At 44.2% G+C, this 1,153,433-nt stretch overlaps 1 protein-coding gene and 1 pseudogene across 1 annotated transcript; one reads left to right on the top strand and one right to left on the bottom strand.

Annotated features, from left to right (window-relative positions):
• The first annotated feature begins 149,594 nt into the window (after positions 1-149,594).
• On the top strand, positions 149,595-926,424 carry PTPRT (protein tyrosine phosphatase receptor type T). The gene is made up of 32 exons (XM_032606064.1): positions 149,595-149,679; positions 150,747-150,917; positions 237,131-237,402; positions 249,764-249,845; positions 259,098-259,213; positions 272,349-272,523; positions 345,168-345,461; positions 517,963-518,259; positions 541,528-541,637; positions 647,699-647,900; positions 649,231-649,333; positions 685,826-686,099; positions 720,738-720,774; positions 735,802-735,858; positions 771,355-771,490; positions 783,477-783,506; positions 805,811-805,959; positions 837,190-837,380; positions 857,419-857,506; positions 873,402-873,478; positions 882,531-882,567; positions 883,881-883,978; positions 887,036-887,152; positions 891,143-891,297; positions 894,696-894,831; positions 896,969-897,118; positions 898,603-898,776; positions 902,299-902,430; positions 921,798-921,923; positions 922,819-922,982; positions 924,509-924,644; positions 925,621-926,424. Exons 1-32 carry the CDS (start codon positions 149,595-149,597, stop codon positions 925,672-925,674), a joined length of 4,425 nt encoding a protein of 1,474 aa, XP_032461955.1. The 3' UTR covers positions 925,675-926,424.
• A 145,429-nt stretch (positions 926,425-1,071,853) lies between these two features.
• LOC116740538 lies at positions 1,071,854-1,072,412 on the bottom strand (annotated as a pseudogene).
• Between the last annotated feature and the right edge of the window lie 81,021 nt (positions 1,072,413-1,153,433).

Raw genomic sequence — 1,153,433 nt, forward strand, 5'->3', positions numbered from 1 at the left:
TTTTATACCTAATAGTTTTGTACCTTCTTAGTCCCCTCCCCCTTTATTGCCCCTTCCCCTTCCCTCTCCCCACTGGTAACCACTAGTTTGTTCTCTGATTGTGAGTCTGCTTCTTTTTGTTATATTCACGAGTTTTGTTGTATTTTTTTAGATGCCACATACAGGTGATATCAATACAGTATTGTCTTTGTCTGACTTATATCAGGTCCATCCATATTGCTGCAAATGGCAAGATTTCATTCCTTTTTTATGCCTGAGTAGTATTCCTGTGTGTGTGTGTGTGTGTGTGTGTGTGTGTGTGTACACTACATCTTCTTTATCCATTCGTCTGTTGGTGGACACTTAGGTTGCTTCCATATCTTGACAATTGTAAATAATGCTGCTGTGAACATTGGGATATATGTATCTTTTCAAATTAGTGTTTTTGTTTCTTCTGGATACATACCCAGGAGTGGAATTGCTGGATCATGTGATAGTTCTATTTTTAGTGTTTTGAGAAACCTCCATACTGTTTTCCACAGCGGCTGCACCTTTCACATGAGATGTATTTCCTGCTTTCAGGGAGACAGGATGGTCAGAGTGTCCCTCTTGCACTGGCTGTTGCTTAAGTAACTTTAATTCAAAATAATCAATATGTCACTGTGGCATATTTTGGGGCAGCCCGCCCTGAGCCCCAGCGGGAGATTGGTATGAAAGCTGTCTTTCCTTTCCCTGGCCTTCTGCAGGTCCAGAGAGAGGTTAGTCCTTCACACAAACAAGGTACTCTGAATCCTCCCTGCTAGTTCACAGGGAGGGTTGTCCTGCTCAGGTGGCAGGGCGTGGGTGAGGCAGGGGTTGGGTGGCAAGTCTGAGGGGTACCTTGGGATCCTGCCCAGGGATCAGCAGATGAAATGGTACCCTCTGTGTATTTGTTCCAACACCTGGCTCTGAACCACTAGGGAAAACTACTGGAGACCAGGAGGGGAATGCAGACGCTCTCCCTCAGCCTTGCCTTCCATGAGCTGCATCTGCTGAGCTCTTTGTAGATTTTGGGGTAAAATTACCTTATTAATCTTTGTTTTGTAAATACCACTGTGAAAGAAGGGGATTTTGCGTTCACTCATCTTTCCATTATTATGGTAATAGCTTTCAATTTATAACTAATTAATGCTCTTCCTTCCTAACCTGCCCTTTAGTAGGAGAAGCCAGGAGTGGATTCCAGCAGGTGGGAGTCAGGGTGTGGGTGGTGGAGCAGTTCCCTGAGGCAGCTTCTGAGGGTGTGACCCAGATGCCTTTGTTTATGGGTCCTGGTGGCATGGGGGTCTGTTCCCATCCACCTGCAGGCTGGGGTTCAGGCTTGGCTGTCCGTCTCTCAGGAGGAGATTGGCACAGGGCTAGAAGACAGCCAGGGCAGGGGAGCAGGGAAACACCCAGAAGCCACCCTTGAGAGGACCAGGAGAGAGATCCGGAGACATTGCAAAGGGGAAAAGGAAGGCTCAAGGGGACACAACTCATGTCTTCAAAATAACTGCCATGTGAATCTGGACACGTTCTCTGGGTCCCCAAGGAGAGACCCAAGAGAAATGGGCAGTGGTTACAAGGAGGCAGGCTTGGATATGGTGTAAGAAGCGTGCCCATGTTGTGACATTCATAGGTATCTGAAAATAGAGCTGTCTTCTTTGGGAGGTCTCGGGTGGCCCTCTCCACACACCCAAACATGCACTACTAGAGACATTCCATTTAGTTCAAGTTTAAAGACAGTCGCTTGGCATGAATTTTATAGATGCACAGTTGGATCAAGGCCTCTGTGATTCTGCACCACATCAAGAATTTGTGTTTGGGGGAAGGTGACTGGAAAGGGAGTTGGATATCTAGCTGTAGCTGTTTTGCTTTGATTTATTGGTATCATTGTTGAATGAAAGCCTCACTCTTTCCTGGCAGGCTAATGTAGGCCAGTCTTCCGCAACGAGAAGACTTGAAAACACAAGAGGAAAGGGGAGGAAATTTGGTAATGACATGCACGGATCCTCTTTGATCTCAGGCGTGGTTCAGAGCACAGCCCCTCCTGCTCTGCAGAGGAACCTCAGATAAGAGATTCCAATTTCCCTGTGGACTTTTCTGGAACTACAGTCATTAGCTTTTCCCTGTTTATCAAGCGAACATAAATAGGTACAAAAAAGGTTTCCCTTCTCCCTTATGGATTAATTATATACATTCCCCACCCCCTTCAGATTCATTAGATTCTTTGCTACTGTTTTTTCCATGAAAAGATTCGGGACAGTGTGTGGGTGAGGGGCGTGGAGAACATTTGGATCATCACTGAGGCCGTGTCGCGTCAAAGCAGCCACCTTTCAACACTGTCCAATGGGGTGTTCCGCAATGATGGAAATACTCGACATCTGACCTACCCAATATGGTAGGCACCATAGCCACTAGCCCTGTGTTAGTGGATGGGGTGGGGGGGGTGGGGAAGTAAAGCTGTACCAGGAAGTGCTTTGAACAATAATAAAAAATGCCACAGAATGAAAAGGGAAACACAAGTTAACTGCCAAGGGTCTTGTGGAGTCAGTTAGTGGAATACATGGCCACTGAAGGTAGGAGAATGAAGGCCTACGTGGTGCATCTCATTTGTTTCTGGAAGCTGCCGTTCTTGGGTGTGATGCCAAAACCTCCTCTGCTGACGCTAGTGATGACAGCCAAGGCACTTCTAATTACGGCTTCCCGTTGGGGGCCTGTATGCGCGACTTAACTCTATCTCACAAGCAGTCAGTGGACCATGGAGACACTTGATGGATGGCTGCTCCATGTAATTTCTGGGCCTGTAACTTGTTGGGAGCTGTCGGGGCCAAGACAGCATGACTACTGGACCATCGTGACTTTGAAATATGCCCTTTTGAAGACTTGTTCTAATCAGCCACAGGATGCGATAAGGAGTGGCGGGAGCTGAGAATCCTGGCAAGGTAGACCTCACGGTGTGGAGATAGAATTCAAAGCTTGCACCTCTGTGTAGGCTGCTGAGAGGAGGAACTTGATGGATGACTACCCCACTCTCATCCATTGCTTCTCTGACCCGAAGATGCACAGCTTTGTTGGCTGGGGGAATCGAAGGCATGGTGCATAGAGAAATGGCCATGAGAAGCCTGATTCTATGTCTTCCTGTCTCTCTGCACCCTCTCACACCATCCATTGCCCCCCTCTTGTTCCATTTCACCTATTCCTTCTACCCTGGCCCCTACTTCTCTTCTTGCTCTCAGATTTGGCATTTGCTAGAGGTTTTCTCGGGCTTAGCCCTTGCTGCTTCTAAGGCATTTTGACAAGATGTGATTCCCTCTGCTTTCAGCCCCTAGGGATCTGTACCTTTCCTTCGGCTGTAGGATGCTGTAGCCAAAGGAAGTAGCACTCAGCATCTCCTTTGGTGGTCCAGGGCCTTTTACTGGCACTTCATCCTTAAGGACACTTCATGACCCCAGCTTGGCTCCCCTGAAATATCAGACCTCTGGAGGGTAAGACCGTGGTGTGAAAGTTATTTTAAAAAGGGATCGATTTTATAGCACTGAATTCCTTCTTTCAGGGCTAGGATAAACCATGAGTGATGCCAGTGTGTTTTGTTTGTGACAATTTAGGGGAGCTTGGGTGTGAGATTTGTTTCTAGGGAACTATTACCGTGCATCAAGTTCAAAGGGCAAAGCAAGGGCAAAAGAGAAAATCTAAGAAGGGATGCTTGTGTCCTACGGCATCTGAAAGAGCGTGAGGTGGGCTATGTGAGGAAGGACAGCAGCTCCTAACTTAAGTCCATGTGTGTTGACTATGGGGCATGACCTCTGTTCTCTATTAGACTTACTTGGCACTGCAGGAACAGGGATGATAGCTTAAAGCACAGAAACAGTGACTCCTGTTGCTTCAGGGTTTGCTCTTCTTGCTTCCCTTTCGTGTTTCTTTAAGAACAAAGATCTTCATTCGGAAAATTTGGGCCCAGATCACCTAAGGGACTTTCACTTGTCGTTTTAACAGAGAAATCACTGTTTCTTAAAGAGATGGACAAGATTGGAATGGAAACGGTGATGGGGCTGTGTGCCATTCTTGGGAAGTTCAGAAAACGAGCAGACCTGGCTCTGAGATTTATTCCGGAACGCGTCTTGTCACTCATGTCTTGACTAGAGAAACTGGCAACTTAACATGCTTTGGGGGGTGTGTAGACAATATAACTGAGTTCTGTATGTAGTTACTGTATGAATTTGCTAGGCCTGCCAAAATAAGATACCCCAGACTGGGTGGCTTAGACAACAGAAATTTATTTTCTCACCATTCTGGAGGGTAGAACTCTACAATCAAGGTATGGGGAGGTTTGGTGTCTACTGAGGCCTCTCTCCTTGGCTTGCAGATGGCCACCTCTTCGCCCTGTGTCCTCACATGGCTCTCTGCTCTGTGTGAACGCACCCCTGGTGTCTTCCTTTGTGTCCAAATGTCCTCCTCTTATAAGGACACCAGTCAGATTGGATTACGTCCCACCATAACGGCCTTATATTTAACTCAGTCCTCTCTTAAAGGCCGTGTCTCCAAATACAGTCACATTCTGAGGTTCTGGGAGTTTGGGCCTCAATATATGAATTTGGGGGGACACAGTTCAGCCCCTAACAGTTAGGCAGTACAGAACTGTACCCTGGAGGACTGAAATACCTGCTGGAATGACACCTGTTCTCCTGGACAGGCTCCTACTGTATACAGTCTCCTCGACATGGCTGGCATTCCCCCTAGGAGGGCAGCAGGGAGTCCTCCCAAGGGGAGGGTGCCAGAGTGGTGAGAGGACTGGTTCCCAGACAGAGGAGAGGATACTGACGTGCTGGGTTGGGTCACGTCAAGGAGAGAAGGCTGGACAGGACATTGTCACTGTCAGTAGAATTTTTTTTTTTTTTTTTGCGGTACGTGGGCCTCTCACTGTTGTGGCCTCTCCCACTGCGGAGCACAGGCTCTGGACGCGCAGGGCCAGCGGCCATGGCTCATGGGCCCAGCCACTCCGCGGCACGTGGGATCTTCCCGGACCGGGGCACGAACCCTTGTCCCCTGCATCGGCAGGCGGACTCTCAACCACTGCGCCACCAGGGAAGCCCTGTCAGTAGAATTTTGACAGGCTGCCACTAGAAACCTTCATGTGTTCCCGATAGGTGAGGGTCCTGGGTAAAATCGCCTTCTTGAGAAGCAAATTTTAACTCAGCCTAAGAAGGGAATGTTTGACTGGGCAGAGATCGCTAGAAATAGTACAGACAGAAGATAGGAAGTTTTGGGGCACAGGATGTATTCAGCCAAGGGGCTGAAGGACCCTGAGGTGGGGATTTTGCACAAGAGATTCCTGTCTCACCTGGAGAATTAGGCCAGGTGTTGCGAAGGTGTCTCCCCACCCTGGGAGTCTCTCTGTTTCCAGGTGCTTTGTAAACTAAGTACCACACAAGCCCAAGTGTTGCTAGGATTTTCACCATCAGTGTAAAAGGATGGGCTACTTTCTGCAAAATTAGGTTCTCTTTCTAGTTTGCCATTGCTTTCAGATAGTCATTCAGAGGCCGTGTGCAGGTATGCGCGTGTATGTACGTGAGAATGAGATTTCTCTCTAATACCTCTTGCTTTCACTCAGCAAACCTCTGTAAAGTCTGAGAAGTGTCAGGCGTGGTGAGCTGAGGATATAGCTCACTCGAGCCCCACTGCCTGACAGGAGAGCAGGTCACCTGTAATTGAGGTATCTGTGGATCTAGGTGCCAACAAAGGCTCTGGGAACACAGAAGGTTCTGGCTGTGTTGGTAGCAGTCAGGGAAGGCAGTGGAGAGGTAGTAGTGTTTGGATGATCTTTTAAAAAGTTTTAAAATGTTTAGGGTGGCAGAGAAGGACAAGAGAACAGCATGCACAAAAGGTCAGAGACAAGAATGTCTGTGTGAGGTTCTAGGTATGCAGAGCAGCCCTGTGAGGCTGCAGAATCGCTTCTGCTGGGAGTGGGCTGGGGACTGAAGCTGGAGCAGTTGGCAGGTGCGAAGCTGTGACGAGCCTTGTGCCAGTTTGAGAAATGGCCATGCAGACGTTCTGAGAGGAACCTCGTTCCCAGCTCTTGGGATCTGACACTGGTGACCCTGGACACTGGGCAGGTCCGGTGGCACAGAGGCCAAGCCAGCATTTCTGTTAAGGTCTATAATTTTATTATGAATACAGATTTACTTATGCATTTTCAGTTGCGTATTTGATTCACATGGGAATGCTTTGGGGGTGTTGTTTATTACCTACAGTAGTACTAATACTAATTCTAGTTACTCCTACGAGCAGTAATGGTGCTGAGATCGTGTGCCAAGCACCGCGATGGATAATATCTACACATTAGCTCATTTAATCTTCATGATAACCCTATAAGGTTGCCCACCATACAGAGGCAGCCATCTTCAGAGAGGTTAATTAATTTGTCCACATTCTCACAGCCAGCCGTTGGCAGAGCTGGGCTTTGTAACCAGGCATTGGGGTCGTGACCATGCTACTTACTCTCCGACTCCCTGCACCTTGTTGCTGCAAAGACTGTGGCTTGAGGAGCTTGCTGGCCCCCGGGGCCGTGTCCACTGACCGGCAGCAGAGTTGAGATGCCAAGTGATCCAGGGGCGTTAAGCATTCCTGAGAACAAAATGTCAGGAAAAAACGGTACTTAGCAGAATACTCGTCTCTGGGGGGAAGCTCTGTGGGGTTGGAAGGGGGCACTTTGATAAGACATCTGGGGTAGAGGGTGAGGCTGAGAGATGATCTCAAGTAAGAAGGAGTAGCCTCTGAAGTTGCCTTTTAAGGAGAGGGGTTGGAGGAATTGCAGGGCTTGCTGTAGAGGGAGGGATGGGGGTTTGCGCTGGAGCCAAAGTGCTCTCGGGGGCGGGGGAGAGGGAGGGGAGGAGCCTGTGGCCACCAGCTCCTTGCTCAGGTGGCTCTCTGCCTCGTCACTAAGTTAACTTAGACAGATATTTATAGAACATCAGTAAGAAGAGGTGCCAGGTGGCCAGTCGGCCTGGTGCCCACGTGTCTCTGTTCCACTCAGGAAGGCAGGGGATGCACTTGGGAAGTCACACTGGCTTTCTGGGGCTGGCATGAGCAGGAAGGCAGGCAGTGCGGCAGCCCGTTTGTCCCCCAGAGAAGCGTCCCTCTGGTGGGTTTGTCAGAATGGGACGGGCACTTGGTTTTCTTCCATGCGGCTCAGTCGTGGATCTGGCACCTCTTCCCAGCGTACAGACGTGCCCAGAGCAGCGCGAGCTGTGTGCTACAGCCTCCCCGGTGTGGGCCATTGCAGCTCTCCATCTGGAGCATGCGACCAGCAAGCACTGGGGAGGACGCTTCAGGTTGCGTCAAAGTCGCGATGCAAAGTAGGTCAAAGTTATTCAAGCAACAGACGCTGAGCCGTCGACCCTGTTTGGGAAGCTGGTTCCCGGCAGAGGTGTAGGGCAGTGTTCCCACAGGGCGGGCACTGGTCCTGCAGACTCAGAGTGGTGGAGATCTCGGTAATCGTCAGGCACAGAAGTGGTTCTCTGTGTGAGGTTGTTGATGTCAGGGTCAAAGTATCATTTCTCCTCCTTTCAGAAGGGACAGGCTGCGAGGTTGCAGGGACCCACCCTTTGCCGTGAGGGGCTATGCCTCTGTGGCATCTTGCTGTGTCTGGGCATCTTTAGTGCCCTTGGGCAACAGAGTTCAGTTACATCCTGGTGGTACCTTTAAGTAACCCCCGCCTGGGTCCTGTGATGCCATGTTGCCGACTCTTCTGAAACAGCCCTAGCCAGGCAGAAGTCAAACCCTGGAATTTCTTACCTCCTGGCATCTTTTCTCCCAACAGCTGGCCTCTCCTTCCCCTTCTAACCTGCCCTGCTACCTACCCCAGTAGAGGCTTGATGCCACATAACTCTGTTTATGCTCCTTGCTTCCGGACTGCTTCTTGATAGGATGGGACAACCCCTGCTTCTCTGGCAGGGCAGCATGCAGCCTGTCCTCCCTGCCATGCCTCTACTGTGGCCAGCCAGTGAGACGCCCTGGCACAGACTCCCCTCTTTCCATTGGACTCTGCTCTAGGCAATGACCCCCACTTCAGGCATAGGATAAGCCATCTGACCTACTCAGTCCTTTGTAGGTTGCTGCTGTAGCCTCAAGTGATCTTTGAACTTCAGCTGAAGGAAATGTACTCAGTATTGTCCTTCCTCAGTTCCTGCTCAGTGTCCAGCCTTCAGGAGGACAAAGACAGACTGTTTGGGGAGACCACAGAAGCCAGAGCACAAGGTTTCCTTGCTCTCCTTGTGTTGGAGGACTCTCATGAGATTTTCCTCCAGTGCAGATATTGAGCCCACGGCCCCCAGCTCTGAAACTTGCCGTGCTACGTGCCACCGATTCCATCATTTGCGCACTGAGGAATTCACAAAGTTTATTTCCCTAAGTTATCTGATAAAGTAGACTCTGCTGGTTGCTTCCCCAATATCCATTCCTCTCTTGCTCCTCACTAAAAAGTCCTAATGTGTTTAGCTTAAAAACTACATTTCCCAGCCTTCTTTGCAGGGGAGTGACCACGGGACCCAGCTCTGGCCAATGAGGTGGAAGGAGAAGCTGTTGGGAGAGGCTTCCAAGAGAGACCACTAAAAGGGAGGCCGGCTCAGCCAGCTCATGCAGCTTTTGTCCTGTGTCTGTTCCTTCTTCCTGAGTGGAACAGGAGCGCCATGCTGGAGGTAGAGTGGTGCCTAGGGACAGTGAAGAAACCACAGGGATAAGAGAATTGCAGACATCTCAGCCTGACGACCTTAAACCTTTGACTCAAAGGCAGCAGAAATTTTTTTCTATACTTTTCAGTATGGGAGAAAAATCAAACCCTGTTTAACAGGCCACATTATTTTGGTTTGTGTTAAAACCTGAGTGCAGTTGTTGAGATTTATATCTAGTGACACTGCTTCTCTTATCTGGATCTCTTAACTGTGCATGTCTCCTCTGTTAGGCATAGATTTGAAAGGGCCCTGGCCAGGATGAGTTAGGACACCCCCCGCACCCCACCCCCACCCCTGAGATGTGCCCCTGCACCCGGCACAGCCTTCTCACATCCATCCAGAAGGACCCAAGTAGAACCTACTCACCTGGTCCTGGTCCCCTGCCCTTCTGGGAGTATGACTGACTTCATTCAGCTGAATTCAAATCTGTTCTTGGGTCACATGTGCTGGGTGGGCTCCAAGGTGGGTTTTAGGCAAAAGTGAGCAGGTTTTTGCCTTTGAGAGAAAAGTGTGGAATTTTCTATAGACACTGGCTCGGCACTTACAGCCATGTTTTGTTTTGTTTTTTTTTCTCTCAGCAAACTGAGCTAAAGTATTTTTAGTGAGGGTCCTCCTTAGGACCTCTTTCCTCAGCCTCTTGGATCTGAACTTGGCAAAGCCATGGTGTGTGTGAGAGGAGTGTTTTCTCTCTGTTGGCTTACTTTGTCAGGATCTTACAGTTTCCTCTGAGTAGATATTTACTGTGTGTTCTTGATTTCAATAGTACTCTGCGTAAGTGGTTTTTGCAAAATATCCTTGAATCTGGTTCCGTCAGTGGCATATTTGGTCATCTTTAGGGCTCCCCAACAGACCTGGGTTCAACTCCCAGCTGTGTCACTTAATCCTGAGCGGGTGCCTAAGATTCTTCAGTAAAGTAGACATCATCATCCTTTACAGGACTGTTGCGAGGACAGGAGCGGTAGAGGCTTAAAAGCGCAAAAATGAAGTAGGCGTTCAGTACATAAATAGCAGACCCATCTAACTTTCGTTCAAAATGGGTCGTGGTTTCTTGAAAATCTCAAAACATAATTAAGCTTAATTTAATTATAAATAACTGTGTGCCACGTGGGAATCTGCCTGCCTCAGACAGGCTACTCTCCTTGATCAGAGCCGGGGGTGGAGCACAGCAGGGTTGAGGTGCGAAAGAGTACTTTCCGTGTTCAAAACTGTCCTATTTCAAATCGTGGTTGCTGAATACTTTTTTGGGGGTTGTTGTTGTTATGGAAATATCTTTTTCTTCTATGAAAATAGAAGTAGGAGGTACTCACTGTTTGCAAGTGGTAGGAAAATGCCCCAAGGGAAAAGTGAGTCTTCTGTAATCTCTCCCTCTCCTAGTGCAATCGCTGTGGCCTGTTCATATCTGTACTTTCCACCATAGTTCATATAGATCTGTTTCATTCTTTTTATTGGCTGTCGTCTTCCTTTGCTTGGAGGTGCTGTAATTTACTCAGTACCCAGTTGTCGGACATTTGGAATATTTCCTTTTTTTTTTGCTCCTTCAAACAATGTGGTGACGAATAACCTTGTATTCATGTCTGTGTGCAGGTGTGCCTGCATTTCTGTAGGATAAGTTCCTAATAGTGGAATTCATGGGTCAAAAGTAATGTGCATTTGCAATTTTGATAAGTATTCACAAATTTGTCAATAGGGGATTGTAGCCACGTCCACTCATATCAGTTCTGTAGGGAATTCTCAGCTCTTTAAACTCTTAATGACGATGGGTGTTTAATCTTTGCTAATCTAACAGTTGATAAATGATGTTTCATAGCTCTAATTAAAATTTTGAAGAGTTGAGGGTATTTTTTGGCCTCTTTTCTTGTTTATTTGTCCCGTGTAAGTGCTTTTCCGTTAATTGCTTGTTCAAGTTCTTTGTTCGTATTTTCTTTTAGGTTAGGATGTTTTGTTGGTCGACAGGCATTCTTCACATTTTAAGAACATTAACGTTTTGTCATATAGCTTGCAGATGTTTTCCCCATTTTTCATTTGTCTTTAAATTGTGTTTTGCAATATACAAAACCTCTTTTTTTCCAAAGTGTGAAAACAAGCAAGCTTTGCCCGTGCGAGTTTCATGTCGTACTCAGAATAGTCTCCCCATCCTTCAGATCAAAGGGACACTTGTGGTTTCCTCCAGGAGTTTCATGGTTTTCTTTTTGGCATTTAATTTTTTAATCCATTTGTAATTTATTCTGAGTGTGGTGTGCTCTGGGGATTGAACTTGATTTTTATCCAAATCATTTAGCCAATTGTGAATGTTTTCTGAAGAAGAATGGCCATGGGACCATGGGTCTGCCTTTATTTCTTAGTCTTTGGTGTATGTGAGAGGAAGTCAGCTCTTTAAATAGGTAAAGTGGTAGGAGGAAGGGACTCTGGACCAGGAGCTCAATGTTCTAAATTTGGATCAGGCTGTGAGCCCTTGGGCTAATCACTCAGCCTCTCTGAGCTGCAGTTGCTTCAGTTGCAGAAGTAATCATACCTAAGGTGGAGTGTAGGATGAAATTCAGTACAGAACGTGATAGTCCCTGGCACATCCAGAGATGTTAGGCAAATCCTTTCTGCTTCACTTTTTCTAGCTGCTGTCCTGAGAAGGCCATGTGGAGAGTGAATTGCCCTGTCCTGGGGAATCTGCGTCCTCCCCAGCCTCAGGGTCTCCAGTTCTGCCAGTAGGCTTCCTCTGCTGGGGTTTTGCCCCTCACTGTGCTTCTGTCTCCATCCTCGGTTTGAGACTCTAGCATCAGCCAGCTGCCTACTCACCTATGTCTGGGACACAGGGCATTCATTGCTCAAGACGGGTTTGACAGGAGTGCTGGCAGATGGCGGCAGATCTGGAGGTCTGAGTTCAGAGCTCTTTGAGTCCTGCTTTCCTGCCAGGAGGAATCTTGTCTGTCCTTCCTTTGCACTCTTGGCAGTGTTTGGGCTTGATGGGTTGGCCACAGGTGCAGGCAAGATGAGGAGAGACAGAGTGGTAAGGGAAGAAGGGAGAGAAACTCAGAGAGACACAGGGTGAGATAAAGACAGAGATCCACGAAAGAAAGAGATGTGTGCAAACACATGTCAGAGGAGGGGCAGGAGTGGGACAGAGACAGATACAGACAGAGAGACAGAGGGCAAAACTGGGGTGGGCAGAAAGGGGGAGAGAGAGACAGTTCTACAGAAATAGAGAAAGGAAGAGGAGGGGAGAAGGATAAACACAGGGAAAAAGAGAGAGGAAGAGACAGAAAGGGAAATGCATAGAAGGGAGCAGGGAGGACCCCAACAGAAACATTCCCAATCCAGGGAAACAGCATTTAAAGGGATGCACAAACCTTGATAATCAAATAAATAATATTTTAATGCAGTGTTTAAAAAAAAATCAAATTGGCAAATTCCAGCCCTCAGGTTGGCCACCTGTTCTTGTCGATCAAGTTTTAGAGCAGAGGTGGGTAAGGGTGAGGCAAGGGAAGGGGCGGCCAAAGTGCAGGGTCAGATCCTACCTTTACACAATTTTTAAAATTCTTTCTTCAACATGGATACTTCCGGCATTCATTTGGATTTTTAATAATATTACGTTAAGATAATATTTATTTTGATGACTGAGTTGTTTTCTGCTTGTTTGTTTGTTTTTGGTACCTGCTTAAATTCGTGCCCTTTATGCTGGTCCCTGCCTTGAAAGAGAAAGGGAAATACATGGGGAGAACGGGAGAAAGTGAGAAAGCGTGTGAGAGCCTGGTGGGAAGGGAGGAAAAGAAAGAACTATAAGAGGGGATATTGTAGGGGGAGCAATGGAGTGATGAGAGAGACATAGGAGAGAGAGAGTGAGAGGGGAGGAGGTGGAGGGAGCCCGCGTTAAAGCAGTTGTGGAAATGAGCAGACAGAGAAGCCAAGCACGGCAGGGCTGGCGTGGGGGAGGGGAGGGCAGGCTGACCTGGGCAGAGGGAAGGGAAAGGAAAGACTGATGTCAGGCGAGAAAGGACAGAGACAGGGGAGGTGGAAGGAGAGAGAGGCAGGGGAAGGAGAGGGAGCACGGGTCCAGGAACACGTGGAGAAAAGGCTCGTGGTGGGCAGTGAGAAGAGGCTGAGGCTGGTGGCAGGGTAAGGGATGGTTCTCCTGGGCAGCGAAGCCAGCCAGCCTCTGGTTCAGCAGTGCCCCAGGCTTTAGAGGAGATGCTGGGTAGGAGAAGGGGAGGCCATGAGGGCAGCTGACCCAATGTGGCCCTTACCTCCCTCTCCCCCGAGCCCTGGACACTTAGCTGATCTGCAGAGCCCCTTGGACAGGAACTGGGAGAGAAGGGGACAGGGGACTGTCAGGTCTGACAATCCTCAGGAGGGAACAGGGTGCACTCTCAGCTGGAGGATGGGCTAGATTCTGGCAGAAGGGACATCTCTCAGTGCTGGTGTGCAATGACTTCTTTTCCTTCTGGGGGAATGTGTAGTGTGCATGTATCTATTCTGTGCATCTTTCTGATTTGGGTGTCATTCCCCAGGCTTGTTCCCCCATCATATATTTATGTCCCCAAGGGAATCTAGTGACAAGTAGCTTATAGGAGCTGCAAAGCTGGGAAGGTTGGTACAGTGGTTGTCCCCAGTTACAGGTGAGAAAACCAACGCCCTGGAAGTCACTTACGACTGGCAGAGCCTGGAGTCCAGCCCAGGAGGTCTGATTCCACAGCCCCACACCCAATTTTTACTTAGTGCTGGAGGTCTGCCAGCGTCGCGTATGCCTTATGCCAAGGGGAACAAGCCAGAGAGCACCGCAGTTCAGGACACTCATGCTTATGTCTATTCCCATCCCAATATCTCTCCCTGTCCTTAAACACCCGCTGTGGGGTCTTTTTGATTTGTGTCTTTTCCTGCAGACCTAGACCACAGAAAATTGGGTGTTAGGTTATTCATTGAGTTATAGCATCCATGAAGTATTGCTTGGCCTTCCTTGATTTATTACTGCTCCCACGAAAAGCAAAGAGAATGGAGGTAACACTTTGGAATACCTACTATGTTCTGATACATAAGTTTGACCTAAGAGATAGGAATTATCACTCTGTTTTGCGGATGCAGGAAGTGAGGCTAGGAGAATTGGAGTAATTTGCAGTCAGTGAGAGGCAGGGCTGGGATTTGAACTCGGATCTATCAGATTTTGCATCCAGTGTTGGCTCCCTCTACCTCTCTGTTTCCTAAGAACCAAACACTCCTGAGTCTTTGTGTACAAGTTCCAAGACCATGACCCTTATGGCACCCAGTGTTCTTGTGATGGTGTTACAGTGGGACCAGGCAAGGAAAGGTTATGTGGGTTATAAAAGAGAAAAATTATATGGTCATAGTGGAGACCCATCGTCGTTCCCTCACTGAGTAGGACACAGGTGACTGTAGAGGGATGTGTACTGTCAAAGTCTTGGAAATGGAAAGTGGTCCCTTCCCTTTCAAAGATCTTAGGCCCTGTGACCTGTGTGCACATGCTTTAAAATGCCTCTCTAGGCCCCCATTTCCACATCCCTTGTACTGTTTGACATGCAGAGTGTCATATTCAAAAGCAAATTAGTCTGAAATGAACCCTCTTTTACCCTTTTTATTTCCAAAATCCAGATTTAGAATTTAGGTTCATTAATATGCACAAACACTGCTTGGTTGAGCCTGATTTAATTTCTCTCTGTGCTTTGTAAACAAGGATTACAAAGACGTTTGAATTTTCATGGCAGATTTTGGAGTAGTGTATACATTTGGGCCATTATCACATAATAAATAAATAACCCCCTGAAACTCAGTGTTGATGATGCCATTCCTGGAATGTTGATTTTTTTATTCTCCTCATCGGGTCCTGTGAATATGTGGCTTTGGCTTTAGAAGTCATGGGGTGGGGTGGGGTCTGAATGGGGCTGAAAAAATACTGCTTTGCCCCTTGGTGTCCATTTGGCCGGCACAGGCCAGCGTTAACACCGAGGGGAATGAAACCTCAGCTTGTCTCATGAGGCTGGACTTGGAAAAACTCCCCGTTTATGAAATCTTTCACTAAACGGTGACAGTTGTAGGCATTAGTTACTCATGGTGTCTGCCAGATGAGCTTATCTTGTTCTGTGCAGATAACAGAGCCTTGTAGAGGGAGGTTCCAACCGTCAGAGTGAGTGGCCAGGAGTCAGGACAGGGTAGTGTCGCACAGAAACTGGGTCCTCCAAGAGAGCTCCTTGTCCAAAACTGAGAGGGACAAGGTGCACTTTCCCGTGATGCAGCATGGCACTAGGCTTTAATCATTCTCTCTGCACCGGGTTCTTGAGGGAAGGAAATGTGTCCGGTTGGTAACAAAAGAAGCAATAACTAGTATCTGTATGGAGCATTTTCTGTTAGACAGAGCTATTGCCTTATCTTCGTTATCTTACTTAATCCTCGAGAAACAGCCCTTGAGATATTTGCTGTTACTCTCCTCACGTCACTGATAAGGACCATAAGGGCTTAAGGAACTTGCCCAAGATCACAGAGCCATGGAGAACTCAAACCCAGCCGCTCTGCCCGGAGCCCATTCTTCTAGCCCTCTCTCTTCCTGCGTTTGTGTTGTATCTCCAGGGTTGATGTGGTGGTAAGTGATGGGAAATTGTTGCTGAGCGAACGAATGACTGAACAAATCAAAAAAAGCAGTAGATCCCCTTCTTTTTTTCCAGCCATGCTTACCCTGTGATATCTCACTGAATTGATGTGTGTCTCCCTAGAGGGTCTATAGGCTCCAGAAAGGGTAGGGTCTCTGGGCAGGGTGACCCACTCCCAGGTAGGTACCTTCACCTGCTTTATCTTAGCTCCTGCGGCACCTGCTTGTTTAACTCTTAGCCCACACACGAGCAGACTCAATATTCTAACTTATTCGTGCTTTTTATCTATCTCCAGGGTCTAGCGTAGCTCCTGGGCACATAGGAGGCGGAAGATTGTATATTTTCTTGCGCTAGCTGGTTTGCGGTTGCTTGTTGTGAATAAAAGCCATTAATGGTAGCAGAAATCATTTCAAAGCACTCCATGCTTTGGGGGAGAATTTCCTATCCCACACATCAGTCACTTAGGTGTATCCACACTGTGTTAGGTCAGGTTTTCTAGAACATGCATTTTCAACAGGGGAGATCATGCCTCCGAGAGGGTGAAATGAGGTATTAGTGAAAAGTTCTTATTCTTTTTACGTAAAAGGCACGGATATACATACAGTACCTGTACCTCACAGGTGCACAGTGTATCTGTGTTTTTAAAGTATCGTGGGGGTGATTAGGAAAAACAAATATTGAAAAAGGCTCCTTAGTGGGCACTGTCATGCAAAAGAGTTTGAGAAGCTTTGTTCTACATGCAGAGCCTGAGATGGGTTCATGTGAAAGTGATTTATTGAGGGATGGCCCTCAGGAGAAGAATGAGGGAAATAGGATGGGGCAGGAAAGAAAGTTAAGCAAGGAGGTGTTCTTAGCTGGAGATCAGCCTCAGCCGATCCCACAGGGAGCCCCGGAGTATGAATTGTACCATGGAGTTGGTTCCACCTTGAGGCAATTGGCCTTTTGTACCCCACATCACTCAGCCATTGACTGCTGGCTGTCTACATGGAGGTGGGTGGGTGAAGGAGGAATCTCTCAGCTACCCCTGCAGCCAAGGAAAGTTCTCTAGAGAAGGCAGCAGCGGTGGGCCTTTAGCTGCCAACCCATAGAGGCCGGGGGTGGAGTACCCCAGCCCCGTAGAGGGGATGTGGGCAGATGCCACCAACATCCTCTACAGCACAAAACCTTCCCCCGCCTGGCACTGGAGAAGTCCTCTGATTTCTTCCTCTGATTTTTAAAGTAATCATTTTTAAAATAAACAGAAAATTTACCATTTTAACCATTAAGTGCACAATTCCGTGGCATTAAGTACCTTCCCATTGTTGTGCAACCATCACCACTCTCTCTCCGTTTCCAGAGCTTTTCTCATCCTCTCAGACTGAAACTCTGTCCATTAAACGATTCCTGATTTCTCCCGCTGCCGAGCCCCTGGCCACCATCATTCTTCTGTCCATCTCCATGAATCTGACTACTCTAGGTAACTCATAAGAATGGAGTCATGTAGTATTTGTCCCTCTGTGTCTGGCTTACCTTGCTTAGCATAATATCTTTAACGTTCGTTCATGTCACAGTGTGTATCAGAACCTTCTTCCTTTTTAAGGCTGAATGATATTCCCTTTTGTTTATCCATTTATCCATTGATAGACGCTTGAGTTGCTTCCACCATTTGGCTATTACGAATAAAGCTGTGAACATGGATGTACAAGTATCTGTTTGCTTCCTCTCATTTTATGCTCAGATGCATTTTTGTCTTGGGGGAGGGGCGGTACCGTTGGAGGCTCTGATTCATCATTGCATCCTCACCCCAGGCATACATCTCCACCTGTCATTGATGTCTTTGATTTTGGAGCATGATGACTTTGGCAGGGGTGGGTGGGGCCTTGCATTTAGATAGGAAAAGACTCCTGTTTGGGGGGGGGGGGATTAGCATTTTGGAAGTATTTATAGTAATTGAGTTGAATTTTTTATTCCATTTTGTAAACAACTACAAGAGGAGAAAATTAACATTGGTAAGGTTTTAGAAGCATTCTGTCTTCGTATTCAGCACTGAGGACAGATCCTGGCCATTTATTGCCTGGGGTATTTTCTTAGGAGGCTATACTTGACTCTCTGGCCCCTCTTATTCTCCAGAACCTGCTTGGTGTTTGTAGGGTGTGTGGGAACATAGGCTTAGCAGAAGGTTTTGAATGAATGAGTTAGTGAATGAATGAGTCTGAGAGTATGCGGAAGGTGACTGTACCCTGGAGGGACAGCTGCCTTGCTTCTTGTATGTGTCCTCACACAACCTAAGGACAATGGAAAAGAGATGCTTACCTGTTGCCTCTCTCTCAGGGAACTTGTGAAGCCAGGTGGAATGAGATCTTCTCAGCTCTTTAGTCTCTTAGGAAGAAAGGAATTTTATGAGGATAATAATATGCTATCCTTGATACGTGAAAGACCGGCTCAGTACTCGTGGTTAGTGGGGGCATTAATTTTGGAGAGGTTTTTTTTTTTTTGGCTGTTTCTTTTTTTTTTTCCCTCCCTTGCAAGCGATGACTTATTCAACTCTGTGTTCCTAGCTGATGCAGTGCATTTGAAAATAAAGTTTGATGATGCTCATAATTGCTGATGATGATACTGTCCACCAGTATACAGTGGGTGTAGCTAAAGTTGAGTCTCTATGCTAAATGCTTTACCTGCATGATCTCATTTAACCCTCACGACACTATATGGTCCATGCTATAGTTATACCAATTGTATAAATGGAGAAACTGAAGTCCAAAGAGGTGAAGGATTTGCTCAAGGTCAGGTGGCTGGTAAGGTGCAGAGTTTTACGTACATGGTTACAACCACGCTCATGATAAGAATACCGTAATGTAGACGTAAGCTGAGCTCTAACCAATCATACAGGAAGGGAGTAGATTTCCAGTGGCTTGTGACAAAGAAAGACCTTTTGGAAAGGGTGTCATTCAGGTCAGCCTTGAAGGGCTAAAGGATTTTAGGGGATGGAAAGATAGAGAAGGGCAAACCTGCGTGGGTGTTGAGGTGGGAGGTGCAGGGTTTAGGTGGGATTCAGATGTGGCTGGATATTCAGATTCGTTAGGATGGTACAGTGGGTGGTGTGAGGATCATAAATGTAGAAAGGGAGGTTGGGGTAAAACGGTGGAGAGCTGGGATGCTGTGTATCTGTCTTCACTGGTGACTGCAGGTATTTGGGAAGTGGTGACTGACGTTAGGAGGGAAGCTTGTGGACATAAAATAAAGCAATGATTAGCTTTGAAGAAGATTAACCAAACGCCTCCACTGACCCTCATTTGCAAGGGAAACACATCAGGAAGCTCATCAGTTAGTAATTCAAAGGTGATCAAACTTGTGGCCTTTGGAATGTACGGCCCCCAGAAACCCAGGACTGATGAGACATGGCAGAGTTTTTATCAGAGGAATGGGAGAGCTCCACGGCTGCCTGCAGGAGCATGAGGGTTTTGAGCTGGGCCTTTGGGGCAGGTCTCACTGGGTAGGTAAATGCACAAACACTGACAATTCTAGGTGGTGGCCCAGGGCACTGTGTATCCGTTTCCTAGGGCTGCCATGACAATGCACCAGTTTCTGCACAGAACAATAGAAGTGTGTTCTCTCACGGTTCTGGAGACCGGGCCTGCGATCAAGATGTTGCCAGAGCAGGTTCCTTTTGCAAGCTCTGAGGGACAGTCTGTTTTATGACTTTCTCCCGGCTTCTGGTGGTTGCCAGCCAGCCTTGGCAATCTTTGACATTCACGTGCATCCTTGCCTTTTAGACACATGGCTCCTCTCTGCACCTCCGTTGTCACACAGCCATCTTCTTTTTCTTTGTGTGTCTTTGTCTCTATTTGCTCTTCCTGTAAGGCCAGCTGTCATTAGATGAGGACCCACCTTCATCCAGTGGGACCTCACCCGCATTGGTTACATCTGCAAAGACTATGTTTCCGAATAAGGTCACATCCTGAGGTTTGAGGGACACTAGTTGACCCAGTCCACACCGAGCAGAAGGCAGAGTAGGAAGTGCCAGGTGGGTTGGGTGGTTTATTCAACAGGAGGACTCGGCAAGGTGAGTGTGAGGAAGGAGTCCGTGCTGGAAAGCATCGCTGGGGCCCAGCTACCTTGGCCCTGAAGGTCTTACCAACGATGGTCAGTCCCACACGGCTGGGAATTTGGAGTCGGGAGTGAGTTGGCAGGGAGTGAATTGGTAATGGGAGATGGGCTGACAAGAGGCACGACTGGTGGCAGAGCGCCCAGCTGGGTCAGGGCGGTGAGAGATCATGGGTGAGGTCACTGTGGTCTCTAGGGTAGGGGCCGTGGGGCTGGGTGGGAAGTGAGGAGGTGGGGACATTTCTGAAGGAAGACACAGGACGTCTTGGTGGGAGATCGGATGTATTGAGGAGCGAAAAGGATTTACGGAACCTGGCTGACCAGAATGCTAAGAAGGAAGAGCCAGCTTTGTGGGAAAGATGATGCTTTTGGTCTCAGATGTGTTGCGTGGAGCTGCCTCTGGGAGGTGGATGGGAGATGGGTATCAGCAGCTGGAAATGTGGTCTGCAGCTGGGAGATAAATTCTCCTCTCTACTCGTGTAAACCTGGGGTAAAGGGGACTGAAGCGTAAGGAGCCCCTGTGCTCTGAGGGGGTTGGGTGATCAGAATTTACGTAAACGGAGCCACAGTCACAGATGCCCAGTGAATGGGATGAGTCAGGAGCGCACAAGAGGCAAAGATGGCTGGATGACCTTTCTAAAACACAAGCCTGAGCATGTCACTCTCTTGCCTGCCCTCCAGGGGAGGGTCCCAATTGCCCTCAGGGTGACGTCCAGCTCCTTAGCTTGTGCACGAGGTCCCTTGAGGCCCGGATGGCATCTTACACCGTTCTCCCATCTCCTCCGCACCACAGCCCCTCTGGACCTTGTACAATTGGAAGGATGCACGGTGCCCCCCTCCCTCTGCCATTCTGTACCTGCTGCTCCCCTTTCCTGGAGCCTCCTCTTCATCCCCCTCTCTCCTGTCCTTCAACACCCCAGTCAGCATCTCATGGCCTGTAACACTCTGGGCTAAACGTGTCTCTTGACAGACCAGTCCTCCAATCACTTGTCGGTTCCCCAAGGACAAGGGATACCTCCTGGGCACTTCTGTGTCTTCATCTGCTCTTGCAAGGCTGGGCGTGGGGTCTGCAGATATCAGTGAATGAGTGACGAATGAATGGATAGGTAAAGAGATGAACTGCCCTCTGGGTTTAGTCTTTGTTTCACGACAGCTCTTCTCAAGTTCTAACTTTTTTTTTTTGAAGAAATATTGGCGCTGCAGGAGATGAAAACTTTCAGGGACCTTGAGGCGGTCTCTGCCCTCTCCCTGGCCTCTTGTTCTGCCTTGCCATCAGCTGTCCAAGGTATCAGGGTCACTAGCTGAATCACAAGATGCTCATGGGTCACCTGATAGGTTCCTGAGTGACTGGAGTAGCTTCCTGTACCCTCTGACCATCACAGAGCACAGGAAATGAGCAAGGTGTGACGGCGGCAGGTGTGGTCAAGAGAGACGTCAGCCTTTGCTTCTTTGTTTGAATGTAGCCACGTGTTGACCTCATGACCTCACCAAGAGACCGTATGGCCACCTCTCTGTCTTTAAGAAAAGTAATTCCTTAAGTCTTAAGAACATGACAAAGCTGTCACTGCGGCATTCTGCCTAAGGAAGTATAATCGACTAACATTTATTGAGTACTTACGTGCCAGGCACGGGGCTAAGTCAGCCCATCTACTTGGATTATTGTATTCCGTACTCGTGACAGGTTCTGTGTCTTCACCCATTTTACAGTTAAGGAAACCCAGGCAAAGAGAGGTTACAACTTGGCCAAGGTCACACAGCTGCTAAGTGCAGATAAATCCTGAAGTGTCAACCACTCTACTTAATACTTTTTGAGCCTAAAGACTCAGAACTTTGCAGATTGGGTTGAGGAATGATTCTTCCTGTATTTTATACAGAACATTTGATGCTAGTATTAAAGTTACTAGACAGTGTGCCATGATGACAAACTGAGAAGCATTTATGATAAAAAAAAAAAATCTTCGGTTGGTGCGTTTGGATGGTAAGCGGTTTTAAAGGTCTACAAAGTTCTGCCCAGATATTGTCCCTACCTGGTTCAAATTGGGCAATTCTGTTGGGTTCAGTTGCATAAGCAAAAATCCATCATGAAAAATATTAGTGTTTCTAGATCTTTATTGAAATCATAACATTTGGTACAGTGGCTTTAATTTACATATCAAAGTCGTTGGAAGTGAAATGATAAATAACTCCTGAAGGCAAAAATGGCTAAAGATAGAAGAATAATAAGATCTGATGCTGCATGTATTTAAAGTCCAGAAGCCAATATTTCCATTCTGAGAACGGTTAAAATTAGTGTTTCTATTTCCAAGTAAAAGACCAGTTCACCGCCCGCCCCCAACCAAATACTTTTTCTTTTTGAGATGTTGTTGTTCCCTCCGAACCCTTTAAATTGTCCAAGGGAAGAGCAGAAGTGCTTAGCTAACAGACGTCTTTCACTTTTCCTCTGCTGGATGCTTTATTTTCTACTTAAGTGATAATGTTTCAAATCTTGTTTAACCATTAGATTGACTGCATGACCTCATGAGCTGTAATCTGCTCTCTTTCTGGACTTCTCTTGCTGCTGCTCTTGATGTCAGACTGTTCCAATTGCTATGATCCTCTGAGGAAGACTCATCTGGGTTCAATTCATGTTGGTGTGCAAAGGATTTGTTCCCCTGAATTAGAATAAGATACTATTTTTGAGGCCTCCCAGGAGCTTCACACTTAACTGTGGTCTACAGATTTCTGGGCAGACTCTGAATTGCCAAACCACGCCTTACCTCACAGCTTTTTTCTTAAGATAAGTTTTAATCAGCTTATCATCAATGTCTGCTTATGTGCCGAAGTGCTAGACTTCTCAGCAAGGGCGAGTCTCACTTCCCGGGGGGCTCTCTTGAGGGGTGCCGATGGGCTACTGAAAGTCAGTGACCTCCCGAAACAAAAATAATTTGATTTAGTTCTTTTTGAGGGAGATGTAAACAGATGATTTTGCTCCTCTGATTTTATTTTAATGGGAGGAAACCATGAGAGTTTAGTAAATGCTTCTCATATATTTTCATATTGTGGCCAATAAAGGAAAAAAAAGCAAGGGTAGCCCTGGGGAGAATCAGGGTGACAAGAATGTCAAGTTCAAAGGGAAGTTGAGGGGAGCTGAGCATGAAACATACAAGCAAAGAGAGATGTAGATGGAGAAACCAGAGCATGGTGAAGGGATATTCTGAGCAGACAGTAAAAGGGGGATGGAGAGACGCAGGAATGAGAATTTCAGGATGTGGTGCGTTTCTGTAGATTTTGAGGTGGAAGAGTCCATATTAATGATTTTTTTTTTCCTTGGGTTTTAGGAATCAGAATAAATTATTTTACGCTGTTACCATGCTTTGCATGCTGATAGAATCTCACACAATTTTAACTGGAGCAATCTTCCTTGATTGGGCATAGCCGTTCTGCTGTCTCTTCGAACGTATTTGACAATAAAAGTTTTTCTTTTTTTCTTTTGGTGGTGGTTGCTGTTTTCAGTTTTTTTTTTTTCTGAATAGGTATTATGTTTACAAATACATCGTGATACCAGTACAAAACTGAAAAGATACAGAAGGACTTAGAGTGAAAAATACTCTCCCCCTCCTCCTACCTGCCAGGGCAGTAGATGTTGTGTGGTGGGCTTCACTCCACCCCCTTCCCCTGGCAGGACTGAGACTTTCCTTCTCAGAGCTGCTGGCAGTCTTGGCTGTTGACAGTTTCCTTTCCCATGAAACCTAAAGTTATACTCAGAGAGGAACAACCTGTTTAAAAAAAATTTTTTTTAAATGATGTTTACTTTGCATTTCTGTTTTAAAAAATGTATCCTGTTGCTCAAAGTCAAAAATTAGAAAATATGTAGAATTAGAAAATGTAGGAAATAAATGGAAGGAAAACAGTCATGCCTCACATTTTGGGCTGTTTCCTCCATTTTACATATGGAACTGCGTGCTCTGTTTTTATAAATTTAGGGTTCAACTGGATATTGTTTCGTACTCTTTTTTAAAAATTGACCACATTATCGTATACTCTATAATTGACTATCTCATTCCATATATTAACTTATTTAAATATTTCCCTCTTGCTGGGCATGTGGGTTGTTTCCAATTTTTGCTATTAGAAGAATGTTGTAATGAAAATCTTTGTGTACTTCTCTGATTATTTCCTAAGGATCGAGTCCCAGAAATAGAAAGAAGAGAATCAAAAACATTCCTTTTAAACATGTTTAAGGTTCCTGATGCACTGTTCAAAGCGGTGTTCACATTCATTTATTCATTTAACAACATTTGAATGCTCTCAGAATGGTAGCTACTGAGCTAGACTGCTGGGGATTCACTGAAGAGCAAAATAGGCATAACGTCTGCTTTCTGGAACATGCATTCCAATGGAGGAGACAGATAGTGAATAAGTAAACCAATAATTAATTAAAAAATTAGTCAGTTTCTTTCTCCCCACCCCCCACCCCCAACTGTATTAAGTGTAGTGAAGGAGACAGGCAGAATAAGAGGGCAGGTTAGTGGATGCTACTTGAAGGATGACAAAACCTGCTCTGGAAAGGAGGAGGGAGGAACATTCCAGGCAGTGGAGAACATCATGTACCAAGGCTGTGAGGCGGGACAGAGCCTGGAAAGTTCTGGGAGTGATTAGAAGGCCTGCGTGGCCAGAGCACAAGACGTGAAAGGAAAGATGGAACGAGATAGGGTTGGAGAATGGGCAGCGGCCTGTCACCATTATGCAGGGCTTGGTGGGCCATTTTTGTTGCGAGTTTGTATTTTTGTGTTAAGAGCCACTGAGAAGCCAATTGGATTTAAGACACATTTTTACAAAAGAGCCCTCTGGCTGCTGTGTGAATGGGGACTTAGGAGGATGTAAGTATTAGGAGGAACAGTGATAAAGGCACCTGGACGACCACCTGTGTATTTGAGTGTTGTCCTGAGGACTTTTGTACTAAAGCTGTTAGAGGCACCTAGGCAGCCTCGGACCTCACTTTCAGAAAGCTTCGAGGGATATTTACATCCCTAAATCTATGTGTATTTTACATACAGGACTGAATCCTCACGTAAATTATTCCATTATCATCATTTAAAATGTGTTAGGGTTCCTGTTGCCCCTATATGTCTTGCCTTTATGCTGCAAAATAAATGAAATATTTCAAAATTACACTTTATTCTGCTATTGATATGATAAAAATAATACATGCCTAATACATGAACAAATAATACATGAACAAATAATAACAAGCTATGTTACTTGACATTATCATGCCATTCTTCTGTTGATGGACATTTAGGTGTTTTCACTATTGTAAATAATGCTGTGATGAGGTCTTCGTACGTATTTGTCCGCTTCTTGTGGGTATATTCTGTTTAAAAGTATGCCTGTAAAAAAAAATTTGGCAAATTAAATGCCAGCAGAATTGTGTACTAGTTTAAACTCCGTCCTTGATATATGAGGGTATCCATTTCCTGACATCCTTGTCAACCCAAGATATTAACCTGCCTTTTTAATGCTTTCCTGTTATTTAGGTGAATATATGTCATTTGGCATTTCTTTGAGTTTTTATTTGTTAAGATCATCTTGTAGGAAGTTACTTTGTTTCATTTGCTAGAACAGAACTTTGAACGCAGTGTGCAAAGAGTAGTATATGCTCATTTAAAGATTGTTGGTTGAGCAAATGAAGGCATAGACCTATTGTTTTGCCGTTTGCTTTTCTTTTGTGAACTGGTTAATATCCTTCATCCATTGTTTGTTGGAGTGGTTGTCTTTTTCTTGGTTTTAGTAGCTCTTTATACATTGTAGATAATAACCCCTTGTCAGAGCTTCAGATATATTTTCTGAGTTAGTCATTTCTCTTTAAACCTTGTTGGTGATTTTAGTGATTTTTGCAATAAAGAATAAAAAAAACAAAACAACTTTCATGCCATTGTCTTGATGGTTTCTGGCTTGGAAATCATATTCAGAAAAGCCTTCCCCAGCCTAACATTATTTTTTAAATGTAAGTTCACCCATGTTTTTCTTTTCTGTTAATAGATTTAATAATAAACTATTGTCATATTCCTGGAATGAACTCCACTTCTTTGTTGTATGGTATTTATTTAACAAAATGTGGATTCTTTTTGTTAAAAATTTTATTTTAGAATTTTGAATCTGTATAAATAAAATAATCTGTAGATTTTTTGTGTATTATCTTGAAGAATTGTACTGGTTTTCTAAACATATCTCTGATCTCTTTTCTCTAGATCTAAAATCATGATGCTCAAGCTTTAACTTGCCTATGAATCACCTGAGGAGCTGGTTCAAATGTAGATTTAGTACATTTGGGGTCATCCTTTCCAATAAGCTTCCAGGTGGTGCTATAAAAATCCATTGAGCTGTACCCTTAGGATGTGTTTATCATTATATACATTATGCTTCAAAGAAAGTGTACTTACAGAACAATAATAAGCAACATATAGAAATATTTAATGTGTGTCTGGAGTTATGCTAAGGGCTTTCATTTAAGCCTCTAACCTACTTCATGGAGTAAGAGGGTCTGTCATTACTCAAAGTGGACTACACTTTGAGTAGCAAGACCCTAAGGGATTTAAAATACCAATGTTTGGATCCTGTGCTCTTTTGAGAGGTATATATATGCATGTTGTATATATTTAATTTTATTCAAGTTCTCAAATGTGTTGGCAGATGAATGAGTCTCTAAATTTTTTTTCTGTAACTATATCTCCTCATTTCTATTTTTTCTCATTTTTACTTTTTCTTTGATTACACTATTTCATGGTTTATCTGGTTTATTGTCTTTTTCTCAAAGGAGCAGCTCTTGAATTTATTTATTAATTTTGGTGTTTTACTATTTTTTAAAATGAATTGATTTCTACTTTCATCTTTACGAAGCCCACCTTGCTGTTTGACTCAACTTTTTATTTTCTAGCTTCTTGAGTTGATTTCTTAAATAATTGATTTATTTCTTGCTCAGTTATTAAAGTATTTATGGCTTTGAAATTTACTTTTAGAGCACTGGCCACTTTCCATGTATTTTGATATGAGTTGGTTTCATTATTGCTATTCTCTAAAATTCTGTAATTGCTATTTTGGTTTTATTTTTGACCCAAGAATTATTTCCAAGCTGTTGGCATAATTATTTTGTTCTATTTGTGAGATTAATTTCCCATTTATTATAGTCTGAGTAGAGAATATAATCTATATTATTAATTTCTTTTTGGGGCATTTAATGGGATTTTCTTGGTTGTTTAATATTGGTTGATTTTATAACTGCTTAATGGCCATTAGAAAAGGAACTAAGTTCTTTATTTGTAGTGCACAAAGTATGAATAAAGCTTTTACATTGACTTTAATAATATTAACCAAAGCCCCTACTTTCGTACTAATAATGAGCCCCTACTTATTATCTTCCTGAATTAGTTGCTATTATTTTCTTTAATCTCCAGCAGTTTTTAAAAAATAATGTTTGATGCTGTGTTATTCAGACCATGGATGTTTTGACAGTTATAGTCAGCTCTCTGTATTCATGGGTTCTACATCTACAGATTCAACCAACTGTGGATTGAAAATATTCGAAAGAAATTCCAGAAAGTTACAAAAAGCAAAACTTGAATTTGCCAAGTGCAAGCAACTATTTACATAGCATTTATTAGGTATTATAAGTCATCTAGAGATGATTTAAAGTATACAGGATTTTCAGATATGCCATTTTATGTAAGGGACTTGAACATCCATGGATTTCGGTATCCATGGGGGTCCTGGATCCATCCCCCAGAACCAATAAAGCCAAAATTTAGTGTGGATTGTGCCATTTGTCAATTTAAAAAGTGAGTTTTCTGTATAAACTTTAATACTATTCCTTTCAGTGAATTCAACCCAGTCATCTATAAATAGAGTAATCTCTGCTTTCATTTTCTTTGAATTTGCTTCTGCTATATTTTTGTCTTTCTATATATTTTTATCTTTATATTTTTGCCTGGTATATTTTCTGTCTTTGAGTTACAGCTTTAGTCTTCTTCCTGATAAACATCATATACTTGTTTTTATTGGTTTTGGATTCATTTTTGAGACTCTCTTACTGCTGAGTTCATCCTTTCTGTGCTATTAGTTTTAATTGATGTCTTTGCCTTTAAATCTCTTCCATTTGTTGTGAGTATTCATCTTTGCTACAGGGAAGAGCTATAATCTACTTTCATTTTCAACTACTTATTTTTTATATTTTAAAAATAATAAAGTTTTATGATTTAAAATGTGATAACTATATTTACCACAACTATTTAGACTTAATTCTATTTTTGTATTTCATCAAGAATTTAAAATACTTTCATATCACTACTTACTTATTTTTGAAATCTATATTTTGATCAAGGTTTGGTTGTTTAGAGCACGTCTTTGAGTTGTTCTTTTCCGCAATGGTGCATTAGTATGAGCCTTCTCGAGTCCTTGTGTGTTTGAGAATATCATGATTTTCCTCTTCGTCTCTGCATTTTCTTCTTTCCTCTCTCCTTCCTCGTTCTACATGATCATCTTTTTCCCTTTTGCTCCTCCTCCTCTTTCTCCCTTTACACATGAGTAACTGGTTGGCTGGGTGTAGAAGAATACGTTCTTCCTTGCATCTCTGTGGACATTGCTCCGTTGTCTCCTGGAATCTATGATGCTAAGGAAAAGCCGTCCCCTTTTTTCCTTTGTATGTCACTGACTGGCCTGCATGCTTGTGCAATTCTCTTTTCATCCTTGATATGCAAGAATTTCACTAAGATATTTCTCCATGCTGGTCATTTTTCAGTAATTTTTTTTCTAATGCTTGTGAGTCCTGTCAGTAGTTGGGTTTTCTTTGAGATCATGAACTTTTTCTTCTGTCATATCACTGAATATAATTTCTATTTTGCTTCCTCAATTCTCTTTTGAGCCCACTCATCTAGATCCCTAGTGTTTGTCTTTCACATCTAACATTTTCTCCCTGATTGCTTTTATCAGTTTACCATGTACTTCTGTAGTGTGCATCCTTAATGATCTCAAGTGTATGTTTTTCCTTGTTGACTTGGTTCATTATGCTGCTTTTAATGCTATGGTGAACTTGTTTCTATAACTTGTTTTCTTAGCTCCATCATGTTATTTCATTGTCTTATGATTTCATATTTTAGATTTATTGTTTTTATATTTTTTTCAGTTTCTTTGAGAGTTCAAACCATTGCTGTCACAACATTTTTTTCTATTTCCTGGAGTAAATCTTCATAAGAAATTACTCTTAGAGATGCATACTTATAATTCATTTAAAATTTTTATTTACTTCTTTTTTGGGGTGCAGAAGTGTTGCATAAGTCTCTTCCCCACCTTTTGTTGCCTTTTAAACCCATTTTGAATCAGTATTTTCAGGTCTCCTACTTACCCTCAAATAGTCTGATTGATTTTCCATTGATATGCAACTTGTTTTCCTCCGTACCATCAAATTCTCCTGTAGAACCAGGGAGGAGGGCTCTGTCTGAGGTTTATATTCTGTTTTGAGTTGTTTAGCCCTTTACGAGATTGGGCAAGTAGAAGGAGTTGGGTCTGCAGTATATTGCCACTAGTGGGTTTTGCCTTTGCTGGCTCTAAAAACTTTTTTATTTTCCCCCCTCTTCTCTAATCGTCTCTTCTCAAGTATTTCATCAAGTCTCAAGTCACTGATTTGAGGGCATATCCTCACTCACCGTGGGATGAGATTCCAAATTGCTCCCCATCCCACATCTCCTCAGAGTTTACCTATACTGTTAAATAATTCCCTTAAAAAACAAACAAACAAACAAACCCACTGTACTATTTATGGCTTCTGTTAGATGTGGACTCAGAAGCATTTTTATTCCCCACCTCCCTACTACAGTTTGCTCTAGTTATACAAATGAGACTTTCAGTTACAAAAATAATACATTCTCATTGTATACATCTCTGAAAGTCTTTAAAAATGCTGAGCGAGGAAAACAAAAACTCCTTAAAACCCACCGTATGGAAAAAACCAGTGTTAACTTTTTGACACATACTTTTAGCCTTCTTGTCTGTGTGGGTACATGTGTGTATATTAATATAGTGTGGATACTATACATGCTGCATGGAAAACTTCTCTTTGCTTAGCAATATATTGGGGATATTTTCTCATGTAGCTAAGTATTCTTCTTCTTCATTAATTTTAATGGCTGTGTGATGCTTTTATTTTCCCCAGGCTTACCTGTGTTTCTTAGTTGTCTATGAAGAGATGCTATGTATAGTAACTAAACAAAAGGCAAAATGACAGGAGGTACAAACTCTACTCAGGTATAAATTTGAAAGGCGTCTAGAATTGATTTATTATAGGAAATGGTTGAGGATGTAGTGGGTGGTTGTAGCACTTCTCCTACAAATGCAGTCTTGTAGACACAGATATTCCCATCAGTGGGGTGCAGAGGGTGGGTGATACACCAGATGTCAGGAGTCCCAAGATGAGTCTTCCTCATCCCAGCCCTGTGACTAGGGGCAAGTCATTTGGCCTCTTACCTTTATTTTCCTCATGTGTAAAATGGGGGATGGTAATACCTGCTTTTGCCTACTTCACAGACCTATTCTATTCCTAAATAAGATGGAAGTGAGAAAATGTCTGTGCAGTTGCTTATTGAATGAATAATTCCCTCTGTGGCAGAAGGACATTCTTGGTGGCAAAAATTCATTTAATTCCACTAACATTTATTGAGCACCTGCTCCGTTCAGAGGCCAATACAAGTAATCCATATAAGAGATACCGTCCTATGCTGAAATGGCCTTGTTATGAATGTTTCATTTTTCTCAAATCAGTGATCTTCTGGGTGACAGTGCTGGCTTCTCATCACTTCGATGCGAATAATTCATTCATCGCGTTAGACTGATTTAATTATTTATTATGTCGTGTTGTTTATTTAAGTTGCATATCAATTACCAGGGTGCTGCGTATCTCAGCTCACTGCAGAATCATACAAGGTTTTTTTGAGGATGCAGCTTGCAGTGGTCTCCCCAGGGGTAAAAACTTTTCTGGAATTGAATACTTCGGTGCTGGGATGCAACAGCTAGATTTTTTTTTTTTGACCTGAAGTTCAACCTACTTCTTCCTACTTCTGTCCAGGGAGACAGTTAGTTGTGAATTCTGCATTCTCATTTACCCTGTGGTCAGTGTTTGCGTATTTTACTTTTCCATAGAGGGGACAGCTTTTCCCTCGAGAAACAAGTATTTCTAACTCTTGGTACTTGGCTTAAAGGAAAAGAAAGAAGGCTAGTCATTGTTCCCTTTCCCATTGTCTCCTGATTCTCTTTTTCAACCCAGACCCTAGTGTGGAGGCCCCAAAGAGGTATTACCTGCTGTGTTCTCATGATTTTATTACTTCAGAAGAGGCATTTGAATCCTTGCACTGGATTTGTTTCCCTTTCTGATCATCCGGGTGATATAAATTGAGACTGAAGGCTGGGATTGAATCCTGGTCATGATCCTTATTAGCTGTGTGACTTCGGGAAGTTACTGAACAATACCAACAGTGACATGTCTCATTTGCCCTACTGCCAAGTGGGTGCTGGTAGCTCAGCTGGGCTGGGGGCTGGGGGACTCGATTTCTCTCCACCTGTGCCTCCTCTGGCACTGCTTGGGGTTCCTCGCAGCATGGAGCCTGGGTCCCATAGTGAGCATCCCAAGTAACCTGGGAAGAAGCTGTATGGCTTTTCCTAACCCATTCTCAGAAGTCACACAGCATCACTTCTGCTATGTCCTGTTTGTGGGAAGCTTCACAGACCCACGCAGATTCGAGGGGAGGTGACTTAGTTTCCGTGTGTTGGTGGAGCTGTTGCAAAGTCAGTGTAAGAAGACCACGTGGCTGGGAAATACGGTTGCGTCCGTCTTTGGAAAATGCAATCTGCCACCACTCCTCTGAGATGAAAGTTTCTCCCTCCTTTTTCAGAAGGGTTATGTAGGTTCTCTATGGTCACAAGCCTGTGGAATCGTCGAGTGGGTTTTGGATTCTGTCAGTCTGGCTCCAGAGCACACACTCTTCACCACTAATGAACATAATAGCAAACATTTATTGGGCTGTTACTGTATGCTAGCTAGTCTTTTAAGCACTTTCAATATACTGACTCATTTAACCCTTCTAACAAACTTTTGTGATGGATGCTATCATTATCTCCATTTTATAGATGGTGACACTGAGGCACGTAGCTGTAATGAGCCCTGCTCAAGGTCATACAGGTAAGTGTCAGAGCTGAGATTGAAACTCAGCCCCCGAAGTCACCATGCTTAACAGTATTCTCTTCTGGTTCTCAAATAACCATGCAAATTGGTTTTAATGAGCATTTTGCGCCCACCCCCCTCTCTTTCTGCAGCAAAGATAGATGAGATTTTTTTTCCAATAGCCTCACCACCCCCACACACACCCTTAATTGGAGCCATCGACTGTCTTTAGTAGCAGGAGGAGCTTGTGTAGCAAAGTGTACCCAACCTTGTGTACCATCAACACATCCCATGAAGAAGAGCTAAGTCCTCCTTTTAGTGCCATCCTTGGAGGAAACACTCATGCATACAGCTTCCTTGTGTTACTCCCTCCTTCCTTCTTTCCTTCTTTCCCTCTTTCCCTCAGCTGGGATTTGAGGTACTGGGTTCACATATGCCATTTAAATCCCACCTCTCACCTCCACTTGCTGGTGGGTATTGGCCAAGGTAGCTGCCCAGAGTGAGTTTCGCTGTTCTCACCTGTAACATGCGGTACTAATAGCACCTATTCCATAGGATTCTTATAAGGACATAAAAACTGCACATCCAAGAAGCCAGACATATCGAAGTTGCTCACGTATGTGCTGGCTTTCCTCCTTCCTCCCTCCCTTCCTGATATTTCTTGGAGCACATTTCCTGCTGGAAGCTGTCCTCTTGCCCTTTTCACCAGGCTGTCGGGTTGTTGCTCTTCCTAGGCTCACCCATGGCAAGCAAGAGGGGTTGAACTGCGTTAAGTGGGTGGCAGTGAGTTGAGTTGGACCGGAGTCACAACAGAAATAGATCCCCTTCCAAAAAAGTGGAAGTAGGAAAAGAAATAAGCAAATGAGAGGCTCTGGCTTTGAGGAATGGGATTTCTGCTCTGTGCGGAAATGCAGTGCATGAGATGCCTGATTCTGACTCGTGGGTGTGTGTGGGAAGAAGACAGTCCTTCCCGCAGAGTCTCAGTAGGCCTGCTGTCTGTTCCCCATGCAGGAGACTCTTGTGCCTCCAGTTATCACACCCAGCATCCTGGGATGGCCATTTGGGCCCCAGGACCCCCAAGTTTCAGAGCTGGGAAGGGGTTTAAGGATGATATGAGTCTTCAAAGTGGGCACCCAGATTGGGTGAGCGCTCGGGCTGAGGGTCACACAAGGTTGTAAAGGTAGAGACCAGACTACAATGGGGTCTCCTGCTCCCCCCAGCTCTGATTCTCTTCCTTTTTCTGCAGTGCTTTAAATATACGTTCTGACTTAGAATCAGTGGGTTTAGTTCTTCATTAGTCTTGACTGCATCCTCATGAAGGACGCTACAGTACAACCACCCATCTAAGCTGCTCCTGAATTCCTGATCAGAAGAAACTATGAGATAATGATTGTTTGTTGCGTTAAGCCCCTGAGATTTGAGATGATTTGTTATGCAGCAGGAGCTAACTAATACAGCAGGGAATTCACATAGGCCGGAACCCTTTCTAGGCTCTGTCCTCTTACCATGTCACTGTGTCCCCTTTCTCAGCCCTTTTTGTCCATTTGTTCTTTTTAAGGACCCTTCTCAAGAGATTGCTGGGCACTGCCAAATTCCTGTTATTTATCCCAATGAACAATTTTACCTCTTTTAAAAAAAATTTAAGTTTCTCTCTCATCCTGGCTGTGTCTAGGTAGGCCTCATCTTTTGTAAACACATTCAGGTGCTTCCCTAAACAAAGGGCTGTTGCTTTTCTATGACGAATTTTGCTGTTCTTCTAGGCCAGCTGGCTCAAATGGTAACCAACTGACCCAGTAACAATGGTTTCCCCTGTCACATAATCTGAGGCTCAGAGAAGGGGAGTGAGTTGCTCAGTGATTCAGTTAGGAAGTAATAGAACTGGGTTTCATCTGACTGCAGAGGCTGTCTCTGCCAAGTGCTTTAAGAAACATCAGATATTTCCATTGACGTTTTCCTAATAGCAGAAGTAAATGTGTGTATGGTCCCTGGGGGTCTGGGGCATAGTCAGAGTAGCCTGCCTCAAGCAGGATATTTCTTTAAAGTTTCATGTTTTAACTTTAAAAATTCATGTGAATTTTTTTTTTTTTTTTTGGCGGTATGTGGGCCTCTCACTGTCGTGGCCTCTCCCGTCGCGGAGCACAGGCTCCGGACGCGCAGGCTCAGCGACCATGGCTCACAGGTCCAGCCGCTCCGCGGCATGTGGGATCTTCCCGGACCGGGGCATGAACCCGTGTCCCCTGCATCAGCAGGCGGACTCTCAACCACTGTGCCACCAGGGAAGCCCTCATGTGAATTTTTAATTCTGCTTATTAATATATTCATGTTGGTTTCAACATAATATTACATGAGTCAGGCTTGCCTCAGTTATACTGCAATAACAGACTCCAAAAATCTCAGTGGCTTCCTTGACTGGGGAATGTGCCTGGCATCTAGTAGCTTTTCAGAGATGACCTCCGTACCAAAAAGTTGTATTACTCCAAATTCCAGTAGCACCCCAGTTTTGGATTTCTTAATTTGGCTCTTACCTTTGGGGCAGGAAAGAAAAAAAGATCTCAGTGGCTTAACACATACACACAAAGGTGGTTTCGGATTCAAATCACGTTTCATTGAGGGTTCTGTGGCTCCTCCAAGTGGTCCTTTTATGTGGCCTCTGAGGTTAGCTTGGAATGAGGGAGCAGTTGTAGAGCATATACAGGGTTTTTCGTTTTTGTTTTTTCTTTTTAATTTGTATTGGAGTATAGTTGCTTTACAATGTTGTGTTAGTTTCTGCTGTACAGCAAAGTGAATCAGCTGTACGTATACATATATCCCCTCTTTTTTGGATTTCCTTTCTATTTAGGTCACCACAGAGCATTGAGTAGAGTTCACTGTGCTAAACAGTAGGTTCTCATTAGTTATCTATTTTATACATAGTATCAGTAGTGTATATATGCCAATCCCAATCTCCCAATTCATCCCACCCCTTCCTCCCCGCCTTGGTATCCATACGTTTGTTCTCTAAGTCTGTGTCTCTATTTCTGCTTTACAAGTAAGTTCATCCGTATCATTTTTCTAGATTCCACATGTAAGAGATATTCTATGATATTTGTTTTTCTGACTTATTTCACTCTGTATGACAGTCTCTAGGGGTTTTATGGTCAGGCTCGGAAGTGGTTTACAACTCATCCAGGTGACTGGAACCCCATCACATGGTCCTGATGGACCTGTAAGAGAAGATGGGAATGAGGTGGTCTGGGATGCCTAGGAAGAGATCGTTTAAACAAGATTTGATAAATACATAGCATTACGTCTGCCACAAATATTTTAAATTACTGTCAAAAGAATAACATTGGGAAAGTTTTCTGCTATTCCCATTATTTGGTCGTGTTGCTCTGAGACTGTCACTTGGAAGATTATGTTGAGCAAGAGAGCTGACAGTGTTTTGGGTTCTACGTCCAGGCAATTTCTCTTCTATTTGTGTCCCAGTATCTCAACAGGCCTTACTCACATAAATTGGTTATTTCACTGTGTTACAAGCCATGTCAAGGCAATCACCAAGCAGACAGGTTCTGAGTACTGCCAGACAGGTGGCATGATGTAATATTTTGAGCTAACATTGGTGGGTTCTGGTGATAAGTCTGGTTGTTTATGTCATATCGTTCACCATCCCTGGGAAATGCTGGTGAAAGGAGTTTGTGAACAAAGAAAGAGAATCAAGAATATTTTTTATCACTCATACTTTAATTTTATTCATAGGTAAATAAACTAACAATCTCACATAAACTTTAGTTCCTGTGGCAAATTACATATTAAAAAAAATGGCTGCAACAGTATTTCCTGTCCCATGTGCTTTTCCAGAACCTAGACGTCCCCTCACCACATCAAGTGGTCAATCTGCGTCCCCTCCCCTTGATTAATAGAAGGAGGTGGGAGTGATGCTGTGTGGCTTCTGAGGCTGGGTAGAAAAGGGCACACTCTTGCCCTTTTACCTCCTGGACACTCACCTTTGGCCTCCATGTAACACACTCGAGGCAGCCATACAGGGGGGAAGCCCAAGCTAACCCACTTGGAAAGACCACACAAAGAGACCTGAGACTACGTGGTGAGTGAGGGATGCCTGTCAACCCTTAGCCGCCCAGTCCCTGTGTGACTACAGTCACACTAGTGACCCCAAGCCAGAACTGCCCAGCCAAGCTGTTCCCAAATTCCTTATCCACAGAGACCATGAGCGATAATAAATGATTATTATTGTTTTAGAGCACTAATTTTGGAGTGATTTGTTACATGGCAACAGATAACTGGAACAGTTCCCCCTAATCAACTCTAACCATCCAATCCTCCAACGTCCTCTTTTGGCTCAGTTATCATGACATTTGTTATTAAAACACAGCGTTTTGCTTTGATTGCTGGACAAACACTGAGAGGTTTGCTTTTCTGCTCCCTATCCTCCTGGGTGACAGGGAGAGAAGGATATATAGGGCAGCTCGATTCCTCAGGTCCCAGGCCTGTTTACACAGAGCACCAAAGATGGGTTGCCTCCTTTCCCCCATCTTTCCAGGAGGGAACAGGTAGGGCATCGTGGACTTGGGTTTATACCATTTAAGACCTACAGCAGCGTGTCTAGAATCAGTAGGAGAGGTGCTCTGAATGTCCAGACTCAATTTAAGAATTTTATCCAAGCCTCGAATTCTTTCCCACATGACCTCATTCCTGATGTGCCACACAAATGTCCCTAGACTTTCCTCCTAAGATTAACTCCTGCAGGGGATGGACACCTAGGACCAAATGGGACAGCCTTTTTAAAAATCATTGATTTTTATTTATCTCTTAAGTACTAAAGGTAAATATTCAATATAATTTCAAGAGAAATTGTGTCACAAGTTATTTTAAGTAAATAGAAAACCAAGAAAGAATAACTTTTGTTGTTATTCTCATGCCAACATGAAGAAAACTTTACTAGGGTGAAAAGTTTGTTGGCCGTATTTGGAAGCATCTTTAACCTGCTAGCAATCCTAAGGACTTTTCCTGGGCTGAGGTTGTTTGAGCCTGGTTGTAAAGCTATCCCCATGGTACTTTTTATTCCATTAGGTGGAAGATATCACTGGGATCACAATGGTGAGACATAGATATTTGTAATAAGGCATCAGATGTGCGCACATGTGCACGCGTGTGTGTGTACATGTATATTTTAATGTGTTTAAAGTTTTTTTTATTGTAAAATATACATAACATAAAATTTATTATTTTAACCTTTTTTATAGTTCTATCTTTTAGGTCTTACACATTCCTCAGTTACTCCTATATCTTTGTTTCTTTTATATATGGGATAAATGTTTCTAATATTTTTTAATTGGCTATTGCTGGTAAAAAAAAAAAAAAGATGTGTTTTTTAGGCATACATTGATATTTTGTATCTGGCTTCCATACCAAAACTCTCCTATCAGTTCTAATGGTTTTCAGTTATGGCCCTGGGTTTTAACCAGACAATAATATCATCTACAAATAATGGTACTTCTGTCATCTCCCTTTTAGTACTTAATTGCTCTGAGTTTTAGTTTTTTAACCATTTTAAAATATGCAATTTTGTGGCATTAAGTACATTTGCAGTGGTACAACCATCATCACTGTCAACTTCTGGAACTTTTTCATCATTCCCCAAAACACTCTATACCCATTAAACAATGACTCCTCATTTCCCGTCATCTCTAGCTCCTGGCACCTCCATTCTCCTTTCTGTCGCTGTGACTTTGCCTGTTTTTAGGTGCCTTATGTAAGTGGATTCATCCCGTATTTCAGATAGCCTTTTTTTTTTTTAATAGATTTTCCAGCCCATTGATGGTGGATTTTTACAGTATGAAGTAACTAAGACCTTTAACTCTGCTTGGTCAAATTCCTACTCTGTTTTCAGTCTCCCTCATTTCTGTAGTTAAAAAATGCAAATCATTTCAGAGTTCTGCCTGCCTTCTCTCCTGGATTTGTTTCTGTCCACAAGATTTAACTGACCTGTAAAAGCTCTTCTTCAACCTTGAATTTAGCAATTTAATGCCCTTTGTTTCTGCTTGATAATCTTTCTCCTTTTCCTTCTGTATTACGAGAAACCCCTCTGATCAATACTGCCCACTTCACACAGTTGTTTTGGCAGTTGTGAAATAATCTCTGCTAAATAATCTAACTTTGCAGGCTCTCCTTTTCATTTAGGTGAGTAATGAGTTAGTTCTCCTTATGTAGATTTTGACCTTTGTGTTATCATTTTATCCCATGCATGAAGAAGAATCAGACTTGGACTTGGAGTTCTACTACCGTGACAAAACCTGTGTTTTCAAAGTCATTTCTCACTTTACTAGGCGTTTGTTGACAAAGACAATTCAGATGGCCATTTTCCTTTATTTTTCCAAGGTTTAGCATGTTAGCCATGCTCTTTGATGGGGAGCGATGTCTATCAATGACACAGAAGTTTCTAGGGCCTCAGGTTTACTGACTATGGCCTTGAGTCACGCTACAGCTCTAGGCAGTTTTGTCCATTATTGACTTGGGCACGTTGGTGTATAAGTTCACACGTGAAAAAAAAATCAATTATTTTGCTCTGCTCAGACAACCCCAGATCCCACGTACCAGATGGTTTTGCCATCAGGCACTTGCTGCTTAACATCTTCATAAAGATCAACATTTCGCCCCCCGCCCCCGCCCAAGGACTCACGTTGTTTTGAGAAGTCCATGTGACGGCATGGTTGTTGTGTGACCTGTGATTGGAAGGTTTTCTGTGCTGCTCTCCTCGACTTTCAAATTCTCGGTGGTTTCAAGATCGCATCTTCCGATTTCAGTTTTTAATCACCAATTTTTCCCAGTTGAAAAGACACTTAAGGAAGGTACATAGAGCAAAAATCACAAAATGCAGAGATCTGTCTACTCTCCTGCTGTTCAGGAATTCGTTGAGGGAGGGAGGAGGGTGTGGCTGGGGAAGTAAAACTGAGCGTCTGTGAATAATAAAAGCAAGCGGGAAGAATTGGCGTTGATTTGTGGCAGCCTGTGGGGTTTTGTGTAATAAGAAACAGGCACTTGTTTCTAGGGAGGCACCCCCCCCCCCCCCCCCAGTTCCATCTGGATGCTCGCTGTCAGCCTCACTGGGACAGCCAGCCTCCCAGCTCACCTGCTTGGACTCAGAAGGGCACTGGCCAAAGGCCGAGGTGTGTGCTGAGGACTCTGGCAAGTGACTAAGTTGATACCCCTGGGTCATCCTCCCAAACTACAATATTGTCAAGTTTTCTCATCTCTTACTGCCCACAGATGTTTTCTGGTCTCTGTATCTTCATGAAGATTCGTGTCATATAGCATGCACGTTGGAGGAAATCTACTGATTGTGCTTGCACCCGTGTGCAAACCATTTAAAGGTGTGGTGTAATGTGAAAAGTGTCTTGGAATCAGACAGTTGAAGGTTCAAACCGAGCTCTACTCAGTATAGCCCACGTGACTTTGAGCAACTCTATAGACCTAAGTTTTCTATTCTGTGAAATAGGCGTAATGATATCCATCTCATGGTATTCACCCACTCACTAATTCATTTACACAGTGGTTCCAGAGGACCTACTGGATGCCAGACACTGGGGGATGATGTCCTGAGACCTTAGGGCGCATGACAGATGTGGACTTACTGTCTAGTAGATGTTGCAGGGATTCGGGATATAAAGTGCCCGAAAGCATTAGGTTCTTCATACATGGTAGCTTGTTACTATTCCATTGGGAGTGTGCTCACTGGTGTTGGCAATCCCAGGTCACAGGGGACACGGTTGCCTTGTTAGAGGGCTGCCCTCATTCCTAACACGTCCTGCCAGTTGACCCTATTACCTTTTACCCGCTCCAGTGATTGACCCAATCACAGGTTCTGACCAGGGGCTCCTGTTTCCCTGCAGCCACTGTCTCTCCGGTTTATTGCCTGGGAGAAGCATTTAATAAAGAGTCAGTGGCTCTGCTGGTCTTTTGTGAGTGTGTGCTTCCCTGCTGCATGGGACATATAATTTCACTGACCGTCATGAACCTTTCTGTCCCTGTGTGATGTAAGGCAGGGCTGGGAACCCTGGACTAGACTGGACTAGACCTGGGCGCTGGGAACCCTGGACTAGACTGAAGTCAGAGGGAGGGAAGCCTCGTATGTTCCTCCCACCCCAGACCCTGTGCCTGAGAGAGCAGCCCTGTGGACCACAGATCCACACCTCTTCACCTTCATGTCACCAGTGTAACTGAGAGCAACACAGGCTCAGGGACTGTGCCGTCAAAATGGATGTTGTAGAAGGGAAGGAACATGAAACTTTTTTCAGGCCTGATTACTTGGTTTTGTAGATGAGGTAAGAGAAGGGCACTCAAGTCGTTCTTTTCTTCATATTTACGGAGCACTTAGTCTGATACCCAGCACTCTGGGGACACGGTGACAAGCAACACACACAGCCTATGGTAGCCACTCTCCAAGATGGCTCCCAAGGACGGTAGCCTTCTGGTCTTCGTATCCTCGTGTGGTCTCTTCCCACGCTGTTCCAGGCCTGGTGTGCGTAACTGATGGAATTTGGTACAAGTGATGAGATGCCACTTCCAAGATTCAATTGTAGTAAAAGATTCTGCAGCTTGCATCTTGGCCTCCCTCTCTGTCAGATCCCTTGCTCCGAGGGAAGCCAGCTGCCATGTTACGAACCGTCCCATGAAGAAGCCCACGTGACTTGCAGCCAACAGTCACGTACGTGCTCTTGGAAGACAGGCCCCAGCACTAGTCAGGCTTTCAGATGGCTGCTGCCTTCCGATGTGACAAACGTAGCAAGTGCCATGAAAGGAGAGACAGGCAAGAAGAAGAGATTAGAATAACTGCTGTGATTATGTGTGTGTGCATATATATGTATATATGCAAATTTAGGGTTGGTGGGGTGTCAGGAATGATGCCTTGGAGGAGGCGAAGTTCGAAGCAGCTCCTGCAGGATATAAAGCAGTTAGCCTAAGGAGACATTACAGGGAGGGGCAGACCCCAAGGTGGGCAAGCGTGTGGTATGTTTAAGGAACTGGAGAAAGGACAGGTGGCTGGAGTGTGACAAATGGGACAAATGTTCCATCAGAGGAAGTTGGAGGGGCATGCGCCTTGTAGGCCTTGGTGAGGAGGTGGGATTTTACTGTGTAATCCAGCTCTGCCTGGTGGAACGTTCTGTGCTGATGGCCATATTCTGCCTCTGCACCGGCCAGTAGGGTAGCCACTAACCATAGGTGGCTCTTTTGCACTTGAAATGTGGCCAGTGCAACCGAGGCACTGAATTTTTAATTTTATTTAATATCATTGGACTTAAGGTCAGACACATGTGGCAGGTGGATATAGTGGAGAAAGTGCAAAGAAAGGGGCGGTTTCCAGCGGGGCAGTGATGTGATTTGAGAGGAGCCTGTAGGATGAGCTCGCTGGCTGTCCTGGGGCAGAATGGATGGAAAGTGGGTACAGGGAGGAGTGAGGAGGCAGATGCAGGGTCCAGGTGGCAGGTGGTGGCTGCCTCACCTGTCCCCCTAGGTTCTGTGGCCTTCCGTGTCCTCTTGTAGCCTCAGGACTACGGGGGGGTTGGAGACAACCGAAGCTGGGGTGTCAGCGTGGGATCTTTCCCACCTCATCTAGTCTGATGCAGGGGCATGGCCTTCAAGACACCTGTGTCTTAGCTGCTACCGAGCACAGACAGGTTCCTCTCGTAGAGGGGGGTCTGTCCGCAGGCCCTGCCTCCTGCAGAAGTCCCTGTTGTACAGCTCTCTTTCCAAGGCTCAAGCATCTTTAGGTGTCTGCATAGTCCTCCACTGCAGGCTACTTATTTTCTGTGCTTTATTTCTTCATCTGCAAAATGGGATAGTAATACCGTCTGTCTTTAGGCATGTCAGCAGCCTCAAATGAGATGAAATCCATGTAAAGCACTTACCTCCATGCGTGGTACATGGTAGAATTGATAGTTCCATGTGCTAATCTCATCTGACCCTCATGTGAGCCCTAAGGCTAGACAGGGTCTGATTCAGAAATTGCCTCTTGAGCTGTTATTAAGGGGGCTTCTGGGATTGGATTCAAGGGTCCTGCTGCAGAGGGGAACAGATGACCCAGGATGAGCTCAGGTGGTGAATGTTCCGGTCCGTTTTCATCAGATGCCGGCCACTGTCCTGAAATGGACAGGTGGAAGTCCCAGGAAGCTGGCTGGCTCCGGGGACAATGGATGCTCTTTAGTGAACCACACAGGAGCTGGGAACCCCCAGGTCTGTGCCCTCACAGGTTCATGCCTGTGATGCTTTCAGGACTCCAAGTATAAACAAGAGGGCAAGCCCCAAGCACAGGTACTTTTAAAAGCCTCTGTTTGCAGAGTGTTTGCTGGTGTCTTACTGGCCAAGCAATTCACATGGCCAAGCCCACAGTCATTGTGGAAGGGAATGACCCAAGAGTGTGGTTACAGGGAGGTAGATCTTGCAAACAGTTCACCACTCCGGTTTATGGCAGGTAGTTGCATGCGCGATTCGATTGGTTTCTTGAAGATCTCATTCACTTCTTAAAATAAGGAGTTTCATTGTTGTTTGTCCTTTCAGGGATAGAGTCCTCTGAGGTTCAGGGAAGTTGAAGGAGGTGCATTCACAACAGTTGGAACTAAGTATAAATTGCAGCTAAGTATAATCGCACTGGACAAAGTTAAACAGTCAAGGAAGACATTATTCAAGACTGTTGCAGTCAGGGAGAGAGACTGAACTCAACGCTGAAGGGCTGGAGAATTTTTATGAGCTGAAATGGGGGAATTGTTAGGCTCTCTGTGTTTGCTAATTGGTCTTACCAACTGAAAAGTAAGCTTTCTTGTATCTTCACAACAGGAGATAGTTTTATGAATTGGAGAAAGGTGCCCGCTGAAGTTAGGCTCCTACGTTCCCTCAGAGACTGGGAGAGAGGGGCTTATCTCCTTTGCTGCTTACATTTCGAGAAGATGGTTCCCATGTCCTTGAGAAAGACGTTTTGTTTCTTGGGTTGTAATACTGGTAAGGACCCTGGGAGGAAATTCCCATGCATTTCAAAGAGGAAGAGAAAGAATTTAAAATTACAAGTTTTCTAAAGCAAATGCCCTAGGGAAAGGGAGATGGGAGGCATATAGTCAGTAAGAAACTTGTATAAAATTCAGTCAAATCCAGGATAACGTTAAGACCATCTGGGTCACAACTGACGTTTGAACCCTGGTCCATGTGATTCCCGCACTTAGGCTCTTTCCCCATGATTCACGGTGACCACACACAATACAGACTGTAGTTTAAGAGGTAAACTTGTCACCGTTTAGAGGCAGCTTGGCAGCTTCTGAAGAATTTGAATAAGAGAATGTATTAACACATCGATGGCTCCTATAAAATTGCAGGTGCAACATATAGAACAAGGCGAACTTAAAATAGCTGTACAATTCAGACCTACAGTGTCAGGGCCCAGAGGGCTCAGGAATACAAGGTAATCCATTCTCCTGGCAGCACAGGTGGGAGAAGAGGTCTTGCCCAAGGTCACAGAGTGAGCAGGGGTCAGAACCTGAGACTGTGTGTCCAGATCTCCTGACTCCCCAGTCCCCGGCTCCGAGTTCTTTTGGCCCCATCCTCCAAGGCTTTGCACCAGTGGCTTTCCGGGTTTTTCTTTTTTTTTTTTTCTTTCATTTCTTTTTAAAAGCTCACTGGCAGCTACTGCTCTAAGGCAGAACATGTATTCATTTAAATGACTTGGTGTGGAAATAGAAGCTTGAATAATGATGTTACCATTTATAATTGCTCTGATTAACCACACCACGTTTTGCAGTTCAGAATAAAAAAAGCCTCCTTCCTTTTGTGATGTGAATTTTAATTGCTTTCTCTCAGGAAGACCCCTCCAGGCTTACCTGCCGGTTCCCCAGCTCTAAGAACCTCAGAAGGACCCCTCTAGGCTCCCTGGGTTCTCTGGTGGAGATTTGGGGCTGGGCACAGAGCAGATATTCTGGGAATACCTGGTTGATTTGAGATTTGGGGACAGAAACTACCTGCTTCCACACTGGAATGAAGTTCTGTCCTCCCTTGGGGGATCACAGCATTAGGGACCTCCCCAAGGCCCAGATTGAAGATCAGGGATAAGGGAGCTTCTCTAGGGTGTTTGACTGCTCCCTGTGGTTGTCATTCCTGAGATCACAAAGGGGAGAGAATCATCCATAATTTATCTGCCAGTGAATGTGTCTTTTCAGATGGATTTACTTTTTTTTTTTTTTTTAACCTTAAGGATATTTTCACTTATTTTTCTATTCTTATTTGAGATTTCACCCATATGAAATGAGAACCAGCACAGCGCAGTGGAAAAGGCAAGAGTTTAAGAAAATATAGGTGAATATTTATTTGATCTTAGGAGGAACAAGGGCTTTCCAAGTGTCAGAGCCAAGAAATGAACTATAAGGGGAAAGAATGATCGATTGGGTTACATAAAAGTCATAAACATTTTTAAGTAAAAATAAAATGACAAAAAAGTTAAAAGACAAACAGCCTGGGGAAAATATTTACAACATATACAATTCACAGCGGTCAACTATCTTTAATATATAAAGAACACTAATAATCAACAACAAAAAAATGGTTTCTTGGTAGAAAAAGAACAAAAGGATGTGACTAGACAATTAATGTAAGAAAAATTGCCACAGTCATTAAAAATCTGAAAAATGAGCTTCACTTGTAGTTACTGAAATATAAATCAATACAGAATAAAGGTACCATTTTTCTCTATTTACATTGACAACAATTTAAACAGGGACATTGGTGAGGATGAGATGATATAGTTGTCAAAAGAGTATACATTTCTGCAGTCTTTCTGGAGAGTGGTTTGAAATGTGGTTTGAGAATCTTAGATAGGCATACCCTTTGGACTTGTAATTCCATTCCCAGGAATTTATTACTTCAGAGAAATAATTAGAGATGTACATAAAAGATAAGAGGATTTTTATCAGAATATTATTTGGGATGGAGAAGAATGAGGAAAACAAATTTAAATGCCCAGTAATAGAAAGTAGCTAAAATAATTATGTGACTTCTATGTAACGGAATTATCTGCAGACATAAAAGAAAGGATAGTATCAAGTACTCCTGAATGCCATGTGAAAAGTCTTACGCTAATGGTAGTCCTAGATTACCTTTGGTTGATTTAATAAACAACCAAAACCCACAGAAAAATAGTAAAATATAAAAAATTAATGTTTTATAGACCCTGGGAAAAAGAATTTTCAACAAAGTACAAAAATTTAAATCATTCCTTTAAAATGTTAAAGCATAACTAACCTTCATATGCACTTTATTAATGATTTTATTTAAATGATATATTAGTCCTACATAAATGAATGGAAGAAAATGAACCCAAGTGTAGGCAGTTCTTGTGTTTGAGTGACAGACTGTGGGCAATTCTTAATTTCTTCTTTAAAAGAACTTCCAAACTCTTTTTAAAAGTTACTATAGTAAACAAGTGTTTCTTTTAAAATCCGAGAACCCAATAAATGATATGAAAATCACTAAAATAACAACAGAATGAGAAAGAGTCAAGACATTTAGGGTAGATGAATTTGGGCTTAAATCTGAACTTTGGATTGAGCAGCTGGTTGGCCTTGTGCGTTTATGAACTTTTCCCTGTCTATAGTATGAGGATAAATGAAGCTCCGTAAAAGTTGGTTCTAAGGGCTAATTCAGAATGTAAGTAAAGAACGTGGCACTGCATAGACTCTTAGTAAATGTTACCCAGGGTCCTCCATTCTGTCTGTTGGTCTGTTTGGTATTTTGGATTTGATCTAGGGTCTGCGTTGGTCTTTGAACTCTCCTCTAATTTTGGGTTTCCGAATTTAACCACAGGCACTTTTTTCCTTTTCCCAAAAGAGGACTAAATTGGGCTGGCTGTCTCGCCTTGACATTGCTGTGGCTGAAAATTTGAATGGGCACGTTTAGATTCTATCATGCTGGGATACGGACCCTGACATTTCTTCCCTCTTTCTCTTGTTAGTTTGACAGAGTATTCTAAAATTGTAATTCCCAGTGGTGGCAAAGATGTGACTAAATAAATGGCTGTTTGTATACCATGTTCATAGCCGTGTAAACTCATAAACCGTTTTAAAGGAATTTTTGGGAATATATATCAAGAGCCCTTAAGCAGCTTCATATCTTTTGATTTATTATTTCCATGTTTAGGAAATATTGTTTTAAGATAATAAACAGATACACAGAGCATAATTTATAATTCATTCCAACGCTGTGTCCTTTTTAGAATCTGAGGGGATAAGACATAGATCTGGTTGCTTGTGTTCATGAAACCCATAGAGTTTGGGTCCCTTTGGCAGGAGGCACCATTCAGGTGGTGTGCAGGGTTCCATGTATCAGACACAGTTCTTTTAATCATTTCAGTCTCGATAAAAGAAGCCATGTGGGGTAGTGCAAAGGGTCTGATCATTGGCATCAGCAAACATGGATTTGCATCCAGACATTGATAGATGCCTGACTTGGGACCTTGAGCAAGGTGCCTTCCGTTTCTGTGTTCATTTTCCTCACCTGTAAAATGGGTATGATAATGTTAGCCTTTCAGGGATTTTGTGTGTAGGGGAGAAGAGAATGCATGCAGTGCGGGGCAGGAAAGACCAAGTGCTTTATGATCATATCTGAGTCAGTCCCCAACCCTTTTTTGGTGAATTAGACTGATAACTGTGGGTACTGTCACTTTCTGTGTTGATTCCCTTGTGCTCCCTGGGGAACAGCCAGGCTGCGAGACTCCCCAGTCATCTGTAGCCCCCATGAAGCAGTAGCTGGATCCTTAGCCAGCTCTCCTAGAAATTGGGGGTGAGTATTAGCCTGGGGGCAATTCTGTCTTCTTTCCTCAAACATCATAATGTCACAAGGCCACTTTAAGACAGAAGCTTTTGTAGAAAATGTTTTCACAAAATCAGAGGAGTTTACACATTTTAGATAAACTGTGTTTTAAAATAAATATTTGCTGGATGAAAACATTTTGTTAAAAAATCATATGTACCTACTACACAAAGTTTGGAAAATACGGAAAAGTAGAAGGATTAGGAAAACAAGGATGCATGTATTTTCTAACTACCCAAAGATAACCATTGTTAGTATTTTCATGTATCTCCCGTTGGGTTGTCTGTGCATTTTCACATAATTGAAATCATGCTGTATGTATTGTCATGCATCTTCCTTTCTTTTTTCATTTGACCCTATAATAAGCACTTTTCCTCACGTTATTAAAAAACTCTTTGTAAAAATAGCTTTGAATAGCTCCATCTTATTCAGTGGATATTAGATAGAACAATTATTCATTTCAGTTATTTTCAAATCAGTGGCAAACAATATTGTTTCCCATATCTGATGTTTTCTGTCTCTTATCCTTTATTCTGTATCAGATATTCCTCAAATCATTTCCTTGTTCGAAATGTCTGTATATCAGGCTCAGGGCTGGCAGAATTACACCTCCTTTCAATGTGTGTAATGACTCACCATTAAATCTTTAATACATTCTAGCTGTTTCTTTAATGTTGTCTGTAATTTCCATTGGAACTCGAGATGTCGCAGCTGCTCTGAGGAGGAATAATGCTTCGAAAAGTGAAGAGAATGGTGCCTTCCTGATTTGGAGTCATTGCTGATGGCAGATAGAAAGTGACCATTTGTGCCAGGAATAGCTTTTGTTTTAATTTTTGTGAAGAATTGGAATTAGTGAGAAAAATGAGAGGAGTGTTCCATTTTGTGGGTAATGTGAATACAGTTGAAATTGAACAGATTTTTCTCCTCTCTGTCTCCAGCCTTAGTGGAACTTGTTCTAATTTTCTGGAGTTGTTCACCCGGTGCTTAGGATTGCTTTTAGGAGAAACGATCTCATTTCGGGAGCCTGTGAAGAGGAAAAGGAAATGTGTTCTCACGACTGTGAGTCAGTATAGAGTGAAAGAAGCTGCAGAGAGCTCTGCATGTGTCTGTGGGTGTGGAATTGTGTGTGAGTGTGTGTGTTGGGTTGCAGAGAGAATGAAGTCTGTGAGGAAAGGAGAACGTGGGAAACAATGACCAAGTTGTGTGCAACTCCTGCTTGCTGTCCTGCAGTGGGAAAATGTGAAGATCTACTCCTGTGTTCAAAAGTTTTGGGGTGATATGGCTTACCTGGTGTTGGTGAGAAAATATCTAGAGGTCTTGGTTGACAAGGAGTGCAGGGTCACCTGGCGTAGGCAGGGCAGGGGGGGTTGGGGAGTGAAGACCAGAGAGGCTACTTGACTTTGTCAGGATTGCACAGCGCAGTTCAAATCAATATCTGCTTAATTTCAGTACTCCCCCCGCCCTCACCCCCCAGCACTGCACCCTGCCAGGTAGCACCTGTTCAGCCAGGGTACAATCTGCCGCTGGTTGGCGGGATGTAGGTGGGCAATGATGATGGATCCTGCCCCTAAGGACACTCTGAACTTAAAAAAACGGCAGCCCGGATTTACCCTGTTTTCATTTTCCACACCCTCTGCCCTCTCCCCAATAACTCTTGACGAGAAACAAGACTACAGAACTGGGAATCATGTCCAGATAAGCTTCTCACTTTTGCACCTGTCAGAGGAGGTGGATCGTTACCTGGAAATTATACTCAGTTTTCTGTATGAAAGGACTACCGGTAAATAACCCCAAACAGAATTTATCTGGTTATACCTGGGGCAGGTGTGTGAGTACACGTTGTTTTCTACTATTTGATGTTGTATAAATTCACACTGGAAATGTACCTTTTTGTGTTTTCCGCCCTGTTTTTTGTTTTTTGCAAGATAAAGATATTTGTCTCAAATTAATTTAACACATATTGAAGTACCTGCTGTTTGCCAGGTGCCATTCCAGGCAAGTGTGTGGGATGAGGACCCATGTGAAGAGAGTTTACAGTTTAGAGAAGAGGGAGGCAATGCTTCGATCAAATGGTCCAATAATTGTAGATACTAAGTGCAGAGAAGAAGGCGCCAGGACCGTGTGAGAGAGAGAGTGATGTGGTGAAGGGGTGGGGTGGGTGTTGTGCGCAGCCTCTGAGGAGGTGACATTGGAGCTGACATTTGAGACCCAAGTGTCAAGAATAACCTGCTGCGTGAAGAGTTGGGGGGGGGGGGCAGTTTTTGCTGTTGTTGAGTTTTTGTTTCCTCCCCTAAACTTGCTTCTTCCTCAGCCTTCCCCATATCAAAACGGTGCTACTATCCACTCAGTTGCTCAAACCAAAAATCTAGGATGATCTCTGATTCCTCACTTTCCCTTTCTTGCTCTCACCCTTCTAGCTCCACCCCGGAAAGATATTCTCAGCTTGCCACTTCCTTCCATCTCTACCTCCAGCTGTCAATCATCATCTCCCCCCACCCCACCCCCGCCTCCCGGACCACTGTAAAAGCCTCCTGATAAATCTTCCTGCTTCCCCTCGTCCTCCTGTAATTACAGTTGACCCTTGAACAACATGGGTTTGAATGCAAGGATCCACTTACATGCAGATTTTTTTCCAATACTGAATACACAGGTAGTACTACATGGTCATGGTTGGATCCGTTGATGCAGAACTGTGGACACGGAGGAACTGTGGATACAAAGGAACCAAGGATACAGAGGGCCAACTATAGGTTACATGCGGATTTACAACTGTACGGAGGGTCGCAGGATCCTATCCCCTAACCCCTGTGTTGTTTATGAGGTAACTGTATTCTCCACCCAGTACTTAAGGTATGTGGACCAGTGCAGTAGCTACCAGCTCTGTGCAGGTATTTAAATTTCCGTTAATTAAAATAGAATAAAATAAATTATTTAGTTTCTCGGTCACACTGTCCACCTTTCAGGTGCTCAGAGCCACATGTGGCCAGTGGCTCTTGCATTTGATGGTACAGATATAGGACATGCCCCTCATGGCAAGAAGTTCTTTTGGATAACTCTGAATTACAGGATGGTCTTTCCACAATACACACCAGATCACGACACTTCCTGCTTGAGACCTCAGATGGTTTCACAACTCACTGGGAATAAAATCCAAACTCTTTATGCTGACTCTGTACAGTTTCCCACCTGACCTGGCCCCTTCCCACCTGTCCAACCTCATCTCATCCCTCTCCGCTCTTTGATCACTGCTTTCTAGCCATACCCCGACTTCCTGTTTCTAGAGCACAAAGAACTTGTTCATTCCTTGGGGTATTTTATAAGAGTTCACACCTTGGATTCCCTCTGAATGGAATGCCCTTCCTTCCCTCCCTAACCCAAACACATGCTTTGTGTTGATGGCTCCGTGTTGCCATTTAGATCTCAAAATGAACACCAGCACCTCCAGAGGCCTTCCTTGACTACCCGGTCTAAGGTAGTCATCCAGTCACTATCACAGAACCAAGTCCAGTTGTCTTGGCACTCTGGTTACTATTGGGTGTTTTCCCTAATCATTCTTGCTGAATTATGTATATTAGCCCGCTAGTATATAGGCTCCCAAATGGCAGAAAGCTTGTCTATCTGATTCAAGGCTATAATCCCAGTGCCTAGGACAGTGCCTGCCTTATAGTAGGCGCTCAATGAATGTTTGTTTTAGGAATGAATGAGTCATCACAGGGAGACAGGATGGCTGATAGCTCATATGGCTCCTTTGTATGAATTAGAAAACGGCACCCTTTGCTCTGGCTGACCTTGTGTAGTGAACATGCTGGTAGCTGGGGAGGGGGTGATCTTCCCAGGCAGGAGGAATAGCAAATGCAGAGAACCTGGGGCAGGAATGTTCTTGATGTGTTTGAGAAAAAGAAAGAAAGAAAAAAAGATTGGTATGTTTCAAATATAGTCTGTAAAGGGGAGAACAGAATGAAAAACACTGGGAGAGTTGGGTAGGGGACAGGTCGCCTGGGGCCCAGAAAGCTGTGGTAAGGAAATTATATTTTATTCCAAGTAGAGTAGGAAGTCACTGGAGGATTTTAAGCAGGGGAGAGGCATCGGATTTACTATTTATTTATTCTTATGGTTTTATTTCTTTGCCTCTATGGATAAATCTGTTTTAACATTTTTCTAAGATATGTGATTTAGGGAAACTTTGAGTTTTGAGACTAGTTTTCCCAAGGGGTGGGGACTTGCTTCTCGGAAGACTGGAAAATCCTCAGACAGTGCTTTCAGGTACTACAGTTAGATTCCAGACACACGTTGACTCTTCTTTGAAATACTTTCTGGCATGCACGGCTGCTAGTTTTGAAGGTTAAAATCTTCAGCTTTCTCCGATAGGTGACAGAGGCACAGAGTAAAACTAATTAGGAAAAATCCCAAGTAGTTGATTGAGGCCATTTGTCAGAGTTTTGAAATGCAAATAAAAATTTGCTCAGCTCTTTCTTTGGAACGCAGACACTTGTTCACCCTGGTGTTTGGTTTTAGAATTCATCTGCCTGTGAACGGAAAAGTGTGACCTCTCTGCGGAGACACCGTGAGCACAGCTTGAATCCATTCCTGCTCTTGTCACAGGTCTTTCTCATAAGAACAAAGGAAAAATGCATTCAGTTCTTCCAATAATATTATTCACCATATTCTCTCAATTCTAAAATGCGGTAAAGAAAAAAGAGGCACCACTGGTTAGATTGCTGCTTTCTGGGAACAACAACAACATAAACATTGTACTAAAATTACACATCAGTGGTAAGAAGTATTCTAATTTCAGAGAAGTTAAAATGTGAAGCAAAGTATCTTTCTCTCTCATCTGTTTATGAATGAAAGGCTAATATCGGACTTGCTGTTTTCTAAGTGCTTTAAATGCAGACTCATTTAATCCTCATGGCAACTCTTGAGATAGGTATTATTATTACTCCATGTTCTGGTTGAGGAAACTGTAGAACAGAGAGGTTAAGTAACTTGGCCAACCTCACACCGCCATTGAGTGGCTAAGCCAGGATTGGAACATAGGCTGTCTGGCTCCAGGGACTGACTTGACCTCTGTAGTATGAGAACATGTGATAATTTGGTGTCGGGTGGCCATCAGCAAAATGATAGATGTCTTTCTTTGCTTCTCAGCATAAAAATTTAAGTATGGATCCTGATCGTTGACAGGTAGTTACCTAGTTATGACTGATGCTGTGATTGCATTTGACTCTAGATTCGAAACACAGGTCTTTATCCCAGGATTTGCTTTTTTAAAAATTATAATTATTTTTTATATACATTTATTTATTTTATTTATTTTTGGCTATGTTGGGTCTTTGTTGGGTGCGTGCAGGCTTTCTCTAGTTGTGGTGAGTGGGGCCTACTCTTCGTTGTGGTGTGCGGGCTTCTCATTGCAGTGGCTTCTCTTGTTGCGAAGCACGGGCTCTAGGGCGCAGGCTCAGTAGTTGTGGCGCACGGGCTTAGTTGCTCAGCAGCATGTGGGATCTTCCCGGACCAGGGCTCGAACCCGTGTCCCCTGCATTGGCAGGCGGATTCTTAACCACTGCGCCATGAGGGAAGTCCCGGGATTTGCTTGGATAAACCATTTTAATGATGGTCCTATTGCTCTGGGAATCATCTTGCAGCTCAACTAAGACAGGAAATCCTGCCTTCTTGCCCAAGAGCAAGCAGGGGCTGGACTTCCGGGCTGAGAGGGTGGGGAAGGGCATCTGTCAGAGGTAGCAGAGCACAGTGGTTAACACACTAGCTCTCGGGGAAGACTGTTGATTCCAAACCCACATCTACTGTTTTTGAGCTGTGTAACCTCATGCAAGTTCTTTATCCTCTTTGAGCCTGTTTCCTCATCCATGAACTGGGTTGAATACGTTCTCAACCCTTTATCTGCAGCCTTTGGGGCCAAATGTGTTTCTGAATTTAGATTTACTTTAGGAAGGCATTATAGTCCATATACTGTTGAATAAATAACACCCCCAGCCGGGTCTGGGATTGCATCCCCAAATCAAGCATGTTGATATTTTTTGCAGCAAAAAGTATAGATATGACCACTAAGAAGGAGAGGGAAAAACTACAAACAAGTCTACATCCGTTTAACCTAAGTCTTAGCACCAAATACGTTTGCACCAAACTTAGCAAAAAATCTTTTGGTTTTCAAAGCTTTGGAGAATTCAGAATTCTCAGATCAGAGTTGGTGGATCTGTCCTTCCCTCATACAGTGATTATCAGGCTTACAGGAAGGTAAAGTGTTTACTCGACACATTCCATTGTCCAGAGTGAAGCGCTCACTAGTATTATCTGTTATTTGTATTTGCAGTCATCATTCTTGAGCAGAGGTGAGCCTAGCTCAGCCGAGAGCCTGGTGGTCCTGGTTGAACTCTGAACACCTTCTAGCTGTGGCTGTTGGATTCTCAAGCTCTGATCTAGAGCCCAGAGTGCTTGGCTACTCTCAGAACCCAGGTCCATCCTCTGACTTCCACCAGCATTTTGACCGGCTGTGGGTTGTTCCAGTCAAGAAAGAAGGAAATAAATCAGAAGGATGCCTTCCCTTTCTACCCCTAGGTAGCATCATCCTTTCTGCTGAATATTTTCTTTTTTTATGGCTATAAAATGAGGGGAAAATTGAGAACAACAACAACCAAAAGAACCTTTTCCTTTAGGCAAGCACACGTTGACACTCCATTAACGATAAGTGACATCTGCTCCCATCTAGCGGGAATCAACACAGCATTCACGTTAACCAGTCGTCAGCAGTGCCAGAAGTGGATGATGACTTGTCAGTTTGCATCCTATCAGTCATTTTCAGGCAAAAAGTGTGTATCTCTGGCTTCCACATGGACACAGTCGAGTATTCACTCCTCCCCTTATTTCTCTACAAGGGCTTGATGGACAGTCTGCGACTTAAAGCAGAGAGCAGGTGGGCCGCTCACAGAAAGAACATAGACTGAAGAGCTGCACAGACCTAGGTCCTGGGGTCCTGACACATCCCTCACTGACTAGGTGACCTGGGCTAATGTCCACAAGCTCTGGGGGCTTTGGCTCCCTTTTTGTGAATAGAGATAATAGTAATTCCTTACCTCGCCAGGTCACTGAGAGGAGTAAATGGCTTGAAGCATATGAAAGGGATTTATAAACTGAGAAGCTCCAGGAAATGCCAGTCTTGTTATAATGTATTTGTCTTAAGTCAACTTTTTTTTTTTTTTTTTTTTTTTTTTTGTGGTACGCGGGCCTGTCACTGTTGTGGCCTCTCCCGCTGCGGAGCACAGGCTCTGGACGCGCAGGCTCAGCGGCCGTGGCTCACGGGCCCAGCTGCTCCGCGACATGTGGGATCTTCCCGGACTGGGGCACGAACCCGTGTCCCCTGCATCGGCAGGAGGACTCTCAACCACTGTGCCACCAGGGAAGCCCTTCAGTCAACTTTTGATTTGCCACCTAGGGTTCATCTGTGTAACTCCCAGCTATTCCTCTTGAGCTCTGGCACCCTTCGCATTTAACTCCTCTTTCAACAAGTTGTCCATATATTGATTCATTTGGTACTTTGCTAGTTGGTACATTCATCCACATACCCATGTCTCCACCCACCCACCCATTTCTCTGTTGGATCCCTGTTGTGTGCAGGTACCAGGCTAGGTTCTGGGATACGAAGACAAATCAGATAAGGATGGACCCGGCCCTAAAGGTGCTCATAGGCTAATAGGGAAATGGACAAGTCCACAGAGGAGTATTAATTGGCTGCAGTTGATGCTATAACTCAGGAGTGGGCTGCAGACAATGGGGACACGAGGTGTGGGAGCTCAGTTCTTTTGTGTTGGCAGCAGAGGTAGAAGGAAGGACTGAATGAAGTTCTCGAATATGAGATGACACTTGAGCAGTCTTGACAGACAGACAAAAGAGAAGGGTATACCTGGAATAGCAAGCGACAGCCTTGCAGTCCTGGTGGAGTAGAGGGTGTTCAGGGAGTTGGTCTTGGCAGATATAAGGTGCAAGAGACAAGCTGGGGCCGGACGGTGGTAATCCTCATACAGCATACTGAGCATCTTGAGTTATTTCGATGTCCATGACTGGGTTGCCAGCCATTGATTGAAGGTAGGAGAGTATCAGTCTTTGGTTTAAATTTATGGAAGCTCTTCCTGACATCTTGTGGAGGTGGGGGGTTGGCTTGGAGGGGGCAAGGCTGGAGTCCGGGGGACCACGAGGAGGCTGCTGCAGTGGTCTGAATGGCAGTCTAGGCGCCAAGGAAGAAGCTGGGGGATTGTGGAGTATAATAGATGCCACAAAAGTATTCAGGCACCAACGAACAAGACTGGCCACTGTATAGATTGCCAGGGCTGCTGTAACAAATGACCATGAGCTTGGGTGCTCAAAACAATAACAATTTATTCTCACACAGTTCTGAAGGTCAGAGTCTGAAATCAATATGTCATTGGGGCTGCACTCCCTCTGAAGTCTCTAGAGGACACTCTGTTCCTTGTCTGGTGCTGCTGGTAGCTCTTGGCATCCTTAGTGGCTGCATCACTCTTCACACATAACTCAAGACGCTCTTATCTCAAGATCCTTAAATTATCAATAATTACATCAGTAAAGACCTATTTTCCAAGTAAGGTCACATTTACACTTTTTTACTATATATTTTTTACTATTTTTATTTATTATTTATTTATTTTGGCTGCACTGGGTCTTAGTTGAGGCACGTGGGATCTTTAGTTGCGGCACGCGGACGTCTTAGTTGCGGCATGCGGACTTCTTAGATGTGGCATGTGGACTCCTAGTTGCGGCATGCATGTGGGATCTATTTCCCCGACCAGGGATCGAACCCAGGCCTGCATTGGGAGTGCAGAGTCTTACCCGCTAGACCAGGGAAGTCCCACATTTATACTTTTGAGGGATTAAGACATACACGTATATTTTGGTGGAGGGGAACCATTCCATCCACTACAGATACTGAGTGGGTTAAGCAGCTCCTGTTCTCAGGGTCCCCTTAAGTAGCTGTAGAAGGAAGGGCTGGGCTCTTATACACATGTCCCAGCAAACCTGTATAAACTCATCGTCTGCTGAAGTGTCCTATCATCTCCCCATGGTGCCTTCCCAGTGTCTGGTGAGTAGATAATGCCAGACCAACCGCCTTTCTGAAAGGAGGTGCTGTAAAGACACAACAAATGGAAGTTAAAGAACTCTAGAACTCTAGAAATAAAGTAGAAATTCAAGTGACTGTTACTTGTGGAGAATCTAATTTTCTCTGACAGTTCCGCAGGTACCCTGGGACAGTCTCTTAAGCAAAACGTATTTTCTGAAGACAATTCTCCTTGAATCTTACAGACTTTTCCCTGCCTGATGATCACACACAATGGGATGAACTACAGCCTTGCTGCTTTTGTTTTTCTCCTTGTTTGTGCCCGGTTGCTGTTAATAATGTTGGCAGAACTGTCTCTGGGAAAGCAGCACCATTTTTCTGTGGTTCCGATATGACCGCTGCTGACACCCCAGTGAAGTACCAAGGGCTCCGGAACCTGCTGTCTTGTTCATTTGGCACATGATGTCAGAGCATCAGTGCTTTGTGCTGCAGATACAGGGATAAAATAGACTCTACTCCTGACTTGAAGTCTTGTGGGGAAGATGGACATACACATGACCATGACACAGTGTATAAGATACACTGTGGGGTGTAAGATACACTTGGGAGTTATAAGATAGCACGAGGGTGTGAGAGAGCATGGAGGAGAGACGGATTTCCACAAAAGTAGGACTAGAAACACCCTATGAGTGTATGAAATATTGCCAGCCTCATTAGACATCAGGCATGCTAATTAAGATAAGGTACCATTTCCACCTGCCAAACTAGGCAAGCTAAAATAAAAAAGACATAATACCCAGTGTTGGCAAGCATGTTAGAAAATGGGCAGTCTTGGGCTTCCCTGGTGGCGCGGTGGTTGGGCGTCTGCCTGCCGATGCAGGGGACGCGGGTTCGTGCCCCGGTCTGGGAGGATCCCGCGTGCCGCAGAGCAGCTGGGCCCGTGAGCCATAGCCGCTGGGCCTGCGCGTCCGGAGCCTGTGCTCCGCAGCGGGAGAGGCCGCAGCGGTGAGAGGCCTGCGTACTGCCAAAAAAAAAAAAAAAAGAAAATAGGCAGTCTTACGCACTTGAATTGGTACAAAATTTCTGGAAAGCAGTTTGATGAAAGATTCAAAGGATGTGAAAAGGCAAATCTATATAGATGTCACTTCTTTTCTCTGACATTCCCAGGCACCTCAGTTCCCCGAAGTCCTCTTGGCTACCGTCTTGGCACTTGCCACATGGGAGTGGAATTACCTGTTTGGGCATCTTTCTACCCCACTGGACTGACACCGGTGCTTCTGTTTCTTCAGTGCTTGGTCCCATGCTTTTCTGAACATTCTAGCCTAGTAATAGCTTTAAGATCAAGGGCCTGCTGAATGTTATCGTCTTTGTAAAATTTTCCTAGGTATTTTTCTTCTTTCACTTTTGAATATATATTTTATTATAAAATATTATAAAGTAGAAAAGAGGTTATAGAATATATATGTGCAGTTTAAACAACAATGATAAAATAAGTACCCACAAACTACTACCCAGCTTAAGAAATAGGGCAATGCCAATATATTTATTTATTATCATTATTCTTTTAATTTACTTTTTTATACAGCAGGTTCTTATTAGTATCCATTTTATGAACATCAGTGTATACATGTCAATCCCAATTGCCCAGTTCATTACACCACCACCACCACCCCCGCTGCTTTCCCTCTTGGTGTCCATATGTTTGTTCTCTACATCTGTGTCTCAGTTCCTGCCCTGCAAACCAGTTCATCTGTACCATTTTTCTAGGTTCCACATATATGTGTTAATACACGATATTTGTTTTTCTCTTTCTGACTTACTTCACTCTGTATGACACTCTCTAGATCCATCCACGTCTCAACAAATGACCCAATTTCGTTCCTTTTTGTGGCTGAGTAATATTCCATTGTATATGTGTACCACATATTCTTTATCCATTCATCTGTCTATGGGCATTTAGGTTGCTTCCATGACCTGGCTATTGTAAATAGTGCTGCAGTGAACACTGGAGTGCATGTGTCTTTTTGAGTTATGGTTTTCTCTGGGTGTATGCCCAGTAGTGGGATTGCTGGATCACATGGTAGTTCTATTTGTAGTTTTTTAAGGAACCTCCATACTGTTCTCCATAGTGGCTGTATCAATTTACATTCCCACCAACAGTGCAAGAGGGTTCCCTCTTCTCCACACCCTCTCCAGCATTTGTTGTTTGTGGATTTTCTGATGATGCCCATTCTAACTTGTGTGAGGTGATACCTCATTGTAGTTTTGATTTGCATTTCTCTAATAATTAGTGATGTTGAGCAGCTTTTCATGTGCTTCTTGGCCATCTGTGTGTCTTCTTTGGAGAAATGTCTATTTAGATCTTCTGCTCATTTTGGGATTGGGTTGTTTGTTTCTTTAGTATTGAGCTGCATGAGCTGTTTATATATTTTAGAGATTAATCCTGTGTCTGTTGATTCGTTTACAGATATTTCCTCCCATTCTGAGGGATGTCTTTTTGTCTTGTTTATGGTTTCTTTTGCTGTGCAAAAGCTTTGAAGTTTCATTAGGTCCCATTTGTTTATTTTTGTTTTTATTTCCATTACTCTAGGAGGTGGATCAAAACAGATCTTGCTGTGATTTATGTCAAAGAGTGTTCTTCCTATGTTTTCCTCTAAGAGTTTTATACTGTCTGGTCTTACATTTAGGTCTTGAATCCATTTTGAGTTTATTTTTGTGTATGGTGTTAGGGAGTGTTCTAATTTCATTCTTTTCAATGTAGTTCTCCAGTTTTCCCAGCACCACTTATTGAAGAGACTGTCTTTTCTCCATTGTATATCTTTGCCTCCTTTGTCATAGATTAGTTGACCGTAGGTGCGTGGGTTTATCTCTGGGCTTTCTATCCTGTTCCATTGATCTATGTTTCTGTTTTTGTGCCAGTACCATATTGTCTTGATTACTGTAGCTTTGTAGTATAGTGTGAAGTCAGGGAGTCTGATTCCTCCAGCTCTTTTTTTTCCCCTCAGACTGCCTTGGCTATTCGGGGTCTTTTGTGTCTCCACACAAATTTTAAGATTTTTTGTTCTAGTTCCGTAAAAAATGCTATTGGTAATTTGGTAGGGATGGCATTGAATCTGTAGATTGCTCTGGGTAGTATAGTCATTTTCACAGTATTGATTCTTCCAATCCAAGAACATGGTATATCTCTCCATCTGTTGGTATCATCTTTAATTTCTTTCATCAGTGTCTTATAGTTTTCTGCATAAAGGTCTTTTGTCTCCTTAGGTAGGTTTATTCCTAGGTATTTTATTCTTTTTGTTGCAATGGTAAATGGGAGTGTTTCCATAATTTCTCTTTCAGAGTTTTCATCATTAGTGTATAGGAATGCAAGAGATTTTCATGCGTTAGTTTTGTAGCCTGCAACATTACCAAATTCATTGATTAGCTCTAGTAGCTTTCTGATGGCATCTTCAGGACTCTCTATGCATAGTATCATGTCATCTGCAAAGAGTGACAGTTTTACTTCTTCTTTTCCAATTTGTATTCCTTTTATTTCTTTTTCTTCTCTGATTGCCGTGGCTAGGACTTCCAAAACTATGTTGAATAATAGCAGTGAGAGTGGACGTCCTTGTCTTGTTCCTGATCTTAGAGCAAATGCTTTCATTTTTTCGCCATTGAGATTTATGTTTGCTGTGGGTTTGTCGTATATGGCCTTTCTATGTTGAGGTAGGTTCCCTCTATGCCCACTTTCTGGAGAGTTTTTTTCATAAATGGGTGTGGAATTTTGTCAAAAGCTTTTTCTGCATCTATTGAGAAGATCATATGGTTTTTATTCTTCAATTTGTTAATATGGTGTATCACATTGATTGATTTGCATATATTGAAGAATCCTTGCATCCCTGGGATAAATCCCACATCATCATGGTGTATTATCCTTTTATTGTGTTGTTGGATTCTGTTTGCTAGTATTTTTTGAGGATTTTTACATCTATATCCATCAGTAATATTGGTCTGTAATTTTCTTTTTCAGTACTCTCTTTGTCTGGTTTTTGTATCAGGGTGATGGTGGCCTCATAGAATGAGTTTGGGAATGTTCCTTCCTCTGCAATTTTTTGGAAGCATTTTAGAAGGATGGGTGTTAGCTCTTCTCTAAATGTTTGATAGAATTCACCTGTGAAGCCATCTGGTCCTGGACTTTTGTTTGTTGGAAGGTTTTTAATCACAGTTTCAATTTCATTTCTTGTGACTGGTCTGTTCATATTTTCTATTTCTTCCTGGTTCAGTCTTGGAAGGTTATACCTTTCTAAGAATTTGTCCATTTCTTCCAGGTTGTCCATTTTATCGGCATAGAGTTGCTTGTAGTAGTCTCTTAGGTTGGTTTTTATTTCTGCAGTGTCAGTTATAACTTTTCCTTTTTCATTTCTAATTTTATTGATTTGAGTCCTCTCCCTCTTTTTCTTGGTGAGTCTGGCTAATGGTTTATCAATTTTGTTTATCTTCTCAAAGAAGCAGCTTTTAGTTTTATTGATCTTTGCTATTGTTTTCTTTGTTTCTGTTTCATTTATTTCTGCTCTCATCTTTATGATTTCTTTCCTTCTGCTAACTTTGGGTTTTGTTTGTTCTTCTTTCCCTAGTTCCTTTAGTGTAAAGTTAGGTTGTTTATTTGAGATTTTTCTTGTTTCTTGAGGTAGCCTTGTATAGCTATAAAATTCCCACTTAGAACTGCTTTTGCTGCATCCCATAGGTCTTGGATTGTCGTGTTTTCATTGTCATTTGTCTCTAGGTATTTTTTGATTTCCTCTTTGATTTCTTCAGTGATGTCTTGGTTATTTAGTAACGTATTGTTTAGCCTCCATGTGTTTTTTTTTTTTACATTTTTTTCCCTGTAATTGATTTCTAATCTCATAGCGTTGTGGTCAGAAGCGATGCTTGAAATGATTTCAGTTTTCTTCAGTTTACTGAGGCTTCATTTGTGACCTAAGATGTGATCTATCCTGGAGAATGTTCTGTGCGTACTTGAGAAGAAAGTGTAATCTGCTGTTTTTGGATGGAATGTCCTATAAATATTAATTAAATCTGTCGGGTCTATTGTGTCATTTAACGCTTCTGTTTCCTTTTAATTTTCTGTTTGGATGATCTGTCCATTGGTGAAAGTGAGGTGTTAAAGTCCCTTACTATTATTTTGTTACTGTCTATTTCCTCTTTTATAGCTTTAAGCAGTTGCCTTATGTATTGAGGTGCTCCCGTGTTGGGTCCATATGTATTTATAATTGTTATATCTTCTTCTTGGATTGATCCCTTGATCATTATGTAGTGTCCTTCCTTATCTCTTGTAACATTCTTTATTTTAAAGTCTCTTTTATCTGATATGAGTATACCTACTCCAGCTTTCTTTTGATTTCCATTTGCATGGAATATCTTTTTCCATCCACTCACTCTCGGTCTGTATTTGTCTGTAGGTCTGAAGTGGGTTTCTTGTAGACAGCGTATGTACAGGTCTTGTTTTTGTATCCATTCAGCAAGCCTGTGTCCTTTGGTTGGAGCATTTCATCCATTGACGTTTAAGGTAATTACCGATGTGTGTGTTCCTATGACCATTTTCTTAATTATTTTGGGTTTGTTTATGTAGGTCCTGTTCTTCTCTTGTGTGTCCCACTTAGACAAGTTCCTTTAACATTTGTTGTAGAGCTGGTTTGGTGGTGCTAAATTCTCTTAGCTTTTGCTTGTCTGTAAAGCTTTTGATTTCTCCATCGAATCTGAATGAGATCCTTGCCGGGTAGAGTAATCTTGGTTGTAGGTTCTTCCCGTTCATCACTTTAAGTATATCATGCCACTCCCTTCTGGCTTGTAGAGTTTCTGCTGAGAAATCAGCTGTTAACCTTATGGGAGTTCCCTTGTATGTTGTCATTTTTCGCTTGCTGCCTTCAATAATTTTTCTTTGTCTTTAATGTTTGCCAATTTGATTACTATGTGTCTTGGCGTGTTTCTCCTTGGGTTTATCCTGTATGGGACTCTCTGCACTTCCTGGACTTGGGTGGCTATTTCATTTCCCATGTTAGGGAAGTTTTTGACCATAATCTCTTCAATTTTATTGGGTCCTTTCTCTGTCTCTTCTCTTTCTGGGACCCCTGTAATGTAAATGTTGTTGTGTTTAATGTTGTCGCAGAGGTCTCTTAGGCTGTCTTCATTTCTTTTCATTCTTTTTTCTTTATTCTGTTCCACAGCAGTGAATGCCAGCATTCTGTCTTCCAGGTCACTTATCCGTTCTTCTGCCTCAGTTATTCTGCTATTGATTCCTTCTAGTGTAGTTTTCATTTCTGTTATTGTATTGCTCATCTCTGTTTGTTTGTTCTTTAATTCTAGGTGTGTGTTCTTTAATTCTTCTAGATCTTTGTTAAACATTTCTTGCCTCTTCTCGATCTTTGCCTCCATTCTTTTTCCGAGCTCCTGGATCATCTTCACTATCATTATTCTGAATTCTTTTTCTGGAAGGTTGCCTCTCTCCACTTCATTTAGTTGTTTTTCTGAGGTTTTGTCTTCTTCCTTCATCTGGTACATAGCCCTCTGCCTTTTCATCTTGTCTGTCTTTCTGTGAATCTACCTAGGTATTCTTGCATGTTTATTTTTACAGATCAAATTTAAGATTGCTTTGTCAGCCCCTCTCCCCTCCCCCAAGCCATTGCCCCCAAAGAAAATTAAATCGGGATATTGTTTGTGATTTCTTAAATACATAGATGAATCTAAAGAGAATTAGTATTTTGAGCATATTAAGTCTTCCCATCTACAATCATGATATGTTTCTGTTGTTTTATTTTATGGCTCTCAGTGAAAGTTAATATTTTTTACAAGTACTGAGTCTTTCTGGTTGAGATTATTGGTTTTTTAAAGCAGTGATGTGCTAGAGCCAGTATATACCTGCTTTTAAGTGTTGATTATTAAAATTTCAGAACTTTGATAAGATGGTTGTTAAACACAGTCATTCTTAAAACTTAAATGGTATAAAATTACAATCATATAAATTATATTAGAAAACAAACGTAATAAATACTCAAAACTCATGACTTATTTATTATTATCTATGTTCTCAGAATTGTTTTTTTATTGTATATCAGTAAGGTAGAAATACTGTATAATGGTATCCCATTATACTTCTCTTCCGAGCTCTACGTTCACTGGCACCATGTTGGTCTTTTTTTTTTTTTTTTTTTTTTTTTTTTGCGGTACGCGGGCCTCTCACTGTTGTGGCTTCTCCTGTTGCGGAGCACAGGCTCCAGACACGCAGGCTCAGCGGCCATGGCTCACGGGCGCAGCCGCTCCGCGGCATGTGGGATCTTCCTGGACCGGGCATGAACCCGTGTACCCTGCATCGGCAGGCGGACTCTCAACCACTGTGCCACCAAGGAAGCCCCATGTTGGTCATTTTTAATCCATTGTGGTGGGAATATTTAAAACACAGAAATCTATAGCGAATGTGATAAGCCAGGACTTTTTCCCCATGAGAGTCAGTTGTTAAACCTTTACAAGCACACTGTGTATGTCATTGTGTGTGTATGTGTTCACATTCACGTGTGTATTTATACATGGATGTATGACAAATGGGATGTCTTCTTCCCCAGCTTTGTATTTTCTTATTGGTTGATCATGTTACATGATAAAGCTGTTAGTTTGTTTACTTTTATGCTGGTTATCTTGTTGAATTTGTGTGTAAGTTATAATGATTTTCCTATTGATTACCTTGGCTTTCCGAGGTAGATAATGACTTTCAAATAATGATAATGCAACTCTTTTACTATGAATTTAAATCAAGAATGGATATTTATTCTAATTAGATATCTTTTGGCATCTATTGATTCACTTGTATGATTTTTAATTTAAAATTTATTTCTCCTTGGATTAAATATATCAGTTGATTTATTAATGTTGAAATATCCTTGTATTTCTGGAAGTAATAGTCATGTTACATTATTGTTTTTGTATATGATAGGACTTGGTTTCTTAATACTTTTAAACATTTTTATTCATACACATGATATTGGTTTATAATCTTATACTTTTTGCAATTTTGGTCAGATTTTGTGTCATGATTATTATAGAAATTTTTGTGAAATGAATAGTGGTGTGTTCCATCTTCTCTGCTCTTTTAAAATTTATCAGTTAAGTGTTACTTAATCTTTGGCCTTGTGATCAGGTAATACAGCTTATAAAGCACTTAAAATTATCTGCTGAGGTTCTTTTGGGGCATTATTATCATTATTTTAAAATCATCATTTGAAAATACTCAAAGCACAGTAAAAAGAATTCTCTGTAGAAAAAAAGGTTTTGTTTATGTCTTTTATATCAATGTTAATAATTTTACTGGTTGCATTTCCTTATCCTTATTTAAATTTTGCCTTTTGGTTTGGGCAAAGTCAGAGAGGTATATTAAATTGCCTTACTCATAGTATATTTCTGTTGATTTCTTGATTTCTAACAGTTTGCTTCATATATTTCAGTGCAGTGTTACTTCAGAAAATGTCATGATAGGATTTCTTTGTGAATTACATCTTTTATCAGTGTAAAATGACTTCTTTTGTATTATTTAAGGCCTTGTCTTTGAATTCTACTTTGATATGTATATTGGTACACCTGCATTTTTTCCGCTGATGGTTGCCTATTAAACCTGCCCATTCGTTCACATTTAACCTTTTTTGAATCTAATTGCTTAAGATTATGTCTCATGGAAAATATTTAGTTATACTCGATGTTTGGACTCAGTCTGGGAGTCATTGTCTTTTACTAGGGAAATTGAGGCCATTTATACTGAATGTCACATCTACTCTATTTTGTCTAACTTTGATCATCTCTATTTGATGCTTTCTGTTTCTTCTGCTTGTTTTTAGATTTTTCTTTCTTCCTACCTCCTTCCTTTTTAACCCTAGTGCAGGGCTTGCCAGCCTACAGCCTATTTTTGTACATCACGCAGGCTGTGAATGCTTTTTCATTTTTAAATGGTTGCAAAACAAAACTAAATAAAGAATATACAGACAATAACTGTATGTATCTCAGAAGCCTAAAATATTTACCAGCTGGCCTTTATAGAACGAGATCACTGATTCCTGGTTTTATCAATTCAGTGTTCCTGTTATATCCTTCTTTTAGTCTCACTATTGGATACATTTAGCTGTGTTTAAAACAAACCTAAATTTAACTTTTCCTAAAACTTATGTCTAATTGCCTTCTAAATACAAAATGTTTTGCTGGCTTTCCCTGTGCAGGACAGGGCAGGTAGTGTAGTGTTCTATATTCTTAGCTAATCCTTATTCATTTCCTCAGTTGCTGAGGATTTGGGATGCCATGTGGGATTTTTATCCATGTTTCTAATTTAATCATTATTATTTTAAGTTATATGTCTGTATATCTTTTTGAAAAGAATTAGTAATAGCATTTATATTGTTTATAACTGTATTTACATCATTTTAAAAGAAAATTCCCTATTTAGCTTGTTTTGGTACTCGCTACCAGGCTTTTAAAAATATAACTACCCATTCTCATTAAAAAAAAAAAAATTACCCCTATTTGGTTAGGGTATTTTAGTACTTTCCTGAGGAAATTTAATTGGCAGAGGGAATGGGTGGATGGTGGTGATGGTGTTTCTGCATGTGCTTTTTGAGTCCTTTTACATTTGTAAATATATTTTTGCTCCTGATATATATGAACAAAGAGTGCTTCAAACCCTGTGAATATTTAATCATTAGCTTTTGCAGCCTAGTATTGTAGAGGAGAAGTCTGACATTATCATTTAATTATATAAATGTTTACCCATATAGATACCTTGTTTTTTCTTCTTTGATGCTTGAAAAATTATTATTTAGGATATTTAGGACATTCTGTGTAGCTTATTTTTAAAATCTGATCTATGTTTTAGGAATTCTCATTATCCATATAGCTCTCTTGTTTTTCATATTCCTCATTTTCTTTCTGGTAATTTTATTATGGGAGCTTTCCATCTGCACTGGTACCTGTAGTGACAGGCTTACCCAATATGCCAAAGACTCAGTCCTCTTTGAACTCTCTTTATGGAAATTCTACATTTAATATCATAGTCAATGTTAGTTCTTCAACTGATGATAGGAAAGAATCGAGCCTGTAAGTTAGGTATAAGATATAGAGGCTGGAGTTAATTCTGCCCTCTATTCCTCTTTTCAGTAAAGCACCTGTATTAGTTTCCTTGGGCTGCTGTAACAAATTACCACAAGTTTAGTGACTTATTATCTTACATCTCTGGGGGTCAGAAGCCTAAAATCAAGGTGACAGCAGGGCTGTGTTCCTTCTGGGGGCTCTAGGGGGGATCTGTTTCCTTGCCCTTTCAGGCAAGGTGGCTCCTCTAGGCCTTGGTGCATGGTGCCACCTTATTCAGACCTTGGCGTCTGTCATCACGTCTCCTCTGACTCTCCTGCTTCTCTCTTTTACTTATAAGGATCCTTGTGATTACATGGGGCCCATCAGATTACCCAGGAGAATTTCCCTATCTCAAGATCCTTAACTTGATTAGAGCTACAAAGTCTCTTTTGCCATGTAAATAACATATTCACAAGTTCTAGGCATTAGGATATGGACATTTTTTTGAGGGGGGCATTATTCAGTCACCACAGTACCCTTCCCTGATGCATGCAGGGCCCCCTTCACCCATACTCCCCTGGAGAAGGCAGTTGAGTTGGTCTGTTTTCCTCTCTGTCTCCTTTACCCTCTCCCCCCTTGCACATCTTTTCTGATTTCTCTCAAGTGTCTTCTGTGTGGATACATGTTGTGCTAACCCTTTCTTCTACCCAGGACACCCATTCTACTCCCTTCCAAGCAGCACCCTATTGTATAAAATAACTAAAACATCCAGTATTTCTGAGCAAGGATACTGTAACATATGGACATTTGCTTTTTTTTTTTTTTTTTTTTTTTGCAGTATGGTACGCGGGCCTCTCACTGTTGTGGCCTCTCCCATTGTGGAGCACAGGCTCCGGACGCGCAGGCCCAGTGGCCATGGCTCACGGGCCTAGCCGCTCCGCAGCATGTGGGATCTTCCCGGACCGGGGCACATACCCACGTCCCCTGCATCGGCAGGCGGACTCTCAACCCCTGTGCCACCAGGGAAGCCCTGGAGATTTGCTTTTAATGGGGGATAAAATAAGGTTTTATGTTCCTCGAGAATAAGAAACACTATAAGGATCTTCATCGACTTCTTTTTTTCTTCATTTGTGGAAAGTTTTATTCTACGTATCACTGCTTCAGGATTCCACAGCCTCAGTTCTGCGACTTATAACTTTTAAATACATTAAAGTTCCCTGATCAACTTTTGAATTTCAGAACACTCTTTATTTTTAATTACCTGTATTTAAATTTTTTCTAGCCTTTTATTTATTTTTTAAAATATTTTATTTATTTATTTATTTATTTATTTGGCTGCACTGGGTCTTAGTTGCGGCAGGCGGGCTCCTTAGTTGTGGCAGGCGGGCTTCTTAGTTGTGGCTCGCCGGCTCTTTAATTGCAGCCCGTGTGCTCCTTAGTTGTGGCATGCAAACTCTTAGTTGCAGTATGCACGTGGGATCTAGTTCTCTGACCAGGGATCGAACCCAGACCCCCTGCATTGGGAGTGTGGAGTCTTAACCACTGTGCCACCAGGGAAGTTCCTCTCGCATTTTAACTAGGTCCCTTTTTATCTCTGTTTATCTCAGTTTTTTAAATTTCTTTTTTTTTTGTCATAGAAACCAGGTTTTCTTGAATTTATGGAGAACACAAAGCAGTTAGTCTGAAATTTAATGGCATTTCACGCAACAAATCATTTTAGAAAAGTCTGTTTTCCCTGCATACTTTATTTTTTCTTGTTTAATTTACAAAATATCTTTCTAGGCACCATATTGGTTATATTTTTCTTTTGTAGTCATTTATAAATGGGGGCCAGTTCTCCCTGTCCTGGTATGTTCTCCAAAAATAGGGAAGTGAGTTATTTGAGATGCTGTTTGAGACATTCTATTACCCAGGCAGTGGCTGCTTGTGTCACTGTATTACCTGCTGCTTTTTCAAGCCAGTTGTTTAAGAGATGTGTATGCGTGTGTGTGTGTGTGTGTGTGTACGTGTGTGTACATGTGCATGCACATTAGTGTGTGAGGGAGGGGGAAGGGTGGCAGGTGTTGTCTGATGAATACACCTACCTAGAGAGGGGACACTTCTATTGGTTTGACTAAATGCAGTATTTTACTAACATTATCAAAATATACATGAATATACATTAAATGTACATGTGACCTGGTCAGTGACTGTACCTGCATCACCTCCTGGTAGGCAGTAAGTGGATTGGGTGGCCAAGGTTCAGAGGTGCTCTTAGTTACCTGGGGACTGGAGCTTTTTATTAGTGGAGGGGGATAGACCAGGTGCCAGGAAGTGGGCCAGCCCATGGAGGTGAAAGCCACACTATCCCAGCAATGGGGTAGGCCGGTGTGGTCCAGGAGTGAGCTCCCCGTGGAGGACTGAGCACTGTTCAGTGGCAGTGGTACCAGTTCTCTGCTTTCTGTGCTTGATCCCTTTAGATTCCTCCTTGGGGCTCAGGACGTCTTTCTGAAAGTTCTAGCCAGTGTCAGCTCTTCACAGAGCCAAGGAAAGGCTTATCCAGGGGTCCTGGCTTTAAAGGGACAAAGCAGGGCCCTCTGGGTATAGGTGTTAATAGATGCTAGAAACAAGGAGAGTGCAAGCAGGTGGAAGTCAGCCTGATACTGAGGTTGGTTTTGCTTTTTCGTTTTTTAGGGTTTTTTTTTTTTTTCTAGTTGTCCTGTCTGGGCTCAATTCTTGGGGGCTTTGGTTTTGTGGTATGGTGGAGGCCAGTCACTGCATCTGTCTGAGCCCCTTTTTCCTCATCTGTAAAATGAGGATAATAACAACTCCTACCTTCCAGGGCTTTTGTGTGGATTAAATAAGATGATGCATTTAAAGTACTTACCTTAGTCCTTGGCACCAGAAGCTGTGCTTAACCAAATCTGGTTTGCTTTTCCTTTGTTCTCCTTGAATAAGAGATACTCTGCTTGGTTTAGGGCTAGAATTTAGTTTAGGGTTATTTCTTTTGGTCATCACTGCTTCTTTAGCTTTTTATTACAATTTTAAATTTAGCAAGTATGTATGTAGCACTTTCTATGAGCCACATGTTGGGTTTATTTATTTATTTATTTATTTATATTTTTGGCTGCCTCCGGTCTTAGTTGTGGCACACGTGATCTTCTTTGAGGCATGTGGGATCTTTCGTTGCAGTGCGCGGCCTTCTCTCTAGTTGCGGCGCCCAGGCTTCTCTCTACTTGTGGCGTGCGGGTTTTCTCTTCTGTAGTTGTGGCGTGAGCTCCAGGGCGCGTGGGCTCTGTAGTTTGTGGTACACGGGCTCTAGCTGAGGCACGTGAGCTCAGTAGTTGTGGTGCCTGGGCTTAGTTGCCCTGCGGCATGTGGGATCTTAGTTCCCTGACCAGGGATCGAACCTGAGTCCCCTGTGTTGTAAGGTGGATTCTTTACCACTGGGCCACCAGGGAAGTTCTCAGCCACATGTTCTTTTAAGCACTTTGTGTGTATTAACTCATCGAACCTGAGTCCCCTGTGTTGTAAGGTGGATTCTTTACCACTGGACCACCAGGGAAGTTCTCAGCCGCATGTTCTTTTAAGCACTTTGTGTGTATTAACTCATAGAATCTTTGTAAGAATCCTTGGAGGTAGGTGCTATTTTATCTCCATTTTACAGATGAGAAAATTGTGACACAGAGAGCTTAAGAAAACCTGCTCAAAGATACCTCACTAGTAAGTTCAAATCCAGGTGTTTTACTTCAATTCACTTTTAACCATTAGGTTAATCATTAGGGGAAGAAGTTTGGTGCAATTCAGTAACATTTTATAAAATAATCGTTGGAAATGGTAAAATATACCATGAAAAAAAGATACTTGGTGAACCAAAAAGTCTGAGACAGAAAGTGGGAATGCTTTGCATTTCCCTGATTATTGGTGAAATTAAACATCTTTTCGTGGACTTCTTGCAAATTTGTATATGTCTTCTTTGGAGAAATGTCTGTTCAAGTCCTTTGCCCATTTTTTTAAAACATTTTTATTGGAGTATAATTGCTTTACAATGGTGTGTTAGTTTCTGCTTTATAACAAAGTGAATCAGTCATACGTATACATATATCCTCATATCTCTTCCCTCTTGCATCTCCCTCCCTCCCACCCTCCCTATCTCACCCTTCTAGCTGGTCACAAAGCACCGAGCTGATCTCCCTGTGCTATGCGACTGCTTCCCACTAGCTAGCTATTTTACATTTTGTAGTGTATATATGTCCATATATACACTACCACTCTCTCACTTTGTCCCAGCTTACCCGTCCCCCTCCCTGTGTCTTCAAGTCCATTCTCTAGTAGGTCTGGGTCTTTATTCCCGTCTTGCCCCTGGGTTCTTCATTTTTAAATTTTTTTTTTTTTTTTTTTTTTTTTTTTTTTTTTTTTTTGCTATTGAGTTGTAGGAGTCCCTTATGTGTTTTGGGTATTAATTCCTTATCAGACATATGTTTTCCACACATTTTCTCCCATCCTGTAAGTTGCCTTTTCACTCTGTAATTGTTCCTTTTGCTGTGCAGAAGCTTTCTAGTTTGACGTAGTCCCACCGGTCTAATTTTGCTTTCGTTACTTGTGCTTTTGGTGCCATATCTGAGATATTGCCAAGTCCAGTGTCATGAAGCTTTCTCCCTATGTTTTCTTCTAGGAGTTTTACATTCTAGTTCTTATGTTTAAATCTTTAATCCATTTTGAATTGAGTTTTGTGTATGATGCAAGATAAAGTTCAGTGTCATTCTTCTGCATCTAGGTGTCCTGTTTTCCCAATATCATTTGTTGAAGAGACTGTCCTTTCTCCATTGAGATATCTCCTCACGTCCATTAGGATGGCTATTATCAAAAAATCAAAAGATAAGTTGGCAAGGATGTGAAGAAATGGGAACACTTGTACATTGTTGGTGGGAATGTAAAATGCTGCAGCTGCTAGGGAAACGAGTGTGGTGGTTCCTTAAAAAATTAAAAACAGAATTACCGTAGGATCCAGCAATCCCACCTCTGGATTTATATCCAGGAGAATTGAAATCAGGATCTCGAAGAGACATGTGTGCTCTCACGTTCATTGCAGCATTATCCACAATAGCTAAGATATGGAAACAACCTAAAGGTACATTGAAAGCTGAATGGATAAAGAAAAAGTGCTATGCACATACAATGGAATGTTCTTCGTCCTTAAAAAAGAAGGAAATCCTGCCGTATGTGACAGCACGGTTGTATGGAAAGGACACTATGCTCAGTGAAATAAGCCAGTCAGAAAAACAAATGCTGCATGATTCCAATTACTGAGGTATCTAAAATAGACTCATAGAAACAGAGATTAGAATGGTGGCTGCTAGGGGTTATGGGGAGGGGATCCTGGGGGGTTGCTCTACAATAGATATAAAGTTTCAGTTATACAACATGAATAAAGTCTAGAGATCTGCTGTACAACGTTGTGGCTGTAGTTAACAATACTGTATTGTACACTTTTATTTTGTTTCTCCTGTTAAGTGTTACTAACACACACACAAATGGTAGAATGTACAGTTTTGTTTCTCACGTTAAGTGTTATTAACACGCACACACAGATGACAGAAAGGGGGAAGAGTAAGACGTCAGAAGTTACAGATGTATCATATTATTATCATGAATCGATGAGTGTTGGTGTTTCAGGCAAATATGGGCTCTATTAAGGCAGCAAAGGCAGAGCTCCCACCTTGAAGAAATGGTTCTCTCTCAGGAGATTTACAGGCTAACAGCCAGGGGAAGAGCGAGCTGGCATGGAGGTGATGGGTTGGGTGACAGTATGTCCCGGTGTGCTGAGAACAGTCCTGGTTTGTGTCTATTGTTGCCCAGCATAATAACAATTATTATTTTTTTGTCTTATAGAGCTGGTTATTTATTTAGTCCAGGGCCCAATCAAGGTTTACACGTTACATTTTTTTTAAACATCTTTATTGGAACATAATTGCTTTACAACGTTGTGTTAGTTTCTGCTGTATAACAAAGTGAATCAGCTCTATGTATACATATATCGACATAGCCCCTCCCTCTTGTGTCTCCCTCCCACCCTCCCTATCCCACCCCTCTAGGTGGTCACAAAGCACCAAGCTGATCTCCCTGTGCTATGTGGCTGCTTCCCACTAGCTATCTATTTAAATAGTGTATATATGTATTGTATATATGTCCATGCCACTCTCTCACTTCGTCCCAGCTTACCCTTCCCCCTCACCGTGTCCTCAAGTCCATTCTCTACATCTGCGTCTTTATTCCTGTCCTGCCCCTAGGTTCTTCAGAACCTTTATTTTTAAGAGTCCATATATATGTGTTAGCATATGGTATTTGTTTTTCTGACTGACTTCACTCTGTGTGACAGATTCTAGGTCCACCCACCTCACTACAAATAACATAGTATCGTTTCTTTTTATGACTGAGTAATATTCCATTGTATATATGTGCCACATCTTCTTTATCCATTCATCTATTGATGGATACTTAGGTTGCTTCCATGTCCTGGCTATTGTAAATGGTGCCACAATGAACATTGTGGTACATGACTCTTTGAATTATGGTTTTCTCTGGGTATATGCCCAGTAGTGGGATTGCTGGGTCATATGGTAATTCTGTTTTTAGTTTTTTAAGGAACCTCCATACCGTTCTCCATAGTGGCTGTATCAATCTACATTCCCACCGAGAGTGCAAGAGGGTTCCCTTTTCTCCACACCCTCTCCAGCATTTATTGTTTGTAGATTTTTTGATCCTGGCCATTCTGACCCATGTGAGGTGATACCTCATTGTAGTTTTGACTTTTATTTCTCTAATGATTAGTGATGTGGAGCATCCTTTCATGTGTTTGTTGGCCATCTGTATGTCTTCCTTTGGAGAAATGTCTATTTAGGTCTTCTGCCCATTTTTGGATTGGATTGTTTGTTTTTTTGATATTGAGCTGCTTGTATATTTTGGAGATTAATCCTTTGTCAGTTGCTTTGTTTGCAAGTATTTTCTCCTATTATGAGGGTTGTCTTTTTGTCTTGTTTATGGTTTCCTTTGCTGTGCAAAAGCTTTTAAGTTTCATTAGGTCCCATTTGTTTATTTTTGTTTTTATTTCCATTACTCTAGGAGGTGGGTCATAAAGGATCTTGCTGTGATTTATGTCATTTAGTGTTCTGCCTATGTTTTCCTCTAAGAGTTTTATAGTGTCTGGCCTTACATTTAGGTCTTTAATCCATTTTGAGTTTATTTTTGTGTATGGCGTTAGGGAGTGTTCTAATTTCATTCTTTTACATGTAGCTGTCCAGTTTTCCCAGCACCACTTATTGAAGAGGCTGTCTTTTCTCCACCTTATATTCTTGCCTCCTTTATCAAAGATAAGGTGACCATATGTATGTGGATTTATCTCTGGGCTTTTATCCTGTTCCATTGATCTATATTTCTGTTTTATGCCAGTACCATACTACTTGATTACTCTAGCTTTGTAGTATAGTCTGAAGTCAGGGAGCCTGATACCTCCAGCTCCATTTTTCTTTCTCAAGATTTCTTTGGCTTTTCAGGGTCTTTTGTGTCTCCATACAAACTGTTAGTTTTTTTTTCTAGTTCTGTGAAAAATGCCATTGGTAGTTTGATAGGGATTGCGTTGAATCTGGAGATTGCTTTGGGTAGTAGAGTCATTTTCACATTATTGATTCTTCTAATCCAAGAACATGGTATATCTCTCGATCTGTTTGTATCATCTTTAATTTCTTTCATCAGTGTCTTACAGTTTCTGCATACAGGTCTTTTGTCTCCTTAGGTAGGTTTATTCCTAGGTATTTTATTCTTTTTGTTGCAGTGGTAAATGGGAGTGTTTCCATAATTTCTCTTTCAGATTTTTCATCATTAGTGTATAGGAATGCAAGAGATTTCTGTATATTAATTTTTTATCCTGATACTTTACCAAATTCATTAATTAGCTCTAGTAGTTTTCTGGTAGCATCTTTAGGATGATATATGTGTAGTATCATGTCATCTGCAGACAGTGACGGCTTTACTTCTTCTTTTCTGATTTGGATTCCTTTTATTTCTTTTACTTCTCTGATTGCTGTGGCTAAAACTTCCAAAACTATGTTGAATAAGAGTGGTGAGAGTGGGCAGCCTTGTCTTGTTCCTGATCTTAGTGGGAATGGTTTCCGTTTTTCACCATTGAGAACCATGTTGGCTGTGGGTTTGTCTTTTATGGCCTTTATTATGTTGAGGTAAGTTTCCTCTATGCCTACTTTCTGGAGGTTTTTTTTTTTTTTATCATAAATGGGTGTTGAACTTTGTCAAAAGCGTTTTCTGCATCTATTGAGATGATCATGTGGTTTTTATCCTTCAATTTGTTAGTATGGTGTATCACATTGATTGATTTGCATATATTGAAGAATCCTTGCGTTCCTGGGATAAACCCCACTTGATCATGGTGTATGATCCTTTTAATATGCTGTTGGATTCTGTTTGCTAGTATTTTGTTGAGGATTTTTGCATCTCTGTTCATCAGTGATATTGGCCTGTAGTTTTCTTTATTTTGTGACATCTTTGTCTGGTTTTGGTATCAGGGTGATGGTGGTGACTTGTAGAATGAGTTTGGGAGTGTTCCTCACTCTGCTATATTTTGGAAGAGTTTGAGAAGGATGGGTGTTAGCTCTTCTCTGAATGTTTGATAGAATTCACCAGTGAAGCCATCTGGTCCTGAGCTTTTGTTTGTTGGAAGATTTTTAATCACACTTTGAATTTCAGTGTTTGTGATTGGTCTGTTTATATTTTCTACTTCTTCCTGGTTCAGTCTCACAAGGTTATGTTTTTCTAAGAATTTGTCCATTTCTTCCAGGTTGTCCATTTTATTGGCATACAGTTGCTTGTAGTAATCTCTCATGATCCTTTGTATTTCTGCAATGTCAGTTGTTACTTCTCCTTTTTCATTTCTAATTCTGTTGATTTTAGTCTTCTCCGTTTCTCTCATGATGAGTCTGGCTAATGGTTTATCAATTTTGTTTATTTTCTCAAAGAACCAGTTTTTAGTTTTATTGATCTTTGCTATTGTTTCCTTCATTTCTTTTTCATTTATTTCTGATCTGATTTTTATGATTTCTTTCCTTCTACTAACTTTGGGTTTTTTTGGTTATTATTTCTGTAATTTCTTTAGATGTAAGGTTAGGTTGTTTATTTGAGATGTTTCTTGTTTCTTGAGGTAGGCTTGTATTGCTATAAACTTCCCACTTAGAACTGCTTTTGCTGCATCCCATAGGTTTTGGGTCAACGTGTTTTCATTGTCATTTGTTTCTAGGTATTTTTTGATTTCATCTTTGATTTCTTCAGTGATCTCTTGCTTATTTAGTAGTGTATTGTTTAGCCTCCATGTGTTTGTATTTTTATAGTTTTTTTACTGTAATTGATTTCTAGTCTCATTGCATTGTGGTTGGAAAAGATACTTGATATGATTTCAGTTTTCTTAAATTTATGAAGGCTTGATTTGTGACCCAAGGTATGATCTATCCTGAAGAATATTCCATGAGAACTTGAGAAGAAAGTGTATTCTGTTATTTTTGGATGGAATGTCCTATAAATATCAATTAAGTCCATCTGTTTAATGTGTCATATAAAGCTTGTGTTTCGTTATTTATTTTCATTTTGGATGATCTGTCCATTGGTGAAAGTGGAGAGTTAAAGTCCCCGGCTATGATTGTGTTACTGTCGATTTCCCCTTTTATGGCTGTTAGCCTTTGCCTTATGTATTGAGGTGCTCCTGTGTTGGGTGCATAAATATTTACAATTGTTATATCTTCTTCTTGGATCGATCCCTTGATCATTATGTAGTGTCCTTCTTTGTCTCTTCTAATAGTCTTTATTTTAAAGGCTATTTTGTCTGATATGAGAATTGCTACTCCAGCTTTCTTTTGATTTCCATTTGCATGGAATATCTTTTTCCATCCCCTCACTTTCAGTCTGTATGTATCCCTAGGTCTGAAGTGGGTGTCTTGTAGACAGCATATATACGGGTCTTGTTTTTGTATCCGTTCAGCCAGACTATGTCTTTTGGTTGGAGCATTCAATCCATTTACATTTAAGGTAATTATTGATATGTATGTTCCTATTACCATTTTCCTAATTTTTTTGGGTTTGTTATTGTAGGTCTTTTCCTTCTCTTGTGTTTCCTGCCTAGAGAAGTTCCTTTAGCATTTGTTGTAAAGCTGGTTTGGTGGTGCTGAATTCTCTTAGCTTTTGCTTGTCTGGAAAGTTTTAATATCTCTGTTGAATCTGAATGAGATAATTGCTGGGTAGAGTAATCTTGATTGTAGGTTTTTCCCTTTCATCACTTTAAATATGTCCTGCCACTCCCTTCTGGCTTGCAGAGTTTCTGCTGAAAGATCAGCTGTTAACCTTATGGGGATTCCCCTATATGTTATTTGTTGCTTTTCCCTTGCTGCTTTTAATATTTTTTCTTTGTAGTTAGTATTCGTTAGTTTGAATAAAGTGTGTTGATTTATCTTGTATGGGACTCTCTGTGCTTCCTGGACTTGACTGACTGTTTTCTTCCCCTATTAGGGAAGTTTTCAACTCTAATCTCTTCAAATATTTTCTCAGTCCCTTTTTCTCTTCTTCTTCTGGGACCCCTGTAATTCGAATGTTGGTGCATTTAATGTTGTCCCAGAGGTCTCTGAGACTGTCCTCATTTCTTTTCATCCTTTTTTTTCTGTTCTGTGGTAGTTATTTCCACTATTTTATCTTCCAGGTCACTTATCCATTCTTCTGCCTCAATTATTCTGCTATTGGTTCCTTCTAGAGAATTTAATTTCATTTATTGTATTGTTCATCATTGTTTGTTTGCTCTTTAGTTCTTCTGTGTCCTTGTTAAACGTTTCTTGTATTTTCTCTATTCTATTTCCAAGATTTTGGATCATCTTTACTATCATTACTCTGAATTCTTTTTCAGGTAAACTGCCTGTGTCCTCTTTATTTGTTAGGTCTGGTGGGTTTTTAGTTTGCTCCATCATCTGCCGTGTATTCCTGTCTTCTCATTTTGCTTCACTTACTATGTTTGGGGTCTCCTTTTTGCAGGCTGCAGGTGTGTAGTTCCCGTTGTTTTTGGCGTCTGCTCCCAGTGGGAAGGTTGGTTCAGTGGGTTCAGTAGGCTTCCTGGTGGAAGAGACTAGTGCCTGTGTTCTGGTGGATGAGGCTGGATCTTGTCTTTCTGGTGGATGAGGCTGGATCTTTTCTTTCTGGTGGGCGGGACCGCATCTGGTGGCGTGTTTTGGGGTGTCTGTGAACTTATTATGATTTTAGTCAGTCTCTCTTTTAATGGGTGGGGTTGTGTTCCTGTCTTGCTATTGTTTGGTATGGGGTGTCCAGCACTGGAACTTGCTGGTTGCTGAGTGGAGCTGGGTCTTAGCGTTGAGATGGAGATGTCAGGGAGAATGTTCGCTGATTGATGTTACATGCGGCCGGGAGGTCTCTGGTAGACCAATGTACTGAACTTGGCTCTCCCACCTCAGAACCACAGGCCTGACACCTGGCCGGAGCACCAAGACCCTGTCAGCCACACGGCTTATGTGTAAATGGGTTAAATTCTCCAATCAAAGGCACAGGGTGGCCGGCCTTCTTCTCTCTGCTTGGTTCTCCAGCAGGGCGTTGTCTTCCGGGCCTGGTCGATATGGAGAGCCTGCTTTGGTTCCAGGTCCAGCTGCATTCCATAGCCTCTAGAAGAAGCAGCCGACACCCCCATCCTCCCTTATCCCTGCTGCAACTCATTACAATCCTGGAGCGCCCCTATAATTATTAATAACAGTTCTTTTCTCTCTCAAAAGTGTTCTGTTAAATGTGATAAATTATATATTCACCTTAGTAATGAGCTTGGGGGAGATGCAGGAAACAGGTGAAGGTGAGACAAATATTCTAGACGGATGTTCTGAGAGGTTGGTGAGGCCGCTTTCCTCTCTGGGCATCAGATCGCTATCTGCAGGTGAGCTGGTTGGACCAGCTATCACCCTGGCTTCTTTCTTTTTATTCACAGCTTGCCTAAACTTCCATATTTTGGGGTGAAACACACCCAAAGGGTGACTGATTGCTTGACTGATTACAGTAAATGATGTGTCATTTAAGACTGAGTGATGTGGAGATTGCACGTCTTGGGCTGAAAGAACAAAATATTAATTGATTAAAAAAGTAATTAATGAAAACCTAATTAAAGCAGACATTCTGAGCAGGGAATCCTGGGATGGTCTCAATTACCAGCATTCCTCTGAGCTTATAATGCGTAATTGGGAGGTATTAGGTGCTAATGAATGAGATTAATACAAAAATTAATTAATGAAAAAGGAAATTAGATGTGAGCTTGTTAAAAATGTCCAGAGGAGGGTATATTCCAGAGGAACAGTAGCTGGTAGAAAGTTTATTAATGAAAGTCTTCACAAGTGACAGAGTCTCGCACATGGGACTGACATTGGAGGCCCCCTTTCCATGACAACCACACCCTGTGTCATTTGTCTCCATTAAGTGGCATTTGATGTCAGCTAGGGCTGTGAGCACCAAAGGACGGTCTTACTGGAGAAGAATCAGAAGTTTGTCATTATCCCCGAGGAGAGAAAGTTCACTCTGGCCTTTCTTGGCTACAGCATCACTCATACAGGAAAAGGTAAATAGAGACGGAGTCTTCTGGTTGCTCAAAAAAGAAATAGAATATCAAATCGATGTAGAGTATGATATTAAAAAACAAATTTAGTTTTCCTACAGCTATATGAAAAATTAACTTCGTTTCATATCCAGGAGACCTGTTTTTATAAATATTTATGGGCAAGTGACGTTTGCGAGGGCCCCTAATTACGTTGGCTTGCCTCGCGGACCGTCCTCTCCTGCGTGCTTCTGTGCACCATGGAATTGACCTTCTGTGTGGTTATTGCTCTTTTTTGTTGATCTGTAGTTAATCCCTCTGTGTTTCGATTTTTCTCCCTCGAAACGAGTCGGGGAGTTGAGGCATGCTCAGGGCAGTTCATGGTGCTGTTCTAGCTGCTTCTGGAATTTCGTGTGCACAGAAGTCTCTCGGGGAGCTTGTTAAAAGTACATGGATGCCATGGTCTCATCCCTAAATGAAGCTGCTCCTTTAGTTCCAGGGTGTGGCCGGGGGAATCTGCATTTTCAACGGGTGGTTTAGATACAGGTGCCGGGGTCACTGGGATCTTGGACGTGTCGAATGTTTTTTGCCACTGAATGAGGGAGCGCTTGCTCTTAATTCAAAGACCTGGGTGCTGTGGTCTGAATGTTTTCCCCCAAATACATGTGTTGAATCCTGCTGTCCAGCGTGATGGTGTTTGGAGGTGAGGCCTTTGGCAGGTGATTAGTTCACCCTCCTGCGGCGCTATATAAAAGAGGCCCCAGAGAAGTCCCACACCCCCTCCTGCTGTGTGAAGTTGCAGTGGGTTCTCACCATACACAGAATCTGTCGATGTTCTGATCTTAGACTTCCCAGCCTCCAACACTGTGAGAAGTAGATTTCTGTTGTTTATAGTTCATCCAGTCTGTGGTATTTTGTTATGGCAGCCTGAATGGGCTAAGACAGTGGGTGTCCTGGACTCAGTTTATGTGCCTACCACGTTCTCTTGGGCCTGTCTGGCCCCCCAGCCTTGACACACACCATGGTGGAAGGTGCAGCATCTTTGGTGCCCAAGTTTGAGCAGACAGGGCTTGGATGAGCCCTCTACGGTGAAGTGTGATCCTCTTTTTCCAAGGGCTGCCTGGAGGGACTTGGGTATCACAGCCTGTGCATCCAGGAGTCAGAGCTCTCTGCAGGACAGACTTCAATGAGAGAGCCCGGGAACAGGGAAGCAGATCAATTCCTCTCCCTTCCTTTCTTGGAAGGAACTTTCCAAGGCAGAGTGGCTCCTCACAGCTGCACCCACGCTTCTGGCTACATTATCTTGTGAGGCTGTGGCCGGCTTAGGGACGCACCGTTCTGTGTTGGTTTTCCCTCCTTCCCTGCTTCACTTCTCCTTTTCTCTCACTTTTGCTGCCCTGGCATTGAATCCAATCTTAGTGAGAGTGTGTTACCTCAGCCTTCGTTCTTGGGCCGGCCCTATAGTTTGCTGTCTGGGATCCTGAGCAGGTCAGTTAATCTTAGGGACCCTTCACCTCTCCATCTGGTAATTGGGTACAGCAATCTTCGTACTTTCCTTATGGGGACATTTCATAGCTCAATAATATTTATATGTATTAATTTATATTTTAACTTACTATAATATAAATTAGTTATAATATTTAAAATATATAATTTAAAATTGTATAATGTGTAAAAGTAAATAGAATATAAATTACATTTTATTTTAATATAAATATAATGTATTTTAATATAACTATTTTCATATGATTTATAATTATTTGTAATTATAAACTTATAGTTTATATTTATCAATACAGATTTATGATTTGTAAATACAAATTTACGAAATTTAAATGGAGAATTTAAATACAAATAGGATGATGATATAATAACAAAATGTTAATAATCATACGAATTAGAGTTATGCCTTTAAGTTACGACAGTTTAGGCTCATTTTATGAAGGCATCAGATATGCAGGTAGCAGGGTGAACCAAAACCTCCATTGTTCTAGAGCATGGTTTCTAGAGTGTTCTACAGCCTGTTAAACGGTATTGCTTGCAAAAACAAGAACTGCAACAACAACCAAACAAACACAAAAAAGCAAGGGCGGGAAGTCCTGGGACTGTGGGCTTCTGATGCAGGACTTCTCAGGGCCTGTGAATTGCCTTGTTTCCCTGCTCTGCACCTTGACTAACTGGCTAGCCACCTAGAGTAACCGAGTTATTTAATGTCTCTGTGTCTCATAGAGTCATCGGTAAGGATTAACGGTGTTGATACAGATAAGTGTGGAGAATAATGTGTGGAACACAGTAAAAGCTCAGTAAATGTTAATGGCGATCATTCACATGATTTGTGCTGAAATGGCCACGTGCGTTGTGACCCGTTAAGAGGGGGACAGAGTATGCAGCGTGTCTTAGGCTCCTGTTGTCCATAGAGAATGAGCTTGTGTGTAGAGGCCCTCTTTCCTGTCCTTCCTTATCCTCCACTCTCTCTCTCTCTCTCTCACATCCTACCTTTATCCCCTTCCACTCTCCTCTCCTCCCTCCTCCATTCCCTTCCTCTCGTCTCTTCCTCCATCTTCTTCTCCTAGTACAGTGTACACCTTTGGACAAAGGTGATCCAGAAAGAAGTGGGTACCTAGTATCATTTGAAGCCTGGATCCCTTGCGCAGCTCAGGCCGGATTCGAGGGAGATATTGCAGCCTCTCTAGAGCCTACTCTGTTTTCCTTCTGTAGCGGGAAGTCTCTTTTGCCTCCTTTCTTCCCCCGCCGACCCCTTTCTTTGAAGAAGGAGACTGCAAATGGTAAAGGAAGCAAACACACATGGACCGCATCTTCTGAAGACATGTATAACATGCTGCCCTCCCCTTCCTGGAACCCCCAGGCCGTCAGACCTGTCTGATCGGCAAACTGTTGCCTGTACCACTAGGTTATCATTTAACAATGGGAGATACAGAAATGAATATGGCATGCCAGGATGCTTGCTCCCATCCCCAACCAGGGGAGGGAGCTTCTGCCTAGAAAGACTCCCACATGTCTTCCAACAATCCCTCCTTCAAATTCTTCTCACCAAACAGTGGCCTCACCATGGTTCTGTTTCCCCATAGTTTTCTCTAGGAAAGAACGTGCTGATCAGTTAGTATGAAAATATGGTGTGCTTGAAAGGTCTGTTTCTCCTGGAAAAGTAGTACCCTGGAATCTAAGTTATACATCAGCCTCTTGTGAGTTGGATCCATTAAGTTAGTCCTGCTGAGACCCACCAACTCTGACAGGCTTGGGTTCACAGTCTGCTAGTGCAGAAGGCCTAGCGTCAGTCTGCGTGACCATACCACGGTGTAGCCATCCTATCCTACGTGAGAGGTCTTGGAGGCCCCATGGCCCCTGTGTTATTTCTCTGGCACAAGTGTGATCTCTCAGGGTGTGATACCTCCACCCAGGGCAGTGGTTCTCAACTGGGGGCAATTTTGTCTCAGGGGACATTTGGCAACGTCTGGAGAGATTTTTGGTTGCCACAACTGGGAGAAGTACCCATAGCATCTGGTGGGTACAGGACAGGTGTGCTGCTTAAGATTCTACGAAGCACAGGACAGGTCTCCATAACAGGGAATTATCCAGTCCAAAATGCCAGCAATGCAAGATTGAGAAACCCCGGTCTAGACAGGCTCAGTCATCTGGGGTCTGCCTTGGAGGGACAGTAAAAAGTCACTAAGGGGGAATTCTGCTGTCTTTGCAGAAGCCAGAAGATTTAGCTTCTCCATGGGCTGGGAAGCCTCAGATTGATGACTCCTCTGAATCCTGGGGCCAGAGCATCTTTTAGGAGTCTGCTAGATTCTATTCGACAGTGGCTCACTGCACGTGGAGGTGAGAGACCACTTGCCCCACAGAAGCAGAGGTCGTTCAAATTCTCCTTCAAACAAGCAGTAAACTGTGGTTTAACTGCTGACTCACCGATGCTTTTATCCTGCATGATTTAACTGGGGACGGCAGTGCGTGTGGACTCAGATAAACCTGCTTTCGAATCCTGGCTTCACCTCTTACTGAGCTGTGTGACTGTGGGTAAGTTTCTTAACATCTCTGAGCCTAAGTCTTCTCATCTACACACTGGAGGTGGCCATGCCTGCCTTGCCGTGGGCTTGCTAATGGAGAGCTTGGCACTGGAGGAGAGGACGTCTCTGTCTACCCTTCCCCACCTTCATGCAGCCTCCCAAATAAGGGAACTGCCATTTGGTTTGGATTTTCTTTTTTTCCCTCTACTTCATACTCTCTTTTGGGTTGGCTCCGTCCAACTATATTTGTAGGTTCTGCAGAGGAAGGAGTGATGCTGAAAAGAATAAAGCTGGTGGAAGAGGGACCTATTTCAGTCGTGAGTTGGAAGGCCATGAAAGTGTCTACCAAGGCACTATTTATCCAGCCCAAGATTTTTAAAAATTGAATTTTTTAAAACTTAAAGAAAACCCACCCTCTCTTTAGGTGCCTGCAATTTGTGCTTTTGTATCCATTTGAAAGGTAAGAAAGGAGATCCTCAGAGAGGTTCGGTCTACCCAAGGTCACACAGTAAGGTACTGGCAGATCTATTTCCAAACCCCTTGTTCTGTAACCCACTCTCTGGTTTGTCCTGTGGACCAAGTGGAGTAGTACATCTAAGATCTTAGTGAGGCAGCTGGGGTGTGTTTTGGTTCCCTGTTTGCTTTGTGGCTACATAAAAAGACACAGGAAGGTTCTGATGGAACAGGTCACGAACTACCTAATTTGGTCTGTGCAGCCCTCATGATTCTGGCTCCATGGACGTTCTGGTTTGGTGATTGCCCCAAGTGGGATGGATGGGTCCCAGCGTCCTGGAAAGGATTCACTGGTTAAGGAGGGTGGTGTGATGTGTGTAGAGCGGGCTTGTGGCAGCAGCTGGTTGAAGCCTTGGGGGAGGAGAGGGACAGGGCTGGACACTGCATGGCCAGTGACCCTGCTTGCTCTGCCTTTGTGTCCTCTCTCTTGACCTTCTGCCTCCTTGTTACCCCTGAGAGCTTCTAGTGTTCCTCGTGGCTCATAGTCTGGGGGCTAGAACCCGGTGTCTGAATGTCTTTCCCTAAAATGAAAGTTTGGGGTCTTAAAAATTTTTTCTTGGCCAGGCCCTGCCTCTGGCTCTTTCATCTCACCTATTCCTCATAGAAACTTTAGGAGGTTGGAGTGATTATCTGCCATCTACAGCTGAGGAAATTGAGGCTCCTACAGCCTGTAAGTGGGTGAACTGAGATTTAGACTCAGGGCTGTGTGACTCAGTCAGTCATCAAGGCCTGCTGATAACTCTTTTTTTTAATCAATGCAGTATATTCTTTTTTTAAAAATTTATTTATTTATTTATGGCTGTGTTGAGTCTTCATTTCTATGCGAGGGCTTTCTCTAGTTGCGGCGAGCGGGGGCCACTCTTCATCGCGGTGTGTGGGCCTCTCACTGTCGCGGCCTCTCCCGTTGCAGAGCACAGGCTCCAGACGCGCAGGCTCAGTAGTTGTGGCTCACGGGCTTAGTTGCTCCGCGGCATGTGGGATCTTCCCAGACCAGGGCTCGAACCCGTGTTCCCTGCATTGGCAGGCGGATTCCCAACCACTGCGCCACCAGGGAAGCCGCTGTTGATAACTCTTGAATCTACTTCTGCCTCCCTGTATCCACTGCTGTCATCCTGGGCCAAGCTACCGTCAGCTGTCACTGGGACCATTGTGAGAGACACTGCATGACTGTCCCGGCACTCACTTGAGTTTCCTTCAGCCCATTTCCTACTCCAAAGAGATTGAAATCAAGGATTGGGACCTTATCTCAAATATCCACTGCTGAACATCATGCCTGGCACATAGTAGGTACTCAGAAATGTTGTGAGTGAATAAATGGTTGATTATATGTACATTTCAGAAAAATTATCCTGGTCAACGTGATTTGCTTATCCATCCATCCATTCCCCATCTCTCCATCCATCACCCATCGCCCCATTCATCCATCCATCTGTCCATCCATTCATCCTTTATCTCCCTCATTCATCTGTCTCCTTATTCTTATCCATCTAATTGATCGCTTATCAGAGCAGGAAAAAAGCAAAACACATTTAGTGCTATTAGGTCAGACTCAAATAAGTAATGTAAAAGGGCTCTTTGATGCAGAAAACATCATATGATTTCTTTTTCTAAGAGTGAATCAAGATAAAAGTAGGCACTTTTCATGAGTTAACATGTGTCTCAAAATTCGGACCTTCATCATACAACCTGTGCTTTTTCTAATTTTCTTCACAGATGATCAGAGACAGCATGAGTAATTCAAATACAAGCTAAGTTCTAATCCCTTGCCTGTTAGAAAGCTACGTGCACTTTGGGGTGCAAAACAGAGATTGCAGACATATTAATATTTAAGAGCTTGGAGACTGTCTAAGCTAAGGTGTACGCATGTAAAACAAGTACCCGATTACAGAGCAATTTTCATAAGGTCCAGTTGGGGGGCTGTAGAGCCTCACCTGGGGTCTCTGTCCGCCATCACGGATGCTACCCAGCACACCAATCAGCCTGGCTCTGCCTCTGAGCTTGGGGTTTGGAGCTATAGGTACCCCGAAGGGTTGCTGGGGATTCCACACTGCTTCCACAGACTTTTCTGCCTGTGGTCATAGTTAACAAAGCAGCTAGGCGAGGAGGGACGAGATTACCAGCTCAGGAGCCTCATAAATATGAGATGAAACGGCTGGGATGGAAATGAAAGTTGAGATGCTCAAAAATAAAGCGTGAAAGAGTCCTGGCCCCGTATAGGAACAGGACTGATCTCTGTACGCTGACAGAATGTATGATTTTCCCTTTGCTTTACTACAGTGCTCCTGTTTCTATAGAAACCACCAATTTTATAGACAGAGAGGCTGTGTGAGAAGGCGTGGGGAGTTCAGTTTGAAGCCAAGTGCCATCAGGGCACCAGCACTCCCAGCCCCGGGGAGGGGCCTTTCTTCTTTGCTAGCTAACTAGCTCTCCTGGGGATAGTTAATGATTACCAGGCTTGGAACCTGTCGCTATTATTATAATAACACTTGCAGTCCTTCTTCCTTCCGTGGAGCCCCTGAAGACTTGGCTAGTTCTAGGGTTCTTAGAGCATTCCTGCGGAGGGCAGTGGCACACAGCCCTCCTGGCTTTCATTCATTCATTTCTTCATCTGATACACACTGATATCTTAGCACCAGACACTGTGCCGAGCCCCGGAGAAGTACATGCCATGGTAAGTAAGGGAGTCAGACAGGCAACGTGACAACTTCATTTCGGTTCTACGAGAGAGGTTTTTCTGGCCGGGGCTCCCTTAGAGAGAAGAGGCTGGAGTTAGTTAGATCTCAGGGATGGCCTGGCAAAGGTAAGCAGTATCTAAGTGGTTCGGTTAGTTTTTGCTGCATAACAAGCTACCCCAATCTAGTAGCATCAACCAACAACTGCTCTATATGTTTGTGATTCTGTGGGTTGGAAATTAGGGCAGGGCACGGTGGAAAAGGTGTCACCTTTCCATAATGTTTGGGGCCTCAGCTGGGGTGGCTCAAAGGTTAAAGATGGCTGGGCCCATATATTTTGAATGTTGGTTCTTCTCCATTTGTTATGTGTGGGGGCTGGAATTTCCAAGAATGGCTTTTCTACCCAGCTGTCTAGCACCTGGCTGGGATGGCTAGAACAGCTGGGGGCTAGTTGGCATCACACCTTCTCTTCATTAGCTTGGGCTTCCTTACGTCATGGCCTTCTCAGGATAGTTGGACCTCTTCCATGGCAGTGGATGCTGCGAGGCTTATGATGACCTAGCCTCAGAAGTCCTAGAGCATCACGACTCCTGCATTCTATTGGGAAAACTAATCACTAAAGCTAGAGCAGATTTAAGGGGAGGGGAGGAATAGGCCCCACCTTTCAGCAGGGGAATGGCATGCATGTCTGGGGAGGGAAGGAATTGATGGCAGACACCTTGGACATGAGCTTCCCCACCGAAGCTTCCTGAATTTCTGTTTTCAGGAATCAGGTGGAACCCTAATGGAGAGGAAGTCAGGGATATAATGTTACAACAGTGTGGCTGTTAGACAATGGGTCTAACAGGTGGGATGAAAGCAGTGTGTGGGAGGGGTTGGCTGGTCACGCACATGGTGAGGGGCTCTCGGCTCAGGTTTCGATTCAGGGGGTGTGTTCCAGCAGCATGTCCATGTGGTAGAGGTCATAAAAAATGTCCATAGACCATTGTGGGTCTGATGCTGACAGTGGAGCTAGGCCTGGTGACATAGGCCTGGCAGTGATTATTCTAGCTGGGGCTGCTGGTTATACACAACAGACTCCAACACAGACTGGCATAAGAAAAAATGGAAGTTATTGGGTCGTTTACTTAAAACCTCCTGGGGTGGGTTCTTCAAGCATAGCTGTACCGAAGCTCTCACATGAGTCATTAGTTCCTGGTCTCCCTCATCTTTTTACTTTGCTTTCTTATGACCTAGCAGAGCTCCTAGGCATGCTTTCCTCCTAGGGAAGGAAGAGGGCCACGTCCTTAGAACTCTGAGTTCAGTGGAAGAGGGAGAACTGCTCATGGCCAACCATTTAAAGCCTGGGCCAGACTTCTACTGGCTTGTATTGGGTCCAGGACCATCCCTGAACCATTTACTCTGGCTAGGGGCATGTGGGGTTCTGATTGGCTGACCCTGGGGCGGGGTAGGGTGGGGAAGGGCAGCTCTCCAGAGGATGATCCAGATGTTCTTAGAGACAAATGAGAAGTGGATATAGGGCAGCCTGAGCAGTACTGCCCTCTCCAAGGGGTAGCTGAGGCTTCGGGAATAAATGAGATGGTCCAGGAAAAGAGTGTTATGAATGAGAATGGGGCCCAGGACAGGGCCCTGAGGAGCATCGGATGGACGGGCTAAGAAAGTAGATACCATAAAGAAGGTGGAGATAGAGTCCCCAGGAGGGGTAAGGAGTGGGAGCAGAACCAGTGGTACATAGCTTTCTAGAAACCAAGAGAGGGATGCATTTCAAGAGGGAGGGAGTGGTCAGTAGTGAAAATGCCTTGTGGAAATCAAGTGAGATTCACTCACTCATCCATCCATTCAGCAGATATATACTGAGTACCTACTATGTGCCAGGAACTGTTCTAGTAATGGGGATGCAAAAGCAAAAAAATAGACAAAATCCCCCTGCCTCGGGGATCTTACATCCTTGATGAGGATGAAGGGTGGTCATTAGATTCAGTGACAGGGCAGACGAGTGTTGGGGACCTTGGTGAGAACAGTCTCAGTGGAGCTCTGGGGTAACGTGAATGATTGCACCATGTTGGAGAGTGAGAAGAAGGTGAGATGATGGAAAAGGTAAGTGAGGGCAACTCTTTTTTTTCCCTTCTGTATCTATTTTTTCTAAACAGCAGGTTCTTATTATTTATCTATTTTATACATATTAGTGTGTATATATCAATCCCAATCTCCCAATTCATCCCACCCCCACCCCACCCCCTGCATATCCCCCTCGGTGTCCATACATTCTCTACATCTATGTCTCTGTTTTTGCCTTGCAAACCTGTTCATCTGTACCATTTTCCTAGATTCCACATATATGCATTAATATACAATATTTGTTTTTCTGACTTACTTCACTCTGTATGACAGTCTCCAGGTCCATCCATGTCTCCACAAATGACCCAATTTCGTTCCTTTTTATGGCTGAGTTATATTCCATGGTATATATGTACCACATATTCTTTATCCATTTGTCTGTCGATGGGCATTTAGGTTGCTTCCATGACCTGGCTATTGTCAATAGTGCTGCAGTGAACATTGGGGTGCATGTGTCTTTTTGAATTATGGTTTTCTCAGGGTATATGCCTAGTAGTGGGATTGCTGGGTCATATGGTAGTTCTATTTTTAGTTTTTTAAGGAACCTCCATACTGTTCCCCATAGTGGCTGTATCAATTTACATTCCCACCAACAGTGCAAGAGGGTTCCCTTTTCTCCACACCCTCTCCAGCATTTGTTGTTTGTAGATTTTCTGATGAGGCCCATTCTAACTGGTGTGAGGTGATACCTCATTGTAGCTTTGATTTGCATTTCTCTAATAATTAGTGATGTTGAGCAGCTTTTCATGTGCTTCTTGGCCATCTGTATGTTTTCTTTGGAGAAATGTCTATTTAGGTCTTCTGCCCATTTTTGGATTGGGTTGTTTGTTTTTTTAAATTTTGAGCTGCATGAGCTGTTTATGTATTTTGGAGATTAATCCTTTGTCCGTTGATTCATTTGAAAATATTTTCTCCCATTCTGAGGGTTGTCTTTTCGTCTTGTTTATAGTTTCCTTTGCTGTGCCAAAGCTTTGAAGTTTCATTAGGTCCCATTTGTTTATTTTTGTTTTTATTTCCATTACTCTGGGAGGTGGGTCAAAAAAGATCTTGCTGTGATTTATGTCAAGGAGTGTTCCGCCTATGTTTTCTCCTAAGGGTTTTATAGTATCTGGTTTTACATTTAAGTCTCTAATCCATTTTGAGTTAATTTTTGTGTATGGTGTTAAAGAGTGTTTTAATTTCCTTCTTTTACATGTAGCTGGCCAGTTTTCCCAGCACCACTTATTGGAGAGACTGTCTTTTCTCCATTGTATATCCTTGCCTCCTTTGTCATAGATTAGTTGACCATAGGTGAGTGGGTTTATCTCTGGGCTTTCTATCCTGTTCCATTGACCTATATTTCTGTTTTTTTGCCAGTACCATATTGTCTTGATTACTGTAGCTTTGTAGTATAGTGTGAAGTCAGGGAGTCTGATTCCTCCAGCTCCATTTTTTTCCCTCAAGACTGCTTTGGCTATTCAGGGTCTTTTGTGTCTCCATACAAATTTTAAGATTTTTTGTTCTAGTTCTGTGAAAAATATCGTTGGTAATTTGATAGGGATTGCATTGAATCTCTAGATTGCTTTGGGTAGTATAGTTATTTTCACAATATTGATTCTTCCAATCCAAGAGCATGGTATATCTCTCCATCTGTTTGTGTCATCTTTGATTGTTTTCATCAGTGTCTTATAGTTTTCTGAGTATAGATCTTTTATCTCCTTAGGTAAGTTTATTCCTAGGTATTTTATTCTTTTTGTTGCAATGATGAATGGGATTGTTTCCTTAATTTCTCATTCTTATCTTTTGTTATTAGTGTATAGGAATGAAAGAGATTTCTGTGCCTTAATTTTATACCCTGCAACTTTACCAAGCTCCATGATTAGCTCTAGTAGTTTTCTGGTGGCATCTTTAGGATTCTCTATGTATAGTATCATGTCATCTGCAAACAGTGAGTTTTACTTCTTGTTTTCCAATTTGTATTCCTTGTATTTCTTTTTCTTCTCTGATTGCTGTGGCTAGGACTTCCAAAACTATGTTGAATAATAGTGGCAAGAGTGGACATCCCGTCTTCTTCCTGATCTTACAGGAAATGCTTTCAGTTTTTCGCCATTGAGAATGATGTTTGCTGTGGGTTTGTTGTATGTGGCCTTTATTATGTTGAGGTAGGTTCCCTCTATGCCCACTTTCTGGAGCGTTTTTATCATAAATGGGTGTTGAATTTTGTCAAAAGCTTTTTCTGCATCTCTTGAGGTGATCATATGGTTCTTATTCATTTTGTCAATATGGGGTATCACATTGATTGATTAGCATATACTGAACAATCCTTGCATTCCTGGGATAAATCCCACTTGATCATGGTGTATGATCCTTTTAATGTGTGGTTGGATTCTGTTTGCTAGTGTTTTGTTGAGGATTTTTGCATCTGTATTCATCAGTGATTTGTTCTGTAATTTTCTTTTTTTGTAGTATCTTTGTCTGGTTTTGGTACCAGGGTGGTGGTGGCCTTGTAGAATGAGTTTGGTAGTGTTCATTCCTCTGCAATTATTTTGGAAGAGTTTGAGAAGGATGGGTGTTAGGTCTTCTCTAAATGTTTGATGGAATTCACCTATGAAGCTATCTGGTCCTGGATTTTTGTTTGCTGGAAGATTTTTAATCCCAGTTTCAATTTCATTACTTGTGATTGGTCTGTTTATATTTTCTATTTCTTCCAGGTTCAGTCTTGAAGGTTATACCTTTCTACAAATTTGTCCATTTCTTCCAGGTTGTCTGTTTTATTGGCATACAGTTGCTTTCAGTAGTCTCTTAGGACGCTTTGTATTTCTGTGATGTCTGTTGTAACTTCTCCTTTTTCCTTCTGATTTTTTTGATTTGAGTCCTCTTCCTTTTTTTCTTGATGAGTCTGGCTAAAGATTTGTCAATTTTCTTTATCTTCTCAAAGAAACAGCTTTTAGTTTTCTTGATCTTTTCTATTTTTTTTTCTTGTTTCTATTTCATTTATTTCTGCTCTGATCTTTATGATTTCTTTCCTTCTGCTCACTTTGGGTTTTGTTTGTTCTTCTTTCCCTAGTTCCTTTAGGTGTAAGGTTAGATTGTTTATTTGAAATTTGTCTTGTTTCTTGAGGTAGGATTTTATTGCTATAAACTTCCCTCATAGAACTGCTTTTGCTGCATCTCATAAGTTTTGGATCATCGTGTTTTCATTGTCATTTGTCTCTAGATATTTTTTGATTTCCTCTTTGATTTCTTCAGTGATCTCTTGGTTGTTTAGTAACGTAGTGTTTAACCTCCATGTGTTTGTGTTTTTTACGTTTTTTTCCCTGTAATTGATTTCTAATCTCATAGCGTTGTGGTCAGAAAAGATGCTTGATATGATTTCAATTTTCTTAAATTTACTGAGGCTTGATTTGTGACCCAAGATGTGATCTATCCTGGAGAATGTTCCATGTGCACTTGAGAAGAAAGTATAATCTGCCGTTTTTGGATGGAATGTCTTATAAATATCAATTAATTCTATCTGGTCTATTGTGTCATTTAAAGCTTGTGTTTCCTTATTAATTTTCTGTCTGGATGATCTGTCCACTGGTGTAAGTGAGGTGTTAAAGTCCCCTACTATTATTGCGTTACTGTCGATTTCCCCTTTTATAGCTGTTAGCAGTTGACTTATGTATTGAGGTGCTCCCGTGTTGGGTGCATATATATTTGTAATTGTTTTATCTTCTTCTTGGATTGATCCCTTGATCATTATGTAGTGTCCTTCCTTGTCTCTTGTAACATTCTTTATCTTAAAGTCTATTTTATCTGGTATGAGTATTGCTACTCCAGCTTTCTGTTGATTTCCATTTGCATGGAATATCTTTTTCCATCTCCTCACTTTCAGTCTGTATGTTTCCCTAGATCTGAAGTGGGTCTCTTGTAGACAGCATATATGTGAGTCTTGTTTTTGTATCCATTCAGTGAGCCTGTGTCTTTTGGTTGGAGCATTTAATCCATTCATATTTAAGGTAATTTTCAATATGTATGTTCCTATGACCATTTTCTTAATTGTTTTGGGTTTGTTTTTGTAGGTCATTTTTTTCTCTTGTGTGTCCCACTTAGAGAAGTTCTTTTAGCATTTGTTGTAGAGCTGGTTTGGTGGTGCTGAATTCTCTTAGCTTTTGCTTGTCTGTAAAGGTTTTGAGTTCTTCCATAAAATCTGAATGAGATCCTTGCTGGGTAGAGTAACCTTGGTTGTAGGTTCTTCCCTTTCATCACTTTAAATATATTGTGCCATTCCCTTCTGGCTTGTAGAGTTTCTGCTGAGAAATCAGCTGTTAACCTTATGGGAGTTCCCTTTTATGTTATTTGTTGTTTTCCCCTTGTTGCTTTTAATAATTTTTCTTTTTTAGTTTTTGTCAATTTGATTACTATGTGTTTCGGCGTGTTTCTCCTTGGGTTTATCCTGCCTGGGACTCTCTGTGCTTCCTGGACTTGGGTGGCTATTTCCTTTCCAATTTTAGGAAAGTTTTCGACTGTAATCTCTTCAGATATTTTCTCGTGTCCTTTCTCTCTCTCTTTTCCTTCTGGGACCCCTCAAATACGAATGTTGGTGCATTTAATGTTGTCCCAGACGTCTCTCAGGCTGTCTTCATTTCTTTTCATTCTTTTTTCTTTATTCTGTTCCGCAGCAGTGAATTCTACCATTCTGTCTTACAGGTCACTTATCGTTCTTCTGCTTGAATCATTCTGCTCTTGATTCCTTCTAGTGTATTTTTGTTGTCTGTTATTGTATTGTTCATCTCTATGTTTGTTTGCTCTTTAATTCTAGGTGTTTGTTCTTTAATTCTTCTAGATTTGGTTAAACATTTCTTGCATCTTCTCGATCTTTGCCTCCATTCTTTTTCCGAGGTCCTGGATTATCTTCATTATCATTATTCTGAATTCTTTTTCTGGAAGGTTGCCTATTTCCACTTCATTTAGTTGTTTTCCTGTGGTTTCATCTGGTTCCTTCATCTGGTACATATCCTCTGCCTTTTAATTTTGTCAGTCTTTCTGTGAATGTGGTTTTCATTCCACAGGCTGCAGGATTGTAGTTCTTCTTGCTTCTGCTGTCTGCCCTCTGGTGGATGAGGCTATGTAAGAGGCTTGTGCAAGCTTCCTGATGGGTGCAAGTGGTGGTGGGTAGAGCTGGGTGTTGCTCTGTTGGGCAGAGCTCAGTAGAACTTTAATCTGCTTGTCTGCTGATATGTGGGGCTGAGTTCCCTCCCTGTTGGTTGCTTGGCCTGGGGCGACCCAGCACTGGAGCCCAAAAGCTTTTTGGTGGGGCTAATGGTGGACTCTGGGAGAGCTCTCGCCAAGGAGTACTTCCCAGAACTTCTGCTGCTGGTGTCCTTGTCCCCACCTTGAGCCATAGCTGCTCCCTGCCTCTGCAGGGTACCCTCTAACAGTAGCAGGTAGGTCTGGTTCAGTCTCCTATGGGTTCACTGCTTCTTCTCCTGGGCTCTGATGTGCACACTGCTTTGTGTGTGCCCTCCAAGAGTGGAGTCTCTGTTTCCCCGAGTCCTGTCAAAATCCTGCAGTCAAATCCCACTAGCCTTCAAAGTCTGATTTTCTGGGAATTCCTCCTCCCGTTGCCGGACCCCCAGGTTGGGAAGCCTGTTGTGGGGCTCAGAACCTTCATTCCAGTGGCTGAACTTCTGTGGTGTAATTGTTCTCCAGTTTATGAGTCACCCACCCAGCGGTTATGGGGTTTGATTTTATTGTGATTGCGCCCCTCCTACTGTCTCATTGCGGCTTCTCTGTCTTTGGATGTGGGGTGTCTTTTCTGGTGAGTTCCAGTGTCTTTTTGTTGATGATTATTCAGCAGTTAGCTGTGATTCTGGTGAAGAGGGAGTGAGTGCACTCCTTCTACTCCGCCGTCTTGAACCCGAGGGCAACTCTTATAAGAAGTTCGGCTGCCAAGGGGAGGAGAGAAAAGGACCAATGGCTAGAGTGGATGAGACATCGAATGAAATTTTAGTTTAGTTTTTTGTTTTTTTTTTTTTAATGAGAGTGGGGCTCTCCCTTTCTGTGCGTATGTTAATCTTCTATTGCCTCAAATATTGTGATACTGTGTATGGGCTAGTCAACCACGAGAAGACCTCTCTACCTGTTTATTTGCCTGAAGGAGATACAGGTAGACACTTGGAGGGAGATTGGTAATATTCAAATTTTCCCTGCCTCGTGGAGAAGGGCAGGGTTGTCCTGCCATCCAGACAGGACAGGAAGAGACCCATTCTCACCTCCCTTTAGTGCCTCTGCTGCCAGGGGATGGTTTAATGGGCAGCAGTAAAGCACCCACAAGATGCAGGGAAGATGCATTTTAACATGCTCAAGCCTCTGCTTCCTAAACAAAACAAAATAAATTATCCAACTTCCCCGTGAGTCTGCATTCTTGATTTTTAAATTCCTTCTTCTTCCCCATAGTGCCAGCTGCTTGTGTTGCTGAATTGGCCAGACTGCAGGTAGTGTGGGGACAGGGGCAAGGGTAAGGTGGATAATTGGCCCCTGGGTAATTGAGAGTTGTTTGTAATTAACCTGTTTTGTAAGCACGGCACAAGATCCCATACCTACCATTCTCAGACAACCCGGTCAGAGCCCTGTTTGTTGCTGCACGTGGGCTTTGTCTAGTTGCGGTGAGCGGAGGCTACTCTTTGTTGCGGTGCTCGGGCTTCTCATTGCTGTGGCTTCTCTTGTTGCAGAGCACAGGCTCTCAGCACACGGGCTTCAGTAGTTGTGGCATGTGGGCTCAGTAGTTGTGGCTCGCGGGCTGTAGAGCGCAGGCTCAGTAGTTGTGGCACACGGGCTTAGTTGCTGCACGGCATGTGGGATCCTCCCGCACCAGGGCTCGTACCCGCATTGGCAGGTGGATTCTTAACCACTGTGCCACCAGGGAAGCCGTCACCTGACTTTAAATCAGTGGTTCTCAGCTGAGGTTTGTTTTACCTCCCAGGTAACATTTGGCAAAGTCTGGAGACATTTTTTGGCTGTCATTACCAGGGAGGGGTGCTGCTGGCATCCAGTGGGTAGAAGCCAGGATGCTACTAAACATCCTACAATGCACAGGGCAGCCCCTCCCACCCCGCTCAGGACAAGGAATAACCTGCTCAAAATGTCAGCAGTGCTGAGGTTGAGAAACCTTGCTGGGTTTGTTTTTCGGCAGAAGGGAGTGGCCTTGATGTTGGGGGAAGAAAGAAAGGAAAACTTGGAGCAAGAACTCGATAAGTATGTACCGCAAATGATGCTGAGGCTCCCGCTAGAAGATAATGGATGTTCAGCAATGGGACTGATTTTTTTGCCCGAGAATTCAGCGGTCACATTTATAGCCACAGCTCGAGGCTCTTGTCTAAGGAACTGATAACATTCTGACCGTGTGTCACGTTCTCTGCTGACGGCACAGTGGGATCAGGCCACAGTATGTTATACTAGCAGCTAAAATACAGCAAAATTTAAACTCTTGGGGTTAGTTAGTTCTTGGGATTGCCAGGTTTTGTTTTGTTTAGCAAAAGCGTACAGGCACATACATTTTTTCTTCTTTTTTCTTTTTTTTAAAACAGCTTTATTGGAGTATAATTGCTTTACAATGGTGTGTTAGTTTCTGCTTTATAACAGAGTGAATCAGCTATACATATACATATGTTCCCGTATCTCTTCCCTCTTGCATCTCCCTCCCTCCCACCCTCCCTACCCCACCCCTCTAAGTGGTCACAAAGCACAGAGCTGATCTCCCTGTGCTATGTGCAGGCACATAAATATTAATGTTCCCCTTCCTCTTTATGATTGCTGGACCTTCCAGGGCTGGGCAAGCCTGGACTCTGGTGTCCCTAACTGCTCTAGCCCTGCCACCTGCCACCTGTGGCACTCCCCAGGGTGATGCATGGAGGTGGGATGCATTTCCCCCCTCTGGGCTTTTGCAGATGGAGAAAGTTTCCAGGTGAATATGACTCTGATTCTCCCACTTCTCAGCGGGTCAGGGGAGACTTCTCAGCGGGCCAGGGAAGAGGAGACAGGCTATCTCCTGTGTGGTATCTGTACCCCTCACCAGACACTTTGACATCTCCAACTGGCAAGTGGTCCAAACCCCGATGGACATACCGATCCATGCTACAACATGGGTGAACCTCTAGAACGTGATGCTAAGCGAAAGAAACCAGACACAAAGGTCACACATGATATGATTCCATCTATGTAAAATGTCCAGAATGGGAGAATCCATAGAGACGAAAAGCAGATTCATTGTTGCCAGGGGCTAGGAGGAGGGGGATGGGGAGTGACTGCTTAATGGTGGTGGGGGTTCTTCTTTGAAAGTGATAAAATGTTTTGGAACTAGATCAAGGTGGTGGTTGCACAACGTTGGGAAGGTACTAAAAATGCCACAAATTGTACATTTGTAAATGATTAATTTTATGCTATGTGAATTTCACCTCAATTGAATGAGAACAATAACCCGATGGACCGAGAGGCGCGGTGGCCCATCTCTAGAGTGCAGAGCTCTGGACCCACTGCAGGGTGTGTGGGCACTGGGGTGGGTGGGGAGGGGGAGGGGAGGGGGGGAGGGGGAGGGGGGAGGGGGGAGGGGGGAACCCCGCCCTCCCACAGGGGAGCCAGCCCCTCAGAGGCCCTGGTGGGAGAGGCCCTGCCCTGTCGGACACAGGAAGCAGGAAGCGTCTGCTGGAGTCTTGTCTCTTTCATGTTGCATTGGAAGTGATATGAAGCTTTGCATCTGCTTCGTGGCCGATTAGCCCCAGGAGAGGCAGCAGACGCTCTGGCAGACAAGTTTAAATCCTCCCTGGTAGCCGGCTTCCTGCAGGATATAAAACAGAGCTGGGGACAGGGAGAAATTTGCCAGCGGCCATCACAGGGGCAGGGTGGCCAGCACACCTTCTCCCTGGGCTCTGACACCCGCGTGGCCTAGCAGATGCAGGGGTGCAGAAAACAGGCCTTTTCACTTACCACATGGCCCTGTGCTCCACCTTGGGGGACGTGCTGAGTTCCAGATCTGAGATCTGGAACTATCCACCAGAGGTGATTACTGATCACGAAAGTCAAATTGTTGTCATTTATTAGCTATGTGACTTTGGGCAAATTATTTAACCTCTCTGTGCTCCTGCTTCCTTATCTGTAAAATGGTGATGATAATGCCTGTCCCACAGGAACCAGTGAGGCTTAGATGAGCATATATAAACGTATGTACTTGTATGCATATATACACACACACATATGTATCAATATATGGTATGTAAATATCATATAAAACAATATATAAATACATTTAACGGTACATTTATGTTATAATTATTATAATATATAAAACCAGAAATATTTATAACATATAAGTACTATATATAATATGTATTATATGTAATATGATACACACGTATATGCATAGCTCCTTCTACAATGCCTGGCTCACAAATGATGCTAGTGAATATTCATTTTATCTGCGAAATGGTGGGTGAGCTCATTCATTTATTCTTTCATTCAGCTAGTTTATTGAACTCGTACTGTGTGCCAGACACAGGAACTAAACAGTGAGTGAGATGAGAGATTTTCTGCCTTCATGAAAACTTATATGCCAGTGGAGAGAGAAATACTAAAACATCAAAGGCAAACAAATTGCAAATTATAGTGAATACCGTGACTAAAAACAAGCAAGCACTCAAGGTAAAAACAGCCGCGTGTGCACTTTATATATGGTGGGTGGGAAAGGGTTCTCCAAGGAGATGCTGTTGGGACTTGACCAAAGAGAAGGTGCTCACCAGTGAAAAGTGGGGGGCTTCCTGGGTAGAGGGCACAGCAGGTGCAAAGGCTCTGAGGTGAGAGGGAGCCTGGTCTGTTCAGGGAACAGAATGAAGACCAGTGAGGTGGGGCTGGGGGTGGACAGCACACGAGGAATGTGGCTCCGGAGAAGCTGGAGGAGTAGAAGGGGTGCTCTCCACGTAGGGTCTTGTGGGCCCTCTCCAGGGATATGGCTTCTCTTCTAAGTTTCAGGTGAAGCCAGTGCAGGGCAGCGGTGGGGCTGGATTTGTGTTTTAGGAAGGTCGTGTTGCTCTTGTTGGGGAGGATGGTTTGGAGAGCTCGGTGACAGAATAGGAAGAGCAGCTCGCAAGTTCTTGCATTTGTCCCCAGGAGGGAAGAATCCACTCTTGCTTTTATTGTCTGCTTGGGAAGACAGACATTCCAGCAGAAGCCCTTTTGGGTCCTCCAGCTCTGAGATTCTAAACTGGAATCTTCTCTGTACTCTCATGTTTGCTTTTTAGAAATCTTCTTGACTCAGTGGGGAGGTAGTGGGCATAGAGGTGTGGAAGGTGTTTTTCGAGGTGGACAGGACCCAGATCCTCCCATATATATATATATATATATATATATATATATATTTTTTTTTTTTTTTTTTTTTTTTTTTTTTTTTTTTTTCAGTACGCGGCCTCTCACTGTTGCAGCCTCTCCCGTTGCGGAGCACAGGCTCCGGTCGCGCAGGCTCAGCGGCCATGGCTCACGGACCCAGCCGCTCTGCGGCATGTGGGATCTTCCCGGACTGGGGCACGAACCCGTGTCCCCTGCATTGGCAGGTGGACTCCCAACCACTGCGCCACCAGGGAAGCCCTCTCCCGTATTTTGACTGCTGTTTTCACCTGTGGGTTAATCCTGATGAATGAGGTTCAACTCATGACCAGAATCCCCTGGAGTGAAGGGGGCTTAAATAATGGCAGTGAGGTTTCTTGTTTTGAGCTCTATGGTGAGAGAGATTAATTGGGCGCCTTCAGGTCTTTTAGAAAAAGGGAATGCAGGGGCTGTAGCAGCAGGGAAAGTGGGAGATTCTGGCCAGGGTGGAGGTTGTGCTTCCTGTTTCCTCTGCCGGATTTGCCTCATTCCAGAGGACTGAAGCCAGCCGGTGGTGGTGGTGCTCTCCAGCACCTGGGGGGGGGGGGAGGAGTAAGCTGCCGACTCTTCAGTGGGCAGCACTGTTCATTAGGTTGGGCTTTCTCGTACCAGCTCAGATCCAGGCATTGGGCAAAAGTTGCTAACCTGAAGGCTCTGCATACCCAGCCACAAGCCAGTCCCCCAGAAGGTTGGCTTTAGAGTGGTTGGTTCAGTTCCAGCAGCTGGTGAGCTCTGATCTTACTATGGGGCCGATAACCTCTGGGTGTCTGGGGACTTCTTGGTACCCCTTCTACAATGTGACATTTTTCCTAACCTCAGCCTGTTTGGCAGCCAGGCGTCTGGGCTTCTGCCTGTATGTCCTTAACACGAGAGTTTTGGCTGAGCCGGGAAGCCCTGTTTAAAGACCTCTTTCCCCTTCAAATCGTGTCTGGGTTTTGGTCTAAATGGATGATTGAAATGGATGCTGCAGAAAAACGTCACATGATGCCAAGCCATGAGCCCTTCTCATGAAGAGTGGAAGTGCTAAAGTTTAACCACTGTTGTTACCAAGGCTCTGTTGCAGGGCTCAATATGCAATTAACGTAAGCGTTTCTCCATTTATGCAACAAGCCTTTATGGACCCCGGACCAAAGCAGGCAAGTAATGATAGACATTCATTGAACGCTTCTTATAGGCCAGTGAGGACCAAAATATTCTATGCATTTTATCTCTTGGAGTCCTCTGTCAAATTTGAGGATGGTACTTACAATATCTTTTTTGGGCATAAAATAACTGAAACTCAGAAGAGGTGGACCCTGAATAAAGGTCACTGAGCCACAGCTAGTGGCGGTACTGAGTACTGGGGATGTGAGAGAAAATCAGAGAAGGCCCCTGGTTTTCTTTCACCCTTAGACTAGTGCAAAGAGGCACACTTTAGACAAACACTTAGACAACTACAAAAATGATAAAGGCATTGAAAGCAAAGTACAGTAAGAGGGTGAGTTGAGGACCTAGCCTGTTCTTTTTTGGATGGGGTTTGGTCAAGGAAGCCTTCCACAGGGAAAAGTCATTGTAGCCTAAGAACATTCCCCATCTAGAAATACATACTTAGGCTCTGCTATTGGTTTGTACGTGTTCTTCTCTGGGAGCTGTGACTGGGGTGGGTGGATAGGGACCTGTCTTTTTCTTGCTTGCTGACTGCCCCATCCTCCCCTTGTCCCACTTCGCCTCTAGTTCCTCTTGTTCCTCACCAACCAGTGTGGACATGCCATGCCCATTTCTCTTTGCAGAATGTCTTTGGTCTGGGCATCTGCAAATCCTCTGTGGTACCTTTGGAATGAGGTCCCTATCAGCTGATGTCTCAGCACAGTGGCTCCCCCTGGTGGCCTGCATTTCGCTCCAGTCACAGCCACAGTGTTTCTGCAGCTTGAGTGTTCTCCTGGGCTCAGCTCCTGCCTCCGTCCCTTGAAGAGAGTTGTATTTTGCTGTTTTTGGTGAGAATAATGCCTTATCAGATGAAATGTGCTAAGGAAGGGCCACTTTGGCGTGACCTCTTTCATGTCGCTCCTTGGATTGTGCCTTTTAATGTTCCAACTACAGGGGCCACTGAGGGCAAGGCTGTTTGGGTGTGTCATGTCCGATATCATGTAGCCTCTCCTTCACGATAGGTATATGGACTTTTCTGATTTCAGCATAATTTTCTTCTTGGAGGATATTCCCATTTTACTAACACTTCCTTCCCTTGCCTCAAGGAGTTCAGGGCCAAGTACGGCATGTGAGAGTGGCCCATGACGTTAAAGTCCCATCTCTTTATTTCTGGGATCTCAGGGAGTGACATCCCTGAGATGTGTTTTAGGAAGAGTGATCTGGGGCTCAGAAGGACTGGAGGGTACAAACATGAGGCCTGGAGACTGGTTAAGAAGCCATCACATCCATGTTACTGCACATGGCACTATTTCATTCTTTTTTATGGCTGAGTAATATTCCATTTTGTGTGTGTGTGTGTGTGTGTGTGTGTGTGTGTGTGTGTGTGTGTGTGTACATACACATGCATACTACATCTTCTTTATCCATTCGTCTCTTGATGGACACTTAGATTGCTTCCATATCTTGGCTATTGTAAATAGTGCTGCTATGAAGATTGGAGTGCATGTATCTTTTCAAATTAGAGTTTTCATCTTTTCCAGATATATGCCCAGGAGTGGGATTGCTGGATCATATGGTAACTCTGTTTTTAGTTTTTTAAGGAACCTCAGTACTGTTCTCCATAGTGGCTGCACCAATTTACATTCCCACCAGCAGTGTAGAGGGGTTCCCTTTACAGAGAAAGAAAAATATCATATGATACCGTTTATTTGTAGAATCTAAAAAAATGATACAATGAACTTATTTACAAAACAGAAACAGACTCACAGACATGGAAAACAAACTTATGGTTACCCAAGGGGAAGGTGGGGGGAGGGATAAATTAGGAATTTGGGAGTAACATACACAACAACAAATAAACAGCAAGGACCTGCAGTATAGCACAGGGAACTATGTATATAACTGAGTCGCTTTGCTGTACACCTGAAACTAACACAGTGTTGTAAATTAATATACTTCAATGAAAATATTAAAAACGAAGCCATCATAGTCCAACTAGGTTGGAAGTTGTGGGAATAAAAGGAAGAACTGGATGTGAGAGACACTGTGAACAGGAGAATTGGCAGGACTTGATGACCCATTGGATATATGTATTGAAAACAGTATAGGAAGAAGCAGGATGGTTGCAGGGCTTCTTGACTACCATATACCTTTTATAGAAAAAGAGAGACAAGGGAGGCAGGTTGAAGCTGCTATTTACTGAGCATCTGGCATGGGCCAGGCACTATGCCAAGTCCTTTGCAGGATGACATCTTTCAATCTTTTTTTTTTTTTTTTTTTTTTTTTTGCGGCATGCGGGCCTCTCACTGCTGTGGCCTCTCCCGTTGCGGAGCACAGGCTCCGGACACGCAGGCTCAGCGGCCATGGCTCAAGGGCCCAGCCGCTCCGTGGCATGTGGGATCTTCCTGGACCGGGGCACGAACCTTTGTCCCCTGTATCGGCAGGCAGACTCTCAACCACTGCGCCACCAGGGAAGCCCATCTTTCAGTCTTAACAATGACTTTTGAATTCTTTGAGTCATCATCTTATTTTACTGATGAGGAAGCCAAGGCTTTGAGAGGTTAGGCTGTTCCCATCTGAGTGGGCTTTGGAGCTCTTTTCTGAACTTTTATTTTGCTGAAGGCCAGGCTTACCTAGAAATACAGATAACGTTTGTGGTACTCAGTGAAGCCAAGGTAGAAACCCACTATAGAAATCCTATTTTTGTGGTGAAATGTACCCAGCTTCAAGAGAAGAGAAAACCATAGAGTGGAGTCTTCATTTTCTGAGCACCCTTATGGCTCTCTGGGCTCTACCCAAGGGGGATGCACATCAGGTTCTGGTCCTCTGGCGTCTGAGCTAGAAGTGAGCTTGTCCTTCAACCCAAGGGCAGGTGTTACATATGTTTTTGCATCTCCTATATGCCTAACGCATTGTGGATGCTCAATGGAGTAAATAGTCTCCCTTCCCTCATTCAACTTCATCTCTAATTTGTAGATCTCTTCTGCCTTTATGAACCCATTTTAACCTTTCATGTTGCTTCCTGGGTCATTCCAACTCATCCCTTTTTCTTGTTCTTCACATACATGTCCTCTTTGCCTTAGTTGTGGCTATGTGAATATAACCCGTCTCTCCGGTGGCTTGTGATCTCTTTGACAAGGTCAAAGGCTGCTGTCTGACCATTTTACGTCTCCCATAGTATCTGGCATGATGCCTCAGGTCCGGAGCTGTTACAGTGTGACACACAAAGCATGTATTTTAGAGGTAGAGGAATCTAGACTCAAATCTTGGCTCTACATTCTGTAGGTGGGTGATCTTGGGCAAGGTACTTGAATGACTTTTAGCCTCTGTATCCTCCATGGTGGACCTCAAGTGATAAGGACTGTCTCCTGGGAAGATTATATTTTAAGGATTAAATCAGATAACTGTGTATAAAAGGTCTGACACCATATATGACATGCTGACATACAGTAGACACTCAATAAATGCTAGCATATTCTTGTCCATTGCCCATCAAAGACTGGCAGATTGGTGTTGTTGAGAGGGGAGATAATTTGTTTTGCCTTTATCTCTTTGTCCAACAAGTCCTCCCTGAGTGGATAAGAAAATGCTCAGTGTGAGTTTTTGTTAGATAGTTGGATGGATGGATAAACGGTAAAGTGAATTATCTCCCCTCTCAGCACTCTGTCACTCTCTGTGAGTCTACCCTGCCTTTTTTTTTTTCAGAGTCCTTATTTCTGCATGAAACTTAACGATTCATTAATGACATCATGTGTCCACGTATTTGTTTATTACCTTTCTCTCTCACTAATAAGCCTTTTGAAAGCCAGAACCTTATCTGATTCACCGGGATGGCCCCAGATCTTTGTGGAGAACATAGCTCATAACGGGTAGCAAGTGATTATTTGATGAGTGGATGAAAATTGAACCAGTGGATCGACTTCCCTTTGATTTAGTGAACACTGTCTCAGCACCAGCTTTGAGCCAGGTACTGATATAGATGCTGGATACAGAGATGAACAAGACAGACCCAGCTCTCAAGAAGGAAGGGAGAAGAGGAGAAAAGAAAAGGGGAAAATAGACAAGCTCCATTCCCCAATCAAACAGAGAAGCTGTGTCCAGCTTTTTCCAATTTCTGAGCTAGTGCTGGTGGAAACACAGGCTGAATGGAAGGAGTAGGAATAAGCAACATCTGGAATGAAAGCTGTAGGTTTTCAGAGTCACATTCTACTCTGGAATTGGCTCCCCTCCCTGACCCCGCAGGAGCCTAGAAGGCCACCTTACCTGGCCGGAGAAATTGTCCTCACATTTAAATTGGTGAGATATTTAAGCATTTGCCATCAGAGTAGGCTAAGCATTGCCATTTGGGAAAAACGCACTTAATAAGAGGCCCTGACCCATGCACATGTGTGAGAGCTGGGTGGTGTGTCTCCTCTTTCCATGGATTATACAGAAACCAGCGCCGGTTAAGGGGGCAGGTGAGTTGATAAAAGCATCTCTGGAGAACAAGTACTAAAATGGCTGCTTTATTGCTCACCTCTCAAGGAACCTTCTGTTTAAACTGCCGGCAGGAAGTGCAGGTTAGACCTGTGAGGTTATTATAAATGCCGTTCTTAAGCCTTAGAACTTTATTTTTTTTTTCAAAGTACTGATGCAATAGGAAGAATGAAATTTTGTAATTTCTTAAGACATAGGAACTATTGAGAGAGAGAACAAAGAGGCTATTGAAACACTATAGACTTTCCCTAAAACCCAAACCCAGGCAGAACCCCTTACCTCCTTTTACTGTACAATGGAGCCCTCTCTAAGGAGCATGCGGGAGGGGACTCAGGCTGGAAATACCCAGCACAACATGTTATTGAATAAGAAACAGGCTGCTGGAAAGAGGAAGGGAAAGGCTATTCCTGACATGGAAAAATGAGGACAGTCAGAGATGTAATGTTGTTACTGAACTCATTCTTTTTCAGAGCCTTTTTCTGCGTCTTCTCTCCTATGCAGCCAGCAATTTAAAGTCTAACCATTTTATGATTGAGGCTTAAAAAAAGTCAGTGAATGTTTTAAACAGCTTTTCGTAGAGGACACTGTGATGAAGTGGAAAGAGTCGTAAAGAACCAAGTTCAGATCCCAGCTGTGCAAGGGCAAGGAGGAAACTTGTGCTTCAGTGGAAAGCTATGGTTGTCTAGACCCTCCATTCTAGAGGACACCCCTCTGGGTTACCCGATTTTGATTTTATGAAACCTATTTTATAGGTTGTAGACACCTGATAGATACATTCTGAACCATCAGGAAGAGGTTCTGGTGACCCATGCACCCTCCCCCAAATAATCTTACCTCCATTTGTACGTTTATTTGCATATTTCTTGTCTATGGATGTGGTTGTTCTTTGGGTTTTCTTTTGAACCAGTTATAGTATCTTCCTAATCTTCGTTGATTAATGATAGAATAAAATAAATTACTGATAGAATAAAGCAAGTCAGCATGTTCATTTTATGTCTGTATGATTTTACATTTTTGGATTATCTTTTAACACTAGTTTACTCAGATATTCTAAGTGGCTTAACTTCTGGGTCTGGATGTCTCATCTAAAGAATTGGAATAATCACATGGAGTAACAACATCAGAAATTTTATCAAGGGTTTTGCCATTCATTGTCCCATTTGGTACTGAGAGCTGAATGATATTTAGCAATTAATTTTTAGCTATTATGGATGGCGAATGGGATAATGTCTGTGAAAATACTTTTGTCAAGTGTGATTCATAAAGTATGATTCAGATGTTAGCTAGTGCTATTATCTTTGGCATCAAATGAAGATTTAAGGGTTGCTTTTAACTCTCTGAAAACTTGTGATTTGGAAAGGAGAGGAAATTTTCCTGGTGGCTCCAGAAGTTGAATGGGGGCTACTGGAGAGAAACTGTAGGATCTGATTTGGGTGAAGGCTTCCTACCACCAGCTGGAGTGATGGCATAGGCTGCCCCATGGGGTAGGGAGGTTCCCATCACTGAAAGTACACAGGCAGAGACTAGGTTGCTCATGGTAACTGTTGTACTACAGAGAGTCCCAGACTTGGCCTCCACTTCTGAGAAGCCTAATGTAGAGAAGGGACATACGGGACAATAACCTCAGCACACAGCCAGGGAACCCAACAGCCTCACAGTCCCTAGAGACCCCATGGGCCCCATGCCTGTGTGTATGTGTGGATAACATAGGAGCAGTGCCTGGAATAGTGCCTGGAACACAATAGACGTGCCTGCCTTGAATGTTGGCTTTCGGTAATCTGTCCTCTTGGGATAGTTTGCATCATCTACCTGCACAGTCAGACACGGTGTTTTTCTAAAGCATCGTGATACACACAGATGACCTGTAGAGCAGGAATTCCCACTTCACAGGTTTGGGCTGTTGGCTGAGTCTGTGCTTTCTGAAGGGCTGGGCATTGGCAGGTAAAGGGAGAAACCAAGGCCAAGGGTACTGGGTGAAGCACGCTGGGCCACCCAGGTCAAGCTGATGCTCAGTCTCAGGGGCTCTGACTCCGAGTCTGAAGGTCTCCCTTGTTTTCTGCCACATCCCAGACAGCTGCTGACCTTCACTTCTAACTCGCCCTTCCCTCAACCTTTAATCCCATTCTTCTAGTTGCTGGGCCCAAAGCCTTGAGTTGTCACTGATTCCTTTTCTATCGCACTCTCCATTTAACACATCAGATCCTTGGCTGCATCTCCAAATATATATATATATGTATGTATATCCATGCAGAATCTAACCTCATCTCTGCTGCCATCACCCTGGGTTAATCCATCATCAGCTCTCATCTGAATTAGAGCAGCACCTCCCTAACTATCTCCCTCTTTCTGCCCGTGTCACCCTACTAAAATTTGTTTTCTCCCCACTATTCAGAGGAAGCCTGTTAAGCTGTAAGATATTTTCTGTCACTCCTCTGTCCCAGGTCTCCAGGAATTCCTCAGCTCATTCAAAGGAAAAGCCCGAATTCTTACAAATGCCTCCAAGGCTCTATGTGGTCTGCCTCTCACACCCCTCTTGTCTCATTCTTACTCTCTCGTTCTCTTTCACTTAGGCCACCCCATCCCCACTGGCTTATACTCCTGCCTCAGGACCTTTGTACCTACAGCTTCTGGAGTGCTCTTCTCTCAGATAGCCAGGTGGCTTGTTCCCTGGTCTCTTTCATGATTTTTCTCAAATATCACCTTCTCCTGGAGGCCCTTCCTACGCGCTGTATATCTCAGCCCATACCCCTCACCCCTTCCCTGCTTCGTTTTCTCCATAGCAGTTAGCTCTGTCCAGCATATTACGTATCTTGTTTTCTGTCTTTCTCTTTCCGTTCGATTATAAGCTCTCTGAGGACAGGGACTTTTGTTTTGTTTACTTCTGCATTTGTTCACCTACCATGTAGAACAGTGCTTTTTCCATAGTGGACACTCATTAAACGCTTGTTGAAAAATGAATGAATTTCCCAAATACTCTTATGTGCCAGGCCTTAGGCAAGTGGCTCTGGTACTTTCTGGGGTTTATTGGGAATTTCTGTGGAAGGCAGTTTTTGACATGGTTCCCAATCATTCCCATCTCCCAGTATTTGTGCCCTTGTGTACTCCCTTCCCTTCAGTTGTGGGCTGGACCTAGAGACTTGCTTCCAAAGAATAAAATATACCAAATGTCATGGGATGTCATTTCCTTAATTAGGTTACAAAAGACAATCTTGTATCCTCCTAGCACTCTTTCTTGGCTGGTATTTTCTCTTGCCCATCACAGTGAGTAAACAAGCTGGCATGTTGTGAGATACTCTGTAGGAAGGCTCAGGAGTTACGGATCTGAGGGAGACCTCCAGCTAATGGCTCTTAAAGAACTAAGATCTCAGACTAACAGCCCACATAGACTGAATCCTGCCAACCACCACCTAAGTGACCTTAGAAACAGGTCCTTCCCCACCCAAGCCTTCAGATGAGACCACAGCTCTCGCCAACATCTTGACTGCAGCCTGACGAGATGCTGAAGCAGAGGACCCAGTTAAGCTGTGCCTGGATTTCTGATCCACAGAAACTGTGAGACAAGAGAAGTGTATTACTTAAAACTGCTAAGCTTTGGGGGTAATCCGTTAGGCATCAGTAAATCACTAACACGCTTCTGTTTTTTGCCCACGCATTGGAAACTATGTTCCTTTATTAGAGTTGAATTCTTCTTCCTGTTTCTTTCCTTGGCTAACACACACACACACACACACACACACACTTTAGCTTGAAGCATTCCTGATAGTGATATTTGGCACAATTTCAGGCCCAGCAAACTGCGTTAGCACACCATAGTAAGGTGGGCGAATTCTCAGTACCTTCAGACACTGCTCAAGGCAGAGGCATAAGTGATGCTTGTTTGATAATGCAGAGTTGCGTCTCTGCCTCGAAGGCTGTCTGGTATTTATAGGAAGCTGAAAATTAGGCACAGGGGAAAAATGAGTTCCAGACTGTTGCACTCCTTTTCAGATAGCATCACAGTCTCTGAAAAATTGCATAGGATGTTGAGCTGATAGGGAATGCACCATGATTGTATGGCTCATTGGGCTCGTATTGTGGTGAAGAAAAATCATCGTGTCGGGTTGGAGAGATGACAGTCACATCTACTCAACTGGCAGGTGATTGATGTCTGGGGACAGGCTGAAGATGTGGCCGCATCCTCCTCACTTGAAGCCACTGAGTTGCGTTTTAAAGTAAATCAGTAGAACGAAGGGTGCTTCGACAGAACCACGGTGAGACTTACCCCATTGACGGCACAAACTGGTAGGCACAAACAGAAAGCTTTGTGATAAGCACTTGGAAATTTTTTTTTAAATAAATTTATTTATTTTATTTTTGGCTGAGTTGGATCTTTGTTGCTGTGCACGGGCTTTCTTTAGTTGTGGCGAGTGGGGGCTACTTGTCGTTGTGGTGCGTGGGCTTCTCATTGCAGTAGCTTCTCTTGTTGCGGAGCACGGGCTCTAGGCATGCGGGCTCAGTAGTTGTGGCATGCAGGCTCAGTAGTTGTGGCTCGCGGACTCTAGAGCGCAGGCTCAGTAGTTGTGGCGCATGGGCTTAGTTGCTCCGCGGCATGTGGGATCTTCCTGGACCAGGGCTCGAACCCGTGTCGCCTGCGTGTTAACCCCCGCGCCACCAGGGAAGCCCAGCACTTGGAAATTTAAAGAGGCACGTTGTCTGTCATTAGTAATGACTAAAAACTTGGAGGGAAATACAGTGTCACATGGAAGAGTTTGGGGGAGGTAAGCTTAGTCAGTCAGTCAGTCAGTCAACTAGCAAACACCTACTATATGCCTGTTTTGTGCCCAGAACCATGCTTAGAGATGGGAAAATGTAGTTCAAAAAGACTCAATCCCTGTTACCAAGTTCATGGAATCATGATGGGCAAGATGCATGTAAACATAAAAATATTACAGTATAGTGAAATGAGGGCTCAGGCTCTGTGGGAGGCCAAAGAGAGAGGAGCAAATGGATGACTAATAAGAACCTACTGTATTAAAAAAAATAAATAGATAAAATAAAATAAAGAGAGAGAGAGGAGCAGTTGGTCCTATACCCAGGGAACAGGGAAGGAAGAGTGAAGGTTTTTTTCTGAGCAGGCAAATAAACCCAGTTGGTAAGTGGCAGGATGAGGATCTAGGGAAGCAGAGGGAATTCTACATTGAAGGGCCAGCCTGTACAAAGGCCTGCAGGTATGGGTTAGCTTGGCTGAGTTCAGGAATTGAAAAGTTCATCCAGGCAGACGTGTGCAAGGCAGGAAAGAGGCCAGAGGGATGGGTGAGGCTGGTCTAGGATGGCCTTGTGGGCCAGGCCAAAGCTTCGATTCTCTTCTAAGGGCAACAGGGAGCCCAAGTATGGTCTCCAAAGGGGTGGCCTCATCAGATTTGGAGTCTGGAAGGGTTACTCTGAGGTTGCACGTGGAGGAGAGGTTGGGAGAGCAGCGGGCAGATAGACCAACGAGAGCAGAGATGAGGACATTGGTTTCTGTGCCTCTCTGAAACACACTTATCATTTGCCTTTCTGTTTTTTCCTCCTTTTGGATCAACTGCGGCCGTCTCCAAGGGGCAGTAGATACCTGTTCAGGAGGTAACTCAGGTGTAGGTAGTCATTTCAGAACTAACCGAAGTGTCTAGGGCAGACACAAGCTTTTCAGGGTCCTTCTCAAAGAACACGGTGAGGCCCCAGCTCGAGGGCAGGCTGGCAGTGGGGTGACTGACTGTCCCGGTTTGCCAGGATGCAGGACTTTCAGTGCTAAAGTCAGGAACGTCCCGGGCAAACCAGGACGCGTTGGTTACACGAGTCGGCAAGGTGCCGCTGACCAGGCTGCCTGGAGTGGGAAATACAGTCCCTCCACTTTTGCCCCTACCTCCCTTCTCGGCCAGACCTTCAGATACCACCCTCTTCTAAACTTTTGAGCTTCCTTGTCTGCATCCCATCTCAGTGCCCTGACCTTCTGGTCACAGATGTGCGCTGGACACTTCTAAAGACCCGTGTCTTCACCTGTTACCTCAGCTGCAGCTGGGCCCTGATCTCTTTGCCCAGACCAGGCATGGGCCCCACTGGGAGGTACGGCTGCTTTATTGGCGCTGCCTCTCATCCAAGACCCTCTTGTGGGGAGCCCACATCTCCCTGACTCAGTTCTAGCCCTGGGCCTGGCTTCCAGCCTCCATCTTCTGCCCCCTAGGGAGTGAGCCCTGCCTTCACTCAGCCCCACGCTTATCAGAGGCCCTGTGTTCCCAGAGTCCCCCATCCCTGGTTTGCCTCTCTGCCCCCGGTTTCTTTCTCTCTGAGAAGATGGACTCAGTAGGACCGGTGCCCAAACCAGGCCTGCGTGTGGCATCCAGGGGACCAGGAGGCTGCAGTGACCTCAGACAGTGGTTCCCGAGCTGCATGTGAAAACTGGGAGGAATACCATCAGGAACAGCGTGGACGGGACGAGTGTTCAGTGCTGTGTAGCCAAGATGGAAGCCACCGGATGTGACCTTCACCCTGTGCATTCCAAGGCCTTGGCTCACTCGTACCAGCATTTCCAATTAGAAGGAAAAAATATTCCACAAATATTTACTGAGTGCCTGTGCAGTGTTCTGTCAGCTAATTCCCACCCAGTGCGGAGGTTTGTTTCATGGTAGAGAAGGCCAGTCCTAGGAATTGTCTATGAGAGTGGAGGAATTGCGGCGGTTACATAGGACGTTACTGGTACCCATCACGTTGTCGGGGTTCTCGGGGGAGTTTTGTCGAATGAATGATATGGGGCCAAAGGCCCAGGGACACCTGGCAGCAGAAGCAGATCCTTGGTAGATGGGCAGACTTCTGGCTCCTTGGAGGACGGCTTCATAAAATGACAGAAGGATTTGGCCCATGTCTTCCACAATGTAGACCTGGAATAGTGATGATTGGCCCCCTCAGGTGATGTTGTTGTTGGCCCCAGGAGAAACCTGGGAGGGCGCCTTGGTGGTTTTCCATTGCACTGATGCTGGAAGCCTGGTGTCTGTGGTCGTGGGTGTTCTCAAGCAGGGCTCATCTTTCTCACCATCAACAAGCATCACCAAGGCTTTGTCCTGATTTATCAGAAACAAGTGCAGGGAGATGATGCTTAAACTTTTCCCACGTGACTGCTTCCTTGAATGGGTACCAAGCATGCTGATGGCAGGAGCCTAGAGCCAGGCTCCCTAGTTTGGGGACCATTTGTAGTCAGATTAGGCATTGATGGGACACACAGCTGGCAGTGATGACTTACAGGACCATTCCAGTACCCGATTACTAATCAGTAGTGGAGGAGAAATTCCAAGTACTTAACAAATTGTTTGCTAGCAGGTTGTCATGACAACTGCTAATCCTTGAGAGTCCATTCAGGAATGGGTTCTTAAGGGATTTTCTCTGACATATGCTGTCTAGGGCTGAGAACACTTGTATTCCTGTGAACATCAGGTCAAATATTATCTGGTAGAATTGATTTAAGGGGAAAAGAATGTCCCCATCATTTGGCTCTGGGGGCTGTGAGAGAAAGGAAAGGTTTGCCCGAAGTAGGATTTGGGCTGTGTTAAGTCCAAGCATTCTCTCTCCTAACTTCTCTATTCTTTTTTTACTAGTTTTTAAACTTTTTTATTGAAAACAATTTTTTTAAGTTTTTAGTAATGCATATTTTCTATAGAAAATGTAGAAAAAAAAGAAAAGTATACAGAAAAAATAATCCATAAGAAGAGGGGTGATTAATGTTCTGTTCGGTACACTTCCTTCCTGTCTTTTTTTATTTTTATTTTTTTTGCGGTACGCGGGCCTCTCACTGTTGTGGCCTCTCCCACTGTGGAGCACAGGCTCCAGACGCGCAGGCTCAGCGGCCATGGCTCACGGGCCCAGCCGCTCCGCGGCATGTGGGATTTTCTCAGACCGGGGCACGAACCCATGTCCCCTGCATCGGCAGGCGGACTCTCAACTACTGCGCCACCAGGGAAGCCCCTTCCTGTCTTTTTTTAATACTCACATTTATTCATTTGTATATCTTAAACGCAGTTGGAATAATTATGTATGTGACAGTCTGTTTCACGTCCTGCTTTATTACTTAATGTTTTATCACGTGTCCCCCCTCTTTGGGTTACCTGGTACTCGAAATTGTTGAATTGTTGAACGGCATGCCCTTCAGCTGCTTGAGTTGACCATGCATATTCAACTAGTGTCCTATTTTTGAACACTTCTGAATTCCTTTGCATTGGTATGAATAACCCTTTCCTGAGTATCCTTGCGTTCAAGTCATAAGATTCTTTCCTAGGAGAGAACTGCTTTGTCCAGCCTGCGTCCCAGACTTCTTTCCTGGAATGTGGTAGCAGCTTAGACGCCCGATGGCAGTAACTCTTCCACTGCCATCTTGCCAAATTGATGGGCAAAGCAAAAAACAGCACAGTAATGTATTCTGTTCTCCTGGTCATCTTGTTATTCTAGTATTTCCAGCTTAGAGTTATCCAAAGTCACTTATGTGAAAGATGTTAGATATGAAAAGAATCAAAAGATACGACAAGGTCAGTCCTTGGAGAGGAAATGTATTTCTCTTCAGTATTGAGGCAGACGGGGAGAGGCTTTTGCATTGAGTGGCAATACCTGGAATGGTTGTGGAATAGGGGATGTTTCTCACCTGGAGAAGAGAAGGTGCTAGGGATGGGTGGAGGCCCTGTTACCTGATACCTAGGAGTTAATGCCACAGCGGAAGCCTTGAAGCCACTGGCACATGCTGTCTCTTAGCTGGCTGGAGGCCATTGCTCTGACACCTGCTTCCTGCCCCACTGGCCCCCTGGGCAGCCGTGCCCACGCTCCTGCCCTACCCACCAGACACACCACACCACCGCAGGACATCCCCACAGTCCTTGCTTTCATCCCTCCACCTTGTCACTTTCACAACACGTACACCAGATGCACAGCTTCTATGGCACAAGGACACGTGCACCCCAGAGTTTCCCTCCTCCTCCTGCCTGATCCCTGTCCGTTTCATCCACCCCACAGCTCACAGCTGCAGGTGCTGGGGCTCCCCAGACAGCTGCAGTTATCTGCGTCCTGTCTGGACTGTGTTCTCCCTTCCCCGCCCTCTGTCCCTCTCTGGGCATCTCTGAGGGCCGCCTTGCCGGGAGCAGCTGTTGATTCAGATTTTCATCCGGACTTTGATAATTAAAACTTGAAGCTCTTCAGTCATTTGTGTTCCATTACATTGAAGGAGAAGCTGTTTAAATTTGGGGCAGGGAATCAGAGCCTAGTGCGATGGGCTTGGGTTTAGGTTAATCAAGTCTGTAGATTCACTCCCCTTCTCATCACCCAGGTAGAGGCTTTGGGAAAGCAAACCCCTGCCCTCTGCCCCTGCCCCCGTTTATATGAACAACTGCCGTGTTCTAGGCTGCGTGCTGGGATGCTTATGGCTAACAGCAGGTGGCTTGGAGGCAGACTGCGTGGGTTCAGATCCTAGCTCTGACCTTGACTGGCTGTGTGACCCTGAGCAGGTTACTTAACCTCTCTGTCAGATGAGAGAACTCTAGTGACGGTTTGAGGACGGAGTGAAATGCACAGAGGCCTAAGCACAGCATAAACGCCTAACTGGTGTTTTAGACTCTTAGGTGCCTATTAGAATTTTATTTAATGCCCCTGACAGCTCAGTTCACCATATCATACTGGTTTCCACAAGAGGAAACAGAACCCCTTGGGGGTGAAGTCGCGCATGTGAGCACTTGCAGGCGGTGAGTGGGGCGTGACTTTGAGCCTTGGTCTGCTGGACGGCGGGCCGGGTCCATCATGCCGCATGCCTGACTCCCACGCCTTCTGCTTCCCCTGCCATCTCTGTGCCTTTTGCTCCTTTGCTCGACTTACGTGGCAGTGGCTTCAGCTCTGGGACTTGCCATACCCTGCCCTGTTTCTGTGGACAAGAAGTCCTGGATGAGTGGAGTTTCTTCTTCCTGCCTTCTTATTGCAGGCCTTCAATCGTTTCAAGAGCAATGTGAAAACACCACCCGTGGATCACAACCCATGTTGTTTTAGCTTCCACGGCTGTTGGGACCTTGAATGAGCATGTGCGCGTGCATGTGTGTGTGTGTATGTATGTGTTCGTGAGCATGCAGACACACATGCACACACACGTGTGCATGCACCAGCAGGAAGACATCCCTTCCCTGGTGTTAACAGTCTCTGGGTGGCCCGGTGCGGGAGTTGAGATAACCCCACCCGGAGTGGTTGTTCCATCAGTAACAATAGTGCTGGTGTTGGCTGCGGCTACCGTCTTTTCCCGGGAACACTCTCTAAGCCTGGCTGCCACCCTGCCGGGGTTTGACATACATTATTTAATTCCATTCCCACAACAATCCTGTAGGTAAATATGAGTTCCTTTGTGTTGAAGAGGAAGAAATGAGACACGTGGAGATTCATAGACCCCGGGACACACAGGGAATAAGTGTGAGGCTGTGCCGACCTGGGAGCCCTTGTTCATTGCATGGGTTCTGACACACCTGGTGAATTCTTTCCTCGGGGATGTGGTCCCATTGGGGTGCATGGCCAGAGTCCAGGCCCAAGGTTTCCTGGGAAGTGCTTCCAGTGGGACATTTCTATCCCCCTCGAAACTGTTTTTCTTGATCCCTTAGTTGATTTTATAAGCTCCTTAAAAGCACCAGGTGCAGGGGAGTGAATTGCAGTAAGAGTTGTTTTGAAACAATATTTGTTCTTTGCTACCTGAACCTAACAGTTAGTGGAGAGGAGCCCGGAGTGGGGTCCAGGCTAACACAGCTCATTGCCGGGGTCTGTGACCTGGGGAAGAGTTGCGCCGGGGGTCCAGGCAGGTCCAGGAAGTGAGGAGAAGAGGGCTGGGGAGGGACCCGGGGCGGGTGAGTCATGTGGGCATCAGCTCAGGCTTGATCGGAGAGGGAGGGCAGACCAGAAATGGTCCCTCAGGCAGGTGCAAAAGCCACATCATGGAGACAACAGGGTCTGAAGCAGGCACGTGGCCTGCTGGAGGTCAGGTTCGCAGGCTGGCCCGATCTGCTGTTGTAGCCGCAGGGGTCAGCGGGCATCACGCTAGCCAGACTTCCTGTCCCCCACCCATCAGGAGTTACATGAGTGGAGATTGCCCATCTGAAAGATGTAGCTGGTGGAGTCTAGTTTCCCCTGAGAGGAGGCTTCTGGAAGAATATTGGAGTCAAGTAATTAAAAGCTTTGGGATAACAGGTTGTCTGACGTTGGGAATCTACAAAGAGACTATAGAGATTACAAGTACCTGGTACTCACATGCAGGTGACAGCCCTCATCAGTGTTTGGGAGAACCGGGAATTAAGCCTTCCTTTCCTCAACCGCTCTGCTCTCCTTAAAGTGGGGTCCCTAGAGCAGGGGCAGCAGCATCACCTGGGAACTTACCAGAAATTCAAGTTATCAGGCCCCACCCCCAAACCTACTGAATCAGAAACCAAAGCGCGTTGTGATTCTCCAGGGGATTCTGATTTACCCTCAGATCTGAAAACCACTACCTTAGGCCAGTTACAACCAAATTATGGCACGTGGTGGTTAGTGAAATTTTAGGTGGTGTGTGGAACGGGCATCCCAGAGCACTGAATTACATAGAGACAACTCTTTTCATTTCTTTCTCTATCCCTCCTCTGCAAGGAGAACGTCTCAGGTTAGGGGTGTCTGTAACGCCCTGCCCTACTAACACTTACTAATGCCCATTTTTTATCTAGAAGAAAGCAGCTCTCAGAATCAGAAACCTAGGTAAGCAACAGTATCTAGCCAATATTTACTGACTGTTTTAGGGTTTCTGTTAACTTTGCTTTTAGCCTCATTGTGTGTTCATGGCAGATGAGAATGGGTTTCTATTTTTGGTAGTGCTACGGGGTTTCTTTTTAAAGTAAGTTAAGAAAAAGTGAGTCATTAAAAAATATTAACTGAATATTAGTACAGGTGGTGCTAGGATTTATCAGAGCTTGTGCTGGAGGCATGGAAGAGTTTAGGAGGCTTGCTTAGAAGCCAGCACTGCTGCAGAGACTGGGCTTATGGACCTGGCAATGAGCTCGTGGGTGGATTCTCATCCTTTATTGTATTGTCTTCATCTTGGAGGGTACTTTTCTCTTCCGAAAGGCAGCACGATATGGCCACAGTAATTCTTGTATTATGGACAGGGAACCACCTGTATTGGATTCACCTGGGAGGCTCTTTAAAAGTAAGGATGCTTCAGTCTCGCCCTTGAACTATTGAATGAGGATTCTGGAGCACAACCTTGAGAATCACGGGCGAGGTTGGAAGAACAGATTTGTGAATTCAGCAACCCGTGTTCACATCTCCACTCAGCCCCGTCAACTCACCTAACCTCCGAGAACACTATTTCCTTATCTGTAAAGCGAGGTGAGCAGCAATTGTTTTTCAGGATTGGGGTGAGGCTCAGGCAGTTTGCCAGCTATGATATTCTCTGCCCATATTAGCTATTTCGTGTGAGCTCAGTTTTCTTCACCTTGAGGGTGTAATTCAAAGCTATTTCATTTACACTTAAACCATCCCGGCAAAGACACTGCGATGTTTGTGTGGGATTTGGGACAAGTTTGTTCCTCTTGCCAGGTTTTTGCTCCTGTAGATGTGCTTTTGCACATCAAAAAAACATTTTTTTCCCCCAAATTGTGGCTTCAGATGCTAACGAACACTGCATACCCTGTGTATCAGACCATGGCTGCTTCTGTTACCACAGTGGAAGGTGTCTTTCATGCAAATGCCACGGCCTTCCTCAGCTAGCTGTGTTGTTTTAACGCCAGAGATCTTCCAGGGCTTTGCAGCACAAGCTGTAATTAAAAAAAAAAAAAAAAAAAATTGGAGGGTTAAAAAGGCAGGTTTAAAGTGGTGTTAATGAGAATTCTTTCACAGGTCCAAAGCTTGTATCTGACTGTACCAACCATTTTGAAATGGGTGGGGTATTGCAACACTGGACACTGCTGGCCCAAGGGAACCCTGAGTGTCCCTCAGCCTGTGAAGTGTCTTCTGGCCCAGCAGTGCACTCGGGGACCAGAGATTGGTACCAGGGTTTCAGGATCTTTCAAGTCCTCGTTGTGTGACCTTGTTAAATCATCTACCCTCTCCAGGCTTCAGTTTTCTCAAAAGCAAAATGGGGATAATAAGAACTTGCCTCCCGGGGCTATGAGAGGATGGACTGCGAAGAGATTTGTGAAAAGTGTGTTGTCACCTAGATGGTGATGTTCGGGCCTTGTCTGCCCATCTGTCACCTGAAAAGTTATGTGCAGGTATTCTCTGTCTGTCAGGAAGCCGTCATTCAGTATTAATCCCCATGGTCTTGCACATTTAGGGACTTCAGATGTCGTTTGGTTTGGAGATAGCAAATTCATGGACCATAAGCCCAGCTCATTGCACAGGGCTGAATTCTTCTGAGTACGCGGTGTTCTTTAAAAATTGCTTCAGGGGCTTCCCTGGTGGCACAGTGGTTGAGAGCCCGCCTGCCGATGCAGGGGACACGGGTTCGCGCCCTGGAGTAGGAAGATCCCACGTGCCGCGGAGCGGCTGGGCCCGCGAGCCACGGCCGCTGAGCCTGCGCATCCGGAGCCTGTGCTCCGCAACGGGAGAGGCCACAACAGTGAGAGGCCCGCGTACCGCAAAGATAAATAAATAAATAAATAAATAAATAAAAAAAAATAAAAATTGCTTCAGAATGCCTTTAGATAGGCACTGTGTTCTTTGGCTTGCTGAACATCCCACATCTCTCTATCGCTCCACTGGTGGCTTTGTGCGTTTATGTTACCTGCGGACCCAGAAATCCCTGGAAGTGACCTCTAAATTCTCGATGCCCAGGTGGAGTTGCCAGGTGTAGGGGATGCCACAGATATGACTGGTCCTCCTGCAGCTATGATTTGGCATCAGCTATGATTTGGCATCCCCAAATAGCCCTGAGTGAGGTGTAGGGAACCACAGGGTGAGATGCCAACCCAGCGTAGGGTGGGAGGGGTGGTCAGAGAAGGCTGCCCTGGGGAAGCCTGGATGCTGGAAGGACATCTCCAGGGTGAGGAAACAGTGGGGGAAAAGGTGGCCTAGGCTTCACTTGCCTACGAAGATAAGGACACCAAGGCATCAAATGCTACTGTGTGTTTGGATGACCCTCAGGTAAGGTGGGCTGAGATGAGGATCATTAAGTGGGTGGTGGCAAGGGAGGGGACTCTCCTCTCCAGGGATGTCGTGACATCCTAGTCGGTGTTCCCGCAGGAAAACGAAATTCTACTCAAAAGTGTGTAACTGGAGAGAATTTCATGAAGCAACTCCTGGCTGTGTAGATAAGACTAAGGAAGTCTACAAGAGGTGCTGAGGCACCAGGGGAGCCTCGAGGAATAAGTTTGGAGGAGCGTGGAGAATATTCGCTTTGGACACGTAGGCTTGACATATCTGTTGGACATCCATGTGCGTATGTCAGGCAGTTAGAGACACAAGTCTAAGAGTCCAGGGGACACGTCTACAGTAGACATGTAAAATTGGGAGTAGTCAGTGTATAGATGATATTTAAAGTCACGGGCCTGGATTGAGATTCTTGAGGAAATAGGAAGAAGAGAAGAAATTCAAGGACGGACCCTGAGCGCTGCAACATCTAGAGATCGAGAAGAGGGAAAGAGTCCAGCCTGGAGGCTGAGAAGAGAGAGGTGGAAGGGCAAGAGACAAGAGTGTCTGGAATCGGGAGAGGGGAGGAGGGATCATTCAACTGTGTTAGTACTGCTCCTAGGGCCAATGAGTTCTGAGAAGCGACCTTTGGATTCAGCAGCATGGAGGTCATGGGTGACCTTGGGGAGTGTGGTTTCACTGTCCTGGGGGCAGCAAGACCCTGAATGGGGTGGGTGCCAGATACAATGCCATGAGATCGGACACAGCAACTAGAGAGGACTCATTCCAGTTTTGTCTTGTTCTAAGTGGGAGCAAAGAGGTAGTGAACCTGGGTGCCTTTACATGCCTGCAATAGTTTTTTATTTTTAAATATTTATTTATTTATCATCATTTTGTGGAATATCTTTTTCAGTGATCTCTTTATTCATAGATCCATAGATGTATAGACAACATGCATAATGTTACATAAACCTGACTGTATTTTTTATTTAACTTACTTTAATTAACTCAGTATTTCATAAGCTTCTTTCCATGGGAATAAATTTGAATCTACTAATTTGAATCTACTAAGCAATTTCTTTCTTTCTTTCTTTCTTTCTTTTCAGTGTTTTTATTTTGAAAGGAAAAAAATTACTAAAGAAATGTTGGGAAGCGGAGAAGATGAAAATAATACTCTAGATCCACCTTCCTTGTACCTACATCACTAGTAGAATATATTTTATCTTGAGCCCCCACATCCCCCCACCTCCACCAGGCTTATAATTTTTTTTAACCACTTGTTAGTGCAGAATCATTTTTATACCTTGATTTTCTCACTTAACCTTTCATCATGAGTGTTTTTCCGTGCTGTCTCTTTGCCACTGTAACCTCGGTAGTTAAAATTTGCATGATCTCATTAGGACCTGTTCCCAACCTCCATATTTCCTGCGGAGTCTGAAACTAATGAAGGGGATGAAGAAAATGTCTGTAAATATTTTGTTGTTTCACAAACACAAGCACTCTTAAATCCAGTTTAATGATTGCTCGGTTTAATTAAACACTTGGTATAACTTGTTACCCACTTCTCTGCACTGATTACCGCCCTGATATAAAAAGAAAGATTCAAATGCACCTCTCGCGTTTTCTTTTTCCTTTCTTTCTCCTTCCAAAAATGAGAGAGGAGAAATCTGAAGGGAAGAATCTGATTCTGCTTTATGCAATCTTCTGACCCTTACTGCTTAATCGTTTTGTTTGGGATAAGGTTCTCTAATCTTTTTGTGGGGGAATCGTGAGCTTTTCCCCTCCCCTTTTAAAAAATGCAGGGCTTCCCTGGTGGCGCAGTGGTTGAGGGTCCGCCTGCCGATGCAGGGGACACAGGTTCGTGCCCCGGTCCGGGAAGATCCCACATGCCGCGGAGTGGCTTGGCCCGTGTGCCATGACTGCTGAGCCTGCACGTCCGGAGCCTGTGCTCTGCAACGGGAGAGGCCACGACAGTGAGAGGCCCGCGTACCGCAAAAAAAAAAAAAAAAAAAAAAAAAAAAAAAAAAAAGCATTAAGATACAGTATTTCCAGACTATAAAATTTTTAGTGTACAGCACAGTGAATTTTGATCACTGTGTACAATCATCTAGCCACCATCCCATCAAGATACAGAATCATTTTTCACCCCAAGAAGCCCTCCTTCTGATGCCAAAAGCTCAGCTTCTCTGTACACCGGTGCCAAATAGAATCTCGGAGACAGACTTCTGGGTGAAGTAGAAAATAATAGCTTTACACATAGTTTTTTGAGGCAGGAGCCCGCTGTGTCCCTCTTTGCCTGACAAAGTAGTAAAGCTATCCTTTTCTACTTCACCCCAAACTCTGTCTCCGAGATTCGATGGGGCACCGGTGTCCAGAGAAGCTGACCTTTTGGCATCACTTCCTCTCTCTCCCCCTCTTTGCCTCCTGTCATGTTCCCCCAACTCCTTGCCCCAGGAAACCGCTTATCTGCTTTTTGCTACTCCAGTGTGTCCGTTTCTGCAATTTTATATGAAAGGAATAACACGGTATATAGTCTTTTGCGCTTGACTCTTTCACTTAAGTCTGCTGTTGGTGTGTGTCATCCATCTCGCTGTGTGTATTAATATTTCATGCTGAGTACTCTTCCATGGCAAGGATCTACCACAAGTTGTTAATCCATCCACTTTCATTTTGGTCCCTGTCTCTGACTCAACTCACTCGCTTTATTCATCCTTAAATTGCGAGTGACAGAGACAGCTCAAGAGCTTCCGTTTGTATGTTTTTATCACCTAGGACATTCCGAATGCTGACGCTCTGCCTGTACCTGTGCCCCCCGCTGCAGCTTCCCCTTCTGTGATGATCGTAAATTGTAACTCAGCGGACTGGAACCCTAGGTGGGGATTGGGTTCTGAAGTCAACAGATAAATTGGGTCTTGCTATCAAGGTTACCCTTGGAAAATCCCTTCAGGTGCTCGTGATAAAGTATGTTTGGTTGAGTAATTCTTATGCACACTGCAGTTTAAGATCCCTTGAACTAGACTCAAGGAAAGAACAAAAAGAAAGTAACTATGCAGATGAGTAGACAAGGAAGGCATTCTACATATCCTGGTGGAAATCTAAGGTCTATCTGTTCTATTTTAGTATGAAGTCTCTGTGACTTTAAATCAAATGCTTTTATTTATTTGTTTGTTTGTTTGTTTGGTGGAGGGGGATTTAATGAGATAACATTGGTAAAAACAGCCCAGGGATTGGCACAGTGTGTACTGCAAAATGTTTCAAGGATTTGTTAAAGAAGTTCAGCGCTTGGCCCCCTGGTCTTGGTCTTTTGTAGCTGCCAACCTCTGCTGCAGTCCCACAGATCAGCCTTAACACTCATGCCTTTGAGCACTGGTCTCATAATCCCGTGGTCATATGTTCAGTCCTCAAAGGGATCTCAGGTGGTGGGGGCACAGCCACCCTTGGTCACAGAGCTTTCCTGCTGCCCAACGCCCCCAGCAGTTGAGTTTCTTAAGTGTTAATGAAACTGAGTTATTTGTAGCGAGGTGGATGGACCTAGAATCTGTCATGCAGAGTGAAGTAAGTCAGAAAGAGAAAAACAAATACCGTATGCTAACGCACACATATGGACTTTTAAAAAGCGGTACTGATGAACCTAGTGGCAGGGCAGGAATAAAGACGCAGACGTAGAGAATGGACTTGAGGGCACAGAGCGGGAAGGGCAAGCTGGGATGAAGTGAGAGAGTAGCATGGACATATAGACACTACCAAATGTAAAATGGATGGCTAGTGGGAAGCAGCCGCATAGCACAGGGAGATCAGCTCAGTGCTTTGTGACCACCTAGAGGCGTGGGATAGGGAGGGTGGGAGAGAGATGCAGAGGGAGGGGATATGGGGATATATGTATACGTATAGCTGGTTCACTGTGTTGTACAGCAGAAACTAACACAACGTTGTAAAGCATTTATACTCCAATAAAGATGTGGACGAAAAAAAGAGACATGTGCTGTTCATATTCTCAGCTGCTTGGCCAAATCAGAGGGTGTCCCCTGATGTCTCCCTGGGGGGACCCTAGCATTGAAGGGGCTGGAGAGATGATGGGTACCCCTGAAGCCTACAGAGGAGAACACTTCTCCAGAAGTGTTTTATTTTGAATTTATATATGTTTTTTAGTAAATTTATTTATTTAATTTTGGCTTGGGTCTTCGCTGCCGCACGTGGGCTTTCTCTGGTTTCAGTGAGCGGAAGCTCCTCCTCATTGCGGTGCACGGGCTTCTCACTGCGGCGGCTTCGCTTTGTTGCAGAGCATGGGCTCCAGGCACGCGGGCTTAGTAGCTGTGTCTCGCGGACTCTAGAGCGCAGGCTCAGCAGTTGCAGCGCACGGGCCCAGTTGCTCCGCGGCATGTGGGATCCTCCTGGGCCAGGGCTCGAACCCGTGTCCCCTGCATTGGCAGGCGGATTCTTAACCACTGCACCACCAGGGAAGCCCTCTTTTTTAGATTCTCTTCCCATATAGGCCATTACAGAGTATTGTATAGAGTTCCCTGTGCTATACAGTGGGTCCTTATTAGTTATCTCTTTTATATGTAGTCGTGTGTACATGTCAATCCCAATCTCCCAATTTATCCCTCCCCGCCCCTTCCCCCCGGTAACCATAAGTTTGTTTTCTACATCTGTAACTCTGTTTCTGTTTTGTAGATAAGTTCATTTGTACCCTTTTTAAAGCAAGTTTTAATTCAAGCACACAGAGTTCCCTAGAAATGGGACCTTCAAAGTGGCCAAAGCAGGCAACTTTTATGCTCTTCAGGCAAAGAAGCAATCAATTTGGGAGGAAAGGACAGGACCAAGAAATGTAGGTTGTGGGTGCTCAATCGGTGAAGAATCTAAGCAGCGTTTGGGCTTGGGGTAGTAAATTAAAGAAGTAACAAGGTGTGTTTATGTAGGCTTCTAGGGCCGAATTCTGTCTTTGGCCATAAGGGTGTCCTTCTACCTCCAGACGTGGGGAGGGCACCTTTCATGTGAGAGATTTATTTCCTGCTTTCTGGGAGACGGAGAGGAGGGTCAGAGGGTTCCTCTTGCGTTGGCCATCTCTTAAGTAACTTTAATTCAAAATAACCAATAGGCCATTGAGATACATTTTGGGGCAGCCGACCCAGGGCCCCAACAGAGTACAAGCACAGAGAGCTGGAAGCAGGTACCAGTGCCTTTAATCCAAGCCCATGCTCTCTAACCCCTCGCTGCAGAATGTCTGATAAACTGTTTAAGTTTCAAGTGGGAGTTAGGTTTCATCTTTCATCCTTCTGAAGACAGTGTCAAAGGAAAAAATACAAGTTGGACAGTAGTGAAGAGTTTACCGAGGGGGTCATTTGCAGTCCGGGGAGAAGGACTATTGCGATGGAGAGAAGTGGCCATGGTGGGTGGGGTGAGCAGGTAGCCTGGTCAGTTACAGGAGCAGGAAATGGCTTGTTTTGTTTTGTTTTGCCGACAGGTGATCCTCTCATGGGCCCTGTTGGGAGGAAAGAAGCAAGTTAGTGGGTATTTTGTCCAGATTGGTCAGTGGAGATAAACAGTTCGGCTGATTATTTCTGAGACAAAGAAGGGGAATTTGCAGGGGATCTATGTCTGGCTTTGTCATAGGTGTACAGAGGGGACATCCCAAGTCTTATCTAAGCCGTGTGGGGAAGGGGTGCGTCTTTGTACTACGCAGGTGCCTGAACACAGAAGGGAGGGGGTGGATTTCTTACCCCTCACTGCTTTCCAGAGCACAGGGCTCAGGTAAAGCTCACCATTGTCACCTGAGCTCTGTCCTGACTCACCGCTTACCCTGCTGCGTGAATGGATAGCACTGGCTTAATTCTCACTGCTGGTCCCCAGGAAAGAGAGAGCATGATGGTGTTGGATCTTGCCCAGGTGGGCTTACTGCACGTGGATTGGGAGGAGGAATGAACTGGGAAGTGGGAGATGAAAGCAGGCGGACGACTTGGCACCTGAGCTCAGGTGGGCAGAGGCTGTAGAAGCAGAGAGATGCACCTCTGAGACACGTGACTGCCCCTAGTGAAATGTTAGCCCAAGGAGTGGCCAGCTTACCAATCAAATGAGCAGTTTCCCCCCACTCTGGGAGGATGAAGGAGCAGAGAGAACCATTCCCACGTCAGCTTCGTTCCGTATTAGCTGGATGGCTTCTGGAGGCGGTTTCCTTATCAGTAAAGTGTGGAGAGTGGTACCTGCCTTCCCTGGTGAGCTCCCACGTGCATGAGAATTCTCCTCCATTCTGGATTGATGGGCAGCCAGGAAGCGATGTGATTCCACTGGCTAATTGTTTAACTTTTCTGAGGTTTTCCTTTGGTAACAAGACGCTCCTAGTGAGGGAAGTGGCTTTCAAAAACAACAGCAATTTATCCGTCTCCTGCAGTAAAGCTGCAGACGCTTTGGGAGGGGTGCTCTTCACGGAGCTGCCTCCTACTAAAACATCACGGTGATCCAGGGACACAGCATTGCGGCACTGCCCTGAGCAGAGCGCAAGGGGGAATCTGGCTCCCATCCTGAGGATGCGCCCTCATCCTGGGGGAGAGCCAGGTCTCGGCTACGAACCTGGAAGTGGGAGGTGAAAGAGCAAATCCGGAAGGCAGCTTGCGGAGGGCCTTTAAGCTCAGAGATCTGTGGTCAGCGAAGAGACCCACGGGCCTTACCTGTAGCTGGGCCAGGTCTGAGACGTGCTATGTGCCTCCTACCGGGGAGGACAGGCGGTGCTCTTAGCCTTGCCATAAACTTTTTCATAGAAGCTCAGATTTTGAAGCACGTTGAACATTGCAGTTGAACTCCTCAGGGAGGTCCTAAAATGGCAAAGGCTGTCATTCTGGGAGTGGTTTTCTCTTGGCTCTGACCTCAAGACATTAACAAAAGCATCAGCATAGCCGTTTCGCTTGGATGGGCCAAAGTTTGGGCTGCCTCTGTTTCCTTAATTGCTATTCTCTGTTCCTCCGTCTCTTGGCTTATTAAGTCATTGGATAGCACACTCATGAAGTAGGCCGTTTAGGGAGGGCTAAGGCCTCAGATGATTGGAGTTGGAAAGGGTGCCCTAAGGCCATGTTTCCCAAGCCCCTGCTGCACATGCATTTGGCCTGTGTGTTTGTTTTTTTTTAAGTGTATGTCTGGTAAGACCTCAAACATGCACCACAGAATAATGTAATGAATCCTCGTCACTGGCTTCCATAATTATCACCCGTGGCCAATTTTGTTTAACTCATACCCCTATCTGCTTACCCCTTATGTAGTATTGATATATTTTCCTATTATTGCCCAGATTTTCTCATGCTGCCCCTTTGTGGTCAAACACTTCCCTCACCCTCACCCTCCACTCCTAGTAACTGCTGATATGTTTGCACTTCCTATATATATATATATTTTTTTTTTATAAATTTGTTTATATTTTTGGCTGCGTTGGGTCTCCGTTGCTGTGCGCGGGCTTTCTCTAGTTGCGGCAAGCGGGGGCCACTCTTCATTGTGGTGCGTGGGCTTCTGATTGCGGTGGCTTCTCTTATTGTGGAGCACGGGCTCTAGGCACACAGGCTTCAGTAGTTGTGACTCAGTAGTGGGCTCAGTAGTTGTGGCGCACGGGCTTAATTGCTCCACGGCCTGTGGGACCTTCCCGGACCAGAGCTCGAACCCGTGTCCCCTGCATTGGCAGGCGGATTCTTAACCACTGCGCCCCCAGGGAGGTCCCCTTCCTATAGTTTTGACTGTCGTGGAGGAAGATAAATCCTCTACCCTTGTAGGTTCTTCTGGCTGGTCTAAGAATTAAATTGACATGAGACAGATTAACAGGAAAAATCAAACAAAAGTTTAATAACATGTATATGGAGGGAGACTCAGGAAAATTGAGTAACTCACCAAAATGGCTGAGGCCCTCACCTTAAATGCTGTCCTCAGCCAAAGACAAAGGAGGATGTTGGTGGGAGTGGTTTGAGTCAAAGGAGAGGACGACAATTCCCAAGGAGCTGGAAAAGCGTAAGTTTGGTAGACAAATGTTTGCAGGGCCCCACAGAGACAATGGGATACAGAGAGGGCTCTGATCTCTAGGTCCTGTCGAGTTCCTCCCACCCGTACGCGGCCCAGATCCTCGCAGACATCTCTGGCGATAGGCCTATTCCAGATACAAGCCCTTTATGTAAATTCTTTAGGTAGCTAAGGGGGAGGTAAAATGAAAGACTTCCTGAGTCACCTGTTTCTTTCTTTCTTTTTTAAATTTATTTATCTATTTAATTGAAGTACAGCTGATTTACCGTGTTGCGTTAGCTTCTGGTGTACGGCAAAGTGATTCAGTTATTCATATGTATTCTTCTTCGTATTCTTTTCCATTACGGTTTGTTACAGGATATTGAATATAGTCCCCTGCGTCTTCTGTTTCTTGAAAATAATCAGCCTAAATTAATCCTCATGCCAAAGACACACACGTTGGGGTGACAGATTTTGCTGCTCTACGTGACTTTTCTAGAATGTCAGATACGTGGAAACGCGCCTTATTTAGCTTTACGAATCTAGCTTCTTTCAATTCACATATAGCGTCTGATACTTGTCCATGTTGTTGTGTGTATCAAGAATTGATTCCTTTTTATTGTTAAGTAGTAGTCCATATTTGGCTTTTGAACTGGACTCTACGGATCTCAGGATCCTTGGAGACCAGTGACATCACCTTTATGGGTTATTCATACAAATATGTGCAACGGGCCAGGCTTCAGAGGAAGAAGGGGTTTTGAGCACAGGTAGCTTAATCACCCTGCCTTCCTTAAAATAAATTGACATGACTAAAGATTGTACCAGGCTGGGAACAGGAAAAGGTGCCGTCCTTCTGCCTCGCACTTGGAGTAGTTCCTAGGAGATACAGTGATGGGATGAGATTGAAGAGGTTCACCTAGGGTTGATCCACAAATCTCTTTTCTGAAAAAGTAGAAACAATCCTGGTTGTGAAATTTGTCAAGGGAATATATAGGACAGTGTCACAAATGAAGATGTATGTATCCATCAAAATGAACACCAAAACAAAAACTCTCAAATTCACTTCAATAGAATGTTTAACAAATAATATAGCACTAATGCAACAGGATTTATCCTAGAAATATAGTGAAAATTCAGCATTAGGAACTGCAGTGATATATGTCACATTGATACATCACCACGGAATAATCATATGATTAGTTCAATAGTCTCAAAAAGACTTTTGATAAAATACAGCATCCATTCTGGTTTAGCAAGCAACCCAATATGCTAAATGCTTTGGTCAGCTAGAAGTTGAGAGAGGAGTCCTTGTAATACAAAACTCAAAACAAAAACAAAAACAAAAAAACCCAAAGCTTTTCTAAACCTAAAGCTAATGTCATCACTTGCTATGAAAAATTAGAAACATTAGAAACAACATTAAAATATTGACATTAAAGTCAATATTAAGACTAAGCTGTCAGATACTGGCGTCATTCAACATTACAAAGGCTGTTATGGATTGCATTGTGTTCTCCAGAAGACTGTATCTTGACGTCCTAACTTCAGTACCTCAAAATGTTACCTTATTTGGAAATAGGGTCTTTGAAGATTTAACAAAGAGAAGATGAGGTCATTAGGGTGAACCCTAATCCATTATGAGTGGTGTCCTTCTAAAGATTATGACAGAGACAAACCTGCACAGAGAGAAGACAGTGTGAAGAGACACAGGGAGAGCGCCATGTGAAGACAGAAACAGAGATTGGAGTAATGCCATCTGTATGCCAAGGAAAACCAAAGATTTCTGGTAAACCACCAGAAGTTGGAGAGAGGCTGGAACAGATTCTTCCTCAGCTGTCAGAAGGAGGCAGCCCTATCAACACATTGATTTTTTTCCTTTTTTAAGGACAAATTTCTTTTTTCAGGATTTTATTTTATTTTACAAACTTATTTATTGTATTTATTTATTTTTGGCTGCATTGGGTCTTTGTTGCTGTGTGCAGGCTTTCTCTAGTCGGCAGCGAGCTGGGGCTACTCTTCCTTGCGGTGCGTGGGCTTCTCACTGCGGCGGCTTCTCTTATTGCGGAGCACGGGCTCTAGGGGCATGGGCTTCAGTAGTTGTGTCATGCGGGCTCAGTAGTTGCGGCGCACGGGCTTAGTTGCTCCGCGGCATGTGGGGTCCTCCCAGACCAGGGCTCGAACCCATGTCCCCTGCATTGGCATGTGGATTCTTAACCACTGCGCCACCAGGGAAGTCCCCAGGATTTTGTTTTATTTTCTTCTAGTCTTATTGAGATATAGACACACAGCACTGTATAAATGTAAGGTGTATAGCATAACGATTTGACTTCCAATCATCATGAAGGAATTACCACAATAAGCTTAGTGAGCACGCATCATCTCAGACAGATACAAAATAAAAGAAAATTAAAAATTTGCATTTCTCCTTGTGCTGAGAACTCTTAGGATTTACTCTTGTAACAGCGTTCATATATAACATCCAGCAGTATTCATTATATTTATCATGTTGTACATGACATCCTAGTATGTATTTATCTTAAAACTGGAAGTTTGTACTTTTTTGACCACCTTCATCCAATTCCCCCCTCCCACCACCCCCTGCCTCTTGTAACTATAAATCTGGTGTCTTTTTCTATGAGTTTGGTTGTTTGTTTTTCAAAGTATAATTGACCTTCAACACGATGTTAGTTCCTGGTACACAGCATAGTGATATTTCTATACATTTCAAAATGATCATCACAGTAAGTCTATTTACCGTCTGTCACCATCCAAAAATATTAAATTCTTATTGACCATATTCCCCACTCTGTACATTTCATTCCCATGACTCATTTATTATCATTTATTTGTGGTTCCTCAAAAAATTAAAAATAGAGCTACCATATGACCCAGCAATTCCACTTTAGGGTATTTATCCAAATAAGACAAAAACACTAATTCAAAAAGATGTATGCACCCTAGTGTTCATAGCAGCATTATTTACAGTAGCCAAGATATGGAAGCAATCTACGTGCCCACTGACAGATGAACAGATTTAAAAAGATGTGAGATATAGATATAGATATAGATATGTATGTATATCTATATAGAGATATATATATATATGTGTATCTGTTACTCTGCTATAAAAAAAGAATGAAATCTTGCCTTTGTGACAACATGGATGGACCTTATGCTTAGTGAAATAAGTCAGAGAAAGACAAATATTTTATTTCTGTGGGGAATCAAAAAAACAAAACAAATAAACAAACAACAAGACAGCAGTAAACTCATGAATACAGAGAACAAACAGGTAGTTGTCAGAGGAAAGGGTCGTATGGGGATGCCAGAAATAGGTGAGGGAGATAAGAGGAACACATTGATTTCTGACTTCCAGCCTCCAGGACTGTGAGACGATACATTTCTGTTGTTTAAGCCACCTAGTGTGTGATACTTTGTTAACACAGCCGTAGGGAACAGATACCATGGAGAACCTTTATTAGGTGCCCACTATGTGTCTGGCATTGTTCTGAGCACTTTATATCCATAAACTCATTTTAATTTCCTCAATAATTCTACGAAGAAGAGATGATTATTATTGATGTTATGTCGATGAAGAAACTAAGACACAGAGACGTTAGCAAACTTTCCCAAAGCCATCTAGCTGGTAAGAGATAGGACAGTGATTTACACACAGGCAGTCTGTTTTCCTGAACGGATCCCTAACATTACCACTAATTATGCCATATTCAGATGGTAGTGATATCTTTAGACACATAGATCAATGGAACAGATAGAAAGCTCTGAAATAGACCCATGTGTATGTAAGCGTGTAATACGTAATAAGTTATCAAGGAGTAGGTGGATTACTCAATGGTGCTAGAAAAATAATGAGAAGTATTTTAAAAAGTAAAATAAAGTTAGATTCATAGGCCGTATCATACATTAAAATTATTTCTAGGTGAATTAAAGATTTAAATATATTTCTAATTTGATGAGAAAATCACCAATGCAGTTGAATATTTATTCTTCGGCAGTATCAAATACCAGAGTAGCAGATATTCTATGTAGGCAGTTCTGCCAGAGGGGGAAGTGATTTACAGATCTTACTTTATACTCAACAGTGGTCATCTGGCAAAAATAATTCAGAGGTGAAAAGAGATGAGAGGACTGTTTATTACTAAAACTATAGAAAATGGGTTAATGTTTTTAACCTATGAAGAGCATTTTAAGTTAGGATGGATACACAGCCCAATCATAAAATGAGTGAAGGGCATGAACAGGCAGCTTGCCAATGAAGAAATGCCAATGGCCAGTTGAACTTATGAAAAACATTCAACTTTCTGCAGTATTCAAACAACTGAAAATGAGAACAGTGGGCCTCTGCCTTTCACTAATTAGATTGACAAAGATGAAAAACAATGATACCGAGTACTGGTGGGATGAAAAGGAAGTGAGCAGTCTCACACACTGCACATAGCAGTGTTTCTTGGAGCAGCTGTCTTGGAAGGCTCTTTGCCTGTGTGTATAAAATTATGTGTGTCCTTTGATTCTGGAAATTCAACTTTCAGAAAATTATCCTAAGGAAGTTAATGTGGATGTGTCTTAAGGGTTATCTCTTTACTTTATAAATAGCAAATTATGAAAACAACGAAAATAAGAAAATTTGGTGTAGTAAATTATAGGTGTATAGGATGGCAACCGTTAAAATTAGGTTTTAGGAGAATGTTTAGTGAAATATAGCCCTGATATGGTAATGCACTTTAAAAGCAGGTTGCAAACCTAAGTGTCCATCAACAGATGAATGGATAAAGAAGATGTGGCACATATATATGATGGAATATTACTCAGCCATAAAAAAGTGAAATTGAGTTACTTGTAGTGAAGTGAATGGACCTAGAGTCTGTCATACAGAGTGAAGTTAAGTCAGAAAGAGAAAGACAAATATCGTATGCTAACACATATATATAGAATCTAAAAAAAAAAGATAAAAGAAAAAAATGTGGTCATGAAGACACTAGGGGCAAGACGGGAATAAAGATGCAGACCTAGTAGAGAATGGACTTGAGGATATGGGGAGGGGGAAGGGTAAGCTGGGACAAAGTGAGAGAGTGGCATGGACATATATACACTACCAAACGTAAAATAGATAGCTAGTGGGAAGCAGCCGCATGGCACAGGGAGATAAACTCGGTGCTCTGTGACCACCTAGAGGGGTGGGATAGGGAGGGTGGGAGGGAGGGAGACGCAAGAAGGAAGAGATATGGGGATATATGTATATGTATAACTGATTTACTTTGTTATAAAGCAGAAACTAACACACCATTGTAAAGCAATTATACCCCAATAAAGATGTTAAAAAGAAGGTTGCAAAACTTACGTTTACTCTGGTTCTATTTTTTTTTTTTTTTTTAGAAAATAAAATTTATATATCGATGGGAAAAAAACTCAAAATCCATAGATCGCAAATAAATACCAGTGACTCTTCGAGAGAGAAGTTTAGAGGCAATTGTATTCTTAATTTTTCTGCGTGATTTGCCTTAAAAATGTATTAGTTCTGCAGTTAGAATAAAACTAATAAGCCTGACATATACATGCATATATATAGATTTGTGTATAAATAGATGTAGGGTCCCCCTATGTAATGTACACACCTCTCAGATGTTAATTAAACTGAAAGGTGCCGTATTGTGAAATGCGTTGGTGCTAGTGGGAATTTTGAATATTTGTGACATTAGGGTAACCAGCATAGTTGCTAGTTAATATCTATCAACAGTTATAACTTGTTAAAATGTGGATTGTTAAATTATAAATGAATTTTATAGGCATTCCTAATAAGAACAGTAACAGCTAATATATATTTAGCTCTTAAAATGTACCAGAATTTTTCTAGGTTCTGCACGCTTATTGTCTCTTTTAATTCCCCTAAGAAATCTAGGAGGGTGGGGTGTGTGTGTGTGTGTGTGTCTGTGTCTGTGTGTACCCACCAAGATTCACAAAGTACATAAGATAAATATGGTTTTTTTTGGAGGGGGCACCATGATTTAAGAATATGTGCTTTTGTGAGTAATTTCAAAGAAGATTTTGTGTTCTGTAGTCCCCTCCACTTCAATTTCATCCTTATTTTGTGTGGCGGCTTCTTAATGACGCTCTTGTGGATACCAAGGCCCCGCCGAGTGAAGGGAGGTCTCATCGGGGCTCCGAGCAGTGTACAGACTGTAGGCTCCCCGGGGAGCAGATGGAATGAATTTCCTTTAAGCCCACCCACCATCAACATCATTTCTCCTAAGTTTTCAGTAAGACCACAGTTTTTCCTATCTTAATAACCTTTATTATTTCTAAAATAACCAGAGAATGATAAAGGAGAATATGAAAATTGCCATTGATTCTACCATCGAATGCATTGCTGCTTCCCAACAAATTCCTGGTGTACATATGTTGCCAACCATAGGGCCATAGCTCTATTTCTTAAGGCTTGCCTTGAGGAGCCTCCCAGGGCCATTGGGAAGCCGCTGAGAGAAATCTGTATAAAAGCTTATGGGAGATCAGGGTAATTCTGGTGAATGGGAATCAAAACAGTCTCAAACTCCCAAGTGTGCAGCAGGGTTCCTAGGTGATCCCTGGGGACTGTGGTCTGGGGATGTGTCTTGTGATGTGCTTCTCATGAAAAATATCGTCATCTGAGCAACCTGCAGGGATTGAAGGGGATAAGGTAATGAGCTTTATGATATCCGCTTAAAGGTTCAAAGGTGTGACTGAGGCGTGGAGGGAGCTGCAAGGGAGAAGAAGCAGGGAGTGGGAAAATTAACAAGAGTCTAAAATACCGATTGGTCTCAGCATGTTTTAGCAAACCGAGCAAAAATATGAATTACAGTATTTTGCTGGAGCTGTGGCCCATAACAATAGCGACGTTTGCTAGCACAGGTGTTGAATGTTTTTCTCACCAAGATAAAATCTGAACCGTGTGCGTGAAAGTAACTCAATGTTGGTGGCTGTTACAGATCTTGCCCCCCAGGGCCCACCCCATCTCCTGCCTGAGGTCTGATGTTAAGTTAGAAGGGTGAGATGTGCAGCTTTGCAGGGAGAGGTTCATCAAGGCTGGACAGGTCTCAGGTGCCTCCACCAGAAATGTGGCACGGCTGACCAGAGAGATATTGATCACTTCTGGAGCCAAACACCGTGTCACGCTTCTTTTATGCCTCCTGGGAGGATGTTTCAGGGCCTTCCACCTGTGAATCTGCTGTGGTTCTCTCACTGTCACATTACTCCTCCAAGGTCCTGGGAGAGGCCCTGGAAACATGTTCAGATAGTCATATATTTTATACAGTTATCAAAAGAAAGGTAATTTTAACCACGGTTGGTTAGGACTGCTGTGGGATTCCTGTCCAGCTGTTCCTTTATCATACTTTTCTTTGGGAGGTGAGGAGTTGGATGTGGGGCTTTTGGAGTAGTCAGGGGCATTTTAGGGCTCTAGGTAAGTGGAAGTTGAAATTTAGTTTGAGTTAATGGGAGATATAAACATATATATATATATATATATATATATATATATATATGTACACACACACATACAGATACATATGTATTTCAAATATATAGTGTATATAGTATATATAATACACATGTAAATATATATGTACTATATGTATATATGTATTATATAGTACATATACACATATGCAATATAGTATATATATGCGTATACACATATGTTTCATATATATTTTTCCTGTGTATAGTTAAACCATTACTAACTGCCCTGGTGTGGAACTGAGTGACAGGAACACAGATAATACCACCAAATCAAAGATTATTTATGATTACCCAGTACACAAGCACACTTGTAATACCCTGAAGTATTACGGAATATACATGAACGAAATTTGATAGCGATTTCCCCCAATTTGACTACAATCCTAAACTTTACACTATAGAAATAATAACTGGTGGACTTGAAGGAAACTTTAAGCAATTATTAATAATAATAAACAAATTTCAATCAACCTGCTAGAGGGGATTTTGAAGTTTCTACTCTCTTCATAAAAAATGATATTGTAAAATTATTGTCAGGAAGAGGGAATGTAGCCAGGAAGGTAAGGGAATATATTGTCAGGAGGATAATTAATAAAAATGTTATTTTTCTGGACTGCACAATGTTTGTGGTACCTGTAGGCTGTTAGAAGTTTATTATTTGTCGTGACTTCTTTTCTCATTTCAAATAAATAGTCCCTTTTCTAAGTTTGTAGTCTTTTCCCTAAAGAACGTCCCCTCCTCAAATTGTTTAAGCTTCAGGCTCACAACACTCAGACCTACTCCTGGGGTGGAGGGTAATGTTACTATCTTCTTACAGATGAGGAAGTTGAAACTCAGAGAGGTTAAGTGGCTTGTCCAAGGTCACGTGGTCATAGCCTGGGCTCCAAGATGCTCATCACCCATGTGCTGTGCCGTCCTCCCAGTGGGGTGTGGTCAGGATGTGGTTTTGCTTCTCTCTGCATTAGTGGAGTTGCAGCTGCTATGGCCAGAGCCCTGGGAAACATGGAAGGGCTCTCTGCCATCAGTTCTTTGCAGGCTTGTAGGTAGTTGCCCCTCGGGGAAGTGTTCATGCACTTGCCGGTGGTACCCGAGCCAGGTGCCCTTTCCCCTGGCTTCAGGGTGTCAGCCGTGGGGGACAGGTGTATGATCCTCGTGACTTCTGTTAGCTTGGCGGTTGCTCTTGGTCCTCGTCTGAAAAACCGTTTTGCCATTTCTCACCCCTTTCCTTCTACCCCCAGCTCTTAGCCTTTCAGTCTGTGGGCTCTCCCTGATGAGAGTAGGCCCCAGGGCCCCAGGGAGAATGGGTTAGGGGGAAAAAGCCAGAAGCAGTCTAATGAGGTCTTAAAATGCTGTTGATGCAAGAGGGGCAAAAGGCATCCAAATTGGGCATCCTTTCTCTCTTCGACAGCTTCTCCCTCTCACAGCCCCTGGCATCCCATCTGGCAAATACCACTGGATTTTCCGGAATTCCATCCGTCAGACTGTGCAGGTCTCTCAAGAATGAGTTGCATGGTGAATAGATGGCTGGCATTTTGGGTGGGCCCAAACTGTCTTGAATCTTCTAAGTCCATGAGAAAAAAATACAACACTGTAAGCTTCAACATTTATGGTTTCTTTGCTACTTTTGTGTGAAATTTTTTCTTCATTTCAGTCAGTGTTGAGGTCGGAGGGTTTGAGAAATTTACTCTTATGCCACCATCTTTCTCGCTAAAGTTGGTTTTGATTCTGCTTTTTGCGTTTTAACTTTTCCTGAAATTCTTTATTAACCCACCGGTCACCCAATCCCATTGTCTTTGCGTCTTAACGTTAGTTTCCCTTTGTAGCTTTTTTCTCTTCTTGTTTCACAAAGTCCTGGGTCTCTTTGCATCCTATGAGGATGCTGAATGTTTTTTTACAGCATTCATCAGGCTCCTGTAGTAAATCATCTTTAGCGATCTTCTCTTAAGTTTTCATGATGATTTATTTTGCCTTTTCCTCTGTATTCCTTTTTCGTAATCATGATCATTTTTATTATTTTTCCTAAAGATTTTCTTTTCTTTCATTTTCTATTGGAGTATAATTGCTTTACAATGTTGTGTTAATTTCTGCTGTACCAGTGAAGTGAATCAAGGGAACCCTCTTGCACTGTTGGGGGGAATGTGAATTGATACAGCCACTGTGGAGAACAGTATGGAGGTTCCTTAAAAAAACTAAAAATTAGAACTACCATATGACCCAGCAAACCCACTACTGGGCGTATACCCTGAGAAAACCATAATTCAAAAAGACACATGCACCCCAGTGTTCGTTGCAGCACTATTTACAGTAGCCAGGACATGGAAGATTTTATTTTCTGAATGCAGGAAGGAGACGGTAAGGAAGAGAGACTGCAAGTGCTTGGAGCAAGTCTTCTTCATTAGAGGGCCAGTGACTGTGGTTTCCTAGCTGTTAAGAACTATGCATTTCCGAACTTGGGGGTTAACGGTGTGGAAGGAACACATGGTCTGCCTAGTGAATTCCAGGCAGATGAGGTTTAACTTTTCTTCTTCCAGATTATAACAAGGGTGTCATGAGTGGTCTGCTGCTTGAATGTTTAAATCCATTTCTGTTTCTTCCGGATGCTAATGATAGTTTTATTGTTTTCAGTTCTTTTGGAAGTTTTCACCTTTTCCAGTGTTTTCTTAGGCAGGGCGTTGAGGTTCTAGGAGAGGCTGTTAGGAGCTTCCTGCCAGGTTGCATTTCAAAGGGAATGTGACTCGGCCAAGTTCATGCAACCAGCTGGTGGCAGAGGCAAACCTGTAATGCAGGCTCCTTTCTTCCAGGCAAATCCTCCATCTTCAAGACCACCTGCTGCTCTTGACCTGTCAGGACCTGAGCTATGATGTGGTTTAGCAAGTAGTGGCTTTGTTAGAAGCTCATTTCTGTTCCGAGGGGTTTTAGCCCGAGGTGGAGTCATGCTGGCAGGGGCTGCACTCATAGGATCCTGTGCATTGGGACTTTTCAGATTTAAAAAAATGTGCATAGAGCTAGAAGTGGCTGAGTGCTTGTTCCAAAGATGAGAAACATGCTTATGTGTCCTGGACGTGAGCTCCTTGGTGTTAGAGAGGTGGAGACGGGGCAGCTTTGAGATACTGGCTGTGTTTTTTGTGCTTAGGAACCTTAGTGACAGCCCTGCTATCTTTTTTGTTTGTTTTTGTTTCTTGAGGAGGGCGACAAAATGTTTATTATTAATCACAAATCTTCATTAGACCTAAGATTCAGCTAGTAGCAGCATAAAGACCCACTAGCGGCTAGCCTGTTACCATGCACTTTTTTTTTTTCCACAAGAAATGTTTAACAAGGACCTAGAAGAACTAAAGAACAAACAGAGATGAACAATGCTGTCCTTTTTTGAAAGGTTCATCAAAGGCCACTTCCTTAATTACTAGCAGAGTGCCTGCTTCCTATCTGTGGGTGCCTCTGTCTTAGTGAGGTTTACCTCTCCAGGGAACCGAAGTATCAACATTTGAGAAAAAGAGTGCAGAATTTTAATGATTTAACAGGCTGACATGCTAGCACAGCTGAAACTGCAGTTATACCTAAGGCACCGTCAGCATCCCTAAGACCTCAGAACACAGTCTTAGTGGACTGACCCAATCGTGGCATCCAGGTAATATGAACTTTAGACTCATTGAGGCTCCTTTAACCTCTGTCCTTAATGGAATCTTTCATTCCACATTTAATGCACATTTAACGGCCCTGGTAGATGGAGCCCAGCTGGCCACCACAGGCAGATTTGCCAAAGCTTAACTGTTTTGAGAGAGCTCACAGCGACTATACTTACGATAATATTCAGACCTCAATAAATATTTTATCTACACAATGATCAGTTGGGTGATTTATATAATGCTATTATTGAGTTTAATTGACTGTGTGCAAACCTAATTTTTACTTTATGTAATTAAGTGTTAATATACATATAAAAACTGAGTACATAAACCAATATCGTCAACCAGTCCTAAATGTTTCTGAAGCTTTTGTAGGCATGGCATTGTGTAGCAGAGAAATGCTGGCCTTTGGGGAAAGGAAAGAGGAAATCCACCAATGTAGGGAACTTAGATTTGGGTTCTTATCTCATTGGAATCTCAGTTTCTTCATCTTTAAAATGAGAATGAGTAATTCCTGGATCATAAAATGAGTTAGGATTAAATGGTATTATGTTGCCATTTAATTTATTATTATTTATTATTATTATGAATGGCTGGCCTGTTGCCTGGCAAGGAATAGCAGGGATCACTTTCTCTATCCACCTTATGGATATGTTTATTGAATGCCTATCATGTTCAAAGTATGATTGTACGTGACAAACCAAGGTGGGTACCTTACCTGCTTTATTTCTCTCCATGTTTTCCTTGTTTGGCTCCCACTAGAACATGAGCTTTGTGAAAGAGGGACACACAGCTCTTAATCCCTGCTCTGTCTCTGGTGCCTAGAATAAGGTCTGGCGCACAGTAGTTACCCGATCTAGGATTACTGAATGTCATTCAAGCATGGGCTGTTAATTCAGAGAGATAATAAGGAGGCATGAGAATCGCCCAACTGGAGGAGTTTACTGGTTTTGCATGCAGGAGACATTATCATAGCGTTGAGAAGGCTTGTGCTTTGGGGTCAGATTGTAAGTAATTTGATTCCTGACTCTGCCCTTTACACGCTGTGTACCCTTGAGGAAGTTACTTAACCTTTCTGAGCCCCAGATTCCAACTTTGCAAAATTGTACATTGAATCCCAAAGAGCAACTCACAGGGCTGCTGTAAGAGAAATAAGGTAGTGCTTGTAAAGAGCCCGCCACTTAATTATTTAAAGCTATACAGAGTAGGCACAGAAGGCTGATTTTTCCCAAGGTGAAACTTGGGAAAGCTTTGAATGACCTGAAGATGTTCTCTCCCAGGGATTCTTGATGTGATTATTACAAGAGTCCGCTCCTTGCTGGGCCAGGTAGGAGCACTCGGCTGTCGTCTCTCCTGAGGTTCTCTAGGGCATGTCACTAATGGAGCTGAGGTTTACAGTGAGGTCAAAGGGAGCACCAGAGACCCAGAGAGAGCCATGTGTGGACCATGTGACTCCTTATGACCTTGAACCTTCAGGACAGTGAGTGGAGACCCAGGAGCCTGACCTTGTTGGTCTTGCTGGACCAGGGCTCAGGATGTGTGGCTGCTTCTCTTTCTTTCTTCTTTTGAAAAAATTATATGTTAAAAATAAGTCAGGGGCTTCCCTGGTGGTGCAGTGGTTAAGAATTTGCCTGCCAATGCAGGGGACATGGGTTCGAGCTCTGGTCCGGGAAGATCCCACAGGCTGCGGAGCAACTAAGTCTGTGCGCCACAACTACTGAGCCTGCGCTCTAGAGCCCGAGAGCCACAACTACTGAAGCCCACACTCCTAGAGCCTGTGCTCCGCAACAAGAGAAGCCACCGCAAATGAGAAGCCTGCGCGTCGCAACAGAGAGTAGCCCCCGCTCACCGCAACTAGAGAAAGCCCGCGCGCAGCAGTGAAGACCAAACACAGCCAAAAATAAATAAATAAAATAAATTTATTGAAAAAATAATAAGTCAGTTTCAGAAGAAGAGGCGTTTAGCAAGCCAGATATTCCTGTAGAGGTAGCAATGTTAGTGGTCACTTAGGGTTATGACCTAGTGACTAAGACTGTGGTGTTTGGAATAGGACTGCCTGGGTTCAAACCCCAATCCAGCCATTTCCTAGCTGTGAGATTTGGGGCAGGTTATGTAGCTGGTTCTTCGTTTCATCATGCATAAAGCATGGGTAGTAATAGTACCAATATCGTGGGGCTCCTTGAGGATTAAATGAGAATATTTAATCACTTTGTACAGTACACAGTAAGCACTCGATAAGCACCAGCGGCTGTAATTATTGTTCCCACTTCACAGATGAAGAAGTGGAGGCTCGAGATCTTCTTTGACCCATCAGAGGTCATAAAGAAAGTGCCAGAACCAAGCTGGGCGCCAACCTCTGTTGCCGTCTTGCACTCCTGACACTTCATCACAATCCATTCATTCATTCATTCTGAGGCATGCATTGAGTTTCCCTTAAGCTCTCAAGCGTCAAAGTGCCAGGCTCTTTGATATGTCCTGAGGATTCAGTGGCAAAGAACATGGACGTATGCTTCCTGCTCCAGTGGACTTAAACGGGTGGTGGGAAGACAGAAAATAAACAAATGAGTAAATGAGTAATTGCAGAGTTACTCAGGGGGTATGAATAACACCATCGAACAGAAGCAAGACGGTATGTTAGAGGAGAATTGGGGAAGAGAGGAAGTTGATTCCCGTGGAATGTTCAGAGAGGCTTCTCTGAGAAGGTGGCGTTTGATGTGGCCAGCCACGTGATGCCACGTGAAGCGCTAGGGTGAGAGTGTTCCAGGCAGGGGGAACAGCAGTGCAAAGACTCTGAGGCCATCCGGCTGACTTAGGCTTCTGAGGTCTTCAGAAGTTGACACGACTCCTGCCATAAAGCAGTGTCAGCCCTTTCTTCTGTGTAGAGGAAACCTTTACTCACCTTTCCCAGCCGATCTAAAGTTTCCCTGAAATGGGTTATGACCCTCGGCCATCTCTTTCTTTCACTGCTCCCTCAAAAATAAAAATGAAAAAAAGACATCACCACGGTGTGAGAAAAGATGAAAGATGCTATTCCGGCTTCTGAGTGGGCAGAGCGCTGGCCCGGGGCCAGGGGAGCTGGCTTCCATCCCAGCTCTGCACCCCTCTCTTTGCAGCCTTGTCCTCTTGATGCCTGTCTGCCCACCTGTAAATTTAGGAGCTGGGCCAGGTGACCCCTTGCCTCTTGAAACGTGGGAGAGCAGCGGAATCCCTGAATCTGCTCCCGGGTTGTTTGGGGGAAACAGAAACAGACTTGCTGGGTTGGGTGGGGCCGCTGTTCAGGCTGGTGGACTCTCCAGCTGGTCTCCAAATTGAGCCATCTTCACTTTAACCGGAGGTGACCACTGTCCCTCGCCCACCACCATCCTCTTGGCAGGGTGAAGCTGAGTGCTGACCCCACACATGCGCGCCTCCTTCGTTCTTTCCTCCTGGTCACAATGCAGAACAGCATGTGCTGAGACATTGCCTGCGGCAGAGCAGACGGCCCTCTTCCCTGCTGTCTCCGGGAGCCTGGGAGGGCTGGCACGTATGAGGAGATGGAAATCTGCCTACCACATTCCACTGTGCTCTCTTCTTGTAGGACATTAAGATGCACCAGACTGAGGCCCACGGCAGACACCGCAGGGAAACTGGTCTGAACAGAGGCTTTTATTTCCAGGGGACACCTGGCCCTCCTGTATCCCACCAGCATCCCAGCAAATGTAGCTGGGTGATGTGGGGATGCACAGTCGCCATCTCCCAGGGTGTCAGAAATCGAAGTGCCCTTTGAGAGAGTTTAATTTATTCCTTTGTTACCTGAGAAGAATCTCTGACCTGCGAGGTTAGGTGAGTTGCCTGAGGTCACACAGCAGTAAGTGGCGAATGAAGCTGGGAGTGACAGCGCATGTCAATAGCTTATCACCATGGGCACTGCTGATTCATACAGGATGTGATGGACCAGCTCAGATAGTTTCTTTAAAATGTTTTATTTGTTTTAAGATTATGCAGTGTGGACACAGACAACATAGCTATCTTTCCCATTTCTAATGCATACATTGGGATTAAATATTAATTTAACAAATACTTACTTAGAACCTACTATGTGCCAGGCACCGTTCCAAGTCTTTACATTTACCGAATCTTCATCACAACCCCCAAGGGATGGGCACTATGATTATCCTCGTTTTACAGATGAGGAATTGAAGCACATAGAGGTTAAATAACCTGGTCAAGGTCACACAGTTTAAAAAAAAAAAAAAAAAAGCTGGGATGCTGGCTCCAGAGTCCATACATTTAAACCCTACGGATGCTCAGTTTCACTGGTCAGAAACCATCATCCACCACGCAAGGCGGGCACGCCCGAGGGACGCTAATCTCCTTGAACTCTTTAGTTCTCTCAAAGAGAGAAAACACTGGAGTCTGGAGCGGGTGTGAGGGTGCTGGAACAGGTTCTAGAAGGTTGCTGTTTCTGTTAGCCTTGTCTTTTCCTGCTCCACTGTGCTGCCTTGGAAGTCAGAACCCATCTCTGGTCTAGAAGACACCCAGCAGCAAGGTCATTATTCTCCGTTGAAGTCCCTTTGCTTGCTTCCACCTTTGTTGTTTTCCTGGGTTTATTATAATGGGCCAAATTAACCTGAGTTGCCTCCCAGAGTCTCTGGGAGAAAGAACCAAATGAACAGATCAGACCCTGTTTCCCTGGTCCTTGGGGAATGCCTGAGCCATCAGAGAGACATCATCTTATTTATAATAAATTCACTGTTCAAAGAGCTTTAAAACATTCTTTTTCCTATTAGGAGTATTGTTTCTATCTGTTGAGTCCATGAGTATTTGACATTAGATGACTTTATAAAACATGCTACTAATTGGATTTGTTAAAGCAAATAAATCACACACTAATTGGAACGTGCCCTGCCTTTATTTTTGCTTACTGAATTAGATATCATGGTGTGAAGGCCTTCTTATCATATTTGTGCACTTTTTTAAACACTCCCCTTGGCATAGACTTCTGCAAATTCAATTAGATATTCCCAAAAGGAATTCAACTTATGCCAGGCTGGTTTACATTCATTCCGGGGGCAAGACTCGCCTACCCACGATAGCCTGCCCACGATTAATAAGCCACTTAGATACTGCCCTGCCTTCAAAGTCTTTGTTGGAACAAGGGCAGCAACTTGATGACGTGGAGGCTGGCGAGCTTTATCATTAGAATGTGTGTGTCCACAGAGTAGGGCTGGCTTCATGGGTGTATGGCTTGTGTAGTCACCCAGGGCCTGGCACTTGGAAGGACCCCATGCTTAGTTTAATGTTCTGCTATGGCCACGTTGAAATTCTTAATAGTTTTTAAGCAAAAGGCTTTGCATTTTGGGTTTGCACTGGTCTCCCGTGAATGTAGTAGCTGAGGTCTGCCATGGTTGTCAGACTTTCTGGCTAAGAAAGGAGTCCTTGATTTGAGTCTTAGCTGTGCCTCTGATTGACTGGGTGGTGTTGAGAATGTCACCTGCTCTGGCCTTGGTTTCCTCGTCTGTGAAGTTCGAGCATTACTCCTCACCCATGGAGAACACATGCTGTGATGTCCGTGAAGTGTTTATTTAAATCCAGCTACCTTTTGTGCTTCTCTCAAAAGAAGCTGGCAGTGTAGCTACAGGCCGGGAGTGTAGCTTTGGAAGGCGGTGGATAACATGTCCCCCCTTGCACTTCTGGGAGGAAGGAAGAGACGTTCTACAACTGAGAAATGGGAAGGAGGTATCAAAAGCACATGACATCAAACACTCAAATGATGAAACACGGTACTTTTCTGTGACCATGTTAAAATTGGAAACTTTTATGGCATCAAAGCAAAGGTTCGCAAACTACAGCCTGCAGGCCATTTCTGGACCTTCACTGATTTTGTACTCTACCCACAAAAGAGGATTGGTGTTTACATTTTTAAATGTTTAGACAACTCAAATGAAGAATACTGTTTTGTGACGTGAAAAATCATAGGAAATTCAAAGTGCAGTGTCAGTAAATCAAGTTTTATTTGAACATAACTCTGCCCATCTTTCTTTGTGGCTTCTAGCTGCTTCTGCTCCAATGGCATTGCTGAGTCATAGTGACAGAGACCCAGTGGCCTTCTGTGGTGGGCAGAATTCCAAATTGGTCCCCAAGATTACTGGCCCCCGGTATTCATGTCTTGTATAATCCCCATCCTTTGGGAGGGACTCTGAATTGGATAGATTTCACTGTTATGATTAGGTTATGTTAGTGACCAAGGTGAAGGAATTTCACAGATGTAATAAAGTTCCCAAGTTGGTTGACTTTAGTTAACCAAAAAGGAGAAGATCTTGGTTGGGTGGGCCTGACTGAATCAGATGAGCCCTTAAAAAGGATGGAGTCTTACCTAGAAAGAGATGTGAGACATGAGAGGGTTTATGGCAGGAACTGTGGGTAGTTTCTAGGGGCTGAGAGTGGTTCCTAGATGATGGCCAGCCAGAGAGGAGGGACCTTGATCCTATAATTACAAGGAACTGAATTCTGTGAAACACCATGCGAAAGATGACCCGGGCTCCAGAAAGTAAAGCAGGTCGCCTGATACTTTGACCTCAGCCTTGTGAGGCCCTGATAAGGTGCAGCCTTGTCTGTACCTCTTACTTGCGGAAACCAGAAGATAATAAATAGGTGTTGTTTTGAGTTTGTGGTAACTTGTTGGGTAGCAAGAGAAAACCAGTACACCTGCAAGGTGAACGTCTTTAATATCTGGCCCTCTACAGAAAATGTCGCTTGACCCCTGTCTTAGGCAGTGGGGGTAGTTAGACTTAACCTCCATTCATAGACATACATATATAAATATATACTTACATAGCTCAAGTACAGTGCCTGGGAAAGAGCAGAAGCCCAGAAAACCGTTCGTTTCTCTTCCGAACTCAATTCTGTTCAAGAATACACAGGATCACATCTGAGAAATGCAGAAGCAGACACATTTATATTTTTATTGAATTCTATTCCGCTCTCATTTTCAAAAGAGGAGCTCATGTTTAAAAAAATTCTGATTGGAACTATAAACTTTATTTATGCTTTAATGTATCTTAAAGTATGTATCCTGCACTATTTTTACTTCCCTTACAGATGCTGATATGCTATACATTACCAAACCCAAATGGATTTTCAAAATCCAATTTCCTTGCTACCGTTTTCCATTTCTCTGTTGACTTTATATGCTTGACTCACATCAGAGCATCTGGGGCCTTTGCTACCTTTTGACCTCAACCTGTCCAGGAAAATAGCTTCTCTGTCCCTGTGTAGAGAGATAGTGCTGGGTCCTCCCTCGGTCTGTGGCTGCACTGCTCTGTCCTCCCTCAATTATTTGGGTCTTCTCCAAACCAGGACATGTGCTTTGGAGGCTGAGCCCAATTCTGGGGGTGCGGGTCGTTTTAGGAGATTTTTGTTTTCTTCCAAAATGATAGTGATGGAGTTGGTATCAGTTGAATGGGACCAGTTCAAAACAGAATGAGGCGAGCGTCCGAATGAGTGTCTTTGGAGGATCTCTCCAGTGATAAGTCTTCCCCAAGTAGCCTGCCACAGACACCTGCAGAGATGGTCTGGACCCTTTTTTAGCAGGTGTTATGTGCCAAGGGATTCCACCAAGAGAGAGAGAAACAATTTTTTTTTTTTTTTTTTTTTTGCGGTACGCGGGCCTCTCACTGTTGTGGCCTCTCCTGTTGCGGAGCACAGGCTCAGCGGCCATGGCTCACAGGCCCAGCCGCTCTGCGGCATGTGGGATCTTCCCGGACCGGGGCATGAACCCGTGTCCCCTGCATCGGCAGGCGGACTCTCAACCACTGCGCCACCAGGAAAGCCCGAGAAACATAATTTTTTTTTTTTTCATTTTCACCAAGAACTTTATTGAACAACGTATTCACCCTTTTGTTCCACGACCTTCTGCCAATTTCCAGGCAATTTCACAATTCCATCTTCCCAAAACTTTTTTTATCTTTTTGAACAAAGAACTGTTCCAGGTGCCTTTTACAGTCTTCCCGGGAATTGAAATTTTTTCCATTAAGAGAATTTTTTAAAGACCGAAATAAATGGAAATCCGAAGGCTCAATGTCTGGTGAATACAGCGGATGAATCAGAACTTCCCAGCCAAGCTGTAACAGTTTTTGCCTGGTCATCAAACAAACATATGGTCTTGCATTATCCTGATGGAAGATTATGCGTTTTCTGTTGACTACTCTGGACGCTTTTTGTTGAGTGCCGCTTTCAGTTGATCTAATTGAGAGCAGTACTTGTTGGAATTAATTGTTTGGTTTTCCAGAAGGAGCTCATAATAGAAGACTCCCTTCCAATCCCACCACATACACAACATCACCTTCTTTGAATGAAGATCAGCCTTTGGTGTGGTTGGCGGTGCTTCATTTCGCTTGCCCCATGATCTCTTCCGTTCCACATTGTTATACAGTAGCCACTTTACATCACCCATCACAATTTGTTTTAAAAACGGAAAGTTTTCATGACGAGAAACATAATTTTTGAAAGAGCAAGAGGAGCCGCGAGGAGACTCAGGATCGTGCGTTTGAGTATTTCATGCTGTGAGTGCACGGGAAGCCAGTCTCTCTTTCCTTCTCCTCCCTTTGGTGGCTCTCAGTAGCTCGTCCTTGGGCTGGTGGCATGGCGCTGCCTCTCTGGGGCTCCTGAGAGTTCCCAGGCCTTTCTGAGCCTCTGGAATCCTTAACCTTGACCACTGGAAGGTTCCTTCGTGATCCATCTTGCACCCCAGAAAATGAAGGCCCAGAAAGGAGGAAGGAAGGTGAGCTAGAGGGGCTGCACCCTCTGGCAGTGTAGATCATTGCCAGAGTGTATAATCTTGAGCTCATAACCATTCTATTTCTCAGTCTGTTGGCTGAGAGGAAGAAAACTCAGGGAGGCTTGCTAAAAAAATATTTATCAAGTATATTTTCTCTCCTGAATAGCTTTCAAAACTTATCCCTGGGTCAAGTCAGATCGACAGGGAGCAGGTGTCTAGACTGTATCATATTGGGCTCCAGTGAGTTGCTTTTCCTAAATTGTATGTTTGGGTGATGCTATCAATTTATATTGAGAATGATTATGAGAAATAGTCTCATGAAATTGGCCATGCGCCCCATGTGTGGATGCTGTCTTAGATACTGTTCATTATGGGATATGGGATTTCTGTTACCAGTACCCCTTTGGAGAAGGGGTGTGATCTAAGCGCCTGGAATGGTTGTAATTTACCTGAGCAATTTGGCTTTTATTGTATGAACACAGAGTGTCCAGTATCTGGACAGATTGTCCTTTTTCTCTTGGCCTCCGGAAGCTCAGAGTCCAATAGGTAACTCCCTTTCAGCAGGTGGACATTTGGGAAATTGCAGGGTGGACTTGTAACTCTCTCCTTCTGTCCTGCTTGTCTTTCTTCTCCTGTCCTCAGTTTGCCTTTTGCCATCATGCTGTACTTCCTTCTTCTGTGTTTGTCCATCCACAGTGGCTGGACTCGAGTTGATAGAGGGTAGATTGGTAACCAGTTACCACATGGTCTATGGGTTTTTTTTTTTGGTCTATGTTCTTGATCTATACAAAGCACAGGGATACTTCAGATGATCACTTGGCCATGCATCCTGCTTTGCTGGGAGCCCAGGAGCTGCACAGAAAAGTCATGAACCATGTGTACCCCTGGAGTTTGGACATACATGTGTGATAAAGTGCAGGACAGGGGCCTGTTCCTAGAAACTCTTCTGTATTGAGAGACACTGAGGTCCACATAATAGATGACAAATTCTGGCAGCATGGAATAGAACTGACAGGGGGGCCTGGCTGTCCCGAAGAAACAGTGGCTCAAAATAGAATGTAAGGCTGCTTTCGGCTCTACTTTAAGCCAGCCCCTCTTCAAGGGAAACAGAGGGCTGTGGTCTGAAAATAAGAACCAGGTCACTGGGGCCACAGGCCTGCTGCTGTGGGACCCCAGTATCAAAGAACAGACTGTTGGAAAGACATTGGTTCAGTGGCTGCAAGTTGAAGTGGTCACCAGAGCTTCGCAGGTGGAGGCAGCGAGGTGCCCGGGGGTGGCTGTGAAGAGGAGAGGGGTCCCTACCCCGTAGAGGGCCAGGACCTGCCAGCACTCAGCTTGGGGGCAGCTGAGCAGGCCATCTACTGTTGGGTGGAGGAAGGGAGGTGAGGGGTGGACGACTGACCTGATCCAGGAGACTAGGGGCAAATGATTGATATGACCTTGCTTGGGATCTGTAAGCTGGGATGCCCAGAGGTATAACTGTGAGCCCTCCTAAATCTTGTCTAGAACACAGCTGAGAATTGGATTAATTAGACCATTAAGTAAAATTTATTAATAATTTTTCCTTTGAGCTTCGACATATCTCTGTAAAAGTGTGTTTTGCATCACACCCTCAAGTGTATGTTTGTGTGGTTATCTTTCCCTGTCCTCTGCAAACCTTGTGAGGGTAAGAATCATATCTGTCAATCCTGTGCCCCTGCATAGACCTATAAAAATAAAAACAAAAAACAAAAAATGTCATTAAATGTTTCTAGGATAATAAGCAGCGTAATGAATTCAAATGGGAAAGACACAACCACCCTGGAAGCACTTTATCTTCCTAACCCCCTCTCATCACCTTGTAAGTGAAAGGCTTGGTCCTTGGTTTCTGGGGAATACATTCTTTCTCTGGTCTATTAGAAAGAGCATGGGTTCTGTGGTTAGGTCACCATAGATTTACACTTGCCTCTGACACTTTCCTTCCGTGTTACCTGAGCAGGTCGTTTAAACCTTTAATGCATCAATTACCTTATACTTAAGTAGGGATAAAAATCTACTTCACAAAGTTGCGAGGATTAAGTGAAAGCAAAGGTGACAGTGTCTGTAATCAGTGCCTAGTTTATTGCCTGACATGGAGCAAATGCTCAAGAGAGCACGCTTCTTATATTAGTCAGGACGTGCAAGGCTCTGCTATGGTAATAACTAAGCCCTAAGATGTCAGTGGCGTATTAAGACTAGAAAAGTCGGCATTTTGCTCCTGTTATGTTCAATGGCAGTATTACTGGTCAGGCGACTGTCTGGGTGACACTCCTCCAATGAATGTCTCAGGGATCTAGACATCTTTCTTCCTTTGATGGCATTGCCTTCAAGTACACCTTTGAAGGTCTTCACAGTGGGGTGAGAAGGATTGCTAGTAAGAGATTATTTTGGAGGGGCTAGTCTTGCACATGGTATCACTTTATTACACATTTCCAAGGTTTACCACATGGTTTTCCCCGGATGCAAGGTGGCCTGAAAATACAGAGTTCTTGTGTGCCCAAGAGAGAAGACCTCAACAGTTCGCCATGCACCTAGCGTCATCTTGGCCATGCTTTCTTTCTGTAGCCCTGGATGCTATCTCAGTTTAGGACGATTTGTCAGTTCTGCCCGTGAACACTTGAGATGCTGCAGGCTCCCCTCGCTTGCCAATTCCAGCACATCGGGATCTGGGTGTTGTCAGTGGCATTGACGTGGTTGGTTTGTCTTCCACAGGCTGGGAGACAGGCTCCAGTGAGGCAGCGGTTGTGTAAGGATGGGAGGGTGGCCCTCTGAGCAATTGGAACTGTGGCTGCTGCTACTATTTTCTAAATTTTAAATGGAGTGTGTTGTGTTTTCGTCTCTGTGGCATTCACTGTGCTGTTCTGATCAGAGAAGGTCTATAGAGGAAGTGATTTGGGGGAGGATATAGTTTGGAATTTTCAGGCAGGCAATATGGGGAAGAAGCTTTCTAGGTATTAGAAGTGATAAGTAAGTATGAGAATGGAAAGAGCAGGTGGAGCTTGGGGACCGCTGTGGGCTCACTGTTACTGGAACGTAGTTTGGTCTCTGTCTGGCATCCCATTCACATTTATGGGTTCATTCAATCAATGGATATTTCTTAAGCCCATCCTCTGTGCCAGTGCCATTCCCAGCCATTCTGAAGCTTACTGTCTAGTGGAAGCTGGTTGATTGCCTCTGTCCTTGCCTTTCAGAGGTCTCCCTTGTCCACTCTATCTGGAATGAAGTCTCCTCTGCTTTCTTCCCCTGACCTTTCCTCTTGTCTCTTGGGACTTCCATCCTTGTCTGTTGACCCTTGTCCATCCACACTGGGCATTGCCCTTCTTCCCTTTGTTTCCCGAAGCACCAGTGATACAGGGCTGTTGTATGTCGCCAGCTCTCAGTGTGGAGTTGGATGTAGTGGACGGATCACAGGACAGGGAACTGTCTCCAATTCATGGTCAGAAAGGCTTCCTGGACCACATCAGCCTAGGGGTCCTCTCAGTCACCCCAACCGCATCCTTCGTAGCACCTACAGAAATGCAGAGTTACTTACTAGTTTGCCTGTTTACTGTCTGTCTGCCTCACTCATGCTAGAGATAGCATGCCTCTTTTGTAAACCACTGTGTAGATAGCACCTTGTACTCTTCTGGATCCACCCTAAGAGCTCAATTAAATACTTGTGAATGAAAGAATGAATCAATGAAAGTAAACAGAAATTTTAGTTTCTACCAGTTCATCAGCCATTTCCCATCACAGGAGATTTCTCATCGGCTTTCACCTTCTGTAGGTGTCTGCTTTACAATGTGTTTCTTGGATCTCTCTCTCTCCCTCTCCTTCCCTCTCTCTTTAGGTGTCTATACTGCAAATTCCTGTTGCTTTTTAGTGCAAAGCTATTTAATTCTCTCAACTCAAGCCCCAACCCTTGCACTACCAAAACAGGTCCGGCTCTCCTTTGCCCAGCCCAACTCTTCTGGGTTTCCATACTCTGCAAGAAAGGAAGCGGAGAGAGCTTTGCCACCGTAGGTTTACTTTAGCAGTGTGTATCAGATCTGTCAACAGGCCTTCCACCAGCACTAAGCAGAGGAAATCCCAGGTCTGGGGGTAGAGAAGGGATTTGGTCCTTTGTTGCTAATGGAGACAATGGTGCGATATTACATGAGGCTGCAGACACAGGAAGGGGCTAGCAAGGGATGGTTTCTGTACGTGGAGCAGAACCATGGATGTGGTTTGGATGTGTGATAGTGGAACCAATGGTTGTTTAGGGGAGGGAGATTGTGATGTGATGGTCTGAGCAGTAAGGAGACAAAAAAGCGCAGGGCGACTGTGGACCCGAGTGTGAAACTCGGTCCTGGTGCTTTCTCTGTTCCTCTGTGCGTCCTGCCAGCTCGCCCCAGAGTACTCTGCCTCTTGCTCTGTGCTCATGGAGATGCTCCTGAACTTTAAAGCCCTGATTAGTTCTCCTCTTCCTCTTCCCCTTCTCCTTCCAGCATATAGTCACCTCCTGCTTCTCTGGACAGACCAGCATTTCCTAGTTAGAGCCCCAATTCCATACCACACATCTCCCTTAATGTCACCTGGAGGGGACTTAGAGCCCATAGCATATGCCCAGAAATATCCAACTTACACAACTCATTGCAAAGCGGTGGGTGATGGATGGCTTGGACTTTTAGGGAGAAGCTTTAAATACTGTCAGCCTTGACAGTATTATCTTCCAGGTGCACGATTGTCTAATTCTCTACACATTTGATTTTTACTCCACGAAAACGTCTTTTATAGGGAAGGAGGTGGGTGTTGAGAATTTATTCTGTGCCAGTTTTCGTATGTTTTTCCATTTAATCCTCCTGATATTTCTGTCAAGTGGATCTTTCCCTCCATGTTCCAGGTGAGGAAACTGAGACACAGATGGCGGAGCATCTGGTCCAAGCTGACCCAGCTTTGCAAAGCTGAGATTCGTGTCTAGTTTTTCAAGACTCTGAAAGCTAGTGCTTGCTCTGCTGCCTTGCAGCATCTCTCCATGTTGGAGGAAGCAATTACAGAGGCATGCCCTGGCATTCATTTTTCCTGCTTAGAATGAGACATTGCTGTTTACTTTCTCAGGAAGGAAGATTGAAATCAATGTAACTAGCCTTATTAACTTTTTTAAATAGGGGGCCTGCAGATGCCAATGTCTTTCTTGAGAGCGCCAAAGCAAATATAAAAATCCAATTTGCTTGCCTGAAAAAGAATCTCCTCCAGAGTTTAAAATTCAAAGCTGTAAATGAAGAGCTGATGAGACGGGGGTAACGAACCAAGCCCCAGACACAAGGGTATATTTACTCACGTCTCTTTTGTCTGCAGGTGGCTGTTCCTTTGATGACCACTACAGCAACTGTGGTTACAGCGTGGCCCTGGGGACCAATGGGTTTACCTGGGAGCAGATTAACACGTGGGAGAAACCAATGTTGGACCCAGCGGTGCCTACAGGTACGTGACCAACTGTGTTTGAGGCTCTGTTGGGGGTGGTAGCTTTTATGATGACTCATGGGGAAGAACTTTCTTCTGGATCAAGCTGTTGGGGAGGGCAGTAGATAATTTTGTTGGTAATAAGTTCCCCATCCCCAGAGGTATGCAGACCAAGGCTGGGTGAATTCTTAAGCATATGGGCGAAGTCATATGTCATCTGGATTCAGGAAATTTTAGGATTTCTTTTAGCTTTGAGATTCTAAGCTTTAGCTACCAGTGGGACATCACTGAGTTTTGTCTGGGAGCCTGATAGTCGTGGGATTTGCGGGGAAGAAAGCTTCTCAAGAATTTGAGGTCATTGTTTTCCTTCTGGGCCACACAGACATAGCTTGTATATATGCAGGGGAACCGCTACAGTCCAAATATAGCTCATAAAGTTGTTGTCCCGGCATCCTGAATGCCAAGTTTATCCTTCACCAGTGGGACTGAAGGCCTAATATACATTCCTGATGAATACCTGCGTGATGTAGGCCTACGAGAGTCATAGCCGATGTATTCTAGGGGAGATACACCTGGAGGAGGTGCCTTTCTGTTCTGTTTGGCCTTTCAGAGGATTGGATGACGCCCACCCACATTGGGGAGTACTGTTTGCTTTATTCAATTCTCCAGTTCAAATGCTAATCAAGTCTGGAAGCACCCTCATAGACACACCCAGAAATAATGCCAGCTGTAAATACCAGCTATTTGGGCATCCCTTAGCCCAGTCAAGTTGGCACACAAAATTAACCATCACACCACGGATGGCCTCAACTCTCCCCATGACTTCAGTTGCCGTCAGACATCTCTTATGAACTCGTGTACACAGCCCACTGCCCAGCTGCCTTGTCCTCCCAGCTGCTCTGAGACACAGCTTTGCCAGGATGTCGTTAAGCCGGAGAGAGATGCTCAGAGATGTCTAGGTGAGGGTGTGGCTTGTGTGACCTTATTGACTCTGAGTTTGACCCCAAGCAGGAGGCTACTGGATGGCTCTATCTAGTTCCTATTAAGGGCATCTGTTGTTTGTGTACGTTTCTCCCAAGTATAGACACAAGCCCCAGGTACGGTAAAGCTGTGACATGGTACGAAATTGAGCTTTTCGGATCTGGTAGGATCTTGCTTGACGTGGGTGAGCAGAGTCATCAACCGCTACAGGTGCCCATTAGTAAGGTGACCATGGGACAACCTCTATGCCTGTTGTCCCATGGTAGTTTTTTGAAAATGCTGACTTTACTTTCAAAAGCGTCTTGGTTTACGTGATAGAATCACTTTTTCCATTGGAAACCCCAGGCGTGCACTGCACCTCTGCGGAAGGCTACCTACCGCATCTGCTGTTCTCTGTGTGGCCAGCTTTCATGTTGGCCAAATAAATTCAGATCTTATAGTGCCTGTGTGTGCGTGGTGTGTGTGTGTGTGTTGTGTGTGTGTATCTGCACGCACACATAGGCTCTTTCGGCTCATCTTTAGCCCACTGGATGCCCTGTGGGGTCATGCAGACTCTCCAAACTCAACATCTCCCAAACTGAAGTCCTGATTCATCTCCGTCTACTCAAGCTCTAATGCTCCTTGTCTCAAAAGGCCACTTCCTCACTCTGGTGCTGATTCAGAAACCCAGGGGTCACACTTCTCTCTGACCTTTCTCCTCTCCCCTCTCCTCGTCAATCACTCCGTCCTGCCCCTTTACCTCCTGAGCCCATCACAGGTCTGCTCACGTCTCTCTATCTCTGCCGCCGCTTCCCTGGTGCCATGCACCATCTCCTCTCGCCTGGATCACTGGAAGACTTTCACACAGACTTCTCGGCTTCCTCTTCTGACTTTTACCCACTCTCTGCACAGAAGCCAGAGATTGTTCTAGAACGTAGGCCTGTTCACGTTATCTGTCCCTTTCATTGCCCCCACCCAGCTTCTGCCTAGAATCTTTTGGAGGCTTTCCTCTTGCTCTGAGAGAGGAGAGCAATGCCCTCCTGTAGCCGTCGAGGGGTCCAGCCCCCCACATCCCAGTTCCCCCCATGTTCACTTCACACTGGCTCTTCTCAGTTGCCAGAATGCTCCAGACCCTTTCCTGCCTCAGGAACTCACATGAGACCGGCACTCTCGTAGAACTTTCGCCTCCACCCCGTTCTCTCGTACTTCCCCTTCGTATCTCAGCTCTCGCACCTCTTCCTTAGGCCGGTGCTCCCCAGATGCTCCAGTCTGGGTCTGCTCTCTCTGTAAGTGTTCCCCATTGCACCCTGCTCTTTTCCTCAGGAACACGCATCGCTGATGTTACTTGTTCAGTGTACACTGTATCGCCAGATGAGAAGTTCCATGGGAACAAGGACCACGACAGTCTTGTTCCTGGACTATCTTTAGTGCCTCATTCAGTGCGTCACGCACAGTATGTACGAATACCATTTCGTTGGATGGATGCATGGATGAATGGGCAAATAGTCTTTATCAAGTGTTTCTTTAATGAAGAAATGTCTGATAAATGTTATTAAATGCCTTTGGGCCCTTTATTAGAGCACATTTTAAATCTTTGCTACCATCCTTCCATTTTACAGATCAGAAAACCAAGGTTCCCGGCAGCCACGTGACATGGCTACTTTTCCCACCATGCCACTTTCGCTCTTGGAAGGAGCAACCCTTGCTCCTAATCTTAATTTTCTCAGACCCTTATTATGGCACCGTGGCATTTCATAAATATTGGCGTGTACTAATACAGTCTTCTGAGCTTTTCTAAATAGAGGCATTTGACGATGATTACTGAAATTATTCTGTTGTGATGCACCTGTGGTTTGCAGCAGCTCCATGTGCTTCTTAGGCAGAGAGCCATGAAAGTGAATTTGGATTAGGTGAAACTGTTTGTTCTTCTCATGGGCAAAGGCTGAACTCCTCCTCTTCCTTCTGTAAAGCCAGCAGTTTCCATCCTTTTGGAAATCTAGTGTGGCTCTACGTATTCATGTGTCCCACAACCTTTTACTGAGCCCCTCCCATGTGTCAGGCTCCGTGCTAGGCTCTGGGTCAGTCAGCCTCTGGCCTTTGGGCACTTCCCCTGGTCTAAAGGATGAACCCTAAACTCCTCACCACGGCCTGCAAGGTCCTGCATGATCTGGTGTCTTCTCTGAGCCCCTTTTCTTCTCTCTCAAAATGTTCCAGACACACTGGTCATGTTTCAGTTCCCTGGGCATGTCTGAGTCTTTCCTGGCTCAGGACCTTTGCACGTGCCATACCCTCTTGCTGCAGTCGTTTTCTCTACTCTTCAGTTGCCTGGTTTTGTCAGGTCTCAGCATCACTCCTTCTCAGGGCGATGTGCCTCACTGTTCCGTCTAATGAGAGACTCCCTCGATGTTCTCACTCATGGCGTCCTGTTCTTCGCTTTCAAAGTCCTCATCATCGACTTGTTACAGGCCAGCTTATTCCAATCCTGCACCTAGCTGACTGACCCTGGGCCTTAATCCCTCTGCCTCAGTTTCTTCATCGTTAATGTGGGAACCACTGTGAGAGTTAAATGGGCTGATGCCTGTGTGGGTGTGACGTGTCTGCACATAGTAGGGCTTCATCAGTGCTGGTTGTCTTAAGTTCTTTCCTGGTTCTTACAGTCTCTGGGACTGTAAGTCTAAGTCCACCTTGGAACCTTGCCCCTTTTTCATACCCAGGATACATTGCTACCCTGAGGGAGAACACCTCTTCCATCTTGAGTCTGTTAATTCAGTGCTAGACACAGCCCCTCATCCCACTCTTTTTCCTCATCCCTCTCCATGAGAAAAGCCCTCAGTCTAACATTCCAGGCTTCAGCCCTGGTTTTGCCCCCACCTCATCTTTACTGGGGCTGTTGCAGAGGATGGGGGTTACTGCACCCACAGACGCTCTCCCTAAGCCTCCATCTCGCCCAGGGAACTAACTGGAGCTGCCACTGGTTCTCAGCTCTGCCTTCTCCAACCTTGGCATGAGTGTCCACATGTCCTCCCTGAGGTCCAGCCCAGGGCCCAGCAGGAGGGTCGCTGGGGGTGCTGAGGGGAGACGGAAGTGCTGTCAGTGTCCTTTTAGAGGGATTGAAGCCAGAGGAAGTGGGGCTGGGACGTTTTCTTCTCTTTTTCCTTCTGATGCTTGTAGGACATTAAGTGTCAGACCGAACCTCAAGCTGCAAACCCAGGTGCACAAGAACTGAGGTGTTTACATCAACGCTGAGCCTCCAAGGCGTGAGCCATTGCATCGTAGCCTTTATTGGGCCTCCCCTTTCCCTAGGACTTTACCGACATCCTGGGACTTAAGCGGGTCATTGTGGTTTCCTCTGAGAAGCCCGCTGTCACATTCCTTGTGGTCCCTTTGGGGCTAATAATTCTGCTTCTTCTTCCCAAGGCTTGGAGCCCTTCTCGTGAGTTGAGCCAGCCCAGGTGCATCACCCAGCATCCCTTTTGGGGTCTGTTCCCTCCACGAGTACTGTCATCCAGCAGTTTGGGTCAAACAAATCCATTCCTTTCCTCTTCCCAGTGTAGGAACTTCTCCCCTCTCCTTCCTAGCCTTCAAAACCACACCCACGTTAGGCCAGCCCTTCTTGGACTCACAGTATCATCTGTTTAGTAAGTTTAGACCTTAAAAAAAAAAAAAAAAAAAAAAAAAAAGAAAGGAAGAAGGAACCCTTGACTTCAAGCAGCTTCTTCTCTCCATCCTGTACAAATCTCTAGAGCAGAGAAATACAAAGAACCCAGTTAGTCACCTGATTGGAAAGGGCAGGTGTTGGGGAAAATCCAGAGTAAACATATACACGTACAGACGGGAGTATTTCCTCCAATCAGCCTGCCATGGAAGCAGGCACAGATCCAGAACGGTACTGGCTTTTCCTTCATGCCACTGGCCCCTTGGCAGCGTGTTTTTGCTTTGCTCTAACTGCTGATATGTATAGCGAGAAGGTTGGGGTCTGTTATGGGTTGAAATTTGTCCTGCAAAGAGATAAGTGAAGGTCCTGGTCTTGGCACCTGTGAATATGATTGTATTTGGAAATAGGGTCTTTGCTGATATAATCGGGCAAAGATGAGGTCAGGCTGGTTATCTTGAGCCCTCATAGGGTGTTACTGGTGGCGGAGAAGCGACACACAGACACACAGGGGAAAAGAACCATGTGAAGCCAGAGGCAGAGGTTGGAGCGATGCATTTACATGCCAAGAAAAACCAAGGATTGCCAGCAGACACCAGAAACCAGAAGAGGCAAGGAAGGATCCTTCCTAGAGCCTTTGGGGGGGGGGGGCTGTAATTCCCTGCCAACACTTTGGTTTCAGACTCCTGGACTCCAGAACTGTGAAAGAACAAGTTTCTGTCGTCTTAAGCCACCCAGTTTGTGGTAATTTGTTACGGCAGCCCTGGGAAACGATTCCTGGGTCAATTACCCATCAGTACCCTGATCCCGTCACCTTTTCTACATTAGAACTCACACCAGTGTGCTGTCAGTATTGGAGCTTTTGCTTTCTTTTAAGAGAACTGGCATTTACTGTGTGATCACTCTAACCAAGAATGGGGTTAGGCATTTTCCTACACATTTCATCTAATGTGCCACCATCCCGTAAGTTCAGAGATATTGTCTCCTCTTTATTTTTGAGGAAACCAAGCCCCAGAGAGAGAGAAATTACATATAAAAGGAGCCAGGCTTCAACCCCCAGGATAGAGAAATATATATTGTATACGTGGTGCTGCTGTCAACTAAACATCTTTTAAAGTTATTTCTTACAGTCATGATTTACGATGGCAAAAATAATGCATATTCATTGTAGAGAATATGCACGTAGGGATTGCTATAAAGAACAAAAGTCATATGTGCACACGAACTTACATAAATATCTATTTTTCTATTTAGTGCTATTTTTAAGAATTTTCCCATGGCATTATGTATTCCTCAAAAGCATGCTTTGTAAAGGCTTCATAGTTTTCCATTCCAGTGACTGTTCTATGGTTTGTTTAACCACCACGTTGTTGCATGTTTAAGTTCCTTCCACTGAGTCCTCGGTCACATTGCAGTGACTGTTCTTTTACATAGATCTCTGTGCTCCTCTCCAACAGAAGTTACCAAATTTGCTTTACATATTTTTCTGTAGTTCTGTACTCCCTTGTGTACCGAACACAGGGTGGTTATGTTTATTTTTGAGATCTGGAAGAAGAATATCATTCACATGTCAAACATGGAATCCTGGAAATTTGCCCGTGAGTCAGTATTGGGAAAACGCTTTGTGAATTCTGAAGCCCTAAACACAAGTCAGGAACTGGTGATGGTCCCCTGAGTGCACTGCGTTATGGCTCTTAGCACAGTGGACGGAGACCTTCTGGGGATGAGCAGGAGTTATGTTCTAAATAGTAATCAATCAGAGCAGTCCAAGCACTGACCAGGCAAGGTGGACGTCAGCTGTACAAAGCAGGATGGGCTCTCCAGTGCCAACTAGAAGAGAAGCCAGCCTCTTCATAGTCTGTGTGCTGAGCTACTTCAGTTCTTATAGGCTGGGGCCCCATCTTACCTGCACATAACTCCAGTGCCTGGGATGTAAGAGGTAGCGGTGAATGCTTGTTAAATGACCTGCTCTTATTAATAATTGAACATTCTCCTGATACGACGCCAGCATCTATCTCCAGCCTCAGCCCCCTCTCCTGCCCTCTCCTCTTACCTTTCCCCTTCTATATAATCACAGGAGAGAAGCCTTCATGCTTTTGTTTTGGGAGTCCTGCCTCCAACCCTGCTTCTTGATTTGGGGACTCTCTCATTGTGTGGGATCTTGGTGGAGTGTGGAGCTTGCCACCATGTGAAATTGCCGGATACTTACCACCCCCAGCAGCCTGGGCGTGGCTGGACATGTGACCTGGACTCAGCCAGTTAGACCCTCCTGCCCAGGACTTATCATCTGGGGGTGGGGGGTGAGTCAGCAGCCAGAGGCTTGTGTAGCAGGTGTGTCCAGTGGAGGGGTGGCATCTGTACCACAAGAGGTTGTCCTAAAAGAGGTCACTCAACTGCCTGTTTCTTGGTCCCCCAGAACTGCCTTAGTTTCTGTTCTTTTTCAAGCTGTCCTCCAGCTCTCTCTTCATGATGAGTTTCCCAATATTCTTCCAGAACATTCCTATTTTTGAGACAGATCATCATAGTTTTTTCTTGTTTTCAACCACAAACCCCGAAGGCCACCCCATCATGCCTCTGGCTCGAGGGTACCTCCTGTTCCCCTTCTTTTTATTGATAGAGGATGTCACCTCCTCCAGGGGGCTTTCCCTGACTGCTCTGTGCTTCTGTGGCTGAGTTTATGACACGTTTTCTCTGATTCATCACTGAGGCTGTGAGCCACTTGAGGACATGGGCCGCCTCTCATTGCTGAATTCCTTGGGCCCTGCATGGGGCTTAGAACAGGGCAGTTGGTCCGTATATGAACTAAATTGCCATTAGGATTATTAGTATTAGGAAAGTCAAGAGAGAAATGATGTCTGGAAACGGGGGAGAACCCGGAGAGGCGGCTTCTTTCTTTGGCATTTTCACGGGACACGGGGCATCTGTGGCTTTCACATCCTGAGTGCCTCCCTTCAGCTTGATGAGGCTGGGGACTGGCTGGTCAGGGCTTTTCTGATCTAGAGTTGATTCTTGGCGAAAATAAAGGGACCCTAGGGATTACCTCTTCTTCACTCTGGGGCCTGATCTACTCTCACAGATGTGTAGATTGACTTGCAACCCATGTAAGAGGCTCTCCAGTGGAAAAATGTGACTCGTCCAAAATCTGACCTACTGTTTCTTTAATGTTGTGCTTACATTGAAATGATCTGGAAGCATAGGCCCCAAAGTGTCCTTAATCACTCCTGATGGTATTGATTGGCTTAAAGCTATAAGCTCTTATGTTCCCATTTAGTCACTGTGGGGTCAATACATTTTTTTCCCCCTTTAGTGATAAAATATTATATATTCATTCTTAAAGAAATGCTGAGTTTGCACATATAAATTCTCTCCACCCCCATCTTTTTTTTTTTTTTTTGCGGTACGCGGGCCTCTCACTGTTGTGGCCTCTCCCGTTGCGGAGCACAGGCTCCGGACGTGCAGGCTCAGAGGCCATGGCTCACGGGCCCAGCCGCTCCGCGGTATGTGGGATCTTCCCGGACCGGCGCACGAACCCATGTCGCCTGCATCGGCAGGCGGACTCTCAACCACTGCGCCATCAGGGAAGCCCTCCACCCCCATCTTTGTTCTCTCAGAATATCACTATGGACAAATTGAAGTATATTGGGGTGGGGGAGGGAGAGAGAGAGAGAAAGGGAGAGGGAGCCAGGGAGAGGGAGGGGAAGGAGAAAAGAAAGGAGGGAGGGAGGGAGTCAGAGAGCATATATGTATGCGGTAATAGTAACAATAATGGTAGGAAAGAGATATTTATATAGTACTTACTGTGTGGCAGGTACTCTCCTAAACACTTTAAATATAGTAGCTTATTTAATCCTTGTCATACTCCTCCGATGTAGATATTATGATCTGCATTTTACAAATTAGGGAACTGGAGGCACACAAAGCTTGAAGGACTTGCCCAAGTTCATAGTTAGCTTGTGATGGAGCCGGGGTTTGCCTGTAGGCAGCGTGGCTTCCAGCTCTGTGGCTCCTGCAGTCACCTTACTCTGGTGCCTCCTTAGGATGCAGGTCACGCGGAGGATCGTGGTTCCCGGACAGCTGGGTCATCGGTCACTTTTCAGACCACTGTGTTCAGATCTAGCTTTCACCTTCCAGGGCTGCATGGTATCCCATTGGATGGATGCACCATGGTTTATGGAACTGACACCCAAGAAATGGCAATGGGAGAACAAAACATAAAAGCCAAAGTATACCCCAGATGCTCAAGTAAAAGGAAAGATCTCTGCCTCCAAACGGTTCTCAGTAAAGTTCTTCTAGAGCATCTCAACATCAGCCTGCAGTGACCCCAGTCAGTGCTAGTTTGGGATGCTTACAGGGATGAGCAGAATTGGTAGGAAAAAAAGGCAAGAGAATTGAAGACAAGCATAGTGTTATTCTTGAGGAGATGGCCAGATTATGATGGGTGCTAAGGATGGCTTGGAGAAGCCACAAGGGGTCTTTGCAGTGGTCAGATAAATGGGAAAACACATCTGTTCTATACCCACATAGATGCTTGCCTTGACATTCAGTTTTCTGTGACATCACCCCTGGATTCAAAAAGTATTGAATCCAAATGGTGTAAATGAATTAACGTGATATAGACCCACGCCATTCAACTTAAAATATGCTTCCTCCCATCCAAGTACTAACCAGGCCTGACCCTGCTTAGCTTCCGAGATCAGATGAGATCGGGCGTGTTCAGGAAGGGAAGCTGGGACAAAGTGAGAGAGTGGCACTGACATATATACACTACCAAATGTAAAATAGATAGCTAGTGGGAAGCAGCCTCATAGCACAGGGAGATCAGCTTGGTGCTTTGTGGCCACCTAGAGGGGTGGGATAGGGAGGGTGGGAGGGAGATGCAAGAGGAAGGGGATATGGGGATATATATATATACATATAGCTGATTCACTTTGTTATACAGCGGAAACGAACACACCATTGTAAAGCAATTATACTCCAATAAAGATGTTAAAAAAAAAAGTGCTTCCCCTGATGACAAACCCAGATGTCAATGGCACATGTGACGAGTTTGAATAGAAGTTTCTATAATATATGGGAATGGATAAGAAACCACTACTTTTTGGAGGAAAATTTTGTGTTGTTTCGGTTCTTTTAGTTTACCAGGTACAGAGGAACACGTACTTTTTAAAAAATTGAAGTATAGTTGATTTACAATATTGTGTCAGTTTCTGGCGTAGAGCAAAGTGATTCAGTTATACATGTATATTATTTCAGATCCTGTTGCATTATAGGTGATTACAAGATATTGAACATAGTTCCCGGTGCTATACATTAACTCGTTGTTTATGAAACACACGTACTTTTAGATAACAGGTGTCAAATTAACAAATGTCTCCAGGCTTATGTAAGGAGAAACTTTATTTGAAAGGATTATCGCAAGGGGGTGGGGGTGGGGGTGGAGAGCCTGCGGCAGTAGGGGGAGGCCGCTGTGGCAATGTGGAGGATACCCCCCCAACCATGAGATCTGCAGGGGTCTCGGAGGTCAGGCAGAAAAGGGCGTTTTGTAATGGAGAAGGGAATGAGGCTAGCAAGAACCATGTGTGGAGAAGTGGGATGAGCTGGTGACAAACCGCTGTTTTTTAACGAACCCATGTATTCCACTAAGTGGATGATGTTCTAAGGGCTTTACGTGTTTTTAACTCATTTCATACTTCAGCGGCACTGCGAGCTGGGTACTGTACTTACCCATGTTTTACACATGAAGAAACTGAGGCCCACAATGTTGAGGAAATACCCAAAACCTAGTAGTAAAAAGTGGAGCTGAGATTTCCCCCCTCTTTTTTTTGCGGTACGTGGGCCTCTCACTGTCGTGGCCTCTCCCGTTGCGGAGCACAGCCTCCAGACGCGCAGGCTCAGCGGCCATGGCTCACGGGCCCAGCTGCTCCGCGGCACGTGGGATCTTCTCGGACCGGGGCACGAACCCATGTCCCCTACATCGGCAGGCGGACTCTCAACCACCACGCCACCAGGGAAGCCCAGGAGCTGAGATTTGGATCCAGGCAGTTGGTTTGAGTCTGGGCTCTGAACCACGACCTATTTGTAAGGTAATACGTTATCTTATGAAACGTGATTTTAAATACGGAGGTGTAATGAAATCATGTCTTAGATCTCATAGTACTAATTTAGATACCATTTGACTAATTCATTTACATGTGGGAAATTGTGTATATGGAAGTTGCCTGAAAACTTTTTTGTGGGGTCTTCTCGCTGGGAGAGTGAGGGGGTGCCCTATGTCTAGTCACTGAGGGTTGACTGTCCTACTGGCTGGTTGAGTCGACTGAACCCATCAGGGTCCACCTAAACGCAGACACGACAAGCCTGCGTGTGGTTCTGCGTGGTTTGTCACAAGGGAACATCACGGATGCCTCGGGCATCAGAGACATCTCACTGGACCACAAAGCTGACTCCCCTGGTGCATCCTCAGTCTCCTGTTGCTTCTACCTCAGCCACTCCTGGGCCAGCCTGAGAGGAAGGTCATGGTGATGCCAGCCTGGAGCAGTGCCTGATGTTTTCTTGGTTTGTTTATGTGATTTGCGCAGCTGCTCCAGGGGCTGGGGCTCCTTTAAGTGAACACCTTGTTTTGGAATATATGGATTGCCTTGTCTTTAATGAGGAAACAGGCTTTCTTTTTGCTTGGAATATGATAGTATATAATTTGAATTGTAGTTATATATTATGAGAGATTTGATAAGAAGAGGAAATTATAGTTTAATAGAAACACAGTGGTTTTGGGGGGTAATTTGGTGAAATAAGATGGCTGTGTGACTCCGTGAAATAAGGTCCAATAATCTGGAAAACCCAATAATACATCAGAGTCCTATTTGGGAGTGTCCTAGACCTGCAGTGTCCAGTACAGCAGCCACCAGCCACACGTGGCTGTTGAGCACTTGAAAGGAGCACTTGGTCCTTTATGTGTCAAATACACACCATATTTCGAAAGCTTAGTATGGGGCTTCCCTGGTGGCGCAGTGGTTGCGAGTCCACCTGCCGACGCAGGGGACATGGGTTCGTGCCCCGGTCCAGGAAGATCCCACATGCGGCGGAGCGGCTGGGCCCGTGAGCCATGGCCGCTGAGCCTGCGCATCCGGAGCCTGTGCTCTGCAACGGGAGAGGCCACAGCAGTGAGAGGCCCGCGTGCCGCAAAAAAAACAAAACAAAAAAACTTAGTATGAAAAAAAATTTTAAATCTCAATTATAATTTTTATATTGACTGCATGTTGAAACGGTATATTTTAGATATGCTGGGTTAGATAAAATAAATTATTAAAATTAATTTAATCCATTTCCTTTACTTTTTTAACGTGGCTACTCAAAAGTTTAAAATTACATACGTGGTTCACATTGTATTTCTGTTGTCCAGTGCTGCCCTAGATTATCAGGTTTTTATTGGGCCTACTGTACTCCACAGGGATGTCTCTTTTGATAATAATAACAGCTAGCATTTATCAAGCACTTATTACGTGCTTGATAAAGCATGTAATAAACGTGCATTTATCGTCTTTTAAATGTCTTTTAAACGTCTTTTAAACGTGCATTTATCGTCTTTTAAACGTCTTTTAAACGTCTTTTCTCCATCATCGTTTATGTCAACCCTATGTAGTATAGCTACAGTTTTTGTTTTGCTTTTATTTGACTTTATTTTTCTAAAAATTTTTAAATTAAAAAAATTTTTTTTGGAGTAGAGTTGATTTACAATGTTGTGTTAGTTTCAGGTGTACAGCAAAGTGAATCAGTTATACATATTCATATATCCACTCTTTTTTTTTTTTTTAAGACTCTTTTCCCATACAGGCCACTACAGAGTATTGAGTGAAGCTCCCTGTGCTATACAGTAGGCTCTTATTAGTTATCTATTCTATATATAGTAGTGTGTATATGTCAGTCCCAATCTCCCAATTTATTCCTCCCCCCCATCCCCTGGTAACCATAAGTTTGTATTCTACATCCGTGACTCTACTTCTGTTTTGTAAGTAAGTTCATTTGTACTCTTTTTTTTTTAGATTCCACATATAAGTGGTATCATATGATATTTGTCTTTCTGTGTCTGACTTACTTCATTCAGTATGACAGTCTCTAGCTCCATCCATGTTGCTGCAAATGGTATTATTTTGTTCCTTTACGGCTGAGTACTATTCCATTGTATATGTGTACCACATCTTTTTTTTTAAAACATCTTTATTGGAGTATAATTGCTTTACAATGGTGTGTTAGTTTCTGCTTTATAACCAAGTGAATCAGTTATACATATACATGTATCCCCATATCCCCTCCCTCTTGCGTATACCTCCCACCCTCCCTATCCACCCTCCCTATCCTACCCCTCTAGGTGGTCACAAAGCACCAAGCTGATCTCCCTGTGCTATGCGGCTGCTTCCCATTAGCTATCTATTTTACATTTGGTAGTATATATAACTCCATGCCACTCTCTCACTTCGTCCCAGTTTACCCTTCCCCCTCCCCGTGTCCTCAAATCCATTCTCTACGTCTGCGTCTTTATTCCTGTCTTGCCCCTAGGTTCCTCAGAACCATTTTTATTTTTATTTTTTTAGATTCCATATATATGTGTTAGCATATGGTTGTTTTTCTCTTTCTGATTTACTTCACTCTGTGTGATAGACTCTAGGTCCATCCACCTCACTACAAATAAATCATTTTGTTTCTTTTTATGGCTGAGTAATATTCCATTGTATATATGTACCACATCTTCTTTATCCATTCCTCTGCTGATAGACATTTAGGTTGCTTCCATGTCCTGGCTATTGTAAATAGAGCTGCAATGAACATCTTGGTACATGACTCTTTTTGAATTATGGTTTTCTCAGGGTATATGCCCAGGAGTGGGATTGCTGGGTCATATGGTAGTTCTATTTTTAGTTTTTTAAGGAACCTCTTTACTGTTCTCCATAGTGGCTGTATCAGTTTACATTCCCACCAACAGTGTAGGAGGGATCCCTTTTCTCCACACCCTCTCCAGCATTTACTGTTTGTAGATTTTCTGATGATGCCTCTTCTAACTGGTGTGAGGTGATTCCTCATTGTAGTTTTGATTTGCATTTCTCTAATAATTAGTGATGTCGAGCGTCTTTTCATGTGCTTCTTAGCCATCTGTATGTCTTCTTTGGAGAAATGTGTATTAAGATCTTCTACCCGTTTTTGGGTTGGGTTATTTGTTTCTTTTTAACATTGAGCTGCATGAGCTATTTGTTTATTTCGGAGATTAATCCCTTGTCGGTTGCTCTGTTTGCAAATACATCCTCCCATTCTGAGGGTTGTCTTTTTGTTTTCTGTATGGTTTCCTTTGCTGTGCAAAAGCTTTTAAGTTTAATTAGATCCCATTTGTTTATTTTTGCTTTTATTTTCATTACTCTAGAACTTAGATCAAAAAAGATCTTGCTGTGATTTATGTCAAAGAGTGTTTTGCATATGTTTTCCTCTAGGAGTTTTATAGTGTCCGGCCTTACATTTAGGTCTTTAATCCATTTTGAGTTTATCTTTGTGTATGGTAGGTACAGTTTTGTTTCATATTTTGTAGATGGGGAAACCGAGAGATGAAGTAACTTGACCTTAGTCACAGAGGTAGTAAATGACAGAGAGGGAATTGAACAGAGCAGCTCACTGGTGGCTCACACTGATGTCTCCCAGACTGGCCACCTTTTGTCAAACTGACATGGGACTTTTGTCCCTGCCTTGCTGTGCTGACTTGACCCTCTGAACCTAGGTTTCCTGACTGAGGGGTAGGCTGGAGCGTCCCTCAGGCCCCTGTGGTGCTGTTCTCCCTTTGTTTTCTTTGCATTTCCCTACCAGGAAATGGTGGGGCTGGGAATAGGCCTTTTGGTTAGCCTGGCCCTCTGTGCATGGGGAGGGGGGTGTCTCTGAGCCCCTGTTCCAGGTCTGCACTAACCTGAGACTTTGAGGAGGCCAGTGTCTTTGTGCCCCCTGCATCCTTTTCTGTGACATAGGTCTAAAAGTAAGGAATCCTGAGTTTTGGTTCTAGCTTTACCATTAACATGCTCTGTGACCTCAGGCTAAACACTATCCCTTCCTGGACCTTATTTACCTTATCTCTAAAATGAGGAGTGATTTCCCCTGACTCTAGCATTCTTTGATTTGTAATTTACGACTCAAGAAGAAAAGGAGACATTTTTTAAATGTGGGAATTAAGTGATGCATTTACAAAACAGAACATCTGTGAAAAATCCTGTGGTCCTCGCTCCCCCCCCCCCCAACCCAACCCCACCCCCAGTCTGCCTATCTGTCAGTCATGGAAGCTGCTTCTGATTCCTGGACAGGGAATTTGTCTTCATGAGTGTGTGGAGATGGGGCTCAGGAAGATGAATCTCCCAGATGACCTGACGGTGCTTTGTTCTCAGACAGCCCCACGGAGCTGTAGTGATTGACTCCATGCCCCCTTAATATCATGGGTACATCTTCAGATTTAATTTTCCTACAGTTGCTGATTAGTGAGACATTGGTCATTGACAGAAATTTCCCTTTTTTTTTCCTAAAAAAGACCTCCTATTCCTCCCACACTCCCTTCTTAATCCATCTAGTCTTCCCCTTGCTCTGTGCTGTCACATTGCACTTCAGCTTTGGAAAGCAACAGTTATTCCAACAAAGTGTTTTTAAAACCTTCCTCGAACTTTCCAATTCTTTTAAAATTGCTTTCTTACCTAAGTGTTCATCATTAAGAAACTCAAGTTGCACTTTCTCAGAATTTAGATCATTACTTGTTATCAGTAAAGCAACTTGTAAAAGTTAACAGACAAGCCAAAGTATCCTATGTCCTTTGTTAAGACTCTTGAGAGTTTCCAAGGTTAAAACAGATTTATAGGTGGAAAGAGGCTTCTAAACTATAGCTGCTAAAACATACAAGCATGGTGAGTCTATTAGTTGGGGTTTAAGTGGGAAAACAGAAACCACCATAGGTATTTCAATCAGGAAGGTGTTTAATATTGGGTATTATAAGACCTCCAGATAGTCTCATAAAACCTTGGGAAACCCTCACATATATGGTCAAATGATCTTCAACAAGAAGGTGCCAAGGCCACACAATTGAGAAAGGACAGTATTGTCAACAGATTGTGCTGGGAAAACTAGATATCGGCATGCCAGAGAATGAAGTTGGTCTCTTATCTTATACCATACCATACTCAAAAATTAACTTGAAGTGGATTAAATACCTAAATGTAAGACTGAAACAATGAAACTCCTAGAAGAAAACATAAGAGGAAAGCTTCATAACATTGGGCTTGGCAATGAGTTTTGGATATAACACCAAAAGCAGAGATAACAAAAGGAAAAATAGACAAACGGGACTACATCAAACTTAAAAACATCTGTAAATCAAAGGAAACAGGCAGCAGAGTGAAAAGATGACCTATGGATGGGAGAAGATATTTACAAATCTTATGTGTACTGAAAGGCTAATATCCAGAATAGATGCAGAACTCTTACAACCCAACAGTAAAAAAGAAACACAAATAACGATTGAAAAATGGGCAAAGGGCTTGAATAGACACTTCTGCAAAGAAGGTATAGATGGCCGACAGACATATGAAAAGATGTCCAGCATCACTAATCATTAGAGAAATGCCAATGAAAACCACAATGAGATATCACCTCACATGCATTAGGATGGCCAAATTAGTAATAAGATTGACAATTATATTTAAAAAAAACAAAAAATAACAAGTGTTGGTGAGGATTTGGAGAAATTAGAACCCTTGTGCACTGTGATATAGGACAGTATGAAGTTTCCATTAAAAATTCAAAATATATTACTACATGATTCTGCAATCCCGCCTCTGAGTATATATCCAAAAGAACAGAAAGCAGGATCTTGCTTTGGTGTTTGCACATTTATGCGCCCTGCAGCATTATTCCTAGTAGCCAAGAAGTGGAAGCAACTCAGATGTCCATCACTGGATGAATGGATAAGGAAAACATCCTCTCTACATACAGGGGAATACTATTCAGCCTTAAAAGAAGAAGGAAATCTTGCTACATGCTACAACATAGGTGAACCTTGAGGACATTCTCCTAAGTGAACTAAGCCAGGGAAGGGGAAGTGGGGAGTTTTGTTCCATGGGTACAGAGTTTCAGGCTTGCCAGATGAAAAAGTTCTGGAGGTCTGTTGTACCACGATGTGAATGTAGTTAACGTTCCTGAACTGTACACTTAAAAATGATTAAGAAGCTGAAATTGAAATGTTTTTACCACAATTAACAGGAAGATGTAGTTTCTAGGCTTCCAGCCCCAGTGATGCATGAACGTGTTACTGACCCTTTTGAGTTGGGCCCCAACAAGGGTCCTTCTCCCTGGTGTCATTGGAGCCAGTAGAACGAGACTGAGTTCATTCGGAAGCAGGGGAAAGTTTTTTTCTTTGATCAAAGAACGGAGAAGTGTTGAACTCATGCTCTAGGGCACATGTTCTCCCCAGAAGGCCAGTGGTGGCGCTGCTTTATAGGGTTCTTATCAGTGGGGACGGCGTGGAGTTCTAGAGGCTCAGGTGCAGCTGTGCTGGTCATGGCTTGAGATCCGGCTGCAGCTCACGGCATGCCGCTGCCATCTTGAATTGAGGTGCCGTGTGCGGCATCTCTGCACACGGCCCACTGCCGCCATCTTGAACTGAAGTGTCGTGCACGGCGCTTCTGCACGCAGGCCGCCGTCACCCTCTTGAACTGCAGTGGTGTGCGTGCGCAGTGCTTCTGCACGCACCGCCCACCGAGGTGGTGTTCTGGGTGCAGCCTTTTCGCCGTGGGGACTCTTGTCTGAAGTGCCTGGTGCGAGGCCTCTGCAGGCACCCGCCTGTGCGCAAGTGAAACTAGACTGAGCGCAAAGGAAAAGAAACCGAAAAAGGTTAGACTTTATTTTATTACGCAGATTCTATTTTTAGTTCCGGGGAATTGCTAATGGGCTTTGCTGGTGACAGGAGAGCTTAGAAGGGTGGGAATGATGCAAAACACCAAGACACAGTTTCCAGTACAGTAAGTCCTAAGTGAGGAAGGACCTTTGCGCTCTTTTTACGTGGAGGAGGTGAATGGAACGTAAACTTAGAAATCAGGCTGACCCGAGTTGGAGTGCTAATTCCACCAGTGACCAGCAGTCTGATCAGGGGCTGGCTTGGTAACCTCTGGACTGGGGTTAGGATTCCCTAGGGCTGAGAGGACTGGAAGGAAGACTGCAGACTGTCTCAGGCTTGGGGCCCCAGGGCTGCCCCTTCTTTCCAGGTGCTATGGTTTCCCTTCGTGCAGCCTCCAGCTTTACCTGCTTTATTCTTCTGTCCTTTGCATCATTCCCATATTCTTTCCTTTGCCTGGGGCACCACCCAGGTCTCAGAATTCTCTTTGCACCTCCAGAAGCGGCCCCAGGCAATGCACCAGAGAGCTTAAAGCACAGGAGCTATATGTCATTTTGCATTTAACACCCCTCTTCCTCAAGTGTAAGCTCCATCAGGGCAGGACTCAACTTTCCTGTTCATAGCTTTGTGTCCTCAGGCCCTAGAACTGGCCCAGTATGTCCTCAGTTAATATTGAGTCAGTGAGTTTGCAGACGATTGAAATGTTAAGCTACTTGGAAACAGGATTAAAAGAAACAGAAAATTAGGGATGGCTGAAACACAGGCTTTTGGTTCAGAGCACTGTGCCGTGTGGTTTCAGGAGGCCTGGGTTCTGGGCCTGCTGTGTTGCTGAGCAGCTCTGTCGCCTGGAGCAAGTTGCTTACCCTCTCTGGGCCCCAGTAGCCTTACGCATACAGTGAAGGGCCCTGATTAAGTTTCACCCCCCCCCCCCCCCCCTCCCGTGGTTCTAACTCAGCACAAAGGTTCCATGAGGCAGTTCTGTGGCTGCACAATTTGTTCTTTTACTGCAACCAGGGACCTCAAGAGACAAGAACAAGGAAAATCTACAGCGTACGTGGGAGTGAGGTGGGACTGGGTTAAGGGAGGCTGGCGGGGGCAAATGGAGCATGGCAAGCCCATGGGCCACTCCTGAAAGTGGTGCTTTCAAAGTGTAGTTCCAACCTTTGAAAAATTAACCTCATTTTCTTTTTTGCTGGGTATTGGCAGCAATTAGAAGAGAAAGTACATTCAACACTCATGACGAATGAAACAATTATCTAATTTTGACCATTTCAAGCAAAATGTTGTCTTTACAAGCCTGAATTTTAAGACTTCGTACTAAACGTTTAGGCTTTGCAATATGGAAAATAACAGAAAGGTTATTTGCTTGAATTGAAAGACTGCTTTCCTGCATTGGAAATGAAACTTCAATAACCTCTTTCCTTGATTCTCTGAGTAGTTGATGTTTGGAAAGGCTACTAGAAACGTACGCAAAGTTCATAGGCAGTATGGCCAGAGGGACATTCGGGGAGGACCTTAAGCAAAGCTGTTTAGTTTCTTTATGGCTCTGGGTTTTCTTTAACCTATAAAATGAAGGTAATGTGATTGGAGGATATGGAGATGAAGCGAGGTAGTGTGACAATACGGAACAAATGCTTCTGCATGGGCACGTGGTAAGTCCTCTCTGTGGCCCCCCGTGCCTCCTTCCTGCCCTGTCTCAGCTGGGGCTTCCCATGGGGGTGTGTTAACCTGTCTCTACTGAAGGAACAGCTGAGACCTTATCAGGCCTGAGCTCTGTGTGTGCGTGTGTGCTGTGACACTGGTCTTTGAAATCCTTAGGCCCTTTATACTAAGGGTGGCTGTCAGAGGTCCCTCGTCCAATGTGCTTTCCTGGTCCTTGAATGGCTAGGCCTGGTCATTTTACCCTGGCCTGAGATGGGAGAGCCCACACGAAGGGTCTCATTTGCCAGTGTCAAGAGAGCCAGACCCCTTGGGAAGGTGGCCTGACCCTGTAGGAAAGGGGCAGGCACAGGGCTGAGGGGAGGCATCCCCTGCAGACTAGATAGAGCACCTTGGGCAGGTGGCTGGACCCACTTCCTGAATCCACTTCAGCTCCCGATTCTTCTGACTCTGCAGTTCCTCCCTAGCCCTTCTTCCCTGCCTCACAGGGAGCTGGGGAGGTGGACTGAACCCCAGGAGATGCCACGCCATGCCAAAGCAATCACCTGTGACCGTGATCTAGGTTTTACATCGTTCCCCTAAGCCACTCAGACACCTTAGGGCATAACCAGCTCTTCTCACTTCTCTTTCCTAGTTTGTTATAATTAACAGACTAGGAAAGAGAAGTGAGAAGAGCTGAGCCTGGAAGACAAGATGAGGGTCTTGCCATCACTGACCCATCTACTACTTTCATCTTAGTTAGGAAACGAATTTAACAAATCTGTAAGCTTTTAGGGCTGGGTTCTGTTGATCAGTTATAAAATTACTCATTAATTCATGAGCATTTGTACCTGAAATCTGAACATCACTGTGGGCTCAGCTTCTGTTTTCAAGGGGAAGAAAACATCCACAGAGAGTGATCCTCAGACACAAGGCTAGACTGTGCTTTCCCACTCTCATGTCTGGATAATCACAAACTGTGGCATACTGCGGTGGACCCTTCAGCAGGCGTGAGAACCCTGAAAGTCAGCATTCTGCAAGGTAGACTCAAGGAAGTAGCTCTCTTTGGTGGTCACAGCTGCTGTGGGCACGTCAGGTTTGCACAGCTTTAAGATCATGCCTACTTCATTTCTGCCAACATAACTAGGGTTTCAGGCTTTGCCAGAGCTCAGGCACTGTTACGTGGCACCGTGGGTGTCCTATCCCATGCATCCAGGTTTGAGCCTCACTTCTTCTCTTCACCAACCTGTCACCATGTATGACTGAGAACCTCTCTGAATCTCAGTCTCTCCTTCTCTGAAATGGGAATGGGAGTACATGTCTGCCTCACCCTGTTACTGTACAAAGCAGTCCAGATAGTCGAAGTGAACATGCTTTGCGAGCTCAGCGTCTCTGTATGGGTTGGTTGTTGCCACTATTATTGTGACCTTGATGCAGCTGGGCCCAAGCTTCCTGTTGCAAAGAAATGGAGCTTTCTCAGATCAAAAGGCCACCCCCTGATTACCCAACCCAGCCCATCTGAGGGCGGATTAGAACTGTTGTGGCTGTAAACCCCCCAGCCGATATGGGCTGTAATACAGTAAATTATCACTTGTTTTGCAGCCTTGACAAGAAAAATAAATGCAATTACACTCATGAATGTTGAAAAATGAAGCAAAGCAATGTGGATCGGCGCATTTGAGGTGCTTTTCCAAATGAAAAGCTGTGTACAATGAATGCTAATGGGCTCCCTCCCTCCCACTCTTGGCATGTGGTGCAGTGTGATCTTTCTGAATTAAGGGAGCAGCTGTGCCAAGTGCCCTAGCCACAGGTCTCCACTGAGGTGGCCCCGGGTGGCCTCCTCAGTAGGAGACCCAGTAGGCAGACTCCAGTGTCCAGACCCGAAATAGACCCGGTGTCCTGAAGCAGGTACCTGCGTGGTCTCAGTGGTGCTTCTGTACTTAGAGAACCTGGCATCTCTCTGCAGTTCTTCTGTCGTTCTGGGCAGCAAACATTCACCGAGCGTGTACTGTGTGCCAGGCTTGATGCTGGTAGCAGTAGAGATGAATCTCACATGTCCTGCCCCTCCCCACCAGCCTCCACTGTCATCAGGCCTGACGGGCATGAGCTAGCTCTGTGCCGGCCAACATGGTAGCCACACGGGGCTATTGAGTACTTGAAATGTGGCCAGTCCAAACTGAGATGTGCTCTAGATGTAAAATGCAGACCACATCTCAGAATTGTAGGGTGTATATATATGTGTGTGTGTGTGTGTGTGTATGCATACATATATAGTCTTATTAATATTTTATATTGTTCATATGTTGAGAAGATACTATCTTAGGTGTTTTGGGTTACATAAAATACATCGAAAATAAAACTAATCTATTTATTTTTAACTATTTTGCTACGGCTACTAGAAAACTTAAAACTACAAAAATGTGGCTTGCCCTCTATTTCTATAGGACATCAGTGATCTGGCCCCTGCCTACCTGTTTCTTCATATCCTCCACCACACTCCTTTTGCTGGTGGCCATCCTGTCAGTTCATGAACCATAGCAGGCTCTTTCATGTCTCAGGACCTTTGCACTTGCTGTTCTTGCTTTCTCACTGGTAGGTTCTTCCCCAGTGCTTTCTCAAATGTCACCTTTTGGGACAAATGTTCTCTGACTATCCTTTCTAAATACACCCCCCGCCCCTGTTACTCTTCATCAAAACATTCTTTCCTAGTCACTATTGTAATATTAAGTATTTTATTATTGAATAATTGTATATGTATTTTTTTCCCAAGGAGAACTTCAAGGGGTGGGGCAGGGAGCTCAACTATCTTTTTTTCCCCCCCTGTTCTAATCTCAGTGCCTACCACAGCAATTAACACATAGTAGGTACTCAATTTTTTTAAATGAATGAATGATTAAATGTCACATTAATGTCACAAGAAAAATATTTTGATCATTTTGAGATGTTGCAAAGACATCTGAGAATACTTCATAGTGGGTCCTAAATTATCAGTCCATTAAGGAAGGTCTGGGTGAGAAGCACATGGCATACGAAGGGTTTGATGAAGAGCTTGATGAAATAGAGGTGAGATCAGGATTAAGGAAATTAACAAGGCATGATGAAGCACCCAGGGGCTGGCAGCAGTAGGGAGCTGTTCCTACCCCTAGGTCTGAAGGGCAATGGTAGGGAATGGTGCTACAAGACTGCCTGACAGGCTATAGAAGAACACAGCCACCACCAAAATTCATTCCTCCCACCCTCTGGTCTTCTGTCAGTACTTGCTGTTGGTCAACTCAGCCAGAGCAGAGGGTGAGGGAAGCTGGAAGATGCAGATCACAGGAGTCAGGCTCCCAGAGAACAGAGTAGGGTGGGGACAGGTCTGGATTGGGGGTGGAGTGCACAGAGAATGACTGTCATCCTGCAAAGGCATGGAAAGCTGTTTTCTTAATGTGCTAGAGCATGTTTATTCAAAACCAACAACCCGTATCCTAAAAGTGTAAGGATGCGTGTGAACACTATAACATTCATTCAGGGATCTCTAGTAGCAGAATTGGAAATATAATTATGGGGAAAAAAGAGATAAAGTTTCCATATATGTGTGTTAGCACACGGCATTTGTTTTTCTTTTTCTGACTTCACTCTGTATGACAGACTCTAGGTCCATTCACCTCACTACAAATAACTCAATTTTGTTTCTTTTTATGGCTGAGTAATATTCCATTGTATATATGTATACAAATAGCTGATTCACTTTGTTATACAGCAGAAACTAACACAATGTTGTAAAACAATTATACTCCAATAAAGATGTTAAAAAAAAGAAATTAAGTTATTATCTGCAGAGGATATTATTAACTACCAAAAACCCAAGAGAAATAAGTGGAAAACTGTTAGAACCCATTAAAAGTCCAGTAAGGTGACTAGGTAGGAAATAAATATACAAAATCAACAATTTCCTAAATATTAACCGTGACTGGTTTGAAACATATGAAAGGATTAACTCTGTCAAAAAGACCAAAATACAAAAGGCAGAGGAAATATGAAGGATCTTTAGAAGGAAGCTATAAAGCAAAACTGAGAAAATAGATAGATAGATAGATAGATATCATTCCTAGATGGGAAGCTCGCGGTCTCCAGAGCACAGGACCTACAATATGTCAGGCATTGTGGGTACCACTGTGGGCAAGATACTCCAGCTCCTGCCTTCATGAAGCCTACAGTCTGATAAGATGGAGAGATGATAAACATAAAGGGAAAAAGTACAGAGAAGGGACAGGTTTCTGGTTCCTGGGGTTCTGGAGGAAGAGGGGGCAGCCCAGGTGAACAGGAAAAGCTTCCTGCAGCAGATGGCATCTGAGCCGGTCTCCAGTGAGTTTAACCTTTGCTTGTGGGATACAGGTGTCCACAGATTCAGAGCCCTGTAACCACATTTGTGAATAAGTATGATGTTGGGTGGCTCAGGAGCTAGCCTACAACGTGCAGGCTGTGGGATGGAAGATGGCTGAGGTTTCCAGAGGCAGCCCAGCTGAGAGGAGACACGGACAGGGAGAGATTATCCTAATAGGATTTCACAGAGACCACTTAGCATTCGCTGAGCTCGAGGGAAAAATAGTTATGAGCTGAGGGTGGAGAAATAGCCAAGAATCTGGCAACTCTGCGAAAGCTTGGAGAGAAAAGCTGACAGCCAACAGACAGAACAAGATGTTGCTTGCAAAAAGGTTAAAAGACAAGAGAAAGAAAAATACACCGAGAGATATGGATGGAAATTGAAGTGCATTATTATAACTTGGGAACGTTCGTTAAGATAATTCCAGCTCTAAGAAGGAGCAGAGCTGTATCACCCCGTCAGGGAGTTCTTGGAATGAGGTGTGGGCAGTGGAAAGTCAGAATTGGTTAAAAGAAAGCAGGTGTGAATGTAAAACACCATAGGCAGAAATGGGATCCCTGCTCTTTGGAGATGTTAATTGAGACCCAGAGAAAGGACATGAATTATCCAGTTACTCTGTATAGAAAGTGGGAGAGCTGGGAAGCTGGAACCCTGTTCATAGCTGATGGAAATGCAAGCGGGTGCAGCTGCTGTAGCAGAGAGGGTGGCAGTTCCTCAAGAAGTTAAATGTAGAGTTACTCATATGACGCAGGGATTCCAAGTCTAGGCACATACCCCAAAGAACTGAAAACAGGAACTCAGATTTGATCCACTGTGGGTGTTCTGTCTACTAGTTCAGTGCTCATTCCATGACACCCCAGCTGCTCCTTCGATCTTCCATTCTCTCTCCCTCTCTTCTCCCCTCCTTCTCTCCCTCTCTTCTATCCTGTTTATATGGGGATAGTTGGGTTCTGAGTTGCTCTGACACTTACTAAATACAAGACCTTTGTTTCACTGTCCTGTCATTGCCTGGGACCACATGAGTGTCCTTCCAGCCCTGGTAGTGTGTACATTTTTCATACACTTTGCCAGCACATGTTCAGCACCTGCAGATCTGGTGCCGAAGGGGGGCAATCCCCTCCCAAACGTGCAGACCTGGGAGGCTGTGCAGAGCTGATGCAGTCCCGGTCTTGACACAACTGTCATGTCCTCTCACCTTTTAATTGCTTGTCTCAGAGAGTTCATAGTCTCTTTAATTTTCCTGGAATTCTGAAGCAGTTGTCTATGTTTCCTGGAGTACCTCGTCTTCTAGAGTCAGCCTTTTTTTTTTTTAAATTATCTTTGTATGTCTAACCCACCTTTGGGCGGGGGACAGAATGTTTGTTGAGGTCTTATGCTGGTTTTTTAAAAATTAATTTATTTTTTATTTATTTATTTATGGCTGTGTTGGGTATTCGTTGCTGTGCACGGGCTTTCTCTAGTTGTGGAGAGCGGGCCCTACTCTTCGTTGCGGTGCGCAGGCTTCTCACTGTAGTGGCTTCTCTTGTTGCGGAGCACGGGCTCTAGGCGCGCGGGCTTCGGTAGTTGTGGTGCGAGGGCTTCAGTAGTTGTAGCTCACGGTCTCTAGAGCACAGGTTCAGTAGTTGTGGTGCACGGGGCTTAGTTGCTCCGTGGCATGTGGGATCCTCCAGGACTAGGGCTCGAACCTGTGTCCCCTACATTGGCAGGCGGACTCTTAACTACTGTGCCACCAGGGAAGTCCCTTTTGCTGTGATTTTTCCCCCCCTCTACTTGACTATATATTGAAATGGGGCCAGTTACATGACGGTGTTATTTGATCCACACTGGGAATGCTGCATTTTTTTTTTTTCCTACTTCCCCTGTTTATTTGGGCACAGTTTGACTCCACCCCTTATGGGAAAGGAAAGTAATGGGGACTTGGAAAAGCCATTGGGAGCCTTGTCTCTAGTCTTTGTCCCTTAGTTTATGCAAAGTCTTACATGAGGTCCAACTCTGCTGAGTCAGCAATAGGTCCTGTTCCTGGAGGTGGAGGGGTGTCCCTAAAAGCTTCTATTTGATTTTGAGTCAACTGCTTTCATGAGAGGTCTTTCTATTTCATGAACTTTTGTGGGGTTTTTTCTAGGTCTTTTTTTTTTTTTTTTTTTTTGGCCCATTTGAGCCCTTGTATGAGGTAACTGCTTTCTGCCTGACATGTAGTTCTCAGGTGGGATTTGAGGAAGGATGTAAATCCATAGTGGGGAAAATAAACTCCAATAGGGATGGTTTATATCTATCCCATGGTTTGGCAATACTTTCCAATGCATTCCCTTCAGATTGGGAGCGGTCATTGAGGTTTTCTGTATCCAACACTTTTCCCCTCCAACAACACTGTTCCATTAGGAAGGGGAAGATGGGCATGAATCCTTCTCCTTTCATTTTGGACACAGATGACACTTAAAATCTATGGCATGAAGTTAGAACTCCTTCTGTGTGTCAGCATTCATAGTATATTCTTTGTTCTTTTCACTTCTTTCTGGTTCATTTCAGTCAACTTTGGACACGGAAGTTCTGTGAAATGGTATTCAAGACACCATATTTACTGGAAGACCTGGCATTCTTTCTACTCTGCCATGCTGTGTGATTATGAATACACACTTGCACAGCCAGTATGACATACTCTTATTGGAAAGGGTTTTCAATGACCGTATTCACTGAAATGGCCTATTTATGTGTCACGTACATTATCAGATATGTGTTTCCATAAGAGTAGAAGAGCACCAAACAAAAGACCCAGTCCAGAAGAGACAGCAGGGCTTCTGCTAGCCCTCTACCCCAAGTGTTTTTATCAGGTTGCCACATGTGGTCTCAGTGGTGAGTGCCTTTTTAGCTGGGCAGTGGGATTCATTTTTTCAGAAGATAATTTCCTTGTTTTCATTTCAAGATCGTAATTCTTTTTTTTTTTTTTTTTTTGCGGTACGTGGGCCTCTCACCGCTGCGGCCTCTCCTATCGCGGAGCACAGGCTCCGGACGCGCAGGCTCAGCGGCCATGGCTCACGGGCCCAGCCGCTCCGCGGCATGTGGGATTCTCCCGGACCGGGGCACGAACCCGCGTCCCCTGCATCGGCAGGCGGACTCTCAACCACTGCGCCACCAGGGAAGCCCGTCAAGATCGTAATTCTTTTAATGGTGCTCTTGCTGTTGTTGGTACTGGTATAAATGATCTAATTTAATTTGCTTCCTTGTAAAGAAGGTGATCCCTCGCACAGCTGCTGCTCTGGGCAGAGAGGGAGCAGGCAGGTCTGGAGGTGAGCTCTGAACTTTATCAGACCTCTCCAAGGTTTCTGCTAATGAGCAGTGCTTAGAGATTTCAGAAACTTTCCCCCAGTGATTGTTTTAACTACCAGGTTGCTTCCTAAGCAGCAAGGTATCCTCATGAGTCTCTATCTGTGGGGCTGTGAGCAAGGGGAGAGGTGAAGCAAAGGTGGGATCATCTCTTCTGGCGGGTCTGTTCCATTGATTCAAGGTGCCATGTGATGGGTGCAAGGCACATGTCAGATGGTAGTGTTAGGAAGAGTTTTCTCTATCCCTTCTATCACTTTGTGCCTAGGCAAGCTTCATGGTATGAATTCTGAGGGGTAGCAGGTGCAGAAAGGTTAGGTAGTCCTTGATTCAACCCTGGTTGTACCTGCCTCGTTTGTTATCTTTGTCCAGCTGTTCAAGGTTGCTGAGTCTTGGCTTTCTTCAACCGTGTGTGAATAGACTAAGTGCCTCCAGGATCAGTCTGTCTCATTCCTGTCTGTATTCTCACTACCTAGCAAGGTACCTGAGAGAGTAGGATTGATAAGTATTTGCCAGATGGATGAATGAATGTGTGAATGAAGGAAAGGAAACAGATAGATATACTTACAGAAGGGAAGATGGAATGTCATCATTGCATCTCCAGACAAACACTATTTAGGTATAAGGGATTCAAACTTATGCTGTGCCAAAGGAATTGTGAACAGTGATGGAACAGCCTCCCCAGTTCTGCTCCCTGTGGTTTGATTTGACTGCAGAGGATTTGTTTTCACTTATCTAGACATGTACATGATTGAGAATAGGAGGTATAGAATCATCCTATTTTTCTGCCTAGTCCTGTCTAGATTTACTGTCACAGGTCCAGTCTTCTGGGGTATATGACTCACCTTAGTTGTATTTTAGGAGCCCATTCCTCAAGATGGTGGGGGCTGCTGCTGGCCCATTCCTGGCAGGCACCCATTCTTGGGTTAACTTGAACTGCAGTCTCCCTTAGTGCAAAACTCTTTTCTTCCAGGTCTTTTTATGAGGCTTCTGCCTCACTTTCCTTGGCTAAAACTTTGGTTCCTGGATCCGACCAAAAAACTCAGGGCTGAGCCACATGAGGCAGGAGGCATTGTTAATGTTGAATTCATCTTGGTATTTCAGACCAAAGGATGCTTGAGACTTAAATTCCTTTGTGGTTATCCTGAAGCGCACAAACCTGTGGCTGGTTCCTCCATCATCCAGGATCTAGTTCTCAGCATCCCTGTCTCCTGATCCTTGACTTGAACCTCTGCTGTCCAGCTCTACCACCAGATTTGACTCCTAAAGTATCCTGGCAGGCTGGGTGGAATCTGCATTTGTCATATTCTCCTGGTCACTTAGTTTGGACTTGTGTCCACTCCCTGGGAGATCCAGTCTTTCCAGTGGGCTTCTTCAGTGCCACCAAATTCCCAGTCTTCTTCTCCATCTAACCATGTTGAGCTAGTATGAATCCCATCTACACCTCATGAACCAGAAGACTATAGATGCTAGAACACATGTTGACAGGTCAGATGAGGGGTTATGTGAAGTAGAGGAGGCATGTAGGCAGGCCATGGTGGGGATGGAATCCATGGGCGAAGGACAGACCTCCAGAATAAGCCAATGGAGAAAAATCCTGAAACCAATGAAACAATGCTGTGGCTCTGAAAATCAAAGGACATGGCCCTCTGAACAGGTGTGATTAGTGTTCTAAACGACGTATGCAGGAGCATCAGAGAAAAACCCATTGGCGTTAGCAAGAGGTTTTGAGGACCAGATGCAAAATACATTTTTTAAAAAACGAAGATTTTTAGATGAGCATTTTTTGAGTTGTACTATATAGTACAAAGAAAATCCTAATCATAATAGGACAGAATATTTTTAAAAGCCTAGGACTTGCAATGAAGATAATTAAAAAACGCAGGACCTACATGAAGACTTTAAAACGTGGAGGCACATCAAAGAAGACTTGAATACTTGGAAAAATACCGTGTTTCTGAATGGAGATGTTTAGTCATGTAAATATGTCAGTTCTCCTTCAAACTGATTACACATTTATGTTATTTCAATCAAAATCCTTAAGGAATTCCTGTTTAGAACTTGACAAAAATTATTCTCATTTCGATATAGAAGCTGAAACGCATTAGACTAGCTAAACATAATGTTTTAAAAACAAAAGGGAGATTTACACAGTAAAAAGTTACAAAGGGTTATAAAAATAATTTAACACCACAACAACTTAGTTTAGTGGCTGGTGAAATGAGATATAATTGGAACAGAGCAGAAAATAATAAAAAGATTTGAATGTATGTAAATATTTATTATGTGATGATGGTGGATTTCAGACCAGCAGGGGAAAGAGTAGATTATGTAATTAATGCTGCTAGGAGAATTTGGCTATTTAGGGGGAAAGTTAGATCATTAGCTCAAGTCCCCATATGAAAATAGATTGCTTATGTGTTAAATGTAGAAAACATAATACATTTGAAGGTTACGTGATATTAGAGTGAGAATGTTTCAAAGGACAAAATCAAAACTAGAAATTGCAATGGCTGATTGATAGTACATGTGAAAATGAATGTTAAAAATTCCAGAAACAAAAATAAAACACCCCATTTTTCTATTCCCCTTTTTGGCAGTCCTCCTTCAGAGAACTCTTATCCTTACCACCTCCTTTGTGTCTCTGCTTGGTCTCTGCCTAAGTCACTCGAGGTTACAGAAGTTCACTCCATTTCTGCTGCCACCACCCCACCAGAACCATTGTCCTCAAGGTGGTCTCCAGTGATCTTCATATTGCTAAATACTGTGTCTCTCATGGTACTTGACCTGTGAGCGGTGTTTAGTCTGTTGCCGAAATCCGGCCTCTGTACACCGGTGCTGGATTAAGTCTCGGAGCCAGAGTTTTGGGTGAAGTAGAAAGAGATAGCTTTACTGCTTTGCCAGGCAAAGGGGGCCACGGCAGGCTAATGCCCTCAGCACCGTGCGTCCCACCCTGGAGGGGGTAGTGAGGAGTGTTAACGGTGTTCAAGGAGCAGGGTGCGATCAGCTCGTGGACATTCTTCTGATTGGTTGGTGGTGAGGTGATCGGGAGTCAGCACCATCAGCCTTCTGGTTCCAACAGGTCTGGGGTCTCCGTGCTTGTGGGCAGCATACGATTAACTTCTTCCACCTGGTGTGGGTTTCAGTATCTGCAAAACAGCTCAAAGGACACGGCTCCGAATATTATCTGTAGCCCTTGAAGAACTGAAGGTCCCTGACTTCGTTTAATGGCTGAAGTATTTTTGTCTTGCTTGACTGTTTGCCTTTCTTTCTGCATGTTTTTCACTTCTCTGATTAAATTTATTCTTTGACTAAAGTTTTTCTACAGACAAAAGGCAGGCGGAGGACTTGGGTGGGATCTCTCCTGGGAAGGCCTCATAACGTCCTGCTCGGTTACAAGTCCAGTTGGTCCCTCTCTTCTTGAAACTCGTTCATTGTTTGGCTTCTCAATCACCACACTCTCTTAGTCGTCCTCCCACCATGTTGATTTTGCTTATTCTCCTTTGCTGCTTCCAGGTCCTCTTAGAGCGATGTTCTCTTTTCTCTAGCTACATAGACTTATTTCAGTGATCTTACCCAGGTCCGTGGCTTAAAGACCATCTGAAGGCTGATGACTCCCAGTTTTTTATCTCCAGCAAAGGCCTTTCTCAAACTCTAGCTTGGTATATCCAGCTGCCACCATGACACGTTCATTTGGTTATCTGATTGGTTTCTCCAGTGTAACAAGTGCACCACCAAACTCATCATCTTCCCACAATCCTGCCCCAACCTGTACCTCCCACGGTCTTCATAGAGTGGGGGAAAATAGCGATCTCACTATCAAATAATACAAATTAAATACCATTTTCTTCTGTCACAGCAGTTGGCAAATGAAAGCCCACAGGGCAAGTCTGATTGTAGAAATAAAACCTGTTTTTGTAGACGGTCTACTGAGACAGCCATATCCGTTCATTTACGTATGGTTTATGGCGGCTTTTGCGATGGGCAGTTGCAGCGACAGTGTGGTCTACAAAACCGGAAGCATTTTCAGTCTGGCTCTTTATGGAAAAGATTTGCTGACCCCTGCTTTGCCACATGGACAGCAGGAACTTGAGTGGAAGCAATGGCAGATCAACAGAAAGCATGTGTTCTCTCTGGTTGGGCGACGATATATATTGTTGTCCTAACAGGGACACTTTTGAGAATGAAAGGGATTCCCCAGGCAGGCAGGGAGTTATTACAAGTATAGGTACCTCTACATCATGGATCTTTGAGAATTAGATTAGAAAGGGAGAAATGCAAGGCAGTGCTAATTAGAGTAAGATAAGTTAATATAGTTAGGTCAGAATAATAGAAATCAGATATTGGTAAAAGCACAAAGTCTTCTAACAGCAGAGGGGAACTTTATGACTCTTGATGTAGCTTTAGATACTGTCAGTAGAAAATAGTGAATCACGCAGTTATTCGCAACCCCACACTGGCCAGAATGCTGTTTGTTATGCAACATAACAGGCAGGGGACAACAACTCAAGTACTTCTTAAGCTGTGCAGGCAACAGAAGGTGTAAGACAAGAACAAAATGTTCAAGTCTAATGAGTGGATAAGGGCATTAGAAGACTAGTAACTGGGATGCTTGCAATCGTGGAGAATGGCCGACAAGAAGGAACAGCTGTAATTAAGTGCACATCTAAGGAAGTGGCAGGAAAAACAGTGCTTTCCAAGTTTGACTTAGCGATGAGCCAGCTACTGAGGGCTCTAATGAGGACCAAAGACTGGAGGCACTTATGAGTAATGAGACCTGAATAATAGTCAGCTGGTTCTTTCCCATCTGTGAGCTTTCCATGTGATGAAAAGAAAGGGAGCTGGGAGGTAGACTGGACCCAGGGCTGCTCTGTAAGGACATCTGATCCCATATCACTGCATAGTCAGGAGGGGATGCTTGGAGGTGAGCTCCCGGAGCACAACTTTGCAGATGCAGACTCTGAGCGTCCTCCCTGCCACACGGGAATAAGGACCAGGCCATAGGCTGTGGGATAAACCTACAGCCCATGGCCTCACGACGGAATATGTAAGTTTGGGTGCCTTTGGGGTGACACCACCACAAGGCAGTGGGTATGTAGCAATTGAACATAAAGGACTTTGACTTCCTACTGTCAGGGGGGTGCCAAAAGGTTTGCCTCGGGAAGATGAATTCACAGCAGTGGACAGAAGCACTCAGCCTCCTAACAGAAACACCATCCTTCCATCCACGTGGGTCCAGCCTCTGCCAAATGAGCCACAAGCTGTTCCATGTTAGCAAATGCCTTTTCAGGTGGGGCCGATCTTCCTTCCTTACTCCAACTAGGATCTTACAGTGATAGAGTTCTTAGGAATTGACTAGTCCGGAGTTCTTCAACTTGAGGACCTGGGGATCTGGGAAGGAGAAGTGGTGGTCCTTGAACCACTTGTAATGTTTCAAGATGCTTGTGTGATAATGCACTTAAGCTACACCGGTTCAAAGAAATCTCAAGTTCCTTGGGTTAGGGTTCCAGTGGAATTAACCCATCGAACAAAGCTAGTGATCTCACACTGCTCAGGATTTCTGAGGAGGCAGTTATGTGTTTCTTTGATTAAGAGACAATGGAAGCCAAATCCCCTGGTGGTCCCATGGTTAAGACTCTGCACTTCCACTGCAGGGGGCACGGGTTTGATCCCCTGTAGGGGAACTAAGATCCTGCATGCCCCGCAGCATGGCCAGAAAAGAATAGAAAAGGGAAAATGGAGGAAGAGGTAATTTTTACTTCAGAAATTTCGTTTATGTAGCAGACACATCTTTCTAAGCATGTGGTCCAGAGAGACATGTACCCGTAGGGAAGGCTGAGAACCACTTGTCTAGTCCATTGAATAACCCGCATCCCTCCAGCTTTGTAGATGATGAAACTTAGACCCAGAAAGAAGTGAGACAAGGTGAAAACAGCCCAAGTTGCAGGAAACAAAAACAGGATTCACCAGCTCTGAGTCTGAGATTTCAAGGGAAGACACGGGAAACACGAGCCCGGGCACCTGGAGACCTGGACCTACGTGTAGGGCTGAGGATTTAACATTGCTTGAGGACCTACTGTGGGCTCCGTGCTGTTCTAGCAGATTCACACATCACACGTCTTCTCATTGAATCCTCAGAGTGATCCCGTGTGTTAGGGATTGTTCCCCGAGAAAGTCAGACGAGGAAAACACGGTTCCGGGAGGCCGAGAGACTTGCCTAAGGTTATATGAAGAGTAAGTAATGGAGCTGGGGTTCAGATCAAGGGTATTGTGGCCCCACGGTTGATGCTCTGCCCACTACTCCATCCAACCTTGGAGAATGTACCTCTCCCGGTTTGGACTCACCTAGGGACAGGTGGGGAAAGGGTTCCAAGATGGTCTTCTTGGAAAAGAGGAACCATTGACCGTGCCTGCAGATGTGTCTGATCTGTTTCATGGCTCCCCAGAAGCAGGACCTGCCTGACTGTCTGTAAATGTTGGATTAATTGATTTGATTTATTCTCTTGTCACTCCAAGGAGCTCTTTTATAGAAGAGAGAGTTTCACTGTTTTGCAGAGCTCCGAATTCAGACCTAGAGCAAGTGGGGAAGACTTAGAAGGGAGCTGGTTGTGATTTAAGAGAAGGTGAGACTCTTGGGAGAATGGACTTCTTTTATTTGCAAGTTCCACGGACTCAGTGAAAGGCTGGAGCTGTCTTGGCTGTCAGAAGAACAGCCAAATATGAGGATGGAAATATCCCCTGCTGCTGCCCCGAGTCACTGTCTCCAAAGCCTCGTCATCCTTAAGGTGACCTTGGTAGGTCAAATTGGTAGGTCCAGGGAGGAGGAGCTGGAGGGGCAGTTCACCCAGCAGCAGTGGCTGTGGGCCTGCGAGAGATGTTGAGGACTAGGGCATTGGGCTCTAAATTCCCGTCTAGTTTTCTGATGACCAGGGCTGGACCCTTGTAACCCCAGCGATGGTAATGGGTAGGACAACATCTCATGGGTGTTGAGTGCTTATTTCTTGAGCACACCGTGTGCTGTGCTGGCGTCCTCCTTGTGACTCTCTTATCCATTCTCTTCCTTTCTCCACCCTGCTCAGTGCCCTGCAAGGCTGACCTGTGGGGACCCCACCGATGTCCTCTGGCTTCCTCTGTATGGCCAGAGATTGGGAAGAAGGAGAGAGGAGAGTATGGTCTGGGTATTTATTCTCTGGACACCTCCCTGTAAAATTACCTGAGGCCAGCCATGGCTCTTGACTGAAGGTCACTGCTCCACTCAAATGACCTTTTCTTTCTTTCCGTCCCTCTTGCTGGATTCCCTTCCCTAATCCCTCCTGTTCCGAGGGGTGATGACAGCTCTGCTGCACTTGGCACTTGTTCCTGCCCTGCTCGTACCTTTGTAAATAGTGCCTTTATTAACTCTTGTGAATTCTCCCCATTTGAACGTGCCAAGTGTGACCCTGATTGATACCTATGCATTATCTAATTTGATCTTCCCCAAAGCTGAAGGAGATAGAGATCATTATTACCATTGTCCTCATTTTTAAAGTGAGAAAACTCAGGTGTAGAATGGTCTGGTCATTTTTCCTAGAGTCACATGGTTTGTAAGGAGTAGGGACAAAGCTTACGTCCAGGCTGTTCGTATTTGTCACTTCTACACGAGAGTACTTAGTTCCATTGTCAGTTTTCCAAGCAAGCCTAAGACACAGGAGAAAAAAAAGAAAAAAAGAAATAAAGGAAAAAGCAGGCAGTGTAGCCTTTCTGGAACTTGTCCCCAGATCCATATCCTTATCTTGACTCTCCAGGGCTCACCACTGCAGAGGGTAGGATCGATCTAGCCACATGGGGCCTCAGAGCTCCTAAGGGACAGGCCAGGGGAGCCCTAAAGAGGTCATTGCCCAGAGGCCTTAACTTTTAACCCCTTTAGCTAAGCTCAAACTTTATCCCTTCTTCATTTGAGCATCTGAGGCTCAACAAATGTCAGTAGCCTTAGCGCCAACTTCATATTAAGCAACAGTGATGCCTCTTGCGCCCCTAGAGGCCAAGAGATTTGCGGCAGTTACTGTGGTTTTCTTGACTGTGAAGAGGGGAGAGGAGTACCACAGACCAGGGGAACACCTGGTGAGGATGACGCCCGCCCCAGTGCCTCCCTGCATGACTTTTGTGCTTTGGAAGCAGTTGCCTCAAGCCTGGCATCTGCTTCTGTGATGCATTTTGCTGATCTGTCCTCGGAGGGGGCAGCCACCACAAGGTGTTTCATTAGGTGTCTTAATAAGCCTTGTAGCTGCAGCCTGGCCCTCCTCTCCCCTGCGGAGCTACTTTCTGCATAAGGCAGGGAAGGGTGGACGGTTCAGACATAATTTGCATTGGCAGCAGGAATGTTATTTTTGCATTATGAAGCACGGTAGGTGACCTTATCAGAAGTGGGAGAAACAAGTGGGCGTCCAGGGTTCCGGGTGACACATGCAGGCTTGGCGTGCCTGGGGGTGATGGGAAGGTGTTAACTCCTTCAGAGGTCAGGCTCCATCCCTGGGCGCTGCAGGCTGGTCGGCTCCCCTGCAGACCCCCAGAGAAGTCTGTCTTTCTCTGGACACCCTCTGGACTCAGCAGGCATGGCTGTCTCATGACTGAGGGCAGGGATTTTGTGTTCTTTTTGGGGGCACCCTGAGGTCCGGTCCAGCTGGAGGTTTGATTCTTCTTCGGCCCCGTTCTTCTCAGTCCTCGTTTCCCAGTGGCTTGCGGATATCTCTGATTTCCCGAGATGTTCTGGGATAATCTGGCCTGCCCTTGAGCATGTGCTCAATACTTCTTCGTTTCCCCAGACCAGACTGCAGAGCTCTGTCAGCACTTGCCTTGGATTCCTGCATCCAGGCCGTTACCTGATAGCATCCTGACGTGCCCTTCGCCCAGGTACATTCCCATGTAGCACATGGGTTGTGTGGTCTGTGAAGGTGCACCTCCCTTCACACTCACTGCAGAGACCGTTTGTTCTCTACAAGGAGAGTCTGGGATTACTTTTTTTTCCTTTTTTTTTTTTTTTTTTGCGGTACGCGGGCCTCTCACTGTTGTGGCCTCTCCCGCTGCGGAGCACAGGCTCCGGACGCGCAGCTCAGCAGCCATGGCTCACGGGTCCAGCCACTCCGCGGCATGTGGGATCTTCCCGGACCGGGGCACGAACCCGCGTCCCCTGCATCGGCAAGCGGACTCTCAACCACTGAGCCACCAGGGAAGCCCTGGGATTACTTGTTAAGGTGATCTAGTAAGTATTCAGCAGGAACCCAGAGTCAGATTTTTCACAGGCCACATGGACACACACACAGGCACATTTGCTCTTCGATTTATCATAAGATAGTAAACAGATTTAAATAAAAGTATTAAGCCCCTCAGACATGGAAAGGATGACCTTGGAAAATCAACCAGTACCATCATCCCATGTTACAGATGAAGTAACTCCCATCCGGAAGGGGAGGTGACTTGGTCAGCGCCACACAGCAGGTTAACCCTTCGCACGCTCTGCAAGCTGGACCTCTTTCCACTCTAGCGGTTGGCGGGGTGGAGGCAGGGACAGACCAAATAGAAATTACATGCATCTTAGAATAAGGCACTTGTTAGACTGCTGTGATGATCTGGAGAACGTTCACGTCCTCAGGCAAGGGAGAGGTGGGTTCCTTGCTGAGCAGTGTCCGGGCCCTTTGTCATTAGGCAGCACCTCTCCCTCATGGGATATCTCTATCCTCACCTGCGTATTAACAGGGGATGGGAGCTTAATGTGATGGTCCATGGTCAAGCAAAGCATCAACCTATTCCCAGAAGGCTGGATGTCAGAGACTCCAAACTCAACACTAGCAGGAAGTACTGAGAGAAAGTGCCTGGATAGGGAGGCTGACTGGAGAGTCATGGATGGAAGCAGAGACCAAGGGATCCCTCCAAAGCAGACAGCTTTTCAGATCCCAGAATCCCATCTCTTAAAATGCGGTCTGACCCAAAGTAAGCGTTCACAATGATGGATGGATGGATGGATGAATGAGTGAACGAAGGAATGAATGTCAGAGCAGTATTAAGCTAGCTCTGGTTCTGTTGGAGGTACCCAAGGACAGAGTGTTTTGGTGAATTGGGAGAGAGCAGAGAGGGTAGGAAGGGAAGTGTAGCAGCCCTTACATGATTGTTGTCATAGAAGTAAATGGTCAGCATGAATGCCCTTGAGAGGTTCCAACCAGGGGACCTTCTGCCACTGTAGGTAACCAAGTTGGTTTTCTGACAAAGAATGTTCCGGACCACCAGGAATAAAAATGAACCCGTGGCGTTTCTGAAATCACTAGTCCTGGGGACATTCTATACACCTAGAAATCGTCTTGTAGAAAGGACTTCCCAATTCAAATGGGAAAATGAGACACTCTGGTGGTTGGGGCGCTGGCTCATCTGTGAAGATGAGTTTATGAGTTCTCATTTTCTTCTTCATGCTTTTTGAATTTTAGAGACTTCCTACCACGAACCTGTGTTATTTTTTCATCGCAAAAAATGTTTAAAAATACTATTCCTACTAGTGTGTTCCCTATTATAACTGCTACTATAACTGCCAAAGCTTCATCCCATGTTTTTTTAAGAGAGTGAAGTGAAATAATGAATTTAAGGTACCCAGCACTGTGTGCCTTGTACATAGTTGGCACTCAAAGGCTGTCCCCTCTCTTACCCTCATCTGCATAAATGTTGTCCCCAATATGTATATTTAACTTGACTGTTTCGTTTTCAAGTTCTTCATTATCTTCTGTATTGTTCTGACTTTTATTCACGTGATCAATCTTATAGTCTTCTTGGCTGAGTTTCTAAGATTTTTATACTCACATACAACTCACACATGTTTTTCTTTTTCTTTTTTTTTTTTTTTTTCCTGGCCAGTTACAGCATTTTCTGCCTAAGAAAAGAGATGAACTCTCTGAGGTCACCGTAACGTGATGGGGTGTGGCCTAGTCCTCCCCCCTTACTTCATTCTGATAAGAATGTGACATCCCGGGCTTCCCTGGTGGCGCAGTGGTTGAGAGTCCGCCTGCCGATGCAGGGGACGCGGGTTCGTGCCCCGGTCCGGGAGGATCCCACATGCCGCGGAGCTGCTGGGCCCGTGAGCCATGGCCGCTGAGCCCGCGCGTCCGGAGCCTGTGCTCCGCAACGGGAGAGGCCACAACAGTGCGAGGCCCGCGTACCGCAAAAAAAAAAAAAAAAAAAAAAAAAAAGGAAAAAAGAATGTGCTGTCCAGAATAATCCAGAGATACCTTTAGTCCAATTCAGGAGCCCCACATGCTCACTCCCCTTGTAGAAACCAAAGCTGCCACCATGGGCATGGCTCCCTTTCTCTGTACATCTCCTCCCGTCAATCCATCTGCTCCCGCTAATACGTACCCGTTCCACCTGTTGCATCCTCTGTATTCCTCATCTTTGGATTGAGGCCACCAGAGGTTGTCACCCTTGCCAGCTTTCTTTGCAGAAATGACAACTTGAGATGCTACCATCTGCCACATTTGTCTGAATTACCTCCAGTTCTGGAGTTTCTGCTTCCAGAAAGAAGTAATTCCTTGGGTTGATTTCTGACAGGTCCCTGCTCGTGGCAGCTGCTCCAGCAGAGGCCATGTGGGAGTGGCCAGTCTCGGGGAAGGGGGAGGTCCGAAAAGCAGAGTCCCCCAGGTGACTGCAGAGCCACGCTGGTCTCGTGATTCCGTCAGCACACGGAAGCAGTGTGGGGTGTGCAGTGTGCGCTGTGTAAATGCTTATTTACCTCCTGCCCGTGATCGCTTGTTGGAAGCTATCAATAGCGGCAGTTTATTTTCCAAATCTCTTTAGGGAACCAAAGTTCATGTCACACAGGAAGAATCCTTTAATCGTGGAGTTTTTAAGCCGGAAACTCCTTTGGAGGGAATGTAATCCACATGCTTATTTGGTAGGTGGAGAATTTGAGGTCCAGGAAGTGAATTCCATTCTCCACTGTCACGTGAGGCTGGGCTAGTTGGGCTTTCCTAACCTTGGCCTCACAGGACTTAGCTGCTCAGCTCTCTGATAGGGGCAGCTTGTGTTTCGCAGACACTGGGTCCTTTTCCTATCTGCTTGTCTTCTGGAGTTTTGGAAATATTCTCAGTGCAGCCTCCGTGGAAACTGCTTCCGACATGAGGAGGGAGACCTTTGAGTCCATGTCTGGCTGCCTTTCCTGAGACCAGGCTGCTGTTGGAGAATAGGGGAATTTTCTGATTCTGAGGATTTTTCTTAAGAGTTGCTCTTGTAACAGTGATTTGTGCCAAATCTTAGGAGATGGGGAATTGAACTAGAATTAAAAAAAAAAAATTACGATGATGATTAGAATGGATGTGGTTTCTGTAGCATGCTGAGGTTCCTCCTCTGAGCTACGATGTTCCTCAACAGGAAGCAGGTGCCAGGTCCCCACACGAGGGGATCTCTGCTTTGGTGTTAGGCCCTGGCAAGCAGTAGGATGGGGGGTGGGCAGGGTACAGTATACCTCTCATGGAGAGTGGGCCTGGGGAGCTTAGCAGCTGTTAATAGCTTGCTGAGCAGCCTGGGGTTGAGGACTCAGAAGCCATGGGCAAACTGACCCAGGGCAAAGACTTTGACCAAGTAGCACAGACACCTCCATGGCCATTAAAGAGAAAGACAGAAGCTCGATGAATAGGAAAGCCACTGGGAATCCCCCAGATACGTGAGGGGACTGGGGCTCTAATCATCAACCTGCTGTGAGCATGGAGTTCAGACAATGGGCAGGCAGAGTCCACAAGCCAGAGGTGAGGGGGCTACAGGAGCTGGGACCTATACCCATCATTGTGGGTTGAGTTGTGCCCCCCCCACAAAAAAACCCCAGATATGTTAAATTCCTGGCCCCCGGTACTCAGAATGTGACTTTATTTGGAAATAGGATCCTTGCAGGTGTAATTGAGTCATACTGGTGTAGGTGGGCCCTAATCCAGTATGACTCGTGTCCTAATTAGAAGGTGACCACGAGAAGACACAGACACACAGGGAGACCACCGTGCGACGAGGAGGCAGAGGTGGGCTTACACGGCTCTAAGCCAGGGAACGCCAAGGAGAGCCCGCAAAGCAACCAGCAGTTAGGAAGAGGCAAGCAAGGCTTCTCCCACAGGTTTCAGCGGGGGCACAGCTCTGCCCACGCCTTGATTTTAGACTTCTACCCCGCCCCCCCAGAACTATAAGCCGGTACATTTCTGTCATTGTCAGTTTCCCAGTTGGCGGTGCTTTCTTACGGCAGCCCTAGGAAGCCAACAAACCCATGTACATCACCAGGCAATGGTTTTCAACATTGGCTGACATTCGGACCTTTGGTACTCTTTTAAAAAGCCCTCATGCCCAAGCTGCACCCCAGTCCAATTTCATTAGAATCTCTGGGGCTGAGACCAGGCCTAAGGGCTTTTAGAGCTCCGCCGGTGATTCAACGCGAAACTATGTCTGATAACCACAGCCTAGAGTTCTTGCTCTTCCAGGACCTGGGGCAAGGTGTCCAGTGCCCTGTAGTCACTGAGTGCAGGGCAGTCTGAGCTTGGCTCCCACCTGACCCTTGAGATACCTTGGCACACCTGTCACAGGATGCCTGGGGTCATTCTTCTTAACCCTGACTTCCTCTTCTCTCTCCTCAGCTTTCAGCCACCAGGGTAAACAGCTACTCTCCATCTTCTGTAATGCGTGTAGAACTGTGCCTGGCTCACAGGAAGCGCTTTCTAAGTCCGCTGCTATGATTTCTCCAGCCACCTTTATAAAAGCCCTTTTTTCTTAATCGTCGCTTTCTGGAGGGTGATCCGAGCGTGGTGGGATTTTATCCTGGCTTAAAGGGCCATGTTTCTCTGTGTGCTTGAAATGTGTACTTTACTTTCTTTTAATTAAAGGCTTTTTCCCCTCCAGTTTGCCTGAGAGCCAGATCACATGAAGGGTGGTTTTTTGGTTGTTGGTGGTGGTGGTTTGTTTTTTTAAGAGAATGAACGCAGAGTCAGTAGTTGAGCTTCACAGTGACAATGAGCTGGCCTTTCACTCCGGAATTAAAGAGAGCCAGGGATTAGAATCCTGCCTGAGGTGGGGAGGGCCGATGGGACTGGGGAGGCTGTGTGAAGCATATGCATCCAGCAGGCAGGCAGGAGGGACCACCTCCTGGTGCCCAGGCCTCCTCCTGCCGGACAGATCCCTCCTGTGTTCTGGGCCTGGGAGAGCACAGGAGGAATCAAGCCTGGCTCTGGTCTCAGAGGGGCCCACAGTTCAGGTGGGGGACGCAGACACTTAGAGGAGCCTGTGCTGTGCAGTGGGACACAGGATACACAGGCCCATGTCCTGGACCCATCCCAGGGGGCCAGAGGTGTGAGAGCCACAAGTACCTTCAGTCCAGCCCAAGGCCCAGGCTCCCCTCTCCCCCAAAACAGGGTCTCCCAAAGCTGCCACTAGGAAGGGTGAGGAGGAGAATGGATGCTGCCACCACATCAGTGAGGAAGTGGGAGAGGAAGGCTGGCATCCGTCCACGCTGGACCTGGAGTTCCCTGCCAGGGAGGTCCATGCCCTCCAGAGCAAAGGGCAGAATCACAGATCAGAGAAGGGGCATGATTAGCTTTGAATTTCATCCCTTCTCATTTTCTCCTCCATGAGTGGTCACTGGTCAAAGCCACTGGCCCATTGGTTTGAGCCCAACTTTCCCATGAGAATGGAGCATCAAGGTCATGGTGACCTTATAGCACAGGGATCTCATCTTCATTGGGTTTCCCTGATCTCAGAGAAGACATCGCCTCTTCTGTCTCCAGCTTCACAGACTCCAGTCCCAGCCTGGCTAGATCAGCCTGGGCTCCCTGATTAAAAGTGCACAGAAAGGGGCAAGGACTCAATATGACGGGCCCTTGTCAACAGACTAGCTTCTTATCTGTGCTCTCATTTCATCATCTAACAGTTTAAATGGGAGCTGAGTACCCGCAAGCTGGCATCCCTATTGGAAAATGTATTCAGTTACCCCTCCCACTTCCCTGGGAGGATAGAACGTACCATCCATCCAAGTAACAAATGAGACCAAGAGTCACCGTTGACTCCTCCTTCCCCTCGGCCCCCAATCCTGTCCACTTTTCCTCCTAGATACCCCTTAGATCTGTTCTCTCTTTTGCCACCAGGATGCCATCATCTCTCTTTTTGGCCTTTTTACTGCATTCTGCACATAGCAACTGGAGAGAACTGAAAACCAAACTCTGATCATGTCACTTCTGTGCCTAACAGCCTTCATGACTTTCAGTTGTTCCGGCATAAAAATCCAGATTCTTCAACAAGCTTCAGAGCCCTGGATCACCTGGACCCTGCCCCCGTCTCCATCCTTAACTGGGCATATTCACCCTGCAACTCCAGGGACTTCTTTCAGTCCCCTGAATATGTGGTATGGTGGGTTCTGTTCTGCCGCAGGACATTTGCACGTGCCGTTTTCTTGGCTGCAAATACTTTCTTTTTCTGCCTGGCATTCCCACCCTGTCTCACTGTTTAACTCTCAACTTAAATGTCACCTCCTTGGGGTCAGGCCCTGTCAAGTGATCTTACCGTCCTTTTCCTTCATGGCACATGCCACAATTTGTAACTATATATTTCTTGGAATGCTTATTGGTGAATGTTTATCTCCTGCCCCCTCCCCTGGCCAAACCATTTTCCTGACTCTCATATAGTCCAGTGCCTTGCACACATGAGGCACTGAATAAATATTTGTTGAATGAATTAATGATTGGTGAATGAATGTGTGGGGATAAAACGAGGCTCTGTGATATTAAATAATTTGCCCAAGCTCACGCAGCTTGCCTGTGATAAAGCTGGGACTGATATCCAGGCCTATACATCCCAAGCCCCTTGTGTTTTCTGGTGGTAACTTCTGAGGGTCTTCTGTCCCACGCCCTGGCCTTGACAGAAGGGATGTAATGTCACCTTCTCCAGAAACCTGGGGGCTGCTCCAGTCATAACGACTCTTGCATGGATGGTGACCTGGAGGCTTCTCCATGGGACATCCTGATTCTGCTCTATCCTAACCTTTCAGTTGCTGGAGACTGTCTTGGAGGATTTGCTGATTTATAGGCAAGACTGTCAGTGTAAAGAGGCACATTACTCCACCTCCTTTGGAAAGTGATTTTTAAAGTGATACCTGGACCATTCAGGGGGAAAAAAAAAAGCGCTCTTCCAGTAAAGACAGTTACTCTGCTGTGTTCTGACCTGGGTTTGTCTTCTTGTGGCAACATCCCAGAGAGTCAGGGGACACAAGAGGGAATCGTCAATCTCTCCAGATTAAGTGTGAAGATGGGGATGAAGGGTGTAGCCTCACAGTTTATTCTGTCACTTAACAAATATTAATCGAACTCCTCTTTGTTGCCAGGCACTGTCATAGGCTGTGAGGACCCAGCTGTGGATGACTTCATGGTCCCTGAATAAATGAATCATGTACATTTAGTTAGTGTAAGGCTAGGAGGGAGATGAATCCCTTGCCGTTGGAACAGTCTGTAGGCAGTCTAGACTCCCGCAGGCCTGGTGGAGCCGGGGCCCTGGGATTTGTCTGTCCCCCACCCTTGGTGGCAGGCATGGGTGGAGCTCTTTGTCAGCATGGAGAAGGGAGTTGAGATCTTTAGAGGGGTGGGCAAGGGCAGGTGTGACGATAGGTTGGCAAGCCCGTGAGTTGCGGCCCGGACCCTTGCTTTCCCTTCCGAAGACGATGAGCACATCACAACCGGGGTGGGGGTGGGGGGGTGGGGGGGGGGCTGTGAGGGTCAGAAATTGTGGGCAGGCGGGGTCAGCAAGGGGCCGAGAGCGCTCACAGTGGGGACCTAGGGGTCCTCTGGATGTGTCTTTGTGGGCTCCACTCTGTGACAGCATGAAGAATTAGCTGGAGCCAGATCCTGGCTCTCGCCTCTTGCCCCTGTATGTGGACCACCCATATCCTTGCTTCAGGCCTTGGTCTCCCCATCTGTATTATGGGCGTGGGAGAAAGGAGTGGTGAGCATTCATCTCAGGAAGTGCCTGTCATTAGGGAAGGTGTTGGGCACTCTAGGTAAGTCTGACCTCACACTGCCTGGGTTCAGAGCCCACCTCTAGTACTTCTTTGCTGAGTGACACAGGACAAGTTACTTAGTCTTTCTGTGCCTCGCTGTCTATTTTTAATATGGGGAGGGTAATACCTAATTCTTCATCGTGAATTTGTGAGGATTAAATGAAACAATGAATATAAAATGCCTGGCACCATGAGACAGACATAGCTAGTGCTCAATAAGCACTAACTATTCTATAATTCTTTGCTAGTCATTTTACATAGAGAGTAGACCTTTTAAAAATGAGGGGGCTTCCGTGGTGGCGCAGTGGTTAAGAATCCGCCTGCCAATGCAGGGGACGCGGGTTTGAGCCCTGGTCCGGGAAGATCCCACATGCGGTGGAGCAACTAAGCCCGTGCACCACAACTACTGAGCCTGCGCTCTAGAACCCGTGAGCCACAAGTACTGAGCCCGCATGCCACAACTACTGAAGCGCGTGTGCCTAGAGCCCGTGGTCCGCAACAAGAGAAGCCACCACAATGAGAAGCCCGCACACCGTAGCGAAGAGTAGCCCCCGCTTGCTGCAACTAGAGAAAGCCCGCGCACAGCAACGAAGACCCAACACAGCCAAAAATAAAAAATAAAATTTTAAATTAAATTGACAGTAAAATTTTCCCATTTTTATGCATGAGATGTCTGCCAAAAGGTGTCTGAGTTAGTTCCAGGAAGTAAGGGGCCAATTGGGGATTCAAATCTGGGCTGTTTTGTTCCAAAGTGTGCCTCATCGCGTTACGTTTTGGTGTGTTTTCTGGCTCACGAGCTCTAGAAACTGGATGTTGGCCCTTGTTCAGATCTTGCAACTCAAGGACTTGAGTTTTACTAAAGATGTGGTCTTGTCTTTTCATGCTTAAATGCTCTGCTTGGCTCTGCATGGCTCTGCATTGCCAAGCTTGTGAGGAATCATGAGAATCAGCCTTGAATGTGGGAGGGCTTTACAGAGAATAGGAACGTCCAAGGGGTTTCTATTTATTCAGCAACTGGGCGCACACACATGCCGGCAGAGACACCCAAGTCCCAGCAGCCATTTGTGATTGGTTTGGGGAACCTCTTTCCTGGGAGGTGGGCAACTGAGAGAAGACACAATTGCCAGTAACCTTGCAGTGGATGGACCGTCTGGTGTGGGACCAAGCCTGGTTCTGCATAGACAGTGGGCAGAGGAGGGCTCCTTGCCTCCAGCCTGGGCAGCAGGAGGCTGGGTGACCTGGTCCCGGCAGCTTCCTTGCTTAGAGCTTCTAGGATCAAATTCTAGAGCTAGAGAGAGCTGGCTGACCCCAAGCCCTCATCTTATGGTACAAATGGGAAAACGAGCCCAGGGGGGGAAGTGGAGAGGGTCATACTGGCAGAACCCCGGTTGTGTGCCTGCCCATCGTTCCCATCAGGCTGTCTGAAAAACCTTTACTCTGCATCCTGAAAACCCCACTTGCTAAAATGCAGAATTCCATCTTGAAAAGACATGGGTAGTCATTGTGTTTTGCCTGATTAAGGAGAAGGAGAAGTGTTGTCTACTTTTGATCTCTCTCTCTCTCTCTCTCTCTTTCTTTCTCCTTCTCTGTTTGTCTGTCCCTCTCTGTGCCTCTTTCTCTCTTTCTTCCCTCCTTTTGATTATTAAGATAGAAAGTTTGGAAGGTTCAGGAAATTGTGAAGAAGAAAATGATAATTGTGAACCCAATAATCAGAGATAATCATTGTTAATAATTTGGTATCTGTCCTAGTTATCTGTTCTCTTCTTATCTTTTTTTTTAAATCAAAAATTATATTCTTGTTTAGAACAGTTTAAAAAGCAATAGATTCTACAAGATTCGCAGTGAAAAACAGCCTCCTCCCTGTGATTCTCTCTCCCTCAGGGCAACCAGTTTCACCTCTTATTAGCTGTTCTTTTCTCCTCTTGTTTAACACCGCATTTCTAAGTAACATACGAATTCTGCTATTCCTGTTTACTTCATTTTCATATTATCTACTGCCTTCTCTGGAAGCCTTCTTAAAGTTCCCCGCTATGACACACGTTCACACACCCCAGCATGCTTCCCTCCTCCATCTTCCCAGTTTGGTTGGTTTATCATAATCTGGAGGGAAGCCAGTTTTCCGAGTTGGTATCATTTTCGATTTATTAACATTAGTTACATCTGGGCAATGTGGTATATTGTGATTACATTCATTTTCCCATTACTCCTGTCATAGAGTTAGTAACTCCCTTTTAAAACTGATTACTTAGTTTTCTTTTAACTGATCACTAAGTTTTTCCAACTTTTCCCTCAGAAGTGTCATCTCATTATGTCCAAACTCATCAGGTCACTTATTGGTTTCATTCTTTTAGTCATATGCCTGTAACCCTCTAACTTCTTAGTTTAATCTGGACTGTGAACTCTGTGGGCCCTAGGCAAAGCAGTTGTCCTGGGATTTCCTGTTCTCTCTCTCCTTTTTCCAGGTGCCATGAGTTCTTCTTTCTGTGGTTTACCGCCTCGTTCTATTAGAGCACAGTATCTAGGAGCTTCCTGAGAAAGACTTCGTGGAAAGTAAAAGTGTTTTAAATGTCTTGTGTGGCTGACAATCATTTTATTCTGTCTTTACATTTGATTGATAGTTTGGCTGGGTATAGAATTCTAGTAGATATAATTTTCCCTCAGAAATATATTTTTATGGACATACAGTAAAATTCATTCTTTGGTTTATAGTTCTATGAGTTTTGACAAATGCGTAGAATTTGGCATACATCACCCTAGTACATACAGAACAGACCAGTCCCTTCAAAAAAATATCTTATATTGACCCTTTGCAGTCAACCTCTTCCTTCCCTACTCCCTGCCCTTGGCAATTGCTGGTATGCTTTCTATTCCAGTTGTTTTGCCTTGTTCAGAATGCTATATCAATGGAATCATAGAGGACATAGCCTTTTGGGTCTGACTTCTTTTACTTGGCATAATGTGTTTGAGAGTCATTCATATTATATTAACTAGTTCATTCTTTTATTGCTGAACAGTATTCTATTGCATGAATTTACCATAATTGCTTTGTCCTTTCACCATTAGCATATTTGCATTGTTTCTAGTTTTTGGTAATTATGAAGAAAACTGTTATAAACATTAGTGCACAAGATTTTTGTAATGTACGTGTTTATTTCTTTTCGATAAATACTGAGTGTGATTGCTGCTTATATGATAAATGTGGATTTAACTTTATAAGAAACTGTCCATCTGTTTTCAAAAATGGCTATACCATTCTGCATACTCATGAGCAAAGTGTGAGGGTTCAGTTTGCCCCACAACTTCGTCAGCGCTTGGTATTATCTTTTTTTTTTTTAAGTTCATTTTAGCCGTTCTAGTAAGTGTGTAGTGGTATCTCGTTGTGGTTTTAATTTGCATTCCCCTAATAAGTAATGATGTTGAGTATCTTTTCATATGCTTATTTTCTTTCTAAATATCATCTCTTGTGTTGTGTTTGTGCAAATCTTTTGCCCACTAGAAAAAATTGATTGTTTGATTTCTTATTACTTGAGCTTTGAGAGTTTTTTTTTTTATATATATATATTCTGTACACAAGCATTTTGTCACACAAGTGATTTTAAACTGTTTTCTTCTGGTCACTGGCTTGTCTTTTCATTCTCTTACCAGTATCTTTTACAGAGAAAAGGTTTAAATTTTGATGAAGTCCAACTAATCAATTTTTTATTTTATGGATGGTATTTGGGTGTTACATCTAAAAATTCTTAGCCTAACCCAAGGTTATAAAGGTTTTCTCTTATTTTATGGTTTTAGATTTTACATTTAGGCTCATGCTACATTTAGAGTTAACTTTTGTATCTGGGAAGAGGTATGGGTCAAGGTTTGTTTGTTTATTTATGCATATGAATGGTCAAGTATTCCATCACCATTTGTGGGAAAGACTCCTTTCTCATTGAACATTGAATTATCCGTATATTATCAATCCTTCAGAATTATTTTCTCTCTGTAAACCTTTAGAATCTTTTTTTTTAATCTCAGTGATTTGAGGATTTCATAGTGTCTTGGAGTAGCTATTTTTTATTCATACCACAGGGCTCTTTGGTTACCATTTCCATCTATAACTTCATTATTTTCTAGTTTAGGATCTTTTTTTGACATTATTTCTTTGATAATGTACTCTTAATCCTTTTTTTTTAACCCTATTAGTTGACTTTTGGACCTTGTGGACTAATCTAATTTTCTTATCCTTTTCCGTCTCTCTCTGTCTTCTTTTTCCCTTTTCTTCTATTTTCTGGACAGTTTTCTCAAATTTATCTTCTAAGCTATCTTCTGTAACTTCTATTTCAGCTTTCATATTTTTAACATCTGAGAGTTCTCTTTTGGTTCTCTGAATGCTCCTTTTTTATGGCATTCTATTCTTGGATGAAATGTCTTCTCTTTAAGTTTCTTAAAAATGCTCTTTGAATTGAATTTTGTTTTCTATCTGTCCTTTCATCCCCTCTGTTTTGGTCTCTTTTCCTCATGTTAGAGGTTTCCTCAAATGCTGGTGATCACTGGCTGTCCATTCATCTTTAAGAGAGGGGGACTAAAATGTATATATTAGGTAAGAGGGGGTTTGTTCCCTGAATGGCTTAACTGTGCAGAGAAAAGCCAGTAAACTGGCTTTTCATTGTTGACCATTGGAACGTCCATACCTAAGATGTTTTCCTATTCATCTGTTCAGCTTCCCCGAAGATAAACCCTCTGCTCTTTGGAAGGGATGGGCAGTATATGTAAATCCTGGCTTCCATTGTTCTCAGAGCTGAGTGGGGGATGCTCTCTCCCCTCAATGTGTTGGTTTCCCTGGATTATCCCGGTTTTGTGTGACACATTACCCATCCTCAGCAGGTCATGAAATCCTATAAGCCAGATCTTTTCTGCTGGATCAGTTATCATTTGTCTGTTTTTCTTCTTCAGAAATGTTATTGACATCCCTCATTTGCTATCATTTCCTTTCCCATTCTCTTGGTACTTGTGGGTTTATGTCTTCTTAATTCCTACACTGTCATTTTAGTGAGAGTTGGGGAGAAAATGGAGGTTAATGCATGTGTTTGTTATGTTAAACCAAGTTTTTCTCAAGTCCTTTTTTTCTATAGATATAGATTACTATCTACACACATGTGCACACACACACACACAAGCTCCTATTTGCTAACAATATACGTTTTATTTTACAAAATTAGAAACAAGCTATAAGTACTGTTAGATAGCTTTTTTTCTCATTTAAAGTGATATCATTAGCATGTTTCTGTCATTGAATATTCTCTAATAACTGAACTTTTCCATCAATTAAATTATCATATTGCTGTGTTATTTTTTATTTAATCATGTTCTTACTCTTCAGCATGGAAATTGCTTCCAATTTTTCACTATTGTAAATGATATGGTTGTAAGATTTTTCCATGTAAATCTTAGTTAAAATTTCTAATGAGTTCTTTTAGATTGAAATTGTCCATTTGATGGTGTGGGCATTTGAATGTGATCTGTAATTCATATTTTTATACGTAATGCCTAACGTGATACATATTGTCAGATTGCCCTTCGCAAAATCTTTGTGCCAACTTTAGTCCAGGCGCCAAGTGATTACTCACTAAACCTTTGCTAATGTGAGGAGTCATCACTGTTTTAAAATCTTTGTTAATTTGTTAAAAGGAAATAACACTACACGTATTGATTTGGATTTTCTTTATTACTTGCACAGCCAAACATATTTTATGTGTTTTGTTCTCTGTGAATTATCTGTTCATGAACATTTTTACATTTGTCATATATGTTTATAGGATCATTTATAGAATAAGTTTACCTGCTACTTATATTAAAATATATTTTCTCAGTTTTTACATTCTTTCAGAATTTTTGATATTCTGATGAACAGTTTTAATTTTTAAATCGTCAGTTATATAAAACAATATATCTTCTTTGGCTTTTGGGATTCAAAACTTATTTTCCCATCCCCAAATTAGATAAATATTCTCCTATATTTTTTCCTAGATCTTTAATGGTTTGATTTTTTTCCATGTTTCTCATGTTCAACTCTTCATTCTTTATATTTATATACTAATTAATTAACAGGTTCATTAATTTTTGGTTCATCATGTGGCTAGGACTCTAAGTCTGTTGTTTTCCAAACAGTTAACCAGTATCTCAGGACCACAAATTAAGAGTCCGAAATTTCTCCACTCATTTGAAGTGGGAACTTTCTTATCAGACACATTCTCTTATTGGGTCTGTTGATGTTCTTTCTACTTGGTGTTATTAGTTTACCTGTTTTTATGTCAGTACAACACTCTTAATTATTATAGGTTTATCAGGTATTTAATACTTGAAACGACGTTCCATTCTCTTTACACTTTAGTGAAAAAGAACTGTGACTCTTTGTTTCCTTTTAGGTGACCTTGAGAATTATTTGACCAAATTCCAAAAAACTCTTGCGTTTTGTTAGAATTGCAAATATTGTACAAATTATTTTTTTGTGAGTATTTCCATCTTGACTTTATTGAGTCTCTGCATTTGGAATCATTACATGTATTTCATTTTTTCAAGGATTCTTTTATATCCCTCGGTAAAGTTTTATGTGTCTCTTCATCTGGCTGTCACACATTTCTGTTTAAATTGAGTTCTAGGTATTTGCTACTATTGTGATTTAATTCATTCCCTGTTAGAGCTCCCAAGTGGTTATTGCTGCTCTGGAAGAAAGCTGTTGTGTTTTATCTATTTATTTTTTAACTTCTCACCTTACTCTGAACCCTTTCACTGGTCCTATAGATTTTTGAGTTGATATTTGGGGTTTTCTAGGTATTTAATCATATCATCAGGCAAATAATGGTAATTTTCTCTTTCACTTTTTATCACACATTCCTTTCTTCCTTCCTCGCTACCTCCTTCCCTCCCTTCCTTTTTAATTTCAATGCTTAGAAATTTCAAATCAATATTGAATAATATTGGTATAACCATGTTTCATTCTTGAATTTAGTAGAAATGACTTCAGTGTTAGACTCTTACACGTGATGTTGTCTTTTAGTTTCAGATGGGCACTCTGTTATTCTAAGGAAGTATTCATCCATGTCTAGAATACTGACTTTTAAAGCCATGAATGTTGAAAAGATTTTATCCAGAGCCTGTTCAGCAACAATAGATGGAAGATTGTTTTTCTCACCTTCATTCTGCTAAAACGATAACATATTAATACATTTCACATTTTCAAACAATATTTCCATTCCTAAAATAAGCATATTATCTCCGAATATGCATACATTTAAAATAAATAATGATTAATTATGATTGATTCTGGGACTTTTGTGTGTGTGTAAGTTTTTATAGGTGAGACTGTTGTGTAGTGTTAAATTTAATTTTCAAAAGAATGTTAAAAGTTTTGTTGAAACCAAAAAATAAACATGGTTAACACCTCAAATAGCTCAGAAGGGCTCGTATTGAAAAGCCACCATATGCTGCTCGCTCCTCAGCCTCCCAGATCCCATTTCTATTTTTGTGTCTTGGTGGTTATGTCTACACGTGTAGATACTTCGCTTAAAGTGCTTTTCTTGACTTACTAACTTCAGGTATTATCTACTGGCTTTCTGTGGAGAGGAATAAGGACTTGCCTTCTAAGGCACCCCTACCTCCCATTACAGTAAGATTTTATTTTTCATGCCTCCCACAGGTAACCTCTGCCAATTCAGACAACATGTGTAAACCTCCACTTCTTGTTCCAGAGGCTCCATCAGAGTCTCCTCGGTAAGAAGAGGAGGCCACTGGTGCTCTCCCCTTGCCCCCACTCACCTCTCCCTTTTCCATCTCTCAGCTTTGTCTTCACTCTTTTGTGTCCAAGCTTGGTAATTTGTAAACTTTTCTCTGTAACTGATGCTGAAAACTCGGCCTCTGTGCACTGGTGCCGAATCGAATCTCAGAGACAGAGTTTTGGGGGAAGTAGAAAAAAATAGCTTTGCGGGGCAAAGGGGGCCACAGCGGGCTCCTGCCCTTGAAAACTGTGTGTCCCAACATGGGAGGATTCGGTGAGGAGTTTTATAGCACTCAGTTCAAGGGTGGGGTTGCTGATAAGGTTAGGGTGTGTGCAGGGCCTGCACTCCTTTAATCTGGTCTCAGGTAATCCGATGAGTTTCTGTGGTTCCTTTCATCTGGCCTCACGTGGTCTTCTTGAAGAGCCTCTCTGGTTCCCTTCATCTGGAATGAAGAATGCTGATATCTTCCATTTGTTGGGGGTTTTAGTTCTATAAAGAGTTTAAAGATACTGTTCCATGTATCCCTTGGGTGAACCAGGACCTGTCCCAGGGCTGCACTGTTGTTTCTTGGCTGCTCCTGCCTTGTCTCTGCATCCCCTCCCTTCCCTGATTAGCAACTGTTCGAATCTTCCCTTTGGAGCTCGGGGAAGGTCGTGGAGGCTGGACCTTGTTCCCTACAAACAAGAAGTGGGGGACATGGAAAGGCTTCTGTGCCCAGGAGGCCCACAGGGTCCTCCTTGGTTTCATAACTATTCTTGCCTTTCATGACCGATCAGTCGCGTGATGCTAAAAGTTGAAAATCCATAAATAGAACTCCTATTACTGTGATTGCAAGTTGTGTCACTGCAAAGCCAGGCAGTTGTGCTAGGATCCTGTCTTGTCTTCCGCTGGACTCCTGCACATCTTCTGTACCTTTCAACGGAGAATGCTCCTAGCTTCAAGGTTGAATGAGTTTTCTCTTTTGTTTATAGTCCACTCTCTACTTTTATCGTACAGCTAAACTAGCAACTCTTCCTGTTCTATGAGAGACCTCATTCACATCCAGAGCCACTGGTCCTACCGTTCAGATCATTGCTTGACCCTTCCTGGGCATCATCTGAGGTGTCCTTTTACAGTTAGTATCTTTGGTTTCAGCCCAGCAAGGAAGGATTTCATTTTCTGCCAGTCCCAAGCCTGGATGTTTATTTGATTCCAAACACATTTTAGGGGTTCACATAACCCTGGTATTAAAATAAAATGCAAGAGAGCACAAAAAATTAAATAAATATTTTCAGTCCAAACAGGATTACATTCTCGCGTAATTTCCTAAGGAAGTATGCGGGAAGTAAAATTTTTGAGACCTTATGTAACTCAAAATGTCTGGGTCAGATTTAATTGATAGTTTTCAGCCAAAACTTATATACCCAGAAAAACTATTTTCCCTTAAAAATTTGGAGCTATGGTGACTTTTCTTTCTAAGACAAAGAAGTCCTAGATAAGAAAGTTGATAAGAAGTCCTATGAACTGAGGTTCCTTCTTGTCCTTGTTTTTAAGCTCAAATACTACTTACAACAATCCAGTTATCGTTTCAAAGAGACCCTAGGAGATAACTATCAATGGTTTGTTTGCTATTTTGGACTGAAAATATTTAAGTTTTGTCACCTCTTTCATTTGGTCTTACTATCAGACTTGTGCAAAACTTCTAGAATGTGCTGGGAAGCAGACAACAGCTTCTAGGTTTGGGACTGGTGGAAAAATTCTTCCTTGTTGGGCTGAAACAAATGGTACAGACTTAATTTGCTCCCTGCTTCCTTTTGCCGGAAATCAGTCTCTGGTTTCCCTCGTGGTTTGGGCTTTGCTTCCTCCGTAGATGCTGGCAGTCTCTTTAGGTTCAGGTTAAAACTCATCTCTCCACTTAGTCACCTGGCAAGCCCTAAACCCCTCCAGGCTGGCCCTCTATCCCACCCCGTCCCCTGCCCTGGGTATGTTTGAACCCAGGGAGGCACAACTGACCAACATATATTATTCAGTGGGTCCCACATTTTTAGTTTCTGTAAATGAATGTGTTCTGCTTGTTCTTTACTCAGATCTAAATGCATTCATGGGTGCTCCTTTCAAAGAACCTACTACAAAAACAACATCATTGAGTAGGTAGGCTTCACTAAATATTCCTTCTGTGAGAAGGAGAAAGTAAACACTTCAGAGCAAACAACTGAAGATTAATATCAAACTTTTATTTTTCAGTGCTGACTCTCATCTCCGCCGATTTTATTTAACTCTTCCTTTGTTCTTCCTCAGCATTTGGCCTAGTTTGCTCTATTTCTTTTCTTTATTCCATTATATTTTTTCTCCCCTTAATTATGGAAAGCAGTTAAGCTTTGTTTCCAGCTTCTATCCACAAGCTTGCATACCTACATCCAGCATGGTATTAGGTAAGACAAGGGGGCTTGTGAATGATGGGCATTTGCTTCTAAGAAATAAATAAAAAATATTTTCCTCAAACATAAAGGTTATTCTCAAGAAGAATTCTTGTGAATGACATGGTTTCCGTCAGATTACAGATCGTAGAATTCTTGGGTTGCCTACCTCTTGATGAAACGTGGTACTAAAGATGATGGCAAGGCATTTGTTTTCTTACATATAAAATAAATGGGATGGGCTGCATGATTTCTGGGATTCCTTTAAGTGCTAACATTTTATAATCCTGTGAAATTAGATAACTAAGTTCATTTCCATAGAGTAATAACAGCTCATTCATTCACAAATACATTATTGAAACCTTACTTTCATATAAAAATTGAAAACTTGCAAGCAATTTACATATATTATCTAATTTAGTACTCCTAAAAAAATCCGTGAGTTCAGTATGATAATTATTATTATCTCAACTTACATATGGAAATGGTGACTCAGATGTTTAGGTTAAGATCACTGACGGAAATTATATTACAGAATTCCTTTTACCCAATACGTATTGAATTGAGCAAACAAAAATACAAGCAAATAAAAACAGATAAAATTCACCACAACGTCTAAACAAGGTAAAGGGAATAATTAAATGCAGTAAACTCTTCAAACTGGTAAATAAGGAAAGAAGCAGAAAATACTGTTGGGATGTAGAGGGATATAGCTGGACTTCTCTTTCCCCATCCACAGAAAGCATAGCCTGAAATTATTCACTAATACCCAAACAACTGGAAGAAAACAAATTGAATGAGTAACTGTTATCCTTTCCTTTGTCTGACCATGGGCTAAGAAAAGGGCCCTGGGCCAGGGGTGGGGGTAGAGAGGAATGAAAGGAGAAGGGTTATGGCGATGATTAACCTTTTCTGATGGTAGCAAAGGCTTCAGGACTACATGCTGGGCTGGAGAAACAATACAAAAATAGAGTCTGTCCCCTCATAGGAAGAGTCAGTGCCTGCAAATGGATGGAGTGAATCTGATTATAAGGCTATTTCACAGACTCCAGGAAGAAGGAATAGATCTCCAGTATTCTAACCATGCCTAAATATCACTCTAGCTGAGCTCTCGCCTTCCTGTCACTGTTCCATTAGGTTACAGAAATTTGGCAGAACAAAGAATACTCACTTTTCAAGCTTCAGCTTCAAGGGGAAAACAAAATGTTCCCTGCTTTGGTGGGAAGGGAGTCAGGTGTCACTTATGCTGTATATCACAGAAAATAAAATGTCAGGACAGAGCCACCCAAGCAGAGCAAGAAGGAAAGAAATGGCGAGGCAACATTAGAGCATACTGCAAAACAAGACAAAACAAAACAAGCAGCCACAAACAAGCAGGAGGCTACAGCATGCAAGAGCAGTACTTCCAACCTAGATGGAAGTATAAATTAAGGAGCAGAACTGAATTATTCACAGTTGCTTTACTCTGTAGAATGATATCCATAGTAAGGGAAGAGTTCAAGGAGGAGGTGATAAATTCACAGAATGAGATTAATGGGGACAAAAGGAAACGAGTTGAGGCCCCAAAATAGCTTTTGTAGGATTAAAGAGCCCATAGATAAATTAGGAACAGCAAAAAATGAAGCACAACAGAGGCAAAATAGAATTACACTGCTGGAATAAAGTATGAAGGAACGTCTTGACAGGCACATGAATGCAGATGAAAGAGTGATGAAAGTCGTCAGGGGAAGATTAAAGATAGCGAAAGGGAAAAGAAGGTTTATTCAAAGATAGATATAGATATATGTATTTATATAAACGTGGTTTATTTAAATACATAGCATAATATAGCTTAATTTAACATAATAAGAACAAATCCTTTTTGAATTGACTATACATGAGACACCTTTTTTTTTTTTTTTTTTTTTTTTTTTTGAGTTCGCAGGCCTGTCACCGTTGTGGCCTCTCCCGTTGTGGAGCACAGGCTCCGGACGCGCAGGCCCAGTGGCCATGGCTCACGGGCCCAGCCACTCCGCCACATGTGGGATCTTCCCAGACCGGGGCACGAACCCGCGTCCCCTGCATCGGCAGGCGGACTCTCAACCACTGCGCCACCAGGGAAGCCCCACTTTTTCTTTTTAGAGGTTTACGTGTGTTGACTAATTTTTCACAACAGGAGTATGAGATCAGTCATTTTTAGTATTCCTGACTTTTAGGTGAGGAGATTAAGACAGTTAAGTGACTTACCGAAGGTCACAGGGTTAGTATATAGAGCAGAACTGTGATTCAAAAGAGCAGAATTATGCTATTCTGCCTCTAAATAGAAGAAATTTCCTGAAGTGGATACATAATTAAATTTGCAGTTCAAAAGACATTGTGTTGCAAGCAATGGCATCGTTTTACCTTCCCAGCAACAATGTATGAAGGTTCCCATTTCTCCTCATCTCCCCAACACTATTGTCTGTTCTTTTTTTTTTGATGATAGGGTTCCACTTATAAAATCAGTCTGTCTATCTATCTGTCACGTATACCTCTATATAGCTATGTCTGTCTAGAATAGGTAAATTCATAGACACAGAAAGTAGATTAGAGGTTACCAGGTTGGGGCAGGAGGTTATTGCTTAGTGGTCACAGAATTTCTCTTTAGGATGATGAAAAAGTTTTAGAAACGGGTAGTGGTGATGGTTGCAAAATATTGTGGATGTAATTGATGCCACTGAACTGTATGATTAAAAATCATTAAAACAGCAATTTTATTTTAGACATTTTACCACATATAAAAAAATAATAAAAAGGATGTGTTCTGGGAACATTTGGTACAAAATGCTGAATGCTAAGACATACCCTAGTTAAGCGATTAAATCTTAGGATGAAGAGAGAAATCACCCAGTTTTCCAGACACTAGAATATCCTTCACAAGGAGAAGGAAAAAAATATCTGGCTGGCCTCCAGCTATTCTACAGCAACATTGGGTTTGGGGAGACAGTGGAATGTCTAATAGATTTAATGGAAAGAAAGCATAGCCCAAGAATATCGTGGGCTATAAATCTAACAAACAGTTGTCCTCAAGAATACATGTACTCAGAATAAATATAACTTCCATGAGATCTTGAAAAAACACTGAGTCACAAAATCCAGCTAATTAAGAGTGAATAAAAATAAAAGATTCATGAATGCCAAACTCATGGTATAAGGTTTGATGATGGCTAGTGACTCTATTTAAATATAGAACTAACAGTGCAATTACAGTTATAGATTAGGGTGTGAAGGTTATAAACCCAGGCAGCCACCAACAATTAAAGCTGAGAAATCGAGAGATGGGGAGAGGGAATTTGAGAGGAAGTGTGTGCGTACTAATGCAGTCTTTCACAGCATGGAGTCATTAAATGGTGTCTAAAATTACAATAAATAGTTAAAAAACAACATAATCACTCCAGACTCTTAACGTTTTCTTCGCAATCTGTATTCCTAACTTCAAAGGGATCTTTTGGCAAATATCTCATGGTGAAGAAACATTTGACGGTCTAGATTTCCTTCCATTTTGTTTTAATTACCTTTTTCTTCTGTTAGATACAAGTAAAAAATTTTTAAATAGTACATGATATTTTATCCCATACTCGATAGTATTTATTCCTCCGCGTTCTTCTGCTTATCCACCCGTTCGAGATCCATCCTTTTGTCTCTGCATATATCATACGATATTTACAGTGATGTTGGCCATATGTTAATGATAGCTATTTCTGGGTGGTGAGACTTGGGATTTTTTTTTAACATGGATCTTTGTATTTTTTGGCATTTCTCGAATTCTTCAAAGTGAATTATGTATCATTTTCATAGTAGCAATGAAGTGATCTTTCTTTAAAAATAAAAAGGCAAGCAGATATGTCAGGATGTTAACAGTGGTTATCTTGGGTAGTGGAACAATGGATGTTTATTACAGGTTTCCCCACTACCCCAAAGTAGAGCGTTCCTATGAGACCTTTGGTAAGTCAAAATGGTGTAAAGCAAAGAAGCAAGTTTCCTTAGGACACATCTTGCTGATAGATACGCAGAATAAATGGAGATAAAGCACAGATGCTCACAGACACAGTTCAAAGCTATGGCTGGGGGGACCTTGAAGATGGCGGAAGAGTAAGACGCGGAGATCGCCTTCCTCCCCACGGATACACCAGAAATACATCCACACGTGGAACAACTCCTACAGAACTCCTACTGAAGGCTGGCAGAAGACCTCAGACCTCCCAAAAGGCAAGAAACTCCCCACGTAACTGGGTAGGGCAAAAGAAAAAACAGAGACAAAAGAATAAGGACGGCACCTGCACCAGTGGGAGGGAGCTGTGAAGGAGGAAAAGTTTCCACACACTAGGAAGCCCCTCCGCGGGCGGAGACTGCGGGAGGCGGAGGGGGGAGTTTCGGGACCGCGGAGTAGTGCACAGCGACGGGTGCGGAGGGCAAAGCGGGGAGATTCCTGCACAGACGATCGGTGCTGACCGGCACTCACCAGCCCGAGTGGCTTGTCTGCTCACCCGCCGGGGCGGGCGGGGCTGCGAGCTGAGGCTCGGGTTTTGGTTTTGGACGGAGCTCAGGGAGAGGACTGGGGTTGGCGGCTTGAACATAGCCTGAAGGGGTTAGTGCACCACGACTAGCCGGGAGGGAATTCAGGGAAAAGCCTGCACCGGCCGAAGAGGCAAGAGACTTTTTCTTCCCTCTTTGTTTCCTGGTGCGCGAGGAGAGGGGTTTAAGAGCGCTGCTTAAAGGAACTCCAGAGACGGGCGCGAGCCGCGGCTAAAAGCGCGAACCCCCGAGACGGGCGCGAGCCGCGGCTGAGGGCGCGAGCCCCCGAGACGGGCGCGAGCCGCGGCTGAAAGCGCAAACCCCAGAGACGGGCGCGAGCCGCGGCTAAAACCGCGGACCCCAGAGACGGGCGGGAGACGCTAAGGCTGCTGCTGCCGCCACCAAGGGGCCTGTGTGCGAGCACAGGTCACTCTCCACACCCCTCTTCCGCGGAGCCTGTGCAGCCCGCCACTGCCAGGTTCCCGGGATCCAGGGACAACTTCCCCGGGAGTACGCACGGCGGGTCTCAGGCTGGTGCAACATCACGCCGGCCTCTGCCGCAACGTCACGCTGCCTCTGCAGCCGCAGGCCCGCCCCGCACGTAGTGCCCCTCCTACCCCCATCCCCCAACCCCCGGCCTGAGTGAGCCGGAGGCCCCGAATCAGCGGCTCCTTTAACCCCGTCCTGTCTGAGCGAAAAAACAGACGCCCTCCAGCGACCTACACGCAGAGGCAGGGCCGAATCCAAAGCTGAGCTCCTGTGAGCTGTGAGAACAAAGAAGAGAAAGGGAAATCTCTCCCAGCAGCCACAGAAGCAGCGGATTAAAGCTCCACAATCAACTTGATATACCCTGCATCTGTGGAATACCTGAATAGACAAGGAATGATCCCAAATTGAAGAGGTGGAATTTAGGAGCGAGATCTATGATTTTTTTTCCCTTTTCCTCTTTTTGTGAATGTGTACGTGTATGCTTCTGTGTGAGATCCTGTCTGTATACTCTTGCTTCCACCATTTGTCCTAGGGCTCTATCCGTCCATGACTTCTTTTTTAAAATTCTTTTTCTTAATAATTAAGTTTAATTGTAATAACTTTATTATACTTTACCTTCGTTCTTTCTTTCTTTCCTTCCTTCCTTCCCTCCTTTAGACAACGAATCACCCCAAATTGAGGAGGTGGTCTCAGGGAGCAGGATTTATGATTTTTCCCCCTTTACCTCTTTTTGTGAAGGTGTATGTGTATGCTTCTGTGTAAGATTTTCTCTGTATAGCTTTGCTTCTAACATTTGTCCTAAGGTTCTATCCGTCCCTTTTTTTTTTTTTCTAAATATTTTTTAATTCAATAACTATATTATACTTTATTTTATTTTTACTGTATCATCTTTCTTTCTGTCTTTTTTCCTTCTTTCCCTCCTTCCTTCCTTCCTCCCTCCCTCCCTCCCTCCCTCCTTTCTTTCCTTCTTTGCTTCTTTCTTCCTTCCTTCCTTTCCTCCTTTCCTTCTTTCTTTACTCATACTTCTACTAATTCTCCCTACTTTTTCTCCCTTTTATTCTGAGCTGTGTGGATGAAAGGCTCTTGGTGCTCCAGCCAGGAGTCAGGGCTCTGCCTCTGAGGTAGGAGAGCCAACTTCAGGACACTGGTCAACAAGAGACCTCCCAGCTCCACGTAATATTAAACGGTGGAAATATCCCAGAGACCTCCATCTTAACACCAGCACCCAGCTTCACTCAACGACCAGCAAGCCACAGTGCTGGACAACCTATGCCAAACAACTAGCAAAACAGGAACACAACCCCACCCTTTAGCAGAGAGGCTGCCTAAAATCATAATAAGGCCACAGACACCCCAAAACACACCACCAGACGTGAACCTGCCCACTAGAGAGACAAGATCCAGCCTCATCCAGCACAACACAGGCACTAGTCCCCTCCACCAGGAAGCCTACACAACCCACTGAAACAACCTTAGCCACTGGAGACAGACATCAAAAACAACGGGAACTACGAAAGTGCAGCCTGCAAAAAGGAGACCCCAAACACAGTAAGATAAGCAAAATGAGAAGACAGAAAAACACACAGCAGATGAAGGAGCAAGATAAAAACCCACCAGACCTAACAAATGAAGAGGAAATAGGCAATCTACCTGAAAAAGAATTCAGAATAATGATAGTAAGGATGATCCGAAATCTTGGAAGTAGAATGGACAAAATGCAAGAAACAGTTAACAAGGACCTACAAGAACTAAAGATGAAACAAGCAACGATGAACAATGCAATAAATGAAATTAAAATCACTCTAGATAGGATCAATAGCAGAATAACTGAGGCAGAAGAACGGATAAGTGACCTGGAAGATAAAGTAGTGGAAATAACTACTGCAGAGCAGAATAAAGAAAAAAGAATGAAAAGAACTGAGGACAGTCTCAGAGACCTCTGGGACAACATGAAACGCACCAACATTCGAATTATAGGGGTTCCAGAAGAAGAAGAAAGAAAGAAAGGGACTGAGAAAATATTTGAAGAGATTATAGTTGAAAACTTCCCTAATATGGGAAAGGAAATAGTTAATCAAGTCCAGGAAGCACAGAGGGTCCCATACAGGATAAATACAAGGAGAAACACGCCAAGACACATATTAATCAAACTGTCAAAAATTAAATACAAAGAAAGCATATTAAAAGCAGCAAGGGAAAAACAACAAATAACACACAAGGGAATCCCCATAAGGTTAACAGCTGATCTCTCAGCAGAAACCCTACAAGCCAGAAGGGAGTGGCAGGACATACTGAAAGTGATGAAGGAGAATAGCCTGCAACCAAGACTACTCTACCCAGCAAGGATCTCATTCACATTTGATGGAGAAATTAAAACCTTTACAGACAAGCAAAAGCTGAGAGAGTTCAGCACCACCAAACCAGCTTTACAACAAATGCTAAAGGAACTTCTCTAGACACGAAACACAAGAGAAGGAAATGACCTATAGTAGCGAACCCAAAACAATATATAAAATGGAAATAGGAACATACATATCGATAATTACCTTAAATGTAAATGGACTAAATGCTCCCACCAAAAGACACAGATTGGCTGAATGGATACAAAAACAAGACCCTTATATATGCTGTCTACAAGAGACCCACTTCAGAACTAGAGACACATACAGACTGAAAGTAAGGGGATGGAAAAAGATATTCCATGCAAATGGAAACCAAAAGAAAGCTGGAGTAGCAATTCTCATATCAGACAAAATAGACTTTAAAATAAGGACTATTAAAAGGGACAAAGAAGGACACTACATAATGATCAAGGGATCGATCCAAGAAGAAGATATAACAATTGTAAATATTTATGCACCCAACATAGGAGCACCTCAATACATAAGGCAAATACTAACAACCATAAAAGGGGAGATCAACAGTAACACATTCATAGTAGGGGACTTTAACACCCCACTTTCACCCATGGACAGATCATCCAAAATGAAAATAAATAAGGAAACACAAGCTTTACATGATACATTAAACAAGATGGACTTAATTGATATTTATAGGACACTCCATCCAAAAACAACAGAATACACATTTTTCTCAAGTGCTCATGGAACATTCTCCAGGATAGATCATATCTTGGGTCACAAATCAAGCCTTGGTAAATTTAAGAAAACTGAAATTGTATCAAGTATCTTTTCCGACCACAACGCCATGAGACTAGATATCAATTACAGGAAAAGATCTGTAAAAAATACAAACACATGGAGGCTAAACAATACACTACTTAATAATGAAGTGATCACTGAAGAAATCAAAGAGGAAATAAAAAAATACCTAGAAACAAATGACAATGGAGACACAACGACCCAAAACCTATGGGATGCAGCAAAAGCAGTTCTAAGGGGGAAGTTTATAGCAATACAAGCCCACCTTAAGAAGCAGGAAACATCTCGAATAAACAACCTAAGCTTGCACCTCAAGCAATTAGAGAAAGAAGAACAAAAAAACCCCAAAGCTAGCAGAAGGAAAGAAATCATAAAAATCAGATCAGAAATAAATGAAAAAGAAATGAAGGAAACAATAGCAAAGATCAATAAAACTAAAAGCTGGTTCTTTGAGAAGATAAACAAAATAGATAAACCACTAGCCAGACTCATCAAGAAAAAAAGGGAGAAGACTCAAATCAATAGAATTAGAAATGAAAAAGGAGAAGTAACAACTGACACTGCAGAAATAAAAAAAATCATGAGAGATTACTACAAGCAACTCTATGCCAATAAAATGGACAATCCGGAAGAAATGGACAAATTCTTAGAAATGCACAACCTGCCAAGACTGAATCAGGAAGAAATAGAAAATATGAACAGACCAATCACAAGCACTGAAATTGAAACTGTGATTAAAAACCTTCCAACAAACAAAAGCCCAGGACCAGATGGCTTCACAGGTGAATTCTATCAAACGTTTAGAGAAGAGCTAACACCTATCCTTCTCAAACTCTTCCAAAATATAGCAGAGGGAGGAACACTCCCAAATTCCTTCTACGAAGCCACCATCACCTTGATACCAAAACCAGACAAGGATGTCACAAAGAAAGAAAACTACAGGCCAATATCACTGATGAACATAGATGCAAGAATCCTCAACAAAATACTAGCAAACAGAATCCAACAGCACATTAAAAGGATCATACACCATGATCAAGTGGGGTTTATTCCAGGAATGCAAGGATTCTTCAATATACGCAAATCTATCAATGTGATAAACCATATTAACAAATTGAAGGAGAAAAACCATATGATCATCTCAAGAGATGCAGAGAAAGCTTTCGACAAAATTCAACACCCATTTATGATAAAAACCCTCCAGAAAGTAGGCATAGAGGGAGCTTTCCTAAACATAATAAAAGCCATATATGACAAGCCCACAGCAAACATCATCCTCAATGGTGAAAATCTGAAAGCATTTCCACTAAGATCAGGAACAAGACAAGGTTGCCCCCCTCACCACTCTTATTCAACATAGTTTTGGAAGTTTTAGCCACAGCAATCAGAGAAGAAAAGGAAATAAAAGGAATCCAAATCGGAAAAGAAGAAGTAAAGCTGTCACTGTTTGCAGATGACATGATACTATACATAGAGAATCCTAAAGATGCTACCAGAAAACTACTAGAGCTAATCAATGAATTTGGTAAAGTAGCAGGATACAAAATTAATGCACAGAAATCTCTGGCATTCCTATATACTAATGATGAAAAATCTGAAAGTGAAATCAAGAAAACACTCCCATTTACCATTGCAACAAAAAGAATAAAATATCTAGGAATAAACCTACCTAAGGAGACGAAAGACCTGTATGCAGAAAATTATAAGACACTGATGAAAGAAATTAAAGATGATACAAATAGATGGAGAGATATACCATGTTCTTGGATGGGAAGAATCAACATTGTGAAAATGACTCTACTACCCAAAGCAATCTACAGATTCAATGCAATCCCTATCAAACTACCACTGGCATTTTTCACAGAACTAGAACAAAAAATTTCGCAATTTGTATGGAAACACAAAAGACCCCGAATAGCCAAAGCAATCTTGAGAACGAAAAAAGGAGCTGGAGGAATAAGGCTCCCTGACTTCAGACTATATTACAAAGCAACAGTAATCAAGACAGTATGGTACTGGCACAAAAACAGAAAGATAGATCAGTGGAACAGGATAGAAAGCCCAGAGATAAACCCACGCACATATGGACACCTTATCTTTGATAAAGGAGGCAGGAATGTACAGTGGAGAAAGGACAGCCTCTTCAATAAATGGTGCTGGGAAAACTGGACAGGTACATGTAAAAGTATGAGATTAGATCACTCCCTAACACCATACACAAAAATAAGCTCAAAATGGATTAAAGACCTAAATGTAAGGCCAGAAACTATCAAACTCTTAGAAGAAAACATAGGAAGAACACTCTATGACATAAATCACAGCAAGATCCTTTCTGACCCACCTCCTAGAGTAATGGAAATAAAAACAAAAATAAACAAATGGGACCTAATGAAACTTCAAAGCTTTTGCACAGCAAAGGAAACCATAACCAAGACCAAAAGACAACCCTCAGAATGGGAGAAAACATTTGCAAATGAAGCAACTGACAAAGGATTAATCTCCAAAATTTACAAGCAGCTCGTGCAGCTCAATAACAAAAAAACAAACAACCCCATCCAAAAATGGGCAGAAGACCTAAATAGACATTTCTCCAAAGAAGATATACAGAATGCCAACAAACACATGAAAGAATGCTCAACATCATTAATCATTAGAGAAATGCAAATCAAAACTACAATGAGATATCATCTCACACCAGTCAGAATGGCCATCATCAAAAAATCTAGAAACAATAAATGCTGGAGAGGGTGTGGAGAAAAGGGGACACTCTTGCACTGCTGGTGGGAATGTGAATTGGTTCAGCCACTGTGGAGAACAGTATGGAGGTTCCTTAAAAAACTACAAATAGAATTACCATATGACCCAGCAATCCCACTACTTGGCATATACCCTGAGAAAACCAAAATTCAAAAAGAGTCATGTACCAAAATGTTCATTGCAGCTCTATTTACAATAGCCAGGACATGGAAACAACCTAAGCGCCCATCATCGGATGAATGGATAAAGAAGATGTGGCACATATACACAATGGAATATTACTCAGCCTTAAAAAGAAATGAAATTGAGCTATTTGTAATGAGATGGATAGACCTAGAGTCTGTCATACAGAGTGAAGTAAGTCAGAAAGAAAAAGACAAATACCGTATGCTAACACATATATATGGAATTTAAGGGAAAAACATGTCATGAAGAACCTAGGGGTAAGATAGGAATAAAGACGCAGACCTACTGGAGAACGGACTTGAGGGTATGGGGAGGGGGAGGGGTGAGTTTTGACAGGGCGAGAGAGAGTCATGGACATATACACACTAACAAACGTAGTAAGGTAGATAGCTGGGGGGAAGCAGCCGCAAGGCACAGGGATATTAGCTCGGTGCTTTGTGACAGCCTGGAAGGGTGGGATGGGGAGAGTGGGAGGGAGGGAGACGCAAGAGGGAAGACATATGGGAACATATGTATATGTATAGCTGATTCACTTTGTTATAAAGCAGAAACTAACACACCATTGTAAAGCAATTATACCCCAATAAAGATGTTTAAAAAAAAAAAAAAAAAAAAAAAGCTATGGCTGCCTGATGCTGAGATACTGCATATAGTTCCCAGGGAAGGAGTTGGAGGTGCCTTTCCTGCTGCTCAGGGTGTGTTCTGCCTCTCTAACACTCCCCGCAAAACAAACGCTGAACCTTATTTTCGCTTTTCGCCTTTTTTTGCAAGAGTGAAGATCCTCTTTGGATTTCTTTCCGTTGGCTTTTACGAAAGACCTACTTACGTAGGTCTTTCGTAAAAGCAAAGTGGCATGAAGCAAACTTTGGAAAAGTGGGGGAGACCCGTATTTTATTCTTTGTAGGTTTCTCTATTTTCTGACATTTTAATTTATTGAAATTTTAAAAACATTAAAAAAATGAGGTACTTGTCCTAAGTTAGATAGAAAGTGGTGGAGCCATGATTCAAGCCTTGTTGCTGGAGGACGGGAAGATATGAGACAGGATGGGCCACGTCCTGAGCAAAAACAGGCAGCAGCACTGAGAAACTGCTGTCAAGTCTGATTTTCGCCTTATGGGTGGGGGACCGTATTTCAGTCGAGTTGCTTCCTTGTCATGAATCTTAATGCCTAAACTTTTATAGAAATCCTGAAACCATAGGCTGTGAGAACTGGAAGGAATCTGGGAATCATCCCATCCACCCTGCATGTTTAACAGATGAGGGGCTGCAGACACCAGCGTCTGTTTCATCAGTCATGGGTTAGAACTGCAAAATGTTTTTGAGGCAGTCGTGTGCAATCCTGAAGGTGAACTGGGCTTAGCGCCATGTGTTGGCTCTGCATGAAATAGGTCAGTCTCCAAGTTCTAACCAGTCCTGGGAGGAGGCCATTCTGTGGCCAGGGGGTGGGCGCCTGATGCAGATTCAACAGATGTGTAGTTCACGCTTTTCCTGTGCCTGGAACTGTGCCAAGTAGGTCTTCTCCCACTCTCTGTTTTGTTGGTATAGAAGTTGGGTCTCAGCCTGAGGGCAGGTGAACTGCAAGGGGGTCACTCAGTGTAGTTGTAAGGGGTTGAATAATGACCCATTATGTCCAAGTTCTAACTCCCAGAACCTGTGAATGTGACCTGATTTGGAAAACAAAGGTCTTTGCAGATGTAATCAAGTTAAGGATCTCAGGGTGAGCTCCTCCTGGATTTAGGACCTACATCCAGTGATAGGTGTTTTTGCAAGAGAAAGACTGAGGGAGATTTGGAACACAGAGACACAAGAGGAGAGAGCCCCATGAGGATGGAGGCAGACACCCAGAAGCTAGACGGGGCAAGGAAAGATTCTCCCCTAGAGCCTTAGGAGAGAACCCAGCCCTGCTGACACACCTCGACTTCAGACATCTGCCCTCCAGAACTGCCAGAGAAGAAATTTCTGTCATCTTAAACCACGAAGTTCATGGTAATTTGTTACGACAGCCCTAGGAAACTCATATATCTGGTAGGAAAGAACCAGTCTTGGCCCAACTCTGTTGTCTGTGATTTTGGCTCTGGGGTCCTAATAGATCATTTTTGATCAAGATGCAAAAAGCAGGGTATAGCTTACTTGGTGTAGATGGTGAAGGAAAAGCTCAGAAAATCCTGAGAAGTGGATGAAGAATTGGAGCCACATGTTTGGAGTGAGACAGAGGGCACCTCGAGATCACAGGACCCAACATCTCTACTCTGGTTGCTCAGAGGCCAGGGAAATAAACCTTACGATTCTTTGGGAATCCAGCCTCTTGCAACTTCCCATAAAAATCCCCATGAGGATGGCCAAGGCAGAGATCTTAGCCACTAAGACAGGTAATCCTTGGACAGAATCTGGGAGAAATGTCCCTCAACACTGAGGCTAATTGGTCAAGATAAATGTTAAATCAGCCACCCCTCCAACAAAAATGAGACGTGGCTTTAATTCTTCCCTGTTCCTCTAGTAGAAGTCTGAGGTCTGTACCCACCTGAAATGGGACAGACATCCTTTAGAGCATGAACACGACTCTCTGAAGCAGTCCAAGTTGTATTGTTTTCCTCCCACCCTTTCTTTTTACATCTTGCTGGAGGCTGAAACTCACAAATACAACAAGGCAAAAATTAGCAGGGAAATTGTGACAGCACATTGTATCTTGGAAGGTGTAGTTTTCGCAAGCAGAGAGTGCTATAGGTGGGCTGGGAGGAAAACTTCTGTGCATGGTGGTTTTTCATGTACACCATCTGTTCATAGTGTCAGAGAACCAGACAGTAAGCATAGGAGATGATCCAAACGCCATCCTTCTGAATCGAATCGTAATTAATAAGAATAATATCTAACGTCTATTGAGAGCTTAGTATTTGCTGGATACTCTTCTAAGTCAGGGGTCCACAAACTGCAGCCCGTGGGCTGCCTCTGCTGCTTGTTTTTGTGAAGTTTTATTGGTACCCTGCCTCATTTATTTGCTTATCTATTCTTTATGGCTGCTGTCACGCTCCCACAGTAGAGTTGAGTATTTGTGGCAAAGATCGTATGGCCTGCAAAGCCTAAAATACTGATTATCTGGCCCTTTATGAGAAAAGTTTGTCAGCCTCTTTTCTGAGCCATTACGTATATTAACTCAGTTAATCCTCATTGTGATTTTAGGAGGCTGGGATTTTTATTATACCCATTTTGCAGATTGGGAAACAAAAGCATGGAGAGTCTAAGTAATTTGTCCAACAGTACACTTCAGGAAATGGCAGAGCTGGGATTTGACTGCAGGCAGTCTTCCTCCTGCATCTGGATCGCCGTGCTGTGCTCCCAAGTATAAACCCACAGAATGAAAGAATCTTCTGTATCTTAGGATTTAGGGTGCGAGATGTGCCTGTGTACCTGCTTCCCAGGTGTGCATACAAGAAGAGGATCTGACAGATGAGAGATCAGCTTGCTCTCTTTGTTCTGTTAGCAAAGTGTGGGAGGCCTGGGTCTGTGGTGTTTAGAAGCGAATGGGTTGAGACTCAAGACGTTTAGTCTCAGCCTCATGATCTATGCTATACGAATGATACAGTATCAGAAATGCATGGGCTCAGAAAATATGCTATTCAGAGAGCCTTCCTGGGGAAATAACCCCTGAACAGATACTTCAGAGCATCAAAAGATGAACCAGAAATCAAGAACTCAAAACAAAGGAATCAGGGGATAAAAAGGCCGGTGAGCATCCTTTGGGGCATCGACAGAAGCCCTATTCAACTTGTCCCAAAGCTCCAGAGGAGAATTTCCATCTCAGCAAACTGTCTCTGTGAAGTACTTTGGCTGCCTTGTTCACAGCTGTATTCCCAGGGCCTACAACAGTGCCCAGCACATAACAGGTGCTCAGTATACATTTGTCATAGAACAAACTGGTGACATCAGTGAACTGGCAGCCCTGTGGATGGGATGTTTGTGCCTTTTCCAGTGGCATCTGGATGTTGCTTCAGTGCAGGTAAGTCCACTATAAACTGTAATCCCTCATTAAGCCTCTTCTTCGGCAAGGTCTTACAAACCACAGTCACAAGCCCAATTAAATGCCACAACTCAGCAGAAAGCACTAACCCATGCCAGGAAATGTGGCTGCTAGGAAATACGGCAAGATGTTTGTGTTGTTGTCTTTCTGTGGTGGGCGATTTTCTCCCCTACATTCTACTTTTCTGGGTTTTTTTCCCCCCTGGGTTTCACTTTAAAATGAAAAGCAATGAATACTACACCACATCTCCAAATTTGGTGTTTGGGCATCTCTACAGGAATTCTCCTATGTGATGTCTAGGCACCTCTTTGGGTGTTGAGCATCGTAGGGATCTAGGAAGCTTGTTATGGGTTGAAATTTACCTCCCTCCAATTCATACATTGAAGTTCTAGCCCCCCCGTACCTCAGAATGTGACCTTATTTGGAAATCGGGTTATTGCCAATATAATTAGTTAAGATGAGGTCATACTGGAGGTCGGTGGGCCCAGACTTCAGCGCGGCTGGCGTCTTTAGGAAAAAGGGAAATTGGAAGACAAACACGTGGAGAGAATGCCACGTGAATTTGAGGGCAGAGATCGGGGTGATGCTTCTCCAAGCCAGGGAATGCCAGAGATTGCCGGCAGCCCACCAGAAGAAGGGAGAGAGAACAGATGATCCCACACGGCCCTCAGAAGGAGCCAAGCCTGCTGACACCCTGACCTCAGACTTCTAGCTTTCAGGACTGTGAGATCAAGCATTTCTACTGTTTCAGCCACTCGGTGTGTGGTCCTTGGTTACAGCTGCCACAGAAAAGTAACAGAGCTCTTCGCCTGCCTGGCGGCTTTCAGCCCTAGGGCTTCTGCACTTCATCTTGTCCCGCTCTGTCTTTCCGTCTGTGTCTGGGTGGAGCTGACGGGGTCTTTGGTGGCTAGGAGTGTAGACTCCCCTGGACTGGATGGGGGAGAAAGCAGCAAGAGGGAGGATAACCAAGGGGTAGGGAGGCCTTTGCCTCGTGGTCAAGGAGTCTAAAGTCCAAAGTGGATTTTGGTAGAAAAAGTGAGACAAGGGAAGGAGACTGGGGCTGGATATTAGGGGAGATGTAAGTTGGAAGTGGGAAATCAGATTTGCAGTTGACAGGATTGGAAACAGGTGGAGAAGTGAAGGGTGAGAGGGGAGGAGGGAGCAGTTTGGGGTGAAGGCCATGAAGAATGTCAGGTGCTTCAGGGACCTGATTTCAAAGCTCCAGTCGATAGCCAAGGGGACATCCTGGTGGCTTCAAGGACACAGGTAGGACTGGGAGACCCTCTGTGTCCATTTCTGTGAGTCGGCATTTCCCTCCAGGTATCCTCTTTCTGCCCTCAGACGTGCAGAGCCAACTGTGGTTGCCTCCCATGGCAATGAAGCACCACAGGAGTGATGCTTGGAGGCCTTCCTGGAAGTGGGAGTTGGGAAGGCAGTTTCATGCAGGGCGGTGTAGGGCGATGGTCAAGAGCCCAGGCTCTGGCCCTGTGTTACAGTGTTGTGACCCCAGGAGACCTGTGCCTTCGTGGGAAATGCAGGGACCATGCAGTGGACAGGAGCTGGCCTGATACCCTGGGTTAGCATGGCCCACCCAATTAGGCTGAGTCCCTGGGAGTCTGTTTGCACAAAAAAGTGGTTCTCAAACTTGAGCATGTATCCGCATCACCTGGGGTGCTTGTGAAAGCACAGGTAACTGGGTCACACCCCAGAATTTCTGACGCAGTAGGACAAGAATTTGTTTGTTTGTTTTTTTTATCAAGTTCCCAGGCGATGCTGATGCAGCCAGGTTGGGGACCACATTTGGAGAACCACTGACAAAGAAAAATGTTCCTTGGGGTAAACTGGGGAGAGCCGTGGCTTCCTGGTGCCTCCTGGGGACATTGCATGCATGGGAAGTGAGACTGGGACCTACCTGATCCTGCTGGTTGGTAGGACCAACTATCTCACTCTCTGTTGTAGTCAGAGATCCACAGGAGGGCTCAGGGATGCTGCTGCCGCCAGTGACCATGATAGCTAACATTACATAGATCTTACGATGTACCAGCCAGTATTCTAAGGACTTAACCTATATAAACACATTGAGTTCTCATAACAAACCTTTGAGGCAGGTACTCCTATTACTGTCATCATTTTCACTTTACAGATGAGGACACTATGGCACAGAGAGGTTCAGTAACTTGCCCAAGGTCACACAGACTGTAGTTGACAGAGCTGGGATTTGATCTGGCAGTCTGAATCCAGAGTCCATGTTCTTCTCCTACATTAATCCCCTGACCTCTCAGGAGAGACGGGGCAAGAAATGACCCTAGTGACATTGGCCATTTCATTTGGCCTCTCTTTGCCCTCATTCTCACCTCAAAAAAGGAAATAGCATTTCCCATCTTAGATGAGAGAAATACCTTTACATTTTAAAAACAAAAGCTGTCAGGATTAATTGGATAACAGCTGTCAAATTCTTGCTGCTCCTTAGAGGCTGGTAAGAGAGGAGGAATAATTATGGTGCTATTTTCTATGCAGACCCTAGTACATTTGGGGGAGTAAATAAGTATCTAATGATATTCTTGGTGATTACCAATGATTGAAGGGGGACTGCTCACGTCAGCAGAGAGGCCTCACTGAGGTTGGGCCGTAGAGAGAGACTTCACCTTTGATGGTGGGTGGCCAGAGCCCTGTTGTCCCTAAGAGAGGTACACAGGGTGTGGCCCAGGGTAGGAGGGAGCCTCCTCCAGCAGGCTAGCATACTTGCCAGCCCTGGATGGAGAGACGGGGCAGCACCGCTGGTCCACCTGCCCAAGTTTATGGACCCCTGGCTCATCAGGGCTGGCAAATAGAGACCAGCTAGGCTGGTGGTTCTCAAAGTGTGGCCCGTGGATCTGCTGCATCAGCTTCACTTAGAAACTTGTTAGAATTCTCAGGCCCCACCCCAAACCTACTGGGGGTGGGACCCAGCCATCTCTCAACAAACTTTCCAAGTGATTCTGATGCATGCTTCACTTGGGGAGCCACTGTTTTAGAGAAAAATAGCACTGACTTTGGAGCCAGACACACCTAAGTGTGAATCCTGGCACTGCTGCCTTCTGGCTGTGTGACTTTGGACAAGTCACTGCACCTCTCTGAATGTCAAGTTCCTCATCTACACAGTGAGGCTGGGAGGTTAGAGAGGTGGTTTGTAGGGTACTTGTTCTGTACTTCCAATTCCTTCTAGTCCCACCACAGTTTAGAGACTGTCTTGTTTCTTGACTTTGAAAGAGTCTTAATTCATCTGCTGGGAACATGCTTTCTGCACCCTCTTCACCTGTCTGACACCTATATAACCATAGGCCTCAGCGTGGGGTTTATTTGCTCCAGCAAGTTGTTGCTTTCTTTCTTTGTACACCTCCTCCCCCAGATCAAGTCCGGGCTAGATCTCTCTCCGTGTACACGAGGTATCACGGGACTCCCCGCATCCTCACAACTGCCTTTTACCTGGCATCATCTCCGCGGGGGCAAAAACAGTCCTGCTGACTGGTGTTTCTCTAGAGTGTCAGACACATGGCAAGTCTGCAGGTAATATTTGATGTTAGAACAGATTTCACTCAATTTATAAAACGCTTGGTTCAGGGGGGTTTGGGGGAGGAAGCTGGTGAAGAGGTTAGCCTTCATGAGCGGAGGAAACCAAGGCATGGAGGTGCTAGCTGACGCAGGGAGGCAGTGGCAGGGGAGACAGATGGAGAAGGTGAGCCCTAGTGGCTGAGGATTTGAGGGGAGGCTGCTGTGGAATCAGGGTGCAGACAACCTGTAGCACATCTCTACAGGGCAGAGAGCCCATCTGATATCAGCATTAGACAGTGTAATGCCCTCACCTCAACCAACCACCATCTGGTCTGCTGATGAAGGACAAAATGATGTGAGGGCATCTAGCCAGCCCTCACAGTAAGTCCATCCTGGCGTCTCCAGGGCAGGCATTTTGCAAAGCTCAGGGTACCTCTTAACCTAATTTATGTATGTATTTATTTGTTTATTATGGATAGGGTCATGGACCTCTTTGAGAAATAGATGGGCCCTCTCCCCAGAAAAAAGCACAAAAACACAAACCTTCCCCAGTGTTGACCTTGCCACTCTGTGGGAACGTGATGAGGTTGCTTTCAGAATCACACCCAGATGTTGGGCGATAAAAGCGTCAGGTGAGGCCAAGTAGACTTTAACACTTTACATCTCTTCAAGCCTTGGTATTTTAAAACTTGGGAGATAATAGCAATGACCCAATTTAGTAACGTGAAGGCAAGACGGCACTATTTTAACAGGCTTAGTCATTTCTTCATTTTGCATTTTTTCCCTCTTTTCCATTTGTGGCTTTTCCCATTGCACGTACACGAAGTAATAACCTAGTATATTCCATAGAGCATGGCAAACATGCTCTATATAAAACACTGTTGAACATTCTCTGAGTGTAATTGGAGCATAAATGTAACTAATCAAAATATTATCATGCCAACGGATGTGTGAAGAGTTTGGAGATTTAAAAAGTATATATATTTTAGTTCCATGTCATTTCAGTTTAGAGATTTAGAGCTGCAGAAGCAAAGGACTCAGCCCAATGAATGTCAAGAACAATTTGGGGTCTGACAATGTTTCTGGCAGCCCTGTTGTTCTCTTTACTCCTTTTTTTTTTTAAAAATAAATTTATATATTTTATTTATTTATTTTGGCTGCATTGGGTCTTCATTGCTGCACGCGGGCTTTCTCTAGTTGCGGAGAGTGGGGGCTGCTCTTCATTGCGGTGCGTGGGCTTCTCATTGCGGTGGCTTCTCTTGGTGCGGAGCACGGACACTAGGCACACGGGCTTCAGTAGTTGTGGCTCGCGGGCTCTAGAGCGCAGGCTCAGTAGTTGTGGCGCCCAGGCTTAGTTGTTCCGCGGCATGTGGGATCTTCCCAGACCAGGACTCAAACCCGTGTCCCCTGCATCGGCAGGCTGATTCTTAACCACTACGCCACCAGGGAAGCTCTCTCTTTACTCTTAATATGACAGCAGCTTGACAACTGATTTCAGTTTTGTTCTTTCCTCCCACTCATTGCCCTTCTTTCTACCTGCTCCAGCTCCCCAGAGCAAGGCCAGCCAATCCCAGGGAATGTGTGATGACCCCTTGCTAGCAAATACAACACGCCCACTTGTGGTGTGGAGCCTAAGAGCTAAATGATGATTAGAATTTCCTGGGTTTGAATCTTGGCTCTGCTGCTAGCTGTGTGGCCTGGGGAAGGTTACCTAACCTCTGTGTGCCTCAGTTTTCTCATTTGTAAGAGAAGGTTGATATTAGAATTAAATGAATGAATAGAAGTAAAATGTGATAGTATGTGTTTGCTGTTGTTGTTATTAATGAGCAGATGTGACTGATATGGGAAAGGAATTCTTGTGGGAAGATAAAAATGACTGTTTCTCCAGGAACCAGATCCAGGGAAAAGGGTCTCTCCTCCTTCACCCCTTTCCATAGGAGTCTAGTTAGAAAATCCAAGCCAGTCCTGGCTCCTTACTCTCCACTCGCTTAGTCATGTGACTTCAACTCCTTGGAACCGTAGACTTCTCCAGCTGGAGGGAACTTCAGAAGCTCTAGCTGCACACCTGTTCTCCAGGTGAAGAAATGGAGAGAGAATTGCTCACAGAGGCACCATGTGTCTAAGATGGATGCACAGGAAGGGGTCGGAGTCTGAAGGGAGAGTGACATTGTCTGCCCGATAGTTCTGTCTTGACCTGGCCATAGAGTTCTGCGATTTCCCGTGTCAAAGAGCCACTCAGACAAACCCTTAGATTTCACCATTTGTGTGGCTGAGTTCTCATTCTGTCCTGTGTTGGGTTCCATTGCTTTTCCTACAGTAATGCTTATTTTTCCTCCTGGGATGTTGAGATACTACACTGAGATGTTGGGGGAGGCGAGTTATGTAGTTATACATGTGGAGAACCCGGTGTGCTGCGTGGCGTTTAGCTGGGTCTGGTTTCATCATAAGATTATTAGAAGGTCCAAAGGTGTGAACACTTTTGTTTGGGTTTTGGTTTGGGGAGTGAAGGGGAGGAGAAGGTGTTAAAGCGTTCAGATTTGGCTTTTATTCTGCTTTGTCTCCATCATGGTCCTCCTCTCTCCTCCCTCTCTGCTCAGCCTTCTTTTCCTCGCCTGAACTCCATTTCCCTGGTGTCACCACTGCCCTTTCCCCTTCCTTCTTCCTCTGCGCCTCCTCTCCTCCTCTTCCTTCCTGTCTGCTCCTCTGATTTCTCCCCCTTTCCTTATTTCCCCCACTCTCCCTCCCTCCCTCCCTCCCTTTTCTTTTCTCTCTCCCTCTTTTCTTTGCCTTTCATCTTTTTCTGAGTGATGGGGAAGGAATGCAGAGCCCCAGGTACCTGGTCTTTGGGGGAAGGGTCCACGTTGAGAGCCCCCTTCCAGCAGCACCTTCAGATCCAACCACCTGAGTTCAATTCCGTTTTTCAACTGCATTATCCACACCTACATGGATTATCAGATACCTGTTTGTTGGAGGATTGTCTTAACACATTTGCATATGAAATGCTTAAACCCCAACTTATTGGTCTGAATGAATGATTACAGAAATAGTTATTACTTGTTCACACAAACTGACTCTGACAAAAATGTTCACAAGTGTTCGGTGCCTTTGAAACTTCGGGATGTATTTTCTTTGTTCTAAATAGATACTATGTATCCATTAAGCCGTAATTAATCCCTCCCCCCATTTTCTGGTATATTAGAAAGGAAGCACATTTCTTTCCTTTTTTTTGACACATGGTAATTAGAAGGCTTTCATTGATGGTATGAATAATGTCAAATGATATGTTTGTTACCCTGGCTATTGGTAAGTTGTTATGTTTATGATTGACTTAACGATTATTAGTTTTCATGATATTACTGGTAGAACTCTGTTTCTCTTCTACATATATTCTCTTACTTTATGATGCATTGTATCTTTTGACATTTTTGTGCCCCCTGCCCTTTTATTGTGATCAGACAGCTAAACTTCTTCATTCTGGACTTTTAAATTAGGCCATGTGCAGGAGAGCTATAACAGAGGTATGTATAGGGTCAGCAGTGCAGGAATAACTGTTCTCTAGGCGTTAGTGAAAGCCACAGAGAGAATTGCATTTAAGTAATGTAGTGAAGGACCGTGGCTGGGCCAGGCAGTGTGGATTTCAGGAACAGCATCACCTGAGCGAAAACCCAGAAGCAGGGAAGTCTGGAGTGTGTATTAGTTTCCTATTACTGCTGTAACAGCAATTTCTGGAGGTCGGAAGTCCTAAATGGGTTTCACTGGTATACAGTCAAGGTGCCCACAGGGCTGTGTGCCTTTCTGGAGGCTCTAGGGGAGAATCTTTTCTTGCCTTTTCTAGTTTCTGGAGGACACTTGCATTTCTTGGTCCATGGCTTGTTCTTCTGTCTTCAAAGCCAGCAGCATAGCACCATCAAATCCCTCTCTGATTCTGCCTCCTCTGCCTCTCTCATCCAGAATAATCCTTCCATTGCAAGGTCCTCTGATTAGCAGTTGTACTTCCATCTGCAGCCTTAATTCCACTTTGCCACATAAGGTAGCATATTCACAGGTTCTGGGAGATTAGAGCGTGGACATCTTTGGGAAGCTGTTATTATACTTACCATAGAGTGGATGAGGGCTGTGTAGGGGGAGAGTATTCATATACAAGGCAGGAGATAGAGGCAGGATACAGAGGCCTCCAAACATCCCCATGAAAGACTCTGGACTTTATAGGAAACAGGGAGTCCTCCTTTCCTATAAAGGAGGACTTTCTAGGAAGTTTAGGACACATCATGGTTGGTTTTGCATCTCAGGAAGATGGTACTACTTGCTGTTGCATCGGTGAAAGAATTAAGGACTAGACTGATCAGGAAGTTGTTGCAGACATCCGTGAAACAGGCAGAAAGTCCATGACACAGATGTGATGGATGTGAGCTAGGCCAGCGGCTGTGGGAGTGGAGAGGAAGAGGACGAAAGGAGAAACAAAAGGAGGAAGCATCCCCAGAATTTGATGACCGATCAATTGCAAGGGGTGGGAATGGGGCAGCAGATTTTATTCTGTTTCTCAGTAGTCTTTGCCATTTTCTTCTTCAGTCTATCGAGGTCTCCCCACTACATTGAAAACTTTGGGGAATGGGAAGGACGGAAAGGAGCTAGTTTTTGAGGACCTACAATGCAGCAATCATTATCTAGATACGTTATAAACTATTTCATTTAATCTTCATGACCACAGTATAAGATGTATTTTTGTGGCCGTTTTGCCAGAAAAGGAAACTGAGGTTCACAGAGTTTAGGAGATCTATCTGAGGTCATCCAGGCAAAAGAGGAGTAGCTGGGATTCCAATCCAGACCAGGTAACTCTAGGGCTTCCTTGTGTCCTGCATCATCCCCACACACCAGGACTAGGGGGCTCAACAAATAGCTGTTAAATTGCATTTCAGAACTGAGGCTGTGTGTGCAGAGTACCCCTAAAAGGCATCGGGCATTTGGAATGCTTAAGAACTCTCTACCTCCTGGAGGTAACATGAGTTTTTTTTCCCCTCTTAAATAGCTCTTTGAGGAACCACTGCTGTGACCATACAGCTCAGGCACAGTGGGCCGGATTGTCCATGCTGCAAACTGAAACAGGAGTCAGGTAAACCTGACCCTGAATCTTCATTGTGTTTTGTGACTTTGGGCAAGTCCCTTCCCCTTACTGGGATTTCTGAAGTGAGTTGGTTAGAGCAGTTAAGCTCTTATGTCTCACCTGGCTATAGTTTGTTATGCTTTGATGAATAATGTACAGTTTCTAGACCAGCATTACTCAATAGAACTGTCTAGGATGATGGAAATTTTCTCTGTCGTCACTGTACAATACGGTGTCTACTGAGTCCTTGGACTATGGCTAGTGTGTCAGAGTAAATTAATTTTTAATTTAATTAATTTAAATTTAAATAGGCACATGTTGCTATTAGCTACTAAATCGGAGAGGGCATTTATAGACCCTAAAGTCCCTGATTATTGAACAAGCGTAATTGGTGTGTTTATGACTTTCTACCCCTGTAGCTTTGGGCAAAAAGACTTTACCTCTCTCTTCCTCACTGTTCCTTGCTTTAAAACAGGGATAGCATGACACCGTCTCACTGGGATGTGGAAAGATGCTTAGACCAATGCCTGGCATGTACTGAGTTCTCAGTAAACATTATTGACGTCAAACATGTTATAAATTGCATTGGACCCATTATCACCTGCTGCTGACCATTTGTTATGAAATTAACATTTATTGAGTCAAGTCCAGTATTATACGTAACATACACTGAAAACAGATCAACCACAAAACTTGGACGTGTAGCTTTCATTATCCCGTTTTATAGATGAGGACGGTGAGGCCCAGGGAGGTTTATTGACTTGTTCAAAGTGAGGCAACTAAGAAATGACAGAAGTGGGACTGAAACCCAGTTTTCTTGACTATAAATCCAGGACTTGTTACATGCCACCACAGCTGCCTTGGCTGCGGGCAGCATTTGGGTCCCTGCCGCCATCCGCTCCCTTCACGTAGGTGCTGGCGCTGGGAGCTGGCAGGGCCACCGGTCTGCAGGGACAGCTCTGAGCTCTCAGAGCTCCGGGCCCTCAGCTGCCAGTTGCGAGCACACTCATGTAATCTTAATGAACAATGTACAAAGCCATTAAAAACTCAATTAGGGTTTTCTTTTTACTGCTGACGTGAGGAATGCAATCCTGAGGTGCTCATGTGTAAACAATAGCCACCATCTGCTAAGGAGAAGCGTTTTGCCTCCAAAAAGGGGATCTGTGTTGCAGACACATCAATAATAGGGCTCTTATCAAGGCATTATTATGCACGAAGGGGGGAAAAATGCAAAATTTATGGCCAGCCAGAGTACTTCCTGGTTTAATTCCACAGTTTTTGGTACTGTGTATAATAACTGAGGAAACTAATGCTGTTTCATGTTCCTGATCACGCCAGTGCATTTTTTTTGCTGGGGGGGGGGGGGGAAGAAGAAGAAGAAGGGAAGAAAATGTACTTACAGTCTTTCTCTTTCTTGTTTCTGGCTGATCTTGGCATAGTGACAGGCTCATTTTTGATCTCCAGGAAACTGACAGCCCTGGGATGATATTAATTAAGCCTACCTGTTGATCAAAGAGGGCCCCACTGAGCTGCTGATATATGAGGGCTTTCAGTCCCGAACAGTCTCTAAAACGGCAGGCCTGTGCTCAATTCAGAGATCTGGCTTCCTTTCTGGAGGATGTGGCCAGACCTCTGTAAGGTAGACTAGATGCGCATGAGGTCTGTAGATGGCGGGATCCCACCCTTCCCTGAGATACTATGCTTGCCTTGCTGGATGCTGTGGTTTCCTGCCTCTGTGCCTTTGCACATGCTGTTTGCTCTACTTGAAATGCCCTCCCAAATTACCACCAGGCCCACTTCCATGGAAGGTATCCCGACTGGGAAAGAGGAGAGGCTCTCGTATTCTAATGTGTGGAGTTCAGCTCTGTACCACCAGTATCTCTTTACATCGGCTGATCTACACTAACCTGATGGGGCTGACAGTATTCCTGGGAAAGGGATATCAGGAGAGAAAAGAAATTGAGCCCTGTGCAGTTAGGGTATGAGAGTACTGGAGGGAGCCTGTCGCAGGGAGTGACTGCAGGGCCACGGATGGAGGAGGAACTCCATCGTGAAGGATGACGGCAAGTGGAATTAAGAGCTGACCTGTAGGGGCAGAGGTGTTGAGTGAGCATAGACCCTGATGGAGGAGGGAAAAGCCATGTGAGTTTGCGGAAAGAGCTGCCTCTTGAACCTTGTGGACTCTCGAGCCAAAGCAGTTCTATTGTGTGTCCCCTGAGTCCGTCCCAGGGCAGAGAGACAGTACCAAGGACCCACCCATTCGTGGAGACATCACAAATGATGACAAAGGCACATGAGGGATCTGCACCTGGAAGTGCCATGAGGACAAGGGGACTGGTGTCATTAATTGGGGTGCCTTGGGGACTTCTGGAAATACAGAGGGAGTGTTGCTTGGAGCTGGAGTTTAAAGCTGGTCAGGTTCCATTGTCAGGGTTCGTAATGTGCTCAATGATGGGTGAGGTTTCACTTCTATTCATTCTTCAAATTCCAGCTCAGCTTAGTCCATTCCTGGAAGATGTCCTGACCACCCCCCGGCTGAGTTAGTCGCCACTGCCTCTGTGTGTACTCACGGCTGTGCTGCACTCCAGCGAGGCTAGATTTGCTGCATGGTCCACTGATTGCGGCCTCTGCGACTCGGGAGCACCTTCTTGCACGGCTGCTGCCCCCTCTTCACAGTCGAGCTCTGGTTCATCTCATCACTAGTGTCTGGTTCAGAAATTGGGGTTGGGTGTGCCTGTTCGGTGGAACTCAGATCCTCTGCCTGAGTCTTAGCTACAGAGGAGGCTGGAAAAGAGGACATCTTTTTCATTTCCATAGAGGAAATGGGCTCTGCTTAAAAATTTGAGGGGTTCCCCCAGACATAGGAAGGGAGTTCAGATATTGAGTGGCATGTTTCTACTCCAGGTCATCAGTCTACTGAGCTTGGAGGGTGGCCTGAGAACAGCCGCCCGTGGGGGGTGGTACCTGATGAGCCACGGGTGACACGAGGGTTACATTGGCCAGCTGCCCTGATGCGTTTCCACTGCTTAAAGGTGGATCTTGCCTGCCCTGTCCCCAAAACTTACTTTTTTCTGTCCAGATTGGGCGCCAAATGATTCGACCCTACCATTTGCTTTTTATACCGTACTCCCCTTCGAAGACATTCGTGATGGGTTCTGATACCGCAAGGAACCTTCTACCCTCACGTAGGAACGCTCAGATTCCCTAGGGCACCTGCAGTTTAGACAGTGTATAGCTGCTGGCTTCTGATTCGGTCGGTAGCTTGGGAGCGTGTGTGTGTGGTTGTATCAACACAAATATCTGGCAAGGTGCATATGTTACCTTACATGACAAAAGTTGTGATTGACTGAAGGATCTTGCCCTGGGGAGATGGTCCTGGGTTGTCTGGGCGGACCCGATGTACAGGGTCCTTATAAGAAGCAGGCCGAAGAATCAAAGTTGGAAAAAGATGTGTCTGTGGAACTACAGGTTGGAGTGATGCCCTTCGAAGATGGAGGAAGGAACCATGAGCCAGGGAATGCAGGCAGACACTGAAAGCAAGGAAACAGTTTATCTCCTGAGGGCTCCAAAAGGAAAGCAGCCCTGTAACACCCTGATTTTAGACTTCTGACCACCGGAACAGTAAGAGAATAAGTTTGTGTTGTATTAATCCACCGAGTTTTGGTGTTTTAGTTATAGCAGTAATTGGACACTAATCCGGGGTTTAAATCTCGTGTCCCCAAGCCTCCACCTGCTTGGCTGCCGGGCCTCTTTCTGCCCTCCTAAGGCTCTCCCCAGTCACTCGTAAGAATCCTTGGGCATGTTGTGAGTGCATCAGTATAAATAAGATCATTTGCCCGTGTTGCCCCTTTCTGGACTCCTCACGGAAGCTCACTGCCTGCGTGGCGCAGGAGACCCTCACCATGGCTGCTGCTGTGGGTGTCACAGTGTCACAGTACCCCTCCCCTCTTGCGGGGCGGGCGAGATACCGATGCCGCTGACCTCCCGCACCCCGCCACATCCCCAGAGGTTCCTCTCTCACACTCTGTCACTTGGACTCCAGGGCAGCACTGCGCATTCCCCCAGCCTCACCAGGACATTCCTGAGCAGGACTTCTCCTACTCTTCCCACCTGGCCTGACCTTTTCCTCCTTTGCGGGTAGTCTAGGTGGGGTGGGGTGGGATGGGCGGTCATCGTTTTCTTTATTATATATTTTTTTCAGTTTTCTTGTTTATCTCCCTGAGACTTGCACCCAAACACATACCTTTCTGTCTGGTTTACAGGCCAGAGGATGCATATCAGGTCACACAGATCGCCATTAGGGGGTCAGGGTGGTGGTGATGGGCAACATGATTTGTTACCCTAACCCAACCCAACTCTGGCCCCCCGAGACACAAAGTATCTTAATGAAGGTCCAGGATGTTTCTTTCCTTCTCAAGGATTTATTTTTGGAGTCCATTATTTTCATTCTCTTCTTTCTTTCTGCTGCTTTTTACCCAAGGACACTGCTCTTAATGATGTCCCTATATGGAACATCCGGCAGCCTTGCTTAGTAACTGTTATCATTTCTCATGTTATCTCCTTAAATAAAGGGACTTGTAGGAAGTAGGGGCTCTACAGGGATGGCAAGATAATAAGGATAATGCTAGTTGCAGAAATAAACGTCAAATGTTCAACGGCTCAATGACCCAATAATAGTTTATTCCTTGCTTACTTGAAGTCCAAAATGAATGTTCCTAATTGTGGGTGGCCTTCCTCATGGTCATGGTCATGGTCATTCAGGGAACTAGGCTCCTTTAATTGTGGCTCTGCTGTCACTTAGGCTCGTGGAATCCTGTACTTTCAGCTGGTGGATGGGGAAAAGAATGCAGCAGTGATTTTGGAACCTTAATGTGCATACAAGGCACCTTGTGATCTTGATAAAATGCTAATTCAAATGCAATAGGCCTGGGCTGGGGCCTGAGAATCTTCATTCCTTACCAGCTCCCAGGTGATGCTGAGACTCCTGGTCCAAGAATCATCCTTTGAAGGATGAGATAAAAGAGAATGGAGCAGTGGGAGTTGGGGGAGGGAGGGTGGAGGCTGTCTGCTTCTAAGCACCAAGCCTAGAAGTGGTAGATTTTGCACTCAGGCCCCATTGGCCGGAACCTAGTTGCATGTCCTCCCCAAACTCTGAAAGGAAGCTGGGGAATATAATCCAGCTACGTGCCCAGAACAAAGAGGACAGGTTTGCTAATCAACCAGCAATTTCTGCTACATGAAGACTTGGTGGAGGGCCAAGCACTTCCACCAGCTCTGCCTTCAGGGAAATGGCAGCATCCTTTATTAACAATCATGGAGGCAGCAGATGGAGAGAATCGCTAGACTTGCTGGAGTGGATGGATGTTACATGGCTCCATCTCCTCAGTGAGCCTGCTTCGCCACTGGAGCTAGGATGCAAAGAGGGGGAACCTGAGCTGGTGGACGGGAAACCTTCCCGACTCTCGCTGCTGTGGACGCTAAGACCCCTGGTGTGAACTGGCAGGAGGATAGGAGCTTAAATGTCCATGGGGCATCCCAGGATTCTGAGTGGAGAGAGCCAGACACCACTTGTTTCTCAGGCTGTCTTCCCTACCAGTAGCTGTGCCCCACCCTCCCTCTGTGGCCAGAGGCTTGTGGGTCTTGTGGGTCATCACTCATCTGTCCCAGGGGAACCTTCTGGAACCCTGTGGGATGTAGGTCAGCAAACAGACATGGGCATGGATGCCAACCTCCCTCTGTGCCTCAGTTTCCCCCCTGCAGTGGTTCCTTCCTTGCTGCCTCAATTGGGAGTTGGTGATGATTAGAGACAACATCTGACAAGGGACAGCTCTACATGTACCCTGTGTTACTGCCTGGCTCTAAACTAGGAAACTTAACTCTCTTGGAAACATGGGGAAGATACCACTTTCGCTCCACTTTCAGTGGCTCCTACCCCAGGGGGTGGGTGAGTTTTCTGATTGGTGGGATGTTGAAGGTCTGTTAGCCATTGGTTCAAGTTTCTGTCTTTATCACCTTGCTTCTTGTTGGCTCATTTTTGGGATGAGCCCTAGGGATCTGGGTTGAGTTGGAAGGAAGGAGTCCTTGATCATGCAGCTGCTTTTGCATGCTGGTTCAGGGAAGAAAATGCAGGAAGCCTAATTTGTCCTCAAGTCCAAGTTCCTTCCTCTGATCCAGCTTTGTGAACAATAAAGCGGAGATTTTGAACTCTCTCTGTCTCTCCTGTGTCTATTTTTAAATTTGTTCTGAGCCCAGAGGAGACAGGCTACAAGTGACCAGTACCCTCTAGAGCCCCGACAAGATACGGATTGCCCAGCATTTATTATCTGCAGCGATTAGTCTTTTGGGAATTAGGGTGAGAGAATGAGGCTACTTATAGCTACTGAAGTGGCTCATCTTGGTTGAGGATGAGTGGTCTTAAGGTTTCATGCCAACTGAAGATTTTAGTGGCTAAAATAAGATTTCAAAACAGCAGTGGTTTTCTAGGTGGGAATATTCATTCCAGAATCACTTGAGTTTATCTACTGTGTGTTTTTTTAATATAAGTTTATTTATTTTTATTTTTGGCCGTGTTGGGTCTCTGTTGCTGCGCGGGCTTTCTCTAGCGGCGGCGAGCGGGGGCTGCTCTTCGTTGCGGTACGCAGGCTTCTCATTGCGGTGGCTTCTCTTGTTGTGGAGCACGGGCTTCAGTGGTTGTGGCATGCGGGCTTAGTTGCTCCACAGCGTGTGGCATCTTCCCGGGCCAGGCATCTAACCCGTGTCCCCTGCATTGGCAGGCAGATTCCCAACCACTGCGCTACCAGGGAAGCTCTACTGTGTTTTATGATGCAGTTTATTTCATGGAATCATAAGACTCTAAGTCACGGAGTTTAGCCCTCCCAGTTGATTGTGAAATTTCCTTAGAAGGCTCCTCAGTTTGTCCAGGCTCTGTTTAGCCACCTGCGGTGGTGAGGAACTCACTTTGTCTCCCAGGCAGTCCATCCCGTTTTGCATCCATTTGACTTGTTAAAAGGTCCTTTGAACTGAAATGTGCCTCCCTGTGGTTTCTTTCATAAGTCTGGTCTCTCTGGTGACCTTCATCAGTGAGCCATTGCCCCAGTAATGCGCGTAACAAACCGAGAGGAAACTCAGTGGCAAACAGCGGTGTGTGTTTATTCTCACATTTCTGGGTCTGAGCCCCCGTGGTGGATCTGCTGAGCCAGGTTGGGCTCCTTAGCTATGTGGCTGTGCTTTCAGCCGTGTGGGTGGCTTGGCTTGGTTCTTTACTATCCATTGAGTTTAGTTCTCTCCCACACGTGTCTGTCCTTGATCCCAAGCTGAAGGCGGCAGCAGCTACTTGGGGCACATTCTTCTCATGGAAGGTGGCAATAGTGCAAGAGGGCAAGCCCAGCTAGGCAAGCACGTTTCAAGCCTCATTCTGTTAGTCGCCTGTTGATCAAAGCAAGTGGAGCCCAAAGTCGTGGGACGGGGACGGGGACATGCTCTCTGCCTCTGTTGGGAGGGACTGCAAGGTCGAAGGTCAAGGGCATGGAGCCAGGGAGGGGTGAAGAACTAGAAACAACCATTTAATGGTCAGAGCAACTCCAAAGAGGCTCACTTCCTTTCTAGGAGATAGGCTTTTCCAGTGTTTGAAAATAATAGTCATGTTTTCTGCAAATAGTAAAAATAACATAAACTTTGAGGTTGAAGAAAATCTGGGTCTCATGCCTCTCTGTCTGAGGGGTCCAGGGCGAGTCACTCAGTCTTTAAATAAAATGAAAACTCGCCTTCTCCCAGGGTCATTCTGAAGATTAAATTGAACAATATATAAATAAGACAGTAAGCATCACACTGGTACCCCTTAAGTGCTTAGCAAGTATTACTTACCCTCCATTCCATCTTTCAGTTGGTTCTCAAATTTTTTCAAGGTCTTCTTCACTTAGTTGAATATACTGTACTTTTTATATGTCCTCCTCTGATATATTCCTTGTACTAATGCAAGGCTCCAGGTGGAATATGTTAAAACAATACCTGGGTGCTGTAGAGTTTCTGCTTCCGTTGAGACAACCCAAGCTCAAATGAGGTTATATTTCACTTCATTTCACCCACGGAGGTTGCAGTTAACTAAATTCCTGAGTTTTTATTCCACGCTTCCTGTTGGAGCTACTGTTTTTAATATTTGCTGTTTTTTTTTTTTTTCCTGTACGTGTTTATAGACTGTTTACTTTGTAGAATACTTCGTGTATGTTACCATCTCTTAATTCTTAAAACCACCTTGGTGAGTAGGATTTTTTATTCCCAGTTACAGAAGAGAGAGGAAATACTCCAGAGAGGAAATGTAGGTTTCTGGGGATCAACCATATCCTCCTAGAGGGAGTGGATTTCTGGCCACTGTGTTTACAGGTGTGACTGATTTTCAGAAGGATTTTCTTTCTCTCTCCTTGTCTCTACGTCCCTCCCCCTTGGTGGGTCTCCAGGATCCTTCATGATGGTGAACAGCTCTGGGAGGGCCTCTGGCCAGAAGGCGCACCTTCTCCTGCCGACCCTGAAGGAGAATGACACCCACTGCATCGATTTCCATTACTACTTCTCCAGCCGCGACAGGTCCAGCCCGGGGGCCTTGAATGTCTATGTGAAGGTGAACGGTGGGCCCCAGGGGAACCCTGTCTGGAACGTGTCTGGGGTCGTCACTGAGGGCTGGGTGAAGACAGAGCTTGCCATCAGCACCTTCTGGCCACATTTCTACCAGGTATGCTGTTTTACCGTAGTTTGATTTTTTTTTTAAATTAATAATCTATCTATATACCTCTTGCCCTCTTTAGAGTTTAGGTCTAGAAAGGACTTCATTTACTCACTTGTTCAACTCGTGTTTACCAAGCTGCTTCTCCTAACCAGGCTCGGAGGATACAGAAGAGATCCTCTACAGCCCCTGCCACCCTAGAGATCGCAGTCTGGAGGAGGAAACTGATTGATAAATAAATAAACACTTAGAATATAGTGGGATGCATGTGGATTCCACAGGATGCTGGAGGAAGCTAGCTATTGAAGCCTTCTATACAATAATTTCTTATAACAATCTGATGAGGGAGATACTATTATCATGCCTGTTTTATAGATGAAAAAATTAAGGTTCAGAAAGATGAGATAACTAGTCACATATTGCCCCTGAGGAAGACGATGTCTGGGGGCAAGACAGTTAGGATGGCTTCTAAGAGGACCAGGCAGCTTAGGCTGAGTCTTGAAGATGAATAACTAATTATTGAAAAAGGAAGGGAAAGACATTTGAGTTGACAGGGGTAGTGCACGCCATGGGCTGGAGGAGTGAATGAGAGATTTTGGCAGAGTTTGGAAACTAGGTTGTTTATAGGTCGAAAAGGAGATCTACTGGGAGCTAAGCCTGCAGGGATGGGTAGGTCATGGGGTCTTTGAACGCCAGGCTGAGGAGAGTAAATTTATTCTCTAGGCTAGAGCAGCACTACTCAAACCATCTGTGGTGGAGGACCAGGTTTCTTCTCCTCAGCTTGTGGACCAGTACTTTTATAAACTGCAATCAAAGTGTCACAGTCATGCCAAATTGCTGGGATACTCTCTAAATGCCTCTTATCTCGTTGAGGAGCCTCTTATCCCATTGAGGACTGATGACACACACTCTGCAGGGTGTCACCAGCCCACAGAGCTCACTTAGAGGAACACAGCTCCATGTTGTGGCCTGGGGCTGTTGAAAGTTTTTTTTTTTTTTTTTTTTTTTTTTTTTTTTAGCGTTATGCGGGCCTCTCACTGCTGTGCCCGCCCCCCGCCCCCCGCCCGTTGCGGGGCACAAGCTCCGGACGCACAGGCCCAGTGGCCACGGCTCACGGGACCACCTGCTCCGTGGCATGTGGGATCCTCCTGGACCGGGCACGAACCCACGTACCCTGCATCGGCAGGCGGACTCCCAACTACTGTGCCACCAGGGAAGCCCCCGAAAGTTTTTTTTTAAACTACGCTATTAAGGTACAACTTACGTATCATAGAATCCACTTATTTTAAGTATGCAATCCAGTGATTTTTAGTAAATCTATTGACTTGCACAACCGTCACCATAAACCAGCTCTAGAACATTTTCATCAACCCCATAAGATCCCCTGTGCCTGTTTAAAGTTAATCCCCATGCCCACTGATGGAAGGTTTTAAGTAAGAAAGTGACGTAGATCTACTTTTGGAGAAATTTCTCTGGAGTCGGAAGCAGAACAGGGACCTGAGGGTGGCAAGGTGAGTGGCTGGGAGATTTGTAGGCATCCTTCAGTTCAAAACCCATGGTATAGTTCTTTCAGATGTACCGTGCAAGCAGTTATAGACAATATGTAAATGGATGGGCGTGGCTGTTTTCCAAGAAAACTTTATTGTACAGAAACAGGTGATGGACCAGATTTGGCTTCCAGGCCATAGTTTGAACCCGGATGTAGGTGATAAAGCTGAGGTCTAGAGATGGACAGTGAAGTCCAAGAGCACAGAGCGAATCATTGGCAAAGCTGGGGCCAGAATCCTAGTGCCCTGGTTCCAAAACTCCCCCCGTTTCACTGAGTATAAACTTGAAGTGTCTCCATAAGTCTATGGATCCCATCAAGGAGGCCTGAGGGTTCTAATCTGAAAACCCCCTACCTAGGGTCTGATGCAAATGGATACAGGATGGGGCCACAGGTGCAAGTGGAAAGAGCAGGAAAAGTGACCCCAGAGAGAGACAGACCTATGGTTGGCTATGCTCTTTGATGGGGTATAGAGGGAAAAAAGGACATTTCTTAGGCATCTCTTATGTCCCAGCTCTGTGGTAAGCATATTGCCACTCATTTATCTGACAGTAACTCCTGTATTGGGTAGCAACATGTCCTGTGTTCCAGAGAAGGGGATATTATTGGTCAATTGAGGTCCCCGTAATCCTGCCTAGGGTCCTCTGCTCCAAGCTGAGTTTCCTGCTTTTAGGGAAAAAAGCATGCCCCTTCTGAGAATCTTCCATTCACTAGCTGTGTGATGTTGGGTCTATCCCATCATCATTCTGAATCACAGTTCTCTGGTTTGTAAAATAGAGATGTCAGTGGGTCCAATGAAGGGTTCTTATGTGGATTAAATGAGATAGTATATATATAACATCATATCAGGCTTGCAGTGGGCCTCAGCAGTTATTGGAAGGAAGGGAGGAGGAAGAGAGAAGAACAGACAAAGAGGATGGAGGAGGGAGGCCTTCTTTAAAGAAATACTACTGTGGTTGAGCTCTGAGCCATCCCCGTCCTAAGCAGCCTCATCGGGTAGAATGTTCTGATTTCCAGTCCGTTGGGCATTGCAGCATCATTCCATTCCATTCCATTCCATTTTCTCTGCTCTTAGCTTTGTGGTGAAAAAGCCACTAATGCACTGAGAGCAGCGGTTTAGAAAAGACACGTGTGTCTTTCAGACACACACACAGCCAGTAACGGATAGTCCCTCGGCCATACACACGGGAGCACACACGAGTGCACACGTACCGGCCTGTTCCCAAACCCGCCACAGACGCAGGGGCACCACCCACACATATATCAGGGGAGAGAAAAAGGGGCCCATCAGGAGAGTCAAAGACACTTGCCAAATGCATTTTAAAATTCACCAGACCCCAGGCTCTGGCTCTGCGTGCATGATTCTGTGGACTAAATGCCATTTCGGTTCTCAGCACTGCTGGGCTTCAGACCCTGATGGCTTATGTATTCATTTATTAAAGTCATATTTCACAGTCCTAAAATTGACTTGTAGCTCTGTAATAAGCAGGGACATTTCATCTTTCTTATTAGTGGGCTCTCTGGCCCCAGGCCGTCAGCAGGGCCTGGGATGAGAATGTTCCCCCCACTGTCCACCCCTCGCCTGCCTCTTCTCAGGAGAGCAAGGGCTCATCCAGTGCCCCTGAAGCCGTACTGCAGGTGGCTACCCCTTTCCAGGTGATATTAATTCTATTTCATGTTTTTTAATGATTCCAAACTTTTCTGTCCCAATATTTAAAAAAATAAAAGAACTTTAGTTGTGCAGCCGCTTGTTCTCTCTGTTCTCCATCACCTGCCTCGGTGAAATTACCTTTTATTCAGCTATGTAGACCTCTGAAATTTAAGACTCACCTGACTTGGACTTAACCGGACTCGAAGCCCAGTCCCTTTCTCAGGAGTTCCTCTGGCATCGGGCGCTCTGTGGGTTTGGTAACTTGTTGCACAGTTCAGGAGGGGGCGTCACAGGGAGGGGGGCCACTTTACCTCCTTCAGACTCCACCCCATCTCCTCTTTCATTCACCCACCACCCCTGCCCGCTAAGCAGCAAGCACTCCTTGTCTTAGGCAGGCCTCCTTGGGCTGGTGTGGGAAAGAGCATCTCTCTCGATTTCACCCCAAGCAGTCCCTCCCCCACCGTCACCATGAAAATATATGTGGTCCTTTTCCGAAGAGGAGTGCTGGTGAGCCAGCATTTTTCTCCCTCTTATCTTTTGAGAAGGTGTTTGCAGCCCCTTGAAACTTTTGCTCTACAAATTCTCTGCTTGAGGACTTCAGTGGTGAGCATAAGATGCCAGGCCCCTTAAACCGTGTCCCGACATATCCACACCCTCCCCCGAACAGGCACGCAGCCTGCCTTTTGTGGAGGGGATGAGGGTGACTCATCTCTGAGCCTCTCTGGGGACGTGACTTCCTGGCTTTGCCCAGCAGCTCCTGTGCTGGGAGAGGTTTGCGCCTTTCCATGCAAGCTCCACTTCCCCAAACCAGGAGGTCTCTAAAGGTCTAGGGGTTGGGGGATGTGCAGTTGACAGTAGGGACACATGGCAATCTTGGGGTTGAAGGCTGTCCTGCAGGGAAGTTGGGGTTCCCAGCCCAGGCCTTCTGCTCCAGTCCTGGCACCCCAGTGTCCCTGCCTCCATACCCTGACATGGAGCATCACGGGGTGGCCTTCTTCTGGCCCCCTCCACCCCGCCCTCGCTACTCCCTGTCAGCTAGAGCTCCCTTCCTTCTCACAGTTCTTCACTCACTCCTCTGGCTCATCTCCCATTCCTGGCTCTCATTCCTCAAGGGCCTTGGTTTCCTTACGAGTGTGCTTTGCTTGGAGATGACCATTCTCCTTCACCTCAGAACACCTGGGCAGGTCTTTCTACCACTGAGGGTCTTGACATCACCCTGTCCCTTTGTGGTGTCTGTCCCCAGGAACTGGAGCTGGTAGGTCTTCCTAACCAGGACCAGAAGCACATTGATGGGATAACCGTCTCCACCCAAAGCTGCAGATGTCTCCTGGGGTGCTTTCTGACCGGAAGGGAAGAGAGGACTCCAGTGGTCCACATTCCCCAGAACTTGGTCGGCTGGGAACCTGGCCCTGGGGGCTGAGGTGTACCTGTAACAGCTGCTTTTCCTGAACCACACAAGACAATGCTGTGTTCTGCTCTTGCGTTTGTTTGAGTGGGCTTCTTCCTTTTCGATCAGCAGTGAGAATCCAGGGGGGCCCTCACATCTCTCCTGAATGTCCCTGGTTGTGCTGCTTCCCTGTGAGCTGCCCCTGCAGCCTCTTGCCGCAGCCAAACCTGATTTCTCTAACAGTGTTCCGTAGTTCCCTGCCCCGTGGCTTCATATAGAAGCTCCTCGTGGTCAGAAACTCGAACCATGAATCCTAGCAGTCACTTGCATTGCCAGATTCCCATTCAGAACCCCAGCAATAATGGACATTACCAGGATCTCATTCAGAACTATAAAGCATGCAGCATGGATAGGGGGGTGTTTAGGGTTGGGGCTATATGTAATTGCTAGAGGCTGACCCTGCCAACTTAACCCCACTACCCATTGCTTCTTCGTGGCTAAGGCCCACCGTCCCATAATCTTTCGGTGGCACGTTCTAGCCACCATTTGAGATCTCCCTCTCTGCTGCCTGGCATTGTGCTCCCCAGGGTTGGCCCTTGTTTCTGCAAGCAAGCAGCTTGCCCAGGAGGTTGCATGTGGGCCTCGGAGTCAGCCCCATTGTGAGTGTTCAGGGGACGGGCCTCAGCAGGTGAGTCCAGGTGGGCCCTTGAAGATCCAAGCCCATCCATCGTGGGCCTTCCTTCCTTTTCTTTCTGGGGAAGAATGGTGGACTCCCTGGCACTGTTCCTGATACCCGCAGCCTTGTGACCTTCTACTCTCATGCCATTGAGGGCTCTATCTCATGGCAGTTTGCATGACTTTAAAAAAAAAAAACTCTGTCTCTGGAGTTGCATGCCAAGAACAGGACCCTCTTGGCTCCTGTAGGTTTTGAGCACTCTGCTCTGAGCAGTCTGGCAGTGATGGGGAGGATATTCCCCATCTGTTCCGGGAGGTGCTTTATTCTCAGCTGCATCCAGGACCTGCCTTTTGTTGTAAACATACCGTGGACCCTAATTCTAATGTCTTGTGAGTCCGGAGCCTTCATCAAGGATTCTGTGGGTTGTCACCGTCTCCTTTCCCATGCTTCTGCGCTCTCTCCCCTCCACCTCCCCAACTGCCGTGGCACCTGCAACCACCTGTGCCTCTTAATTTCCATGTACCTCCACGTGGACCCAAAGCCCAGCCCCTACCAGCTCCCACCTGTCATCACTCACATCAGCGTCTGTGGAGTGTAGGAATTTTAGTGGAAACTTGGGATGAGGGCACAAGGAGTAGTCTCATTGGGAAGCCCATTACTTTCTTCCTCTCCCACCATTCCCTTGAATTTTCCTTCTCATCTCCCATCACTCTGCCCAGAGAAAGGGCGGTAATAGTAACACTCATCAGTATGTTACTATACATATTGTAAGCAGTTTACAATTATTCATTCATTTCATGAAAAAAAACAGTACCTTCTTCCCCTTGTTTCTTACAGAATATTACTCATATTTGAGAAACCCAAGACTCACCTACCCCAGTGCGTTACAGAAAAAAATTCCCCGGAGGAATTCTGATAAATAAAAGACTCTGTCTCATTATAGAATCCTTATTTCTGCAACAGGAAGGAGAGAGAGCGGTGAACAAATGTATGTTTCACTATCATACATCCATTCTCTCATGACCAGCCTTGGGTTCGTTCATGGAATATTTGTTAATAATTATGATCTAGGTTAGATACTGAGTAATGATGTGAGAAACAGAGTGTCAGAAGAGTTTAATAGAGTTGGACTTTGATTAACTGGGAAAAAGTCAGAACTCTGCTTAACCAAGTGTTTTGGTTAAATGAGAGTAGGGCTGCTTTTCATTGAAGTCCAGTGATGGACATGGCTGCAAGCCAGGAGACCGGGGCCTCAGTCCTCGATCCACCTCTGGCTTCCTTTCTGAGCTTTGGTAGCTTAGTTTGCCCCACTTCTCAGGGTTGTTGAGAGGCTAGACTGAGACTACCTACTAATAAAAGGTTAATGTGGTTGACCTTTATTCTTGTAGTTTTATTTCTCTATTTTTATTATTATTCAGTCTTAGTTGATGATGTGCCCCTCTGTTCAATACCGATACCTCCACCAGTATCCTGACCCCAATTGACTTCTGTCCCTTCTCGAATCTTATTTCATCAGTCCCTCATTCCCTTGTATTTTACGCTATTTCCCTGACACATTCCTCTCTACCTAAAAGCATGTTCCAATCTCTACCATCCTAAGAAATCCACTATTGGGCTTTCTGTGCTTGGCCTTAGGCCCTGGTCCTTTCTCTGAACTGTCTACTCTGTCTTCCAAGGTGACCTCATCTAGTTCTATAGCCTTAAATGACATTTAGATGCCAAAGCTATCACATTTGTAGCCCTGGTCCCAGATCATCCATGAGCTTCAGAATATAATGCCAGCTTCCTACTCAGTATATCCATTAAGATGTTTAATTGGCATCTCGAACTTAACATGACCAAAAGAGATCGTGAGGTAGCCCTGCCCGTGTGCCCAGACACACACGTTCATCTTCCTCGTGTCAATAAGTGACACCAGAATCAGCCTAGAAGCTCAAGCCTTAAATTGAAGAGTGTTCATTACATTTTTTCTTTTCTTCACTCTTCCCATCTTAATCTAACAGCAGTTATTTTCATCTCTACCTTGAAAATATCTCTCAAACCATCAGCATCTCTATTCTTCATGGCCAACACCATTGTCCAGCCATACTCATCGTTTGATTGGGTCACTACTATAGCCAACTGTTAGGTCTGTTTGTTTCATTTTTGCTCAAGCGCCCCCTACCCCCAAGTCAATTTCCACAGAACAGCCAGAATGATCTTTTCAGAATGTAAATTAGATTATGTCACTTTCCTGCTTTAAATGGTTCACTAACAGCAGAAAATTCAAGCTCCACACTAGGTCTTGTAGGACTCATGTCATCTGACCCTCAGCTAACATTGCAGCCGTGCCTTGTGCTTCTCTAGCTTATTCACTATATCCCAGCCACACCAGGGTCTCATTCTCATGTTCCCAGATCATCCCGGAGTTCTTTCCTGCCTCATGGCCTTTGCATGTCCTACCACCGCTTCCTGGACTTGCCAATTTCATCCTTCCGGTCTACTCTTAATAATTACCTCCTTAGAGTTCTCTCCTGACCACTCTAAGTAAAGTAGACCCTCTGCCGCTTAGTTACTCTTAATCACAACATTTTGTTTATTTCCTTCATAATACCAATCACAAAATCAATTTAATTTTCCATATTTTTCTTTCTAATTTCCATTTCCATTCATAAAATGTAAAGTTTATCAGGGCTTGGCCCCTAACCTTCTTGTTCACTTTTATAGCCCCAGCATGTGCCTCAATGCTTGGTACAGAAGACGGTCTCTATAAATATGAATGAATGAGACACTCTTCCTGTTCCCAGTAGGTTTAGAGTTTAGAATGAAATAATTCATGGGCAAGCAATTACAATCTGGTGTGATAGGTGCTATAGTAGAGTTAATTGTACTGTGGTACATACCTGACACAGGGATAGTATAACGTGCAGAGAGATATGAAAATGTAATGCACCTCAAAGCACTTACCTTTTACTGTAAATATAAAGGAGCTCATTTTTATTGCAGAAAATTTGGAAAATCTAGAAAAGTGTAAAGAAGAAAACTTTCAACTGCTGTAATCTCTCTAATGTCATTAAAAAGATTACATTCATAAATCATTGCCAATCCTACTTCATCTTTTGTGAATTACATGCTGAACTCACTTGCTGATTTTTCTTTTGGAGAGTTTGTTTTGTTGATTCTCAAGAATTGTTTACACAAAACATGATATTTACCTTTTAGCTGGCATATATATTGATATTACAGATATTGTTCTCAACTTGCCATTTGACTTTTAATTTTGTTTTATTCAGACTTTTGTTAATATATAAAACATACTTTGATATTATACTTATGTATTTAAGAAATATACAATATTTCAACTTCAAGAAATTGATTTTTAAGCTTTTGTCATTAATTTATTGCTTCAGGACATTCAGTTAGGAAATGTATAGACCCAAACCTGTATGGTTTCCTCTTTGAAGGATTTATTGAAGTTATACATTAGTCTATTATATGACCTTTGTGTAAATAATCCATGAGCATTTGAACAGAAATTTTATTCTCTCTTTATATTTGTTTAGTAAATGCATTATTACTCATATTAGATACATACTTGATATTTTTTCCTGTTTGGTCAGAGTCTAAGACAAGTGTTAAAATCTTCAGATGCTGGGGGGGTTTTCCCATCATTTTCTCCTTTTAAATCTGTTGACTCACACATTTTTTTTTTAATGACCATTTTAGTCCACTTAATGATTTTTGTATTTCTTTTTGGTTTAAATTCTACTTTGATGCTTTTGCATTATGTTTACAACAACTATTTTCTGTTTATTTGCATTTTCCTATTATGTCTTTGTTCAACTTGTTATTTTTAAGGTTACTGAGTCATTCTATATTAGGTGTTTATCTTATAGCATGCGATTAGGCATGGTTTATTTAGACAGTCTGAGAGCTTTTCTCTATTTTAACCTATTTATATTTATTGTCACAATAGAAATTTTTTCTTTTATCATTTTTACTATGCCATTTGAATGCTTTTATGCTATTTCTTTTAAATGTTTTTCTGTGTTTGGTGTGTTTTCCTTTTATTTTTTCCTATGGACTTTGCTTTTGGATTCCTTTGAATTATTAAAAATATAATTAGATACGTAATTCTTTATCGGAAGGTCTTCTGTTGACTTCCTTCTGCAGGATGAGGCAACTGTCACACTTTTATTTCTACAAACTTTCCCCCTACCCTCTGCACAATTTTGTTTGTTCAGTCTCTCATAAGGACCCTGCTATCTTAGTAAACCCCTCTTCTGGAGTGACTGTCATGCTGGCGCCAGCTGCTCTGTGTTTGAGGTGACTGTCAGCCCCAAGTCACTGTACATAATTCCCAGGCAGCAGTGCGTTGCCTTAGTGATAGATCTTACCACCCACGGAGGCTGCCTCTTCACAGCCATCACCACCCTTTCCACCATTTCCCTGCTCACTTGTTATAGCTGTAGAGCTCTGGACCTCACTGACACCCCTGGCCTCTGAATCCACTAACCTGAAGTGACCACGTGGACCACAAAAAGATTCCACATGGGGGTTTTTCTGTTGATCTTATCACCCACCTTACATTCCATCCACAGCTTGGACTGAGGAGTAGAAGACAGGAGAGAGAGGGTCTATTTGATTGGCTGCTGAGATGATAGAGGTGAAAAGTGATGAAGATTTGAACCAGAGCAATGGCATTAATATCCAACTGGTTTCGATCTACAGGATGGTTGCTTCATATGGTTCAACTTAACAGCAGAGATGGAAAGACATGGACAGATAGGAGAAATACTAAGACAGAGTCAAAAGAAAAAAAAAAAAGGATGTGAGGAGTGGGGCAGACGGAGAAGCCCAGGCAGATGTCTGCATCTCAGTTTTCAATGACTGGATGGGGCAACCCACTGAGGTCCATAGTTCAGGAAGGATGGCCCATTGGGCAGTGAGGGAGACAGCTCAACTCTGTTGTATACAGATTGTGTTGGAGGATCTATGTGATATCTAGGTGGAAATACAGATCTGTGAGCTGGATAAGTGAGGCCCACATTCAGGTGAAAGGTCTAGAATGGAGATCTGGGCTTGGGAATTATCAGTGGGTTGATAGCCATTGAAGGAAGAGTGTTTTCAGTTTACAAAAATGAATAGAGGAAGCCCACATTTGAAGAGTGGATATAGGAGAAGTGCTTACAAAGAAACCAGTGGTAGAATAGACACAGATTGATGAGAAGAACCATGAGAGTAAAGTATCGCCTGACCCTAAATAGAAGAGAGACCCAGAGAGGGAGAAGCTATGAACATCAGTAATTGTAGGAAAACGGTCAAGTATGAAGAATGAGTATAGCGATCATTTGCTGAGAACCTGCCATGTGCCATATATAGTTCTAAGTGGCGTATTAACTCCTTTCACCTGAATCATTACCCAGTGAGGTAGGCACTGTAATTAAAGATGAGGAAACTGAGGCACAGAGCAGTAAGGTAACTTGCTCAAGGTGTACACATACAAGGTGGAACAACCAGGACTAGAGCCCAGGCATTCTGACCCAGATCCCAAGCCCTATACTGTTTTCCTTCTTAAAGTAAGATAAAGATTGAAATATGTGTATTGGATTTAAGCAGTAAGAGCACTAGTAAGATGACTGGTGTCTGCCATGCAATCAGTGTTGGGGGAACTGCTGAGGACAAAGTCCAGGTGACAGGGGTTGAAGTTTTGCACTGGGAAGTAGGGGAGTGTAGAGCGAGTGTAATTAAAACTATTGAGAATTTTAAATGTGATTGAACCACAATTGGACTGTAAATACAACTGCTGCCAAAGGGTAGCTTTTAAAGAGTAAGAGAAATCCAAGCGTTTATGTTTGTCAGAGTCAGGAATAAAAGGGAGGATTCGGAGATATGTTAGAGAGAGAGAGAACCAAGAAGCTGGAAAATACAGCAAAGGTAGAGGTCAAGGGCGCTGGGGTGTGCCTTGCAGAGAGGGGGCAGTGGTTGGTGTGTAGTCATCTAACCCATGAAGATTAGGTTGATGGGTAGGAAGTTAGAAGTCAGCCCCTCTGTAGTCCTCTTGCCTCTTAAAGATGTGATGTGGGTATCTTGCAGGGATTGGGTAGGTGATGTTGAAAGGGGAACATTTGTGTGGGGTATAGGAGTGGAGAAGGCACATTTGCAGTAGATTTGCCAACACTGAAATGAGGAACTGGGGCTTTTGGCGAGAATGGTATGGGTGATCAGTCAACAGAGTGGGGGAACCCTGGGTTTGTTGAGAATACAGGGAGGTCCATGCAGCATACAGTCTCTGGAAGAGTTGAGATCCAGGGTACCATATGCACTGCCGAAGCAGGTTTAAGAGGGGTGAGTTGGGAGAGGAGTGCGTGGTAGCGGTCTGTGCCAAAATACGCTGAAAATCCCAGTTTGTGGAGTGGACAAGTGTGAGCACGTGACTGAAGCTGACTGGAAGACGGGGCCACTGGGATTAGGGAGCTCAAGGGCATTGGCCCTGCTGTCCACACAGATAGTCACATCTCCTTTGTGAAGGCGGATGGTGGGTGACAAGGAAGGCTGTTCACTGAAATCAGCAGCTTGAGTGGGAGTCAGAATGGAGGATTCAAAGAACTTGTTGCCCTTGGATTCCCAGATACCAGCAGTGGTGCCTGGGGCTTATTTTCAAGAGGTATTATTAGGTAATTCAGATGGACTGTATTCCTTGGAGATGTGGAATTAAATTAAGGTAAACCCTCTTTGGCTTATGGTGGCTTCTCCCCCATCCTTCGTAAGAAAGTTGAGATATTCGGAAGTCATTCTTCTCTGTGCGTCCCCTGAAACAACAATGAAAAAGGTGCAGATCGGGGTCTCCAGGCCACATTTGGGTTGTTTTCGCTGCATCCCAGTGTTAGTTCTGAAAACCATTAGAAATATTCCATGTGGCTGGTTATTCTTTTGCTAGTCACCGGAATGTGGCCTTTTTACCTTATTTTGAAAATCCACGTCAATTGCTGGGGTAGCATCCTAGCCTAATATAAGACCTCTTTTGGTAGTTCTAGTGGGAAGCTGAAACATAAATTGTTTGGGGGCTGGGCAGCTGATGAATTCCTACAACCCCTTTTGCGAAATTGACTCCTGCCTTGTGTGTTGCAGGTGATATTTGAATCCGTCTCTCTGAAGGGTCATCCTGGCTACATCGCTGTGGACGAGGTCCGGGTCCTTGCCCATCCATGCAGTAAGTCTCTCCCCTCATCCTAACACAGCCTGGCTCCATGCCAGACTGGGTAGCTTGGAGGCTGCAGTCCCCCCCCCCCCCTATTCATTCAGCTCACAAACATCTCTCACTCTCTTACATACTCAATGCAATCAGTCCTGAATAAATCCATAATTTTGCTGCCTGTAGGCGGCACCTCCAGGACTTTGCAGAGAGCGGCAAAACATCTTTGTTTGAATCTGTCTATTAAGGGAGTCTATAAAGTCCTGATTGTTTGTTAGCGGGATTCAGACCACTGAAGTGGAAGAATTCGAGGGCTTTGGATAGAATCCTGTGCAATTGTCTCAGAAAAAGAACACCACCAAAACATTGAACAAATTAGCACACTGTTCACTCCCAGGGAAAAGTACCCCGAAGCTATTAATTCTCTAAAAGTAATTTTAAATACCCTCATCAACTCCGTGTAGGCGTAGGGAGAGATTTCTCACAGTGGTTAGTACTTATGGTACAGTGTCGAGAGTTCTCAAAGGCATTCCACTCCTCCAAGCCCAGCCAATTTCCCCTGGAAGTTTTCTCTCTTTGTGCATTTGGTCTAAGATATTTGAATGTGTCTGAGCAAGGAGATGTGCTTCCCAGGTTCACTAAATCTCCGAGGGGACAAGTCCTGGGTGCAGGTAGTTGAGATGGCATCATATCCAGTGACATTTGGTGGGGGGATTGTAATCAAAGGGATATGCCTGGGGATTATGGCAGCCCCATAGGAGGGCTGGTTAAGTTGCCAGCCCCATTAGTTTGTTAGTGTCTGCAGATTGGAAGTTCCTATTAGTTTCTTGGCAGCCATTGGGTAACTAACTCGTAGCAGGGTTGTCTCCACTTCTTCATTATAGCCATGAGTCATGCTATGGGCTCTGGTGCAGTTTGCTGTTCCCTCAGGAGATATAATATGTCCTGTGCTTTTATGCCTTTCATGCCTCCCATTTTGAGGCTCTTCTCATTTCTGCCCCATCTGTGTTGCTTTAATTGGAATGATTCTTTCAACTTCTGCTACAGTGAATTCATCAGAGCCCCAGACATCACTTCCCTCCCCTGGCACTACAGTGACATTGTTTGACCCATTGTCTTAGAGCGCCTTCTCTGGAGGAATTTGGGAGGAGTTCCAAGGGGTTCTGGCAAGACAGTATTTTGGATAACTGTGTTTGGTGTCTGTGTGAGGGAAGCCTCCTCCCAGGAATCAACCAGCATCTCAGAGATGCTGAGATCCTATTAGATTCTCCACTACTCTGGCCTAAGGTTCCTACCCTCTGGGTTACTTCCTGCGTCTTTGGGATTTTCTCAGATGGATCTGTCCATTCAGTTATGCCCAGCAAATGTCTCTGCTGAAACAGACTTTATGTGAAGAGGGTCCCAGAAACCCCCCAGCTATGCAGGGTTTATGTACTGGGTATACACATGAGCCCCTCTTACCAGGATCAAGTCTTCCCCTCCCTTGACTCCTGGGAATCAGCATTTGCTGCCCCTTGGAGAATGATTGTTGACCTCAGCCCGTGTCGGGAGATGTCTGGTCTACTTGTGATCCACCTAACCTCACACACTCAGCCTTGCACAGCCATCAGTTTTGAGGCAGTCTCTCTGAAACAGGATTTCAGCAGTCCCCAGGTCCTGCACCCATTGCATCCTCAGAGCCGCATCCAGCTGCATGCGTGCTGCTTACCCTGTGCTGGATGCTTGCGCTAGGGCTTTCTTCCTAAAAGAGTCTGGCCTGGTTCTCTCTCCTGGGATCCCAGAATCCTGTCCTCTACTGGGAATTTTTACCTCCACCATGACACCCAACCTGACACCTGTCTCTTGTCTCAGCCTCAACTCTGCCTTAACTCTACACACTGTCTGTGGTTCGCCATTGCAGCCCCAGGCTTCCTTCTCTCAGAGAAGTCTGCGTGGGCGAGGGTTCTCTGGAGGGCGTTTGAATGCCTTTCCGTGCCTGAAGTCTCATGGCTCCTCTTGGAATCCTCCTCCCGTTGAGGCTGCTTCTGAATTTTGGATGCTTCTGAGAGCTTCATACTCGTCCTGCTGAGGAGTATGCATTATGCGGTCATGGAACTGCTGAGAGCAAGTTACCCAGCCGGTGGGCCGTGGGACATAACTCAGGAAGACGTGACCCTGGCTGTGTTCTTGTGCTTCATCTGAGTTCAACTCAGATGCTTAGAGGCTTCAGCTTAAAACTTCCTAGAAATCAAAACGTGCGACTCGGTGAAAGGGGCTGGAATTCGAAAATTCCATTTAACTCTCTGTGCGAATATTGGTGGTGCCTGTAGTCCCCTGAGTTCTATCCATGGCTCGTGAGTCATGTGGGGTTGACCAGGGCCTAGCAAAGGCCCCTTCCCGAGGCCCCACGCTCGGTCCATATCCAGCCAGGGTTTTTATTCATTCTGTCTTTCAACGAGTCAATTATTGAGCGTCAGTTATGTGTCGGGAACTTCTGCTGGACACAGAGGATACTTAAGTGACCAAGATAGGTAGGTCTTTGTTCCCATGTTGTATACTTAGCAGAAGGACAGAGGGAGGAAGGACATTAAGTAAGTAACTAATATTAAGTAAGTCACTAATATAATTTCAGGTAGTGATGTGTTGTGAATATAGTAAATGTGAGGGACGGATGTGGAGGGGCTTCTTAGATAAAGTGGTCAGGGAGGTATCTTTTTTTTTTTTGGGGGGGGGGGGGGGGAGTTGCGCGGGCCTCTCACTGTTGTGGCCTCTCCCGTTGCGGAGCACAGGCTCCGGACGCGCAGGCTCAGCGGCCACGGCTCACGGGCCCAGCCGCTCCGCGGCATGTGGGATCTTCCCGGACCGGGGCACGAGCCCGCGTCCCCTGCATCGGCAGGCAGACTCTCAACCACTGCGCCACCAGGAGAGCCCTCAGGGAGATATCTTTGAAGATGTGGTCTGAGCTGAGATCCGAGTCGTAGAAGGAGTTCACTGTGTGAAGGGTTGGGGAGGGGGCATTCTAGGCAGAGGAAAGGGCAAGTGCAGAGGCCCTGCAGTGGGATCTGCTTGATGCTGCCGGAGTATCCCGAGCATGGGGAGCGTGGGGGAAAGTGTTTCTGAGTGAGAGGGAAGCAGGGCCCTGGACATCATTGTGCGTGGTTAGATTTTTTTTTTTAACTTATCAAACTGTGTAATTTATTATTTTTAATTGAAGTATAGTTGATTTACAATGTTGTGTTAATTTCTGCTGTGCAGCAAACTGATTCATTTTTTTAATATATATATATATTCTTTTCCATTACGGTTTATCACTGGATATTGAATATGGTTCCCTGTGCTATATACTAGGACCTTGTTGTTTATACATTCTGTATATAATAGTTCGCATCTGCTAACCCCAGACTCCCATCCATCCCTCCCCATGCCCCACCCCTTGGCAACCACAAGTCTGTTCTCTATGTCTGTGAGTCTCTTTCTGTTTTGTAGATAAGTTCATTTGCGTCATATTTTAGATTGTGAGTGGTTAGATTTTTTTAAATTAATTTTATTTTTTCCTGCATTGGGTCTTCGTTGCTGTGTACGGGCTTTCTCTAGTTGTGGCGAGCAGGGTCTACTCTTTGTTGCGGTGCACGGGCTTCTCTTGTCATGGAGCATGGGCGCTACGTACGTGGGCTTCAGTAGTTGTGGCACACGGGCTCAGTAGTTGTGGCTTGCGGGCTCTAGAGCACAGGCTCAGTACTTGCGGTGCACGGGCTTAGTTGCTCCGCAGGATGTGGGATCTTCCTGGACCAGGGCTCGAACCGGTGTCCCACGCATTGACAGGCAGATTCTCAACCACTGCGCCACCAGGGAAGCCCCGTGACTGGTTAGATTTTAATCTAAGTGTAGGGAGGCACCACTGGAGGGGTTTATGCTGGGGATTGATATGATCTCATTTAATTGTTAAAAGATTACTTTGGCTGTTCTGTGGAAGAGGGGTTGAAGGGAGAATAGAGAAGAAGTCAGGAGACCTATGAGAAAGAAAGTTCTAGAGTCATGTAAGAGATGGTGATGTCCTGGACCAGGTAGTGGAGAGACATTCATTCACCATCCAGCGTGTTTACTGAGCATATGCTCCATGCCGGACGCTAGTCTGGGTTCATGGAAGTGAGTAAGGACAGATTCATTCTTTGCCCTCATGGGCTTCCAGTAATGTGAAAGAGACTGAAAATAAAGCAATCAGGTCATTATCTGGTCTATGACAGACGGTGTATTAGTCAGCTAAGGCTGCCATAACAAAATACACAGACTGGGTGGCTTAAGCGGAATTTTACTTTCTCACAGTCCTGGAGGCCCCAAGTCCAAGATGAAGGTGGCAGGTTTGGTTTTGTCCGTGGGCTCCCTCCTTTGCTTGCAGACGGCCCCCTTCTCACTTTGTCCTCACATGGTCTTCCCTCTGTGCACATGTGCCCCTGATGTGTCTTTGTGTGTCCAAATTTTCTTATAAGGACACCAGTCAGACTGGGTTAGAGCCCGCCCTAACAGCCTCATTTTAACATAATCACCCCTTTAAAGTTTCAGTCATCAAACACAGTCACAATCTGAGCTGTTGAGCATTAGGGCTGCAACCTGTGAATTTTGGGGGGATACAGTTCAGCCCATAACAGATGGTAAGCAGACTATGAAGAAACATAGAGCTTAGAGATGGAGAGAGGTAGTGGACAGATTAGAGGTGAATTTAGGAGGTAGAGCCCACTGGTCCTAAGTGATGGGGTTAGAGTAGGAGCCAGAGGCATCAGAAATGGAGCCCTGCTAGGTTTCTGGCTTCATCACCTGGGTGGTGTGATTCTGGGGAGGAGGTGTGCGTGACCTTTCATGGTTCCCACTATGCATGGGTCCTGGAGGCTGCTCATGGGATCGCGAGTCATGCAGCCTGCTAGTAGCTTCTGAACTGTCCTTTGGCCTGACAGTGCTTTCCCCCCAAGCCCAGCCTTAATGCATTTATGACTTCACTGATAACTTGTTAAAAACTTAACACTATTAAAAGAATGCATCCTCTTTAGGTCCTCAGGCTTGTAATTCTCCACTCCAGTTCCCTAAAACATTTTTTAAAAATTAAGGTATGGTCAGAGTTTATCAATAAGCGATTCCACTAAGTATTCCAAGAGTTCCAGGGGGCTTAGTGCATGATTTGCAATTGTATTCTCGATCGATTTGAGCTGAAGTTATGACTTTAAACAGTTGCCTGCCAGCTTCTAAAACAGTGACCGGAAGATAAGTGTGATACTCAACGGAAATTATTTTCTCCTACAAACTGAGACCTCTCATCTGTATTTTGTGGCCCATTTAACATTTTTGTGTTATTCTGCAAATATTTTAGCCGTAGTTAGCGTCTGCTGCTGTGTCTCCGGGTCAGCCATTAGCAGGGCCACTGCGGTTATAACTGTGGACGATAAATGTCAGCACGATTTTCCACTCAGTTTCAAAGTTTCTAGCTCCTAGGTTGACTTTTAGAATTGTTTAAACTTTTTTTTTCCCATCACAACCTTGCGGGGCCGTGTCACTGAGCCCACGGTCTGCAGCACGTTTATAATGTATGTAGTGCACTTTCTCCGCAATTGTGTGGCTTCCTACTGAGCACTGTCAGGTTTAAAGAGCGAGGTAAAGGGCACAATAATACGTCTTCAGATGCTGTACTGACATCTGCAGGAGTGTAAATGTCACCAACATCAAGGCTTTTTGCCCCAAACGCGCAGCCAGTTTTCTGTTAACCCCATTCTGCAGGGTCCCATTTTGGGGGCGCTGGGTCTCAGTGGGGAGTGAGTGTGGGATGCTTAAAACCCCGAGCTGGTGGCTGGTCTGGGCCCCAAGGTCGTCTGTGCTTGGCCGAAGGTTGGTGAGTCGAAGCAGGTGGGATGATTGCTTTCCTGGAGCTGTAGATGCTGGGTGCAAATCGCAGCTGGGAGAGGACTGGGGTGGGGGTGGGGGGATGGGAGGAGGATTGGGGAGGCCAGGAGCTCAGAGAAGTGTACCAAACAGGTCCCCAACCTAAGGAGGGTCCCCCAGAGAGAGAGAAAGAGATCTGTCGTGAGCTGGCGATGAAGCCAGGGCTCAAAGAGTAAGGGCATGTGGAGAGGGTGCTAAGCAGGAGGGCGGCGGCCCGGAAAGGTCACCGTGTTGAGGACAGCGATCTAGGCCTAGTGTGCACGTGATACAACAGCATGACGCCTAGAGGGGTGGGGACATCCCTGGTTTTATGGGTTCAGACCAGGCAAGACTGGCCAGCGGAAATTCTTCATAAGAGCTATGTGACGGAGACAGCCAACTAGAAGAGCATGCCTGCAGTCGTGTTTTGTTAAGTCTACATAATGTTTTAATAAATTCAGTCAAGATTTTAGAATGAGGGCTTTCACCTAAGGCTGGATTTCTTACTTGCCTTGAGAAATCGGATGATCGGCTACCCTGAGCGCAACACTGTCGCATGGCCTCTGTCTGCTGGATTTAGGGAACTGCTAGCTGCCCCCTGCGTACGGGGCATGGGGTCTTTATCCAGTGGCCCTGAGTCCCCACCACTCCTTATTGCCTCCTCACTGCTGAGGCTGGTGTCGGATACCAGTTATAAGTGTGCTTGTGATGTTGCCTTTCTGATACAGAGAAATCTTTATTTTACCCTAGTCTCTATGAAAGGTAGGAAAGTGAATAAGGGGGCAAGGAGGTGGCAGTTTTGTTTTTGTTTGTTTTACAGCTGAACCACTTTATTCCTTTACATAACTGTCTGGCTCCTGAAGGCGCGTGCTTTCAACATCTCTGCTCTCTGTAAACCCTCAGTGTTTCACCAGAATTATTAATCCCAGGGGCCATTAAACCTCTGAATTCTCTACCACTGTACCTAGAAGGGAGGGAGGAAGAGGGATTGCAGATGAAAGAATCAAGGCAAGAGGTCTGCTACAAAGGTGTCAGAAGCAAGCAGGAAAGGGAATTCCCTGGTGGTCCAGTGGTTAGGGCTCCCTGCTCTCACTGCTGAGGGCCTGGGTTCAATCCCCGCTTGGAGAACTAAGATCTCACAAGCTGTGCATGGTGTGGTCAAAAAAAAAAAAAAAAAAAAAAAAAGAGAGAAGCAAGCAGGGGACATTGATCTAGAGACAATTCATTTCTAGTTGCATAAGTCCCAGAGGTTGAACCATTTGCCCAGGGTCCCCAAGGGTGAGGGGCGATATCCTTTTGTAAAAACCCAACACAAAGCCTCCCAACGTTGGAACTAAGATTCTGTACCCCCTCCTTACCAGGGAGTAGATGTTCCTTCCTGCTTCAAACAGGTAGCATAAAGGGGCTTACAAGGTTTACTCTATTCCCACTTAAAAATGGACTTGAACTGCTAGTTCCAAAACTAACTTTACAGAATTATACAGGAGAGCAAAAAGGAAAAAAATTTCAGACAGTCAGAGCAGCATGACATTTGTCAGGTTGACTAGATGCACGTATCTTCAACTCTGAGAAGCCCACAGTGAGAGGACCTCCCTGGGCCTTGGACTCTTGACGCCATCTAGTTGTGGGGCCCTGGAGGTGGCATGAGGGGGACTCTGAGCTGTTGTCACTTTGTTTAAAAACCTGAGCAGAAGCTGTATGTTTTTGCACAGCAAGTCTGCCTGATCATGCCAAGGTCCTTGGCTTTTGCTGAGCATTGCAGGTGGTGACACAGTTTGGTAGAGCAGACAGTTCAAAGTGTGAAGGCCATGGGGATGAATGCCAAGGAAAGGAACCTCTTGTGGTAAGATATTCCAGAGCAATGACAAGAGTCTGGAGGGTCAGCACAGCCTTGCCTGTGAGCCCTTTCTTTGGACCCTGGGCTCCAGGTGACACCGTTGACCTCCCCGTTGTCCGTGAGGCAAGAGAATGTGCTGGTTAAATGCTGAGTTTGGGGCTAAAATGGACCTGGACTGAATTCTGTTCCCGTCATTAATGCTTTGTAGTGTTGGACAAATTAAGCTTGGTGAGCCTTGGTTTCTGCTTCTCTAAAAGAGAAATAACACTAGTGTCTGCTTTAGGGAATATTATGAAGTTAACTTCACTAAAACATGTAAAGCATTTTTCACAGTGCCTGGCATTGGAGGAGCTTTCAGTAAATGATGCTATTATGATTACTTGTCTGTCTGGATATTTGACTCCCTCTGAAAAGATGGCCAGAGGCCCTCGTTGAACCTCCTGATCCTTTTAACAACTGTCGGTTTGATCGCATCCCAGGGGTATTTGATGCCTGGTTCATCACCGATTTGGTTGATGTGATAGGGATCGTTGGCACTTTTGTACCTTGATGAAGAAACGCATTCTTCTAGACATAGATTATCAATCCACTCGTCTTTGGAGAGCTCACATAGGCAAGGGCCTCTCTCCACAAACAAGAAAGGAGATGAACCCAAGTTACCCAACATAAAACATATGTTTAATTCTAAAACTGATTACCCACGGACAGCATGAGTTTCATTTGAAAGCCCTTTCTCCTGTTACGCCAGGTCCCCGGAGTAAATGTCCCACCTCCATCCCATCCCTAGATGTCATAGCTTAGAGTGAAGAGTGCAGACTCTGAATGTGTCTTGAATTCTCGGTGCCTTGCGTCACTCACTGTAAAATAGAGATAATACCACCGCCGACTGCGCCGGGTTAAGTGAGTTACTATGTGTAGACACTGCCATGACACCAATCACGTAACCTTCATTCACTCAGTGCTCACTGCTAGTGTTCTCCTCCACCTGTTCTCCGTCCTCCCCTCTTTGCCCGCTTCATGACCCGCATCATCACCAAGGCCAGGTGTGCAAGTCTCAGGCCCAGAGGTGCTTCACTTCAGTTTTCTTTCTGCTCACCCAGGTCTACAGGGAGATATCTTCTGGGGTGACCCCCACCCCCACCCCTCCAACTTCCTTTTGCAAACATGGCAGTATCACCCAGCAGCTAATAATATGGATTTTGAGGCTCTCAGAGACATGGATTCGTGTCTTGCCTTCCCCAGTTTCTGGCTGTCTGACCATGACAAACTGTGTAACCCTTCAGAGCATTAATTTTCTGATTGGTGAAATGGAGTTACTGCCCACCTTGTGGATTTTTGTGAGGTTTAAGTGAGATGATGCATGTAAATGTCTTAGAACAGTAACTGGATCATAGGAAGTGATCAATCAACAGTAGCTTTTCACCGAGCCAGACCATCTCCTAAGCACAGATTCCCCCTGCCCAGTGCCCATCCTGAGCTCCCACCCGCCGACAGGGCCATGGTCAGGCTGTTGAATTCTGTCCTCATGTGCTTTTTGGCTTCTCTCTTAGGAAAAGCACCTCATTTTCTGCGGCTCCAAAATGTCGAGGTGAACGTGGGGCAGAATGCCACCTTTCAGTGCATTGCTGGTGGAAAGTGGTCTCAGCATGACAAACTTTGGCTCCAGGTAAGGATGGGAGGGGCCTCCTGCTCATACCTGCCCACCCCTTGGGAAGGGAAGAAAGTGTGTGCCGTGATAAAGGGCTTGGTGGGGGAAGGGGAAGAGGTATTTTTTATGTACCTCTGCTCCTTGGGTGATACTCTGCATCCATGATCTTGTTAAATCTTAACTCTGTTATGTAGGCATCAGTATTCCCCATTTTACAGATGGAGAAACTGAGGTCAGAAACATAAAAGTGCCAGAACTAGAATTTGCAACTCTGAGCTTTCCCAACTTCTTTCTAACAAACTTCGTCCTTTAAGCCCAGAATCCCAGGACGAAGGCAAACTGGGTATTTTAGATTCTGGGTACATTTGCATTTCCATATGACTTTTTTGTCAATTTCTAATACAAAAAAAAAAAAAAAAAAAAAAGGCCTGTTGGATTTTGATGGGGGTTGATTGCATTGAATCTGTAGATCCCTTTGGGGAAAACTGACAGCTTAACAACAATGAGTTTTCTCATCGTGAACGTGGTATATTTCTTTGCTTATTAAGATCTGTAGTAATTCCACTCAGCAGGGTTTTATAATTTTCATTGTTCAGGTCTTGTATATCTTTAGTCAGTCTTATCTCTAAGTGTCTCCTATTTTTGATGCTACTCTAAAATACATTGAAAAAAACCCCTCAATTTCTGATTTTTCATTACTAGTATACAGAAATACAATCGACTTTCCTGTGTTGATCCTGTACCCTGTAACATTGTTAAACCTAGTGTGACAATTTAAATTTAAATTAGTTAAAATACATACAATTCGGCACTCAGATACCCAGTTGCACTAGCCACATTTCAAATACACAATAGCCACGTGTATCTTGGGGCTACCACGTTGGACAAATGCAGATAGAGAACATTTCTGCCATTGCAGAGAGTCTTACTGGAGAGCACAGCTCTAGAGAGACGTCACCTCCAGTTCAAGGAATCAGGAATATTGCTTGAAAGAAGCTGACTCCCGTTACCTCCAACTTCATACACTTAGAGTTCTCTATCATCTCTTCTGACTCACAGCGTTTGGATGTTGGTCCTTAACCCATGCCCAGCACACTTCGATGGGGGTTCATAGTATCACTTCTCTTCTTGCATTTGAGCTCATTTCCTGCAATTGGAAAGTCCCTGGGCCGAGAGAGCACCTCTAGGAGCTTCTTTTCTTGCTTCTTAGCAGAGCAGTAGAATGAAGATAGCAGTAAATAATAATGCCTGCAGACCACAAGAGAGCACAGGAAACTTCCACATGTCACTCAAGTACTACGTAATGCTATTTATTCATTATAATTACTATTAAAGTACATCAGGATCCCGAGAAGCTTTGTCGTGTCAATGGCGTTGCCTCAGTTGGGTCACAAGAATGAGAAGAGACAGTCACAGTCCATTCAGCATCTTTACTTGGGTTTCCCAATGATCTTCTGACCGTTATTGCTACAGTTCTGAGTTGCGTGCTCTAAACCTTGAGTCTGTCAGTGGAAGGCTGTTAAAGCAGAATGTAATTGAAGTTTTGAAGGAAATAGAAACACATGGTTTAGAACTCTTCCACATCTTATTTATTTATCTACTTTTCGGTGTAAACCAAATCTTATTTCCAGAACGTTTTTCAGGTGGCTTACAGTGGGACATACAGCATGCCAGGATAGCATAAATTAAGTGAGGCAACACAAAATAGGAGGAAAATAACACGTCGGAGCTGGTCACGTGCTAAAAACTGCATTTCTGTACAGCTGCTGCTTCCTGGTGGGTCACGGGCAGAGCCCACAGCACCATGGCCACAGACAGAATAAGGAAAGCTTGTCAGATACACAGTTCACAGTGATGTCCCTGAGATGAACACAAACCAGTGGCTCCAGAAAATTCTGTCGTTCACACAGAGGCCAGACAGGAATTGTTCCCAGGAGTCCTCATAAAGAAAACAGTCTGTGGTGTAGGGAACAGCATTTTCCATCACAGTCTTACTGAGGGCACACAAGTGAGTTTCATAGGCTTGTTTCCCATAGTGATGCTCTGGGTAAAAGCAAGTTGGCGGCGGGGGTGGGTGGGTGGGAGGGAGGTGGGGTGGGCAGTGTGATATGGCAGAGGTCCCCAGCTCTCTACCATCGCCATCCTGGGATACCTCACATGTATCTGGAGAGTGAATAGATTCAATAACTATATTTCTTCAAGGAAACCACCAGAAATGTTATCTCCCTCATCTATATTTCAGGAAACATTGGGAGGTAGATGGCTTACGCTATGCTCTCTGGCAAAATGCCCGCTTGGCCAGTTAAGTCCACGCTTATATTCAACAGTGTAGTTGGAAGTAGGTCAGCATCTTTCTATAAGATATGAGACGCCAGTCATGATACCTGCCACCCAAGAGACAATTGCAGCCCTGATCTGAGATGGACGGGCTACGGCAGTGGCGGATTTCTCATGAGATATTGCTTTGGATTTATTCCAGCGCCTAGAGGAACTGCCTGCAGACTTGCCAAAGTTGTGTTCCATGTAACAGGCTGGGGCGCCTCAGCCTGAGAATTTCCAAAGTCAGTGAAACAGACACATTGTGGCCAAGAGTCCCCAGGACACCTACAGCAGGTGTGCCTTTCAACAATGCTATTTCTTGCTGTCGCTTCCAAGATAAGCTGACTATTCCCTAAGTCACCAAATGTGGAAACTTTTTTATCCAGCAGTTTTAAGTCAGGGAAATAAAGGCGGTGACTTTAGTCTCAGAATAGTATGTCAGTGGCCCTTCTCCCTGGCAGTGGTTAGGGAAAAGTTGGTGGACGCGTAGTTGGGGATAAATCCCTGTTGCCTGTTGTAGAGAATGCTTACCTTCTTTTTATAGAGCAGGGATCTACAGTCTGCTTGTCCTTAAGTGCTTTCAGATCATAAATTAATAAGTTAAAAAGGAAGACTACCCATACCCCTGTTTTGCACCCTCCTGAAGACTTAATGTGCTCTCTAGAAGACTCTGTCTGCTAGTGCCAGCTGTCATGGAATTGTAGTGCAAGTTTTGCATAAAAATCAACAGACAGGACCTATGCAGAAATGCGTACACCTAAGCCTAGAACAATTGTAGTCTTTTAGGGAAACGGCGGATAAAGGCCAGTAAAAGTTATAAACAAGCCCATCTCGTTCTGGGATGATTTCTTCTTGAGGTGAAGCATGTAGTGCCGTGGCCTCCGGTGGAAGGGCCTCGTTCGTAACTTGCTGATTGCTTATGTGATGCGTTGTCCTGAGGAATCCGGACTTGTGATTCTTCAAGCATTTTGTTCAAGCGAGTAGTTGGGTACATCCTGACTGGAATAACTAGGAAGAAAAGCAGCCTGCAGCCTGGGGAGCCCTTTTGGAAAAAGGAAAAAAAAAAAGCAATATTCAGGGTACAAGTAGGTGGAACTGTAGTGACAAATTATCGGCGTAGCACTGTGAAAATGTACGTGGTACATCTTTTCCGGAAGGTAATTTGGCAGTAGTTAGCTAACACTTTTAAATGTACATATTCTTCCGGCAAGTGATTTTACTTTTGGGAATACACCTAAGGAAATAACCAGAGACAGGGAAAAAATGTATATGCAAGTGTGTTCAACAGGATGAAAAACTGAAAACAACCTAAATGTCCAGCAAGAGGGGACTGATTAAGTGAATGGGGCCATTAAATATCAGGTTATAGAAGTCTATTTAATGCCATTTTCACAGTATATATTGAAGTGAAAATAGCAAGTTATAAAACGATATGCCCAATATATTAATTTTATATCAAAACCCAACCATATGTATACACACATATTTACACAAATATATACATACCTCTATAAACATACACATATAACACTATAAAACACATATCAAGACACTTAATAATTGATTGCGATGGTAGATTATGTATGCTTTTTTTAAATCTTTACTCTTTTCTGTTTCATCCAAATATGCTAAAATGAATATAGGTAACTAATATTAACAGAAAAAATGCTGTTAAAAGGAGAAAAGTGATCACTTTTTCCTAGGCACAGAATATTCTAAGGATGGTAGGAGCCTTCATAGGGCATAGAATTAGGGATAGCTATTCTGACAGAAGCGGCAGCATTGGCCCCTGTTGAGAATACGGGTAAAGTTACCCTCAGACTGCCCCACCTCATCACCACCAAGAGATACTGTTCATTAAGGTGGAGGTTTAGAAATATTTTTGTGTGTCACCTGGTCTTTATGCTGCGGGATCCATGCACTCCTCAGGGGCTCCGGGGCAGGCCCTGTCAGCCCCAGCCCAAGGCTGACTTCCAGGTCTCCCTACAAAGGATTCACTCCATCGGAAGTCTGTACAATGAATAGCATTCGAAGAGTCTCAGAAATGAGGCCATGTGTCCAAAGCCTCTGCACAGATCTCGGTAGGGCAGCATATGTGTTTAGACAAATCACGGGCGTTGTTACAGGGAGCACACCCGAACTTGGCAGCTCCTGCCCTGGGAAGCCATCAGCACAGCAGCGGCCACACCAGGGCTGATGAGATAAGCAGACGTGTTGGTCCGCTGTGGCAGAGTATTCCGGTAAACCTGTTTTCCCACTCCCCGCAGGGCTACTGCTGGCTCACAGGGCTGTGAGCGTCCTGGAAGCAGCTCCCCCTCCTGCCTGCATCTCTACCAGGTGTCCCTTCCATGCGGGGCTTTTGCTGAAAACCCAGTGGGCCCCCTACAACTACATACTAAGGAGAAATTCACGCCGATACTCAACACAGCGGGCATGTATTGAGTGGTTACACATATGGTGTATTTAATTCTCACAACCAGTCTTTCAGGTAGATGCTATTTGTAGCCCTGCTTTATAGATGAGGAGACTGAACCTTAAGGGTACGTGAGTCAGAGTTACCCAGGTCGTGAGCAGTAGAGGCAGGATTTGAATGCAGGTCTGTGTCTACGTCCTGGGTGGGCTCATCCTTCCATGCTCACCTCATAGTCCTGCCCACCTGTATCTCCACTCCAGCCTTTCCTTCCATACAGATGGCTTCCTATTAAAATAAAATTCACATATTTATCACATAGTTACCCACCTCTGATTTTCACTGTACTGGGTACTTAAAGAGATTTGAGGGCTTCCCTGGTGGCGCAGTGGTTGAGGGTCTGCCAGCCGATGCAGGGGACACGGGTTCGTGCCCCGGTCTGGGAAGATCCCACATGCCGCGGAGCCTGCACGTCCGGAGCCTGTGCTCCGCAACGGGAGAGGCCCCAACAGTGAGAGGCCCGCGTACCACACACACACACACAAAAGAGATTTGAGTCTCTCAAATCTACAAACCAAATTCCAACACCCTTGGGCTTTTTTTCAAATTTCTGCCTTCTAGTTGCCTTCTTACAGCTCTTTTCCCCTTCTTGGCCACATTGCGTAAATGTGATGTCTACACTTGCAATGTGCCTTTCTTTAACTCCTGCCTCTTCCCAGAGTGGCTCTTGTGAAGGTCACCAGTGCTCTCCTTGTGGCTAAAGCCAGGGGGCAGCGTGGTGGCGGTGGTACTCCTCCCCCTCCCCCCATCCTCCTTCATCATTATTATTATTCCTTATAGTTGGCTCTTCTTTCAGCATTTGATGATGCTGACTGCTCCCTCCTTGAAAATCTTCCTGCCCTCTTGGTTCCATGGCACATCTGTCAGCAGCTATGAAGGGTCTGAGAGTTTGCCTTATTTGCAAGCAAAGGGGTTAGGCTGCCCGTTGCATGGTTGCATGGATGCTGGCAGGAGACACGAGACTCTTGGGTCAGAGACAAAGGACTTTATTCCTCATTGCCCCGCAGGCACCACAAGCTTCATGTCTGCAACAGTTTCCCTTGTGCCCCCAAGTCCTGTGAAGATGATGTGAAGGTGGATCCAGGTGGGGTTTACACACTGTGTCATAGCTGGGGAACCCCACGCCTAGGATACCCCAATCTTTTATTATTACCTTTGAGATATAATTTACAAACCATAAAGTTCAATAAGTCTACCATTTAGTGGGTTTTAGTGTATTTACAGAGTCATGGCACCATTGCTACATGCTCTGTCTTTCCTTCTTTTCACCTGTAGGGACCCCAGATTAAAACACAGCCCCTGTAGGGCAACCCAGGGGAGGGAAATCTAGCTGGGCTTTGGATTTGCACAGGGTTGGGTTCCCTCAGGTTCGTCTGAAGCTGATGCATGGACCTCATCCTGCTCCACCCTGTGCACCTCCTCTCTGAGGACCGTAGGCAACTCTGACCTGGAGCTGTCCCCTCACACACGTATTCTTTCCTCCTTTACTTTCTGATATTTTTTCTCCCTGTCTTCCCTCAGCCCATCCCACATTTATGTGCTTCAGGACTGATCCAGCTCATTCCTGCCCCAGCACATGGGAGCTGGGAGAAAGCGTGGCGCGCAAGGCAACCCTGCTTCTTGCCCTCGTGGAACTTAACCTTTCGGCAGCAGAGACAGACATTTAGCAACTAATCACAGAGTTACATGTTTTATCACACGTGTGACCAGGCTCCCAGGGGGGAAAAGGGTCTGCTGAGGAGGTAGGGAGTAGGGAGAGTGGGGAGGAATTAGGAGTCTCAGAGAAGTGCCCGCGGAAGAAGTGGCCTGTGAGTAGAGTTCAGAGAGGTGAACTGGAAATAGTCAAAGGGCCATCAGGCTGCACAGGGCGATGGCATGTGTGCAGGCCCTTCACCACCTGCTCATCCTCTTTGCTCAGGGCTGACGGCTCCCTGTAGGGCTTATGCCAGGACCCTCCTGACGCTGCAGGAACTCTGAACCCAGAAATCAACCGTAAATGGGCAGTCAGCCATGGGCGTAGTGGGCCCTTGGGAGGTCTTTAGCATAGCGAATCAAAAATGATTTATGTCCACTTCTATTTCTTTCAACTTTTAATAAAGAATAATCAAAAGCTCTTCTTTAGAGATTGCCAAAGAGGTGCAAATATAGTCTTAAGAGAATCAATGGGCCAGCTTTTAGCAAGTTTCCAAATGTCATGCCATTGACACAGTATGACTAGAAATGAAAAGAATATTTCGAATGAACTGTGGGAAGTTCACTGAAATATTTTCTAGCCAGGAGATTTCTGGAGCAATTAGAATAATTTTCAACTGGAAACGGCCTCATTTTACTTGTGTGCGTGTGCGTGCGTGTGCGTGCACGCGCACGTGCGCTAGGAGCTCAGATCAGCACACGGGAGGTTTCTAGGACCCATGTGTTAGAATATCTCCTGTAAAACAGTCATAATGTCAGTTGCACACAGTTTCCTTTTATTAAAGACAGTAATGTTTCCACTTCTGCCGATTATAAATCAGTTGCAAGCCGGCATGCACTCTGGCATGTCCGGAAATAATGACAGCCATTTTTGCAGGCTGTGTCTTATCTCTTTGTGAAGGGAATAATGTCCTGACACAGGAGCAGAGAGGATGGGGAATTGCAAAATGGTGAGGCTATTATAGATAACTTGATAGTCAGTCAGGTAATACTAAAACAGCAGGCTTTCCATGGCATCAGGTGCTTCTCTTGTCTTCCTTTCTAGATAGTTCCTGAAGATAGAGAGGTTTTTGCCTGGGTGGTGGAAGGATGCACATATGCCAGGGTCAGAAATATTAAAGTGTGGGCATTTGCAGTCCATACTCCTGTAAAGAGTGTGTGCTCTCAAACCAAGCCGGCTTATTCCACATAACATAAAACAAGCTAAGGGAAGGTGGAATTTGAGTTGTTTTAAAAGAGAGAGATAAGCAGATGAAAAAGAAAGAAAAAAAGAGAGGTTTCAAAGGGAACTGTTACCATGATGAATGAGAGAGAAATGGGTATAAAATGGGATTAAGCAGGACCACCGATAAGGCTATAAAATGCCTTTGTTCAGCTTAGAACACATGTGCCCCCCTGGGTGGATGAATTGGAAAAAGGTTCGCCCTGTGGGCACATGCAGGTCCAAGGCATATAGCCTGGCACGAAGACAGAGCCTTTGGGCAAAGAAAATAGGTAGCCTTCCTCCAAGTGGGTTCGGTCAGCCTGTGGTCAGGACTCCTGCTTTGCCAGCAGAACAGGGGCTGGATTTGGGTGCCACACCCTTGGCTCATGGCTGGGCATCTTTGGTGCGGTGACCAATTGCTCAGCCTCAGGGAGTGGCCTGGATTTAAGGAATGTGTCCATTCATGTGTTTCATGATATTATTTGGCCCGTTCTTTCCAGTGAGGGACTTAAGGTGACATTAGCCTTCAGATCTTGGAGACAGAGGACAGGGCCAGCAGCATCAGTGTCACTCTGGAACTTGTCAGAAATGCAGATTATCTAGCCTCACCCCTGACCTACTGAGTCACTCTGGAGGTGATCATTATGCATGCTAAGGTTTGAGAGCCGCTGCTTTAGACGGATGGAGCTGGGGTAAGAAAACCTCACCCAAGCCTAATAGCACATTGGATATGACACCCCTTAATAATATATTCAGAAAGTCTGTTAGCCAGGAATGCAGGAAGATGCTTTGCCCCTCCTTACATAGATACTTCTGACTTTGAGACCGCTGAGGTTTCTAGAAAGCTAGGCATAGATCACGTCAGTTCCCAAACTGTTTTCTGTGGAGCAGTCATTTCCTGCAAGATGGCGTTTGATGTTCTTTGAACAAGCAGAGTGAGTTTCTGGAACACTGCACACTCTACCCTCCTCACACAGAGTCACAGGGTAACTGTGCACTTTCGTGCACTGGCTGGCAGCTGGGCAATGTGATTAAGGCCTCAGTGTCTGGAGTCACATCACCTGGGTCCACATCCTAACTCCATCCCTCAGCAAAGTCATGTTAAGGTTTTGCTTCTCTTGCTATGGTTCATGGACCGGCATCAGCGACAAGACTTGGGAGCTAGCTGGAAATGAAGGATGTCAGGTCCCCCCACAGACTCAGGGAATCGGAGTCTGCATTTTTAACAAGATTCCCCAGGAGGTTTGTATGCACATTAATTTGAAAAGTACTATTCTAAACCATGTTGCTTGACCTGTCTGCCTCAGTTTCCTTATCTGGAGAACAGGAATATTCTTAGGACCTGTCTCATGCCTTATCATCCCATGAGAATCACCTGGAGGGTCTGTGAAAGCAAAAATGGCCTGGCTCCCCCTATAACAGCTCCTGATTTATTAGGTCCAGAGAGGGGCCAGAAAATTTGCATTTCTAACAGGTTCCCAGGGGGTGCTAATGCAGTAGATCTGGGGACCACACTTTGAGAACCACTGCTTTAGATTATTCTAAAAGCATTGCTCATCCTCTGCTGACCGTGTTTTCCTCCTTGAAGGATGCTATTTCAATACTTGACTTTGTGTTTATGTTTTGCCCTTTTTGCTGTTTTGTTGGAATCTTAACGCCAGCCTGTAAATTCTTCTGGGAAGAAATTATAGCTTCCACATTCCACACACTCTCATTTTCTGTTTTGTTAAATAATGAGGACATTTCCAGTGCAATTAATAATAGAATAAGGAAAGGGGAAAAGACAACTCAGACTACCAACCCCAATAAACAGCCTCCATAAATGGATATCAGCCCTGGAAATCTCATTAAAATTAACATTTCTCACAGGTTCCCAGGCGATGTCGATGCTGGGTCTGGGACCCACCCTTTGAGAAGTACTTTCCTAGGGATTTGAGAAGGATTAAGTGGATTCTATCATGTAAGCCAGGTAACACCGTGCGTAGCACAGACTGAGCACTCGGACATGTTCGTTAATGTGACTTTTACTTAATAAATGCTCAGACAGATCCCATTACTTTGAACAAAATATTTATCAAGCTCAGTTATGGAACTTTATTCGCTGGGGGATAGATCGGCTTTTCAGAGGAAGCAGTGCGTTATTGCAGGGGTACTTGAGCTTCCCACATTGTCAGTGATCTATGGAGATCAGTTCCCAGCCCCCTGCCCCCCCCCCCCTTTTTTTTTAACATAGATTCAGGAGCAGACAACCAGCAAATCTCAGGGCAGTGGCTCATGGGCTTTCAGGAGACCCTATGTATAATATACTGGAGGAGGAGATAGAGATAGGAAGGTTCTGGGTAGAATGGATCAAAGTGTCCTTTATGAGCCAGTGCCCCAGACTGCAGGGTACTGTGCATGTTGGCTGCTAAAGGCTCACAAATCCTCCTTCCCCAGAGAACTGTGCCCTTGGTCAAAGGGGAACCATTTTTTCCTCCCCCACCTGACCATGACCTGTGACTGATGGGCGTGGAGTGCAGAAGCTGGCCCCTTGCCTCCTGATGAGATTAGCTCTGGTACACTTCATGCTCTGGAGCTCCGTGGAGTCAGGCTGAAGCCAGACCCCAGTTTCCACCACATTGTTGCTCAGCTTCTTTTCTCACCCTTTCCTTCATCCCCGTTCTCCTGAGAGCACTCAGTAAATCACCAGGTCTCAGACTCTGCTTCCTTCTGGGGAGCCCAACCTAAGACACCCTTCTGAGTGCCCAGTGGGAAACTTACTCAATTGATTCATTGACTCAGAGGGGCTAGAAGATGATTCACTTTAGAACCACAGACATAGCTCTGAAAAACTTGCCACAAGAAGAAAGGAAGTGTGCCTGGAACTTTCAGAGGAAGGATATACTTACGGATGAAAAATATTACAGGAACCAAAAGAAAATTTCCAACAGGCCAAAGGGGTGACATGGGCCTGAGGGTTTGATAGAATTTTCCACAGGCTTCTATGTGCATCATCTGTGTCATGCTCCTCTCTGGCTTTTCCTAGGACTTTGACTTCCCTTCACTGTCGTGCTCCTCTTTCCTAGCACCCTAACATCTGCATCCCTGTGCACTTAACGTGGCACCTGGTATGATGGCTGGGAAGCTTTACTCTCCCACTTTGCCTCCAGGTTGTGGTCCACTTCAGGCTCCTGGCATCTCCCCTGTACCACCCCTCCCTGTGCCCACTCGAACCTGCTCATCGCCTGTGGGCTTAGGTTTCTGAGTCTGTTCCTGCGTCATGAAACCTCCCCTTGTTTGCTTCCCTTGCATCTTCTCTCCTGCCTCTGTCTGGGTCTGAGACAGTGGCTGGCACCTGTGCTTCTTACTCATTCTCTCTGCTTAAATCCCTTCTCCATGTTGCCACAGCATTCTGGCATCTGAGCCTCTCACCATTCCTGGTATTCTAGAATCCCTCCCGATCTCTGCTCCTGGGCTCCTGGGTGACTGCGCAGTTGCTTGCCCTTCCATCTGGGCTCATCTCTCTGAACTTAACCTCCATTTCTCCTTGCCCTGGTCCATCACAGCCCTGTTTCCTATTTTGGCTCTGGGCCCTCCTGCTCGACCCTGTCCTGCTGTTGCCTGCTCCCAGTATGACAGGTGTGATTATCAAAAGGCCTATTTTCTAGAGATTTTATTAGACAACCTGCAATTTCCTATCCTTCCATGGGAGAAAGCCTGGTGGTTCGGGAGCTAAACAGAAAAATCTAAATTGTTCAAGGGGATGCACTGAATCCTCTCTGGTCCTGCTGGAATCTGACATCTTTAAGAAGAAAAGTTAAATAATACTGGAGGAGACACCAAAATAAAATTTAAACATGAAAAATTAATATTTTGCGCTTAATCAGTCCTTTGCCGTTTGTGTTAATTCCTTATTGCTGATGTAAAAAGTTCTGCAAACTTAGTGGCTTAAAACAATGCAGATTTATTACTTTACAGTTGTGGAGATCAGAAGTCAGAAATTGGGTCTTACTGGGCTAAAATCAAGGTGTTGGCTGGGCTGGGCTCCTCTGGAGAAGGAGAGGGGAGAATCTCTTCCCTTAACCTTTCCAACTTCTCGAGGCTGCCCTGCATTCCTTAGCTCATGGTTCCTTCCCGCATCTTCAAGCCATCAGTCACGTCACTCTGACCTCTGCTTCTGTCACCACATCTCCTTCTCTGACTCTGGCCATCCGGCCTTATTCCTCTTCTGCATATAAATCCTCCTGGATAATTCAGGATCTCTCGCCATCTGAAAATCCTTAATCACATCTTCAGAGTCCCTTTTGCCATGTAAGGTGATATATTTACAGGTTTCTGGGATTAGGATGTAGACATTTTTGAGGGGCTGTTATCCAGTTTACTCCACTTCACCTGGCTAATTTCATGGTTAATTTAGAGAGCTCCACTAACACCAGGATATACCTTCATGTGTTAAATGTTTTACATGCCTTCTCATTTATTCGTCGCAATAACTCCATAGAGCAAACACCAGTGTCAGATCCATTGTTTTAATGAGGAAACTGAAGCCCAGAGAAATGCAAGTGCCTGCACAAGTGGTTTTGGCTTGCATTTGTTTTCCTATCAGTTATTGTAACTTGCTGCTGTGAGAAAGGGCCTTATTCAAACTCAGAGTATCACATCTAAGATTCAGGATGGTAAAGACAAAAATGCCTTGCTAGAAATGTTGATTCTAGAAATGTTTAGCAAGTCAGGAGGCTTCAGGGCACGGTGCTAGAAATGAAAATAGAAAAATCCTGCCCTCGGGGAGCTTACAGTCTACAGTGGGAAACACTTGTAGGAAAAAATGTGTGGGAAGTTTGCACCATACATGAGAGAGTGAGGAACTTCCAGAAGGTGTTGTGACAGTCAGGGGCACTTAGTGGAGATGCTAACGAGCTGAACCTGTGTGTTTAAGGGAGAGGGAGTACCTCCAGGGAGACAGGAGGCACCAGGCAGAGGAAGAAGCATATGCCAAGGAGGAGAGGTGTTGAAAAGCCCCCATCCTCACTCTACCTGGAGGGACAGATTGGTCCCTGTGGAGGAGACTCAGAGCCTGTGGGTGGTGTACCAGGACACCAGCTGTTTATTATCACTTTGTGGGCTGTGTCTTCACTAACTTACCTGAGTCTACATTTACGGAAACCCTGTGGGTTTTGCTTAAGAGATGAAGGAAAACAGGAGGAAGGTTAAGGGGCCAAGTGCCAACCCCAAATGCAGATGAGAAAGGAGCCAAGGTGTTTAGAAGCGGCTGTGCTCTCTCTTCCTATGGCCAGGCATCCACCCTCTTGAATCAGCTCACTAGCAAAGTTTATTCTTGAATCACATCACTTGCAGAAACCAGCAATGGAGAGTCCTTATTATGGAAAGTCATGGGCCCCAGGGGTGTGGGGACGGGTGGAACTTCCATGCTGGGGTCACTCAGGAGTGTGTGATAATATGACTTCTCCTTCCCTTCCTCTGTCCTGTAGCAATGGAATGGCAGGGACACGGCCCTCATGGTCACCCGCGTGGTCAACCACCGGCGCTTCTCGGCGACAGTCAGTGTGGCGGACACTACCCAGCGGAGTGTGAGCAAGTACCGCTGTGTGATCCGCTCTGACGGTGGCTCTGGTGTGTCCAACTACGCTGAGCTGATTGTGAAAGGTGAGTGCCACCACCCGTGCCTCTTCCCAGGTGGTTGATTTCACGGGGATCCCTTGGCCCCATCCTTGCATGGTGGGAGGAGTTAAGACTCCCCCGCTTTCTCATCTGGTGTTCCTACACCCATTCCGTAGACTGAAACACAATTTCCAATTCTTCCCATCAACGCACATCAAAAAAAAAAACAGAGGAAGTTATTGTGAAATCATGCAATATTACATTGTCATTCAAAGTTGAGTCTTACAGGTAGGATCTGTATATGAAAGCTTATGGGATATATAACACAGACGACATCTCCAAATTAGGCTTTATTCTGCATTTAAAGTTAGAGTGAGCCAATGTCCTTGTGTTTTGGTGGCGTCCTATTACAGTGATCAGAGTACAATTGTTTCTGAGGGATTTTTTATTGAAAACTCGATATAATGACAATATTTTAGAAGGACTTTTTTTTTTTTTTTTTGCGGTACGCGGGCCTCTCACTGTTGTGGCCTCTCCCGTTGCTGAGCACAGGCTCCGGACGCGCAGGCTCAGCGGCCATGGCTCACGGGCCCAGCCGCTCCGCGGCATGTGGGATCTTCCCGGACCGGGGCACGAACCCGTGTACCCCGCATCGGCAGGCAGACTCTCAACCACTGCGCCACCAGGGAAGCCCTAGAAGGACTTTTGAAATAAATAACCTCCCACCCCACTGGCTTTGATTCCATTTTTTTTCAATTTTCTTTTTCACCTTGAGGTATCGCTGACATGTTTTCCATTAAAATACGCACATTGTTCCTTTTCTGCTTCTCTCGAGGAGCTCGACAGTCCGTTCAGTTTTGAAAGACTGTATAATCTTTGTTACAGTGCTTAATGGTTGTATGCTATTTCATCAAGTGAATCACCCTAATTTTAAAAATCTCCGTCATCCTTTAGGTAATTCCAGGTATACTTGTTTTTCTTTTATCTTTCCTTTGTGCGTGCAGCGATTAACGCCTCAATTGAGTTCTTCTGAAGAGAATACTTTTATTCTACTAAACCAGATTATTTCCTTGGATAAATTCCCTAGGGGTAGAGTTGGTAGGCCAAAGAATCTTTACGGAGTTTTCTTTGTGTTGCGATACTGCTTTTGAAAAAAAAAAAAAAAAAAAGAAGAAAAAAGAGGTTTGACAGCTTACACCGGAAAATAGCAGCGTATGGATGTTCTCATTTTCCAGTGTTATGTTCGCCGATTAAAATTTTAATCTAACATAATTTAGTGAATGAAATAAGCTGTTTGTCTTAATGCTAGCTGTAGAATGATACCCAGTGTTTTGAAGGTAGAAGCATCGCTCCACCCTCCAGAGGATCCTGAGTTGGTTCCCTTGGTCAAAGGATCGGTTGATGTGAAACCTTGACCTCTCTTTGCTTCCGCATGTCATGGTAGCCTTGTCTGGACTAGTATGAGTCTAGGATCTCTAATCCTAGAGAGTGTGGGATTCTCTCTCCTGTGCTGTCCTGACTCCAGATGGATATTCACATGGCTGCCCATTTGTCATTAATCAGATCTCAACTTGACTGTCATCATGCCATCTTCTCTGAGAGAACTACCCTCCCCTGACCCGCCCCCCCCCATTCTGGTGGTCACATTCTATTATATCACCTTGTCTCTTTTTAACTCATCACATTTCCAAATTATGTATTTTTCTTTATTTGTTTACTTGGCAGCGTCCGTCCCCCCCTTTAGGATATAAGCTCTGTGGGATTTGGGGCATCTTCCATTTGGTTCATGGTTCACAATCAGTCCCCCGAGCTTAGCTGAGTGCCTGGCGTGAGTGCTGAGCACATCGAACCATCTGAGACAGCCAGCATTTGATGGTTCTGACCTGCACAGTCGGTCATTTTGTAAGGCTCAACCTTAAAATACTTGTTGAATGGTGGATAAGTGATGGAGTTATTGGCCTCAGCAGGAATGCATTTCATCACTATAATTCTATGAACACTTAAGCTGAAGATCAACACATTGGGTACTTAAGAACAGAACAACTAACAGGAAAAAAAAATCATCTTTAAAGTAGTTTACATTGAGTGCCATTATATATAAAAGAAACCATCATTTTGATCCCATTTGGCTTGTATCTTAGCTTTTCGGTGCCATAAGATTGATTTGTGTGATAAAGTGGCCTTTGCAGGTCTTTCAGATGGTGAATATGTAACTCCTGAGCTGTGCCCTCTGGAATGCTCACTACACATACTCCTTTATGGTGACCTCCCACACTGGAAAGGAAGCCCACCCTCCCCACCCGGAGAATGGATAGTGTTTTCTCGTGTTGTCCCCGGTCTCACCAGCACCTTGCCCATGCCTGGCACAGCATTGGTAATGATTGCATAGGGTGAAGGACTAGGGGGCTACTGTAGGGCTCTGAACTTTTCACCCGCAGACAAGTGGAACCAGAAAATGCTTCATTTAGTCTTATGTCCCCAGGTGTGGAGAAGGAGGTGTGGGAAACCAAATCCAGAGGGCTCTGGGACAGAGGATGAGATTTTCATGGTGAAGCATCATGGCCTTTATTTGGAGGGGTGGCCAGTGTGTCCTAGGACTGTGGTTTATCCTTTGTTGGCTGTGTGTCCTGGGCCAGAGTTCAGCTTGGACTGAGCGGTGTCCTGACCAGGTTTGTCAATACAATCCAGGAGCTAACACTGCTCTATCCCCTCCCCACCCCAGCCCTTGCTGCTCCATTTTAAGGGATGTGCTGGATGGCCTCCTTCAGAGGTCTCCTTCAGGGTGGGCGATGGTGGGTTTGTGCTCCTGGTGACCGGGTCCCGTTTTGTTATGCCTTACTGAAATCCTTTATGGAATATCACATTTATTTTAGTGCCCATTTTTCTTCCTGCTTGCATTTTTTCCCCTTTTTATATTCAATTGGTGGTAAGCTCGAAGCTGGACCCCTTGAATGTAGAAGTCCCTTCACATCCGAGACCTCATGTAGTCCAGATTTTGGCTCTGCACCTTGGTTTTATTTTAGTTCATTTTACGGCTGTGAGAACAGTCACAGCCAGGTTGAGAAAGAGAGACAGGTCTTAGGGGCAGAGCTAGGACTGGACCAGGAGCTAGATCATGCTGTTTTGGCAACACCTGGAGCGCCTGAGGATTGTGGCCTTGTCAGCACATGGTAGCATGATGTCATGAACAGTGTCGAAAGCGTCCAGATAGCAGACAGGGTTCATGACAGGGGTCCCCCCACCTGTTGCTAACTTGCCTTTGTAACTCATACATCACCTTCCCACTACTCCCCACCTTTCTGGAGTGGGGTACTAACTGACAGATTCGTGGAGAAATGGATTTAACCCTTCCCGACACACACACACACACACACACACACACACACACACACACACACACACACACAGAGTCTCTCTCTCTCTCTCTCTCTCTCTCTCTCTCTCTCTCTCTCTCTCTCTCTCTCTCTCTCTCTCACACACACACACACACACTCTCTCTCTCTCATAAAAAGCTAATGGTACCCAAGCCAAACAAGACAGTGAAAGATAGGGGACACCCAGAGGCAGCAGCAACCAGAGGAAGCCTGTCACCCTGGAGTGTGTGGCCAGGAACCCACTTGAAGGCAGCAAACCAGAGCACTGGGGGGAAAGCGCTTTATGAAGAATGACTCATGCACATCTTAGAGCCCCTTTCTGTGGCTGAGCCAGAATGCTTAAATACTTTAATACTGAAGTATTTGCACTTGTTAAAAACAAACAACAAAAAAAAACGGAAAAAATAGAAATCTACCTTCTTTCAGGGAAGGGAGAAAATCTGAGAAAGAAGACTATTCTCAAAGGCCAAGCGCTCTCCCAGGGGATGGGGCTGCTCCCCAAATTGAATTTCCTGTTCCTGGTTTACACATCACACTGATCGTGGGGGCCGAGTGGCAGGGAGCTGACAGACACTGGGGCGTCACAGGAATAAGACCATCCCTGGGCAGCATTTTTTCCAGGTTTCCTCTGTTTAGTTCCAGTTCAGAGACAGGAAAGGACCCTGGAGCTGAGATGCCCGGGTTTGAATCCTGGCCCCTTCTCATCCCAGCTCAGTGACCTTGAACATCAACCTCTCCCAGCTTCAGCTGGTTTATCTGGGGGTGGAGGTATAGCATTACCTCCCTCAGAGGTGTGTGTCCTGAGGATTACATAAGACAGTGGCTGTAAGAGTTCTTAGAAGAGTGCCTGGCCCACTGAGCTATAAGTGTTTGTTAAATAAAATAAATGACTTGAGGTGGGTGGGGTTTCCCCCGTAAGGAAGTAAAAGGTGGTGACGGCCTGAGTGGGTGGTGGGGCAGGACACCTGGCCCAGGTGCGGATTTGATTGCGATCTGTGTGGCCCTGGAGAGATCCCTTAAGGCCTCCTCTGCAAAGAGGGGACTGGTGCTTTCCCCCATGTGCTGAGCATACGGAAAGGGAGGGAGGAATATCAAAGAGGGGGGCCAACACGTGGACTTGGGAACATTTGGGTCGTTAGACTCCCTGGGTGCCCTTCTGTATCTACCACCGGTGAGTCAGGTTTCTGGACCAAAAGAAAAGTAGCTGGTCCCGCTTGTGCTCAGCCACCTGACCACATGGGCCCCGTCCGCCTGGCGTCGCTCCTTCAGAACTCGGGCCATGCAGGGATTAGGAGGTTACAGGACCCCTCAGCGCCCAAGGGTGCCAGGAGCTGGAGGCCCCTCTGGTGGCATGCGTGGCAGGTGCTTGCGCTGGGCCAAGCCGTGGAAGGTGGAGACTCGGGCCGGGTCTCTGTCTTTCCCTAAGCAGGTGTGTTCGTGGCTGGCTGGCCTGTGGCTCATGTATTATCCTGGGATGGTGAGCCTTAGTGCCTCAGAAGATGCCGCCTCACCTGAGTGTAGGTAATACCAGCTTCTCAGGGCCACACACTGATCAAAATGAAAGCAAATTGGAATAACTTAATTCCAAAGAACTGTTTATTGAGTTGTGGTAATGTACCTGGGTATACATTAGATTACTCTGTAATCGAGGTTTTGCTCATTTGACAATCTGGCCTCTCAACCTACCTGTTCCAGACCAGTGCTCATAAATGCACCAATTCTCTCCCTGTTTCTGGGTTTCTTAACATCTTCGATTTCAAGGTGTTTTATTTTATCCCAAAGGCAGGTGTCTTCAAAAATGCAGATGTGGTCTTGATGAAAATTTTCTAACTCATCAAAAATGTGTTGTTGGTGGTGATTTTTAAATTTGCCTTCTAACTCCATTTAACAGCCTACCAGGGCTTCTGAGCCCTCTTATCAATATGCAGATTGGTGCCTAGAAGAAATCCAGTACTGGTGCTGAGAGTCAGATGTTCTGATTTAAGTACTGATATGACTTCCTATCAAGGCAGCTGGGTAGGGTCAAGAGCATGGATTTGGGATGTAAACATCCCAAGTTTCAGTCTCGGCCCTGGCCCCAGCTATCTGTGTCTTCAGGCAAATTATATATTCACTCCAAGCCTCACTTTCCTCATCTGTTCAGTGAGGGTAAATATAGCTAACTGGATCCTTATTAGAAGGAGACAATATATGTATAGATCCCAGTAAAAGTAGACACCCACCCACTTATATCTGTAACTATCAATAATCACATTTTACTGTTATTAAGGGGATAGCGACCAGATACAGTGTCCATTTGTCCTTGTTCTGCTTCTTGTACTGTGGAAATTTAAACTTAGTCATCTGAAGGTCTCTTTCCTCTGGAATGGGCTCGGGGTCATCAAATGCAGCCCCCCAGTCCGAATTGGTTGCAGAAATGCTTTCCTTAGGTCGCACTCTCTTTTTTACTTTTAACACTTGTTCCAATACTTACATGCCTCTTGAAGTTGTATTGATTTGGCCACATCGAGCCTGCATTCTGGGGTGGCAGCAGCGGGCTGGTATGGCTGCCCTGTTCTGGGGCATGTGCTCCGCAGCCCACCCCTGTCCTCACCCGGCCCATTTTGCTCACATCACTAGTCTGGTTCCTGTAGGCCTTTGAGTTTACAGCCTCTGGTTTAAAGATGACATGGCTGGAGTAGTTGACTTGTTCTTATATTCGTTTGTTTAATAGTTTATTGAGCCCCAACTATGTGTCAAGTAGTGTGATAAGCTCACGGTCTAGCAGGAAGAATTGTGCAGGCCTGTAACGCACGGTCATCTAGCTGTGTTGGGCGCCTACTATACTGTCTTACTAGAGTCCTATCCATAATCCTACGATACAGGTGCTGTAGCATCCCTCTTTTACAAATCAGGGCATGGAGGATCAGAGAGGTTAGGCAGTCATCCCAAGGTCACACCCCTTATACATGGCAGAGCTGGGATTCCAGCCCATGCCTGCTTGTGTCTCACTCATGCTCTTCCTTCTATACCACGTTTCTTAACCAAATCCAGTATGGTAGGCCCTGTAATCAGGTGTGAGCTGAGGACATACAAAGGGTGGAACAACTGATGCAGTTTGGGAAAGCATCTGCAGCCTTCGGAGATGACCAAGGCTGCTGGTTGCTGCCCCATCAGTGAGAGCAGCCTAGGAGGACAGCTGCATGCCGGGGGAAGAGGCAAAGCCAGTGACCACCCTGAGCATTTCAGCTTGGACAGTCACTGGAGCACTGCAGAGGTGCCGTCAGAATCGTTTCTGTTCCCTGCCCGCCTTCAGAGGCAGGGAAGAGCTGGGGGCTGTATGGCCCAGTGGTCAGAGAGCCTGGGCTGGAATCCGGCCTCTGCCCTGTAACCTCCACTTCCTAAGCCTGCCTGGAGCCCCGTCATCCCCACCACCTCTCCTGTCCACACCCTAGACCAGGAGGTGGCCAACCACTCCTGCACAGGGCATGGTAGTAAACGTTTTTAGCTTTGTGGGTCATCCAGGCTCTGTTTTAACTACTCACCTCTGCTGTTGTAGCAGAAGTAGCCCTAGAAAAGATGTCAGTGAGTGAGTAAGGCTGTGTGGCAATAAAACTTTATTTACTCAAACAGGCACGGAGCAGGATTTGGCTCCCAGGACACAGTTTGTCCATCACTGCACGGGACCAACCCCCATCTCTTTGCAGTTGGATGACTCTGCCAGCCTCCTGCGTGCTCCACTGCTGCACCACCGAGGTCTGTTCTCTATGCAGCAGCCTCAGTGATACTTTGAAAACAAGTTGAATCATGGCCCACCCTTGCCTAAAACCCTCCACTAGCTCCTCTCTTATCCTCAGAGTAAAGTCCAAACTTCTTAATGCAGTCTCTAGATGTGGCCTCTGTCTCTGATTTCTGACCACCCCCCCCCCAGCCCCATATTTTTCCTCTCATTCTCTTCTCTGGCCACACCGGTCCACTTCCTCTTCCTTGAACCCCAGCACGTTAAGTCTGACCTTAGGCCCTTTTCACTTGCTCCTCTCTCTTTGCCCGAAATACTTCTCTTCCAGACGATTGTGTGGCTCATTTGCTTTGTCCACTGTGGTCTCTGCTCAGCTCCTCAGAGAGCCTCCGCGTGACCACACTCCCTCCTGTGACTCTGCACCATTGTACTAGGCTGTGGTTTTCCTCCCCGCTCTCATCACTGCCTGCCATGGTCATTCACATCTCTGAGTTACGCACGCTCTTGAAGGAAGAAACTCTGTAGGTCTTGCTTCCTGCTGGATCCATGGCACCTAATACAGTACCTGGAGTGTAGAAGGTGCTCAGACATTTGCTGTATCCAGCGGTGAGTTCTCAGACCCTTACTTCAGAAGCAGGCAGTAGCATTGCAGACTCCTCACCGTTCCTTCCTTTCTCAAGCTTCTCAGTATTGTTTGAACTGTAGGTTCTTCTCCTACTTCTGAGGAAGTTCCATGTCCTTTCTGGGTGCTTCTTTTTTTATCTTTTCCTATAGTGTTTTTTTCCCTTATTCGTTTCTTCCTAATTATGGAAGCTGTGAGCTTTTTGATTCCATGTGTCCCTCCTATGGCCTCCCTTTGTCCTGCTTTGGTTGCAATTTCGGGGTCTCAGTTGACCTGCCAGCATCACACCACTTATCCAGTCTACCGTGTGGCCATTATAACGGTCATTTTAGAAGCTTCTGGGCCTTCCTCAGTGGCTGTCAAGGGAAGGCTTGCCTTGAGGTGAGCCCTCTGTATTCCTCCCGAGTCCTGCCGACTGGCGTATACCTGCTTCAACCTGTGTCTACACGTTTAACACCTCTTTACATCACACGTACCTACTTCCTCCCTCCACCGCATGTCTGACCTCGGCTTTCCTGGAAGATGCTGTTGCAGAGAAGCCTCAGCATCGACGTCGTCTGTGTAGCCTTCCTTCCCTGTAGGAAAAACATCCTGATGGTCTTAGTTTTTGTCTTTCTTAGTCTTAACTTTTCTCAATGGGTTGCATCCTATTTTTTTTTTTTATACCACAACTGCTATTGGCAAGCACAGGTAGATTCCAGATCGTGTAGGTCTTGGGTTCAAATCCTGATCTGCCTTGTGTTAGCTATGTGAATTCGGAACTTCATTCCATGGCTCCTTAATTATAAAATGAGATAAGAGCACAGCTTCTCTAGATTTGGGGGAGGCTCATGGCTCTGTTCATCCTTTGTGAACTAACTGCTCCCGTGTTTATGCTTGTCTTCATCATTCTCCGTCCTCCCCGTCTGCCAGCTGCCCAGTCTTAGCCCCGGACTCCCTCACTCTTGGATGATGTCACTGTTAGTTTTCCAGGGGAAGAGAAAAATGACAGACAGGAGGAAAGTGGGAAACTTACTTGAACATATGTGTGTGTGTGGGGGGGGGTGGCGAACTGAGAGATATCTAGGTATATTGTATTCTATATGGGCACAAAGAACAGCTTATTTAAAAAAACAAACAAACGTAAATGTGGATAAAGAAAACCTGACAAGTATTGGTTTCCGTGAATTACTTTGACTTCTTCATCAGCTGCATGCTGATGGGTTGCATTAATGCTTTTGGAAATTAAATCAAATGGCAACTGCATTAAACCCTCATTCACTTGGAACATTAACCTCCTGTGTTCAAATGGGAGAATTATCTGGGACATGGGATGAGCTGTAAGGTCTGTCGTGAGCTAACATTCGTGGACCATTTATTGCACGCCAGACACTGCCCTGAATATTTCACGTGAGGTTCTCTTTAACCCTCACCTGCTCCCATGTTTCAGATGAGGACGCTGAAGCCTGATCACCCAGCCCACTTAGAGTCTCAGAGCCCAATGTCTGTCCTATTCCTATTATAATTAAGACATTTTTTTTCTGACCCTCCTAATGCTAATTTTCTATCATGTTCTATTCTGTGACAAATAGACATGGAAAATTGTTTTTGAGGACCTAAGATTCAGGCTCAGTTGGACTCATTTAAACCGTGGGCTCCGGATTTGGAAAGGATGCTCTAGATCATTGTCTCTGTCCTCTCACTGGTGCCTGATTTGCCTCTGAAATGTTACAACCTCTGCCTAGACCAGTGGTTCTTCACTGAGGGTGATTTCATCTACCAGGGGACTTGTGGCAATGTCCCGAGACATTTTTAATTGTCACACCTGGGAAGGGAGCGCCTGCATCCAGCGGGTGGAGGCCAGAGATGCTGCTTAATTTCTACAATGCACAGGACAGCCTCCGTAACAAAGAACTGCTCAGCCCTAAAGGCCAGTTGTGCCAAGGTTGAGAAACTCTGACCCAAACCCCTCCCCATCCCTGATGCTGTGGTATTCATCTGCAATTTTGTGGACTTCGGGCCAGGTGGGGCATGAGATGTAGGAGAAAGAAGGGAGCGCTGGTGACATTAGCTGTGAAGAAATGATTCAGCTTCTCTGATCCCCGGTCTCTTAGTCTAAAAACTCTGACATTTGACTTCTGGTTTATTCTGGTGAGTGAGCTAGGGTGTCCCAGTGAACAGTACACACCAGCCCAGCTTGCCATGGGAGCTGTCACTGTGCCTAGACTCCCCCAGCTTGCTGCCTCTTCAACCCAAGTCAGTCTACCTACCGGTAGAGCCCAGTGATCCCAAACGGGGATGGGTGAGGTGGGGAGAGGGAGTGGAGTAAAGCATTGTGCACTTCAAAAGCAAGTATCACCAGTCATTTAGAAATGATCCTCATGAAGGGACTTCCCTGGCGGTCCGGCCGTTAAGACTCCGTGATCCCAATGCAGGGGGTCTGGGTTCAATCCCTGGTCAGGGAACTAGATCCTGCATGCTGCAACTGAAGATCCCACGTGCCGCAACTAAGACCCGGCGCAGCCAAATAAATAAATAATTTTTTCTTTTTTAAAAAAGAAACGATCCTCATGAAAAAATGGTGGCAACATGTTTAAACATTTAAAAAGCAAAGGTGGAACAGGTAGCGGGAGGCAGATGCCAAAAAAGCAGTATCTCAGCAATTGGCGGGACGTGGACAGTGGGCTTCCGATGTAATCAGTGGGGTTCCTTATGCCCACATTGCATTGTTTTTAAACTCCATGTTCACGCCCCATCTAAGATGTGCTGCTATCCTAATCCAGGGAGCTCAGAGCCAGGGCTTAGGTGAGGTTTATCTTAGAAGGAAGGGAGCCTCCATTTTGCTGCTAATGAGATTTGAATGACCATTTCTCTGGGCCTCAACTTCCCTATTTGTCAAAAGAGAAGGTGTATTCTACAGGTGGGTTTCAGACTTATTCCCCCTCAAACAATAGAATGCCTTCCTAAAATAGTATGAAAAACAAATGACACAGCTCTACAGAACCATGGGGTTCCTGCAATGGTGTAAAATTTTAGTTTTCCCACCACCTAGGCAGGTGGACTTCTTTGCTTCTTTAAAGGTGGTAGTTGATGTTTTTAAGTGTATATGATCCTCCTTTTTTATGCTTTCCTGGACCCTGGTAGAGAATGGAGCTAGGATTTGGCCCCTTCTCTTTTAAATGAAATGTGTTTGCTCCAACTTTCCATTACTAATCAGAGTAGCAGGCCTGTTGCTTTAGATGTGTATCCAGAGGCAGATGTGACTCGCTTACCGCTGAATAAATGGAACTCTTCCTCTCTGATGGAACTCGGCCTGGCGGTATGGAGCAGACACTTTTTGGCAGAGGCGCTGATCATCTGTTCTCGGTGAGAGAAAGCCTCCTGTTTGAGTTAATCAGCGGCAAAATGTGCTCCGTGGTTTGCTCTTCTCATCTCTCACACACGTGAGTGGGGAACTGCTGGACGCCCCCGTGAGACAGGACTGGCATTTGCTGTGTCTTTGCAAGCAGTTGAAAATGGTCTTCCTAAGGAGAGGCGGTGAGGCTGCACTTTAGAGGCAGGTGGGGCTGGGGCAGACTTCTCGCTCTGTTTGCTGTTGGATTAAACTCTGCACGTGACCGAGCCTCAGTTTCTCCATCTATAAAAGGGAACGAATGAACTTGCTTGCCTTACATTTTCTGAGGCTCAGTGAAATCAAGTGTGGAAATCACAGAGTGGGACGTACTTCGTACTAGCTGGGGAAGTTCAAAGTCATGTGACAATGTGATTTGTTCTCCGTACCATTTATCCTTCCTTCTGGGTGGGCAGGAAAGTTACACTTCCTAGACTCCCGCCTCCAGATGGGGTAGAGGAATGTGTGCCAAAGCGATTATGTGCCCCTTCCAGGCCAGACCTATACAGAATCTCCCATGTGTGAACCCCATCTTTCCCCTCCTGTTGTGACATTGGAGACCATGCACTGAGGCAGACAGCACCTCCAGACAGAAGCTGGGTCCCTGAATGATATGTGGAACCCAGCACCACCCCTGCCCACCCCATGACCTCATTGGGCTGTGACATGAATGAACGGTATTTGAACCAGCCACGGCTAATCCAGCATATGTGGGGGGGGGAGTTGCTGTCCATTATCCTGGCCCTTCCTGCCTGATGGCTCTGAGACCTCATTCTCAAGTGTCCACCTGTGTGGTGGACAGACACCCACAGCATCAGGACTGTGCCATAGTTCCCACCCGGCATTTCGTGGGAGCCCAACGGTGATGGAATCAGGCCTCACAGCAAGCAGAGTTAGCTGATTCTTTCTGCCCGGTGTCATCGGGACTGACTCGTCAGAAGGCTGTTCCTTCTCTCTGAGCATTGCAGCCCCAAGCACATCTGTACTGACACCTGTGACTTTTCTTTTAGGAGTACTGAGCTGACCACCCCTTTGCCCTTCACCTTTCTTCCCCTCGCTAGGCTAATATAGTCCATTAAGTGACCAATAGGGACAAGGGTGACTCTTCCAGGCATCTTCTCTTGTCTCTGCTGAATCCTAGGCTCTGTTGATTTCCTTCCTCGACTTCTGCAATAAGCAGAGATGCAGGAAACTGCAGGATACCCACCTTCAGGCCCTGACCCATACGGGGAAGTTTGCTGAGTGTGGACTTGGTCCTACTGCCTGTGCCTGGGGACTCCACCTTTGTGGCCTAAGCCCCAAGCTACCACCTTTCCCCCCGCCCCCTTATGCAGCCAGGACTGTAGGACTCTTCATTGGCTCCTGGGCCCCAATGTCATCAGTGGGCTACCCTGTCATTTCCAGAAGCCCCAAAGAAGCAACTCATAGATATACCTGTAGTCATTTGTCTTTGCACAGAGGGCCCATGCCAGGTATTCCTGGGGCTGGACCTGAGAAGAGCTCCCCTAACCCCAAGTTTATCTGCAGCCTGCGTGCCCATAGAAGTCCTGCCCTTTGGGATTTGGGTAGAGTGAGCTCTCTTTCTAAGTTTTGCATGTTCCTAAGGACTCATATTGTGGTAACTTCTAACTATTTGGTTTCCATTCCCACTGGCTTTCTATGTCAATTACCCCTCGCTTCTTACACCTTCTGTCTGCTCTGCACCGTCCAAATTTGGAACTTAGTCCCCTTCCTTAATTTTTCTCCATCTTTTTCCCAACACACACACACACACACACACACACACACACACACACACACACACACGTGCTTGGTGGTGTAGCACTTCCGAGGATTTAGGGCAAGAGAAGGGGGTTACAACACAGAAATGCATATGCCCCCAAATGGAATATGAGGTGCACGTGCTCTGGCCACCCCATCCGAAGTTCTCGATGTCCGTGACCTTCTCTGAAGGCTCTGGCCTCCTGCTGGGTTGCCCTGGCCCCGCCCTTCTCTTGCTTCCTCAGAAGCTCTGGCCCCGCCCTTCTCTAGCTTCCGCAGAAGCTCTGGCCCCGCCCTTCTCTTGCTTCCTCAGAAGCTCTGGCCCCGCCCTTCTCTTGCTTCCTCAGAAGCTCAGAGGCACAGCAGCCTGGCAGCAGACAGTTCCCGGGGACCTGTTTGCACAGCTCGTTTCTGCCAGTCCTACTCGCCAGCTATTCCCCCACTGGCTTTGGATTAGTTCCCTCTGGCAGGTGCATGACTCTCCCCTGGCCTTTCTTTTGCATCTCGGAAGCAGGGCCCGTTTCACTGCCAGCGAGGATCGCATCCTCGCCTTGGGTCTGGAGGTCTCCGCGGGTCACAGCCCTGCCCACGCCCTCACTCTTGGCCTGCCTTACTGACATGATCAACAGCCGGAGGGCTCAGCAGAGGCTGCTCTGAGCTTGAGGATGGAGATAGAGGACCATCCTCAGTCTGGACCCTCTTAGTGGTAAGGGGCAGCAACCCAACTCTTAACTGGGTACAGACTCAGAGGGAGATGATTGGCTCATGTCCCTGGGACGCCCAGGCACGGAGCTGCCTATGTGTAGAGCCAGGTCTCACGGCTCGAATGGTGGACCCAGGGCTCCATCTCCTCTGCACTTCCTGTTCTGCTTGTTCGTCCTTGACGTTATTCTGGTACATGCTTAGGGGGAGTGCTGGGGGCAAGTCCAGGGCTGACAGCTCCAGATCCATGCCTTCTAGTTTAACAGACTCCAGAGTAAGGGAGTGTACTTCTCTCCATTTGTGAACATCCTGGGAAAGGACCGTGATCGTCCTTGCCTGGGGTGAGTGGCCAACGCTGGACCAGCTGTTCCACCCAGTGGCAGGTGGAAGGGTCATGTGCCCAACTGTCAGAGCCAGGTGCCCAGCTCTGTGCCCAGCGGGGTAGGATGTGAGGAGTTCAGGCTGTGCAGGAAGACGCAGGGTGGGGCAGGAGCCCTGCCCCTAAAGAGGGGTTCTGGGCAGACAGGAATCAGAAGGGCACAGGCAGGGCTCCCATCGTGTGTGCCCCACTCCGGTGTGCTTTCTACAGATTTCTGAAGATTTAGGGCTGTTGGTAGGTTGTGGTCTACAATCTGGGCCCCCTGGTTTCCAGCTTAAATAACCGTGATGTAATTTGATTCTTCTGTTTTAATGAATTTCACACAGCTGCAAGGCCATTTGAGGACCAGATGTGCTCAGAACCAAGCTATTTATCTATGTCTTGTCCATCCCAGAGTGCAGTCCCTCTCGGTGGCTCTAGGCTTTTCCTCTGTGCCTCTGCTTCCGCATCCTTTCTCCACTCCCCCATCATCCTTTCTCCTCCCATCAGTGTCTGCCCAGCCCTGCCTGTCACCCTCTCTTGCAGAAGGTCACAGATGGGTAACTCGGCTCCCCTCCGCCCTGCTGGTCAGTGTCCTTGGTAGGATGTTTCCTCCTGGAAAACACAGCCCTTCTCTCCGCTCCCCACCCTCCTGTCTCCCACTCTGTCCTCCCTTCTCATTCCCTCTGACTCCTGCACTCTCTGTCTCTCCCTTTTGTTACTTCTTAATACCTTGTTATACGCCAGCCTTGCCCACACCAATGGAGTTGTCGGCGATGGCTGCGCGATTCTGATACCTGGGGTACAGGGTGAGGCCACACCGATGTGTGGCATTCGCATCTCCCTACAAGCACTCTCTGATCAGGGACAAGTAGCACCGTTTGCTGTTTGGCTAAATCACTATTCAAAGATAGACCTGCGCAGTGCTGTCTCCAGTCGCTGTGCTAATTGATTGATCAATGAGGCAGATATTCATTCAACACCTACTATGTCCCAGGAATCTTCTAGACACGAGGGATACACCAAAGAGCTATATGGGGACAGGGCTTCTGTGATCCAAAAACGTACGTTCTAGTGGAAGAGAAAAGAGGTTAGGGGTCTCCAGATCTCTATCCACCGAACAGGAACCCCTGCTAGACTGTAATGTCTCTGAAGTCAAGGACTGTGTCCAGTTCATCTCTTTATTCCCAAGTTCACTGTGTCGAGGAAGAATTCTGTTCGTGGTTGCTTGCATGAAATCAAGTAGTTCTTTAACATGTACAAAAATGAAGATGGCCCAAATAACCCCTAATTATTACAATTTCCATTTTCTAGGTGAGGAATCAGAGACTCAGAGAGGTTCAGTGACCTGGCTGAGAACATACAGCTAGGGTGGAGTTGGTGGGCTGAGTGGCCCCCAGTTCTCTTGGGGGAGGCACATACTCAGGCACACAGGAGAGGCAGATGCTGGGGTGTGGGTGGCCCACCTGGAGATCCAGGAATCTCTGGGGGAGGCCTGGCTCCTGGCCACGCCCTGTGGAGGTGTGAACACCAGGACCTGCAGCCGCAGGCCTCCTTGTGATTCTCAGGAGACTTCTGTTCTAATTGCTCTTTTCAAGTGTCATTCTTGCAGTTCAGCGCATGGGGGACCTAGTATTTGTAGCAACTGCTAATGACAGGGCTACTGAAAAGGACTATTTTTGGAGTTAAGCTTCAGCCTAAAAGAAATAAAAATAAACATGAAGAGGTTTTTTGGTTTTCTGTTTCTTAAATATGTAAAAAAAAGAAAAAGTTAATACCATCTTAACCTGCTCTCCTTCCTAGTGTGGGCAGAGCAGGGATTCAGTCTAGGAGGTCAGGGGGCCTGGGTGTAAGTCCTGGCCCTGCCATGAGCTTACGTTTCCATGAGATGCCACCTTCTCCAATTCCTCCTGGTCCCGAGGACAGCTGCAGGGTCAGTCCTGGCCTGGCTGCAGCCTCTTCCCTCTCGTCCAGTCACAGCTGGCTCCATCCCAGTTCTTAGGGCCAGTCGGGCCCAGGCAAGAGGTGTTAAGCTTTCCCAGGGCCACTGCCAAGTAGCAGCTCCCAAATTCTGCCTTATCTGCCTCAACCTTATTAGAGCACCAGTGAGCCATCAGCAAAATGTCACTACTTAGCATGATAATGGTGCTAACTGCTCAGCATATCTAACACGTCCTAAGAGATGCCCAGCCTTTGCTAACAAACACCTCCGGAAGTTTGTATTGTTCTGCACATGTTTACTTTTCCTGGGGCATAAGGAACAGATCTGAACCCAACTTGGAGCCAAGCCACATTGGCCCACAGACCTAAGAGCAAGAAACAAGCATCTGTGAACTTCTTTAAGATTTATGGATGTTAGTATGCCGTGTGGCGCAGCCAAAAAAAAAATAAAAAGTCGGTATATGGGACTTCCCTGGTGGTCAAGTGGTTAAGATTCCACGCTTCCACTGCAGAGGGCATGGGTTTGATCCCTGTCAGGGAACCAAGATCCTACATGCTGTGCAGCGTGGCCAAAAAAAAAAAAAATAGTATGGATGTTTGTTACTGCAGCAAAAGCTCACTCATACAGCACTTTAAAAGGATGAGATGATCTTGGATAACTCTCACAGCACATCTTCCAGCGTAGGTGCATTATTACTTCATTTTACACATGTGGTTGGACTAGGTCTTTTTCTTCTAGAATCCTCCCCAGCTCTGATCTTCTATAATCCTAAGGCTTGGGGTCTGGCAGCATCAGGTCTTTATTCAGATTGTGGTCAGTTGGCCTTGAAAAGCAGCATCGCTATACTGGGTATGGCTGTTAAGGGTATCCTGAGAGACATTCTGAAAGTAAGACGTGGCCTTTGGAAGGGCTGAGAGGGGTCCTTTACATCCCAGCGAGGAGCTGGCTTCTGGAAGGCGGCCCTGCAGAATCGGGGTCAACAGTGCTCCACAGGACTTACTACTGTCCAGCGGTCCACAAAAATCCCAGTTCCAGAGTCCTGTGGCTCAGCTGGAGTGATGGCCTGCCAGAAACATGGGGCCTGCTGGGCCATATGTAGAGCTAAGACTCTCCTGGGCCCTGGTGGCCATATGCAGGGCAGCTGAAAGCTGGTCAAGGTAGCAAAGGGATCGTCAAGGGAAATATATCTCAGACACAGTGTTCCTGAGACCTTACGTGTGAGTGGGAGCCTCGGCTTCAGGGTCTCCAGCCAGGACTCCTGAGCCATCTCTGGAACTGCATGAAGGACCTCCCCATGCAACACCTATTATCACTGTGGCCTTCTGCTTACGTTGTCCCAACCCCCAGCCGATGCCTGGACCTCCGCACCCAGCACATTGCTGGAAGTGCTTCTCTCCAGCTCTGGGTCTCACTATGTTGGGAGCCCAGAGGATCAATGTGCAAAGGGTGGAATGCCATTTCCTATGAAGTTAAGGCGTACGTGTTGATCAGCCCAAAGTTTCTCCTTAAAAGCCTATAGTCTCCAGTGGCTGCAAGGGCAGTGGATGGAGTGACTGCGGAAGCATTGTATCGATTGCGGGAAGTAACTGAAGTGAGAGTTCACAACACCTTCTGGAAGGCAGGCAGTGCTTGGCTCTGGTGAGGTGCTAATGAGCTCCCCAGCCAGCTACAGCTTGACCTGCATCTTCCCAGCCAAAGACCGAGGGCTGGCGTCAAAGAGGGCACCAGCGGGTGTGGGTGAGGAGGTGATTAATGCAGAGCAGCTTCGTGGGCTCATACCGGCTTCTCTCCCTAAATCTTTTGTTTCTTTTGCCTTTTATCTCCACAAGGCAAAGCAAAGAGCCAGGCTTGCACTGGGAATTCCTCGCTGCTTGTAGAAATGAGCCAGTCTTTCAGAAGAGAGCGAACCCTCCTATTCTAAGGGGACATTAAGCCCAAGGATTTGCCTCCTTCCCCCGCTCTGTGATCCTCACCACCCTCCTGGCTTCCCAAAGCTGAGTCATCTGTGCAGGTGTCAGGATGTGCACATCATCTGGAGGGCAGGTGGCTAAACTGTGTGTCTGGGGAAGTAGCTGTTTGAAAGCAGGCGTGGACCAACATGCTGAACGGGCACCTTTACCTCTGCATGAGGTTGCATCGTCGTGCGTTCATGCCGAGAAGCCTTCTCAAGAGGGCAGCTCCTCTATTTATCCATCCTCAGATAGGGTACCTTGTCTCCTGTGCTATCTGCATGTGTTAAAGTTCAGTACAGAAGCAACAAAATGCAGAGCGGAGAAGGACACAGCTTACTAAAATATGAACATCTGCATTCCTTTTTTTCCTCCTTGGATTTTTTTAAAAAAAATCTCTCTCCTTTTCTTGCTTTTGAATGATACGCTTCACTAGCACGCATTTAAATTCTGGACCCTGAATCGAATATCTCAGCCACGAGGCCCTGAGCATCAGACTTTCAAGGAAAGGAAACCTGAGTCCTAATCTCAACTCTGCCACCAACAGCACCACCACTGAGAAACTTGCCCAGTCCCCGAACATTAAACCACATGGTCTTTCATTCTTCAGGACCTTTTCCTCTGCCATTCTTTTCGCTCTCTCTGGCTCTTCACTTTTTTCTCATGCTGTCATCTTTCAAAGCTCAGTTTAAACGTCACTTTCTCTATAAAGACTTTCTCAACTTTCGTAGACAGATGTGAACATTCTTTTTTCTTAGCTCTTTTGAACATACCTCTGTTGGAAATATTTGCTGTTGGTTTGTTAATTTTTTTTTTTCAAACACTTTTGGGTGGCTACAATATGCCCAGGCACTATTGCAAACACCAGGGGTACAGGGGTGATCCAAGTGACAAAGTGTGTATTGTAGGCTAGTATTGTCCAATAGAACTTTCTGTGATGATGGAGCTATTCTGTATCTTTGCTGTCTGCTATCTGTGACTCGATAGTCACGTGAGGCTACGAGCCCTTGAAATGTGGCTACTGAGACTGAGGACTTTTAAATTTTATTGAATTTAAATTTAAATAACCACACAGGGTAGGGGCTACCATATTGGACAGTACCATTTGGCAGGACCAGATGGACTTTGAAAGAGTTAATAGAGAATATATATTATTATAAGGAGCATGTTAGAATCAAACAGAATATAGTGGCAGAGAATTAGTCGGGAGACCTATTTTGGTAAGTGAACGAGAGAGACTTCTTGGAGGAAGTGACATTTGATCTAAGACCTGGAGGATGAGAAGATGTCAGCCATTTAAAGGGTAGGAATACTTTTCTAGGGAAAGGAGACAGTGGGTAAGAAAATACTAGTGGTAGGAAAAGCGTGGCACGTTGGAGGAATTGAGGGTGGTTAATGTGATTGGAATGGAATGGATGAGTGGTGGGAGTGGAGGCTGGAGAGCTGGTCAGGGGTCAGATCATTCAAGGTATTAGAGGGGGAGGGGAAAGGGCTTGTTGGAAGTCGTCACATGGGGGAAGAAAGAGCAGGGCATTGAACCCAGATCTCCTGGCTGTCTGCTCAGTACTTCTGCCGTGCTGTGCTTCCCCAGAAACTTGGGCTCCCAACTTACTCACGCAGTGCTAGCCTTTGGCAGGCCTCATCTGCATTCTGTTTCCATCCCTGTCCCCAGCCTGACTTATTTAGGCCTAATTTATGTAGCTACTGAACATGGGTAGTACATGTTGGGCTCAGGGACCTGCCCGTGTTTGTCCCTGTGAAAGAGAAATACTGCTTTCTCCACTGGAGCCATCTTTTCCGATCATGCCTGCTTGGTAGTTAAGATTCTGGGAGCATTTAGCACAAGGAGGAATTGCTGTAATGACAAGTGGATCCTTCTGTAACCTCCACTTAATTGGATGAAGTGACAGCCCCAGCAAAGACTCAATAAAATTTGGTGCGGTTAGGCTGTGCTGAACGGCTGATTCCAGAACCAGCGTGGAAATCTTGCAGCTGGTTCATGGAACCAGAGAGAAATCTGGTTGGGCAGGAGGAACCTGTGCTGGGGACCAGGTGGAGGTGTTCACTTCACCTGCTCTTCCTCCCATCCTTCCTGTGAATTCTGCAGAGCTCTCTAGAAGTTTCCTTGAAGGAAGTGGTGAGAAGTGCTGAGGCAAAGGAAGTGTCTTAGATTGGATTCCCTGGGAACAAAATCCGAGACAGAGAGTTGGATGCAGAAGGTTTATTCAGGCAAGTTCTTCGGAGGAACACCTGTCAAGGAGTGAGGGAGGCGGGACTGGGCAGAGGGAGAAGTTGACTTGTGATGTGGGTGCAGCTGAAAGAATAGGGCTCAGGTGACCCTATGGGCGAACCCTGGAGCTTGGATGTCACTTCAGAGTTGTCCCGAATTGAGGCTAGAGGACTGGGCCTTTGTATTCCCACATCAACCGGTCATTGGCCATGTCCCCTTACCCTCAGCAAACATAGCCTTGAGGCAGTTCCCAGAGATGGATGAAGCTGTGAGCAGTAAGCAGTTGACACTTCCAATAGCTGCGGGAGGGGCGCAGCTGCCTCCTTGTCAGCAGGTCACTACAGTATCCACTACAAGGTCAGCTGGAACCGAAGACCCATGGTTCCCTGGGCGTTCTTGATCATCCTCAGATGTAACTCCAAGGCACTGCACACATGTTGAACTCCTCTGCTCCTCTCTTCCAGTTCTCTCGCCTCTGTCCTCTGCCTGATCTGGGTGAAAAGGAACAAGTTCCTTGACTACCCGGACTCTAGTTTCCTCTCTCGCCTCTGTTCTACTTGCTTCTGACCCCTTCACTGGCCTCCAGGGCTCCTTTCTTACTACTTCTGCTCTTCCCCATGGCTGATCAACTCTGTGTGAAGCAGCTTCTCACTGCACTTCCCACTTCCACTGTGATTCTGCTCTTTGGGTGGTCACATCCCAGCAGTGAGTCTAGAAGCCCAACTCCACCATCTCTCAGAGCTCCCTGGTGTGGTGGTGAAATGTGTGGGCTCCAGGTCACATACCGGAATGACGATCCCTGCTCTGCCACTTTCCAAAGAAGTGATCCTGGGAAGGGCAGGCTTTCTCTTTGTTGACATTAGGGACCTAGACATGGAGTCATGTGTTTTGTGTCATACTTTGGTCATTTTGAACCTTTCACATTTATACAGTTGGGGTACATCTACCTCCATCATAGAGCATTGGTAAGAACTAGATACTGCATGACAGGCCCACAGCACAGCATCTGGCATATGGTAGGGCTTGTCATTCTTCTGTCGTCATTGAAAGCCATGGTCAACTCAGCCTGGCCAAGGGCAGTCCAGGCCAAATCTCAGAACCCAGATGCTGAAATGCAGTTCTGAGTGTAGTATAGAGTCTTGAGATGAGAGGAGGTAGCCATGGTGAAACAGGTCATCCACAATCTGGTTGTAGGGCCTCCAGCCAAGTCTAAGCCCACTCCTCAAGAGATCTGAATGAATGGGTTCCTTGCAGGCTACATCTAGGTGCAAACCCACATCTCACAGCCAAGGGCAGAGCAGTATTCATTCCTGATTCACTCCTTCTCTCCACCTCCTCGCACCCAGATCTCTCCTTAGAGAGATCAAACACAGCCACAGCGTCGACTTCTGCGTGGGAGAAGGAGGCTGTGAGAGTCGTGTCTCCCCAGTCCCATAACTGTGGCTCAGTGGAGGCATTTTTCTGTCCTCACATGCGATGGGAGCCGATGTGGACCTTCACATCCCAACCTTGTTCTTCTTCCATCGTTAGACACACAGCAGGACCCCACAGGCAAATGGAAAAGAAAAGACTTGATCACTGTTTATTTTCCTTAATTTTCACTGTGCCTCTTTTATTTTTACCCTTGATTACAAGCAACAGAAAAGTTCCTCTCTGGTTTTTTTCCCCCTTTTGCAGCTGTTAGTTTGAATAGCATCCTCTAGACTGACCCCCCTGGAAGGCTCAGAAAGGAGAGAAATTAGCTAAAAGGGAAACAAGAGAAGCATTTTTAGTTTGGGGTGCGAGCCTCATTTTGCCAAACCTGCAGTCTTTTTTGCCTGGCCTTTGAGCCTTCTTGGAATGCCAGCCCACAGCTTCTGGGGACAGAGTGTTTTTGTTGTTGTCATTGTTGTTTTGCTTGGTGGTTTTTCTTTATTTGGAGACAAATGGGCCTCCGCGAAGCCCCTCTATGGATTGTTCTGTGGATCCTGTTTTATCATTTATAGGCAGGGGTAATCTTCTTGTCAAGGGGTTAAGATTTTGGTTGTTTTCACATCCCATATCTACTTCTTAAGTCTTGTATATTTATTCATTCATCAAACAGTTATTTATCTGCAGATTGCTTCCATTTTGCCAGTGGCTAGGATGCAAAAGGAAATTAGACAATCTCCCTGACCTCAAAGATACAGTCTGGCTGGGGAGACTTACATGTAAACCAACACTTGCAATTAAAAATGAGAAACATCACATTTAGAAAACGGTCATTGTCCCTTGGCCCAGTTCTCCATTTTAACATATACCGCCTTGTGACCTTGGGCAAGTTACCCCTTCTGTGCCTGTTTCCTCATCGGTTATAATGCGGGAGTGATAGAATTCCCCTCAGAAGGTGGTGAGGATTAAATGAGATAATGTATGTGTCGTCTTGGTGGAATGCTTTGTGTGGCGTAAACTCGTAGTGAATGTCAGCTCCTCTCTCTACTTGTTGAGTAAGGAAGCTCAGGATGTGGTTCCAGAGACTGGGGTTCAAAATTTGGCCTCATCACTGACTAATTTATCCCATGGCAAGTCACCTAACTTCTCCTCCCTTATAAAAATGGTAATAGAATTTTACTCATAAGTGGGCAGGTCTATTCAAAGCGGGGTCATGGACCAACACCATCAGCATTGCTAGAAGCTTGTTAGAAATGTAAATTCTCAGGCCCCATCCCAGACCTTTTGAGTCAGAATTTGGAGTGGGGTATAGGAATTTATGTTTTAAAACTCCTCCAGGGATTACGACACATGCTAAACATTTGAGAAGTACCGTGTTACAGATGAGGTGTGAAAGTTGTCCAGTCTACCCAAACATTCATGATTAGTAAAGGTATTCACAGCCGTTATTGCACCAAAGTAAAACTAACAGGTGGTGAGCAAGGGTGCAGCGTGCTTCGCTGGAAGGTTTAATTTGCGTCATCTCTAGAAAGGGGGTTGGAGTTTTGATCAGATCACTTCTGGAGGGAGGTATAGTGTGACTGAAGGCACAGTGATGTTCGGAGGATGGTGCGAAGTTGGGTGCTGCTCAGGCACAAAATTCAAGGAAAGGGGTGGCTGAAGACACAGCAGTAGAGATGCAGCCTGGCAGAGCCAGATCACAAGGATCTGTTTTAACCAGGTCACGGACTTTGAGCTCGGTCCCAGGGACTATTAAGATGTTTTAAACACAGAAGTGACAAGATCACATTTGTTGTGAATAAGATGAGTCGTGGAGGCCACAGTATGGCAGCAGGGAGACCCAGTTGATCAGGGCAAACAGTGGTACCTAGAGTCTCCAGGAGAAACTTTCTCCTGAAATTGAACATTGACGGGTATACCAGTTGTCTCTTTTTTTTTTTTTTTTTCTTTTAAATTTGTTTTTCCATCTGGCTTCCTGCAGACATTTATCGAGTGCCTGCAATGGTCCAGGCATTCAGGGATACACACGTTAAGGTAAGTGAAGGACCATTCTTACCCATCCATGGTCCACAGCCTCCTGAGAAACATGATGCGATTACTAGACACTGTGAAAAGGGAAGGGAGCCAACTCTGCTGAACACATGGCACACTGGAGATGCTGTTGTTATTATCTCCTGACAGTGTTCTTGGGGTGTCCCACGTGTAGTCTCATTTAGTCCTCAGAATGACCCATTTTACAGCTGAAGAAGCTTCTCAGAAGTGTCACGTGTATCAGGACTTGAAAAGGAATGTATATCAAAGAGGATATCAGGTTTGGGGAAATTTTTTTTTTTTTTGCACGGGAGCATGCAGGTTGCAGGACGAAGCTGGACGGGCAGTCAGGAGACAGGCACAAGTCCATATGAGGTTCCAGACAAGGAGGCCTCATTTTGTCCTGTCAGCGCCAGGATAGTCTTTAAAAGATGTTAAAAAGGCGGGGGACATGATCAGAGCTGCTTCAGAGAGACGCTCTGACATCTGAGTATTTGCTGGCAAAAAAGTGAGGTCTTGGGAGGGAACATCTTCTGAGGGGCGCTGACATTTATTCACAGCGTTTCTACTTCTTTGCTAATTCTCTTAAGATCTGTGTCTGTGTCAAAATCTCAGCAGGTTGAGTGAGGAGCTGAAGCTCTTCTAGGTACCCCCATTCACCCCCACGCTGAAAAATCCCATTAGTAAGAGCCCATCAGTCCCCGGAGCACAGTGACATCAGCCACTGAGGGATGGCACGTGGGCTGCACGTCTGTGTCCTGAGAACGGAAGGCAGAGGAGGGCCCAAGAGGAGAGGTGGAGGCTGGGATGCCCTACTCTGTGCTGGGGTCTTGATGCACACCACCTCATGTCTGTCCTCTTGACACAAGGAGCAGACAGTGTTCCTGTTTTACAAACAACGAAGTAATGTTCAGAAAGGTTAAGTGTCTTGCTTAGGGTCACACAGCTGCCAGTTAGCCGGATCAGCCCCTTTTGCCAAAGGGCCTCAGAATCCTGGTTCTGTGTGTCGCTCTATGTAGGTGACATTGCTGCTAGTAATAACCTCAGCAGTAGAGTCTGTCTGTGTGATGGGCAAGTTTCCAGCCACTCCAAGACCATAGGGCCCTGGGGTAGGCAGAGTAATGACTCTCCACGATGCCCATATCCTAACCTCAGAACCCGTGAATCTGTTACCTTACATGGTGAAAGAGACTTTGCAGGTGTGATTGAGGATTTTGAGATGAGGAAATTCTACTGAACTATCTGGGATAGTTTGTGTGATCTTAAGGGTCCCTATGGGAGGCAGCGGGGTCAGAGCCAGAGGAGAAGATGTGACAATGGAGGGAAAAAGAGAGAGAGAGGGGGGTGGGGGGAGAGAGAGGGAGAGAGGGAGGGAGGGAGAAAGGAAGGAAGGAAGGAAGGAAGGAAGGAAGGAAGGAAGGAAGGAAGGAAGGAAGGAAGGAAGGAAGGAAAGAAGGAAGGAAGGAAGGAAGGAAGGAAATGAAAGAAGGAAGAAAGGAAGTGAGAGGAAGAGAGAGAGAGAGAGAGAGAGAAAGGAAGGAAGGGAGGGATGGAGGGAGGGAGTGCTTGATGATGGAGGGAGGGACCACAGGTGGCTTCTAGAATCTGATTAAAAGCAAGGGAGCAGATTCTCCCCCCCAGAGCCTCCAGAAGAAATGCATGCTGCTAACACCTTGATTTTTGGACTTCCGCATCCAGAACTGTAAGGTAATACATTCGTTTCGTTTTAAGCCACCAGATTTGTGGTCATTTGTTACAGCAGCAGCAGGAAAGTAGTATAGGTTCCCATGACATACAAGACAGACATCACCCTGCCCTGCTTTGCATACACAGACAAGACTGAATTTGTATAACCTCATCCACCCATCCCTTCTCTGAGGCTCATTTTTCTCATCGGTAAAATGGGAGAGGTGGCTAATCCTCATGGTGCAAGTCTGTGGTTACCTCGCTCCTTCTTCCCATCCCAACTGGGATTTGATTTTCTCAGGGCAAACCTCCCTCCCTCCCTAGGTGATGTATTATACCTTCTCCTGCATTATACCTTCTCCAGGTACCCTACACTTTCCCTTCTGTGTTTGTTTCCTGTCAGAGTTTAATGAAAAGGTCACTTACAGAGATGTGCTCAGAGATAAGGAAACAAAGAATTGTGAGGCACCTGGGGACATGGCATAGCAGGAAACTGTTATTCCCTGGGGCTGAAGGGGCGGGGAAAGGGAGAGGTGTTCCTGGAGCCCAGTGGGAGCTGGGGTGGGGGTGGGTGTTGGGGAGCTGAAGTCCCAGAGGAAGCAGCTGTCACCAAAGAGAAGACACTGAGGCAGGGAAGAAGCAAGAAGGACATACCCTGAGTGTGCTTCCTCTTTACCCTCTGATCTCCTGCTGTAGCCTCTGGTTGGCTAGGACCAGAGCCACATTTGGAAGCCAGACCCCCACTGGGAGCCAGAAAACAAGCGAGCTGAGAGATGCAGTTGGTAAGGGTGGATCTCCAGGTGCGTGGGCCAGAACAAAGACTGGATTCGGGGGCAAACAGAGTAATCAGCACGAACATGCCGCTGATGTTACTTCATTTTCACTGCTCTGTAATATTCCTTCATAAGATTTATCTCAGTGGTAATATTACACTTATCACGAGATGATCAGACAAAAAATGAGCTTTCTGAAGGTAGGAATGTTATTGCTTTGCCCACCATTTTCTCCCCAGGGTCAGAACACACAGTTGGTGCCCCATGAATGTTTGTTGAATGACTAAGTGAATGTTCAACTGTGAAAACACTTTGAAAGTCGCAGATTGCTCTGTGCAAGTTCATTTTAATTAATGGAGACCAACTCCAGAGAAGTCAAGTAATTTGCCTGGGGTCAAACAGGTAGTAAGTACCAGAGTCAGGATTTGAATCCTAGACTCCTGTCCCAGGCCAGGGCTATTCCCATCCCAGTCCAGCTGCCTGGGCCTTCTGGTCTGCTCATCCCTTGCAGGCTCCTTGGGTGGCTGGCTCCCTGTGACAAGTTCTCCCTCTGAGTTACTGCTACCTTTGTTGGGGTGCCTTCTTCAGGAAGCACAAGGAGCACATCTCAAGAGAAGCAGGTGGCATCCTGCGGGGGACCACTCTGGATTTAGAAGCACATGGCTAGGCTGTATTGAGTGGAAAGGGAAATGTGTCTCTGTACGGTAGAGCTGAGGAAGGGGTTACCCTGAGCCTTGAGGATCTAGCAAGTGGGGGAGGGGCAAGCCCTTGTCAGCCCCCGGGGGGCGGGTAGGGCACAGGTCACAACTGCAACAAATTGGCGACCCCTCCATTGCTGCATGTGGATCACCCACCGCTTCTAAGGGTGTGGACTTAGTGAGCTCTCAGAGAACTGTCCCCAGCACTCAGCCTCGCTGCCTTCCAGTTTCTGCGGTCACCATAGTTCACCGCGGAGGCTGCCCTGTGGGTGGGCACTGCAGCTCTGGCATGCATCCCACCCGCTGCTGGCTGCTGGCTGCTTTGGAACTGGGCAGTTCCAGGTTCAAATCCCAGCTTGCTTTGCGTTCCCGGGGTGACCCCATTTCCATTCTTTACCTCGGTGTCCTCATGTAAAACAAGGAAAGTAAGACAATAAAACTCTTCTTTGTAAGACTAGTGTGAGGATACACTAATAAAAATAGTAACAACAAGAAGATAGCATTGATTGATCACTTACATGCGAGCATTGACCTAAATGCTTTGTATGTTTTTACTTATTTAATGCTCACAGCAATTCTATGGGATAAGGAATACTATTAACCTTTGTTGTACATATGAAGACACTGAGACTCGGCGAGACTGTGACTTGCTCAAGTCACTCACTTAGCATATGTCCGAGGCGGGATTTGAACTCAGGCTATCTGAGTCTGAGAGGCCTGCTTTCCATTCACTAATGTTTACTGCCTTCTGCGATGGCTTTGCAAAATTATTAGTTTGTCATAGGCCCAAGAACCATCTGGTGTGTGATGAGACTGTCTCAACACTGTCTCCTATAGAGCTGTGCTGTCCAATATGGCAGCCATCGGCCATATGCGGCTCTTTAAATTCAAATTTAAATTAATTAAAATGAAATAAAAACTAAAATTTTAGTTGCTTAGTCACATGAGCTGCATGTGCCTGGTGGAAACACCATATGGGACACTGTGGATATAGGACATTTCTGTCATTCCAGAAAGTTTTATCCAGCAGCACTACAGTGGATAATGGCAGAACCTTGAGTTTGGCCAGACAGTGGACAGGCTGACCCAGAGTATCCTGAGACTCTGAGAAGGGACAGAGAGGAAGATTCTGGCTCCCAGCGAGGATGGAGAAGATGGAATTCACCAGCATTCTTTTTGGGAGGGAGTTCCTGACTAACCGGTTTAGTGTAGAAGCAGAAGACTTGAGTGACTTAATGTCATGTCGAAGGCAAGGGAAAAGACTGTTTGAAGGAGTGGGAGGTTAAACTGTTAACACTCAGTGCCCTCAGCAACCTGGAGGCTGTTAGTGAACTAAGCACGTGGTTCTGGTGGTATGGTGGGCGGTGGAAGCCACATTGGGTGGGATGTGAGCAGTGGAGACAGCAGGTCTAGACGACTCTTGTTCGGCATCACCTGGAAGCTTGTTTGAAATACAGAATTTCAGGCTCCCCCCTCGGACCTACTGAATTGGAATCTGTGTTTTGACAAGTCCGTCAGGTGATTCATGGACCCACTGACCTTTGAGAAGCGCTGCTCTAGTGGAGGTTTGGGTCTTTCCAGATAGGTGACAAAGACAAAGGGAAGTACGGATTGGCGAGGGAAGCTGGAACAGAGGACCAGGGATTCTGAGTTAGATGAGGAAAGAATGTGCAGAGAGGAAGGGGTGATGACTTGGAGGAAAGAAAGTGGTCAGTAGGCAGGGGGCCCTGATGGGGCTGAACAATTGTCAGATGCTATAAGCAAGGGAAGGGAATAGATAAGGAGGGGAACTTCTGGCAACATGGGGACATTGACGTCCTTCCAGAAAGCTGCCCCAGTAGAGCACCAAGACAGAAGCAAGATCATTGCCCCCAGGGGGAAGTGGCAGGAGCCACTCAAGGGTCAGGGACTGGGTGGGTGCTCACCAAATGGCTTTTAATTGACTGATTGAAATGGGTTGGCCTGATGGATGGATGGAGGGAACGTGTCTGTAAAATCAGGAGATAGAGGTGAGGGATGCATCTGTGTTTGGAAGAAGGGGTGTGTGTGTGTGTGTGTGTGTGTGTGTGTGTGTGTGTGTGTGTGTATGTGTGTGTGTGTGTGTGTTAGGCATGCACATGGGTGCACAGAGCAGAGGAGTCTCCTAGGAACAGGCCAAGTCCCTGTCTATGCAACTGGCTCATGATAGGAATGAGAGGGGACCCCACTGCTCTGATATCAGTCCCAGGACCCCACAGAGCCTACAGGCCCCATGGGCCTTCCACCCCCCCTCACTCCAAACTGAACCAGCTGACCCTTTTTCCCAACCTGCTTCTTTGTCTGCGTCCTTTTCTGAACATTGCTGTCCACCCACTCGTTCAGCCAGAAACCCAAGGAACAGCCCAGCTGTCCCCTCTGCACACCCATGCCCGGTGAGTCACCTGATCACACCAGTACTGTTTCCCCAGTGTTCCCGCACCACCTCCACACTTCCATCTGCCGCCCCGCTGAGGCCTGAGCTATGTCAGTGTCTTCCCATCATCTCAGTCAGCCTCTCGCCCTGCCTCCTGCTGATCCACCTCGGCTCCAGGCCCCCATCACACACTTCTCTGGACATTCCCTAGGTCCTTGCCTTTCTGGAGCTCCCTGCTGCCTTTAACAGCAAACTCCTGAGCCTGGCTTCAACCATCCATTGTCAACTCATTTTCAAGCACTCCATCCCTGTCCAGGCCCAGATACGTTTTGTCCTTGAAATTGCCCTGAAGATGCAGACGCCCCATCTTTGTTGTGCCGCTGCAGCCCTGTCTGTATCTCCTTGGAGCAGTGCTGCCCATTTAGAGGTAACACTTAGTTCTGTCCCCACGGTCCATTTCACACTCTTCTCATTTGACACTTGTCACAGTTCGTCAGCTGTGTGTTACCTGAATGTCCTCTCTCGTAGTCAGACTGTGAGCTCAGAGCGGCCGGGACAGTATGCAGATACCATGGAGGCCTCTCCAGTTTACTGAGTTTATTAGGATTACCCAACCCCAGCTACAGTAGGCCAGGGGTGTACGTGTGTTAGTTAGAGACAGTCATTCTCAAAGTGGTCTGTGGACCAGCAGTGTGAGTATCGCCTGGGAACTTGTTAGGAACTCAATTGTTTTTTTTTTTTTTTGCGGTACACGGGCCTCTCACTGTTGTGGCCTCTCCTGTTGCGGAGCACAGGCTCCGGACACGCAGGCTCAGCGGCCATGGGTCACGGGCCCAGCCACTCTGCGGCACGAGGGATCTTCCCGGACTGGGGCACAAACCCGTGTCCCCTGCATCGGCAGGCGGACTCTCAACCACTGTGCCACCAGGGAAGCCCAGGAACTCAAATTTTTGACTCCAGCCCTAGACGTACTGAATCAGAAAGGTTGAGGTTGGGCTTAGGACTCTGTAGGAAATTCTGATGCACACGTTGGAGACTCATTGACTGAGGGTAGGTGTCATAACAAATCCAAAAAAGTCTAATGATTAACATGGGACAGGAGTTTACTCTTTACTCATGAAATATCTAAAATGGATGGCTCTCCTCCAAACGGTGACTCAGGGACCCAGGATCTTTCTATCATCTGTCATCCGTCTTCACCATGTGGCTTCTAAAGTCACCCTGCTCTTCTGCATCAGGTGTTTGAAGGGCCAGCTTGTTTTGTGTTATTGTTGTTTTTGTTTGTTTGCTTTAATGGACCAAGCCTTTCCACGGGCTGGAACTCAGCTGCAGGGCCACACCTCACTGCAAGGGGAAGCCAGGGGTGTCGGCCACTTTGTGCCGCAGGAAGAAACGGGCGCAGGCTTGTGAACAGTGAGACGGTCTCTGCCAAGTGAGATGGTCTTTATTCATTTATCAAAGGACAGCTGAGCCCCGGCCTGGCGCCAGGCGCGGTGCTCATCTGTGGCAGTGTGCCAGCGGAGGTACCTCAGTCACTGCGTTCCGTCACTTCCTGTGGGTAATATATATAGATAGCACGGTTAAGAGAGGCGCCTATAAAGCGTGAGTAGGAACCAGGCGGTGAACAGAATCACAGTACTCATTTGAACTATTTGCAACTTAGGGGCCATACGTGGGTAGGGTCAGGGCGAGGAAGGGTCCTCATTGTCGGTTCTTTTGTGCCAGACACCGTCTCATGGTACTTTTAACATTAAATAAGGAAGACTTACGCATGAGGGAAGCAATGCTCAGGGAGGTTAAGTGGTTTGTCCAGAAGGGAGTTGAGTTTAAGGCTGATGACCCTACAGGCCTTGGGTTTCCATCTGTACCTTGATATCCATGTCAGAGTGCACCCTTCTAGAGGCTTCTCCTCCATGTCAGTTCTGAGGATCATAGAATTCAGAGCCGGAAGGAAGCCCTGAGGCCATTTTGCTGAAGGCTCCATCACAAGCTTTGGGCATTCTACTTGCGAATTTCTACTTTACAGAAGGAATCATGGACATGGTTGCCTCTGCAGGATCCAGATGGCAGCCTCCATCCAGGGTCTCTTTTTGTCCAGGTTGATGCTCTCAGCTTTCCCCAGGGTACCTGGTGTCCTTTGTCTACCTCACAAGCTCCAAGACCGCTTCTCCCACTATGCTTTGAGCACATGGAGGTGGAGCAGCATCTCATCAAATCTACACAGATGCTCATCGGACTCCAGATGTGCCCCATTCGTTGGTCAGTTGCAGTGGATCCACGCAGTCCCCTTAGAACCAGACTAAATCACCCACAGATGTTCTTCTCCTACTAACATACATCTGAGATCGCTCTGAGTGCTAAATCAATCCTGATCAAAGTCACGTCGGGAGGAGCGCTTCATTTTGGTCAAAATTAGATTAAAGGGATTTCTTAAAAGTTAGGCTGGATTTTTTGAAGAGGTCCTTTTCCATGGAAAGCGGTTTCCTCCTGAATGGAGAAAAAATTAAATGAAATCTTTTCTTGATCATTTTTGTTAAAAAAAAAAATCGGAGTCCTATATTTCTGCCATCTGTTCCCTATTATTTCTGAAACTTTCTGTTGAGTATCTGGGGTGTGGGAGAGACTCAAATGGCCATCAAAATTGTTTTAAGTAATTAAACCTGATAACATTTGTTAAGTTTTTACCTAATCTCTGGACGGTTTGATTGGAGTCAACCAGATGTAAAAATGCCTGTGACAAATTATCCTGTGCCTATATGACATGAAATTTTGTCAAAATATCTGGAAGACAGCTGCTAAGTGTGTGAGCTGGGGATTTGACAGTGCAGAAGGACAATTCTGTGTACTCAGGAAAGCGTGGAGAAAATCCAGTATAACTTTGGTCATAAGAATGAGTTGTGCTTATTCAAGGAGGAGCTATATTTTGATAATGAGGAGGCATGCAAGATCTACAGATGAGTTCTCCCTAACTGGGAGGACTGGGCTTTGGGGCGCATATGTTCCGGTAACGTTTGCACATTAGTAAACCTGTTCTTTCTTCTAGCTCGCGTTTCTTTCGGGAAAGCTCGTATTTCAAGACCTGACTTACATGTCAGTTTCTTCATTGACCCTTCTATAATTCCCATGTCAGTTTGCCTGTCTGTGACACCCATTTCACCAGACCGCACTGTCATTACTCACTTAGATACTTATCTTTTCACCCACCCGTAACTTTAACACTCACAACCCTGTGACCTTGGATTAATCACCTAGGTTTTCAAGCATCGGCATTCACATGTAAAACGGGGATAGTAAGTTTTACCTCCCACACATTTGTCACACATGTAAAGCCCACAGTTTGGTACATAGGAAATGTTCCCAATATCTTAACTCCCCTTTCCTTCCTTATTGGACATCCTAGAAGAATGTAATCTCGTGAAGGGTAAGAACTGTTTCTTATTCCCGTAAGTCACATAGTAGGCATTTGCTAAGTGTCGGTCAAATGTGAGTGACCATTTGAATGGTAAGTGAATAAGTGGAGCTTGTTGTTTCCTTGCAGTATCTCTAATGCCTGCACGGATTGTCCCAAAGATGGGGGTCCTGCTCAAAGGCACGTGAGTTCGCTGTGGAATTCTTGGTAGGAATGACCCCTTTCATTGTAGCACTTGCCACTTCTTCATCAGGTGTGTCTATCTCCACCTGTGGTGCTGGGGCCTGTCCCTCCTGCTTCCTCTCTGGGGACTCCAGTGACATAGCCCTGCTGGCTCTTTCTGCTTGGCCTGTAAACGTGTTCGTGTTGCCCCATCCTGGGCAATAACACCTTGCTTGATTTGCACATGCAAGGATCATGGTGATTACAGGTAATGACCTCTCACTATTTACCAAACACTGCATATGTATTATCTCATTTATTTCTCACAATACCCTTTAATGCAAGTACTGTAAGTATTCCCTTCCTAAGAGTTGAAGAAACTGGGGCTCAGACAGGAGAAGTAAATTGCAAGGACCACAGCTCCAGAGCTAAATCCTTGCCTTTCAGCCAAGCTTTTGGAGAGGACCGTCTATCTTCACTGGCTGCACTTCTTTGCATCTCTTTAGGACTGGATTTCCATGACTGATATGTCTTGGTTTCCTTCCTGTTTCTGCAGCTGAACCTTTTCTGTCTGGTCTGAGTTCCTGTTTCAATGCCTCTCCCTTCAGTGTGATGTTCCCCAGAGTACTGCTCACATAGCCCTTCATGTTCCATGTTCTCCCTGTGAGTGATTCCATCCAGTCTCATTATTTTCATTACGACCGGGGATGCTGATGTGTCCCACACTCTATCTCTTGCTGGGACAGTTCCACTGAACTCCCAGCTAATTAGCTGCCGGAGCTATTCCTGTGGATTGCCACAGGCACTCAAGCTCAAGATGTCCTTCCTGAATTTTTGATCTCCATCAGTGGTCCCACCATTCGTTTCATCACCAACACCAGAAAGAAACCTGTGGTTTATCTTAGATTTTTACCTCTCCCTCAATCCTTGCTCCACCCCATCCCCCCATCTAGTCAATCAAAGTGGACCTGCTGATTTATTGCCTGAATATTCTTGGACTGTATTTCTTCTCTCCTGTCATTATTATTACTACAGCAACTCTCATCAATTCCCAGCTGGACTCTTGCAGTGCCTTTTTGGGAGGAGGGGATGAACATTTATTTTAGAGTATGATGTAAATGCAGAAAAGGGCATGAATAATAACTAAACATGCTAATATAAACACCACCCTGATCAAGATATAGAATATAACCAGTACCACAGAAATCTTCCTTGTATGCTTTCCAAGGCATTCCCCTCCATCTCAAAGGTGTTCTAAGTACTAGAGTAGTTTTTTCCTATTTTTGAATTTTATATAAATAGAATCATAAAGTACGTATTCTTTGTCTTGTTTCTTCCATTCAGAATTGTGTTTCTGAGTCTCATCCGTGTTGTATGTAGCAATAGTTCAGTTTTTGGTTCTTGAATGGCATTTCTTTTTTTTTTTTTTTTTTTTTTTCCGGTACACGGGCCTCTCACTGTTGTGGCCTCTCCCGTTGCGGAGCACAGGCTCCAGACGCGCAGGCTCAGCAGCCATGCGTCACGGGCCCAGCCGCTCCGCGGCACGTGGGATCCTCCCAGACCGGGGCACGAACCCGCGTCCCCTGCATCGGCAGGCGGACTCTCAACCACTGCGCCACCAGGGAAGCCCTTGAATGGCATTTCTTATGTGACTATACCAAAATGTATCCATTCTACTGCTGACAGACATCTGGGTTGTTTCTTGTTTAAGCCATAATGAACCATGCTACTCTGGGCGTTCTGTATGTGTTTTTGGTAATCTTGGGTTCCATTTCTCTTGCGGGTATAACTAGGAGTGGAATTTTTTTGGTTAAATACATGCTGCCAAACAATATTCTAATGTGACAAATTGGTGTTGTCGGTCTTTTAATATTAGCCATTCTGGCAGTTATATGGTGAGAGCTCATTGTGGTTTTAACCTGCATTTTCCTGATGACTAGTGAGGTTGAGCACCTTTACACATATAATTTTTGGCAACTTAGATAACCTCTTTTGTGAATTGTCTGTTCAAGTATTTTGTCTTTTTTGAAAAATTAAGTTGTGTCTTACTGACTTGTAGAAGCTCTTTATATTTGCTGGCTATGAATCCATGTGTAATATATATATCATAAATATCCTATTCCATTCTGTGGTTGCCTTTTCACTTAATTCTGGTGTGTTGATGAATAAAAAGTATTAATTTTGGGCTTCTCTGGTGGTGCAGTGGTTGAGAGTCCGCCTGCTGATGCAGGGGACACAGGTGCGTGCCCCGGTCCGGGAAGATCCCACATGCCGCGGAGCGGCTGGGCCCGTGAGCCATGGCCGCTGAGCCTGTGCGTCCGGAGCCTGTGCTCCGCAACGGGAGAGGCCACAACAGTGAGAGGCCCATGTACTGCAATAAAAGAAAAAAAAAAAAAGTATTAATTTTGATGAAGTCCAGTTATCGATCTTCTCATCTGTTTTTTTTTTTGTTGTTTTTCTACCATGTTTAAGAAATACTTGTGTTTCACAACGTCAAAAAATTACTGTCCCTAGGTTATCTTTTAGAAGCTATATTATTCTACATTTCACATGTAGGTCTATGTAATCCATCTAAAACTGATTTTGTATAATGTGTTATGTAGAGATCAGGGTTCATTTTATCCACATGGATATCAGTTGACCCAGTAACGTTATTAAAAATATTGTCTTTCCCCAATACATTGCTGTTGAAATTTTGTAATATGTCACATGTCCATAAAGGTATGGGTCCATTTCTGGATTCTCTGTCCTTTTCTATCACTCTGTTTGTCTATCATTATTTTGATATCTCATTGTCTTGATTACTATAGCTTTATCATAAGACTTGACACCAGTCCTACAACTCTGCTTTTTATAAAACAAAACAACAAACAGCAGTTATTTATTTGCTCACTTGTCTGTGGTTTAGCTAGAGGTCAGCCGACCTGGTTGGATTCATCATAACTGCTCTATACAAGCTGTGGGTCTAAACAGTTCAGATCTCTGCTCTGTTTTCATTCTGGGGCCCAGAATGAAGAAGCAGCTACCTGAGTGGAAGATTCGTACGGCAACGAGAGTGCAAGAATCCAAACCCCAAACCCCAAAGTGCACAAGAACTTTATGGGAAGGACTTTAGTTTTAGAGCAGTTTTAGGTTCACAGAGAAATTGAGTGGGTCATAGAGTTCTCATATAATTCACACACATGCTCTTATTTATCAAGATTTTTTTAACTATTCTATGTTCTTTGTATTTACATATTAATTTTAGCATCAATTTTTAAAAAAGGATTTTGACCAAAATTTACATCGAGCCTGTAGAGCAATTTCAGGAGAATTTACCACTTAGTAAATTGAATCTTGCAGTCCATGAGTATGGACTATCTCTTGATTCATTAAGTTAATTTTTTTTTTCCTCTGCAATGTTTTTAAGGCATTTTTTCTTTACTTTTAACTTTCATTTTTTTGTGAAATTATTCTTTTAGATACTGTTTCTGCCCATCCTCTTAGCTCTATCGCTCTGAGATGCCAAACACGCATGTTAGCCCACTTGATATTATCTCATAGGTTACCGAGGTTCTTTATTTTTAAATCATTTTTTCTATGTTGTTCATATTTCTGTTTATCTGTTTTCGTGTTTAATAACCCTTTCTTCTGCAGTGTCTGAACTGTTGCTAAGCCCAGAGTTAACTTTTCATTTCAGACATGGTACTTTATAGTCAGAGAATTTACAAATTTCATTTTTACTTTCCGTTCTTCTACTGTGATTCCCTATCTGTCCTTTCATTCTGTCCAAATTTCCTTTAAAACCTTTAGTACATTTATCATAGTTATTCTGAAGTTCCCATCTGTGGATTCCAACATCTGAATCATCTTGAGGTCTGTTTTTTTTGACTGTGTGTGTGTGTGTGTGTGTGTGTGTGTGTGTGTGTGTGTGTTCCTTTTTCTTAACATAAGAATAGTGGCTACTCACTATGGAGAGCAGTATGGAGGTTCCTTAAAAAACGAAAAATAGAATTACCATATGACCCTGCAATCCCACTACTGGGCATATACCCAGAGAAAACCATAATTCAGAAAGACACATGCACTCCAGTGTTCATTGCAGCACTATTTATAATAGCCAGGTCATGGAAGCCACCTAAATGCCCATCGACAGACGAATGGATAAAGAAGTTGTGGTACATATATGCAATGGAATATTACTCAGCTATAAAAAGGAACAAAATTGGGTCATTTGTTGAGATGTGGGTGGATCTAGAGACTGTCATACAGAAAGAGAAAAACAAATATCGTATATGAACGCATGTATGTAGAACCTAGAAAAATGGTACAGATGAACCAGTTTGCCAGGCAGAAATTGAGACACAGATATAGAGAACAAACGTATGGACACCAAGGGGGGAAAGCCGCGGGGGGGTGGGCATGGTGGTGTGATGAAATGGGTGATTGGGATGGACATGTATGCACTGATGTGTATAAAATGGATGACTAATAATAACCTGCTATATAAAAAAATAAATAAAATTCAAAAACTAAAAAAAAAAAAAAGAATAGTGGCTGCTGTGCTGCAGGTAGTCTGGCTTAGTCATTTTATCTTAAATGGTATTGAATTTTATCTCGGCAGGAAGTTAAATTACTGGCATGGCCTCCTGAAACTGTCCGGGTTGTTTATTCTTTGTTAGGATGGATCTCCTTCAATTTTGTCAGTCAACTTATAGTGTGGTCCTTACTTTCAGATGTGATACCTACTACTGTGACTTGTTCTTTCTGGGGTCTCAAATGAATTGCCACTGCAGCTGGACCAGGATTCCAATGTTTCCTATCCCTGTACAACCTCTGGTATTTTTGTTTAGCTCTCAGCCCTGTGTCAACTACTTTTTTCTAGACCTTTTACAGAGTTTTGCCTTGCATATATGCAGGCCAGCGGTCACCCAAAGATTGGCATAAAATCCCCACAGGTACTCTCTGGTATCCTGTCTTACAAATTCCAGCCGCTTCAGCAGCCCCAAAAGTCCAGTTCTTCCTCCTTAACTCAGCAAGACTGCCATGCTCTGCTTAGGCTCCACCTCCCTCTACTGGGGTGTAGAAACCACCGCCTCCCTGCCCCCAGGACACTCATTGGTCCATCTAGAATGTTGCCAAATTGCAGTGAGTAGAGTGGGAATATACATGTGAAATAACAGGTCCAAAGCTCTCTCCAGGATGTGGTCTTGCCTTTGCTCTATCCCATGTGATTCTTAGAACTCTTGAAAGATAAAGCTGGGAGGAAGGTGACCTGAGGCATCACCTGTTCCACAGACCTTGTTGAACCAGTGGAGAGACTGAGGCCCTGAGAGGGAAGGGACTTGTCCAACAGCCTCATGGGGAATTGGCACTCTATCTAGACCCTAATTCTGCTTGCTTATTTCCATGACTCCTTTTTCTTATATGTAAAGTCGTTTCATCAAAACTGAAAAGAAAATGTTAAAGGAATCTAAGAGTCCCATTATAGGTAAATGGTGACATTTCTGAAGAACAGGAGTGATAAGAAGGCAGAGAGTATAGTGGATATTGGGAAGAGAGAAGAGAGAGATTTTTGTCCGTGAGAAGCCTTTGGGTGCTGGGCTCCAGGAGGAACATACTTGAGACTTTTCAGAATCTTCACAATGTGCTCTCAAGAATTTTCTCGATTCTTATTCAACTCTCAGCCAGCAGCAGTTAAAAAACATTGTAGGGGGGCTTCCCTGGTGGCGCAGTGGTTGAGAGTCCTCCTGCCGATGCGGGGGACGCGGGTTCGTGCCCCGGTCCGGGAGGATCCCACGTGCCGCGGAGCGGCTGGGCCCGTGAGCCATGACCGCTGAGCCTGCGCGTCCGGAGCCTGTGCTCTGCAACGGGAGAGGCCACAACAGTGAGAGGCCCGCGTACCGCAAAAAACCAAACCAAAACAGAACAAAAAACATTGTAATGTTATTACTTCTCTTTTTTTTTTTTTTTTTTTTTTTTTTTTGAGGTAATATATTTAGGTGGTTTGAAAATCAAAAGACACAAATGAATGTGCACTGAAAGTTTATCCTTCCATTCCTTATCCCAGCCACGCACTTGTCTTCCCTGGAGAGTGTTATGTTTTCTTGTGTACCCTTCCAGAGGTATTTTATGTGTAGATTAATCAAATTCCCATGCTCTTGTCTTCTTTTTCTTGTATAGACTGCTGCATATCACACAAGCCCTTTTGAGTCTTACTTTTTCCCGCATTTAATGTACCTTGGGTATCTTTCTGTATTTGGACATAAAGAGTTCCTTCTACTTTCCAAAAGTTCCAGGGTGTTCCACTGTGGATGTACCATCATTTATTTAACTGGTTCCTATGAATGAGCATTTGGATTAGTTCCAGTCTTTTGCTATCAAACAGTACTGCAATGGATGACCTTTTGCAAACGTCATTTCATCGTGCAAGCGTATCTTTAGTACAGTTTCCTAGGTCCGGGGTTACTGAACATTTTTAACGTTGATAGATATTGTCAATTTATTCACCATAGGGATTGTGCAGTTTACATGCCTCCTGGCAATAGGTGAGAGTTGGCATCCATTTTGACCGTTGTATTTTCAAGTTGGAAATCACCATACGTTTCAGCTTTTCCATTTCCCTTGTGTTATGGATAGAGAATCTGAGGCCTAGAGCTATAACCAAGGTCATGCTGATGGTCAGTTGCAGAGGTGGGCCTGAATCCCAGTATCCTAACTGCTCAGCCTGAGCGGTCTGCAGAACCCGAAGATGCTTCGATGTGGACTGTCCCTGGCCAAGCATGTCATCTCAGTGTACATCCTCAACTCATTAGAGAAGTACATGGAGCTTGACTCTTAGTACCCAAAGCTCTCAGGACCTCTTTTCTGGGATGCTGTGTGATGTTCTCTTCTCTTAAAATAAGTGTTAATCTACCCACTGGCAAGCCAGCTATGGCCTAAGAAAAACTAAGCCAGTGACCAGGCTGGGCAGAACTCACAATTAGATCGTGCAGGGCTTGATGAAAGGGGCTACCTTGGCACCTGGGCAACAAGAGCCTCTTTAGGGGAGAAAAGAGATGCCATTCAGGATCCTTTACCTAATGACGTCCCTACTGCAGTCAAAATGCCCTTGCACTTGGGGGCTCCCACATCGCCTCTGACTCATTAGTCCAGGTAAAGAGAGGCACGTTATGCCCCTCATTTTGAAGTGGGACTCTTGTCAGCATCCCTGCTTCCACTTGGACACGATGTCGGATTATTCAAGCATCAAGGTGCAGAGGAAGGTTTGCACAACGGATAGTAGTCATGGGCTGTAGAGTCAGGCCACCTGGACTTGCATCTCAGTCCTGTCATTAGGACTTAGCATCTGTGTGAACTTGAGCCAATTATTTTCTTTCTCAGCATCATTTCCCCTATTAGATGGGATGGGCTAGATAATGTTGCAATAATAAACAACCCCAAATGTGAGAGAATCTGAAAACAGGATGTGTTTTGTTCACGTCACTTGGCCACTGTAGGTTGGATAGGGTTTTTACACTATGCTTGTCCTTTTTTTTCTGGGACCCAGGATGGTAGAGCAGCCACCATCGGGAAATTTGGTGGTGACTGTTGCAAAGACAAAAAGAGGATGTGGGGAAGTGTGCACTGGCTCTTAAAGTTTCTATCCAGAAGGACATAAGTGCCTTTTCACTCACATTTTAATAACCCAAGCAAGCCTGGTGTGTTTCTGAGTTTATATGGGCCACCTGGTCTTAGGGCTGTCAGTTACCAAGGCAGCTGCCACTCTCCACACCTCCCTGGTCATCTCAGTCTGCATTCGCTGCCCATTCTCTCCACTGCTCCGTGTGGAATGGGATGTCTCCCTGGAGTCCTCTCCCTGGACTTGACCTATGTCAGTGCAAGGCTCTTTGTTAATGCCAATGCTGATGTCATTCTTGTGGAGGTAGATGTGGGTAGTTACAACCCATTTTCCAGGTTATAAAACTGAGACTCTCAGAGACTAAGTACCTTCCCCAAGGTCACACGGCAAATAAATAGGAAAACAGAGAAGTATAATCTGTTGAGCAATTATCCTCCTGACCTTTATTCTGGTAAGGAGCTGAGGCCATGGGACATTAAGCAACTGACTCAAGGACACTCAGAAAGGCGGCAATGGGGAGATTTTAGGGTCAAACAGATAAAGAGAGAGCCAGAGCCCTAAGGGAAATGGGCTTTGTAAGTGTGGAAACGGTAGAGCACACCAACCACCTTTGGCCATTTGCACAGACTACGATTTTAGACACAAGGGTGGATGTCTGTGTTTTTTTCTCTTGAGCAGGGAGGTGAATGGCGTCAGGGAGGACTTGTGTGGAACTTCCAGAGGAAAGTCATTTGTGATGCGATGACATATTCATCTAACTAAGGCATTCCCTCTCTCTAGTGGAATTTTATGAAACCCCAGCTCTCGTGTGGCCCTCTCTTTCAAGAAGCGTGAACCCTTGGGAGAGTGCACTCACTCACACCCTGCACTGGTCTGTTCAGCGCGGGCTGCAGGCAAGGGCAATCTTGTTGTATAATTTTTAAAAATTCTTAAAATGATATCAGAAAACTAAAGAGAACTTTGAACCTACAGTCTTGTCACCCTTGCACATCCGAAGTCCCTTTGATTTTCCTTTTAAAAAATTTTTATATCCACCTCTGTGTGTTTGGCAGAGATGCTAACAGAAGAAAGTACCATTTTAATTTCATGCATTTTTAAGTTAACATTACATTACACATATTTTGTGTGTTCCTTTATGGCCTTTGGCATATTTATATTTAACAGTTTTACTCAGTAAATATACCTACATGTGTTGGTTTTCTTTGGCTTCAAGACAAATTACCACAAACTCAGCAGCTTAAGAGAATGCGTGATTGTCTGAGTCCTGCAGGTCCTGAGCGCAGGCACGGTGTAGCTGGGCTCTCCATTCAGGAGAGGCTGAAATAACGGTGTCAGCGGGGCTGAATTCTCACTGGAAGATGCTGGGAAGAGTCTGCTTCCCTGCTCACTCTTGTTGTTGTGGCTGAATTGTGTTCCTTGTGATTGTAGGTCCGAAGCCCCCATTTCTTTGCTGGCTCTCAGCCAGGGGCCACTCTCATCTTCTAGAGGCCACCCACAATCTTTGTCACATGGCCTCTTGCATCTTCAAAGCCAGCAATGGAGAATCTCCCTTGCATCAAAAACCCTCCTCGGGGCTTCCCTGGTAGCACAGTGGTTAAGAATCGGCCTGCCAGTGCAGGGGACATGGGTTCGAGCCCTGGTCTGGTAGGATCCCACGTGCCGCGGAGCAACGAAGCCTGTGTGCCGCAACTACTGAGCCCGAGTGCCACAACTACTGAAACTCACGTGCCTAGAGCCCATGCTCCACAATAAGAGAAGCCGCCGCAATGAGAAGGCTGCTCACCACAACAAAGAGTAGCCCCCGCTTGACACAACTAGAGAATGCCTGTACACAGCAACAGAGACCAAACACAGCCAAAAATAAATAAATAAATAAATTTATTAAAAACAAAAACAAAAAACCTTCCTGCACTTCAAATCCCTTTCACCAGGAAGAGCCCCATCTCTTTTAAGGGCGCCTGACTAGGTCAGGTTTACTCAGGATCATCTCCCTTTCTTAGAATCCACTGTGCCACATACCATAACCTACCCACGGTCCCAAGGATTATACAGGGCATGAGTACTGGGGAATGTGAATGCAGAGAGAGATCTCAGATATCTACTGTATTTTTATTAAAATTGCATTCACCTCCTAGGGCTATGGCAATGAAGTACCGAAGTCTGGATGTGGTAAAACAACAGAAATGTATTCCCTCACAGTTCTGGAGGCTGGAAGTCTTATGTTAAGGTGTTGTCAGGGCCATGCTCTCTCTCTGAAACCTGTAGGGAAATCCTTCCTTGCCTCTTCCTAGCATCTAGTGGTTTGCCAGAGATCTTAGTTTTTTGGGTTTTTTAAAATCAATTAATTTTTAAAATTTTTATTGGAGTATAGTTGATTTAAAATGTGTTAGTTTCTGCTGTACAGCAAAGTAAATCAGTTATACACATACCCACTCTTTTTTAGATTCTTTTCCCATATAGGCCATTACAGAGAATTGAGTAGAGTTCCCTGTGCTAAACAGTAGGTTCTTATTAGTTATCTGTTTTATATATAGTAGTGTGTATATGTCAGTCCCGATCTGCCAATTTATCCCTCCTCTCCCCTTACCCCCTGTTTACCAGAAGTTTGTTTTCTACATCTGTAACTCTGTTTCTGTTTTGTAGATAAGTTCATTTATACCCTATTTTTAGATTCCACATATGATGCCGGAGACCTTTGTAATTCCTTGGCTTGTAGGTGTGTGACTCCAGTCCTCCATCTTCAAATGGTGTTCTCCCTGTGTCACTCACTGTGTCTTCACAGGGCTGTCTTCTTAGAAGGACACCAGTCAGATTGGTTTAGGGTACACTCTATTCCAGTGTGACCTCCTCTTAACTCATTATATTTGCAACCACCCTATTTCCTAATAAGGCAAAATTCAGAGGTACTGGGGGTTAGGACTTCAAAATATCCTTTCACAGGGACAGAATCCAACCCATGACAGCAATAATCCTTCATTGTTTCAAGATTCTGTATAGTAGATAATCTAGTAATGATCATTGTTGACTATGACGTAGCCTCAGTCTTCATTATTTCTTTATTGTAGAGTTCTTGGGATGACAGCTCTGCACAGAAATTCTTTGCAATAGAGGAAGAAGGAACCCAGTTTCTGAAAATTACTACTATGGGCCAGGTGCTGAGGGGATATGTGTCCATATATTTTATATTGTATCTTTATTACAAACTTTTTAGATATTAGTAACATTTCATAAATGAAGAAACTCTAGTGCAGAAAGAAACTTGCTCAAATGTATATATCTAGTGTAACTGTCAATCAAGACCCAGAGAGGAAAAAACAAACTCTAGATATTTCAAACAGAAGGAATTTAATGTAGGGAATTGGTTACAAGGATGAGCCAATTCAGAGATTGACAGAGACCAGAAGCTACTACCACCCCTAGGCTGGCTGGTCAAAAGATACAGTATTATTGGGGTTCAGAGCTTTGGGTTACTGTAAGGAAGATGGAACTATGGTGGAAATTCCAGGAGAAGCTGGAGGTGCCATAGGAGCCCCCTCCCTGAGTCAGAGATAGAGATAGAGAGGAAGAAAGGAAGAAAGAAAAAGAAAGAAAGGAAAGAAAAGATAGGAAGGAAGGAAGAAAGGAAGGCAGGCAGGCATATATGCCTACCTGGGTTACGTATATATACACATCCCTTCTGCCTACCCTCCAGTCTCCTCTAAGTGCACCTAACTGGTCAAATCAGAAGCCAGCTGACAACAGGAGCTTGGTAAACCTGTTTCTACCACCCCCCACCGCCCCTCCCACCTACCTCTCCCCTGTTATACAGAGCAAGGTCAAGGAATCTATCTGATGGTAAATGGCCTAAGGTCATCCTGCTTAATAACAGTAAGAATAATGTCAGTAACATATTAATAGCTAAAATTTACTACATGCTTATTATTACTGTGTGCCAGGTGCTATAAAAATTCTCAACTTATATTTTCTCCTTTAATCCTTGTAACAACTCCATGAAGTAGGTACTGTTACAACTCCTGTCCTACAGTTGGGTAAACCAAGGCTCAGAGAGGTTAAATACTTTGCCCAGAGTCACACAGTTGATGAGTGGAGTCTGGACTCATCCAGTTCTATGTGACTTCTCAACCATTGTTCAAACACTAGTGACGTTGACATAACTATTTATATATTTATTCTAATGTATAACTAAAAAGGCAGGACAGATAGAACATGAGATTGTAAATATCAGATGTGGTTCCCAGAAGACCCTTTGGCCGTGAACTTGTGAGTTGTTGGGGCCTCCAGTGAACTTGGAGCAACACCCGCCTGTCACCAGTTTATTCCCTGGTTGTGTCCCAGCCTTGAGTCCTCCAAGCGTGTAAGCAGCTTGGAAGAGTGAGCAGACATGACAGAAGCCAGGGCTGCCATGTGGATTGCATTAAGTGAGACAAGGTAACGAGGAAGTGCTTTGCAAGTCAGAGAGCACCCAGCAGATGACAAGTGACACTATTACAACAGACCAAAGCCTGCATTTTCAGATGGGCTTTGATTTGCACATTATTATTTTGACTGTTCTTTGGAATATGAATTGAATAGGAAAGGCATTTGATTCAGCTCAGGAAAAAAACTGAACAGCCAAGTGTATCGAGTTTCTATTCTGTGTCAGCCCCTGTCCTGGACATTGCACATCTCTTTATTTCAAAGAGCTTTGCAGTCTGGTGGGGGAGGGTCACTGACAAGCAAACATAATTATAATTTGATGTGACCTGTGCTGTAATCATTGTATGCGAAGCTTAGGGAAGTGATAGGAAAGACGATTTATTTTCTCTAGCTGGGGTCAGAGAAGCCTTCCCAAACTAGTTCTCCTGGGGGGAAGGAGGGGAGGGGCTTTCCAGGTGACAGGGTTTGCATTTGCCTGGACTGGTCCTTAGGGAGTGGAGGTGGACACAGCCGGGGGGCCGGGTCATGGATCAGTCTGGGTCAGGCCAAGGAAGTGGAGCATTTTTTTGAGGTACCAGTGACCTCCAGCTAAAGACCGCCAGGAACAGACCTGTAGTTGGACAAGTTGGGTTTATGAATCATTGCTGTGAAGGAGAATGCAGACCATGGAGAACCACGGTGTGTCTTCGTAAAAAGGTGTCAGAAAGGACTTATTATAGGATTTGGACTATGGCTGGATGATTTGGGAGAAGGTCCAAGGAAGTGGGGATTTGCCCTAGATTGAGAGCTGTCAGGAAGTGGGGACCATTCTCTGATTTGCTATTTGGATGAATTTAATCTAGGTGGAGGAAATACTAGAGCAGGACTACGGCTATAATTGGTAGAGATGTATCAGCCATGCATAAGAGCCAGGAGAGGGAGGTGTATATCGTATGGTCTGTGCAAGTGATCTTGTCTTTGTCTTCCTTAGAAAAAATTATTAAGTGATCTTTTTCTCTCCCTTCATAATGATCACAGAGTGACGTGGTTTGATCTTGGTCTTCTGTGAGATTAAGTCCAACAGGAGAAAAACGTGCCCTAACAGGGGGTGCCATACACCTTCCAGCAACCTCACATCCTAGCTGATGGTACCAGGACAGCTCCTGGGTCTCAGGGGATGCTCTTCTCTTTCTCAGGGGTAGTCGGGAGCCACTGAGAGCTAACGGGCAGGGGAAAGTCAAGAGCTCATCTGCTTTTGCAAAGCTCCCTCGAGCACACGTGTTGTCTCTAGGGCCGGCTCCTCCTCTAAATGGCCTTGAAAGAGGGCCTTCCCTCTTTGAGATCGACTTCTCTCCCTAGTAAATAGAAGGAGTGAGGCTGCGTGGTCTCTAAGCTTCCTCCCCCAAGAGCTGAGGTCTCACGATTCTCTGGGGAATGAATGAAGCCTGGGTTGCAGTGAGAAGCGCAGAGCCAGGAGCGTCCGTTGGACCCCGAGAGCTCTGTGTTGCTGGCCCGCTGCACACAGCTCCGTCTCCCACAGATCGCTGCCAGGCTGGGGTGTAGGGAGGGGTGTGGTGAACGAGGGTCATTTTGCCCCTCAACCTCCAGTCACCACACTCCTGGTAATGTTTTTTTCTTCCTCCCTCCCTCTGTTCCTTCTTTCCTTTCTTTCTCTCTCTCTCTTTTTTTTTTCTTTCTATTTTTTGGCTTAATCAACAAGGGAATGCATTGGTTTATGAAAATAAATAACCCAAGATTAGTTCTCACAGGCTCCTAACGGGGGCTAATCAAAGGCTCAGTGGATCCCACACTCCACCTTCTTGCGCTTTCTCCCGCTCGTCCTTTTCTCGTCGGCTTACTTCTGTCATGTTCTCCTTGTCTGGTCCCACGTGGTTAGAGATGAAGGCTGCAGTGGTGCTAATCACCTTCTCTTTCTTTCTTTTTTTTTTTTTTTTTGTGGTACACGGGCCTCTCACTGTTGTGGCCTCTCCCGTTGCGGAGCACAGGCTCTGGATGCGCAGGCTCAGCGGCCATGGCTCACGGGCCCAGCCGCTCCACGGCACGTGAGATCCTCCCGGACCGGGGCACGAACCCGTGTCCCCTGCATCGGCAGGAGGACTCTCAACCACTGCGCCACCAGGGAAGCCCCTCACCTTCTCTTTTAATGGTTGAACAGACTACTTCTGCCTGCCACTGGGCAGATTTGGGTCCTGTGTCCATCCGTGCACTGGGTAGGGGTGCGTTGGGAGGGATGCTGATTCTTTTTAAAGGGCACGGAAAGATTCATTCAGCTAAGCCGAATCAGAACCCGTTCCTGAAGTTGATGGCAGGGTCAAATCTTAAGCCGTAGGGGCTGGCTGTGGAAAAGAGGTCTCCAAGAGAAATCTGGAACAGTGCTTAATCAGAAGAATTGTGAATTGGAATGAGAGGCTGAAACAAAACTAGGGTTGCCCTCCTCAGGTGTGCTCAGGGAAGTGGCAGTTGTGGTGAGCAGTGCTTTAGGGTCCAGGAGGTCTGTGATCTAGCCCAGGACTGCCACTGTCTTTCTAAGGGATCCTGGGTAAACGTCCTCTTGCTGTCTCTTGCCTGCCAGTTCCCACTAGGTCGATGGGGCTAGAATGGTGCTCTCCCAGTTCTGTAGGGCTGTGGGTCCTTATCCTACTGTCCAAGGGCCTTGCGTTCACTACAGGACACAGGACAGCTATCCCAAGGGGGCTAGAAGCCCTTTGTTCACTCAGATGCAGCAAACTGGATCTGTGGACGGTTCAGTATGTCAGGGAAGCTCTCGTCAGGTGCAGAGCAGAGAACCCGTTCAGGATTCTGGAATCAGATGTTTTCACACCAGCCTCTTTCAGCTCCATCAGCCAGCTGACCCGCACCTGGTGTCGCCTTCCTTGTAGCCCTGGGCTCTCTGCTTGTTCTTCACTATTTGTGTTGAGCCCTGGGGATGTTACTGAGAATGACACACTGAGACGATGGGGCAAACAAACACCTTCTGGGTCCAGCGACATGAAGCCTCTCAGAACAGCTCAAAGACTGGCTGTCAGAGCAAGCCTGTCATTATAAAGTCGCCAGTCGTGGAGGGCAGAGAAGAGTCTGTTCAAAGTCAAGCAGGCCTCCAGGAGAGGGTGGGAGTGGCAGGTGTGGGTAGAAGGGGCTGTGGTCGGCAGGTGCGGACTGTGTGGGCAGGTGTGGGAGGTTGGTGACGAGTGTGGGAGTGTGAGGTGGGGAAGCAGAACGTTTGGGGACGAGAGGAGGTAGGGCTGGGGTTATCCTCAGTGATGTAAGGCTGCACACACTCTCTTTCTATTCTGTCTTTGACATGTAGCAGCTCAGTGGCCTTGGGCGTATCTCTCAGAATCTCAGTGTCCCCATCTGTGACCTGGGGAGAAAAAGAATTCTGGTTCTAGCTGTCCCGTGGGGCCTCTGGACACTCATATATCTCCGAGCCAAGGAGATGCCTTGAGCCCTGTGACAGGCTACCGAGTGGTGAGGGCTATGGGTATGGTGATGGCCGAGCTTGTGATCCTAATGTCTCCGGCCAGGGCCCCTCAAAGTCCTTCTGAGTGGACACCACCTTCTCTGGTCCCTGGGCATCCAGTCTCTGCAGGACTCTCCATATCTTGCTCTGCCTTGGTCTCTGTGTTTGAAACTTCAGAGCCCGAATCCACCTGGCCATCCCTAGATGTGGCTGTGAGACATGTCATTCTCTACCCAAACCCTAGATCCACTTATTTCTCCTGGGGAGACTCTTTTTCTCACCAGCTTCATTTACTGAGCTCAGTGAAGGTGAGTGTGTTCTAAAGACTCAGTGAAGGGTGGTCTCTGAGCCTGAAATCTGGACTGAAAAGGGGTCCTGCAGTTACATGCCCCATGGCGTTTTCTGAGTAACATCATTGAACATTCTACAGTAACTTGCATCATTACTGACTAATCCAACATTGCGTGGGTTACGAATGCCCACCGTTACCGCAGTAACCTTTCCTGCCTCTCTCCACTTCTGGTTTGGATAATTTAACTTGCCGCTCCAAGATTTTCTCTGGAATGAGCAGGGATGACTCATGTTATTGCCCTAAAACCCCACGGAAATGTATCGCCACTTTCTTCCTTCCCAGTGTGATGAATCTGATTATAACCTGCGGATGGTCACTTGTGGCTATGCAGTGGTTTAAAATGCACTGAAAGATTCATTCAGCTAAACCAAAATTGTCAGGTGGATTGCCAGAGGGAATTCTCGTTGCAGACACAAGTTGTGTTATGTCTGCTGTAGCCTTGTGGCGGCTTTCAAATTGCTATTAGGAAATAAATCCATTAATCAGTATGGACCGCCCCACTCGCTCTGCTAGGCTCCGGGCTCCTTGGAGGTGCAGTGTATGTCCTAGCCCTGTCTCACAGTGTCTGGCAAGATATGCCCTTGATAATTGTTTTTAATTTTTTTTTAACATTAAATTCTTTAAAAAAATTGAATCACCAGCTATCACAGCTGGAAATGACCTCAGAGAACACCTCCTCCAGCCCCTAGATGCAGGTGCTGAGAACCAGAGAGGGACAGTGATAGCTCCCAGGTCACACAGCGAGAGCCAGTGAGAGCTGGACATAGCCCTGAGTCCTGACTCCCAGCCCAGGACTCCGACTCTCCTTTATGCTTTTCTTGGCAGCTCCTGTCAAGGAAGGATGCGAGGAATTCCAGTTGGGCTTTATTCTACTGATTTACAGTCTCTTCTAAGTAATAAGTTCAGCTTGTTTAGTAAGTTCAGCTTCAAAGTAGGTCAGGGATTTTATTTCTGTGCATGGACCATTAGCATCCTTAAGTGAGAACACATTCTTTTTAACTGAGAAAATATCCTCTGTGTCGATGAGGCGCTCGGTGTCTGCCTGTTTTCTAAGCTGTGTCAGATCCTTTTACACCACAAAGCCCCTGTGAGGGGGGCCTCCCAGCCTCTGGGCTTCTCAGTGGGGGCTGAGGCTGGGTGGGAGGGACAGAGAGGGGACCACGTGCTCTGGAGGAACCCCAGGAGATGCAGCCCATGGAGCGTGAGCCAGAAGGGCAAGGTGACTTCCGTGGGCTTCTCAGGCTGGTGGTCAGTTGAAATGAGGTTTGTGTTTTGTTTTGTCAGAGCCAGTTCTCTGAAAAACCCCAAACGTGAGTTTAGAGAGGGTCCAACGGTATGTCAAGAAATCTCTCAAATCTCTTGTGACTTAAGTGCCTTGCCGAATCCTGTCACCCAGTGGCCAAGCTCACAGAGAAGGAGTCTGGGATGCAGATCTTGTGCTGTTTGTCAGGGAGAAGGCTCAGAACCTGCCGGGTGGGGAGTTGGGGGCAGAGGGGGAGGAGGGTGACATGACACCTCATCCCTTTAGGGCTGCTCTGAGGATAATATTAGTTTTATATTTTTAGCCATGACCTGAATTGTTTTGTGGGCTCACTCCTTTGTCAATTGCCTTTAACCTAAGTGGGGCTGGTAACGTAATAATAGAAAAATGGATTCTATTCAGAATTCCTGTGTAAGGCACTGTGCTTGGCATGGTGAGGACTGTAAAAGCAGGACTGGCCGCTTTCCCCACCTTGCAGTGACTCTGTGGTCAGGGAGAAAGGCACAGACACAAACAACCGATACCACGTAGAGTGTAATAGGGCAGTCGTGGGTTCCGAGGCCTCTGGCAGACTTTCTCACACATCAGTCTTCCCTGTGCCCCCATCACAATTCCTTTTCCTTATCTATTCTCTCATTTGTTTGGCACTTTTGCTTTTAAAAAAAAAAGATATACTTCCCTTGTTTTTTCAGATGAGAATTCACATCACCATAATTGCTCTATCACTGTAATGAACGAAGTCTGATAGGTTTCTATTACAAGCAAAAGTACATCTTCAGCTATTAAACTAGTTCATAGATAAATGCCCATTGGTGTGCACCTGGCTTCATCACAGGTACCACACTTTGGGACATGTCAGGGAGGCTTTCTGAAGCAGGTGAAATGTTAGCAGGGCCTTGAAGGGTGGAGCTCTTTTAGCAAAAGCATGATGACCGTGAGTATTTCATACATGATTCAGTGTAAGTATGTAGGTTATCTCAGTGCACAAGGATTTCATGGTGGGTGTAGAATAAGGGGTGACATATTGGCCCCTTAGGACTGCTTTTTACTGCTCTTAGGTTGTTGGCAAAGGAAATATCATGAGATTGGATTTCTCCACCATCACTCACCTTCCCTGCCTAGTTTTTCATGCATTTCGCTACATGTTGGGTTAATCAATTCAGGGCCATCTGTGAGCGTTACAACTCCTCTCTGGATCCTGAGCCAGGAGGGGGCAGATAGAATTCATTCATTCATTTATGTGTTCATCCACTGCTAACCCTAGTGCTGGAATTACAGACATAGACATACATGCATTATTACTAACTAAAGAACAGGGTGGTTGAGGGATCACCCAGGGGCCATGCCTATAATGAGTGTTCAGGAGATTTTTTTAATTAATATTTATTTTTGGCTGTGTCAGGTCTTAGTTGTGGCACACGGGATCTTTCGTTGCGGCATTCAGGCTCTTTGTTGTGTCACACGGGCTTCTCGTTGTGGCATGCAGGTTTTTTTCTCTTCTCGAGTTGTGGCACGTGGGGTCCAGAGTGCGTGGGCTCTGTAGTTTGCAGCACGCGGGCTCTCTAGTTGAGGTGTGCAAGCTCAGTAGCTGTGGTGTGCAGGTTTAGTTGCCCCGCGGCACGTGGGGTCTTAGTTCCCTCACCAGGGATCAAACTCATGTCCCCTGCATTGGAAGGTGGATTCTTTACCACTGGACCACCAAGGAAGTCCTTCAGGAAGTATTTTGATGAATGAGTGAATGAATGGTGCAGCCCAGTGGTTCTCAAACTTGGCCGCATGTTGGGGAAAAATGGGGAGTTAAAAAGAAACAAACGACACTGTTGCCTAGGCCTCACTCCAGAGATTTTGATTTCATTGGTAAAGGGTTGAGACCTAAACGGCAGGGGCTTCAAAACCTTTCCAGTTGATTCTAAGGTGCAGCTACGTTGAGAGCCACTGGTACAACTGCTAAAGATCATTTTTAAAGAGTGGGATAGCTTAATGCATAGGTCCTTTAGTAAAAATGGTGCTGGGACTGTGTGGGGAATGGACTTGGAGGGACCCAGGCCGTTGGCCACTTGGGGTGAGCAGAGTTTAGCCTTCTCAAAGGACTCCTGTGAGTATGAGGCCCTGCAGAGCTTTAATAGCAATCTTCCCATTTCTTCGAGGGGCTCCATTTATGCTTCTCTCCTGCAAAGGAACTGGTTACTTTAGTTTTTGAATTGGCCTTGAGACTCCCAGATGTTCCCACATCAGCCTTCTGCACAGAACGTCGACAGTTTGGGGGTCAATCGTGAGTACATCCTAGCTGTTGGGAAACCTCATTGGGGTTTCTGACTACGAACGTGTAATCAAAGTTACATTTCCTTTCCTTTAGGGGAATCAAAGGTAGGAGAGGAAATTCATGGGGCAATTAAAAGAGGCCACAAAGGCCTTCAAGCTGTGAAGAGCTCGGTAGCAATGATGCCACCAGATATCAATTCTTTAAAAACAAAATTAATACCTTGGGAAAATTGCTACGTTAAACCTGTCTGTCCTTTGATATATGTGGCCTTAATCAGGTTGCTTTCCTGAGTAAGATCTAGATGAGGTTTTTGGCAAGACTTTTTTAACACTCTGTGATTACTTGTGTTTTTCCTCAATGAAGAATGGCAGCAATATCACTGAGGCCATCAATTTGCCCCATTGAATAGGCCACGATATATCTCTGAAGGAGGGCAAGCTTTCAGATTCACTTCTCATTTCATTACAACCGTGACTACAAAGGTGTGTTTTAAACATGTCCTCCGTTTTATATCACCCCATTAAGAAATAAAGAGGCAGACTTTAGGGCTAGCTTTTATTAGTAAATGATATTCTGCCTGCTAGAACATTTGAATTCATAGTACCTAGGTCTACACCCCTCTGTTCCGCCCCATGGTTTTGTCCATTTTCCATTCAGTTCCATCCATGCAAACATCCATCCGTATCTTGCTGACAATTCCTTCTTTATTTGAAGTAATTTGAAAATTCATACTTTCATAGGTATCACTGTCATATAGTATATGGAAGAAATATCTAGAATGGCCAGATGGTAATTCCCTCATTTGCTTACCACTGCAAAATAAAACACTGGGCTTACCAAGTTCAAGTACATTTTAAAGTGCATTAAAATGTCTCCTTTGAGGGCGTCCTTCAATTAAGTAGGCGTCCTTCTTTTATTTTCATCTCAAATAGATATAGCTGTGTCTTCCCCAGTCTTTTGCCTAGTTTGTGAGCTTCAACTTCAAAGGTAATTCTGAAGCTGATCTTAAAGAAGCTTCAAGCATTTCTCTGTGTGTGTGTGTGTGTATGTGTGTGTGTGCGCGTGTGTGTGTACACACGTTTGATTGTGCCTCTTTATCATACTAACTTCTAGCCAAGACTTTTCCCTTTTCAGTTACAAAAAAGTCTGGTGATAGTCCTCCGAATTATTAGTTATCTGTGGAATATGTATGGTGTATCAGTCACCTGTGACTACATAAAAAATAACCCCCAAATGTAGTGGTTTAAAACAACACGTTTTTATTACCTCACGGGCATGGGTCAGGAATCCTGATACAGCTTGACGGGGTGATTCTGGCTTGGGGTCTCGCACACGATGCAGTCCTCTTAGAGCTCGACTAAGGGAGGATCTGATCCCAAGTGCACTCACGTGGCTGTTGGCAGTCCTCAGAAGATCCTGTTAAAAGATCGCTTACATGGCTGTTGGCCTCAGAGCCTCATTAGCTGTTGGCTGAAGATATTATTTCTTTGTGACGTGTGAGTCAACATGTAAGATAACTCACAACATGGCAGAGAGAGAGGGGAAGGGAGAGGGAAGAAGAGAAAGAAGAAGAGGAAGAGAGAGAAAAAGGGAGGAGGGAGAGATAGATAACGGGAGAGGGGAGAAGAGAGGGGAGAGGGGAGAAGAGAGGGGAGAGGGAGAAAGAGTGGAAGGAGAGAGAGGGGGAGAGAGGGAGGGGGTAGAGGAGGGAAGGAAGGGCAGGAGAGAAGGAGAGAGGGAGTAGGGAGAGAGGAGGAGAGGGAAAGGGCATGCAAGATGGTAGTCTTTTTATTACCTAATCCCCGAGGTACCATCAGTGTGTCACTTTTGCTACACTGTTTGAAGTGAGCCAGGAGGTGTCGCCCACTCTCAGAGGGGCAGGGTTGCACAGAGGTGTAGATTCCAGGAGTAAATCACTGGGGTCATTTTAGAGACTGCCCACAACCATTGGGGTGGTCCTTAAACGTAGCCACAATAGTGGTGATCTGTGGCAAATGTTCAGGATTTTCTCGTGCAAGAAATATTGAGTTTTAGCCCTTTGCAGCTCTACAGTAATAACAGTCACACGTTAAATAAGTATCTCAGGATATCTTACACTGTCCAGATTGACAGCTGCTTAATACTGGTCACTAATTGAATTTGGGGTGGTGTTCCCATCTTCTTCCTAGTCAGGTTCAATGAGGGGATTCTGAAGGGCAATGCCGTGTTGGATCTGTGCCTCCCAGGTTGTTCTGAATTTTTCTATCTTACATCTTTTTGATAGTTCTGAGCATATGCTTCCTGTTTCCCATTTTTAAGCAACTATCCATCATCCTGATTGAAAACATAATTTTAAAAATATTGTACTTCTAAAAAATAAATGAAGAGTGTCACTAAAACTTTCAAAGCAAAACAGACATATTTTTTCAACATTTCTGTGTTGAAATGAGAAACCCGCTACTACGGCAGGATATACAGCCAAGTATAGTTGTATGTTTGTCAACTGTATATTTGAGCACAGTCAGGAATCTGAACTGATTTGTGAACACTGATGAATTTGAGTATAATAAAAAGCAAAAAAATTAACACAGACTTGACATCAAAAGCATTATTTATAGCTGAAAAAACTGATAAATTGAACCTCATCAAAATTAAAGTTTTTGCTTTGGGAAAGCTCATGTGAAGAAATTGAAAAGACACACTATAGAGTGGGAGAAAATATCTGCAAACCACCCATATGACAAAGGACTAGTATCTAGAGTATATAAAGAATTCTTAAAACTCAACAGCAAAAAATCCAAACAATCAGTGACAACAGTCCAATTAGAAAATGGGCAAAAGTTATGACTAGACATTTTACTGAAGAAGATGTACTAATGGAAAATAAGCACATGAGAAGATAGCAGCCATTAGGGTAGTATAAATTAAAACCACAATGAGATAACACTGCACACATATCAGAATGGCTAAAAAAAAATGATAACACCAAGTACTGGTGAAGATGCAGAAAAACTGGATCGCTCATACATTGATGGTGGGAGTATAAAACGTTATAGCCACTCTGGAAAGCAGTTTGACAGTTTCAAATTCCATATGACCCAGGAACTGTACTCCTTGACATTTATCCAGAGAAAGGAAAACTTCCAGAAATCTGTACAGTTACAATTGTTTATAGCAGCTTTATTTGTAAGAGCTAAAAACTGGAAACGGGGGGCTTCCCAGGTGGCGCAGTGGTTGAGAGTCCGCCTGCCGATGCAGGGGACGCGGGTTCGTGCCCCGGTCCAGGAAGACCCCACATGCCACGGAGCGGCTGGGCCCGTGAGCCATGGCCGCTGAGCCTGTATGTCCGGAGCCTGTGCTCCGCAACGGGAGAGGCCACAACAGTGAGAGGCCCACGTACCGCAAAAAAAAAAAAAAAAAAAAAACTGGAAACGGCCCAGATGTCCTTCAACAGGTGACTGGCTAAACAAACTCTAGTATATCCACACCGTAGAACACTTAGCAATGATCAGGCATGAACTATGGATGTAGACAACCTGGATGAGTCTTCAGGGAATTATGCCAAGTGAAAAAAGCCAATTCCCAAAGATTGAGGTATTGTCATTTTTGAAATGTCAAACTTTTAGAATGGATTAGTGGTTCCCAGGGGTTCACGGTGGAGTGGAGGAGTGAGGATCTAGTATTCATTTTATATTTCCCTGCATTTTGTTTGCTAATATTTGTGTAGGACTTTTGTCTCTGTGTTTATGAGAGGGATTGGCCCGAAAGTTTCTGTTTTCGTGATATCCTTGTAACCTCTTCGTGTGGCGGTTATCTTGGGCTTGTAGAGTGAGTTTGGAAGTACTTCTTTTTGTATTCTATGAAAGAATGTGTCTCCAGGCAGTAATTCCTTGAAAGCTTCCCATGTGTGTAAAAGTTCAAGCTTATTTCGCTCTGTATCTACCAGTAGAATTTTGTCCTATGAAGATCTTCTGTCTAAAAACTGTCACTTTGTGGATCCCTTGGAAGTTGCTCTCTGTTTCTTTGGATTCCCTGTGCCTGTATTTGAGAAGTACATGATTAAGATGTTAGAAGTATCTAGAACAGTGCCTGAAATTTGCCTTCTGCTCCTTGTCTCCCCTCTTCCCTGCCCTTATATGCTTTACCTGGCACAGAAGTACCCAGCTGCAGGGACCCTCAGTGGACACCAACATGAAGCCCTTAATCCTGTTCTCAGAGCCCAGCACCCTCCTGGCTGAGTCAGAATTGTGACCTTTGGGGATGGGGACAGTGGCCCATGGTTGGTGGGGCCTTGCATTATTGTGTTGTTTCAAAGTTCTTTCCCCAAGAGAAAGTTCTGCTACGTCTCTCTTTAGGCTGGTTGTGGCAGAATGCAGAGGCAGCCCTAGGGGAGCCAGGGGGGATTTGGAAGAGGCTAATTTTTCAGTTCCTTTACATAAAGGGGCCAATCATCTCTTAAACTCTCCCCACAAACTGAACAAGCTGTTGTGGATAAGCCTGTGAATCCATCTGGAGACCCTTTCCTGACACTTCAGAGCAGTCAATACTTCTAGTCACTTCCAGCCATTTCAGCAGCTTAGAGACTAACTATGCCTCTGCCCCCTGCACATAGGGATATGCCAAAGAGAGAAATTTGCAAAATAACAATATCGCTCAGCCCCAGCCCTTTCGTTTACTCACTGTGGCTGGCAGTGTAATAACTGATGAAGCTGTCCTGAATCTCACATTTCTTTCCTCCCTCCCATCATCCCCTCTTCGTCTCTTCCAGCTTTCCTCATACATGTTCTGTTAAGACAGCTGCCATGTTTCCACCCCTGGTGCTTGTTGAATGTGAGTTGCCCGTCCTGGTGGGAGATGAATGGCTTCCTCATGCGTGAAGCTGCGGATGATTTCGTTTGTGCTGCCTGAGCCCAAGATGCCCCAAGCGCTCACATGCTCCGAGTGGAGATCATAGGAGGCTTGAGAAGCTGCGTCCGATGGCCCGTTAATGGAGAGGGCTATGGGGTGGGGAGAGGACCAGCAGAGGAGGCCACGTGGGATGGGAGTAACTCACATTTATTTAGGGCCGGTCTTCTTTCAGGCATTTACTTACATTTGATCTTCACGAGGACCCAGTGAGATATGATCCATTACCCTGGTTTTACACATGAAGAAACTGAGGCTCAGAGGAATTATGCAACCTGCCCACAGTCATACAATTATAGAGGTTGTAAGCCAGCCTCTATCTGTTGGACCCAACGATCTTGCGATTTCAATACACCATACTGTCCTTTGTAAGTAAAAATGAATATGAAAATGCGAAGGGATGGAATGAAGAGTATTGGGCTTATTGTGAAGAAGTCGATGTAGTGCACTGGGATGCTGGGCAGGGAAAGTGAAATGGACCCCCGCTTATATGGACCGGGGGAGCTTTGTGGAGGCTGACGGGAGACTGTGGCTCCACAGGCGTGCACGTGCCCAGTAGTGACCCAGCCTGCTGAATCCAAGCCTTATACTGGTCCCATCGTCCCTTTCACCTTACATCCATTCAATGACCAAGTCCTTTCCAATCTCCTAGTCCCTCTGACTCTGCCTTCCAACCCCATGGTCCTTATCTCGGTCCAGACCTCCATCATCTCTCCCCTCGGTAATGGACATGACTTCCCCCCGACTCTGGTCTCTCTCCTTCAGAGGAGGACTCAGAGGAGGTGTCCCAAGAGACCATGTGTCTGTGTCACACCACTGCTTACAAAGCCTCAGGCTCCTCAGGAGGCCCTTCCTGATCTGGTCCCTGTTGACCTTTCAGATCACCTTGCTGCTGTCTCCCTGGCTTTCATCTCTGTTGCAGAGGATGTGCCATTCCTGAGTGGCCCAGTGTCTTCTCACCTCTGGGAAGGCTCCCTTCTCCCCAGGTGCCTGTTAGACCCTCTCATCCTTTCATGATTTCATTATTGGATTTCCCCAGGAAGCCTTCCCTCACCTCCTCCAACTGATCTCCCCCTTGTGTTAGTTTCCTAGGGATGCCATAACTAACGACCACAAACTTGGCAGCTTAAAACAACACGCGTGTATTGTCTTCAAGCTAAGGAGGTCAGAAGGCTAAAATGCGTCAGCAGGGCTGCATTTCTTGTGGCTCTAAGGGAGACTTGTTCCGTTGCCTTTGTAGTTTCTGGAGGCCGCCTGCATTCTTTGCCTTGTGGTCCTTCTCCATGTTCAGCTGTGCAGCCTCTTTCAATCTGTCTCTGACTCTGATTCTTCTGCCTTCCTCTTTCACGTGTAAAAATCCTTGGGATTACATCAGGCCCACCTGGCCATTCCAGGATCCTCTCCCTGCTCACCAACCTCCTCAAAGGCACTTCCACCATGTAAAATTCTGGGGATGAGGGCGTGGGCATCTTTTGGTGGCCATCATTCTCTGCACCCCAGTCCTCTGTGTGTCCACAAGGGCCTGCCATTGTTCAGCCTTTACCACTTTACTCTGCATCTCATTGATCTGTGCATCTTCTTCACTCTCCGGTCTCTTTGGTGCCTCCAGGGTAGAGAGAGCTACTTGTTTTGACTCACTGTCCTCAGAAAGTAGCAGCATCAGACCTTACTACATTTTTTGTTGAACAAAAGACCTTTTCTCGGGCTTCGCTGGTGGCGCAGTGGTTGAGAGTCCGCCTGCCGATGCAGGGGACACGGGTTCGTGCCCCGGTCCGGGAGGATCCCACATGCCACGGAGCGGCTGGGCCCGTGAGCCATGGCCGCTGAGCCTGCGCGTCCGGAGCCTGTGCTCCGCAGTGGGAGAGGCCACAACAGTGAGAGGCCCACGTACCGTAAAAAAAAAAAAGAGAAAAAGACCTTTTGTCCTTGGCTCCCATCTAGCTGCCTCACTCTGGATGACTGGGGTGTTGAGGACACTGGGGCACTTCCGTACATCAGTTAGGATCACAGACTGGAGCAGGGCAGCTGGGTATCCCAGTGACAGCACATCCTAGCTGCATGACCTAGCATCCTAGCTGCTTGGGCAAGTTACTTAACTTCTGTGCCTTCATTTCCTCATATGCAAAATGAAGGTAACTATAATATCTACCTGTATCATTCAGGGTCCAGGAAGGAAACCCCAAACTATGCTAGATATTTCAGAGAGTTTTTAAAAATAAATTAATTAATTAATTTGGCTGTGCTGGGTCTTAGTTGCGGCACATGGGCTCTTCGTGGCAGCATGCGGGCTTCTGAGTTGTAGCATGTAGGAACTTTAGATGCAGCATGCAAACTCTTAGTTGTGGCATGTGGGATCTAGTTCCCTGACCAGGGATTGAACCCGGGCCCCGTGCATTGGGAGCGTGGAGCCAGGCCACTGGATCACCAGGAAAGTCCCTCAGACGGTTTTTATTGAAGGGAATTACACAAGTGTTGGAAGATTGCTGGAGCAAATGTGGGACACAAAAATAACCAGGAGATAAAGGAAGCAGCTAGGGTCAGGGTAACAGAAGCGAATAGGTGGGGCTGTGGGACCTAGGAGTCTGGAGGAGGGGCCTTGCCGGGCTGATGCTAGGACCTCTGAGGGGGGAGGCTCCACAGATGGTACCACATTTGTAAGGGGGCCCAGCCAGCTTCCTCTAGTACCTCCAAAAAGGTTCTGTGCTACAGGGGCATCTGATTCTGAAGATGTGGAACCCAGGCTCTCCTAGGCCCCTCTCTGGGGGAGACAGACTCTTGATTCATACTTTCTTAGGACTCTTGATTAGCAGGTGAGGCAAGAAAGGCCCTTCTAGAGTGATGACTCCGCTCTTAATTGTGGGAAGTGGCCCAGCAACGAGTCATCTCAAAAATGTCAAGGCTGTGGGGGAGAAAGAGGAGCCAGGAGCAGACAGAGTGTTGCAGATCACAGACTTTCTCCTGGTGCTAAGTCACTGCCGAATTATGCATTTTTAAATGACTTCATTGGTTGCAGCACGACGGCGTGAAGTAGACCGAGGCCGAGCTCGTAAATGTATTTGCTTGTGGAAGAGCTGGCAGGAGTACACACTGACAGGACTGTGGCCCCTTTTCATTCTGACACAGCGAGGGAAATGCCTATAATGTGATCTTTGTGTCTCTCTATGGGGAGCACAAAATGGGGGCACCAGCTGTTTCCCACCCATTGCTGATTAGCTCCACCGACTGCTGGTTGGGATGAGGGAGATAACAGTAGCTAACACAGTGCACTTGTTATGTACTGGGACTTTTCCAAGGGTATTGACTGCAATACCTTACGTAATCCTCATGGCACCCTCCATGGGGGAGGTATTATCGTTGCCCCCATTTTACAGATGAGGAAACTGAGGCACAGAGAGGTTAAGTAAGTTGTCCTAGCCTTCAAAATATCTTAATTTGAATTTCTCCAAACTGAGAACAACACCCTGAGACAAGGGTTTGCAAATAGTTTATTTGGAAGTTGAAGGGAACACTGGTTGAGTGGATGGGAAGTGAGGCAGGAAAAGGAAGGAAGGCACTAATGCAGTATGTCCAGAGTCCTTATAAGAAAAGGGAAATTTGAACATAGAGACACAGACACACAGGGAAGAAGTCCATGTAAAGACAGAGGCAGAGATTGCAGTAATGCATCTCCAAGCCAAGGAAAATCAAGATCGGGATCAAACATCGGTAGCCAGGTGCCAGAAGAAGCAAGGAAAGATTCTTCCCTGGAGCCTTTGGAGGGAGCATGTCCCCTCTGACACCTTGGTTTCAGACTTCTCACTTCTAGAACTGCGCGGCAATACGTGTCTGTTGCTTTAAGCCACCCAGTTTGTGGTACCTAGTTACAGAAGTCCTAGGAAATCAGGACACTTGTCTTTGGCCACGGGGGAGCTGCTTGGCTGAGGGGCAATGCCTGCACCCCTAGAGCAGCCCATGTCCAATTAATAACACAGGGGTACAAAAGGCTGCCCCCCTTGCCTCAATGAGGGGCCATGAAGTGGTGCATTTGGTGCTGCAGAATGCCCATGGAATCAGGATGACCTAGTCTGCAGCCAAAATCGCATCCTTGCTTCCATAGTCTGCCTTCTTCTGAGAACTCTCCTCCAGTCAATCACTGCATAGAATCTTCGTCTCAAGCTCTGCTTCTTAGGACCCTGGGCTAAGACACGCTGGAGCACAGAGAACACAGCTAGGAGGGCATCCCAGAGGAGAGCTCACGCTTTTTTTTTTTTTACCCCAGAGAAGTCAACTTATTTTTTTTAACTTTAGAACCAGCATGTTTTTTAATTTTGTTTTTTATTAAAGTATAGTTGATTTACAATGGTGTGTTAGTTTCAGGTGTACAGCAAAGTGATTCAGATATCTGTCTCTCTATATCTATATATATATATTTTTTTCTTTTTCAGATTCTTCTCCCTTATAGGTGGTTACAAAATATTGAGTATAGTTCCCTGTGCATAGGTCCTTGTTGGTTATCTATTTTATATATAGTAGTGTGTATGTGTTAATCCCAAAGTCTTAATGTTTCCCCCCTCCCCTTTTCTGCTTCGGTAACTCTTAAGTTCATTTTCTATGTCTGTGGGTCTATTTCTGTGTTGTATATAAGTTCATTAAAAAAAAAAAAATGAGAGCTCACTCTTGACAGACAAGAAAAGGTGAGTCACCTGAAGAAGGGGAAGAGTGTTCCAGCAGAGAGACCAGCACAAAAGCACCTCCTGCTACCTCTGAGTCACTTGTGCTTAAAGCTGTGGGTTGAGGGGAGCTTAGTAACCATGGAACCTGGAAAGGTAGGGAGAGGCCCACTCTTGGAGGCCTGTATGACACCCTGGTGGACAGCAGATGGAGGAAGACCTCTGGTATGTGTTTCAAACTACTATCTAAAACTCTTCACCAATTGTGTGGACAACTAGTCATAGCTAATGTTAGGGACTTCTGCATCCGGCGGGGAGCGCTCGATGACTTCTCATATATCTTCCACATCTGTGGTTCCCTGACGGTTGACTCATGCGGCTGCTGGGTTAACAGAATACTGGCTAGTTACCGGCTCTGGCTTCTCCTTCTCACCAAACCCACTTCTCTGTGACCTTGAAAGGTAAATCACTTCATCCTCCTCAACTGTGGGGATCCTAGTAGCAGGAGATGGTATAATGTAGTGATTATGAGCGCTGCTCTGGGATCTTCCTAAGTTTGAATCCTGGTTCCTTTTCTTACTAGCCTTGTAATTCTGAGCCATTAGCCTCCTTAAGCTTCAGGATTTTTACAATTAATTTTTTAAAATGGGATTGATAATAACCCCTGCCAGAAGATTGAATGAGATGATGCAGGTAGAGTCCTTAGTGGAGTGCCTGGCACGCAGCTGGTCCTTAGTGAGCACTTTCATTCTGTTGAATTGACAGGCTGGGGAGCTGACATAGAAGCACGCTTTTCGTATCAGTACTTGCAGCACAAAGAGCGTCTGTGCAGCATTGAGGAAAGAGTGCAGACTTTGAGAAGGCCTGGGTTTGAACGCAGTTCTGCTCACTCACTGTGTGAGATTAGGCAGGCTGCCTAAAGTAGCTGAGCCTTGTGGTCTCCTCACCTGTAAAGTGTCTGCTTTGTGGGGTCACCGGAGGAAGAAAGATGATGAGGAAGCAGGTAAAGTACTATAAAATAATAGTTGCTGTGATGAGAGGACCGTTCAGAAATCAAGTCTCAACTTATGGTGGAGACCTCTGAGCAGTGCCAGAAGCGGCCAGGATCTCTCCTTGTTAGGAGCAATGGGTGGGGAATTGGCTTGGCAGATGGACACGGTTCTGGTTCTTGATTTCTGGTACCTGGTACCTGCTACCTGGGCAGATGAGAGGGGAGGTTGACTGTTAAATACTCCTAGTGGTGGAGGGCGTAGAACCCCGACAGTGGTCCCACCTGGTTAGAAAAGCTCAACATATACGAACACTTTACTTATTTAAAATGCTTGTCTTGGAGAAAAGACAGCCTCTTCAATAAGTGGTACTGGGAAAACCAGACAGCTACATGTAAAAGAATGAAATTAGAACACTCCCTAACACCATACACAAAAATAAACTCCAAATGGATTAAAGACCTAAATGTAAGATCAGACACTATCAAACTCTTAGAGAAAACATAGGATAAACACACTTAGGTATAAACCATAGCAAGATCTTTTTTGACCCACCTCCTAGAGTAACGGAAATAAAAACAAAAATAAACAAATAAGACTTAATTAAACTTAAAAGCTTTTGCACAGCAAAGGAAACCATAAACAAGACAAAAAGAATGGGAGAGTGGGAGAAAATATTTGCAAATGAAACAACAGACAAAAGATTAATCTCCAAAATATACAAACAGCTCATGGATCTCAATATCAAAATAACAATGTAGTTAAAAAATGGGTGGAAGACCTAAATAGGCATTTCACCAAGGAAAGACATACAGATGCCCAAGAGGCACATGAAAAGATGCTCAACATCACTAATCATTAGAGAAATGCAAATCAAAACTACAATGAGGTGTCACCTCACACCAGTCAGAATGGCCATCATCAAAAAAACTACAAACAATAAATGCTGGAGAGGGTGTGGAGAAAAGGGAGCACTCTTGCACTGTTGGTGGGAATGTAAATTGATACAGCCACTATGGAGAACAGTATGGAGGTTCCTTAAAAAACTAAAAATATAACTACCGTGTGACCCAGTAATCCCACTACTGGGCATATACCCTGAGAAAACTGTAATTCAAAAAGAGTCATGTACCACAATGTCCATTGCAGCTCTATTTACAATAGCCAGGACATGGAAGCAACCTAAGTGTCCATCGACAGATGAATGGATAAAGAAGGTGTGGCACATATATACAATGGAATATTACTCAGCCATAAAAAGGAACAAAATTGAGTTATTTATAGTGAGGTGGATGGACCTAGAGACTGTCATACAGAGTGAAGTAAGTCAGAAAAAGAAAAACAAATACCATATGCTAACACATACATATGAAATCTAAAAAAAAAAAAAGATCTGAAGAACCTAGGGGCAGGACAGGAATAAAGAGGTACACATAGAAAATAGACTTGAGGACAAGGGGTGGGAGGGTGAAGCTGGGGCAAAGTGAGAGTAGCATCGACATATATACACTACCGAGTGTAAAACGGTTGGCTGGTGGGAAGCAGCCGCGTAGCACAGGGAGATCAGCTCGGTGCTTTGCGATGACCTAGAGGGGTGGGATAGGAAGGATGGGAGTGGGGCTCAAGAGGGAGGGGATATGGGGATGTATATATGCATGTGGCTGATTTGCTTTGTTGTGCAGCAGAAACTAACACAGTATTGTGAAGCAATTATACTCCAATAAAGATCTATTAAAAAAAAAACAGGTACGTGTACACCTTCCCTATGCCCCAGCACTTCACTTCTAGAGAAAGAAAAACATATGACCACAAAAAGAAAAGAAAAAAAAAGTCAATTTGACTCCCGTGTTCATTGTACCATTATTCTCAGTAGCCAAAATGTAGAAACAACTCAAGTGTGTATCAACAAATGAATGCATAAATAAAATGTCATCTATACATACAATGGGATATTATTCACCCATGAAAAGGAATACATTTGTGATATATGCTCCAATATGGATGAACTTGAAAATATGCTATGTGAAATAAGGCAGTGACGAAAAGACAAATTTTGTATGATTCTATTTATATGAAATATCTAGGTAGGCAAATTCATAGAGACAGAAAGTAGAGTAGAGGTTCCCAGTGGCTGGGAGAAGAGGGGGATGGGAGATATTGTCTTATGTTTATAGTTTCTTTTTGGGGTGATGGAAAGGATTTGGAAACACAGAGCAGTGATGGTTGCACAACAGTGCAAATATAATTAATAAACTGAATTGTACACTGAAAATGATTAAAATGACATATTTTATGTCATATATATTTTATCATAATAAACATTTTTAACCACCCCTACCCCCCCCAAAAAGTAAAATGCTTGTCTTTGGAATAAACACCCAGTTCAGGTTTATTAGAGGACATTTGTAGAAACACACAAAAAAGAAAACAGTACTCATTTCCTCACAACCCTAAGGAAAACACCAATATTTGGTCTGTTTATGGCTAGGCATTTTAAGAGGCATAGGTAGGTGGGATTTTTTGGGTTCATTTTAATTCAGTTAATATTGGACTTCCGTACCTTTGGAGAGTCTTGTCTAAGGGAGAAATTATCCAGAGAAATTTTTTGTGTCCATTTTCAGAATTATTGCCAAAGCAAGGGTTAACCATTCATAGTGAAGTTGCTTGCTTTGAAGCACAATCTAAATGCCATTGGGATTTCTGTCTTTTTTTTTTTAAGTTTGGGTTTTGTCTCCCATTTGGTCTGGAATGGGGCAGTGATTCTCTTCTAGACTCTCTTCTGAGAAAGAAGAATCCTGTGGTAGTAATTATCCCACAGGACCTGTCCTTTTGCTATCCCAGTTCCCCCGTCCTAGAGGTGATGATTTCGACTCACCCCAGTGTGGACTAGGGTCTATTTTCAAGTAATTTTTCTCCAAGGAAGGGCGTGTAGATAATATGTCTTCTGCATTTTTCAGAATCTGAAATTGTCTATCTACTGGCTTTCCTAATGCACCACAATTTAGCTGGCTATAAAATTCTTGGGACATGAAACATCCTCTTAGAACCTTGTGTGTGTGTTATACTATTGTGGTTGGGAATGCAGACCCCCCAGTAAGGTTTCCTTGGCCTTAAGCCTGGTTCTTTAAATTACTAGTCCTCTGGCATGGGGCAGATTACTTAGTCTGCATCTCTTTCTTCTGTTCAGAAAAACGTGAATCATAGTATTGGCTACCCATAGAGTTGCTGTGAAGGTTAAATGAGTTAATATTTTAAGGCACTAAGAACAGTGACAGGTTCATCAAAAATGCGCAGAGCTCGTTAACTGCTGCTGCTGTCATTTGTGATGGTTATCACTGTTATCACCTTCACTGTTACATCCCAGTGTTTCAAATTGAAATGATGAACTCTGGACACTGATTTTTTAGTCTTTTTGTTTTGTTTTGCTGGAGATCTGTTTTTGTCTAGATGCTTGTGGGAATTTTTCTTTAGTCTGGTATTTCAAAGTATTGCCAGTATGTGCTTAAGTTTGAGTCTTATTGATTTTTCCTGCAACCCACTGTGGTCTTCCTCGTCCACCAACTCAGACCTTCATTTAGTTCAAATAATTTTTTTTTAGCTGTGTCTTTGATTATTGTCCTGTTCCAGTTGTTTGATGCCTTCTCCCAAATACATCCAGTTCCCAGCTTGGATGTCCATCCGCTATTCTCTCTGCCACTCTCCTTTCTCTTTTTCACCCCTTCCTTGCCACCTCGACCTCTTATTTTGGGAAAACTTGTCCAGTATTTTCTCTGTCCAATAAAATGAGACATTACATATTTCTTGAACCTTGGCCATATGTCAGGCTAGGACACAAAGACTAATTCTAGTTGGCACAGACTGCTGGATTGGATGCGGTTATCTACTTATTATGTCCTCTGCTCGGGGACCTCATGGACCAGAGATGACTGAGACAGTGGAGCCTCCTACTGACAGCACAGCCAGGGTAGAGTCAGTCAGTAAACATATCCACGTAGAATCCCTATGGGCCTTGGCAGACAATTCAGATACTTTTATAATTTGAACCATCTTTAATTCTAAAGATGAAAATACTGAGAACCACTAAGACTGGGTGGTATGTCCAGGGTCACACAGCTGACTAGTGGTGAAAGACAAAGAAAGGCAGACCCCGGCCCCAAGCTAGATTCCCTTCTCCTCTTTGATCGTCAGTGCCTTATTTTATGAAAGTATTGCCTGCCAGTGGGTAGAAAAATCTAACCATCGTGGTGCTTTTGAAATACCTGCTCTGTGCCTAGCCTTGTGATCTGTGCAGCAGAATTGAAAAGAAAAATGGGCATGGTTTGGTTCAAAGCAAAAGAAACGATGTTCCAGTTGGGAAAAAATGTGTGCAAACGTGTGGATGTGGGAATGATAAAATAGCCTGTGGGTGTGTGTGGTATGTTGGCGGGTGGGGTAGGGTGGAGTATTCGCGTGGACTCTGATGGGTCAGTAAGTGCAATGCGGTTGGAAAGGTGATCAAGTGGGAGGCACAGGGTGATAGACAATGTCAGAGGCCAGGCCGTATTCACCTTAAACGTGTCTCAGGGCTCACTTCACATCTTACCAACATTCAGTTTTTCTCAAAATATTTGATTTCTGTCTGGAGCAGACAATACATAATCGCAAAGCTTGCTCTCCAGCTATTTGAAGCCCTGTTGCTCTCTGTAGGAATTTCCGGGGAGTCAAACTGTTATAAGTGCTCACAGCAGGAAAGAGAAAGGCAGAATTGGTCTGGAGATTGCTGAGGATGAAGCAGAATTGCACTAAGGGGTCACTTCGCCACCTACATGTTGAAGGAGAGGCTTGACTGTTCGGGGTCAGTTGCCGCCCAGGCCTCAGGGATGATGGTCCGTGGGGTTCTTGTCCTCAAAGTGCTTTTATTCCCGGCTAGAGGGGGCCAGAGCCATCTCCCAACTCAGATCTCATCTCCCTGAAAACCAGGCTCCCTCCCTCTTGATTTGGTTCAAACCTTTGTCAGCAGAGAGGGCCATCGGATGTCAAACACTTCCTCCTGGCTCCGCACAGCTGATGGTGTGGGACCAGGTAAAGAGAGGGCTTGGTAGCTTCGTATGTGAAAAGACTCATGAATGAGAACTGATGTGTACCTGAACAACCTCTTGTTAAGAAAGCTCACGGGAATCAAGCATCTGATGATGCTGATGGAATTGTGTGGACAGAAATGATACGGGATTAAAGGCTCGTTCCCTCCAAATATTCTGGGGTTCAGTTCCAAGTAAGATTTTGTGGCATTCTTCTTAATTCAAACCCACCTGCTGGGTTACAGGCACGCCATGTTTTTGTTTGTTTTTCTTAGACTTTTTTTTAGGTATCATTTGCATACAGCGGAATACCTATATTTTAAGTGTGCAGTTTGACGCGTCTTACACAGTTATAGTCAAGATAAGGACATTTTTATCACCCCAGAAAGTTTTCTTATGCCTCCTTCCAGGAAATCACCCCACCAGCGTTAACATGGTTCTGGTTGTTACTATTTAATCACGCAGATCAATGTGTAGTACATTTTAACATCCCCAGAAATTCTCTTATGCCTCGTCCAAGTCAGTACCTGTTCCCACAGGTAACTGTAATTCTGGCTTTTATCGCCGTAGATCAGTTTTGCCTGTTCTTGAACTTTTCATATACATGGAATCATTGTGCATTCTTTTTTGTCTTCTTTTGCACAACATAATTTTCTTTTGAGATTTGTCCATGGTGAGTATCAGTTGTTTGTTCCCTTTCCCTTGCTGTGTAGTATTCTGTTGGATGTATGTGTATCAGTTGATTGATCCATAAGCATCGCCCTAGGCCTGGCTTGTCCTATGATTTTCTCCTCTTCAGCAGCTTCTGAATTAACTTCTTTCACTCCTTATTCCTCTTTCTCTCAGTCCTTGAGCGAAAGCTGGAATGTGAGCTCCTGGCAACCAGGACTGTGTCTGTTTTGTCTATTGCTGTATCCTCAGTGGCTAGGACTGAGTGTGACATGAAGCAGATACTCGATGTTTATATAATGAGTGAATGAATAGGTGTGCAGAGTACATAGTTTTAAAAAATTGTTCACCAGTCTGGCTCTGGGTGGTACCTTACCAAGCAACTCAAACTACAGGATTCCTAGGACAGTCTCTTTGCTCACAGACTTAATGTGAATTTCTGGCCCCATAGATCATGCCCAGGTGTTCTCTGCAAGAGCTTCCCTAAGCTCTCGACTAGATTAGGCCCCTTCACAGGCCTCATAACTGTTCCTGTCACCCCATCATGACTCTCATTCCACATTATTGTCAGTGCCTCTTCAATTGGCTGCCTTACCCTGTGAGTCCGTGCGTACAGACAACCTGTATTTCTTTTCACCACTGAATTACACACACTCAGCACTCCATCTGGCACGTGAGAGGCACAGAGTACACACCAGTTGGGGTTTCTTTCACAGGGAGTTTCTCTCTGCCAGGTTGTTCATCTCAAGACCCCACAATTAGCCAAAGCCCTTCATGCACAGAAAGATGGATTTGAAAACATGGCCTGTGCCCATTCATATGTGGAAGCCCTAATCCCAGTGTGATGGTATTAGGAGCTGGGCCTTTGGGAGCTGATTAGGTTTAGATGTGGTCGTGTGTGCAGAGTCCCCATTATGGAATTAATCCCCTTGTAAGAAGAGGAAGAGACCAGCACCATGTGAGGACACAGCAGGAAGGCAGCTGTCTGCAAACCAAGAAGAGGGTCCTCACCAGACACTGAATCTGTTGGAACCTTGATCTTGGACTTCTCAGCCTCCAGAACTGTGAGAAATACATGTCTGTTGTGTAAGCCACCCAGTCTATGGTATTTTGTTATAGCAACCCAAGCTACTAAGACAGCCTCTGTGGAAGATTTCTACCTAAGTTATAACATTAGATGGGTAGAATCATGTTTTTTTCCTTCACATGTTGTAGCCCAGATGTTGAATCTGTGAATGTGCCGGGTGGGTCATAGTCATGGGAACCTAGACATTTACTTGGCGTTGTCCTGGGGAAATCTTAGCATGTTTATTTTCACCCGAACGCTTGAGAACCTGGAGCCTGGAAGTACTAGGTCTATGACCCCTACATCAAGTTCCATTTCCTTACATGATTGTGCTCCCAGCCTTTAGCCCCTGAAACAAAGGGTCAGGGTCCCAGAGAAGTGTCAGCTATTAGGGGCATGTGGGCTGTCCTTAGAATCTCTGTGGATTTCCTTTATTTTCAGCATAGACCCTTCAAGGGTTCATGAAGGGGCTTCAGAAGGGTTTGTGAATTCCTGAAATGATGTACAGAACTCTAGGTAGCAGGCTTATGTGCATTTTCCTGGGGAAAGTCTGGAACTTCTCACCACATTTTCATAAGGTCCTTTGTATCAACCAGAGTTAAAGACTACTGTTACAGACTTCCTTCAATGATCTTTCTGGTTAATTGCTTAAACATCTCAAGTACAAGAGGAGAAAACGATGGGCGGGAATGCTACCTGGGCCCTGAGTTCCAAAGCTGCCTACACCTCCTTCTAGCTTCATGGGCTCTCCCTGGTCCTTGGTCTCCTGTCTGATGACTCTGGTGGTTGGATTAGATGTCTTCATAGAGTTCTTGCACTGTCCGTCTGAACAGTTTATCTCAGAGAGGACGACTGATACAGATAAACACGGTCTTTCTGTGCATTATTTAAAAAGGTGGTACCTACCAAAAAAATCATTCTGTGTCTCATTCCTGCTTTTTTCTCTTTGAACACTAGTACATGTGGCTTCTAAAGAATGCCATTTATAAACCTGTAAGCTACTAAAAACAGAAAAAACAAGAATAATCTGATGGCCTCTTGGTGCCAAGTACAGGAAACACTAGGATGTACTTCATGACAATTCTTGAGGGGTCAGAGGGAAGGATAGTCTGCACATGGACATGTAAACTAGTTTGTCATTTGAGATGGAGACATTTATATCCTCGAGGGAATGTTGGCTACTATACTTGCAACCTACCTTCAGAAATACATGAAAAGGGACTAAACATTTGGAAAGATTGATGCTTTATTTTCTTTCTGGTGGTCAGCGGTTTACTGCTAATGCCTGAAATGGGAGAGCGGAAACCATTGTGGAAAGTCAGTGGAAGAGAGTTTAATGTAGCCCTTGCTCAAGCCTTAAAAGTATTAAAGCCTGCTGATCTTAATTCTGTCCAGAGCTGGTCTGTGAATAATTATACTAAGGAATTGGACAGAGTCATCACAGAGCTATAAATATCACCCGTGGGGCCTCATTGGAGACTGATGGGAACTCTGGAGAGTTGATAATGGTGATCAAGGGTCTATATATTTAAAATGCACAGAGAATGAGCCCAGAAATTACCTGCCTGCCAACTTCTCTACCTGGAACAAATTATCCAAAAATCAATCTGCAAACACCTTTGAGATAACAAGGCCTTGAGTAATAACCTCCATGGCTTTGTAAAGAAAAGCATCTAGCTTGACTAATCTGCTTAATTTCCTTCTCTGACCAAATGGCAGGCTATAATAGAGGCAATCTGAACTTGTCCCTGAAGATTTGCTTCAAGTCACACTGAGAAAATACTGTCCACCTCTGCTTCATAATGATTATTCTCTTTCAGGAGCATCTTTGTTGCTAGATAATTAATTAGAAAGAAAACACTGAATGAGCCCTATCTATCCCAGGGCTCTCACCTGAGTTCCAAACTGAAACTCGTACCTGCCTTAGCCACCTGAATAGCTCAGAGGCTCTCCAAAAGTTCTTGAGCACAGCTAAGTGGTACTCCACCCCCAGATGCCTTCCCCACCCTTCACTTCCTAGTTCTACTCCAAGAATCAATAACTTGTTCATACCCTTTGATAGATAATCCCTTCCTGGAAGTTGGTCCTAAGAAAATATGAGACGAGATGGACCGGAATCATTTGTACAGAGATGTTCATTGCAGCAAACAACTCAGGTGCGATCGGAGAATAACTAGTGTGATTACCTGATGGATTGTTCTGTCACTATTAAAGACAGCCATGGTAAAAGCCACATAGTATATAAACAAAGTCCTTTGGATCTAATAAGTGAGGGAAGGAAAGAAAATCTACATTGGGTCTGTGTGTTACTGTAGCCACAAAAAAAAATGGTTTAAGTATACGCATAGTAATTGGAATGGAACATGGAGAAATAAAAATGGTGATTATATTGGGTAGTAGGGAACAGGGCCTATCTTTTCTTTCTTCTCACTTCTTTATTGTTGTCCCACTGCCATTTTTTGCTACAAATAAAAATAAATATATCCACATTGATCTGTAGAAAATGGGTATCGAGAGGCAAACAGCTTTCCAAAGGGAGAGCTGGTCTTGAAAGGCATCAGATGTGGGTTCCATCCTGCCTTACCTGCTCCACTATCTTGGTTAGGTGATCTGATCCCTTGGGTTCTCAGTTTTTTAATTCATTAAAACGGAGGTGATAATGTCCGAAGAATTACACAAAGTGATGCAACTGAGATTTTCTGGTAAATAAGGATAAAGTAAATGATAATCTGCCAGTGAGCTAAAAATTGCCGGAAAGAGGCCACCATTCATGCTTTGCTGAAATTCTGGTCTGTTTAGCTGAAGTTACAGAACTTAATGGAAGAGAGATGGCAACACATAGGAGATCCAAGATTACTCAGCATGACTTTTCCCTTGACCCTTGATTCCCACTGGGGTCACTGTGGCCAGTGCCCCTCTCTCTGCTGGAGGAGATTGCTAGGGTTGAGGAAGAAGCTGAATTCCTGCTATGCCATCATCCCTTTGCTACTTAGTCTCCTATCACTATTTGGAAGAAGATCCACTAACAATCTACGTGTCCCTATAAAAGAAATGTTTGTAAACTCCTGACTCTCCTGGGTTTTGAACCAAACTCCGCTTTAGTAAAGGCAGGTTCTCATTTGAGGACAGAAAAGAGACTATTGCCCCAGGCATCTTTGCCGTGTTCAAGAAAAATCTTTTCCTCACAATGGCCGTCATTCTTTCCTTTCTTTAAATGAAGGAGGTACAGTTAGGTGTTGAATATAGTTACTTAAGAAATACTGATTCAGGTATTTACATACAATGATTTAATTAAAGTAGGACGTGAATGGGTTGAGAAAGGGATTTGGGCTGTTTTCTATGGCTGTCCGGAATTCTGTCCTTTGTCCTCACATGTTTGGAGTCTGCTCTATAAACCATTTGGGTCTGACATCCTTTGCTGATTCCTGTCTTTCAGAGCCTCCCACACCCATCGCCCCCCCAGAGCTGCTGGCCGTGGGGGCCACATACCTGTGGATCAAGCCGAATGCCAACTCCATCATTGGAGACGGCCCCATCATCCTGAAGGAGGTGGAGTACCGCACCACCACCGGCACCTGGGCAGAGACACACATCGTCGACTCCCCCAACTATAAGCTGTGGCACCTGGACCCCGACGTGGAGTATGAGATCCGGGTGCTGCTTACGCGACCAGGGGAAGGGGGCACGGGACCGCCAGGGCCTCCCCTCACCACCAGAACCAAGTGTGCAGGTAGGACTCTTCTTCCTGACTCGGTTTTGAGAGGTTGGGCAGTCGCTGGGCGTGACTGCTCCTGTGACAGTCGTTCCTCCACTTTGGTATGAGTGTGCTTTCCGTTGTGATAAAAAAAACACCAGAGTTTTGGTCTTGCCTTAGAGGCTCCAGAGGCATCTCTGGGGACCTCCTGGCTTTGACCGGGAGTCTAAGAAGCACCTGACTCTAGCTGTGTCATGGAGAGGTTCCTGGTCCTGACGGTGTTTCCCGGGACACTGGTTCCCTCTCTCTCTCCAAGGGCTTCTGGTGCCACTGGTGTGTCTGAGCCTTCCTAGTGCTGACAGTGTCTCTGAGGGCTCCTGGCCTTGTTTCTCTGAGGGCTCCTGGGCCTGCTTCTCTGAGAGCTCCTGGCTGTGTCTCTGAAGGTTCCAGGCTCTGGTTGTATCTCTGGGGGCTCGTGGCTCTGACCATGTGACCTGAGGCTTCATTTGGTCTATGTCTCTGAGTGGTTCTGATTCTTGTTGTGTACGTCAGGTGTTCCTGATTTTATTTTTGGCCCTGAGGATCTCTGGGCTGGGCCTGTGACCCTAATGAGCTCTTAGTTTTGACAGTGTCCCCGAGGGCTCCTGGTTCTGGTTCTGTCTCTGAGGGGCTCCTGGTGACAGCTGCATCTTGAGTGCCTCCTGGCTCTGAAAGTGTCTCTCAGTGGATTCTGGAAATGCCTTAGTTCCTGAGAGCCTCCCACCTCTGTGTCCCTTGGGGGTTTCTGGCACCTACTTAGGAGTCTGGGCTGAGACTCTCTGTCCAAGGGTCCTTTGGATTCTACATCCCTACAGGCTCCTGGTCAGTGTTCCCTCCAGCCAGGCTCCAGCGGTTTCTCTGAGGTTTCCGGATGCTGCTAAAGAGTTTGCTGACTAGGGCTGTGTATGGGAGTGTTCTTTGTATCTATCCCCAAGAGCTCTAGGCTTCTGTGGTGTTTCTAACAAGGGGTGTTGTCTGGGATTGTACCCCTGACTGTACCCCTGAGATGTTCTGGCTTCAAATGCAACTCAAGAAATTAAAAGGACTCAGTGTTTTATGGGTTTGTTTGTTTTTTGCTGCAAATCACATTATTTATTTTATCTCATTTTTCCTAAGTAACCATTTGATGTAAGTACTTTTATCTCATATATAAATGAAAGAATAGAGCCTCAGTATTTTTTAAAGTTTTATCCAAAGTCATAGAATTGGCCAACAGCACACTCAGGATTTGCCCTCAGGTTCCCTGACTCGAATGCCCTTGATCATGTGGTGTACAGAGCTGGGGGTGCTCCAGTGGGGAACCAGGGAGGTGGCTACATGAGCCATTGACTTCTGAGGGAAAAGGAATCCTTGATGGCTTCTGGGTGGGGAGAGAAGGACCCATCAGCACAGTGACTTCCATGGAACAAAAAAGTAAAACACAGTCAGTTCTGCTATCATGCAACATACATGTGCCTAAAAATCATTGCACTATTCCAAGTTATGCAGTAAAAACCACTGGGCTTATGGGAGAAAATGGGGCTGGGGCACAGCACTCATCGGTGACACACCAAAAAGAGAGGAACCTAGTAAAAATGGCAGCACAATTGTACATGTGTTAATGGCTAAGATATGCGTAAATACTGTAGTACAAATGGGGTGTTACCGTGAAACGTCCTGGAGTTTGCCTGTGGAAGTGGTTATCAGAAAGGCTGCAGCCCATGAGCTACTGTGCAGTGGTGGAGGAGGGCTGTCTGAAAGTGGCAGTAAGTTGTGACACCATGTGTGGATCAGTGTGGCTTGTAACACACACAGTGAACGAAGGAAGCAGGTAGATGTTTGAGGTGGGTGCGTCTTGTGTGTTCCTATGTGACTCAGTCCAGCTGGGTGCGGTTTTCTGCTTCACTAGTGTTTCTGTGTACAAAATCTCACATAGCAAATGTGAAATTCACGCTCTCCTCACATTGTTTCCTAATATATCAATCGTGTCGGAAGACATTTGCATTTTCAAAGTAAGCGTTATAGCAGAATTGAGTGTAACCATTCTTAAATATCTCAGTAGTGTGTCTTGGTAGCGCGTAACCCAGAGTTAGTATTTCCTTTGCTTGGGAATATTCCTTTGAATGTTATTGAACCACCACGCTGAACGGAGATGCCATTTTCTTGATTAGTTTCAAAAACAGGCCTTTGGTAAAATTCCTCATTGAAACTTGATTACAAAACTTACTACTTTAACAAGACATAAGGATATGTTATTAAACCAGGTAATACCTTATCTCAGCTTTGCAATTCAGTATTCATCCATAAAAATAATTGATTTGATCCTGCCGATGAGACTTTTCTCTTTCTCCAGGGTTTCCAGGGTTTTTGATCTTTATAAATGATATTCAGAGCGCTTTAGCAGCCCCCGTGGACTTATTTCCTGATGATCATATAACGCATTTTGAAATTCAGTCGCAAGGTGATCATCTCAATAAAAATTTACAATCTATTACACACTGTTGCCGCGGCTGTGTAATGGATTTTACATGTTGAAAACACGATTGTCTGACTCTCAGTATAAAAATTATGTAGTTGAAAATGCTGTTTGTGGTTTTATATTTCAAAAAATATTGATGTTTAAGTAAGTTATGCCTAAAATCTTGAATAACCCACATTTTACAAAATGTGTCATCAAAGAGGTAATCATCTTTTCCACACTGCTACTGATAGTAGAATGTTCTTTGCCTCATAATTAATGTTTAAGAGAATCCCGGGGCTGATATCCACTTGTGGAGGCTGTTTATTGGGGTTGGTAGTCCGAGTTTTTTCCCCCTTTCTCTATTCTATTATTAATCATACTGAAAATGTCCTCATTATTTTACAAAACAGAAAATGAGAGAGTGTGGAGTGTGGAAGGTATAATTTCTGCCCAGAGGAATTTACAGACTGGGTTAAGATTCCGACAAAACAGCAGAGAGAGTAAAGCACAAAGTCAAGTATCGAAATAGCACACTTTGTGGAGAAAAACAAGTTGGGCGTGGAAAGAGCAATGCTGTTAAAATGATCTCGAGCAGTGGATTTCAAAGTTTTGTCCTGAACGAAAAGCATCGGCATCACCAGGGGACTCGTTAGAAATGCAAATTCTCAGGCCCTGTTCCCTGACCTAGTGAATCGTAAGTTCTGGGGATGGAGGCCAGAGATCTGTGCTGTAAGGAGCTCTCTGAGGGACGCTGATGCACACCCACATTTAAGAACCACTGATACAGTGTCATACCCAGATGCCACTTTGGTAGTATGCCCATTGTACTGCTTGATCCTTGAGGCAGTTCTGAGAGGCAGATGGGAAAAAACGGAGGCACAGAATCATCAGATGAAGCTCACAAGTCAATTACCTCCTAACAACTAAATCTCTTGGCCTAAGGAACTCTCCATCACATGGTTTGATGGAGTTTCCTCCGCAAATGTTCTCTTGAGGGTGGGACTGAGTGATAAAGAGACTGGTAACTATGGAGACAAGCTGAGCATGAATAGCCTCCATGCACTGCAGCTATAGTCCTGTTCATCAAACGTCTGCTGAGTCCCTTCCACGTGCCCAGCTCTGTGCTAGGTATTGGTGGCAGAGGCATGCAACTGGAAGCTACAAGCTCAGGTATCAAGAAGATGCCAGGAGGCCCAATTCAGCGAGGGCAGGTGGCAATGATTCTGGTTCTGCCAGGTCTGCCAGGTCACTAGGTAGATTCTTGGGGCACTGGGAGCAGGTTCTAACCCTTAAGGGGAGAGATTGTCAAGAGTTTAGTTACAGTGCAGTGTCCCAGGCCAATAGTCTAGAGTTCACAGCAAGACCCTTAGCCAGTTAAGCCAGAGCCTGGACAGATTTACCAGATAGGAGCCTAGTAATGTGAGGATAAGAGAAGAGAGCCATAGATGACACTCCCAGGCTTCTGGTTTGGGTGCCTGGGAGATGAGTGATGGAGCTGTCTTCTGAGATGGAAAACACAGAAGACGCTTTAGGGGCGAGAAAGCCAGCCCAGGTTTGAATATGTTGTGTTTGAGGTGCAGCTGTACAGCAGGTGATGGTATAGGTCAACCTGGAGCTCAGGAGAGACCAGAACGTTCTCTCTTCTTCTTCCAGGAGAACTACCAGGTTGCACCTGGATTTGAAAATCAAAAGGACATCTTTGTACCAATGAAAGCAGTTTAATTCTCTTTCTTCATGCTATTCTCTTGAGATGCCCCATTCATATTTTTTTTTTTTTTCTATTCATCATTTTGTTCCTTTTGGTCAGTTGAGCCATTCGCCATCTTTCCTGAGATATAAGCCTGGGGAGCAAACATGATCATGTACATCAAAGTGCTTTGAAAACGCTCTTTAGATACCTGTAATGAAACAAATCCTTATTTGTTGCTATTATTGTTATGGATGTTATGATTATGAGTAATGATATCAGAACAGGAAGCCTTACTTGTCCACTTCTCTGGACTGACTGGCATTTGGAAGGGCGGGCCGTATTCTTTTGTCGTGTTTCATCATCCCGCGGGAAATCCCATTTCAGAACACAATGATCATACTGTAGTCTGGACTCTCAGAGATTTTCTGGTCTAGAGCAACAGGTGGTTTTCTCTGGCACAAACGCAATAACGGATGTCCAGTCATAGGAGCTGGGTCCTAGAGGGGCACTCTGGTGCCCACCCAGTCTCACCTTGAATGCCACCTCTGATGGGGGTGCTCATGTTCTCCCATGGAAGAGCAGGTCACTGCTGGGAATCCTGGGTGGTTATTATTATTCACTACCCAGTGTTAGCCTAGTTATCATAAAACTCTGGATGGGGTCCTAGTTAGGAGCAGAGAGTATCCATTAGGTTGAAAGAGTAGGGGCAGTAGGCGGGCTCTTTGCATCGACTGTCTGGAGTCCACAAGGAGAACCAAGGCCAATGGCGTTGACGATAGAGCCCGAGGTCAGTAAGCGGGGAGGGCAGGTGAGAAGAAAAGAGGTGCAGACACCATACTGGTCCAACCTGGCCCTGCATCTTTTCTGCAGGTACCGCTTTTAATGGCCCGAGCACCTGCTTGTTGATGTCTTAAAATGATCACTCAGAAACTCTCCCTCATTTTTACCCATATCTGCCTCCATGCAACACTCACTTATGGATTCTGGTTTTACTTTCGGGTGACCTGTTCCTCCATATCTCAAAAACAGGTCTATAGCAACTAAAGTTTTCTCTCTTATGCTCCAGAAATCTCTTTCCCCAAAAGCTGTGTTTCAGCCAGACCCTGGGCAGCTCTCTTCACATCACAGCTATGGAATCACAACTCAACAATCCAGCAAGCCAAGTGATCATACATCCCCCTGTGATTGCTTACTCTTGTAAATCAAAGGGCCCTTGCCTGGGAGTCCACTTGATCGTGGTCTCACAGGGTTCAGGCTCTCTAAGTGAAAAGCGACTTGATACAGCCAGACACGCGACACGCACTGCTGATTTGGAGAGCTCTCTTCCTATTGCCTCCACCTGAGGGTTGATTGCACATTATATTTTATTTACATATTTATGGATTTCTACTTGAAGTGATATGCGTCTGCCCTGCTCTTTTCTCCAAGGGGATAAAAAAGAGAAATTCCAATTGCTGGGCTCAGTGAAGTGAGGGTAGTCATTAGAATTTAGTGAAAAGAAGAGGGACTTCAGAGCTAAAAAGATTCTGATTTTTATTTCAAGCTGGCACTTGTGAGCTGGATGACCATGGGTGAATTCCTTCTCCTGTCGGTGCCTCAGTTTCTTTTCTTCCATTTGTGAGAGATTACAGTATACCACTGTGTTGTGAGGCTTCAGTGAGACAAGTTACCTTCCTAGCAGAGAACCCAGGACACAGAAGCCCCTTTTAATGAACGGTTTTTAGAAATAATCTCAGGCCTGGGAAGATTCCCTTCACTGTAGCATCATGGACCCTGCGGTAGAGGATTTCTCCAGTTGCTATTCTCTTCACCTTCTCAGCGGTGGATTCACGCAGAAGCTCTGATGAGTGGCTCTGCAGGTGTTCCGGAGTCTTTGACGTGTGGCTGCAGGACCTAGAGGAGGCTGCGGTGGTTCTTGATAATGTGGGAGGGGGAGATGGGAATTGTCCTTTGATAATTCTGTCTCCAGTCTTAAGTAAGAGAGAGAAGCATGCTTTCCAGACCCTTCTGTCTTCTGGGAGGCCAAGGCTAGTGGGGACGAGGCCTTGGCAGACAGGGAGTGGAGGTGAGTCCTGACCCTCTGCAGTGAGCATCCCCAGATTGGTGTGTTTTTAGTCTAGCTTGCAGTTCTAGGGCAGAGTGGAGGGATAGAGAGAGGGAAAGAGGGATGTAGGGTCTAGAAAATAGAACAGAGCTACGTAACTAGCATTGTGAGGCTTTTATTTTGATTTTTCTCATTTCTGTAAGCATCAGTTTCACTCTGTAAGGTGGGGGTAGCATAACCTGGCTTAACTCGTAGGGCTCTGAATTAGAAGTAAATGGAAACTTCCTTCTGGGCAGGATGGTGGTATGAGCACAGACATCTAACTCATCTGCTATGATCTTGGTGGGATGGTCCATAAATCTTAGGGAAACACAGCAAGGTTAGCCAGTAGAAGTAGAATCACCATTCCACCCAGAATCAAAGCAAAATTTAAAGATTCACGGAGAACTCATTAACACTGTGAGAAACTAGGGGAGGAGAGGTCTCCCATGCAGGCCATACCATGCTCAAAGGGACATTATCACCCGAGCAGTGCACTTGATCCCAGACTGAAGGCAGCCACAGAAGAGGGACTGTGGCCACGTCTTCCTCTAAATGACTTGGAGACGGGGTGCTGACTGTTCCTTCACTTCCCCTCCCTCCCCCATGCCAGTGTCTCTGCTGCTTTGACGCTTCCTTTCTTCCCTGGAGGGTAGGACCTTGGAGAGAGTTACCTCCAAGGGGCTGAGGAGGAGGGAAGGCCTCTTCTCATCACACCTGGTTCAGGAGCTGCTGCATGAGACAAGAAGCGTCTGCAGAGGAGCAAAGCATCTGCTAGGGCACGAGATGTCCATCTCCTCTTCCTGTGGACCCTCTCCCCTCCCTCCCACTGCACACATAGTACCTACAAGTGGTTACCTTAGACCCCGCTCCCACTTGGCTTAGGGAAGAGGAGGAGAAAAGAAAGTTTTCTCACTTTACACCTGCAATTCACAACCTCAGGGACTTTCATCCCAGCCTGTACCGTCTCCTTACTGGATGGGCTGAGCGTGGTATCAGAGCAAAGAGTGAGGGTCCAGTTGGACACCTCTTAGCAGTCTCTGGAAGGGACATCTGGAAGTGTCTTAGCTGTTCTCTGTAGAACGGGCCTGCGCTTACTCCTTACTCTTCTTGGTTTTGTAGCCTTGGGTAAAATTCCAAAGTGACGAGAAAAGCCCTATTAAACATCCTGTTACGTTTAGATTTTTCTGCGACCCTCTGCTCCCCAGAGAACTAGGGCCACCTGGGAGATGAAGTACAATAAGTCAGCAAACGCACCCTGGTGAACACTCCCCCGTCCTTCCTAACTTTGAAGGTTGAGTTTAAAGAAAAAGTGAGCCACAGAGAGGCATCAATGAGAATAAAAGCTAACAGTGTTTGTTTATCGAGCTAGCTGGACTCAAGACATGGCCCCCAAATATATTACAATTGGAGGTCAGTCATTCCTGTACTGATGGAAATCTTGAAATAACAGCACAAAAGAAAATGGATGATTATAGTAATGAAAACAGCAGCTACCCTTGAGTATGGTAGCTTGAGTATCTTCCGCGCACTGAGGGCCATTGTATTGAGCTTGTTACAAGTAACTATTTTATTTGTAATTCTTGCACTAGGAGGGTGGGTACAATTTCCTCCACTGACTGGAAGGTAAGTGACTGACCCAAGGCCATATACCTGCCGAAGTGGCCCAGCTGGGAATTGAACTTCTAATTACATAGCTGCAAAGCTCCAGCTCTTCCTCATATGACCCGTGAAATCCAGCATCATAATGAAAGCATAAGGCACCGTGATCAGAAATGCACCGATGAAAAAAGTTGGATATTAGAAAAACTATTGGTCTGATGCTTCATATCAGTGGGTCAAAAGATGAAACCATCTGACCTTCTCCAAGGAGACTGAAAAGTAATTTGAAAAAATTCAGCCTTCATTACAGATTAGAATTCTGGGTAAGCTAGGAATGGAAAGGCACTTTATTATTTCTAGCAGAAAATGTTCTTATAACCTCAAAGCCTAAGAGAATAAACTAAACCAAAAAAAAAAAAAAGAGCTATTAGAACTACTAAGAGATTTCAGTACTATGGTCGGACACAAAGCAAATAAACAAAAATCAATAGCTATATGCCAGTAATCACCATTATAAAAAAAAACAAAATGTATCCTATTCTCAAATGCAATTAAAATATAAATACTTAGGAGAAAACCAAGAAATGTGCAGAAACTATATGAGAACACACACCCAAAACTTTATCGAGGATGATAAAACAAGAACTGAATAAATGGAGAGATACATCATGTTGTTGGATTAGCAAGTTTAATATTGTGAAGATATCAGTTCTCCCCAAATTAATTTATGGGTTTAACACAATTGCAATCAAAGCCCTAATGAGATTCTTTTTGGAACTTGACAGAGTGATTTCAACATTGATCTGAAAGAGTATATAGGAGAGTGTAGTGAAGAACACTTTTAAAAGTGGTGGTTTGGCGAGGGGGGTGGATTTCACTGTGAAATACCTGTGTTTATTATAGCTATAATAATTAAAGACCAGGGCTTCCCTGGTGATGCAGTGGTTGAGAGTCCACCTACCGATGCAGGGGACACGGGTTCATGCCCCGGTCCGGGAAGATCCCACATGCCGCGGAGCGGCTGGGCCCGTGAGCCATGGCCACCGAGCCTGTGCGTCTGGAGCCTGTGCTCCGCAACGGGAGAGGGCACAACAGTGAGAGGCCCGGGTACCGCAAAAAAGAAAAAAAAATTAAAGCCCAGAAAATAATCCAGCATAGAGTGAAACTGGCTTTCAAAGTTTATTTGCATGGAGAATTCATATAAGCATAGTATATCTGTAATTGGTTAATAATTTGGAATTGAAATAGAATGCATTGCATAGATATCACGGTATGCTAATAAATAAATTCTGGATCGATTAAGAAGTTAAAAGCAGAAAAAAGCAAGAACTAGAAGAAAATAAAGAAAATATTGTTCTGTATGAGGAAGAAATTGCAGTTCATTAAAAGGAAATGCATCCACCATTGAGTCATGGCTTACAAATTTATTATGAAAAAAGGAAGAAGAAGAAAAATCTCCTATGCTATACTAACAAAATTCAGAAAGCAAATAGGTAAACTGAGTGTGGAAAACTATGTGACAAAATAGAGAAAAAAGGGATAATATTCTTACACATAAAGAGCTCTAATAAGTCAATAAAAATGTCATCACACTGATTTTTGTTTAGAAAGGCCTAAAAGGTATAAATAGGTAACCGCCAAACAATATATGAATGGTGAAAAACAAGTGTAAAATGTCCAGTGTCACAGATAATCAAATAAATGAATTTTAACCTGTAAGATTACCAAAATATATCTACTTTTAAGTGATAATAACCAGCGCTGTCAAGGACAAAGGAAGCAGGCATTTCTGCAGGTGGGTTAGCTGGCACAGTGTATCTAGAGGACAATTTGCTCATTTTTTTTTTCTAACAAACTAATCAGAGCTGCTGAAAAAGAATTGTGTACGTGGAGGTCATCACTGTATTATTTATAAAGGCAAAGACTTGGAAATCACCTAACTGCCCCAATAGGAACATAGTTAAGTAAAGTTTTATGCATGCATACGGTGGAATTCTATGCCGATATTACAAACCATGTTTTCAGGGAATATCTAATGGCGTGGGTTCATACTATGGTAAGTTTAAAAAAAAAAAAAAAAAGCTTACAAAACCACATGTGTAATTACTGTCCCAATTTTTTGAAATATAAATACACAGGCCATTTCTCAGCTGGTGCCCATTTGTCAGTGAGAGCTACGAAGTATTGAGCAGAATCCCCCATTCCAGATCCTGCGCTTGGTTGGATCCTGCCCCGAAGACATCTGGAGACTCCCAGGGGAGCACCTGTGGCCCCTGTTCACTGCCTGCTCTGAGTTCCAGAGCATCACTCTGTTTTTCCGGGCTGTCCTAATGGGGTCAGATGTGAAACTGGCCCCTCTCTACTGCTGTCCCAAAGCTGCATGAGCACCAGGCTGTTTTCTGCAGCAGCAGTACCTCTCTTGATGCTTGGGAGGAGGGGAGGGGCACAGGCAAGAGATGACATTGCAGGGCTGACCAGCAGACAACTCAAAATCCTTTCACAGCCTTAAAAGTCCTTTCGGTGGGCAGGGATTTTTCCCGTTTTTCTCTCCTCTCTCTCCCAGATCACCTACAGGTGATACAAAGACTTCTTCTCATTTCCGGAGAGGTCCCCAACTTCAGGTCCAGTCCTGTGTTTGCACATCTTTTGCATTGAGGTGAACATTAAAGGGGGAGTGTAGGGAGAGCAGCTAAGAGATCTTAGCTGAGACCAAAGGCTTTCTTTTAATGGGACCAACCCTCCCTTAAAAAATGTATTTTAGTCTATGGGCTCTCATGCACACATACAGACAACACATACCCTATATATGGTATATATTTACATTTATAATAGGGATATATGTGTATGTATGTGTGTATATATAATATATATATACATAAGTGAGATTATGGGTCACTGTAAATGTTTTCTTTGTTTTGCTATGTTATATAAAATTTATACAACTTGAAAGCAGGTTTCCCCCTTAAAGTCAAATGTGAACGTGAAAGATTATTATAAGTGTTAAAGCACTCTGTATAAATGTGAGAGATTATTTTTATCATAGTTAGTAAATCATTGACATTCTTGGAAGGTGCAAGAACAGTTGCACATTTGCTGAGCCCTGGGATGCAAACCAAGCTTTACTCCCTGCTCAGATAAGAAAGGGGTAGTCGGCTCCATCTGAATTGGAATCCAGGTTCTGCCCTTAGGATGCTAGACAGCTTTGGGCAGTTTGCTTAACCTCTCTGATCCCGTTTACCCATCTGTTAAATGGGGATTATACTGCTTATCTCACTGGATAGAAATAAGGGTCATTAATATTAATGATGGCTAATATTGCAGTGACTCTGCTTGCAGCCCCAAAAAGGAAGGTACGGGCCATCAGCACCGTCACTACCAAAGCTTAGAGAGGTTAAGTACTTTGTTGCGAGTCATGAAGCTTACTAGGAAGTGACTGAGGTTAGAGCCTATCAAGTCTGACTCTAATCCCTGCTCTTACCCCACCTGGCTATATAACTGTAAGTGCCTGGTACAACGCCTGGAACTTAGTAGGTGCTTAGTAGATTGGAGCTTCAGGCAATTTAACAGCCTGGAGGCTCTCTCTCTCTCTCCCTGCCCAGGCCCTCCTCACCAGTAAACCCTAAGATCTTCACTGCAGTGGGTCCAAGGGACAAAGGGTAGCCACTTGCCGCTTCCCAAAGGGATCTGGGAGGGCCGACAATTTCGAGAGCTTGGCGTGCGCCCTCAGCCAAAATTATGTCAGGGCCAGGGAGATCCCAGGGTGCCTTGCCCATCACTGGCCTTCTGGAATGCAGAGACCTCATTACACTAAGAGTGGAATGGCCTGTGCATCAGGGAGCACAAACCTGGCTGGATGCGGAGGGATTGGCTGCGCGTGCCAGAAAGCAGGGAAACCAGAGCATCAGTCAGTGGTGGTTTCTAAATCATACGCACCACTGGCTTGACCCTCAGTCATTTTGAGCGTCTTAAGTGGAGCTGTGGCGGGAAGGTCTGTGGGGACCCAGCAACGAGTGGATGTCCATCCACCCTATAGACTTCCCTAGCAGGGGATGTCTTGAATCATTAGAAGTGTGTAACTCTTCCCACCAATCCTTTTCCAGCTGGGCTCAGGGCTAAAAGCAGGTACAGTTGCTGCAGCTACTATGGTATCTGCTGCTGTTCTTCCTTCTTTGTCCTCCTCATCCTTGTACTTGAAAAGAATAATGTAGTATCTACAGCAAAGCAAGTAGAAAATATATCTCATATACCAATTGATTTCTTCGTAAGTGCATATTCCTTTTCAATCATTGACCCCATTCTTATGTAATTATGCCTCATGTCCTATGTCTCCGCCTGTCACTCAACACCATAAAATGAATATTTTACGTGTTCTTAAGGAATCTTCAACATTGTTTTAATGGCTTCTTAGTGTCCCATAGAGTCTTAATTGCCAAAATTTGCTTAACAATTCCTGTATTGTTGGATATTTGGGTGTTTCCAAAATGTCACCATCTTCCTGCCCTGTAACCTTCTGTTTGAATGATATTCTAGGCTGAATTTCAAGGAGTAAGGTATTAAAAGGTAGAGACGTCCTTATGGCTTTTGCTGCATTTCACAGATTGCTGTCAATGAAATAATTATGCTATTTTTTTTAATGATATGAGCACTTTTAGTGTAACCCTTGACAAAATTATATACTGTCATCTTTTAAAAATTTGACCATTTCATAGGCATGAAGTGATATTTCAAGTCTGCTTTAATTCATGTCTATTCATAACCTCCACTTCTGCATTGCCTCTGCCTCGCTCACGTGTGCCAGCTGCCACGCTAGTCTTTTTTCTGTTCTTCAAAAACACCATGGCCACCCTCTTCCGTGCCTCAGGGCCTTTTCCCAAGCTGTTCCCTCTCCCTGGAACTCTCTCCCCACTCACACTCTTCACCAGCTCATTCATCCTTCTCCTTTGCATGTCGCTTTAAAGGTCACTTCACAGAGAGACCCTACTTGACACCCTAATATAAGTTAGTCTCCTTCCCACTCCCGCTTCGAACAATTTATGCCACTGTTCACAGAACTTATCCCAGTTTGTGATTATCTAATTATTTGTGTCTGTTTGTTTATTGCATGCCTGTCCATTAGACTTTGTGCTTCCCCAAGGACACTCTAGCTTCATCCGTTCTGGTTACTAGTGCCTGGAATCGTGACTGACACATAGTAGGCACTCAGTAAATTGGTGTTGAATGCATGGATGTTGTGGAGATATACGTGCTACACTGCAGAAAATTTGGAAAAGCAGAAAAACACAGAGACAAAAATTTAAGTGACCCAACAAGGCATCTATCAGAGATAAAAACTATGACCAAGTTGGTGTTTCTAATAGTTTCATGTGTTACATTGAACTCATTAATTAATATGGGGTTTATGTTGGTGTTTGGGATGCAGTTAGGTTTCAACTTGCTTTATAACCGTTTGACCTGTTGTCTCAGCCCCATTGGTGGAATAAGCTTACAGTGTCCCAAGCAATGAGGAACTGGGGAAGGGAGGAGGGAATTCTTTATGGAGAAGGGAAGGAAGCTGGGAGCCTGACCCAAAGAAGGTTTGCAAAAGAAAGCCTGTCAGAGAAAGGAGGACCCTAACTGTGCATCTCCTGACCTGGCGTAATAGCCGGGCAGACATCCAGACCACAGTTCGGGAAACTCATTTTGGGAGGAAAACCCCAGGCCCTGTCCAAGTGGCCAGTACCACCTGTGTTTGTAAATCCTTTACAATACTATCTTTCTAGAGCCTTTTATAAACGTTACTGATCCTCATCGTGACTCTGAGACTAACTGGGATAATCACCACCATTTTACTCTAGGGAACGTGGAAGCCCTCAGGAGTTAACGAGACCTTCCCTATATCTCAGACCTTGGGATAGCTGTGAAATAACATCCTGACCCCAGACTCTTATGACTCCTGCCCTCCGGCTACTGTCGAAGGTTTCAGTGAGCTGTGAATCCTGGATTAACCTGATAGCTTGGGGGAAAGGTGGGGGGGACAGGAGGAGGCAGGGGTTCTGATTAATTGATTCCTTTTTTGGATTTGAGGGTTAAGCAGAAAGTGCATTTAAAGTTGGCCCAGGCTATTTTATATAGGATGGTATATGAACTAAGTACAATAAAATTGAGCCCAGAGGAGTATCCCAAGAGAGAAGTCAATAATGGACCCATAATTGCCTTTTACAGTAGGGATGGTGTGTGCCCTTGGCCCCTGCACCCACCCCAAAGCATTTAATCAAAGCCATGGTAGTTTAGGCATCTAAAGGCCTCTGGCAGGCAGTTCACGGCCATCCCGCTGTCTTGAGCTGTCCTGGACTCTGAACTCCCTGAGGACAGAGCCTTGTGCATTTCACTTCCGTGTCTGGCTGGTACATCCAGAAGTTTGAAGCAAGGATGGGCATGCATCCTCAATTAGGTGTGGCTAACAAGATGAATGATATTCTGTATTGCGGGGAGTTTAGGATTCAGAATGATTGGGCAACGGAATGCCTGTAATATGCCAAGAGCATTAAACTTCATTCTGGCCACATTTTTTCAAAGATACCAGATAAAAGATATTATTACCTAGGAGAGTTCTGGTCCTCTGGGGGTGAGCTGTAAACCCCATCATATGAACAGCCTGGAGGGATGCTGATCAATTATTTGCTTGCAAGTTAGAGAGACTCTGATACCTGGAATTGTTCAGACTTCTGTACGTGTTGGGAAGGTTAGGGCAGCTCTTCACATTTTCATGGCGTTTTGTAGTGATGGTGAAAGAAATATGTTTCTATTATTTTTGTTTTGGAAGACACAGAAAAACATCAAAAGAATATAAAAATCACCCATAACCCCACCACTTGGGGATAACTACTCCAAATTTTGGTGTAACTCTTCCAGTGGTTTGTTTTTGTTTTTTCTAATGCAGAAATGTACATCTCTTTACACAAAATTAAGCCAAAGTGTACATGTTCTATAACTGATTATTTAGCAGTATATAATGAACATTTTCCCATGCACTTATTATTTTTACTTCAATAAATACAAATAGGTATTAAATAGGTAGGATGATGAATAAAATAGAGATGGTCTTGGTTTTTATGGATCCTGAAACCAAGGGGGAGATGTATATTACATTGAATGTGGATACAGAAATACAGTCTGTCCTTAATATCTGCAGACTCCATGATTGCAAATTCATCTACTTGCTAAAATGTAATTGTGATACCAAAAGCAGTACTCACAGTGCTTTCACGGTCACTCACAGACATGCGCAGAGAGATGAAAACTTTGAGTTGCCAAATGCACACGTTCCCAGGTTGAACAAGGAGACGCCCTGCCTTCTGGTTTCAGGTCTCCTCCTGTAAATAATATCCTTTTCACGGTCTGTTTAGTGCCATGTTTTCCCCATTTGGGTGCTTTTTGTTGCTGATTTTTCTGTTGAAAATAGCCCCCAAGCATAGTGCCGAAGTGCTGCCTAGTGTCCCTGAGCGCAAGAAGGCTGTGATGTGCCTTCCAGAGAAAATGCATGTGTTAGGTAAGCTTTGCTCTGCGTGAGTTACAGCTCTTGGCTGTGGGCTCAGTGTTAATGAATTAACAGTGTATATTAAACAAGGTATCTTTAAACAAAAACAGACATAAAACAAGGTTATGTATTGACCGGTTGACAAAAACATTGTATCTGAGGCTCTCAGGAGCCTAGGAGCAATGGTTCGGTATTTGCTCATTCAGTGCAACTTTATAGAACGTAACTGTTGCAAATAGAGACAGCCAACTCTCTGTATATACAAATCAGTGAGGTGGGGGGGTGGTCAGGAATGGAGACATACATTTGGCTCTAGACAGCTCTTAAAACTGTTGAAAAGTAATTTTCAAGACAAGGTAACATCACAACTCTCATACAGAAGTAAAATCAACATGATTTTATTTGATTCATTTACGAGGAAGCCGGTGAGGTGTCGCAACCAGTGCAGCGGAAAATCCAAAAACCAGAGACATTCATAGATGAGGAATGTTGACATGAATATGCAAACAGAGGCAAAACTGGCTTTCTTTTTTCCTTTGGGAGGGGAGAAGATTGTCCTTCCCTGAGACAGAACCATTTCCACGTCTGTAGACAAAAAATTATTCTGCATTGCTCTCAGTAATCTACAACTTGCAGGGTTTTAAAGTAGGTCCCATAGAATCGTAATCTGATAACAGGGAAACTTGTGCCCTAGACAATGCATAGTTGTCCACGAAAGCAGGTGTCCCCCGCGCCCCCAAGGCATGGTGATGTGACCCATCTAGATAACGTGCGGAGGTAAGAGAAGGGAACCCTGAGCAACGCCCCTACCGTGAGACTAGAGGTTGGGTTGCTAATTCAGAGTCAGCAAAGCAAACTGTGAAGAAACAGCTAGAGAGGCAGAAGGGAAATGTGGTGCCTTTGGGCCAACAGCAAGACAGAGGATGGAGAAAGGTTGAGTAAGACGCACTCTAAGAGGGTCCCCTTGGATTTGGCACCTTGGTGGCCACTGGTGAGTTACCATGAGCAGCTACTGAGGGGTACAAACCAGCAGAAGCCAAAGTAGCATAGGATAGGTGAAACAGGAGTGAGAAAGCAGAAATTTTGATTCAAGTCTATGCGTTTTTTTGTTTTTGTTTATTCAAGTCTTTGTTTTGATTCAAGTCTTGTTATGCTCTTAATATGGATGTGCCATTGATTTTATCCTAACTTGTATTTCTGGACATTTCTTTTCTAATTTTTCAAAAATTGTCATTAATATCCTTATAGATACAAATCAGTGAGCACATATTTAATATCTTTCCTAGAATCAATTTCTGGAAGTGTCATTGTCGCTGGGTCAGCGAGCGCTTCCAAGACTTTGAGACAGCTCCTCCACAACTGGGTCAATTTACACCCTGCCCTTAACAGCGGATGAGCCACTTTGTTTCTTTGGACATCTCATCTATAACTGTTATAAGTCTGCATTCTCTCTATTCTTCTCCATTTCCCTGAGACTGTAACTCTGCAAATAAGTCCTTTGGTGTTTGGAGCTGATAATCAGTGGCTTTTATTACTTTTTTTTTTTTTTTTTTGTGGTACGCGGGCCTCTCACTGTTGTGGCCTCTCCCGCTGCGGAGCACAGGCTCCGGATGCGCAGGCTCAGCGGCCATGGCTCACCGGCCCAGCCGCTCCACGGCATGTGGGATCTTCCCGGACCGGGGCACGAACCCGTGTCCCCTGCATCGGCAGGCGGACTCTCAACCACTGCGCCTCCAGGGAAGCCCAGTGGCTTTTATTTCTTATCATCACTTACAAGTGGCAGCCCCCTATTTGGAGCAGAATCAGTTCTTTCCCTTGTTGGCATTAACACACGTCAGATATTTGCAGGTTCTTATCTTTCTTTAGGCTTGGCTTGGGCAGGCTCTGAATTTTTAGCCCCTGACATTTTCCCTCCCGGATCCATTCCTCTGTTTTCCTGAGGGCATTCCTGTCTTGCCTCAGCTTTTCATCCACTTAAGCATGGCCATGCTTCTGCATCTCAAGAAAAGCCCATCTTACCTGGGCCGGTAGAGAGGATTTGCACCCTTACCTCCCTGAGGGCTGCATTGTCAGCTGTTTTTTAAATGAAATCTCTATCCAGCTTTTCGGATTGTATGCCCCCTGTTTCTCATCTCTCATTTCTATGCTTGTTGGTGTTTCTTAGGACTGTGTCCTCTGCCCAGTTCTCTCTTCATTACACAGTACCCTCCCTGGGTATGTCTTACCTGTTCCCATGGCTTCAGCAAGAGGTGGACACATTCCCATCTCTCTTCTGAGCTCCAGGTCTACACACCTAACTGCTTTTTCTATCTGCCTTATACCCCTCTCACCCCTACAGCCTGCCTACCCAGTTCAGAAACCTGAACTCATCTGGGATCCTTCCCTCTTTTTCTCTCTCCTCTCACACCAGATCAGCCATAAAACTGTGCATTCTCCCTGCTTCTGCCCCTTCTTCTCCAATTTTATTCTCCTGTCCACATACGTCACTTGAAGATTCTTTGCCACCAGGATTCACTGAAGTCTCACATTGGATTTTACACCTGTTACCAATCTTGTCTTAACAGGTTTATGAGACCTGGTAAATTTCTAAGGTGGATTATTATTTTCATTTCTTTTCCAGTAAACTATGTTGTATTTTTAAATGTAATTTCATTTTGCTACTTCTGTATCTTTCCATTTTTGGTCCATTTCAATGAGCCCTTTCAGGGTGGGAGGTATTGATACATCTACAGACCCCATCGCCACTAGGATCAAATAGAAAATGACGTTATCGGATCCATTGGGTTGCCATGCTGAGGCAACAGTCTCATGATGACTAAATGAATTTAAATGCATAAGACAGTAAGTAGTACAGTAAGATGTTGCCTGTACCATCGTTCTTCAATGCCAGCAGTAGTAACCTTCCTGCCCTGATGTCAGTGAGCTTTGGAAGCAACAGGATATTGTGGGAAGGGTGTGATTTTCCAGATTCAAACTCTCATCTCACTAGTTAGCAGTGGTAGGACCTTGGGCAAGTCACTAAACCTCTCTGGGCTTTCATTTCCTCATCTATAAATTCAGAATAACACTGTCCATCTCCTTGGGCTGTCACGAGGCTTGAACGAATAGATACGTATAAAGAGGGAAAAGATGGTGATTTGGGGGTGGGAGTCTGGGTGTCTTGAGCCGAGTGTGGTGAAGATACACTCTTTTGCTTCCCATCCCCATCTCCATAGAAACCCTCTGGCCTGAAGAACTTCACACCCTCAGTGAGCATATCCTAAGGGGGAGAGCAGCCCTGGGTGTCCGCTATGGAATGTTCTCATTTGTGGCCAGTGCCTCTTCCTTGTTCCACTGGAGCGTCCAGAGATGCTCTCCCTAAGTCCCCTCCCTGCCTGCCTGCCTGTCTGGATTGGGTTTGTCTTCTCCATCCTACACTCTGTGCTGGGAGGGGCTTATCATGTCTCCCCTGGACCCATTCACCAGCCTTCTTCCTGTTCCCACTTACAGTCCTGCCTCTCCCCACTGCGTGTCCTCACCACCATCCACCCTCCACGGGACAACCATGGTGACTGTTCCAACGCAAACCTGGCCTTATTTTTTCCCTGGTTTACATCATTCCCATGTCCCCTACAGCCCTTAGAGTGTCCTCTGTACCCTCCCTGCCATTCACGGCCCTTCACGAGCTCTCCCAGCCTTCCCTCTCCTGTCCTTTCCTTTCCAGGCTTCTTTTCATCATTAGACACTGTGGCCAGGAGATTTCAAGGCTTCTAAAATGTTTGAAGACTGGAAAAGCAATTTATTGGCTCAAAAATGTGTAGGAAAACTGCATTGAAGCTAATCAGCATTTAATTCTATATCTGTGAAATATATGTGCATGCCTATGTGTGTATACACATATGTATATATATACAGTCAATTTACTGTTCAAAAATTTTATTACATTTAGCAACAAACTATAGGTTAGCTTTCCTCACAGATCAAGAACTCCCCAAGGAACAAAGTGGTCGAAGAAACCAGAGACGACGGTAAGTTATTGTTACTGGGAGCCACGTAATATTGAAGGCAAAACTATTTTTAAAATATTTCAAAATTTTATGACAAAAAAATTATACATCGTGTTGGAGGTAGACTGTACGTGCACCTTAATATGATACGAAGGTGGCCTCCAAAGCTAGACTGGCCCTGGAAGATCATACACGGCCTTGGGTTTCCCGTTTACCTTGAGCTGCAGCCTCTCGCCATGCGTTTGTACCCGCTGATTATAGGACCATCTCCCATGTTTGTTCTACCACTCAATCCTGTGATATTTGTAAGAAGGTGTTGGCCCTACTCCATGCCGGTCCTCAGCACAGAGCGCAGAGCTTTGCCTACAATGCAGGCTCTCAGTGCTGTTAGTTGGAGGAGCATCACTGGTTGGTCCCGGGGAGTCATTATGGAGAAAGGGAATGTGGAGGAGTTTGCCTTTTATGGGGTGCTCAGGGCTAGGCCTGAACGTTGCCAGACCCATGTAGGTCATTCCATCACGTGTACGCCATGTGAATAAAAGGACACACTTCTCAGGAACTCTGCACTAAGCGATGTGACACAAAGATGGGGAAGGTGACGCAAAGGTGGGGCAGCATCCTTGGTCACGAGATCAAGCCCTTGACTTTGCCTGACCTCAGAGGCTCCATGGGTATCAAAGTCCTCTGTGACCTTCACTGCAGAGAAGAAAGGGATGTGGCAGGTGGGATGGGTGCTGAGAGCACTGAGTGTAGCTTCTTAGAGGCCCTGGGAATCACGAGCAGAGGGCGAGGCTTCTGTTCCAAGAGGGAAGCAGGACATCGGCCCCGATGGCAGGTGTAGGCAAGAACAGTCCTGTGAGCTGCAGTGGCCGTCACCAGACACAGGCCGGGGATCAGTGACCACAGCTGCTCTGTGCACTGCCCCTCAGCAGATTCCTCAAGGGCAGGGACCACAGTGTGTTTGAGGCTCTGGTGCCCTAGTGCCCAGCACAGCCTGGCACTGAGCAAGTGCTCAGGGAGGATTTGCTGGACTAATGAGGCAAACAACAGTGCAGCTCAGAGCAGACCATTCCCCCAAAGGAGTTTCTCCAAGTATCCTGATTTCATAATGAATGTTTCGTGGGCCATTTTTGTCATTAGAGTAGAATAGAAATAGAATATATGGCAGACACTGTACCTCATTCTCTAATTAAATATTAATAGCACTTGGAGAGGTATTAACAGGCCATTTTTATAAAATGAGGAAAAAGCTCAGAGAAGGAGTCATTTGTCCACGAATGAGCCAGTGAGTGCGGACCTGAACTCTGAACCCTGGATGAAGCCTCTCGTCTGTCCCTGATCTACAGTATCACCTCACTTGAGTATTGTCGGTAATCTTCTAGAAAGGGAGCCTGCTCTTTGGAGCAGAGAGACCTCACTGGACTTGCAGTCACAACCAGTGGGTTCCAGACCTGCCCTTGCCTTTGTCCCTTAATGAGTGTTGCTAATCTCTTTGAGCCTCAGCTTTCTCATCTGTACAATGGGAATAAAATGTGACTACCTCATAGGCTTGGAACAAGGACTAAATGGGCACCATTTGTGAACACACCTGGCACAGCTGTTGGCACATAGAAGATAAACAACTGCTAATTGACTCTGATGTTAGAAATCAATTTTATAGTATGCCTGTATTTTCTTATATATGACGTTGGCAAGCAATGAGGTTTGGACATGTTCCTTCATTCCTGTATGACCCAGTTTAATATTTTTCTGTTGTCATATGCAATGTCATCCCTCTTGGACTTTGTCTCTTTAAAGGCATTTATCCTATTCTTTCACAAGGATATGTATAGAATCCACTTTCCTTATGAAATGCTTTTTGCATATAGAACCCTTTATAATCTAACACCATCCAGATGTAAGAGCCATCTAGTTGCACATGTAAAAGGACCCATTTGAAAAGTAAGGGAAGAAAGTAGCCTTTATTTTCTCGCAGGCCTTTCTAGGGAGCTTCACCAGAAAAATGGAAGTACACACACTTCCTCAAGAATTTGGGTGTCGCTGGGGTCTTTTAATTGTGTTATTTTCTCACTGCACGTGAGGCCCCATTGCATTTGCTTTGTATCCTAGTCATTCTTTGCCACAGTGGCAGAGATGAATATTTTCTCCACTGTAGTTGTTTTCCTAAGAAGCTAAAAATATTGGAAGGAAATTGTTTTTTTCTCTTCTGCCTTATCTTTGCATAACTATTCTCAGGGATCTCAGAGCAGCGTAGGAGACGACCTCTTTTTTATTGTCGCTGTAGAGCCAAGAGAGAAACACAAGCAGCAGAGAATAAAAGCAACCCTGGCTTCTGTGGCTGTCTCCTGGAACTGTCAAGGTGATGGTTGGAATGAATCCACTGGTCATTTCCAATTTAGTCCAGTCCCTGATTTGACACGACTTCACCCCTGCAGACGAGTGACGGATTGTTTTTCGTGATCGATGGGGGTGACAGATTTATTTTCAAAACTGAGGCTGATTTTTCCTGACCCTGAGGAGCCTGTGTGTGTGGAGGGGGGGAGGGTTGGAGGGGGAGAGAGGATAATCCTTTGCTAATGGCCTCTGGCAGTGACTTCTGTGGAAGTCTCAACAGTTCAGAAAGCACGCTGTTGGGGAAGCAATGGGCAGGGAATAGGATATTGGGTAGGAAAACCTGGATTCCCAGTCCTGGTTCTGCTGTTTCCTTGGGCAAGTTTCTTAACTCCTCTGTGCTTTTGATCACCTGTAAAAAACATGAGCCAGGTGGAGGAGACCGCTAGTTGCCTATTCAATATTTGTTCTCACCTTCTTCCTTACTGAGATCAGATTTTATTCTGGCTGCAGTGTGACCAGATAAAAGACTGCATTTCCCAGCCCCACTTGCAGCTGGGTGTGGCCACGTGACCAAGTTCTGACCTGTGAGGTGTAAGCAGAGTGGCGGGCAGGACCTCTGGGAGAGCTCTTTCCAAGGGGGCCCCTGACTGCCCTCCTTCTCTTCCCCGTGCCTCGGGTGAACTAGACTTGAGGCGATGAAGTATTACAGGTATCCAGTAGCTGGGGCAGGCTCTCTGATCGTGTCTTGGCTGTGGACTCTTGAGTTCTGTGCAAACAGAGAGGCTCTCATGCTATGGCAGCTGGATTGTGTCTCCAGACTTCAGGGGGAAGGTGAAGGGTGTGTCTGACCTCAAGGAGCAAATACTTTTTTGCAGCAAATGAAACTTGAACCCATGGGCTCTTCAGGGGCCTTCACATACTCCCAGAGGACTAGAAAGTTATTGCCTTAACCAGTAATTGCATCTTTTTGACTCCTAAGAACCTGTGGCTACTTCTATAGAGATGGACTTCAATCGGTGCATCAGAGAACTCACTTGTAGGTGCTGTGGTTTGAATGTTTCTCCTCCTCGCCCTAGCAACACCTTCCTATCGCTGTTGTAACAATTAACAAACGCTTTAATACTAGACAAAAGATTGCTGAGGCTGACTTGTCCTGTGAGGGCTTCTCCCTCTGCCAGGCTTCGTCTGCTGGGAGGACAAAAGGGGTCTTGGGGAGCTGGAAGGGTGGTGTAGGAGCAGGGAAGACCCCAAAACCTCCTTCTCTATTAATGAAGCACATTTATGAAGGACACCATGGCTGGAGTGACAGGGGTGTCTGCTCTTACTGGGCCGTTATGTCCCTTGATGGCTCTGTCTTCAGTGTAGCTGCTGACAACCCAGCCAATTAAACTACAGGCCCCAGACCTGTGGGTCAGGCTCGGGGCTTTGGAAGAGCGTCATAAAAACCCCAGGCACCTTCAGGGTCAGCCCTTTCCCCAGAGCATCAGGGGAGAGTGTTCTCAGCTGGACTCTGAGGAAGGAAAGCAGCACTGAAGGGTCACATCTAAGCCACTGCCCCCAGGGGTCCCTGGATGCCATGATGAGTGGGGCCAGCAGTTTCCTGGGAAGCTTATCCCAGAGGAGAAAATCCTCCTTTTGTTCTTACCTAATGATTTCTTTTCACTCTGACCACCTCAGATGTGATTTGCAGCATCTTTGATGAAAGCAGAGATCTGGAGTCAGTCTTCTTTCCTGATCCTCAAATCCGAGAGGAACTGGCCACAAGAGCCTTGGTTTTAATGAGCATCGGCTGGTATCGCAGACACTGTCCTTGCTAGTGGATTCACGAAGGTGCAGACACATCCTCCATTCTCATGTCTCCTGTTCCTGCCTCTCAGAGGCACCGAGGGTGGAATGTCTGCAGAGGTGGGGTCATGGGTCTGAGGGCTAAGATCCAAGTGTGAAACGTCCTGGGGATCTGGCCTCTTCTACAGCCCAGACTCAGGGGAACTTGCAAATTGAATGATTTTATCCATTAGCCGTCACAGCTGGACTTCTGGACAAGGCTGAATGGCTGAGAAATCAAGCCTGAATTCTGCAGTGGGACCAGGTCAAGAGGAGCTCTGGGCTGTGGGCTGGGCACCAGGAGTACAGCATGTGAGGGAGCCATTTATCTACCTGATTTATTCATTCTGTATTTGTTGAATGACTGCTCTGTGCCGGAGATGAGAGATTTAGTGGGGAAGCTGACGTTCTGCCCAGTGACTTAGTAGCTCACAGCCTCTGTCACACGAGAGGCAGAGATGGGGATCTGTGGATGCAAGGATATAAATGTCATGAGTCAGGTTCCCTAGAAGCAGAGCTTGAAATCAGGGTGCAGATACATGTGATTTATTGAAGGAGGAACCTGTAAGGTAGGGAGGGAAGAGGACATGGAAGGGGAAGAGGTAGGGTAAGAACGTGATCAGGGAACATCTGGCCTTGACCTGACCTGCGAACTAAGGGCTCTGGAGTAGCCCTGTCCAGCAGAACTTCCTGTGACGCTGGGGATGTTCTGCGTCTGTGCTGTCCAACAGCGGAGCCACCAGCCACACGTGATTGCTGAGCCCCTGAAATGTGGTCGGTGTGGCCGAGGGACTGAAATAGTCATTTCATTTCATTTTAATTCAGTGTAAATACGGTGCTCACAAATGATGCCATACTGGATACTGCACCTCTGGAGCCGATGTGGGCCACCTTCTGCGAAGGACCAGTAAGTGAATACCTTAGGTTTTGTGGACCAGACAGCCTGGGTTGCAATGACTGAACTGCTGTTGTAGCAGAAAATCAGCTGTGGACAACACCTGAAGGAATGGCTGCGGCTGTGTGCCAGTAACTACCAACACAAGTGGCCCACGAACCGTGAAGGAGACTGCAGAGTTGCCCCCCTCCACGACACCCAGCAAAGGGCCAGCCTTGCAGAGCCGGTATCAGACTGCTGTCGGTGTACGTCACCTGGGGGAAGGATGGTACTTCCTGGGCAAGGCAACTCTGCCAGCTGAGGACATTTCCCAGAGTAGAGTGAGCGTGGCGGTGGGGCGTTGTGATCCCTTAGGCACATGCCATCGTGGCCGTTACAGGTGGTGCGGTGGCCAGGTCAGGAGAGTCTAGGAGATGCTCTACAGTGTCTGCTGCAGTAATGAACAGTTATCACGTGTCCACTACGTGCCAGGTACAGTGTTAGCGCCTCACGTGGATTCTTTTCATTCAGGTCTCAGAATACCCTTAGGAAGAATGGAATGCAAGCATTTGTAATGCATTCCTGTAAGATTCACTGATGTTCATCACTACAATTTTGTTGGCTTTGTTACTGGTTACCCGCAAGATATTCTCCCTCTCTCTCTCTCTCTCTGTCTCTCTCTCTGTCTCTCTCTGTCTCTCTCTCTCTCTCTCACACACACACACACACACACACACACACACACACACACACACGCACGCACACACACATGCACACACACACTTCATCTGAAATATAGGTATGATGCCACCAAGTGGCAGTCATGTACTTTTTTCTGTCAGGTAGCTTTGCTGTACCTTCAGAGACCCCAGTGACCTGACCTTTTTTCCACTAGTTGCCTCCACTCACTTCGCCTCTCTGGGGTGTTTTTCAGCCAAGTTTTCCTACTTGATAGGAAGACCATTTCTCCATATCTTATTTAGACTTCTCATAAAAACAGATCTTGATTTGGGTTCAAGTGGTTTCCTTGGGAGGTGATTTCAGAAAGCCCAGTGAAGAAGTAGAAAAGGAGACAGGGAGGGAATAAAGGCATTAAAGGGTATGTTAACATGTGGGTAACTGGATGGATTACCACTGTGGCCAACTGAGGCCTATCCCCACTGGGGGCCCTGCTGGACACATACAGGTTAGAGTTTATCCCCCCGTTGCCATCCCACACTGGACGAGGATTGCTCCTGGAGTTCTAACTTCCTGACACGTCTACACAGCCTGGGGTCAAGCATATTCCCTCAGAGTGCACCCCTCCCCCTCAGGCAGAAAGACCCATGAAACAGGCTGCCTGTGATCTCCAGGTGATGGGTAGGGTCTTGGAGCGTCTGTCATACTCCCCTTTCCCGACTTACTAGTAGTTCTCCAGTTACGGGCTTTTTCAGTTTAAGAGATTTGTTGCCAATGTCTACAGTGCGATAGACTCTGCTTGACAGTTTGCATGGCGTGGAAGAAGTTATAGACTTATTACCTTGGGGTAACAAAATGAGGGAAGAACCACGTGAGCCTTGGGTCTTACTTCTGATTGACCTAGCAAGGTTCTGAACTTCCCTAGGTCTCAGTTTCCTCCTCTGTGTAATGGGAATGATGGCAAGGCTTTTGCTGTACCGCAGATGAGGTAATGGACAGGCACATACTTAGTGATCTGTGAAGCACATGGGGATGCAAGTTTTTGATTAAGGAGTAAGCACTGTGATTAAGGCAGCATAATCAACTAGTTGTCTTTATCCTAGGTCTTTCATGTGTGTGGAGCTGGGCTCCCTATTTAGCCTGCATCCCAGACACCCCTGCTTGCTCTCAGGGCCAGGTTCTCACGGTACACTGAAGACCACTTTGCTGCGTCTCTGGACTCGGGGGCTCATGGCCAGAGGGGAGACATATCCCAGACCATGGCTTTCCGTGCAAGACAGCTTATTCTCCACTCCATCCCACAGCCCCTGTTCCCGCACCTGTACACAGATGCACGCTGCGTAGGTAAGAGTCTGGTGTGGTCATGAAAAGAACATTTAAACCAGAGGGAGAAGCATGAACACGGGTGAAGGGAAAATCTACCCTCCTCTGGGAACAAGCAGATCAGCGGCCTAGGCCTGGGAGCATCCTCCCAGGATGCCAAATCAGGAGGGGACTTGAGTGCTGGATTCACCTCAGGGACACACTGCATGTACACAAGTAGAGAGTGACATATTTTGTGTGCATTTGGGGAAGATTCTCTGGTCTGAGGTGTAGGGTAGATTAGAAAGGCTGCAGGAGCCAAGAGGCTCTTACAAAAGGTCTAGAAGACAGAGATGATGAGCTCTGGGTGAAAACAGGGCTGTCAGTATTTCTAAGCTGCTCAGCCAGTGGAAGATTAAGTAGCGGATTCTTGGAGTTTTACTGGAAAGGGGTGGGAGTGCAGAATCAGGACCTCAGCTGGTTTCCCGTGCGCCCCCTCACGCACCTCACAGAGCTAGGGTTTTACACACGCTGCATCATGAAGAACACTTACTGCTCTCCACCACTGCACCCCTTAATCTTTGGATCTTGTGTCAATGGAAAGCTTCCTTTCCTGAGCGTGTTCCCTCATCCCAGAGTAGCTTCTCACAAAGAGTGAGATGGAGCCATAAGCTCAAAGAAGATAGCCAGCCCTTGATTCACAGTCCCTGGCCTGGTGAAAGAGGGAAGTCAGAAGTGTATTGCGTCAGGTAAGGGGAGGCTGCACCTCCTTCTACAGAGCAGCATGGTTTGAGGAGCAGTCTTGCAGCGTACACGAGGCAGTGGTTGGATGTGAGGGCTCTTAAGCCAAACTGCCCAGCTTCAAAACTTGTCTCCATGACTTACTAGCTGTTTGAGCTTGGGCAAGGTATTTAAATTCTTTTTGCCTTATTTTTTCATCCTACAGTGGAAGTAATAATAGCATGTCCCCCATGGGTTTTCGTGTGAAGAATAAATGATACAGTCCATGTAAGTTGTTTGAGAAATGTTTCTTTACTAGGTGTGATTATCATATATGCAGGAAAAAGTGTGAGGTAAGAGAATTGGTTGCATCAGTCAGCTGCTGCCATAATAATGCTGCATAACAAAAACATTAAAACTCAGTGACACACAACAAACATTTAGTTTTGCTTATGGGGCTGTCTGGAAGGTTCTACTGACCTAGGCCAGCCCTGGCTGATGTGCATTTTGAATCAGCTGGCAGGTGTGCTGGAGCTGGATGGTGTAGGGTAGTCTCAGCTGGGGTGACGCCATTTTGCTCCACCTGGCCTGAAATCCTCCAACAAGCTAGCTTGTTCTCATGGCGGAAGCAGGAGAAAACTTTTTCAAGCCTTCATATGTATAAAGCTTGCTCTTGTCCCATTGGCCAAAATAAGTCACATGACCAAGCTCAGCATCAGAGTGGAAAGAAGTGCACAGTTGCAGGTCTAATAGCTTAGATACAGGGGGACCACTAGATATAGTCATGGACGTAATCAATACCACTTCAGTATTTTAAATGAACCTCCTAGGGGAGGGCCAATCCTTGAGGCAACACTCATTTCAACAGTCCTGCTCGCCCACTAATTGGGCTATTTCTTTTTGGGAATTATTAGTATTAAAGATCATAATACTAGTTATCATTCACCAGGCACCTCATCGATGCCACGTACTAAAAGTTCCTACTTCAGGAGGCTGTTTTAAGGATTAAATGAGATAATGTATGAAAGCCCTTAGTTTATCTCCGTGCAACAAGCATTTACCATGATTATTTTTGTTGTCATCCTCGTGACTATTACCATTATCTTACTCCTATAAAAGCCTCCAATGTAGGCATTTTTACTCCCATTTAACATGAATAACCGAGACTCGCGGGGAGGGGGTTAATAATTCTGCCAAGGTCATACAACTGATAAGGGTCAGAGCTTCTCTAAGCATTGATCTAATTTGGAAAATGGTCTGAAATCATCGTATAGTGTGGTGTGAAAGGAAGAGCACTGACCTGGGTAGAAAGTTCTAATTCTGAGCCCAAACTGGAAGCCCTCCAACTTTGGCCCTGTGACCTTAGTCCTGCTTCGTAGGGCCTCAAGGAGTACGTGCAACCTCTCCTGAGTGGCAGGCTTGTAGAGATACAGGTCATTTAACACTCTCTTGTATCTACAAGCCAAACTCCCAGACATTTAGACAGGGTCTTGGCCGGAGCACTGATGGAGGACAGACTGTCTGGTGTCATGCTATTTGTAGATCCTTGGGTCTTCCGAGGCATGCTCAGCTGTTCAGCCCTCTAAGCCCCACAGCAGCTATGAGGCAGATGTCTGTGTCGCCTTGGATAAGAGGGAGCTCAAAGAAGGTGAGGAGTCAGTATGAGGCCACATGGTTAGTAAAAGTGAGACTAGGACTGGCATTGCTTCCTTTGTGGATACCACATCTTCCCAGATGTGCATCCCGCCATGCCTCCCTATCCTTTGCTTGATTCTCCTTATCACTTCCGGTCTCTGTGGCTTCTTGATCGAACTTCTTTGGGTTCTTCTCAGGGGACCGTCAGTCATGAATGACTCACTCGAGCAATTTGCAAATTCTCTCTTTCCACTGGAAAGAGTTGCCTTCAGCCTTTATCTGGCTCCCCCGGAGGGAGAAGTACTTTCACATTGCTCGTGCTGGGGCTTTGGGTTATAGGAAAGCTGATTCCCCACCTGCAGTAGAGACCCCCCATTAGTGGCTCTCTAAATGACATTCTAGCAGGAGCTGGTGAGGGAGGGAGAGGGGGGCAGGGGAAGATGTGTAAATTCTCCATCAAAGAGAACTCTTACAGACTTTTAATCCATCAAACTATCCTATACTCTCAGCTCTCACTGCTGCTTGTTCATCCAGGATTCCACACTGTTCAGAGCACACAGTTTATCAGTTCTCATGGGGAGGTTAGAAAGCACCACCACCCCCACACACATGCATTGCTGGCGCAGTAAAGATAGATATTCCTTTTGGAAGGAATTGGAAACGTGTACCAGGGACCTTAAAAATAGTTCATACTCTTTCACCCACTAATCTAATGTGGGAGAAATTATCATAAGGAATTAATCCAAACCTAGGAAAAAGCTATATGCAGGGCAATTCATGGTAGCAAAAATTGGAAGCAACGTAAATGTCTGACAGTATGATAATAGTTCAGTAAATCATGACTTATCCAGTTAGTGGAATATTATGCAGCCATTAAAATGGTCATTAGAGATGATATTAGGCAACCTGGGAAACGCTTATGATATAATGTTAAATAAACAAGCCACCAAGAGACAGCATGGAACACACACAACAATGAAAACCATGTAGAAGTGTGTGTTTGCATTGATATAAATGGTGTGGCCACAGCAGCAATCCATGTTCCAAATTCCCAGCTGCAGAGAGGGCAGTTCCCAGCTAGAAAGCAAGGCAGGATTGGCACAGGTGGCTGGAGCAAGCCGAGTGGAGAACCACAATGTTGATTTAAGACCCCACACTAATTTTAAACCATTATTTCGCGCTACACGTTTCAAAACTTGTATTGAAGAAAATGAAGGACACTCTATACTTGAAGATTCCTCCAAATCTCTCATATTCTAGCATGTGTTATGATTCACACTGCACATTGATTCAAGTAACAAAATATGCAGCATGCCCATTGATTTAGAATTTGTTGGCCTTGGCGAGAGCAGGTGCAGTGGAGTGGTGTGGACAGAAACCAGGGTGCGGTGGGCCCAGCAGGTGTTGGCCAGTGTGTTTTGACAACTCTCTCATGAAGTTTGGCTGTAGAAAGAAGCCATCCTGTAGGTTCATAGCGGGATATCAAGTTAAAGTTCCAAGGTTCCTTTCTTTTTTTTTTTTTGAGATTTTTCTGGTTATTTGTAAAGCAGAAGAAGGATAGGCCTTTTGAAATGCAGACAGGCTGTGGCCAGGCTAAAAAGATGGGCTAAATGCCTGCAAAGAATGGAGAAAGATCACCAAATAAGTCAAAAGCAGCTCATATCTAAATATCATACGGGCATTCCATTGACAGGCCCTCAAAGAGCGCGTAGAATCTCTTGATTGGTTTGTGTCTGTTAGTGTCCTGATATATAGGAGCAACAGGCCAGGGACAGGGGCATCAGGAAGTGAGGTGATGGGGAAGCTTGGAAGGGCTCAAAGGACTGTGGCCTAAGGGGGGGACCTTGGGAAGGGTCCTCTGGGCACTTTTCAGTGAAATTCTAGGTTGTGCTAGGTGAACCCACTCTTCCGAGTCCTCTGCAAAAAGGTTAGTCAAATGCAGGTTCTTCATTAGAGCTGAGACCTACAGACTACTTTGGGGAATACAGAGAGGGCTGGTGGAGGGCGGGAACAGGGCCGAATGTAAAAGCTGTCAGCAGGCGGGGTTTTGGAAGCCCAGGGGTCTTGATGCAGATTTTAATTCCCTCTTTTACCATAAGGAAAACTGGGAATGAAAGAAGCGCATACTTTAGCCAAAACTGGTGGAAAAATAAACAGAGGCCTAAACTTATATTTTAACCAGTGACTACCGGCGCTCCTCGTTCTATTATTTCTTGGTTTGTTTCAAAAAGTGTAAATTCCATCGTCAGGCTCGCACAGAGTACCTATAAGAGGATAAAGTTATATTTTATCTAAAAACTGGCTCTTTGCAATAAGAACTCAAATGAGAATTCGGGCATTTTCCTCAACTGGTTCAAACTTAAAGGTCATCATGTCCCCCTGTTGAAGACATTAACGGTTAAGAGAAACAATTGGGAAGGTAATTTAAAATTTCCATGTTTGAGTTATAAAAATCTACCTGAAACCTTACAATTGCTATGGCAATCATTGTTATAAGAGGTTTTTTCCCCTGCCCTTTCTTTAAATATGTGGTATTTAAATCAGCTCTACCATTTTAATTCCCTATTAATTTGGGGGTATTTCGTATATATCTTCTTTCTCGTATATGAGAAAACAGTTTAAAAACCGAGTAGAAAACTTACATCTAACCTATGTATTATGGGTATTTTTAATTGAAAAGACAGTACGACTAAAATTTAAGCAAAAATGTTTAGACAAAGGATAAGGTCTATAACCACCAACCGTAAAATAACCTTTAACGGTGCTTATGCCATTCTGTCACTTGTAGCCTTGAGCACGTACTTTATTTACTTGTTCTCATGCTTGGGCTTGTACTACTTTGTCTCCTGCCTTTAGAAAATATATAGTTGTAAGTAAGAGAGAGGAAGATTTATTGACTCATTTAACTGAAAGTCCATTGGTGGAGGGAAGTGTGGGTATCACACACAGAAAGCACGTGTCCCAGTGTGCACCTGTGTTAGGGTTAGACTTCTCATGCAGGGCAGGGTAGATGTTCAGCCCCACTGGATGGACATCCCAGAGCAGGATTTGGATGAATTCTCTCAGTCTACCCCACTTTATTCTACTGATATGTCCCATTTTCTCTCCTTCAGTTGGTAACCAGCTCATCCAATGACAGGTCGATTGGGCTTGGCTCTCAAACTGAGTACTAGAACGTGTGTCTCTATGGGTAGGACCAGTGGTGTGCTAATAAACAGGCTCTCTGACAAAAATAAGCCCTATTTTGTAGTGATTGCCAATTCCTATGCTTTAAATATTCCCACCATGGCTAATTTCAAGCTATCAGTGTAAAGTCACGGAAGGTGGGATTGAGAAGAGACGTGCACAATCAACTCTCGTGAGTTAATACACTTCATCCTACCTCCTGCCTAACAAGTTCTCTTATGCCCGTAATGCGCATTCAGCTTTATGGGTTGTTTTCGTAGACCCAGATTTGGTTTTAAAACCTTATACCTTTACCCCGTTGGCTTTGTCCTCTTGGAGGCAGGTTAATGGCAGTTGCTCTTTCTTCGGTTCATTTATTCAATCAATCATTCATCCTTTCACTTCACAAAGAGGCATTGAAAGCCAACTATGTATCAGCTACTTTCCTAGGTACCCAGAATATAGCAGTGAACCAAAGTCCATGTTCTAAGGAGGAGACGGACGATTAGAAAATAAGTATTCTTTTTCCAGGTGAAAGTGATGTGAAAAAAATTAAGCCAGAGAAGGGGATAGAAAGTGGAAAGGTGGGGGGGGCGAGGATTGTGGAGAAAGGGGAGCTTTTGAATAGAATGGTTCCCGGAGGCCTCTCTGAGTAGAGAACTGAATGAAATGAGATAGCAAGCCGTTTGAAGATTTGTTGGAAGAACATTTTGAGTTAAGGGGACAGCAGTTGCAAAGGACGTGAGGTGGGAACAAGCTTGGCATGTTGAAGGAACAGCAGGGGGACCACAAGCCTGGAGAAGAGCCAGCAACAGGGAGAGTTGCAGGAGATGATGCCAGAAAGGTAGTGGGACCCAGATCATGGAGAGCCTTGCAGGCCACTGTTAGGACTTTGGATTTTAAGGCCATAGAGAGGGAGTATGAGTGGACCACTCTGGCTTCTGGGTGGAGCACCTAGACCAGTGGTTCCCAACGTGTAGACCTCTGGCCAGCAGCATCAGCATCACCTGAGAACTTCTTAGAAATGCAGAATTTAGGCCCCACCTAAACATACTGAATCAGAAACTCTGGGGGTGGGATGCAGCAATCTGTGCTTTTAACAAACCCTCCAGGTGGTGCTGATTAATGCTAGAGTTCGAGACCTAGACTACAGACAGCATGGTGCTCTCACTTTGTTTTATCCCTCCCAGATCAGGGCCACCATCTTCCCTGAAGGTTAAAGCATTACTTTTCATCATGCATGTCAATAACTGTTAGGTTTCTGAAAGAATACAAGAGAGTCTGATGACATTTTCACAGGCCATCAGATCTGTTCCTGCTGGCATGGGTACTGGGACTCATATACCTGACACAATTCCCATCATTAATCTCCATTTTAAAATCCTACCTGTGCATTCTTTTTTTTTCCTACCTGCGCATTCTTAAAGTGAATGGCAATCTCTAGGTCCATCCATGTCACTGCAAATGGCGTTATTTCATTCTTTTTTATGGCTGAGGATTTCTTGATGGCATGTTTAAAAGTAACCAAGTATGGGCTTAATATATCCTAATATTACTCAAACCATCGCTCGACTCTATTAATTTCACAAGTACCAATTTTTAGAGACATATTCAAAATTAACTCAAGGACTTTCCTTAAAAGCCAGAGGAAGAATCCTCACAGTCTAGTAATTAATAATTTATTTTTATGAAATATATATAAATGCATTGCATGCAAATCCTTAAGAGTCAGTCTGTGGGGGCCCTCAGCTTACAGAATTCTTCGTAATGCTCTCAAACTGAAAATTCACATGTATTATTCAACAGGTGTTTTGAACTCTGTTTGGATCTTGTTCTAGTAACTTAACTCTAGAATTCAGAATCCATTGTCTGGAATTCTGTTGGATTTTTATCTGGTCTTAATCGAAACGAAAAACAAAACCAAACCCAAGATTTCTAGATAGAGAAGTGACTAATTAGATGTGTAATTCCAGAATCCTAGCATTTCTAAAAATAAGAACGATTACTGTGATGTTTATTCAAATATAATCGTCCAGGCACATTTCTATATGTATCTGTTATTCTTATTATAAGCTATACTAGCAATAAAAATAATAACAATTTTTCAAGGATTATAAATTTGTAAAATTGCGCTTCAGAGGAAAATATGGATATCAAAGCCTCTTAAGTGTTGAGATGTGGCACTTCATTGCCTATAATGTTTTTCAATTTCTTGTTCATGAATTTCAGTTTAAAATGTACTTTTTCATAATTATGCCCTTTTGTTCATAGATTTCAGGAATAAAATGAACCATGACATGGAATTTAAAGCATTTCTTGTTATTGAAATTCTCTACACTATAAAGTGATGATTTCAAATTTTATTTACATAGTTATCATCTCTCATCTGAGGATACATTTGTCTGTTTTCAATATACTTCTAAGTGTAACTTTCCAAAGTTTATTATCATTTATTCATTCCTACTGAGGATTTTTCTTGTTCTGTAATGGTTCCTTGGGTGAGATTCTCATTACTCCATCATGACTAAGTTCAGGAGGCCCAAGGGACAAGGTCACTTCCATGGTACCACTCTCCATGGTTGGCAAAACCTTAGTTACTTAGTATCTGTGGTGCTGAACTCCACGTGTGGTTGGTTCTACGGTCCTGAGGTCATTGACGCTGATCATGAATGACGCTCCAGATAGACAGGCACCACATACGTCATGTCATGTAGTCACTGTGGTTCACTCAGACCTGCATTCCCATCTCTAATACTCTTTTGTTTTCATGCCACTTGCTTAACGAGTATTTCTGTCTTTTTCCTTGTATGCACACATTTACATAAAGATTTGTGGATAGATAACGTAGGTTTTCAAATTGAAGTTCATTGAATAAATTACGTTTTGAACACTAAGGAATTTTTCAAATTGGCTTTACACTCTGAAGCAACACCAGAGCTGAGAATTAGTTAAGTGAATGATTAGCATGCTGGCCTGGTAACCATTTAGCTGCCTGATGGGTACCTGAAGTGATGCTTAATTCCAATGTTTCCCCCCATGGTGAGAGGGCGGTGTGTGGCTCTTTCCCCTCTCCTGCCCCTAGTCTTGGGGGATGTATTAGTTTCTTATTGCTGCTGTAACAAAGTACCACAAACTTAGTGGCTTAAAACCACATAAATGTAATATCTAACAGTTATAAATTGATTATCTTCTGACCTTCTGGAGGTCAGAAATCTGAAGTGTGTTGCACTGGGCTAAAATCAAGATGTTGACCAGGCTGTGCTCCTTCTAGAGAGTCTGGGGAGAATCCATTTTCTTGCCTTTTCCAGCTTCTAAAGGCCACCTGCACTCCTTGGCTTGACTCCCTCCATCTTCAAAGCCAGCAGTAGAGTGTCTTCAGATCTCTCTCAGACTCTGTCTTCTTCCTCCCTCTTTCAATATAAGGACCCCATGATTACATGAGCCCACCCAACTAATCCAGGATAATATCTCCTTTTCAACATCCTAATCACATCTGCAAAATCCCTCTTGCCTTGTAATATATTCACAGGTTCTTGGTATTAGGATGTGGACATCTTTGTGGGGGGTGCATTATTATGCCTGTCACAGCTGGGGCTCTGTATGAGCTGTGGAATCCAATGCCAAGCAGCATCATTTTTTTCTCCAGTAGTACAGGTGCTCAGCAGTGCCTGTTTTGAATCATGCCTGTTTCCCCCAATCATGTCCTTTGGATCCTTGGTCTATGGCCAGGCCAGTTCCCTTATCACTACTCCCACCTAGTTCTAAATTCTAGCCTCTCCTTGTTCTTTAGAGTTCACGTGTCAGTCTCAAGTCACTGCTTACTTCTTAGGCTCTTTGCTTTGTGCAGGGGGTATCTTTGCCCTGAGAGCATCAAGTGAAATATCTTAGAGCCTCAGAAAAATTGAACTCTACAAGTATTGGAGGAATACCAAGAACACATCCTTTATACCTGGCAACATTAGAAAACAATTAAAATAAAGCAATTGTTAGGGCACCAGGATAGCAAATGCTGTTTGAAGCTAGATTTCATTGGGTGGAAATTTCCATTTCCGTTCAGTCTCATCTTGCCCCTATTTTCTCCTGCCTCACAAGGTGCTAAGTAGCACTCGCCTACCTGGGTGTGTGCAAGATACACTGTAGTATCTCTCCTTGCCATGTCATAATTGCTTTAACTTCTCTTCTACCGAGTACACCATAAATGCAGTCAACTGATCTATGCATTCTTTGACAACTATAGTTCCATTTGCTTTATTTAGAAACAAATGTAATTACTTAAACTGGAGAAGACAGAACTACTTTTGTAGCAAAGTCAAAACATGCATCAACACTCACCTCTGTAATTATTTCACCAGGAAAAAAGAAGAAAAGTCCTCACTGGCTTTTCTCACTAGTGAAGAGGGCCCTCAACAGTGGTTGGCTACGTTACTAAGTAATGTATGTCAGTTCTGCTCTCATGACCGTAAACCTGGCCTGACCAGCTCACCCTAAGTTTCCAGGAGTCATGCAGTTGAAGCTCAAGTATTTCTATTGTATGGCTTGTGGTTGAAGAATATAGCCTTTTGAGGCAGATGGATCTGAGTTTGTATCTTTGACTCTGCTGCCTTCTTGCTAAATGTTATTGGGCAAGATTAGGGGTGACAACGTTTTCTGTAAAGAGCAAGCTAGTAAATATTTTAGGCTTTGTAGACTACATGGTCTCTTGTAACTATTCATCTCTGCCAGAACTGTAGCATAAGTAAAAAATGGGCATAATTGTATCCATTTAAACTTTACTTATAAAAATAGGTTGGACTTGGCTCATGGGCAATATTTTGCTGAGTCTTGGGCAAGATACTCAACCTCTTAAACTTCAGTGGTATTAATAATGAATATTAAGAGCTGACTTTTGGGGTATTATTAAAATTTAATGAGATGCAGGGTATTAAATGCTTTAAACAGTACCTGCCACAAAGTGGATGGTCAGCGTACCTTTGGATGGATAGAGGAATGAATGGATGAATGGATGAATTGATGGATGGATGGGTGGGTGAGTGGGTGAGTGAATGGGAAGGATGGAGAGAGAGATAGGAAGGAAGGAAGAAAAAGAAGGAGGGGGCAGCCATTTTGAAGCTAAATATATTGAATAATAATTTGCCAATTTCTGGGAGACAGTTCTCCCTAGTTACAGGGATATTGGACCAAATGTAGCTAACTGATCACGTGGCTCATGTCTTGTCACATGGAGCAGAGCAAAAGTGCTCACCAGGTAAGCTGCAGGGGCTCGTCACCACAGTCAGAAGTGTTCCGTTCCTTTTCTACTGTCCTCTTCCCTATCCCACCGGGAACGATTTTGTGTGAGACTTAGAGCCATCCCATCTTCTTTTAGCTCCTGCATAGCTTCCCCCAGTGAATCCAGGAAGATGATTAAAATTCCAGATGAGGATGCCCCAGGAGTTGCCTGCGTTTTGGCCCCATTGCATTCCCATCTGCCTTTCTTCTCCAGGCAGGGTATCTTGCTGATGTCCAGGTGGTTTGGGAGCTGCGATGGCTCCTGGGTCTTAGGGTTTTCAGATCTGCTTCTGAAGATGACTGAGCTATTCTCCTGTGGTCCCCTCAAGCAGTCTGGGTAGATGAAACCTTGCTCATGCAGTGTACTAGTGCCCAAGAAAAGACAACCCTTCACAATATTTGAGCAAATACAACGATGTCCCCCATTCATTATTAATCACCCTTGAAAACACATTGAAGAAACTCAGACGGGAACTTCTGGCTTTAAATTTTTATCTCTGACACAGACTGTTCCGTCTTGCAACTGACATGTTAGTGAAGACATCAGAAAAAAAAAAAAAGACAAAAGATGGAAAACAAGTAAATAAAACTGCCCCATAACACTGAAAACTAAGCCTGAAAATTGGCTCTTTTTTCCAACAATAGGCAGTGAAATTATTTTGTTGAAGCCTGAACAGATATGGATCCAAATATAGGTAAGAAGACCCTCTGCCTTACCCTACTGTCTGATTCTTAATTCAGATACATGTGGTCTATTCAGATGAGAAAACTGAGTCTGTCTACCACATGAGCGCTGCTTTTGAAGATGAACATGTGATTAAACACTATAAAAATGGATCCAGAGCTTCGTAAGAATTTGAGCATGAAGAAAAATAAAACTACATTAAAGATTTGAGGCTTAACGTCACACAGTCTCACAGATTTGCCCAGTCATCCAGGGCTTTGGTTCAAACAGTATGTTCATCATTCAGATGGAGCAAAAAAAAAAGATACGGAGGTTGGTGCGTACTAGGATGGAGGAGTATGCAAGTTCAAAGGGAACACAGAGCAGGGGCTTCTCACTCAAGCCTGAAGGTAAGGAGAATCATTTGAAAAATGAGGATACCTGCCTGTGAAGTTGCTTCATGCGGTGACCACATGACCCAGAATTTCTAAGACAGCTCCAGCTGTCCATAAGGGTAAAAGTAATTTAATTTCTAGACCATTGTGAATTTTGCTTTTGATGTTTGGCTTAGAAAATATGGTCACTGGGAACACGAAGGCCCAGTAGTTAGACCCATGCTGTTAGCTGAAGTCTGAAAGTATTTGGCTCTAAGAGAGCCAATATTGCACTTCCTACAAAATAGAACTTTTCTTCAAGATCAGAATGGAGTAGGTAGTGAATAATGCGTGCTCAAGGTAGAAATGTCTACCATAAATCACGTTTCAGTACAAGACAGTTCTTCCTCCTAAGCTTTCGATGATTATCTGTCAGTACCTCGCTCATTTCCAAGTTGATACTCTCTTTCTCCGGCACCGTGCTGGTTGGTCTGGTGCCCATCACCATTTGCATCTTCTCATAGTGCTCTGACATTTGCAGACGGACTCATCCACTTGGGTTTCTGTACTCCTCTTCACTCGAGCATTCTGAGATTGAGGCTACTGCTGCCTGTGGAGGTTGAGGGGGAAGAGAGAACGGGAGGGGCAGAGGGTAACAAGAGTGAAGAGAGAGATTGAAACAGCCACCAGATGACAAAGCAGGCCGCCATGCTCTTACTGCCAGATTTGATTTCACAGGAAGAATGAAAGAAAAGAAAAATTCTGGGAAAGGATCTAGCATATTTCAGGTTCCAGGAACTGGATGCTTTATATGTTTTGTTTCATTCGTATTCACCTTTCTTATTATTCCTCTGTTCATTCTCTCTCTCTCTCTCTCATACATGACTTAGCAAATTAGATATTTTAAAATCTCCAGTAAGAATGTGTCTCAGAGGAATTAAGGATCTTCTCCAAGGCCACCGAGTATTAACAGTTAAGCTAGCCCTTCTTGGAAGGACTTGCAGCTCCAGGACTTACATTCTTTCTCCTGCTCTCTCTTCCCTTCCATCTTATTACAGTTTAATGGGCCTCCCACCAGTGTTCATCTTTTTACCCTGCTTTGAAAAAAAAATGCTTTACTAGTCCTTGTTGAAGAGAATTCCGTAACTGACTCTGTCTCCTTTTCACTCTGGCCACCAGGAAGCTTCAAGTCACATTTGAAACCTGACGGTGGTATGTGTGAAGACGTCATGGTCAGCACACGGGTGTCCTTCTTGCCATGGTGCTCACAGCTGTCTTCATGCTGGTCCCGATTCTTTACTCTTATTTACATTTTGCCGTTGTCCTATCATGTTCTTTCTGTAAGCTGTCTCAAATTCTTTGTGGAATATGGTGGTGAATAAATGAATGAAAATTAAGAATACCAAGGAGTTATGCACGTACCACTAATGATTGTTAATTAGCTCTGGTTTGTAGCTCCTGGCACATTTTCTCTTGTCTCCGATCTGAGCTTCTGCACATCCATTGCTTTTCTCTTTTGTGTACTTTTTCCAGAACATTCAGGACTAAGAGAGCTGGGGATGAAGATTTCTAGCCCCCATTCTCATCTCAGCTTAAGCAGTTCTGAAAAATTTTGCTTTTTGCACAGTTCTCTCAAAGTGCTGTTTGGCCCTAGCCTTTTCCTAGATCTGGCTTTTAAAAACCATTTGTTTCTTTCAACAGTTTGAGCACTTCAATGAATGCATTGGGCTACTTGCAATATTAATAACTCATGTCATTCTAACCTTATGTTCCTGATAAAGGAATTCTCTGCTGTTTAAGGCTCTGGGATGAATAATGGCTGAGTGTTTCTATTGTCCTCTTAAAATGGAGATTACTATATGTTGAATCACAACAGAACTACTTTTTTATAGGCTGTGAATAGCATAAAGGCCCATCATATCATTCCAGACAGTGCCAAGTGAATAGATTATGGGGAGCCAATTATTATGAATAATGCCTGGTTTCCTTTTGGCCCCTGTGCAAATTTCACAGAGCAGGGTTCTGTTAAAGGCTGGGAGATTAAAGGAGACAGTGTTAACGTCTGCACCTAGCACAGTGCCTGGCCCACTCATAATGTGAGCCCAGCAGGGGTGCTTTGGTGTTGCTTTGACTTTTCCTTCACTCTTCTTTTGCTGGGATAAGGGTTGCAAACATCCATCATTTCTCATTCAGGTCCATTCACAGGGCTGGGTCAGGCTGGTGGGGGCATGGGCTCAGGGCACTTTGCAGAGCTTCCGGGGGCCCAGGTTGGTGGGCAGAATGCTGCTTGGTGAATCTGGTTGCAGTAGAAGCAAAGCAGGAAGCAAACGGGAAGGAACATTCCAGCAGAGTAGATGAGATTGGATTGGGAGAAGAGGCAAAGCTGGTTGGGGAAATGTGACTCTAGCATTCAGAACCCAGGAGGATCAGGGTATGGAGTATGCAGTGTGGTGTGGGGTTGACTAGGATGAGGGCTTCCGGAAGAAGCACATGGGTGAGGTGAGTGTGCCAGAGGTCCTGCTGGCTAGTATGGTGGCGCCCTCTGCAAAAATGCTGATACTGACAGGCTCTAGCCAAATGAGGCCATGTTTTTCCAAGCCTCTCATGTGCTGATGGAATAAACACCAAATTCTTCCATCACCGCCTCCCATTCCACAGAGTTTAACCTTGAGGAAATTGAACGATTTTCCTCTCTGGGCCTCAGTATCCTTGTTTGCCGAAGGAGGGTGTTGGACTACATGTTCTCTAGGAGCCATGTCTTTGGGTTGGTTTGTTTGTTTTTATTTTATTAGTAATGACACGAGGCAGTCTCATGTGAAAGCAATTTGTTTTTTTCTAGGCTAACATATGTCTTGAAGCCATGAAATTTTATATTCCTAACCTTGTTTTTTATTTTGACATCTGTTGGTCTATACTGACCTCTTTTTAATTCCTGGCTGCTAGCAGTCGTAATTCCATCCAGCAGCGGAGTCAAGGACCAAGCTGAGTGGGCAGCGGGAAGCATAATTTAATATGGATGCTTCACTTAAAATTTCTATACATATGTATAGAAAAAGCAATACCTACTCCAAAGCTGGCATTCTGCAATTTGATGACATATCTATGATTTTCAGTGGACAGTCTCCATATGCCAGAGCGTTGGTGGAGGAAAAATATATTTTCTAGGTTAGAAGCATATTCAAATTTAATTCATGTCAGGAGTGCCGTGTCCTTTAAGATACAGGTGTTCAGAAAGAGTAGCAAGGGATCAAGAATATTTGGATTTGAGAGCACTTTTTGAAGAAGTATCAAGTCAATTCACCTAACTGTCCCTTAGCTCTCATTTCATTGCTGCTTCTCTTTACCCTGCCAAGAGGATCTTTGCCCCTCCTGAGTCCATATCAACCCATTACTCTGTCTGCTGCCTATTGGCTGTCCTCCTTCATAACTATCATTGGTTGTGGATCATTGCAGGGGGAATATAATGGTAGGAAGGAATATGGACATCTTTAATTCGGGAGAAAGAAGTAGAGTTGGAAATAGAGACTTGAGAGTCACCAGGATATAGATAGTAGCTTAATTCATGGTAATGGATGAGATCAGAAGGGGAGGAGAAAGATCTAGTACACAATACCGATATAAAAATTGAACATATGAGCAGGGGATAAGGGTCCAGCGAGATAAACCAAGAAGGAGGATTTAGAAACCTTTAGGATCACTCAGAAGCCAAGGAATTAAATATTTAAAGGAGAGACTGGTCAATTCCATGCTTGCTGAGTGGTCCCTTAAGAAAAGGACCAATAGAAACCTTTAGTTTAGCAACAAGGGGTCCATAGCAGGAGAAATTCCAAAATATAGGTGAGGACAGAAGTCACCTAGAATGAGTTTAGCACAACAGAAGTAGAGATCACTTTATTTCACTCTTTCAGTAAGTGTGCCTGTGAGGTGGGCCTGAGTGTTTGGACAATAATCTGAGAGAAAAATGGAGCTAAGAGGTTTTGCTCTTTATGGGAAAAATTTGGGCTTGTTTAAATGCTGATAGGAAGAGACCCATGGTGAGGAAGGTTGAAGATAGAAGGAGGAGGGGTAATTGGCAAGCACGGGGCCCCTGAGGAGGCAGAGGATCCAGAGCCCAGGAGGAGGAATGTACCTCGCTTTATTACAGGACAGAGTGGGGAAAGAAGGGGCACAAGTAAAGGCTTCATGGCAGGGAGGTCAGACCATCCCTTTGCAATGGCCTCTCTTTGCTTCTTTGAAATAAGATCACCCGCTAAAGTTCGGGGGAATAGAGAAAGGTCCAGGAGCACGGAGAAAGTTTGTAAAAGCAACAGTGGGAAATAGGAGGGGATGGGTAACCAGGGAGCTGGGGAAGAAATGGTTCAACTGACATCGGAAACCATCTGTCAGTCTGGGGGTGTTGTTTTCTGCTGGAGCAGAGCTCAGCAGCCTAGTTGGGACATGGTTTGTGACATAGATACAAGGTGTCATGGGTTGAATCGTGTCTCCAAAATTCATATGTTGAAGTCCTACCTCCCAGGATATCAGAATGTGACTTATTTGGAAATAGGGTCCTTGTGGATGTAATTAAGATGAGGTCATGAGGGCTCTAATCCAATGTGACCAGTGTCCTTATAAAAACATGGAATTTAGACACAGACACATGCACACAGGGAAAATGCCATGCTAAGGTGAAGGCAGGGGTTGGGGTGATGCTTCTACAGGCCAAGGAACAATTGTCAGCAATCCACCAGAAGCTAAGGGAGAGTCATGGAATGGATTCTCACTCACAGGACCTTGGAGGAACCAACTCTGCAAATACCTTGGTCTCGCGCTTCTGACCTCCAGACTGTGAGGCAATACATTTCTGTTGTTTGAGACACCCAGTCTGTAGTGCTTTGTTCTGACAGCCCTAACACCCAAATACACAAGGAATAGTGTTGTTTATTTTTCTTTTCCTTTTTTTTTGCACCTTCAATTTGGGTGTAAAGGACTTTAGACAAACATTTTAAGAGCATGCTCTAAAAGCGTTATTACAGAGAAAGCTCAAGGAGTCCAAGATGGGTTGGGAAAGAAGGCAAAAAAATAGGAGAGAGAAAACACAGAAAGAAAAAGAAAAGACAAAGGGATTTGGAGTTGACATGTTCTTTCAGCTCCTCCGGTTGTAACCGCCAGTAGTTCCTAGGATCTTAGTTTCCGAGAAAATCTCAACGCACCTCAGAATTTCCAGGTAGAGGTTAATCTTAGCCTCCAGGTTCTTGCTTAAGCGATCAGTATGTTACTCCTCAAATTAGAGCTCAGCTTAGATCATAGCGAAGGCATTTGAAAATAATCGTATCTTGTTAGGCATTGGCTTCCATTTACATATGATAACCGTGTATCGAATATATCCTCAGAGGGACCTTGAAGTTATCTGAGCTGTGCGAGTCTTCAAAGGGCTGCGTGACTTCGTGTGGATTTAATAGGCTCTTTGCCCCGAGTGTGATTCAGCATTTCCTAGGTTCCATCACTCAGGGAATTTGCTCATTAGCTTCAAGAGACAGTTTTTAATGGAACAAAATAAAGGGGAAAGTGGGTTGTGGTTTCAGAAGCTGCTGTGATTGCAGTCATACGGACAGCTGCTGTTCAGTACGGTGTCACCCAGTGTGGATAAAGAAGTGCTCACTGTCAGAAAGCCACTGGGCTGTACATTCTGTTTACTGTACAAGTGGCCGCTTTCCGCAGAGTTTAAAGTTTGAGGAAGAGTGCGTGAACAGACCACGTTGAGCAAAACCAAGGTTTTTTTTTTTTTTTAATCTTATTTGAAAAAATAACTTTTTTATTCATTGAAGAAAATTTGGAAAGTACATGAAAATAAATATCTTTGTAAAAAGCAGATAGTCTCTTGAGTTGAATGTCTATCCATTTGGTCTTTCTCGATGCGTCCATATACAGGCATATTTTTACGAACTGGGAATCATATTGCAATACAGTTTTGAAACTTGCGTTAGTTAACATTATATCCTTACCACATTCCCACGCCATGGAAACATTATTTCAGTGGTGTTCCGTGTCCCATTACTATAATTTATTTAACTAAGCCCTTCTCTTTGGAAATTTAGATTCATTCTAGATTTTTGCTATGTTAGAGGATCAGTGTACATTTTTCAGTGTATATTTTTTAAAAGCGTGAGGCTTCTGGGGATTGCATTAGAATCTGTTGCAGGTCATCCAGCAGTGCAGAGGGCTTTTGAATCCCGAGTCCCTTGAGCTGACTCCTTCGAGCTCTAAACGTGAGGTCTGTTAGCAGGAGGGCGCTGCCCGATTTTCACTTCGACAGCATAGGGAGGGATTTGATACAAACAGAAAAGCACTTGAAGGTGGCTGCCCATAAACTGGGCTTAGGTGCAAAGTGTGATTCTGTGTAGTAAGATGGGGACCTCAGAAGCTGCATCGCTTCCTCTCTAATGAATGAAGGCTGTGACTCAGGAGAAGCAGGTTGTGGTGGGGTGGGGTTTTTTCTCCTATCCTCTCCATTTCCTCCTGATGGAAAATTCATAAAACCGTTCTCGGTGGCAGTTGTGCAAAATGAAAAGCTCTGTGAATGTGTGGAGAATAGATTATCCTGACTGCTGTTAAGCGTTTGACAAATCGGGAGTTTTGTCATACATCAGAGAACAATGGAGGGAGAATAAGGAACGAGGGGCTTCATATAAAAACAACACACCTGACGGCCCCCGGCAACATTTATCTCCCTGTGTGAAGGGGAGCGTGAGGGGAGATGGCTGGACGGTGGGGCAGGCCACTGGCCCCCGTGAGGCTGTATGATGCATCCCACCATCGAGGTCCCCTTTCACTGTGAGTGTTAGGAGGTGTCAGCTTGTTTAGGGTCGTGCTCGTTATAGCTTCTTGAACTAAAGAAATATTTCCCAGGAGCCTGATGTGAAATTTTTCCCAGGAGTCACCAATGGGCTGGACAGAGTCTCACGTGCTCCAGTAAGTGGAGGAAAATGCCACGAGCTGCCTGCAGCCCAGCAGAGCTGGACCTGGAAATCCACCCACACGGGGGTGGACCGAGCACAGGGGTGGGCAGGGGCAGAGAGGTGTGTCGGCTTCTTTCCTGACCTCCTGGGCGCCCACCCACCCTCAACAGAAGGGATGCAGACAGTCAGACGGGGATGCTCTCAAGTGAGCAAGGTTGGTTTGGGTAAAGTGCTGAGTCGCTTCTGTTCCTGAGTATCTCAGCAATGAGTCACAGGTGGAACACAAAGAGAACCTGCGGAGATGGCTCTGGGGGCAGAACTGGCCTGAGAGGATGGGTGGGGCTACAGGGAAGTGGGAGGAGCATCTGGCAGACCTGACAGCAGTCTTCACTCTCCCTTCCCAGCGGTGTGACTTTTGGCAGGCAAGTGACTTGCCCTCTTTGAGCCTCAGTCTTGTGATCCATAAAACGGGATGGTGGTAGTAGTAGATGGCTCCTGTAGTAATGCTGTGAAGATGAAATGAGGTAATACGAGGAAAGCGCCTACATGCCTACTAAGATGGCTCTGCGCAAAAAGGCAATAATAAATGTTGGTAAGGATGTGGAGAAACTGGAACCCTCATACACTGCCGGTACCTATTTAAAATGGAGCAGCTACTATGGAAAAGTTTGAGTGTTCCTCAAAAAGTTGTATAGAGTTACCATATGACCCAGCAGTCCCACTCCTAAGTATATACCCAAGAGAAATAACAATGTACATCCACAGAGAAAAATGTACATGGATGTTCAAAGCACCACCATGCACAATAGTCCAAAAGTGGAAACAACCCGTATGTCCATCAGCTGATGAATGAGTAAATAAAATGTGGTGTGTCTGTACAAGGGACTATTATTTGGCAGTAGAAAGGAATGGGATTCTGATACATGCTACAACATGGATGAACCTTGAAAACATGCCAAGTGAAAAGAGTGAGTCACAAAAGACCATCTAGGGTATGATTCCATTTATATGAAATGTCCAGAATAGGCAAATCTGTAGAGACAGAAAGTAGATCAGTGGTTACCTAGGGCGGGAGGATTAAGGGACAGTCGGGAAGGTGATTGATAGAGTGTATGGGGTTTCTTTTTGAGGTGATGAAATGTTCTAAAACTGCTTTAATGATGGTTGTGCAACTCTATGCATGTACTAAAATTCACTGAATTGAACACTTTCGATGAATTACGGAGTATATTAGTTATATCTTAATAAAGGTTTTATTCCACATACCCTCCACCGCCCCCGCCCCCCGCCCCAGAAAAGAAGCAGCAGAAGTGCCTGGTGCACAGCAGGGACTTATTTAAACAATAGTAAGCCCTTTCCTATCTTACAGATTCATTTGGAAAAGGTTGGCAGGGCCTCGGTTCTCAGATTTTCAAGTTCAAGTCTTCCTATTCATCTCTTTAAAATATCTGCTCAGGACTTCCCTGGCGATGCAGTGGTTAAGAATCTGCCTGTCAGTGCAGGGGACACGGGTTCAAGCCCTGGTCTAGGAAAATCCCACATGCCGTGGAGCAACTAAGCCCGTGGGCCACAACTACTGAGCCTGCGTGCCACAACTACTGAAGCCCGCGCGCCTTGAGCCTGTGCTCTGCAGCAAGAGCAGCCACCGCAATGAGAGCCGCGCGCACCGCAACGAAGAGTAGCCCCCGCTCGCTGCAGCTAGAGACAGCCCGCACGCAGCATCGAAGACCCAGTGCAGCCAAAACTAAATAAATAAATGAATAAATAAAAAATTTAAAATATATGTCTGCTCGAAAAAGAGACACCGAGCCTTCATTTAAATCAAAAGTGCTCACCAAGGGCCGTACCCTTTGTGGAGTCTTTGTGTTCCATAAAATCTGGGGTATGAACTAAAATCCAGTTTCGATCGACTGGATTCCTTCCTCACACCTCCAGGGAGCACTCTTATTTGTCTGGGTGTGTATTGAGTCTACAGTGCCACATTGCCGAAGAATCAGGAGAACCAAGCTGCTGTTCCGGAGACAGTTCTTCCCACTGTCTAACTTGGGTCTTCCTGCCGTAATTGGAGTCAGCTTCCCACTGCCTGTCTGAATCCTGGCCTCTGTTGAGGCTTGGATGCCTGGAGTCAAGTGAAAGAAGTGCTTCTTTGGAGAACAACTCCTGGAGGCCACTGCACATTTGTCTCATGCCAGTGGGGTCTGCATATGGATGTGAAATGTATATTTAAAATGTGCACACGCATTCTGCTCTAAATGTGTTTATCCAGTTTCACATCACAGACCCGCCCTGGGGGGCTGGGCCGACCCGCTCACCTTTGCCTGCCAGCCCAGAGCCCCCGCACCTGTAAACACCCCCTGACCACCTTGCTCCTTTCCCCTCTCCTTAGAGGGAGGGCGACTAGCAGGTTCTGTTTGCAGTGGGTTTCCCAGCTGTAAAGACAGAGGTCTCACCTTGATAGAAAGGAACCGGCAGCTCCAACTCTCCACGACGGCAGCTGAGGAGCGGACTGAGCGCTGGATTTGGAGTCAGTGAATCCTGGCTGCTTCACTTAGCGGCCATGTGACACTGGGTAAAGGAAGTGACCTCTCTTATTCTTGGTTTCCTCAATGTTAAAATAAAGGCATGGACCTAGGTCCCCAAAGGACCCTAACATTTGGAGAATTCCTTACTCTTACGCCCTAAAGGAGTACAAAATGACATCATCCAGAGTATTAGGATATTCTGAATCACCTTCCCGGTGGGACTACGGGTGGTGTCTGGGACCAGGATATGCAAAGTCCTATACCAAACGCTGACTCTGTCCTATACAAAGCCATATGGTGGTTTTTAAACATGGCCCCAAATTCTTTGGTATTCCTCCCACGAAGAAGTAGTCTCTGCTCCCTTCCCTGGAATCTGGGCAGGCCTGGTGACTGCTCCTTCCCTTTGAGAAAAGCAGCAGTGATGTGACTTCCGAAGGTGGTCTCTTGGGATCCTTGTTTCTTCTGGAGATGCTGTTTCTCAGAGCTCTTTAAGCAGTGAGAAGCCCAGATCACGTGGAAAGGCCACATATTAGTGCTCCAGGTGACAGTCCCAGCTGAACTGACCTTCAGCCAGCCCAACCCAGGCACCAGGCATATGATTGAAGTCTTGTTGGAAATGCATTCCTCCAGCCCCACCTGCTCCAACCCTGGGCCATCCAAATCACCCATGGCTGTTTCAGTCTTCCTAGTTAATGTCCTAGACATTGTAGAGCAGAGCAAGCCATCTCTACTGGGTCCTGACCAAATTTCTGATGCACAGAATCCATGACCACAATAAGATGCTTGTTGTTTTATGCCACCATGTTTTGGAATGTTTGCTATTGTTATGAATGTTTGTGTTCCCCCCCACCACTTATATGTTAAAGTCCTAACCCCAAATGTGCTTGTATTTGGAGGTGGGGCCTTTAGGAGATAGATAGGTTTTGATGAAGTCATGAGGGTGGGGCCACCATGATGGGATTAGTGCCCTTATAAGAAGATGAAGAAACATAGGAGCACCTGCATTCTACCCACATCCCCCCTGCCCTTTACATGTGTTTACTGAGGAAAGGCCATGTGAGCACACAGTGAGCAGGCAGCCTTCTGAAAGCCAGGAAGAGAGTCCTCACCAGAACCCACCCTGATCTCAGACTTCCAGCCTCTAGAACTATAGGAAAGTAAATGTCTATTATTTAAGCAACCTGACCTATGATATCTTGTTATAGCAGCCCAAGCTAAGACAGCTGTGCAGCAGTAGAAAACTGGAATATATCCAGTCTGAGCCCTGTCTGCCACCTGACCTTTTGGTCACCATGGGTGTGGTCTACAGAGTATGAAATGATCACTAAAAATACACCTCCAGGAAGGAAATCGTAGGTTCACTACACTTGTGATATGAGTTATCTTTGCTCTCTTCACAAGAGGCTGCTATGAGGTGTCCTTTCTAGGGCAAGAGTTGGACTAAGTGTGTGTGTGTGTGTGTGTGTGTGTGTGTGTGTGTGTGTGTTGTGTGTGTCTGTGTCTGTCTGTCTGTCCGTCTGTCCAGCAGAGGTGGTGTGGGGAGAAGTTCAGGAGCACAGACACAGAGCTGTCTGGGAAGACTGAAGCCCCAGCCCCCTTCTCCCTTCCCTGGCCTGTGCTGTGCGAACAACTCAGCATTGTTTATCCCCAGACAGTCTTCTTCCTCCCTCCTCCCTGCACCAAATCGAAGCTATTACCTAAGGACAGTGGGGGGTTTGGTCCTTTTCATTCTGCACCAGAGAGGCAAAGCTGACAACACAAGTATTTATATCACACTGTGGCTTTCCAGAGACCTCATATTCATTACTGGATTAATCCTTCGTAACAACAGTCCCTTTATCAGGGTGATATCGTGACTCATGCTCATCAGACAAGGAGACTGGGGCAGCATCTAAGGCTGCTGGTGATACATGGGACTCCGCAGCTGGAGCCATTGAGGTCTCACTTATTCTAGGGGCAGCTGAGGCCATGAGATGCCACACACAGTTTGGAACTTAGAAGTGGGGGTCCGGATGGGAGTCTACCTTCCAGGTATTCCTTGGACAGACAGCTTTACTGCCCCAAGTCTCAGTTGCTTCATCTGTAAAATGCGTGCAGGTAAGAATCCCACCAGGGCATAGAGTTTTCATGATGAGTGAGTCATGGGAAGATGCTCTAAAGCTGTGACACATCACATGCATTCATGTTCATTGTCATTGCTTCTGGGTCTGAGTGAAGATGCTGTAAATAGCTGTAGTTGTAGGAGGGATCAGCAGCTACACTGAGGGTGAGGGTCAGCAGGGCAGAGTGAGGACCCTCCCCCTGATCCCCCAGGGCCACGAAGGTGATGAAGACCCCGCAGCAAAGCAAGCACCCATGGATCCCTCTCCCCCGCCCTCCCCTCCCCTCCCCCTGCACTCCCAGCCCCTACGTTAATCTGCCCCTCCCCCATGCCTCCAGCACCCTCACGCTCTCATCACCTTCACATGCTGGCAGTCTCAATCATTCAGGTTTTTAAATTTTATTTCTGTGTGTTCAGGAAGCGTTTTGTTGATCCAAGTGTAAGAATTGTCATTGATGAGTGTTAAAAAGGCCACACTTAGGACAACCTCCTGCATAGCCCTGCTCAGCTTCTGAATCATGGTTTTGGCAGACATAACAGTATACTTCTGTCCAGTGTGGACAGTCATCCCACCCGTGGTTGGTGGCTCAGTCGTAACCTCCAATTTCCAAGATCTGGCCTTGACATAAACGTCACTCAGAATTGCTTTTTTTTCCTTCCATTTTTAAAAATTATGGTAAAACACATATAACATAAAATTTATTATATTAACCATTTTTCAGTGTTCAGCTCAAGAAAGTTAAGTACATGTACATTGTCTTGCATCCAATCTCCAAAATTCCCTTCGTCTTGCAAAACCGAAACTCTGTACCCATTAAACAACAGCTCCCCATCCCCTCCTCCCCCAACCCTTGGCAACCACCCTTCTACTCTGTGTCTCTGTGGACCACTCTAAGTATCTCGTATAAGTGGAATCACACAGCATTTGTCCTTTTGTGATTGGCTCGTTTCACTTAGCAAAATGTCCTCGAGGTTCATCCATGTTGTAGCAGGTGTCAGCATTGCCTTCCTTTGCAAGGGTGAATAGTGTTACAGTGTATGGATAGACCACATTTGTTTATCTGTTCGTTAACCCATGGGCACTTGGGTTTCACCCTCTGGCTGTTGTGTATAATGCTGCTATGAACACGGGTGTGCTCAGGACCACTTCTAATTCAGAACGAGTGGTGCCATCCAGTGGGCACGCCATGGCAACTGAATATGGTGCTTCTCCATGATGGACACGCTCCGTGGTAGACACTCACGGTGGTAGAAAAAGGCAGAGGCAATTCGACGGTAATGTTCAGAGGGCCCCGTACCGCAAACAAGCTGATCACGTTGGGTGTTAGAGCAGAAATCCTCTTTGTGTGGTGCTTTACTTGGCTTTTCACTTTAACAGCGTTTTCAGTCTTTTAAAAAGTATTGACCACCCCCGACTCCCCCAGGAACCTCATTCTCCTGACTTCCATGAACATGTATGTACTGTGCTTTATATGTACATAGAAAGAGTAAGATTCTTTTCACCCCCAAGAACCAACCCTTTGCTCTTGTTCCCCTTGAGAACACAGGCTTCAGCAGCCTGCTTTCCACTGAGCTTCTGAAGAGAAGCAGCCACTTTGGGGTCCTTCAGAAGTTCCACTACTGCCAACAGTGCTTTTTCTGCTTGTTCCAGTGTGTTCTGTTCAGATGCAGTAGAACAAAGAGTGATGGCCTCGTGACCTTCTATCCAGTGCTGTTCACTATGGGTGGCCACTGGCCACATGTGGCCACTCAAATTAATTAGTTAATTTATTTTCAAGAAGCTGATGAACTTCTCATAACCATATCTGTTTCAATGAACGTTGACAAATATTTGCTAAGAATGTCACATCTGTCTTGTGGCTTGGAATTCTCTTTATTCCAGTGGTACCTTCATTGGTAAGGTCATTGGTGTAGAGACTCCATTATTTTTTTAAGCCAAGTTTTTATTCACATACCTGTAGAAAAGTGTACAAGTCAGATATGTGCAGCCTGATGAATTTTCACAAAGTGAGCATACCCATATAACAAGCACCAAGATTGAGGAATAGCAGTTCCAGAACCCCAGAAGCCACTCTTGTATCCCCTTCCAGTCACTGTCCTTACCTCAAGGATATCCACGATCCTACCTTTTACCACCTTAGATGAGTTTTGCCAGTTGTTGAACTCAATATAAATGACACTGTATAGTGAATATTCATAGGGTTTTAAAAACATGAAAATTCATTGCCGATATTTACAGAGTGGGTTGTTTCACCAAAAATCCAGATTTTCTGTGTCTTTTAAAAGACGACTTGACAGCATCCTTGTGGTGATGGAGACGTTCTGTATTTTTACTGAATCAATGTCAGTATCCTTTTGTGATATTGCACTAGAGTCTGACAAGATGTTGCCACTGGAGGAAACTAAGTAAAAGGCCTATATCTCTGTATTATTTCTTACAACTGCATGGAACCTCCACGTATCTCAAAATAAAAAGCTTAATTAGAAATAAAAGATAATATTTTCAAGAAAGATGGGTTAGTACCAGGCCTGCCTTTATCAAGGAGGCAACTGGCTGGAGCTGAGGAGCAGAGGCACCCGTGGGCAGGGACATGGTCTCTCTTGTTTGTGTGGCTACAAGATGTAAATTAAAGTTAAATAAAGCTAAACAGTTCTTGGTGGCGCTAGGCGTGTTCCAAGGGCACATTTCAGTAGCATCACATGACTGGTGGCTAGAGGATGGGACCACACAGGTCTAGAAGATGCCCATCATCATAGGCTGTTCTCCCGGACAACATCTGAACAGATGGCTCATAAACTTGGCGAACAGAATGACCACAGATTCGCTGACATCATATGTGTTGGACCAACCCAGTCACCACTGGGGGATCATCCTCTCCTGAGCTGCTTTAACCTTCTCTATAACAGAATCAACACCAGCCTGTGAATGTTGCTATTGTCCCCTTTAACTGCCTTCCCCTTTCTCTTCGCTGCATTGACCAGCATCTGAACTCAGACGGACCTGGTGGGGATCCCAGCTTTAATGCTATCTCTTAATCTGGGGCAAGTTACTTAGCCTCTTGGCACCTCATTTTCAGCACTCGTAAAATGCGGATCACGCTTTCTGTATCCCAGCCTTGTCACGTCTCTGTTGCAGGCGCAGTTAAATGAGAGAATGGATGTGAATGTACTTTATCAACCAAAAGGCATTATATGAATGGCGTCCGTCATTCCCCCAGGGCCTGGCACATAGCAGGTGCTCAACAAATGTGGGTTGCATGAGCGATTGTTGTTTCCTTTGCTCAAGTCTGTGAGCAGTCTCTCTTGTTTGTGTGGCTACAAGATGTAAATTAAAGTTAAATGAAGCTAAACAGTTCTTGGTGGCACTAGGCGTGTTCCAAGGGCACATTTCAGTAGCTGCAGCCTCCATATTGCCCTCAGTCTCTTGCCCTCAGATTGGCTGTGCCAAGGTCCCCGCTTTACAGGGGCATCCCTGCCACGTCAGTCCTGGTAGTTAGATGTGTGCATGTCTCACTGTGAGAATAGGTACGGGACAACAGTTGTATTTATCCCTGGATGGATGGAGTCCCTCAGGGAGGTAGAGGTATGGGGAGTGGGGTCACAGAGTCAGGGGAAGTCAAGCGCCAGAGAAGAGCTAAGGGGGCTCAGAGTGCGATATGAGTTAGCACTTCTCACACTGCAACATGCACGAGCATCACTGCAGCGCCTGTGAAATGCAGACTGATTCTGTAGGTCTGGGGTGGAGCCTGAAATTCCGCATTTCTACCAAGCTCTTTGACGATGCCTTTGCTAACAGTCCACCGGTCACACTTTGGACAGCAAAGGACCCACCTCCGTTAGGCTCACTGGCGATCTTGGTCACGTGCAGATTCTTGGGTCTTCGATCACATCTATAGAATCAGACTCTCTGGGGCCCGGGCCCCAGACCCTGCATGATGAACACGTTTTCGATTTATTCTGATGCATCCTAGAACCTGAGAACCACTGAGTTGTGGACTGAGGTGGGAGGTTCTGAGCTCCCATAGTGGGGACTGAGACCCCCTTTCCTGGTATCCACATGTCACCCCGGAGCAGTGCCCCAGTGGCTGGTTCCTGTACCAGGTCAGTCTTTGTTCACACCGTTCTTTATGCCGATTTCTGAAAACCTCAGTCCTTTTAAGTCAGTCTTTCACAGACTTTGCCAAGAACATCCTTTGCTCCAAGGTCAGAAGCATATTTGAATAGGATAGTGAGACGTTTGCGAAAATTGAGGGTGAGAACCGATGGCTGGCTTGAGGCATTAGCTCATCCATGATTACTTATCCAGCCCTTGACCTTTCTGCGAAGATGTCTGAGAATTGAGTAAATTAACACCAGCGGGAAGTGACAAGGGCCTGCAGACCCACAGCTCCTCTCACTCAGGGGCTGATGAGCACAGCTGGGCCTGGGAGGTCAGTGTCACTAGGTCCCACCTGGCTTTTGGATCTCTTTGCCTGCCCCCCAAGCAAGGGCCAAGAGCCCCCCACTGCAGGCTTTGTCCTGAGGGTCAGTCCTGGCCTGAGGCAGAAATGATTGAGCCCAACTGTGGGGCATGGATTCAGCCGTAACGCCTGGCTCTGACTATGTAACCCATCTTCATAGGCTCCAGGGCAGGTGTAAATGCATTCTTTTTTTTTTCTTTTTTTCCACCCTTCTTAAGGTATAATTGACAAATAAAATTGTAATGCATTTAAAACGTACAATGTGATGATTTGATATACGTATACATTGTGAAAGGATTTCCTCTGTCGACTTAACACATCTGTCACCTCACCTATTTACCTTTTTTGCGTGTGTGAGACCGCTTAAGTTCTTCTCTTAGCAAACTCCAGTTATATAATACAGTGTTACAACTATATCACCATGTTATACGTGAGATCCTCGGACCTATTTCGTTTTATATCTGAAAGTCTGTACCCTTTTACCAACCTCTCCCTATTTTCCCCAGTTCCCCAGCTCCTGCAACCACCGTTCTACTCTGTTTCTATAAGTCTGACTTTTTTTTAGATTCCACATATGAATGAGTTCATGCAGTATTTCTCTTTCTCTGTCTATAGCTTCTTTCACTTAGCATAATGCCCTCCTGGGAGAGGAAAAAAAAAAAGGTGGGGCATTCTTGTCCCTTCCCTCCTCTTCCTCACTCCCTTTTCCTTCCAACAAGCATATCTTGAGGATCTGCTGTGTTCTGGAGGGCGGACATCCCCAGGCATCGTCAGGGAGACTGGACTTGGTGACCTTTAAGTGTTCTCATGACCCTGAGTGCATAGGATTCTTTATACTGTGTGTGGTGCAGGGACAAGACATTTCACCAACCCAGTGGCTGGAGGGGGGCCACAGGCAGAGCAGAACATGTAGGTGGAAAATGGGAGAAGGTCCGGGAAGAAAGTGGTCTTACGTGGTGAGATCAGCTAAGGAAGAGCATATAGGCAGAGGGGCAGCAGAGTTAAGGGGCTGTTTTTGTTTTGTTTTGTTTTTCACTCAGTGTGTCTTAATTTTTCTGCAGCGACTTTGGTGTAAGGGGACTCTTGTGCTCTTTTTGGCAGCCATGAAGCTTTGGTGTTCATGAGTCACGTAGGGGACAGAGGGGCCTGGCCTTCAGGGCCTTAGGGAGGTTTATTGACCCCAGTGGGTGCCTGGACCAAGGGAAGTTGGGGTTCAAGCATCTCCACCTAGCTCCTTGGTGGATGGGTGCACAAGACAAAAATGAGAAGGAGAGGACTTCCTTCCAGTGTGTTCTGTCGAGTCCTCCCCTTCCACCACCATAGCCACGCACATTGGTGCTGGGTTGGAAAGATCATTAGCAGGGGGACAAAGAGAAAGAAGTCTGCTTCTGAGGCATTGTCCTAGGATACTTACTACTCATTCTCTTTTCCTTACGAGCTAAAACCACAGTGTTCCCAAGCTCCTGAGGGTTTAGACAAAGCACACTCCGTGTCTCCGGCAGGGCTGCTTGGCCCTCCAACTCAGACCCCACATCACTGATTCAGATGAGTCTCAAAATGTGGCAGGTCCTGCGTATCAACAGAGAGAAAGGGGGAGGCAAAATATTGTAAAATCCGTAGGTTCTCACCAGATGACTGTTTAAAAGGCCAGGAAATGCAGAGGTGGGGAAAACACGGGGGAGATACATTAAGTAGAGCATTGTTGACTCATGGCTGTCCAACTTCAGCCGGAAGTCCTGATTCGGCCCCATGACTGCCTGAAGCCACCTGCATTGGGCATCACTGGTATTGCAAAGCTCAGAACTGCTGACCCGCCCTTGGGTCTGCTTCTCAGTTTTCTTACTTTGGGCTTATTTACATGCCAGTCCCTTGTATTTCATTTGTTTGTACAGATGTTTTTACAATAAGGCAAAGGAAAAAGGGAGGAGATGGTTCGTTCTGTGGCAGCTGTTGAGGCTGGAGTTTCTAAGGGAGCCCCGGGTCAAAAAGAGCTGGGTACACACGGAGGAAGGGAGTCTAGTCAGAAAGGTGGCTGGAGATTGATTACTCACGGTTGGCTCCAATTTCCTCTCTCCTAGGTGTACTGGGAAACTCACCTAGGGGAAGGAAGCAGAAATGCCATTCTTGTCCATCTACCGAGTGAAGTTTTGAAATCTAACATTCATCTCAGTCGCCCAGTTCTACCTCTCAGTGTATTCCACCCGTGTTCTCTTTTATTCGTTCTGCTCTTCTTATCCAGAATGAGCTCCGAAAACATAGGTCATGTCACTCCCCTGCTTAAAATCCCAGAAAAATGCCTGTTGCCCTTAGGGTAAAATCCAAACCCCATATTTATTGTGGCCTGAGAGGCCCAGTGTGATCTAGCCCCTCCTCCCTCTCAAAATTCATCTCCTTCTCTTTTCCCTGCCATGCACTGTGCGTCAGCTGCACTGGCCTCACTTCTTTTCCTGGAACTCTTTAGGGTTTCTCTGCCTGTTTGCATTTGTTGTTTTTCTCTGTCTGGAATGTTCTCCCCGCCCCAGATCTTCCCTCGCCTGGCTCCTGCTTCTCATTTTGGTCTCAGCTCAGATGTCATTTCTCAGGCTAGTCTAAAGTATCCCCTTTCCCCCTGTTATTCTCTCTCATCACTAGACAGTAAGCTCCATGACAATAAGAGTTTCTCTAGCACCCCATGCAATGCATGGCAGATGGTCGGTTCTCAATAAACGGTGGGTAAATGAATAACTGAGTGAAGGGGTGCTCTATCCCCCAGCTCTGCCTTGGGACTTTTCCAAATTTGGAGCATGTAGGACATTTATTGTCTCTTATGTCCTAAATGTTTGCCGGGGTACCTGGAACTATGTACCATTTCCATTTTATACATGAAGAAGTTAAGGCTTAAAGAGGTTATTCGAGGGAATTCCCTGGCGGACCGGTGGTTAGGATTCCACGCTTCCGCTGCAGGGGGCACGGGTTCGATAGCTGGTCAGGGAACTAAGATCCTGCAGGCCACGTGGCTTGGCCAAAAAAAAAAAATTAAAAAAAATAAAAGAGGTTATTCAGTCTGCCCACAATTATACCAGTAATCTTGGGACAGCCAGGAATGGAGATAAGTTCTAACTGGTTTTAAAGCTCCTTGCTCTATCGCTAATATTTGGTGTTGTGTAGGGGGTGGCCAGAAACGCTGCTTGGAAGAGGGGCATACGTAATTTTAGGAGAGAAGAGTAGCACAGTCGTAAAAACATGTGGGACCACACTGCCTGGGGTCCAAGCCTGGCCCTACCCTTTTCTAACTAGTGTGACCTGCCAAATTTCTTAACTTCTCTGTGCCTTGGTTCTTCCATCTATACAATGGACATGTTAATGTCACCTCCCTCACAGAGTTGTCATGAGAATTAAATGAAAGAGTATATGAAAGCCCTTGGGCCAGTGTCTGGCACAGATAAGCATTGCATAATAAGTGTTTACTACTCTTGTTACTACTGCCATCATCCTGCAGCTCACCATGCACGTGGCTGAATCTCCCTCGGGATCATTAAGGACATCTAGTAGCAGGTCTCTTTGGAACCCACGCCCCGCCCCCTGGTGTCTCTCTCTCTCTCTCTCTCTCTCTCTCTCTCTCTCTCTCTCTCTCTCTCTCTTCCCCCCCCCCGCAGGAGGTTTTAGGAGCTTCTCTGGTGAGTGTGGCTTTGGAGGAAGTGGTAATGTGCAGCCTATTGTGCGGCAAAGGAACATCAACTTTAAAAGCAGAGAAGGAAATGGATGTGTTAGTGACACGGAGTTGTGGGAAAAGCCACCCACTAAACTACATTTCTGCACAAGAAAAGAACTGCTAGCAAAGTGGGGATGAATGACATTGGGGTGGCAAAGACATCAAGAAGTAGAGGCAGTAACGAGGCATGGAGCCCTCTATTGTTTCTAGCATCATGGAAAGTGGGGTTTTATTATTTCTTCCCCAAGTGGTCTAAATTCTCTTTTGTTGTTGTTGCTGTTGCTTCTTTTTCACAATCAGTACGGCTGATGTTCTCCGTACTTGCGATCTACCCAGGCCAGGCCTTGGCCCGACAGCTGGTCTGCTGGCTGGAAATCCGTAGTTACAGGAAAGGGAGGTCCTGAGGGGTCCTTGGGAACCATTGCACCTAAACATGCTCATTTTCAGATGAGCAAAGTAAAGCCGTGATGGAAAAGGACACTTATTTATTCATTAATTCAAGCAATGATGTATTGAGCAAGTTTGCAAGGCCCCAAGCTAGATGCTGGAGAAAGTCGAGAGGTTTTCTCTTTCTGAGCAGAGTGTACACAGGGAACTCTTATCAAAGACTATGTAATAGAGGTAACACAGAGAGCTCAGGCCTGCGAATTGCAAGTCTTGTATTCCAATCTAAACCTCCACTTCTTATCTGAACTGGAGTAACTGCCTGGGCTTTGGTTCCTCATCAGTAAAATGGGGAAGTTGGTGTCTGGCCTGTGAATTGCACTAGGATTTTACAAGCACCCAGGTAATCATGACACGTGCTGATGGCCTACGAAGCAGTTTGTAGATGATGCTTTTGTTATGGGTAGCGTGATGGCTTGCAAGCAGGGAATTGAAGCCACTGGAATAATAGTAACATGAAAGGGGCTGTTGTGGAGGGTGGAGGGCAGATTGCATGTTGGGGAACGAGTAGAGTACAGCCAGAGGTGGCCCCCAAGCCTTTATTCTAAGGGGCGGTCCTTTGTGCTGTTTGGAATAAATAGGAGCTGATTCCACAACGGGGAGCAGCTCATTCAGCCAGGCGGCAGCTGCCCCTTGTTAGCATCTAACCCTGTGATCAGTGATGGAAGATGCTGAGACCAGGCACGGCCCTCTGAATTCAGTTCAGAGTTTATCAGGAGATACCAAATCATAAACAGATGGATACGGTACAGTGCCTTGACAGGGCTCAGGACAGAGGCACTCCAGACCCACATTGTTCAAGATGGGCTGAAGAATACCCAGACGATGACCCAGCGGGGTTTTGAAGGCTACAGAGGGTTTGACCACTTGGGTTACTCCAAGAAGGGCAGTCAAGGCTTAGAGAACAGTACAGAGATAGGGTGATGAGGGAAGTTTAGGAAACTAGCTGTGGCTCCAAGGAGAGGCCTGGCATGCAGGTGGGCAAGGTGGTAGGAACTGTTTTGCAATTTGAGTGCCAGGCAGAACCTAAGCGGCCAAGGGAATGGTGTTCATGGGAGGCCATCCTGCTATGATACCTTGGTGGGATTTGATTAAGGTCCGTTAATTACAGATGTAATTTACTCAGAGTCAGTCTTCTCATTGTAGTCTTTTTAAAAAATATTAATTTTTTTAATATTAATTAATTTATTTATTTTGACTGTGATGGGTCTTAGTTGCGGCACGCAGGATCTTTAGTTGTGGCATGCGAACTTCTTAGTTGCGGCACGCATGCGGGATCTAGTTCCCTGACCAGGGATTGAACCCGGGCCCCAGCATTGGGAGTGTGGAGTCTTACCCACTGGACCAGCAGGGAAGTCCCTCCTCACTGTAGTCTTAGAAGTCACCTACAGCTTTGTGAAATGTGCAGCCAATTCTGCATGAAGGGTTTTCAGGCTGGCGATGTGGGCAGCACACATTACCCCAAGAAGGCAGATGATGGAGAACGTGCTTACTGCAGAGGGGAGCCAGGCAGATGAGCGCCTTCCCAGGGAGCACAATAGCAAGGTCTCAGTTGGACAGGAAGTTATCCAGCTCATGCAGTGCCCGAGATGCTATGAGCACCATTGTACCATCCTCCCTCCAGGCTGCAAGAAGTAGTGGAACCTTAAGGCAAAGCGGCATTTTATCCCTGAGGAGGGGTAGATGGATTTTACTCATAAGTCATGCATCTATTAAGCTCCTGTGGTTTGCAGAATCAGCCGTGTGTATGTGACAGCCAGGAGGGTGATGAACGAGGCCCCTGGTGGCTCCACCTGGCTGTCACTCATGGACTCCAAACCTAGTATGTCCAAACTTGGGTTTGTCATTTCTTCTCTCTAAAAAAGGTTAGCCCCTTATTCAAGCAAATATTACCACCCAGTTGTCTAAGTCAGACCTTGGGAGTTGCCTTCAATGCTTCCCTTCCCTGAAGCCTCAACCTCATCTTCCCCCAGATCTGCCCATTCTACTTCCTGTGTATGTGCCTTGCTGTTGCCCTAGTGCTAGGTCCTCAGTGCCCCACACCTTACAAACTGGGCAGCCTGGTCTCCCTGCTTCCTGTTTGCTCCCGAGACTCCGTCCTCCACCACTGCTAGTAAAATGATTGCTGTAACACCTGGCTTCACTTTATAAGCTTGGATGGCCCCCATGGCCTGCCAGTATCTTCTTCCTTCATTGATTTGGCAACCCTGGAGTACCCTCTGTGTGGCAGGCCCTGCGATGAGCACCGGAGGTAGAGAGATGAATGAGACAGGACAGAGCCATCAGTGCATTCCGCCTGATGAGGGAGACAGGGTCAAACCACTGAAGGAATTCTGTGTTCTGTGCTGAGGCGCTTGGGACCGGAGCAGATGTGAGAGGGCCTTTAGACTTACTCTTCTCTCTGCCTGCAGTTTCTTTCCTACATTAAAAAAAAATACCAGGGATTGATTTGAAAAAAAAAACTATGAAAATAATGTTTGTGTTATATTGAAAATGCAGAAAAGCAGAGCTGAAATAGAAGCTGAAGACGTCCCTCATCTCAATCTCTAGCTACTATTAAAATGTTGTATCTTTCCTAACAAGTTTTCTTCTTCACATTTATATTTTACAGAACTTGAAATGCCCTTGGGTATACTGTTTTGTACACAGCTCTTTTTGCTAACAGATACCATAGCATTTAAAAAACAGCTATAGGGCTTCCCTGGTGGTGCAGTGGTTAAAAATCCACCTGCCAATGGAGGGGATACAGGTTCGAGCCCTGGTCCAGGAAGATCCCACATGCTGCGGAGCAACTAAGCCCGTGCACCACAGCTACTGAGCCTGCACTCTAGAGCCCGCGAGCTCACAACTACTGAAGCCCGCGCACCCAGAGCCCACGCTCCACAACAAGAGAAGCCACCCAAATGAGAAGCCTGCGCACCGCAATGTAGAGTAGACCCTGCTCACCGCAACTAGGGAAAGTCTGCACGCAGCAACAAAGAACCAACTCAGCCAAAAATAAGTGAATAAGTTAATTAATTAATTAAAAAAATTTTAAAAAGCTCTATTGTTCTTTTTTGTTATATGAGGAATACATAGCTATCTCAAACAATTTTATGACATGAAAACCACATGTAAAACAAAGATCACCTACTACTTCCATACCTGGAGATACCTTCTAGCCACACCTGTGTGTATGTTCTTTCAGAATTTTATGTTCATGTACACAGTTAGGTATAAATATAAATATACCTATAGGTGTAGACAGACTTGATCTTTAGCCTACCTTTTCCTCTTAATACGTTATAGCTCTCTTTTTTATTTAAATATATTTGATCACTTGTGTTCTCTATGTGATAGATGATATCCCATATAGGTATATCATAAATCATATAACTAATCCCATATTTACGGACATATAGCTTGCTTCTGTATTTTCATGTCTTCAGACAGAAAAATGCTGAAAAAGCTTGTGTGAGTATAATGTAGCCCATTTATTTCCTTGGGATAAAGTCCTAGAAGTGAAATTGCTATGACAGAAATTGTGAACATTTTACATTTGGGTCCATATATGTGGTTGGCAGAATTATCAGATGATCTCTGCTGACCTGTCTTTGTATAATTATCTCCCCATGAGTGTAGGCAGGACTTCTGATTGCTTCTAACCAGCAGACTGTGGCAAAGGTGATGGGGTATCACTTCTGTGATTATGTTGCATTAGATGGCAAAAGTGAGGGGATTTTGCAGATATAATTAACATCCCTAATTTATTAACTTTAAGTTAATCCAAAAGGAGATTACCTTGAGTGTGCCTGACCTAATCAGGTGAGCTCTTTAACAGAAGGAGGGTCTAGAAGTCAGAGGATCTCTCCTGCTGGCCTTGAAGAAGCAAACCACAGTGAGTCTACAGCTGCAAGGAAATGAATTCTGCCAGTAATTACATGAGCTTGGAAGGGGACCCCAAGCCTCAGATGAGATTCCAGCCCTGGTTGACACCACTGGCAGCCTTGTGAGACACTAAGCAGAGAACCCAGCTAAGTCATGCCTACACTCCTGACCCGCTGAAACTGTGAGATGATAAATGTGTGTGGTTTTAAGCCACTACAGTTTTGATGATTTTGTTATATAGGAATAGAAAACTAATATATCAATAATATAGGAAAACTGCTTCAGATAAATTACACACCAAATCATTTTCCCAACCAGTATAGTAACTCCCATTTCCATGAGCTTTTGCCAACACTGAGTGTTGCCAAACTTGTAAATCTGTGCCAATCTAAAAGGTTAAAAATATACTTGTTTAATTTGTGGCCCTCAATTACAAGTAAATTTGCACATTTTCCATATTCTTATTTTCCATTTTAAAACTCATTTTTAGTATATTACCTAATCATATCCTTTGCCTGTTTCTGAATTTTGCTTATTGGTTTGTGAGAGCTCTTTACATATGTGGAGGACAATAGAGAGGCAGAAATTTACATATTGTTTTATCTGTTACAAATGTTGCAAGTATGTGCTTTCTGTTTCCCCAGTTTGACCGCTTCTCTTTTATTTCAAACGCTGTTTATGGTGTTTGGTGAGGAGGGATGTGGATGTTTTCTCATTCTGTTGGGTTTTAGAAAGGCCCCTCTGTATGGAAGGTTGATTGATGCTAAGACAGCAGTGAAGAGGCAGTTACATTAGTCCAGGTGAGCTAATGAAGCTGAAGCTTGAGCTATATCAGGTATGGTAGGGATGGAAAAGAAGGTTCTGAGCCCAGAGGCATTTTAGAAGTAAAATCAGCAAAGTTTGTTATTCTCGGAACTGACTTCTTTTTTTTAACATCTTTATTGGAGTATAATTGCTTTACAATGGTGTGTTAGTTTCTGCTTTATAACAAAGTGAATCAGCTATACATATACATATATCCCCATATCTCCTCCCTCTTGCATCTCCCTCCCACCCTCCCTATCCCACTCCTCTAGGTGGTCACAAAGCACTGAGCCGATCTCCCTGTGCTGTGTGCCTGCTTCCCACTAGCTATCTGTTTTACATTTGGTAGTGTATATATGTCCATACTACTCTCTCACTTTGTCCCAGCTTACCCTTACCCCTCCCCGTGTCCTCAAGTCCATTGTCTACCTCTGAGTCTTTATTCCTGTCCTGCCCCTAGTTTCTTCAGAACCATTTCTTTTTTTAGATTCTATATATATGTGGTAGCATACGGTATTTGTTTTTCTTTCTGACTTATTTCACTCTGTATGACAGACTCTAGGTCCACCCACCTCACTACAAATAACTCAATTTCATTTCTTTTTATGGGTGAGTAATATTCCATTGTATATATGTGCCACATCTTCTTTATCCATTCATCTGTTGATGGACACCTAGGTTGCTTCCATGTCCTGGCTATTGTAAATAGAGCTGCAATGAACATTTTCGTACATGACTCTTTTTGAATTATGGTTTTCTCAGGGTATATGCCCGGTAGTGGGATTGCTGGATCGTATGGTAATTCTATTTTTAGTATTTTAAGGAACCTCCATACTGTTCTCCATAGTGCCTGTATCAATTTACATTCCCACCAACAGTGCAAGAGGGTCCCCTTTTCTCCACACCCTCTCCAGCATTTATTGTTTGTAGATTTTTTTTTTTTTTTTTTTGAGGTACGCAGGCCTCTCACTGTTGTGGCCTCTCCCGTTGCGGAGCACAGGCTCCAGACGCGCAGGCTCAGTGGCCCTGGCTCACGGGCCCAGCCACTCCACCGCATGTGGGGTCTTCCAGGACCAGGGCACGAACCCGCGTCCCCTGCATCGGCAGGCGGACTCTCAACCACTGCGCCACAGGGAAGCCCTGTTTGTAGATTTTTTGATGATGGCCATTCTGACTGGTGTGAGGTGATACCTCATTGTAGTTTTGATTTGCATTTCTCTAATGATTAGTGATGTTGAGCATCCTTTCATGTGTTTGTTGGCAATCTGTATATTTTCTTTGGAGAAATGTCTATTTAGGGCTTCTGCCCATTTTTGGATTGGGTTGTTTGTTTTTTTGATATTGAGTTGCATGAGCTGCTTGTAAATTTTGGAGATTAATCCTTTGTCAGTTGCTTCACTTGCAAATATTTTCTCCCATTCTGAGGGTTGTCTTTTCATCTTGTTTATGGTTTCCTTTGCTGTGCAAAAGCTTTTACGTTTCATTAGGTCCCATTTGTTTATTTTTTTTTTATTTCCATTTCTCTAGGAGGTGGGACATAAATCACATAAATTGCTGTGATTTATGTCATAGAGTAGAGCTGACTTTTTACTGGATGAGAAGTAGAGACTCAGAGGTGAAGTAAGTGGTGTGTAGTCCTGCCTGCATCAGTAGGTGCTAAGTTCACTAAGGAAGCTTCTTCTTCGTGGAGCTGTACCATGAGAGGCTTTGAGCCTCGCAGATCCCCTGAGGTGAGGCATCGTGTACCTCCTGTGATCACAGCTCTGCCTTTATTTCCACTGGATGGGTAAAGAAATCAGTCCTGGAGGCTCTTCCTCCCTACCTACTAAGTCATGGAGGCCACACTCTCTGCTGTGTTTCCCTTGAATCCCTCTGCACAGACAGACCTGTGGTTTTGAAGCTGAGTAGATGGGCAGGGGTGTTTGCTCAAACAAGGATCCAGTGGGCATGCCTGGCACTGGATAGATTTCTCCTTAAACACGCAGGGCAGCCTTGTCTTCAGTCAGGGGTGGGGGTGGGTGAGAGGAAAAGTGTTGAGCCTTGCAGCGATCCAGTGAGATGTTAGGCATCACATGAAAATTGTTGGCAAGGGCCGAGAAGGTAGCCTGTTCTAGTTCTAGACTCTAGGAGATCCTTCAGACCATCTGAAATGAGGAAATGCTGCCCACAGTCTGCAATGGCAGAAATTAAGATCTTTTGGCTAGAGAGTTGAAACATGCTTGGGCTCTTCCACTGGTGGGAGTCGGGGGAGACACCAGGGTAACAAAACAGATTCTGAAAGCTTTCTGGCACTAACTGAGTTCAGGCGTGAGTTATTCGGAGCCTCATTTGCTCCCTTGGTTCATTTCGCACAGTGGCTCTCAACCAGGGCTCATTTTGCCCCTACCCAGAGGATATTTGACAATATCTAGAGACATTTTGGGTTGTTACAACTGGGAGAGTGCTGCTGGCATTGTAGGGATACTTCTACATGTCCTCTATAGGTCATTTAGGGAAGTCCTCTACACAAAGAATTATCTGGCCCCAAATGTCAATAGGGCTGAGGTTCAGAAACCCAGGTCGAGTAGGAAAAAGAAGGATGGTGTGAATTAATGATATGTCCAAGTTAGAGATGTGTGCCGTATCTCCTGAGCACTGCACCCGGCTCTGTGAATAGCCTGCCTCCCTGAAACCTTTCCTCTTTCCCTGTGGTCTCTTCCAAGTACTGCTTGGGGAGGGGGTGGGAGTGAGGACTCAACCCTCTAAGTTCACCCCCATAGTTCTGGCCACAAGCAACACTGCTCATCCCAGATCTGAACAGGAGAGATTAAAAAGCAGATCCGTGTGTGAAGTACAGCACAATCTCTTTTCTCTCGAGCTCCAAGTCTAACATTCATCAACCTTCACCCCTGTTTGGCAAGGTTTCCATATCTTGTCCCAGTACACAAAGGTACTGACATCAGCTTTGATTCTGATGATTCATTCCCTTTGCCCAGATTGGAGCACAGTGTCAGCCAGATGATGTCAGGAATAGGAGAAGGGAGGAGGCTGGAGTTTTGAAATTCTGGAGGTGGATAAATGTTTGATGTATCTTAGCTTGAGCTGGACATTCTATACGTGAGAGTCAGAACAGATGATTTGAATTCTCAGCTCCTGGGACAGTGCTCTTTTAAAGCAGTCTGGAGAAAGGTAAAACTGAAATAAATTAGCTTTACATGCAGTCTACATCTCTCAAGCGTAATCTGATTTCTCTGTGTGTACATATAGGCATATGTATACTATATATAGACATTAAGAATTTTTTTAAAGATTGACTCCAGGTAGAATAAGGCTTCTTTTTTTTTTTTTTTAAACTAAATTTATGTATTTATTTTTGGCTGTGTTGGGTCTTCGTTGCTGCACGCTGGCTTTTCTCTAGTTGCGTCGAGCGGGGGCTACTCTTCGTTCCGGTGCATGGGCTTCTCGTTGCAGTGGCTTCTCTCGTTGCGGAGCATGGGCTCTAGGTGCGTGGGCTTCGGTAATTGTGGCACGTGGGCTCAGTTGTGGCTTACGGGCTCTAGAGTCAGGCTCAGTAGTTGTGGCGCACGGGTTTAATTGCTCCGCGGCATGTGGGATCTTCCCGGACCAGGGCTCGAACCCGTGTCCCCTGCGTTGGCAGGCAGATTCTTAACCACTGTGCCACCAGGGGAGTCCCTTATTTTTTATTATTATTTTTAAATGTTTGTTGATGTTGGCAGCATGTTTTCCTGACCCAAGAAATAGAAAACAGACATTACAAAGAATAAATATTGGCCCTAAATTGTCCCCCGTAAAAGAAACCAATGCCCGTGTTCTGTTTCCACGAACCAATTTTACAGAAAGAAATGCTTTTTTGTGTCTTGAGTCTGTTTCTCAGAAATGGTCTCCGTGGTACAGGATCTAAATTGGCAGAGGCAAATGGGATTTACAGGTAGGCAGTGTCTCCAGTCAGGAATCCCAAGAGGGTTCTCATCCTCCTCATTCTTTTTTTTTTTTTAATTTATTTTATTTTTTTGCGGTACGCCGGCCTCTCACTGTTGTGGCCTCTCCCGTTGCGGAGCACAGGCTCCGGACGCGCAGGCTCAGCGGCCATGGCTCACGGGCCCAGCCGCTCCACGGCATGTGGGATCCTCCCGGACCGGAGCACGAACCCGCGTCCCCTGCATCGGCAAGTGGACTCTCAACCACTGCGCCCCCTCCTCATTCTTAATCCCCCTTGGCAGGAGCTACCTCATGTCTCTCACTCCCCTCCCTTAACATTGGTCTCCCAGTCTTCCTGCTTTGACTGTTTTGACTGTTTCTACTTTGGCTTGTTCTCTGGGGCTCCTCCCCTGCTCCATTCACCTCCTGTCTCTCTGTTATGGCCATTTCCTTAATTTCCAAGACCTCGACCGATTGACTGTACAGATAACTCCTAAATCCATGTCTTCAGCTTCAGTCTCTCCCTGAGCCATAGACCTGCCAGCCAGTGAGATGAAAACACATTTATAAGACTCAATTCATCTCCTCCCAAAACGGTGAAAAAGTCAAAGCGATATTGGCTTATCTTTCCCCATAGGTTAGGAAGCGACCTTAAGGTAGCTTAAAATGTCTCCCTTCTTCTTACTGCTGAGGAGGTTACTGAGTCCTTCATGCAATCAGTGCTACCATTATGAGGAGTAGAGTTGCCATCTTTGTAGTTGCATCTCTGTTGTCATTGTCAATTCATGGGATTCTAAGCAGCAACTTTCCACTCCTCTATGAGAGTTTAAGGTTGTCAACAAATGTGGAAGTAGCGAAGTTCTCACCTTCCTCCAAGCCCAGTTTTCACAGATTAAACAAGCTCTCCAGCTCTGCCTACGTGGCAATAAGCAAGCTACGTGACATCACACTTGTGTAACCCCAGTGTGGATTACAGCACCTTATGTAACTATTAAGAAGACAGAGTGGGATAACGTATTAGACAGTGACCTGGAAGGTGGATTGGGAGGTGACACAGAAGTTGGTGTCTGAATGATGAACACAACCTCCCTTCCTGATACTTTGAGTAGAGTTTCAGGCCTGGCGGCTGTCAGAGCCTGGTGGCCACTAGGTGAGGGAGGTATGCAGGGGATTTCAGCCTTCAGTAGTGACCAGGTAGGAACCTTTTTAGGATCTCCTCCTCCAGTGATTCTGAGATTACATGATCACGCCAATGCCTTCGCCGAGACCCGAGTCACGCAAAGGTTCGTGAATTAGATGCTGCCATTCAGTTTTTGCCCCCGTCTTTCCATGCATTCACTGCCCTGTTACTTAACCGAAGACTCCCCAGCTCTTTGCTTTGATCCATCAATGGCCTAGTTGACCTCATACTATTCCAGTGGCTGAATTTTTCACACGCGGGAAATTCACCAACCATTTCTTTACACTGGAAATGGGAGAAACATCTGAGGTCTTCCTCAGTGTCATTTTCATTCCCAAAGACACAGAAAACTTCCAGAAGCTACCTTTCAGATCCTTCATTTAAAGTGGCGGGGACTGAAGGCTTGGTTAGGCAGAGTCCTTGGAGGCCGCATGATGGAACCAGGAGCCAGAGATGACTGGCAGGCACTCCACATGCGAGCTTTGTTAGGGCAAAGCTGCAGGGGGCCGGACGGCACCTTCAGAGTGGGCAGCGTTATGTCTTCTGAGCGTGACTCACCCCCGCGTGTTTCTTTCTCCACCTTGTTCTAAAAACGCCTGATCCACGTAATGCCTCCCCAGCTTTGCTGGATTAAGGGAGGAGTGAGACCTGAAAGCCCAGGACTTCAGGGGCTCCTTGTCTTTCAGCCTGAAATCCAGCTGTGACGGAGCAGCCCAGAGCGCCCCAGGGTCCACGTGCACTGTGTTCCCACGCGTCTCTGGTGACACGTTCTTTTCACCTACGCGACGTGGCTTCAAGGCAGGAAACAAAGAATGGGAAGAAACGGGCTCTTCTCTGGGCAGAGATGTGCAAGTGGAGATTGCTTACTGGCCTGCACGTTTGTCATGATGTTACCGGCAAAGTAACCACACGACAATCGTGGCGGCTGCCGAGACCACACACGCAGCTTGTGTTGTGTCCTGCGTGCTGCTGGGCGTGGCTTTCTGTATGCACTTCTCCCATGTAAGCTCTCAAATGTTCTCTGAAGTAGTTGTCATTGTCCCCGTTTTACAGATGAGGAAATCATGGTTCAGCCAGTTGTAGCCAGGTTCTAAATTTTAGGGAAGTGAGACTAGGGTTAGTGGCACAAGATATAAACCATGAAACAATGCGACCTTTCTGCTGTTTTTCCTGATTCTTGGGCTTGCTTGAATGCTGCTTCCCGGGCTTTGCTTAGCAATCTCGATGACAGTAGCATCAACCCATTACCTTGAAAACAGTGACGGGGTTTTTCCAGGATGAGGTGGTAGGGCAGTGGGGAAGCAGTGGACCGCCCTGCTTCCCCAGCACGTCGAACACACACACACCTCTTAGTTTACGTCATAGGTCACAGAACTAGTCAGGACTGAACCAGAACTTACATCTTTATCTAGACTTCCATAAACCGCAGCATCCAATATGTCCTACTAAACACCTGCTCTGTGTCAGGCCCTGAGTTGGGTACAGGAAGCTGCAGGTATCTTAGGATTGCTCAGGGGAAGCTGCAGTTTTCAGCTTGACATTGTACCTACCTTCCAGCTTAGTGGAAGTCTTTAAACTTAAGCTTTTAGACTTAGCTTAATATTCACACTTGCTCACTCTCTGTGTCTTTGTTTCTCTCTCTCGCCCTTTTGGAATTACATAATTTTTTCTTACGTAGTTGGATTTATCTATCTTTCTCTTAGTGTTTCTGGATTTCGAGTAAAAAAATAGAAATTCTTTAGGTACCCTGAGGTTTTAAAGGAATGCATGTGTATTTTCTTCCAGGATTTCAGTGGATTGAGTTTTTGCATTCCAATTTTGATTGATTCGATCTCGTGTATAGTGTGCAATATGATGCATTTCTAGAAAAGTTCATCTTTGGAATGTCATTTTTTTAACAAATACAAAATCCCTGTGGCATTTGGGTCTCTTTCTGGACTTTCTGATCTTCCATTGGTCAGTTAGTCTGTTGGTATGGCAATCAGTTATTGAGGTTTTAATTATTAAGGTATAAATTTTGAGGTTCTGTAATGTATTTTTAAAGGTGAGAAGGCTTTCTCATAGTTTTTTCCCTATCTAGTCTTGCTGGTCTATTTCCCTTAAACTCTTTAGAATGCATTAAAACTCTGTCTCCTTCATCTAATTGACACTGATTCATTCTCAAGACTCAGTTTAAAAATCCTCTCCTCCAGGGAGGCTTCCCTGATGTCCTCAGGCTTTGTTAGCTTCCTCAGCTCTGGTTTGTTCCCAGAGACCCCCACGTGATCCTCTTCACCTTCTCATATGGTATAGGCTTGTGATTGGCAACTTTTCTCTCTCCCCCTTGGGCTGTTCCCTCCTTGAGGACAGCACAGAGTCAACTTCACTGCTGAATTTTTTTAGCAGAGAGCAGAGTGCCTGGCACATCGTAAGTACTTGCTCCAGTTACCTATTGCTGCCTAATAAACCACCTGAAACTTAAGGGCATAAGACAACAGTGCTTTATTTTCTACTATTTCTCATTGTTTTGATGAGCTGTGACTGGGCTCAGCTAGGTGGCTCCATTTTTGAGTTTCTTCCACTTCTGGGGTGCCTCACGTGATTGCTCCAGACAGTGGCTGGAGCTGGAGCCATGTCTAAGACTACCTCACTCACAAGTCTGGTAGTTCATGCTGGCTGCCCCCTGGGGGCCTCCGCTGGGGCTATTGACTGGAACACCTGTCTACAGCCTCTTCACAATGGCTTGGGCTTCCTCACAGCATTTTGGCCGGACTCCAAGAGCAAGAGAGCCTGGCGGAAGCTGTATAGCCTTCTATGACTTAGTCTCAGAAGTCACATCAAAGCACATCCGCCATACTTTATTGATTGAGCCAGTCCCTGAAGTCCACCCAGTTTCAAGGGAAGGGGACATAAACCCGAACTACTGATAAGGAGTGGCAAGGTCACCTTGTAGAACATGTGGGATAAGTGGCATGGTAATGGCCATCTTTGGAAAATGTAATCTGCCCCGGTGCTCAAGAGATACTTGTCAAATATTTGTAAATGCATCATTCAGGATCACTGAGATGGTTCCATTCTGGGCCCAGACTTGAACCAGGACTTCTGACTGAACAGCAAAGGTGCCTGGGGGTGAACGTGCTCCCTGTGCAGCCAAGTTGCTGGGCTCCTGGGAAAGGTTTCCTGTCTAGGGAGCAGTCGTAGGAGCTGCTCGAGGATGTGTGCAGTCATGTTGGTAAAGCATTTTGAGTTCTTGATCATAAACTTCCTCTCTCTCATTCAGAGGACCAGGTTATTAGGGCTTGTTTTCCCTTCTCTACTTTCCTAAGTGCTTTGAAGAAGATGGGTGTAGGAGAAATGACACATTAAGTGTTTCTGCCGAAATGTGGGGTTTCTGCTCACATGGACGCTGCTGTGTTTATGACTGGCACACAAAGTGAAGAACTCGCGTTTTGAACAGTCGAGTGTATCATCTTTGCTCTCAGAGGCGCCTTTCACTCATGGAGGAAGCTGAATGGGTTTGAGGACTGTCCCCTTTGATTCTGCCAGGTAAAGATGACCTGGGCAATGCATGCGAGATGCAAGTGATTAAATGAGAGAGCTCCCCGCCCGCAATGCGGAGCCTGCTGGGTCCTGACCAGTCTGAGGGAATGTGAGATGCCTGGTATGGTGGGGAGGGGGTGGTGGGTATCGCTGCTGCTTGTGTTTCAATAACAGCATTTAACTGTCCAGTACAAGCTTCTGCCCTGGAAGGTGACCCGTTTGGAGGAAGACAGCCTGCATTAGGCTGAGACCACGTTTAGCGAAAGTGTCAGTTATCTGAGAATGTAGGTTCTGGATCCAGGTCTTCTGGACTCAAATTCTAGTCCTGCCACTTGCTAGGGCTACAGCCTGGAGCGTGTCACTTCACTTCGTGGTGCCTTAGCTGTTCCATCTCAGTAATAGGGACAATAGGAGTACCTATTTCTAGATATTGTTGTGAGGTTTTAAGTAAGTGTCTGACACATAATAAGCACTTAGTAAATGTTACCTATTATTTTCACTGTTGCTGTTACAGCTGTTTTCATTGTCATTATCACTCATAACCTGCTGTCCCTAGACCTCTAGACCTGTAAACCATATATGCAATTTAAAATTTTCTAGTAGCCACATTAAGAGAAAGGAAACTAGGGGACAGTAGTTTTTTGGTTTTGTTTTTTTAAATAAATTTATTTATTTATTTATGGCTGCATTGGGTCTTCGTTGCTGTGCGCGAACTTTCTCTAGTTGAGGCAAACGGGGGCTCCTCTTCGTTGCGGTGCGCGGGCTTCTCATTGCAGTGGCTTCTCTTGTTGCAGAGCATGGGCTCTAAGTGTGCGGGCTTCAGTAGTTGTGGCTCGTAGGCTCAGTAGTTGTGGCTCGTGGGCTCTAGAGCGCAGGCTCAGTAGTTGTGGCGCACGGGCTTAGTTGCTCCGCGGCACGTGGGATCTTCCCGGGCCAGGGCTCGAACCTGTGTTGCATGTGTTGGCAGGTGGATTCTTAACCACTGCGCCACCAGTGAAGTCCCTAGTTTTTCTTTTGTTTTTTTTTTTCTTTTTTTGAAGTCCCTAGTTTTAGTAATATATTTTATTTAACCTAATATATATAAACTATTATCACTTCAATGTGTAATCAATAATTTTAATGATTGATAAAGTTTACATTCTTTTTTTCATACTAGGTCTTTCGTCTTTGACATGTGGTATGTTCCTTACAGCACATCTCGATTTGGACTGGCCACACTTAGTGTTCAATAACCCCAAGTGGCTGGTGACCATGCCCACATTACACAGCACAGCCTGGAGGGGCTACACCAGAAGCCCCTCCTGCAGCTGATGAGATGCCTACAAGGGCAAAGAGGTGAATTTTTATTGAGTATCTACCATGTGTCAGGTACTCTACGTGGCCCATGTAATTTAATCCTTGCAGCCATCTTGCCAGAAGGTGTTTTGTCCCCATTTTACAGATGGCTTCCTCCAAGTAAAAGAATGAATTCAACCAAAGTCCCCCAGCTAGACAGAGGCAGAATTTGCAATGAAGTCTGTAAGACTGAGGCCCCTTCCCCGTGGCAAGGCAGTAACTAGAGGCTCGCTTTTAATGTTCGTGGGGCATGAACGCTGTCCAGAGCTGAGGCAGGGCTCACACACAGCCTTCTGCACATGAGTCTCAAGCCTCCTTTGTGACGCTATTTGAAGAGAGCTGGCTGGGCTCGGTCACGAGCAGGCCAAGCGCTGAGTCTGGACCCGGGATCTGTGTTCAGGATAAATCTAGGGCTTGGAGCTGAGTCGTGACTCTGTGTGAGCCTGGGATCTGGGTCCAGTCTGTGCCGGGGTCAGAGTTGAGTCTGTGCCCAGAGTCAGAACTCAGTCCGCAGTCGGGTCAAAGTTTGATCTGAGGTTGAGGTCAGGGATCTGCTGTGAGTCAAGGTCTAAGCTCACTTTAGGTCCAGGGGGCAGGGTGGTGTGTGCCGCAAACTCACAAGGGTTCACACCTTGAAGGGTGATCCTGTCGGCCAAACTGCATGCTTGCCAGTGCCTTTGGAAATGCCAGGACGGTGTTCTTCCTCTCCCTCGTCGTGGGAACAAGCGACCAGGGCCACCTGAGGAACATTGCAAATGCTTGTTTGGAGGCACAGCTACAGTGAGGGTGATGGTTTTAGTAGCAGTGGTAACTTCCCTGGGGGATGTTAGGAACAGAACACCCACCCTGGATGGGACCAGGATCTATGAAATTGATGCTAACAGCCATGTGGCATGGCTGTCACGGTGAGGCGGAGGGCAGGAAGGGAAGCAGAGCTTACTGGGACTCAGCCAGTGTGGCTAGACCGTGCGGTGGGTCAGAGCATTCGGGGGGCCCAGGATTTGGCATGCCACTCGCTCCTGAGCACTGAACGGAGTGAGGGCACCACCAGCAGGAGCCTGGAAGGTTCTGTTTGTTAGAACAAGTCAGGTGCCAGGCAGTGGGCCACAAGGAGTCACCTCTGGCACACGTTATACGAATGATGGTATAGCCATCCAGTGAAATGTTATTCAGCTGTAGGAATAAATGAAGAACAATTTTCAAATAAATCATTAGGAGAAAAGCAAGTTGGGAACAGGATGTATAGTATGCTGTTTTTTGTGTAAGCAAACGTGGAAATAAAAATATAAACATGAATGTTAAAGGATGTAGGAGATACTAAAAATAAAGAAGTTATCATTACCTAGAGTTTGTCAAGGAGGGTCATCTTAGCAAGGAGCAGAGCTCAGTCCAGGGACCAAGCTATGGGGTCTTGGGTAGCTTCTAGCCAAAGAAGCTAGAACTGGTACTTCTCCTCAGACTGGGGGTCTGTGGTTCTTCTTCCTGCCACCCACATCTTGAGGTCCACATCCTTGTCTGAGTATGGTGGGGACTCAGGGAGGAAGAGTCAAGTGGAGGAGCCCCACCTTTGGAGTCAGGTGAGTCCTGACCCACTAGAAGCCATTTCCTTGTAGTCTCTTCCCCACAGCAGGATAGAAACGTGCTCCGTGAGCCTGACCATAAACGGCTTGCTTATTAGCTTGAACTGAACTCAGAACGATTTTGCAAGAAACCAAAAGCAGTAAAAAGTGATAAAGCTAAACCTCCATACGCTGTAGGTATTTCCTCTGGGGTAGAAGAGATTCCTGCATGTTGCTATAGCTGCCAAAGGTCTGAAAGCAAACTGTTTCCAAAAATTATTGTGCGTTTATAATTCACTTTAGGGGCACTTATGTTTTTATTTGACAGATACATATTTCGTGAAGAACGTATTTAGTCAGGATTTGTAAGAAATCTCTGGTAATCCTTTTCTGTGTCTTCTTTATATTATAAATTTGCTTCACCGCACACACCACAAAATTATTCAACAACTTCAAGATTGACAGTGCCATTGAACTATCAGCAAACACTGTGTTTGTGTATGTACACGTGTATTGTGTGTGTGTATTGCAGTACGTTACAGATATATTAAACGTAGAATTTTAATTTAGTGGCAGAGGCATAAATTATTCAATAAACCGTTGATATGTTGGAGCGCTTGGCAACTATTTGGGGAAAAATAATTGTATCCTCACCTCAAAGAAAAGCTCCATGGATTACCATTATTAAACAGTAATCACAAATATTAAAACAAATCATTTTTACAATGTAATCACAATTTGCAGTTGTAATTTACAGTTGCAAAATTCTAATTTACAATTGCAATTTTTACAGTGTATAGATAAATGTATATATAATCATATAGGAAATTATTTATTTCATAGTGCCCCGCCTGGGGTTCTTCATCTGTATAATGAGATAGTAGTAGTGTCTGTCTCCTAGGATTGCTGTGGAGGTTAAATGAGTAATATATGTAAAGTCTTTAGAAAAGTGCCTGGCATGGCATGGGATAAGTACCAAATAAGAGTTAACTATTATGACTGTTTCTAAACATGATAACAAATAGAGGAACTAAAAACATTAGATGTGAGTACACAAAATTTTAGAATTTCTGAATGTCAAGAAATAGCATACACAAAATAGAATGCAAACGACAGCTTAAAATTCAACTTAGATAATAATAGAAAAAGTATAAGTATTCTGTATGTGTAGTTATTTCAAGTCAGAAAGAGAAAAGAGATAGACTTCTCAAAGGAAATATAAAACAAAGACTCAATAGGCCAGTCATAAAGAAGACGTTCATGTTAATTCATTCTTTCAACACATAGTTACCATGTGCCTGTTATACACTGGATTCTCCAGGATGCTGGGGTACAGCAGTGAGCAGAAAGAAGCCCTGTGCTCGCAAGGAACTTACATTCTAGTGGCCAGTAAGCATATGAGCAAGGGACCCAGCTCACAAAGAGTCAAAGAAACGCAAAGGTGAATAAAGAGTTAACCTTTTTCTTTTTAGGTATCCAGATAGCAAATATTTTTGAGTGACTTTATCATATATCAGTAGTGATGCAAGGAAATTAGCATTCTTACATCTTCCCAATACGAGCAAAGAACAAAACGCAGTTCAGTTCAGTCTGTAGGGAATTTTGTCAGTACGTGCTGAAAGGCTCTTAAATGTGTCATTCCTGCAACTCAACAATTAACTTATAGGAATTTATTTCGAGGGATAATCAGAAATGCATAGGAAAAGTTCTGTGCAAGAACACATTTCATTGATTGATTCATTCATTTACGAATATTTATTGATCACTACTACACGCGGGGCACTGTTCTAAGTCTTGCGGATACAGCAATGAGAAAAGCAGAGGAAGTTCCTGTTCTCAGGGAGTTTATACTGTCGTATGTGCATTTTTTGTGGGGAGGTTTGGGGCAGGCAGACAATAAACATGTTACACACACACACACACACACACACACGTAAAGAGCCAGTTTGAATATAGCTATAGCTCTATCTATGTCAGATTGTGAAAGTACTATGAAGAACGTTAAAGCAGGGTAAGGGGTGGAGAGGGGTCTCCCAGTTCCGCAAGGGTGCTGAGATGGAGCGGGGGGGAAATCCCTATTTCAGATAGGGTATTGGAGCACACCTCTCTGATTCATTGATCTTTGTGCAAAGACCTTTATGAAGCAAAGGACCACACCATGCTCACATCTGGGGGAAAGAAGGGGATTCTCACAGAGGGAATAGTGAGTGCAAATGTCCTGAGGTAGAAGGAGCATATTTGGTGTGTCCAAGGAAGAACAGGGAGGCCAGCGTAGCTGGCAGAGCATGGGCCAGAGGAGTATCAAAGATTAGATCAGAGAGGAACAGAGGACAAGATCACATACAGATTTGTGGGCCATTGCGAGGATTGTGAGAGCATCTGGAAGACTGACTGATGCTTAAGACAATAACTGTTTTAAAGACATCTCATGATTTTGTGGGTCAGGCATGTAGGCAGAGCGCAGCTGTATTCTTCTGCTCCATGTAGCACTGACAGACAGAGGCCACTCAGGTGTTGAGCTAGAGGATGAGTGGGTCTGCAGCGCCAAGATGGTTCAAGATGCTTTCACTTGCATTGGCACCTTGGCAGGGATGATTGGAGGTCACAGCTGGATTGGTCAACTAGAGCGCCTACATGTGAACTGTCCAGCATGGTGGTCTCTGGGTGGTCTGACTTCTTAGATGACAGCTTAGGGCTCCCGGAGAATGTTCCCAAAGGCAGGAAAAGGAAGCTGTCAGTCTCATAGAAATCGGTACAGGGTCACTTCCAGTGCATTCTAAGGATCGTGTAGTCATCAAGCCAGTCTGTATTCAGCCAAAGAGAAATAGACCTCACCTGTTAACGGCAGGAATAGAGTCAGCGCCCATATAGAGTAAGAGAGAAAGGAGTCGAAGGGCCAGGCTCATTTTAGTGTCATTTAAAATTGTGACAATGTGGAAATTACCAAAATAGCCAACTGAGAAAGATGGCTAACTATATCTTACATATATTTACACTCATGTAATGGAATATTTGTCAACTAATAAAATTGTGTTTTCAGAGAAAATTGGCAGATGGGGGAAGATACGCAGGGTGTGCCAGTGTGTATATGAAGGGGTGTGTGTGCGTATGTTTGTGTTCACAGGTACACACTCTTTGAAAAGCTGTCAGGCAGGGGAGGGTCAGTGTTCAGCCTGTTGTGTCACCAGCCTCTTTCAGTAGTGGTCGGGGGCCCACAGGTCGCCTGGCATATGGCCATTTAGACAGAATTCTCCGGAATGTGGCCCCTTTAAAGTCTGCCTACTGACAGTTCATCAGGGACTGTGGCGTTTAGGAGGTAAGCAGGCCATTGCTCGAATGCCTCTGAGGAGACCTTTGTCATGACCCTAATCCAAGTGTGTATTTGATTTTAAAAGCGCTTCCTGAATCTGTAGAGACTGCCAGGTCTCTAGGAAAATGCTTCCATCGTCAAGGTCAGGCTCAGAATCATCTGTGTGGACCTGTTGGGGGAAGTTGCAAATAGCCTCATCATTCATTCATCCAGTGGTCAACTTGCCAAATGTTTAAAGGTACCGGGGCAAGGTAAAGAAAGGACAGCTGGATGCGCCGGGCATGGTACTAAGCCCTGGGGCTATAGAGATGAGTGAGATGGGTTCTTTGTCCACGAAGAGCTGGCTGCAGAACCAAGTCCATCATCTCTGTTTCTTGCCCTGGCCTAGGACCAGCACTTCATAGTAACCCTGTGAATACTTGGGTGAATGAAATGAATGAATGATTGGGAGAACCATTTTGGAATGAATTTTGGAAGGTAGGGAGTCAAATGTGTAGCTCAAATCAGGAAATGATTTCTGGAATCTGAAAATCGTCATCTGAAAATGATGTCTGGAATGTTCCATAGACTTACCACCTGTCCATATGTCTAGGTCTTTGAGCAAGCCATCATTCCTAACTTTGCTGGCAAACCACTAATTCGCGGGCAATCACAGACAGCCACAGTTAGCAGCATTTTGCGGGTCTCTGAAAATTTTTAAAAGGCAGCCCCTCTTGGTGAACAAACTGAAAAATGTTGTCCCTCCCTGTGGACTAACCCAATCTATGGGGGGATCATGGCTCCCAAGCTCGTTTAGTTCCAGCCCCACTCACCCTCTTGACCTGTGGCTTTGTGCATTGCACAACCATAGGTGGCAGCCCAGCTACGTTGGACCCTTTTGGTCATTTCTTTGACCTGCTCTGATCCTATTTCTGCTCATATGAACTTTGGACAATGTGGTCCAGCCTGTGATTCCGTCTCTAGCCTCAGGGCTCCCTCCGTCTGACTGACACTGCGTTTAAGGCTCATTCTTTTTTATTTTTTTAACATCTTTATTGGAGTATAATTGCTTTACAATGGTGTGTTAATTTCTGCTGTATAACAAAGTGAATCAGCTATACCAATACATATATCCCCATATCCCCTCCCTCTGCATCTCTCTCCCACCCTCCCTATCCCACCCCTCTAGGTGGTCACAAAGCACCGAACTGATCTCCCTGTGCTATGCGGCTGCTTCCCACCAGCTATCCACTTTACATTTGGTAGTATATATAAATCCATGCCACTCTCTCACTTCGTCCCACCTTCCCCTTCCCCTTCCCATGTCCTCAAGTCCATTCTCTGTGTCTGCGTCTTCATTCTTTTTTCTACCCTAAGAGTGTCCACCCTAGGCTCTGCCTTTGGGACCAGCCTTCCACACCAAACCTGCAAGAACCTCTCCACACCCCAGCAAAGGGGCCTGCAAACAGGACCAAGGCAGGGGTCCCCCTCCTCTTTTCTCTCTGCAGAACAGACCAGATTCGGATGCCCTATGGGGACTGGGGGGAGAGGACTGAGCTGACCCTCTCCCAGCAAAGCCACTGCTCTTATGATCTCCACTTCATTCTGAGCAAGTAACCAGAGTGCTGGGTTCACTGGGGAGAATCAGAGCCAGGATCCCAGCCCCTTTGTTCTTTCGCTGCACTCTTGTGCATTCATTTCAGTTATTCCTTTAGAGCAGAATTTAAATTGTTTATTGATTTGGGCTGTCAATTGCCCAACAACACTCCAGGCAGGAGCTCAGATAGCAGTAAGAGTTCTACTACACCTAGCAGCACCCATTCCCCACCCCAACCTCTGTGTTATTTCCAGCTACAGCGGCGGTGTCTGAAGCATCTTTGCTTTTAGATGTCACTGCTTTTTCCATTTAAAGGCAATGCAATCTACCCTTCCCAAGAGCCCCTTTCCTATTCTCATTTCAAGTTTTATTTCCTCCTCTGTGCAAACTCCTTTCCAAAGGTTACATGCTCCTCCTATTTTTAAAAAAATGTTTAAATTAAATTTTTTAACATCTTTATTGGAGTATAATTGCTTTACAGTGGTGTGTTAGTTTCTGCTGTATAACAGAGTGAATCAGCTATACATAAACATACATCCCCGTATCTCCTCCCTCTTGCGTCTTCCTCCCACCCTCCCTATCCCACCCTTCTAGGTAGTCACAAAGCACCGAGCTGATCTCCCTGTGCTATGGGGAGGGATAGTGATAAAATACGACTGTGTGATTTAGGAATATATCCTCTCCTGCAACTTTATGCCTTTTTCTTCTACAGTTGCCAGATTGAGCACCTGGTAGGTGTCAGCCACTGTTCTAGGTGGTTGGGACACATCTGTAAACAAAACAGACAAGTCCCTGCCTTCATGGTCCTTAGAGTCTCATGAGGGAGACAGAAATACGAGGGAGCATAATAAATGAGTAAATGTCATGCTGTACTAGAAGGTGGTAGGTCCTTTAAGGAAAAAGGCAGCAGAGTAAGGGAGATTGAGGATGCTTGTGGTAGAAGTGATCTCTAGTTTTAAAGAGAGTGGCTAATCTTGGCCTCATTGAAGAGGTGATATACTGACAGACTTGAAGGAGGTGAAAAAGATTTAGCCAAAGGGATCTTGGAAGGTGGGGGAGAAGGGAGGAGGAAAGACTGCATTAGGGTAGCCAGTGCAAAGGCCCTGAGGCAGGAGTGTGCTTGCAGTGTTCAAAGAACAGCAAGGAGGCCTGGAGCTGAGTGTGTAAGGGGGAGGCCAGGAGAGAACTGGAAACCGGGTCTCACAAGGCCTCAAAGACCTGGGATTTAGTTTTTTGGTTTTTTTTTTTTTTTGCTGTGTCAGGTCTTAGTTGCAGCACATGGGATCTTTGTTGAGACACGTGGGATCTTTTTTTCTTTATGGCACGTGGTCTGCTCGGGTTTCTCTCTAGTGTGGTGCATGGGCTCCAGGGCGTGTGGGCTCTGTAGCTGTGGCGCACAGGCTTCAGAGCACGTGGGCTCTCTGGTTGAGGTGGTTGAGGTAGTTGCGGCGCGAGGGCGTAGTTGCCCTGCGACATGTGGGAGCTTAGCTCCCTGACCAGGGATTGAACCCAAGTCCACTGCACTGAAAGGCGGATTCTTTACCACTGGACCACCATGGGAGTCCCGGGGTTTAGGCTTTTGCCCTGTATAAAATGGGAAGCTGTTGAAGGGTTTTGAACAGAAGAGTAAGATGGTTTGCTCACATGTAGAAACCATCGCTCCGGCTAGGGAGTTGAGAATAGACTGTAGAAGTCCATTACAAATCCAAGAGAGAGAAAATGTGACATCTGCAAGGAGAGAGCCAGTGGAAATGATTGGATTTCAGGTGTATTTGGAAGATCAGCCAACAGGTTAGCTGGTGGATTGGTGGTGGGAGTGGGAGAAAGAGAGGAGGTTTACGCCCAGGCTGCTGCGAGGGTGGAATTGCTGCCGACTGACATGGGGAAGAGTGTAGACGGGTTTGTTGGGAGAGACGAGCAGTTCAGTTCGGGGCATGTTAAATCTGAAATATCCCCTGGACATCTATCAGACGACATGAGAAAATAGAATAGACGGCTTTGTAGTCAAACAGGGCTTAATTGAAATCACATCTCCACCACTGGTTAGCTCTGAGACCTTCAGAAAAGTACCAAATAACATCTCTGAGCTCTGAGTTACGATTGTATACTCCTAACATGTAGCTCATTCTCTCCGTATGTACTGCACTGGAGATTGAGGTGCAGATGAAATAACAGAGTGGGTGTGTCCTGGAAGCAAAGGAAGCAGAGCTGAGTCCCTGCTTATTATGTTTCCAGAAAGGCCAGGGATGGATTCCAATCTCAACTCATAGACTCTCCAGTAAGTCACTTCCTCCACTCTGGGCTTCAGTTTCCTCATCTCTCAAGTGAGACGTGACATGAATAACCTTCCGGGTCTGTTTCGGCATGATGGTTGCATGAGTGCAGGGACCTCAGTGTTGGAAGGGCTCTACCTTCCAGCCTGCTGGTGTCCTGCCTCATGCTGGGAATCCACACACGTGTACACACACACACACACACACACACACACACACACACACACACAGAGCCCAGTGAAGCTCTGCAGGTTTTCTCGTGTTCGGTCGGGTCTCATCTCCCTGGGCCCGTCAGTGGTTGCGTCTGGCCAAACCCTTTTTCATTTGAGACTCGTGGAGTCCTCCTTCCTCTCTGGTCCGTAGTCTGGCAGCTCTGGTCCTTCTTGTGGCCACACCAGACAGAGCAGTCCAGGCAGCCACTGTTCACCCAGTATGACCACCATCACTGCCAGGGGAATGCCCCCGCCCCCCACCACTGTGCAGCAGTTCCGATAAGAGGGGGTTAAACATCACAGATCTGGAAGAGCATTTCATGGTGGTGCCCAGGTCAGGAAAGAAACAACAGGCTTACACTACCTCCGATGTCCTCAGACCTGCGTGTGTGTGCTCGGCTCTCCCTCCATGCCCCCTCTGTCCCTCCCTTGGGCCACCTGCACCACCCCACCCCGGATGGTCCCTCTAAGCTACCTCCTTCCCTGCATCCCATCAGGCTTGTTCATTCACTTCCTCTTGGGCAGTGACCTCGATGGGCACCTGCATGGCTCTTTCTGGAGAGAGAATCACGTTAGAGCCAGTTGATCTCCTTGCAAACCAGATCGTGCTTCTGTGATTCAGTTTTGCAAAGAGCTTGAGGTTTCCTTTATGTTCTTTCTGTTGTGACAACTGTTGATGTTACACTGACCTATCTAGCTTTATTTATTTATTTATTTATGCAGTATGTGGACCTCTCACTATTGTGGCTCCTCCCGTTGCGGAGCACAGGCTCCGGACGTGCAGGCTCAGCGGCCACGGCCCATGGGCCCAGCCGCTCCGCGGCATGTGAGATCTTCCCGGACCGGGGCACGAACCCATGTCCCCTGCATCGGCAGGCGGACTCTCAACCCACTGCGCCACCACGGAAGGCCTAGCTTTATTTTTTGAGTGTCTCTATGTTGGTCCTCTTTCTTGGTGCTAGCCTGTTTTTCTTCAGACTCTTAAGTCTACTCGTTTCTAAAATAACCGTGTGACCCAAACATTCTAGTCTACTTTATTATCGGTTTTATTCTCCCTCATTTTCATCCCTAGTATAGTCCCTGACTGACCATTTATCATAGCATCTACCACACTCTATCAAAAGGACCTGTCTTCCCCACCAGACAGCAAGGGAAGAATCGAGTATGGGCCATCTGTGTGGGTACAGCAGCCAGTTCAGGGGCAGAAACCCATGGGAGCACAGGAAACATTTGTAGATTGAATGAATAGAGAAGGAATTAATAAATTATTAACCGTACAGAGAAAAAGATGATTTTGAATTTACTTACGCTCCTACCCAGGAAAATATGTAAACATATTAATGCCTTTGTGTCTCTCCAAACCTTGGTCCATCTTATAAAGCAGAGAAAGCTCTGGAAGCCAGGTTATTTTCCTGACCAGGATACCTCTTGGGTCAGAAAACAAGTTCCAGAGCACACATGAGAGCGTAAAGCCATGCTGACTAGGACGCCAGGCCATCGTATCTTCAGGTCCCTGGGGAAGGATGGCTCATTGGATATGCTCTGACTTCCCCTCATCCTGAGAGAGTTAGTTGATTGACTCACTGACACACCCAGTGAGTCAGCAGATACTTTCTGAACACGGGATTCGGGTTAGCGCCTTGCTGTGAGGCACGGCCGCACTGCTGAGCTTGCCTAGAACGCCCCTCCAGACCCTCACAGTAGCAGACAAGCCAACAGGGGGTCCAGAGGAGGCGCCGGACACCAACTCAGGACGTAGGGAAGGCTGCCCAGAGGAGGCGCTGTGTGAAGTGGGGTGAGTCAAAGTGAGGAGTGAAAGGGGGCACAGTGTGATGGAGAGACCTATGGGTCCCCACCAGCTGATCTAGGGGCAAAGACCCAGGCTGGAGAGATCACCTGATGCCCCGAAGGCACTTACACTGGCTGGATTACAGAGTGTGAAGGCTAGAGGGGTGAATATGCACTGATTTCTGAAGGGACTGGTTGGCCTGTCCAGAGGCCACAATGACCTCATTGTGAAGGCAGTGGGAGCCCCTGAAGAGTCTTAAGCAGAAAGGTGAGGTGATCGGAACTGCATCTTACAATGCTCCCTCTGGCTTCTGGGTGGAGAGATGTAGGGGACAGAAGTGAATCAAAGCCTCCAGGGAGGTAGCTGCTGTGGCCCTCTCCAGGCAAGAGAGGATTGTGTCTGGACCAGTGGGGAAAACGGGGAGGATTCGAGAGATTTTTAGAAGGTAAAATTGACGGGCCTCAGCCACTTGATAGATCAGCGGTTGGAAAACAATAGTCTATGGATCTGGCCTTGTGCCTGGATTTGTAAAGCTTTATGAAACACGTCCACACTACAGTGGCAGAGTTGAAGTGTTGCTGCGGAGACATTATGGGCTGCAAAGCCTAGAAGGTTTACTCTCTCGTCCTTAACAGAGAACTGAACTAACTCCTGGTTAGATGCAAAGAGCTGGAGAAGGAGGGAGAGGGAAGATTTGAGGGTGACAGCCAGGTTTTTAATGTTGGTGCCTGTGGTTGAAATGGAAACTCGGTGAAAGGGAAAGGAGCCGTCTGAGTCCTTACAGCCATGCTAGCCTTGCTTCTTAACGGACACTTCATCAGGCTCTTCCCAGCCTCCCCAGGGAAACTGGGGTCTGTCTTCCTTCTCTATTTAGCTGGAACCTGCTGGGAATTGGCCCCATTCTTCAAAACCATGACCTTGGTTTCACCTGACCACAGTATTACCTGCTGCCCCCATCCACCTCTACCAAAGGACAGAGCCAGTGCCCACTTTCCTGGGTCTTTCCAGGCACATGTAACTCTATCCAGGACCAGAGCTGGACCAGTCATTTTCCCAGCCCCGGGCCAGGCAGGTTCTATCCCCCTGCCTCCCCCGAGCCCACCCCCAGTTGTGTTGCTGAGGTCCCAGCAGCCTGTCCTTCCATCTGAGCCTGTGCCAGTGGTCCAGGAATCGCCTGGTCTGATGCTGCTGTCCGTCCTCTCTCCTCTCTCCCTCCCTCCCTCCGCTCCAGCAGCGGCACCCTGCAGGGACAGGGGCTGTAGCAGTCTTTCTCAGAGGCCAGGGAGCAATCCCTGCTGTCTCTTTCTAAACAGGTCGCCCTTGGTGGGTGTGTAAATGCACTTTTCTACTTGTCAAAGTGACATTTTCACGATGCTCAAAGTTATTAAGTGGCATCTTTGGGCACCCACTTTTTAACCAAAGTGGAGTAGGCTGGACAATGTCAATAGTGATAATGTACAGTTATGTCCTCAGTACCATTTTGATTGAACAGATCGTGGAAACGGTGCAAACTGCAGAGCCCTTTGCAGGGAATTACCAGTTAAAGAATTTGTTCAGACTTACAGGTTTTTTTTAAACTGTAAACCCTGAGTGTCTTAAATAAAATACCAGCTGCCACAGTCCTCTGACTGACTAGGGAATTTCAAAGGCTTAGACTGTGATGCTCCGGGTGGCTCGGCAGCCCCCAGCCCACAGCTACAGGCTTAAGGCTTCCCTGGTTTTGGAGCCAAACTGCCCTCAGTCAGAGGGATGGAGGAGTTTGTGTTGGTCTACTCTGAGCCCAGCTTGCCGGTAATGGATTTTTTGGGGGGTGTGGTTTGACCCACCACCCCAAGTAGGAGGGCCTGTCCTGATACCTGTATAGACAGAGGTTTGAATGGAAGTTAAGAAGGAAGCAAGGTCTGGTGAACTCATTGGATCATGGCGTAGTCACCTGGTAAATGCCCCCAACTCTACACCTGGGCTACAGGCCAGACTTTCTTTCAGACTCTGAGACTGACAGATGCTGGCTTCATTCCCACCACGAGGCTGTCAAATGCTACCTCTTTATTGAGACCCCTCTCTGGGGTCCAGCAGCTTGTGTCCTTCTTCCAGGAGAGCTCTTACCTGCCAGGGAAGGGTATTGCATCCAGACGATCGTGGGTAGAGCAGTTTGGGCGGGGCCCTCACTCACCAGTGGAGACCCCGTCTCCCCCGCTAGTGTCCAGGGTGCTTGCCTGGTCCAGGGCAGGCTGGGCTTGTGCTGCCAGGATCACTCCTGTCATCTTCCCGCCCTGCATCCCTGCCAGCCCCTCCTTAGCTAGATGCTTCCCTTGTTCCCAGTGTAAACATCCTGCATTCCGCTCTAGTGCCGCTTCTGTCTCCTCCTTCTGGGTGGGTTTTATCCTTCAAGACACACCGCGTTTCTTACGTCCATTTCTCGTGGGCACCTTGCTCAGCGTACCTCCGACACCTTGTCGCCCATCTCCCACGGCATTAATTAATTGTTCGTTACATAATGCACTCTTTAATTTGACAAATGTTTGTTGAGCAAAGGTGCTGGGCATTGGGCATATGCTGGCAAGCAAAACAGGTGTGGGCCCTGCCCTCATGGAGCAAATATTCCAATGAGTGAGACGGACAAAAAAAAGACTAATGACAGCTATTGTTTATATAAAAAAACAAATCTCTGCTCTTAGCGGTTGAGGTAGACAACGTATTACCTTGGGGTCAGTTAGTGACTGGAAGGGGCAAGGGAGAGGGGGACCTAAGTGCTGTTTATACAGGTGTGTTTAGCTTGTAAAAATTGAGAGATTAGGTTACGGGCACACTTCTGTATGGAATTAAACTTTGATTAAAAGTTAAATAATGAATTGAAAAGTGAATTAATTATAATCATGCCAGGTGCTATGAAGGAGGAGAGCAGGGTCTGAGAAGAGGACCTGGCCCGGATGGCAAGGGGGGGCGGGCTTTCCTGAGAAAGAGGCATTTTACGTGCCCTCTGAAGGGCAAGGAGGAGTTACCTAGGATCAAAGGGGAAAGTGGGGAGAACAGTCCAGAGGAGAAGCCAGCATGTACTAAAGCCCCGAGGGAGGCGGGAATGTGGCCTGTTAACAGAACCTGGGGGAAGACCCTTGTAGCCACAGCAGAGAAAGCAGGGGGGAGGGACACCTGTGGGAGGGGAGGCCAGAGGGCAGCCAGGAGAGGCAGGGCCTGGGGGGCAATGGGAAGTCACTGAAGGGAGCAGGCAGGAGGGCTGTTCTGATGAGATCCCTCAGGCTCCAGCATGGAGGACGGGCAGTGGCTGCCAAGAGGGGAAGCAGGCAGACTGGTGAACGGGGAGCAGGCATTCTTTTTTTTATAAATATACATTTATTTTATTTATTTATTTTTGGCTGAGTTGGGTCTTCATTGCTGCAGGCGGGCTTTCTCTAGTTGCGGTGAGCGGGGGCTACTCTTCGTTGCGGTGCGCGGGCTTCTCGTTGCGGTGGCTTCTCTTGTTGCGGAGCACGGGCTCTAGGTGCACGGGCTTCCGTAGTCGTGGCTCACGGGCTCTACAGCATAGGCTCAGTAGTTGCGGTACACGGGCTTAGTTGCTCCCCGGCATGTGAGATCTTCCCAGACCAGGGTTTGAACCCATGTCCCCTGCACTGGGAGGCAGATTCTTAACCACTGCACCACCAGGGAAGTCCCAGGGCAGGCATTCTTATGGGGAGGGGAGGGTGGCCTGGATGAGGGTGCTGGCAGCTGAAATGGAAAGTGGGAGACCTTCCCAGGGCTTGGTGTCCTCTTTCTGGAGCATCTACCAAAGATGCCCCGTAGCCTTCTTAAAAGGCAGTTTGGCAACATCAGTCAAGAGCTCTCAAAACAGTCAGACTCTTTGACCTAGAAATTCTACTTCCAGAAATATCTCCTCATAAAAGTCTGATCTGTATAAAGTTTCATTTACAAGGATGTGTGTATTAGATTTTTATCTCTGCTGTAACAAATTACCGCAAATTTCATGGCTTAAAACAACACAGATTTATTACCTTGCAGTTCTGGAGGTCAGAAGTGTGAAATGTATCCTACTCGGCTAAAATCAAAGTGCCAGTAGGAATGTATTCCTTTGGGTGGTTCTAGGGGAGAATCCATTTCCTTGCCTTTTCCAGCTTCTGGGGGTCTCCTGTGTTCCTTGGCTTGTGGCTTCATACCCCAGCTTCGAAGCCAGCAGGGTAGCATCTTCAACACTCCTCTCCCCTCCCCCTCTCTCCCCTCCCCTCTCCCCCCCTCCCCTCTCCCCCTCCCCTTTCCCCCTCCCCTCCCCCTCCCCCCTCCCCCTCCCTCCCCTCCCCTCCCCCTCCCTCCCCTCCCCCTCCCCCCTCCCCTCCCCTCTCGGCCTCCCCCTCTCCCCTTCTTTCTCCTTCCCCTACTGTCCGTCCTTTCTCTTATGATGACCCACATGATTACACTGGGTCCACCTGGATAATCCAGGCTGATCTCCCCATCTCAAGAGCCTTGACTTAATTAATTTAATCACTTAATTAGCTTTTTCTGCAAAATCCCTTTGACAAGGTAAGAGAATATAGTCTCAGATGCTGGGGATTAGGACATGGATATGGACACTTGTAGGGGGCAGGGGCATTGTTCTATTTACCACAGTAGTCATCACAGCATTGCTCTGATGGTGGAAGGTTAGAAACAACCTAAGTGTCCCTTAGAAGAAAATGGTTACATAATCTCTTCCTCCTCATCACATATGCCACCATTAAAATGTTTATGAGAAACTGCTTATAACATGGACCCTGCTGTTGCTGTAATATTTGGTAGAAAATTGCAAATTTGAAAAACTATTATGGTTTGCATAACATGTTAAAAGTTGAACAATTATGAACAAATAGGGTTGCAAGGAAATAGTGGTTCCCATTTTTTACACCTGGTAGTTGAATCATGTGCATTTATTTGTTACTTTGTAACTTTCTGTGTTTCCCTAATTTTTCTATAATAGACACATTTATTTAATAAAATCTATTAGCATTGCCAAAAAAAGAAAGAAAAAAAAAAAAAGCAGGAAAGCTAGCTAGCCAGTCTGGAGTGAGCAGAGATTGGAAAGAATGAGGAGAGGTTCAAAGGACTCTCTAGACCCTAAGCAGATGGTTGACCCAATGTTCTGGTGGGTTCTAACTTCCCATTTATCTGTTGAGGTCAAGGTGTTAGGTGTCTGTCGCTGTGCAGGGGTGGGGGTGAGTGATAGATGAAGGACATCATTTGATTTGCTTCCCTAACTGGAAATGATGAAATTGCTCCCCAAAGCTAATAGTGTTTCTTGCAGTGTGGTCTGAGATCCTGTGGTAGGAGCTTCCTGACGACAGCCTGCACACCCACTGAGCACGTAAAACCTCACTTAGTGGTTCCAGGCAAGGATGGCAGGACAGTACCTACGAATGGACATCTTTAGAACCACACCGGTTGCGTTTACATCAAATCAATTCCACTGCTGTTCATTTTTACATGCAGTTAAAGCTACTTACTAGTAACCCTGAAAGTCACCTGGTTTGTAAGGGAAATGAAAATGTGTGTTCTTGAACTAAAATTAGCTCATTAGTAGAGCTTTCTGAGGATCCGCTTCATTATTCTGCTAAAAGTCTTGGCTGCCTTGCCAGTGCCAAGACTCAGACACCTTAAAAAGGTTATCAGTGGATATGCTCACTTACAAATAGTGGGAATCTCTACAATTTTCTAAAAGGGCATTTTGTTGTACATCCTAATGTGGTCTTGGATTGGCTGTAATTTTCGATAACTCTTTTTCTTGCATTAAAATATCTACAGAATTTCTGTTAGGTTTTACTTTTGTTCTTGTGGAGTTGCTGTATTATTGCAATTTTGAGAATTCTGTCCACGTCTGACTTTAATATATCACCAAGTTCATCGTCAGCTAGAAAGACAGGGAAGAGCAGGTGAGCTGAGGGGTCTTTTATCTTGTCTGTTCAAGCTAGCTGTGGGCAGAAAAGTTTGGGAACCACCGAGATAGAGGACCGACTCAGGTCATAGGAGATCAAAGTAAGATGACAAATAGTGTGAATTTCCTTGAAAAATCGTTGGCGACCTTTCCTGGAAACATCGAAATATAGGAGTAAATGGCTTATTAATTACAAGCCTCTCACCTTGGTAATTAAGTAATAAAGGCCCATCAGGCAGTGCATTTGTGGGCCATTAGAGCTGGGTTTGGTGGGGTCAGAAACTTGCTGCTGAAGACTAAGTGGTTTTCGCCGCCCGAGAGATGCATTAATCACCTGGAGCTCCCCTACCTGCTGGATTTGGTCGCTTATTTGGAATGGCATTTAAACATTAAAGTGAGGAATATCTGTCCGTGCTGAGAGAGCTCTGGAGTCAAGGGTAGTTACTCAGCAAGGACAAGCAGGGTTTCCAGATGTAATATCCTGACTCAGCATAGCATCTGCCCAAGGGTCACCTATGTGCTACTTTCCAGAGGTACAAATCAACTATACTCAAAAATAAAATAAAACTTTTTTTAAAAATTAAAAAAATAAAATGAAAAAAACTTGATATAACCCAACATATGCCAAAAAAAAAAAAAAAAATGAGGAATTAGGAGAGGGCTCTGGGTAATGGCTTCTGGATCATGGTAACTGTCTTCAGAGGGGGACTTTGTGGGACCTTACGTACAAGTCATGCTAGCTCAGGGCCAAGTGATGGGAGGCCTGAAGAGAACTCGCCACCACTTGGCATCATGGAGACCTACCTTTCTGGGTGCTCTGTGGGAGCCCGGTGGAGAGGAGCAGGCAGCAGTGGGTTGGTAGACAGAGCGCAAGCGTGGACACCTGGCTGATATTCACGTGGTCGCATAGATCATTCGGTGATTCATTTAGAGCCTTCCAAAGATGCTGTCATCTCCTAGATTTCCTGTGACTTCGATCTTTTCATTTTATTCAGCAACTATTTATTGAACACCTGTTGGGTACAGGGCTTTGATACACACTTTAGATACAAAGATGAGCAGGGCAGAGGCTATCCCTGCCCTCAAGTGGCTTGCAGACTATCGGGAAAGGAGGCACCTGATTTCATGGCAAATTATTTATTCGCAGTAATTGTTACCTTATATATCTCAGGCTTAGTTCCCTCATCTTTGAAGTTGCAATAATCATAGAGTCTCCTCCTAAGGTTGTTGTGAGGGTTCGATGAGCTACTCTATGTAAAGTGCTTAGCACAGCAGTAAAAGCTGAAATCTTATTCTTACTCCCACGTGACTCCAGGACACTTGAAGCCTCCTGGGTTTGGCAGCTCAGACAGCTCTCTATGGGCTAGGGGGGCACCTCTGACCCCAAGTCCCAGTTCAACAGCTGGACCTCAGGTTACAGTAGTTTGAGTTCTGGCATTCCGCTTTTATTTGAGGTTCAACCCCGAGGGGCATGGAAAAAATTGGATTTATTTTTATGACAGTTCTTAGTGGAGACCGGTGATCAATCATATATCAAGAGGATGTTTTGAAAGGAAGCGGATTATAGGTGCACTTGGGAAACCAAGCCCTGCTTACAAAGTGAGCCGTAGTAAACACATCCCTTTTTCTCTCTGCTCCTCAATTTTCTCACCTGTAAAGTGGAGGATAATAATACCGACCTCGGAGGGTTCTGCTGGGATTCAATGAAGTAATAGGAGTGAAAGCCCCCAGCACATGCTTGCTTGGCACCCAGTAGGCACTCAACAAATGGAAGCTCCTACCTTTGATGTCATTGGGTGTTTGATGGAGAGCATTGCATTGACTATTTAAGCCATTTTGTCGCATCGATACTAATTAAGACACAGTAATGAACCCAAGTACCATGTATCAACGCAGACGCTGCAGGCCACCAGAAAAATATATCGCAACTGTAAAGCGGGCCTGGTGTTCAATAAATACTTTGCAACAGCTTAATCGTCCCCTACACCCGTGCAGTACTTCAGAGTTCATGAAGCAGGTTCGCTCTGGTTGGTGTGGTGAATGTTCACAGTAGATAGGAGAGGTTGACATTAACTCCTTGGACAGATATCTCAGAGCACCATGAAGAATATTGTAGCTGCGAAGGAGACGGGGCTCCTGACTCAAAGAAGACTTCACGCTTGTTTGAGAAATGGGCAGATCTGTTAGTTGCCTCTCTTGAGTGTGACAGAAGAAGGAAACAGTGGAGGGGCACCTCACCCCCGAGGGATCACAAAAAGCTTCTTAGTGGAGAAGATGTCACATCCGAGTCTGAAGATGTGACTAGGAATTTTGTAGATGAAAAGGTCTGCGTCCGTTACGGTAGGCTAGACTGCAGTAACAAATAGACCCAAACATATAATGGCTTCATACATTTGAAGGTTTTTAAAATTATATTTTTAATACAATTTTGCAATATTTTAGATTTACAGAAAAGTTGCAGAAAGGGTAAAGAGAGTTCTCATCTACTCTCCACCAAGTTTCCCCTAATGTTACCATCCCACATTCCCATGGTACATTTTTCAGAACTAAGACATTAACATTGGTAAGTTACTGTTAACAAAACACCAGATTTTATTTGGATTTTACCAGTTTTTTTCCCACGAATGTGCTTTTTCTGTTCTAGGATCCAATCCGGGATACCACATTGCACTTAGTGAAGTTCACTTTTTGCTCTCTCTGGGCAGGTAGACAGGACGACCAGTCCTCTACTCAGAGGACAGAGGCCCTGACATCCTCAACCCATGCCTTCTTAGGTTGTCCTGGTCATCTCCCCCCAAGCAAGCATCATGGGGGGGGGGTGGTGCATGTGAGGCGCTTGAGGGCAGAGCCAGGTCCCGCCCATCACTTCCGCTCACATTTGATTGGTGAAAACTCACCTTGAGATTTTGTGCTTGCTGTGCAGTATTGCTGTGAACCTAAAACTGCTCTAAAGAATGAAGCCTATTAAAAAAAAAAAAAAGAAGTCTTGAGGCCACCCAGAGCCAAAATGAAGATAGAAAATATATTCTCTAGCTGAATAGCTGCTTCCCAGCTGTAGCTATATGGTCTGGAAGGGGAGAATGAATTTGGTAGAGAGCTAGTTGTCTATGCCACAGGAGGATATAGGAGGGTATTCGAAGCAGAAGAAATTGCATTAATAAAAGCAGAAAAAGGGCAAGTGCTGTTATTTCCATTTTATAGGCAGGAAGTTACAGGAGTCACCCGAGATGGCACAGCTGTTAAGCAGGGCTACAGCATCTCGACCCCAGGTCTGCCTTGGCACCCAGACCAACCTGTGCTTGTTCCCCTGATTCAAGAGGCCTTCAGACCAGCAGCCTGATCGGCCAGATGAGCCACGGGGATGCGTTCCCATCTCATAAATTTCTGCAAGGGCATTTTATCTGAAGTTTTACAACTGTTGGATGCCGGAGGAAGGCTTTTCCCCAGATTCTTTCATTCTCCCTGAGAAGAGCGAGTGATGAGAGAGGATAAGAGAGGCACTCTTAGGGCCCCAAATTGATGTGCTTCTCCCACCAGGCTCCAGGCTGCATCTGTGCCCAGAGGCTCAGTCACAGCTGGGCACGAGGGGGATAGCGATGCATTACAGACAGTGTGTCTCCCTGTCATTCTCACATGCGATGCTGGTGTCTGTTGATTTCTGGCTGGACGGAATGTAATTGCTTCCCAGGCTGACAGTGACAAATGGTGGTGTGGGGCGTACACTCCTCTGAGTGATGGGATAGGCTTGAGCACCTAGACTGACAAAAACAGGTACTGTCAGAAAGCTGCGAGGGCGTTGCTTCTCAGCTTGAGGCCTCCCAGGCATGGAAAGAGCACCAGGCGGGTGGGCTCTGAGCTGCTTCAGGAGCTAGCGTCTGTGTCTCTTGGGGTGGGAGGGGCAGCCTAGGGACGGTCCAGGTACTGCCCTGTCTCAGTTCCGACTCGAGGGCCCCAGGGCACAAGTTGTAGCTTGATCCACATTGGAGGAATGTGCCTAATTCCTCTGTGTGACCATCAGAATGGAAATAGATGGACTGGGCCTTTCCTCCCATATTTTAAAAGTAATACATGTCCATTGGGAGAAATTCAGACGATGCAGAAAAGTGAAAGGAAAAAGCACAGTTGACCCCAAATGCTTCTCGCCAGACCTAACCACTTTGGAATTTTGCTGTTTCTGTTTCCTTATGTGAAAAACACTGGCTGGCTGTTGGGCATACAGCCAGGCTGCACCTTTCTGCCCCCCTCGCTTGTGTTAGGGTGGCCACGTGGTTGCATTTTAGCCAGTAGTACATGGGGTAGAAATGAGTCGTGCCATCTCTAGACCTAGCCCTTAAAGTGTTCCACACCCACTGTCTTTTCTTCTGATGGCCAGAGGCAGAAGACCCAGTGGAGGATTTCAGACTCTGGGGGACAGCGGAGCCACCGATAGAAGGAGCTAGGGCTATTCAGTGACCAAGCGAAGCCGGGCCTCCCTGCAGACCCATATTTGACTATGATAGGAGAAAAAAATGAATAAATATTTCCTGTGTTCAGTCTCTGAGGTTACAGATGTTAGTCTACCCTGAATAAAACACCTGCCAAACACTTGCTGTGGGTCCGTGCATGTGTGTACAAACACACCCATGTGTACAATAATGGAGTCATATCTTCAATTATTTTTTGCAGCCTGCTTTAATCTCTGAAAAGTGGTGTGAATATCCATGATAAAGATTGATTTACTCAATTACTTTAAGATCGACATGTTATTCCATTATATGTATGTACCATAATTCATGTAACTACTTCCCTATCCCTAGACTTTTAGGTTGCTTCTAACTTCTAAATTTTATGACTGCTTCTGTTATTAACGGGCTGTACATGTCTTTGCGCACGTATCTACCCATTTCCTTAGGACATATTCCCAGAAATTGAATTACTTGACTACATTTAAATGGTCTTTGCTCATCATAGGAGTATCTTCTTGGAAAAAGACATTGATTTACAATTTCATCAGGAGTATGTGAGAGATGAAATTTCCCCAAATCATCAGTTGCCTGAACCATGAAGGTGGTGAGTGAAAACCAGTAGCTTGTTTTAATGTGTTCTTTGTTTATTGATCACGTTGATCAACTTTTTCATGTATATTGGACCTTATTATTACCAATTGTCTCGTCTTTATGCATTTTTTTTTTCTTTTGGGGCTTTATACGTTTCTTATTATTTTGTAGGAGCTATTTGCATAGTAAGGATAACATATTACTAATATGTCTCTCAAATTTATTTAGTTTTTAACATATGTTCTTTGTATTCTTTTTATAGAGAAGTTTTTAATCATTATTTCAGTCTTTCTTATTTTTAGCATTATTATACTTTCTGGAAACTAAGGCCAGAATATGAACATATTCTCTAGATTTTATAGCATTTTATGATTTTTCTAAGCCTTTAATCTTTCTAGAATGTATTTCCATATAAAAGTGATGTAGTGGTCTGGCAGGAAGGGAGACAGACCAGGCATGTTCAAAACACTTAGAAGAAGGTTGGGGTAGCTAGTCTGCAGTGTTGCAGGAGGACATGTAGCACTGAGGCTGGCGGGATCGTCAGGCCAGCTCATGAGGGTGGTGGACCCGGGGGTCTACATGCTGATCTCAGGTGCCTGTAGGGCATCCACATATGCTGGTGGGGAACTCGGGTTTTGGATGAAGCTGATGCTGAAATCTCGGAGACTGGACCTTGGAATAGACTCCTGAGAAATGAGTGCGTATATCTATAAACATTCTTAGGTCAGTATGTTCATAATAGCCCCAAACTGGAAGCAACCCAGATGGTCATCAGCAGGAGAATGGAACAACAAATTGTGATATTATATCCATATAATGGAATACTACTTAGCAATAGAAAGGGACAAACAGATGGAACATTCAGTGATGTGGATTAATCTCAAAACCTTCATGTTGAACAAACCAAGCTAAACACAAGGGTGCATACTCTGTGATTCTATTTATATGATGCCCAAAACTCCTCCTCTGATGATAAAAGAATAGTGCTTAATTTGTGTGTTTTAACAGGCTTAGAGTTATGCAAGAGTGAGTGCAATGTTAAGAAGTCACCCTTTAAAAAAGATTTCAATTCCAAAGAAAGTGTTCCAGTATTATGGGAAAATAGTAACCTAAAAATCATTTTACACAAAATACGTTACTTGAAAAAAGCATTCATTTGGTTATGCTTATTTTAATTCAAATAAATTATTTTTAGTTTTTTTTTTTTTTTTAAAGGAATATTGCTTACCTATGAAGGTGTGGTATTTACCTATGGGAGGGAACAAGGGTACTTCCGTAGTGATGGGAATAAATGGTCTCTGTATCGGTTTGGGTGGCAATTATGTAGATGTATACATGTATAGAAATTCATCAAGCTATACACTTAAGATCTGTAGATTTTACTGAATGCAAATTATAACTCAAAAGAAAAACACATCTTGGGAATGGATAAAACATTCTACCTCATTTTACAGAGGAAGCAACTGAAGTCCATAGAGGTGAAGTGGTTTGCTCTGAGGTGATGTTTTAGAACAGGGTTGCCTGATTTCAAGGCTGCAGCCAAGTGAGGATAGAATTGTGACTTCCTTGATCAACCATAGGATGGAGATCCAGGCCTAGGATTCAAACCCCTGAGAGGGCCCCAGGGGGAACCACAGCCAGTTATCAGCATCACAGTCAATGAGGCTGCAGTCCCAACAGAAATCTGTGTTAAGTAGGGAAGCTGAGGCACGGAGTGCATGTCATGATGAGCTGGAAGTCCGTGCATGTTGGGGTACAGGAGCAGAGCTCCCCTGATTTCCCTGTCCCCACGGCACATCTCGCTTGGCAAAGGCAGGCAGTGTGATGAAGTGTGGAGACTAGCTTTCTAACCCCACCCCCGCAAGTCCGCAAGAAACAAGTCTTGGCAAGAAACAAGCAAAAGTACACAGAGTTCCAGAACTAGAGAAGCGGCACAAGGATCTAAATATATATGTAAGTACCTTCATTACAATGAGAAAGAAATGGACATAAGTGCATCACTGGGATTTGTGAAGTTTTCTAAAAGAATTTTACACTTGGCTTCACTGGTACACACCTGTGGGATCATTCGTGCCAGTTTTTTGTCTTCATATGTCCCCATGGCATTCATGGAACACTGATGGTGACGCTAGGACGGCCTCGTAGATATTAAATACTCACTGAGGACACTTGCAGTCCAGAAGTGAGTCAGACCAAATGCCCCTTCCTGCTGCTGGCTGGAATCCCAGCCCAGCCTCGGCCCTTTGCAGGGACTTAGGAACGTAGGCAGTGACTGAAGGCCTGTGCTTTTCCTCTTGAGTTTGTGGGAGGAGACCAGTACCTCCTCATGGAACTCTCTAAGGAAACTAGCGCACATGTTTACTGATTCCAGAGCAGTTCATTGCTAAGGTTATATTTCCAAGGAAGAAAAAGCAATTGTTACAGTCCTTAAATGAAGGCAAAAGCACACCTCATTCAGAGGCGATCGCTGCATCCCGGGGACCGCCAGCCACAGGTTAACCGCAGGGCGCTGGGGCCAATCTGGAAGCCTCCTAGACCTCTCGGTCCCTAGGAGATTGCCCACAGTCTTGAAAGGGTCATTATGAAAAGAGACTGGAGAGTGCCCGGGGCAGCATGTCCGTGTTCTTCTTCCACAGGGGAGGGAGCCAGGAAAGAAGCTTTCGCTAAAGCCATTGGGATTCCAGTTAGACACTTAGAAACACTCATGGGTGGGGATGTCCTAAATGATGGGCCCTGGTCCCTGTCCCCCGAGAAGCTCACAGTCTACCGAGGGAAACAACAGATCCTCAGTTGCTCGCAACGAGAATCCAGATTGAGGTGCCTGTGTGCTGCTACGTACACGTCTTGGGGTCCCAGCGGCAGGCATGTGGCACAGTGAATGGGTGAGCGAAGGAAGGCAGAGAAAGGGCTGTCTACGAAGATGAAGGCAGTGATTCTCAACCAGCAGTTTTGTCTCCCAGTGAACATTAGCAATGTCTGGAGACAGTTTTTGGTCACATTTTGGTCACAACTTGAGGAAGGTGCTATTGTCATCTAGTGAACAGAGGCCAGACATGTTGAGAAACATCCCACAAAGCTCAAGACAAACGCCCACAGTAAGGAATTATTCAGCCCCAAATGCCAACGGAGCTGAGAAAAACCCTGCTGCATCTACTGCCCAAACCATGAAGAAGCAGGGGAGAGTGATCGTCCCAACTTCTCCATCCACCTGATCTCCAGTCTCACACCCACACTTCCTATTAGCTGGACCCAACCAGAAGCAAGAGACCAAGAGAGCCCAGTGGGGCAACCTGTAGAAATTAACTTGCTCAACACTGCTTGTTGACACCAACATCCGTGATTATAAGGCAAGGGGACCAGACCGGATCCCTAGCTCTGCCTGAGCCCTGGTCCTCCCGAGACAGCAGCACAGGTGCTCAGCACCCCTGTGCTGTCCTGTTTTTTGTCTTTGCTTTCACTGATGCTCTTTTAATGTTTGCTGTCAGAATGAGGGCAGGCCCTGGGGGTGGGCGCTTTCTCTGAGTTCAGAGAAGAGAGAGCATGCAGGACGCTGGAAGAGAGCCCCGTGACGCTGCTGAAATGTCTCATGTGGATTTTCATACAGTTCAAAAACTTCTCACCTCCCACCCGGCTTGGATGAGAAAGTAAAGAATTAAGGAGCTGTGACATTTTTCTAGCACAATGAACTTTAAAAATGGAATTGCTGTGCAGAGCAATGACTGATATTTCGGTAAACAGGCTAAGTACAACTGCACTATGGTTATTTCAGCTTTGACATTTCTTTGCATTTAGAATAGCATCGGCAGGGTTGTTTGGAGACCAAGTTGTTCTCTCTTCTCAGAGCCCAGTTTATTCAAGTCAGGATTCAAAGAGCATCAGTGGAAGGGACTGTAATGTCGGCCAAGTCCTCCAGCCTCGAGGTATCATTCCATCCTCTTCCTGGTCACATACTACCCCTCCCTTAATAAGACGCCATGAAGAATAAAATAAGAATGCATTGGAAATCTATTAAATGAACTTATTTTTTTTAACATCTTTATTGGAGTATAATTGCTTTACAATGGTGTGTTAGTTTCTGCTTTACAACAAAGTGAATCAGCTATACATATACATACATCCCCATATCTCCTCCCTCTTGCGTCTCCCTCCCTCCCGCCCTCCCTATCCCACCCCTCTAGGTGGACACAAAGCACCGAGCTGATCTCCCTGTGCTGTGTGGCTGCTTCCCACTAGCTGTCTAATTTACATTTGGGAGAGGGGAGAGGAAATATAGGTTTGTTGTTCACCTAGCGAGTGTCAGGCACTCTGCTAAGTGCTTTACATAAGTTATCACTTTTGCCCAAAACAGAGCTTCCTCCAGCCACCCTTACTGCCCTGAGGCTCTGGCCTCTGGGGTAACAAAAAGAAAGGTGGTAAGGACAAAATCCAGGGTGCTTTCAGATTCTCAGGGAACTTATATAGCTTGGAATCCCCTGTGCACATCACAAAGCAGACAATGTGACCTTAAAATTAAGCCCAGCTCAAAGGGCAGAATTTTGAAAAGATTTATATAGATTGAATCCCTTTCTGTACTACAACAATTTTCCCAGTCCCTCTGACTTTCTGTCCCATCAGCATAACAACCCACAGTTCAGGATAAGCCCTGAGGACACTGAGAGTTCAGTGGAAGGACCACACGTGAACACCTGACCTTTGCCTCATTTTGGAGATGTTTGTGTTCATATAGCGTTCAGCCAGCAAACTCATGCCATCTTGGTGTGGACCATCTGGTCATCACTCGACATCCGCCTTCTTGGTCACAGCGATCCCAACTCTTTCACACCAGGGATTCTGCTCAGAGTCTTAGGAAAGCTGAGCCCCAAGTTGACATGAATCTTAAGGATCCTATTTATGGCCAGCTAGCTTGGCATCAGCCACGAACTGACACTGAACAACAGCCATAAAGGAATATGGCTGGCTCACAGGTGGTTACTTCAAGTCATAATTTCAAAGGAGATTCACTCTCGTCAAGTAATGATAGGGATGTCAGTAAATCCATGAGGGTGAGGTGGGTTTGACATTAGCAGACACCCACCTGCATTTGGGAATTCACTGAGTGTGTTAGTCATTTCTGCCTGGAGTTGGTGTTCTTGCCAGTCTTTTCAGGAACTATGGAATGGATCCCAGTCCCTCCCCTTGGTGCATGTGAGTCCATTTCCCCCGTTACGGGTTTGTCAAGACCAGTAATGATAATGCTTAACCACCTTTCAATTAAATGCATGATTCATTTAACTGAAAGGATATTTTGTAACTGCTGAATGTGTTAGCCATGGCCAAGGTCTTGTGGATCAGATGAATGTCTGTCCCAGATTTCCTGAGCACTCTTGCCTAGGCATTGCAGGATCAGAGCTGGTCAGGTAGAGAAAACGAGGTGAAGCAGACATTTCTAAGTGTTCACTATGGCAATTCAACCATTTTGTTTGTATGACTTTTGTGTTTTAAACCAAAAGTTGCTACTTAAAATGACCCTTCTGTACCCTAGCCATTGATTATCTGGACCCATTTGCTCTCCCAATAATGAGGAAACAGACTGGCCAACGGTTTGACCTCTGGCAACAAGGTTGGCTGGGACTGGCTACCCGAGGCTGGTTGGTGTCAGAAGAGGTGCAGTTACACCACTGACAAAGGGATGGAAACTCTAGGGGAACACTGTATCCCTAGCGCCGCCAGGTATGGGACCTCCCTATGACCTGTTGGACTGTTTTGCTGGTACAGAGGCCCCTTTAACAGAGCAAAGGGTGAGGGCAGAGTAGTGATTCTGTACATTCAAATGAAACAATGCTGAGCATTTATGGATGTTTGGAGAACTGGGACCGTCTGCTTGCTCACTGCTGCGTTCCCAGGGCATAGCGCAATAATGATATACAGTGGACACTCAGCGCGCAGTTGACGGAACGAATGAATCCATGAATGTGTTCCGGAACAGACACTTAAAGCAAAGCCTTTGAAGGCATCGCACAAGATCATACAGCTTTTCTACGGAGGAGCTGAGCTTCCAACCCCGATATCCCTGTCTCTGTCACACTGGGTTTCCTTTCACGTTTACAGGATGCTAGTAGCTCTCAGTTGGGAGAAGTGTCCAGCAGAGCAGAAGAGCAGAGGAGAGGGACACATATTCCTTCTCACGGGGCTCATGGTGGTCTCAGACCCAGGTGAGGGGTAGCCCTGCCTGAATGAAGACTGTGACATGGGGTTTCCTCACATACACACTGAGTAGCTTTTTCCTGGGTACCAGCAGCTGTCTTTCCTGTCATCAAGTTAGGGATAAATTGATTAAGCAGTGATGCTCATTGAACTTCTTCAAACTAACCACAACGTGCGATGCGTTTGGTAGCCAACAGCCATAGTTCTGCATCTTCATAAAAAAACTGCATGGAGAGCAGGGCCCCGTGCTGCACACAGGTTCTGGGGTGAGAAAAATCCTTGGTTCTAATCTGGCTGTTCTAAGTTGTGAGATCCTCTGAGAGTTACTCTGTATCTCTGAGGTTTAATCTCCTCCTCTATATCCCAGGAATAACAAACCAACTCATAGCATCGTAATGAAGCTTGAATCATCAAATGTATAAGCATTCCAGCAATCTAGTGATATTCATGGATTCAAAAAAGCAGGGTTGCCTCCCCAACATTCACGTCCTGCATGATTTTTAGGACGTGACTTAGGTCCCAGCCTTAGCCCTTCCCATCTGTAAATGGGAGGCGATGATAATCGCTGTCCTTCCTGGTCTCACAGGCTTCTTGCAAGATTTGGGTGAGCTGTGAATGAGGAGGGGGAGATGGAAATGTTCAGCTTCAGACTCTGTCACACTTGCCTGCACTCGCAGGAGGGGACAGTGTGCCTCATGTCACTTGGGGCTGGTTTGACTCTTGGGGGCTTTTTGCTTTAGGGCACCTTAGAGAGATGGGTCTACAACCGACCAGGATGGAGAAACGTTGTGATGATGTGACTTCCGTGACCTGAGTTAGGCGGGTCTCTGCCTGAGAGGACAGTGTGAACAAACCAGATAGAAGGGTTTCCAGCACAGTCCTTACTACTTAATAGATGTGTGACTTGAGACAGTTAACATCGCTTCTCTGGGCCTCTGTTTTATGATCTGCTCTTCTTCCGGACTTTGCTTAAATGGCATCCTCTCAGAAAAATCGTTTTATATTCATCAGTTTTATTGTGGTAACAACAACAAAAATATCATTGGCTTATACAACAGACATTTTTTTGTCTTGATCACGTGTCCCATAGCTGCGGGCCTGCGGGAGGTTGTAACCCTGCTGCACGTGTTGTCTCATTCCAGAGCCCAGGCAGAAGGGCTGGCCCTCACCTGGGACTTTTCAGTTTTCATGGCAGAAGGTAGAAACAAGACACTGAGCTAATCACACAAGTGCATTCAAAGCTTCCTATTGGACATGGTGTGGGTCACATCTGCTCACATTCCCATTAGCCAGAGCAAGTCACATAACAAGCCTCCTGTCTGGGGTAGGGAAAGAATACAAGTCATGGCAGGGGCCGGATAGAGAATCGCCTTGGAGCGGAGGAAGTATGGGACTTTTTACAATAATACAACTTATCACAACTTCCCTGATGACCTTATTTAAAGTTGCCCCCAATACCAGCATGCTTACCGTGATCTTCGTTTAATTTTTATGTGTCACCATGCTCTGTCGTCATTCTCTGTCTTTTACTTATTTAGTTTTAAAGTTTATTTTGTTGATGTATAATTGACTTACAATGTTGTGTTAATTTCTGCTGTACAGCAAAGTGATTCAGTTATACATATATATATATATATATATATATATACAATCTTTTTCATATTCTTTTTCATTATGGTTTATCACAGGATATTGAATATATTTCCCTGTGCTGTACTGTAGGACCTTGTTTATACATTCTGTATATAACAGTTTGCATCTGCTTATCCCAAACTCCTAATCTGTCCCTTCCCCACCCCTCTCCCCCTTGGGAACCACAAGTCTGTTCTCCATGTCTATGAGTTTGTTTCTTTTTCATAGATAAGTTCATTTGTGTTCATAATTTTAGATTCCACATATAAGTGATATCATATGGTATTTGTCTTTTGCTGCAAACGGCATTATTTCATTCTTTTTTATGGCTGAGTAGTATTCCATTGTGTGTGTGTGTGTGTGTGTGTGTGTGTGTGTGTGTGTACACACACACTACATCTTCTTTATCCATTCATCTGTTGATGGACATTTAGATTATTTCCATGTCTTGGCTATTGTGAATAGTGTTGCTGTGAACGTAGGGGTACGTGTATCTTTTTGAATTATAGTTTTGTCTGGATATACGCCCAGGAGTTGGATTGCTGGATCATATGACCACCCTACTTTTAGTTTTCTGAGGAACCTCCATACTGTTCTCCATAGTGGCTGCACCAACTTACATTCCCACCAACAGTGTAGGAGGGTTCCCTTTTCTCCACACCCTCTCCAGCATTTGTTATTTGTAGACTTTTTAATGATGGCCATTGTGACCAGTGTCAGGTGGTACCTCATTGCGGTTTTGGTTTGTATGTCTCTGTTAATTAGTGATGAAGAGCATCTTTTCATGTTTTATTTAGTTTTTTTAAAATTGTTTGTCTGTATCTGACTTCCCTCGAATGTCAGCTCCAAGAGGGCAGGAGTTTTTATCTGTGTTTCCACGGATGTGTCCTCAGAGCCTGGGACAGGAACATAAGTACTTTGAATCGATGAATTACTCAGTGTGTAATGTGAAGATAATGCAGAACAACGAGCCTCAAGTGCACCCCTGAGCATTAAATCCTCCCTTCCAGGCCCAGCATGTTCTGCACCCATTTGACTGACATCTGTCCCCAGTTGCTCTAGTATTCGTCTCCTGAGTTCTCCTGAAAGTCACTCTTGAGAACGCGTTTGTCAGTCAGCACCCAAAAATGGTCTGCTGACGTACCATTTGTGAGGTATGCAGATGAAATGTTAGGATAGGTGATTCGCATAGGCAGCCCCCGCTCCAGAACACAGGACTTTCCTAAAACTGTGCTTTGAAAATTGAGAGCCCACTGTTAGATCAGTCGACATAGATTTTTTTTTCTTTTTTTGGTAGGGGGTAAGGAGGCCTATTTCAAGACGTTTAAAAATAATAACAATCCCCCAGCTGCCCTCACCTTTAACATAAAATCTTCAGTGCTCTATTTCCTGCATTAAATATATCTTCGTCTTCATGTCTTTGACAACTGAGTGCAAATGTGACCAGTTTAAGCCCAACGAGCGTCCAGTGGAGGCTAAACGTTTACCACTTTCAGCCATGCTTAATGGTTCCCAGCATTGCCTGAGGTTTATGGAACCACACTTCTCATCACAAATGTGAGTGCTTCCATAACCTCACTTCAGTATTCTGTTTTCACGTAATAATAACGTGACAACGTGAAAAATGATTTCAAATATTCATTTATCCCAGATCTGTTTTCTGAGCACCCATTAAGTGTCTGTTACTCTAATAGGTAGGTGGTACCTAGGGGTGAGTAGTAAGAACAGCCTCCCTGCCCTCATGGAGTTTTCCAACCCTTTGGGGAGTAAAGTACATCAGTGGTATTGTGCAAAGGAGTGATGCAGCCAGTATTTAACTGGTGGATGACAAAAGTGGCCATCATGTGATAGCTCTGGGTTTGTTTGTTTTTTTAATATGTTAATACAAAAAGCATACATTTTGCAGAGAAAAGGTGTTTTAAGTATTGCTTCTGAACAGTATTCAAGATGGAAAACTGTCCAAAGTTGAATAAACAGAACTCAAGGACTGCCTATATGTAATTATGAATTCTTTTCTCTTCTTCCAAGAACTCTCTCTGTCTGAAAATGCCACAAGTATTTTCTTATCTTAGATAAAGTGGCTCTAAGACCAAGGAATGCCCAGGGCTGCTCCTTCCTCCACTTTCCCTGGCTCTTGATGGCATTTTCTACTCTGTTGCCCCAGCCAGAAACCTTGACATCACCCTAGATTCTTCTGCCTTCCATTCATCCTCCATCCAAACATTTCCCCAGGCCCATCGATTCTACCTGAACTGTCTTCTATATATACCTGGCTTCCCTCTCCAGCCCACTGCTGCTGCTTCATGGAAAGAGCTCAGCTCCACCCTGGAACATTACGGCCGCCTTCCTGTCTGAGGTCTCAACCCAGTCCTGGCTTCCTGGTGACCCTGTAAAACTCTGATCTGGCCACTTCACTCTGCTTAAAATTCTGTGGGTTAGAGAGGGAAAGCAAGAGAGTGTATGGAGAAGAGAACATTGAAGAGCGTGCAGGAAAGGAAAAGTAAAAATGTGGGAGGGAGTAAAAGTGTGTGGCAGAGAGAAAGTGTGTAGGAAGGGAGAGAGAGAAAGGAAAAGAGCGTGTGTGAGAGAGAAAGTGAAAGTGTGAGAAAGAAAATAAAAGTGAGTGAGAAAGAAAAAGTATATATGGGAGAGAGAAAGAAAGGAAAATTGAATGGAGAGAGAGAAAGGAAAAGTGTGTGAGAAAGTGAACGTGTGAGAGAAAGAAAGTAAAATGAGCTGAGAGAACGAAGTAGTGGAGGGAGATATAGAAAGTAAGAGTGTGTGAGAGAAAAAGAAATAAAAGTGGAAGAGAGAAAGGAACATTGTGTGGAGGGAGAGAGACAAAGGAAGAGTGTGTGAGAGAAAAAATAAAAGTGAATGAGGGAGAGAAAGTCAGAAAAGTTGAGGGAAATTGTGGCTACAAGGATGAGAGAAAAGGAAGGAGGGAGAATGAGTGAAAAGAGGAAAAATGAGAGAGACAGACAGATTGACGTTATATCCCAGGATCATGTGTGCGCGGAGCCCCTTTCCACAGTGTTCAGCAAGCTACCAGGTCTCCTTTGAAGCTCAGTCTGGTTCTTTCCAGGCTTCTGTTTTCTCGGACCAGACTCACACAGTATCAGAAGCAAGATACATGTGCACCTGGAGTTGTGTCCTACGGAGGTTCTGTTACAAGTGGAATCGTGGCAGATCAAATTTAAAGCTTTCACAGTTTATGATTTGGGGTGCAGGTGCGGTGCATTATTTAGAGATGAGTCATTTCATGATACTATTTGCCACTATAAGGAACCTTTCCTACTATGGGGACCCCAGCTCCTAGGTAAGGAAATGCAGGTATTTGGAGGGCTACCGAGGCGGAGGAAAATAAAGAGGATAGCACCAGCCTAACCAAGTTTGTCTTTCAACCCATATTTCTTAAGGAGACACTAGTTGGTTTTCTGTTTAAGCCCTACCCCAGTTAAGTTTTATGTGTAGACAGAGTTAATGGTTGAAGTAGGGGCATCGGTGCACGTGGACGCTGACATGAGAAGAGATGTAAAAATCTACACATGAACAGCTTGCTCTTCTACATGTTACCTTCCTTCTGTGTGTCTTCCGTTGCTATCGATTGGCTTCAGAGTGGAGGTGGGATGTAAGGGCAAGTCATTATTCTTTAAGGAAGGGAGCAAGTATAAATGTCAAAGAAAAAGTGCAATATTTAAACTATGCCACAGAAAGAAACCATGTGAAACTCGGCTTACTAATGAATGCCCAAATAGAATGCATTACATAAATCTCATGCACTATCATTTTTAAAAAAAGAAAACTAGTATTCAGTGTTTCAGGCTATGTCGGTCCTTGAGACTACATTTTTTTTTTTTAAAGAGCTGAATTGAATTTAAAAGGTTTGCGGTTTTATGCAAAGGGGCTTCTGTAAGTAGACTAGAATGATTTTTTTAAAAATTATCATTGACTTGTGCATAGTAATGTTTAAATGGTCAATTTCAAATTGTTTTCGGGTCAGGAGTTCTACCACTGCCTCATTTATTCCTTTGACGATCAGTTTCTAAGGACCTACTGTTTGCCAGCTGAGGGCTTGGCATAGAGAAAACAGAAATAATTAACATATAGCCTCTGCTTTAGTGTGTATAAGCACTAGTGGTAGATCCTGGCATGTCATTGGAGTATTCCCAAAGTGTTTACACATCCCTTGACTTTCTCCAAAAGATTGCCCTACATTCTGTAGTTTAGGTCTTAATTCCTGTTCATTCAAAACATGACAGTCAGAGGTATCCTTCTATAGACATGCCCTGTTGTTCGTTACCTTCTCTTGATTCCTTCTAAAATATCTCTTGGACTTCTCCCTTCCTCTGTACAGGCATCCTCCCCTCACACCTGTTAAGTCAATCACCCCTTGCGCTTACTTCATACACAGGCTCCTAACAGAGTTGACTATCCCCACTCTCAACACTTCTGACCTATCTTTTTTTTTTTTTAAACATCTTTATTGGAGTATAATTGCTTTACAATGGTGTGTTAGTTTCTGCTTTATAACAAAGTGAATCAGCTATACGTATATATATATCCCCATATCTCCTCCCTCTTGCGTCTCCCTCCCACCCTCCCTATCCCACCCCTCTAGGTGGTCACACAGCACTGAGCTGATCTCCCTGTGCTATCTCTTTTTGTTCTTTAACCAAAATATAATTTCCTCTTGGTTTAGCGGAGTAAGATATTTTCTACAGAATGACTGAGACAGGTTTAAAGAAGCAAAACTAATTAGCAATTCCACCACTCAGGCTGAATCCTGATAATAACTCATTCTATTACCTACGTTTTTTTTCTCCCATGTATATATTTCCCTCCAAATTTGAGATCATGGTGTGTGAAGTTCTCAGTACGCTATTTTTATAGCTGAAATAGATCAGATTGTTCTCCAGATTGTGACTGTTGCTCCAAAACATCATATTTAGTGAAGGAATAACATTCTATTTTATGGAGAGCCTGTAATTGGCCTAATTAATTCCCAGATAGCTTTTTTTTTTTTTTTTTTAGGATTTCCCCAAATTTTCACTACTGTTAAATGTTTGATGAGAGACATCTATATCTTATACCATTAATTTAGTATTTGGAATAAAGGCCAAGAAATTGAATGACTAAGTCAAATTATATTGAATCAGGCCACCATTGGATTTTATCATTTCTTTGTTCATCTTGGCCAATAACCAAAACAAAGTGGATCCTTTGTTTATGGTTGGTCTTTCTTAGTTAATAGTGATGCTGCACATATACCATCAGTCATCTTAATGTCTTTTCTGAATGTAGATAGTCTATTTACAGAGATCTATTTATGTCCTTTGCCCATTTATAAAAACATCCCTGTCTTTTACTTATTGATTTATAGAGATCTTTACATACAAAATAGAAATGTGTTGTTTCATAGGTTACCAACATCACCCTACTTTTTATTTTTATTGTGTTTCATATATGCAGAAGAATTTAATTATAATGTTTATTACTAAATATGCTAATTAGGAAAGTAAGTACAAGGACTTCCCTGATGGTGCAGTGGTTAAGAATCCGCCTGCCAGTGCAGGGGACACGGGTTCAGTCCCTGGTCCGGGAAGAGCCCACATGCCATGGAGCAGCTAAGCCCGTGTGCCACAACTACTGAGCCTGCGCTCTATAGCCCGCGAGCCACAACTATTGAAGCCCGCGCACCGAGAGCCTGTGCTCCACAACAAAAGAAGCCACCACAGTGAGAAGCCCACGCACTGCAGTGAAGAGTAGCCCCCACTCGCAGCAACTAGTAAAAGCCCACGCACAGCAACGAAGACCCAACACAGCCATAAATCAATCAATCAATCAAAACAAAAGTAAGTACATATTCCAATCAGAGAACTTAGAAATAGAAATGCAGAAAGGCAGCAAAACCAACCAGAGGTATGCAATTTTGTCTTTATCTTCAGCATTTTTTATATATTATGTAAACATAGTTTTAAACTGTTTATACATTTCTGTAGCTTTTTTCATATATATATGTTTCACAATTTATTATGTTAGGAAATATTCTGTTACAATTACTTTTTTATAATTGAATAGGTTATTCTATATAAGTCTTTATTTCACAAACATAAGAGTCTACTAATTGCCAGGCACTGTGCTAGCATGAGAGTTAGATCTGTGAAGAAAATCAGCACATTCCCTGTGGTCTGGACAGAGTTTCAGCAGAGCTATAGGTGTTACAAAGGATACATACAGCCTGTATGTCTATGTCTGTGTGTATAAAAGACCAATGAAAATCACCTTGGGGAGTGTGGGAAAGCTAAAGGAGCTGTGTTAGAGTTCTCCAGGAAAATAGAACTAACGGGTGATATATATTATAAGGAATTAATTCACGTGATTATAGAGACTGACAGGCTCAAGACTGGAGAGCTGATGGTATCATTTCAGTCTGAGGGCCCACAGGTTCAAAGCCTAGGAAGAGCCGATGTTTCAGTTCCAGTCCAAAGGCAGGATAAAAGTGATGTCCCATCTCGAAAGCAGTCAGGCGGGAGGAATATACTCTTACTCAGGGCAGGGTCAGCCTTTTTGTTCTATTCAGACCTTCAACTGATTGGCTGAGGCCCACCCATATTAGGGAGAGCAATCTGCTTTACTCAGTCTACTGATTAGAAGAATATCAAGCTCATCCAAAAACATCCTCACAAAAACACCCAGCGTGATGCTTGATCAAATATCTGGGCACCCCACGGCCCAGTCGAGTGGACACATAAAATTAACTATCACAGGAGGTGATGGGTGTTTCACCTGGAGCCAGAAGAACAAGCATTGACCACATCAGGGAGGTACAGGTGTGCGTCCTGGGCAGTGAAAAGACCCTAAGGTGGGGATAAGCTCTGTGCATCCGAGGACCTGAAGGAAAACCAGGTGCCTCATCACTGAGGGAGAGAGGGCATGAGTTGAGGATGGAGACGCTGACAGATGCCTGGACCTGGAAGGACTCCAGGCCACGGCGATGAATTTAGATTTTCTTCCAATACAGTGGGTAGTGTCTGGACTATTTTAAGCAGAGATGTAACATGATGTGATTTTTTAATTTAAAAAATACCTCTGGTTCCTGTGAGGAGAACGCATTGGTGAACATGAACAGAGTCGAAGCAGGAAAGCCAGTGAGGAGCCTTATGCAGAGATGGTAGTGAATTCTAACTGGCATGTTAGACGAGCAGATGAAGATGTGTTTGGTGGGTTCCAGAGATTTTGGACTTGGCATTTTGCTGGCTATGGCGGGTTCAATGGAGGATGAGATCAAAGCTGACTCTGGAGTTTCTGCCTTGAGAAACAGATTGGTGGTGGCCAGGGCTGGGATGGAAGCACCAGAGGTGAACAGCGTGGGGAGAAGCTGGGGAGTTCATCTGGAGACATGTGCCTGAGGGACACCCAAGTAGAGAAGGTAAGCAGACTGTGAGGCTATAGGTGAGGAGTTCAAAGAAGAGGTCTGGCCTAAGGACATCAACTTATGAGCGAGGATGGTTCCATTTAGTGGGCACGTTCTCTGCACCAGGACTAGCCCAGGACCTTGACATGGACTAGCTCCTTTTATCCCCGCAACAAGCTTCGGACGTAGGCATAGTTATCGCCCCATTTTATGGGAGAAGACAGTGAGGCACAGAGAGGTTAAGTCATCAGCTGAAGGTCACAATGCGTGCAGAGAGAGTAAATCTAGGTAGTCTGTCTCCCATGCCCTTGAGTGAGACCACTTGCTGTTCTGGCTCCTCTCACTAGCACAGAATGATGGACTGTAGTGGGTCTTGAACATTAATGTGCATCGTTGTCTCTGGGAGCAGTTGCTAAAATACAGATTGCTGGGCCCCACCCCCAGAGTTTTCGATATAGTAGGTCTGGAGTGGGGCCCAAGACTTCGCATTCCTAACAAGTTCCCTCATGATACTGATAATGCTAGACCAGAAACTGCACTTTGAGAAGCACCAGTATGGAGAAAGAATAGGAATAGGCCTGCGGAAAGCCAGGGAACCCTCTTGCACTGTTGGTGGGAATGTAAGATGTAAATTGCTAAAGCCAGTGGTTGATGAGAAGATATTAGGAAAGTAATAGCAAAGAAGGAGCACTGGTGATAATTAGCTTGGGAAGTAGAAAATTTCAGGAGAGAAAGGGCCAGGTATATAAAATGCTGCTGGAGTATCAGCTAAGCTAAGGACCAGAGCGTATATACCTTGAATTTAGTGACAGAGGCCATTGGCGACTTTGTGAGTTCATTAGAATTTAGGGATCGAATAAAGGTTGGTATGAGTTTGGGACAGAATGGGATTTGGTGAGGAAGTGGAAATAAGTTTAAAGAACTCTTTTGGAAAGAGATTTTATTTGAGCTAGGCTATCTTTGAATTTGTATGCTCTTTCCAATTTTCCATTATTATACCATTTCAGAGAGCATCGTTACACATCCATCAATGCAGATGCAGATTTTTCAGATAAATTCCTAGAAATAGAGTTGCTGAGTGAAAAATTACTCTTGTTATTGAGGTTTTAGCTATAGGTATAGAATATAGAGGGCCAATCTGACCTCTAAAATTGACTGTGCCACTAGTCAAGGGAGTTCCTTATTGCCCTGCCCCCTCACCAATACCTGGCATTATTTTTCATTTTAATCCGTGACAATATCATATGCCAAAAATCGTATTATTTTAATTTTCAATTCTTTGGTACTTGAGGTGGAACAGGTTTTCATGTTAGCTGGCTACTTGCATTTCTTCTTTCGTAAGTTACAAATTTACCTCCCTCATACATTTTTCTTTCATTTTTTTCCTATTGATATGCAAGAACACTGTATGTATTAGCAGCATCAATCTTGGTTGGTTCTGTGTATGGGAAATACTTTCCTCCTAGGTATATGCTTTTGCGTGTGTTGAGTCTTTCTCATTACAAGAAAACTTTATGTGATTGAGTTTATCTAATTTTTTATCTAATTTTTAATAGTTCTGTCTTTGCAAGCTCCCAGTGGAGAGACAAATTCCATAAATATTTGCCTAAATCATGTCATTTTTAAATTTGCTTTTGTACTACACTGAGAGTTTTATTCCATCTGGCATTTTGGGTGGGTAAGGTAGGCTATTTTTGTATATTTAACCAATTATGCCCATACATACTATTGAATAATCCAACATCATTTTGCTGCTTTGAAATGACACCTTTAGATTCTGAATTTTTATTTATATTTGTGTTTGCGTCTAGACATTATGTTCTACTCTCTTCGCTTCTTCTGTGACTACAGCCAACATCCCTCCCAATTAAAGAAGCATTGTTCTTTCATATCTGGTTCCTAGGGTATCTGAAATTTCTCAAGAAGCTGGTTTGAAAATTATGCTTTTCTTTTCTTTTTTTGTTAACAGTCTCATCTTCATGATGAACCCAGCAAAAAACCTTCCAGTTTGTATGCTGTTGTAGGTTTCCCCATATTTATTCGCTTAATCATTTACACGAGAAACAGAGAGTCTGTTGAAGAGAATGGTCTAGAAGTTAGAAAAGAATTATGCACAGCAATGCTGGAGTTATAGGTTGATATATATATATATATATATATATATATATATATATATATATATATATATGGAGCATCCTTCTCATGTACATGTGCTAATGAAGGTTTGAGACCCATCAGATTACCTGGAGGGCTGCTAAAATAATAGAAGAGATTTAAGAATGGAACCTTGGGAAACCCAACAAGTAAAGCATCTGGAAGGCCCAGGAAAACAAAAAGTACTCAATATGGGTATGGAAATCAGACCAGTGTTCATCTAGGAAAGCCAAAACAAGAGAGGGTTTCCCAGAGGCAAACCTAGGCAACCAGATCCCCATTCAACAAGTAAGGCAATGGAAGGTTTTCTCAGGGAGTTCAAGGAGCAGACTGTGGGTTAACAAGTTAGAAATTGCCAATGCATGATTTGAACTCTGAGATTCAAACTCCTTTCTATCACAGATGCAGACAAGAACGCCAAAAGCTAGCTTATTACACTAGATAAGCGTTGACTAACACATTTTGCATAAGGGGAAAATGTACTTAGTCAAACAAACAACAAAAAAAAATCTCTGTTTAGCCATCCATTTCAAATTTTTATAGAAGATTGTGGAGGCAGCATCAATTATGCTTGGGCAAATTTAGACTAATTAATGGGTTGACTAAGATAATTATTGAAATTTGTCTATGGATGAAAAGAGGAAAGATGAACCATTTAAATTGCTTTTTGTGTGTGCCTGATGACTATTTCTGAAAGAATGAGCCTGCTGGGAAGTGTATGAAACGGGAGTGGCCCAGCTCTGTGCAGGGTATGATGATAGAGTAACAAGGCAGATGTTTTAATCAACAAACCAGGATTAATGCCTTAAAAAGTCTAATATGCATAAATACATATAACATACATCTTATAGAGGGAGATGTATAATTTACTGAGGGTCGTTGATGTGTAGGAGTTCTTCCAGATGTTTTATGTGTGTGATTACCTTTCATCTATAAAAAAAAATAAAAACCACCATGAAGAAGGTTACCGTCATCCCCAATTTACAGGTGAGGCTTGTGAATGCATAGGGAAGTGAAATAGGGTTATCAGTGTACACATCCAGTAAGGGAGGAACTAAGTCCAATCCCAGAGCTCACACTCTGAGCTCTGTCTCTTCAAAGCAGTCTCCCTGTGTGGTCATTTATTTATTGCAGTGAGGAGGCCATTGCTCCAATAAGACTTGGACTCACTGAGAAATGCCTTCAAAACCAAGTGTTTGACCTCTGGTGTGTCATTCTTATTTCCTTCCAGTCTCACTAAAATTTTGAAAAACATTTTCTGGATCTTCTGTTTTTCTCCTACAGACCTAAGCTTGGGCAGTGTTTAAAAATTTGATCTACCTGTAATGGAGGATCTTGGCTCCATATTGAAGCAGTTCCGAAGTGGAAGGTCCAACATGCTGGGAGCCAGGATGGCCCCTTAGAACCCATCTGAGTTTGTTCCCAGGCAAGAGACAGTGGGGTTCAGTGGGGCGTGACAAGGCTTTTGATCAGGAAGACAACTGGCTTGGCCATTTGCTGGCTGTGTGATCTTGGGCAGCTCATCTGCTCTTTTGATCAGTTGGTAGAAACCCAACTCAAAAAACTTTAACCAACATGAGAACTTTAGGGCTCATGTAACTAAAAAGTTCAGGGGTACGATTTACCTTGTGTCTCTCTTTTATTTTGTCTTCTCCCTCTCTCTCTCTCCTTCCTTTTCTCAGTCATATCATTGCTTTTCTCTTTATTATCTTCATTTGCCAAGGGACAGAGATACCTTTAGTCACAAAAAGACAGACAGACTTCTGTTGCCCTTGCTGAGATCACATACCTACCCCGTGTGCCAAGAAAGTGGGGAAGATGATTGGCAACCCACCAGGATAACGTGGGGAAGGAGAGTGATTCCCAATTCACAAAAGCAGGGTGTGTGCGGAAGACAAAGCAGTAACAGCTGCCCACTATGGAACCATCATTTCTCATCTACAAAACGAGGTTGAGGTTTATCTTGTGAAATTAGTTGTAGGTGTTATGGATCATAAATGGGGAGTGATTGGCACATAGCAGTTATTTCGTAAATGGTTCCCATGATTTTTCAATTTTAGATCAGCCCGCATTCCCCTCCCCCACCCCCCCAAAAAAGCTACAAAATCTCAAACCATTCACGTCCCATACCCATTTTTAATTTGAAGTAAACAAACTGGTCTTTGTTTAAGCACTTTTGGGTAATTTCAAAATTATTCATTCAGTGATTTAATGAGGTTGGTCCTTGACATAGAAATGAATCAGGGTGGAGTTTTGCCCTTGAGAACGTCCTGACCACAGTTTTCCCCAGTGGTGCTGAGATACCTTAGGTATGTCTAACCAATGGGAGAGAAGGCAGTGGGTCATAGCCAACTGTTGGAAATTGTACATAAGGTAAAGGAAAATCTTTCCCTCCCATTCTGTACCAATGATGAAGGACTGTTACCAAAGGAAGTGCCTCTACACAGGGTTCTAGGTCGGTGAGATGAATAAGTGGGTGCCTCATTACATGGATCATTTTACAGTGTTTGCTCAATATTTCCTAGAAGTAAGATGAAACTGACTTTCCTTTTGACCTTTAGCGCAGGTAGTTGAGTTAATGATATCCTTTTGTTTTTGCCCTCTAATTACATGGGCCTGTAGAAGACCCTGTCTTACTTTGTTTATTTGGTCACTCCCTTTTCCTATTTCCCCCTCCCCAACCTGCACTGCCTTTTTAATGTGTTTTAATTTATCTTCCTTTGTTTGTGTTCTGGGGAAAATGCATTTTATTATTTTGAGTATTTTACATTTACACAAATAAATCATTTATAGCTTATTCTGTTTCCCCCTTTTTTCCAATCAGCATTGTCTTCATTGTTTTACTTTGCATGTTTTGGCATTTTATCCATTTGGAATCCACCTGTGTATGTTATGTTTATCTCCATAGGGTGAGACAGTATTTCTAACACGTTTACTCATCTGTCCATTGCTTATTCATTGATACGCAATGTAACCGTTATCATATAATAGATTTTTATGTTTTCAATGGTCTATCTCAGAGCTTGCTGTTCAATTCCACTATAACTATGCTGTTTTAATCTGTCTCAGTATTGGATAGGGCAAGTTTCCATGCCCCATCTTAGCTAGTCATGGATTTTTATTCTTTCTTATAAATTTTAAACTGTTTATCTAGTTCAAAAAAGAACCCAATTTGAATTTTTATGAGATTGCTTTGAGTTTATAGATTAATCTAATAAAAAGCTGGGATATTGGTTATATAATTCCATTCTTTCCAAGAACATGGAATGCCTGGGTTGGTTCAGTTTTTCCATGTCCTTCATTAGATTTTTTAAAGCTGTCTTCATATAGGTCTTGTGAATGCTTGGTTAATTCTTAGATACGTCATAGTCTTTGTTGCCATAGTATGATATCTTTTTTTGTTACGTTTTTTAGTTATTGATGGTGTTGAAAAATGGTTTTGATTTTTCATAGTTGATATTGTATCTGGCTAGCTAGTAAAACTTTTATTTATTCTATTATTTGTTGATTGTATTACACTTTCTGTATGTATGATTGTATTATCTGCAAATAATGAAAATTATATCTCTTTCCTTCTAATATTTACAACTTAGTCTGTTGCTTTCCTCTTTCTCTGATAAACAGAACCAGTGATAGTGGGTATCTTTGTCTTGTTCCCAACTGTAAAAAGAATGTTTCTAAAGTTTCTCAAAAATATATACTATTTACTGTAGGTTTTAGGTATATAACCTATACCAAGTTAAGAATGTTATCTTTTATTCTTGGTTTGCTTAGAGTTTTTAATCAAAAGTAGAAGTTGAGCTTTATCAGTTTTTTTTCTATCATGAGATAATTTTATGATTTTTCTCTTTGTTTATTCTAAGACTCTACCTACTTTTCTGTTAATAAAAATCACATACCTATTTCTTTGTAAAATAATCTATTATCTGCTATGAACGTAGTCTCTAACTATACATTTTTAATTCTTTCATTTTATAGTATTTCTTCCACATATACATGGAGAGCTTAATTCACATTAATTAAAGAAGGGAATAACTTCTGTGAATGTAGGTACATAGGATCATTCCAAATTAATTTCATGTTTCTTGGTTTCCATGTCTACCAAGTATTTTCCACTTTTTTGAACTTCTTGCTTACTCTACAATACCTGAAATGGCACAAAAGAATGTACAATAAAATGTAACTTTCCCTTCAATCTATGTCCCTCAGCTGCACAATTCCCTTCCCTGCAAAGCAATTCCCTCCCCTTAATCAAACTATAGAGTTGATAAGTAGAGAAATATTTATGCATATGTAAGCAAATATGTACATATAACCTCCCAACACCTTTTTTTTTTTAAACAAAGATATTAATAGACCTACTTTTTAACATCTTGCTTAATTCACTTATCACTACAGCTTGGAAATTATTCAGTTACATAAAGAACTTTTTATGGCTATTTATCATGATACGGGTGTAACTTAACGGATTGACATATTCATGCTAATAGATGTATAACCAGTTTGCAGTCATTCGTTTGTTTGTTTTGCAGTCATTTGTTTTTATAAACATTATTTCATGTATGCGTGAGTATAGTAGTCGGAAAAATCCTTAGAAGTAGAATTGTTGGTCCCAAGGTGTTTGCAGATGTAATTTTCGTAGATTTGCCAAATTATCTTCTCCATAGAGATTGTATAACGTTGCCGTTTTTACAGAAAAATGTAAAAGCACTTGTTTTCTCTACGCTCTCACCAACAAAGTCATTATATATCCATTTTTAACTTCTCCAGTATCATATTTGAAAGTTGTATCTCGTAAAATATCATTTTATATGACTGGAATTGTAAATTAATTTGAGCATCTTTTCGGGTGTTTAAGAGTCATTTATAGTTTTCTTCCCTGGGAGCTATTTCCTATGCCCTTTTTTCTGTTGGGTAGTTGTTCCTGATTTTATTAATTTGTAGTAGTTCTTTCTGTATTAGGAAAACTATGAGCTAAAATGTATTCCAATTTAAAGTCTGTTAACTTTGCTTTATAGTGATTTTAGCCATGCAGATTTTTATTTTTATATAGTACATTGTTATTAATCTTTCCTCTTATGGCTTCTAGATTTTGTGTCACACTTGCACCTTCCCCACTCCAAATTTATATATAAACAAAAGTCTCTTCTATTACTTTTATACTTTCATCTTTTGCATTAAACATTTGACGCTTTGATCCATCTGAAGTTTACCTTCGTGTAAAGTGTGGATCCAGTTGCATTTTTCTTCCCCAGTGGCCACCCAGCACTATTTACTAAATAATTTATCTCTGTTTGCATTGATTTTTATTTCACCTTTATTCTAAATCCATGGTGTATTTTTATCTGTTTTCTGTATTTTTTTATATATTCCTTTTGTCCACTAGTGTAGCAGAATCCTACGACTTTATTTACTGAAACTTAAAATATGCTTTACTATCTTGGAGAGCTAAGCTACCTCTCCTGCCCCTCTTCACCACCACCATATGCTCTTTTTTTTCCCCAGAGTTTTTCAATGTTGTTGATTTCTTATATGAAATGTAGCATCATCTTCGTGGCATTTTTATTGGGATTACATTAAATTTGAATTGATGTAATCAAATTTGAGTGTTGGCACTGTATTGGGCAACTTTCTTTATATTTAAAATCTTTTATCCAAGGGGCTGGCGCCCATAGTCAAATTTTTCTTCAGTGTGTGTTAGGAGTGAGGGTAGCCTCCCCCCGCCCCGCTGCAGCAAGCACGTTGCACCTGCTTGTGATTGTGTTAATCCCGTATTTCTAAATAGCAACTTTTATTGGTAGGTGTGATTTTTCCACTTTACCGTTATCTGTTAACTTCTCACTGAGGAAGAGGATTTAGCTCTCTCTGCTCCACCACCTAACACACACACACACAGCCTTCCCACCCACCTTCCCCATCCTTTCAATCAAATTATATACTCATTTTGGTTAGGTCAACATTCAGTGTTTACAATATTTTGACCATGTACATGCCATTCAGAACTGAGCCATGTAGTATATTGTGATTATTTTCCCTTCCTTCACAACTATAATGTTTTCCCTGAAGCCAGCATTTGCCTTGTTTATGGTTTGTTTGCTTCGTTTTTATGTTTTTGTTACTGATTCAGCCCAAACTCTCTGCCAGTTATCTAAAGCTCTTCTCAAGATATTCAGATGCTTGTTTTGCTTTTTTTGTTTGTTTTTTTTGTTTTTTTTTTTTTTTTTGATTTCATCCTCCTACAGAAAGCTCTCCCAGAGCCTCTGGCCTGTTCTCTTCTGCTGTTTTACTCCTTCCACTTGGTACACAGCTGTCATCCTGGGATCTTCCTTCACCATCAACCCAGGGGTTCTCCGTGCTTCACTACTGTGTCGCTGCTCCCATGGCCTCTGTATTGGACTCCTTTTTTTCTTGTTTCATTGCCTTGTCTTGGAGGGATACTTCCTTCAGTAGCTTCCTAAGGAAGTGTGTCCAGGAGGTCAATTTGTGAAGCCCTTACATAGTCAACCCTTAACTAAATGAGTGATTTGACTGGAAATAATTTCCTTCCAATGGAAGGCCTTGTTCCTTTGTATCCCAGCACCCAGCATTGCTTTTGAGAAAACTAAAGCCATTCTGATTCCTCATTATGACCTTGCTCCCTGCCCAAATTGTTGGACGTTATCAGTCTCATAATTCTAAAAATTCACAACTGCATACCTTAACGTGGATCACTTTTTATCCATTGCGGTTGGACACAGGGTACGATATCTCGTTCTGGCAATACCTGCCCTTTACTTCGAGGGAGTTTTCTTAAACATCTTTGCTAATTATTCCTTCCCTTCATTTTCTCACTTTCCTTTTCTGGAACTTAATTATTGGTTTGTTAGAACTGCTGGATTGCTGGCTACTCCTATGTTTGTTGTTTTACAGCTCTTTGGCTTTTTTGGTTCTGCTTTTCAAGAGGTTTCCCCAGCTTCCTCTTCTAACCTTTCTACTGAATTTTAATACATACCACCATACTTTTATTTTCCAAGGGCTCTTTCTTGTTTTTAGAATGTTCCTTTTTTCCTAACATTTTGTTCACAGTTTCATAATATGTTCTCTTGTCTCTCCGGGGATGTTAATAATAGTTTTGTTTTTTAATTTGTCTTCACCCCTGCGTAGTCCATTTCCTCCAAATTGCTTTGTTCTGCTTGTCTTGTCTTTATATTTTTGCGTTTATTGTGTATAAATCATGATTCCCCAAAGCAGTTAGATTATGGGCATTTTCTTAGTTTTTTAAATTTTTATTGCAATATAGTTGATTTACAATGTTGTGTTAGTTTTAGGTGTACAGTAAAGTGATTCGGTTATACATACATATACTGATACATATATATACTATATATATATATGTATACTATATGTATATATACTATACTGATACATATATACATATATTCTTTTTTACATTCTCTTCCATTATAGTTCCCTGTGCTATGCAGTAGGTCCTTGTTGGTTATCTAGTTTATATATAGTCGTGTGTATATTTTAATCCTAAACTCCTAATTTATCCCTCTCCCCCTTTGGTAACCATAAGTTTGTTTTCTGTGTCCACGAGTCTGCTTTTGTTTTGTAAATAAGTTCATTTGTGCCCTTTTTTAAGATTCCACATGTAAGCAATGTCATATGATATTTTTCTTGATCTTATCTCTTGTGTATGATGCATTCCTCAGATATCTGAATCTGGCGAGAAATGTTGAGACTTAGACTCAGACAAGTGTGGTAGGAAGAAGGTTGACTAGAGAGCAGTTAAAGAAATAGATATATTGAAGTTGATCACTGATTAAAGCAGGGGAAAATAAAGAAAGGGATGGTGATTCCTGGTTTTTGGATTCCCCAAGATCAGAAACACACAATGGGAACAACAGTTTTAGGAGGAAACTGTTTAGTGTGGGAAATGCTGAGTTTGAGTTTTCTGTGGCATATGGCATTTTTTCACCTGGTAAAAATATAACCAATCCTCTGTGTGGTATTTTCACATGATTCCCTGGCAATGCAAAGTGCACATTCCCTAAATCCATACTCTTGCGTCCAGAACCGCAGTCAACGTGTGCCCAGCCCGAAGATGCAGAAGCAATCAGTCAGTAAATTCTGAGCCTTACAGAATGCCGCTCACTGTAATTAGGATGTGAGGATATAGCAGTGAAAACAGCATAATATCTGACCCTGAGCTTTTATTGCCAATGGAAGACTGGTCCCATAGTGTTGGTACAATAGAAGTTTGTGAACTACCAGAGGAGGAGAATTAGAGATAACTCCACAGGTTGGCGACTTTTGGATCTTTGTTGGAAAGTGAATAGTTTACCAAAGGCAGTGAAGATCCAGGAGGATAATGGAGTGGAAGTATGGAAGGGTTTAATGTTGGGGGGAAGGGGATGGGATGTGGGGAGCAGGGCAGGAAGACGTGCTATGCTGCAGGAGATGGGAGCTAGAGGTGACAGATTTCTATCAGTGAAGTAGCCCAGATGAATAGTTAGCCATCTCTGTCTAACACACCAGATACTCCTCACGATTCATGAGAGGAGTAAATGAGCACATCAAGATGTCCCTGTGGAGGCCAGTTGTCTTACCCTCTCTGTACTGAGCAGTCATGTTCCCGATGATGGCACAGCTTAGTCCCCATGTGGCTTGATGTGTAATATTTTTGAGTGGCCAATTAATTCTGCTAATCACACTAGTGCCAATTAGCAAGATGCTCCTCTGATTAGGGGGCTGTGGTCAAGAGGCTCTTACACACTTGCATTTGCTGCGAAATAAGTCCCCTCTCTGCAGAGCCTGTTACTTTCTGCTAACAGGGGACAGGAGATTTAGCCCAAAAGAACCCACCCTTTCACCCTCTCTCCAGCCACCACGGACTCATAAAAAAGGAGAGACAATATGATATTCAATGAATATTGCTCAGATTTCACGGAAGACTAGGAGAAGGAACCTTGATGCGCGCATGTCCTGTCGGGCACTTTGCAGCATCTCACTGGGAAGGCAGTGGAGCACGGGGACCTCGCGTTAGATATCGAGCTTGAAATGTTCCCGCATTGAACCTTGGCTCTAGAATTTACTAGCTGTAGAACCTCAAGCAAATTTTTATTTGTTTTGTGTTTTGTTTTCTGGTTGTTTTTTTTTTTTTTTTTTTCATCTCTGTGCCTCACTTTCTTCCTCTGTAAAATGAGGATTGTAACAGCACCCACTTCATAGGGATATTGTGAAAATTAAATGTCAAAGCATTTAAATGTTAGGATGATGCCTGGCACGTAGTTAACGCTCAGTCACCATTTTCATTATTCAGGAATTTATTGGGAGAATCAGAATCAGCGGGCCACACTAGCGGTGGACTTTAGAGGTGATGAACTAGACCCACATCTAGTTGTTTAGTTGTGCTCCCTGCTTTGTTTCAGTCATCAGTAAGGAATAAGCCATTATCTGTGAAGTCCAGGCACGGTACCCTGCGTAGTAAAGGTGCGTGGATCTGTCTGCTTCCCTCACTGGACTGGGATGCAGTGAAATCAGGAAGCACATCTGTCTTGTCCCCTGATGCGCCCCCAGTGCCTAGCTTGGCGCCCGGGCTATGGGCAGTGCTCAGACTTGTTGGATAAATGAAGAGATGGACAGAGAACCGAACTTGGAAGCACACAGTCAGTTTTCAGTCCTGAATTTGTTCCTTATGAACGGGGCAGGTTGGTTAAGCTGAACCTTACTTTCATTATCAGCATAGAGAAGATGATTATTCATATTTCAGTTAAAAAGAAAAAGGGTGGCATATAAAAGTGTACTAATTAGGGCTTCCCTGGTGGCGCAGTGGTTGAGAGTCTGCCTGCTAATGCAGGGGACACGGGTTCGAGCCCCGGTCTGGGAAGATCCCACATGCCACGGAGCGACTAGGCCCATGAGCCACAACTACTGAGCCTGCGTGTCTGGAGCCTGTGCTCCGCAACAAGAGAGGCCGCGATAGTGAGAGGCCCGCGCACCGCGATGAAGAGTGGCCCCCGCTTGCCGCAACTTGAGAACGCCCTCGTACAGAAATGAAGACCCAACACAGCCAAAAATTTAAAAAAAAAAAAAAAGTGTACTAATTAGATACACATAAGCTTATTTATTAGCTGATTTATTTTATTTCGAATGAAACTGAATACTCAGAGTTAGCAGTTAATACATTATAATTATTACTACAATTATTATTATTACTTTACCCTTGTAAATACATAAATCATATGTGAATACAAATTTACCTTATGAAAAATTAGAACAGATTAGATAATACCAAGTCTACTTCGACCTGTGGCCCTCCCCCACTGCTGCATAGGTACCATACTTATATATGTATCTGTAAAACCTATTGTCATGTTTGAGTTTTTTTAACTTAAGGTATTTGATTATATTCTAGAATTCACTTTTTTTCCGATCTATCTCTGCTTCTTGGAGAATATTTCACATAAGGGATATAGCGTAGTTATTTGGTCATTAGTCCATCAGTAGACATTCTGGTTGGCTATACAGTTTTTTGGTTTTAAATTAATTAATTAATTTTATTTTTGGCTGCATTGGGTCTTCGTTGCTGTGCGCAGGCTTTTTCTAGTTGTGGTGGGCAGGGGCTACTCTTCGTTGTGGTGCGCGGGCTTCTCATTGCGGTGGCTTGTCTTTGTTGCAGAGCACGGGCTCTAGGCATGCGGGCTCTAGAGCGCAGGCTCAGTAGTTGTGACGCACGGGCGTAGTTGCTCCGCGGCAAGTGGGATATTCCCGGACCAGGGCTCAAACCCATGTCCCCTGCATTGGCAGGCAGATTCTTAACCACTGCGCCACCAGGGAAGTCTGGCTATACAGTTTTGCCATTACCAAAATAAATTCTTTAATGACCCTCCCCTAACCTGCTTCTTGGGGCACAGGGCGTTCCCTTGGGCCACTGTGTAGAGGTAATGTTTTAGATTTTGTTAGTTCTTACCCAGTTGCTCTCCTAGGTGGCTCTACCAGTTGGTGCATCCATCAGTGGTGTAAAAGAGTATTCCTGCCGTTTTTCTCAACACTTGAACTTACAGGAATATTTTCATTTCTGCCAATCTGTTACCCAAAAGTGGGGTCACATCTGCCCAACTAATAGGGAGATTGAGCACCTCCTCATGTGTTTTTTTTTTTTTTTTTTTTTTTTTTTTTTTTTTGCGGTACGCGGGCCTCTCACTGTCGTGGCCTCTCCCGTTGCGGAGCACAGGCTCCGGACGCGCAGGCTCAGCGGCCATTGCTCATGGGCCCAGCCGCTCCGCGGCATGTGGGATCTTCCCGGACCGGGGCACGAACCCGTGTCCCCTGCATCGGCAGGCGGACTCTCAACCACTGCGCCACCAGGGAAGCCCTCCTCATGTGTTTTGATAGATGCCCTGTGCCTGTCCTCATTTCATCTTGAGACAACCCAGTGAGTGAACTGTTACTGTCTTCATTTTGCCGCTGCATCACCAGAGGCCCATAAGGATCACAACGTCCTGATAGCCCGTGAGGTTAATAACGGTAAAATGTCCCCGCACAGGAGTGCAGTGTCTCCTAACAGGTGTGTGGAGGCAGAGTGAAGAAGGGTTAGGAGCAGAAAGTAGAATGCAAATCATGGGTAAGAATACTGGAGCTGGATAGCCTTAGGTTCGTACCTTGAGTTCCCACATTGCCAGCTGTCTGCCATTGGGCATCATTTAATCTCTTGGGAAAATCAAGTTCTGACTTCTGTGAAATCAGAATAAGATTTATCTCATGGGATCGCCGTAAGGATTAAAGATAACGTTTACGGCATAGGCAGCTTTTGGAGCATTAGCTGCTCTTTTGCCTTGAAAAAGAAAAATCTGCCTGGCCTGCGGGAAGCTGTTGCTTGCGAGATAGATGAATGTTGACATGCTTGGGTCCCTGCCCCCGCCAGAGCTCTCAGGCTTCTGTCTCGCGGGGCATTTGTTTTTGCCTTAAGCCCAGTCCAGGAAGTTGTTCTTCCCTCTGAGAGAGTTTGTGAGGAATAATCAGACTGGCCCATCTTAGTGAGCCCCCATAGCCTCCTATTGATAGACAAGGTAGGTATCTGTATGCCTAGTTTACAGACGGGGTCGCTAAGACTCAGGGTGATGACGTGACTTGTGACAGTCCCTGCTGTCTATGTGGGGCCCCTGATCTGCTTCAGCTACTCCTGGTCGCCTTGGAGTGGGCACTGGGTCTTCAGCTCCCAGCCCTTTTTGAATTAAGCCCACTTCAAAACTTACCCGGCCATGGGGACCCCAAAGAGGTGCCCTCAGTCTCTTCGTGCAAGGCACCATCACCGCTGGGACCTTTCCCAGGCCTTGTTACTAGTCCCATCAGCCCCTGACTCTCTCAGGTACCTTCCTCAGGCTGTGAGCCCTTCTTCTCCCCCAAAGCTTAGCACTTATGGTAGCTGCCAAAGCAGCTACATGTTTTTGAGCGCTTACGACGTGCCAAGGACTTTGTTGTGTGACTTTGGGGCAGGTTCATTGACCGTCCTTTTTCCTGTTTTCTCATCTGCACAGTGGGGATTGACAGCAGGGCTCACCACACATGGGTAATGGGGAGACTCAGTGAGATGGTGTACCAGGTGCATCGTGAGTGCTCAGCAAGCACTAACCATGGTTGACATTACCCCTTCCATGCCCACATCACCTTATGTTGTAGGCACAGTAATTAGCCCCATTTCACAGAGGAAGCAATCGAGGCAGTGCTCACATGGCAGCCGGTAAGTAGAGAAAAAGGCATGTACACCAGGTACAGAGGGTACACGGCTGCGGAGTGAGGACAGGCACAGCTCTCGGCATCTAAGTCGCTGGTGGTAATGTTGACCGAGTGGCCAGTGTTGTTTGGGTGTGGTCTCCAGCACCACAGTTCTGCATCTTGTCCTTGATGTCCTTGTCATGCAAGGTTCTGTCCTTGTGTAAATCCACATGCGTGCTCTGCTGGTATCTGTTTGCCAGGGACTCAGAAGAACTCTCAGGGCCAGACACGGGTGTGGTGAAAGCTCCCGAGGAGAGGGCAATAAAGGCAGTGACAGGCTCAAATAGTGTTAGATTCAAGCAAATAGAGCATGCCTGACTTTTTCCCTGATCCTCACCATTACTGGCCTGCAAGGAGGAAATGTAGGCTCCTGTCTCTCCACCTTCTGTTTCCCAGGTGTGTGTAGCCCGCCCTCTCCTGACCTGTTTCCCCACTCGGGTGACCCTGCCTTCCCTCAGTGCTCTGTGTGCATCTCTGTGGAAACTGAAGACATGGTCAGAGAGGGCAGCCAGCTAGTCAGAGCATTCACAGGGTTGGCAGCATGGATGAGAAGATGGACCAGCTTCCAGCGTTTGTTCAGCAGAAGAAGGCAGCTGATGCTCATGGGACATCTCAGTGCCACGCCCCGCGCACCTTCCCCAGTTCACCTGCGCAGCAGCCATCACCCTCAGTTTACAGAAGGGATCGAGGCTAAGAGATGCCACACGCCCAGCCACGTGTAGGCAGGGAAGCTGGGGCAGTGAAAGCAAACACATAGAGCATTCTCCAGGACCCAGAGACTATTCAGGCGCCTTAGACATATATGCAGTAAGGCATTTAATCCTCACAGCAACCTCTTGAGGTAGGTGCTATTATAATCACCCCCATTTTACAGATGAGGAAACCGAGGCACTAAGAGGTTCCTTGCCCAATGTGACCGAGCAGTAATGGTAGAGCCAGGGTATCAACCAGAGTCCATGCTCTTAACCATCACACTCCCTTATAGATACAGGCAAGTGCACATCCAAAGCCAAACTCACTGCCCTTCATGTCCCAACCCCCAGCCTCTCCTGGTTCCAGGTAGATTGACTGACAGGCATCACGGTGCCATCACAGCTCCCTCTTCAGAAAGGAGAACAAGACCTTCAAGAGGGACACCCGCTGAAGGGCCCAGGGCTGAGAGCTGGCAGTACCTCTTTTGACTGCCCAGTCCTGCCCAGGAACACTGGGTTTGTGGAACAAGCCAGGCTGAATTCCTCTGCTTGATTTTCTGGAATCCAGTTAGGCTGGTGAATAGGCCAGTGACGTTTTCATCAATTTCTCAGCCTTGCCTTGGAACTGAGCCTGATTTCCTTGGCCTCCCGTAAAGCCTCTTGCTGTTTACTGAGCAAACCAGCTCCCAGAACCAGCTCCATTTAAGCAATGCAGCCGGGCAACGTGGTGGAGGGAAGATTACAGGTATTAGAGGCCATTTAGGATCATTTAGAATCGAGCTGTTTCTGAGCAGGCAATTAATCCAGTGGCATTAAAGGAACTGCTGGAGCTCCCGCACCTCTCCCTGCGTTAAGACGGGGATTTGGGATGCTTCTGTTAAATGACTTGCAGAGCTAGCTCTGGGGCTTAATGGGGCATCATCTGGGGAGGTGTAGTTCTGGGGGGCCTCTCCCCCTAGAGCTATAGGTCTGCTTTGGGAAGGAAGAGACATCTGTCTGGAAAGATTGCGTTTGCTCCTGGTGCCCATGGCTGGCCAAGCTCAAGCACCTCCTGGGGTCTCAGGACAGAAGTGCAGGGGCAGCAGGGGGTGTCTGGTCTCTGGTCTGGGGAGATAATTGGGGCCCAAAGCAGCAAATATACATCCTCAGGACCCTCTCCTTTATTTAAGATGAAACTGACCTCAGCTTTGTGTATCTCTTTTATAGAAGGATGTTAAGTGGATGTCGGAATGGCTAGAGTGCTTCTATTCACTGAAAGCCTACTATGTGCTGAGCACTTGTGCACCCATTCTGTCAGCCTTAAAACAATCCTATGAGGTAGGAACTACATACATGGAAGCTGAGGCTCAAAGAACTTAAGGAGCTTGGGACTTGAACCCATGAGCCCACGGTGGCTAACCTCATACCCCGACTGCCTCCATGTGACCTCCCTCAGCCTTGATCCCTTCTATAAACTGAGGGCGATGGCTCCGTTCCCATCCCAAGCATGAGACAGACAAAGGGTCACAGAGCATGGCCTCCTCTTTCCCCCCACAGCCTTGCCTATTCCCGAACCAAGTATGTACCCTGTAACTCTATCACCACTTACCATACCGCAGTGAAATTGTTAGATAAAGCATCTGTTTATCTCACCAGGCTCCCATGAGGAAAAGGGCCCTGTCATGATCGTCTCTCTAGCTCCAGCATCAGGCAGACAGACAAAAGCACTACTATTCAGATAACAGGTGCTTGTCTGAGTCTCTTCCCTTTTCTGTGTCTCAGTTTACCTTTCAGTAAAATCAGAGGGCTGTACTGCATGCCAAGGGCTGGGGGCGCCCCCCTCTCTCTGACGTGCTATGAAGGTATGTGTCTGCAGGGCTGTTGGGAGGACAGGCAACATCTATCCAAAGACAGTCTTCTCAGAGTGAGCGTGTACTCGCCGGGGACACTGGGAATCCTTGCTTCTGCGTTCAGTCTCTTACAGGTGGCATTGTTCTTGAGAATCTACCCATAGTCTGGATTCCACTGATGGCCACTTGCTCTCATGGTTGGCTGCATTCCAAAATGAAAGCACCAGGAGTGGGAATCCAGAGGGCCTGGTAGCCAGGAAGCGTTCAATACATATTTGCTCAATGAGTTCCTGAGAATAGCTGTTGACTTTCTTACGAACGTTCCCTGTGGTGAGTCGGGCACATCTGCTGTCCCAAAGTAAAAACCATAGTCAATAAGAAGGTAATCACAATAGCCAGGACATGGAAGCAACCTAAGTGTCCATCGACAGATGAATGGATAAAGTAGATGTGACACATATATACAATGGGATATTACTCAGCCATAAAAAGGAACGGAATTGAGTTATTTGTAGTGAGGTGGATGGACCTAGAGACTGTCATACAGAGTGAAATAAGTCAGAAAGAGAAAAACAAATACCGTGTGCTAACACATATATATGGAATCTAAAAAACAAAAGGTTCTGAAGAATCTAGGGGCAGGACAGGAGTAAAGACGCAGACATAGAGAATGGACTTGAGGACATGCAGAAGGGGGAAGGGTAAGCTGGGACGAAGTGAGAGAGTGGCATGGACATATATACGCTACCAAATGTAAAATAGATAGCTAGTGGGAAGCAGCTGCATAGCACAGGGAGATCAGCTCGGTGCTTTGTGACCACCTAGAGGGGTGGGATAGGGAGGGTGGGAGGGAGGGAGACGCAAGAGGGAAGAGATATGGGGATATATATATATACTTATAGCTGGTTCACTTTGTTATACAGCAGAAACTAACACAACATTGTAAAGCAATTATACTCCAACAAAGATGTTTAAAAATATAAGAAGGTAATCAATTTGTAGACGCCTCGCTTCCTTTTCACGTTCTGGTGAAGCTCTTCTCTTGACTGTTCATAATCCTTTTTAACAAAGTAGACTGCGCTTTGTCTACCACCCCACCCTCGGTAAATTTTCAATTTTCTATGATCTTTGTTCTGTTTTTCTGAATATAAAAGAAGATACACTCATTGCAAAATGCTAACATTTCAGAACGTCTCAGCTTAGCTTAAACAGAAAGTTTTATCCTTGAAGAAAACCACTTTTGGCCCTTCAGCATCTATTAATGTCTCCTTAACATTCAGATTTTAAGTTGCCGACTTTCCTAGATTCCAAAAAGATACGTTCAAACCAAAGGTGGATGGAATCTATATGCCACCAGCCAAGGGGCAGTAGGAGTTATACTTGGTCTTAGCTCTTAAGTTGTTTGCTGCTCTAGTAAGCATTTCTTGGGTTTTGTTTGGGGTTTGAAGGTTGGGACATCGGGCAAGGCACCGTGTCATAGGAAAGGTCCTAAGGCCATGTTTCTCCAAGTGTGTTCCAGGGATCACTGGTATCAAATTTATCTTGTAAAGTGTGTTCTTATTTTTGTTCTTAAAAGCAAGTACTTGGACTCTACCCCAGCTCTACCAAGTCAGAAGCCGTGCTTGTGGACGCGTGCCTTGTGTGACTGCAAACTTGAATGCCTGGATCCCACCCTCTATTCCCCTTTCATTTGGCCTCAGCTGACAGCTTGAGGTGATGACTGGATAAGCCAGTGGGTCAGAAAAAAGCCTTGGTCCAAAGAAGCCTTGTTCCACAGGGAAAGCATAGGCGTTCTCAGAAACATGAAGGGGAATACCAGATGGGTATCACAGAACTCAGGGACTTCGTTTTCCTTTCCCAAATTATCCTGGTTAATTCCTCTTCTTCCCACTAGTGTGATCCCAAAAGTCATATCCCCTTAAGTCTTCTCTAAGATCTACAGGCTAAGGTAACTGTGCTCTCTTCACTGCTCACACAGCAGTTTATACCTCACTCAAATGCAGCACTTAACGTATTATGTTGTGATTGTCTGTGTCTGGCTCTCCCACTATGCTCTTCGTTCCTTATGAGTGGGTGCCATGTGGCCCAGTGCCTGGCTCACAGCAGGTATCAGTAACTGAAGAGTGATTGGCTGGGTCAGTTAAAGAGGGTTCATAGGAGTTCACAGGTTGGTCTCCACATCCTATAAAAGCAGGTCATCCTAGAAGGTGTGGTCTGCCTCCAGAACTATTTATCAGTGAACCACTTCCAGTTTCTCATTGGCTCTGTGGACACTGCCTCATTAGCCTATGTACAAGACCTTTCTTTTTTCAAGATAGATGAAATCAGTTAATGGCCAGAAGCAAAGAGCAAGTTCCTAGCCTTATAAACTCATCCAGAATCAACATAGCTCGATCTGGCAAACAGGCTTGCTGTGCTCCTGGACAGTGAAGGCTTCCGGCAACATCCTCTAGCCAACAGTTCATAAAGAAATGGAGGGAAGAGAAAGCACAGAGCTGGGGAGTCGGGGAGAGGAGCTAAATAAACTCATCTCACGGTAGCTCAGGTACTAATATTTCAATAAAAGGTCTGTTCCTTGCCCAGATGGCAAACCTATCAAGTCATCTTTTGGTTCTAACAAGCTGCTCAGAAGTAAAGGTAATTTCTTCAAGATTTTAAAATTTACTTAGAGCTGGGCATCCAGAGGGTGTTTCCAAACTTGATGGTAACTGTTATTAACAGTAGGTCCTTCTTACTCCCATGCTTCCCTCCGTGGTGTGGCCGTTCTTGGCTCACAGGCATCGGACAACTCTTGAGACGTTGGCAGTCTTGGGGCACTCTCACCGGCGCCCCAAGACTGCCAACTGAGGCTTTTCGCCCTTGGGATGCCCTTCCTTACCTTGGCCAAACAGATCCTTCGGCTGACATTTTTTGGGGGGGTTCTGCTCTTCTTTTGAATTCAGCAGTTATATTCCACAAGCCTTTACCGAGGACCTACAGAGTGCCATACACTGTGCTAGATACTGTCTAACTCCATCTTACAGGTGAGGAAACTGGATCAGGGTTATGCACTGAAACTGGAGCAAGTAAATTTAGAATAAAAAAGGTCAGTTCTGTTTCACGCAGAGGGTTATTAACTTATCTAAACTTCTTTCTACAAGGCCTAGGCCTGGCAGGAAGCAAAAAAAGGATTCAAAAAGAAAGTTGTGACAAACTGATGAGTGACAGGACCATAAATGGATAGTGGCCGGGTTTTATGAGAAAAAAAAAAAAAAAAGTAGGGCACAAAGCCGACAGGTGAGATGCACTTTCTAAGAGCAAGAGCCCAAATATTTAAAAAATAAGACTGTCTCAGAAAAGTTTAGGATATATGGCCTCAGTTCTGGAATGTTGAAGTGGAGACATCTAAGACTGTATAACCTTAAAATGCAATTGATTTTGTGTTCATTTTTTAGGCATTTAAAACTGTGTTCCTAGAGGAATAAGACAGTAAACGTTTTAAATGACTTTTCAGGAAGTGCACATAATTGTAATAAGGGCCCGTTGTAGCATTGGTCATCATGAGGGTGAAACTTGGAGTCATATATAACATAGATATGATCCATCTGAGACCCAGAACTAAGAAGTCCAGGCCAAGGGCATCAGAAAATTCCCTCAGCTCCAGGCAAGTGAATTTGAGAGTAAGAGCTCTTGTCTTTGACACAAAACGTTCCATCGTTTATTTGCTCATTCATTTAACACATAATGGGTATCTACTATACGCAGGCACTGTGAGGGGTGTCAGGCATAGAGTCTTGAGCATAAATAAAGACAACATGTTGCTATTAGAACGTATCCAGTAGGGTTAGTTGGCTTATTTAAGGTCTATGAAGGCTACCCAAATAAATGAAATTTGGGCTGAGCTCTGAAGGGTGAGTAGGCATTAAAAGGCAACATGCGAGAGAAATACTCTGTACAAGGATCTAAATATACAAAGGCTCGAAGCCTAGAAGAAGCGTGACACATTTCAGTAACAATAAGAAGGCCAGTTTGAGTAATGGTTCAAAATCAGAGGGCCAGCAGAGCCAGATCATGGGCCTACTAGACCTTGTTAAGGATTTTGTCTCTAGCTTAAGAGTGGTGGTAAACTACTGAAGGATTTGAAGCAAGAGAGTGACATAGCTTTGCACTTTTAGACATGCTATATTCTATTAGCTAGAACTTGGAATTCATTTTCCATAGAAATAACTTAATAAATGGTAGTTCTGTGAAGTCAGAATAATGCTATTAGCACAAAGTATCCAGCTAAACAACCTATTGAAAAGCTGGCCTTGGTTGCCAACTACCATTTATAACTTGGTTTCTGTAAGAAAATACATTCCAAGTTCCAGACAACCTTATTACAAATGACATTTGGGGGGACGGCCTATAATCTACTTAGACTTGTGAAAAGCCTCCAACATTTTCCACATCAAAGGTTGTTAAGAAAGGTGAGTAACAGACTTCTGATTTTGAGATGGCAGAGTAAAGATCCTTTTGCTCCCTTCTGCTCTCAGAAATTACCCCTCCATTAAAAAAAAGAAAAATTCAGAAGGAAAGGAAATGCAAGTGCTGTGGTGAAACTAAGAAGAATATATATGCTGAATAATAACTATGCGGACAGGCTGTAGTGTGATGATCAAGGATGTGGTCAGATACTGGGAGAAGAGATCTGCGGCTGCAGACCTCAAACAGTGTCAGCGGGACAGCTTATGAGATTGGTAGTGTCCACTAAGGGGCAAAACCAATCATCTCTTTGCTGTCAATGCCAGGAATAGGGTACATAAGGGGTGGGATAATCCCTGGATACAGTTTGGCACCATGGAGAAGCAATGAAGGAATGATTGCATAAAAAGCCAGGGTGGCACTGTGTTAGTGCATCAGGGTAGAAGAGACTGAACCTTGTGACCCTGACCTTTGCTGGGTAAAATATCTAGTGTACACATCCACCGCTGCACCATAAGGGATTTTACTGTGAAATAGGGAGAATTCCTGCCAGCTTAGAACATGGCCCTGCCCCACTTCTAATAAAACCTTCTACAAATAGCTAATGCAAGTAAAACTCAACTCAATCAAAGATTGGTAGTAATACTTATTTAAAAAGGAACCGGTACAGGTTCTATACAAAGATAGTACAATAAAATTGAGGAAAGGAATGGGGAGAAGGCAAGTAAACACACACACAAACACAAACACTGCTGAAACTATTACCACAAATACAATGAAAATTGAGACCAAATGTATCACCATTAATTTAAAAAGAAAATTAAGCAACTACCTCTTTATACCAAAACTCAACACAGAGGAAGATCAAGCAGGGGATAAAACACAATTGTGCTTCTATAGCAAAATAAAACCATCACAGAAGTGAAGGAGCCGTATTCGAAGCATTAAAAAGGAGAATGAACAGTCCTAAAAATATTAAACAGCATGAATAGGAATGGGGAAAATGAAATGGAAACCAACAAAGCATTAAAAAGCATTAGGGAGAGAACAGTAATCATGGAAAACAAAGGAGGTCCAATATGCACATGTTTGGTGACACCAAAGGAACAAATTGAAATATAATGGAAAAAAATTCAAAGATAAGAAAACAAGAATATGCTCCAGCAATTAAAGGAAACTTAAACCTAGAGAGTAAAAGATCACACTGTGTTCTAAGTAAACATCACCCAGAATATTCAAAACAAAGATATATCATAGTAAAATTGATGGATTTAAAATCTAAACAAAGAGTCATTTGTTGGTACAAGCAAACATGTCAAGTGGCCCTTAAAGGAAAAAGAAAAGGCTTTTCCATAGAAACAGTAAATGCTAAGTGACAGTAGGGTAATATCTTTAAATGTGTCAGAGAAATAGGTTGACCCTCAAAATCTGTATCCAGCCAAACATCCATTCACATATAAATACAAGAGACTTGTATTTGGCTCTCTTTGATCCGACACACAGCAATTCCAGAGCACAGCCCCCATTAACATTCTTGTTAAATTATTAGAAGATGAACTTCAACAGATGAGTGAATGCAGGGTTCTCTGCCTAGCCTTTTTGCTGTACTTTCTCCATTCAAAAAACCCACAACTCTTGAAATGAAAATTACAGAAACGGAAATGTGGAAATTACCCAACCGACTTCCACTATGGACAGTATTGAAAATAAGGTATTCCAAAAAGCTCCTCCCGTAGCACTTACCTATTTGTTGGAAAATCACAAGTGTGCTTTTTAAGTGAATAAGTATGCTTGTGTAATTAAAGGAAATATTCAGGGACAAAAGAGAAAAGAGAGCCAAGTAAGGAGTGGCAAGCACATGTCAAACGTTGCCTGCGCAGGGGGACTTCCCAGTAAAACGGACCTAGACTCTGAGTTTTTAACAGCCTTAAAGATGGTTAAAAGTAGGGCCCCACCCTCAGTAAAGCTCACGCACTAGACATGGGTTACCCCCTCAGTGAACAGCTGAATAGAAGGAAAAATAATATTTAAAGCATTTAAAGGAATAAAAGATGGCATAATGGCTCAAAAAAGCACCAAATGTTGATGAGGCATATTATAAAAAGCCTCAAATATAATTTAGATATGAAATTACAAACACAATGGACATGTTATGGAGGAAATGAGACATACATGAGAAGAGAATTAATGACGTGGAAGATGGAAATTATTAAAGTACTCAAAATGTACTCAGAAAGACAAAAAAAAAAAAAAAAAAAGGCAAACATGGAAGAGGAGAGAAGGGACATGAAATGAGGCTGAGAGAGTCTCACAGTTATGTTCTGTTAAGTGGAGCCTGGGGGAAGAGGCAGTAGTCAAAGAGATATGGCTAAGGGCTAGAACTGATGCTAGACAACTCTCAGTTTCAGGATGCCCAGTTTAATCCTAAGATGGATGGATCAAATAAATTCTTAGAAAAAGAAAAAAAAAAGACTTACTATAAAAAATTTCAGAGCACCAAAGAGGTCTTCAAGGAAGTCGGGGAAAATATACAGGTCACCTTATCATGCAGTGACCAACCCAAAACAGCTTTTCAACAGCAGTAATGGAAACCAGTGAAAAATCTGCAAAGTGTAGAGAGAGATAAAAGTAAACTGTAAATCGAACACATAGTTGAAAATATGGATGAGAGAAAGGTATTCTGATAAACAAAAGACCAAGAATTGGCTGCCAATAAAATCGCACTATAGGAACGTCAAAAGGTTTTGGTTCAAGAAAAAGAACATCGATCCACCCTAGAAGAAAGGCCCAAATGCAAGAAAGAAAGGTGAGCCAAGAAATTGGTGGACAAAACGGGAACTTGAAATAAACATTGACTATATGAAAAAATAGGGCTTCCCTGGTGGCGCAATGGTTGGGAGTCCGCCTGCCGATGCAGGGGACACGGGTTCGTGCCCTGGTCTGGGAAGATCCCATATACCGCGGAGCGGCTAGGCCCGTGAGCCAGGGCTGCTGAGCCTGCGCGTCCGGAGCCTGTGCTCCGCAACGGGAGAGGCCACAGCAGTGAGAGGCCCACGTACCGCCAAAAAAAAAAAAAAAAAAAATAATAATCTCAATTTCGTGCGTGTGTGTATAGAAAATGTGATAGAATTAAACTATTGGACAATAATAATATGTAAAGTGGGAAGGAGTTGATTGATATGAAGTACTCTGACATCTGTGGATTATTTGGGAAGTGGAAGAACTGATAATATTTGACTTTAAATGAAATATGCATAATAAAATCTGAAGTAAAAGATACAGTAGAGAGAAAATTGAATTAAAGAGTATAAAAGACTGTTCAGAAATTGCAGGACAAGGTAAAAGTACAAACTAAGATGAAGAACTAATACCAGATTTATCAGTAACTGTAATATATGTCTCTGTTGTTGTACTAAACTCACCAATTAAGAGAGACATTGTCAGGTTAAGTAGTTTGAAAGAGGAAAGAAAAAGCTACATGCTGGTGATGTCGTTTTTGAATTTTCCCCAATCCCCTCATACGAACGGACAGACGAACTCAAATAACAAAACAAAAACCCATGGATAGTATCTACAAAATACCTAGGTGACAGGCTCTCTTCATGAATTACAAATTGTGAGTGGGGAAGGTCAAAGCACTGGCGACCAGGATGGCCAGCACTGAGATATATTCGAATAAAATCTCTGCACTTTAAAAGAAAAATAAATCGTTTTGCTCAGGCAAAACAGACAAAATCACATATAAAGGGAAGATCAGATTATTGTCAGGCTGACAGCTACAAGACCTGCATGGTATCAGAACTACGCAGGAGGAAGGAAAGGAAAGCAATGAGGCATCCTGTGGGCTTCAGGATCAAAAAGAGCCACAACAGGTACCACTGGAAAGCTTGACAATCGGATTGAGAACAGCGGCGAAAACTCGGGGGGATCTTGCACACTTCAGTAGTGGATGATTACAAGGAGTCAGCAGTAAAATCTGGACCAGTCTGGACCGTGTGAACTCTCTAAAGGAACCAGGCAAAGCCCCCTCCCAGGAGTAAATACTGGGACTCAGAATCTAAGCTGAGCAGTGCAGAGACAGTAGTGACAGGAAATTAAAGGTCTGGATAAAAGAGTGTGAGGAAAACAGAGCTGGGGCATCTCAGAAAGGATGCCACCATATTGGCAAATTGTCTGTGAACATTATACAAAGAAAGCAAAAGAGAGAGCTCTGTGGAGTTAGAAATTAAATTTTAAACTACTACAACCTCTTCTAAACGTTTAGAAAGACTAATTTCACATAAAAGAGAGGACAGAAGCGATCGGAATCAGAACACCTAGAGGGGTGGGATAGGGAGGGTGGGAGGGAGACGCAAGAGGGAGGGGATATGGGGATATATGTATACGTATAGCTGATTCACTTTGTTATACAGCAGAAACTAACACAACATTGTAAAGCAACTATACTCCAGTAAAGACGTTAAAGAAAAAAAACCAATATATACAAAGTTAGTATCAAGAAAAGGAATAGCATCCCTGCAGACAGTAAAAGCAGGCCAGAGAATATGGCTACGAGTCAGATGACAAGTATAATATACTATGGCAAAAAGTGCTAAACACATTAAGAAAACAGTATGTAACCAACACAACAGGTAATGCCTGCAGAGAAACAGATTAAAGTAGGGAACTTTTACAAAAGAAAGCAGTAAGTGGATTAAAGAGAAAATGAAGAAGTTAAGACAGGCTAAGAACATCAGAGCTGTAACAGAGTCCCCCAAGAAGAAACCCAAAGCAAGGAGACAAATATCACAAAGTACGATCCAAACATGACATACTGGAAGGGCACCACCCCTACTGGAGAAGATCGACTTCGAATGGCCAACACTGAAGCATGTTTTAATAAGAGTTTTTAACTTCAGAAGGAAAACAATCTTTTGTGCTTCCAGGCAAAATGACTAGGTCACGTATAAAGGAAAGAAAATCAGATTATTATCAGACTTTTTGACAGCACTACTTTGTGCCGGAAGAAAATGGAACCGTATATTCATGATACTCAAGTCAAGAAAATGTGAGCCAAGCACTCTGTATACAGCGACTGACTGTCAAGCGTGAAGACTGCGGACAGATGGCTATCAACGTGCAAGAAAGCAGAAAACACCGTTTTTCCTGGGTTCTTCCTGAAGAATTTACTCAAGAATTAGCTTAAGTCAGTCAATATGATTAGAGAGCCATCTACATAAGGGCTCATGATATTAAATACATAGTTACCTGTATAGGAAAAGCACAGTATTAAATGGCTATCTGGTCTGGCAATGCAGATTCAGTACAACTATTTAAAATGCAGGGATAGGGACTTCCCTGGTGGCCCAGTGGGTAAGACTCCATGCTCTCAAGGCACGGGGCCCAGGTTTGATCCCTGGTCGGGCAGCTGGATCCCTCATGCATGCTGCAACTAAGAGTTCACATGCCACAACTAAGATTCTGCATGCTGCAACCGAGAAGTCCTCATGCTGCAACTAAAGATCCCGCATGCCGCAACTAAGAAGCCTCCTGCATGGCCCAACTAAAGATCCCGCATGCCGCAACTAAGAAGGCTGCATGGCCCAACTAAAGATCCCGCATGCCCCAACGAAGATCCCGTGGAAAAAAAAAAAAACCAAAGCAGCATGCATAAGTAATTAAATAATTCAGAAATAAAATGCAGAGTTATAGGACTTGGATCTATCAGAAACTTTGCTGTTTCAGCCATCAAATTAGGGAGCGAGGACTGATATCATTCCTGTTACCTGGAGACTGCTAAATGCACAATATGGGGAAAAACACATGAATGATTATATGATATTCTAATTCTCTCTTACCCTTGCCTGCTTGAGAACTAGGATCTTGGTGAAGAAAGACAATACAGATGTACGATAGGAGAGGTGAAGTAAAAACCTCGTAATCCTGAATATTTGAATCAGAATGTTATTATGAATTCAAGAGATATTTTATCCTGACTTCAAGTGAAATAGCTGGAATTGGTAAGCCAAGAATAAACAGTGTTAAATTAGGATCAGAGGTACCAGAATGAAATGATAGATTAGACAGACAGACAGAGAGAGAGAGAGAGAGAGAGAGAGAGAGAGAGAGAGAGAGAGATGTGGGGAGGTGACAGAGAAATAAATGTAGATGTGTGTATAAGCAAGAGTTAATATACATATATATTTCCAAGCTCTGTCTGCTAAGAAGACCTGGAAGCAATGACACCCAACAGTGAACACAGCTAGCACCCATATCTTGGTTTCTAAGTACCGTTCTCAGATAAAGGGAGCCAGGCCTCCTTCAAGAAGTAGTTGATTTCACAGCTGCAGCAGAGAAAATACAAGGCGAAACCAGAGCACTGTAGATCCAGTGACCTAGTATTTTAACAAATAAATTGTACTGGAAAAAAAGGAGGGTAAGTGCAATTGAGGAGGAAACCTATAGGCCAGAAGAGACTTAAGGCATATATTTAAAAACCAACAAAAACAGGAAAAAAAAAGAACTGTGGTATTTGGGGATGAACATTTGGAAGATAAAGCTATAAATAAAAGCAGGGAGTGATTATCATAAAAGTCAGGATACTGATTATTTTTTGGGAAAAAAAAGAGGGTTTGTGACTGAGACAGGGCTTCTAAGGTGACTAGCAAATTTTATTTTTTGACCCAGGTGTTGATATCAAGGGTATTTGCTTCAAAAACATTTATTTTGCTCCACATTTGTTTTATTCAGTTTTCTTTATTTGTACTACATTTTACAATAAAAGTATTTTATCTTTTAAGTTCCATGCTCTTTAAGAGACACATCTCAAACATGAAGATGCAAAGAGACTGTAAGTAAAGAGATGAGAAAATGAACAGAATGTTTTTGGAAATAGAATAAGATATTATGGGCAAAAACTAGCCAAGAGAGAGCCGTTGTAGCTATAGTAATAAGAGGCAAAACTGACCTTAAGGCAAAAAAACGTTGTTAAGAAAGAAGAAAGGAAACTGTACGATGATGAAAGGATAAATTCACTAGGAGATATAATAATTCTAAACTTGTATGCACCAAATAAAGCAGCTTAAAACATGAACTAAAACTTGACTGTTACTAGGAAGGAAAATGTTCAAATGCACCATCACAGTGGGAGATTTTACACGTCTCAGTAATTGATAAATTAAGCATATAAACCGTTAATGAGGATTTAAAAGATTTGAATAACAAAATTTATAAGATCTAGCAGAAATATAAAGAATTTTACATTTAGAAAAGAGAATACATATCCTTTCAAACACATATGGAAAGCTATAAAATTGATCAAATAATGACTAAAATTTTAAAACATGGCTACGAACCCACATATATTTAGACCTCTCTCTCTACTATAAATGTAGTTACGTATGTATTTTTTAAATTCCAAATAACCACGCATGGATTAACAATGAAATTCTATTAAAATATACTTACCTACTATACATAAAACTGCTATAAACATTTGTGTTCAGCTTTTTGTGTAAATAGGGTTCATGCAGAAAGTTGAATATGAATGTTCATTGTAGCTTTACTTATAACAACTAAAAACAGGAAACATCCCAGGTGTCCTTTAATAGGTGGCTGGTTACCCAGACTGTGGTACGCACACACCATGGAACACCACTCAGCAGTGAAAGAGCACGAGCTGTTGATACATAAGACACCTGAATGAATCTCCAGAGAATGAGGCTGAGTGAAAAAATCCAGTCCCTAGAGTTTACATACTGTATGATTCCATTTATATAACATTCTTGAAACAATATTTTTTTTTCAATGGAGAATAGATTAGTGGCTGCCAGTGGTGAGAAGGGGATGCGGGTGTGACTATAAAAAGGCAACATGAGGAATCTTTGTGGTGATGGAAGTGTCCTGCATCTCGACTGTATCCATGTCAATAACCAGGCTGTGATATTGTGTCATATATTATTGTAAGATGTTAAATTGTTGGGGAGAGGGGTCAGGGAAAAGGGTACGTGGAACCTTTCTATATTTATTACAAGTGCATGTAAATCTGCAGTTATCTCAAATTTTTAAAATTTAATAGAAAATACATTAAAAACCGTAGATTAAGGCATGTGTGGTACAGTGAAAGCAAAATTTATAGTCTTTAAACCTTGTTTGTAAAAAGGCTGAAAATTTGTAAGCTAGTGTTTCAAACTAATACGTGAGAAAAAGAAACTATTAAAAGACGGGAAAAGAATGGACATAATTTACATAAGAATAGAAATTAATGAAACAGAAAAAAAAAAAGCCATAAAGAAAATGGACCGACTCAAAAAGAAGAGAAAGAAGACACACATGTGCATATACACAGAGTGTTAAGGGAAACAATGGTTAGTCTACAGATGTGGCACAATTTAAAATATGAGAATACTATAGATAACTTTATTCCAATTAATTTGAAAACTTAGATGAAAGGACAATTTTCAGGAGAAATAGAACACTATGACTAACTCAAAAAGAAGTACCTAAACCACGTTAATTGTGACCATTAAAGAAATGTAGAGGGCTTCCCTGGTGGCGCAGTGGTTGAGAGTCCGCCTGCCGATGCAGGGGACACAGGTTCGTGCCCTGGTCCGGGAAAATCCCACATGCCGCGGAGCGGCTGGGCCTGTGAGCCATGGCCGCTGAGCCTGAGCGTCTGGCGCGTGTGCTCCGCAATGGGAGAGGCCACAACAGTGAGAGGCCCGCGTACCGGAAAAAAAAAAAAAAAAAAAGAAATGTAGACATATCAAACACAAAACAAAATGGTAGAAATATGTCCAGAACAAAGACAGAATTCTCCGGGGAGAAACCAAGCTTTTCCAACCAAATTTTTTTTTTTTATCTAGCTATATGTTGTTTAGAGGAGTCACGATTTAAAACATAAGATTATGGAAAGGTTGAAGATTAGTGGAGAAGGGTGTATCAGGAAACACTACTAAAATAGAAAGCTTATGTTACCAGAAATAAATATAACCATATATACTGACAAATGTTCAATTCATCTTAAGGATATAACCCATTGTAAACTGGGTATGCCACTATTCATGTGGCTTCAAAAATTCAAAGCAAATGTTGGAACTGCAAGGAAAATATGACAAATACACCATTACCCTGGTCGAAGTCAACATACCCTCTCTCAGTAAGTGATATTTGAATCAGAAGAAAAGTGTTAGTATGGAGATTCAAACAACACAATTACAAAGTAGTGCTAGTAACTGGAGACTGAATTTTCTTTTCAAGCATTCATAGGAATTTGTAAAAAAAAAAATGACCATTTATTAGGCATGAATCAATTTTCAACACAAAGACTGCATTCTTTGACTATAAAGTAATTAACATAAAATCACTATAAAGGTAACTTTGTAAAAATCTCTTTGGAACTTAAATCCCTCCTAAATTACTCAGAGATCAAAGAACAAGTCACAAAGAAAATTGGAAAATATTTAGAACTATGTAATAATGAAAATATTATATATCAAAATGCATGAAATGGAGTTAAAGCAGTGTTTAGGGAGAAATGTAAGTAATGCAGTGTTTATGTTAACAAAGACTTCCAGTTGAAATTTAGTGGGCTTAGCATCCCACTTCAAAGTTAGAGCAAACAAAGACTGTAGAAAGGAGGAAATAATTCAAGTAAAAGCAGAAATTAATTAAATGGAATACAAATGTACAATAGAAAAGATTGACAAAGGGCAAGTTAGTTCTTTCATAAAAGCTAAAATAATTGACAAACGTCTGCCAAGATTAAGTAAGAAAAAGAGAGTCGTTACAAATAAACCATATTACACATGAAGAAGAAGACAATTATAAATGCATCACTGATATAAAAAGTAATATAATCCTTAGGGTAAATCTGAAAAAATAGGTGAAATGAGCACATTTTAGAAAAATATAAAAACTGACCAAAGAAAAAATAGAAAATCCAAACAGTCCCGAAAATCTGAAATTAAAGAATCTACTTGATAATCAGTAGCTAGTATCCCCACAAAGAAAACATCAGGTCCAAATGGTTTAATAGGCAAGTTTTACCAAACATTTAAGGAATAAGAAATTCTAATCTTACATAAAATCTTACAGAGAAGAGAAATAGCAGAAACTTTCCCTGATTGGCTTTACAGAGCAAATATAAACTTTATGCCAGAAGTGGATAAGGACACCAAGAGAAAGGGAATTATAACTTAATTCTCTCATGAGCATTCAGAAACCCGAAATTGATTTGCAAAAAATTATTAGAGTGAGCCATGTACAAAAATAACATGACGACTGAGGTGAGTTCATTTTCAGCGTGGTACCTTATTATGTAGATAAAATATTATATGAATATGAGAATTTATCAGTGTTTCTATAAATAAGAAATATTAAAATGTCAAGAACAGGTTCTATTCTGACTGGATTTCTTATGTACTGCAAGTGAACCGTAAATTGCTGCAGCCAATTTGGAAAACCAGAATCATATGGTGGGACCTAATAATGCCAAAGATACGCATAACCAGCAATTCTGCTCCTAAAAACAAATTAAAAGAAATGAGAGCATAAGTACACAAAAAGACATACTGAAAAATGTTCTTGGCAGCCGTATCTCCCAAACTATTGATAGAAACTGTTTACAAATCTGTCAACATCAGGATGCGTAAATTATAGTCTCTACATAAAGTAAATCTGTACAGCAAAGAGAACGAACAAACTGTAGCCACACTGAACATGGACGTGTCTCACAGAAACATAATATTATGGGGGGAAAAAAAAGCTAGACATGAAAGAATACTTTCTGTATGATCCCCTAGGTATAAAAAAGATGCAAAACCGATCTGTGGAAAAAGGAGTCAGCATAGTGGTTATCTTCATATGGGTCAGTCACTGTTTGGGGAGCAGTTCTCATGTCATGGGATGTTTTGATCTTTCATCTGGGTGCTGGTTACATGGGTGTGTGCTCTTTGAAAATTCATAAAGCTCTACACCTATGACTTGTGTACTTTTCTGTATATTATACTTCAATAAAAAGCTTACACAAAATTTCTATACCCCAGCTGCAAACAGAAAAGGTATTCGAAAATGATAATTAAAAACAGTGAAAAATAACTTTCTAGGACTGAACGACATTTGTATGTGATCCTTAGGAAGAAAATTATACCATTCTATTGAAAGGCATTAAACATGACCTAAACATAGTATATTATTGGATAACAAGACTCAACATGTTTAAGATGTCAGTTCTTTCAAAATTAATCTATTGATGCAATGGGAATTAAAACTCCCAATGCAACCTGACAAGTGGATTCTCTAGTATATTCAGAAGATGATAGCCAAAAGGAGAAAATCATGGAGGGTTTTGTCCTCCCCATAGTGAAAGCATACTATAAGTAACAGACATTAAGAGAATGTGTTATTGGTACTGGGATGGACAAATGGAAACAGATAAAGTCCATAAATAGACCCATACATGTATAAAACTGGTTTGTAAATTGGCAGTAAAACAATCCAGTACGTAGCAGTGGGATAATTGATATGGATGTGACTTCTCACTATGCACAGAATTAATTTCTGATGAATTAAGGACTCATATATAAAAAAGGAAACCTTTTAAAGTTTCCTTTTAAGGTTTTAAGGCACTAGGTAGACAGAAATGTGCCTCTCTGAGACATTGGTCTCTAAGTGTACCAGTTTTGGACCATTTGTCACCAAAATCATAGCAATAATAGTCAAGCGGGGAGTATCCATTCCTGGTCTCTAAATACATTTTTGTGGTCCCCAGTTAAAGGGCTACTCCAGGAATAATTCCGTCACGTTACTGACTGAGAACTAGTAGACTCCACTCTTAACTTCTTGACCACAATTTTGTCAACAAAACTACAATGAGTTCTCTACACAAAGCCATCGGTGAAAACTCTTAGTAAGACGAAAGTCTCGGTCCCGGCAGCATTCAAATTTCTCTTCTTCTTGAAGGATCCAAGCCTGCCTCCCCTAGACTGCTCACTGTTCTTGTCTCGCGCCGATCTCTGCTGGGATGATTCTGTTGTTCAAGACCTTTATTATTATTTGCAGAAAAAGCAAGGTTATTATTAATGCTTTTGCTCGAGAATTATCTTAAATTCTGCACAATTTTCGGTTTCTGCCTGAGGAGTGGGGGCTTTCCTCTCATTCATTCTGCAAAATGAATAGAGGAAAGCAGCTCCCCCGCCTGCTTGCAGGACCCTCCAGCTTTATCACTTGCCTCCTGAGGGATTTGCCATCATTCTCTCTCCAGCTGCCCCTGGGTTCTATCCCTTTGTCTTAATTTCTTGCCCAAGGACATAATGGGAGAGGTTTTACTCCATCCTTTGGAGCTGGAAAAGTAGCTGCCTTTTGGGGATCTGAGCTCCCCTGAGTTCAACATGGCACTTCCTGCATGACTGGGAAACACCCTTCCTCCTACCATGGGTCTCTGCTGGAAGCCCCCTTTTTGTTGTTGTTTTTGGTTTTGTTTTATTGTTAATGCTTTATAGAGTATGAATTCATGCATGTGGAAAGTAAAATGCAGATGAAATTTAATCCAACAAAGTCCCAGGGCTACATTTCAAAAGAAACAATCCAGATTATTAAAGAATAATGTAGGCTGCAATCTACTGTCCCTAGAAAAGGCACGGCCCCTGAAATGCACAGTCCTGTAGGTTTATTGACACCGCTGTGGTCCCACAAGCCATGTAAGGGGAGTGGGTATTAGAAACAATGTGATTCTGGATTGATGCAAAATGATGGTGCTTTTGCACCCAGCACACATATGTTTTGAGGTCTTGTCTCTCGTACATGATGAAATCTAACTAGAAACAACCTTCCTCCTCATCCCTGCTCTGTGCCTGGCACTATGCTGTGTATTGTCACAGCATTGTCAGCTTCTTGATTTTTAACAACAATGAGATATCACCTCACACCTGTCAGAATGACTATCATCCAAAAGTCTACAAATAACAAATGTTACAGGAGAGGCTGTGGAGAAAAGGGAACCCTTGTACACTGTTGGTGGGAATGTAGATTGGTGCGGCCACTATGAAAAACAGTACGGAGGTGAGCTTCCCTGGTGGCACAGTGGTGAGAGTCCACCTGCCGATGCAGGGGACATGGGTTCGTGCCCCGGTCCAGGAGGATCCCATGTGCCGTGGAGCGGCTGGGCCCGTGAGCCATGGCCGCTGAGCCTGCGCGTCCGGAGCCTGTGCTCCGCAACGGGAGAGGCCACAACAGTGAGAGGCCCGTGTACCGCAGCAACAACCAAAAAAAAACAGTATGGAGGTTCCTCAAAAAACTAAAAATAGAGCTACCGTATAATCCAGCAGTTTCACTCCTGGGTATATATCTGGAAAAAATGAAAACACCAATTCAGAAAGATACATGCACCCCACTGTTCATAACAGAACTGTTTAAAATAGCCAAGACATGGAAGCAACCCAAGTGCCCATAAACAGACAAATGAATGAAGAAGAAATGGTACACACACACACAATGGAGTATTACTCAGCCATAAAAAAGAATGAAATTCTGCCATTTGCAACAATGTGGATGGACCTAGAGAATATTATGCTTAGTGAAATAAATCAGACAAAGTCAAATACTGTATGATATCATTTATATGTGGAATCTAAAAAATAATACAATTGAATGTATATGTAAAACAGAAACTCACAGACATAGCTAACAAACTTGTGGTTACCAAAGGGGGAAAGGAAGTGGGGAGGGACAAATTAAGGGTATGGGATTAAGACATACAAACTACTATGTAGAAAATAGCTAGGCAACAAGGATATATTGTATATCACAGGGAACTACAGACATTGTCTTGTAATAACTTATAATGGAATATAATCTTCAAAAAGCATACTGAATCACTATGCTTATACCTGAAACTAATCTAATATTATAATATAGATTATACTTCAGTAAAAGAAATTCTTGGTGTTTTAGGGTAACTCTGTTGTGTAGAGGGGCTCAGAAGATGAGGTGACATGTCCCACTACAAGTGGGGGAGCTAGGTTTCTGACTTCGTAGCCCATTTTCTTTTTCTTCTCAGGAATGTCTCTAATTCTGTGATCAGAGCGTCCCGGGGCTGCGGTGTCAGTATTAATGAACACTACCGAGACCCTTGACCCCAGGAAGGAGTAGCTGAAAAGCCACAACCTGGACAGAACTGGTTATCCTCAGAGAGACTACCCTAAGTGGGTGCTCAGCACACATTTGCTGAATAATGAGAGCCGACGGTATTTTTCCATCCCTTCGGTTTATAAAATGGGAGGTACGGCCTCATTTTACACAGTAAGGAACTAAAGTTCAGAGTGCTTTGCTTTCGGCAATATAATTAGAGATAATCAGATTATTTAAAATATATATCCTGAACTGTTTGGCAGAGTGAGATACAGTGAGTATGAATAGAGGTCAGTCCTATATCAGGCACTGAGAAAAGAATCTGTAGAGCACCTTATACCAGAAGGCAGTTCTACTAGGGACATATATTAAAGCAAAAAGTGTTTGGATACCACGTGAGGGTCAAGCAAGTTGTATATGGAACAGCCATGTCCAGTCCGGAAGCCAGGTCTGTTAAGTCAAAATGGGCGTATGGTACCAATAACAGCAGCAGTAACAGCTGCATGGGCCCTGGAGGCATATTGTCTGGGCTCTAGTCCCAGCTCTGCCACTTCCTAACTGTTGAACTAGCTGTGAGTAGGTTGCTTAACCTGTGTCTTAACTTACTTATCTGTAAAGCACGGGTATTCAGGGTACCTCTGTTGGTAAGCTTGCGTTGAGGATTAAAGGAGTTAATATTTTAAATCACTTAGAATAGTTCCTGGTACATAGTAAAGGCTGTTTGAGTGCTTGTCGAATAGAATTACTTTTTAAGCATCTTTCTGTATCTTCATAGCAAATTTATGAGGAATACTCTACCATTTTACAGACTTAGAATTCAGCACAGAGGGGGCTCTACCCCCAACCCCAGCTTGTCTACACGACATTTGCATTAGAGTCCACACCCTAGAATACACCTTCCTTTCCACTGGGCAGGCACTACTAAAACAAAACCAAATGCCAAAAATGGAATTTTGAGTGTTCTACCTTGTTTATTTCATATACCTAAAAGCGAAAATTAAAAAGGAAACAAAGACAGTAATACAACACACACACACATACACACACACACGCAAAGGGTAATTACTGATTTTATTAAAAACATCTATCACAGAACCACATAACCATTGTTATTTCACACCTGGGAATACAATGCACGCTCTTAAGCTATTTGATGATTAACGATAGAAGCATGATTAAATATGTTAATGACAGCGCCAGACTGCGTTGAGATGCGTGCCATGCATTGGACTCCAAGAGGTGGGCTACCTTTGTGACCCCTTTGTGAACTTTCTCTTCACCTGGGCTTTCTAGAGGGTTAGTTATTTCCTGCTTAAAGAAAAAATAAAATCCTCTGGGTAATGAAATTCTGTCTGATCCTGGGGGCCTGGCTGGCTGCCCTGGCCCCCTGCCCTCTGGCTGCTGTTGCAGTCCGTTTTCATTCTCTTCTCAGTGGAATTAGAAATTGGGGCCCTGGCTTCCTTCAACAAATTAATCTCTTTTCAGATCTAGAGGGAACGGGACAAAATACAGGCAGGAGGAAACTATATATATATATATATATATATATATATATATATATACACATACATACATACATATTTTTTGAATTTTAGAATTTTATTATTTTTAATACAACAGGTTCTTATTAGTTATCCATTTTATGTATATTAGTGTATATATGTCAATCCCAACCTCCGCACACACACACCCTAGCCCCGCCACTTTCCCCCCTTGGTGTCCATATGTTTGAGGAGGGAACTAATGTTTGTCAAGCTCAACCACTGGCCACACATTGTGCTGGGCACTTCCTGTACTGAAACATTAGTTCTTATTTATCCAATCTTTATCCTCGTTACTGTCTTGTTTTAACAAAGAAGATGGGGGCTCAGAGATGTTAAATGACTTGGAGTGGTAGTCATTCGTGAGGCTTCTCAGCTATCTTTGGTTCTCCTTCTGGGCAAATGATCAGACGACCCTTCTCTGCCGTCTTGGCTTAGGTGTAGCCATGTGAGTATAAGTGACATGTGTCTCATCCGGGTGGAACCTTAGAGAGATTATGGATCACTGTGTGTTCTTTCTCCACACCTGTTTCATCAGTTTAAGTCCATGTAATTAGGCTGAGCAGAGCCCACTTCTAAACGGCCCATGGATGTATAACACAACTGAGAAATAAAGATTTTTGTTGTTTTCAAGCCACTAAGATTTGGAGCTTGTTTTCACTACAGCATTACCTGGCCTGCCCTAATTAATAGACCTGGTCAAGTTTCTATACCTTGGGTAGATCTGGGAGCTGGAATTTGAAAGTAGTTCTTTCTGTTTGCAAAGACCTTGCTCTTTCTACTGCTCCAGACTCTTAATGAGACACAGTCAGACCCTAGGATCTGGGAGGACAATCTCCTACGCTAGCCCCACCATATGAGGGACACAGAAAGGGCACAGACGTAGCCCCTGGTCAGAGGCTTTCTGTGTGCCCACCAAAGATGCCAGCAGGGAAAAGCATAGGGCTCAGAATTTTGGTCAGTTAAAACATATTGATTCATTCTGTAGCCTTGCACCAAAATCACCTAATCTCAGTTTTTCACACATACATTGGGAATAACATCAAATAATTCAAAGTCCCTGGCCTCCAGCGAGCCTTGGTACCAAATGAGATCCTCATTTTCTCTCGAGTCAGGAGAGATATTTTCAGGGATTATACAAGATTACTGTACAATATTGTTCACTACTTTGAATGGTAAAATATCTAGAAATATCTGGAACTGGGTGGCAATAATCTGGGTTTTGGACAAAGAGGGTAGGAAAGAAGAGAAGATAGGAGGAAAAGACGCTGAGAATAAATTCAGCTGAAAAGCATCAATGTCATCACAAGGAATTAGGTCAATAAAGAAAGGCCAAGATAGGAAATGGGATTGTATGACTGAGAGGGTCCATAGGGCTGTGCTCAGAATGGTGTACACGGGCAGTCAGGCTTCCAGATCTGTCCCATAAACCAGTGGACTCATGGTTGGTTTTGTATTTTTATTTGCAAATCTCATCAGTAAACATTTCTGTTTTCTCCATACATACATTAACTTACTGATAAATGTATATATACATCACTAGAGTAATGTATTATGTGCATTATATATACATTTTTGTGTATGTAAAACATATACCAAAAGAGAAATGCTAAAAGGATGAATAAATAAACAGAAGTGGATGATCTAATATATTCTTTCCACACCCTCCGATGGATCGTTGACGGCTCATTGAGCGTGGAATAGGATATATGTAACCCTCTAATTGAGTCAACAGCTTTGTATCTTTCTGCCTGGAAGTGACTTTGTTACCACCAGTTACAGAACCCATGGGGAAGGAACACAGGGAAGCTTTTCAGCTGCCTGTTTTGACTCAACCTTTCACTGAGCTGAATGCTTTAAAAAGGACAAAGAACAAAGTAAATATACTTTAATCAAATTCCAAGGGAAAACATAGTCAAAGGGCAAATATAACTCATGTTTCTTTTCTCTTTCCAATGTCATAGAGGATTGTGAGCCATCTGTGTCCCTTGGAAACCAGACAGAGGGTAGACTCATCTTGATATGCAGAGAAGTGTTAATTTACTCATTTAAAGCAATAGTTCCAGTTGCTCATATCAAACTCACTCTTACCTACGACCCTAAAAATCTGTTATCTCAACAAAAAACTAAAGAGTCCAATTTGTTGCATAGCCATTTAAAATAATGAAGTCATGAACTCTACCAGACATATCTCTGAAACTTAAGAACCCCTTGATAAACAGAGCAGGATGCTTGGTGACTGAGTTGTTTGGTTGGAGATAAAATAGGGAGAGAGAAAGGGAGGAATCACCCTCAGTGGAAACTTAAAAGTGATTTTCTTGGTGGGTGGAGTTAGTATTTGAATTCCATGAGATAGTATAGTGTAATGACTCCCTGCCCAGCTCCCAGAATGTAGGACATGTTGAATGGATGCTGTATGAATGCATAAAGTTCATAGATATTTCTGCATAATTTATCCCTGATGACTTTCAAAGTCTAGCAAAATATTTAAAGATTTTTTTTAAAAGAGGCTAGACTAATAAAATGGAATTAAAAACTCAATAAGTTTAAAGCAAAACAAAAAAAGAAGAACAAAGCATAGAAAAAGCAAGAGAACATAAGATGGTAAGATACTGGGTTGGCCAACAAGTTCGTTTGGGTTTTTCCATAACATCCTACAGAAAACCCAAACGAACTTTTTGGCCAATCAGATAATTCTTAATGGTATTCTCAGCACATGCAAATAAGCTAAATTCTCTAGTTTAAACATGAAATTGTTACATTTGATTAGAAAACAAAAGTTATACAATCTTAAAAGAGACACACCTAAAACATAAGGCTACAGAGAGATTGAAAGTCCAATGTGGGAAAAAATATATCAGGAAAACAGTAATAATAAAAAAAAAAGCTGGTGAAACCATATTAATGTCAGATAAAATAGACAAAGTAATATGATAATTTTTGTTTTACTAAAAGTGGGTTTGATCTACTTCCCAGTTACAAGAGATTTGTTTAATCTTTGAGTTCCAATGACTCTAAACTTCTGTGCACATAATAACATAAAAATATGTCAAGTCAAATTTGACAAAATTGCAAAGAGAAAATTTCAGATATGTCAGCTGGAGATTTTTGATAGTCCTTCATTCAGTCATTAAACACATGTTTGCTGAACATCGGTTTTATTTAAGGCTTTCTTCTAAGTGGTGAGGAGGTAACAAATACATCAAAATTTCTGCTCTTCATGAAGAGTAGATAATGGAAACCAATATATTTAATGTGTCAGCTGTTGATAAGTGTAAGAAGGAAAAAATAGATGAGGGTAAGAGGACAGAAAGTGATGAAGCAAGGGGGTTGTTGTTTATATTGTGACGAAGGTATGACTCCTTCATGAGTGACCTGAAAGAAGGGAGGGAGAAACACAAGTACATAAAGTGGATAGAAGCATTCCAAGTAGTAGAATCAACAAGTATACTGGCCCAGAAGAGGCAGAGTTCTTGGCCTGTTCTAAGAACAGCAAGGAGGCTGTGAACAGAGCATGAGAAGAGTGCACAGAAGTGATACCAGACACACATCTCTCTGTAATTGACAGGCCAAGCAGGCAAATTATTAATAGAAATAAGATATTTGCATGATTAATTAGATTAATAAGATGGAACCAGTTGAAAAAATACAAAATGCTTCATCCAAAGATGAGAGAACGTACATTCTTTTCAAGAACACATAAAACTGTTTTGAAAACTGATAATCAATAAAGCAAGTCTCGGGCTTCCCTGGTGGCGCAGTGGTTGAGAGTCCGCCTGCCGATGCAGGGGACGCGGGTTCGTGCCCCGGTCCGGGAGGATCCCACATGCCGCGGAGCGGCTGGGCCCGTGAGCCATGGCCGCTGGGCCTGCGCGTCCGTAGCCTGTGCTCCGCAACGAGAGAGGCCACAGCAGTGAGAGGCCCGCGTAGTACCGCAAAAAAAAAAAAAAATAAAAAAAATAAAGCAAGTCTCAAAATCTCTGAGTCAGTATTACACAAATTAGGTCCTCTGACCACAGTGAAATTAAGTGAGAAATGAAAAGAAAAACTTAACCTTATAAATACCCATACATTTGGAAATTTAAAAGCATTCCTACAAAATAGGTCAATGACCATGTAATGAAAGAAATTGTGTAAACTACTTAGAATTGAATGATAGTGAAAATAATACAAATAAAACTTGTGGTATTTGGCTAAACCCTTTGTGTTGAGGGATGTTATAGCTTTAGAGTTTACAGTAATAAAGAATATCCAAATATTTGATGATTTAAGCATTCATCTTAAGAAGATAAGAAAATAGCAACAAATTAAACCTAAGGGTAATAGAAGGAAAGAAATAATATCAATAAATACTAGAGCAGAAATTAATTAAATAAGAAAGAAAAGCTAAAACAGAACGTATCAACTAAGCCAAAGCAACTACCTCTGTCCTTTTTCTCTCAAGAAAAAAAGTTGGCATAAATAAATATTAGGAATGAAAGAGGATACCTAAAAATACAGCTGATGCTAAAGTAATAAATACACTTATAAGATTGGCAATAATCAAACAGCCTGAATTACCAAATGTTGGCCACTCTTTAGAACAACAGCAACTTTTTTTTTAAACAGTTTTCATGAGAATGCAATTTCCTACCACCACTTTGATAAACAAGTTGCCATTATCTATTAAATGGAAGATGTGCATACCATAATATCCAGTAGTTTCACTCACAGATATACAGCCTAGACTAGAGAAGGTCTTGCACATGAACTCTCAAGAGATACATACATGAACATTCAGAGCAACTTTGTTTACCATAGCTAAAAATGTGCTACTAACATAAATGTCTATGTCAGGAGAATTGAGGAGTAAATTACAGTTTATTTACACTCATATTGTCTCATCTAATAGGACAGTAAAAATGAGTGAACCAACACAAAAATGAACCACTCAATATGGATGACAGTCCACAAACATAATGTTTGAGTGAAAAATAAGGTAAAGAAGAATATGTATGATAGTCGTCTAATCCATATACACAGGTTATCTTTCCCTTTCTTTGTATCATCTTCAGTTTCCTGCATTAATGTTTTTTCAGTTTTCAGAGTATAGTTCTTTCACTTCCTTGGTTAAGTTTATTCCTGGGTATTTTATTCTTTTTGATGTGATTTTAAACAGAATTGTTTTCTTGCTTTCTTTTTCTCATCGTCCATTATTTTGGTGGAAATGTCCCAAATTGCTTGCTTTTATGCATTTTTCTGCATGTATATGTCAATTAAAAGTTTAAATTAAAAAAATTAAAAAGTAAATAGGTGGGGCTTCCCTGGTGGCGCAGTGGTTGAGAGTCCGCCTGCCGATGCAGGGGACGCGGGTTCGTGCCCCGGTCCGGGAGGATACCACATGCCGCGGAGCGGCTGGGCCCGTGAGCCATGGCCGCTGGGCCTGCGCGTCCGTAGCCTGTGCTCCGCAACGGGAGAGGCCACAGCAGTGAGAGGCCCGCGTACCGCAAAAAAAAAAAAAAAAAAAAAAAAAGTAAATAGGTGAAAGCAAAATTAGGTTTCATTGAGAAAATGCAGGGGTTATCTAACACTAGAAAATATGTTAATGTAATTACCATATTAATCAATCCAAATAGAAGACTAATAGATGAATAGATGCATAAAATCTTTTGCTAAGATTAAAAACCCATTGATAATAAGAAAAAAACTCATAAATCTAGGAAGAGAAAATAACTTTGTTAAACTGATAACGGGCATCTTCAAAAATCAGACAATAAGCATCGTAATAAATAAGGAAATTTTAGAACATTACATTTAAAACCAAAAAAAACACCGAAAAACAAAACTGAGGAAGGAATGCACCAACACTGTTTCTATTTAACATGATATTAGAAGCAGCCAGTAGGGTTAGAGAATTTTTTGAAGTATAATTACTAGAAAATTGCTAGAAAGTATGCAAAAAAAAAAATATATATATATATATATATATATATATATATATATATATAAAACACTTGTGTGTAACAGAACTGCCTAGACAGAAAAATATAAATTAACAAATTTGTAATTATAGCAAATTTTAAGTAGCAAAATATATCAATGTTGTTAGATTTCAGATCAGTATAAAAGTTATTTACTAAAATGATAGAAGCTGCAGAAGGATACATATATAATAGCAATAATATAGTTTTCAAACCTTCATAGTAATTCTTTGTAATTCTTAGATACATATATGTGGAAAAGAAACATGAATAACTGCATGGGAATGCTAAATCTTAATTTCAGTGTTTAAGGTGCTGGGTTTGGCGGTGTTCGTTCGGTTTATCTCGACTTGTACTTTTCCATATGTCTTAAATACCTCATACTACAATTATTTTTAGAGCTAAGCTCCCTCTTCCTTAAGGGAGCACTGAGACCCTGGTGACAAAGCTGAAAGAGGCTTCGCACACGTTTATCAGAAACCCACTTGGGATTGGTCCGCGTACCTTTAGACAGTGGCCAGAGAATCATTTTATTTTACCTTCTCCTTGTTAATTCTTTGGCCATAAAAGTGGGATGCCACATTTGTACATGCAAAATAAGGAGAGAAGGTGCAGCTCTTCTGCTTGCCTGCCCTTCCTGCTTCTTCCAGAAAATGAGTAGATGCCATGAGGTAGGGAATGTGAGTACAAATGCAGAAGGCACTGTGCTGTGACCTAGAGAACAGGGTCCAAAGGTCTGGGTTCCCAGGAAAAGTGCTGGACCTGCCACAGCACTAATCCAATGTCATAAAACAATTGGAACAAAGAAAACATGACATGGAGAATGTAACATTTTCCTGCATTATGTTTGCTGTTAAGTTGAGATAGATCCCATCTGTGCTTCTCTTTGTCCTCATCTATAAAAGGGAAAGTTATACCTGATGATCTTCAAGTCCCTTCCTACTCTGACAGTTTATGAGCCTAACACTCAAGGACCTTAGATTCCAGGGAGGGGAAGACAAGTTATGCACACAGTTTACAGTATTAGTATGACAAAGCCCAGTGTCCAGTGAGAAGTATAAATACTTTTGGGAGATCAGAAGAGGAAGACTCACCTGTACCTGAGGAAACAGGAAAGGCTTCGAGGAATAAATGATGCTAAATTAAACCTAATGTTTTTCTTTTGTTCCTAATCAGAGAAGGAATTTTTGCTCATTATAGGAAATTTGGAAATCACAGAAGATTGGGGACAGAGAAGAACATTTATTCCACGTGCCCATCCATTTAAATATTTGACTACCTGTTATGTGCCAAGTGTGAATCTAGGAACCAGGGAAAGAACAGAAGACCAGATATACAAAGTGCTTTCTCTTGTGCAGTTCATTTTTCAGCCTGGGGTAGGGGGAATCAGGCAAGTGAACGATTCTGTAAATAAATGAATGAGGTAATTTTTTGCAAGTGACAAATGCCAAGAAAAGAACAAAGATCGGTGTGATAGTGACACGGTGGTTGGGGAGGGTAGTATTTTTGATTGAGGTCATGAAAGACCTCTTTGATGACACATCACTCATGAACTCGCCACTCAGAGTTAACCATTCATATCTGCTGGGTTTCCTTCCTCTGTGTATTTTCTTTCCTAGGGACGTGCCTACCCACCACCCTCCCCCTCCCTCCCACCTTAGGAAGAGGCTCTCTTTCATAGCCCCTTCATTACTCTTTAGAACTAGGGCCTCCCCATGCACTGCCATAACATCTGCAGTGAGAAAACTTGTTTCCCTAATTTTGAAAGAGATCAATAAAAACAAATTAAAATAGAGGATTAGAGGTGTCTTTTTGCCACATTGTTTTCCCGAGAACAAAAGATGTAGTGATCTTGTTTATAGTTTCCTTTGCTGTGCAAAAGCTTTTAAGTTTCATTAGGTCCCATTTGTTTATTTTTGTTTTTATTTCCATTTCTCTAGGAGGTGGGTTAAAAAGGATCTTGCTGTGATTTATGTCATAGAGTGTTCTGCCTATGTTTTCCTTGAAGAGTTTGATAGTTTCTGGCCTTACATTTAGGTGTTTAATCCATTCTGAGCTTGTTTTTGTGTATGCAACCTAAGTGTCCATCGATAGATGAATGGATAAAGAAGATGTGGCACATATATACAATGGAATATTACTCAGCCATAAAAAGAAACGAAATTGAGTTATTTGTAGTGAGGTGGATGGACCTAGAGTGTGTCATACAGAGTGAAGTTAGGTCAGAAAGAGAAAGACAAATATCGGATGCTAACACATATATATAGAATCTAAGAAAAAAAATGTCATGAAGAACCTAGGGGTAAGATGGGAATAAAGACACAGACCTACTAGAGAATGGACTTGAGGACGTGGGGAGGGGGAAGGGTAAGCTGGGACAAAGTGAGAGAGTGGCTACCAAACGTAAAATAGACAGCTAGTGGGAAGCAGCCGCATAGCACAGGGCGATCAGCTCGGTGCTTTGTGACCACCTAGAGGGGTGGGATAGGGAGGGCGAGAGGGAGGGAGACGCAAGAGGGAAGAGATATGGGAACATATGTATATGTATAACTGATTCACTTTGTTATAAGGCAGAAACTAACACACCATTGTAAAGCAATTATACTCCAGTAAAGATGTAAAAAAAAAAAAAAAAAAAAAAAGATGTAGCGACCTCATCGTTATTTCTCCAGAGTTCTCTAAGCATAACACAAAGCCATGTAGTGCAGCTTAACATGGTAATAACTCACTGCTCGCTCTCATTACTCCAGGGAACCGTGGGGAGGGCAAAACAGCGAGTAGATAAAGGGGTCGGGATGAGTGAGAGCAGCCCACGTCTCCACATTTAAAAGACACTGTAAGTTGTGTCTGGCTTAGCGGTCCTTTTTAGGGTAGGACTTTTCCAGGAGAAAACAGGAAAGGATCAGCAGTGTTAAGGGGCGGGGGCGGGGCAGGTGTACATGCCTAGAAAATGGGGAGTTGAGTTGGAGGGGGTGATGAAGAGGAAGAAATGAGCGAAGAGTGTGAAAGCACCGCGGACAAAGGCTAAGGGTTGCATGTAGGAGTGTGTCCGCTTATGGAAAATCAAAAAAGGATGCTGTGCTTCAGATGACAAGCAATTGGAAGAAGTGATTCCATCAAGTAAGAGGGGTAGAGGCCTTCTTTCAGGAGACCCCAGAGTCATCCAGAGAACCATTGGGAGCACACTACTTCCTCCCTCTCAAGGTTCTTGTGGGGCTTCGTGAAATGTTGTTTGTAAAGCCTCCAGTTCAGTGTGGGAGACCTAATGTAAGCAGATAAGCTAGGAGGTCCCTGGAGAAAGAGAACGAGGAATGGCTTTCTTGACATAAGAGAAGCCATTTTGGCCTAAGCCATTTTGTGATCTAAGCCTGGTCTCAATGGTTGTCCTTGAACGGATCGCAGTAATTAACAATCTTTGGCTTGGTTGTGTTTATTGACTCAACAGCCATCAAGAGGTGAACCCAGTTTTCAGGTAACACTAAGTCTAGTATTGTGATTAGGAGTATAGGTCCTGGAGTCATCGCCACTGAGTTCGTATCCTAGCTGGGAGCCCTATCTGAGCCCTCTGTAACATCAGGATTTCAAATCTAGCTTGTAGGGTGGCCATGAGGGATCATGCACATGCAGTTCTTAGCACAGAACCTAGAACTTACCTAGCAAGAGCTTGCCAGATATTAACCCGGACAGTGATAATGATGGAGAATTTCTTAGCGTAAAAACAAATCCTAAAGGTCCTCCGAGGATGGGGAGGCCCCCCTCCTTTTGCAAATGAACAAACTGAGTCTGAGAGGAGAGTCATTAAAAGCACGGACTTACTGGGAAAATCTGCATTGAAATGTCAGCTCTGCCATTTGCTGGGTGCATGATATAGTCACTTTGCTTCTAGACCCACAGTTTCCTCATCTGTAAAATGGAGACGTTGAGAATTATCACTGTGAGAAGTAAATGCGATATAAGCCAAGTGCCCAGGACACAGAATTTGAAACTGTACATGAAATAATGGGTAAGCGTTTACAAATTATGGTTGTTGATATGGCAATCATTCTTGGTGGAAGCAAGTTAATGCCCAAACTAGGAGATCAATCTATTTAAATGAAATAACATCAAATAGGCAAAAATAGAGAGATGTTCAAGATCTGAAATATATAATTCATCAACTCAAGCTCATTAACATATTGACAAATGGATAGTAAATCATTTTAATATATAGAACTGTATACCTAAACCAAGAAAACACATTTTTTGAGCACACACAAAACAATCACAAAAAATAGAATATGTATTAGGCCATAAAAGAAGCCCAAATAAATTCTAACGAATCTGTATCACACAGCCCATGTTCCTCAACTATTTTACAATAAAATTAGAAATTAATAACTAAAGGACAGCTTTAAAAACCCCATGAATTTGACAACTAAATAACATATTACTAAATAACACTTGGGTTAAAACGGAAATCATAAAGAATCATGAAGTGAATAATAGTGAAAGCAGAGCATTTCTATATCGTACAATAGAGCAGAGCTAAAACAGTACTCAAAGGAAAATCTGGAGCTTTAAATTCATTTACTAGAAAACAAAAGTTAAAAACAAATGAGCTGGATGTACAGATAGCAAAAAGCATATGAAAAGATGTTCAACATCATTAGCCATTAGGGAAATGCAAATTAAAACCAGGGGGCATCACTATACACCTATCTGAATGGCTAATAAAAACAATAGTGATGGCACCAAATACTGGTAAGGATGTGAAGAAATAGGATGGCTGATATACCACTTGAGGGAATGTAGTAAACTGGTTCAGTCGCTCTGGAAAACAGTTTGTCAGTTTATTTTAAAACTAAAAATGAATATACTGTACAATTCAGCAGTTATTTAGGCATTTATCCCAGAGAAATGAAAACTTTTGTTCACACAGAAACTTGTGTATGAATGTCCATAGCAGATTTGTTCATAACAATCCCTGTGATATTGCAACTTAAAGTAAGAAACATATATTTGGTCCCCATTTCTGGCACAGAGCTCCTAAAACCTTTGGAATTTCCTAAGTGATAAGGGCACTAGAGGTGACTTTTGTTATGTGGATGAGGTGACTTTGTGCTGCACCCAAAGATGGCAGATGGTTGCCAGGAGAGCCAACCTTGTGATTAGAGGGTTGAAACTTTCCAGCCTTTGGGGAGGGGAGAGGTGCCGGAGATAGAGATCAATTGCCAATGGACAGTGACTTTATCAATCATGCCTATGGAATGAAGCCTCCGTAAATGTGTTTGGCCAAGTGCCTGCAGCACAGAATTAAACCCATAAAAACCCCAAAGGGAGGGTTCAGAGAGCTTCCGGGTTGGTGAACACAGGGAGGTGCTGGAAGGGTGCTGAGAGGGCATGGAAGCTCCACACCCTTTCCCAGACCTTGTCTTGTGTATCAGTTCCATCCGGCTGCTTCTGAGTTGTATCCTTTTGTAATAATCCAGTAATCTATAAGTAAAATATTTCTCTGAGTTCTGTGAGCTGCCCTGGCAAATTAATCAAAGTGGAGGAGGGGGTCCTGGGAACCTCTGATTTATAGCCAGTTGGTCAGAAGTACAGGTGACAACCTGGACTTACAACGGGCAGCTGACGTGTGTGGGGGGGTGAGGGGTATTCTTGTACGACTGAACCCTTAATCTGTGGAAACTGATGCTATCTCAGGGTAGATGGTGTCAGAATTGAGTTGAATTGTAGGGCGCCCAGCTGGTGTCTGGACAATTACTCGGTACTATGTGGGAAACCCCCACCTCCACACGCTGGAATTGGTACCAGAACCTTTTTAACCACAACCCGGAAACTACCCAGATGTCCTTCAGTGGGTGAAATCGGTTAAACAAACAATGGGACATCCATACGATGAAATACTACTCAGCCGTAAAAAGGGAGCCATCTATTAGTAGAGGCAACAGATTGGATGATTGTCAAGGGAATTACGCTAAGTGAAAAAGAAAATCTCAAAATATAACGTACTATGTGATTTCATTTATATACCATTCTTGGAATCATAAAATTATAGAGGTAGAGAACAAATTGGTGGTTGCTAAGGGTTTCAGATGGTGGGGAGGAGAGGGTAATGTGTCTGTAAAGGGTCAGCATGAGGGAGCCTTGTGAGGAGACAGTTGAAATCAGGTGGTATCAGTATTTACATGGAGCTACACACATGATAAAATTGCATAAAATTAAACACGGTTTCTGGTAGTGGTGAGTTGGAAACAAACTGCACGTCCATCATTGGGGAGTAGATGGATAAGCCATGGAGGACGTACACCGTGAAACGCTGTGGAATGTGGAGAGTAATGGACTGAGGGCACATGGCAGCCTAGGCAGATGTCAAAATCAGAGTGCTGAGCGATGAAAAGGGGAAGGAGCTATAACATATTCCGACATAAATAATTAATATGCATGCATACTAAACAATTGCATGCATTTTGTAAGAACTCATTCAAGCAAAGGAACATATGTGAAACATATAATAATGTGCGTCTACGAAGGACAGGCAATGAGAGTGAAGAGCGTGTAAAAATATAGAAACACACAGAATAATATTTGAAGGTTGTATTAGTTTCTTATTGCTGCTGTGACAAATCAACACAGACTTACTGGCTTAAAACAACACATTTATCATTCTGGAGGTCAGAAGTCTAAAATACGTCTGCAGGGCTGTGCTGCTTCTGTAGGCTCTAAGGGAGAATCTGTTTATTTGCCTTTTCCAGTTTCTAGAGGCTGCCTGTATTCTCTGGCTTGTGGCTTCTTCCTTCATACTCAAGGCCAGCAGCATTCTCTCCTCTTTCTGACCTCTGCTTCTCTCTTATAAGGACCCTTGTAAGTACACTGAGCCCACTCAGATAATTCAGGATAATCTTCCTTAACTTAATTTCAAGATCCTTAATCACATCCACAATGTTTCTTTTGCCACCTAAGAGAGCCTATTCACAAGTTCTGGGTATCAGGATGTGGACATCTTTGGGAGGTCATTATTTTGCCTATCACAGGAGTTTTGATTTGGAGCAAAAGATAGCAGGGGATTTGGAGGGATGTGGTCTGAGCCAGTATTTGGGAGGTGAGGACAGGAATGAATTACCTGACCAGTTTGGCTGGTGGATCAGAAGGTTCGTACTGAGATTGAGAAGGGACTTCAAAATGCCAGGTGTATCCTCCAGGTGTGTCTGTTAGACTTCCGCCCCTCTCTCCCTGGGACACATCACAGAATAGTCCACATGGGGGTAGAGCAGGTAACATGTGCCTTGTGTTTTCAGCAGAATATTCTGGCTCCCTAGAGACCAGACTGAAAGTCAGGCTTTCCTCCCCTCAGGGGACCAAGTCTGTGCTGTGTGAAGTGCTGGCTGGTCATGTTAACCAAAACATGAACCCATATTGATCTGTGATAGTTGGGGTTATCGTTCAGCAAATATTCACTTCCTCAATCCCCACTTCCCCACTGTGGGAGGCTCAGCCCCCTTGATGTTGGGCTTGCCTAGGCACTTGCTTTGGCCAATATGGTGGACGTGTCCAGTACTGAACATGACATGAAGGAGGTCTTAGGAACTCTTGCATGGGTTGGCTTGGCTCTGGTGCATCTGTTGTAGAAAGAACATGCCCTGAGTAACCGCTGCCCTTTCAGCCTGGGCCCTGGAATAAACACACATGGAGCAGGCCTGAGCCCAGCCTAGATCAGACAAGAGCTCAAGAACAAATGTCTGTTGTTATAAACCAGTGACTTTGGGGGCTGTTTGTTACACAGCAACATCCCACTAGTATATGAGCACATATAATTTCATTTTAATCTCACAAGAATCCTAGGAGATACGGATCATTAGCTTCACTTTAGATATTGTAAAACGGGTTCAGAAAGGGTAAAAAGATTCATCCAAGGTCACGCAGCGCGTAAATAAGTTTTAATGGGCAGGAGAGAGAAAGTGTGTAAATGTCAGGCACCTGAGCAGGGGTGTTTACCGGCGGAGGGGAGATGAAGTGTGGGAAGGGCGTTTGACTGGTCACACCTAAGAAAAAGCTGACATTGTGCAGAGGCAGCTTTAGAAGGGTAAATTGACGTTGAAAATCCGGAGGGAAGGATGGTGGCCTCTCCAGGATTCTGAGGTGAAGGATTATCATTTGGCGGCTTATGTAAGAGCCTGTGCTAGGATGGTGTCTCACAGGGCCATGGCCAGGAGCCACCTTCTATTAGAAGGATCATCCAGGAAACACCGTGTATACATTTTAGCCCCTCACCTTTGCTGAGAGGTGCTCACCGAGGCCAGAGGGTGTTTCACAAGTGAGTGAGGCAGATAATCGGGGGTAGATGGGTCTTCCAGCTTCTGTTCTCCTGCCCCTGCTCTTCTGCTGGGGTTCTCTTCTTGCTGTTTTGCCACAAGGTGACTGGGATAGACAACTTTTGCTTCGTCACGTGCCCTTTCTCCTTACGTAGGTGAGTCTCAAATGAGACTCGGCAGAGAATAAGCCACCTTTCACTGACAGTGGTTTTTGTTTGAAATTCTTCCTTCAATGTAATGACACTCTTGTACATTTCCAAAAAAAAAAAGTGTTGGACATCATAAGAAAGCTTGGTAGGCACTTCTGGGGCTGCTGACACGGCAGGCCTCTCCAAGGTCCAGCAGTCCTGAGCAGAGTCTACAGATAAATGTGATTCCTTGGGAGATCAAGAATGTCCTGGGGTGGGGGCTTCTCTGTTGTGAGCAGCCTCCACTTTGAAAGACCTCAGATCCGAATATAAAAAGCTGAACTCTCCAGCTGAAAGGGAAGGTAGTAGTTCTGGGAGAGGGGGCATCAGAGTCCAATCAGGAGATATTACTTTTGTTTGTTTGTTTGACATATTCTGGAAATAATTTGATTTACATTACAAATGGCTTCTCACCAGCATCACAGCAATGGTGGATTAGCTACACTACGGACTGTTTCCTAATTCCAGGGCCCATGTTGTTCACAGCCAGACTGTGTGTCCCAAGGAGAAGCAGTGTTCGGAATGCTAATACGTTACCTGGGCTCAGCGCTAGGTAGCTTTGAACCATCAAAGATGTTTCAGGTTTTATTCTTTCTCCAGCTTTTTTTCCCTTTTCCTTTTTTCTTTTTCTTTTTTTTTAATAGACAGGGGGACTTGCCATGAATTAAGTGTAAATTGAAGTGAAGCCCAGAAGATGCTGTGGGCTCACCTTCTCCCCCCGCCCCACCCTGAAACTCTTTCTCTGGAAACCGAAACCATGTAATTTAGAAATTGCTTCTCTCTTTCCAGCCCATTTTCTTCGGCCACAAAAGTAATTTTTAAACATTCTACAGTTTTTATTTCCAGGCTGCAATCTTGTGCCGGTGTCCATTTATTTCTTCCTGGCATTTGAACACATGAGCCGTTGATGTGACGGGAGGTGTGGTTGGCCACCCTGCTCCTTGCTCAGCAACCCGCCAGGTGGATGCATCTGGATGGGGCAGAGAGGGAAGAGCCACGTCTGCGCCAGAGCTGGGAAGCAGAGTGCGGCCAGCTAGAACATCGGATTTGTAGGCAGGGGGTACCAAGGCAGAATGGAGCATGGGGAGAGGAAGGCGGGAGACGCTAAATGATCAAGTTCAGGCGTTGGGGTACTGCATCTAGATCAGTCAAGGTAGAGTTCGGAGATTCATCACACCATTTACTTTAACAGAGAGGATTGCCTGGTATGAGTTGTCAACTATTGTGGTTCTCAAACTGTTCTGAGGCAGCCCAGGCCACTGCAATGAACTCACCAAGGCACCGTGTGAGGGCATTTAGAATTTTAATTTTAAATGATCACGAAAAACAGTGTCATCTGTCAGACATTGTACAGACTACTAAGTTGAGGTGATCCACAGTTTCAGCATTAGATTGGGCTACATTCCTTTCGGTGACATCATATCTTTGCCAAGCTAGCCTTCCTGTTGTTACTGAGGTGAAAAGCAAATATTGCAGAAAAATCAACATGGCGCAGGCAGCAAGAGCGGCGGTTTCTGATCTGGATCCACAGTTTGAGAAGTTGTGTAGGGCTTGACAGATGCACGTATCCCATTAGTAAGCAACCGTGGTTATTTAAGAATGGAATTAACATTTTTTCTTTTGATTTGTGTGTATTGTTTTCTCAAACCACTGTTAAGTGGTTAGGCTATAAATACTTATTAAGTTGTTTGGACTAACGAGTAAGTGAAACTATTAGGTATTTCTTTGGTTAGGAACTCTGCGAAAAAATTACCAAAACACCAAGGTCACCATGAAAGTTTGGAAACCTCTGGTTAACTATATATAAAGAATTGGCTGGGAAACTGCAAAGGTAAAAAGAGAACATGAAAGTATTATACCAATATAGCAACTGTGGGAACAGGTACTGCTAGGCTTGGGGAGAGCAAGGGAACAGACTGGAATTAGAAGCATTTTAAAAATTGGAAGAGGGAGCTCTTTTTGGATGGTGCTGGTGTCTGAGGTTCTGCAGTGAAGCTTGCTCTTTGAGTGCTGGAGAAACTGCAAACTAGATCCAACTGCTGTGACAGAATGAACTTCCCTGGGGGGTGAAGAAGTGATATTGGAGTGATGCCCACAGGAACAGGAAGCACTCTTTTCTTCCTCCTAGAGCCCTGCAGGCTCCCTCTATCGCCCCCTACCGGCAGAGACTAGCATAGAGCCAGGTGATGGAGCAGACATGTCATTTATGGAATACCAGCCCCAGCATCATGAAACAGGGCGTAGAAGGGGTGTTGGAGCCGAGAGACAATGGCTTAATAACTATCCCAAGGTCCTTGGATTGTAGCTGTCATGCTCACCCTTGGCCTGAGGTCCGTGGCCCCCAGCGCATAGGTTGCCTCTTGAACCTGGGCCGTATCTGACTCATGGCTCCCCATCCATACCCCAGGCTGCTGAACGGTGGCGCCCACAGGACAGGGCTGGTGCACCAGCCCTGGTTTTACCCTGTGTTACGTTCCAGCCAAGTTCACTCATCCGTTCAGTGTGGGGATGTGGAGAGGGACACCTAACCCAACGATGGGAAAGATAAGCATTTGAGAGAAGGCTTTCCCAGAACAACTGAGGTTCAAACAATGAATGGAAGCTGAGAGAAAAGAGGGACTAGAGCGAGGAGGGAAGGGTGATAACATTCAGTCAACATGTAAGCTCTGCAGAAGTATCTTCCTGACCGTCATACCTACAGGCCCTAATGGCCATTTTAATCCAGCTAACCCCCATCGCTTTCCTTCAGAACCCTTACGACAACATGCAGTTTTGTCAGCTCACATGTTGGATTGTCATTATGATTGTTTCACTCTGTGTCCCCCACCAGATTTTAAGCTCCAGGGTGGCAGGGACCATGTCTGTTCTTGTTAACACTTTGTCCCCAACACTTAGCCTACCGTTCCATAGATGCTCAATAAATATTTCAAGCTGTGCTCAATAAATATTTCAAGCTAAGCTGTGTCCAGGGAAAGAGTAAGGAGTTTAGTGTAAAGAGAGAGGAGAAATCAAGAAAGATCAAGGAGCTGGTAGCAGGACCTGAAATCAAAGAAGTGATATTTTAGACCCAACTTTCCCTGAACCCCCTAATCTCCCTTCCCTGCTTGATTTTTCTCTAGAGCATTTACTGCCATCTGACATTCTAATTTTTTGATTATCTCATATATTATTTAATCTCCCATGTCCCACGAGAATGTAAGCCCCTTAAGGGCAGAGAGGATTTTTGTTTGGTTCACTCCTACATCTAGTGTAGTGCCTGGTACGTGGTAGGAACTGAAAAATATTCATTAAGAGAATGAATCTGTCCAGCGCTTGACTTTTGACAAAGGATACTTGCATCACTCTGTTGCAACTACTTTAGTTGCTCTTCTCACTTACTTCTTAGGAATAGTGGGAGGGACCATTACTATAGTGTATAACACTCAGACTGGCTTGACACGTCACTGCATGGAGTGTGCATTTGCAGTGGGAGGGAGGGGATTCCTGCTCATATGCCATGTCCATTCGTGCAGCAAAATCTTGACGGCCATTTGCTCCTTTTTTCTTGTATCTTGGACTTTAAATGTGCTGACTCCTTTGCCTGGGGCTTAACCTTCCCACCCCCTACTCTCCATTCTCCGGCCCCCCCAAAAACTTGTACCATTACCTCGTTAAATCCCATCCATCCTTTGCCCAAGGCCCCCTCCTTCAGGACAGCCTTCTTGGCCTCTAGACTCCACGTTACACTATTGGTGATTTACTCTCAAATATTTACCAGTGGAGTGTTATGGATGAGTTACGGGTTAAGCTGTAACCCAGTGCTGCCAGGCTTCCCGTCAAGACCGTACTGGTTAGGGGAAGTCCCCTGGTATTCCAGTTGAAAGCCCCTTCTCCAGAGACAACGCTACGTAGCCCAGGTGTTTCTGATACTGTGTCTTGATCCACAACCTTCATTTTGCTAATCAGTACACTCAATGCCAGAAATTGATTGTGGTGGTTGAAATCAGGGACCTGTCAACTAGCATAAGTATTGCAAATGGACTCTAATTGGTAAAATTGAAAGTATTCAGAATATGTGGGTTGGCCAAAATATCGTGAAAGCACTTTCCAAATGTACATAACGTAGGAGAACCCAGTAAGGCCTCTAGCTCTTAGCCTTAGGGATGGTATCCAAGCCTTGATTCCTAAACAGTCCTGTGTCACCTGTTGGTTGAGAAGGATTCCTGGTTACCTGATATGTCTGTAATGGTACTTGATTTGCCCCTAGACCAGGAGTAGGCAAGGTACAGCCCACAGCCTAGCCTATCTTTTTTTTTTTTCATGGAAAGGCATTTTATTTTAAATATAACAGTGTGTACATGTCAATCCCAAACTCCCAGTTTATCCCTATTTTTGTAAATAAGCTCTCATAGAATCACAGCCGTGCCCATTTGTCTACACATTTTCTGTGTCTGCCTTTGCATTACAACCGCAGAGACAAATAGCTGAAACAGAGACTGTCTGACCCACAAAGCTTAAAATATTTACTATCTAGACTTTTAACAACAACAACAAAAAGTTTGTCAACTCCTACCTGAGAATACTGTCATAACTGCCTTCAATGAGCCTACGTGCAAGATAGGAGCCAGGTCACCTAAAAAGACTAAGACAGGTGCTGAGCTTCATTGAGCTTTATGGGATGGATTGTATGACCTATTTTGTGCCTGCTTGCTAATAAACATTGTGTAATAAATGCTCATCTATGTAGTAGAATTGAGAGTTGCTTTTATTATAACCTAATAATGCAGTTATGGAGGAATCATTAACCCTCACTCACCTCAGATTTCTTTGGTGGCTTCTGGTTTCTATGAAAAAGAATGTGAGGTTTTGCACGAGTCATGATTAAATTGGCTCAGATGAGTTTCCAGCGTAAGGCTGTGTCTTTCTGACATGTGCTGCCTGGGAGCCCAGCACTTTCCCTGCAAAAGCTCCTTCAGGCTTCATCATTCCATCCTTCACAATTGTCGTGTCTGCATCCCCCTCTAGAGCATGAATCTCGTGAAGGCTAGAACATGTCTGTCTCATTCCCCTGCATCCCTAATGCCTGTCCCATCTCAGAGGTCCAAGACATGTTTGTAGAAAGGAAAGAATAGATAGAGCTATATCTGAACATGCATTAACGGGACCTTGCTGACTCCAAACTACAGTTGGTTAAAAAGCATGAACCCAGCAGTCAGCTGGACTGAGAACCAGGCCAGGGGTCCACGGTCACCTGCAGGACTTCTATTTTATCTCAGTGGCTCCCCTGCCTTGCCTCTCTTCTGGAGGTGGGAGCTGTATTTAAGGGAATACAGCTGGGTCAAGTACCATCTGGGAGCTTGGTGGACACTATCTCCTTAATTCACCTCGTAGCCCTAAAAGGCAGAAGTACCATCCCCGTGTTACACATGAGAAAAATGAGGCAAAGACGCAGATGGGACAAGTGACTTGCTTTAGGTCCAGGTGATGACAGATCCAGCACTCTTTTACCATGTCATGATGCCTCCCTGCTCAAGAGTATTTTTTCAGTATTGGGTAAGCCAACGAACATGTGAATGACACACCTGCTCTATGACATCGCTGCAAGAGGGTGACAACAGAGTCACCTGATTCTGGTGGTCGGGGTAGGTAGGACCCAGTGACCTTGGATGGTGAGGGTACCAGTATCCCTAAGTGAAGCCTCTGGATTCCCGTCCTTGCCTACCTGCATAAGGATGTCTGTGATAATATTCAACAAATTCCTGTCCACCAAACATCTGTAATAAATTAGAGGAGATGGAAGAAAGGAAGCAAGAGAGTAGGTTTGGATGATGTTGAAAGAAGATGGATTTTATTTTTGTTCCTTTTACCTTTTTTCCCTTCATGTAGCATTTCCATGCAGAAGTTGCAAATTAATGGTCACATCGAACTGTCAATGTATTACTGCTCCTTCAGTATCAAATTATGTCGGCAATAATGTTTCCAGCTGCCTAGGACTCCATTGCAGTTTAATTTGAAAGGAACTCAAATCGTATCTCCAAATGGATAAAAAATTAATTTTACATACAAGCTATCCACCTCCACATTTTCAGCCCCATGCCCCAAATTATCTCAATTTAGGTTCAACTTTGAATAGTACGTATGTTACAGCCGACTCCACATGCAAAGATGAATACATAGAAAATTCATGAATTGGAAGTCTGCTTTGCTGCTCCTTTTTTAAATAAGGTGTTCTGCCTTGATGAAGGTCATTAGGAGATTCTACAGCTATTGCCTTTGACAGCAGGAATGGAGGCTGAGTCCATATAAAACAAGAGGCTGGAATTCTAACTTAACCACAAGATTACCTTAACAGTTGGAGTATAGAGAGAGCCCTGATTTCACCCCTTCACTTACTGCACTTCCCCTGCAGGATGTTAAGGCCTTGATTCTGGTTTGGTCTTCAGTTATCCCCTGCTTTCTGTATTTTACTCATTCTTCATTTATTAATCAGCTATACGTCCAGTTTTAAAAATGAAGAGATCTAGGTGCTCACAGGTTAGCAGGGGAGGTGAGCATGAACCGAACATCCAGACATTAATCTGCAATTTGATAAGGACTATGGGAGAAGTATTAAAGAAAACAGATGATTCATTCTGCCTGGGCAAGAAAGGCTTTTGGAGAAAGTTACAAAGAAAGGGTGGCATTGGAGCCCGGCCTTGAATATATTGAATAGGGATTTGCCAGTGGCAGCCCAAGCAGAGGGAAGATGGAGGTGTAAAAGGATTCAGGATGCAACACTCACTCTGCTTTAGGAATGTAGGGCTCAAAGAGTGAGCAGTGGAAAACGAGGGAGGGAATTCGGAGGTGGAAAGGTACATGTTGCAGGTTGGGCTCTGGTATTAGGTTGAAAATGGTACTTCAGTAAGGTCTAACATGGAAAGGAGAGGAGTGGTCAGTGATCAGAAGTGAGGAGGCCCACCCTCCCTTTCCAGAGGCAGCTGCAGAACAAAGAAGCTTCTGAAAATATGAGTCAGTCACACACGCACATATACACTTGTCCCTCACATATGTAAGAACGCAAATGGGTCTGGGACAAGATACACACACAGACCTGCAGCCTCTTTCCTTCTCCTTTCACCTGACTCCATCCCTCCCCACAAAGGTCTCCTCCTCCAAACAGCCATAGTCTGGTCACCCGTTGGGCCTAGGGGTACATACATGGAATATGGTGTGACCTTGGATGGCCAAACCAAGGGAAGAGGTTCACACAAGCCCCAGAAATGAGTTTGAAGCCACTGGGACAGGGAATTCTAGGCTGTCAGGTGTCTGGAGCCTGGTCCAGAATGGGGAGCCCAAGGACCAGGTGGAGACGTTGGCCCATTGACTCCTGCTTCAGGAGGGGGGCAGAGTCTGCAGATGGCCGGAGTGTGCTCCTCAATCCACAGGACTCGGGACAGGGCCCTCATTGCCAAGTCTAAGGGCATAGAGACAGTGAACCCAGAGGCCAAGCCACTTTACTTGTCCATCAGAGGAAGACTTCCCAGCTTCCCAGGTAAGCCATACTCTCTTCCCCCTGTATGCCATCTCGGGGGCCTGTAGGCTGTTACTCAAGAAGGTCATATGCACGGAGTCTTATCTGGAGGCAGAAACCATAGGCTCTAGGCTTGGGCATATTTACACGAGGGATGTAAGTTCAACAAACCAGTCTCCACTGTACACACAAGGCGTTCTCAGCAATTTCTGACTTGTTTGTACCAACCGGAATGTAAACCTGAGACTCTACCTGCTGTAGGCAATTACCGGAGCAGAAGCTGGGTTTGGCATCTGATGTTTGGGGGCGTTATAGTGAAAGCATGAGTGCCTCCATCATACATTTTGAAAACTAGTTTCCATCATGTAGGATCTTAAGACGTTCTCTTGCTTGAATTGAAAAATAGATAAGTTCACCTTAAAGACTCGGTGACATGCTAGAGGGGACAGAACAGGGGACTGTGGAGTCAAGGGGGTCCAAGCTCAGTTCTCAAAAACAGGTCACCATCTGTTCATCTCAGTTTAAGCAACATGAACTGGCCCATCAGCAGACTCAGTACCATGTGCTGGGGTTGCTGGACAAACAGCACATGGTCCCTTGCAGCCTGGGAGGAATGATGTATAAAGGAACAAGCGGTTCCTAGAAAGCGTGACGGGTGCTGAGCGGGCTGGATAGCTGTGCAAAGTGCTGTGGGAGTCCAGAGCTGGGGACGTAGATGTGTGGCCCTGGGCAAGTCATGTCCCTTCGTTGGCCTCAGTTCCCTACGTCGGACAGTTGTTTACAGCACGCAACTGCCCAGCCCATAGTTATTGCTTAATAAAGAGCCACTGTCTTGCCCTTTCTTGAATGCTAGTTCTCGAACTTACAGAACACTTTCACCCACATGTATCTAATCCACAGGGCCACCAGAGGTCTTGTCTTTTGCACTTGAACTGAGATGTCCTTGAACCTCTTAATTCCATAGCCTGAGAAAGCCCAAATCATCTCTCAAGGTGTCAGTAACACACATGGACATATTTTCCAAGTCCCCTTTGCCTCTGGTCCCTTTGTACCCATGAAACATCTTATTTGGCCCAAATGAGGCATGCAGATCTCAGAAGCCCCAGGAAATCAAATCACAGCCAATCATCTTGTGGTATTTTGAGGACCCTGTTGAAGACTAGGAGTCACATGAGAACAGTCTCATTGAGCTCCACCCAAAAATACACCATCTTGTTCACCCCCATCCTCTCCTATTCAATCCCAGCAGCCAGTGAGTTCATTTTTCTCTTCCTCTAAAGGCTAAGCACAGCCGATCGATCCCAAGGCCCTGGGACTGCAGTGTCTACTCCAAACAAGCTTCTTAAAGCATTTCTCCAAGAAGGGCCATTTTCTCTAAGAGGAATGCCCACTGTTAGGTAGAGACAATTTTCTCTCTCTCTTTACAGTTCATTTTATGTACATTAATGGCCCTCTGAGATTAGCGCAATAATTTCCACTTTATAGATGAAGAAATGAAGGCTCAGAGATGCAGTGCCCTTGCCCAAGGTCACACAGCTAGTGAGGTAGCATGGTGGGCGGGAAGTACACGGATTGAATCTCTAGCCTGTGCTTCACTACTCCCAGCGAAGAGAGTCTGACAGAAGAACTTATGGGGAATGCCAATCATGAAAGAAGTTACGTTTCTCTCGTAACAAGTGCCTAAACCGTATAGAATGAGCTTTACAATATGGGGATTAAAAAAAGAAAAGTTTTGTTTTTTATTATCTGTTGTGCACAAACACATCTATTTAATTTTTGTGTAAAGTGTAAATAGAATATTCATAATAAAATAAACATAGCCAATGTTATATATGGGGGTCTGGGACCAAGATCAGTAGGGAGGGCTGGAATGGGAGACAGCACTAAGGTGAGAAGGCATGATCAGCTCTGTTGTTATTTTTTTAAATTGAAGTATAGCTGATTTACAATGTTGTATTTGTTTCCGGTGTACAACAAAGTGATTCAGTTATATATATATATTCCTTTTCATATTCTTTTCCATTAAGGTTTATTATAAGATACTGAATATAGTTCCCTGTGCTACACAGTAGGACCTGGTGGTTTCTATGTATAATACTGTACATCTGGTAATCCCAAACTCCCAGTCCTTCCCTCCCCGGAACCCCCTCCTCCTTGGCAACCACAAGTCTGTTCTCTATGTCTGTGAGTCTGTTTCGTAGGTAAGTTCATTTGTGGCATATTGTAGATCCCACATATAAGTGATGTCATATGGTATTTGTCTTTCTCTTTCTGACTCACTTTGCTTAATGTGATAATCTCTAGGTCCATCCATGTAGCTGCAAATGGCATTATTGCTTTCTTTTTTATGGCTGAGGAATATTTCACTGTATATGTATGCTACATCTTCTTTATCCATCCCTCTGTCAATGGACATTTAGGTTGTTTCCATGTCTTGGCTATTGTGAATACTGCTGCTGTGAACATAGGGGTGCAGGTATCTTTTTGAATTATAGTTTGTCTGAATACATACCCAGGAGTGGGATTGCTGGATCAGATCTGTTTTTAGAATGATGCCCCTGGAGGGGCCTGTTTGGAAAAAAGTGGAGAGGAAAGAAGGAAGGGTTGAGGACTGTTGTGGGAGGCTAGGAAAGGATGAGTTGTGTCGTCAGTGAAAGGAAGGGAAATTCCAAGGCACTGTCAATGGGTCACAGTGGCCTGTTGAGGATGCTGTGTGTTGAGGATGCAATTTGATTTCTAGACTGTGCACCTCAGTGTGGTGAGCTAAAGAAATGGGGCTGGTTTCTCAAGGAGAGGGGATGTGGCCATGTGAAATGTAAAGAGGTGGATCAGAACTCCAGCATCCTTCTCAATGAGTATTTCCCCAAAGTGCTGTTAGTGGTACCCAACATGGTTTTTGGTGGTACCCTGATGAAAACAACTGTGCGTTGTTTTAAATGGTAAACGTTTATTTATGGCAAGTGATTCAGGTTTTCCCTTTAAATAGCTGTGTTTTCTTTTAGATGCCTTATTTAAAAAAGAAGAAGGAGTTTGATTTACAGAAAAATGTTAATTAAATTATACTCTAGGTGACGAAATCAGGAAGGCAGTGGCTGAGTGACTGGGCTGAGTTTGAAGAGCTGTTCTCCCCTGTTTTAGCGGGGTCTCCACCCCACCTTCCTGACAGCCTCCTCAGAGCCCTGTGTCTTGCGTGTGTGTCTTGCAGACCCGGTGCACGGCCCGCAAAACGTGGAGATCGTGGACATCCGAGCCCGGCAGCTGACGCTCCAGTGGGAGCCCTTCGGCTACGCGGTGACCCGCTGCCACAGCTACAACCTCACGGTGCAGTACCAGTACGTGTTCAACCAGCAGCAGTATGAGGCCGAAGAGCTCATTCAGACCTCCTCCCACTACACCCTGCGGGGCCTGCGCCCCTTCATGACCATCCGGCTGCGGCTGCTGCTGTCCAACCCCGAGGGCCGGATGGAGAGTGAGCAGCTGATGGTGCAGACGGAGGAGGATGGTGAGTGCGGCGGTGCGTATGCTCACTCGGGAACGGGGAATGCCAGACCTGCTCGGGGGGCCATGCCTAGCGCTTAGGAGGTTTTATGTTTCCTGCGTCTTTCATCTCTCTGTTGGTATATCAGCCCCTTTTCTAAGCTCTTCAGTAAAGCACCACACAGGCTGTGCAGTGCACAACTCCAAGGGGTGCTGTCCCCCTAGACAATGGCAACTGTCGCAGACACACGCTCAAGTTTGACCTTTCTACGTCCCCATCTCTCTTCTCACTTTATACCACCTGCTACACCAGCGTTTAACCACACTGATGCCTCCCGAAAGAGAAGCTGTGTATTGATAGTATTGTCGAAGCATGTTGAGTTTGGGAATCAGACGGCTCTGGATTCTGTAAGAATAAGGATCAGAAAATACACTTAAAGAACCTGGCACACACATTGAATGCACCCAGAACCGCATATTCACCTGGGTGTCCTACAGGCGTCTTCAAAAGTACCCAGAAACAGGGCTTCCCTGGTGGCGCAGTGGTTGAGAGTCCGCCTGCCGATGCAGGGGACACGGGTTCGTGCCCCGGTCCGGGAAGATCCCACATGCCGCGGATCGGCTGGGCCCGTGAGCCATGGCCGCTGAGCCTGCGCGTCCGGAGCCTGTGCTCCGCAATGGGAGAGGCCACAGCAGTGAGAGGCCCGCGTACCGCAAAAAAAAAAAAAAAAGTACCCAGAAACGAACTGTCTCCTCTTCTATACGGACTTCTCTCCCTGTGTTCCTCACGTCAAGGAACTGCATCTACTAAGTCAAGATAAACACCTGAAGTCAGCCTGGGGCCTCCATCTCTCCCTCCCCATCCCCCAGCTCCACACCCACAAGTTTCCGATGAGTTTGCCTTCTGCAGTTTATCTTCCAGCATGCCTCTTAAGACTCCAGGAAGAGAGAGCCACGTGTACTTCCTAGAACACATCTCTTTTTCCCGCTCTTGTCTCCTTGCCCATGCCGCTCTGTTTCTCCTGCTCAGAATGACCTCTCCTCCACGTTTGTGGGACGAATTCTATTTATAATCTTTCAGGTCTTTGCTCATGTGCTACTTCCTCCAGAAGCTTTCCCTGAGTGCCCCAGGCCAACTTGGGTGTTCTTCTCAGACCCCTGCTGTATTTTGCATGTAACTCCGCCACGGTGGTTATGTTATTTATGGTAGGACAGGACTTGCTGGTTCTAGGACTTATCTAAGAAACACTTCTCTGTGACCGTATTTCAGTTTTCCTTCCAGCCAACTGCTTCTGGCCTCGAGGGGTGTCTTTAGTTAGTTTCCTGGCATCAGACTCATGTGGATTGATCTGCAAATGATGATTAAGGAAGGTTTCCCAGGGGAGACTGGGGAGGGAGTGGGGGAAGCAGGACAGTGAAGGGGAGGAAGCCCAGGTACAGCTTCAGGCCACATCCAGGGGGCTGTGACCTGGGCCTGCAGGAGAACTCTATAGGGCAGGTTATGTATCACTATCGTTCCAGATCACGGCTGCCAGCCAATGGTTGGGTCTGGAATGGGGATGGAGGATTGGGAAGTAAATTCTCAGGAACTTTTGGCTTTCTACACATGCAGACAAAACACCGAAGGGCCCAAAAATGGCATAAACTGACTAGAAGGGATCCGGGCAGAACTCTGTCATTGTTACTACATGAGGCAAATCCTCACACTTGACTCAAAGCAGAGCCTCTTCCATGGCGGTCCTGTCTAGTACTCTTACTTCATATAAGCAAGTCGAAGGACCCCTGAGTGATGGTCCCTGGTGGGATCCAGACCCACATCCTCAGCTGCAGAGTCCCACAGGGAGATAGAGGAAGGAGCTCCAGCCTCTCACCTTGTCTCCCGATTCTCACATCACCCCGTCCCATCCGAGACCTGGAAGTTTTATCAAACCTGCCTTCATGACAAACCCTTCCTGATCCCCTTTAAATTCATCCTCACAGCCACTCTGTTCGCAGCCCCTGTAGACTGTGCTCCTAGGTAGCAGTAGCGGTGGGGACTCAGCCTCTGTCACCTTGTTCCCCCATCTTCCTATCTTGTAATGAACCTCGGTCTTCTGTGGGTACAGCTCTCCCCAAGACCAGCTTCTCCAGAAGTTCTGAGTGCCCTGTTTCCTATGAGCCTGTTGCCATCCATCCTCTAACAGAGAGGGTCAGACATCTCGTCTTGGCTTCATTTTGCAGCCCAGGACATGTGGCCCTGGATTTAGCTTCTGATAAAGCTGCCAAAACTTTCCCAAGATCTGGCTCCATTGTTTCAAAAATGTACAGCCCCTTCCTCCAGCGGGTAGAATAATGCCCTCTTTGAGAAGGCAGACTCTGGAGCCAGATACGCCTGGAGCAAGTTGCTTAACCTCTCGGTGCCTCGGTTTCTCATCTATAAAAAGGAGATAGTAATAGTACCTACCTTACAGGTTGTTGTGCTCATTAAAAAGGATGGTGTATATATAGAAATTGGAACCATGCTTATCAGAGTGTAAGTTTTCATTAAATGTAGCTATTACATTTGCACTAAAAAAAAAAAAAAAAATCTTGACAAAGAATCCTCTAGCACAACCAACCCAGAAAGCACCCACCCATCTCTGCAGAGCTATAGACATCCACTGTAACTGGTTGTAGATGATGACATCGACTTTCAAGGAGTGGCGATGTGGTCAGTGCCTGGTTGCAGAAGCAGAGTTGGGGCAACTAGGGGGGTTTAGTGACAAGTGTTCATGAGGGACCTGGTTGTTAGACAGGGAGGAGCCACTGTTGAGAACCAGCATGAAGATTCAGGATGCAGAAGATGAACAGGAGGGTTTGGCCCAGGAACAGCTCAGGGCATTTTTTTTGCCAAGATGCTCTGCCCACCTTGGGCTGCTTTTTGAGGGTTACCTACATGTGCAACAGCAAATCCCAAATCCCATCCTTAAGGCATGCCTCAGCCTCTCCCTGTCTTCGTCTTGTCATCAGGAAAAGAAAAAATCACAAGGCCTTTATCAAAACAAATTGAGAGCAGCAAAGCTTTGAAATTAAATTTTAATCAAACACCGTTAATATCACATCCATTCCTGCTCTACCGAGATGTGTGGTCATTATCACAGTAAACACACCAACATTAAGACACCAGGCCTCCATCTTGTAGCCCTCCTGAGGCCCCACCTCAGGAACCACTGGGCTGCAGGAAAGTCTCAGAAGAGCACAGTGCCCTCTGCATGCCGGGATTAGGTTCCATTTCTCCTAAAGAGGGGAGAGGCACCATCTCTGTTTGTTGGGAGCTCATTCACCTCAAGGTCGAGCTGGGGATGGAGCTCAGCTCTAGTCCATTAACGGAAACCCCCTTTGGGGAACCAAGGAGCAGCCTTGCAGATTGAACTGACTGGATTCACGCTGCTTTCATCTGTGCTACAAAATTGTCTTCTGGGGAATATACGGAATTAGGAATTTCATCACCCCGGTGCTTTCGTGAGCGTGTGAAGTAATCCACCACTGGTGAGAGGAGGTCATGGCCACTGAGCCCTGTTGCTTCATCTGGGAGGTCATCGTTAATAGGAGACTAAACAGGTTCTTTATTTTTCCCCTTTTCTTCGCAAATGTCTCATACAAAACCGTGACTCATTTATTAGATGGTTACTTCTCTGCCTTCAACCAGACCACAGCCAAGACTGTGAAATGGAATCTAGACACTCAAAGGCATGTTATATTTTATATAATGACTCATACCCAAGATCTTACTTTGAAATGTTTCAAAACCATAGAAAATTTGAAAGAATAGTACAAACGAGATCTGTAAACCCTTCACTAGATTCAGCATTTCTGAACACCTTGCTATCTATGTTTTCATATATATATATGATACCTAGGTATGATATATTTGATATGGAACTATATATAAACATACATAGAATTTTTTTAGCTCTTTGAAAGTAAGTGGCAGAAGTCATGATACCTGACCCTTAAATTCTTTAGGATATATGACATGACCTAAGGATAAGGCCATTCTCCTCCATACCCACAGGACCATAGAACACCTAAGAAATTTAGCATTAATTTTAAAATAATCAAATAGATAATCCACATTCATATTTCCAATAATATTAAACCTGATTTTATGTGACAAACCAGAATATGAGACACGTTTGGCAAAAATGCTATATGAGTTGGTGATGTATATTTCTCACTGTATCATGTCAAGAGGTACATAATGTCAGGGAGCCCCCTCTACTGATGTTGCTGCATTGGTCCCTTAGATAAGATGGGGACCATCCAGTCCCTCCACAGTAAATGCAGCACCTTTTCTCTTCGTAAATTAGCTCACCTGTGCAGTGATGCTTTGAGATCCTTGAGGATCCTATTCCCCAAGAACTTTTTTTAAATTTTATTGAAGTATAGTTGATTTACAATGTTGTGTTCATTTCTTCTGTACAGCAAAGTGACTCAGTTTTACATATATATATATATTCTTTTTCATATTTGTTTCCATTATGGTTTATCACAGGATATTGAATATATCAATAGTTCCCTGTGCTATACAGTAGGACCTTGTTGTTTATCCATCCTATATATAACAGTTTGACTCCACTAATCTCAAACTACCAGTCTTTCTCTCCTCTACCCCCTTTCCCCCTTGGCAACCACAAGTCTGTTCTCTATATCTGTGAGTCTGTTTTTGTTTCATAGATATGTTGATTTGTCTCATATTTTAGATTCCACATATTAGTGATGTCATATGGTATTTGTCTTTCTCTTTCTGACTTACTTTGCTTAGTATGATAATCTCTAGGTCCATCCATGTTGCAGCAGATGGCATTATTTCATGCTTTTTGATAGCTGAGTAATATTGCATTCGTGTGTGTGTGTGTGTGTGTGTGTGTGTGTGTGTGTGTGTGTGTGTGTGTATCACATCTTCTTTATCCATTTGTCTGTTGATGGACACTTAGGTTGTTTCCATATCTTGACTATTGTAAATAGTGCTGCTATGAACATTGGGGTGCATGTATCTTTTCAGATTAGAGTTTTTTGTCTGGGTATATGCCCAGGAGTGGGATTGCTGGATCACACGGCAACTCTCTTTTTAGTTTTTTGAGGAACCTCCATACTGTTTTCCATAGTGGCTGCACCAATTTACATTCCCACCAACAGTGTAAGAGGGTTCCCTTTTCTCCACACCCTCTCCAGCATTTGTTATTTGTAAACTTTTTTAATGACGGCCATTCTGACTAGTGAGAGGTGGTACCTCGTGGTAGTTTTGATTTGCATTTCTCCAATAATTAGTGATGTTGAGCATATTTTCATGTGCCTATTGGCCATCTGTATGTCTTGTTTGGAGAAATGTCTATTTAAGTCTTCTGCCCATTTTTTGATTGGGTTGTTTGCTTTTTTTGTTGTTGAGTTGTATGAGCTGTTTGTATATTTTAAAAATTAAGCCCTTGTTGGTCAAATCATTTGCAAATATTCTCTCCCATTCTGTGGATTGTCTTTTCATTTTGTTTATGTTTCCTTTGCTGTACAAAAGCCTGTAAGCTTGATTAGGTCCCATTTGTTTTTTTGTTTGTTTTTTTAAGAGTTTTTTGATGTGGACTATTTTTAAAGTCTTTATTGAATTTGTTACAACATTCCTTTTGTTGCTTTTCTGGTTTTTGGGGTTTTGGCCACAAGGAATGTGGGATCTTAGCTCCCTGACAAGGGATCAAAACTGCACCCCCTGCATTGGAAGGTGAAGTCTTAACCACTGGACCACCAGGGAAGTCCCAGGCCCCACTTGTTTTTGTTTGTTTGTTTTTGTTTTTATTTCTACTGCCTTGGGAGACTCACCTAAGAAAACATTGGTATGATTTATGTCAGAGAATGTTTTGCCTATGATCTCTTCTAGGAGTTTTATGGTGTCATATCTTATGTTTAAGTCTTTAAGCCATTTTGAGTTAATTTTTGGTGTGAGGGTGTGTTCTAACTTCATTGATTTACGTGCAGCTGTCCAACTTTCCCAGCACTACTTGCTGAAGAGACTTTTTCCCATTTAATATTCTTGCCTCCTTTGTCGAAGATTAATTGACCGTAAGTGCGTGGGTTTATTTCTGGGCTCTCTATTCTGTTCCATTGATCTGTATGTCTGTTTTTGTGCCAGTACCACACTGTTTTGATTACTGCAGCTTTGTAGTATTGTCTGAAGTCTGGGAGGGTTATGCCTCCTGCTTTGTTCTTTTTCCTCAAGATTGCTTTGGCAATTCTGGGTCTCCCCAAGAACTTTTGACCCAATGGTTTTAACACTCCTTGATAATCCTCTCCTGAATCAATTATTACGCTGATATTTACAAAAGGGTGCTCTAAATCTAGCATTCCCTCTACATGTATTAATTTGCATTCTTCTTTATAAAAGAGCTTCTCTCTCCTCATCCCCCCTCCCCATTTTTTTTCCCTGTTGACTCTTGGGTCATTTTTTCTTCCTCAATGTGTTAAAATCCATTACTATCATTATTCTTTTCAATGCTCAAACTGTCTCAAATATGGCTAGTGGGAGTCCCTTCAGAGTGACTCCTAGGTCCTTTGGACATGCTCTCATTAGTCTTTCTTGCTTCTGGTGCAACAGAATATTCCAGACTCTCCTTGTAACGTCTCTGCCCCAGACCTGGAGTTAACCACTTAGCTGAGGATTTCTGGTTGTTTTCAGAAATGCATCTTAGTTGTGCTCAACGGGGTGTTATTGCCTCTAGGCTCTTCAAGAAGGTAGAGCTGGGGAATATAATTTTATCTGTTTTAAATCATGAACTCACACTAATTCAAATCCAACACCTCAGGATTCTTCTGCACTTGCCCTCCATCCATATATATCTATCTCCCTCCTCCCACAGTGAAAACCCCAACATTCACATATTTTTTTCATTTGTTCATGCTGCAATACACACAAAGTAGTCTCAGAATTATAATACCAGTCCTCCTAACAAACAAGAAAACTACTAAATTAGGTTAAAGATTTTCTTTTTACGTTTTCTCTCCTTGAGTAGTCACAATACCATATCCAAAAGTTCATTCTTTTCTCTGGATGGTTATAATCAATTTGATACCCTATTAGGTTCATTTATTTCAATTTTAAGGTCTGCCTTCCCCCCATCCTTTTTTGTTCAATGTCATTGTTTCTAACATCAAAACAGTTTCTTGGTTCAAAAGTCAAAACTGTATCAAAAGGTACACTCAGAGAAGAATTGCCAGCATCTCTCTTTCACACTGTTCTTACCTGCACCTGAAAGGTAACCATTTGTATTTATTTCAGATACATCTTTCCTATAGTTCATTTTGCAAAAAAGTAGAAATTATCTTTATTTCTCTTATTTTTATGTAAAAGATAGCGTAGTAGGTATACTCTGCATCTTGTTTTTGTTCACTTAATATATCCTTGAAATCAGTCCATGTCAGTTTGTACAGATTTGTGTCATTCTTTTTTATAGCTGTGTGGGACTTCATTTCGTGGATATACCATGGTTAATTCAGGTAGGGTCCTGTGGACACTTGGTTGTTCCCATTTTTTGCTATGACAAATAATACTGTATCCAGTATTCTGCATATGTTGTTTGGTATTGTGGAGATGTATTTTCATGAGAAGTTCCTGAAAGTTGGATTACTGGGGTCAATGCATAAATGCATATGAATTTTTGTTAGATGATGACAGATACTCCTCCATAGAGGTCCTTATTATACTACATTTTCATCAGCAACGTAGATTTGTTTAATCTTAACACCAAACATGAAAAAGCAAACTATCATTTTTCTTATTTTGCAATAAGGAATGTAGATTCCCATATAATTTATAATAATTGTATAAAAATCTAATTGATTATTAATCATATAGTATATAATATATTAACATAATATGCTTAATCACATTTAATATATCCTTAATCACATATAATACGTATATTATTGCATTTAGTATAAGACATGTACTTTCATCATAGAGAAGAATGATATTTTAGGAATGAGTGCTTGTATTTTATGTGCGTTTCTAACAAGGTTAATTATCTGGTTTCTCAGGTCACATGAAGCTAGAAGGAGACTGCATGTTGCTAGGGATATGTACTTGTACAGTAACAAGATACGGTGACAAGAAGCTTCATGTTGCTAGGGACGTGTACTTGTACAGTAACAAGATGCAGTAACGAGGCTGCATGTTGCTAGGGATGTGTACTTGTACAGTAGCAAGATGCAGCACATAAAATCTGGAAAAGAGGATAGTGAGAAGAAAAGTATAAAAAGCGATAACAACAAGGCAATAAGTGGTGAAATCCATAGTCATTTAGTTAAGGATAAAAAGCTATACACATCTTAGTAACTGCTGAGCCATCATTTAATTGGGGCTCAGTACATTGTTAATCTTTGCAGAGATGACCTTGAGCTATCATAAAGGGTAAGGAGAAGTGCAGTTACAGTTTTTGAATGTCCATTACGAGCTAGGTGTTGAGCTGATATTCTTCATTCATATAGTCAGTTGCCAAATACTGTGAGGTAGATGCTACTGATACTGGGTGGAAGAGAAATCTGAGGCTCAGATAGTTTAAGGAACCTGTCTAAGGCTACTTAAGTAACAAATGTCAGAGCCAGTAAGTAGACCCCAAAATCTTATCTGTGCTTTTCTCCCAACCCTATCTAAGATACAATCCTATTCCTGGCCAGTATCTCCCTAAACACTCTCTCTGTTTTATCCTTTTCTGTAGTACTTATCATTACCTGAAATACTGTGTGTGTGTGTGTGTGTGTGTGTGTGTGTGTGTGTGTGTGTGTGTGTGTGTGTGTTTATTGTCTGCCTGGCACCTAGTAGATGCTCATTAACTATTTGTTAAACGAATGAATAGCTAATATCGAAACCCATGCCTCTTTCATTATATCACGGGGCCCTGCTTATATATGCTAAGAAGGTAAAGACGTGTATAATATATTTTATTTACACTCAAAACCAGCTGATACTGGCTTGATAGAGCTAATCATTAGCCTCTCTTCTAACCTCTGAACCCAGTGATATCACATTCACTGCTTAAGATCAACCACGGTGGAGATATTTACACCATGGAAATCAGGAAACATATTGAGTTTTTATTTTGTTTTGTTTTCCTGGAGAGCTGGCTGTGAAACATTTGCTAATACACCACTGTATAGTTCCATTAAAAAGGTATGTTTGACACCTTAAGATATAAAAATTTATCCAGAAAAAAATTATCTTTCCTCCAGCAAGACTGGAAATTACAAAGTGGATTGAAATTGTTTAAATCTATCTTGTCTCTGTAAGACAGACTCCTCTGAACCATTTTCAAATTATCTCTACTTTTAAGTTAGTTCTGAGCCTCTATAATGAACAACAACCAACTAACCAACAAATATGGCACCTGGAATGGAAAGGCAAAAAATAAATAAATTAAAAAAAAAAACAAAAAAAAACCTAGACAAGATGATAGGAAGGAAAACTTGTGCTGACCGTGCAGGGCTCTGTGCTTTTACAAAAACTGACTTGTTACTTCTCACAACTACCCTCAAAGTTCACCATTAGTGCCACTTTTCAGATACAAAAATGGAGGGGAAGAAAGAAGAGGAAAGGATAAGACAGGAGAAGAGAGGAGAGAACTTCCCTTGATAACACTCTGTCCTCCTTTATGTTGAAATGAAAATTTTCCTTAAATTACCACCTGAGTGTTAGGCACAAGAAAACATCTGTTTTAATTACAGTGAATTTACATGAACCTACTGACAAGAAGCACAGTTAAAATTAGCAATTTTAGTGTGCTTTTTTTTTTTTAAAGAGAATGAAATTATAAAGTAATTAACCTTTGTTGTAGAACTCTATCAAAGGGATGGAAAGTTCCGTGCTGTTAGATAGAAAAAGAAATGAAATTGTGGGGAGGGAATACATGGATCCACTAAAGAATTATGAAGAAAAAAAAGAAGGGTAAAGCAACTTAGAAGATTAGACAAAACAGGAATCTTTCCTAAAGAAGTCTTTTCACAGTGAGTAAGACGGGGAAGAAAAAGACCTAGTTGAATCAAAATAAAGCACAGTTAGCCCTCTGTATCCGTGGGTTCCATGTCTGTGGGTTCCATATCCGCAGATTGATTTCGAAATCAATGCACGGTTGGTTAAATCCTCCCACGAGGAACCCCCAGTGTGGAAGGTCAACTGCAGTGCGCCGTTTTATATAAAGAATTTAGCTTCAGTGGATTTTGTTATTTTGTTATCCTGGATCCAATTCCTGCGGACACCGAGGGTCGACTATAAGTTGGCTTCGTGGAAAAGGACTTCTTGACTTGTGGAGTGGTAGTGTGATGTGGTAAAAAGAACCTCAGCCTGGGGCCGAGATGTGCTGATTTTTCCACTAGTAGGTGACTTTAGTGTGACTGTCTTTCAGCTTTTCTGAACCCACATGTCCACCAGGTGATGGAAGAAAGGGGTGATTCAGAAAACACTTTGGAGTCAGAGGGATCTGGGCTATATCTAGGCTCTATTCAGTAATTTGTTGTGTAACCTTGATTAAATTACTTGCATTCTGTACATTTTAGTGCCCCCATCTGTAAAATGGGGATGGTCATCCCACCAGTTTCTCTATGGTGTCCTACGTGAAAGTCTGTACATAAAGCATTTAATTTCCTCTCTACCGAGAACTGTATTAAGTGGTGTGTGGCCAGACTCGGCAGACTGCTTTTTAACCAAGGGTGTGTGACTTGGAAAAACCAAACCAGTGATCTATGCAAGATTTCTGTTAGTTATGGGCAGGGGACCATCTTAAAATTACCTATAATACCGCTGTAATCCCAATTTCAAACATCTCACTCTGACCGTAGAAATGAATGGGTGTGGCAGTGTTCCAGTAGAATTTTATTTACAGAACAATTAGCTGGTTGCATTTGGCAGTGGCCATAGCTTGTTGACCCTTGATCCACACTCATTCCTCTAATTATTTCCTCCAGTCCTTTGGCTTTAAAATCTATCCCTATGCTAATGATTTCTCCAGTTGACATCTCCAAGCCAGACCTCTCCCCTGCCCTCCGGAGTCATTTATCCAAATTATCCAGTCATTTATCCTGTTAGACCTATCCAACCTGCGTCGCTAATCAGCCACTGGAGTTAAACACGTCCACAGCTGGCCTGATCATCCTTCAGCCACCACCAGACTCATACTCATTCTCCTCATGCTCTTCTCCACCTCCGTTAATGGCAACTCCATTTTATCAATGGCTCAAGTCAGAAACCTTGATTCCTCACTTTTGTCACATTTAAAGCCCTGGATTGCAAACTCCAGGGAAGCTCCAGGGAGCACACCTATTCTCTGTGATTGGTGCCCCCTTGCTTTGTGCAAAGCATCCCTGTTCACTCCCCACATCCCATCCATAAGCACATTCTCTTGACTCGTCCTTCAATATATAGCAAGACCTTGATCATTTTTTACAGCCTCTACTGCTAGCTCTTTGGTCCAAGCCACTGCAGCCTCCAACCTGTATTACTAGCGTGGCCTCCACAATGGCCTCTCAGCTTTAGCCCTGGCCCCTGCTCTGTTTTCTCAACACAGTGGCCAGAAGGATCTTATTAAACCGCGAGGCAAATCACAACATCACCCCTCTGTGCCTAACCTTCCAGTGGTTTCTTGTGTCACTGAGATTAAAAGCACAAGTCCTTAGGGTGGCTCACGAGGTCCTATGTGACCACACTGATGTGGAGAACTTGGCCTCTGTGCACTGGTGCCAAATCGAATCTCAAAGTTTTGGGTGAAGTAGAAAAGACCAGCTTTACTGCTTTGGCAGGCAAAGGGGAACACAGCGGGCTCATGCCCTCCAAAATCTGTGTCCCCCGATCCAGGAGGATTTGGTGAGGAGTTTTACAGCAGTAGTTCAAGGGTGGGGTTGCTGATAACATTAGGGTGTGTGCAGGGCCTGCACTCCTTTAATCTGATTTCAGGTAGTCTCTTCCTAATGAGCCTTTCTGGTTCCTTTAATTTGGCCTCAGGTGGTCTCTTGATGAGGTTATCAAACTGTGATCTTCTTTGGAATGAAGAATGCTAACATCTTGCATTCGTTGGGGGTTTTAGTTCTGTAAAGAGCTCAGAGATATTGTTCCATGCATCCCTTGAGGCAGAGCCAGGACCCTGCCCCAAGGCTGCACTGTTGTTTCTGGGCTGCTCCTCCCTTGTCTCTGTCTCCATCCCCTCCCTTCCCTGATTATTACCTGTTTGAAGCTGCCCTTTCGAACTCAGGGCAGGTCAGGGAGGCTAGACTCTTTTCCCTACAAACAAGGAACAGGAGGCACAGAAAGGCTTCTGTGCCCATGAGCCCCACAGGGTCCTGCCTGTTTTTTTGTTGTTTTGTTTTGTTTCGTTTGCGGTACGCGGGCCTCTCACTGTTGTGGCCTCTCCCGTTGCGGAGCACAGGCTCCGGACGCGCAGGCTCAGCGGCCATGGCTCACGGGCCCAGCCGCTCCGCGGCATGTGGGATCCTCCCGGACCGGGGCACGAACCCGCGTCCCCTGCATCGGCAGGTGGACTCTCAACCACTGCGCCACCAGGGAAGCCCCCTGCCTGGTTTTAATACTACCACTTTTCTGGTTGCCTCTCTGACCTCATCTTCTTCTATGTCTGCCTTACTACATAAATCCAGTCATTGTTCTCCTCAAATGTGCCAGGTGTGTCCCTGCCTCAGGACATTTGCACTTGCCATTCCTTCTGACTAGAATAATAATCTTCCCACAAAAAAACAGGGCTGGTTTCTTCACCTCCTTCATGCCTTCGCTCAAATGTCACCTTTCAGGTGAATCTTCCTCAACCTTTCTATTATAAACTGGACTTTTCTAACACCAGACTCCTTGTCCCTCTTCCCTGCTCTGTGTATCTCCCTAGGATTTATCATTTGACATGCTGCCTATTTCACTCTACATTTAATTATCTCTCTTCTCCCACTTGCGTGTATACCAAGGAGACAATGATGGTTTGTGTCTATTTTTGTTTACTGGTACTTCCAACCACTTAGAACAGTGCCAGGTAGATAGTAGACATGTGATAAAGATATTATTGAATGAATGAATCATGAGAATCTCCTCAAAGACAAAATAGATTTTTAAATAATTTACCATAGAAATCAGAAGAAAATTTTAGAAAGCTGTTAAATGTGCTCAGTAAAGCTACGAGAAGATACGGCTTCTATGATTAGCAGTACGACACTATTCAGAGACTATAGATAGATGGAAGGACACCAAAGGAAATAGTAACAATTCTGATTCTGCAGAAGAATCAAATTGGTGATCTCCAGGCTGCACTAGAGCAGTTCTCAGAGAATGTGATGGGACCAGGGGGCGGAGAAAACACACAGAGTGTGAACCACCACAATAGCTACGAAGGAGGTACTATTTTAATCCTCATTTTAAAGTAAGGAAACTGAGTCACAGAGAGGTTAAGCAACTTGCCTCAGGTTGTACAACAAATAAGTGGTGAGAATGGGACATAAACCCAGGCAGTCTGGCTCAGTCCATGATGTTAGTACTACGTTACAGGTCTGCATGATGAAAATGACAGTTTTGATTCAAGGTGGTCATCTCATCATTCTTCTTAAACTACCTTCCCAAAGGAATAGAAAAATGCCTTTCATTCTGCCCTGAGAACTATAAGAGGATGCCATACCCATGCCAGAGGGATTAATGCAGAGCAATGTTGGGGGAGGGGAGCCTACATGGAGAAAAGATGACTGAGCTGTGACTTCACCGAAAGAAACCACCCCCTCCACTGCCACCCAGTCCCTTGGGGCACAAGAAGAAGGAACTTCTAAGCCCAATTGCATAAATACCCTCAAACTCTGCCCAAGGCTAAAGGTGAGGGTGGGCTATGGAGCTGATAGGAGTGGGGGGTTCAGGGGTTCAGGAGATCTTAATGTTGAGGCATCTTCATATGCCAGTCCACAGAGCAGAGGATGAGAGCCCTTGGTCCAAGCCTGCAATGTGGTAAATCAGAAAAGCAGAGGGATTTGAGGAAAGAGTATCTTTGGGAAGAGACACTCCAGTTAAAGGTAGGGGCAGTGCTCCAGGTAACTTAAGGCCGCTCCTTCAAAAACCAAAGTAAGTCCTCTGTTTGAAAAGAAGCTTCCTGTTGTGTGGTCATTTCTTTTCCCTAACCTTCCCCCACCAACCCTCACCTCCAAGCAAGCGGACCCCTTATCTGGCCAAGTAATGACGGGCATATCTAAATTTTCCCTTTCCCTCTGGGTTAAAAATATTTAAAACAGGGGCTCATATAATCACTAGCAGAACGTATCTCAGCCCACCAAACTAGACTGGCCTGTTCCAGCTCTTGTAAGGTTGCATAAAGAAAGGTTACTGGACAGATGGAAAAGTACTTTCATTCTTATTAAAGAGGAACAGTCATTTAATGCAAAGCAAATGTCCCTTAAGAATTACAGCAAGAAACAAGTTTTAAAAACACAATAAAATCCACATTCTTAACAGAATGTATAAATAAATGCTGGGTTAGAACATGTTCATGGAATGGAAATTAGTGATGTAAAGAAAGAGGTTAGTCCTCCCAGACTGGGCTTTGTAAAAGAGTTTAGCACTGTTTATTATATTTATTATTTTTATTTAATAATAAACTCCATAGTGCTTAGGGATGTGTGTTTAAGGAAGAAAAACTATAATGAAAACCAAGGTCATGATTATTAGGAAGTTAAGAGAGCCCTTACCTTTTGCAGGTATGAAGTTGTTGATAAATTAATGTGATGTGTATTTGTTTTATATGCTTGTATACTGGTTCTTTCACAGTTTTATATGTTTGTATACTGGTTCTTTTCACAGTAAAAAAGATAAAATGTGGATATTAAATATCCTTTTAGACCAGTAAATTTAACGTTTATGGGCTATGAAAAAATTCCTAGCAAAATATAAATGTAAAAACTTGACTAAAGGGGGAAAATTTATATAATTATCAAATAGAGAAATAGAATCAGTAGTTTAAACTTTTCCAACAAAAACACACCAGTCCTAGATGGTCTTACAGGTGCAATCAGACAAATACTCAAGGCACTGGCAATCCCAGTCTTGCATCCATACTTTTAGAGAGAAGAAGAAGGAACACTCCTCTCCTCATTTTAGGATACCAGTTTATCCTTAATGTCAAAACCAGACAAGCTTATTATGAGTAAAAGGACAATTAGATGCAAATCCCCCAAACAAAATATTAACAAACAATCCAGCACTGTATACAACTAGGAAAAAAAATGGTTTATTTTAGGAAATTAATATTTGTTCAACATTAACAAATAACTGCAATTCACTACTTTAGCAAAGTAAGAGAGGGCAAAAACACATCATTACTACAGGAGGTACAGAAAAAGCTTCAGTTAAAGCTCAGCATGACTTAAAGAGAAAATATCCTTGTATACCAGGAATAAAAAAGACCTTCTTACCCTGATAAAGGGTAACTATAAGAAACTTACAGACACCACACCCAAGGATGAAATAATAAAATCATTTCCTTTAAAGTTGGAAAGCACACGGATGCTTATCATTATCTCCACTAAATATTGTATTGGTGGCTTTGGTAGAAGACAAGAAAATTAAATAAATAGTTAAAGGATTGGAAAAGAACAAAATTATCATTAACTGCGTATGCTATGGTTATTTATTAGATAACCCAAAGAAATTTACACACAATTCATTAGAATTAATAAGAGAATATAGCATGTTTGCGAAGAACTCAACATTAAAAAATCAATTGCATTTCCATTCACCTAAAAGGTATGTGTTTTTTTTAAGATACTATTTATGATACCAATAAAAATATATGGCTTTTAGGAATAAACCTAACAAAAAGATTTCAAGATATATAGTATACGTAAATGTATAAAGCACTGAAGGACGTTAAAGAAGACCTAAGTAAGAGATACACCATGTTTATGGATAGGAAAACCCGATTTATAAAGCCATAATATATAAAGACATTTATGGTCTCCCAATTGATCTATCTTTCATGCGACTTCAAAAGAAAAATGAGACTTTTGTTTTGAAAATTTACAAGCTAGTCCTAAAATGTATATGCAAGGAGAAAAGACAGGAATAGTAAGACAGCCCTGAACACAAAATGCATATTTGCAGGCTTTGCTCTACCAGCTACAAAACTTACAAATCTTTGTTAATTTAGAAGACACGGCATTTCTAATTCAAAAAGATACGTGCACCCCAATGTTCATAGCAGGATTATTTACAATTGCCAAGGTATGGAAGTAACCTAAGTGTCCACCAACAGATGAGTGCATAAAGAAGATGTGGTATATACACACAATGGAATACTATTCAGCCATAAAAAAGAATGAAATAATGCCATTTGCAGCAGCATGGATGGACTTGGAGGGCATTATGCTAAGTGAAAGACAGACAAAGACAAATACTGTATGATATCACTTATACAGGGAATCTGAAATATACAACAAACTAGTGAGTGAAACAAAAAAGAAGCAGGCTCACAGATATAGAGAACAAATTAGTGGTTACCAGTGGGGAGAGGGAACGGGGAGGGGTAATATCAGGGTAAGGGGAGAAAGGGGTTATTATGGGATTATATGAAATCATGTGTGTTAAACTTTTGAAAATTGTGAAGCACTATAGAATTTAAAGAATCATTCAATTAATTAAAAAGGCATGATATTGACACAGGACTAGTCTAATACTACAATTGAAAAAAATAGAGAGAACGTAGAAATAGACCCATACATACATGGGAATGTGATGGAAGGCGGAGGGAGCATATGGCAGATCAGTTAAGTAAATAAAAATTTGTTTTCATTAAGTAGTGCTGGGATAGAGAGGAAGAATTGAAATTAGATCCCTACCTCACGCTTTATGTGAAAACACAATTACAGATGGGTTGAAGACATTTTATAAAAGGTATGACTTTAAAACTGAAGAAAGTTTAAGGGAATATTCTTATGACTTCAGGGTAGAGAAAGTATTTCTTAAATAAGAATATTTTATTTGGATTTATTATTTTTGTTTGCATTCATCTTGATCCTGCGATAAGGATTCAAATGCAAGTAGTTTATTTAGGAGATGGTCCAGGACACACTGGTAAGTAGAGAGAAGTGAATCAGGGAAGGGAAGGAAGCCAATAAAATGTGCATTATCAAAAATTACCATGGGAATCACTGGGTTTTAGAGCAGTGCCACTCCACCTGTAATCCAGAGACCAGCACTGACTCATGAACTCTTTCAGGTCCTTGACAAGATAATTACAGAAAAAGAGATTAAGTATTTTAAAGGAGGAGCTTGCATTTTCTGTGTTTTTATATTTCACTTTTACTTTTTGATTTTACTTTCCTATTCTTTTAAAAAATTTTATGATAGTATCGGTCCACAGTGGGTTGAAAATAATATTAAGAAAATTAATAATAATGATAACAGTAACAAGGGTTTCGGTATTTGAGGTAGTTTGAGAAATATTACTAGAACATATCTCAGAGTTAACCCAACCAATGGTGAAGAGACCAGAATATTCATACATTAACTTCCTTTCGTTGCTTGAAGAATGTTTTGGGGACATTAACTCTGGCACTCTTTGCTTACCCTGTGTGGAGACCAAGTTTGCTTCCACAGCCTTCAGGTAGAGTAGCAAGTGTTTTGCAGTGAGCCTCAGTACATGGGCAGTAAGCACCAACAGCATCTCCTATTTTTTTTCCAGCTTTGTTGAGGTATATTTGGTAAATAAAATTGTATATATTTAGGATCTACAACATGATGATTTGATATAGGTATACATTGTGAAATGATTACCACCATCAAGTCACAAAAAAAAAGAAAAAAAAACTGATAAATTTGACCACAACAAAATTAAGACCTGATCTTTATCCAAAGGTAACATAAAGGGATAGGGAAGACAAAAACCAAGAGAAGATTTTTATAACACACATAGCCAATAAAAGGATCCATAGCAAGGATATGCAAAGAACCTCTACAAGTCAATAAGAAGAAGACAGTAATGTCCAAAAAACACTAAAAGATGCTCATCCTCTTTAGAAAACAGACAAAAACAACTAAAATCTCAATGACCTATCATTTCACACTTACCAGATGGTCTAGAATATAAAAACCTTACAATACCAAGTGTTTGTAAGGATGTAGAGACGTAGGAGCTTTCAGAACGTTGTTGGAGGGAGTGTACGTTGCTGCCACCACTTTGGAAAATCATCTGGCATTACTCAGGAGAGCTGAAGACAGATATTGCCCTTAGTCTACCTGTCCTATTTCTAGGTATACCTTAGTGAAATATATTTTATATATTTATATATATATATCATATATATATATATAATATATATATATGATATATATATATGTGATATATATATATATATATATATATATCATATATATTTTCAACCAAATGTACAAAAACATTCATAGGAGCAATGCTGTAAGATAGCCCCATCGGGAAATAGTCTTAATGTCTGCCTATAGTAATAAATAAGAAATATAGAAAATAAATAAGACTCTATTCATAAAATTTAGATGAATGGAATACAACTACGTGCATTAGTGGGGATGAATCTCAAAACAGCATTGAGTGACAAATGCAAATCATGCAATACAAACACTCAGTTTTATGTATATAAAGGGAACCAGGAAAAACTAAATGGTATTTTGTCTTAAGATAGATGTATATACTTATAACTCCAAATAAAGAGAATGATTAACATAAAATTCAGGATAATATGCATTTTTTTTGTTCATGGGGCGGAGAGTAGGAGTCAAGAGTGTAAGGCACAAAGGATGCTCCAATGATACAGTGATGTTTTATTTCTTAGATTGGATAGTGGGTACATGCATGTTCATTTCATAATTATTATTTAAATATACATTTGTTACACATAATTTTGTCGTATGTTTCGTAAGAGAAACTCCTTAATGTAATGCAAAAATAGTATGAACAAAAGTAATAAAATCCTCGGAATACAGTTTGTAAGAAATGAAAAAAACATTTTTAACTGGGAGACCTAAAAAGAAAACATTAAGAAATAAGAATTAATACAATATTACTGCCAGGAGGACTTGTTATAAAAAAGGTGTCATTTGTCCTCCAGAGAAGTGAAGAATGCAAGGGAAATAAAGATTCTGATGGAACATTTTGGAAGTTTTGTAAAATTATTCCAGTATTCTTCTGGAAGAATACATGGGTATTGATAGTCCAGAAAACTTTGCAAAAGAATGATGATGTTTGGAAAGGACCTGTTCTACTGAATATTAAAACATGCTATATCAACACAACAGAGAGATACTGTCAGAATAGAAGCTATGACTCAATGAAATACAGCAGAAAGCCAACAACATATGCTAGAATATAAAATAATTTAATGTGATAATAAAATGGCATTTTAAATCACTGGGGAAAGTTTTGACTGGTCAATTTATTGTCCTAAGAATATTGTAAAGAACTCTAGTGAGATTTCCATTTTGTACAGTACATAAAATTGATCCCAGATGGATTAAAGTGTTAGGTTTCAAAAGAAAAAGTTGAAGGCAGAAAATACAGATGACTATTCATCTGACGTTGGGTAAAAAAGAGAATTTGCTCTGAGCTAGTACGAAAGGAGGAGCCCAGGTGGTGGTCCCATCCCAGCCTGCATCTGATACAGCCTTCTTAGTGAGCAGCGCCAGCACCTCTCTGTTCAGCTCACCTTTCACCTCTTAAAGCTTCTTCAGGTTCCTGACGGAGCTCCTCCTCCAGGACACTTTGGGTAGATGGTTTCACTCTCTCTTCTCAGGAAAGTAGAGCCATTCAAGGACACCTCAACCCCCCTCTCCAGAGCACTTGCACATTTTCTTCCTCTTATCTCACAGAGGGAAGGATGCTCTCTTTCCCTGCCCTGGCATTTTCAGGACCCTACTAATGTCAGTTGTTTCCTCTCTCTTTCCTATCCTTCTACCTCTTACGTCAATTTTGGATTTTTTCCCGGTTGCCTTTAATCATGCTATAACCTCTCCCTCTTTGGGAGGGGACAGTACTTTAGCTCCATGTCTCATTCCTGCTCCTTTTTGCATTCGCCTCCTTCACAGCCAAAACGTTTACTCATCTCAACACAAGTAAACATTTTGTTGTTTGTTTACTCGCCTCACCTTCCACTCTCTTCTCCACCCATTAAAAGATGACTTATGACACCAGTGTTCTCCCTAAATTACCCTTGCTCAGTTCACAAGTAACCTTGAAGACGCTACATTCAGTGAGCAAACAGAAGGTTGCATCTTACTCGGCATCCACACCTGTCACTGTTAACCAATACCTTTTTGTTCCTCCCTTGGATGCTTCAATGACAGCCCACCTTCCTGGTTTTCTGTTGCCTCTCTGAACACGGCTTCCCAGTTTCCGAGTTTCTTTGTTTTCCTTGTTAAGTTTGGAGTTCCTCTTGCCTTAGTCCTAGACTTGCTACTTTTGTTCTCCTCTGCGCTCTGGCTACAAGATCTACTCCCTGCCCATGGTTTCAGTGCCTAAACATTGCTACCCACTGCCCCCACCCCACTGCTACAACATTGCCCCCTGGGTGTTCTGCATACTTGTCCAATGAATTATGACAGAACTGAGCTTGCCAGCTTCCTTTCCAAGACTAGGCATCCTCTAAGGCTCCCTTTCTATGAACAACCTCTGATCCACCCCACTGGTATGAAACAGAAGAGCTGGGGTTTTACCTTGACACGTCTCTTTCCTCCATCACCACCAAATCACAGGAGCTCCCCCAAATCTCTGACACAGTCTAATTCTCTTCTACACTACCGTCACCCTGGTCCAAGCTACCATCTTCTCTCCCCAGGATGGCTTTTCTCCTTCCACACTTTCCTCCACAAAGCCATCCACCGCACTCCAACACCCACCCTCCCCAGGACTGTCCTAGTAGCTTCTACTTATCCATCAACCCTAACTTACTTTCTCCTCATTATCCTGACTTGCCAGGCTAGATTTTCTCCGCTGGTTATAATTCTTCCAACACCTTATGTGTTTACCTCAAAGTCTTGATAACAACATTAAAAAACTAATTATGAGTGCAATTATTTATTTAATGTAGTCTCCCTTTCCAGAATACAAGCTTTATCAAGGATTTGACTGTATCTTTCTTTGTCCCTGGTGTATCCGTAATGTCTATCACCAAGTCCCTTGGTCATATTAAGTATTCAATAAATATTTGTGGAAAGGATGACGGGATAAGGAAAAGCAATAAGAGATCCGAATACTTAGAAGTTTCTACATACCTAAAAGATTTAAAAAGCAAATGAAGAACTGACCAAAACTATTGTAATCTATGCCAAAAAGCTTGAAAACAGATTATAAATCATAAGACAATGATGAACAGAAATGAAGAGCCATCCAGGAAAATGAGCACAGGGTATAGAGAGCATGTTCATAAAAGAATCAATGCAAATGGCCAATTAAACTGAAAAACAAATCTGTGCTCTCCAGTATTCTAAAAAAGATACAACTACATATGCTTAATCTTTTAAATAGTCGTTGTTGTCATGGATTGGGAATTGGCATATCCTTCTGTTTGGGGAGCCCAGAATTGTGTGAACTTTCTGGAAGGCAATCTGGTAATATATGTCAAAAGCCTTAAAGATAAAATAGTTCATTTACTTTGGCCCAATAAATTAATTTCCAAGAATTTATCTTAGGGACATCAGCAGAGTTGCATTCAAATACTTATTTGTAAGAATGCTCATTTCAGTGTTATTGTAATCATAAAGAATTCAAACCAACTTTAATGCCCAGTAATAAAGGATTGGTGACTATAACGGGGCATATCCTGCTCTAAGTAGCCATTAAAATGCATGGCCCCAAAGAACATTTAAGGATTTTTTTAAAACTGTTATCTGTTTAGCGATAAGAGAAGGTCACAACACAATACGCACAGTAGGAGTTTAATTTTCCAAAATAAAATATGTATACGCCCAGTCATGTGAGGATACTGGAAAAGTACCTCCAGTTACAGGGATCATGAGTGATTTTGTTCTTTTCTTTTTTAAAAACTCTTTTTTGGTAGATTTTTAATATTCAACAAATTCTGTGTATCATGTCCGTAATGAGAAAAACTAAATATATTTTAATTTAACAATAGGGAACTGATTGCAACATATGGCCGTGGCTATATCTAGAGAGGCACAGCATGACGATTAAGAGTATATGCTTTGAAGCTCACAGACAGGTGTTCACTCCCCTCTTTGCAACTTAAGAGCCATATGACCTTGAGCAAGTTATTTAATTCTCTGAGCCTCAGTTCCCTTATCAGCAGAAAGGAGATAATACATACTGGGCAGAGCTGTTTTGTAGCTTAAATGAAATAATGTATGTAGAATTCTGATCACAGAGTAAGCACTTAGTAAAAATACCTGCGTTTATAATGCCAAAATATAAATAGATTCTGTAATGACTTACATGAATTCATGATCCTCTAGGGGGTTATAACGGGAAGTTGGGGGAATCATTATTTTATGGTTCAGCATCTTCCAGACTGTCATAATGATGGTGGAATTCAGCAAGAGGATGCTGGCAGGGAGACTTATCTGGGTACAGAAACAGCCCAGGAAAGGTTTTGCTCATTAGGGCAAAATGCTGGCATAGGTCATTGACTCATCTATTTGTCCAACCAGCAAATGGTTGTTATGCATCTACCATGTGTCAGGCGTTGGACACTCAGCAGCTAGGCAAATGAGCTGCCCTCTAATTAGACTGAAGTTTCAAGGCACATAGTTCCTGGTAGATTCAGGGATTAGGAAACTATGGAAGCACTTCCTGTAGCTGGAGAAAGCTTGACAGGTTTGGGAAAATGATAGTGACGTTCACGTTGCATTCCTCAAATACCAATCCTAAGGCAGGAGTCTAATTCCAGAATCCTACTGCTGGCAGGGCTGGGACCTACAGATGTCCTCTTTACCCTGGTCAGTTTTAGTTCCAGAAGAAACTTGCTCAGAGCCTGCAGATGAAAAGCCATCGGTCTTCCAGAGAATTGGTTAGCCAACTATGGTCCATGGGTCAACTCCAGCCCTTGCCTGTTTCTAGAAATAAAGTTTTTTTGGAACACAGACATGCCCATTTATTTATGGATTGTCTATGGATGTTTTTATGCTACAGGTGCCAAAGTTGAGTAGTTATAACAGGGACTGTATGGCCCACAAAGCCTAAAATATTTATTATCTGACCGTTTACAGGATAATTTTGCTGACTCCTGTTCTAGGTCAACGAGGCTGGCGAAATGAGATGGAAGGTGACATCAAGTTCCTAATTTTTTCCTTCTGTAGTTCCAGGAGCTGTTCCTCTAGAGTCCATCCAAGGGGGTCCCTTTGAGGAGAAGATCTACATCCAGTGGAAACCTCCCAATGAGACCAACGGGGTCATCACGCTCTACGAGGTAAGGAGGCCCCTGTGACTGTATCACTTGGCTTGGCTTTATTCAGTTTACTTCAGCCTGACGTTGGCAAATACCTACTGTGTGCAGAGCTCCATCAAGGGCACAAAGGTGAGTGAGACAACTAACTGGAAGGTTTCTGACAATACAGTGGGAAAAAAACACAGGGGCATCAATCGAGCTGTCCTGATAGCCCTAGTGACGAAGAAAATTGGGCATCGAAAGGATTATTGATCTCTTCAGCAAAGGCATTAGGACTCAAGGAGTCAGATAGTCCTGGCACAGCTGAGCAGACCCAGGCCTGGCAAACAGTACTTGCAGTTCCTCTGGAAAATCACAACACTCACAGGATTCCCGTGGTACCCATATCAGTCCCTGGGCTTCTAGAATGGTCCCAATGTCATTCTCTAACTGGGGGTACATGATTCTTGAGCTTTAACGTTGCTCTGTGGCTAAGGCATATGGTGATGCCTTGGCCATAGAGCCAAGGTGATGGTTGTTGAAAGCCCTTCTCCCAGGATTAGCAGGGTCTTATACCAGAGATGGAGCAGAATGTCCTTGGACAAGAATGCTCCCATCAAGCCAACACAATGTGGCTTCACTGAAAACTTTCAAAATTAGAATAAATGGTATAGAAGCTCATTGCAGAGCAAAAGCAAACAGGAAAACTTCAATAAGGCTGATATAGCTAAATGCTAATATTGGGAGATGGGCGAGATTGACTTTCTTCCCATTCTGAGACACCACAAGGTTGTTGATACAGATTATAATAAGAAAACGCAGCAATGCGGAGAAAGGGCATGGAAACTGAAGCTGGAAGGATAGAGTCTGGTATCCTAGTAGTCCTACCACCATCTCAAGTGACCTTTAGCAGGTTCTTCCTCTCTTCAAGCCTCAGTTTTCTCATCCTTAAGATGGGGGAGGTTAATCGTTGCTTCAGGGTTTCTCTAGGGAGTCTGAGAGGGGAAAGGTGGTAAGCATCCCAGGCTGAAATACACTGTTGGCTCATGGAGGGACTAATGACTCTCAGTGCTTATGCAGAAAGGTACACCTGTTGAGAGAGAGCTTGGGGAAGAATATCGCCGCCATAAGGGAGGATGAGCTCTGGGGAGGAAAGTCAAGGAGTATTGATGAGGGAGAAATATTCAGGGTAAATCTGATGGACACAAATTCGCTAGAGAGACCTGGACGGACCTCAGGGCTGAGGGAAGAGAAAACTGTCTTATCATGTACAGGGTGCTAGAGAAAACACCTTCAGGAAACACCTTATCTCACTCCATTCAGCGTTCCTCAGAGGCAGAGCTGTCTAACATCTCCATCTTGGAACATGGGCTTGGGAGAAGCATCCTTCCCGGGGATGCTGCTAAAGGAGAGGAGGTACTCATACTGATAGACCTTGCCTGCGACACATTCAAAACCTTATGAGGGAAGAGAGGGACTGGAAACTCAACTGAAACAAAACCCAGTCATTTAAAAGCTACACACTGTTCTTTGTAAAGCACAGGCTGCGATCATACACAGCCACATACACACTCACATACACACAGATGAGATAGACATCTACCCACCTGCCCTTTGTAAAGCAGAGGGAAAGGACCCAGGACTTAAGGTGTTAAGTTGCTTGGTGTTGTTATATAAATGGCTCTCAATGCCAGATGTTGAAGACTTGGAATTCACAGGCCAGTAACATTTCAGATGGTTTGGGGGAACCAACATAGAATACTTTACCATCTTTTATTAACATTGTTTCATAAAAGACAATTTCAAAAATATAGAAAGGACATAATCTCAGAATAAAAGGCAGTCCTTTAAATCGAATACATCTAGCTTTATGGGTAACTCATGACATTCTCCTTATTTTTTTCCTCATTTTGCCTTGAATTGAGGACAGCTCTGGCGTGAAAAGACCCCGGTTCTTGTACCTACCTGCCTTTGGAAACCACAGGTCTAGGCCACGTTTCAGGTAGAGTCATATCTCTGCACAGATTTCTTCTGCAGGAGCAGTACCCCTCTTGCTGTAACAGGATTATGCACTGCACTGGGCTAGGAAACCCTCGATTGTGATTCCACAGTAAGAAGAAAGAAACAGATGGAGAGAGAGCAAGAGTGCAGACGTAGCTGTGAGTTAGACACACTGAGCACTAGCTCCCTGAAGGGGCTGCTGAACTCACGTTTGGCTACTTGCTGCTCGAAAGCCAATACTTGAGAGACAGACGTTGCTTGGAAAGGACAGTTTGCGTTATTCAGGAGGCTAGCAGCCTGGGGAGAAGGCAGACTCATGTCCAAAAGCCAACTCCCCACCGCCAATCAGAGGGCAAGAGCTTTTAAAGGGGGAGTGTCAGGGATGTATGGGTGGAGGGAGGGGGTTAAGTGCAGCAAAGTGCAGTGAGCTCTGCCAGTCGTCTTGGAGTTGGTCATAGGGTGGTCTGATCAGCACCATATTGATTGTTTTAAGTACAATTAATCTTCAGTTCCCGCGTCAGTTTGTTCCCACTTCCTTGAAGTCAGTTCTCGGAATTGTGTCAGATGGAGCAGCTTATGTCATGGCTACAGTCTGGTCATCGTGTAGTTAACTTCTTCCACCTGGTGAGAGTTTCAGTATCTGCAAGATGGCTCAAAGAATGTGGCTCAGAATATTATCTGGAGCCCTTGAGGAGGAACTAAAGGTCTTTGACTTTGCTTAATGGCTAAACCATTATCACTTTGTTTTATTTGACTGCTCTCGTTTGTTTCTGCATTTCCTCACTCTAAATTTATTCTTTGGCTAAAGTTTTTCTACAGACAAGAGGCAGGCGGAGGACATGGCGGGGTGGTTCTGTCCTGAGAAGGCCCCATAGGGTCCTGCTCTGTTCCAAAGGTGGACTCATAGATGGTACGCTGTCTGGAACTCTAGGCACAAAGGTGCACACAGATTAGGACAACGCACCTTTCTTCTCACTTCTCTGTGAACCCAGTGCGTTGTGGATATTCAAAGACCAGTTGCTGGGATACTGGCATTCCCATGAGGGACTCTACTGGAAACAGCTGTGGTGAGACGCCTTCAGGTAGTTTCTTGGCTGCTCCTTAGGCTGTAATACAGAGAACCAGAGCTAGGAGACGGCTGCTGTCTGATTTGTTTGAGCATTTGAGGTTACCTTTTGGGAATATGCCAAACTTCTGGGTTGATGCTGTGAAGGGACCTAAGGAGGTCATGGGCTTAGGCCTTATATTTTGACCATAAACGTGGCTGTGACCCTGTGTGTCACAAACCAGTGAGGCCTCAGAAGGTAAGAATGTTGACTTTTGAGGTCAGGCAGCCTAGATGTGAATCCCAGCTCTGCCACTTCCTTGCTGTATAACCTTGGGTACATTAAGAAACTGCTCATTTATATTTATTAATAAACATAAATATATGTTTAGTATTGTGTTTGGCATTTAGAAATAGCATTGAAAAATATTAGCTCTTGCCATTACATAAAAATGAGGCCACTGAGACTTGGAGAGGTGAAATGTAAGGACCAAGGTTATGCAACTCATGGGTCCTGAATTCAAGTGCAGGTGTCTCGCCCCTTATCCAATGTGGTCCATGGACCAGCAGCATTGGCTTTGCCTGGGAGCTGGTTAGAAATACAGCATCTCAGACCCCACCAGACTTCCTGAATCAGAGTCTTCATTTTACCAAGATCCCTGGGTGATTCACATGGGCGTTAAAGTTTGAGAAGCACGGCTCTAGACTGCACTATTCTTCAGAAAGTTTCAGCAGGATGGGGAGTCTCCCCCACGCTGGGCTCAACCAGTCCTGCCTCAGACAGTGAGCAGGAGACCTTGCTTTTAAAGACATTTACAACAGAACATGTGTTTATGAGGCAATTTCCAAATTTAATTAGATGAAACCAATCTGATTTTTTAAATTAGGTTCTGGTTATAATTTCTAGAGAGAAATCCATAAATCACAAATCACCCTGTTCTGATCTCAGAAAGTACATTTTGTGGCAAGGAAAAATCAGACAACACAAATGGAAGAGAAATCCAGGATTGTCTGTGCCTTCCTATGTACAACCTTGGACTCAGCAAAGTCGAAAGCCAAAAAGAGGAGGGAGTGAAGAAGAGTTATAACTTTGTAAATATTGTAAAAATTGTTAAATACAGCAGGTCTAAGTGTTATGTCATATGTTAAGATTAAATTCCCTTCCCCGTGGGTCCAAGTCATAACCTGTGGGCCCACCCTTGGACAGTTCTGCCCTCCAAAATCGGAATGGCTTTGATTATGTTCCATTCAGTCTCCGGGCTTCAGTCCCCTCATTGTAATATGAAGGTGTCAAACTGTTCCAGGCTTCTACTGGGTAAAATTCAAAGGAAAAGTAAATCCACGCCAATCCCACACAGCCAAAGTTTTACACCTCATTTTGGATTTGCTCTGCTGTTGAAACCTTGCCTGTGGCCAGAGACTTCAAAGGCAAAGCAGTGATGATACTGGAAGGAAAACAACTAGTGTAAAGGCCCTGCAGTAGGAATGACTCTGGCCTGTTTGACAAGTAGGAAGGAGGTCAGAGTGACTGAAGCCTCGTGAGCATGGACGATAGTGATGAGGCCATGTGGAGAGTGGGTGGGCAGAGTCAGGTTACGCAAGGCTTCTAGAGTTTGCGCTTTCTCCTGAGAGGAACAGAACACCCTCGGAGGATTTTAAGCAGAGGAGTGAAGGAATCATATTTGCATTCTTAAAAAAAATCACCTGGCTGTTGTGTGGCTAGTGGCTGTGAGCACATAAGCATCTCAGGGACACCTGGAAAATGTGCCAGGAGGCAAGGACATTTAACTCATCTATGATACTGCAACGAGAGCTCAACTATTTGTTGGAAGCCCTTGCATCCAGGTGGAAGAGGTGAAAACTTCGTCACATCTGCTTTTTCCTTGCTGCCTCTTTCTGGACTTTGACATCTTCCTTTCAGTCAGGAGTTCTCATCTTGAAGAGCTCACTGGAACCGTGGACTTAGATTCTGGCCTCCTATCCCTAAGGGCTGGGAGTCTAGCCCCCTACCCTGATGCCACCCCAGGGCTGTGAAACGGCCTGGTTCTCCAGCAGCCACGACCTCTGTCCGTGCCACCGAAGGGGGAGCTCAGAATGCTCATCAGAGCCCGCTGAAGCCAGCCTCGCCCCTGCTGCACCAGGACGCATCAGGGTGCATAGCCCATGGCCTCACGTCTTCGGGAATTTGTATTTTAGTGGAGACGCAGGGTGCACTTCTGTGGTCACTTCCCCAGCAGGATGACAGACAGCGCGTGAAGAGAGGTCACGTCAAAGGCCCCGTGCCTACACACCCTCAGATCAGCATCACCTGGGAGCAGGTCAGACATGCAGCATCTCAGGCCCCAGCTCATCCACTGAATCAGAGTCTGTGTCTTAACAAGGTGACTCACGCGCTACATGAACACGGGAGAAGCAGTGGTGTAAGACACATCCTAAAATGTCCTAATCTGGCTCTGGAAGGCTCTGCTTGATGCAGACACTGCAGTCCTTGGATGAATAATGTGGCGACTACGTGAACTGAGGGATCTCTCTGCTCACATGGGGTCCAGAGAGCTGAGGATTTTCACCAGGGATGTGGAAAGCATGCTATTTGCATAGACTCTTCCGGAGCCCTACTTGGGTTTGATGGGATATCAGGGTGCCCCAATCAGGGCCTGTACGTGAAGAGGGTTGGTGTGACCCCTTCCACTCTGACTCTGCTCTTGCGAACAACAGGACTCCCTAAAAGCAGACCAGGCAACTGCAGACAGGCACGCAAGCCAGAATGCGGTCACAGGGCAAACAATCCAGTCAAACAGTTGCCTAAAAACTCCTCAGTAAATCATTCAGGACAAACTGTTCAGAGTTCATGAAAAACAGTAATCAATATGTGTTTCAATTCAATTAATGGTTCTCGTCTCTGTCCAAAAATAGATATAAAACAGTGTGAGGGAATTGGGCCAGAAGATGCAACTGGATTAACGTGTGAAAATTTTTAAAATTCAGACATGTGAAGCTTCCCAGTAAGCCTTTATGTTTAGCAGTCAAAATCACCAAGTTTCTAATTACAGTGTATAAATCTGAGAAGCTTAAAGGGAATGAGAGGACCCTAATGAGGCAGGAATGGGTGTCTTGATTATGCTAGAGTTGATTGACATTTATCCTGCAAGCTATTCTAGGCGCCTGGCGTTCAGAGTTAAATAAAACACAGACTTCGCCTCAGTAAAACAAGGCGGCATTCCTGTGCAGAAGCCCCTTTAAAAGTCAGGATAGGTTGGAGGGTCGTCGATATTTTTCCAGCATATAGACAGTTGCATTTGATCTGAACCAAAAGCATGGGCCCCAGGACTCAGCATTCCATCAGAGTGCATTGCAGGAAGGCCAGGCATGTGTTCTGAGCCGGAGAAGAGTTCTGCGCAGGACCGGTGCAGACAAGCACTGATGGAGAGAGGGGCCAGCTGCGTGATGAGCTCAGAGCAGGCTCTCAGAGAAAGGCTCGGGGGAGGTGCTGCCTCCTTTTGGATGTTCATCCTCCTGCTTTCTCTTGGCTTGGCTGTAATGACCTCTCAGGACTCGCTTACCCAAGACAGGCTTATGGATCCAGTCCACAGAGGGTCAGTAGGGAGGATGGCATGTGGTCTTCGATGGGCAGGAGATATTAGAGGCAGGAAGTGACTAGCACAGCCCAAAGCAAGAATTTGCATAATTCAAGCTGGATCTACATTAATTACGATGTACAATTTGCATAATGCAGGCGGCTAGTGGGTGTAACATGAACCAGGCTGGTAACTAGGAAAAAGGCTCTTATTTCTTTTGAATCGTTTAAGCCATAAGTATGGGAATCATCCATTCCTCCCACCTGCCACACATCAAATACTCTAGAAAGTTCCATCCTGGCCAGGTCATACGACACCGCCTCCACCACCACAGTGTTCTGAGCACTAATCTGATACCTGGACCACTTCAGAACCTCCCTGCCGATCCCCCATCCACACTTCCCCTATTCCACTTCCCCACATTGCAGCCAGACAGAGCAGAGCATCCTGAAAAGTCAATTCGGTCATGTTACTTCCCTGCTTTGGCTTCGTCTTAACTTTAGAACCCCGGATGATCTGGCCCCTCTAACTCCATCTCCTGCCTCTCTTCCCACTGTTTTCTGGGTACCAGCCCCTCTGGCTTTCTAACACTTCCTCCAGCTCATCCAGTTCTTTGCAGCCCATGTGACTTTGTGAATGCTGTCGCTTCTGCCTGTAGCACTTTTTACTTTATGTTTCTTGTGGCTGGTTCCTTCCTATTCTTCACCTCCAAGAGGCTTTTTCCCTGTACTGTCCATTTTCTCCAGCACTTTGCTTATTTCTGTCATACCATCTTTACAATCTGCACTTACTTTGTTTGTGTGCTGTAGCATCATCTAGTCCCCTACCGGACTTTTAGCCCCATAAAGGTATGGGCCGTGTGATGGTTATTTTATGTGTCAACTTGACTGGGCCACGGTGCCCAGATATGAGGTCAAACATTATTCTGGATGTTTTTGTGATGGTGTTTTTGGATGAGATTAACATTTAAGCCAGTGGACTTTGAGTAAAGCAGATTGCCCTCCATAGTGTGGGTGGGCCTCACTATGGAGGCCCTCTGAGTTGAAGCTCAGAATAGAACAAAAGACTGAGCTCCCCTGAGCAAAAGATGGAATTCTGCCCACAGACGACCTTCAGAACTGAACTGTGAAACTAGCTCTTCCCTGGTTCTCCAGCCTGGTGGAGAACTCATCTTGAACTGACACTGGTCATATTTGTTTTTGCTTTTTAGTGTGTCCTCAGGACCTAAAAGAAAAGTTTGCACATCATATGTGCTCAATAAATATTCCTTATATGAGTGTGTAGATTTGTACTTTATCTTAATAAGAGGTAATGGTGAAATTTTGTCTGACAAGTTCAGTGGTTCTCAAGCCTGGCTGAAAATGAGAATCGTACCTTGAGAGCTCCAGAACATATCATAAATACATTGGTAGGTGGATACATAAATAGATGGATGGATGGGTGACTGAATGCTTAGACATCATTGTATTCCAAATAAATCGGAATATCTGGAGGGAAAGTTCTATCCATGTGGAGTTGTTTTTTTTTTTAAGTGCTTTGGGAAATTTTAGTGTACATCCAAGGTTGGGAAGAAGCATTCCATAACATGCATCCAGTCAGTCCACTCTGATATGTTATCCTAGCTAAATACCTGCTAAATAAACACCGTCATGACTCTGGCTTTCCCCTGCCTTCATTTTCACTCTTCCGGAATACAACATTGTCTGATGTTACACTATAGCCAGCTCAAACTCATGCCCATGCAGATGCTAGGCACTAATTATGTTAAGGCTCAAATTCAAGAAGCATTGGCTTTTTTTCCCTCAAGTTTGCTAAACAAACAGTTTGTGGAATAATTGAAGACACACAAGACCGGATCGGTCCGTCAGTATCCCTTTGCATTTCCTGAATGGCATCTTGCAGCTCTGACAGCAGAATCCACCATGGACTTTACCTTACAAATACCTTCCCCTCTCCTTTTATGGTAGAAGTTCTGTTGTTTATTTGTGAGGTTTAAAAAAAGGCATACGCACACCCAAAGCTTCATAGATTTTCCCACAGGCTTTCCCTAAGTCTTAAAAGTCAGAGCCCTGGGATGTCAAGGAGCCGTTTTTCCTAACCCTCAGCCCATTACACGTCCTCCATAGGATGTTCCTCTGCCATATACAGGTCTGCTGGGCTGACAGGATGGTTGAAAGGAATGATTTCTGGCACTCTGAGTGTGGAAGGAAAGGAAGTTGCCTTCTGATATGAATAAGTTGCATTTATGTAAGTGGGACCATTAGAGCTGCCTGTCATCCACTTTTAGCATACCAAGAATGCCTATATATTTGCCTCGGGGTGTTTCTTTCTTTCTTTCTTTTTTTTTATTACAACACAGGTATTTGTGATGGAGCCAGGTAATGTGACAGTAGGAATCAACAGATGCATAGCACTTGTTACCTAAAGAACAGCAAATCATGTTCTCCTGGCAATAAAAAGGTTTTCACAATAAACATTAGTCATTCAACTTAGCTGTAAAGAAAGCAGTAGAAGTTACTGCATGGAAAATATTCCCACAGTGAGCACACGTGGACCAGTATATTTGTCTTGGTATATGTGTTTATAAGCATGTAGGTTTGTGAGTGTATGTAGCTGTAACATGGCACGTGTATGCACATATGTATTTGTTCACATGTGCGTGTGAAGCCTCTACCCTTGGGCTGTACCCTTAGTCCCCATTGCATCCTTGGAATTGCTCTACTTCTTTTGGAGAGTTAACTGTAGTAGATTTCAGAGGCACAGGGCTCTATGTCTGTTTTCTCCTTGCCTGGAGAAACTCCAGGTCATTTCCTATCCGTATCATAGGAATATCTCGATGGGCTTCCAGCTGTTTCTCATGAACTTCTGCCTTAATTCCTCTCCAGAGCTTTTGCTAAAGGAAAATTTGAATTAAAAAAAACCCCTGCAGGGTAAATTTAATCCTGTGCATTTACAGTTGTCCTAAGAGAGTGGAGGGAGGGAAATGAAAGGGTCGTTCTGCATTTGGCCATCCGGGCTCTCCTTCACGTTCCTTACATGGGAGGGAAACTGTGTTTTGATGTACTGTGCATGCGGTGGGCTGTGTGAGGAGTGGCCTGTACACACAGCCACGTGCCTGCTGATGGAACCCTCTCTTTGGCTACCTGGTCCTCTCAATAAGCTATGCCCAGAGGCGGTGTTTAAGCTGCCGGGTGTCTCTTTAAACATCAGAAGTTGTTCTCTTTTCATCTCAGATGTTTTACCTTATTACTCCTGTTGGATTTCCACCTGGACAGGGCAGTGTGGCATGGATTTGGCGCTTTTAACTGGCTGGCTCTTTCCTTTGTGTTTTGGTCAGAAGAGCTCTTTGTTTGGGACTAAAAAATGAAGAGGGGTTGTGAGTGTTCATCTATCCTCAAGGCATTTGGAGCCTTCATCCTGAAGTCTCTGGAGGCTGGAATTCAAACTTATGATTCAGAGATTATCCTTTCATGGGTCTCAGAAGATGGCAGGTGGATTTCTTCCCCTCACTCTGATCCTTTTCTCTGGCTACTTTTTCTTCATTCTTCACCGAGAGAAGAGTAGTCGTTCCTTAAACTTTACACCCAAGTATGGGACGTTGGCCTATATCATTGTGGACTCAGAGCATGCATTCATGCATACCAGGTCTTTTGCAGAGCCCTTCAAAATATATATCATAAAAATCACCATTGCTTTGCTTTCTTGGTGTCCCTATTATTTTATGCATTGTTTTAGCATACGTGTATCATTGCAAGTCAAATAGTGAATTATGCTATTAGGAAATTAAAGGTCGACTTTTAGTTTGCCATAGCCAAGTAATATATTTGAGTGAGTCCCTTTTCCTACCTGGTCCTTGGTCTCTACAGCTCTGACCTAGGAGAACTGGACCAGTTAGATTCAAAGGATCCTTCCTACTTTGACCTACCACTCAGGTGTCCAAAATTGAATTCATCTTACTCTTTGTTTCATGAAATACTTTCCTCATTGGTCTGTGCATGACCCCTTTTTGTATTTATTCATTATTTCATTTTGCAATTACACACCAGCTACCGAGACAGCCAGAACTTTTGACAGTATCTTATAGACTTACGAGCTCCTCCCACCCCAACCTACTGACTCCTCCCGCTAACCTGAATGTTATATACAATTCCTTTGTATTTCATGTGGCTTTACTGTTCATATACATTCCTTAAAGTCATATTATTTTGTTTTGTTAGTCCTTTAACTTCAATAAAGGATTTTCCGTTGTATATAATCTTTTAGCATTTTTATCCCATATTATGTTGCCGGTAGTCATCCCTCTGATGAGTGCAGCTGTAGCGTGCTCGTCTTGACTGCTGTATAATATTCCACTGTGTGCAGATAGTACAACACATTTATTCATAAGCCCTTGATAGGCATCAGGGTTACTTCTAGGATGTTGCCTTTATCAACTGTGAGGATATGAGCATCCTTGTACGTATCTCCTGTTGCATATGTGCAAGATTTTCTTTTGAGTTTATATCCAGAGACTAAGTCATATGGTAAAGTACTGTTCAACTTTACAAAAAAAAAAAAGTGGAATTATTTTCCAAACTAGGCTCAACGATTTACCCTCATGTCAGCAAAGTATGAGAGCTTCTACGATTCCAAATGCTCTCCAATATTGGTCTGGTCAAGAGTCTTAATTTTGACCAGTTAAATAGGTATAAAATGGCATCTTTTTGTTGTCTTGCTTTGTATTCCCTCAGTCATTAATAAGGTTGAATATCTTTTCAAATATTTGCTACTCATTTGTATTTACTTTTTGTGGGAGGTGTATTCATGTATTTCGCCCATTTTCTACTGGATTATCTGCCCTAATCTTATTCAGTTATGTGTATAACTTGCCATTTTTACTTCCTGTAAGGTATCTTTTGATAACAGAATCCCTTAATTATAATGTAGTCAATTTTATCAGTCTTCGCTTATCTAATAAGCACATTCTGTGTCCTTAAGTAACTATTCCCCAAACCAAGGTGAGAAAGATGATTCCCTATATTTCTACTAAAAACTGTATAGTTTTGTTCTCTAAATATAAGTCCTTTGTTTATCCACAGTTAATTTTTGTGTATGGTGTGAGATGAGGTGCAAAATTCATTTTTTCCTCTGTGGATAAATACTTTCCCCGGGTCCTTTTAATGATAGCCCGCTCTTTCCTTGTTCTCCCAGGCCGTATCTGACATAGGCCGAAGTTCCTTATACGCATTCATCTGTTTCTGAGCTTTCTGTTCCGGTGGCCACCATCTATAACAGCCGCACTCAGAGTTATTAGAGCTTCACAGTGAATCCTGATCTCTAACAGAGCTCGTCCCTCCTCCTCATTCTTCTTTAGAAATATCTTGGCTATTCTTGCCCTTGGCTCTTTCATGTCAGAATTTCGTTTTCCAATTTAATGACAAGCCCTGTTGTGGTTTTGATTAGAATTACATTGAATATATGAAACAACATGGTGGGTAATTTACATCTTTACAGTCTTAAATCTCTTTGTATTTATGTAAGTTTTTGTTACTGTCTCCCAGAATTTTATTACATTACCTATAGAAATAACGCATTTCACATTAAATCCCAATTGCTAACTTAGGTCTCAAAGACCTTGCACCTTGGATTCTCTTTTCCTCCTTTTTTTTTTTTTTTTTTTTTTTTTTTTGCTGTACGCGGGCCTCTCACTGCTGTGGCCTCTCCCGTTGCGGAGCACAGGCTCCGGATGCGCAGGCTCAGCGGCCATGGCTCACGGGCCCAGCCGCTCCGCGGCATGTGGGATCCTCCCGGACCGGGGCACGAACCCGCGTCCCCCGCATCGGCAGGCGGACTCTCAACCACTGCGCCACCAGGGAAGCCCCCTCACTGGCCTTCTTTAACATCCTCCAACAAGTCAAGCTCCCTCCTGCCTCAGGCTCTTTGCACATGGAGTTCTTCGTTGACAGAAATCTCTTCTACCTCCTTGCAATGGCCAACTCATTCTCATACTACAGGGATGGGCGAGTACGCTCCTTCCTCAGAGAGGCCCTGCCTAACAGTGTTAAAGTAGGACTCGACCCGCTCACCATTATTCTCTATCACTGCTGCCATTTCCTGAATAACATGTGTCACAATTCATAATTATTGTGTATTTAATTATAAGTGTATCTCCCTATATTGTAAGTAAATGTATCTCCCTATATTGTAATTATAAATGTATCTCCCTATATTGTAAGTAAGGACCCACATATATATTACTCACCACCGGATGAACCCAGTGCCTTACGCACTGCCTGGAAAACAGCAGGTGAATATGTCGATCCATGTCTATGTCTATGTCTATATCTGTATAAATGAATGAAGATTGGAGAGGTTTCCTTTGATGGTAGGAGTACACTGGTAGTTATTAGTCAGTTTGCATCAGTTAGCCTACAGATATGATCTGATATGACCATGTAAAATCGTCAGATTATGCCCTGAGCCCTATAATAATTTGTAATAGGCCGCATGAGGTTCCAGTGACCAGTGAGTTTACATAACACTCATAGAACTCAGCTGAACGTGGTAAACTCGTCAAGGTTAGGGATCCATTTTTTTACAGTTGCATCTCAGGTACTGTAAACAGTACCTGGCATAAAGTAGGTACTCAGTAAGTATTTGCTTAATGAATAAAACTGTTCCAAACTTGAATCAAGGTTAAGGCAACAGCTGCAATACATATTGAGATATCTAATTCCTTATGATTTCGTGATTTTTAAAAGGAATTTATTCTTTGTTAATGTGAGTGACATTACAACAACAGTACATGGTGTTAGAAAGGTGGGGGGTGCAAAGTCACCCCCAATTCCCACTCCCTCACAGACCAACCATTTTCACAAGGGTTTATTTTTTTTTCTAGCCCTCATGCAGTGACATCTTTTGCATGATTATGACCACGCTGCAAAACTTGGGTTTTCACTCTGTCAAACATTTTCCAGTTTCAATGTAATCTACTTAACTAACCTATTTAATGGCTCTCTGCTCCCCTGAACATATAGGCCATATTTTACTTTCTAATCATTCTATTTTGGGATATGTTGCTTGATCTTCCCAGAATGTAAGACACAATTTTTAGCATAGGGTGAGAGGGACCTGGATCTTTTTAGAGCTGGTTAGCAGTGTTCGAACTTCTGCTTTCCTTTTGCTTCTCAGTAGGTTTGTCAGTAGCAATCAGAGCCAATCACATGCCTTCCGTTGATTGTAGAACTGTGCTCAAAATAATAGCTCTCTCTGTTCAATAGGAATGGATCTAAGGGAGCAGAGTAGAACAATATGTACAAATTCAGATAGAAATCTGTAAACCCAGAGTTAGAAGTGGTGGTCATATTTTCCTCCTTATTTTAGAATGTAAGTCTCCATTTGCTTATTTCTTAACAAACGGAGGTGAATATGGGGTTTGTGTGTGCTCCCACTCTTCCCGAATACCATCCCTCTGATAGACGTCCAGAATTGATCAGGGTACACTCTGCCATTGAACTCTGACCTGCCTCAGAATCCCTCTTGATGTGGCATTCTAGGTGGTCATGGTGTCACTTGTGATGCTTAACTGCCATCTTTGTCCTTTCCCACCTTCTGTGTAAATGTGCTCTCTGCAGTTCTGGAAGGCAGTTCTTTTTAATAACTGTGGGACTGCCTGGAATAAGGGGCCAGTGCTATGGAGTCCTTCCTGAAGAAGGTGCCAGAGATGAGAAAGTCTGCACTAGAACAACTTATCTAGAGAGTTTTCATGACTGTGTCTAAAACACAGAGCCACAGGAAGACAGGAGCATGTGTAGAGGTTTCAAGACCTTACTGGAACTTTCCCTAAGGACCTTGTATATATAGCCAGCTCTGTGCACTCCCCGCCAACACATGCGTTCTGTAATCTTAGCCTTCCCCAGCCACTTTTTATAACAATATTACAGAAAGTTTGGATGTCAGAGAAAAAAAATCACCTATAATCTCTCCCCGTAGGACAACAATTATTTTGCCTTGTATATATATTTTTAATTTATTTTTGGCTGCCTTGGGTCTTTGTTTCTGTACACGGGCTTTCTCTAGTGTTGCGGTGAGCGGGGGCTACACTTTGTTGTGGTGTGCGGGCTTCTCATTGCGATGGCTTCTCTTGTGGAGCACGGGCTTTAGGCGCACAGGTTTCAGTAGTTATGGCACGCAGGCTCAGTAGTTGTGGCTCAGTGCTCTAGAGCGCAGGCTCAGTAGTTGTGGGGCACAGGCTTAGTTGGTCTGCGGCATGTGGGATCTTCCCAGAACAGGGCTCGAACCCGTGTCCCCTGCATCGGCAGGCAGATTCTTAACCACTGTGCCACCAGGGAAGTCCTTTGCCTTGTATTTTATCTTTGTTAATATGCATACATCTCTTACCTAACTATAATTACATAAAATTTGCTATCATAATTTTTTATTAAGCATTTTATCACAACCGTGATGCTTTTATAGCACCATGGAAACAGCTTATCTTTTCTAATGATTGTATAATTGCCCATTCAGTGTATATACCCTAATTTACTTATCCATTCCCCTCTATTTTTCCATATTTCTGACAACACTGTAATGAACCTCATGCATATCGTGATGGTATATCGTGATGGACGGAACATGGCCTTCAGATCAGATTGACCTGGATCTAAAATCCTGGTTCTAACGTTACCTGGATGGAAGACTTCGGGGGCACATTAACCACTCTGAAATCACGTTACTGTGTATGCTTAAATTTTTTTAAATGCATGTAGGAGAAGTAATATCAAGCCTACAATTCGAGAGTATCGTAAGAATTAGATATATGTTGCCAGTAGCCATTCAATGTCATGGCTGGTTTTTTTTCTCCTCTTTTTGGTGTGTTTCTATTTTAGACATTCACCCACATGAAATTACAGGGTTGAATAGAATGAAGACTTCTGTAACTCTTGTTTTTTTTTTTTTTTTTTTTTTTTTGCGGTATGGGGGCCTCTCACTGTTGTGGCCTCTCCCGTTGCGGAGCACAGGCTCCGGACGCGCAGGCTCAGCGGCCATGGCTCACGGGCCCAGCCGCTCCGCGGCATGTGGGATCTTCCCGGATCGGGGCACGAACCCGCGTCCCCTGCGTCGGCAGGTGGACTCTCAACCACTGCGCCACCAGGGAAGCCCGACTTCTGTAACTCTTGATACGTATTGGCAAATTGTCCTCCAGCTGGACTGCAGCAGTGTGCGTGTATGTTTTGAGTCCTGCGTTGAGCCAGTCACTGTGTCTGGGAAGCAGGCCTTTGGCAGCCCAGCAGAGGTTTATGTCAGCTATCCCAATCCCCTCAGAGCAGGCTGATGTGTGAAGAGCTCATCACACATGTTGGCAGAGCCATTTGCACTCTCCAAGGATGTGCTGGAAACGCTTTGGGCTCATCAATTTATTGTTCACTACTCCTCCCCTTTGCCTTCAGGTAGCAAGTACAGTGCCTGGTTTCCAAAAGTCTCCCAGAAGGTCCTGGGGACTCCGCCAGAGCTCTGAACTGGGGGACTCAAAACTAGTCCCTGGGGCTTCCCTGGTGGCACAGTGGTTGAGAGTCCGCCTGCCGATGCGGGGGACACGGGTTCGTGCCCCGGTCCGGGAAGATCCCACATGCCACAGAGCGTCTGGCCCTGGGAGCCATGGCCGCTGAGCCTGCGCGTCTGGAGCCTGTGCTCCGCGATGGGAGAGGCCACAACAGTGAGAGGCCAGCGTACCGCAAAAAAAAGAAAAAAAAACTAGTCCCTGTAGGCTCCGCCACTGCTTTACTCTGCTACACTACCCGTCACGCCCTCTCATGGCCTCTGTTAGCTCATCTGTAAAAGAGAAAGTTGAGGCAGTTGGCTTCTAAGGCTGAACCACTCAGTGTGTTCTGTCATCAGCATCATCTGGGAGCTCTTTAGAAATGTGCCATCTTGGGCTACACCCCAGATCTGCTGCATCAGAGTCTGCCTTGTTGTAAGATCCCTGGGTGATCCCATACCCATTAAATCACGACAAGTACAGCACTAAATTATCTTCTGCCCAAGATTTGCTATCATGCTGGGAACATTTGCTGGGAGCCTCAGTTTGAGAACCCTGCTCTCCCTGCCCTATGTCTGCACTATCTCAGGATTTCCCTAACCTGCAGTGAGGTTCTTCCCCTGCTTAGTTACATCTGTGGACCTAGATGCCAGTTCTTATGGGTCAGGGTCATAACAACCAATACCTTCTTCCTTGAGGTGACCAAAACCATTTTCAGTGAAACACAGACCTTCCTAGTCATTCCACTGTTTAAAATCCAGCTGTAGATCCCAGTGGCTCTCCAGATAGAATCTGAACTCTTCTTTAACTTGACTAATAGGTCCCTCTATGGATGACCCAGCCCTGGCTGGCCTCCCTAGCATCCTTCCCCTTTTTTTCATACCCACCTCCCCAAATCCATAGGCTTTACCTAACAGCCACCTCACACTCCCCCTGTTCTCGTCTTCCTCTGTCTGGGATGCTCTTTCCCAGGGCCTCCTTTCTTGCTTTTAGAGGCTGTGCATCCTTCAGCACCCTCGAGGGCTCAAGACTCCTCTCAGGAGCACTGTTTTTCTGAAACACCTGGTTTAGAGGTTCCTTCTTGTTATGTTATAATAGCATCTGTTGCCCTATACTGTGATTGTGTATTTCTACACATGTGTACCACTAGGCTCAGAATTCATAGACTTCTAAGAACGTATTTTGTTCCCTGTTGAGTTGCCGGGAGCTGACCTCTTCCATGAATGGCAGTGGCCAGTGGTGCAGCTCCCTCCCCTTCCTTCCCACAGGTCTCTCCATCCCACTCTACCTGCTCTCTGGCTCCGGAGATTGACTGTCAGGCATCCCTGACCTGCCTTGCCTTCTTGCCTTCTGTTCAGCAAAAGGAGTGCCCTGCTACAGAGAGAAAGGGCAGGCGGGGGCGGGAAAGAGGGGTCATTACTGCTCCAGCAACCTCAGGGAGGGTCACAGCTTTTCTCAAGGTGACCTTTCAGGTTCTTGAACTTCTCCTTCCTCCACCGCTCTCTCCCTTACTAAATCCCCCTCACAGCCTGTGGCCTTGCTCCCGTCACCTCTCCTACAATGTAAATAGTTCCTTCACTAAACTCTGCTTGGATTACCCATCTGTTTTTTCGCTAGGACCCCAGTGAGACCCCTGTTAGCATTACCGTGGACCACTCAGGGTGCTTGTCATCGTGGACTTTATCTCAAGGCTTATAGCCCTTCAGAGTGAGGATCCTCATCCCGACTAACACCAAGGCTTAAAGAAGCAGTATGACTTGCCTAAGATCACCTAGCTAGTAATTAGGTGACACCTAGTAATTAGTAATTCCTGCCAGGTTTGATTCCAGAGGCTGTCCACTTAACTAGTTAGCCACTGTGCTTTCTCCAAAGGCACTCAATAAATGATGGTGAAATGGATCTGAATTTACCAGTCATGTGCAGTCCCCCTGACTGGGGTGACCATGAGCTGGTAGATGGGGGTAAAGAGGCAGCCTTGGGACAAAAAGGGAGACTGGAGTCTGGAACCAGCCTTGGCCTGGAAACCCTCCACGTTGTGTCTTCCAACCAGAGCTGTCACGGCCTTGAGGCATGGTGCTCAGTCAGTATTGATGGACAGTGGCTGACACAGGGAGGCGGGTGGGGGAAAGCAGGTGCATCCAGATTGGGAGAAGACTTCACGGCCCTCAGCAGAGGTGGCTTCATCATCATGCTTTTTATTTGCAAATCCCGTTCAACTTGAACATTTCTGCAGCTGAACAGAGGTTTTCAAAGCCCTGCGCCTCCCATCTTATGCAGCTGAATGGCGTGCATGACCCAGTGGCTTTTGGGGGTGTGGTTCTGACATGAATTTCTGACATAAATATGCACTGTCTGGTATGTCAGTATCAAAGGAAAACTGTAGAAGGAAAATTAAGATAATATTTTTCAGTACTGGAAAAAAGTTTTCCATTCCAAATCAATTTTGAAAAAAAAATCTTTGCAAACATCTAGCCGTGTCAAAATAGTCAGGGCTCTCTATAAAACAACCGTGGCATTTTATGAAGTTTCACATTTTCAAATCAATTATTATCTTTAAATATAAAAGGACACCTGTCCTGGGCCCCACGATGCTGATTTCTACAATCACCCAGTGGCCATGTTGAATTTGAAGTTTCAGTCACTGTGCAGCAGATCTAGCCCCTGATATTTTGTGATGCTCAAGGCAGTGCTTCTCCAACTAGAGTCTCTGGAATCCTGCAGCGTGGGGTACCCACACGTTTATGCTTCAGGGTATACAAGTTCTCCAGTTTGAGAAAACACAGGATGAAAGGTCTTTTCCTTTTTCTTTCATCGTCTACTTCTGTGGTACTTTTTAGCCTTAATGAATACTTGTTCTGTAGACAGTACTTGATAGACAGTTCTAGAAAGGAAGAAAGGGGAGAAGGGAGAACAAGAGGAAGATCAGACCTGACAGTCCCTATCAGCTGCTTTCAGACCCGGCTTTCAAACCCTGGAGTTTTGCAGAGACAGGGAGGGCCAGGTCCTCCTCAAAGCTATTGAATCAGAAACTTTAGGGGCAGAGCCAGGCAATACGTATAATTGGAGCCCATAAGAGTCCCTTGTGCAGCCGGATTTGAGAGCCACTGCAGTCTATGAACTTTCTCCTGCCCCCTACATGGCCCTGGTTGGGGTCTCAGCTTCTCCAAGACTCCTGTCTCCATCACCTGCTGGATCTTCCTGTGCTTGGTCATCTTTCTCCAAGCTCCACCCTCCACCTCGGCCATCAGAGTCACCAATCAAACATGCAGGCCAGCAAACATGGCCAGCCTTCCACCAGCAGAACATAGCGTGAGCTCCTCAGTGTGGCACCTGGAATGCTCCCTGTGCCCCATGACCTCCTTCATCTCCTTTCTGGACGTCTCCTGCTTCTAACTCCATATTCCAGCAGCTCCAAACTGTTTATTGGCAGCTCTTTACCGAAGCAGCTCTTTACTTCTTTTCCTTTGTGCACTTTGATACTCCACCTTCAAGGCCCCTCTGCTTTACCCACTTCCTGTTTGCTGGAGTGATGCTTGCTCCCCAGTCATCTCGATCACTACCTCCTTTTGAGATTTCCTCTCACCTCCTCCAACTGGTTTAGACACTCCCTGTACAGTATTATGGAGTATATTTGTCATTGCATTGTAGTGATGTGTGGCTGTCACTGGACCTCAAGGCAAGGACTTTGTCTTACTCACCAGTGTTTCCCCAACATCTGTAGCAGTACCTAACACATAACGTATGCTCAAGGGATGTTTGACAAATGCATGACTTTACTGAGCCTTTCTTTCCCTCTCTCCCCTCTCCCACCAAAACCAACCTATTCAATTTTATCTGCAGCACTAAGTTACTTAAAGAAATACGGAAGAGTGCCTCACATTTTCTTTTGCTGTGTTCTCCTCTAGTCCTTGTCTGTTTGCCTAAATCCATCCTCTTTCACGCACCTATCACAGACCTGCCCCTCTCTTTAACTTAGGATTCTCGCTAGAACCATCTCCCTGGGTAATATCTTGATGCCATCATCGATTCCCTCCTGTATTCTTGTCTTGGGAGAAAGGTGTTGCTACAGACTGTTTTATATGTGTCCTCACCTGAAAAAACAATATGCCCGTGGTGGCAGTGGCAGAGTCTATCTCACCATGCCCAGGAGCAATTTGCTGTAATTGCACTGCGCTTGGTGTGCTCTGATGGCCGTCACATCACTCCCAGAGACACAATCCAATGGCACCAGTTAATCATACCGGAACTTCAGTCACACGCGTAAATGAGAAAATCATCCCCAGATTAGGCCCTGAGTAGGTCAACTTGCTTGCTGTTTGAGGCTTTTGAGACACAGAATTCCCCCTCTATCAACTTGGCAAACTCCATCGGACCAGTGTACTCAGCTAGAGGGTGAGATGGAAGTGTGAGCCGTTAATGATTAACCCTAGTGTTTTTCACGAGGGTCTCAGGAATCCACCCGTGGGAGACATATATCCTGACCTATAGGAGTCTTAGGGTCGCAGCACCCTTGGTATAACCTTGAAAGCTGCAATTCTGGCTTTGTTAAGTCTCCATCAGTAAATCGAGAGTGTTTGCACAGAGAAAGTGTACCTGTGACTTTGGGTTCCAGCTGAGGAAAGCAAGGTTTTCTTTGTTGAGGTTTGGAAAAGCCTGGGTGTCCAAAGTCCCTGATAGAGCAGCAACAAAAATATTTTCTGGGGCAAAAAAAAAACACTTTGAGGTTGATCCCTCCCACATCTCCAAAACATTTGGTTAGTTCAGCAGATGCCAAATGAACTGAGATCCATACAGGGCTGTTAAAGTCAGAGTTTAGCACAAAACTTAAATTTGTAATCAAAAGTTAGTGGTTTATATTTGTAAAATGTAAGAATAGTAACAGAGAAAGAAAACACTTTCAGTTACTCAGAATCTCACATTGTTCTTTTTTCCAGGGTTCCTTCTAGTCCCTGTCTATGTGCATATGAAATTTTTACGTAGTTGTAATTATTGCATCTCTGTAGTTTTTAATGCTTTTTCCCTCACTGAAAAGTATCTCATAGTTACAACATTATTAGCATTTTAATGGCTGCATAATGTCCCATCAAGTGGCATGACCACGATTTACTTAACCGCACCGTCTGTGACATTCACAGAGTCTCTGGTATTTCTCCAGTATAAATGAGGGTTCAAAAAACAACTTCAGGGACTTCTCTGGTGGTGCAGTGGTTAAGAATCCACCTGCCAATGCAGGGAACACAGGTTTGAGCCCTGGTCCAGGAAGATCCCACGTGCTGTGGAGCCGCTAAACCCGTGTGCCACAGCTACTGAGCCTACGCTCTAGGGCCTGTGAGCCACAACTACTGAGCCCGCGCGCCGCAACTACTGAGCCTGCGTGCCGCAACTACTGAAGCCCATGCGCCTAGAGCCCGTGCTCCACAACAAGAGAAGCCATGACAATGAGAAGCCCGCGCACTATGACAGAGAGTAGCCCCCACTCACCGCAACTAGAGAAAGCCTGCGTGCAGCAATGAAGACCCAGCACAGCCAAAAATAAAGAAATAAATATATTTATTTTAAAAAACAAACAAAAAATAAAATAAACAGCTTCATGTATTTGCTTTTTCCTTTTACATTATTTCCTTTAGATACATTTCCAGAATTATGGTTATGTCGGAGAGCAGAGCCACTTGATGTTTTTCTGGGTTACACTGCCCCCTTTAGCGGTGGATCGTATCTGCCCACACTCTGGTCAAAGGGGCTGTCGGCCCGGAGGCCTCAGCTGGAAGGAGACTGAGGCCAGCGAGGTGCCTGGAACAGGGTGAGCTCTGCAGGTTAGGACAGAGTGAGGGTGCTGTAGAAGGGACAGAGGACTGCGAACCATGTAAATAGGAGAGACCCAGTCGGACTTGGCCACAACCCCTGGGTGATGTTGAGTAAGTCATTCTTTGGGGCCTGGACCTGGCCTGTATGTGGGAAGCAGAATTACGACTCTCGCCTGTTGGTAACCCAGTCATTGCCTGTGATGGGGAGAGGAAGAACCTGACGTAAAAGTACCTGGCACGAAATGAGGCTATCTCAGATTCCCTTTCCACTCCCGGCTTCTCCTCCACACACAACGCAATCCATCAGCAGTCTTCGAAGTGTCCCTTCAGTGTGTTCAGGAAATCTGCCCCCATTACCACCCTAGTTGCAGCCACCACCATCTCTTGTCTCAACTACAATAATTTCCTAGCTGTTCTTCTTACCTCCATGCTTGGCCCACACCCAAGAGTCCATTCTCCACAGATCGACCAGAGTGGTGGTTTTAAAATGCCACTTGGTTCATGTTACTTTCCTGCCTGAAACCCATCAAAGGAAATGATGTGCAATCAGCAAGCCAGCACACTCCCAAAGCCCTCCAACACCTCCCCACACACATGATTTATTTGTAGCCTTATTGGAAACACACCATCAGTAGCTCAACCAAACCCAGGTGAACCTGGACAGCACCCAGGAGCTTTTGCCCCTTCTTTGTGAACACAGTGGGGAAGAGACCTAGCGCCCCACACAGTTGAATCAAGTTCTTACTCAGAGGACATCTGCCGGACATTAAACGTCAGTTCTTCTTTGGTTGTGAAGGATGAAGGGACCTGAAAACTGGCTCGGTGATGGTGTATTCATTTCTGAGGGCTGCCGTAGCAAATTGCCACAAACTGTTGGCTTAAAACAAGAGAGATTTATTCCCTCACAGTTCTAGAGGCTAGAAGTCCAAAATCAAGATGACGGCAGGGTTGGTTCCTTCTGGAGGGTCTGAGGGAGAACCTGTCGCATGCCTCTCTCCTCGCTTCTGGTGGTGGCCAGTAATCCTTGGCATTCGCTGGACTGGGGTTGCATAACTGCAGTCTCTGCCTCTGTCATCATATGGCCTTCTCCCCTCTGTGTCTCATTCTCCCCTTGTCTTCCTCTGGTAAGGACAACTGCTGTTGGATTTAGGGCTCACCCTAATCCAGGATGATCTCATCTCGAGATCCTTGATTTAATTACATCTGCAAAGACCCTTTCTTTCAATAAATTCACATTCACAGGTGCCAGGCAGACGTCTCTTCTGGGAGGACTCTACCACTCAACCCCCTACAGACGGCAGGTCCTTTGAGAAAGCATGGAGTAGGGAGAGCTTTCTGGAGTACCATATGTAGATGTCTCTAGAAGAGCAGGGCAGTCTGCAGCTCATTTTCCAGGAGAATGGTGTATAATCAGACTTCTTAGTTTTTGAGGTTTCATACAGGGGTGGGGTCTGTTTACCTGACTCCAGGGAGAATCAGAATAAAGGGCATTTCTGGGTCTACCAGGAGCAAAGACCTGGGCTAATTCTGACCCAAATCTGGGAGAGCCAGGTATGGCCTGGGGCAGGATTGGATGTTCAAACTCAGCAAAAAGCAACAGCAAAATCCTCCTGGAGGAGGAATCACTTCTCTAATCAAGGTCAATTACTGCTCTCAGGGTCCCTTCAGCCTTTGCCAGGAACCTCCTCTACAGCTGCCCCTCTTTGACTCAGCAGCCAGCAGCCCTCACGCCAGTCACCATTTCCCCAAACGCCCCACACATCGTAAAATGTAGGAGGTCCTACACGCATGCCAGGGAGAGGTTGGTTCTAGAATCAAACTCCTGCCAGTTTGTTGGGGCACTTCACACTATGGGGACAGGCCATGACAGACCAGAGCCCCTCCCCCATCAAAAGGTGGGGACTTGGAAAAATACCTCGGTGCTTCGGGCATCATCAGTAACCACGCCCACTGGGTCAGGTTCATGAGCAAAGCTGAGCTGCACGGCTAGTTGAAACCTTTGTGAGCTAAGCCTAATGGGCAAAGAGAAAGAGAATATCAACAGTGACTTCCTGGGAGAAGGAGATGGAGGTGAATCGTTTCTCCTTGATGCTTTGTTTGCTCTCTCGCTCTCTCGGTTTTCTGCTGTTTCTAACAAGCGTGCATTTTGTGCGTAATCTGAACAAAGAATAATCATTTGCATGGAGTGGGGGGAGTGTGAACATGCCAGAATAGAGCACAAGAGCTCAGACATTTCTCTTAAGTGGAAGCTAGCTCAGCTTTCCATGGTCACAGGAGCTCCAGATTTCAGATATGATAGGAATTGGACAGTTGTATTCAGACCCTCAGATAAATGTATTCACATCACAGCTCACTTTTTCTCAGCAAAAGTGTGCCTGTTAGTAACGAAGCCACCTGTAATAGCTGAAGACACACACACAATCATACACACTCACACAGCACCCCTGTATTCGTTGCTTGGGACTACCATAACAAAGTACCACAGACTAGGTGGCTTTAAACAACAGAAATGTATTCTCTCACAGTTCTAGAGGCTGGAATTCCAAAATCAAGGTGTTGACAGGACCATATTCCCTCTTAAGGCTCTGGCAGAGAATCTGTCCTGTGCCTTTTCCTTAGCTTCTGGTGTTGCCAGCAGGCCTTGGCATTCCTTGGCTTGTAGCCACGTCATCCAGTCTCCACAGTGATCTCCTCCCTGTGTGTCTGTGTCTCTTCTCTTTTTATAAGGACACCCGTCATATAGGATCGGGTCTCACCTTAAAGGTGTCATTTTGACTTAATTACATCTCCAAAATCTTATTTGCAAATAAGGTCAGATGCACAGCTAGAAGGGGTTAGGACTTCGACATATCTTTTTGGAGAGACACAATTCACCTGCAACAAACCGCTAACCCAGTCTATCTTCCAGGCTCACTCTGAGGCCTGTCCCACCAGACAGTGGGTATGATTACTCGGGAAACCGCCTTTCCCTCAGAGCCCCCGTCCTCCCACATACACCCTGCAGTCAGCACACCTGTGGTTGCTGCTTCTCTGTCACTGAGCTACAGACTGAGGTGAGCCCCCGCCACCAGCCACATGGTCATGATTACATTTTACACAGACACACTTGGATTTGCACGGCCAGTTACCCTGCAAAACCACATACACTGCCTGTGATTAGGCGGCAGGAGAGCCGCCAGCATCCAGCTCCAATCCAAGCAAAGCAGCCCCTTCCCCTCAGGAGGGCAGAGAGGGGGATGGTTCTTTGCCAGCGCATCCACCTGCCCCACCTTAGACCCAAGTCCCCTCATACATCCCTGCTCTGTTGGTCCTCAGCTGACCCTCCACTTCCAGAAAAGGGACCAGAGAGTGAGGTGGCCACATCTGGGGGAGGGGGGACCTGGAGGAGAGGAAGTTGGAGGAGAGGCGGGGGGAGAGGGTGTCAAGCTTCCAGTTCAGGAGTCTACAGCGTCAACCTCTAAACCACATGCCGGGGGCTGAGACGGGGAGGAGGGGTGTCTTGGGATGAGGCTAAGTTCTGAGGGAGGAGAGGGTCTAAAACAGAGCTATGCTAAAACAGGAGAAACCCTAGATATACGCCCCTCCGCACACCCACCCCCGGATCTGGCCCTTTCCTGCTGTCCCTGCCTTTTGCCGGCACCTGGCAGCTGCTTCCTCCTCCACTCGACGCTGAGTTGCTCTTGTGCTCAGGCAAATCGTGTGCACGTGCAGCTGGGCTTGGGCTTGATTCCAGCCTCAGCAAGCCGGGCTGGACCTCTGGCTGTGACACGCATTGGAGAGGGTGGGCCCGCGTGAGCAGTTGTAATGCTGAAACATAGGGGGGCCTGGGGCCCACACGTGATACAAGCACACACAGAGTCACACCGTGTACGGTCACAGCAAAACCCAGCCTCACTACAGCCATCACAATCTCTCCCTGTAGGCAGCACCCCATGGGATGTCATATTCATTCATTCATTTGCTCACTCACTTAGTATTTATTGAGCAGCTACTATGTGCTGGGCACTGTCGTAGGCCATTGGGCTATATCACTGGACCAAACAGACACAAATCTGTCTCCTCCTGGACCTGATGTCTGAGTCATAATAGGAGGCAGCCCTTGTGAAGGCCTGGGGAGGCTTTGTCAAAGGCAAGAGGAGGTAGATTAGAGTTTTGTTTTTTTAATTTTATCATCTTTATTGGAGTATAGTCAGATTAGAGTTTTTAATGGCCTCTGCCTCCACCTACCCCAGGGCCACATGGCGGTGTCCCCCAGCCAGCACAGCCCTTCCCATGATGGGGCTGTGGTACGTGCCCTGAGAGCAGCTTCCCTCACTTGGTCTGCTGCTCCTGGCTGCCAGACGCCTCTCCCTGTCTGAGCCTCAAGCTCTTTTTTTTCCACATGGCCCACTCCTGACCGTCTAGGAGCCCTGCTTCCCCATCCAGGTAACTTGCATCCCTACATTCTGATCTGATTTGGACATTGATTCTGAGGGCAAGCTGATAGCCATATTCCTCTTATTTTTCATTTAATCAGCTACAAACTGCACACATTGATTGCGGGCTAGGTTAATTTTTCCCTGTGTATTAACCATTTGTACGTTATTTCTGAAACACTGTTTTCTAACTTGGGGTGTTCACTGTGCAAGCAGAGACCTGAGGGGGAAACACACCATCAGTTTTGGGGGCCTAATTCTGGGTCTAAATTAGACTCTCATCTTCTCTGCTCTGTTGTGTTAGAACGACACCTTCCAGGCAACGGGAGCTGTGGGTGTAATGTAATTGTTTCTAGTAGCTGCATTAAAAAAAAAAAAAAAAGAAACAGGAAAAAAATTTTAATTTTAGTAATATGTTTTACTAACCCAGTAGGTCCAAAATAGTATCATTTTAACATGTAGTCAATATAAAAATATTGAGATATTTTACACTCTTTTTTATGCACAGAGTTTGAAGCACAGTATATATTTTCCACCTATAGCACATTTCAGTCTGTACTGTCCACGCTTCAAGTGCCCAATAGCCAATTTTCAGTTTCCTCATTCGTACAATGGGAATATGAATGCCTGTTCTATATCACTGTGAGGATAAAATGAGTTTGTATATGAGAACTCCTGGAACATTGTAGGGGATCGATAAATGTCAGACTTTCCTCACCTCCATATTATTCATCCATTTTGAGTGTGTTGGGCAGGAACTAATGTTTGCCTCAAAATATAAATGAGCTTCTAAAACATAATAGGTTGTCCATTATTTTGGACAATCTATTGTCCATTAATCAATAGATTGTCTATTGACAAAATAACGCTTGTCCATTATTTTGTGCTACTTTGTTATTTTTCTCCAGCTGTTATTTTCTTCTTATTTAATCTCTAAAAAGTCTAGGAAGCTCACTCTCTGTGGTAGTTTGAATTGCATCCCCCCAAAACAGATATGTTAAAGTCCTAACCTTTAGTACCTATGAATGTGACTTTATTTGGAAATAGGGCCTGTGCAGATGTAATTAAATTAAGGTGAGGTGATACTCACCTTATGACTGTTGTCCTGGGGAGAAGAGGGAAGTTTGGACGCAGAGGCACACGTGGGGAGACCACGTGACAACAAAGGAAGAAATTGGAGTTTATGTATCTACAAGTCAAGGAATATTAAGGTTTGTTGGCAACCATTAGAAGGATCCTCCTCTAGAGACTTCAGAAAGAGCATGGCCCTGCCCATCTTGATTTCAGGGTCTAGAGTCCAGAACTGTCAGAAAATAAATAGCTGTTGCGGAAGTCATCCAGGTTATGGTAATGTGTTACTGTAGCCCAAGGAAACTGACATACTCTCAATGAACTTCTTCCGCTTCCTCTCCCTCCCATTCATTCCTCAACCCACTGCGCTTGGACTTTTGACTCCATCACTCATTCATACAGTGCTGTCAAGGTCACCCTGCCCTTGACATCACCATAGGCCATGACCTGAAAGCCTGGCTGCCCTGAGGTCCTTTGCCACTGGTCTAGGATATTAGAGATGCAAGATCGGGGAAGCTGGCCAGTCTCCATGATTTTGAGCTCCATGTGGCCTATTGGGACGGTGCATCTTTAGAACTCAGTGTCTTATCTGCACAAAGCTGAGATTTCTTCTAGAAGCACACCCAAGAAATGAGTCTGACAATCTCCAAGGACTTAAGGATTGGTTTGCGCTCAAGCTGAGCCTTGAAGAATGGCCAGGTAGCTTGTTTGTTCCAAAACAGGAGAAGGGATGAAGGGACAGCCCAGCCCTTTTTGTGTGTTTTCAGGGAAGAAAAAAACAAGGGATGTCCGGGAACTGAGGAGGAATCTTCATGAGGAGGACCACAGGTGTTTGGGGTCGGGGTTAGATCCCAGAGGGCCAGGTTATGGACGGCCCGGGACATGGGGTTACCTGCGGACTGTGTCATACCCAGTGTTGGTTTTGGGTTTTTTTTTTTTTTTTTTTTTTTTTTTGCGGTACGCGGGCCTTTCACTGCTGCGGCCTCTCCCGTTGCGGAGCACAGGCTCCGGACGCGCAGGCTCAGCGGCTATGGCTCACGGGTGGCTGCCCACAATCCTTGCATTCTCCAGTTTGTATCCATATAACTCCAGTCTCTGCCTTCATCCTCACGTGGTCTTCTCCGCCGTGTGTCTTACACCGCTCTCTTCTTTCATAAGGATTCTTGTCATTGGATTTAGGACCCACTGTGATCCAGGTCGGCCTCATCTTGAAATCCTTAACCTAGAAACATGTGCAAAGACTCAATTTCCAAATAAGGTCACAGTTCCAGCTTCCCCGTGGACGTATCTTTTGGGGGTCATTATTCAACCCACTATAGGAAGAGAAGGCATTTAAATTCGTGAACACAATTGTACATTGTGGGTTCGTGTTGCCTGTATGTCTGCTTGTCTTTATTCAACGATATGTTAGGAATATCCTTCCGTACCAAAGTGTAGAGATCCCCCGGGTTCACTTTTATTAACTGCTGAGTACTACATAGCATGCAGGTCACTACATATACACTTACCACATTTTTCTTAATCTTGTGAATTAATAATATTTCGTCATTATAAATAAGAGTAGAGACGAATGTTCTCATGAATGCATCATAAACACATGTGCAGTTTGTCCAAGATATATAACTAGTTGTCTTAACAGCATACCTTTCCTCTTTAAACTTATTTATAGATATATATGTGTGTGTGTGCTTATATATATTAATATATATGTATGTATATGTATAATAACATTTATTGAACATTTATCAATACTAAGTGTCAGATGTCAGGCCCTATGGTAACATTTTTATACATTATTTTATTATATCAAAAACATTTGAGGAAGACTATTGTTACTCTATTTTTCATCCACTACATAGGAGAAGAATACTTTACAGAAAAGTTAAGCAACTTCCCTATGATCCCATTGCTAGAAGAGGCAGGGCTGGGATTTGAACCTAGCACCCAACCATTTAACCACTAACCTCTACTGTTGCCCTTTACCCTGAATTTTATACACACACACACACACACACACACACACACACATATATAATTCTGTTCTATTTTTGGAATCTATTCCGTTGTATTGTCTGTTGGTCTATTCTGCACTATCGCCATACAGTTTTTTGTTTTTTTGTTTATTTATTTATTTTTGGCTGCATTGGGTCTTCAGTGCTGCGCACGGGCTTTCTCTAGTTGTGGCGAGCTGGGGCTACTGTTTGTTGCAGTGCACGGGCTTCTCATTGCAGTAGCTTTTCTTGTTGCGGAGCATGGGCTCTAGGCTCACGGGCTTCGGTAGTTGTGGCGTGTGGGCTCAGTTGTTGTGGCTCGCAGGCTTAGCTGCTTCGCAGCATGTGGGATCCTCCGGACGAGGGCTCGAACCCATGTCTCCTGCATTGGCAGGCAGATTCTTAACCACTGTACCACCAGGGAAGTTCCATGCCATATGGTTTTAACGTTGAACTTTTACAGGGCATGAGTAATGTCTGATAGACCTACCTCCCTTCACTTTTTCACAAACTTCCTGGATATTCTCACCTGTTTATTTTTCCAGATATGTGGTAGAGAATATTGTTAAGTTGCAATATAAACCCTATTGAATTTATATTGTACCTGCATTGAATTTATATATTCACTTAGGAAGAATTGATACCCTTAAAATACCGAGTTTCTTATCCAACATCTAGTTATGACCCCATAAAATTTTTTATATTTCTGCATAGAATTACATAGCTTTATTCATGTAGGTACTTCACATTTCTATTTAAGCTTGTTCCTAGATTTCTTTTTCTCATGACTTATAGGTATAGGATTTTTCTTGTATTACATTTTCAAACTGATCATTACTTCCATTACATTTTCCATTTGTTGTATATTGTGAAGCTGTTGGTTGTTTTATATTAATTTTGTAACCAGCCACCTTAAGTCAATTTTTTTTTTCTAATATGTTTTTCAGCTGATTCACTAAGGCTGACTTGCAAATAATAATCATTTTACCTCGATGTTAGCAACAGACTTACGCTGTATTTCAGCCTCCTGTTTAATGGCTTTGGCAGTTATGCCCAGAAGAGAGGACACTCTCATCTTATTCTAATCTAATGGAGAATCTTGGATTATTTTAACATTTAACATGAGGCAAGATTTGGACTTGAGTTACCTTTTTATCATGTTAGAAAGCAGCCATTTATGTCCATTTTACCAGGCTTTCTATCAGGAATGGATGTTGAATTTTTTTCAAGAACTTCGTAGGTAGCTATTGACATTCATGCAACAAGTAATGATTGATTGAGTGGGGCCAGGCACTCCCGTAAGCAGTAAACAAAGTCTCTGTCCTCCTGGTGAGTGACAGTGATAGACTAGAAGGGAGGTGAAATTTCAAAGGTGAAATATAGTTTGACAAACTTATGGTGCCCAAAGGGGAAAGGGAGGGCAGGAATGGATAAATTAGGAGTTTGGGATTAACATATACATACTACTATATATAAAATAGATAACCAACAGGGACCTCTTGTATAGCACAGAGAACTATACTCAATACTTTGTAAATAACCTATAATGAAAAAGAATCTGAAAAATAATATATATATAAAACTGAATATATACATATAATTATATATCTATATAAACTGAATAACTTTGGTGTACACCTGAAACTAACAGCATTGTAAATCAGCTATGCTTCAATTTAAAAAAAAAAAAAAGAATATAGTTTGAGAAGGCTGTGCTGAGGGGGTACCATTTAAGCAGATTTCAGTGTGCAGGGAGCTGTGTGAGATCTGGGGAAACATGTCAAACCTTGGAATCAGAGAAGATCAGGTGGGACCTCCCTGGTGGCGCAGTGGTTGAGAATACGCCTACCAGTGCAGGGGACACGGGTTCGAGCCCTGGTCCGGGAAGATCCCACATGCCACGGAGCAGGTAAGCCACAACTACTGAGCCTGCACTCTAGAGCCCACGAGCCACAACTACTGAGCCCACAAGCCACAACTACTGAGCCCGCGTGCCACAACTGCTGAAACCCGAGTGCCTAGAACCCGTGCTCCACAATGAGAGAAGCCACCACAATGAGAAGCTCGTGCACCTCAACGAAGAGTAGCCCCTGCTCACCACAGCTAGAGAAATCCCATGCATAGCAACGAAGACCCAATGCAGCTAAATAAATAAATAGATAGATTAAACAAAAAGATCAGGTGACCTCTCTGACCTCTTAATGTTATAATGAATGAAGGCACATTTCCTAATATTGAATCATCTTGTACAGTCATATAAACCTCATTTCATCACAAGGTAGAGTTACTTTAATGGCTTGTTAGGTTGACAGTATTTAATTTAGAATTTTTTGCATCCGTATCTATAAGTTTGGGCTGGGGGTTTTTAAGTCTATCTTTGTAAAATTTTGCTTTGTATGTTAGACTGGCTTAAAAACAGGAATTCTTAAGTTGTCTTTCCTTTTTCCATGGCTTAGTACCATTTCATTGATGTAGACATTATGTTTCTTAAAGAACTGAAGATAGTCATTCATAAAAGTATATGTCCTGGTTTGGAGGAGGGAATAGGAGGGGAACACAAATCATATGTGGTTTAGTTTAGTTTACAGTTATTGATTTATTCAGGGTTTCCTTTTTTAAGTTGAATTTGTTAGTTTCTGGTTACTTAGAACTTCATTGAGGTTTTCAGATAGCATAGTGGTAGAGTTGGGGAAAGTACTGTGCTGTGTAATTTTAGTTCCATCTTTATCCACATTATTTGCCTTTTCTCATAAAGTAGTTTGTGTGTATTAAGGTTTTTAAACTATTATTTGCATATGATAAAAGATACCCTTTTAGCAGGACAATTTAATGAGTTTTTACATGTGTGCAGTTCTATAAGCACCACCGCTATAGGGATATAGAATATTTCCCAAACCCCCAAAAGTTTCCCCATGCCCTTTTGTAATCAATTCCTCCTTCTCCCCAGGCCCTGGAAACCACTGATCTGATTTTTGTCCCTATAGTTTTGCTATTTCCAGAATGTCATATAAGTAGAATCCCACAGGATGTAGCTTTTTGAGTCTGATTTCTTTCACGAGGCATAATGTTTTCAGGGTTTATCCACATTACTGTATGTCTCAGTAGTTTATTTCTTTTTCTTTCCAGTTTTATAGAGATATAATTAACATAGAACATTGTATTAGTTTAAAGTATCCAACATAATGATTTGATATATGCATATATTGCAAAATGATTACCACAAGTTAACATTCATCTCGTTTGTTTCCTATTTGTTGAGTAATGTTTTACTGTCTGAAAATACTGTGGTTTATCTATCCATGGGTGGCAGTGTAGGTGGCTTCCAGTTGTTGTTTACTGTAAACACAACTGCTATGAATATTTGTGTAGAAGACATTTGTCTTTCTCTCATTTAAATATCCAGTATTGGGTGTGTCAGGTCATACGTAAAGTATATGTTTAACTTTATAAGGAACCACTATTATGCTTTCCAAATCGGCTCTACTATGAATTCCCAGCAGCAGCATATAAGAGTCCCAGTCATTCCACATCCTTGTCAGGACTTTGCATTGTCTTTCCCTCTCGTTTGGCCATATAATAGGTGAGTGGGTGAAGGCTAAGATCTCATTATGATTTTAATTTGGGTGTCCCTGACTAATTAATGGTGTTGAGTGTTTTTCTTGGGTTAATGCTTTCTACATATGTTCTTTGGTGAAGTGTTTGTTCACATCACTTGCCCATTTTACAAATTGGGTTATCTTCATGTTACTGAGTTTCAAGAGCTCTTTATAGAATATTCTGGATGCTAGTCCTTTTTCAGTTAGGTGTTTTGCAAATATTTTGTCCCTATCTGTGGCATCTCTTTTTATTTCCTTGACAGTATCCTTGGAAGAGTAGAAGTTTTTAATTTTGAGGAACTCCAAATAATCACAGGTTTTTTTTGTTTCATGCTTTATTGTGCTTTATGGTCAAAAAAATGCTGACCTAACCCAAGGTCATGAAATGTTTTTCCTATGTTTTGTTTGGAGTTGATTATTGTATATGGTGTGAGGTATGGGTCAAGGCTCATTTTTTACATATGGATGTCTATTCCAGCATCACTTATTAAAAATACTCCATTTCTCTTGTATTATTTTTTTTCCTTAAATTTTTGATAGAATTCTCTAATGAAACCATTTGGGTCTGGATTTTTATTTGTGGAAAGGTCTTTAAATTACAAATCCAACTTATTTAATAGATAAGGGGATAACTGGGATTATCTAATTCTTCTCGAGTGAGTTTTGGTACTTTGAGTCTTTCAAACAATCCGTTTGTTTAGTTTGTGCTCTCAGATTTATTGGCATAAGGTTGTTCATAATGTTCCCTTTTTATTTTTAATATCTCAAAGATGTACAGTGATGGGTCCTCTCTTATTCTTGATATTAACGATGTGTATCTTTCCTCTTTTCTTTCATGGTCTGTCTGGCTAGAAGTTTGTCATTTTTATTGTTTTTGGTTGTTTTTTTTAAGAATCAGCTTTTGATTTTATCGCTTGTCTCCATTGGTTTTCTATTTTCAATCTCATTGACTTCTCTTTATTATTTCCTTTCTTCTGCTTCCTTTATATTTAATCTGCCCTTCTTCTAGTTTCTTAATGTTCAGCTTAAATTTTTGATATGAGAACTTTCTTATATTCTAATACAGACAATTTAATGCTATACATTTCTGTTTAAGTACAGCTTTCACTGTCTCCCCCTATTCCACATAGTTGAACATACTATGTTTTCATTTTCAATCAATTCAGTATACTTTAGCTTCCCTAGTGATTTATTCTTTAACCCATGGAAAGAATTTGGAAGTGTTTATTGTGTGATTTACAGATACTGGGGGACTTGCAGGTATCTTTCTGTTACTGATTTTTAGTTTAAATCCACTCTGATCAGAAAACACATTTTCTATGGTTGCAGTTCTTTTATATTTGCTGAGATTTGTTTTATAGACTAGTATTGGCTTGGCCTAAAAGTGCCTTCGGTTTTTAAGTAAAAATAAAAGACACATTTTTCATTTTCCCCAAGAACTTTATTGAACAACATATTCACCCTTTTGCTCCACTTCCTTCTGCCATTGTCCAGGCAACTTCATAATTCCATCTTCCCAAAACTTTTTATGTTTTTGAACAAAGAACTGTTCCAGGTGCCTTTTACAGTCTTTCAGGGAATTGAAATGTTTTCCATTAAGAGAATTTTGTAAAGACCTAAATAAATGGAAATCCGAAGGTGCAATGTCTGGTGAATATGGTGGCTAAATCAGAACTTCCCAGGCAAGCTGTAATAATTTTTGCCTGGTCATCAAAGAAACATGCAGTCTTGCGTTATCCTGATGGAAAATTATGCGTTTTCTGCTGACTAATTCTGGACGTTTTTCGTCGAGTGCCGCTTTCAGTTGGTCTAATTGGGAGCAGTACTTGTTGGAATTAATCGTTTGGTTTTCCGGAAGGAGCTCATAATAGAGGACTCCCTTTCAATCCCACCATATACACATCACCTTCTTTGGATGAAGACCAGCCTTTGGTGTGGTTGGTGGTGGTTCATTTTGCTTGCCCCACGATCTCTTCTGTTCCAAGTTATCGTGCAGTATCCACTTTTCATGCCTCGTCACAATTTGTTTTAAAAACGGAACGTTTTCATTATGCTTAAGTAGAGAATCACATGCAGAAATACCGTCAAGAAGGTTTTTTTCACTTAACTTCTGTGGAACCCAAACATCAAAGCGGTGAACATAACCAAGCTGGTGCCAGTGATTTTCAGTGCTTGATTTGGATATTTTGAATATGTTGGCTCTCTGCTGAGTGGTATAACAGTGATTGTTCTCAGTTAATGTCTCGATTTGATCGCTGTCAACTTCAACTGGTCTACCTGACCGTGGATCATCGTCCAGTGAGAAATCTCTAGCACGAAACTTTGCAAAACTCTTTTGACATGTTCAGTCAGTTACAGCACCTTCTCTATACACTGCACAGATCTCTTTTTTTGCATTTTGGTTGCGTTTTTACCTTTCCTGAAATAATAAAGCATAATATGCTGAAAATGTTGCTTTTTTCTTCCATCTTCAGTATTAAAATGGCTACACAAAAATTCACCAGTTTTGATAAGTCTTTTTTTATTTTTAATTTATTTTAAAAAATTTTTATTTGTTGACTTTTTTAAACGTCTTTATTGGAATATAACTGCTTTACAATGGTGTGTTAGTTTCTGCTTTATAACAAAGTGAATCAGCTATACATATGCATACATCCCCATATCTCCTCCCTCTTGTCTCTCCCTCCCACCCTCCCTGTCCCACTACTCTAGGTGGACACAAAGCACCGAGCTGATCTCCCTGTGCTATGCGGCTGCTTCTCACCAGCTATCTATTTTACATTTGGTAGCGTATCTGTGTCCATATCACTCTCTCACTTTGTCCCAGCCTACCCTTTCCCCTCCCCATGTTCTCAAGTCCATTCTCTATGTCTGTGTGATAAGTCTTTTTTTAAATGCACGCTGATATGACAGCTGTCACATGCAGTCTAACAAAATTGTTTGGAATGAAATTAAAGACAACTAAATGCTACTAGAGCCATCTTACAGAAAAAAAACTGAACAAACCTTTTGGCCAACCCAGTATACAGTCTGTTGTGGTGAATGTGCCAGGTGCACGTCAAAAGAATATATGTTTTGCAACTGTTAGGTATAGTGTGCTAGAAATGCTAATTAGGTCAAGTTGGTTTATAGTTTCGCCCAGGTGTTCTCTAGCTTTAGTGATTTTCTTCTACTGTTCTATTACAAGGAGAGGAGTATTGATGTGTCCAGCTATACTTGTGGTTTTGTATATTTCTCTTTCCAGTTCTGTCAGCTTTGGTTTTATGTATTTTTGTTGGTGGATGTAGTTTTCTTTAGTTTTATGTAGCTCTGTTAGGTGCATTTTAAAGTATTTTTATATTTTTATTTTTAATTGATTTTACTAGCTGTTGGCTCATCCCATCCTATTATCTGTTTGCTTTCCAACAAATTCAGTCTTAAATATATCTTTTGAGTCTACTTTCTTTTTCTTTTTTAATTCCTCCTTCTCCTCTCCTTACCTCAGATTTTCATGTTGTGTTTTTTTTTAATTTTGAATTAACTGCCTTCAATAATTTATTTTCATTCTTTTTGTATGTAATGAATCAATGAAATTTGCAGCTTTGGTAGCATGTTTTTGTATGAAGCATAACAGGTATTGCTCTTTTCTAAAATTCCTGGTATAAACTGTGGTTTTGATTTTTTCTTTGAATTAAATTTTGATTAGATTTTTAAAAATTTCCAAATGGTTTGGGTTTGTTTCTTTGTTTCCATTTTTGTAATTTCTTTCTAAATTTATTGAGTTGTCAGAGACTGTAGTCAACTCTGTTTTTAAAATTAAACAAGTTTTCTTTTAACCCAAATACATAAAAATATGACTGTGAAAGCAGTCATAAACAATAGGTAACAAATATGTATGGTCATATTCCAATAAAACTTTACCTATAAAAACTAGAGAAGGTAGTGTTTGGCCCATGAGCTGTGGTAAACCCTGATCTGAAGGGACCAATAAAACACTAACTTGCGTTATTAGTTCTCATATTTCCTTTAAAATTTCCTTCTGAAACTAAACCAGAAAACAAAACAAAATACAGTCACAAATGACTTGAGGCTGCTTCACCTTTCAAATATTTGCCTTCCAACAACATATTGGTACTTTTGTAACATATGAAATGGTTAATTCATCCATTTTTATGAACACTACATTCAATTTGACATTATTCCTGATTTGGTTCCGATTTTTTATTGCAACATTATAACTCCATCTTAGGACAATAATGTTAGTACCCTTAGATTTAATGGATCTATCAGTTATCATCTTTTTCCCTGTCATATTATTGTTGTATTGTAAGATATATAGACCTATTATCAGATTTAACTCTCTGGCCACCCACATTTAGGCACTATATAATTTTCTCTTAACAGGAAAGAAATTCAGGCTGGATTTAATACAAAGGGACTGGTTTCCTGTCTAAGGGAGAGTTGGTTCTTTTGGAGGGGTCATTCTTGATATGCCTTGCAGATTCTCCATTTCCTAATTCTTTTGCCAAGAGAATAGTTCTTCCTTAAGTTTATCAAGAAAACTTCATCTTACATGATAACCAGACTTCTTCAAATAAAATATATTTATATTTAATGTTTCACTGAATTCAAATTCAATCTTTGTCGCTTATTACAGTTTGGATCCACTTTGGAAAACCTGTCCTGTTCCACTGAATTATTATCTGGGCCAATAACATACTATTTTATTTATAGTGACTTTATTGTAAGTTTAATAAAGGAAAACAGTCATTCCACCTTTTTTATGTTTTTTTTTAATTCCACATATAAGTGATACCATGCAGTATTTGTCTTTCTCTGGTTTTTTTGCCTGGCTTATTTTACTTAGCATAATTCCCCCCCAGGTTCATCCATAATGTTGCAAATGGTGGGATTTCCTTCTTATTTTAAGGTTGAATACTATTCCATGATGTCTGTGTGGATATATATATATTTTTTTCTTTGTCCATTTTTCCATCAGCAGACACATTGTTTCCATACCTTGGCTATTGTGAATAATGCTGCAGTGAACATGGGAGTACAGATATTTCTTCAAGATAATTGTTTTATTTCCTTTGGATATATACACAGTAGTGAGATTTCTGGGTCATATGATAGTTCTATTTTTAATTTCTTGAGGAATTGCCATACTGTTTTCCATAGTGGCTCAACAGTTTACACGCCCACCAACAGCGTACAAAGAAAGGTTCCCTTTTCTCCACATCTTCACCAGCATTTGCTGTCTCTTGTCTTTTTGATAACAGCCATCCTGATAGGTATGAGGTGAGATCTCATTGTGGTTTTGACTTTCATTTCCTTGATAATTAGTGATGTTGAGTACCTTTCGTTAGGGTTCTCTATACATAAGATTGTGTCATTTGCAAACAAAGACCGTATTACTTCTTCCTTTATGATTTGGGTGCCTTTTATTTTTCTTGCCTAATTGCTCTGGCTAGGACTTCCAGTAGTATGTTGAATAAAAGTGGTGAGAGTGAGCATTCTTGTCTTTTTCCTGATCTTAGAGGAAGAGCTTTCAGCTTTTCACTGTTGAATATAATGTTATCTATGAGGCTTATCATATATGGCCTTTATTATGTTGAGGTACATTTTTTCTATACCTAATTCCTTCAGAGTTTTTATCAAGAAAGGATGGTGAATTTTGTTAAATGTTTTTCTGTATCTACTGAGACAATCATATGATTTTTATCTTTCATTTTGTTAATTTGGCACACCACATTTATTGATTCGTGTATGTTGAACCATCCTTGCATCCAAGGGATAAATTCACTTTGATCATGGTGTATTGACCCTTTTAATGTACTGTTGAATTCAGTTTGCTAATATTTTGTTGAGGATTTTTGCATCTATGTTCATCAGGTATATTGGCCTGTAATTTTCTTTTCCAGTAGTGTCCTTGTATGGCTTTGGTATCAGGGTAATGCTACTCTAGCAAAATGAGTTTGAAAGTGTTCCCTCTTCTTCAATTTTTTGGAAGAGTTTGAGAAGGATTGGTATTAATTCTTCTTTAAATGTTTAGTAGAATTCACTGTTGAAGCCATCTGATCCTGGACTTTTATTTGTTGGGAAGTTTTTGATTACTGATTCAATCTCTACTAGTAATTGGTCTGTTGAGATTCTCTGTTTCTTCATGATTCACTCTTGTTAGCTTGCATGTTTCTAGGAACTTGTCCATTTCTTTTAGGTTATCTAATTTGTTGGCATAAGTTTTTCATAGTAGTTTCTTCTGACCCTCAGTATTTCTTTGTTATCAGTTTTAAGGTCTCCTCTTTCATTTCCAATTTTATTTGAGTCTTCTCTTTTCTTACTTTGTCTAGTTAAAAGTTTATCAATTTTGTTCATCTTTTCAAAAAACTAGTTCTTAGTTTCATTGATTTTTTTTTTTTTCTATTGTCTTTCTAGTCTCCATTTCTTGGTTTCTTAGACATATAGTCTTCCATATAAACTTTAAAATAATTTGGTAATTAATTTTAAGAATTAAAGTCATAAAAATTCTGTATGAAATTATGGTCCATTAATGTATTGGTTTAGGAAGGACTGATATATTTACTTTATTGAGTTTTCTCATTCATACATATGGTATTTCAGTTTGTTCAGGTCATGTTTTCATGTCTTCAATAAAGTTTATTGGGTTTTTTTTTTTCAATATAGATCCAGAACCATTCCTGTCAAATGTATTCTTACTTGTCTCATATTATTTTAGTCTCTTTTATGAAAGGACTTTCTGCTTCTTATTATTGCTATTGATTTTTGTATATTTAGATCGGTTCTAGACAAACTAGCAACTCCTGTATAAATTTCAGTAGTTTTTATAATAGTCTCTCATATTTTCTAAGTTTACTGTCACGTCCTTTGCAGATAGATACAATTTTGTCCCTTCTTTCTCAGTATTCTTCCTGAGTATTTCACTTCTTGACTAAGTGCATTGGCTTAAACCACCAAAACAACATTAAATAGAAATGAAGATGGTGTGCCTGCCTATCTTCTTCCTGATCTTAAAAGAAATGACTTCTGTATTTTACCCTTTAATATGAGGTTTACTGTGGTTTATTTTTTTAAAACAGCCTTTATTATATTTAAGAAATGCCCATCAATTCCTATCTTAGAGTTTTTGTCAGAATGTCTACTAGATTATATCAAATGTATCTTGGCTTACATATCAATGACGACTTCCTCTGTGACAAGTGCCAAGAAATTTCAACTCAAATTTGCTTAAGCAAAACGTGAACGCAGGGACTTCCCTGGTGGCACAGTGGTTAAGAATCTGCCTGCCAATGTAGGGGATACGGGTTCGAGCCCTGCTCTGGGAAGATCCCACATGCCGTGGAGCAACTAAGCCCATGTACCACAACTACTGAGCCTGTGCTTTAGAGCCCATGAGCCACAACTACTGAAGCCCGTGTGCCTAGAGCCTGTGCTCCACAACAAGAGAAGCAACTGCAATGAGAAGCCCACGCATTGCAATGAAGAGTAGCCCTTGCTCACCACAACTAGAGAAAGCCCATGCACAGCTACGAAGACCCAACACAGCCAAATAAATAAATATTTTTTAAAAGAAATGAATGCATTGGCTTTTTTTTTTCTGGTCCCTTTTAAAAAAAATTTTTATTAGAGTATAGTTGATTTACAGTGTTGTGTTAGTTTCAGGTGTACAGTGAAGTGAATCAGTTATTCATATTTATATCTCCACTCTTTTTTAGAGCTTTTTCCCATATAGGTCATTACAGAGTACTGAGTAGAGCTCCCTATGCTCTACAGTACGTCCTTATTAGTTATCTGTGTTATATATAGTTTATAACTAAAAATGCTCAGGATGAAGTTGACTTGAGGCCAGCCTGATATCAGGGCTCAAACTGTGTCACCAAATCTGGTAACTCTTACAGACTCTCCCCCTGTGACCGCTTGATAGGCTGTAGCAACTCTGAAACTCATGCATTTAGCTTTAAATCCAGTGCTGGGGAAGTAATAGGTATTCCTAGGATTCCAGAAAGTATCTTATTTCTTCTCACTGGCTTTGGGAGGGCCATACGCTTGCCCCTGAGTCTGAGCATCATTATCACTAGGGTCATGTGATGTGCTGATTGGCTCATGTGTAGAGCACAGGCTCCACTCTTGAACTGAGTAGAGTCCCGTCCAATGCTCATTCACTGCAAGGAGAGGAGTAGGTGCATCCCCAGAGGAAAGCTTTGGTTTCAGTTACCAGAACAAGAGAAAACAAATACTGGGAGGCACAGTACCAGATTTCACTTCAGCATCTGTTGATTCAGTCATATGGCTCTTCCCATTAATTTCTGGTTGTAATACATTGTCTTGATACACTTGATGATGATAAACCATCCTTGGAATCATCCTTGCTTAGTCATGGCTTATCCTTTTGATGCACTGATTGATTCCATTTGCTTAAAAATTTCCATCTGTATTTGTAAGTAAAATTGATGGCTGGTTTTATTTTTTGCATTATATGTACCATGACTGGGCATTAAGATTATGTCTGAAAAAAAAGATTATGTTTGATATAAAATGAGAATGTCTTCTTCATTTTTATATGGACTGAAATAATTTAAATATTATTAGAATTATGTTTTTTTTTAAAAAAAAGCTAGATTTAAAAAATCAGATGGAAAAAAGATCTAGGCCTGCATATTTTTTTAACATCTTTATGGGAGTGTAATTGCTTTACAACTGATACGGTTTTTACAAGAGATATTTAAGTAACTTTCTTAGACTCTTCCATGGTTTTCTACTCCTTGGTTGAATTTAATTCTTTTTTACTAGAAATAGCATCAAAAAAATTTTTGCTTTAGAGTTATGCATTGAATCTCTTTCCTATTTATGGTTATACTGCCTTTTCTAGTATTTTGTATTATACTTTATCTTTCTTTCTTCACCAAATGTGCATATGTTTTTTGAAGGGCCAACTTTGGGATTTTATTTATATATCTAGATTTCCTTTTTTATGATATTATTTTCACCCCTCATATTCTCCTAATTTCATTTGGTTTGTTTTGTTACTTTTTTCCAGTTCACAAATTTGAAATTCTTAGATCATTATACTCTGAGTATAGCTTTAGCTGCTGCCACATGCTTTGGCATAAAATAGCCTCTTTTATTTTAAATTCATTATTTTCTTGGTAACTTAACAGCATTTGGAGCTTCTGTTTGATCTAAGCTCTGAGTATTTAGGATAAAGTTTCTTAACTTCTAAGAAATTAAGGTTTTCATTTTAATTTGATTAGATTATGACTAGAAATATATGACCTATAAAAAATTACTCCTGATAAAATTTTTTATGACTTTCTTCTCAACCAAGTAATCATATATATATATTCTTTCCTTACATCATATACATGTATATATGATGTAAGGAAGGAATGTAAATTCATAGAACTTCAAGTTCTTTAAGTGCACAAGTGTTTTGCATGATACATTACATATCTGCATATGTGTACATATGTATGCATATATGTAATTTTATTCATTAATCCTGTATGTGAAGCATAGTTTTATATTTTATCTAATTCTGAAAAAAATCTATATGAATAGATGGTCTCATATAGGTGAAAAATGGAAATAATGACAAAAAATATAGTTTTTGGTCTAAGAGAAATAAGTGAATGAATGTTGGAGATTTTGTGGGTGTGAGATCTTCACTCAGCCATTCAGGGACCCAGGTTCTTTCTATTTGGTCGTCTCTATCATCCTGTAGGGCATCAAGTCATCCACAGGATCTGGCTGGCAGACAAGGAAAGAGAGAGAGGGTTGGATTCTACATGAGGTTTTATGAGCTGGACCTAGGAGTGGCATACATCCACCCACTCTCCATCACCAGAACTCAGGCATATGCCACAGCTAAGTGCATAGCTTTCTCTAGATGTGTGGCCAGGAGAAGAATGGAGCTTGGCAGACATCTAGCTAGCATCACCACATCTTGTCCTCGGGTGGAGAGTAGCACTGAATATGGTTGTAGGGGAAGAAGCTCAGTGGAGCCCAGGGCCCCTATTGATCTGGGGATCACCATGAGGTTCCAAACTGAGTTTGGAAAATTGAGCTTTTGTTGAAAACTGGGGAAAAAGCCTAGAGGACCCAGAAGGGTGAGAGGGTGGAGTCCCATACAATGGAGACGCAAGAGCCTGGTGTTTCCTTAGGTACAAAGGCATCAGGATAACTCCCTGCACCATCAATTGTGAGACTAGGTCACCTGTCCCAACCAGGCTGCTTTGGATGTGGCTGGGCCAGAAGGTTAAAGACATCAGTACTGGGAGTGAATGAGGGGGGAGCTGGTGTGAGGAGGAGAGTGGTGGTGAGAGGGCTGAGACACATAGGTCCCTTTTCTGTAGGGCTTTTTTATGGTTCCAGTCACTGAATAGGGTAATCTTGTCCCAGGATATCACTTAAGATGTTCGCATATTAAAGGGAGCAATTGAAGGTTGAAAGGCTTCAGAACAGAGGGGACCTTCAAGATGGTGGAGGAGTAAGACATGGAGATCACCTTCCTCCCCACAAATACATCAGAAATACATCTACATGTGGAACAACTCCTACAGAACACCTACTGAATGCTGGCAGAATACCTTAGACTTCCCAAAAGGCAAGAAACTCCCCACATACCTGGGTAGGGCAAAAGAAAAGAAAAAAAAAAAAAAAAAAAAAACAGATACAAAAGAATAGGGATGGGACCTGCACCTCTGGGAGGGAGCTGTGAAAGAGGAAAAGTTTCCACACACTAGGAAGCCCCTTCACTGGCAGAGATGGGGGTGGCGGGAGGGAAGCTTCAGAGCCACAGAGGAGAGCACAGCAGCAGGGGTGCAGAGGGCAAAGCAGGGAGCTTCCTGCACAGAGGATCAGTGCCGACCAGCACTCTCCAGCCCAAGAGGCTTGTCTGCTCACCCACCGGGTAGGGTGGGGGCTGGGAGCTGAGGCTCAGGCTTCGGAGGTCAGATCCCAGGCAGAGAACTGAGGTTGGCTGCGTGAACACAGCCTGAGGGGGGCTAGTGCGCCACAGCTAGATGGGAGGGAGTCCGGGGAAAAACCTGGAACTGCCTAAGAGGCAAGAGACCATTGTTTCAGGGTGCACGAGGAGAGGGGATTCAGAGCGCCACCTAAACGAGCTCCAGAGATGGGCGCAAGCTGCGGCTATCAGCGCGGACACCAGAAACGGGCATGAAATGCTAAGGCTGCTATTGGAGCCACCAAGAAGCCTGTGTGCTGGCACAGGTCACTGTCCACACCTCCGCTCCTGGGAGCCTGTGCAGTCCGCCACTGCCAGGGTTCCATGATCCAGGGACAACTTCCCTGGGAGAATGCGTGGCGGCACCTCAGGCTGGTGCAACGTCACGCCGGCCTCTGCCACCACAGGCTCACCCCATATTCTGTACCCCTCCCTCCCCCAGGCCGGAGTGAGCCAGAGCCCCCTAATCAGCTGCTTCTTTAACCCCGTCGTGTCTGGGTGGGGAACAGACGCCCTCAAGTGACCTACACGCAGACGCGGGGCCAAATCCAAAGCTGAACCCCAGGAGCCGTGCAAACAAAGAAGAGAAAGGGAAATTTCTCCATGCAGCCTCAAGAGCAGCAGATTAAATCTCCACGATCAACTTGATGTACCCTGCATCTGTGGAGTACCTGAATAGACAACGAATCATCCCAAAATTGAGGTGGTGGACTTTGGGAGCAACCATAGACTTGGGGTTTGCTTTCTGCATCTAATTTGTTTCTGGTTTTATATTTATCTTAGTTTAGTTTTTAGAGCTTATCATCACTGGTAGATTTGTTTACTGATTTGGTTGCTCTCTTCATTTTCTTATATATATATATTTTTTTCCATTTTCTCTATTTGTGAGTGTATATGCGTATGCTTCTTTGTGTGACTTTGTCTGTATAGCTTTGCTTTTAACATTTGTCCTAGGGTTTTATCTGTTTTCTTTTTAGTATAGTTTTTAGCGCTTCTTATCATTGGTGGATTTGTTTTTTGCTTTGGCTGCTCTCTTCTTTCTTTCTGTCTTTTTTTTAATTACTTTTTTATTTTGAATAATTTTTTTATGTTTTATTTTAACAACTTTATTTTATTTCCTTCCTTCCTTCCTCCCTTTCTTTCTTTTTTCTCCCTTTTCTTCTGAGCTGTGTGGCTGACAGGGTCTTGGTTCTCTGGTTTGGTGTCAGTCCTGAGCCTCTGAGGTGGGAGAGCCGAGTTCAGGACATTGGTCCACCAGGGGCCTCCCAGCTCCACATAATATCAAATAGCGGAAGCTCTCCCAGAGATCTCCATCTCAACACTAAGACCCAGCTCCACTCAATGACCAGCAAGATAACAGTGCTGGACACTCTATGCCAAACAACTAGCAGGACAGTAACACAACCCCACCCATTACCAGAGAGGCTGCTTGAAATCATAATAAGTTCACAGACACCCCAAAACACGCCACCGGACGCGGTCCTGCCCACCAGAAAGAAAAGATCCAGCCTCATACAATAGAACACAGGCAGCAGTCCCCTCCACCAGGAAGCCAACACAGCTCACTGAACCAACTTTACCCACTGGGGGCAGACCAAAAACAATGGAAACTACAAACCTGCAGCCAGCAGAAAGGAGACGCCAAACACAATAAGTTAAGCGAAATGGGAAGACGGAGAAATATGCAGCAGATGAAGGAGCAAGGTAAAAACCCACCAGACCAAATAAATGAAGAGGAAATAGGTCGTCTACCTGAAAAAGAATTCAGAGTAATGATAGTGAAGATGATCCAAAATCTTGGAAATAGAATGGAGAAAATACAAGAAACATTTAACAATGACCTAGAAGAACTAAAGAGCAAATAAACAATGATGAACAACACAATAAAAGAAATTTAAAATTCTCTAGAAGGAACCAATAGCAGAATAACTGAGGAAGAAAACGGATTAGAGATCTGAAAAATAAAATAATGGAAATAACTATCGCAGAGCACAGTAAAGAAAAAAGGATGAAGAGAATAGAGGACAGTCTCGGAGACCTCTGGGACAGCATTAAATGCACCAACATTCGAATTATAGGGATCCCAGAAAAAGAAGAGAAAAAGAAAGGACCTGAGAAAATATTTGAAGAGATTATAGTTGAAAACTTCCCTAATATGGGAAAGGAAATAGTCAGTCAAGTCCAGGAAGTGCAGAGAGTCCCATACAGGATAAATCCAAGGAGAAGCACGCCAAGACACATGTTAATCAAAGTGTCAAAAATTAAATGCAAAGAAAAAATATTAAAAGCAGCAAGGGAAAAACAATAAATAACATACAGGGGAATCCCCATAAGGTTAACAGCTGATCTTTCAGCAGGAACACTGCAAGCCAGAAGGGAGTGGCAGGACATACTTAAAGTGATGAAAGGGAAAAACCTACAAGCAGCATTACTCTACCCAGCAAGGATCTCATTCAGATTCGATAGAAAAATTAAAACCTTTACAGACAACAAAAGCTCAGAGAATTCAGCACCACCAAACCAGTTTTACAACAGGTGCTAAAGGAACTTCTCTAGGCAGGAAACACAACAGAAGGAAAAGACCCACAAAAACAAACCCAAAACAATTAAGAAAATGGTAATAGGAACATATATCAAAAATTACCTTAAATGTATATGGATTAAATGCTCCACCCAAAATACATAGACTGGCTGAATGGATACAAAAACAAGACCTGTATATATGCTATCTACAAGAGGCCCACATCAGACCTAGGGACACACACAGACTGAAAGTGAGGGGATGGAAAAAGATATTCCATACAAATGGAAATCAAAAGAAAGCTAGAGTAGCAATTCTCATATCAGACAAAATAGACTTTAAAATAAAGACTATTACAAGAGACAAAGAAGGACACTACATTATGATAAAGGGATCAATCCAAGAAGAAGATATAACAATTATAAATATTTATGCACCCAACATAGGAGCACCTCAATACATAAGGCAAATGCTAACAACCATAAAAGGGGAGATCGACAGTAACACAATAACAGTAGGGGGTTTAACACCCCACTTTCACCAATGGACAGATCATCCAAAATAAGAATATATAAGGAAACACAAGCTTTAAATGATACATTAAACAAGATGGAGTTAATTGATATTTATAGGACACTCCATCCAAAAACAACAGAATACACTTTCTGCTCAAGTTCTCATGGAGCATTCTCCAGGATAGATCGTACCTTGGATCACACATCAAGCCTTGGTAAATTTAAGAAAATTGAAATTGTATTAAGTATCTTTTCTGACCACAACGCTATGAGACTAGATATCAGTTACAGGAAAAAAATCTGTAAAAACTACAAACACATGGAGGCTAAACAATACACTACTGAATAACCAAGAGATCACTTAAGAAATCAAAGAGGAAATCAAAAAATACGTAGAAACAAATGACTATGAAAACATGACAACCCAAAGCCTATGGGATGCAGCAAAAGCAGTTCTAAGAGGGAAGTTTATAGCAATAGAATCCTACCTCAGGAAACAAGAAACATCTCAAATAAACAACCTAATCTTACACCTAAAGCAATTAGAGAAGAACAAAAACTCCAAAGTTAGCAGAAGGAAAGAAATATAAAGATTGATCAGAAATAAATGAAAACGAAATGAAGGAAACAGTAGCAAAATAAACAGAACTAAATGCTGGTTCGTTGAGAAGATAAACTAAATTGATAAAACATTAGCCAGACTCATCAAGAAAAAAAGGGAGAAGACTCAGATCAATAGAATTAGAAATGAAAGAGGAGAGGTAACACCTGACACTGCAGAAATACCAAGGATCATGAGATTACCACAAGCAACTATATGCTTGGACAACCTGGAAGAAATGGACAACCTGGAAGAAATGGACAAATTCTTAGAAAAGCACAACCTTCTGAGACTGAACGAGGAAGAAATAGGAAATATAAACAGAGCAATCACAAGCACTGAAGTTGAAACTGTGATTAAAGATCTTCCAACAAACAAAAGCCCAGGACCAGATGGCTTCACAGGCGAATTCTATCAAACATTTAGAGAAGAGCTAACACCTATCCTTCTCAAACTCTTCCAAAATATAGCAGAGGGAGGAGCGCTCCCAAACTCATTCTACAAGGCCACCATCACCCTGATACCCAAAACCAGATGAAGATGTCACAAAAAAAAGAAAACTACAGGCCAATATCACTGATGAACATACATGCAAAAATCCTCAACAAAATACTAATAAACAGAATACAACAACACATTAAAAGGATCATACACCATGATCAAGTGGGGTTTATCCCAGGAATGCAAGAATTCTTCAATATACGTAAATCAATCAATGTGATAAACCATATTAACAAATTGAAAGAGAAAAACCATATGATCCTCTCAACAGATGCAGAAAAAGCTTTCATCAAAATTCAACATCTATTTATGATAAAAACCCTCCAGAATGTAGGCATAGAGGGAACTTACCTCAACATAATAAAGGCCATATATGAAAAACCCACAGCCAACATCGTTCTCAAGAGTGAAAAACTGAAACTGTTTCCACTAAGATCAGAAACAAGACAAGGTTGCCCACTTTCACCACTGTCATTCAATATAGTTTTGGAAGTTTCAGCCACAGCAATCAGAGAAGAAAAACAAATAAAAGGAATCCAAATTGGAAAAGAAGAAGTAAAACTGTCACTGTTTGCAGATGACATGATACTATACATACAGAAGCATAAAGATGCTACCAGAAAACTACTAGAGCTAATCAATGAATTTGGTAGAGTAGCAGGGCACAAAATGAATGCACAGAAGTCTCTGGCATTCCTATACACTAATGATGAAAAATCTAAAATAGAAATTAAGGAAACACTCCCGTTTACCACTGCAACAAAAAGAATAAAATACCTAGGAATAAACCTACCTAAGGAGACAAAAGACCTGTATGCAGAAAACTATAAGACACTGATGAAAGAAATTAAAGATGATACAAACATATGGAGACATATACCACGTTCTTGGATTGGAAGAATCAACATTGTGAAAATGACTTTACTACCCAAAGCAATCTACAGATTCAGTGCATTCCCCATCAAACTACCAATGACATTTTTCACAGAACTAGAACAAAAAAATTCACAATTTGTATGGAAACACAAAAGACTCCGAATAGCCAAAGCAATCTTGAGAAAGAAAAACGGAGCTGGAGGAATCAGGCTCCCTGACTTCAGACTATACTACAAAGGTACAGTAATCGAGCCAGTATGGTACTGGAACAAAAACAGAAATATAGATCAATGGAACAGGTTAGAAAGCCCAGAGATAAACCCACACACATATGGTCACCTTATCTTTGATAAAGGAGGCAAGAATATACAATGGAGAAAAGACAGCATCTTCAGTAAATGGTGCTGGGAAAGATAGACAGCTACATGTAAAAGAATGAAATTGGAACACTTCCTAACACCATAAACAAAAAGAAACTCAAAATGTATTAAAGACCTAAATGTAAGGCCAGACACTGTAAAACTCTTAAAGGAAAACATAGGCAAAACACTCTATGACGTAAATCACAGCAAGATCCTTTTTGACCCACCTCCTAGAGAAATGGAAATAAAAACAAAAATAACAAATGGGACCTAATGAAGCTTAAAAGCTTTTGCACAGCAAAGGAAACCATAAACTAGATGAAAAGACAACTCTCAGAATGGGAGAAAATATTTGTAAACGAAGCAACTGACAAAGGATTAATCTCCAAAATATACAAGCAGCTCATGCAGCTCAATATCAAAAAAGCAAACAACCCAATCCAAAAATGCACAGAAGACCTAAATAGACATTTCTCCAAGAAGATATATAGATTGCCAACAAACACATGAAAGCATGTTCAACATCACTAATCGTTAGAGAAATGCAAATCAAAGCCACAATGAGGTATCAACTCACACCAGTCAGAATGGCCATCATCAAAATATCTACAAACAACAAATGCTGGAGAGGGTGTGAAGAAAAGGGAACCCTCTTGCACTGTTGGTGGGAATGTAAATTGATACAGCCGCTATGGAGAACAGTATGGAGATTCCTTAAAAAACTAAAAATAGAACTACCATATGACCCAGCCATCCCACTACTGACATATACCCTGAGAAAAGAATAATTCAAAAAGAATCATGTACCACAATGTTCATGTTCGTTGCAGCTCTATTTACAATAGCCAGGACATGGAAGCAACCTATGTGTCCCTCAACAGATGAATGGATAAAGAAGATGTGGCACATATATACAATGGAATATTACTGAGCCATGAAAAGAAACGAAATTGAGTTATTTGTAGTGAGGTGAATGGACCTAGAGTCTATCATACTGCGTGAAGTAAGTCAGAATGAGAAAAACACATACCATATGCTAACACATATATATGGAATCTAAAAATATATATGGTTCTGAAGAACCTAGGGGCAGGACAGGAATAAAGAGGCAGACATAGAGAATGGACTTGAGGACTCTGGGAGGGGGAAGGATAATGTGGGACGAAGTGAGAGAGTGGCATGGACATGTATACGCTACCAAGTGTATAATATATAGCTAGTGGGTAGCAGCCGAATAGCATCGGGAGATCAGCTCGGTGCTTTGTGACCACCTAGACGGGTGGGATAGGGAGGGTGGGAGGGAGACGCAAGAGGGAGGAGATATGGAGATATATGTATTTGTAAAGCTGATTCACTTTGTTATAAAGCAGAAATTAACACACCATTGTAAAGCAATTATACTCCAATAAAGATGTTAAAAAAAAAAAAAAAAAGTCGGGCTTCCCTGGTGGCGCAGTGGTTGAGAGTCCGCCTGCCAATGCAGGGGACATGGGTTTGTGCCCTGGTCTGGGAAGATCCCACATGCCGTGGAACGACTGGGCGCGTGAGCCATGGCCGCTGAGCCTGTGCGTCCAGAGCCTGTGCTCCGCAACGGGAGAGGCCACAACAGTGAGAGGCCCGCGTACTGCAAAAAAAAAAAAAAAAAAGTCTTCAGGACAGAAAGGAATTAATATCTCTACTATTAAAATTTAACCCTAGGTCACAATGCTTTAATCCCACAGGTCCGTAAAAGGTTATCCACAAACCATGTCACCAGTCACTCACATGTTGTTAGTAGATATAGCCATCTAGCCAGCACTTGAGAAAGGTCATTGTTTGTGGTACATTCATCAATACAAGTCCAGCATAATCTTAAAACAAACACTCGTGCTAACAAAGCTAAGCATTGTGGTATCACTTACAATTGTGAAAAAATGAAACTACTGAAAAATCAAGAAGTAGAAACGTGCTCGGTAAATGATGGTACTTGGCATGATGGAATATTTCAGAGTCATCAAAAGTGTTTATTAGGAAGTTGAAGAGTCAAGGATGCAGGTTTTATATAATAAAATAACAAAAGCAGAATGAAAATTGTTTATCTGGAATGATGGAAACTATGTAAAAATGAATAGGAAAAAGGAAAAAAGTGGAAGAGATGCGTAAAAATATTTAGAGTGGCTGCTCGGATACGAGGGCCAAGGCTTTTTATTTTCTTTCTTCTTTTATGTGTTTTCCAAATACCCTAAGTATTGCATTAGCATAATGAAACAAACATCTTTTTAAAAACTGTGTCATTGTTGGAGCTGCTTATTTTCGCCATTCATGAAGTCAAATGTGGTTGCGTTTCTTTCAAAACTCACATATTCATGCATGAACACACATAAGCGCATGTGAAGACACACACACACGCCGCAGTCCTTCTGAGACAGCCAAGACCCAAGGCAGCATGAATAGCAGATGTTCTTGCAAGTTCCTGAAGACTAAATGCCTTATAATCCACACTGTGCATTGTTATCTCTCTTGCTTTGTTGGAAACCAGATTGTTGAGTCCCCTTCTCTCTTGTTCTCTCTCCCTTTCCCTCTCTCTCCCTCTGCCCCACTCCCTCTCTATCATAAAGGCTGCATATTAATGGATATAGGCCATTGGGTCAGACTCAGTTCCATTCAGAGCGGACACAATGCTGTTGCCAACTCCCTTTTTTACTGCTCTATCTTCCATGGGAAAAGAAGCCAGCTTTCTGAGAAGGAGCATGTAAATTTCTTTGCATTTTTCACAAATATGTTGGTTGTGTGCTTGCCTCCAGCCTCTTGGGCCCAATTATCTGAAAATAGACCCTCATTTTGGTTAGCTGCAAATAATAGAAACCTACTCCACCTGGTTTAATCAAGAGAGGAAGATTTGCTGGAAAGGTACAAGGATAACTCACAAATCTCAAGTCAGTGAAGCTTTGGGGAACTAAAACCTACAACAGAAATGGACGCAGCAGCTGGTTCTGTCTCTCTCCATCCTTCTCTCCTTCTCCCTTCACAGCTTCTCTGCTTTGTCTGCAAACCTGCTTCATTCTCACCACTGCTCACTTTTCTCTGTGCTCCCCCGACTCCTTCGCATGGCAAAATGTACCATTCTAGCCCTTTATAACTGTTTTTAGCCTGATTCGAATCATAGGGACCCAGTTCCAAATTCTCAGGACAAAGAGGCTGATTGATAGGCCAGTTGTCCACCAGCTTTGACCAGTGGGACAGATAGAAGGCTCCGGACAGCAAAAGACTCCTGCTGCCCAGCCGGTCCAGAGCAGTAGGTATGAAATATTTCAAACGTGATCTTAAAAAGTTACACTGGGATAGTCCGTCCCAGTGGCTTCGGGTTTGTTCCAGTGGTCTGCCTCCACTTCTGCCTGCTGATCAGGCTGACTGTGATAGCGATGGTGCCTGGGATTTGAACATCCTTTAGTTAAGCCTGTGCTGGGCACATCCATTGCAGCGCGCGATCCTCACAACAGCACTACTAACCCCATTTTCTAGGACGGGCTTGGGGCTTGGAAAGAATGATGACGCGTCCAAGTTCACACATGTGCACCATCTGCAGAGATGATGTTTGAATACAGTTGTAATTTAGTCCAGGCTTCTTCTAACACCCCACGGCTGCCTTTGTTTGTTATTGGGTGTGCGTGTTCTCATCTGTAAAATAGTGGTTAAGAAATAATCCTCGTATTTTCCTTACTGGATTGTTATTACCGTGAGATGGATTGGGTAGAAGTATTTTGAAAACTACAGAATATGATCTAAATATTACTATCACTTTACTTACCTAGCTCCCTACTACCCTGCCAAGGTTTACATTAAGTGATGGCTTTATTTGGCAAAACTTCCCTTGCATATTGTCTATTGGGGGATATTCAGAAGGGGTGATGGGCAGAGTGGGGTGAAAAGAGACTAAATCAAATAAGCTTCTGAGGTATTAGGCCAGCGATGCATTAACATCGCTGATAGAAGTTTTTGGTTTGTTTGTTTTTTTAAAATAAAAGGTGGGTGCTTTTTAAAATCATCTTAACATTTTTAGTTATTCCGAGTTGAAATCTGAATTATCAAAACTGCTTCTCCCCTGGTATTTCTGTCCTGGTAAAAAGTAGATCCACCATCCACAAGCCAGATCCTGAAAGCACCTTGGACTCCACCCTCTTCCTCAAACCTTACATCCAACTGGCCACCAAACACCTATTCCCTCAGTATAGGTCCACCATCTAAAATCCAAATCATCCCTTGCCCCAACTGTATAAATAGCCCCGTACTGTTTGGCTGCCTTACTTTAATTTATCCTCCTAGATGGCTACCAGCTTTCTAAGATGTGCATTTGATCGCGTTGCTCCACCTGCTCAGACCCCTCCAGTAGCTCCCATCCTCTAAAACCCAAGCACTTAGTGTGACTTGCAGGGCCCTTACTTTCTCTTCTCAAGCATCAGAACGCATGGAATGCCCTGAATGTACCATGAGCTTCCAGTTCTGGCCTTTGCAAAGACAAATCCTTCATCCCCTCTCTTCACTGTATAGTCTTCCTTACCCAGTAGGTTGTGACTTCTTGAGAGCATCTTTTCTGACCCTCTTAGAGAGGGAGTAGTCCTATCCCCATCTGGACTCCTCTGGGCTCCCCTAGTTTTGCAAACACCTTTACACTGTCCCTTCTGACAACACATAGCAGTGATTTAAATATCATCTCCTCTCCAGACTTGAGCTCCTTGAAGACAGAAATTACAATAGCTGTGCTTGTATCTATAGGACCTAGCACAGGGCCTAGAAAAAGATGAGTTCTCAAGAAAAATGAATTAATCCATCAACTGTGCCCATCTAAAATCAAGCTTCCTTAGAGGAAAAGAAACCGTATTAAAGCCCATTTAATTCTAACAAAGATGGCTCTGAATCAGACACTAGAAGAGGTTTGCCTTCAAAGTCAATGGTCAGTTTTACTCCACGTTGCTGTCTCTTTAATGAAGAGAACAGTGTAATCCAGCCTTGGAAATGTGCATGGCTCTGACTAGGGTTAAAGACAATACGATGTATCTTAGGACCGTGTCAGATGTTGATGTGGAGGGTACTGATGGGTGCATTCCAAAGTGGACTGAGGCTACTTCTTGTCTTCCTGGAATGACCATCTGGATTCAAATGTTAATGTTCAAAATCCAATTTGTTGCTAAGGCAACCAAGTTGCAGGCCACCTTCAACTTACAAAAGGTGATATTGCCAAAGTCACTTTGTAAGTCAGATATTTGAAAAATACACGACGTTTTCCATGATGAAAAGTGATGTAAATGGTGGCTAGAACCTGCTGAATTGTATTTAACCCGTATTGTCGCAATCCTTGTGCAAGATGAGTCAGTAAAAATATCCCGTATCTCGCAGGTCACAGCAACAGTCTTAAAGCGATCTGGCTGCACACCCAAGAGCTAGGGGAACAGCAACCCCTCTTCTATGTTCCCCACAACTAGTCTGAGCCCTCAGGATACCCTGTGTTTAGTCCAGAGATTCTAAAACCTGGTTCAGCCTCCGGATTACCTGGAAAGGATTTCATTAAAAGAGTCATTGGTTCACCTTCAGACGCATCCCATTAAAATCAGAATCCATAGTGGGCTCCAGGAATATATATATATATATATATATATATATATATATATATATATATATATATATAGTGTGTGTGTGTGTGTGTGTGTGTGTGTGGTATGTGGGCCTCTCACTGTTGTGGCCTCTCCAGCTGCGGAGCACAGGCTTCGGACGCGCAGGCTCAGCGGCCATGGCTCACAGGCCTAGCCGCTCCGCGGCATGTGGGATCCTCCCGGACCGGGACACGAACCCGTGTCCCCTGCATCGGCAGGCGGACTCTCAACCACTGCGCCACCAGGGGAGCCCTATACATATTTTTAAAGCCCCCCCCCGCCCCCAGTGATTCTGATGCTATTTTTGAACTGCTAACCAGACTTCTTGGATAGCACTGCCATTTTTCCTCCTCTGATTTGGTACTGGGGGTAGCTTGTCATATCACAGCTCAAGGGCAAAGCTGTAGTTCTGTGGGCGATGACCTCTGAGGGTACCATAGCTCCTGCTGTCACAGAATGATTTTGGATATTCTTGGAAGAGTCATTGACACTGACTTGATCATGTCTTCTGGACCAGTACTGCTGGTGCTCACAGGGCCAGGCTCTTCAATCCCTGCTAAAGAAGGATACTTGTTAACCTGGACACTGAGACCAATGATAATATGGGTAGCATGATCAATATCCCGGGAATCCATTTAAAAATCATTAAAATAGGGGCTTCCCTGGTGGCGCAGTGGTTGAGAGTCCGCCTGCCGATGCAGGGGACACGGGTTCGTGCCCCGGTCCCGGAAGATCCCACATGCCGCAGAGCGGCTGGGCCCGTGAGCCATGGCCGCTGACCCTGCGCGTCCGGAGCCTGTTGCTCTGCAACGGGAGAGGCCACAACAGTGAGAGGCCCCCATACCGCAAAAAAAAAAAAAAAAAAACCCATAAATGTTGAATTGAACGTTGTCACACATAGTCTCTCTGTGCAGAGATACTAATTATTAAAACTTACATCCTTCCAGAATTCTGAGATTCAAATAGAGACATATACAAAGTGTTTTTGTTCTTATTAATGCACAATTGGAATTCCACTGTACATCCTATTTTGTAACCTGCATTTTCCATGTCATAATACACTCATCATTTTCATATCTCATAAATACAATTTTATATCATTTTAATGACTACATAATACTCGATCATTAAGATGTGCATAATTTATGTAACAAGCTTCTGTTACTGGATATTTTTTCACAGTTACAATCAGTGCTGTGATGAAAGTCCTTACACATAGATCTTCCCACACATAAATGATCATTCTGTTAGCATATTATGGGGATTATTGCTTAATTCTTTTTGCCAGTAGAATATGAAAGGAAGAATATCTCACCATTTTAATTTTGTTTCATTTTGCTAACCACAAGTTAATTAGATTTATACGTGTCTGATGGCTATTTTTATTTATCTGTTGTTTTATTAAGGAATGGCCCTTTCATCTATGCGAAAAGATTTTTTTACAGTACATACACACGACTTGAAGGAGTGAACCACAGAACATGGGCCTTCAAACTAGATAAAATTGGGTCGCTTCCTACTACTTTGCTATTTTCTAGTTATTTAACACAGAGTAATTTAACTACATTTCCCCAGCTTCAGTTTCCTCATATATAAGATGGAGATACTAGTACCTATTTTCTAGGACTGTTGTGATTTTGATGAGGAATGAAAATGCTCAACAAAATAACTGGTAGAAAGTGTTCAATAAATATTGCCTTCCATATATACTTGTTTTACAAAATCAGGACCATATATATTTATTTTTTTCTGTCTTGTGTTTAAATGAATAATTATTTTTATTCATTCAACGAATACTTACTTAAATACACACTGTGTGTCCGGCGTTGTCCTAGGCACAAAAACAGCAGTTGAAAAATAGAATTTCTGTTCAATAAGCCATTAAATGTATAGCATACTAAATGGTGATAAAACTATAGAAAAAAGAAAGGTAAAGAGGATATGGCATGCCAGGTGTCTATGTGAGAAATCTTCAAAGGTGGCACCTGAGCAGAGATGTGATGGAAGGCAAATGTCTATCTGGAGGATAGACTGTTCCAGGCAGAGGTAACAGCAAGTGCAAAGGGTCTTATGAGGGAGCATGGCTGGTGCATTCTAGGAATTATAAGACCTGCGTGGTTGGAATAAGTGAGTGAGGTAAAGAGCGGAAGAAAAGATTTGACTTTTTTTGAAAGGATCACTTTGTGTGCTTTGCTGAGAATAGGGTGAAGGAGAATAAGAGTAGAAGTAGGAATACTGATTAGGAGGCAGTTGCAATAATACAAGTGAAAGGTGGTGTCTTAGATGAAGATAGGACAGAATGATGAGAAGTGGTGGTATTCCAGATCTATTTTGAAGGTAAAGCCAGTAGAATTTGGAAACAAGCTAGATTTAGGATGTAAGGGGAAAAAAAGAAAGGAATCAAAGATGACTCCAAGTGTTTTGGACTGGGTAAACAGGAGGATGAAGTTGCCATTAACTGAGATGGGAAAGAAAATAGAAGGAACATGTTTCGGGGAAGAGATTAGGTTTAGATTTTAGGGTATGTTAAGTTTCAAATTAATGTTAGATATTTGGGGTGAGATGTCAAGTAGGCAGTTGACATCTGAAGTTCAGGGAAGAAATTCAGAGAGGAAATGTTAATTGGGGAGTCAGCCTATAGATGTAATTTACAGCTGTGAAACGGGAGTAGATCACAGTATCGATTAAGTAGAGGGATCTTGGGATTGAGCTTCAGGACAGTTGGATTTTGGAGTTGGAGAATTTGAGGCAGAATAATTAAATGAGACTGAGAAGGATCAGCCAGTGAGGTGAGAGGTTCAACAGAGCCCAGGGTCCAGGAGGTCAAGTGAAAAAAGTTATTCAAGGAGAGAGGGATGAACTGGGTGAAAAGCTGTTTGTAGTTCATCTAAGTTAAGGACTGAGAATTGGCCATTGGATTCAGCCACGTGGGGGTCACTGGTGACTTAACATGAACAGTTTCGATAGAATGGAGAGTAGTGAAACCTGATTGCAAAGGGTCCTTGGCAGAACAGGAGGAGAGGAATAGAGTAAAATGAGTGAAGAGGGGAACAGAGGCATGAGAGGATAGCTGGAGGTGATCTCTGGTCAAAAGGAGAGAGTTCTGTGTATTTTTAATAACAGGAAAAATATTAGAGCTGATGAAAATGATCCAATGGAAAGGGAAACATTAATCCTGTAGAGGTGAACTTGGCTGGTGAAATATCTTTTGGCAAGAGGGTGCCCATGCATGTGTGGAGCTGGCCTTAGACATGGCACAGACTGTCCTTCCAAATAGGAGGGGAGCCAGAGTGTGGGCAGTTAAGCCGACGTACGCCATGGTTAGAGCTGTGGAACTTCCATTTTCTCAGTGAAATAGGAAGCACGGTTATTAGCTAAGAGAGAGGAGGGAGCGGAGGTGTTGGAAGTTTGATGAGATTCTATAAAGCAGAGAATGGTTTGAGAATCCAAGAAAGTGACTGGGATAGGAGATATCAAAGGATCTCCAAGAAATACTGAGAGATCCCTTGAAGTTAGAGGACAGGGGTTATACTGACAGCAGTTAGCATAGTTCAGTGTTTTTCTCACTTTTGTTCAGCTGACTCAGAGTAGGTGGGAATTTGGATTCATTAATGTTAATGTTAGTTAATGTTTTGACAAATGATATAATGAAGGAAGAAGGGACAAGAACATTTTGAACATTACCAACTATCTATATCGTCATAAATCTAATGGTTTCAGAGGATTCCATAAAATGAACTCAGCCTAAATTTAGCTGATCTCCTCATCTTGGACATTTAGTTTTCCTAGTCGCTCATTATCACAAAGAATGGTTCAATGAATTCCCTTTTATATCAACCTCTGCTTGTATTTTCAATTCTTTCTTTTGAAAATAGTGTTGCTAAACAAACGATACTTTCCGCTGTAACAGAAAAGCCAACTCAAAATGGCTTAAACAATAAGGAAATGTGTTACATCATATAACAAGGGATCCTGTGATATCCTAAGCTTTGGAATTGCTTTATTCATCATTTTAAAGACATCACCATGGACCCAGAGTTTTCTGCTCTGTCAACTCCAGTGTGCCAGCTCTGTCCTTCAGGCAGACTGTCCTCATAGTCAGAAAATAGCTGTCATGATCTCACACATCACATGTGGACATGACAATATCTGTGAGCAAATGTTCTTTTTATAAGTGAGCAAATGTTCCCAGAGGCTCGAAGTAAACCTCTCCTCTCATCTCATTGTCCAGAGCTTGGCTACATGCCCATATATAAACCAATTACTAGTGAAGGAAATAGAGTTTTTAAAGTTAACAGATTATTCAGTGTTTATCCCTGAAATGGGTCTAGCGCCCCCTTTACTGAGTTCACGGCCTTATAGAAAAGTTCAGATACCCAGCCCGATCAGTCTTTGCCAGAATGGAAGAAGAGAGGGCAGAGAGAAAGATGAACATTACATAAATGTGTCTTGTGCTTAGAAGATATGTATCTTTATGGTTTTTGAAGGTATATTATCAGATTTCCTATCAGTCTTGTACTCATTTTTTCCTCCTCATGCCAACGTTGAGTAGTTTAATTGTTTTAACTGACTTGTAACATCGTCACAGCCTTGGTGCATTTTTACCCTCCTGCTTATCGTTTGGGAGAAGTCCTACCGTACTGGGCACCCTGCAGGTTGTAGTCACAGCTGTAGTCTTCCCTGACTCTTCCAGTGGGATTCTGTTGATATCTTCCCACCTTTACTTACCTGGCACTTGGGAATGTAGTCAGTTCTGATGTAATGTGACTTACGTATCCCTAAATATCACTGCGCTACGCAAAGTTGCAAAATAAAAACCACAAGCATTAATGGAAAGTTGGGGTTAGGGACATAACAGTCAAAAACTTTACCATAACAATAAAAACCCCACAAAAAAACATAGGAACCTAGTAAAAAAATAGCATAGTTTTACACGTGTTAAATGGTTATGAAATACACAACTACTACCACACGTGATACTTTACCTTGGGAAATATGAAGCTCGTGAGTTATTGCGAGGTGGTGGAAGGAAGGTCATCTGAAATCAGAGGGGAAGTTGGAACGGCAGATGTGGCTGATAACCCTCCGTGAGCGAAGGATGCAGGCAGATGTCTGAGGCATGTGTGTGTGCATTTTGTGTATTCCTACATGATTCGGTTCATCCAGGTACAGTTTTCTGCATCACCTAGTGTTTCTCTTACTCATAATGACACATAATCAAACACTTGTGTTATATTCAGAATTTTCCCTAACACAGAAGTTTACATTTTCAAAACAAGTGTGATAGCAGAGCTGACTCTCCTGAATTTGCCATCCATGTTCCTTTCGAGCCAGGTGCCTCTGCATCCCACCTCATGAAAGTTCATCAGAGTTCCTTACATGTGGATGGTACCCTCTCCAAGTTTCCAAGGCCCATGCAGGCTTTTTGCTGTCATTCTGTTGTGAAGCCCAGAATCTCTGAGGTTATGAAGAGAACTAAGCAGCTGTGATTCTGTTGCAGTTTTTCTAGAACCCAAACCTACTCCGGTCTGACTCTGTAGCATCTCTCTTCTTTCTAAGCCAAGTAACTGTAGGTCATCACAAAGCGGCAGTTAATTTTTTAAAGGTAAATATGCGAGCTAAGATTATTCTTAATCAAGTGGAATTTTTTTTGAAAAAGCATCCGAAGGAAGATTAGTAAACGTCATCCACTAGAAAAAAATGCCAACCTCTATTTACTTATCAAAAACATATTATTTTACTTTCTTCCCCTTTTCTTGAAATATGCTGACAGCCCTCTTACCTTTCAGGTCCTTAGCTGACTCACAGCTAGAACAGAGGGAGGGAACCAAGACATTTCACACAAGGCCTCAGAAGACGTAGGGGAAGAAACGTTTGTCTGTGTTAGAACTGAATGAGTATCAGTAAGATAGCCTTGGTTGGAATTAGCTGGAATGGAAGCAAGATAAGAGGGAAAATGTAGAGCCTGTTGGGAACAAATGAGCCATGAGGGTGGAGAGGTGGCATCAGATGTAAGAGCGGGATAGAGCCACTGGGAAGCAAGAGAGGGTGGCAAGGGCAGGATGCCCCACTCTGGCCATCTCCCATCAGGACAGGAAGAGCACAGCCCAGTGGAGCCCTGGGCAATCTTTTGTTGACACAATGTAGGACATCAGACAACTAGAAGCTTTTCTGTTGAGGAGAGCCTAGACTGTATCATCAATAATTAACGTGCTTATTATGCTCAGCATCTAAAAGAAATCCAATGACATTTCGTTGTGCGACAGGGCATTTCAATTGGTTTTCAACATGTATGACTTGTTCAGTGATACCCAAGGGCAAGACATACCAGGTTTATTGTAGTTTACTGAAATCAAACAAAACATCTCAACTTCCACCAGTGTGGCTGGCAGCTCATCCAAGTCCATTTTTGTTGCATTTCCCTCCTCTCATCCTTTAGGATCTTAAAAGAACCTCGGGCTGACCCATTTACTACAGCAAGGTCCAAGAAGGGCTCTGGTCTTTGGTCCCTCTGGGTTGCCTCTGAGATCTGGGTTGCTTGGGTCCTACGTGCCCTGGAACCTTTGCTGGCAATGTCCTCCCAGCTCACCAAGTTTGGCAACCAGGACACTGATCAGGGCTGAGATACTCCTGAGTCTGCTGAGCTTGGTGCTCAGAATATCTTCATTCTAGCATTAGGGGATCACATGTGTATTTTTGCAGCTCAGGTAGTCCTGCTCCAGCCTTCCAGGCTTCTGCACTTGTGTTCAGGGTCAAGCCACACCCCTTTCCACTTCTGGCTGCAGCATGAATGTATCCTCTTCCCTCTCTGTGAAGTATAGCTAAGGGGTATTAAATAGAAACTTTGCATTCCTCTCTGATTGAGGGAACTCTGAACTCACACTCAAAAGGGCAACTGCTTTCAATTCTTTTAAAGATTTCATAGTAACCCCCTTCTCTTTTCCTTGCCCCAAACCCAAATACCTCTTAATTTATGATAAGACAGCCTACTATGTATTATTCCATTTATTTATAATTGTGACCCTTAAAAGTGGGTACCTTAAAAGTAATGGAAAAAGCTAAGTAGTTTGTTCAGGGTCAATTACAATGCAGGAGTAATTTTAAATAAAAAACATTTTCAAACTCAGGCATGACTCTACCACTCAGTTTCTTACCCCTACATGGCAACCTCCTGGTCAGTACTTGAGCTAGTCCCTTTGGTTAATTTTTTTTTCCCCATGTAAAACAACAAACATCTATTATCTGACACAATTTATGAAGGTCAGAAATGTGAGAGCTGAGTGGTTCTGACTCAGGGGTCATAAGGTTGCAGTCCAGATGTCGGGGGGGGCTGTATCATCTGAAGGCTTGACTGGGTCTTGGAGGATGTGTTTTCAAGATGGTGTCCTACATGGCTGTAAGCAGGAGACCTCAGTTAAGATCGTCACATGGACCTCTTCTCACAGCATGGCAGGTAGATTCCATCAGAGCGAGTGATGCAGGAAGGGGAGAAATCACAATCTGTTTTATGACGTATCCTTGGAGATGGGAGGGGATTACACATGAGTGTGATTACCGAGAGGTAGAGACCACTGGGGACCAACTTGGAAGCTGACTATCTCAGGACGTTTACTTTGGTTCATTTTAGTACTGTATGTGTTTGCCACACCAGGGTGAAAAATGATTCCTGGTTTATATTTTTTAATTAACTAATGTATTAACTTATATTTTTTCCATTAATTTTTCCAACTGAAGTGGTGGAGAGGTGGATAATTTCAGAGGCACAACCCACCAATTAATTGCATTCCATCTTTCATTATGCAGTTCATTCATCAAGTGTTTATTGTTCCCCAACTATGGTCCACTGTATGTGCCACTGTACTAGCTGCCTGGATACAAAAACTAGGTAAACAAATGCTCTCCCAACCCCCTTAGAGCTGTCAGTCAAGCAGGGGAGAAAGCTATTAAATGAATAATCACACAAATGCATAGATCACTGCAAAATGGGATGAGTGCTATGAAACAAGGGTATAAGTTGCTATGGAAACATATAAATTATGGGAATCTGATTTAGTTTGAAAATCAGGGAAGGGCCTGCAGCAGGGTTTCTTGACCTCAGAACAATTGATGTTTTGGACTGGATAATTCTTTGCTTTGGGGGCTGTCCTGTGCATTGTAGGATGTTAGCAGCATCCCTAACCTTCATCTACTACATGTCCTCCGCCACTCCCCTAGTTGTGATGACCAATAATGGTTCCAGTTATTTCCAAAGGTTCCCTGAGGACAAAAATCTCCTCCAGTTAAGAACCACTGATTTATAGGAAGTTTCCAAATGAAAAGTATTAGGGGGAGGGGCATTTCAGGGGAAAGAATGAGGATGTTAGTGAAATTTTTATTGACAGGAAATAAAACAAAACACCCTGGTTTCCTAATTCTAATTCTCAATTTTAAATTCAGATCGGACTCTTTCCTGTATGACAGGTTGGTGCCCTTTAAACAGAAATTCACACTCTGTAGCCAGCTTGCTTGTGCTGAATAAGGTGTCCCCATATAATTGCCAAGGAAAAAACGGGTCTGGCCTGAAGCTGTTTTCCAAAACGTAGTTTAACTTATTGAATCTCTGGGCTAGCTAAAGTTGTTTGGCCTTCAGCCTGCTGGTTTATATCACTGCCCAAAGCAGGGTATTATCACTCAGAAATACATGGCCTCACTTTTATTGGAAAGCTATTTATAGGTACTGCTTATACTCTATATGAATATGTTTCATGTGGAAGGAGTATATAACCAGGCCGGGTATAAAGTCAGATTCTTTTCACCAAGACTTGGCTTATTATTTCAATCCTGAACAGACAAGAATTAGCCGTGTGTTTAGAATCCTGAAATCTTGAGTGAAAAAGGAACTTAGAGGATCTTATGAGAAAAGCATGGTTTTTGGAACGCAGGCACTTCTGGGTCAGATTTGGCCTCAGCTTTATGATCTTGAACACATAAAATAGCTTCAGTTTCCTCATGTGTAATGAAGATAATAATTTCTTACCTCGCAGGTTTGTCATGAAGGTATGGAAAAGTAAAGCAATGTCTGGCATACAACAGATGTTCAATACGTGAAATGCCCCTCTTGCCCTTTTAGGTTATCCTCTCAAGCATCCCCAAGAGGTGGTCCTCTGGAAATCTGGGAGCTAGGCTTTCCACACCTCTTCCCTTACCTTCCACATCCATAAAATCATCCCATTCCTCCAATTTTATCTCCATGTTTTAGTTAGGCCACCATAATTTGTTTGGACTCTTGCAGTGATTTTCTTATTAGACGACTATAGCCACAGGTGAAGTCTAATCATGTCATCCCTTGATTGCTACCTTTTATTGGTCCCACAGCCTCCAAAGTGGGATTAGTTCAGGCTTCAGACTGGGATTCTGGCTCACCTCTCCAGTCATCTCTCTTCGGCCCTGCCTTTCATCCTGTTGTCTAGCAATGCCAATCTTCTGACAAGAGTCCTATGTGCTGTTTCATACCTCATGCCATTTTAGAAGTTGTTTCCTTGGATAGAGATTCATCCCTCTCCCACCCTTATGCACACATTAGAGTTTTACTGATCCATCCTCAAGGACTAACTACCTGCCATAGCGTCTTCTGACCTCCCACCGGTCTCCCCTCCAGCACCTCTTTGGTTTGACACAACCTCGTGTACGTTTCTACTCTGACATGTGTCACACCTCATCGATTTAAGTATTTGTTTATGCATCTGTCTTCTCCACAGCGGCATGAATTACTGGAAAGCAAGAGCCATATCTTATTAACCTTTGTGTCCCCAGCTATTTTCACTGACCCTGTACTGGTTCATGTTCCGTAAGTCCGTGATGAATGAATCCACATTTAGCTGTAATCCCCATCGTGATGGGAACTCACAACATTTCAAGGCAGCAACCTGATTTTGATCCTGTGTCCCACGTCAAACCCAGATTGATAAGACTTCCATCTGTGTTGTCATATGTACCTCTCTACCTGCCTCCATCCACTGATCCTACTTAGAAAGAATACGTATAATCCCTTAAGGTGGCTGCCATTTGATTATTAGAATGCAGCCAACGTCAAACAGCAACAAAATTGCTTCTTCTTAAAGAATTCTTCTCATTATTCCTGGTGTGATATGATGTCCACGGTCCTCACCTTATCTCCCTGATCGGGATCTGTTGTGGTCACCATGTCTAGGACTACACTCAGGGTGCTTGATGGATTCTGACAGCACGGAGAGCCTTTGTCCTAAATACGATATTGTGGCAAGAAAAGGATGAAATAGAATATGCTTGCATTTATTCTTATATTTTTAAATATTTATTTATTTATTTACTTGTATGTATGTATTTTGGCTGCTCCGGGTCTTGGTTGCAGCATGCGGGATCTTTTTTGCAGCACGCGGGATCTTTTAGTTACGGCATGTGGACTTCTTCGTTGTGACATGCGAACTCTTAGTTGTGGCATGTGGGATCTAGTTCCCCGACCAGGGATCGAGCCCAGGCCCCCTGCATTGGGAGCATGGAGTCTTACCCACTGGACCACCAGGGAAGTCCTTATCATAGTTGTAATAGTAGCTAACATTATTGAGTTCTTACCACATACCAAACACTGCAGGACCAAAGGTGTAAGATGGGTTAGCCTCTCTTTAGTCCCTGAGCTCAACTGTTTAACTATACTCTTGTCCTCTCAGATACACCAGCTCTCTAGTGAGTCGTTGCTTCAAGGTCACCAGCCAAAAACCAAACAAAAGGGTTGGTTTTTGTCTAATAGTTTAGGAGCATCCTTCTACCCGTCTGGCCAAAATGGAACCGCAGGAGCTCACGGTGCTTACAGTCACTTGAGACACTAATTAATTGAGCACCTAGACAAGGCACTGAGGAAGCCAGAAGGTGCACCCTCAGAAACCACTGCTGCATGCGTCATTCAAGCGTCACTCAGATCGGAGGCCCCACGTTCCATTTCTCCGCTGGTGCTCCTCTGGTTTTCGGAATGGCTTGTTTCAGATGTCCTGTGCGCCATCCAAATGGCTAGTATTTTAAACCACTCAACTTTAATTATACGTATCACTCACATGTATTGCATGCCTTTTAGACCCTGGGAATTGCATTTCACTCTTCACATGCATGATCTTGCCTAGTCCTTCCAACTACCCTACAAGCAGATACATTTCTCAGTCAAGGAAACTGAAGTTCGGGGAGCTTAACTCACTTGGCCCCCAGTACACAGAGCTCTTACCTAGCAGAGAGTTGCGATTTGGACCTAGACGCAACTCCAGTGCTCAAACTCCTAAACAGCACACCACAGTGCCTCCTGAGTCACTTTATTGTCATACTGAAGGGGTAGGTGGCGATCCCATGAGCCAGTACGCGGCTGGAAGCCTGGGTCAAGAAAAAACTTCAAGGACACCTGCGGGTGAGACCATTTCCGCATGGCGGGAATGGGGACAAGACAAGTGGAATAGCAGTTACTGTCCTACTGGATTTCATCTGGGTGCCATGCCCACACCTTCTGGCTCCTCTGATACCCACCGTGGTGCCCCAGTTATCCCTTCACCCCACCCTGCTGTTTTTCTGTATACTTGATTGCCACCATGTGTGGCATCGTTGGTTCTGCCTTATCCCCCGTATACAACCTTTTCCTAAGCTCTAGAAGCATCCATTTGTCCAAGCATTTTTCCTCTCACCTTTGCCCCTAGACATATTTGATTTAAATCCTGCCTCCCTTCTTTTCTGGACAGACCTGGCACCCCTCCCCCCATGACACTCTCCACCTGGCCCAGGTAGTCCATCCTTCTGAAATCCACTTCTTATATCCCAGTTCCAAGATTGCTCCATCTTGTCCACAAGGACCATCAGAGCTATTACCAAGTGTTGTCCAAGGAACTGGAAGTAGCCTGCCAACGGTGTACCCATGCAGGAGGCACCGTGGACCTCTGGTATCAGAAACGTTTGGATGCTTTAGAACACGCTCCAGTCCAGGGAGACAGAAAAGCCATTTCTCCTAGTCAGAAAATATCCCTGAACACCAGCCCCCCGGCAAAGGCCAACTCAGGCCCAGAGTCCATCGAGACTTCAATTTTATCATAATCTCCTATATAAGAGGCCATTTTACGTGCTATTAAACAGAACAGGGCAGCTCGCCAGTAAAAATCGTCTGCAATAACAGCCCATTAAAAGCTTTCCTTTAATATGGAACTTTCTAATTAATGTAAATGGGGTGCAAAGCTTGGAAAAGCTGAGTTGATTCTAATGTTCAGAAAGCAGGTAAAATAAGAAAGGGTCTTATTTCTCATTAGCCATCTATTAGGGAATCTAATGAAATCTTTATGGCTTCGATGTATTACCAAAAAAGTTACAGTTGCTTTGTTTCCGGCCTCATTTGTCTGCTGCCTTTCTCTATAAATATTGCTATGCTACACATGAGATTGGGGAAAATAGAAGTGTGCATGGATTTTGTGTCTGACTCCTGCAGGTTCTCAGAGTTCTGCAGATGGAGGGCAGCACAGTCATGATTAACTCTAGTTTCCAGATTTCTCAGTTGGAAACTGAGGCCCAAAGAGAGTTGAAGACTAAGGTACAGCCGTTGACTTCCTTCCCCCTCCCTCCCCCTTTGGCCCTTCCTTCCTTCCTCTTTCCCTCCCTCCTTCTCTTCCACCACTTCCTCCCTTCCTTTTGCTCTCACTGAACTATTTATCAAACACTCTATCCGTCAGGTTAGGCTGGGTTACCCTACAATAACAAGCAAACCCCACACTCAAAAGTGTAAACATCAGACGTCTTTCAACCGTACCGTATGATAGGACATCAACATTTCAACTCTCACCTGCATGGCGTGGTCCATTATGGGTCAACAGGGGAGCAGAGTTACTCAGGGACCCAGAATGATGGAACAGCAGTCCTCATGCCAGAGGGAAAAGAGAAAGTGGGCTCTTAAAGCCTCTTAAAGCCTCTACCTGGATATAACAGGTGACTTCTGCTCATTGCGCAGAGTCTGTTTGGCCATGCCCAACTTCAAAGGCATCCAGGAAGTATTATCCTACAGTGAATCCAAAGGCTTCTCCTGTGAGCCAACTCATGGAATAACCTGTGATATCAAAATGAGTGAGAAATAGAAGAGCTCAGGGTCCAGTAGGAGAACTGAAAAACAAACACATTCAAGACAGGGCATGGTAAAGTGGTGTGAGAGGCTGTACCAGCAGCCCGAGGACCAAGTAGGCTCACTCTCTCCCTGCTTTGCTGACATTCTCATGGCGCTTTGCTGCAACTTGTTGCGTAACCACCTTCCTCTTTCTTACTGGGGTCCAATATCCAGGAGGGAAACCCATGCTCGGATCCTGTTCTCCAGGTACCTGTCCTCAGCTTTACAGACCCTCGATGCAGGGGCTCAGGAGAAGGGGAACCATCTGAGACCATCCAGCCCAGGCGGGCCTGGGGCTAAGGAAAGCCAGCCGCCCGAGGAGGGAATGCCCAGGTTCCAAGGCAGCATCATGGGTGTTGGCGTCGTCATAACCTGCTGCTCCGTACCATTTTGCCTCACAGAGCCAGGGAGTCAGTCATTTCAGAGGATGGGGTTCTGTCATCTGGAGGAGGTGGCAGAGTGATTTAGAGCAGGGATCCGGGCCCCTCAGGGAGCTGGAGAGTGGGCTGGGGAAACTGAGGCAGGAACCCAGCAGACGGCAACCCTGAAGTCGAAGCTTCTCCTTAATCAGCCTGCAGTTAGCACTTTGGCCCCAAACCTCTCTGCTGAAGTTGGACTTAAGTTCTTAGAGGACTGCTGACCACACATACTCACCCTTGGGCAGGATTGACAGTGGAACGCAGGGGAGCAAGGGATCAAACCTTAGGAAGGAAGAGAGTCCTTGGCTTTGGTGAGTATACAGGGATAGCCAGACATCATACACTTTATGTCCCTCTGCAACAGGCCTTTTAAAGCCCAGACAGAATGAGCTGGCTGGCTTCGTAATCATGTTCCAATCAGCTCTACAGAATTGTGAAATTGATTATCCTGCTGGCCTCACACAGGCTTAGAGCAAGGCAGAGGGGACCTTAATTCTTTGCTGAGTTCCATAGACTGATTTGAGGAGACTTTAGCTTTCCCACCCATCCCCAAGAGGAAGGGAGTTCAAATTACCTTGAAATTACAATTTAGAGCTGTCAAGCCTTGGCCAGTCTGTTTCATTTTCCCAATCACCCAGCCGGGGCCAAGGCCGAGAAAGGAGGTACCTGGCATATTAACTCCTCTTTAGGTACATGAAGAGGGGGCGTGAGGGAGTGTGAGCTCCGGGTGCCCCATGTGGGCTCAGGCGGCTCCGGGAGCGACAGAGTGAGAGGATCTGGGAAGCATGGCTGTGGTCTCCCAAATTTGGGTCCGGTAGTACTAGGTCTCCCCACAAGATGGTGTGATTGGGGTGTCAGAGTCAATTGAACTGAATATAGTTTTCCTCTGCTTTCGTTTTCTGTCTGGATGAAATAGTTGGGATTTTTATATTGCTGCAGGGAAATGAATAGAGCTTGGTGGTGCGTGTTTCACCAGCCTAGGGGTTCAGAGAAGTCTTCCTGCAATACAGGGGCCTGACGTGGGTCTTGAACAATGACCAGGAATTGGTCAGTTGGAGAAAAGTGGAAAGTCCGTTAGAGATGGAGGGGCCACCGTATGCCAAAGCCCAGAGGCACTTTACTAGGACGAGAAGAGTGAGGGAAAGAATGGTGGGCATGAGACTATGGAGGTCTGACACACTAAAGAGATTAGAGTCTAAAGGCAGAGGCAAAGGCTTTGAGGGTTAAAAATGAAATACAGGACTCCAAGTGGAAAAGTGGAATTGTGGATGGCACAGCAGAAGCACAAAGTGTGGAGTGGTCATCGTGGACACTTGCTGGGACAAGTTGACTTAATATCACATCTGTCAACTCATGTCTGGAATTCACAAGGAATTTCTTCTTCCTCTAAATTACCTGGTTAATTATTACGCAGTGACAGTCCTGTTATAATGGCTGGTAGGTACTGAGTGCTTATTATACATCAGGACTATTCTAAGAGTTTTGCATGAGTTATGTAATCTTTTCACAGCCCCGTGAGGTGAATATCATTAGTATCCCCATTGTCCAGGTGACAAAACTAAGTCTCAAGGAGTTAATCAATTTGCAGAAGGTCCCGGAGCCAGTAAGTGGTGGGATTGAGGTTCAAACATAGGCAGTCTGAACCTAGAGCCTATTACTTAATCACTATGCTGTGATGCCTCCTGTGATCTTAAGAAAATAGAACCCACCTTTCCTTCCTTCACTCACCAAGTGAAGACGTACGACAGGCTTAGTGCTAAGTGTCGAGAGGACAGGGTTGAGCAAGATGGCAAGTTATGTCATCGCGTGGGGCATCAGCCTAGCGGGGAGACAGGAAGTCGGTGACCAGTTAATGATCAAGAGAATATCAGGTTGCAAAGAAAAAGTAAAATAGGGCATCGGGAGAGGAAGTACCAGAGCTTGAAAGCATCTTCAATGCCAGATAAAGGAATGGAAGCCAAGAAAAGGAGAGTGATCTGTTCGGAGTCATACAGTAAATTGGCGTCAGGTTTGAGAAAAGAATCCAAGACCCCTAATAGATTCAGTAGCTGCTTAATCTCATGCCTACTCTATGCCTTCCACTGTTCTAGGCGCCAGAACAAGACAGCCACGGTCCCTCCCCTCACAGACCTTACATTCTTTCCCAGTGCTCTGCTGCCCAGGTACCTGAAGCTTTGCAATACACACTTTATTTCATCAATTGTTGATTCTACTAAAAAGCGTCCTCCACTTTATTTCTCCTATTCTCAGCTCATGGCAGGAAAATCTGAATAGGAGTATTTCCTTTTTTGTATAGCCCAGATTCCCCTGCCATGAGTAGAACATTTGGAGAAGTAAGGGTCAGGGGCCTATGCTTTCCTCCAACTTCCCAAAGAGGGAAAATCTCAACAATTATATAAAATAAGATGTTTTCTACCTGCCACACCATTCCTTTGAGGCAATCAACAAGTACAGAGTTGACTGTCTTGTTTGAATGGGGGAACAGAGAAAGGGGCCCGGAAGAGCAAAGGGACTTTGGCTAATACTTCAAAGCTTTTCCCTCAGGTGTATAATGACTTTTCTTAACTTCTCTTCTGCTCAGCCAAGGCAAAAGGCACTGGACCCTGGCTGAGCCTACAGCTTCCCAGATGCCCTGCTGAGGTCCCCCGGCCCTGAGACCACATAGGGCAGGCTGCTAAGGCAGAAAATAAGGGATTCCTGTAGATCTAATTCCTACTGTCATGGTGCAGCAGGGCACTGCAGATCCGGTGAAGGGAAGTCTATTTCAGCAGCCCTCTTTGGATATAGAATAATTCATATCCTGTCTCTCAGAGCTTGGTCCCTTTCCCTACACCCTGACCTCTCTATTGTATATATTACTCATTTAATCTTCACAACCACCCTACAAGATAGGTACCAGTATACAAACAAAGAGACTGAGGCACAGAAACATTAAGCAACTTTCCTAAGGTGACACAGCTAGTCAGTAGAAGACTTGCTATTTAAATCCAGGCGGTTTGGCTCCAGACTCCGGACTCTTAAGCTGTGAGATATACCGTGCCTGCCACTCCTTCTATTCTGCCCTCACCCCTGCTGCCGACACTATCCTACTGCTAGTAGGGCCCCTGGTACTGCTTCAGTACTGTTAGTTATGACCATACTATTTTAACTTCTGCTTCTCTACAGATGCTGCTACAGGATTTGTAATACTAACACTGTTGGTCCTGCCTGTATTACTATTACTGAAAATAATAGCATTACTGCTGCCACTTCTGCTTTTTCTCCTCCTCTACTTCTTCCTCCCTTGCCTCCAAAACCCCCAGTATTTATTGCCCTGATCCTAGACCTTCTCCACGCCTTCTACAGGCATTATATACAGACGGGGAATTGGGGGACAGAGGTAGGAAATGTTTCATGTGTAGTCACAAGACTGACAAGGAGCAGTCAGGTGCAGGATTGTGGGGCTGGGTCATTTATTTCAGGTCCAGTGTCCTTTCACAGTGATACCAGGAACTTGCAGCTGAGGGCCTGTTGGTATTTCGAACCTCTCTGTGCCAGGGATGGTCTATGGAGCACCTGGGAATGTGTTAGAAATGCAGAATCTCAGGCCCCACCCCAGGCCTGCTGAAGCAGAGGTTGGTTTGGTGGCGTGTTAGAGCTTGCAAAGCACTGAAAATGCCCACAAATCCGTGATGACATTGAATCCTTACAACCCCATAGGAAATAGAGCAGACAGTGCTCTTCCCTCTTGGGTCAGGCAAGTGGTTCAGAGCCATGAGTGTGAACTCAGAAGCGTGAGTGTGAACAGCAAGCTAGGATGGCACCTTCCTTTCTCTGGGGGCCAAGGTGAAGATGTGAGAGGCAGGGATATGCAGGGAGACATGTGGAGCCGGCCAGACTGAATCTGGATTTGTGGCCTTTGTACACTAATTTATGGAAGAATATTTGTTGGTATTTTAAGTAACCTGGTGGGGGTGGTGTGTATGTGTCTGTGTGTGCGTGTGTGCATGGGTGTGTAGTGGGACATATAATGGGGGACAATAGAACAGCACCTGCCCCGGGGAACCATGGTTTGGGCATCTCTTCCCCCTGGGAACGCTAGACTTGGGTTCCATGCCTGACGATTTCTGGCCTCAGTGCATACCCTGAGCCCTGAGCTCACAGATAGATCTCCTTGGCTTTCTCCTCCTCCGTGTGCAAGTCCGCCCTGCGCCCAACTGCTGTCACCCATCACTGTTTCCGGTGAAGGTTGTTAAGCACAGGTGAGGGATGTTTACCGTTAGTGCCCTTGGAAGCTTTCTCTCCATGGCCTTGTGTACAGTGAAATTCAGGGCTTTGCTGAGAAGGAAACCCAGTGGTAAGAATGGCATTCATCCACGGTATCAAAGGAAGGTGGTAATTGCATAACGAACCCAGAGACAAGCAGCTCACAGCCTTGCTTCCTATCTTGCCCTGTGTCTTCTCTTTATAGGGATTCAAATAATCACTGTTGTATTCTTTCTTTAAAAAGGAAAATACGATAACGTCACTGTCTGGTTTAATTCCTGAGTTGGTTTCCCACTGCTTTTGTCCTAAAGCATGAACCCCTTATCTTGTCTTCTAAGGCCCTTCACTGTCTGACCCCAACTCACCACTCTGTCTCATTGCCCCTGCCATATCCTCCACTGCACAGAATTTCTCAGCATTCCTCAAACTCCCTGGGCTTTTGTGACTCGTGGTCTTTCCTCGGGCTGTTCCTTCTGTCTGGAATTCTTTGCCCCAATCTGCTCCGAAGCTTCTACTCCCATTTTGTATCATAAGCAATGCCAGCATCCGTCTAACACCAAAGTCTGGGCTCCTAACCCTTGTACGTCCTGAGACTTGACAGGGGCTAGTGACAGACTGAGGTTCTCTGGTTGGGGTGAGGGTTAGGGCTCCGTGTGAATTCCCCCCAGAGGGGTAGCCAGGTCTGTGCCCAGGAGCACCTTGGCGTATCTGTTCCAGACAGGCAGCTGGACTGTCTGGTGGACGAAATGGAAGAAAAAACAAATCTACATAATGGAGCCATTGATCACTGTCACAACACGCAACCAGCTGTGGCCTGGAGAGAATACGTTTTTCGGAGACGTTCTCCTGGGGAAAGAGTATTCGTTGATATGAGGCTCTTAAGAATATGGTGAGGGTTAGTCAGTGTGAGGAAGATTCATTCCTGGTGACATTTTGGAGATGGTTTTGCACAGAATCAAATTAAAAATGTCTCTCCGTCTGCTCTTGGAACTTGGGATTGCTGTTTCTTCCCTGCAGGGTGGGAGTATTCCGTCTCCCATCCGGCAGTCTCCTATCTTTTCAGCCCCGTTCATCACAGTTTTCTAGTGGAATGGGGGATGCAGTCTTCCCCATCCATTGTGATAGTTTGCTGTTGGCAAAATCCGGTCTCTAGGTTCTGGAAGTATTTTAATTTTTATAGCTTTCACACTTCTCTTTACACCCTCACACGCTGCTTTATTTGTTGCTGCTGTTGTCTGCTTGTTCTTGCACTTCGAGAGCAATGTTGAATTGTGGTCTGAGCAGCGCCCTCCCCTTTCCCTGGGTCTTTTATGGGACTGTCCTGATTCCTTCACCACTGAGTGTGAAGTTGACTGTTAATCTCTCTAAGCCTTCATCCTGATTTCCTTTATAGCACCTATCACTCACTTTAAAAAAAAAATGTTTTCACTCAACTGTTTCCTTGGTTACCACCTGTATCCCTCACTTGAATGTAACCTCCATGTGGGCAGGCATTTTGTCTGGCTCCCGTTGTATCCCCTGGCACACGGTGGGTACACAGTAAATGATCATGGATATAATACATGATTTTCCCCTCCCATTAAGAAAGACTTCTTTCTTTCCTAGATTACAAATACATTGCTTTTTCTATGTAAATTGATGTTGAATTTTATCAAGTACATTTTGACGTCTTTGGGGATAAACTTCGACCTATGGATAAAATTAATGACTTTAGGAGAAACTTAATTGTATTAATTCTTGAATTTCTGGAATAGGTTCTTCTTGGTAGTAGTATATGATTCATATATATATATATATATATATATGATACAAACATACATACATATATGCTGGTCTGTAGGTTTGGTTTGATTTGGTTATTGATTTGATTTTGTTATAGTTCTGCTCTCTGTCAGCCTCTGGTCTTACTAACTTCTTGAAGGAGGCTGCCAGCCATGAGCTCAACCCCAGAAAGAGATTAACAGTCCCACAAGCAATGTTCAAAACTGCCCATTAACTCTCACTCTAGCAAGATTCTGTATTATCATTTTAAATTCTCCCTACTACTTAGGAAAGTAAACCTAGATATGTAAATTTGCACGTACTTGATTTCTAGTGAGATTGAATCTCTTGTCTTCCCACTGATATGTATCTTTGTGAATTTCCTATTCATGTCATTTATCATTTGTTTCCAGTCTGCATGTTCATCCTTTTATTGATTTGTAAGAACCTTTTCTAATATTAAGGACATTGACTTACTCTGCCATATCTATTTATATAGTTCCCATTTTTCTCGTTTCTCTTTTAATAGTACTGATGGTAGATTTTAACTTTTTTTTTTTTTTTTTTTTTGCGGTAGGCGGGCCTCTGACTGCTGTGGCCTTTCCCATTGCGGAGCACAGGCTCCGGACGCGCAGGCTCAGCGGCCATGGCTCCCGGGCCCAGGCGCCCCACGGCACGTGGGATCTTCCCGGACCGGGGCACGAACCCGCGTCCCCTGCATGGGCAGGCGGACTCTCAACCACTGCGCCACCAGGGAAGCCCGATTTTAACATTTTTATGTTTTAATTTTTTCCCCCAATATTTAGTGATTCATTGATTGATTGATTAACATCTTTATTGGAGTATAATTGCTTTACAATGGTGTGTTAGTTTCTGCTTTATAAAAAGTGAATCAGCTATACATATACATATATGCCCATATCTCTTCCCTCTTGCATCTCCCTCCCTCCCACCCTCCCTATCCCACCCTTCTAGGCGGTCACAGAGCACCAAGCTGATCTCCCTGTGCTATGCGGCTGCTTCCCACAAGCTATCTGTTTTACATTTGGTAGTGTATATATGTCCATGCCACTCTCCCACTTTGTCGCAGCTTACCCTTCCCCCTCCCTGTGTCCTCAAGTCCATTCTCTACATCTGTGTCTTTATTCCTGTCCTGCCCCTAGGTTCGTTAGAACCTTTCTTTTTATTAAACATCTTTATTAGAGCATAATTGCTTTACGATGGTGTGTTAGTTTCTGCTTTATAACAAAGTGAATCAGCTATACATATACATATATCCCCATATCTCTTCCCTCTTGCATCTCCCTCCCTCCCACCCTCTCTATCCCAACCCTCTAGGTGGTCACAGAGCACCAAGCTGATATCCCTGTGCTATGCAGCTGCTTCCCACTAGCTATCGGTTTTACATTTGGTAGTGTATATATGTCCATGCCACTCTCTCACTTTTTCCCAGCTTACCCTTCTCCCTCCCCACATCCTCAAGTCCATTCTCTAGTAGGCCTGCGTCTCTACTCCTGTCCTGCCCCAAGGTTCTTCATGACCTTTTTTTTTTTCTTTTAGATTCCATATATATGTGTTAGCATACGGTATTTGTTTTTCTCTTTCTGACTTACTTCACTCTGTATGACAGACTCTAGGTCCATCCACCTCACTAAAATAACTCAATTTCATTTCTTTTCATGGCTGAGTAATATTCCATTGTATATATGTGCCACATCTTATTCATCGATTCATCTATCAGTTGACACTTAGGTTGTTTTTATGTTCTGGCTATTGTAAATAGAGCTGCAGTGAACATTGTGGTACATGACTCTTTTTGAATTATGGTTTTCTCAGGGTATATGCCCAGTAGTGGGATTGCTGGGTCATATGGTAGTTCTATTTGTAGTTTTCTAAGGAACCTCCATACTGTTCTCCATAGTGGCTGTATCAATTTACATTCCCACCAACAGTGTAAGAGGGTTCCCTTTTCTCCACACCCTCTCCAGCATTTATTGTTTGTAGATTTTTTGATGATGGCCATTCTGACTGGTGTGAGGTGATACGTCACTGTAGTTTTGATTTTCATTTCTCTAATGATTAGTGATGTTGAGCATCCTTTCACGTGTTTGTTGGCAATCTGTATATGTTCTTTGGAGAAATGTCTATTTAGGACTTCTGCACATTTTTGGATTGGGTTGTTTGTTTTTTTGATATTGAGCTGCATGAGCTGCTTGTAAATTTTGGAGATTAATCCTTTGTCTGTTGCTTCCTTTGCAAATATTTTCTCCCATTCTGAGGGTTGTCTTTTCATCTTGTTTATGGTTTCCTTTGCTGTGCAATAGCTTCTAAGTTTCATTAGGTCCCATTTGTTTACTTTTGTTTTTATTTCCGTTTCTCTAGGAGGTGGGTCTAAAAGGATCTTGCTGTGATTTATATCATAGATTGTTCTGCCTATGTTTTCCTCTAAGAGTTTTATAGTGTCTGACCTTACATTTAAGTCTTTAATCCATATTGAGATTATTTTTGTGTATGGTGTTAGGGAGTGTTGTAATTTCATTCTTTTACGTGTAGCTGTCCAGTTTTCCCAGCACCACTTATTGAAGATGCTATCTTTTCTCCACTGTATATTCTTGCCTCCTTTATCAAAAGTAAGGTGGCCATATGTGCATGGGTTTATCTCTGGGCTTTCTGTCATGTTCCATTGATCTATATTTCTGTTTCTGTGCCAGTACTGTGCTGTCTTGATTACTGTAGCTTTGTAGTAAGGTCTGAAGGCCAGGAGCCTGATTCCTCCAGCTCTGTTTTTCTTTCTCAAGATTGCTTTGGCTATTCGGAGTCCTTTGTTTTTCCTTACAAATTGTGAAATTTTTTGTTCTAGTTCTGTGAAGAATGCCACTGGTAGTTTGATAGGGATTGCATTGAATCTGTAGATGCTTTGGGTAGTATAGTCATTTTTCACAATGTAGATTCTTCCAATCCAAGAACATGGTATATCTCTCCATCTCTTTATATCATCTTTAATTTCTTTCATCAGTGTCTTATAGTTTTCTGCATACAGGTCTTTTGTCTCCTTAGGTAGGTTTATTCCTAGATATTTTATTCTTTTTGTTGCAATGGTAAATGGGAGTGTTTCCTTAATTTCTCTTTCAGATTTTTCATCATTAGTGTATAGGAATGCAAGAGATTTCTGTGCATTAATTTTGTATGCTGTTACTTTACCAAATTCATTGACTAGCTCTAGTAGTTTTCTGGTAGCATCTTTAGAATTCTCTATGTATAGTATCATGTCATCTGCAAACAGTGACAGCTTTACTTCTTCTTTTCCAATTTGTATTCCTTTTATTTCTTTTTCTTCTCTGATTGCTGTGGCTAAAACTTCCAAAACTCTGTTGAATAAGAGTGGTGAGAGTGGACATCCTTGTCTTGTTCCTGATCTTAGAGGAAATGGTTTGAGTTTTTCACCATTGAGAATGATGTTGGCTATGGGTTTTTCATATATGGCCTTTATTATGTTGAGGTAAGTTCCCTCTATGCCTACTTTCTGGAAGGTTTTTATCATAAATGGGTGTTGAAGATTTTAACATTTTTAAAAACCTGATTTTAAACTCTCTCCCTCTATTTTTAAGGTAGCTTTTCTTTACTTACTTGCATGTTTAAAAAGTCCAGACCAAAGATCAAACAACTAGCCACCTTTATTTACTTCTAATTACTTTATTACTTCATTTATTTTAAATTTGACTACTTAATTGAACGAGGTTTCTCTTTGTCCACAGATCATACCCAGCCTTCTCCTTGAACCTCAAAGCACAGCAGACCCTGCCTCTGTAAGGTTTATGAGGGAAAATAAACGGGTGCTGAGAGTGAGACAGATGGAGCAGGGTAGTACAGGGATGCTCTGTACTGAGGAAAGCTGCAGGATTTCCTGGGGCTGGACGGAAAATGAATATCCTGTGAGATCATCACATTCTTGTTCACATGTGATGGACTGGGGTGAGGTGCCCAGGACACAGGATTTAAGGAGGTGCTTACTCTTGGGTGCAGACTTGCAATAGCTTGCAATTCTACTTCCTGGGCTATTACTTGTACCGCTATATCCTCACCCCCACCATGTTCTTGGTAAGAGCAGCTCTCCAAACAGGGGCACTGGACCCTCCCCACCACCCTTAAGGTACCCCTCTGGCCTCAGCTCGGAATCATCCCTAGGTACTTAATGACGCATGCTATGATGCAGCCTCACTGTCATCCTTGGTCTGCAGTTCCTTCCATCCTGGGTTTCATGAAAGGTGTAGGGTGGCGCCGTGAGCCCTAAACTTGGAATCAAATGGTGTGCACATGACATCTGACCTCTCGCCTCCTGGTGATGGCACATCCATGGCTTTGTCCTCCACCTACTCTGTCATGTGGGGTCACCGGCCTGCCACCTAGAACCATGGTCAAGGTCAAGTTGGGTCTGTACTTTGCAAATGGCAAAGCTCTGTACATATGTCCGTAATTTCTTTTGTTGCTCCTGCAACTTAATATTGGCATCAGCGGGTTCATTTCACATCAGAGGCCGCTGCTGCTGGCCAGTGTTAGCATCAACGCTGTAAGAAGCATTGACACAGCAGAGAGGTCATTTGGAGACGTGACAATCAAAAAGCAGTGAATTCTTTTCCCTCTAAGAGTTCCTGTCAGTGGCAGAGTCCTACAAGTTTACAAGTGAAAATCTAAATATTTAGAAAGCCTAAGCCTCGCCTGAAAATAAAGATTAAAAATGAATGTTTATGAGCTAATAGTTCTGTAATTCTGTCTTTGAATGTTTCCTTCTGTGACACATACAAGCCTATTGTCGCCTGCTCTTTGGGCAGGAGCCAGAGCCCTGCCAGGGAGTGTATCACTAGCTCTGTGACCTAGATGAAATCACTCACCCTCTCTGAGCCTGTCTCCTCAGCAGTAAATTAAAAGAGTAATAATTACAGTGCAAATTAAATAATACAACATATACCGGGAGCCTAGCATAGTGTCAGGCACATAGTAGGTGTTCAAAAAATGTGAGCATCCTCTATGCGTTCTGCCTTGGCTGGGAGCACTGCCATTTTTCCCTTACCAGAATTTGTCTGAAGACTCAGTGTTTTTTCCAGTTGTTTTTTTTTATCATGGTAAAATACACATAACAGAATTTACCATCTTAACCATTTGTTAACGTACAGTTCTTTGGTGAAATACATTCACTGCATTGTGCAACCTCACTACCGTCTGTTTCCAGAATTGCTTTTCATCTTGTAAAACTGAAACTCTGTACCTGTTACATGATAATTCTCCATGCCGCCCCCCACCCCGGCCACTGCCATTCTACTTTCTGTCTATGAATTTGACTACTCTAGGGACCTCACATAAGTGGTTCCACACAATATTTGCCTTTTTGTGACTGGCTAAGAAAAGTTAGCATAATGTCCTCAAAGTTCACCCACGTTGTAGCATGTGTCAGAATTTCCTTCCTTTCTAGGGCTGAATAACGATCCATTGCATGTATAGACCACATTTTTCTTATCCATTCTTTCGTCAATGCACTTATGTTGCTTCCACATAAGTCTTAATGGTTTTTTTATATTCTATTTAGATGTCCTCTAAATCGAATTAAGAATGCTTTATCAAAATAGAGCAGACCCTCTCTTCTTTTTACCAAACTTCCCGACTTGCTTTTACTCTCCAGTCCAGAATTTCTGTTTCCTGAGCAGCTCTCTTGCTGATCTGTCTGTAATTATCTTTCTTCAGTTGGGAACATAGCCAAGATCTGAGGGAGCTTCTCATCGTTGAAGGTTGGACTCACTATTCCTTCACTGTATCTTGGATTCGTAGGGAAGTAAAGGACCTTTGGAGCCTCCTGGTGCCAGGTCTGTCAACTGTCCTCCTTCTCCAAAAGCCTGAAGACAAACTGCACCAAAATCCCAGCAGCAGGGCAGGCTTGCCGAAAATGCTGGTACCCTGGCCACGTTCTAGACAAACTTACTTGGAACCTCAGCTTTGACCAGCCTTATCCGATTCTCCCAGGGTGATCCTCGCCTTGCTTTCTGGTCCACCTAGGCAGGGGTAGGATGACTCAAGCCGAGCAGCTCACCTTCACGCAACTGTCAATGCCTTCCTCGAGGAAAGGACTGCTTCTGGAACTTATGAGCCAGTGCGATTGAGGCTCCTGACTTTCTTTCCCTCAGACCAGGGACTAGGCTAGAATTTCGGGAGCTGGGCTTGGCATTTGGGGGCTGGAAGAGAGACCTGGGCACTGAAACTGAGGCTTCTTCATTCATTCACTGTATATCGGGCTGGCCAAAAAATTCGTTCAGGTTTTTCCAGTTACATCTTACAGAAAAACCCGAACGAACTTTTTGGCCAACCCAATATTTATTGAGGGTCTATTCTGTGCCCTTGTGCTAGGGCCACCGCCGTGGACATAGCAGATATGATCCCTGTTTGCGTATCGCTTGGAGTCTGGTTGGAGTGGCAGGTATTAATCAGAGAAGCAAACAAGTAAATGTGAAGTTGTATATGTAAGATGGCCTATGAAGATTTGCTTCCAAGGTGGTTTTAGGAGAGGATTTGAAGTAGAGTGTCAATTGCTTTTTCTTAGTATACTCTCTGTAAGTGGTACCTTGGCTGTAGATGTTTAGACTGTAGTGGAAAGGTGGTAGAAGAAGCCATGGGAGACATAAGACTGGGTCATCAGTGCTTAGGCCCTGAGTCACAAACAAAATATTGGCCAGTGGTGGTGTCTTTTTAATGTCCTTATTCCTTCACTGTCCAATGGTGCAGTGCTGTGCAGAGAGAACAGCATGGGCACAAGCCCTAAGGTGGGAGATGCAGGACCAGCACCTGTAGGGAGAAGGCTAGTGTATCCGAATGCGAGGTCAAGGGAGCATGTGCTCATTGAGATGGCAAGGGAGCAGCAGTAGCACCAGACCATGCCGGATCTGTGGGCCATGGTATAGATACTTGTTTTATCCTACAAGCAGTGGAAAACCACTGACGGACTTTAACATTTTCACGGTAATAATAGGGGATGCCTTTATTGAGTGCTTACTATGTCCCAGACACTGTTCTAAGGGCTTTATGGTATTATCTCAAAGATTTCCTCAATCAGACCTATGAGACAGGGACTTCATTATCCCCATTTAACAGCTGAGGAAATCTAGGTACCAGGAAGCTAAGCAACTTGTCCAAAGTCTCACAGCTGGTGAGTGGCAAAGTCCACCTTCTTAACCACTGCAGAAAGCTGTCTCCTGCTTTGAGAAGAGGTGAGTAGGAGCCAGTATTCTTTTGGGGAATAGCAGGATAAACCCAGCCTCCTGGGGGAATGCCCAGTCCTCTGCCACGGAGGTGGCCAGGCAGGGACATGTGGTGTGCCTGTGTGTACGTGTGGCTCAAGGGGAAGACTTGACACCTGGCACAGGTGTCAGCCCTGTCACTGGCCCTTATCTGGAGCTGGTGCCCGAGAACTCTGACAAGGCAGGGAAGCCCTTATCGGCCCACATAGCTGCCTCTTGGGCAGTTTTCCATGGGGGATTACATGGCAGCAAACATTCAGTTTAAACGGCACCGACATTCAGTTCTGCTTCCTGCACAGGCTGTTCTGCATTGGGGAACACCAGGTGCCCCCTTGAATTAATACGGTTTGGAGTGTGCACTTTGGATGAATCCACGGCTCATAGCGGGTGGGGTGCGGGACTTGGGACAGGGTGGAATGGACTATAGATACAGATTGAGAAGGGGACACAGAGGCAGCTGCTCAGCTAAGGGAGCCACATGCTTTGGGCTGTTTGCTGAGGGAAGAGCAGAAGGTAAGGATGGAAAATCCAAATGAGCTGATTATTTCGATGAGACCTTCTCATCAGGGAAATATACTTTTAAGGGACCAAAGTCCATCACAATAGTTCAGATTGGCTTTACAGACAATCCTGGACAGTGCCTGAGAAATGATTTGGTGTCATGGACATGGAACTGGAGAGTCAGGCACCCAGATTTCTCTCTTTCCTTCTCTTCTCCATTGTCTTTGCCTCCTGCTTCCTTTGGTCTGTCTGCCCCCATCCTCCTTTCCGCACACTGACTTCCCTCTTGGCTTGGTTGTTGACTTCCCTGCCACGTGCTTGGAAGAGTGTATTTCTGCAGCCTGCAATGGGACTAACTCTGGCCGCCACCAACTCTGGGCCTTCGAGCTCCAACCCACCCTTTGGGCTCAGCACAGTCTCTGTCCTCCGAGCAGTTGAAGGCAGGTTGGCAGATGTGTCCATGGCGAATGGACTCCATTGACTCGGAAATGGCAGCTATGGTTCAGGGAACTGGGGGAGTAGCTTTTAACACACAGGTTCAGGATAGAGAGGGCATGGGACATTATTAAAATTCTTCAGGGGCACCCAGACTGAGAGACAGGTAGGGTAACCCCCTTCTAAGGGTCCCGTGTATTGTTGGAGCATTCTTATATTTCCTGATTCTTTCTTTGGAGGCAAAATCTGAGCCCCTGGATTGTTTGCCATTGAAGGAAAGAGCCAGATGTAGAGGCAGTAACTGATGGAAGACTCCCCCGCCCCTCACCCAGGTTAGGCAGCCCAAGGCAGTATGGCTGAGTAGCTCCATCAGCCCATCCGAGGCTGGCAATGAACCTGGCACTACAGTGATAAGACAAGAAGCTAGACAGAACAGGTCTCCATGGGAGTGTTTCTATGTTTGTATTCAGAGTACTTCAAAGAGTATTTCAATTGCTATTACTGTAGCAGATGTCTTTCATGCAAATTTTGATATCTTTCGATGAAGAAGGCTTCATCCGAATCAATGGAATGATTCTTTCCACCTCCCCCATGAAACACCCAGTGCCTTTTAGGCGCATACCTTGTACATGCTGCAGAGAGAGGCTTTAAGTCGCCTTCTTCACACTTGAAGGATGTGTGAGTTCTGCATCTTGAAGGGAGGCTGGAATGCCAGGAGTGGACCTCGTAAAGAGTTTGTGTTACTTTAAATATTAGCAGGATACCTTGTCTCAGAAGCTGTGCTGGGCTCCCGGCCCTGATCCCTCTACTGGAAGACCAATGGGTTTCAAGATCTCAGGCTTCACGGGAAGCTAAAACTAAGGACTATACTTGTCAAAGCTTTGGGGTCACTGCCTTCAGAGAGCACTGCTTATAATAACCTTTGACATCTTTAAATCAGCTCCGCATTTCTGGGATCCAGCTTGGGGATGGCCATGCCAGGTGGGCAGTGGTCATCTTCCTAAACACCCCTTCAACATCCCGAATTTCTGTTCATTTTTCCTGCCCAGGGCCTAGGGCACGTTCCCTGTTCTCCCGACTCACCCAGCAGCGGCGCTCGAAGGAAGCCTGCTTGGGGGTTATTGCACTAAACAGCTGACAAGGAGGCAGGGTCCAAGGGCTGGGCTCTGCAGTACCCTGTGGACCCAGAGGGCGTGGCGGTAGGACCAAGGCACCAGCCTGTCCTCCCAGGTGCCCAGGGCCCAGAGTGTTGGCCGAGGAGTCCCAGGGAGTCATGGCCCCCTGTGTCTCTGGCCTGAGTTAGAAAAGTCATTGATCACCATTACAGACAAAGAATTCAGTCAGTCCAGCCAGTCCTTACCACCAGGTCTGTCTCAGCAGCTGAGTCCCAGCCTGATACTACTCACGACTTACAGTGGCCTCCACTCCACCTGGACCAAAAGTCTCAGCCTTGCAGGGACTCACAGCGGGTCTACACAGCCCCACTCACCACTCTCGCCCTATCTCCCATCCTTCCCTCCTTTGCACACTGGCCTCCAGCCACACTGGCCTTCTTGCTGTTCCTCAAATCAACCAGACATGATCCCTCTTTGGGGCCTGTCCTCAAGCTGTTCTGCCTGCCTGGAAAGCTCTTCTCTTAGGTACCCACTTAGCAAACTGTCTTACCTCTGCAGAGTCCTTGCTCAAATCTTACTTTCTCAATGGGACCTGCCCAAAGGTTAATATCACAACCTGTATCACTCTCCCCTAGCACTCCCGCACCCCTTACTCTGCTGTTGTTTGTTTTCTTTTTGTTCCTTTTCCATGGCACTTATCATCTGCTAACATATTAAATAATTGACATATGTATTATGTGTTTTGTGATTTTCTCCCCTCCTCTCACTGCCCTGCCAACTAGAAGGTAAACTCAAGGAGGGCAGGGATTTGTGTTTGTTTGTTTACTGACATATCCCAAATGCCTAAGATAATGGCTACTTTATATGACCGCTCAATGCATAATTGTTTTGTGTGTGTGTGTGTGTGTGTGTGTGTGTGTGTGTGTGTGTGTGTGTGTTTTTAAGTGTTGGAAAAAAAAATTTTAGGGCAAATTGAGATACACACAGACAAATATATACACACTTCTTATATATCAGAAAACTCTAAAAGTACATATTTACAAATCGAATTTTCTAAATTTTATATATTTAAAATTATATACATACAAATCTAAGGGTTTTTTTATTTTTGAATTTTATTTAATTTATTTTTTTGTACAGCAGTTCTTATTAGTCATCAATTTTATACACATCACTGTATACATGTCAATCCCAATCGCCCAATTCAGCACACCACCACCACCACCCCTTGCCGGTTTTCCCCCCTTGGTATCCAAACATCTGTTCTCTACATCTGTGTCTCAACTTCTGCCCTGTAAACCGGTTCATCTGTACCATTTTTCTAGGTTCCACATACATGCGTTAATATAAGATATTTGTTTTTCTCTTTCTGATTTACTTCACTCTGTATGACAGTCTCTAGATCCATCCACGTCTCAACAAATGACTCAATTTTGTTCCTTTTTATGGCTGAGTAATATTGCATTGTATATATGTGCCACATCTTCTTTATCCATTCGTCTGTCTATGGGCATTTAGGCTGCTTCCATGACCTGGCTATTGTAAATAGTGCTGCAATGAACATTGGGGTGCATGTGTCTTTTTGAATTATGGTTTTCTCTGGGTATATGCCCAGTAGTGGGATTGCTGGGTCATATGGTAATTCTATTTTTAGTTTTTTAAGGACCCTCCATACTGTTCTCCATAGTGGCTGTATCAATCTACATTCCCACCAAGAGTGCAAGAGGGTTCCCTTTTCTCCACACCCTCTCCAGCGTTTGTAGTTTGTAGATTTTGGGAGGAGGCCCATTCTAACTGGTGTGAAGTGATACCTCATTGTAGATTTGCATTTCTCTAATAATTAGTGACGTTGAGCAGCTTTTCATGTGCTTCTTGGCCATCTGTATGTCTTCTTTGGAGAAATGTCTATTAAGGTCTTCTGCCCATTTTTGGATTGGGTTGTTTGTTTCTTTAATATTGAGCTGCATGAGCTGTTTATATATTTTGGAGATTAATCCTTTCTCCGTTGATTCGTTTGCAAATATTTTCTCCCATTCTGAGGGTTGCCTTTTCGTCTTGTTTATGGTTTCCTTTGCTGTGCAAAAGCTTTGAAGTTTCATTAGGTCCCATTTGTTTATTTTTGTTTTTATTTCCGTTACTCTAGGAGGTGGATCAAAACAGACCTTACTGTGATTTATGTCAAAGAGTGTTCTTCCTATGTTTTCCTCTAAGAGTTTTATAGTGTCCGGTCTTACATTTAGGTCTTGAACCAATTTGGAGTTTATTTTTGTGTATGGTATTAGGGAGTGTTCTAATTTCATTCTTTTGCGTGTAGTTGTCCTGTTTTCCCAGCACCACTTATTGAAGAGGCTGTCTTTTCTCCATTGTATATCCTTGCCTCCTTTGTCATAGATTAGTTGACCGTAGGTGTGTGGGTTTATCTCTGGGCTTTCTATCTTGTTCCATTGATCTATGTTTCTGCTTTTCTGCCAGTACCATATTGTCTTGATTACTGTAGCTTTGTAGTATAGTCTGAAGTCAGGGAGTCTGATTCCTCCAGCTCTGTTTTTCTTTCTCAAGACTGCTTTGGCTATTCGGGGTCTTTTGTGTCTCCATACAAATTTTAAGTTTTTTTGTTCTAGTTCCATAAAAAATGCCATTGGTAATTTGTTAGGGATTGCATTGAATCTGTAGATTGCTTTGGGTAGTGGAGTCATTTTCACAATATTGATTCTTCCAATCCAAGAACATGGTATATCTCTCCATCTGTTGGTATCATCTTTAATTTCTTTCATCAGTGTCTTATAGTTTTCTGCATACAGGTCTTTTGTCTTCCTAGGTAGGTTTATACCTAGGTATTTTATTCTTTTTGTTGCAGTGATAAATGGGAGTGTTTCCTAATTTCTCTTTCACGTTTTTCATCATTAGGGTATAGGAATGCAACAGATTTCTGTGCATTAATTTTGCATCCTGCAACTTTACCAAATTCACTGATTAGCTCTAGTAGTTTTCTGGTAGCATTTTTAGGATTCTCTATGTATAGTATCATGTCGTCTGCAAACAGAGACAGTTTTACTTCTTCTTTTCCAATTTGTATTCCTTTTATTTCTTTTTCTCCTCTGATTGCCATGGCTAGGACTTCCAAAACTCTGTTGAATAATAGTGGTGAGAGTGGACATCCTTGTCTTGTTCCTGATCTTAGAGTAAATGCTTTCAGTTTTTCACCATTGAGAATAATGTTTGCTGTGGGTTTGTCATATATGGCCTTTATTATGTTGAGATAGGTTCCCTCTATGCCCACTTTCTGGAGAGTTTATATCATAAATGCGTGTTGAATTTTGTCAAAAGCTTTTTCTACATCTATTGAGATGATCATATGGTTTTTATTCTTCAGTTTGTTAATATGGTGTATCACATTGATTGATTTACGTATATTGAAGAATCCTTGCATTCCTGGGATAAATCCCACTTGATCATGGTGCATCAACCTTTTAATGTCTTGTTGGATTCTGTTTGCTGGTATTTTGTTGAGGATTTTTGCATCTATATTCATGAGTGATATTGGTCTGTAATTTTCTTTTTTTGTAGTATCTTTGTCTAGTTTTGGTGTCCGGGTGATGGTGGCCTCATAGAATGAGTTTGGGAGTGTTCCTTCCTCTGCAATTTTTTGGAAGAGTTTGGGAAGGATGGGTGTTAGCTCTTCTGTAAATGTTTGGTAGAATTCACCTGTGAAGCTCTCTGGTCCTGGACTTTTGTTTGTTGGAAGATTTTTAATCACAGTTTCAATTCATTACTTGTGATGGGTCTGTTCATATTTTCTGTTTCTTCATGGTTCAATCTTGGAAGGTTATACGTTTCTAAGAATTTGTCCATTTCTTCCAGGTTGTCCAATTTATTGGCATAGGGTTGCTTGTAGTAGTCTCTTAGGATGCATTGTATTTCTGCGGTGTCTGTTGTAACTTCTCCTCTTTCATTTCTAATTTTATTGATTTGAGTCCTTTTCTTGATGAGTCTGGATAATGTGTTATCAATTTTGTTTATCTTCTTGAAGAACCAGCTTTTAGTTTTATTGATTTTTGCTATTGTTTTCTTTGTTTCTATTTCATTTATTTCTGCTCTGATCTTCATGATTTCTTTCCTCCTGCTAACTTTGGGTTTTGTTTGTTCTTGTTTCTTTAGTTCCTTTAGGTGTAAGGTTAGATTGTTTATTTGAGATTTTTCTTGTTTATTGAGGTAGGCTTGTATAGCTATCAACTTCCCTCTTAGAACTGCTTTTGCTGCATCCCATAGGTTTTGGATTGTCGTGTTTTCATTGTCATTTGTCTCTAGGTATTTTTTGATTTCCTCTTTGATTTCTTCAGTGGTCTCTTAGTTATTTAGTAACATATTGTTTAGCCTCCATGTGTTTGTGTTTTTTACATTTTTTTCCCTGTAGTTCATTTCTAATCTCATCGCGTTGTGGTCAGAAAAGATGCTTGATATGCTTTCAGTTTTCTTAAATTTACTGAGGCTTGGTTTGTGGCCCAAAATGTGATCTATCCCGCAGAATGTTCTGTGCGCACTTGAGAAGCAAGTGTAATCTGCTGTTTTTGGATGGAATGTCCTGTAAATATCAATTAAATCTATCTGGTCTATTGTATCATTCAAAGCTTCTGTTTCCTTATTTTCATTTTGGATGATCTGTCCATTGGTGTAAGTGAGGTGTTAAAGTCCCCCACTATTATTGTGTTACTGTCAATTTCCTCTTTTTTAGCTGTTAGCAGTTGCCTTATGTATTGAGGTGCTCCTATGTTGGGTGCATATATATTTATAATTGTTATATCTTCTTCTTGGATTAATCCCTTGATCGATATGTAGTGTTCTTCCTTGTCTCTTGTAACATTCTTTATTTTAAAGTCTATTTTATCTGATATGAGTATTGCTACTCCAGCTTTCTTTTGATTTCCATTTGCATGGAATATCTTTTTCCATCCCTCACTTTCAGTCTGTATGTGTCCCTAGGTCTGAAGTTGGTCTCTTGTAGACAGCATATATATGGGTCTTGTTTCTGTATCCATTGAGCAAGCCTTTGTCTTTTGGTTGGAGCATTTAATCCACTCACATTTAAGGTAATTATCGATATGTATGTTCCTGTGACCATTTTCTTAATTGTTTTGGGTTTGTTTTTGTAGGTCCTTTTCTTCTCTTGTGTTTCCCACTTAGAGAAGTTCCTTTAGCATTTGTTGTAGAGCTGGTTTGGTGGTGCTGAATTCTCTTAGGTTTTGCTTGTCTGTAAAGCTTTTGATTTCTCCATCGAATCTGAATGAGATCCTTGCCGGGTAGAGTAATCTTGGTTGTAGTTTCTTCCCTTTCATCACTTTAAGTATATCATGTCACTCCCTTTTGGCTTGTAGAGTTTCTGCTGAGAAATCAGCTGTTAACCTTATGGGAGTTCCCCTGTATGTTATTTGTCGTTTTTCTCTTGCTGCTCTCAGTAATTTTTCTTTGTCTTTAATTTTTGCCAATTTGATTACTATGTGTCTTGGCGTGTTTCTCCTTGGGTTTATCCTGTATGGGACTCGCTGTGCTTCCTGGACTTAGGTGGCAATTTTCCTTTCCCATGTTAGGGAAGTTTTCAACTATAATCTCTTCAAATATTTTCTCTGGTCCTTTCTCTCTCTCTTCTCCTTCTGGGACCCCTATAATGTGAATGTTGTTGCGTTTAATGTTGTCCCAGAGGTCTCTTAGGCTGTCTTCATTTCTTTTCGTTGTTTTTTCTTTATTCTGTTCTGCAGCAGTGAATTCCGCCATTCTGTCTTCTAGGTCCCTTATCCGTTCTTCTGCCTCAGTTATTCTGCTATTGCTTCCTTCTAGTGTAGTTTTCATTTCAGTTATTGTATTGTTCATTTCTGTTTGTTTGTTCTTTAACTCTTCTAGGTCTTTGTTAAACATTTCTTGCATCTTCTTGATCTTTGCCTCCATTGTTTCTCTGAGGTTCTGGATCATCTTCACTATCATTATTCTGAATTCTTTTTCTGGAAGGTTGCCTATCTCCACTTCATTTAGTTGTTTTCTGGGGTTTTATCTCGTTCCTTCATGTGGTACATAGCCCTCTGCCTTTTCATCTTGTCTATCTTTCTGTGAATGTGGTTTTTGTTCCACAGGCTTCAGGATTGTAGTCCTTCTTGCTTCTGCTGTCTGTCGTCTGGTGGATGAGCTCAATACGTAATTGTTAACTCAAGTTGAATGAATCTTTGGTTTAACTATAATACCCTCAAAGACCCTCTCTAATGTTGTAAATTCAGGTCTAACTGGACCATTTGATGATATCCTACAAAGTTCTAGGCATTTCCAAGGGGTCTTATATACATGGACACATTTCAGATTCACAATGAGCCTTTCCTCTTGATGATGTAACTGAGCCTTGTTAGAAGTCACCCAGCTGCTAAACATCACAGCTGTAAACCAGCCCTATGCACCCAAGATCATGTCCACACTGTTAAGTCTTCCAGAATTCAGAGTTTTTCTTTTTGTTCTCCTTGAGACTTTACTGATAAGATTCAAAACAATTTCTTTCCATCCCTAACCTCCTCCCAAGTGAAAGGTAGGGGAGGGGTTATATCTATAAAGAAACACAAGAATTCGAGAATACACTTTACTGTGAGGCAAGAAAAGAAAGGCAGAATCCCAAAGCCAATTTCCCTTCCAGCCTGCAGCTTGGCATCTCCCTACAGTGGATGGCTAATGAAGCACAGCTCTGGAAGGCCAGGCAGTCAGATGTCCACCACGTAGGTTTTACTCTCCATCCCCAGCTGAGGACACCAAGTCATTGTCTTTGCAGTAAGCCCCGCTCACGTGTGCCATGTAGAGTCGATGGAATCAGAGGGAGAGCAGAGTGACTAGGAGGGACTGAGGTCCCTGTCTCCAAAGGCATTCTAGATGATTCCCCAGTGACCCCTAGCATTGCCTCTAGGGCATGTGTCACTCAGGTGGGACACAAGGAAGAACTGGGTAGAGATGGTTATCATTGACAAGTTAGAACTCCTTGGGAGCCACAGGTGCAGAGATGGATCCTACTGGCCACTACAAAGGATCAGGCTGGGAAGGGAAGAAGGTGCCAGAGTCTCTGGGGAGCTGGGACGTTGGATCTGTATCTTCACCTGCAGAGGGCATGGGCTTTTTAAAAGGGGAGAAGCCACCTTAGCCCACACTTGGCAACCTCTCAGTTCTGGGGTAGACTGCAGGGGTGGGATGGGTGGAGTTGGGACATGTGACGTGTGTCTCTGCAGAGATTGTAAGCCTGGGTACCACCCCCTGCCAGTGAGCATCCAAAGGAGGGAAGAGAAGCCTGGTCGAGGCATCAGGAGACCTGGGCTGCCCCTCACGGGTGTTGTCTGGCCCTTCGGCATCAATTCTGTGTCCAGTAGGGGAGGGGAGGCGTTGAAGCTGGGGTCCACAAGTTCCTGCTGCCATTGGCTGGGCTGTGGCCAGGCTGAAGGACAGCATCCCAGTCTCTTATGTGGCAACTTGGTGGAATCCCCTGAGGCAGGAGAGAGGACCTGGGCAGATAGCAAGCAGCCTGGAGCTGCCTGCAGGCTGGGGAGGAGCCTAACTCCTGGGCCCCACCCCCCACATGGGAGGGAACAATGTGTTGGAAGCACCAGTTCAACTTAGTTCTTAGCATCCGTGCCACACTCAGCGCTACCAGATGCGTCCGCACAAAACCTGCCTCGTTTTGTCCACTCACCAGTCCTCATTTTACAGATAGGAACCCAAAGTTCAGTGCTGTTACTACTTGTTCTAGACCATGCATTCTTAACAAGGGTGCTATTGCCCCCAAGAGGTGAAAATTTGTTCTTGGGGTAGGGGTGGTGAAGAAAACCTTCCTCTTCATATGCATTTCACGCTATATGTAAAGTACCAAAACAGTTATGCAGGTATGTGTAGAGTCCATATACAGCTAGATAACATACCTGTAGAATTAAAATTTCATGGGGAAAATTTTGCTAGTGAGTCTTGACTAGTAAGCCCTTGATCTGTGGCTAATCCAAATCAAGATGTGCAGGAAGTGTAAACTACACACCGATTTAAACCAGTAGGAAAACAGAATGTAAAATATCTCATTAATAACGGTGTGTTGATTATATGTTGAAATAATAACATTGTGGATATCTTAGTTTGAGTGAAATATAATATTAAAATAAATATCACCTATTTCTTTTTTAATTTTAAAGAAATATAAATTATTTCTTAGGAAATATAAAATTACAGATGTGGCTCACATTCTATTTCTAGTGGGCAGTACTGCTCCAGACAACCGTCTGTTAAGAGGAAGCATCAGGATTTGCACCTAGGTTTTCTGGTTCCCTCCCAAGCTGTTTCGTAATCCCACAGCTGCCTTCTCAGAGAAGATCTACCTGCTCTGTGACCCTAGATGTGCCTCTTAACCTCTCTGAGCCTTGGTTTCTCCTGACTGTTTGTAAATGGAAAAGCTCCCTCTGGCTGTAAGGTTCTATTCTAGACCCAGCTGAGAGCCTGGGGTCACCACAGAATAGGAGGTTCCTAATGACCTATCTCACCAGAAATGACAGTTCCATAAGTAGCAATGTCACCTGCTGTGTGTCTGCTTCTGGGGAAATACCACATTTGCAAGATTAGAAGAGGAGCTTCTCACCTGAGACCAACAGAAAAGAGTGTTAGAATAAAAGATCATTTTAATGAAAAAGAAAGAAAAACAAAAGCTTTCATCTCTTGTGGGGAGGAGGAGATACAACCAAAAAAAAAAAAGAATAGACTTTCACAAAGCCTTCCCATAATAATAGGGGCTAATAATACATCTTACAAACGCTGTTCTGCTAGATAGAACTGATGCTCAGATCTCCAGTATGTCCACCCTTTTTTCCCCCTTTCCTAATGCCTAATTTAGGGGAGGTGGGAGAGAAAAGTCAATTCTATTTTAATTTCATGAGAAAAATCCTGAATGAAGGAAAAATGTGATGGAGTGAAACTTCAGCCCTCAGCCCTCTGCTGACCCAGAATGCGTGATTATGTGATCAATGGATTTCTCTAAGGAAAGGCTGCGCAAATCTGCCCCTGCCTTCACCTTCTGACGGAGGCCAGAAGTTCCAAGCTGGAAGGAGGAAGGCTCTGGGGGGCGTGGAAAATTCAGTCAGGTAGCAGCCCACTGGTCTCCCTGCAATCTCCAAATTTACTTCCACCCCAGCTCTCCTTAACTTTGGCATCCCTGTCCCCAGCTCTCTAACCAGGAGCTCTCCCTGTCCTTCCAAACTCCAGGTGTGTCCTCTCACTCCAGCTGACCTTTTGCCAAACAGGCAGTTTCTGGTCTCCCAGACCCTGAAAGCAAGACTGGCCACTCATCATGGCACTGAGGCACTCGTCAGAGCACTGAGGTTAGTTAAGCAGGTGGACTCTAGATTCCCACTGCCTGAGTTCCAGGTCTGGCTCTGCCACTTACTACCTGTGAGAACCCTGCAAAATTACTTATTCTCCCCATGCCTCCGTTTCCTCATCTGTAAAATGGGGAGAATAATGGTACCAGACTCAGAAACTTGTGGTGATTAAATGGGTCATTCGTGGACAGCGCTTGGCATGGCTCCTGGCAGAGTTGAATGGCAATAAGTATTAACTCATATCGTTATTGCAATGAATTTCTACAAGGAAGCGAGAAGCAGAGGGTTGAGCCTTTGACTTCTGACCTGTGGTTCCATGATTCCAGACTAGCCAATCAATGTGACTTAGCAAATGTTTACTTTTGTTCTTTCTTTTCTCAAATATTTAATTTTAAAATGCTTTCAGACTTACAGAAAAATTGCAAAATTAGTGCAGTTCCCACATATGCATCACCCCTTAGTGTTAGCATCACACATGGCCACAGTGAAATGTATGAAACCAGGAAATTAACATTGATGAATATTTTAAACTACAGTATGTGAATACTGTAATCTACAGACCTTATTTAAGGTTTACTTTGTTTTCCCACTGATGTCCTATTTCCAAGCCAGGATCCTACATTGATTGCAATTATTATTATTATGCCTTCGTTTCCCCCTAGTCTGGGACAGCACCTCAGTCTTTGCCTTTTGTGACCTTGGCACTTTTGAAGAGTACTGGTCAGTCATTGTGTAGACCGTTCTTTAATTCAGGTTATGCGTTTTTGGCAAAACTACCACATAAAGGATATTCCTTCCTCCAGAGCCTCTTATCAGGAGGCACCTGATGTCCATATTTCTCATTACTAGAGTTGTTAACTTTGATCACTTGGTTAAGAAGGTAGCATGTATTTACTGAGCATATACTATGTTTCCTTTTGGGGCTACAAAAGTGAATAAAATGGTATCCATGCTCTCAAGAAACTCTCAAGTCTAATGGACAAATGATGTTCTACTTACTATTGTTGTGTAACAAACCACCCCCAAATTTAGTGGCACCAGACAACAACCTTATAATGCTCACAGGTTCTGTGGGTCAGGAATTTGAAAAAGCCTGGCCTGTTTCAGCCCCATGACATCTAGGGGCTCAGCCAAGGAGACTCAGGTGGCCAGGAGTGACTAGTCAGCTGAGAACTGGAAGCATCTGGAGGCTTGCTCACTTAGCAGTCTGGTGCCTGGACAGTAGGACTCAAAGACTTGATTCAGCTGGGCCTCTTCATGTGCCCTGTGCTTCCTCACAGCATGGCCATCCCACAGGCTTAAACTTACACAACAGTTTAGACGCTGTAGACTTGAGCAACCCCTGTGAACAGGTCAGAAGCTGCATAGCCTTTCTTTTTTTCTAATAAATTTCTTTATTTTCTTTATTTATTTTTGTCTGCGTTGGGTCTTCATTGCTGCCCGGGGGCTTTCTCTAGTTGCAACGAGCAGGGGCAACTCTTGGCTGCAGTGCGCGGGCTTTTTGTTGCGGTGGCTTCTCTTGTTGCAGAGCATGGACTCTATGTGCGAGGGCTTCAGTAGTTGTGGCACACAGGCTCAGTAGTTGTGGCTCACAGGCTCAGTAGTTGTGGCTCACGGGCTTAGTTGCTCCGCGTCATGTGGGATCTTCCTGGACCAGGGCTCGAACCTGTGTCCCCTGCATTGGCAGGCGGATTCTTAACCACTGCGCCACCAGGGAAGCCCTGCATTGCCTTTTATGATCCAGTCTCAGAAGCCACACAGCACCATCTCCTCCACGCTCTGTTGGTCAGAGCAGTCACAAGTTCTCTTAGACTCAAGAGGGAGACGTAAGTTCTATCCCTTGGTGGGAGGGCTGTCCAGGATGTGTGGCCATTTTTATAAAGCACCAAAAATGGGAAAGCACTGAAGGGCCTTTCTACTTATACAGAGGTGGAAACTCAGACCCTAGAGGACAAGAGCTTCAGCAACTTAGGCCTCGTTAATGATTAAATACATAATTGAATTGAGTCAGTCCCTCTGTGGGGAGGCAGGCCCAGACAGACCCACTCCAGAGCCTTATAGCCTGATGGTTGCCGATACCCACAGCCAGTGGTCCCCCTGGCAACTGGTCACATACATGCCCAGAGGGCTAAGGGCAAAGTGGCAGCTCTGGGTGGAAAATGCTGGACTTTGGCATCAGAATGACTTCATTTCAAACCCAGCTGTACCACATTCTGAGTTTATTACATTTTCGTTATTAATCCTCATTTATTTGCGAACCTCATTGACTTCTACTCTGTGCCAAGCTGGGTGTTGGCAGTTATAGCAACGAATAAACAGCATCCAGGCCTTGCCCTCATTGAAGGATTTCCCCCGGCTGTCTCTGCCAGAAAGGCCATGGGTGGGGCTGCAGGGTTCCAGGGAGCAGGGTCAAGGGATAATTCAACTTCTCTCTCATCTTCATGCCCAGAGCCAACCGGAGAGGAATTGGTCATTGCAACTTAGCAACTTAACCAGGTTAAACTCAGCAGAACAGCAGTCAGCTGAGTGTGAAGTTGGAAGGCAAGCAGCTTATACTTAGAAACCTGAGAAATATTGCAATGCAGAGTACAAGCAATTGGGAATATCACTAGACAGACTCATTAAGCAAAAAGACTTCTATGAAAATAATAAAATCATAGCACCCAGGACACCGCAGCACGAGATTAAAAGCTGAAAGGAGGTTTAAGCTTCATATTATTAAGCTGCATTATGACAGTTTAGGAAGAAAAAGCTTAGAGCCATCAGAGTTGAAGGTGGCCCCGTTATGGGAATCTGACAGCATCTTTGAAATTCAGAGCAGGTTGAAAGAGTGAACTGTCAGAATATCCCTCCCCTGTTGGGGAGAGGAGGGGAGAGGAGGAAACGGAAAAGTAGTCCAGTGGTGAGGCTTGGAGGGGCTGAGATGCTAGTAGGGGGATCATGTATTGACAGAAAGACACCACCTGAAGTCTGCCTGGGATCTGAGGGGCAGGGTGGTGATTTAGGGAAGAGAGTGGGGTGTGCATGGTAAGCACTCAATACATGTTAATTCTTGTTATTATCACCTACTATCACCAACTTTTCAGTTTTGGTTGCTGGGTGGTGAATACTAATGACCCTGGACCAGTTGTATTTGGAGCTTGCTTTCTCCTAGTGTTTGATCCCAGAGCCACCAGGAAACCATCTGAAAGCGGAAAACAGGATATTGATTGGAAATCAGCAAAAGCCAAGTTGGGCAAACATCTTTCAATCCTGGCGACCAAGGGAGTCCACACAAGACTAGAACAAGCTCCCTGTAGGGTGACAGCAGGACTTTTGTGCCCAGCAAATTGCAGGCATCATTCCCTGTGCTGGCAGCGCCTGGAAAGGAGCATAGCCCAGGCAGACCCTGGCCTAGCCAGCCCAGCCCACAGTCTGGGCCCCTGACTTCGGAGCTCAGCCTTAGGAACCAGAGAAGCCTGGCAGGGCCTACCCAGGGACTTGTGCCCCATCCAATAGTTAGTAGAGCACTTTGGCTGGTGAGGTTACAAAATACATCCTAGTAACGCAATTCTTGGTATGTGGTGGATCTAGGTTTCAATAAGGTTCTGCAAGGCTAAAATCCAATGGTCTCCCCTCCCCGACTCTTCTCATTCTTGAATGTCAACAGCATCAGAAGGATCAGGCTGTTGGACATTCACAGATCTTCGCCAGTAGTTCCCTGAAAAGACTCATCCCCCATTGGGCCCGGTGCCACGTGTGGGCTCTACCTCATTCCTACATCTCTAGGGACCTTACCCTTCACCAGCCAGAACTCAGCAGCTCTCAGATTCACCCCCTTCTCTCCATCCCCTCAGCTTCCAGTCCGAACCAGGCCTTCTTTGTCACCTGTCATCTGGATGACAGTCAGGCTCTGACTGTTCCTCCAGTCAGTTCAGAACCTCGTACCCTCGCCAGCGAAGGTGCCTCTGCAAATTCAACACACATGAGCATCACCTGGAGAACTTGTTAAAATGCAGGTTCCTGGACCCAACCCCAGACATTTTGATCAGTAGGTCTGAGATGGGCCCCCGATCTGCATCTCTAACAAGCTCCTGGGCGATGCTGATGGTATTTTGTCTATAGACCACAATTTTAGTAGCACTATTCTTAAATACAGGTATGATGCTGTATCCCTCCCATTTAATGACTCTATACTGCCCTCAAGATAAAATCCAAGCATTTGAACATTCACGTAAAGACTTCCATGACCTGACCTCAATGCAGGACTGTCACAAACCGTTGCATGGGTTGTACACTATACCACCAAGGGGATGAAACCCACTAAGCTACCTCCTGTATCTGTCAGGAGGGCTATGACTAGGCATTAAGAAAGGCATATTGGGTTTCCCTGGTGGCACAGTGGTTGAGAGTCTGCCTGTCGATGCAGGGGACACAGGTTCGCGCCCCCGTCTGGGAAGATCCCACATGCCGCGGAGCAGCTGGGCCTCTGAGCCATGGCCGCTGAGCCTGCGCGTCCGGAGCCTGTGCTCTGCAACGGGAGAGGCTACAACAGCGAGAGGCCCGTGTACCGCAAAAAAAAAAAAAAAAGAAAAGAAAGCCATATTTTTTCCTTCTCACAACGGTACTTTCAGCTCACTGAAATACAGGGGGCTGGGATTGGAGGGTCAGCATCTGCCTAGAGAAATGCCTTTTTCTTATTTGCACAAAAGCACTCATAGGTCAGTAGCCATCCTGCCCAAGGGCATCTCTCTGACCTCCTCTTCCTTCACTCTCTGACTCCCATCACTTCCCCCCATCCCCTCTCCCACCCCCTTCATCTGGCTAACACCTTCACACTCTATGGTGAAGACTGCTGGACCCCAGAAGCCTTCTCTATTAGATGCTCCCAAGAACCATTTTCCCTTCCTTCAAAGCAGTAATCTACACGTGCCTTTAAGACTCATTCCTGTGGTCATGCCCATCTCCTGCACTGGACTGTAAGTTTCTGAAGGCTCTCCAGTTCTTAGCACAGGGCCAAGTCCAGAGCTCACTGAATATTTGTTGTAGATTCTATTCTACAGCCAAAGGTACCAAACCCAGGTACCAAACCCAGCATGCCACATTTTGTTGTGGTTTCTTAAACATTTTATTTTGAAATAATTCTAAATTTACCCCCAAAAAAGTTGCAAAAATAGTACAGGGAGTTCCGTACCCTTCACACAACTTCCTCGAACGTTAACATCTTCCCTAGCCATGGTATGTTTATCAAAACTGAGACTTCACAGGGGCGTCCCTGGTGGCACAGTGGTTAGGAATCCGCCTGCCAATGCAAGGGACACGGGTTCAAGCCCTGGTCCGGGAGGATCCCACGTGCTGCAAAGCAACTAAGCCCGTGCGCCACAACTACTGAGCCTGCGCTCTAGAGCCCACAAGCCACAACTACTGAGCCTGCGCACCACAACTACTGAAGCCCGTGCGCCTAGAGCCCATGCTCCGCAACAAGAGAAGCCACCGCAATGAGAAGCCCATGCACTGCAATGAAGAGTAGCCCCCCCTCGCCGCAACTAGAGAAAGCCCTCGCTCAGCAACGAAGACCCAATGCAGCCAAAAATAAATTAATTAATTAATTGAAAACAAAAACTGAGACTTCACATCTGTTCATTACTATTGACTGAACTCCAGACTTTTTTTTTCCCCCAGATTTCCCAAGCTTTTCTCTAGGTGTTTTTTTCTCCTTCTATGTTCCCACATACCATTGAGGTGTTGTGTCTCCTTATTTTCCTCGAATCTATGACAGTTTCTTGGGCTTTTCTTTTCTTTTTTTTTTTTTTTTTTTTTTTTTTGCAGTACACGGGCCTCTCACTGTTGTGGCCTCTCTCGTTACGGAGCATAGGCTCTGGACGCACAGGCTCAGCGGCCATGGCTCATGGGCCCAGCCGCTCCGCGGCATGTGGGATCCTTCCGGACCGGGGCACGAACCCGCGTCCCCTGCATTGGCAGGCGGACTCTCAACCACTGCGCCACCAGGGAAGTCTCGGGCTTTTCTTGTCTTTATGACTCTGACATTTTTTAAGAGTGATGACCATTTCTCAGTCTGGGCTAGTCTGATATTATCTCATGGGTGGACGGAGGTTCTGGGGAAGAAGACCACAGATGGTATGTATGCTTCTCATCACATACCAGGGAGCCCTTGATCTCAATGTGACTGACTTGTCGTTGGCAACGTTGACCTTGATCCCTTGGTTAAGCCCTTGTCTGCCAGATCTCTTCGTGTTAAAGCTACATTTTTCCCTTTTCCATCATAAGTCACTAGCTCCAGCCCACACTCAAGGAGAGAGAAATTAGGCTCCACCTTCTGGGTGGAGGGTTATCAAAGAACTTGTGGTCTTATTACATTTGGGGAGAGATAAGGTTATGCAAATATTCCATTTCTCCTTCATTTCACCCACCCACTTTAGCATTCAGTAGTGAATCCTACCTTCAGCAACTATCACTGTGATATGCCAATGGTGAGTTTCCAGTTCCTTCCAGCATGCTGTTCTAGGATACTTTTCCTTGGCATGTGCCATATTTCATAGTTCTTCTGCTCAATCGCCTTCATGCTTTAGGGCTCAGATCCAGCATTCTCAGCCCTGGCTTCCCAATCAAATCTCCTGGAGAACTTTAAAAATGTACTGATGTCCAGGTCTTTGTAGCCAAAACGTTCGATTCAATTAGTGTGGAGTGGGTGCAGGCATTGGTACTTTTTGAAAGGTCTTCAGGGCATGTGCTTTGGAATCCAGGCTGAGGACCACTAGCCTAGCCCAATGCTCTTGCAGCTTCTCTGGGATGCTGCCCTCACTCTCTCTGGCAGAAGCAGTTACTCCCAGATCTGTGTTCCCAAAGGCTTTGGTTACCTGCAAGATCTACCAATGCCTCTGTTGGTCCCCAAAGTCAGGAACTGGGTCTTCTTCACCAGTGTTTCTCAAGAGCTCAGAACAGAGTCCAGCACAGAATTGGGTCTTGGTGAACATCTGTTGATGGAGAGAATGATTCAGTCACAATGGAAGCAAAAGCAGTAGTTGTCTGTGTACAGAAGTGGCAAGTCCCTGCACTCCCTCACTGGCTCAGCAGTGTTAGAAACCCAGGAACAGCAATATGTGTGTTGGTCATAATCATTTTTCTGCTGTTATTCTAGTCCTCAGCTCTCTAGGAAATACAAGGGCCCCATGGCCAAGAAGTCACTGGCATGTGTATTGCGGCCATCTGTGCGTTCACACTGTTCTTCAGAAGGAAACATGTTCACATTTTATCTTTAAATTGTCAGCAAACCAAAGCATCAATACTACACTTCTAACAAGAGGAGATTACCTTGAACTGGTCTCTTTTTATACATTTGCCTTGGAAGTCAAGAAGGTGGAAGAGACCATGCCTGTAAACACTTTTACAATAGGTAAAAAAAGAGGGACAAAAGATTTTAACCAGTTGTTCTGAGTTTTAAAAAAATTAACCTTTATCCATTGAACTGACCAAGTCAATCTATTTTACCTGTAGCCTTGTTAAAACTCTGCTATCTTGAGACTTCCAGAAAATGGACTGGAAACCATTTGGAGAAAGTCAGGAGCAGATGGAATGGATAACATAGGGTACTGAACCCTCCCTTCCCCAAAAGGTTTAGGATGAAGACACCACATGTATAGTAGCAAGAGGAGAGGATGCTAAGCTATAGAGGGTGCTTTGGGAGCTTCAGGCTGTAGGTGGGCAGGTCTTGACCCAGTTTATGCTATCAACACTGACAGTCGATGCCATTGTGGGTTTCCTCAACAGGGGGTCATCTGTTAGGGCAAGAGCTCTTTGAATAGCAATCAGGTCCTTCCAGGGCATCCCTGTGTTTCCAAATAGACTTATCCAGGTTCTTGCTGCATTGTGGTACCCACTGCGGTGAAACCGAGGCATCAGAGAACACTTCATGAATGTCACCGTCTGTCCTTCCAGCGAGCTGCCTGATTGCACGCAGAGCTGTCCTCACCCTGGCTCGCACTTTGACCATGTCACCTCTCTTGGCCTCAGTTTCCTCAGCTGAGGAATGGGAATAACCATAAAGAATCCACACCATTTTTTTTTTAAGGATTAAATGAGATGATTTTTATGTGAGTCTCTCTTCACGGTGCCTGGCACAGAGTAAGTGCTCCAAAATGGTGTTTTTTTCATGACTGCATCTTCTGACAACCTGCTTCTGAGTCCTGGCCACTTCCCTCAGCCCTACTTTATCTCATATCTTCCCTTAACCACCATCCACCATGTCATCCTCAGGCCCAGAAACTTGCACATTTTGAACGTGCTCATTTTGAACGTGCCTGTTCTTCCCAAGATATTCCCTGGTCCATGGCAGCTGGCGCCTTGATGCACAGGCTAAAGTCACTCATGGACTCCCCCCTGGGGCCTTACTTCTGAACAAAGGGGCTGCCTTCCAGGAGTAAAGAAGCTGCAGGTCATTCTGTAATATAAATCAAAACAGAAACTGGAATTAAAAGGAGTATTTTACCCTTCGAGAGCCCAAGACTTTAGTAGGAGGTTAAGCAAATTGCCCAAGCCGCATAACCTGGTTTGATCATTCAGTCATTTATCCAAGGGGAAAAATGCGGCGCAAAAACCACATAAGATCTTTGCTCTCTTAGAGCTTAAAGTCTAGTCCAGGGCTCAGCAGACTCTTTCCATACAGGGTCAGAGAGTAAATATGTTAGACTCTGTGGAGTTACAACTACCTAATTCTGCCTTTGTAGCGTGTCAGCAGCTATCACAGACAGTACAGAAATAATGGTGGGGCTGTGTTCTGGTCAGATTTTATTTACGAAAACAGACGATGAGCCAAATCTGGCTTTTAGGCTTTACTTTTTCGACTTCTGGGCTGATGGAAAAGGGACTCATCAATGAAATAATTTCATGGTTCAGTATAAAAGTAGTGGGGAGTCATTAACAAGGTGAAGGGAAGGAAAAAAGTGTGGCAAAAGGGACCATGGCTCTTTTCAGACACTGAAATAAGCCCTGGAATGCAAGGTAGAAGGGCGGGAGGGGACTTCCCTGGTGGTCCAGTGGATAAGCCTCCACGCTCCCAGTGCAGGGGGCCTGGGTTCCATCCCTGGTCAGGGAACTAGATCCCACATGCACACTGCAACTAAGAGTTCGCATGCCACAACTAAGACCTGGCGCAGCCAAAATAAATAAATAATGAATAAATTTTTTAAAAAAAGATAGAAGGGCAGGCGAGGCCAGCTCATGCGGTGAGGTGATGGAGAACCACAGGGTAAGAATGTGGTCCTAATTCCGAAAGCTGTGGGAAACCGTTGCTCTTTTGATTCCAAGGGGTGACTGGATTCTGGCGATGAAGGGCTCACTCTGGCATGTGGCTGGGGATCCCACTGAGAGCGACCAGGAGAGACTGGGGTGGCCCTGAACACTTCATTGCAGCCAGAGCCCCATCCCTGGAGCCCAGGGCTGTTGTGTAGCTCAGCACTCTTTCCCCTGCTACCTCCTTACTTTATGTTTGCTATTCTAACAAATCTTCCTCTCTCTCCACTTCCAAATGAAGAGTCACATTGCAGGATGCATTTTACGGTCCCAGCTCCATCCCATTCAATTTTTCTCACCTTCCTTCTTTCCCCCCGCCCCCCAGCCCGATCCCGCACTAACTTCGTAAAACTTGAAAGTTAAATTTTTCAAAGACTGTTTCTGACAAAGCAGTGGGAATTAGATCTGGTGAAGCCCTTCATAAAAAATTGAAGACACGCTATATTAACATACATTGATTTATTCATAGTGTTTCATTACAAGTAAGTGAGGATCCTGTAATAGCAGGAAAGGTTAGGAGAGCAGGGGAGCACAGTATATTATATTGACAGCTAGGTGGAAATTGAGTCGCTTCTGGATTGAATTTGGAGCACAGAAAAGGAATTGGCTAGTAAATAAGGCATGAATTTTACCACCCATTGTCTGTATATCAGTGTAGTTGCCATCAGCCCAGGCAGGGGACGGGGGCAGAATTTGCAAAGGGTGCTCCAGCACGTCTTCTCCCCTGGTGGCCTGGGTTAGCAGACACAGGCAGAGCTCTCCAAACATCTGCCGCTGGGGAAAACTGGAATCCAGCTGCACACAGCTCTCCTGTTTGCTCACCACCATCCAGTCAACACGGGACTCTTCTTGGTTCTCCCAAGCCTTTCCCCACCCCAGGTCTTTGCCTGGTTAGCTCCCTCTGCCTAGAATCTAGAGTGTTCCTAGACTCTGTATCACCCCCAGGTATTAGTTCAGTTCTCCCCTGAGATACCTCCCTGAACACTTCGCCTTAGTTTGGCATTTCTCAGAAGCAGAGCCTGAGACAAGGATTTGAGCACAAGCAGATTATGAAGTGTGGGAAATACTAGGGAGTGGGGAAGGGAAAGAAAGTAACCAACGATGGGTGTGTTTTCCAGTCAACTACCTATGGAGGCAAGTGGAGTGGCATCCCTCGGGGAAATCCCAGGGATGCTGCGGGGGTATCTCAAGAGGAAACGTGGAGTGTATTTATCACCTCCCATTAATCCGGTCTCCGGGGGTGTGAATTAACCAGCACTTCCTGTGCGTACCCAGGGGAAAAGCCCTCAGACAAAGAGAGGCAGGTGTTTGCAGTGCTTGCCTTTGAGAAGGGCTGGAGTAGGCAGGGTGACCAGGCCCCCCCCAGGGATCTGCTAGATGGGCGCCCCTGCCAGCTCTGCTAGCACAATGGCCAATTCCTTCAGTTCTGTACGTTTCTCATCCTGGGCTCACTGCGCTTCAGACAAAGTCTGGCCTCTGTCCTCGACATGTGACATCAGTTGCTACACTGCACTGCTCCTGCTTCATAGGGGAGAGAGGTTACTGCTTTCTCCAGAACATTCGGTGCCCTAGCCAGAAACAGCCAACTGCTTATTTTTGACGTAAAGTTGGTATATTACCTTTTCTGCCTGGGTTTGGCCTTCCTGACAAGCATGGGACATTCCTGACAAAAGACAAAGTGATGTGAGGTGTCTGTGTAGTTGACTCACCTCGTTCTGGAACAGAAGACCTTGAGGACAGGGCCTAGCTTGTGTCCAGTGCATTCATTTGCTAGGGCATGGGAGCACACAGCGCAGGTCCTGGAATAGTACAGGAGTATGCGGGGAATGGTTGTGGAGGAGCAAATGAGTGAATGAATGAAACCCAACAGGTCTGGGTTTGGTCTTGGGTCAGTGACAGGACACCGAATAACCGTGACAATGCCTGATCTGTGGCTGCATGTGACAGCCGCATGAATCTCACACAGGGCGTTGAGAGAAAGAAGCTGACGCTAAAGAGTACACTCCGTATGATTCCATTTAGATAAAGTTCAGAGCCAGGCAGAACTAGTCTGTGCTGTTAGAAATCAGGGTAGAGGGTATCCGTGCTGGGGGGAGGAGGGAAAGGATTGGAAGGGGGCATGAGGGGAAAATCTCGGGTCTGGTAATGTTGTGTCTCTTGATTGGGTGTGGTTAGATGGTCCTGTCCAGTTAGTAAAAATTCATTGAGCTGTATAATTTTCTGTATATATATTATACTCTAATAAAACACTTTTAATAGAACAAACTAGATAAACAAAAAAACCCTGAGTTTGCCTCTTTAACAACTGTGTAATTTAGAAATGTGCTTCTCAGAGGGTGATCCTTGGGGGCCGGTGCCAGGGATGCCAGCTGTTTTGTTACATTCACAGCAGCATAAGTGCAGAAGTTGAAAGTGAGCGTCTAGAGACTTTGGAGGGCCTTGACATTGCTGTGACACCCGTATGTGTGGTCAGTGGACACGTCTCCTTGCACATAATGTAGAACAGTTTGGTTATTGCCAAACTCACATGATGAGTCACGTGTGATGTGGTCTTTGGATCATTATGGGTCTGCAGTGGACTGGGAAACAACTGGGTCTTCACCACAGATATTTCGAAAAGCGCTGGTTTAATACAAATTGTTGCCAGTTGAGCCTCAGTTTCTCCAACATTAAAATGAGAATAAATACTCTGACGTCCGCAAGGTTTTAGGGAAGAAAAACTAGATAATGCACAAGAAAGCGCCAGAGAGCGCCATGTGCAGTAGGGGGTGCATGAGCTGCAGGTTTTTTTTGTTTGTTTTTTTTTTGCGGTGCGCGGGCCTCTCACTGTTGTGGCCTCTCCCGTTGCGGAGCACAGGCTCCGGACGTGCAGGCTCAGCGGCCATGGCTCCCGGGCCCAGCCGCTCCGCGGCATGTGGGATCTTCCCGGACCGGGACACGAACCAGTGTCCCCTGCATCGGCAGGCGGACTCTCAACCACTGCGCCACCAGGGAAGCCCATGAGCTGCATTTTTAATTAGGCTTTCAGGTAATTCTTATCAGGATGCTACACTTGGACACTGCTCTATGGCCACATTGTCCAATGTGATGGCCAGTAGCCACACGGGGTCCCTGCGCTTTTGAAATGTGGCTAGTCCAAATGCAGGTGCACCATATGGTAAAATATATACTTGATTTCTAAGACCTAATATGAATAAAAGAATATAAAATATTTCATTAATTTTTTATGTTGATTGCAGGTTGAAATGATAACATTTTACATCTACTGGGTTTAACAAAATGTATTACTAAAATTAATTTTACTTTATGTTCTTACTTTTTTTCCTTTAATGTGACTATTAGAAAATTGAAAATTATGTATGTGGCTTAAATTTTATTTCTATTGGATAGCGATGCTCCAGAGTATTAGCCATGGAGTATTGGGAGGCTGGGATCATCTGTAAGGTGGATGCTAACAGCAGAAGTGCTGACCAGGCTCACACACCTTCTGCTTTCCTCCCCTGATGTTCCTCCATATGGACTCCACCCAGCTTCCTGGGTGAGGCACTGATATGTTTGTTTGCCGGCTCCTTGTACAGATCAACTACAAGGCCGTGGGCTCATTGGACCCGAGTGCCGACCTCTCCAGCCAGAGGGGCAAAGTGTTCAAGCTTCGGAATGAAACCCACCACCTCTTTGTGGGTCTGTACCCCGGGACCACCTACTCCTTCACCATCAAGGCCAGCACAGCAAAGGGCTTTGGGCCCCCTGTTACCACCAGGATCGCCACCAAAATTTCAGGTATCTGTCCTAGGAAGGGGAAAGGAAGAAAGGTGGTGGTGGTGGTTTTTTCCATTCCTAATATTCCTGGGAGTGAAAAAGGGCAGAGCCAACCATCACCATGTGACTTGGGAGAAGCAAGGATGATGCAGTCCCTTGTGTGTCAGTGCTGTAATCTCATGAAGAAATCCTAATCCATGAACTTCCTAAAGTATAAAAAAGATATCAATTAGGCTAGAGCAGACGGAATGCTGAGTGATTCACCAAATAATTTAAATAGAACACAGTTGCCTTAAATAGTACATTTTGCCCATACAGATTGGTTTGTAAAAATGTGATTGATTTTCAAGAGTATTCCTCTTGACAGTGCAGGGCACAGCACAGGTTCTCATGAAACGTCTGATGAATGAATGAACAAACAAATGAGTGAATGAGTGTTACAGAGCCATAGCAGTCCAGGATGTCACCTGCCATCACCAGTAGGGTGCCCTCCCCCACCAGACAGCATCAAAGCAGAATTATCTCAGACCCCGTTTTTACAATTTACATTTTTTCAGAATACGCGTGCAGTTCTGGTCTGCATCCACATTTTGCATAGATACAGACCCACCGTGTTTTTTGTAGCTTAATGTTTCCACTTATCCTTAAACCATAAGCATCTTCCACGTTGCTTTCATTATAATGTTCTGTCAAGTGGATGGACGTAATTTAATTAAACATTCCCCTGTGGTTGTATATATTTGGTGTTTCCATGTTTTTATAAAATAACGCTTCAATAAACATGTTACAGAATAAAGTTTAATTCCTTGGCTCGGATTATGACTTTAGGATTAAATTCCAGAAATTGAGATACTGAATTAAAACCGATGTGGGTTTAATAGCTCTTAATACAAATGGCTAAATTACCTTCCCAAGGGATTAGATTTAGTTACACTTCCATCAGAAGGGAGGATCTCAGGAAGAAAAAAAAGATAAGAGGAACTAGTTCATCACTGCTGTAATTTGCATTTGCATTTTAAATACGTTTAGGGTTGGCATTCACATTTGCATTCACATCTTTAAGTACTTATATTTCCTGCATTTATCTGTTTATTTGGTATGGAACTTCTTGATTCATGAGGGTTACCAGCCACATCATTGCTACCCTTCTCCAGACTCTTCTGTACCTTGAAGGAACCTACGGGCAGGTTGGAAGTCAGGGCCTCCTTTGCTGAAAGCCTGGGATGCCATGTGACTCTCATCCTACCTTTCCCCAAACACCTCCCTTCTAGGCATCCTGATTGTCTTGAGGGAGGTGATGAGAGGGGTTTGGGACCTTTGCTAAGCTCCCTTCTCTCTGTTCTCTGTCCAGCTCCATCGATGCCTGAATATGACACAGACACCCCACTGAATGAAACAGACACGACCATCACAGTGATGCTGAAGCCCGCTCAGTCTCGGGGAGCCCCTGTCAGGTGAGGAGGGTGCTTAACCTGGCGTTTGCCATTTTCCTTCTCTGCACCGTGCACGCCTCCAGCTGAATGATGTCACTGGCAATGCCCATAGGCTGGCCAGGAGCAAGGCTTCCTGGAGGAAAAGGGTCCGCAGCCCCAAGCCCCGTACAGAGGGGCTACTGAGCCAGGAGCCCTGTCTCCCTACTGTGGGCCACTGGGACTGGTTTAGTGGGAACGTCCTGATGGGGACCTGAGGAGGGCTGGGAGAGAACTTTCTGGAACACACCTATGGTAAATGTATTTAGTCCGGTTGGAGGCCCAGAAACACAGTATCCTGGCAAGATCACCTTTACGTGTCCCACTGCCATTAACAGACAAGTAGACAGATCCACTGAATGCTAAAAACAACCTGCTCAGAGGTTATGAATGGGACATGACCTCAGGGCTGGTCCAGTTTATGGCCTTGGTGTTCCACAGGGGACTTGAATTCAGAGTCATACTGCTGATTTTAACAAGAGGCTGCTGGAGTCCAGGAGTGTGCCTACAGCCCAGGCAGTGAAAGCATCGCAGTAGCTAAGCTGATCCCATGGAAGTCCATGGGCTCACGGCTGTCAGGAAGGTGGTCATCTCTTTTAAATAAGCTACACTATGTACAAGGGCAGCAGCTCTGATGTTGACTGTTGGCTTTTGCTCAGAGCTCAAGGGACTACAGACCCTGAAAGCCAAGCAAGGGTGTTGGGTAGAACAGCTTTCAAATTAGCTCAGTTCAGTTGAACGAGCACACATGGAGTATTTTATATGCCAGGAATGGAGCGGCGTACGGGGGATGAAAAAGATTCACTTACTCATTCATTCGACAAACATTTCTTGAGCACTCACTCCGTGTCAGGTACTGTTTAAGTGCTTGGGACCGGCTAGTGAACTAGCTGTGTATAACTCACGCTCTAAAGAAAGTCAAGCTCTAGTTAGGGAGACAGAAATGTGAAAACATAACTGCGCTACAGGGCATGCTTTTAGAGATGCACATAGGCCGTTACACGAGCTTACAGGAGAGAAGTCCCAGAGGAGGTGACACTGAGCTATATCTTAAATGTTGTCTAAGATTTCACCAGAGTGGTAACAGGGTCCAGCGTGAACAAAGGCATGGAGGAAAGAGGAAGCTTGCCATCGTGGGGAGCAACCAGGAATCGTTAAATCTGCCTTAGCATAAAGGTGAAGGCAGGAGTGGTGGGGTGGGAACAAGGGCCATGTTTGAGAAGCTCAGCCTTGTTTGAGGGGCCCTGGGGAGCCACTGAATAGCCACATGCGGTGTCTCTTTTATGATACTGTAGGCTGGGAGACCAGCCGGGAAGGAAGCTATCGACATGCTCTGTTTGCCAACCTGGGTCCAACTCTACCCAGGAATTACAGGCACTGGAGCACGTAGAATCACCTGCCGGTTTGGAAGTTCCCATCTATTCTGTAGACTTCGGAAAGTGTTCTATCCTAAGTAAGGTGGGTCTTCAGGCCTTCAGACAGGTGTGGATAGAGGTTGTGGGCACCTGAACTAAGAACATTTGCCTTATATTCCACACATAGGTTGTTCCAGGACTGTCCTACCTGTGATGGGCCAGAGCGGATGGTGGCTCTGACATCAAACCAGGAGTTGTTGAGTTACTGTGTTTCTTCCTGTTACTCTTATGCCGCATTGTCATTTACTTCCCTCTATACACTGAGATACGTTATCCTCCTTTTCAGATGAAGAGACTGAGGCTCAGAAATGCGCCAGGGCACACAGACAGGGAGTAGGAAGGCTGAGCTTGGACGCACGTCCTCCAGGTGCCCAATCACACATTCCATCTTGGCCACCCGTGTCTCACCTCCCCTTCACAGCTCTTACGTCTGTCATACAGCAGCATTGGGCATGTTTCAGAGTCTCAGAAAGCTTCCCAGATGGCAAGAGTCTGGCCCAGAAAAGAGAAGCCCAGTATTGTACAAGTTAGCAGCTGACCCAGGGTCAGAGGCTAGATCTGCCCTAAAACCCCGGACCTTTCTGTGGTAGAGACCCAAGTGTCGCCTTTCATTGCTACAAGCCTACAAAACTGTCAGCAAAAGAACCTGGTCAGCTGGCACCCCACTGTGTGGCTGCCTGGTGGCTGTGGATTCAGCCCAGCTTCCCACAGTCTTCTGGCTGCTGTGTGGGGCAATGAAAAGGATGTGAGTTCGGTGGCAGTGAACCTGGGTTCAAATGCTGACCTCATGCTGCTGTGTGACCTTGGGCAAAATACTTAATCTCTCTGAACCTCAGTTTTCCTTATCTGGAAAGAAGACACTGGCGATATTTCACCAAAGCTTAATGGGATGTACATGTGAGCCAAAGCAGCGCAGGCTGTCAGAGAGTTAGTTCCTTTGTTAGCTTGGCTTCTTCTCTGTGGAACTTAGGAAGCTCTGTGCAAAATGGTTTTTGCAAATCCACCCCTCTATAGGGTCACAGTGTTGCCCACTTCCTTCCTGTTCAAATTTCCAAAGACCCTGATTTCAGGGTGGGGAAGGAGGTGCTCTGCTTTTTCCTTAAGAGCCCCTAACTTCTTTCTGGCACAGATTCAGAAAAATGTCTTTTCTAGTCGTCCTGAGAAAGAAGTAATCTGTGTCCTTCCTAGTGATAGGAATAAAGTTCACTTTTGTACAGAGGATCAGGGACCCATCCTCAGGATGAATCAGATTATGTCTGTGAACCTCTGAAAACTCCTCAAAGCCAGCTGAACACAGACGGGAGTAACTGTCACCATGCTTTACTCGGCATCTCCTATGATCCAAGAATTTAATCTCTACTAACCTATGAGTAGTACTATTATCTCCCTGTCGGAAATGAGGAAACTAAAGTTCAAGGTCACAGAGCCTGTAAGTGTTGAAGCCAGAACTTGTACCCAGGCCTGCCTGACTCCAGAGACCAGCAAACATCCCAAACCAACGTTCTTGGGAAAGCTTTTCTAGCCTCCCCAGAGAGAAGCCCCTTACACTTTCCTTCTGAGCCTACAGACTTAGTTTGCACATCTGTTTAATGAGCTCGTGCATCCTAAGACCACAGTAAATTAGTAGGTGGGAATGGAAATGCCCCAGTAGCGGTGAGAAATGACAGTTGGCAGGGAGCGAAGAAACAGGACAACTCTACAAAACCGACACAGGGACTCAAGAAACAAGGAGGTCCACGTGCCGTAGCCCCTGCTGCCCCTCACAGCCACGGGTATTCATTTGTTGTTCCTGGTTCACCCTAAAAAATGTACCATTAGGTCCCACGTCTTCAAGTTAAAAGAGCCAGCTAGCTTCCATTTGATGGGCACGCACCGGCCGAGTGCCTGTCACTATAGGGAAACTGTTTGCATCCTCACAGCATTGCCGTAATAGCCTCCCCATTGTGCAGATGTGGAAACTGAGATACGTGGAAGCTAAGTGCATTGACCCAAGCCATGAAAAGGGCAAGTGGTGCAGGCAGAATTTAAACCCCGTTCAGTCGCCCCTAAGCCAACACTCACATCTCTCTAGCCACGCCACCTCCCTAGGAGAAAGTCATATGTGATGTATTTTGGTGACATTTCCACCGGAAACAAATTTAAAATAAATGTCACTGCTCAAAGGGGCAACGCCTGGTGTCTGGAAGAGTCTGGCTGCTTTTCTTCTCAAGGCTCTAGATCACTGAGGGTGGGTAGACACTGAGTTTCTAGAGTTATTTTCAGACAGTTGCTTGGGCATTTGCCAAGAAGGGAAGAGACTAGTCAGTGCCAGCCAGCAAGGCTTCCGGGACAACCTCAGTGACAGCAGTGGAATATCACAGTAGACTTCAGTTACTTTAACCCTTTGTCACCTTGAACTCTGGGCACTGGAGTGCCCCATGGGAGGCAGCTGACCATTAAGTCATTCAACAAATATGTATTGAGAAGGAACTGAGGTAAGCAATGAGGATACAGCAGGAAGCAAGAGAGACACACACCTGTCCTGCTGAGGCTTATCATCCAGTAAGTGTACATGTGAACGGGGCAGGGAGGGGACCATTAAGCCATTAAGGAAACAGAATAATGAAACTGGCAAAACAAGATAACATGAAGCCAGTAGAGACAGTGACTGTATTGACTGAGAGGAAGAGTAGATGGGCTGGAGAGATGGGCACAACCCAGGCAAGTGGACCAGTGTGGAGCCCTGCAGGCAGGGGAAGCAGGAGCCTTGAGAAAACAGCAAACTCACTCTGTGACCACAGGACACTGAGAGCTCCCTAGATGCACTGGGTCAGGGATGCCCGGAATCGTGTTTTATAGTTGATAGCTCCTTTCATTCCATCGTAGCATCTGACCGTCACTCACCCAGTAGGTAAGCTGCACAGGAAACTCCATCTCCACTTTAGAGGAGAAGCTGAAACCTAAGATGTTAAGTGATTGGCCCAAGGTCACAGAGCTCACTACACGCAGAGCCAGCCCACGGACCTAGCTTCCTGCCTCTGAGTTCATCGTTCTGAGTTCCTTGTGCCTGGGATGTCACATGATGCCCGGGTGACCTTCCGGTGGGATGCTGTGGAGTGAATCTCTTCCGCCTAGGGAACGAGGGGTAGACAAGACAATTCTGGTCGTGTGGGCGCAGCCAGTAACTTGTGAAGCCCAGCATAACTCTGAGCGGAGAGTCTTCCTGTTCTCCAGCAGACTCACACCTGAGCCTCGGCCTCCAGGCAACACCCACACAGGCTGTTCTTCCTCCTTCTGCCAGTAATGCTCTGACCCTGGTTGAGCCGAACTCCAGCCCTGCTGTACTGCTTGCTGCCCCTCTGAAGCCCTGTGGCTCTGACGCTGACTGGTAGGACTGAGCATACAGGGAGGCAAGGAGGCGGGGAGGGAAGATGGCCGTGCGGGGCTCCTGCACCCTCGTCGCTCCAGCCAAACCACCTTGGCAGTGTGGCCTCTTTTTCTAATACTCCACAATGGAGATTTATTGCTTTTGCATTGCTTTCCCCAGGCCTTCAAAGATTTATTGGTTTTTAAGTGACAGAATCCCAGAATTGCTTAAAAGATCAATCAAATAGTGACTAGAATCTAATATTCAGCTCGGCACACGCCAAGGCTTCTTCCCCCACACCCCACCTGTCGTGCTGATGTAACTGTAGTAACCTTCATAAGAAAGTAACTCGGCCGTGAATTAATCACCCATAATGCAGTCCCTGAAGGGAAGTCCGGGGCAGAGCCCCAGATTCTGTAGCAGACCCTCCTCTGGATCCCCAGCGGGCTTCCTTGAAGATGCCTTCCCCACCCCAGCCCCTGCTCTCTCCTTCCCATCCCGTCAGTCCCTGGGAGCTTTGGGATTAGCTCTTTCTTCTCCCTCTGCTGCTCTCCACCCCACTCTCCTGACCTGCCAGGACGGCTTTCTGGTCTGCCTGTCGTAAGTTCCTCTTTCTTCAATCCCTCCCCCACCAAGCTGCTGGACTGGTGTTTTGGAAGCACGGATTGGATCAAGTTAACTTTCCTGCTTAAAATTCTTAAATGGGTCACTGGCTTCCTACCGCATTATGTTGAAGCTCCTTAGCATGGAATTCAAGGCCCATCTGAATCTGGTTCTGACCTTCGTTTCTGATTCCATTTCCTTTTACTCTGTCCCTTTAGCAGGTTTTCCTCAACAGCGCCACGTACGCTTCCTTCATCTTTCTTTCATGAGCTTTTAATTGTGTTATACATTTGTTTGTATGTTTTCTTTGGTTTCGTTTCTTGCATGCCCCTCACTAGACTGTGAGCTCCAGGCAACCTGGAAGTCGGACACTAATGGATTCCTTTCCCTGGGACAGGGTCTGGCTTTCGTAGGTAGTCCAAAAAACAAACAAAAAACAGAAAAAAACAACAGCTAAATAAGTAAGGAATTCAGCAAATCTGGTGGTACCTGGTAGTTACAGGGTACTGGGACAGTAGAGCTGCACTGTCTTTGCCTGCCTCTTCTGTGAGAGCTCAGTCCAATAGAAACGCCTGCGATGATGGAAATGTCCTATATCTGCTGTCTGGTAGAGTCATCACTAACCACACGTGGCCATTAAGCACTTGAAATAGGACTAGTGCGATGGAGGAACTGAGCTTTAACATTTTTATTTTCATTCATTCAAATATAAAGAGTCACACGTGCTCGTGGCTGCCGTTTGGACGTGCAGGTCTATAGGTAAGATAAAGAGTAAGAGAAACGATGCGGATGAGCCTGTGTAGTTGGTTGGAGGTGTGTATGAGAGTTCCGTGCGGAGGCAGCCATCATTAGCCTGGTGAGCTCAGGGGCCAGGAGGCCTTCCTGGAGGCAGTATTGCCTGAGACCTGCCAGAGGAGGGGGAGCGTGGCCCAGGAGGAAGCGACAGGTGCAGGAGCTGAGGTAGAGGAGGTGCATGTTGTGTTCGGGGCACAGAGATGAGGAGAGAGGCCAAGAAGTGGGCAAGAGCTATAGGTAAAGATCTTCACTTGGGATCTGGACTTTGTCCTGAAGGGTACGGGGAACGTTGGCAGGCAGATGCCCAACTTTTTGTTCTTCTCTAAGCAGTCAAGCCCTTGTCTGTGCCATTCTCTCTGCCAAGCACGGCATCCTCCACCTCCCCGGCATCCAGGTCAAATCTGCCGCATCCAGGACCATCTCCCATCCTGCAGCAGCATGCATCAGCTCTGCCTTGGGCTCCCGCGCTGCCCTGTCCCCTCCCCTGCGGGGGACTTGCAGTTTCAGTGTCTACCAGCCTGTGACTTCCTTGGGGGCAGGAACTGGGGTCCCACAGGCTCACACCTGAGATCTCTCATGTTCTTCCTGCCACAGCTGACTTCCCAGCTGGATACACTGGAACAGCAGGAGCTCCTAGAATGAGATCCCCTTATGCAACTGACTTATCTGATGGCTCAGGGTCAGATTCTTAATTTCTCTGAACCTCAAGCTGCTTGTTGGTAAAATGGGAATACCCACGTCACACATTGTTTTAAAGGTCAAATAAGCTAAACTGTGTAAAGTGTCGTTGGTAATTGTTCAGTTTGCCCCTGGGGATGGCCAAGCTGTTGAGACAAGGGGTGGCTGCCTGCCCTGGGCAGTCTTGGCAGGATTATTCTCTGAGTCCTGCTGCAGTGGTTGCCTGTTTGCTAGGTGTCCTTTACCACTGTGTAAGATTCACTGCAAGATTGTGCTGGCGTGCATGTGACGTGTCAGGGAATGTGCAGTTGTCTCCAGGGGTGTCACAAAATCCTCACAACGATTCTCAAAAATGGATTCTCAGATTTGAGCACCTTTCAGAAACACCAAATCAAGCAGACAGGGCTAGGAGGTCTCAACCACTGAAGGGCCAGCAAAACGAGGAGTAAGAGCAGTGCCCTCTACTTGAAGGAGATGCCACTTGGCGTTGTGAAATCAAAGTGAACAGATCCAAAGCCCCTCAGGAAGGGGTGTGGAGACTCCCATGAGCTCCCTGAACTGAGACCTTATAAATACTGGGACCAGAGTGGGTCCATGGAGTCAGAACCAAGCAGGAGAGGTGAGACCAGATCCTAGGAGGTGAATCCTGTTTATCTGTTCACTCGTTCATTTGTTTATCAATTCATTAACTAATTCAGTCAATAAATACTTTGAATTTCAGCAAACAACCAGACACCGTGCTGAGCACTGGAGACCCAGAAATGAGCTAAACAGGCCCATACGCTGTTGCCATCCTAATGGCAGATACAGCTCTGAACTAACAGTGCCACAGACACTCATGACAGACTGTTATCAGCTGTAGCCCATTCTCATGGGGTCCACGTCACCTCCCCATCCCACCTCTGATCTCAGCGGTGGCTAAGCTGGATAGTTCCATGCAAAGTTATAGGATCCCACCTCCAGCACCAGCACCCACCCTTTTTTTTTCCTGCCTTTTGGCTCTAATTCTTCCTCCAAAGCCCCATGGATCTGGCTTAGTCTGAGCAAGCAGGTACAGCTCAGGAATGCAAATAATTCAGTGCTACAGGGGAACTCTCAGCCAGTGTGGGATGAGAATCCAGGCATCAGAGCCTTGCCTCCCATCCTTTGAAAGGACCATTCTGGGGTGCATGCCACACGGTTCCTCACACACCCCCGAGTAGGACTGAGCCCCGGGTTCCCACAATGGGAGCCTGCTCGACAGCGCACACTTTGTTGGTTTTTCTTCCTTCTGTGTCTCACTTTTTCCTTTAAGAGGTGGATCAGCCCCAGATGGGGTGGTCAAGAGATAATGTGAGAGAAGCTGAAAGGAGGCTGGTAGGACTGCAGTGGGGAGAAAATGCAAGAGAGGACGGCACGTGATTGGATGTGAAAGGGCCAGGTAACCCAGGGCTGTGTTATTACTGTAGGAAGGACTTTTATACTAAGAGCAGTGAGGCATCAGAGAAAGGATTTTAAGCAAGTGAACGGTATGATCCATCTTTTTTGAAAGGTCTTTCTGGCATCGGTGTGGAGAACAGATCAGAGAGGACAAGAGCGGTCCAGAGGAAGAGTTGGGATCAGTTATAGTTGTCCCAATGAGAAATGAAGGTGATGGACGTCCAGTAGTTGAGGAGGTAACAGGGGCGAGCCTTGGCGATGACTCCTCTGTGGGGCGGGGGGTGGGTATAAAGGACAAAGACATTGTCCAGGGTGGCTCCCAGGTTTCTAGATTGGTTAATGGGACGGATGATGGTGCCGTTCTCTGAGCAAAGGGACACAGAGGGAGGGAAAGGTCTATGAGGATACTTTATCCAGGAGGGGCCAACGGTGGTAAAGGTGGTCTGGGAACTGAAAGGGAGAGTTACGAACCAACTGGGCACGGACAGGCTGGGACCAGATGCATGGTTTGGCGAGCCCTGGGGACCTCTGGGGGACCTTCTCCAAGGTCAGTTAGGACTTGCAGCTCGCTTTCCTGGGCCGCTTGAGGCATAGTGCCCAGAGGGTGCAGCTCTAGCTTGGAGGGCCAGGGATATGTTACACTGAATACCAGGAGACAGTGTGACATGGCAAATGGCTTCTAAGGTCAGTGCAAGTCCTTTTCACTGCCTGATGAGAATCCATGATCCAGCTGCATTTGACAGGTACAACTAGTTAAGACTAGAAATTCTGAAATACAGAGTGATGAGCTCCAGTACGAACTGGAGATCCAGCCAGCTTCTAAAGAAAGAAGAAAGTTTGTTGGGAAGTAAAGGAAACAACTGACAGATTTCCTCCAGGATTCCTTTAATGACTGTGAAGCCCAGAGTGGGATCACGTGAAGCAACCACAGTAGGGTTTTGCCGGTCCATGGAGCTGCAGTGAGCAAAACTGGCATCGTTACCATCTGATTCTCAGATATCAGCATGTGATGGTGTCCTGTTAAGGTAGGGGAGGTGAAAATTCAGAGGACTTATTGACGTGGGGCAGCCTGAGGAGTTCATGAGTCCCTGTCCACGCTGGTAGAGATGAGAAACTGCAACTACATGTAGATGTCCTTTCTTGAAACACCACTTGATTCACTTAGTTCCCCAGCTCTCTGGGCTGCCTCTGCCGGGGTCTGGAGATTAGGAGTACTATGGTGTGGGGAGATGGGAAAGAGGCACTCCCCTATAAACTGTGAGATTTAGCTCTGCAGATAATAGCACTTGTTGCCAAGTCGCACAGCCTGCTGGGATTTCATCACACCGGATTAGGAAAGAGGAGGAGCCATACAGGAGACGAAGCAACCCGAAATAAGGAAAAATGGGATAAATGCTACTGCAGAGCTATACCCACTGGGGCTGTCCCACACTATAAATATGGCAGCTAATGGGACGTGTAACTGTGATTAAAGAGACTTGTAACTACTACCAGTGAAACTACCAAGGGGACTCCCAAGTGTGGCCCAGAGCTGCACTCAGAAAGATCATCCAGGAAAACAAAAGGGAAGAAGGGTGAAACCCAAAAAATTTAGGTGGGTTTGCATTCACTTCAGCACATCCTAACTGCATTGCGGGTCTTCTTTGATCAGCCCCTCAAACAACCCAGCTTCCCAAGAATTGGCTCTGGTATTAAATGATGCTGGATCATGTTCCTTAGGCTCAAACCAAGGAGGAAAAAACAGGTATTTCAGGAGGAATACTTTAAGTGGAGCAGGCTCAGTTGCTGGAACATGAAGAACGAAGGAGTGTTCTATTTTGGACCGTCTGCCATCTGGACAGATGGAGACAGAGACTCTTACTGGTGTGAGGGAAAGGAGAGTGTGGTCGCCATGTTCACCTCCTACCATAGGACTATTTAAGTTCCCAAAACCTGGAGTGCTGGCGAGGCATCAGAGCAGGGGGTTTAGATTTGGGAATCATTAACATCCAGGTGGTGTTTGAAGCATGGGAGGAGTGGGTGAGCTTATCCAGGAAGAGTGTAGACTAACAAGACAGAGCTCTGTGAAACTCTATCAAGGAACCACACAGGAGATGGAGAAGGAGTGGCCAAAGAGGTAGAAGAAAAACCAGGGCAGAGTTAAAACATGAAAGCCAAAGGAAGAATAATTTAAAGAAAAGGAGATGGTTGACATGTTGTAATCTGATTTTCTCTAAGAGCTCCAAGCAGCTCTTACAGTAGAACAGAAGGAAGACACATAACTTGACCCAGGACATGGGAAAAGGAAGATGATGATATCAACCAAAGTGCTTAAAAGTGGACCATATGGTCCAGGCTTGATTAAAAACGCCTCTGAAGGTAGATGTGCAAATAATGGAGATACTAAGGGCCAGGCAACCTCAATGCTGTTGAAGAATCTGTGCTGAGGGTCCAAAGCTGGGAGAGGCTGGAAAGGCAAGATACTGATATTTAGATAATAAGATGGTCGAAGCTTCAGTAATGGAACCCTGCTATGGGGTAATATGGCTCTGGGTGTGACTGTGTTGGCAGTGATGGTAGATGGATGGTAATGGATTCAAGGCGAAGCCAAGTATTTTAAAGAACAAAGAGGCCAGGCTATGGATGGTAGGGCTGTCTAAGTAGATGTAGTTCTTATAATGCTAAACTTCCCACCCTGAGGAACTGGTGAGACCTTTCACAAGAGCACCAGTGACTCTGCGTGATGCTTCTCCCCAGTCTCGCTTTTTCTCCCACTTGTTTTCTGCTGACCTTCACTTCTCACACTCTTCTGGGCCCTGTGACCGTTTGCATCACTGCTTTGCCTCAGATCTTACACAGCTGATAACGGATGGCTCTCAGTTTCTCTATCTGCCGTCACCCAGAGGTCAGACTTTCAAGTTGGCCTCCGTCGAGTGCATTTCCCTAGCCCAATCTCTTGATGTTCTTCTGAGCTAGTGCGTGGATCTGTGCCACGTTAGAATCCAAGGGGGTTTCCTCTCATCCATCCTGCTGCCTGCGGGTGCTCAGACTTGCCTCCTTTCAGCAGCAGTGAGAGAGGTGATCCTGAAAGCCCTGGCTTTTTAGTAGGAATAGAACTCCTTAAAGGTTAGAGTCTCCAACCATTAGGCAGAAGAAATTTGCACTTACCCCCTTTCACAGTACAACCCATCCTTTTCGTGCCTGGCCACAGCTGCTTGGGGTTTGCTGTTTAACTAGTGCATTTCTACTTGGGTGTAGGCTCACCAAGCAACTTACAAAGGTTATAAATGTATTAAGTAAATATTCACGGCCAGGGCAAGGGGTAGCAGCCCCAGTAGCACAAGGAGGGGTCAAGGGCAAAACTTCAGACCTACACAGTCCGATCCTGTAGCCACCGCTATGTGAGGCTATTTAAATTTAAATTAATTAGAATTAAACAAAATTAAAACTTCAGTCCATTAGTTGCACTATCCACGTTTCACGTCCTCAGCAGGCAGATGTGGCTAGTGGTTGCCATCTTGAACAGCACTTCCATCACCACAGAAAATTCTATCTGACTGCATTGCTCTAGACTCTGGGAGGGCTGGTAGAAAGAGGTTAGGGCCCGTATTTGGTTTCCAACAGGCTATTATGTCAATGTAGGCACTTGAAGCCATAGGTAAAGGTCAGGAATCCTGTCATGAGAAATAAGAAATATAAGGGAGGCTTCAAAGGCAGAAAATATAAGTCTCACCAAAAGCCAGAGGAGACCTTTGACTGGGCTGACTTGCTGCTGAGACCCTGACTTACTGAATTGGATTTCCCAAATTCCATTGCATCACCCTTGCCTGGGATAAAGTCTGGGAAATGGTTTAACCCCAGAGTTTTCAAACTTTATCGGCTATCAGAATCACCAAGAGACCTAGTAAATACGGAGACCCCTGCCCATCCCTAGGGGTGATGAAATTGGTCCTGAGAATCTGCATTTTGAACAGGCTCCCAGATGATGATGTTGACCCTGCTGGTCTTGAACCACAACTTGAGTACCACCAGTCTAGCCTATAGGTAGACTCAGGTTTGGAGAAAAGAGACTGTAACAGGAAACCAAGTATTTTCCTCTGTGGTGCCAGTTGTTTGTTCATTCTCATGATGTGGGGAAGCAATTCTTTTACATTTGATTGTAGAGTTGCCCCTGTGGGTTTTACAGCTTTTGGAACTCTGATGTCTTTTTTGATGGATGTTTCAACATGCAGATCAACAGTTTTAGCTTGTAAGGTCTGAGCTAGGATTCCTGCCGGCTTATTTCTCTATCCCTGTCCACATGGGGGCTAAAAACATACCCCTTTTTTCTTATGGTGACGACAGTGACTGGTGTCTGAAATACATATTGTGTTGTTGCATGCTGATAACATATCTGAATATATCACTTTTGTGCAGATACTGGGGCTTAGGTAGAAGATAGATGCTGGGTGAGACTGAGAATCAGTCTCTGAACAAATCTGTATTCTTTCATGGAAGGCTAGAGCAGCCTGGGAGAAACAAATCCATTTCCAACTTTCACTCTATAAAAAGTTCCATATTTTCTTAGATCAGACAAAATATATTGAGTGCCAGAATGCTACTGCGATATGGGCGCGTCACTCAGCTGGCTTGGGAATCTGTATGCATTGTCCCCCTGGGCCAGTTTTGATTATGTTCTTTTTTCCTTTTATTGCAGTCAGCAAATCTGAATTTGCTATTGTGGGGAGAGCAGGAAGAAGAGGAAAAAAAAAAAAGGAAGGTTTTTAACCTTCAGAAAGCTCAGAGGTTCAGTCTGAATAAGCACAAAAACTTTTCCGTGTGCCTCTGAATTCCTTGAATTTGCAGAACTGCTCAGAATCCCAAGAGAACTACCTTCCACAGAGGATTCAGGCCCCGCTTTGAGCTAAAAGGCAGAGCTGAAGTTAAGAGAGAGGATCAGAATTAGGGAAAGTGGGAATAGGAATCAGTGGGGAAAAAATAAGGAGTTTGGTCCCCATCCTGGCTGTTTCAGCCTATTGTTCAGTTTCTTCAATTCAAAGACATCTGCTCCCCACGGCTCTCAGGTAACGTCTCCCCTGCCAGGACACCCTTTTCCTGCTTAATTGAAGTTAGTCTCCAAGAATAGTTGTCCAAAGCAGTTCCCAATGGTGGGAATGTTCTGAAAGTCACAATAGGAGTTGAAGTTTTTGGTTGCAAATGTCTACACATGAGCCAGATGTTCAAAAGGCATCACGTGGTCTGCAACAGCCTTCACATTTCCAAAGCCAGGAGTTCTCTCATTGGCCTCTGTGGCTCACAAATGGCTCCTTTGAAACTGTCACCGTCTCTCCATTCGAGGACCTGTAATACCGCCAGTGTGAAGGGAAACAATCACTTCCATTCAGGTTTAGAGCAATGTGTTTCCCAGGCTTAATTATACCACAGGTATATAAATTACAGAAACATGTTAATGCTCCCATGATTAAAATTATAGAGTGCCTAATTGAAAAAGCATAAACTAAATTGAAGAATTCCTAATTATAGTTTGCTTTGAGGTGTTAATTTCCTCCATAACGAACGCGTAATTTCTTGGAACCTAAACAGGTAGCCTCTTGTGTCAGCACGTAGGCTGCAGGCAGATGGGCTAGGGTTGTAATCTTTCAGTTCAGCAAGTTGACAAGGGAGGCTTAGTTCAGGGGGGAGAGCATTGAAAGGGAGCTTGGGGAGGTGGTAGAACTGGTGAAGTTGACAAACCAAGGTCTACCTAGTGGGCATCTGGACCAAGGGAAGATGAGGAGCCCTTGGAAAACGTTTTCCACCTGCTTTTCTCTTCCTTCTCCAAAGTCTCAACACTTAACCCAGTTAGTTTTTTGTGCCTGTAAGACAGTGGTTCTCAAAATTTGGTCCTGGACCAATGTTATTATCTGAGAATTTGTTAGAAATGCAAATACTCAGGCCCCTCCCCCTGACCTGCTGAATCACGAACTCTGGGGATGGAGCCCATCTGGCTGTTTTAACAAGGCCTCCAGAAGATTCTGATACATGCCAGAGTTTGAGAGGCACAGTTCTGAGGAGTTGGGTCCCAGATAGCCAAAGTCACGTCCAGCTGAGCTTTCTTGAACTCCTTCTCTGGATCAGAACCTGTGATTGGTGACTTCCCAAGCATCATTTCATTTTATACTCCCAACATCACACTGAAGTAGACAAAAATGCTCCCCCTTTCTCAGGTGAGAAAACTGAAATGCAGAGAAGTTGGCTTGCGCAGCTCATATCTTTGAGAGCTGTAGGCCTTGTCTGTAAGCTTTTATGGGGACTCAGATGCATTGCATTGTCCCTTTCTTTCATTGTTGTTACATAGTTTTCATCAATATCTTTACTGATGAGTGGGTTTTCGAAGCAGTGTAGAGCTGGAGGCTGAACCTCTGCTGAGAATGACTTCCAGGTGAGCCATGACTTTGCTAACGTTGAGTCTGATTGTAGGATAAGGAAGGGGGCTCCTATATTTGAAATAATTGCTATTAATGGCGTAGAGTGTTAGTATGCATTCTTTCTGAATAGTGATGTGAATTCTAAGTATAAAAGGCCACAGCTCAAAAAGATGCTCCTTGATGTTTGGAAGGAACGCCCCTTGCATAGTGACCCAAGCAGCTGTGAGCCCCCTGTTAGGGACTTTGGGGACCAGACGAAGTAAGACATACTCTATCTCCACGCCATCTCCTCTGTACAGACATCTTGGTTTTCTCAGGTTCCTGTTTTCTAGTCTAAACACATCAGGGACTGTGTGTGTGTGTGTGTGTGTGTGTGAGTGTGTGTGTGTGTGTGTGTGTGTGTTTGTGTATTTGCTTGTGGTAGGTTTTAGCCAATCCGTAGCCATACGAAACAATAAACTTAATACTTGAGGTTTATATCACTCCATCAGGTTTTTGTGCAGTTCTTAGCCATTCCCATATGGTTGAAAATTTGGGTCATTTCCAGTTATTTGTTGTTATAAATAACCCAGCAATAAATATATTTATTCATGCTTTTCTTTTGGTATTGTATCTTTAGATAGGAAAAAAATCCCCACGAGTGGAATTACTGAAATGAGTAAAATGGAACTAAAATATATTGAGTGCCTACACTTATATGTCAGGCACTGACAGCCAATTCATATGTATTAACCTTTTTCATTCTTTAATTAAAAAACCTCAGAGTAACAAGCGCACATAATTGGGAAATCAAATAGTCAAACCATTCTCTGCTCCACATTTTTCAGCCCCCTAGTCCTGTGCCCCAGAGGCAACTGCATTTTAATTCTTTGCCATTTCTTCTGGGAATTGGCGATGTCACTACATAATGTGCTGTTTTAAAGTTACTGATTACAGACATTATCTATTTACTTCCCGCTGTTATAAATGAGAATTTGTCTGTCTTGAATCATCCAGCTTCCGAATGTAGTTATACTACTCGTTTTAGTTAAATAAATATATAATAGCTAATTTTATAATTTGACAAAAGCAGGCTACTTCAGTGCCAAGTGATATACTATTTTTATTGTAGTATTGTATGTTTAACTTAAAGCTCACTACGTACTAGGCACTTTTAAGTCCTTTGTCTATATTAACTCGGTTAATTCTCATCAAAACTCTATGAGGTAACAACAAATTGTATCCCTGTTTTAAGATGGGAAACTGAAGCACTGCAAGGTTAAGTAACTTCCCAAGATCATGCAGCTAGTAAGTTGCTAATCTGGGCTTTGAACATGACAGTCTGGCTCTAAAGCCTGACTCTTAACCACTATGCTATACTTCCTCTCATTATTCTTCCTGTTTTGTGCAGTGTGTTTTTTAAAATTCATCATAGAATGTACAAGTATTCTATTTTATGCAGGCTATATCTTCGTTATACTATTAACAGATTTTTCTTCCAACAGAGCTCTACCATTTCAGATTTACTATTAAATACTCTTTTTTTCTTTGATTTTCTTGGTGTTTTTTTGGTCATTTTGTTCTATTTTCTGGAAAAATAACCAACCTTGTCTAGCATTTGTTTAAAACTTCAGCAATCATGGCTTTTCCTTCTAAGAGCTATTTACTGTTGTCTGATTTTATTTTTCTCATATTTTTCTCACTTCTTGTTTTTGGAAGCAGTTATTTCTTTTCTGAGGATAATGTTTTGATTTGGAGAGTGATAAAGGTTTTGCTGACTCCTATATTATCTCTGTTTCCTCTGGAGTCATTTTTTCCCCATTTGAATTGACTACTCTCTTTCATGTTGGGGCGTTGCTCACCTAACTGGTGAGCTTTGGTAGTCAGTGTTTAAAAGTAAGGTGTTGTAAAAGTTGACCAGAAGTGCTGTTTTGTGGGGGTGAAGGCATTCAAACTCTCCAGAGATGAAGCCTCCTATTTCCTGCCTGAGGGGTAGGGGGTAGATACGTAGAGGCCCATGTTCCAGCATTTGATACTTGCAGGTGTAGACTTTTGATCAACACCCCTATTTTCAGCCCCACATGTCACTTTCACATCCTCCACATTTTATTGCCACAAGACCAAAGTCTCACTTGAGATCCATTGGGCAAATCAACTCCATTTTTATTAACATCTCTTTATGATTTGACTTTCTATATCCTGCCGCAACAGATAGCACTCTTCTGACCATTTTCAGTCTTCCAGAATTTTGTTGAATCCTCTCATCCACTAATGGCCCCTCTCCTGTTCTTTTTTTTCCTTGCAGATTTATACGCTTTTTCATCTTTTACCATCATGTTAGTGGGGTCTCAGGAGAGAGAGGAGGTAAATAGAGTGCATTAAATTTTCCACTTTCAACTAGAAGTTTACTTACATTATTATCTAATCCAGTGCTCACAATAATCATTTATGGGATATTATTATTGTCTTTAGATTTCCAATATCATTTAAATATTTAAAGGAAGGTCATACAACTAGTAAGATTCAGAGCTAAAATTCAAATTTGATGCAGATTTTTAGAATCTATGCTCTTTCTGCTTCCAGGTCATAAAGGTGTTTATGAGTCTTGAGAGCCTTTTTGCCAAATTATTTCCCCAATTTGATGAATCAATTTACAGTGCTGTTGGAATTGTATAATCCTACCTGTTCTACCATAACTTCACTGAGATGGCACCTTGTACTTTACGTTTACTTTGATAATTGAATGGGTTTTAAATGGGAACATATTTTGATCCGAATTTCTCGGTGTACTGGCAAAGCAGAATTTTTTCCCTGTGTTTTATACTGTTGACGTTTCTTTTTTGTGAGTTATATTTTTAACATTCTTTAACCATTTACCTATAGCAGTGACAGTGGTTCTTGACCAGAGTTAATTTGCCCCCAGAGGCAATGTCTGGAGAGAACTTTGGTTGTTACAACTTGGGACTAGGGGCTGCTACTGGCATCTAGTTAGTGAATAGAGACCAGGGGTCCTGCTAAACATCCTTCAGTGTACAGGATAGCCCCCTACAACAAAGACCATCCGGCTAAAATTCTAATAGTGCCAAGAGTGAGAAACCCTTGAGGATCTTGATAGCGCTTCTGTTTTTTTGTTTTTTTCTTTTTTCAGTGTATTATTAGATCAGAGATTCTCAATCTTTTTGGCCCCAAGACCCCTTTACATTGTTAAAAAATAATGAAGTCCCAAAGAGCTTTTGTTCACGTGGCTTTTGTCTAACAATATCAATATGCTCTATTAGAAATTAAAGCTACATTTTAAACATATTTTTAAAAAATAATAGTAAACTCATTACATATTAATATAAACAATGTATATTTTTTAAAACAATCAAATTAGGGAGAAGAGGTGCACTGTTCACATTTTTGCAAATATTTTTAAGGCGACTTGTAAAAGGTAACTGGATTTAATATTTTTAAGACTGGCTTGTAGAAGATAACTGGATTCTCATATCAGTTATGTATCAATTTATGTTGCCCACTGAATGGATCTTTTATCCTTGATTTTTTGTCCTTATTTTGTAACATTATACATTGGTCATTTGAAAAAATGCACTGAACCATAAAAATCATCCAAATGTCGACACATTTCATTATACAACATCAAAGCATTGTATTTGCTAATATCACCACCAAATCTCATCAGTAAAGTTTTCAAGTACTGGGAACCTAAGTTCACAGTGACAGACAACAAGTTTTCCAAATTATAATTCTCACCTGAAGCTCAGTTATGAACGAATACCATCAGTGTCCCTTAAAGTGACAGGTAAAATTCATTTATTTTGGAGGTGTTTATCAAGTATCCAAATGTGAATAACCACAATTTGTTAGTTATTCTTTCAAGAAAAAAAAAAAAATGGTGCTTCATTAAAATGTGACTAGTTTAGCATGTAACTCAAACAATCACAGAAATGTTTTTCCCTAAGAAACCATAGTACCTCAGTAAGCAGAAGACATGATTTAGGCTTACTTCCTATTGTGTCACATGAATATTAAAAAGCTGTATACTCATATACTCAAGGGTTGAAATGAACACTTTTTACTGCTTCATCCAGGACATTCTTAAGCAAAACTGGCATTTTTGTTTTTATATAGCAAATTTTTATGTGGTGGTGACAAATACAATGACACGTACAGTTGGGTACCATACCACTGCTGGTAAAACCAGCAGTTTTACTCACTATTGCCTTTGCATTCAGTGCAAATATCAACAGAGTGGAAGAGGCAAATAAAGTTGTAGTATACTATTAAAATCATTTTGACATTGCAGAACCACTGAAAGGGTCATAGGACTTAAGCTTTTGTTCATTTGGGTTTTGTCTATCAATATCAATATGCTCTATTAGAAATTAAAGCTACATTTTAAACATACGATAATTTAAAAAAATAATAGTAAAGGCATTCACAGACCACACTTTGAGAACTGCTAAATTAGATTGATTATATTGTATCCAAGGGTCTCTTTGCCTCACATCACAAATTCAGGGCAAGGCTTCCACAGGAGGGTCCCTGAAACGTGTTGTATATAAGAATATCCATTGAGCTTATTCAGAGTTCATATTTCCAAGCCCTACATCGAGAAATTCTTAGTAGGGCTCTGGAATTCACAGGCGATTCTGTTGTTAGCTGGAGACCTGGCACCTAACAGTTCTCCACACATAGGTGATTTGTATTCCTGCAAATAACCTCATCAGTGGGTTACATTTTCCCATAGGAGAAATCCTCTAATTGGTGTTACTGTTCTTCTATAGCATTTATTTGCCCTATCTGGCACTAATATGGCAGTTATTATGATTAGTTTAATGGTTAATTAATAATCAATCCATTTAGCTTTCTAGAGCTTAGAAGGTCTTTTTGAGGACAATTCATTTCAGATGGTCTTATAAAAAAGTGCTCAGAGGGAGGAGATATGGGGATATATATATATATATATATATATATATATATATATATGTATAACTGATTCACTTTGTTATAAAGCAGAAATTAACACACCACTGTAAAGCAATTATACCCCAATAAAGATGTTAAAATAAATAAATAAATAAAATAGGAAAAAAAAAAGTGCTCAGAGGATTTTCGCCACTTTCCTTTCCTTAAGCAAATGTATTTGTTGCAAGTAGAGAATCCAAGGCACCCTACTGATTACTGTTTTAAAAACAGCCGCTGTAGCAGCTTCCTCTGTAAAAGCGTCACTATGGATTTTAATCGTGAAGTTTGGAGACTGACTCCCTATCAGAGCTAGGCTTGTTCAACTTTTTTTTTTTTATTCTTTGCTCCTTTCACAACATAAAATGACTTTAGAGAACAACAATGACATTTCAACTGAGAACTTGGCAGGAGGGTAAAGGGGTTGCTTCCCAGGACATCTGAGGAAGAAGGCAGTATTGGGAGACCTAGGGTGAGGGAAACAGCCTGGATTTCCACTGGCGGACATAAAAAGCTTCAGAATGTTTATTAAAAAATGAAACAAAATAAGAAAGGAAGATTTTCAGTTACCCAAAGAGGGTTTTTTTTTAAAATTTTCACTTTATGGCTTTTCAAATTTTAATATGTAAATGTATTAACCTGAAATCTTTTAAAATGAAGATTCTGATTCAGTAGATCTGGCCCTGAGGTTCTGTGTTTCCAACACATTCCTAGGTGATGAGGATGCTGTTGGTTCATGGACCAATGAGTAACAAGGTCTTACAGCATTCTGCTTCTCCTAGCAGTTGTTGATAGGCACTGTTTGCCCTAAACATTGTTTATTACTTAAGTCTACGTAAGCTGATTTTAAAGTTTTTGTTCAAATGAGCCATTAACATTAGCTAATGGAGCTATTGGGCAGTGGTGATTATAAATTCTTCTTTATACGTTAACTGTATCCTTGATTGATTGACATGATACTTTGCAACATGAACCTGAAAAATAACACTCTGAAGTTAGGTAGGGGTGGAGTATATTTATTAAAAATTCCAAAGTCACACTACTCAGGTAGAAGTGTATTCGGCATGGATCATGCCATGTCACCCATGTGCAAAAATCCATTTGTCAATTAAAGATATACTACAGCTAGTTGTAGTATATTATATTAAATGATCATTTTCAGAGTTCTTTCATATTCCTCATTATCTTTGATCCTCATTCATAATACCGCGGTAGTGAATATAAGTATGACGTTATTTTATCATTTCATTTAAAATAGTTTAATTTAGATTCCTGACAAAATAATACAGGCTTACAGAAATTATAGAAAAAAATTTAAAAAGGAAAAAGTCATTATGATCCATCATAAAATATTAACATTTGGGATGGGTTTTTCTCATTTTTCTTTACCAAATTAAAAAATTAAGTTGAACATAATTTTGATCCTCCCTTACAATGTTGCATACTACTTTTGCCACGTATCATAGTAGCTATTATATTATCATTTCAACATTTTAATGGTGTTTATTGGGCACATCTTATTTCTCCAAATTGTCAACAGGTCCTCTCCACATTTATTGAATACTTCTTGCAGTACTGCTGACTTGTGACGCTGCCTCTGTGTGTTTGTGTGTGTGTGTTTGTGGGTATCCCACTATATTCTTGGTTTGCCTACACTGTTCCATTAGGTCTTTCTCTTAATGGATCACTGTGTCTGCACCACCCATTTTAATTACAGCTTTACAAAACATTTTAATATCTGGTCCTCCTAATGATTCCTACTGTTCCAACTGTTCTTAGCTATTTTCACCCACTTCTGTTTTCCTGTGAATTTTAAAATCACTTTGTCATGTTCCCTAAATAATCCCCAATGGAATTTAGTTTTAACTGATTTAAAACTCTTACTTAATCCGAAGTGGTTACATGAGCATGAACTTTTCCACACTGAAAGAGGGCAAGTCTATCCACCCAAGTCTTCACTATTTCTCAGGAAATCTGCCTCGATTCCTCCACGTAGATGACATCAAGAGCTACTTTGTTAAAACTGTGGTATTTTCTGTTATCTTTCCACCATTATGTCTGCTAACTGGGATTTGCTGGTATTTAGGGAAACCTTGTGTGAGAGTGTGTGTGTGTTATCCATCTCATTTGCTGAAACCTCTTGTGAGTTTCTTTAATTAAATTTTAGTATCTAGTTTACCAGTCTAATACATCATCTGTGAATAATGAAAATTTTGTGTCCTTCTTTACAGTTGTAATATCTCTTATTTTGGTTTTATGTTTTGTGGCATTGGGTAGAGCTTTTTGGGCAATGTTTGGGTAGAGCTTTGTGTTACTGCAACCTCCAAGACTTATCCTCCAGTAAATTTTTCTTATGTGTGATGTTAGTGGTAGGTTTGAAATAGCTATTTTTAAACATCATAATAAAAAATATCTCTATTGCATCCTTTATCTTTGTGCCTTTTAAAATCAGAAATGGATATTAAATTTTATCAAATGCCTTTTTAGCATCTATTCATATGATCATATTGGTTTTCTACTTGGACTTATTTATGTGTTATTTTCCTAGACTTTTTTGTATTACTAAATCTGTCTGTGTACCTGAGGTAAATGACCTGTTTATGGGGAACCAATTTAATAGCATATTAAAAGAATAATTTGTAACAATTTGAGACTCTTTCCCTCTTTTTCTGTCTTATGTATTTGCTTACATAACATGGAAATTATCAGTTGTTGAAAGATTGAAAGAAATCATGGGAAAAGCCATCTGGCTCCAGTGTTGTTCATTCTAATTTTCTTTTTTATGGAATGCTTAATTAATTTATTCTTTCTTTTTTGTTTAATAATGGCTTTTCAGATTCTGAAAGCAGGTTTTGTCCTATCCCATAGACATTAAACGTCATTGTTCTCATTGTAATAGTTCTAAAGTATATGAAATTGTGGTTTTGATTTCCTATTTGATATGAGAGTTACTTAGGAAAGTTCTTATTTTCCCCAACTGGAAGTTTTTATTTGTTTAGAATTTTGGTTTAATAACATCTGGTTCCATCTCATTATACAGAGGTAATATAATGTATACCTTTCCATATACAGAGAATTTATTGATTTTTGTGAATGCCCCTTGACATTTTGATCCTCCATCCCAAAGATGATCACTTAAGTATTAAAATATTATTTCCTTCTCTATCATATTTTCTGGGAGTAGCTTTCATAATTTTGTTTTATTTTTATTCATAAATTCAGACATTTCAAATGTATACATACACAGCCTTTTTCTTTTCTCTTTTGTGAATTGTTCTATTGTTAAGCTGAAAAAGATTTTTGCTGCTCCAGATTATTTTTTTTCGAATTTCAAATCTACAGGCTGTTACAAGAATGGCACAATAAGCATCCCTATATCCTTCTCCCAGATTCACCAGTTGTAAATATTTTGTCAATTTACTTTATGTCTCTTCTCCTGATCTCTGAAATGCTGGCTAGGTTAGTTGTAGTAATCATGACTCTTTAAAGCCTCCAGTTTGTATATCCTCAGAAAAAGGTCAGCCTTCTACATATCCACAGTGCAGTCATCACACTCAGGAAATTGAGTGCAGTATCCAATCAAGAATCATACATTGCATTTGACTGCCGTAGTCATCTTGAAATTTTTCAGGGAACAAATTAAATTTTGAACCGTTTGAATATAATGTGGTTTGTCATATATGGTGAAGTCTTAAATTTGGTGCTTTTTTTTCTCATAATTATGGAATTTTCCCAACACTATTTATTGATAAAATTTTCTCTTTTCCATTGCCTTGCATTGCTTCTATTTCTATATATAAAATTCACACACACACATACACATACACACACACACCCCACACACACACACACACACATCCCTCTTTCGTTTTCTTTTAATCGTACTCCAATACCCATGGTTTAATTATTTTAACTTCATAATATCCTCTAACATCTAGTAGTGGTTTTTCACTCACATTCCTCTGTTTAAAAATAAGTGCTGGACTATATTTCCTATTTTAAACAAACAAACCGAAATAATCCCATTGACATTGTTAGAATTTCAAAATTGAGGTCATCTACATCTTCGGGGCTTCAAACTGTCACCTAACTGACCTCCTATTTTATACTGTTTGCTTTTTCCCAAAGAAAAAAACATCGATTTGGCAAGAATTGACATCTTTACAATATGTGATGCTTTCATCCAGGGCTTTAGCATTTCTGTCCATTTATTCATCTTTAGGTCAGCACAATTATTTAACACCCGCTGTGCCAAGCCCTGTGCTAGGGACTGGAGATATTATATCACTCAGTAGAGTTTTTTTTTTTTTTCTTTTCCTTTCCCAAGTCAGGCCTGTACATGTCTTATTTGTGTTATCCTTAGCTATTTTTTAAAGGATCCTATTCTAAAAGGGTTTTTCCCTTACCTCTTCTAGCTTGTTTTTTCATGTTGTACAGTTTATTTATCTCTATATTCTATCAAACCACTTTACTGAATTCTTTTATTAATTTTAAAAGTCTTTCACTTGATTCTCTTCAACATATTAGGTCACAGTCATATTATCTACAAATGATGATAAATTGCTTTCCTCTCTAAAATGTATATCTCTTCTGTTTTGTGTCTTATTGCATTGGCCAGAATTATCCCACTTTAGATACAAGTTCTAGAGGTGAAATGACTTGCTCAGCATGTCAGACAGAGCTAGTGAGTGGTAAAGCCAGAACTAAAACCTCAACCTTGCTTTTTTGGTGCAGTAAAGGTCACTAAAATAAGGCCATCCGTCTAAATATAACTGGCCCCATATCTATCCAGTTGCTTTTTCCTAAAAGGAAGGTTGACATTTGCAGTGCTTACAGTTGTCTCTTTAAATGACTTAACCTCTTAGGTGCACACACACGCACACACACACACACACACACACACACGCAGAGCCGGCATGATGATGATAAATGATATGGAGAAAAATTAAGCAGTGAGGGCTTTCCTGGTGGCGCAGTGGTTGAGAGTCCGCCTGCTGATGCAGGGGACACGGGTTTGTGCCCCGGTCCGGGAAGATCCCACGTGCCGCGGAGCGGCTGGGCCCATGAGCCATGGCTGCTGAGCCTGCGCGTCCGGAGCCTGTGCTCGTAATGGGAGAGGCCACAACAGTGAGAGGCCCGCGTACCACACACACAAAAATATTAAGCAGTGAAGTGTAACAGGGTATAATGTGGTTGGAGTTGCTGTTTTATTTTACTTTTTTAATATATAATTTTAAAATTATTTATTTATTTATTTTGGCTGCACTGGGTCTTAGTTGCAACACACAGGATCTTTGTTGCAGCACGTGGGATCTTTAGTTGCAGCATGTGGGATCTTTTAGTTGCAGCATGTGGGATCTTTTAGCTGCGGCATGCGGGCTGTTAGCTGCGGCATGCATGCGGGATCTAGTTCCCCGACCTGAGATCGAACCTGGGCCCCCTGCGTTGGGAGCACAGAGGCTTACCCACCGGACCACCAGGGATGTCCCAAGGTTGATATTTTAAATACAGCGATCATGTAAGACTTCTCCAGCAGAGGTGAAGAGGCAAGTCTTCCAAGGGTTATGTATATCTGAGGGAAGAGCATTCCAGGCATCAAGGATAGTAAATGTGATGGCCTTAAGATGGGAACATGCCTATAGGGTATTCAAAGGACAGCAAAGAGGCCTCTTAACAGAGGGCCTTGGAGACGCTGTAAAGATGCTGCCTTTTACTCTACACAAGGTGGGAGGCATAGCGGGGCTCTGAGCACAGGAGTGTCGTGACGTGAGTCATGTTTTTAAAGGGTCACTCCAGCCACTGTTTTGAGATTGTTGGGGGCAAGATTGGAAGCAGGAAGACCAGTTGGTAGGCTATGGCAGTAATCCAATCAAGAGATCATGGGGGCTTGATAGGGTAGTAGCTGTGGAGGTGATGGAAGTGGTCAGATTCTGGATATGTATTGAAATTAGAACCACGGGAGTTGCTTACGTACGGTATTGTGAATGAGAGAGAGGACCAGTGATTAAGAGAAAATACATGAGGGCTGAGTCTTCTGCATTATGGTTTAAAATATATCTCCACACCAGTAAGTACATGCTCAATTAAAGCTAGTTATACTTCTTTTAAATATTTGAGAAGAAGATATGGCACTCTAGCCATCATGAGATGGTTGTCTGGTTTCTCCTTTTAAGGTTTCTTTTGATTTTATCTGATAATAATTAAAACTTAATTTGAACTCTTCCTTTGAATTGTTATGGCCCCTTTACACAGCGTATGTTTCTTCCTTTAAATTTCGACTCAAAATCCACTTCCGTTAAATTTATGAAGTGCGGTTCAATCACAGGAGAAGAGTCCAAATGGAAAACAAGGCAAATCTCTGTGGTCTGATTTGATAACACTGTAATAATAATGCATGCAGCAGTTGTTTTGGCTCCAGCCAACTTTTAGAAAAGGCACTCTGCTCTGTAGAAAGAATGTTCTAGACACACTATCTCATTTAACCCTCACACTATCCTGTAAGCACCCCTCTTCTCAGAATCCTTCCCTGGCCAAGTTCCTCCTTCTGCCCTCCCCATATTGAACTGTACTGAACAGTTAATATCTGTTCCCCCTCCCCATCTCAGTTCTGAGCTCCCAGTGCCCAGGGGCCATATTACATTCAAATTTTAACCTGCTACATTGTAGTCATACAATAAATAACCTGATGAGTAAATGAGTAAGTACATGAAAGACAGAGTGGGCAGTGGATCACACAGCTAGTCAGAAGCCAGGGAAAGATGCACACGCACATGTTCTGATGCTAAACTGCAGAGGTATTCCTCTCCCCATTTCCTTGCCTCCTCTAATGGCTATTGTGACTAAGCAAATCGTGAACAAAAACAGGAATTCCCGGAGCCTTGGAGTGAAGGTTGGCTAACTAAGACATATCATTGTAAATTTCAGTTTCACAGTTCCAAGTGACCTTTAATGTGCGGAATGTAATTGCAAAGCTAGATTCTGTTGGGGATTACAAAGCTCACACTTGTTTCTTAGCCCATCTTGTACAATAATGCCGAAAGTTTATCATAGCATTTCCGTATTGAAATGTGTGCATCATTGAATACTAAAGCACAGACTCTTTGGAAGGGAGAAAGAACATTCAGGATTACTCAGTCCATTTCCCTCATTTCGTTAAGAGCTTTATTGAGGTATAATTTGCATACCATAAAATTCAGTCCGTTTTAAGTGTACAATTCAATGATTTTCAGTAAATCTGTAGGGTTGTGCAACCATCACCACGGTCCCATTTTAGAAAATTTTCATCACACCATAAAATACCGTGTGCCTGAGTGCAGTCGATTCCTGTTCACACCTGCAGTCCCAGGCAAACACTAATCTGATCACTGTCTCTATAAATTTGCATTTCCTTGACATTTCATGTGAATGGAATCATACAGTATATAAAGTGTTTTTCATCTGGCTTCTGTCATTTAGCATAATATTTTTGACCCTCATCCGTACTGTAGAGTATATTAGTAAATTGTTTCTTTTATTACTGAATAATATTTCATTATATGGAGATACCACATATTGTTTATCTGTTCACCACTTGATAGACATTTAGATTGTTTTAGTGTTTTGGCTATTATGAATAATACTGTTATTAACATTTGTATACAAGTTTATGTATAGACATACATAGATAAGTATTTATGAATGGAATAGCTGGATGAATGGTAGCTTTATGTTGACCTTTTTAAGGAACTTCCAGACTATTTTCCAAAGTGACTGCACCATTTGACTTTCTCACAGCAGTGTCAACACTTGCAACCCTTGTCAACACTTGCAATTGTCTGTCTTTTTACCGATAGCTGTTCTAAGTGGGGAGGGGGGTGGTTTCTTTTTAATTGTTGTTGTCTTATTTTCTTTTCTTCTTTTTTTTATCTTTAAAATTTTTTTTATTGAAGTATAGTTGTTTTACAATATTATATTAGTTTCAGGTATACAGCATAGTGATTCAGTATTTTTACAGATTGTACTCCATTAAAAGTCATTATAAGATAATGGCTGTGATTCCTTGTGCTGTACAATATATCCTTGTTGCTTATCTATTTTATACATAGTAATTTGTATGTCTTAACCCCATACCCCTACTTTGCCCCTCCCCCCTTGCCTCTTCCCTTTGGTAACCACTAGTTTGTTTTCTGTATCTGTGAGTCTGTTTCTGTTTTGCATATATATTCATTTGTATTATTTTTTAGATTCCACATATAAGTTTGATTCCTTCTTTATATCTTTAGTTGTGGAAAATCTTTTCTGCTAGTGTTCAGGTCATTCTCATAGATAGCTACTCTGTAAATAGTTGTAATTTTGGTGTGCCCATGGAAGGAGCTGAGCTCAGTGTCTTCCGACACCACCATCTTGGCCACACCTCTTAAGGTTGACCATCTTTTCATGAGTTTATAAACCACTTGTATTTTATTGTTAGTGAAATGTCTAGTCAAATCTTTTGCCAATTTTTAAATTGGGTTGTTAGTGTTTTTATTATTGAGTTGTATTGTGTCATTATGTATGTTAGATATGTCATCATACCTTGCATACCTTGCATACCTTTCAAATGGTTTCTCTCAATATGTAGCTTGTCTTTTCATTGGTTTAATAGTGTCTTTTGAAGTCAATTTTTTTTTAATCTGATAACATCCAATTTATCAGATGCTTGTTTTTTTGAAAAGTCTTCTGGCATTCTGATAGAGATTGCTTTAAATCTATAGATAAATTTGATGAGAATTGCCATCTTAACAATATTGACTATTTCAATCCATAAACAGGGACTGTCTCTTCATTTATTTAGATCTTCTTCATTTTTTTCAGCAGTTTTTTATACTTTTCAGTGTCTAAGTATTTTACATCTTTTGTTTAGATTTACTTTTAGGTATTCTTTCTGATACTATTGTGAATAGAATTGTTTACTTAATTTCATTTTCAGATTGTCCTTTCCTAGTGATAAAGATAATTCATTTTTGTATATTGGTCTTATATCTTGTGACCTTATTGAAATTGTTTTATTTCAAGTTGTGTGTGTGTGTATATTCTTCAGAATTTTCTACATACAGAATAATGTCACCAGCAAGTAAAAAGTTTTACTTCTTCCTTTCAAATCTGGGTACCTTTAATTAATGAATTGACTAGCTTCACTGACTAGAATCTCTAGTACAATGCCTTATTTCATTGGCTTGAATCTCTAGTACAATGTTAAACAGATGTCCTTGTCTTATTCCTGATTTTAAAGGGAAAGCATTCAATCTTTTACCCTTGAGTATGATGTTAGTTTTATGTCTTTTGTAGATGGACTTACCAAATTTAGAAAGGTTTTTTTTTTTTTTCTATTCCCAGTTTGTTAGTACTTTTTTATCATAAATATGCATTGGATTTTTTTCAAATATTTTTTCTGAACTTGTTGAAATTATCACGATGTTTCTTCCCTTTATTTGAAAAATATGGTGTATTGCATTAATTGATTTTGGATATTAAATCAACCTTGCATTCCTGTAATAAATCTCACTTAGTCATGATGTACAATCTTTTTCATATGTTGCTAGATTTAGTTTGCTAATATTTGGTTAAATATTTTTTAGATCTATATTCATGAAGGATAATGCTGTAGTTTACTTTCACTGTAATGTATTACTCTGGTTTTGATATCAGGGCCTCACAGAATGAGTCAGGATACATTTCTTATTTTCTGGATATCAGAACTATTTATTGTTTTAATATTTGCCATATGGGCGGGGCTTTTTGAGGGAAGAATTTAATTACTAATTCAGTTATTTTACTGTTACGAGTATATTGAAATTTTCTATTTTTTCATGAGTCAGTTTTGGCAAGTTGTGTTTCTACGAATTTATCTATTTCATCTATGTTGTCTATTATTTGGCATAAAGTTTTTCCTAGCATTCCCTTGTAATTTTTAAAATTTCTATAGGCTCAGTAGTGATGCCTCCTCTTTCATCCTTGATGTTGTTAGTTTATGTCATAGCTCTTTGTCTTCGGATCAGTGTAGAGAAAGAGTTGCCAATTCTGTTGATCTTTTCAAAAACCAACTTTTGTTTCATTGATTTTCACTCTGATTTTTATTCTTGTTTTCTTTCTGCCTATTTAGAGTTTAGTTTGCTCTTATTTTTCTACTGTCTTAAGGTAGATACTTAGATTAATGATTTGAGATCTCTCTTCTTTTCTAACATAGTTATTTCAGGCTATAAATTTTCCTCCAGTCACCACTAAAATTGTTATCGTTGCTAATACTGTTCAGTTTAACCATTGCTCTTTGGAGAGAGAATGTGCTGAGCTCCTCGCTCCACCATTCAAGAAGGCCCACACCCTGATTTTTAAATATGAGGAAGTTGAGGCATATAGAGGTCATTTTAGGTTGGGTTCTTCCAGAAACAGACTCAGAGATGCTGGGTGGGCTTCCACTCCCTACTCTGGACCACCATGGCTTCCCCCATCATGTACAGATGCCTGCTTGCTCTGCCCTGTCTAATGGCTTTAGGACTGAACCATCTGGGAGGGAACTAGAGCAGGGCAGTTCAGAAATCTTGAACTGTACTTATACGTTTTGAGGTTCGTTGTAGTGTTGATGAGTTAATTGTGAAACTATTTTGTGTGTGTCATGTGACAATGTATATGAGTAAAATATTGATATTGAAAATGAGGGTTCTTGGTGTAGGAATTTGGAAAAACAAATATGGGAAAGGTAACGAAGAATCTTATATTACTGGATTTGAATTGGCAATACCAGTATGAACTAATCAGTATGAACTTATGATGTTTAAAAAGGTATTTCACAACGAGGTCCTACTATATAGCACAGGGAACTATATTCAATATCTTGTAATAACCTATAATGGGAAAGAATCTGAAAAAGAATTCACACACATATATGTATGAGTGAATCACTTTGCTGCACTCCTGAAACTAACACAAAATTGTAAATCAACTATACTTCAATTAAAAACTGTATTCCTTAATTCTGTCCAGTTGAAGGGCATAGAGGCAATTGTATAACAGTACAATGAGCTTACTTGGTGCCCAGAAGTGCCTGATTATGGTTCCGGGAAAGGAGGGCACAGGTGAACCTTGAACATCTTGTGGTGCCTACAAGCAAGGGTGTGCTCAGTGATCAGTGGGGCCACCAAAGGATGTGGGAGCTGCCTGAAGGGGCTTCCACTGGACTTAAAACTATTTTTATTTTACACTTACTTAGATATTTTATACTTGTACATATTTATCAACTCCTTGTACCTGTGGCTCTTATATAACTATAAAAGTATAATACTATACTTACTTCAACTATAAAAGTAAATCAAAGTTACAAATAAATAAATAATATTATAAAAGAAAAAAAAGAAATCGTGGTGGAGAAGCCACTGTGATTGATGGAATGTTACCACATGCCTCAGCAGAGTTGGGCTGAAAACAGAGGTTGAAAAATACTTTGCCTAACTGGATCTCTGCTCTTATGCAAGTCCCATGTGGTCATTGGTCATAGGTGCCCTATAGGGGAACTGTTGGTGCTCATAGAGATCCCCTCATCTCCCCTTTCCTGCAATGTGCCCATCCTCCATATTCTATGCGCTTTGATGCAAATGGCCCTTGACCGTGACCATCTTTTAAGGGTTGCCGTTACGCTACCAGAGCCACCTTGTTTGACCCACAAAGTTGGGAGTACCTGGGAGTTTGTCTCTGCAGGAGGGTCCGTAACCAATAACTGATTGGTATCAGAGGCTCAAATACCCTTGGCTTGAGATAAGACAAACTGGGGGGTACAATTTATGCTCCAGAGCTCCCTATGGGATCAGATTGAGTCTGGGACCTTGCCTTGAAATCATATTCTTACTTAGCTTCTGCCCTGTTCTCTCCTCTTCCCTCACTCCCTTACTGGTTTCTCCTGGGACCACTTCTTTAACAGATTATTTGCATTGAAACTTTAGCTGAGGGTCTGTTTCTAGAAGAACGTGAACTAAAACAAACCTATTTCTGGGAGCACATTGGCTCAAATATGCCACTTTCTGAAGTTGGGCAGCATCCCCTCTATCTGTCTTCTGACTTCAACATTCTGAATGGATACAGCCTCTGGCTGGAAACATCTTCCCTGGATATAGAAAGGGCACCACAGGACGTGTCTATGTTGGAGGCATGGGTCTCATAGGTCCCTGGTGCCCCTCAGTGGTACCTGGTCAGAGGAGCGTGAGTCCTCCTCTAAACTATTAATTCGGAAAGCAGAGGAGGCATGAGAGTCCAGCGGCAGGGTTCTTCCAAAGCCTGCAGAGGTTCCTGCAGGTTTTGCTCTTAAAGGCATCTAAGGCTATTGACCTCTACGAGCTGGGGTCTTGGACTTCGGACCAGAGTAGAGTATTCTTGTCTCAGGAGACACTGAAACTAAAATATAGAAGTTGCTGGCAAGCCTGGGTCTGAAGAGTCAGGGAGGAGAGGGGAAGGAGCGTATCAGTCACCGTAGAAAGAGGATGAACAATGGACATTGACGGTGAGGAAACCAAAGCTAAGGAGGTGAAAGAGGTACAAATACCCCTTGGCCTTATGCATTGAGGTGAGGTTGCCGCCTAGCTTTCAGGGTCCCGAAAGAAGAGACCCTTATAATAAATTATGCAGAAAACGTGGTCATAAATGTCCACCTTCTCATTGGGAGAAATAGAGAAGGTATCACAGGAGGGGGAAATGTATGAGAAAACATTGTATGTTGTGAGGTAAGCGTAGAAAAGAATAAGTTATTCTCGTACTATCAGGACTTTTCTACTTAAAAAAAATCCTGTCTCTTTACAAATGATCCTGAATAGTTTATTCTAACCACTTATTTTGCACTAGAGATAATGACTTGGGCTGGGGGGAGTGGGTAGTCCCATTTAGGTATGATTTAATCATCACCAGTGAGCTGAAAAGAGCTTCGATAAATATATTTTCAAGAGAATGCTGATGAGAATGAAGTTACCTCAGAAACAAAAACAATGCCCCCCTCTCTCGTCTTTCTCCCACCGCTTCCTACAGTATGTAGTTCAGGGACAGGAAAGCCGCATAACTTGCTCGGCCACTTCTTACCTCCTTCCCCTTAGTCAGAACTCCCAGATCTTTGAGAGAGGCTGCATTCCCTGGCAAAAAAGGATTTATATGACGAAATGGTTTACAGCTTTCTGGCTGCAATTGTAGATTTGCCTCTGAATGGACAGACTACAGACACAGTGGGCCTCAGGAAGCTGCTGGGTGTGCTCTGGCACATTGATCCCAATTGTATGTGAGCCATATATTGACAACACAGTTTAACCCCAAAAATGTCCTTTGCTAGTCTTTGTGATTTCAGACGAGGCTGGGTGGAATAGAGCTATGCAATTTCAGCTGCCAAGCAAAAAAAACAAAAAAAATGCTTGGAAGGCCCTCTGCACATTTTGTTGGCTTATGGAAGAAGGAAGGTAGAGAAAAAGAAAGGATACTGAACTGACTGTGGGTCTGGATTTCTACTTTTGCTGCAGTTTGACACCCATGTGGCACTCAGCCTCTCAGCCTCAGTTTCCTCATCTGTAATCGGGCTGCTGAGTTTGGTTGAATTGACAAGTGAGTCCTCAATAATCAGATTGGTGGGGAGGAGGGGGCAGTGGGGTCTCAGACTGACCCCTGGAGAGATGATTTGCCTCTCTCTGTAGCCCTTGGCAGCATTCACGTGCCAGAGCTCAATGAAGACCCCACTGCTTGGCTGTCCATGACTGCAGAATCTCATGCCACTCATGGGCAGCCCTCGGGCCAGCCTTGTGACACTTCTTGATCCATCCCGTTATCGGAGGGACAGGGACAACAGAATGATTCTAGGGAGTGGAATCCAGCCCCAGTGAAGCTCCCAAGGTTTTGGGGTAAGGATGACAGAAGGATTCAAGGGTGGCATGAGAGTTCTGGGCTGAGAAACAGAGACAGAGGTCTTCTCGTGTGGGTGGGATTAACCCAAGTGGTGATTAGGGATAGGCTGGGCCTCAGGGGAAAACAGGGACCCATAGCTCTTTTCAATGTCCTGCTTCTAGGGATGAGGCTGTTGGTCCCTCCCAACCTGGTCAAGAGGGCATGAGGGCTGGATCGGTTGAGTGCCCCCCAAGCCCAGTGTAGAGTATTGTAGGTGCTATTGCAAGCATGGACAGGTGAACCCAAGAGGCTGTTGCTCCTTTTCTCTTAATTCCTTTTTGCCCTTTCCCTCATAGATGAGAGTCACATGAGTAATGGACCCTCAACAAGTACCTTAGCACACTAGCCAGCTTCAGTTTTACTCGAGAGTCTTGTTATATGTAAAGTAATACAGGTCCTGAAAACTGGCATAGGTGCTCCTCCACTCTCACCCCATGACCTCAGTTTGGGACTTGGGTCTTTGTGCTGTTTTTCAGGGACTGTTTTGAGCTTGTCCTGATAAACGTAGTGATGGTACCATTGAAAAAGACCTCAGAGTTGAGGATAGGATGAATAGTAAAGTCATAATTTAATTTAATTATTTGTTGACTTCAGTTTTTTTGTTTTTTGCGGTACGCGGGCCTCTCACTGTTGTGGCCTCTCCCGTTGCGGAGCACAGGCTCCGGACACGCAGGCTCAGCGGCCATGGCTCACGGGCCCAGCCGCTCCGCAGCATGTGGGATCTTCCCAGACCAGGGCACGAACCCGTGTCCCCTGCATCAGCAGGCGGACTCTCAACCACTGCGCCACCAGGGAAGCCCTGTTGACTTCAGTTTTATATACACATTTGGATGTCTCACACACACACAAATACATACACACACTTTGGGCTGTTGGAGACACTCACTCAGATTTCACACACACTTACTTAGGTGTCCGAACACTCAGGTTCACACTTGTCTGGATGTTACCCCCGCTCATTCAGAGAGTATACATGTTCACTCAGCTTTCAGACACCCAGGTCCTACAGATCCTCATTTGGACATCGTTCACACTCAGATGTAGTTTGTACTCCCAGAGAGGTTGGCCACATTCACTCACATGTCACTCATGCACTCTGGGCTGTTGAGTTCTTGTCCAGATGTGCACAGCAGATAGCAGGCATCTCATTGAGCTGTTGCTCACCTCCACTCCCATATCACTCATCCAGGGGCAGCACTCACATGCCCATTTGTTTCCCATCCACATTGCTGACCGTCCCCATGCTCAAGGAGATCCAGGGGAAGACTTGACACATTGATTGTGTCATGTTTCCTTGGGTCAGTCCCTCTGTAGCCTTTTTTCCTTAATTAAATAATCCTGTACCTCTGTCTCCACCAAGTTTTGCTTCTTAACCAGGTGTCTTTAGATGGGTAGCCTGATTGAAGAATGGTAGCACTCACCACGTTCCATTTTTATAAACCATGTGTTCGTTCACTGTGTCATCTTTAAATGACTGGTTTGAGGCCATTGCTGCAATCACTTCATTAATTTGCAAAAGTTCCTGGAGGTACTCTTTGGATAATTGGCTTAAATCATGAGTCCCAGAGATATGTGCAATAAAGATCTTAAAAAAGGAAAAAAAAAAAAGAGCATTTATTCAAGAGAACTACAAACTGTGGGCATTTGAAGAGATAGTAAAATGTTATCAAAATTCACAAAGTTTAGGATAACTTTTATGAAAGGAGCCTACACAGTTGGCACGCAGTTGGTGTTTTACAAAGGCTCGGTCATCTCTCTTCACACATTGACACCTTCTTACAGTCCTTCTAAGTTGAAGGGAATGTGTGAGATCACTAGACAGGAGCTCAGAAGAATCGCTGTTTATCTTGATTAGGGTTTCTGCATCCTGTCAGGTTGGGTTTCATGCTTATTTTCAATTTTAGTTCAATTTGGTCCATTTGAACAGGCATTCACTGATCACTATGTAGGTATCAGGCAACCAGCTGAGCAGTATGTGGATGGAGGAGAGTGATACAGAGATAACAAAGCCATAACTTCCACTGCCTGAAAGGTCACAGTCTAGACCTAGAAACGGCAGTTCCATGCTTATGTTATTGCCGTCCCGAGCAGATAGCCATTAACGAACAGTGGAGGAGCGAAGTAGGGGGAAAGTCATTCAGATTTGGAGGATCTATACCGGCTTCATAGAGGAGGTGAAAGATAGGCTTAGCCTTTAGAGAAAGGCTTCCACAGGCAGAAGTTGAATGAGAGGGCATTGCAGATGGAGGAAGCACGAACTGGTGATGGCATAGGCTGGGATCCAAAGGAGGTTTGTGCGATAGCGTGGGGTCTGCAGCAGCTGCAATGAGGGGTTTACCATAAGACTGTCTGAGGGGTAGACTAGAAGCCAGACAAAGCGCCCCAAAGGTCAGGATGAGGAGTCTAGATTGTCTCGTTTGAAGAACGGAGAGCCTATGAACGTGCTTGAAGAGGGACAGTGTTTATGTTCAGGAAGGTCAGTGGATTGACTGGTGAGTTGACCCAATCAATTAGAGGCAAAGAGACTAGCTGAGTTCAGCTAAGAGGTGGGGAAGTGCCCAACCCCAACAGTTTGATGGGAGGAGAGAAAAAGGGAGGGGCAGGTTCAGATTGCTGATATCGAGTCAACAGAGCTTGTTGATCAAAGCAGAGTGCAAACCAAGGATACAGGAAATGAGAATGAGCCCCGTCTTCAAGATCTGGCCACTTGATGAGCAGTGCTACCCTCACTAAGGAAAGAAATGGAGAAGAGGAACATACAGGTTTGTAGGGGTTGAAACTGAGTTGCATTTTTGGACATATGCAGTGTGAGCTGGCTTTGGAGCATCTAAATGGAAATCTGTTTCTGCAAAGCAGCGGGTTTATAAGTCTGAAGCTCAGGAGGGAGGTTTAAGTTGCAGACAGAAGTGACGATGATAAAAGTTCATCCCTCCAGGGGGTTGCTCATCTGCCTCTCCTCTTTCCTGTCCAGTGTTTATCAGCTGGTTGTCAAGGAGGAGCGGCTTCAGAAGTCACGGAGGGCAGCTGACATCATTGAGTGCTTTTCGGTGCCGGTGAGCTATAGGAATGCCTCCAGCCTCGATTCTCTGCACTACTTTGCTGCTGAATTGAAGCCTGCCAACCTGCCTGTCACCCAGCCATTTACAGTGGGTGACAACAAGACATACAATGGCTACTGGAACCCACCTCTTTCCCCTCTGAAAAGCTACAGCATCTACTTCCAGGCACTCAGCAAAGCAAATGGAGTAAGTATGGCCATATGGAGGCCATGTCTTGCCTTGTTTTTCCATTCTTAAATAAGAAGGCAGCATGGCTTTAGAGCAGAGGTTGACAAACTAAGGCCCGTGGACCAAATCATCCTGACCCATGCCTTTTTTTGTGAGTAAAGGGTTGTTGGGTTTTGGTTTTTGGTTTTTCATACAGTGACGCCTATTCATTTCCATGGTCTGTAACTGCTTTGATGCTACAGCAGTACACTTGAGTAGTTGAGACAGACTGTGTGCTGCATAAAGCCTAAAATATTTACTATATGGCCCTTTACAGAAAAAAATTCTGAGACCCCTGTATTAGAGGATAGAAAGGTGTTTCACTTGGGCAAATCATATGCAGATCTAAGACTTAATTTCCTCATCTATAAAAGAATACCTATAAATTTGATATCAATTAATGCACTAAACATGTTTTAGTTAATCAGTGACTGCTAACCCCTTTTTCATTACCGTTAGTCACATTAGGAAGTATTTTTCTCCCAAAGACAAGGTAACCTTTTTGTGTCAAATATTTTTTTGGTTACTGAGGAGTGCCAGTCATAACATTACAAAATCACAGGGCTGTAAAGGATCTGAAAGGTCATCCAATGTCTCCCTCCCTCTCCCTACATACAAAACAGTGCTTCAGTCAATATTACAATATCACAGTTAACTGATGTTAATAATTATTCTTTTTTTTAAATTGAAGTATAGTTGATTTACAATGTTGTGTTACTTTCTAGTGTACAGCAAAGTGATTCGGTTATATATACATATTCTTTTTCATTATGGTTTATTACAGGATATTGTAACTAGTTCCCTGCACTATACACTAGGACCTTGTTGTTTATCTGTCTTATGTATAGTAATGTATCTGTTAATCCCAAAGTCCTCCAACCCCTTTCCTCTTTTGTAACCATAAGTGTGTTTTCTATGTCTATGGGTCTATTTCTGTTTTGCAAATAAGTTGATTTGTATCATTTTTTTAGATTCCACATATAAGTAATAACCATACGATATTTGTCTTTCTCTTTCTGACTTACTTCACTTAGTATGACAATGTCTAGGTCCATCCATGTTGCTGCAAATGGCATTATTTCATTCTTTTTTATGGCTGAGTAGTATTTCATTGTGTGTGTGTGTGTGTGTGTATATATATATATATATATATATATATATACACACATATACATATATATCACATCTTCTTTATCCATTCAAATGATGAACATTTAGGTTGCTTCCATGTCTTGGCTATTGTAAGTAATGCTGCTATCAACATTAGGATGCAGGTATCTTTCTGAATTAAGGTTTTCTCTGGATATATGCCCAGGAGTGGGATTGCTGGATCATATGGCAACTCTATGTTTAGTTTTTTAAGGAACCTCCATATTGTTCTCCATAGTGGCTGCACCAATTTACATTCCCACAAACAGGGTAGGAGGGTTCCCTTTTCTCTACATGCTCTCCAGCATTTATTTGATGATGTTAGTGCTTATTCTTGAATACCTCCAATGACAGAGAACTCACTTCTTTATGTGGTAACTTTGCTGATGTTTGTGGAGGCTGTGGCTCTAAGAAAGCTTTTTTTAAAACTGACTTAAATATATCGTTTATTGTAGCTTCTACCCATTGCTCTTGATCCATACTTTTAGGTCCCAGTAGAACCAGTGCAATCACCTTCTCAGGTGGCATTTTTTTTCAGTTACATAAGAACTTTTCCACCATTCACTTCCCCTCTATACACACAGACCCATCTGGTCTTATATTCGCAAGCTAACTATCTTTAAGTTCCTCTTATACTCAAGTATTTTCCATCTAGGATGCTTTTGTGGACATGTTTTGTTTCAGGTTGCCATATTTCATTCAACAAATAGATAATGAACAGTGACGTTTGCTAGACCCGATAGTTCATATTAAGATTATGTAGTATGTACCCTCAAAGAGCTTCTATAAATGTAAGGGAATCTTATGTGCCATGTTCCACAGTGTTTCTGGAGAAGTGAGAGGCTCACTGGAGAAGGGAAAGCTGAGACAGAAGCAAGATTTGCTAAAGTTCTTACAGAACAGCCTGTGGCCAAGATAGTCTAGTCTGTCAGTGGCAGTCATTACCTTATGAGAAACCTGGATTGAGAAACTAATTAACATTTAAAATGTCCACATACCCATTTAGATTCCACATTGGTATTTCAGTTCTGCATTCATTACTGGTTCAAGCAACATTCCTCACAGAGAGTATAAAACTACAAAAAGAAGCCAGACTGCCTTCCACCTGTCCATCTGGTCTTACCTCTGCATGCAACAGTCTGATGTATTGTGGAGGAAGACATATAAAGATGGCCAGAAGCATCTGGGAGCTCATCTTCTTCTTGGTTCTCTGCATCCCATATGAGCCAGTTTCTTGGTTCAGCACAACCCTGAGAAGGGATGGCTTTCCCTGCTCTTGGCAACGTATCAAGAGGTGCTGTTGGGTTTCCATGCTGTGGAGCAGAGTCGTAGCTTCATTCGATTCACCTGCTATCGCATTCCTACCAAGATTCTCCTGAAAACCCAGCGACAGACCAAGTTTGTAGAACCCAGGGAACTAGAAGATGGACCCCAGGAGAGATTTCCCCAACCTGAGCATGGTAGGTCCTAGAAGAACAGCAGATGAGGCAGGAAGATTGCTGGAGGTCTTGCCCCCCCAGACATCGTATAATAGAAACCTTTTTCAAGACATGCGGTTTTGCCATTGGGCAAAAGTCACCCCACTGTGAGGCTACCTCATCTAAGAAGCCGTTTCTACTACTGCTTCCGAGATAAACAAAGCCATTTAGTTACTCATGCCTCTGATGCCACCCCGTGTGTACACCCATTTGGGAGCTAAGGTTTGCTGTAATGAAACACAGGCAGGAATGGAACTGGATGGGTGCTTATGCCAGGTGTCTTGAGGGTATAGTCGGCCTCACAGGAACAGAGAGGAAAAAGCTGTGGGAGCTGGCACTCAGAGTATTGTATTTTTCTAGCAAGAGAAAAACCACACACCATTTCAAATTACTGTGTAGTATTAAGTTTTACCGAAAGGAGTTGGGTGAAAGGGACACAGGAGCAGGAAAGTCATTCTCGGCCTAACACATCTCTGCTTGGCCCCCTCAGATTTCACCATATCATAAAGGGCGGAAGACAATGCAGTTAAGCCTGGAGGAGTTTTGAGGAGATGTTATAACCCACAAATTTCTTACCAGCCAAGTTGTTGTTCTTGTGTAAATGCATCAGAAAGACATTCTCACCATCCTGAGGGTCCCACAGGTCCTGCTTCTAATAAATCATTCAAAGAGCAACTGACCAAGCAATGAATCAAAATAAAGAAATCAAGAATAGAGAAATATGAAATAAAAAGACCCACAGTGAGCATGGAAACTAATTAAATTTCAATTAAAGCTAAATAATTGCTCTAAACATGTTACAAAGAGGTTAATATTAAAAGCAATTACTTAAAGAAAAGATGTCTAGTGTAAAAAGTTAACAGTTGTGATCTGGGTCTGTAATTCACTCTTATGTCAACAAAAACTAAGAAAGAGTTGGAGGATTGATGAATGTAAATAAAAATCTGCTAATTATCCCACTTTAGGCAGGATAGAATAGCTAATGACTATTTTATTTTTGATACTAAGATTTTTTTTAGGTATACTTTTTTGGAACATAAAGGCAGCCTTCCAATCTATCATAGAAAAGCCAGAAGACAACAATCTGCAAAGAAAAGGGCGAGAAATAAAGGAAACTATAAGTAAACATGAAAATCAGCAACTGTAAAGCAGGCCAGAAACAGAAGCGCTGTATTTTTTTTAAAGTGATGCTTTACTCCCTTCAGAAAGGGGTAAAATGTCTTGAGTCAAGTAAAAACCAGAATTCAGCAAATCTGTATCACTAGAAGATTAAAAACAAAGGTTAGGGCAAAGTTATATTACATTTAAAAAATTCAAGGAAAGCAGAAATGGGCATTTGTTGCAGGATGGTTGTGGGCAAGGTTGAGTGATTTACTGTCAGTCCATTTCATTGCTTCCGATCCCATCTACAAGTTTCAGTCAAAACAGAGTAAGAGGAGAATTTTAGGGTTCAGATATATTTATTCTGTGAATAGTAAAGATGTTTTTTCAGCTTAGCAGAGTGGCTAAATATTCAGCCTTTACAATCAGACTGCCTATACACAAAACCCTAGTAACTGTGTGACTTTAAGTAACCTATTAAAAGGGTTAGATGTGACTGATTAATTAATTAAGGAAACATCTAGCAAGCACACACTCTGTGTCCCCGCCTCCCCCCCCAAAAGGCACCTTTTTTGAGTGCTGGGAATAAAGCAGTAAGCCAAACAGACAAAAAATCCCTGCCCTCATAGCATTTACATTCTAGTAAGGGAGAGACCAAAAATAAATAAGTGAAATCATGTGTCACATAATTAGTCATTAGGTTTAGAAATGTGGAGGTCACTCATTAAATCTTGACTGTTATTAGGATGGGAGTAAAGACATTTTATAAACTCTACAGTGAACTATATAAATGTGGAGTAATTTAATCCAGCCCTGTAAAAACCATGGAGAGTCCGAGTATGATGTCCGTTATGAAGCATGGTCCTCAGAGTCCTCACAGGCACCTTCATGAAGTGTGAGTTGTTCACAGGCACTTGCGTTTGGAATTTTGATCAGATTAGTATTGGGTTGGCCCAAAAGTTCGTTTGGGTTTTTCCATAGCATCTTATGGAAAAACCCGAACGAGATTTTGGGCCAACCCAATATCCCATTTACGCATCTATGCTTTCTTACAGATAACAAGGTCAGTCCCACCTGTTGAAGGACTGTCTTTGGTGCTGAATTCTCAGCATCTGTCTTTCTTGCGAATCAGGCCATACTGTAACTATTTGTTTTGGATACAACAATATTACAGATCTATAGCGGTTAAGAACTGGATGATTTTGAGGTGTCATCTAATCTACACCAGAAGCCAACATAGAAATCTCTAATAAAGTGTTCTTGGCAAGGCATTATATAGCCTCAGCTTGACCACTGCAATTCTTTGGAGGGAAAGAGTTGATTCCTTTGCTGAACAAGAAAAATTGTTAGAACTTTCTCCTTTCTATAAAGCCAAATTCTGTCCCCTTAACTCTCTACTCTTGGACACTTGTATTGATTTGAACAAATCAAATCATTCTTTACCATGTCAGCCTTTGGGAGAAAATACGACAGTATCAATTACCATCCCTGGCTACCTAGGCCATCTCTCATTGATATTTAATATGCAGTTACTTCTGTTTCTCACATGGCATGATTTCTGTATCTCTTTCATCCTGTTTATTCTGTTCTCTCATAGAGACTCCTTTTTTCCAATGCCTTCCTTAACAAGGGGTAACCAGAATCTAGCATTGTACTGCAGATATAGTTAGACCATTCCTGCTACATTTCAACTACCCCTCCTCTCTGGACTATTTTCTAAGACATTATTTCTCATACATTCCGAGATATTATTCTCACTTCGGGGACCTCTTGCAGGCTGCTGTATTATCCACGTCTGTCTTCTTCATTCTTTGAAGAACTAGTACCCTCTCAGTTTTCAGGCCTCATCTTCAATGTCATATCCTTTGGGAACTTTCCAATCATATTATCTAAGAGCCATCCACACCAATACTCACTACATGTTAACCTGTTGTTTTTATTTAAAACGTTGTGCATACTTTTTAAACATCTTTATTACAGTATAACTGCTTAACAATGGTGTGTTAGTTCCTGCTGTATAACAAAGTGAATCAGCCATACGTATATATATATATATCTCCCCATATCCCCTCCCTCTGGTGTCTCCCTCCCAGCCTCCCTATCCCACCCCTCTAGGTGGTCACAAGGCATGGAGCTGATTGCCCTGGGCTATGCAGCTGCTTCCCATTAGCTATCTGTTTTACATTTGGTAGTGTATATATGTCACTGCCACTCTCTCACTTCATCGCAGCTTACTCTTCGCTCTCCCCGTGTCCTAAGGTCCATTCTCTACATCTGCATCTTTACTCCTGTCCTGCCCCTAGGTTCTTCAGAACCATTTTTTTCTTTTTTTTTAGATTCCATATATATGTGTTAGCACATGGTATTTGTTTTTCTCTTGCTGAGTTACATCACCCTGTATGACAGACTTTGGTCCATCCACCTCACTACAAATAACTCAATTTCATTTCTTTTTATGGCTGAGTAATATTCCATGGTATATATGTGCCACATCTTCTTTATCCATTCATCTGATGATGGACACTTAGGTTGCTTCCATGTCCTGGCTATTGTAAATAGTGCTGCAGTGAACATTTTGGTACATGACTCTTTTTGAATTACGGTTTTCTCAGGGTATATGCACAGTAGTGGGATTGCTGGGTCATGTGGTAGTTCTATTTTTAGTTTTTAAAGGAACCTCCATACTGTTCTCCATAGTGGCTGTATCAATTTACATTCCCACCAACAGTGCAGGAGGGTTCCCTTTTCTCCACACCCCCTCCAGCATTTATTGTTTGTAGATATTTTGATGATGGCCATTCTGACCGGTGTGAGGTGATACCTCATTGTGGTTTTGATTTGCATTTCTCTAATGGTTAGTGATGTTGAGCATCTTTTCATGCCTTTGTTGGCAATGTGTATATGTTCTTTGGAGAAATGTCTATTTAGGTCTTCTGCACATTTTTGGACTCGGTTGTTTGTTCTTTTCATATTGATCTTCAGGAGCTGCTTGTATATTTTGGAGATTAATCCTTTGTCAGTTGCTTCATTTGCAAATATTTTCTCCCATTCTGTGGGTTGTCTTTTCATCTTGTTTATGGTTTCCTTTGCTGTGCAAAAGCTTTGACGTTTCATTAGGTCCCATTTCTTTATTTTTGTTTTTATTTCCATTTCTCTAGGAGGTGGGTCAAAAAGGATCTTGCTGTGATTTATGTCTTAGAGTGTTCTGCCTGTGTTTTCCTCTTAAGAGTTAGATAGTTTCTGGCCTTACATTTAGGTCTTTAATCCATTTTTTTTTTTTTTTTTTTTTTTTTTTTTTTTTTTTTGCTGTACACGGGCCTCTCACTGTTGTGGCCTCTCTCATTGCGGAGCACAGGCTCCGGACGCGCAGGCTCAGCAGCCATGGCTCACGGGCCAAGCCACTCGGCAGCATGTGGGATCTTCCCGGACCGGGGCACGAACCCATGTCCGCTGCATTGGCAGGCAGACTCTCAACCACTGCACCACCAGGGAAGCCCCTTTAATCCATTTTGAGATTATTTTTGTGTATGGTGTTAGGGAGTGATCTAATCTCATACTTTTACATGTACCTGTCCAGTTTTCCCAGCACCACTTATTGAAGAGGCTGTCCTTTCTCCACTGTACATTCCTGCCTCCTTTATCAAAGATAAGGTGACCATATGTGCGTGGGTTTAGCTCTGAGCTTTCTATCCTGTTCCATTGATCTGTTTTTGTGCCAGTACTATACTGTCTGGATTACTGTAGCTTTGTAGTATAGTCTGAAGTCAGGGAGCCTGATTCCTCCAGCTCCGTTTTTTGTTCTCAAGGTTGCATTGACTATTCAGGGTCTTTTGTGTTTCCATACAAATTGTGAAATTTTTTGTTCTAGTTCTGTGAAAAATGCCCTTGGTAGTTTGATAGGGATTGCGCTGAATCTGTAGATTGCTTTGGGTAGTATAGTCATTTTCACAGTATTGATTCTTCCAATCCAAGAACATGGTATATCTCTCCATCAGTTTGTATCACCTTTAATTTCTTTCATCAGTATCTGATAGTTTTCTGCATACAGGTCTTTTGTCTCCTTAGGTAGGTTTATTCCTAGGTATTTTATTCTTTTTGTTGCAGTGGTAAATGGGAGTGTTTCCTTAATTTCTCTTTCAGATTTTTTATCATTAGTGTATAGGAATGCAAGAGATTTCTGTGCATTAATTTTGTATCCTGCTATTTTACCAAATTCATTGATTAGCTCTAGTAGTTTTCTGGTAGCATCTTTAGGATTCTCTATGTATAATATCATGTCATCTGCAAACAGTGACAGTTTTATTACTTCTTTTCTGATTTGGATTTCTTTTAGTTCTTTTTCTTCTCTGATTGCTGTGGCTAAAACTTCCAAAATTATCTTGAATGATAGTGGTGAGTGGGCAACCTTGTCTTGTTCCTGATCTTAGTGGAAATGGTTTCAGTTTTTCACCATTGAGAGTGATGTTGGTTGTGGGTTTGTCATATATGGCCTTTATTATGTTGAGGTAAGTTCCCTCTATGCCTACTTTCTGGAGGGTTTTTATCATAAATGGGTGTTGAATTTTGTCAAAAGCTTTTTCTGCATCTTTTGAGATGATCATATGTTTTTTCTCCTTCAGTTTGTTAATATGGTTTATCACATTGATTGAAGAATCCATGCATTCCTGGGATAAACCCCATTTGATCATGGTGATTGATCCTTTTAATGTGCTGTTGGATTCTGTTTGTTAGTATTTTGTTGAGGATTTTTGCATCTATGTTCATCAGTGATATTGGCCTGTAGTTTTCTTTATTTTGTGATATCTTTGTCTCGTTTTGGTAACAGGGTGATGGTGGCCTCTTCAAATGAGTTTGTGAGTGCCCCTCCCTCTGCTATATTTTGGAAGAGTTTGAGAAGAAAAGGTGTTAGCTCTTCTCTAAATATTTGATAGAATTCACCTGTGAAGCCATCCAGTCCTGGGCTTTTGTTGTTGGAAGATTTTTAATCACAGTTTCAATTTCAGTGCTTGTGATTGCTCTGTTTATATTTTCTATTTCTTCCTGGTTCAGTCTTGGAAGGTTGTGCTTTTCTAAGCATTTGTCCATTTCTTCCAGGTTGTCCATTTTATTGCCATACAGTTGCCTGTAGTAATCTCTCATAATCCTTTGTATTTCTGCAGTGTCAGTTGTTACTTCTCCTTTTTGTTTCTAATTCTGTTGATTTGAGTCTTCTCCCTTTTTTTCTTGATGAGTCTGGGTGATGGTTTATCAATTTTGTTTATCTTCTCAAAGAACCAGCTTTTAGTTTTATTGATCTTTGCTATTGTTTCCTTCATTTCTTTTTCATTTATTTCTGATCTGATCTTTATGCTTTCTTTCCTTCTGCTAACTTAGGGAGTTTTTTGTTCTTCTTTCTCTAATTGCTTTAGGTGTAATGTTATATTCTTTATTTGAGATGTTTCTTCTTTCTTGAGGTAGGATTGTATTGCTGTAAGCTTCCCTCTTAGAACTGCTTTTGCTGCGTCCCATAGGTTTTGCGTTGTCATTTTCTCATTGTCTTTTGTTTCTAGGTATTTTTTGATTTCCTCTTTGATTTCTTCAGTGATCTCTTGGTTATTTAGTAGTGTATTGTTTAGCCGCCATGTGTTTGTATTTTTTACAGATTTTTTTTCCTGTAATTGATATATAGTCTCATAGTGTTGTGGTCAGAAAAGATACTTGATACAATTTCAGTTTTCTTAAATTTACCAAGGCTTGATTTGTGACCCAAGATATGATCTGTCCTGGAGAATGTTCCATGAGTCCTTGAGAAGTAAGTGTATTCTGTTGTTTTTGGGTGGAATGTCCTATAAGTATCAATTAAGTCCATCTTGTTTAATGTGTCATTTAAAGCCTGTGTTTCCTTATTTATTTTCATCTTGGATGATCTGTCCATTGGTGAAGGTGGGGTATTAAAGTCCCCTCCTATGATTCTGTTACTGTCAATTTCTCCTTTTATGGCTGTTAGCATTTGCCTTATGTATTGAGGTGCTCCTATGTTGGGTGCATAAATATTTACAATTACTATTTCTTTTTCTTGGATCGATCCCTTGATCATTATGTAGTGTCCTTCTTTGTCTCTTGTAATAGTCTTTATTTTAAAGTCTATTTTGTCTGATATGAGAATTGCTACTCTAGCTTTCTTTTGTTTTCCGTTTGTATGGAATATCTTTTTCCATCCCCTCACTTTCAGTCTGTATATGTCCCTAGGTCTGAAATGGGTCTCTTTTAGACGGCATATATACGGGCCTTGTTTTTGTATCCATTCAGCCAGTCTGTGTCTTTTGGTTGGAGCATTTAATCCACTTATATTTAAGGTAGTTATCGATATGTATGTTCCTGTGACCATTTTCTTAATTGTTTTGGGTTTGTTTTTGTGGGTCTTTTCATTCTCTTGTATTACCTGCCTAGAGAAGTTCCTTTAACATTTGTTGCAAAGCTGGTTTGGTGGTGCTGAATTCTCTTAGCTTTTGCTTGCCTGTAAAGGTTTTAATTTCTCCATCAAATCTGAATGAGATCCTTGCTGGGTAGAGTAATCTTGGTTTTAGGTTTTTCCCTTTCATCACTTTAAACATGTCCTGCCACTCCCTTCTGGCTTGCAGAGTTTCTGCTGAAAGATCAGCTGTTGACCTTATGGGGATTCCCCTGTATGTTGTTTGTTGCTTTTCCTGCTGCTTTTAATATTTTTTCTTTGTATTTAATTTTTGATAGTTTGAGTAATAATGTGTCTTGATGTGTTTCTCCTTGGATTTATCCTGTATGGGACTCTCTGGGCCTCCTGGACTTGATTGACTCTTTCCTTTCCCCTATTAGGGAAGTTTTCAACTATAATCTCTTGCAATATTTTCTCAGTCCCTTTCTTTTTCTCTTCTTCTTCTGGAACCCCTATAATTCGAATGCTGGTGCATTTAATGTTGTCCCAGAGGTCTCTTAGACTGTCCTCAATCCTTTTCATTCTCTTTTCTTTATTCTGCTCTGCAGTAGTTATTTCCACTATTTTATCTTCCAGCTCACTTATCCGTTCTTCTGCGTCAGTTATTCTGCTATTGATCCCTTCTAGAGAATTTTTAATTTCATTTATTGTGTTGTTCATCATTGTTCATTTGCTCTTTAGTTCTTCTAGGTCCTTGTTAAATGTTTCTTGTATTTTCTCCATTCTATTTCCAAGACTTTGGGTCCTCTTTACTATCATTACTCTGAATTCTTTTTCAGGCAGGTAGACTGGCAGGTAAATTCTTTTTCAGGCAGGTAAACAGGCAGGTAGACTGCCTGTTTCATCTTCATTTGTTTGGTCTGGTGGGTTTTTACCTTGCTCCTTTATCTGCTGCGTATTTCTGTCTTCTCATTTTGCTTAACTTACTGTGTTTGTGGTGTCCTTTTCGCAGGCTGCTGGTTTGTAGTTCCCATTGTTTTTGGTTTCTGCCCCCAGTGGGTAAGGTTGTTGTAGGATTCCTGGTGGAGGGGACTGGTGCCTTTGTTCTGGTGGAGGAAGCTGGATCTTGTCCTTCTGGTGGGCAAGCCACATCCGGTGGTGGGTTTTGGGGTATCTGTGAACTTATTATGATTTTAGGCAGCCTCTCTGCTAATGGGTGGGGTTGTGTTCCTGTCTTGCTGGTTGTTTGGCATGGGGTGTCCAGAACTGTAGCTTGCCGGTTGTTTAGTGGAGTTTGGTCTTAGTGTTGAGATGGAGATCTCTGGGAGAGCTCTCGCTGATTGATATTATGTGGGGCTGGGAGGTCTCTGGTGGTCCAGTGTCCTGAGCTCAGGTCTCCCACCTCAGAGGCTCAGGCCTGACACCTGGCCAGAGCACCAAGACCCTTACATGTAAATTGGTTAAATTCTCCAATCCAAAGGCACAGGATGGCTGGCCTTCCATGCTCTACTCGGTCCTCCAGCTGGGCCTTGTCCGTCCGGCCTGGTTGACATGGAGAGCCTGCTTTGGATCCAGGTCCAGCTGCATCCCCTAGCATCTAGAAGAAGCAGCTGATGCCCCTATCTTCCTTTATCCCCGCTGCAATTCATCACGATCCTGTAGCGCCTGAGGCTCTGCCCCTCATCCGTTGTGCATATTTTTAATTGCACTTGTTTTTTGCAGTGCATGCCTCTCTCATTAGACTGAGAGCTCCAGGAGGCAGGATCTCTTGTCTGCTGCTGTATTCTCCCTACTGAGTACAGTATTTAACACACAGTAGAAACTCAGTCATCATTTGATGAATAAATGAATGAGAGTACAGACTGTTTCTTGTTGTCTGTGAGTCTCAGTTCCCTCACTTATAAAATTGAAATAGTAATACACACTTCGCACAGTCATTTTGAGGAGGATTAAATGAGAAACAATCTTGAATACTGAAAGGCACAAAATAAGTTTGAGTAAAGTCTGAATTTCCATTCAGTGTAGTGTGAGAGATCTGGCTCTGAGCTATTTTCCTCATAGAAAGATGAGCCATATAGGACTTTCCTTCCATCATAGCAGTAATACTTGCCACAGCTGTCTCATTTCACAAGCTCCAGGCTCCTGGGAAGCCTTGATTTCCTCCAGATCTTCCACATGGTACCCAGAGTAGCTGTCTCGGTTGTAAACAGCGGGTGGGTGCAGTTTTGCATTGTTTCTTTCCCACTCTTCCCAGAATGAGGTCTGCTGAATCTACTGTTCTCTGCATCCCCACCACCATTAGCCATGATTGTGAAGATGAAAGGACCATAATTAACGGTTGTATGCAAAACAAGTGTGGCGAGTTCATGCAAATATCCATCAGAAGCCACCCTTTGTTGGGCAGCGCTGTTGTGCCTGTTCTATTTATGCAGAGGGAAGACTCCTTCCTATATCCTTTTCATCACATGGGGGCACATTTAACCTGCATGATGCCTCCTCCAGATGGTGAGCTAAATAAGAGAAGTGGGAAGTAGAAGGGTGACCACTCTCTATGTTTCATTTCCTCTTCCAGCTCCTGAATTCACTTGCCTCTTAAGAACAGTTGGAAGGCAGATGCTCTTTTGAATGAGTCCTCATGTTCGTCGCGTTAATCACATTATAATAGTTGGGACGATCTAGGTAGAGCTGTGTCTCTGAATGAATTGGAAGAAACCATATTTAGTTGTGTCCAAGCCCTGTGAAAATAATATTTGCACGTGGATGGGTTTACTGAGGCATGGTTGGGTAGACAGAACTGAAAGTCAGACAGACTTGGCTTTGAATTATGGCTGTTCCCATGTATGTGAACTTGAGCTGATTTCTTCACATCTCAGGATACATAATGAGATTAATGATGTACCTCCCCCAGACTTGGGGAGAGCAAATGAGACAATGCGCATAAGGCATCCGTCACAGTTGTTGTAGTTCTAGTTCTCTTTTCCTTTTTGCTGCTTCCCTGAAGCTCCTCCCTTGAAGGAGGGGAGGGTTGAAGCACCCTTTCCTGATACATTCCAATTTGTCCTGTAGACTCCACGTAGAAGCACATCACTTCCTAGGAGGACCTCAGGAACCATGTCTGTGTGGCACCTGTTGACTGCCTTAATTCACCCATGACTCAGTTGCTTTGTAACCCCACCCCAAGCTTTATTTTTCTTAGTTTAACTTTTCATATGTGGTTCCAAGCCTGACATCTGTTCCTGTTGAATCTTTTGATATAATTGATTTTGGCTTTGGAGAATGAGCTTGCCCCTCCCAACCTCGTTTCCTGATTCTGTTTTTACTTTAGTGACTGTTCACATGAAAAAAAGCTCAGATGGACCATGGAATGAGAAGATGCGGGAATCCCAAGCTCAAATGAGTTAGAGTTAAGACCACACAGGAGATCACATGGCTTGGATCTGAGATATTCTGGAGGAAGTTTATAAGAAAACTCCTATATTGGTTAGGATAAACTAATTTATGCTGTAGTGACAAGCAACCATGAAATCTCAGTGTATTCCAGAAAAAATATTTTCCACTCTCTCTACATGTGCAAAATGGGCCAGCAGAAGGGCTCTGCTTATCCTGGTTACTCAGGGACTTAAGTTGGAAAGTCCATCTTGACATTGCTTCCATGATCACCAAGGCAGGGAAAGAAATGTGGCAAACAAGGCAATGGTTCTAGAAAGTTTCCACACAGAATGATACACAGCACTTTCCATTGGCCAAGACTAGTCATGCAGCCATGCTTAACTTCAAAAAGGAATGAGGCAGTGCCTTCCAACTGTGTGCCCAGAGGGAGAACTGGGATATTTGAGAACATCCCTAAGGACCACCACACTTCCCCATTATACTCTAAGCTTTTCCTTCAAATTCTCATAATACCCAGACTCACTCTTGAAGCACCAGTGCAGTTTCTATCACAGATCCTGAGAACTTTCTTTTATTGAGCACCTGCTGCATCCCGCACACCAAGCAAGGTGTTTTCATGTATACTACCTTATGATTGGTCTCACAAAGTGACTCCTTTTAAATCAGTGCATGCATGGACCGCCAGAAGCACCACGAAATCTCATAGCATCTCAGTTACTTCATACTGATGGAAGGATTTTAGTAACAGCTTTCTCTTTACCTCCGTGGAGATGTGGTCAAGAAATGTCTAACATTCCCTATGTCACTGTTCTACTTTAAAAGACTGTCGTTCTTCAAAGTCTACCATGCAGTGTGGTTGAGAGGCATTGGAAAACCTTAGATCTCTCCTACCCATCAGTAGCTGAGCCAAGGTAGCAGAAAACTGTGAATCAAAGGCCTCCATACATCCTTTTTCTGACTTGTTGCCATAGTCCTATGTTAGGAACATATTTCTGGGTTTTATTAGCTCTGCGAAAATGGAAAGGAAAACTGAGAAATGGACATTTAGAACCCAGGGTTATCATCACACCTTTCTGTAACTACTTTGGAAATCTCTGGCCTGCTAAGTGTCCCCTCCCAGTTCTTGTCTGTCCCCAGATCCTGGGTGCCGTGCCCCATCTACCTGCCCAGGCCTCCTTCCCAGTCCTCAGTGGATTTTGTCTCCTGGGGATCACCCAGCCCCTTGGGTATGTCTACCTCCAGGGCTACATTCTACCCTTTGAGCCTTATCAGTTGCTCTTGAAAGCTCTGAATTTCTGCTGAATCCCTGTTAGGTCTCAAAATTCTCTTTCCAGGTAGAGAGAAATTCTCTGAGTGTCACCTTGTACAAATACCAAGATGAGCTCTCCCAGGTTGCTTTTTCACACACTTACAGTTCCTAAAGATTTTATTATCAATGGTATGAGAGCTGAGGGACCAAGAACATTTCCCTTTCAATGAAAATATACTTTAAACTCATTTGGAGAAGGAAATGAAGGTTACGCAGATGTTGACAGCTGATAATCTTGTCAGCCTGGGCCTTGAGGCATCAATGCTGCAGACCCCCATCCCTAAAAAGTTCAGTTTCCATATAGCAGGGCTTCTGCCTTCATCAGGCCCCTTCCAAACTGAGGGTCTCCATGAAGTTGAGCCCAGTTGGCTCCCCAATGGTGAAAAAGTGGGAAGAACTCTGAATTTGGAAACTGGATCCATGAGCCTAAGCCATTTTATAGCTACATGAACTGAATATTGACCCTAAACTTCAGTTTCCCCATCTGTCAAATGGGAATGAGACATGCCCTCCCAGACTCACTGGGGTCTTTGTGAGGAGTAAACAATAGGTGTGATAACTCTGCACGTTCCTAAGCACCTTTCAAAGGAAGGTGTGGCTAACGTGAATACATGTTTGAGTACAAATTCAGCGTAGGTGTGTATATACATGTATACATCCATACACATGAACCTTTTAGCGTGTGTGTGTATGTGTGTACATGTACATATGCACATATACATATTCAGTTAAAATAAAAAGTTTATTTAGCTCAAGAATCTTAGTGGTAGAAAGGTTATCACTGTGCCAGAATTATATTGGCTTGGCCAAAAAGTTCGTTCGGACTTTTCCGCAAGGTGTTACGGAAAAACCCAAACGAACTTTTTGGCCAACCCAATAGTATTGGTGGTTAATGAAATAGAACATTACCTACACCTCTTGGGCTTCCTGGAAGCCAAGGCAAAAAGGGGCATGTGGCAGGTTCTCTTACTTGAGAGAAAGAAGTATACCTATTTTTCATCAAAGACACTAGAAGAGGTATGTATCATATATATCCTCACATAAGGGGCCTTGAGGAGATACCAATCAATATCATGATATCATTTTTGCTCAAACACTCCGTTATTTCCTTTTCCACCAATGTTGTCCTACAGTAGTAAACTGGAATTTAATGGAGCCATTTACATGCAAGGATTCTGTTTCTTGGGCTGTGCAATAACATTAATGCTATAAATTAATGCCATTAAATAAGATGAATGGATCTCAAAGTTTCTTTCCCCTCAGCATTTTTTATGACTATGTTTCACATGGGGTCTTTCCTATTGCATAGATTGGCACTAACTATCTGTGATCTTAGGCAAGTGATTTAGACTCTCTGAGTCCCATTCTCATTTGGAAAATTTCAATGCCCATAGTATCAACTTTATAAAAATGTTTGTTAATTGTTTAATGAGAAGATGCATTTAAAAATGCTTATCACGGTGGTTGGTGGTCAAGTAAACACTCAGTGTCAGCTGTCATTGTTAGAATATCATAGGTGATAAGTAGGGAGCAGAATGTGGGAGTTCACTGAGGAAAGAAAAAGCAAAATCTATGGGTGCACAAACATTTTTAACCCATCGATCAAATTTGAATAGACTGTGGATAGGGTACAGGAAGAGGAAATTCAGGAAGGAGAAGCAAAATCAGTGAAATCCAGGGTGTGCAAAGATATCAGCTGACCTGCGGGATGCATCGAGGAGAGAGAGGGAGTGAGACTCCAAAGCAAGGTCAGGAATGTTGTGCTTATAGAGAGACAAGTTCAGAAGTGAGGCAGTTCTTCCGCAGGCCCTTCCTGGAGGCTGAATTTTGGTCAACTTCCATCTTTTACATCATGGACTCCAGCTTTGCAAACTCATAAACTCAATTTACCAGGATATAGAGTTGAGAGGAGATTCAAATAAAACAAACCTACAAGAGAATGGTGGAAATAGTAGGCAATTCTTTTTTAAAATAATTCCTTCCCTCCAAAAACATCCCTATGTGTTTCCTATCTCAGAAGTCTGGGTTGCCCAAGATACCTCACCTTCTATATCCAGTTGCCACCAAGTCCTACTGATTCTACACTCTGAAATTCTCTCCAATCCATGTGCTTTTCTTATCTCCAGCGCCACTATCTTCATTCTGAATACCATCATCTCTTGCCTAAGAAACCTCAACAGCCGCCCCCTGCACCAAGCTGGTCTTCTCACATCCACTCTTACTTGCCTCAAACCCATTCTCCACCCACAGCAAGCATGATACTCTATGTACCTTCATTTAACAGATGAGTAAGCCAAAACTCAGAGAGGCTCCTGAAGCACATTCCAGAAGCAAGAGACTGACCTGGGTTTGAACCTGTACGTGTAAAAATGCTGTTAGTTGGTCCTGTGCAATTACTGTCATGCTTCGTGCCGAGTCATAACCCCACAAAGTGGAATCTGGCTAGACTGAGACCAGCAGAAGCCCTAAAAGACCCCCCAATCCCCCCACATCCACATTTTTCTCTTTCTCCCACCAAACGTGGCCAGCTTCAATCCCCTGCTCAATCTTGAAACACCTGCTGGCCCTGTCGTTAACATCAACAAATAATGAGGAGCTGTATAATAGCAATTATCATAATAAATTGGCCTTTGATTACATCTGTCACCTGAGAATTTCAAAGACTTTACAAACATCAATTAGTAATTATAGCTAAAAGGATCACTCACCTCAGATAAGAGCTGTGCAGGGCGGCATGAAGGACAGCTCTGGCTTAGGTTGGTTTAGACCTGAGAGTCACCAGTCCCTGGGGGCAGGTCTAAGCCTCTCTACATGAGGCTCAGAGGAACCACAGCTCTGACATCCCAATTAGGGGACAGTTTGTACAGCTGCTCCATCAAAGTCCCGGTGCTGAGGAATGGGAAGCATGAAATGTAGTTTTGGAAGGGAGCTTATAGATTGTGCAGTTCCTTTCTTTGTGCAGAATAAGAAACTGAAGTCCGGAGTAGAAAAGTGATTTGCCCATGGTCAAAGCCATGTCTTGAATCTAGTCTCCTGTACCTTGTCCGTATTTGTTTACTCTGCAAAATTATGACCATGCTCTCCTCTGTAAGGAGATATTGATTGATTGATTGATTGATTGATGATGATGGTGATGATGGTGATAAAAATCCAACAGTCATTTATTAAGGGCTTGCTCTGAGTCAGTGAGGGGATACACAGATAAATAAGATACAGTTCCTGCCCTCAGGAAACCCACAGTGCAATGGAAAAGACAGTCATGAACACAAATGTGTACAGTAAACTATATCAGTAGTCACATTGGCAGAATACCCAGTCTACAGCTGGAAGCCTGGAGGTGGAAAGGATCAGGAAGCATCTCATATAAAAAGTAACATTTGAGCTGAATATTGAAAGGTAAGTAGGCATTTCCCACACAGACAGTAGGGCAGCGGACAGGGTGTGTCCTGCAAAGGGAGCACCTGGGCAGAAGCCCAAAGGTTGGGAATTCTGTGATACGTTTGGGGAGATTTGGTGTGATTGGTTCTGGGCTTATAGAGAGAAGGCCTGAGAGAGACAGAGAGCAGATAATGGCTGGCCTCACATGCCATGCTAAAAATCTTGGGATTTCTTCTGTTGAAGACAGGGAAAATGATCTTGTCAATAATCCCAACATCTGTTTATTACAATAATAAAGCCATGCATGTATACTCTTTACATCTGGTGGGGAGCATGGAAAGTGACAATTAGTAAACATACAAATAAATAATTTCATCTTGTGATGGGTGAGAAAAGAGTGATATGATAGAGGGCAACTGGGGAGTGTGGCAACTGAGTGGAACCATCAGGGAAGGCAACTTTGAGGAAGTGACAGATAATAGAACTCGAATGATGAAGATGTGAAGGTCTCAAGGCATTCCAGGGAGAGGGAACAGCAAATGCAAAGGTCCTGAGGATGAAATAAATTCAGCAGATTCAGGAATTGTAAACAGGATCAACAGGAAGGGGGAAGGTGGTAAGAAGCTAGTCAGAAGAGATACCAGTGTTGGTTTATGCAGGGTGATGAAGATAAGGGGATTTTACCCTTAATCCACTAGGAAACCATAGGAGAGTTTTAAACAGGGAGTAGTGGGATTTGACTTAGGTAATTACAAGGTGATCTGGGTCACAAGGGGAGGCATTAATTATCAGAGTCAAGAAAGGCTGTGGATAAAATGGACAAGAAGCTACAGCAGCCATCCAGGCAAGGGATGGTGGCAGTTTAGACCAAGGTGGTGAGAGCTGAGGCCAAGATAACATGATGAATTCAGAATATGGAAAAATATTTATTCTCTCCCTTTAAAATCATGTTAATATGGAAAATTTCAAACATATACAAAAATAAACAGGATAATAGACTCATTTTATATGCCCCTCACTCAGCTTCAACAATGATCAACCCATGGCCAATCTTTTTTTCCCTCTCTATCCCAACTAACTCTCTCTGCTCCTCCAAATATTTTAAACTTCTTATTTCAGTGTAATTTCGATCTTACAGAAAAGCGTCAAGAATAGTATGAAGAGCTTTCACAAACTCTCCACCCCAATTCCCTACTCACAGCGTTGCTTTACCATTCCATTCTCTCTCTCTCTGTCTCCCCTTCCCCTCTGCCCCATCTGTCTATTTGTCTGTTGGTCCATCTATCAATTGATCTATCGTATCTCTATACCTAAATGCTTCAATGTACATTTCCAATACAATACAATAGAATACAATTACTGGGAAATTAATGTTGATGTGATACTGTTAGCCCCAATTTTCCCAATTTTCTCCCATTATGTCCTTTACATAAAAATTCTTTTTAATCTGATTCACAAGCACATGTTGCATTTAGTTGTCATATCTTTAGATTCCTTGTATCTCAGTCTTTCATTGGCTTTCCTGGCCTAGACTCTTGAAGATTACAGGCCAGTTATTTTGTAGAAGGTCCCTAACATTGGGTTTGCCTGAGGTTTGCTCACGATTAGATTCATGATGAATCTGATGCTTCTTTGGCAGGAATACCACAGAAATGACGTTGAGTTTTCGGTGCATCATATCAGGAGACGCGTAATATCCATGTATTCCGTTACTGGGATGTTAACTTGAGTCACTTAAAGTGTTGTTCATCTAGGTTTTCTCCATCATAACGTTACTGTTTCTCTTTAATGTATATATATCTTATGAGGATGTAATTCTAGGCTACGTAAACATCTGTTAGCCATCAAAATTTCATCCCTTAGTTTCAGCATTTGATGACTCTTGTCTACCTCAGTTATTGGTAAGATGTTCACTAAATGATGATTATCTAATTCCATCATTCTTTCTACATGCATTAGTTGACATCTTTTGTGAGGATGAGCTCTCCTTTGTCTCATTCTTAATTAATTAATTTACAGACTCATAGATTCGTATTTTATTCAGTAGGTTATAAGCGATTGCCATCATTATTTTTAATGCTCAAATTATCCCAGTCTTAGCTAGTGGGAGCCCCATGCAAATTGGTTCCAATGTCCTTCATTTTTTATTTTCTTTAAGAAAAATTTTGCCGACTTTTAATTATGCAAAAACCATACAGATATCTTTTGATTATTGCTTTTATATGTATAAATTTTTCAAAGTAGAAGGATGGAATATACTTTATTTAGCAGGTTTAGCTTGATCTATCAATTCAAACATTTAAATAAATGGTATGTGGCTTCCATGTTTCCCTCTGCCTAAGCCCTGCAAGCATAAGGAGTGTGCCTTCAGGGAAGTGTGTCTGTGTCCTTCCGACATGTCTCCATCAGTTCATGAAAACTTATTTTCTTTCTGGCACAATATATTGTGCTTTCTCTGCCCCAACCCTGTTACGGGGAATGGTACTTAGAAACCAACATCTGGGAACTAGCGGCTGTCCTTGATAATGGATATCATTGCTTTTAGGCTCTATGAGTGGACATAAACACAAGATATGCATATATCTGTATATTTTCATCCATCTGTCTCTGTATTAAAAACCAAAAATTCATAATGATACCCCAATTCCAGTTCAACATCAGAAGACTCATTCTAGTCTTTATCCTCCCCCTCATATTTTTCTTTCTCTGACAATTGTTTCTCTGACAATGAGAAACTTGCCTTTTATTATTCTCAATACATGTACTTATTTGTTCAACCCTAGACTACCCAGAGAGTATTTTCAGAATTATTAACCTATACCACTTTGTAAAACAAATCCATTAACTAAGGTTCAACATATGCTTATAGTTCTTTCTGTCTTTAATCTGAGGCTGTATAAAATACTTTGTTCAAAATAGTTCTTTTTGATTGAATTCTTTTTTATTTCCCTAAGGAATGGTTATATATTTATTGGAAATACAGTTAGGTTTATTTGTTTCTCCTTGTTTCTAATTTTAGGTTCACTTGCCCCATCATTATTGATGTTTTTGTATATATAAAATATTATAACATAGTTCCAAAAGCCTAACCTGTACAAAAAAGTGCATACAAAAATATACACACCATTTTTTGGACCCCATTTCCACCATCCCCTATGGGAAATTACTGTCATTAGTTTCTTATAATTTTTTTTGCAAAATTCAAAGGTTCATGTATATTTTATTTCCCCTTCTACTTATAGAAAAGATAGTACACTATTGATACCTGGAAATCACTTTATATTAGTTCATAAAGGTCTTCCTCAATCTTTTTTACAGCTGCATAGTATTTCACTCTGTAGATGTCTTTTAATTTATTCAGTCACTGTTATGTGTGGACAGATAGATTGTTTCCAATATTTTTGAACTGCAAACATTGCTGCAATAAAGTATTGTATACATATATATTTTTTCATATTGTTGGAGGTGTGTCTTCAGGGTACATTCCTAGAAGAGGGATTGTTGGATCAAAAGGTGGACAAATATGTAGTTTTGGTAGCTGTTTCTAAGTTTCCTTCCTTAAAGGTTGAATCAGTTTTCATTCCCTCCAGCAATGTTTCAAATTATCTGTTTCTCCACAGCCTCACCAATAGTTTGTATAGTCTAACTTTAATTTTTGTCAAAGTTATACACATGAAATTGTATCTCAATATAGTTTTAATTCCCTTTCTCTTATAAAAAATGAAGTTGACATCACTTCATATATTTAGGAGACATTTTTATATAATTTTGGAACTACATGTGTATGTCTTTTGCCCATTTTTCTATCAGGATTTTTACCTTTTTCCCCTCAGTTTTTAAGAACTATTTATATATCAGGGATATTAACTCTCTGTGATATATGTTGCAATTTTCTAGTCTTTGCTTATAATTTTTTTGCCACACCAAAAAAAGAATGTAGTCAAATGCATCAATTTTTTAAAAATTACATCCAGACTTTGAGTCATAGTGAAAAAGCCTTTTCTTAACCAAGGTTATAAAGGAATTCACCCATGTTTGCTTCTAGAACTTGTATAGTGTAAATATTTTTTACATTTAAATTTCTGATGTTTGGTGTTTGTTTTGGGCATGGTGTAAAGTATGTATCTAATTTTATCTTTTTTCCCAAATGTCTACTTAGTTGTCCTAGCAACATTTAAAAAGTCCATCTTTGCCCCAATAATTTAAGATGCCACATTTCTCATATTTTAAATTTTCATATGTTCTTGTGTCTTTTTTCTGGAAAATCCAGAAATTCTCTTCCCCTCACTTGTTTGACTATTTATGTGCTAGTACCTCACAGTTTTAATTATAAAGGCTCTATGCCTTGATATCTGATAGGGCAAGACCCCCACCTGGATTTTCTCTTGCAGTGACTTCTAGTTCTTCTTGTGTGTTAATGTTTTCGTATAAGCTGTAGTGTTAACTTGTCCAGCTCCATAAAAAGCCTGTTGGTAATTTTACTGGGATTGCATTCAATTTATACATTAATTAGGGTGAACTGACATCTTTAAGACGTTGAATTATCTTAGCTGAGAACAGAAGATGTATTTCTGTTTGTTCAGGTCTGCTTTTGTGCCTTTCAGGAGTGTTGTAAAGTTTTCTTCATATAGATTTTGCAGTTCTTGCTAAGTTTAATACCAAGTATTTAATCTTTGTTGCCACTGTGAATGGGATTTGCTGCCATATCTGCTGACTGAGGTTGGTTGTGTTTGTGGTTACTATTCACTTTGTATGTTAATTTTATATCCTGCTACCTTTTATCATTGAGTCTCTAAGGATTTTCAGATATACTGTTATATCATCTCCAAACAGATACTCTAAAGTTTATTTTCCAATTTGTATGCCTCTAATTGATTTCTTTTATCCAGTTGCACTGGCTAAAACTTCCAGTATGATATGAAGGAGTAGTGGAAATAGGGGACATTCTACGCTTGTTCTTGGTATTAGTGAGAATGCCTTTACTAGAGTCCCATTAAGTAAGATGATGGTGTTAGAACTTGGATATATATTTTTATCGTGAAAATATTAATCAATTCCTAGTTTCTTGGGGTTTTTTTCTTTTAATCAGGAATGGGTATTAAATTTTGTCAAATGCTTTTTCTGCATGAATAGAGATAGTATGACTTTTCCTTTGATCCATTAATATGGTATACTATATGAATGGACTTCTTAACATCCAACCAACCTTGCATTTCTAGAATACATTCCACTTGATCATGGCATTTTGTTTTTCTCAATGCAGTGTTGGCTTCTGTTCATCAACATGTTATGTAATAGTTTTACACATTCAAAAGTAAAATTCGGGGCTTCCCTGGTGGCGCAGTGGTTGAGAGTCCACCTGCCGATTCAGGGGACACGGGTTCGTGCCCTGGTCCAGGAAGATCCCACATGCCACAGAGCGGCTAGGCCTGTGAGCCATGGCCGCTGAGCCTGCGCGTCCGGAGCCTGTGCTCCGCAACGGGAGAGGCCACAACAGTGAGAGGCTCGCGTACCGCAAAAAAAAAAAAGCAAAATTGGTCTATAATTTCTCCCCTTCTCCCCTCCTTTTCTTTTTTTGGTATTCTCTTCCCCAAGTTTAGGTGTCAATGTTTTGCTGGTTTCATTTAAAAATGAGAATGTTTTTCTTTACTTTCCATGCTGTAGAACAGTTTATGTCAGTACTATCTTGTCTTTAAAAGTCTGATTGAAATTCCCTATGGAAACATTTCAGCATGGTGTTTTTCTTATGGGGTAGTTCTTTAATATCTTCCTCTATTTATTCTGTGAAATTAGATCTGTTGGTTTTGTTTTTATAATAAAATCTATTTTATAAGCTATATTTTCCTAGGAAATAATCATTTCCATTTAGCTTTTCAAAATTATTTTCAGAGTAGTAGTAGTCTAATTTTAAGAAGTTTCTTCTTTTTCAATAGTTATTTCCCTGTTGTCATTTCTTCTTTTGTACATTGGTGCTTCCTCTCTTTTTTCTTTTTTCTAGTAGTTTTCTCTTCTCTATTTCAATAATTTCTGCTTTTGCCTTTATTATTCCCTATTATGGTCCTATTTTTGCTCATTTTTTTGTTTCATTTCTAGATGTCTGTGCTGGAAATTTAGTTAATTTTTTTCATTCTTTCATTTTACCGATGTACTTTAATCTAGTCACTGCTTTACATGATTTTTGTAGATTCCAATATGTAGATTTTCACTATTTTGCTTAAAAATATTTAAAATTTTGTTTACAACTTCCCTTTCACCTAGAAGTTGCCCAAAAGAAATTATTTCGTAAATTTCTAGGTGGAAGGACCTACTTGTTTTTTTTATATTAAAACTTTCTCATCTTATTATATTGTAACCATAGAATGTTTCTTATAATATTTCTAATCTATTCAATATAGCAGTGCTTTCTTAATTAGCTAACATATGGTACGTTTTTCTGAATGCTTCATAAGAAGAAGGTTTTTCTCTATAATCAGGCTGTAGGGTTTGACACAGATCCACAAGACCTGCCTAATTATTTTAGCTCTTCTGTGTCCTTGCCTATTTTTTTGCCACTTGATCTGTCTTATACTGACAGTAGTCTTCTATTATTCTTGTATCTCCTATAGTTTCTACTTCATAAAGGTGATCATTGTGGCTTTTGGTGCATAGATATTCATGCCTGTTATATTTCTTGTTAATCGTGGGTTTAGCATTAAAAAGTGTTCTTTGTTATATTTTATGCTTTTTAAATTGCATTTTACTCTGTCTGATATCAGGATCACTCATACGGCTTTCTTTCTTTTTTTTTTTTTTTTTTTTTGCTCCCATTCCTTTACTGTTGCCTTTCAGAATTACTTTGTTTTAGGTTTGAGCTTTATATATAGCAGATAGTTGGGTCTCACTTTATGAGACATTTTGAAATATTTTTCATGTAATTATGAGTTTAAACCCATTCACGTGTGTTGATGTGACTGATATGTTTGGTCTCAACTCTGTCATATGTTCTTTATATCATAATTTACTGTATTAGTTTTGTAATACTTAACCAATATGTTTTCCTTACCCTTTTATTTTAAAATTTCTTTTGATATTTAGAAAGGTTTGTATTTTTGTTCTAGTAGTTATCTTTGTTCTTATACTTTTCAATACGTTTTATCCTCACTTTTCTTATTTAACCTCTTCCTGTCAGCATGTTTTCCAGCATTTTTGAGGTGTAATTAACAAATACAAATTGTATATATTTAAGGTGTACCACGTGATGGGGTTTTTGGTTGATTTGTTTGTTTTGGGTCCTTTGTGAAGTACAGTTGATTTATAATATTATATTAGTTTCAGATGTACAGCACAGTGATTATTTTTGAAGATTATACACCGTTATAACTTATTACAAGATAATGGCTGTAATTCCCTCTACTGTACAATATATCCTTGTTGCTTATCTACTTTATACATAGTAGTTTGTATCTGGTAATCCCATACCCCTAATTTGCACCTTCCCCCTTCCTTCCACTGTGAAATGGTCACCATAATGAAGCTAATTAAGACATTCATCACCTCTCACAGTTACCATTGTGTGTGGTAAGAACACTTAAGATCTACTCTTTTAGCAAATTTCAAGTTTGAAAAACAGTAATATACAAATCTCCAGAACTTATTCATCCTATGTAACTCTTGGATCAACATTTCCCCATTTCCTCTACACTTTAGCTGCTGCATCCACTACTCTCTGATTTTATAAGTTCGACTTTATCAGATTCCACACGTAAGTGAAATCATGCATTACTTGTCCTTCTGTGTCTGGCTTATTTCACTTAGCCTAATGTCCTCCAGGTTCATCCATGTTGTTGCAAATGACAGGTTCTCCTTCTGTTTAGAATAATAGTCCATCGTCTATATCTACCACATTTTCTTCTCCCTGGTCCTAGCTGCCTCCAGACCATTCAGCCATGCTGATCCCCTCTGTTTTCTGGTTGGGACAAAAAAGAAATGGGCCTCTTGAGCAGCATCTTACATAGCTGGGGAGGTGGGTCACTCATGATGTTCTCCTTTCCCCCATGGGGTCTCTCTTGGCACTGAGCTGTGCCACTTTGGGGGACAGATGACACATGTAAAGTGAAACTGTTCTTTTTACCCTCCTCAGTGCTTCTATTTTCAGAGTTTTTGCTCCAGTGGGGTGCTGGGACCTCTCTTCTGGACTTTCAAGTTCCCACAAAGGCACTCTCATCCATGGGTGTCAAAATTATGTTTCTGGGGGATGATGGGTGTGAAAATTTATTCTGCCATCTTGCAGACATCATTGCTTTGTCAGTTTTTGACGGTATCCACTGACTTTCATCTGTTACCTGTACAACAATCAGAGCGAACTTACTCTGCTCTCCTCTTTCCCTATTTCTTCTCTTTCTCATTTTTACTTGCATTATTTTTACAAGAAAATGCAACAGTCATATATTCTGCTTTCAACCATGTCCCTACCTTGTTTTAGTTTTAGATTTACAATTAAATATATTAAACGCTTCCCATCAATCCTTTTGCCAAAATTTCTTCAGTCATCTCTTTGTTGAATGAAGTTTATCCTCTGGCATATTTCTCAAGAAAGACTCATAAGTACAGGAATCTCTGAGTGATTGAATGTTGCAAGTTATTTTTCTATAGCTTTGATAATTGAAAGATACTTGGCTAGCTATAAAATCCTTGGTTCATAATTTCTTTCTTTGAGTTCTTGAAAATGCTGCTCCATATTTCTCAGCCTTGTATGTTGCTTTGGAGACATCTCATGGCAGCCTAATTCTCTTGCCCTTGTAAATTGTTTGATTCTTTTTCCCTGGAGTCCTTGAGACTTCTTTTTTTTTTTTTTTTTTTTTTTTTTTTAAGTTAAACAGCTTTGCTAGGATCTTGAAATTGATCTTTCAGGTCTTTGAGTCCTTTCAATATGTAGGCTCAGGTCATCTCTTAATACCAGACATTTTCCTCAGATTATTGTTATAAATCTTTGCTTATTTAATTACTTAATCTGTCTTCTCAGGGATTTCAAGTAGACATATATTGGATCTTCTTTGTCTTCTCTTTAAGCCAGTTTTTCACTGACTCTTGTTACATTTTTCTCTATCTCATTTTCATTCCCTTGGCTGTCTTTCTCTTTCTTCAATGCCCCTTATTAAAAATTTCCTTTGGGGACTTTCCTGGTGGCGCAGTGGTTAAGAATCCACCTGCCAATTCAGGGGACGCGGGTTCAAGCCCTGGTCCAGGAAGATCCCACATGCCACGGAGCAACGAAGCCCATGTGCCACAACTGCTGAGCCTGCACTCTAGAGCCCGTGAGCCACAACTACTGAGCCTGTGTGCCACAACTACTGAAGCCCACGCGCCTAGATCCTGTGCTCCGCAATAAAAGAAGCCACTGCAATGAGAAGCCCACACACCTCAATGAAGAGTAGCCCCTGCTCACCACAACTAGAGAAAGCCCACACGCAGCAACGAAGACCCAACAAAGCCAAAAAAATGTTTTTTAATTAAAAAAACATTTCCTTTGGACACCTTGTAATTTAATAATTTAATCTTCATTTCTGATCACTTTTGGTTTTGTTTTCTTTTTTGTTTGTTTGTTCTTTGTTTTTGCCTCTGAGTTCAATCAACTCTTTTTTCCTAGTTCTTTTATGTTTCAGTTATTAATCTTTGCATTTCTAATTCAAAGTTGTTTGAGGAAATTTAATTCAGTTTGGAGTATTACTGTGTTACAGATTCTTTTCTGGTTTGTAATTTTTTTGGAGGGGGTTTATATTTCTATCAGTTGGGATGTTTTGATTTTTATTTTCTGTTCTCTTCGTATAGCAGCTTTATTTGGCTTCTTCCATTTATTCATTTTGTAGATTTGAGGTTCAGAAACACACTATTCTGATAAGGTAGTGAAGTATGTTTGTTTTAATGTATGACTGAATTTTTTGTATCATGGGGGATGGGTGCTTATGTGCTCTCTGACTTGTCACTGTTGCTCTTCTCTTTTAATGTACAGAATCTTAAAATTCCCCCTTTTGCCTCTTTCCCTTTCATCATCCAGTCTCCCAAGGACACTTCTCCCTTCTTTTTACCCTATTTTCCCCCATAAGTGATACCTATGGAAGATTACCACCTTGAATTATGTGTGCTTTCAGGTTTTCACATAGTCATTTCTTTATTCTAGCAGGATCCTCTTTCAGAATTTTCACAAATAGGAACTTGGTCTTTCTGAAGATTGTTTTATAAAATCTTACAGCCTCTACTACCTTACCTTTTTTCTCTTTCATGTTGTTTTTCCGTACAGCCCTGGCTCTCCACAAAGGCTTGTGTTGAGATCCTTAGAGATAGTTCATTCAACTGCAGTGCTTGTTCTTCTACTAACAGGGACTATGAAGTTTTGAGGGTTCTGTATATTTTTTTAAATTTATTTATTTTATTTATTCTTTTTTCTTTTTGGTCTGCATTGGGTCTTCGTTGCAGCATGCGGGCTTTCTCTAGTTGGGGTGAGCGGGGGCTACTCTTCGTTGCAGTGCGCGGGCTTCTCACTGCGGTGGCTTCTCTTGTTGTGGAGCACAGGCTCTAGGCGTGCAGGCTTCAGTAGTTGTGGCATGCGGGCTCAGTAGTTGTGGCTCGCAAGCTCTAGAGCACAGTCTCAGTAGTTGTGGTGCACGGGCTTAGTTGCTCCACGGCATGTGGGATCTTCCCAGACCTGGGCTGGAACCCGTGTCCCCTGCATTGGCAGGTGGCTTCTTAACCACTGCGCCACCAGGGAAGCCCCTCTATGTATTTTAATGATGTTGAGGTTGTGAGTTTTGTATAGCTTTATTTTTTTCTTGTTTTCCTGTATTGTTTTTTTGAAGGATATGTGGGGAGATTTGATTTTAGATGGTTATCATTTTCTTCAACTACTAAGAGCCAGCAGGAATTGACTGTGGATTGGTTGTGGGAAATTATGGAACTAGAAGAATTCAAGGATGACTCCTAGGTTTTTTACTTAGTCAACCGAGTAGATAATGGTAACACTTCCTGAAATGAGGAAAACTGGTGTGTGTATAAGGCCTGGAGTACAAGTGAAGAGAGTAACAGAATTATCTTCTGGAGGTTTGTAGATTTGTTATGAGTATATGGATATATGAACCTGGATCTCTGGAATACCATTGTTAGAAATAGAAATTTGAGCAGTACAAGGGTTCAGTACTTAAAGCCTTGTAACTAAATGTAATGTCTTAGTGAGAAAATTGGGATACAGATGAAAGAGGATATAAAATGAGACCACTCCAGTGTTTGGAGGTCAAGCAGATGATAAATGTCTAGCCAAATAAAATAAAATTTAAATTTAAAAAAGAGGATTAGGAACAGACAGTGAGGTAGGAGAAAAACCTAGAGAGTAGAGTGACCTAAAGGCAAGAGGAGAAAAAGAGTCAAAGAGAAAGTGTCAGTTGCAACTAATATGGATGAGAAATTAAGGAAGATAGGGTTGGAGCAGTGACCTTTAGAGTTGACCATCTGAAAGTCTTTGTCGACCTGATGAGAGCAATCAGATTGAGGTGAGTTCCAGAGAGCTGGTGAGGTAAGACAATCAGGTCTGCATCTAGAGGAAGAACACAAAATATTTTCAGAGCTTGAGTTTAATGGGGAGTTTTCTGAATGGGCTTGCATGTTATTGGGAGTTTCGTCCCTTAGAGTCGGGCTCAGGGCCCTGGCTATTGCCTGAAGCAGAGCCTAGTGCCTTCCAGGAAGATCTGATAGGGTTGGTGATGAACATGTGTCCAGTTAGAAGAGTATGCCACCAAGAGCCAGCTCTCCTGCGTCCTGCAGCTTTACTCTTTGCCTTTTGTTGGTGACTGAAGATCTGCAGACTACAGCATGCATGCTTATTAGGGAGTTATATCTCAGAGGGTACTCTGGCCCTTTCGTGCCTTAAAAGGCATTCCTCACTCATTTTTTTTCCCGAGGATGAGCCTGCCAGGTGACCTAGTTGTAATGGTTCTGGGCTGCTCAGTTTCCAGAGCCTCTCTGCTTCCCTTTTCCATCCCTGGCTTTCCGATTGCTCAGGGTCCTGTTTCAAGTCAAAATAGAATTCCTTCCTACAAATTGCTTGGCCTGTTTTTCAAAATATGGCTGTGCTCCACATCACTGTGCCTGTAAACAAGCCAGGAAAGGAGGGCATCTTACCTCAGTGGCAAAAAGATATTTGCCAACAGGCACCTCAGAAAAGGAGGCCATTTACTTCAAGGTTACTTTGTTTGGCTTATTATCTGTGTAACCTTGGGAAATTTTATGTAATCTTGTTTCATTAGAGAGAAAAAGGGAACACTGATATTCATCGCATAGCCTTGCTACAAGAATGAAAAATCAAATGTTCAAAATAGGTACCTTAAGAAAAGAGAAACTTCCTCTTTTTTTTTTTTTTTTTTTTCTTAGTGATGCTTTCAGGGACTGACATGCTAAGTGGATGAACCACACCGAGGCCAAACAACAGCTTAGGGATCAGGGCAGTGGAAGAGCAACACAGGAAATTGGGCTGCAAAGAGACTAGACTGAGGGCCCAGTGGGTTATCATCAATACCAGAAGCATGGGGCAGGGTGAGGTGGTGGGAGGACTCTGGGATCAAGCAGAGCCAAGATACGCTTTGCAAAGGTTTGGGGGGAACAGGATCTCTGTAGCCAGGCTCTCCCTCCTGGTCCAAGCCACTACCATCATCTCTACCATCACACTCTCCCCACCAACTAGTTTCTCTTGTACCGGAAGTCTATTCTCTATACCACAGCCTCTACATTTTGGAAAATGAAAGTCTGAAAATTTTATTCTTCCTACTCATAACTGGAAGCAACCTTAGAATATCCCCCCTACTCTACCAAAGTGGCCTTCTCCACCCCTTCCTCTGTCATTTGATTGGTGGGAAAATTGAGCCACAGAGAGGGGCAGTGAGTTGCTCAGTATCGCACAGCACTGGCAGATCCTTGAGTAGAAGCAGGTCTCAACAGAAGCACAACAGTTAGGGCGTTATATTCTATCCCAAAGTGATATATTCTTGTGTGCAGATTTGCAAGTCTAGAGTGGGAAACGGAATGTGAGTGAGGTTAAAATAATGGGGATATGAAATTGTATTGTACTGTGGAGATGGAACGGAAAATATACCAAATGCTTTTCCTTTTCCCAAAGGCTTACATAATCTTGGCACGAGGAAAGTACTCATTTCCTTTGTATGGAACCAGTTGGGAACTTTGAGTTAATGCCCACCGGCCAGACTTCCCAAATGATCAAATGCAGAATTTCAAGCATGTTCCTGACTTGCTTGCTAACAATTCAGTCACCCAGAAGGCCAAGAGAGTGACTCAGGACTTTGTTACTCTGTACTTGATTCTAACCAACAAAGAGAAATTGGTTATGGAATTAAAGATGTCAGGAATTTGGGAGAAAGCAGATTATGTCAGAGTCATGTTGGTGAGAGCCAAGGATAGTTAAACATAATCAGATGTGTGCTCTAGATGACAGAAAATAGTTTAGTAGATTCGGGTGGAGGAGGTGGTATTGGGAAATGGCTCACTTTCTGGCACACAACTGTGGAAGGGAAGATGATTCTAAGGAGAATTAGAAAGTTCTGCGAACAACTCAATGAGGAAGAAGGGCAGTAGAATAAACCACTGTGGCTACCCAATATTCCCTTTAATGTGACACATTTTAAAGCGAACTTTCCCTCACAAGACACAGTAGCCTTCACCTTTGTGGAGAGAAAGTGACCCAGAAGGAGCATGGTGGGCATTAGTTCAAAGCACTCGAATTCTTATCGTATGAGGAATTGCTGAAGAAGAAGAAGGTTAATGAACCTGAGAACTGTCTTTCAATATCAAGACGTCTTTCCTACACAAGCAAAGGCAGACTTTCTGTCATCTGCAGAGCAGAATCAAGACCATTGGGGAGTCATACTTGGGTTTAATAGGAGCGACAATTCCTAGCATTTGGAGGTGTGCGTGGATAAAATAGACCCTGCTGTAGACATTATCATTGCTTCTCTTCTTGGTGCCTTGGACGACTCCATTTCCTACCTCACTAACGTCAGGCATGGCCCTGTGAGTGGCTCTAGCTGATGAAACCTGAGTCAAAGTAAAAGTGTTATTTCTGATAGTTGCCAGTGCTTAACTCTTCACCATGCTTTTCTCCTGCCTCAGCGAACACTGAAGCACTCCAAGCCTTGGTCTTGGAGTGACTACAATGATTAGAGTATACCCTAACCACCACCATTACCTCACCCGCAGACCCAGCCATACGCCTACATTGGACACGTAGCTTGATTGGAAAATAAACCTTTGCTGTTTTTAGCCCCTGAATTTCATGGGTTTTACTACTTCTGCATAATCCTGACTAGCTCAGTGTCTTCAGGATGCAGTGGTTCCTTACGTGTGAGCATTAGCAAGATAGGCATTGGATTCTTGAGCCTCACACACTTGCATTCTTTGCTTTTTTTTTTTTTAACATCTTTATTGGAGTGTAATTGCTTTACAATGGTGTGTTAGTTTCTGCTTTATAACAAAGTGAATCAGCTATACATACACATGTCGTCCCATATCTCCTCCCCCTTGCGTCTCCCTCCCTCCCACCCTCCCTATCCCACCCCTCTACGTGGTCACAGAGCACCGAGCTGATCTCCCTGTGCTATGTGGCTGCTTCCCACTAGCTATCTATTTTACGTTTCGTAGTGTATATATGTCCATGCCACTCTCTCACTTCCCCCTACCCATATCCTCCAGTCCATTCTCTAGTAGGTCTGTGTCTTTATTCCCGTCTTGCCCCTGGGTTCTTCATGACCTTTTTCTTTTTTTTTTCTTAGATTCCGTATATATGTGTTAGCATACCGTATTTGTTTTGCAGTTCTATTTACAATAGCCAGGACATGGAAGCAACCTAAGTGTCCATCAACAGATGAATGGATAAAGAAGATGTGGCACATATATGCAATGGAATATTACTCAGCCATAAAAAGGAACGAAATTGAGTAATTTGTAGTGAGGTGGATGGACCTAGAGTCTGTCATACAGAGTGAAGTAAGTCAGAAAGAGAAGAGCATTCTTTGCTTTTTATTTTCCTTTGCTACACAATATTCAGACTCTTACTGGGGGTATAACTTAGTCAACTGGAATGTTCAACTGGTTCCACGACCTCCTAGGATATGATCCCAATATCGCAGGCTAAAGTGATTCTCTTGCTAAGCGCACTCTTCTGTATGTCAACTGCATGCCCAGCAACATCATAAATTTATGGATCCTGTTCACTTGGGGAGTAGCCAACAGCAACAAGACAGCTCACCAAGCGAAGATTCTACTGCCACGCAAACACACCCACACAACATTATCTATGAAAACTGTAAGATGTCTACCAGAGATCTCTCGGCCAAAGTAATTTTTTTTTTTTTTTTTTGCGGTATGCGGGCCTCTCACTGTTGTGGCCTCTCCTGTTGCGGAGCACAGGCTCCAGACGCGCAGGCTCAGCGGCCATGGCTCACGGGCCCAGCCGCTCCATGGCATGTGGGATCTTCCCGGACCGGGGCACGAACCCGTGTCCCCTGCATCGGCAGGTGGAGTCTCAACCATTGCGCCACCAGGGAAGCCCCAAAGTAACTTTTTGAACATGAATTTTGCGGTTGTTTCTTATACGTTCATGTTGACTGAGCTATTCCTAAGCGTCTGTTTCAGTGTATGCACGTAGGTGCATTATATACTTTTAACTGAGCTTCGCAAGGATGCCCTTGATACCATCTACTAACCCATGCAACTGAGTGAAGCACACGCATGCCCCAGTGTACCCACTTAGTGTTATGGTTAAAGTTGTTCTGTGTTGGGCAGTATTTATGCATTGGTTCTGTCTGGGGAAGAAGCTTATAAGGTGATGGGAGCCAGGAAGTGAAAGTAACAAAGTACGTACCTAGCATGAAAAGAAATGACATAGGGCTTCCCTGGTGGCGCAGTGGTTGAGAGTCTGCCTGCTAATGCAGGGGACACGGGTTCGAGCCCTGGTCTGGGAGGATCCCACAGCCCGTGGAGCGACTAGGCCTGTGAGCCACAACTACTGAGCCTGCGCGTCTGGAGCCTGTGCTCCGCAACGGGAGAGGCCACAGCAGTGAGAGACCCGCACACCGCGATGAAGAGTAGCCCCCGCTTGCCACAACTAGAGAAAGCCCTCGCACAGAAACAAAGACCCAACACAGCAAAAATAGATAAATTAATTAATAAACTCCTACCCCCAACATCTTCTTTAAAAAAAAAAAAGAAATGACATAGAATTAAAAGGTGATTCCAATGGTGGAAAAAATGGAAGGGACAAATTTTAAATTATCATTAAAAATACATATGCATGCCTATATATGCAAATTTGTATATGTATATGTTATATGTATTAAAAAACCAAACCCACGACAAATTAACTGAAGTCTCACTTTTGTTGTTCACAGGAGACCAAAATCAACTGTGTTCGTCTGGCTACGAAAGGTATGTTGGCATGCCCTGTCTGTCTTCAGCCATTTAAGTACTTCTCCCTGTAGCCACACAGGGAAATTTTAGGCAACAGTGGCTAAAAATAACAAGAAAGAATTGTTATTTTCATTGGAGTCAGTTGCATCTAGCTATTAATATATACTTACGGTATATATTAATAACACCGTGCCTAAAGCATAGGAAGAGCTCAAAACATATTTGTTTAGTCAGTGGATGGCTGCATGGATGGACGAACTGGTACATTAATCAGTGGAGTGGTAAATATAAATTTACTCAAATAGTCTTCTGCTATAGATTTTCATTGTATTGGGGTCTGTGTTTGGGTACTTTTTTTGCATGTCAATTAGACCTATCTTCTGGTTTTGTGCTTTATTCAACTGGCGCATGACTTTCAAAAATGAGGCGATTAGTGTTAGTGCCTTCGGTAATGAGAAAACAAACACTGCGTCGTTATGAAGTTGGCATTTTCAACACTAATCCCCAAAACGAAGGCAGCATTGTTCAGGGCTCATCACTTTTTGTTTCCCTAATTATAATTGAATTGCCTGACTCTTTCAGTTGGTACATGTTTCTGTTTATTACTCTTTAAAAACAAAGTCAATGAATGGTTTGTTATCATTTAACCTATGACAAGGTTGAACGGTTAGAAATCAGGTTTATCTTTCTGTTATAGAATTGATCCTTTAAACGGCTGTCCTCCCTGCATTTATGGACAGCATATATAGTTTCCTAAATTGCTTCCACAGCGATGATAAGTGTAAATATAAGTAAACATATAGTCATAGATATAAACTGTAGACAAAGACAGTGACTCAAGTACGTATACACATATGTGAGGATATATACGCAGGCAAACACATACAGAGGAAAATGCACACATGTCAGGGAGGGGAGGAGGCAAGGGACGGGGCGGGGGGGGAGAGAGAAGAATATTTTATGGTCATTTGGCAAAATACGCAGCGAGACCTATCACTCTTATAACTTTGAAGAAAATCACATCAATTTGTAGGCAGGAAAGGGAAGATGCAGGAGGAAGAAGACAGGAGCACTAAGGGCTCCCTGTGATGAGAACCCACTCTGGTTTCACATCCGTCATGAGAGGTCAACATGTCCCTAACGTGTTCTCTCTCGAGAACTCAGGCTACCAGACAGAAAGAGATAAAATACTCTTTGTGAGGCAAGGAAAATTGATGGCCTGCAAACAAAAGTGACACAAATTATGGGCCTTGGCAGACTTCTCCACTGAAGAAAACAGATAATCTAGAAAGAAGAACCTCATCAGATGGCTAGCACTAAAGCTCTGGTCTCAAGCTGGACAGCTGGATGTCTGCAGCATCCCCCAGGAGGGGGCAGGAAACACACAGAAAAACCTTCCCCGTGACGGTGCTCCATGGCTCCCACTAGCTCTTGACCCCTAGACGAGGGAGGAGTTGATGCCATTGATCTCCCCTGCAGGATGTGTGGGATTCTAAGGACACCCTCTGGGACATAAGCCCTCCTAAAGGGGAGTTTGTTGGATCGTATTTTCTGAACTGGGAATTCGGAACATATGATCGGACAGGCAAAGGTATACGTGGGGACTTCGAGAGAGAATATTTTAAAGTAAATGTTGCTGGCAATGTCAGGACTTACTGTCCTGATAGATATAGAGCCCACCATGCCACACTTCTCCAAAGTTGCATTGCTGATCTGCAGAATTACAGTGGCCTTTAAAGAAATGGAACAGAAGAGCTCTCTACCTCTTCTTAGCATAAGGATTTCTCTTCTTGTCTGATGTTTAGGTTACAGTCTTCCTTTAGTGGAGTGTGTTGTGTACACACGCCAGGTGTGGCGTGGGAAAGGATAGGAATGCATTAATGAGTATGAATGCCCAGCTGGCCATGCCCAGGCAGGGCTCAGAGGAGTCGGGAGTAAGTGGTGGATTCCAGGCTTCCACACCCTTGTTTTCCAGTGAGGGCCGTCACTCCAGCCAGGAGAAGCAGGCTCTAGCAGCACTTGGCAGTGGGGCAGAGGGCTGGATAATGCAGAATGCCCGTCAGCCACAGGTCAGGGAAAGCTGTGTTTGCCTATGTCTACTCTGTACCCTTGGAGCATCCAGGGTCAACTAATTCACGCACTGCCCATGAGGACTTTGTATCAAGGATCTAAGTCCAGGAATATTTGACCCATCCCTTTCCTGATGGTGTGAATCAAATTTCCCTTTCTATGGGTTTGCTGAAAATACTGTTTTTATTAATAGAGAAAATACGATGGTGGGAATCCTGCAGGCAGTGGGGTATGTGAAGTCCCAGCGGCAGATTCCACGGGCCATCTGTCTCCCTCTGGGCTCCTCTACCTCTCCGTCATCGTGGCACCTTCTGCACGGGTCTGCCAGCGGCCGGCCAGCCTCTGGAGTATGGTCACACGGGCAGGCTTGAGGCCAGTGCTGTGGCGATGAAGCAACTTGCTGATGTCCTGTCCCTGACCCTGGTGACTCCAGACAGCATCTGTGGTCAGCTGTGTGGGTCCCGGGGAACTGGAGGGCTGCCACTCAGAATGGAACAGCCTGGAGCTGTTCAGGGTCGTTCTGACCTGACCGGATGCCCAGGGCATCTTCTATTAAATACAGTCCTTGGCTCTGGCATGAGGCTCTAACCCTTGTCTGTCTGTAAGGTCGCTGTTAGTCACCCAAGCTCTAATGAAGTGCTGCCCAGTTTTGAGGTTTGCAAAGCAAGGGACCTGGGTTAGTTTTCGGCGACTGCAGAGTCCCACAGACTAAGTGGCTTAAACAACAAAATGTATTGTCTTACATTTCTGGAGGCTAGAAGTCCAAGATCAAGGTGTCAGCAGGGTTGGCTCCTTTGAGGGCTGTGAGGGAGAGTCTGTTACACTCCTTTCCTCCAGCTTCTGGTGCTTTTCTGGCCATCTTTGGCATTTCCCTGGCTTGTAGAACTATCACCCCGATCTCTGCCTTCTTCACATCTTCCTCTGTGTGTATCCGTCCAAATTCTCCCTTTTTATAAGGACACTGATCCTATTGGATTGGGGGCCCACCTTACTCCAGTATGACCTCATCCTAACTTAACTAATTACCTCTACAAGGACCCTATTAGCAAATAAGGTCACAGTCTAAGGTTAGGACATTAACATAAGAATTTGGGGGGAACACAGTTCAATCCATAACCGGCCCCATGCAGTTAGGGGCAGTGTCCAGTGGTTCCCATTGAAACCTCTGACTCTTTACCATTCACAGCGTGATCCCAATAGCTGTCAGGGATGTGCAAGGAGCCAGAACGGGCCCTGCCAGAGGGGGCCCCGGAGGTGGGCTGAGGTCCAGATGTGTTTCCTGTTCCTTTCGGAAGCTGAGCGAGGCCGCCTCATGCAGAGGAGCTGCGTGTTCTGTGGAAGGAGCCCAGGGCAGGGGGTACACACAGTGGGCCACCCGTACACACCAGATGCTGGGTCCGTGGCAGCAGGACCCTTCCCAGACCCCACATGATGGTGGAGCATCAGGTGCTGGGCAGGGCCAGGCCTGCTGGGACGGGCACCAGCACCGCTGTTTGAGAGGAGTTCTGATGAGCAACTGCTCAGGCCTAGCCACTAATTTCCCAGTCACATCGTGCCATGGCAGGAAGGTCCTGGAACACAGTTGACCCTCGAAAAACGCCTGCTGAAGTAGGAAATGCATTTGGAGTCGTCATTTCACTGCAGCAAGGCTCAGAGACTCTGGGGGTCTCAGTCCCTCTTCTCAGACCTCAGCAGTACCGTATTTAAAGGGATCCCCATCTACCCATTCACACAACGGTTTGTGAACGTACCTCCTGCCAGTGGTTTGCTGATAAACCTGCTCTTTGTAAAAGAAAAGCCCTTATTTGTTGTCTTTGTCCATTTCCAGGGTGTAAAGATACCCACAAATCCAATATCAAGTTACCAGTGGTTTAACAACCGGCTTACAAGAAAGTCCTGAATGTTTAGCGACATTTCTTCTGTAGCGAGCAGATGCAAGCCAGCTCCAGCACACCGAGACCTCGACCCACTAGTTTGTTATGAGGATCAAATGATATCATAAACATAAACGTGGTGTTATTTACTGCAAATTGTTCTGGAAATTAAAAAAAATCATGATCGATGACCATTATTTCTCTCGTGTGGTCAGCTCACTCACTGAGCACCTGTGAGCCAGGTACCTTGTAAGGAGCTAGGGATTTTGTGATGAACCAGCAGGCGTGCTTCTGGTCCTCAGGAAGCTCACAGTCTAGGGCAGAAACAGACATTAAGTGAAGGATTGCAATAGACAGTGGTGGAGTTATGCTTGTGATCAGTGCCTCTAAAGAGAAGTGAGAGGTACTGAGTGAGGTCTGATGGCAGCAGAGCTAAAGCCCTAGGCACTAATGAGTGTGTGATCCTGGGACACCCCCTGGGGCTCCCTCCCCTGGGATGGGTGCAGCATGAGAGACTTTGTGCCCCCTCGTCCCATCACCACCCCTTCTCAACTAACACTGGGAATTGAGTCGAAGGGTGGCATTTGAGAAGCCAGCGGACTCAGGACCTCACCCTGTGAGAGGAGCTACACCCTTGGCCCAGACTCCACGGGAAGAGCCAAGTCCCCTGTGTTTAGAGAGCATCTGGCCGGTGGATTCACACACCACCAGGGGGCAGTATTTATTTATAGAGCCGGGGCAGAACCTCCTGCTGAAGGCGCTGCTAAGGGACCGTGGGCTGGAAGTTTGGTATTAGCTAGTGGAAGGGTTAGTTCTGGGATTAGGACAGGCTCCTCTCAGAATGCTGGAAGGCAGTCTTTTTCATATGATATGGAGGGGGAGGGGGCATGGTGCACCATCCCAGGTTCACATCTTCTGTACCTTGTTCCCCAGCCAGGGGTTGGCTGTTAACGCTGACTGGAGATTCAGAGGAATCAGAACATGAGTTCAGCTGTAGTGGGGAAGAGAAATTTGTCAGTGAGCAGGTAAAGAAGAATGGTAGCATTTTAAGACAGATTCCCTAGAAGCAGAGCCTGAGGCAGGGATTTGGGTGCATGGGATGTACTGAGGGAGAGCTCTTGGAAGAAATCTGTAAGTGCAAGAGGGAAAAGGCTGAGTAAGAATCTCTTCTCAGATAAAGTTAAGTCTAGGCAAGATGCCGGGGTAGAGTGTAAAGTTCTCCAAAGTTGTTCAGCTTTGAGGCAAGAAACCAGGACTCCTCCCCCATACCAATCAGCCCTTGGGATTTTCCCTTCCCTTCCCCTTCTCCTTCCCCTCAGGAGATGTCTCAGGTAGCTCCAGAGGAAGTGGCACCTCTGAGCCTTGCACAAGTCTCCGGACAGAGTCACAGGGGTGAGTCCTTAGCCCCCCACACACGTAGGAGCTGGAGGATGTCACACCAATCTGTAAAGGGGATCTGGGTATGGCACCAACAGCGTGGACCACAGGGCTCTTATTATATGGAGCATGTTACATCTTCAGGTTGAGGATGGCAAAAAGCTAGTGGAATTGCCTCAAGTTCAAGATCTAAAAGAACATTTCAGAAGCCCTTTGCTTGGCAGACTCTAGCTCCGGGAGTCTACTCAGAGCTATATAGAGAAAACTACAGCCAATGGGTAAACAGACATTAAGTTTTGGTTTGGAAACAGAGAACTCTGATTCAGACTTTGAAGGGAGGGCAGTCAGGGAGAAAAAAAGATCCATTCAAAAGTTAGGTTTTGTTCTTGTAGTTAAAACAGCAACTGTGAGAAAGGGCAAGTAAGAGGGAGGTGGACTTAGACGCATTCAATACTGTTCACTCTCTATTTGGAAGACGGGGGACGGGCTCTTTGTAGGAACCGAGTTGAAGAGATAAGCAGAACATGCCTGGGAAAACGGAGCTTGTGAAAACTTGGGGTGAGAGACCTAAACTTCCAAGGTGCTGAAATTTAAGTGAGAGACAGCTCTTCCCAGGCGAGCTGATCATCCTGCCTGTGGAGGATGCCCAGGGTTGCAGTGGCTGAAAGAGGTACCCAGTATCTCAATTCATGCTCTTCTGGCTGGGCCAGAGCAGGCCATGGGGGAAATGGAACTGAACACAGAGGCTCAGTTCCGGAACCAGATTGGTCTGTTCCCCTTCCAGAAGCTGTGTGCAGTTCCATCCAAGCCCTCCTGCCTACACATTCTCCTACCTAATTCTTCCCCACCTCCTTCCATGTACTCGTTCACTTTGCTACTTTCTCCTGCCCACAGGCCCTGCCTCCACCAGACCTGGCTGCGTGATCTGGCCCTTTCCTACCCTCCAGCTTCATCCAGGCTTCTATCCTCTTATTCACTGCACTCCAGCACACTGCTCTTTCAAGCTCCTTCCAGCCTCAGGACTGTTGCCGAAATATCGGCTTCCCTGTGCACCGATGCCAAACAGAAAGACGGAGACAGAGATTTTGGAGGAACAGGGAGATGGCTTTATTGTTCTGCCAGGCAGAAGGGAAGACACAGCAGGCTAGCGCCTCAAGAACTGTGTGTGTCCTCCCACCCCCAAACGGAGAAGATTTTATATGTGGGACTCGCAGTCCAGGGTATATGATAAGGATCAAAGTAGTGAAGGTCTTGCATTCTTCTTCCTGCATTATTTCAAAACAGTCACAGCTGGCATCAGGCAGCCAGGTAATTGAGTCAGTTTGTCTCTGGGTTATCGGCTTGCAACCTTTTTTCTGAAATGCAAATGCTACAAAGGGTGATTTGCTACAAGGGAGTGCAGGATGTAGTTCACATAGTGTTAAAGAGTAATAGGTTAGCTTTGTGATGTACAAATCTAGTTACGGACACTGCAGATTAGTAACAGTTAAAAACTAGGAGTGATTAACTCTTTCAGGCCATGTTATGTTTCTTCTCTAGCCTGTTCACTGTTCCCTTTACTTTCCTTATTCTCAGGAGAGGGAAAACTTTATTTCTGTTTTTGCTGCAGTAAGACCTTTCCTCGTCCTGCCCCCTCTGCCTGAAATTATCTAGCTTAACAGATGTACATCTTTCAGATTGCAGCTTCAATCCCTCCTCCTCAGAAAGACCATCCTAACCTCCAGTCTAATGTGTATCCCCAACGTTTTCCACTCTCATTATACCCTGTACTTTTTTTCATGGCATTCATCGTGACTTACAAATATATATATTTTTGTTGGCTTACATATTGATTGTCTGTCTCCCAGCGAGATTCTAAGCGAAGTAAGTGAAAGGATTGTGCCTATTTTGAGCCATGTTGTGTCCCCAGATCCTAACGAACATTAGTGCTCAGTAATATGTGTTGAATGAACAAATAGATAAATGAATGGACTGATCACTCAATTAATCAATCAATTAATGTATGGATCAATGGCTAGATGGCTGGATGGCTGGATGGATGGATGAGGTCTTCCATGACCTCATTTTTTCAAATACAAGCTACTTGTCAAAATGTTCTCTTGAGGACTTCCCTTGTGATGCAGTGGTTAAGAATCCGCCTGCCAATGCAGGGGACACGGGTTCGAGCCCTGGTCCGGGAAGATCCCACGTGCTACGGAGCAACTAAGCCCGTGCACCACAACTACTGAAGCCTGTGCTCTAGGGCCCACGTGTGGCAACTACTGAGCCCACGTGTTGCAGCTACTGAAGCCCATGTGCCTGTGCTCTGCAACAAGAGAAGCCACTGCAGTGAGAAGCCTGCGCACCGCAACAAAGACCCAACGCGGCTAAAAAAAATAAATAAAATAAAAAAAAATTGTTTTAAATGTCCTCTTGGAAAGTAGGAATAAAAGTGGTAGAGGCAGGGATTAGCTACGTGATCTACAATCCCCACTAACAAAAAGACCAGCCAGGCTCCGCTTAATTGCCTGTTGTGACAGGGACCTCACTACTCCCCCAGGGAGGTCATCCCACCATTGGACACTTCAGTTGAAGGGAACCTCAACATCGGGGGTCCAAATTGGCTCCCTATTATTTCTGCCATTCAGTCTTTGGGGCTACATAAATCTGCCTTTTCTCCTTCCAGAAAATAAAATTTGCCTCCTCGGACTTGTTCCCCCACCCCAGTTGGGGGCAATCAGGTCCTTGCTTGTCCACTGTCTTCCCATTGGAACCCCTCTGGCCGCCCGCAGGCAGCCTCACTCCCATCTTTGGTGCCAGCCGGCAAGGGAACACAGCTGGCTCTGCAGACTCCCGCTGGGTGTGCCCAAGTGGCAGTTGGAAAAATCAGCTTTGATTTGATTTGCAAACTGAGCCCAGTCATTGAGACAAAATAAATCCGGAAACCCATAAAGCCATTTGCAGAATTGCTTTGCAGAAGAAAGTCACAGTTTTAATCTAGTAAACACTCTCTAAGGATCCCATTAAAACAACCCCCTCAGAGTAGGTGCTGAAAGCTGAACTCCAGAATAATGAAGCATGAGATAAGGGGCCAGTGTCACCCATAGTCCCGTGCTGCCTGGTGGTATTGATGGACCAAAACCACTGTCTTGGGTAACAAGAGGGTGGTTAATAGTCTTTTGTAAATGTGGCTTCTTTTTTCTTCTTTTTTTTTTTTAAATAATTTATTTATTTGTATGTTTATTTTTGGCTGTGTTGGGTCTTCGTTTCTGCGCGAGGGCTTTCTCTAGTTGTGGCAAGCAAGGACCACTCTTCATCGCGGTGCACGGGCCTCTCACTATCGTGGCCTCTCTTGTTGCGGAGCACAGGCTCCAGCTGCGCAGGCTCAGTAGTTGTGGCTCACGGGCCCAGCCGCTCCGCAGCATGTGGGATCCTCCCAGACCAGGGCTCGAACCCGTGTCCCCTGCATCGGCAGGTGGACTCCCAACCACTGCACCGCCAGGGAAGCCCTGTGGCTTCTTTTTATAACGGCTAAGCCTGAGGTAGATTTCATCCAGCATTTTCTCTCCTCTCTTCCTGATGGATTCTCACCCCTGCAGGGACAATAAATAGCCATTCTCCAGTGAGATGCCCTCATTTCACAGATGCTAAGACTGGGGCCCAGAAGGGGAGTGATGTGCCCCTATGTGTCCCTGGCTTTTTTAGTTACAAGAATAACCTGCCGCAGGTTATGTGAGAAGCCAAGCAAGATGTAGGAGTTGTCTGCTATCAGATAGGAAATGCCCGCTGCCCGCCCTCCCTGCTTCCATTGATCCACTTCTATATGGAAGGTTCTGTCTTGTATAAAGCTTCCTCGAGAGATTACCTGGAATAATGGGAAATCAGAGACACCTGGTTTCAAATCCCACATCCAAAATTTAGCCGTTTAACCTTGAACAAGTCACAACCTCAAGGAGTCCATCCCATCCCTTTTAGGCCTAAGATCATTAGTTCTTTCCCCTGTTAATTTAGGATAATGCCCATAAAAGGTGAAGAACATCATAGATGATACAGCTTGCACGGCCTTTCTTCCTTCTTCTGGGTCTTGTCTTATGTGAGACCTGGAGACCCAGGTCTACTAAGCACACATCTTCTCTCGGCTCTTCCCCAAGGAAGAAAGCCAAAGCCTGGGCCGTAGTCGCTTCTCATACAGTTGTACGAACCAGGCATTTATCAGATGGACTCAGGGTAGATTCAAAGTGCGGAGACTGAGAGGGGACAGGAATGACACTGGCCTTGGCGCTCAGCATTTATCCTCTTCGTCTACGGGCCGTTGTGTTTCGATGAGCTCCCACACAGCAGTAATACATTTGCGTTTGCCTGAGTGTAAGATTTTGCTTATGCACTTGCTAACCTTTGACTGTGGCACTTTTCCCCTTCTCGTCATCTGCCCGGCAATTTCAGGAGGGATCCAGAATCACAGGGTGCTCAAATCTAGCTGTGGCAGCTGGAAGTAGGGGCTATAATGAAGGATCACTTGTGAGGGGCTCGGCTATAGTGAGCGAGTCTGTTGGAAAACCCTTGGTTATTGTTCAGTCCTTAGAAGTCCTACCAGACTTTCAGAGGAGAAAGCCCAGGTGTGTGTTTTGGGGTTAGGGCAGGGGAGTGATACTCCTCTCTAGCCAAGCCCCATGAGATGAATTTTCCATGCTTCGGTTTCTCAGAAGTACTTGAGTGTAACAAGGTCTCTTTGTCCCTTGGGCCTCTTTGCTCTCACCCAGCATCTTCTAGACCCTAAAATGCCAATGGAATAATGTGGATTTCCTTGAAGGTTATGTGACAAGATGGAATAAGAGGATTATACCATGAGTATACTGTAAAAGAACCTAAAGAAGACCTTTAAATATCCCAACCCTTTAACATTTTTCTTGCTACAGCAGCTGGAACATCTCTCTAGTCTTCTCTGTCCTCGCCCTACTCCCTACTCTCTAGATTTGCCCCGGCCACCACCCCGTAACACACACACACGCACACCTTCTCCACACCCCACTCAGGAAGACAAAGCTGGTACAACAGAGTCCAGAAAACAAAAGCCAAGACCAATACTTGACTTTCAAGCATATCCCTGGGGAGTCCTATTTCATCCCTCTAAACTAGAAATGAGGATTATCTACTTAAGACCTGAGACACCCAAGTTGACTTTAGCTCAGATCTGATATCCCAAAGTTGTTGCATCTTATGAAGGGAATAGTAGGCCTTTTAAAATCAGGGGTCAAGGAAAGGGAGAAAACGTGGGTAGGCTGGAGCCAAGGGATAGAAATAAAAAGCATGAGGCTCCACTGGAGCTTTCTCTGATGGGGTTTCAATGTAGTGTCGGGAGTGTTAGCAAAAATTAACCACCTATTGTGTGCAGGTCATAGGGCTGTGTGTTCACATGAGTCTACAGTGCAATGATAACAGTAAAGCCTGGCATTTATTATGCACTAAATAAGCAGTGGTGATCATTATTACCCTCACTTAAGAAATGAAGCAGTGTAAGCTCAGATGGGTTAAATAAAGAGCTTAAGGTCCCTCAGAATTGTCACTCAGATCTAACTCCAAAGCTCATGGCATTTCCATGGCACCATTTTGAATCTTGTCAGTACCACAGACTGGGTGAGATTCTATGAGCCACTGTCAGGGTCCTCTGTCTCCTATTTGTTAACCCCTTCCCATCCCTCTTTTCCAGTAACAGCTGATAATAGAACCTTTAGGGTGTGATGATGGGTCTTTGGCCTGTCTTCAGCAGTATTCAAGCTAAGTCCTGGGATCTGGAGCAGAAGGTGGGGTACCTCAAGGAGCCCTCAGCTTTACTTCCGCAATGTACTGAAGCTCATAAATCAAGAAATTAATTTGTCTTCAAGGTTATCTGATCTAGGGCCATCTTTAGCCTATCAGCATCTCTTTGCATTCAACCTTCATTGCTTTAGAAGGGAAAAAAACCAGAAGGCAAGTCTGAGGCACTCAGTATTCAGACCTCCTTCTTCTTTGCATGGTCCCAATGTTTTTGTTAATGGCTGTCATATATACATATGAGCAAGCTCTGGAAGCTGTGAAGAGAGAAGGATCATGAATCCTCCAGTAAAAAAGCCACATTGTAGGCAGACCGGATGACAGAGGAGAAAGCAAGGGACTTCATCTTTTGTTCTGCTGGATTAGTCAGGATAAGCTAGGCTTTGCTGCAACAACAAATTAATACCTAAATCTCAGTAGTTCAGTGCCACAAAGGCTTCTTTGTTGTTATGCCATCTAGAATATAAATGGCCTCAAAGGACCCCATAGCAGGGGAGAAGTAAGCATGGAAGTAGTAACCTGGATCCTAAATACTTCACTTGGAAACAACTCATGTGACTTCCACTTACACGACCTTGATGAGACTAGAATTCTTCCATATGCCTTAAGGAGAGATGGGCCAGGCACCAGTAAACACCAGTTGTCTCTAGCACTAAATATATGAGTCCTTTTCCTATTTCTACTTCCTTTGTGTCCTGCTGAGACCCATGATCCATCACTTAACTTCTGCTACTCCACCCACTGGGAAGACTTCTCCCCATCCCAGCGCCTGTCCAGATACACCTCTGTTCCTACCCCTCATAGCTAAGCATTCCTGCTAAGCAGTGGTAGCCATAAATTGTAGGGTGGGGAGGCTCCTCTGGGCCTCCCAACCAAACTAAGGCTTTAACTCTTTTTCATTTAATCCTCGAAAGAACTTCACGAGATACTTACTGTTATCCCCATTTTATAAGTAGAGAAATCGAAACTCCAAAATGTGTGTAATTTTCCAAGCGACACAGCTAGTAAGTGAAAAATACTAAACTAGAATTTCATTTATCCATTTAGTTTTGAGTGCAACTTAATATTGACATGTGGTCCCTCGTCTCCTAGAGGTTAAGAAGCTTGTCTTTGGATTTGGACAGTCTTTGACTCCAGGCTAGAAAATGTACTTAACTGCTCTGTGTCTCAGTTTCCCCACCTATGAAACAATGACAATAGCGCCACTTACTTCACGGGGCTAATTAAGAAGTTAATGAGCTAATGCACATCAAGGGCTTAGTGCTATGCCTGGCTAATAGTAAGCACTCAACAGATAGCAAGTAGTGAGGGAGCCAACCAAGAGTAATTATATCAATACACAATGATAAGGGCTATGGTGAAGGTAAATTCAGGATGCTGTGGAAGCGCAGAGAAGAGACACATAAGTCAATATACGGTGTACCTTCTCAGGTATGTGGTCACTGAGACAAAGTTTTGAAAGAAGAGTGACAATTAGCATATTGAACCAGGCTGGAGAGTAAGACAGGGAGGTCTCCTGAGCTGAGGAATTTACACGTGCAGATCACTGGAGGCAAGAGATGTGGCCACTGAACTTGAATGGGACGGGGTTCCTTTGAACCATGGCTAGAATGCCAGTGTGACCACAGGAGGCTGGGAGGGATCAGAGGTGAGGCTGGAGTGGTAAGCAAGGCCAGGACACTGAGGACACTGCATTAGCCCCATGGCGTATAGAGGAGCAATGATTGTCCTGAGACAGTGCGAACCCTCGGAGGTGCTTAGCAGGCTGCCTTTGTCGCGAAGGCTACCCTAATTACAGCTTAGAAACTGGACCAGAGAACGGAGACTGAGGCAAGGATAAGGCTGGAGCAGGGAAGAACAGGTAGGAGGCTGCTGAAAGAGGCCAGATGGGAATTTGAGTCACCTCTCCTCTCAGCCTTCTCTTTCTTTTTCTGACATGCCAGGCCAGCAGTCTTCATCTTGCCTACCTCAAAAGGTTGGGGGCACATTTAATAAAAACATGCGCTTAGAACAGGGGTCGGCAAGCTTTTCTGTGAAGGGCCAGATAGTGACTTTCAGTTTCTCAGGCCATGTGGTCTCTGTCACTGCTTCTCCGCTTTGTCATTGTAGCACAAAAGCAGCCATAGATAATGCATGTAAAACGAGTATGGCTGTGTTCCAATAAAAATTTATTTATGGACACCGAGATTTGAATTTTATATAATTTTCATGTGTCACAAAATATTACTCTTCTTTTTATTTTTTTTCCCAGCCATTAAAAAGTGTAAAAACCATCTTCACCAGTGGGCACACAGAAAACAGTGGGTGGCCAGATTTGGCCTACCAGCTACAGTAGTTTCCTATAAAACTAGAACGTGGTTTGAAAATGGTGAAGAAGTTCCCCATACCTTTGAGGGAGGAGTATTATGATTACCGTTGACTGGTGGTTACAGTTTGACGTATTTCACAGCTGTTGGTAAAGCTTGCCATTTGTGCGAAGTTTTGAAATTATGTATTTCCTGTTTATCAGTTGGTCTGGGATGTCCTACCCCTCTCTCCATTTTGTATAAGGACCTTGTACAATTTTGTTGATGAATCACTAGAGAAACATGCAGCCTTTGACGGGGCCTAGGACACCTTCCTGCTTTTTGATTCAGTTTCGAGAGGCAAGTAGTGGGTTCAAAAGGACAGAACATTGAAGTCATACAAACCAGGATCTGAATACTGCCTCTGCCAGTTCATAGTTCTGTGGCCTTGAGCAAGTTATATCAATTTTCTGATTCATCCTTCCTTCGTTCATTTATTCAACAGATATACCCTGAGTACCTACTGTGCAGCTCCACACAATGCCACAGCAGGACATTTGTAAATGACGAGTAAATGACAGTGACTGATTTCAAGGAGACTCAGAATTGCGGGGGTGGCAGCCACTTAAAATACAGTGAGGTTATTGCTTGGGGAAGGGAAGACCAGGGTGTTCGGGGGAGACAGAAGAAGGGCATCTGACCCATATATGGTGGGTCTCCCAGAGCGAAGGACTTCTGAACCGACACCTGGAGGATGAACAGTCGTCATCCAGGTGAAGAGGCAGGAAGTGGGTATTTCCACACCAAATGACCAGCCTAGGTAAGGCCTGCCGACAAGAAGGTGGGCCGGGGGGTGCTGCTGATGAGGGAAAGGAGTTTATTGTACTCGGGACAGAGCACAGAGTGCGGTGGTGGGAGTGGAGAGAGGCTGGAGGGGCGGGCAGGGAACTCATCACTGACGGTCTGTGAACTGGGTTAAGGAGGTTGAAGTTGACCTGGAGCACAACAGGGCCACTGATGCGTTTCGACTGAAGGATGGAGAACGGACTGAAGGGGACAGGACTGGAGGCGGGAGGACCAGCAGGGGCTGCTTCAATAACCCAAGCGAAACAGGAGGATGTCTTGAACGGAGTGGAGATGAAATTGGAGAGAAGGGGGCAGCTTCAGTACCTTTTCTAGAGTAGAATTAAGAAGGCATGCCAAGTGATCAGAAGTGGGAGATCGGTAAAAAGGAGAGGTAAAGGACGACTCCCAGGCTTGTAGATGGCGTGGCTACATGGATGATGGCACCATTCACTAAGAAAGGGAAGACGGGGAGAAGATGTCTGGGTGGAAAGGCTATGGGTTCGTTTATAGTAATACTGACCTTTCTGGGTTGTTCTAAGTCTTGGAAACATCGTGTGTGAAGTACCTGGCAGAGTCCCTGGCATGCGGTGGGTACTTGATAAATGGTGACTCTTATTATTTCATTAAAAAAATCTATTTCAGGCCCTGTTTTGTTAGATCATGATGTTCTTTTGCTATTTAGTGTGAGCTCTTCAGAGCCACGAGAATTGCAGTTTTGTTCACCGTACTGCACGTGTTCATGTCTGTTTCTTTCTCTCCTTCTCTTCTGCATGCTGCCTGGGGACTGGCTTCCTTGTGGTCAGCACCAATGGGCAGCGCCCAGGTGACCCCGGGGACTCCACTCTGCCTTCTCACCACAGGTGATCACCAGAGCCCTGGGCGGGGGGTGGGGGGGGGGGGGGGGGAGGGGAGTGAGAGCAGCCTGTGCTCAGTGGTCCCTGCAGGCCAGGTGCACCCGAGAGGAACTGGCAGTCTCTCCATCCCACCCACATATCCACCCACCCAGCCATCCCTCCACCCCCCGATCCATCCCTCCCTCCCTCCCTCCCTCCCTCTATCCATCCATCCATCCATCTATTCATCCATTCACCCATTCTACTAATGCATACAAAGTACCTACTATGTGCCAGGCACTGCTCTAAGCGTTGAGGTATATAGTGATGAGCAAAAGAAAACCTATTCCTGTACCTTTGGAGGAGGGGAAAGAGCCATTCATCCAAAAAAAAAAAAAAAAACTACACAAATAAATGGACAACTGCAACTCTGAGTCACGCTACAAAGAAGAGATGTGTGGTGTTCAAGATAAACCAACAAACATACCTGGAGCTCAGGGAATGATTCCCAGGGGAAGTGACAGCTGAGCTGTGGTCTGAGGTTGGGGGAAAATTGACTTGCCTTATCTGTGCTTAGATCTGGCTGTGACCCCCACAGCGTCTGCCATTTGTCTTGGACAGGTCACTTCAGTGTGATGATTCCCACCTCTCCTAGCTGCTAAGTAAGGGCAATAATGCTTCCCTCTTAGGGAGCACCGTTTTCTTACAGACTTTGCACCTGCAGAGTCTTCTGCAGCCGTATCCTGAGATGAAACAAGATAATGAATATGAAAAAGGGTGCCATGGGAACACCCAGTCCAAATAAATAGTGTAGGTATTTATTTGAAGCAAATAGCAGCCCCTTCCCTGTAGCACACTGTATTTCAATCTCATTTCATATAAACTTCCGCTGCTCTTCAAAGATTGGGATGCAGAACCCATCAGAGGCTGATGCCCATCATGGAGCCCCAGAGACAGATGAGACCCTGCTGACATAGAGATCTCTACTGCGGGGGTCCTTCCTGGTCAGTGGAGGTTTCTTAGAGATTTCAAATCTTTAACTGGCACCTCTCTCAAAAGTTCTTGCTCAGACAGCGGTCTCCCCTCTGCTAGTCCCTGACTGGTCAGTGTGTCGTGGTGGGAAAGGGGATACATCATGCAAGGATGACATGAGTCCATCCATCCAGGACCTCATGGTCCACTTCTGTTCACCCCCTTTCCCAAACTCAGAAACTTCACTGCTCAGTGAAGCACTGCTTCACTGTCTTAGCCTGGGTTTCCCAGACACAGAGCCTGAGATGGGGATTCTTGTGCAAATTATTCTCAGAAGAAAGAAAGTGAGGGAGATGGGATAGGGCTAGGGAAGAAGCCAAGGGAGGATGTGGAGACTGTGTCAGCTGAGCCCACGGGGGCTCTGGAGTGTGGACTCTTATCACTGGGGTGTCCCCACTTTGAGGCAGGGGGTCCAGCATTTGTGCCGCTGTGTCAGTTTAGCCGTTGCCCGTGTCCTGGCGAGGCAACCTCACTTTGCCTTATGGCAGTTCTGCAGGGAAGGAGGTGGCTGTGAGCTCTTAGCAGCCAGCACCGCTCCCCCCACACCAGCTGGAGATTAGCGCACCAGCCCAGGAAAGGAGATCTGAGCAGGGCCTTCACAGCATTCACGACAGCCAAGTCCTGTCCCCGCCTCTGTGCCTGCCATCAAGCCCCATAGCCCAGCATGTCACCATCAACACCCTAGGAATGTCATCACAGCCACTCCCTAGTTATATGACCTCAAGTAAGTTGCACAGCCTTTGTTTCACCTGCAAAATGAATCGTCACACCTACTGCAGAGTCATACTCAAGATTACATTAGGTGACCCTAGAGAGTACCCTGCTCTCCAGGCCTTCATCAAATGTCAGGCTCCTACCCCATCCCATCAAAGGCCCCCAGCCTCAGTCTCACCCCAAAGGAGGTGGCAGTTGCAGACGGATGCATGGTGACAGTGAGAAGAGAGTTGTTCCTACCACATGCCCACACCCAGTGTACCACGGAAACAGTGCTTCTCTGGAGGGTGCAAGCAGCTCCCTTCCTGCTGGGCCATTGTTTTCCGGGCTCTCTTCAAGTCCGCAGTCCTGGAGTCAATCCCATATCAGGCACATTTGTTTTACCTCTTGCCTTCTGAGGCATCTGAACGCTCCCTCTCTGACAGGTTTATTTCATTGTGTGGCATTTATTTCCACGCCTTTCTCAGCCTCATTTGATGGGTGAGGTGCCCGCGAGTATTTCGAGCAGGCTGTCCCTTTCCAAGGGCGTTTTTGTTAATGCTCATCCCCTGGTAGCAATAACGGCTGATGTGAATAATAACCACCCGGCTCTGAGTAATGGAGACATTAGACTGTGAATACGAGCAGCCTCTTCACATCAGCACCAACTCCGAGGACGGTGGAAGCCGGCTGTGGAGCAAGGGGGCAGGCTGGCTTTTAGAGTGAGTGCAGGCTGAGTGCAAGTCTCAGCTCAGCCACTTATTGTGAGTCATTGATCTAGTGTGGGCTTCATTCTCTTCATCAGGAGAAGCAAGTTTACCAACACCCCTGGCCATCATTAATGGTGAGAACTGTGTGTGATAACTCCGACTAGTTCTTCAGGTCTTCCTGACTTACTGGCTTTTCCTTCAAGGAATTCATGCTCTAGGGTAGGGTTTCTCAACCTCAGCACTAGTGACATTTGGGGACAGATAAGTCTTAGTGGTGGGAGGCTGTCCTGTGCACTGTAGGATGTTTAGCAAATCCCTAAACCCATTAGATGCCAGGAGCACTTGATTCCCCAACTAGGACAGCAAGTACATGTCCTGACACAGCCAGATATCCCCTGAGGGGCAAAAGCACCCCCTGCTGAAAACCTCCAGAGTTGCACTGTGTTCAGTAGATACAGCATCTCGGACATGTATGTATTTTGAAATTTTTTAGAGTCACATGAAAGTAACAAGTAACAGGTGAAATTCATTTTAATAAATTTTATTTAACCCAATGTCCACAGAATATTATCATTTTAACATGTAAGCAGTATTTTAAAATTACTAATGAAAGATACGTTGCATTTTTTTTTAGCACTAAGTCTTTGAAATCTGGTGTCAGTTTTATACTTACAGCACTTTGCAATTCAGATGCTACATTTTGAACAGTTAATAATGAAGTATTATCCTAAAAAGATAAACACTGTGCTTAACAAAATATACTTTGCAGTGTTCCCATGTTAAAATTTAAATGATTGGAGATAAATTTTAAAAGTCAGTTCCTCCTTCACACTAGACGCACTTCAAGTGCTCAGTAACCACGTGTGGCTTAGTGGCTATCATCTTAGCGCAGATGTAGAGATAATTAGGAATTTAGGATTAGCAGATACAAACTACTGTATATAAAACAGATAAACAACAAGGTCCTACTATATAGCATAGGGAACTATATTCAGTATCTTGTAAGGACCTATAATGGAAAAGGATCTGAAAAAAGAATATATATATATTGATATAAAACTGAATCACTTTGCTCTACACCAGAAACTAAAACAACATTGTAAATCAGCTATACTTCAGTTTTTAAAAATTAAAAAATACCCAACAAAATGGCTTGACCATCTGTGAGCCTAGTTGGTAGACAGAAGCGTAGATGCACAGAGTACAGAGGGTCAATAAATGTTCAGTTCTTTTTATTCCATGTAGACACACCCCCAGGTGACATTCAGCAATATCTGGAAATGTATTTGGTTGTCACAGCTGGGTATGAGGCGTTACTGGCATGTAGTGGGCAGAGGCCAGGGGTGCTTCCATCGAAAAAAATAAGGTAAAACCTCTTATGGTCAGGGTTGGGTGTTTTTCTGTAGTGGGATGACTTGAGGCTGCAGTGAACAGATGACTAGTTATTTAACATTTCAGCTGAAGGACCAGGTGGACCCCAGACCCACCATCACTGAAACAGTGACTCTTTCCTAGCCCCTGCAGTAGCTTGGCCAGGCCTCCAGGGGGCGCTCTGGGAGACTGAGCCCAGTAGGAGACTGGCAGCACCCAATCTGGAGGCTAGAATGGATGCACCGAAAGTCAGCCAGGTAGCCCTGCTCCGATCTGAACCCGCAGGCTGGCCCATAGTCACTGCCTTGCCCATGCTGAGTGCCCGTTGTCCATTCTCCCTGGGGAGGAGGGCCTTGGGACAAGCCCTCACGTGGAGCCCAAACTCTGTTCCTTAAAACTGGGGAACTTTGGCAAATCACTGAGCCTTTCTGAGCCTTGGTTTCCTTATCTATGATGTAGTAAGGATGAGTCCCTGCCCTGCCTGGCTCAGTCATGACCAGGGTCAGCAGACAAAGTGGATGCATTTCCAGCAGGGCTCTTGGTTTGAGAGGGTGCCAGGTACAACTCCACTCTATCATTCCCTCCTTTGCACTTCATGTGAAAACTCTCTGTTGTTATTTTCCTGGCAATTCTTTAAATCAGGGCCTTGCCACAGTGACAGGATTCAGGCCATAATATGCTCTCTGGGACTGCTCTGCAGCTAACTGCCTCTAAAGCAACTTTTCCAGGGATGTCTTGTAAATCTTGGATCCAGGTAGAAAGAGTTTGAGCCTTTGGGGCAAGGCTGTGTGGCTGAGAGCAGATGGGGAAGCAGCACGGCAGCCTTAGGGAAGGCCCAGCAGGTTGCCTGGTGCCCCTGGCAGGCTTGGACATCCTGGGGAGTGAGCGACCCTCCCAGGGAGGTTCTGCCCTCTGGCAGGGGTTGATGGATGGTGTGAGAAGAGGAGCTAGAGGCAGGAGGACCAGATGAAGCTCTCTGGAAAAGACTTAAACCTGGACATCCACCATGATGGGGCTGTGCTTGGCGGAGAGAGGTGGAAGACAGGCAGTGGGAGTGCAGCCTGCTGGCTGGAGAGAGGTGGCCGCTCTGGGGGACAGTGGCACCAGGAGTGTTGAACATGATGAAAAGAACAATGAAATAGTAAATATGTGTTACATCCTTCTTACGTCCCGTGGAATGCGCTGAGGGTTTCATATTATTAATGTACTGCAACTTCTCAACAACTCTACCGTGTAGGGTACCATTAGCGTTCTCATTTTATAGATAAGGAAACTGTATTTTATAGATAAGAAGTCTGAGGCTCTGGTGACTGGAAACCACACAACTCGGAAATGATGAAACGGGCTTTGAACCTAGGTCTCTGGAAAGTCTGTAATCTTACCCGCTATGCTCTGCACCCATGGCCAGTGTTAGTGAGCACCCCTTACATGCCTGGGACCGAGAACTACCATGATCCAGGACTGTGCCTCAAAAACTATATCACATACTAGCTGTGGGACTTGGAGCCTCAGAGAGATGACACAGTTTGCCCCATTTCCTTGTCTGCAAAATGGGGACACTAATGATTGCTAGTTGTTGAGAGGAATACATGAGAAATAAACTTTAAGTGCTTAGACTTGTGCTGTCATTATTATCCTAAACCCATTTTACAGGTGAGGAAACTGAGGTCCAGAGAGGAGGGAAGCAGAGAATCTGGCGACATTGGTGACATTCAGGCAGGTGGCTGGGCCAGAACTGTGGCCCAGCCTGAGAAACACAGAGGATGGGGGTGAGAGGTAAGAACCCACCAGAGCCCCAGGTCTGAGGCACCTAAAGTGCCAAGCAGGATTCACAAACCAGGGCTCATTAGGGAATTGGGACATACAAGGTGGGAGGCTGGACACAGCAGCGCAGCAACCCCAGCTGCAGAGATGGCCCAAAGCAAGAGCAGGATGGAGAGTGAGGCAGCACGATGCTGAAGTCCTTAGACCTGGGCATCCTCCAGTTCCCCTTGACGGAGGCTTCAGTTGGTCCCAGAGCACAGTCCGGGGCTGCACCTGCAGAATGGGGACGGAATACCTGAAGAACAGCTGGGGGTCAGGGAGGCAGGTGGTGGTCAGGAGCCAGGTGGTCACCGCAGAACCTCCTCAGCTTTTCCCTTTGGCTGCTCAAGTGGCTGCAGGCAGACGCTATGAAGCAGGGAAGGAGTCGAGTACTCAGTCAAGTGCACCAGAGTGTCACCTTTGTCAGTAGTCTTACAGCAGATGTTCACAGCCTGACAGACACCGGGGTCCTGGAACACCATTCTGACTGCCAGCTTCTGCTGCCACTCTCCCAATTGGACTCAAAAGACAATGCAGAAGAGGAAGGCATCTTGCTGGGGTGCCCTATCCCCTGTGGAGTGTTCTCCTGTAGCATGTGAATGTCTGTGTTTCCTATAAAGCAAGCATCCAAGCAAGGTGCGTATAAGAGACTGAGGCCCTCGCTACACCTTTTTCTCTCTTGGGATATTCCCCTTAGACCAAGGAGAAATCCGTCTCCAGTCTGCTATCCAAACTGCCATTAAATTCAGATTCAGGGGCTTCCCTGGTGGCGCAGTGGTTGAGAGTCCACCTGCCGATGCAGGGGACACGGGTTTGTACCCCGGTCCGGGGGGATCCCGCGTGCCGCGGAGCGGCTGGGCCCGTGAGCCATGGCCACTGAGCCTGCGCGTCCGGAGCCTGTGCTCCGCAACGGGAGAGGCCACAACAGTGAGAGGCCCACGTACCGAAAAAAAATTCAGATTCAGAAACCCAGCGTCATCCTTGACCTCTCTCTCCCCGTCTTTAATATTCAGTTAGTCATCAGGTCTGTCCGATATTTGCCTCCGAAATGTCTTCTGCATCTTTCCCTTCTTGCTCACTGCTGCGACTCATGTTTGAGATTCATAAAGTCTTCATCAGATTAGTGTAACAGCTTCCAAAGTGGTCTCCCTATCATCACGCTGGTCCTTTCCGACGTACGCTCCACAGAAGACAAGCGACCACCCCGAAATAAGAGTCTGATCCTGATTAAGATGCTCCCAAGATTCCCTTTGTGCTCAGGGACAGTTAGCCTGAATCGAAAGCCCTTCGCTCTCTAGTCGCTGACCCTTCCCCATCTCCCCACCTCTATTTCCTCCTTGGTGCCCAGTGCCACACTCACACTGGTTATGTACATAGGACCTGCCTTATCACACTCTGCTCCCTTTGCTGGATGATCTCCCTGCATGGTCTGCCTTACTCACCCCCTGGAATCAAATTCAGACAGCGTGATCTCTGCAAAGCCTTCCCAGATCCCCACTGTCTCAGGCTGCACCTAAAGAAGATGGTCAACTGGCCAGGCCAGTGGGCACCGAGGACACCCCCTCAGCCCTGAGTGGGGTTCCTCTCCAACAGGGCACACATTCTCATTACAAGCACTTGTCTTGGAACTGTCTGGTTTCTGTCACCTCTTTCCCTCTTCCCAGCACATATATAGTGGCCATTTACCTGGCCCCATGCACGAGTGGACTAATAAATGGGCAGGTAGAGTATGTGCCAGGCATGGCGCACCGCCCCACCCTACCTTCGGCCTCCACCCTGTGAAGCTTCAAGCCCCCCATCTACCATTTTGTTAGGTTTATTGAGTCACTGAGCACTGGTTTTCAGTCCAGTATTTGGACTCCATGCAGCCCCATCTGCCCAGCTTCCTAGAGACTGATTCTCTGGAGCCTTTGAATAGGATTCCTCCAAATCCACTGGTCCAGCCCTGCTGAGCCCAGTACCCAGCCTGGACCCGCATGGTGCTGACCCAGGAGAGGTCAGGCTGGGGACAGGAATCATGCGTATCCCAGAGAGACCTGTCCCCAGACTCTGTGTCCGTGTGAGTGAGAACCGACCGGGCAAACATTCCGGACCTCAGCTTTTCCCCTCTATCATCTGCTAATAGCAGAGCTGCTTTTCTATCCATCCTTTGGGGAGGGGGGTAGATCAGCTTTTAGTACAGAACACGGTGATTCAGTGTTTCTGCTTTCAAAAGCCAAGGGGCAAAGGCTGGAAGAAAGAAAACACGTTCATGGTGGATTTGGCTGGAATCTCAACAATCAATGCGGCTCCCACTGCTGGTTTTATTACCCTCACTCAGCTGCATTGCACTAATCTGAATTCTGTGCTGCGTGTTCTCTCTGATCCTGCCCATGCTTTCACTAATCCCTGCTATAGATTTCTCTCTCTGCCTCCCACAAGCCTTCTCTCCTTTCCAGGCACCTTGATACTTGCTATGAGCTGCATATTCCAGAGGTATGATCTGGGCAGAGCTGCCCCGGCTGGTCAAATCTTCTCTTCCCCTCCCCATTCCTGCCCCTTTGTGGCACCCCTTAGGGGATCAATTTGGCCGAAATCAGTTGGAATGAATTGGATTATGTTTCTGAGTAAGAGCCTTGGGGACACCTTGGCCCCTGGTACATCCCGCTGTGTTGTTCAGACAAATAAAGCCAGGACCTACTGTCCTTCCAGAAGCCTCCTGTTCCACTCAGCCCATGACCAAGCAGGAGTTTCCCATCCCTCTTACTGTGTGCTCTCCGTTTGACCCCATTCGTGTTTGAATTTACTTAGTGAAATGCTAAGACCTCCCTCCCATTTGCAGCCCCTTCCCAGGCTGTTTGAATCATGACTCAGCGTAATCTGGGGTTATGGGTTGAATTGTGTCCCTCACAAAAGATGTGTTGAAGGAGAACTAACCCCCAGTTCCTGTGAGGGTGATTTTATTTAGAAAGAAGGTCTTTGCAGATATAATTAGTTAAGATGAAGTCATGAAGGTGGCCCCTAATCCAATATGACTGGTGTCCTTACAAGAAAAGGAAAACATCAGGTGAAGACAGAGACACACAAGGAGAACCTATGTGATGACAGAGGTGGAGACTGGAGTGATGCATCTACAGGCCAAGGAGTGCCAAGGGTTGCCAGCAGATGCCAGCAGCTAGGAGAGGCGAGGAAAGATTCTACCCAGCCTCAGAGGGAGCATGGCCCTGCTGACACATTGATTTCAAACTTCCAGCCTCTAAATTTCTGTTGTTTAAGCCACCCAGGTTGTGGTCATTTATTACAACCCTAGGAAACTAATTCACTTGGAAACGCGCTTGGAAATCCTGAGCATCAGGCAGCAGGCGGGGGTCCACCTTCCAGAGCCGTGCCTTTACAGCAAACGGACCTCAAGGCGGCCAAGACCAAGGGCCAACATCCCAGAGAATCCCTCTGGCCCCCCTGCCCCCGCTGTGGGGTCTCCGAGTTGGCTGGACTCTGCAGTTGTCTCTCAGCGGGGCTCCCCTGTGTGGCCCTGACCCTCCCCTCTGTGATCTGCCTCCTGCATTTCAATAGCTTTAGCATCTGCTGCTGGTCACACCCCGCCCTTGGCCTCTGCCTCACCAACCAGGCTGTTTCCCATTGTCCTGGCATCATTTGACCTGTAGGCCATCCCTGGTAGGCTTTTGTGCTGCCTCTACGCTGACTGCTCCTGTGAAGGCTTCCCTTGTTCTACAGCTGCCCAGGACTGCTCTGAACTCCACAGGAAGAATTAACAATCCATTCAGTGTGACCATTTGCTCTCTCACAGCGGCTGCCAGAGAAAGTCTAAAGGGACTATCTTTTCGCCGCTGGGCCTCCGAAAGAGTGTGTGTTCTCTCTCACATCTGCTCTTCAGACTAAATCCTTAATCCCCAGCGCAGGCCTTGGGTGCCCCTCACTCCCACAGCTAAGCAACTTTGAGCCCCCTGGGCTTCAGGCTCAACACACAAGTTCTGCAAGCAGGGAGCTGGCACTGTCGGTTCTGAGCTGACTCGGCCTCTCCATCCTCATCCATGGGGCAGGCTTCTTCTGGACCACAGGGAGCCGGGGTGGGGAAGGGAGGGAGGAGACCACTGGGTGGTCCACAGCGTGTCCCACACCACTGATGCCATACGGAAATCAAGCTTGTAGTCTAGTTTTGCCTAAGCAGAGTCATACACTCCCTTCGCTGTACAGACCTCACACTGAGCTTCGATGTTCAGCTTGCACACTTGTCTCCGCAACTATATAGTGAGTTCTCAGACAGCGGGGTGGTCCCCTAATCACCTTGCATGCCCAGTACCTGGCTGTACCCACATCATCATTATAATCCCAGCACCACTCACATCAGGCAATAGCTAGGACTTTTTCCCTGTGGCCAAGGGTTGAATGGGTGCCAATGAGGCCACGGGAATGCGTGTAGTCCATTTGGAGGTCACGTAGCTTTGCCCACGTCCATGGCTGTGGGCGAAGTTTAATTTCTGGCCAAGTCCAAGCATAGCTCTAAGCATACGTTGACCCCTCACCTTGGGTGCGGACTGACCAACAGATGCGCTTAAACCTCAGCCACAGGCTGGCTCCTGATCACCCCTTCAGATTTCACTCCAACCTCAGCCACATCCCAGGCTTTTTTTTTTTTTTTTTTTACATCTTTATTGGAGTATAATTGCTTTACAATGGTGTGTTAGTTTCTGCTTTATAACAAAGTGAATCAGTTATACATATACATATGTTCCCATATCTCTTCCCTCTTGTGTCTCCCTCCCTCCCACCCTCCCTATCTCACCCCTCCAGGCGGTCACAAAGCACCGAGCTGATCTCCCTGTGCTATGCGGCTGCTTCCCACTAGCTATCTACCTTAAGTTTGGTAGTGTATATGTGTCCATGCCTCTCTCTCGCTTTGTCACAGCTTACCGTTCCCCCTCCCCATATCCTCAACTCCATTCTCTAGTAGGTCTGTGTCTTTATTCCTGTCTTACCCCTAGGTTCTTCATGACATTTTTTTCCCTTACATTCCATATATATGTGTTAGCATACGGTATTTGTCTTTCTCTTTCTGACTTACTTCACTCTGTATGGCAGGCTCTAGGTCTATCCACCTCATTACAAACAGCTCAATTTCATTTCCTTTTATGGCTGAGTAATACTCCATTGTATATATGTGCCACATCTTCTTTATCCATTCATCCGATGATGGACACTTAAGTTGTTTCCATCTCCGGGCTATGTAAATAGAGCTGCAATGAACATTTTGGTACATGACTCTTTTTGAATTATGGTTTTCTCAGGGTATATGCCCAGGATTGGGATTGCTGGGTCATATGGTAGTTCTATTTGTAGTTTTTTAAGGAACCTCCATACTGTTCTCCACAGTGGCTGTATCAATTTACATTCCCACCAGCAGTGCAAGAGGGTTTCCTTTTCTCCACACCCTCTCCAGCATTTATTGTTTGTAGATTTTTTGCTGATGGCCATTCTGACTGGTGTGAGATGATATCTCATTGTAGTTTTGATTTGCATTTCTCTAATGATTAATGATGTTGAGCATTCTTTCATGTGTTTGTTGGCAGTCTGTATATCTTCTTTGGAGAAATGTCTATTTAGGTCTTCTGCCCATTTTTGGATTGGGTTATTTGGTTTTTTGTTATTGAGCTGCATGAGCTGCTTATAAATTTTGGAGATTAATCCTTTGTCAGTTGCTTCATTTGCAAATATTTTCTCCCATTATGAGGGTTGTCTTTTGCTCTTGTTTATGGTTTCCTTTGCTGTGCAAAAGCTTCGAAGTTTCATTAGGTTCCATTTGTTCATTTTTGTTTTTATTTCCATTTCTCTAGGAGGTGGGTCAAAAAGGATCTTGCTGTGATTTATGTCACAGAGTGTTCTGCCTATGTTTTCCTCTAAGAATTTGATACTTTCTGGCCTTACATTTAGGTCTTTAATCCATTTTGAGCTTATTAGTGTGTATGGTGTTAGGGAGTGATCTGATCTCATACTTTTACAGGTACCTGTCCAGTTTTCCCAGCACCACTTATTGAAGAGGCTGTCTTTTCTCCACTGTACATTCCTGCCTCCTTTATCAAAGATAAGATGACCATATGTGCTTCAGTTTATCTCTGGGCTTTCTATCCTGTTCCATTGATCTATCTTTCTGTTTTTGTGCCAGTACTATACTGTCTTGATTACTGTAGCTTTGCAGTATAGTCTGAAGTCAGGGAGCCTGATTCCTCCAGCTCCGTTTTTTGTTCTCAAGATTGCTTTGGCTATTCAGGGTCTTTTGTGTTTCCATACAAATTGTGAAAGTTTTTGTTCTAGATCTGTGAAAAATGCCAGTGGTAGTTTGATAGGGATTGCATTGAAACTGTAGATTGCTTTGGGTAGTAGAGTCATTTTCACAATGTTGATTCTTCCAATCCAAGAACATGGTATATCTCTCCATCTGTTTGTATCATCTTTAATTTCTTCAATCAGTGTCTTATAATTTTCTGCATACAGGTCTTTTGTCTCCTTAGGTAGGTTTACTCCTAGATATTTTCTTCTTTTTATTACAGTGGTAAATGGGAGTGTTTTCTTGATTCCACTTTCAGATTTTTCATATTTAGTGTATAGGAATGCCAGAGATTTCTGTGCGTTAATTTTGTATCCTGCTACTTTACCAAAGTCATTGATTAGCTCTAGTAGTTTTCTGGTAGCATCTTTAGGATTCTCTATGTATAGTATCATGTCATCTGCAAACAGTGACAGCTTTACTTCTTCTTTTCCGATTTGGATTCCTTTTATTTCCTTTTCTTCTCTGATTGCTGTGGCTAAAACTTCCAAAACTATGTTGAATAAGAGTGGTGAGAGTGGGCAACCTTGTCTTGTTCCTGATCTTAGTGGAAATGCTTTCAGTTTTTCAACATTGAGGACGATGTTGGCTGTGGGTTTGTCATATATGGCCTTTATTATGTTGAGGAAAGTTCCCTCTATGCCTACATTCTGCAGGGTTTTTATCATAAACGGGTGTTGAATTTTGTCAAAGGTTGTTCTGCATCTATTGAGATGATCATATGGTTTTTCTCCTTCAATTTGTTAATATGGTGTATCACGTTGATTGATTTGCCTATATTGAAAAATCCTTGCATTCCCGGAATAAACCCCCCTTGATCATGGTGTATGATCCGTTTAATGTGCTGTTGGATTCTGTTTGCTAGTATTTTGTTGAGGATTTTTGTATCTATGTTCATCAGTGATATTGGCCTGTAGTTTTCTTTCTGTGTGACATCCTTGTCTGGTTTTGGTATCAGGGTGATGGTGGCCTCGTAGAATGAGTTTGGGAGTGTTCCTCCCTCTGCTATATTTTGGAAGAGTTTGAGAAGGATAGGTGTTAGCTCTTCTGTAAATGTTTGATAGAATTCGCCTGTGAAGCCATCTGGTCCTGGGCTTTTGTTTGTTGGAAGATTTTTAATCACAGTTTCAATTTCAGTGCTTGTGATTGATCTGTTCATATTTTCTATTTCTTCCTGAATCAGTCTTGGCAGGTTGTGTATTTCTAAGAATTTGTCCATTTCTTCCAGGTTGTCCATTTTATTGGCATAGAGTTGCTTTTAGTAATCTCTCATGATCTTTTGTATTTCTGCACTGTCTGTTGTTACTTCTCCTTTTTCATTTCTAATTCTATTGATTTGAGTCTTCTCCTTTTTTTCTTGATGAGTCTGGCTAATGGTTTATCAATTTTGTTTATCTTCTTAAAGAACCAGCTTTTAGTTTTATTGATCTTTGCTATCGTTTCCTTCATTTCTTTTTCATTTATTTCTGATCTGGTTTTTATGATTTCTTTTCCTCTGCTAACTTTGGGGGTTTTTTTTGTTCTTCTTTCTCTGATTGCTTTAGGTACAAGGTTAGGTTGTTTATTCGAGGTGTTTCCTGTTTTGTAAGGTAGGATTGTATTGCTATAAACTTCCCTCTTAGAACTGCTTTTGCTGCATCCCGTAGATTTTGGGTCATTGTGTCTCCATTGTCATTTGTTTCTAGATATTTGATTCCCTCTTTGATTTCTTCAGTGATCACTTTGTTATTAAGTAGTGTATTGTTTAGCCTCCATGTGTTTGTATTGTTTACAGATCTTTTCCTGTAATTGATATCCAGTCTCATAGCATTGTGGCCAGAAAAGATACTTGATACAATTTCAATTTTCTTAAATTTACCAAGGCTTGATTTGTGACCCAAGATATGATCTATCCTGGAGAATGTTCCATGAGCACTCGAGAAAAATGTGTATTCTGTTGTTTTTGGATGGAATGTCCTATAAATATCAATGATGTCCATCTTGTTTAATGTATCATTTAAAGCTTGTATCTCCTTATTTATTTTCATTTTGAATGATCTGTCCATTGGTGAAAGTGGGGTGCTAAAGTCCCCTACTATGAATGTGTTACTGTCGATTTCCCCTTTTATGGCTGTTAGTATTTGCCTTATGTATTGAGGTGCTCCTATGTTGAGTGCATAAATATTTACAATTGTTATATCTTCTTCTTGGATCGAGTCCTTGATCATTATGTACTGTCCTTCTTTGTCTCTTCTAATAGTCTTTATTTTTAAGTCTATTTTGTCTGATATGAGAATTGCTACTGCAGCTTTCTTTTGGTTTCCATTTGCATGGAATATCTTTTTCCATCCCCTCACTTTCAGTCTGTATGTGACTCTAGGTCTGAAGTGGGTCTCTTGTAGGCAGCAAATATATGGGTCTTGTTTTTGTATCCGTTCAGCCAGTCTGTGTCTTTTGGTGAGAGCATTTAGTCCATTTACATTTAAGGTAATTATCGACATGTATGTTCCTATTCCCATTTTCTTAATTGCTTTGGGTTCGTTATTGTAGGTGTTTTCCTTCTCTTGTGTTCCTTGCCTAGAGAAGTTCCTTTAGCAGTTGTTGTAGAGCTGGTTTGGTGGTGCTGAACTCGCTCAGCTTTTGCTTGTCTGTAAAGGTTTTAATTTCTCCATCAAATGTGAATGAGATCCTTGCTGAGTAGAGTAATCTTGGTTGCAGGTATTTCTCTTTCATCACTTTAAATATGTCCTGCCAGTCCCTTCTGGCTTGCAGAGTTTCTGCTGAAAGATCAGCTGTTAACCTTATGGGGATTCCCTTGTGTGTTATTTGTTGTTTTTCCCTTGCGCTTTTAATATGTTTTCTTTGTATTTAATTTTTGACAGTTTGATTAAGATGTATCTTGGCATATTTCTCCTTGGATTTTTCCTGTATGGGACTCTCTGTGCTTCCTGGACTTGATTAGCTATTTCCTTTCCCATATTAGGGAAGTTTTCAACTATAATCTCTTCAAATATTTTCTCAGTCCCTTTCTTTTTCTCTTCTTCTTCTGGGACCTCTATAATTTGAATGTTGGTGCGTTTGATGTTGTCCCAGAGGTCTCTGAGACTGTCCTCACTTCTTTTCATTCTTTTTTCTTTATTCTGCTCTGCAGTAGTTATTTCCACTATTTTATCTTCCAGGTCACTTATCTGTTCTTCTGCCTCAGTTATTCTGCTATTGATCCCTTCTAGAGTATTTTTCATTTCATTTATTGTGTTGTTCATCGTTGCTTCTTTCATCTTTAGTTCTTCTAGGTCCTTGTTAAATATTTCTTGCATTTTGTCTATTCTATTTCCAGGATTTGGGATCATCTTTACTATCATTATTCTGAATTGTTTTTCAGGTAGACTGCCTATTTCCTCTTCATTTGTTAGGTCTGGTGGGTTTTTATCTTGCTCCTTCATCTGCTGTGTGTTTTTCTGTCTTCTCATTTTCCTTATCTTACTGTGTTTGGGGTCTCCTTTTTGCAGGCTGCAGGTTCGTATTTCCTGTTGTTTTTGGTGTCTGTCCCCAGTGGCTAACGTTGGTTCAGTGGATTGTGTAGGCTTCCTGGTGGAGGGGAGTAGTGCCTGTGTTCTGGTAGATGCGGCTGGATCTTGTCTTTCTGGTGGGCAGGTCCACGTCTGGTGGTGTGTTTTGGAGTGTCTGTGGACTTATTATGATTTTAGGCAGCCTCTCTGCTAATGGGTGGGGTTGTGTTCCTGTCTTGCTAGTTGCTTGGCATAGGATGTCCAGCACTGTAGCTTGCTGGCCGTTGAGTGAAGCTGGGTGCTGGTGTTGAGATGGAGATCTCTGGGAGATTTTCACCATTTGATATTATGTGGAGCTGGGAGGTCTCTTGTGGACCAGTGTCCTGAAGTTGGCTCTCCCTCCTCAGAGGCACAGCACTGACTCCTGGCTGCTGCACCAAGAGCCTTTCATCCACACAGCTCAGAATAAAAGGGAGGAAAAAGTAGAAAGAAAGAATTAGTAGATGTAGAAAGAGAGAAAGAAAGAATGAATGAAAGAAAGGAGGGAGGGAGGGAGGAAGGAAGGAAGGAGGGAAGGAAGGAAAAAAAGAAAGGAGATAAAGTAAAATAAAATAAAGTAAGGTAAAATGTAATAAAGTTATTAAAATAAAAAAATAATTATTAAGAGAAAAAGAAAGAAAAAAAATTTTAAAAGAAACAAACAAAAAAAAACCGCACGGATAGAACCCTAGGACAAATGGTGAAAGCAAAGCTATACAGACAAAATCTCACACAGAAGCATACACATACACACTCACAAAAAGAGGAAAAGGGAAAAAAATCATAAATCTTGCTCTCAAAGTCCACCTCCTCAATTTGAGATGATTCCTTGTCTAAAGGAGGGAAGGAAGGAAAGAAAGAAAGAAAAAGTAAAATAAAGTTATTCAAATAAAAAATAATTATTAAGAAAAAAAATTTTTTTTAATGGACGGATAGAACCTTCGGACAAATGGTGGAAGCAAAGCTATACAGACAAAATCTCAAACAGAAGCATACACATACACACTCACAAAAGAGGAAAAGGGGAAAAAATCATAAATCTGGTTCTCAAAGTCCACGTCCTTAATTGGGGATGATTCGTTGTCTATTCAGGTATTCCACAGATGCAGGTACATCAAGTTGATTGTGGAGCTTTAATCCGCTGCTCCTGAGGCTGCTGTGAGGTGTTTCCCTTTCTCTTCTTTGTTCGCACAGCTCCCAGGGGCTCAGCTTTGGATGGGGCCCCGCCTCTGCGTGTAGGTCGCGTGAGGGCGTCTGTTCTTCGCTCAGACAGGACGGGGTTAAAGGAGCAGCTGATTCGCGGGCTCTGGCTCACTCAGGCCGGGGGTGGGGGGGGAGAGGGAGGGGCACGGAGTGCGGGGCAGGCCTGCGGCGGCAGAGGCCGGCGTGACGTTGCACCAGCCTGAGGCGCGCCGTGAGTTCACCCGGGTAGGTTGTCCGTGGATCCCGGGACCCTGGCAGTGGCGGGCGGCACAGGCTCCCTGGAAGCGGGGTGTGGATAGTGACCTGTGTTTGCACACGGGCTTCTTGGTGGCGGCAGCAGCAGCCTTAGCGTCTCCTGCCCGTCTCTGGGGTCCGCGCTTTTAGCCGCGGCTCGCGCCCGTCTCTGGAGCTCCTTCAAGCAGCGCGCTTAATCCCCTCTCCTCGCGCACCAGGAAACAAAGAGGTAAGAAAAAGTCTCTTGCCTCTTCGGCAGGTGCAGACTTTTCCCTGGACTCCCTCCCAGCTAGTTGTGGCGAACTAACCCCTTCAGGCTGTGTTCACGCCGCCAACCCCAGTCCTCTCCCTGCGCGCTCCGACCGAAGCCCGAGCCTCAGCTCGCAGCCCCGCCCGCCCCGGCGGGGGAGCAGAGAAGCCTCTCGGGCTGGTGAGTGCCGGTCGGCCCTGATCCTCTGTGCGGGAATCTCTCCGCCTTGCCCTCCGCACCCCTGTGGCTGTGCTCTCCTCCGCGGCTCCGAAGCTTTCCCCCTCCGCCACCCGCGGTCTCCGCCCGCGAAGGGGCGTCTAGTGTGTGGAAACCGTTCCTCCTTCACAGCTCCCTCCCACTGGTGCAGGTCCCGTCCCTATTCTTTTGTCTCTGTGTATTCTTTTTTGTTTTGCCCTACCCAGGTACGTGGGGGGTTTCTTGTCTTTTGGGAGGTCTGAGGTCTTCTGCCAGCGTTCAGTAGGTGTTCTATAGGAGTTGTTCCACGTGTAGATGTATTTCTGGTGTATCTGTGGGGAGGAAGGTGATCTCCACGTCTTACTCTTCTGCCATCTTCCCGGAAGCCTCCCACATCCCAGTCTTTAACCCTAATTATGGCCTGACACCTAAGCCAGTTTACGAAGTGCACCCACCTCTGGCTTCTTAGAAGTGTCACCCCCAACACTAGGCAGAGCTTACGGTCCTAGTCTGGCCACAAGCTAGGGTCCAACACTCATGCCCCAGGCCTCCCCTGGGCACAAGAGGGAGCAGCTGAGACCAAGTAGAAAGGACTTCTCAGCCCACCGATAGTGAAGGCCTTGAAAGGGCATGCCTTCCAAGGGATGTGTCAGTAATGACAACAGCTGGCATCAACCGGGCATGACTGCTCTTAAGTCTATTATGCGAAATTCCAAATGCATGAAAAATTCTTAGAACAAAGGAGTTTACTTGCACCCAGAAGAAGTGCATCGCTAGGATCTTATATGGCCACTTTCCTACCGTCTGTAACATGACTGAATTAGAATTTGGCCTACACAGAGCATTTGCTGTGTAAAGGAAGGTCCACCTGGAAACACAGATCCGGGAGACGCGTGGAACCAAGCAGAATCAGAATTTGAGGAACAATTTATTTGAGTGGCCGGAGTGCTTTCAAACAATCAATTAAAGCTATTCCCGTCCACAGGGTGCTAACCTCCATTGAAGACTGAAAAAAAGGGGCAACTCTGTCAGCAGTATTTAGCAGTTTTAGTTGTATAGGTCGTGATTAAGTCAATTCCAACCTCTTAGGACTGGCTAGGTAATGTTGCGGGAGTCTGGGGTATTAGAAATCTGTATCTACTTTATACTTAACTCAGTACTTGTTAAATGGTCTTCCCCAGCAAGGGCAGAGCTATCTTTGAAGAACCTGAGTCTCCGTAGTGTTTTCTAGCTACGTGACATTGATTTTAAGTTAAATCTTGGCTAAAAGCAATTACTGTCATATGATGAATTGAGGCAATTTATTTATTACTTAAGAAACATCCTAGGTGATGTCACTTGGAAGAATGATGGAATTATCCTTCTCAAGTAATCCATTATCAACCAGATCTAGTGAGGGAGGCACTGTTCTGAGGTGTCGGGGAGGTAGTCAACAATTTTTAAAAATTAGTCATCGTGAGATCAAAGAAAGAGTATTGGAAATAAAGCAGAAAACAGTCCCCTAACCTTGAGCTTGTTTGTCTCCCTGTGGGATTATATGGGATGCTTTGATTGCTAAATATCAAGAAAGATATTACAGAGAAAGCCCAGAGATTAATAATAAAACTAAACTCAATGTGTGAAGGGCTTGGAGGTGGTGGTTGATGTACAAGGAAAGTGAAAAGGATGAGAGAACTTAAGTTAAAAAGGTCAAGTTTAAATATCATTTGAGCAAAGTCTGTATAATTTGGCCCATATAACAAGATTCACATGACATGTTCATCAATCCCTTAGGTATTAGAATGTGATATATTGGTGGGAGGGCATGAGGGGTGATAATCTTCAAGAAAAGCAGGTATGAAATAGAACTGCATGATGACAGCAGGTGGCAAACTCAGCAGGGACAGCAGTAAATACAAAGACGCCTTAGTCTGGCTGATCAAGATAAGATTCTAGATCCCCTAAGGATGCCCTAAAGAACCAGTCTGATTCTTTCTTCCAGATTTTTTAGGAAAGACAGCCAGATTTCTTTGTTGAACAATCCCTTCCCCTATTTATTGAAGAAGTGGCAGAATAGTATAGTGGTTTAAAGAGAATAAAGTCTGTACCAGACTGCCAGCGTTCAAACCCCATCTCTGCCGCTTGCTACTGTTATTTAGTCTCTCTGAGCCTCAGTCTCCCCATCTCTGAAATGGGCATAATTATAGAACCTGCTTTGTAGGGTTGTCGTGATGATTAAAAGGGATAGCATATGGGAAGGGCTTAACATGGCAGCCTGGCTTGTAGTAAAATCTCCAAATGTGTTTAAAGTCTATTATTAATAATACGGCTGTTTCACATGCGGTCAGGTATCCTGACTCTGCTGTTGCCATCTTCTGGATACAATTTAACACCTGGCTGTCCTGAAAGCCAGTCACAATTTCTGCAGCTTGGGCTTGACTTTGTTGCAGTGGAGACACAGTACTGGACATTCCTCCTGATTTACAAGTCCAGACACCTCTCAAAAGTGGCAATGAGGTGCACCTCGCATCCTTTGTTCATAGGAAGCTCATGCTGGCCCTTGGCCCATTTGGCCTCACATCCATCCCTTGCTTTCCCTCTGCTGTGCAGGTAACCCCCGTAGGCTGTGTTTCCTGGGCCCCATGTCAGCTGGTGTCTGGGTATGGCCAATAGGAGACAGGAATTGTAGCATGAGAGGAAGGAGAAGCCTTCTCTCTCTTGGCCTCAGGCCCCTTCTTTGGCAGTGACCGTGTCCCCTCTGTGGCTCCAGTTCTCCCATAGGTCTACTGGAGTTCCAGCTTCTGTTGGGTGGCCCCGACCTCCAGGCTCTGTTGAACCTTTGTCTCTCTAGTCTGGGCTGGGTAACGGCTCCTGAGGTTGCTGCCCACTGGGTTGCCTCACCATCCTCTCCTGACCCCTGGGTACCAATTCTCTAGTAAATTTTCTCCATTTTAAATGTTTGGAACAGTTTCCCTTTTTCTGGTTGGATGCTGACTGACGTGGAGCCTGGGCTGCTAGTAATGAGTTCCTCCTTTAGTAAATGGTGAGGAAAAAAATCTGATTTAATCATCCAGTCTATATTTTTTCCTGTATCAACATCACACTTCCTTGTGTGAAATATATGGAATCTACATTTTCCATTAAGAAAAAAAAAAGGTCAACAACAGCATTTGTTTCTCCCCAGGCTTCTCGCACCCCTCCTGTTCGCTACAGTTTCAGTCTTCAAAGACTGCCAAAGTAGTTCATGATCACAATTACAAATGCTCTCAATGCCTTGGGATGCAATTTGTAAAGTCTGGAGGCTTGAATCTAATGAAGTATCCAGATGCTTTCCTACCAACTTCTTTCCTATCTTGGACTTCAATTCCATCTTAAAAATAGCCTATCACTCTGAGAATTCACTTCCAGGGAAAGCAAGAAGGGATATGGTGCATACCTGACTTTAGAGGAGCCAGAGACTTGCCCAGCTTCCTCATCTTCTCCCTGGTGCCTCCTCATGGCAAAACTCCCCAATACTCAGAGATACCTGCAATGTTCAAAACCTTCACTGGCATAGAGGTAGCAGCTCAGAGTCAGGATTTCGGAGGTTTTCTCTACTGGGTGCCAGATGCATGTAAAGCCAAAGTAAAGACGGAAAAAACTCTTCAACAAAAGAAGTCATTAAATAGATGGGCATAAACGACCAGCATGGTAGATGCGGGGATAAATGCCCTTGGATAGCTAAGAGGCAACTGTGTGTTTGAAAGACTGTAGCTTTTAGGAATTGTGTCCCCGAGAGCCAGCTTCCTTTCTTTGTCATCAGCAATGATCACCAGCATGGGTTATGTGGCCGCGGGGGTTTGCTTGGTTTTAACAGTTCCAATTAGATGTTCTTTATCTGCAACTTCTATTTTTGCTCCATTATCTTTACAGGGGAAATTTTCTGAAGTAAAGCTATAGAATTAGGGTTGTAGCCAGTGAGAGTACTTTGAGAAAGAATTATTAATGCCTTGTTGCCAAATTATGTTATTGCTGCCATTAAGTCATCCAGACAGAAGCCTGATACCGGCCTTGCCTATAGGAGGAAAGACAAGTGCATCACTCGGGGGTCTCTGCCTGCCTTCGTCCTAAGGTTTGGATGAACCTGGGCAGCAGGTTGCCAGGAGGCAGCACCCACGGTGCACCCGCATTTGACAGACACATGAAACCCTGCTACCACCTGGAACCAGTTCCAAGGTCGTGCCATCATGATGCCACATACGTGAGCAGATTCTCAGAGTTTATTAAGCGTTTTTACCTCCGTTTTTACATTTGATCCCTAGGAAAGCCCTGTGAACTTGCCATTTACTCCCTATTTTACAAATGAGGATATCGAGTCACATTGTGGCTAACAGCTTTGATCAAGGTCACACAACTAGTTAGGGGTGGAGTCTGGGTGCAAGCTCATATATTTCTAGTTTGAAACCCATTGCTTTTGACCAATCTCATAAAACCACAGCATCTCATCATCAAAAGGGATGTAAGAGGTCACGTAGCCCCTTCTGCTTGCTGGGGAGCACAGTGAGTGCCCAGACAGTGCATTTCATCGTTGTCGACACATTCCTGCCTTTTTGAGTAACTTGGGGGTTTGGGGGGTAGAGCCCCACTGGAGTCCCATGGATCTAAGGATGACAGGGAAAATTTCTCTTACTCAGAGCATGGGTATCACTGTAATAAAGGGATGCTGGGTTGAGGTGGAAGGTAGGGTCAGTAAGCCGAGAAGAAAGGTCAGCATCTCATGAAAGTGAGGCATTGAGGGCTTGGTTAAGCATCCAGGAAGCCCAGGAGGTAAGAACCGGTGGAGACAGAGTGAGCAGTCTGAAATAGGACTTGGGAACCACGAGTGCTTTCGTGCCCCTCGTGACATCATAACACTGTGTCCAAAGGGCTGGGCTTTAGCCTCATCTGGGTGGCATTTCCACATTAAAACCTTTCCTTGTGTTGGCCCCTAATCTACTCTTGTCACTCCTACCGGTTTGTATTCGCTCTGCTCTTTAAAATTAAAGGGACCAAATCTATTCCGTCTTCCACAATGGCTTTTCAACATTTTTAAGGCAAGAATTCAGTCTCATATGAATCTTCCCCTTCTCTAGGCCAAAAAAATCCCGATTCTGACTGTCACTCCTCCAAAGTCAATGATGTCTGGATTTTCATGTGCACCAGAATCGCCTAGAGACCTTGTAAAATGCAGGAGCTGATTCAGCAGATCTGGTGTGGAGACCGAGAGTCTGCGTTTGTAATAAGTTCCCAGATGATGTTGATGCTTCTGGTCATTGGACCACACTTTGAGTGGCAAGCCTCTTGGCCTGTCTTCACCCTGAAGGTCCTCTCAGGGGTTGGAGTCCACACGTGAACAAGCCTCACCAGAGTGGTCTGACTAGTGCAGAGAAGAACAGAGAAGCATTGTCCTTATTGGGTCTCAGGAGTCCCTGGGGAGTATAAACTGGGATGGTTGTTTGGTACCATAGGAGGAGACTGGGGGTTGAGGGGGGAACATAGTACCCGGGCCCCATATATTGAGGAAGAGAGGCAGGCTTCAACAGACTAAGAGCCCTGCCTTGGATGCCAGGTTTCCATATGCAACAGTCGATAGGTAGCACATTGAGAGCCAGATGTGCACTCTGGGCTGGAGCTAGGAGGGGACTAGATTCTAAGCCACCATAGCTTTCGTGCAAAGAGTCAAGGGCAGGGGGCAGCAGCAGCTGCTTTGAGAGAACTGTCCCAACCTTTGGGAGTACTCAGAGCATGGAAGGCGCAGCTGGCTGGGGTATAAGGCTGGGCATGCAACCTCGTATTGGAAACAGCAGTCTCCTGTCATTGCAGACTGAGTTCACAAGATTATTTTTGATGACTGCACCACACAGGGGACTCAGGTAGAGCCTTGAAGCTACTCCAAATGGATAAATGTACCACCTGGTGCCTACTCGCTAATTCTGATTTACTTGGACTGTTCTTAGGTTGGCTCCCAGTGGAGGGCAGAGGTGAAGAGGATGCATGCAAATCCCCCCCTTTCTCTCCATTCTCAGACTTCTAGTTCCTGCTTGGTAGACAGACGTCGCCCAGGGCCAGAGACAGAGCTTTTTAGGGACCGGGGACTGATACTATGTTTAAAACTCTCATGAAAAGGGTGGGTTTAGGGCAAAAGTAATGCAGTTACCATATTACTAATGGGCTTCCAGACCCCTTGGATTTCCAGTCAGATGGCCAACTCTCTAGGTGGACCCAGGGCTGGCATTTCCTTAACAGTAGCTCCATCAAGGACAGTTCATTGTAATGATAAGGGGGTGAGCCTTGCGCACAGAATCCCAGCTCACCAGTTATATGGCTTTGGACAAGTCACTTCACCCATTTGTGAAGTTTCCTAATCTAAATAAAAGGGCAAATAAAACTAGCATCTTCTGTGTCAAGTTTTGTGAGGATTAAATGACTTCATATATGAAAAGGGCTTATTAGCACATTTTTTGGTGCTCAGTAATGCGTTGATACGTTTAGGCTAAATTTTTAAAAGTAGTAGTAATTGAGCTTCTGTTTGATGAGGTGCTCAGTACCTGCCTGAAAGAGCTGGTTGTACTGCTAGGAGGCCCCATCATTAGCGAACCCTGATGTGCTTCCCTGTAAGTCCTGTTGCAGGTTCTCATCTGCACTTACGACATGAGCCCCGTGGACAAGCTCCTGACTGCAGCAGAAGGACTAGCCCATCTGTCTCTGCCCCTCTCTTCTTCCTCTCCGACGTAGGAGCCACACGTCAGTGCTATCTGGCCTTTGGTCCCAGAGCCAGTTCAACACCTGTGTCACCTTTGAACACTGTCAGCACACTTACGTTAGGAACAGAGGCACACATCTCTCGTGGCTAGAGCCAGTGCCCTTAAAAGGATGCTGAAGTACAAGTAGAATTTACCACGTCCCAGGGCAATCCCTATATCTGGAATCTAGTTGGACCAACCAAGCATGGCTCCTCCCAGACCCTGTAACCTCACTGTACAGGGTCTGGGATTTCAGCTGGGATGCCTGTTTGCTGAACTCATGGAATTTGTCTGAACTGCTGGACTGTGGCCTTTCAGATGGCCTCTCTGAATGTCTAGGATGTTCCTCTGTGACCCTCCGGTGTGTTCCACCGTTGATTTATGGTGATCACTGAAGGGTCTTCTGTTTAGGAACATCTTGCAATTTACCTGGGAAAGGTGTTCTAATACTCATCCAAGATCTTCACTTTCCTTTGGGTAGGGAGCTTGATTCTATCCTAGGAGTAGCATTTGACACAGCTGATTACTCCTTCCCTTGAAACACTGTCTTCCCCTGGCTCTGGGACACTACACTCTCCCGGGTATTTTCTTCCGTGTCTGGCCACTCCTTCTCTGTCTCCTGTGCAGGCTTATCTTCCTCTTCACACTCACTAAATACTACAGACCCTCAAGTCGCTCTCTAGGCCTGCTTTTTCATCCACTCATTTTTTTTTTAATTTTTTAAAACATCTTTATTACAGTATAATTGCTTTACAATGGTCTGTTAGTTTCTGCTCTATAACAAAGTGAATCAGTTATACATATGTCCCCATATGTCTTCCCTCTTGCGTCTCCCTCCCTCCCACACTCCCTATCCCACCCCTCTAGGTGGTCACAAAGCACCGAACTTATCTCCCTGTGCTGTGCGGCTACTTCCCACTAGCTATCTATTTTACATTTGGTAGTGTATATATGTCAGTGCTACTCTCTCACTTCATCCCAGTTTACCCTTCCCCCTCCCCGTGTCCTCAAGTCCATTCTCTACATCTGCGTCTTTATTCCTGTCCTGCCCCTAGGTTCATGAGAACAATTTTTTTTTTTTACATTCCATATATATGTGTTAGCATACGGTATTTGTTTTTCTCTTTCTGACTTACTTCACTCTGTATGACAGTCTCTAGGTCCATCCACCTCAATACAAATAACTCAGTTTCATTCCTTTTTATCGCTGAGTAATATTCCATTGTATATATGTCCCACATCTTCTTTATCCATTCATCTGTTGATGGACACTTCGGTTGCTTCCATGTCCTGGCTATTGTAAATAGAGCTACAATGAACATTTTGGTACATGACTCTTTTTGAATTATGGTTTTCTGAGGGTAAATGCCCAGAAGTGGGATTGCTGGGTCATACGGTAGTTCTACTTTTAGTTTTTTAAGGAATGTCCATACTGTTCTCCTTAGTGGCTGTATCAATTTACATTCCCACCAACAGTGCAAGAGGGTTCCGTTTTCTCCACACCCTCTCCAGCATTTATTGTTTCTAGATTTTTTTTTTTTTTTTTTTTTTTTTGCGGTACGCGGGCCTCTCACTGCTGTGGCCCCTCCGATTGCGGAGCACAGGCTCCAGACGCGCAGGCTCAGCGGCCATGGCTCATGGGCCAAGCCGCTCCGCGGCATGCGGGACCCTCCCAGACCGGGGCACGAGCCCACATCCCCCGCATCGGCAGGCGGACTGTCAACCACTGTGCCACCAGGGAAGCCCTGTTTCTAGATTTTTTGATGATGGCCATTCTGACTGGTGTGAGATGATATCTCATTGTAGTTTTGATTTGCCTTTCTCTAATGATTAATGATGTTGAGCATTCTTTCATGTGTCTGTTGGCAATCTGTATATCTTCTTTGGAGAAATGTCTGTTTAGGTCTTCTGCACATTTTTGGATTGGGTTGTTTGTTTTTTTAATATTGAGCTGCATGAGCTGCTTGAAAATTTTGGAGATTAATCCTTTGTAAGTTGCTTCATTTACAAATATTTTCTACCATTCTGAGGGTTGTCTTTTCGTCGTTTTTATGGTTTCCTTTGCTGTGCAATAGCTTTTAAGTTTCATTAGGTCCCATTTGGTTATTTTTTTTTTTATTTCCATTTCTCTAGGAGGTGGGTCAAAAAGGATCTTGCTGTGATTTATGTCATAGAGTGTTCTGCCTATGTTTTCTTCTAAGAGTTTGATGGTGTCTGGCCTTACATTTAGGTCTCTACTCCATTTTGTGCTTATTTTTGTGTATGGTGTCAGGGAGTGTTGTAATTTCATTCTTTTACATGTAGCTGTCTAGTTTTCCCAGCACCACCTATTGAAGAGGCTGTCTTTTCTCCACTGTATGGTCTTGCCTCCTTTATCAAAGATAAGGTGATCATATGTGCGTGGGTTTATCTCTGGGCTTTCTATCCTGTTCCATTGATCTATATTTCTGTTTCAGTGCCAGTACCATACTGTCTTGATTACTGTAGCTTTGTAGTATAGTCTGAAGTCAGGGGGCCTGATTCCTCCAGCTCCATTTTTCTTTCTCAGGATTGCTTTGGCTATTCAGGGTCTTTTGTCTTTCCATACAGATTGTGAATTTTTTTGTTCTAGTTCTGTGAAAATGCCAGTGGTAGTTTGATAGGGATTGCATTGAATCTGTAGGTTGCCTTGGGTAGTAGAGTCATTTTCACAATGTTGATTCTTCCAATCCAAGAACATGGTGTATCTCTCCATCTATTTGTATCATTTTTAATTTCTTTCATCAGTGTCTTATAATTTTCTGCATACAGGTCTTTTGTCTCCTTAGGTAGGTTTATTCCTAGTTATTTTATTCTTTTTGTTGCAATGGTAAATGGGAGTGTTTTCTTAATTTCACTTTCAGATTTTTCATCATTAGTGTATAGGAATGCAAGAGATTTCTGTGCATTAATTTTGTATCCTGCTACTTTACCAAAGTCATTGATTAGCTCTAGTAGTTTTCTGGTAGCATCTTTAGGATTCTCTATGTATAGTATCATGTCATCTGCAAACAGTGATAACTTTACTTCTTTTTTTCCAATTTGAATTCCTTTTATTTCTTTTTCTTCTCTGATTGCTGTGGCTAAAACCTCCAAAAGTATGTTCAATAATAGTGGTGAGAGTGGGCAACCTTGTCTTGTTCCTGATCTTAGTGGAAATGGTTTCAGTTTTTCACCATTGAGGACAATGTTGGCTGTGGGTTTGTCCAATATGGCCTTTATTATGTTGAGGAAAGTTCCCTCTATGCCTACTTTCTAGAGGATTTTTATCATAAATGGGTGTTGAATTTTGTTGGAAGCTTTCTTTGAATCTATTGAGATGATCATATGGTTTTTCTCCTTCAGTTTGTTAATATGGTGTATCATGTTGATTGATTTGTGTATATTGAAGAAGCCTTGCATTCCTGAGATAAACCCCACTTGATCATAGTGTATGATCCTTTTAATGTGCTGTTAGATTGTTTGCTAGTATTTTGTTGAGGATTTTTGCATCTATGTTCATCAGTGATGTTGGCCTGTAGTTTTCTTTCCTTGTGACATCTTTGTCTGGTTTTTGTATCAGAGTGATGGTGGCCTCGTAGAATGAGTTTGGGAGTGTTCCTCCCTCTGCTATATTTTGGAAGAGTTTGAGAAGGATAGGTGTAAGCTCTTCTCTAAATGTTTGATAGAATTCACCTGTGAAGCCATCTGGTCCTGGGCTTTTGTTTGTTGGAAGATTTTTAATCACAGTTTCAATTTCAGTGCTTGTGATTGCTCTGTTCATATTTTCTATTTCTTCCTAGCTCTGTCTCGGAAGGTTGTGCATTTCTAAGAATTTGTCCATTTCTTCAAGGTTGTCCATTTTATTGGCATAGAGTTGCTTGTAGTAATCTCTCATGATCCTTTGTAGTTCTGCAGTGTCAGTTGTTACTTCTCCTTTTTCATTTCTATTTCTATTGATTTGAGTCTTCTCCCTTTTTTTCTTGATAAGTGTGGCTAATGGCTTATCAATTTTGTTTATCTTCTCAAAGAACCAGCTTTTAGTTTTATTGATCTTTGCTATCGTTTCCTTCATTTCTTTTTCATTTATTTCTGATCTGATCTTTATGATTTCTTTCCTTCTGCTAACTTTGGTGTTTCTTTGTCCTTCTTTCTCTAATTGCTTTAGGCGTAAGGTTAGGTTCTTTATTTGAGATGTTTCCTGTTTCTTAAGGTAGGATTGTATTGCTATAAACTTCCCTCTTAGAACTGCTTTTGCTGCGTCCCATAGGTTTTGGGTCGTCGTGTTTTCATTGTCATTTGTTTCTAGGTATTTTTTGATTTCCTCTTTGATTTCTTCAGTGATCTCTTGGTTAAGTAGTGTGTTGTTTAGCCTCCATGTGTTTGTATTTCTTACAGGTTTTTTCCTGTAATTGATATCTAGTCTCATAGCATTGTGGTCGGAAATGATACTTGATACAATTTCAATTTTTTTTAATTTACCAAGGCTTTATTCGTGACCCAAGATATGATCTACCCTGGAAAATGTCCCATGAGCACTTGAGAAGGATGTGTATTCCGTTGTTTTTGGATGGAACGTCCTATAAATATCAATGAAGTCCATCTTGTTTAATATATCATTTAAAGCTTGTGTCTCCTTATTTATTTTCATTTTGGATGATCTGTCCATGGGTGACAGTGGGGTGTTTAAGTCCCCTACTATGATTGTGTTACTGTCAGTTTCCCCTTTTATGGCTGTTAGTATTTGCCTTATGTATTGAGGTGCTCCTATGTTGGGTGCATAAATATTTACAATTGTTACATCTTCTTGGATTGATCCCTTGATCCTTATGTAGTGTCCTTCTTTATCTCTTGTAATACTCTTTGTTTTAAAGTCTATTTTGTCTGATATGAGAATTGCTACTCCAGCTTTGTTTTGATTTCCATTTGCATGGAATATCTTTTTCCATCCCTTCACTTTCAGTCTGTATGTGTCCCTAGGTCTGAAGTGGGTCTCTTGTAGACAGCATATATATGGGTCTTCTTTTTGTATCCATTCAGCCAATGTGTCTTTTGGTTGGAGCATTTAATCCATTTAAGGTAATTATCGATATGTATGTTCCTATTACCATTTTCTTAATTGTTTTGGGTTTATTATTGTAGGTGTTTTCCTTCTCTTGTGTTTCCTGCCTAGAGAAGTTCCTTGAGCATTTGTTGTAAAGCTGGTTTGGTGGTGCTGAATTCTCTTAGCTTTTGCTTGTCTGTAAAGGTTTTAATTTCTCCATCAAGTCTAAGTGAGATCCTTGCTGGGTAGAGTAATCTTGGTTGTAGGTTTTTCTCCTTCATCACTTTAAATATGTCCTGCCACTCCCTTCTGGCTGAAAGATCAGCTGTTAACCTTATGGGGATTCCGTTGTGTTATTTGTTGTTTTTCCCTTGCTGCTTTTAATATGTTTTCTTTGTATTTAATTGTTGACAGTTTGATTAGTATGTGTCTTGGCATATTTCTCCTTGGATTTATCCTGTATGGGACTCCCTGTGCTTCCTGGACTTGATTAACTATTTCCTTTCCTGTATTAGGGAAGTTTTCAACAATAATCTCTTCAAATATTTTCTCAGTCCCTTTCTTTTTCTCTTCTTCTTCTGGGACCCCTATAATTTGAATGTTGGTGCATTTAATGTTGTCCCAGAGGTCTCTTAGACTGTCCTCAATCCTTTTCATTCTCTTTTCTTTATTCTGCTCTGCAGTAGTTATTTCCACTATTTTATCTTCCAGGTCACTTATCCGTTCTTCTGCCTCAGTTATTCTGCTATTGATCCCTTCTAGAGAATTTTTCATTTCATTTATTTTGTTGTTCATCACTGTTTGCTCTTTAGTTCTTCTAGGTCCTTGTTATACATTTCTTGTATTTATTCTATTTCCAAGATTTCGGATCATCTTTACTATCATTACTCTGAATTCTTTTTTAGGTAGACTGCCTATTTCCTCTTCATTTGTTTGGTCTGGTGGGTTTTTGCCTCGCTCCTTCATCTGCTGTGTTTTTTTCTGTCTTCTCATTTTGATTAACTTAACTGTGTTTGGGGTCCCCTTTTCGCAGCCTGCACGTTCGTTGTTCCTGTTGTTTTTGTTGTGTGTCCCCAGTGGCTAAGTTTGGTTCAGTGGGTTGTGTAGGCTTCTTGGTGGAGTGGACTAGTGCCTGTGTTCTGGTGGATGAGGCTGGATCTTTTCTTTCTGGTGGGAAGGTCCACGTCTGGTGGTGTTTTTTGGATGTATGTGGACTTATGATTTTAGGCAGCCTCTCTGCTAATGGGTGGGGCTGTGTTCCTGTCTTGCTAGTTGTTTGGCATAGGGTGTCCAGCACTGTAGGTTGCTGGTCATTGAGTGAAGCTGGGTGCTGGTGTTGAGATGGAGATCTCTGGGAGATTTTCACCATTTGATATTACGTGGCTCTGGGAGGTCTCTTACGGACCAGTGTCCTGAACTTGGCTTTCCCACCTCAGTAGCACAGCCCTGATGCCTGGCTGAAGCACCAAGAGCCTGTCCTCCACACGGCTCAGAATAAAAGGGAGGAAAAAAAAGAAAGAAAGAAGATAAAATTAAATTAAATTAAAATAAAGTAAAATAAAATAGTTATTAAAATAAAAAATAATAAGAAAAAAATTTTAAGTAATTAAAAAAAAACGGACAGACAGAACCCTAGGACAAATGGTAAAAGCAAAGCTATACAGACAAAATCACACACAGGAGCATACACATACACACTCACAAAAAACAGAAAAGGGGAAAGAAATTTATATATCGTTGCTCCCAAAGTCCACCTCCTCAATTTGGGATGATTCCTTGTCTATTCATGTATTCCACAGATGCAGGATATATCAAGTTGATTGTGGAGCTTTAATCCGCTGCCCCTGAGGCAGCTGGGAGGGATTTCCCTTTCTCTTATTTGTTCGCACAGCTGCCGGGGCTCAGCTTTGGATTTGGCCCCGCCTCTGCGCCTAGGTCGCCGGAGGGCGTCTGTTCTTCGCTCAGACAGGACGGGGTTAAAGGAGCAGCTGATTCCGGGGCTCTGGCTCACTCAGGCCGGGGGTGGGGGGGGCACGGAGTGCGGGGCGGGCCTGCGGCGGCAGAGGCCGGCGTGACGTTGCACCAGCCTGAGGCGCACCGTGAGTTCTCCCGGGTAGGTTGTCCGTGGATCCCGGGACCCTGGCAGTGGCGGGCTGCACAGGCTCCCTGGAAGCGGGGTGTGGATAGTGACCTGTGCTTGCACACGGGCTTCTTGGTGGCGGCAGCAGCAGCCTTAGCGTCTCCTGCCCGTCTCTGGGCCCCGCGCTTTTAGCCAAGGCTTGCGCCCGTCTCTGGAGCTCCTTTAAGTAGCGCGCTTAATCCCCTCTCCTCGCGCACCAGGAAACAAAGAGGTAAGAAAAAGTCTCTTGCCTCTTCGGCAGCTCCAGACTTTTCCCCAGACTCCCTCCCGGCTAGCCGTAGCGCACTAACCCCCTGCAGGCTGTGTTCACACCGCCAACCCCAGTCCTCTCCGAAGCCCGAGCCTCAGCTCGAAGCCCCGCCCGCCCCGGCGGGTGAGCAGAGAAGCCTCTCGGGCTGGTGAGTGCCGGTCGGCCCTGATCCTCTGTGCGGGAATCTCTCCGCCTTGCCCTCCGCACCCCTGTGGCTGTGCTCTCCTCCGCGGCTCCGAAGCTTTACCCCTCCGCCACCCGCAGTCTCCGCCCGCGAAGGGGCTTCTAGTGTGTGGAAACCTTTCCTCCTTCACAGCTCCCTCCCACTGGTGCAGGTCCCGTCCCTATTCTTTTGTCTCTGTGTATTTTTTTTTTGTTTTGCCCTACCCAGGTACGTGGGGGGTTTCTTGCCTTTTGGGAGGTCTGAGGTCTTCCGCCAGCATTCAGTAGGTGTTCTGTAGGAGTAGTTCCACGTGTAGATGTATTTCTGGTGTATCTGTGGGGAGGAAGGTGATCGCGTCTTACTCTTCCGCCATCTTGAAGGTCCTCATCCTCTCTTGGTTCTTTCTCTGGATGACTTCATCAGCCCCCATGCTTCAGATACCATCTATGTGCCTATGACTCACAGTTTTACTTCCAGCTTAGGCCGCCTTTAAGAGCTTCAGACTGCATTTTTAACTGCCTGCTTTTCTAGAGTATCTTACAAGCTCAAATTGCCCCTAACACACATATTTTCCTTCTAACTCTATTCCTTTTTGTTTCTTGAACCTTTAAGCGTCACCATTATCCACCTTGTTAAGGTCATCCTCAAGAATTCAGTTCTCTTTCCCTTATGCCCTGTATCCCGTCCATCAACCAGTTTTATTTATATCTATTTCAGCTAATTATCTCTTTTATTGCATCTTTCCATCTTCACTGCCATCACCTGAATTCAATCAACTATTATCTCCCATCTGGATGACTGTAATAGTTTCAAAATGCATCTCTCCAATCCACTTTGGCTTCTCAAAGAAACTGGAACAGTCCGTTGGAAATACAAATCTGACCATATCGTACCTCTATGAACAGCACTTAAATGACTCCCTGTGTTTCTTGGGGTATAAAACAAAAGCTCACACTGTGGCCTATAATGTCCTGCATGGACTGGCCCCTGCTGCCCTCGCCAGCTGCTCTCACCGTGCTCTCCCTGCCTTCTCGCCCTCATTACGCCACAGTTCTTTCATATCTTGAATGCACCAGGCTCCTTGCCTCCATCAGACGGCTTTAGCCAGTGCTGTTTCCCATGCCACCACTGTGTGCTTTTCTCGTGGTGCTCTATTTGCCTAGTTATAACCTGTCCTTCCTTGGAGCCCACCCCATGGGCCACTTCCTCTCAGAATTGATTCATTTCCCAATTATGTGTCATGTGCCTCTCTACTGACAGAGTTGAAAGCTTCCTCTTATTGATTCTTTATTAATTCTGTTCCCTCAACCGCACTCACAACTCATTGTAGGCTCTTTGAGGGCAGGGACTGTGCCTGTCTTGCTCACCGTTGTATTACTAAAAGCCCAGCATACAGTGGGTACTTGTGGTTCTTCGTTGAAGGAACGCAGTGTGAATCTCATTAGAACAAGCTAATAACAGCGTTCCCAGGGTAATAGGATCCTCTCCATGGCTTTGCCTTTGTGCCCCAGTCTCTAGAATAGGATCTCCTAGCAGGCATTAAGTAAAGTTTAGCCATTACTACATCAGTGAGTGAATGCTCCAGAGCCAGCACTTCCTCCAAAGCCAAGTAAAAAGGCTCTGACACTATTGAGGAAATGATGGTCTGAGGTGCTCAGCCTCCTTTATGCTTAGTCATGTTCTGTGTCTGGGGGACTAGACATATCTCAGAAATCTTGTCTCCAAACGTGAAAATGGGGGCTACTCGGGACTTGCCTGCATTCTGGAATGTGAGACCCGCCTTCCTGTGAGGTTGGCCAACTCCGCCAGGAATTCTTTGGCTGTAAATAGGCAGAGCCTGCTCAGACCATCCTGCGATTGGATGAGCTGGGTTTGTCTCTAGCTGGTGAGGGGACCTGAATAAAATCCCTTATTTGTAAGTCCTTCCAGGAGAAGGGTCTCTGACCCTGTTGATGGCATAGCTGGGCACACAGAACATGGATGCTTAGTAGCAAATTAATGAGTGCTTGAATGAATAAATGAAGCAAACGACTGTGGTCCACTAGCCTTTCTGCCGTTCAACCATCATCTGTAAACCAACAATGGGGAGGAGGGAGGCCTGTGCTAGACACTGGCTTTAGAGAGTCGACTAGGACGCGCTCTCTGCTATTGAAGACTTGCCATTCCCACTAGGGAGACTTGACTAAGCGAACCCAGTTTTTCTAAGTTACAAGAGAGTCTGGGGAAAGTGCTGTGGTAAAGGAAACACTTGACGCTCTTAATCAGGAAGAGGGGATGTGCCGGAGGACTGGTCTGAAACATCCCTGAGTTTGGAGAATCAAAATCATAGCTTATGGGCATTCGCATCCCTTCAGCTCAGCTGGGTTCTGTGAACACATGGCTGAAGAAAAGGAGAAACTCAGTCTGGTTTCATGAGAACAAGTGTGTGTGGGCAGAGATGTCATCCCTTCAGCTAAACATTAAACCACCACAAACGTTAAGGGAACACCAGTTATGAGCCAGATCCTGTGCTAACATGAGGAAACAAAGATAAAGGACGCTTCCTCTTGCCCCCGAGGAGCTTGCAGACCACTGGCGGAGACAGATGGGGAAACAAATCACTAATAACATCAGCACATTGAGATCTGTTCCAAGTGGTACAGAGTGTTATCAGAATTTGGAGAATGCTCCTGGGGCAACCAGGGAAGGTGGTGTCACTGGTCATGGATGAGCTGCTTCTGATGTGGTAGAAAAGTAGGGATGGGTCAGGGAAAGGATGCTTTGGATTTAAGCTGCCTCACATAAACACGGGATCATTGGGAAGAATTCACGGAGGTGCTGGTCCAGGACCACACTCTAGAAGGTTCACACAGGTTCCTGGTACACTGCATGAAGAGGCCGGGCTTAGGCATTCTTTGGCTCCTTACTTTTGCTCTGGCATTAGCCAAGTGGTTGTCTGGGAGGAGAAAGGATTCAGGGACTAGAGGACATGAAAGTTGAATTCAAGGCTTCTGACTTTTGAGACCTAGACTTACAGAAAACCTGTGTAATCCTGGCCCTGAACTTTATCAGCCATGTGACTTTTAGCAAGCTCCCTTCGTTTTCTCATCTATAAAATGGGAAAATCAATATATACTTTAGGGAATATTTGCAAGGATTGGCCAAGCCGGATCCACAAAACGGCCCAGCACGGGGCAGAGGGTATAGTAAGTGCCCAGTTCTCAGTCTTCCTTGATGTGGAATCGAGTCAGTGTGTTAGTAGCTGGCAGAGCACATAGCATCAGCATGAAATCCAAAAATGGAGTTAGCAGATATAAGCATTTTCTGAACCCAAGGCAATTCCCTTTAATCCCCACCATTTGTTTCCTATAAGGCACAAAAGTTAAAAGTTAGGTTTTTATCTATAAAAATCCAGTGCTTTTAATTGTGTTACCCTTAACACAAAGCTGTTGTTTTCGCCATTTACTTGAAAGAATTAATTAGGATTTGGAATAATTCCATGAACCTAAGATTCACGCCGTAGTTCCATTGTCTGATCCTAGGGACAAACCAGTATGAGGGATAAAATTGTCTGCTTAATCTCATGGGAGGATAAGGGTTACCCTTATCCAGCATCGTGGTTGTGTAACCTTGGGCAACTCAGTTTCTCTGCATCTCAATTTCTTACTCTACAAAAAAGGCAATAATAATTCAACATCTCAAGGAATTAATCCTCCAAAGGGTTAAATGGGTCAACGTGTATAATGTCCTCAGCACGGTGCCTGGCCTATAGTTAGTACTCAGTGAATGGAACCTGTTGTTACTATGATTGCGTCTAGTCACGTATGTGAGGCTTTTCAATTATCTTTCTTCTTCCCCTTTCCCCCCAAGGTGCCTCCACTCAGAATTCCAACACCGTGGAGCCGGAGAAGCAGGTGGACAATACTGTGAAGATGGCCGGCGTGGTCGCCGGCCTCCTCATGTTCATCATCATTCTCCTGGGCGTGATGCTCACCATCAAAAGACGGTGAGTTTTGGTTGCTGCCCTGCAGACCCTGCCAACCCCAGGGGGCCCCAACACTGCCATATGGCCAGGTGCGTTCTCTGCTGGTCGCTTATGAGCAGGGACCCTCTGATATAACTGTTGAGGTCCTGAAATTTGGGGCCAGTGGTGGCTCATTGTGTTGGTGTCTGAAGGGCATGTGTATCTGCTTGGCGAGCAGCCCCAAGACGGCAGGTTTCTTGCGGGGCAGGGGTTCCTTGGAGTACCATGGGATTCCACGTGTGATGCTTCTCAGAGATAGCTGCTCTGTTGTGATTGGTCACGTCATCAAGATTCCAGGGGAGCGCCGGGAACGCTGGTGAGCCCACAAATACAGATGCAGGAAAGCAATGCTTCGTTCCTTTCACCTTCATTCATCCTTGACTTTTCTTTGGTCAAGCAGCAGCATCCCAAGGGATAGCTGCATCCTCGGCATCAAAGGGATAGAGCCACCTCTGATGGTGTGACAGCCCTGAGGGAAGGCTCCTTCTTACTCCACATCCCACAGAACCTTCCCAGCTGGATTGTTGCTGCTTGTCACCTCTCAGCGGGATGTCCTCCCGGCACCTCTGGTCATCGCACACAGTTATCTCCTGTTGCGTGCATTGCTCATGAAAGCCAGGGTACAGTTTCTTTCCTGATCCCCCAAATTCATTACATCGACATCTTCTGTTTATCAGACTTACAGGAGGCTTGAAGACGACACAGAGGAGTTGCAGAGAGGGAGAGGAAATAGTCATTAGGGAACGTTGAAGAATATCAGCTCTCGCTGTCCCTGGGGTACACGCTTATTCCTCCAAACAGGGGGTCCTCCTACCTACTGTACCTTAGCCACCATGTCCCCGTGCCTACTGCCCATCTCAGTTTCAGCCAGGATTCCGGCCTTGGTCTCCACCCTCCCACTCCCCCAGACTGCCAAAGCAAGCAAAACACTTATCTACATTATAATGAACTGTGCTGCAGCCTGCCCTGCCCCCAATTTAAAGAGACCGTTTAGTCCATTCTTCGACAAACTACTAACTCCTCAGCCTGAAGCTCTGGGTGTGGTTACTCACATAGTTCAGGACAAGCCCAGTAATGAGGACCCGCACCTGCTTTCATCCCTGAGACAAAAACAGCTTTTGTGAAACTTGTTCCCACCAGAACAAAGGGACGGAATGCCCCCAAAACAAATTCCAGTTTCTACTCTAAGGAGTCCCATGAATATAAATGCATGAAGTAAACAAATGAAGACAGTGTCCGTATTTCCAGCCATCAGTTTCTCTCTACAAGTAGTCGGCCTTCTTTTAGCCATTCTGGCACCAGAATGTCTCTGTGTGTCTCATGGTTCTGTTCAGAATCAGCCAGGACCCCGTTTGACCAGGACATCTTATTGGTAGGGCCTGTTCTTTCTTGACATCTTTGTTCTGTAGGATAATTCCTTTACTCAGGCTCCCAGCAGAATGATGGGAGAGTTTCGGTTCTCATCCAGCTACTGATTTTCTGGTTGGAGCAGCTAGGGAGGAGGGAAGGTCCATGATAATATTGGGGGTCAAGAGCCCTCAGAGTCATCATCATCATCCATAAAGCGAAGCCACGTTTTATGTCTGTGACAAGCTAGCTGCTGTTGGATGAGGCCAAACGTGAGGTTTGATTTCTCTGGGGGTGAGTGAGCACATTGCACATGTAAGATCATTGACACGTTCTCGGAGTCGCAGACGCTTTAGAGACAGAGGTGAGTTTGGGCCAGTCTCCCTGAAAAAAGTAACCAATTTAAGAGAATTGCATTCCTCTTTGATAGACCCTGAATGTTCTCATTCTTCGCCACTGATTTGTAAGTCAGATATGCTCTTCCAATTTTGCTCTTTCTAAAGCCTGACTTAACCCACGTCACCATTGTCTGCGAGCTTGTGAAGAAATTTCACTTCCCTCTCAACAGCTATTTCTGAAATGTGTGACTTTCTGGGAGGGAGGAAAGGGCTTTCTGTTTTCAGGCTGGCAGCAAGGATAAAGTGAACCCTTTGTGTGGTTTTATGCTCTTCTGAGTATCTTCATCTATCAAAACCATCCGTCACACCCGACCAACAGACATCAGGTGATCACCATTTCGTTCCAAGAGGCAAAACTCAGATGTAGTGGCAGTGGGCAGGGGGTAGGGGGTGCTGATCAGCGTTTGCATATACAGTATCTTTGGGAGAAAATAAGACATTTTTCTGGCCTAGTTGATGGTAATATTTTACAACTAGGTATAGGGGAAGGAAAGGGAAGGAGCAGAGAGGAGGGGAGGGAAGAGGAGAGAGGAGTAGGGGATGGGTCAGAGGGAGAAAAAGAGAAATTAAACATCAGCCTGCACTCTTTCCATTACCCCACAGTGTCTTCTGATGTCTAGAGGTGCCCCCACCAAAGGACAGTGAAGAGCTTAATGGGCTCCTTTCCCTCTTCTGATCCCAGCCCCATATATAAATATGGGGAAAACTTCACTGGTCAGTTGAGTCTGTCACTAACTTACTTACTGCTCACCAGAATGATGTCCACAGTCACCTAAGAGGAATAGATACGAAAGGAAAAGAAGCCCCCAAATAATAGGCGAATCATCACAACTCAGGATCCTAGTGTCAGCATCTCTTCAGTGTCCCTTTGTGACCTAGAGTTAGTTCCTGCATCTAGCAGCTCTCAGAAGTCGAATGCCTGCCACACTCCCTGCACTGGCTTGCGCTGGGTCTTCTCCCTAACCTCCACAGACATGGCCAGGGCGGCTCCCTGTTTCCTCTGCTCCCAGTGGATTCAGCTGTCTCAATGTCTTCCCCAGAGCTGCAGGCACGTTTCCAGTATGCCCCTAGTTTCTCCATACAGGCCTTGAAGCGTCCCTGTCACTCTCCAAAGAGAGTCTTTCTCCTACTATTAGGTGGTGTGTGTGTGTGTGTGTGTGTGTGTGTGTGTGTGTGTGTGTGTGTGTGTGTGTGTTGTACTGAACTAGAAAGCTGGCCCAGAAAGGGCTAAAGATACAGAGGACCAAGGGAAGGGCTTAGTGAAAGAAACTAAATCAATTTACATTCAGAAAGGAATATAAGAGAACGGAAGAGAGAGAGAGAGAGAGAGAAAAATATCAGCGTAGCCTAAGGAAAGTGTTGTTGTTGGTGTTTGGCTGTTTTATAACGGATGGTGGGGATCTTGAAAAATGCAAGGTTGCAGAAGGGGATATGAGATGCTGGTTCCCTTACTCGTTGAAAAAGATGCAAATTAAACTTTAGACTTCTTTTAATAGTACCTTTGGCTGTTTGGACTGGGCTTCTTTGAATGCAGGACCATACAGAATCAGGGCTACATGGAGGTATGGAGGATTGCATGAGCATGATAAGAAGGGAATCTGGAGCCCCTTCCGACAGAGTTAACAGCCAGTGTGGTTATAGCCAAGCTCATTGCAAAATAGTCATTCTTATGCTGTCACTGGATAATGGCTTCATCTTTTTCTCCTGGCTCTGTTGATCACATCTAGACCTCAGAACATTCTAAAATGGGTTCCTGCATGCCATTATGTAATGGAACGTACCTCCTTTTCATGAACACCCTGTTGAATCCTGAAAATAGAGAAAAGCTCTCATCACTGCAGTCACGTTCATCTTCTTCCCTGACCTCCTCCCTTTAGAATTATCGAACATCCTCTCCCAAAGGAATGGGCAGCCAAGGCATTGTAAGGCCAACTCTCTGGTCCCTTGGCTTAATACCATAGGGCCCTGGGTGCCTTCAATGCAAATTAAGGTGGAAAGCTCAAGCCTTAGTGCCTTCACTAGTGTATCTTGATGTTTGAAGGTGTTTCTTGGCCGCTCACATATGGGAAGTTTGACATTTTAATGTTTGTTTGTGGGATATGGACATATGTGCATGTGCCTACAAGCTTCCTGTCATCCAGTTTATTCCCTGGGACACGCTTCCTGAAATCTGAGCATGGCCCTCCAAGGCTTAAGGCATAGCAATGCACTTTTGAATGGGGAAACACTGGAGCCAGCTTAAGCAGAATTCTTTGGTAGCAGTATATCTCTACCCCAAGACTCGTCTGTATCCTGCATTAACCTCACCATCCCTTCTTACTTTTCAAATGTAAACTAGGCAACTTTTAGGGAGACAGTTTCAAAGTCCTTCGCCGCACATAGTTCCATCCGCCCCCATCTCCTCTTCTCCTCTCCCTGCCCAGCTCTTCCTGGTACAGCCTGGACTTCCAGCCAACCACGCTCTGCCCGTCCAAACAGTAACTCTTCCAAGAATATATTTGGAGTGTCTTGAGTTTGAGAGTCTGCTCTGAGAGAAATGTGCATCTCTTGGTATACCTTGCTTCTCTGTGATTTGTGTCTGCACTCCAGTAGCTCCCAGTCTAATGGGTGTAGACATTCTTGTTAGCTGTGTACTGGGAAGCAGAAAAACTGGATCCAGATCTCTACAGCCCCATTTATCTGCTGCTAACCTTGGAGAAGCAACTTAACAAAGCTCAGCCTTTGCTTTCTCAGCTGTGAGATGCAGCCAGTCTCATGTAGCTGTTCTGAGGATCAAATGAACGAATGGCTGGGACAGGCTTTACTTCCTGTACCTGCTTACGTACAGGTAATACATATATTACATAATATCAACAGGGACATTCATCTCACACATGACCATCAAGGGTACCAAGCCAGCTCCAAACCCATCACTAATATGTTAAAAGGCAGTGCTGCAATCAGTACACACACTCTGACCTAATTTGTTCATTTTCCATTTGAACTGCTGCCATACTCGGATTTTAATCCTACAAATAATCATAGAGGGTAGGACTGTTGATACTCCTGTTTCTTGAGAAGAGGAAACTGAGGTTCAAAAAAGGTTTTTATGAGTTATCCAAGGTCTTGGGCAGAGTTGAAATGCAAACCCAGGGTCTGTGACTCCAGACCCCTTGCTGTTAACTTCTGTTCTATCAGTCCATGGAGACCAGTAGAAAATAAGTGAATCCTGGAATAGGACACAAGTGACCCAGGTTCAGGTATCATTTTCTCCGGTTCTCTGCCTTGGTACATGCTGTTTCCCTGAATCAAATGTCCAGACATTTCTCTTCACCTGCGAGTCTCCTACTACTCTCTAACTCTCAGCCCCAAGTTCTTCCAAGTAGGATTCCTCCAAGTATTACCTCTTCCTTGAAGTCTTGCCACAAGCCCTCCATCCTAGGAAGATTCAATGATCCTCCCCCGCATGCAGCCGTTGTGCCACATGCATAGACCGTCAGCTGTGTATTTATCACACAACGTGGTGGTTGTAGTTTTGCTGGACTGAAAACAAATGGCCTGGGAGGGTAGGTCCTCTGCTTTGGCCCTTTCTTGCCAGAGCTCTACTGCCCTGTATCATCTGCTCCTGGACATCTACCCTCAAAGTTTTTACGGTCAAAGACAAAATCATCACCTACCCAGCAACGTATTTCCAGTCATGTGTCCCCATCTTAGTGAGAGGTACTACCTCTCATTCCATCAGCCAGACTACTGGGATTCCATCACCCCAGTACTTTTGAACTTGAATCTTTACATTCTCTTTGTTGCATCCTCTCCCCTCCCCGTCTCCACTGCCTCTTCCCTGGTGCAAGCCTCTATAGCTTTGTTCTATGAGTCTCTTCTCCAGCCTCCCTGACTCTGGCCCCACCTCTCCAACCCATCTTCCACACTGTAGCCAAAGTGATGTTTGAAAGATGAAACTTGTACTCCCAAACCCGCATTCTAAAATCCTTCAACGGCTTTTCCTTCCCTATAACAGCGGTTCGTAGGGTGGAAATAAGGCAAGAAGCACATACTTAAGTCACCTGGAGAGCCTTGTCAAGCTACGCTGTCCCCTTGCTCACAGTGATTCTGGCAGATTTCCTGAAGTCTCACCCCACACTTATACCTTTGCTTGTGAAGTTTCCTCCTCTTTCAATGCCTGTGTTCCTCATTTCCATGTGACCTACCCATGTTTAAGGTCTAATTTAAAAGACACCTTCTCCAATAATCCCTTCTGACCTTCAGTGTAGACTCAATCTCTTCACCGTCTGGATCCCCTCCATGAGGATCCACGTTATGTTCTGTCTTACGTTTGTTATTTGTATTCACATCTTATCTTCTCCGCTGGACCATCAGCTGTCTGTTCTGATTCATCCTCATCGCACATGTGCCTTGCAGATACTTGGGATTCCCTAAAAATGTGTTGAATCCCAGTAAAATTAGAACAGATGGGGCCCAGGATTGCACTGCATCTCTTGGGCAAGAAAGCTTCACTCAGAACGCAGATCCAGATGTCAATGTTAAGCATCAGGGGTGAACCCAGCCCTGAGGGGTGCGGAGGAGGGTCAGGCCGGAAGGGCAGTATGTGAAAGATGTCCCATGGTCTGAGACTCAGAGAACACACTATCTCTCCAGGAAAAAAAATAATGAGGCAGTAGGAAAAGCTAACTACTGGGTAAGCTGAAGAGGCAGGGCAACTATTAGATTGTGCTACAGGTCACAAAACTGACACATGTAGAACTTAAAGAAATCGCCCCAAATCACGTAGCTAGTAAGTGGAAGAGCTGGGTCTGAAACCTGGCCAATCTGATAACAGAGTCTACACTCTTAACACCATCTCACCTGGATGAAATGTAAAACAGGATTTGCTGATATGCTGAATTGAGTGACATAATTTTGAATGGTTCGTTGAGGTGGGAAAGCAGCCCCAAATACACATATTGACATTATCTTGGTTTGCCCACCCCATTCTAAATGCTCCTTACTCCACACCCTGGAAAGTGAATCCTCCTTCTGCTTGCACTCACTAGGGGAGCCTCTCAGGCTAGAACCTTGGCAGTCGTCTTCAAAATGCTCACATTTAATCACCTGTTGCTTTTGTGTTCTAGCCACCTTTCACATCACCCACCTCTTCTCCTTCCTCATAGCCATTGCAGGATCGGCCCCTGACATCTCTTGCTTTGACCCTTACGGTAGCTTTCATGACCCCGGTCCCTCTCCCCTTCCACCTTTTGCTCACGCTCCTGCCAGAATCATCCATCTAGAAAAATATTTGACCACTTGGCTCTTTGAGTTGTCCCTGTGACCTGAGTTCTCCCTGTGACAGTAAGCTCCTCAGACTCTTTGGGAACTAGACCCTACCAGCATCTTGACATTCCCACCTTAATAACCCCCCACCCATTCTGTAAACAGATATCCATCAGCCTGGAAATACCCTCCCTCCTACTCCATCTGGGTGTTCCTGGACTTTACAACTCCGGCATCATAGACTCTAAACCAAATTACCTCTCCCCCATCCGCACCCCTTACCCTCAAATACGGTCCCACAGCTCCCTGAGCTGCCACCTCATACCACTTATCACTCCAGAAGATAATAACAAAGTAGTTATTAATGCAGGCTCTGGATTCTAATACTTGCCATGCTGCTTACCAACTATATAAACTTGGGCAAGTTACTTAACTTCTCTGAGCTTCACTTTCCTCACCTGTAAAACATAGATAATAATGCTTGTAGTGAGGATTAAATACAGTAGTCCACATAATGTACTGAGAACAGCACCTGACACATAAGTGACCTCCTACTATCTAAATGGTAGTTATTATTATCATCTATCTTACAAGTTTTTTGTTTGGTTCTCCCATGAGACATATTGGCTGGATCACGATGGCATTTCTCTTTCAATCTCTGGTAGTTGGCAGAGACAATCATATAATAGGTCCTTAAAAAGTTTTGACTGTGATGGAAAGATGGATGAGTGGATGACAGATTGATTGTTGGCTGAATGAGTAGATGAGCACATGGATGATTTGATGAGTGTGTGGGGTTATGGGCTAGACGGATAAGTAGATGTATAGATTGTTAAGTGGATGGAGGGATGGATGGATGGAAGAGTGCATGGGTGGGTTTATGAACTAGATGGACAGGGAGATGGTCAAATGGATGGTTAAATAGACAACTTAGTCTTGTTTAAGTAGTATGAAACAAAGGGAAGCTATACCTCAAGTCATTCTTGTCAGCCAGCTGAAAAGATTCCACAGTATGTGATTTATTAGGTTTGGGTTTTTCTCTTTTTTTCCCTAAGCACAGCTGTCTTCCTGCTCAGGATCTTCGGTCTCAGGCAGTCGGTTACTTGCAATATCACTGTGTCCTTGTAAAGTTAGACCTTCAGTAAATCTTCAAGCCTGAGAGAAAGAACACGTGTATACTCTGTTTTGATCACAGAGTAAAAAACTGCAGTCCTTTCCCTGGAAGACTTTGCAGTTTAATTTGGAAAACATGTTCAATTAATAGAAGCTTGTCAGGTGCCATCATGCTGGAGTTGCCTTGAAGCTGAGTCAGGGATAGCACTGGCTTTTGGTGACGTCCAGGATAACTCAGCTACTTGACAGAGGTGAGTTGAAGGTTAAGGAAGCATGTTGGAATGAGGAGGTGGCCCAGGCAGAGGTGAGTCCTGAAGATTGAGAGCAGAAAACCAGAGGGCCCAGAATGTCGAGACCCAAGAGTGTAGCCTGGGGCTGCTGACTGTGAGAAAATCCTGGCGCACGATGGAGGCCTTGCAACTGGTCCCCAAATACACAAAGTGTTAGACCTAGTGAGGGGTGACCTCTTAGAGCCTCAGATTCCTCAACTAAAAATGAGAAGAGTAGTACCTGCTCCATAGGGCCAGGGGGAGGATTAAAAGAGATAAGGCTTGTGGCATCTCAGTGCCTGACCCGCTGTGTTGCCCAACATATATCTATATTCTTTCTTCCTCGAAGCCAGCACAGGCTAGTGGTCTAGCACATGAGCTTTAGAGGCATGTTGCTACCAAATCCAGTTACTAACTGTGTGATCTTAGGCAAGTTACTTAACCTTCTTTGCCTCAGTTTCCTCATCTGTGAAGTGGGGGTGATAATAATACCTATCTCTCAGGATGGTTGTGAGGAGTACACAAGTTCATGTATGGTAAGAGCCTACAGCAGTGTGTGGCACATAGTAAGTGCTACATAAGTATTTGTTCTTATTTTATTACTAATTTTTAAAAATTTTATTACTATTTTTACTATTCCTAAGTAGGTGAACACTTTGTTCCTGGTCACCAGAGTGAGAAGCAGCAAACCTTTTATCTGTGGGTAATGGGGGAACATAAATTCCCCTTTGTTGTTTTTGTTTTTGTTTTTTTGGGTTTTTTTGTGGTACGCGGGCCTCTCACTGTTGTGGCCTCTCCCGTTGCGGAGCACAGGCTCCGGACGCGCAGGCTCAGCGGCCATGGCTCACGGGCCCAGCCGCTCCGCGGCATGTGGGATCTTCCCGGACCGGGGCACGAACCCGTGTCCCCTGCACTGGCAGGCGGACTGTCAACCACTGCGCCACCAGGGAAGCCCGAACTCCCCTTTGTCGAAGCCTAGTATATTTCAGATGTTTAATATATTCTAATATTAAACTAGATTAATGTATTTTACTTAAAATACTTTGTGTATTACATACCGTATATAATTGGAAAGTAATTTAGACTAATATAATGTTAATGCCCACCATGACTCTTGGGAATAGATCATTATTGCCCCTAGCGTTGAGATGGAGAAACTGAGGCTCAGAGATACAGCGACTTGCTCGAAGCCATGCAGTCAGCGAGTGGTGGTTCTGGGATGCTGAGACTTATCATATTTCCACTCCTCAAAGCTGTTTAAGCTGGCAGTTATCCATGCCATTCACCTCGGTACACGGATCAGGAAACAGAGATCCAGGCAGAGGCATTGACGTGCCCAAGGTGTCACAGAGAGCAAGTGAGAGAGCTGAGATCAGAACGCTGGCCTGTGCATTCTCTGTCCAGTGTTCTTGCCGATATGGAAAACAGAGATGTCTGTGAGTCTTCATCACATGGATCCTGAGCTTTCTGCCCCTGAGGAATCACACTCCCAGGCTCTGGACCACAGAGCCAGAAATGAAGAAGAGGAATGGTCACCTTACAGTGCCAACCTGTTACGGTTGGTGGAGGGGCTTGGATGACTTATATGGGCTGTTCCAGATCCCACCCATCAGTTAGAAGTTCTCCACCCCTTTCATCATCTGGGGCCACTGTTCATTTGGCCAAAGATAACTGCACAGTTTTACGAGTAACCAGATCTTGCTGCACTATGGTTCATTTTCCCCAGCTCAGCCTCCCAAGGAGGTACGGGGCTTCCCTTCTGCCATGGTGTCTTAGCTCTCAGATGTCACTTTCCTTCTGGAGCTATGGAATTTGTCTCTCCTGATAATTGAAAGAAAGCCTAGAGATGGCCCTGCTTTGGGGACTTTGGCCAGTTCCTACTTAAGAGGGGGAAATTTGGAGCTCTGAGGACATGTTCCCACCCTGTGGATATAAAGACCGCATCTTCCTGTTGTAACCAAACTGGATAACAGTTGCAATTAACCAGATAACTGAAGAAGGAAGCAAATTATTCTTGCCTACTCAGATGGATATTTGGGGACCTGAATTATTCAGCAATTTTTCTCAATCCACAAATGTATCAGTTATTGTCAGTGGAGCTAAGTCTGTAAAATAAAAATGTTCCCATTTATTTTTCTACAAAATACGAAAAGTTATAACAAAGGGAATATCACGGACTTATTTGTTTTTCTTTTATTGTTCAGAAGCCAAGAGCTAGAAGAGACATATTGCAGGCAGTGATTTTTCAGCCATTCTTTTGGAGAGTGGAATTCTTAGTCGTGTGAAATCTCAAATGAAATGCCAATTTATGAAACAGATTAAAATGGAGAAGCTCCGAATGTGGTGGATGGCAGAGAAGTACCCCCCTCAGTACCCCCCTCCCCATTACAGTGGTGCTGCTCTGCAGAATCCTGGGAACACGGTTTGAATATTAGTGATTTAGTTCAACTCACCTAAGGTTCATATAAGAAAATGCAGGCACGGAGAGTTTATTCAAGTTGTAGTCTGTTCAAACTGAAGTTTGGAATTCCTTTCTTTTAGTGCAGTGGTTTTTCATGATGAAGTTTGAATGTTGTTCTGGTTTTCTCCTGATAATGTAACAAACTACTTCCCAAAATTTAGTGACTTAAAAATAAGCCATGAAAGTTAGTGGTTTGTTTTTCCCATGAATCCGTACTTTGGCCAGGGTTTGAAGGGAATGACTTATTTCTGGTCTATGATATCAAGGGTCTCAGTTGGCGTAATCCAGTTGGCTGGGGCGGGGACAGCCCGAGGTTGGCTGGATGTCTCTTTCTGTTCATACAGGCTGAGGGCCTCTCTGTATGGTTTCTTCACATGGTCCCTTAAAACCACAGCAAGCTCGGGATACTTAGACTTCTTACATGGAGGCTCAGGGTTCCAAGTGAGAGTTCCAAAGACCCAGAAGGAGCTGCAAGGCTTCTATCTGTCCTATCCTAGAAAGTCCCAGAATGTAACTCCACCCACATTCTGTTGGTCACCCAGGGCCAACCCTGATTCTGTATGGGCAAGCACTAACATGGGCATGAGTGCTGGGAAGTATGGATCATTGGGGAGCCATCTTGGATGCTGGCTACACAATTTCCTTTCTTTTGGTGTGACGTTACTAAATAGATTCTGATGTGATTTGACCTAAAACGGAGAAGATAAAAGTCATTATGGTTTTCCTTAGATCTTAGGAACACTGTCATGTGGAGGAGTGGTAAACTAGTTCTAGAATGCCACAGAAGTCTGACCCAAGACCAAAAAATTATAATTATAAGGAAGCTAGTTTTACCGAACCGTGAGAAAGAATTTTCAAACGACTAAAACAACCAAATGCGATGTGGCTTCCTCTGCATGAGTAGTGAGTTTCTCCATCATAGGAGAGGTCTTTCTTCTACCGCTGAAAGTATCTGATTCTCGGGGACGATGACTAGTTGCGAAACTTGCATCTCCTTGAGCTTAGGGATGCTGAAATACTATGTGCATTTCTAAGAACCAAGATTTCCTATAAATCTAATTCTTGTTTGTTTGTCTTTTCTTTCCCCCCCCTTTTTGGACATTTCCATCATCTGACTGCCCATCAATATATAGAAGAAATGCTTATTCCTACTCCTATTACTTGTAAGTATCGATCCGGGGTGACGTTGCTTTGTGCCCTGTAAGGCAACCTGTAGCATGCATTTCCTGCACCAGCCGTCTGTTGGTTTCTCATACTCACTTCCGTCTAAGCCATCTGTAGCCTCAAAGTTTTTATTTTGCCTAGATGTTTTCCGTTTGAAAATGCACTGTCCATGTTGAAAATGTTCATGTCTGTTATGTTTCTGCCATCTTGGATCTTTTCCCCTGTTTTTGAAGATGTGAAGGGCTGTTTCTCCTTTGTCAGTGTAATTCTCTAGTTAGAAATCCTCAAATTCCAGCAAGAGGAAAACCTAATCCTCCTGCAGGATTTGCACACATAAAGCAAAATCACTGATCTCGGCAACTTCAAAGCCCATTTGTACGTACTTGGGGAACGTGTAGCCCTAGGGACTCAAAGATTAGAAGGAAATTCATTGGCTGTTTCCACTATTTCAGGAAGTCTACAGGGAATCGTGGCTTTGTCTAGAATCAGCTTCACGGGTGACAGAAATATACGTGGTCTTTGGGACTGGAATTATCTCGGTCTGATGTTTATCATTAGTTATGTCATGCTATCAATGCATTTTGTTGGTAGTTATAGATGGCTGATTGCCAAACAGTTCTTTCTAAATAACGATGATGATTTTTCTTATTACAAAACCAGACGTTTTCACAACATGAGGGTAATGGAGAAAATCTCCATAAATAGATCCTTGGTAATGAAGAGTTAGAAAACCACTGAATTAGTTTCACATTTCTAATAGGCATTTTCCATATTTGAAAACTGAGGTCCAGAGAAGTGTGTGAAATCACGCTCCAGTTAGCAAAAGAGTGGGATTAAAACTCAGAATGCCTCACTCCTTGTAAAGTCCATTATCCATCATTCCACGTCTTCCTCCACCGCTGGCAAACCCAGCTTTGTGAGAGAGACCATATCTGTTAGTGATCACCTGCTGAAGCCTTCACAGATGAGGATGGAGCCAGCAAAAGCCTCCCCATCCCTCTGCTCACTGTTTGGGTCCCTGGTCAATAGGTCCACGCAGTGAGCAGATGAGATTCTGGTATCACCACCCTCATGTTATATAGGAACCGATGAACGCCGGCCACCGACACTGAAAATGCCAGAAACCTTGCTTCGTTTGTTCATTCATTCATTTGACAAATAGGCATTGAACGTGCACGTTATGTTCCAGACACTGTGGATGGAGAGATGGCCAGGACTTTGAGCCTCACCCTCACAGTACACAAGCCTATCAGAGAGACTAGCCTAACATCAAGTATCGCTACTTGAAATCTCGGCGGAGATGTACCAACGTGTACCATGGAATAGGGGCACTTAGTCGGGTGACTGTTTTTTTTAGTGGAAAGGGGACAGTTATCAGTGCTTTTAGAGATGGATTTATCCAGTACTGAGGAAATAAGAATTCTGAGCAGGGAAAACAGCGTATGCAAAAGGCAGAGAGGTGTGAGACAGTGCGGACTGCTGTTGCTGTGGTGGAAAGAGTCATGCAGCTCTGGGTTCAAGTCACATCTCTGTCACTCACCAGTTACGTGGCCTTGAGCAAGATTTCTGAACTTTTTCAGCCTCATTCCTCTCAACCCTAAAATAGGGGTGAAAGTGCCTAACTCGTAGGGAATGAGGGATTTTGTGAGGTGCCTTGCAAAAAATTGGCACTCATGAAATGTTAGTTTCTGTCTTTCCCCTTTCAGAAACCATAAGGAGTCAGGGCAGTAGTGGTGGCCCCTGGGGGCTCTTCTGGTCTTCTAGAGGTCCTCATGGCATCAATGTTCCGCAGTAGGTGTGGGCATGCAATGCCTTCTGGGCAACTCACCCCCTCAGTCTGTTAGCCAGTGTACATAGCACTGTCTGGATGCCCACTTTGTACCATTCTCTGTGCTGGACCCTGTGGTGAAATCAAAGATGAACGATGTGGAGATATAGATATGCAAGTCCTTATAGTTCAAGTTGCAGTGATAAACAAGGGTCTTCCAATGGGTGCAGACTTGGAGTTCTAAGTGACAGATCCTAGATTGTGACACTCAGGCCAGCTCAGGAGCTGGCCATGGTTAAAGGTTCAGAGGGGGAGAAGAACTGGCGAAGCAGACAGCAGGGTAGGAGGAGCACCATTAAAACCAAGCGATGCCCGTTGCAGAAGGAGGACTTGACAGTAGCAGGTGCTGCAGAGAGAAGGAAGTGGAGGGCTTGGGCACGGCCCTTGACCATCAGAAGTCACTGGTGCAGGTCACGGGGTAGCCTTGAGGGAGGAAGCCAGCCTGCCTAGGACCCATGAGATAGATAACTTCTTCTTAACCACTAGGCCCTAAAACAGAGGAGAATGTGAGACTGGCCACTTGAAGGGCCAGAAAGTCCTGGGCACGTGTATACGTAGAGGAGCCTGTGCAGAAGGGAGAGCTGCATATGCTGGAGGTGGGGTGTCTCGAGAAGGGAAGGTCTGGAGGCAGAGTGTTTGGGGACAGGGAGCTGAGGAGGGGATGTGTGACAGGTCTTGTGAAACCATAGGAGGGAGCGATGCATGTAGGTAGAGAAGGGGGAACAGAAAGGAAATGAGGACCCCCCACGGTCTGCAGATTCAAAACTCCACTCCGTCACATCTTAGGTAGAGACCCTGAGTGGGTGCTTTAAACCCCTTCTACTCAAAAGTGTGGTCCATAGACCAGCACTGGCATCACACAGGAGCTCGTAGAACTGCAGCACCTGGTGGCCCAGCTCAGGCCTCCTGAGCCTGCATTGTAACAAGATTCCCAGTTCCTTCATGGGCACATTAAAGTCTGAGACGCACAGACTTACCCAATCTCAGTTGTTTCATCTGTAAAATAGGAAACATAATACCATCCTCGCAGGGAGTAAGGCGTCACCTCGTCCCTCTAAAAGCCTCAAAATCTTCCATGAAAGAGAAAGCCTCCAACACACTTGGGCTGAACAGTCTTTTCCATGAAATCCATATTTATTCATTCAACAAGTATTTGCGGGGTTCCCACTTATGTGCCAGGCACTCGTCAAGATTCTGGGATATAAGAGTTAGCTCAACAAACAAAAATCCCTGCCTGCATGAAGATGTTTAGTGGGGGAGATAGAAAATAAACGACATACATGAGAAAAGTAGTAGAGGTATTATGTAATGGCCAAGAGAGATAAGGAATAAAAATAGATAAACCGGGGAAAGAGGATGTAAAGTGTAGGTGGGGGAGAAACAGGAATTTTTTTCCAAAACCAAGAGGCCCTCAATGGCTCTCCCCCATTGAAAGGTCCCATACACGAGACCAAGGGTCCACAAACATTTTCTGTAAGGATCCAGTAGTACATATTTTTGGCTTTATGGGTTCTCTGTTGCATCTATTCAACTCTGATGTTGTAACATGAAAATAGCCTTAGACAGTATGTAAACGTTTGAGCATGGGTGTGTTCCAATGAAACTTTATTTAAAACAGTGAGACAGTGGGCCAGATTTGTCCTGAGGGCCATAGTCTTCCTATCCCTGCTCTAGACTTCTGAGAGGGGGAGAGGATGGGGTTGAAGATTCATCCTGCTTTATGAGCTCCTACAATGTGCTGCACCGTGCATTAGGCACTGCAGACACAAAGGTGAATGCAGGGCAGCTGAACCAGCCTAGAAGGAGGCAGAAGTTGAAAACAATTACTAGCTGGTAGCTATGATGTACAGGGTTTATCTAACGCTCACAGCAAGCCCTGCGAGATACATGCTATCGTGTTGAGTCTGTTTAGATGTTGAGACTGAGATTTGAGGACTTGTGTACATCCCACAGCCAGGAGGTGGCAGGGCTAGGGTTTGAATCCAGGACCACATACCCTCAAGCCCCGCCCATCCTTCTCACTAGACCTTCAGGGCTCCTGCCTGGACCATGTGCTTGGAGAGCCCTTAGCCAGGCTGTGGGAGAGCCAGGATTTGAGTGCAAGTGTGTCTGCCTCTACAGCCTCAGTTCTGTGCAGGGACATCTGTGCCTTGCTTGGGACAAGAAGTGGTAGCTATTCCTGGCTGGCAAGGAGGCCCTTGAGGTAATCCTGTGTTTGCTGTCCTGGGGACTTGCCATGTGGTCAGAGCTGAGAGCACAGGGCAGCCAGATCGGTGGTAGCCAAGGGAATAGAGTAAGGGGTGACCAAAAGAATGCTAATGACATGGATAAGTAGAGCTATAGGTAGAAGGCACTTTGGGACCCAGGGACAGAGGAGTCTAGAATGGGGTCCTTCACGGTCCAGTACACATTTTAAAAATTAAAATAATGTGGGTTTTGGTGTCAGACTTAGATCACAATTCTAGGTCTGCCTCTTCTTCCAGACTGTTCAGACCTTCAGCAATCGTGGAACCACTCTGAGCCTCAGTTTCTTCATCTGCAGATGGTGATAACAACTGTAACTTCCCAGCATTTTCATGAGGGGTAATGAGCGAGTGTATCTGTAGAGTGGCTGACACAAAGTAGGTATTTTATAAATAGCAGCTATTATTCCTCACCTCCTGAGCTGACAAAAATGCTTTTCTAGAATTCCTTTTTACCTTTCTGTAGTAAAGCAGCACCCAACAACTTCAGTGTCTGCTTTTTGAAAGGATATTAAGAGTTGGTGTATGTTCATAGGTTAATTTACCTCAAGGCAGGTGACGGGCACAGTAATTGTTTTGAACAGAGACATTTTAGTGTAGTAGTTCTTGAAAAGGCACTAAGATGTTTACCAACCATTCTGGCAGAGAGAGAGTACTTAACTTTTTCACTTCACCTGTGTGAGTGTCACAGAGGCGGGTTCCTCCTGGGCTGGTCCCTGTGTGCAAACACTCCAGAACACTTGGGCTTTTCACGTCCATCCTATTTCTCTCCATTCCAGCATATTTAAATCCTACACCTCTTCTTCAAGGTCCGTGTCAAACATTAGCTCCCACTGAAAGACTTCTCTGATTCTTTCCACCTGCAGGAATGTCCCTTTCTCCAATTCTCACCGCAGTCACTTTGTTACCATGGGCAGGAGCAAATGTGTCTTAAGGATGTTTCCTTTTCATTGCAGTGTTCCCCGTGGTGCCCTAGCACACACAGTGAACCCCCAGTAAATGTATGTGGAATGAGTGAAAGAACAAGATGAAATTAAAAGACATAACAGCTAAAGTCAACAGATGATCTGTTCTTAAACAAAAAAAAGTAACAATTTTTAGGTAACTCCAGACCCTGTACCTTCCTTGCTTCTGTGGCTTTAAGGCAACCTTTGCTTCTGTTCTGCATCTGTGACCTGAACAAGCCACTTCACTTTTTCTAAGTCTCAGCTTCCTAACTTGTAAAGTGGAGATTAAAAATGCATTCCTCACAGAGACCTTGCAAGGATGCAATGAGGCAAAGTTTGGAAAATGCCGAGCACTTAGTAGGTTTTCACCCAAAGTAGGAAACTGCCTTGTTTCCTGAAATGCACACACCTTTTCTCGTCAGAGGCTGTTGGAAATCAAATATCATTGCCTCAGTACATTTAAAGAGGAATTTGAAACGATGATATCAAGAGCGACTCGAAAAGCATTTTACGTAATTTGTCAGTCACTTCAAATAAAAATGAAGAAAAATAGGAATAGAAGGAAGCCGTTTAAAGATGATAAGTATCAATTACCAAAAGCTGACAGCAAATATGTTGACAGGTGAAAATAGAACGCATTACCATAAAGGCAAGTCAGAGACGACTGCCCTGCGGCTGCTCTTCAGCCAAGGGGAAGACCTTGTGAGAATTCTGATTCCTGGGCCCCACCCCCAGATCAGCTCAGTTCCTTTGAAAGTGTGGCCTGGGGATCTGAATTTCACACACAACTCAGTTTAATATCTTGGATGCTGACTTCGAGAACAGCTCCTCTCCTGATCCTCACATCAGCCTGATATAACTGTCCCTTTCTCAGTGTCCCACCTTTGTACCTGCAGTGCCCTTTTCCTGGAATGCCTACTCACCGTCCATGCCTGGAAAATTCTAGTATCTTTATTTGTTTTTAATTTTATTGAAGTATAGTTGATTTACAATGTTGTGTTGATTTCTTCTGTATAGCAAATGTCTCAGTTGTACATATATATATATATTCTTTTTTTTTTTTTTTTTTTTTGCATTTAAAATTTTTTTACATTATTTTATTTTATTATTTTTTAATTGAAGTACAGTTGATTTACAATATTATATTAGTTTCAGGTGTATGGCATAGTGGTTCAGTATTTTTACAGATTATACTCCATTAAAAGGTATTATGAGATAATGGCTATAATTTCCTGTACTCTATAATATATCCTTGTTGCTTATCTATATATATATTTTTTTTTTTTTTTTTTTTTTTTTTTTTTTTTTGGGGTCCGCGGGCCTCTCACTGTTGTGGCCTCTCCCGTTGCGGAGCACAGGCTCTGGACGCGCAGGCTCAGCGGCCATGGCTCACGGGCCTAGCCGCTCCACGGCATGTGGGATCTTCCTGGACCGGGGCATGAACCCGTGTCCCCTGCATCGGCAGGCAGACTGTCAACCACTGTGCCACCAGGGAAGCCCCTTATCTATTTTATACATAGTAGTTTGTATCTCTTAATCTCATACCCCTATCTTGCCCCTCCTCCTTCCCCTCCCCACAGTGGTAGCCACTGGTAGTTTGTTTTCTATATCCATGAGTCTGTTTCTGTTGCTATATACATTCATTTGTTTTATTTTTTTTTAGATTCCACATATCATACAGTATTTATCTTTCTCTGTCTGTCTTATTCCATTAAACATAATATTCTCTAGGTCCATCCATGCTGCTGCAAATGGCAGAATTTCATTCTTTTTTATGGCTGAGTAATAGTCCATTATACATATATACCACATCTTCTTTATCCATTTGTCTGTTGATGGGTACTGGGTTGCTTCCATATCTTGGCTATTGTAAATAGTGCTGCTGTGAACATTGGGGTGCATGTATATTTTCGAATTAGTGTTTTTGTTTTTTCCAGATATATACCCAAGAGTGGAATTGCTGTATCATACAGTAGCTCTATTTTTAATTTTTTGAGGAAACTCCATACTGTTTTCCGTAGTGGCTGCACCAATTCACATTCCCACTAACAGTACGCAAGTGTTCTTTTTTCTCCACATCCTCTCTGATATTTATTACATCCTCTCTGATATTTATTTATATATTCTTTTCCATTGTAGTTTGTCACAGAATACTGAATATAGTTCCCTGTGCTATACAGTAGGACCTTGTTGTTTATCCATCCTATATTAATAGTTTGCCTCTGTGAATCCCAAACTCCCAGTCTATCGCTCCCCAGCCCCTCTCCCCCTTGGCAGCCACAAGGCTGTTCTCTATGTCTGTGAGTCTGTTTTTGTTTTGTAGATATGTTGATTTGTATTGTATTTTAGATTCCACATGTAAGCGATATCATGTGGTATTTGTCTTTGTCTGACTTACTTCGCTCTGTATGATAATCTCTAGGTCTATCCATGTTGCTGCAAATGGCATGATTTCATTCTTTTTGATGGCTGAGTAGTATTCCATTGTATACATGTACCACATCTTCTTTATCCATTCATCTGTCGATGGACATTTAGGTTGTTTCCATGTCTTGGCTATTGTGAATAGTGCTGCTATGGACATAGGGGTGCAGGTACCTTTTCGAATCATAGTTGTCTAGGTATGTGCCCAGGAGTGGGATTGCTGGATCATGTGGTAATTCTATTTTTAGTTTTTTGAGGAACCTCCATACTGTTTTCCATAATGGCTGCACTAGTATCTTTATTGTTTTTAATTTTTTTTAACGTCTTTATTGGAGTATAATTGCTTTACAATGATGTGTTAGTTTCTGCTGTATAACAAAGTGAATCAGCTATACGTATACATATATCCCCATATCCCCTCCCTCTTGCATCTCCCTCCCACCCTCCCCATCCCACCCCTCTAGGTGGACACAAAGCACCGAGCTGATCTCCCTGTGCTATGCAGCTGCTTCCCACTAGCTATCTATTTTACGTTTGGTAGTGTATATATGTCCATGCCACTCTCTCACTTCGTCTCAGCTTACCCTTCCTCCCCCTGTCCTCAAGTCCATTCTCTACATCTTGTCTTTATTCCTGTCCTGCCCCTAGGTTCTTCAGAACCATTTTTTTTTTTTTTTTTGGCTGCATTGGGTCTTTGTCGCCATGCACGGGCTTTCTCTAGTTGCAGCAAGTGGGGCTACTCTTCGTTGCCGTGTGCGGGTTCTCATTGCGGTGGCTTCTCTTGTTGCGGAGCACGGGCTCTAGGCATGTGGGCTTCAGTAGTTGCAGTGTGTGGGCTCAGTAGTTGCGGCGTGTGGGTTCTAGAGCACAGGCTTAGTAGTTGTGGCGCACGGGCTTAGTTGCTCCGCAGCATGTGGGATCTTCCCGGACTAGGGATGGAACCTGTGTCCCCTGCATTGGCAGGCAGATTCTCAACCACTGTGCCACCAGGGAAGTCCTGAAAGGTGTGTGATTCTAAATGCTTCTATTCTGTAAATACATCTGAGCTTTATAAAGAAGTTAAAAGAGAGGGGGGATTCTCTGCTGACAGAGAGGCATGACCTAGTGAAATAGGGTTGGAAAGAGAAGTTTCTATGGGCAGTGTTGTGATGTGCTACTCAGATCCCCCTTCAAGAATGGACTTACCCGCCCCCACCCCAGTTGCTAGAACTGCTGCTGGCAGACAACTCTTAGATAACAGCCTCCTTTGGGACTTCTTGATCTTCAGAGCTGCCTCACCCAAGGTCATCCAATAGCTGGTCAATAGCTGACTTCTACAAGGGTGTAAAAATCAGTCCAGTGTCAGAGCTTCCCATGGGGCTGGCTTAAACCATCACTGCAGCTACGTCTCCATTCAGCTTCCCCTTCTGCCCACTTTTCCTCCTTTCCCTCCCTTTCTCTCCCTTTCCCCTCCCCTCCCTCCCCTTTCCTGCCCTTCCCTCCCCTTCCCTTCCACAGATGTTGTCTCCAGAAGCTCCTCCTAACATATCCCCTACATGTCAATCTCTGTCTCAGAGTCGAATTTCCAGGAACCCAACCTGTGACACCCCCATTCAATTTGGTCACTGGAGACAAGTTAATCTGAGTATGTATATGCCCCCCGCCTGCCCTTGAACATGCCTACTTCATTGCCTACGGATACTTTGTATACAAACTAACTGGGTCACCACTTTGTTAACCACTGATGATAAGTAAACTCTAAAAAGTCCTTCCTTAGGCAATCATTCATTCACAGGCATTTGCCTCTCACCTGTGCCTTTGCTGGGCAGGAGGGCTGTGAGCGTCTAAATACATAGCTCCTGCCTGGGGGAGCTCACGGTGTATCCCAGAAGAGTGTAGTAAGAACCTGTTGCTGAACCAGCCAGAGGAGAGAACTAAGGTCAGAAGTGCCCAGCCACAGTGCCCCCTTAAAAATGTGTCACCAGGGCAGGAACGGATTTAGTTCTGAAAGCACTTGCCTTCAGCAAACGTCCCCAGACTGAGAATGACTTCTCGCAGCTAGGGCTGTAGCGAAGATGGGATGCTGAGATGCACGAAGTGGAATATGCCTTTCTAAGTGTTTTGGCAGAGTGCTTTTAATGGGAGGAAGTGCTTTAGTTACAGCTTTGCAATGTTGATGATGATGATAATGATTACATCTTGTTTGTATATACAGCTTTATCTCTTCCAAAGTGCTTTCCCACTTATTACCTAGTTGTCTGGTTGGGCTTGGAGGAACTTAGGAAGATAGCAGACAGGTTTCTGTGCCGTGTAGGAAAGAGACCTGGGCATTCGGGCTCCACAGTTAAGTTACTGAACTCCATCTCAACCTCAGTTTCTCATCTGTAAAATGGGGGTAATAACGGCTGCATTTCAGAACAGCCGTGATGTTTAAATGACATATTCTTTCATTCACGAGCACCTATTGAGCAATTCCTTTGTGCTGAGCACTGAGCTAGATGTTAAGTATTTAAAAAGAAATACCTTTTTCTCAAGGAGCTTAAAAGGTGACTTGGACATGTTAACGAACAGTTATAAAATAATGTTGTAAATACATGAAAGAGGAGCAGTGAAGACATGACAAAGAAAAGGAAGTCACTGATTCAGCTTGGAGGAAAGATACCACGGGCTAAAGGGCCAAAAAGGATGCCTGGTATAGGGCAGAGGCAAGATGTTTTACTGAAGAAGTAACACATTCACCCCCTTTTCTCCTTGGCCTCATTATCTTGAAATACACATGCGCGCGCACACACACACACACACACACACACACACACACACACACACACATACACACATACATTTTATAACTAGGTAGGTGACATGCTAGGAAAAACTTGGAAAGTAAAAACAAAGAGAGGAAGAAAGGACTGGAGTAGGAAAGGGAAGGTTTGAATCCCAGTTCCACTGCTTAGCAGCTGTGAGTCCTAAGCACTCCGAGCCTCAGTTTCCCATCTGTAAAATGGGAATGATAGCGCTCAGTTCATGGAATTATCTTAAGAAATTAAAAAATATAATGTACATGCCATTTTGTTTTCATTTCACTTGCATTTCGTTAGATTGTCATCTATCAAATGGTAGAGCTAAGCTAGAACCTAGCAGTGGTTGGGTGTGTCGGGGGTGGGGGAAGATAGAGTTTTTTAACTTCCAAACGTAAGTTAATGAAAGAAGAATTTGCCAAATACAATGAAGTAGGGCAGTGGTAGATGGTGGTTCTTAAACTTACAAAAATTCTCCTCTGAGCAATTGGGTAGGACACCCCTTCTCCTGGTTTCCATCCCTGCTGATTTCAGTGAGGGATCAGAGTCAGCTAATGATTCTGGCAAAAAAACCACACGGGTAGACAATGCCATTTTAACACAAGAAGACGTTATAGGCCAGTGAGAAGAGAAAAGGCTGGAGTTGAAACTGGAAGGGCTGTCACGATATTTCTAAATATATAGGGGCTGGGGGACAGGCTTGTCCTTTATGGTGTGGCTGCCAAAACCTGCCTTAAAAAGAGGCGTGGTTCTCCAGATGGGGAAGAGGCTACTCTACTCTGGACAGTCTCTTCGGGAATGTTGCCTCCTTCCTGGGAGCAGAGCTCAGAGGAACTGGAGTATGTTTAAGGAGAGCAGTCGAAGAGGGAGGGGAGCACAGGCCAGAACCTTTAAAGAAAGATTAGAGAACTGATTTCACTGGTCTCAAGGGGTACCTAGACATTTTAAAGTTCCCCAGATTATTCTAATATGAAACTATTGTCGAGAACCACTCATATGGGAGAGTTTGAGAATCCAGGGTCCTGGAAGATAGGCATTTGGAAGATTAGCATGAGGGCTTGGCCACCTACCCCAGAACCTCAGATGAGAGTTTGACCCCACGGGATCATCAAATAGACACACCTCTGGTTAAAATGTTGGCACCTGAGTGTGGAGGGCAGAATCTGTAGAAGATAACACGCTGTTTGATGGCACCACTTCCTCCCTATAGATATCAAGGTAGACAGTCCTTATGCTGTTCATAAGTGTGTAGAAGCCATTTAATAAATGGCGAAAATGCCCCAGGCACACTTAAAAACAGCATTTAATATCTCATAACAATTACTCCTCATACTGGTGTATGGTGGAGTAAAGACCCCTCAGCCACAATCAGTCTCCTGAGAAATACTTGTTCGTTAGCCTTCTCTTCATTAATGAAACCTCAAGAAGCTCAAAACTTCTTATGAAATCTTTTTATCAGAATTAAAGAACATTGGATGAGCTTCTTGCTGGGGCAATTTTTTGTCTAAATTTTTATTGAAATATAGTTGATTTACAATGTTCTGTTAGTTTCAGGTGTATAGAAAAGTGATTCAGTTATACATATACATAAATATATACACTTTTAATACACTCACTGTGTAAAAGGGACAAGCGTCAAACAGGAACAGGATTGTTCATCGTTTTACAATTGTATGACTTTTATATTCTGCACTGGAGAAATAAGGACCAAGATTAAAGAGAGGATGGGGTTAGGGCTGTTTTTGTGACTTTTTTTTTTTTAATAGACCTCTCGAGTCTCACTTTTAATTTTACAGAGCAACCTTTTGTCTCTTAACACGTTTTTGTTTAAAATGTCTTATAAATAGGGTTATGCCATGGAGAGGATTTTATTCAAATTCAGCTATGCCAGACATAGAGAAATAATTTTATTTAAAAATGTACCCAACGATTACGGTGTTTAATATGACAACAGGTGTCGGGTTTCATTTTCTGAACAGTGACGGTATGAAGGCTTTTTTCCCCCTTCTTTCTTTAAAAATAAATGTGCAGTAGTATTTTAGAATCAGCTTGTGGATGTCTGCAAGAAATCCTACTGGGTCTTGATTGGGCTTGCGTTGAATCTGTAAATCAGTTTGGTGAGATCTGCCATCTTAACAGTATTGAACCATCTGGCCCAGGAACGTGGTATATGTCTCTTCATTTGTGTGGGTCTACTTTGGTTTCTTTCATCACCCTCTTGTAGTTTTTGGCATGCAGGTCCCATGCATATTTTGGTGGATTTATACCTGAATGTTTCTTCTGTGTGTGTGCTATTGTAAATGGTAGTGTTCTTTTTATTTCATATTCGAATTGCTCGTTGTTAATATATAGGAATGCGACTGACTTTTGTATATAAAAAATAAATGGACATAGAAACAAACCAAAAAAGACAAGAAAAGAGAGGTCTCGGGTGGAGAAACAGTAACTTACTTCACGAACACAAGGCTGTTGTATGAAAGATGGAGTAAGCTAACCCAGGCCAGGTACTTAGCAAAATACCCAACACATGTTCAAAGTATTAGTTCTTGCCTTCTCATGTTCTGTATTGCTGTAAAAGCCAGACTCTGTAAAGAGGAGGTTATGGGACTTACATCTGTGTGATAGTTAAGATGTTAAGACTTAGTTTTAAGCAGACGTGGGTTTGGGTCCGGCTCTGCCATGTACTAGCTATGTAGTCCTGAGCATGTTTCTCCCCTTCTCTGGTCTCCTGTTTCCTACACTTCAGTATGAGGATGCCACACGATAGGGCGGTAGCCCGACTGTGCCAGGGCTTACAGTGCCTGGCACCTAGCAAATGCTCAGGGAGCATTAGCTATTCTCGTTGTTTTAGTTGTTAAGTTTACAAGGAGGGAGATGCTGGAGAAGCATGAAGAAGAACTTTCTAACGATGCCTGTCCAACAGTAGAACAGGTTGAATGTGACACAGTGAGCCTCCCATCACCGGAGGATGGAGCACCCCCTGTATAGGATGCCACAGGGGAAGTCAGGCTTCGCGAGAGTTTTCCCCTGGGTTGAGGGATTACAATAACCGTCGTCACCCCCACCTTCGCCCATGGTGGCATTAGAAGCAAGTGGTAGCCATTCTGGGTCTCCCCAGAGTCACCTAAGACACTTGATGCACAGACACAAAGAGTTTGGAGCAGGAGACAGAAACAGTACCCGTGAAAAAAACAAATGCAGACCAGACATACCTTTCCATCAGCTGCGGTTTATGACCGCACACTAAATTCAATTGCTTTCTTTAGGAGGCTGGTGTTGAGACCCATCATCTCCAGCCCAGTGCCATCCATCCTGGCTTTGCCCAGGAGTACAGACAGACCAGGCGCCTTCCTAGTGTTCACTAATTAATTTATCCCATGCTTGTGATTTTACAGTGCTTAAGTGCTGGAGCATTTCTGTCTATTCTTCTCCCCGCAAAGCACCTCACATTGCCTAAAGACCGTGAATCTCCATCACAAACGCCGTCTGTCTTGGGCAGCCCACTGGCTGTCTGTCGTCTTGCTGGCACTGCCTCTTACAGCCAGAGTAACACATCCATTCATTTATCCTTGATGACATTTTGACATTCCAGTCAATTCATCAGATGTTCCTTATGCAAGACTTCTCCCACACGGCCAGGCCAGTGTTCCAGGCCACTCTCGATGCATAATGCATGAGACCAGCGCACCGCTCAGTACCGTCTGACGGACGGACACATCTGCTATTCGAAAACTGTGTGTTCCTAACAGCCCTGGCTCCCCGAGGGTTCCACACCGCTACCTTCAGAGCCATTTTCTTCTATGCTTGCAGCTGGCTGAGCTCGGAGGAAACTGTACAGTTCAAGGAGAGATGTTGTAGTTCAGAAACATACACGCAGCACTGCTATGGGCAGTTGGGAGAGTAAGGGTGTACCAAACCCCTGCCTCACTCCAGGATTTAGAGTAGCCTGAATTCCACTAATTCAGGTGGAAGATGGAACTATGACAAAGCTGACATCTTGAATTTCATTACCCTGCTGCTACTTAAAAATAATGATCGTAAAGACATTCTGATAACAATAATGAATATCAAAGAAGAAAGGAAAATTATCCTTAATACCTTCAATCTAACACATCAGCTTAGATATACTTTCTCCTAGTGATAATCACAATGTAGACACAGTTTTAATTTCCAGGTTTTTTTTTAACTTAATGTGATCCAGTTAGCACTTTTCTATGTTGTTATATAGTAATCATTTTAAATGACAGTCCATCATTTTAATAGCTGTATAATATTCCATCCAGAGGACACACCATAATTTACCGAACTGGGCCCCCGTAGTTAGACAGTCATGAGGCTGTAGCTGATCGTTTGCTGTCCAAGAGAAGAAACAGAGCAGGCTGTGGGAGCGCGCAGGGCTCTGCAGGCTGAGGAATGGGGGCCTCAAATACCACCTGGTCCCTTTACCCATTTCACGAGTTTAGGATTAACCCTCGGGGCCTCGGATTCCTCATTTATAAAAGAAAAGAAATAATCACCACTTTATAGTGTTGCTGTGAGGATCACAGAAGGTAATCTTTGGAGGTACCTAATACATGGTAGTATTTACTAACTGGTAAACTATTACGGTCCTGTGTATATAGCAGTGGTTCTCAATCAGGCACAGGGCAGTTCTGCCCACCCCACCGCCCCTGGGACACTGGGCAGTGTCTGGAGACATTTTTTTTTTTTTTTTTTTGCGGTACGCGGGCCTCTCACTGCCGTGGCCTCTCCCGTTGCGGAGCACAGGCTCCGGACGCGCAGGCTCAGAGGCCATGGCTCACGGGCCCAGCCGCTCCGTGGCATGTGGGATCTTCCCGGACCGGGGCACGAACCCATGTCCCCTGCATCGGCAGGCGGACTCTCAACCACTGCGCCACCAGGGAAGCCTTCATCAGTAATTTTTAAAGCTCCCCAAATGATTTGTGCAGCCAAGGTTGAGAAGCACGGCTGTAGAATACATCAAAGAATGTTTTTAGAGAAAAGCCATTCTTCAGGGTATCTATTTTAGAGGATTCATATTTAATAAATAATGAGGCCATTTAAATCAACATGGCTGTTTCCTATATTTAAAAGGTAACCAGAGAGGGCTTCCCTGGTGGCGCAGTGGTTAAGAGTCCGCCTGCAGATGCAGGGGACACGGGTTCGTGCCCCGGTCCGGGAAGATCCCACGTGCCGCGGAGTGACTGGGCCCGTGAGCCATGGCCGCTGAGCCTGTGCGTCCGGAGCCTGTGCTCTGCAACGGGAGAGGCCACAACAGTGAGAGACCCGCGTACCGCAAAAAAAAAAAAAAAAAAAAAAAAGAGATAACCGGAGAGCATTTATTGAGTGCTTACTGTGTACCACGCACTGGGGAAAATGCTTTGGTAACTACACACCATTTAATCTTCACAAACACTTTCCTTTCCCTGGAAGCACTGCTGCTACCTGCAGTTCTATAGACAGGAGGAAACTGACATGCAAAGGCATGTGTAACTTGCAAGAACTCACACAGCTAGTCTGAGATGGAGCCAGGTTTCGATGCCAGGCTGTCTGGCACCAAAGTTGATGTTAACTGCTGTGCCATGCTGCCTCCTGAAAGAAGAGAAAGTGGTGTGTTCTCCTTTTAATCCTGCACTTTTCCGTATCCTCGTTTACACTATCAACTCTGCTGTGCGGTAGCCCAGCCTCTGCCTCAACTACAGTTATTCTGAGTTAGTGGAGTTTGAATTAGTGAGGTTTTGCTGCGTTCATAAGGGGCTAGAATTGTTACCATGGACTGAACTTGCACTTCTGGTTTTATCCCAGAAGGAGAGGTAGAGGAAAGCTGGAACAGGTATCCTGAGCTAGCAGGCAGAAAGCAAGGTTAGGGTCCTGTGGCCTCCACTGAAATGCTGCATGACTTGTCTAAGCTCCTCCTCTGTCTGGCCTCAGTTTCTTTTACAAAATAAGAGAATGGTGCAGTTCCCTTCCGGTTTCTGATGTATAAATTTAATTAGAGATTCAATCATGTCAGCATAGAAGTGTCTGTCCGGGCTTCAAAGAGCACAATGCCGGCTTTTAATAGGAGTAGAGTTTCAGCTGTGTTTTCTTTGTCTACCTCCTGTGGACTGAGATATCTCTCTGGCTCCAGGGTTCCAACCTTTGTGTTTTCCCAGGAAAGTCTGTCCAGAGATGCCAGTGGAGGATGGGTCAATGAAAACCCTATGGAGAAAGGAAAGAGTGCCTGGTCAGTGTCTCCCCTGGAAAGTGGGCATATGGCTCTTCACATCCAGGGAAGAGCCCTATGGAACCAACACTCTCCCTCAATTGTCCGGGTCTCCTGTTCTCCACCCACATATTCAAGGGTTTTGCAGGGTCCAGATGCTGGAATCCCTACCACCTCTTTCCTCTAGGTAGTTTCTGAGTCTCTCCGTGAACTCCTCCAATAATGGAGGGCTCATTACTTCCAAAAGCCTAAACAGAGCAGGGGTCATGTCTGGCTTTTCACATCATGGTCTCCTGCTGTCTAACAGCCACTTCTGTCTAACCACCTACAAAGTAGGTGCTCATTAAATATTTTTCCAACCAATTAATGTGCAAAGAGAAATAAACTACTAACTTTAGGGAGGAGACAAAGACTTCTAAGAGTAGGGGGCCTTAGAGTTGGCCCCTTAAAGGTGAAGAGAAGGTTGCCAAAGAAGAAAACGTGGGAAGGGCAGTTCGGCACTAGGCACTTCCACAAGAGACCCAAGCAGTTCCACTTTGCTAGAAATTTCTTCCTTGTGTCAAGCCAATGTGGTGGTTCTAATTCTGACCCCTGGGACCACACAGAGCCAGATGTCACGTGTGTGAAGAGAGCATTCCAGAATGTTCCCTCTCCATGAGAAACATCCCTGTTTCAGACACTCTTCCTTCTCCTCTCGTAGCATGATTCCAGAACATTTCACAGCCCTTACAGTCCTCTCCGTGGAGCCATTCCACCTGCCACCCTCCCTTATCAAGAGTGGTGCTCAGGATAAACCACAGAAGTCATGGTCCATCGTGGGCACGTCCCTGGCCACCTACCCTCGCTCAGCTAACCAGCAAAAGTCGGGGGAACCTCCGAGTGATCTGTTAGAAGGAAGAATACCACCAGCCACATCACATTGTCCCAACCTGTCAGAAGCAGGGGACTTCGGATTGCTATGTCTTAAAACATTCTTCAGCTCTAGAGAAGACCCAGCAGAGGAATAGATAGGCTTGTACAATGCTCTCTTTTTAACAGCTCTTGGTACCCCCTGCTGGTGAAATTGTGTGACCCAATTGGCAGGAATCTCAGGACAACTGCAGGAAAAAATGCCAAGTTCGGGAAGTCACAAGTGCTTGAGTCTTGAGGGATCTGAGGACAGCATGAGTTATGCGACCATCCCATATATCATGTGACTATCTTATATGAGGTTTTTAAAAAAAACATTCTATAGCTATGGCTATTCTGTGGGCTCTGAGGGAAAAACAAGTCTCTGACTTCTGTGAACATTCCATCAATTCTTCAAGCACCCCAGGAAGGAAATGCTAAGTTGTTAGACAAAAATAATTCATTAACTAGAAGTATTTCAGGCCACAAACTAATTTCATGCAGCTTTTTCTTCCTCTTTCCTTGCATATATCTTTTTTTTAAGTGGTTATAATTTGTACTCAGAGTAGAATGACAGTCTTTTCTACACTTCAGATTGTAGACTTTTAAACATAAATTTGCACAACAGATTTATTGAGCTCTGGCTGTGTGCCAGACACTCAGCAAGAAATTGGAGTAGGTACAGGAAGTCGAAAGAGGTTCACCCAAGAGGTTCTTGCCTTCCTGGGTAGGAAGGTTGAATCACCGCAATTGGATTAGTCAAGTGTTTAGCGGACATGGCAACGAGGCTCTCCTTGATCTCCTGACAGGGTTCAAACCAGCGATTTGCTGCTCTCCCCTAGCTATATGTATTTTTTCCTTCTTGGAAAAGAAGGAAAATCACCTTTGTGATTTTGTATCGATTCGTGTATTTACCTGCTTAGTGCCTGTCTTTTGCCTCTAGTGTCTGTGTTCTATGAAGGTCAAGATCATGTTCAGTGTTTGACGCTATGAACTTCTTACATCCAGCAGAGACTGGCATGTGTAGGTGCTAAGTAAATTTGTGTTCAATGGGAGAGTCAGCCTGGAAGAGAAAACCACACATCTGTTTAGGGAGCAAGAGGAAACCTCAGAGAAGATGTGACATTTTTTATTTATTTATTTATTTTTTGCGGTACGCGGGCCTCTCACTGCTGTGGCCTCTCCCGTTGTGGAGCACAGGCTCCGGATGTGCAGACTCAGCGGCCATGGCTCACGGGCCCAGCTGCTCCACGGCATGTGGGATCTTCCCGGACCGGGGCACGAACCCGCGTCCCCTGCATGGGCAGGCGGACTCTCAACCACTGCGCCACCAGGGAAGCCCAAGATGTGACATTTGAATGCCACTGAGCCTCAAAGGATGAAGAAGAGGTGGCCCAGGGAGAAGAATGGGGGTACACTGAGGAGTAGGGAGTACTGAGGAATGGTTAGGACAGGAAGATGAGGTAGTTGGTGTTTCCTAAAAGGAGACACGTGTGGAAAACAAGGCTGAGTTGAAGCCTGGAGCCATAGGTCTTGTATGCCCCACTCCCAAGTTTGGGATGTCCCCCTCTCTTCAGGAAAAAGAGGGAAGGGGATCAACTAAACTCTATGACTATAGGAATAAAATACGATTTTTCCTAAATTACTAAGAGGGTTTTTAGTGATTAAATTTTGAATAAGATCCCAAAAGTATGGTTTTGTGTTTTATTTCCTTCTACATCCCTTCCATTTCCATTTTGTAGCTGAAACACCTGTCTACATATTTTTAAATTTTATATAGCATCATCATCACCACGAAAACATAGTGTCAACCATGGGTGAAAAAGTAAGGATGTAAAAACCTGAGATTTTTACCACTCCGTTGTCCAGTTTTTAAATATCTATGTTTTAGAGAGGCCCCATTAAAAGAATTTTTTATCCAGGGGTTCAGAGCTACCCAAACATTTCTGTAAAATGCCGTTTTTCATAGATGCAGCAAGACTTTTTTTTTTTTTGGAAACCAGTGATTTGTGCCTAAGACAACTCTTTCCATATTATCTTACCCTGAATAGAATGAGATTGGTTGGGAGTTCTGCCCTAAGGAAATACCAGAGCCTCCAGTACATGCTCATTTATAGTTTGAAAGTTAATTTTCTTATCGGATTTCCTTTTATTTCCTGCTGGGGCGGTGTGAGCAGAACTCAGATAGAGGCAGAGGGTCTGCTGTATATCTTTACAAATTTATGATTAAGAAGGTCACATATACATTTTTTTTTAAATAAATTTATTTATTTATTTTTGGCTGTTTTGGGTCTTCGTTGCTGTGCACGGGCTTTCTCTAGTTGTGGCGAGCCGTGGCTGCTCTTCGTTGTGGTGCACGGGCCTCTCATTGCGGTGGCTTCTCTTGTTGCGGAGCACGGGCTCTAGAGCGCAGGCCCAGTAGTTGTGGCGCACGGGCTTAGTTGTTCCGTGGCACGTGGGATCCACGCGGACCAGGGCGCGAACCCGTGTCCCCTGCATTGGCATGCGGTTTCTTAACCACTGCACCACCAGGGAAACTCCACCTATACATTTTGAAACACACTCCTTTTTGATAATAAATGAAGAATAAAACTTTGAAATGTCATCAGTAGCAGAAATACTCGTTTTTCTTTCATTTGCGTTCCCCCTGCCTGCTGGCCGATTGCCTGCCAATGGTGAGAAAAGGCCCAAGTGACCGAATGCTTCATTTCTTGTTGTTTTTCTGTCTGCCTGGAATAGTTTCACTAGTGGAGCAGCATGTCTGTGGCCACAGCATTTTAACCAAAAGATGCATTTCTATTCCTGAGCGCCCTTCTTTCCCCAGGCAAATTAAAAAAAAAAAAAAAAGAAGAGGAATTGCATTTTAGGCTGCATTTGTCATCAAACAGGCAAAAGCTCTTCTCTTCCTGGATCCAGATTCACTCTCCACGCTTCTCTACTCTGCTATCTGCTTACAGAGCAAGATCTAAATGGATGCCATGCCTTGGGCTTCCAGTTGGGTTCAGCTAATGTGAGCCACTCTAGGAGGTCAGGTGGGGGAGGGAGGATGTAGTCAGGGAATCTGTGCCTCTGGTTCCCTCCCTGTGGGGGCCATTCAGGACTGGCTGGATCCCTTGGGAGAAGTTCACTGCTTCTATACAGGTGTCCTACTCTTCACAACGCCTTCTGGGTTCTGGTTGCTGCTTCCTCTGCTTGTCCCCCTGGACCCACAGGTGATGAACAGCTCTCCTATCACTGTATTATACCTTGGATTCCCCTTATACCCTTCTCACTTGGTCAATAGTCCTTTTATACATTTTCTCTCCTCACTTGAGTGTGCCATCTGCCATTCTTCTGTGCGGTCTACAGCTAGATTAACTCCATGTGAAGGAAAATACCATCAAACTAGAAGTGATCCTAGATGAAAGCCTCTAGAATACTTCTGAGTCTAGATTTACCCTCTTCTGACAGGGGGATCATTACCTCTTGAAACTGCCTGTTTCATTATCAGATGGGCTCACCTTTGGATATTTCCTAGGTGGTGCTGAATTTGACCTCTCTGGGACATCACGGAAACATGTCCTTTCCGTGTTGAAATAGGAGTGACCAAGATTGGATTGGAAGCCAAGTCCTGTGAAAAATGGAGCAAGAGACCTGGAAGAATTTACCCTCCAGATATTTAATGTGCAACCCATAGCCTTGCACATGATAGGAACAAAATTACTATATTTAGGTACATAAATGTTGGGGAAACTCAGAGGGACCAGGTTGTTTATTTAGAAATAGTTGAAAAACTGTCATATGCAAGTGGGGTTAGTCATATTTTTGTGTCTCTGGCAATAAATCTGAGACCCAGTAGTTGACATTTAAAGGGAGTAGATTTCAAATCCATACAAAGAACTTTTTAACCCTCAGCCTCCCAGTGAGGTGCCAAAGTCTCCATCACTTGATATAATCCAGGGGGGATGGGATTCCACAGGGGGACTGTTGGAGAGAGGATTCCAGCAGTGGAATGCAGTTGGACCAGTGGTGATGATACAAAAGCAAGAATAGCAGCTGCCACGTGTTAAACATTCACTGTGTGCCAGGCACTGTGCTCCGAACACTTGATCTCACTTAATCCTCATTTAATCCCTATGAGGTTAAGTTCAGAATTTACTGAGGTTAAGGAACTTGCCGTGTATCATGCAACCACAGGCTATGGAGGTAGGATATGGACCCAGGTCTGTCTGATGCCAAAGCTGATGGTTTCAGCCTCCAGTGGTTGGTGTCAGAATCACCTGGGGAACTTGGTGGCCAGAGGTCTAGTGCCTGTCCTACTTGTATGAATCTAGGATCTGTATGCTTTTTCAGCTCTCAAAGTGATTCTAATTTACATGAGTTTGAGCATCACTGCTATACTTTGTCGTCGTCATCATCGTCGTCATCATCATCATCATTCCAAATGCCCATCTGGTTCTGAGGGTCACTATGGGAATAACAGTGCATCAAGTTCTGCTTTAACCTTTATCCTTTTGAGATATAAGACTAACTCACCTTCACCTTTACCCACTGCCCACACCAGCCCCTACTTCAATCTACCTTTGTTTGGTGGGCTATTTCATGAGCTCAATCCCTGAGAAAGGCCAGACTCCATTGTGAATCTCATTCAGAGCCATGGGAACAGAAAGGTCCCCCTGCCTCTTCTTCCCTTTCAAGGGAGAGTAAGGAAAGTGTTGTGCAAATCTCATTTCCCATTTTAAGCTCAAGTAAAGAACACACCCATTGCTGAGGATGAGGCAGGATAAATGTCATATTTCTGAGCAAATGGAGGCCTTTAGCAGTTTCAGGAAGACTTAGGTTTATTCCACCTTGACCTTGGAAGACCTGCCTTGACTCTGTTTCTGGAAAATGGACCAGGTTTGGGGGTTGAGGATGATGGATGGGGAAAAAGAACAGTCTGATCTTCCAGTGCTTGGATGCAACTGTCACCATCTGACTGTGATTTTATTCCCCTTGCACATGTCCCAAAGGAAGCTGGCCAAGAAGCAGAAGGAGACACAGAGTGGAGCGCAGAGGGAGATGGGGCCCGTGGCCTTGGCCGACAAACCCACCACCAAGCTCAGCACCAGCCGCAACGACGAAGGCTTCTCCTCTAGCTCACAGGATGTTAATGGATTCAGTAAGTTGAGCCAACTAAGGGGAAGGGGACATCTGTACCAGCTTGACCCTGGTACCTCTGCTGTTGACCCCTCACAGTGTCAGGTGCTATAGGACATGGAGTCTGGATGCTTCCCTGGGGTGGTCCAGGATGAAGGTGCTCCCTGGCAAAGACATGGGGCCACCCATCCGAAAAGGAGAATTTCAGAACCTCAAAGCAGATGGCAATGAGGGCAAGCCATCTTAACTGCTGCTTGTGTACACAGAGGCAGGTTAAAAAAGAAGAAGAAGGAAGACATGGTTGTGCCCTTAAGGAGAAAAATAGGCCAAGCTGAATTGAGTGTCTTACAGTTATCAAAGCGGTGCTGCACGTAAACCACATAAAGTAGATGAGTTATGCGTTATCACTGTCTCCATTTCTCAGCATGTGAAACTGAGGCTCAGACTTCTCCAAAGTCCCATGGCTGATGAGTAACTTATCCAGAACTGGAGGGCATGCCTTCCAAGCCTTGGTCAGTTTCAAGACACAGCTAGTGATCCAAGTGGCATTTAGTCAAGAGCGACGGTGTCCTCATGCAGAGTTAATACAGGATCCCAAGCTAATAGTAGTGGCTACAATTTCGGGGTTTACCCCATCCAGAGGAGAACATCAAGACTAGTAAACTAAAGCTAGTTTAGTTTAGTCTGATCTTGGGGATCAGACTCAAGAGTGCTGACTTTTGCTCTTAACTTTCTGAAAACCAGTTCTTTTTCTGAATTGCATAAAAATGCTAGATTCCCCAGCCTCTGCTCCAAAGTGGGGAAAGCAGGAAATCTAAAGGAATATGAGCAGAGACAAATGTTCCCCCTGCACTGTGCCAGTGGCAAAGGGAAGAAATCATACTTTGTGAAAATCACTTCGATGAGGTCAATTTGGGATGACGGGGATCTATGAGGATGAAGAAAGAAAGGAAACAAGTATTTACAGACCACCTTCGTCTGTACCACAGCCTTGTGGGATGTTTAGTATGATTGTTCCCATTTTATAGATGATGTATGCAGAGCTCAGTGTTCGGCTGACCTTCCCACAGTTACACAGCTGCTTCCTGATGGGTCCAGGATCCAAGGGTACCTCAGACCCATGCTTCCTAACCTCAAGTGTACCACAGCACCTACCTGAGGCAGTTTTCAAAATCCGCATACCTGAGCCCCACACATTACCTGCTGAATCAAAATCTCCCGGGGCACGGGGAGTGGGATGGGGACTCAGGAGGTGGATTTTGTAAAAGCCACGCAGGGGGTCCTTACAGGCACCCTGTTAAGAAGGCTGAACTTTGAAAGAGGCAGCAGCTATTTTCAAATATTGACGTGCTACCTTGGGAAAGAGAGATTTTGTTTTAACCCTATAAAGACTGGAAAAAATGGTAAAATGAATACGCATGTAGTCTTTATCTAGATTCACCAGTTCGCATTTTGCAATATTTGCTCTCTCTCTCTCTCTCATATACACACACACACACACACACACACACACTATATGTATACATACATTTTATATATATATATATATATGTGTGTATATATATATATATATATATATATATATATATATATATAATTTTATGAACCATTTAGAAGTAAGTTTTAGGCATCATGACACTCCCCCTCCAGAGAATTCAGCATGTGTTTCCTGAGAACTAGGACAGCTCCTCAGCATAAACACAATGAAATTATTTTACCCAAGAAATATAACCTTCTTTCAATCTCTGATAGACCAGAGTCCAGAGCTGAATTTCCCCCATGGCCCTAAAATATTTTCTCTAATTGTTACTATCTTTTGATCCAGGATCCAGTCAAGATGCTCACTTTATATTTGGCCACCACATCTCCCATCACCTTTCTATCTACAACAGTCCTCCCACCTTTCATTTTCCTTTCGGGATGCTGACATCTTTTAAAAGTCTAGGCCAGTTGTCCACAGAATGTTCCACAGTCCAGATTCGTCTGATTTTTTTCATCATGATCACACTCAGGTTAAACATTTTGGCAAAAATGCTACACAGGTCACATTGTGTATGTACTTCCCTTTGCATCATTTCAATAGACGCGTGCTATCACTTTGCCCACTCTTGGTGATGCTAAGTTTGAATACTTCTTAAGGTTGAGAAATGGCTTTTAAAGATGAAGCCTAACAGCACATGCTGATTACTTCATGAGTCAATATTTAACTTCTATTTTCCTCAGAGAGCAGAGCAAGTTTGCAGTCTGCCTAAACACAAAGTCAGTTCTTAATCCATTCTCCACCCGGGTGAATTTCTGGGATTCTCACATTCCCTTGGGTCCAGGAAAAGAGGATGCCGACAGAGGGAAGGAGAGGTGGAAAAGAGGGTAGCAAGGAACTGGGCTTGGTTTGTCCTTAAAGGCGCATCCTGAGCACCGCCCCACCCCAAGCCTTTGGCCGTGTTAACTTGTCACTGACTCTCCTGCTTTTGTCCAGAGGCAAGGAAGTTCATTAGCAAGTCTAGCTGATGGCACTGCTGGCCAAGTGGTACCTATTCACCCAAAACCTTGCCTGTCCAGGCCAGGCTCTTGTGCACCTTTTTTTCCATTTCCATTTTTGTAAAAATGTCCTGGGAGGACTCTGAATGCCAAAGAGATATGGTCAAAGACACATGACAAACATCATGACCCCAAAATTGTAGGTATTTGATCTTAAGCTTTCTGATTTCAAATGAAAACCTGGGTAACACCAATTTCTTGGATTTCAAGGGGAAACATCACCTCCATTTTCCCCGTGGGCTAAAACTTAGGCTCTTAAGATAAAAGCACCCAAGACTGAGGTAGATTGGCCAGCCAGAGAGGAAGAAGCAGCATATCCAGTAAAATCTAATCAGATGTTTTAAAGTCCAGACACATCTTTCCAAGATTGATATATGTGTGTTTTACATTTACATACACACATATACATGCACACAGACATAACACGCATACCCAGACGCGTATATGTATATTGTATGTACATTCATTTTAATGATATTGCTTTTAAAAAGATGGAAAAAATTCAACTGACGTTATACTCAATTATTAAGAAATTTTGCATTTGTTTGAATCAGTAAATATTTCAGGATTCTGTCTATGCATCTGGTGTCCTCAGGCTAGAGCCACAGACATGCTCTGGGGGTTCTTTTGAATGCCCTGGAATGTATCAGGTACCTTTTCACTGGGGTGTGATTTGAGGGGAAAAAAATGTAAGTAATGCTTACACTGGAGATGTAGAAATTGCTTCTGCAATCACCCTGATGTATGTAAAATTGAATCTATTTTCGTGGCATTAGGGAAGTGACTGTCTGGTTTCTCCATCGGGTCTTTAGGAGGGCCTGAGCTTATTTGCAAATGTTGAAGAAGCATTGCTAGAGGCAGAGCACAAGAATAGATGTCACGTTGGAAAAGATTACAGAAAAACCTGCCCTGAGCAATTATTTCATTATTGAACAGGTGGGCCCTGGCCTAATTCATCCTTTGCATCCAACTGTGTGGGTTTGTTTTCCTGGGTTTTCGATTCCAAGTGACTGCTAAGTTCCGCAACATCCATCCCATCAAACCTCCCAATTTTGTATAGGACCACTGACCTCTGGGATGCAGGGGTGAGGGGGCTTTGAGAGGTATGGACTGTTGCTCTGGAGTGCTGTGGCATTGTTGAAAAAGGAGTGCCTGTCAGCAGTGTGCATTGTTTTCAGTTTAAAGAAATGCTGGCTTTTATTAAGTAATCTGATTTTGATCTTACTGCCTTGTGTACCTGCTTGTTATTTTTTTCTGAGATCTTTTGCTCCCTGGGATCATTTTCTGGGTCTTTCTTCTGCTGCTTTCTTTTTACATTCCTGCTTAAATCTTCTTTATGTCTTTTGTTCATAGTCTCATCCTCTCCTTGTTTTAGTCCAAATCAGAATGCTTCAAAACAAATTGCTGTTGAATTCTATGATACGGGGCTTGGCTGTCTACCCTTCATGTAATAGCATTTGGCAGACTCACTTGCCCATTGGGTACTGTTAGTAAACTCCATCTTCACTTTTTTGCTTCCATTCTATTCAGTGGTTTCATGTCTGGTGGGTGAAGGAGCATCCCATGCCGGGCCATCAAGCTCTCTGCTAAATAAAGAAGCAGGCACTGTTGAGGGCTTGGAGGTGAGATTTAGTGGCCATTTTCTCAGTGCTTAGTACGTGCCTGTCCCTGTCCTGAGTCCTGAGCACAGTTTGGGGAGGGGTGTAATTACAAAAATGAATAAAACAGGGCATTGTCTCAAAAATAATAAATGTTCCTACTTTTAAGTTTTTCATAGTTTACAAAAGTCCTTTTGCAAAAACCTGGAGCCATAGATCCTTATTCCTGCACCACGAAAGAGCTGGTAGGTTTCTTACTACCCCCATTCTACAGATGAGGAAACTGAGGTTCAGAGAGACTCCACGCTGCAAATCACACAGGCATTTGCAGAGTCATAATAAGGATCTGTCTCTCCTGACATCAGTTAGGTTTTATCCACTTAGTTCTTCAAAGAATTTAGAAAAACATCCATAAAAGTACCTACAATAAAACAGCTGTATGAGAATTAAATAATCAGGATCAGGAAAACATAAATGAAGACAAGAGGGTCAAGACCAGGTTATTTTAAAATATAACTCCATTATATGAAAACGTAATCTAAATATGCAGGCTGGCAACTTTCAAATTCTAGTTTGGCTCTGCGCTTTCTAGTAACAAAAGCTCAAATAGGAAGATCACTTTTATTGGCACCTACAGTATGCTAGACTGTATGCATTATATAAATCCCATTCTTAAGCCTCCTAGGAACCCTATAAATTAGGTATTATTCCCGTTTCATAAGTGAAGAAACTGAGTTTCAGAGAACTGGAGTAAATAAGCCTGAAGTCCCACACACATGGACTGGTGATGGGATGGGAAGCCAAAATAGGGTTATGTGACTCCAGAATCCATGTTCCTTCTCCTGCACCAGGAATGCAGCTCTCACCACTCACTGGTCTCACTATATGAGGCTGCTGATGGCTCCTCCCCTTTTCTACCACGTGGGCAGAAGCTGCTGCCCCCCGCAGTGTCCTGCAAGGAGCCTGTGGCTGGATACTGGCATGGAGCCAATCAAATTCCCGCCCAGTGCCAGGCTCTGAGATAAGCATGTTCAAATCTGGCATCTTACTCTGTCCTCACAGTAACCCTCTCTAGTTGGTATGTTTGTTAGCAAACCCATTTTACAGTAGACGAAACTGGTGCTCTGAGATATTAAAAGCTCTTCCTCAGGTCCCGTAATGAATCCATAGTGAGGTTTGGACCCATGTTCTACTTTCTAAACCAAGCGTCTTGTCTTTCCTCCAACTTTACGCTTTCTCTCCATCACAAAGCAGGGTGAAGGAAAGAAAGGAGATCAGCGTGAATAGCCTTGCTAGCTGACAGGACAGAGCCTCCTCTGGGCTCCTCTATCCACTTCAGAGCCCAAAATGCCTGTCGCAGGAAGGTAGCTGCCCAGTAATCCAGAAAGGACCTGTGAGAATTGTCCCACCAGGAGCTTCTTCGGAAGTGGGACTGTAGACCAGATGGTCCCATCCCATCCTCGGGCATTCCTGAGCTGGTCCAAGCCCTGTACAGATACAGAGAGAGATGAGCAAGAGAGAGAGATTGCAGCCTGGTGTGGGAGACTCATGGTCCCACAATGAGCATCTTTGCACAACCCAAATATGTATGTATGTATGTATGTATATATGATGATGGACCTGGAATTCATCTAAGATCTTCTAGCTCCAAGGCCATATCTGGTTCCAGCTCTTCTGGTACTGGATTCTGTCTTCTTTTAAGGTGAAAGCTGCTCTCTGTAACTTCCATCCATTCATTCCTGATTTTGCACACAAAGTATGGGTTGGTCAGCAACCAGACGCTGGCCCTTGTCTGCCCTCTGGTGTTCCAGAGGGTAATGAAATCAGTCTTTCTCTTCCTTCAGCTCTGAGCCTCACCCCCAGCTATTGGACTGCAGCCAGCTGTGTGCCCTGCAGGTCCTGCCCTCAGGCTCAGCGGCCCTCACATCAGCTATCAACCTTCTTCAGTACACATTTCTGTTTTCCAACATGTTCAAAATCTTGATTGGCGCATCTGTCTCCGTTTAGTCCCTGTCTGTGAAGTGTTTGGTTTCCAAGTCTACCCTGGGCCGAACTACTGGAAGTTCAGGGGGCTGCCACCACCCTCACTCACTTTTCCAAACCTGGGTTCAGAACACACTGCTCACGTTTGAATTAACCTCCAAATGTCCATCGCGTATCTGCCTCACACAGAGTTCATGGCTTCCAGCTTGGGATTTGAGGGTCTCAAGTAAAGACTTTGTATTTCATCTGTGCTGTGTCTTCTGGTTAGATTTGACCCTGTTATCCCAGTGTACTGAGATATTTTTGATTTCTAGCTGGGTTAGCCAAGGAGCTCACTTAATCCTCCCAGTTTGGGGCCTCAAATTACAATAATTATTAGATTATTAATATTCATCATACCGGCTATTATCTATTGAGCATTAATTATGAGCCCATTTCCAGCTGAGTGTTCTATATGCGTTATCTTATATCATCGGTGTGTTGGGAGGATTAAATAAGTGTGTTATGATTATCCCTGATGGTTTACAAGTGAGGAAACTGAGGTTTAAATAATAAGGAACTTGCCTAAGCCTTCATAGTTTTAAATGGCAGATTTTTAAGCTGGAACTTAAACCTGGGTCTGTGTGACACCCCTAAGCCTACGGCCAAGATCATTCCACCATACTGCCTTCTGTAAGATAGACGTTATTATTCCCATTTTATAGAGGAGGAGAGTAAAGTGCTCAGTTTCAGCAAACATTGAATCATTTGCTCAAAGCAGTGGTGCTCAAAGTGTGGTCCCCAGATCAGCAGCATTAGCGTCACCTGGGAACTTTTTGGAAGCAGATTCTTGGGCCCTACCCCAGACCTACTGAACCCCAAACTCCGCCGGTGGGGCTCAGCAGTCACTGTTTTTAACGAGCCTTCCAGGTAATGCTGATGCACATTCAAGTCTGAGACTCACTGGCTAGTAGTAAAGCCCATGACTGTCAGACTCCAAAGCCCTAGTTCTTCTATGTGCACAGTTGTCTCTGATAGCACAGTTAGGCACACTGAGAGAGAAAGGCTGATTTTCCCTTTCTCAGGGTGGATGCACCAAGAAGAGGGGCTGCCTGGAGATGCTGGACCTGAGGGCTGCTAAAGCTCGTATATAGCTGAGGGTCCCTAAACCCAGGGCTCCTTTCACAACCATCTCTGGAACTTTCTGTCCTTTTGTCTGAACGGCAAACAGCCCGAGAGTCAGAATGGAAGGAGTGGAAATTTACAAGGAAGAGCAGTCATGAGTCACACAGTGAAACCGTGAACTCAACAGAACATCATGAAGAGGAATTTTTTTAAATGCACAAAGTTCTGTTTGAAGGGACAATTATATTTTCTGGAGGCTCCAGGATTAAACTGAATCTAGGAGAAAAATGGAATGTTACAAGCTTGCCGCCTCCAGTTTTACTGAATATTTTATAGAGATTATTGAATATTTTGTAATCATCCTTTTGGCTGACAGATTAAAGGACACACTTATTAAGTTCCTGGCAACCCAAAGTGGAATGGAATTGTTTATTCCTTGGAAATGCAAAATGGAAATTTAAGTGGCCTTGAGAAAGTAAACAAATTGTCCATCCCAAGCATTAAAGAGTTAAACTAAGGTAAGTGTCAGAGAAGGATAGTAGACTCCAAAAGGAGACGTAGTAGACCATCAAAACTAAGAATTACTTTAGACACCGTCTGATCCAACTTCCTCATCTTAAAGACGAAAAACTGAGTCCCAGAGAGTTTTCTCAAGGTCACTCATCGAGTCACTAGCAAAGCCTGGGCTAGAGTTGGGAGCTGTGACCTCTCTAGTCCTTGCCCCCTGGTCTCCTTCAGAGGAGTGAAGTATGGTCAATAATGGCTTGTCTTCTATCTAATATTTTCTGTAGACCCCCAATCCGATTTCTGCACAAATCTAACCATCTCAAATTGAATTATACTTTTCATCTCCTGGTTATGGGAATAACTGAGGTGTTCCTTTAAATATTCATTGACTGCCAACTATATGCTAAGCAGGGTAGGGATTGTAAAGATAAATAAGACATAGTCTCTTCCTTCAAGGATATTACTGTCCTCCAAGAGGAGATTCGTAAGTGGATTAGTTTCAATAAATGCGATAAGTGATAGAGAAAAGGCATGTGTGGTGCCCCAGGAACACTGATCAGAGGCTCAGCAGGTGATTAATTCTGCCTAAGTGAGTTAGACAGTACTATCTATGTGAGGAAATGGATTTTGATTTGAAGAGAGTGCAAGGAAAAGATTATCCCAGATGGAAGGGACAAAGGCTCGGAGGTGTAAGGGGTATGGTGAGCTTGAGGAAGGGGCCTTAAAATACAGGGTGCTTTGTTCTGAAAGCATATGGTCAGAGATATGTCTGGAACAGTAGCTAGAACCTGCCCGAGAAGGAACTTACATTTGTAGCCTACTTAAATTCACTTTCCAGGAGGGGCAACCTATTTGGAAATTAGAGTGATCCCAGTGTTAGGTGCCCTTGCATGTTGTTGGAACCTGGCCTCATATTCTCTTTGATTTGTATAGATTCAGCTTTCCATTATAAATAAGTAGGGACAGCATTTTATCAGCTACAGACCTTTACTTTCATTGTGAGCTGGCCCAGACATTCTTTCTCAATACCCTTTCAAAGAGACCTCAGTAAAGCTACAGAGCTGAACCTGTTTTTGACAATTTATGCTAGGCCACTACATCTTGAGAAGAAAATAGAATTGTTGTATACACCTCACAGGTGGTCCTGAGTTGTAACAGGGCGCTTAGGAAGTGCTTGTTAAAGTAATCAAGGATAAAGAAGTGATGTTGAAAATGTAAATATATAGTTGCTATGTAGCAGAATAAGCTGAGCTTAGAGACTAGGTTTTTTTTCCTCAGCTCAAAGCCACAGCCTTGGTAAGTTGAAAACACAGATAATAATTCTGCCAGCTAACGTTTTGTGAGTAATTCCTGGACAAAGCACTTTACATGCGTCATTTCATTTCATAATCTCAACAGTTCTATGAGGCAGGTCAGGGAAACTGAGGTTCAGAGATTTTAAGTAACTTTCTCAAGGGCACACAGCTACCAAGAAACCAGACTGAGGTTTGAACCTGGGTTTATATGATTGCCCTGTCAGCAGCCTGTCCTTGAAATACTTTCTTTGCTTAACTTCTACTGTCCTGGTTTTTCTCCTTCCTCCCCAGCCACTTCTTCTCATGCTTCTTTCTTGGTTCTTCTTCTAACCATTCCAACATCCCAGAACTTAGTCCAGAATCTTCTCTTTTCTGCTTATGCTCAGTGTAAGTGGGCGGTGATGATGACATTAAATGAGATAATGAGCACAAGAAGAGGCCAGATTTGAAGCAGGAGGGGGGGAGTTCAGATCTAGACAGATACGGTTTGAAGTGCTGTTGAGTCACTGAAGACGTGTCAAGCAGGCTGTTGGATTTGTGGGCCTGGAGCTCAGCAGAGGAGTCTGGCCTGGAGATCTAAATGTTTGCTACATTGTATATACACAGTGATTGAAGACTTTGCCATGAATAAGGAAATTGAGGCACATTAAGATGGGACATGTTGCCTGGCATCACTTAGCAAGTTAATGGAAGATCCAGAGCATCCAACTGGGACTTACCTATTAGAAGTGCCTACAGAAAAGCAGTCAGTTAAAGCTGACGGCAAAACAGGGGTCTATGAAAGGGGCTACGTGACTAGTCCAAGTGCAGACTTTCTGGCCCTCCACCCAGACCCTGAGATGGACCTTGGAATGTATGAATGAGTTAATGGATTAGGTAGCCTCATGGTTGTCTACTCAGCCAGGATTATGATAAGATCTCAGTAGGCAAAGCATAACTTTCTGAATCAAAATAGAAATTTTTAAAAGTCTGAAGTCTGATTTATATATTAGTGGTTGGGAGCAGAGCTATATACCTTAGAAATTCAGTGAAGGAGCTGTAGTGTTGACATCATCACAGAGGTTGAGGAGCGCACGTAAAGTTCTTGCCCAGGTCGTAGGTTGTCCCACTGCCCACAGAGGTGGACAGCAGGTATGATACAGGAGGTAGAGGTTTGGAGAGGGAACGTCTTTGCAAAGCAGAATTCAAGGAAGTGGAAGAAAAAGATCAGAGTGCCAAGGACAGGCAAAATCCCTCTGTCCCCTGCGTTACCATCTCCATCATCCTCTAGGTGGTCTCCTACATGCTTCTGGAGTATGTCATGATGTTTAGTTAGAGTAGGATGCTCTCGACTGTATTGAGAGGAACTGCCTACACCACCAGACGTCTGTTAGATCTCTAAGCTGCACCTGTCTCTAGAGTGGACAGATGTCGAGTGAGGAGATCCCCCAACCACAATACTAAGTGTTGGTAACACAAACATGAAAAAGGCAGTTCTGCTTCCAGAAATCCCATGATATTTTAGGGAGCACAGACACAGTGATACGGCATGATACATCTAGTAGAGGTACATGTAGAAGCTTCACGGAGAATGGTGTCTGGTGAAGGGAGGCTATTCTGGCCCATTAACCATGTAATTCATCTGTCTTTGGGTGATTTACTTTTCACTTCACCAGCCATGTGAGTTGACTCCCTAACTATGTGAAGGCTGGAAATGAAAGTAAAATTTCAATCCCTTGGCAGTAAAACAAGAGGAAATGTGTTAAACATGATTACCAGAGATACATTTAGCAGAGGTACAATGTAGAGTAATCTTGACATGTTCCTTTCCCTTACCCTCCACATTTAATTCAATACCAAGTTTTGATTATTTTGCTTCTTCAATATGTGTAGAGCCCATCCACATTCAATACCTCCATCCTCGTCCGAGTTACCATCATCTCCTACTTCAGTAAGGTCCATAGCCCCTAAATAGTCCTCATATCCATCCTTGTCATTCTCTAGTTCATTTTCTTCTTAGCAGCTAGGGAGATCTATTCAAGGCAAATGCAAATTCGTTGCCTCATATCTTCCTGGCTTAAAACAATTCTATGGCTTCTGATTTTTCTTAAGCTAAAAACTGAAGTCCCCATCCAGATCTTACATACATATCTTGCCCTGCTCATTTTTTCCAAGTTCTCACATTTCACTGTTCCTTTCTCTGTGACCTGCAGCCACACTACCTTCTTCTCTAAGTGCTCCACCTTTTTCCCACTCCTTCTACCACGGGGCCTTTGCCCATGCCATTGCTCTGTCTACAGCAGGGTGGACAAACTACAGCCCACAGGCCAAATCCAGCACACTCTTTGTTTTTGTAAATAAAGCTTTACTGGAAAAGAGCTATGCTTATTTGTTTACATCTTGTCTATACATAGCTGTTTTTGTGCTCCTGTCGGTAGAGTTGAGTAATTGCTATTGAGACCATCTAGCCCACAAAACCTGAATATTTACTCTCTGGCCCTTAACAGAAATGTTTTATAACTCTTCATCTAGAACACTGGCTATACCCACACTGTTCCTCTAATTGGCTCCTTTAGATCTCAATTCATGGATTTTTTTTCCTTTTCTGACCCCTTTCTCCCCAGGCCAGATTGGATTCCTTTGTTAGGTGCTATCATAGAATTCTGTTTTCTCAGCACTGACCTCATCTTTCAAATGTATTTAAGGTCCAACTCTTCTGACAGTTGGCAAGATTCAAGAGGTGAGGACCATTTCTGTTTGCTTACTACTGTGTCCCCAGCATGTAGCATGGTGTGTGGCACAGAATAGACAGAAATTCTTATTTAGTTGACTAGATGGATAAATGGATGGATGTGTAGATAGATGCGACTCAAGCATAGCAATACTAAGTCAGAATAAAAAGGAATATTTAGAAAGCCTGGTACAGCTGAAACGATACACTGTTGGCCCACTTTCTGCATTCAGAATTGAGTGCAGCAGAGAAAGGAATCAAAGAATGTTTCTTTGCCAGTCAGCTGATATCCAGATCTTAGCATGTCTCCACCCCTGTCACCAACCTCTAGTCTGCCAATACTGGGGGGAACTTTACAAGTCCCTTTTCATTGTTCCTGCAAAATTGGGAGCTGCTACTGAAAATATCCTCAAGTAGTTAACTGTTGGCTGCTCTGGTAATGTGCTACAATCATTCCTCTATTCATAAGAAAAGGGAAGGATAACAGCTGGTGGTCTTCAGACCAGACACAAATATAGGCAAAGACTCAGATAGGCTGCTATCTGGCTCTGCCAGTGGACGAAACAAGAAAAAGAGTGAAGTCAGGAGGCAGATATAACAGACTGTGAGTCTCCACTGGTTGGATGGCCTCACAAGTAGCCATGAGAACATCAGTTATCTGGGAATGTTCTGAGAGACAATGGGCATCAATTACATGGATCCAATCTATATGGTCACGGAGAGCTGGCTTCCCCACATGATTTGTCTTGGGAGCTGAGATGTTTTTTGGTTATTGAAACTCACTAAGTAGAAAGGAAGGGGTTTGAACTGTGTTCGTTTTTTAGATGAGAAGAAGCCAAAATGAGTTGATAGAATGTCAGTAGGAAATGGAATTTGGCTTCTTGGGCTGCTTCAGCATGATCAAGGAAAGTGTCAGGGCGGAGCTGAATCTTAAACAATGAGTGATCAGAGATTGTCAAGGCAGAAAAGGAGAAACATGTTATCGCTGTCTTTGTTTTGTTATGACACAGCACGTCAATACTTAATGGCATAAAACAACCACCATTATATTGTGCTCACAATTCTGTAGGCCAGAGTTGGGGCAGGGGTGAGCAGGGATAGTGGTTGTGTCTGCGTGAAAATGAGGAGACTCAGATGGAATGACTTGAATGGCCGGAAATAATTGGGATGGCTCTCCGAGAGCCATATGTCTGGGTCCTCATTTCTTCCTCAAGTGGCATCTGCTAGGGATGGAATGCCCAAATGGCTCATTTGTTTGTGTGTCTGACCCCTTGGTCGCAATGACTAGAACATCTGGGGATGGCTGGTCTCTCTCCCTATGCGTCTAACTTGGTCTTCTTTGTAGCATGGCAGACTCGCGGTAGTCAGACTTATTACATGATGGCTGGCTTCCCCCAGAGAGAGTGTTCTGAGAAAGCCAGGAGGAATGCTAGTCCTCTTAAAACTAGGTTGAGAACTGGCCAGCATTACTTCTGCATATCATTATTAAAAGCAGTCACAGGTAAGCCTAAAAGAGTGGAGAAGCAGGCTCCACGTCTCAACAGGGGAAATGGCACATGCCTACAGGAAGGGAAAGAATTAATGGTGGTCATCTTGGAGATTAAACTACCACACTGTTCTAAAAGAAGAGAATACATGTACGTGGGCACCACGGTGTGAGGTCTACTTGGCTGGTTAGAGTCAGCAATAAATAGGAATACTTTCTAAATCTCCAGTTTCCACTTAGGTTACAGTGATAACTCTTGCATTACTAGCACATGGTTTGGCAAGGTCTCTGAAGATCTTCAGAATCTGGAAAGAGCTTTTGCTCTCATGTACAATTCCTTGTGAGTGTGAATGTCTTCGCTAAAATACAGAGGAGTCCAAAAGACATCAATAAAATGATCTTTTCCCTAGAGCTTGAGAGAGAATATGAAGGGCAGGAGACAGATGTTGGTGTCTCTGCCCGAGGGCCTGATCCTCCTTGAGACACCCTGACCCTGACCTCTTTCTCAGGAAGTCCTTACCCTTGGACTTGTAATTATGAGTAGTTTGACATCCCTGTAGTATTTGGATTTTTAACTCCATGGGATTAGGTGGTGGGAGATGAACCTAGAAAAGTGATCAAGGGCTGTGTCTTAAAGATTGTCAAAACTAGAGAGTTTGGAATTTATAATGTTTTCTGTAAGGAGCTAGCACAGATTTTAAGAAGTGGAGAAGCAGGATTGAGTCCAGTTCCAGAAAGATCATCCCACTGACACTGAGGAGAATGTATTGGAGTGTGAGTTGATAAGACTAATAAAAAGTAAGTATTGTTTCTGCATGTATCAGATCCAAGGAAAGTGACTTAGCACAACACACGGCTGCAGTGGACATTTATTTTATACATGCATCCACACACACACACACACACACACACACACACACGCACACACACACCTGCTTACAGAATTAATAGTGACTACAAACAAATTGGTGTGGCCAGCTGTTTGTAATGAAGCAGGTGATAGGGAGAGGATGTTCTACAACATTCCATTCTCGGGACTGTTAAGTCCAGAAGTATTGATTAGATATCCATGCTTGCTCTATATTTTCTTGATCAGCCAGTATTTTGATGGTTTGATGCCTGAAAATATTTGGACATATTCGATTTTTGAAATTAGTATCCTTATTCAGTTAATGTCTCATTGGGCCAATTCAGTTTTTCCAAGGTGAAAACCCCTTTCATCTTCAGGGTCTTTGATATAGGTTGGATGAAATTCCCTCTGATCTACAGATGTGAGAGAGGCTCAGAAAGTAAGAGAGTCACTCCAAAGTAGCAGAGTCACTTCTGTTTCTGCTACAGTGAAGACTCATGTGGTCCTCCACTGAGTCGTCAGCCAGCTGGGCCCTAGCAAATACATGCACTTGTAAATCTGGTCCCCATTCTTATTAATAACCCTTCTTTTACTGTCCCATCACTCTCCTTGCAAATTGATCCATCAGCAGAGGTTTACCTAATAATTCAGTGTCATTATTATGCTTTACTTATAAAATAGCTATTTGCCAAGCCTGTCCTGCAATTTAAAAATGCAAGTCCTACCACGCCACCATCCATCTGAAAACCTGTCGCCAGCTCCCCGTTGCCCTCAGAGTAAAGTTAAAATGCATCTCATGGCCTGTAAGACTCAGAATGATCTGATTCCTGTCTACGTCTTTGGTCTCATCTCTAACCACTCTGGATTTCTCAGTATAGTTCAGTCATATTGACTTTCCTTCTATTCTTGGAAAACACTAAGTATTTTCCAACATCATGGCTTCCACAATTCCCTTCCGTCTTCCTGGAACCTTCTCCCTTTCTGTCATTCATTGTTTACCCGTATTAATCCTTCAGATCTATGATTCTCTGTCATCTTTTGAGGACTTCCTAATCTCTAATATAAACAGTGACCATTTTTTTCTGGTCCCTTCTTTCACAAGTATTATGTATTCAGATATTTATTTAACAGTTTTTTGGTTACTGTCTGCCTTCTTCACAAACTGTAAGCTCCAAAGTGCAGAGGCCACTTCTGTTTTAACCATCACTGTGTCCCTAGAGACTAGCGTTAGGTGCTTGGTATATGACAGATGCTTGATGAGTATTTGTTGAATGAACCATTATGTTCATTTTGTGATCAAGATGGATCACAATGATTCACTATTCTGTATTCAGCCGACTATTCTTATGGACTGCGTGAAAAACGTGGTCCTGCAGTCTTGAAGATGACTAAGGTTACTCTTAGGTTTTGATCCCATGGTGGAGGTGGGGAGACCAGGAGGAGACCATTGCACTAGTCTGGGAGACGTAGATGGGGTGCTCTTTGCAATTCCTTTTCTTGGGAAGTCCTAATCCTAATATCTTTGTCCTCATCATTAATTCTAAAGACCTCATGGCCAATGATGGCATCCTTGGACTCCATCATTCAGTGCAGGACTGGAACACAGAAGGAACACTCTTCAGAACTACTTTGTGGCTACAGCTGCCCCTACCTTTGTGACCTCCCTTGTCTCCTCCAGAGGGCTGTATGCTTCTAACAATTTTTTCCTTCTCCCCCTCGCTGCTTCTCCCCAGTCACTGCTTAGCCTTCTCCAGCTTTATTCACTTGTGGGTATTCCCAATATTTGGGAAAATCTTAAAAGTCAACTTTTATGTTTAAGGAATATACCTCATTGTCTTTAAAGGGGAAAATAGAAGAAACTAACTTTTATTTAGCCCTAACTATGTACCAGGGGCTATGCAGGATGTTGTGATATGCTATATCCTTTAATCCTTACAACTTGTGAAGTGACAGTTATTATTGGAATCGGGCTTCTTTCACAAGTGTAGAGACTGAGGTTCAGAGATATTAAGTAACTTGTTCAAGGTCACATAGCTAGTATGAGTTATATCAGGGATTTAAACCTAATATTTATCTTGCATATGATCTGCCTACTATAATGTACTCCCTCCCAAGTAACGTGAGCTATGCAGACACTTGTGAGGCCGTTGGGGAGATGGCATACTTTGATGCTGATGTCTTCAAATCCCAGATTGCGCTACTCTCTTCAGTGATTAGAACATAATGAGAACCCTCCTGCCATTCATTCACTCAACAGTGTTTGTTGAGCACCTGCTATGTGCTAAACACGTGTTAGCGCTCATGCTACATCAAGTGAATAAAGCAGGGAAAATTCCCTCCCTTTATGTCCTCATAAAGCTTACGTGGTAGTGGTGGTAGGGAGTGGAAAGAGAGAGACAGAAAATAAACAGTGGACAATAAAAAGATAAGTAAATTATATGGCATTATAGAAAATGACAAGTGCTATGAAAAAAATGGAAGAAGATAAGTGGTATTTGGAGTTATACGTGGGGGAACATTGCAGTTTTACAGAAGATGAAATGTGACCGAAGACTTGAAAAAGATAAAATGTCAAGAGTGTCCCTGTTCGAGGCACCCAGGGCAAGAGTGTGCCTGATGTTTTCAAGGAAAAGCAAGTCTCTATTCTAGCTGCAGGGGTCCAGAGAGCAAGGTTTTCATGATGAGCAGTCTACGCTGTTCTTTGTTGGACAGAACTTGGTAGTCCAAACCAGTAGAGCCCACAAGAAGCATGGACTTCTCTCAATGCACATCCTTTCAGAAGGCACCATAGTAAATAGGTTAACCCAAGGTGCTTCCAAAGGACAACAAAGACCCTTGTACCTATGAAGCCACTGCTTTCCATGTTTCTCTTTGGTGCTGATTCTGACCTTCCTTAGCCCAGTAAGGTCTGGCATTGAAGCCTTTCTCCACTTGCCCATTACTCAGCTCTGCTGTGACTCCAGTCTGGCTATACTGGACTTCCCAAGTTCTCTCTCTCTCTCTTTTTTTTTTTTTTTTTTCAATAAATTTATTTATGGCTGCATTGGGTCTTTGTTGCTGTGCACGGGCTTTCTCTTGTTGCGGCAAGTGGGGGCTACTCTTTGTTGCAGTGCCCGGACTTCTCATTGCGGTGGTTTCTCTTGTTGCGGAGCACGGGCTCTAGGCACACGGGCTTCAGTAGTTGTGGCACGCGGGCTCAGTAGTTGTGGCTCGTGGGCTCTAGAGCGCAGGCTCAGTAGTTGTGGCGCACGGGTTTAGTTGCTCCGAAGCACTTGGGATCTTCCCAGACCAGAGCTCGAACCCATGTCCCCTGCACTGGCAGGCGGATTCTTAACCACTGTGCCACCAGGGAAATCCCTCCAAGTTCTCTTTTAAGCTAGTCACTCAGGCTATGACCATGGTGATTTCCCTGCCCTCCCCGACTCCCCGAATCTAGTACATCTGCCCCATTCAGACGTATTCACTAGGTCCCTGCTTGGCAAGGAACCCAGTGTAATGTTGCTAAGGGTGTTAGCTGGCAGGATCACTTCTGTCATTGTTTTCTAAAAGCACCATTGCATTTTCAACTGCCCCTAAACATGGTGAGCATTTAGTCACCATTCTAAGTCATTTATTTAACATGAAAATTTATTAGGCCATTGTTTAGCAAATTCATCACATTGCACTTTTTACTTAGCAGAATCACTTAATTAGTGTTTTATTACTGGAATCGACTGTCGATTATGTGGCTAATTCATTTACTTAGGGAATGAATGTTTTATCTGCGTGAGGCAATTCAAAGTGCACTGTTAACTCTTCAGCGATTAAAGACGCTTGTCAGTGGCAATTCATGTTGTAAGGAAAATTAAATCATTTATTTCCCGTGAAGTATCAGGTATTGGAAAAATCTTTGGAAAAGTGTAGAGAGGGTAGTTTAGAACCTTTCATGAATTAAAGAACTTTCATTAACTGAGTGCTAATGAAAGCTAAATAAAAGTAGCTGGAGGGTTTTGATTGGACCCCTTGGGATAAGTTATTATAATATGTATACCCATATGTGTATGTTGCTGTAACATATATAAATGCTCTTTTATTGACATTATTTCTTTGGGCTCTCACAAAGGCAATGTGGGGTGACATTGGGGTTTGTAATTGGCAGCCTCTGAGACGGCCCCGATGACTCCTGCCTCCTTTCACACATCCTTGTATTATCCCTTCCTCTGAATGCAGGCTGGATCTACTGACTGGCATCTAATGAATAGAATGTAACAAAGTATTGAGGTGTCACTTTCAAGATTAGGTTATAAAAAGTCTGGGGCTTCCATCCGGGCTGCTCGCTTTCTCTCTCTTTCTCATTTGCTCGCTCCATGGGAAGCCAGCTGCCATGTTATGAGTTGCCCTATGGGGAGACCCACTGGCCGTGGTTACTCCAGTAACCCATGAGAAAATAAGTTTGCTAGTGACCGCATGAGTGAACTTGGAATCAGATTCTTCCCCCCGGGTGAGTCTTCGCATGCAACCACAGTCACGTCTGACAGCGTGAGTGCACATTCATGAAAGACCTAGAGCTAGAGGTACCCGTGGAAGCGGCACTCAGATTTCCAACCTACAGAAACTGTGAGATAGTAAATGTTTGTTATTTTAAGTTGCTAATTTGGGGGGTGGTTTGTTAAGTAGTGATAGATAATTAATGCATGGCTTAATATGTGATATGGTATAAGAATTTACCAAAAGCTTTTTGGTTAATAAGTAGTAGAGCCAGGATTTAACCTTGGTTCTTCTGTTGCATTTCTATAACCAAAAGAGAATAGGAACTATAGTTAAGATCTCTCACTGCAACTTTCAGGGGTCCTTAAAGCATTGACACCCCACAAGTGCTACTATTCAGAGGCAATTTCTCTATAACCATGATTCCCTTATGACCTGCACACCTTTATTACCATGAGAAGAAGCCACTGGAATTCTGGAGAAGTTGGTGAGCAGCGGGCTTGTAGGATTGATCTTCTTTACTATGTTTCAATCAGGAATTGAGTCAAAATTCCCCTTTCTGGCCCCCAGTCACTGCCCTGACCCCCATTAAATGGTTGTAACAGTAGTTCCCAAACATGACTGGCCCCAAACTAAAGCTACTAAGTCCTTAGGTCTAGGGAAGAAATCTATATTTAACATGTTCCCTGAGTGACTCTTGTATGGCCCAATGGTTTGGGATCCACTACATAAAACAAGGTAGGTTGCCATTTCAGTCAACTTCTGTAATTCAACAGCTGAGGGTCTGCTAGGCTTAACCCTTGATGTGCACACACAGCTTTATCAGTTCTTATGAGAGTGTTAGGTATCTTTCCTTCCCAGAGTAAAGGCCAGCAGCATTGATTGCTTGAATGTTTTTGTTTGGTTGGCTTCGAACAGTACTAAGGTGTACCACCTCATTCATTCACTAGAAGCAGAAAGGACAGTGCTTGCTTTATTGAGTAACTCCAGGACCATTAACGAACAAATTGTATTTCTTAACTGGAAGCTCCCTTAAAGACCATCTAATCTCTTACCACTCAAAGCGCAGGTCCACGGACCAGCAGCATCTCCGTCACCTGGGAGCTTGTTACAAATGCAGACTCTCGGATCACATTCCAGACTCACTGAATTAGAATATGCATTTTAAACTATCTCCAGCGTGTATATTGAAAGTTGAGAAGGAGTGGTCTAATTCAACTTCATAATTCTAAAGTTAAGATCCAGAAGGTGAAAGTAATTGTGCAAGACAATTTAGTGGCAAAACCAGGATGAAAACTCAAGTCTTATAACTCCAAGACTGTGTTGTTTCCACTCTATTAATGTTCTGTTGTCTTTGTAGCTTATTATATCCACACACTCTGCTTAAGTATCCAGGGCATAGTTTGAAGTGAAGAAAGCAGGCTTCTCTCCATCCAGGATAATGGCAAACGCGTTTCAAACAGCTGTTGCACATTTCAATTTCCTCTCCCTTTCCCAGACAAGTTTAGCATTTCATTTTCTCTTTCGTATACATGAACAAAAGACAAAGTCACCTGTCAGGCTGAAGACTGTAAAACCTGACAAAATTGAGTTTTTCTAGTTTAGCTAAGTATCACTCTGCAACTGTTTTGCATACCTTTGTCTTACTATGATTTTGACAGATGAGAGAGAGGAAATGTTTTCGATGTGAGGCATTATTTACTTTTTTTTCCCTTCCATCACGTACCTTCCTATGAGGACGTGGGTCTCAGAGTGCAGTGATACATACACAACACAAAATGCTGGGCTGGTTGTTTTTAGTGTGAGCACAACTCTGGAGCGAGGGAGAAATTCCAAATCATGCCCTGCCCAAGCTGGAGTCACAACAAAGCTGTAACCTTCAGTCTGACAGAAACGCACCCTTCCCCACACAATCTGTCATCCCCCCTGTACAAACCTGTCTCAAAAGCCACCCTAGAATCCCTCTGTTTCCTGCTTGCAAGAATATCAGAACCATACAATTTACTTTTCTTTATTATTTCTGCTTCAAGTAACTTACTAAGCAGGACATGTTCCTCTACGTTCTTTGGAATATCCTATCTATACTAACACGAACAGCCATACACAGACTTTTCTACTAATAGTATTAAATGACTTCACAATGATAACATTGTGTAAACTCACATTTTCTTCTTAATATACTTCATTCTCATCTGATAAGCAGTATAATCCCCAGGAAGCCATTCCTTACCAGCCAAAATTTGTACCATACTTTATCATCTGTTTACAAGATCCTTTAGGCACATGTATCACTGCCTGCTTGTGGGGTATTTTTCTACTCATCGAAGTTCAGATAGTCCGTTACTTCAAACAGAAGTGCAAGTGGATGGTGACTTAGGCAATAATTAAACACTGGACTTAGACGTTACAGAAAAGAGTTTGTGTTCCTGGTGAGCTGAAACATTTTAAAAGTTCAGCATTATACCCCTTCTCCTTTGTGGTTCAGCAGTATATTTCCAAGATCCCATACGTACCCCTCAGCTTTGTTCTCTCCTTTCCTAGTTTGATCACTGAGCAGTTAAGACCAAAAGCATCCTCTTGTTGCTACAGGTCTGTTGCTTCTGGCTCGCCAAGTGATCTTCATTTTTGTTTGAATTAAGTTTATAAAACCTATGCTGTGAACCCTGGTATCAGTGCTTTTGCTGTCTTGTTTTCCCGCTGATTTTCATGAAATTGTGACAAAATGAAAAAAAAAAAAAGACTTTCAAAGTCTTTTTTTTTTTTTTAACAGTGAAATCCTTTCTTCAAGCACAGTCATACCTAGAAGTCTATTTTTTTTAACATCTTTATTGGAGTATAATTGCCTTGCAGTGGTGTGTTAGTTTCTGCTTTATAACAAAGTAAATCAGTTATACATATACACATGTCCCCGTATCTCTTCCCTCCTGCGTCTCCCTCCCTCCCACCCCTCTAGGCGGTCACAGAGCACTGAGCTGATCTCCCCATGCTACGCGGCTTCTTCCCACTAGCTATCTATTTTGCGTTTGGTAGTGTATATATGTCCATGCCACTCTCTCACCTCGTCACAGCCTACCCCTCTCCCTCCGCATGTCCTCAAGTCCATGCTCTAGTAGGTCTGTGTCTTTATTCCCGTCTTACCCCTAGGTTCTTCACGACCTATTTTTTTTCTTAGATTCCATATATATGTGTTAGCATATGGTATTTGTTTTTCTTTCTGACTCACTTCGCTCTGTATGACAGAAGATGTGGCGCATATATACAATGGAATATTACTCAGCCATAAAAAGAAACGAAATTGAGTTATTTGTGGTGAGGTGGATGGGCCTAGAGTCTGTCATGTAGACGTCTATTTTATCAAACAGATAAAAACCATCTACCTCTGGCTGCAGCAGAGGTGAGGGAAAACTCAAGTGTTTGCTGAGCATTGCACACGCGTGTGCACACACACACACACACATGCACACACGCACACAAAACCCCCCATGAGGGTCCAGTTCACTCCTGACCCACAGAAGACACTCTGAACAGAGGTCTCCCTTCCAAACTCTGGCTCAGCTCTTAGGTCACTAAGTGCACAGACTAATATAATTCACTTATTCCTTCCCGTGGATACCACATGCATGAAACTCTCCACATTATGATTTACCTAAAATAAAAATAACGATCTCTACAGCTGCTCACTTAAACAAGTACAGACTGATGGCTCCTAACTAAAAGGGCATGAGTCACAAAAGCAAGGCCATAACATGAATGACACCCTCTAAGATCAAGCAGTGCACAGCATGCATGGTCACACATGGCCACCCTGTGGACCCCTGGATTAGAGGAGCCTCAGGAAAGATGGGGCCCAGTTTATGGGGCTCTAGTAGACCACGGGGTTTCACTGAGAGACACTTTTCTCATTATTGCTACAGTCACCCAGAGTCCAGGAAGCAGCCCAGAGAAACTCAAAGGCCAGTGTTCTGTTACGTGAGGGATCCTTGGGCTGGAAGTACTTCTGCATCTTGGCTGTGGTGGTCACAGGAATCTACACCTGTGATTAAATTACATACAGCTGTGAACACACGCGCACAGGTGCACGTAAAACTGGTGAAATCCAAGTAAGTTCAGTGGAGTGTGTTCGTGTCAGTTTCCTGATTGTGATGCTGTGTATAGTTATGTAAGATGGTATAACTTGGGGAAAACTGACTGAAGGGTATATGGGGCCTCTCTAAGTTATTTCTTACGACTGCATGTGAATCTACAATTATCTCAAAATAAAACTTTAAGAAAAAGCTGGTGCTCTGGTAAAGGGCTGGAAGGTAACTTCTGACCCTGGCCACATCCATCAGAGTCTTCAGATGTGTTTCATGTTTTTCCCAGTTACTCACTCGCCGATCCAAGCGTGTGATAAAAGTGTTCTACCCGTTTCTAGAAACTGTGAAGTGGTTTTTACGTGTCTTTTTTCTTAATCATTTTTGGCAGACGTTTGTCTAATTTATCAGTGTTTTCGAAGGAAAGAACCAGCTTTTGTTTTTCTTCAGCTTCTCTGCTGTGTCCTTAACTTCCATTATGTCCTATTATCATTTGTTCTTATATTTATCTACTTACTTTCAGTGACTATATTTTTCATCTCTAGAAGTTAAATTTGTATTTTGCAAAGTCACTCATCCTTTCTCCATGATGTGTTGCCTTATTGCTGTGGTTCACAGTCCTTCCATATTCTCTTTAATCAATCTAAGTGTATTTATTTTATTGTCTCTTAGACAGTTTTATTATTTTTCAATCCTTGGCAGGCGTATCTCTCTGGGTGTCATGTCTGCTGACGCTCCCTTGTGGGAATAAGCTTGCTCACGTGGCTTGTCATTCTTTACATTTTATTTTTCCGCTATGAATTCATCTTTAGTGGAGGCGGTTTTGTGCCGCGGGAATTAACATGTCTTGGATTATGAAAATAGCTCTATAGAGTGGTTCTCATTTGCTTGTCAGGACAGGAAGATTTTCTGTGGTATTACATGGATTTTGTATGTTGATTGCTAGGTTTGCAGTTGCTCTGTCACATGCAGAGCACAAATGCAGACCCCAGACCAAAATGTGGTGGGGGTCCAGAGTTCCCTTTGTTTATTGCCTCTAGCTATTTGAAAACTATAAACCCTTCTTTTTTTTCTACTAATTGATACCTTTAACTTAAGTGTGCACATACACACATGTGCACACACACAGATATGCACACACACGCTTGAAATTAGATCCTTTACTTAAGAGCAAGATTAAAATAGTATGTATTGACTGTCTATTATAACGGGTGAAGAAGTTGATTTTTTTCTCGTGATCCATCAGTCACCCATTTCCTCGTTTTTGTTAGTAACATTTCAGAATTTAATCAAGTATTTTTATATTAGATGTTTTTACATAGTTTCTCATTAACAATTCTTTTTTTTTAGTTCATTGTGTTTCAACTCACATTTATTTTGATTTTAATACTCATATCTATGTTTAACTGATTTTGGTGTATAACAAATCAGTTCTTCTAAAATACAATTTCCTCCGATCTTGTGGGAGTTTTTAACTTTTTTTAACTAAAAAATTGTTTCCTTATTTCCCCACCTCCCCAAGCCTCTAGAAAAGAATCAGAGCCAGTATAATTTCTGAATCTTTGTGCATCAGGGAACATCTTTCTGTAGCCTCACAAATGAAAAACAACTTACATCAGGGTATGATTTTGGAGTCACAGCATATTTCCCTCAAACATTTTGTTCCGGGGCTTCCCTGGTGGCGCAGTAGTTCAGAGTCCGCCTGCCGATGCAGGGGACACGGGTTCGTGCCCCGGTCCGGGAAGATCCCACATGCCGCAGAGCGGCTGGGCCATGGCCGCTGAGCCTGCGCATCCGGAGCCTGTGCTCCGCAACGGGAGAGGCCACAACAGTGAGACGCCCGCGTACCGCAAGAAAAAAAAAAAAAAAAAAAAAATTGTTCCAATGATTTTTGGCATTTAAATTTGGGCAACAGAAAATATGGTTAGCATTGTTTCTTTTTCTTTATAGATAGCCTTTTTTTCCAGCCTAGATGTTTATCTCAGTATTTCTACATCAATAATATTTAATAACATTATCAGGAGATTTGCAGGAGATTTGTTCTAATTTTAAATTGTACATGGAGAGCTCTTTACATTTTGTTCATTTTGGGGTTTTATTCTGCCAGAAAGCTGTCTTTACATTGTATCCTTCATTATTGCATCTATTTGGTTTATTCTATTCTCTTCTTTAGTAGCAGCAATTATCTTTTATATGTCTGTTTTTTCTCTGAAAATGTCTTTTTGGTGCCTTCACACGTGAACACACATGAGCAGATGATAGATTCCAAGGAAAAAGAAGTCTCATTGTTCTCATTCCCATATACGTTCACTACAAGCGTCTCAAATTAATTCTCCACAAGTTTCTGCCTGTTGCTTATTCTCATTACAGATTCCATTGTCCATTCAAATTCTGCTCCTCCATTTTGGTTTCCTTACCATCGTTCCTTGCCTCACTCAGCAAATTTTCCTCTAGTTGCTTCTTCACTTGATCCATATTTTGGAAAAGCTGTCCTCTTATTGTTTAATCTTTCACTTTCTTTATTCTTCCATGTTTTCTTGAATTTCATGCCATCTAAAATGCATTTCTGTTTTCCACTGTGTAGGTTATAGAAAAAAATCAAATGGGCTTAAACAATAAGTTAATGTGTTATCTTACAGAACAGGAAGTCAGGAGTTAGAGGAGGTTCCATTGATTGGTTGAATGAGATGCCCAAGAATGTCATTAAAGCCCCCCGTCCTTTCAAGCTCTCCACTTTGCCATCTCATGTTGGCATTGCCCTTAGCCTGGATCCTTTCTTGGATGCGAGATTGCTTTAGCAGTTCCAAGCATCAAACCCGCACATGGTAATGTCCAGTAGGAGACAGAAGCCCCTGGAATATGCTTCTTAGAAGTAAGGAAATCTTTCCTAGAAGAAAATAGAACTCCCCTAGTAGACCTTCCCTCCTAGCTCATTGAAAATTTTTGAAAATTGGCAAAGATGATAGGAACATCTGATTGGCTTTAAAAAATCAGGATTTTCCCCTACGTCTTGGAATAGGGTCATCCTCCTCTGAGTCACATGGGGAATGTGTGGGCACGCAGACTCGTTTGGGGGTTCTGCCAGAAAGGAAGAAGGTGAAAGATGGCTGTTGGGTAAACAGTCAACACTGACTACTTTTCTTTTGAAAATTTTATTTTTATCAGCATCCAGAGTGTCATTTTTCTTATTTTTCACATCACAGATTTTTCTGAGACTCCGTATTGTTTTGTTTCTGTTTTCCTTAACTTCGAAGAAGGAGAGGTCTCTAGGGACTGGTGTTTGCCAATAAACAGAGAAGGCAGATTCTTATCGTTGCTTTTGCTGTTAAACTGATTGGAATCCTTTTCTTGTGACTTAAACAGGAGAAGTAACGGAGGTTCACAGTCCCCATCCCTATGTGATGTATCTTCCTCCATCCTTCCAAGTCATGTGAGAGCTGTGGAAGAAGGAATTCACACTCTCTCCACAAAGAGAAAGATTGATTTCTCTATCAGAAGGAGCAAATGAATCCAGAAGCACTTTCCTATGACTGTTCCCATCTCAGATTTTTTCTAATACTGAATCTGAGTGCTGGGGTACAAAGGTGTTTATCCACCCCCTTTTGTCTTAGCCAATGAAAGGGACCGAGGAAGAGAAAGGGCTTGGAGATGCCCGATGCCCATATTTGCTTGCTAGAGCCTTTGATTCTCTGAGCCCAGGAAAGAAAATGGGAAAAGATGAAGCATTTCTTTTTTGTCTTTCGAGCCAGTGTTGCCTTAAGTAACGAAGTATAACCGTGTCGATTGTCAGTTGTATAATGTCAATTGTATAATGTCCATTTCAGTTCCGTAGAATGTGGCACAGTGGGATGGCATTCTACTTAACTATTAGTTTTACAAGTTCAACCCTATGGAGTTGGTCAGGCTTAAGACAGGGAGAAAAGGTAATTCCTATATAGATATGCACTATTCAGCATTCCTGAGGGGATATGAGATGGGGGTATGTGAATCTACTCTTTCTCGAAGGTCACAAGTCTGTATACACCTAATCTTAGTTTAAGTCAGAGCTAGCATATCACACCCCTGATTTTCTATTTCACCGTCATTTTTAATGAGATAAAGTAAAGCAATGGTTGAAAATAGATTTAAAGAAAAACTTTGAAGACATGACTCTATAGATATGCACTCTTCAGTGCAGTAGCCACTGGTCACAGGTGGCTATCTATGTTTAAATTAATTGAAATTGGGTTAAAGTAAAAATCTAGTTCCTCAGTCCCACTAGCCACATTTCAAGTGCTTGACAGTCATAGGTGACCAGTGGCTACCATATTGAATGTGCAGATACGGAGCACTTCCATCGTCATATGAAGTTCTGTTGGGCGGAGCTGTGCTGGAGCCGTCTTACACTAGATCAGTGTCCTTTCGAGTTCACTCTAGCTCGAAGTCAGCTCTCTTTAGAACTTGATTTGGCACTGGATGTACACCCGCCCTGTCTAATACTATAGCCACTTAACCATATGTGGTGTTAAACACTGGAAATATGGCTGGTCTGAGTTGAAATGCTTTATAAGATACACATTGGATTTCAAAGCCTGAGTATGAATACAGAACGTCAAGTATATCATTAATAATTTTATACCAACTCTATGTTGAAATATCATTTCGATGTATTGGGTTAAACAAAATTTCTTATTGCAATTAATTTCACTTGTTCCTTTTTGACCTTATTGAACGTTGCTATAAGAAAATTTTAATTGACATACGTGGTCCATGTTATATTTCCACTGGACCTCTTTACCCCCTGTGGAACTCCAGAATGCTCTCCCTTTCGCTGTCTCTTTCTCTAGATCTGTGCTTCCTAGTACAGTAACCATAAGCCACATGTGTACATTTAAATTTAAGTGAATTAAAATTAAGCAAAGTGTAAAATGCAGTTTGCCCATCACATTAGCCGCATTTCACACACTCAGTAGTCATGTGTGTTCAGTGGCTACCATATTGCACAGCACAGATGCAGACCATTTCCGTCATTGTGGAGAGTTCTGTTGGACAGAGCTGGTACAGGTTGTACACAGTGATGGCAAAAACGACAGAAGTGGGGCGTGGATGCCTAAAGCTTGGGCGATGTTTCCACGGTGCGTGACGCTGCAGCACGTTATCCTCCCACCTCCTGGAGCCCATCTGTTCCACCTTTGTCGGACATGTTTATGCACATCTTATCTCCTCTTCTCTCCTGCAAGGGCTGTGGCAGCGTATCACCCTCTGAACACACTTTCCTCCACCCTCCTGTCTGTACTTATATCTAGCACTGTGCTTTGTACACTATAGCTACTCAGTAAATATTTGTTAACCGGCTGGAGTGGCAGTTCCTAGCAAGCGATTGGACATATGTGGCTGTTGCTAGTGGGAGATCTCTAATGGCTTGGTAGCAGGGGGATAAAAAAGAAAGAGAAGGTCAAAGCCGGGTTCCCAAGGAAGAAGGAAGAGCGACTGACAGAGAGACAGAAAAGAGGAAATCAGAGGGACGGTGGTGACCTGGCATCTCATACGCGTCACCATAATCCCTCTGCTCGCGCTAGCAGCCCTTCACGGGCAGCAACAAGACACATTGCGGGGGAATTCACAGCCTTAGACAACAGCTATAGAAAAGGTGCAAAAGAAATCCAAAATATTATTATGTGATAAATAAACATGTAAGGCCTATAAATGAGCAGTTGAAATGGCATGAAAATTAAGCGTCTGGTGAGGAGAAAAATGAAAAATGTTCTCTCCCTGGGCCAGCTGGTTTGAGTTACATTTTATGTAACATGTGTATGTTACATTGTATGTAACATGTGTAGCATGTGGATTCCAGCACCCTTGTTGAATTAGCAGCAGAATCACACATTAGTTTTAAGGCTCCCTCTTGAAAAGGAACATCGTAACGATTTTTAATTGGGGCTGATAAAAATGTAGCATTACTTGTAGGTTCCTGAGAGAAGTGAGTTGTGAAATTGGGTTTTCATTAAACCTAATGATGGAAAATTAAGTATAGTGAGTCTGGTGAAATGGGGTGTGATAAAAGGCATCACTTCTGCATTATCAGGGGTTAATAGGGAATAGGTGAAGTAAGATACATTGGAAAAGGGAGTCCAACTAGTTGAATTAATAAACCTTGAAAAAAATAAAAAAATAAAAAAATAAACCTTGAAACTCCCTTGGTTCCGAGTCTTCATAGCATCATTAGCACCAGCACTGACATTATTACAAATGTTACAGCAATACAAGTTGCTAAATTTCAGACACGTTTGTTTTCCATCCCAGTGTTGGTTTTGCTGACACCAAGTTTACAGTCTGTCTAGCAATGTGTTTAGAGGAAAATATCCATATTGGTAGCTATTTGGTTTTGGGAACACTTGGCATCTCACAGAAGTTGTCAGATGCTCTTTCCTAAGGAGCCTATCTCTGCCAGGCAGCTGGTCTCCCAGGCAGCCCCGGTCCCAGGCCCGTGGGTCTCTGAAGATACCTGTCACCATATATGATAGTGGCTTAGGTGGGAGACACTCACAGAGCTCCAGGCATTGACTCCGGTTCATCCTGTCCTGGGAATCGTGAAGTGCAGCATCTAGAGAAGCAAACTCAAGTGCTCCTTTTTTCTCCATCCCCATGAGTGATATTCACTGGAAGGAGGCCTCAGATCCATGGCAGCTGGGACGCCTACAAGAAATAGCATGAGTCTTCAACGAGGAGTCTTATGAAAATCCTTCAGTGGTTTCCCACTGGCTTGAAGATTCTTAGACATTCACACCTTTCTAGGCTGACCTCACACCGTGTCTCACGGCTTTACCCCCGTCATATTTCCACCCTCTACCTCCACTCCGTCATATCTTCCTTGCCCTTTACCTAGATGTGCTTGGCTTTTCCAGCTTCTCCACTCATGCTTCCAGTGGTTCATCTTGTCTGTCTACCCTACGAGACCACCCAGCCTTGAGGGTGAAACCTGTATTCTGTGCAGTTCCAGTGTCTACCAGAGTCCCTGGAACAGAGTGGGGTCTCAGTAAATCTAACTCCTGATCACAAGGGTGTGATGGAGAAGGGAAGCTGTGCCTACATTTGCCAGCTCTGTGTTTAAGCAACGCCAGTGAAGACGTGTTACCTGTTACCTCAAATCCCAGGAGAAAAGTAAGCCGTATTTTTCTCATGCTTGTCAGAAAACTTGTGCTTACATCTCACCTAGGCCCTTCTTCCTGGTGCATAAACGTATATATTCTAGATCCTTCTGTTGGCAATCCTTCCTTACTAGGAAGAGTTTTGCTCATGCTGTCACATAGGAGGAAAGTTCACTTTTACATACAGAATCAGTGTTTGATGGATTATTGTGACAGAGAGAAACAAGCTGAAAGATACGTGGATTTTGAAAAGACAGGTTGCAGAAAATGAGGAATGTATGCTAGAACTCCCAGGGAACGAGTGTGGCATAGGCCCCGTGGGGTCTGCCTTGGTCCCTTGCGGTGCCTGAAAACATCTGGGTGAGACACATCAGATCTGGCAGTGCTCATCTTCTGCATGCCACAAACAGGAGGGTCTAGAGCATAGACTATCCATGTCTTTGGGAGGAGGTTGGGGAGACCGAGCCTGAATGGTTCTGGGTAAGACGAACTGGCCCTGAAAGTTCGACAGTGTATGGCTGGCAGGGAGTTCATAGGGTAAGAAAGTGGTTTTACTGGTCTAAGGGGAGCAGAGGAATTCAAATTCCAACCTAAGCAGGCATCAGTTTTGAGAGTGGCCCAACTAGTAGGGAGCAGTTAACACAATTCAGTGTGTCTAAAGATTATTATCAGGCAAGATTATAGATCTTATACCAAGGATAGATGTATGAAGGACATGAGGCGTAGGACCCAGGCCTGGGAGAAGTAGCTGTCAGGACTGAAGGAGGAGGCTCAGGCTTCCCCACCTGCAAGGTAGGTTCAGCATCACTCCTGGATTAAGAGTGTTAAATTCTGGGGAAACTAGACAGTAGGCAGAAGGTGATCATTGTTGCAGAGCCCACAGCTGGAGAGCAGCTGAGAGGGTCAGGGTCCCTGCTATCTACTGCGGATCCAAGACTGGCTCCAATTCCTCCCAGTGTATGACCCAAAGGAAACAAACTAGTAGAGAAACCAGGTCACACGGGGATGCAGGCAAATGGACCGGAAGCAGACGCGTGGCTCTGATCTCCAGGGACCTGAGGCTCTCCTCACCTGCAGGCAGGCACCAGAGACGATTCCAGGTAGTCTGCTTCCTCAACAGGAGGGTGCTCCTAGTATCCATCCTGCCTGGCTTCTCACTGGTTCTGGGATTGGCCTGGATTGGCTGAGACCACCCTGACAAGTCTGAAGGAAGGACAGAAACAGGCAGGAGATGACAGCCAGCCTGGAACCCTGTCTTTACTCCATCAAGATGCACCCTTGAAGTAGAAACGAGCCAAGGGTTATTGTGTCACTGGTTTGTTTGTTGTTTTCATGTTTAAATCTACAGCCACGCCAGGGAAACCGTGTTTCTTTATTCTTTCTGCAGTTCCCTGATCAGCTGAGTCCTGAGTTAGTTCCCTCTGCCCTCCTGAGGGCAACCTAGGGGGAGGTACAGAGGACAGAGGACGTAACTCTTATAGGTGATGGTCTGTTCTCCCTCCTTCTTTTTGAAGCAGATGGCAGCCGTGGGGAGCTGTCCCAGCCCACCCTCACGATCCAGACTCACCCCTACCGGGCCTGCGACCCCGTGGAGATGAGCTATCCCCGGGACCAGTTCCAGCCCGCCATCCGGGTGGCTGACCTGCTCCAGCACATCACTCAGATGAAGAGAGGCCAGGGCTACGGGTTCAAGGAGGAATATGAGGTAAGAGACCAGCCTGCGGGAAACTGCCTGATGGGCACAGAGGCTTCGTGGGTACTAAAGATACTCAAAGTATGGTCCCGGGTTCAGCAGTGTCAACACCACCTGGGATCCTGCTGGAAATGCACCATCTCAGGCCCACCCAGACCTACTGCATCCGTTTAGAGTCACACCTGCCTGCAATGGGAAGATATCAATAGAATGGCTCCAGCCCCCATCCCACATGTTGTAGAAAAGCCAGCAGGTCACCCCTGCCAGTGATTTTCAGCAGGCCTGCTTGCTCCTGGTCACCTCTTGCCTCATGGTCATGCTTCTGTTGTGTTTTCAACACCCCCAAGTCAATATCGCATCTGGCGACTGCTGTCCTCCCTCTCTCGGTACCTGCTCCGCAACCCCAGCCTTGGACATCCCTTACCTTCCTCCCCAGCGAGTCTCTAATGCCAAGGATTCGTGAGTAGCAGTTGTTACTAAGGTTTAGGGAATCACAGAAGGATTGCAGCCGAGTACAGGAAGTACCTGAATACAAGTCCTCCTGAGGTGCGGTTCTGGTCACCAGACAGGTCTCCATCCACTTCCTTCCCAAAAGTTCCTTTTAGTGTCCTAAAATTTTCCCTTTTTTTTTCTCCTCCTTTTTATAGCAGCCAGGAAAAGAACTCCACTCCCTCTACTTTATTATGCAGAACAGTTATAGCTATCTTTATCTCACTCCTTTTGTTTCACTCCTTGCCCTTTAGGCCTCACCTTTTACAAACAAAAGGTAGAAGGAAAAACTCATTAAGATGTTTTCCTGCACTAAAGAGTACCTGGCCCCCAAGAGGAATTTTGCATCCCTCCTGAGCCTGTCTGAATCCAGCTGCAGGCGGCTTTGGAGCCAAGCATCTCTTTCTTCTCTTTTCCTTTCCTCTCTCTACCTCTCCTCCATCCTTCCCAAAATATCTTTTGAGCATTTGCTGTGTGCCAGGCTCTGAGTTAGTTGCACTAGGTTTTGTTGTGGTGGTGGTGGTGGTGGTGTTTGTTTGTTTGTTTTTTCTCACATCCATCCTGTGGCCCAGATATGCTAGGTTCAGTTTCACCGTGTGCAGTGAAAATGCATTGACTCAGATGCTACACATTTGGAATTCTTGATACTGCAGACTAAGTTTATCTCTCAGACTGTATTCTCAGAAAGAGCTTACAAAGCAATATTTCAGACGTTGTGTGAGGTCATGAAATTGTGCTAAATTTGGCGGTAGGGGGTGTCCAGACATCCAGATTCCAGTACAACAAGCTGTGTGGCCTGTCGTTTTGCTACCTGAGTTTTAAAGTTCTTTATCAGTTGAATGAAGAGTTTGGATAGGTGATTACTAAGGGCCTGTCTGGTCCTAAAACTTTGAGAGTATAAAACGTGGTAGCAAGGAGAACGTTTGACACACTTATGCAAACAAAAACGTTTATGTCAATGGATATGAGTAATTACCAGCTCAGGAGAACCAGCAGTTAACTTCTTTTGTTTTGGTTTGGTTTTTTGTTTTAACATCTTTATTGGAGTGTCATTGCTTTACAATGGTGTGTTAGTTTCTGCTGTATTACAAAGTGAATCAGCTATATGTATACATATATCCCCATATCCCCTCCCTCTTGCATCTCCCTCCCACCCTCTTTATCCCATCCCTCTGGGTGGTCACAAAGCATGGAGCTGATCTCCCTGTGCTATGAAGCTGCTTCCCACTAGCTACCTATTTTACATTTGGTAGTGTATATATGTCCATGCCACTCTCTCACTTCATCCCAGCTTACCCTTCCCCCTCCCCATGTCCTCAAGTCCATTCTCTACATCTGTGCCTTTATTCCTGTCCCCAGCAGTTAATTTCAAATACGGTCTAAGTAAAATAGTATTTTTCGGGCTTCCCTGGTGGCGCAGTGGTTGAGAGTCTGCCTGCCGATGCAGGGGACACGGGTTCGTGCCCCGGTCCGGGAAGATCCCACGTGCCGCGGAGCGGCTGGGCCCGTGAGCCATGGCCGCTGAGCCTGTGCGTCCGGAGCCTGTGCTCCACAACGGGAGAGGCCACAACAGTGAGAGGCCCACGTACCACAAAAAAAAGAAAGAAAAAAAAATAGTATTTTTCATATACTCAATCTATAAATTTTGGGAGGATACTGGGATAAGAATTGCAGGTGACGGTCTCATCACCTCACATCCCTGGGCCTTATTTCCTAGGAGGTTGGTTAAATGATCCTGATCTCAGCGGGCCGTGGGGTCCAGCGGCTGGACCTCGGTCCTTGTCTTCTTTGAAAAAAGAATTCAGCAAAGAGACAGAGATTATGAAGCAGATAAAATGTTTATTAGAAGCAAAGTATGTGTGGAAGTACACACAGGCAGACTCAGTGAGTCGTGCCCAGTAGGGGGTGTAGGCTAAAGTTGCTTATGTGAGGGCAGTTTTCCACGTTCCCTCTGGCCAGTCATCTTGCTTGTGCCCATATTTGGCCTGACTCAGGGCCCTGCCCAATGTGCACGCACATCTTTCAGCCAAGATGAATTCTAGCGTGAGGGTTTCTGGGAGGTTGGGACATATTATGGGCTGGCGCCCCCTCTCACCTTTGACCCCTGAGTATCTTTTCTGCACATGTGTGGTCTAGGATGTCTCCTTGACCATAGGAATGAGAAAAATGTGCTCGCCTTATCTTTTACTCAAGCAGGGCTCTGCTCCTGTCATTATCTTTATTTCGAAGTGTCTACAGGAGACTGTTTGCAGCTGCTCAGCCTGGGGCCCATCTCTCTCCAGCCTCAATCCCAACGCCTTAAAGTATGGCGGAGGGTGGGGGGCATGTGTGTGTGTTCACACTCACTTGTGTAGACCTGTGTGGTAAGTGAGTGTCAGGAGAAGGTGTGTTGTTTGTAAAGTCGTATTCAATATCATGAAGGTTTAATAAATTATTAGTCATAATATTTAATTTGTTTTAAAGTTTCAAATAGCATTAAGGGACATGTGTGGCTTATCAGAAAGGGGGCCAAGTAGTCAAAGCCTGAGAAACACTGTTCTAAGGACTTGCTGTCTAAGATTTGAAAACAGAAATACAAATAACATTTGACGGCTTTGGTGCATTTCCTTCCAGAATGATATCTTTTAAAGGTATCCATACTTACGTGGTGGGATTTGGATTGATTTTTTTTTCATTTATTCTTTTTGTGCCTCTTTACATTTTCCAGGTTTTCTAGCATGGAAATGAACTGCTTTTATTTCTGAGAGAGAAAGCAGTAAATGTTGTTCTATCATTTGAACTTCAACCATAAATACCATTAAGTAGACTAGACTTGCCCTCAGTTAGTTCAAGTTATATTAATCAGTTATCTTGAACGCTCAGCTTCTAGTTAACAGCATTTCCTGATTAACTAGAGGTTAATTGGAAAACATTACTTCATAGGTGTCTTTCCACACTGTCTTTCCACTTCCTTAGACTATAGCTGGATATTGCTTTGATCATCAAGCCTCCTGTGATGTCTGGAATCTACATACTGAACAAAGAATCACGAATCTACTTGAAGACTGTTTCCTATTGTAGATACATGATTCCTGGGTCTTCGATCCTACTATCAAACCCACACGCCATGTGCTCCGTTGCCTGTCACTCGCCTACCCTGATCATTTTTTTCATACAAATTAGTGGGTTTGACAAGTTGACATATAAGGGACCTCTCAGCTGTAACAAGCTGTGTCTTATAAAATTCACTTAAGTTGTACAATCACTTACAAATTTGTTCATTAAATATTTACTGAGTAGTTACTATTTCTAAGAACTGTTCGAGGTATTTGGGATACAACAGAGAGCAAAAATGGACAAAGATACATGCCCTTGTGAAGCTTGTGTTCTAGCAGAGGAAACCCAAGATAAACAATAGACTTAAAGATAAGGAAGTTATTTTACAGTAACTTACCTAATGTAATATGTTAGTAAATAATATAGTATGTTAGACAGTGAAAAACACTGTTTGCTGTGTTACAAGCTACCCCAGATCTTAGTGACGTAGAACAGCCAGTTTATTGTGCTCATTGATTCTGTGGGTCAGGCATTTGGACAGGGTACAACAGGGATAGTCTGTCTCTCTTCCATGATGTCTAAAGCCTTGACTGGGAATGCTCTAAGGCTTGGCACTGAAGATCTGAAAGTGTCTTCACTCAGATAGCTAACAGCTGGGATCTCAGCTGGGATTGCCAGCTGGAACACCTACACTCAGCCTCTTCCGGTGGCCTGGGCTTTCTCACAGCATGGTTGCCTCGGGATCGCTGAACTTCTTACATGGTGGCGCAGAGCTCTGCCGGTGAGCCCGCTAGCTGACGAGGTGGAAAGTGCGTCACCCCTTGTTACCTACAGTTGGACGCCACACAGCATCACTCCAACCACCTTATATTGGTTATACGCAAACAATACCTGCCTACATTCTGGGGGAGGGGAATTAGACTCCATCTCTTGATGAAGGGAGGTGTAGCTGCAAGATTCTAAGAGAGAATACAGAACAGGAGTAGTGGAAAATATAATCTGTGGGTAATACAGTCTTCCACAAGTAAGTACCATGGGAAATGAAAGAGAAGCGCAAGGAAGGGAGATGGTATATTCCAGGGACATGAGGTGAAGGAGTTCCAGTATTAAACAGGCTGAAAGGGCAGTCTTTAATTAGAATATGAGATTTGAGCAGAGACATGCTGGAAAGTATCTGGAGGAAAAGAGTCAAGATCAAGGGAGTAATATATCTGGCATGTACAAGGAGGTCAAGTGTGGTGTGAGTCCAGTGAACAAGAAAGAAAAGTAATAGAAGGTGCAATTGGAGAAATAAAGGGGGCCTGATCGTATAGTGCCTTATAAGTCATTATAGGGACTTTGGCTTTTACTCTGAATGAAATGAAAAGCCACTGCAGCGTTTTGAGAAGACAAGTGATAATTTTCTGACATTATTTTGAAAGATTGATTCTTGCTGCTCTGTGGAGAATAGACAGAGGGAGGAAAGGGTAAAAGCAGGGAAACCAGTTGCGAGCCCACTGCAGTGACCCAGCAGAGAGACAGTGCTGACTCACCCGGGATGTGGCAGCGGCGGTGGAGAGAGGTGGCTGGATTCTGAATGTATTTTAAAGATAGAGCCAACAGGATTTTCTAACACATTACATGTGGCCTGGGAGAGAAAGAGAGGAATCAAGGGTGACTTCAAGGCTATTACCCAAGCCACTGGAAGGATGGAGTTGCCACCAGTGGAGATGGGAAGGCTGCTGGTGAAACAGACTTGGGGATAAGGAAGGAATGGGGAGTTTGATTTTGAACTAAGATGTCTATTAGATATCTCAGTGGAGATGGAAAGTAGGTAGCTGGATATATGAGTCTGGAATTTGGGAAAGAAGCCTGGACTGGGGAGAAAACTTTGGGAGCCATTGACACATAGATGATATTAAAAACACAGAATTTCAACTGTGAGGTGTCAGAGCACTTTTCATAGACCAGGCATTGTACTGGACTCTAGAAACTGAGGAGACAAGATAGAGTCCTTGTCTTCTGGGGAGCTTAGAGCTTATTCTTCGAGATGCGCATATAAACTATTTCACTGTTTGGCAAAACGTCACAGTAGAGGTATCCCCAGAGTGCTATCAGAGCCCTTGGAGGTGGGATGCATTAAGCCTAGCCTGAGGATGGATAGCCAGTGGCTTTCTGGAAGACATAAAGCCTAAGCCAAAGCTTGAGAAATAGGAGGGAGCAAAGAAGGAGATGGGGCTGAAATTGTTAGTAGGGGCAGGCATGGGGTGTGGGCAAGGGGATTTGGATTTTATTCCAGGAGCAATGGGGAGCCATTGAAGGGAGCAGGATTTTTTTAAGCTGGATTTGCTTTTATTTTATTTTATTTTATTCTTTAACATCTTTATTGGAGTATAATTGCTTTACAATGGTGTGTTAGTTTCTACTTTATAACAAAGTGAATCAGGTATACATATACATATGTTCCCGTATCTCCTCCCTCTTGCGTCTCCCTCCCTCCCACCCTCCCTATCCCACCCCTCTAGGTGGTCACAAAGCACCGAGCTAGTCTCCCTGTGCTTTGCGGCTGCTTCCCACTAGCTATCTGTTTTACGTTTGGTAGTGTATATATGTCCATGCCACTCTCTCACTTTGTCCCAGCTTACCCTTCCCCCTCCCCATATCCTCAGGTCCATTCTCTAGTAGGTCTGCGTCTTTATTCCCGTCTTGCCCCTAGGTTCTTTATGACCTTTTTTTTTTTTTTTTTTAGATTCCATATATATGTGTTAGCATACAGTATTTGTTTTTCTCTTTCTGACTTACTTCACTCTATATGACAGACGCTAGGTCTATCCACCTCACTACAAATAACTCAATTTCATTTCTTTTTATGGCTGAGTAATATTCCATTGTATATATGTGCCACATCTTCTTTATCCATTCATCTGTTGTTGGACACTTAGGTTGCTTCCATGTCCTGGCTATCGTAAATAGAGCTGCAGTGAACATTTTGGTACATGACTCTTTTTGAATTACGGTTTTCTCAGGGTATATGCCCAGTAGGATAATCAAGACAGTATGGTACTGGCACAAAAACAGAAATATTGATCAATGGAACAGGATAGAAAGCCCAGAGATAAACCCACACACATATGGTCACCTTGTCTTTGATAAGGGAGGCAAGAATGTACAGTGGAGAAAGGACAGCCTCTTCAATAAGTGGTGCTGGGAAAACTGGACAGCTACATGTAAAAGAATGAAATTAGAACACTCCCTAACACCATACGCAAAAATAAACTCAAAATGGATTAAAGACCTAAATGTAAGGTCAGACACTTATCAAACTCTCAGAGGAAAACATAGGCAGAACACTCTATGACATAAATCACAGCAAGATCCTTTTTGACCCACCTCCTAGAGAAATGGAAATAAAAACAAAAATAAACAAATGGGACCTAATGAAACTTAAAAGCTTTTGCACAACAAAGGAAACCATAAACAAGAACAAAAGACAACCCTCAGAATGGGAGAAAATATTTGCAAATGAAGCAACTGACAAAGGATCAATCTTCAAAATTACGAGCAGCTCATGCAGCTCAATATCAAGAAAACAACCCAATCCAAAAATGGGCAGAAGACCTAAATAGACATTTCTCCAAAGAAGATATACAGATTGCCAACAGACACATGAAAGAATGCTCAACATCATTAATCATTAGAGAAATGCAAATCAGAACTACAATGAGATATCATCTCACACCAGTCAGAATGGCCATCATCAAAAAATCTAGAAACAATAAATGCTGGAGAGGGTGTGGAGAAAAGGGAACCCTCTTGCACTGTTGGTGGGAATGTAAATTGATACAGCCACTTTGGATTCGCCTTTTAGATGCAACTATTTGTCGGAGATCAGAACAGGGAGATCAGAGGCAGGTAGGGGGCTGGGACAGTAATTCAAGGAAAATATGGGTTTGCCTGAACCTGGAGACTGTGCCCCGAACCTAGACAAGCCCACACACGTTTTTTCATGTCGAGCCATAAAATCAGCTTGCTGTCTTTAGCATGTAAACTTGAACCTCTCAATGCATATATTTTAAGTTCGGTGACTTGAAATAATGCATGAATGGTCCTGAATTGAGAGTCAGAATGCCTAGATTTAAGCCCTGTCTCTTTCATTAACTATCTGGGTGACCTTGAGCCAGTTACTCCCCCTGTCTGGGCCTCCATTTTCATATTTATGCACTGGGCGTGAAGACATTGGTCAGAGTGATCCAAAGAGTGTTTCTGTCCATGATACGTTGGGAGTCTCAGTGGGAACCAATTGTCCAGGCCAGCTGGATCTCCCATCCCACCTGTAGCTCCACTGGACCCCACTGTCTGGGGCTACCACCCCCGTAGTTATGTCTCAAGTCCTAGCCACCGTGATTGACCAGGGACCTTGGGTTCCTAAGAACTCAAGGAGGCCTAAGGCAAATTAACTGCACTTCCCATACAGATCTGAGTCTTAGAGGCTTTCAGTCTTGACTGCACATTAGAATAACCCAGTGAAGTTTTAAAAACACCAACACCCGGGCCATCCTTCAGACCAATCAAATCAGAATCTCTGGAAGTGGGATCCAGGGATCAGTATCTCTTAAGCTCTCCAGAGGACTCTAATGTACTTTCAGGGTTGAGACGCTGGTCTGAGGAGGCCCGTGGAGTCCCCTGCACGTGCCCTGCTTGTGCCCACAGACCCTTCCCCTCACCTGCTGTACTTGCTCCCGGTCACATCCGATGCCCATGGAGGCATGTGAGGACCCCAGACATCTGCCCTGCTATTGGACCACAGTCACATTAGAGTCAAGGGGCTTCTTCACGTGATCCTGGACTGCAGAGTCTTCCCTCCTCCCCCTCCTACCTCCCCCAGCCCAAAGGTGGGGGCACCTTCCCCAGTTACAAACCAAAAATCCTAAGCATGCCATCAAATGCTAGCAGATTGGCTGGAGAGCGGGATTGTCTGTGAGTCCTAGAACGCCAGACACTGTCATGGTCAGATGAGTATCAAGTTTGGGAAGGATGTGGGGCGATAGGGTGAGATGACTTTGTGATGGAGAGAAGGAAGAGAAGCATGTTAATCCAGTCCAATCCAGGCAGCCTGTCATCATAATGAATAGAACAAGCCCAGTAGGGAAACCAGAAGGTATTGGCTACTATAGCTCCATTAAGATTATTTAAGGCAACAAGGACCAGCTGTGAGGAATATGATGCCGCCTAATGAAGAGCAAACATTTGTTCATTTTCCAGCTCTGGGCAGACACGCCATGTGCAGGGCTTGTGTGGGGTGAGGCCAGTGTTGCCATCTTTCTCTCAGTCATCTAAGTGATGGTGGGCAGGCAGCCTCCCGATGGAGTGTAACCAAGGAGATGGATGCTTCGGATCTCCCCAGGTGCCCTCTTCTCTGCTCAGAGCCACCTGAGCAGAGACAGAGTGGACCTCCTGCTTCTCCCACAATTTTTTTCTCTCCTCAGTTGGTAAAAGAGTCCCAGAACATGCCACTGCAGGTGATCTCTTAGAGATTCTGGCCCAGCTGCCCAATTTGCAAATGAGTGATTCTTGGGTAGGGGCATGGGGAATTAGTGGCAGAAGCCCAGATCGTGAAAGGGAAAACCATGGTTGTTCTCCACCTCTGGAAACTCATAACGACCGAAATAGAAAGACTTGACTCCACCTGCTCATTTCATTCCACTCACCGTGGATTAAAATAAGGAGAAGCTGGGCCTTTTCCAGAGGTGGCCAAAAGACATCAGGAACCGTGTGGTTTCAGACTTGGAAGTTTTCCTAGCAAGAAAGAGCTCATGTACAAGAGACTATTAACTGAGTCCTTTCCTTTGCGTTTATTTTTATTTTTCCACTTAGTATTCTGTTTGTAACCCAGCAAACAATATTTTCTGTTTAATTGGAATCCTCCCCAACCAAGTGAGCAGTTTTCAGGTGGTACCATAGAAAAGTGTCTCAAGTGAGAGTTAAGACGTGGTTCTCAATCTGCTACTGATACGCTGGGTGGACTTGGACAAGACTCTTCCATCTCTGGGTCCATGTTTCATCTTCTGTGACATGTTTGACTACATAGCATGGACTCCTGAAGGCTGATAATGTATGCTGCTACTTGATTTGGCCAGAAACACTTACTGAGTACCTTACACTGTGTAGTTTACTGGAGATAGTTAGAAAGATACAGAAAGAAAATAAAGACCCTACTTTGAAGGAAGCTCAGGGTCTTACCACACCACGTAATCACACAACGGAACTCTAGTTAACATGCTTTGTGGACCCATGAGAAAGGGCGGTCCAGGGTGAATGCAGGGTTTTGTCGTTTATTTTTGCTTTTTGTCAGTTATTACTGCCAGCATCAATCAGAAGCTTTCTAAAAGATGAGGCACTGAGCTGAAGAAAAGTAGAAGGCTGGGTAGAGGAAGAGCATGTGTGACAGAGTGAAACAGAAGTGTAGGGGCTCAGAAACATAAAAGAGTTGAAATGTTGCAAGCCAGCTCTTAGACAGGAAACAAAGATGCCTGTCTATAAAAAAGAAAAATCAAAATGAAACTAGTTGGGGAGACAAATAGGAAGTTCTCACAGTTTTCCTGAACAGAATGAACAAGGTAAATCATGGCCTTTGACAGTCTGCCCCTTAACTCTAGCTGACTTCAAGTTTAGGGGAGAGCTGTTGACCCAGAGGCACCCTCCCAGAAACTCATGCATGCAGATGGAGAAAATGTGTGGACAGGATCAGAAGTCTGTAGCCTGGAATGGGAGGCAGGGGTCCCCCAGGTCATAGGCTCAGAGATGGGAGGAATAGATGTACCCTAGTCTGAGCTTTCCCATCAAACTGTAGGCCTCTTGGAAGTAGGGCCAGCGTCTTACTCATCTCTCTTCTCTGAAGCATGTGGAACATAGTATACTAAATATTAATTGATTTGCAGAGTACTGGTGAAAAACTTTTTGGTTAAGGATAGTCCCATCAACGAAGTGAGAGAGTGGCATGGACATATATACACTAACAAACGTAAAATAGATAGCTAGTGGGAAGCAGCCACATAGCACAGGGAGATCAGCTCTGTGCTTTGTGACCACCTAGAGGGGTGGGATAGGGAGGGTGGGAGGGAGATGCAAGAGGGAGGGGATGTGGGGATATATGTGTACGTAGAGCTGATTCACTTTGTGATACAGCAGAAACTAACACAGCACTGTAAAGCAATTATACTCCAACAAAGATGGTAAAAAAAAATAATAATAAAAGAAAAAGAATAGTCCCATCCATTCTAAATGTAATAGTTTGCATCTACCAACCCTAACCTCCAAGTCCATCCCTCTCCCTCCGCCCTCCCCCTTGGCAACCACAAGTGTGTTCTGTAGGTCTGTGAGTCTGTTTCTGTTTTGTAGATAGGTTCATTTGTGCCGTATTTTAGACTCAGAGTCACTTTGCTGTACCACAGAGATTGGCACAATTTGTAAATCAACTGTACTTCAGTTTAAAAAACTGAAAATAGTGCCATCCAGAAATTTAAAAGGCAGTATTTCTTAAAGAAAGACACTGACACAGAAAGACCCTCACATCGTGGGCTGTCTCTGTAGGTGCATAGAGTGTCTTCAGAGTGAGTCTTCCCCAGGAATTTGCTGTTTCCAATCACCTTCCTGCCTAAAACAGTGTTATGTGTCAGTTCTTAAACTGTGTTATGTGTCAGGACCACCTGGAGTTAGTAAAGAACATCGAGACACAGGCTCATGGATGCAGGACAGGGCCCAGGCCTCTGCATTCTACCAAATTCTCTAGAAAATCTAGAACCCTACCAAAGTTTGAGAACAGCTGACCTAAACTTTGTCATTTAAAAGAGGTCACGTAGCTTTCAGTGGGGCCTTTTAAAGGGTGCTTTGTGACTCTAGATGCAGATAGGCACTCACCTATTCTGCTCGTTTCAAACTCCTGCCACAGACAAATACCCCCATCTTGCCACCCTCCGATGTTTGACTCAACATCCCCAGAACTCATAAATTACCGTCTACTTAGTGGCATGGCACACAATAATATTTGCTCTCCTGATGCCACTCTGAGGAGATGTCATTAGTCATCCTCTCCTGCCTTCTCTGTCCACATTTATAATCCCTAAGGCATGTGCTTTTCAGCAGAGAATCAGGCATTTGTTGAAAGCGTGGTCTCTGCCAGGGCCACCGCTAACTCATACAGCACCTTAGAGAGAAACAGCAAAAGGTACACCTGTCTCAAGATACTTGACTTTATCACCTTGCAGAAGATGTTCATAATATATACAGAAATCTGTCATGCCTACCAGATGAATGGTGCTCCCTTCGATTTGGTGCTCTTGTGTTGTGCACAGCCTGTACAGCCATCCATGGTAGCCCTTGCCATCCACCAACTAGCCATGGCCTTCAGTAAACATGGGTACTTACTGAGCTCATGGACCTCAGTTGAGACCAGACCTTAGGCTTCCAACCGCCCATAAAACTCCTTCTCACTCCCTTAATACTGTGTCTTACCTGTGACCAGGTTGTCCCAGTTTTCCCAGGATGGTCCCAGTTTTAAATGAAAGTTCTACATCCCGGGAACCCCTTTGGTCTGAGGCAAACCAGGAAGGATGGTGCAAGGAGCCCCCCCTCTTTTGTCTTGTGACAATGATCTGGATGTTTCTGCTCGATAGGAGGCAGAGAATGAATTCTGGGGGTGAAACAAGAGGGCTGGATAGCATATCCTTGGGATGGAAGAGTCTGAACACTTGCCATGTGCCAGGCATTGGGTTAGGTGCCTACAGGCATTATCTCAGGTAATCACTAATCATCACAAAACTACCTGGGGTGTATTTTTTTCATTTTTAAATTTATATGCTGCAAAATTTATTTGGGGGTCGCAGGGTATACAATTCTATGAGTTTTAACATGCATGGAGTCACATAAACACCAAAACAATCAGGGTACATAAGAGTTCCATTGGCAAAAGAATTCCCCATGCTGCCCCTGTGTAGTCACATCCTTCCCCCACACCTAGCCTGAAGGGTGTATTATTGACTTAATTTTCAAAAAAGTTCGTTGAGACTTGGAGTGGTAAAATGAGTTGCAGTAAAAATATCCAAACACTCTAGTCTGTCTCCCTTTTGCAAAGCCCTGCCTTTTCCCTCTCAAATGCACGGCAAGAGATGTTTCTTGACGAGATAGATGCGTGAAAGACCCAGGTAGAATGGCTCCTCCTTTGTGAAGACTCTCTGGGATCTTCCCTGCATCAGGAGAGTGCAGTGGTGGGTGGGGTCATGGAGAAACCCTAGCAGCCCAGACTGATCATGGAGGAAGCAGGCCCTCGGCTGTGCCCTGAAGCGTCAGCCAGGAACTGCCTGGTCAGCATTCCCTGGGCCTGGTTTTGCTACACCCCAGGGCATATCATATCCAATTAATTATCTCCAGGGATACAGTCAGGCCAAAGGGAGTGAGGAGGGCCTCATAGCTGACAGGATGTGCTGAGGTTAGTGGGTGAACAGGTAAAGGAAATGGAGCAGGATACTCTCAGCCATGGATTGGAGGCGAGCTACTCTTGGAGACTCTGTGTTCTGATGTCTCGCTACCTGGGGCCTAACTCAAAGAGGCTTAGGTACAGAGAAAGTGTCCAAAGAAGGGTGGCAAGCTTCAGAAAGGACTTTCTTATCTCAGTAGGGCCAAACCAACAGGTAGGAAGAGGAGTCAGCCAAGCAGACATCAGGGCCAATTCTCAGTTCTAACAAGAGATTGAAGTATTAAGGGGGGAAACCGGGCTAGGTTGAGGAGTCCTGTGACTCAGCATAACAGGTCAGAAGAAGCCTGTGACTTGTGGTCAGGTGATCTGAGCTCCCCCTGGCTCCAGGACCTCAGCTCCGTGACTGGGAGGGACGGTGGGTGGGTGGGTGGGTAGGTGGAACGCCTACCGACCATAAGAAGAGTTGGTCTGGGACAGGTACCAGATGATAATCTTATCCTAAAGTCTATGAAGCCTGTCAAGAAGGATACAGGGAGGGTTTAAGAGACAAGTGCTCTCAGCCACTTGTCACGATGCTGGTACTGGCTTCGCCTCCTCATTTTTAAAAATGTCCAAAGCATCCCCATTGACTTAAAATAAAACTCTCATTCTTGGCCGTGGTCCACAAGACCTCAGCTGAGCACCACACCTTCCCCATCCACATGATGTATCACTTATATTCTCTCAGCTCTGTAGAGCCTCCCTTCAAGTTCTAGAACACACCAAGCTCATTCCATCTCAGGGCCTCCACACCCATTGTCATCCTGGAACATTCTTCCCCCAGCTCTTGCCATATAGCTGGCTTCTGCTCATCATCTATTTTTCAGCTCAGATGTGTCAACTGGAGACCAGTAGAAATACACCTGGAGTTGAATAAGCTGGATTTAGGAACTGTGGGAAATCTCAGGAAGAGGGTGTCAGAAAGGGCTCATAGGATGTGAGCTGTGTTAGGTGATTTGAGGCTTTGTTCTGGATTAGACACCAATAGGAAGTGGTAGGGTTGGGTACCTTAATAAATCTTAACTGTTAGAAGGGAGAACAGGCTTGAGGCTCCAGCTGAAATTGGCAAAGGAGCAGCGTCACACATGAGCCAGGATAGAGGGTGGGTTGTTGTTGGTTTTTTTGGCTTGGGCAACATTCCTGTTTGTGTTTGGATATGACTACAGAGTGGTCTAGTTTTAGCCTTGTTGCATCCTGGTCTCAGAGGAGCTTTGTCTGGTGTTGGCATTCTGTGAAATTGTTTAAGTTCAACAGGAAAACACCAAGGGGCAGCTGGCAGTGCCAGGCCAGCTCCTGGAAGTCAGGAGCTGCTCTTTTCCTCCTCAAATGCCACCTTTTCCAAGAGTTCTGCCCAAGCCACCCTCCCTAAAGCGGTGCCTTTTCCAGAGTCACTGTCTCTCCCAGGACTTTGTTGCCTTTGTAGCACTTGTTTTAAACAATAATTATCTTGTTTATTGTTTGCACCTTCCCACAACTAGGACAGAAAGTCCATGAGATCTTGTCTGCCGTGTTCATTGCTATTATTTCTAGGACCTAGCGTAGTCCTAGCGCCCAGATGGTCATTGGAAAAAGAAGGAAAGAGAGAAGGGAGAAGGGACACAGGGAAGAAGGGCTCACAATGCATTCTTGGGTGAGTCATTTCATGTTTTCAGACCTCACTTTGCTGATCTGTAAAGTGAAGCAATAACATTCTCAAAAGATCCTTTCAGATCTGCCTTTTGAGGATTCTGTGAATACCACAGCTCAGACCTCCAGAGATGCAGACATCCCCCAATACACCTTTTAGGACTTAAAAAAAAAAAAAAAAAAAAGAAAAATGACTGCCTCAGAAAAGCAACACTGTGGAAGAGTTGGAAACATTTCCACACTAAGAGTGTAAAAATAGAGCTCAGCACTCCGAGGAGAAGAGAATGGGCAAAGCAAAGCGGAGACTGATAATGGATGAATGTAGTGAGAGGGCAGTGCTGGTTTCCGGAGAATGTGATTAGCTCCTAATGGCTGCCACCATTCCCTGGTCAATCTACTGCAACTAGCCGCTCATGCAAAATTAATCCCCTTCGGCTGGCTCACTCTGAAGACGGAGGTGAGACTCCCTTTCATACTTGTACCCCCTCATATTTTTTTCTTTCCTGAGGTTATCCCCTATTAGGTTGCAGCTCCCTAAAAATGGAAATGGATATGTGATCAAAGTCTGCAAACTAAGGGGTCATTACCACTCACTCCTGGGCGGCTGCTTGAGGTGTTGCCTCTCAGCCTTTGTCAACATCATCACGGCCCCCGGGGCCAACACATTCTCCTTCATCCCCCACCAGGCGGACACAGAGGCTCCCAAGACTGTGCCAGGAGCCTGCACGATCTCCCACGGAGACATGCCACTCATCACAACTATCTAGGATTTTTCAAAGGATATCTTCGCACTGGGTTTATCCTGAAGAGCATGGATGTTGAAAGGACTCCCAAACTGTGCCATTTCAGGACTCTGAGGGTGGGCAGGGACGTTCATTAAACTTCTGCAGTATCGTGGTGCAGAGGGTGCATACATGCTCTGTGGGGCCCCGTGGATCAGGGCAAAGGCGAAGTACGTGGAGGCAGAGTAAACAAAGAAATGCCCAGAGGGTCTGTCCAAAAGTGAGGCAGGAAGCTTTTTGGTGTAGTGAGCTCTCCATCACCAAGGGCATCCAAGTTTGATGGTATCCAATTAACAGATGTTAGGGATCAGCTTATCAGCTGCCTGGAAGGCCATTGTGGAAGGGAGCACAAACAAATTATTTTCAAGGCCACTTACACCTCTGAGATTCCAGGATCTTTGCCTCTGTATGCACAGAAGCCATCTCACACACTATTTTTTTTTCCATCTATCCATCCGTTCGTTTATTCAAAAGGGGTGATTCAAGCACATATGAAATACAAAGCCAGTATTGGGTTATGAAGTTACAGACATAAATAAGATGCTACCCTTTACCTGGAGTAGCCCATCACCAGGTTGGAAGACAAGACATTCAAATTATCAGATGTAAGGGAGTCCAGCTAATAAAAGAAGTGACTGACTAGCTGGGGATGCAGTGGGATGGTGGGAAAGTAAGCAAGGAAGGTTTCACAAAAGAGAAGATGCTTGAACTGGGTTTTGAAGGATATGTAGGAGTTTACCAGCGAGACTCAGGTGGAAGAGAATTTCAGGCAGAGGGAACACTGTGTATATAGTCAGTCTCAGAAGTCTGTAACACCTGAAATTGTCTCTGGCATTGTGTTTAGTTGCTAATCACTGAAATATTGTTTTAAGGGTAAGAAATGAGGCTGGAGGGGCATATGGGGTGAAATCATTAAGGACCTTGTACTAAAGAGTTTGGAATTTATACTGAAGTGACAGTGGCAAGGGGAGTAGCTGGGTCCTATTCACATATTAGAAAGATCTCTCTGATTATACAGGAGAATGGACTGGAGGGGACAAATCCAAAGCAAGAGGAGACCTGTGGGAAAGTATTTCTCCAGGTAAATTCACTATTTGCAAGAATCATGGCTGCACATTAGAATCACCTGGGGAGCTTTAAATACTACTGATGCCTGATTAGACTCTGATTTAATGGTCTGGGGTAGGGCCTGGGAGTTTTAAAGCTTCCCCAGACAATTCGAGTGTTCAGCCATTACAAAACCTTAATCTAACTGTGTGTGTAACCTGAATCCTGGCACATAATGAGTAGCCAGCAGATTTTTTTTGCCCAAAAAAATGAGTATGAAAACATTCAGAGGGTGCTATTCTCAGTTTCATAGCACTTTAGGTGGATATTAGATGAATAGTGGCTTTTATTACAGAGGGTTTCAGGTAGAAATCCATCCCCAGACTGTCAGCTTAAACATCAAGAAGTCTAATGCTACCGCTGAGACAAGCACTCCCCACCCCTGCAGAGAACCCAGAGTATATAGGCCTGGCAAGTTGCCTGAAAGAGCTGGAGCTACCTGGCTCGGTTGAGACGATGAGGCCAAGGGCTGGAATCTGGGTTCTAAGAGTTCCACGCCAAAGCACGAACCATTTGGGGTCTGCAGATGGTCTGCACTGGTGGCAAGAGGGATGCAGGGTGACGGGCAATTATAATGAGTGAATACAGGATGCGGGGGGGGAAAGAGGAGAGACAAGCTCTCCATTTGCAGAACGAGCACACTCCCATCTCCATAGCACTTTTCCACGCTCAGATTTAGGGCAGAGCCTAGAACCTGTTTTGCCTTTCCTCCGGGGTACCAGTCTAAGGGTTTCTGACACAAAAAGAACCACATTCTGAGCAAGTGATTGCTGGGAAGGCACTCTGTTACCCCAGTGTAAAACCCTGGGCAAAACTAAGTTAGAGAACATGGCTTAGCCTAGGCAAGGACCTCTCACCCCATCTTCATTCAATCTCGTATGGCTAGGTAGCAGGATGGGCACCCATTCTATCTACCCAACCACTGCACAGAGGAGGATCATGGTCATGCTTCTAGAGAAAAGGTCAGCAAACTACAGCCACAGCCTAAATCCAGCCCAACACTTGTTTTTTGTAAATCAATTTTTAGTGGAACACAGACATGCCCATGTGTTTGCATTGTGTCTAGGATTGTGTTTTCTCTACAAGGGTGGAGTTGAGTATAAGTACTTGGAACAGAGACTGCGTGGCTTACCAAGCCCATGCTGCCTGTTATCTGACCCACTACAGAAAAAGGTTGCCAACTCCTGCTCTAGAAGAAGACCCACCCAGGCTGGCTTGGAAGAGACGTGGGAGACTGGAAGCAAGAAAGGGGAAATCACGCATGGTCTGGGCTTTGAATAGACAGTGGTCCTGCCTGCCCATAAAACATTGCCCACTGAATGGCTGAATTTCTGACCCATCAGGTTTCAGACTTCTCCTTGCTTAGGATGTAGACCTGCTAAGAAATAGGTGGGCAAAGTCAAGGCTGGTGTATTAAGATGACTGGAAGCTCCTCTCCCCTGCACTGCTGACAGGAGTAGCTATTTGCTACTGAAGAGGTAGCAAATTCAGTCTCAGAAGTAGTGCAGGGGCCGTGAGCAGGGCATCCAGCCTGTTCTACCAGAGACAGGGTAGGGGCAGTAGTCAAGGTGTGGTCTGACATTCATGCTCCTGCAGCTTTTCTAAAGCTGTTCCCACTCCCTGAAATGCCCCTCTTCCTTCTCTGTGAGATAGGTGGCTGCACCCTCCCCAGTGTTTCCATAACACTTGGCTCATAACTGTTAGATCACGTCACATGGTTGTTCACTCGTCTGTCTTCTCTTAAACTGATGAGTCCCATCTCTTCCTTCCTTCTAACTCTGGCTCTGAACCTCTGTGTCCAACTTCCGGCTCAGTATCTCAGCTTGAAAGTTGACTGGTCATCTCAAACATGGCTGCTGCTCCTGTTCTTTTACTGTTTTGAACACGTTTAGAAGCAAGTGCTATACGTGGTTCTAAGTATTCAATACTTTATGTACCCAGAACACAACATTTAATTCGTGCTTCCCCAAACCTGTTTCTCCCCCATCTGTTTCTTCTCCATCTCAATAAAAGATGCGACTCTCCACTCCGTTCTTTAACCAGTCAGCCTCCATCCTTCTCTTTCCTTCATAGTCCTCGTCTGTAGTAGATGTGTTGGTGCCCTGCCCACATCCCCTCCACACTCACTTTGCCCGGGTGTGCCCACCCAGTGCCCGCCTCCTGCAAGCACTTGAGACTTTTTGCCTGAGTGCTTCCTTAAGACAAAAGAGTATGCACACCTTGTCTACAGAGCATGACAGAAGTGCCAAGGGATTTCCTAAGAGTTGTCCTCAATCAGTGATGGATGGGAACTGGGGGATAAATACCCCAACTCCCTTCTTCCTCTGGGAGAACAACTATGAGCCATGAGATGGGCCCATGGGATTAAGCCTCAGGCGCAGTGGTTATTTGTTCGTTGATGTACCCTGTATTTATTGGCATTCTTCCCTCGATTGTCTGACTTTTCCCACTCTCCCACGCATGAGCTCCTTAGGATTGCCTCCCAAACAAATCTCATACTAGAATCCTTGTTGCTGAGGCTGCTTCTGGGGGAGAACCAAAATCTGCAGTATTCAACTGAACATCCTAAAAGTAATCACTTCCCACCACATCTACTGCACCATCTTGGTCCAAGGTACCATCATCTCTTGGCAGGACTATTGTAACAACTTTCTAACTGATCTCCCTGCTTCCTCCCTGGGCCTCCTGGAGTCTCTATTCCATACATGAGCCAGAATGTGCTTTGTAAAATGTAAATCAAATTAGCTAACTGCCCTGCTCAAAACCCTCAAACGGTTTCCTTTCACACCTGGAATAATACCCAACTCGTTACCAATGACCACAATGCCTTATAAAGCCTGAACTCTCCCTGCCTCTCCAGATGCTTTTGTCACTGCCTTCCCCACCTCATCCTTGAACATGGTCACTCGGTTACCACTGTAACCTTTGCCTCCACTGTCCTCTCTGCCTGGAAAACACTTCCCACTTTTCTTGGCATGAGCGGCTTTTTCACATCATGAAGGAATTAGCTTAAATGTTACCTCCTCAGAGAAGCCCTCCCAGACTGTGCAATCCAAAATAATTCTCATGCACGATCACTATACCTCTACCCTGCTTTATTCTCTTCACAGAATTTTACACTATTTAAAATTATATATGTTTGCTTGTTCGTTTGCTGCGTCTCCCAGTTGACTGAAAGCTCAAGGGGACTTTGTCTATTTCGCTGTATCCCAAGTACCTAGAATAGCACCAGACACATATTAGGGATTCAAATATCCGTCAAGTGAACGAATGAACAAATGACTCCCATACTGCAACAGATTTGAGCTCATGACACACGAAAGACATCAGTAACATTTGAGTCCCTGAACAGGTGAATAAGCCCGGGAGGGGACAAGTCTGTGTTCTCCCCAGGCTCCATCCAAGAACACACAGTCTTTTGCACTATGTGACCCATCACAGTGGGTCTCGTTTTCCCCGTGGACACCCAGATAAAGCTCCTATCTCAAGCCATTCTAACCACTCTGTCCTTTCTTTCTAGGCCTTACCGGAGGGGCAGACAGCCTCGTGGGATATAGCCAAAGAGGATGAAAACCGCAACAAGAATCGATACGGCAACATCATATCCTGTAGGTGACCTTCTGGGAGGGCTCCAGGCTTTGGGAACACAGACAAAAATAAGCTATCACTATTATTTATCTGGAATTTGTTACCAAATAATCCTTGATGTTTCCAGATTTGGGTCCACATGCTAAGCATGGAGCTCTGTCTCAGCCTCCCTGCCATCCCTGGCCTGGATGACAGAGCATGGCTGATCTCAGCCAGAGGTGGCAGGCAGGGAGCTGGGCGGGCATACAGGGGCAAAGTGAGCTGGCACAGTAGATGCAGGAAACCTCTGAAGCTTGGATCTTGCCCGCTCAAGAACTCTTCAGGTCGGGGAGGAAGCCCAGCCACAAGGGTGTTCCCAGCAGGCCCCCTCTGCAAAAACCCATCATGGCAGCATCTTGGGGGTGGAGAGCAAGGTCCAGCCCGTGAAGGAGGGGCTGAGAACACCTAGGTGAGAGATGATGCTATTCCAAGGAGGTCGAGTCCCAAGCAAGGATGGGCGCTCAGAAGGAGCCAGGAACTCTGGCCTGCAGCTGAGGGTTTGGGCCAGCTCAGGGCTCAGGGGAGCCCAAGGTTACCCTCTTCACACAAGAGGTAGAGTGTAGGTCATCGCGACTCCTGCCAGACCCCACTGCTGGCTGGGGCAGGGCCCTGCGGTGAGTGCCTGCCACTCAGGGCCTGTGTCGGCACGGGTGTTTGGGGGCCCTGAGCCTGCAGCAGAAAGCTTGCTTTGTGTGGACCTGGGGGGGGGGCGTGGAAGAACATGGCCTTTTGCTCAGCAGTGTGCTCTAGCGTTCCTGGAAGCGCCCCCTGGTGTGTGATTTGATGAAAGCAAGTGGCACAGAGTAGCTCGAGCGCTCTGGAGTCAGACTGCCTGGGCTCCTATCCCAGCTGTGGGGCCCTGGGCAGGTGACCTGACCTCTCTGAGCTTCAGTTTTCTCGCCTTTAAAGTGAGGAAAAGAATGAAGATAGGATGGTTGAAAAAAGGTTCGTAAAACCCTTGGCACAGTACCTGGCACCATTACTCATAGCCATAGAGTTACTTCCTCAGGGTCATTGATGAGCAGTGTGGATACACCATCCTCCTTACTTTAAGCAAAAATTCACTGAATACCCATGTGGGGATGTGGAATAAGCCAGGTTGGGGCAGGGAAGCATAATCAGATGTCTATTTTGGAAGGATCACCAGGGCAGCTTATTGGGAAGGTGGATTTGATTGAGAGAGGCTGGAGGCAGAGGGACCACTTAGGCTACTGTAAGAGTGCTAGCAAGGGACGAGGGGGCCTGAACAAGGGCAGTGACAGTACTTGTGTGGGACCCTGCATGATATTCAGTGGTGGGAGGAGAGGCAGAGAGAGACTGCCATAGAACTACACACCACACACAGTTCACACACAAGTATGATCATTGCCAAATGCTGGTGTGCACAGCCTTCTACACAACATAAATACAGAGGACAAACTTACCTCATACAAAATGGCAAGCACATACTCTGATTAGAACAGGTGTCAACAACAGCCCCTGTGTGCCATGGCACAGCCAACCTGGACCATTTGACATCTCACCAGTTGGGTACGAGGTATCCCTTGGTCTCAGTTCTCAGAGTAACCCAGTTCAGCCAAAAAAAAAAAAAAAAACAAATCCTGAATAACAAGTTATTTCTAGCACAGTTCAGTGTTTTGTTTTGTTTTCTTTAACTGTCTAGACATTGCCTAAGAAAAAGCTTAGAGGAAGAAAGCGTAAGATACAGGCGGCTTGTAAAGGAAAAAAGAGGCAGAAGTTTTAGCTTAGCTGTTTCCTGTGCTGATTTAGAAATCGGCTATGAATAGGAGAACTAATCAGAAAAACATTTATAATTTGTCTCTTGGAAGAGAGTAATGCAGACAGCAAGATTTCTTAAAAAAAAAAAAAAAAAGAAAGAAAAGAAAAGATTGCTTGCAAATGTAGTGTTGGAAAGAGACGTTCGAACAGTCAGGAAATGTGTACGAAGACCTATGATGTGTGGGCCTCCTCTGAGCCAGGCCCCGTGCTGGGCACTGGGACACTCAGTCTGCTGCCAGGGAACTCGCATTCCAGGTACAGGTTCTGGTTGCTCTGACCATCCTCTGCTTGAGCACCATCGTGTACTAGTGCCCTCAGATACCTGGTCACTTGTCTGTCCCCATATCAGATGGTGAGTTCAGATGGGATCCACTGAATTACAGGCTGTAAGACCTTGTGTCCTCACTGTAAGCCTTAGTCTTCTCTCTGTACAATGGGTACAATGATGCAATAGTATAAGAGAAAATAATAATAGAAAAAATAAACAATTAGAGCACAGTAAAGAGACCCTGTCCCTCGAGAGACAAGGGCATCCAGGCCGGGCCAGGTATCTGGTCCAAAGCCTGAGGAGCCCAGGATGAAAGCCTTTGTATCTTTCTGGACGTCCCACTGCCCACCCTTTGCGCTCAGCATCCGTGCCCAAGCCATCATCAGATCTCACCTGACCTCTGCCCACCTTCTTCCTGGTTGTTCCTTATCTACTTTGGCCCCCAAATGTATCCTATTTGATCTCTAACAGAAGCCAGAGGGACCTCCTCAAAATATGCATTGAAACATGGCACTGTCCTACAGAAAACCCTTCAAATGGCTTCCTTCAGTGTTGAGCCCTTCTTTTCCAAAGGCCCTCAGCCCTCTCTCCATTGCATTTCACACTGTGTCCTCTCCACCACAGTCTCCTCGGTTAAGCCTCACCGGCCTTTCAGTACCTTGAACTTTACACGCTCATCCGTGACACAGGGCCTTTGCACATTCTCTTCTCTATCAACATGCCCATCCCTCCTCTCTTCGCTCTGCTAAAGTTCTACTTATTCTTCAGATCTTAGCTCAGGTATCACTTCCTCAGGGAATTCTTCTGACCATTATAATTTGGTCAGAACCCCATTATTCACTCCGAGAGCACAAGGCATGTCTTCTCCTTAGTTCTCATCACTACCGTGATCTGAGAGCCTTTGCATGACTGTCTGCTGGCTGCCTAATCTCCTCACCAGAATAGGTGTCCTGCAACAACAGAGCTAGGGCTCTCTTGCACTTCTGTGTCCCCAGACCTGGCTTATGGCTGCTGCTCAGTAGACAGGACTGAATGTTGGAATGCACGGACTCCCTGCAAGGCCCCAAAGGGCTTGAGCCATGGGTCTCTCCCTTCTGGCTTCCCCCCAAAAATAGAGAGCACCCAGAAAGGATGGATGGAGGAAGTCTGAATCAGGATGACTCTAGGAACAGTGATAGTCGATCAAGGAAGACATTCTGAGCCTGAAGGAAGAGGGTGGAGAGATGGGACACAGGAGGGAGAGAGGAGGACAGTCGTATCCCCCTCAGGAGCCACATCTGAGAAGGCAGGATTCCAGGCAGCAAGGAGAACAATGAAAGGGATTAGACTGCATCATAGGGAGCAGAAGGTGCTGTCCGTGTCCCATCCACACCCCACGGCTCCGCCGCCTCCTTGTGCAGTAACTCCTGCTGGCACCCAGGCCCGGGACTAGGGTGAGGCAGGCGACGCACCCAGCATTCCAGGGTCTGCTCAGGCTCAGCTGTTGACCCTGCACCTGCCTGACCCTGAGAGCAAGCCCCTCCTTAAAGTGTGTGCCCTGGGGCCTCACTGGTTCCCCCCAGTCCTGCCCTATCTGCATCTTTTTGCCTGAGGACCTTCTCCAAAGCTGGGGCAGGATGCTCTGCCCAGGCACAAAGCTGTCTCTCCCTAGACCATGAAATAGCCCAGCTGCTCTTCCTCACCTTCACTGGGTTGTGTGTTCTACACCTTTCTCCAGAGCTTCCATGGGGAGTGGGCTGCAGTTGCCCACCCTTCCTGGGCTGCCTTCTCTTGGCTGTCTCACTCCCCTCCCCCTTTCCTCTTGGTGTCCTCTTCTCTTCCTATGTGAACTGCTTGCCCTGGAATCCTCATCTTGTATCTACTTCCGGGGAAACCCAAACAGAGGCAGAGGAAATTCAGACACCTGATGATACCGTCTTGGTGGGTTTAAAGAAACCTGGATCTCCTTTCTAATGTACGGGTCAGTAATTCTGTAGCGAATTGTGGCTGGACTGGGTAACCAGTGCATCCAAGAGCAGTGCAAGGCATAAAGGGGAACCAAGAAAGAAAAAAAAAAAACAGTCCTGGAATTGAAATGAAGAAGGGAACAGAGAAACAGCCCCGAGGATTGGAAAGCGTTCCTGCCCTTGTACGTTTCCCTCCCGGAGGCAAAGTCGTGGGCACTGGCTTGATAAATAGAAATATTCTTGGTGCAAAAAGAAAAGCGGGTGTGATTAGCATCTTAAGGAACCCAGGGCACTAGGAGGCTGGAGTGGAGGACAAAGGCCCAGGCCAGGGAGAACAGAGAAGATGAAAGGGGAGGAGAAGGAGGGAGGGCACAGTCTGCCAATGAAACAATGAAAGAGAAACCTTGGCTAAATAAGCCCTTTCTTCCAAAGGGTTCTGTTTAGAATTTAGCGGTAGAGACAGTGGGGTTTCCAGGGAGTAGAAAAGAAAGGAAGTGAAAGGAAATGAATGGGGAGAACAGGACAAAGAGTTCTTTACTCTTAAGTAGCCTTGGGGTATGTATGGTGGACAAGGGGAAATTTCAAGAATGCCAAGCTTTGCCCATGTGGAAGTTGCAGAGGGGGCTTCCTTGACTGGAAGGAAATTACACAGAGGAGAGGAAGTGACCTCAGGGGTGCAGATTTTATCAAATGAGGCTTCCCTTCTGGCATCTGTCGGGGTCCCAGCAGGAAATAGATGGGACCTTCAGATAGCGTGATTTGAGGATAATTTAATCAAGTGACTTTTTGCTTTAATGAAAATGTGAGCTAGCTGTGGGAGACTACAGGGAGTAGTATGGCACCCTGGGGCTAAATGCCATGCCTAGGCTGCAGAGGGTTCAGTAAGAAGAGGTTCCCAGGACCCAGAGAAAGAGGACCTGGTCAGAGGTGAGACCTTTAGTGGCCTTGCAGCCAGCGCATGGTGACCCCAAAAAAGGGAGCTGAAGGAATAAGTACCTCGATGGCACTCCCCACTTAATCCAGTCTTCTGCCAGTGCTTTCCAGTGGCTGAACCCAGCCAGAGCCAGAGGACAAGGGAATCTGTAGACAGAGTCCAGTGGTTCTCAAAGTGTGGTCCCTGGAGCAGGAACACCTGAGAACTTGCTAGAAATGCTCATTTTGGGGTCCCATCTAGACCTGTCAAAGCAGACATTCTGGGGGTGGCACCCAGCAATCTCTGTTCTAAAAAGCCCACCAGTGACACTGATGCACTCTCAGGTTTACGAACCTCTCATCTTTTTTTTCTTTTTATTAAAGAAAAGTTGATTTACAATGTTACATAAGTTTCAGGTGTACAGCGTAGTGATTCAATAACTTTTTTGGATTATACTCCATTTAAAGTTATTATAAAATATTGGCTATATTCTCTGTGCTGTACAATATGTCCTTGTATCTTACTTATTTTATACATAGTAGTTTGTACCTCTTAATCCCCTACCCCTATCTTGTCTCTCCCCCTTCCCTCTCCCCACTGGTAACCACTAGTTTGTTCTCTATGCGAGTCTGTTTCTATTTTGTTATAATCATTTGTCTTATTTTTTAGATTCCTCAGTGATAATATATAGTGTTTGTCTTTCTCTCTCTGACTTATTTCACTAAGCATGATACCCTCCAGGTCCATCCATGCTGTTGAAAATGGCAAAATTTCATCCTTTTTTACAGCTGAATAATATTCCCTTTTGTATATATACCACATCTTCTTTATCCATTCATCTCTTGATAGACACTTGGGTTGCTTTCATATCTTGGCTATTGTAAATAATGCTGCTATGAACATTGGGGTGTGTATATCTTTTCAAATTACTGTTTTCATTTTCTTTGGATAAATACCCAGGAGTGGAATTGCTGGATCATCTGGTAGTTCTATTTTTAGTTTTTTGGGGGAACTTCCGTACTGTTTTTCCACAGTGGCTGCACCAATTTATATTCCCACCAACAGGGTACAAGGGTTCCCTTTTCTCCACATCTTTGCCAATATTCGTTGTTTGTGGTCTTTTTGATGATAGCCATTCTTACAGGTGTGAGGTGATATTACACTGTGGTTTTGATTGGCATTTCCCTGATGATTAGCAAGGTTGAGCGTACAAACCTCTGATCTTATCCACAGGGATCAGCTTCCAGTTTAGAGAGGCAGGTGTGGAAGGCTGAAGGGCAAACAAGAGACCCAGGACATTTTCATTTTCTGAGACTTCTAACCCCCTGATTTAAGACAAGCCACTGGGCTCAGGTGCATTGGAGAACTGGGCATGGGGTCCAGCAGACCCAGGTGCTAGTCTCAGTTCTGCCCTTTACCTCACGCATGACCTTCAACAAGGTCACTGCATCTCTCTGACACTCAGGTTCACACCTTTCAGTGCAAAGAGTGCAAATTAAGATGCATAAATATTGACTCTGAACCTGGTTGTATAACCTTTTAAACCTAGGTGACACTAAGTCTAGCCTCTTTGAGTTCACAGGCAAGGAGCAATGGTCCAGAGATGTAGAACCCTGCCCATGGTCACGCAGAGTCTGTAGGACAGCCAGGACCAGAGCTCCGGGCTCTTGCTGCCCAGATGCCACGAGCTCCCTACCAAGGAGTCCCTCTGCATCTAGACATATCTGTGCTCTTGGGGGAGCGTGCGCTGAGGACTCTGACCTCAGAGCAGGAGATCAGGATGAACTCTTCAGGGAGGCTGTTTTCACTTCCAGGGAGGAACTCGGATTCAGATCAAGCTCAGGGGCTTCTTCTCAGAGCTGTTTCTCTGCTGATTTCTGGGGAGACCGTACTGGATGTCAAAACGGGTGCTTTGTTCAGTGTTCCCAGCTCCCCCTTCTCCTTGGCCGTCTCTGAGGGTGGCTCCTGCCTGGGCCTTCCAGAGCGATCCTGGCGCAGAAACCTTCAGTGCCCTTGTTTGTCAGAGGACTTGTTCCGGTCACTGGAGCCCTCTCTGCCTGCTTGCCGGGACTGCTGAGAAATTAAATGTCCCCAGGAGCAGCTCTCAATCTGTGACGGATGGGGGTGCGGGTGTAAGTACCCCAGGTCCCTCCCCGCTGAGGCGAAATAACTTGGAGGTTTGTATTCACACTCTCTCCTGGAGTAGCAGGAGAAAGTAAGAAAGTAAGCCCCAGCTTGATGACACAACCCTCACTGGTTTCCTTCCTTTCTGCCTCTTACTTCCCATTCCCCTTCTGGTGTTTCCCGGGATCATCTCCCAAAGCCAGTCCTTGCACTTCAGTCCTTGTCTCAGTTTCTGCTTCGGAAGGAATCCGGATCAGAAACCTTCCTCTCTTTCTTCAGAAAGTCCCCTTAGTGGGGTGTGGGCTGGACATCCTGCTTAGGATGAATCCACAAATTCATCAGCTGGGCCACTGTCCCCCTAACTTCTCTCGGTGCTCTGCGCCTCTACACTTAAGTCCCCTCTATGGCCCCAAAACTTTCATCTGTTGGAGCAGCTCCTCACGGGGCCCTGCAGAATGAAGCAGCCCATCCTCAGCCAGCAGGGAACTGGCAGCACAAGGAGACGCACAGAATGTCGGGCTATTTCTCTGTCATACCCAGGCCACCTGCTACCTTGGTAATGGTAATTCAATCAAGATTGAATGAGGAGACCTTTAGCTTCAGTGGGGTACCTGGGCAGTCTCGGCAGGATTACCTGCATCCTCGGTCTCCACTCGTGCAACGTGATGGCCTTAACATTTCCAGTACTTCTAGGAAACGATTTTTCAGCTCCACAATTCATTGTAATGAGTCAGATCTCTCTTCTCTGAAAAACTGCACCTTTTCTTTACCTTCCTCAGTGCCCAGAAGACAGGAGGAAAGTACATCCTGTATCCAAATGATATTGTCTTCCCCGCCCCACCTCTCTGAAGTGATTCTCTAAGTGGATGTGACTTGAGAAGACTGACTTAATGGGTTACCTCTGATGATGGAGGAGGAGGAGGAACTGTGGTTTGCTTTGAGAGTTAGACCTGCGTATGGGAGGACACTGAATCCTCTCCCCTGGCCAGGGATGGGGGGTGGGACACACAGTGGGATGGGACACAGTGTCAGAGTCAGAACCGGCATGGAGGGGTGTAGCGGCAGTGCGTCTTGGGGTTCCCAGAGAGGTAGGGACCCCACTACTCTACAAGGAAGGTGTCAGCCTTACACCTTCTAAGTTGTTAAACTGCTTGGAGCCTTGATTCTCTCAGCCACAAAATGGGTTATGATGAGAATCAAATAGCGTAGCATCCATAGGCTTCTAGAATGGTGCCTGGAGCATCTTATGCACTCCACAAAGATAAATTTCTGTTCCTTACACCCAGCACAGGTGAGTCTCTAGTCTCACGGCCTAATTCCAGTAAAAACTTTTGGTCTTTCCCAAGACATTGAATAGCCAAGGCACCCCCTGTGCTAAATAACTGAACATCAAATGGTCTGTACATTGAAACCTGAGTGTGCATCAGAATCTCCTGGAGGGCTTGTTAAAATGCAGATTGCTGGGCTCCACCCCAGAGTTTCGGATTCAGTGGGTCTGGGCTGGGACTCCAGTATCTGCATTTCTAACAAGTTCCCAGATGTCATTGATGCTATTGGCCAAGGAACTATATTTTGAAAACCACTGGTCTAGAATTACAATAAAACTGAATTTACACATTTGTATTGATTTCTCACAATACACCAGGTGCCTTCATATCTAACTGCTTTTCATCCTTGCAACAAGTCTGCAAAGGTGGAGAGGATTTTGATGTTGTCATTGGGTAAACTGAGGCTCGGGAAGGTACATCATCTGCTCCGGGTGATAGAGTTAGTGACAGACCTCAGGTCTGCTTTCAGAGCCTTCCCAAGCCCTCCCTCTCTCGTGCCGAAGGCAATGATTGGCTGCCAGTCTTGGGTCTGCAGGTGGGGTGAGGGGTCAGCTATGAGGCGAGGAAGAATTTGAGCCCAGGATCCAGGCACACTATGCCAGCCTTGTGTAGAGGAAAGAGCCTGGGTCCCAAGCCAGGTTACCGAAAATCAATTGTATGGCTAAAAGCAAGGGACCGGCTCCTTTCTGGTTCTCAGCCTTTCAGACACAAATACGAATTCACATATTGAACGGATAATTATTGAGCACTTACTATGTGCCATACACTATAGAGGAGTTCAGTAAATAGGGTGCCCGTTCTTAAATAGGGCGCGAAGGAGAGCCATGGTTAGTCAGATCGTCGCAGAAATAAAACTGCTCTAAGAGCTCTGAAGACAAGTGCAGGGAGCTGTTAGAGCCTGGGGTGGAGAGATCATAGAAGGCTTCCTGAGGGAGGAAGATTGAGCTGAAGAATGAGATGTTGCCAGCCTTATGGGGTTGAGGGCATTCCTTTCATGTGCAAAGGCCCTGTGGTCAGAGCAGACATGATGCATTTGAGCAACAGAAAGAAGGGCACGGTTTTCAGTCATATGTGGGGAGGGGGGCATGAGGCTGGACTTGGGAAATAGGTCCCAAACCAGATCATGCAAGGCATTGTGGGGTCTGGTCAGGCTTTGTTCTCTGTCGGTGACGTCTTGCAACTGATTCATACCAGCTTGCAAGAGATGATGGTTAAATTTTTCAGGAATTTTGTGAGCCAGTTGATACCACGTTGGTAGCTTGAAATCAGTCATGGTGGGAGTATTTATATCACAGAAATCAGATGTTACAGATCAGGGCCATTTCTTCCTCCAGAGAGCTCTTTGTTAAACTTTTACAACCTACCACTGGGCTTTGTTCGAAAACTACAAGGAACAGATTGATTCTAGAGGGGCAATGTTTCTGTTCCCCTTGAGTTGTGTTCCAGGGAGCTCTTTGGATCTCCGTGTCTTTGCAGTTATGCCTTCTCTCTACCAGTGGCCACTGGTTCTCTCCTCCTCCGTGCAAGCCAGTGCTGGCCCACCTCCTACCTCAGCTGAGAGCCGGGTAAAGCCAGGCTCCTGCACCTCCTCTTACCTCACCGTTGAGGAGTTTGTTTCTCCTCTATGTGACTTCTTCACTCGTCTTGAATATCAAACAAGGACTATCAGATTAGCTGTTTCTCAAGCTTGCAAAATGTAGATAGAGCATAATGAACTTTCTGGGCTGTTTGTAGATTACTTTGTATAAACTCCTTTACATCGCCCACTGCCCCATCTTTCTCCATGTGCATGTGGATAAACACAATTTTTTTTATCCTTCTAATTATATAAAGTTAGAAGGAGAAGGGGACACAGAATAATATTAGCGTCTCCCCGAAGGAATAAATAAACCATGAAGGCAGTGCTACTCCTTGCAATGCCTTTCTGATGGACCTGTAGCTGAATTCTGCCCTTTCATGAATATACACAGTAACTCTTTGCCTCTGTAGAAAGTTGGATTTACATTTTGTACAGAAGGGCAAATGGGAAGCACTAAGTTTCTAACCGTCTCCGCCATCAGCTCACTGCCTGCCTCACATCCAGCCCAGAATCACCATTTATTAAGCACCTGCTGCATACCAGGCACTGTGCTCACACTTTTTTTAAGAGCAGTTTTAGTTTCAGAAAAATTGAGCGGAATGTCCAGAGAGTTCCTGTTTACTCCTACCTCCCATCCCCCTTCAGTTTCCCCTGTTATTAACATGTCGCATCAGTGTGATACGTTTGTTTCAATTGGTGAACCAATATTGATCCTTTTTTTATAAGATAGTATCTCATTTTTTTATTGAAGTTTAGTTGATGTACAGTATTATATGTTACAAGTGTACAATATAATGATTCACAGTTTTTAAAGGTTATACTCCATTTATGGTTATTATAAAATATTGGTTATTTTCCGTGTTGTACATTATATCCTTGTAGCTTATTTTATACATGACAGTTTGTACCGCTTAATCCCTTACCCCTATAATGACCCTCCCCTTTCCCTTTCCCCACTGATAACCACTAGTTTGTTCTCTGTATCTGTGAGTCTGCTTCCTTTTTGTTATAATCACTAGTTTGTTGTATTTTTTAGATTCCACATATAAGTGATATCATACAGTATTTGTCTTTCTCTGTCTGACTTATTTCACTTAGCATAATACCTTCCAAGTCCATCTATGTTGTTGCAAATGGCAAAATTTCATTCTTTTTTATGGCTGAGTAATATTCCATCACATATATATACACCACATCATCATCTTTTTTTTTAGTGTTTGGTTTTTTTTTTTTCCTCAACATTTTTATTGTAGTATAATTGCTTTACAATGGTGTGTTACTTTCTGCTTTATAACAAAGTGAATCAGTTACACATACACATATATCCCCATATCTCTTCCCTCTTGCATCTCCCTTCCTCCCACCCTCCCTATCCCACCCTTCTAGCTGGTCACAAAGCACCAAGCTGATCTTCCTGTGCTTTGCGATCCATTATTACTAGCTAAAGTCCATAGTTTACCTTCGAGTCCACTCTGTGTTGTGCAGTTCTGTAGGATTTAAAAAATGTACAGTGACACATATCCACAATTACAGTATTATACAGAAGTTTCACTGCCCTAAAAGTTCCCTGTGCTCTACCTAGTCATCCCTCCCCCCAAGTCCCTGGCAATCATGGATCTTCTTACTGCCTCCATAGTTTTGCCTTCTCCAAAATGTCATAGAGTTGGAATCATACACTATGAAGCCTTTCAGGCTGGGTTTTTTCACTTAGCAGTATGTGTTTATGTTTCCTCCATGTCCTTTCCTGGTTTGAGAACTCATTTCTGTATATTACCAAAGACATGGATATACCATGACTTGTTTGTCCATTCACCTATTGAAGGACATCTTGGTTTTTCTTAAGTTTTGGCAATTATGAGTAAACCTGCTATAAACATTCATGTGCAGGTTTTTGTGTGGATGTAAGTTGCAGCTCATTTGGGTAAATACCAGACAGTAATTGCTGGATCATATGATAAGAGTGTGTTTAGTTTTGGAAGAAATTTCCAAACTGTCTTCCAAAGTGGCTCTACCATTTTGCTTTCCCATCAGCAATAAGTGAGAATTCCTGTTGCTCTGCATCCTCGCCAGCATTTGGTGTTGTCAGGGTTCTGGATTTTGGCCATTCTGGTAGGTGAGTAGAGGTATCTTTTTGTTGGTTTAATTTGCAGTTCCTAGTGACATATGATACTGAACATCTTTTCATATGCTTATTTGCCATCCATATATCTTTTTTCGTGAGGTGTCCGTTCAGATCATTTGCCCATTTTTTAATTGGGTTGTTTACTTATTGTTGAGTTTTAAGAGGTCTTTGTATGCTGTGGATCCAACTCCTTTATCGGGTAGTCTTTTTCAAACGTTTTCTCCCAATCTGTGGCTCATCTTTTCATTCTCTTAACGTCCTCACACTTTTCATGCCTGCATTTTCTCATTTAATCCTCCCAACATTCTGTGAGCTATATAGTATTGAGCCATATAGCATTTTCCTAAGAAAACCAAGGCTTAGAGAGATCAACTGACTTGCTAAGTGATGGAGCTAAGATCTGAACCCAGATCTGACCCAGAGCTTCAGACCTCCCATCACCGCGTCTGCTGTCCTACTTGCCACAGGTTAGCCCATGTGGGAATAAATCTTGATCATTTTGTACTAAAGTACCCTTTCACAGTCTCAGAAGATAGTCTCTATTTGGATGCTCTTCAGAGCCCGGCATGGTGACTTGCATCTAAGTACCTGAATAGGACATAGAAAGCCCTCTTCAATCTAACCCCCACCTGCCTCTTCTCCCACTGCTAATTGCCTCCCATTCCATGTTCACAAGACAAGAAACTGTTTGCAGGTCGCCAGTATGCTTGCTTTTCCAGGACCTCTGCTCTCTTGCTGTTCTCTCTGACGGAAAGACCCTTCCTCATTGTCCATTGGTCAAGCCTTACTTTCAGTTCCTCATTCACATATCACTTCACAAAGCCCTCTAGTCCCCACTTTCTAGACCTTGAAATTTCACTTCTCTGTACAGTCTATCTACCCCACTACATTGACAAACTCCCTGAGCACTTGGAAAACACTTTCCAAGTCCCTTCAACAAGCCTGTGTGTAGTAGGTGCTCAGTGAATTTGTTCTTAATAAATGAATAAAGGTGATATTGACAAATGCCATCATCTAGTGGTTAGAGGCACCTCTCATCTTTAAGAATATTTAACTAAAAGAAATAAGTTTCTTTCTTTTCTTTTTCTTGTTAATCATATTTGCTTTCAGACTTTCAATTTTGTTTTATATTAATGAAAATTCCCTTTCAACGTTTTACACCAGAAGATCTGTTTCCAGTGCTTTAGACTTCAAGGGCAGGCATAATTCAATAAATAAAGGAGATTTTTTGAATCGATGAGTCATTAGTGAGACCAATGAGTGAAAACACATTACACATTTTTCACTTTTTTGAGCCTTACAGTTTTGGTAACCGCTGGTAACAAGGCTTAACAGTCTGAGCTCAGAGTCAGCTGCTGGGTCTTGTCTGAACCCCTGCTGGGTGGATGTGCCCCAGGACGTCCCACTGCAGGAGCTGGGGACCAGACACTTGCACAGACTGCAGTACCTGTTGAGATGCTAGAAGTCCAGGGACAGCACATCGTGTGAACAGAGCAGGGATTCAGGGTCAGACAGTCCTAAGATAGAATCCCAGCCACTTGTAGGCTGTGTAATGTTGGAAACTTGCGTAATCTCTCTGAGCCCCAGTTTCTTCATCTGTGAAATGGGAAGAATAAAAATACTACATCATTAGTATAATAACCTGTGGAGCAATTTGGAGGAATAAATGATTGAGTGAGATAATGTATGTGAAGCCTCTGGTATCTACCATCAACTCCATAAAGATTAGCTTCAAACTCCTTCCCCACTTCACACCCCACTCCGCCACCCACCGAAAGGGATCACTTAGACCTCCCCCGCACTCCCTCTGGTTGATTCCACGGAAACTCTTCCCCATGATGAGTAAGAAACATGGCATCCGGTGTAGCTCAGTATCTAGCACAGTGCCTGCCGTATGGCAGATGCTCACTTAACTATTTTTGAATTGATTAATTAGTTAATGAATGAATGGATGTGGGGTGGTGTCCTGTCCAGCCCTGGCCTGCTTGTCCATGCTTGGTCCCATTCCTTGCCTTCTCCTGCTCAACTTTCCATCGTAGGGATCTGACCCTTGCAGGTTGCGTTTCTCAGCCTCTCGTCAGCTGGCTGCTGTTTGGCCAATGACGTGCACTGGTGGGAGATTGGAAGGTGGGAGAAAGGAAGAAGCCGGGGTATTTCTCCCTCTCTGTCCTAGTCAGAGGCACCTTCTTGAACAGTGAGGGAGTCTCCTCCTTTTCTCCAGCTCCCACCAGAGAGGCCCACTGCAGCTCCAGCTTCCACAGGTGGCCCCCACCCCTGGGCTCTGGTGCCCTGGCTTCCTCCCTCTGTCCCACCGATCCTGGGGAGGCAGTGTCTCCTTGTTGATGTTTATCTCTGAGTTACTTCTCCCTCCTCCCTTTAGCCTCTCAACCCTTCCATCACCCAGGTAACCACTTCTCTGTCATTAATTCCCTCTGCTGTGTACCCTCGAAGTACTTTCTACTATCCTGCTTAGGCCCCTCTGGGGAATCAGGAGTGTCTGAGCTCAGAGTTAAGAGAACCCCACTCTTCCAAGCTCCACCATCCACTGGCCATGTGGCCAGTCAATCCTTGGGAGCCTCAGTTTCCTCATTTGTAACAAAGGTTAACAGCATCCATCTTACTTCTCTCCCAGGGTCACTTTGAGAGTCCAATGAGATAATCCATTCATATACTCACCAAGTACTTACTGAGTACCTGTCACAGGTGCATGCGGAGGATGGAACAAGGAGCAAAACACCTAATGTCCCTGTTCATGGGGGTTCCAGTTAGTAGTAACAGGTGGCCTTGTAAACTGCCAAGTTCTGGAAAAAGCTAATGGGATTTGGTGACCCGACTTCCTTGATCCCCAGAAACCCTTGGGGGTGCCCAGAGTTCTCCACTCCACTTATGGGGAGCCCTAGCCCTGACCTAGAGTAAGGTGGCCTGGCCAGTGGATGCAGCAACACGCGGTGATACGTGCATAGTGACGGGGACAGAAAGCTGAGCCCCTCCCCCCACCAGACCCAACCCAGGTGTTCTGTTTGCGTGTCCTCTAGCGTATGGGAGCTCACTTTAATTGACTGTAAAGGATTCGCCTGATTCTTCTGCTGTAATGGGTTTTTCTTTTAATCATTTCAATTTGGTGTTATTTGAAGTAAGCGTGCCATTGACTAAAGCCTGCAAATCTTGTTTGTGCCTAGATCGTTTTTGAAATGGTATTCTCTGTAACACAATTTTTAGTTATTGATGACCTCTTTTAATCTAATGATTTAGTCGGCTTCACTTGAATGATAACATTGATAACAATATGTGGCCGACGGTCTGTTTGCAGCAATATTCCAAGAGGCAAAAGGCAAGCGTTTGTGCACTTGTGGAAAATAGGTAAATGTGCCAGTTTTAAGCAAGCATGAAAATGGGGCATATTAATTTGGATCTAACATTTCTCGCTTCCTGAGTGTCTTCATATGGTCTTTCCTGTGTTGTCCTCTGGAGAAGGCATTTCCGTCCCCATTTTAATGACAAAATCACTGAGATTTAAAGAAGCAGGGCACTCTCCCCGGTAGGTAATGACAAAACCAGAATCAGAAGGGCAGGTGGAAAAAAAGAGAAGCATATACAGGCCCTTTTCTAAGGCACGGTCATCTCCCTAAGCCTCAATTTCCTCATCCGTAAATGGGGATAATAACTGAGGGTGATGCTAGGGGTTAAATGAGAGCGTGTCTGTCAGTAGCATGGTGCCTGGCACATGCTGATTGATAAATGGTGGCTCTGAAGCAGGGCAGACTCACCCGAAGCCTTCTCATCCCCCATCCCCTTGTTTTCTGCTCTCTCTCTGCAGATGACCATTCTCGAGTGAGGCTGCTGGTGCTGGATGGAGACCCACACTCCGACTACATCAACGCCAACTACATTGATGTGAGGCTCTCCATGGGGCTGGGCAGCTGGGTTCTGGGGTTGGCTACAGTAGGCTGAAGATCTGTGGCTGTGCCCGCAGCCGCTCCCCCAGACAGTGGCCCTCCTAGAACAGGTCCAGAGGGTCTGGCTCCTCCCTGTAACTAGCTGATTAGCCATGTAAAGCTGCATCCACTTTCAGGCTGGCTGGAGTAGCCTGCTCTGTGGGAACCCAGGATTGCCCGTCTTGTTCATTCACCCATTAATTCTTTTGTATGTCCGTCCGTTTACCCATTCATTCATTTATTTGAAGGTACAGCCATTTATGCAACAAAAATTTCAGAATACCTACTGTATGTTGGATGCTATAGGAACCATAAAGCTAAAAATGCCGTGGTCTCTACCCTCTAAAACCTTAGCAGGAAGATAAGCTGTGCACATCAATAATTCCAGGGCAAACTAGAAAGTGGTGAGTGTCATGAGTTCAGATAAAATGCTACAGGGATTCAGAGGTGGGAGGGAAAAAGTCACTCTTCTATCAGGAATGCGAAGTGTGATGTGAACCAAAACTTCAAGCACAGGTAGAATTTAAAATCAAAGAGGGGGAAGATGGGCCTCTGCCAAAGAAAAGCACAAGCTGAGATGTAGCAGAGGGTAAGTAGCAGCTCAGTTCGAGGGGAGCAGAGACTCTATAATGGGAATAGTGGAAAATAAGGTTGGAGCTAGATCACTGATGCTTTGTGATCAAACGTAGGAAGTCAGACTTTATTTTGTAGGCAAGAGAAAGCTATGGAAAGTTTTTGATCAAGGAGGTGACCGGTTCAGAGCTGAGCTTTGGGATGATTTATCTATTACCCAGGGTAAGATCGATGAGAGGGAAGAGGGTCTGGGAATAAGACCCCCGATTAGGAAAGGGGGCTGCTTCAGTGTTCCAGAGAATATGGAGGAAGGAACTAAATACAGCAGGAGCCAAGACGGGCATACACGGAAGTAAGAGAGTTTGTAAAAGGGAAGCATGGTCCCTGGGACCAGAGAGACATCCCAGAATGACCGATGCAAGCCAGGCTTCTGAGGACCTCAGCTAGGAGTCCAAGAACCTTGACGAAAGGCTCAGAGATCCACCTTGGTGCCTCTGACTCCCAAGTGTTTTTGTAGACAAGCTATAAGGCACTGTGGCATGCTTTTGAATTCCCCATTGTGTATTGAGCCTTGTGTTAGGCATTTGCCTGTTTGCCCTCAGATCTATTTCTTGTCCTTCCCTGTTCTGCTTTGTGTTGCTGGTATGCGTGTGTGTCTGTGTGCGTGCGCATTGTGCATTGTGTGCCTGTGCATGTGTGCAGGTGTGTATATGCATGTGTGTGTGTGTGCACGTTTGTGTGTTTGCATTGCGTGTTTTTATGTGCATGTTCGTGTGTGTATGTTCGTGTGTGTGCATATGTGCGTCTGTGTGTGTGCGTGTGTGTGTGTGTGTGTGTGTGTGTGTGCAGGGAGGAGAGCGAGCTGACCCTTTAAGGAAGGTGCGATGGGAGATTGGCAGGTGATGGGATGGGAGAAGCCATCGTATTTATCTGCCTCTCTTGTTTCCTGGGATGACAGCTCCAGCAGTGGCTGCATCCCGTCTGTGGCTCCATCAGGCAGGACCACCAGAGTGATCCAGCCTTGACAAGGTGGCCCCAGCTCCTGGGCTGGTGACTTCTCTGTCTCCCGTTATGTGCTGGTTCTAGGGGTGACCACATCCTCTTGCCATTGCTGACCTCTGGGTGGCCTCACTGTTCCGTTTTGCAACTTAGCTCCTCCATCACCTGTATAACCAGCTCCCTGTACTGAATTCCCTCTGTCTGAAACACCTGGAATGGTTCTCCGCCTGGACTCTGGTTAACAAGAAAATTCACAAGGAGATGGCCTGTTCTGAGCAGCCTGTCTCCAACATGGAGAAAGCACTCAGCATTCACCCATCATGCCTTCAGCCTTTCCCTCATGCATCTGGTATTCATTTCAAACACACAGCGGATCCTCCACTGTGTGCCAGAAACACAGACCTTAAAAGGGACTCAAGTCTGGTGAGGGAGTCAGATAAGAAAAGAGACCCTCGAAGAGCAGGGGCCATGGAACGTAAAGGAAAATCAAAGCCTCAAGGTGGGAGTGGCGTGATCAGTGAAGCCTTCCTGGAGGAGGTGACACAGTGCTGCTTTAGCCAATGAGTGAGAGTCAGCCGATGGTAGTCAGGCAGGAAGGACCGATGGTGGCTTAAGAATTATTGATCACCTCTAGTGTACCAACATTGCCTTAACTAGTATCACAACTCACAAAGTAAATGCCATTACTACCCATTTCCAGATGAGTGAACTGGGGCTCTCAAGGTTATGAAACTTCTCCAGGATGTGAGGGAGGGGACAGCAGGAGTCTGCATTGGCGGTGCCTCCCCAACCGTGCCCTGCTGGCTTTAATAACGACAGTAATGCAATGACAACATCCCAGGGCTCTAAATGAGTCACTCTTGGGCCCTGTGAGGGGTGGTTTTAAATGAATCTGTTTATTGAGACCTCCCACTAGCCCTCTAGGATAGGTGACCACCCCCATTTTCCAGATAGGGAAGCTGAGGTTTAAAGAGATTGCACAGCTTGGGTGTGGGCATCTGCTCCGTGGCAGAAACAGACTGGAAACCAGACCCGAATGACTCCCAGGGCAGGGCTGTTGGTCCTGTCCCTCCTCACCCACTCGAAAGACACCACCTTGCACGCAGCACACAGTGGGGACTCGGGCAGCGCATGCGGAACCAAACTGAGTTGGTTCCTTCCATTTCTCCTCGACTTTGACTCTGGCTGAGTGGATGGGGCAGCCCTGACAGCCATGCCCACGAGGGGTCTGCTGGCCCAAGTTGCCATATCTGGCATTCATTGCCTGAGTGCTAACCTCCGGCAAAAGGCATTTTCCTGGATAGACAATCCAAAGTTGAGGGAGGATGTGACTGCGGTCAGAGCCAAGATGCACTTTGGTATTTTATAGGCAACAAAGGAAATTGTTTTAAATGCAAGTGAATCTCTGCAACATCAGTACTAATAACAGCACCCATTTCTACCAGGTTCTTACCATCACAGTGCATTCTGAGAGCCTTTAAGGATAAGAGGCCAGGGGTGGAGGTTAAGAGGCTTGCTCAAGGTCACACAGCTAGAATCCAGTTCTCTGCCCACCTTCTCCCTCTCTCTAGGAAGTAGATTGTGCAGACAGGCCAAAGTCTCTGCTAGAGCTGTCTTACTAAGTGATACTGGACTCTGTGCTGTGATTAGAGTCAAGGGCTCACGAGACCAGAGTCGTGACATGAATTCAGTCCTTACAGAGGCCACATTGAATCCAGGCCTTTCTGCTCACTAGCTTTATGATATTAGGCAAATTATTTACCCATTTGGATGTCTGTAAAATGGGATGATGCCAACCTGTAAGAATGTGACAACTGATGTGAAGTGTCTATCTGTCAGGGTCCCATTGGGAGACAGAGGGTCACTCAAAGGGAATTTAATAACAGTAGGAACAGGATTAAAGGAAACTAAGGGGGGAGGCAAAGTGGCAGGAGTTCAGTATCCCCAGGCTAGAACCAACAGGAAGCTCTCAAGCTGCTGAGAGCAGGGAGAGTAGCTGTAAGCAGGGGGCTGCCTGATTGGAGCTGTAGCCTTTGATGGAAAGTCAAGGCCAAGCCATGGTGACCTGATAGGGAGAGACCCAAAAGAACCTACACCCCAACCTCCCAATGGCCTCTGAGCTCCTGCTTCTGCTCCGCATTGACCAAACCCAACTAGCAGCTGGAGGGCATGGAAGCCTGTGGTGTCCTCCATACAGGTCAACCTCCCAGGGCGCGAGCAGAGCAGGGAAGGGAATAGAGAGTCAATGGAGGGACAGAGGAGACACCAAGCATGAGCTCCTTTTAGCACAGCGTGAGCAGTACGGGGTGGAGGGGAGGGGGAATCACATCAGTTGTGACCCCCTGTACACTCCAGCAAAGTCAAAATCCCCAGGGTCTCTGTGGGGATTCCTGGCAGACACACCCTAGGTAGCTGTCTAGGGCTCACCCCTTGGCCCTGGTTTCCACCCAGCCAAAATCCTCCCTGCACTCCAGAGGGCTAACTGCCCACGCTAGAATCATTTATCCCCAATTCAATCTTGACAATTCATTAAAACAACTCCATTTGGATAATGAACTAGATGGGGCCAGCCCTGTAGGCCTCCAGAGGCCGTGGTTCTCCTGTCTGAACCATACCTCCGGCACATTGGTTTGCACACCCAAGAATGTATTGGCCACTTGAATCTGTTATAAATTACCAGTCTGGAAATAAATATCGTCTCTGGGTCCCCAGTAAGTAACAGATGCATGGTCGCGGAGTGAGATAAACGCATGTTGGATGCAAACCTCTTTCCCATTGCTCACAGGCAGCTGGAGGCAGGCCCAGTACCGGTTTGCAGTCCATGTGCGTGCTGTGTAGGTGGGACTTAAGTGAACTCAAAGTTCTTTTAAGGTTAGGAAGTTTTCTGTACCAGCTCTTGGGAAATCCCCAGAGCAGCCCCAAGTGAGCAGTACGTTTCCTCTCATCTCCATCGCTGAAGAGTGAGGTGGTTTGAATGCTTTCTCTTGGGGACTGCGTGGGTTCCTGGAGGCCAGAGAGGGTCTCTTGACTCGGATGCCACGTGTGGACAGGAACGCAGCGTGCATGCGTTCATTCTGTATGCATTTATCAGGGCTGACTGCCCAGGCAGACTTCTCCATGCTGGGGACACAGCCATGAGCAAGCCCATTACAGCCCTGCCCTGCTGGAGCTCTCATTCGACTGGGAAAACAGATGATAAGCATGTAAATAAACAGAGACTTCGGTGGTGAGTGCCCTGAAGAGAAGTAAACCAGAGAAAGCCAAAAGAACCAAGGATGTCAGGGTGGGCAGCTAAGGGCTGTCTGTGGAGGTGACTGCCGTCCCAGCAGAAGCCTGGATGGAAGGGGAGAGCAAACCACTCGGTTATGTGGGGACAGGCGCAGCAGGCGTGGGTAGGGGCCAGTGCTAAGGCTTATAGGTGGAAACATGATGGCTGCTTCTGAAGAAGAGCAAGACAGCCAGTGAGCCGTGGGGAGGGTGGTAGGAAAACTGAGAATATTGCTGAAGGGATGAAATGGGAATAACAGGGATGTTGAGACGCCCAAACTAGGCTTAAGGGGCCAGTTCAACTGCCATGACCTCAGAGAACACTTCTCTGGCCTTCTGGCACATCTTCCTCTTGGTGGCCCTTATCCCAGTTTGTTGATGTCTACAAGCTGCTCAGAACCTGAGCCCACATCCATCAGGTCCACTTTTGTACTTCCAGTGCCTTGTACAGAGTAGTAGATGCTCAGTTAATACCTGTCAATTGAATATTGAAGGACTGAGTAAGCAAACGAATGAACAAAATAGTGAAACCAAGTCATCTGACTCCCACAGTTGAAATGTGAATTTCTTGCTCAGAATTTCATCCCATTGACGTTGAAGTGTGTTAGAATCTTCCAAATCCCATGCAGTTTGTCTTTTGCCTTTTGTCTGCCAATTAAGGCCTTAAGGGAATGCCCCAACCTCACCTCAGAGACATATTCATGCACGTATGCCACCGACCAGTCTCTGCTGAAAACTATACCCAGCTCTGGGTGGCCTGTCCCATGGCCCAGAAGGAGAAAATATTAAAAAAAAAAAAAAAAAAAAAAACTTGTTGCAACATACATTGTAAGGGTGTTAACTGGGCATCTACCAAGCCCTGCAGGGCTTAGGAGGAAGGAGGGCTCATTTGAAGTGCAGTGTGGGAAGCTGGGGTAAAGGGTACATGGAAGGGTCCGGAGAGGGACAACTGGAAATGAGGCTGGAGACGAGGATGGAGACAAGGGATTAGTCCCAAGCTGAGGCATTTGGACATGATTGTACAGGCAACGGGGAGCCACTGTAGGCTTTTAAGTGGGGAAACAACATAATCAGATGTACGCTGGGGAGTTCATTCTGGCAGGAAGCAGATGGACTCTGGGACTGGACTGGAGGCAGGGAGGCCAGCATGAGCCTACTGTCTTGGCCCAGATCAGGGAGGACGAAGGCTGTAAGAAGGAATGACGTGAGGATGACAGAAGAGGATGGACTTGAGAAACCGCATCTTTCCACACTGTAGGGTACTATTTTCTATTCCCAAGCCTACTCAAGAAGACTCCCATAGTCTAATTCTTCCTGTGAGCCTGGGAATCACTGTCCATCTTAACTCAAAGGAACAGAGAGCTCTTTGTGCCTCTCATCTTCCTTCCTACCTCTCACGGCTCAGAGAAGGGCTCAGTTACTACATTTATAGGCAGAGCAGGAAAGCAAAGGGGAGGGAAGGGCTTCCCATCTCAGGATCTCTGTGATGGCCAAAACAGACTTTTTAATCGTGATAGGCACTCAATGAATGCTTTCCAGATACACAACAAAATAATAATAATAGCAAAGACATACATGTTAAATCCTAGACTAGTGCCTGATACATAATAATTGTCATATATTAACTCACAACCCTAACAGCAAGGCTGTAATATAAATGCTGTTACCCCCATTTAACAACAGAAATTAATTGAGGCACAAGGAGGTTAAGTAACCTGCCCCAGACCACACAGCCTAAAAGGGACAGAGCCAGGATTCACACCCAGGCAGTTTAAATTCAGAGTCCGTGCATAAAGCTACTATGCTATGTTGCCTTTCTTATTTTTTTTAATTTATTTTGTTGAAACGTCGTTGGTTTCCAATGTTGTGTTCATTTCTGCTGAACAGCACAGTGATTCAGTTATATATCTACATTCTTTGTCATATTCTTTTCCATTATAGTTTATCACAGGATATTGAATATAGTTCCCTGTGCTATACACTAGGACCTTGTTGTTTCTATATATACTAGTTTGCATCTGGTAATCCCAAACTCCCAATCCATCCCTCCCCACCCCCTCTCCCCCTTGGCAACCACAAGTCTGTCCTCTGTGTCTGTGAGTCTGTTTCTGTTTCATAAATAAGCTCATTTGTGCCATATTTTAGATTCCACATATAAGTGATATCATATGATATTTGTCTTTCTCTGTCTGACTCACTTCACTTAGTATGATAATCTCTAGGTCCATCCATGTCACTGCAAATGGCATTATTTCATTCTTTTTATGGCCGAGTAGTATTCCATTGTATATATGTGCCACATCTTCTTTATCCATTCATCTGTCAGTGGACATTTAGGTTGTTTCCATGTCTTGGCTATTGTGAATAGTGCTGCTATGAACATAGGGGTGCATGTATCTCTTGGAATTATAATTTTGTCCAGATATATGCCCAAGAGTGGGATTGCTGGATCATATGGCAACTCTAGTTTTTTTGAGGAACCTCCATACTGTTTTCCACAGTGGCGGCACCAATTTACATTCCCACTAACAGTGTAGGAGGGTTCCCTCTTGTCCACACCCTCGCCAGCATGTTATTTGGAGACTTTTGAATGATGGCCATTCTGACCAGCGTGAGGTGGTACCCCACTGTGGTTTTGATGTGCATTTCTCTAATATATGCTGCTTTTCTGGTTGGTCTCTCAACAGCTTGTTTATTGGGCGTTTGCTCTGAGATTCACACGGTGCTAGGCTCCACAGAAAATTTTTTAAAACTTAGGAGGCAGTGTGTGTCCTCAAGAAGCTGACAACCCCACTAAGAAGACAGGACCACTCAAAGAGTTTAGGTGGGGCTGTTGATTCCTGGTGGTTAATCCAACAGTTGTGGCCATGACACTGGCCTTGGGTTGTTATTGACAGTCAACCCAGGTGTTACTAGAGTATGCCAGGTAATTCTTACAAAGTACCTACTAAATAGTTATGGAGCAAGTGGAAGTCTGTACGAGATGTACAGGGAACTTAGAAATGAATCTTTAGATCAGAAAGTAGATCCAGAACTTCTGAGACACCATCATGTCTGTTCTCCACGAACCATGCAGATGACTTTTCTATTTGATTTCCTAAAGAAGAGGGTCTTGAGGTAGCTTATCCTCCTTAGCAGAACACAAAGACTCACCAGCAACGTTAAAGACAAATGTTCATCAGACTTTCGGGTTTGTCTTCTCCTGAGGTTGTTAACTGTAGAAGAAAGCGGAGTGTCAGGACTTTCCAACACCCTCTCCACCAACAGGCTCCATAATTGGCATATATATATTTTTTTGATTTATCCTTTCATTCATGTATTTACTCGTTCAATAAATACTAATTACGTTCAGTGTTATGTACTAAGTGCAGATCTGTCTCCAAAACTTGAACTTCTACCCAATATGATATGCTTCCTCTCTGTAGCAAAAAAGGGGACCCTCCATGTAGGACATGCCCAGACAAAAGAGAAGGTTGTCCTCAACCGTTCCCCAATGATTAGGATTATGGGGCACCAGAGTAACCACACATCAGAGCCCAGCAGGGCCTACTGAAGACTCTGAAACGTACAGGGAAATCAGAAACTGATCTCTGAATCTGAAAGTGGCTTTATCAGTCTCTAGGGCACACCTACCTGGGGTTTCCCCCCCCCCCCCCCCCCCCCCGCAAATGAAAGGAACTTCAGTTCCAAGCCCAGCCATGTAGCACAGAGGGGCAGTGTGACATCTTTTCCTAATTGTTACTGATGCAAGGAGCCAGCAAGGTGATTGTTTTCTTCTTTCAGGTGCCCTACGGGGCCTTGCACAGTGTTCTGCATGTAATCACGGCTCAGGAAAGACTTGGTGGTGGTTGATATCCCACAGAAACCTGAAAATTCCTTCTCCACCTTTTTCGGGGTGCATAGCCATAACTGATGGCCATCTGACTTTTGCTCCTAGTCCGTGGCTCCAAGGCAAGCCTGTACGGGCCCCTCACAAGGAACTATAATGATAGCTAACATTTAGTGATGGACTGAGCATTTTACGTGCATTGTCTTATTTAATCTTTGCCACTGCCCTGGGAAATGTCTAATGCTAGTTTCATCTTGCTTATGAAGAGACCGAGCCTCGGAAAGGATAATTATTAGTATTATGCTGTTTGTAAGCTTCACTGTTCTTTTGTTTTGTCATCCAGGGGTACCATCGACCACGGCACTACATTGCTACTCAAGGTAAGTGCCCTCCTTTTCCTCTAAAGGGCCCTTGCCTTACACTGGAGGAGAGGAATGAGCTTCTACCAGCCAAGAAGTCATATAGGAGCAGGGCTGGAGAGCCTCCCGAGGTCTCGAGATTGTTCATTTGTTTGGGAAGGAAGGAGGTGACAAGTTCAGCTATGGGGGGAGGGACGTAAGGGAGAGAGGAAGGAGGTGTCACTAGGAAATGGTCAAGAGAGATGGGCCCTGGACCAAAAGCATCAGCCTCAGGCACGTGCCATCAATATCCACCATTCGGAACTGGAGCTCTCGGTGCCGACGCTCCTAGAAAGCAGCTTACCAGGATGTTATCAGAAGACTTAAAAATGACTATACCTCTCAAACTGTGAGGAAATCCTGTGGATGATTATATATATGTGGACAGTGACACATATAATAAGATACCCTTCACAGTGTTACCTAATAGGAAAAAAAGTGAAAAATCTTAAATGCCCATCAATTGGTAGATTGGTTGAAGTGTGACACTTCCATGTTATGGAAAATTATGCAGCTATGAAAAATGTCACGGCAGGTAAGAGTTTTTAAGGGCATGGGAAAATACGTATAATAGATATAACGCTTATTATAGCAAATACAATATATATACACATACATATATATTTGTACAGAAAAATGGCATTCAAAATTTTGTATCAGATAACACTTATTACTCTTGTAATTTTAAAAATGATGGAGGCCCAGGACATTGAAAGAGAAATTTCCAAGGAAATTTCTGTGGACTCTCAGATTCTGTCTCCCATTTCTTGTCTATTTTTCTTCCCTTCTTTCTGTCCAGGCTCCAGACAAATGCATTTGTCAAGCTCAGAATCGGGCATCTTCTGTCTGTGCTCTCAGCATCTGACTCCTGGCAGCTCCTCTGCCCTCCCACCCCACCCCCACCCCAATTTCCTTCCCGTCTCTCACTGAGGCTCTGGAGCCCAATTTTTGAAAACTCCCTTAAGCTATGTCATTAACCCCTAATATAAGGTGATGGGTTGGCGGGAAAGTGGGGCTGGTGGAAAGGGTCTGAGCAGGAGGGCGACGGAGAGGAGAATCTGCGGGCATTTCCAGGGGACGCTGCAGACCCTGCTAGCTGGAGTGTGGCTTTTCTCGTGCACACTCTGACCTCACACGCTTCAGTCCCCAGTCTCCGCCACTTGTGTCCCAGTAGGAATCGCTGACCTCCCTCTTACTCACCCATCCGGAGCCTTGACTGACCAGCCGGGAGGGACAAGCCTCTTGTCTGCTTCCTTGCCATTGCAGTCTGACCCTGACACCTTCTCTGTTGGCAGGTCCCATGCAGGAGACCGTAAAGGACTTCTGGAGAATGATCTGGCAGGAGAACTCGGCCAGCATCGTCATGGTCACAAACCTCGTGGAAGTGGGCAGGGTAAGCCCCTCCCGTGGGTACCTGGATGGAGTTTGCTGGCTGGCATTCCGCTGCCCAGCATCTCTCTGTGCCAAGTGCCTCCCGTTCCACATTTCACCCTCACGGCACCCTACGCGGGAGAAGTCCTCCCTCCTGTTCATAGTCGAGGAACATCTTTTCCCTTCAAAACCCTCTCGCCCCTTTCTCCACCCTCACTGTCCGCTGATGACGTCATCTCATAGACTTTGAGGGAATTACAGCCATCAGACGTGAATGTTCATCTTCACACCGCAAAGCTGCATCCTACTTGCGTCTGCAACCATCTTCTCATTCTTCTCCTCTATTATCAGGCTGAACCATAAGACATGGCTGTTTTTGTTGACCCCAAATGGTAGAATATCATCTGTTTCTTATGGCGCAGGCTAACGTGATAGGAGAAGTGACTCTTGCCCTTTCAAAGGCAATTCCTAGTGCCTCGAATCACAGATTCCGCTCAAGAATGTCTCACTCTTCCCCCTCTCGCTTGGAAAGTAATTCTCTTTCCCATTGCTAGATTATTTCCCTCAGCATACAGACATCCTGAGTACCTTCCCCCTTAAAAGTATAAAGCAGGCAAAACGAAACTGCTGATCCTGTCCCTGCTTTGCTGCCAGACCCTGAAATCTCACACACAGGCTCTGCTGCTTCACTCCCGTTCTCTTCCACCCACTGCAGTGTAGCTGCTCCCTCCATCCCACCCACAGTGATTCGTCAGTATCCCCAGCATCCTTCATGTTGACAAATCCAATAGCCGTTTCTCTCTTCTCGTTGTACTCAACCTCTCAGCAGCATCTGACCCTTTGTTCCTCGAAACCTTGACATTCTTCGGGGTTTAGACCTTGGTCTCTCACTCTGCTCTGTCTCGACTCTCTGTTGTGTGCTCCTTAGCTACTCCTGGGGCTTAGAAATGGGACTGCTCTTCCCAGCGTTTGCTTTCACCTACTTGGTAAACCGTGGCATGTGGGTGGGTGGGTGCTGGGTGCACAGACACTAGAATCAAGAGGGCCTCTCTACTTATCACATGAGCTAACTGACGACAGGGCAGGTAAGTTTTTCTTCTGGCGAGAAGCAGATAATCCATTAAAATGAAGAGTCCTGGCCTCCCAGATAATGGGAAGGGGGAGAATCTGGGCTGTCAGTCATGATTCAGCAAAGGGCTTTCGGCATCTCGTGGCCTAACAGGAATTGAGGGCCAGAAGAGACTTTGTCCTTGAGCCCACTCTTATTTAGTCCATTGCCCGATTTTACAGATGAGGAAACAGACCCAAAGGAGTGGAGTGAATGCCCTGAAGTCACCCGGCCACGATCTCTGACTCCTGGCTCTCGTCCTCGTGGTCACGGTCCCCCTACTCAAGACTGCGCCCCAGGGACTCAGGCCCAGGGAGCAGCTACTGTGGACAAAATGTCCAGCCCAGGATTTACGAATTCAGAGGCACATTCCAGCCTGTTCTATAACATGTCCCCACCACTGGAGACAGATTCCCTTGATGGTGAATCTAATTTGAATTGGGACGGGGGACAGGAGAGCAATTTCTTCATGAAACTCCTGCTAGGAGCGAAGCTCTGTGCCAGACACTGTTGTGCATTATGCATTACTTCACTTTATCTCACAGCAATTGTACAAGGCGATGTTCCTGGTAATTATTCAGATGGCCTGGCTTTGCATCCTGGCTCCATCCCGTACTGACAGTTGACCTTGGGCAATTTTCTTAGCCTCCCTGTGCTTCTGATTCCTCATCTGTAAAATGGGGCTAATAATAATATCTACTTCATCAGGGTGTGGTGATAAGTAATAATTCAAGTAATCCGTGTAAAGTATTTGTAGAACACTTAGCAAGGAGAGCTAGACACTGAAAGCAGTTAGTAAGTGTTAGCGATCATTATTCATAGGAAGCTGAGGCTCGGAGAGGTTTCAGTACTTTCTGGAAGCTACTCAGCTACAGTGTTAGAACGAAGCAATGCATCCGTTTGCCTCCAAACCCTGTTGCACTAAATCAGCATTTCCCTAAGTGGGTTCCACGGGATGCTAGTCTGCATGATGCTTAGCGAACAGGGGGTTCCATGGTTAAATACGTTTGGGAAATGCTGTGTACTCTTTGCCCCTTTCGGAGAGTCGAAAAGCACATCAGCGTTAGCACGTGAACGAGCCGAGCAGTCCTGTAGCAAAGTGGCCTATTTAACTTTGTTTAATCCAGCATTTCCCAAACTCATTTGACCACAAAACCTTTTTTTGTTTGTTTTTGTTTCTTGTTTTTTACCTAACACCTATCAGCACCCAGCGGGACACACTGTGGGAAATGCCACTCTAAGCCGCTCGGCGTCCCCCGGAATGGTAATACTTTTGTTCTTTTACGGGGAAAACGATGATCTCTTTTTCCTCCTGCGGCATGTGACTCAGAACCAGGTGTGGGAGTGGCTTGTTCATGGCCTCTGCACCCACCCCTGGGGCAGAGAGCAGTTGCAAACGTCTTCCTTTTGAGCCCAGCACCTTCCTTCCTTTTCCCAGCAACGAGCCTTTCTCCTTCCAGCCCCCTCGGAATATTAATGACCCTCTCGCCGCCATGTCTGCTTCCACCTCCTCGCTATTCCCACCTTTTATTCTCATCTCTGCTCTGCTGATACTACTCAGCTGCCCCAGCCTATCACAGAAAAAGAGGACTCAGCCAAAGGTAGAGAACTGGCCACGTGACCTTGGACAAGTCACCAAACCTCCCGACTTGAGTATGATGTTCATCTGTACAGTGGGGAGATCACCACCTGCCTGTCTCACCCAGATCTAGTTGATCTCTTAGTGTGGTAATAGATTTGAAAAGTACCAGGAGCTCTGCCAAAGAAGGTACCACCGTTATCCCCCGCGGCTCCAGTTCCTCTAGGAGTGAGCTGGTCCCTGTGTATTTTGCCCTCCCCGGCCAGCTGAGAATGCCTTGACTGAAAGTCCACCAAGGTCACCCTTGAGTTTATTCGGACGGGAAGCCAGATGAGATGACCACACACGCTCAGCCGCCCACTCACTCGTACTGTCCCTGTCCTTGCCCGCAGGTGAAGTGTGTGCGATACTGGCCGGATGACATGGAGGTCTACGGAGACATTAAAGTCACCCTGATCGAAACAGAGCCCCTGGCAGAGTATATCATCCGCACCTTCACGGTCCAGAAGGTAAGCTTCCCTGCAGCTGTGTGCAGCCTGCCCTCCAGGCAAGCCGGCTTGTTCGTTCATCCAGGACATGGCAGCGACCAAGGGGCTGCTCTGTACCCACCCTGCACCAATGAGAGATCGGCAATCAGCTTGGACCTGGACCCTGCTCCAAAGGACCCCGCGTCTAGCAGGAGGGACAAATAGAATTCGCCAGACAAATAGCATAATGACATATGGTAATAAAAGCCACAGAGGAAACATGCCAAGCGGGGGAGACAGAAATCCACGGGAGGATGGGGTGATCAGAGAGGACCTCCAGGAGGAGGAGGCATTTAAGCAGACAGTGAGGGATGAGAAAGAGCCAGCCAAGGGAAGAGCAGGAGGAATATTATCCCAGGAAGAGGGAAAGAACCATGCAGAGTCTGTAGGGGAAAGAAGATCTTGACACGTTCTAGGCCTGTGGTTCTCAGCTGGGGGTGACTGTCCCACAGGGACATTTACCAGTGTCTGGAGACAGTTGTCAAAACCATAGCTGCCATTTTCTAAAAGTAACATCATTAATGAACCAAGTGGCCACAGGCCTGAGGATGCAAAAACACCAGGAACTTCAGTGCTCTGAGCACTGTGCCCTTGGGGATTGACAGGTCCTTGTGAGTGCCAAAGCAGGCACATGCATGGTGCCCTTTCTGCATGCACGGTGCTGGCAGGACACACTGTTTGCTCCCAACACTGCCCCCTCCAACCCCTGGGCTCCTAAAGGCCTATATCTGCAGACTCAGATGAAGAGCCAGGAGGGAAGGACGCCCCTCAGCTACAAGGTACATTGCTGTGATCTTAGGCTGGGTTCCTTAGCAGAGCCTGAGACAAGGTTTCCCTTATACGTGGTGTATCAAGGGAGCGCTCCCAGAGAAACTTGTAAGACAGCAAGAGAAGCTGGAGAGGAAAGAGGAAGGGGCAGGGCAAGTTCAAAGTCTCTGGCAAAGTCTAGCCTAGGTCTGACCCATGGGGGCCTCTGGAGCGTAAACACACCACAGAGGTGCCCGCTTGCTTTACTCAGTCCACTGCCTGACTGTGGACCAGCCACTGCGGGGTAACCTCCAGGGTGGGCCAGCTCCTGTCGTCTGAGGGCACTTCTCCAGAAAAGGGCACATGTGTGAGTCACTAGCAGCCAGCGCTCCTGCAGTTGAGGCCTGGAACATAGCACCACGAACACCAGTCTCAACTACCATACTTGGCGGTTGGTGCTGGGCATGAGCTGGGTGACTGGGCACCCAGACTCTGAGCCAAGGGGAGGCCTTGGGGAACTGCAGCCCACCCAGTGTGTTGAGGAGTTGTAGTTATTTCTTAGGCTGTCTTTTTGTCTTTCTTTCAATCACCAGGGAAGCTATTACCCATAGGAAGACACCCTTCAAGGTCTCCACAGGCCTCGGAGGATTAACTCAACTTAGCCAGCCTCTCCACAGGTGCTCAGCAAACACTGCCTGGGTTATCAGCTCAGAATCAGTTCCTGGGGACCCAGAAATAATAAACAGGAAGCGTTGTCTGTCCCTTGAAGAGAACACAGTCCCACCAGGAAGAGAGGACCCTTGATAAACAGTTGCAGTGCAGGTGGTGTGGGCTTGAACGAGGGCTTCCAGGGGCTGAGCTGATTCGGAGGGTGGGGTGAAAAACTCTGAGTATTCTCGAAGCTGTTTTATCTTCTACTTCAGTTCTTCTGTCAGCGCTTTAACCCCAGCCTTTGTTCACTCCTGCCCAGACCCTCCAGCTGCCTTCTGACGGGGCTTCTGCCTCTAGTCTTGCCCCCAGTCTTACTTTAGGTTTCTAGGAAGCAGAGCCTGAGGCATGGATTTGGGTGCCCTTGATGATGTGTTGAGGAAGAACCCAGGGGAGAAGGGGGGTGAGGGAGGCAGTACAGGGCGGGGAAGGAGCTGAGCAAGGATGTGGCCTGGTCCCACAGGGAGATCTGGGGCATGAGTTACACCACAGAGTTGGGCCCATCTTGAGGCAAAGGGTTCTTTGGCACATCCATGAGAGTAACCCATTATTCTGGTTTGCCCAGGACCACCCTGGCTTTAGCACTGAAAATCCCATGTCCTGGGAAACCCCTCAGCCCTGGGCAAACTGACAAAATCGGTTGGTCACTGAATGCCAGCTGCCCATCCCCCGCTCCCAAAGGAGGTGGTTCCTGTTCAGCTGAGAGCAACTCTCTGAAGAAGGGGTAATTTTTAGCTGTCCACAGCCAAGGTCAGGGTAGCTGGGGATGGGTGCACTGGCCCAGGAAAGGGGACCCGGTGCCCTCTACACAGCCCACCAACACACACACCCCCCACCGCCAAATCCTTCCTCCACGTAGCGGCTAGTGTGATCCTTCCAAGATGCCCATCTGGTGATGCGTTTCCTCTTTTGTGCAACTATCTGGGCAGCCTCCCTATAGCTCCCCGATGACTCTGGGATAAAACCCAAAGGCCTTAAAGTGGGATACAAAGCCTTGCAGCATTCAGTACCCGCCCAGCCTCCCCCCCCCCCCAACCCCGCCCCCACCGCCCATCCCGCTGTCCGTCATTGCCTGTCTTCCACTCTTCTCTGGAATTGCCCTGGGCTGTTTGTGATTCTTTTCACGTACTATGCTAAGTCCTGTCCCCAGGCCTTTGCCCCAGCTGCCTCTCTGCCTAGGAATCCCTCCATCCTTCCACTGGGTAATACTTAGCCTCAGTGTATCATACGATTAGGAGGACAGACTGTGGAGCCACACAGCTAGGCTTTAGACTGTAACTTTACAACTTACTAGTTGTGTGACCTTGGGCATGTTCCTTAGCCTTGCTTAGCCTCACTTTCCTCATCCCTAAAATGGAGATGATAGTATGAGGATTGATATGGGATTAAATTAATTAATACATTGAAGAAGTCAGAAGAGTGACAGGCACATAGTCGATGCTTAAGAAACGTTAGCTATGATTTTCATTATTAATAAGTTTCAAGACTCAGGTCAGGCATCCCCTCCTTCAGGAAGCCTTCTCTGATTTCTCCTCTCCCTAATGGGATTAGCTGACACTCCTTTATGCACTTTAATGGAATTAAAGGTCCACTTAGGGGCCTGCCTCCCCCACTGGACCATGAGCTGTTCCAGGGACAGGGACTTGGCCTTTATTTCCACCTTCCTAGTGCCTAGCACAAGGCTAGGCACAGGTAACCCTCGGTGAATATCTTTTAACTGAAAAAATGAACCATCGAACACTCTTCCTATTCAGCGCCTCTAATATCTGCAGGAGATTGCTAGGTAGAGAAAGGTGGGTAGGGGCAGTGCCTAAGCAAAGGCTCAGAGGCATAACCTGACCATAGACTAGTCAAGAACTGCCATTTGGCCTGGAGCATGTCTATGTGGAGGGTGCGGGGAGGGGAAGGGGAACGATGGGAGCTCCAGGCCCCACCACCCGCGTCAGTCAGAGAAGCTCTGCTTTTGTTTGTTTCATGTTTTATCATTCTAAATAAGAATCTAATTAATAAAGAAGTCTGCCTTTTTAATTTTGAAAGTCCTGGAGAGTATCATAGACCAGACTGGAGAACTGAAGGACACCAGTCCTCAATCAGTGAAAGGCCTTGTATTCCCCTGGAAACAACTCGAACTTGGAGTTGAAGTCTAACATTTTTCTGAATCTGTTCTGCTGAATATAAGTCCTATAAAACATTTATCAAAAGAGGGTCCCCTGGGCCAAACAGTGTGAATGTTATAAGCCCCCTTGGGAATTCAGCGTGTATGTTAGCACAGTAAAGGCTCTGAGAAGTCCTGCAGTAGAGCCATCAGTTTCACTTTATTTACTTCCGAAGTTCCCAGGTGTAAGAGATGCAGAATCACTCTGCGCAGTAGTACCTACTAACCCTTTGAGGGCCTTGCCCTCCCTGACAGCAGGGAAGCTGGACCCTCAGTGCTCACGGCCTCATGGCTCCCCATGGGTGCTGGGCAGGGTGGCTGGGGGCAGCAGCTGGAGGAACAGAGGGCCCTTCTCTCCTCAGAAAGGCTACCATGAGATCCGGGAGCTCCGCCTCTTCCACTTCACCAGCTGGCCCGACCACGGCGTCCCCTGCTATGCCACCGGCCTCCTCGGCTTTGTCCGCCAGGTCAAGTTCCTCAATCCCCCGGAAGCTGGGCCCATAGTGGTCCACTGCAGGTAAGTGAAAGGCCCCACCCTAAACAAGGAGGCCTTTGCAGCTCTGCTCTCTCGGTGAGGGGGTAACTCTCTTGTCCAGTGGCCTTTATTCTTTGCCTGTGTCCCCTCTTCCCAGCCCTTTCTGATGAGACCAGGGTCCTAAGTCCAACAACAATAATACTAATAGTAGCAGTAGCGGTTGTTATTATTGCTGCTGCCCTGAAACAGTAAAGACCCTGAGGACGTGGGCTTGGCACTGACAGCGTCTGCTACACATGCACTTCACCCGCATTACTTCATTTACTTCTCACCCAACCTTGAGAGGTGGCCATTATTGTCATTCCCATTTTACAGATGAGAAAACCGAGGCGCTAAGAAGGTAGATACTGTGCTCAGGTCACACAGGTGTGAAATGGCAGAGCCAGGATATTTAACATGATTTTCTCCAGACGCTCGCCCTTGGCATGGCGGCAGGGTGCCCCCGTGGAAGTGTGCTTCTCTTCATTTCTCTTATTTTAAAAATCAGTTGCTGGCCTGCGGGGTCCTTTGTAGAGAATAAATGGACAGTGTCAGGTTTTAGCTTATTATGGAGAAGGGATATTTTCAGCTCTGACCCAGAAAGTCACATTGGGAGTGATGAGCACATCTTGGAATCCTCCTAAACGGAGATGAAGTATCATGTCAAGGGCCTTAGGAACTGGAGGAGGGCGGATGTCCAGACCTGAAGGCCAACTAGCATGCTCGCTTCCTCCCCAGCCAGCGCCTCTCTTTTCCAATGTGACCTTGGGCCCGGTCCATCTTTTCAGACCCCGCATGCTCTTAACTGCATGCAGGTTATCTCTGCCCTGGCAGTGTCCACATCAGGCAAGGTCTTGAGCCAAGTCAAGGAGAGACACCATAAGCTGTGGGTGTCTCAGAGCCACCCCTTTCTCACACAGCACCCATTTACCTTCGCCACAACAGCGAGGTGTGAATTAGAAACCCCATTTCACAGATGAGTCCATTGACGATTAGGAGGCCATACTGATCACCCCATAGGCTCTCTAAGCATTCCGCATATAGTCTCTGCTTTACATCTCACGACAATTCGAGGACAACAAAATGTTCACCCCAAGTCCCATATCCCAAAGAGCAGCCAGAGCAGGGGTAAGGAAGAAAGGGAGATAATGGCAAGTATTTATCAGGCCCTCCTTGCATGACGCCCCTGTGTCTGTGTCTCCATACCAAGTCACCCTGACACACCTAAGCAGAGTGGTACCCCCTCCTGAGGCTGTCCTGGAGATTAAATGGGTTGGCCAACATACAGTAGGTACCTAAGAGAATTCCAGACATATAGTAAGCACTTAAAAAATATTATATACTATTCTCTGCCTCTCGATGCTGTCCCCCTCCCCAGACTGTTAATCCTTCAGGACAGGAGCCATGTCTGACTTATCTTCACATCCCCACTCCCGAGCCCAGCATCTAGTGCTCAGTAAATATGTGGTGACTACAGGTAGCAAACACTTACTTGTTTTTGCTAAGCAACTGACGCGCGTTGTGCCTTTTCAGCGTAATTTCATGCAGTTCACGCGCACTGTGCTATTAATGCTGTTGTCATCAGCCTCATTTTATGGAAGAGGGTATTGAAACCCAGAGAGGTTGAGTCATGCACCCAAGGTCACACAGCTAGTCAGTGGTCGAGCCAGGGTTTGATCCCAGGGGTCTGACCCCAAATAGCATGTGCTCCATTGCTCTGTGAGGCGGAAATAAACGGATCAATCCTCCCAAGAACCCTGTAGGGAAGAGTGTCATGTGTGAGAAAACTGAGGCTCACAGACACCAGGCAGCTTGTCCACTAGTGGTGGATCCAAGATTCAGAATCAAGTCGGGCTGCTTCTTTCTCCGAAAACAGGTCGAGGATGAGACTTGGGAGAAGACATGGATGAGTGGCTCTTTGGGTTCCCTCCTAGACCCCGAGGCCCAGCCTGCTTGGGGGTCCCTTCTGGGGGTTTTGATTTGGGGGGAGGCATTCTGGGGCAAGTACGAGGCAGATTTTACTCAATTCAAACCATGAACTTTTACCAAGATCAAAGACTCCAGATTATGGAGCATGGATTTCCAAGGGTTTACTCTCCAGACCATCATGGGTGTCAGTTGATCCACTGGCCTCTACTCCTTGGATTTATGGTCATTCAATATTGCTTTCTTTCCTGGTCCATCGCCCTTCCTCTTTTCGTTTCCTTTTATTTTCGCGTTGTCAAGCAAAGACACTTGTTTCCATGAAGGAAATGAAATGTGAAAACGCAGTGGAGATGGGCCTCCTGGCGGTCTGGCCTTCACTTCCAAAGCTATGTGCATTTAAAGCAAATGCCCTATTTGTCTCTCGTTCAGTGCTATGATTTTGGAACCCACTGATCTGGGAAGGTCTGGCCATGGCCCATGGGGTCTCATTGAGTTCTTTTGCTGTTTTGTACTTGGCCTGAGATTTTCTGAAAGGAAGCCACCAGTGGCCAGAATCGAGTATGTATCAGGGGGCCTTGATTCTGGAGTCGGGTCTCGGGACTATCGGCTGCTCTGGTTTACTGATGCTGCTGCCTCACGATCCTGGAAAAGCAGGTGCACGTGGAGACAAACCCAAGGCTTTGGACATGGTGCTCAGGACTCACTCTCTGTGAGTCCGTTGGGACAGCTCAGAGGACCTGGTTTCTGCCGTCTCAGTTACCTCCTCTGATCTCTCTTGTCTCTCCCTCCTTGCTTCCATCCATTAACCTGTTCACTGAAGAAGACAGAAGGAAGGGAGAGATGGAGGGAGGGAAGTGGGGTGGGGAAGACATGTTTCTAGGCATTTCCAGTGTGCCCAGCATATGTAGATGGATTATCTTTACCCATCAGATGAGCAAACTGCATGCGTCCATGTTGTCTAAGCGTACATTATCTTATTAAGAGAGGAAGTGTAGGAGCACAAGCTGTGGAGCCAGACTGCCTGGGGAAAAGTCCCAGCTCCACCACTCGCCAGCTGTGTGACCTTGGGCAAGGTCAGCACCCTGTGCCTCGGTTTTCTCACTGTGTAACAGGGTGAGAAACTTCCTAGCAGCCTCATAAGAGAATGCATAGGTAGCACTGCAGAAGCAGTTAGAACAATGTCTGGAACGTTGTCACTGCTAAGTAAGTGTTCGTTAAATGAGTACAACAAAAATAAGCCAGTCCTGATAAAATAGCCCCCAAAGGCAAGCATTTCTCTCCGGTTTTACAAAAGAGAGGACTGAGGCTCTAAGTTTAGTCACTAGCTTAGGATCGCCTGGCAGGACTGGCGTTCAGACCTCTGCAGTGTATTGCCTCTCTGCAGGGTCCTCGGGGACAGGGCTGAATGGGAGGGGCCTCCCCAGGGCTGCTCCCACCCCAAGGTCCCTAACATGGACCACCGTCCTCTCTTCCAGTGCTGGTGCCGGGAGGACTGGCTGCTTCATCGCCATCGACACCATGCTTGACATGGCCGAGAACGAAGGGGTGGTGGACATCTTCAACTGCGTGCGTGAGCTCCGGGCCCAGAGGGTCAACCTGGTACAGACGGAGGTGAGTCCTGGGGTGTCATTTGGCCAGCCACCTGCAGCCCTGGCCAAGGAGGAGCATGGTGGAACAGAAAGGCCCACGGGTGGAGGCATCCTACAGAAAGAGACCTGGGCATGGGAGAAATGGGAGGGAATGGATACATGGCTTGCTATGGTGAGATCATCGTAGAAGCTAGGATGCCCCTGCCAACCCTGAGGTCCCCCAGTGCAAGGACTCCTACCAGGGAGGAATGGTGCTGTGTGTCCCACCTCTGAAGGCATCTAAGTACCAACTGAACAGCAACTTTCAGGTATTCTTTGAATGGTGTCCTTGCCTTGGGTGAAGGAGAAGAGAGAGATAGGGAAGGATTGGCATTGATGGAATGCCTACTGTGTGCCAAGCATCGCTTTAGGCACTGCAGGAATGGCTTACTCAGTGAAGTTACTGAGTTCCTGAGCTAGGCGCAGGGGATTCCAAGAGAGATAACTCATAACTCCTGGCCTCAAGTGAGAAGCAGACCTCCAGGCACTGCTCTGTCCACTTGGAGAGCCCAAGATCCGAGGGACATGGGAGGGGTTCATCTTTATTGAGTACCTACTATGTGCCAGGCGTCACTCCAGGCCTTTTGTATTCAGGGTATTGTTTCTACTCCTTACAACAACCCTATGGGGCAGCTCCTGCTGGTGCCCCCATTTTATAGATGAGGAAACTGAGAAATGGTGTCCCCAAAGCCTCATATAGCCAAACAGTGGTAGAACTTGGGTCCAGGTGACCCCATGTCCCACGTGCTTTCCCCTGAACCACACTGTCTCACGAGGAAGCCTTTTCTGCCTCTCCTACGCCTGGAAGCCATGGTTTGCTACTCCTAGAACGAGCCCATCTTTTGGTTCTAGTGAGGCTGTAGGTGCCCGGGCAGCAGAGCTGGGGCAGATAAAGAGCTGCATCCATCATCAACCCTGCAAAGAGATATCACCCAAGGCTTTGGGCCTGGCCAGTCACTGCGGGCTCTGCAGGCAGTTCCCTCACTTACAGGCTCACACACCTAGACCCTGCTCCAGGCTCCAAGCCAACTCCCACAGGCCGGTCTGCAGGCTTCTTGGTGAGGCTGCTAAAGCTGAGAGGCTGCCTTGTCTGTTCCTGGGTTCATGCATGTGGAAGGCAGGCTCACTGCCTGGTGTTATGCACATCGTGGTCCTTGCTCTCTGGTGGGGGAGATAGGCGTTCAAATAGATCACTACAATGCCTCTAGGTAAACATTTTATATAGAGATGGGCCAAGTTCTGCAGGAGAATGGTCGCTCAACAAACGTTTGTTAATGAGCGACTAGAACAGCAACAACTCCTGCCTGGTGGATTTGGAGAAGACTCTCCCAAGGGAATGAGACACTGAAGGCATAGAGAAGGGTGGGGGGATGGTGTCCAGGATGAGAGTGGCAAAGAGCTGGGATGGTGGAGGGGGTGATGCACGCTTCAGGAACAGCCTGAGACAAGGAGTTGAGGGCAAGTGGTTTCCTTGGTTGGAACAAATGGCTGTGTCCCAAGACACACTGGTTGGCAAGTGGGGAAATGAGAGAGGGGACAGAAGGAAGTCAAGCCTGTCGACACTGTGAAAGTATTTTATAGGCTGTTTGACACAGTGGACGGCTGGAGCCCAGTCCTGCCGGGGGAGCTCTGAGATGGTGTGGAGCGTCTCTTCCAAATTTCCCACCCAAGAGAGGGAACGTAGGTATTTATCCCCAGGTCTCCATCTGGCATTGCTTGAGGCCTCCTTCCCACGGCATTAACTCTTTGGCCCTGCTGGGGATAAAGGCCCTCAGCCTGAATCTCGGGGATTTGCATTAAGCAGCCTTCAGCAGTGAAAGGCGAAAGCTGACGGGCCATGGGCAGGACATCACGGGCACCTGCTGCCACATGTCCAGGAGTTTCTAATTTTTATCAGTGACTCTGCTGTTCAGTCTTACACAGGGAGCAAAATTCAGCACAGCTCAGACAGTCACCAAGAAACACGGCCACTCGGCCCTTCGGGTTATAGGATAGAAAGCAGTGATTCTGCAACATGAATCATGCCCATCCTTCATAGGCACAGGCTGAAATGTGGACAGGAAACTCCCGGGCCACCCTTCTGACCCAGCACCCTGTTCCCTCTCGCCTCGGCTTTGCAGGAGCAGTATGTGTTTGTGCACGACGCCATCCTGGAAGCGTGTCTCTGCGGCAACACGGCCATCCCGGTATGCGAGTTCCGCTCTCTCTACTACAATATCAGCAGGCTGGACCCCCAGACCAACTCCAGCCAAATCAAAGACGAATTTCAGGTACGAGCACATCCCAGGCTTCATGACCCAGCCAACTTCAGTGCCACTGAGCACAGCCCTGGGGCTTTCCTTGCAAGAATGGCTATGTATATATCCTTCCAGTGTCTGCAGCTCCAGACAGCTGAGAAGGAATTCCAGAACAGAATCAGTGATTGCTGACACTTGTTTTTTTTTTAACTATGAATATGTTTTGGAACTGAGGTCTTATTTAATTCTAGTCCAGGTTGTATGTGGAGACAAGTTTATAGACACAGGTGTGAATTTCAAGCTCCTCGATCCCTGCAGGGACTCAGGTCTTCTCAATATTTCTGTACAATAGGAGTGTGTCCTAGATCCTCACAATTCAAGGTGGGGTCTCGGGACCAGCAGCGTTGGCTTCACCTGGGAGCTTAGATGTGCAGAATCTTGGGTCCCACCGGACCTACTGAATGAGAGCCTGTGATTTCACAATATCTCCGGGTGATTTAAACGCACATTAAACTCCGAGAAGCATCACCTGAGGGCACAGCTCAGGCAGAACAGGTCTGCCCCCTTGGAGCCCATGTAGCCAGAATGGTGGCAGCTTTGATCTGGAGGCCTGGACTTGAATCACTGAGTAAGGCAAAACCAGAGTCCAGCCCACTGTCCTGAGGTCAGTGCCGGGGTCATATTTTGGGCAACAGGAGCTGTGAACAGGCAGGAGGAAGCAAAGAAGCTTCAGGACCAGAAGGGCCAATGTAGGTCCATGGTTCCACGGGCAGATACCCCAGCCAGGTCAATGGCTTAGTCCTCCTTCAGACAAATAGACTTTACTGATTCTGAGTAGAGAGCAAGGGCTGAATGGGGGAAAGATGGAGGACACGGACCCCTGGTGGTTGCACGTAGCATCTAGTCTGTTAGCTGGGGCGGTTCAGCTCTAGCCCCACACTTGCAAGACTTACTCTGCAGAATACAAGCCCTGAATTTTTCAGACAAACTAGAGCTTGCTCTCTGGGGGTCTCTCACTCATCCTGGGCGTCTCATCCAAGCATCCTTCCTTCCATTCTCAAACAGCTTTCTCTCTGAGAGGCACGCTGGTAAAATCATTTCTTTCATTCCGTGGCACTTCAAGTGATATTTAAAAGTCATTAGGGATTCCCTGCCCCCACTCCCCACCTTATGACCTCCTGGCTGGCCCACCACTTCATGCAGGATGGCTGAGAGGAGTAACTCAGCTCAGATGATTGGCAGGTGTTCAGAGCCTGTGTCTGAGCCCGCATGAGTGTGTGCCGTCCCTGCAGCCTTGGCCCTGTGGTGGTGTCCCACAGCCCCTGGCAGAGGCTCTCAGCCCCCAGGGCCTGGAGCAGCCAGCAGGAGATGATAGAACGTCACCACGGAAGAGAACAGTCCTGGGAAAAGGACTGGAGGGACAGGCTTGGAGGATGAAGGGAGTTTGAACATTGCTGCCTCCTCTGTTCAGGGCAACCATCTAAGCAGTACCTGCCTATCTGCCCTTGACCCCATAGACCCTCAACATCGTGACTCCTCGCGTCCGGCCCGAGGACTGCAGCATCGGTCTCCTGCCCCGGAACCATGATAAGAATCGGAGCATGGATGTCCTGCCTCTGGACCGCTGCCTGCCCTTCCTCATCTCGGTGGATGGAGAATCCAGCAACTACATCAATGCGGCACTGATGGATGTAAGCGGAGCCCTGCCAAGAAAAGCTCCTGGCTGGCATTCCAGGGAAAAGCTTCTTCCCAAGGGGGAGGTGGCTGGAGCCCAGGGCCTTGACATCCCCCTGCCCAAGACAGCCTCTCCTTCTGATCTTTTTGGCCCACAAGACCTTTCTCCCCCTGAAGGCTCTGATCCAGACCTATATACAAGCTGTACTTTTAGCTCTTTTGCTCCCATAAAGGTCTGAAAGAATAAACCAAAAGCTTAAAGTGGGTCCCCTGACACCACAGTGAGGCTACAGGCCTGACCAGTCCCCCTTCCTGCTATGTACAGAGCTGACTCTCAGCCTTAAGTTCAGTTCAGGAAACATTCTACATGCCAGCCATATTCCTACTGTTCTCTTAGGGGCACCGTCTCCTGCTTTCTCAGCATCAAGTCCAAGAAGCGCACACCTCCCTTGACCTGGTTTGGGATTAGGGGGTCATGTTCCTACCCCAGGGGGTCCATGCTCCTGACTTGTATGCTTCTGCCCTGGGTCCTCCAGCTACTGCCAGGTATCATCCCTCCACTTCCAGGATGTGAGATGTTTGCAGCTGGAAGGAACTGTGCATCATCCAGTCTCATCCATGCACTTCCCAGCAAAGGAAACTGAGGCCAGAGAAAGAGACTGACTCAAAGATACCCAGAGAGCTAGTGGCAAGCTGGACCCTTGGACGCCTGGCTTACTCTAGAATATATTCCTTGAGCCTCCCCTCAGTTTACTTGATTCAGTAAGATGCAGACATCTTTCCTCCCAAGACTCGGGACCAAGAACACCATTGCTTGACTGGGGAAGAGCCCTTCCAGGTCCCTCTCCCTACCTATACCTGAAGGTCGAGTCCATCCAGCCCACATGAACCTCCCATCTTACCTGTAACAGGAAGGAACATGGGGTACTGTCCACTGGGGTCAAGGCCAACTACCTCTCTGACCACTAATCCTCTTGAAATTTATCCCCAAGCATCCTAAGTGTTTGTTAGAGGCAGAGGGGTGACAGGAAGTCAGTGCTGACAGGAAGTCAGTGCCTATCTCAGCTTTGTGGGCGCCTGCCCTGGCCTCTGCCCATAGGGTGCCCAAGTCCTGCATGGAAACCCTGGCTCTGGGTCCGGAAGCAGGGAGTCTTGTCCTGGTCAGATCAAATAGCTGGATGTGGAGGGAAGACCGCAGGCTTTAGCTTGGAGTCTTCCAATGTCAATGTGTGCACGTATGCATGTGTGTGTGTATGCGTGCGTGTGTGCACACACACGTGTGTGGTGAGAGGTGGGGCCTGGGGTTGCACCCACACTTCCAAGTTCCTTCCAGCGTTGTCTCCCCCTTGTCCCAACTCCCCCTCCTTTCCTTCCTCATCCAAGGATCAAATACGCTCCTGGCCTCCGCTTAGTATATTAGATGCTGCCTAGAGTCAAATGCCTTCTGCCAAACTCTGATGCTGACTGTATTCTTTTTTTTTTTTTTTTTTTTTTCCTGACTGTATTCTCTTTGTCCACAGGGCATTTCTCGTGTGAGCCATCACTGGGGTCTTTGCCTTTCTTATTTAAAAAAAAAAAAAGGTCCTTATCTGTATTCCAGCTCGGTTTGGGCATTATCTGGTAACCATGGCAGCTTTGCTGCTAGCAGAAAAATATGAAGTCCTCTGGGTTAATTTTTAATGTTTCCCTTGGTAAAGGACGATGTTATCCATGAAATGGATTGCCAGCTGATCCCTGAAACCCGGCAGGAGCACAGATCTCGAACATATTTTCAGATAAGGCTTTGTCAGGTATGCTGGCCTAATAGAGCATTTATCACAGAGACAGGGAAAATGGAAAGAAAACTAACATTCACTGAGTGTTGGGCAGTATGTCAGATCCTGAACATAGACTGTCTCATTCTGCATTTGGATATGATTATTCCCTTTTTCTGGATGAGGTACTGAGGGTCAGAGAATTTCCATGACTGTCTCCAGGTCAACGCTCTCAGAAAGGGTGGAGCCAGGGTCTGAACCCCAAGTCTTTTGACTCTTAAAGCCTAGATTTTTTTCCATGTCTGGAAATGTCTGCAGACCAGCTTCTGCCACTAGAGTTTGGCTTTTGGGGGAACTCAACATTCTGTTCTCCTAGGTTCTTCCTCTGACCATTCCACTGGCAGGAGAAGACCCTTCGAAGACAAGACCCCCTAGTGCATCTGTGGCATCCATGGTTGCAAGGCATTTTCTTTGCCATCAGGACACCAAGAAATAAAAGAGCAATGGCAGGTGCTTTAGGTATTCTATTTGGCAGAGTCTTTTGCCAGAGACGTTTCCTGGTTTGAATGGGCAAACTCTTTTTCCCTCCCCATCCTTCTGCTGCCCTGTGACTCCACCGGAAACAGGCATGAACAGTCACTCAAGAAAACTTGTTGAGAATATGAGTCATTTCTCAGGTTTTACAAACCACTGATGAAGCGGAGATGCTCCCCAATCTTTCCAAATACCTTCTCACAGGTACTGTAATAAGTAGCACCCAGTTGAAGCTTTAGATGTAGTCCAGACTCACACAGCCCATTTTCTCTGGGCCTCAGTTCCCCACCTGTAACGTGGGACTGAGTGTATTCGGTTGTTTGCTGGACCTGTACTGGGCGTCTAGTGTGCCGGCCATGATGCTAGTGCCAAGGATGAAGAACCGAGTCAGGGATGGTCCTGCCCTGCCAGCGGGCTCACAGCTGAGTTCCTGCTTGCTGCACTTTCCATGTGCATGTCTTTTCAATCTGTACCACAGCCATCCCTTTGGAGTTATGAATCCCATCTTCCAGCTGAAGAACCTGAGATTTGGAGAGATCTAATAACTTTCCAGTGCTCAGCACTGATTTAAAAAAATTCACTCTATAAATGAGCTTGAATGAATGAATGAATGATTGAGTGGATAGATGGATGGATGGATGGATGAATGAATGACTTACAACGTACAACTGCCAAAGCTGGGTTTGAACCCAGGTCTGCCTGACTCTAAAACCTGAGCACCTTCACTGCCCCGTTGGCTCACAGGACACAGTGCCCACCTTCTGCCAGACCAGTTCAGCCCACATTCCAGCCTTGGGGCAGGAGTGAACCTCTTGAACTATGAGCCCCTTCAGGAGGCTCTCTGCCTTGGGCTGAGCCAACCCCTCCTCCATCATTGTGGGCACAGGGACACAAAATAAATATCCCTTTTATCCCAAGAGGTGCCTTGGCCGGCAGAGCAGCAAATCTGCATCCAGAATCTTCCATTTCATATTGTAATGAGGATTGTTTGCTGAGCTCCAAGTCATAAATAATTTATTGGATAATCCCCATCCGAGTGACACCTTCCTAATGAAATGTCTTAGTCTGGAGGAGAATGAGTTCATTATGAGAAGGTCCCCTTTGCCACCAGGGCACCCTGAGATAAGAACGGGCAGTTGCTTTGTGTAATCTATTTGGCAGACCCAGGGGGCCTCTGGCAGCCAACTCATCATTATCAGAACATCGCTGATGGGTGTATATTTCATGAAGCCTGTGTCGTTCTTTTGTCAGAGCCACAAGCAGCCTGCCGCGTTCGTGGTCACACAACATCCTCTACCCAACACCGTGGCGGACTTCTGGAGGCTGGTGTTCGATTATAACTGCTCCTCTGTGGTGATGCTGAATGAGCTGGACGCTGCCCAGGTAGGAGGAGGCCTGGCCCAGCCCTAGGTGCTCAGGTGTGTTCGAGCAGCCGTGCCCAAGAGCTGGAGGGACAGCCCTCTGCTGCCTCTGCCCAACCCAGCTGCCCTCTGGTGGGCAGTGTCTGCAAGTGAGCACCAAGCCGAGCCCATTCAGCTTCCAGCTGAGGCCAGGGAGGCCCCTGCCAGGCCCTGCCAGTTCCAGCAGTGACTCCCCCTGTCTGTGAGCCTCATCCAGCTCCCTCACTGCCCAGGACCAGAGTCTGTTGCTCCACCCCCCAGACACTGGTGAGGGTATTGCTCCTAACCATGCAGAGCTCACGGAGGAGGCCCCTCCCCCAGCTCAGCATCTCCAGCTGTGCAGCACAGCCTCACAGCCTGATACCCGGCCACGCGCAGCCACCCTCCCCCCTCCGTGATGCAGCCAGACTGACAGAGCCTGGGGCTTGAACCACTGACCCTTTGCCCACTGATCACCCCGCCGAGGCCTGGCTTTACCACAGGTGACCCCTGTGTCCCAGCAGGCCGTGCCTTAGCTCCTCTGCATGTGACATTTCCAAGCATCAGGTGCCTACAGCACATTGGTCAGGCCACAGGACACGTGTCATGGGGCAGCTTCTGGGGCTCACACCCCTGTGGCAGGGCAGCTGTTCCTGGGTGGAGGCGGTGATGATGGCCTTGTAGGGTTTTGGAAAGCCATCCCATCACTGCCTCGAAGGAAACCCAGAGTAACTCAGAGGATTCCCTTGTGAGCACTGGCCTTGGGCAGGCCTTGTGTGGGAAGAAGAAAAATGGGTCTGAGCTGTAGCCTCAGCCCTCCGGGAGCTCACACTCCTGCTACAGAGACAGATGAGCAAATTGTCCCCACCTCGTGTGGCAGCACTATAATAGAGGTCAGCCGCGAAGTGCTGTGCCGGCCGGGAACGGAGAGCAATTACTTCCGCCCAGAGGGTGAGGGAAGACTTCAGAAAGGTGACTTTGGCCCGGAAGAAGGCAGCAGAGATCTGGCGTCTGGGGGATGAAGTTGCTGGGTAAGTCTCTCCAGGCAGAGGGAACAGCAGGGGCAAAGGCCCGCGGGGGTCCCTGTGTCAGCTCATCTGCAGGACAGCTTCGGTGGCAGTGGGGCTGGGGGGATGTCAGGAGGAGAAGAGGGTGGTGATGCTGGACGATACAGCCGGGCCAGCTTGCAGAGGGCCGCCCGTGCCGGGCTAAGGGGTTTGGGTCTTGGTCCGCAGTACGGTAAATATCAGGCTTTTACTCTTGGAAGCAACAGAATCCTTTCTGGGAATGAAAGCTTTCTTGCAAGCCCAGCCTTTGAAACAGTGAAGCAGGAGGTGGGGTCGGGAGCTCCACCCGCGCTAGTCTTTGGGCTCCTCCTGGTGCCCCTTCCTGGGAGAGTCAGCCGCTCTGGGCACTTTGGCGGAACCCCTGGTGTTCTAGGAGCGCAGGTAGAAAGCCCTTGCTGTGCAGGGAGGAGAGACACGCGGAGCTGAAGTGGGGGTGTGGCAGAGTCCGAATTCCTGATAGGAAACGGTCTGGTGAAGAATCTAGAGACAGGAGAGAGTGGAGGTCCACAGGTTTAGGGAGCAGTTGGATGTGGGAGGTGGATGAGAAGTCACGGATGGTGACAGGGGTTCTCGTGTGGATAGTCAGGCATCTGGGATGCGACTGGCCAAGGTGGGGAAGGCAGGCGAGGAGTGTGAGAGGCAGCAGGAGGTTTGGGAAGGCAAGGAGAGGAGCAGGTCACAGCTGACCCCTGAACGAAGCGCGAGTCAGGGGCGCCAGGCATCCATGCAGTCAGACGTTCGCTTATAATCTGTAGTCGGCCCTCCACGTACGGGGCGCCTCTGTGTACAAGGCTATTCCGTATTCGCCGTTACTCCGTATCCGCGGTTCCCCCGTATCCGCAATTCTGTGTCCCACGGATTCAACCAATCGCAGATCCTGTAGTACTATATTATTTACTATCGAAAAAAATCTGCATATAAATGGACCCGCACAGTTGAGACCCATGTTGTTCAAGGGTCAACAGGTAGTAGGGCAGGGGTCCCCAACCCTCTGGCCACGGACCCCTGCTAGGGACCAGGCCGCACAGCAGGAGGTGAGTGGCGGGCGGGTCAGCGAGCAAAGCTTCGTCTGCCACCCCCCATCGCTCGCATCACCGCCTGAACCGTTCCCCCCCTCCCGGGTCCCTGGAAAAACTGTCTTCCCCAAAACCGGCCCCTGGTGCCGAAAAGGTTGGAGACCACTGTAGTAGGGGACAAAATTGAGCGCAACTTGGGATGTGCATGTAGGAGTCGTTCAGGAGACCGTCTGTTCATTCATTCAGTCCACATTTGTTGAGTAGCCGCTATTTGCCAGAAGCTGTTCTAGGGTGTTTGGAAATGCATCAGTTAACATGACAGAGAAAGCAAAACAGCAAATTCCCATCTTTTATGCAACTTCTATTCTCAAGCAGGAGAGAAATAAACAGCAAACACTTTGTAACGGACTTAATTATACGTTAAAGGTGACAAGCGTATGGAAAAAGAAAAATAAGAGGGCAGGACAGGAAGGCTGGTTTGGGGCACGGGCTGCGCCTGTAATCGAGTGATGAAGGTGGGCTTCATTGAGAAGGTCATATCTGAATGCAGATTTGGAGGAGGTGCAAGAATGCACCACGTGGGCTTTCCTGGTGGCGCAGTGGTTGAGAGCCCACCTGCCGATGCAGGGGACACGGGTTCGTGCCCCAATCCGGGAAGATCCCACATGCTGCGGAGCGGCTGGGCCCGTGAGCCACGGCCGCTGAGCTTGTGCATCCGGAGCCTGTGCTCCGCAACAGGAGAGGCCACAACAGTGAGAGGCCCGCGTACCACAAAAAAAAAAAAAAAGAATGCACCAAGTGACCATGTCAGGGAAGAGCATCCCAGGCAGGGGCATGACCCGCACCAAGGATTTATGGTGGTGGAACAGACGGAGGCCATTGCCATTGGAGCAAAGCCAGTGTGGACAGCAGCAGAAGGTGTGACACAGAGACACAGCAGGGCCAGGTCATACGGGCCTTGGGGATCATAGGAGGAACTTGTGATTTTACTCTGAGAGAAATGAGGAGCCATTGACAGGTCTTGAGCAGAGGAGCGACTTGAAAAACTAATTGGACTTGTTTCTTTAAAGCACCCCTCTGGCTACTGTGTGGAGAACAGACTGTTGGTGCGGGAAGGGGCAGGGGCAGGGTTGTTGCTAAGAGCAGAAGCAGAGAGGACAGAGAGGAGGCCCCTGCAGTAATCCAGGTGACAGGTGATGGTGGCTTGAGCCTAGGTGGTAGCAGTGGAGTGGCTTCTGGGTGTATCCTGAAGGTAGACCCAACAAAATATCCTGCCAGACTGAATAGGAAATGTGAGAGAAAAAGGGGAAGCAAGGATGACTCCAGGTTTAGGGCCCAAACGATGGATGGTTAGGATCTGAGATAAGCATGAAATGTGACAGATTCCCATAAAACAGAGACCCCTGCAGAGTGCCAAAGTCAGAAGGCATCACCACCCCATCCCTTTGCCTGAAAAAGTAAAACAGTGAACTCTGGTCCATGAGTGAAGCAGAGCCCTTTTCCCAACATTCCTTATTGCAAAACTGGAGCTCAGGCACAGAGGAGGAGTTTCAAAGAACCTCACTTTGGGACGCGTAAAGTAGCAGGGGTCAAGGTCATTGGCTATAGCTCCCCCTTCAAGGGTGGCTCTTGGGTGAATGAAGATCTTTCAGCTCCAGATGTTGGCGCAGCCTTTGAGAGCTGATTCTCTAAACGCGAAAACACCAGGCTCAGAAGTGCCCTGAGGTTGGCTGCCGTATGCAGCTGGCAAGCATCCCCTGAAATCAGCAGATGAATAGAGCACTCACTGATATAAATATCATCACCACAACAGCTGGGCGCCTTGCGAAAATAAACAATGACACAGCGTGAGCATCAGAAAGGCCACCCTCGGCACCTGGAGGGGTGGCGCTCTGAAGTGGCATCAGCACTTCTCTGCCAGCCTGCCCAGGCTGAGGCAGCCCACGGCTCCGGCCAGTCCAGCAGCACAGACAGGTCTGCCATAGGTCCTGAGTATTGCTACACTGCTCCCAAGAGGACCAGTGCCACGTCCTGTGGTTTGACTGGGGACCATCCGGTAAGGGCTTGTGTTGGTGGCTACCTATCGTTTGTAGCAAACTAAGGTTGTGCAGAGGATGAAAGATCTCCAGGTGCTTTATTTTCTTGCACTGCTGGCCAAATCCGTCTCCTTCTGTTCAGAATCCTGTACCACGTCATTCAACCAGCCATCCCCAGCCACAGATATTTTTCCATTCTCCGCAGTGGCTGCTGTTCAAAGACAGTTATGAGCAGTGGGGGGCTCAAGATAAAGACTCCCAAAGCAACTTCATTGACCTTAGAGATTTTTTTTAAGCTCTTTGGGACTTCAAATGGCTGTGGTCAGATTAGCGGGGCAAAATCCTAACCACAACCTCCAGCGAATGACACTGTGGTTTCTGAGGGGCACATCAGGAAGAACCTCTTCAACTACACCCAAGAGCATTGACAAGATCTCTTCCATCTTTGTGGGCTCTATGATGAGACCAGAGTCCATGGGGACCAGACACCAGAGAGGAGTCCTCTTCTTGGTCAGGCCACACCCACTATCGTTTAGACTCCTCTGTGCCCACCATGGGGTGGGTCTGGGTGGTAGACAGAATCTTGGCCCCCCAAAGATGTCTACATTCCTAATCCCTACATCTATGAAGGTATGAGTGGTAAATGGGAATTTGCAGATGTGGGGAAGTTCAGGATCTTGAGATACGTAGGTTGTCCTGGGTTATCCAGGTGGCCCTGCTGTTAGAGTCTTTATAAGAGGGAGGCAGGAGGATGAGAGTCAGGAACAGATCATGTGACAGTGGAAGCAGAAATTGGAGTGATCGGGCCACAAGTCAAGGAATGCTGGCAGCTTCTAAAACTGGAAAAGATGAGGAACGGCTTCTCCCCCTAGAGACTCCAGAAAGGAACACAGACACCTCAGCTGACACTTCGATTTTAACCCCTGAAGCCTCATTTCAGATTTCTAACCTCCAAGTGAGAAATTTGTGTGGTTTTAAGCCACTGCGTTTGTGGCAATTTGCTACAGCAGTTCCAAGAAGCTAAGACAGGCAGCAAAAATGAAACCAGAAATTCAGACCTAGAAGCGTAGGAGTTACAGCCTGTGCAGAGTGTGAGACTGAAATCCTGGGGAAAGCCAGAATCAGCCTGGGGTACCGGGCTGGAAAGTGGCTTGAGCTGGAGAAATCCGTGTCTGAATCAGTGTCCCTCAGGAGCCGTGAGGGAGTAGGCTGGGGAGAGGCAAGGAGAACCTCTCACCAGTGGCAAGAGGCGTGCTGAGCCAGAGGGAGGTCTTAAAGGTCAAGGAGCATGCTTTCTGGGCCACATTCAATCAGACATTCATCAACATACATTTACTGGGAACCTACCGTGTGCTAGGCACAAACCTAGACACAGCAAAGCACAAAAGAGGCACAAAAAAGTCCCCAATCCCAGGAGCTTCCCTGGTGGCGCAGTGGTTGAGAGTCCGCCTGCCGCTGCAAGGGACACGGGTTCGTGCCCCGGTCTGGGAGGATCCCACATGCCGCGGAGCGGCTGGGCCCATGAGCCATGGCCGCTGAGCCTGCGCGTCCGGAGCCTGTGCTCCGCAACAGGAGAGGCCACAACGGTGAGAGGCCCGCGTACCGCAAAAAAAAAAAAAAAAAAAAAAAATCCCCGATCCCCATGGAGCAGGTGTTCTAGGGAAGTACTATCCACCTCCTAGACTCTCTTTGGCATCAGACAGGCTGGAAACATCTTTAGCTGGAACCATTGCGCCAGGACCCTCAAGCTACGGGGAGAAGCTGAGCAGGGAGCAGAAGGGATAGGAGAACCGGGTCCAGGCAGCATGTCGTGTTGCCCCAATCACTGTGGGCAGGCAGCACCGGAGGAACCAGCAGGGGATGACCACCATGACCCCACCCAGCCTGGAGTCAGGTTTGGGGGTCAGCGAGACCTGGCCTCATTTCTGTTGTTTCCATAGAATAAGTGCTGGGGCTTGAGCATTCCTTGAATATTCTACTCATTTATGATATTGGCTCTGCTTGGAGGATCCCCTGAGCTGCTCAGTATTTTACTTGTCTCTAATTCTAGGCAGTACGCTTTACCTTGCTTACATCTTAGAAATTTTATAAACTAAGTGTTCTCCAAACACCATTCAGTATTTCCCATGTCTTCCCTCCAAAGACTTGCCACTTTGAAAGCCTTTATTTCCCAAACTGTATTGACTAATTCATAATGTATAACTGTCTCAATGCATTTCTGATCTGCAGGCCACAGACAAAGCTAAAACAATGAGGTGCTCTAAAGCCAGAGACTCGGTGTCCTCCACTCAGGACAACAGTGTGATCCCCTTTGGCTTTTGAAGACCTTGGAGATAGCTCGTTGGCTTCTCCTACCAACTATATGGACGCCACTGTGGAAACCACTGGTCTGACCCAGGTCCACTTCCTCTCATTTTGCAGGTCAGGAAGCTGAGGCCCAGGCAGGCTTTGTCCAAAGTCCCACAGCCACCCCTGACCCAGGCCCAGGGCCCCCTGCCAGGGATGGTGAAGACTTTTGCAGCCGTTTAAACAGCAGGATTTCCAGGGCCCCCATGCCTGATAAGCAGTGGTTTGCTGGTACCTGGGTATATGGAGCAGGAAGGAATGCTGCTTACTTTAAAACAAACAAGGGCCCCAGTTCTGAACTCCCGCCATGGAAAGTCTGAGAGTTCGGGCGATGAAAAGCCAAGTGAAAAGGTGAGGGAGGTGAGGGCCAAGAACATGCCTTCCCACGGAGCTTCTGGAAGTGAGAGAGGCAAGCTTGTCATCCTCCCAGGAAGAAAGCGGGGGCGATGTTTCAGAGATGTCTTTTCCTGTCATTGTGCCTGGAAGGCAAATAGCAAGCACTGATATCCCCATTTTTAACTTGGCTTGTGAAAACACAGCCTAACGTGCTAGCAGAATACACGGGATGCCCAAGTCTGTGTCTCTGCATTGCAGGGGGTGGTGTTTCTGTCTCAGCCCCCACTGGAACAGTAGAATAAGGAGTTTGGGGTCAAGAGACCTGAGTTCAAGTTCTAGCCTTGCCACTTACTTGCTGCGTTGCCTTAAGCCAGTTTCCTACCTTGTCAAAGCCTCAGTGTTATCATCTATGAAGTTCGTATAACTCAGATGCCAGCCAAGTTCACTCTTATCTTTGAAGATTTAAACAAAATAGGCTCTGTTTCCTCTTCCCTTTCCTGTGGGAAATTCCACTGTCCACCCCCAAGATTTCTGGGAATTCCAAGGGGGTCCTGTATTCATGTCCACTTCCAAGTTCCAGCTCAGGCTTTACTGGAGGCAGTAGAGGGGTTCATATCCCAGCAATGCCCGTGGCTGAAGGTGGAATATCGCACATCCTGGTTCTTAAACCCCACCTGCCTCCTCACACCTGGTGGCTGGCAGCACATCTTCTCCCCCACCCTGTTGCCCAAACCACTTTCTTCCTTCCTCCCTCCCCATTCCACCCCTCCCCCCAAAGCTGTTCCATTCTTAAGCTGCATAATTCATCTTTCTCTTTATTAACTCCTTCCAAAACCTGCCCTGAGCCTTTGTCTTCCACCCACCCTACTTCCCCTGTAGGTATTTTCCTAAACTCCCACCCTTCCTTCCCGGAAACAAACTCTGATGTACCTAAGAGTGAGTTTCCACCCACTACATGGAATTGCAGCATCACCTCATGGGACGATGGATAGGTGAATGGAGAATGGATGGGCAAATGTGCTTTGATTATGGTCCATGTGCCTTTCTCTCTCTCTCCCTGGCTTCACGCCCTCCTCTTCCCCTATAGTCTGTCTTCCTTACCTGGCCACAGTGTTAAAGCCAGTGATATGTTTTGGGCTCTTTATGGGAGTCTATTTAAATGAATTTTGTCATCACTGATCTGAATTTTAAAACCAATTCAAGTAACTCTTACGTTTTTCTCTTAAAAATACTAATTCACTTTACCTTTAAGTGGCCTGGGATTGACTCCCTCCTACGGATCACAGGGACCTTGATAAGTAGAGTCCTTCATCTCTAGAAGCTATATTACTTGGCTTTTCCATTTTATCAAAGTCTTTTTTTAATTAACAGAAGGCATAACTAAGGTGCACTGAAATATGCTTTAGAATTGTTTATTCCAAAAATAGCCCATATGCTAGTTTTCATTTAACTCATCAGAGTGTGTTCATTTCAGTGACTAACAAGCTTTCTGGTTCCATCAGCAAGAAAATGATGTCTAACAGGGAGGCAACCTTGGTGTTAGATTTCGTGTGTGAACGTGCACCCCTGAAGGACATCTTTCTGTGTCCCAAGCAGCAGTGGAGATCACTGGGTGGAATAATGCATGGCAGCTCTTCCAGGGCTGTCCACACAGGCTTCATGACTTGCGCTTGGTTTAACTTGTTCTGACAATAAATAGCAAACACCCCTCGGCTTTTCCAGGAGAAGCATGGCCATTTCTAAATCAGCAGCAGCAGCTGCAGTGGCTTCCCTCCCTGGCCCTCCGGGCGTGGTCATCAGCCCAGCCGTGTGTATCTGCAGTGGCGAGGCCCTCCCTATGGGCAGGAAACACCACCCCTCCTAGACGGATGGGTAAGAAAGGGAGGAGAAGCAGAGCACTAGGATATAAGGTAGGAAGAGGCTGGGCTATAGGCTAAAGGATTGGAATCTTATCATGGAGACAACTACTGCAAAAGTTTCCCATCTAAGGAAGAAAGTAACAATGTTACATTGAGTGTATGTGTGGCCCCAGGTCAGCTGGGTCCTTGTGGTTTCAGACCGCCAAGTGGACTTCCTTGAACCCCCTATTTCCAGGGCCTTAAGAAACCATAAACTCCTCTCCCCAAGATTTCTATAACCTTTTGTTTCTCTTTATTTTAAATTTTTAATATTTTTAAAGGTTACTTTCCATTTACAGTTATTACAAAATATTGGCTAGATTCCCTGTGTTGTACAATACATCCTGGAGCCTGTCTTACACCCAATAGTTTGTACCTGCCACTCCCCCACCCCTTGATTACCCCTCCCCCTCCACTGGTAAACACTAGTTTGTTCTCTATATATGTCTGCTTCTTTTTTGTTAGATTCACTAGTTTATTGTGTTTTTTAGATTCCATATGTAAGTGATATCATACATTTGTCTGACTTATTTCACTTAGCACAATGCCCTCCAAGTCCAGCCATGTTGCTCCAAAGGCAAAGTTTCATTTGTTTTTATAACTGAGTAGTATTCCATTGTGTATATATCCGACATTTTCTTTATCTTTTCATCTGTTGGTGGTCACTTAGGTTGCTTTCATATCTTGACAATTGTAAATAATGCTGCTATGAACATTGGGGTGCAAGTATCTTTTTGATTTAGTGCTTTTGGGTTTTTTTGGATATATACTCAGGAGTAGAATTGCTGGGTCATGTGGTAGTTCTATTTTTAATTTTTTGAGAAACCTCCATACTGTTTTCCACAGTGGCAGCACCAATTTACAGTCCCACCAACAGTGTATAAGGGTTCCCTTTTCTCCACATCCTTGCCAATATTTATTATGTGTGTTCTTTTTGATGATGGCCATTCTGACAGGTATGAGGTGATATCTCCTTGTGGTTTTGATTTGCATTTCCCTGATGATTAGCTATGTTGAGAATCTTTTCATATGCTTATTGGGCATCTGCATTTCCTCTTTGGAAAAATGTCTATTCAGCAGAATTTTTCAATCAGCAGAATTAAAAAATGTGAGTTGTATGAGCTGTTTATATATGTTGGATATTAATCCCTTATTAGTCATATCATTTGCAATGATATTCTCCCATTCAGTAGGTTGTCTTTTCATTTTGTCGGTGGTTTCCTTTGTTGTGCAAAAGCTTTTAATTAGGTCCCATTTATTTACTTTTGCTTTTATTTCCTTTACTTTAGGAGATGGATCCAAAAAAATATTTCTGTGACTTATGTCAGAGTGTTCTGCCTATGTTTTCCTCCAGGAGTTTTATAGTATCTGGTCTTACATTTAGATCTTCAATCCATTTTGAGTTTATTTTTGTGTATGGTGTTAGAGAATGCTCTAATTTTATACTTTTCCATGTGCTGTCCAGTTTTCCCAGCACTACTTATTGAAGAGACTGTCTTTTCTGCATTGTATATTCTTGCCTCCTTTGTTGTAGATTAATTGACCATAAGTGCATGGGTTTATTTCTGGGCTTTCTATCCTGTTCCATTGATCTATGGTTCTGTTTTTGTGCCAGTACCATACTGTTCTGATTACTGTAGCACTGTAGTAGAGTCTGAAGTCAGGGAGCACAATTCCTCCAGCTCCATTCGTCTTTCTCAAGATTGTTTTGGCTCTTCAGGGTCTTTTATGTTTCCATACAAATTTTTTAATTATTTGTTCTAGCTCTGTGAAAAATGCCATTGGTATTTTTATAGAGAGTGCATTGAGTCTGTAGATTGCCTTGGATATTATGGTCATTTTAACAATATTTATTCCTCCAAGAACACAGTATATCTTTCTATCTCTTTGTGTCATCTTCAGTTTGCTTCATCAGTGTCTTATAGTTTTTGGAGTACAGGTCTTTTGCCTCCTTAGGTAGGTTTATTCCTAGTTATTTTATTCTTTTTGATGCAATGGTACATGGGATTGTTTTCTTAATTTCTCTTTCTGATACTTTTTTGTTAGTGTATAGAAATGCAACAGATTTCTGTATATTCATCTTGTATCCTGCAACTTTACTGAATTCGTTGATGAGCTCTAGTTGTTTTCTGGTGGCATCTTTAGGATTTTCTATGTATAGTATCATGCTGTCTGCAAACAGTGACAGTTTTACTTCTTCCTTTCCAATTTTGATTCCTTTTATTTCCTTTTCTTCTCTGATTGCTGTGGCTAGGACTTCCAAAACTATGTTGAATAAGAGTGGCAAGAGCGGACATCCTTGTTTTATTCCTGATCTTAAAGGAAATGCTTTCAGCTTTTCACCATTGAGTGTGATGTTAGCTGTGGGTTTGCCACATATGGCCTTTATTATGTTGAGGCATGTTCCCTCTCTGCCCACTTTCTAAAGAGTTTTTATCGTAAATGGGTGCTGAATTTTATCAGAAGCTTTTCGGCATCTATTGAGGTCATCATACAGTTTTTCCTTCTTCAATTTGTTAATGTGGTGTATCACATTGATTTGCGGATATTAAAAATCCTCCCATTCCTGGGATAAATCCCACTTGATCATGGTGTATGATCCTTTTAATGTATTATTGGATTCGGTTTGCCAGTATTTTGTTGAGGATTTTTGCATCTAGGTTCATCAGTGATAATTGGCCTGTAGAATGTGTGTGTGTGTGTGTGTGTGTGTGTGTGTGTGTGTGTGTGTGTGTGTGTGTGTGTGTGATATCTTTGTCTGGTTTTGGTATCAGGAGGGTGCTGGCCTCATAGAATGAGTTCAGGAATGTTCCTTCCTCTGCAATTTTTTGGAATAGTTTCAGAAGGGTAGGTGTTAACTCTTTGCTAAACGTTTGGTAAAAAATTCACCTGTGAAGCCATCTGGTCCTAGACTTCTGTTTGTTGAGAGTTTTTAAATTACTGATTCAATTTCATTACTGGTAATTGGTCTGTTCATATTTTCTTGTTCTTAGTTCGATCTTGGGAGAGTATATCTTTCTAATAATTTGGCCATTTCTTCTACGTTGTCCATTTTATCAGCATGTAGTTCATAGTAGTCTTTTATAATCATTTGTATTTCTGTGGTGTCAGTTGTAACTTTTTTTTCATTTCTGATTTTATTGATTTGGGCCCTCTCCCTTTTCTACTTGATGAGTCTGGCTAAAGGTTTGTCAATTTTGTTTCTTTTCAAAGAACCAGCTTTTAATTTCATTGATCTTTTTTAATTTTTTTTTTAGTCTCTATTTCTGCTCTGATCTTTCTTTCCTTCTACTAACTTCGGGGGTTTTCTTGTTCTTCTTTCCCTAGTTGCTTTAGATGTAAGGTTAGGTTGTTTGAGATGTTTCTTGTTTCCTGTGGTAAGTTTGTATCACTATAAACCTCCCTCTTAGCATTGCTTTTGCTACATCCCATAGGTTTTGGATCGCCATGTTTTTGATTTCCTCTTTGATTTCTGCAGTGATCCATTGGTTGTTTAGTAACATACTGGTTAGCCTCCATGTGTTTTTTTGCAGGTTTTTTCTTGTAGTTGATTTCTAGTTTCATAGTGCTGTGGTCGGAAAAGATGCTTGATATGATTTCAACTTTCTGAAATTTACCAAGGTTTGTTTTGTGGCCTAGCATGTGATCTATCCAGAAGAATGTTCCATGTGCATTTGAAAAGGATGTGTATTCTGCTGCTTTTGGATGGAATGCTCTTTATATATCAGTTAAGTTCATTTGGTCTAATGTGTCATTTAAGGCCTGTGTTTCCTTATTGATTTTCTGTCTGGATCATCTGTCCATTGATGTAAGTGGGATGTTGAAGTCCCCTAAAATTATTGTGTTACTATCGATTTCTCCTTTCACGTCTGTTAATATATTTAGGTGCCCCTATGTTGGATGCATATATATTTACAATTGTATCTTCTTCTTGGATTGATCCCTTGATCACTATGTAGTGCCCTTCTTTGTATCTTGTAATAGTCTTTAAAGTCTATTTTGTCTGATGTAAGTATTGCTACTCTTTCTTTTGATTTCCATTTGCATGGAATACCTTTTTCCATCTCCTCACTTTTAGTTCTGTATGTGTCTCTAGAGCTGAAGTGAGTCTCTTGTAGGAAGCATATGTACGGGTCTTGCTTTTGTATCCATTCAGTCACTCCGTGTCTTTTGGTTGGAGCATTTAGTCCATTTACATTTAAGGTAATTGTTGATATGTATGTTCTTATTGCTGTTTTGTTAATTGTTTTGGATTTGGTTTTTTCTGCTTCTTTTGTTCTCTTCTCTCATGATTTGATGACTATCTTCAGTGTTACGTTTGGATTTCTTTTTCGTGTGTATATCTATTATAGATTTTTGGTTTACAGTTACCATGATGTTTTTGTATAGCAGTCTTTATATATAGATGTGATTATTTTGAGTTGATGACCTCTTAATTTCAAATGCATTTTTAAAACCCTCATGATTACTGTTTTTGATATATTTTATCTAATTGTTTTGTGTATCCCTTAACTGCTTATTGTGGATAGAGATGATTTTACTACCTATATCTTTTAACCTCCCTATTAGCTTTGTGTGGGGGTGATTTCCTACCTGTACTGTATGTTTGCCTTCACTGGTGAGCTGTGTCATTTTGTAATTTTCTTGTTTCTAGTTGTGGCCTTTTCTTTTTTGCCTAGAGATCATTTAACATGTGTTGCAAAGCTGGTTTGATGGTGCTGAACTCTTTTAGTTTTTGCTTATCTGTAAAGCTTTGGATTTCTCTATCAAATCTGAATGAGAGCCTTGCTGGGTAAAGTATCCTTGGTTGTAGATTTTCCCCTTTCATCATTTTAAATGTATTGTGCCACTCCCTCCTGGCCTGCAGAGTTTCTGCTGAAAAATCAGCTGATAGCCTTATGGGAGTGCCCTTGTATGTTGTTACTTTTCCCTTGCTGCTTTTAATATTCTCTATTTATCTTTTTGTCATTTTAATTACAGTGTGTCTTGGTGTGTTCCTCTTTGGGTTAATCCTGTATGGGACTTTCTGCGCTTCCTAGACTTGGGTGATTGTTTCCTTTCCGTGGTTAGGGAAGTTTTTAGCTATTACGTCTTCAAATATTTTCTCAGGTCCTTTCTCTTCTGTGTGAATATTGGTGCTCTAGGTATTGTCCCAGAGGTCTCTTAAACTGTCCTCATTTCTTTTCATTATTTCTTCTGTTCAGTGGCAGTGATTTCCATCACTCTGTCTTCCAGCTCACTGATCCATTCCTCCATATCATTTAGTCTGTTGATTCCTTCTAGTGTATTTTTCATTTCATTTTTTGTATTTTTCATCCCTGTTCAGTTCTTTATCTCATCTCTGTTTAAAACTTCGGATTTCTCCCTCTGTACGTCCATTCTTCTTCTGAGTTCTTTGATCATCTTTATGATCATTACTCTGAACTTTTTCTCGGGTATATTGCCTATCTATCTCCACTTCACTTAATTCTTCTTCTGGGCTTTTATCTTGTTTCTTCATCTGGAACATGTTCCTCTGCCACCCCATTTTGTCTAAGTTGCTATTTGTATTTTTATATATGTGGTAGGTTACGTTTCTCAACCTTGCATAAGTGGCCTTCTGTAGAAGATGTCCTGTGCATCCCAGCAGTGCACTCCCCTCTCATCACCCAAGGTATATGCTCTTGGCGTGCCACCTAAGACGGCTGCATGGGTCCTTCTGTTGCGGCGGCGTATGTGGGCAGTCTGGTAGGTTTGGTTGGCCCCTGGCCCAGTTGGTTGCCAAGCTCTGCCTTGTACAGATGCTGCTGGCTGCTAGCTAGTGTGGCCTGGTCACAAGGCACTGGCTGCAGAACCCTAGGGGTGTCCCAGGGCTAGTGCTGGCTCACTGGTGGCCGGAGTCAGGGTCCTGCAGACTCTTGGGCTGTTGCCGATCCCCTGGCAGGTAAAGCCAGGTTTAGGGGTTAGTGCCAGGCAAGCAGAGCCAGTTCCTGGAGTCTAGCTGCAGGGCCCAGGGATCCCTGAGCTCATTTCAGGTTGGAGGGGGGCAATTCCTGACACAGTTGGGTATGGGGTCTAGGGTATCTCAGAGCTTGCGTTGGCCTGCTAGTGGCCAGGGCCCAGCCGGTCCCAGGGTTAGGCTCTTGCCTACTGTGGGTGGGCTGGGTCTGCAGGCTGCGGGATCATAGTTTTCTTGCATTTGGTGTTTGCCCCCTGGTGGGTGAGGCTGGTCTAGAGGCTAATGTGGGCTTCCTGAAGGGAAGGGCCTGTGCCTCCGCACTGGGAGGTGGAGTTGGGTCTTGGCCCTCTGGTGGGCAGGCCATGTCTGGGGGATTTTCTAGAGGTGACTGTGGGTTCATGAAGTCTTTAGGCAGCCTGTCTGCTGATGGGTGGGGCTGTGTCCTTGCCCAGTTAGTTACTTAGCCTGAGGCATCCCAGCACTTGCGCCTATAGGCTTTTGGGTGGGGTTGATGAGCCAGGATGGCAGCCACCACCAGCAGTGTTCACATGGTAGAATGTTCCCAAATATGGCTGCCACCAGTGTCTATGGCCCCAGGGTGAGCCACAGCCATCCCCATCTCTCCGGGAGGCTCTCCAAGACCAGCAGGTAGGTCTGGCCCAGGCTATCAAATTACTGCTTTTGCCCTGGGTCCCAGTGAGTGTGAGATTTTGTGTGTACCCTTTAAGAGTGAAGTCTCTATTTCCTCCAGTCCTGTGGGACTCCCGAAATCAAGTCCCACTGGCCTTCAAAGCCCAATGCTCCGGGGGATCATTTTCCCAGTACCAGACCCCCCAGGCTGGGGAGCCCAACGTGGGGTTCAGAACTCTCACTCCTGTGAGAGAACCTCTGTAATGTAAATATCCTCTAGTTTGTGGGTCGCCCACCCAGGGGGATGGGATTTGACTATGTTGTGAGTTTGCCCCTCCTACCTGTCTCTTTGTGGTTCCTGCTTTATGTCTTTAATTGCAGATCTTCTGGTGGTAGATTCCAGTCTTTTTCACCGATGGTTGTTGTAGATAGTTGTGATTTTGGTGTGCTCATAGGAGGAGGTGAGCTCTGGGTCTTTCTACTCCACCATCTTGGCGGCTCTCGTATAAACTGTCGATGCTTATGTGCTCATGGTCTGGCCCTTCAGTTCACATAGAAGTGGAGCTGAGACCACGTAAGTCACCAAGGGAGCAAAGCTCGGTTCCTCACCAGCTTCCACAAGAAACCCCCATGCACACAGAGCATTGTCCGTGTTTGTTATTATAAATTTGCTTAATATTTAGGAGTTTAGGAGAGGGGGGCTCACGTGACACACTGATTCACCCTCAGCCCTTTCACTGATTCCCTTATGCTCCTACTTTCCCTCTTCCATCTCCTAGGTCCCTTTCAAGAACAACCCACAGGCCTCTCTCCTCTGACATGCAGAACAGTGTCCCCACATCACAGGTGGCACCTGTCCCCACTGCTCTGTCAGGCTGGCTGACCAGGAATTTTCACAAGGGCAGTCCTTTGGGTATTATTATCCTAAAGGGAAATTTTCATATGGGCTGCTGAGTAGAGGGAAAAAGACCCTTCACTTTATCTACCTTGTTGTGAGTGACCCTCTCCCACACTGCCAAATAATTATAGCTTACATTTATGGAGTACTTACTTACTAGCTACAGACTCCTATGCTAAGTAGACACATTCAGATTCACAGCCACTCATCACTTAACCCAGAGAAGCTAAGAGATTTGACCAAGTCACTCAGCTAGGGAGTGACAGGGCTGGGATTTGAGCCCAGGGTGCTTCAGGCAGGAGCCCCATTATCTTGTGCAAAGCTGCATACATGGGCCAAAGTGGTGGTACCCACTGAGGCACAACCCCAGCACTTGGACACCAGGACAGTCTTGAGCTAAACCTTAGAGGACATTTCTTATGGGTGAGAATCATTTCCGAGCCCCAGAGGGTCACCAGGAACAGAGCATGGGCTTCCCCCATTCTCTCTCCCATTTCCCATGGCTAGATTATGTGCAGCGTCCTGGCCTGGGGGCAGACCCTGATGATCCATGGCAGCTGAAATACCACATCTGCCCACACGTTACCCGGCTGAATGTCACCCAGACCATTGCTGATGTCGTCTCACGGATTAGGGAACTCAAGTGAAAGGCTGGCTCTGATGTAGGATTAGAAGGACCCCTGGCAACCTTTCCCAGCCCTCTGGACATGATGGAGAGTGACCTGGAAAATCAAATGCAGAGAAGTGTCCCAAAATAAAGGAGTCTTGTTTGAGGCAGAGTAGAACCTATTAGCTTGAGAAGTTGGTCTGGAAATCTTATTAAAAGAGACGAATCGTTCCACATTCTCTCCAGACTGAAAATATTGGGGATAATAGACTTTCCTTGATGCCTTGGACCCATGTACCTCAGGATCAGAGCCAGCCTCTGGCAAGGCATGATTCAATGCAGGTAATGAAGGCAATTATTTTTTTTTTAATTGGCAGTTCTGATTAATTCTGATTTCTCTAGCCAGCCACAGACTTACCTATACCGGTCCCTCATTACTGTGAAGGTTGCAGGTCAGAAGAGCCAATGGCAAAGAGAAATGAAGTTCAAGTTGTGGATTTGTCATTACTGCGCAGCTCAGCAGATGACTGTCCAGCCACAGAGACCGCTGTGACCAGCACTCCCCACCTACACACACACACACACACAAGGAAAGCAAGGCACCATTGCATCGTGAAACTTAATCTTGCTTACCTTGGCTATTTAAGACGGGTGGTAACAGGAAGCACTCTTCAAATTTATACGTTAGCCATTATCATTATTGTTATCTTCGTTCAGCACCTAGAGGGTTCAAGAACGATACGAAGCACTGGACTATAGTGGATGCTGGCACTGTGCTAAGGGCTTTCTTCCCGTGCGTTCTCTTTTTATCCTTAGAACAACAGCCCTAGAGGACAAGAGTTGGCCAACCTTCTCTGCAGAAAGAACCAGATCGGAAGTACTTTAGGTTTTGCAGGCTGTGTGGTCTCTGTCACAGCTACTCAAACCTGCCGTTATAGCTTGAAGGCAACCACAGAAAGTATGTAAATGGCTAATATAGCTAGATTTCAATAAAGCTTTATTTACAGAATCAGACGGCTGGCCAGGTTTGGCCAGTGGGCCATAAATGTGAACAGATGTTATCCCTAAGCTGGAGTTTAGGTTCCACAGCTAGGAAGGTGGGAGATGTGTGCTTTTCTCTCCTACGGTCTCCCTCCTCCCTGCTCGTCCATTCTGCCTCTGGTTCTGGAGGAAGGATAGAATCAAGAGTCTTTGCATGTGACTACCCAAGGTGAGTTGGCTGTTCTCTCAATGCAAGGGAAAGCGATCATGTTCATGACAATCCTGCATCCGTGGTGGTTATGAGGAGGCCACCGGATTGCCGTGGGTAGCCTCTGTCCATCTAGTTCCTTGTCTACAAGCTGAGCATAGGCTGTGGCAGACCCCGCTGAGATGCCAGGATCGCAGAAGCTTTGGTGGGTCTTTGAGTCTCAGCTACATCTTCCGGGAAACCCCCAGGTGAAACGGCTTTCTAACACGTGGCCTCTTGATCCATGCTGGGGTGGTCCCAGCGAGCCTGCAGCCTCAACCTTAGCTCTCCTCCTTGCCCCTGGACAGTGTCCATCTCCACACCCCTTGGGAACCAGGAGTTGAGGAAGCATGCTTTGCCTTACTCTGAGCCACAATCTGTGCCACCTACCTTAATATTTCTTTCCCCAACTATAGTCATCTGGTGACTCAACAGCTATGGGGCATAAAGTATCTGTCTCTCACTCTTGACGACACTATAAACTTAAGGGACAATTTAGGATCTTAGACCAGGCTTTCTTAGTCTCTGCACCATTGAGAACTGGGGCCAGATTCCTCTCAGGGGGGCCGTCACGTGCATTGTAGGATATTTAGCAGCATCCTTGCCTCTACGCACTAGATGCGCATAGCAGCGCCCCCACCTGTGATCATCAAAAATGTCTGCAACCTCTGCTGAGAAGCATTGTCTTAGGTTGAAAAGCAACCACTGCCTTTTGCTCTCAGCTGTAGGTTCTAATTTCTAATTCCAAAAAAATAGAAAAGGTAATAGGCAAGACCTCTCAATATTATCTTTTGGTGCAAGGTAAGCATAATTAGCCCCATTTTACACAGGAGAAACTGAGGCCTGGATGGCACAGCTAGTAAGCAGCAGAGACTGGATTTGAACCCAAGCCTGTCTGATGCCAAAACCTATGTATTTTTTAAAACTACTCATGATCTGATGATGAAATAAACACTGTGAAGGTTTTCCTAGAATGGGGGAAAGTTGCTACGATTTGTGTTGAACTAAAGATTGTAGTTGCCCTTCCTCAGAGTGTTCTATCTAACCCTTACAGCAGCACAAGGTAGACAGTATTTCCCCCATTTTACAGATGGGGAAACTGAGGCCCAGCAAGCCTAACGAATGGTTTGAAATCAGCACAGCAAAGATGTTTAAGCCCAGTGTTTCTGTGCTCAGAGCTCTGACTTTTCAACAACCAGGAAAATGGGTAGCTGTTCCCCAACAGGAAAGCTGAGCCTAATTTCCTACATAATACTCTACCTTTCTAGCCAATGTGTCCTGCAGGCAGTAAGAAAGGTTTCATGATAAATGAAACCAATGCCCCCGGCCCCTGACCTTAGCCTTTTTCTGTGACCCCTTTCCTTACCTCAGCTCTGTATGCAGTACTGGCCTGAGAAGACCTCGGGGTGCTACGGGCCCATCCAGGTGGAATTCGTCTCCGCAGACATCGATGAGGACATCATCCACAGAATATTCCGAATCTGTAACATGGCTCGGGTAAGTGTACAGCTGCCGCTGCTTCCCAGACTCCTCCTTCCCAAAACAGATGGAAGCTGCCGGGAGAGGACTCTGCAGGCCAGCCAGGAGTCTGTGCTGTCCTCTCCTGTTCATCTCGTCCTTGGGGAAGTGATAATGCCTTTGCCAATTCCGGCTCCAGACCCAGCAATGGCTCCCGCACACAGAGACACATAGGGGGGGACATCCAGCCTGCCACCTGCCTGTTTCCTGACACACTTGCTGCCATGCAGACACAAAATCTCAGAATGTAGCGCTTCCCTGTGTCACGCTGTTTCGGCATGAGTTGATGCAGCCTTTGATTGGATCCCGTAAGCTTTGGGCTAGATGGTGGGAACACCAAGATGGAAAATAGTAAGTTGCTTCCATGAGGAATTTCACTGCTGGGTGGAGTAGTATTGGGTGGGAGGGAACAGATGAGTGATCTATGAAATGGTGGCTAACTAAAGTGAAGTGGCCTTGGTCTTTACTGGGGGCTCGTAGTGAACAGGATTGAGTCCCTGCCCTCAGAATTCGCTATCTAATGGGAAAGCGAGATGTGTTTTGGCTCATGAACTGCAGAAAGGGAGAAGAATCCTGCCCAGTATTCAGGGAAGGCTTTCCTAGAGAAAGGGGCATTTGAATTGGGTTTTGAGGACTGAGTAGAAGTTTTTCAGGTAGAGGAGGGATGCAGAGCAGTCATGGCAGGAGAATCACTGTGCACAGAGGTGTAGAGGTGGGTATGGGGATAGTGTGTGACTCTCCCCATGAGGACATTATAACGTAGACCCCACTTATTCCATCTTCCACTGCAATGCTGCAGCCTCCAGGGTATCTGGAGGGCCTGTATCCCTAAGCATCCCCAGCAGAACAGCCCTAATAGCCTCTCTCTTCTCAGCCACAGGATGGCTATCGTATAGTCCAGCACCTCCAGTACATTGGCTGGCCTGCCTACCGGGACACACCCCCCTCCAAGCGCTCTCTGCTCAAAGTGGTCCGACGGCTGGAGAAGTGGCAGGAGCAGTACGATGGGAGGGAGGGACGCACTGTGGTCCACTGCCTGTGAGTATGATGGAGGGGTCTCCAGGGCAACTGAGTGGTGGGTCATGGGACAGCCTTGAGGATGCCGCTGGCCACAAATACCAGTCCTAGGCATGCCTGGCCATACCACATCCTTACAGGCCAATAGGAGTGTAATCAAGGCATTACAGTCCTTTTAATGGACTGGGATTGCAGCCATAAAGCTATGTGTGGAACAGCTGATTCACAATCATTCACTTGCTTCTTAGAACTTAAAATGATTTGGGGAGAAGTGATGGAGAGGGCCTCACTCGAGTAATATTTCTGGAGCAGGTGGAGACATTAATAACATCTTACCCTGGAATTGAGTTCAGTCATTTCAAAACCGGCTTATCGTGCCCCCTCTTTCATGTGGTGCACAGATGTCAGGAAAATCGGAGAGCTTAAGGGAGGGGTGGACAGGGGGCCCTTCCTACTCTTTCCCATGCGATTGTTTTTTAGCCTGTTTTTTTGCAGGAGTACCTTTTATTCGTGTCTTCCCTCGCCGAGGTGACCAGCAGTTTGAGCTGTAGGAAAGCACAGGGGTGTCCTTCTGTCAACAGAGACTTTGGCATCCTTGGAGGGCAGAGACACCAAAACAGACACTGAAATGCAGGCACTGGCCAGTGAATGGAAGGCAACTGTCTGTACTTGAAACATCTGGTCGTTGGGTGTCCTGTGGCTAAAACATCTGGGAGGTAGACTCAGTGACTTAGTTTTCCATCCAGATGTTCTCTAGACACAGACCATTACATGACATCATTAGTTGCTCTTGGCAGTACGCCCAGGAGTTCCAAATCTGGCAGATTCCTAAAGAGATTTTCTGTAAAGAGTTGGAGGGGTGTTTCTATGAAGATGACTTATGGCGCATCAGAAAGCAAGTGTGACAGAGGGATGACCCTGCCAAGAGCCCCCTTTCCCTATATTCCAGGTCAGTAGGGTCTTGCTTAAACTAGGGTGTATAAATAGAGATGCGTCTTTTCGGGATTCAGCATCTGAGACCCATCCCAGCCCCACCCAAAACCTAGGCTGGCTGACCCCAGCTAACAGAGGTGTCTCTGGTACTGCTGTCCTCAGCGGATGGAAGGAACTAGGAATAAAAACACACGCAACCTTCCACTGTCTTCACTGGATGTGTAGGTGGACCCAGGGCATCCTTTTGGACAAGGATACAGGCACCACACGGACAAAGACACTCTGTCTGTCCTTGGGGTTTGGGTCAGTGTGCCGTGGGTGACAGTCACATGCTGCTAGAACCAAGGAAACATCAAGCTAAGTGAGCTTTCAAAGGTTATCAGATGAAGAGCCTGAGGCTCAGACACAGGAAGTGACTTGCCCAAGGTCAAAGCAGGTTCACGGCACAGATGGGACTCCAACCATAACTCATGGCTCAGGCTAAGACTCTCACCACCGCCTCACCTTGCATTTGCCAGGGCAGTCACCCTCCACTACTGCCGACACGGCCTTAGGCTCGGCAGGTGCCTGAGGGGTACCCAGGAGTGTCGCTCACCTTTTTGCTGTGTGTTTAGAAACGGGGGAGGCCGCAGCGGAACCTTCTGTGCTGTCTGCAGCGTGTGTGACATGATCCAGCAGCAAAACATCATCGACGTGTTCCACATCGTGAAAACATTACGTAACAACAAGTCCAACATGGTGGAGACCCTGGTGAGTGTCCCGAGAACCGTTCTCCAGTAGCCAGGGGCTGGCCGTAGCTCCCTTGACCTGAAGAAAATAGCATCAGAGTAAAAACACTCAACAGCCGGATGCTTCCTGAGCACCTGCAGTCACTGCCCTTCGCACAGTTACCTGCTTCCTCCCTCCGGCCTCACCAGCTTCTCTCCTGCAGAGAGTCCAGACATTCGTCTTGGCACACGCTGCGCTGTTTTACTCTTTCCACTCCGTGGGAAAGTATCACTGATTCTGGCTTAGGGGAAGGGAGTCTGGATTAGTAGCATGTGAATTAGGTTTCTGACTCAGTCCAGTCCCGTTCTAATTAACTTATGCTCATTTTTATCATATAAAGCATTGGGCTAGGACACTGTGAAGCAAGGGATAGGAAGAGACTGGGGGCAGAGCTCCAGATGTTAAGAAAGACCTGCTGCAGAGATGGAGACATACTATACACAGGGAACTTTAATGAGTCTTCAAGTCTGTGCTAAGTGTGGTCTTACCCAAAGTGAAGGCCTCCTCCAAGTCTGGTCCACAGACCAGCAGCAGCAGTAGTGTCACACGGGAGCCTGGTAGAAATGCAGACTCTTTTTTTTCTTGCGGTGCGTGGGCCTCTCACTGCTGTGGCCTCTCCCGTTGCTGAGCACAGGCTCCGGACGCGCAGGCTCAGCGGCCATGGCTCACGGGCCCAGCCGCTCCACGGCATGTGGGATCCTCCCGGACCGGGGCACGAACCCGCGTCCCCTGCGTCGGCAGGCGGACTCTCAACCGCTGCGCCACCAGGGAAGCCCGAAGTGCAGACTCTTGAGCCCCACTCCAGATCTGTTGAATCTGAATCTGCGTGGACAATTTTGAATTGACTGTTAGTATAGACATAGATAATGTTTCCTCCATAATCGGTATCTCTAAACTAAATGCATTTTCCCTTTCCTTTCCATCTTCTCTTCTCCCTCTCTGCCTCTCCTCCTCTCAGGAACAGTATAAATTCGTATACGAGGTGGCGCTGGAATATTTAAGCTCCTTTTAGCCCAGTGGCACGGAGCACCTGCCAGAGTCCAGAGGCTGCTGCAGCCACGCCCCCTTCTCTGTGAATGGCAGCGACTGGGCTCAGGGGCTAAGCGGTGGCACCCTACCCAACTCCAAGGAGAAGACTGGTGGTCCTGTGCTCCACGGTGGGCCCTGTACCTTTGGAGGAGTCTCCAGTTGCTGTGGAGGACGCCGCCCTGAAAGGCCCAGGCTTCTTTTCCAGCCTCAGGCACGGGCCCATACAGAAGTGCACCTGTATAGCAAGGCCCGGATTTTTCAGTGCCCAGACCTCTTCCTTTTGCTCTTTTCAGGTTTGTGAATCTCGAGGCAAGCTGACTGTGTGCGTACAGGGGAGTGACAGGCCTGGCAGCACGTCCTCTGCCCTGCGTCCCCTGGGCAGTGGGGGGAGGTGTGCGTTCCTCCTCCACGGGGTCGTGAATATGACCGGGCTCTGCTGCCGTCTCCTCCAGGGACCTCTGGATCACTGGGACTTGAGGATGCTCCCGAGACCACAGCAGAGGCCCCCATCCTCCCAACTAACCTGCATGGGGCTTGGCCCACCACCATTGTGTACTCGTCCCCCAGCCCAGGCCCTGACCTTCTATCATTCACTGGCCAGTCCGCTGTGTCCGCGGCAGTCCTGGACAAAGGTCTGCTTTGCGTTTTTGTGGTCAGTGGGGTGGGGCAGAACTGCAGGGGGCTTTGCTGCTGCTCCTTGTGTCTGTGAAGAAGGACTGCCTCCCTGGGGCACGGCTCTGGCTGACCCTGTATGTCGTGGGTGGTGGCTCCTTTGGGAGGGATGAACAAGTTAAGATTTGATGATTTTCCAAAGTGTACGTGTAAAGAAACTTTCTTTTGGAGGGTGTAAGATCTTTCTTAGTCTCATATCAAAAAAAGGTGGGAGGGACGTTTGGTTGTGTAGCTATAAGACAGATCTCTGGGGCCTGTTATCATCTCTCCTGGAAATGTCCTCCAAAGGTCCCAGCCAGGGACAGCACAGCCACTGAGCAAGGGAGAGATAGTCTGAAGACAGTCCCTTCTGGCCTTTGGGGCAGATAGACAGAGTACCAGCCTAACCTCGGATCTCCAAATTTGAACACCTTCCTAGAGGAACTCAGCTGCCATCTCAGAAAATGGACCCAGCTATACTTTGGTTTAAAATAGGACAAGGGGATCAGACCTGGGGAATCTAGACTCTTGCCCAAAGTATGGGTCAGTCAGTGACAGAGGCGCCAGCATTGGCTAAGTATCTCTTACATGCCAGGCTTGGCAAGTTCTTAGAACCCACCCCCGCCCTCCCTGAGAGAGCTATTCACCTGTTATCATCCTTATTTTACAACCGAAGACACTGAGGCGTCTTCCTCAGTCATGATACTCTGGTTTCCAAAAGGCAGATAATAGTGATGAGACTTATTTGTAATGTTTTCTTCATCCTTTCTCAGCCAAGCAATTATTATATGGACGGAAAATAAGGCCAGAAATTTCTGAGCAGAGAACTCCACAAATGGGAATTGAATTCTTTCTTTCCTATGCCAATTTTTCTGGGAAGCCCAGAATTTCAGATATATTTTAGCAACTCATTCCCAGCTCCCCCGGAAAGCTAGTCCCATCTCCTTTCTTAGCCAGTGAAAACAATTCCCTGTGCCCTCAGGCGGTGAGGTCTGCCAGCCAGGGACACTCTACCTTGGTCTCTAGCTGGTGCTTTGGTACAGTACCTGGCAGCCCCCGGGTGGCCTGGGATCCAGGAAGCTTCATCTTGAAGGCTGGTCTAGCTCCAGAGCGGCCATGAGAAGCACAGAACTCAGTAGGGCACAGTGTTCTCCCTAAAGAACTTACTGTATCCTGGGAAAACTGAACCACAGCGCAGCTTACAAGTGTTACACGAGCCTCACAGCAAGAGAGATTCAGCGTAGAGCTTTCTAGAGGAGGTGACATCCATTCCACTGGGTAGAAAAAGGAAGAAAAGGAAACTCAGGCCAAGGGATCAGCAAAGACAAAGAGGTGTGCAGAATCCTTGGCGGGGGTGGGGGCGGGTGGGGGCGGTGAGATGGCAGGAGATAGCTCAACTGGAGCAGAACACGGCAGGAGGTAAGCCAGGGTCGGGGGCGAATGCTCCACCAGCAGGGCAGACTTGGCCCCTGTGGGCAAGAAGGACGCAGTGGAGCTTTGAGTGATGCGCTCAGCTCAGTGCTAGAGGAGGCTCCCTCTGGGGCCAGTGGGGCTGCCTCTTTCCTTTCATCAGACACTGTGAAAATGGTCCCTTAAGCGTATACTTTTTAATATCACATCTATTTGTCTGTCTGCTCATTATTTTGTTGCTGGATCAGGAGACGCAGCTTCTGTGAGAAACTCAGGGTCTCTGCTCTGCCACGAAGCAGGGTGACCAAGCCAGACCCCTGGGCCCATGAGGACGGGACATGGAAGGAGCCCACAGAAGCTGTTCCCGTCAGCATGGGCTCTGGAACTGTCTGGAAGTCCAGGGACACCAGACTCGATCAAGGAAGGGCTGTCACTTTGGAGGTTCAAGAGGAAGCATCTCAAAGCAAAGGAAGGCGGAGGAGCCCCACCACGGACTCGCTCTTCCCCTTTCATGGTCCCTTTTCCTGGTCCCCAGGCCCTGGCCCCCTGCTGGCCTCCCCTGGCTCTAGTCTCGGCCTTCAAGGAGCCTGTGACATAGCAGGTCAGCCAGCTATATGCTCCTCTCTCAGATCTGGGCTCATCCGTACAGAATGGGGGCTGGGAGAGGGTTGTGCTCTCTAACAAACGCAAAGAAACCCTAGGATTTACTCTGCTCAGGAGGGGGCAAAATAGCTGGCAGATGAAAACGACAGTGGCTTCTATCATTTCAGATGGTAGGAATTTAGAATGTGACTTTGGGGAGGAGGAATTTAGAATGAAAACTCGGGCCGTGCTGGGTAACCCAACAAGGGCCAGTGATGGTTCCCCCAGCTCAGCACCCCCGGCCCCCGTCATTTCCTCACAACCCAACCGCCCTCCAGAGGATGCAGGGCAGTGAACAGTCTTCGGCCAGTTTACACTGGAAGACCCTGAGGCTCGCGGATGGGGATGCTTTCCCCAAGATCCCACGTGGCGAGAATGTGGCAGGACGTGGATGAGACGGGGCGCTGGTGCCCGGGAATTTGGACTTGATCCCAGGAAAGCTCATGGGCAAATAGCACCTCCCCCGGGATACTCTACACACAGGGCAGGCTCACCGTTCATGACGCAGAGGGAAGTGGAACTCATGGTCTCTGGGTCTCCATGACAGGGGCCAGCCTCCTGTCTCTGGGCTGCCCAAGAGAGTCCCCTCACTTAGCACAAAGCCTCATGGCTCTCACCTCCTAGATGTGGACCCTGTTTGGAGAAGATGCAAGGAATTAACGAAAAGCCAGGTACTGTCCCCACCTGACTGCATGTCTGGCCTAGACATCTTCGGGATGTGTCCTAGCTGCATCCTAACACGTTGTCCTCTCCTGCTTTCTGGCACGAAGGTCCTGGGGCCGGGGGGCTCTGAGCCTCTAGATGGCTACAGCATGCCTCCCTTTGTGGGAGCAGAAGGGATCAGCTTGCTTTTACACTGTCTCTTTGGATGTAGCCCGGGCAGTGGCCTGCCTGCCAGATGTCAGCCTTCCCGTGCAACCAGCAGACCCTGTGCTGGAGACTCTAAATGTGAGCTCACCGAATTCTTCCAGCATTCCTAAGAAGTGCTTCTAATTGTCACCATTTTATAGACGAGGAGACTGAGGTTCAGAGGGGTGAAATCGTTTGCCCACAGTTCCACCGCAGCTAGTAAAGGAGGGAGCCAGGATTTAAACTGGTTCGACTTCAAAGACAATATTTTCCCATGTCTCAGATTTTCCCATGGGGGGGGGGGAGGGGGCTACCCGTAACAGCAAAGACTAGGGTGAAACAGGCCCAATGGATCTTCTAAAGCCCAAAGCAGACAATGGTCAGCTTAAAATTCCTTCAGTTTCATGTCTAGCAATTCACATAATATTTGCATTCTTCTCTAATTTAGCCTGATTTGTTTTCATAGAAGTGCATAAATATTTTTTTAACCACGTGTGCCCTGGTCCCTCATGTGGCTTTGATCCCTTCAACTCACTATGATGGACCCTAGGGAATTCCAGCCCAGTCTAAGAGGCACAATGCCTGGCCATGCTGCTTCCTCCTGAGGCCAATTCTAGACTCAAGTGCAGCTCACCTTCCCCTTAGCAGATCCTATGGTATGGGGGTACCCTGACCTCACTGTTCATGGGTTGATCTCAACTCAAGTCTTCTTGAGTTGGATACTGGAAAAAAGCCATTGAAATCTACTAGAATTACAAGGACATGCCCATCTGGACTGGCGACGGCTGAGCGCATAAAACCCTAAAGGGAAAGGAGGTGATGAACACAGCCTTACTCAGCAGATTCCTGAATGCTGGGGCCTCTAAAAGGCGGTGCCCTTAGCCTAGGTAGAGTCATATGGTTGCTAATGTGGGCCAATCTGAGGGCACACTTCACATGAGGGGCTGGGGGCTGGAAGCCTCGTCACTTAACTTCAACCCCACATACTCAGTGGTTTCTTACAACATGCAGGGCCCTGGAGGGGCTGCCATCAGGAAGCTCAGTTTACTATGGCACAGTCCATCCCTTGGTGAGACATGGGGTTGTGATAGGAAGGACTCAGTCTCTGGTTCTAATCCAACCCAGCCATTTCTTGGCTGCAGAATGTTGGGCCAACCAACCAATTAGTGGGAAAAGATGTAGAAAGAGGAACCTCGGCCAGGTAGAAGGGGTAAGTAGATTGGGAGAGCTTTGGGTATGAAAACAGGAAGGCAAAGCCAAGAAGTTAGGACCCGACAGGACTCCTCAGAACCAAGGTTGCATATGGTCTACTGGGCAAAGTGGTCACTTCTGTGACACAGTAGGATGGGGGATGGAGAGGCACTGGCCAGAACCACTTGGGACAAAGGTGTTGCTTTAGAATGTGTCTCAGTATCTTGGAGAAAAGATGATAATCTTTCCCTCTGACCAATCATGTTTATCCATCATTGGTTCCCCGTTGGTAAGCTATCCACATTTCCTCAGTTCTGGTGTGAATCCCTGGTGTGTGTCCTCACTGCGATCTACACAGTTGTGGTGTGAACCCCTGTTGTGTGCACAGAGGTGTTCAGTCTAGCAAGGATGCTGCAGACAGAAGTGAGGCCCAGGGAGGAGCAAAAAGATGCTCATCATGTCATCTTTGCAGGAGTAACTGCCCAGCCCAGATCCAGGGACACTGAAGGAGAGGGCAGCTCCCCTGTACCTCACAGGGGATGAAGAAAACCCCCTTCACTTAGCCTGCATCTGGCCTCTCCTGGGCTGGACAGAGAGGCCATCAGCACCAAGTTGAGTCAGGAGTAATGCCGTGGAAAACACGGGTGAGCCTGTCGGTAAGATGACCACAATGCTAATTCTAAACCATAAGACCAACACGTTGTGCTGGGCCGGGATCCCGGGGGACAGCTGGTCAACCCAAGTTGCAGGGCAGAAGGTGAGACATGAGTCACATGGTGGCCGTGCATCTCCAAGCCCTGACTTGCCTTCCCCGTCATCTAACTAGTCTGAGCTCCTTCTCAGCCCACGATGCCAGCTCCAAATCACAGCCAAATAAAACAGGGACATAAGTAATATGAATCCAGCATAGAGGGAACCAGCTGAGGCTCAGCCTTGTTCCTATATCCCCATGCAAGGGTTCTGTGTTGGAGGTTTTCAACAGAGACGTGCCTAGCAGTGATAAAATGCAAGGCCTTGGCTTCCATCTATCCAGGATCTGCCTCTGAGGTCATACACTGTCTGAACAGCAAGGAGAGAAGTCAGTGGCAGAGAGTGGAGGAGGGTCCAGTTTTTCAGAGCCATGGGTATGATCCTCAGAAGCACAGAGAGATGTCTAAGCCATACTTATGAACAGACTCTCTTCTGGTTTACTGGTAACCAGACATAGACTTTTGCGTCACACTGGCTGGCTGTACAACACTCTTGTAGGTACCAAGACCATCTCTTGCATCCCTCCTGCCTGCCTCTAGAAGAGGTGGAAAAAGGTCATCAAAGAGGCCACATTCACCCCCTCAAATCCACCCAAGAATGTTAGGTCCCCAAGAGGTGGGGTCAGCACCCATAATGGTAGACCCCAGGCTTAGCATCCTAGTTTATCTAAGAGGTTGGGCTAGTCACTGCTGTTGACATAAAGATGTAGGACTCAGCATGGGCATACTGTAGAGTAAAGCTGCTGGGGCAGGGTTACCATGGAGCTTCCGTAGGTGTCTGAGAGCTGCTCTGAGCAGTGGGATTTGGACCCTGATCCCTGGTTGAAATGTTCAGAGAATGAGGGTCTGCGGTCCTTAGAGTGTTGGTCAGGAAGGTAATGGTATGAAAGCCTGGAGCTCAGGGTAATTACTATACTTTATGGTTCCTTGGTGAGTGGGATGCTTAGATTTGGGGGAGGAAAGGGATTACGAAGCAACCTGCCAAAACCGCAAAGTTGAGTTCCTGTACACATACCTCTGTGCCTTTGGGCTTATGAATACAAAGCAGTGGGCCCCCTTCGTGGTGGTCCAACAAACTCTCAGCACCCACCGTGCACCTGTCTCTCCCATGGAAGATTAATGATGTAGGCTGTTCTTTGGACCAAAGCTTCCAGGGCAGTCTGGAGGCTCAGAGGGCCAAGGGGTGACATCCCAGGTCAGATCAGACTTCTGAAGAGTTAGGCAGAATACCAGTGCCCACACCCTCCCTAGGCCTGCACATCGTTAGACAAATTCAAGCACAGTTTGCTAGTCCCGGATCACTCCTGTGAGCGGAACGAGGACCAATGGGTGAAACTTCATAGCTGTAAGAGAGAACTTGCTATCTGCCAGAGATGAGCTTTCTGTCTCAGCAGCTGTTCAGCAAAAGCCAGGCATCTCTTTAAAGGGAAGAAGGAGCTTTGCTGAGATGGCCTTTAAGTTTCTTCCACGCTAGATGAATGTATTACGGAGCTGGGACCTTGTCTGAACGCCTTCCTTCCTGCAGAGCACAGAGCCAAGCGGGTTGGGCTTGGTTTGTGCTGGTTGAAGCCCCTACTCTCCTGCTGCCCCAGCACCACGCAGGCCAAGATGCTGCTCTAGCCACGCATCAAAGGCTCATCCAGGCTGGTTATCACCAAACAGCCCAGAGAGAGCAGCTGCTTTGCCATAGAACCCAGGCCCACCAAGATCTGTGATGAGACCAGTCATAATTTCGATCCGCTGGCCAACGGGGCCATCAGTGACAGCCGGAACCAGTAAAGGTCCAAGTAGGACCCAGAGTGGGGTTTTGCTTACCATACACATTAACTCCAGAGGTGAATTCTACCCCTCCCCTCCGCAGTCGAGGCCTGTTAGAGCAAATTGCAAAAGCAAAAGCACAGTGACTCAGTTGACATGTGATCATAATCATCCCCGGTACAGCCATTTCATTGCCAGGTGGATCCCGAACTAGCCCAGGCTAATCCAGGCTAACCCATATTGGCAATCAGACTCAAAAGCACTTTTCTACCTTCTCTTTCCACCCTACATCTTACCAGCCAATGAAAGGCAAAGAGTTGGGGTTTCTACCATTGCCTTGGCCACTGGACACCATCATAGCCGCATAAGGGCCATCACGGGGTTCCCATCAACTCCAGGGAGACTGACATTTTCACGTCCACTGGGCATATGATACTGCATGAGACCAAAGTCTCCACACTGTTAGCAGCCTCCTCCACGAGTCCCAATGGCCTGCACTTGTACAGTTTGGGTGTTTGATAGATAAAGCACGTATGAGAAGAGAAAACAAATCAACTTTTTAAAAAAGCCAGCACTGTGCTGTCAATGTTTTTTTTTTTTTTTTTTCCTTTCCAATTCTGGCTTCAAAAAGCAGAAGGTAAACAATGTCAGGTCAATGAATATCAGATATATTTTTTGACTGTACATTACAGTGAAGTGTAATCTTTTTACACCTGCAAGTCCATCTTATTTATTCTTGTAAATGTTCCCTGACAATGTTTGTAATATGGCTGTGTTAAAAATCTATACAATAAAGCTGTGACCCTGAGATTCATGTTTTCCTAAGATATTCTCACTGGTGTCTTCCTGAGGTTGGGTAGGGTGAGGTGGAGACAAGTTGAAGGAGGAGGAGAAGAAAAGCCTGTTACTGACTAGATTTCTTCATGTTCATTTAATCCTCACATCTTTGATGCAGGAAATATGAATTATCCCCTCTTTGCAGATGAGAATAGTTGAGGTTCATAGATATTCAGGGATATTTCATGATTTCATATTGCACCTGTAAAAGGGTTGGGTCTCAAAAGTTTTTCTCAGGTGGGGTCCACAGAGTGCTGGCATCAGAATCACACCAGAAGTTTGTTAAACAGACAAATTTTTAAGACCCTACAGAATCACAGTTTCAGGATCTGCATATTAACAAACTGCCTGGATGTATCAGCTAGCTATTGCTGTGTAACATACCACCTAAAATTCAGTAACTTTAAACAACAGTCTTGCATGGTGGTCAGCTGGGGCTTGAGCTAGGCCGAGCTCAGCTAATCTCAGCTGGTCCACTCATGTGTTGGCTAAGGACTCTGCTCCAGGCCAGGCTTGCCTAGGACATCTTGGCTGGTGCAGCCATGTTCCATGTGTCTCTTACCCTCCTCCTGGGACCAGCAAGCTAGCCTAGGCATGTGCTTCTCCTGGTGATAGCAGGAACATGAGAAAGTCTGATCACATAAGTTGTTCTGAGTCATGTCTGCAACATCCCATTGGACAAAGCTGGTTGCACAGCATACTCAGAATCAAGAGTCAGGGGAAGATACTCCATCTCTTGACAAAGACCTCACTTCTCAATGTTGCAATAAATGCTGAGATTAGGTACCAAACCACTAGTGCCAGATGCAGACTTTAAACCTGTCATCTCAAGAGTGTGGTCCACAGACCACCCACATCAGTTCACCTGAGAAGCTTCTAAACATGCAGAATCTGATTGAGTAGGTCCAGGATGGGTCCCAGGAACCTGCATGCTTAACAAGTGCCCCAGGTGATTGTAATGCATGCTGAAGTTACGCAAGCACTCTTCCAAATGCTCTTAGAAGGGGACAGATAGGGGACAAGGAGACAAACCAGTTCCCAAACTAGGGTATGAGGCTGCCAATCTCTGATGCACATGACGCAATGCTCTCTGCTTTCCAGGTAAGCAGAAGAAACAGCTGGAACCAACTCCTTGGAATTGACTGGCTTCCCAGTTCTTTGTACGTATCCAGGTATAAGTACAAGCTGGAAGCATGAGCCATAGGGCCAGAGCCCTGGTTCACTTTGTTCTCGTTCAGCCTTAGGAACCCTGGCAGTGCTCTCCAACGTAAGAGACCTAGATGTAGTATCCACCCCTGGCAAGCCAAGAGCCTGGAGAACGCACGCTTCCCAACTCAGGTCCTAAGAGGGGAATCCGGTGGCCAGCCAGCTAGTAATCCTTGTCGCTTTGTCCTTGGTCATGGTAATCTCATTTATTCTGCCTGCTATATTTATTCTTTTGCCACAAATGTGATAGTTGATATTGAGAAAATCAGAAAGAAGAAGAAAAATCTCATGTATCTCTTAATAAAAAATACTTTGGGGTGTATCATTTCCCTCCCAAAATGGAAATACCTTTTAAAGGGTTATTATAAAAGGAGCATATACTCACTTGAAAGAATTCAAAGTAAAGTTTTTTGAAGCATGAAGTAAAGTCACCACTTTCAAAGGTACTTGTTAATATTTTTTGCTATTGCAGACCTTTCTATACATATATAAATATACATAAATTTTCTATATAAATGGCATATATATGTGTGTGTGTATATGTATGTATATGTGTATGTGTGTGTATATATGTATATATATAAGTTCTGAGACAGGTTTCTTTTCACTTAACACCATGCATGCCATGGTCATATTTCCATGGCAGTATGCTTTTGGGCCCCCATTAACAGTGAGGGACACCCACCCCATGTGTGCCAACCCTGGAGATGGGCCAGAGTGACACAATTCTCTTTACATATCTGTTGGGAGACCTGGCCAGGCCCTCCTGTCTGGCTAGACCTGGAGTGTGGGTCCATATCAAATCTCAGAGCACCTTGCTTGGACTCTGATGGGGACCTCCAGTTTGGCTTAAGATCTTCCTCTAATTCCAAGGATTCAAGCCTCCGGTCAGAACTCCGGGACATAGAAGCCCTCAGACCCTTGAGGACATGGCATGAGGTCACAACATGCCATGCAATAGGCAAGAAGGGGGATTTGATTTTCTTTGGCAGGGCTTGGGGCAGGGGTGGGTAAGGAGAAAGGAACCAGGAGAAACGCAAAAGAAGCTGGCAAGACAGAGTTAAGGAAACCACTCTTGGTTAATTTTAGAAAAATTCTGACCACTTAATCTTTAGGAAACGCAACTAGACTCCACAAGGATTTGACCTAAGTAGCTTTGTCCTGAATTCTAGCAAAGGGACTGAACCTGAAATCTCCAATGACATGTAGGTGGGATACGGCACCCACAGAGAGATGACACCCATAAACTGAAAATCTGGAGACAGAGAGGAGCAGAGGAATGTAACTGACAAATCAGAATCTGAGGTGGATTTCAGTTTTCACAATCCATGGATTAGGCCTTGGAAGGAAGTTTAACTAGTTATTCAAGGACATCTGGAGTATATGGCTGGATAGAGAGACATACAGAGAGATACAGAGGCATAGATAGAGAAAATGAGTATATAAATGAATGAAAGACTACATCAGTTATTAACAATGATTATCTCTCATCCTAGGGAACATGGGTAATTTTTGTTCTCGATGATTTTCTGTATTTTCTAAAATTTACATTACTTTCATACATAGAAAAACAAATTCTATGAAAAGGTGGGGACAGCAGAACATAGAAAAGTGAAAGCACGATAGATAAGATGATGCCAAGATTGAAATCATACCCAAAAGATTTGCCACACACCTGGATCAACAGCTTCAAAAACTTGGCACTGGGCTTCCCTGGTGGCGCAGTGGTTGAGAGTCCGCCTGCCGACGCAGGGGACGCGGGTTCGTGCCCCGGTCCGGGAAGATCCCACATGCCGCGGAGCGGCTGGGCCCGTGAGCCATGGCCGCTGAGCCTGCGCGTCTGGAGCCTGTGCTCCGCAACGGGAGAGGCCACAACAGTGAGAGGCCCGTGTACCGCAAAAAAACAAAAACAAACAAACAAACAAAAAAAACTTGGCACTGCCCGTCTACCCAAGAAGGAGGACACAGGCAGTCAACTCAGTGTCCAAAAGGGAAAAATGAACCAGTTGCTCAGCATAAATCAAAGTATTTCTGCTACAGGGGCTGGAAATTATTTTTTCCATGGACCCCCTTAATAACAAACGGCTTCCAACAACATCCTTAGCAGAATGCAACACATTTCCCTCCCTGAGGCGGATGGCGTCGGGCCATAGAACAACTCGGTGAAATCTCTTTATTGGAGGACCACAGTGAAGGGGCCCACACACGGTTCTCTGCAAGGTGCAGGTTTGCAGAATCTTAGGTATTACACGGCTCGAGCATCACACTGCTGTCCTCTCCGAGTGTCTGCGAGCTGGGGACTTCTATCCCAGACAACAACGAGCAAAGCAGCTGTCTCACTTGCTGGTTGAATTTGGAACCAGGGTTTAAGAGCCGGCCGAGCCAGGAAGAGGACTCACATCTCCTTTTGAATGATGAGGACCCTAACAGCTCTATGTGCCTCAGTAGAAGGTGAATTCATCCCCCTATGGGGTGGGCAGGGCAGGGGGAAGAAGCCGCCATCATTCCAGGTTATGATCACAGCTTACTCCATCTCACCTTGCTCTCCTCTAAAATACCTACAAATACATAGTAAATGCTAGAGCCTTGGCCACCAAGCCACTGAGCGAGTCTGGAAGGAGTTAACTCTGATTACAAGACGCAAGGAGCTAAAATGAGAATTATCATCAGTGGCTGATGATGAATCATGTTTTGCCACTTAGAAGATGTAAAGAAGCCTCAGAGAGGATGAAGCGGTTCATCCCTCCAGATGGTCTGCACTCACTCAGAAAACTGGTCAATCATCCATGTCTATCTCCTGGGAGATAAAATGACATTATAAGAAACCTCTGTGGGAGGGTGAATGGCCTGGAGCAACTTGCAGAAAAGCATGCCGAGGATTTAAGCTTCCATGCTTCCCTCCATTCAGAGCACTCCAGAGCGAGGCAGGGGGAGGAGGGAGCACCTTGTCAGTTGAGTATGTACAAGATCGGGTAAAGCAGATGCTACACGACCAGGTAAATCAGATGCCTACTGTATCGCTTTGAATATTCTCAACCTCACCTCTCACCCCCTACGTGTGGCTGTGGTGACCATTTCCAAGCAGGTCTGCAGGTTTCACGCGGGGGCAGCCCAGGGTGAGAACACCCCTCAGACAGGCTCTGCACCTCTCGTTTCTTGCCCCATAGTTTCTGATGCTGTCCTCTGAGATGCCCACAGGAACCCCCTTAGCACTCATCTGTGTGCCACCCAGAAATGTCGGGGAGCCACCATTGACCAATAGGAGACTGGAGCCTGTAGGCAGATGTTTCCTCCTTTCTTTCTTCTGAAGGCAGTTCTGAGCTATATTTTAGGTCACTTGTCAAATGGTCCCAGAACAAGCAAACAGACCCTTGGAGGAATAGCGAACTCTGTAACACAGCCTTGTACTGCCTCTCCCTCCCTCCTCTGATGTACACCCCGTAACCTCATGGTTCCCTGGAAGCATACCTCCATATCAAACTTTGTATCAGGCTTATGCATTTCTGGGAACACTGAGAAACTGGGCTTAAGCTGTGCACACAGTACTCCATCCTCTAGCTGTTAGGCTGAGATGGGACCCTGCCAACACACAGAGAGGGCTGCGAGCTGTCCAGTTAAGCTCTTGATCCAAGGACAAAAACGGACTTGGTGTAAAGTGATTCATATGGGAGACGCTATACTCATGCCCTAGGATCACCCTATGTGACATGATGTTAATTTTCTACTCAGATTTAGGAACAGAAGTTCTGCCATCTCATATTTTTGTTGAAAACAGTCATCTTGCCCAGTAGACAGTAAGAAGGACCATAAGTGGCCCCACAGGGGCCCTACTGTGAGCGCTAGCACAGTGGTAGGTAGTTGGCCCGGGGGAAGGGGGGGGTATCTGGACTGGGGATCCGTGCCCACAAAGTCAGGAGCCCGCAGCTATACTGACTGTCAGCTGGTGGTAGCACAGCCTGCAGAGGCAGCGGCCTCCTAATGGGGGAAAACGTGCCAGGGAAAGATGGGGGAGAGGGGGGGTTCCAACCAACACTAAATGCAGATAGGAACCTCTTCACGGCTGCCGAAGCTCCCTGTGCTGAGAGCCCCAGCTTTGGCTAAGCCCCCGCCCTCCCAGGCAGTCGGATTTCTGAACTGGCAGAAAAAGTAACAGCAAATCTTAACTTCCTTTCCTTCCCTCTTGCAACCTCCACCGTGCTCTCCAGAAGCTCCCAACTCTGTGCGAGTTCGGAACTCCCCTTGTAAGGATGAGCAAACAGGAGAACACCAGACACGTGAAAAGATGCAGGAGTTCAAGCAGACGTGTTTACTTTAAGGAATGAGAGAAAGTGCCTGCCTATGAAATCAAGTCCCTGCCAGGAAAAGGAAGACATGTTACAACAAATACAAATGCAGAAAAACACGAGATTGGATAACTGATACTAAGAACTTTTTTTTGTTGCTGTATGTTTTTGTATTGTTAGCAAAACAAACTGCTAATAACTTTAATCAAGGTAAAATGCAAATACTCAAAATTAGGAAATAGGAAAGGGACAAAACAGTGAATGAGGAAATTATACAGCATTATGAAAGGATATTATGAATAACTCTGGCTAGTAAATTTTTAAAAATTGGTCAAGTGGGTGATTTTAGAAATGTATGAACATTACCAAAATTGGTAAAGAAATAGGATACCTGAGTAGACCAATTATCAGAGAAAAAAATATAGAAGTTGTTATTTCTCTCCTAAAAGATACAAGAACAGATACTTTGATGAGTGAACTTGATTAAACTTTGAAACAAAAAAATAATTCTTATGCCGTATGTACTATTTCAGAACAAGACAAAAAAGGGAATAAACAGCACAGATACCAAGTCTGAAAGAGTGCACACACACATTCCTAAAACCTCTAGACCGGTCACATTTATAAATGCAAATATTTTTACTAAATTTCAAAAATTATATACCATGTCTCAGTGGCATATATGCCAGGAATTTAAGAATTGTTCAATATTAGGAAGGCTATAGATAAAAGGAGAAAGACATATAGTCACCTCAGTAAAGACTGAAAAAGCATTGACAAAATTTGAGCTAGTAATTGTAGGATACTTTGTTAGCATAAAAAGATAAAATCATGAATAGCAGGCATTACCAGAATTCACCCATATCTACTTCTCCATTCTATCCAGGCATAAAGGAAGAGTTACAGCTTCCTGCCCTCCTTGAAATTAGTGGGTTGTTTGACAAGTCCTGACAAACAAGCTTGAGCAAAAATGATGTATATTAATTCTAAACCAAAGTATTTAATTGCTGGTGAGAGACTCTACAGAATTTTCTTTCCCTGCCTCATCAATCAAGGAGACCTTGTATTCCAGATGGTGCAGCCACAGGATGGGGGAGCCACCACCAGCCTGGATCACTGAATCACCACATGGAGGACAGTTGCTCCTGGGAGTTACCTGGAGCTACAGAACTTTGTGGTACTTAGCTACTAAGTGTTTGGAGTTCTATGTTACTACAGAATGCCTAATATAAATAGCCAATGTATTAAATAATAGTGAAAAATTAAGTGTGTTTCCATTAAGGTCATGAATGCCTATATCATTGCTATTATTTAATATTTTTGGCTAATGCCAATGCAGCTAATGCAGTTAGTCAAGAAAAAGGGAGAGATTGCTGTTATGGTTACTATTGCTGTGTAACAAATTAACCCAAAACAACCATTTTTCTTTTGTTCATGATTTTGTGGTTCAGAAATTCAGGGAGGGGTCATCTGGCCATTCTTGCTTAGGGTGATTTTTGTCAGATGTCGACTAGGGCTGGAGTCATCTTTAAGCCTTGACAGGGCTGGATGTCCTGGATGTCTCATGAACATGACTGCTGTTGATGCTGTATGTTGTCTGGAAGGTCAGTTGGGCTATCAACTACAGTGTCTACATGTGACCTCTCCAACATGGTGGTCTCAGGGTAATCACACTCATTACCTGGCCCCTGCCAACCCCAGAGTGAGAGTTCCACTAGATTCTGGTGGAAGCTGAGTGACCTTTTCTGACCTGGCTTTCTAAGTTACAAAGCCTCATTTTTATTGGATGCTACTGGTTGTAACCGATTCACTGGGGTCAGCCCTGATTCAAAGGAACAGGACACACACTCATTCTCTATAAAAGTAGTGTCAAAGAATGTGCATATGTGTTTTTCAATTGAATGATGATTCAAAATGATCACAATCAATTATATATGCTTAGTAACCCCAAGCTTATTAAGAGCAATAAGGATAGGGGTATAGCAAAGACGGCAAAGTAGGAAAACCCTGAACTCACCTCCTCCCATGGGCACACCAAATCACAACTACTTACAAAGCAACTATCTATGAGAACAACCGGAAGACTAGCAGAAAAGATTTTCCATAACTAAAGATTTAAAGAAGGAAATGTGTAGGAGGGGCAGAGGGGCAATACAGTCATGACCTACATCCTCCAGGTTGGTGACCCACAAGCAGAAGGCATATCACAGTTGCAGAACTCCTCCCCAAGGAGTGAAGGGTCTGAGTCCCACATCAGACTTCCCAGCCCAGGGGACCTGCACCAGGAAGATGAGCTCCCAGAATACCTGGCTTTGAAATCCAGCAGGGCTTACATTTGGGAGAGCTGGAGGTCTATAGGAAACAGAGACTCCACTCTTAAAGGGCATGCACAAAATCTCACCACTCCAAGTCCCAGTGCAGAGACAGTAGTTTGAAAGGAGTCTGGGTCAGACCCACTTACTGATCTAAGAGAGGCTGTCAGAGAGGTAGGAGGCAGCTTGGACTCACCCTGGGGACAGGGACATTGGCAAGCACGCCATTTTGGAATTCTCCTTCTAGCCTATTATCACCAGGGACTTACCCGCCCAGCAGCAGGCCTAGAGCTGCCACACAAGGCAGGACCTCTCAGTCACCTGGGCTGGGGGCCAGCCCCATCTACCAGCAACCTACAGTCGTCAGGCCCACCACAACAGAAGGACCATGCAGCCCACACAGGAGGCATCCCTAGAGCATACAGCTCTGGTGACCAGAGGGGAGTATGCTACTGGACCCCATAGGACATCTCTTACATAAAGCCACTTCTGCAAGATCAGGAAACATTAAGTGACCAACCAAATACATAGAAATAAATACAGAGACTTAGGCAAAATGAGGAGACAGAGGACTATGTTCCAAATGAACAAACAAGACAAAAACCTCATAAAAAGGACTAGATGAAGAGGAGATAAGCAATCAGCCCAATAAAGTTTCAAGATAATGACTATAAAGAAGCTCACTGAGCTCAGGAAACAATGGATGAACACAGAGAAAATTTGCACAAAGGGTTAGAAAATATAAAGAAGAACAAGACAGGGAATTCCCTGGTGGTCCAGTGGTTAGAACTCGGCACTTTCACTGCCAGGGCCCGGGTTTGATCCCTGGTCGGGAAACTAAGATCTCACAAGCCACATGGCACAGCCAAAAAAAAAAAAAAAAAAAAAGGAAGAACAAGACAGGGATAAAGGACACAATAGCTGAAATAAAAAAATTGATACAGAGGAATGGATCAACAATCTGGAAGGCAAAGTAGTAGAAATTACCCTAGCTGAATAGAGAAAAAGAAAAAGAAATGAAGATAGCTAAGAGATCTCTAAGACAACATCAAGCATACTAACATTCACATTATAGGGGTCCCAGAAGAAGAGAGAAAGGGGCAGAGAACTTATCTGAAAAAATAATAGCTGAAAAATTCCCTAACCTGGGGAAGGACATAGACATCCACTTCCAGGAAGCCCAAAGAGTTCCAAATAAGATGAACCCAAAAGGTCCACACTAAGACACATTATGATTAAAATGGAAAAAAAAATAAAGAGAAAGAGAAAATCTTAAAAGCAGCAAGAGAAAAACAACTAGTTGCATACAAGAGAATTCCCATAAGGCTATCAGCTGGCTTTTCAGCAGAAAATTTGCAGGCCAGAAGGGAGTGGCAGGATATATTCAAAGTGATGAAAGAATAAAGCCTACAACCAAGAATACTCTACCTGGCAAGGTTATCATTTAGATTTGAAGGAGAGAGAAAGCATTTTACAGAAAAGCAAAAACTAAGAGTTAAGCACCACCAAAGTAACTTTACAAAAAATGTTACACAGACTTCTCTAAGCAGAAAACAAAAGGCCACAACTAAAAATACAAAAACTGAAAATTATGAAGAGGAAAATCTCACTGGCAAAGGCAAACATACAGTAAAAGTAGATCAACCACTTATACAGCTGGTAGGAAGGTTAAAAGACAAAAGTAGTAAAATCATCTATATCCACAATAAGTAGTTAAGGGATACACAAAACAAAAATATAAAATATGATGTCAAAAACATTCAACATGAGGGAGGTTGTTAAAAATGCAGCTTTGATAAAAGTGCTTAAATTTAAGAAACCATCAACTTAAAATGATTATATATATCATATATATGATAATATATATCAATTCATCAAGGAGGTACAACAGTTGTGAATATATATATACCCAACATAGGAGCAACTAAATAAAGAAAATACTAACAGACATAAAGGGAAAACTCAACAGTAATAATGTAATAGTAGAAGACTTTAACACCCCATTTACATCAATAGGCAGATCATCCAGACAGACAATTAAGGAAACACTGGCCTTAAATAACACCTTAGACCAGATGAAATTTATAGATATAGAACAGCCCACCCCACAACAGAAGAATACACATTCTTTTCAAGGATATTGGTAATATTCTCCAGGATAGATCACATACTATGCTACAAAACAAGTCTTCATAAGTTTAATATTGAAATCATATCAAGTATCTTTTCCGACCGCAACACTATGAGACTAGAAATGAACTGCAAAAATACACAAATGTGTATACACAAATGTGGAGTCTAAATAATATGATTCCAAACAACCAATGGGTCAGTGATGAAATCAAAAAGAAAATGAAAAAATATCTGGAGACAAATAAAAATGTAAACACATCAATCCAAAATTTATGGGAAACAGCAAAAGCAATTCTAAGAGGGAAGTTTATAGCAATACAAGCCTACCTTAGGATACAATAAAAATTACAAATAAACAATCTAATATTACACCTAAAGGAACTAGAAAAACAAACAAAACCTAAAGTTAGTAGAAGGAAAGAAAACATAAAGATTAGAACAGAAATAAATGAAATAGATACTAGAAAGCAATAGAAAAGATCAATGAAACTAAAAGCTGGTTCTTTGAAAAGATAAACAAAATTGATAAAGCTTTAGCCAGACTCATCAAGAAAAAGAGAGGGCCCAAATAAATAAAATCAGAACTGAAAGAGACGTTACAACCAATACCACAGAAATACAAAGAAGCACAAGAGACTACTACAACAATTATACGCCTATAAAATAAACAACCTAGAAGAAATGGATAAATTCCTAGATATGTACAATACCCCAGGAATAAATCAGGAAAAAATAGAAAATACCAGTAATGAAATTGTATCAGTTAAAAAACAAGCAAACAAAAAACTCCCAACAAACAGAAGTCCAGGACACAGCTTCACAGGTTAATTCTACCAAACATTTAAAGAAGAGTTAGCATCTACCCTTCTCAAACTACTCCAAAAAACTGAAGAGGAAGGAATGCTTCAGAACTCATCTATGAGACCAGCATCACCCCAATACCAAAACAAAATAAAGACGCCACAAAAAAAGAAAATTACAGGCCAGTATCACTGATGAATGAACACAGATGCAAAAATCCTCAACCAAACAGTAGCAAACCAAATTCAACAATACATTAAAAGAATCATACACCATGATCAAGCAGGATTTATCCCAGAGATTCAAGGATGGTTCAATATTCACAAATAGATATTATACACCACATTAAAAAACTGAAGAATAAAAATCAGATGATCATCTCAATAGATGCAGGAAAATCTCTTGACAAAATTCAACATCCATTTATGATAAAAACTCTTAATAAAGTGAGTATAGAAGGAACATATCTCAAAATAATAAAGGCCATTTATGACAAACCCACAACCAACATCATTCCCAATAGTGAAAAGCTGAAAGCATTTCCTCTAAGATCAGGAACAAGACAAGCACGCCCACTCTTGCCACTTTTATTCAACATAGTATTGGAAGATCTAGCCACAGCAATCAGAGTAGAAAAAGAAATAAAAGGCATTCAAGTTGAAAAGGAACAAGTAAAACTGTCATCATTTGCAGACATGATACTACATAGAGAAAATCCTAAAGACACCACCAAAAATTATTAGAATTAATGAATTCAGTGGAGTCACAGGATACAATATCAATATACAGAAATCTGTTGTACTTCTGTATACTAATATCAAACTATCAAAGAGAAATTAAGAAAACAATCCCATTTACAATAACATCAAAAAGAATAAAATACCTAGGGATAAATCTAATCAAGGAGGTAAAAGATCTTTATTCTGAAAAGTATAAGACATTGATGAAAAAAATTGAAGACAACTAAACAAATGGAAAGCTATGGATTGGAAGAATTAATATTGTTAAATAACCATACTACCTCTATGCAACCTCTATCAAAATATCAATTGCATTAGGAACAAACAATCCTAAAATTTTGTATGGAAAACACAAAAGACCCTCCAATAGCAAAAGCGACACTGAGAAAGAAGAATAAAGCTGGAACATCACACTCCCTGATTTCAAACTATACTACAAAACTACAATAATTGAAACAGTATGGTAATGACACATAAACAGACACATAGATCAATGGAACAGAAATAAACCCATGCTTATACATTAAATTAATCTATGAGAAAGGAAGCAAAAATATACAATGTGAAAACAGCCTTTTCAATAATTGGTGTCAGGAAAATTAGATAACAACATGCAAAGGAATGAAACTGGACTACTTCTCACACCATATATAAAAATAAACTCAAAATGGATTAGAGACTTAAATGTAAGAACTGAAACCATAAAATTCCTGGAAGAAAACATGCAGTACACTCTTTGACATCAGTTTTAGTAATATCGTTTTGGAAATGTCTCCTCAAGCAGCAGCAACAACAACAACAACAACAAAAAGACAAATGAGACCAAATGAAACTAAAAAGTTTTACACGGTGAAGGAAACTATCAACAACATGAAAAGGCAACCTACTGAATGGGAGAAGATATTTGCAAATGATATATCTGATAAGGTGTTAATATCCAAAATGCACAGAGAACTCACACAATTCAACATCAAAAAAATACAACTCGATTAAAAAATGGGCAGAGGACCTAAATAGGCATTTTTAAAAAGAAGACATACAGATGAACAACAGACACATGAAAAGATGCTCAACATCACTAGTCATCACGGATATGCAAATCAAAACCACAATGAGATACCACTTCATACAGAGTGGCTATCATCAAAAAAACAACAAACAACAAGTATTGGCGAGGATGTGGAGAAAAGGGAACCCTCACTCCCTGTTTGTGGGATTGTAAATTGGTGCAGCTACTATGGAAAACAGTATGGAGTTTCTTCAAAAAAAATTAAGAATAGAACTGCCATCTGAGCCATCAATTTCACTTCTGGGTATTTACCTGAAGAAAACAAAAACATTACTCTGAAAATATATATGCACCCCAAAGTTCATTGCAGCAGTATTTACAATAACCAAGATATGGAAGCAACCTAAGTGTTCATTGATAGGTAAATAGATAAAGAAGATGTGGTAGGGGCAGAGATCAAGATGGAGGAATAGAAGGACGTGAAGCACACCTCCTCCCACAGACACATCATAAATACACCTACATGTGCAACAATTCTCACAGAATACCCACTGAACGCTGGCAGACGATCTCATACCGCCAAAGCTGCAAGAAAGATCACCATGTAACCAAGTAGGATGGAACAAAAAAAGAATCAAGATGGGACCTGCACCCCTGGGAGAGAATTGTGGAAAACAAAATGTTCCCTCACCCTGGGAAACGCCTTCACCAACTGGGAGGTCCACCAGGACAGATAGGGAGGCTCAGAGGAGAGCGCAGCAGCCAGCTTGCAGCAGGCAGGACAGAGAGAGACCAACACAGATGGTCCTGGCCGCCTTGCTGCACTTCCAAGCCAGCGAATATGTTCAGCGGCTGGGTGCTGAAACTCAGGCTTCAGTGGACAGACCCTGGGAGAGGACTTGGTTTCGCTGGGCAGAGACAACCTGAAGGACGTGGAACGTGGTCCAGGCTGCAACTGGGGGTGTGCACAGGACAGAGCCCAGTTCAACCATACGAGCCACATTGTTAACACAGGCACAAGGGGAGGGGCATGGCCCCACAATAGAAGCCTCATCCTCAGTGTGCTCACAGCTGGCACAGCTCAGCTGCTATGAGCTTTGGGAGCATATAAGCACTGGCGGGTTGCCCACACATGGAGGCAAGGCTGAAATCTGAGCTGATTCCCAGCAGGGGCACAACTTCAGGAGACTTACACTGGCGGCAGTGCCTGGGGGACATCTGAGTTGATTTACTGTGCTCTCATAGCTGAGGCGAGTCCAGTGCCAGCAGCAACAGTCTTTCCCAGCAGGAGTGCTCCAGTCCCACCTACCTCACACCACAGCTTAGAACTGGATCTGGGAACTTCTACTCCAACAACTGGGAAGCAGACCCTGCCCCTGACAGGGCTGTGACAACCAGAGAGCAAAGAGGAGGCCCTGCCCAACATCCAGTGCAGGCTCTGGTCATCACAGCACCAGTACACCCGCTATTAAGGGGATAATGGTCAGCACACCCTGAGGGAAGATATGGCAGGCATCCACACCAAAAACAACCCTTGCACCAAAATTACTGGACTCACGCAGGCTACACAGGAATGCTCCCACATAAAAACAGCCCTCTGAGACTACAGTAGATAACTGTTTCTCTGTTAGCATCAGAGAAATGAAAAAGTAGAGAAACCACTCCCAATTAAAAGAATAAGAGAAATCACCTGAATAAACAATCAATGAAATAGACCTCTCTACCAGACCCCAAGTTCAAAAAGGAGGTAATAAAAATGCTGAAGGAGGGCTTCCCTGGTGGCACAGTGGTTGAGAGTCCACCTGCCGATGCAGGGGACACGGGTTTGTGCCCCGGTCTGGGAAGATCCCACATGCTGCAGAGCAGCTGGGCCCGTGAGCCATGGCTGCTCAGCCTGCGCATCCGGAGCCTGTGCTCTGCAATGGAAGAGGCCACAACAGTGAGAGGCCCACTCAAAAAAAAAAAAAAAGCTAAAGAAATTAAGAAAGGCTATTGATAGAAATGCAGATCACTGTAACAAGAAACTATCAATAGAAACTATAAAGAGGAGTCAATCAAAATTAGGCAACTCAAAAGCTGAGATGAAAACAAGCCAAAGTCAATGAACAACAAACTAAATAATGTAGAAGAACAAATAAGTGATCTGGAAGATAGAATAATGGAAATCACACAATCAGAACAGCAGACATAAAGACAAATGAAAAAAATGAAAGCTGAGGGGGACCTTGAAGATGGCGGAAGAGTAAGACGCGGAGATCGCCTTCCTCCCCACGGATACATCAGAAATACATCCACACGTGGAACAACTCCTACAGAACTCCTACTGAAGGCTGGCAGAAGACCTCAGACCTCCCAAAAGGCAAGAAACTCCCCACGTAACTGGGTAGGGCAAAAGAAAAAACAGAGACAAAAGAATAAGGACGGCACCTGCACCAGTGGGAGGGAGCTGTGAAGGAGGAAAAGTTTCCACACACTAGGAAGCCCCTCCGCGGGCGGAGACTGCGGGAGGCAGAGGGGGGAGTTTCGGGACCGCGGAGTAGTGCACAGCGACGGGTGCGGAGGGCAAAGCGGGGAGATTCCTGCACAGACGATCGGTGCCGACCAGCACTCACCAACCCGAGAGGCTTGTCTGCTCACCCGCCGGGGCGGGCGGGGCTGCGAGCTGAGGCTCGGGTTTTGGTTTTGGACGGAGCTCAGGGAGAGGACTGGGGTTGGCGGCTTGAACATAGCCTGAAGGGGTTAGTGCACCACGACTAGCCGGGAGGGAGTTCAGGGGAAAAGCCTGCACCGGCCGAAGAGGCAAGAGACTTTTTCTTCCCTCTTTGTTTCCTGGTGCGCGAGGAGAGGGGTTTAAGAGCGCTGCTTAAAGGAACTCCAGAGACGGGCGCGAGCCGCGGCTAAAAGCACGAACCCCAGAGACGGGCGCGAGCCGCGGCTGAGGGCGCGAGCCCCCGAGACGGGCGCGAGCCGCGGCTGAAAGCGCAAACCCCAGAGACGGGCGCGAGCCGCGGCTAAAACCGCGGACCCAAGAGCCGGGCGGGAGACGCTAAGGCTGCTGCTGCCGCCACCAAGGGGCCTGTGTGCGAGCACAGGTCACTCTCCACACCCCTCTTCCGCGGAGCCTGTGCAGCCCGCCACTGCCAGGTTCCCGGGATCCAGGGACAACTTCCCCGGGAGTACGCACGGCGGGTCTCACGCTGGTGCAACATCACGCCGGCCTCTGCCGCAACGTCACGCTGCCTCTGCAGCCGCAGGCCCGCCCCGCACGTAGTGCCCCTCCTACCCCCATCCCCCAACCCCCGGCCTGAGTGAGCCGGAGGCCCCGAATCAGCGGCTCCTTTAACCCCGTCCTGTCTGAGCGAAAAAAACAGACGCCCTCCAGCGACCTACACGCAGAGGCAGGGCCGAATCCAAAGCTGAGCTCCTGTGAGCTGTGAGAACAAAGAAGAGAAAGGGAAATCTCTCCCAGCAGCCACAGAAGCAGCGGATTAAAGCTCCACAATCAACTTGATATACCCTGCATCTGTGGAATACCTGAATAGACAAGGAATGATCCCAAATTGAAGAGGTGGAATTTAGGAGCGAGATCTATGATTTTTTTTCCCTTTTCCTCTTTTTGTGAATGTGTACGTGTATGCTTCTGTGTGAGATCCTGTCTGTATACTCTTGCTTCCACCATTTGTCCTAGGGCTCTATCCGTCCATGACTTCTTTTTTAAAATTCTTTTTCTTAATAATTAAGTTTAATTGTAATAACTTTATTATACTTTACCTTCGTTCTTTCTTTCTTTCCTTCCTTCCCTCCCTCCTTTAGACAACGAATCACCCCAAATTGAGGAGGTGGTCTCAGGGAGCAGGATTTATGATTTTTCCCCCTTTACCTCTTTTTGTGAAGGTGTATGTGTATGCTTCTGTGTAAGATTTTCTCTGTATAGCTTTGCTTCCAACATTTGTCCTAAGGTTCTATCCGTCCCTTTTTTTTTTTTTCTAAATATTTTTTAATTCAATAACTATATTATACTTTATTTTATTTTTACTGTATCATCTTTCTTTCTGTCTTTTTTTCCTTCTTTCCCTCCTTCCTTCCTTCCTCCCTCCCTCCCTCCTTTCCTTCCTTCTTTGCTTCTTTCTTCCTTCCTTCCTTTCCTCCTTTCCCTCTTTCTTTACTCATACTTCTACTAATTCTCCCTACTTTTTCTCCCTTTTATTCTGAGCTGTGTGGATGAAAGGCTCTTGGTGCTCCAGCCAGGAGTCAGGGCTCTGCCTCTGAGGTAGGAGAGCCAACTTCAGGACACTGGTCAACAAGAGACCTCCCAGCTCCACATAATATTAAACGGTGGAAATCTCCCAGAGACCTCCATCTTAACACCAGCACCCAGCTTCACTCAACGACCAGCAAGCCATAGTGCTGGACAACCTATGCCAAACAACTAGCAAAACAGGAACACAACCCCACCCATTAGCAGAGAGGCTGCCTAAAATCATAATAAGGCCACAGACACCCCAAAACACACCACCAGACGTGAACCTGCCCACTAGAGAGACAAGATCGAGCCTCATCCAGCACAACACAGGCACTAGTCCCCTCCACCAGGAAGCCTACACAACCCACTGAAACAACCTTAGCCACTGGAGACAGACATCAAAAACAACGGGAACTACGAACCTGCAGCCTGCAAAAAGGAGACCCCAAACACAGTAAGATAAGCAAAATGAGAAGACAGAAAAACACACAGCAGATGAAGGAGCAAGATAAAAACCCACCAGACCTAACAAATGAAGAGGAAATAGGCAATCTACCTGAAAAAGAATTCAGAATAATGATAGTAAGGATGATCCGAAATCTTGGAAGTAGAATGGACAAAATGCAAGAAACAGTTAACAAGGACCTACAAGAACTAAAGATGAAACAAGCAACGATGAACAATGCAATAAATGAAATTAAAATCACTCTAGATAGGATCAGTAGCAGAATAACTGAGGCAGAAGAACGGATAAGTGACCTGGAAGATAAAGTAGTGGAAATAACTACTGCAGAGCAGAATAAAGAAAAAAGAATGAAAAGAACTGAGGACAGTCTCAGAGACCTCTGGGACAACATGAAACGCACCAACATTCGAATTATAGGGGTTCCAGAAGAAGAAGAAAGAAAGAAAGGGACTGAGAAAATATTTGAAGAGATTATAGTTGAAAACTTCCCTAATATGGGAAAGGAAATAGTTAATCAAGTCCAGGAAGCACAGAGGGTCCCATACAGGATAAATACAAGGAGAAACACGCCAAGACACATATTAATCAAACTGTCAAAAATTAAATACAAAGAAAGCATATTAAAAGCAGCAAGGGAAAAACAACAAATAACACACAAGGGAATCCCCATAAGGTTAACAGCTGATCTCTCAGCAGAAACCCTACAAGCCAGAAGGGAGTGGCAGGACATACTGAAAGTGATGAAGGAGAATAGCCTGAAACCAAGACTACTCTACCCAGCAAGGATCTCATTCACATTTGATGGAGAAATTAAAACCTTTACAGACAAGCAAAAGCTGAGAGAGTTCAGCACCACCAAACCAGCTTTACAACAAATGCTAAAGGAACTTCTCTAGACACGAAACACAAGAGAAGGAAATGACCTATAGTAGCGAACCCAAAACAATATATAAAATGGAAATAGGAACATACATATCAATAATTACCTTAAATGTAAATGGACTAAATGCTCCCACCAAAAGACACAGATTGGCTGAATGGATACAAAAACAAGACCCTTATATATGCTGTCTACAAGAGACCCACTTCAGAACTAGAGACACATACAGACTGAAAGTAAGGGGATGGAAAAAGATATTCCATGCAAATGGAAACCAAAAGAAAGCTGGAGTAGCAATTCTCATATCAGACAAAATAGACTTTAAAATAAGGACTATTAAAAGGGACAAAGAAGGACACTACATAATGATCAAGGGATCGATCCAAGAAGAAGATATAACAATTGTAAATATTTATGCACCCAACATAGGAGCACCTCAATACATAAGGCAAATACTAACAACCATAAAAGGGGAGATCGACAGTAACACATTCATAGTAGGGGACTTAAACACCCCACTTTCACCCATGGACAGATCATCCAAAATGAAAATAAATAAGGAAACACAAGCTTTAAATGATACATTAAACAAGATGGACTTAATTGATATTTATAGGACACTCCATCCAAAAACAACAGAATACACATTTTTCTCAAGTGCTCATGGAACATTCTCCAGGATAGATCATATCTTGGGTCACAAATCAAGCCTTGGTAAATTTAAGAAAACTGAAATTGTATCAAGTATCTTTTCCGACCACAACGCCATGAGACTAGATATCAATTACAGGAAAAGATCTGTAAAAAATACACACACATGGAGGCTAAACAATACACTACTTAATAATGAAGTGATCACTGAAGAAATCAAAGAGGAAATAAAAAAATACCTAGAAACAAATGACAATGGAGACACAACGACCCAAAACCTATGGGATGCAGCAAAAGCAGTTCTAAGGGGGAAGTTTATAGCAATACAAGCCCACCTTAAGAAGCAGGAAACATCTCGAATAAACAACCTAACCTTGCACCTCAAGCAATTAGAGAAAGAAGAACAAAAAAACCCCAAAGCTAGCAGAAGGAAAGAAATCATAAAAATCAGATCAGAAATAAATGAAAAAGAAATGAAGGAAACAATAGCAAAGATCAATAAAACTAAAAGCTGGTTCTTTGAGAAGATAAACAAAATAGATAAACCACTAGCCAGACTCATCAAGAAAAAAAGGGAGAAGACTCAAATCAATAGAATTAGAAATGAAAAAGGAGAAGTAACAACTGACACTGCAGAAATAAAAAAAATCATGAGAGATTACTACAAGCAACTCTATGCCAATAAAATGGACAATCTGGAAGAAATGGACAAATTCTTAGAAATGCACAACCTGCCAAGACTGAATCAGGAAGAAATAGAAAATATGAACAGACCAATCACAAGCACTGAAATTGAAACTGTGATTAAAAACCTTCCAACAAACAAAAGCCCAGGACCAGATGGCTTCACAGGTGAATTCTATCAAACGTTTAGAGAAGAGCTAACACCTATCCTTCTCAAACTCTTCCAAAATATAGCAGAGGGAGGAACACTCCCAAATTCCTTCTACGAAGCCACCATCACCTTGATACCAAAACCAGACAAGGATGTCACAAAGAAAGAAAACTACAGGCCAATATCACTGATGAACATAGATGCAAAAATCCTCAACAAAATACTAGCAAACAGAATCCAACAGCACATTAAAAGGATCATACACCATGATCAAGTGGGGTTTATTCCAGGAATGCAAGGATTCTTCAATATACGCAAATCTATCAATGTGATAAACTATATTAACAAATTGAAGGAGAAAAACCATATGATCATCTCAATAGATGCAGAGAAAGCTTTCGACAAAATTCAACACCCATTTATGATAAAAACCCTCCAGAAAGTAGGCATAGAGGGAACTTTCCTAAACATAATAAAAGCCATATATGACAAGCCCACAGCAAACATCATCCTCAATGGTGAAAAACTGAAAGCATTTCCACTAAGATCAGGAACAAGACAAGGTTGCCCACTCTCACCACTCTTATTCAACATAGTTTTGGAAGTTTTAGCCACAGCAATCAGAGAAGAAAAGGAAATAAAAGGAATCCAAATCGGAAAAGAAGAAGTAAAGCTGTCACTGTTTGCAGATGACATGATATTATACATAGAGAATCCTAAAGATGCTACCAGAAAACTACTAGAGCTAATCAATGAATTTGGTAAAGTAGCAGGATACAAAATTAATGCACAGAAATCTCTGGCATTCCTATATACTAATGATGAAAAATCTGAAAGTGAAATCAAGAAAACACTCCCATTTACCATTGCAACAAAAAGAATAAAATATCTAGGAATAAACCTACCTAAGGATACGAAAGACCTGTATGCAGAAAATTATAAGACACTGATGAAAGAAATTAAAGATGATACAAATAGATGGAGAGATATACCATGTTCTTGGATGGGAAGAATCAACATTGTGAAAATGACTCTACTACCCAAAGCAATCTACAGATTCAATGCAATCCCTATCAAACTACCACTGGCATTTTTCACAGAACTAGAACAAAAAATTTCGCAATTTGTATGGAAACACAAAAGACCCCGAATAGCCAAAGCAATCTTTAGAACGAAAAAAGGAGCTGGAGGAATCAGGCTCCCTGACTTCAGACTATATTACAAAGCAACAGTAATCAAGACAGTATGGTACTGGCACAAAAACAGAAAGATAGATCAGTGGAACAGGATAGAAAGCCCAGAGATAAACCCACGCACATATGGACACCTTATCTTTGATAAAGGAGGCAGGAATGTACAGTGGAGAAAGGACAGCCTCTTCAATAAATGGTGCTGGGAAAACTGGACAGGTACATGTAAAAGTATGAGATTAGATCACTCCCTAACACCATACACAAAAATAAGCTCAAAATGGATTAAAGACCTAAATGTAAGGCCAGAAACTATCAAACTCTTAGAAGAAAACATAGGAAGAACACTCTATGACATAAATCACAGCAAGATCCTTTCTGACCCACCTCCTAGAGTAATGGAAATAAAAACAAAAATAAACAAATGGGACCTAATGAAACTTCAAAGCTTTTGCACAGCAAAGGAAACCATAACCAAGACCAAAAGACAACCCTCAGAATGGGAGAAAACATTTGCAAATGAAGCAACTGACAAAGGATTAATCTCCAAAATTTACAAGCAGCTCATGCAGCTCAATAACAAAAAAACAAACAACCCCATCCAAAAATGGGCAGAAGACCTAAATAGACATTTCTCCAAAGAAGATATACAGAATGCCAACAAACACATGAAAGAATGCTCAACATCATTAATCATTAGAGAAATGCAAATCAAAACTACAATGAGATATCATCTCACACCAGTCAGAATGGCCATCATCAAAAAATCTAGAAACAATAAATGCTGGAGAGGGTGTGGAGAAAAGGGGACACTCTTGCACTGCTGGTGGGAATGTGAATTGGTTCAGCCACTGTGGAGAACAGTATGGAGGTTCCTTAAAAAACTACAAATAGAATTACCATATGACCCAGCAATCCCACTACTTGGAATATACCCTGAGAAAACCAAAATTCAAAGAGAGTCATGTACCAAAATGTTCATTGCAGCTCTATTTACAATAGCCAGGACATGGAAACAACCTAAGCGCCCATCATCGGATGAATGGATAAAGAAGATGTGGCACATATACACAATGGAATATTACTCAGCCTTAAAAAGAAATGAAATTGAGCTATTTGTAATGAGATGGATAGACCTAGAATCTGTCATACAGAGTGAAGTAAGTCAGAAAGAAAAAGACAAATACCGTATGCTAACACATATATATGGAATTTAAGGGAAAAAAATGTCATGAAGAACCTAGGGGTAAGATAGGAATAAAGACGCAGACCTACTGGAGAACGGACTTAAGGATATGGGGAGGGGGAAGGGTGAGTTTTGACAGGGCGAGAGAGAGTCATGGACATATACACACTAACAAACGTAGTAAGGTAGATAGCTGGGGGGAAGCAGCCGCAAGGCACAGGGATATTAGCTCGGTGCTTTGGGACAGCCTGGAAGGGTGGGATGGGGAGAGTGGGAGGGAGGGAGACGCAAGAGGGAAGACATATGGGAACATATGTATATGTATAGCTGATTCACTTTGTTGTAAAGCAGAAACTAACACACCATTGTAAAGCAATTATACCCCAATAAAGATGTTTAAAAAAAAAAAAAAAAATGAAAGCTACCTACAGGACCTGTGGAATAATATAAAGTGTGTCAATCTATACACAATAGGGATCACAGAGGGAGAAGAGAAAGGGGGATTGAAAATGTATTTGAAGAAACTATGGCTGAAAACTTCAAAAACCTAAAGAAGGAAACAGATATCAAGTTACAGGAAGCACAGAGGGTCCCAAACAAGATGAACCCAAACAGACCTACAAGACATATCATAATTAAAATGGAAAAAGTTAAAGAAAGGAGTCTAAATGCAGCAAGAGAAAAAGTTACAAGGGAACCCCTGTAAGACTATCAGCTGATTTCTCTACAGAAACATTGTAGGACACAGCAATCCCACTACTGGGCATATACCCTGAGAAAACCATAATCCAAAGAGATACATGTACCACAATGTTCATTGCAGCACTATTTACAATAACCAGGACGTGGAAGCAACCTAAATGTCCATCAACAGATGAATGGATAAAGAAGATGTGGCACATATATACAATGCAATATTACTCAGCCATAAAAAGGAATGAAATTGAGTTATTTGTAGTAAGGTGGATGGACCTAGAATCTGTCATACAGAGTAAGTCAGAAAGAGAAAAACAAATACCATACGCTAACACATATATATGGAATTTTAAAAAGCTGTACTGATGAACCTAGCGGCAGGGCAGGAATAAAGACACAGATGTAGAGAATGGACTTGAGGGCACAGGGGGGAAGGGGAAGCTGGGATGAAGTGAGAGAGTAACTTTGACATATAGACACTACCAAATGTAAAATGGATGGCTAGTGGGAAGCTGCTGCACAGCACAGGGAGATGAACTCAATGCTTTGTGACGACCTAGAGGGATGGGATAGGGAGGGTGGGAGGGAGGCTTAAGAGGGAGGGGATATGGGGATATATGTATACATATAGCTGATTCACTTTGTTGTACAACGGAAACTGACACACATTGCAAAGCATTCATACTCCAATAAAGATGTGAGAAAAAAGAAAGAAAGAAAGAAAAAGAAACATTACAGGCCAGAAGGGAGTGGCAAGATACATTCAAAGTCCTCAAAGGGAAAAACTGCAACCTAGGATACTCTACCCAACCAGATTATCATTTTAAATAGAAAGAGAGATAAAGAATTTCTCTGATAAGCAAAAACTAAAAGAATACAGCAATACTAAGCCTATCCTAAAAGAATATTAAAATGTCTTCTCTAAATAGAAAAGAAGCGAGAATCTATAGGAAAAGGAAAATCACAATAGGAAAAGCAAATATATAAAAGGATTGTAGACCACTTAAATAAGCCAGTACATAGATTTAAAAAACAATAAAAAATTTTTGGATAAACACGAAGATGTAAAATATACAAAATCATAAAATATGGAGGAGGGGAGTAAGAAAATATAGATTTTTTTTAGAATGTGTTTAAGCTTATATGACTACCAGTCTAAATCACGTAGATATAGTAATGGGTTAACATACTTGAAAACCAAGGTAACTGCAAATCGGAAACATACAATAAATTCACAAAAACCTAAAAGAAGAGAACTCAAGCATAATAGAAAATAAAACCATCAAACCACAATGGAAAAAGAAAAAGAAAGGGACAAAGAAGAAATACAAAATCAACTGGAAAACAAGGTTTAAAATGGCATAAATACATACCTATCAATAATTACCTTAAATGTCAATGGACTAAATGCTCCAATCAAAAGACATAGAGTGGAAGATTGGATAATAAAACAAGAGCCTACAACATGCTGCCTACAAGAGACCCACTTTAGGGCAAAGGACACACACAGATAGGAAGTGAGGGATGGAAAAAGATATTTCATGCAAATGGAAATGACAAGAAAGCAGGGGTAGTAATACTCATATCAGACAAAATAGACTAAAACAAAGGCCATAAGAAAAAAGAGAAAGAAGACCACTATATAATGATAAAAGGATCAAACAAGAAGAGGATATTATACTCATTAACATATATGCACCCAATACAGGAGAACCTAAATACATAAAACAAATACCAGTAGACATAAAAGGAGAAGTTGACAGGAATACAATAATAGTAGAAGACTTTAACACCCCACTGACATCAATGGACAGATCTTCCAGACAGAAAATCAGTAAGGCAATAGAGATCCTAAACGACATAACAGTTAGGCTTAATTGATATTTTCAGGACATTACATCCCCCCAAAACAGAATATACATTCTTTTCAAGCATTTCTGGAACATTCTCTAGGATAGACCACATACTAGGACACAAGTCTCAAAAAATTTAAGAATTTAGAAATGATTTCAAGCATCTTTTCTGACCACAATGGCATGAAACTACAAATCAACCACAGGAAGAGAAATGAGAAAAAAAAAAAAAATTACATGGAGACTAAACAACATGCTACTAAATAACCAAAACAACATGCTACTAAAAAAACAATGGATCAAATGACAATGAAAACACAACCATGCAAAATCTATGGGATGCAGCAAAAGCAGGCCTAAGAAGGAAGCTCATAGCAATACAGGCCTTCCTCAAAAAACAAGAAAAATCTCAAATAAACAATGTAACCTACCACCTAAAAGAATTAGAAAAAGAACAAACAAAACATAAAGTCAGCAGAAGGAAGGAAATAATAAAGATCAGGGAGGAAATAAATAAAATAGAGATTTAAAAAACAATGGAAAAAAATCAATAAAACCAAGAGCTGGTTCTTTGAAAGGGTAAACAACATCAATAAACCTCTGGCCAGGCTCACCAAGAAGAGAAGAGAGAGCACCTAAATAAACAAAATATGAAATGACATAGGAGAAATAACAACTGATACCACAGTAACAAAAAATTATAAGAGAATACTATGAACAATTATATGCCAACCACTTGGACAACCTAGAAGAAACAAGTTTCTAGAAACATACAGCCCACCAAAACTGAATCAAGAAGAAATAGATAATTTGAACAGTCTGAACACTGGAAGTGAAATAGAATCTGTAATTTAAAAAAAACAAAATCAAAAACACCTCCTTGCAAACAAAAGTCCAGGACTGGCTGGCTTCACTGTGGAATTTTACCGAACATACAAAGAAGAACTTATACTGATCCTTCTCAAATTATTCCAAAAGATTGAAAAGGAGGGAACACTCCCAAAGTCATTCTATGCAGCTACCATCACCCTGATACCAAAACCAGACAAAGACACTACCAAAAAAGAAAGTTACAGGCCAATATCTTTGATGAAGAGAGATGCAAAAATCCTTAACAAAATATTAGCAAACCAAATCCAACAACACATAAAAAGGATCATACACCATGATCAGGTTGGATTCATCCCAGGGTCACAAGGATGGTTCAACATACACAAATCAATCAATGTAATACACCACATCAAGAAGAGACAAAAGCCACATCATCTCAATAGATGCAGAAAAACCATTTGATAAGATTCAACATACATTCATGATAAAAAAAAAAAAACTCTCACTAAAGTGGGTATAGAGGGAACATATCTCAACATAATAAAAGCTATTTATGACAAACTGACAGTCAACATAATACTCAATGGTGAAAAGCTGAAAGCCTTCCTGCTAAAATCTGGAACTAGACAAAGATGCTCACTCTCACCACTTCTATTCAACATAGTATTGGAAGTCCTAGCCACAGCAATCAGACAAGAAAAAGAAATAAAAGGTATCCAAATTGGAAGAGAAGAGGTAAAATTGTCATTATATGCAGGTGACATAATACTCTATATAGAAAACCTTAAAGCATCCACACAAAAACTATTAGAATTGATAAACAAATTCAGCAAGGTAGTGAGATATAACATTAACATACAGAAATCCGTTGCATTTCTTTACACTAACAATGAAATATCAGAAAAAGAAAGTAAAAAAAAAAATCCCTTTTAAAATTGTGTCAAAAAATAAAATAAAATATTGAGGAATAAACCTGATGAAGGAGGGAACTATACACTTACACACTGAGAATTATAAAACATTGATAAAGGCAATTGAAGGTGATTCAAAGAAATGGAAATATATCCCATGTTCTTGGACTGGAAGAATTAATATTATTAAAATCATCATACTACCCAAAGCAATCTACAGAATTAATGTGATCCCTATCAAATTACCCGTGACATTTTTCACAAACCTAGAACATATAATCCTAAAATTTATATGGAACCACAAAAGACCCAGCATTTCCAAAGCAATCCTGAGGGGGAAAAAAAAGCTGAAGGCATAACCCTCCCAGACTTTGGACAATACTATAAAGCTACAATAATCAAAACACTGTGGCATTTGCACAAAAACAGACATATTGAACAAAAGAATAGAATAGAGAGCCCAGAAATAAACCCCCACACCTACAGTCAATTAATCATCGACAAAGTATTGCTATACATCTGAAACTAACACAACATTGTAAATCAACTATACTTCAATAAAAGAAATTTAAAAAGAGAAAAAGATGTGGTGTATATATACAATGGAATATTACCCAGTCGCACACAAAAAAGAAATTTTGACATATGTGACAACATGGATCGATCTAGAGGGTATTATGCTAAGTGAAAAAAGCCAGACAGAGAAAGGCAAATATCATATGATCTCACTTATGTGTGAAATCTAAAAGACAAAACAAATAAATAAAACAAACCAAAACAGACTAATAGATACAGAAAACAAATAGGTGGTTTCCAGAGGAGAGGGGGGTGAGTGGTGGGCAAAAGGGGTGAATACGATAAAGAGGCACAAGCCTCCAGTTATCAAATAAATAAAGCAGAGGGATATAATATACAGCACAGGGAATATAGTCAATAACATGGTAGTGACTTTGTATGGGAGCAGAAGGTTACTAGACTGATGGTGATCATTTCATAATGTATACAAATGTCAAATCACTGTGTAGTACACCTGAAACTAACAGAATATTATTGTATGCCAGCTATATTTCACTTAAAAATGTAATAAGTAAGGATATTTGGTAGACGTACAGTTTATAAAATATGTATGCAAAATAAATGGTTTCCTTATTCATACTTACAGAACTAATGAATTAATTGAGCATCCATTATATGTTAGAAAACATAATGAGAGAGAAAGATCGTACTCACAATGGCAGCACAAAATATTAAAAATCTAATAATAAACTTAAGAAATGTGCAGGACCCGTATAAAGGAAACTACAGAACTCTGTCTCAGGACCTAAAGGAAGATGAGAATAAATGAAGAGATGCAGCAGATGGGGAGAATAACTATAGCCAAAGCGCCAATTCTAGCAACATTTAAAGAATAAATTTAATTCTGCTTCAATCAAAATCCATATGAGTCTTTTAATAGATAACTTGAAAAAAATCATTTGAAAGTTTATCTGAAAAAAATTAACCCACAAGAATAACTAAACAACTTTGAAATGAGCTACAATAATCAAAACTATGTTGTACCAAAGCAGGAATACAATCTGATCAATTCCTTAGGATTTCTTGTGACACTAGATACTAGGAAGACAAGTTTCACATCTGTTAAGATATAATTTTAATAAAACTGGTTTAATATTCTTAACTCTCCACTGACCAAAGGCAAAGAAACTGAGATGGAAAACTTCTCTCTCTTACAAGTCATCAGTCTTTGCTTTCTTTTGGGTTTAGTTCAATTCAACGCATTTTATTGTATTCAGTACAGTCTAACACATAAAGTGTTCAGTTATTTGTCTGCTTAATTTTTAATCACACAGGTAATACATAAATATATCCCCCTGGTAAAATAATCAGAACCTTAGTGATAAAGATAGGCCCTCTTTGGCCATTGTCCTCAGTCCCCACACCCTTCCCCAGTAGAAATTGAAAAGTCTTTGGTCCATCTTACTACTAGGAGTTCCCTCACTTCTCCAGGCAATGAGGGCCCACAGGCCCCAGAGCACTGCTCTGAGGATAAAAATCAAGGAAAAAAATTGCTCCACTTGGTTGAGAACTCCCACTTGAAGATGGAAGTAAGCAGAGAAGGACCACCTTTAATAGACTAAACTGTGGATGAGAATGGTGGGTAAAGCTTCCCCCAGGATTTATGCTATATTCCACCATTCAGTTCCAGCAGGTTCTATGCAAAATAAGAAGCTGGGTGAGGAATTTTCCTCGAAGGTGAATACACCTGCCTCTTTGAGAGTGGTCTTGGAAAGCAATCAGCCATCACTAATGGCTCCAAGTAGGGCCCCAAGGGGCAAACCAGACAGCCCTGACATCCAATTCTCCAGAGATAACTAATTCTGCCCCGGCGTTGTGGAATAAATGCAACCTAAAAGATCCTCAGAGAGGCACCACGTGTCTAAACAGACTGTGGGTGCCTTCAGAGGGGAAATGTGCTAAAGCAACTCATGCCTTGTTAGAACCAAAAAGACAAACTGTGCGGGTCACAAGAGCCAAAGAGGACCACATAATATACAGAGAAAGGAAAATGTTGGCCAATTCTCCTTGACTATGCCACTGGAGAGATAAAAGACCTGAAATCGTGAATATGATGAGATGAATATTCTAAATTCCAGGCATCTTGGAGAAATTAATATTAAAACCTACTCTTTAAGCCAATGCATCAGGATTTATGCCTTTACAGTCCCAACCAGATAAGTCGAGAAGAAATGCCTTGTCTCCAAGGAGTGTACTCGAGATTGATCACAGGATCTGGAGACGCAGGCCTTGTTATCAATAAAAGTCACAATTCCCTGAGAAGCAGTTCACCTTGACTCTCACAAGCCCAGCTCAACTGGTCCAAAGTCTGATACAGGTTAAGGAGACTGTAGGGTTTTTTTCATTTGTTTTTTTTTTTAAACTGGAATGAGGATTATTGGAGAATCAGCTGAGCAGAGAAAATTCACAGGAACAGTGATGTAGGGCCTATGAGTCCGGCACTATGTCAAGAAAAGATGGGGGGAAATTCCTCTATCTAGGGTTGGGCAAGAGATGGGTTCTGTTGTGGGACCGGGAGTTGAGACATTTATGTGAAAGAAATACCACCCCTAGAGGTCCTGGGGGCAGGGGGATTAGATGCATGATGTGGGGCATATACTGTCATCATGGCCTGAACTCTAGGAACAGAAGAAATCCCTCTGCTTGGTGTCCCACCACACCCCACCCACCCAAGCTTCCCAGAAAGGCATCTATCAACCCTTAGAGAGACGGAGCCAGAGCAGAGAATCCTGGCCCTGGCTCTTCCCAATGTCCCAAGTGCTTTCCCAGGAGGATTCCAGGCCCCTACTCTGCAGAGGGATCAGCTTCTCTTCTTTTCAGATTTTAGAATTCTCAGCCAGCTCACATTGCTTCCTACTTTCCTGACAAATGCACTTGACCTCCCAGCTGACTCCATTCAAAAAAATTACAGAGTTGGCCCCTCTCTGTAGGGCTTCTGCTGAACACTTCTCATAAAGGGAAAGGGGTCAAGGGACCTACCCTACAAGGCCTGCGGAGGTGGGAGGTGGATAGCTCAGGAGGCGGAGTTTTGGGGGCTGGCGGTGCCTATAGGGAATGTCAGCACCATTTGGCTCTTCACCAACACTGACCCGTGGTACCTCCCTGGATAGGACCTCTGCTAGCCACGCCCCCTGGGTTGGCTTGCTACTGGCGTTCCCTGTTTGTCTTCAAAAGGCAAAGTTACATGTGTCAGAAACCACGGATGTTAAAACACACAGCACCTTGCATCAGGCAAGGAAATGTCAGTGGCAACACCTTTCCAACAACTCAAGCACACGCAACTACAGGAAGAAAATCAAAGCCCCAGTGAGGCTGAGCTGTGGCTCCCATACGCATCTCAGGGTGAGAGTTTTGGAAGAATCAGAGGACTCATCCTAGGGAAGCCAAGGAGGTAGCTGCAGAAGTAGCTGGGCCAGGAAGAATGGCGGCCTCCAGATTTCCCAGATGTTGAGAGGGTTTCTCACGCCTACAGTCTCTGCCGAACTACTTACTGGTTATGATCAGGACAAAGCAAAATGAATGGAAAATAGAAAAGGATAAGAAGCCATAAAACTTTAAGTTGAGAGTAAAGTAAGAAATAATAAACAGGAATAAAATACAAAATGGCGAGAGTGATGTGAGGTGAGAACTCCACCAACCCTAAAAGGTCTGTCCCCTAGAATCTCCAGAAAGGAACACAGTCCCGCTAGTACCTTGGATTTAGCCCAGGAAAAGTCCAAGCTACAGAAAGGGGGGGACCTTGAAGATGGCGGAAGAGTAAGACGCGGAGATCGCCTTCCTCCCCACGGATACACCAGAAATACATCTACACGTGGAACAACTCCTACAGAACACCTACTGAACGCTGACAGAAGACCTCAGACCTCCCAAACGGCAAGAAACCCCCCACGTACCTGGGTAGGGCAAAAGAAAAAAAGAAAAAACAGAGACAAAAGAATAAAGACGGCACCTGCACCAGTGGGAGGGAGCTGTGAAGGAGGAAAAGTTTCCACACACTAGGAAGCCCCTCCGCGGGAGGAGACTGCGGGAGGCGAAGGGGGGAGCTTCGGCACCGCGGAGGAGTGCACAGCGACGGGTGCAGAGGGCAAAGCGGGGAGATTCCTGCAGAGGATCGGTGCCGACCGGCACTCACCAGCCCGAGAGGCTTGTCTGCTCACCCGCCGGGGCGGGCGGGGCTGCGAGCTGAGGCTCGGGTTTCGGTTTTGGACTGAGCGCAGGGAGAGGACTGGGGTTGGCGGCTTGAACATAGCCTGAAGGGGTTAGTGCACCACGGCTAGCCGGGAGGGAGTCCGGGAAAAGTCTGCACCTGCCGAAGAGGCAAGAGACTTTTTCTTCCCTCGTTGTTTCCTGGTGCGCAAGGAGAGGGGTTTAAGAACGCTGCTTAAAGGAACTCCAGAGACGGGCGCGAGCCGCGGTTAAAAGCGCGAACCCCCGAGACGGGCGCGAGCCGCGGCTGAGGGCGCGAGCCCCCGAGACGGGCGCGAGCCGCGGCTGAAAGCGCAAACCCCAGAGACGGGCGCGAGCCGCGGCTAAAACCGCGGACCCCAGAGACGGGCGGGAGACGCTAAGGCTGCTGCTGCCGCCACCAAGGGGCCTGTGTGCGAGCACAGGTCACTCTCCACACCCCTCTTCCGCGGAGCCTGTGCAGCCCGCCACTGCCAGGTTCCCGGGATCCAGGGACAACTTCCCCGGGAGTACGCACGGCGGGCCTCAGGCTGGTGCAACGTCACGCCGGTCTCTGCCGCCGCAGGCCCGCCCTGCACGCAGTGCCCCTCCTTCCCCCATCCCCCAACCCCCGGCCTGAGTGAGCCGGAGCCCCCGAATCAGCGGCTCCTTTAACCCCGTCCTGTCTGAGCAAAAAACAGACGCCCTCCAGCGACCTACACGCAGAGGCAGGGCCAAATCCAAAGCTGAGCTCCTGTGAGCTGTGAGAACAAAGAAGAGAAAGGGAAACACCTCCCAGCAGCCTCAGAAGCAGCGGATTAAAGCTCCACAATCAACTTGATATACCCTGCATCTGTGGAATACCTGAATAGACAAGGAATGATCCCAAATTGAAGACGTGAATTTAGGAGCGAGATCTATGATTTTTTTTCCCTTTTCCTCTTTTTGTGAATGTGTACGTGTATGCTTCTGTGTGAGATCTTGTCTGTATACTCTTGCTTCCACCATTTGTCCTAGGGCTCTATCCGTCCGTGGTTTTTTTTAAAAAAATTTTTTTCTTAATATTTTAATTGTAATAACTTTATTATACTTTACCTTCGTTCTTTCTTTCTTTCTTTCCTTCCTTCCTTCCCTCCTTTAGACAACGAATCACCCCAAATTGAGGAGGTGGTCTCTGAGAGCAAGATTTATGATTTTTCCCCCTTTACCTCTTTTTGTGAACGTGTATGTGTATGCTTCTGTGTAAGACTTTCTCTGTATAGCTTTGCTTCCAACATTTGTCCTAAGGTTCTATCTGTCCCTTTTTTTTTCTAAATATTTTTTAATTCAATAACTATATTATACTTTATTTTTACTGTATCTTCTTTCTTTTTTCCTTCTTTCCCTCCTTCCTTCCTCCCTCCCTCCCTCCTTCCTTTCTTTCCTTCTTTACTTCTTTCTTCCCTCCTTCCTTTCCTCCTTTCCTTCTTTCTTTCCTCATACTTCTACTAATTCTCTCTACTTTTTCTCCCTTTTATTCTGAGCCGTGTGGATGAAAGGCTCTTGGTGCTCCAGCCCAGGAGTCAAGGCTCTGCCTCTGAGGTAGGAGAGCCAACTTCAGGACACTGGTCAACAAGAGACCTCCCAGCTCCACATAATATTAAACGGTGGAAATATCCCAGAGACCTCCATCTTAACACCAGCACCCAGCTTCACTCAACGACCAGCAAGCCACAGTGCTGGACAACCTATGCCAAACAACTAGCAAAACAGGAACACAACCCCACCCATTAGCAGAGAGGCTGCCTAAAATCATAATAAAGCCACAGACACCCCAAAACACACCACCAGTCGTGAACCTGCCCACTAGAGAGACAAGATCCAGCCTCATCCAGCACAACACAGGCACATAGTCCCCTCCACCAGGAAGCCTACACAACCCACTGAAACAACCTTAGCCACTGGAGACAGACATCAAAAGCAACGGGAACTACGAACGTGCAGCCTGCAAAAAGGAGACCCCAAACACAGTAAGATAAGCAAAATGAGAAGACAGAAAAACACACAGCAGATGAAGGAGCAAGATAAAAACCCACCAGACCTAACAAATGAAGAGGAAATAGGCAGTCTACCTGAAAAAGAATTCAGAATAATGATAGTAAGGATGATCCGAAATCTTGGAAGTAGAATGGACAAAATGCAAGAAACAGTTAACAAGGACCTAGAAGAACTAAAGATGAAACAAGCAACTATGAACAACGCAATAAATGAAATAAAAAGTCTAGATAGGATCAATAGCAGAATAACTGAGGCAGAAGAACGGATAAGTGACCTGGAAGATAAAGTAGTGGAAATAACTACTGCAGAGCAGAATAAAGAAAAAAGAATGAAAAGAACTGAGGACAGTCTCAGAGACCTCTGGGACAACATTAAACGCACCAACATTCGAATTATAGGGGTTCCAGAAGAAGGAGAGAAAAAGAAAGGGACTGAGAAAATATTGGAAGAGATTATAGTTGAAAACTTCCCTAATATGGGAAAGGAAATAATCAATCAAGTCCAGGAAGCACAGAGAGTCCCATACAGGATAAATACAAGGAGAAATACGCCAAGACACATATTAATCAAACTGTCAAAAATTAAATACAAAGAAAGCATATTAAAAGCAGCAAGGGAAAAACAACAAATAACACACAAGGGAATCCCCATAAGGTTAACAGCTGATCTCTCAGCAGAAACCCTACAAGCCAGAAGGGAGTGGCAGGACATACTGAAAGTGATGAAGGAGAAAAACCTGCAACCAAGACTACTCTACCCAGCAAGGATCTCATTCAGATTTGATGGAGAAATTAAAACCTTTACAGACAAGCAAAAGCTGAGAGAGTTCAGCACCACCAAACCAGCTTTACAACAAATGCTAAAGGAACTTCTCTAGACAAGAAACACAAGAGAAGGAAAAGACCTATAATAATGAACCCAAAACAATATAGAAAATGGGAATAGGAACATACATATCGATAATTACCTTAAATGTAAATGGACGAAATGCTCCCACCAAAAGACACAGATTGGCTGAATGGATACAAAAACAAGACCCTTATATATGCTGTCTACAAGAGACCCACTTCAGACCTAGAGACACATACAGACTGAAAGTAAGGGAATGGAAAAAGATATTCCATGCAAATGGAAACCAAAAGAAAGCTGGAGTAGCAATTCTCATATCAGACAAAATAGACTTTAAAATAAGGACTATTAAAAGAGACAAAGAAGGACACTACATAATGATCAAGGGATCGATCCAAGAAGAAGATATAACAATTGTAAATATTTATACACCCAACATAGGAGCACCTCAATACATAAGGCAAATACTAACAGCCATAAAAGGGGAGATTGACAGTAACACATTCATAGTAGGGGACTTTAACACCCCACTTTCACCCATGGACAGATCATCCAAAATGAAAATAAAAAAGGAAACACAAGCTTTAAATGCTACATTAAACAAGATGGACTTAATTGATATTTATAGGACACTCCATCCAAAAACAACAGAATACACATTTTTCTCAAGTGCTCATGGAACATTCTCCAGGATAGATCATATCTTGGGTCACAAATCAAGCCTTGGTAAATTTAAGAAAACTGAAATTGTATCAAGTATCTTTTCCGACCACAACGCCATGAGACTAGATATCAATTACAGGAAAAGATCTGTAAAAAATACACACACATGGAGGCTAAACAATACACTACTTAATAATGAAGTGATCACTGAAGAAATCAAAGAGGAAATAAAAAAATACCTAGAAACAAATGACAATGGAGACACAACGACCCAAAACCTATGGGATGTAGCAAAAGCAGTTCTAAGGGGGAAGTTTATAGCAATACAAGCCCACCTTAAGAAGCAAGAAACATCTCTAATAAACAACCTAACCTTGCACCTCAAGCAATTAGAGAAAGAAGAACAAAAAAACCCCAAAGCTAGCAGAAGGAAAGAAATCATAAAAATCAGATCAGAAATAAATGAAAAAGAAATGAAGGAAACGATAGCAAAGATCAATAAAACTAAAAGCTGGTTCTTTGAGAAGATAAACAAAATAGATAAACCACTAGCCAGACTCATCAAGAAAAAAAGGGAGAAGACTCAAATCAATAGAATTAGAAATGAAAAAGGAGAAGTAACAACTGACACTGCAGAAATAAAAAAAATCATGAGAGATTACTACAAGCAACTCTATGCCAATAAAATGGACAATCTGGAAGAAATGGACAAATTCTTAGAAATGCACAACCTGCCAAGACTGAATCAGGAAGAAACAGAAAATATGAACAGACCAATCACAAGCACTGAAACTGAAACTGTGATTAAAAATCTTCCAACAAACAAAAGCCCAGGACCAGATGGCTTCACAGGTGAATTCTATCAAACGTTTAGAGAAGAGCTAACACCTATCCTTCTCGAACTCTTCCAAAATATAGCAGAGGGAGGAACACTCCCAAATTCCTTCTACGAGGCCACCATCACCTTGATACCAAAACCAGACAAGGATGTCACAAAGAAAGAAAACTACAGGCCAATATCACTGATGAACATAGGTGCAAAAAACCTCAACAAAATACTAGCAAACAGAATCCAACAGCAAATTAAAAGGATCATACACCATGATCAAGTGGGGTTTATTCCAGGAATGCAAGGATTCTTCAATATATGCAAATCTATCAATGTGATAAACCATATTAACAAATTGAAGGAGAGAAACCATATGATCACCTCAAGAGATGCAGAGAAAGCTTTCGACAAAATTTAACACCCATTTATGATAAAACCCTGCAGAAAGTAGGCATAGAGGGAACTTTCCTCAACATAATAAAGGCCATATATGACAAGCCCACAGCAAACATCATCCTCAATGGTGAAAAACTGAAAGCATTTCCACTAAGATCAGGAACAAGACAAGGTTGCCCACTCTCACCACTCTTATTCAACATAGTTTTGGAAGTTTTAGCCACAGCAATCAGAGAAGAAAAGGAAATAAAAGGAATCCAAATCGGAAAAGAAGAAGTAAAGCTGTCACTGTTTGCAGATGACATGATACTATACATAGAGAATCCTAAAGATGCTACCAGAAAACTACTAGAGCTAATCAATGAATTTGGTAAAGTAACAGGATACAAAATTAATGCACAGAAATCTCTGGCATTCCTATATACTAATGATGAAAAATCTGAAAGTGAAATCAAGAAAACACTCCTATTTACCATTGCAACAAAAAGAATAAAATATCTAGGAATAAACCTACCTAAGGAGATGAAAGACCTGTATGCAGAAAATTATAAGACACTGATGAAAGAAATTAAAGATGATACAAATAGATGGAGAGATATACCATGTTCTTGGATGGGGAGAATCAACATTGTGAAAATGAATCTACTACCCAAAGCAATCTATAGATTCAATGCAATCCCTATCAAACTACCACTGGCATTTTTCACAGAACTAGAACAAAAAATTTCGCAATTTGTATGGAAACACAAAAGACCCCGAATAGCCAAAGCAATCTTGAGAACGAAAAAAGGAGCTGGAGGAATCAGGCTCCATGACTTTTGACTATACTACAAAGCTACAGTAATCAAGACAGTATGGTACTGGTACAAAAACAGAAAGACAGATCAATGGAACAGGATAGAAAGCCCAGAGATCAACCCACGCACATATGGACACCTTATCTTTGATAAAGGAGGCAGGAATGTACAGTGGAGAAAGGACAGCCTCTTCAATAAATGGTGCTGGGAAAACTGGACAGGTACATGTAAAAGTATGAGATTAGATCACTCCCTAACACCATACACACAAATAAGCTCAAAATGGATTAAAGACCTAAATGTAAGGCCAGAAACTATCAAACTCTTAGAGGAAAACATAGGAAGAACACTCTATGACATAAATCACAGCAAGATCCTTTCTGACCCACCTCTAGAGTAATGGAAATAAAAACAAAAATAAACAAATGGGACCTAATGAAACTTCAAAGCTTTTGCACAGCAAAGGAAACCATAATCAAGACCAAAAGACAACCCTCAGAATGGGAGAAAATATTTGCAAATGAAGCAACTGACAAAGGATTAATCTCCAAAACTGACAAGCAGCTCATGCAGCTCAATAACAAAAAAACAAACAACCCAATCCAAAAATGGGCAGAAGACCTAAATAGACATTTCTCCAAAGAAGATATACAGAATGCCAACAAATACATGAAAGAATGCTCAACATCATTAATCATTAGAGAAATGCAAATCAAAACTACAATGAGATATCATCTCACACCAGTCAGAATGGCCATCATCAAAAAATCTAGAAACAATAAATGCTGGAGAGGGTGTGGAGAAAAGGGAACCCTCTTGCACTGTTGGTGGGAATATGAATTGGTACAGCCCCTATGGAGAACAGTATGGAGGTTCCTTAAAAAACTATAAATAGAACTCCATATGACCCAGCAATCCCACTACTGGGCATATATTCTGAGAAAACCATAATTCAAAAGGAGTCATGTACCAAAATGTTCATTGCAGCTCTATTTACAATAGCCCAGAGATGGAAACAACCTAAGCGCCCATCATCGGATGAATGGATAAAGAAGATGTGGCACATATACACAATGGAATATTACTCAGCCTTAAAAAGAAATGAAATTGAGCTATTTGTAATGAGATGGATAGACCTAGAGTCTGTCATACAGAGTGAAGTAAGTCAGAAAGAAAAAGACAAATACTGTATGCTAACACATATATATGGAATTTAAGGGAAAAAAAATGTCATGAAGAACCTAGGGGTAAGACAGGAATAAAGACGCAGACCTACTGGAGAACGGACTTGAGGATATGGGGAGGGGGAGGGGTGTGCTTTGACAGGACGAGAGAGAGTCATGGACATATACACACTAACAAACGCAGTAAGGTAGATAGCTAGTGGGAAGCAGCCGCATAGCACAGGGAGATCAGCTCGGTGCTTTGTGGACAGCCTGGAGGGGTGGGATGGGGAGAGTGGGAGGGAGGGAGACACAAGAGGGAAGACATATGGGAACATATGTATATGTATAACTGATTCACTTTGTTATAAAGCAGAGGCTAACACACCATTGTGGAGCAATTATACCCCAATAAAGATGTTTAAAAAATAAAATAAAATAAAATAAAAATTATGTTACAAATTTCATCAAAAAATATACAAAATGGCAATAAGAAGATTAAACTATCAACACAAAAGTGAATCTTCTTTAAAAAATCATATTAATTTTATATTTAACAAACTTACATATACTGGCAGAGACAAATGGTGTTCACCAAATAGTTCCTGCATTTCCCAGACTCCTTTGTAATTCTATGGGGCCCATGTGGCTGATTGTGGCCAATAGACTCTGAGGGGAGAGGATATGTATCACCTTCAGTTATGAGCTATTTAAAAAACTGTGGAAACCATGTGTTGAGATGCTTCATAAGATGAAGGGACTCTGGATCAATTGAGTCCAACATGGAGGCCTCTGGAGGGTTACCCGACCCCATCACACTCAGCATGAGTGAAAAACAAACCTTTGTTGTGTTAAGCCACTGAGATTTGGGGGTTTATTGGTTTCTATAGCATTTAGCTAACAGAAGTGCTTATAATTAACTTATTTAATCCTCCTTATAATCTTATAGCATAGGAGCCATTATTATCTCCACTGAGGGGAGACAGGCAGAGAAAAATACAGTAACTTTTGTTTTCAGGCCTCATCTTTGGTGAGTGACAGACTGATAGTTCAAATCTAGGCAGTCTGTGTTTTTAACCACTATGCCAGGCTGGCTCTCACAAATAGAGGCACCTTAAAGTAAAATGCAAGGAACTTCATGGCCATGCACCTTCTTCTACAGAAGATTTCTGGGTGTTGAAACAGGGTAGAATAGGGGTGTAAGGAGGAAGGGCAGCCCCAGAAAGGTAAACTAAGTGTTAATCCCTTCTTCCCATCCCTTGGGGATAAGCCCATCCACATTCATGTGATAAGATCAAGGGAGCGTGGATCCATGGAGATCGATCCTCAACCACAGTCTTTCAGATTGAGACTACTCTTTTTAAATTTCCAGCCCAATCTAATAGCAAGACTCCCACACTCGGGAGGCAGGAAACCTGAATTCTAGTTCCAAGTCTACCAGTACAATGTCGTATGGCTTGAACAGTTGCCTCGGGTCTCCTTGGGCCTCAGTTGCTGCATCTGAAATTTGGGAATAATTATTTCCATCTCATCAGGTTGTGGAAAGTTGAAACCAAGCAACATACCTTGGGATGCTTTGGGAAGCTGTGAAATGCTCTGCAGATGTAAATTACTTTCATTAGACGGAACCAGGTATCACAAGTTCACATGATTCAAACTAATAAACACAGTGCTGCAAGTCACGTGCCGCCAGTGCTCTCCCCCATCCATGGAGCCGACTGTGACACTTGGACCGCCTTCATATATCTGATGCACCTTTTCCCGTAGGGTGAAACAGTTCCCAGGAGGCTCCTCAATCTTTATGTAAAGAGACTCCTGCTGGCAATTCTCCAAACCTGCTTAGAAACACCAACGCTATCAGACCCCAGACCCTCAGGGTGAGCATCTTTCTACCTTTCCTTCATCCATACACAGCCCTGGAAGGAAGGCAGAGCAAAGGGCAGCCCTGTGTAGTGGAAAGGGCCAGCAAGTCAGGAAGCCATTGGCTTGCTGTGTGGCCTGGGGCAACTTCACCTCCTTTTCTCGTCCTCAGAGTCCTCACCCAGAAATGAGGCTTTTGGATGAGATCAACAGTTCCTACTCCTCCCCGTGCAATTAAATCACCTGGGAAGTTTTACAAAATGCAGACACCCGGGCCTCTTCCAGGGATTAATTTTTAAGAGGTCTGGGCATCCGTACCTTTTAAATCCTCACCAGGTGATCATCGTGGGAAGCCGGGCTGACAGCCACTTGGCTGGATGATCCAAAGGCCCCCTGACTGTCACACTGACTGAATCTCCGAGGAAGCCTGTGAACCCACTTGAGCCTCCAGGACTGAGGAAGACCAAGGGACGGGAGTTCCTAGGAATGGGTCCGAGGTCTCATTGGACTTTGGGAGCAGGGTTGCCAAGCCCCAGTTTCGCACCCCCCGCCATGAGAAGGATGCCTGAGCTCTATTGGGCCCAGCTGGAAGGCCAGTTCATTTGGAGAAAGATTTCAAGGTGCCTCTCAGCCTCTTCGCTGATCCAGGGAACTGAAGCTTTTTCATTTTAATTTGCAAAGTCTTGTTGCAGCCGCTAGAAATGAGCCTCTGTTCTCATTTCCTTTACAGACTGTCAGCTGAGATGGTGAGGGAGTGTGTGGGGAGGTGACTCGGGAGCTGTTATCTGATACAGTTTCTGGGCTGTTGGGGGGCTGGGAAGATATTAGAGTGGCTGCGATGGCAAGGAACCAAACTGTACACTTAAGGAAATGGCTTTGCGGATCCAGGACACGGTGACTCAGGTTCCAGCCTCTTTGTGGGACTGCCCACAGCCATGCTGTGGGGAAGATGAAGTGTTATCAGGCCCACCCAGGTTCCAGGGGCCCCGCAGACAGATAGGTCACATCTTGAACCATGAGAGCCTTATGGGGGGGGGGGGGGGGGGGCAAAAAAAGCACTTTCAACAAATACCTGTAGATGAAGAGAAATGAAGATGGCTTTTGTGTGGTGCATATTTTATAAGCCTGTGAACTCTCAGTGCTAGAAATAGCAGTCACTGGTCATCCTGTCAGCACCCGATGGATGGCAGAGAGGCAGCCTTCCCAAGCTACTGTAGATCACAGGGAGACTCTATCCTGGGTGTCCAGCAGGAGGGAGAAACTTTCCATGTGACTGTCTCCAAAGTTCTATCTCGTTTGGACATCTGGTGGAAGCAGCACGTTTTCTAGAACTAACCCTTGCATCTCATATATGAGTTTCCCTAGCTGCTCAATTTTTCCACAACTGAGGGAAATCTTGATCCAGATGAGGAGCATAAAAAGAGAGGGGTTGGGCTTCCCCGGTGGCACAGTGGTTGGGAGTCCGCCTGCCGATGCAGAGGACGCGGGTTCGTGCCCCGGTCCGGGAGGATCCCACGTGCCGCGGAGCAGCTGGGCCCGTGAGCCATGGCCATCGAGCCTGCGCGTCCGGAGCCTGTGCTCCACAACGGGGAGAGGCCACAGCAGTGAGAGGCCCGCATAACGCAAAAAAAAAAAAAAGAGAGAGAGAGGGGTAATTAGAAGACATGTCCTTAAGCAATTAGCCAGATCAGCGAAAGGACCAAAAGGAATGATGACTTGAGAATGCCTTAGAGTTCACTTACTCAGACCCCACGCTGGAAAAGGTAGGGGAGACAGCTGTAGCCCAGAGACCACGGGGTGGTCCCCAAACCCAGCAGGATGTGGCCTCCCCTCTCCACAGTCGCCACCATGGTCCCGCCACCCTGTGATCCGGCCACACTGAGCTGTTTCTACCTCCCATGTACACCATCCTGACGCCAGACCCCACACCCCCCAAGACCCTCTGCCAGAATACTCTCTGATTCCAGATCCTTCCCACCACTCCTTCTTTCTTCAGGTGCCCGGCCACCTGGCTAAGCAGGATAGTACAGTGGTTCCCCCCCGCCCTTATCCACGGGGAAATGTTCCAAGACCTCCACTGGATGCCTGAAGCCACGCATAGTACCAAATCCTACATATACTATGTTTGTTCCTATACATACATACCTATGATAAAGTTTAATTTATAACTTAGGCACAGTATGAGATTAACAACAATAACTAATGATGAAATGGAGCAATTATAGTGTAATAAAAGTCAGGTAAATGTAGTCTCTCTCTCAAAATATCTTATTATACAAATTCAATGCCTTTTCCATCTTAACTAAGCATTTATCACACACTGTGGCCATAACTTTTGCAGTTTGAGGTGCAACAGCAAAAGAAGCACAATTTCTTTTTCCTTCTTCAGAATTTCACAGATAGAAGACTCATTTTACCATGGATCTTAGCAACCTCAGCATACAATTTTTTTTTCTTTCCATAGTAAGCCAAGAATTTTCACCTTTTTAAAAGAAGCACTTTTTGGCTTCTCTTTGCATTTCCAAATTGCCAGTGTCACTACTCTTGTACTTCGGGGCCATTATTAAGTAAAATGAGGGTCACTTGAACACAAGCACTGCGATACCATGAAGTGGGTCTGATAGCCAAGATGGCTATAAGTGACTGATGGGCGAGATCAGCTGGACAAAGGGACGATTCACAACCCGGGCAGGACAGAGTGGCACAGCACCAGATTTCATCAGCTACTCATAACAGCACACAATTTAAAACTTATGGATTGTTTATTTCTAGAATTTTCCACTTAATGTTTTTTTAGACAGCAATTGACCACGGGTATCTGAAACTGCAGAAAATGAAACCACAGGTAAAAGGGACTATTGTATTTCAAGGCTCACCCACTCACTCTTCCAGTATTTACTGAATATCCATATATGGTAAACAAAACTGTCGTGAATGGTCCCATCTTCAAGGTGTAAAAGGCAGATATACAGTGAAATAATCACACAAATGCATGTAAAATCACCTCAGGGATAAGTGCTAGGAAGGAAAGATCTGTGGGGCTATGAGAGTGTATGAAGAGGATTAGGTCTGGGGCGACAGGTCTGGGAAAGCTTCCCGGAGAAGGGATGATGAAGCTGGGACTTCAGTAACTGGAGGGATTCGGGAATGGATGGGGAGAGGCCGTTTGTCTTCCGATCTTCCCTGTGCCGGGGAATTATGCAGGGTGACCATATGTCTTGGTTTGCCTAGGACTGTCCCACTTTATGCTTCTTGTCCAGGGGTTAGCATTTGTCCCAAAGGTGCCCCCAATTTAAATGATAAATTGTATGGTCACCTATGAGTGATGCTCTTATCACACTTTGATGTCATGGTCTCCCTGCCACAAAAAGGTGCGCGCGCGCGCACACACACACACACACACACACACACACACAGGGCTGTACATCACTCATGTGGCCCAGAATCCAGTTCTAACTCATCCTTTGATGCCCCGCACATAGCACAGACTGGCATACGCACGTAGTAGGTGTTCGGCAAACGATTTTTGAATAAGTGAATGATGCAGGGATAAAGATTCTCAGACCTCTCATGTCCTCCATCGCACCACAGTTGTCTATCTTTCATGCCTCCGGGATGCTCCAAAGCATGCTTGGTGCATATTTTGAGTTTGTCCAAGGGTCAAGGAATCTGAAATGTATTTTTTCCACAGCCTGACTTGGCCCCAGAAGTTGACAAAAGCATCATCTCATTAGAAGCTATTTGAATAGAAATTATAGGCTTGTTCTCTGAGTGTGAACTTGAGAGCACTTCATAAGACAATTACTGCTACATATCTGAAGAGAAGCACCCTCACTGGCTTCTAAAAGCCCATCTCCGGCCAAAGCAACCTGAAGTCCTCTCAATACAATTAGAATTTCAATAAGACTGAGAGAAACAACAAGCCTCCAAGGACACCAGGACCTCAAAGGGATGATAAACAGCACTGTTGGAGGACCAAGTAGGGGGGAACAGGGGGAGGGTGGAATATTCTGGAAGGCAGCATAAGGCATGTGGAGCACAAACCCACCCACGCTTTGACCAAGCATGATCAGCCAGCCTCCCATACAGGAGAGTAGACATGGATGAACATGGATCACTGGCCTCCTCAAGATTTACTGTCCCATTTTCTGCCCTTTCTGCCCTTGGTTCCATGGAGGACCAAGAACACGTGCTCTGGCCCAGTTTGAGCTTCCAGGCCTTCCTAAATGCAGTTCCCCCTGCTCCAAATGTTCTGTTCTTCTTTCTGCACCCCCTCCTCTCCTATTCCGCTAGGATGCCTTCCCATTTTCCCCAGTCCCCAGTGGTCACCCCTTTCTCTAAGCCCAGGTACCATCTCCAGGACTCACGCAAGGAACATGAACGTGGCCGGGAGAGACAAGGGGGAGAGACAGTGCTCACCGGGTCAGGCTGCACTGCCCGCCTCCAGGGGGCGCCACTTACAACATGGTCTAGGTAAATAGAGCCCCCAGAGCATAGACATTCACATTTTTGCTCTTCAAAAAACCAGTACTCTGCTGACCTGGCTGCCTAAGACTCCCAGCTCTGTCCCCTCTTTCTCTTGCCTCTTCCCCTCGACTCTGAGAGTCGTAAAGGCAAGCTAGGAATCCGGCCTCCCTAAGAGCCATGCTCCAAGCCGTTAGCCTGGTTAACAAAAGATGAAATCATCCAGAGGAATAAATTTAAAACAAGAATGGGAAGAGCTGATAAACTAAGTTATTGATCCTACCTGAAGGAGATATCACAAAAATTGGGAGAAAACATTCCAAAGTTATAGGTGCCATTTGGAAATGTTCTTTTATTTGTTTCATGGAAAAATAAAACGTTGAGTGGAAGGTGTAATGCTGGGGTCTCACCTGTACATCCACCTTAAGCCCACCTTCTCACTGGAAAATGAAAAGCAATGTAACTTATGTAGAGAGAACCTTCTTTAAAACAATTCCTCTTCCACGGTGGATGTCTCTTGGAAGATGGAGAGACAGACCAACACCATCTCTCCAGGTGCCAGGCCTCTGCCAGCCTATGCCCGCTGATGCTCATGTGTCCACAAGAAGGATGCTACAGCCACTGGCTTGAAGGCCACCTATTCTGCATAGCCTCTTACACACTTCTCCACGGGTGATGCTGACACTGACATGGAGCAGGACCCTGTGGGTCTCCTGGGCACAAAAGCCTTTCTGTGTCCCCCATTTCTTGATTACAGGAAATAGGCTTCATTCAGCCTCCATGAGCTTCCTCAGGTTCCAACAGGCAGGTTCAAACAGATGCTAATTAAGGAAGGGAGGGGATGCAGAGACAAGGGAGGAACAGTCAAGAGAAACAGTAGTGCAGCCTTGGGGCAGGGTTCTGGTTCCCCATCAAGGATACGCATAAAAATATCTTTGAGGGCTTCCCTGGTGGCGCAGTGGTTAAGAATCTGCCTGCCAATGCAAGGGACACAGGTTCGAGCCCTGGCCTGGGAAGATCCCACATGCTGCGGAGCAACTAAGCCCGTGCGCCACAACTACAGAGCCTGAGTTCTAGAGCCCACAAGCCACAACTACTGAGCCCATGTGCCACAACTACTGAAGCTCACATGCCTAGAGCCTGTGCTCTGCAACAAGAGAAGCCACCACAATGAGCCCACGCACTGCAACGAAGAGTAGCCCCTGTTCGCCATAACTAGAGAAAGCCCACGCACAGCAACGAAGACCCAACTCAGCCAAAAATAAAAATAAATAAGTAAAAATTTTTTAAAAATCTTTGATCTGTTTTGCAAATACTGAAACCCCCACCAGGTGGGAGAAATTAACGGTAAGGTGCCCACAAGCACGTAGACCCCAGACCAGTTGGAACCAGAAGGTTGATGATGCTGTCTCCCACTCACCTCACCATCAACCCATGAGAAGAATATCCGTGAGCTGATCACGCCCTCTTTGAACCATTACTATAAAACTCCTCACTACCCTCTCTAGGTCGGGACACACAGTTTTGAGAGCCTTAGCCCGCTGTGGCCCCCTCTGCCTGGCAAAGCAATATAACTGTTCTTTTCTACTTTACCCAAAACTCTGTCTCTGAGAATTAATTCAGGGTTGAGGTAAAGAGGCTGGATTTGGTTTCAACACCTGGACACAGATGAAGAGTCAAGTAGGTCTTCCCTGAATGGGCAGAAATGCTCATTCCCAAGGGAGAGACGGAATGTGGAGGAAGGGGTCTGGGGTGGAAGGTGGGGCAGGAGAGAGGGTGTAGGGCACTTTTCTTCTAACTACCTTGCTGTCTTAGACCATAAAAGGGACCCCCCAGCACACACCCCAAGCCCAGCAACCCCACAGGCACCACCAGAAAAATGGAGGATTCCAGAGAACACAGTTTAAAGACAACAGAACCGAACCATCCCTGGATGGCCCCCCTCCAGCTCTGACATTCTGAGAGTTTAACAAGGAAAAATATTCAGCTAAAATCGCTGGCATGGTTAGGTGGTGGCTTAGCAATTCCTTTTCATGAAATTACTGTCTCTCTAAAGTGCAAAATATCTTTCTGTGTTGGAACTCCAATTCACTCTTAAGATGAGGTGATCTTCAAATCTTACAATGGCTCTCGTCCCAAAACCCATTCTACAAAAACGGGCCTTGCTGACCAGATTACTTCTCTCCAACACTCGCCCCAATGATCAGAGAATACTGTAATGAGAAGAAGATACTCTGGACTAAGCCCCTTCCCCACCTTGTTCAAGGTCACACACACAGCCCTGTTGCCTGGGAATGGATCTATCATGATGAATGTTGCTGGTCCTGAGAAAGACAAGCAAGGACGTCCACTCATATTCAAGGCCACTCTGTGGCAACGACGTTCAAGGAAACGGACTGGTGTGGTCTAGTGACTTTCACCCCGTTTCTTGACCAGAGGCTGACCTCTGAACCTGGACCCCAGACTGACTCCTGATGCAGCCCAGAATCCTGCCCCCAACTAATCCCTAACTCTGACAAAAGACTGACCCCTCCCCCTCCCCCATCACTCATAGACATATTCCCTTGGCCACATGAATCACAGTAAAGGCAAAGATAATATCTGACTCAGCTGTATTTCCTGGATGCCAGAACAGGAGCTGGCTCCGAACAGGTGCTAAATAAATGCTAATTGAACACAGGAAGGAAAAATGAAATGAATGTACAAGTGAATGAATAAGTGGGTCCAAGCTGAAAATGGCTCAGTCTAGTCTTCTACAAAAAGGTTGATTTTTTCAAAGACCTGGGGCCAAAGAGATGGCCTGCTTTCAAGGTATCCATATCTCAGGTCCACTTCAGGGAGCTTTATGCTCTCCTCCATGTGACTTATTAATATTCTTGTCATGGGGCTTAGCTGTGCAGTGGGCAGTCCCTCCTGAGCTAAATGGCAGGCGATTGAACTAATGCCATTGTCCAAGCCCATCGATGCCCACGGCTGAGCTCATTACACCCCTTGTTTTCCTGGGAGTGCCCCTAGAATTCCCCAAATGGGCAGGTGGAAACAGAAGGAATCCTGGTCGTGGAGGAAGACCAGAGCTCTGCTCCCCTCTCTGCCACTAATCCCACAGTGTGCCTGCTCTAAGTCCAGTAGTAAAAGCAGGTGAGCTGTACTGCACTTCTAGCTATACTTCATAATTATCCATGAAAATTTCAAAACTACAGATTCATGGGTCCCACCCAACAGCCACTGATGCAGACCCTCTGGATATGGGACCTAGAATCTGGACTTCTCGCATGCACTCAATAAATGATTGCAACCAATGTAATTACACTCAGAGTCGAAACTTTAATTCAGGGGTTAGAAAATATGGCCAGCAAGCTGCAACCAGCCCACTGCTTATTTTTGTAAATACCGTGTTATTGGAACACAGCTATCCCTAGTCATTTACATATTGTCTAGGGCTGCTTTCGCACAGTTGCAATGGGGACCATATGACCCACAAAGCTTAAAATAGTTACTATCTGGCCCTTAACAGAAATGTTCAACTCCTGTTGCAATTTACAGGTGCTTCCAGCAGGTAAGGAGGATAAGGTGTCTGACCCTGGCCCAGGTTTTTCAGTAGAGATGACTGGGTTATCTCTGATCACCGTGTAAGAAGAAAGGAAGAGTGCTCTGGGCTGCGGGAGCCCCAAGGCTGACCTGTACGGGGATGGCCTTGTTCTATAATGTGGCACTGCCAGGTCAGGGGGAAAACACCTGCAAGATGAGAACCGGATGCCAAGGTGAGCCCGAGGCCCATCTGAGAACCAAGCTCCGGTCTCATCAACCCAAGTCCTGGTGAGGTGAGTGCAGAGGATGGACCCAGAGATGGGTTTAGCTCCTCAGTTTTAAATTCCCACACCCCTGCCCCTGTGTCAAAGGCTTGCCTGATGGGCTAAAGAAGGTGTGGGAGGGGAGAGAGGAGAGAGGGACGCAGCCTAGGGGTAGCCCTTCAAAGCTCCAAATTCTCAAGGGAACCCTCCTACACTGTTGGGAATGTAAATTGGTGCAGCCGCTATGGAAAACAGTGTGGAGCTTCCTTAAAAAACTAAAAATAGTTACCATGTGATCTAGCAATCCCACTCCTAGGCATATATCCAGAAAAGACAAAAACTCTAATTCAAAAAGATACATGCACCCCAATGTTCATAGCAGCACTATTTATAATAGCCAAGACATGGAAGCTACCTAAGTGTCCATCAACAGATGAATGGATAAAGAAGATATGAGATATATATATACACACACACACACACACACACACACACACACAATGAAATATTACTCAGCCATAAAAAAGAGTGAAATCTTGCCATTTGCAGCAACATGGATGGACCTAGAAAATGCCAATACTAACTGAAGTCAGACAAAGAAAGACAAATATCATATGATATCATTTATATGTGGACTCTAAAAAATAGTGCAAATGAACTTATTTACAAAACAGACTCACAGACATAGGAAACAAACTTGTGGTTACCAAAGGGGAGGGGAGTGGGAGAGATAAATTAGGGGTATGAGATTACCATATATACACTACTTTATATAAAACAGATAAAAAAACAAGGATTTACTGTATAGCACAGGGAACTATATTTGGTATATTGTAATAACCTATAATGGAAAATAATCTGAAAAAATATATATATATCACTGAATCATTTTGCTATACACCTAAAACACAACATTGTAAATCAGCTATACTTCAGTTTAAAAAAAAAAAAAAAGGAGCTCCAAATTCTCAAAAACACAAGTAACCGAACTTGGGACATCACTGAGAGCAACAGGATTTCTGAGGGAAAAAGAGGCCACTTAGGTCAACTGTGGCCCCAGTCATCTGCCTGGTCAGTCTTGCTCTGGGCCCTGGGAAAGCAGGTCTAAGTTAAGTCTGCCATCTGCCCTGCACTCAGAGGTAGACCCTGCAGAGTCCACTCAGAGCATTGGGGTCCCCAGGCCTGGTGGGTCCCAGAGGGCCCTCTGGGCACACGTAAGCCCAGGACTGTTCCAGTTGCCAGGCCTCCCTGATGAAATTGTCTGAGCCAGGTCTGGCTTCTTCCTGTCCTTCCTGGCCCACTCAGACGCACCATCCCAGATGTCAGGAAACAAACTACAGTCAGTACTGGGGGTTAAGGCAGACTTGTGTTACTTAAAAATGACTTGAAATGCACACACACACACACACATCAATCAATGTAATCTGTTCAGCTGGCAAATGGAATGAGGCCTTGGGGAAATTCCAGACTGAACAGATCCACCAGGAGCTAAACAATCAGGGAGTTGTGTCTGGAAATAGCTGCTTGTGCGAAAACATTTGGAAAATGCAGCCTCCCACAAGCAGAAGACACCAGGTCATTTCAACTTGAGAACAACTCTGCAATTCTGCACTCATCCCAGGAAGAAACTGTGACTTAATTTTGATGTGAGTGTCAAGCCATATTTTAATTTTATTTGTACGTATGCATCAATGACGGGCCAAGCTGGAAATCCAGAATGTGATCTCAGCACTTAGTGAGCTTCATGTCTTGCTTTCCTCTCCCCAAAATCAGAAGTAGTTTCCCAGCTAGTCCCCATGAGGTCTGACACCCACTGACTGCTGGTCTTAGCCCACCCCTTGCTCCTCAAGCCACCTTCACTGGGGGAGCCCGCCTATTGTCATAATAATCCCCTGAAGGAGGCTCAGGCAATGGTGGCTGAAGACTAGATTCTCCTCATTCTTTTCCTTCCTTGTCTCCCTTCCCCATTTCCCCGTAGTGCTTTCTGGGGCCACCACCCAAAGAAACGACTGCACGCTTTTCTTGTCTGAGAGTCTACTTCTGCAGAAACTCAACTAAGACAGCAGGACTGTAACTGAGCAGGATCCTATGGAGTCTTCCCGGAGCCACACCCCTCCCCCCACCCCACGTCTTCCACCTGCCTCTTGTTTATAGAAAAACCTTAGCCTCTTAGGCCTTCCCAGTTGCAAAGAATAAATTTAATCAGAGAAGTGAGAAAAATGCAAAAACAAAGGAAGACAGTCAAGCAGGACAAAATAATACTAGTTTAGCCATTAAACAAAGTCAAGGACCTTCAGTTCCTCCTCAAGGGCTGTAGGTAACATTCTGAGCTGTGTCCTTTGAGCTGTTTTGCAGCTACTGAAACCTCCAGGTGGAAGAGGTTAACGGTATGCCGCCCACGAGCACACAGACCACAAACTGCTTAGAACCAGAAGGTTGATGATGTTGACTCCCGATTACCTCACCACCAACCAATCAGAAGAATGTCCACGAGCTGATCACACATCCCACAACCCCTTCCCTCACCCTGTCTTTAAAAACCTGTCCCTGAAAGCTGTTAGGGAGGTCAGGCCTTCTGAGTACTAGCTGCCTGGACTCTTTGCTTGGTGCCCTGCAATTCACGCTGTACTTTCCTTCACCAGAACCCGGTATCGGTGGATTGGCTTTATTGCACTCGGGCAAGCAGACTCAAGTTTTGTTCAGTAACAGGACCGTGTCCTCCTCCCACGCCTACCCCTGAGTACAGACCACCAGAATGAATCAGCTGACACCCTCTGCTGTCTGTAGGGCTTGGGGGGAGGATCCGGGCTGTGCTCAGAGTGAGTGATGAGCCAGGACCCTCAGACTATGGGCCCAAGCCTGTCCACTGGTCACGTTGATGGAGCTCAGATGGGACCAGTGCCCCTCCCAGCATCCTGGAGATAATCTCCAAGCCGCTCCCGTGTAAGGCATTTACAGCAACCATGAGAGCTCTCTTTCTCCCACTTAGTTCTCAGCAGGTAGCATCAATGCTGCTTTTCTCTTCTTAGTTGAGTCAGTGTTTCTCCACAGGGATTGCTACTTTCATAAATTTGCGGTTTTGGATAGCCCATGGTTCCGGGCCCTGCTTTTGACTTGTAACAGCCAGTGGGTCCCTCTCGGGGGCACAGCGACTCAATCACCGGCACAGCAGCCCCTGTTGCTCCTCCCCTCAACAGGCCGAGTGTGCAGGGAACTTCTCCGCCCTCCCTCTCCTCTGTGACTCAGAACAGGAGTGGCTCCCCCTGGTCCAGTCAATGCTTCTATGGTTGCACCGGAAATTTCCACGTGGAATGAAAGCTTTGCTATGACTCACACCTTGAGACAGACATCTTCCTTCATTAGGTACATGTGCTGGGCTGCAGTGTGTCAGGCACTGTGGTAAGTGTTGGGGATGCAGAAAAGAGGTTGGTGAGGCAAATGCCCCTGGGATCACGTGGTCCAATAGGGGAGGCATTCCAGCTCACAGTGGGCTGGGCTCAGCACTCAGAGGCAGAGGGTGGTTGAGAGCCGACTCAGAGCTGGACTTCCTGAGTTCAAAGCCAGTCTCTGCCCCTTACAAGCTTTGTGACCCTTAACCTTTCTGAGCCTCAGCCCTTCCTTGAATACAAAAATAGAGGTATTCATGTCAAGTGTGGAGAACAGTGCCCAGACTTAAAATAGGAATCATTGGTAAATGTACCCACCCTTTGGAAGAGGTCAAGCGCCCAAGACAAGCAGAATGATCCCAGACAGCAGCTCTGCTTGTATGCAAGAAACCACGTCCTCAAGAGGCCAGGAAAGGGAAGACACCCTCCCACTCAGAGAGCAGTTGCTAAATTCAACGACGACAAAGAGATATGACTGAGACCTACAGATTGGTAGTGGAAATATTCAGGCTGTGCAGGCAAGCACCCCTGGAGTTCTCAAAAATACTTGAGGAGGGGCCCTAGGAATATCTAGAATGCCTGCTCCATGTGCAGACGGGGGCTAAGAGCTGTTCTGTGAGCAGAAGCTGTAATGAGCCGCCCATCTACGGGTTGGTGGAGGGACATGGAGGTATCTGAGTTACGATGGTGAGCTAGAGGGAGCACCGCACTGGGAACACCAGCCAGACCACTGCTACTGCTCCCCCGTCAACTCTCAGAGGGATGGTGATCTCCTTCCCTCTCAGAGCTAGACTTCCCCTTCCTAAAGGGTCCCTTGAGCTCTGAAACCTAGGATGGAGAGTCTCAAAGTGATGGGGTGTCAATATTTCTTTGAGATTCTGCTTTTAATTCTTTTGGATATCTATCCAGGAGTGGGATTGCTGGATTATATGGTAGGTCCATTTTTTATTTTTTTCAGGAACCTCCATACTGTTTTCCATAGTGGCTGCACCAATTACATTCCCACCAACACTGTATGACTTGTTGTCTTTGCTTTTTTGATAATAAGCATACTAACAGGTGTGATATGATGTCTAATTATGCTTTTGATTTGCATTTCCCTGATGATTAGCCATGTTGAGCATCTTTTTATGTACCTGTTGGCCATTGGTATCTCTTCTTTAGATGTCTATTCAAGTCCTTTGTCCATTTTTTAATTGAGTTATTTGGGGTTTTTTGCTTTTGAGTTGTAGGAGCTCCTTATGTACTTCGTATATTAATGCCTTATCTGATACAGTGTGCAAATATTTTGCCTTTTCACTCTATTGATTGTTTCTGTTACTGTGTAGCTCTTTAATTTTATGAAATCACATTTGTCTATTTTTGCTCTTGTTACCTGTGCTTTTGGTTTCATATCCAAGAAATCATTGTCAAGACCAATGTCATGAAGATTTTTCCCTATGTTTTCTTCTAGGAGTTTTATGGTTTCAAGTCTCATATTTAAGTCCTTAATCCATTTTGAGTTGATTTTTGTGTATGGTATAAGTGTCCAATTTCATTCTTGTGCACGTGGATATCCAGTTTTCCCAATATCGTTTGAAGAGACTGTCCTTTCCCCATTGTGAATTTTTGGCACTCTTATCAAAGATCAGCTGACTGTATATGCATGGGTTTATTTCTGGGATCTCTATTCTCTTCCATTGCTCCATATGTCTGTTTTTATGCCTGTACCATATTGGTTTAATTGCTGTTGCTTTGTAATATAATTTAAAATCAGGAAGTGTGATGCCTCCAGCTTTGTACTTCTTTCTTAAGATTGTTTTGGCTATTCAGGATCCCTTATGGCTCCATATGAATTTTAGGAGTATTTTTTCTACCTCTAAAAAAAAAATTCCAGTGGGATTTTGATAGGGATTGCATTGAATCTGTAGATCCCTTGAACAGTGTGGACATTTTAACAATATTAAGTCTTCTGATCCATGAACATGGGATATCATTCCATTTATTTGTGTCTTTATTTGTACTCCCATGTACATTGCAGCATCATTTACAATAGTGAAGATGTGGAAGCAACTAAATGTCCATCGATGGATGACAACTGAATAAAGAAAATGTGGCACATAAATACAATGGAATATTACTCAACCTTTTTAAAAAGGAAATCCTGCTATATGCAACAGCATGGATGAACCTGGAAGACACTATGCTCAGTGAAATAAGCTAATCACAGAGGACAAATACTGTAAGATTCTACTCATGTGTCGTGTCTAAAATAGATACTACTTATGTGTACTTATGTGTAGTGTAGTATCTAAAATAGACAACTTATGTGTAGTAGCTACTTATGTGTAGTATCTAAAATAGACAAACAGAAGCAGAGAGTAGAGTGGCGGTTGCCGGGGGCTGGGGGAAGGGAGAAAGTGGGAGTTGCTATTCAGTGGGTCACATGCAAAATAAACGCCTTCTACAGATCTGCTGTACAACAATGTGCACGCAGTTGACAGTACTGTATTGTACACCTAAAATTTTGTTAAGAGGGTAGATCTCATGTGAAGTGTTCTTACCACAATTTTAAAAGGGGGGGCAAAATATCTAAATAGATATTTCTCCCAAAAAGATAGGAAAATGGCCAATAAGCCCATGAAAAGATGCTCAATATCACTAGCCATCAAGGAAATACAAATCAAAACCACAATGAGCTACCACTTCACACCCACTAGAATGGCTATAATCAAAAAGGCATATAACACCATGCACTGGCAAAGGTGTGGGGAAACTAGAACCCTCATACGTTGTGGATACAAATATGAAGTGGTGCGGCCACCCTGTAAAACAGTCTTGCAGTTAGTCAAAGGACTGACCATAGAGTTATAGTATAACTCAGCAACTCCAGTCCTGGAAATATATACTCAAGAGAAATGAAAACACATATCCTCATAAAAATTTGTACACAAATGTTCAAAGAAACATTATTCACAATAACCAAGAAGTGGAAACAATCCAAATGGTCGTCAACTGATAAATGAATAAAATGTGGTATATTCATAAAAGAGAACATTATTCAATAAAGAGGAACGAAGTACTGATAATGCTATGATATTGGTGAACCTTGAAAACATTATGCTCTACTTGAAAATGTGTATCTCAGAAATAACTAAATTTCCTTGTCAATTGCATTATTATGAACTTTCATCAAAAAAAACCCATTATGCTCAGTGAAAGAAGCCATTCAAAAGGCCATCTTTTATATGATTCTATTTATATGAAATGTCTGGAATAGGCAAATCCACAGAGATAAAAGCAAATTAGTGGTTGCCTAGGGCAAGGGTACGAGTAGGGAGGAATGGGGAGGTAACTGCTGATGTGTATAGGATTTCTTTTTGGAGTGATGAAAATGTCCTAAAATTAATTATGGTGATGATTGCCCAACTCTATGGATATACTAAAAAACCACTGAACTGTATACTTTAAATGGCTGAAGTGTATGATATATGGATTATATCTCAATAAAAGTGTTGTTTAAAAAATTCAATGGAATGGGTGTGCTTGTTTAAAAATTAGGATTTCTGGGCCACACAAAAATGCTTACTTCATGTTGGGGCCCAGTAAGTCTCCATTTTCAGCAAGCTCCCCACAAGATTCCAATACACTTTGAGAACCAATGCCCTAGGAATGGGGGAACTTCTTTTTTTCTTCTTCTGTGACTGCAGTTAGGCCCTGGGGGCTGATTTGTTTGTTTGTTTTACAGAAGTAGCTTCAGGTCCCTTTAAGAATCTATTTATGAAACTTGCCTCCAGCCTGGCAGAAGTTATTAAGGGGCTAACAGAGTTTTTATGATTTTAATTAGAAACAGGCAGTGGAGCCCATGTAAAACTTCCCTATTGCCTTGGCAGTAAAGGCCCCTGTTCCCTAAAGGAGAGGCCAAAAGACATGGGAAGGCCCTTCTGGAAAGGTAGGAGACCATGATTTGCTGAGAACCTACTGCATGCTAGCAGCTTCAGTATACATCACCATATTCATACCCTGTGAGGTGGATATTGTCACGCTCTGTTTGGTTCAAATAATTTAAGGGTCTAATTCTGAGCCACAAAAATCAGTGACCATGTCACTTATATTTTGCTGCATTAAAAACTACCCTAAAGCTTAGTGGCATAAGACAACTCTTTTATTATGCTCATGTACCCTGTGGATCAGGCATTAGGCAGGGCAGAGGGAAGGAGGCTTGCCTGTACTCCTTCATGTCCATGTGTCCTGAGCTTCCTCACAATATGGCAGCTTCAGTATTCTTAGGTGATGGTTGAGGGAACAAAATGTGAGAATCCCAAGAGAACCAGGAGGAAGCTATATCTCCTCTTATGACCTACCCTTGGAAGTCACATAGCATCATTTCCGTTGTATTCTATCAGTCATCCAGTCGCAAGATAAATCCAGATTCAACGAAAGGGGACACAGACCCCAATTCAATAAGAGGACCATCAGAGAATTTGCAGGCAGATTCTGAGCCGGTATCTGGGCTCCTTGCCAGATTCAGGAAGAAGTGACTTTTCCATAAGAAAAACATCATGTCTTGAATTTTATTATGAACTGTCCTAGTCAGGGGTTCATCACTTTCTTACCTCCCTCAGGGACTAGAATAAAGGGACTTCTGGCCCTGCCCAGCCTCCGAGTTGCTCCTTAGAGAGAGGAGCTAGGAATCAGTCAGAACTCTGAGTCCCAACCTGTAACGCCCAGCAAGCAAACCAGAAAGCCTGACTCCTGCTGTCTTCCTCTCCTGTGTCAAGCCGGGAGAGTCTTGATGCCCTCATCCCCACCCCTATCTCCATCCCATCTTCTCCAGGGCAGAGCCTTATCTCCTGAAAGTCTGCGCTGAGAGATCAAGACTAGGAAGGTGAGATGGAAAAGGGATGGATAGGGAGTTTGGGATTAGCAGATGCAAATTATTATATATATGTATAACTAAATCACTTTGCTGTACACTAGATACTAACACAACACTGTAAATCAGCTGTACTTCAGTAAAATAGATTTGTTAACAAAAGACTAGGGGGACTTCCCTGGTGGTCCAGTGGTTAAGACTCCACACTCCCAATGCAGGAGGCCCAGGTTTGATCCCTGGTCAGGGAACTAGAGCCCACATGTCGCAACTAAGAGCCCACATGCCGCAACTAAGACCTGGCACAGCCAAATAAATAAATAATTTTTTCTTTTTAAAAAGGACTAGGGGACTTCCCCGGGTGGCGCAGTGGTTAAGAATCCACCTGCCAATGCAGGGGACACGGGTTCAAGTCCTGGTCTGGGAAGATCCCCCATGCCGCGGAGCCTGTGTGCCACAGCTACTGAGCCCGTGCTCTAGAGCCACCAAGCCACAACTACTGAGCCCGCGTGCCATAACTACTGAAGCCTGCACGCCTAGAGCCCCTGCTCTGCAGCAAGAGAAGTCACCACAATGAGAAGCCCGTGCACCGCAACAAAAAGAGTAGCCCCCGCTCGCTGCAACTAGACAAAGCCTGTGTGCAGCAATGAAGACCAAATACAGCCAAGATAAATAAATAAAATATTTTTTTAAAAAAAAGGACTAGGAAGGTGATATTGGGCATCAGGAAAAGTGCTGAATACAGAGTCAGCAGATAAAATATCAAGCCCTGCCTCCGTTGATACTGAAAGGTAATGGCCATGGGTTTTTAGACGGGCCACAAGGACCCACCGTCACCCAGAAAAGATGACTGACAAATTTCCCAGGATAACTCACCAAGCGTAGCTGTTTAATTGTAGCCCCAATTTTCAGGATCTTGTCCTTGGCCACAACTAAATGGTGTGGCCATCCCTTAAGGCTAGACTCACATTCACCAAGCTTACAATAAGCTGATGCATATACCCAAATGCTAACATTTAAATTCACCATGAGAAGTGCAATGGCTAAATCATCCATCGTCTATCCATAGAGAATCTGTAAGGGAGGCCAATTCATCACCAGACAGTTGTCATGTGATTTGGGCTCAGTGCAAGTGGAGCTGGCTATGTGACCAGGATAGGTGACAAGCTGGATAGAGAGAGCCTGATGGTCTGTCTCCCAAAGAGGTACTTATCTCAGTAGCAAACTCTCTGACAGCCCAGACAGCAGTCCCCCACTGGGGATCACATATCCTCAGCCAACAGCCTCCAGGGCTCCCTGTTTGCTAGATTGGGGCTGATTCTAGCCCCCCACCCCCACCTTACCCCACCAAATTAATAAGCTTTCTTTAGACATGGCAGTGTCACCCGTTGGGCTGTACCAAAGATCTTTTCCCACTCCTGGTCTAAATGACATTATGTATTTAGGGCAACTTCCCAAACCGGTGTCTCTTGACCTCAGCAAGTTATTTTTTCACACTAAGCTTCCATTTTTCCACTGGAGAAACTAGGTAGGGTGATGTAAGAATTAGCTCACAGGGCACAGCGCAGAGCCTGGCTCACAGGAGGCACTCAGTAAATGGCAGCTGGTAATTCTATGTGATACATGAATGACGGTGTCAGATATCCCAGCTCATCTCGGGGAAGGCTGGCCCCTAGCTGCTGTGATGGCCCCAGAGGAACTGAGTCCCTTATGCATATTTCTGTGGCTGCAGGCAGAGCCAGGCGCCTTGGGTGCACCCCACCCCATCCCTCTACCTGCCCCCGGACACACACACTTTCATGTGACAACCTTTTCAATGTGTACACATAACCAGCAGTGTTCTTCCTCAGCTTAACAAAACAAACTGGTCAAGAGTCAATACAGGTCTTAATTACAGGCTCTGCACTGGAAGACTGATGGTGGAAGATGAAGAGGGAAGCGCAGGCCCTCGACGGGTGCCTGTAATGAGGTGTCACTGGTCCCCACAGTAAGTCATTTATAAACATGGTCTCCCATCTGCGGCTGTCAGCATCCCTGACAGAGCTTAATGAGCTGCTTCTTCCTGCCCCGGGGTTAATGTCAGAAGCTGATCATGTTTTCTGTTGCAAGAGGCACTGCCTGGTGGTGAATTTCATCTACAAATGTCCCCATTCTCTCAGGAAATGTATTTTCCCAAAATTTTTGGCAGGTATACACACTGAATTTCCCTCTGGGGCCTCTCAACCTCCAGGAAGTGCCATTGCTGAATTCTCCATTTACAGCCTCTTTCCTTGGCTTGGGTGGGTTCAGGAGAAGAGTCCGTTAAGCCTGGAGTTTGGGTCCTGGAGTGAGGTGGTTAAAAAGGGAGCCTTAGGGCTTCCCCGGTGGCACAGTGGTTGAGAGTCTGCCTGCCAGTGCAGGAGATGCGGGTTCAGGCCCTGGTCTGGGAGGATGCCACATGCCGCGGAGCGGCTAGGCCCGTGAGCCACAACTACTGAGCCTGCGTGTCTGGAGCCTGTGCTCCGCAACAAGAGAGGCCGCGACAGTGAGAGGCCCGCGCACCGCGATGAAGAGTGGCCCCCACTTGCCCCAACTAGAGAAAGCCCTTGCACAGAAACGAAGACCCAACGCAGCCAAAAATAAATTAATTAATTTAAAAAAAAAAGGGGAGCCTTGGCATCTGACTATGCAGGTTTGGATCCTGGCTCTTCTATTCACAAACTACATGACCTCCCTCAGTTTCCTCATCTGTAAATTGGGAGCAATAAGATAAAAGAAGGCCCTTCCATTTGGTGCAGCAGCACGGTGTGCCGTGCTTCACCACACTGGCTCTAACCAGCTGAGGCTAATAACCATCTATGGACTTGGAGAGACCCCAGATCAAAAGACCATCCACAGACCTAACTGAAGGCTCTTTCTTAACCAATACACAGTGAGACTTACATTAACTGACCATGTACAAAAGCCAATGGACTCATTCCATCCAATCTGGGTGCAAATGGCAACTCTTAATTAACACAGTCACAACGAACCTCCCTTCCCTAGCGCATAAAATTCCCTGACATTTTCCCTTCCAGAAGCCACTCGATGAATTTCCTCCACTGCGTGTCTTCCATTGACGAATAAGTAAACTCGGTACTCAACCTTCTAATCACTGAGATAGCCTTTGTTTTTCCTTTAACAGCACCTCCCTCAATAAGAGTACTTTCTCATGTAGGCAAAATAAGGCTCCCCAAAGACGTCCATGTCCTGCTCCTCGGGATCTGGGAATATGGCAAGTCACCTGACAAAGGATAATTAAGATTGGCAGGTGGAATTAAGCTCGCTGATCTGCTAATCTTAGGATAAATAGATTAGCCTGGATGATCCTGGTGGACCCAATGTAATCATAAGCATCTTTAAAGGTGGAAGAGGGAGGCAGGAGAGAACCAAAGCATTGGCAGCTGAGACGGACTCAACTGATGTTGCTGGCTTTGAAGATGGAAGGGGCCATGAACCAAGAAATGCGGGTGCCCTCCAGAAGCTAGAAAGGGCAAGGAAATTAATCTCCCCTAGAGCTTCCAGAAAGGATGACAGCCCTACCAACACCTTGATTTTTGCCTAGTGAGAGCCAGACTCCTGAGCTCCAGAACTGCAGGATAATAAGTTTGTGTTGTTTTAAAGCCATTATGTTTGTGGTGGTTTATCACAGCAGGTGTAAGAGATGAATACAGGTATCCCCCCATGAGGTTTTTGGTGAGCTCTTACAGGTAAAGTGCTTAGACCATGCCTGGCAAATCCTAAGTGTTCAATTAATATTACTATGATTTTTAATAATGCCGTCAATTTCTTCATTATAGAGCTTCTCACCTCCTCTCTCCCTTTGACCATTCCCACAGCTCAGCTCCTGCCAACAGAGGTGAAGGAAGAAGAACTGACCTTTCCTGAGCACTTCCTGTGACCAGGCACAGTGCCGGGCACCTGCCCTCTCAGTGGGTGAGTGTTCTGGAATCACCTTCTCTAGAAAACCAAGCAAATCTGGGCCCCAATAATGGTAAGAGCCCAGTTACAAATCATCGGCCGTCTGGGGCATCTAAATAAGCATCATCAATTACACTCATCCAACCCTTCTCCAAACACAAGTATGAGGCACTGCTCTGTTAGGTGTTCTCACATCATCACCTGTCAGGGGAGCTGAGCTGCCCTCGGAGCCCAAGCTGAGCAGGTCCCTGCCTCTTCCCGGCTCCAGAGCTCTTGACTCATCCCCTCCTTTCAGGACCAATGGTCCCATGATTTCCTTATTCATCTGCCTCCTCATTTGACTGTGACCAACTCGAGGTCCCAGCCAGTGCCTAGCCCTGGCACAAGTGTGTCAGCAAGTCTTCGCTGCATGAAGGAGGGGGAAGGTATAGATCATTTTTATTTGTTCCTTGAAAAAAAGCAGGAGCTCTCCACAGCAATGCTTAGATTAACAACTTGGGCTTCTCCAAGGTCCTTGCCAGGGCCAGGGCCAGGACCAGGACAAGGGTGAGGCAAGAGAAGAACCCAGGGTGTGAACTTTAAAAAGGTACTCCCTCTCCGGGGCTAACCTGTACTGGGACAAACCCAAGAGTGAGGGCTCTGTACATCTGACACCTTAGATGTCCCAGCCCCGCCCACTGCAGTCAGATACTGTGTCACCAGCCACTGTTACTGGAGCTTGAGGCAAATCTCATTAAACTTCTTAATGATAAATAAGTCAATTGTCCAACATCACTGAAAGATGAAGAATTTAGATTGGTAAGGATATGCTATGCTAACAAATTAATCCTGAATTTTTAGTGGCTTAACAGAGCAGTTGATTTCCCACTCACATTCCATGTCCACAGTGGCTCAGCGAGGGAGCTCTGAGTGGTCCAGGGCAGTGACTCTCAAACTTTGGGATGCAGAAGCATTAGCTAAGACCTTTGTTTAAAATTCAGGTTCTTCATCCCTACCTCCCAAGGTTCGGATTCGGTAGGTCTTGGGAAAGCCCAGGCGTTTATATTTTTTTGCACATTCCCCAGGTAATTTAGATGCAGGTGCTCTGTGGACTGGATCCAGCCAGGCAAACCATTTCCAACTAACAGCTGGGCCCTGCCAGTGCCACATACAGTCTGACCCCAGAGCACTCACAGATCTGGCAAAAGGCTGGAAGTTTGGGTAATCTTCCCGAAGAGGCACAGACTTGGATGGGCTCGTCTTAAGTGGGGAGAGCCTGCCATCACTGGGGATTCTCAGTGGGTAGCTATAGCCCAAGGCATGGAACGCCTGTTATAAAGACAACTGTAGCCAAGGGGGGAGGGGGCTACCCATCCCCAGGGAGCCGGACGCCATACCACAGACATTTCTGTAAGCCAGGAGGGCTGTGGCACTGGACAGAGCAAATTCTGCAGCACGAGCCTCTGTGAGTTGGAAACGAATCCAGCATTGAGTAGAGCTGAAAACACTGACAAGAAAGCTGGTCAGCGAGGTGGGGCAATGACCCCCCCAAGGCATGGGAACCCTATTTTGTGCAACTTAGGAAGAAACATTTAATCTCTCAGCAGCTGGTATGAGAAGTCATTCATAGGAGGGGACTTCTGTCCTGAAAAGCAGCCCCGATGGGCACCTTGGGGGTTGAAGCGAGCAATATACCAGGGGTCAGGCAAAACATGGAAAAGATTCCAAAGAACACACACACACACACCAAAAAAAAAAAAGGAAGAGGAAGACAAAAGGCCGAGGGAGGCCTCCTGGCAGAAGGATGAATGGGAAGGAATCCGAGTGAGCTAAAAAAGTGTCTATCAGGTAGTTTGCTGCATGGTGTCATCTCCAGTGAAATCTCCATCGCTCACTCACATTGGGAAGAGTGGGTTTTCTTTGGGGGGGGGAGGTGGAAGCCTGCCACCTCAGGAGGGCTGAGCCCTTTGTCAAGAGGGCAAATCAACGGGCGGAGAGCCATCCTCCCTGCTCCACTCTGGGCCACTCTGCAGTCTAGAGGCTCTGGCCCCTCCAAATGGTCTTGGAAGAACTCCTGGGCCTCTGAGCAGAGGAAGAAGCAATCACACCTGGAGAAATCACGAAGCAGCCCCAGTGCCTGGCAGGACTGAGAGGGACAGTGATGGTTAACTGAAGACTGTGCCTAACCGATTAGGCTGTGATTAACCAATGAGAGGCGTGCAACCCAGGAAGTGGGCTTGATGCTACATGCAGGCGAGGCAGCCCCTGGAAGCTCTTTAAATGTTTGGGGCAGGGTGAACATATAAGGCTTGGAGCTAGTGCACATGCAGGGAGGAGCTGGGAGCCGGGGTAATTTGGATCATGCCACTATCCTAAACAATCGGCCATGAGAGTAAATGTAGTAAGAGTAATAATGATTAACAACAGTAGCTAATGCTTATGTAAACCTACTAGGTGCGGGTTGTTTACTAACTTATCCATCCCCACAACAAATTATGATTTAAGTATATTATTGTCACCATTGTATGAAAAAACTGAGCCCAGGGAGAGTGAGTTGCTTAAGGGTACACAGCCCACAATAGCAGAGCCATCATTTGAATGTAAGCAGCATTGCCCTCTGATATATGTAAAAGTGCTTTATTAAATTAATTGTAAAGTGCCGAGCAATGTTACGTATCACTGGCTCCTGAATATCTAGACAAGAGATATTAAAACATAAGAAAGCAAAAACCGACCCATAGCTCTGAAGGACTTTCAGAGAGGTAGAGAAAATTGTGACTTAAAGATACTCCCACCTAGGGCTTCCCTGGTGGTGCAGTGGTTGGGAGTCCGCCTGCCGGTGCAGGGGACACGGGTTCGTGCCCCGGTCCGGGAGGATCCCACATGCCGCAGAGCGGCTGGGCCCGTGAGCCATGGCCGCTGAGCCTGTGCGTCCGGAGCCTGTACTCCGTGACGGGAGAGGCCACAACAGTGAGAGGCCCGCATACCGCAAAAAAAAAAAAAAAAAAAAGATACTCCCACCTAACCTGCAGCCTTCCCCAGGTGGGCAAAATTGTTCACCATGCCCAACATAGTTGCCCTGTTTCACAATAACAATTGCCGTTCCAGGCACTTCTCTTTGGCAGATCAAAAAAAAAAAAAAAAAAAAAAATCAGTCAATCCTTAGGAATTGCTATGAACCAGATCAAGCATTGTTTATACCCAGGAAGTCACAGAACTGGGCAAAGAAGACAAAATAAGAAGCCTAGAGGGTCAGTTCTGGGCTTTTTCAGCACGGAGAGTCAGTAAACAGAGACAGTCCTGGTTAAAGGGGGAAAGTGAGCACAGACTAATACAGAGGTCACCAGGAGATGCCAGAAAGGAGATGCCAAAAAGAGTAAGAGTTGAGTGACAGAAGCTGAGGGTCCTGTGTGAGCACAGCCAGGAATAACAGCGTCAGCTGCAGGCAGTCTGACCAAATCTGCTGAGCCTCATCCACTGGAAAGCCCCTAGTCCCAGGTGCAAAGGCTCTGCCCAGCATCTGAAAAACACGGCAGTGAAACGCCTCCTCCTGGTGACCCTAGGCCCAAAGACCAGAACAATTCACGCTTTGCCTGCACCGTAGCCAAGATCAGGCCCCCTGGAGGCTCGTGATGTGTCCCTCCAGCTCTGGCAGGGGAAGGAGATAGCACGGGAATGTCCTTGCATCATGTGAAAGGTTTCCTGATCTCTGTGTCTGCATTTCATCTTTGTTGATATATTTATATCAGGTCTTGATCATCACACTTGCCTACAATTTAGGCTGTTTTCCTTCCAAACACACTAAATACGTGTTACCGCTAAGAAACTGAGTTCTCAATTTACACTGTTTTGCACTCATTTCTTAAAACATCTTGGTGCCATCTCAGTGTGAATCACAAAGCCAACCCTGACGGTACTGCGATCTGGACCACGAGGGAAGCAAGCAGGCCTCTACCCTTAAGAGCTCTTTTAGAGATACTTAGATCTCTGCAGTCATCCTCATGTTCCATAAATGCTAGGAACCACAGAGAAAGCCAAGAGGGGCCTTCGTTCAACTTTAAACAAATCCAGATAAGCAGACCCCAGGCCAACCCATCCCGACTGCAAAAGACCCCAACAGTCTACCACCCTCCAATATTCCATGCACGTGAGACCCAGGACCCAGGATGTCCTGTGCGATCTCCCAAGACTGGACCTGCTCACACAGCCCATCCCTCCTGTCCATGACAAGTTTGAAGGTGGCTCTTGTGGTGTCCTCCCCTTTAAGAATGAAGCACTTTGACCTTGACTAGAATAGCAAGAAATCTTCTCTTGAGACTGCGCTCTGAGAAGCAAAGCACTAGGCAGAATGATCCCAGACAAACCCAGTCTCTGCAGTTAGACAGCTCCTCAGATCATCCCCCTGCACCCCGAAACACAGCAGGACTCAACACCTGGGGGAGGGAAAGGGGTGGGAGCATCACAAAAGAGTCTGCACTGGAAGAGTTTTCATGCACTCAGGGAGCCGTGGAAGCGCCTTCCTAGCGCCCACGTGTGAATCCCACACTCCTCTCCACCCAAGCTCGCCACCACTTTCTACTGAGTAGCAGGGCCAGATTCTCCCCCCGGAGCCTGGGGCTCTCCATGTTTGCCTTGGCTTCATTCTCTTCCTGTTCCCACTTTTCTAATTCGCCTGCTTCCATGCATTTGCCGCCACACAGGTGCCCTTCCACCCGGATTCTACTTTACCCATCCTTCCAGGCCCCACTCAAACCCCACCTTCTCCACAGTTCCCTCACGCGTCCCCCAAGCTGGGCTCACTCTTGTGTTTCTGCATCACACCTGGTACTCCTGCTGGGATTCTTCATTACCTGGGGTATAACTTGGGCTTATTTCCTTTTCATGTGCTTGTAAGAACAACCTGTATTCCAGTCCAGGTTCCCCTGACACGTAAGCTGTGTGACCTGGGGAAAGCTGCTTTACCTCTCTGATCCTGACTCCCGATTTGTAAAATGAAGACTGTAAAGTCTACCTTCCAAAGTGCTGGGGAGACGAAAGCAAATCACATGGATAGTTCACCTATCACAGCGCCTGGCGTGCAAACATTGCCCCATGAATGTCAGTGAAGCGCGATCCTGTAGGGTTTGAGTGGACGGGCTCTGGAGCTGGGCTATCTGGATTGAGTCCCTGGTTTTATAACTTTCGAGTTCTGTGACCTTAGACAAGCTACAAGCTACTCATCCTTTCTGTGCCTGAGTCTCCTGCTCTTAAAATGAGAAGAATAGAACCTAACTTCTGAGGCATGCTGGTGATGCAGTGAGTTCAATCCGATGGAGGGCTTAGAAGGGTGCATAAGCGTTAGCTCTTGTTGCTGGCAGCCCCATACTCCCCTCCGGGAAGGCAGGGCCACGCCCCCAACGCCTTAGCAATCCACACCTCATCCAGCATCCCACCTGGTCGCCACAGAGGAACTGAGTCAAACCGCAATCACCTACCTCAATCCTCCTCCAAACCATGCACCTCCAGCCAGCAGGGAAGATTTTGCCAGACGCAGTCAGATAACACCCACGTCTTCAGTGTCCTTCCATCACCTATCTTCACGTCCCAAGATGGCAAAATCAGAACACTGAGCCATCTCACTCAGTTGTGCATTTCACAGATGGGGAGAGAGGAGCACAGAGGCCAAGAAACTCCCCTGGAGTCACACAGTAATTACATTTTCTCTCAGCCTGACTTTCCCGGCAGGAATGGCTGCCCTTGTCAGTTTCTTCCCTTCCTGCTCCAGTCCCAGCCCCCGGGGCTTTGCTGGGCATTGCTCACAAACCACGGGTGATACTTCACGCCAAACTCCAGTTGCCGGCAGGCCACGGTCGGCACAGGAGAAGCAGAGGACTTATATGATAGGCCCCTCCTTCTGGCGGAAGGGCCTCTGTGCCCCTCCCCACATTATCACCTTATTGGCTCCAGCTCTGGGCCCAGCATCCCCTGCAGATTGGGCTGGCCACAGGCTGGGGGCACCACGATGTGAACTCTGCACCAATTCCTGGATGGGCGGTGAGCGGCAGGTTCACATCTTTCACATCCTTTTACCCTCACAGCCGCCCAGCAAGGCAGCATCTCACTTCTTTCTACAGATGAAGGTGATGAGGTCACGGGGCTGAAGAGGAACTGACTTGATCCATTTTCACAGTTCACTTGGAGGTTCCAAGGATCCGTTTATAAGTGGAAAGACTGGTCCATAGTGAGAAACGGGAATGCCCGTTGGCTCCGCTGTGTTGCCCTGGGGGAGCCATTTCCTCCAGCCACACTTAGTTTCCCACCTGAACAACAAAGACTTGGTTAAAGAATCTCCAAGAGAGTGTCCTTTCATCTCTGACATTATCACCAAAAGGGTGACCCCATATATTTGGCAACCCACAGCCACCCCCAAATGAGTCATTCCAGCCAGAGGTCTTGGGGTCCCACTGATTCTTTATTGCTTCTTCCATAAGGTGCATTTAAAAAAAACCAACCCTCTTTCTGCTGATTTGCAAGTTGCCTTCAGGGGCACCTGGCGGTGTTCTCTGCCCTCCTCTGTCCCGCTTCCTTGCCGTTTCATTCTCACCCAGCCCGTGGCCATCCCAGGCCTGGACCTCCTCATGCTGTACTTTTAAGTGGTCTCCAGGATTCCTGCTGTTATCGACTTTTAAACCCAATCATCATCTTATTTGTAAAGCACTGTTAGAGGTGCAATGGCGTGGAATGAGCCCCAGCTGAGGAATCAGACACACCCAGGAAGGACGCCAGGCTCTGCCACTCACCAGCCCGGACAAGTTAGGGAGCTTCTCTGAGCCTCAGTTTCCCCATCCTTAAATGGGAGTGATGATAGCAATCCCATGGTTGTGAAAACTGCCTAAGATCATACATGTGCCTGGCACATAGCAAGCTCTCAATAAACCTCAGCTGTGAGTCTTATTAAAGAGCTTGCTGCCCCAATGAGGAGTAAACAGATGGTCTTAGTACCCTGCTCACTCATCCCGTCATCCTACCCCAGACGTCATCGGCAGACAGTTCCTGTGTACACAAATGTCTACAGGACAGTGCTGGGGAATTAACACCCCAGGAACAGGCCGAAATCACTGAAGAATGGGAGTTGGTCGATAAATTTCCAAGCTTCCTCACCCCAGTGCATCAATCCTGAGCTGTGTTCCATGCCACCTCTCAGAAAGCTCCAGTGGGATTGAGCCGCAGTTACAGCCAGAACCTGCTCCCCCTGACTTCCCCCCTCGGTCACAGTTCATCCTGCTGTCCCCTCCCCCATAAACTGCTTGCCCCCAAACCTTTATCTCAAGGTCTACTTTGGGGAGAACACAAACTAAGGCAGGGGCTTCCCTGGTGGCACAGTGGTTGAGAGTCCGCCTGCTGATGCAGGGGACATGGGTTCATGCCCCGGTCCGGGAAGATCCCACATGCCGCGGAGCGGCTGGGCCCGTGAGCCATGGCCACTGAGCCTGCGCGTCCGGAGCCTGTGCTCCGCAACGGAGAGGCCACAGCAGTGAGAGGCCCACGTAGCGCAAAAAAAAAAAAAAAAAATGGCGGGAGGCAAATGAGTGAACATTCCATGGCCATCCAGTGAGGTCAGTGCTATAACGGAGAGAACACGGAAATAAGGGTATCATTTCAGTTTAAGGGCTGCATAAAGCAACCTGTTCTGGGAGGTCCCACTGGGAAATGGCTACAGTCATACCCCAAGCACCATCCATTTTTACTGAGTGCCTATTTGGTAGCAGGCACTCTGCCAGGTGCTGACAATAGTACCCAACTCCTACCCTCCAGAACTCACAGCCCCCACAGTGTGGCAAACGCTTATAATTCCATGTACCTGTGCTGCGGCAGGAGCCTGCTCAGGGACTGGGGCATGGGGGCCATGTCAGCTGAAGCCTGGGGGATGGATAAGCATTGGCTGGGCTGTGTGACGGGAAGGCACTAGGCTAGGCTGGAAGGGTCTCTGTGTTCTCATCTGTTAGACCCATCGCCAGGAATGACAGATGTTGACACTATCCCCCCGTAATTAGGACTCATTAGAAGTTCTGGCTCTTGGGAGCTGGTACTGACCTATATTTTGGAAACAGCCTAGAATTTGGTGTGTCCGGAATTCCAGCCCTGGCTCAGCCTCTTGTTTCCTAAGTCACTTCATCTCTCTGGATCTCAGTTCACACTTCATAACTTGGAGTCAACAATACGTATGGCTCCTGACTGTTGTACAGATGAGATGAACTAAATTCTATCAACACAGTGACTGGGAGCCAGGAGTGAGTTGGAGGACATACCTGAGAGAGCATGGGCACTGGGGGTAGATGCTGAATGAAAACTTGAATGTGGACTTAGCTGACCTCACACGTCCCAGACATAATGTGGGCTTCTCGAGAGATGCGTTTCGAGTGGATGCTTGACGTGGCATCTGGGTGCTGGTGACTCCACTTGCTCTCCTAACCCTGTTTTGGATTCCAAGGTCACTTCCCCTCAGTGAACCCTCACCCCTGAGCCAGCTTCAGAGAAACGCCCTTCAGGGTCCTAAAGCTCTGATGGGGCTGGGATTCAAGGACCCAGTGATGGGCAAAGTGGGCATGTGACCACAGATTCTGAATGGAGAGAATGATCAGTGTTAAAGCTTCAGAAGGGTCTAAGATCTACAATGAACTTCATTATATCCACTCCAGTTGTTTTGATATAAAAAGTGGAAATCAACCAGAAGCAGCCTTATCAAATAATTTAAACTTCTCATAGAATTTTTCAACATAACAAAAGATCACCCAGTACAAAACAATCTCATCAATCTAAAGTAATCCTTCTTGGGACTTACTTGGTGGTCCAGTGGTTAGGACTCTGCGCTCCCAATGCAGGGGGCCTGGGATTCAATCCCTGGTCAAGGAACTAGATCCCGCATGCATGCCACAACTAAAAGATCCTGCATGCCACAACTAAGACTCAGTGCAGCCAAATAAATAAATAATTTTTTTTAAAAAAGTAATCCTTCTTATTAATACACACCCCCCACACACAATTGGGCAGGGGAGAGGGTGGAGGTTAGGGTAGAAGTTCACGATGCTTGATCCCGAGGTCCGTGCAGAGATAGCCTCTCTCCCTGGCAGCTCTTTAAGCCATCACTCTGGAGAGGACCCTACATGAGGACTCTTATCACAATGATGTCCAGAGCCTCTGACCAGAGACTCAAACTACATGTATTGGGAGAGCAAGAGAGAGCACGGACTCCTGCCACGGGAGCAAGGGTCATTGAGCTGTGAGCTTTTATCCTCAGTAAATCCTACCAAGTTGCTATCGGTGTAAATGCCAACTGCACTCCTACCATCTGGCTATAGGTTTTACATATGTGCAAATTAGGTCCCAATTGTTTCTGGTATTTGCTCTTCCGTATTCACTTCCTCATGTAACCCCACCTCTTGACTGTGGGCTGGATCTAGTCATTTGCTTTTAATGTCTAGAATATGGCAACAGTGGTGGGATGTCACCCCTGAGATGAGGTTATGAAAGATCACAACTCTCCCTCTTGCTGGCGCTCTCACTCTGGCTCTTGTGTGCTTGTTCTGATGAAACGAGCTGGAAATGACCGCGTGGCAAGTAACTGAGGGTGGCCTCCAGGCAACAGCCACCAAGGAACTGAGGCCATAAGTCCAACAGCCTTCAAAGAAATGAATCCTGGGGGCTTCCCTGGTGGCGCAGTGGTTGAGAGTCCGCCTGCTGATGCAGGGGACACGGGTTCGTGCCCCGGTCCGGGAAGATCCCACGTGCCGCGGAGCGGCTGGGCCCGTGAGCCATGGCCGCTGAGCCTGCGCATCCGGAGCCTGTGCTCCGCAACGGGAGAGGCCACAACAGTGAGAGGCCCGCGTACCGCAAAAAAAAAAAAAGAATCCTGCCAACAACAAGTGAGCTGGGAAGCCATCCTTCCCCAGTCAACCCCTCAGACGAGCCTCAGCCAACACCTTTACTGCAGCCTCCGAAAGACCCTAAAGCAAAGGTTAGGCTGTTCCCAGGTTCCTGACCCACAGAAACTGTGTGATAATAAATGTGTGTTGTTTTAAGCTACTTGATTTGGGGGTAAATTGATATGCAGCAATAGATAATAGTACACCTAGTCTACTGATTCTGATAACATGTAATAGAACTCAGAGTCATGATTCATACACATAGTCATTCTACAGTCAGCAACAGGGAGAAGGCAAGACAATTAGTCTGGGAGACAACCTTGTGTCACATCACGAATAATAGTAAGCAATATTCCCGGCAAGGAAATCCTGTGCACGCACACCCCCCAGTGAGATTGAATGTCATCTCATTCAATCCACACCACAACCTGTAATGTTGGCACTACTCCAATCCCTGTTTTATAGATGAAGAAATTGAGATTCAGAGAGTTTAAGTAAGTTATCCAAGCTCCCAAAGACAGCGCTGAAAACCAGGATTTTAACCCAAGCCTCTAACTTCAGAACCTTCCCGCTAAGCACTTCATTATAACCCCGACTAGGCTACAAATAGGGTAGGAGCCCTTTACAGTCTATGAGAAGGAGGGCAAGGGTCCATCCCTGACTCTAGTTTCTGCATCTATTATGTGAAGTACAGAAGTTCTAAGGGACCCCTAAGATCTATGTCTGAGACTGGGGGTGGGGTACAGTGTCAGTAACTCTTTGGTTGAGCCCTATAATCATGCAATAAGATATATGCATCGCATGGGCTTCCCTGGTGGTGCAGTGGTTGGGAGTCCGCCTGCCGATGCAGGGGGCACGGGTTCGTGCCCCAGTCTGGGGGGATCCCACATGCCGCAGAGCGGCTGGGCCCGTGGGCCGTGGCCGCTGAGCCTGCGCGTCCAGAGCCTGTGCTCCGCAACGGAAGAGGCCACAGCAGTGATAGGCCCATGTACCGCAAAAAAAAAAAAAAAAAAAGATATATGCATCGCAGTTTATTATAACATTAATGACAATAAAGAATGATTAGGAGAAGAAAAAAATAAAACTCCTGAGGCAGAGAGAACTGTAGCTTTGAAATCAATTGCAGTGAAGGTTGCTGAATTTACAGACTTAAAGGGTCCAGTATCCCAAGGATTTTTCAGATTCTTGGCCTTCCTATACTTTCTCATTCAGATAACCCTCTGTACAGTAATTCTTTTTTTTTTTTTTTTTTTTTAATTTGGCTGCACCGGGTCTTAGTTGCAGCATGTGGGATGTTAGTTCCCTGACCAGGGATTGAACCCGGACCCCCTGTGTTGGGAGCGCAGAGTCTTAACCACTGGACCACCAGGGAAGTCCCTGGATAGTAATTCTTTAAGGGGAATCTGATTTTGCATTTAAAACTCCTTACTTAGCCCATCTTATACACTTATTCACTTTTCTGACCTCATCTCCCATGTCTGCCCCAACCACATCTAAGACACACTCTATGTTTCATCCAGTTCAAATTTTGACTATTTCCTCCCGTTTCTATGACTGTTCCACTGTTTAGAATACCCTTTGTCACTTGGCAAACATCTGTTGTTTTACACCTCAATTTGACTATAACTTCTATAAAGCCACTCTGGAAAAACCTTTTGTGCTGTCATGTATTAGTTACCTATTGCTGTGTAACAAGTGACCCCAAATGTAGCAGCTTAAAATGACAAGTATTTATTATCTCAGGTTTTCTGGGAGCAGCTTAGCTGGGTGCTTCTGGCTCAAGGTCTTTCTTGAGGTTAGAGCTGAGGTGTCAACCTAGTCTGCTGACATCTCAAGGCTCAACTGGGGCTGACAGATCCACTTCCGAGCCCACCCCTGTGGTTTGTGTTGGCAGGTTTCATTTCCTCACAGGCTGTTGTACAGAGGCCCTCAGTTCTTCACCACTCCCTGGGGGCATAGGTCTGCCCACATTGTGGAAGCTTGCTTCCCTTAACATATGTGATACAGAGAGAGACAGAGACAGAGGGAGGTGTGTCACTTGTCACAGTCTTTTTATAACCTAACTTGACATGACATACATCACTATTGCTGTATTCATTCATTAGAAGCAAGTGTAAAAATCCAGCCCACACTCAAAAGAGGGGATCAGGTGAGGACGTGAATACCAAGAGACAGAGAATCCCTGGAAGCAATCTTAGTGTACATAATCACTTCTCATGATCAAGACATTATACTTTTTTATTTATTTGTCTTCTTCCCCTCAGGGACCAGACTGTGAGTACCCAAGTCAGGACTATGTCTTTTTATATAGTTTCCCATTTCTGACACATGCCAGGCAATAAGGAGTGAGTGGCCTTGACACTTTCCTGCCCATTGAGCTGCTCTCTCAGAACCTGGATCAATATGGGGATCTATGTCCTGTTAACCATCACAGAGAATAACAGTCTCTCTGATGATGTGCCTGTTCCTGGAATAAGCCCATTTGCCCAAGAGCTCCCTCCTCTGCCTGCTTTCTTCTGGGTCACTGAATGGAGAGATAATCTTCTTGAAGGCAGCTCCCTGCCCAGGTGTGTTTTAGGGTAACCATTACTTTCCTGGCCAGATTGCTCTCCCCCCACTTCATGACACCTCCCATGAAGACCCCATCCCTCCTTGTGCTTTTCTCTTTCCTGTTGAGTCTGTCTCTTTTTCTTTCATTTCTTCCTTTCTTTCTCTCTTTCCACTGGCCTACTTCACTGAGTCAAATTCCAGTTTGAAGGAAAGCCAGAACCTTTTGTCCCTCAGTGTAGTGGTGTGTACAAGGTGTATGGAGTCAGACTGCTTAGCTTAGAATCCCAGGTCTGCTATTTATACTAGAAGTGTGACCTTAGGCAAGTTATTTAGTTTCTCTGTTCCTCACTTTCTTTATCTGTAAAACTGTGATACCCATAGTAGACATATCTCATAGTGTTGTTGGAAAGATTATGAAATACGAAGAACAGTGCTTGACACACAGTGTTATAAAGATGCTTGCTGGACGAATGAATGATCCTGCCAAATAATGTGCCAGAATAAAATTAATAATTACATCTAAGAGGTTAGATGTCCTGTCCAAGGCCACACCGAGAGTTAGTGACAGAGCTGGAAGGAGACCCGGGTCTCCAGACCCCAATTTCTCTGCATCAATCAGGAAAGCGATACTCTCCAAGTTGATGCTTGAGTCATTCTCAACTCACTGCAGTTTTTTATTCTCTCATAAGGATAAGTCAACACTTAAATGAGCAGCATGGGTTTCCTGTTGATGGAGTCAGCTCATGGTAACATCTCTTTCAGTATGTTGGTTAATCACAGGAATCTTGAGGTGCCTGTGAGGCTGGGAAGGCAGGTGATTCTATGCCCATCATGAATTGACACAGACATGGGGCCCAGAGGGTGCTCTAAAGGTTCAGACTGGATCCATACCCATCCATCTTGAAGAAATCCTTTGCTGTCACAATATATTAGCTTCCGTCATTTTTGTTTTCATGATGGCTCTGCTGAGAAATGTTGCCAAATTGGTTTGTCATCTGTAAAATGAGGCTGGAACTTGCTCCCACCTTGAGGGAAAGGATTGTTTCTTATCTAACCATGAATGCCCAGCACCTGAGTAGTACCTGGTGATTACACGCTCTGAAGATCTGCTGAGGAATGATCTTTGAAGTCCCTCCCAACTCTAGCATTTAAAAACACTGAGAGCAAAGATAGAGACAGAAAAAACTATTGAAAACAGACACAACAACTCAACGAGTACAGACAGCTCTCTGGGGTCACTCATACACAGGAAAATAGGCTCAAACATCTCAGCAGATTCTGAGGGTACCAGTGGGTTCACTACTTGCTCAACAAATATCCATAGTGATGATCCCAAGTCACACAGATAGTTCAGTCTTGTTTAAGGAGGCACTGGCTGGTGTTGTATGATTAACCATGTTAACTATAGAACACCTGCACTGAAGAGATGATCCATCAAAGCCCGTATCTGGTGACCAATAAAACCACAATAAATTCAGCTCAGCTGACATGTTTTTGGTATCCACTACGCATCAGATACTTTGAGAGTTTTGGTTCTCTGAGAAGTAGACACCCAGATGGGATTAGGTGCAGGACATTCTTGGGGGAAATGCCTATGAAAGGTAAAGGGAGCAACGGCAGGTGGGGAGAGCCCTCAGACAGAGATGCAAGTCTGACACCCATGGGAGAGGGAAGGCAGGATCAAGAAAGAAAAGTTCAGATCACATGCGCTTCTGAGTTAGAGTCAGCCTAGGCATGGAGGAGCTCCATGTCAGGCAAGAATGGTATGGCTCTGGTACTCCTGAAGTGTTTAGTCTTGGGCGAAGTGGTCCTAGGGAAGCTTGGCCTGAACTTGAGTGCAGGGAGAATCCAAAGACATAGCAAGGAGGCTGCCAGGTACCCTGCAGCCCGTGCTCTTGAAGGGAGTAGGACATGGACGTGGTGGCCACAGACCCTCCTCTGTTTCAGAGGTAAAGACCTGCCTAAGATCCAGTATTTTCCTTTGAAGAACTTTCTTTTAAAGGAAGAAGATCATGAACAATGAAAAAAATATGAGAAAGGACTCATGTGGCAGAGAAGAATGAGTCATTAACTTACTTCGGCAAAGATGGTGCCTTGGAGAAGTCTTCAGAGAGGACGTGACCACCGGTCAAAGAGTTGAGGCGTCATAGCTGGAAAGGGGTGGCAGAAAGTAGATGACCAGATGGTCTGCCCTATGGGCAAGAACAGATTTTAAGAATCAAACTGCCTCAATCTGTGAAGAGGCAGCCTGAAAGGGGTCCTAATCAAAGTGCACACATTTATAAAGAGAGGACAGAAAGTGGAAATGAATTTGCTCATCAAATCCGAGAAACCAAGGAATAAGGAGAGAGTGTTTCAGAGCAGATGAAGAAAGGCCTGCTTTACACTGAAGGTTGTCACCTTTTACAGATAATCAGAAGGAAATGAAGATGCTATATAGTAATGCCCCAGTCATCTGACCCTCCCTGGAGAGGAATTTTTCCATGCATATAAAATGTCCATATGGCAGGATGTGATTCTTTTAGGGAAAACTAAAACATAATCATGTTGGAGAGAAAGCTTTCCAGAATAAGTTGACCAATGCCCTGCCTTCTTAAGCACCATTTAGAAGTTTCCAGGGTGGGACTTCCCTGGCAGTCCAGTGGTTAAGACTTTGCCTTCCAATACAGGGGGTGCGGGTTCGATCCCTGGTCAGGGAGCTAAGATCCCACAATGCTTCGCAGCCAAAAAACCAAAAACGTAAAACAGAAGCAATATTGCAACATATTCAGTAAAGACTTAAAAATAAATAAATAAGTAAAAGTTTCCAGGTGACTCAGACGAGATTGCTATGAGCATGAGTGACTGTGCTCAGACTTGGTGATATCCTCACATCCAATGAAGCGTGGAAGTAGAGAAGTTCCTACACCAAATGGCTCCGAGTACTGCACTCCTGAAGTTGCCTTGTCACCGTCTTCATCCACTATCAAGCAACTGGCGTAGCCTTCCCCCTTCTTTCAAGGAATTTGCTTATAGGAAACTTAGACACACTATCCCTTCTAATTCCTTGCTTCTCATTTCCTTTGGGGTAGAAAACATGATAACCGTTCTCATCGAAATCATATTTAAGATGAGACTAAGTATGTTCTGAAGAACTGAGGTTCTCTTCTACAGGTTGATTGATCCACGGGGAGTCCCTGGCATCTATTTTTGCCACAAACATGAGTTTGTACACATGCGTTGGTGGTAGACGGAGGGGTATTGTTTCTGTATTGGTTCTAAACTGTATTCTAGATAAGGAGATCCTAGGTGATCTCATGATAGACAGTTAAGGGAAACCAGGACTAACATTATTTCATATGCCTCTTCAAACCATGCTCAAAGCTTGAAAGGTAAAACCTGGCTTCGCCTCTGCTTATAGTTTGTGCCCTTGCTGAAAAGACTTCAGTTGAGCGGGAACAGCCATGGCGGGGACTAGCAATGCTGATACGTGGGCTTATTACAAAGACCAGAGAAACGCGGCTGCCCTGCCCCCACCCCCAAGTACATCAGCGTTTGGGAATGAATGAATGAGCAAAGACTGCTGGAGTTTCAACAGTGTGTCAGGCACTGAGTTAGATGTTTTCACATACATTATTTCATTTTAAAGATAAGGAAACAGAAGCTCAGAGAAATCAGTGGAGTTGCCCAAGGTCATGCAGCCGGTAAAGGACAGAGCTGAAGCTAGAAGCGTCAATGCCCTTTCCTTTACATAAAATATCTTGAGAAGCCTGGAAATCCCACCCCATGTGGCAGCAGATTGGGTTAAAGGACGGTATTAGCAACTCCACTGTCACTTCCATCCAAACCAGACATTTGACCCCATCCCTTGGTGCATCCCCAGCAGTCAGCTCGGAGTCCTGTTCCCCATTGGCCTCCCGGGCTCCAACAGTCCACACTTGCTTGGCTTGGAAAAGCATTACATGCCCCCTATAATTTAGCAACTTCAAAACCAGACCCCTCTCTGCCTTTCTCATTTCCCCCCATTATTTACAGCTCACCCTTTTTGACCCAACCAAGAAAACCTGCTCCCAACCCTTCAGATGGTTTGTGCTTCCACTTCTTTCTACACCTTCTCGTTGGGTATGCATCTGTCTCAATAAAAATACATCTCCCTCTCCTCCGTCCACCTGGACTCTTCTCCTCCTTCAAATCCCTCCTCAAACTCATCTCTGGGAATAACTGGTTAAACTCAGCTAACTCTTCTAGTTCCTTAGCACTTGGAAAAAACATGGACACTCAAGTCAGAAAGAACTGGGTTCTAGACCTAAGGTGACCAGCAACGAGCTGTCTGAAAGGCGAGTCACTTTTTTTAAACCTGTTTCCTTAGCTGTAAAACAGATTTAAACACCTGCACCTTTGCCCAACCACAGCAGATGCAGTATCGGCTGCATCTGAGTGGCTGACTTTGGGAGTCAAACTTCAAGAGTCTGAATCCTGGTGATAGTGCCTTGAGCCAATTACTGAGTTTCTCTAAGCCTCAATTTGCTCTTCTGCAAAGAGTTGTGAGGACTGCAAAGTGAGATAATACATGTAAAACACTCAGCACAATATCTGCATGTTGTAATTGCTCAACAAATGTTAGTTGTCGCTGTTATTATTATTATTTATCACCTACCTCGTCAAGTGAGTGTGAAAGCAATTCAAATAAAAGACAATTAAAATAAAATGAGTCAGCTGATGCTGACTTGTAGCAGTTTACGAGACCCCGTAATTTAATGATAGGAACTTTGCAGACAGATCCATGGCAAGTTAGTAGCTTGAGAGCAGCTGTGATGGGAGGCGTTCACTATAAAAATCAACAAGTACTACAAATCAGGGGTGGTTTGGTTTTTGCTTTTTTCTTTTCCTTTTCTTTCTTTTTTTTTTTTGAGAATCTATTTTTAAACATTTACCAGCACACCCTTGACCTGTACCTGGAACACAGTAGATATTCTGTGTGTGTGTGTGTGTGTGTTTTCTGTCCTTTTACAGTAATTCCAGCCGTAATTCATTCCTTTAAGTCTCCACCCATGATAAAGCAGCCCAGCCCCCGTGCCTCCTCACTAATGGAGGGGCGCCCTCTAGTGACAGAAAGAGTAATACGCTCTCTGAAATGTCTTCACTAGAAGAGGGATCAGTACAAACTACCACCTGGAGGCAGCATCTAACCCTCTTATTTTGTAAATAAAGTTTTATTGGCACACGGCCACATCCATTCATTTACAAATTGGCTATGTCTGTTTTCACACAACAATGGCAGAATTGACTAGCTGTAACAGAGTTCATATGGCCCACAAAGTCCAAAATATTTACTACCTGGCCTTTTACAGAAAACGTTTGCAGACCCCAACCTATAGTACAATTGTGTACGCTGATTTCTTTACTTTTACCCACCTATGTTCATAGACCTCAATCCTCAGATTTATTGGCTGCATGGCATTTGATATCCTAATGTTGTAGACATTTCCAATATCCGTATTATAAACAGTCCTATAGTTGATACTGAGCAGGGCCCTGTGGGGCTCCTGGGCACAAAGCCTTTCTGTGTCCCCCATTTCTTTGGTTACAGGAAATAGCCTTCATTCAGCCTCTATGACCTTCCCTGAGTTTCAACGGGCAGATTCAAGCAGTTGTTAATTAGGGAAGTGAGGGGACGTGAGACCAGAGAGAAACAAATAGTCAAGAAAAACAATAGTGCAGCCTTGAGGCAAGGTCCTGGTTCCCCATCAAGGGATACACGCAACAGTATCTTTGAGCTGTTTTGCAGATACTGAAACCCCTCCAGGTAGGAGAAGTTAACGTAATGATGGTATGCTGCCCACAAGCATGCAGACCCCAAATTAGGTGGAACCTGGAGATTGATGATGCTGACTCCTTACCTCACCACCAACCCATCAGAAGAGTGTCCATGAGCTGATCACTCCCTCTTTGAACCATTACTATAAAACTTCTCACTATCCTCTCCAAGTTGGGACACACAGTTTTTCGAGGCAGGAGCCCACTGTGTCTCCCTTTGCCTTACAAAGTAGTAAAGCTATCCTTTCCTACTTCACCCCAAACTCTGTCTTCGAGATTCAATTCAGCACTGGTGTCCAGAGAAGCTGAGCTTTTGGCATCGTAGTGAATCTGTTATCATTTCATTGGAAAAATGTCGAGATATCCCCAAGGTAAAGCACTCACTCTGTCACTGGAAGAAAAGCACTCACAGAGTCTCTGCTGTTCACTGTCTGTGGGATTTGAAGCAAAGCACTTAACGCTTCCTGAACCTCAGCTCCCTCATCTGATAAGTGGGACTAACAGTATTATTTGCCTCCCTGGGTTTCTGTGGGGAGCAAATAAGATCATTTATCAGCTAGCCTTTCCCAAGCTACAAAAACAAGTTCAGTAATGTTGGTTTTTATCACCTACATAGCCGAGGGAGGTATACATAATTTTCCTCGTTAATCACCTAGGACTCTGTGTGGAGAACACAAATTCTTATTTTGAATGTGCTTCTGAAGCCATTTCCAACCTCCCTGGTCTGGCTCCTAAATCCCACTTACTCCCTTCGAATGTGAGCTCTTCAGAGCTAAGAGGTGAAGGTTATGCCTGGAGACGGGGTGTGGAGGATGAAGGTCAAGTGCCAGAGGTGGGAAACTCGGGGAACAAGATGTCTTCGGCCCGACGGTGTATTAGAGGCTGAGCCTGAGAAGGGAGGCCTCATTGCTAAAAGGAAACGGGGCTGGGGGCTCTCTCCTCAGCCTTGCAGGGAAGAGGCATCTGGTGAATGTTCCCAGCAGAGCTGCGAAGCAAGGTCCACACTCACACAGGTTATACTGTGACCCTCAGGGATATGGTCTGCTCCTCCAGCTTCAAGCCAGTCCCAGGGCCAGCTGCTCCCAGCGTCATCCCTGAGGACGGTGGCCCCCATAGGATGCCATTTTCCTTCTTTTTTTTCTTCCAATATCTTTGGCATCCCCTCCTTCCTTTGTCCTTGCTCCCCTCATCCCCAGCAGGCATGCGTGGCCTGTAGTTAGGATATCGGATGCCCACCGTAGCGGATACCCTAAATGCCCCACCAATAGTGCCTGGGCACTGCTTGTTCCCATGTACACAAACTGGGAGACTTCCAACTGAAAACACATGTGAGACACCGCCTGCCTGGCCCTCTGAGCAGGCTGCAAGGGAGCGTTCATGCCTCCCATTCTCAGCAGCAGCCTTCAACCAGTGACTGATGGCAGTGGTAGAAAAACACCTCTGCTCCTTGTCCCTCGGTTAGTAGTACAACGGAGGAATGCTGGACACTCCCTTCCAGAGGTTTCCTGAAGGTTTGAGCCCCAGGTGCCCACAGCAGTAACGTGCAACATGTCTTACCTTTATTGGCTCCTGTTTTCCCCTGTCTTTTCCCTCACTTATATACTTGTGCTCCCCGAGACCCCCACCCAAAGAAACTGCTAGCACTCACTTTCTTATCTCAAGGTCTGCTTCTAAGGTAGCCAATCTAGGACTTCCAGTTATTACCACCTACTTTGTGCCAGACTCTCCGTCAAGCAAATAATCATATAAACTCCTTATAGTGACCAGCATGGGCTACCTTTATGATCTTACCTTTAATCACTCCCCCACTCACTCACTTCTTTCAGTTACATGAGCGCCTCTGTAGTTCCTCCAACAGGCCAAGCTCTTTCTGGCCACAGGCCCTTTGCACATGCTATTTTCTCTGCTTGGAACACCGTACCCATCCCATTGCCCAGATTTACAGCCTTGGGGTGTTAGCTTAAATGTCACATCGCCAGAGAAGTCTTTTCTAATCACCTTACCTAAGTAGAATCCTCCCTTTGCCCCCCTTATTCCATCTCAATATTTTATTTATTTGCTGATTTTACAGCATTCATCAAAATTTGTAGTTACGAGCTTCATCGCTTGTTTGCTTCTCTAATAACTATCTTCCTTTCTAGACTGGGCAGGGATGAAATCTGCCTTATTTACTCATATCATTAGTGCCGATCAGAGTACCAAGCACATAGTAATAAGCACTTGATATGTATTTATTGGATCAATGAATACATGGAGATCGGATACATTTTGTCTTCCCGTATCCCTATGTGTGGACTCATCTACCTTGCTCTCACCAAACACTCACATGCATGATTGCAATCTTCTTAGATGTATTACCGTGTTTTTTCCTCTCTGTGCTCCCAAAGAACTTTAAATCAGTTCATCAAAATATATTTGCTGAGATGACAAATGGAAGTAGAAAGATGAATAATTCAGAAGTTCAGATCCCTATATCTTCCTTTAGTGCTATTCTACGACCACAGAATAGGAAATGTCTTCCAAGTCTCAGTTTCATCACCTGTACAATGAGCACAATAAACCTGCCTCAGTACCATGGAGCAGATGGTGTGTGTGAAAGGGGCTTGCAAACTGCAAGGCACCACACGAAACTCTTACTGAATTCCCTTGTGAGGTTTTGTAAGTTGCCACACCAATCCCTTGCTTTCAACATGGCAAATAGCAAAATGCTCTAAGCCTTAAGAGTTCACTTACAGTTATTAGCCGTTCCCCCTGTATTTCATGTTCCCAAGTGCACTTGAGGCAGAAAGCCAGAACAGAAGCTTCCTGAACCAAATGAGGCTTAGTTGAGTATGAGTCCTTAATTGACTCCAGCTGGATTCACTAAGCCAGACTCCTGGTGGGTTCTTTCAGTACTCTGGACAGCTGCAGGACCCACAGCAAGCCCAGAAGGGGCCCCAGGGAGGCATTACAATCTGGTATAGGATATGATCCAGGGGGAGCCTGACTTGATGGAATCTGTCAGTGAAAGGTCAGTAGAGAGATCAAGGAGAGCAGATAGGGCAGTTGACCTTGGTTTTGCATGCTGTGAATCCAGGGAAGGCCACAGTTTGAGGGAAGGGGGGAAAGTGGGAGATCTAAATAGGCAAAAGAATCTTAAACTTTGTCAACTTCTCACTCATCTGAGACATGAATTCTTGGACACAGGAGCACATAGATTGATGTCAGGGAAGATTTCAACAGCCTCCTGAAGTTAGAATTCATAGAATTCTCTCTAAGGATCAAATCAAGAGGGAAAGCATGGCCCTTGGTGCCCAATAATCCTGGATCTGAATCTAATCTCCATACCTTACTTGCTGTGTGATTGGTGCAATTTGTTGAACCTCTCTGAATTCATATTCCCCATCTACACACTGAGGTAATAATAGTTGTGTTATGGAATCACTGTCCTCAATTCAACACCCTTTTCTACATCCACACCTGGCCATGGCCTCATCATGGATACAGCATACTCCCCTGCCCTTTGCTTTTATATTGGTCATGTGACTTTTTGGTCAATGGTATATGAATGGAAGTGTCATCCACATGAGATGAACATATTCTGGCTAGCTAACTGACAATAGGATTAAGAGAGAGATGTGTGGACCAGAGCCACACCAGCCAACCTTCTCACTTGCAGTGAGAAGCAAAGCTGTCCCAGCAAAGTTCTGCTTGAGTAAGTCAAGCTCCAGCCAATCCATGTGATGGATTTCAAATGATATGAAATCCACATATCATTTACAGACATGTAAATGATAATAAACTATTCTTTTAAGACACTGAGTTGTGGGGTGGTTTGTTACACAGCAATAGCTAACAGATACAATAGCTAATATTACCCACCTCTAGACAATATGTAAGCTTCCAGTATGGTGTCTGACACGTATGAGAAGCCCAGTAGATGGAGGCCCTTTCTTTCCCTACTCTGAAAGTGAAGTTTGTCTGATGGTTGCTGCTTATCCTGAAGTTCCCAGCTTCTGCTTCTGAGACGCCCCCAATGACGTTAAGGAGATTATTTTCCTTCCTGTTTCATTTGCCTGGTGCCAATTAAATCAAATTTATGGAATTTGTTCTGGTTGGTAATTACCCCGGGAAATTTATTTTGGACTGTTTAAGAAGACATTTCACTCTCTACCTCCTCGAATTTACTGCCTATGGGACAGAATTATGACTGCTCAGTCTCAACTGCAAGGGAAAGAAAGCATTGCATTATTTATTTCCTTGTATTTATCAAGACAGGTAAGAGATATCAGGCTATTCAAATCTCTTATTAGAGAGAAGGGAAGTCTCAAGGATGTGGTTTCTCAGGCTGCTATAACTTCCCTATGACCAAGTTCCAACTGAAGCTAATTATATCACTAAGCCCTGAGTGGCCCAACGAGGCCAGGTGACTCGTGAGTTTATTCTTTTATGTATTCATCTTCCATTTTCTCTGCTGTATGAGACAGTGGTGACACACATGAGATCCGGGGGTCCATTGCCTGGGTTCAAAAACTGTCTCTGCCAATTGGCACATGTGTGATATTGGGTAAATTACTTAATCCCTGTGAGACTCAGTTTCCTTGTCTGTAAAATGAGAAGAATAATAACGGTCACCTCATACAGATATGAGGTTAAAATGAGACAGGGCATGTAAAGACATAAAGTGTTCAACACAGAGCCAGGCTTAATAAGGGCTTACTCCGTGTTTCCTGTGAACTCTGCTCTGCCCAGGGGATACAGGAATGAACAAGACATCTCCCATGCCAAGGGGAAGGTACAGTCTTGTGGCAGGAACAGAAGAGTGAATCAGGCTAAGGACAGAGAGCTTTGGGGGCAAAGAAAGCCCACCCAACCTAGCTTGGGAAGTAGATCCCTGCCCAGGATCCCACAGTCCCTAGAGACCCATTTAGCTCCACATGTACCAGATGGAATGGGAGAGGCACAGAAGGTCTAGAAGGAAAGACAACTGATTCATACTTAAGCCCCTAGGATGAGTCATACGTATTCTAACTTGATCCTCACAAGCCTGCAATGTAGCTCTTTGCTGGTTTCCTTCTACATGTGAGGAAACTGAGACTCAGGGAGGTTGACTTGCCCAGAGTCACACAACTAATAAAAAACAGATCAAGGAGTTAAGCCCAGATTTCCCAACTCCAGGCACATTTCTGTCTTTTTGGTGCTGCCTAGACCATTCTGAAAGGAAAAGAGAACCAGTTATTGGTTTGCTTGAGACGGAAGAGCCAGATCTGCCCATGTATTTCCTCTTAACTATATGTCTGCAATGCAGTTAATATACCATCATCAAATTAATCAAAATCTGTGGGGCTTCCCTGGCGGCGCAGTGGTTGAGAATCCGCTTGCCAATGCAGGGGACACGGGTTCGAGCCCTGGTCCAGGAAGATCCCACATGCCACGGAGCAACTAAGCCCATGCACCACAACTACTTAGAGTGTGCTCTAGAGCCCACGAGCCACAACTGCTGAAGCCCGTGTGCCTGGGGCTCGTGCTCTGCAACAGGAGAAGCCACCGCAATGAGAAGCCCGTGCACCGCAACAAAGAGCAGCCCCCGCTCGCCGCAACTAGAGAAAGCCCGTACGCAGCAATGAAGACCCAACACAGCCAAAAATAAATAAAATTAATTAATTAATTAATCAAAATCTAAAATGAGTCAGAATTAAAACTTTAACATTCCCAGAGGTTTAGCAAGGGTTCCTCATTCCCTCACCCCCTTGGGGAAAAAGAAGTCAGGAATCCCATTAGGAAAGCATCTTGGTTTAGGGCTGTTATTATTGGGGTGGTAACTTTCTTTGTTGCTCTGAGAGAATGAAATATGAACTATCCATTTCCTCTGCCTTTAAATTCAGAACAGAAAACACAAAATACTAAACACATAACAAGGATGTAAATATATTTAACTTTCAAACTATGGCAAATTATGGTAGAGGGAAGGAAAAGAAAAGGCGTGAAAGGGGAAGGAAACCATGCAGAGCGAAAAAGAGTGAGGAGGCCGAGAGAAGAAACAGACACAGCAGACAGGCTGAGCGTGGCTGGAAAAGAAGAGACCCAGAAAGAAGGGGGAGAGACAAATGCAAGGGAAAAAACGTAGGAGAGTTACAGAAGAGAGGGAAGGTGGTGGGAAAGAAAGAGGGAAACAGAAGACACCAGATTCAGAGAGAGAGGCTGAGAACATTGTGAAACAATTTCAAGCACGACCACTGCACTTGGCCGTGACTTTCCCAATGCGCTCACCTGTTTCCCCTTTAAAGGACCTTCACACAGCAGTGCATCCTACAGGGAAGAAAATTATTCTCGGGACAAATGTAAACACACCCTGAGAAATGGGTGAAATAAAATATAGGGCCAGAGTTTTCCCTGTCTATTAATTTGGGGTGTTGGTAGAAGATCATTTCACTGCATATTCAAGACACTTCCTGGAAGACCAAGGCAATGAACTACTTCCCCCGGAGGCCCCTTTAATCTCTATGACATTGAAAACGACTTCGACAAAATCAGTTCTTAGGTCAAGAAGAGACTAAAGTGACACAGAACAGAAATCAATGGATTTTTCTGGAATCCTTCAGGTTTTCCTTATGAACTGAGATAACTGGCCATGCTGGCTGATGACTGAGCCCTCCTCTAAGTCTTTAGATGTTTTCTTCCTCCTGGACCTCAGGCTCTTGCAGCCTTCTGAGAAATGTAAGCAGAAGGACCTGCTGGAGACCAGGGAAGATAAAGGAATTTGGTCTGATACCTGATATTGTGGTCTACATGGTCACGAGGGCTCAAGTGGCCGGAACCAGTTCTGATCCACCAGACTTAAAGGGTCAGGGTGTGGAAAAGCTTGAGAGAGTCCCCTTGTCCTTCCAAGTCCCTTGGACTCCTCCCCCAAGCCCTCATGCAGTCAGTCAAGGCCAGCCTGGGTCCCTGAGATGAGAGAGTCAGGAGTGGCAAAGGCCTGGAATCTTCCCTACGGCCCTGAGACCCTCCCTGACCTGGGTGAGGATGAAGAACCTAAGATGTATGTGTACTCAGTTCCCACCATGGACCCCAGGAACCACTACCATCTAGGAGGTGGTCAAAGCTAAGAGAATCTTTAGATCACGGTCTTTCATTTTGTTACCCACACAAAACAAAGAAAGAAAAAAACTGAACGAGTAATATATTAATGCAATATCATAAAAATTAAAGCTATGCCAAAATATATAAAATAAAAAGTGAAAGTCCCCCCATCATCCACCACTCCCACCCCTTCCTTCTCCCCACAAGAAACTCTTCATCAGACTCTGGTATGTGGCCTTCTAGATCATTTTTACGCATTTGCCTATATGTGCCAATACCTGTGTAAGTTTAGGGATAATTTTGTTTCGGCAAATAGATTGTGCTATGTATACAATTCTGTCACTGGCTTTGATATTCAACAATGTATCTCTCCTTGTTTTCTCATACTTCCATGTCAGCACATAAAGTTCCCCTTCATTATCTTTATACGCTACAGTAGTTTGACAGATAATTAGATCGTTGCCAATTTTTCACTATTACAAGCATGGTTGCAATAAACACTCCCAGTACTTAGATCTCTGCACAAGAGCTTCAGGATTTCTGCAGGATCAACAGATATCTTGAAGGGGAACGGCTGAAGCAATTTTCCACTTAGGGAAACTGAGGTCCAAAAAGGGAGAGTTTCTCGAGGTTACATAACATGTTAGGGGCAGAACTGGGATGAGATGTGAAGGGGTCTGGGTGCCGGGCCAGCCTCCCCCATGACACCATCCTCACTGGGACTGTGAACTTGGACATGCCTGATCGACTCCCAAGGGCTGTGGGATTTCAGACAGGAACAAAAGCTCAGAGTGAGACAATTCTAGCCTCAGGAGGAAAAAGATGGGGTGGTCAGAAGGTTCCCAGCAGAGGACAGCGAAGGAGCATTGAGTTTAGAATTTAAATCCTCCAACTCCCACCCTGGCTCCCCCCTGCTCCCCCCACCCTCCACCTGAGGCATTTCACATGACTGAGCCTCTGGTTCTTCTAACATAAATGAACAAAATCTCTATCTTCCAGGTTTACTGTGAGAGCTGAACAAAGTGATCTACTGACACCGTGATAAGAGTTTACATTGCCCGAGCTCAACTGCGTGCCAAGGACTCTGCTAAGTACTTTTCCTAAATGACATTCTTTGATCCTCACAATTCTATGAGGTCAGTATCATTTTTGTTCCCATTTTACAGATAAGGAAACCGAAACACAGAGTAAATCCTTGCCCAAGGTCACCCAGGTAGCAAATGCCAGGCCCAGGAGCTGAAGCCAGGCCACCTGGCTCCAGAGCTCAAACTCCCAGCCCTAAGAAAGGGGCTCAAAGCTCGTGGGTGCCCCAACATGGGCATGGAGTCCCCTGGACAGGGCAGAACATGGCTCTGGAGGTACAAGGCCCCAGAGGAGGGGTCAGCTGCAACATGCTCAGCCTCAGAGGTTCTGCAGCCACCTGCCACACGGGACTGTCCCCATGGCTGTCCTGTGCCGTAATCAACCAGCCCCGCAGAGGCTGCCAGTACCTGGGGCTGGCGGGGTCCTAATGGAAGCGAGCTGTCGGTAATTGCCTCCATCCATCACCTTGGTCCATGGAAGGGGACACAGAGTCTGGCTGGAGATTTAAACAAGCTGTTTCTCTGCAGAAACGAGGGCCAGTGACATAGTCCGGCTTGCGGAGAGTTTGAATAGGCAAGGCAGACCCAAGGACAGAAGACGAGGAGAGAGGAGGAGGGAGAGAAGTAGCAGAGGGAGAGAGAGACAAAGACAAGGAAAATCAGAAATGTGGAAAGATGATGAGCTTGGTAGAAGAGTGAGAAAGGCAGTGTGCCAGGAAAGTGCTTCTCAAACTGAACCCCTTTGGGGATAGAGAGATGGGGGGGAGATATGCATGCGTGTATATGTTATATGTATGTTCGTATATATAAGCAAACACCTAGACACATATATTTATGTGTTCTCATTTTGATGATACCTTAAAAAAAATAAATGTGATCATATTCTGGATTATTCCACCTACAACTCTGGAGCAGAGTACTTGCCATCCAATTTAACTATCCAGCCTTCCCCCCCGCCCCCACCCTCCTTCAGCCTGTGAAATAGGGATAAGAACCCTTCCTTTTCCAGGTGAGTGTGGACACTGAGTAAGACAATATATATAAAGCACAGAGTACATGTTCTTTAAATAGCTGCTATTATTACTATTCCTATTTACAATATGCTCATAAAGAGTAGTTATCCGTGCAGGCTGGGAAAGTGTATTTAGGGGCTTTGAAGAATGAAGAGATCACCAGGTCCAAAAGGAAAGGAATCAGCTTTCCAAGTAGAAGGGAGGAGGTCCTTGAAACAGGAGTGGTCAGGTGTGCTCCAGGGACGCTGATGGGAGATGAAGCCAAGGAGGTCAGCAGGAACCAGAACCAGGGGCTCTGGCCTTACATCCTTGGCTGTGGGATCCAGAGCCTTCCCCAGGTCCCACGTTCCCAGGCCCAGAAAGTCCTCCACACTCACCATGTTAGCAGGTAGGGGGATTTCCATGGCAGACCAAAAGAAAGGCATTAAATAGTCGTAGTATTCCTTTTGGAAGTTTCTGTCACTAGCAACAGGATCTGAGTTGTACAATTTGTATTTTACCCAGAACACATGGGGGCATCCATCCTCCCTACCACCATACACAGTCATAGAATATGAAACAGTCACTTATGCTGTGTTTACTGTATTTGGAGACAAAAGGGACTTCGGTTGAGTATCATGTAAAAACAAATGTGAGGAAGACACTGCCGTAATTCACCAAGACCCATGTTTTTCTCTTCTTCCTCAGGATACAAACAGATGGCATTTCTCAGCTTCCCTTCCAGTTAAGTGTAGCTACACGTAGCAGACACTATCCATGCTTCATTCACCCCATTCTCTTGGATTCCATTCACTTTTCCTGCATGTCTATCCTCCTGCTTTTTAGTGCTCTGATTCCATGGATTTGCCCCTGCAACTTTCTCTTGAGGCTGGTCCTTGGCTAATGGAGCCCTATACTGGCAGAGAGCCAGAAATGCCTGGGCGTTCCCATGTTCCTGGAATAGCCCTTAGCTGGTGTATGAAAGCCTGGACACCTTGCCTTGAGGTGAGACCTACTCTCAGGTGTAATTCACAATCCAGAGCTCCCCAAAGGATTATGCCAACTTTGGGGACTTTGTCTGAAATTACATCCATGCTCATCCTTTTTCCCTTTCCAGTCCTGCCTGCTTCTTTACTGGTTTCTCCTGGGAATACCTCCTAAAGAAATCACCTGCACGTGAGTCCCCGCTGAGGGCCTGCTTCTGGGGACCCCAGCCTAAGCCACCAGGGACTTAGGCGCAGGACTGCTACTTCCTGGCCTTACAAAGAAGCCCACCTGTGGGCTTTTCCCTTCAGGCTGATGGGAATAGAAATAACTCAGAGGGTCACCTTGGAAGACAATTATTGATGATGGCAGAACCTCCAACAGCCTGGACCCTGAGTTACTGCAGGGAAGAAAGATTTGTGCCAACCAAGAACGTGATGCTGGGCTGGGAGGTGAGACGGGAACTTCTCCTGTGCTGCGCCACTAAAATATTTGTATTTACGTGTTATGGCAGCTCGAGTCACCCACACTAAAATAGAAAGGGACTTTACTTGAGCCCTCAGTGAAGTCTAGAGTGGATGAAAGGCTGTTTAGGAAACCATTTATACCCCCCAGGTAGGGCCCCAGGGAGTCTGAACAAGCCGGGCCTGTGAGCTGGGACACCTGTTGCAAAACGACAGGATTTACGGCCTCTTCCATCAGAACCAGAACTCCCAGAAGCCAGCTCTGCATAAACTCCCAAGCACCTAGGGTTCTGATGAAAGGTGGCCCTTCACAAAGCAATTTGCACCGTGCCCGTGTATTCATAATGAGAGCAAAAATTATTATTAATACGTAAGTGTTCACAGTTGTCCATTCTCCCTGTGGATTCTAAGGAAAAATGATTCTTGCTGTCAGAGAAGATCCCTAAGATCACCTTTGTTGAGGAGACTCTGGATAATAGGCAAGCGAATGAAAATATTAATAGAAGTCAGAGAGGCTAAAACAACAAACATAAAAAAGAACTAGGACAGTATCACTGGACGGTCAGAAAGAGAAATAGAGAAGCCACGTGAGCTGGGTATTAGAGAGGGTTTAAGAGTTCAGAGTTAGATATAAGGATAAGAAAGAGTTTAACAGGACCAGCTGCCATCTCGGCGGAAGGTGACAATAACAGCAGTGATCTGGAGAGAGGAATTTTTGTGATGTTTTCTCTGCAATAAAGATGTCCTCCATTACTGGTGTTTCCTTATGAGACCAAGTATAGACTTGAAACACTCATGATTAGTATTTGGTTCCTGGATTGTTCCTGGGAAGGAAACACCATGAGAGACTGGGATATGTTAGGATCACACTTCTACTTTCAGGGGTCTCCAGTATTTTGTAGAGAAGTCCAGAACCTTTCATCTCTCCATTCCCTTGATTGAAGACAAATTTAAAATATCCTAGCCCCGGACTTCCCTGGTGGTGCAGTGGTTAGGAACCTGCCTGCCAATGCAAGGGACACGGGTTCGAGCCCTGTTCCAGGAAGATCCCACATGCCGTGGAGCAACTAAGCCTGTGTGCCACAACTACTGAGCCCACGCGCTGCAACTACTGAAGCCCACGTGCCTAGAGCCCATACTCCACAATAAGAGAAGCCACCGTAATGAGAAGCCCACGCACCGCAACAAAAAGGAGCCCCTGCTCACTGCAGCTAGATAACATAAAGCCCGCGTGCAACAATGAAGACCCAACGCAGCCAAAAAAATTAAATAAATTAATTAATTTTAAAAAAACGTATTCTTAAAATATCCTAGCCCCAACAAACTTCTTGAATGTCTGCTGTGAAAATTAACCACCACTGTTCACCATTCTATTTTGTGCTCCCTTGGCTATTTGCCTGTGCCTCTAGCACCTAGTTTTATCACCTGAGTCAAGTTAACTGATAATGTGTTTGATTTTTCAACTTGATTGTAAAATCTTTGAGGATGGGTTTTATAAGCATCTGTCTTATACTCAATAAAGGTAAAGAGGACTTCCCTCGTGGTGCAGTGGTTAAGAATCCACCTGCCAATGCAGGGACACAGGTTCGAGCCCTGGTCCGGGAAGACCCCACATGCCACAGAGCAACTAAGCCCATGTGCCACAACTACTGAGCCTGCGCTCTAGAGCCCGGGAGTCACAACTACTGAGCCCACGTGCCACAACTACTTAAGTCCATGCACCTAGAGCCCGTGCTCCGCAACAAGAGAAGCCACCACAATGAGAAGCCCGCGCACTGCAACGAAGAGTAGCCCCTGCTCACCGCAACTAGACAGAGCCCGCGTGCAGCAACGAAGATACAACACAGCCTTAAATAAATAAATAAATAATAAACACATTTATATAAAAATAAATAAATAAATGTAAAGATTTCTGTCTTGTTCATCACTCTCTTTCCAGCACTTCCAAGATTATATGATTGATGGTAGATGTTTAGTAAATGTTTATTGAATGAATAAGTGAAATAATCAATCATATACATCAAATTTGAGTTGATAACAATCACGTCCTCCAGATTAAGCAGATCATAACATTGCCTCATTGCTACTCAGGTGTTCCCACTAACATGTACCTTTTCAAACAAATTAGCCCTGTGCTGACAGGTGGGACCTCTCTTAGCTCCTCAGCAGCTAAGAAAGATAAAGATTGGGAAGGGAAGCCAGAGCTGAAACAAACCTTATCTAGTTCCTGGATTGCTGGAAAAGCCCCAATTACAAATATCAAAAAGGGTACAAATGCCCTCTTGGCCAAATGAAAATCTAGCATCTGTATTTTTGATTCACAAAATATACTCCCCTTGCTTCATGTAAGAGGCAAAACTCGGGTACTTGCCTGATGGTCCAGTGGGTAAGACTCCACGCTCCCAATTCAGGGGGCCCGTGTTCAACCCCTGATCGGGGAACTAGATTCCACAGGCATGCCGCAACTAAGAGTCTGAGTGCCACAACGAAGATCCTGAGTGCTGCAACTAAGACCCAGTGCAGCCTAAATAAATAAATAAATAGGCAGAACACAGACCTTAGAATTGTATATATTCACTCTGGTTAGTGGCCAAGAGGCTTTGGTCAAGTTACGTAACATATCTAAACCTCAGTTTCCTCATCAGTAAAATGGGCACAACCACATCTACTGCACAGAAAAACTGTTGTGAAGATTAATAGAGATAATTGTAAACTACTGGCCCAATACCAACAAGGGGCACATCATAGTAGTTCTAAGAATGCTTGTCTCCTTCCTGCCTGATGGCACAGACACAAATAGAGATTAAACAAAGAAAACTTTTTCTGGATGATACAAAGAGGAAGGAGCTATGGGTCTTTCATGTCCTTTCAGTTCATCTAAGGAAAGAACAGGGCCACGTGCAAACTCACCAGCCAACATTGTCTCCTCCAGAGCTCACTTCTTCATGAGTTAGCATTTGAGACATCGCGTTGACGAGGGGAGAGGGTAGGACACCGATTCCTTTATGCTGTAAACCTGACCATCTCCTCAAACAAGGACAAAACGACAGCTTTCTCCATCTATCCTAAGGACAATTTACAATTATGACTCAATTTGTAACTGAAGGGAAACATGCTATTTATTTGCTATTTTTATTTTTTTTTAAGGGAATAGTGGGAGACATTTCCATAGCTAATGAGGGCCAAAGGTGAAATCCTTTTTATGAGAACACAGACAGGACCAGACTTCATTTTTGGTAATTTCCTTCCAATTGAGACGTTGCTGATAATGCTGGACAATGTCCAGCTTTGAAATGGCCCTAATCATAGTCCAAATGCCATGGCAACAATCTCTTGAGAAATAGCATGTGAACTCAGGTGATCTTATACCTGAGTGAAGAATATAATTGTTACTCTAAAAAATATTTGGTGTGTTACAATTATATGGTATGTCAAAATACAGCATTCTCTCGACGATAGTTAAATTTAATGGGTTTTTTACTCCCTTTCACAATAGTTAAATAGTTTGACTATGAGACTAAACTATTTTAAAAGGTAAGCTTACCCACAGCATTTATAGCGCTTCATACAGACCCACATCCGAAGGTCTGACTTCTCTTTTAGAAACTCCTCATTTATGTTAGAAAAAAAGAGAGGGGCCTGCATCAATAATACAGATAATTTTAATTCAAAACTGCTCTTGAATTAAATTATTTAGATATTTCTGAGGGGAAAATAATCCAGGGACCAGAACGACCTGGAAAATTACCTTCATTATTTAAGTCATTCTGGTAAATCTGGCCTAAATTACTGGGCTTCAAGAGCTTTTGAAGGAGGCATTTCAGAAAATCAAAACACTCAGAATACTTAATATTTTTTCCACTGGATTTTTTCCACAGGCCCATGTGATGGAAAAGGGCAATGACTTATTTAGACAACCAAAAATAATCTTAGACCCAAGAGAGACCTCATTCTCAACGGTTCTGCAGAAACTTATAACTTACAAAAAAATATTTTGCGAGAACATTTTATCTTTTAATCCTAACAATCACTGTGGGAAACACAGACCATAATCTCCGTGTTTACATGGAGATGAGAACACAGAGATTCAGAGAGGAAAACGTTTGTTCAAGGTCACAAAACAAGTAAGTGACAAACTGGGGCTGGACCCCAGATCTTCTAACTCCACATCCAGAGCTCTTCTCTTACCAGTAAACTAAGCAACCCATATAACTGATAACTAGAATCCAGAATCAGTAAGAAAAAGACAAATGAAAAACATAAAACCAGACAAAGAATATGAATAATCGAGTTACAGAAGCAAAAACCCAAATAGTCGATAAATATAGAAAGTCAACCTTGTTAGTAAACAGAGGAAGGCAAAACAATTTTGAAAAGAATAAGGGTAGAACTGAATACTGATTAGATTTGTAAATTTTAAAAGTTTTGTGACATCAGTAATTGTTGAGGATGTATCAAATGTGATGTTTACATTACTGATGGGAGTAGAAACTGGTATCACCCCTTTAGAGTAGTCTAGCAACACTTGGTTCACTTGAAGGTATATAGGCCACGCAATCAAGCAATTCTACTCCTAGGTAGGTGTCTCACCTGGAACTATGCTCACAGCTGTGCCCAGGGAGATGCATTCAACGTTCATTGCTGCAATTTATATAATAGAGAAAAGTAGAAACAACCTAAATATTTCTCAGTAGAAAAATAAACTGTGATTATTCACACAATCTATCAAGTGAAAAGGGTAGCTTTTATGAAAAATGGATAAATCTGAAGAACATAAAGTTGAATGGGGAAAAATAGCAGTTTGCAATTGATATGTACAGTAGGATACCGAATGCGTAAATCTTGAAAGTACAAATAACATTAGTTTATATTGTTAATAGGTTCATACATATGAATAGAAGTCTAAACACAGGAGAGGAAATGATACAGAGGAAGCTCAGAGTTCTGATTGTCTCTGAGAGGGGAGGGTTGGGGAAGAGATGAGGAGGGTAGCTATTTCTGCAATGTTCTATTTCTTTCTTTAAAATTCTGAAGCAAATATGGAAGAATATGTAAGACTCTTATACCTGGATGTATGTTTTCTTTATTTGTATGTGCACATGCGTGTTTTTGAAATATTTCTTATAAGTTAAAAGGGATGCATTTGAACCTCAGAGAGGCATCAAGATAAGAAGGGGGAGGGAAGGGTAAAGAAATTGATGATCCCTTAAGGATGGTCTACAAGGGGCTCTCTGGTAGCCAGATCCTGATAAAGAGGTCACAGGGCAAACGAGGAAAGGGGTTAAGTAGATGACAGTAATGCAAGCTATGGTTTCCATTAAAGGAGAACAAGGGGGTGTGAAAGGATAGGAGAGGGTTGAGTGGCTTCAGAAGAAAAGGTGAAGGGGGGCTGCCTGGGGAGAGATAGGGTCTGGTTATCTGTATGCCTCTCTTAGGTTGCTATGATATGTATGAACGCCATTGTTTTTATGGAGGTCTTCACTCCCACTGAATGTGCCGGCCAGGATCTAAACGCAGTCAAGTTCGGCACTTCAGAATTGGCAAGTTACAGACTATGCCTGAAACATTATTATCCTTTCCAATGGAATAACAACAGTAAAGTAACAGCAGGCTCAGAGAGGTTAAACGATTTGCTTGAGGTCACACAGGAGGGACCCCTGGCAGCCCCACTCTGATTCCAAAGCCTTCCTTTCCCCTACACTACATGCTTCATCTTGGGGTTCAAATAAGCCTTCTGCAAGTTGCCTACTTCCTGCAACAGATCCCAAGCAATTTCAACATGGCTGAGGATATCTTTTTGTTTTTTATTTTTCTCCCTATGGTCAGAATAAAGCATTATTTAGAAAGCATAATACATTGTTAACACCCAAGGTATGGAGTCAACAAGCTTAGATCTGGGTTTGCTTAGCAGATCTCTTAGGAAAGTAACCATGGAGTCTTCAAGGCTTGATAGTAATTGGTTTCAGCTGACCTCAGGGAGCAACCTAGTCTGGCAGGGACAGATGTCCTCTTGGTCCCCAGATGAGGACCGCCTGCTTCCCAACTGGCAAGAAGTCTCAAGCACTGAATTCTCTCCATGGTAAGAGCCCTTTTTGAAGCTGATGCTCTCTGCCTGCTGAGGAAGGCAAGCTGAGTCCCTGCTACCTGCTCAGGGCATCACTGATAGTTTGATTCAAAAGTAGAAGCTGCTCTACTCCAACAATTAGAGCTGCAGATCAGCCAGTCCTCTCCTTTGCCTCGTACAGGAGCAAAATTTGCCACCCCAAAATGTCTCTATGGCATGCGGATTATGTCAAACTGAAAACAATCAAGACCGAAAACACTCGGGAAGAAACTTTTGACCCTCCCCCCAACTGCCTAAAGAACGTGGAGGGCCTGGAATAAACCTGTCACCAGAAACCTCTGCAAAGAATATCGGCTAAGTGGTGGAGGGACACATAGCAGAGCCTAGAGATCAGAGTCCCCTCTGTGTCACACTGTCTCTGCAAAGCCCAGCAAACATTTGTTTACCAAATATCTGCTTTTTCATCTCCATGTGAATTGCCTTCCTCCCCTTTGAAGTCCCAAACCACTGCCCACACCATCCTCTTTTGTCTTTGGCTGTGGATGGTACAGGTGAGGCTTTCAGCCATTTTGGTGAGTTACTCAGTTTTCCTGGGTCTCTCCCATGTACAAATGTTATCAAACTTTTCTTTGATCTCCTCCTGTTAATCTGTCTCATGTCCATTTAATTCTTCAATCAACCAGCCTCTACGACGGTAGAGGAAAATCTCTTCCTCCTGACAGCCTCTCCTGGATTTTTAGTCTTGTCTAACGAGATGGGCTCCATTTGAGCTTCAGTTCCATTTGAGCTGATTGTACCATTAGGAAGAAAATCAGGACTTAAATTAGAAAAATAACCATTCGACAGCAGCAACAAAAAAATCCTCCTGCACTTTTTATCTTGTCAAGCAGCTCAAAAACTCAACTGAGACATAAATAATCCTCCTCTTGGTATGTTTTTTCATTTTGTCTCGGCATTTTGTGTCCAGGAATTGCAAAGAGTCAAGAACGTTGGGCGAGAAATGAAGAGCTTGGCGTCTTATTTATGTCTCTGACGTGGGCAAGAAGCTGCGTGAGCCTGGACTCATGCTAGCGATTCCCATCAGAACCACATGGAAGCAAGACGAGCAGTTCTCCAAAGCAAACAGGAGATGCCACATCAGGAAAAAGGGGAAACAGATTCTGGGCAAATAGTAGTATCTAATAGAGTGCTTCACATCTGGGAACCCCATTTTGCAGATGAGAAAGCTGAGGCTCAAACTAAGTAAACTGCCCAAGGTCATATTTTAGAAAGTAGCCAAATCCTCACCTAAATCTGGTCAAACCTACTGCCCAGAGCTGCAGCTTCTCTCTTCTGAGTTAAAAAGTAATGCATGCACATATTTTTTAGAAAGTGGATAGCATTTAGAAAATGAGAACAAAAATAAAAATCACCATCATGAAGAAATAATCGCTGTCAAAATTTTGGTGTGCTTTGTTCTAGGCTCTTTTTCTACGGATCTATGGTAGATCTTTGGCATTTTATCATTCATGGTCTTCACTAATCCTCAAAGTAAACCCAAGGGCAATGGCTGTAGTAAGATCTGCCCAGGTCCTCTTTACAGACCAAACAGCTCATCCCCCAGCTGCTGTGACGTTGGCTGCTAACAGTTCACAGCTGCTCCCATCTGAGATGCTTGGGAGGTTTTGCCCCCTTTAGGGCCCCAATTGAGTTATCAAAGCTCAGCTCCCCACCCTCAAGACAGAAGAACTCTAGGGTCCCATTTATATTCAAGCTTCCTGTGGTATCAAGATGAAGCTAGATTTCAGCCTGAGAGGGCATCTTTGACTTCTTTTCCTCCCTTGTCCTGCTTTTTTCACCTCCTTCGACGTGTCCTTCAACTTATTGCTTGCGCAGGAATTCTCATCTCAGGCTTTGATTGTAAGGAGCCCAACCAAAGGTAAGGATTGAGAAATTTTTAATTGTGCTAAGGCCTGGGTTCTAGTCACCCACTCTTTGAAGGTGGAGTGGTCATTTAACTGCTGGCCAAGCCCAGTCAATGACCAGCATTCACATTTCCACCTGGTTTTGTGGTTTTCTGTTCTTTTCACCCTTGCAATAACTCATATGAAGTGCCAAGAGCTGTGTCTCCTGGTTTAAAAAGGCAATTACTTTATACATTTCTATAGCCGTGTATTTATAGAATCATTAAGCCTCTGAAGAAAAACATGCATTATTCAGTTAAATTTTATTGCATTTTATGGGAGGAAAATATATGCTGTAGTAGAAGTCTTAATTTAAAGATTCATGAAGATTTTGAACTTATTGATTATCATATTGCCTCCATTCTAAGATATACAATTTAATGTTTTTGAAAGTCTTAGAATCAATGAATACATTTAGTGAATGTTTTCTCTCCCATCCCACTCCCCTGAAAACTTATTAATATTTTCTTTTTATTCATCCACATGAATTCCAGAATCACCTCATTGGATTCCAACACATCGCTCACTGTCCGCTTCCCAGAATAAAATTTATAATAAAATTAACTCAAACCTATAAGTTAACTTTGGAAAAAAAGAATGATATCTTTAGGGCTCCCCTGGTGGCGCAGTGGTTAAGAATCCACCTGCCAATGCAGGGGACACGGGTTCAAGCCCTGGTCTGGGAAGATCCCACATGCCGCGGGGCAACTAAGCCCGTGCGCCACAACTACTGAGCCTGCACTCTGGAGCCCGTGAGCCACAACTACTGAAGCCCACCGGCCTAGAGCCAGTGCTCCGCAACTAGAGAAGCCACCGCAATGAGAAGCCCGTGCACCGCAACGAAGAGCCCCCGCTCGCTGCACCTAGAGAAAGCTGTGTGCAGCAACAAAGACCAAATGCAGCCAAAAATAAATAATAAATAAATAAATTTATTTTTAAAATGACATCTTTATAACACTGAGTGTTCTCAACCAGTTTACGATAGGCCTCCCTATTTATTCAAGGTTTTATTTATTTCTCCCAGTTGATCGCTGTCATTTTCTCCATGTGTATCCTATACAAACTTTATTAAAGTTAGTATTTTGGATTTGCATTGCTAATGAATCTGAGTCATTTTCCATTATATTTTCTAACTGGTAATGTTATTATACATAAATGTTATTTTTAATATTTCTTAAACATTCAAGTACCTTGTATATCTATCTTACTGCTACTATTAGTGTTTCCGTTGATCATCTGGGGTAAGCTGTACAGATAATTGTACCACTTGCAAATAAAGATAATGTCTTCTTTTCCATTGTTAATGCATCTTATTTCTCATCCATGTCTTATTACACTGACTAGAACTTCTATAAAAATTTTAAATAGAGATCAAAGAAATCATTGGCAATGACTCTGGTATTTCACCACTAAGCATGAAATTGAGTGCTTAATATATTTCTCAGTATATTATAGCAAACGTGTCTACCCTAAGTAATTGAAGGATTTTCATCAATAATGGGTTTAAGCATTATAAAATACAACTTTAAGCATTTATTAAATCAGGCTCGAGATGACGTGTGGAATATTTTTACACTCTGGAGTAAGCTGGACCTGGTGTTGAATGTTAGCCCTAGTGCTTACTTTGGCCTTGACCAATCTAACCTCTCCTTGCTTCGATTTCTTTAATTATTAAATGATGATAATATAACTCATAAGGTTCTGTGATCACTAATCAATCTAGTTTGTATGAAGCGTCTAACACACTGATGATCCCATGATAGATGTTCAATTACTCAGAATTTCCAAAGTAAATCTTCCTTGGTCCTGGCATAGCATTCATTTAATACACAAATGGATTTAATTTGCCATCAGCTTATTTAGAGTTGCTGCTTCCGTCTCTGTCACTGTGTGCCAAATGGAAGCATTATATTTCCTCTGTGTTTGTATCACTTAGAAGATAACAATGCCTTAAAAGTTGGAAAGGATACACTTAAATTCTTTTCTACTGATATGTAACATACATGCAGAAAATTGCATGAAGGAATGCATTCATAAATCCAGTTGGATCCAGGAGTGCCTGCTGATTTCTTTTCAATTTCTGCTCAGTGTCAATGGCCCTCGTGCATTAGACACTAACAATGGGCCAGCAACGTGATAAGCATTTCATGTGTCTCATTTAACAGGATGGTCACAAAAACACCGTGAGAGGAATATTACTGCCCTCATTTTATAAATGAGAAAAATGAGGCTGAAAGAGGTGAGTAGTGCGCCCAAGCTTACACAGTAACTGATAAAACAAGATAAGGCTGGATCTAAAATAAATCCTCCTATGCGTTAAGCAATGGTGACTCCGTTGAGATTAAGAAATCTCCATTTATCTAATTCTTTGTTCATTTTTGGTAATTCATATTTACTCCCCAAATCATGCACTTCTTACATCATCTCAAGTGTATGGGAATAAAGTTGTCTGTAAGTAATATTTCCTTAGACTATATAATCTCCCCACTATCTACTTAATTCCTTTGTTAGTTCAATCCTAATTGTATGCATTTGTGCTAGCTTTCTCTTCTTCTAATTTATAATTGACACAAGTTAATTTATTCTATTGTCATTTTGAAAAGTCAACTCCTGGGTTTATTTATCGATTTTATTTTTTCCTGTTTTCTAATTAATTTCTGATTTTACCTTTATTTCCTTCCCCCCTGACTTATTTGAATTAGTTTTGAATGTCTTTATTTTAATGCTTCATTCCTTTTATTTCTCACTTGTTTAAAGTGAAAATATTAAGACATGACTTCCCTTTGAATACAACTTTGGCCATTTTCTATGTTTTCAAATGCAGGATTCTCATATTTCTCATGTTCAAATAATGCATAATTGTAGTTTTGATGTTTTCTTGGACTTAAAAGATAAGGAAAATTTTTTTCAAGGACTAATTTTATACTAATTTTAATCTTACTACAATTTTTTTTTTTTTTTTTTTTTTTTCGCGGTACGCGGGCCTCTCACTGTTGCGGAGCACAGGCTCCGGACGCGCAGGCTCAGCCGCTCCGCGGTATGTGGGATCCTCCCAGACCGGGGCACGAACCCGTGTCCCCAGCATCGGCAGGCAGACTCTCAACCACTGTGCCACCAGGGAAGCCCCAATCTTACTACAATTTAACAAGAACCATTTCTAATATTCAGATTGTCAGTTTTCTTTGTAAACTAATATAAGTTAATGATGGTAACTGCTATGAACAATGAAGGATATTTTTTCTATACATTTTCAGAACACAAAATTTAATCCAAATCAATGAAATCGAAATCAACATTATTAACCGTCCATATTCTTTTCTATTTTTTTGCCAAAGACCATGTGTTGGTTTTCTTATTTTTGTTTGGGTTTTAGTTTTTGGTTTGCTTTGGGGGTTTTGGTCTGTTTGTTTATGGCCCCAATATCTGAAGGATACAATATATACCTATCAACAGTGATTCTGGATCATGTAGAAATGGGATTACCCAGCACTCTCTGAATATCAGGGTTGTTGTGAGTTTTAAAAAGCCTTCTCAGAAACTCAGATATGATCTTTTGGACGTTTGATACCATCTTGTTGAGAATCACTGAGTTAAATAAATTAGCATCATAGCATTCTTGTGAATTTTACCTTTTATCCATGTAAAATAACTCCCTGTATCTCAATAACTACATCTGCCTTGCACCCTATATTTTTTTCCTGATATTAATATTGTCACTCCTATTCTCAGTTTTCTGTTTAACATTTTTTCCTCTCTCTTTTATGTGAAGCTTTGACAAACAGCTGTAATTGGCTTCTGCTGCATTTTGAACCAAATCTGAGACAAACTGTCTTTGAATAGGGGAACATAATCTGGTTCCATTCATTGTCATAACTGATGTTTGGCTTTCACATATGTAACTGATATATTTGACTTACATCAGTCACATCAGCTTTTGGTTACAAAATGCCTCCTTTACGTTGTATGGGTCTATCCTGTACCTCTTTGCCCTCATATGCACCCCTTATCCTTCCCTGCTTGGCTTTGTGTCACAGAGAGGCTGACCCTTACAGGCTGCATGGCCTGGGTTCTCTGATCAGCTGGCTTCAGGCTAGGTTTGGCCAGTAGGAGACATTGGCAAAAGAAGCAGAGAGGAGTCAAGGTATTTCTCCCTCCCCTCGCTGCCTTGGCTGCATCCCTTCTGTAATTCCAACTCCTGCTGGACAGGTCCCCTGTGGTTCCATTTTCCACTCGGCGAGTACTACCTACCCCTGGGCTCAGCTACACCCCTGCCCTCCTCCATCCCTCCGGCCCAAGAGTCCCATTCTCTGTCCTCCATATACCCTCCCTTTTTATAATCGTCCTCTTTCTCTGGGCTTTTTCTCTGCATCCAGAGACAGCATCGTAATTCTGTCCTCCTCAACACTAATCCCATTGTCTGCAGTGTTGCTTCTTTTCTTTACTGCTTCTAATGCAAATGCGTGTTGTATTATATATACCATTGCATTTTCTACGTCTTTACAGTCTTTATTTCAGATTTTCTCTGTTTGCATCTCGGCAACATTTTTTTTTTACATCTTTATTGGAGTATAATTGCTTTACAATGGTGTGTTAGTTTCTGCTTTACAACAAAGTGAATCAGGTATACATATACATATGTTCCCATATCTCTTCCCTCTTGCGTCTCCCTCCCTCCCACCCTCCCTATCCCACCCCTCTAGGTGGACACAAAGCACCGAGCTCATCTCCCTGTGCTATGCGGCTGCTTCCCACTAGCTATCTACCTTATGTTTGGTAGAGTATATGTCGGCAACATTTTTAATCTGACCATTTCATCTGTTGTTTCCTGTATCTCAGAGTTCATACTGAGAGCACAGAGTCAAGGCTCTTTTTACTTTTCTATATTTTTTCAAAAGGTTTGCTTTCCTGTTCAAAACAATATTCCCCCCTTTTATGTTCTCTTGTTTTGTTTTTTTTATGCTTTATAAAAGACAGGTCGGTTCAGGTGTGTTGCCAGCAAATGGTCTGGATGACCGTCTTTGTCATTATTAGTAACTATATGATGACTATTAGAATCCATATCCAGACTTTGAGCTGATTAATAAGCACAGACGTGAAATTCCTAGTGGTCTCATGCCTGTGCTGAACCAGACGGGTTCTCTGACTTTACAGCTTGGCCTCCTGAACATGTGGAAGGGAATTTATTCTGAGATAACTATGCAGGCTTCTCTTTGTGAAAAGCAATGCATGGACATCAACACTAACCAGTGTGCAACTGTCTCCCAAATCCGCCTCTATTCCTTCATCCTCTTGACTTCACAGTCTGGCATACAAAGACCCATACCTATTCTCGTCTGCCATGATCCCTTCCTTTTTGTAGATTTCTGGGAAACTGTAGTCCCACTATGGTTAAATACATAGGGAGTGTTGGAAAGTCAACAGCCTCCGAATTAACTTCTGTGTAATAAGTGGAGCTTTCCTTCCTTTGGCTCAGAGAAGACCCCGTGTTTTTAAGGCAGGAAGTAGAAACAATAATCAAAAAAGTCCTCTCATGTCTCTTGCCCTTTACTCAAGTGTGTCATCCTTGCTTTTGTTACACAGAAATATTTCCCAAAGTCTAGAATCCACGTTATTGAAAAGTAGCAGTATTTTCTTTGATTTCATGAGTATTTTCATAGGAAGGTGCCGGGGGGGAGAAGCCAAACCAGTGTCATCACTATATGCCATCTTAATCTGGAAGTCCCACCCATGTTGCTTGAAAAACCATTTCCTTCTCCCCCTCCAGTATTCCCTGCCTGACCCATAACGCCCCTGTCCAAAGGGATGTCAAGATGTTGTCTATACTATTGCCTCTTAAGAGGTCACTATTGAGCCGCCCCAGGTCTGGAGGCTTTATGCCATGCCTTCCCCACGCCCCAATCTTCCAGTCCAGTGCTTTATTCACTTAGGAGTATGGGGGATGCCCAAACCCACTCCCCGTACTGATATCCTGCTGTTCCCACAACACATCATTTGTACTCAAGAAGATTACTGTGAAGCTACCACATAAATTCAGCATTCCGTGATGTTGACCCAGATTTGGATAAACAGCAAACAAAAATGTTAAGGGACTTCCCTGGTGGCTCGGTGGTTAAGAATCTGTCTGCCAATGCAGGGGACATGGGTTCGATCCCTGGTCCAGGAAGATCTCACATGCCGCAGAGCAACTAAGCCCGTGCGCCACAACTACTGAGCCTGTGCTCTAGAGCCTGCGCATCTAGAGCCCGTGCTCTGCAACAAGAGAAGCCATCGCAATGAGAAGCCTGCGCACAGCAACGAAGAGTAGCCCCCGCTCGCCACAACTAGAGAAAGCCCGCGCGCAGCAACGAAGACCCAATGCAGCCAAAAATAAATTAATTATTTTTTTTTAATGTTCCCATTTTAACAAACTCATTTGTCAGGAACTAAGAACTCACATGCTAATAGGAACAGAGGAAGTGGATGTGGGCAGAAATTTTGCAATTTATTATGACCTAAGGACGAGCACGCTATTTTGTTACTCCCTCACCCACAGCCTCCTAAAATTGCTGTACATACTTTGCTCTAGCACTTATGTAATTATGACTTGTGTTTTAGTTACTTGGGTGTATGTGTGTATCTCCCAGTGAGGTCCCCTGTTCATTCAGGACAAGAATGGTGTCTTTCTCATCTCTGTATCCACAGTATCAAGTGTTCAATTCCCCCCTGAAGGAAGGAGCTAGGAGCTAAACTAATTATATGCGTAGAGTCGAGAGTAGCAGGTGTGTCTCTAACCTGGCAATGCAGGTGTCCCTAAATAGTAGAGGGGAGAGAACCAAAATAAGAACTGGGGGAGGCAGGACAAGGGGTAATGGGAGAAGGGAGGCTAAGTGTAGTTTCCAAAGCAAGAATGAGGATCTTAGGACAAATATAATGGGTTAGAATATAAACCAGAATATCTAAGAACTAAGAAGGAGGAACAGGAACTGGAAGATAGGACTGCTCCTTTTTAACACGTAATGTGGACAGATAAGCTATATGTAAAAAATCGCCAGTGTGGCTGTGAAATAGACCCTTGGTGAGTGTTTATTAAATGTACACAATCAAGATAAATTCTGGAAAGTGATACAACCTTCAATTCTCTCATCCCTCTGCCAGAAATCCCGCCCCTAAAAAAATTATGTAAAAGTTATCCTATAAAGATGTGGTGTATATATATATATATATATATATATATATATATATATATATATATGTATATATATACATACAATGGAATGTTAGCCATAAAAAAGAATGAAATAATGCTGTGTGCAGCAACATGGGTGGATCTAGAGATTATCATGCTAAGTGAAGTAAGTCAGACAAAGACAAATACCATATGATATCACTTATATGTGGAATCTAAAATAAGACACATATGAACATATCTACGAAACAGAAACAGACTCAGACATAGGGAACAGACTTGTGGTTGCCAAGGGTCGGGGGTGGGAAGGATTGGGGGTTTGGGATTAGCAGATGCAAACTACTATATATAGGACGGATAGACAACAAGGTCCTACTGTATAGCACAGGGAACTATATTCAATATCCTGTGATAAACCATAATGGAAAAGAATATGAAAAAGGATGTGTGTATATATATATATATGTATGTATAACTGAGACATTTCGCTGCACAGCAGAAATTAACACATTGTAAATCAACTATACTTCAGTAAAGTTTTAGAAGTTATCCTATACCGAATAACCTCAAACCAACCAACTTGGTGTGGAAGATGTGAAATTGCACAGATATGTCACTTCAAGATCCAGCCCTCACTTGCTTCTGACACTGGACCACTCCCCTCTCTGAGTTCAGTTTCCTTAGCTGCAGCATGAGAAGAATAATCCTTATGTCACAGGGCTTTGTAGAGGACTGAATCACATATAAAGTAGCTAAGCACACCAGAATCATTCAATAAATGTTCCTTTTCATCCTTCATCTGGAGGCCTCATGAGCCTAATGAGGGTGAAGAAGGGATGCTTACTTAACAATTTGGAGCAGAGCAGTTCTGGTGAGCAGACGTGCGTTCTTGATTTCATTATGTGCCAGAGGATGAAAATGAACAGCCCTGCGGATTGCACCCCAGTCCTCACAGCTGCCTCTCTACTGAAGGATTTACATTCTGTGTGATTAGGCCTGAAATGGACAGGAAGCCTTATTGCGCCAAGCTGGCAGGGCATATGGAGGAGCAAATTGATAAAGACACCTGGGTCAGTGGCAAGCGGGGGGCGGGGGGGTTCCTAATTTATAGAAACACATCTAGTTCCATTACTCAGCTCCGTCCTTCCTGCTCCCATCTCCCTGCCCCTCCTACCAGACCCTTCTCTGCTCCTCCTTGCCAAATGGTGACATTTATGGACGGAAAGAGGATTTACTGATAAAGATGAGGCATCGGCCAAACCCACAGCAAGTAAATTCCCAGAGAGGCAACATCTGGTAAGTTGACTTCATATAGCAAACATTTGCTGGACTCTCTCTGACAGGTGCTGGGACATCAGTGATATGGGGGACACATAGGTAAGGTCTTGTCTCAGCTTCTTGGGGATGCAACCTCTCTGAGCCCCAGGTACCTCCTCAGAATAAAATGGGGATAATGCTAGCTCCTGTCTCACAGATAGTAAATGCTCAGTGAAAAGTAGCATTAATCATCAAGGTTGTCCACGCACGTTTCCAGACTCCAAACCTTGGCATCTTCCTTAAAAAACCTTTCCCCACTGACCACATGAAGGCTCCAGATGTCGGATTTGCAGAGAATATCGCTTCCCTCTCAGATCAACTGTGCTAGTTCATTTCTTTAGAATTTTGCTTCAGGGAAGGAGGAGGATATGGGAGGCAAGGGCTGGGCACTAAGAAACAGCTTTGGATCGGCAAGATGGCAATCGTTTTAGACCATTCCGGTTAGTAGTCTTCTAGTAGGTCCCCTACCTTCGGTGTCACCCTTTCGTCCTCCACATGAGCCAATATACATTCCTCAAACACAATTCTGATCTTATTGGGGCCTGAATGAAAATCTTCAAGAGCTTGTTATGAGCTGCCATATGAAGGTCATTGTCCTTGGTCTGGCAGCCAAGGGTCTTCATGCTATGGTCCCCGGTGGACATCTAACCACAGCTCACCGCCAATTCCATAATGCACCTGGACTGCTTACATTCCAAGCAATCAACCTTCACATCCTCCATGTTTTTGTGCGTGCAGATTTTTATTGACAATGCATCGAGTGTGCATATTAATTTGGGAAGAACTGGCCTCTATAAGCTACTGATTGACTCTTCCCATCCAGGACCATAATACATCTCCATTGATTTTGGGCATTCTTTGTGGCCTTCTGCAAAGTTTTATAACTGCCTTCTTATAAATTTGTCATATTTTTAGTTAATCCCAAAGATTTTTCTTTTTTGTCACTGTTGCTATTATGAATGGGGTCATTTTTTACATTACATTTTCTAATTACATGTTTCTGATCAATAGGAATGCTATTTTTTCTTCACGTTCATCTTGTATCCAGTTACCTTATTGAACTCTCTTATTAGCATCAACCCCTTTTAGCTGAATCTCTTGAATTTTCTAAAATAAAACAACCAAGTCATCTATAAATTATGACTTTTTAAAACAGAGTGATAGAATTTATAAGGATATTGAGGTAACTCACAAAACCCCGGGGCTCAGGAACAGGTAGAATCAGATTGTCAAATGCCATGAGAATTCTCTCTCTCCATCTGTCCCTATGAACCTAAATTCAGCCCTTTTATGTCAATTTGTTTTTGTATGCATTAAAGTGTACAATTCTTTCCTTGTTTGTTTACTTTAGTTTGTTTATACATTAATTCAAAAGATCTTCATGTTATAAAAACACACATATACATACATACTTAACTGAGGATTGTTTTTTAATTTAAAGACATGTTTTTCAAAAGTCTGAAAATCCAAACCATATAAAATGAATGTTTTTTTCACTCAACACTGTGAGAGGGATAGATGTTGATACATGTAGCTGTAGTCTATTTTTTTCTTTTGTTTTTAAAAATAACATAGAGGAAAAGTGGATCTTTTTTTGGTGTACAGTTTAGAGTTTAAACACATATATAGATTTGCATAACCACCACCAAAACCAGAATACAGAAAAATTCCAAACAATTCTTCTGTGCTGTCCTTTTCTAGTCAACGCCTCCTTCCATCCCCAACCCCTGGCAAACCCTCATCTATTCTCCATCACTATAATTTTGCCTTTTTCAAAATGCCCTATATATTGATTCATATAAATCATGACATTTTGTATCTTCCTTTCTAATATTTGTCTCTCTCTCTCTCTCTCTCTCTCTCTCTCTCTTTTTCTTGTCTTACTGCTTTGGCTAGGATGCCATTGGATTCTGTTGGTTTGTTTGCACCTGCCAACTAGACTTTCAGATTCTAAAGAGTGGGGATGGTGTCTCCTTCAGCACCTAGACCAGTTCTTAGCCAATGGAGGTACTCACTACATATTCGTGGAATACATAAAGGCATTGGCAATGGATGTACTTCCTATGGGGCCACCATGCAAGCTTCCCAAAATGCCAAAATCTTTTTCCAAGAAAGAGGTAAATTCTAGTGCCTAACTGGCTCGTAGGCCTGGGAAGGAGTCCCTATCCCCATTTTCATTAATTAACTTGTCAAGACACAAAAGGAAAATCCCGCCTATTACATGCTCACTGTGCCACATGGAACTGTCAGCCTCTAATTAGAATTAATTAGCTAATGAGGGTTTCAAATTTGGAAGACAAGAAACTCTGCTTGTGTACTCATTTGGTGTTAATTATCATGGAAACCTGTTTCAACCCAATGACATGCTCAAAGAACTGAGACACTTCTTCCCACAGGCCCCAGGAGGTAACCAGTGTGATGCTGGCTGCCAATCAACAGGGCTCTCCTGTTATGTCAAGATCCTGAGAAGAGAGCTCATGGCTCTCCAGGAGTTTTATTAATGCTTCCCTCTCAAGAGGACTTTTGTGGAGAATCTGAGCTATTCTGGCAATACCAGACCAAGAGTTCCAAGTTCAACAGGCAAATAAAAATAAAATTAGGATAGGCTAGGTCTGTATCCAGATGCCCCCATTAAATGAGGCAGCAGGAAGTGTACCCCAAACCACTACCCATTGGAAGGACTCTATCCAAAAGATATATCTCCCCTCCTAGACTATGTGGGATGATTGCTTCTCGTACTTGCCAAAAACTGAATGTAACAACCTTCTTGTCTTGAAAGAGATTTGTTACATTTCACACAGAAGGATGTACTATGAGAGCGTAAGTATTATGGATTCATCTCCTAACACAAATGCTCATCTGGTACTGACAACCCATACTGTGTGGGTCTCTTCCCCTTGTTTTATAGCCAATGATGGATCTGGATCCATCCACTTATCCAGGCCATGGCCAGAGCAGGGATCAGAGCTCACATTGGTACTGGTTGGACAGCCCGTAGAGCTGATTTCCACAGCTGTGACAAGTCCTACTTTATCATTCCTGTAAAATGCCCCCACCTATTGATCATTGGTTAGTCAGAGCTGGTAATGCAGTTGCTCCCATGATAAATATGATGAGGAGAGATCAATGACTGACTGATGGAAACTATTTCAGAATCAAGGATTTACTTCTACCCTAACCTCAGCACCATGGAAAAATAATAAGACACTGAAAAGGTAAATAAAATTTTAAAAATAATTTTTAAAAACCAGGTCCTCTATTGGCCAGAGTTAAATAAAAGTGAGCTGGACAATAAGAGAGATGTGGGGGAGGGTTCATTTTTCCTTCTGTCTCACAGTGAAACTATTTTCTTCCCTTGGGCTGGGTCCTTCCTAATCTGGATTGATTCAAATTGCAGCTAATCCACAGGTAGGGGCCCCAGGGGAATATGAAAGCGTACACATTAATATGCATTAAAATCACCTGGATTTTGTGTTAAGCTGAAAATCTTGATTCAGTAGCCCTGGGGTGGGGTCTGAGGTTCCTTGTCTCTAAAGAGCTCCCAGGTGATGGCAATGCTGTAAGACCATATTTTGAGGGGCAAAGTGTATTAGTTTCCCACTGTTGCTGTAACAAGTTGCCACCAGTTTACTGGCTTACAACAACACACATTTATTCTCCTACAGTTATGAAGGTCAGAAGTCTGAAAATGGGTCTGACAGGGCTAAAATCAAGGTGCTGGCCAGGCTCTGCTCCTTCTGGAGGTTACAGGAGACAATCCCTTCCTTGACTTTTCCAGCTTCTAGAGGCTGCCCATATCCTTGACTCACAGCCCCTTCCCCACAGCGGCAGCACTCCAACCTCTGCTTCCAATGTCACATTGCCTTCTCTGAATCTGATCCTCTTGCTTCCCTCTTATAAAGGCCCTTGTGATTACATTGGCCCCTCATGGATAATCCAGGATAATTTTCTCATCCCAAAATCATTATTCTGTCCACCACACAAGGGATTAAAGAAGCTGAAGGAGGTGGCAAAGGATATGGGTTGTGATCCAGGTAGACAGATGATTAGTATGTGGAGCTGGATTGGGTTGACACAATGACTAGGGCCTGCAAAGAGGCAATATTTGAAGTTCCTATTATTTGGGTACACAGATGGGCAGGCTGTGATAGCCGTCAGGGAGTCTGAGAAGAGGTACTGGGGTCCTGGGCTGAAGTTACAGCAGCACTTCAGAGACTGCAAGAGAGCTGAGTCTGGTAGGGACTCACTCTAGAAGTGATGGGAGATTTAACATGCCTGCTCCAAGTCTCAATTGACTAAGGACAGAGAATTGAAAAGTTCTGGCTTCTCTCCCTCACCTCCCAGTGGGACCTGCTTCTCTGGCCCTAATTATGACCATAAAAGAGAACTGGCTGGCAAAGTGTAAGTGACAGGAGCCTTGAGGGAAAGTGCCCATATCTACGCAGAGTTCCTAATGGCCAAGAAAAGGTCAGACACACACCCTGAAACTTAAAGACGGCTTCAGAACATCCAGATAAAGATCGGCATAGGCTGTGACAGAGAAGACGGGCAGCTCTCAAAGCCCCAATTCTGTCCATTTTTGACCCCAGAGAGAGAGTGGAGCATATGCATAAGGATCTCTCCAGGGGGCTTGGGTTTTTGAAGGACAAGCAAAGACGGAAACTTGGCATAGCACCGAGGGATGCTTGGTATGAGGATGGCACTGACTGGTTAAAATGGTTGAGGAAGCTAAAGCCCCAAAGAGCTGGGGCTGCAAAAATTGTTCAAAACAAGATAGGCATTCATAGTTCAGTTTAGAAGAGCGGGCTTCCCTGGTGGCGCGGTGGTTGAGAGTCCGCCTGCCGATGCAGGGGACACGGGTTCGTGCCCCGCTCCGGGAAGATCCCACGTGCCGCCGAGCGGCTGGGCCCGTGAGCCATGGCCGCTGGGCCTGCGCGTCTGGAGCCTGTGCTCCGCAGCGGCAGTGAAAGGCCCGCGTGCCGCAAAAAAAAAAAAAAGAAGAGCAGCAAGATAAGCAAGGGAGGAGGTCTAAGCTTGGACCTTGTCCCGGATAATCTCCGTTTACCCACCCCTGCCCCACCCCCACCCCAACTTCTCTACTCTGCTATGAATCCCCTAGAATGACCTCTAGGGGCCTCTCTTGCTCTCTGGTTTTTGGCTGGGCTTGACCAATGGGAGACACAGGCAGGAGACTGAAGGGTGGAAGCAGAGAAAAGTCAAGGTTTTATTTTCCAGCTCCCTCCCTGCTGAACCAGAGTGGGCATTCCCCCACCCCAGGCCATAGCTCCTGGCAGAGAGCCCTCTCCTAAAGTTACAGCTCTCTCTTGGGTACCGGTACCTGCTCCCACCCCTTACCCTTCAGATCTAGGAACGATAACAGCTTTCCAATGTTGCTCAAGACCTTTGGCATCTCGCCGTCTCTTGTTAGTTTCCTCTAACTTGGCCTACCCCTTCATTGAACTCTCTTCAATGACCCCTCCGATGGTCCCCTTCCCTCCGGACCCCAGCACAGCACTTCTAACCTGCCTTGATCCCCATCCCTTAGTGCTGCCTTCTTCTCACCCTCCTCCCATTCTCCTCCTTCAAGACACTCATGGTCTCTGTTCAACAACTCCCTCCCTTCCCCATTCTCAAAGCTGCTTCTCCAGGTGCCTATGTTCATGCGCCAATATGTCTACAAACTGAGGCTTATTAAAAAGGAAACAAGTTGTATTCAAAGCTTGAAAAATTCCCCCAGTTGGAGGAATTAGCAAAGTCTAACTTCTTTCTGAAAAACTATTTGGCCTGAAGCAGGTTGTGTCCTTGGTGTCTGTGTGGGGTGGGATGAAGCTCCATCTAGGGGTAGCGGGGGAGGGTGGTTCTCAGATGCAATCCTAGTTCCTTGATGAAGTATCTGTGTGGCCTTCCCTAAGTCACTTCCCTCCTCTGAGCCTCGGTTTCCTCAACTGCAGAATCAAAGTGTTGGATTAAGAGATTGCTCAAGGTCCTTCCAATTTTATAATTCCATTTTGCTTTGCCATGTTCTGTTTGGGTCTCTGGAGCAGAAAATTAATTCTAATTATCTATGATAGGAAATTATCCTAAAATAATCCTGGAACCCAACAGTCCTACAACCACTGTAATGAAGGCTCTGACTCCATATATAGATATATATCATCATTGTTTCCAAAAAGAAAGCTCTTTCTTCCTGTATCCATGTTGATTGACCCCATCCACCCATAACCTACTGGGGCTCAGGGTGGGCCACCCCAAAATATGCCTCAGTGGCATATTATTTTGAGTTAAAATTACTTACAAAACAATGGATGCAAGAGGAACATTTTGACCCTCCTCTCTGTCTCCCTGAGAGCAGGAAATAAATCTCCCATGTGAAAGGAGCCCTCCATGTACCAGGAGGTAGAAAGACATCCTTGGCACCAGAGATAGGGAATTCAGGGCCAAGAAACCTGTATAAACAAACTTTGCTACTTCATTATTAATTTATTACTCATGCCCAGACTTTGTTCAAATTCCTTACTAATTAGGCACCCAAACCTAAGTTTCTTGTCCTGTCAATTCCTCTTAAATTCCTTGTTTCTTTGTCTAAGAAGTATAAAAGCTGCCTGCTTTGGCCACTTCTTAGGTCCCATTTCTATCAAGCTCCGTGAACAGGAATTAAATTTGTTTCTTTTTCTCCTGTGAATCTGTCTTGCATCAATTTTATCATTAGTCCAGTCACAAGAACTCAAAAATGGATAGAAGGGGACATTTCTCCCTCCCCAGCAAACCTAAACCAGAGACCTGGGGATCACCTAGACTCTTAGAGTCCTCGCTTTCCCCCAGCCCCCAAAGCTGATGATCCACCAAGTCCTGTTCAGTCTAACTATACAAAATCTCTCCTGTCTCAACCTTGTCTAGCCATTACCCCTGCCCACTTCAGGCCCCTATCATTGCTCTCTTAGATTATTGGAACTACCTCCTATCTGATTTCCTGACTCTGGTTGTTACACACACCCTCCAATACCAGCTGCCACAGTTAAAATCCCCAAAATACAAAACGTATGCTCAAGACCCCACCACCCCGCTACTCAAGAACCTTCAGTGACTCCCCAGTGTCTAGAAAATAAAACCCAAACTTGGAACATGCCCTTTGAAGCTCTTTGTGACCATGAAACTGAGTTCCCCTAAAACCAAGTTCCCCTGCTGAGTTTATGATTAACTTCTCTAACCAAAACTTTATTCCCTTTTTTGTCCTGCCCCTATTTCCCCACAGGATTGAGAAGTATCAAAGAAAAAGGGGAATTGAAACCAAGCAGGGCCCTCCTGGTACAAAAGCCCCTCCAAGTCCCCTGTTTCTTGTTTGTAGACAAAGTCATCAGTCTCCTAGAACTTCCCTGAGTTCCAAAGAGCAGACTCGTGCAGTTACTAATTAGGTTAGGGAGGGAATGCAGAAACAAAGGAAAAGCAGTTAAGTGAGAAAAGTAGTGGTAGCCTAAACAATAGTTCAGCAATAAGAGTCCTAGTTCCTCCTCAAGGGATATAGGTGTGAACCTGGTGCACATCTTTGAGTTGTTCTGCAGAAACTAAGACCCCCACCCAGGTGGAGGATGGTGACTACATGCTGACCACCAGCACGTAGACCCCAGACTGGATGGAACCAAAAGGTTGATGAGTAATATTCCTGAAACACCACCCTGTTACCTCACCACCAACCAGTTAGAAGAAAGTCCATGAGCTGCAACCCCAAATGTTGCCTTTAAACCCTTCCCTGAAAGCCATCTTGGAGCTGGGAGTCTTTAGAGCACGAGCTGCCCACTCTCCTTGCTTAGTGCCCTGCAAATAAACACTGTACTTTCCTTCACCACAACCTGGTATCAGTGGATTGGCTTTGTTGTGTGGCAGGCAAGCAAACCCAAGTTCAGTTCAGTAAAAAACCCTGCCTGTGTAACTGTCAGAGACTCAAAATCAATAATGATGGCAATACTACCTCCAACTGATGGATTTTGTGCCATGCTCTGTATAAGGACATTATATGGAATATCTCAAGTCTTAGCTCTGTGAAGTCATCCTGGTTGCAGATGTCTCCAACCACTCCTTGACTTCTAAAACCTTGCAATATTTTGAATTCTGATATGAATTCTCGATTCCATAGTTCATGCATCCTGAAACTCAAATATGAAATGTTATTTAATTGAAAGAGAAAAATCCAGGTCCCTTTCAAGAGGACCATGAAAATGCAGAATAATGTGGGGGCAAGTGGCCTGAAGCAATTAGCTAAGTACAAAGACAAACCATTATGGAAACACACAACCATTTAGTTTCATGCAGACTGTGGTCAAGATACTGAGAACTAGGGTAGGGAATCAATCCAAAATTTTTTTTCTGCCTCTTCTCCCAGTTCATTCTAATTATCTTTGAAAATCAGGCTTCCATATGGTTAATATGAGGTCTCTGTAGCCTCAGGAATCTGCAGCCTTAGCTCATTAATACTCATTAATAAGAAAGGCTCATAATAATAACCCCTTGCATCTGTGCAGCTCTTTATGGTTTTAAAGCAATGCCATAGGCATTATCTCATTTAATCGCCTTTATCTGTGGGATGCAGGGACAAGTTAAAGGAGTTCATTGATTGAGGAGAAGGCTACCCCCACTCAGGGACCACAGGGGAAGATGAGAAGACCAAGGGGTGCCTGAGATTTAATGAGGAGATGAAATGAGTAAATCAGTTTAGTGATTTAAGGCTCTGAATTACAGGATATTTTTCAAAAGAAATGCTGTCAACGCTGCTTGCAAGCGAATAAAGGAACAGGAATGGATTTAACAAGGGGCTGCCTAGAACAGGTCTGGCTTTAACGAGCAGGTAAAGAGTTAACTAATAATTAACACAACAGAGTGTGGCCCATCAAAAACTAGATTTGACTTCTTCTGCAGCAACGTGCGTGAAAAACTACACATTCACTGGCTGAATAAGGATCATTCTTGCCTGTGGCCTTGGTTTGCTCCATAAACCAAAAGCAATGTTCCTGCTTGTGCAACATGGACACCCACACTCACACATATGTGGTACCATGTAATGAGGAGGGTAAAAGTACCAGCTCTGGAATCACAATGACTTGTGCTCTGTTCCTTTGAAATCCCTCCCATTTGCAAGTTACATCAGCTCTCTAAGCTTGAGTTTCCTCATCTGTCAAAAATGATAACAATACTTCTTATTTCATAATGTGGCAGTGAAAAATCAAGTCATATCATCCAAATGATGATCTGACATGTAGCACACCCTCACCAAAGTTTTACTGTTATCACTCTTTAAATAATAATGCTTGCTTGTCTCCTCCACTAGACTTTGAGGTCCCTGAAATGCAGGGACCAAAGAGGATCTTGAAAGCGAGCAGGACCCTGTGGGGCTCCTGGGCACAAAAGCCTTTCTGTGTCCCCCATTTCTTGATTACAGGAAATAGGCCATGACCTTCCCTGAGTTCGAATGGGCAGGTTCAAACAGTTGCTAATTAGGGAAGGGAGGGATTCAGAGACAAGGGAGGAACAGTGCAGAAACAGTAATGCAGCCTTGGGGCAGGGTCCTGGCTCCCCTTCAAGGGATATACATAACAATATCTTTGAGCTGTTTTGAAGATACTGAAACCCCCACCAGGTGGAAGCAGTTAACTGGTTGCCCACAAGCACGTGGACCCCAGACCAGCTGGAACCAGAAGGTCGATGATGCTGACTCCCACTTACCTCACCACCAACCAATCAGAAGAATGTCCACGAACGGATCAGACCTTCTTTGAACCATTACTATAAAATTCCTCACTACCCCCTCTAGGTTGGGACATACTGTTTTGAGGGCATTAGCCTTTTGCCTGGCAAAGCAATGAAGCTATCCTTTTCTATTTCACCCAGAACTCTGTCTCCAAGATTTAATTCAGTGTTGGGGTACAGAGGCCAGATTCAGCATCACAGGGACCACAGTGGATCTCTGTATCCGTCTGGCAGTCCAGTGTCGGACAACCCTCATAGAATTGCTGCAAGGGTTAGATGGGTCAATCCAAGTCCCAGGATTGAAGAGTTCCCTGCATGTAGTAAGTACACAATCATTGCTGGATCTTAATGCTGTGGTGTATTAAGTTAGTATGTGTGGCCTTGAAATTTTTCTAAACTCATAAGAAAGGCTCCTTTATGACTATTTGGGAGCCCAAGGTCCAGAGAGGTCCTTCTACAGTAGTTCATGTAGTAATGACTGGTCTGGAGAAGGGGTTCTCCACCTGCCTGGACCTCCACCCCACTGTGTAACTTTAGGCAGCTCACTCTGGCTCTTCCTGGGTCTCAAGCCCTCTGGCCTTTGAACTAGAATTACATCATCAGCTCTCCTGGGTCTCCATCTTGTGTCAACTGCAGATCTTGGGACTTTTCAGCCTCCAAAATCATGTGACCCAATTCCTTCTAATAAGTCTATATATCCCATTGGTTCTACTTCTCTGGAGAACTCTAACATACTGAGGCTACAAGTAGACTGGAAATAAGCATCCCGTTAATGGTGCCCATTCTGATTATCAGTTGCAGATATCACTCTTAATCACTGCCTCCTGAGAGGAAACCTGCTGGCCCAGCCCCCGGACTGGAATCCTCTGCAAGGGAGGTCTTGGATGAGTCCATGCAGCAGGAAGGGAAGTGCTCTGGACCAGTAGTTCTCAAAGCATCAGCATCACCTGAGAATTTAGAGATGCAAATTCTCAGACTTCACCTGAGATCCTCTGAATCAGAAACACTGGAGGTGGAGCCTAGCAATCTGTGTTTTAACCAGCCCTATGTGTAATTCTGATGCACTCTCTAGTTTGGAAACCACAGTTCTCCAAAGCTTGGTAATGCGGAGAAGTGCTCTATCCGTGGAACTGAGGCAGCTGGAAAAGGGGGTTTAGAAGTCTGGATTCAGATCCTGTGACCCTCCTACTCACTATTCATGGGTCTTTGAGCAAACCTTTGTAAGCCTCGGTCCCGTCTTCAAACAGACATCATAATGAATGTCTTTCCAGATACCTGTAGTTCCTGAGGGATTACAGTACCTCCTAGGGTGGCTGTGAGGAGTGAACATGTGCAAAGTAAAAACCTGGACCGTATACAGTGTTCCAGCTCTCCAATTGTTACTTTCCTTTTCCCTCTGGCCAACAAATACTCTTCCTGTTTCCCTGAAAATACCTAATTCCTTCTCATCTTTGAAGTTTGCCCATACTGTTCACTCTCTGTTGGCGATCCCTGATTTTAATATGGCGTATGAATTTCCTGGATATCATATTAACATGCAGAGTCTGTTTCCTTAGGTCTGAGGTGGGACCCGAGAGTCTGCCTTTCTAACAAGCTCCCAAGTGTTGCCAGTGCTTCCAGTCCGTGGACCACACTTTGAGTAGTAAGGGTCTAGACAACACAGCTGGCTCCCAATATCCACCTGAATAGAGTTCTACTCACCTTCCACTGCCCAGCTCTAATGCTACAACTTCCACCAAGACGCTGAGAACAGATTAACGTATGGGTTGGAGAGCAGAGAGGCTGAGAGCAGAAAGAGCCCTTGGGGGAGAGGAAAAGTCAATGTTTCTTGCATGAGGTGGTCAGTGCTCCATCTAGGGAAGATGGCAGGAGGAAGCAGTTGGGGGAGGACATGACTGAGAACTGAGAGCAAAGGTCTTGGGCTTATTGTCAAAGAGTTGTAGAGAATTCTTACAGAGAACCAGCCTGGGCAGGTGATACTCGTTGAGTCAGAGAATAAAGGAGGAGGAGCAGGTGAGTAGGGAGGGAAGCATGTCATCAACTTGGGCATGGACACACGGGATTTGGGGTACCTGTAGATCATCTAAGAGAAGGCACCAGAGCTATGCGGGCAGTAGGGTGCATGCACCCACCCATCCATGCCTGTCCTATCTCACAACCCCCATAATAGACTGCTCTTTATGCCCATATATCCTTAACCCAGGGGCTTGGAGGGGCTGGAGATCTAGAAAGGGGCTTAGATAATCCCTTGGAGAAAAAAACACGTGAGGACATTGTGTTGCCAAAGCTGCCCCAGGTGTCTGCTCAGAACCTATCAACCCCACCGTTAGCAGGAGCGCACATAAATCTTTAAGTTAAAGGGTCCAGAGGTAAGAAAGGAAACTACACACGAAAAAGAAAACAAACAGATGGAACCAGCTGGGACCAAGATGGCAACGACTCTGACCTCCAACAGACCCTGAGTCTCATTATACGCTGATTTTATTACATTGGCATATTAAATGACATACCTACTGGCAGCCAGGACCAGACATTAAGGACCAAAAAAGGATTGAAAAGGGGGTGGCACCCCTCTCCCTCAAAAAAGCCCTGCCCTTCCCTGGTAGACTAATGTATATGCTTCCCCATCATTAGCCTCATTTCTCCTCCCTTTGTCTTTACTCTTTTTTTTTTTTACATTTTTTAATATTTATTTTATTTATTTGGTTGTGCTGGATCTTAGTTGTGGCAGGTGGGCTCCTTAGTTGTGGCAGGCAGGATCCTCAGCTGCAGTATGCGAACTCTTAGTGGTGGCGTGTCTGTGGGATCTGGTTCTCTGACCAGGGATCGAACCCCGGCCCCCTGCATCGGGAGGTCAGAGTCTTAACCACTGCGCCACCAGGGAAGTCCCTGTCTTTACTCTCTAAAATTAAATCCCTCTTGCCAGGTCGGGGAGGAGTTGATTTGTGAACTTAGTTCCCACTTCTACATTCTTTGGTCACTGCATAAAGCTGTGCTGTGTCAATCTCAGCTTCAGTTTCCTTATTCCCCTACTCAAACTTGAGTGGAAAACGAACCCTCTCCCGCCAAGGCAGAGAGCCTCGGCCAGGCTACAGCCCGAGCAGGGTCCACACGACTTAATTCAGTAACAATTAGAAACAGTTAAGTCTGGGTTGAAGCCTCAGCTCTGCCACCTACTAGCTGTGAGACTTCAAGCATGTTGACCCAACTCTCAGAGTCTCCATTTTGTTATCTAAAACCAAGCAATCATATTGTTGACTGAAAAAAAAAAAAAATGCACAACCTAAAAGTTAAGAATTATGTTTTATTTGGTGGACAAAACTGAGGCCTTAAGCCCAGGACACAGCATCTCAGGTAGCTCTGAGAGACAGCTCCGAAGAGGCAAGTGGGGGGAACCAGGATATACAGGAGTTTTTGCAACAAAGACCAGGTAGTCAGAACATCAAAAGATTACTGTTAATTAAAGAAAACCAGACATCTCAAGTTAAGGAATTTAGTGCCTTTCTATGCATGGGAAGATGCAAGAGTCTGGACTCACTGAAATCATCCCTTTGATATGCACCTCAGCTACCTGGGGCCAGCATCCTGAGTTTCCTCAGGGTGCACCATGGTGGGTGGCTACAGCTGCTGCTGCTAGAAGGTGTGCATCCTGTTTCCACCCCGAGTTCCCTCAGGGAGGCTGTGATGTGATGGCTTGATGGCTGCAACATCCTTTGTTTTCTGAAAAGGCAGGCAGTATTTTTCATTCACAATATCTACCCAAGCAGGATAGTTGGGGACTCAGTACAATGAGTGTATGTCTATGATGTGCTTCCTGGCACCCAGTAGGTGTTCAGGAAACATGAGTTCTCTTCTCCCTTCCCTCCCCATTTTTGCCACACGGCCAAGAATGAAATGATTCTTGGTGATGACACTCTTGGATAGTGGCCACTTTCAAATCTGCCTCTTCCAACCTCTACTCCATGAGACCCAGGATGCTGGACCTACCTGAAGCCGAGGTTTCTATCACCATCTTTCTATGTCTCACCAAGGGGCAGAGTCCCATGCACTTCTCTTCCGGCACAACCCCATCTCCATGCCTTATCCTTAAAACTACAGCTGCCTGTATCCTCAAAGGCTATAGCCCATCTTAAATATTTGTTGAACGAATCCATTTACTTATGAGAAATACAGGCTCAGAGATGTCACTAAACCTTCCCAAGATCACGCCGCTGCCTTAAATCCACTCACACAGTTGAGTGTAAAATCCATGCAATTTTCACATTTCAATGATATCTGAACTTGTTTTCACTTCAGTAAGACTTAGATTTATTTTTAATTCTGTTTCTCTCCAGCCAAAGTTTTGGGTCTGCAAATGGAGCTGAATGGCTTCTGCATTTGCCAAGGTCATTCTCTATTTGTCCGAAGAGGAGAGCTCTGCCCAGGGGTCATGGTGTGTAATGCTGCTCCCAGTAATGTTGCTGTAGGGACATTTTCCTGGGGCATAATGGACTTCGGGGGTCAATGCTGTTGTTCCTGGCTTTACACTGCCTCTTCTTAATGCGCTTACTACCTCCCAAGGAGAATGCTCTAGTCAAAGGGGTTGACACTGCATTATGCTCTGGAGAACTAGAAAGCAATTCACAGTGACAACAAAAAGAAAACAGTTGATGGGAAACAAATAGAGCAGCTCCATCCCTCATGTTTTCAATTGGGCTTCCCAGGAGGGGGTAAACAGCATGGTCCTTCTCCCCACCTACTCTGGAGCTGACCTGGGTCTCCATGTACCCATCAGATTCCATTATCACCAGCCGGCATCTTCCTAAGATCTGTTGGGCTCTCTTGATTTCAGAAATAACTGCATGCCCTTGGTAACAGGTCTCTATTTCCTAAAACCTTTCATTAAACAAGAAGACGAAGCATCCCATTCAGGGCTCAGGGTTCAAGCTTAACAGCATTCAGCCCAAGCTGCAGTTCATAATTGGGAGGGAGGGATGGCGTGTTTGCTTATTAGTAATGCACCAGCTAGAAATGCCAGGCCACCACAAGACCAGCACGCTGGCCCAGCTCCTGTGTTCTCTACCATACACTGCTTTTCACCCTGAAATTTACACAGAAGAATTTGCAAAGGCCTGGGCAGTCTTTCCAAAATAGTAAGAAGCAAGCAGTCTACACAGATCCCCACAACTTTGTACAGAGTTTGTAATTACATATATGTATGGTTATTTGAGTAAAGTCTGTCTTCCCCACTAGGTGGTGAACTGCATGAGGACAGGGCCGGTGCCTGTTTTATTCACATTTGTTTCACAGGGGGCCCTCAATATTTGGAGTGTGAATAAATGAACGAAAGATGCACACAGAAAGGGTGGAACTTCTTTTTAACCTCTTTATTCTATCACTCTGCCACAAGGCATGCTGGGAGCCAATGCGGAGGCAGCTGGAAGATGGAATCTCAGGATTTCAATCTGCCATAATGATCCGGCTCAGAGGGTCAGCAGCTAGAATCATAGTGTCTGAAGGGAGCTGCAAACCATCTCTCCCTAGGGGTCTCCGCTGATGGTCCCAGAGCAGCTCGATTTATTTCACAGTCATAATGGACCGGATGGAGTAGTTCAATGGTCAGAGAGGAAGGCCGTGTGCACACTCAGGCTATCTTGGGTTATCAACGTCTATCGCCAAACATACAACCTGTCTTTGCCTGAATGAGTGAACCCATCCATTTCCCAGGACCAGCAAGTAGGGCTACACCCATGTGAACCCAACCAAAGTCTCATCTGACCCTGAGCTGGAGCCTATCATCATCCCCTTTAATACCAGGGGCTTTCTATTTCCAGAGAGCAGCCTGTGTGACCATGAAGTCAGATCAAAATCGGAGAGGGCGTTGGGAGGTCTAAGCAGAAGGAAGCTTTGGCCCATGTGGCTGGGTGCCCTACTCATGGCCCTTCACCCTAAACCACATCAGGGTGGACTTCCAACCGCCAGCACCTAAGGTTCTTTCCCTGGGGGCTTTTCTCCCTCTACCAAAGCCCACTTTTGCCCATCTAAGTGGCAGGCCAGGAGGTGCTATGAAATTACTACCTCCTCACCCTACTCCCCCACTGCATCCCCAAAGTAACCTTCAACCAACGACTGATGGGGGCTGGTGTGTAAATGCCCCAGTTCTCTCACCCTTCAGGTAGGATAATGCTGAGGTGTGTTCAACACTGGCTCCAAGGAACTCCCCAATGGACTAAACTCCAGTCACCGCAGGTTTGATAACACACCTCCAATTGGCTTCATGGGATCAATTCTCAAATAAACTACTGGCACCTGAATCTTTGCCTCAGGCTCTCCTTCTAGGGGAACCTAAACTAATAGAGGACGTACGTGTAAAGGCAGATGGTGAACTGGGGGAATACCAAGTGGTGATTTGTGGAGGTGGAACAGAATACAGGTGTGAACGGGGGCACTGGGGCAGGAGAGGTTGGCTGGAGCAAGCCTTCAGTACCAGGCTGAGGAGTCTGGTTTCACCTGAGGGACAATCACCACCTGTTCCTGGAGAACAGTGTGGCAGCCATCGACATGAGGATGGCTCTTGAGGCAGGAAGGGACCCAACACCATGGAGTCCCGCCCTCATCCAATATTTGAATCCCTTCCACGGCATCCCCACATCTACTCAAATTATTCCAGTAGATTGAGAGCTCACTCTCGCCAGACTGCTCATATCAGCTAGGTCTGACTGCTATCAACTAACTTCTAGAAAGTTCTAGAAATGTCCCCCTTGTTTGTTAGAAAGACCTAATTGTTCTCCCGTATGAAAGTCCTTCAACATGCCGACTAGTCTCTAACCTTCCTCTTCTCCTCTCCAGGCTCAATCCAGTTCCTTCCACCATTTTCCATGTGACAAAGTCACTTTTCCCTGTTCCATCCCAGGCCCTGTCCCCTCCATGTACTCTGGACTCCCACCTTTGGGAATGATATTCCAGTTGTGATCCAACCAGCCCAGAGAAAAGGAGGCATCCAGTATCTGCTCCCTCCCTGACCCATAGGAAACCGTTGACTAAAACAACTTCCGGTCCCTCATTCATTCCATTCATTCAATATATATTTAGTGCACACTTATATATGCTAGACACTGTTCTAGAAGCTGGTTATAGATCCATAGATTTTTGTTTTAATCCCTGCCATTATGGAGCTTATATTCTAGAGCAGGAGTCAGCAAACTACTCCAAATCAGGTCTGCTGCTTGTTCTTTTAAATAAAGTTTTATGGGAACAGAGTCATGCCCATTTGTCTGTTTACAAATGGTCCGTCTGTCTTCACACCAGAACAGCAAAGCTGAGTAGTTATGACTGAGACTGCACGGCCCACAGTGCTGGAATTGTCTACCGCCTGTCCCTTTACAGAAAACGTTTCCTGACCCCTATTCTAGAGCGTCCACTAGAATGCCAGATACTGAAGATACAGCAGTGAAGAGACAAGGTCCCTCCCTGCTCTCTGAGCTTATGTTCTAGAAGCCCAGCTATGTATCAGGCAATGTTTGGGATTCTGCAATGAGCAGTCAAAGATTCTTTCTACTCTAATTCAAAGAGATACATGCACCCCAACGTTCATAGCAGCACTATGTACAACAGCCAAGATGTGGAAGCAACCTAAGTGTCCATCAACAGATGAATGGATAAAGAAGATGTGGTACATATATACAGTGGAATACTACTCAGCCTTAAAAAGAATGAAATAACGCCATTTGCAGCAACATGGATGGACCTAGAGATTATCATACTGTAAGTTAGACAGACAAAGACAAATATATGATATCACTTATATGTGGAATCTAAAAAATAGTACAAATGAACTTATTTACAAAACAGCAACAGACCCACAGACATAGAAAATAAACTTATGGTTACGAAAGGGGAAAGCGTGGGGAGGGGATAAATTAGGACTATGGGATTAACAGATATACAGATATAAAATAAACAACAAGGATTTACTGTATAGCACAGGGAACTATATTCAGTATATTGTAATAACCTATAATGAAAAAAATCAGAAAAAAAATATATATAACTGAATCACTTTGCTGTACAACAGAGACTAACACAGTGTTGTAAATCAACTATACGTCAATAAAAAACAAAAGCTAGGGCAATTTTTTAAAAAAGGATTCTTTCTTAATGGAATATTCTAGAGGGCCTATTATATGCCAAGCTCTGTGTATGGTGCTGGTACAGAGGTGACCAGACTGACGAAATCCTGAGCCCCATGGACTTCCCAGTCCAGCTGAGGACAAGATAATAAACAAACAAAAACAGAGCTTCGGATGATAATAAAAGCTCTGAGTAGGCATAAAGTAAGCAGGAGCTGGGATCTCCTTGCACAGACTGCCATCCTGTATTCCCCAATCTTCTCCTGTGCAGTTGCTTTGGGTACAAAGGGAGGCCCTGGAGGCACTGAATTCCAACCAGTGGGGCTGGGCCTTTGGCCCCAGGCTGTTGAGACGTGAAGGGGGACAGATCCAGTGCTGTCAGTGTCATCGGCCACTCAGGCATGGCCCCCAGTGGACAGCCTGACCCCCCAGACCTTAGGGAGGCAATTCCCACAGATGCACAACACACCCTGTGTATCTTCTTGTCTCCTCCTTTGAGAAGGAGGACAGCTAGATGGGCATGGGAGTCTAATACTTGGAAGCAATCTTCACTGCTTCATTTAACTAAAGTATTTTTCCACCCAAGTTTCCCTGCTCAAGTGTTCCTTCTAATCACCATTTCCCTTTTACAGCGTGTTGTGTAGAGCTCACAGGAGTAAGCTCGTGAGTAGCAAGAGCCCCTGGGGTGGCAGGAAAAATAATGTCTGGCTCTTAGGGGGTTCAGTGGAGCAGCAGCTTCTCCAGCTTCCTGGCAGGGGGCAAGGAACAGCCCAGAAACCGCAGGGCGCCAGATCAGAGGCAGCGCCACAGGACCTGGCTCTGAGATGGCTCTGTAAGCTTAGGAAGCATCAGCAAGTTTGCAGGGGATGTGGAAGCTCTATCCAGAAGTCTGGAATGTACTAGAAAGTTTCAGTTACTCTGTGGACTGAGGCACATCCAGCTGTTCTACCAGGACCTGATTTCCTCATGCATGTTCTGAGTTCATTCAACAAATAAGCAGTCAATGCCCACTACGGGGATTGGAGGAGTTAATATACATCAAGTAGTTATAAACATGCCTGGAACATAATATATACCGAATCAATGCTTGGTTGCTACGCTTATTATGATACCCAGACATTGGCCTTCATTTATTTACTTGTTCATCCATTCAGCCCTCCATCAAACATTGGCTGAGGAGCAATGATGTCCCAAACGGCTGGAGATACAGAGAGGAACAAGGTGAAGATGGACGTGGCTTGTCAAGGAAAGAGATGCAGGGGCGAGAGAAGGGTGAAGTGTTGCTGGCTTGCATTCTTAGGAGGATGGTGTGGCCATTCACCAAGACAGGAAACTAAGTGAGGGATGGTCATGCCTTGAGAGGGGAGGATCGTGGCTGGGTTGGCACCATGGTGAGTAAGGTTACCTGTGGATCTCCCAGTAAGGACACACATCAGGTAGTTGGGATATGAGCCTGAGGTTCGGAGAGAAGCCTGGAGAGTGGGGTCCGGGCCAGGCTATAGTGTGGGATTGCCTGATGGTCTCTGCCCACAGATTTGGCCTGATTCTCAGAGAACAGAGAGAGGGTGGTAGAGTCCTGGGGGTGTTAGCACAGGCTAGTTTTCAGTGTCTTATTTAATTGAAAACTAATGGCAGTGACTAGCCTTGGGCCTCAGCCCAAGAAGCAGGAGCTATCTGATAGGCCACATTTTATTTATATATAAATAAATACACGATAGATAGATAGATAGATAGATATAGATATCACAGCAGTCTGGGATGTCACTGACCCTTGACCAATGTTTGCTAGAAGACTGAATAGATGAAGGAATAAATAAATAAGTCCTGTGCCTGGGTATAATAACAACCAAAACATTATTTAAGTATGTAATATGGGACTTCCCTGGTGGCGCAGTGGTTAAGAATCCACCTGCCAATGCAGAGGACATGGGTTCGATCCCTGGCCTGGGAAGATCCCACATGCTGGGGAGCAACTACAACTACTGAGCCTGTGCTCTAGAGCCCGCGAGCCACAACTACTGAAGCCTGCGCCCCTAGAGCCCGCGCTCCACAGCAAGAGAAGTCACCGCAATGAGAAGCCCGCGCACCGCAACGAAGAGTAGCCCCCGCTCACCGCAACTAGAGAAAGCCTGGGCGCAGCAACGAAGACCCAACGCAGCCAAGAATAAATAAATAAATTTATTTAAAAAAAAAAAAGTATGCACTATGCTCCAGGAACTGTTCTAACTGCTTGACATACATTGACACTTTTTCTCTCTCCCTTTCTCTCTCCCTTTCTCCTCTCTCTATCTCTCCCCTAGGCTCTGTTCCAAGTGCTTTACAAATCTGAATTCATATCCTCACTGCAACCCTATGATCAGTTAATGTTATTCCATTTTGCAGATAAGGAAAATGAGACACAGAGAGGTTGTTTCTTAAGGTCTCACAGCTACTAAGTGACAGAGCTGGATTCAAATGCAGGCAGTCTGACTCCAGGGTCCCTGCTCTTAACTGCTGCACCTTTGCTGCTTCTCAGCACCAGTGCAGCTCCTGTTCAGGCCTAGAAAATGCCTCCGACGACCCCATCCCTAGAGCCAGCTGGGTTCACAGGAGGGGCGCAGTTCTCTGCTGCCCGGGTGCCGCTCTCCTCAGACAGAAACCGGTCCCAGCTTCCAGCCTCTGCTCCTCTCCTTCCTGCCCAGGGCCCTGGGCTCAGCAGCAGGGCTGGAGTCTTGGCAGCGGGAGGCTGGCTCTGTCTCTCTGCAGGCCACCTCCTCCAGCTTTATTAGCCGTCTTTTAAAATAGACTTTTCTGTTTCAAACACCTCCACTTACCACTTGCTGCTCGGCTTCCAACGCATCCAGCGTGCCTCCGTGTCATCGTAATATGCTGCTCGGAATACCACAGACAGGCTGACTTTTTATGAAATAGCAGCCTCTTGAGAGAGAGTTTTCTTCCTCTCTTTTAATTATGCCATTTTCCAGCTGGCCTTTTTCTTTTTGAAAGGTGAGCCTCAGATTTCTGATTGTTCAGCCAGTAATTTCAATGTTTTGATCCCACTTATCGGATGGAGGCAGGAAGAGGCTTTAGATGATCAGGCAGTTCCACCCTCTTACTTTACAAAGGAAACAACCATCTCTCAGAGAGGGTGCTTCTCTCCTCTGAGATCACACAGCCCATTAGTGGCCTAACGGGGTTGAAACTTGAACCAGTTAACAGTGCCGGAGTTTAATAATAGAAGTAGTCATAATTCATATTCATCACAGCATTAAAGTTTACAAAGCATGAACTTTAGTTCTCAGGTCTCTGGATCCTCTGTCCTCTAGTGGCTCATGAACTTGATCATCTCATCTAAGGAGAGAGGAGCCTCTTTTCCCAAAGCCAGCTGTCCACTCTACCCACATCTAGAATTCCAAGTGCTCGCATCTAGTAAGAACCAGGATGATTCTTGGTGACGTCTGAGATTCATCAAAAGACAACAAGCACCTATTTGAGAGCCTGTCGTCAATTCTGGAGTCACCCCAGGGCTAACTCTGCAGCCCAGACTCCTCCATGTCACCAGATACTTCCTCTCCCTCCTCCTACTGATAACGTTTTCCTTTTAGAAAAAAAGAAGACAGGCAGGAGAGGACGGGACTCCCCCACCAAACAGCAAAATGTCTCTCCAATAGAGACTCAGCAGTGCTCAGTGTCAACCCTGGAAGACTTGGAAAAGATATCATTCCACCCTCCCACTTTAAGGATTGGGAAGCTGAGGCCCAGAGAAGGGAAGTGACTTGCCCAAGGTCACACTGCTTTGAGATGATAAAAACAGGTGCCTGGACCAGCTGTCTCTTGTCTCCTATATTCTAGATACCAACATCAGCCACTGGCTAAATGCTGCGTTAAGTGTAGCTTGCCTTATTGTCTTGTTAAATAGAAATTATTCCATGGGGAATAGCAATAAAATTGTAAGGCAGTAGCAACTCATACCTCCAATGTCCACCCCCATGGTCCTAAATCTTGGCTGCACATAAGAATCTTCTGTGGATTCAGATTCCCAAGCCCCACCATAGAGGGAATGGATAAAAGTCCTAGGGAGCGGGGCCCTGACCTCTGTGTTTTTCCAAAGCTGTACAGGTGATTTTAACGGGCAGCCAGGGGTGGGCAAGACTCGTCCACCTGATGGCCAAGAATCCCATCGGCAGGTTTGAATCATTGTGATTGAAATAGAATGGAACTAATCATGTTTTTGAGCTTTAAAGGCTTAATTTGAATAAAATTAAAACATGAAGCTGACAGAACGTGACAGATTGCTGACCAGAGAGCTTTCTGAGTCCCACCCAAACTGGAGGGCAAGGTTGAAACATCTCCACTCATCCCCGTTTGCAAAAAAGAACACATCAGACCACATACCCATGAAGCAGTGATATGTGTCGCTATTGAAAACTCTGAGTGCTCAGGTGTGTAAAGACCCTTTCCTTTTCATATTGCACATTAAGGAAAGTAAGTTGTCAATAATGAAAGTCATAGATAAAAATTCATCTTAGTCCTCCCATGTGGTCTTTCCTTTTGTTACCACTAGTCCCTCCTAAAATCTGATCTGTTCTCATATCAAGTATGAAGGCTAAGTCCCAAGTCAGAGTCCTTGTGAAGGACAAGTTTCCTACAGAAAGTAGAAGGGCACAAAGAAAGGCATAAAATAAAACAGGCGTCCTTATAATAAACAGAGTTTTTATTCTGTCCTCGGAATAAACATACCCTGAACCTCATCCCCCTCATTCAGACGTTTACTCTGGGTGCTTGGCTGGGTGGAGAGAAGGAGGCAAGGAACCAGAGAGCATCCTTGAAAGGGACAGTTCAACAGAAAATGCAGTGCTGATGAGAGAAGAGACAGGGTAGAGACGTCTCATCCTAAAACTGAAGGAGGATAAAAATAATAATAATAAAAAAAAAAACAATCAAGGGGTTTTTCATGTGTTTTAAGAAATACAAGGTAGAAAATGTTCAGATTTCCCCTGAAACGAAAAGGGACACCTGTTCTGCCATGGTGAGAAATAACCAGAGGTTGAAGGTTGGATGCTTTTCAGGCTCTGTTTTATGCTTGTTATCTTTCACATTCATCACCTGCTCCTGATTCCACCATCACACAACCACATTCATTAGTAGCTATAATTATCCTCATTTTGAGAATGAGGGAAATGATGTTCAGAGTGGTCAAGACCCTCCCAAGATCCCATGAGCTGGGAGTCGATGAAGCCAAATTTCAATCCAGTCCACTCCTAACTCCAGGTGGGGAGAGATGTCTTTGGGCTGTGGGGACAGAGCTCCGCTGGAAACAGTGAAAAGCTGAGAGGGGCGTGGCGGGGGGCCGGGGGGAGCTTCCTTTATTCATTTTAGTGGAAGTCATGGACATCTGGCCATTGGACCAAGACATTACACTGGAACTTGCTCTAGCTGGGAATATCAGTCTGTAGCATTTCTGACTGATAAAACAGAGCTGTAAATAAAGACAGCACTGTCACCCTCCTCTCATTTCCTTTCTGCCATTATTCACCCTTCTCCATGGCTATTGTTTCAACCCCTCAGATGGTCTCTTTTTGCCCTCCTGTGAATTCCTCACCACCTTTCCTGCCATGGGGAGTCAGGAGCTATTCCCTTCCTCTCTCTAGTCTGTCTGCCATGTGTGGGGCAGGACCAAAGTCACTGTCCCAGAAAAGGACAAGAGGCTGAACCCAACACAAAGGATGTGTCATTCAGAGAGACCTCAAGAGAAAAAGGGCAAAACCAGGAAAACCAATGTTTATGTGCCAATGTTTATGGGCTAAAGGCTTTAAATGCATTGTGCCACTTGATTTTCATGATAAACCTGTGAAGTAATGCTATCCCCAGTCACGGAGAGCCCCTGAGGTGAGAGCTGCCTGCCAAGGTGCCCCTTGCCAGGGCTCAGAACTCACTCTCTGGTTATGGTTTCAACTGTCTTAAAGATTCAGTTATCGACAGCACCTGATACCTGCACCTCCTGCATTGCTGCTGCCTTCAGAGAATGTAGTGGTTGCAACGAAAGGTTTTGACCCAGATTCAAACCCTGGCTCCACCTCTCACCTCTTGTGAGATCCAGAACACGTGACTGAACCTCTTCTTGCCTCTGTTTCCTCATCAGTAAAATGGGTGAAACCAAGCAGGATCCTGTGGGGCTCCCAGGTACAAATCCTTTCTGTGACCCCCGTTTCTCTTTTTTTTCCTTATAACTTTTTTTTTAACATATTTATTGGAGTATAATTGCTTTACAATGGTGTGTTAGTTTCTGCTTTATAACAGTGAATCAGCTGTGTGTGTGTGTGTGTGTGTGTGTGTGTGTGTGTGTCCCCATATCCCCTCCCTCTTGCGTCTCCCTCCCACCCTCCCTATCCCACCCCTCTAGGTGGTCACAAAGCACCCAGCTAGCAATCATGGAGTTCGGCCAACACTCCAGCTGGAAATTTTTCGGTTTTGTTTTGAACCCTGGAGTCAAGCAGTCCTTCCTGGAGCAGTGAGACAGAGCATTCCAGGCATTTGACAGACACCTTTGCGAACAGAGTCCATCTGCACAGAAGTTGCTGCATTTGCATGGTCACTACAGGAGCAAATGGGAACAGAATGAGCTAAATCCAATAAAAGTAAGTTGGCAAAGACTTTGGAGAGACTAAACTGTAAGGATTATCATCACACAGGCTGACGGACCTCTGCAATTGGTCTATCCATGGTCCTGCTATAAGGAAGGAGATTGTCAATATCCCCACCAGATGAGCAAGACGGGCAGAGGACATTTCTCTGCCTCAGGGCCCTTGTCCTGGACCTGGCTGGGAGCAGAGATGCTGTGCTCTGGGTTAGCTCTCTAGACAGCCAAACCAAAAGTGGAGTAGGTCCAGAAGAGGGCTGGGTCCAAATCAGATCAGCAGTACTAAGTGCTCTAGGCCTGAAACTGAACAAGATAGAGTCCAGGGGTGCAGATGGAGAGCAGGTTCCAGACCCCAGATATATCTCAGACTGGGGCAATTTCTGAGTCAAAGAATGGGCCTCCTGGTTAATATCTTCTAGTTCCTGCAAGTACGAGCAAGGACGTGCTAGGAGAAGGTAAAGGGGCAAGGAGTAAACAGTGACTAGGCTGACATGCTACAGCAGGGCCCGATGCATAAATTCGTTCATTCATTTAGCAAACACTTATCGATCATCTACCCTGTGCCAGCTATTATTCCAGGCCATGGGTATACAGCCCTGAGAAAACAAATCCCTCCTACTGCTCACATCCTAGTGATGGAAGATAGATACAAGCAAATAAACTCATAAATATATAATTTCAGGTAAAGACAAGTACTATGCAAAATAGATAGATAAATAAAGTGTGTTATGGGGAAAGAGTGATGAGGAAGGGCAGTAAATATACAGAATCCCACCTCTCCCTTCTCCTCCCTGACTCCACCTCACCTGCAGGGAAAGGTGGTATCTCAACGCATGGGCTGCATTCTAAGGCACTGACCGGGTCACACATTCTAGTGCAGGAGTCACCTCACTCTAAGATGTGTGTTGTCTTTTCTCTCCTTTCTCTCTTCTACCTGAGTAGCCAGGGCAGCAAAAGCAAACCAGAGCCCATTCTTGTAGAGCAGGTGCTCTGCTGGGCAGAACTTGCTCCAGCAGAACCTGTCTGATCATCACCTGGTCTCTTCTGCTTACTTCCTACAGGCAACCCTGGTGCAGAGACCAAAGGCTCAGATTTGGATGGAACAAGGTGAGGACTAAGGAGCGACTGGCAGCCGTGACAGCCTATTTCAATCCGACTTAACTAGTTTAAGGCAAGCGGGTGTTCCACATGGTCCAGCCCAGCTCATCTGCCATTCCCTGTTCTGGGTTTGGGGGCCCAAGCCTCGGCAACAATAACAGGGCAACTTCCCACCACTCACCAGGAATATCTGTCAGCTGTTGCTGTCTAACCAACAACCACAGATCTCAGTCATGTACAACAATAAGCATTTATTTTGCTCCTGCATCTCTGGGTTGGCTGGGGGTTCGGGTGATCTTGACATGGCTGGGCTGGGCTAGGACTCGCATAAATAGGCAGCCGTAGGCTGAAGGTCAGATTCAGGTCTGTTCCACATGGTCTCCGGTGTCTCTCATCTTCCTCAGACCAGCTGGTGAGCCAGGGTCTTTCCATGATGATGGCAGAGGCATGAGAGAGCAAGCAAAAACACCCAAGGGTCCTCATGTAACTGCAGAACTAGCCTAAGCTGGCCCTATCCTGTTTCTAACAAGATACTGAGTTGTTCTTCAGAGACAACAGAACAAAACCACAAGTCATGACATCAAATAATACCCAGAACCAAGATCCCTCCCCTCTATGGAACCAAACAACCAGGACATGATCGGAACCTGAATACCAGAACTCATTCAGAAGCGCTGTCCAGGAAGGTCCGGTGCTGAAGCTCCTTTACCACACCTTACCATATACGGCTGAGTTCCAAAGCCCTCCAAGACAAACCTGCCCCACCAGCACTTCCACACACTAATAACCCTCCTCCCCTAACTCATAAAAACTTGACCGAATCACAGGCTGGGTAGACAGGGTTGAGCTGTGCCTCCTGTCTCCTTGCCAGTTGACCTCACAATAAAGCTTTTTCTTTTCTCAAAAGTTGGTACCATAGTATTGGCTTCTATGCATGTTGGGCAGTGAGCCCTTTTTCACTAACACTGACAACACAATATGAAGCGGTCCACTTCTGCCCATACTGCCTTGAGCTAAAACAAGTCATGTAGCTGAGCAAGTCAACCCGAAGGGCGGGGACCTGCATCTGCTTTTAGGGAGCAACTGCAAAACTACCTGGCAAAGAACATGGTTACAGGAAGGGGAAAAGAATTAGGGCCAGAAACTCGTCATACACACACTTTGCATGGGAACGTTCTTCTAAGGGTAGAGGCACGGTCTAGGGAGAAAGGGACCTGACCTGGGCAACCATCTCAAATTTGAGGTCACCTTTGACTGGAATTTGCCAATAAGGAAGCAGCTGACTCCTTAGTAATGATAAAAAAGAAAAAAAAAAGCCAACATTCACTAGGCACTTACTCTCTGCTAGGTATCATTCTAGATGCTTTACATGAATAAATCCATTTTAATCCTCATAAAACCCTTCTGAGGTGGGTTCAATGATTATCTTCATTTTGCAGATGAATCAGCTGAGGCACAAGGAGGAGATGAAACTTGTTCAAGGTCACAGAACTAGTCAGCACCAGAGCCAGATCTGGACCCAGGCGATCAGGCTCTGGTGCACACCCTCCCAAGCTCAGGTAATACTATCTTCGCCACAGAGAGCATGGCTTGAACACCCATGCCCCTAGTCTCTCCTGCGCCCATCCAGTCTCAGTGGCTGCTCAAGAAAGGAAGAAGCTTTGGATGTGGGGAGGGGAGGTGGAAGCTTAGGGGTGGGGCACAGCTTGATTAGAGAAGCTGTTGGTTGTTGGAGGGTGGGGTGGAGACAGGAGCTCAGACCAAGGCAGCTAAGCCTGGACCAAGGTAGCAAGGGGAAGGAGTAGAAAAGGAATTCAGGCTTCTCAGGGATTCAGGAAGGGATGATGAGGGCAAGAGAAAGGCCGGGTGGGGTCCAGTGCCTAGCAAGAGACTGAAGGGAGACTTGATTTTGAGACTTTACACAGAACTCATCTCCGCATGTCTTGTCTCCCTAAACTGGTCAGACCTGGGGCTCCTTGTCAAAGCCACACTAAGAGTGAGGGCAGACGGGCAGGATCGGAGCTGGGGGAGAGCAGATGCTCTAGGATCGTATCTCAGGCAGCCCAGGATTTCAGTGGTGATAAAGAGACGGGGGAGGGCTTCCCTGGTGGCGCAGTGGTTGAGAGTCCGCCTGCCGATGCAGGGGACACGGGTTCGTGCCCCGGTCCGGGAAGATCCCACATGCCGTGGAGCGGCTGGGCCCGTGAGCCATGGCCGCTGAGCCTGCGCATCCGGAGCCTGTGCTCCACAATGGGACAGGCCACAACAGTGAGAGGCCCGCGTACCGCAAAAAAAAAAACAAAAGAAACGGGGGACAAGGATTCCCCAAGACGGCACTGGCACATTGCCAGTTTCTATTCAACTTGTCACTTCAGTCACTCCTCTTATTTTCTGTTATGATAAACAACAATAACAGCTTACTCAGGGAGCATTTTCTAAAAGACAAGCATTTTCAGACACAGAGATTACATTTGACACTCACAACCATCTCACATGGGAAACAGCACATTTTAAAAATAAGGATACCGGGGCTCAGAGAGGTCAAGTGTCATGTCCAGGATCACAGCTAATTTAGAGGAAGTGGAGTCAGCACCATCACCTCTTAGCCCTGCACCATCCTCACGTCTTTCCTTGTAAGGAGGGTGAGCATGGAATGAAGTCAAGTTCGATCTCTTGAGAGAAGGGTGGTACTTTGTATCAATCATTCACACTTCAGTATGATGTATTTCCAGTCTGGTCCGGAGAGTAAAACAACAATAGGACACACTCACTGAAAAGTTGCAACAAAGGCTCCACCAAGGGGTGGAAGGGAAGGAGTGCAGTGAATATCAAAAAACAATGTCACCCAGTCTCAATTTCTCCCTCCTGGGAGGCTCAACTGTTGGAACCAAGCTTACAGAAGTTCAGGACAAGGCAGAAGGTGTCTGATGAAGACAGTCAAGTAATAATAATTATTGAGATCCTCCAGGTTCAGGGTCCTGTGCTGAGCACCTGGGAGGCTGTAGTAAAGAAGGCAAGTGTGCTTACATTCCAGGATGGGGAGACGCAATAAGTAAGTACATGAATAAGAATGTGATAGGACTTGCCTGGCGGTCCAGTGGTTAAGACTCCGTGCTTCCAATGCAGGGGGCGCAGGTTCGATCCCTGGTCAGGGAACTAAGATCCCACAAGCCCTGCAAAGAACGTGAAGTAGGACAGGTGCTGTAAAGATGGCACGTCATGATGAGATGAAGAGTTTTGAGAGTGGCAGGGTGGGGTTACTACTTTAGATTTGGGAGTCAGGGAAGGCCTCTCCAAGAAGGTGACACTGGGGTAAAACTTGAACAAAGAAAAGGTACCAGGCTGGCCAAGATCTTCTTGATTGGAAGAACAAGATCAGGACCCAATCAATGCAAAAAAGTTTAAATGACAGCAGCAATAATAATAGTGGAATGGTAGTCAGCGTTGCTAACCCTTATGTAGCACTTATTATGTGATAGGCACTGCTCTAAGTAATTTCCATATGTTACATCATGTCATACTCACCACAATGCTGTGAGTTAGGTATTATCACAATCCTCATTTGACAGTGAGAAAAAATGAGGCAAAGAGAGGTTAAGTGACTTAACCAAGAAGAGATAAGAACCAGAAGAAGAGAAAATTGCTGGGTGGTCAGTGGTGAGGTCCCTACAGTCCCAGCACTGAGTCTGAAGAGGCGAGATGGTCAAAGAACCCAGGGGTATTTGGCGGCCTTTTCCAGACTACGTGCGGTACCCCGACTTCTAACACCAAGCTCAATGCCAAGAGTCTAACGGAGCTGCAGCACTAAAGTGATCATGTCATCAGATGAGCGGGTACAGCACCCAGATTCCCCCACTCGGGAAGCGTTTGCAGCAGAGGGCTGAGTGGGAGGCCAGCTGCACACCACCCACTGCTCCTCTCGTTTCCACTATAAATAACACAGTTAAGAAAAAGAAACCCACACGCAGGGGCACTTTTATCGTTACACCCACTTTCTGGTCTGCTCACTCCATACAAGTGATGTGACATCTGAATTCAAAGTCAGGCGTGGTGAACCGAAGTGTGTCAGGAAACCAAATAGTCGGTGTCAAGAGATCCAGGTGGAAAGGAAGGGGTGTTGGCTCTCTTAAAGACGTCATGCTCCTCTTTCTGCAAGACCTGACCTCGGCTAAAGCTGTCATTAGCCAAGTCAGAGCCCCCCTCCCCTGCTTCCCTGACCCCTCTGTCTCCCTTTGTTGTTGTTCTGATAATTAATAGAGAACATGTCACATTACAGCATTGTAGGAGTTGGATAGATATTGGGGGAGGAAAAGGAAGAGAGGGGAGGGGAGGACACATCCGAGATGCAGGGGAAGAAAAAGGACGTAACCAAGCTTGCTCCCAAAGAACTCATAGTGATGGTGCAAATGGGCACATAAACACGTGCTGACAACTCAGTGTGGCACGTGGTTTAGAATAGATCTGACCAAGATGTGGTGGCAGCCCTGAGCCAGCAACAACGTCTGCAAAAATGTCCTTTAATCTGAGCCTTGGAAGGTGAGTAGGAGTTTTCCAGGTAGAAACAGGCAGGAAAGGGCACTGCAGGCAGAGGAAAGAAATATGCACAAGCAAGACACAGAAGAGAGCCCATCGTCCACAGGGAGATAAGACTGGGATGCCCATCAAGGCTGTAGATATCACCATGCTGTATTCTTCCTCCAAAGTTGACATCTTAGAGCAACTGGTGGTATCCCACACCCATCCAGACACTAGGACTAGCCATTTCTGCCTTAGGACAGTTTTTAGCTTTGTTGCTGACTCTGGTCCCCAGTGCCACCACTGGCACTGAGGGTCATCCACCCATGGCCTCTTTGGTAGGTCTTTCTTATGACAACAGCCTGGTCTCCCTGCTTCCTGATTCTCCTCACCCCCAACTTGTCCACTCTCAATGACCCCCTGTTTCTGAGCCAATTTTGGAGAAGTTTTGGAGTCTACCTAGATAATGGTGATAATCCATCCAAGGAGGAGGATGTCACTTGCTTCAGCTAGAGCCCAGATTGCCCAGCAGAAGACGAGTTAGAAAGGAAGCTGACTTAGAAAGACCAGAGAACCAGGGAGCAGGACCGCAGAGAGGCTAATGATAGAGGCAGGGTTCATTCACCCAACAATACGGTCGACTTCTGAGTCTGAGCCGCACCTCTCTGGATGCGGGTCACAAGACAGCACAAAAAGAAGACACAGTGCCCACTGTCCCTGCCCTCCTGGAGCTTGGAGGAGACAGTCATTAATCCAATAACTACACAAATAAAGGCGAAATTACAAATCATGATAAACAGTGTGAAGAATATTTCAAAGGAGCGCTGTGTGCTTACAATGGCGGTGAAGGCAGTCAAGGAAGACTTCCGAGGATAGGACATATGAGCCAAGATTTGAAGGGTGGGTTAACTCGGTAAAAGATGGAGAGAAGGAGTAGTTCTACTTACAAGCTAAGAAAGTTAGCCTAGGAGTAATAGTATCTGGATTTGAATCATATCCCCACCGATGGTTAACTGGGGGCAAATTATTTCACCCTTGCATGTCTTGGTTGCCTTGACTGCAAAATGGAGATAGCAATTACCTTAGAGATTTGTTAGAAAGATTCAATAAGACAAAGCATTTACAGTAGACAGTACAGTACAGAGTAAGGACTTCATAAACAGTGGGAGCACCAGTAATGGTTATTGTGGTTGTAGTGGTGATGACTAAAATGATGCTGTTAGGATGATGGTCGTGGTGACGGTGGTGGTGACTATGGTGATAATCGTGATATTGTTGATGGCCATTATGAGGATGATGATGGTGGTAATGACGTTAATGGCATTGACAAGGATGATGATGACTTCTGCCCTCACAGCAACAGGAACAACATAGGTAAATACCCTCAGGCTGAAGGAGGCATGGGGATAGGAGGTGCGAAAGAGAGGAGACAGGCATGTCTCTTAAGGCAGACAGAGCCAGACTCTGCAAATGCCCACTTACAGACTCTAGACCCCAAGCTTCCTCAAAATGTAACCAAAGTGCTCTAAAAGCGCTACTACAGCAATGACTCAGATTCAGTTAAAATTTCTTGAGCTCCCTGCCTTGAAAGGTCCTGCCTTGGGAATTTCCTGGCGATCCAGTGGTTAGTACTCCATGCTTCCATTGCAGGGGGCCCGGGTTCGATCCCTGGTCAGGGAACTAAGATCCAGCATGCCGCGTGGCGTGGCCAAAAAAAAAAAAAAAAGTCCTGCCATTATACCAACAGTACCAGCAGGGAAGCCAGTGTTAAGTGAGTACCTACTATGTGCTGGGCAATTACTCATGTGTTACTCTGTTTGAGCCTCATGACATTTACTAGGTGGCTGGCACCATGCTGAGCACAGATAATATGTTGAGAAGCAGGATACAGATAATGACGCTCATTTCACATAGAGGGAAATAAACAAGGCATAGACAGTTTAATTAATTATCCAGGTTACACAGCTAATAAATCATAAAGACAGGGTTTCAACCCAGGCTCAAATGTCTCCTAGTTTAAGCCCTTTCTTCTCTGTACCTCAATGACTTTTGGGGCTTAGTCAGAGGACGTGTAGACTTACAGAGTCAGAGTCAGAGCTGCAGGACCCAGGTCCCAGTCAGCAAAGGAGCTCTCTCCTGCTTCATCCCTAGTGGGGGCGGCTCCCCTGATGCCAGCAGAGTTCACAGAAAGTCCTCATAAAGTCCCACAATCCACAATTTGTAAGCCACTATTCGTAAGAGATGACAAGAGGGGAAAAGGGTGTATGTGTTCATTGAGCCCCTACAAGATGGTAAGTGCTTTACAGACATTATTGGATTGGAGGCCAATCCCATCCCTTACTCAGATATTACAGCCTCCTACTTATAAGATAAAGGAACTAAGACTCAGTGGCTGCAAATCTTGTCCAAGGTCACACAATGGAGGGTGTCATATTTAAATCCAGGACTGACTGACTCCAAAGCCCAGTCTCTTCAGCCACTTTCTTTTTTTTTTCCCCCTTTCAATTCATTTAATTTCAATAATCTGTCAAAAAAAAAAAAGAGCCAATAAACAAATACTGAATTACATTTTGTTGGGTTTTTCAAACCCTCAAACTCCTGACTTATAAAAACAGCTTGCGTGTCTTCCACCCTGACCACCCTGCTACTTTTCCATATACCACAGGCCACCCATAGATACAAAGCCAGGGCAGCCGGGGGGGGGGAAGCTGACGTGGTCTACTTGGAGCCAGAAGACAGGAGGGTGATGAGGCCCGAGGAAGCACTTATGGACAAAATGTAGTTCACTGTGCTGTTGAAGTTCTTCAATATAAAGAAGGAAACAACAATGACCAAGACCAGAAATAGGGTGTTACTATTATAGAAGATGGAAAATGCTGTAGCTTCATAATTCTTCTTCCACAAGATTCTTTCATCTTTTTCCTTCCGAGACATCTCTCTATTACCAGCTTCAGAAAGTTTTCAAGTCACTTCTTTGGAAACAGCATCCTCCCTCTTCTGTGCTACTTTGTGCTTGAGAACAAATTTCACGTTTTTGTATACAAAGGCTACCAAATAAGTGCTTACTAGGGTCATCACGCTATACAGAACAGCAGACTGCGTAAGATCCATATGCCATATTCGCCAATATAGCCAGATGGGGATGGCAGACACGATGAGGGCGTTCCCGAAGAAGTGCACCAAGGACTTGGCCAAGAGGTTGTGGCTGAAATCCTGCAGGAGCAGGTCCTCCTCGGACTGCTGCTTGGAGCCGCCTTTGGGAGTCATGGTGGAACCGCAGCCACAAGACGGGAGGGCCGAGTCAGGCGCCGAGCCGGGCAGAGGCCTCTGGCACCACCCCTGTGGCCACCGTATCTGCTAACAACCCCTCTTTAGCCACTTTCTCCCAATTGTTCTTTTGTGATGCAACACACACACACACCCGAACACAGCCACGGACACAAACAGATTTTACCCCAACTCTGAATGCATCAAAATGTGTATAAATTCATAACGCTTTTAAAAATGCCCTACCTCTGAGACCAGAGGAGGAAGAATGAAGGAGATTTCTGCCTGCTTTCCTTATGTGTTTAGGCTGCAGCAGAGCTTTTAGATATTTCCAAGCACTTGGCCACCTCTTCTGTGCTCCGGGAAGGATAACAGACCATCCAGCTGAGGTTTCATGGTTGAGGCTTTAGATGCTGGAAAACAGGTTTTCCGTGGCTATTTATTCACCTATAGTGTCCTCAGCTGCTCCAGGAACTGAAGTTACCACAGATGCCCAGGCAGGGACTGAGCGGAGAGGCTGGATACACATTTGGGTCCGTTTGTTACATATTCGTGTATGTGACTTTCCAGAGACAATGGTTAAAAGAGTTACAATTGCAGACTCTTCCTTTCTAGCTATGCCCTGAGCAGTTCATTTAATCTGTTTATGCTTTGTTTTACCATCTGGGAAAGGGAATAACAGCGTTATCACCAGTCTTATCTTAGTCAGCTATTACTGTGATGATCCGGGCTAACAAACAACACCCAAATCGCAGCGGTTTACCTCGACAAGCATTTATTTCTCTCACAGCACCGTAGGTCATCTGGGGCAGCTCTGCTTCAGGCTGTAGATTGAGTTCAGGTCTTTTTCATTTTAGGATGAAAGGAAGCAGGTATCTGGGGCGTGATCTTTCCGTGATTCATCACAGGAGTGGAAGAGGGCTGGCCAAATCACTTGAGCACGTTTCAAACTTTTAGTTGGGATCCACTCACATCCCAATAGCCAAAATCAATCACATGGCCAGGTATAAAGTCAGTCTGGGGAACGGAAAGAGTGGGGAGGTGTTCCAGTTACCAGCAGTGTATAAAACTTTATTTCAAAACTTAGCAGCCCACACCAGCCATTTTATTTCACTTGTGACTTTACTGGTCAGGAGTTCGGGGAGGGCTTAGCTGGACTCTCTCCAGGGGTTGCAGTCAGGTGGCAGCTGAGGCTGCAGTCATCTGAAGGCTCAGCCAGGCTGGACATCCAGGATGGCTCCCTCACATGGCTGGCACACAATGCTGGTAGTCATCTGGGCTGGACCAAAGTGCCCACACGTGGCCTCCCCAGCATGGACGTCTCAGGGTAGCTGGATTCCCCGTGTGATGCCTGGCTTCCCCCAGCTACATGTCCCAGGAGACCAGGTGGAAGCTGCATGGCTTTCTCTGACTTATCCTCCAAAGTTATGCGGCATCAATTCCACTGCATTGTACTGGTTACAAATAAGTTACTAAGAACAGCCCAGATTCAAGGGCAGGGGACATAGACCCCCACCTCTCAACGGGAAGAGTGTCAAAGAATTTGCAGGCATGGTTTTAAACCATCACAAGAGGCACAAGAGGAAGAAAAATGAATAAATAATATTATCCACATATTCCCCCCCCCATGAAAGTTGTGATAATACTTGTAAAGCATTTAGCACAGTGTGTGGTACAGAGCAAGCACTAAATAAACAAATGGTAGTCACACAGGGGCTTCCCTGGTGGTGCAGTGGTTAAGATCTCACGCTCCCAATGCAGGGGGCCCAGGATCAATCCCTGGTCAGGGAAGTAGATCCCACTGCCGCAACTAAGAGTTCGCATGCCACAACTAAGGAGCCCGCCTGCCACAACTAAGGAGCACATGTGCCACAGCTAAGACCCGATGCAACCAAATAAATAAATAAAATATTTTTAAAAATAAATAAAGGAGAATAAAAAAAGAATTCATTTAGAAAACAAATGGTAGCCACACAAATCACAGAGTCACTGGGCCGAGATTTCAGAGGCTCCCCTACCTTGCTGTTAACTTGGTTGAGCTGACCGGACCACCCTGAGGAGGCCGAAAGGTCAAAGATGGTGATGGGGCTACCGTTTGCAGTTCCCCTGCAACATGCCAAGTACCGTGCTAGGCAGTTTCCATGCAGGATCTTTTTTTTTTTTTTTAACATCTTTATTGGGGTATAATTGCTTTACAATGGTGTGTTAGTTTCTGCTTTATATCCATGCAGGATCTTATTTAATCTCCGCAAGAAGCTTGTGAGGCTGCATTGTTGCTGTTATCCGTGTAGTCTGAAAACTCTCACATCCTCCCATCATCTTAAAAAATGTTGTAAACATGCCACTGTGGGTGTACTTGGGAGAGCAGTCAAGCATCCCTCCCTTTACCCCTCCCCTCTGCACCCCTCCCCAGTTTAATGGTCCACACAACCAGAAAGCCTGTGCAATTTGTTCATCCCTCTATCCCAGCACTAACCCTACTGGATGTCACTTTGGCCCCACTCTCATGTCACTGAGAGGTCCTTGGAGACAAGGACTGTGTCTGATCTATTTCTGGACCCTGTGCCCAGGGCAGGACTACCCCAGAGGAACATGGCCATCTCTCATTTTTCTTCCAGCTCCACTCACCATCCTTCCTCTACCTGTATGGACCACATCAACAGGCTCCCTTGCCCTCTGGTCAGGCTTGACCAGCATGGAGTCCTGGCAGGGAATCAGAGGAAGGAAGGAGAGTGCATTCAGGGTACTGATTCTCCCCAGCTGCCTCTCTGCAAACTTGCCTAGGTCTGGCTGTGTCTCTCAGCCAAGGGACCCAGCTTCTGATCCCCGGCTGTCTCTCCATGACTCCCTCCACCCACCTCCAGTATCTGGTACTTCCTCCTGCCCCTTCCCTTTGGACCTGGGGAAAGGAGCACTGTTACTAGCCCCAGGTAATGGTCTACCCCTTACGATTTCCCTACACCTTGTCCACACAGCTGTAAATAGCCCTTTTATTAATCCCACTTTGAGTTAACCTAGTTGGAGTATGTGTCTGCTTCCCACTGACCCCGACTGATACAGAGGTGCTTGGGGGATAGTTATCAGACACAAGTTTCATCTGTAAGGTCTGTGACCACTGAGTCTCCTGGATGCACAGGCCAGGCCAGAAGATGCAAGATGCCATGGAGGGTGTGACCAGTTCTGTCTGTCCTTGGGGGATTAAGCAGCAGGATCGCCTCCCAGCGGGGGCTGTCAAACTTCCAGCCAGGGCTTCATTTAGGGACAGGAGCTGTCTCACCTGACATCTCAGTGACAGAGAGGATTTCAATTAGAGCCATCAGGGGCCTCGAGTGCCTGACACATCTTAGGAAAGACGGTGAGGTAGGCAGATCCTGCAGTGTCCTGAGGCTCACCAGCCTGACTCCCACCCTCTCCTCCTCCCATGAGGCTGGATAAGCACAGTGAGCCCTCTTCAGACTCACAGCCAGCGGAATGCTTCAGATGCCCCACTTGAGGAAGACTCCCAAAGCATCCCCGGCAGGGAGTATTATCAGCACCATATCTACTTAGAGTCATCTCCGAACTCCCAGGGTCTTCTGTTTTGCATTCCCAAAGCACCTGGACTCTCCTTCCTAGCTCTTATCACACTTGTAATTAATCAGTCACTTGTATAATCATCTACATTCTATTCTCCATCACAGAGGTCCTGTTAAAAATGAAATGAGATTATGAAGTCACATCAAGTCACTCTACAGCTCCAACCCTTGGCTCGCTTTCCTCTTCACTAAGAAAATGCTGGTCTTCACTGTGGCCCATGAGGCCCTGCTCAATCAGGCCACCATGATCCCTCCCTCTCTTTCACTCTGCTGCAACCACCATGGCCTCTCTTTGGTACCTCCAACACACCAAACATACCCCTGCCTCAGGGCCTTTGCACATGCTCTGGTTCCTTTGCCTAGAATACTGCTGCCCAGGTGGCTTAATGGTTCCCTCCTACCCCACCTTCTTCTTTTTTTTTTTTTTTTTTTAAGTGGGCCTCTCACTGTTGTGGCCTCTCCCATTGCAGGGCACAGGCTCCGGACGTGCAGGCTCAGCGGCCATGGCTCACGGGCCCAGCCGCTCCGCGGCATGTGGGATCTTCTCGGACCGGGAAACGAACCCGTGTCCCCTGCATCGGCAGGTGGACTCCCAACCACTGCGCCACCAGGGAAGCCCCCCACCTCCTTTTTAACGCTTTTAAAAGATTCACCATGGCCAGGGCATGGGCAAAAACACAGGACACATGAGCATTCTTTTTATTTTTTTTTTTTTTCCAAAAGTAAATGTGTAGTAACTTTATAGCAGAAAACAGCAGGCTAAAGTCAAGGCCATTGTGCGACCTAGTTTTCTGGTGCCAGTTACCCCCGGTGTGCTGCCTGGTTTCCTGGTTCTTTCTTGGGTCATGTGACCAAAGTTCTGGAAGTGAGGAGCTCAAGGTTGAAATCAGCTCCAACGTATGAGGGTCCCTCTTACACCTGATCACAAATCACACACTGCATTTTCTGTTTGGTTGTTATAATAATTTAGTGAGGTGAAATTCACATAACATGAAATTAACCCTTTGAAAGTGGACAGTTCAGGGGCATCTAGAACACTCACAGTGTTGTGCAACCACCACCTCTACCTATAGTCCCAGAACACCTCCATCACCCCAGAGCCCTTACTCATTAAACGGTTTCTTCTCCATTCTCCTCCCCCCACAGTTCTTAAATTTAGGTCCATTTGGAGTTATTTTTTTCCTATGGTGTGAGCTTGTGGTCCAACCTCATTCTCTTGCATGTGCACATCAGCTGTCTCAGCATCATTTGTTAAAGATGACTTTCTTCTCCATTGATGCACCCCCTACCCTTGTCAAAAATCAATTGGCGGGCTTCCCCAGTGGCAGAGTGGTTAAGAATCCGCCTGCCAATGCAGGGGACACGGGTTTGAGCCCTGGTCCAGGAAGATCCCACACGCCACGGAGCAACTAAGCCTATGTGCCACAACTACTGAGCCTCTGCTCTAGAGCCTAAGAGCCACAACTGCTGAGCCCACGCGCCACAACTACTGAAGCCTGCACACCTAGAGCCCGTGCTCCGCAACAAGAGAAGCCACTGCAATGAGAAGCCCACGCACCGTAAAGAAGAGTAGCCCCTGCTCGCCGCAACTGGAGAAAGCCCGCGTGCAGCAACGAAGACACAACACAGCCAAGGATAAATTAAAAATAAATAAAAATTTTTTTAAAAAAAGGAGGCAGCCCAGGGACAGCCCCAGCCCCTGTGGGTGCCTGGCAAACAGAAGTCCCAGGAACCAAAGAGATTCTGTCCAGGTCTGAGCAAAGCTGGATTTTATGTGCATATTTATTGCCCTCCTGGCAATTTCCAAATGCACTGTCAGTAGGAAACAGTTTTCTGTACATTAAGAGTAATCAAAAGCCTGTTTAAAAACACATCATGCAGGTACCTAACATAACCATATACATTGGTTTCTTATGGTTTTATATTCAAATCAACAAACATTTATTGAGCATGGGCTCCATGCAAGACACCGTGCCAGGTACCGTAGGAGCACATGGAAGATAATACACAACCCCTGTGTCCCCAGCCCTCAGCTGCTCGTGTTCTGCGTGGGAGTGGGGAGTGACTCACACACTGCGAGACTTTAATAGAAGGACCGCTGCGCTAAGTGCTGTAATAGAGGTACAGACAGCAAGATGGGAAAATGGGAGGAAGTGACTGCTTCTGGGTGGGGGATCAGGGATGTTTGAATATAGATATAATTTTTCTTGAGCACCACCTCTAGTCTCTCGTTTCATCCTCCTAGTGACTCTTTGGGATAAGCATTATTATTGTCCCCATTTTACAGATGAGAGAATTGAGGCTCAGAGAAGCTCAGTAGATTGCCCAATGTCACAAGGCAGTTGAGTCTGTTTGACTCCATCACTTGGGCTCTATGGATGATACCAGTGGTTCTTCCTTAGGGGTGTGTTTAACATCAAAACTGAGAAGTTTTCTCAAAATACGCAGGCCCACACTCCATGGCAGATGTACTGAATCAGTCTCTGGGGGCAATTCTTAGATATGTGTACTTTGAAGAAGCTCTCTACATGAATCTGGTGTGCTTCTTAATTTATACACACTATGAGAGTTTAAGTGGGATTTCGACAGATGAGGATGGAGAAGGAAAAAGCATTCCAGCTAAATGGAACTGGGCAAGCAAAAGTGCAGATCTAAGAAAAGGTAGGGCTTCTTTGGGAAAGAGTAAGTGGCCCCAATCAGAAGATCAAGCCGCCCTGGTCTGGGAAGATCCCACATGCCGCGGAGCAACTAAGCCCGTGCACCACAACTACCGAAGCCCGTGAGGCTAGAGCCCGTGCTCCGCAGCAAGAGAGGCCACCGCAATGAGAAGCCCGCACGCCGCAACGAAGAGTAGCCCCTGCTCGCCGCAACTCGAGAAAGCCTGCGTGCAGCAGCGAAGACCCAAAGCAGCCAAAAATTAATTAATTCGTTTTAAAAAGGAAGAGAGAAGCATGGTCAGTGAACGTGCTTGGCGGGCCTGCCATATCACCAGTGCCCTTCCTGACTGCTCCAATCCCACACAGGGCTCAGCCATGGCTTGAGTATTAGCCTTTAGTCAGGACGAGCAAGATCTTCTGGCACCAATGGCTGAAAGAAACCAGCCTCTGTTCAGAGGGAGAGGAAGGCCTGTCAGACATTATTGAGCACCTACTAATTGCCAAGTGCTGCACTAAGCTCTTTGCATACATTATCCCATTGATTCTTCCTGACAGCTCTGAAAGTGGTAATCCTTATCTGCATTGTTTAAAAGATTCACGAGGTCCAGAGAGTAATTTGCTCAGGGTCACATCATCAATAAGTGACCTAGCCAGGATTCCACCTCACATCTGTCTGACTTCAATGCTTGTGCTCTTAACTCTGGGATTGAGTGCTTTTGAAAGGTCGTTAAAAGGGGCCTCAGATAAGAGGAAGGTGAGGCTGGGTCATATGATAAGCAAGAGAACAATGGAAACTGTTCCAGAGGAAAGACTGAAGGTGGCTCTGTAGCCTGGGTTCCCTTAAAAGCAGAGCCCGAGACAAAGATTTAGGTGTAAGTAGTTTATTTGGGAGGTGATCTCAGGAAGCGCCAGGAGGGAGTGGAGAAGAGTGAGAAAGGGAGGCAGCTGATAAAGGGTGTAGGTTACCTCTGTGGGCAACAGGGGCTCAGTCCCACTGGGGACCCTCCAGGAGACTCTGGTGTGCGCATCAGAGCTGCTTCCCCAAGGAGCAAGGGAGCTGGCATCTTTACACGCTCGTTGGTCCAGCACTGCTCGCAGAGCACTAATTCCTCAGCACTGCCATCCTGCCCTGTTTGAGGGCTAGACATATTCCCTTAGCCAGGAATATCATGGCAGAGAATCTGCTGGCAGCCTTTGGACTACATGGAAACGGTCTACAGGTGACCTCCAGGGCTGGCTGATGGGACATGTGAGGGACATCAACAGCATCTCCTACAGTGACTGTGTTCAGCACTTGGGGATTATAGAACAAAGTGTCCCTCAAGATCTCCTTGTGTGAATCGAATCTAGGAAATTAATAGGAACTGGATCAGAAGAACTGAGAAAACACATGTGAGCAGAACTAGATGCCTCCGGGACCTGAGGGTCCAAGTTATAGTCTAATCAGACATGTTAAGGTTGCAAAAGAAGCAGGTGTGGATTGGAAGAGGGAGACTTGCAAAGACTTCCAGTCCCACCAGCGAGACCAAGCCTACTGTACGATGGACATATCTCAGCCTGGCGCCCTCAAACATCAAGGACTGTCTTCCCTAGACTGAGAGCAGACTTTTCCAGTACATTCTCCTGTAAATCTGGCCCCAGACAGAAAACTCCTGTAACGGTTTTTAACACCAGGGTCATCCTAACCTCAGTTACTGTGAGTCTGCCTGAGGGATGGCCCTGCTCCTCACGTTGAAGCAAACAGGCCCCAAGTTTGTATGACCCACGTCCAAACACCATGTCAAGCTTATTCTGAGTGGCCTCAGCAGATACCACCACCAGCCTTCCCCAGGTAACATCCCAAATTCAAACAAGTCTAGCAATGCCTTTTTTTTGTCTATTTAACTTTTTACAGTAAGCCATGTGAGGAGGTTTCGTTCAAGGACAAGGTGTCGGGAGAGAGGGGGAAGATGGCAGAAGAGTAAGACGCGAAGATCACCTTCCTCGTCACAGATAAATCAGAAATACATCTACACGTGGAACAACTCCTACAGAACACCTACTGAATGATGGCAGAAGACCTCAGACCTCCCAAAAGGCAAGAAACCCCCCACGTACCTGGGTAGGGAAAAAGAAAAAAGAATTAACAGAGACAAAAGAATAGGGACGGGACCTGCACCAGTGGGAGGGAGCTGTAAAGGAGGAAAGGTTTCCACACACTAGGAAGCCCCTTTAAGGGCGGAGACTGGGGGGTGGAGACTGAGGGAAGCTTCGGAGCCGAGGAGGAGAGCGCAGCCACAGGGGTGCGCAGAGCAAAGCGGAGAGATTCCTGCACAGAGGATCAGGGCCGACCCGCACTCACCAGCCCGAGAGGCTTGTCTGCTCACCCGCCGGGGCGGGCGGGGCTGGGAGCTGAGGCTCGGCTTCGGTCGGAGCGCAGGGAGAGGACTGACGGCGTGAACACAGCCTGAAGGGGTTAGTGCACCATGGCTAGCCGGGAGGGAGTCCTGGAAAAGTCTGGACCTGCCGAAGAAGTAAGAGACTTTTTCTTGCTTCTTTGTTTCCAGGTGCGCAAGAAGAGGGGATTAAGAGCGCTGCTTAAAAGAGCTGCAGAGACGGGCGCGAGCTGCGGCTAAAAGCGCGGACCCCAGAGATGTGCATGGATGCTAAGGCTGCTGCTGCCGCCACCAAGAAGCCTGTGTGTGAGCACAGGTCACTATCCGAACCCCACTTCCGGGGAGCCTGTGCAGCCCGCCACTGCCAGGGTCACGGGATCCAGGGACAACTTCCCCGGGAGGACACACGGCGCACCTCAGGCTGCTGCAATGTCACACTGGCCTCTGCCGCCGCAGGCCCGCCCCGCACCCCGTGCCCCCCCCGACCCCCGACCCCCCCCCCCCGCGGCCTGAGTGAGCAAGAGCTGCTCCTTTAACACCGACCTGTCTGAGTGAAGAACAGACACCCTCCAGCGACCTACACGCAGAGGCGGGGCCAAATCCAAAGTTGAACTCCAGGAGCTGTTCGAACAAAGAAGAGAAAGGGAGATCTCTCCCAGCAGCCTCAGGAGCAGCGGATTAAATCTCCACAATCAACTTGATGTACCCTGCATCTGTGGAATACCTGAATAGACAACGAATCATCCCAAATTGAGGAGTTGTGCTTTGAGAGCAAGATTTATTATTTTATCCCCTTTTCCTCTTTTTGTGAGTGTGTATGTGTATGCTTCTGTATGAGGTTTTGTCTGTATAGCTTTGCTTTCACCATTTGTCCTAGGGTTCTATCTGTCCGTTGTTTATTTTTATTTTAATAACTTTATTTTACCTTACTTTATTTTATTTTCTTTTATCTTCTTTCTTTCTTTCTACATTTTCTCCCTTTTATTCTGAGCCATGTGGATGAAAGGCTCTTGGTGCTCCAGCCCAGGAGTCAGTGCTGTGCCTCTGAGGTGGGAGAGCCAACTTCAGGACACTGGTCCACAAGAGACCTCCCAGCTCCATGTAATATCAAACAGCAAAAATCTCCCAGCAATCTCCATCTCAACACCAACACCCAGCTTCACTCAACGACCAGCAAGCTACACTGCTGGACACCCTATGCCAAACAACTAGCAAGACAGGAACACAACCCCACCCATTAGCAAAGAGGCTACCTAAAATCATAATAAGTCCACAGACACCCCAAAACACACCACCAGACATGGACCTGCCCACCAGAAAGACAAAATCCAGCCTCACCCACCAGAACACAGGCACTAGTCCCCTCCACCAGGAAGCCTACACAACGCACTGAACCAACTTTAGCCACTGGGGACAGACACCAAAAACAACGGGAACTATGAACCTGCAGCCTGCAAAAAGGAGACCCCAAACACAGTAAGATAAGCAAAATGAGAAGACAGAAAAACACACAGCAAATGAAGGAGTAAGATAAAAATCCACCGGACCTAACAAATGAAGAGGAAATAGGCAGTCTACCTGAAAAAGAATTCAGAATAATGATAGTAAAGATGATCCAAAATCTTGGAAATAGAATAGAGAAAATGCAAGAAACATTTAAGAAGGACTTAGAAGAACTAAAGATGAAACAAGCAACGATGAACAACAAAATAAATGAAATTAAAAATACTCTAGAAGGGATCAATAGCAGAATAACTGAGACAGAAGAACGGATAAGTGACCTGGAAGATAAAATAGTGGAAATAACTACTGCAGAGCAGAATAAAGAAAAAAGAATGAAAAGAACTGAGGACAGTCTCAGAGACCACTGGGACAACATTAAATGCACCAACATTCGAATTATAGGGGTTCCAGAAGAAGAAGAGAAAAAGAAAGGGACTGAGAAAATATTTGAAGAGATTATAGTTGAAAACTTCCCTAATATGGGAAAGGAAATAGTTAATCAAGTCCAGGAAGCACAGAGAGTCCCATACAGGATAAATCCAAGGAGAAACACACCAAGACACATATTAAACAAACTGGCAAAAATTAAATACAAAGAAAACATATTAAAAGCAGCAAGGGAAAAACAACAAATAACACACAAGGGAATCTCCATAAGGTTAACAGCTGATCTTTCAGCAGAAACTCTGCAAGCAAGAACAGAGTGGCAGGACATATTTAAAGTCATGAAGGAGAAAAACCTACAACCAAGATTACTCTACCCAGCAAGGATCTCATTCAGATTTGATGGAGAAATTAAAACCTTTACAGACAAGCAAAAGCTGAGAGAGTTCAGCACCACCAAACCAGCTTTACAACAAATGCTAAATGATCTTCTCTAGGCAAGACACACAAGAGAAGGAAAAGACCTATAATAACACACCCAAAACAATTAAGAACATGGTAATAGGAACATACATATCGATAATTACCTTAAATGTAAATGGATTAAACACTGCCACCAAAAGACACAGACTGGCTGAATGGATACAAAAACAAGACCCATATATATGCTGTCTACAAGAGATCCACTTCAGACCTAGAGACACATACAGATTGAAAGTGAGGGGATGGAAAAAGACATTCCATGCAAATGGAAACCAAAAGAAAGCTGGGGTAGCAATTCTCATATCAGACAAAACAGGCTTTAAAATAAGGACTATAAGAAGAGACAAAGAAGGACACTACATAATGATCAAGGGATCGATCCAAGAAGAAGATATAACAATTGTAAATACTTATGCACCCAACATAGGAGCAACCCAATACATAAGGCAAATACTAAGAGCCATAAAAGGGGAAATCGACAGTAACACAATCATATTAGGGGACTTTAACACCCCACTTTCACCAATGGACAGATCATCCAAAATGAAAATAAAAAAGGAAACACAAGCTTTAAATGATACATTAAACAAGATGGACTTAATTGATACTGATAGGACATTCCATCCAAAAACAACAGAATACACATTTTTCTCAAGTGCTCATGGAACATTCTCCAGGATATATCACATCTTGGGTCACAAATCAAGCCTTGGTAAATTTAAGAAAATTGAAATCGTATCAAGTATCTTTTCCGACCACTACTCTGTGAGACTAGATATCAATTACAGGAAAAAAATCTGTAAAAAATACAAACACATGGAGGCTAAACAATACACTACTTAATAACGAAGTGATCACTGAAGAAATCAAAGAGGAAATAAAAATATACCTAGAAACAAATGACAATGGAGACACGACGACCCAAAATCTATGGGATGCAGCAAAAGCAGTTCTAAAGGGGGAAGTTTATGGGAATACAATCCTACCTTAAGAAACAGGAAACATCTCGAATAAACAACCTAACCTTACACCTAAAGCAATTACAGAAAGAAGAACAAAAAAAACCCCCAAAGTTAGCACAAGGAAAGAAATCATAAAGATCACATCAGAAATAAATGAAAAAGAAATGAAGGAAACGATAGCAAAGATCAATAAAACTAAAAGCTGGTTCTTTGAGAAGATAGACAAGATTGATAAACCATTAGCCAGACTCATCAAGAAAAAAAGGGAGAAGACTCAAATCAATAGAATTAGAAAGGAAAAACGAGAAGTAACAACTGACACTGCAGAAATACAAAGGATCATGAGAGATTACTACAAGCAACTGTATGCCAATAAAATGGACAACCTGGAAGAAAGGGACAAATTCTTAGAAATGCACAACCTGCCAAGACTGAATCAGGAAGAAATAGAAAATATGAACAGACCAATCACAAGCACTGAAATTGAAACTGTGATTAAAAATCTTCAAACAAACAAAAGCCCAGGACCAGACGGCTTCACAGGCGAATTCTATCAAACATTTACAGAAGAGCTAACACCTATCCTTCTCAAACTCTTCCAAAATATAGCAGAGGGATGAACTCTCCCAAACTCATTCTACGAGGCCACCATCACCCTGATACCAAAACCAGACAAGGATGTCACAAAGAAAGAAAACTACAGGCCAATATCACTGATGAACATAGATGCAAAAATCCTCAACAAAATACTAGCAAACAGAATCCAACAGCACATTAAAAGGATCATACACCATGATCAAGTGGGGTTTATCCCAGGAATGCAAGGATTCTTCAATATACGCAAATCAATCAACGTGATACACCATATTAACAAATTGAAGGAGAAAAACCATATGATCATCTCAATAGATGCAGAGAAAGCTTTCGACAAAATTCAACACCCATTTATGATAAAAACCCTCCAGAAAGTAGGCATAGAGGGAACTTTCTTCAACATAATAAAGGCCATATATGACAAACCCACAGCCAACATCATCCTCAATGGTGAAAAACTGAAAGCATTTCCACTAAGACCAGGAACAAGACAAGGTTGCCCATTCTTACCAATCTTATTTAACATAGTTTTGGAAGTTTTAGCCACAGCAATCAGAGAAGAAAAGGAAATAAAAGGAATCCAAATCAGAAAAGAAGAAGTAAACCTGTCACTGTTTTCAGATGACATGATACTATACATAGAGAATCCTAAAGATGCTACCAGAAAACTACTAGAGCTAATCAATGAATTTGGTAAAGTAGCAGGATACAAAATTAATGCACAGAAATCTCTGGCATTCCTATACACTAATGATGAAAAATCAGAAAGTGAAATCTAGAAAACACTCCCATTTACCACTGCAACAAAAAGAATAAAATATCTAGGAATAAACCTACCTAAGGAGACAAAAGACCTGTATGCAGAAAATTATAAGACACTGATGAAAGAAATTAAAGATGATAGAAACAGATGAAGAGATATACCATGTTCTTGGATTGGAAGAATCAACATTGTGAAAATGACTCTACTACCAAAGCAATCTACAGATTCAATGCAATCCCTATTAAACTACCACTGGCGTTTTTCACAGAACTAGAACAAAAAAGTTCACAATTTGTATGAAGACACAAAAGACCCCGAATAGCCAACGCAATCTTGAAAACGAAAAATGGAGCTGGAGGAATCAGGCTCCCTGACTTCAGACTATACTACAAAGCTACAGTAATCAAGACAGTATTGTACTAGCACAAAAACAGAAAGATAGATCAATGGAACAGGATAGAAAGCCCAGAGATAATTCCACACACATATGGTCACCTTATCTTTGATAAAGGAGGCAGGAATGTACAGTGGAGAAAAGACAGCCTCTTCAATAAGTGGTGCTGGGAAAACTGGACAGGTACATGTAGAAGTATGAGATTAGATCACTCCCTAACACCATACACAAAAATAAGCTCAAAATGGATTAAAGACCTAAATGTAAGGCCAGAAACTATCAAACTCTTAGAGGAAAACATAGGCAGAACACTCTATGACATAAATCACAGCAAGATCCTTTCTGACCCATCTCCTAGAGAAATGGAAATAAAAACAAAAATAAACAAATGGGACCTAATGAAACTTCAAAGCTTTTGCACAGCAAAGGAAACCATAAACGAGACAAAAAGACAACCCTCCGAATGGGAGAAAATATTTGCAAATGAAGCAACTGACAAAGGATTAATCTCCAAAATTTACAAGCAGCTCATGCAGTTCAATAACAAAAAAACAAACAACCCAATCCAAAAATGGGCAGAAGACCTAAATAGACATTTCTCCAAAAAGGATATACAGACTGCCAACAGACACGTGAAAGAATGCTCAACATCATTAATCATTAGAGAAATGCAAATCAAAACTACAATGAGATATCATCTCACACCAGTCAGAATGGCCATCATCAAAAAAATCTAGAAACAATAAATGCTGGAGAGGGTGTGGAGAAAAGGGAACCCTCTTCCACTGTTGGTGGGAATATGAATTGGTACAGCCCCTATGGAGAACAGTATGGAGGTTCCTTAAAAAACTATAAATAGAACTCCATATGACCCAGCAATCCCACTACTGGGCATATACTCTGAGAAAACCATAATTCAAAAGGAGTCATGTACCAAAATGTTCATTGCAGCTCTATTTACAATAGCCCAGAGATGGAAACAACCTAAGTGTCCATCATCGGATGAATGGATAAAGAAGATGTGGCACATATATACAATGGAATATTACTCAGCCATAAAAAGAAACGAAATTGAGCTATTTGTAATGAGGTGGATGGACCTAGAGTCTGTCATACCGAGTGAAGTTAAGTCAGAAAGAGAAAGACAAATACCATATGCTAACAGATATATATGGAATTTAAGAAAAAAAAATGTCATGAAGAACCTAGGGATAAGACAGGAGTAAAGATACAGACCTAGTAGAGAATGGACTTGAGGATATGGGGAGGAGGAAGGGTAAGCTGGGACAAAGTGAGAGAGTGGCATGGACATATATACACTACCAAACGTAAAACAGATAGCTAGTGGGAAGCAGCCGCATAGCACAGGGAGACCAGCTCAGTGCTTTGTGACCACCTAGAGGGGTGGGATAGGGAGGGTGGGAGGGAGGGAGACACAAGAGGGAAGAGATATGGGAACATATGTATATGTATAACTGATTCACTTTGTTATAAAGCAGTAACTAACACACCATTGTAATGCAATTATACTCCAATAAAGATGTAAAAAAAAAAAAACCAAGGACAAGGTGGCTAGGAATCAGGGCTCTTGTTCTCATTAACAGTTGTAAGCCTCAGTCACTGATTCTTTGCCAAACATTCTCCCTTACTGCATGTGAGTTTGGGTGTGTGTTTATCTGAATGTTTATGCCTGTGCATGTCTGTATGCATATGGATTTGTGTATATGAATGTTTGTGGAAACATGGGCGTGGAAACAGCAAACGCGAGCTCTGTAGTCTACCAGCCACTGCCACTTACTAGTTCTGTGATCTTGGACAAGGCAACAATGACCCATCCATGCCTCAGTTTCCTCATTTGTAAAACGATCTTTACAGCTGACTTCACACAATGATTTGAGGGTTAACACGAGGTAACACTTGTAAGGCAGTTTAGTGCAAGCCTGAGTGAGTGTTCAGTCAATGCTAGCACTTGACATTTGAAGTGACTATTTCAGGTAATTCTGTGTGTCTGTGTGAGCACTGTGTCTCCTTTAGGATGCCACTGACATTGATCTGTTTCTGACTTCTGCTCTGTATCACGTTGTGATCAGCAGTGGGATCAGTCAAGGGAAAGTCTAGCCAAAGACGGCAAACCAGCATGATGTAATCAGAAAGGATGGCTGCCAGACACCAGCAGGAAGACGATGCAAGAGGATGCCAACGCCAGACGGTGGACAGTGGGATGACCCAGCTGAAGAGAAGGGTGTCCCTGGATTCCGTACATAGGACAACATGAATCAGAATGTGATTGATGCCAAATCCTCTTTCGCACGATATCCCCAGGTAGACGAGAAAGCCTCAGGCGAGCGGTGTTCACCGGCACAAAACCCCAGCCTGTATCTCGGGTAAACACAGACGGATGTTTTTTCACCGGACTACACTTAGAAAGTAACAAGCCTCCCACCCACCCCAGTCCAAACAAAGCTAGGAGAAGAGATTTCAGAACGATCTCTCTCCCTCTAACCACAGAGTGGGGCTCCAGATTTGGCTGTTTGTCTCTGGCCTCAGAGGGGAAGATGATTATTCTGATAAACTGGAATGAATCTCACAGCAGAAGGGGAGCTCGCAATAGCCCTGATGATTTATCACCCTTTTCAACCTAGTTGGGTTCCAAGAGAATAAATCTTGCCTGCCTCTGGCTAGGTACCCGCAATAATGCCACAGACCATGACTTTCATATCCCATTAACTCTGAATTACTCAGTCTGGGGCTGAGCTGAGAGGTAATTTAAAATGGCAGAAGGGGAAAAATGTTCTGATTTAGATCTGATAGAGACTGGATTAAGTCCTCCCATTTTTCAGGGCTTAAATGTGAGCTTTGTGGAGGGGAGTACCTTCGGGTTGGATTGGCTTCTTGCAAAGGACCTGAGCCACAGATTAAATAAAACAACTTGAGCCAGACACATGTTCCAAAGATCTGGAGGCTCCAAACCGGAGTTTCTTGGGGGAATCAGTCCATTAAAAAAATCACCATTCTCCAGCGTGTAAATTATTACAACCCTTTAGGGTAGCAATTTGGTAGTTCCTATCAAATTGAAAAAGGCTTGTACCCTCTGACCCAGACATTTCACTACAGAAATGTTTGGATGTGTTCTAGGGGATGTGTACAAGGATGTCTGTTGTGGCCTTATTTGTATCACTGAAAATCAGAGACAAAGAAATGGTCCATCAATAGCAGAATGCCTTAAGAAAGGACGGTACACAATTCCATGAGAGAATAAGCATCCATTAAAGAGAACGAGGTGGGGCTTCCCTGGTGGCGCAGTGGTTGGGAGTCTGCCTGCCGATGCAGGGGACACGGGTTCATGCCCCGGTCCGGGAAGGTCCCACATGCCGCAGAGCAGCTGGGCCCGTGAGCCATGGCCACTGCGCCTGCGTGTCCAGAGCCTGTGCTCTGAAGCGGGAGAGGCCACAGCAGTGAGAGGCCCGCGTACCCAAAAAAAAAAAAAAAAAAACAAGCAAACAGAGAGAATGAGGTGGAAGGAGGTCCATGATATATTACAGGTTAAGAATATTAATAAAAAGGGCTTCCCTGGTGGTGCAGTGGTTAAGAATCCGCCTGCCAATGCAGGAGACATGGATTCAAGCCCTGGTCTGTGAAGATCCCACATGCCACAGAGCAACTAAGCCCGTGCGCCACAACTACTGAGCCTGCACTCTAGGGCCTGCGAGCCACAATTACTGAGCCCACGTGCCACAAGTACTGAAGCCCGCGCGCCCAGAGCCCGTGCTCCACAACAAGAGAAGCCACTGCCATGAGAAGCCCGCACGCCGCAATGAAGAGTAGCCCCCGCTCGCCTCAACTAGAGAAAGCCCACGTGCAGCAACGAAGACCCAATGCAGCCAAAAATAAAATTAAAAAAAAAGACTATTAACAGAAAAACAAAGTGCAGAATAGTTTCATGTAAAGTATGCTCTTGTTTTTTTTAAAAAATGGAGATTGAATTAAAACCATTTTTTTAATCCGTCCTCATGTGTTGATCTGTAAGGCATGCCTCTCTATCAGCAATCACACAGGTCGCTGCAGTTTGAGCCGCTTTCTACATCCCAGAACAAATTTTACATCCAGCCCAGCCTGATATTATTGTCTCTCTGATCATGCCTTCTTGCTAGGACCACTTCTGGTGCCCAACTAACATTCTTGGACAGCCACAAAGACCACTGGGTCAGCAGAGGAGAAGAGAAAAGAAGGCTCTTCTCAGCAGGAATCTGCCTGGTTCTCATCTTTAGAATGGACAGAGAGCCAGACTCTCTGTCCATTCTAATAGAGAGCCAGACTCTCTTGGCATTGAATCACCTACAATTGAAGCCTTGAGCTCTCCTACTTCCCCACACCCACGGACCTAAGATAAGTATGTGGGAGGCCTGCTGAGTATGTGGGCGGCAACAGACATGGGACTTACTGCTCTTTAAGAGCAAAAAGCCCTTTCCTGACATTCAAGGCCTCTGGCCATCTGGTCCTGCATTAGTCAGGATAGAATACGACATGCTACAGTATCATAAAACCCCCAAATCTCAGTGGCTTAATATAACAAAGATTTATTTGTCCATCATAAAAAGTCTGGTCCTGGCTAGGTGGCCCTCTTCCATACAATGACTCAGAGATCCAGGCTGCTACATCCTGTAGTTCTGTCATCTTGATATGTGGTCTCCAGTGTTACTGTTTCAAGTTGAAGGGAGGACTCGGGGAGGCATATGCATTCCCACCTGCCTCAGCCCCGAAGTTGCTCCCACTATTCTATCAGTCAGAATTGTCACAGGGTACCAACTTAAGCCCAAGGGAGCCTGGAAAATAGAGCCTTCTGTGTCCCAGGAGAAAGACACTGTGTGCTTATCACTTTGTCTCCGCTCCAGATCCTAGCATCCCTTTCCCACTGTGTCTCACACATACTCTCTCATTCACCTGAGATGCCATGCCTCCTCCACTCTGATAACCCCACCAAGGATGGGAGACCAGACTCCAGCCTCCAGAAAGATGGGATATGACACACATGCCTCTGTGCTTTTGCTAGTGCTATTTATTCATTCAACAAACATGTATTGTGCATCGAGAATATCCAAGCACAGTGCTAAGTCCTGAGGAAACTATAACGAGCGAGACAGTCTCTGCCTTCCTGAAGTTTACAGCCCAGTGGCCCATTTCTATCACCTCTGCCTTCTAAACCCTACTGGGCTCTGCTCAGCTGCCAGCCTGCCTCTCCCCATCTCTGGCGTGTTGGGAGAACTCACGGAACTAATGCAACAGAAGGGTCATAAGCCACGCCTGGCACCAAGACAACGACTCAAAAAATGTGAGCCGTTGGTCACAGCAGCTACCTTATTTCAACAGGATCACATACAGGTGGCTCTACATTCCAGAATCTACTGTCACCTTTTTGCCACACCTGTCCCCAAAGGCTGTCCTCAAAGCCCTCTTTCTCACTTACTCGAAGGAGAGGACCTTGTCTGTAAATACAGCATAAGGAAACCAAAAGATTTAACGGGGGCTGAAACACCTCATGAAGTTCTTGAAATCTTTTCTTTTGGGCCTTGAGAGAAAACTCATCTCTTCTAATATGGGGAGATCTGAGGCTCTTCGAGGGAGTTCAGGACCTTATATACCAGGTACATTAACACAATGAACCAAGAATGAAGAATGAGGATGGTAAGACCTTCTGCACTCACTTCCTGCCCATGTCTGCTCAGGTGTCATCCCCCAGAGAGACCTTCCTAGACCACCCTGCATGAATAACACCATCGCCATCATTCTGTATTTCTTAACCCTGCCTTATTTTTCCTCAAGCCATTTATCACAGCAATAAACAATAAGCCTGTTCAAGATTTCAGAGCCCATATCAGCCAGGGCACTGACTAAATTTTGTACTAGGTCCCTGGAGGACAGAGAAAGGGTGGGGTTATCCTTTGCACCATCCCCAGCATCTAGTTCAGTGTCTGAAAAAGCATACATGCTCCCTAAATATGATTCTTGACTGAAGGAATTTTACAAAACAGTATGTCAGGGAGATCATTAAGAAGTATGCTTCTGGGACTTTCCCTGTTGGTCCAGTGGTAAAGAATCTGCCTTACAATGCAGGGGATGTGGGTTCTATCCCTGGTCAGGGAACTAAGATCCCACATGCCATGGGGCAACTAAGCCCCTGCACCACAACTACTGAGCTCACGCACTTCAACTAGAGCCCGCGTGCCTCAAACTACAGAGCCCGCGCACCACAACTACAGAGCCCACGCGCCCTGGAGCCTGCATGCCACAACTAGAGAAGAGAAAAGCCACATGCCGCAACTAGAAAGGAACCAGCGCACCACAATGAAGAGCCCACGCGCTGCAACGAAAGATCCTGTGTGCCACAACGAAATATCCCGCATGTTGCAACTAAGACACGATGCAGCCAAAAATATAAATAAATAATCTTTTTTTTTAAAAAAAAGCCTGCTTCTGCACCTCAACTTTTTTTTTTTTTTTTTTTTTTTTTTTTTTTGCGGTACGCAGGCCCCTCACTGTTGTGGCCTCTCCCGTTGCGGAGCACAGGCTCCGGACGTGCAGGCTCAGCGGCCATGGCTCGCGGGCCCAGCCGCTCCGCGGCATGTGGGATCTTCCCGGACCGGGGCACGAACCCACGTCCCCTGCATTGGCAGGCGGACTCTCAACCACTGCGCCACCAGGGAAGCCCGCACCTCAACTTTTTAAATCATGTTACACTTCAGGATTTCTGTACACACTTGTTTATAGATAAAATTACATTCGTCCAAAATTGAGTTATTCTTCATGGTCGGTTAGTTACTAAAGGAATTTAAGAGCACTTATTTGAATAATATCCAGGTCATTTGGAGTCAGTATCTTCTAAAAGTTGGACCCATTACAGATAAACACCCATGCTGGGCTCCAGGCACAAATAGTAGCAATGTGGTTCATTTCCTAGAACATTTGATGAAAGGACAATTCCATCCTCCATCCCCTAAGTATAGCCTTTCTCTAAAAAATACTCAATACATAGCATGAAATTGCATTTGTGTCCCAACATGGATTTCTGTTGACACAGCTCACGCTGCTTTTAAAAATCAGATAAGTTGGTTAAATCCCTTAAGAAAATTAGGCAAGCAAAGATGTCTAATCATTAGTTCTAGAAACTGAACACATACATAATAGAAGCATAGTAATTATATTTAAGGCCATTCTTTTTTCTAATGTTTGTCATTTCTGGGTATTAACTCAAACACCCAGAATTTGGAACCTCTTTAGGAGATGCCCTAAGTATCAAAGATAATATTACTCATCACAAAATTTGCTGGTGGTTTTTTTATCTTCCATTGCATTCAACTGTCAGTTATATTTGGGCAGTAAACTATAATTTACCGCCCAAAGAAGACACTTAGGAGAGTGAAAAGGGCTCTATTAACATGAAAAATTACAACAGCACAACAAAGTGGGCATGCAGTCACCCTAGCTTTATATGTGATGAGCTTCCCTTATGAGCAAGGTACTGCGTCAGACTCTGTAGGGTAACTGGGCTCAAGTCCTGGGAGTGAAGCATGGAAAGAAAAGTTGGTGCTGCATCAGGGATCAGTAAACTTTTTCTTAAAGAGCCAGATAGTAAATATTTGAGCTCTGCAGAGCAAGAGGCCAAACTGAAGCTATATTTTGGTATTTATGGAACCATTTAAAATGTGACCATTTAAAAATGTAAAAAACTCTTCCTAGCGGTCAACTGGATTTGGCCTGTGAGCCGATGTTCGCCAATCTCTGAGCTGGAGCATCACTGATATTAAATACTGAGCAAAGAAGCTTGGATTTAATTTCGTGGCCAGTAGTTTCCAGAATGACTTTTTAAAATATTTACTTATTTATTTATTTTATTTGGCTGCGCCGGGTCTTATTTGTGGCATGCGGATCTTTTAGTTGTGGCACGCAGACCTCTTAGTTGCGTCATGCAGATTTCTTAGTTGCGCCATGTGGCATGTGGGATCTAGTTCCCCGACCAGGGATCGAACCCAGGCCCCCTGCATTGGGAGCGCAGAGTCTTACCCACTGGACCACCAGGGAAGTCCCCAGAACCATTTTTATTTTAATGAATAGAAACATATCCTCAAATGGAAGCGTATATGGAAGTCCAATATATATGCAAAACAGATAAAAATGAGTTTGCTACGGTTGAAATGAGGATGAGATGCAGCAAACAACCTCGCTCACCCACAGGGGAACACCCAGAGCCCCCGAGGGGGCCTGCTGATGATGATTTGAAGACCACAGCCCCAGTCAGTGGGGTGGGCGCCCTTACATACTTCTGAGATGGGGGTGAAGTGGTCACAGCGGGGCTTTACAACAGTCACTTTGAGCTGGGCACTGCGTGATTGGAAGGCAGAATGCCCAGCGCAGAGAAGAGGGAAACCAGAGACCTGGAAAAGCACGGATTAGGGCTGTCCTGAAGCAGCCATCAGGGACACAGATGTAGCTCCTGAAGGAGGCTCAGGCATCTAGGCAGGGCCAACTTCATGGGCCTATGACCTGTGAGGTCTCAGAGGACCTCTTGCACAAAACGGTCCCACGTTTGGTTTAAGGCTCTGCTGGCGCCATCCTGAGATGCTTAATAATTTTCAACCAGGGGCCCTGCATTATTACTTTCACTGGGCCCCACAAATTACGTAGCAGGTCCTGCATCCAGGGATGACTCACAGGGGTCTGAGCATGCGTGTCTGCACCTTCCTGCCACCGTCCTGGCCAGGGGCATGCTACATCATCCCTGGTGTCAAATGCTCTTTACAGAAAGCTCAGGAGTTTCACAGCTCTTTCTCAGAGTCCCAGATCATCCCTCCCACAGGATGCTTCACCCCCTCCCAAGTACTCACGAATGCCCACGCATCCTCCCCTCCAGCTTCTGCATCCTGGAAACACCAGTCATCGCTGATCAGTCCCAACTCCAAATCTCTGAGGGACCAATTCAAGTCAAACCCCTACTTGTCGCCCGGTGCCCGGCAGGAATCCCATCGCCCCGCAGCTGCCACCTGCTGACCATAGACATGAAATCCCAAGAGTCGCTTTGGGTTGGGCTCCACCAGGAATGGACGCTGAGATAAGAATTCAGGTACAAGTAGTTTATTTGCAACACGCTAGCAGGATGCCCCCCAAAGGGCTGAGGAAATGAGACAGGGACGAGGAGACGGCCAATAAGGGGTGTGGGTTGCCACTGTGGGCACCTGGAGGACTCTGGAGACTCTGATTACACCTGAGGTGTTTTCTACCAATGGGCAGGGAAGCTGGGGTATTTATCACCAACTCCACCCCGCATTGGTTGAGTTGCTCCTGGGCTCCTCAGAAATTCTGGCCAAATACCCTCTGTGACCAGAGATTGCCCATCAGGCAGAAAGAGACAAAGCTGCCACCATCCAACAAAACTCTACCAGGTGTCCTCCGGGGTGGGCTGGGGGGCTTTGGTCAAGGCACCAACAGGGTCTGCTCCACCCTACTATAAAGGAGCAACACAGATTTGGGAAAGAAGGTAGACTTCAGGGCACTCCAAGAATGTGAGCACAGCTGCCATGATTCCTTCCGCCAGTCACTCAGAACATATTCCTTGCACACCTGTTCCGTGCCAAAGTTCTATTTGTACATACAGTGCTGTTCTACATGTTGTAGAAGAAAACCACAGACAGAATCTACAACCAGGTGTTGTCATTTATAAGGACCAAATAAAAGGAAGGAGACAGAAGTGCTCACCCACCAGAGGCCAGGATCACCTCACCCTAGTTTTTAACACATCCAACTCACAACCTTCCTTTTATAATTGAAAATACCCAAGACTCCCTCTAAGACATGAGGTTCAGCAAGGGGATGGGGCCCAAAACAGAGAAGGGAGAAGAGGACTGTAGTCACGAGCTAGGACCTTCAAAAGGCTTTTGAAGGGGCATGGGTGACACATGCTTGAACATTATGATCCCTTTGTTAAGCGAGACTTTTAACTTTTATAACACATAACACGACCCTCACCGACTGCTGGCGGGATTATAAACCAGCAGAGCCATTTAGACAACAATGTGGAAAAAGTTAAGCATACAGTTACCACGTGACCCAGCAATTCCACTCCTAGGTGTGTGTGTGTGTGCGTGCGTGTGTATCCAAGAGAACTGAAAACACATGCACACACAAAACCTCATACATGAGTGTTCATAGAAGCATTAGTCATAATAGCCAAAAAGTGGAAATAACCCAGATGTCTAACAACTAATGAATAAATAAATAAATAAAACGTGGTATATCCAAACAACGGATTATTATTTGGCAATAAAAAGGAATAAACTTCTGATACATGCTATATAACATGGGTGAGCCTTGAAAACATTACACTCAGTAAAAGAAGCCAAAAGACCACATTTTGTAAGATGCCATTGATCTGAAATGTTCAGAGGCAAATTTATAGACTCAGAAAGTAGATCAGTGGTTGCCCAGGGCTGGTGGTAGGCGGCGGGGAGAGTGGTAGAGGGAATGAAGAGGGACTAATAAAGTCTGCAGGGTTTCTTTTCGGGGTGGTGAAAACATTTTAAGATTGTGGTAACGGTTCCATAATTTTAAAACCATACTGAAAAACATTGAATTGTACACTTTCAATAGGTGAATTATGTGCTATGTGATTTAGATCTCAATAAAGCTGTTATTAAAAACATAACACAGGGCTTCCCTGGTGGCGCAGTGGTTGAGAGTCCGCCTGCCGATGCAGGGGACACGGGTTCATGCCCCGGTCCAGGAAGATCTCACATGCCGCGGAGCGGCTAGGCCCGTGAGCCATGGCCGCTGAGCCTGCGCGTCCGGAGCCTGTGCTCCACAACGGGAGAGGCCACACAGTGAGAGGCCCGCGTACCGCAAAAAAAAATAATAATAATAATAAAAAAACACAAAATTCTAATATCAATAAACAAATTGACAATCACTGCCCTCTTGGAGTTTCCAACCTAGTGAGTAGAGAGGACAATGAATAGTCCGTGTGATAAGCAAATCATACGGTATTTTGTTGTGCAGGGTGATCAGTGCAAGAAACAAAGCAGAGTAAGGAGATAAGACACCTGGGGTGATGGGGAAAGCCACAGTTTTAAATACGGTGGTCAAGGTGGACGTCATTTAGAAGGCGACATTTGGGTGAAGGTTTGAAGGAGTTGGCCACAAGGATGTCTAGGGAAAGAGCATCCCAGGTAGAGGGCACAGCCAGCGCAGAGGCCTGGAAGCAGGACTATGCTGGTGTAACAGCTCCAGTTAAACTGGGGTAGTCAGGGAGAGGAGGGCACGAGGTCAGAGGGAGGGTGATGAGTTCAGAGAGGAAACTGGGGTTCCTGGAGGCCTCTTGCAAGGCCGAGTGAGTGCAGAACCTTGGGGCTGCTCAGATCAGATAGATGCACAGCTTCAAAGGGAAGAGGAGTAACGAGATGGGGTAAATTGGGGCTCGTCTCTCCTCCTTTTACTGGCTCACCCCGCTGGAGACCGGAACTCTTGCCGCTCCCCGCCACCCCCAGCAGTGGAACCTGGGAGCCCACGCCCACCCAGGCAAAGGAGGGGGCCGTGTATCAGGGAGATTTGCTGAGCTCCAACCCTGAAAAGCAAAAATGAGAAGTCGGAAAGCAGCAGGCTGACGGGAAACTACAATTTCACCATTAATAACCCAGCGTGTTTGTGATTTTCAGGTTCTAATATTTGTGTCGTCATGGTCAATTACAGGTCTCAAATGATTTCCAAAGTGGGCTGCCCAGGGACGCAGTTGCGTAAATCCATTTTCCATAGCCTTCCCACTCTGGGTCTGTTCAGAACATTCAGAGCCAGAAAGAGTGGGAAGGCAATCCCACCCCGCCAAGTGGAAGGGGAGAGAAATGGAACCAGCCTGGGGCCCCAGATGGTGTTTCCATCCAAACTTTGCTATGTACCCTCTGTGTGACCTTGGTCCGGTCACCTCACCTCTCTGAGCCTTGTCCTTATTCATCTCACAGGGATGCTGTGAGGCACCCCATCAGAAGGAACAGTGGGAAACATCATATACCAAACCCCACCACGTGCCTTTCCTAAGCAAGCGCTTTCATCCCTTTTAACACCTCTACTGAGATATAATTTACATACCACAAAATGCACTCATTCTAAACATACAATTTAATGATTTCTGTAGAGTTATGCAACCATCACCAAAATCCGATTTTAAAATATTTCCATCACCCCTAAAAACATACCTTCACAGCCATCTTTTGAGGTTCAAGTTCCATATATAAAAACATTAGTTAAATAAATAAATAAAATAAAAACATTAATGCCGTATAAAAGCAAAAGAGAAAAATAGCAACTTATTAGGTTGAATAACATGAAATTGCCATTTTTACAGATTAAAATGTTCAAATATTGGCAATTTCACATAATTTAACCTTTTAAAAAGAAAGAACATTTACGAACACAGTACTACAAACTTACAGACTGCATATTAACTCATATCCTGCATGTGACTGCCTATGAATTGCCTATGTTATGAATTTTTTTTTTTTTTTTTTTGCGGTACACGGGCCTCTCACTGCTGTGGCCTCTCCCGTTGCGGAGCACAGGCTCCGGACGCACAGGCTCAGCGGCCATGGCCCACAGAGGATCTGCATCACGCAGGATCCCCCCAGACCGGGGCACAAACCCGTGTCCCCTGCATCAGCAGGTGGACCCCCAACCACTGCGCCACCAGGGAAGCCCCTATGTTATGAATTTTTACATTATATAATTAAAAAGAAAACTATGTATGTTGGACTTCGTGGGTAATTTAAGGGATGTGGGATTTTTCAAGGGAGAAATTTTGACTACACTCCCTTTTCACCTTAGGTACTGTCTTTAGAAACAAAACCACAAGGATTGCGCACTTCTGAGTCAGCTCAAGCTAGGATCTTTAGTTCACACGTGAGAGAAATGAAGCTTAGAAAGCTTAGATCACCTAGTCATGCACTGCCAGCAACACCGTACTGGTTCAAGAAATGTGAATAAAACTTCCTTAGTGATTTCTTCTATGCATAATAATTATGAAAATCATATGCATCCACCTATTTGAGAAAATAGGAAGATTCTGAACTTCCCATATGCTGCTGCTAATTCAGATTCATTGCCAATTAACCCCTCAAGTCCTCAGCTTTCTCATCTGTAAAATGCACAAAATAATGCCTGTCTCACAGATTTGTGAGCCTCCATGTGACAATTCACAGCAAAGTTCTCCTAAGACCTTCTGGTGAGCATTTCTGGCCTTGTCTACGAAATTAGCTGTTTAAATCAGCCGGCCTATTTTGAAAAACAATATGGTTGTTAGCAAGAGCTATTTATTGAACAAATGAAGCACCTCCACAGTCTTTCTACAATGATCCTTAAGGAGACCTATGTCATATTATGCTCAACATCCGGGACACAGCACAGATCTGCACAGAGTAAGCACCCAGTATAAATATGTTGAATGAGCACTTGTTACATAAGCAGCCATACTAGAGGGAGATTACCACCATTTTCATAGATGGGGAAACTGAGGCTCAAAAGAGAAAGTGGAAGAACAGGTTTGCTGATGTCAAAGCCATTTTCAACCAACCTCTATTTCTATGGGTTAAAGAGAAGGAGGGAGGACAGGAGAAGGATTAGGGAGAGAATAAATGAAAGGAAGAAGAAAGAAGCTACCAGAATCCAAGTGATTCATTTCTATTTGAATTAAGTTGCAAAAAAAAAAAAAAATGCCATTTCAGTGGCTAAATATGTGCACTGCCTATTGTCAAGAAGTGAGCGTTATGCACTTTTTTGTTTCTTCATCTGCCATGGCAACCAGAAAGCTTAGAATCAGACTTATTGCTTGAAGAACAATCGGCTCCAGAGTCAAGATGCACTGCCTCCCTCCCGGAGAAGCTGCTTTCTGATTTACGTGTGTCTCTGCCCCATGGAAACACCCAGTCCCTGCCCTAAACCTGAAGCAGCCTGGAGGAGTCTTCATATATTGTAGTAATTGGTCTATTCTCCGATTCCTTGTATTTCACTAGCCCTACACTGATCACGGGAGTCAACTCTAATTAGGCATTATAAGGATAATGATTTCATTCAAGCTCCTTTAATGGGTTTGTTCACTTACAAGGAAAGGTGTTATACAACACAGTCAGACACTTTATCACCTTGTGATAATTGGAGTTGCTAAATTATAGTAAAAGAGCAACCGAAGGTAATTTTCTATTTGGCCAAAGCCGGCTGGCCTCCCCTGGCCTCCAATTATCATATTTCTTCTTAGAATCAGGTCTCCCTTCCTCTCAGAAGCTGTTGCGAGCTCCAAGCTATTACAGGGAGCTCTAAGCTTGCACCAGAGCCATGAAGTTCTAATTTTCTCATTACCCAACCTTACGTGTCAGCTATTTACTGGCGAGCCAGACCTGTTCTTTAGTTCGGGTGATAAATAGGCATGAACAGCTTAGCGAGCAGAGAGGCAAATAAACATTGGAAAATGATCAGGCCCTGAGAATCTTCTATCAGATAGTGTTATAGGTCAGAGAAAAACTGGAGCAAACCACGGAATGAGACATGGAGAAGAGGCTAAACCAAATCTGCCCTCTTTCACTCAGAATCCCAATGACAGGCAATAGGAAATTTCTTCTGCTGCTCAGAGAGTCTCAGATGGTTTTTTCAACAGTGCTGTCAAGCTCAACAAAATAAGCTGATGTCATAGCAAGGGTTCTATTTACTGAGTGCCTAGTAGGTGTGTTACAGTGTGGGAAGGCTTTCTGATATACTGACCTCATCTGAAATTAGGAGAAGTTTACACTATGCATATTCACTCATTCGTTCACTCTCATTTAATGAGATTATAACAACAGCATGATACAAACACTGTATGCGTTAGCTACCAGCTTCTACTCACTCATTTGAGTGACTCAGAGTCCACTTGGAGCCAAGCACCATGACAAACATCAAAGGTGCAATTGTGAATGAGACGAACACAATCATTGCATTGAAGCTGTTTCTTGTTAGGGACTAAATGTTGTGTTCCCCCGAAATTCATGTCAAAAGCCTAATTCCCAGTGGGACAGTACTTGGAAGTAAGGTCTTTGGGAGGTGATAAGGTCATAAAGGTGAGAGATGCAGGCGAAGGAGGACGGGACACAGAGGTACAGAGACAAAAGGCAGTGCAGTCCCATCAGAGACATAGGAGGTACACTCAGTTTTTTAAATGATTAATATGGTAAATGTTGTGTATATTTTACCACTATTAAAAACAAACAAGGAAATTTAAAAAAATTTTTTAGAGAGTAGGACTGTCCATCTATTCATTCATGGATGGATCCCAAGTGCCTAAAACAGTGCCCAGAACTAACAGGTATTCCATAAATATTTGTTAAGTGAAAAAATGCTAGAAAATTCCATGGATTTTTTTCACAGGTACCAGGATAGAACCATACTGAATGCATAGAGTTTGAAATTATCTCTCCAAACAAGGAGTGGTCCATCTGGGAGATAGCAGAAGAAACTCCGAAAAGACTTTAGCTCTGAAAAGGCCTCATTCTGCCTCATTCTAAACAGGTTTTTTCTGTGTAGTTTTTTCCTGGAACAAGCAAGCATAGAATATTACAACGCTGGGTAAAGTAAAAGTAAAAACTCAGTAACAAAAATTTTAATCCATGGAGGAAAACACGACAAAATTTCTGGTGAAGAAGAGAAATTCACTGTTGCAGAATTTTAAATACACACACACACACACACACACACACACACACATATATATATATAATAGAAGCTTTCACAAGATTTAGGAGAAAAAGACAGTGACAAAAATTGTAAGAAAGAAGATAAGAGAAATGGAGGACAGAAAATGAAAATGCAACATCCACATAACTTATTCATGTTCAAGACAGAACAGAACAGAAGCAATAATAAGAAAAACGAGCAGAATGCTTTTCCAAACTAGATAAATAATCTGAAGAAGACTATAAGGACATATATATTTCTGCAATCTGCTCTCAAAAGTTAGTTGATTAAAAAAACAAATACCTAGACACAGTTTAGAAGTTTGTGACCCAAGAATTTTAGACCCTGAAAAGCTGTCCTTTTTTATATAGAGGCAAGAGGACAACATTCTCAACCAAGGACTTACAAAATGTGGCAACTTATATGCTTCTGAAATTAAAACAAACAAAAAACAAAAATATCTGAAATGAACATCAACTCGTCAGGACATGATATAAAATTAACAGCTGAACTTTGGGGAAATCAAAGTATCGAAGGACAATGGTACCACAGTGTATACAAAGATAAGGAAAGCTGGGAGGAGTGGGGTGGGGACGAAAGGGGGCACCCGCCTCACCTGCATCGTAGAAGACATCGAGCACAGCCATCTCCTGAAGTTGAGCTCCCCAAAGGGCATGGAGGTGCTCGTCCTTCCTGCATTTACACCTCTCCAAACCAGACTCCCTGGAGCCCGCAAGCACTCTCTATATGACTCGCCTTCAAATTACTCTTTAACAATATCCAACTCAGCATGTATCAAGAATGATTCATCATAGCCTTGTTAAGTAGGTAGCCCCAAATTTGATCCTTATCTGCAGGTTGAATCAGACTGGAGTAGCAATTCTCATGTCAGACCAAATAGACTTAAAAATAAAGACTATTACAAGAGACAAAGAAGGACACTACATGATGATCAAGGGATCAATCCAAGACGAAGATATAACAATTGTAAATATTTATGCACCCAACATAGGAGCACCTCAATACATAAGGCAAATGCTAACAGCCATAAAAGGGGAAATCGACAGTAACACAATAATAGTAGGGGACTTTAACACCCCACTTTCACCAATGGACAGATCATCCAAAATGAAAACAAATATGGAAAAAGAAGCTTTAAATGACACATTCAACAAGATGGACTTAATTGATATTTATGGAACATTCCATCCAAAAACAACAGAATACACTTTATTCACAGGTGCTCATGGAACATTCTCCAGGATAGACCATATCTTGGGTCACAAATCAAGCCTTGGTAAATTTAAGAATATTGAAATTGTATCAAGTATCTTTTCTGACAACAATGATATGAGACTAGATATCAATTACAGGAAAAAATCTGTAAAAAATACAAACACATGGAGGCTAAACAATATGCTACAAAATAACCAAGAGATCACTGAAGAAATCAAAGAGAAAATCAAAAAATACCTAGAAACAAATGACAATGAAAACATGATTACCCAAAACCTATGGAATGCAGCAAAAGCAGTTCTAAGAGGGAAGTTTATAGCAATACAATCCTACCTTAAGAAACAAAAAACATCTCAAATAAACAACCTAACCTTACACCAAAAGCAATTAGAGAAAGAAGAACAAAAAAACCCAGAAGTCAGCAGAAGGAAAGAAATCAAAAAAAACCCCGAAATCAGCAGAAGGAAAGAAGGGCAGGCAATCATAATCAGATCAGAAATAAATGAAAAAGTAAAGAAGGACACGATAGCAAAGATCAATACAACCATAACCTGGTTCTTTGAGAAGATAAACAAAACTGATAAATCATTAGCCGGACTAATCAAGAAAAAAAGGGAGAAGAATCAAATCAACAGAATTAGAAATGAAAAAGAAGTAACAACAGACACTGCAGAAATACAAAAGATCATGAGAGATTACTACAAGCAACTATATGCCAATAAAATGGACAACCTGGAAGAAAGGAACAAATTCTTAGAAATGCACAACCTTCTGAGACTGAACCAGGAAGAAATAGAAAATATTAACAGACCAATCACAAGCACTGAAATTGAGACTGTGATTAAAAATCCTCCAACGAACAAAAGCCCAGGACCAGATGGCTTCACAGGTGAATTCTATCAAACATTTAGAGAAGACCTAACACCTATCCTTCTCAAACTCTTCCAAAATATAGCAGAGGGAGGAACACTCCCAAACTCATTCTACGAGGCCACCATCATCCTGATACCAAAACCAGACAAAGATGTCACAAAATAAAGAAAACTACAGGCAGTATCACTGATGAACATAGATGCAAAAATTCTCAACAAAATACTAGCAAACACAATCCAACAGCAGATTAAAAGGATCATACACCATGATCAAGTGGGGTTTATCCAAGGAATGCAAGGATTCTTCAATAAACGTAAATCAATCAATATATACACCATATTAACAAATTGAAGGAGAAAAACCATACGATCATCTCAAAAGATGCAGAGAAAGCTTGCGACAAAATTCAACATCCATTTATGATAGAAACCCTCCAGAAAGTAGGCACAGAAGGAACTTTCCTCAACATAATAAAGGCCATATATGACAAATCCACAGCCAACATTGTTCTCAATGGTGAAAAACTGAAACCATTTCCACTAAGGTCAGGAACAAGACAAGGTTGCCCACTCTCACCACTATTATTCAACATACTTTTGGAGGTTTTAGCCACAGCCAGCAGAGAAGAAAAAGAAATAAAAGGAACCCAAATTGGAAAAGAAGAAGTAAAACTGTCACTGTTTGCAGATCACATACTATACATAGAGAATCCTCAAGATGCCACCAGAAAAGTACTAGAACTAATCAATGAATTTGGTAGAGTAGCCAGATACAAAATTAATGCACAGAAATCTCTTGCATTCCTGTAACCTAATGATGAAATATCTGAAAGAGAAATTAAGGACACTCCCATTTACCACTGCAATAAAAAGAATAAAATACCTAGCAATAAACCTACCTAAGGAGACAAATGACCTGTGGGCAGAAAACTGTGAGACACTGATAAAAGAAATTAAAGATGATACAAACAGATGGAGAGATAAACCATGCTCTTGGATTGGAAGAATCAACATTGTGAAAATTACTATACTACCCAGGGCAATCTAGAGATTCAGTGCAATTCCTATCAAACTACCAATGGCATTCTTCACAGAACTAGAACAAAAAATTGCACAATTTGTATGGAAACACAAAAGACCCTGAATAGCCAAAGCAATCTTGAGAAAGAAAAATGGCACTGGGGGATTCAGGCTCCCTGACTTCGGACTATACTACAAAGCGACAGTAATCAAGACAGTATGGTACTGGCACAAAAGCAGAAATATAGATCAATGGAACAGGACAAAAAGCCCAGAGATAAACCCATGCACAGATGGTCACCTTATCTTTGATAAAGGAGGCAATAATATACAATGGAGGAGAGACAGCCTCTTCAATAAGTGGTGCTGGGAAAAATGGACAGCTACATGTAAAAGAATAAAATTAGAACACTCCCTAACACCATACACAAAAATAAACTCAAAATGGATTAAAGACCTAAATGTAAGACCAGACACTATCAAACTCTTAGAGGAAAACATAGGCAGAACACTCTAGGACATAAATCACAGCAAGATTTTTTTTGACCCACCTTCTACAGAAATGGCAATAAAAACAAAAATGAACAAATGGGACCTACTGAAACTTAAAAGCCTTTGCACAGCAAAGGAAACCATAAAATAGACAAAAAGACAACCCTCAGAATGGGAGAAAATATTTGCAAATGAAGCAACTGACAAAGGATTAATCTCCAAAACATACAAGCAGCTCATGCAGCTCAATATCAGATAAACAAACAACCCAATCCAAAAATGGACAGAAGACCTAAATAGACATTTCTCCAAGGAAGATATATAGATTGCCAACAAACACATGAACGGATGCTCAACATCACTAAACATTAGAGAAATGCAAATCAAAACCACAATGAGGTGTCACCTCACACCATTCAGAATGGCCATCATCAAAAAATCTACAAACAGTAAATGCTGGGGAGGGTGTGGAGAAAAGGGAACCCTCTTGTACTCTTGGTGGGAATGTAAATTGATACAGCCACTATGGAGAACAGCATGGAGGTTCCTTAAAAAACTATAAATAGAACTACCTTATGACTCAGCAATCCCACTACTGGGCATATACCCTGAGAAAACCATAATTCAAAAAGAGTCATGTACCACAATGCTCATTGCAGCACTATTTATAATATCCAGGATATGGAAGCAACCTAAATGTCCATCAACAGATGACTGGAATAAGAAGATGTGGTACATATATACAATGTAATATTACTCAGCCATAAAAAAAGAACAAAATTGAGTTATTTGTAGCAAGGTGGATGGACCTAGAATCTGTCATACAGAGTAAAGTAAGTCAGAAAGAGAAAAACAAATACCATACGCTAATCATATATATGGAATCTAAAAAAAAAAATGGTTCTGATGAACCTAGGGGCAGGACAGGAATAAAAGGGCAGACATAAAGAATGGACCTGAGGACATGGGGAGGGGGAAGGGTAAGCTGAGACGAAGTGAGAGAGTAACATTAACATATATACACTACCAAATGTAAAATAGCTAGCTAGTGGTAAGTAGCTGCGTAGCACAGGAGATCAGTTCAGTGCTTTGTGACCACCTAGAGGGGTGGGATAGGGAGGGTGGGAGGGAGATGCACGAGGGAAGGGATATGAGGATATGTATATACACACAGCTGATTCACTTTGTTGTACAGCAGAAACTAACACAACATTGTAAAGTAATTATACTCCAATAAAGACGTAAAAAAAAAAGGACAATGGTAAGTTTTGCAATCAGTTATAAAAGAGAAATGTCTAAATGGTTCTTGCAAATCAGTTTATAAACAATGCAAATGTCAAAAATTATTCCTAAAAGTGAAAAAGCATATGTAAGACACTAGATTATGTTAATAAAATCCAAGAAGCTGCGGATAAGAGAATAAAAATATGCTCAAATTGTATATCAAGTAGACAATACTCAAAAACACAATTCCATATTTGGGTATCAAAACTAGAAAACCACCAGTTAAAAAATGCTTTTGAGGGGTTTCCCTGGTGGCACAGTGATTAGGAGTCCGCCTGCCAATGCAGGGGACATGGTTCGAGCCCTGGTACAGGAAGATCCCACATGCTGCAGAGCAACTCAGCCCATGTGCCACAACTATGGAGCCTGCCCCCTAGAGCCGGCACACCACAGCTACTGAGCCTGCGCGCAACAACTAGTGAAGCCCGTGTGCCTAGAATCCATGCTCCGCAACAAGAGAAGACACCACAATGAGAAGCCCGCACATAGCAACAAAGAGTAGCCCCTGCTCACCACAACTAGAGAAAGCCCGTGAGCAGCAATGAAGACCCAATGCAGCCAAAAATAAAATAAATAAATAAAATTATTTTTATGCTTTTGAAAACTTAATGAAAACCACCACTCTAATTAAAATGCATCTTTCAAATAACGTTTTTTTTTTTTTTTTGCGGTACGCGGGCCTCTCACCGTTGTGGCCTCTCCCATTGCGGAGCACAGGCTCTGGACGCGCAGGCTCAGCAGCCATGGCTCACAGGCCCAGCCGCTCCACGGCATGTGGGATCTTCTTGGACTGGGGCACGAACCCGTGTTCCCTGCATTGGCAGGCGGACTCTCAACCACTGCGCCACCAGGGAAGCCCCAAAATAGCATTTTAAAAATGTAGATATAGTTCTACAGTAAAAAAAAATAGTAGAAAGAAAATCAATAATGAGACATAAAAATTAAAAGCATAAACCAAAGCTAAAGAAGTAAAGCACATGGTTTGAACAGTAAACACCAATATGTCAAATTCCACTATTAAAAGATAAAAATTCCCAGACTGTCAAAATCAAAATCCTATTACAGAGTTTTCTTTTTTATTTTATTTTTTTATTTAACATCTTATTGGAGTATAACTGCTTTACAATGTTGTGTTAGTTTCTGCTGTATAACAAAGTGAATCAAGAGTTTTCAAGAGACAGAAATGAAGTGTCTTTTTTTAATATTAAAAAGGGCAAATGTGTATTAGGCAAATGCTAATTTTAAAAGTATAAGTGCAGCTACCCGGGCTCTTTGGTGGGGCTAATGGCGGACTCTGGGAGGGCTCATGCCAAGGAGTACTTCCCAGAACTTCTGCTGCCAGTGTCCTTGCCCTCACGGTGAGACACAGCCACCCCCCTCCTCTGCAGGAGACCCTCCAACACTAGCAGATCAGAAAACCTTCATTAAAAAGCCCCAATCTGGAGATAGCCTCATCCACCAGAGGGCAGACAGCAGAAGCAAGAAGAAGTACAATCCTGCAGCCTGTGGAACAAAAACCACATTCATAGAAATACAGACAAGAAAAAAATGCAGAGGGCTATGTACCAGATAAATGAAAAAGACAAAACCCCAGAAAAACAAGTAAATGAAGTGGAGATAGGCATCCTTCCAGAAAAAGAATTCAGAATAATGAGAGTGAAGATGATCCAGGACCTCGGAAAAAGAATGGAGGCAAAGATCGAGAAGATGCAAGAAATGTTTAACAAAGACTTAGAAGAATTAAAGAACAAACAAACATAGATGAACAATACAATAACTGAAATGAAAAATACACTAGAAGGAATCAATAGCAGAATAACTGAGGCAGAAGAACGGATAGGTGACCTGGAAGACAGAATGGTGGAATTCACTGCTGTGGAACAGATTAAAGAAAAAAGAATGAAAAGAAATGAAGACAGCCTATGAGACCTCTGGGACAACATTAAACATAACAACATTCACATTATAGGGGTCCCAGAAGGAGAAGAGAGAGAGAATGGACCCGAGAAAATATCTGAAGAGATTACAGTCGAAAACTTCCCTAACATGGGAAAGGAAATAGCCATGCAAGTCCACAAAGCACAGAGAATCCCATACAGGATAAACCTAAGGAGAAACACGCTGAGACACATAGTAATCAAACTGACAAAAATTAAAGACAAAGAAAAATTACTGAAAGCAGCAAGGGAAAAACAACAAATAACATACAAGGGAACTCCCATAAGGTTAGCAGCTGATTTCTCAGCAGAAATTCTACAAGCCAGAAGGGAGTGGCAGGACATATTTAAAGTGATGAAAGGGAAAAAACTACAACCAAGATTACTCTACCTGGCAAGGATCTCATTCAGATTCGATGGAGAAATCAAATGCTTTACAGACAAGCAAAAGCTAAGAGAATTCAGCACCACAATACCAGCTCTACAACAAATGCTAAAGGAACTTCTCTAAGTGGGAGACACAAGAGAAGAAAAAGACCTATAAAAAAACCCCAAAACAATGAAGAAAATGGTCATAGGAACATACATATCAATAATTACCTTAAATGTGAATGGATTAAATGCTCCAACCAAAAGACACAGACTGGCTGTACATCCAGTACGCACCTATGGTCAACTAATCTATGACAAAGGAGGCAAGGATATACAATGGAGAAAAGACAGTCTCTTCAGTAAGTGGTGCTGGGAAAACTGGACAGCTACATGTAAAAGAATGAAATTAGAACACTCCCTAACACCATACACAAAAATAAACTCAAAATGGATTAGAGACCTAAATCTAAGACCAGAGACTATAAAACTCTTAGGAAGACAAAGGAAGAACACTCTTTGACATAAACCACAGCAAGATCATTTTTGGTCCACCTCCTAGAGTAATGGAAATAAAAACAAAAATAAACAAATGGGACCTAATGAAACTTAAAAGCTTTTGCACAGCAACGGAAACTACAAACAAGATGAAAGACAACCCTCAGAATGGGAGAAAATATTTGCAAACAAATCAACAGACAAAGGATTAATCTCCAAAATATATAAACAGTTCATGCAGCTCAATATCAAAAAACCAAACAACCCAATCCCAAAATGGGCAGAAGACCTAAACAGACATTTCTCCAAAGAAGACATACAGATGGCCAACAAGCACATGAAAAGCTGCTCAGCATCATAATTATCAGAGAAATGCAAATCAAAACTACAATGAGGTATCACCTCACACCAGTTAGAATGGGCATCAACAGAAAATCTACTACAACAAATGCTGGAGAGGGTGTGGAGAAAAGGGAACCCTATTGCTCTGTTGGTGGGATTGTAAATCGATACAGCCACTGTGGAGAAGAGTATGGAGGTTCCTTAAAAAACTAAAAATAGAATTACCATATGATCCAGCAATCCCACTACTGGGCATATACCCAGAGAAAACTATAATTCAAAAATACACATGCACCCCAATGTTCACTGCAGCACTATTTACAATAGCCAGGACATGGAAGCAACCTAAATGCCCATCGACAGACGAATGGATAAAGAAGATGTAGTACATGCATACAATGGAATATTACTCACCCATAAAAAGGAATGACATTGGGTCATCTGTAGAGACGTGGAGGGATCTAGAGACTGTCATACAGAGTGAATTAAGTCAGAAAGAGAAAAACAAATATTGGATATTAACGTATATATGTGGAAACTAGAAAAATGGTACAGATGAACCAGTTTGCAGGGCAGAAATCGAGACACAGATGTAGAGAACAAACGTATGGACACCAAGGGGGGAAAGTGGCAGGGAGGTGGTGGTGGGATGAATTGGGAGATTGGGATTGACATATATTCACTAATATGTATAAAATGAATAACTAATAAGAACATGCTATATAAAAAAATAGATAAAATTAAATTTTTTTAAAAAGCCCCAATCTGCAGTCCACAGGCCAAAAATTAAAAAAAATAAAAAATATAATAAAAGTATAAGTGCAATATTCACATTAGATAAAGTCAAGGCACAAAAACATATTAAACAAGACAGTAAAGATTGCTTATATATATTGATAAAGTCTAGGCTTCATAATGAAGATTCCACTGGCATGTCTTAGCCTGTATTCTCCTGGAAGATCATAAGACACAGGCTTAAGTTCAAGGACACGTAGAACAAAATTGACCATATCCTGGACTAAAGCAAGAGTCAGCAAATTTCAAAGGATTTAAATCATGCAAATTAAGGTCTCTGACTACAGTGAAATTAAGCTTGAAATCAAGAACAAATAATAGGAAGAAAATGCCCATATGTTTGTAAATTTAATAATAGAAATCTGCTTCTAAACATCCCATGGGCCATAGAAGAAATCTCTAAGCAAATGAGAAAATATTTTTAATTAAATCATAATGAAAATATACCAAAAATTGAAGGATATAACTAAAGCCATGTGTATATTAGGGGGAAAAATTACACACTGAAAATCAATGAGCAAGAAATTTAATCTCAGAAAGGAAGAGCAAATTAAACTTGAAAACAGTACAAGGAGGAAAACAAAGTTAAGAGCAAAAATTAGTAAGACTGAAAAGTAAAATGCAAGAGAGCCTCTCAAAGTAGAGAAATGTTTCTTAAACCTTATGTAGAAACTGTGAACCAAATAGGAAAAACTATGGTAAGTTGGACTACATTACAATTAAGAACTATATTTATAAAAAATACCATTAAGATCATAGAAAGGGAAATTCAAAGAAGTTATAGCAAAACTTATAACCAACAAAGAACTAATATCCAGAATATTTTTTTTTAAACATCTTTATTGGGGTATAATTGCTTTACAATGGTGTGTTAGTTTCTGCTTTATAACAAAGTGAATCAGCTATACATATACATATGTTCCCATATGTCTTCCCTCTTGCGTCTCCCTCCCTCCCACTCTCCCCATCCCACCCTTCCAGGCTGTCACAAAGCACCGAGCTAATATCCCTGTGCCTTGCGGCTGCTTCCCCCCAGCTATCTACCTTACTACGTTTGTTAGTGTGTATATGTCCATGACTCTCTCTTGCCCTGTCAAAACTCACCCCTCCCCCTCCCCATACCCTCAAGTCCGTTCTCCAGTAGGTCTGCGTCTTTATTCCTATCTTACCCCTAGGTTCTTCATGACATTTTTTTCCCTTAAATTCCATATATATGTGTTAGCATACGGTATTTGTCTTTCTCTTTCTGACTTACTTCACTCTGTATGACAGACTCTAGGTCTATCCATCTCATTACAAATAGCTCAATTTCATTTCTTTTTAAGGCTGAGTAATATTCCATTGTGTATATGTGCCACATCTTCTTTATCCATTCATCCGATGATGGGCGCTTAGGTTGTTTCCATGTCCTGGCTATTGTAAATAGAGCTGCAATGAACATTTTGGTACATGACTCTTTTTGAATTTTGGTTTTCTCAGGGTATATGCCAAGTAGTGGGATTGCTGGGTCATATGGTAATTCTATTTGTAGTTTTTTAAGGAACCTCCATACTGTTCTCCACAGTGGCTGAACCAATTCACATTCCCACCAGCAGTGCAAGAGTGTCCCCTTTTCTCCACACCCTCTCCAGCATTTATTGTTTCTAGATTTTTTGATAATGGCCATTCTGACTGGTGTGAGATGATATCTCATTGTAGTTTTGATTTGCATTTCTCTAATGATTAATGATGTTGAGCATTCTTTCATGTGTTTGTTGGCATTCTGTATATCTTCTTTGGAGAAATGTCTATTTAGGTCTTCTGCCCATTTTTGGATGGGGTTGTTTGTTTTTTTGTTATTGAGCTGCATGAGCTGCTTGTAAATTTTGGAGATTAATCCTTTGTCAGTTGCTGCATTTGCAAATGTTTTCTCCCATTCTGAGGGTTGTCTTTTGGTCTTGGTTATGGTTTCCTTTGCTGTGCAAAAGCTTTGAAGTTTCATTAGGTCCCATTTGTTTATTTTTGTTTTTATTTCCATTACTCTAGGAGGTGGGTCAGAAAGGATCTTGCTGTGATTTATGTCACAGAGTGTTCTTCCTATGTTTTCTTCTAAGAGTTTGATAGTTTCTGGCCTTACATTTAGGTCTTTAATCCATTTTGAGCTTATTTTTGTGTATGGTGTTAGGGAGTGATCTAATCTCATACTTTTACATGTACCTGTCCAGTTTTCCCAGCACCATTTATTGAAGAGGCTGTCCTTTCTCCACTGTACATTCCTGCCTCCTTTATCAAAGATAAGGTGTCCATATGTGCATGGGTTTATCTCTGGGCTTTCTATCCTGTTCCACTGATCTATCTTTCTGTTTTTGTGCCAGTACCATACTGTCTTGATTACTGTTGCTTTGTAATATAGTCTGAAGTCAGGGAGCCTTATTCCTCCAGCTCCTTTTTTAGTTCTCAAGATTGCTTTGGCTATTCGGGGTCTTTTGTGTTTCCATACAAATTGCGAAATTTTTTGTTCTAGTTCTGTGAAAAATGCCAGTGGTAGTTTGATAGGGATTGCATTGAATCTGTAGATTGCTTTGGGTAGTAGAGTCATTTTCACAATGTTGATTCTTCCCATCCAAGAACATGGTATATCTCTCCATCTATTTGTATCATCTTTAATTTCTTTCATCAGTGTCTTATAATTTTCTGCATACAGGTCTTTCGTATCCTTAGGTAGGTTTATTCCTAGATATTTTATTCTTTTTGTTGCAATGGTAAATGGGAGTGTTTTCTTGATTTCACTTTCAGATTTTTCATCATTAGTATATAGGAATGCCAGAGATTTCTGTGCATTAATTTTGTATCCTGCTACTTTACCAAATTCATTGATTAGCTCTAGTAGTTTTCTGGTAGCATCTTTAGGATTCTCTATGTATAGTATCATGTCATCTGCAAACAGTGACAGCTTTACTTCTTCTTTTCCGATTTGGATTCCTTTTATTTCCTTTTCTTCTCTGATTGCTGTGGCTAAAACTTCCAAAACTATGTTGAATAAGAGTGGTGAGAGTGGGCAACCTTGTCTTGTTCCTGATCTTAGTGGAAATGCTTTCAGTTTTTCACCATTGAGGATGATGTTTGCTGTGGGCTTGTCATATATGGCTTTTATTATGTTTAGGAAAGTTCCCTCTATGCCTACTTTCTGGAGGGTTTTTATCATAAATGGGTGTTGAATTTTGTCGAAAGCTTTCTCTGCATCTCTTGAGATGATCATATGGTTTTTCTCCTTCAATTTGTTAATATGGTTTATCACATTGATAGATTTGCGTATATTGAAGAATCCTTGCATTCCTGGAATAAACCCCACTTGATCATGGTGTATGATCCTTTTAATGTGCTGTTGGATTCTGTTTGCTAGTATTTTGTTGAGGATTTTTGCATCTATGTTCATCAGTGATATTGGCCTGTAGTTTTCTTTCTTTGTGACATCCTTGTCTGGTTTTGGTATCAAGGTGATGGTGGCTTCGTAGAAGGAATTTGGGAGTGTTCCTCCCTCTGCTATATTTTGGAAGAGTTTGAGAAGGATAGGTGTTAGCTCCTCTCTAAACGTTTGATAGAATTCACCTGTGAAGCCATCTGGTCCTGGGCTTTTGTTTGTTGGAAGATTTTTAATCACAGTTTCAATTTCAGTGCTTGTGATTGGTCTGTTCATATTTTCTATTTCTTCCTGATTCAGTCTTGGCAGGTTGTGCATTTCTAAGAATTTGTCCATTTCTTCCAGATTGTCCATTTTATTGGCATAGAGTTGCTTGTAGTAATCTCTCATGATTTTTTTTATTTCTGCAGTGTCAGTTGTTACTTCTCCTTTTTCATTTCTAATTCTATTGATTTGAGTCTTCTCCCTTTTTTTCTTGATGAGTCTGGCTAGTGGTTTATCTATTTTGTTTATCTTCTCAAAGAACCAGCTTTTAGTTTTATTGATCTTTGCTATTGTTTCCTTCATTTCTTTTTCATTTATTTCTGATCTGATTTTTATGGTTTCTTTCCTTCTGCTAGCTTTGGGGTTTTTTTGTTCTTCTTTCTCTAATTGCTTGAGGTGCAAGGTTAGGTTGTTTATTCGAGATGTTTCCTGCTTCTTAAGGTGGGCTTGTATTGCTATAAACTTCCCCCTTAGAACTGCTTTTGCTGCATCCCATAGGTTTTGGGTCGTTGTGTCTCCATTGTCATTTGTTTCTAGGTATTTTTTTATTTCCTCTTTGATTTCTTCAGTGATCACTTCATTATTAAGTAGTGTATTGTTTAGCCTCCATGTGTTTGTATTTTTTAAAGATCTTTTCCTGTAATTGATATCTAGTCTCATGGCGTTGTGGTCGGAAAAGATACTTGATACAATTTCAGTTTTCTTAAATTTACCAAGGCTTGATTTGTGACCCAAGATATGATCTATCCTGGAGAATGTTCCATGAGCACTTGAGAAAAATGTGTATTCTGTTGTTTTTGGATGGAGTGTCCTATAAATATCAATTAAGTCCATCTTGTTTAATGTATCACTTAAAGCTTGTGTTTCCTTATTTATTTTCATTTTGGATGATCTGTCCATGGGTGAAAGTGGGGTGTTAAAGTCCCCTACTATGAATGTGTTACTGTTGATCTCCCCTTTTATGGTTCTTAGTATTTGCCTTATGTATTGAGGTGCTCCTATGTTGGGTGCATAAATATTTACAATTGTTATATCTTCTTCTTGGATCGATCCCTTGATCATTATGTAGTGTCCTTCTTTGTCCCTTTTAATAGTCCTTATTTTAAAGTCTATTTTGTCTGATATGAGAATTGCTACTCCAGCTTTCTTTTGGTTTCCATTTGCATGGAATATCTTTTTCCATCCCCTTACTTTCAGTCTGTATGTGTCTCTAGTTCTGAAGTGGGTCTCTTGTAGACAGCATATATAAGGGTCTTGTTTTTGTATCCATTCAGCCAATCTGTGTCTTTTGGTGGGAGCATTTAGTCCATTTACATTTAAGGTAATTATCGATATGTATGTTCCTATTTCCATTTTATATATTGTTTTGGGTTCGCTACTATAGGTCATTTCCTTCTCTTGTGTTTCGTGTCTAGAGAAGTTCCTTTAGCATTTGTTGTAAAGCTGGTTTGGTGGTGCTGAACTCTCTCAGCTTTTGCTTGTCTGTAAAGGTTTTAATTTCTCCATCAAATCTGAATGAGATCCTTGCTGGGTAGAGTAGTCTTGGTTGCAGGCTATTCTCCTTCATCACTTTCAGTATGTCCTGCCACTCCCTTCTGGCTTGTAGGGTTTCTGCTGAGAGATCAGCTGTTAACCTTATGGGGATTCCCTTGTGTGTTATTTGTTGTTTTTCCCTTGCTGCTTTTACTATGCTTTCTTTGTATTTAATTTTTGACAGTTTGATTAATATGTGTCTTGGCGTGTTTCTCCTTGTATTTATCCTGTATGGGACCCTCTGTGCTTCCTGGACTTGATTAACTATTTCCTTTCCCATATTAGGGAAGTTTTCAACTATAATCTCTTCAAATATTTTCTCAGTCCCTTTCTTTTTCTCTTCTTCTTCTGGAACCCCTATAATTTGAATGTTGGTGCGTTTCATGTTGTCCCAGAGGTCTCTGAGACTGTCCTCAGTTCTTTTCATTCTTTTTTCTTTATTCTGCTCTGCAGTAGTTATTTCCACTACTTTATCTTCCAGGTCACTTATCCATTCTTCTGCCTCAGTTATTCTGCTATTGATCCTATCTAGAGTGATTTTAATTTCATTTATTGCATTGTTCATCGTTGCTTGTTTCATCTTTAGTTCTTGTAGGTCCTTGTTAACTGTTTCTTGCATTTTGTCCATTCTACTTCCAAGATTTCGGATCATCCTTACTATCATTATTCTCAATTCTTTTTCAGGTAGATTGCCTATTTCCTCTTCATTTGTTAGGTCTGGTGGGTTTTTATCTTGCTCCTTCATCTGCTGTGTGTTTTTCTGTCTTCTCATTTTGCTTATCTTACTGTGTTTGGGGTCTCCTTTTTGCAGGCTGCACTTTCGTAGTTCCCGTTGTTTTTGATGTCTGTCGCCAGTGGCTAAGGTTGTTTCAGTGGGTTGTGTAGGCTTCCTGGTGGAGGGGACTAGTGCTTGTGTTGTGCCTGATGAGGCTGGATCTTGTCTCTCTAGTGGGCAGGTTCACGTCTGGTGGTGTGTTTTGGGGTGTCTGTGGCCTTATTATGATTTTAGGCAGCCTCTCTGCTAATGGGTGGGGTTGTGTTCCTGTTTTGCTAGTTGTTTGGCATAGGTTGTCCAGCACTGTGGCTTGCTGGTCGTTGAGTGAAGCTGGGTGCTGGTGTTAAGATGGAGGTCTCTGGGATATTTCCACCGTTTAATATTATGTGGAGCTGGGAGGTCTCTTGTTGACCAGTGTCCTGAAGTTGGCTCTCCTACCTCAGAGGCAGAGCCCTGACTCCTGGCTGGAGCACCAAGAGCCTTTCATCCACACAGCTCAGAATAAAAGGGAGAAAAAGTAGGGAGAATTAGTAGAAGTATGAGTAAAGAAAGAAGGAAAGGAGGAAAGGAAGGAAGGAAGAAAGAAGGAAAGAAAGGAGGGAGGGAGGGAGGGAGGGAGGAAGGAAGGAAGGAGGGAAAGAAGGAAAAAGGACAGAAAGAAAGATGATACAGTAAAAATAAAATAAAGTATAATATAGTTATTGAATTAAAAAATATTTAGAAAAAAAAAAAAAAAAAGGGACGGATAGAACCTTAGGACAAATGTTGGAAGCAAAGCTATACAGAGAAAATCTTACACAGAAGCATACACATACACCTTCACAAAAAGAGGTAAAGGGGGAAAAATCATAAATCCTGCTCCCTGAGACCACCTCCTCAATTTGGGGTGATTCGTTGTCTAAAGGAGGGAAGGAAGGAAGGAAAGAAAGAAAGAACGAAGGTAAAGCATAATAAAGTTATTACAATTAAACTTAATTATTAAGAAAAAGAATTTTTAAAAAAAAGTCATGGACGGATAGAGCCCTAGGACAAATGGTGGAAGCAAGAGTATACAGACAAGATCTCACACAGAAGCATACACGTACACATTCACAAAAAGAGGAAAAGGGAAAAAAATCATAGATCTCGCTCCTAAATTCCACCTCTTCAATTTGGGATCATTCCTTGTCTATTCAGGTATTCCACAGATGCAGGGTATATCAAGTTGATTGTGGAGCTTTAATCCGCTGCTTCTGTGGCTGCTGGGAGAGATTTCCCTTTCTCTTCTTTGTTCTCACAGCTCACAGGAGCTCAGCTTTGGATTTGGCCCTGCCTCTGCGTGTAGGTCGCTGGAGGGCGTCTGTTTTTTCGCTCAGACAGGACGGGGTTAAAGGAGCAGCTGATTCGGGGCCCCCGGCTCACTCAGGCCGGGGGTTGGGGGATGGGGGAAGGAGGGGCCCTGCGTGCGGGGCGGGCCTGCGGCGGCAGAGGCGGTGTGACGTTGCGGCAGAGGCCGGCGTGATGTTGCACCAGCCTGAGACCCGCCGTGCGTACTCCCGGGGAAGTTGTCCCTGGATCCCGGGAACCTGGCAGTGGCGGGCTGCACAGGCTCCGCGGAAGAGGGGTGTGGAGAGTGACCTGTGCTCGCACACAGGCCCCTCGGTGGCGGCAGCAGCAGCCTTAGCGTCTCCCGCCCGTCTCTGGGGTCCGCGGTTTTAGCCGCGGCTCGCGCCCGTCTCGGGGGCTCGCGCCCTCAGCCGCGGCTCGCGCCCGTCTCTGGGGTTCGCGCTTTTAGCCGCGGCTCGCGCCCGTCTCTGGAGTTCCTTTAAGCAGCGCTCTTAAACCCCTCTCCTCGCGCACCAGGAAACAAAGAGGGAAGAAAAAGTCTCTTGCCTCTTCGGCCGGTGCAGGCTTTTCCCCGAACTCCCTCCCGGCTAGTCGTGGTGCACTAACCCCTTCAGGCTATGTTCAAGCCGCCAACCCCAGTCCTCTCCCTGAGCTCCGTCCAAAACCAAAACCCGAGCCTCAGCTCGCAGCCCCGCCCGCCCCGGTGGGTGAGCAGACAAGCCACTCGGGCTGGTGAGTGCCGGTCAGCACCGATCGTCTGTGCAGGAATCTCCCCGCTTTGCCCTCCGCACCCGTCGCTGTGCACTACTCCGCGGTCCCGAAACTCCCCCCTCCGCCTCCCGCAGTCTCCGCCCGCGGAGGGGCTTCCTAGTGTGTGGAAACTTTTCCTCCTTCACAGCTCCCTCCCACTGGTGCAGGTGCCGTCCTTATTCTTTTGTCTCTGTTTTTTCTTTTGCCCTACCCAGTTACGTGGGGAGTTTCTTGCCTTTTGGGAGGTCTGAGGTCTTCTGCCAGCCTTCAGTAGGAGTTCTGTAGGAGTTGTTCCACGTGTGGATGTATTTCTGGTGTATCCGTGGGGAGGAAGGCGATCTCCGCGTCTTACTCTTCCGCCATCTTCAAGGTCCCCCCCAGAATATTTTTTAAACTCCTATAAATCAGTAAGAAAAAGACAATTGACTTCATAGAAAAATGCGCAGGAAACTTGAATTGGTACTTTATAAGTGAGAAAATCCAAATGGGTCCTACAAAAGTAAAAGAATTCTCAATCTTATTGGTCATCAGAGAGACACAAATTAGAATAACAATGAGATACCACTGCACACCCCCTGGAGCACTAAACATAAAAAGTCTGACCATGCCAAGGTGTTGGCATGAATGCATGCATTGAAAACCCTCTTACACTGCTGGTAAAAGTACATATATGTATGGCCACTTTGAGACAACTTGGCATGAAAGTTAGAGATACTCAAAGCCTCCAACCCAGCAATTTTACTCCCAGCAATGCATGCTCATATATGCATATGAGGCAACATAGAGAAGAATGTTTGTAACAACATTATTCATACAAGGCAAGACTTGGAAACAAACCATCTAACCCCATTTTACCATTTATTCATTATCAAATCATCAACCCCAAAGCTGGAGTGATTCATTAACCAAAACGACTAATTTGCAGCCAAATGAACAAATAAACGGTGGTATATTCATATAATAAACAATTTGTATTATATTTATCCAATGAATAAATCACAATTAAAATGAGTAAACTAAAGGCACATTATCATAAGTGAATCTCACAAAGATAATATGAAGCCAAATAAGACAGACAGACAAGAATAAACTGCATTATTCCATTTATATAAAGTTCAAGAAACAGGTGAAACTAAACTATACAGTTTACGTACACGTGTAGTTGGTAATATTAAAAGAAAAGCAAGGAGGTAATGAACACGAACATCAGGTAGTGGCTACTTTCGTGGGGGGAAAGGAGCAACTGTTGATTAGAGGCACAGAGGCAAATTCTGGAGTGCCAGGAGTGATCTATTTCTTGATCTGGGTGGTAGATTCTTAGATGTTTCCCTTATGATGAATCATCACACTATAAAAATGAAGACTGGAAATAAAAATAAACTTTAAAAAATTTCATATGGGCCAAAGCTGTACTCAAGGGAAAATTCATATTATTCAATGTTTTACTATTAAACAATAAGGAATAGAAAATATTTACTAAAACTAAAATTCAAACCTTAACCAGGCAAGAACGTATTCAACATTAATCTCCTGAATGCCTACTATATGTCCAGCACATATGTCAGTAAAAATACAAACAAAAATTAATCATTGAGAAAGTAAAAACTAGAATTGATTTACAAATCCAAAAATTTTACTTTTTTTGTGAAACATAATAAGGAAAACAAATGCACTTCTTACTATTAAGTCAAGGAATGAATAGATATTGTTATATATATGTATATATAATATATAATAAATGAATTTTATATATATATATATATATTCCTTTCAGGGTTAGTTTTTCATCAGAAACAGGATGTAACCAGTTAATTACTTAGGGCTATAGGTTGTATTACAAAGTACAATAACACAATTTGCATTATGTGGTAGATTATTAAAATGTCCAGAATTCTCTACCCCACAGTATAGCCATGCCCTCTGCAATGTGACTTTTTTACTCCCTGTCACCAAGAGATAGAGTCTACTTGGATCAACAGAATATGACCTCGTGTAGTTCTAAGCCTATGACTCAAGAAACTTTACATACTCCATCTTACTCTCTCCAAGCCCTGCCATCATCATGTGAACAAGTCCACTCCAGCCCTCTAGAAAACGAGAGGGCACATGGTGGAGAGATAAGCCATCTGAACTGAGGTCACCTCCTAACCAACCAGCCCCCAGCTGGCCTGGCAGCTGGCTGCTCAGCCAAGACAGAAGAACCTTCCTGCTGAACCCAGCCCAAATTGCCAAATCACAAAATCATGTTGACCCCAAGGCAAGGCATTTTAAGGTAGTTTGTTATGCAACAAAACCTAACTGATGCACATTATGAGTACCATTACCAGTTCAGAATTAGATAAGCTGTCATCTGAAAATAGAAAGGCCCAGTGGTCTTGCTTGAGTGGTTGAATACGATCATAAGAATATATGTTTATTTATCCTCACATCTTATGGTTCCTTTTCTTATGGTTGACTCTTGCAAACTGTGCTGCAAACAAAAGTGTAAGGTCAAGTTCAAAGGTGACTCAAGGAAAATGGGAGGCTCCTGCACGTGAAATATGAGGGCAAATAAGACATTTGGGGCTGTTTCTGCCAGTTTTGATAAATCAACATTTCATTTTTAGTTTGCCATATACCTGCGTATAAAATTTTAGTTTGTATATACCATAATACAAGATATACCAGCAAAAATTTTTTAAATAAGTAAACCTTTATTATTGACATTTCTGCAGGAAAAATTACTTATTGTGGATCTGAACCCCTCTTTTGTCACAGTAAGACAATTTTTTTTCCATAATATAAGCTTTGAAATGCAGTGTTTCTAATAGTATGATTATTTTATACCAGAAAAGACTGTAAAAAGAAATTGGGAAATGGATATGGGATTTCTCACAATAATGAGTACACTCCTTTTTACTTATAACAAAGCATTATGTATAAGTCTATGCTAACAGATTTGAAATCGTCAATAAAATACATTTTGGTAATTTATATTTTCCTAAATATATATTTCCTAATAATCTTTGGGAAGTTGGAAAACTCTAGCAAACCATTAAATCGTGTAAGAAATATTTTTTTAAAAAGAGAGAGCACCTAGATTCATGATTAGAAGTATCAGAAATCCAATTCAAATTCACTTTGGTACAAAGGGATTTATTGGGAGGATAATGGGGCAACCCATGTAACTACAGGAATAAGAGACACTCCTTAGAGCTCTCAGGAATATCCAGAACCAGATACCCTTGTTGCCAATATTCTCACAATTGTTCTCATTGTGTTTTTCTCAAAGTGTTGGATTCATTCTGTCCCTCATGGCAAGAATCCAGTTCAGCTGTAATTCCTGATTCCTCATTCCAAGGCTCCCACAATCAAAAGGGGACTCCTCTTAGTCCTCGCCTTCCAAATCAAAAAGCCTAGAAAAAAACTCAATCAGCTGTATCCAGGGGAGCAGACTCCCATAGAACTTCCACAGCCGATGGAAGCCCACCAATGTACATTGGAGTCCTTTCTGGAAAAGGGAAAGCTATTATGCCATTAGAATGCATTATCTCCATTTCAGAAGCAAAACCCAAGCAGTTTTACAGGCTAGTTCTTTTAAATTTTCAAAGAGCAGGTAATTATCATAATACATAAACTCTTCCAGAGTACAGAAAAATAAAGTAAAAGACTACCTTCTGGATTTTTACAAGTTAACAGAGCTGCATGGCAAAAATAGAAGAAAAAATGAAAACTTCTGGTAAATTTCACATATTCATATAGTTGCAAAATAACTAATGAATATTATCAAATATATTTTAAATTTAAAAGATGAAAAAACGTGAAAGCTATTTCTATTCAGGAACACAATACAGTGTTTATTATTATTTAACATTACCCTAGAAGTGTTAATAATGCAAGGAAAAGAGAGAGAAAAGAAAGAAGAGAGAGAGGGAAAGAGAGAAGTGGGGACGGGGGGGAGAAGGAAGAAAGAAGAATATTGAAAATTACACACAAATTTATAGTTATTGAAACTGATGCCAATTACTACTTAGAAAACCCAAGAGAATCAACTTTAAATTATCAGAACTAATAAAACAGTCCATTAAATTTGGTGGTTACAAATAAATATAAAACACAAGTAGCTTCCCACATATAAGAGATAAGCTTTAAGAAAAAAGAGAGGAAGTAACCTCATTAACAATTACAACAAAAATATGAGTTATCTAAGAAAATTTTTAATTAGCAACAAGTCAGACTTTCATGGAGAAAACATCAAAACACCATATACAGAAATAAATGAAATGGATTAAAGACTTAAATGTTAAGACCTGAAACCACAAAACTCCTAGAAGAAAACATGGGCAGTACATTCTTTGACATTGGTCTTAGAAATATTTTGCTGAATCTGTCTCCTCAGGCAGGGGCAACAAAGGAAAAATAAACAAATGGGACCTAAGCAAACTAAAAAGCTTTTGCACAGCAAAGGAAATCATCAACAAAACAAACAGGCAACCTACTGAATGGTAGAAGATATTTCAACTGGTATGTCTAATAAGGGATTAATATCTAAAATACTTAAAGAACTCATAAAACTCAATATCAAAAAACAAACAATCCAATTAAAAAATGGGCAGAGGAACTGAATAGGCATTTTTCCAAAGAAGATGCATAGGTGGCCAACAGGCACCTGAAAAAGATGCTCAACATCGTTAATTATCAGGGAAATGCAGATCAAAACCACAATGAGGTATTACCTCACATCTGTCAGAATGGCTATTATCAAGAAGACAACAAGTAAGTGTCGGTGAAGATGTAGAGAAAAGGTAACCCTTGTGCACTGTTGGCGTAAATGTAAATTGGTACAGCCACTATGGAAAACAGTATGGAGATTCCTCAAAAAATTAAAAATAGAACTACCATATATTTCAGCAATTCCACTCCTGGGTATTTATGTGAAGAAAACAAAAACAGTAATTCAAAAAGATATATGTACCCCAATGTTCATTGCAGCATTATTTACAGGAGCCAAGATATGGAAGTAACCCAAGTGTTCACTGACAGATGAATGAAAAAAGATGTGGTATATATATACAATGGAATATTACTCAACAGTAAAAAAGAATGAAATCTTGCCATTTTCGACAACATGGATGAACGTGGAGTTCTAAGTGAACTCTATGCTAAGTGAAATGTCAGACATAGAAAGAAAAACACTGTATGTTTTCACTTATATGTGAAATCTAAAAAAACAAAACAAATGAACAAGTATAACAAAACAGAAACAGACTCACATATACAGAGAACTAGTGGTTGCCAGAGGGAAGGGGATGAGGAATGGGTGAAATATGTGAAGGAGACCAAGAAGCAAAAAATTACTAGTTATAAAATAAATAAGTCACAGGGATGTAATGTACAGCACAGGGAATATAGTCAATATAATTGTAGTAACTTTCCATAACGCATAATCTATAAAAATATCGAATCACTATGCTGTACACCCAAAATGAATATAATGTTGTAAGTCAACTATATTTCAATTAATTAATTAAAGAGAATCCATTTCAAAAAAAGGAAAAATTATTAAAACTCATTCCTGCACATGTTTCCAACCCCACACATAATCAGTGTAAGTAAGGTACTTTGTGAAAAATAAATAAATGTACTCCAACTGAAAAAAAAAGTTCACATATTTTTACCTAAAAGTTAATCCAAAGAAAACAATAAAGGATGTGCATAAAGATTTATGAAGATATTATAGATGATGACAGTGATGTGATGATGGTGAAAATAATAAGAATTTGAGAGGAGATACAACTTTTGTTTCAAATGCAAGGAATTTCTTTGACTTCTTATATCCACATAATCTGTGACCCCAAATGACTAGATGGAAAATGAAAAATCCTGCCCAATTAACAGAGGCCCCCAAACTGTCCAAAACTAACATGATTCCAAGCTCTCTCTGCATAATAAAATCAATAGTTCACATATTCATCCTCCTTCAACATCTTGGAAATCGCTCCTAAAATTTAGCATCACAGAGAATTGAGACTCTGAATTTGTTCCTTAGAGACGATAGGAATGACCTTATGAAGGCTTTCTCATCTGCATCCTTCTACCAAACCTTGTGTCTTGCCCTTTTACAGCTCAGAAATAAATAAATAAATAGTCAATCAACAAACAACCATCATGTGGGATTAGGATCTTAATGGCAAGCCGGAGCCAAGTCCTCAACTTTTGGTTCTGGTTTGATGTAAGCTGCAGCATTCACCTGTTTACATTTACCCAGGTTTTTTACTGAGAAAAAGATTTGAGATTAACAGCCTTGAGTACATGGGCTGATACACAGCAAAGAAAACTTGCTAATTCAAAATGGCAAATGAAGCTTCTGAAACAGAATGAGAGTTCACCAACCATATAATAAAACATGATCAGTTTAGCCAGACCAAGGCACAATCGGTCTTGACCCAGTGGAAATTTATGTGTTAAATATCATATCATGAGAAGGCTTTGTTCTTCTAGGAAAGGTAAGAATTAGCAAGAACTCCTCATCTTCTGAGAACCCTTTATGAGAGAAAACCTATCCTGAAAACAACATTTTCTTTCTTCTTCTGGGCTCCCTGTGCCTTGGCTTACATCCAGGAGCTTGGACAGAGGTTTCTGGGGTGATCTTTGTGAACCCAAGCCCAGCCACTGTGTAGGGGTACCCAGAGGGCAGCCTCTGGGTGTTTATCAGCAATAGCTCTGCAGCCAGCCTGCAACTTCAAACCAGCTGACTTGCCTGCACTAAGACCAACCAGAACTGTATGAGGTTGTTAGAATTTAACCCTCTCTGGCCTTCTACAAAGGCTGAGAGAAAAAAAAGTTTTAAGCAGCCCTTGATGGCTACCATACTGTGGTCATTTTGGATTTCTCCCAAGAATGGCTGGAAGGGGAATGGCCAGCCAGAAGGAAGAAAGAATCAATCAAGGAGAGTAAGATTCAACTTTGAACACCTGCCAAGCCTGCCCAATAGGCCATAGTATCACCAGGTCGCGATAACACCAGTCAAGTAAGATATATCCTGCACCAAACATCTTCTACTCTCCCCCAATCCCAGCCCTGAAGGAGCCAGAGGTGGCTACTGGTGAGGGGGTTGGGGAGAAGGAAGGCAAGAAGCCAACCATGGAGCACCTCTCTGTTTCAGGTTTCTAGCCTGAAACGGAAGAAGCTGGGAGAAAAAAGAAGCTTAAACTTCTCTTCCCACTTCCCGGAACTAGGCAGGATGCTGTATGTGACCCAGTATCAGCTAAGCAGATGCTCTCACCTGGGGTTCTGAACCCTAAGGGAGTGATGCAAAGATGCAGATACAGTTGAGAAAGCATTCATAGCAACAGGGGCCTCATCAAGAGCCCAGGGCAGCGGGAACAATTAACCATGTCTTAATCAGAACGTAACTATGCTCCCTGCTGCCCAGATGTCTGCCTGGTTCTCAGCCTCCCAAATTCTTTCTATCCCATCTATCCCACCAATAATTCCTTTTCTGCTTAAATTAGCTTCCTATTGCTTGCCAACGAAACCACCGCCCTTACCGACCCAACTGGACTCTTTTTACCTCTTACTGATTCCTCCCTCCCAGGTACCACTATCTTCCCGCAGGAGGAGAGCAACTTGAGACTGCAAGTCAGGCTCCCGGCAGGAAGTAGTCAACACGCAAACTGGGAGAATTCCAGGAGGGTTTAATAAAGGGACCAATTACACAGGTGTGGGCAGGCTGTAGGGAAACTACAAAGGAGATTGCTGTATCCGGCATGAGTAACAGTCTGGGTGTTACCCTTTCCAGACTCAAGATGATAAGGAGAGTGAACAGATACCAGAACTTGAGGGAGAGTTAGGCATAAATGAGGCCACCTTGAGAACACTGACCTTCAGTGGAGAGGTACAACCAGCCTGTAGCCGTTCCACAGGGGAAATAAATACCCTGGTCACACTCTCCTCCCTCCTGACTTCCAATCTCCTGCCAAGAGCTCCCCATTGATGAGGTTGACCTGCCTGATGCCAGAGGGCACGGGAACCTGCTGACGTGATCCTTAAGGGTCAGAGTTCTGGAAAAAGAGCTCTGGAGGAGGATGAAGAGGAGATCTGAGGGATGGGGAGGCACTTGGAAGGCACTTGGCACAAACACCTAACATAAGAAGTGCTGCAGACGATCCTTACATATTTACCTAACCTTACATATTTACCCACGAATTTACCTAACCTGAGTTCCATTATCCAGTCCTCTCCCAGGCAGTTCCAGGTTAAAAGTCCATCAAAACACAAGAACATACTTGCAAGGCATTACGGCACTCTGCTTCAGCTTCCTTCATTTGACCCAGGACTGCTTTGCAAATGACCTGCTCCATGGCTTTCTTCTACCTTCTCCAACCATCACATGTCCATTACTTCTATGATATCATGAAGGCTCTTGCACTGGGAGCTGAGACTTTCTCATTCAAGGACAAATCTAGAAGTTAACCATTTCTGTCCAAAAGCCGGGTACTGTAAAACCACAGTGGGACTCAGAGGCAGCCAAGAGACATAGCTTCAGATCTCAGGACACTCAGAGCCAAGAAGCAAAGCAGAGCCGCAAATGGTATGAGCTCTTCGCCATTTCTGCAAGCTGTTGTCTGTAGGTAATTTCCTGAGACTATTAGAGCAACACAAGATCACTTTGAAACATAATTCAGAAAAAAGTCTGGGGGCAGAGTCGAGATGGCACACTAGGACAGAGAATTTGCGTCTCCGCACAACTAGGACACCTACCAGGCACTGGCGGGGGACCATGGACACCTAAGGTGTCAGGAGGACATGGGGTGTGGGGGGGAGTGAGGGGGGAGGAGAAGTGGAGGCAGGACGGGACTGGCACCCCTGAGGGGTGGCTGGGGGAAGGGAAGGGATCCCACTCCCGAAAGGGGAAATTGGGGGACTACTGGGAGGACAGAGGATCAAAAGGGAGTGTGGCCAGCCTTCCCCTGCCCACTTGGGCCCCCAGGAGCCTGCTGAAATCCCAGGCCTGATCCTCTGCTAACCAAGGCCCCCTCCAGCTGCTCAGGTCCTGAGGGAGTGGGAAGGGGAGGGAAGGTGGAGCAAAAGTAAAGGCCAGACCTACAGGATCGGCACCCCTGAGGGGTGGCTGGGGAAGGGGAGGAGCTCCTACACCCAGTGGGACCCACCCACAGTTAGGGGTCCAGCAGGGATGGGGAGACCCTGGGGGAGACCGTGGCGGGGGGGAGCACGGAGGAACAGAAGGGAACCCAGCCAGCACTTTCCCTGTCCACTTAGGCACCGGGGAGCCTCCTGGGCTCCCAGGCCTAATCCTCTGCCCGGGGAGCCTCCCTCCTGCTGGGCAGAGCCCAAGCCCTGCTCCTACACCCCCACCCAGGGCCCTACCTCTACACTCGGAGAGCTCCTCTGAGACCCCTCCAAACATGCTGGGCATAAACCCCACCCACACACCCTCACCCAGGGCCATACCTCCAAATTCCAGAACTCCACACTATGGAGGCCCTCCTATGGAGGTGCCGCCTCTCCTGCGCAGGTCCTAAGCAGAGGCCCCAGCCCAGGCTTGAACTTCACCCCACCTAGGCCCCACCCCCAAGGCCTTTTCCGGCTGTGTGGGTCCTGAGCCTAGGCCCTGCCCCACCCTAACCACCCCCCAAGTTCCACACCTGCCTAAACTCCACCCCACCATAGCCAAGCTTTTTTTTTTTTCTGTTGTGGTTTTATTTTACCTTGTTGCAGTTGTTTCAATTATACTTTTATTTTTCCTAATATATTTTTAATCTAATTTTATTTTGTTTTTTATTCTTTGTTATTGTATTGCTCCTGTTTTTTTTTTTTTTTCTTTTTGGTACACCACATGGCTTGAGGGATCTTTGTTCACAGGATGGAGGTTGGGCTTGAGCTCCTGTCACGGGAGCTCCGAGTCCAAACCACTGGACTAACAGACAACCTCAGACCCCAAAGAATATTAATCAGAGTGAGGCCTCATAGAGGTCCTCATCTCAGCACCAAGACCCAGCTCTATCCAACTGCCTGCAAACTCCAGTGCTGACCGCCTCAGGCCAAACAACCAGTAAGACAGGAATACAGCCCCTCTCATAAAAAAAAAAAAAAAAAAAAAAAAAAAATTAAATGACAAAAACGTATGTTACAGACAAAGGAGCAAGGTAAAAACCTACAAGACCAAATAAATGAAGATGAAATAGGCAACCTACCTGAAAAACAATTCAAATTAATGACAGTAACGATGATCCAGATTGTCAGAAACAGAATGGAGAAAATACAAGAAGCATTTAACAAGAATCTAGAAGAGCTAAAGAGCAAACAAACAGTGATGAACAACAAAATAACTGAATTTTAAAATACTCTGGAAGGAATCAATAGGAGAATAACTGAGGCAGAAGAACGGATAAGTGACCTGGAAGATGAAATAGTGGAAATCGCTACTGAAGAGCAGAATGAAGAAAAAAGAATGAAAAGAATTGAGGACAGTCTCAGAGACCTCTGGGACACCATTAAATGCACCAACATTTGAATTATAGGGGTTCCAGAACAAGAAGAGAAAAAGAAAGGGTCTGAGAAAATATTTGAAGAGATAATAGTTGAAAACTTCCCTAACATGGGAAAGGAAATAGCCACCCAAGTCCAGGAAGTGCAGAGAGTCCCATACAGGATAAACTCAAAGAGAAACACGCTGAAACACATATTAATCAAACTATCAAAAATTAAATACAAAGAAAATATATTACAAGCAGCAAGGGAAAAGCAACAAATAACATACAAGGGAATCTGCATAAGGTTAACCGTTGATCTTTCAGCAGAAACTCGGCAAGCCAGAAGGGAGTGGCAGGACATATTTAAAGTGATGAAAGGGAAAAAAACTACAACCAAGATTACTCTACCCAGCAAGGATCTCATTCAGATTTGATGGAGAAATTAAAACCTTTACAGACAAGCAAAAGCTAAGAGAATTCAGCACCACAAAACCAGCTTTACAACAAATGCTAAAGGAACTTCTCTAGGCAAGAAACACAAGAGAAGGAAAAGACCTACAATAATAAACCCAAAACAATTAAGAAAATGGTAATAGGAACATACATATCAATAACTACCTTAAATGTAAATGGATTAAATGCTCCAACCAAGAGACATAGACTGGCTGAATGGATACAAAAACAAGACCCGTATACACGCTGTCTATAAGAGACCCACTTCAGACCTAGGGACACATACAGACTGAAAGTGAGGGGATGGAAAAAGATATTCCATGCAAATGGAAATCAAAAGAAAGCTGGGGTAGCAATTCTCATATTAGACAAAATAGACTTGAAAATAAAGACCATTATAAGAGACAAAGAAGGACACTACATAAAGATCAAGGGATCAATCCAAGAAGAAGATATAACAATTGTAAATATTTATCCACCCAACATAGAAGCATCTCAATACATAAGGCAAATGCTAAAAGCCATAAAGGGAGAAACTGACAGTAACACAATAATAGAGGGGGACGTTAACACCCCACTTACACCAACAGACAGATCATCCAGACAGAAAATAAATAAGGAAACACAAGCTTTAAATGACACAAAAGACCAAAAAGATTTAATTGATATTTTTAGGACATTCCACCCGAAAGCAGAAGAATACACTTTCCTCTCAAGGGCACACAGAATGTTCTCCAGAATAGATCACATTTTCAGTCACAAATCAAAAATTGGAAAATTTAAGAAAATTGAAATCGTATGAAGTATCTTTTCCAACCACAACGCTATGATATTAGAAATCAACTACATGAAAAAAACACAGTAATAAAACACAAATAAATGGAGGCTAAACAGTGCACTGCTAAATAACCAAGAGATCACTAAAGAAATCAAAAAGGAAATTAAAAAATACCTAAGAACAAATGACAATGAAAACACAACGATCCAAAACCTATGGGCTGCAGCAAAAGCAGTTCTAAGAGGTAAGTTCATAGCAATTTAACCTCACCTCAAGAAACAAGAAAAATCTCAAACAATGCAACCTTACACCTAAAGCAACTAGAAAAAGTAGAAGAAAGAAAACCCAAAATTAGTAGAAGTAAAGAAATCATAAAGATCAGAGCAGAAATAAATGAAATAGAAACAAAGAAAATAACAGGAAAGATCAATAAAACTAAAAGCTGGTGCTTTGAGAAGATAAACAAAATTGATAAATCTTTAGCCAGACTCATCAAGAATAAAACAGAGATGACACAAATCAATAAAATTAGATATGAAAAAGGAGACATTACAACCAACACAGCAGAAATACAAAAGATCATTAGAGATTACTACAAGCAACTATATGCCAATAAAATGGACAACCTGGAAGAAATGGACAAATTCGTAGACAAGCACAATGTTCCAAGACTGAACCAGGAAGAAACAGAAGACATAAACAGACCAATCACAGGTAATGAAATTGAAACTGTAATTTAAAATCTTCCAACAAACAAAAATCCAGGACCAGGTGGCTTCACAGGCGAATTCTATCAAACATTTAGAGAAGAGTTCACGTCTATCTTTCTCAAAATCTTCCAAAGAATTGCAGAGGGAGAAACACTCCCAAACTCATTCTACAAGGCCACCATCACCCTGATACCAAACCAGAAAAGATATCACAAAAAAGAAAATTATAGACCAATATCACTGATGAACAGACGCAAAAATCCTCAACAAAATACTAGCAAACAGAATCCAACAACACATTAAAAGGATCATACACTATGATCGAGTGGGATTTATCCCAGGGATGCAAGGATTCTTCAGTATATGCAAAACAATCAATGTGATACACCATACTAATAAATTAAAGACTAAAATCCATATGATCATCTCAAGAGATACATAAAAAGCTTTTGACAAAATTCAACACCCATTTATGATAAAACCCTCTAGAAAGTGGGCATAGAGGGAACCTACCTCAACATAATAAAAGCCATATATCATTTCCAGCAAACATCATTTTCAGTGGTGAAAAACTGAAACCATTTCCTCGAAGATCAGGAACAAGACAAGGATGTCCACTCTTGCCACTATTATTCAACATAGTATTGGAATTCCTAGCCACAGTGATCAGAGAAGAAAAAGAAATAAAGGAATACAAATTGGAAAAGAAGAAGTAAAAGTGTCACTGTTTGACAATGACATGATACTATACCTAGAAAATCCTAAAGATGCCACCAGAAAACTACTAGAACTAATCAATGAATTTTGTAAGGTTGCAGAATACAAAATTAATGCACAGAAATCTCTTGCATTCCTATACACTAACAACAAAAGGTCAGAAAGAGAAATTAAGGAAACAATCCCATTTAGCATAACAACAAAAAGAATAAAATACCTAGGAATAAGCCTACCTAAGGAAGCAAAAGACCTGTATTCAGAAAACACTGATGAAAGAAATCAAAGATAACATAAACAGATGAAGAGATATACCATGTTCCTGGACTGGAAGAATCAACATTGTGAAAATGACTATACTATCCAAAGCAATCTACAGGTTCAGTGCAATTCCTATCAAATTACCAATGGCATTTTTCACAGAACTAGAACAAGAAATTTTACAATTTGTATGGAAACACAAAAGACCTGGAATAGCCAAAGCAATCTTGAGAAAGAAAAATGGCACTGGAGGATTCAGGCGCCCTGACTTCAGACTGTACTACAGAGCTTCAGTAATCAAGACAGTATGGTACTGGCACAAAAAAAGAAATATAGACCAATGGAACAAGATAGAAAGCCCAGAGATAAACCCATGCACATATGGTCACTTTATCTTTGATAAAGGAGGCAAGAATATACAATGGAGAAAAGACAGCCTCTTCAATAAGTGGTGCTGGGAAAACTAGACAGGTACATGTAAAAGAATGAAATTAGAACACACCCTAACACCATACACAAAAATAAACTCAAAATGGATTAAAGACCTAAATGTAAGGCCAGACACCATCAAACTCTTAGAGGAAAACATAGGCAGAACACTCTAGGACATAAATCACAGCATGATCCTTTTTGATCCACTTCCTAGGGTAAGGAAAATAAAAACAAAAATAAACATATGGGACCTAATGAAACTTAAAAGCTTTTGCACAGCAAGGGAAACCATAAACAAGATGAAAAGACAACCCTCAGAATGGGAGAAAATATTTGCAAATGAAGCAACTGACAAAGGATTAATCTCCAAAATTTACAGGCAGCTCATGCAGCTCAATATCAAAAAAACAAACAATCCAATCCAAAATTGGACATAAGACCTAAATAGACATTTCTCCAAAGAAGACATACAGATGGCCAACAAATGCATGAAAAGATGCTCAACATCACTAATCATTAAAGAAATGCAAATCAAAACCACAATGAGGTATCACCTCACACCAGTCAGAATGGTCATCATCAAAATATCTACAAACAATAAATGCTGGCGAGGGTGTGGAGAAAAGGGTACCCTCCTGCACTGTTGGTGGGAATGTATATTGACAGAGCCACTATGGAGAACAGTATGGAGGTTCCTTATAAAACTAAAAATAGAACTACCATAGGACCCAGCAATCCCACTACTGAGCATATACTCTGAGAAAACCATAATTCAAAAAGAGACATATACCACAATGTTCATTGCAGCACTGTTTACAATAGCCAGGACATGGAAGCAACCTAAATGTCCATCAGCAGATGACTGGCTAAAGAAGATGTGGCACATATATATAATGGAATATTACTCAGCCATAAAAAGGAACAAAATTAAGTTATTTGTAGTGAGGTGGATGGACCGAGAATCTGTCATACAGAGTGAAGTAAGTTAGAAAGAGAAAAACAAATACCGTATGCTAACACATATATATGGAATTTTAAAAAGCGGTACTGATGAACCTAGGGGCAGGATAGGAATAAAGAGGCAGATGTAGAGAACAGACTTGAGGGCACGGGGTGGCGGGGGGAGGGGAAGCTGAGATGAAGTGAGAGAGTGGCACTGACGTATATACACTACCAAACGCAAAATGGATGGCTAGTGGGAAGCTGCTGCATAGACAGGGAGATCAGGTCAGTGCTTTGTGACAACCTAGAGGGATGGGATAAGGAGGGTGGGAGGGAGGCTCAAGAGGGAGGGAATATGGGGATATATGTATACATATAGCTGATTCACTCTGTTGTACAGCAGAAACTAACACAACATTGTAAAGCATTTATAGTCCAATAAAGATGTCTGGTAAAAAAAAAAAAGAAAAAAGTCTGTACTGAATATATGGAGACTATAGGCACCTGCGGATGGAGAGACTGAGAATTCTTTGAAACAACAGAAGTACGAAAGGTTCCGATATTGGGAAACAACGCTTATTATAGAGACCATAATTGGATGCAGAAAGAGAACAGTGAAGAACACTAACCGAAGATTCATTTATTCAATTTTCCACAAATATTTATCAAGCATTTACTGTGTTCTAGGCACTGAGCTAGGATTATAAAACAAGACCAAGAGAAGTCTGACAGAATGTTTGCCCTTAGCTATATCTAATTAAGCCTTTCACCATGTCCCTAGGGAAGAGGGATTGGAAAAACAACAACAAAAATAGCAACTACTTATTGGCATTTACTAGTGCCAGGTTTTATACTAAGTATTTTCTATTAACACCTGTCTGCAACCCTAATAGGTAGAGAGGTACCATTCTCATCCTCATTTTACAGATAGGTCATACAAGTTCAGTAATTTGCAACAAGTCAAATAGAAAGAGATGAGGCAGAAAAATAATACCCGAACCAGGATCATAGGATAAAGAATTTCATCGGTTGTATAACACTTTACATAATAAAAGGTATGTATGGGGTCTTATGGGGACATGGCTTGAGGAGGGAATACATGCCATGCATGGACACTTTTTCAAGTGGTTCAACTAAAATCTCAGTCTAATTAATTCCCCCTTCTGCTGTTATTTGCTCCATTAACTGGTCCTCTGCCATGAGACAGTGCACTGATGGTGTTTTGCCAGAGAATATTAATGGTGCAGGGGAGCAAAATTTGTCACCCCAAAATGTCTCCCTGGCATGCAAATTATTTTGATCTGAAAACAATCAAGGCCCAAAAGACTCAGGAAGAAACTTTACCTTCCCCCTAACTGCCTAAAAGAATGTAGACAGAGGACCTATTCCAGGAAGGGCGCTATCACCAGAGATAACTATAGTATGAACCAGGTGTGTAGACAGGGAGGAACCCAGCAAAGTCTGTTTGTCAAAATTCCTCTCTGTAGCCCACCTTCTCTGCAGGGTCCAGCAAACATCTGTTTAACAAACACTTGCTTTTCCATCTTCGTGTGAATTGCCTTCCTGCTCTCTGAAGTCCCAAACCAGCGTTCTCAGCATCCTCTTTTGTCTTTAGCTGAAGACGGTATTTAAGGCAAGGGTTTTGACCATTTTGGTGAGTTACTCAGTTTTTCTGGGTCTCTCCCATGTATACATGTCATCAAACTTTGCTTGATTTTCTCCTGTTACCCTGTCTAGTGTCAATTTAATTCTTCAACCAGCTGGAAGAACCTAGACAGGTAAAGAAAAATTCTTTCCTCCCGACAATGCTTAGACATTTAGCCTGGTCTCTCAAGAACACCAAGTTCTACTGCCAAAGTTAAGTACAGATTTAGGGGGAGTGCAGGAAGAAGAGCGTATTTGGAGAAGTATTTATAGTTTGCCAAGATAAAGTGACCGATTATCTAATTTTTTTTAAACATCTTTATTGGAGTATAATTGCTTTAGAACGGTACATTAGTTTCTGCTTTATAACAAAGTGAATGAGCTATACATATACATATATCCCCATATCTCCTCCCTCTTGCGTCTCCCTCCCACCCTCCCTATCCCACCCCTCTAGGTGGTCACAAAGCACCCAGCTGATCTCCCTGTGCTATGCGGCTGCTTCCCACCAGCTATCTGTTTTACCTTTGGTAGTGTATATATGTCCATGCCACTCTCTCACTTCGTCCCAGCTGACCCTTCCCCCTCCCCGTGTCCTCAAGTCCATTCTCTAGTAGATCTGTGAGTTTATTCCCATCCTGCCCCTAGGTTCTTCATAACCTTTTTTAAAAATATTTATTTATTTATTTATTTATTATTTATTTTTGGCTCTGTTGGGTCTTCGTTTCTGTGCAAGGGCTTTCTCTAGTTGCGGCGAGCGGGGGCCACTCTTCATCGCAGTGCACGGGCCTCTCACTGTCGCGGCCTCTCTTCTTGCGGAGTACAAGCTCCAGATGCGCAGGCTCAGTAGTTGTGGCTCACAGGCCTAGTTGCTCCACGGCATGTGGGATCCTCCCAGACCAGGGCTCGAACCCATGTCCCCTGCATTGGCAGGCAGATTCTCAACCACTGCGCCACCAGGGAAGCCCCCTTTTTTTTTTTTTTTTTTACCTAAAAAACACAATCAAGGGAGTGTCATGGGGGCTCTGGACTCCAGCTGCCTGGGTCGGCATTGCAGCTCTTGGCAATGCAACTTTGAGACGGGTCCCCGTTCAGGGGTAGTGCACTGCTCTGTAATGTACCCATTCGCATCTGCTTCTGATAGTTGAGTTGTTTACTTTTGCGTTGGTTCTAAGCCAGCTTATACCAGTTATACTTGTTACTATAATCACAGACTTCATCATATATTTCAATGTGTCTGAATTGAAGTCTGAATACTTTGCACAAGGCAAATCACTTTTTTAAAAGTTCTATAGAATTAGGAGTTGGAGAAAAATAAAATTCTAGAAGGGTTCTGTCCTAAGATTTCTTCTCTCCCTAAACTTTCTCACTCTAAAGAAAGCCAAACCAGGTATCATAAAAGATATGGAAACTTAAAGTCAGAAAGAAAAAAAAAAAGACTGGATTCAAGGAAAAGACATTGACCCGCCACATCTATAGACTGATGAATGTACATACATTTACATGTTTAGGCTGAAATTAAATGTTGAGGGGGGGTGTATATTTTGTATGATTTCCTGCCTTAGTTGATATTTTCAATTATCTAGCCAGAGGATCGTTCTAAAAAGAGGATTTCTCATGTATTTTTTGGGTTGGCTGAAAAGTTTGTTTGGGTTTTTCCATAACGTCTTACCAAAAACCCAAACGAACTTTTTGGCCAACCTAATACCTCAAAGGGATATGGTGAAAATTAAATGGAAAAATCCAGGGAGCAACTCTGGGCACATAGAAAGCCCTCTTTAGAGCATATTAACAGTGAGGTAGGCGATAGACACTCCAAGAGAATGACCGCAGTTAGCACACAATAAATGTTAGTTATTAAAATGAGTAGGAATATGCATGTAAACCAATGAAGTTAGAAAACTCCCTCACACTATACACAAAAATAAACTCAAAATGGCATGGGACTTCCCTGGTGGGGCAGTGGTTAAGAATCCACCTGCCAATGCAGGGGACACAGGTTCGAGCCCTGGTCCGGGAAGATCCCACATGCCACGGAGCAACTAAGCCCGTGTGCCACAACTACTAGCCTGTGCTCTAGAGCCTGTGAGCCACAACTACTGAGCCCATGTGGCACAACTACTGAGCCTATGTGCCACAACTACTGAAGCCCACGCGCCTAGAGCCCATGCTCCGCAACAAGAAGCCACCACAATGAGAAGCCCGTGCACCGCAATGAAGAGTAGCCCCGATCACCACAACTAGAGGAAGCCCGCCCACAGCAATGAAGACCCAATGCAGACAAAAATAAACAAATAATTTTTTAATGGCTTAAAGACTTAAATGTAAGACATGACACCATAAAACTCCTAGAAGAGAACACAGGCAAAACATTCTCTGACATAAATCATACCAATGTTTTCTTAGGTCAGTCTCCAAAAGCAATAAAAATAAAAGGAAAAATAAACAAATGGGACCTAATCAAACTTACAAGCTTTTGCACAGCGAAGGAAACCATAAACAAAACAAAAAGACAACCTTCAGCCTGAGAGAAAATATTTGCAAACAATGCGACTGACAAGGGCTTAATTTCCAACATGTGCAAACGGCTCATACAACTCAACAACAAAAAACCAAATAACCCTGAATTAGTAAGAATAATAGCAGTCTAGTTCTGTTAGTAATTGGTGGGACATCCACCAAGTCATTTTGCCTCTTGTCAACAGGAAATGGGGACATTTGGACTCGAATAAGTGGTACTCAAGCTTTAGTGTGTATGCAAATCACCTAGGGATCTTGTTCAAATACAGGCTCTGACTGGGTAGGTCTGGGTGTGGCCTGAGATGTCACCTTAGTAACAAGCTTGCAGATGTGGTTCATGCTGCTTGCTGATCTGTGGTCCATACTTTAAGTATCAAGGACCTAGAATGTAATTCTCAAACTTCAACACGCATCAGACTCACCTGGAGGGCCTGTTCGAAGATGGATTGCTGGTTAAAACACAGAAACCCCGAGCGTTTCTGATGCAATACGTCTGGGTGGAGCACCAAAATTCGCATTTTTTAAATTTTATTTTATTGGACTTCCCTGGTGGCACAGTGGTTAACAATCCGCCTGCCAATGCAGGGGACACAGGTTTGAGCCCTGGTCCAGGAAGATCCCACATGCCGCGGGGCAACTAAGCCCGTGCACCATAACTACTAAACCTGTGCTCTAGAGTCCTAGAGCTACAACTACTGAGCCCGCATACCACAACTACTGAAGCCCATGCACCTAGAGCCCATGCTCTGCAACAAGAGAAGCCACCGCGCACCGCAACGAAGAGTAGCCCCCGCTCACCGCAACTAGAGAAAGCCCGCACGCAGCAACAAAGACCCAACGCAGCCAAAAATAAATAAATAATTTTTAAAATTTATTTTATTGAAGTACAGTTGATTTACAATGTGTTAATTTCTTCTGTACATCACAGCAAAGTGATTCAGTTTTATATATATATATATATATATATATATATATATATACACTTTTTCATCAGAATTTGCATTTTCTAACAAATTCTCAGGTGATGCTGATGCTGCTGGCCAAGAGACCACACTTTCAGAATTAATGTCTTAGATGGTCTCTAAGTGCTCTTACAACTCGAAGCAGAGACTAAAAATGGGACTTGACCAGTTCAAGCCAAGCAAAGCACTGTCACTGTTACAGAACGGGGAGACCAGGCAGCCTCTCAACTTTCCTAATTACCAGAGGCCATACCTGGAATCAGAAAGATAAGGTTATAGATCTCTACCGTGATTGTCCCTGTGCCCCCTTCTTCACCTCTGAACTATAATTTCCCCTTCAGTCAAACGGAGGTTCCCTTTCCTGCTGCCTTTTCACTTGTTCCCCTTTCCTTCCCTTCTCATTAAGAAGCCCACCAGAAAATCTTCTGATGGGGTGGACCAGAACTTTAGCTCTCCTTCTAGTGCCTTGACAAGCTCAAAGATGCAAACATCCCTTAACATGACAAGCAAACCATAACTGCTGTGCAAAAACAGTCAGGTAAGGAGATAATGTGCACAGAACACGCTGAGCAAATAACAGCTCTTTGTGAATCAGCATTAGCATAATTACTGAACATCGGTAATTGCGGAAATTATGTTCACTGGGATCGTTTAAAATTCTAAGAGGCTTCTTCCCCATATTCACCCATCAGGGAGGTGAAGGTGGCTCACCCGTTGGCGACAGACACTCAAAAAAGCACTTGCCATCTCCCAAAGGCATCCCAAGCATCGACTTTGGATGGACTGCCATCATCAGCCACATTCCGCCTGAAACTTCCTACCTCCACACCTTGGTTTCTGCTGGGTTTTTCTTCTAGAATTTCATCCCCTCTTAGTTTGGTGTGTCCAAAGTTGTCTGGTCAGCAAGACATGGTTATAGAGTAAAATGCAGAAGGAAGCGTTTGCATTACGGACTACGGAAAGGGACATGGAAACTGGATCACCTGTCCAGGTGGGACCTTCTTCAAATCAGATTCAACCTGGAAGCTGCCACATGCTACCCAATGTAGGGCACCTGCCCCTCCCTGGAATAAAAACCAAGTACTCTTATCTGAGTATCAGAAGGAAGCTGAAAAGAGAAAAAAACAGGAACTGGTGAGAACCAACTAGGCCCAAGATGGCAGAAGATTTGACTTCCAGTAGACCTTGAGCTTCATTATATGCTCATTGTAATACATTAGCATGTTAAATGACACACCCACCAGCGCCATGACAGTTGACGATTGCCATGACAACAACCAGAAAAGCCCATACAGGGACTGAAAAGGAGAGTTGCTTCAGGTCCAAACCACACTCCTGTTCTTAGATAACACATGAATATTCCTCCCGCTCTAATTCCCTCCCTTTTCCCTCGACCCTCCTGTGTATTTGGTGTCTCTGCCTGAATTGTGTTGAGAAGTTGATTTGTGAACTAGGTTCCCACGTCTCCATTCTTTGGCCATTGAATAAAGCTTGTGCTGTTCCAGCCTCAGCATCGGTTTCATTATTGACTGAGTGAATTGGATCGGAAAAAGAACCTCCCTGGCCGAGACAAGGGGTTTCAACCCAGGGCTAGGACCCCAGCGTGGGTCCGGTCCACCAATTCAGTAACAATATGAGGCCTCCCGTGGCTGCAAAAGGGCAAGGAGGCGAACTGGTCTTGAACGGCACCTTGCAGAGTGTAACAATGGAGGGAGAACTATCCATACCCCCCTGGATGTGCATTGGACAAGCTGATGGGGCCCTACAAGCTGAGCGGAGAGACTCTGTTAAGAAGGACCTTTGAGCGCATTAACACAGCCACAAGAAGTCACTCCCATTAGTCCCACTAGCCCCCGGCACTAGGACATAGAAACTGCGACATAGAAAGCACGAGACACCTAGAAGAGGCCTCTTAAAGGAAAGGAGGAAGTGGTAGTCAAGGCAAGCCAGTGCATCTCAGCAGTTTGTGACTAAGTTCCTCAAATTCACATTAGGAAGCAAATAGCTGCACACCATCCCCTCAGGCAGGAAACCTGGGAATTATCCTCCTCCTGCCTTCTCCTTCCCCTGCTTTTCCCCTCCCACCTGTACTTAAGCAGCATAAGCACATTTTTGCTTCTTCTGCATGCTGCTATATCCCCAGAGCCGAGAACACTTGAATTAATGAACTGAATGACTAAATCAGCAAGTCCTGATAGCTCTACCTCCAAAAAGACCTCGCATCTGTCCGTGTTTCTCCATTGCCACTGCTAACGCCTTCGCCCTGGTCATCGTCATTTCTCACCTGGCCAACTGGATGAGCCCCTGCCTGTGTCCCTGACCTGACTCCTGTCACATTTCAGCCACGCTCCCTGCAGAAGCCAAGTAGTTACTGACCCCCAGATCAGATGACACACCCAACATTAATAATCTAGATTCTTCCCAAAGTGTAGAAAATCATGCCAGAATTCCTCGTTACTGCATCAAGGCCTCTACTAAGCTTATACTTGTGTTCGTGATAACTCAGCCCAGTATGTTCCAGGCAGTCTTCTTTGGACTTGACCTGGCAAAACCCATTTCAACCCCACCCATTCTGGAAGACCCTTTATGACAATCTCTGCCCCAAATGTCTCTCTTGACACTGAACCTTTCTCTGTCCTACATATTTGGCATTTAGCATTTATCACTCAATATCACAAAATGACCTTTTCGGGGCTATCATAAAATCACTAACCCATGCACTGTGCATTTCTAGTGTCAAAGTGCTTGTGTAACTAGAAATATGTAACAAGCTTGCTTGTCAATCACTGTGATTTTCATCCCTATTTTACAGGTTAAACTGTTTTCTAGGGAAACCGCTCAAAATCATGGAGCTAATGAGTGGCTGAAATTCAAACCCGGGACTTCAGACTCCAGGCTCTGTCATCCTTCCATGGATTGGTTGCCCTGCTTGCCTTGCGTATGTCTTACCTCCCCCAACAAGCCTTATTTAAACTCCTCAATGCCTAGCAAAGTGGCATACAAATAATAAAAAGTGGTTAATATTTATTATGCACTTACAATAGTCTCCACATTTTATAAGTGGTTTACACGGGTTATCATTTAATTCTCACAACCATATGATATGTATCCAACTATGATCCTAAGGTATAAGATGAGATTTCTGAGTTTCAGGGAAGTTAAATACTCTTCCCAATGTCACACAGCAATTAAAGCAGTCTGGCTCCTGATTTAGCCACATTTAGCCACTGCGCTATACCACCTCCCTTTCTAATCGGCCCCCAGAGAATATGTGAGGGTTGATTCGTGGCTTGACACCCCAGACTGTCAGCCAAGGAAAGAATCTTGGTGAAATCAAACATTTACACCATGCAGAAGATATCTGTCTTGGAGTGACAGTTGGCAGTTGATAAAGTTTGACATTTTCAAATCAATTTCTATCGATTTCTTTCTCCTGAAAAAAAGGACATGAGTTTGATGGATGAAGCCAGCACTCTGCATGCTTGGGAGTGGCGGGGAAAATAGGACGTGAGTCGTTCTGTGGTCCGATGGCGGGGAAGGCAGCAGCAGCTGCTTGCTGTCTGCAAGAAAAGCCCTTTCTTGGCAGAGTCCAGCTCTGACATGTCCCAACACAGCGTTGGGTAAATAACACATGCTCCATTTTGCTGTCACGTGATGTTTTCTGCTGACAACGTCGGGGGGCAAACAGAAGCAGTGGTATGTGCTTGGGCATGGCCATGAAGTGATGAATATTTATGTGGTCAACACATAAAAGCCCATTTTAACAAATACCATTTTGATGGATTTAACAAGTTAACCTAAGCTCTTTCCACATCCCCGGTTAATGCCTGCAAGAGATGAACGGATGGTGTTTTCTGTAAATTCTGATGAGTGAGGAAACCTCTGAAACAGATGGGTGCATAAGCCCTTGTTTCTTTGGTACACATATGACTTTGTGTTTTGGTGTTGTCAACATGTACTGAGCCTGCACTGTGTGCCCGGCATCGTGCTATTCCTGTCTAGTGCACAATCCTCACGGCCACATTGGGAGGTCTTATCCTCGCTAGGTGTTGTGTGTTTGGGTGACAGCCAGGATCTGAGATGGGAGTGGGCACCTCGACGTGGCAGAGCTGAGAAATGTATGTGAGGATGTGTAACGGAGAGCTGAGCCCCCGACCGGCTGGGGAGGGAGAAATTGACACCCCAGGCGAGCCGGCTGGAATAGGAGGAAGGCTCCTGCCTTCTGCATCCTTGGTCCTCTCTCAGCTTCCCAGCCTTGCTGACCACTGGGGACAGCTTCTCCCATTAGCTACTTCCCCAACTTGGGCTCTTGACACAGGCCTTATATTTCAGCTAACAAGGTGTTTTAACCTGCCTGATCACAGTTTATCCTCCCAATAGGTAATTGTAATTTTGTGACCAAGGAAAATGAAGTTCAGAGAGTTTAAGGGGTTTAACCACAAACACATGGTAAAGAAGTTCCAGTCTGGTCAAGGATCTGTGGGGTTTGCACAAGATTTGATGGGCAGTGGGGAGCCATGGAAGGTATGAGAGTGAGGGAGCACTCTAAAGGGGGCTTGTGCATGAGGAGATCAATATGGCTGATCAATACGGCCCCAATAGTGCTGGATGGAAGTATAGAGGGGTTCTAGACTGGACTGAGCACACCACATAAAAGCCTGTTGCAACTGTCCAACTTGGGAGGTCGAGTAACAGAGACCAGACCACCAGGCACACGAGCAACAACTTGGTGTCTGAGTCAGCCCTGCAGGCAGGGTTGCAGCAGGAGTGTCCAGTGCACTCTAATATACACTGGTCCCCTTTCCCGGCTCAGTTTCTCCACGTCCCTGAGCTATTCCTGTTCCTCTTTTTCTGGTGAGCCTGCAGGGTTTCTCCTGCTACACGTTCTACAACTCCAGCAAAGCATTAGCGAAAGCCATCCATCCATCTGCTGACACTACAGAAAACGGTGAGCACCAGATCCAGGGACAGAGGAGGAAGGAGGGAGGGAGGAGACACTCTCCTGATTACAATATCTTATCCTTAAGCATTTGCCACCATCCATCAAATCTGCTAGCACAGCAAAAACTCAGAAACTGCACTGTGGGGAGAGGAGAGGAGGCTGTTGTCTCCCTAATGACCTCCTAAACCTCCCCCAGAGGGGGGATTTGGGGGGAGGTTGGATGGCAGGATGGCAGGGGCTGGAGGGGCCAGATTTAGGTGTCTGGGTCTCTGGGGTGCAGGGGGGGAAGATGGGTAAGAAGGGAGATGGGAAGCCCACAGACCCAGGAAGGATTCCAGCTTCACTTTATTTTAATAAACACTCAAAGATACAGTAAATATTTCAAAGGAGGAGACTTAGAACCAATCAGAACCAATCACACACAGGCATTCAGTTCCAGTGAACTGTTCTCACTGCAAGCAGGGGGGCAGCCTCTGTCCTGTGTGCCTCTCCTGGCCCTAGAAATCTGCTTCGCCCTCCTGCCCTCCCCCTCACTCCTTCCCTTGTCCCCTTCCTCTTCCCCCCACCCCCATGGCACCCCTGACACCTCATTCCTCATATTTCTTTTCTGTGATGCCAGGAACCCCATATGATTTGTCTCAGTATCATCAGCACCTCATGCAAGGTATTCCAGCTGCACAAATGCTAAAAATGCTTGTCAGATCAACGCTGTGAAAATGACTCTACTACCCAAAGCAATCTACAGATCCAATGCAATCCCTATCAAACTACCACTGGCATTTTTCACAGAACTAGAACAAAAAATTTCACAATTTGTATGGAAACACAAAAGACCCCGAATAGCCAAAGCAATCTTGAGAACGAAAAACAGAGCTGGAGGAATCAGGCTCCCTGACTTCAGACTATACTACAAAGCTACAGTAATCAAGACAGCATGGCACTGGCACAAAAACAGAAAGATAGGGCTTCCCCAGTGGCGCAGTGGTTGGGGGTCTGCTTGCCGATGCAGGGGACGCGGGTTCATGCCCCGGTCCGGGAGGATCCCACATGCCGCGGAGCGGCTAGGCCCGTGGGCCATGGCCACTGAGCCTGTGCATCCACAGCCTGTGCTCCGCAATGGGAGAGGCCACAACAGTGAGAGGCCCGCGTATCACACAAAAAAAATAAAAAACAGAAAGACAGATCAATGGAACAGGATAGAAAGCCCAGAGATAAACCCATGACATGGTCACCTTATCTTTGATAAAGGAGGCAGGAATGTACAGTGGAGAAAGGACAGCCTCTTCAATAAGTGGTGCTGGGAAAACTGGACAGGTACATGTAAAAGTATGAGATTAGATCACTCCCTAACACCATACAGAAAAATAAACTCAAAATGGATTAAAGACCTAAATGTAAGGCCAGAAACTATCAAACTCTTAGAGGAAAACATAGGCAGAACACTCTATGACATAAATCACAGCAAGATCCTTTTTGACCCATCTCCTAGAGAAATGGAAATAAAAACAAAAATAAACAAATGGGACCTAATGAAACTTCAAAGCTTTTGCACAGCAAAGGAAACCATAAACAAGACCAAAAGACAACCCTGAGAATGGGAGAAAATATTTGCAAATGAAGCAACTGACAAAGGATTAATCTCCAAAATTTACAAGTAGCTCATGCAGCTCAATAACAAAAAAACAAACAACCCAATCCAAAAGTGGGTAGAAGACCTAAATAGACATTTCTCCAAAGAAGATATACAGACTGCCAACAAACACGTGAAAGAATGCTCAACATCATTAATCATTAGAGAAATGCAAATCAAAACTACAATGAGATATCATCTCATACCAGTCAGAATGGCCATCATCAAAAAATCTACAAACAATAAATGCTGGAGAGTGTGTGGAGAAAAGGGAACCCTCTTGCACTGCTGGGAATGTGAATTGGTACAGCCGCTATGGAGAACAGTATGGAGGTTCCTTAAAAAACTACAAATAGAACTACCATATGACCCAGCAATCCCACTACTGGGCATATACCCTGAGAAAACCATAATTCAAAAAGAGTCATGTACCAAAATGTTCATTGCAGCTCTATTTACAATAGCCCAGAGATGGAAACAACCTAAGTGTCCATCATTGGATGAATGGATAAAGAAGATGTGGCACATACATACAATGGAATATTACTCAGCCATAAAAAGAAACGAAATTGAGCTATTTGTAATGAGGTGGATGGACCTAGAGTCTGTCATACAGAGTGAAGTAAGGCAGAAAGAGAAAGACAAATACCATATGCTAACACATATATATGGAATTTAAGAAAAAAAATGTCAGGAAGAACCTGGGGTATGACGGGAATAAAGATACAGACCTACTAGAGAATGGACTTGAGGATATGGGGAGGGGGAAGGGTAAGCTGGGACAAAGTGAGAGAGTGGCATGGACATATATACACTACCAAACGTAAAACAGATAGCTAGAGGGAAGCAGCCACATAGCACAGAGAGATCAGCTCGGTGCTTTGTGACCACCTAGAGGGGTGGGATAGGGAGGATGGGAGGGAGGGAAACGCAAGAGGGAAGAGATATGGGAACATATGTATATGTATAACTGATTCACTTTGTTATAAAGCAGAAACTAACACACCATTGTAAAGCAATTATACTCCAATAAAGATGTAAAAAATAAATAAATAAAAATAATGACCAACAAAGGCACGCACCCCAAGTTTTCTTCCCAGGGGCTTCCCTTTAAGCCAGCTGACACAGACTGCTTAGCTATGGAAAGGGAGATGCCAGCACCCCTATGCCCGTGACCTTGTACTGGGCCATGTCTAACAGGTCTCCTGCTCTCTCTCCTGACTTCCCACTATGGCTCTGCTTCGAGCTTCTGGATTTTGAGGCGACACGCAGCTCCTTGACCACAGACCTCAGCTCATGGGTGCCCCTCAGGTCATTTCCTGCTCAAATGGCCCTGAGCAGCACCTGTATCCACCCTCCCTGGACCTCAGGACCCACAAATGTGTATATGCACCATGTATATACCTCACGCACACGCTTGAGTGTATATATACCATAAGCACCCACACCCCCCATAAACATGTACACACACATATACACACTATGCATACCACATACCTACACATGCACCAATGTTTACACACACCACACACATATACATACCATGTATATCCCACACATACACACCACAGATGTATATACACATGCATATGCATGCCATGCGCACACACATGTATATGCACCATGTACACAACCCACACGTGTGTACACACCATGCACACATACCACATGTGTATGCACTGTGTACACACCACACATCCATGCTACACACAGGTATACACATCATATATACACCCACACACGGATTTACATATCATGTACACCACACACATGCAGACTCACACACACATGCACTCACAGAGCATTCATTGTCACTATAATTCCTCCAGAATGGGCACTTCTGATCCAGCCTAACCACAGGTGATTGTTTCCTTGGAAGACCTCCAGAAGCCTAATTTCTGTGGCTCTTTTAAAACAAAACCCAAGACTTTTTCCCGCTTTATTAAGGTATAACTGACAAATAAAACTGTAATATATCTAAAGTGGACAGTGTGAAGATCTGACATACGTATACATTGTGAAATGATACCCACAGTCAAGTTAATTAATACATCCATCACCTCACATAGTTGCTTTTTTTGGTGTGAGAACACTTAAGATCTACTCTTTTAGCACACTGCAAGTACACAATGCAATATTATTAACTACAGTTACCATGCTGTACTGTAGATCCTCAGAATTCACTCATAACTGAAAGTTTATACGCTTTGGTCAACATCTCCCGATTTCCTCTATTCCCCACCCCGGCAACCACCATTTCACTCTCTGTTTCCATGACTGACTTTTCTTTTAGATTCTACATGTATTTGATACCATGTAGTATTTTTCTTTCTCTGTCGAGCTTATTTCACTTAGCATAATACCTTCAGGGTCATCCATGTGGCTGCAAATGTAAGGATTTCCTTATTTTTTGTGGCTGAATAATATTCCATTGTGTATAGAGACCACATTTTCTTTATCCATTCATTTACCAATGAACATATTAGGGTGTTTCCATATCTTGGCTATTGTGAATAATGCTGCAGTGAACATGGGAGTGCAGATGTCTCTTCAAGACAGTGATCTCATTTCCTCTGGATATACACCTAGAAATGGAATTGCTGGATCATATGGTAGTTCTATTTCCAATCTGTTGAAGAACCTCCATACTATTTCCCATGGTGGCTGCACCGGTTTACATTCCTACCACCAGTGCACAAGGGTTCCCTTTTCTTCACATCCTCACCAACAGTTGTTATTTCTTATCCTTTTAATAATAGGCATCTTAACAAGTGTGAGATGATGTCTCACTGTGGTTTTGATTTGCATTTCCCTGATAATTAGTGATGCTGAACATCTTTTCTGTTGGCCATTTGTATGTCTTCTTTGGAAAAATATATATTTAGGTCTTTTGCCCAAAATTGGGTTATTTGGATTTTTGTTATTGAGTTGTAAAACTTCCTTGTATATTTCAAATATTAATCCCTTTTCAGATATATGGTTTACAAATATTTATTGCCATTCTGTAGGTTGCCCTTTCATTTTGTTGATTTTTTTTTGTATGTTCAGAAATATTTTTAGTTTGATGTAGTCCCACTTGTTTATTTTTGCTTTTGTTGCTTTTGCTTTTGGTGTCAGACCCAAAAAATCATTGCCAAGACCAATGTCAAAGAGCTTTTCCCATACGTTTTCTTCTAGGAGTTTTACAGTTTCAGGACTTACGTTCAAGTCTTTAATCCATTTTGAGTTGATTTTTTTTATGGTGTAACGTAAGGGTCCAATTTCATTCTTTGCATGTGCATCTAGTTTTGCCAGAAGCATTTACTGAAGAAACTGTCCCTTCCCCCACTGTGTGTTCTTAGAGTCTTTGTCAAAAATTAGCTGACCCTATATATGTGGGTATATTTCTGGGTTCTCTGCTTTGTTCTTTTGATCTATGTGTCTGTTTTTTATGCTAATATTGTACTGAAAAATTCAATACTTGTATAAATGTGGAGCTTTTTAACCTTCAGATAAAGAGGAGGGCCATATTAGGTCCCAGGGAAGCAGCAGGTCTGAGTCCAGCCCACTCTAACATCTTAAATGTGGTGGTAGGCGGCAGCCATAAATGGAAGGTATTCTGGGGAGGGGCACTGGGTCAGCCATTACAAGAAGGTATCATCTTCTTCTCACCAGGGCTGGGGCTGAACTGCCCAAGGACCCACCAAAAAGCCAACAGAGATGACAGTTTCCGCAGTGCTGTGGCCAGAATGATGTGCTCTAGGAGCACAGGGGCAGACCAAGCCCATGGACATGGGCAAGCCAAGGTCTAGATGTCAAGCAACACAGATATAAAACCCAGGCTCTGGGGCCAGAGGCAGAATCCAGGTCCTCACCCCAGAGACGGACCACAGCCCAAGCAGTTCTAGAGCAAACAAAGATAGGGAAGATGGGGTGGACAGAAACTGGGGTTCACTCTCCCGGAACAGCGAGGCTATCGGATGGAGGACAGCAGACTGGCTTAAAGGATAAGGGTGGAGTAGAGGGAAAGCAGCTGTGAAAAGTAGAGGCACGGGCTTCCCTAGTGGCGCGGTGGTTGAGAGTCCGCCTGCCGATGCAGGGGACACGGGTTCATGCCCTGGTCCGGGAAGACCCCACATGCCGTGGAGCGGCTGGGCCCGTGAGCCATGGCTGCTGAGCCTGCGCGTCCGGAGCCTGTGCTCCGCAACGGGAGAGGCCACGACAGTGAGGGGCCCGCGTACCAAAAAAAAAAAAAAAAAGTAGAGGCAGAAAGCAGTTTTTACAGTGGTCATTCATTTATAAAACAAAAATTTATTGAGCTACTACATGCCAGGCAATAATGATACAGTGGCAATCAACAAGTTCTTGCTGTTATGGAATTGACGAAATTATTATACTTAAAAACTGAAAGAAGGTGCTATAAAAGAGAGTTTAGTCCTGCCAAGTGGCCTCTCTGGCATGAGTTAATTTCTGAACCCAAAGTCCTCTGACTTTAACTTTCAGCTGCACCATATACACATCCCCATGTTTCCCTCTCAAATACACCCCTTCTCAGAAGCGTTCTTTTTCCCGCCAGCATATACCGACCTTGTTCCTAATTTAGCCCTTAGAATAAGCCAGGTTGTCAGTTTGCTATTCCCTAATCTCTTTTCACCACAGCAATTGAAGCTGATGCTTGCAGTATAGCTGAGCTCCTAGTCCCACAATCTATTGTCCTCAGAGTATGCATAATCACCATCAATCACGTTTATGGGAGCTCACAGAGCCCACGCCAAGTAAACAGCACCCCCTGTCCCCATCCTGGTCTGGTCTGTTTCAACAAGCACCTATGGAGTATTATGATAGGAGAAGAGATCCAGCCCTTGCCCGCCAGGGACTCATAGTCCAGTGGGAAATGCAGACCCTGATGAGTTATTCAAACAGTACTGAAGGAGGTCACCTAAAGTGGGTGGGGGTTAGCGGGCGAGCCAGGAGCAGCTTCCTGGAGAAGCGGTTGCCCTAACTGAATCTTGAAATAAGAGCAGGAGGAAGTGATTGCATGAAGATGTCGGGGGAGGAATCACGGAAGCAAGGGGGACAATAGGAGGCAGCGAGGGCACAGCGAACCAGATTACACACCAGTCGGGGGTGCTGGGGTCCAGGCCAAGCACGGCAGGAGATGAGGTCATATGGGACCTTGGGGCCAGCTTCTGGAGGACCTTGTCAGCCAGGCTGAAGACCCTGAGTTGATTCAGGAGATGATGGAAAGTCACTGAGGGATGTTTTGCAGGGAAGACGGCTGTTACATGTACTGTTGCAATAGTTCCAGGAGAACTGAGAGAAGGGGTTATTTAACCTAGGACATACTGAATCAGGGGACCTGATGACACAGCCCACAAACATACCTTTATAACAAGCTGTCACTGCCACTGAACAAGAGAAAACAACCTTTCTAAAGATGCCAGCCAATGTACCACCTGACTGATAACAGAGCTTTCTCTATGCCCATATCCAATGTAGATATACTCTTAAGAAAATCATTAGAGAGAGAACCATCAAAGACTGAAATCTCGAGCACCATAGCAAAGAACACACCTTTCTCGCAAAGCCTCTGTCTCTTGTTAAACCCCATCGCAATGATTATTGCAGCTCCTTGGCACGCAATCCACTCATATGTCCACCTTTTGTCAACAGCTAGAGTTTACGAAGAGAGGGGTGCAGGAAAGAACATGAGAACTAGGGTAACTGACCTGCATTCTGCTCGAGACCCTGCTACCGAACAGCTGTGGAGGTCTGGGAAAATTGTTCAGCCTTGGACTTAAGTTGGGCGTGACAACTCATGTTCACTTGGCTGAAACTTTCCAAGGTCTGGCACTGAAAGTCTATGTCCCAGGAGATCCCTCTTCCTGGGCAAACCAGGATGGTTGACCATCCTACCACAGTTTCCTCTTTTGTATATAAGAGTGCGAATACCTGCCTGCAGAGATGCTGTGAGGATTTGAGGAGATTCTGTAGTCTTCTACAGTATTGAAAACGTAGTAAGTGGTCCAAACGTGCCAGTTCCCTGTTTTGTTTTCTTTCTATCACTTGGGCGTCCTCCCTCAGGCTGCAAATAGACAATTCTGCTACCAAGCACTTCCACGGTGGTGATTTCATTTGATTCTCACAACGACCCAGTCTGGGAGATAGGGTAGAAATTTTGTGCCCACTTGATAGACAGAGAAATGGAAAGTCAGACAAGTACATGGCTCAGTGGGAAACATCTTTTTCCACAACTTCTCAAGTTTCTCCCCAGGCCTTAAGGAAGGAAAATCGCTACCTACGGCTCTCAGATCCCTTGGGAGACACATGGCTGATGGGATCAATCGGGCTGTGACTTTTACTGGGCCGCGTCTTACTGATGGGTAATGTGCCCTCCCTCCTGCCAAGTTGTTCATTCTCTCTACAGAGCTGTAGGTTTGTTTGGTAAAAACAAACTCAGATTTAAGCAAATTGACTAGGAAACAGGAAACCTAGTTAAGCCTAGTGGCCAGGCCAACCTTTTCCAACTCCACTCCTCCCAGAGGACTTTGACTCGGGATGCCGGGCACCCACTCAATCATCTTTAAAACCGGGACTTTGTTTCTCATCCAGCTATTGATCCTTTGCCAGAGGACCCGGGAGCAGGGGAAGATGGAGGAGTGGTAGCATTCGGCCCTAACAACTGACCCCCAAGCCCCTCAAAAACAGACCCAATGACTCGGCTACTAAACAGGACATGAACCCATGGCAGCTGCTTCTCTCCACCCTGGGTAGTGGCACCCTGGACACCACACCTCCTAGGAACTCTGTCAATTCTTGTTGACACCCTCCCCCCAGACAATCAGCTTTGAGAAAAAGCTGTTTTAGGCAACATGGTCAGCCTTTTGCCGCCATTCATTGAGGGTTTAGTACCTCTGTATTGATTTCCTTGCCACTGCCTCTGAACAGTAATTCTTGCAGCAGAAAAACAAGGCTCGGTGTGCAACATTTCCTGTCCAAGTGGCAGGTAACAGCCATCCCTGGGACGTTGATTTCCCTAGCGATGCCGCAAAATGACAGCACGCCTGCAACGTGTCCTTTGTGTATTCCAAAGAGTGATTTCTACAGCTGCAGGAGGTCACTTCAAATGTGAACTGCAGCTCCACCTCTATCCTAGGTCAGCAGTGCCTGCACACACCTGCTTTTGGAAATCCAAGGATCACCCACTTTTCCTCACACTGACTTGCAGTTACAGGCTTTAAGAAGGTCCTGTCTTGTGTTTATATCATGTTTGTTGCATTCATATTTCTCTTAAATGTTAATTCCCAGCGATTAGAAAGGACCTTAAAAATCTTCCCTTGCAAGTACCCCTCCGATATTTTATGTCCTCTACAACATCCCCACCAAGTGGCCATTCTGGCTTTGTTTGAACACCTCTGAGGACAGGAAACTCACCCCTTCCGTAGGAACGTCACAGCCCCACAGCAAAGCTCTGAGAGGTAGAAAAATTTTCATTGCATCAAATCAAAATCTGCCTTCCTGAAACATCAGTCTTTCAACTAGACTTTCAGCATCTCCCAGCACCTAGAAAGGATAGGGGTCTCGTTGTCCACAGCTGAATATCACCACGTTATCTGGCACATAGTAAATGTTCAATGTTAAAGTAATTAACAAATTAAGTCAACAGTTATTGAGGATCTAAGCAGGGCCATGCATTATGCTGGAATAAATGCGGCACCCTCAGATAGGAGCAAGTCCTGTTGATATGGAATCTGGCAAGAAATCAGCTTACCTGGTTGTGTGTACACTAAGTTACAGACTCTTGACCTTATATAAAGAAAGGGAGACTTCCCTGGTGGTCCAGTGGTTAAGACTCCACGCTTCCACTGCAGGGGGCATGTGTTCAATCCCTGGTTGGTCAGGGAAGTAAGATCCCACATGCCACATGGCATGGCCAAAAAGAAAAGGATAACCCACCTCGACCAGGTGGGGCTGGAAGAGCCGTTTGACTTTATAAAGAAAACAGAGGGATTTGTTGAGTATCTAAACCAATGGTGGAATAAGGGGTACCCAGAGTTAGTGCTGCTGAGAAGCAGTGGTCTGTCACAATCAACACGGATTCCAGGGCCACAATAGCTGAGGGACATTGAGTAACTCACTCAGCACCTCTGCATTTCAGTTTCCTTATGTGTCAAGTGGGAGGAGAATAACATTTTCTAACTCCTGGTGTTGTTGTGACGATTGAGTTAATCTAAGAAATGTGCTTGGAATAAACATCAGCTGTT

The sequence above is a fragment of the Phocoena sinus genome, chromosome 15, assembly GCF_008692025.1.
Source record: "Phocoena sinus isolate mPhoSin1 chromosome 15, mPhoSin1.pri, whole genome shotgun sequence".
Taxonomy (NCBI): domain Eukaryota; kingdom Metazoa; phylum Chordata; class Mammalia; order Artiodactyla; family Phocoenidae; genus Phocoena; species Phocoena sinus.

What these genes read in the sequence shown, in the direction of transcription:
- PTPRT (XM_032606064.1), top strand. Translation starts at nt 149,595, where the DNA reads ATGGTGCGATATTACATGAGGCTGCAGACACAGGAAGGGGCTAGCAAG. An exon ending in GGTGCAGACGGAGGAGGATG is followed by an intron (nt 518,260 to 541,527) that starts GTGAGTGCGGCG and finishes TTCCTTCTGTAG; the next exon opens with TTCCAGGAGCTGTTCCTCTA. An exon ending in CCAACATGGTGGAGACCCTG is followed by an intron (nt 924,645 to 925,620) that starts GTGAGTGTCCCG and finishes TCCTCCTCTCAG; the next exon opens with GAACAGTATAAATTCGTATA.